General features: G+C 37.8%; 4 protein-coding genes, 1 long non-coding RNA gene and 2 pseudogenes across 10 annotated transcripts; 3 read left to right on the forward strand and 4 right to left on the reverse strand.

Annotated features, from left to right (window-relative positions):
* Positions 1-37360: 37360 nt before the first annotated feature.
* On the reverse strand, positions 37361-38023 carry LOC128627578 (basic proline-rich protein-like). The gene has a single exon (XM_053666340.1). The coding sequence runs from the start codon at positions 38021-38023 to the stop codon at positions 37361-37363; it is 663 nt and encodes a 220-aa protein (XP_053522315.1).
* On the forward strand, positions 37624-389509 carry BMPR1B (bone morphogenetic protein receptor type 1B). 3 transcript variants are annotated; one of them, XM_053666440.1, is made up of 13 exons: positions 37624-37676; positions 191112-191213; positions 336383-336456; positions 339639-339798; positions 350647-350749; positions 351263-351365; positions 361644-361740; positions 362797-362932; positions 370661-370853; positions 371887-372184; positions 383044-383219; positions 386784-386914; positions 388594-389509. In XM_053666440.1, exons 4-13 carry the CDS (start codon positions 339656-339658, stop codon positions 388717-388719), a joined length of 1506 nt encoding a protein of 501 aa, XP_053522415.1. In that variant the 5' UTR covers positions 37624-37676; positions 191112-191213; positions 336383-336456; positions 339639-339655; the 3' UTR covers positions 388720-389509. The 3 variants fall into 3 exon arrangements, with proteins under 3 accessions (XP_053522415.1, XP_036996045.1, XP_053522414.1); XM_037140150.2 differs by lacking the exons at positions 37624-37676; positions 191112-191213 and adding an exon at positions 293322-293685; XM_053666439.1 differs by lacking the exons at positions 37624-37676; positions 191112-191213 and adding an exon at positions 293322-293685 and having other exon boundaries at positions 339642-339798.
* A 7071-nt stretch (positions 389510-396580) lies between these two features.
* Positions 396581-754903, reverse strand: UNC5C (unc-5 netrin receptor C). 3 transcript variants are annotated; one of them, XM_037140173.2, is made up of 17 exons: positions 754468-754903; positions 553837-554058; positions 520672-520815; positions 498165-498268; positions 465719-465899; positions 462110-462277; positions 459252-459416; positions 444983-445039; positions 442749-442940; positions 441734-442078; positions 438828-438915; positions 429082-429250; positions 425828-426061; positions 409404-409553; positions 407154-407318; positions 401031-401209; positions 396581-400254 (listed from the first exon to the last, which is right to left on the reverse strand). In XM_037140173.2, the coding sequence occupies exons 1-17, from the start codon at positions 754589-754591 to the stop codon at positions 400089-400091; spliced, it is 2853 nt and encodes a 950-aa protein (XP_036996068.1). In that variant the 5' UTR covers positions 754592-754903; the 3' UTR covers positions 396581-400088. The 3 variants fall into 3 exon arrangements, with proteins under 3 accessions (XP_036996068.1, XP_036996087.1, XP_036996078.1); XM_037140192.2 differs by lacking the exon at positions 754468-754903 and adding an exon at positions 615650-615791; XM_037140183.2 differs by lacking the exon at positions 444983-445039.
* LOC128627590 (uncharacterized) lies at positions 728663-735439 on the reverse strand. The gene is made up of 3 exons (XR_008391839.1): positions 735399-735439; positions 730738-730876; positions 728663-730006 (listed from the first exon to the last, which is right to left on the reverse strand). It is a non-coding gene; the product is annotated as an uncharacterized LOC128627590 (long non-coding RNA).
* Positions 754904-777906: 23003 nt separating the features above from the next.
* LOC119045330 (60S ribosomal protein L23a-like) lies at positions 777907-778681 on the forward strand (annotated as a pseudogene).
* A 140878-nt stretch (positions 778682-919559) lies between these two features.
* LOC128627576 (translationally-controlled tumor protein-like) lies at positions 919560-919940 on the reverse strand (annotated as a pseudogene).
* Positions 919941-1013405: 93465 nt separating this feature from the next.
* PDHA2 (pyruvate dehydrogenase E1 subunit alpha 2) lies at positions 1013406-1014581 on the forward strand. Of its 2 annotated transcripts, XM_037136927.2 has the most exons (2): positions 1013406-1013930; positions 1014012-1014581. In XM_037136927.2, the coding sequence occupies exons 1-2, from the start codon at positions 1013406-1013408 to the stop codon at positions 1014579-1014581; spliced, it is 1095 nt and encodes a 364-aa protein (XP_036992822.1). The 2 variants fall into 2 exon arrangements, with proteins under 2 accessions (XP_036992822.1, XP_036992821.1); XM_037136926.2 differs by having other exon boundaries at positions 1013406-1014581.
* Positions 1014582-1153433: the final 138852 nt, after the last annotated feature.

Below are 1153433 nucleotides of genomic sequence, written 5' to 3' on the forward strand. Positions count from 1 at the left end.
ATACATAAATATTCTTTTATAAAACTGGAATCATACTGTAGATGCTGCTTTTAATATAAAAGCGTTAGTTAATTTTACCTGACTTAAGAAAAAGGAAAGCTAAAATGGAAAAGAATGAATAGTTTAATACATACACATGAATGATATACATACACATATACCTCAAAAGGTATTAGTTCCTTGAAAATTATGCTAAGGCTTAAAATAACTATGACTAACTCTTAAAGCTGATATTTTCATGATTAAAAAAATTATTTTAAACAGTAGAAATTCATCCTTGATTATAAAAGCTGGAACGAGAGCCCTCACAATACCTTGTTTTCTCTCTTTCACATCCTGATTTTTCTTACTTATATTATTGTTTTTATATTGCCCAGGCTTATAATGTTATCATTCTGTTCTGTAGAACACATGCTTGTTTTTATTGCTTACTTCTATACTTAAATTTACTCAGTGCTACTACCACTCAACACAACATCCTTACATCTGTACATTCAGTATTTGGAGTCAATTTTTAATAGCTGGATTTCATTGTCAATTAACAGTTTTGAGAAAGACTCATAGGACTATATTCTTATGCTTTTTAAATTTTTAATTAAAATTGTTAAATTAAATTTATTTTTCTGGCTTGAGTGTTATTGGATTTTGGTTAATAGAATTATGTAGGTTTCAAGTGTTCAGTGCTATAATCATCTGTATGTTACATTGGGGGCCCACCACCCAAAGTCTAGTCTTCCTCTGTCATCATGCACTTGACCCTCTCTCACTTCATTACCTCCCACCCCTTCCCTTCTGGTAATGCTGTTGTCCGTGTCTATTAGTTTCTGTGTCTTGTTCATTCACTTGTCTCTTTCAGTTTTAGATCCCACATATGATTGCCTTATTTAACTTAGCATGATAGTCTCAAGATTCATGCATGTTGTCACAAAGGTATTTCATCTTTTCTTACAGCTAGTGTCCCATTGTATTTATGTACCACAGCTTCTTTATCCAATCATCTGCCAAAGGCCAAGACATGGAAACTTACTTCACCTGAGAATTCTGCCTGTTGGTAGATGTTCAAACTTATATTTGAACATCTTGGCTGGCAATAATAACTGTGGGTCATGCTTTTCATTTCCTCAGAACTTGGCAAACATTGTTTCATTGACTTCTAGAGTCGAACTTTGCTCTAAAATATATTGAAAGTCTACACTGATGTTTTTTTCCAAGTAGAATTTTTTCTTTTCTTTTCTTTTTTCTTTTTGTTATTCTATAACCTGAAGCTCAATAACTTCTGTTTGTGTGTGGCAGGGGGGCTTAAGATTTCTGTATCAAATTGTTCTGAAATATAGTTTGTATCCTGCCAATATTATTTTTCCTTCACTTCAGATAAACTTTCTTCTGTTATCTTTAAATGTGTCTTCTATTCTTTTCATGGGCTCTTTCCTTCAGAGAAGTCAGCTGTCCTTATTTTGTAATTGACTTTGTTTTCCTAAATTATTAACTTTGTTTCACTTTGACTGCAGTATTTCTTTTTATCTCATTTCTTAGTATGACAAAGTGTCACATCTTTAAGCTCTTTTAAAATTATTGTTTTGGTATTCTTATTAAGATGAACAATGCAACATACTTCAGAGGAACTTCTTTCTGTGTTCTGAATTTTCTAGCTTGAGTTCTTGTTTGGTGGGTTTTGTTTGGTCTTTTGGATGATTTGTTCCAATTCTTTTGCTTCATTTTGTTGGTGAGTTCTTGTCATTTTAATGTTTGCACATTGCAGAGTTGCTGTGCTATTTCTTTTTGTGTTGTTCATGCCAGGGTGACCCTCTCCACCTTATTTACTCTGATGATATATAAAGTGATTTCTGGACTCTTTCCACAATATCTAAGGGGGGTTTGTTGTTGTTATTGTTGTTTGTTTGTTTGCTTGCTTGCTTCCCACCAATAGCTTGAGATTCTGTATGTTCTACCCAACTGCTGTACCCAAAGGAGTGCTGGGGATCAGAGTAGTGGCAGGCTGTGTTAGAAGACTAGGGTTCCTGCACTCTTCCGAGAGTTTATTCTGTATCCTGTAGCAGCAGAGTTCACTCCAGCTACTGAGGACTCGGTCCCATTCACACTGAGGCGATCTCTTGGGCTTTGGATGGCTCTCTGTTTCACCCATTTTCCCCTTCATCCCTTTCCCACTGTTTCTCAGTGAGAAGGGGAATTTGATAATAAATCCAACTAAATTTCCTTTTCTCCATATTTGGAAGTTTTTGTGGGAATTCTCAGATTTTTGCGAACCCACCCTTATGGTTTCTGGAAAGTGCAGGGCTGGATTCTGACCAAGCTATGTCTTTCTTCATCACTTCATTCCAATATCAGCTGTTTCTTATGGCAGTGGGTTATGCCTCTTTCCATATCTGGTGATCCGATGGATTTTTCTTTGTTTGCCCATTTTTTTAAACTATCAAAGGCTGGTTGGTAGAGTGGATAAAGGCATGAAATCTGGAGCACCTGCCTGGCCGCAGGTCTCTGCCACTTGCTCACCCCGACACCAGGAGACAGGTATTTAGTTTCCATGGTGTCAGTTTCCCTGTGGGTCAAGGACTTTTCTGTTATTAAGATTAAATCGGTTAATCCATACAAAGCTTTTAGAACAATCTCCAGCATATAGTCAGTACATAATGAATGCTAGATAATCTTTTTTATTTTTATTATGGCTAACTTCAAGTACTGTATTGAGCAGTGGAAAATTCTTTTTAATGTACTACTTAAACCAGAAGTCTCTGATTCTACTCTTTAATTTCTTGATCTTTTTGAAGGTATGATGCATACATAGTCTAAATAAGCATATGCATTTTTCAATTTTATCTTTTTCTTTTCCTCAAAAAAATTGTCAAATGCTAAGAGGGAGAAAATATATGACTTTTGGGGGGAGTTTATAAGCATTGGACAATAGCTGGTGCGTAGTCGGTACCAATCAGTGTTTCCGGACTAAAGATCTCTAAGAACTGCTTCACCCCTGGGTGTTTAGGTGCCTCTAAGGGTCACCTGGGAGTCCGTGCCATTCTGTAGGTGGGGTGCATCCTGAGAAGGACCCATTTAACTAGTCACCAAGACATTATTTTCTTACCGTTGCATAAGTTAACATGGTGTATTTTTAAATATTTATTTTGGCTCCATATTTCAAGACATCTGATCTCTACCTGTAATTCCCAACCAGCGGGCCCCCCAGATGTGCCACTGAGAGGCTGCACACAGGCGGTGACACTGGTCCCTCTCTGCGGTGGGCTGAGCCTGGAGCGTCGGAACTCCTTGCGTGTTGGCCTTTTCTGCTTAGCACTCCCACAATGACCCTTTTATACGTGTGCCGCAACAGGGGATAGGTTGGAAGAATGAATCTCCTGGAGAGTAGGAGGCCTCAAACAGACCCAGGCACCAGCAGGCTAGAAAACAGATGATGGTGGGTTTAAGAAGGCCCATTAAAGCTCTAAAATTTGTGCAAAGTTTGTGACTCTTTGTCTAAGGTAAAGGTTTGTAACCTTTACAAAAACCTCAAAAACAATGTTTTTCAAAGTGCAATTTAAGATTCAGAATCATCTGAAAAGAGTGTTATTAAAAGTATAAATTCCCAGGACCCATCTTATTGAATATTAAATCCTTTTAAATTACTAAAATAAGATCTTCTATTTGTGCCTAAAGTATTTGGAAATTTTTTCTGTATAAATGTCAATTATTTTCATTAAATTGAGGTTGGAAGTAGTGCTTGTGGCAAAGTTGGAAAAAAGAATTACTGGTTTGTATTTGATAGCAAGTCTGGATTTATTGATAACATTGATAATGTTATTTTTATTATAATATTGATATTATTGATAATAAGAGGTGAGCAAAAGTTAGTAAGATCTAATGCTTCACTGATAAGAGCTTACATGTAAATAAAAGAGATGAAAATTTTCTTTAATTCTCCATAAATGATATTTCTGAGGCATGTTCATCTCAGAAACTTTGAATGGAAGTTATAGAAAGACTAATTTTAGATCATAAAAAGAATAACTTTCGATCAAAGCTGATTATTGACGGCCTGGGTCCTGCTGGGGAGCTGCAATTTTCCGTCTCACTAGAGCGATGGAGCCTAAGGGGCGAGTTCACTCCCGAGAACACGGTGGAGGGAACCCGAACATCGGGGGTACTGGGATTCCACGGTTCTACTCATTTAGCTGGCCCCTCCCCCCAGTTTAAAAAATGTTATTACCTGAAAAAAGTAACACATCTTCATTTCAGAAAATTTAAAAATATATAGACTAGCAGGGAAAGAAAGAAAAAAGTGACCCTATGTCATTGATAGATAATCACTGCTAACGCTTTATTTTAGAGCTTTTTGGTCCTTTTTATGGACACATAAATATACAGAAATATTTTTATAGGATTATATTGTGCCTAATGGTTTCAAAATTACTTTTTCACCTAATATATTCTATGTCGATAAAATTTTACTTAGAATATAATTTTCTGTTTATTTTATTATTCAATGACAATTTATAGTAAATAGTATTTTATATTTAGTTTCAAAAGTAAATCATAGCCCTTAGACAATTAAAATATAATTTTTTAATGTATACTTTTTATTTAACCTTAGGGACAGTCATATAATAATACTCTTTTAACCACTTTCTGACACTACATGTTTACATTTTTCTCACTCTTGGTTATTATAGATGACATTGCAGCGCACGCCCATGCAGTCAGAGCTTTGTGTGTGTCTCTACTAACCTGCACTAACAAATTACCCGGGCTCAATGGCTTCAAACAACAATGAACATTCATTGTTTTTGCATTTTCCATGGGTCGGGTTTCAGAGAGGTGTAGCTGGGTGGTTCTGTGTCAGATCCCTCACAGGTTGTCATGAAGATGTCAGCTGGGCCGTGGTCACCTGGAGTCCTTTTTTCTTTAAGTTTACAATTCAGTGTTATTAACTATAAGCATTGTGCTGTATATTGGGTCTTTAGAACTTAAAATAATTTATTTTATAACTGGAAGTTTGTACTTTTTGCCCAACATCACCTCTTTTCCTCCTGGCAGCCCCAATTCTATAAGCTTGATATTTTTAGATTTCACCTGTAAGTGAGATCATGGTATTTGTCTTTCTTTGTCTGACTTACTTCACTTAACATAATTCTTCAGGGTCCACCCATGTTGTCATAAGTGGCAGGGTGCCCTTTCTCATGGCTGAATAATATTCCATCATACAGAAAAATAAATATATATTCTCATGTCTGCTTTATGCTCCATCCCTTGGTGAATACTTAACTTGTTTGCATGTCTTAGCTATTGCGAATTTGCAGTTCGAAGTGTGCAATGAACACTGTGCATTTTGAATCTGCTTTTATTCCCTTCGGATAGACACCCATAAGTGGAACCTCCACCCTGTTTGCCACAGTGTCTGCACAAGTTCCCAACCTCACCAACAGTGCACTAGTGTTCCCTTTTCCACATCTTCACTCACACTGCCTTGTCTTCTTGATGATACACATATTAACATGTGTAGCTGATAAGTCGCCATGAATTTGATTTGCATTGCCCTGGTGATCAGTGATGTTGAACATGCTTTATGTACTTGTTGGCCATCTGTAGGACTTCTTTGAAAAATGGCTACTTAGTTCCTCTGTCTATCATTTAATAGGAATTTTTTGTTGTTCTTTTATTTTTGCTATTGAATTGTATGAGTTCTTTATATATGTTGGACATTAACCCCTTAGCAGATATATAATTTGCAAATATTTTCTTTCATTTCAGAGGTTGCCTTTTCATTTTGTTGATTGTTTCCTTTGCCATGCAGAAGCTTTGTAGTTTGATAGAGTCACATTTGTTTATTTTTGCTTTTGGTGTCAATCCAAAAGATCAATGAGTTAACCCCTGTTTTCTTCTAGGAGTTTTATGGTTTCAGGCTTGACAATCAAGTCTTTAACAAATATTGAGCGGATTTTTGTGTGTGGTGTCAGACAGAGGTCTAGCTTCCCCAACACCATTTATTGAAGAGTCACCTGAAGTCTTGCCGGAAATTGAAGCCTTGACTGCATGACTCTCTCTCAGGGCCAGCAACTGTCTGGGAGAAGCCTCTGCTCCTCGTCCCATGTGGGCTCCTCTGCAGGCGGCTGGAGCATCTTACCACATGGCAGCTGGCTTCCCCGCGGGAGCAATGGACCTGAGAGAGGGAAAGCCAGACGGAGCTGTGCTTCCTATGGTATGGTTTTAGAATCCATATAGCAGCACATCCGTCATTTGTGTCTGCTAGAAGCGAGTTTTCACTAAACCTGGTCCACAGTCAAGAGGAGATGAAATAGTCTCCATCTTTGGAAGCGAGGAGAGTTAAAAATTTTGTGAGCTCATCTTAAAATCACCACAACAACTAACCTTAAAATAAGTTCCTGAAGACGAGCCTTGACGGATCAGAGGACATGGAACATGTTAAGGGTTATACATATCCCTGAATTGCCCTTCAAACAATTTGTACCAACTGAACTGCTACAGAAGTCCATGTGAGTCTCTGTTTTCCTGTGCCCCAGAAAGCACTGTAAGCAGGGCCTCCACTTGTCCGAAGGGTGCCTTCGTAGAAGTAAGAGAAAGGCCCCCACCTGGGTGTATGGCATGGCCAGAGGACTGCCTGCCGGCTCTCAGCAACCCGGGCCTCCTGGGCTGGGCGCCCTTGTGCAGGACACAGCCTACACAGTTATACTCAGTGGGCCTGTTGAAAGATCACTTTTATCTGAACTAAATTACAGATTTCTCTTTTTCTACTTATTAAACCAGATTTGACTTTGCTTCTCATTCTAATGGTTAAAAATGGCCCTGTCTAATTTGTACTTTAAATTTATTATTATGTATACCACCAAAAGATCATAAAAATTTATTTCCTTAACAACCTATTCTATACACATTTTGCTAAATTGAGCTGGGTTTCTTATCCCTGCTTGCCCTGTCTCTAGCCACCACCCTAAATGAGGCTAGATAGTATGGGGCCACCATATCATGACAAAATTGTCCGTAGAAGTGATTCTCAGTTTATTGTGATATAGGCAAGATTGCAAAATGCTACCCAGGAAAGTTAAGTATGCACCTATAAGCATTAACTGCCCTTGACCGTGTGCACAGTTTTGGCATTTTTCTTTTCTCTTCCCTTCTCTTTCATTTCCTGTGAGGGGATTCGATAAACAACAGGGCTGGCCATGAATCTTCCACCTGCTACAACTTGCCATTTGGATCCTGGCACTTATCTTTCATAAAATATTCAACCATTTGTATGCCAGTTGACATAAGAACATTCAGCTTGTTCACATGTTTTCTACTAGAAAAAATACTTAAATTACAACTCTTCTGCTGCCTAAACTAGGCTATCGTTATCCTCCAATGTGAGTAGCCCTCTCTGTTCTTGTACAAGATCAATGCCAATTTCTCCATGGTTTTTTAATGTTACCTGTACTTTCAGCCACCACTCATGTCATGTCCTTCTCAGGATTGAAAAACATCATTACTAACTGGTAAAAGAAAGATTTTATAACTAAAGCTTTGCAAACCTTGACTAACAAAAATGTGGATGATATTGTTAAAGAGTTTGACTATTTTAACTGATCTGACTGACCATGGTGGTGGTTTTCTTATTTTAAACTGGCCATTCAGTTTAATCATAAATGGTAAAACTGTTTATGTGGTTAGTGTAATTGAGGCCAGAAACATAGCTTCCATTTTTCACCTCCAATATTTGGGTATGATATTATCATATTCACTCCTTCATTAAATCTCTGTTTGCTGGTAGGTGTTAAGAAGCAACAAAAGCTCAGATTTACTTCCACAAGACTCATGGGAAGTATAATTGAAACATTACTTAAAATGTAATTGCTTTTCCATCAGAAAATTTAAAACCAAGAGATTTCTTTTCCAGGTGTCAAATAAGCAATGATTTTTTTAAAGTGGCAGAGCCACTGACACTTATCAAAATATATTCTTCATACCAAACAAAACTGGGTTCCACTATCCTGAAAGCATACAACTTCACTCATAAAAAAATATCTGGTTCCTGCTAAACAGATATGAGTTAAGTAATTTTCATGAAGGTGTACAAATTCTAATATGACTAAAACAGAAAGCCTACTAATGCGTTAGACTCCATTCTGAAATAGTCCCATCTGATCATTAGATCAAACAAAACTACTTAAATTTTAATGGACATCTCAATTCTCAGTAACGCCTTTATTATATTGTAAGGAATATTTTTCCTCTAAATATTTCTGTCTTTCCTTAGTTGTCAACCTGAACTTTATAGCAATAGAGGAAATGGTGTGAGAAAAGAGCTTTAAGTGGGCCAAGAGTTTTGCTCAAATCAATTTCTGCTAAAGTGCTTTCTCATTTATCACCTCCGAAAGCACATTTAACAAAAGCCCTCTGAGGTAACTTTTGTCAGAGTACCAGGTAAACTGCTGCTTAAACATTAGCTTAGTCTAGAGACTGGGTCTTGGGGGAAGGCGGGGGCATTTTCCAAACGTTAATCTATATGAGGAAATAAATTTATTTTTGATAAGTAGTGAGCTTCTTTTTCTAAAATATAATTCTGTCACTTGAGTCTTAACAGTTTCGTGTCCAGGGTAAGAACTACGACATGAAGCATGATCAGGGCAATTACGATATTTTAAAGGTTACAGAAAATAGATGGGTGGTTCCCTGGAAATATCTTTTCCAATGCAACAGTATAAAAGGTTTTATGTGTACTGTGAACCTGGAATATTTGGATCTTGAGGGGGAAAGTTGACTTTGCTGGCAGAGCTTGCTGCCTTCTTTTCTCCTTGTTTTTATGTTGCGTTGGTTTGTGGCACTGAAACTGGACTTTGAAGTAAAGTGCGATTTTACGTATGTGGAGAGTGGAGTCCTGTCTGTGAGACCTTTCTCCAGGTTTGGTTTTATTTACGCCTGTGGTCGGGTAAAACGAGGAAATGGACCGTGGGATGCGGCGTGGACGAAGTGGTCTTAACACTTCGGGTGAAGTCGTTTTGAGGGCACAGCGCCTCCGGATTCCTCCCTTCATTCTCAGCATCTCCCTTTTGGCAGGGACATCCTGAGGGCAGAGGAAATTAGAGGCAGGCAATACATCGGAACACAAAAGGAAAGATTACGTCTCCACCAAACCTGGCCACACCACCAATGTTTATTGGGACTTTTTCTTTTTTTTTTAATACCACTTGGAATTTGGAAGAAAAAAGGGAGAAATCTTTTCTGTTTTATCACTTATGCTGAATTTGGTCAAGAGGAAAAAAAAAAGCATGTGTAAGGATTTTAGGATTGACTTCTGTTAAAAACCGCCAACATGAGTAGAGCCAGGGAAACCTGCAGATATATGTGCATTTGTGAGTGCACGAGCGCTCCGGTGTGCGCGTTTGCAAGGCCACCGCGGGAGTGGCCGAGGCTCTGCACCAGGGCCGCGTGCGATGGGAAGCTTCGGAGAGGGCAATCTGTGACTGTAGGGTGAAAACAATTTTTATTTTTGTTTTTCATTCTTGAAAATGCTCTTTGAAAAATATACAGCTCCGTATTCTGGCACATTAGGTTCTCAGTAAATATTTTTTAATAAATGAGGAGCCCAGTTCCCCGGACCCCTGGCTGTTGGGCGGTGACGCCCCCTCTTTGCAGGCCAGCGGCCTTCGAGGTCGCCTTCCCGTCTCACCGGGGGTTTCTGGGAGTTTGAAAGGAATGTCCTACCTGGGCCAAATAGCAGGTTTATCAGGGCCTCTCCTCCACTCTCTTGATTTCTGCTGATTAGAACTTGCTCAAGGGGCTCAACCCGGCTGGGCTTCTACTTTTGCTGCGCCGCCGCCGCCTTCTGATCTTCTGGACAAGGCTCCCGAAAGTCTGTAGGTCTGGATCGGACCATGAAAGCTGCGCCCTGCACAGCCTCGGGCAGAAACATACTCATGGACTTCAGTGGAAATGGCATTTCCTAGAATTGTGCTACTGGGAACTTTTGATTGCAGATCTGCTGGGTATCAAGAAATGCCACTGTGTTCCTGAAGCCCATGGTATGCTGAGGGCACGTTAATGAGAACATGGGGAAAATGCTCTCTCCCTCCGTGCTACAGCTCACGGGCCCTCGGAGCCCTGGCGGGGCCCTGCTTGCGTTCCGCGCCTTCTGAACGCAGCGCCTTCAACTCCTGGATACAGCCTCTCCATACACAAGGCCCAACCAGAGGCAAGGGGACCAGGATTTGAGAAGGGGAGATTGCTGACCTCTTCTCCTAGTCCTAACCCCGCATGCCCATGAAAATTTTTACTCTACAATTTTTAGAGACCCTAGCCTAACATGGCTGTGTATTAGGCAAGTTTGTCATGTTTGCTCTCCTGTTTTGAGATCAGGCTTGGAAGCTTGCTAGGTTTTGAGTAAATGAATGAACGAGTGAATGACTAGATTTTGGTATCTATGTCTATCCCCGTACCTCTCTCTGTAGCTGTGTTAAACTTGGTTCGTGATGGGAAAAAAATTAAGCCTATGTGTGGAATTAGTTGCTGTAGTGGAGTTTAAACCTGAGATCTCTCATCAATGTCTGTTGGAAAGATAGGTTCATTATTCCTATGTTTTCTCTTTCTTTAGACCTGCTATCTACATGATTGAATGGAAAAAAACTAGGGGTTTGGTATAGAATCCTCACTAAACTTCCTAATGAACAGGCCATTAAATGCACATAGGAGACAGCCCAACACATTCTCTGGAGGAATTCTAATCATTTCAGGGCACTGCCGGGGTTGCTTTAAGTGATGGATACCCAGTGGTCCCTAGGGCATCTTTAACAGAAGTAATTTTATTCCTGATTTTTAAAACAAAACCTTGGTGATCCATAAGCCACAGGGAGCATTGTGGTTTTCTATTCTGAGGGGGAGTGCTCAGTTCAAAGCGCCCTGTTGCTTCCAGGGACGCTAGCCCCCTAACTGCAAGTGTCAGAGCCTCCAGCCAGAACGCAGAGACCAACACTCACACGAACACCAGCTCAAGGCCCTGTCGGGGGAAAGTCTGCAGATGCAAGTTACGGAGGATAAAAAGGCGTTTTGCCCCCTCATGTAGTTTCTTTCTCGAGCCTAGTGGTTCTAACCAGTCATACTGCTTTTTTAATGTCTCCCAGTTTACCAGGAATATGCTGATTGGATTGATTCAAAATTTTTGAAAAGTACTCCCTATTAGTGAGAGATGAAAGTCTAAACCCCTGAACTTGCTAACAAGACATCACTTAATGATGTGGCTCCCAGTGTACATCTCCCATTGTTTTCTAACATCTCTGGCTGTGTAGCCTAGGCCCCAGCCAACACTAAATAACGTCATCGGCCATATACGTCACACTCCACACCTCTGTGACATGGTGTCTGCCACTCTTCTGTCTGGAGCCATCTGCCCTCTCTTGTAACATAGTCACATGCATCCTTGATAACTGGTCATTTCTAGGGTTTACAGAGGATCAGTTTTTCCTGCTTTCAGTCAATTGCTCTGCTCCTATGCCACTTTAATTTAGACGTGGACATATGATTTCCTCCTTCTAATATGCTGTGACAGGCGGAAGTCTAAGGGAATGAGAGTTCCTGGATTCCCTCCCCTTGCCGCAGCTATTGACAAAGCATGTGTTGAGATGAAACCTCTGATGGGCAGCAGCTCCCTGCGAACCAGAACTGGATGTGTATTGAGAGCGAGAGATAACTTTGGAGTCTGTGTGAAATCAATAGAATTTTGCTGGCATTTGTTACCATGGCTTACTCTTGCCTAAGCTGACTAATGCAATAACTGAACCCAGTTCAAATGTTAATTTATCAAAAAAGCCTGTTCCATACTATTACCAGTCAAGGTCCCTGAGGCCTCTACTGTGCGGACCCAGCCCTGCTCCCCAAGGACCCTCTTCTCCATGCTGCATAGCTGAGCCAAAAACTAAACAGAAGCTGAATGTTCAGCAGCATATGGTGTATTCAATGGCCAGTGGACAGTGAAGCAGGAGTCAACTCAACAGATTAACTTCTCATAGAGTCTGGAGGGGAGGGATTATTATGGGGACAACATAATTAGGGGAAGACATATGCATTGCATTTCAGAGGCATGGGCCAGCCTCTTCCAGGAATTGGAGCACCTCCGCTCTCTTCCCCTACTTGGTCAGAGTAGGATCTGTCAAGGCTCAGGCAGGAGCATGGTGATGTTTTATAATCAAGGTCTAATGAAGTTCAAAGTCTCCTGGAGGTCAGGTTCAGTATCATCTTGGTTTAGGCAGGCTCTGTTGGTTTTTGTTGTTCTAGCCTTCTCTTTTTCTCTTGTACTGACATGGAAAGGTAAGTACACAAGGTTTCAATAGCCTGTGGCCTGTGTCCATGGTGACAACACTCTCTCAAAGGAACAGTGATCACAGTGCTCAGTGTAATGCTTTGTACCTCACTTCATTGCTGTACTCGCCACAGGACACAGTGGTTGATTTTTATTAACATGACCAGCTCCCCTGTTATACTTCGAACACCCCGAGGAAAACACCACATCTTCATCACCGTGGTTATCTTCCCTTGCCTTCAATGTTATCTCATTTTCTGGCACACTTTTTGGCACATGGTTGATACTTAATGACTATTTTTAAGTAAATGCAAAAAAAGACAGCAGGACACCCATTTTCCTCTTAAGATTAGAAGAGGCTTTTTCAACAGCTCCTTTTTCAAACAGAGAAAATAAACTCATTATGTTATCAGGCTAAGCTTTTTTTTTGTTGTTGTTGCTCATGTAAAGTCAAGAATGTATTAAATGTATTTAAGTAACTATTTTTCCTAAAAGAATTCTATAGGGTGATAGTTAACCATTTTATTGATTGTGTTTAAGGTCACTAAAGTCTGCCTGATAGAATCAAGCTACTTCTTACCTTACACATATTAAATAAGTGACAATAATGTGGTTGCTTATAAACATTTCCCTCATTCAGTAAATATTATTGACTGTCTGTGCTGTGTCTGGCACTGTGCAAAGCCCTGAGCACACAGAGAATAAAACTCAGTCCCCAGCATCAGGGAACTTACAGCTTAGTGGCACAGAGATATAAACAAGCAATTAAAGTACAGTGCAGTATGGACCTTGACTGAAGCACACACAGGCATTATTTATGCAGAAGTATTAGTCCAGCCTGAAGAGTCTATATCAGGAGGGGATATGCTCACATTCACAAGGTGAGGCAAAGAGGACACTCAGCTGCTAGCTTGTGTGACTGGGCGTATAATAGTGCCTTAGACAAAGACCACAGAAATGAAGTACATTTAGATAGAAGCTAACAGAAGAATTTGGACACACTGAGTTTGTGGTATGGGTGGGATATCCAGGCTGTGTATCCTGCAGAAAGTTGAAGATACAAGTCTGAGCTTGAGTGAGATCTATGCTGAAGATAAGGAGGTGGAGTTTCCAGCATTCAGCTAGTACCCCAAGAGGCCAGCGTGCAAAGAAAGGCAAGGGAGGGAGGAGAAACTCAGACAGCAAAGTCATGGTTCTCATTAAGGGAAGAGGGTGATACGGCCTCAAAGAGGGGCATTGCCGGCCGTCGCAATGATTGGAATTGGAATTGTTATTGGGACTTAATGTCCTGTATCGAAAGGACAGTTCTATGCAATAAAGATTATTCCGCATTGCACATGAGTTTAGAATATCCTGCTGGACGTTGACGTAGGTAAAAACATGTTCTGAGTCCAGAACTGAGTCCATTTTATATATAAACAAAGGGTATGTTTTTCATGGTTCTAATATACAATGATTTTCCCCTCAGAAATGTAATTACCTGATAACTAATTGTATTTGTGTGTGTGCGTGCTTCAAACTTTTTCAAGAGTTGCTTACCATTTAAAAAAATCATACAGTTGATGTCAACATCATTTATGGCATTTGAGTAACACAACTGTATCAATCAACATTATAGTTGTCACCATTGGTAATTAAAGATATAGGTTGAAGAATCTAATTATTTAATGATAGTTTTTAGTGTAGTTGAATCAAAGTATTTACATATTGAAGTATGTATGACACTAATTTATTATTCATCACTCCCATCTTGTTTATGTTAATTAGCATATTTTACTGACTATTTTAAAACATCCATGTTGTGAAGATACACTTTGTCCATCGATTAGCTGTCAGGACCCTAAACGGGATGCCACAGGATGCACATTGTAAAGCAGGGCCACAGGGGCTGAGAGGGTCAGGCAAGGTGTCTCCAAAACCCGAGAAGGCCTGCAAAGCACTGGGCTTCTTTCACAGTAACGACAGATCTGAGGTGGAACAATGAGTCCTTTATTTTTTAAGGGATTTCCTCGCTTCCCCTTAAAAATGTCACTGATGCTGCCGAATCTGGAACCTTCACAGAGATGATCTCCCATCCTCTTGCAAGGCACAGGTTTCTGCATCATCTTTCAGAAAGGTAGGTACACTAGTCTTCAGCAGAGAGGGTGGGCTGCTTCCGCAGGCACGATGAGTTCCGCAGAATCTGGGATTTCAAAGTTCCTGAGTATGCTGACTGAGATGTTCCTCTCCCAAGTCTCAGGCCCTTCCAAGTATGGGCGCTGTAGTCAAGCTGCCTTGTCAGATTGGAGAATGCAGGCTGTCTTTCTCATCAAGGTCAAAGCCTGAATCCTCCTTTTCCTGCTCTCCAGCAGTGGGAGAAGAACCTCTTTGCTGAGGAAGCACTATTGTTCACTTTTCAAAACGGATGATTTCATCTCCATTATCTTCATTGTCTTTTGCTAATGCGTTGATAATACCCAACAGCAGCCATCTAATTCCCTGGTCCTCATAACCACTATTTCCCCCACACTTCTCAAGTTCCTGAGATAACAGCACCCCTCAGTGCTTTCCCTCCACCACCATCCGATGCTCCTTCACTGCTGGTGAGCAGCTGCATTGCAGCAGTATGCCAGGGGCTTTCATGGTCCACATCTGATCCCCCCAAGGCCCCATTACAGAGCCGTTCCTTTCAATTCCAAGTCCTAGGCTGGATTTCCTGGAAATGGGCTCTGAAATGGAGGTTTAGATGGGGCAAGTGTATCGAGGAGTGGGCCTGGAGTAGCCCCTGTGAGGAAGGCATGACGGTGGAGAAAAGTCAGTTGAAAGAGAGGCCCCGGCCGAGGCCACAGGGGGCTCAAGTGGGAGTGTCCCAGATTGAAGCCAGGAGGCCTGGGGACTTTAAAATGTCACATCAACCAGTGATTAAATGCAGGCTGTCTTTGAGGAGGGGACATGACCTTGGGACATTACTTTTGGCCAAAAGTAATTTCCCAGAGAAGGATACAGTTGTAACCCATAGCAGTCAAATTATTATTACTAAATTACTAACTCCAGCACTAGGGGCGGGTGGGGAGGTACGGGTGCCTTGGTCCTCAGAGGGCAATCTGGGTGGTGCAGCGAGGGATCACTACCGTAGAGGTGCTGGCAGGGGAAAGGACACTTTCCCCAGGACAGAGGGACAGAGCGGAAGAGCGTGACGATGGGAGTCAGACAGACCTGTTTTCAAATTACAGTCTGAAACTTGCTGGCTGTGTGACCCCACACAAGGTATTTCAAGGTATACTTCAGGGATTTTACCTGTAAAATGAGGCCAGAAATACATTCACATGGGGTCGTCATAATGATTAATGAATAGCTGGCATTCGATGAGTTTTTGCTGTACACTGGGAGCTCTTCTCAGCGCTTCACATGCCCAAGTTCATTTACATGGACTGACCCTGTCAGGGAGGGATCAGCGACAGTTGTTTCACAGATGAGGAAACTGAGGTGCAAAGACCTTCAATACCTTGGCCAGGATTTCGAATTCAGTGAGTGAGAGAGTTACAGGTTTGAACCTACATAGTCAGTTTTGCAGCCTTGGCTTTTAAATATCATTCTGTATTGTCTTGTTTTCTTTAAGTAAAATATTTCATTGAGCGAACTCGTGGATGTGGAGTGCCTGTCACAAAGTAGGCAGTCAATAATTTTTTTTTCCAGTGTCCTCTTGGATGGATTTCTGAAATTGTCTAGCATAGCTTGGTCTTCTGGCCCAACTCACAGGCCTCATATGACAATGTTACAATGAGCACTGGAGTCCAGGGCCTATGTGTTATTTCCATGTAATGTATTCATGTATTATTGCAAAACTGAACTGAAAACGTTTAAGTGAAAGAATAAACACAAATTTTAAGAAGGTGGTTTCTAGTAACATTCTGTAATGTGACTGTGGTGTTGCTTACACCACTACAAACATGGTCAAAACTTACTGCATTATACACATAAATGGGTCAATTTGATGTGAATTATTCCTCAATAAAGTTGATTAAAAATAATTCCAAGCCTTAGAGAAATCAAAAAGAAGCATCCTGCAATACATTTAGTCACTATGGGATCCTTAGAAGATTTTTCTATCACTAGAAAGGGAATCTGGTAACACAATTAGGTCGTCCATTGCAGGAAGATTAAGTTTCTAGTTCAACCAAGATAATGTAACAACTGGGGCTCCGTGTTTCTTTAATTGATTTACTGTTTACTCTCTGCTGCTTCTGTTATTCTGAGAATACTTTGAGTAAATTTTAAGTTTAATTGTTAGCATGACTTACTAAATTTTCTAGGAAATTGCACCCCGCTGGCACACTCATGCCGGCTGTGCCCATCGAGCCCGGGGAACAGGAGCAGCGCACGCCTTTGCGGCCCCGTAGTCGCATTTGGTCCTCTCCGCCGGCCGCGACCCCGGGGAAGGCGGTCCAGGTCAGTGTTGTGAAGTCTGGAGTAAGAAGACTCCTTCAAATACCGTAATCTTTTATATTATCAGAGGGTCGGCTCTAGAGTCGTGTCAATAAATAAATTTGTATGTTTATTTTCTTAAATCGCCAAAGCATAAGAATTAACTTTATGTTATGGCTACAAATAATATCAGTTAAAATTATTCCATTCAGTTTGGAAATACAAGAAAGATATATGGTTAAAATAATCAACTATAAGAATCAATGTTGAAGTTTTTTATTGTGCAAGAGGAGTAACTTGGTTTTCTAGAGTATTAATTCCCTCAGACGTTGGTCTTATGCTAAGATAAAATGCTATATTAGGTCCTTCAAAAAGTTATGGTAATAAGATTGTAAATATAACTTTGTTATATAGGGCAGAAAAGGTGTATCATGTTGCATTTAACTCTTGGTTGGTATTTTCAATGTGTCATTTGTTTTTAAATAATGAAATCACATGTTTTTCATCTTAGCTTTCCTAGCGTTATGCTTGTGCTAACAATTCGGGCCTGCTCACTGGCCGAGTCTGAACAACACAGACTCGTGGGTATGTCGAGGACAGACACGGGGCACCTGGAAGGCCACATGGGCAGCTCTTCCCAGTGGGGACAGGAGGCTATCTCTGGAGGAGACTTTCACAGTCACAGTCCAATGAGTACAGTTAGTAGAAGATGAAACTGGAGTCCAAGGGGCTCGTGGGGATTTGACCGAGGTTATCCAGCAGAGCCAGATCTGGAATACAGGACTCTTACCTCCCAGTGCATTTCTCTCTCAAATACCTGGTACTGGCCCGATGGATTTTTGAAGTCGTCAGGTTAGCATTCCATAAACAGACACTTACTGCATTCCTGCTGTATGTCAGGTACCATCCTAAACTTTGGGGATAAATAGTGAGTGGTATATATGGCCTAGTTGAAAACTTTGAGTGGAATAGCTGTAACTATGTAAATGGAATAAGTGCTAAATTTTACTTTATTAAGATTATTATAGCAATTATCATGACCTATTATTACTTATTCAATTAGTTTACTTTACATTACAGTCTGTGCTAACAGTCGTTAACCACATTGAGTCCTCACCAGAACTTTCTAAGTAGTTACTATTATTCCTCCTTTAAAGGTGAGAAGGGGAGGTTCCTGGGGATGGGCACTCAGCTCTTCCAACGCCGTGCCCAGCAGTTGCAGGCCTCAGGGCCAGCACCAGAAACCTGAGCGGCCAAGAGGACTGGGGCAGGGGCGGGGGGGGGGGGTGTCTCGGCCTCCAGAGTGCGAGCACTCACTGTGGGAACATTCACTTAAGCCTGGGTCCTTAGTCCAGAGCCCCTGAGTTTTTGTCCTTTCTAAAGAGCAAACTTCCATTCTTGTTTTTTGGTAAGGGTGGAGAGCAAACGGTCATCTAGATAAGTGGTATAGGGGACGGAACTGGAGTCAGGCTGCTTCACAGACAGACTTTCAGCCAGTGCCAGAGATATTTCGTTGAAGATGTCATACCTAACCCGGGGTCATCAAGATACTTCCATTTTTGTCTTTGTATTACATCAAAGTTTCAGTCTCTCTGGATTTTTGTGGCAGAGCCAGTTTCTTCTTCATTTCTTTCTTTCTTCACTGTCCTTCCCCCTCCTTCCATCTCTCTTCGTTTCTCGTTCCTTCTTTCTTTCCATAAGGGTAATCTATGGTTTTCACAGCATTTACTGTGAAGTCCATATTTTCCTCACCATTTTCAAAGCAAGTTCTATTGCAAACTGAGTTTCAATACATTCTTTTCCATAGGTTACTTTGTCTACATTTGCGCCAACACCAGGACAATTTAGTAACTGTAACTCTATACTAATACTAATTATCTCGTGGACCGACCCCTCCTCCTCCACTTGGTCTTTCTTCTTTGTAGTGACTTGGTGTTTTTCACCTCTATATAAATTTTAAAATGGCCTGTCAAGTTCTGTATACTTTTTATAGTATTTTCAGATGTTGATTAATTTTTTTAAATTAATTTTATTTAGTTATTTTTTCAAGTACAGTTTTTTGTCTATTTTTCTGCCTCCCCTGCCCCTTGCTCCCCACCTCCCTCACATTTCCACCCCCCCCAGCTCTTGTCCCTGTGTCCTTCCTATTTGTTCCTCCAAATCCCTGCCCCCTTTTCCCCTTAACTTCCCTTCCTTCTCCCCTCTGGTCACTATCCCCTTGTTCTCTATTTCAGTGTCTTTGTTTTTTTTTTTCTGCTTGCTTGTTTGTTTTGTTGTTTAGCTTCCTGTTAAAGGTGAGATCATATGGTATTTGTCTTTCAGCACCTGGCCTATTTCACTCAGCATAATGCTTTCCAGTTCCATCCATGTTGTTGCAAAAGGTAGTAGCTCCTTCTTTCTCTCTGCAGCATAGAATTCCATTGTGTATATGTACCACAATTTTTTGATCCATTCATTTACTGATGGGCACCTAGGTTGCTTCCAACTCTTGGCTATTGTAAATTGTGCTGCTATGAACATTGTGGTGCATAGGTTCTTGATTAAATTTTTAATTAATTTGCTGATCAGTTTGGGAGAAATTAACATCTTTATGATATTAATGCAATCCATAATCATGGCAATTTCCTCTATCTTCTTTAATATTGTGCCAAAAAAACTCTGAAGTGTTCATTGTAAAGACCTTTCAAAGACTTATTTCTAGGTTCATTATATATTTCTTGATGGTATTGTGGAGGTTATCTTTAAGTAAAATACATTTCTGTTTGTTGCTGGTATATAGAAATATAGTAGACTCTTACATATTTCTTTTGTACTTACCAGGCTTGCTAATCTAACACTTTTATTTTTGTTTTATTTTTTATTTTTATTTATTTATTTTTTAAAGATTTTATTTATTTATCTTTAGAGGGGAAGGGAAGGAGAGAGGGAGAGAAACATCAATGTGTGGTTGCCTTTCATGCGTCCCCTGCTGGGAATTGGCCTGCAAGGAACTGGCCTGCAACCCAGGCATGCGCCCTGACTGGGAATCAAACTGCGACTGTCTGGTTCGCAGGCCCGTGCTCAATCCACTGAGCCACACCAGCCAGGGCTAACACTTTTAATAATATGGAGATTCTTTTACATTTTTTCTATGTGGATAATCACAGCATCTGTGAATAATCCCACACTCATTTCTCTCTAATCTTACTCTTTTACTTTCTTTATTCTGCTGTCTTGGACCTCTTCTGCGTATACCAAAAATAAAATAAATGTAAAAATATCTAAGTTTTAGGGTATGATGACATGAACTCATTAAACTGAGTACCACTGGTTTGACTCAGAGTTATCATATTAATTGGTAGTCCCTATTTAAAGAGAACATGGTAAATCAAATCAGACATAAGCTAATGAAAACCACATAAACTTTCATCTTTTCTGAATTTAGAAAGCAACATTATAATTTAAGATTAACTTTTTCTTCTAATGAAATGCATTTGACTAAACTGTCTACTTAATATACTTCTTAAAAATTAGTATTCTCCTTGAATTATCCTGTCCTTTCCTATGTCTGGAATTTTTCAGTTGCTCTTGCTTCTTCCAAGAGTACTATACTCCTCTATTTCCCATGTAATACCTATCACTGTTCATCTAAAACTTCTATATACACCATGGGCAGGTATCTCTTAACTGTCACTTTGTTAGGAAAACTTCCACTGGTCTGCAGACTATACGCAGCCATAGAAGTCTGTTCTTCAGAGTTTACTCAACTCTTTATTAAGGATTACTGTGTGCCAGGTGATATTCTAGACATATGTGTTTTCAGTAAATATCTGTTTATGTAATTCTTTAGTGGTTGGCTTCCATAGCAAATCATAAGCACATATGAGGAGCAGGGAGTCTGTTCTGTTCATCCTTGTCTCCTTCAGAGTCTTGCATTTATCCACTACACAATACCCTCTAATAAATATTCATTAATAGATAAACTAATGTGTGCAAGAAATCATTTTGAGTCTGATAATTAGATTTTGCATCATGGCTACATGAAGGCCATAGATTTGTTCTGCAGGAGTTCTGGGGTGGAGCTTGAGATTTTGCTTTTCCAACAAGCTCTGAGATGATGTTGGTATTGCTGGCCCAAGGACCTCCTTTTGAGTAGCATGGATGAAGACAATCAGGGTGGAGATGTGAATGTACTTTAGTGCAGGAGACCTTTTTCCACCTGTTGTCTGCAGGGTTACCTGATCTAGGATGCTTTCAGAATTTTAATCTTTTTAGGCTGTGCCTGACTCTTTCTAACAAGGGCTGAAAAGTCATACATCCAGTTACTCTGCTGTCTCAAACACATGCCAAATGTCCTGGGAATTAAGTAAAAGCTGTTATTTTCCTGCTCAAAGGGCACAGATTTCCTTCAGGAGCACAGTCAGAGGCCTGAAAATTTTCCCTTCTTATTTTCTACAGCAACAACAAAAACTACTGGGAATATCTGGGAGCCAGTGTGTTCAAACCTGTCATGGACTGTGTGATACCAATCCTTTGAAATGCACTAATATTTGCATTAAGTGGTAGAACGATGACAATCTTTTCTTGTGCTTGAAAATAATATATACACTGTATTCTTTCAGTGCAAAGTTCCAAATGTATTGGGTTGCCCTAAAAGTTTGATTTTTCTTTTCTGTAAGATGTCTGTAGTACTGCTTATTTATCTTTAACTTTATTTGAAACAATTTTGTTAGATTGTGACAGCTGTCATATCAGCATGCATTTAAAAAATGATCAAAATTGGTGATTTTTTTGTAGCCATTTCAATAGATGGAAGAAAATATGCAACATTTTCAGCATATTATGCTTCATTATTTCCAGGAAGGTAAAAATGCAACTGAACTGCAAAAAAAGATTTGTGCAATGGATGGGGAAGGTGCTGTGAATGACCGAATGTGTCAAAAGTGGTTGGTGAAGTTTTGTGCTGGAGATTTCTTGCTCGACAGTGTTCTAGAATGGGTAGACCAGGTGAAGTTAGTAGAGATCAAATCAAGACATTGAGAACAATCAGTGCTATAGCACACAGGAGAGAGCTGACAGACTCAAAATATCCAAGTCAATAAAGGTATTGGTGCAAATGAAAAATGTGTCTTTTATTAAATGGACTTTTTGGCCACCCCATTATTTATTAGATCATGCTTTCAATCTGTCACATGCGCATTCTAGTGAAGGAAAAAAAAGGGGATTTCTCCAAACTTATCTGCTTTTATGAAGCTTTTCTAGAAACCCCACACAACACTCGCACTTACATCTCAACAGCCAAGAATTCGTCACATAACAATACCTAGCTGGATGGGAGGCTGGACAATACAGGATTGATTCGCAGGGCCAGTTAGGAATGGGGGTTTTGTTTCCAGGGAAGGATGGGAGAATAGACATTTTTAGGCAATTAATAGTACTTGCTACATGTAGTACAGAAATCCCTTCATTTTATTGACATAAAATTTATGTTTCTGTTTCTTGCTAGCTGAAATAGGCTCTTCTAGAAAACACTGCTTCCCCAACAATTCTCTCGTATAAATGCTGCTTTCTCTGCCTAATGCCATCCACTGAAAAAAATGGAGGTGTGACCTGAATTGTTCTCTCCTCCCCAAACTATTTCAAGACCACTCCTTAATCTCCTATTTCTTTTAATATCCCTTGTCCACTTGAGCCATGTGAACATCATACTTCAGGTACCTTATTTCCTCTCTGCCACTGTCAACTGTGAATCACCCAATCACTGCCCTTTATTCACTGAAGACTTAGAATTTCTGGGTCTTCCTCTCCATTCCCATCCCATGCATCATCCCTTCTGATTCAATGGTCACAAGGAAGAGTGGTTTTCAAAGTGTGGGCCTGGGATCCCAGGGTTCTCTGGTACCTTTTCAGAGGATCCATGAAGTCAAAACTATTTTATAATAATTCTGAGAAGTTATTTTCCCCTGTTGCTATGATTCTCTCACAAGTTTACTGGAAAGCTGATATTAGAACAGGCTGAGTGTAGGAGCAAGTATAAGACTCCAGCTATTTCCTGTTACACCAAATAGTAAAGAGATTCACAAAGTAAAACAGCGTTACTTTTATTTCTAATACTTTGTTTCAGAAAAATAATTATTTTTCATAAAAATATGTTATTTATCTTGACATGCCATGGCTTGTTATATTGAAATAATATATAACTTTAAATGTTTAATTTCTGAGTGTAAATTTCTCATATAGTAAAAAAGTTTTTCTGCGGTCCTCGAAGTTTTTTTTAAGAGTATAAAGTTTTCCTGAAACCAATAAATTTTAGAAATGCTGAGGTAGAGAAAAAAATCCGATACCTCAGCCTCTCAGTTCTTTGCCTTTATTAAAAGCATATTTACCTCCTAAACATAATGGAAGAACAAGGGACAAACATTCATGTCTGTTCTCCACTCTCAATGTCCAACATAAGCCATTTTCTTCTTACAGTCTCCAGTTAGGTGTCTCATGGACACCTCAGGCCCCTCACTCAAAGCTAAAGTTCACTGTCCCACAAAACACAAATGGCATCATGATCCACCCAATATCTTAAACTAGAAGCCTGCAAGTAATCTTCCATACTTCTCTTTCCTTCATTTCCATTTTTGATAATTTACCAAGTTCTCTCATTTCCAGTATCTTTTTCTATGTTATCTTTTTTATCTTAAGTGGAACATATTTGACATATAACATTGTATAAGTTTAATGCATACAGCATGTTGATTCCATACATTTACATATTGCAGAATGATTGCTCTGGTAGCATTAGCTAATACCTATAAGATATCCCACAATTCCCTGTGTGTGTGTGTGTGTGTATTGGGAATAATTAAGCTCTGATTGCTTAGGAAGTTTGATGTTATGATACAATATTATTGTCTATAATCACTATACTTGCATTAGGTCTCCTGGACTTACTCATCTACTAGTTGCCACTTTGCATCCTTTAACATCTCTCTGGTTCTCCCCCTACCACCCTCTGCCCCTGCTAATCACCGTTTACTCTCTGCCTTAACAAGTTCAGCTTTTTGAAGTCCACATAAATGATATCACCCAGTGGAAATCTCACCATTTCTGACAACATGGATGGACCTTGAGGACATTATTATGCTCATGAGATTAGTTGGAGAAAGGCCTTTCTAGTTTTTAATGACTCTCAATTCATTCTACTAATCTCCCATCCCAGAGGCACTATCTTAAGTTAGGGCCACCAACATCTGAAATTCTCTACTGTGACAGACTTCCAAGTGTGTCCTGGAAAGTCCCCTCAGACCCACATTCCATGTCCTACTAGATTCATGGTCTGAAACAAGTCTGGTCATGCCACTTTCTCATCAAAATTCTTCCCATTCACCTCCAGGTGAGTATAAGCTTCTCCTTCTTTTAAAAAAAGATGTCATTTATTTATTCGTTTTTACAAAGAGGGGAAGGGAGGGAGAAAGAAAGGGAGACAAACATCCATGTGTGGTTACCTCTCACATGGCCCCCCGCAGGGGACCTGGCCTGCAACCTAGGCACATGCCCTGACTGGGAATCAGTCTGGTGACCCTTCGATTCACAGGCCAGCACTCATCCACTGAGCATCACCAGCCAGGCAGCTTCTGAAGATAATGCATGCCCATTAAATGATAGTACTTCACTTTTGGGATTGACTTGAAGAAGTAACTATTACAGCATAACTTTTATCATCCTCTTTTAAGGTACTGAAGAATTCTTTTAAAGAAACTGAAGCATAATAAGTTTATATGACATGTCCGGTTTATCAGTTAAGAAAACAGATCCACTGTGAATTAAGCAGTAAGGAATCTACTGTCATTTCGGTACAGTAGTATGAGCTATTGGAGAAGAAGGTCTTAGAGGTGAAGGTAGAAGGTCACCAGCTAGTCAATGAGAAGAGCCAAGCACATGTAGCCCCTGAAGAGGGACAGTGAGTGTGCTGGCGGAGAAGTCCAGGGGAGCCGCGGTCTCTGTGGGTCTGCCATTAGGCACCCAGTGATGCTCCTGGGCTGCTCTTGGTCAGAGGAGACAGTTGAGGAGAAGAGCTGGAATCTCCTCAGCTAGACAGTGAGGACAAGCTGGAATTCTCCAGGTGCCTCTAGGGCTTCCCATCTCCACATTCACCCATGATGACCTTCTCAGAGTAGTGGCTGCAGATGCACTTGGAAGTGGATCTTCCAAAATCTTACACAATTTCCTTATCTGGTCAAAGCTAACAGAGGCCTAACCAGGAAGAGAGAATATGATTATCAACTTCACCAGGCCGATAATAGCACAATTCATCTAGCCACAGCATGTAAGTGTTTGAACCAGGATTTGAACCCAATCGGCCTGCGTCAAGCTCTGTGATGGTCCGCCTTCTTATGGAGTTCCTGAGCTTAGTGCAGATTACTTTGCTTACCTCTGCTTTCACAGATTCCTGTTGTATATCCTCAATATCAGCCATACCAAACTACCTCTAGCACTTTGAGTATGGGCTGATCTCTCTGATATTTGGGCAAGTGCATCAGGATAGTTGGCCTTTCTTTGTTCTTCATTGGTCAAGTGTTTTCCTTTCAGGTACTGCTGAGCTATCACAGCCTCCAGAACAACTTTCTTGTCTTTTAAAGGCTAGTTTAACTACCCACTGTGTGATAGGGTCTAACGCTTAATGCTGTTAGGACTTAACATGTACCCTCCACCAGGGCAGAGGCCCATGTGTCTTGCTCACTGTTGTTATCCAATACCTAGAACAATGGCAAACAAGTCATGAATAACTAACCATATGTTTAATAATCGCTTATTTATTTAGCTCCCTCTCTGAATGATAAACTCAGTTGAGACAGATTTTTGTCTTGCCTGATATATCCTCAGCATCCAGCATAATGTCTGTTTATACAACATATATTGGATTAATTAGGCCCCAAATAACTGGGAAAAGCTTAAAATTCAGATAATCAGTTGAATATGTTCTCTACCTGGTAAGTTAGGTAGGCAAAAACCTTGGGAAAAATTAACTTTAAATTGAACATTCTTCAGGTTAGGTCATTAGACTCATTAATCACTCTCTTCTGTTCATCTTTTCAGGCACAGATACTAAGGTAAATTCATAGCATGAAATTCTACATTATTCTCTTTCTGGTTTTTTTTTGTAACAACACAGTGAAACTGCTTCTTAGAAGGTTCATGGTAGCCAATAAGGATGTGAATAAATTATGCTTTTTAGGGAATGAGAAAAACTCATTGGAAATTTCTTGGTGATTATCTTGTTAGACTTGTTTGCCGGGAGAGCAGCGGGTAGCAGTTCTGCTTGCTCATGAATTCTGATGAAGTCCAGGGATGAAGTAGTCATGGCCCTCACTCACAAGGAGGCTGCAACGCGGATGCAGTGCATAGAAAGGTTGAGTTACTAATGTGTTTTCTATGAAAATACACTGGTTTAAATTGGAAAACCAAAGCGAAAGAATGGGCTGCACATTAAAGTGAATCCTAAATCTTATAAATCCCTCTGTGAGGAAAAAAAACACAGCGGAGGAAATTACATGAACTAGCATACGATCTAGGAAAAGATATGTAATGTATTCTTAGTGGCTGTACTAGCATGCCCCAGGTGAGGGAGATGAACATTTTTGAAAGGTAAAATCAATAGTATCAGGCACCTAGATTAAACATTAGGAGAAGATAAGCTTTTGAGAGATAAAGGGAAAAGTTTTCAGTAAATGATTAGCATGTCATAAACTTGTACTTGTTCTAACAAAAATGTTAGTTAATAAATGTAACTAGAAGTGTTAATTAGCAAGTTTATGAATCAAGGCTCTGTTTATATTCTCTCATGAAGGATAATTGTTTGTTAGTAGAAGACTTTATTTCTTGATGATGAGTGTCAGCAAACACAAGTGTTGGCTGAGCCCAGCCTGGTGAAAGACGAGACACTAAACACGATTGGGGAAATTCAAAATCAGACTTTTTGTTTAAACAAATAATTATGGTTAAAGCAGAAGTGTAAACAGGGCTATAATTCATGACACATCAGTTATTTTTTCTGCTGCAGTCCTTGGTTTTTTACCTTCTCAGTAACACCTGTACGATTGCAACAAAATAGACCATGACTAAAGGATTTGGTGAGACCTTGCTTTACAAGAAAACAAAAATAAAACCAGATAAGACACCGAGAAAAGTCCTGTGAACTGCTGTTCGGTGAATTCCCTATACTTACAGAACTACATAGCTAGGCCACAAGAATTCAACTGACAAATTCTAGGTCTACATTATATAAATTAGTCAGGTGCAAGTCTTAAATAATTTCCTGGAAGTTAGTTTAAAGGAAATGCCAATATTGGTATCAGGGCTTTCCATATGCTACTGTATTGAGACTTCTAATATATGTAAGGAATATGGTTGAATGCAGTCAACCTGGTCATGTTGTATAGAAATAAATACTGCTGTTTCATTGTGGTAAATGGGTATACAAGATTATATATCTATATCTATATATACACACATATAATATATATAGTCAGTCCAGAAAAAGTCCAGCCATTGTTAATATAATAAGAACACTTTGCATGACATCGATATAACCTGGCAGGCAAGGAGAGTGGACTGGAATGTGCATGTATGAACAGTGACGACTTCACTGTACTAGACAGTGGGGGCAATAGATGCCATGAAATGAGCATTTGGCTGTCACATTCAAAAGGACTGACTGAGTAGAGCAACAAAGCTGCGTCAAAGTTTGTATTAAGCTTGCACATTCCTCTGCAGAAACTATTCAGATGGTTCAGAAGGCCACAGCCATGGGCAAATGGTGATTGTCAGCTGCATCACTACAATGTACCCACTCATGTGTCATGTCTTGTGCAGAGTTTTTTGGCAAAACATCAAATCACCCAGGTGACTCAGCCCTCCTATTGTCCAGATGTGGTGGTGGCTTGCAACTTCTGACTTTTCCCCAAACTAAAATCACCTTTGGGAGGGAATGGATTTCAGACTGTTGATGAGATTCAGTAAAATCTGATGGGACAGCTGATGGTGAGCAGGCGAACTCTGGGAGGTCCCAAGGTGCCTATTTTGAAGTCTGGGAGGGTGGGGGTGGATGGAAGCATTGTTGCCCTATGTACAATGTTTCTAGTATCTTCTTCAATAAGTGTCTCCATTTTTCATATTACATGACTGGATACCTTCTGGACAGACTTTGTATAATGATTACAGAACCACTGCTAAATTTTAAAATTATATGTATTTTAGGCATATGTATAATATTAGAATTCATTATGTATATATACTACATAGTGAACACCACCGTAAGTCTAGTTATCAGCCATCACCATGAATGTTATTAAAAAGACTTAGGAATCTTGAAATAAGAAGTCTATTCTCTTACAGGTAAACCAAAATAATACCTTCAAAATAATGTTTATTAATTGGAAAGTAAAGTGATAAATAGAATGGCAAAGAATTCTAGAAAAAAATCTTTTTGGAGTAATAGATAACAAGGCTTGTAGGTAACTGGATTCTAGTCTGGAGCATCACACACAGACACTATTCCCTCATACTTCCAAGAAGAAGTTGTCCTGGAGAGCAAAGGTCCTTAAAACAGCAGCAGCCACAAAAGTGATATCGTGGTTAATACCTGGGCTACCTCTATACTAATTCTATGTATATTATGCACTTACCTTCAAAAATATTGTGTTCTATACATAAAATTGCTAAGTTGCTAAATATAAAAATATTATCAGTAATTTTGAGGTTACAATGAGTTGCAGATACAGTAATAATTCATGCGGGATGTTCTATTGAATGATTTAAAAGTCATTAAGAGCCCTCCTAGTCATTAACTTTTTGGTCAGTTGCCTCACTTGCTTTCTCCTCATAAAAGTATAGTGACTTGGGCATCATAAAACTGCAACTTTACTTATTTGTATTCAGTAAAAGTAGTCTTTCTCGAAATGGATTTCTCACTGCCCAGAGGACATTCTTCATGCTTGTTCAGTGTCCTGTGGTTTGTTGGCACTATTCAGAGCACTGTTTCTGTTCTTTGTATAATGTGCAGTAGACTGTTGTCACCAAGGTACCAAGCCTCTGGTCAGCTCTGAGAAATCTCTCCCCTTCTCTCTCTCCTTCTCTCTCCCCTGCCCCCCATGTAGGGCTGAGACGCAGAGTCCGAAGTGTGCTATGTCCCTATTTCAGGACTCATTTCAGAGTATTAACATGATAGGACTGAACTTGAAAGTGATGTCATCTTAAAAAAAGATTAACATGGTTTAACTTCATTTATTAATTAATTCTGACATCTCTCTCTATCTTTCTTCCTCCTCTGTATCTGTCTCCTACATATAATCAGGAAAAACATACTATGATTTCAAAGTGAGATTAGAATGGCACAATTTCGATATTCATTAAACATGTACAATGCTGATTACTATGGCACAAAGTACGCTGTCTGCTGGGGACACAGAAATGCAAAGGCATAATCTCAACCTCAAGAAATTTAGCAGCCAGAAGAAGAAAAAGATGAAATAAAAACTTAAAATTCAATATAATTTCAATGGCTTAAATCTTCAATAGAAGGAAAGGAATATGCTAAGTTAAAAGTGTTTCCTTACTACTTGTTAAATCCGAAATTTCAATGAAGCACACAAATTATATCTTTAATAGCAAATGATGTGGAAAGTCCTCCTTGGTATCTGTGTGAAAGCTCAGTCCTTACCATTGCACTGTCTGCGATACCATGTTCATAGGAAACAGCAATGAAGTGCCTTTAAGGGAGTGAAACAGATGATAAAGTATTTTCAATAAATTTTTCTTTATTTTTGTTTCAGAGCACAAGAATATTCTAAGGTAAGTCCATTGTTCTAGATAGATCTATTACTAACAGCAAAGGAACAAAATGATGTGTTTTGTTAGAAGAGCATTAGCTTGTACTTTGAAGTGTGGATAAATGTGTAGCAGCAGGCAGATGTTCTGTTAAGAATGTAAGCTCTATACCCTAAACAATTTGGGTTTAAATATCCACTTCATCGTGTACTAGTTCTGAACATTAGCAAGTTACTTAGTTTCTAAAAACCTCATTTTCTTCCCTTATAAAATGATGGTATTAATAGTATCAAGGAATAAATTAGATAACAAAGTAAGTATACAGTACTTGGCACATTAAAATGCAAAGAACCAATAATAGCCATTATTTCTACCAATTATTGTTCTTGTTATTTCCATTCACCCCAAATATTATTTTATTTGATCTGTAATAGCAGTGTGTGTGAGAAGAATCACTCTGTCCTTATTCTTCTGCAGGAGCACTTGGTGGATGAAACAGTAATTCTATGAAATTTATATTTATTGTCATTCTGTGCTATTCATTCACCCCTCATATATTTATCAAATCCTTAATTATGTGCCAGGTGCCAGATAACTTATTGTGTGTCTCTGTCTTCAAGGAGCTTTCATTTGCATCCGAAAACAACTTGGAACCCTTGCCACCACCTCCTTCCCCGTTCAGATGTTGAAATTCTAACCCTTAATGGTGAGATCGAGCTTTTGTGAGAATAGAGCTCTCATGAATGGGGTTGTAGCGGATGCCCTTATAATGACCTTATAAAGAGAGGAAGGGGCCATAGTCTTCTTCTGCCCTCTGAGGACACATGGCAAGCCCACCTTCTGCACCCTGGAAGGGACTGTCATCAGAAGGGGACCCACGCTGGCACCCTGATCTCGAACTCCCAGCCTCCAGAACTGTGAGAAATACATTTCTGTTGTTTAAGCCACCCAGTCTGTGGTATTTTTGCTACACCAGCTGGAATGGACTAAGACAATAGTCTTTGAACTCCTGAACCAGGAATGAAGTAATTTTACCCCTGAGATGGTAACCCCCAGGACTGACTGCACTTCTACCACCTGGGCCCTCCACATGCTACACCCAGTCCAAGTTGCTGCTCGGGTTGGCCTGGCTGTTTTGTGCTGGGTCATTGCTTGCCCTGACTGTCCAGTAAATAAATCTATGTGGCTTTTTCCTTGACTGAAAAAAATTTTTTTCTATTTTAATTATTTTTAATAAATCCCAAACAAAACTCCATGCATCTGTCTGCTTATATAACCTATTTGTAGGGTGTTAATTGTTATTTTAAAAAGACCCCTTTTGAGTGGTTAATATGGCTAGAAAGTTGTAGCTAAAATCCAAGCTGATGATTTTAACATAATTGTGAGGTTTTATAATTCTATGTCCTTCAACAGCAAACATATACAGAACTTCTTTTATGTCCTAGACACTGTGCTATGTGTTAAGACTATAAAACTTATAATCTATGAGAATGGTAATGTAGAAGTATGAGGAGTGACTAATATGCATGGGAAAATGAAGAAATATTTTATGAAAGAAAAGACATTTGTCTGGGGTCTAGAAAGTGAATCTCAGGTGAGGAGGGGATGGATAGCAGTCAGGGTCCAGATGGTGTGTTATCCTGAAGCAATGGTGGGGGTATAAAGATGCTTGGCCAGCAGTGAGGCTGGGGTTTTGGGCAAGAGTCTTGGCTGGAAGGAGGGATACTGAGGACAGATTGTGATTGGCCCTCTGAAGGTCCTAGTGGGATACATGAACTTTTTTGTAGGCAAGTGAGAAACTTAAAAGTTTTTTGAACAGGTGAGTTATAATCACATTTTCAGCATTCCCTGTATTCTGACCTACCCTGTAAACATCCAATTGAAGTGAATTCTGTTATATAACCAAATCGCAACTATGATCTGTATGTTGAAACAGAATTCTTTCTTTTGTAAGGAAAAGATATATCTAGAAGATATACAAGTATTTGAGTAATTTACGCAAATTCCCTCCTTGATCTTTGCTTCCTCATTCCGGTTTTTTTTTTTTCTTTTGTTAGTTGGAGGACTTGTTTTCTCTTTTGGTTCTTTTTTCCTTAGACTTCAGTTCTGTCATTTTCCTTTCCATGAATGGTGGCATAAAATATAGGATTTGTTGAATATTGCCAAGGCGGGCTGTGGTTTTGTTCTACAGTGTGCCCTGGAGATCATCAATTTAGCTATTTTGTGGTATGGAAATCTGAGTAGCTCTCAGTTCTCTAGTGTGAATATCTTCCCAATAAATTATTTCAATGTATAAGATATTCTTATAATTAGAAATGTCAGCAAGACTTGTCTGATCATAACCTAAAATGTCATCTCTGTGGTCATACACAATATTATTTCTGACTTTAACACTGTTAAATCTTTCTGGATACACATAAGGCACCATCTCTCAATTCATGGAATAGAGGCTCCCTTTTTTTTTTCACTAGCTTAAGACAAGTTTCAAATTTAAGAACATATGATGGGAAGAGTAGGCTTTTAATAAGAGTCAAAACCCGTTCTTGCAGGCAGTTTCCTGGGAGACTTTCTCCTCATGTGGTTTTGTTCTCTAATCTTTCCGTTCTTTTTCCTAATACAGAAGGAAGTAGTTGCTGTATAGTTCTTCCTGAGACACACATTGTAAATATACTGTGAGCTGGGAAAACACCGAAAAGTTCCAGGGCTGGCAAGTTACTTTAGAAGGAAAAAGTCATCAGGAACCTGAGACTCCAAAGAAACAGATGTAAGAATAACTTTTTATAAATTTCTCTACAAAAATTTTCCCTAATTTTCCACTTTTAAGAGTTATTTAGGTGTATGTATCAGGATGATTCAGGAAAAGTGATGTTTAGACTTTAGAAATATAGAAAAAAAATGACATTGTACTCAACTTTAATTTTAAAAAGATGAATTTATGTCAGCTCTGGATAATTTGGCAGTGTTTAAGTAGGTGGATATCATGCCTGCTTTTATGAAGAAAAATTAGAACAATGCTGACAGCAAGAGAGAGTAACATCGTTTCTCTTCAATTAGCATTGCTACTTCAGAATTTTTTTCATGCCTTGTTTCTGTTTCAGTTGAAGAATTCTGTTTTTCTTAAACTTACCTATTGGATAAAATTCATTTGTTGTAGAACTCGAATCTGTGTGTTTTTTTCCTGTAGGCAATCATAGTCACTCGATCTAAAATTCAATAAAAGTAATAGCAGAAAATAGAAGTTGTAGGACATAAGTACAGGAGTCATTTGAGGTGTATTCTAATTGTGAGATAATCATTTACATGTTATGCACCAAATCGATTTTCAGCAATAGTCATTCACATTAATATTAGAGTTATTTAATACACATATTAAAACTAACATCTATATGAATGATTTTAAATTATATTTACATTGGTAGTTATATTAATATCTAAAATTATTCACATGAACGGTATTTTTAAAAATTTATTTAGTTATTGTCCAAGTACCATTTTCTGTCTTTTACTCCCGTCCCAGCCCCCGCCCCCAGTGCTCCCCACCTGAATGGTGTTAAATATATACTCAGAATGTAGAAGGGGGTCTCAGAGATTTTGGTGCACCAGCCCACCCACCACAGGAACTCTTTCCATAGTGCCCCATCTCTGTCTTTGCTGGGACGTTCGTGATGGTCATCTCCCTACCTTATACTGTTGTTTGCTATACTGCATGAAAAAGTCTGATTTTGAGCTAAACTCACCCATTTCTAGCTAGCAAAAGTGGTTAATAAGTTGTGTTAAAAATGGGATTAAGAGAATAGTAAAAGACAGGGAAGGGATCCTCAGGTGGTTTACAGCTGGGCAGAGGACCTCACCAAAGACACTGAATGCTGACCCAGGGAGGGGAGTCTTAGAAGCCACACGTGACGGCCCCAGGTTCCTGGCATTAGCAGTTAACCCCAGCCCCATCAGCTGCTAGCTTTCCACGCGCTCAGGAAACTGTTTGACAAACTACAAAGGACTCAATAGTTTGACTTTTAAGGATCAGGGTCATGTATTATCTTAGGTTCAAGACTGTAATTTTGTGTGTGTGTCTAGTGTCCGTTCATTAGCTACTTACACTGTTCTCACCGCTGTGAAACGGTTCAGTATGCTGAGCAAAGCCGAGGTGCCATAGCTGCACCGCCGAGGGTCATACCTCTCTCTTCCAGTTTGTAGCATGGTCTTCAGCATGACGTCTAACTTTTCTGTGCCTCCGTTTCCTGATCTGAAAAACGGAAATAAAATAGTACCTACTCCACTATGAGGCTTCAACGTATTAAAATTTTGGAAATGCTTTTTATTAGTGTGTGGTAATTACTCAGTAAATTTGGCTTCTATTAGAAAAGCTACACATTTCACTAGGACTTACACATTCTTATCTTAACTGGTGAGGATTTAAATACTTCAGTTATTGAGAGGTTTGATCTCTTAGTTTATGTATGTAGAGTCGATGCCTTAGCAGTGGGTTATAAAACACCACAGCAGCATGAATTGTGGGGACAGAGAAACGGTTTCTTCCTTCTGCTGAAATATTTCCTTCCCCTGACTCCAAGAATATCTCAGAAAAAGACAATCTTTTATTCCACATTTACGGAGAAACGATTTTAAAAGCACATGGTCTAGAATGTTACTTAACATAGTATACCTTGATTTATAACAAAATATTCATGGTTGTCAGATCCTCTTTAGTTTTGCAGAGGGGTAGACACAAAACGGGAAGATGTGGGAGTAGGGACAGCCGCGGAGAGGACACAGAGGGAGGAAGGGGAAGCCGAAAGCGCAGACGCGGGCTCACCACATGGATACTTTGTTTCTCAGGTCAGGCCATGTGGATTTCCAAAACAATCTGAGCCCAGCAGAGTTGGGCAAATGCCTTCCTTAGTGGGAAATAAGCCTGTGAATGTACTCTTCAGTCCTTTTTCTTGCTGCCCAGGTGTCCTCCTCTTCCGAGATGCTTTGAACTTTTAGATGATTCACTTTTACAATTGGATAAAAAAAAATGGTGCTCTTACCCCAATTTCTCAGGCCACCGAACTGAGCCCTTCTCACTTCTCCTCCTCAGTAGCTCCTTCCCCAGTGGACCCCACTGAATTTAAAAGCACCGCCATTCCAGGGTGCAAAGCAGGGAATCAGCTTCAACAACTCTGAAGTGGCTTTCAAGTCCCGTAGTGATCTTTGATAGGCTTGTCATTCACTACCTTGCTTCAGGCTTTTACTCTCTACATGAAAGACTCCTAATGGGTTCTGTGCTTCCATTTCTCCCTCTCTGGGTACCTCAAAATGATGTTCTGAAAATCCCAATCCACCATTTAACTCCTTGGTTTAAAAATCTCTGGTGCATCCTGTTGCCTAACACTGAAAAATGTATCTCATTAGCACATCTGACAAGGTCACTCCCGAACCCTGCTTAGCCTGAGGTTCATCGGCCGTACTTGCTCTACATGGCTCCAGAAGCAGCTCTGAGCCACCCGCTCTCCACAATGCGCTGTGCTCCTCACACAGGTCCTTCCACTCAGGCAGCTTATTCTCTTTCTAACTGCCCTTGTTCTCTGAGGATCTTTCAGGACCCTGACAAAATGTGACCGCTCTGTAATTTTCCTGACATTCCTCGGGAGAGCAGTTTTACCTTCTGTGCTCATGTGTTGATTACTGTACTTCTCAGAGAGTATTCTAATTTTATATCTATCTATCAACTCATCTATCTATCATCTCATCTATCTATCTTATCTATCATCTATCTATCTATCTATCTATCTATCTATCTATCTATCTATCTATCTATCTATCTATCTGGTCTTGTTTCCTGAGAAGGAAGGGTTTGAATCTCAAACGTGAGTAAGTGGCATGCCATAGGTGACACATGTTGATTGTTCAAGGACTTACCCCCCAGATTCCCCAGCTCCGCCTACTGAAATGCTGCTTTCTAAGGCCCAACTCAAACCCAGTCTCATCAGTGGTGGCATCGCTCATTCTCTTCCACCCAAATGCTTAAAAAATAAATAAATAAAAACCTATGGAAATTTCTTTCCTCTGATTTGGATTTTCTTATATCTTATCATTAAAAAAATCCTACATACTTTGATGGTAAGTTAATGGAAATGGAATCTCTGCGTCTTCCCTGGATCAGTGTCCCGTGTCCCATAGATACTTGGGATATTTGCTGAATAGAGTTAAGCCAAGGATAACTAACCCTTAGTGCAGCTTCTAAAAAGATATGGGTAACTCAAATAGTCTCTCTTCCAAAATGTTTTCCATAACATCAGTTTTATTTCACTGCAGATTGTGAGGACTGAAATTCTAAGAGGAAAACATATATTTGCCAAATTGAAGTTATCAGTAACTCACGTAGTAGGAAGGAATCCATTTAATCAGATTTCTTTCCTCTTTAAAGCTAGTTAATATTGGAGGATTGAAATGATAGAAAATTTGACTGAGGACCAGGAGGAAGGTGGACGGGGAGCAGAGAGAACTTAGGGTGAGGGTGAAATGGGCGGATTCTTCCTTAGGATTCTGGGGACAGTACAATGAGTACTGGTGTTAAGGGCTGTAATGAAGATTGTGCACGGGCGGTAAGATGATACCGGTGACAAATGCTACTTTTTGAAAATTTTCTAGTGTTAAGTTAAATAGAACTTTTTTGTTCCAGTCTGGCACCAGAAAGCAGCACGCAGGTTAGTCCTGATAATAATATGGTTCAGATACATTATAAGGCAAATGAACTTTCATGGGGACCTTAACATTTCTTTGATGATAAAAAGGTGCCCACATTTCACTGACTCTTCATAAATGCCTGGACCACCACCTGCTTCTGGGTGGGAGCTGCGTGAAATAAATTTATACACAATTGACTTTATTTTCATATCGACAAATTCCAAGGGTTGTATTTAATGTCTAATGTGAAAAAGATTTAATGTAAATAATCTCAGAAAAGGGAGGAGTTGGAAAAATGGTAGGCTAAGAAGTAAATAGACAGTAGAAATAAATGTGAAGAAAATTGGAAAAAAGCTATGTCAGAGTGAAATTGTATTATTTAAACCCCATGCCTGATGGTGACTAGAGAGGTTTATTCATATGGATGATGGCAAAATTTTACAAAAGGAGGAAATTAATTCTGGAAGATAGGTGGCTGAGGCATTGGGAAGAAAAAAAATATTTGGAAGTCATTGGCTCTCTTCCTGGGAGATAGCGTTGGCCAGTAGCTGATTTTAAAAGGTTAGCTCTTCTTCCCAAGTCTTCTGAACGACCATGGGCTAGGTTAATTTATACTCACTTTCTAAGAAAATGTTTCAACACTTAAAGGTTTAGCAAGGAGACCACAAAGTAAAGACATTACATACTTTTCCAAAGTAAACATTACTAATTGTAAATTTTCATCAAATGCAAGTGGAAGTAATTTTTCGTTTTTGTTTGCTTGTGTATTTTTTTTAACAGTTTCAAGATATTTCAAGAAAGGAAATTTTCATTTTACTAAGAGGCCCAACCATATATTTCGGGGTTCCCAAACTCCCCGTTCAGAACTGCAGACATAGTTTGATGTACATATGTATTTTTTTGAGGTGTGTCAACGTTTCATCAACTTCTCCAGTGTGTGTGTAATGGCCATGAAAAGTTTCAATTCCCTAACAGCAGGTCATCTTTGGGACGCCCTTCCATCTCTCAATGTGCAGTAGAATCTTTGTTCTTTAGACCCAATTTTTCATAAAGCCTTTTCTTGCACATGAACAAGAAGAGAGCATTTATGATGGACATGGAGGTGGCGCTCTGGGAAGCCGCTGGGAACGTGCTCTGCTCTCCGGGGCTGGGGACTGCGCGATGCCCTCAGGCCACCCCGGGGCCCTGCACCGGTTCTCACACAGGCGGCTCCGCGGGGCTGTCCAAGTGCGTCGGGAAGTGTAATCCCTCCTCTAAGTACTTGGCTCTCAGTCTCCAATCACTAGTGGGAGCTGGAGAGGGCAAGTAAAAAAAAAAAATTCCTGAGGCGGCCGAGTTGCAGAGGGAAAAAAAGTCCGGAGGCGGCGGCAGAGCGGCCACTGCAGCCAGAAGTTGATGGTCGCGGTGGTCATCGCGGCGCGGAGTCGGCGGGGCCTGCGCGGAGCCGGTTCGGGACGTCGGGGGCCGCGGCGCTGGGACAGGACGCGGTGCCGGTGCGGAGCAGCAGCGGAGGGTAAGCGAGGCGGGCGAGGCTGCGGCGGTTCCCGCGTGCGGGAGCCGGTGGAGCCGCGGGAGCCGAGCGGGCGGAGGGGGCGGTGCGGGGCGGGAGCGGGGCTCGGCGGCGGTGCCCCCGCAGGCGGGGGCGCTCGGGGGGCGGGCGAGAGCGAGCAGCCACCGCGGGGCGGCCGCGGGGTCGGGGCGGCCCCGGGCTTTGTGCGGAGGAGCCGCGCCGGGACCCGGGGCTCCCGCTGGAGCGGGCGCGGAGCCGCGGGCGCGCGGGACACGTGCTCCGGGGTCGGGGAGCCCGCACTCGCCGCCCGGAGATGCGGCGGGCGGGCGGGCGAGGCGCAGCCCGGGCATCGGAATCAGGACGCGGCGGGGAGTCCTCCCCGGGCGGCGCCGAGTCCCACGTCCCGTCCCGCGGAGCCACCTGCCCCGGCGCCGCGGGGACCCAGCCTCGGGCGCGGAGCCGGCGGGGTGGCCGGTCCGGCCGCTCGCCCTCCGCTGCCGCCGCCTGTCCCTCCTCCCCCGTCCGTGGCTCTGTCCCGCTCCGGCGCTTTCTTCTTTTCTGTTTTCTTCCTCTGTGCGCTTTCTTCTCCACCGCCCCCCCCCCCCCCCCCCCCCACTGTCTGTCTGTCTGTCTCCCGTCCCTTCTCCGTCTTGCCGTCTCTGTGTGTCCCCCTCTCCCACCCTCGTTTAGAGGCGGACTCTGCTCCTCGCCGCATTGTCTCTCTCGTGTCCCTCGCTCTCTGCCCCCTCAGTCTCCTTGTCCCCGTTTCGGTCTGTCTGTCCCTTGCGGTGTTAGGGTTTCAGACATCGAGACGATCCTCCGGAAGTTGTCTGGTGCCGTGTTTTCCCCCTTTTCAGCCGCCATCCAGGTGGATTCAGGGTCCTTCGTCCTTGTTTTCTATAGAATGGGAGCCCCGTGGTTTCCTTGAGTTGTTAGGAATTGTTCTAGTCACTCTTCCATCAAGGTGAGGTCAGTGCCTGGGCAGCCGCAGGGGTGTCAGTGGGACAGGGAGCAGCCCAAGAGAGCTGCTTAACTGCCCCCAACACGCGGAGAAAGTGCACCAAACCTCCCCACACCGAGGCACAGCCACCTGGGAAAAGGTCCCCGAATTCCGGACAAAAGCACAAAAGGCACCAGCACTAATGAAGAGGACTCAGCTAGAAAGTATTTGAAAATAATTTCAAAAAGCACTTATGGAAACTTCTTCCTATATTAAACTGATGCCAACTCATATCTTTTTTTTTTTTACATGTATTTTTTAGGATCCTAGTGACAACTTTCCTAATTATTGTTTTGGGAAAATTATGGGAAATGTCCTGTTTCAACGGGGATATTTGCCTGTAAGAAAATAGTCAGTCTTTGTACTCTTACACCTCTTTACACTCTGGTGATCAAGAAGAATTATTTCTAACTGCAAAGAAAATAGGAAAGGATTTGTCAGTAATTTTAAAACACGAGACATTCCAGAGATCAATACTTTCTTTGGAAAACTTTCACTATAAGGATGTTTTGAAGGATATTACATCTTAGTGAAATATGCACGTTATTATACACTTAGATCATTGTGCAATGCAAAAAAATAGGGTTGTGTGCTGTAAGCAAATCATAGTAGGGATGGTTTTTTTTTTTATGGGAAACATAGCGGGGAAATTAATTGCTCTGATTTTCACTGTTTTCTTTAGTCATGCATAATGTACCTTTGTTTTTAGCCAAATATGGCCCAGGGCTACAAAACTTGATACAGTGCGTTATTTGTCCAATCTAAGTTACCATTTAGAAAAACACCTTTTCCCTTTGCTCACAAGATATAAGTTGATATGATCTCATTACTCATGTGCTGGGGTCCGCTGATGAATTTTAATGGCACTGATTTGTGATTTCAAATCAAAATGTTAGTTTTTGGTGAGTTAAAATCTTGATTTATGTCACGTTAGTGAATCATCACCCTGTATGTGGGCTTTGCCACCTTGTCCGCCAGGTGCCGCGCAGCCCTCGGCCCAGGCAGGGCTGTCTGAAACTCCGTGTCCGCTGTGTCCCCAACTGACGTGCTGCCTCATGGCATGTGCACATACAATAAGCCCCTCAAAGTGTTCCAGTCCTTAAATAAGGTATAATAAAAGATGATTGACTTAATATTTTTCACATGCACTTTGAACACTGTGTGTGAAATGGCCTGATAAATTATTTTTATTAGAGTAAATGCTGATTTTATTATTTGCTTATAAGGCAATTTAAAATGTGGTATCTTTTGGTACATAGAGCAACCTCCACTCTTCCTCAGCACTGGACTCATATTTATCATCTGAATATAAAGTCCGTTGTCTCCTACTCCAACCTAACAAAGCCTTTCCTGGTTTTCATAGGCCCCCTCATGGCTGCCTGTTATGCTTCTGAACTCACCTCTCAGCATTTACCTCTCTGCTGTGTAATTACTTGTGGGGCTCTTCCTCACTGGGGTATTTTCTCATTGAGCTGGGATAGTATTCCTTTTCTTTTTTTTTCCTCTGAATTGTGGAGACCCAGCTGAGTACCTGGCATGTGAGAGATAAAAAACCCTTGAAGGATGATTTGTTCTCTTCCAATTTGTCTCTGACTTTTGATGTTAATTCTTTGTAGTTGTAGTAGCTTAAGGGAAATACTTTAGCACAGAGTAGTCACAGATCACAGAGTGAGGGATGAGAAGAGTCTTAGAAAGCACCTTATCACACTCATTAATATTAAAGATGAAGTGGATGAAGCCCAAAGACTCTGAAAACCATGCTCAGAAAGAGACAGTGAAGCCATATGGGCTGTGGAGCTGAGACCTTGTGCTGTTTTTCACTGGGCTACACTTCTTTTCACTGGACCCATATTTGCTTTCTTTCACTGGAAGTGGTTGAATCTGTTATTAGAGGCTAACAATTATTAGCTCAATACTAAAGATTTCTTCTCATGCCAACTGGTAAAAGTCATTTATGAAATTTATCAACCTGCTGTAACCGGTCATCATTTGTTACATGTGTGTGGAGCTAATATGTCTTTCAGAACACAGTTTCTAAGGGCTTTTATGTTTTGAGTACTGTGTAATCTTGGGCAGACGTATTATTTCTACCTGCGAAGAAGATTTAACTTCTTGAGACTTATTTTTTTCTCCTCTATAACTTTCCGCCTGTGTGTTGAAGGGGGTGGGGAGAAAGGGAAGTTTGGACCAGATTAGGGGTTCTTTTTCAAGTTTTTCTTGTGTAACTTTGGGAACAACTGCAAATTCATCTGTTTTACATATCTGACTTCCCTGTGAGCTTTTGTTTGAAAGAGGCTACCACAGTTTTAAAAAGTCTTGAAGACCACTTCACTTGATGTTTTCCAATCTTCCTTCCAGTTCTTCAGTTACATAATCAAGATAATTTCCAGCTTTTAAATCTGGGTGTCTGGAGGATTTGTGAGAAAAATATTAAGGATACAAGGAGAAACTGATTTTGCATCAGAGATACTCATTTCAGGTTTCCATATGCTAGATTTGACCCAATGGCGGAAATTGAAGAAGTGTTGCCATGTATAAATGTAGGCCAGAATTCAGGGGAGAGAGGGGCCATGGCTAGAAATACAGATTTAACAGTCATTTCCATGGAATTAATGATTAAAGTTAAAGAAAACTAAAATTTTTTAGGAATCTTAAAAACAAAGTCAATGAAGATTTAGGGGTGGACAAGAGGGACATTTTATGATACTTCTGAATGTATTTTTTATTTTTATTTCTTAAAGATTTTATTTATTTATTTATTTTTAGAGAGGGGGAAGGGAAGGGGAAAGAGAGGGAGAGAAACATCAATGTGTGGTTGCCTCTTGAATGCCTCCTACTGGGGACCTGGCCTGCAACCCAGGCATGTGCTCTGACTAGGGATTGAACCTGCAACCTTTTGATTTGCAGGCCTGCGCTCAATCCAGTGAGCTACACCAGCCAGGGCAAAAAAAGAGTGTTGTTTTTTTTTAAAAGAGAAGTGAGGGAGAGAAACATCAATGTATAGTTGTCTCTTGTGCGCCCCCTGCTGGGGGCCTTGCTGCAACCCAGGCATGTGCCCTAGACTGGGAATCCAACTGGTGACACTTTGGTTCGAAGGCTGGTGCTCAATCCACTGAGCCACACCAGCCAGGGCTGGATATTTTTTTAAACCTCATCTATAGTATTATGATAAAAAAGGTAATATATAATTTGTATCAGTCATCTGTTTTCATGATTTTTAGAGCATCCACTTAACATGCTGGTTATCTTAAGTACATTCACTTTTAAATGTTCAAGTGCCTACTCTCTGCCTGTCAGTATTACATTGACACTCAGAGACATTGAACTTGCATTCTAAAGAGTGAAAACACAATGGATTATAAACAAGCACACCCGTAAGATCAGTTCTAGTAGTGACATTGTCATGAGAAAAACAAGATACCGTGATATGACAACGAGTGACTGGGGCTACTTGGTGTGGTGGGATGGCCAAGGAAGGCCTCTCTAAGGATGTTCTGAACAAGACGAAAGAGTCATCCCAGAGAAGGTCTGGAGAACTTCCTGGCAGAGGGAACATCAAGGCCGTCTCGGAAGGAGCAGCAAGCTGGGTGCACATTGCAGTCAGGCCATCAGAGGAAATGGTGGGAAAGGGGTCAGGGAGATAGCCGGGCCCATGTTATGAAGTATGCGTTTGACTCAAAGTACATTTCGTTTAGTTACCCTGGAGGATTTTAAACCGAAAAGTGAACAGATCTGGCTTAGCCTGTCTGTCTATAGTATGAGCAAGAGTGTCTGAAGGGAGATGAGGTGGGAGAGGCTGCGAGGAGGATCTAGCTGAGAGTTTGGTGGTTTGGTCAGGGGTGGAACCTGGAGAGACTGATCCGACATTGTTCTTATCACCAAATGAGTCACCGAGTTGAATCAGGCTCCCCCGCCCCTTTCTTTTTTCTTCCTTTTTTTTTTCTCTTTTGCCTTGATCTGCACTACAGCAACCCACTGGTTCAACAGTTGCTTTTACTTTTAAATTGCAGACCTCAGTACCTCACAGTTCCCAGATGTCACACAAAGTTTGTGTTCTGGTTACAAAGAAAAGGAAGCAAATCAGAATTCTCTAATCAGGTTTGAGTGTCATTTTTCTCTACCCTTCAGCTTTGAAAACTTCACAAGTTTCTGGAAAGATTTCACTGTAAAATCCCGTTGTTAGATCTGGAACTCACCCTCCATTGCATCCAGGTCCTTTGTGGTACATGGTAGAGATTCAGTAAATATTTGTGGAATGTTGTTGGATGTAGTCTGTTAAGACCCATAGCTTTGATTCAGCTGACTTTTATTTTTCCTTTCAACACATATATGGCTCCATGTGCCTTCAACTTTAGAAGATATTAAGTAGCAAGTTAAGAAAATGATTTTTCTGAAAGTTGTATTTACTTACTGGCTAAAGGAAAAAAGATACAATCCAATATATCTCTATAACATTTCTTGCCTGGCTGTCTTGAGATAAACAATTTTGTCATTTTTATAGCCATTAGATAGATATGGACTTAAACAAGTACAGACACATCTGTCACTAGTTAATTTGTTGATTTATGAATCTAAAGCGATTCCAAGGAAGTCTGTAATGACGGTGCCTTTGTCTAAATTAATCTCTTGATAGAAATCAGTGAGTTTTATCTAACTAATACACTTTACAACCGTCTATAAAAGGCACTAAATTATCATTCGTTCTTTTTCTGGAACAAGCTACTTTTCTGCTGTTGTCCAGTAACCATTTAGCTGCAATAGAACGCGTACTGGGGGTGTACCCTCCTGGTCCTCCCATTATGGGATGTAGCGCTTCTCCTCAGATGGGCTTACACGCAACGTGGCGTCACCTTCTCACCTACCTAGTAGTTGTCTTTCACTGTGTTTTTAGTTCCTTTTCAGTTAGTCAAGAGTCCCTTCTGTATCCGAACTCTTCTCTACCTCTGTAACTGGATTTTGCTCAAACCTCACATGTTCTTCCCGTTGACCTCTGTGTCAGTATTTTCTTTTTGCCTCTCCAGACCCACTGCTCCCTTATGCTCTCTGCCCACCAGGCTGCCTGGGTGAGCTGCTGATTTCCAGAAGGTTTAGGGCATTTTGGGGAACCCCAGCAGGAGATTTAGAGGGAGGGTGGAGAGAGGGCATTTGCTGTCCTGGGTCCTTTCCTCCTAGATCCACTTTGGCCTCCTGTGTCCACTGTTCTTTTAACGGAGCCTTCCCTACATTACTCTGTCCCGGATTCCAGTAACCTCTCCAGTAGCTGTTCTTTTAGTATCCTGATTTACTCCATTGTTATTTACGTTATTTTACACTCCTACCTATACTCACTAAATTGTTTGTTTATAAATACATTCTCTTCTGCTTCTCAGAAGTTATAACAATGAAGGTCCCATTTTCGGTTGATGCAGCTTCTGAAGCCCTCTTCTTTCTGGAACTTTCTTGGAATGATAGGCCAGTTGAGCTCCTTACCTCTGTTGGTCACCTGCTTTCCACCCCAAACTACATATGTAATCCTATCAACTCAAATGGAACCTGGAAAACCCAAGTCGTTATTATAGAAGTACTTTCCTGTCAATCACTTTATTGCTTTCAACTTCTTACTTGATAGCCTGTGTACCTTCTACATACGTAATTTGGTTGTTTCATTCGCTCTTTTATTCACTCATTAATGCAGTGCCTATTTATGGAGTCACTTTTTACGGCCAGACACGCACGGTGCTAGGTGTTCTGGATACAAAAAGGCAGACGTTTGCCCAAATTTATTTGGGATGAGGATGGGGAGGAGGTAGGAAATAAAAAACTAAACTTAATACCTACAAATCAATAACGTGGTTAGGGCTGTGAAGGGCGTGAACAGAGTGCAGAGTAGGGCGCGGTGGCGAGGACCAGCGTTTGCTTGAGATGACGAACAGCCCAAAGGCAGGGGCCTTTTTAAGTGGCTTTTGTTGACCTGCGTCTGTTATGCAGGCTCTTCACACGTGAGTTTTAAAATCTTTTCCCAGTGATACAAAATAATAACTCTCCTTGACAGGAGAGTTAGAAATGGCAGGTAAGCCTACAGAAAGTAAATTACCTAAAACCATTTCCTAAAATTAATATTTTTATACACATACGTGTGTGTATAGATACACCCTTGAAGAATTTTCTTGTACATTTTTAGACAAAAATGAGATTAGTTATATTGTTACTTACATTTTCAATTAACCATACATTGACAATACCATTCTAGATTAATATGTTAATTTTGAAACATAGTATTTAGTGAATAATAATTTAATGTAAAATCTCCAGCTTTTCCATCTCCCCGATGCTTTTATTTATTAGATTTTTAAAAATCCCTTACCCCAGGATATGTGTATTGATTTTAGAGAGAGAGGAAGGCAGAGAGAGAGAGAGACACACACACACACACACACACACACACACACACACAAACATCGCCGAGGGTAACACTGATTGGTTGCCTCCTGAACACACCCCAATGGGGTATTGAACCCACAGCCTAGGTATGTGCCTTGATGGGGAATCGAACCCACAACCTTTTGGTGTACTGGATGATGCTCCAACCTGCTAAGCTACCTAGCCAGGGCTAGGATTTATTAAAAATTAGATAAGCATGAAGAAGAAAATGAAAATGACCAACAATCCCACTATACAAGTAATCTTTGGAAATTATGAGACACTTGGAATCTGAGAGTATAGAAATAGCCTAAGTCATACATATATTGTTCTAATTTAACTCCTTGGCATTATGGTATCTGATAAAATTGATTAAACAACAGGGAGGGAAAATAATTTAACCAAACTTCTCTTGTTTAGTAATCACGTTCCAGGAATTTTTAGGCTAAATACCATTGCTAGTTCTTTTTGTCTTGTCACATAGTAAATGAAAAATTATGGTTTGAAGTAGTATGTGTTATTTGACAAATTCAGTTGAGCAATTTATATAGAACCATATGTTTGACTTGATTGCATGTGTTTTCCCAGTGTATTCCACAGTACAGTGGTTTTGTGGAATTCAGGTGTATAGGCAGGCTGAGGGGTCCATAGGCAGCAGTGTGGCCTATTGGGTGATTGTGGGCACTGTGGAGTTGGTCTGGCTTTGAATTTTGGCTTGATCACTTGGTAGCTATGAGACGTTGGCCGAGTTACTGAACTTTGTGTGTCTCAGCTTCATCATTTCCAAAATAGGGATGACAAAAAAAGTGATTACTTTACAGGTTTGTTTTTTTTAAAGATTGTATTTATTTATTTTTAGACAGTGGGGAAAGGAGGGAGAAAGAGAGGGAATGAAAACATCAATGTTTGGTTGCCTCTCACGCCCCCTACTGGGGACCTGGCCTGCAACCCAGGCATGTGCCCTGACTGGGAACCAAACCAGCAGCCCTTTGGTTCAAAAGCTGGCACTCAACCAACCCGCCGAGCCCCAGCAGCCAGGGCACTTTATAGGTTTATATGAAGAACAGAATAGCGAATATTTGTGAAGCGTTTAGAACAATGCCAAACACATAGAAAACACCACAGAAACATTGATAAGGAAATAAATGACAAAGGCAATCTGGGAATTGTTGACATTTTAAAACTGTGAGCCTGCTCCGAGCCTTTATTACATTAGTGTGCACTGTGACAATCCTGAAAAGGGATATTTGACCCCAGGACTTGTAGTTTTCCCTTCACATATCAAAAGATGGATTCAAATAATTAACTGAACCTGGCTCGCCTATCATATAGTAGGAACCCAGTTCTTTGTTGTTTAAAGATTTTTTTCTTTTTCTTTTTAGAGGTAAAATGAATGTTTTTCTTCACTACCCAGGGAAACTTTTTGTCAGAGGATAGATGTTAGTATCCACTGAGCCCATGGTTTACAGTGTATATCATTTTCTAAAAAGCTACTTATTGTTATTTTTTATAATAATAAAGAGTACATATTCATTAGCATGAACTTGGGAATTATAGGGAACCATCACAAATAAAATAAAAATCACTCTTTTACACACAGAAATAGCCACTGTTAACATTTTGGGTCCTTTTTTCTTTACAAAATTGAGAGTATAATATAATATAGTTTTGCGTCTTGCATTTTCTTCCCCCCTTGACTTTATTTATATAATATTCGGGCTTTCAGATGATTGGTGATCTGCATTTCAAAAGAGCTTCCTTCCTTACCAAATTCTGTGGCCAGAGACAATATGAAAATAAAATGGTGTATCTAGAATGAGTCTCTCTCTTATTTTAAGTATTCTCGGAAATTGGAACCACCTGGTAAGCAGTTGGCAATTCTGTTTAAAAGACCTGGAGTAGGTGACCTCAGGTTGCTTCATTTTTATGAGTCATTCCAGTGTTGCAGCCAGCAGCCAGATGGACGCATAAGAATCCATGACCAGTCTGGTTTGGAGGCATTACTTACTCACCCTGAGTAACTGTGAGCGAACTTATATAATGTTGAGATTAACTAGGAAATGTTATACAGGGTCATGTATCCAAAACAAATACAACTATTTAAAAAAAAACATTTTATTTATTTATTTCTAGGGAAAGGTGGACGGAGGGCAAAAGAGGGACAGAAACATTGGTGTGCAAGAGATATATTGATTGGTTGCCTCTCACATGCTCCCCACCACTGAGGACTTGGCCTGCAACCCAGGCATGTGCCCTGACTGGCTAAGAAGCCGGCGACCTTTCTGTTCACAGGCCAGCACTCAGTCCACTGAGCCACACCAGCCAGGGCAAATACAACTATTATTTAAGTTTTAAATGATGTATCTGTTCCCTCCATTGCATGTTGGAGGTAGGGTTCTCATAATATACCAGTATTGAGGCCAGGCATGGTCTCTTAAGTATTTTATCTTGTCCTATATTTTGAATAGGAAATAATATTACATTTCTATGGCAGTATATAAGTAATGACTTTAAAAATACGAATTGTTGTAAATTTTACTCTGTGTGCTTCATAATGATTAAAAGGTATCTGCTCAGTAAGTCCTTTTTCATTCATAAGTCCTTTCCAGTGATTTGGAATCCTCATCTCACTCGAGATTAAATGAATCACTCTTTAAAAAAACACTTGCTTTTAACATCTGTTAGCAAATTAAAATATTTAAACTCTTTCTGAAGAGGAAAACCATGCTATGCTGTTTAATTGAATTAAATTAGCTTTTCATGGAAATTTACCTAGGAGCTGTTTCTGGAATCAATTTGGAAAATGATCTTTGTATTCCGTGGCATTTATGTTTGATTATGTTTCTCTTAGTAATTCTCAATGGACCTGATTCACTCCTCGCTTTAGTCATCAAACCCTTGCAATTTTTGTAGGCAAATTAGGCATTTCCTACTCCATAATTATGCATATTTATGGAATAATGTATGCTGCCTCCTTATGTATAGATGGTATAAGAAAATTTCAATCCTATAACATAAAATCAGCTATTTTATCATTTCAGCGTTCTGTGGAATACATTAAGGCTGAGACAAAAGTCCTACATAAATGAACTTCTTCCAAGAAATGTTTTGTAGAATTTAAGTTTTGATACCTTCGCCAGTAAAAGCAGGTGCTGCTCTTTGTAAAAGAGTAAGATAAAGCAAAAAGTGGCTGATGACGTGGAGCTCCTTTTGAATCTGTTGCCCTGGAGCAGTCTGTATCTCAGGCACAGCAAGGATTGTGCGCACTTACATTTTTTTGCATTCTCTCTTACCTTGTAATCTGTTGATTCCCAGAGCCATGAAGTAATGGAAAATTGCTTACCCAAAACTCAATTTTCAAGTTTTTTAACTGTAAAATTTAATCTTTGTGATCCACAGCATGGAAATACATTTTATATGCTCAGTACAAGGATTATAACTTAATGCCTTTATTTCTGGACGACTTCAAATTTAGCAGTGTAAAGGTCTTTAAAACATATTTAGCTTTTAAGTAAAAACCTTTGCATTATCTGCCATAATCTGAATGTTAGAATTGTTGCCGTTTTCTCCTTTCAATATTTTTTTTTTAGATTTTTTATTTATTTATCTTTAGAGGGGAAGGGGAGAAGGAGAGAGGGAGAGAAACGTCAATGTATGGTTGCCCCCCCCCCCCGTGTGTCCCCTGCTGGGAACTGGCCTGCAGGGAACCAGCCTGCAACCCAGGGGTGTGCCCTGACCGGGAATCGAACCGCGATTGTCTGGTTCGCAGGCCTGCGCTCAATCCACTGAGCTACGCCAGCCAGGGCTGCCGTTTTCTCCTTATGCCTATGAATATATGAATGTTCATTGCATTCTCTTTTACTCTGCACCTTCCTGCTTCCCTCTCCCCTTCCCATCCTCCTTCACCTTTTCTGTCTCACTTTTGCACTTGACCGTGTTTTCCTCTGACTACCTTTTTTGAACCAAAGATGAAGGGGGTGGTTAAAACATACTCATTTCTATGATCCCGAACCTCTGGAGTATTTTCAGAGTCCTTACTAGCTTACCATCCTGTGACGGATTGGAGTTTTGACTAACTTAGTGTAATAATGATTGGTATTCTGTAAACATGACCTTAAAATACTTTAATAATATCACAAATTATAACAGTAAGGCGCATTTATATTTTGTTATGAAATCACTATTTAATTACATAATTTCACTTAAAATGAAATTTTAACCCATGTTTTGAACATTTAAACAGATGTGCACAGGTAAAAAAAGCAAAAAGTGGCACAACCATATAGTGAATGAAGTATATTGTAGATATTACTTGGGTCTAGACATTTTCATTCTTTTATATAATCTTACAAACAAAAATCTGTAATTTTACTATATAGGGTTTTCACCACATACTCTCTAGCTCTTATTTGATTTGAAATTTCATGTATTTATAGTTGTGTTTTGAAAGCTGTTATGCATTCTTGAACATTTTTCTTATAAGTTAGTAACATGTAGCTTGACTTAGCATGAGACTAGAAACTCTGTTTTTTGGCTCATCTATCCTAAACCTAGAAGGTATAATGTAGTTCAACAATAATATTTTACATCTTTCTTTTGTGAATAATATCTCTCTTACAAATGAGGTTATTACATATTTATGCAACATGAGTGAACTTGATGCCATATATGTCAAAGGCATAGTTGTGTCTTGCTCTAAGGAGAAAAATGTTTAAAATCTCAGATAATACACTATCAGAAAATAAATGCATAGCCCAGATAGACTGAATATGAGAACAACAAAGTAAGTCAATGAGAACAGTTATGAACCGCCAAAAGGATTCAGTCTATTATTCTGTCTTTAGAAGATGCCATCAGGGCGATAATGTTAGGGGTGGCTAGGAATGGTGTTTCGTGATTTCACTTAAAATTTACTTTTATATGCTCTAAATATCTTAGTTTTCCTCAGTGTAAAGTACTGCTCTCTTTTGGAACTGATTAGAATTTCTTAGTTTCTTGGCTTTTTTCATTCCTCAATCCTGTTGTGTATTGTAGTTGAAGTCTAGCAGCCATTTGCCAGCTCGGTATTTGTCTTGTCCATATTTTCTGTCATTGCACAGTCTGTGAGTCTCGACACCTATGGCACTTCCATGTAGTCTGCACCTTTCTAGATGAGCATCCAAAGAATGCTCGTTTGCCTTGTTTTCCCTCATAGGCCTGTTCTGTGGTCCACTTGATCATTTATTTTTGGTTGGTTGGATTTTCCCCAGTTTCTAAATCTTTTTCCATTTTTTTAGAGTAGAGTTATAATTTTTTTTCCTCAGCAGCAGATATTTTTAGAGCCCTAGGTTGTGTTAGACAAGAACTATATGTAGTCTTTCAAATAAAGGTGAACCATGGTGTTAAATGGGATGGAAGTCATGTTTTGTTCTTGAGCGACGCTGGTGCCGTTGTTAGCTTTGTTGACAAGGAGAACACATTAATTCAGTGACTCCTAAGCCCTTTTCTATTATAACTCAGGCTTATTATCCTGAGAAGTACAGTCTATATATTCCTGTCCTACATACATAACCCTATAGTTTTCCACTTTGAATCTTATTTGATGTTTTCCCCTTGCTAACTCATACAATTTTGGAAATCATGTAGGTTATCCCACTGACTTGGCATTCCACATACTGGAAAAACTTAGTATCTTACACAGACCTGGAAAATTTAATCTACATTTCCTCTCTACATCATTTATAAAGATGTTAAATAAGACCATTTCCAGCACCTTCCCTATTTATAGTTTTCCTGCCAAAGTAATGCCTTTTTTCACTGTCATCTTTGTTTCTCCAGTAAAAAGTTCCCTTAATCCTATGGTGACTCAGTTCTTTTTAATAACTTTTGTGGTAGTACCTTGTCAAGGGCTTTTTGAAAAAATGGAGTAGATTACATCTGTTGATTTCTCCCTTGAGGTTCTACTCAGCTTTTAATTTGGCAACACATGACTACCCTTGAAAAATAATCAGAGCTAGTCCTGCCCCATTGTTTGCTGAATTTTTCAGTGACCTTATGCTTTAGCATATATAGACCTCACAGATTTGTCAACTGGCCAAGAGATAATTATAACACTAAATTGAGGAAATTTGAAAGGCTGTGGATAAAAGAGATGAAATTTAGCATTAATGTGGATGGTTGAACTATATAAGCAAGGAAATAACAAAGAGCTTACCGAGTCTTTCCTACGTTCCAGGCAATGTGCTAAATAGTCCCACCTTCTCTGAAAAAGTAGTGGTTGTCATCCCATTTTACATATGAAGGAACTCAAGGCCTGGTGAAGCTCCCCAGGAGGCAGTCCAGGATTCTAATATAGGACCGGCTTGTTCTAAATCCGTGCTTAAACGTTGGAGTGCCGTTAGAGCCAGACATTGTGTTAGTTACTGACAATACAAAGATGATCAGCACTCAGCCCTGACAGTTCAGCAGCTGGGGAAGACCCCAAGGGGAAGGAAGGGACGTGGTGTAACACCTTTGTGAGGTGGGAAGTGCATGTGAGTCCCAGAGAGCACAGAGGAAGGCTGCTCCTTCAAGAGTGCTCAAGAGAGAGGCGTGGCTTATTGATTATATATCAAGAAGAGAGATGGGTAAAGAAAGAAAATGTTCTCCAACTTTGGAAAAATATATTTTAGAACTTTAAATGGTGTAATCTTTTTTTCCCATTCAGTTCTGTTATGGATCGTTTGTGTACAGAGAGTACTGCCACTGTTTTTTTAGAGCAGATTTACCACATACTTACTAAAACTGGACTCCATTTTATCCACATGGTGTGTGTGTGAGTGTATGAATAAGAGAGAGAGAATGGGCATTTAATATGGGTTAAATGTAGTGACATATTTTAGTGAATTTTGGAAATCAAGTAGCTCATTTAATTTGCCAAGAAGATAGACGTGCAAATGATGAGGAGAAAAAAAGACCATTTAAAAATAGATCGATTTATCTGAAACAACATTTTAAAACTTAAACAATTATTTTGAAGGAAGCCCCATAAGATATATCTAATATTTCAATAGTAAACATTGAATTGTGGGGTTTGGCAAAAGTTCAATTGTTTTCAGGGACTAAGAGGTATACACTAAAAAGATAATAAAACTCTTCAAGGAGAGTTCCATCTTGAAGCTCTTGTAAACATTTTTGTTTCCTAATATTTAACACTGTAGAGATCATCATGTGTAAGGATATATTACTTATATTCTATCTCCCCTGTTTCAATTTGTCAGAATGTGCTAGAGTGAGAGGAAATTTCTGCAGTGGTTTTCCAGGCTGCTTTGCCACCTGCCCAACTGACATTGCCTGCCAGTCAGACAGTTTGCTTTGTAACTTTTTTATGGGTCTTTTCTACAAAGAATTGTAAGACCTCTTTTTTTTGTTTGTTTTGTGATGAACACCATTGTGTTTGCTGGGCAAAATGCAGTGGGGTCTGTTGGCTGTGGCCATGGAGTTTAGCTAAGCCAGAGTTATTGAATTAAAAGAGAAACCTTTGGTTTCCCAGTAACCAGATTAAATGTGTATTTTGCACGGAACTAAAGTGTTGTGGGGAAAGCAAAGTTTAAAATAGGTTAGCCATTAAAGGTAGAATGGTAAATTAGAATAAATTAATATTAAAATAATATATATGTTAAATCAACACATTTTTGCTAGTCCAATAATCACCATCTGATGTTCCAAAGGAATGCAACTATCCCAAGACCTAAGCTTCAGTGCCCTGAGCTGTAGCATAATTTGTAACAAATAGAAACCTTCCTTGGAGTGACTTCTTACCTTCCAAAATACAATTTTTCCATTATGGAAAATTGTATTTATGTTGAACATAAATAATCAGATCTTTGCTTCACTAATGTTCCAGATTATTTTAAAATCATGTTACTGGATTTAACGATGCAACCTCTGTTCTGCAACCTTGTGTAGACTGAAGGCTTGTTATGCATGTCAAGGGTATTTCCTTTTATTTGTTCTAATTTTACCTGCCATTTGTATCATTGAATGACCCTTCATAATTCTATTATGAAACCATATAATAAGGAAGGACTAGTTGATTATTTTTTACTTTAACTTTCATAATCTTATATAATTCAAGTCTTCTTTGTGTTCTCATTTCTCAGGTCAAATAATTCTTGTTTTGCAATTTCTCATCATGGTAATGAATGGCATAGAATGATATGTTTCAGTACATTTATTGTTCTTGTTTTAGCTTTTTGCATCTGTTCTCTCTTTCAGGGAAGGGGGGGAGGCAAGTAGTGTGTTGAAAAGAGAACATAATTGAGAGGCCAGAGAGGCCATAATTAGCTTTGGAACCTCAGACCGATCACTAAAATAAAAGATTGACAGAGCTCTCCAAGGTCTTTCTGGCTCTGAAATGCTATGACTCTCTAACACAGATTGGCAAATCTTCTCACAGTGTGGTGACTGCTGGGGGAAGGGAGGTATAAGGGGACTGAATGGTAATGGGAAAAACACAATAAAAACTAAATAAAAAAAACAACTCTGGTGTGGCTCTAGTTTCTTAGTGCATGGCACTGTGACCGCCTCACGTTTGTATTTTTTCTCTTCAGGTGGTTGTAGAATTCCAGAGACAAAGGAGAATATCAACCATTTAAGCCCCCTCCAAATCTTACCGCCTCTGAGATTTTATCAGTCTTTACAGGACAGACTGATAACTTACAAATCGTACGATTGTATTGCGTACCATTTTACATCTTGTGTAAACTTTTTATTTGGAGGTTGCAAATAATTTTGGTTAGGAGGAAGTCATTCTGCCTCAATCAATACTGTACTTTCTTGGAATTATTTTCTAGGAACTTGAAGTTGCTGAAAAAGTTTTTGTTCAGAAAGCAGATTCACTTTCATGTTGGACTGTACTGCACTGTAATGCTGAAATGCTGTTCAGTTAAACTGGTTCTCTCTCTGAGAAATTAATGTCCATTCTATCTTTTCCTAGCCTAGTCTTTTTCATATTGTTCTAGGACTGGATTAATATCCATATTCCTTTAAAATACATAGGTCACTTACTATATTATTATTTCCTAGTTGATTAGTACTTTTAACAACTATATTTTCTTACAGCACTCAACTCTTATTTTTGTATGTATGAAGATTTCAGTGGTATTTTCTAGATTATCCATAGAAAATTCTTTTTTTTTTTAAGATTTTATTTCTTTATTTTTGGAGAGAAGGGAAAGGAGGGAGAAAGAGGGGGAGAGAAACATCAATGTGTTCTTGTTTCTCTCACGCCCCCTACTGGGGACCTGGATCTCAATTTAGGTATGTGCCCTGACTGGGAATCGAACTGGTGGTCCTTTGGTTCGCAGACAGGCACTCAGTCCACTGAGGCACACTAGCCAGGGCATATCCATAGAAAATTCTTAATCCCAGTATGCTTCTGGGCAACCCTTTCCCTATAGTATGTCAATGTGTGTTGAAAGAATCTAACCTAACAGTAAAATTGTACTGAATCAGGCTGAGTAAAAGAGAATTGAGAAAACAAATTATCAGTGCCTCTAGAAAGTCATTCCGGATCATTTGCTATCAATGTGAATCAGGAAGCCTCTACTGAAAACTATCGAGTTACTTGTTTTGCAGGACTTATTTGCTCTTATGAGATAAGGGGAACAAGGAAAAAAATTGAAGTCCTTAAGAACTGCTAAAAGTGTTCTTGACCACAGTGAATGAATTAGGGCTCATGACACTCGAACTCTTGAATTGGAAATGAGAAAGAATGTAAAGCAGAGTAAAGCAAGTCACTCCTTCATATGGGCACTTTGGAAGTTGAATTGAAGATGGAAAAAATAGTCTGATTACCTTTATGCCCAACATGTATCACTTTATTTATGAATTTCTCATCCCGATACTACTCTTTTTACTTGTGCGTTTCTCTTCGTTTGAAGTCTGATTTGTATTTTGCTTTGAGAAACTACTGCATTAATCCCATTGTGCTGGACTCATTTCTTCCTTTTCTCAGCCTGCACCCTCTTCCGTCCTTTGGATTCTTCTGCACTCTGTCAGTTTGTGATTACCGGTTTCCTGAGTTGTTAGTGTAATTACCATCCTCGTCATATTAATCATATCGGATGCTAAAAACTGTATCCTGTTTCTCTAGTTTTCCACATGTTTCACAATATGGATATGACAACCGACGATTCTCTGTCGATGTTGATTGGCTTTCCTATGTGGTATGGTTTTAACCTTTATTTCCTTGTTATTGTGACAACTTTTGCTTTGAAAATAGGTAAGGAGGCTTATGATTAAAAAATTTGTCATTCATTATATTTGTTTAAAAAATATATTCTGGGCCATGAAACAAACAAAAAAAATCCTCTTCTGGATTTTGGCTACAGCCAGTGCAGGTGTTCTACACTGGAATCCGGAGGCCGATGCCTGGGTTTGTGTCCCGGCCCTCCCACGCAGGCTCCTCCGCTGTGGGATGGGGGTGGTAAGAGGACTTCCGCAAGAAAGGGCGTTGTGGCCCTTACATGGAACAGCCAGAACTCAGCCTTAGACAGTAATAGTTCAGTAAGTGTTCTTTCCTGACCTTTAATTTAGATGTCTTTAAGTGGCATTGGCTCTCAGCCCACTTGACCAGGTATCTGTATGAGAGTGTTCTACTGAAATAAAATGAAGAAAATTTATAGTTAATGAATCAATTTTAATGAGAAATACTTCCCTTAAACCGTGTTTCCAAATGCAAAATTTTTAGGGCACAAATATTCCCTATTAAAATGTTAAATGCCTAGTTAGAAACAAGAAGCTTTCAGAAACAGTTATTTCCTTCTCTTTTTATTCAATTCGGGATCCTTCCATTTCTATTTCAAATACTTGCTTCAAAAAAATTATATAATGAAATCAGAGCACGAATTATGCTCTTACTAATTTGAATGACTTTTTCCCCTTGGATGAATTATGAAGAGTCTGGTTAAGCTGAGCGTTAGTGGAGCTCGAAGAGATGTTAATATTAAGCATGTGTTTAGTTGCATGACATGATCAGTTTACACTATTGCAGAACCTTAATTAAAGTTTTATTAAACTGTGTAAACCGTGATCCAGTTTGGATTTGAAAGCAGATAGACATCTGTTTCAAATATTATTACTACAGTTAGAAATTAATAGCTTTTTTTTCTCTGAAAGTCTGGCAGTTTTCCTTTTGCAACTTTGTTTCTATCTTCTCACTGTTTTCTCTGTATTGAAATTTTTGAAATGTTAAGGTTATTTTAAACATCACATTTATAGTCTGTACACTATGGAAAAGAAAACCAGAGGAGTGTTTGGAAGTACTTTAAATGAGAAGAATAAAATGACTCCTTTTTGTTTTATGTTAAAAGCAAGTTTCTACGGTGATGCATCAGAAGTATTTAAGACGGCGTCCTTGATTGGGGACCCTTGTGCCCTCTTCCTTTCATCCTCCTTACCCTTTTCTTTTCTTCTTCCCTCACTGGCTTTTTTCATATGAATTGAAGGCTAATTGTGGGTAAATTTTGTGTCGTTTTACTCACTTCAGCAGTAAGCGTAAAGTGCCCTAATTTTCTTATATTGTTTCTTTGCCTCAATGACATTAAAAAATTCTCCAGTGTATGTATGTATGTGTATATATTCACACACACACATATATATGTGTGTACATATACATCTATGGTATATATGTACACACATTTATATGCCAAATTGTGTATGTATTTTATTCTTAGTTCTGGAAAGGAATCTTGATATATTTCTTGTGGACAGAATACTGAATGCCCTCTGTGTAAAAATGTCAGAATTTGAATTTTCTATTAAGCCGTGCTCACTAAAATGGTAGAAAATAATACTTGGAGTTGGTTATTTGTGACCATCTTGCTTGCATTTTCCTCACTTTCATGTATTAAATTTTAGATTAAAAAAACTGGGAAGTTACCATCTTAATTTTACATTTTATTTGATTTTGCTTAAAATTATATTTGAATATCTTCTCTTGTTATTAAATCTGCTTCAAAATATTTTAATTAATAACTGAAAATATGATTCATTTGTTTATATTTTTTATTTTTATCATAAATAATCCTGTAGTAGATTTTTTAATGAGTATATCTTTCTTTTTTATACAAAAGCTTTTATATATACCATCAAATAGCTTACCAGTGAAGCCATTCTAATTTATATTTTTACCGGCAGCATGTCTACTTAATTTTACTCATATTTTTAGATGAGATAATAAATATTTCAATTAATTCACAAAATCTTCATTAGGCTCAGAAAAGACAAAACAAAATGTGAAGGACCCAAACAATAAAGTAGTTTTGAATAAGTGGGAACATGCTTCATGTTATTTGTATTAAGAAAAAGAAAACCAGGAGTTTTTACTACTTACAAATACTTACCATTACCTCTGATATATAATTTCATAAAATTTACAAAAGAAATGCAAATTAACTTTAATAATTTTTGCATTATATGATTCTAAGTTTAATTTTTATTTTTTAAATAGATTTTACTAATTTATTTTTAGAATGAGGGGAATGGAGGGAGAAAGAGGAGAGAGATATCAGTGTTTGGTTGCCTCTCGCACACTCCCTACTGGAGACCTTGGCCTGCAACCCAGGCATGTGCCCTGACTGGGAATCAAACTGGCGACCCTTTGGTTCATAGACTAGCACTCAACCCACTGAACCACACCAACCCAGGCCTAAGTTTTTTTAATTTGTAACAATAGGAATGATTTCAGGAAAAAGCTAATAATTTACACGAAAATCTTTGAAGTCAAAGGCAAAAGTGACTTAAGGGAAAAAAAACCTAATTCAAATTTTTGTGTGGTATGCAAATGAGATTTGGGATCATTTTGTGCTGTGTGAAAATACCCTCGTAGTGTGTAATTGCTTTAAGAGGGACTCATTTCTGCATCTACAGAGTACTATGCTGAGAACTAGGCCCAGGATGTAGTCATAAGGGTGGCAGGCCTGCTTAGCAGATGCCTGGGCCATTTGGACAGGTCACGCATATCAAACTCTGGACTTGGGGAGAGATAGAGTAGAACTCTGCAACATTCGGGTGGATGTGCTTGACCGTATTGAAACCTCAAATTTCCCTATATTTCTCGGCCCGGGGAACATAGCCTTCCCTTCGTTGGAGTTTATGCAGTAATGTTATCTGAAGTTAGTGCTTTATAAATTGGTGCTTATGCTTCTTGAGACCTGTGACATTATCTCTCATTATTTTCAGGTTGAATAGTCTGAGTAGGGCCTCATCTTGCCACAGGCTAACTGAGGGATCCCTGCCTCAAGAAGGAATATCCTGTATGTCAAAATAATTGCAAGATAGTATGTACTTTCAGGGATTGTGTGAACATTGTGGGCTATTAAAAGATGGTAAGACATGGAATGTAAGATGCTGTTGCGTGAAAAGTCATGATGCTATGGGTACTTAACTGTGGCTTGGGAGTAAAGTTTCTGGCTAGGACATGTGGAAGTGTCAGAATTTTCTTAGCATGTTATTTGGGAAAGGGTCATAAACTTTAGTGGGAAGGAATATTAGAAAAGATTTGCTTTGTAAGACTTGAGAATCCACCATTAATATTTCCTAGGACATTCCCTTCTCCAAGAGGGATGCATTGCTGAACCTTCTGCTGAATGCCTAACCTGCTATAGAGGTAGACACTGAGCCCTCAATAGGGCACAATACAGCCAGTGCCTGCTAGCAGATGGATTATGTTGGACGCTTTTGGCCTTGGAAGAGGTAGCAAGTTGTCCTTACCAGAATCGATATTCATGCCATTGGAGATTTTTTGTTCACCTGCTTGCAGAGACTTGGCAATATCATCACCTGAGTTTCCAGTCCACTGACTGAATGCCTAGTATATGAACATGATACCCTGAGACATGTCAGATTAAGAGCCTGTTTTATACTTGAGCCTTGATCACAGGACTCTTGGATCTTAATATCTTCCCCAACACCCAGAAGCATGTGGGTAGAAGGGTGGAGGGGCCTGTGGAGTAGAGGAAGGGTTCAGTGAAGGGAGCAACTTGTGGACACCTCTATAGGGTTGGATGGACTACACGAGGTGCTGATTCAGTAGCTGGTAGATAGTACTGAGTTGGTACAGATTACAAGAATCTAAAAACGAAGGGGCAGGAGTTGGATTTGCCTTTACCATCGGTCCCAGTGACCCACTGGCAGACTTTATACTTTCTGTCCTTGAAGTTTTAGGCTTTTCTGATTCCTGGAGGGTAAGATGAAGAACCCTGTAGCCAGAGGATAACAGCAAGAATTCCAATTACTGGAAGCTGTCATTATGACCTGTTCACCTTGGGCTTATGACAGTGCACCAGCAGGCATAAAAGAAGTTTCAGCTCTGCTAGTCAACCTTGAACACCAGGAGAAGTCAAGGTTGCTATAAGGAGCAGCATCTTTGGCCATGGTCTAATGCTTCCCTGCCTGTGATAACTGGAATAGACAGCAGAAACAGCCATAGCCTGGCAAAGGCAAGGAAATTGGAAGCTCAGGCCCCTTGGGAGTCAAAGTCTGAGTCACCCCTAAGGCAAAACCCAGACTACCCAGAGCACTGGTCCAGGAGTGAAGGGAATCTGAAATGGGTGGTGGTGAATGAGGGGATGGCAGACACAAATGGACTGAACCAGCTGTGGATGGCACACAAACTGTAGCTTGGTTTACTGACAGTCTTTTTCAGTGATTGTGAGTCACTACCCTGACCTGCACCTTCTCTCCAGGGAAGGGCGGGGGAAGCCTTCTTCTCACAGTGGGACTGCATGTCTTAAGAGTGAAAGTCACCTGAGTGGTGCAAAGGGAGAATTGTACTAAATCCAATTTATGGGTCTCTTGTAGGTCTTGTGGGTCCCACCTGCCCACAATCTCGGCAGCTTCCTCTGCTTCTTCTTTAGAGCAGCCCCAGGATATCTCCTGTCTTAACTGTGCTGCCTGCTTCAGCCTCCACCTCATCCTTATCCCTTCTGTCCCAGCCTCCTCAGAGGAGATGCCGGCTAAACTTCTGCCCACCTCCACCACCCCCACTGGGACAGGGGTGTCAGTAGCTCCGGTGCTGGGCTACCTCCTGAAGAGAGAGGTTGTAGCTTCCTAGGAAGCTGCCCAAAAGCCTATCTTGGAAGAATGAAGGAGGTAACACTCAGGGTTGGCAGGCTACCTGATAGGAGATGCAAGACAGGAAGGAGGCAAAGAGTTGTTCACCTTGGCTCCAAGGACTTGTTCTAGGATGCAGTGGTCCCCTCAGCCTTTCAGTGTTGTGAAGGATGAATGTGAATTTAACAGGTAAGCCGAGGCTGGAAGAGTAAGAGTCATTCCAGAGAGAACGGCAGCTTCTGTGGCATTATTAAGATTGGAAAAGGCATTCTGCGATTGAGGAATTGAAATAGTTTGGTAAGTTGAGATCATAGGAGAACTGAAAAAAAAAAAAGTGAGATTTGAGTGGCAGATAAAGGCCTGATCTTAAAGGTGTAAACTTTATGAGTCCTTGAGTCTAATAGTAAATTCCAAAGTAGTGAGCTTCTTCATTGGGGTATAAGAAAAAATAATAAAACTTTTATTAATATGTATTTTTACTTTTATCCTTTATAAACTTATGTTATATAAATATATTAGTATAGTAGGTTTATATATATATATATATATATATATATATATATATATATATATATATATATAGTAGGTTTATATATATATCTTATGAACTATTTGATAGAAGCCAAGGAAAGCCAGTATGAGTTGTTACTGTTGTAACATAGTGAGCTAACATAATCAGATACCATGTTTTAGAACAGTAACTCTAATGAGTGTCAGGGATAAATCGCAGGGTAGGGTATTGGGGTTCTGGAGACAGGAAAGCTAGTTGGGAGGTTTATGACTTCCAAATGCGGAGGATGCATCCTCACTGCCTTCTCCCTCTTGCTGTGTGAGCTCAGCCCTATCCTGGCTCTTTCTGACTCCTTATGGAGTTGTTCACAAAGCAGGCACCTGGTGGCGCTCTCGAGACCATCCTCTGGTTTTCCATTGTTCACGTTTAGACTGTGCACTTTGACGTTCTTGTGGTGTCTTCCTACAATTTGCTGAGGTAGAAGAAATTCCTCTTGTAGCATGGTAACTTTAAAAACCATTAATGCCCTTTATTTTTAGAGCAGTTTGAGGCTTAATCGAGGTAACTTTTGAGCAAAAAGAAAGGATGCCTTTTAATCTTTAGCTCTCGTTACCTCTGTTATCCTCATGCTTCACCTCGGTGCAGGGCTCCTCAGTAGGTTGTGGCAGCTGTTTCGTAGAAGTTCTGTGTAGACCTCCTGGATTCACACGCTTGCACTGCCTTGAGTAACTGCTTTGATAGTTTTATTGAGTTATGAAGTATAATTTTGAAATCCACTCTACCAGGTAAAACTTTTTATTATTTGTTATTACCATGATTATTTTTATTTGGGGTAGAGCTAAGACTTTTACATCCATAAAGTTTAGAAATGAGTCACTGGATTGTGTTTTAATTGTCCAGAAAGAGCTAAAAAATACTTTCAAACTATTTAAATGCCCAAGGAAAAGTTTTGTCTTAATGGTGCTCTTGTTATATTTAAAAATATTTTTTGTGGAAATTCTGAGTTTTCTTATTACTTGCAAAAATATTTTTTACCTATTTTTTGTATTTACATGAATTAAAATATGGAATGATATACAATCGAATGCATGGAAATAAAATGGACTTAGTTCTGCACCTTCTTTTCTTTATGGCCAACAGTTTTGTACTCTGAGTGAAGTTTATTCCAAAGTAAATGCTTTAGGAAAAGCTGCTCAGCTAGAAAGAGGTGTCTCTCTGCCAGGCTATTTTTTTCTGAAATGAATAGCACTTCATTTTATTTTCTATCCTTATCTTTACTGGTTATTTTTAAACTGTTCTTTTTTTCCTTTGATCAGTGGCCTAAGTTTTTCATTACTGGGCACTGTTTGATTTTTAATATTTTTCAAAAGGAGGCATAAACGTTGAAAAATCACTAAATAAAAGAATTCCTTATATACCTGGTATATTTGAAGACTGGATTACTCAAATTAAGAGAATTTTTCAGATAACTAAGTTTTACATTTTGAATATTAAACTATTTAAATTTTAATTACCACTGATGGGCAGCTTTAAAAATACGTGTTTTCTTGCCACATAAAATAGGTTATGTTAACATTGCTTAATCTCTTTTGGTTACCCATTCAAACCTTTGAAAGGTTTGAAAAGTGACTTTAAGGTTCAGGTTGAGTAAGGATCAGGGCTGAATGAATGGAATGAAGCACATTGTTTAAGCACATCCCTGGATCGCTGTTCAGTCTCGTTATGGACAGACTATAGGCAACAGGTTTTCCCAGGAGAGGGTATCATTTCCGTGCCTTCAGTTCTTACATGCTATGCATATGTCTTCATTGGGCTTCCTCCAGTTACATGGATGGCATCGTTCCAACAGTTATTTTACGGTGCTTCTGGAAATGATTGTGTGTGCCAAAAGACAGCAATAACAAACAAATAACCTCCAAAGTGATTTTTGCTTATTTCTCGTTTATCTTGTAATCTGTAATTGTGCTCAGGTTTGGTAAGATTTACTCATTTATTAAATACTGGCTGTAACATGGAAGTATATAAAGTGTACGTAGTTTGGCCTCTGCTAGAGTGCTCAAAGTTCATAAGAAATTAATATAATTCAGTTGGAACTATTATTTTTAATTTCTAGAATACTTATTTTTAAAGTGCTAAAGGAAATATTTCAGAAATATATATTGCTGAAGTATCTTTTCTTGTGAGCCGAAGTGCAGTTACAAATTTCATCTTACAGATGAAATGATACAGCTAAATATTAACGGTGAATTCAAAAGGTGTTGGGAGTTATTGAGGCAGAAATTGTGACCAACTTCGGGTTTGGTGATTAACAGTGAAATGGAATTCACATCCACCTGGGTTGGACTACGTAGTAGTTCCCAGATTTGCCGAATGACAAGGCTTTCCTGGGAGGTGGCGGGTGTGTGTCTGTCTGTGTGAATGTTTTACAAAACATTTCCAGGCCCTTTCTGGAGAGGTTCTGACTGAGGAGAGTGGGGATGGGCCCATGAATTTGTATTTTTAACAAGTACTTTATCATTCTTCTTCTTATTTTTAAACATTTTTATTTAGTTATTGTTTAATTACAGTTTTACTCCCATCCCGGCCTCCCCCAGTGCTCCCCACCTCCCTCCCATTTCCACCCCCCTAGTTTTTGTCCATGTGTCCTTTATTCTTGTTCCTGTAAACCCTTCCCCTTTCCCCCTGAAATTCTCTCCCCTTGCCTCTCTGGTCCCTGTCAACCTGTACTATATATAATTCCTATTATAAAGCATGTTTGGTAAACACTTGAATGGGTGAAAGAGTTAGACAAGCAAATAGTGTCCGCTGACTGCAGGTGCCGAGCAGAGAGCAGACTCTGTGCTGTTTGATGAGGACCGTTTGCCATGTTAGTTAGTAGATGAATCTGTAACAGTGATGATGGGAAAATGTTCTGTCATATGTACTTACATTGTTTCCTCATCTTAACAGCTAGTGTTTATTTGGTGTTTAGGGTGGATCAGACATTGTGTTTCTTTACTTCATCATAGCATTTGTGATGATTATTTGTGTGTCTCATCTAATTTTCATCTCGGTGCGGAGATGAGGAAACCGGGACTCTGAGATTTGTGAGTTAACTAGGGTCAAATGTAGTGAGCGGGAGAGCTAAGATTTAAACCCAGGCAGTCTGTGGCCTGAGTTAGCCTAGCCCTCTTCACTGCAAGCACAGACTTACTGTGTGCTTTGATTCCCTGTTCCTTTGATACGGGCTTACAACTCCAGGGCCTTCGAAATAAGAAAGCGATTCTGGTAAGAGTCACTGTTGGGAGTTTTGTGAAGGGACTGCTAGCATTCCCAGTGAAATGTGTCCCACAGCTCTCGAAGAGAGACAGCTTCAGTGTGAAGAGAGACACCAGTAGCCTGACACGGTCCTGGCGTATCCCCCGCTCTTAGTTACGAGTCTCCAGATTTCAGCTGAGAGTCACATATAAACTGCCAAATCACTCTCCCTCCCCCCAAATATCCCATTATATCAAGTCTCCCCCCCACACATTCTCTTGAAGCCAGGAAGCATCCTTCACATGTGTTTTTACTTACTGCCAGGCCTTTGGCCGGCTTAGTTGCCTCAGTCCCAAGTGATAACTTTTATGGTGACATCTGCCCATCAGTCAGAGCTGCAGAGTGGAGAGCTTGGTTAGGGCGCTGATAATCCGAGGTGTTGACCGTGGGGGAGGTCAGGAGTGGTTGCTTTTGATTTACCCTTTGAGTCCTCAGGATTATAAATACTGAAGGTTTCTCTTCTCCTACGCCCTTCCTCCTGCCTTGCTTTAAAGCAGATTAATTAATCTTAGTGTTGAGATCTGCTCACTCATGTTGTTCTTCCAGAAAGCAGCATCCAGAGAGGAAGATAGAGGACGGGCAGTATCTTCAGCAAGATATTTGCTTTTTGTGAGTCACCATGGTTTTCATCTAAAACCTCCCGGTGAGCATCCCAGGCGTGTTTTTAGTGAAAATGCTCAGGCTTCCCCCTTAAAGCTTTTCTCTCCAGTGACATTTGAAACAAAGAAAAACTGATAGCAGTCATAATACACTTCTAGAATGTCATTTTTCAAGGCAGCTTTCCCCTCATTCATGCTGGGTGAGAACTTGTTCTCGTGATGTCTGAACAGACTGCACCTTCGAGATGCCGTGCTGACTACATTGTCAGTGACGCCACCCACCTTTCATCTCCAGGGAGAGAAGACACTGGGAAGTTCTTCAGACTTTTTAGACAAAGGGGAACTGAAAGCCACATTGAAAAAAAAAGATAATTTCCTGTGTGATTTAAAAATGACCGTATGTTTCTTAACTCATGTTTTTTTATTCTTTTGTTTTGTGTGCATTTGATCGAATGGTATCACTTCTTCCAAGTGGAATTCAATCAGAATAGTGTAATATTAGTGATTGGAATACACGTTCTCTGGGCAGAGGTAGGGGATGATCCCAGATTTCTCTCATCATTTGCTGTATGCCCTGTTTAGCAGAAGACATTCTTTCACTGCTGTGTCTACAAAAGAAATTCCAGATGGTGTCAGAGGCCCGCTGACTGCGGTAAGTCGGCCCTGCTGCTGTCACCGGGTTGACGCACTGATACCCAGAGGTATCATTGGTGTAGGAGGCACTTTTGGATCCAGATGTGAGATTTTTGTAGTAGTTTAAGGCTTTCATTTGAAGAGTGTGCAGGAGGGTTATATTTTGCCACTTCAGGGATTGAGAAGTGGCCTGATATAGAAGTTTACTTTAAGGACTGTTTAGACATTTACTTGTAGGGAGCAAAACTAGTTGAAGGTCTTTTGGTTGTTCTGCTGTTTTCTTTGGCCAGCACATGGCCGGCCCTTCACTGCACAAGACAAGGACCATTAAACCCCTAGGGCGACGCAGCACCTTCTGGGACACAGGTGAGCTGCTGTGGAGGCCCAGGTCAGCTGCCCGATTGTCCAGCTTGGCCCTGCCACTCATTTGCCGTGTGACCTCAGGCCAGTCCCTTCCCACCTTGGGACTTTGGGACCCTCAGCTGTAAAATGGGCCTATCATGTCATGGATGCTACTTCCTTTACTGATTGGATTGCATTGAGGATCAGGGGAAATTATGTCTTTTTCAACTATTAAATAGTTACCTGAAAGTTCATTGGTACTGTTTTTTTGATATAGTCACTATCCTTGAGGAATTTACGATTTACTTGTTTTTGTGGGCAGGGTTTATTTAAAACAGATATTTAGTGTAAAATAGGATACGATCAAGTGTAGTTCTTTCTTAGCAGTCCCTATGTTTCGTAGGAGATCAGGGAAAGGAGAGATGGATGCGGGTGGATTAGGTCGAGGCGGCATCCAGGGATCGAAGCTGCAGGCGTCACTGTGCAGAGTGACTGTGGGAAGGAGGCTGGCTGAGTTGATTGACCCGATCTCACCCGAGCGCCATGGTTTGAAATGTTCTGCCTTCCTGTGCCATTCAAAGGCCTTTTTAGCGGATCCCCGTGGGACCTGGGACTCAGCTTCCTCCTTTGTGCATAGTATTTCTCCTCCTGGAATTTCTTTCCACCTCTTCTTTTCCTTCCAGTCCAGCATCACAGATCTCGTCCGTGGTGACGTATCCTCACCCCATGCCCTCGCCGCACCATGCAGCCTGCCCTCCTCTGCCTTCCCGCGGCACCTGCCGGCGCACCTCATCAGTGCTGACACTTAGCCATTGTTGGGTGGGGGACCTGCGGTGTACATGTATCATTTCGTTTCTTCATTATAATAGCTTCATAAGTTAGGTAGGGATATTATTCTTAGCATTTTATAAATAATAATAGATCCTTGAGGCTTTGAAAATGTAAAGTTGTCCAGAATCCTCTAGCTAATAACAGGTGCCAGGACTTGAACTAAACATATGTACCTATTCTTCCAATGATGGAGAAGTGAAACAATATTTTAAGTATTTGATTTTCAGAAGTTTGTGCACATCAGTGTAAGAGAAAAGATTACACAAAAATAGTTTGGAAACTTTTGGATTTTGCTGAGCGATAGATAAATTGAACTTTATGGTTAAATAAAAGATAAGTAATATGTTGAGATACTTAAGAGTTAATTACAGCTGCCTCAAGTTTTCAGGAATATGTTTTCCCTTTTTTTCACTGGTGAGACTTTCTATGACGTTAAGTACAAAGAATTCTTCATTCTGGTTATAGGATTCTTTTATTTCATATTTTTAAGGTGAATTGAATACACACCAAAGCAAATTGATTAGCTGTTTAAAAGTGGTTTGGTTAATTTTTTTTCTGGGAGGATTACTTTTCTTGAAGGCAAGGGATGTTTTTATGTCTAATAGTTTCAGTGGTTGCCTCCTGTAGTTGTGAGAGAGAGGTGGGTAGACATTGCCTTTATTGGATGTTGGGCTTCCTGCTTTTTCTAGGTCATTGGTTCTGGCTGAAGCCCCAGCATTTGGGCTGAGATTGGCGTCGCCTGAGACTGTGACAGAGGGACTGTGTCCTTTGGTAGCCAGGTGCCAGGAGCTAGGTGAGCTCTGTCACTGTGGGAGACTCCTCAGTGTTTTTTCTGAAGGTGTCTTTGTCTTCCCAGAAGTTCAAGCATCTAGCCTAAAATTATCTTTATCCAAGAGGTCCATGGAGAGGAATAGGAGTAAGATGAACATAGAGGACTTTGTGGTAAGTGTGGAATCTGTGCTGAACTCTGGGGGCTGGTAGTGCCGGCTGAGATGGGTTGCAGAGGAGACATGAGCACAGACCTGGGACTGACACCATGCTGAGGGTCTTAGTGGAAGTTTTGCTATAATTAGAGAAAAATATTTCATGGGGACATAAAATTCACTTTTATTGAAACTCAGTTGTTCAGAGAAGTATGTACTTTGTATGTCATGATCTTGGCTTTCTGGCAAGGTTCATTTACTCACTGCTTAAAGAGGGGGAAAAACCTTTTGAGCCCATTTAGAGTAAAAGTAGTTTGAATTTATAATTTAAATAATCTACTTGGGTAAGGATACTTCTCTCTAGGAAATACCACTCATCTCTCAGAATTCTCACCCTTCCTCCTTTTCCAAGGTGGTAAGATGCATGGGATAGTAGGCAGGGCAGAGTTATTGACCTTGGGCCCATTGTTCACTGTCCTTTCCCTGGTTGCTCATTGCCCTATTGACCTCCTGCAACTGATGAACTCATGGTCTATTCTTTTTCGTTTCCTTTGACTACTCCCTGGCTGCTCCAGACTTCTCTCTGGCTCTCGGTGGGCCGTGGAACCTTGGAGGTCTGGCTGTGAGACGCACTAGGTCATGCCTGAGCAGCGCACCTTGCAGGTGGTGTTCCAGCACTACCTCAGTTTATGGCCGTGATCTCCCTCTGAGACACTTCTTGGCCAGATTCTTAGCTATGTCTGGGTCTGGTCTGCGCCACACTGTATTCCAGCACAGTTCGGGAAAGTGAAACCTAAGCGGCTCCCTCCCTGCCAGTAAGCTGTGGTTTACTTTGATATGGCCTCATTCCGGTTCCTTCGGAGTAGCCTAAGACCCTCCAGTGAGAGAGGAGCTTGTGGGACGGTGGGAGGTATAGGGGAGCTAACGTGTGTCTCCTCATCTCTGTTTCCTCCCCCTCCCCTTCTTTCCCACAATTCTTTCAATGTCATAAAATAGGATTCCTCCTTCCTCTTCCTCTCAGATCTTTCTTATGTAGCCTCCTGTAGTTCAGCTTAGCATAAATGGCCAAGGAAGGATCAAAGGGGCTTTATGCAATCTTCTCTCAAGATAATAACTTGATTTACACAGCTCTCATTTTGCTGCACAATCTTATTTTCTGAATGTTACAAGTTGAATTTTTCTTCTGTCTGGGTCTTTGCATTCGCAAATATTCTATGATAAATCTTATTTTCTCCACAGTGGAAGTGTTGGGACAGATGTGGGGAAAGGTCATATGCTCAAAAATTCAAAAGGGAAAAAACATGTTAACATTTCAAAGTAAGTTTGTTAACAGTGGTAAAAAGTGACTCAGAAAACTGACCCAGGATCTTTGAACCAGACTTTTGAAACAGTATTTTGTAGGATTAGTTAATATATGCTTGGAATGATTTCTTCCTAAAGGAATGTATGGCTGAACAGCATATCTGCCTCTTGGAAAGAGGCATTAAAAGTGTATTAAATTTTGACCATGAGGCTTTGAAAATTGTTAAACACCTACTGATGCTTAGAGCCTAAAACCAAACAGAAATCAGAGATTTGAATGGCTGTTTATACAACTTGTTTTGTCCTGCATTTTTGCCAAGGACTGTTTCTGAGCCTTTCAAAGTAAATGTGTAGTTCAAACCTGTTCACCTAATATTTACTTTGAACTACACCTCAGGTAGAAATCATTTTCTCTGGGAACTATTTTTTGGTAAAGTAGTTTATGTGATGTGGAAACCATTTTTGGTGGGGGGCGGGGAGGAAGGTGGAGGGATTAACAAAAGAGAAAAAGGTCACGGACAGGGACTCCAGTGTGGTGGTTGCCTGGGGCGTGGGAGAGGAGGGGTGCACGGGGGGGGGGGGCAAATAGCAATGGACAGAGACTTGACTGGGGCGGTGAACCCACCACACAACACAGTGCACAGATGCTGTGTTGTAGAATTGTGTCCCTGAAGTCAGTATAATTTTCTTAACCAGCATTGCCCCAATAAAGTCAATAAAAAAGGGAAAAAATAAAATGAGACACATATATACCTAAGCAAGTGAACCTTTTGTTAGATCCAATTGGAATTTTCTCCTCTGATTAAAAATGAAATTCTGAAATGTTGTTTCACTTGGCTATAGGCAAACAAATTCATTTGGGACTTCTACATCAGCTTTCTGCAGACAAAGAGTGCGATATTAATAATATTTGTTTCCATAGTTCTGGAATTCATTATAGACAGAAATAGCCAGGATGTACACGTGCTCAAGTAATAATGTACTAAGTAATAGTGCTTATTTGAGGCTTCTTCTATTTTACATAATGAGTGAATAGGTATGTTATGCCTGTTAAAGGGACAGACTAAGACTTAGAGGTACAGAATTAAGGACACACAGAATTTTGGAACTGGGAGAAACTAAGTCAGTGTTTCTTTATAGCATGTATCGAAGCAGAGAAATGAGGCCCAGAGAAGTTAAATAACAATTTTAAGATCCTGTAGTGAGCACTAAAATGTAATAACATATAAAATGTAGATAAGCTCAACAATGTTTTAATGTTTAGGTAACTTTGGTTTTAGATAAAATATTGCCCTGAAACTCAAGGAATATTATTCCTTTTAAGATTTTACAGCAAATGCACCCTTTGGATAGTAAAACCCCATTGTTTCTATAGATTTCATTCACTGAAAGGGAGTATATTTACAAAACTTTGAATATGCAAATAGTTTTGACTTTTATTTTGGAAATAAGAGTATTTTGTGATTGATGCTAAATGAAAGAAAGCTTCAGTTTGTTGCAGAAAGTTTCTGTCCCCCAATTAAAATGGATGATAAACACGAGCCACTGGGCAATGCATTAATAATCCAGTTCTAATTCATACTTCTACTGCTCTTTCCAATAGCTGCAGTGGGTTTCAGTAGAAAAGGGACAGAATAATTATATCATCTGGTTACCAATTGGAATTGGTAACCAGATAATAATAATGGCATGTCAGGCCTGGAGTTAGCATCTTCTGCATCCTGACTGGGAGGGTGAACAGACTGACTTAGTTGGCATATTCACTCTGACCCATCGCCTGTAGCAGACTGTTCGCTGCTGGACTGTCAACTATTTGTGTAAGCTCATAGAGACTTTGATTCCTCAATCAAAATGAGAGTCATACCTGTCTCACCGGGCTTTGGTGAGGATGCAGTGGGTCATTTGATATGTCACAGTTCTTTACTTTCCCTCTTCTATATTATGTTACTGAATCGCAGGTCAAAATATAACGAACTGACTTAGGCTGCTTCCAGTGTTTTGGTATTTCTTTCATCACTTCTAGTGCTGCCAGAGAAAATACAGGACACCCAGTTAAACTTGAATCTCAGATAAACAATGAATAAAGTTTTAGTATGAATTCCTCCCAAATATTTCATGGAGCATAGTCATACTGAAATATCATTCATGTGCATCTGAAATTCAAATTTAACTATTGTTATTTTTATTTGCCTAATCTGGCAACTTTATTACTGCACGCTGGATTTTACATGATTAACAATTAATGGTCTTTTTTCTTATTACATGAAAGATACTACTATTAAATAAGTTTATAATGAATAATAAATATTGTATAGTTGCTAGGAATTTGTGCATAATGATATTATATAATAAAAGTCATATGTATTAAAATCAGGTTTGACATTAAATTTGGCACGGTTTTTATTATAATTGCCTATGATAATTCTTGAATTAAGAAACCACTGAGGGAGCAAGAAGGAGAGAGAGCCAATGAATAAATTCAGTAGACAGAAATTGTGGGTGGGCTTTGGGTTTTAAATCGATTAACTAATGAAGCGTATCACACTTGCTTAAAGAAGAACAATTTAACTACGAGGAGTGAAACGTGGTAAGATCAGATCCCAGGACTGTGTCAGCCACACCTCAGACTTGGTGACCGGAGGTGGCGACATGCAGTCTTGTTGTCTGTGGAGAGTAGGGAGAAATTCACTCGGGACCCAGCATTATGTTTAGTGGAACTTTGTTTTTTTTATTGCTTCTGCATTTAAATAGTAAATGATTTGAACCCAACTGCAGATAGAAATAATTTGGGGGAGAAACTATTTTTTTTTTGTAAAATAGTTCAGAAATATGTAGAAATTTAGAATTCTTTTTAATTTTAAAAATAGAAACTTTAGACTTTGGAAATTGCAGCACTGTATTACTAATGTTTGCAGTTTTCTACTTTGTAGTTATTTGTTAGTGGTACTTTGTAGCATTTCTAAAATTAAATGAACATCATATTTATTTCTAATGCTACTTTGAAGGTTTTTACGTTTTCTTTGCTACATAGACATTTTGTCCACAGTATAAGAAAAACTGGAATTTAAGTAGATGAAAGAAATTACTCATGGCTCCATTACCCAGAGAAAACTGCTAGCATCTTTTTGGTATTTTAGTCCTCACCTTTGTCACTATATGTATTTTAGATTGGTCATGATTATTGGACTGCTATTTTATAATATAGCAACATTACAAAATTATAGTTTTAATGGCTACTTAATGTTATGTCCGGCTAGGGTACAATAATTTACTCTGCTAGTCTAATGTCATTAGACATTTAGAGTGGTTGCAACGTTTTTAATAGAAATAATGTTGATAATGAACATTTTGGCATATGGCTTTTTATATGGTGAAGATTTAGCTTCAGGCTAGTTACCAAAGGTGGAATCATAATGATTCAAGTTTCTTTGAATACAAGCCTAAGGTTCCAGATGATACTTTCAAAATTTGAAAATCCTTTTAAAATTATCTGAAAGGATTGTGCTTATTTTTGTCAGCCCTGGCAGTGTGTCTGAGTTCCTGGGTTGTTTTTTTTTAAGATTTTATTTATTTATCTTTAGAGGGGAAGGGAAGGAGAGAGGGACAGAAATATCAATGTGTGGTGCCTCTCATGCATCCCCTCCTGAGAACTGGCCTGCAACCCAGGCATGTGCCGTGACTGGGAATCGAACCACGATCCTTTGGTTCACAGGCCCGCGCTCAATCCACTGAGCCACACCAGCCAGGGCCAAGTTCTTGGTTTTATCCCACTGTTCCAACATTGGCCTTTCCTGTATCTTCAGGAGTTTTTGCTGATTCGATGATAAGTAAAATGTTTACATTTAGTTGATTAATTTTACTGCAGTTGAACCTCTGCGTGTTTGACCACTGAGACTTTGGTTCACTTTACTCTTTATGGTAGTTTAGTCAAACTTCGGAGTAGCGCTGTGCCATAGGCCCGTGAGAGGAGCTGAATGGACGTCTGTTGTGTGAGTATTGTGTGTTGGTAGAACATTACATAAAATTGTTCTCATTGGACACTTCCTAGTTTCACTTCTTTTACAGCATTATAATTAAAAAACCACACAAGTTCACTTGAGATAAGGTTGTTACTACTCTCTGAAATGTACAGTCCATCACTGCTCTCATAAAGTATGAGCTTCTGACGATATCAGGGTCCCATCTCTGAGGACCATGCTGACTCTGAGTCAGAGCACAACCAACAGATGCCCAGCACAGCTGTTTTCTTCGTTACTAACTAGTGTCAGTAAGGGCTTTTCCCCCATTCACGTATTTTCTCTCCCTTTTGTGTACACGGTGCAGTTACAGTCTCTCTGTGCCAACTTGGAGAAAAGAGAACTGGTATTTGCATGAATAGTTTTTGTCCTTCTCTTTCTAAAACACATTTGTTTTACTCTTCAGAAACAGTGGCCAAGAATCTGAAGGACTCAGAAATACCAGTCAGCTTTCTACTGTAGGAAAAAGTTTTTGCGTAAAGCTAAATACCCATCTGGTCTCTGACAGTATCCAACATTTGAGGTAAAAGCACAGCCAAGTGTGACCCTGTGAGGAGAGGGGAGCTCAGGTGGCACTTGTTTTTGTAGTCTAGAACCCAAATTCTTGGAAGGAATGAGGTGTGTGTGTTGGTCCCACCTCTTAGTTGTTTTGCAGTTGTCTAAAACCACAGAAGAGCAGGTGAATTTATAGCTGTTTTGACCCTGAAACAGGTTGGCAGTGGACTAAGATCCAAGTGGCATAGTGTTTTTTTTTTTTCTTATGAGCTTTCAACTGAAACGCTCAAGAAATAAGGAGAGTATTATGCAAGCTGTTCGCTCTCTGGCTGTACCTTTTCAAGTGATGTTCCCTTGTCATTCCACATGTTGGCATTTATTTACTTCTAAGCCAATTCAAGCGTTTTTGCTGTTTTCTGTCAAAGACCTGCTACAATTTGTTCATTACTTGTTGGGCATATACTGTCTTCAGTGAGTACCATATAAACTTAATGATACCCACAATGCTAAGCGACATGTGGAAATTTGAAAAACATGTGACCTACAACACTATACATAGGTATAGAAGCAAATACTGCCAGTAGCTGAAAAAGTCATTGTGTTCTTGTCTCTGAGAGTAATGTCTAGTCCTTTTTCAGGATTAGAAAATTGCGCAGTGGGAGAGGTTGAAATGTGGTACGTGAATGGGATGTAGCGGTGAATTTTGTTGTGTTACTGCCCCAAGGTCAGCAATGCGGCAAGACTGGGGTGCAGTCAGATGTTCCATCACAGAGACAAAGCGAAGGTGATTTGATTTGTATCTTGTGTGGTGCAGAGAGCCAAATTGGTAAGTCTATTCTCAAAATACATGAAATACGTTTCATACCTAAATCTCTCATACTGTAAAGAAAGAACTTATGCTGTATTTCTTGAAGCTGTTGATTATGAGGAAAGCCAGAGCAGAAGTATTCCAAGCATGCAGTCCTACTGTGCGCATGTGTTTCCAACCTGGTGTATGGCATGGCCATCTCAACGCAAGGAACACATCCATAGCAGGGGAGTTAACAGAAGCTAATCGCATTAGTGAGGTATGATTGTTTAAAGTAAGGATCAAATATTAGTTATGTATAATATGTTACATATATGATATATATATATATAAAAGTCTCTTATAGTGACTAATGGAGTATTAGGAAGATTATATAGAAGACTTACTGTTTACAAGGCAAAATCAGATGTTTTTTATGAAATGAGAAAAAGGTAGTATAACAAAGGTGATTGAGTATGTATTTAAATCCTCAAACTATTAATTTTTAGACTCAGTGGATATATTTAGTTACAATGCTAACTGTTGCATAATGAGAATACCCCCAAATGTGCAGTGCTTAAGCATTAGAAGAGATGGAAGTTTACTTCTTTTTCACATAAAGTCCAAATGGGTTTTCTAACCAGTCAGTGGTTCTCTGATGAGTGATTCAAAGACCCAGGCTGATCTTGTTTATGTCTTTGTCCTTTTCCATGGATGACTTCCAGGGGCTTGTATGCCTCCTGCCAGCTGAAGGGAAAGAGCAGGAAAACTGCCCACCGGAGGCTCTCTGGGGCCAGGCCTGGAGGTGCTGCACAGGCTTCCAGTCACATCCCGTTGGTTAGAACTCAAGCACAGGCCCTGGCCTAATGGCGAATGTCTGTGAGCTCAGTCTACCGCGCTGGACTGTGGACAGTGAACTGCAACTCAGTCTGCTTAAATCACTGCTTCTTTTCATTAGTGAATAAAATGGCTCCAGTATGATTGTTATACTCCAGTCTAGGCTGATTATTAACAGAATTAATGGTTCTTTTAAAAATCAAGCTTATACTGAATGTTTGAGTACCAAATTCCTCATTTTAAGAACTGCTAAGCTTCGATACCTTGGTCATGACAACTTTCTGCAGTGCCAGGGAGGGAACATTTGAATCCAAATATTTTCTCTGCATAAAAGGCCCACCCACAATACCATTCATTTGCAGAAGGAAATGATTTATTGCTCCCTGTGAATGAGTGCCAAAAAAAGTTTTCTACTGAAATATGGTGCCAATATTTCCATATAAACACAATTTCACCATATTCAGAGATGTGGAAATTTATTTTTTTGCAGAATTTATAGGTTTACATCTCGGTTTTGAGATGTAAGGGGTTCTCATAAAGTCCTTGTGCAGCTTGAAAACTTGAAAACATTTAACTTTTATAGTTCAAAAATGTATCTTCTAGAAATGATAGAAACAATATCTAGAGGACAATTAAAGCTTTTTTCTTCCAAGTTATGTGGTCTCCTGACCAGAGGATATTGTTTCTTTGTTCTCATCCATTTAACATACATTTATTAGGCACCAATTGTGTGTTGTGAGCTGGGCACACACTTACTCCTCAGTCCTCCAGAATTTAAAGGCAGTTAGGGAAGAGAAGCTCTAATTTATGAACTCGAACACAATATCCATCCTCATATAGAGGGAGTGGGGAAAGAGGAAGAGACTGATGTTTTTGAGGAGAGTTCGTGAAGTTTTCATAGAGAAGATAACACATCCTCTTGTCCTTGAATTAGCAGTTGGTATTGTCCTGGAATGGAAAGGGGGTAGAGTGTTCATGGCAATGAACGGGATGGGCAAAGTGATGAGTATTTTGAAAATGCACGGCATGACTGGGATCTTGGAATTAATTCCAAAAGGCTGGACATTTGGCAATTTGGGAAGGTATTGTGGTATGTGAGCCTTTTCCAATAGGCGGAACTGGTTTTACACATCATATTGAGGCTTTTGCTTCTTCTTGTAGGTGCTGGGTAGGTGTGTGAGTTTTTAACTTGGGCAATGAGATAGTCAAATCTATATTTTAGAAAACTAGCTGTTAGCTCTGCCAATGATGTGTACATGTTGACAGGATTAGAGGCAGGGAGAGAGGCTGAGTGGGCAGGCACTGAGAGGGGAGAGCCCCAAATGGCCAGCCAGCATCATGCACAGGTAGAATTGCTGAAAGCTTGTCATGGTTTGTGAAAGTGTTTCTCTGGTTTGTCATGAGACATTGCAAAGGTAACAATAAGTAAAATTGAGTAGCATATTTGGTCCACAACTAAATACATTTATTTTAATTACACTTTGTAGACTTTGCGTCATGTATCAAATCCAGGAAAACAAAAGTTAAAAATATACAAGAAGATTAAGATCACTTTTTTTTCTTTTATTCTGAGAGTTTTTGATGTTTTACTTGAAGGCTTCCTTTCTCACTTCATCTCACACAGGGATTTCAACCCTTGTACTAATTTTATTAACTGATGTGTTACTTAATGACACAGATGTTTACAGACTACCTGTGTGTGCTCAGAGATGATCTAGGTGTGAAGAGAAATTATACCGTTCTTCCCTGCACGGAGCTTAATATTTCCTTAAGGGAGGAAGGTAATACATCAAATAAACAAGGAGATCTATGTAGTGGAGGTAGGTTTTAACAGTGAAGCAGGGGCAGCAAGAAGGCAACAGTTGAAGGGCCTGTTATTTGCAGAGTGATCAAGGAGGGTCACTCAGAGAATGTAAGATGTGGGCGTGACTGAAGTTTTGAAGGACAGCAGTGGCTGCTGTGTTGAGAGTAGATGGGAGCTGGCAAGGCGGGAGGTGGTGAGGAGGGTACCGGGACGGTCCAGTTAAGAGAAAAAATGGTGGCTGAGCCCAGAGTGATGGTGGCGGAGGTGGGGAGAAGTGGCCAAATTCAGACCATATATGTTGGCAGATTGCATACGTGGTATGAGAGAGAGGAATCAGGGAAGATGCCAAGGTTTTGGCTGGTACAAATGGAAGAATGGAGTCAGCAGTGTCAATTGGGGAAAACAAGAAGGTGGGGTGGACATATAAGAAGTTTAGTTTTGGATGTTTTCAAGTTGCTGTGTCTGTAAGACATGCAGGTGGGCCGTTGTGAGCCAGATTCCCTCGGAAGTCAGAATGTCAGGGTGGAACTCTGAGTATTTTGTGATTAGATCTGGGGGAGTAGAGTTAATTTAAAACTGGTTGCAAATAACTCAAATATCATCTGTTCATAAATATTTTAGCATTATAACATTTACAAATGAATAAGGATATGCTATAATGACAATAAAAATAGATTGTTTCTATAAAAATGTGACCTCTTTCTGTTTTAATAATATTATCCTAAAATTATTTTTTTAACAGAGTCTCCTTTTTATAAATCTGGAATTTGGTAAAGGAGAATTTAAAAGATGATTTCTCTTTAATTTGAGTTCAGAAAGTCAGCTTTCCTAAATCCACAGCATGTTACTGCCATACATAAACATTATGCTTACTAATTGTTTACCTATGTCCTTATTCTGCTTATTCTGCTTTCCAGTAATAAGAGTTTTTGACAAGGTCACACGGTGAGTGCCAGAGAGCAGCACTGCTTGGTGGTTAGAGTTTGGGCTCTGGAACGCATCCTGGCCCTGCCGTTCATTAGCTGGCTGAACTCAGGCAAATTACTTACTACCCCTCTACCTCGTTTTCCTTGTTAGTAAACTCAACACAGTATAAGTATAGGCTTGTTGTGAGGATCACAGATGTTCATTCATAGAAAGTCCTTAGAAGAGTGCAGGGTTTCGAGTAAGTGCATAAGTGTTAGCTACTATTATCTGCTATTAATTAAATAATTACCATATGCCAACATTTATACTGGGCACTTTGCATATATTACTATACTGTATAATTTTAAAACGATATTTCTGTGCAGAATATCTTGACTGCACAAAATAATGGCATTCATGGAAAAATAAATTAAAAAAATATGTAAACTCTACCACCTAAAATTAATAAGGTATTTTCATTTCTTTGTCTTTCTCAGACCCCTGAACATTTATAACCTTAAGCTTATTTAATGTGTCCTTTTGTCATTTTCTATGTTGTACTATGGTCATAATGATTATACAATTTTTAAAGATTTTATTATTTACTTTTTTTATTTTCAGAGAAAGGAATAGGGAGGGAGAGAGAGAGGGAGAGAAACATCGATGTATGAAAGAAATATCAATCAGTCGCTTCTCGGACACCCCCAACTGGGGACCTGGCCCACAACCCAGGCATGTACCCTGATGGGGAATCAAACCGAGACCTTTTGGTTTGCAGGACGTGCCCAATCCACCCAGCCACATCAGCCAGGGCCGATACTCCATTTTAATGTAACAAATTAGTTATATCTCTGTTCATGGAGGTAATTAGTGCTGTTATATAATATTATGAATATGCATATTGTCCAGCAAGTAATGCTCACTTATTTCACTTATTTCTCAAGGTTATATTCCTAAAAGTGGAATTATTAGGAAAAGGAACATATACTTTCTTGCTCTGGAAACATTTTTTGCTAAATTTCTTCAACACTGTGCAACATATCCTCCTATTAATGATATATAGTCAACATTGGTAATATTTTTTATTTTGCTTATCTGGTGGTTTGGTAACAATGGTAAATTGATATTGGTAATATTATTTTTTGTTTTGCTAATTTGAGGGGACATTGTGCTAAAGAACATGGGTGCTGGAATAGGTCGTCTGCGTTCAAATCCCAGGTTTACTCCCGACTAGACGTATGAACTTGGGAAAGTTACTTACATATTCTAAGCATCGGTTTATAGGTCTGTAAAATGTGAAAATACCATAACCTGCCTAATCCAGTTACTCTAAGGAGTAAATTAGATGATATGTATAGAAAGAGCATAGTACCTGGCATTTTATAAGGTTATTATTTTAATAGCCCATTATTTTCTTTCTGTAGCTTTGGCTACTAGCATGATCTGTGATGTTGATTTCCAAACAATTTTGATATTTATTTGCATTTTTATTTGTTTTGTGTGGATTGTCTTTTCAGTAGCCTTGGACTATTTTACCAATGAGTATATTTTTCATAAGATGTAGAGCATATGTTGACATTTTATATGTCATTTTGGCATTTTATAATTTCTTTGGTATACTTGTTTTCCTTCCTTCACTTATATTTTATTTAAAAATGTTACATTATTACAACCCCTCCTTATATATCTGATAAATAATGTAGTTTGTGTTAGTGTTTATATAGTTCGAACTGTTTTGATGTAACTCTTCATTCTATTTGGAATTTGGTATGAACTGTGAAGTGTGGTTCTAAATAGTCCTACATTATTCTTCACTTTGCCATCGTTTTTCAATAGCTCAAGCTATTTTTTATAAAAATAAAAAGATGATAGAAAATACTTCTTAATAAAAGTCTAGCCATTGCCTTGTTTGCTACAGTTCATCTTCCCCAAAGTGAATGTTGCAGGAGCTACAGTCGGGCGTGTAGCCACTGCCACTGAGGAAAACAGCAGTCCAGGTGCGTCCCACCCCCAGTCTTTGATTGGAAAGGACCGGTGCCAGTTTCCATGTGTCCGTCTATGTGAAGGTAGTGATTTTACACCTGTAAAATCTTCTGAGAATTCTTGGCCAGTGTAGAAGACAACAGTTTAATTCTGAGAAATACGTGTTGTAAATTCCCTACATAATTTGTTCTCAAGCACTGAACTGTTCAAATACTGTGTGTCATTTTCCCTTCCTAGTCTCAGAAATTCACCCTTCTCAGTCTTTGATTACTCCGGATTCTGGCTCTTCTGTTTCTTAGCTTTGCGGCCTTTGGCATATTAGCCCCAGGGCCTCACTTTCTCTTCTTGGTCTGAAAAATGGGAGTCCTCCTATATCCCTCCTAGGCATGGCTAATAATTAACCATGTAGTACTTTGTTGTTTTCAGCTGGTATCATTCTGATTGATCAGTGCTTGCGTCTCATTGGTTGTTAAATATGTTTAAAATTTTCCTTGTGGCCAGGGTTCCTGTGAGGACGAGAGACAGTTTCTGCAGTTTGCCCCAGGGTCAGGGGCACAGGGATGGGAGACAGGTGTCTCCTGAGAGAAGGCCTCTGCATGCAGACGCACCTTTTCCGATGGCTCCACCCTCTCCTCCCGCAGCCCTGTCACCAGGAGTTCCTCCTCCTGATGGACTGTGTTGTGCACCTCAGGTGCGTGGAGGTGGACAAGATTGGAAACTGCAATTATAGTGGGTGGTGGTTAACTGTTGCTTCTTGGTAGGATCACCTGGGGAAACTTTAAAAATTAATTTGGAAACTCTGAAATGTGGCCCAGGCAGTAGCTTTTTACAAAGCTCTGCTGGCGATTCAGTCGTTAAATGTAGGTTTGGGGACAAATACGTAATCCGGATTACTTTTCTGTAATAAAATCGGTACTGCTCTTTATATTCTCTATTTATGACTTGATTAGAACTCCTTTCTGGATGTCCTTGTGGTCAGTTCATTACAGTACCTCTGTCTTGTGCTTTTGTTTATACCCTTGCTATTTTTTCCCTTTCGCCTTCCAGGTCTCCTCCTTTATTCAACAAACAACAGTAATGTCCAATATTTATATACTGTTAATTTTGTGTCAGGTGCTGAAGACTCTCTCTGTTTAACTCATTTAATTTCCACGGTAGCTCTGCAGGGTAGGTGCTATTATCACCTCCATTTTTACACATGGGGAAACTGAGGCACAAAGAGGCCAAATGCCTTGCTCAGGGTTACACAGTTAATAAGAGACACAGCTGGACCTCACTGGTGGAGTCTGAGGTTTTAGCTTCCAGGCCGTACTGTCCCTGTAGTAGGGCACCTGTTACATTGCAGGGACTGTTCTGGGTACTTAGAACAGTGGGTCGAATGGATGGAAAACCTACTCTTGGTGGAACATACAGTGTAGTGGAAGTTTTACGTGTGCTCCTGATTTTCAGTAAGATATTGTGTCTTAGCAAATGCTCTACCCAAAAGCTATTTCCTTATCCTATGTAATTAGTTATGATGGTGTATAACTGAAAATATATAGTATTCCTACTGCAAGAATTGTTTTATTAGTCTAGACTGATTTGGGGGTGGGGGAATGAACAAGTGAATATTTATAGAAAAAAATATCCTGTAGGTATAGGATATTCTCTAGACTTTTCTAAGTCTGTTTAATTTTCTCTTACTGGATTAGCCTTGGGCTGGAGGGGAGTTAGAACGTGCTCTGTCCCCTCAGAGAGAAGGGCCCTGATATATTTCCCCCTCTTTTTTCCCTAACTGGAGAGAAGTCAAGTCAATAGACCTTTAGTAACCTTCTTTTACCTTTATAACTCCTCTTTGTAGCACCTCATTCTTTCTGAGCCCTGTTAAATGAATGATACAAGTGGCTGATGAACTAAACTAATTTGAGCTGAAATATTGGCTGATAATACCCTTGGCATTTTAGCAGAAGGTGCTCTGTGAGCCCCAAAGCAGGGGTGTGTGTGTGTGAATTTCAGGCACTGGCACAGCCAGTGCAAGAAGCACTTTCAGCCCCAGGCCCTCTCTGCCCTCCTTCCCATCACGCCACTTCAGCAGCTGCTTACTCCATCCGTGTGTGTGTAAACAAGTTCTTCCCCTTCCTCCCCAGGGATCTCGATTTGAGACCCGTATTCAGTCCTTCACAAATATAGCATTGGTGGTGACCTTTCACTCTAATCTGGATGCTCTTGAGATTTTCAAGTACATGCTGACAGAGGTTTTATGGGAATGTGTACGTATCTGCTTCTTGGTAAGAAGCAAGTGTTTTAACAGAGAGCTCACCCCGTACTGTACATTTCGACCCCGTTGGTGATACCTTTCTAGTGGAACAGAATTTATTTAGGGACATTTTGTTTTATTAAAGGTTGGCTTGAAAACATTTTATTCAGCTGTAGTTCGAGGAGCACTTTCCTGCCAAAAGGTGCAGTTCCTGAAACAGCCTGTCTTCTCAAGCCTTCATTCCCTCCTGCTCATTCTCCTTAGCTCTGTCCACTTTGCCTCATGATTAGTGAGTAGCTAAACCAATCGAAATTGCCTGGACTTACTATCGTTGTTTACTGCAAAACCGTAAGATCCCTGAAGCCTGCGAAGCACGTGTTCAGAGGGTTATTCCTGCACCTCCCGAGCGCAGCCCACGGAGACGTCATGGGCCTCCAGAAAGACACAGGGAAGCAAGAGAATGTCTCCGAGGATGCTAGACCTCCCCTTTGTGCAGCAAGAACTTGAGTCAAGTGGTCCGATTCCAAAGCTTATGGCTCAACTTCGACAAAAAATAAATGATTAAATGGACTTCAAAACCACAAGGACATATAATCTCACAGTAAACCTTTGCTTTCTTGGAGAGCTTTACGGAGCTCACAACAGGCGAGCGATTGCCAACAGATGAAGCCCGGTCACTGGCCTGCGGTTTCTGGGGGCTGCGAGCTCCTCCAGGGCAGCGAGAGCGCTTTGTCCGTGGTGTGTTCCAGGACTACGCAGGCCACTCCGTGAAAAAGCATTTTTAATTACTAATGCCTTGTAATTAAAATATTTTTGTCATAACGTTACAGTAACGATTTGCACCAACTACAGAAGTCTTTTCTTAGTACTTGAAAGAGGTTAGAATGTTAAGGAGACTTATTCTCAGAGCTGTTGTCCCTGAGATTCTTAACTCAGGTTGTAAAATATCAACCAGTCAGAAATGTAAATATATTTTCATTTCTTATAGGTACTAACAAAATCACATAGCCACCTAATCTAATTATGTTCTGAAACTTCATGTATTAGAAGAGGTAAATTTAAACTGATTAGGAAAAAGAACCCAATTCATTCTACGTTTAGCACTAACATCAACCAACGAATATATGTGGCTAAAACTGGAGTTTTCAAAAATGTGTTATTTGCAATAATTATGAGAATGGATTCTAAGAGAGATTGTTAGAGCTCACAACGTGCCTTAACTCTTCCCAGCTGCGACGGGGCACGCCATTGCTACGCCTCAGGTTTTGCCTCGGAGCTCTCAAAGAATCTGTTTATAAACTGGAACCAATACTTAAGTGTCTCTGGATTAACACTTCTGAAATTCATGTTTACACATATATTTCACAACTCTCTTTAATATGCTTTAAAGCTGGCTGGGACTTATTTATGTGTTACTCAGCTATACTGGGTTCCATAATCTATAGCTACTTTCTTTTGAAATTAAATTTATTACCACAGAAAATTGTGGCAAAAATAAAGCCAAAAGGTGTTGCAACCTACTAATTGAAAACATGTATTCTGAAACTGGTAAGCGTTAGTAAGCACTTACGAGGTAAGTTTTAGTTAGCATATTGGATGTTTAATACTAACAAAAAGTAAAGACTTAAAAATATTGCCAGCAAAATTTCTGGAAAAAATAATATTAGCTAGATTATATACACATATAATACAATTAAAAAAAAACTAAAAATAATCTAAACTGTAATCCCAAATGGAATTCATGAAAAGTATTAAGGTTTGGCTTCAGGTAATGCTGGAAGTGGTTCCTGCCTGTGAAGGTCCAGCAACAATCAAAATCAGTGAAAGTTCAGTAAAAAGCAGTACGCACAAGTGGTCGAAGTGAATTCCGTACCACACTGGTGTGCCTACTGTTTTGTGAGGCATTGTGCAAGGTGGGATGGATGTAGGAGTGAACAAGATACAAGTGCTCAATTGTATGGAGTTAATCATAAGAGTAATAAGGACAAGGTTCGTGAATGTTTTCTTCTCGTGGCCTGGGCAAAGCCGTGTATCAGCAGCTAATTTCAGAAAGAATGGGTGGCTTGTGGTCAATGCATCCATTGAGGTGGCAGGGGAGTGAACCTGCCAGCTACCCATCTTCCCTCTCCCACACTCCTTTCTATGGGCTGGTACCAAGCTTCTCGGTGGCCCCGATTTTACTGTGTAGTGATTGTTTATCTGTCTGATTTTTTTTTCTTACTGGGCTTTGAGCTCCTAGAAAGCGGAAACCACCCTTAGGTTTACAGTCCAGAACTTCATAGTACATTGAGCATATTTAATGGTGGTTGGATTTATGGGTAGCGGAATAAGCTGGAAAGAAGGTGGGAAATTGAAAACAGAGAGAAGAAATAGTAAGGAAGAATGCGGACAGGGTAGAAGAGAAAGCAAGGAGGAAATATGAGTGAGAATAAGAGATAGCTTACCTGCTCTTTCCTGTCCTCTTCATTTAACTCTAACTGAACTTCTGTTTCTGGGGTGGGTAGGGCATCAGAGTAGCGGCTTTTACAGCTGGACTTGGGCTTAGGTGAGTCCCCAAGGCTTATGGAAAAGTCACTTCCACACGCGTGATACCTACATGACTAGCCTGGGTGCATTCCAGAAATGCACTCTAAGCTGGGCAGTGGGGGACCTGTTTACCCCTGTTCAGTCTCCGGAATGGCAGCATTACCTCATCAGCTGCTGAGCCCGTGTGAAGGCTATACCAGGACTGTTTTAGTGAAGTTCTCTCTAGTTCAGTGTTCTTTCCACAACGCTGTGGTCTTCCCTGTCAGCCGAACTCTAAATGATGACTGCATTTGAATGGGAAAACATGTTCCTAAGGTGTGTTGTTTAGGTAGAATAATATTTTTTCGCTTCCTAGTGTAAGAACATTCATGCAAAAAAATAAATGTTTTTGAGTTAATTTTTGGTATCAGCATTTGGCAAATATTTCCACAGGCAGCCCCAGTCTGTGCCTTACTGTAAGCTTTCTCATTAACCAGAAGCTCTTTGAAAAGCTTAGCTGAAACATTTTGGAGCCATCTGCCCCTGAGGGAGGTTATGGCACCCCTTCTCAGCTCACATCCTAAATTTGCCTCACTGTAGAGCAGCATAAGGTTTTGAAGAACTCCGAGGCAAAGCTACTTTTGGAAATGTTGGTTAGAACTAGAGTGGTGTGGACGAAGGGAAGGGGTTCCTTGCTCTTGAGGGTTTGGTGGGAAAAACGACTTAATGGAAAATCAGCTTTGGTTCCCTTCCCTTCCCTGCTTCTCTCCTGGTGGGCTGCCAGGTTCCCTGGGTAGAGGTGCATGAGCTATGGGAAAAAGTTGGGGGCAAAGCTGTTTTTAGATCTGTGCTTTGAGGAATGCTGCCCCCACTTTGGGGAACCTGGAAAGTGACTCTGAGAGATCGCTGGCAGAGGAGAAGGAAATAGTGGTTACGGGTTATGAAGAAAAAAATAAAAAGACCCGAGATTACATATGTTACACAGGGAGTCCTTTCCTGCACTGGCCGCCAGCCTCCCCGTGTGCTGCCACACTGGCCCTGTGCTTATTTTCGGGGGGCTGGCTTCTGCCTGCACCGCGAAAGGGGATAAGGCTGGTTGTGCCTGTCTGAGTCGCCTGCAGGTGGGGGAGTATTCATCTAGGTGTCCTTCTAGTTTTTAGGCTTGAAAGTCTTCTTTGGTGTTGACATTTCTTTCAAAGTTGTAGTGAAGTGAAAATAAATGTATAGTTGAGCTGCTAATTTAAGTGTTTAACAGTTGAAAGCACTTCTGTTTGGCTGTTGATGCAGTAACTTATCATGTAACTCGAGTTAGCCTCCCATGGCCAGCATCTCCCCAGGCATCTTCCTGGGTAAGCCGAAGAAGCCCTCCCATCACTGTAGGTTGTTCCTTCTTTGTGAACTCTCCAGTTAAGAAGCCTCTTCCTGCGGGCCGGTGCGCAGCTCTGTGGCAGGAATCACTTCATTAAATGGCGGTTGCACCCTGCCTGATTTCTTCATGTGCTGGGAGCTTGTCAACACAGCAGGTATCTAATCACCTGTGGAGCTTCCATGCTTTAACCACGCCCAGGTTTGGCCCCAAGTGCATCCATGTCATCTCGGAAGCTATCTATTTTATTTTACTTATTTTAGACAGAGAGGAAGGGAGGGAGAAAGAGAGGGAGAGAAACACTGATCTGAGAAAGAATCAGATTGCCTTTTGTATGCTCCCCAACTGGGGACTGAACTTGCAACCCAGGCCTCTGCCCTGATGTTTTGTGGGAGGTACCCAACCGAGTCACCCCGGGATGGAGGAACTGACTCATTTTAAGCGTCTTAGTTATTTTCCCCAAATCTCACTAGATCCAACACATTATAAAATCACAGTTCTTTTTTACATGATGTTTAGAGACTTAATTTGAGAGAATGAAAACATTTAATTGTGAAACGAAGAAAAATATGAACTCTATTCAAAATGTTTGAGTCACAAAAATCTTTTCTGTTAAATGGGGAAATGAGTAGGGGGAATTTGGTGGTAGATGTTTGAGGAAAAACATTTTAATATTAGGTGAATTTCTATTTTGGTCTGTAAGTTTAAAATGATATATAATGCTCAAATTACTGTCATTTTTGATATTCTATAAAATTTTAGTTAACCTAATGTGAATAGAGTCCTTGAGTCAGTTTAACTAATCTAAATGGACATTTTATTCCAATGGTGTATCAATTTTAGAATAATTTTGCATACAAAGAGAAAATTCTGATTCATTCTGACTTGAGCAGGAAAGGAGTTTATAATCTCTCTTAAGTGGATGTCAGGGTAGGGTGCTGCCAGCACCGATTGATGCAGACGAGAGGCTCAATATTTTGATGACGTACTTGGGTGTTTTGGTGATGGTCCACCTCTGCTCTCTGACATTCTGTGTGGGCCTCCTCCTCTGGCTGATGGCATCGCACACCATGTTCAGATACAAGAACACTGTAAGAGGGAGAATAGGCACCATCTTTTTTTTCTGCCTTTCAGTGGAAGAAGCCTTTCCCAGAGCCCAGAGGAGACTTGTTCTCTCTTACCACTGGAAGGGTTGGGACACTTGCCCATTCCTAAGTTGTCATTGACAAGGGAAGTGGGTGACAATGACTGGCTTACATTTACCATTTGTGGTGAAATAGATGTTGGGGAATAAACACAGTGGTTACCATAGTAGGCAAACCTGTACTGCTTATGTACAGGTATCAAAGTGCTTTGTCAAACATGGAAACAAAGTGCGTTTCATTGCACATCTGTGAAAATAGTTATAGGGGAAACCGACACCAAATCTGATAAATATACATTACATTGTAAAGAATACAAATTTTTCTTTTGTTGCAGTTTTCTTTCTTTCTTTTTTTTTTTTGAACTGTGGAGCCAAGCACGTGGTAATATTTCCTTTTTATTCCATGTCTTTGCATCAAGGGTGTGACTTCCCCCCGTACCACTGATTCTGGGGCTGGCTCTAGAACTTTGCTTTTATTTGTGTGAAAAGCATTTTTCAGTTTTTTTCTTTAAAAATATGCAATCATATTTCATTTCTTCCTTTCTTTGATAATAGCCAGTCAGTGGACAGAATGGGACTGGATGTCGAACTTAGATTTTTGAAGCCACATTGTGAAGCATAAATGGAACATGAGTTACTTAAATATGAACTAAACAGAAACCTTACCTGAAGCTTTTGGCTACGGCCTATTGGTGATAGAGGTTGTAGCTTATGGAGAATGCTAAGGTTAAATAAGGGTTGAAGGGATATTGCAGATGTTATTCTTCTGTCAAGTGCAGCCATTCGAACACCTGTGTCACCGAGGGCTCCTTCAGCCTCCGTGAGAAGCTCACCAGGGGCCAGACTGTTTCCAGATTTACTTCCTGCTTGCTTTGTTCTCTTTCCCTCTCTGCTTTTCCGCTGTGTCTTTGCTCTCATTCGTTCAAGCCACTTTCATACGGGATGTTATTCTTGTGGAGTTTAGATTGTCTTGTAATGTAAAAAATGTGGTGTCTTTGAGATTCCTATTAAAAGTTTTTTTTTATTCAATTACCCTCACCATTAGTAAGGTGATTATAGGGGGAGCCTAGTAAATGTATTCTTTGGGGAACACCAGTGAAGGAGGAACATCTGGAAAGTTCTGTACAATAATAAAAATGGAAACAGATGCATAATCGCTACCCTGCCTCCTGTCAGAGTCTCTGTTATTAGTAATTTAGGAAAAATTTTATTCTGCCTACCCACGAGGAAAGGTAAATATATAATCATACTATTAAATTGTTGAAACTGAACTCAATACTTTTATGTTTGTCTTAGAGATTTCAGTGAAAAAAATCTTACATTTCCAAGAGTAACAATTTTGCCAGTAAAATGCAGGAATTAAAAATAGTCACTTTGATATGCCTTGCCAAAGAGATGTAAATTCTTTAAAATATTTACAGGATTAAAAAATGCAGCATATGACTACTTGAAAAATGAAATAATTATAAAAATAAAACCCCAAAATCGAGTTCTTAAAAAGTCTGGGTTTTTAGGAAGCAGAGTTTCTGATATGCAGTAGCATCTAATGTGGCCCGTCGGATGAACCCTGCTCCCAAATGCCAGTCTGTGGACTGGGTGTCCCCGCGGCTGCATTCTCGCCCCACTGTGTGCCTGCGGTTGGTGCTGTTGGTTGACACGCCAGCAACAAAGTGCCTTCTTTTGTAGGATAAGAGTTTTAAGTGGAGTCCTTCTATCTGGACAGCAGTGTGATTGTTATGTAAGGTCTGTATTGCCCTTTGGAAATCCAAATAATCCTTAAAAGTAAAGTTTATGTGAAGGACTAAACGCTCTCAAACATATTATTGATGTTCCTGTACAGTTTTCAAATTACTGACTCTCAATCTTTTATTCACAAACTCAACAAATATATGTGGAATATGAACAGTTTGCCAGGCACTGGATTAGTCACTGGAACAGACAGTAATCTTTCTGCTGGGGTTACATACTTTAAATCCTAGTAATTACTCACGGATTTCTTCACTAAGTATTAAGTTTTTTTTTTTAGTCCCTGAGAAATTTATCCTTGCTATTCTTAGGGTAGCCAGAGTGCTTAGCTTTATAATGTAGCACTATTCAAATGTATCTGTCTTTCATTATAATGTGAAAGATTTTAAAGATGTATGTATTTTCACATGCAATTTTTGTGATTAAAAGGAATGAGAAAAAGAAAAGGTGCTAGGTGAAATGGACGGGATGAGAGAAAAGTTACCTCTGAGGCGGTGCAGGGTGATGGAGAAATGACAGGAACATGAGACAAAAGACGTGTCATTTCTTAGTTCCGTAACCCGGTGACTCACTCTGCCGCTCCTTTTCCCATCGAGCGAACGGACTCCTGGTAACAGGCGGAGAAGTGCCTGCCAGACAGCTTCACACCAGGGCTTTGTGAACAGGAGATAAGATCATGGGTGAGAAAATATTTTGACCTGAACGTACTTAAGGTCTTTTATTATTCCATTGCTTCAGGTATTTTATTACTAAACGAACAAATAATATAGATTTGTGGCTGTCAGTATTTCAAACTCAAAACGGAGTTACATTATGCATAACTTTTAATTAATCGATCATCGAAGCATTGCAAGAACGTGGTGTTTACTTCACTCCAGAGGTACAAAAGTTAGCATTGTAAGAAAGGGTGTACGTGATTAGAAGAACTGTGCCTGATTGGAAGTTGAGATGCTTTTATTTTATTTGGACAGGATTCATACATGGTAAGAACTTGGATTATTTCCAAGGATGGAATTATTTTCTGCTGAAATACATTTTAAGAAACAGTTCGAAAGAGTCAAATGTCAATTTTTCCAAAGCGTATTCCACAGAGCCTGTTAAGATGTTAATAATTGCCCTTTGATGAAAGGATTTCGGAGTTAAACAATTTTGTTTGATAAACAACCTGAAACTGTTAAATTCGCCGCAGAACTTTCAGAGCTTGTAGTATGGTAATGTGCACAGTGACATTTTAAGAGGGCATACAGAACTCGTAGCCTTCTCTGACGCTGTTTGAGAACGGACGTGTTCCTCTCACAGAACATCTGTTGCCCGCCCACTGGGCTGTTAGTCCGCAGGGAGTGGTCCTGGGTCCGGCAGCATCTGCTGTCCCCGGGGCCTCACCCCCAAACCGACTGCGTTGGAATCTCCAAAGGCCAGACCCCGCAGTGCGAACCGCTGCACCGGGCACCTGGAATACAGTTTGGAAAATAAAGACTTAATGAACTTAAAATACATATGCTTTTAAAATAAAGCTAGCATTCTATTCTGAGTAGTGATGTTTAGATCTCCACTTTTCATGCAGGTGTGTGTGTGTGTGTGTGTATGTAAGAAAAAGTAAAATGTGTTCTTGCCAAGTGGAGTAGGTGTGGTAGAATGAAAAAAAAGGTGTTGAAAGTTTACGATTCAGGATTTGGTAGAAGCGAAGTTGGATTAGCCTAAGATCATGTATCTGACCTTGCACACCACGCCCCGACTACTTCCGATTTATACTTTCATAAATTGGGGGGTTGCATACTTGCACACCCCAGATTAGAAAGAGTTTCTCAGGATTTAAATTTTCAGGAGGAGCTTTGCCTTTACCCTTTTTTTTTCTTAAAGCTTCCTGACCGTCTCATGCTGTTCCAGCAGGTCATTATTTCCTTATGATCTTACTTCTAGGAAATTCTTTCAACAATTACTTACTGGCTCACTGGCGGCTTGGTAGGCAGTGTGCTAAGTGCCGCGCAGACGCTGGGAAACGCAGGGCCGACCCTCACAGAGCTGGTTGTGTGTGGGAGGGAAGGTGGAGGCCAGGACCTAACTGTGACGTGCTCCAGTAAGGAAGGCCAAAAGAAGATAAAAAAGATGAACAGTGACAAAACAGCAAACTCACAGTTATCAACAACCACACCTAACACAAAAGCAAACTAAGAGGACAGCTAGATCAGGAGCAGAACCATAGAAATGAAGATCACATGGAGGGTTAGCAACTGAGGAGTGGGAGGAGGAGAAGGAGGGAGAAGGTACAGAAAATAAGTAGCATAGACAGTAGGTAGAAAATAGACAGGGGGAGGGCAAGAGTAGTATGGGAAATATAGAAACTAAGAACTTGAGACACATGGACATAAACTAAAGGGGGGATGGTGGGGGAGGGGGTGTGCAGGGTGGAGGGGAATGAAGGGGGAAATAGAACAACTGTAATGGCATAATCAATAAAATATATATTTTTAAAAAAACAAAGAAAGGCCAAGATGCCAGGGGAGAAGGAGGGAGGGCGCACGGCCTAGACCTTAGGCAGTGTGGAAGGCACCTCAGCAGACATGTAGAGTCAAGTATTAGGATGTGATGCATGGTGTGTTTCTGTGGCACATTGGTTAACTTGAAAAAGAGTAGTACAGGAGTATTCTGATGCATTTCTAAATTTGGGGGGGAAAAGCAGTCCTTAGTTTGGGAGCACATCTGAGAACGGGGTGTGGCGTCGTGTGGGATAGAAGTCGGTGTGCTTGTCTTCTGTAGGTTTACTTGTAGAAAAAATAAAGACCATAATAATCGTGAATGAAAAATTTTTTGGAACTGAAATTTAATAAAAGAAGTATGTGATGATAGTTATATATTACTGATAAATAATATATTCAGACCATCATAAAAGGTATATTTATATTAACTAAGTAACTCTTGCATATAATTTGAGTTATTGTGAATTCCTCTGGAAACAAATAATAACAAATAATATTTGTTTCTTCTGCAAACAAATAAACGTATTTATTTAGATATCTTCCACAAGGAAAACTCTAAATTTTGGGAAAATATTAGAAACATTTAATGACCTCAGACCTTTCTCTGGACTGTTAACGCGTAACCGTGGTGTGGGATTGTGGAGTTCTCTGTGTGTGTGTTTCTATTTATGTGCTTCACTGTATTTGATTATTTGTGAATATAACTATCTCTTTAGATGAATAAGCTGCATATATTGTGTGAATAAACGTAGTCTTAATATTAGAATTCCAGTATTTAAAATATATTTGTCATTCATCTTTATTAATTACCTTTTCGTTATCAGCATCATATATAGGATTTGATTCTGTCTAGTTTGTGATTTCAGATTCTTCCTCCCTACTCTTTTTACAGCTCTTAGATACTGTTATGACTGGGGTGTCCGTTTGGGAAATTTACCTCTAGATACTGCCATAATGTCTGAAATAGCAGAGGTGGATGTTAATAGTGGAAGTATGTGTGTATGTATTGTTATTACTATTATACGGTGTACTCCTGCAGGTAAATACTTACCTATTTCAGACCTTGTTATTCCCCCAGCTAACTAGAATCCCCAAGGGTTAACGGGGAAGGTTTATTGGCTCTGTGGAGCAGCTGGTTTACTTGTATGATTGGGTCTGTCTCCTCGAGAAAGGGGAGTAAAAAGTCACCCCGAGCAGGTCAGATCCCCGCTCTGTACGCACTTGGAGAAGGTCGTGGAACTTTTCTGTCCATCACAGAGTTTCTTCACTTTTAAATAAGTAGGACCTGCTTCATGGAGTCATTGTGAGGCTCGACATGGTTAATTAGTATGAAGTCATCAGAATGGTGATCAATAAATATTAGAAATCATCATGCTTTCTTCTATTTTTCTCAGGGTAAAGAAAATACCCCTAACGAGGCCCATGTAACAGCCTTGTTGTCTGGGTGTGATCCGTTCCCCACACTGGCCTTGTTTCCTCTGAACCTTCCAGTTCTTTTCCATCTTTGGGGGATTTTTGTACCTGTTTCTTATTCTCTCTCCTAAAATGCCCCTTCCTCATCCTCCCTTACACAATTGTTCTCTCGTGCTTCAGATTTTAACTCAAAGGGCGCACACTTGCTTAGCCTAAAGGTTCCTGATATTCCCACTGGCACTCCACACCCACCAACTAACTGCTGGCTGTGTTCCCTACAGAAATTTCACACCTAGCATGTGATGGACCCAGAACTGTTCTGAGCACATAGCGGGCACAGAATAAGTCCTTGGTGAGTGTGTGAGTAAGGCAGTACATTGTGAATAAACAAATTGCCCTGTGTATATTTGGGTATTATAAACACAGGTACCAGATAATCCTGATACATGAGATGAGACATTTTCGTTGTTGAAACTTGAGAAGGTAAATGCTTCCCTATAGGCAGGTGTGTTTGAGAAGTAGCAACACAGAGTGTAATGTTTGGTTTTGTTGATGAAATAAAACCATTTTTTGACATTTGCAAATTGGGACAAATAGAATATTATTGTGCTTGAAATATGCTAATCTTAGTTTGACCAGTGCCAATCATTTCCCATTTTACATGGGGGTTTAAACATTGCCAGCTTTCCCAGGCTGCCGTGGGGCTGCAGGAGGCTCAGGTGCTTCCCTGGGGGTGTGTCTGCAGGTGAGCACCCTGAGGCGGTTGCCTGCAGGAAGTCACTGAGAATCAGTGTAAGTGGATGCCAAGGCTACCGCCTGTGCCCAACAAGTATAGATTTGTTTGGGGCACAGGTTACTTCCTTCAGGTCGCATTCATTTTATCTTTCTTATTTTCTCCTATCCCTTTTTCCCTCTTAAACTTGTCCTACCGCCTTCCCTACTTTTAGCATATTTTTCCTTTCTTTTTTTCCCTTTTTCCTCTAGCTTTGCACACTTGAACACTACCTACCCCCCACTGCTTCCTCTTTAGTTTGAAACCCCAAGGGAGGCTTTTATTTCACTTTGAAATTCTCTTTTTCCTCTTTGAATGATTTTCTTTTTAGTGAATCTGAAGTGTGCTACAGCTTCCACATAGGCAGTGAAAAACTGGTCAGAATGAAACCTGTTCAAAGACATTAAACTGCTGTTTCACTTAGGAGATTAAGGTTTAGTGTAGGGAATGAAATTCTATAGTTTAGAACCTTATGAACCAGAACCAATAAAATGGTTCACCAGAAAGGGAGTGTTTTATACTTTCTGGATCACTGATTATCCAGTACAGAAGGTTCAGCATCACCAGCACACAGCAGTTAGCAGCTCCTGTGTATCTCATTCGGAAGGGGAAGTGGCAGTGGCTACTTCAGATATTTTGATAATAAAGGGGACGAATTTTCCCCCACTGATTGAACCCAACAGTTCTTACACAGAGGAATCTGAATATTGTGCAGTTTGTTTATTTTTCTTTGAAAATATCCTTTAAACATAGGGAATAGTCTTTTCTCCTCACCTTGATGAGATGTTATCCACTTGACAAACATTTACTTTTGTGGTTTCAAGCCTGTTTTGGAAGACGTAGAGATTTATTAGTCATCTGAGTCATCATCTTTGGTTATGTAGACAGCTGTAAAATTTTTCTACAAGGTGTTTCAGTTTTCTGTAGAACACTGGGGCTTATCTTTACAGCAGCTTTTAAAATGTAAGACATGATTCGTTAACACTTTTTTGGGGGGGGGCAGCAGTTTGAACACAGGCCCCTCAACTTCGAAGTTATTCCCTGTACATGGTCATGCTGTTTAAAATTACTTTCTTAAAGAAATGCCTTAAAAAAATTGAATGACCTTCTAAAACAAGCTTAAAAAGTTTTCAAAATTGCAACAAATCATATCAGTTGACAAAGCACTTTTACCTTGTCATAGGGATGATCATTTTGGTGATAAGCAAATATGACCAGAAAGGTGCAGTGAGACATGTTTTGAATGCCAGTTTATATTGAAAATATTTATTAAGTATAAGTTTTATAAACCTCTACTATGTAAAGATTCTGTCTCCTAAGACCATGCTAATTTTTCTTAAAAAGTGAGCTGACTAGCCACTTAAAAGCTGTTATGTAAAAGCTGTTATGTATGTAGCTTAAAAGCTATTACGTATCCTGATGGTGATGATGAAAATAAGTGGACATGAAGTGGTTTTTAGAGATGTTTCTTGGCACACACGCCGTCTTCCTTTAGGGGACTCTGTCCCAGAGAGCCTCGTTGAGGCCATGACTGCTGGATAATGGAAGGGCACCGCTTCGATGATAACTCACCTGACTCTGGTTCTTCAGCGGGGACACAGGCTTTACAGGCTTGGTGTGACAGAGTAAAAGGGCTTAGAAATCTGCTTTTAAAAAGTACATAATTTAATTATGTACTAGGTGAGTAGGTTTTCTTAGGCACATGGTACAAAACTCAAAAGCTACAGAAGTAAATTCTTCTGCTTCTGCCCACCATTCACTTAAATGTCCTCTTCAGAGGCATTTGCTGTAACCAGCTTCATTCTTCCAGAGATGATGTGCGTATGTGTACATGTATGTGTACATGTATGTACTTCAGAGTAGCGATACATGCGCTGTTATGTATCTTAATTCACTTAATATATGTTGTTTGTCATTCCATGTGAATACATATAAACCTGTATCATTCTTTTAAATATAGGTTACATGTCTTTTAAATGCTGTGTGTGGATATCATGTAATATTTGGCTTCCCGGTCATGTTCTGTGTATTTATGTGAGCCCAGAGCTGCAGACACACTTCCTAGGGCGTCGCTGTGCACTGCCGAGCCCGGCTGAGTCCCAGGCCCGCCCGCGGTGTGTGAGCTGTCTGCTTCCCTGTGCGAACCAGTGAGTGTCTCCAGCACGTCGGCGCTTGCAACGCTGACAGAAAAACGACCATTTCTTTGGCTTTTTAGTCTGCATTTTCTTATTATGAGAGAGGTTCAGTGTCTTTTCATATATTCAAAAACCACTGATGTTTGATTTTTTTGGTAAAACATTTCTTCGCATTGATTATTTTTCATGAATTGTTGGACTTCTGTTCTTATTTATTTTTAGGCATTTATTATATATTAGGGAATAAATAGTCCTTTGTGCTGATTTGGAAATATTTACTCAATTTGTATTTTCACTTGATTTATGATTTTTTTGACCCAGAAGAATAAATAACCCCTTTTCTTCCATTTACTTTGAGTGAGGCACTCTTTAACACATTTTAATTTGTTCTCATAAACTTATTTAATTCTCAAAAAATACAAATAATTCTAAGGAGTTAAGGGACTTGGCTAAAATGTCCCAGCTCAACTGAACTCATGTAGTCTGAATGCAAGGTCCATTATATAGCCTAAACCCATTTCTCTTAGACATTACAATGACATGGTTTTGAATTAAAAATTTATAATTCACAAGATTATTTCTTCCTGATATGGGCAACTGATTATTCGCAGGTATACATTTTAATGATTTTTTCAAACAGATATACAGGGACAGGTTTACTACTCATGTTGACATAAAATTAGCAGTCATTTGTTCTTAGAATTAGGGAAGCATTTTTATACTCAGACTTTTACATTTGATGAAAGGAATTTTAGGCCTGGAAGAAACCAATAGCTGAAAGGTAATATTTATAAATAGTAGTACATTTTGATTTATCTTCTTCTGTCTGAAAAAAAATAAGGATACTTATTTACTGTGATTGGACTTTAGATGAGATGTAAATATTAGACTACTGGGAATTTTTTGGGCATTGCAGGATCGGACGGCAGGCAACACATGATGTGGAATCAGGTTTTGATTCCCACCTTCAGAACAGTTGGCAGAGGCTAGAGGCCATCTCAACCTTAGCTAGTTCTCTATTCCTCTTTCCTAGTTAACCCTATTACTGAACAAGACCTTTGGGAAACACACTAGTTGGTTGTTTTCTGTCTTAAATGTAAAAAAAACTTATTTAAAAAAAACTGTTTTTTACATGATTGCAATTTTTAAAACTTCGCTGCCTTAGAAGCAGTATAATTTAAGGGTGTTATCTATCTGCAGTCAGGTTTTATGGGTCTATGATAAAAATCAGAAAATTGCACAGTGGGTCACAGAGGAGGAAGACAGTTTCACTAGGGAGAAGGAGGGCAGGTGGGCAAGGCTTTGTGGATGCGATGGCCCTAAGCTAAATACTGAAAGAAGGGCAGCATTGCAAATAGGGAGCTGTGCACGGCAGGGCGGGGGGCGGGGACGGGGCGGGGGAGCGGTGCATCGTTCACCTGAGAGCTGCAGAGCTTTCTGTGGGGTCCGAGGGGAGAGGAGACACAAATTCAGATGCCTCTGGGACAGTGCCTTGGGGTCAGTGCTGTGCCACAAAAATGGTATATAAGCCGCGTATGTAATTTAAAAATTTTAGTGGCACGTTACAACAAAGTAAAAAATAAACAGGTAGAGTTAATTTAAAGACTTTACTTTTATCCAAGGAGGAAAGTTAGGTGATATTTATTGGCAGAAAGGAGAACTTTCCCCTTGAAACTAGAAGAAAGAGGAGGAGGGAAGGACAGGTAAAAAATCGTTTCCTGTTGGAGGTTTTGCAAGTCCAGCAAAAATTAAAGATGAATTCTGAAGGACAGATTTTTAGGAAGAAAAGGAAACAAAATAAGTCAAGGACTCAAGTGTGTTGAGTACCGTGGAATGTAGATGGCAAGGAGCATCGTGGAAGAAACAAAGGCCAGCTCATTCAAATTCTGGTTGGGCGACTCAGGGTGCCTGTGCCACAGGCAGGGTCTTGGGGGTTCTAAGCTAAGTCATAAAAAAAGGGACGGATGTGGATTGATGGGCATCCTTGAGGTCAAGTACATAGGAATAGTGAGGGAGGGGCATCTGTGCGCAGAGAAAGGGACTGACTTGGATAATGGAAAAGATGAGTAGGCTATAAAATCTTTGTTCTCTTGCTTTCTCAACTTCTTTTTACAGAAATACTTATTGCATGTTATACAAAATGCATCTCAAACCTCTTAAACAATCAAAACAAGGTACTAGTCCTTGTAATTGGAAAGGTCTGGGTTTTCGGGCTTCAGGCAAGGCTTAATCCAGGGGCTCAGGATGTCATAGGGATTCAGCTCTGTTTTCGGAGGCACTGTGGACTTTGCTCCGCTCCCCATGTTTTGACATCCTCAGGTGGAATGTCCTCTTTACTTCACACCTTCATGTCATATTGTCTGGAGTAAGAGCCGAGTGCATCGGCCCCAGAAATTTTAGTGCAAGTGCTGAGATGGCAGCTAGGTTGGGAACTCTACCCCTGGGGCTAGGAGTGGAGTTAGGGTCCCCGGGATTACAGGGTCCCCAGCGGACAGTAAGGCCTGCTGGGGAGTGGGAGAATGGATGCTGGGGATGTAACCGAGAGTCCCCATAGTTCCAGAGGGAAGCGAGAGTGAAGACACACCCATGGATCTTGGACAAGTAGCCTGAAGCACAAGCCTGAAAAAACAAATATTCTGCTTTATATTAAATACTAATTACAATTTTACATTATATTCCATAATATACTTAAGTAGAAATAAAAAAAAATTCTCAACTCTTTGCGTAAAAAGAATGATCCAAAGCTATTATTTAACTTAGGACTTGAAACTTCCTTTGGTACCATTAGGTGTTTATTTGTAAACACGTCTTACATAATCTTAATCTAATGGACTCCTTAAAACAGATGGTTATGTAGAAAAGAGAACACTGAAAGTTGTTTATTAAATGGTTAAATAAATGTTTATTAAATCCTACATATGTTTTAACTATGCTTTTTAGAAATTATTGTCCATTTTAAGGGGCAAATTATCTACAATTCACTTGTATTTACAGCTACATATAATTTTGGGAATTAATAATAATAACCATGGCAAACACATTAATAACGATGGCAAACACATCTGAGAACATACTGTTTTTTAACATGCTTTGTACCCTTGGCCATTATAAATTAGTCTGTGAATGTGTTTAGTAGCTCTAATTGTGCTCAGGACATTTTAAAAAGTAGAATTGAACTCTTAACCCCAGGTTTCCTCTCAGATAATTACAGAATGAAAAATAACTAAGAGAAAGAAAATCTGTCTTCATTAATACAAATGCCTCATTGAAGGTACTGCTCAGTACCTTTTAAATGGAATGATATTTTCATTTTATACACACACACATGCACACTTGTATCTGCCTGTTTTCACTAAATAGAGTTTTCCACTTGCTCTGATACCCAGACCTCAGACGGGACTTGGACAGTAGAGAAAACTCTGAATTATTTTCAACCAGGAGTAGGATATCCTATATGGCAGGCACTGTTTTAAGGTATAAAATATAATTATATTTAATTTCTCTATCAACCCTAAAGAACTCAGGTTCCAGCACACCTGATAAATAATCACGTTTTGGAGTCCTGGCAGCTGGGCTCTGGTGTCCGTGGTCCAAGCTACATGCTGTTTTAGCCCAGTAACCTTGTTAATAAGGAGAAAACCTTTGCTGGGTAAATCTGCGGGAGTGTATGATGAAAGCAGTTGGGGGTGAACTGTTCGTAGTTCCTTCTCATGCAAAGGTGTCCCACCACCCCTGTGTGTGAGCTCTGGCACCAGGGCAGGCTGGTTCCCAGAAGCTCGCATCTGTGCTGTACCTTTTGAAGTCATGCTTCGCTGGGTCTTTGATGTGTTCCCTCTGTCCAGGCTCCTTTCAGGTGTCTGACTGCAGATGAATGGTCACGGTGCCATTCTTCACCGGTAACACAGTAGAACCGGGGCTCTTTTATCCTTGTGGTGTTGGCCACAGTGTGCTGGATTATGGGGGAAGTTTATTTTAACTCATCAGAATACCGCGTTTAAGGTTTGTTTTTGGTTGTTATTTTATGTGTCTAGTCCATCCAATGACAAATTAAATTAGACACTTAAAAAATTTATGGAAACATCAAATGCTCTATTCAAAAGCTGTATGGAGAATGAATTTTATTTTTGTTTTGGTAAGCAAGGCCTGGATAAAAAGTCTTCAAGATCACTTCCTTTCTGGCCCTCACTGAGGTGCAGCTTGCCTTCACCTCACCTCATGCTTCTGTTAATTCCGTAATGCACTTCCAGGCTTGTTGAGAGGATGAGCTGTGGCCGCAGCCCTAAACTGAGAACTCTGAAGACATAGTAACTGTGAATATACTTTTCTTTCTATTTTGAATCATCAGTTTGATTTTCATAATCATAACGTATTTGCATTATTTGAATAATTTTATTGTGGATTGTTTACTTGGACTCTTTTTTCACTGTGGCTTGCTTTTTCTTGCTCCCTGCCCCTGTCGCACCCTCCCCCCTCATAATAGTTATAGGAAACAGAAAAAAAAAAAGTTAAGGAAAGTAAATTCATTGGGAAAATTCCGAGTGGCTTGAAGGATGCGTTGGGCAAGGAGGCTTTAGGATTGGAGCCAATTGCCTGTTGACTTGTGTCCAGATATTACCAAGTGTGGAGGACTTATCTCTGGTGACCTTCTCTGCACCAGACTGCAGTATCTGGGAGGGTGTGTGGGAGGCCCCCAGTCACTTCTCCATTGACGCCCTCCTCTCAGCCTCAGGGGTCCTGTGCCCTGTGTAGCTGAACTGCTGCAGGACTGTGGAGACAGGACGAAGGCCTCGCCCTGGCTGCTCTCCTCCTTGTCTTTGTCTCTCTGGGTTCCGCCCGCACTCACACAACAGGCAGTCTAATTGGATGCAGGATTTTGCTCAAGGGAGGAAAGACATGCTGAAAAAAGAAGTAATGGCTCTGAATCCCAAATCAATATTGATCGCTGGATAATTCTCAGTGAGCCATGTTTTTCATTAATCAGGAGTGCAAATTGATAAGATTAATGAATGTGGCTGAGAGGGTAGGAGTGGGCCAGAACCTAGAAACCACATATTTCCACCTGTGCTCTTCAGGGAAAATTCAGACAGGAAGGAGGAGGAAGAATTAGATTAGTAGTTGCGCTGGCTCTTCTGGTTTAGCTCCTTGGGGTTTAGCTCTCTGCTGTCACCAACTAAGAGAGCAGGATAGAGTGTTAACCCTAAAGGTCAAGAAAAGGAAGACGATCAATATTTCGAAGATGACACATCTTATAGTTATTTACATAACGATTAAATAACTATTTACATAAAGAGTAAATAACTGGGTAAAAAGATACCCAAGGGAATATTTTTTGCTAGACTAAATTTATATTTTTAAAATATTTTTAATTCTGTCTCAGAAAGTTTTAAATTTTAAGGCAGTTCAAAATACATTGTTAGGTAAGAAAAGGAAAGACTGACAATAATCAGGACATTCTTGTTTTAAAAAAGACTTTTCAAAACTAGGGAGACTCCTATTTGTTCCAGTTACAACCTGAAGTCTATTTCACATTTATATCCTCTCTTAGAACCATTTCTTACAATTAAAATGCTGTGTAGATATAAGCAAACATCTTGGGATGTAGTACATTTACATGTAACCCTTTTAGAAGAAATGCTAAGTCAGTTGAGTGTTATCATTTTGATTTAATAGATCGAGATACAGGGGAAAAGTTTGGAAGAATTATCCCCCTCCCCCGGAATTTGTATTTAATCTTTGTTAATTTATCAAGTATATTAAAAGGTGTCTTGCAGACTTCAGTGGAAGTAAGCATCAAAATATCTAGCTTTAATATTGTTGAAGAATTGGTAAATAAGTTCTGGCCTATGTGTTATAATCTTAGGGTTCAGTTAGGAATTCATAGAAAGGTTAAGCTAAATGTGAGTTAAGCCCTTTTATTAGGTCTATGCAAGTCATTTTGGAAGGGGATTTAAATTCATTGAACTGTTGTATATAATAATTCTCTGTAATTAGTGCCCCTAAGTACTCAAGGGGGACACCCTTCAGTAACAGAGGTATAAAAAGGAGAGGAATTATTTTAAAGAATTAATCATGGCCTTGATTTCCATATATTAGGAGTGAGGTGGAATTCATTTGACACTGGCAGAGGGAGGAGCAGTGCAGACAACCCAAGGCAGCGATGTGATGTGCCTGAGGTGCTGGCAGACCAGCGCAGAAGCCAGGCTGCCTGCAGTGGCGGGATGCAGGTGGAGAGAACCGAGAGGGCACTCAGAGAGGTGACGGCACTGAGGTCTTGTTTGGGCTTGCAGACGAGTAAGTCTTAAGGATTTCAGCTTGTATTTTTAGTGTTATGGAAAGTCACTGGAATGTTTTAATCAAATGATTAACAGGAGTTGTCATTGGCTTTAAAAAGACCATTCTGACTGCCGCATGGCGAGTGATGTTCGGACAAGGGGTGGGGATGGAGAGACCTCTGGAGGCGACTGTAGCTAGCAGGAGCTGAGGACATGGAGCTGAGGACAAAAGTAAGACCCAGTGCATCTTAAAGGAAAAGGGGAAAGGGTTTGAATTGGATGTGGGAAATAAATAATAGTAAAGCATCAAGAACAAGTGTGAGGATTTTCCCAGGTCAAAGGATGAAGTTCCCATTTACGGGGCTGAAGGTGACTGAGAGGTGAAGGAGTTCCTTTGGATGTACTGAGATGTCCAATAAAATGAATGAGAGAGGCTGGGGTGCAGGGAGGAGCCTGGTGGAGATAGAGATTTGAGTTTCTGTAGGTAATCAGTTTTGCCTAAAGTCACTAGACTGGATGAGACCATTTAAAGAGTGAGTGTAAATAGAAAATAAATCTGAAGGCTGATCCCAGAGCACTCTGAGATTTGGAAGTTGGGGAGATGAGGAAGAAGCAGCAGAGGAGGACAAGAGGAGTGAGGTAGAAGGCACTCAGGAGACTGTGGATCCACCCAGCCATGTGAGGAAAATATATTAAGGACACGGAATTTGATAACCGTAGTGAAATTCTGTTTTAAGTTGAGCACCAGGGAGAGTCAACTGGTGACCATGATAAAAGCAGGCTGGAATTTGGAGGAAAAGCCTTATCAGGTTGTATTTTTAAAAAAATATTTTACTTATTTGCCTTTAGAGAGAGGGGAAGGGAGGGAGAAAGAGAGGGAGAGGAACACTGATGTGTGACTGGTACATCAGTCAGTTGTCTCTTGCACACCCCCTACTGGGGACCTGGCCTGCAACCTAGGCATGTGCCCTCACTGGGAATTGAACCAGAGACCTTTCAGTTTGCCGGCTGGTACTCGATCCACTAAGCCACACCAGCCAAGGAATTGTAGGCGGCAAGTGTAGACAGTTTGTCTTGAACAAAAAAAGGAACTGAGTATTTGGAATATGAAATGAATCAAGAGTTTTGGGTTTTCATTTTGTTTTTTAAAACATGAAAATAAACCCAGCACGGGGGTGATCCAGTTGGGAGATACAAGGGGCATGGGCGTTGGGGTGATGCCTGCTGCACCGTGTCCCTGAGTTAGGCAGACGGGGTGGGATCCAGTGCAGAGAGGGCCCTGGGTGGGGTGCAGGGCAGGCGGGGGGTGGGGGGGCGCCCGGGACAGGCATGCACACTCTTTAGTCAGTCAGGGGGACTGACAGCGTATGGGCGCGGATTCAGGTTGGTAATTAGATGTGATAAAATAGGAGCGTTCGGGGTGTTTATTTATTTACTCGTTTATTTAATTTGGTTTTTAGTTTTGATGGGCTGTCCTAGAGAGAGGAATGAAGGGTGCACAAACGAGCAGTAAGGGCTGAGGAGAGCAAGCAGTGCTAGAATGAAAGGAAGGCTAGTGGCGAACGGATTTTTAGAACAGCTGTTGCCTGCTCTAGGGTCTGTCGTGTTGCGTCTCCACTCACTCCAGCCCTTCAGCCAGAACCTCCAGCAGGTACTTGCTGCTTTCCCTTCCCCACGCCTGTTGACGCCCTCCCGTCCTGTAACCTCTGGTGCACAGCACACTTGGAGTAAGGAGCTGAGACAACGCAGGGAGATGACAGCACAGCCCCTCCCACCTTTATCTTGTAAAAATCCTGTCCCTCCTGGTTCAGAGCAAGTTCCTCCTTCTGTGGCCCCCGGGTCCCTCAGAGTAGGAACCTGAGGGACACCCTCCTCAAGATAAATTTTAAATGATAAAAAGAGCCATAGTATTACAAAGGAAACCAGTTAGTGGTGGAGAGTTTTAAAAATACGAAAACACACATGAGTCTTTTTGTGCATTAAACAATAAGCTTTAGTGGCAGGTCCCACGACAGCCCCAATTTCGAAGTAGTTAGTAAGTAAACAATGTGGTGAGATATTTGTAACAATTGAGATATGATAGGAAAATGTTTGTGATTTTCACGGGTGGCAAGGCCGCAGTGGACTGGTACTGAGATTTGTTGCCTATTTTGATAACTAAAGGAAATGCTCAATTTCAGCTGAAGATTTAAAAAAAAAACAGATGAAATCTTCTCACCCACCCAAGTTCTACCCTGTGTTCTGCGCATGGACTATGTAGATTTCAGGTTAATCACTGAAAGTCCAGCCTCCTACCCTCGTTTTCCCTGAGGCCTGCTCCAAGCAGATAACCTGGATTGCTTTCATGCCTTGAACCTCTTTCTATCCATGGGCTTTTTTCCCTTTCTTCTCGGAAGGCGCTTGAGTTTCTTCCGCCTTCTTTTTCTCACAGGGCAGTAAATAGCCTTCCTTGCCTTGTGTGGTGAGCAGAATGATTGGCCTGTGCTTTTAAAATGTTTACTGCTTATAGAAGACACTCATTAAATGTTTATTAAATACATAAATAGATGCTTCTCTTTCCAATGGAAATTCACAAACCTTGGTGTAAATTAGAGAATGTTACAACTGTCTTCCTTCTAGTGAAGGGAAAATCCTTGCAGGGTTCATGAAATCATGCACACCCCATCGGGGAACTCCGTAAAGTATGTAAACTCATCAAGTCATTTCATGAAAGCGAATATCCTCACAAAGGAATATGCTAGATTTCCAAATTTAAGCAATAATGTTGAATGCTTTATGACTTGCTGACTTTAGAAATAAAAGTATGGTTAACCTTAATATTGGGTTGGTGAAGAAATCTGTTTATAGTTTTTTTTTCTGTAAAATGAAAGACACATTTTCATTTTCACAAATAACTGTATTGATTTGGATATGTTGAGTATATTGGCTATTTCCCACTATTGACTTCTAGTGGGTAGGAGGCCAGGGGTGCTGCTAAACATCTTCCAAGGCATCAGACAGCCCCACAGCAAAGAATTATTTGGCCAAAATGTCAGTAGTACCAAGAAACTTTGCAATAGTGTCAAGAAACTTTGCAGACCACTTTTGACGTGTTCAGTTGGTCACAATACCTTCTCCATATACTGCACAAGTCTTTTTTGTGTGTTTCAGTTGCATTTTTACCTTTCTTGAAATAATAAAGCATAATACACCAAAATGTTGCTTATTTTCCTCCATTTTCAATATTATAATGGCTGCACGAAAATTCACCAATTTTGATTTTTTTAGCGTGCTCTGACATGACAGCTGTCACAGTGCAATCTAACAAAATTGTTTCAAATAAAGTTAAAGACAACTAAGCACTGCTAGAACCATCATATGGAAAAAAACTAAATGGACTAATTGTTCAGCCCAATATCTTTAAGTTGCATGTTTAAAAATATACTTTTGACTTACATTTTGCAGAAGATTAATGTAGACATGAACTATCTTAGATTAAAGGGATAGAATTCAGTGGCAATAGAATTTAGTTTTGAGGCCCTGGCTGGTGTGGCTCAGTGGATTGAGTACTGGCCTGTGAACCACAGGGTTGCCGGTTTAGTTCCCAGTCAGGGCACATGCCTGGGTAGCAGGCCAAGTCCCCAGGAGGGATAGTGTGAGAGGCAGCCACATGTTGCTGTTTCCCTCCCTTTCTTTCCCACCTTTCCTGAATCTCTAAAAATAAATAAACCCTTTTTTAAAAAAAGAATTGAGTTCTGGGAAGTTGCTATTATTAGTTGTTTTTTGCCCTTAATATGAAGTTACTTTTTTCTATCAATTTCTGAATTAATTTTCTCACAGTCAAGGAACTGATATTCTTTGAATACATACCTCTAATTTATACAGCTATTAATTATATTTTATCTTACAATGTTTCTATTGTTGTTTTCTGTGATTCTTTAATTATTGAATGCTTACTTGAATTTTTACATTTGTATTTATGCCAACATGAATGAGTCATTTGAGGCAATTTTAAAACTGTTAGATCAGGGCTTGGCATATGGTAAGTATTATACAATAAAAATAAGGAACTATGAACATATATATACAGAAACATTCTCTCCAACTGGATTATAATCTGTGTAAACTCTTTGAACATCAGACTTTGTGTCTTATAATCGTTCTTTGTGTTGTATGTCTGCTTCTCGCAGACACACCCGGCACAATGGCCCGTAGTACGTTATCAGTAAACGCATGTTGTATGAATGGACACCTTTAAGGAGGAGTGATGATATAGAATGGGAACAGGTGGAGAAAATAGAGATTTTTCTGATTACTCCTGCTAAGGATGAACACAGTTCCCCTCTTACTTATTTGTATTCAGTACAATTAGTATTTCTTACACGTACAAAATGAGTGTGGTTACTGTAGGTGGAAGAGTGTGAGGAGGTACAGTATTCAGCCAGGACACTCTGGCATGGCTGTCTTGATTCTTTATTGCCAGCCTCTGTTCTCAGTGGCTGTATATGGGCCACATCAGTTGGACAGCATTTTGAATATTATCTGTGGGCTTAAGTGAATATTTGGAAGAAACTATATACAATTACTCTGTATATATAGAAAAAATATGTATATGCACACCTGCATGGATATTACTATATTTATATATACACATATATATATTGATATGAGGCATTGATGGAAATTCTAGCATATAATCAGTATAAATCATTCATAAATTAAAGAATCTATATAAATTACTAAGCTATATTTTAATATGACAAAAATATGATATTTAACATTGAGCATGTTGCCTTTTCTAATTCCACAAGGCAGTCATAGTAATGAAAGTGCATGATTGGTTTGATTACATTTAGGTACTTGCCAGTTCACTAGGGGGTTCAGTATTTTATAGGGTCATGAAAACTAATCAGTAGTATTTTCTTCATGTAATGATAAGCACCCACATTAAAATTAACTCACTTCATGTACTTTATTTTTTGATCATCATTGTCTTATTTCTCCTGTTAAAAAAGGTGGAGCAACTACTGCAGTGTATATAAAGTAATTTTATACTTGCCAGTTGATCTTCCCTTGGGGGCTACTGTAGTTTTTATAAATAGCTTGCTGACTTCGAAGAAATGCAGTTCTGTTCGTAGGAACTCATCTGGAAAGGGGATTTCTTTGGGGATATGGAGACCATGTGTGGAATTTCAGCTGCAGGAAAAATTCTGGGACCTAGACAAAGAAATATTGGGTGGTTTCAAATTGAGAGTCCGTTTGTGAAAAATTGGTTTGCTCTTAATAGCCACATTTTGTTTTTAGAACCTAATATATTGTGGACTCATGTCCCCAGTCTGGGGTTTTCAGACTCCTAGGGACCTGCAAACACAGATTGGGACCGCTGGTCATATTATCCTTGTCCAACATGCTGATTGGAAGTTGTATAGTCTTGATTTATTAAAAATGAGTGAATGCTGTTTATTACTTAAAAATGAGCAATTTGTTTAGTTTACTGAATTTTTCATGACACGGAGTTCATGGAGTAAAAATAACAAAAAGATCCCTTGGGAAAGACTTGTGCTGGTTTGTAGTCTGACCTGTGCACTTGTCATATTATGAGATGTTACCTCTAAAAATTTTTATCAACTGATTCAATATATTAATTTGTAAAGCTTAAGAACATAAACTATTTAACTGAATTTCACTGGTTTTGAAAAATGAGCTGTAATTGACATGTTATATTGGTTTCAGGCATACAACAAAATGATTGGGTATTTGCATGTATTGTGAAATGATCACCATAGAAAATCCAGTTAATATTCATTCCCCGTATGTAACTACAAATTCTTTCTAGTGATGAGCACTTTTAGTATTTACTTTCTTGCTGTCAAGTACATGACTCGGTATTATCACCTGTTGTCGCTGTGGTGCGCATCACATCCCAGACTGACAACCGGAAGTTTGTTCCTTTTAACTGTTTTTACCCATTTCTGAATGTTGCTCTATAGTGAATATCAAAGTTTGAACTACTTTTTAATTCTGCATTAAAATTTTTAATTGAAGATGGAAGTGGTTTTGCAATATTTCTCTGATAAGAGTATGTGTGGAAGCTGATATATCTTTTATGTATTAATTTCCTAAGTTTAATGGATGCGTGATACTGAACTCATAATTCTCAAAATAAGTTTTATTGTACTTGGCTTAAAAGATATCCAAAATAAGCTTTGCTATTTTCAGGGGCAGTATTACTATTTTCTTTCTTTCTTTCTTTTTACTTTCCTTTTTTCTTTTTTCCTTGAAGAGGCACAAGGTGGTCATGGTTAGACTAGCAGCAGATGCCACAACCTAGCTTTAAAATCTCTGAACATGTATCTCACTTCACCCTCAACTTCTCCACATCAATGTGAAAACACTGAATCTGTTATTAAAGACTGAATTTTATATGAATTAATTTTGAAATTTTAAAACCAACATTAAATGAATACTTGTAGACTTGACCTGGTTTATAGTTCAATTTAATTTTAAGCAAGGTTTGACTTATCACAGACTATTTATTTATTTATTTACTATCGTAGTTCAAGTGCAGTTGTCTCCATTTTCCTGCCACCATTCCCCTCACCCCACACATCCCTACTCCCTACCGTGGACCCTACCCTCTTACTTACCACAAGCTTAAATGGTCAAAATATACTGATAAATTTCTTGTTCTAGCAATTTTTTATATTTCTTTTCTTAATAAGAAAATAGTTCAATTTCTTTTCTTAATATTTCTGGTGGTTTTAAAATATGTAACAAATTCTTCAAGTTAAATGTACTCTTTCTTATTTAATCTATAGTTGAAGGAGCAGTAACTGAGCTCTTTGCATTTCCTCTGCTCTGCCCTCCCCCCGTGCGTGAAGGCTGCCATGAAGTTGTCTAGCTCTCTTCACTTCAAACCCCACGCTTCCTTGTCTAACGGCCTTAGTTAGCATCCTGAAATGATAAAAGTTAATATGATACTCTTCTATAGTGCTCTTGTAAAAAAATTATATGAAAATAATTTGTTTTTATAAAAAGTTTTAATGGAAACATTTACAAGTGGCATGAATTTCTGTATGGCAGTGCTTGGGCAGGACCATACCAGGAATAATACAATAGTTGAAGTCTTGTACATATTTGTAACATCATTATGAAGACCATAGCTACAAGTGTAGGCTTTGAAAAAATTTGCTGTATCAGCGATGCCAAAACAACTGGTGTTGAGATTGTGAATGGAAGTTTTTAATAGGGTAAATCACTTTTGACAAATTCTGAACAGAAAAAAATTCTTAATTTACATAGTTGTGTTCTTGAAAACTTCAATGTGTATTAAAAATCTTTAGTACTACATGTTTCTATAAAATGGAGTAAGGCTCTATATTCAGATCATTTTAAACATATTTTTCACTCTCATGAGTCTCTACTCATTCATTCAAAGTCTTGAGGGACCCAGTAATACTCTTTGTTTGAGGTTCTTCTCTGTGTTGCAGTAAACGTGACCAGCCTCTTTTCAGCCCATGAAAAGCAAATAATATTTGCTAGACATTGTACAAGCTAAAAATGTAATCACTTATTTTCAAAAAGGCCAGCCCTAGGTCATTCTCTTGAGAACCTTTGCTCAAGGCTAAACTCTTAAAGTTATGTTCTGTTTTCTAATGTATCAGAGTTTTTCCCCCCTCTGTACACTAGCTACTTTTTCCTATTTCACTTCACACTTTAATATAATCAGTAAGTATAAAGTATTCATATTCCCTTATTTCAGAGTAAGGTTAATATCCATTGAATGGTATAGACTCTAACAATGTCCATGTAACAATACATTTTTAAGCAAGTCACTAGTTGCTAATGAATCATTGTGGGTGACTACCAGAGAGATTTCCTCTCCTGTGAAAGGAATTTCTCTTCATGTAAAGATGGAGCATTTTATTTTAAAATATGTGGGGGTATGATAATCCCACCAAATATTTATGGAGCACTTGCCTAACAGTTTTGTTGCTTTGCCTTCTTTCTTATTTTTAAGTCGGCTAACCCTCTGATGAAGCAGGCATTGGTAATACCTTCATTTTATAGAAGAGAAATAAGAGACCTAGAGAGGTTCATTACCTTGCTCAAGGCCACAGAACTGTGAGGTGGTAGAGCCAGGACTTAAACTCAGGTTTCTTTGACTTTACAGCAGTTGCTGATAAGTTGCAATGGTGTTCAGATGAATCTTTTCAAAAGTGGATCATCACTGTTGAATGTGTCTGGTACAGACCCTCAGAGAAGCACTCCTAATTTCCTTTCTGATTATGTTTATCTGTAATTCCCTTTATTTCCCATTCTTTTTAGTCAGGTAGGTGTGTGGTATATAAAAGTGAACTATACACAGAAACCTACTTGGTGTTATTTAAGTGTCAGAATGTTGATGAGAAATCGATGGGGCCTGAGTACATCAAGCTTGCCAACATCCCGATGCTCATCAGTGATGATGAGCAAGTGACCTTACTCTGCCTGTGTGGTCTAGAGTGGTAGAAATATGGAAATACTGCCATACTTTCTACCATTAACAAAATTATGAATAATAAAACCCAGGAGGCAAAAGACAATGCTTACTTTTTTCTTAACCCTCACATCTGCAACTGATGGGAAAGTCTGCAAAGTTTCCATTTTTCCGATGCCCAGTACCAGTGAAGAAGAGGAGTTTACATGACTGCCACCGGTGGTAATACCTTTGGGATTGCTAGACAGACAGTGCCTCCTAGTCTCCTGTGTATCGTCCTTCTCAGGATTAATAAAGTGATTTAAAATAAATAAGTCATATGAGCAGATCAAACGAGTTCTTGTTGACTGAAATAATCAGATTTTAACTTATATTTAAAATTTAGACAGGCTCCCCATTAAAAATAGCATTTGGTTGCAGTTGCTGAAGCAACCTCATCCAGTTTTCTGCTAAAAGACTAATGAAGACCTAGGAACAAACAAACACAGTAACAGAGGAACAAAGTCTGACACTAAATTGCTTGAAAATTTAATGCCTTTTTTCTGCCTACAAGGAACTGGACTGGGAAACACAGGATTGTTTCATGAAATGACTAACACAGCCAGTCTAACGCCATGATCTTTCAACAATGAGAAGATGGGGCAGCAGTCCCTCAAATGCAGGGGCGATGTTTTTCTGAGGATGCTGTTGTGGTTACCATCACTTATGCCTTCATTATCCCAAGTCTTTTCACATCTGTCTGGCAGCTGCAAGAGCATAGAAAGCAGCAAGTGCATGAAACAGTGGGAGAGTTGGAGGTACTAACTGCTCCATCCTAAGGGAACAGGTCACCTCAGGTAGAGGAATTGAGGTGGGAATGGAGAACTGAAGGGCAGGCATTTCAGGCTTCAGTGATTCTTCCCAGACCAGCAGTAGTTAGGGAGGAGGTTTCTCTGCATTCCAGAAGGTCAGCTTTAAATGAACTGAAGTCACTGAGAATTGGGCCTGTTACACTTTATGTTTAACTGTAGTCCTGCTACAAAATAGAAAAGAGAGTTCTTTTAAAAATATTTTATTTATTAGTTTTTATTGTATTTTTCATTACCATTTATCCCCCTATACCCTTTTCCACCCCCAGCAACCCCACAAGCACCACACTGTTGTCCATGTCCATATCTATGAGTTTTTTCTCTCTTTCATTTTTGCTCAATCCCACCACCAATGGTGTATTTCACAGCACTAGAAGATATATTTCAAAAATTTATACAGAACCACAAAAGGCCCTGCATAGCAACAGAGATCCTAAGAAAGAAGAACGAAATTGGGGGAATCATGCTACCTAATATCAAACTATACTACGAGGCCATAGTAATCAAAACAGCATGGTACTGGCATAAAAACAGACACATAGATCAATGGAACAGAATAGAGAACCCAGAAATAAACCCACACCTTTATAGTCAATTAATATTCCACAGAGAAAGCAAGCACGTACACTGGGCTAAAGATAGTTTATTCAATAAATGGTGTTGGGAAAATTGGACAGAGAGGTGCAGAAATATGAAACTAGACTACCTTCTTAACCACACACAAGAATAAATTCAAAATGGATTAAAGACTTAAATGTTAGCTCTGGCTGGTGCGGCTCAGTGGGTTGAGTGCCGGCCTGCAAACCAAAGTGTTGCTGGTTCAATTGCCAGTCAGAGCACACGCCTGGGCTGTGGGCCAGGTCCCCAGCAGGGGGCATGTGAGAGGCAACCACACATTGATGTTTCTCTCCCTTTCTCCCTTCCCCTATGTCTAAAAATAAATAAATAAGTTTAAAAAAAAGACTTAAATGTTAGCCCTGAAACCATAAAAATCCTAGAAGAAAACATTGGCAGCAAAATCTCAAGATACTGCTCATAGCAATATTTTGTCAGATATAACTAACCAGGCCATGGAAACAAAAGAAAAAATAAATGGGAGTAAAGCAAACTAAAAACTTTTTGCATAGTGAAGGAAAACATCAACAAAATACAAAGACAACCCACAGAATGGGGGGAACATATTTGCCTATACATCTGGTAAGGAGTTAATATCCAAAATTTATAAAGACCTTACAAAACACCAAAAAAGCCCCAAACAACCCAATTAAAAATGGGCAAAGGACCTGAATAGTCACTTCTCCAAATCAGACATACAGTTGGTCAATAGATATATGAAAAGATGCTAAACATCACTAATATCAGAGAAATGCAAATTAAATCCACAGTGTGTCAGCTCACACCTGTCAGAATGGCTATCATCAATAAATCCACAAACAACAGGTGCTGGTGAGGTTGAGGAGAAAGCACTGTTGGTGGCAATGCAGATTGGTGCAGCCACTGTGGAAAGCAGTATGGAGATACCTGAACAATTAAATATGGATCTGCTTGACCCAGCAATCTCACTTCTGGGAATATATTTGAAGGAACCCAAAACAGTAATTTGAAAGAACATAAGCACCCTTATGTTCATTGCAGTGTTATTTACAATCACTAAGACATGGAAGCCCAAGTGTCCATCAGTGAATGAATGGATAAAACAACTATGGGACATTTACACAATGGAAGATTACTAGGCCATAAAAAAGAAGAAAATTTTACCCTTTGTAAAAATGTGGATGGATCTGGAGAACATTATACTAAGTGAAATAAGGCTGCCAGAGAAAGACAAATGCTATGATTTCACTCAACGAGAAAAACAGAGACAGACTCATAGATAAAGAGTGGAACATCAGCTAAGGGTTGGGGAAGGTTGTGGGGGTTGGGGATTGAGCAAAAAGGAAAAAGGACTCATGGACATGGGCAACAGTGTGGCGATTGCAGATGGGAGGGGTATTAGGAGACTAAATGGTAATGGAAAATATAATTAAAAAATTTTAAAAACTTATAAATGTAAACAAATGGTAAATACAAATGACTAATAAATATTTAAAAAATCCAGTCTTATTGTCATGCAAATAAATCCCCATGAGAATAAAAATGAGTCTCACTTTGTGCCAATCAAGTTAACAGATATTATCAAGTGCTAGAAAGCACAAGTTCAATGAAAAAGTGCTGTTTGAAATGTATATTTAATTAGTTGGGCAACATTTTCTTAAAAAGGTTAGCATTTTATCTAAAGGAATAATGCATATGTAGTAAGACATATATAAAGATAAGAGAAATTGAAAAAATTTTGTAAACTATGACAGACTTAAATGTAGTAATAACTTATAGCTATAAAATTATGGTTTTGAAATTGTTTAATGCAATAGAAATGCTCTTTCTATATAATACAGATTTAGGTTTCCTATGATGGATGCTAACAGGTGAACAGGAAAAATATATTAAAGTGGAAAATAAATTTGGGAAGCTGCTTGCCACCCAAGTTTGTTATGACTTACCTCCTAGGACATTTATGATTTGAGAAGTCACAATTAATGTTAGCACTTTAGAGCCTTGAGGAATCCTGCAATAAAGATATCTGCTAACTTTGCTCCAACTGTTTTATACCATTTTATGCCACAGAACACTGTTTTCAGTGGAACAGATATTAACATTATAATTTCCCATAAGAAAGTTCTTTTAATACCAGTTTGGGAAACAATATATTAAATTTAATAAAAGAAATGGAATTAATTATACCAAATAACTTAAAATTATCTCTGAACAGTGGAATTGTTTTGTACCTATATGTAACTCTTAAATTTTCCTTAATAAGAATTTATTCAACAACAGTGTAATCCCTGTTTTAGTAAGAAAATACAGCAAATGTTTTTTTAAAAACTAAGTTTGGGGAACTGCAGCTGTAAAACTTTGTAGTCATTAGAGGTTATAAAATGAGCCCATTATCTTGATGGGATTTCATGATGTTTTGTTGGTACAGAATCTCAGGTTAGGTATTTATTTCAAAATGTGGAGAGAGAGATTTTGACCTACTTTTTAATGCACACAGAGTTGCTTCCTCCTTAATTGTGTGAATGGTGAGTTCCAATGGGCCAAAAAACTGACAGTTATCCCGAGTCACAGTAGAGTGAACAGAGTTGTTGTCTATTTCATTATTTTGTCCTAATAATAGAACTGAGTACAATCCTTGTCTTATTTGTTATTAACCCCAAACATGAAAAATGGAACAGGGAGGTTAGCCATTGATGGGGGAGGGTGTGTGTGTTTGTGCGCTCGTGCACACGTGTGTGCGTGCCGTGTCTGTTTAACTCTCTAACTTCATCCTCATTTTCCTCACTTGTAATACATCAAAGTTAAAGACACTGTAAGCCTATCTCTTCAGAGTCTTTTCCACCCTTTCCAAATGAACTTCAATTCTTCTAATTATTCACAGGTGAGATTAAATCAAAAGATTTCTGTTCATGTTATTTTTCTGTTTCTCTTCTTTCTTTTTCTTTTAGAGATGACTATCTTTCTTTTCACAGGTATGTTAATAGATAAGCATGTCAATATAGTTTACTATTGCCATATCATATTATTATATTAATACAAAAATTTTAGACTAAAAGGCAAATCTGGAAGTGATTTAGATCCTTGCTTTTTTGAAGAATTTGAATTGTGGTCCCATCAGACTGTCTAGAGCAAGTTAAATTGGGAGGTGAAAGAATTAAGCTTCAAGATGTTACAAAGGGTAGTATTCACTTTAAGTTGTGAAGTGAAGTTGAAAGAAATGTATGTTCTAGTTAACAATTTTTTTAAAACCCAGCTTTTCATTTTTTCGGTTATTCAAGTTAATTTTTTTGTGATTTAAACTGAAGACATTAGCACACACAAATGCCCTTCTCATGAGGGATGCTTTAATGCTGCAGAGCAGATAAGCCAGTCTTATTTTATGTACGGTAGTGTACACAGGGTCAAAAGCATTTCTCCCCCCATGTTAATTAACTAGGTAAGACACTTTCGGAAGATCTTGTGCACATTTATTTTTAGAACATTCAGAGTCCTGGAATCCTCATATGGTCAGCTCCTGCATTCTTGATTTGGCGAGCACTTTGATCAGTGTAGTGTGGCAGTTTTGCAGCCAAATCCCAAACCAGGTGGCATAAAGATGATGAACCTTCAAACAGCAGGCTGCATTCAGCGACAAGGCTTTTTTAGAAGAGTTAATGTGCAGTAGTAATAACAATAATTGAAAAATCTGTGAAAATAACAAATAGAACATTTTTGAGTGACTTTGGCCCACAATGTGAGCAATAATAAGTAAATGAATGATAGGTCGTGTGGTTAGGATTTCAAAAGTAATTCATTTCCATTTTATCCCCGGAAAAACGCCCCTCTTCCTGGTCTCCAGGAGCTCAGTTAATGATTTGCATTGTGACCAGTGTGGTTTTGGAGATCTTCATCTGTAACTAATTAGAACTTGTTTTTTTTTTGTTTGTTTGTTTGCTTTTGTTTCTGGAATTTCTACCTCTTTGGGGAAACTCCCTCATTGGAATAAAGCTAATTTCTCTTCACGGATTCTCTCTTCACAAATGGTTCCCTAACCCTTCCTAAACGGTGAAGTTCTTCTGATAAAGGGAGAAATTGAAGGTTGAAAGAATTAACGAGGCTGTTTATTTTATATGCAGATTTCACTAATGAAAATTCGGTCACCTTTGGGTAAGGGGGAAATAAAGTAAGGTCTGAGGATTAGATGGTAGATGGTATAGGCTGCAGACTTCAAGAGCAAAAATTGTGTATTTATAAGCATTGAGAGACCCAGAACATCATTACGATGCTGAGCAAGTATAATACTGTTTCCAAAATAGTCATCGGATGTGATGGACTGAGATAAACATAATCTCAAAGGGAGCTCTTGAGGGCAGGGGCCGCTTCCTGTTTATTTTTTCAATTGCTAGGTCTTAAATAGCAGTTTTCACACAATAGGTTAGCTGAAGTATCCATCAAGTAAATGAAAAAAAACTGATGCATAAGGATTCAATATATGAATTAAATAGTTTGTATCTATGTTATTAAACTTCTGTTGGTCTCTGTACTGAGGCATATTCCTTTTTTTTAAAGAAGATGTTTAGTACTTATAGATATTCATTTTATTCAGTTTTTCTAGGAGTTTGTTCTTCTTCCTGTTAGTAACCATTGAGATCACAGTATGGTAAATTCTGTTTTACAGAGTTACCAACGAGCTTGGAGTTTTGGAGGCCTGAGTCATCTTGATTCTAGGCATTTCTGGTACCACTTCATCTTAGAGGTTTTAGAGCTCAGTCCACTTGGAAGTTCACTGTCATGTCTGTGTCTGTTTCGTGCACAGATTCCCATTTCACTCCACATCATCCCATCCCATCTTCATTCCTTCATATGCATGTATATATTTTTCACTTTTGTGTTGAGAGGTATCTTATAGTGCAGTGATTAAGGGAAAGCATGCTGTGGCTACACTGGATTCAGAATTCAGTTCTGCTACTTATTAGCTCCATGATCTAGGATAAATTATTTAACTCCTGTGCCTCAGGTTCCTGATCTGTAAAAATTGGGTGAACAGTATCACTTATTTCTCAGAGCTGTTGAAAGATTAAATGTGATGATACGTGTAAATGAGCTTAGAACAATGTGTGGTACATATCGAAATTCCTTGGTCTATGAAGGCTGATGAGAGCTTGGTATTACCTGTTTCATCAAAGAGGTTTCCTGACCTAGTTTGACCAAGTCTCAGCTGTTCCTGTGGTGTGCCCCGCGCATGCTCTGAGAGTTCCTACACCAGACTCCACACTGCTCCAGTCACCCGAATTCCATCTATCTTTAGAATTAGGAAGGTCCATGTCAAATGTTTTATCCTACCCCTTGTTTTACTACCAAAGTAAAGGGTCAGCATCAATCCTTGTATTCAGCCCTCTCCTGATACAGAAGTAAAGAGTCGATCCCTGACCTCGCACAGCACGTCACCAGAGGAGACTGCAGACTTTTGGGGTGTAGGAACAGAATCGTGCTTTTTAGCATCCCTGTTCTTTATTGCAGCACTGAGCAAAGAAGCTCCCCCAGAAACACATGCTGATTGTAAAATCGTGCTGGTTGCTAATCTGTCTTCCAGAAGAGAAATTGAGGAATGGTATATGATGACCTGGGTCAGAATAGAGTTACGCCATATACAGTTTCAGTTGTGCGCTTACTAATAGACTGGGGCTAATCAAAGGCTGTCTCACAATGACAGTCTCTGCTGTTTGAATAAAACAGAATCATCCTAAGGATGAATTTCATCCAGGTAGGTGAATAGTTTGTATTTACTGCTTATTAAAGTTTGTTTGTGAAGGAATAATACCTTTCAGTGGAAATAGCAACAGTAGTTGCCAACTTCAGGTGGTGCTACTGTGTGCCATCCACGACCCGTCTCCTAGCACCAAATCTTGACTGCAGAGCCTTAAAGAAAAGAAAGGCAAGATGACTTGGAAGATTTAAAATTTAATAAAAACTTCAGATCATTTTTAAATAAAAGATTTTCATTTAGAAGAGTTTCGTGTTTCATAGAAATGGTGCTTCTAGGGAGCCCCCCAGGCTGTGCCTGGCTCTGGAGGATGTTGGCTGCTGGTTGCCCCCACGTTAAGTACTGCCGGACGGTAGGGGCCCCTTACTGTCCTTGGCAGTGTGGAGTGGAGCACAGCAGTACTAGACTGTTCCTTCCCACTCAAATCTCTCTAAGATCTTCAGGCTGTTCAAGCTGAAAGGTGAAGAAATTAGTAGCACTCGGTATTTATTTTGCAATTGCTATTTGGTTTCTAATTTGGGTTGTGTATTTTCCTTTAATGTTTCATTTTGACAGAATGTATTTTAAAATGGACTTTTCCTGTGGATAAACATTTTATGATATGATTTTTCTCAAGTTCTAGGCGACAATGTGGCTGTGTTTTATTTACTTGAATCATTTGTGATGAGAACCAGGCTCAAACTTATTTCAGAAATAGTGTTAATTATACAAATGAAAGAGGCAGATATCTTTTTGATTCATCTACACATTTCAGAGTTGCTCTGCAGTGCATTCCTGAAACCATAGCTAAGTAATCATACAACATCTTTTAATGTTGGCAGATATTTTATACTTGCCCATTAGAAGTTATATTTATTTAATACTGTGTATGATATAACTGCACAATATTGTGTGGTTTCAGGCAGAATGAGATTTGATACATGAGTAGGTAGTGTATGGTAATGAGGTTAAAGGTGATGGAAGATAGATACAAATCTACATGAGGCACCGAAGATTTAAATTGTTCTTTTAACTAATGCAGATTTCGGTTGATATCATATTGGTATTTATGAAAACAAAAGAAAAGTAAACAAGATGGTTGGTCAGGCTTTGTTATCAGGTATCGGCATTTCGTGTAGGCAGAATTCAAGGAATGTGTGTTGTGATAGCACTATTGGACAGAAACAGTGGAAGTGGCTCGAGCGGTCCCCCTTACAGTGACCGGAATCCGGTCTCCAGGAGAGCCTGTCTCGGGTGCACCTTGGACTGCATTTCCGCCTGCCTCCCCCTTTGCATCTCCTCACAGCAGGTGGGAGGATGTCATAGTAAACCCTCGATTATTAAAAAATCACCACCAATGTACTATTTAGGAGATTTTGGCAGGGGAGAGTAGGGGTCGAGAAAGGACTGAGGAGTCATTCTGGGTGTTAAGATAACCTGAATTCCCTAGGAAGGACATGTTTCTTAGCTACTATTTCTGAGCCATGCAGTTTAGTTTTTTTGTTTTATGTTTTATATTACACATAAAAATATTTTTAATAGCCTAGTGGTATATGGTGGTTCAGTTTATATTTTACAAATGATATACTGCATTACAATAATTTATAGAATTTTAAGGTTTATGAATATAGTGTGGATTAATTCAGAAAAATAATTGTAAATTTAGTTGTTTTTATTTATTAAAACTAATATAGAATGTAGTGTATAGTTCAAAACAAATCTGGTCATACTGTTTCCTACTTAAAATCTTTCAATAGCTCTGTTGCCTTTGAGATGGAATTCAGCATTTCTATCACAGAAGCCTCATATTTTTCAGTTCTTTTGCAGAGCTGTGCTTATCTCCAGTCGGCTCTTTCTGCCCTTCTGAAGAGGGCCTGTGTCATCCTGCATCTTCTTGCGCTCTCTCCATCCACATTTGTACACTTTTCAGAGGACAACCGCTTTTTTTTCTCTGATCGAGAAGGTACAGCTCATGAGACATGTCCACCAGCTTTGTGCCTCCACCTGTAACCACCTATATTCCCACATATTTGTACTGCTTTCCCTTCTTTCTAACGATAAGGCTTCTCCCTAAGACAATAGACTTAATTCAGTCATTTTCTATCTCCTCCCTGTCTCGTTTTCTGCTCTGCTGGCTCCTTCTTTGCCAACTCTTTCCCTTTCAAAATTCTCCCCTGCCCAATGTCAACCGCTCACAGCTGCCTGCTGCTCTAACTCTACCTCTAGAAAGAAGTTGTCTATGTTCCAGACCACCCGTTCGTGGTTGCCTCATTGTCTGTAGCCGCAATTGCTTTTATCATGTCACTAATGACCGTTGACTTGCCAAATATCATAAATGCTTGTTTCAGACCCTGGCATACCCCCTATATCCAGTAGTGCCACATATTGAACACCGTAAGTATAGTGAAATGAGTGACATTTTCCATGCATGTTATCATACTTCTCTTCATCTTATTTATATGACTGCCCCCTCTCTAGATTCTTGTACTGGCTCTTAAATATCTATTTTCCCTAGGCTCTGAGAGACCACTCTGTCTCTCACTCTTGCTCCATTTCCTTTTCTCTGGATAGATGTCCCTTTCACAAGCATGCCTCCAAATATATAGCAGGTCTCTCACCTCAAGTCTTGACCCTCAGTAAAAGACTGCACTCTTTTTGTGTGTTCCATAGGTACCTCAAACTCAGTATGTCCGAGTTCAGACTCCTGGTCAATCCCGTTAAGCGTAGTTTTTTTATGTTATCATCTATAAGTGAGATCTCTATTAGTGACATCACTAGATACACAAACACTAAACCAGAAATCTAAGAACAACACTCTAGTTCTTGATGCCTCTAGTTTATGAATTGAATCTTCCCCCTCCCTTTATTCCTGTATCTTAGGGCCTTAGTTCAATGCCATCTGAATTCTCAGCTGAAATGGCATGAGTTTAGTCTGCCTGCCTGCCTTTTTAGCTTTGGCTGTCTACATTTTGTTACTTTTAATTTTTTTTAACCCAAAGAAAGCTATTTTAAAATATTTTATTTATTTTTTTTTTAGAAAGAGAGGAAAGGAGGGAGAAAGAGAGGGAGAGAAACATCAATGTGTGGTTGCCTCTCATGTGGCCCCCACTGGGGACCTGGCCTGCAACCCAGGCATGTGGCCTGACTGGGAATCGAACTGGCCACCATTTGGTTCGCAGCCTGCGCTCAATCCATTGAGCTACACCAGCCAGGGCCCAAAGAAAACTTTTTACAGTTGCACTGGAATTCATGAATTTTTTTTTTGAGCAAATGGAAAATGCTTGTTTGTGAATGCTTGAGAAAACAGAATTTTTCAGAACCTTCAAAAAGTGATTGACACATTGCTCAATGTTTATGGTTTAAATTTAATTATGCTACTTTTGAAAATTGGTTGGTTTTAGCTTCATATTAAGATATTAATTTACTTCCTTACTTGGTAGAAAAGAGGGCTCCCCACTGTCACTGGTTTTGGGAATGGGGAGACTAATGGGATTTTATGTCCTTAGAAGGGGACAAGAAGTATCCCTTACTTCCAGTGTCGGAGGTTAAGCATAGCTTTAACTGTTGTATCGGGGAAAGGGCCTTGCTGAGTAAAGATAAAAGCCAATCCTTAATGCCATAAAAAGAAGCAGAGTAAAAATATTCTTGGAACATGGAAATGTTTGAATTTATGCAAATGCATTGAACTTAGTAATCTAAAATATTGCATAAGAAGACGAGTGTTTATGTTCAGTTAGTCACTTTAATTCATTTAAAGATATATTTCATCTCAAGGATTCCAAGTTTGGTAGAATAGATGTGATGGATCAAATGCTGCTTTTCATTTCTTCCTTAGCTCTAATTTCTTGTTAGCAGTGTTTGTTTACATAGTAGCATGAGTCTTCATGGAGTCATTTAAAAGTTAAATGTTAGAGCTAAAAAGTGAAAGACTGTGTCTTAAATTTCTATAAACCTGTTTTTTAAAATAAAGAAGTTGTGATTTGTCTAAAGTCTTACTATCTCACCCATACATATAAAGGAGCAATGATGATTCATTTTGCTGTTTGCTAGATGACTTGTGAATTTCATTTTACTCTTTTCATGATACAAAAGATAAAACCTCCATAGCCTTTCTTTTAAAGTCTAGAATCATTATTCATATATTGTATGAAAACAATTTTACACTTTTTCCCCTTCAAACCTCTTTCGTTTATATTACTAAGTACCAGAAGAAAGTCAAATTTTTCCTGTGATGCTAAAATTTCTTCCAGATCATATGCTGAAGTACCCTTTCCTTTTTTTTCCTTTGAGGCCCCTCTTAAATGATCAAATGTAGACTTTTAAGGATATATGGCCAACTCTTTAATCTAAGTTACTTCTGTCTAAATTTATATTATTTGGATAGCACATATCTTCAATATCCAGCTTCATAAGTGGGCTGTGTGGTAATATTTTTTTCTTTTAAGTTTGACTGAAGTTACAGGTGTGTCCCATCTATATTGTACAGGTTCAAAACACCTTCTTGGTCTTGAAATACTCTTACTCATTACAATGTAAAATGTGGCTGTGTTTCTAAGTATGAATATTTTTCCTGATTAGTAACATTTAAATTTGCCTTGAAGATCATGTAAACATTTCCTTTAAAAAATTAGTTTTTATAAAATAGTTTGTGTTTCATATAGAGTTGGCCTTTATTTTCTCTGAAAGTACGAGGATGAGGGCTTATAAAGAACAGTGGAGAACCTTCTGCTTTGAGGTCTAGTCAATATGTGTGTAAATATTACAAGTATCTTTCATATTGAGTAAATCATTGGTATTACTTTCAAGAAGATATTAGCATGTTTTATGGATAATAGGATTGAAAATGTATGTAGTCTTTATGTTTAAAAAGTTATATTAACAATGAAAGAAGTTTAGAGAAATTTAGATTTTAAGGACATTTATTTTATGGTCCTAAACAGGCTTGTAAAATTCTATTTTTATAAATGATGACCAACCTTAACAAAATTTGTCTTTTGAATCGTTGGATAAAAATTCGACCCATGTTACATGGGTTCCTGCAGTGTGAACTTAATGCCGTATTTGGGCTTGTTTTTGTAATTTTCTTCCACTAAACTTGGAACGCAGTCTTGAAGAATAGGCTTTTGGCTCTCGTGGGCCATGGCAATCCCACACTAGTTCTCATTGCTGCGTCTGTAGAGTGTCTTGCTCTCAGTATATTGACTTCCCCTCCTCTCTATTTATAGTCAAGATTTTTTGAAATGTTTCTACCAAAAAAAAAAAAAAGAGAGAGAGTTGCAGTTTTACCACTTGTGATAGAGAACATCTTTACTTGGTTATGCTATTTGCTGTATGATGATTATGGAATTACTACTATAATAGAAACTGTCAACTTCAAGTTATCAGCGTGTTTTGGATTAATAGGATCCTTAGCTGTTATTGCTGCTCAGTCTGTGTGCTTGTTTCCTTATAACTTAGACAATAGAGAACTGTGAAGAAAAAGAAATAATTTAATGTTTCATCATTTAATTCAACTGTTCTTGAGTGTGTGAGAGTAAATTAAATTTTTTTGTTACAGTGAGGCTTTTGCATTATTTGTGGAACTGATATTTTTCGTGCAAAAATTGTCTTTGCTAGCACAGTAATTGATTGTTGTTCTAGCAATATTGAAAGTCTTGCATTGGATTCTGACCCTACTCTGGAAGCTTTTCTCTAGAACTGAGATGATACCAAGTTTAACATAATTTAGCCTTTGGGATTTCCCATGTCACTGCTGGAAGGCATCCTGTGCATGCTCTTAATGAACAGTTGGGGAGCAGTGGAAACAGCCTTAGCTGAGCGGCTGAATAATCTGAGTTCTCAAGTAGACTCATGTTTACTACGAGTTTCAGACATTCATCTTTAAATAATGATGATTGTTTTTTTTTTTTAGTGAGAGGCATTATGTTAATTGCATTATGCATATGTATTATTTTATTTAATTCTTATAGTAAATGTGAGCTAGGCATTCTTGTCCACGGTTTACAGATGAGGAAACCAAAGCTCAGGGAAGTTGAGTAGTTTGCCATGATCGATCACACAGCCAATAAATATAGAGCTGGAATTCATTCCCAGGGACTATCTGACCCTAAGACCTGGCTCTTCACTACTCTGCATTCTGCTCCTTGTGAAGTACCTCGGGCTTTATTGTGAAGACCAAATCCGCCAATGTAACATCCTTTGTGGAGTAAGCTGTTAGTCTCAATATAGTAAAATATAAATATATTGGGAACTTGGAACGGTTGGTAATCCCTTCTGCTATTTTTAGGTTCTACATTTACTTCACAATTTTATATGTAAATATTTTACACCTTCACGATTGCTCATATTTTGCCAGTGTATGTTTCTTGATTTTTGAAGTACTTACATCTTATTTTTAAAACCTTTACTAATAGGGAAGAAAATCAATGATTCCCAGCCCCCTCACTTTGTATCCATGGATTTTCATTCTGGAAAAAAAAATCAATAGTTTTTTTCCTCAGACTCTTCTTTAGGATTTTTTGGACTTCAGAATATAATAATTTGTTACATTATTTACTTATGATTTTATGCTCAAGAACAGGATCTTTCACACACTATTTTAAAAAATAATAAAAGGTGGATAAGTGATAGTGGACAAATACAGTAAAAATAAATATTAAAATAAAAACAGTACAAGGTGTACACATACAGAAAAGGATTAATTGCTTCAGTAAGGATACTGAACAATGAAAAAATTTTAAATAACTTAGTTTACTACCTATATATAAAGTTATTTTGACTGTTTTGTGTTGCTGAGATACCTGAAGGGCTTATTTACTTAGTATCCATTGCTGAAATGCCCTAAGGTTTGATTTTAGAATACTTGAAAAATTTTAAATCGCAGGAGGCAAACAAGTGAATGCTTACTCATGTTGTAACACTTTTCTGTAATTTCCCTCAATTTCTGAGGTTGTCCTCTGGTACCTTTTTTTATTTTCAGTTTAGGAATAGATTTTAAGTACTCTTGATTCCAAGTAATTTGTTTAATTGTCTTAATGCTATCTTTATAATGACTTTAAGCTGTGGCACTCTGCGAGCCAGTGCCCAGGGGCTGGATAATTGACATCCAGGCGGTGAGGTCTGCTTTCTCTTACTGGCCTCTTGGCAGCCTCCGTGACCTCACAAGGGCAGTTTAAAAAATCTTCTAACCTTTAATAGCTTTGAAGGCAAAGTTCTAGAATATGGTTTTCGAATTCAAAAATGGTAAGTTAATGTAAATATTTGTAGACAAAGCCCTCAAGTTTTTACAGTAGTTGAAATATCCTCTAAAAGTATAATATTTTTTCAATTGCCTTTTTTAAATTCAGGAGCAATATGGTATAAAAAATATTTATGAATATCACCTATTTAGTGATGGCTTTGAGTATTTGAAGTAAAAATTTTGAACTTCTACTCTTTGAATTAAGCAGAAGTACGTGAAATTATTAACCTTGCTTTTTAGTTGGGAAATGTAGAAATGTCTCTATTGTCTTTAATTAAAAAACTGATGAATCTATTTTTTGTTATGTTTAAGACATCTTTTACTAGCAATTTCAGGTGTTTAGAATAGCCCCAAGTAAACATTCAGTGATAGAAGATGATACTATAAGTAGTGAGTGGTTACCCAACTACTTATAAATGCTCTTTGTGATCATAAAGCTGAAGGCTGTGAGATAATCTCTGCTCCTAAGAAGTCTGAAGTGAAGAATTTCAATTTCATACAATTCAAATGGAAGTTCGTACTGGCTTTAAAAGGTTCTGTAGGATATGTCTTCATTTATGATTGCCTTAAGCCAGACTTCCTGGGTCAGCTACAGGCAACCTTGGAACAGGTGTTCCTGATGACGTTCTCTCACTTCTATGGTTTGTCTGAGCTTAGGCGTTTTTTTTTATTGTTTGTTTTGTTTTGTTTTGTTGTTTGGTCATCTCAGAGATTCTTAGAGATTGTTCATTGGTCATCTCAGAGATGCATTTGGTAAGACCACCTTACCAAATGACTTGGTCTTACCAAATGACCACCTTACCAAATGATCCTTAGTCTACTTTTCTAGTTTTATCTTACCAGTCTCCTCTTATTTGCCTGTTTGCTTGGTATTTTGCTTTTCTTCTTCAAATATTTTTGCAAAGATTGGATCATCTACCTTGTCTTTTCACTCCTTCTCTGCTTTTCTAAATCTTATCCATATTTCAAGCACATGAATCCTGATGTCGTAACCTCATTCATGTTATGTATTACTTATGCCTTATTGCCTTTAAGAAATTGTGAGATAAAGGGGGAGGGGGCAGTGGGGAGAAGAGTTTCTAGGCACTACTATAAAGGACATGTGGATAAAACCAAGGGGGAGGGTGGAAGCAAGGGAGGGAGTTGGGTTTGGCTGGGATAGGGGGGTGTGGTGAGGGGAAAATGCAGACAACTGTAATTGAAGAACAATATAATAATTTAAATTAAAAAAAATAAATAAACTGCAAATAAGGTAAAAAAAGCAGTTGTGAGATAAAATGATTAAGAACTACTAACTGGTAGTACAAGAAAAGTACAGGAAACAAGAAGCATAATACGTAGGCACAAAATAGACAGGGGGAGATTAAGAATAGTATAGGAAATGGAGAAGCCAAAGAACTTATATATACAGCCCATGGACATGAAGCTTTTTAAAAAAAAAAAAAGAAAAAAAAAGAACTACTAACTGGTAGTTAAGAAATAGTCATGGGAGTCTACGGCCACACCACCCTGAACACACCCGATCTCGTCTGATCTCGGAAGCTAAGCAGGGTCGGGCCTGGTTAGTACTTGGATGGGAGAAATAGTCATGGGAATATGAAGTACAGCATAAAGAATATAACCAATAATATTGTGGGTACTTAAAATATCAGGGGCGCACTGTATAAAACATGTCATCGTCTAACCAGTATATACTTCTAAAATTAATACAAAATAATATTGAATGTAAACTGTAATGGAAAAATAAAATTAAAATTTTTTCAAAAGAGGAAACATAACATACAATTTACCATCTTGATCATTTTTAAGTGTACAGTTCAGTAGTATTAAGTATACTTACATTATTCTGCAACAGATCATGACAACTTTTTATTTTGCAACACTAAACTCTGCATTCATTACACAGCTGCCCATCGCCCCCTCTCCCCGGCCTCTGGTGGCCACCATTCCATTTTCTGTTTGCATGAGTTTGACCTGTTCAGTTACCTCAGGTGAGTGGAATCATATTGTCTTTTTGTGACTGGCTTATATCACTTTGCATAATGTCCTTAAGTTTCAGCCACGTTATAGCATGTGACTAGCTTCTTTTTAGGAGCTAAGTAATATTCCACTGTTATGTATGTACTGCATTTTGTTTATCCATCCATCTGCCTGTGGTGCTTGGGTTGCTGTTACCTCTTGGCTATTGTGAATAGTGCTAACATAGCTGTGCAAATATTTCTTTGAGATCCTCCTTTTAATTCTTTTCAGTATATCTTAGAAATGGGATTGCTGGATTATATGGTAATTCTATTTACAATTTTAGAAAAATTGCCAGACTGTTTTCTATAGTAGCTGTACCATTTTATATTCCTACCAACAGTGTACTGGGGTTCTAGCTTCTCCATGTCCTCCCCAACACGTGAGTGATTCTCTATTTAAAAAGAAATAGTAGCATCCTAATGGGAATGAGGTGGTATCTTCTTGTGGTTTTGATTTGCGTTTCCCTAGATACTAGTGATGCTGGACATCTTTCCATGCGCTTATTGCCCATTTGTATATCATCTTTGGAGAAATGTCTATTCAGGTCCTTTGTTCATTTTTACATTAGGTCATTTGTTTTTTCATTGTCGGTATGTGGGAGTTCTTTACATAGTCAGCATACAAAACCCTTACCAGCTATGTAACTTGAAGATATTTATCCCATTCCATAGTTTGACTTTCCATTCTGCTGATTGTATCCTTTACTGTGCAGGAGCTTTTAAAGTTTGGTGTAGTCCCATTTGTTTATGTTTGCTTTTGTTACCAGTGCTTTTGGTATCGTATCCAAGAACGCATTGCCAAATCCAATGTCACAGAGCTTTTCACTTATGTTTTCTTTTAGGGATTTTAGTTTAAGTCTTAAATTTAGGTCTTTAATCCATTTTGAGTTTATATTGTATAAGGCAAGGTGCCAATTTCAATGTTTTTCAAATGTGGATATCCAGTTTTCCCAACAGCATTTGCTGAAGGGGCCGTCTTTTCTTTTCTCCATTGAGTGGTCTTGGAACCTTTGTGGAAGTACATTTGACCACACATGTAAGGGTTTATTCTAAGCTCTTTTATTCTGTCCGATTTGTCTATATGTCTGTCTTTATGCCTATACCACACTTTAAAAAAATTACTGTAGCTATACTTTTTTATTGCCCAGAATTGTTTGGCTGTTCGGGGTATTGCCTTTAAAAAGATAACATCATTTGTAGCTTAATCATGTTTGTGTTGTCCGGACTCATTTCAATGTCTGGCATACAATAGTTATTTAGAAAAAAATTGGTGTGATTACTGCTGTAAGTCCCCTTTGCACTGAATTTGTGTGAATTGGATAATTTGCTAAAGGGCCAAGGAAGTATATATTATAAAGGTGTTTAGCTTGCTGGTCTTTCAAGATAGTTCAGTTACACACAACCCATGTTCTACCTGTATTGGAATGAAAGGAATGCAGCTGCATATTGAAAATTAATTTTTGCTAAAAAATAAGCAAGTGAAGTAAGCTACAATGTCTGAATGCTTGTCATAATAAGAAAATATATAATTCTTAGAATTTTTTTTCTGAGAGTATAAATCAAAACTCCTTGAAGTAAGAGGATAAAAAGTATTCTGGTATGATATGAACTAAGATCATTATCCTGTTTCAACCAAGCTTTCTTTTGGTGAATTAAAACAAAATCAGTGAAGATCTAGATTTTTAAAAAGTAAGATTATAGCACATTCAAAATCCTTCCTCCACAAAGGATGCATTTTCAACATTTATTAAAGCTCCAGTGAATGAAAGGAAATGCGAATATTTAATTGCTTTTTGCTGCCTATGAATTCAGTCGCTTAAGTAAGGAAAATGTTTCATATTTAGAAATAATTCAACACAGACAGGAAAGTTAGCGAATGAACAGCTGATGTTTACTTTTCTTCAAATTGGATACCTGTGGTGCTCCTCATTATCAGCTGATGTCAAACCCAGATCATCAGTGGTGTAACGTGGTCTAAAATTCCTGAAATCAAATCAACATTGCTTCCTCTTAGATATATTCTCTATGCCATTGCCATAGAAATTTCTATAGGAATGCTCTGGAGACTTCCTTTTGTCCCAGTGGCTGCTCCCAGTGAGTCAATGCAGGTTGCCTCCTAGGAGTAAGGTGTGGGGTGACTCTGGAGCCTCAATGCTGACAGTGAGAACTGTCACCACAGCAGACTGTCCAACCTAAGAAGATTGCTAGCATCAAGCAAGCAGTCCTCAGCCTAACAGGTGCATTTTATCAGCACTGCTTTCCTCTGATTTTACTGTTAGACACCAAGTTTTCACCTCCATGCTTTCATGAGTTCAAGTTTATAGGGACACGTCTGGAACAGATTGGGGGCCCCACTCTAAGCCATGTTTCCTGTACTCCTCTTAATTTCAGAGAAAATTAGTTCCCCACAGTCAAAATTCATTTTTAAAGTTCTTTTTTTCAGGGAGGAGCAGTGCAGAAAACCCCAGCATCATCCGATTTAGATATTCATGCTGGATTTAAGGCTTTTACCAACTATCACGTATTTATGTCTTCCCATAGTCACGTGTCCCCCATTCTGTAGGAAAAGAGATTATTACGGGGAGATGGATAAAAAGAAGTAATAAATATTTTGGTTTTCGAAAGTTGTAGTATTGGGTTATCTACTCAATCAAAATTTCTGCCATATAATAGGTACTCAATATTTATTTGTTCAGTGAACACATAAAATTTCAATGTAATGATCTTGAAAATGATCTAATCCACTCCATTAATCATACTGAAGCTAACATTTATCACTGAGTGTTAGGCATTTTCAAAACACTGTGGCTTTTTACAGATGAGGGGATAGAAAGAAGCCCAGAGGAAATTCAGTAGCTTACTTACAGCCAGGATGAGATGTGTATCAATTAATTAATTCCTACTTACTTATCAAATATCTACTGAGTACCAAGACTGTGTTCCTATGTAAATGGTTCTCATGTAGGCATTTTAGGCAAGAATAACTACTCGATGTAAGTAAGCATTTCAATTTGATGCTCTCTGTAGAGTGATGTGATTTATGTTGATTGTGCCATTTAATAATGCTTTTTGTATGTGGTGTGAATGCTTTTAAATTTGCAATAACTTGTTCTCGCTTCAGCAGCGCATATACTAAATTTGCAATAACTTTAAAACACAGGCTCAATAAAAACTAATTTCATGTTTGTCATCATAATGCCATACAACTTTGTTTTGTAAACTATAAAGTGTTGTCTTTTATGAATCTAGATCAAGGTCTCTCCTGATTTTGGGTTAAATACAGTTATATTTTAATAAAATTCTATGGTAACTTTGATTTAACTATATATGAAATGGATTTTATATTGCTTTGACATGCTCAGAATTTTATTACACAAAATCTGGCAGTCAGGTCATTTTGTCAGTCTAACTCATATATTCATTTGCTTGCCAACTTTATCTGATGCTGTTGTAAAGATAGTTTGTTATAATCTAATTTTCAATTGTATGTGACCACTCAGGCATTTTGCCTTTAATCCTCTTCCTTATTTTATGCCTCTCTTGTTTATGTGCTTTAACTGAAGATAACATATTTATACCTAATTAAGATTTAATTATAGTTTATACAGATTTTATTGGAATGGGATATTGGTGATATGATTATGAAAATAGTCTTTCAAGACTGAAAATTTGAATATTTTTCTTGCTGTCTAGTTTTTGGGATATAAAGTTCATTAGAAAATATTATAGATGAAATTCTATTTACTTTCAAAATTTGTGCCTATTCTGTTAAGTAAAATCTTTTCTTTAAATAACACCCTCAAACTATGGTCCTACTTAAATTTAATATTTTCTTTATTTGAGAGATGTCAGTGAAACTTTATGCTGTCTGCAATTCTGTTATACGGAGTGTACTGTATTTTCTTATTTATAAGCTGGGAGCTAAAAAGTTAGAGCTTTAATATGCTTAGTACAAATAATACTTTAAAACACTTAAATTATTTATTATACTAGTGCTGCATTTGAATTGGTAAAACATCACCCATACTTTTCTCAGGCCAGGAGAAAACGACTAGGAGCAACTCAGTTCCCCCCCTTTGTTTGACAGGTGGGATTCAGTGTGCTCTTTCTTAGATGTGAAAGGAAGGGAAGGCCATTACATTCTTTGTCGATAAAATTAAGGTCATAGTAATTATTAAAGAGTTTAGGATATTTATTAGGCATCATTTTTGCTTTTTGACATTTTGACTTTGTGGTATGCCTGAAGTCAACAGAAAGACAGTATATTTCATACAATGAATAGAATGTACAGTGATTCCTTTAATTATCAGGAAAAACATGTAAGATAAGGAAACTGGTGTCAGCCAGCATGACAAAGTGGTTGTGGATATGTTACAGGGTGAGAAAGTAACTTGTGCCTTTCATTTGAAATGTTAGCTTACACACTTAGTCTGTTCATCAAACATTTACACACTTTGTACTAACCTATTCCAGATATCATCATGTCATGATAACATTTTTCAGGTTAATACAAACTAGATTACAAAATTATGGTGTTTTCAGGCAAATCCAATCCATCATGCTTTCCGGCCGATAGTTCTAGTTGGCTGCACTCACTTGATGGGGCAAAAGTGAAGCGGGTGTGTGGACGTGGGGCCCTCCCTGGCAGACACTGCCGTGGACCTTGGTGACTGTTCTTTTGGCGCCTGCTTTCTAACCAGTCGCCCTTGCATAGCCACTTCCTATAGTGAGCTCTGACATTCAGACAGTGTTATGGCTACTTCATGTGTATTCAATTTATTCTTTACAAGAACTCCCTGGGAACTAATCTGTCGATATTTTCCCATTTTATAGATGGTAGAACTGAGCTTTGGAAGGTTTAACAACCTGCTCAAGATTACCTGGCTAGTAAGTGGTAGTGCTGGGATTAATCACAACCTCATGATCTTTATTGCTAATACTACACTGAAACCTATCATATCACTGACAATTACCCAGTGGCTGAACCTTGGCTACCACATCCCACTGACAGCTTCAGCCACAAACTCACATTCTTGGCCAAATCCTACCTTTGGGTAAAATTCTGTATTTCACAAATATCTCTTAATTTTTGACCGAAGTTGTTTTCAGTCAAAAACAAATATGTAAAATTATTTCTGTGGAAATACCAATGTATTGACTCTCCCCTAATTTAATCTCTCTTCTGTCCATGTTTTTAAATATTTAAATTGTTGAAATGAAAGGTGGGAATAAGATTAAATACAAGAGATCATAATTTTCCCTTTTTGTTAGTGATTCATATTTTTTTTTAAAAAGTTGTTCTGAAAAATATTTGCTTCATTATTTTATGTTTCCTGGAGTCAGTATTACATGATAAACAACAAATTCTATGAGAGGAAATCACTGCATACTTTTTTGAAAATGAAATATTTAAGAACATGAATTAAATACTTGTTCTGAGTGAAGAAGTTCACTTTCAAAACACGACAGGTTACAGAGACAGGAAATGTTCAGAAAATCTTCTGAGCACAGAAGCACAGGAGCCCAGAGAGATCTATAAACCTGTATTCAGGGGCTGTATCATTTTCAAACACATACTGCGTCATATTTCTATTGAAAGTCTTTTGGGTACCGGTAATTGTTTAGTTGCTCTATTTTTATAGCTTTCCACAAAATTACTGAAATCACCCTTTTTTATGCTCCTTCCATAGAGAAAGGCAGTGCTATCCCCCTGGTAGCAGCCACCTAAATGATACACCTAGTACAGAGAGAAAATAAGGTTTCAGAAGCTTTCAAAACTTAACCTGTTGATTCACAACTGGGTGAACAAACACCTCTTCAGTGTGAGACAGAAAGTGTTAGATGAGGAAAAAGAATAATGAATGTGAATTAATAGCTGTTAAAGATCTGGATGTCAGAGAATTTATGTCAGTGTAGGTGCCTAATTCGCTTTTGGTAATTGGAGAATAAGTGAAAAATTAAAGCAACTTGAAACTAGAATGATTTTCACCAGGTGCTTCAGTGAGGTTGAGCCAGTTCATGTTCCATAAGAAGAAAATGAGATAAGATCTTGAGAGACTTGATTGACACTTGTTCTGGGTGAACATCACAGGGTGAGCTGGTTCATCATAACGGTGGGAAGATGTGCTGTATTTTTCTTTTATCTTTTCTAATAACATGTGAGCGGTAGCAAGGATAAAAGTTACACTTCTTAATGTGTTTGACTTTAATTTACTACAGTGAAGTCTGTCAAAAATTTTATATGATTACTAAACATAATTTGTAAAGTTTTCAGAAAGTTACTCATTCCATATTTATAAAGGATTCCTTTGCTTGCTTTAAAATAATTATTTTAAAATACAACAGCATAATTTTAAATAAGAATGAAGAAACATACAACTTAGAAATATTATTACTATTACTGCTTTGGGGCTATCAGTGCAACTTAATTTTTCTCTCCCTGGGTTAAGGATTTTAAGGTTAAATTTTCAATGGGGTAAAGTCCAGAACCACTGTATTACGCCATTAGACTGCAAACTCGGCTTCGGCTTGGGTATCAGAATCATGGAATTTTCCTGATGGGGAGAGATGGTAGCAGAGCAAGCCAGAAACAATAGGTCTTGATCTGGCTGCTGTTTGTTTCCAAAGGGTAGCATCTGGGGCCTGGGACAGGGTTCAAGTGCCAGGGTGAGGAGTTTGGAAAAGGTTTCATTCATTTGTGAGTCATGCTCAAAGTTGTTGATGGAATCAGGGGTTGGCATTTCTCGGTAGTCAGTGAACCAGAATACATCAGAAAAGCAGGGGGAACCTCAGTCTGTGAAGCAGGCCTGCATCATTCTGCTGGGGGTTCCTGCAGACTCCTTTCTCTGGGAATAGGAATTGGGATACATTGAGACTAAAGGATTAGTGTTCATCCTACTCCTCAACAAGTAAGGCTTCTAACACTGTGCCCGGCTTTGTGAAGATATGCCAGAACAATGGGGCATGCAGTTAAACTCCTAACTGTATTTATAAAACAGTGAGAACAAGGAAATTAGAAACTGAAATGCATACATATTTTTACAGAGATGTCAGCTGTCAAATGTATTGAATTTCATTGCATACATGTACTGGTCTAGACATATAACACAAAATGTTTTTTATCCGTGAAAATAATTCATGTTTATTGTAGAGACAGCAGAGGTTGAAGGAATTCTACCACCTCAGTACTAGCATTTTTATATTCTCCTTCCATCTCTGTCTTTCTCTAAATCTCTTTCTGTATTTAAATCAGAATTATACTTCCTGTATTGTTGAATGGTCTTCTAAAACACAATTTTAATGGCTGAAGAATCTTCCACTCTACTGGTTCAAATCATATCTCCACAATATATTCCTGACAGTGGAATAACGAGATCAAGTCGTGGAATATTATTTAAGACTCTTGAAACATATTGCAAAATTTCTTTCCAGAATATTTAATTTATATTTATTTCAAGAATATGTGAGGGGACTGGTTTCACTGAGCAGTATTATTATGAAAATCTTCAATAGATAGGGGGAGATTTGTATTTCATTATTTTAATATATAATTCTTTGATCTCTTCTGAGGTTCTGTTTTTTTTTTTTACTTCTGATAGACATTTGTACTTCACTTTCTTTGTTTCCTATTTATGTGATTGCCAATTTGTTTATTACAGCTTTAGCTTATTACTAACTTGTTTGAGGTTCTTATATAATTTTAAAAAATATTTTATTTATTAATTTTTAGACAAAGAGGAAGGGAGGGAGAAAAGGAGAGAAACATCAGTGCGTTGGTTGCTTCTCAATGCACCTCAAGCAGGGGACCTGGCCTGCAACCCAGGCATGTGCTCTGACTGGGAATCACTTTGGATCGCAGGCTTGCACTCAATCCACTGAGCCATACCAGCCAGGGCACGTTCTTATATAATTTAATTAAGATGACTAATTATTCGGTTATCATGTCAAGTATATTTAGTTTGCTGCTTACCTTCAGTTTTAATGAATTTATTGACATATAGATATTTCACATTAGATATTCAGGTCTAATGAATTTCACCTTATAATTTCTTCTAGTTTCCAGATTTAGAAAGCCAAAAAAAGCCCCCGACCATTTTGCTTGTAATAATGGTTAATGGATGGGCCATGTACTGTATTTCTGGGCCTATTCTATCATTCACTCTTCATAAATCTTAGGAAGTAATTGCTGCTAGTGGCTTGTTTTGCAGATGGCAGAACTAAGAGATAACCCGGTAAATAAGTGGTAGCGCTGGACTTTGAAGTGGTTATAAGACTGCAAGTGTCATGCTCTGTGTCACTCCTGCATACCTCCTGGTAGAGCAGAACAGACAGAGACACTCAGAGTGACTCAGGTCTTCATGAAAAATATCATGGAAGATACATACTTCATTTACTATTGTAATTTGATTCACATATTTTTCTTAATGTTCAGAGATTTTTTTTTCTGGATGATTATTCCAGAAGATCTTTTATTTTTTTCTATTTGTATAGAATTTGATCAGTATCGCAGGAAAATATTTTTTCTAGCCACAACATGGCATGTCATTAAGTCAGTGTGTATGACAGGACTTAACAAGACAACGAACAATCACTTTTTAATACAAAACATGGTATGTTTAAAAATCTTTGTTCATTGAAAATGTTGTAGTTATACCAACCATATACATTAGTCATATTTCTTAGATTCAGTTTACATAATTATAGATTTGTTATTTGTGACTTTCATCAAGTGTCTGACAGAAGTGATTATCACATCAACAAAATTTCTTATGGAACATCCTGTTATATAAAATGGCAAAAGAACGCAGCACTTCAATTTACTAGCATTTTTTAAACATGTAAGGTGCTGTTGAAGTGTATGTGTGTGTTTATAATTTACTAAGAACTAGACTTCCCCAGCAGGAGAGCCTTCCTTTAAAGTGGCGGAACACGGAGTGCTGGTGTGGTTCCCATTCAAGACCTAGCAGAATTTCAGGGAGAATTTTCTGAGTCATGATCGTCTGTATAGATTCAAGGCAGAATAGCTAATTTGTCCTCAATACAAGAAATTAAAATAATATTTTAATTAACTTTTAAAGACAAGAATCCATGCTTCCCCCCCCCCCCCCCCAAATCTTGTGTGTGAAAACAAGATGCAGTGTAAGAATTTGTCAATGAAGGGAGCTGGGTTCAAGTTCTATGTTTGTGCAAATATTTTAACTTTCTAGGTCTCCATTTCTTCACTGGTAAAATAAGGCCATTGATATCACCTTAGTGGATGGCTGTGGTCTCTTGCACCTCTAAAATAATCTTTGTAAAACAGGCCTAGATATCCTGGGGTAGTGTGTAAGTGAAATGACTCTTAACAGTAAGTCAGTGTCCCAAGTTTGGCTGTGTACCTGACCAAATTTTTGAGGCTTTGAAAAATGCTCATGCCGCTCTCTAAGACGTAGTGATTCTGAATTTTGTCTTCCAGACTCAGCACTATTTTCTTTTAAAAACACTGTCTTGTGAACCTAATGGATAGCCAAGTTTGGAATTACTGGCATGAAAAAGGCTCTGATGTTGCTATCTGTTACTATTCTTTCTCCATTTAAGGACCGGGGTAGAGAACATCTTTCCGTGGATTGTTTAATTTTTGTGTGTTTTTCTCTAGAGAAAGATTTTCTTCATAGCATGCAGAGGGAAGTGTGATAGTTTCTGTGTCCTTCCCATTCCAGGAAATAAGACTATTCTTCCACCAGTTAAATGCATTCATAGGGGAACACACATAGCTATGCCTTATCTTGGAAACAAGAAACAATAGTCTCCTCCTCAGAGTTTAGCTTCAGGGATGAAAATTTAACTGGATATTTGGCATTTTGCCTTTTACCTCCATTATTATTTTCTGTTAAAATTGGCTGCCTTTTTTTTTTTTGCCAGGTACTATGTAATCATTCAGCTTATATTGTTTCAATTTAATCTTGTCAAGAACTCTTTAAAGGAGAGGAGGTTATTATGATCAATTCCTTTTATAGAAGAGGAAAATCAGAAGCAGGGACTTTATTTACCTGGTGCAGACCACCTGGCCAGAATTGGTAGAGTGGACATTTGAATTCAGGTCAATCTGGTTCACACTACTTTTAAAAGACAACTGTGTCTATGGTTTTCACATAGGATTATCAGACTTCTTCAAAGATTGTGGGAGGACAATGTGGTGGTTGCCAGAGGGTGGGGAGTTGGGGGCTGGTAAATGGTGAGAGAAGATGGTTTAACTCCAGGGGGTGGGCAGCAGTGCAATATACAGCTCTAGCATCATGGAAATGTGCACCTGAAACCTACACGATCCTATTAACCAATGTTAATTCACTAATGAATTTAATAAAAATTTTTAAAAAGATCATGAAATAGAGGTAAAATAAATTAGTTTTCATAAGGAGCATTTATCAAATACCATAACTATAATTGTAGGGATTAGTGAGTTTAAAAAGTTATCACTACTCTGATTGGGTTGGCAATGCAAATTGAATGGGCAGCTCCTCACCTTTAGAGTTGTGTATATGTAGAATCAGAATTGGCACCAGGCAAATTCATGAGACACAGTGGGCTTCTCCTTCTCCTCTTCCTCTCCTCTTGTTCCTCTTCCTTTCAGTTACCTTGGGATTTTAGACACCACTCAGTGCTCAGTGTGGGTTCTTCATACTGGTTGCCCTTCTGGGCAGGGTCTCATAGAAACACTGAAAACACTAGAACTCTGGAGAAGTAACAGAGTTCTAGTTCACCTTTCCTCTCGCACTGATGAGGCAACTGTCAGATGGATTCTAGTCCACAGCTCTTTCTTTTATGAGGCAATTGTGAATCTGAAGTAGCTTTTATGGACAGACTATCTATGAACTCTTACACTACATTCCAAATTTTTCTGTATGTTCACTTTTTGGTCCATAACTTCCTAAGAATCTCCCAGGAATCTTTGTTAAAAAATCAGAATGGAACAAAAGAGCTTTGGCATTCCATCATGTGGACATTCTGGATGGCCTTATCGTATACTTGGTACCTTGGCTACTAATCAGATGTTATTGTGAAAGCTCATTCCCCAAGGTTTTTTTTTTTATTCATTACTAATACATGGGATCATGTATTTGTTGTTGACATCTTTCCCATATTTTCACGAAGTATGTGAAACATCAAACAACTTAATAATCTCATTTTTATTGAATGAGAATAGATTTTATAATATAATATATTACATATAACACATTAATACATTTTATAAACATTTTAGTTGATGTACTTAAAAGATCGTTTCTAGATGGAGAACGCTTTATTGTGGTCTGGATAGGTATAAAATAATAACATTTTAAGTTACAGAATATAGGATGCCTATTAACCTGCCCTTTTTTTTTTAAACCAATTAATTTTGCTTCATTGTCGTGATTTATTTTCAAGCTTTAGTTAGACTGTTTTTCTAATCCACAGCTTGAAGCTTGAATGCCGTGTGGCTTGGGGGCAGTAGAGCAGGTTGGGGAGGGACAGTAGGGTATAGTGGGGACTGTGACAAATTAGGAAGTGATTGCTCTGCAAAAGCATTTTTATTCACACTGTAGGAAGTACACTGATAGCTTGACAAATAGGGCCAAGACCATAATCCGTGAGCCCTGTTTTACTCCCTTTGTAGTCTTAACGATAAGTGAGCAAATCAGGTATATTTGCAATTAAGCAATTATGAGATAAAGCAAATGATTTGTCAGTCAAATTTTGAGGAGCATGTTATTTTTTTCTTCATGTCTCTATTCCTCAGTGAGCTGAAAATTGCATGAGTAGATGGACTGTTGAATACCCCGAATTTACCAGAGTAACTGGCACATCGTAAGTGTGTTGGCAACACATTTAGCCCTATACTCAGTTCCACCCACCGATTACCCCCCAAGTCTGCCTACTCCTACACATCTGTTCTGGCAGCACTCTGATCTAACATACTTCCCATATTTTGCATAAACTACTGCTATTACTTATAATGCACTAAAACATTTTTTCTCACTCTAGTCTGGTCCATGTTGATCTACTTTCCACACAGAAGCTAAAATGATCCTTCAGGGATTTAAAATTAATGATATATCTCCCTCATTTAAAAGCCTTTAATAGATTTGCAGTGAATCTTAACTATTGCTGCTTACTTGTCTAGCCTCATATAAAAAAAGTCCTAACCTCAAGTCAGCTAATTGGAGAATCCCTTCAAATCAGATGAGATTTACGATCTTTTAAGGGAGGTATAAGAATATTTATATAACCTTATTTGGGTATTATAGAATTTTTAGACACTAATAAGATGACATCTCATGAATAGCAACTAGAAACTTCATTTCATATTTACACACACTGTTTTACTGATTGCAGAAATGGCCCCAGTTCTTCCCTTCTTCTTGTGTTTATGCCCTCTGCAAAGTGATTTTACATTTCTCCCTGTTGAAAAGTGGAATGCATTTCCCCATACCTTGAATCTGGCTGGCCTTGTGATTTGCTTTAGCCATTAGCATATGGCAGAAGTAATGGCATGCCAGTCCCCCTCCTAAGCCTCAGGAGCCCTTGCTTGCTTCTCTTCTCTTTGGGAACCCTGCCATTGCTGTGAGAGTAAGGACAGGCCACGTGGCACACGGCCGAGCAGTTACATTCAAGGCTGGCTGTTCCAGGCTTGCCACCAGACGGTTGAGCCTGGAACATGTACGAGATCTCTGCTGAGGTGCACAGAGCTGCCTGCCCAGGCTGCACGGAGCTCATGTACTTGAGTTAACTCAGTTGAGACCTGAAGAACATTCCAGCTGACCCATAACCCATGAGCAGTAATTAATTTTTAGAGCCACTGGATTTTAGGGTAGATTATTTTTGTAGCAATATCTGTTGGATAACACAGGTATCATCAGTGCCTTTTTAATGGAATTTATAGGGGTGATATTAGTTAATACATTTATGTGGGTTTTAGTCATACAATTCTATAACGAATCATCTACATATTGTATTATGTTCACCACCCCCAGTCAAGTCTCCTTCTATCACCATTTATCCCCCCTTTACCCTCCTCCACCGCTGCCACCTCCTTGCCTTTTCTGGTCACTGAAGACTCGGTAAAAATGAGTTTATTGAACATCTTGCATCTTTATTTAGATAATCATTGATGTTTAGAAAGATCTGACAAGTCCATCTGCCTATTCCCAGGAATTGGCATAGAATAGTAGTATGTAAACATTTTCCTACTCTGATTTGTATTAAAAAATCATACAAAGGGAACACAGAGTATCTTTGTTTTCTTACTGGAGCCACTGGAAGCTAACAGAGAAGAAACTTATACAAAAAGCATTTCACAAAAAGTCTGATTGTCTGTGCTTTTCTAAGGAAATGTTAAATTTATATAGAAAAAGATCACTTGACATACATTTCTGACATTAATGCAGAATAAATATTTGAAAAATATTTCAGGATTTAAAAATATGTAACATAAAAGGCACAATCTAATGTTAAATATACTTTTTAAATGCATTGCTGAGCTGGCAAGTTTCTAAGGAAAATGTTCAGAGGCTGAAATTAAGAAAACATGGATCTAGAAAAATTGGAAAGCTCTGGGTCTCACAGCCCTGGTGACCCAACTCTGGAAATGCAGTTTTCGCAGTGAAGGGGTGCACCAGGACTGGCAGTTTCCCTCTAGCAGGAAGCTTAGTGTAAGTGAGAAAATGAGATGATAAAAGTAAGTCCAAATATGTCATCAAGCACAATAATCGTAAATGTACTGCACTTTGTAGTCAAAGACAAAGATGGCTTCACCGCATTGGAAAGGGGTCCGGCTGCATGCTGTTTACAAGTACCATACCTAAACGGGAGGTTGAAAATGACTGAAACCAAAAAGTGAAAAATGCATATTAACCCAATGATAAAAAAAAAAGTGATAAGCTTGATTAGCTATAACATAAGATGAAATAGCTCTTTAAGGTGAAAGTGCATCATTACAGATAAAACAAGCTTACTGCATTTTGGTAAGAGATTCAAATGTTCTGAAAGATAGAATAATTCTTGTTTGTATCAGAAAGGCATAGCTTATGTTTATTAAAATAAAGCTAAAATTAACTGGGTTATAAGTAAAAGTTGACGAACAGACCTTTTCAGTAGGGGATTTGAATGGGATGCTGTTGTGACTATGTGACTGACAGGTCCCAGTCAGTGCGCTTTTGGAGCAGCCACACAGACTCCACCTCCAATCTAGTGTCCCTGTTGGGTGCTGCACAGCGGTACTCTGGGACTCCCAAGTCATGGAAGATGGTTTAAAAAAGTGCCTGTAGACCTTCCAGATAGCTAAAGGCAGTAGAGGATAGTGTGTTAGTAGCCTCCAAATGACATGAAATAAATTCACACCTACTACATTTCTATACAAAAGTACACCTGTGTTATTTAAAGAGAGAGGGTGTGAAACTGAAAATAACTAGGGATCCTGCGGTCCCTGTACACTGCCGTTCATCGTGGGGCAGGGCTTGCGGTGCAGACAGTCTCAGGGAAGCTCCCTGGATGTGCTTAGGAGAGGGCTGGGGCTAGGGCCCCGAGGAAGACTTGGAAAGACCACCACAAGGACTAAATACAGCTCAAGTCTGAAAACAATAAAAAAGAAACTGGGGAATCAGAGCAAGACTTCAGAAAAAGGATTTTAAAATGTGTATTACTTAAAGTACCAGAACAACAATTTGATGTGGAAGTTTTACAAATGTGCTTTTCAGGGAAGGGACAAAGGTGAAAAGGACAGAAGACGGGTTCTTTGGCAATTGGAGTGTGAAGCAACCAAACAAGAAAAGGGCTAAGTTTTGTGTTTTATAGAACAAAAGAGAACCACTGTGATCTTTCAGGACTCCCATCCCTTTCCCCCCTGACACCAACTCAAATAGACAAGGGACCAAACTAACCACCTAGTGGTATCAGCACTCCTCCAAGCTCATAGCAGAGAGCACAGAAAACATTGCACTGACACAAAGTCGACACAGGGGAATGGAATCTATATAGAGCTACTGAGGAAAGTCCAGAAATGAATTTTCACGCAAATCAACATACCAGAAACAACCAAGCAAATGGAAAAAAAAAACCAAACACAAAAATTCAAAACTATGTCTGCACTCCAAACAAAATGCAGTTTATTCCACAAGCATTTATGATAACCCACCTTTGGGGATTTTTAAAAGCTAAAAACACTTTGGAGAAAAGTAAGGAAAAATGAAAAATAGTATTAAGTACTGAAATCAGGAAATAAGTAGAAGTAAAGGCAAAATGATCTCAGAAGTAAAGGTAAATTACAGGGCAGCCAAGGGAGAAGAGAGTCAAATGGAAATTAATAAGGTAGCAAAGAAAAACAGGAAAACTATTGAGAGTATACAAATGACATATAGCAGCAAAACAGATCAGAGAGAAAGTAGTGAAAATGGAAGACAGGCAATGCAAAAATACTATTTGCATTGTTTGAGTCCCCGAAGAAGAAAACAAAATAATGTATAGAGTATTTACAATATTTAAAGCTACAATAAAAGAAAATTTCCAGAATAGAAAAAAAAACACATTTTGTTTTAGTTTTCTACAGGGGAGTGGGAGAAGGAGAAGGGGGAGAAGGTACAGACAATAAGTAGCATAGACAGTAGGTAGAAAATACATAGGGAGAGAGCAAGAATAGTATGGGAAATATAGAATCTAAAGAACTTGAGACACATGTTCATGAACTAAAGGGGGGAATGGTGGGGGAGGGGTGTTCAGGGTGGAGGGGAACAGAGGGGGAAATAGAACAAATATAAAGGCATAATCAATAAAATAAAAAAATATTAAAAAACACCCTGAATATCTGTATATTGAAAGTGCTTGCAAGGGAAAATTAACCTCAAAAAATTAATTCTGAGACTTAGCCTGTTTCAAAGGTAGTCATGAAATCCTCAAGGCTCATAGGCGAAAAGAACAAGTAATATACAAAGACAAAATAATTAGACTAGTATCAGACTTTTCAACATCAGCATGCAAACAAAACAAGGCAACAGTGGAATAATTTATTATCATTAAAATCAATGTAAGTAAGAAAACTTTAGTTCTTCCTAAATGTTATCTCAAATCTTTTCATACAGCAAACATCAAATGTAATAAATTATACACAATTACGCAAAATTATGATACAGTTTAGACTAACTGACAATAAATGTAAATGGGGTTAACTTACCTAATTAAAAAGATTTTCAATTTGGCATCCAAAATAAAACCGAACTATATACAATTCTTTTAGAGATACACCTAAAACAAGGTCATTTAAAGAGGCCAAAAATAAAGGGATGGACAAAAGTATATTAAGAAAGAGGGCAGGAGTCTCGCTATCAGATAAATTAGAGTTCAAGCCTCAAAGCTTTAAGTGGCACTTTAGTTCTAAAAGCCAGACTCTGCAGTGAAGTTCTAGTACTGAGCACGCCTGTTCTGTGCACCCCTGCAACAGTCTTTATGAAACAAACCACAGGCGAAGCAAGAAGATAGACACCCATGACCGGGTGATTTTGATACCTGACACTGAGCCCAGTGCAGACCAAGCGGACAAAGATTAGATAGGAAACAAAAGACCTGACAGCATAGTCAGTAGGGTAGGCCTTGTGGATGGGTGGATGTGCTCTTCACCCTGACAGTGACCACTCCACATGCTTCTCAGGTGCCTGTCACACGTTCACAAAAATCAGTCACATCTCAGTGCCAAAGAAAATGGCGGTTGCTTTCAGAAAGTAGAATATGGCAAATAGCATTCTGTGATCACAGTGCATGAAAAGTAGAATTTCCTTAAAAAAGGGCCACATGTCAGGAGCTTTGAGGGAGGTGGAAACGACCAGTCTGGAGAGAAGTCCAGCGGCGGGTACGCCACACTGGCAGAGCGGCAGGGGTGTGGATCTTTGTTGCTGTCAAGGTCATAATGTTGTCAGGCTTCAAAAAAAAAACCCTATCATTATAGAATCAAATGCAAATTTTAATTGGCTAGTCCTAATGTTCAATTCAATAAACTCTATTTTTCCTACTATATGCCAAATATTTCATGTTCAGAGATGAAAAAGTAACTCCCAGAAGACATGGGTAATTATAGTCCTTAGTACAGTGGCAGAATTGAGCAAGTGCTGTGGGAAAACACCCAGCGTCTCTGACTGAGTATTTCTACAGTTTTGCTGCTGGTGGAGGAGCTGGATCTTCGCATCAGCAGAGCCCCCAAACTGTATTGATTCTCTCCTGTTCCTTGTAGCTGAGGTAATGGAAATCCTGTTTCATAGACTGCACGTAGTAGGCATTCAGTTCAGTTGAACCCCAACTAGTGATTTTTATTGATCTCGCTTTGGCACTTTGTAAGTTCTTTTGTATCTTTTTATTATTTATGCTTCAAAACAATCCTTTAAATAAAAGAAGAGGCAGTAACCGCTCTTGGTAGATGAGAACCTTCTTCTAAACAGGCCTTTTCTGAGCTGCTTCCTGCTTGAGGGTTTATTCCTTTACTCATTTTGGGATTGTGGTGAGATCGCCACTTAAGTCTTGTTTCTATTGCTAAAAAGTAACTTTAACTTTTCAAATTACTTGCCATAGACTTGTTTTAGCCCAATTAGAGAGTACAAATTGCAAAAAGAAAAAAATATTCCCATTAATTCTGTCACCCAGGTGAGCCCTTTTTATATACTTCAGTCCACATTCTTGTTCTTTCCCCTCTCGCCTCCCCACCTCTCCTTAGCTCCCTCTTTCCTCCTTCTCTTTCATTTGCACCTTCCCTATGTGTATAAGTTTTCACAGTTGTATTGTAGGTGCTATTATTAATCACATTACAGATAAGGAGAATAAAGCTAAGAGAGATTAAATGGTAGTTTGGTTCAAATGACCCAAAATTTCTAGGCTAGTCCCAATGTCAAACTTTGTTAAAGGTTATTTACATAGGTTTGAATTGTTTTATTAGATTCTATCATTTGAAAAATGATCAATGACAGATCTCTACAAAACCACTTGGTTTATTGCTTCTTATACTGAAAATCTGATATTACCTATATTAAAACATTCTTTTTTAATAAAAGTTTTTAATTTTTTTTAAAAAGATTTTAAAATCTTTTAGTTTTTAGAGAGGGTGGTGGGAGGCAGAAAGAGAGGGAGAGAAACATTTATGTGTGACAGATACATCAGTTGGGGTGCTTCTCACATACCTCCAGCTGGGGACCTGACCCACAACCCAGACATGTGCCCTGACTGGAAATTGAACCAGCGACCCTTCAGTTTGCAGGCTGGTACTCAATCCACTGGGCCACACCAGCCAGGGTGAGTTTTTAATTAAAAAAAATTTATTTAGTTTACTTTTAGAGAGTGGGGAAGGGAGGGGAAAAGAGAGGGAGAGAAACATTGATGTGAGAGAAGAACATTAATCGGTTGCCTCTTGTGCGCTCCCTGAGTGGTGACTGAACCTGCAATGTAGGCGTGAGCCCTAAACGGGAATCGGAACCAGTGACATTCCCCTTTGCTGGATGATGCCCAGCCAACTGAGCCACACCGGTCAGGGCAGTATTAAAACATTCTAAATTTTATAGTACATAATACTAAATTAAAATAAGTAGTTTTTAAAGAATAAAATGTAGGCTTCAGTAGTTTTTTAAAAAAATTTGAATGGATACTGGAGACTCAAAGAATGAGAAAGATTTATAACAAAGTTCTGCAGTACACCAGTACCAGAAGCATCGTGTGGGATCTAACGAAGACCCCCATGTTAATGAATTTTTATTGTAAATAGTACGGTGGTGAGGTTTCACATGTGTGATCCAAAAGGGAACTTAGTATATTAAAGATATTTTATCCCTTGTCTTTTTGTGTCACAATCCGTCTGCAGTTACAGTTTGTCCAATAATAATGCATCATCGTACACTGGATTTACCAAATATCGTAGAGCTGACGGACGTTGACAGTTTCTGAGCCAAACACACGTAACCACGTTGGATGACAGTGTTATCTCCATTTTCTAGATAAGGAAATTGAGGCTCAAATCAGCAAAATGCACATAAGTTAAAATTGAAATTCGGGTTTGTGCAGCTCCAAAACTCATTCGTATTCTACTTGGCAGTGCTAAAAATTGGTTCTTTCAATTCAAAAAGGGTCACTGAAAAAAATGAAAGGTTTTACTCTTTGTTCTGATATGAACAGGGGAAATGCGTATTAGTCCCCTGCCCCCTGCCCCCCTCCCCCCGGTTTTGTTGGTCGATGCTGCTGTCTGACAGGGAGCTTTCCCAGGCAGAACCAGCCTCAAGTCCTACAGCCTTCGTGTTCCCAAAAGGGAAACCTGAGAAGGAGCCACAGCCTTCCTGTAAGCAACAGATGGTTACTGTTTAAATGAGGGTACACTCTGGATCTCATCTGTGAAGTGATTTTAAGGCTTTGTGGGGTGGGTGGGTTTGGAGGGTTAGTCTAGGGAACAAGTTAGTAACAAGATTTAGGAGGAGGAGGAAGAAGAAATAAACAAACCAAATTTGTAGCTTTTTCACTCTTATATACTCTTTAATCACAATCACATGGCAGGTTGTATTTTTCTGCCCCCTCCTCCACCCCGAAGAGAGGGGGGAGGGGGAGGGGGCAGGGGGAGGGGGGAGGCAGGGCACCGCAGGCTGCTGAAATTTGTAGTGTGCTGGCACCCAGCAAGTGAGTTTTGCTGTGGGGTAAGTCTTGTGGCTTGTTTTCTGCCTTCGTGAATAGAGTCTTTCCATCTTTGCCAAGCCTACAGTTAATGCGGTCAAGGGATTTATTATGAAATGTACTAAATCTTGGCATGGAGCTAATTGCATATAACAAGAAGCGTGCTAGAGGCTTGGACCTGAGAAGTGACACATGCAAAAAGCATTCTCTTTCTGATGCTGCTGAAAGAGGTTTTGTGCAGGGGAATGTCTGCATGTCTGCGCTTATTGCTAATGAGGTAACCCCTCACCCAGAGCGTGTTTCTGGGTTACTTGTTAAAGTAAGTGCAGAGTTAGCGCGTGCACACATTCTCTCTCTCTCTCTCCCCGATATTTACAAACAATTGGCGATTCAAGGCTTAATATTTACTAACTCCAGCTTCACATCTAAAACTCTTACTATATATTATAAAAAAACACACTCATGGCAGTTTAAATTACAGGATTATAACCTAGAATAATTCTTGTGTCAACGTATAAAGGGTGACCAGATAAATTGTGTTAGCTCAGGCTGCCATAACAAAATACTAGAGTGTGGTGGCTGAAACAACAATTTGTTTTCTCATGATACTGGAGGCTGAGAGCTGGGTGCCACATGGTAGTTCTGGTGAGGGCTCTCGTGCTGGCTTGAAGTTGGCTGACTTTTTACTGTCTCCTCACTTGTGGTGGGGGTGGGGGTGGGGTTGCTGGGGGTGTGTAGGGCTGGTGGTGGGGGAGGGAGAGAGAGAGAGAGAGAGAGAGAGAGAGAGAGAGGGAGCTCTGGTCTCTTCTAACAGCACTGCCCCCATCATAAGCCCCCATCCCCACCCCATGATCTCATCTAAACCTAAGTACCTCCCAAAGGCTCCATCTCCAAAACTATCACTTAGAGATTCAGGGCCTCAAGATGTGAATATATATGTGGGGGGGTGGGGGTTGGGGGCAGAGGTACATGATTCAGTTCACACCAGAAATATTTAAAGGAGAAGACAAGTAATCCATCGTTAAGCCCAGTGTATGTCCTTAAAATTTTATTCATTCGACAATTTAATTTAAAAGTAATAATTTAATAACTTAAAAATAATAAAAATAAACATGTTTTATCCTTTCCTGATGTTTTCACAAAGTTTCACTAGGTGAATTTCCTCAAAGCTTTATTGGGATATTTATCTTTATATTCCTCACATCACCCTGATGGATGCGTTGTGTGTCTCAGGTCTCAATCTCAGTATATTTTGCTGCATTAGCAACTTAAGCGCTTGCAGTGCTTTCCCACAATGCATAGCTCATACCCCTTAATTTAGTGAAATATACAGAGAAAAACCATAGAACTTGGTTCAGTAAAATGGTTACATCCTCTCTTGAATATTATGAGCAACATTTGTCTGTATAACAAAAAGAAATAACAAAAATGTTTTTAAAAAGGCACATTGAAGAAATAAATGTAAAGTTTTATTCCTGTCTTCCTGGATGAGTAATTTTTGTGTGCATGTGAAGCTCATGTCCTAACACTTAGAGGAAATGGTAAGAGAACAATTGTGGCGGTTTCCCTCCCATGGTTAACACCAGTCATCTTGATACCAGCGGTTTTCAAAGTGGAAGTACTCCTAAACTTAAAACAAAACAGCCATGGCCACAAATTTCAGCCCTGGCACAGCAAAAAGGAAATGTTGGGAAGAAAATGTTTGACCCATTTGAAAAAAAAGTAGCATTCAAAAATACAACGGCCCAGAGATCATTGAAACATTGTAAATTCATTCACGTTTATGGCTTACCAGATCCATTTGAATTTTTATCGGCTGCCAGATAATTAGCATTGATCAGGATGAAAAAAAAAAGACCCTGATGATTTACAGCGGAGGAATGGTTTGTTTGCTTGTTCGTTCATTCACTCAGCATTGATTTACTGAGGTTCCCCTGGGTGTGAGGCCCCATGCCAAGCTCTGTGACAGGGAGATAAACAAATCAGTGATAGCATTTACCCCCGAGTACTTAATTTTGTACTCACTCGACTAACACTAAATTGAGTTCTTCCTACATACACAGTACTGTCCTGCCCCTTGTTACTGAAAATGCAAACTTCATTAAGAATAGTTCTTTTCAAAAACGCTTGTCTCATCTAGGGAAATACACATAAACACATAATTGCCCCTAGTTATTAAGTTTAATCACTTGAGGTTTGGTGCCAGGTCTAAATGGAGGTTAACATTTAAGAAGAACATGTGGCTTTCCAAACCATTCACTAAGTCTGGTATGTGCTACCTGGGTACAGTTCAAATCTTTGCCACCCAAAGGGTGGTCTGAGAACCAGCAGCAATGCCATCGCTTGAGAGAGACACTGGAAATGCAGGATCTCAGGCCCTACCCCAGACCCACTGAATCTGAGTCTGCGTTTTAATGAGTTTTACGTGACTCGTATAGGTGTTAAAGTTGCAGGGCTTTAATACAAGGTTTGACTTGTATTCATAATTATATGAGATGACATTTTATCTGATCTCATAGCTGAGCTGTTTTATTTGCACATGTGTTTCTTACCAAGCATTTATTGAACACAAAGATTTATCGAATGTGTACTAGATATTGTACTGGGAGCTGAGGACCAAAAAAACTAACTGTTAGCTACAATTAATAGCTAAATAAATGTTATAACCTAATAAAGAAGTAATTATATCAGTCTGCAGGGTAGGGATACCTGAGCTAGACCTTAAAAGATCCACAAGCATTTGTTTGGGATGAGAGGGGTAAGTGTCTTGGATTTTTTCCTCTGATTCCATGTATTGGTCACCTTTTGAGTAGGGATGAGTTGTTGAAAGTCTTTTAAAAATTAGGCAGGCTCCTAAATGAATCTTTGTGTATTTTGGTGCGTTCTGTTAGTGGGATGAGTATACTATCTCTTAAGGAAATGTTATCCAATGAGCGCTGGAGTCCAGTGTGAGTAATTTTACATCCTGAGCCTCAGTTTCTTCATCTGTCAAGTGGGAATATCAGTTCTACAAAGTTTTAATGAAGATTACAAAGAATTTAGCACTCTGGAGTCCAATAAATTGTAACTATTATTAATGATTTTAAGAACAATTTCTTTTTTTCTTAACATCAAGTTGCTAGTTGATGTTAGAGAAAGGAAAATACAACAATGTGACACATATTTAAAATAAAAATATTCCTCTACAGTCCTGCGCAATCTAAGACATGATAACATAAAAAATGAGAACTCACGAGTCATAATGTTCCAAAACTGAAAAATATATTTTCACTTTCTCAGAGAGGAAACTCACACACCTGCCGTCCCCCTGCGGCCCCGGGCTCTGCACGGCGGGGAGGGGGGGTTTGCAGTCAGCCCGGGACAGGCCCTCGCTGTCTGTGGGAAGGGGCCATTGGGTCCTTCTTAATGAGGCTTCACCCCACTGCCTTTTAAATATTTGAATAGTAAATTTGTGTGAAGTGGACTCTTCACCTAGTTGTGTGTGGGCCTCCCAAGAGGAAATACACGCATGTGTTCTTGGAGAAAATACAACTCTTCTTTTTCCTTTTTTAAAAAATTTCACAGATTTGGGAAACATGTAAGTACCAAGCTAATAAAGACCAGCTGAGCCTTTCTCATATAAACAGAAATTGAAATTGGTTTTCTCTAATCGGTGAGAAAGAAATGTTCTTTATTCAAGTTCACTCAGTGTTCCATAGTCGGAGTGTCGTGACTTCATGCAAGATTTCTTGGTACCTTTCCATTCCTATAAAACGGCCATCTGAGAACCACCAGCAGAAGGCAAAATGTAAATGGAAGGTATTAACCTGAGGAAAGGTGAGAATGATGGAGCGAACCGACTGCTGTGTGGCAGAGGCAGAAATGGATAACACCATGAAGTGGGCTGAGCCACAAAGTTTGAGGCCCGCAGTGAAATGTGCTACTCTGGGTAAACAGCCGGTGTTGTTGTCTTTGGCAGTTCTTGAGAACCTTGTCATGTTAATGTAGTTATTGAAATTGAATTTGGAAATTGTAATGTTGCTCTCACGTTTCACTTAAAAACAGTGCTAACTCCCACCTTGAAAGGGATCACATATATCTCATAAGCAGGGCACTGCTAATATTTTAGTAACCCCACAAGAAGGATAATGAAATGAAATACTGTAAAAAGCACACAACCAACCTGCATTTGCTTTTCCCAGTGTGCTTGCAATGAGATACATAATGTAAAAACAACCCACTACCAAGTTCCCTTTGCAGACGCCCAAATGGTACCTACCCATCGTGTGTCAGAGATCACCCAGGGCTGTGGGAGCTTGGCAACGTTTCAGGGGTCCCATTTTCACTTGAGTCAACTGTTCTTGAACAGTTTCTCCAGGGTATTGGCACAGACTCTGTTTTCTTAAACAGTGAGCATATATACCTGTTTTTCTCACCTATTTTCCCTCAGCAAACATAGCCATTATTTCCTTTATAAAAGAAAGGGGGTGGGTAGAGGCAGAGAGAGAGAGAGAGAGAGAGAGAGAGAGAGAGAGAGGGAGAAAGTAAAGAGAGAGAGAGAGAGAGAGAGGAAGAAAGGAGCACTTTATTACCATTTCTGTAGACATTTCCATGTAGTTGCAGAGTAGTGATGCTCGATCTTGGGTCACATTTGTCCCTGTTTGTATTTTAAAAGATTGGTTATTTAAGAACTCTTATGACAATAGTTTGCTTATTGCCTCCAATAGAAAAGTTTAAAAGAGATTTATAAAACAAGACATGTTTTTGACATAACTTTTGATAATTTTCTAATAGTAAATTGTTGTTGATTTGATGTTGCTGATTTTGTAATTATTTGAAGAATATAAACTTGTATTTTTTTCAAACTGGGTAATCTTAGGCATTGAATGCTAGAAGAGGCTGCTAATTCCTTTTCTTTCTCTTTCACATCTTAGCAGGCTTCTCAGACTGGCTATATAAATAAGGTCAGTCCTTTGAACATTATTGAATATGAAAAAATATTAAATCTATGATGAAACTACTAATTTATTTCTTTTGGTTTTCTGAGCACTAGGCAGGAGAGTTATTCTAAAAGTACAAAAGAATAATAGTAGAAAAGAAAAATAGGTCTTCAATGTAACTTCTCATTGGAGAGACTTGGTGGTATCATGTCCAATTTTCAATGTAAACAAGGATCACAAAATTCTTTTTTTCTCTTGGTTTTACAGCTGTATAGCTGGTCCAAAGTTGAAAATGTGTTTGTTCTTGTAAGAAAAATGGCCCTCCTTGCCTAGATTAATGGTGCTTCAAGACATGTTTACTCGAAGACGGCAGCACGGAGGTGAATGAATGGAGTAAAAGCTCTGTGTTAGAGATCACTGTGTCACACACGGCAGATGTAGTCAGAGGGCTGTTTACGGAGCAGGCTTCAATTTCCCTTTGATTTATAATCTATGAAAAATTGAAATGTTTTGTCTTTAGTTTTCCTTTTTTACTTAACAGAATGGGGGGATTTTAGAGAAAAACCCACTAATTCTAGAAATTAATTCACGAAGAAGGCTTAGTTTGCTGCACATCACCTGTGGTCTTAAACTATGCATTCAGGTTCTTTCTTGAGCTGTTCCATCATGCAGTTGGACCAGGGACATTATCTTGATTTGATGTCTTAAAGGCAGCATGTAGGTATACACATATAACCCATCAGTTCCATATAAACAGTTTACTTCAAAGCGATCATTAAGAAATATGCTGGTGTTCATAAGGTGTGTGATATTTCTCTTTTTTGAAGGGTATCAAAAATATGCTCTATATATCACTTATTTTTTTAAAAAAACAATCAGAGCTTTTCCTAAACTGTTATGCTTCTTTTGTTTTCAGTTCCTAGGATTCATCATGTGAGTGTTCTAAAATAGGCAAATATGACTGCACTGTATAGTTTATCTAGTGCTAACACGTGATACAAGCATATCAATTATAAAAGGAAAAGAAACTAACTCTCTGTGTTTATTTGTAAGCATTTCTCAAGAGAGCTTCTGGTTGGCATTTGAGATGAATTCTTTTGGTAACATAAATATATTATTCTTTCTCTGTATATATTTTTGTGACCACTATTACCTGTATTTCTTTCTAGATGTAATTTTTTTGCAAGGATGGAAGCAAAGACTTTTTACTTGTAGATTTTATTTTTCATTTAATGATGTAGTTCTGCTTGGATGCTCTTTGGGGATTTATAAGAAAATAAAACTTATATTAACTCAAAAGATAAAATGAACACTATCTTTTTTTAGAGATTTGAAAAATATTTATCTTCTAGTTCTGTTTAAGTTGATGTAACTTTTCAAATTAGTGATATATATGTCTGTGTATGTACAAATAGCTCCTGAGTACATATTTTTGACAGTTAAAGTGAGGCTTGATGATCAAAACATTGGTTCCAGTATAGAAAAAAGGTTGGGAATGGAGTTTTTAAACTGACATTTGATAGTTGGCTTTATTTGATTGAATTGATGTTCTGAACTTCCTATATCCAAATATGAAAGCACAAAATTGCTCTAATTCAAGCATGATCTTTTTCTCCCACCAATTAATGATGAATATCATCTCTTTGACATTTCCTTGAGAACTTACCAAGTTCACAATTAAAAAATAACAGAGCTCTCTGGGGTATATTTACCAATATAAAATGCCCATAAATTAATTCTGTAATCTAAATGAGAATGTAATATTCTGGGAAAACATGAGTTACAATATATTCTTTGTGTATTTTAGGTGATATTAAGTTTCTAGAGTTTTGTAGCAGTCATTTTTTTTTCATTTGTCCCAATAGGTGAAATTATAGCTAGAGGCAAATATTTACCAAACATTGTTGGCTCTTAGATTATTAGAATATGTTATAAAATGATTAAGCATCAAAACCAAGGCCCTATTATATGGAGAGACTTGGACCAATAAATTAAATGATGGATACCCTTAGTCAAAATAAGTGAAGTGAAGAAATAGTACTGAATTGAAAGATTCGTTGTCTCCTATGTATTTATGATGACATATAGCAGGCAATATTCATGAAAAGTCTGGTGTATAGATTCCTTGTCTTACTTATGAATCTGAAAGGGTTATAGGGAAACCTGAGATATTTTACCTGATAGGCTTTCTGTACTCAAATAACAGCCAGTCTGCATGGGCTTGAGGCCTCAGCCCTGTTTTCCTAAAGCTTTCTGGTAAGAAGAGACACCATATGATCTCACCTATAAGAGGAATCTAATGAACAAAATAGAACCAGAGGCTTGGAAACATGGAACGGACTGACAGTGACAAGAGGTGGGGGGATGATGGTGGAAAGAAGGGGGAGGGACTAAAGAGCATGGACACGCAGCCACAGTGTGAGAAATGACTGTGGGAGCTGGGGCTCGGGTGGGTGGAGGAGGGCAAAGGGCAAAAAATGGGGACAACTGTAATAGAATAACAATAAAAAATCTTTAAAAAAAAGAGCTACTCTTTCCCCTTGGCTGAACCTGGTTTTGTGCTGCTCCATCATCATGAAGATGGGGGACTCAGTCCCAAGTCTGAAATGACATGATGTAGCTTTGTCCCAGCTCTTCTGCTTCTGTAGGATGACCTTGAGTAGACTCCAAAACTACTCCCAGTGCAAATAAGTGATAGTAATATCTATTTTTGCATGACTCATGGAGATTCAGTCATTGCAGACAGTGTGATACTTTGAAGGCATTTGGGAATTTTGCCTAGTAAGGAATTATTCTTATGTGTGCTAGTCACCAAGAGAATTGTAGCATTTGTACCTGCCAAGTACCCCTTTTTGAGTAACCACCACCCACCCCCTCGGCTCTCAAAGTGTCTGGTGTATTTTAGTAAAACCTTAAAAAAAACCCTGAAAGATGGTAAAAGTCAGATATTATTCTGTATATTTCTTCCCAGTCTTTTAAATAAAAATCAAAAGTAATAATATATAAATTCTTCATGATGCTTTTTATGTGTAATATCATACTTTAAATTCTTTTCCCTAAATTTTTTTTAAACATGACTTTGGATGAGTGAATAAGATGTTCAACAAAGGAAATATACTGTGGTTTACTTAACTCTTCTATACGTGGACACTTAGATTGTTTCAAGTCCTTGATATAGATGAGCACTACTAGGAACATCATCTATAAAATTTGACCTAATTTCGGCATGTATTGTTTTTTCTTGTTCTTAGCTGTGGAAATACTGAATTCAGGGGAAAGAGTGCTTTAATGCTCCAGGTAATTACTAAGAAATTATATTCTGGAAGGTTTTTTTTTAAAGATTTTATTTATTTTTAGAGAGGAGGGGAGAGAGAGAGATAGAGCAACCGATTGGTTGCCTCTCATATGTGCCCCAAACCTACAGCCGAGGCATGTGCCCAGACCGGGAATCGAACCAGGGACGTTTTACGTGATGGGACGATGTCCAACCAACTGAGCCACGCCTGTTGGGCTATCCTAAAGGTTTTCAAATTTGCCCCTGTGCCAGGCGTTCTTTTTGCCTTTTCACACCTCAAACATTCTTCATGTTTCTAAGCCTCGCTCTTTCAGAAACCTTCTTAGATGCTCCCCAGCACATTTGAAAAGGATCTCCTACTTTTCCCAAGTGCTGGAGAGCCCCTCACCCCCAAATGTATTAATTTAATTCAGATTTCAATACATTATCCTGAGATAATAGCAATTATACTTGCATTAGTTTCCTGAGGCTGCTGCAATAAATTAGCATGTTTAGTGGCTTGAAACAACAGAACCTATTTCTTGCCCAGTGTTTGAGGTTGGAGCTCTGAAACCAGTGTCGCTAAGGCTGCCTACCCGGAGGTGTCAGCAGGCCCTCGCTGCCCCCGGGCTCCAGGGGAGAATCCATTCTAAACTTCTCCCAGCTTCTGGTGGTGCCGCATCCCTTGACCTAATCCACACCACTCCAGTTTCTGCCTCCTGGTCCCCTGGTCTCCCCCTTTTCTGTGTGTGTGGGATCTCCCTCAGCCTCCTTCTTATAAGGATACTTGTGTTCGCAGTTAGAGTCCACCTCTGGGATTCAGGGTAACTCCCTGTGACAAGGTCCTTCATCACACCTGCAAAGATGTTCTCATATAAGGTAACCCTCACAGGTTCTAGGTAACAGGGCCAATGGCTTTGGGGACCACCATTCAGGTCCTTATGATAATATTAAGATGAATAACTGATTTAATAATTGAAAAAGATTTAATTTCTTTAAATCTTATGTATTACTTACTGTAAAATAAGTAACTGCTGGGATGTAATATAGTTTGAATAGGAAATGTGCATATGAATATAAAGATATGAAGAGCTCTAATTAGTAGTATCTCTTACTAGTATTATGTGACCTGCGATTAAACATGATATATTTATTGAGATATAACAGAAAAGTTAGTATTTTATTATTGGTTTTTAACAATCTTTTTATTAGAAATGTGAAATTTCCTAATTCATGAAAAATTATTGAGAAAATTAATAATAGTCACTGTCAGAGTTAAGGAAGATATCAAATTTTTTTTTGAAATGGGAATGTTTCCAGTGGAATTAAACTGGGCATGTTTTTCTTCCTATAATTATGTTTGATGTCAACAAAGTTTCCTTGTTCACCTGCACATTGTACAGTTACAGTTTCAGGTATATATTTCTGACATTCGTATACCAGGCACAGAGGTTGCTAGTCAAATTGCTACTGTGCAGTTCCAGAAAACAGCAGGTTGTCACTCCTAGACTCCCAGTGTGAGAGAAGAGCTCAGGAAAGTGGGAGAAAAGGCAAGGGTTAGAAATAACCTGCCAGTTCTAATCTTCAGAACCTTTGCATAAACAAGATTGGAATGAAAACAGAGTTTTTTTTTAAATTTGGAAACCTGTAACTTATCCAATCATAACATTCCATGCTGAGTGCATGTACGCTTTTAGAAAGACACCACATTGTAATGTACTAGGTCCCCAATTCTGCCTCAGTACTGGCTTTGTGTAGAACATGAATTTCAGACGTCAGTTGGCTGGATGGTGTATTTTTATATTGCATCCAGTAAAATGGAAAGAAAAGATAAATAGCCAAAAAATTATACGTAGCATAGCAATAATAAGTTCTAAGAACATTTTACATATTAATTAACATGTTAAATACTTTATTTCTAATTCAAAACTATAAAGGTACGATTTAAATTTCCATATGCATATACAAACATGTAGATATTTTCAGTGCTTAGGATCAGCTAAATACCATGCAAGGTATTAAAAACAGAGCGGAGTTGTGACAAAAAAAAGTTAACAAAAAAAGTGATTTTAAATAAGCCCAGCATTCTAAACCCAGTTATTTTTTCAAGAATGCAAATGTGTGTGGTATTATTTGGGGCCATAGTTGGGCCAGTAATGAATATATCTGTGTAGCTGAATGGTAAGAATAGCAAGTAATAAGTTCCTTAATAACTTCCTATGGACATGAAAACTATTTTGTTATTTTGTTATGGTAAATCTTGGAACTCAAATAACTTAAAAATTGAATATGCTTGCAGGCATATTCAGTAGATGCTCTTGGTCCACATCTATGGAAACTTGAAAGACAATTTATCAAAAGGTAAAGCAAAGCAAAGCAGTAAAACTGCAGAATAGTTAAAGCAGCCCCTTAGTAACATGCCCCGAGAGCATCAGCTCGGTCGTGATCCCGCCCTCTGCACATCCATGTGAGAAGGAGAATGAGAACCGGTGACACTCACGGGCTGAGGCCCTGGAACCCACTGTCCAGAAAGCTGGTTTCCATACTTTGAGGTTGAAGCTCGCAAGATTTTCTCTTCTTTCTAAGTAAATGGGACATAGAATAAGATCCAGTGATTTTCACGTGGAGTGTGGGTGACCCATTAATGGGGTTATGGCATCAATTTAATGGGTTTCCACCAGCAATTATAAACAGATTAAAGTAAAATAGAAAATATCAAACTTAAGGACATGGGTTGTTTTGTGAATTTTTGTTTATAGTCTGTAACGTAATGTACGAGTCTTGTAATAAATTATTCCTAGGTCTCTCTCAGCAGTGGCGAAGGAGTGCTAACATGCTGCTACACCTTCGGGTTTAGATCTTGAGAGGGTGGAAACACCACAAGGCAGTTTGTTATTGCTGGCAGGTAAATGGGTGGGAGCGGGTACAGAATGATCCCAAGTGGTAAGCTGTATTCAACATGACTGAGAGATTTTCCCTTCTATTCTGGCTCAGCTCTTCACACTCCTGAAGTTATGGACTCAGTCAGCTTAAAAAAGGTTGCATATTATCTAGAAAACAGGTACTAAAACATCAATGAAATACCGCTTTATACCCATCAAGTTGGCAAAAAAAAACCAAAAAACCCAAATCCCAAACAACAACCCACAGACCAATCTGTATCTAATTTCTCCAACATTGGCAAGAGAAGAATTATTTTCCTTTACTTTGGAAAGCAACCTGACAAATCCTGGTGAAGCTGAAAATGTATATACCCTCTGGCCCAGCACTTCGCTGGCTGTGTATCTGTACAGAGTGAGGGACTCTCCTGCACGTGCACAAGAACACGTGCTGGAGTGTGCAGTGCGCCGTTAGGTATGTATCCGTGTCTTGATACTGATACTATCAAGTCACAGGTACATACATGACTATATATGATATAAATATAGGCATGTGGTATCTGCTATACTCCATTTCAAAAATGGGACAGTTAAGAGGGTAACCCAATGCTCTGACTTTTTTTCTTGTTTGTTCTCAGTACCTCTGCACAAACCACACGTGAGTGTGTGTGTGTGCAAGGGAAGCAACCTGACCATTCTCCTATTCGGGAACAAATGGTCTATGCAGTTGGAATCAATGAGTTTAATCTACCCATACCAATGGGAAGATAGGAAAAAGCTGCAAACAATATATTTTAATTCTATTTATGTAAAACTTTGACGCACAAAATACAGCAGTATCTGTTATGTCTAGGTGTTTATGTGTATTAAAACAGAAAGCTTGAATGGGGGGATGTTCTTCTGAAGACGGCTGACTAGAGTGAGAGAATGAGAAGGAGTGGTGATACGTAGTGGCATTTGGTGATGGTATTTTAACTGTTATTGGTAACATTCTATTTTTGACAAAAAATAAAAGTCCTGAAGCAAAAAGGGCAAAATGTTACTATTTGGTAAATGTGGTTAGTAAGCACATGGGTGTTATGATTCTTCTGGTTTTCTCTTTCTCTGATACATTGTACAACTTAAAATATAGTCTAATCGTTAAAAGTCAAATGCTTTACTCTTTGAGTTATAAAGTAATAAATTAGTTGCAATTTCCACAGCTCCTTGAATACATTCACTGTAATTGAAGATTTTGAAGAAAAGGTAAACTGTTTAAATCTCAACATTTTTGTTTGCTGACCTGTGCTATTCTCGACTTCATTTCAGTGGAGGGAATCTGCAAACCGCTAGATTCGGTTTCTGCATTCTCAGTGTATACACAGTGGACCGGACTCTGCAAGGGCTGGCATGTTGGTCTGGCTCACTTCTATAGTAGGTAGTATTCCCTGGCAGTAGTAGGGTTCAGTAACATTTGTTGCATGAATGAATAAAGGATAAATAATGAATCTCCAGCTGTGAATGCTTTTTTACAGTCTGTTTATGCACGTAACATGACTGGTGCCTCTTACATGCCTAGTGAAGTTACAGTAAAAAACATTCGGAGATGCTTCCATAATAATCCATTCCTTCCTTGCATCATAGAACTTACTATCAAGGCAAAGTTTCTCTCTGGAAAAACTGTAAGCTACCTATCTTTGAAAGGTAAGAACCCAGTTACTCCCATCTTTACCGACTAGATATACCTCCGTTTCTGATGAAATCAGATTAAATTCAGTGCCTAATTGGGCATCTTAGAGTGAGTTTGTGTGTACATGCATTTCCACAGTGTGAGATGGTTTCCAGTCTGCTTATTTTGTTCTTGTTACTGGTCTAGTTCATCATGTTCTACATAGTTTTAATAATGTAAACTGCCTCCATTTTTTGGAAAAAATTAAGATATTATTTCCTTAAAAATTTATACTCCTATAAAGTTGCACATTGCTTGCTTTTCTGGAAAATACAATCATTTACAATGTAACGGAGGTCCAATATTTTTTACATAATTCCATTGTGAATTTCGTAAAGCAGCTGCTTCTGTAGTATTAGGTACTGAGTTGTACCCCCCAAATTTCATGTGTTTAAGTCCTGACAACCAGTCACTCAGAGTGTGACTATTTTTGGAGATAGGTTCTATAAAGGGGGCAATTAAGTTAAAATGAAGTCATTGAGGTGGGTCTTCCACCCCGATGCATTATGACTGATGTCTCTGTAGGGCAAGGAGATCAGGGCACAGGGCAGAAGGAAGGCCCTGATGGTGCAGCGAGGATGGTGGGCATCTGAGGAGGGGGCCGCGGAAGGAACTGACTCTGCCAGCACTTGATCTGACCTTCTAGCTTCTAGAAATGTGCAAGAATAACCTTCTGTTGTTTTAACCAACCAGTATGTGGTATTTTTTTTATGGTAGAAGGCTAGATAATGAATCACTTGCTAAAGTGAATAAATATGAGTATGTACACATTTATCTTTTATTCTGTAAACTAAATTTTAATAGGTAATAACCGGCCTCTTATATCTTGCTGAAACATGGAATCCTTATATTAAGGGAATTAAAATATGTCAGGCATGCATTCTGTTTAATAATACTTTGTTTATATAGTTCTTCATACTTTGAATGCAATGCCATACATCATTTAATGAGATAGCAAGCTGACACTAGTGATTTACTTTAAAATGCATTCCAGGGCATGGCAGCATTTCAGTATCTATTTGGTCCTTTGATTTACGGATGTGCAGTTCTGTAATAAAAATTAGTGCATGCAGTAGTGACTTAAAGTATTAGTACCTTTCAGGCCTTTTACCTACATTCTTGGTTAGATTTAATGTTAATTTTATTCTATTCTAAAAAGTGGTAAACAATGTATATCAATATTGTAGCAAAAGGAAGTCAGCATGTCAGATTTGCTCAGGTTGCTCATTCCTTGCTTTGGGTAATTGCTAAATATTATTTCCTGCGTTGGCTTTGCAGTAATTAGCTGTGCTGGTTTCAGTTCAGCTACCCCAAGTGATTCGAGAATTACTAGTAAGAGAAATAAAGGATTATAGATTTGTGATTAGTGGTGAAGTATTATTTTGCTTCTAAAATGAAAGAGGTGACAACCAATAATGCCAAACATTACTTCCTCTGTTTGCAAGCATGGAGGTAAACTGTCTGAGGTTTTAAGATAGACGGTGAAACTTCACAGTGGGAAAGATTGGTTCTGAACCTGGTCCCTTTTGAGCATTGCTTTGCTCATACCCTACAACATGGCAAATACCGGGAAGGGCAAGCTTGAATTATTGCATCCCTCAAAATTCTATGTGTTTACTTCAAATGGTACAAGAAAATAAAAGCAGTATTTTATATGAAATAAACTGCCCTCAATTTTGGGTACTCTATTTTTAATAACACTGAACTTTAAAAGTCTTGGAATCTTTAAATAATCCCTATTTCTGGCAGACATCATAAGAATTGTTTTGGGTAAAATTATTTTAAAATAGATTTCTTCACTTAACTCATGTACTATTTGTGAATTCCTTCGCAAATGTTGTCCAAAGATGGGGATATTTTCCATCTTGTTTAAGGTGGTAATGATAGAGTGTCATGGATTTCTCACCCGATCTAATAGCATGCATTACCTTAAATGACTTTCCTTGTTTTTTATTCATTACATAGCAAATTGATTTATTTTTTTGTTTCCTAATTTTAATCATATTCCAAATATATAGATTATATTACCACTTACTATTGCTTCTGTAGTGAAGGCAAATAATTACTAACACAGAGGAGTTAATAGGTTAAAGACTATAGCTCTTATGGCCCTGGCTGGTGTGGTTCAGTGGGCTGAGTGCCAGGCTTGTGAACCAAAGGATTGGTGATTCGATTCCCAGTCAAGGTACATGCCTGGGTTGTGGGCCACGTCCCCAGCAGGGGGCATGTGGGAGGCAACCACACACTGAGGTTTCTCTTGATCTCTTTCTCCCTCCCTTCCCCTCTCTCTTTCAAAATAAATAAATAAAATAATTAAAAAAGACAACTATAGGTCTTATAATCAGTTTATCATCTGAAAACAACCATTAATAACTACGAATATTATATATACAGATTAGTCAGTGAAAATTACTTATTCAGTATTTTCTGTTGACTTGGATTTTATGAAGATCAGGCCTCTTTTGACTAATCAGATCTTACTGTTACACAGCCTTCCCTCAGTTTACCCCTTTGATTAAATACGCACCCAGAGGCGGTCGGTGTGACCATGTTGCGTGTCCTGCACTTCTCTGCGTCCCTGGCGGCGGTGCTGAGGGCTCCGCACACAGAGTGTGCTGCCGGCCTCTGCGGCCTCGGCTCCCCCTGGCCGCGGATTCACCTGATGGGCGTGGGGGGGGGCGAGGCCTTGCGTCCCTCTTGCTCTGATTTTGTCTGAATTTACTCTTGTCTGGATGGAAAATTTGGAATTTTTACCTTTACCAAGAGAATAATGATGTATTTTACAATTTAAATAGTGGCATTAATCTATTTTTTTTTTACTGTTCATTCTGATTTTTCACTAATAGCAAATGTTTATTTTCTTCTGGGACATTATTAAGCGACAAAGGAATAGTTAGAGGGTAATAAAATTAACAAGGTGACTTTGGTGATTTGAAATAAGTGTGTCACAACTAAGCTTTGTTCTTGTCAAGGAAACTCTTTGTTGCTGCTCAGCCGAGAGTCTTCCCTTCTGAAAAGTATTTGCATGTAATTCCCATTATCGCCAGTGACTCTGCTTTTTCCTGGCGCTAAAGCTGAATAACTCTTCCGATTGGTATTTTGTTTCTGTAGGTATTTTGATAAATCAATCTTTTTAGTCAAGTCTAGGGAACCCAAATGGGTAAATGCTTTGAAATTACCTCCGGAGAAGAAATGAATACTAAAACCTTTTTTTCTTTTCTTTCTTTTTTTTTCTGTGCTTGGTATTTGCTATTTTTGTTATGTCAAAAAGCCCAGTTCAAATACCAAGCATTTGAGTTTTAATACAGGCAAAAGTCACATAAAATACTCATACTTGAGGGGCAACAGCCAAAAGCAAAAACATGTCACAACTCACTAGTAGTCTTCCTGCTCGTGCATCCAAAATGGACACATCGTTTCATTTACATCACCTGGCCTGATCTATCAATGCGGAATTAAACACTTGAGGGCAATCATCTGTCTTTTATTTGCAATTTTAAGGAGAGAGCTCACATTTTAACTCCTCAATACAAACAAGGTTTTTTGCTTTATATTTAGTCAGTGTATGGGTTTTGCAGAGCAACTTCTGGATTATAAACTCTGCCCGGATTATCCCACCCTTGTCCAGGCGGATATCGAAGAATAAGGCAGGTACTCACGCCTGCTTCACGTTTGAGTACCTCCCAGCATCCTGTAAGCTGTAGCCCTCAGATCAGATCAGGAACTCTGGGCTGTGTAATACACTTGGTCACCTGGGAGGGCCTGCGGACTGCCCGTGGCGGCGCCCTCTCCTGGACCTGCTGATTTAGAATTTGGGAGGTGGTAGCTGGGCGCATGCATTTGGGAGGAGCTCAGTGTACTGTGACACACTCCTGTGGTGAAGAGACGTTAGCGCTGCCGCACAGCTATACCATAAACCCTGAAAGTATCTCACTGGCAATACTCCTGTTCAACGGAGATGAAGGCATCATCTGTGATTTCTAACTCAGAATGGCATTGCCTATGGCGGGGGAAAGGGAGTCAGGCTATGTGAACAGGAAACGGTCATTCAGCCTTAAATCACTCACTCAGGGAATATAGGTGCTTATTACACGTTGCAAGCATTCGGGATTCACTACTCAGGCCACAAACATATGCTCAGTCTTTTTTTCCTCCAAAACTCCTTTCTTTTCCATTCCCTTTTTTCTCTAAGTAACTGACCTATGAAGACATAAATCAGGAAATGCCATCTCAATTCAGGGAACCTCTAGGTGGAAATAAAGGCTAAGGCTATAGAGCTCACCAGAATCCTTAGTCTATTGCTGTCATCTTCATATCATACCGTATATAAATCTTATTATTTATAGCTGACTTGTGTGTGTCCCCCATTAGCCTGAGTATTCATATATGGAAAGGGTAATGACTTAGAGCCCGGGAAACCTTTGTGTCCCCATTGTTGAACGTACAGATGGCTTGCTAGCATTTGCTGAGTGACTCACTGCTTTTTCGGTCTAGTCATATAATGAATGGGAATGCATACATGGCTGTCATCTTTACATGGTAAAAGGTAAAAGGTCTTCAGGGAAGATGGATTCCAAAGAAATAGGGGAGATTTTACCTGTTAACCTTGAACAAGAAGAATTGTAATTCCTGAACAAGAGACAAGCATTTTTCACCAGTATTGCATTTTTTAGACTGAATTTGATTTAAAAGTATATTGGAGTTTCAGAACTTTATAAGGGTAAATTTAACGTATTACTTAGTGTGTCTTATATTTTATGTATCACATTTGAATTTGGCTCTTTGGTGACTTGTTATTTCATTTAACAGGCACTGTTTGAATCCCCCCTAAAAACTTTATCTTCTGTCTTCTGGGAAAGTCTTCTGGTTCTTTAAACTCTCAGCTTCTCAGTCTGCTTTGCTTGCTTCTCATCCTAAATCTCTAAATGGTAGAGTTCCTTAAGGTTCTGTTCAGATCAACTTCCCTTATTTTTATGCACCATTATCTATAATAAGATTATCCTTTCTCAAGATTTTTCATGCCACTTATATGTCAGTGATCCCCAAATTTGTTTCATTTTTAATCCTTTTCTAGGTAATAGTTCCAAAAGCTCCATCATGGGTAGACTGATGGGTATCTGCAGCTGCAGACAGGACCTTTCATTACATCCAGTGGTGCCTCATTAATGCATCCATATCAGCTCTTATCTTTTTAAAAGAGCTATGAAAAAACCTGTATTCTTTGCTTTATTAATTCCTCCATGATTACAGTTCTTATCTACTCCTTATGATCTAACTCTTTGTATTCGTTTTTTAGGGCTGCTGAGAAACTACCATAACCTTGGTGGCTTAAACAACAAAAATGAATTTCCTTGGTGCTCTGGAGGCCAGAAGTCTGGAGGCCTTGCCTTTTCCTAGCTTCTGGCTTCTGGCAGCCCTTGGCACTTTGGCCTCCTCTGCCTGTGCGTCATCTCTTCTTACAAGGATACAAATCACTGGATTTAGGGCCCACCCTAATCCAATATGACCTCATCTTAATTATTTCTGCAAAAGACCCTATTTCTAATGTTCTAGGTGGACATGAACTTTTGGAGGACACGGATCCACTGCATTACCCATGCTAAATACCCACCACGAGAGGCAGCGCTCCTCCGGAACCAGAGGGCAGAATCTAGGAGATGACTGCCGGACTCTACTACTTATGGGGGTGGCCTTGGGCAAGTTACTTAATTGCTCTTTGCTTCAGCTTCCTCATGTATAAAATGGTGATACAATAATGTCCCTCCCATGAAATTGTTATAAAGATTAAAGTATTTAATAATATATGCAAGGTGTCTAGAATAATACCTAGCACAAAGTAAGCACATTTTGGTGATAACTGCCACCATAGTCTTCTTGCTTAATAAACCTGTAAAAATTCTTTCCTGAAAACTTTTTCTCCATTTTATTTTTCCTTCTCCCTTTTCCTGAGCTGACATATTAATCCTCCTTCTCACTGTTTCTCCTTCTCACCATAATTATTTATGAGGTGGTCCAAAAGGTGTGCTATGGGAGAGCAGCTGACCTTTGCATACCGTCAAGGTTGGTTCTAAACCAGCCCATTCAGGAGCGTGTGCGCAGCTGGGGATCGTGGGGCCTGTTGCGCCTCCAGACGGCGTGGTCGCGGGGCATCCCTGTGGTATCAATTACTTTTCGTATTTCCCTCTAAGTTACTTCTGTAGCGGTAACAAAGAGTTTCTGAACTGGGTCCCAGAGTGGCATTCTCATTTGCTAACACCCTCCCAGGAAACTCTATTCGAAGCTTTCTTGCCATTTTTAAGACTCTTAAAAGGCATCTGAGGTTTGCAGATGTAGTTTAAAACATGCTGTTGGGTGTAGCACTGGCACTTTTGGTGACATATTTACACTGAAGATGCCGGATCACTTTAGACAGTAGACTGACAGTAGACCGACGTAGATTTATGGCAATGAGGAGCCCTAGGTAAGGGATACATTCTCTTCTTTCCTCTGAGGACCTTCTGGCTTTATTAGAAGTGATTTCACTTCAAAGCATGCATCATTTATATTATTCTCTGCAGTATTTTTTTCTCAGAATTAAGTAAAAAAAATCAAGTATCTGAAGTGACAGTAGCACTCTGATATTAATTTGGGACTCTAGATGTATTTATTGAAGTACATTTAAAATTTGTGAATTCTTTCCTGCCAATACAAACTAATGGCAAAAAAAGTAGTCAGTAAAGCCAAGTAATTTTATATGTAAATTTAGATGTTTAATATAATTTGTAAATATGTATTTTTAGATATAATTGCTTATTTGTACTGTACTTTGAATTTAAATTATAAGTATTAAGTATTTCAGGTAATTCAGTTTGAAAATTCTTATTGATAAAAAAAGAGACCTTATTGAACAAAATTGACCATCTCGTACTTAACATCAACTGCCTATATTATACCCTGCTCTTCACCTCATTGACTTGGTTTTGGGTATTGATAGGTACTAATGTATTCAAAACAGACTAGTCTAGTTTTCTGTCTTTGTATAGTGGTTGAGCTGAGAAAAGTGTTCATTCATCAATGTTATTTAGAGTGTAAATTTTACTGACTTGGTGTCAGACTCAAAGGATATGGAGATGAATGAGGCGCCACCTTTTGTTCAGAGAATCTGGAACAGAGAATTGATGTGTAAACCATTAAACTACAATACAGTGTGAAAAGGCCATAAATGGCAATGACTAACTCTGTCTAGGAGTGAGGGCGGACAGAAGTGTGCTAAGAGGAGGTGATGCCTGAGCTGTGCTTTGAAACAGAAGGAAATCTTGTTGGCTGATAGAAATAGAGAAGACAGTGAATAAGGCCTTTTTAGGTGCCATGCATCCAAAAAATATTATGGTGATTTTGAGAACAATAAGCAACTTGGTTTTGCTTGAGTTTATTGTGCGTGGTTGTTCTGTTTTTAAGTCTTATCTAGTAGCTGTGGTCTTTGGTGTGGCTTGTGGAAATTTAGGAAATTTTATTGACATCATGATACTCGTCAAATTACTTTGAAGAGATAATATCAGTAAGATGTGTGATGTTAACCTCTGATAACTAAAGTCACAAAATAAGAGATTTTAGAAGTATTGGACAATCATACCATTTTCAGTCTCCCTTCTGCTCCAATTTACTTCTGTGTAATGCACTCCCATCAGTAACAGTGGCTCACCAGGGCAGTCACTTTCAAACTTGGCCAGTGGTACGAGGATATGCCCAGAGAGAGAGTGTATGTGCTCTCTCTTGTCAGTCTTGTTTCTGTAGATCAATCTCAAAATACAAACGCGTTAATACGTTAGATACTAATTTCACACCTAAGCAAAGTACAGCGTAACAGTTTTGACTCGTGACAGGGTGTGAGGTGGGTGGACATTTGTTGCGAGGGAGGAAGTGGGCTTAGCTCCATTTACATGCCCAGGGATCTAGGCTGACAGACGCTCTGCTCTCTTCAACATAGAGCTTCCGAAGTGGCCTTGGATGCCCCCAGATGTGTGTTGTATCAGAGAGAATGTGCAGAAGGCCCATCAGTTTTTCATTGACCTTTAAGCCCTGAGGTTATACACACAACCTCTGCTCATGCTCCCTTGTTGAGAATCAGCCACAGGACCCCATCTAAATGCAATAACTGCTTCTCAACAACTAAATACTACAGAAGATGACCACCAATCTTTGTTGTATAATCAGCTGCCCCTGCAACCACGGTGTACTAGAATTTCTAGGGGGAGTAAGATGGGTTGGAAATAATATATAGTTTGAAAAAGGCTTATAGGTGATTACAATATGTCCTTTTACGGCATCTTTGTCTCTTCAACTTATTAAAATTAGCCAAATATCTTCCTATGCAGGTATAGATCCTAAAATTCGGGGAAGGTATGTTTTGGACATAGTTAAATGTTACATTTTCATTTAGTATTTCATGTACATAACCCTGATTTTATTTGCTTTTTCTCCTAGTCATAAATTGGTGCTGCTGCTCCTCCCCCTCCTCTTTCTCTTCCTTTCCTTTCTTCCTCCTCCTCCTCCTCCTCTTTCTTGCTCCTCTTGTTCTTCTTCTTATCATGCTTTCCTAGCCAATTTTTCAAAGTTCATTTTTCTTAAAATTAGAATCCTTATAAATCTTGGAAATAATCACTTTTAAATACGTTCATAAAATTATATTGCTTCTGGAAGAGAATAAAATCCTTGGATTCATGCGGATTTGATTTAATTTTTTTATTTTAACATAATTTTAGTTACAGTTAGTAAAGATTCCATTAGGAAATCATTCTCAAACAGACAAGATGTATGTACTGTTTAACTCAAGCAGAGACTCAGTGCGCTTGCTGCTTTCCGTGTGCAATTCGCCCACACAGATGCCGTGACATTGACATTGTTAACTTACAAACTTACTTACCTAAGAGGCAGTAATGAGTCTTGCAGTTAACAACAACAAAACCTTGGAATAAAATACAGAATTGCTGCCACTGTTTATAATTACTTGATTTTAAAAAAAGCCACTTCCTTTTGTTAGCCCTCATATGCAGTGGCACTAGAACAGTGATGTGCTCTGCAGTGGGGCAGATTTGAACCACAAGTTTCCAGTCTTCTGAGAGCCCTCCTATTTAAGCATATACACCTGTGCTGTGCTTTTTGAAGAGGTTCTTATAAAGAAAGTTAGAGATGTGCCAAACAATAGATGGTGTTTAGAAGACAATTTCTGGTTATTGTTCCATTGTCTTATGTTCATTCTCACTAATTTCACTCTGTTCATAGCAGCTCTTATCGGATAGTGTAAGTCTAGGGGAAAATTATACATTAGTAGAGGAATCACACCACAAAATGTAAAGCCTCCAGACTGGTAAGTGTTGCAGAAGAGACATATGTGCTACTTTGAGCATGTGTAGAGGTTTATTTAACTTATATAGGCAGGGCATTAAAGGTCTACTTTTGAGTGGCAGAGATGGAGAGAAGTGGACACATTTGAAGGATCGACAGGGTATAAAAATCGAAGGATTGGTTTAAAAGATTGGGCGAAAGTGGGTGGGTTCAAAGTGACCTCTACATTTCTTATTTGTACAACTGAAGAGAAAGGCCTGTTCACTAAGAGAACATTGAAAAAGGACCCAGCTTGTGAGTGAAGCAAATGAGGCTGTTTTTGTAATACACAGAACAAGGCTTGAGTTGGGCATAGACATTTGTTCATAGGAGCTATGAGCTTCAATTTGTTTGAGAGTTCGGTGGGGTATTTTATTCTTTATTTAATTAAGCATTTTGGCTGTAATACATGAAAACAGATAACTCATGTGACAGAGTACTGTAGTCTGTGGTTTGACATAGCCCACTTGTCTCTAAGATGAACAGTTTTCCCAGTGGTTTCAGGATCAAACATCAGTGTTCATCACAGGCTTTTCAGTGGAAATGCATGAGTCTTTCTTCAGATGCTGCACCATTTTCTTTCACCCCTTTCCCTTCTATTGTTTATAAAAACCCCACTCTAAAATTCAACCTATGTTATAAAGTTAACAAAATCAGAAGTTAATGTATATATTTTCCACAGAGATATGGGCAAGAATATGCTCATTGACAATGAGAGCATGAATTGAGACAAGAGGGCCCAGGACTGGGTGAGGCACTCTAGTTCTTAGTGGGGGGTAAGCATATACAGGAAGGAGAAGGATAATGGATTCAGAGAGAACTGAGGTGTCCATGAACTTGAAGTTCCAGTGAAGCCAAAGCATGGTCTTGGTGGATACAATTATATAATTGAGTGAGTAGACTTGGAGGAGAGAAGGTAATGGTTCCTTAAAGATACTTAAATTAAGTGAATTTTCAGATGGAACATTTGTGGGGGTCATGATAACATTCAGGATCTGTCTGTGGGAATTGATGACCAAAACAGAGAAGGTGGTCATGGAGATTATCAAAAGGGACTGACCATACAAATTATTTAAAGTGAAAACATATTTAATCCCATTTTGACTAAAAGGCAGCCTAAAAGGAATCCAGAAAGTGAGATAGTGTAAGAAGCCTAAAACTCTCTTTTTAGAATTATAAGACATTAAAATATATCTATAACTTGCATATATATTTAAGTAATAATACACATATTCTTTGCAACTCACTTGGTGTGTTGCATAATAAAGCACATGATCTCATAATATATTTTAGGGAGGTTTTGATCACTGAAAAAATTGAAGGTTTGCTATAGAATCTCATTTGAGAATGATGAAAGATGATTTACTTTATTATGTTAAAATTTTATGTGAACTTTTCAACCTTGGCAGGTACCAATAAAAAATGCCTTGAATATTGCATTTGTGGCTTTGAAGGTATATTGTGAATTAAATCACCTGTCCATGCTTTGAAATCTTGAAAACTGAGTGTTTGTTCACTCATTTTTCATATTGGCATTGACTATTTTTGGCTGCCCTCACATTTTTTCTTCCTTTTTTATAATTAACTAAAACCACAACCTGGAAAGAACATGAGCTATTTGAATGTTATTCTGAAAAAGCCATTGAAGTTTTAATACCTGAAGGGAAATAGATAGTTATCACAAACATTTTAAATCACTCTCTCTGAATCAATTCTCACCCCTCCCTCCATCCTTGCAAAAATCACACATAAGTTGGCCTTTTTATTTAGGGTTAAGTTGTAAAGTTTTCTAAAATTTTACTAAAAATAATTTGAGTAAAATTGTTCACTTTGGCAAATGTTACATCTTCTCTTGCTTTACTTTAAATATTTTTAATATCAAGACACTTGGTTAATGTAGTGAAAATATTAATATAAAGAAGTGATATAAATGGTAGTATAAAGGAAAATACCAATTTTAATTGTGATGTATTTGATTATTTTTATTATTTCCTAGTTGCCACTTGTTTGTGTATATGTACAATTACTCTTGATCGTCTAATCAACAGCTCCACAAATAACAGCAACAGTATTTTTCTAATTAAATTATTCTAGAATTAAAGACTCTCTAATTTTACCCAGACTTAAATGTTAAGCACTTCTATTAAAATTGTACAAATATACATACATTATATCACATTAATGAGAAATTAGGTTCCTTATTCTTATGGACAACCTCATCTTAAATGGTAGCTACAGCAAAAGAGTAGTTTTATTCATCATTATTGAAAAGAAATGAAACTTCTATCTATAATGGATATTCCTCATTAGCTCATTCTTTGCTGAGTACTTGGCTATTAAAAATGCAACTTTGTGGGGCCATTGTAATGGAAATAGAAAATATAAAAAATAGAAATGAAGAATACAATAACTGAAATAAAGAATACATTACTGGGAATCAGTAGTAGAGTAGATGAGGCAGATAATCAATCAGCAATTTGGAAGGCAAGGAAGCAGAAAACATTGAATCAAAACAACAAAAAGAAATAAGAATCCAGAAAAGAGAGATAGTGTAAGGAGCCTTTGAGACAATTTCAAGTGTACCAACATTCACGTCATGGGGGTGAGATAAAGGAACTAAAAACCTATTAAAAAAATAAGATGGAAACTTCCCGAACCTAGTGAAGGAAATAGACACACAAGACCAGGAACTACAGAGTCCCAAACAAGGTGGCAGTGACTACATACCTGTCATTTCCTCAAAGTGTAAATGGATTAAATGCTCTAATCAAAACACTTGGGATGGCTGAATGGATAAGAAAAAAAGATCCTTGCATATGCTGTCTTCAAGAGACTTGTATCAGATCAAAAGACACACACAGACTGAAAGTCAAGGGATGGAAAAATATATTTCATGAAAATGGAAGTTTTAAAAAAGCTGGGGTAGCAATACTTATACCAGACAAAATAGACTTTAAAACAAAGGATATAAGAAGAGACAAAGAAAGACCCAGAAATTTCACTTTTGGATATTAATTCAAAGATACCCAAATACTAAATCCAAAAGACATATAAATCCATATGTTTGTTGCAGCGTTATTTACAATAACCAAGATAGGGAAGCAACCTAAATGTCCATGAACAGCTGAGTAAATAAAGAAGCGGTGCAAACATACAGTGGAATATGACTCAGTCATTTAAAAAAGGATGAAAACTTGCCATCTGCAACAACGTGGTGGATGGACCTAGAGGGTATTATGCTGAGTGAATTAAGTCAGACAGAAAAAGACAAATACCATATTATTTCACTTCTGTGTGGAATCTAAAAATCAAAATAAACAGACAAGCAGAATAGAAACAGACTCATAGATACAGAGAACATTTTGATAGTTGCCAGGTAGGAGGAGGGTTTGGGGAAATGGGTAAAAAAGGTGAAAGGATTAAGAAGTATAAATCAGTAGTTGCAGAGTAGTCACAGTGCAGCATAAAGAATATTAGACAGTAATATTGTAACTGCTCCGTATGGTGTCAGATGGGTACTAGATTTATGGGGGTGATCACTCCATAAGTTATATAATTATCTAATCCCTGGGTTGTATGCCTGAAACTAATATACTATTGTAGTCAATTGTAATAGAAAAAAATTATTAAGAAAAAAAGAGAACACATAACTTTGCTAAGTAATAGTATTTTAGCCAATTCCGGTTAACATATTCTGTTTGGTGTTAATATTTAATCTTATATTTTCTCTTAATCCTTCTGGTGTTAGTCTGTAAGATAGCATCTGAACTTATCTCGGGATCCCCTCCAGCCATGAGTCCATTCAGTGTTCTCCTCATCATTCATTATTGTGATGCTCTGCTATTGGAAACTTGCTTTGATCTGAACCTAGCTGTGTGTCTGTTGAGGGGTGACTTGTTCTTTTTGGTCTTCTGGGTGGACATGTAGATATATACCACTGAAGCACCTGATCTCAGATATCTACCCCCTCCATCCTGATCCTACCACTCTGCTAGCCCACCAAGTGTGCCTCTCAGTAGGACCTACAGGAAGTTCTGAATCCTTTGCAAGGCATGTCCACACATGGATACTCAGAAGCACTGCTCAGGGGTATCTGTCACCATCTTCTCCTGAGCTGCATTAATATTCCTGCGCCACATAGGATGTGGAGTTGAACTGATAGCTGGTCTGCTAGGAAAATTACTGTTCTGCTTTGAGCTATAATAAAAACAATAACGTAGCATGGAAACAAAAGTTTTGACAAATACTTATCCTTGCTACTTGAGATACAACTAATATTTTATATAGTATTCAGCTGTATTTTCGAAAGTGCTACTGGGGACCTGAGAAATTCAATTGTGATTTAAATCTTCACCACAAGTTTATAAACTTGTTCTAGAGGTCTGCGACCTTTCCAGGTTATGCCTGAGAAGTGAGCCTAAGTCAGACCGTCTTTGGGTGCCTTCTATCTACCTGGATGTTTTGACAGAGACACCTCATTGCTCATTTTCATTGAAAAGGTTCAGGCCAGTCAGCTTTGGTAAAGCAACTTCAATTTGATCTCCTTGCCCTCCTCCTGTCTTTCCTTCCCGTACTGTCCCATGGCCAGGAGGGACTGGCCTTCTTCCTTCTGTGTCTTGGGGACTTCCCTCTTATGACAGGCCGCACCTCCTTTCTATATGATGGGTAAACTGTATGACCCAGTCATTCTTTATATGGAAGTGGGTTATCAATAAAAATGTTACTTTAATTTTCCAAAAGTACCACCTGAGACCATGGTTAGGATCATGCTACTAGATTAGGAGGTACTTCGAATCATTCTTTTTTGTTCTGGAAAAATCTGGTGAATAAAAACGGGGGAAGTGCTGTTACTTTGCTACCATATTCTTTATTATTATAAAGTATTTAATCTTAGTTGTTTATAAATATTAATAATTATATAAATGTAGTGGGAAAAGTATGTTTTGAGAGTTTTCACTGTCTTTGGGTTAGGAATTTCCAGAGGATTCTTTAAACACAAACTTACATGAGTTTTAAAAGCATACGTGGTGAACTTATTTATCTCAGAACTAGAAGTTTGTGCCATTTGACCGCCTTCGCCCACTTCACCTCCTCTCCACCCTGCCGCCCCTGGCCCTGGGCCATCTCCCGTCCGCTCTCTGTGAGTCCTCAGTACAGTGCGCTGATGGTAGTAACAACACTGTGTTTTGTGTTTGAACGTTGAAGGGAGGACACCTTAGTTTCTCATCACAAGAAGAAAAAGTTTGTACCTATGTATGGTGTTGGTTGTTAACTAAACTCACTGTGGAAATCATTTTTCAATATAGACATATAGCAAATTATAATGATGTATACATAAAACAAATACAATGCTATATGTCATTGTATCTCAATTAAAAAAAATAAATGGTATCAGAAAAAGCAAAACCAAAGCAGATTTTTCTGGGCACATTGAAAAAGGAATAAAAGGGGTGTTAGTTGCGTTAAAAGGCATTCTGACAAATTCTTCTAAATGCAGTAACAATCGAAACCACCTCACGGTACACTAGGCAACCCCTCTGTCTAAAGAGCACCTTCTCCAGCTTCTTTACATATATAAACTACTGCCCAGATTCCTTTTTTTTATTGCTTTTTGATTATTTTTTATTGAAATGCTTATTGTCTGTTGTTAAATAACTACATTAATTATACAGCTAGGGCCCAGCTTCTCAACCTTTTCCAGAAGAAGCCCCTAGTTTCCATTAAAGAGTTTTATGGGGGCTCCCCACACGTCAAATTTCACACAGCCGGCTACACTGGCTTTTTATAAAGGTCTTTGAATGCAATGCCAAGGCCTCCCACTAATTGGTTTATGGGCTCAGTGTGGGATCTGTAACCCTGACTGGGGAAGCCCATGTTAAAGGGCTGTGGGAGTGAGGACTTTGTCAAACATCCCCAGAAAGAGCACTAAAAAAATACTGGTTAGCTGGACTGTTGTTGCCAAGGAGCATAAGCAGAGCACAAAACATGCCAAATGCTGACGGATTTTAAACAGTGACCCCTATTTCAGACTAGACTCACTTCATTACATTTTGGGGGAGAAAATCAGATCACAAATAGCTCCATAGTGAATCTGGGCACTCACTTCGAAGTTTGGCACTGGGAGATTGTTGTTTTCCAAGTGGTAAAAAAAATACAACTAACTAGATATTTTTATGTGATCTTTCAAGGGGAGATAAATCAACACAGTTTTCTGTGAACATTTAGTTTTGGAATAATGTGCTTAAAGTTGTGTGCTTTATCATCTTCTTTTTCCTCTGAAAAGGCTAAAGAAGCATGTTTTTACCCTCCACTACCCATTAAGTTGCATTGTGTCTACACTAGAAAACGTAATTTCTAAACTTCAAGGAATTACAATGGCAGAATTAAAACCCCTACTCCTTCACTTGGCTCTGGAATTTTTTGTCTCTCAAAAATCTGTTTGTCATTCTGAACCTGCCTGTCTTGTAGAGAGTGAAACACGGTATTTTTGAGGTGTGCAGTGTGACTGCAGAGTGCTTTTAGTTCCGCTAATGTTGACACGCGAACAGAATGATTAGAGCTGTACTTCAGGGGGCTTAGAATGGAAACACTGCATTCTGTGGGAAGAGCATAAGTACAGCCTGTTTGCTTGCAGGTTGATAGCATTAAAGTTAAATGACTTGGAGACTTTTGTGAATTTTAAAACATCTTTTTGGAAGTTGGTGAAGGAGAAAATTTAACTAGAGTCCTTTTTTGCAATCTAAATATGCTCACCTTGAAAAAAGAGTTACGCATTTCAAATAAATAATCTTGGATGAGCAATTTTTGAGAAAAATTATAATGATTTTTTGTTTCTTATGTTTGTATAACATGGTATTTCTTTTATATGTCATATTAATGCTTGCTATTCTGTTATGCCATTAATAGAATGGCAATGTGTAATATATAGCACAGACCGTAAGTTAAACATTGTATATGAAGTGCAAAATTAGTTTGGTTCTGCAAACTACGAAAAGTAATATCAATAATTAATACTCCTTTATATAGCTTGTTTTTCTTCATCAGACACTTTGCTTTACAATTGTTTTATTGAATATCCTCCTGTGCATTTTTTTTTAGTACGTGATGGTGACTTTTAAAAATGAAAACAAGATTATGCCACCTCAGTAACAGAATAGAATACATATTAATTGTTTGAATTATTTTCAGTTAACACTACCAGTTAACATATATTTGATATTTTCTCAGTTCTAAGTATACTTTATATATTTTCTTCTCTTTTCATCCTTTCGAGGTAGCATTATGTTAACTTGTATGTCTTTTTGCAGATGAGTAAATTGAGGGTTAAGAGAGTTAAGAATCTATTTTTCAGTTACAGAGCAAGTAAGCAGAGTTGGGACATGAATTCAACAAGCTCATGTCCTCTGAAATTCTATGTTTATGAAATGAAATATTGAAATTGAAGGGGTTGTTTAGGTATTCTGATTCATTTTTTTAGTGGTGATTGGTATCTGGCTTATAGAGGCTGCTCTAGGGACATAATCATAGTAGTAATCATAGTTATTGTCGTTGCTGAATGAATTCCAGAGTCCAGGGTCTGATTCTGGCATTTACACTGGATACTGAAAAATGATGGAAACTTCTTGGACTTAAGTTTCTCGGATTGAAAAATAATGAAGTTAGGTGTTGAAAAATGGGACATCCACATGCAAAAAAGTGAAATTAGACCCTTATTTTACATCATTCACAACAATTAGTGAAAATCAACTCAAAATGGATTAAATACTTAAACTGTAGCTGTATAACTCCTAGGAGAACATACAAGGGAATTTCTTCATGACCTTAACCTTGGCAGTGACTTCAAGGATAGAACACAAAGAGCATAGGCAGCAAAAACAAAAATAAACAAGTGGTACTCATCAAATTACAAAGCTTCTGCATAGCAAAGGAAACAAACAACATTAAAAATGCAACACACAGAATCTGATGAGTTAATCTGATAAGAGTTAATCTGATAATAGTTAATCTCCAGAATTTAAGAGAGACTCCTACAACTCAGTATCAGATAAATAAGCTGATTTTAAAAGTGAACTTGAATAGACATTCCTCCACAAAAGCCATACCAGTGCCCAAGAGGTATATTTTAAAAATGATCAGTATCACTAGTCATTGGAGAAAAGCAAATCAACCCACAGTGAGCTGTCATCTCATGGATGTTACTAAAAAAAAAGACAAGTGTTGGCATGGTTGTGGAGAAATTGAAACCCTTGTAAACTGTTGGTGGGAATGCAAAATGCTGTAAATGCTATAGAAAACAATATGGAGGCTGTTAAAAAAATAAATGTCAAACTACCATATGATCCAATCATCTCACTTTTGGTTATTTTTTGAAAGGATTGAAGTCAGTATCTCAAGAAGATATTAGCATACCCATGCTTATTGCAAAACTGCTTATAATAGCCAGATGTGTAAAAAACCTAAATGTTTATTAACAAATGAATGGATAAAGAAAAAGTCCTATATAACAGAATGGAATGCCATTCAGCTTTAAAAAGAAGGAAGTTCTGTATTGTGTGATTACATGTATGGATCTTGAGGTCATCATACTGTAAGTGAAATAAGCCCACCAGAGAAAGATAAATACTGCATGATTTACTGTATCTTTTTATTACATGGGGCAGCTAAAATAGTTAAATTAATAGAATCAAAGGGTGGAATGGTGGTTGCCAGGGCTTGGGTGAAAAGGGACATGGGGAATTACCAATCAACAGGCGTAAAGTTTCAGGTAATCACTATGAAAACGCTCTCGAGATCTGCCGTAGCGCGCTGTGCCTGCTGTCAGCAACACCATATCGGACACTTACAGCTTCTTAGGAGGGTAAATATGTTGTGTTTTTTTACCACAATTAAATACCATTAAAAAAAAGGTTTACATTAGCTCTCCTTTCAGATACAATGCTCCTCGTTCAAATGAAGTCTTTTTTGGAAGCTATTTTTTGTAGAATAAATAAAATCAGTCATGTTCTCCGGAGATGCAGTAGTGGAAGGAAGGGTGGCTATAAGCCTCCTTTGCTCTGTTTGTCCCTAGCCCTGGGCAGTTTGAAATGTGCTGGATTAGATGATCTTTCAGCTCAACGATGATTTGAGTTCTAGATCTCCTTGACCATAATCTTCTGAAAGTCTGACTTGCACTTGGAAAGGGCCTTAGGAACATGTACAGTGTGGAGCTAAACAACGGGAGTGAACTGAGTTGAGGGGGAGGGTTGCCTGCCAGGCTCACTTGTGTCCAGTTCTTAAGAGATTCAATTTAGGGAAGTGGTCTTGACTAGCATTTGTTTTGCTGGGGACTGTGGTATTTTTTGGGGTGAGAGTTATTTCTCTTCCTTCTAAAAATACTTTTCCTTTTCCTCCCTCCCCCAATTATTCTTTAGAGGGGAAGGGGGGGAAGGAGAGAGGGAGAGAAACATCAATGATGGTTGCCCCCCACTAGACACCAGCCAGGCGCCCTTCAGCATTTAAAACATTTACTTCACACATGTGTATTCTTTTTTTGGGTACTTCAGTTACTTGTCTTCACTTTTGCTGGGACAAGCAAGGTAAAATTGGAGTTTTAGATTACAGAAATCCTCCTACCAGCTGAAATATTTCCTTGTATAGTGACTTCTTGCGCTTACACTTCTAGGAAAAAGTTACTGTACTCATAAATTGGAGAAAAATATATTTTTCATTTTTCAAATATATAATCTTGAGAAAGCTTTACATTTGGCTTTCTCGAGATTACAAAATCTTTTAGAATGAGGACTATAAAAAAAGAGCAGAGGGGCCTGGCTGGCATAGCTCAGTGGATTGAGTGTGGGCCTGCAAACCAGAGTATTGTGGTTCAATTCCCAGTCAGGGCACATGCCTGGGTTGCAGGCCAGTTCCCAGCAGGGGATGCATGAGAGGCAACCATATATTGATATTTCTCTCCCACTCTTTCTCATTCCCTTCCCCTCTCTCGAAAAATAAATAAAAAAAGAGCAGAGGCAGAAGTCTTCAGATGTAGGGTCAGAATACGTCCTCCACTTGATTGGTAGGGTGCATTATTTGATGGCCTCCCCAGCATTTATTTGCCAACTTTGGGGAACCTGACTTCAGCTCCTACAGTTTACATCAAGACAATCAGTGTATTTCATTCCTCCGGCTCTAGTGAGGTATGCAGGGTGAGTATGTGACCCAAGCCCATTCAGTACAGTGAATCACAGGGCTTTGGATGACATTTTAGAACAATAGTGCTTTCTTTCTTGGTGAGTTTAAGCAGAGGGCCGAGTTAGCCTTAGGTATTGCTGGCCCTGTGTTGGAATGAGCTAAAATGGTATAGTGGAGAAATGAAATGGAGCTGGATCTTTGCTTACTTCATTGAATCATTGTAATCAGGTCGTATCTGAGCTCATACTTCTTATCTTTGCAGTTATGGGAGCCGATAAATCTCCTTTATGTGTATGGTAGTTTGAATAAGTCATTGCCACTGAATGAGTTTTGCCTGATATATCAAAGCCTTTGCTACCTTTGCCTGGACCTTCCTAATTTACTTTCCTAGAAGTAAAATCTCCTGTTTGCTTAGACCTTAATTTCCTCACCTATTATGTGGAGAGTTTGTATTGGGCTGTACAAAAAAATATGTTGGATTACTTTCTCTCTCTGCTTCCAAGAGGTAGAACTCATGTCTGTTAGATCAGAAATTTGTTGACCTCCCTCCACCTATTTAGAAAGACTCTAGGAATATGGATTTCTCCTATGCCATATGTAGAACAGCTGTAATGTCAGATACTTTTAATCAGTTTTACAATCTATGATCAACTCTCTCCTTTTTTATCCCAGAAATATAGGGAAGCTGAGATTAATGATACCAAACATAAGCAGTCTGTCCCAATGTAAATCTATTAATTTTGCTGTTTTTAAAACATAACATACTGGCTTTCTGACCTTAACTAGCTATATCCTAAATGTTGTCAATAGTTAAAATAATTATTTGAGGATAATTATTTTATTACAAATCTTTCAGTACAGATCTTTCACCTAGTGTTAGAACGCTAACTCAGAGCAGATACCTCAAAGTCCATATCAAATTCACACGTAAAGAAAAGTACAGAAGTGCTTTGAGACTTGGGCATTGTTCTGGGGGAATTTTAATGAGAGTTTGGAAATTCTTAAGGACTTTAACCATCTATTTATAAAGATAGTAAGGAAGCAAGTAGATTTTTAAAGCTCAATAGTTGGTGATGGTGGTGGTCAGGAGGTGTTGGTGGGAAATAATGTTTATTGGGTTGTGCCAAATGGCGCCAGGCAGTAGTCAGAGCTTTGCAAGAATTCAGTGAGTGGTAATTTGCAGCAATCCAATTTCACGTAGCAAAGATTACCTTCAAGGCATACATTTCTTTTTCTTTTTGAAAATGACAGCTTTGATATGTATGACTCAGTGATGAATGACTTTGCAAAATACTATTTACGAAAAGTAGATATGCTCTTCCAGATTGTACTGCAGGACATTTAATGCTTTTTTAATGAACATAAACTTTACAGATTTTGCAGATTTTGTATCAAACTCTTCTTGGTCTTATCTATAAAGAAAAATTACACAATCATATTTAGGTCTTATATTGCTGTACTTTTTCTGTTATGCTTGCTAACCAGACTTTAACAAAGAGCTTTCCTGTGTTCTGAAGTATTACTTAAATTAAAAATGTTTAAACTTTACAATTTTAATTTAAAGCCAACCATAATATTAGCCTAGAGGAGTTTGCCCTAGAGTTCAGATGCATCTGCCATTTTGAATGGATGCTCCAGGGACCTGTCTTATTTTGTTTGTCTCAAGAACACCTTGTTAAATTTGGTGATCATGTCCAAAGTCAGCAATGCATGCTGAGTTTCATGACTTATTTGGCTATACATTGGGTTGCATTTTTTAAAGCTGTCACTATTTTCATTGAATTCTATAGTGTTATATTGATTTATAGTTTGTGTGTATGTGTGATGGCTACATTGCTTTCTGCAGTTTAAAAAATAGTTTAAAATGGTACCTTTTAATCATGTTAAAAAGGTGAAAATCTAGTAGATAAAATTTAGAAAACAGATGACCTCAAGTTAACTTATGTGTCGGCTTTTAAAAAATATGTTTAATTTAAAGCATTTCATTTTCTTTCTAAAGTTATTTAAAGGGTACTTTTTCCTGTGGTAGAATAATAGGAATTACTTTAAAGAAAGGTATTTTCTCTTTCAAAGTTGGCCTAATATTTGTTTTCTCTGCTTGGAAGTTATTTGTATATAATCTATTCACCCAAAGTCCCCAAGTTTTACTGACAATAACTGGTAAACTCATGATCTGGACACACCTAGCACCAATCGCAGGCTTGGTTCACAAGCGAGAGCAGCAGAAGCTCTAGTGGACGGAGCAGTTCATTCACTCCTTGTGGGTCAGTGATGAATTGATCTGCCTCCAAACCTGCATTGTTGCATTAGTCTTTCTATTAAATTATTTTAATTCAGCAAGTTCTGGTAGTGTTATCAGGATCAGATGCGAAAGTGTCTTGAGATGAGAAGTAGCTGTGGCACATCTCCTGTTCCCATGGAGCTGGTGGACTGCTAGAGGCCGAAGGTAAAGCAGAGACAAAACTGAGGACATGTATAGGAAGTATGCACTCTGGGAGGGCTCTCAGGGTTGGAGGCAGATGGGGAAAATAAAATCATTAGGAAAGAACCAACATTTGAGATTCATTTTGAAGCATTAAACAACTTTTTTGGTGAGAGGAGATGGGGGGAGAGCATTCCATTGGCAAAAGGGGTGTGTGTCAAGACTGGGAGTTTCAGATTATTAAGCCTTCAATAGGCTGTTCATGAAGAAAACTGGCATGTAATTGTGTCTTAAATGCCAGTTCCAGGAGTGTTCACGTACTTTGCTAGGCAGAAGGGAATCGCTCAAGGCTTGAAAAGCAGTAACTTGGAACTGGGCTTAATGGAGAGCAGTTGAAACTGCTTAGGAAGAGCTGGAATGCATTCGGAAGTCGCTCAAAGAGTAAAGGGCCTGACTGCATTGCAGAAGAAGTGGAAAGAAAGAGACAAATTCCTGGCAGATTGAGTATGTGGAATCCATTGTGTTTGGCAATTCCTTGGATATGAAATATGAAGGAGACGTGTTAAGGAACACTCCAAAGTTTTGAGGCTGAGTGTCTCTGGCTGGAATGTTGGTTATTTTATTCATAGAAATGGGGGGAATCAGAAGAATGAACAGTTTGTGGAAAGACAATATAGGAATTCAGCAAAATAGATCCCCCATCGTTCTAGAAGGAAAACGTCTCATCTTATGATTAAATGTGTTTGTTTTTTAAATGTTAGTATCTGCAAATCATTCTCATTGACATATGAACTTCTTTTATACATTTCTTAGGCTTGGAGATATAGGCAAAAACTTGTATTATTGTGCATGATGGCAGATCAGTTCCATTTTAATTTCGGTGAACTAAAAACAGTTCAGAGTTGAGATCTTATCTAATTTCTGATTGATTCTTCTCAGACAACACTGGGTGTGTCTGCCTGTTCCTGTAATGTCATGCAAACGAAGTCAAAGGCTTGAATTTTTTTCTAGAAATCTTGTATTGAGAAAAGAGGAAAATACTGTTTGGTCAGATACATTAAGCAGTCCCAGACAGGGACTACTGACTTTTTGTCTCAGATATGAAAATGTGTTTAGAATGACAGGTAACACAGGGTCCTTCCTTTGCTTTTTGGTCTTTGGTCCATACCAGATATTTTGCAATAAGGTATTGTATCCTTTTAAGCACTTTTATGTACCAAAGTTCATTACAAATGATACAATGCAATTCTTTAGTACTTATAAGCTCCTAGAGGTCAGTGTGACATTTAGTGGGTGATAAAAGAAGACAGGTGAATTCATAATAAATTGCTCCTATACTGCAATTAATATTTAATAATAGTCAATCAAACAGGGACTTGAGGTGACTTTACTAAGTCACACAAAATCCATGACATAATTTAGTGTGATGTTACGTTTGTATTTTCTAAGTTTTAACTTGACATATTTCCCAAATGTTTTAGATATGGCTAAAAGTGATTTTGTTGATTACCTTAAGATTTACTTAAAAAAAACAAATGAAATGATCTGTGGCATAAATATATGTGGCACGTATGTTTAAAACCAGATCAAAGCAACACTTTCTAACAATTTTAGCTTCTTTAGGCCGAGGAACTTGAAACTTGGCTAACATAATAATGGTTTAAAGAATCCTAAGTGCTTAATACAACGAATGTCCCAAGACACTTCTCTTACTTCCCACTTACAGCTGTCATAAAACATTTCTTTGGTAATGCTTTGGGGATTGTGGTACATTTTAAAAACATGGGCAGGGTGACTTAGGTAGAGAAATGTGAATTAGAAAGAGTTTTCTCAGTATCCATCCATGTTGTTGCAAATGGCTGAATTTCATTGTGTGGCTGATTGTTATTCTATTGTCTATGAGTATATGTACCACATCTTCTCTATCCAGTTTTCTGTCAAGGGGCACTTTGGTTGTTTACATGCCTTGTCCACTGTGAATAGTACTACAGTGAACATAGGGGTACATACATCTTTATGGATAAATGGATCTTGAGAATATTGTGCTAAGCGAAATAAATTAGATGCAAAAAGTCAAAGAATCATATGATCTCACTCATAAGTGGGATATAAGACTGAAAGTGATAAATGATCAAAGAAGACAAGCAAATAAAACTCATAGACACAGAAGACAGTGTGGTAGTTACCAGAGGAAAGGAGGCTGGGGAAACGAGGAATGGTAGAGGAGTCAAGTTTATGGTGACCGAAGGAGAATTGACTTTGAATGGTAAATATATAATACAATACACAGATGATATATTATAGATTTGTGCATCTGAAACCTATATAATTTTATTAACAAATGTCACCCGATAAATTTAATTTACAAAGGAAATAGTAGGAACCTTTAATATGTGCCAGTAGTTATATAGAACACTTTTCTCTCTGTTCTCACATCATATTTGCTCCTTGACAACTTTTGGATCTCTTCCGTTATCATCTCACTGCTGAAACTGTTTGTTTTTGTTTGTTTGTTTTTGAGGGCAAGTTTATTATGCTTTCACTTTAGTCTGAGTGTAGTAATCATGAAATGCATACAAAACCTTCAATGAGATTGAAATGATAGACACAAGCCATGTTCCTGTTCAGTGTTATCCTTTCCACTTTTCAGAGAACTGAGTGTGAGTTCTGTGCAGTGATATTCACAGGTGGCAAACAGTTGGATTGGGCAGGAGGCATTTTCTATCCCATAAGCTCTTCTGATAAACAAACACCAAATAATCACTAAGGTGCTATTTATCTGGACACACACCTGAGCACTTATTTGAGCTAAACCTTTGTTGCAACTGGGGAGTTTACCACATGTTCTGTACATAGTTGCCTCTCAGGATAAATGTGTGTGGAAGAGGTGGTCACACTCAGGGGTAGATGTGCCTTGGGACCTTTTAATAAGTGAAACTATTTTTGCAAAGGTCATGAGTTACCTCTTCTGTTGCAAAATCTGCTGACCTCTTTTTAGTCCTTTGCTATATCAGGATCATTTGGCACTTAGGTGTTCCCTTCTCAGAGCTATTCTCTGTCCTCTCCTGACCCCCTCCTTACCACCTGGGCTGATACTTCTCCATTTGCTTTGCGGGCTTCCCCACCTTGTTCGCTCCCTGTAGGTGCTCTCATGAGTTCAGTCTGAGGCTTTCTTCCTGGCCCTTTCCTGGCTCATTCCACTTTTGTGATGACTTCATACATCAACACTCGCTGCTGACAGTTCTTATATCTTTAATCCCTAGAATAGGTCTCTCCCTCCGGAACAGATCCTTCCGTACAATTTCTACACATCTTCTCTTGGAATGTCAGTGGGGCCTTCAAGTTTGGCATGCCCCATGTCCCAAACTAAAGTCATCTTCCTTCCTTTCCCCCACTGATTTGCTTCTCTTCCTGTGTCCTCTGTGTTGGTAAACTGCACCATTGTTCTCCCTGTAGCCAAAACCAGAAGTCTAGGAATTAGCCACGGTATCTTGACAGCTGTCTATCTCCTCAATTTTTTAAACCCTTCCTGTTTTATTTCCTTGATACTCTCCAGAATGACCACCAGTCTCTGTTTTGATTCTTATAGTCTTAGTTTGGGACTCCACCATTTCTCACGGTGAATCGTTTTTTGACTGGTCTCCCTGCAGCCAGTTTTGCTCCTTCCATTCTAGTCAAATTGACTAGAATCAAATTGTATAGTCAAAGTGACTTGATTAAAACTAATTCTTAAATGAATTTCTCAGAATAAAATGCAAAATGATCAGTTTGGCACATGAGAGTCTTGAGTACATGGCACAGCTTAAATCTTCGGATCTGGTATTTTGTCACGTGTTGTGTGGGTGGCTCCCATCACTCAGCTGAAGCTGCTGCTGGAGCTCAGATCCACCCCGTCCCCTGCTTCTCCAGGGAGCTCTCTGTCCCTCTGTGCTCCTGCAACATACTGTCTTGAATTCTGAGACAGTGTATTGCAGTAATTTGTTTGTTATATGTTTAGTATTTACAGATCAGGACTGTGAAGTTTTTTGCATATACACTTACTACTTGTAAAGTCTTTAACACAAGGTCAGTAAGTGTACAACAGGAATGTTAAATGAATTAATGAATAACTAAACTAAGATGAATAAAACCTACATTCTGTTTTGAAGTAGCTCACAGCCTAGTGAGATTTGTAAGTGTAAATAATTTTTAAAAACCGTGAACATACAATTGTGACAGAGTGTGGTATAAGCTATTGAAACTCATGTTTTCAAGTAGGAAGTGATTACATGCTAATACGTCAAGAGAATGTCTCTGGAAGATGGATAATAATAAATGGCACCAATGTTCAGGGCATGCAACCATGTTTCTTAGAAGTGAGGTATTGCTGTAATGCTTAAGGTGTTCGGAGTACTTAAAAAACCTTTTTATTGACTTTTTAAAATGTTACCTGTCTTTTTTTTTTTTTTTTTTTGGTCAGTTTTAGGAAAGTGAACAAATGTGAGTCAGGGTGTCTTAAATTTCTGGACATTTATTTGGCCAGCTAGGAGGCATGGGGATCATTGCTTATTTTTCTTTTCCTTTCTGAAACTACTGCAATAATTTCTATTACCTAATAAGATTTTACATGATTCTGGCCTATGACTCTGTGCTTTATAATTAATTCACTAATTACAAGAAATATAGTTCTTTTTTTCTCTGTCAAAAGCATTTAAGAGGACATAATATATTTTGAAGAACTTTGGCCTGTTTGATAAACTCCCGGATTTAAAAATGCCATTGTCATGTAGTTTTCCTTATTTAATAATGGAGCAGAATTCTGCTGAAAAAAAATCACTGACCTTTCTGATTTGTAAAGTTGTAAATGAATGTGTGTGGTGGACTTTTATGTTGCTTCCAACAGTCAACACTGTGAATACTGACTCTGACCCCCAGGCCAGGATCTCTTCAGCCGGTTTTCTGATCACGCCCCGGGGGCCCTGGAATTCTGCGGGGGGGCTGAGGAGCCTGTGTGGAAGCTGAGGAGCAGGTCCCCAGGCTGTCGTGGGGCTCTGTGGCCCTTCCTTGCATTCACCCCTCTTCAATCACACAGTCAGATGAGCTGTTTTGATGTTATCTATGGGAGGCTTGTTTTGATGTTATTTAGTAAAGGCTTGTTTTTTTTTTTTTTTAAAGGCTGTTATATAAGAGGGGAAGAAAAAACTTCTAAAATAGTTTGAAAATCATTGGTTCACTTAGTGAAATATTCAAGGGAATCATCTTGTTGACGATGGGGAATACCACAAGTATAGAAAATAGACGACTTTTCTCTCACTAACTGCCCTTTTCCATGAGTCCCTTTCAGTGACGTTGTGGGGAGCTGTACGTGTAAATGTTCAAGGCCGCCAGGGTGTCCTGTCTCATTTCTTTCCCATCTCGAGACTTTCACTCCCCACAAGGTATTTCTGTGGTCTGGTCACTAGAACCTTTGGACCAGAACCTGACTACGACGTTTGGGGAGAGTGGCAGGTGGAAATTCAGGAGATGGTAAAAAACAGAATTTTAATGCTTCTTAAGAGCAAGGGAAAGGGGGCTGATTTTGCTAGTGTCATGGTATTCACATCACAATGCTAAGACTTCCATGCCCGGAGGCTGAAGGGTCAGGTCAGGGTTTAAGAGATTTTGGCCAAAGGCTGTTCCAAGGGAAAAAGTAAATATTTAAAGGTGCTGGCCATTGCCCTAATTTATTTTGGTCCCATACTTCTCTCTCCCACCCCAAATAGGGTTAATTTAGGTATAAAATTCAGATCACTGCCATAGTAACCACACAAAGAGAGCACAGAGAAGTGCTATTTGTTTTAATTTCATAGTGATGGAAAGAAAACCGCACATAGAGATGCTTGTAAGGAACACAGACAATGGTACAGAAACATTGTAAGAAATAGGTTGGAATGGACTTTGCCTATAAAATAATTTGCATCATAGAGAAAGACAAATACCATCTGATCTCACTTGTATGTGGAATCTAATGAACAAAGTAAACTGATGAACAAAATAGAAACAGAGGCATGGGTACATGGAACAGACTGGCAGCTGTCAGAGGGGAGGGGTGTGGGGGGAACTGGATGAAAGAAGGTGAGGGGATTAGCCAAAGAACATATGTGCATGGCCCACAGACACAGCTAACAGTCTGGTGATGGCCACATGGAAGGAGGTTGGGGGCTGGGAGGAGGTGGGCAAAGGGTGAGGAATGGGCCATGCATCAATGTAATAGCATCAATGGTAAAAATACAAAAATGTATCAGAGTAAAGGAAATTTGGATTTTTCTTCCTGTAGCATTGGAAAAATTATGTGTCATTTCTTAAGAAATAATTTATATCTTAGAAGCAGAATCTGGGGAGTAACTGTATCTTTTTAAACACTTAAAAACTTGGTAGTGTTGATTTAAAATGCTATTTTAAAAACTCACTTTAAAATTAGATTTTTGGGGGAAATTGTAACTGTCAATTGGAAGGATGGAATTCTTTGCAGCAAAGATGGCAGAATGTCCATTGCCATATTAAAGAAGGTTTGGGACAGTTTATCACTAGTCGATGAGTTTGTCAAGTACATCCACACACACACATCCTTGTTTTGGCCTCAGAGGAGAAATTCCAGGGCCATAGATCAAGAAATACTGTGTATTTGTACAATGTATATCTCAGATAAGTGGATGTTTTATTAATGCATATATTAAGAGGATATGGTTTAAGAATAGGGTTTAATCATAACTGGGGTAAAGATAGGATTGGAGGTTGTCCCATTTGCTAGACTGAGCTAGAGTTCGGGTCAGTGCAAGTGGTTGAGTATATCACTCAGAAGGTTCTGATTCACAAGGAGCATCACGGACTGCAAGTACTGTCATAGCTGCAGTCACTTCATTTCTAACTGTAAAAGTGATATGTGTTTATAACCCAAATTGTGTTGAGTTCTGCTTAAAGGAAGCCTCTGTGCGTATTTTGGTGTCTTTTTTTCTTTTTTGGTATGAGTGTGCATATTATGTAATGCACTTTTATACAATGTAAATGTTTGTATTAAACTTTGAATCAAACATGCATGTGGTTTTGTAAACTGTATTTTAGTTTACTTAACAATTCTTTATTCTGTGCCTAACACAACCCCTAGATTTTCTGTCCCATTAATTATTCTTTGAAAGCATGATTTTTAGTGATTTCTTGATACTCTGCTATATGAGCATTTATTTAACTGTCTCCTTATTGTTGGACATGCACAGTGTTTCAGTTTTTAGCTATTAAAGGCATATTAAATTATTATCATTTTATCTCTCTCTAATTTTTTTCTGTTTCAATGTATTGGATTATTTCCTGAAGAAAAAGTCCAGTAAATGTAACAGAATTTTAATAATCTTCAATTTAATGGCACTGTATTTGGGGAAAATCAAATGAACTTAAGCTTTTGTAGAGCCCAAACAATAGGCTGTTCAGGAGAGAATGTGAGACGTTACTGTGGTTGCCTTGTCAGTGCCCAGTGTTCTGGACAGAGTTTAAATGGCCTGGACTTGAACATGGCTTTAGTGTGGGTGTATCAAGGTTGTAACACGGTGCGATTGCCTAATTTGTACCAGATATCTGTTTCGACAGTATTGTTGTACACTGAGTTGGTCATTTCTCATTACTGTTCTTGAGGTAACCTCAACACCCAATGCTTACGCACAAAACAACTATTAGAGCCCGCCAGTCTCTACACTCTTCTGGGTCATTGATGCTATGAGAGCATTCACTGTATCATGACCCCCTGAACAAAAGTAGAGGAAAATTTTAAAGAGAAAATCCCTACCCAGCGTGTAGGCATTCTGTTGTTTTGGATGATAATCAACAAGTTTTGCTTTTATTGAATTTTGAACTATGAATGGTATGTATTTTTTTTGGAAACACCCTGCAGTAGCTAATGGCAATAAGATAAAAGATAAGCCACAGTTTCCCCCCTCCCCTCCCCTCTCTCTTCGCTCTGTGTGGGTGTGTGTATGGGCATGTGTGTGCGAGTGTGCGCAGGCACACACATTCTCACATGTCTTGTTTTTTCAAATAGGCGATTTGGTTCATTTCAGTCATTTGTAGCATCCACAAATATTTAGTCTAAAGTGTTTAATCTTCCCATGAAGTGCTTCAGAGATTCGTCATATGAGATCATTGGTTTCTCTCTAGTGCTAAGTCATAGCAAATTATCATCTTTTTTAAGTTTGATTTTGTAGAGTGTTAAATGCTATTTAAATTTCCCTTAGATATGAAGCCATTTATTTTTCTCCTAATCACTTAAAATAGCAAGAACTAATCAACTGGAGTTTTTCTCCTTTTTATGAATACACCGTCCCACCCCTGACTCACGTGCATGTTTCGGCTTTTAGGTCAGTGGGAACTTTTCCCAGCCATGTTTTCTTTTTTTCCCTTCATTCCTAATTTCTCTGAGGAACAAATGGCAGCATAGTTAAGCATTAGAAACTTGTTGCTGAAGGTGCTAACCTAAACATCAGTGCCAGGATACGACCGAGACTTAATAGACTAATTAATTTGTCTACTGCACCCCTGACCTGGGAATTTCATACAATGGGCTATACTTAAGGAACTGAGAGTCTGGTATCCAAAGTAGAGAAATGCAACTTTGTGTGCTTTATATATCAACATGCAATTAATACTGGGTTCTTTAAGAAAATAGATTTTGAAAATGGAACTTTATTCCATCACATGTTTTGAAAGTACGATACTGCAAGATTCTGTGTGCCTTTTTGTTTTAGTTTTCTTCTTTTCCATTTTATAGCAGCACTAAACAGAACCCTCACATTATTTGATCTGAAGGTGCAGCTGACCTCCAGAGGAGACTAATTATATAGACGACCACAGTTTCTGTATTACCTATCCTAATGCAGCATGTTCTCATGACCACGGTAACTCTTAGAAAAAATAGGAACTTGAAACTTGAATGACATTTTAAAAAGTGTTTGCATTATGAATTCCTGACAGGAGTATTCATGTTTCTTTCAGTAGGAAGATTAGTTTTATTTCCTCTTGTATTCCTTTTCTTGCTTCTCCTTCATTTTGAAGACAGTTTCAATGTACTTCAAGGGCAGTTAACATTTCACTGCCACTGAATTCATGGCAGAGGACAGAAGCTGAACTGAATAAATCTATTCATATTAGCTTGTCAGTGTGAGGGTTATACATCTTTCTGGATCTTGTGGACTCACAACCACGTAAATGCTTTCCTGTTAGGGTTTTATTTTGAACAGAGTTTTGACGATTGGGTTGTTTGCTCATTTGGAAGCGCTCGGGAGACCTTCTGATGCCCGCTGAGCGAGGGCAGGTGCTCTGCTCTGCGGCTGAAGCGGCGGGCGAGGCTGGGTGGCGGGCCCAGCCCCGCGGAGGCTCGGAGTCCAACTGCGCAGTCGCACAGAGTGCGGTAGTTACTCCTTGTTTGAGGTTTCACTTTCCCTGATTTCACTCGTCTGCAGTCAACCGCAGTCTAAAAATATTAAATGAAAAATACTAGAAATAAATAATTCATCATTTTAAATTGAGCACTGTTCCGAGCATCGTGAGGAAACATCTTGCTGTCCCACTGTGGCCCTCCTGGGAGGTGAACCATTTCTTGGTCCGGGGTGTCTGTGCTGTACACACTGTCCTCCTGCTCGTCAGAAGTAGCCGTCTGAGTTATTGGAGAGACTGCATTCATATAACTTTTATTCTGGTGCACTGTTATAGTTGTTCTATTTTATTACTAGTTATGGTTGTTATTCCATTAACTGTGCCCAATGTGTAAATTTAACATTATCACGGGTATGTTTGTATAAAACACCATACTGTGTCATGTGTATTCTGTGACGTCCACTGAGGGTTCTTGGGATGTATACCCTGTGGACAGGGGGACTACTGTAGACACAAAGAGTAATGATACAACTTGAGGCAAGGCTGCTTTTATGCACAAATAAAACAGGGCAAAGGGATAGAAAAGTGACTGGAATGCGGTGAGATGTCTTATTAGCCAAAGTGTTTAGGGAATAGCATTCATGGAGGCTATGTTAGAGCAGAGAACTAGACCGTGAGAGGCCTTTGGGCAGTTGCTGTTCTCATTCAGTTACTGGCAGCCAGTTCACCTGAAGGCCTGTGCAAGATTTCATATGCTTCTCAGAACAGGCACAGTGCATCGACATAAAGGATGCTCTGAGGATATTGTCATTATAAATAAAATAAGTGTTGGCTCATAATTTAAAGAGAAATTGCTTTATCTTTCTAAAGTTATGTTGCTTCCAGTAGTGGAGTGAAAGATTCAGGTTTTGTGTGCTTTTTTGTCTTTGTTTTTGTTAAAATGTAACGTGAGCCTCATATTGAATTTTTTGTACTTATTTATTGTTTCTTTCGTTTTACAGGTTTCAGCGTGGTCAAGAGAGTGACTCTGTGTGATGTGGATGTACCTTGTCTGAATCATCAGGGGCATCGTGTGCCACAAATATCTGCGGTATATTTGTCTGGTTGGTATTCTAAATCGAATCCGATTTGCCATGACAGCACACCTCATGGAAATTAAATCACTGGTATTGGGGAAAAACATAAAGTGATTTTGTGAGTGAGGCAACTCACCATATGTCTAACCGGATCACATAAAAGTTACTTAAAGTGTTCACTCAGTCATTTGAATTCTCTCGGGTGGTGGGGAGAAAGGGTCAGTACTAGTGAAGGCAAGATGTCAGGTGGCATAGAGACCGAACAGAGAGAGTAATTACAGACTTTATTTACTGCCTTCAAATGAATTTTGTTTGTGCCCATTTTCAAAAGAAAACCTGATGAACAGGTATGTTTGCAGCCTTCGCTTTGACAGGTTGGGGGTGGGCAGGAGGGATGGAATTCTGTTACCTGGGAACACTTAGTGTTTGAAAGACAGTCCGAGATCAGTAGCTAGATAAACACACCTTCCAGTTTAGGCTTTAAAATATTATTCTTGACCTGTTTCTTCTTGTTTATACATTGGGAACTGGGGGTTTAAAGATAGAAAAAATAGTTAATTTGTTCTTGAACTAAGACTGGGTTTGACTTTCAGTAAAGATTCATGTTAAATGTTGATGTTGCTCAGAGCCCTTTCTTTGGCTCTTCTTTCTACTCACTCAATTTAATTGTGTTCATCCATATCTATGCTTCCAATGATCATGCTTCCATTCCTACATCTCTTAGATCAGATCTTTATTATTTCTCAGTTATGCTCTAAAATAGCTTCCAAACATCTGTTCACTTTCCCCCTTTCCAAACTGTCTCCCATCTTGTCAGCCAAGGGTATGTCTGATCTTACCACTCTATTTTCAGTGACCTTAGATGCCTCCAAGATTATGTCCTGTGGTGTATAGGGCCCTTCAGCTTCATTAGATCCTTGCCTGATATTCTAATCTTGTCAATACCCTTTCTGCCCCTGTACCTCATAGCCTATGCATTCTTTTTTTCCTAATTTTTTATTTTTTTAGATTTATTTAATTATTGTTCAAGTACAGTTTTCTGTCTTATACTCCCAACCCTGCCCACCCCCCCATGATCCCCACCTCCCTCCCATTCCCCCCCCCCCGCTTTAGTTTTTGTCTATGTGTCCTTTATACTTGTTCCTGTAAATCCTTCCTCTTTTCCCCCTGAAGTTTTCTCCCCTCTGGTCCCTGTCAGCCTGTTCTGTATTTCAGTGTCTTTGGTCATATTTTGCTTGCTCGTTTGTTTTGTTGTTCAGCTTCCTGTTAAAGGTGAGATGATATGGTATTTGTCTTTCACCGCCTGGCGTATTTCACTCAGCATAATGCTTTCCAGTTCTATCCATGCTGTTGCAAAGGGTAGGAGCTCCTTCTTTCTTTCTGCTGCATAGAATTCCATTGTGTATGTGTACCATAGTTTTTTGATCCCTTCATTTACTCATGGGCATCTAGGATGCTTCCAGCTCTTGGCTATTGTAAATTGTGTTGCTATGAACATTGGTCCATACTACCCAAAGCAACTTATAGATTCAATGCAATCCCTATTAAAGTACCAATGGCATATTCCACAGACATAGAACAAACACTTCAAAAATTTATATGGAGCCATAAACAACCCTGAATAGCAGCTGCAATTTTGAGAAAGAAGAACAAGGTAGGAGGGATCACAGTACCTGATACCAAACTGTATTACAAGGCCACAGTAATCAAAACAGCCTGGTACTGGCATAAAAACAGGCACATAGACCAATGGAACAGTACAGAGAGCCCAGAAATAAACCTAAGTCTCTATGGGCAACTAATATTTGACAAAGGGGGCAGTGACATAAAATGGAGTAAAGATGGCCTCTTCAACAAATGGTGTTGGGAGAACTGGACAGCTATGTGCAAAAAAATGAAACTCGAGCACCAGCTTACACCATACACCAAAATAAATTCAAGGTGGATAAAAGACTTAAATATAAGCTGTAACACCATTAAAATTCTAGAGGAGAACATTGGCAGGAAAATCTCAGATATTTCACACAGCAACATTTTTACTGATATGTCCCCTAGAGCAAGGGACATAAAGGAAAGAATAAACAAATGGGATCTCATCAAAATTAAAAGCTTCTGCACAGCTAAAGAAAACAGTATTAAGATAAAAAGAGAAGCAACTGTTTGGGAAAATATATTTGCCAATGATACCTCAGACTTTAATCTCCAGAATATACAAAGAACTTACACAACTCCACTCTAAGAAGACAACCAACCCAATTAAAAAATGGGCAAAGGACTATGCATTCTTTATAGTTTCTCAGTTCCTCTGCTTGCTCATTTATTCATGGTTCTGTTCCTTGGCACTTTCTGTTCCCTGTTTCTTGAATGCCATTCCTACCTCTCGTTTACTTGGGAAATTTTTATTTATCCTTCATCATCCATGATTCTACTTAAGGTTTAATTTTTTTCTGTGATTTTTGTCTTGGCAGAGGTAGGTACTTCCATTCTCTCCTCCCATAAGCCCTGAATATACCACCGATTTGATTCTCCGTGCACACCATGAAGTGTGTCTGTGGTTCTCTTACAGTGCTCAGGAAACCCTTCGTGGGGAGACACCGCCTTCTGCTTCCCTCATTATCCCCAGCCCTCAGCATGTTACCTAGTAGGAATTCAATTGTCAGGAGTTGAATGAGTAAATTAGTACCTGCTTTGTATTTATAATGGCAGGAAAAATGTAAGTGTGTTTTAGTTCCTCTCCTCAATAAGGTTACAAATTTATTTGGTGGACAAGACTTAAACACATGAAATAATTCGGGAACACAAGATAAAGCATAGCATACAAATGAATTATTTATATATTAAAAGTTTAGTAGATACACATACATATACACTCATACAGGTACACACATACCTGCATGTGCCAGTGTAGGAAGAGCAAAGGTCAAGTTTAAGTATGACAGACGCTTCATGAGCTAGATAAGAATTTAATGGAATAGTGAGGGAGTATACCTTATTAAGTCGTAGATAGTTTGTACAGGTTTAGCATACAGGCAACGTTGATCGTTTTTATCTGTAAACAACGAAAAATCAAGCAGGAGAAATTGGAACAAGGAATGAAAGTTGAGGTTGATTCTGGGTATACGTTGGAAAGAGATTAATCCATATATGGTGAAATCTGTATAATTAAGAATAATTATATTCTGAATAATTAAGTTCTACATCTAGATGTCCAAGTAGGAAGTGGAATGATTGGCAATTAGAAGAATCTTGTAGTGACAGTAAGGTAAGACTTCTCTTTGGGCTTTAAACAGTAGTGGTAAACAGTATTTATTGGAATTGAAGATATTATAACTACAACACTGTTCGCCCTTGTGGGGAAAATGAAAATCAGGAATAAAAGCAAAACAAGCCAGAGTCATGTTTGCAGTTGAAGAGTGAGAAGGGTTTATATTGTATTGGGCATGATTGCCTGATGGAAAAGAAACCATTTTCATGGGAGTCAAAGAAGAGAAAACCAGTTGGAGTGAGTAGCAAGTTCACAAACAGAGCAAGGAATTAAATATGAAAGGCTGAAGTAACAAAGGCTGAAATCTGTAGCCACAATATGCACCTATACCTTTCTCATTTACGTATTGGTTCCCAGGGTGCATTGAACATAATGCTGACTCAGTCTAGGATATGTGAGGCAGAAGGAAAATTTAGGAAACTTGTATCCCTGTTGTTCACATTGGACCCCACAGTCCAGAGCCTGTCATCTCCTTTGCACTTCCTGTAGTCTTCTTGTGTCTGTTTTGTATGCGGTGTCCAGAGTTTTAGCTGTGCTAATGGGAGAAATAGAAACAAGTGCTTATACTCCATCTCAGTCCAAATCACTTTGATTTTAAAAAAATTTTTACTGTATTTTTTTCCATTACCATTTATTCCCCTATAACCTCCTACCTCCTGCCTTCACCACACTGTTCTGCATGTCCATGAGTCCTTTTTCCTTTTAAAAGTTCCTTTTTGGTCCTCAGAATTTAGGATTAGAGCATGTTCAAGCTTTGCAAATGTAGGGAGATAGTAGCTTTGAGATACTGTGGACTCTGCGGCATGACAGAAACTAACTAGATTAATAGCTACATCTGCCACATACTAAAGCCACTTTAAAAGCCCATAATTTTCACAATACCCTAGTTCTAGACAACCCCATTTGGAAGGAAAATTAGGGCAGAGGCAGGTTTTTGAGCTTTGCCCAACACCCCAATCTGGTTCTATAATCCGAACTTTTAATCACTGTGTCCTCTCTATCATTGGAGGAGTAAGAAAAAAAACTTAGGTCTCTGCCATCCTAAATTGGGAATCACCAACTTTCAACAAATGATTAAGGAAATTGATGATGGAACCAGATGCTTAAAGTGATGGATTCTTAAAAGAATTCTGTATGTGAGCCAAAGAGAACTATAACTACCAATTTAAATTTTCCCCACATTTCTCCTTTGCTCTAGAATTAATTTCACAGCTTCTATAATTAAGGGGTAATCCAATACTATGAGTTCAATACTAGGGTAATAACTAAACTCTTTAACATGAAATTAATAGTTCTTGACAATATGGTGGTTTGTGATATTATTAGGTTGTCATGAAAATTTTAAAGTTATAATTTGAAAGTGGGTTTGAGTGCCCATTGTATTTGCATATTTGGAAATTTTACTAGATAAATGCTGTATGAATTTTTGCTTGATTTTGTCAAGTTTGTAAAATTCATGAACTTTGTTATTTAAAGTCAGGTCCAAAGGACACTCCTAAGTAACATTTAATATCTAGCCATATCTTTCTTATTTTCTCATAAATCCTTGATACAAGCAATCAGGTGGAGGTGGTATATTACTAATACAATTTTATTATATGTAGTAAAACATCTCAGTTGTTATTTTACAGGTTTTCTGGTTAATGATTGTGTTTTTTGATTTTCATTGGTTGGTGTAATTTTTTCCAGATACTGCCTAGGAAGATGTCTTGTTCTCATTTGAGACATTTTAAAGCAAAAGTCATTTTAGGGCACCTCTGCCACAATTGAAGGAAGCCAACACTCATGAAATTACCTGGCAAATTTGAACAGTATGCTAGTTAGTGTGGTCAATGCTTTAACATGAATTGTTTGTCTTGAATCAGGTACTGTTTACAAGTTAATCTGATACTACTCCCTCCCCATTTTTTGGGGGGGGTCCTAGGAACTGGGCCCACAATACTAATGCATTTGTGGTATTATGATGATGATATAAAAATCAAACATTTGTGAAATAACAGGGCAGAAATTGTTTAAGATACAATTAGACACTGGATCTGTTTATTTTTTTTCCATCTGACTTTTTATAAATTGAGGCTTTTGAAATACTGCTTCTGAGATTCTCACCGGGCCATAGTCTCTGCAGATAGAAATTTCTGTAGTCTTACGAGAACTTTGTTTTTAAGGATTCTTTTTTGTCTCTATCACAATTGTTGAACATGTGAAGAAATAGCATTGACCAAGTTGCACAATACATTCAGGCTGCCATAATAGGAGACTGCTAGAGTGCTAGTTCATTTAGATTATTATTCAGTTCAGCAGTTTTTTTCCTCTTTTATCACATTGTCAGCTATGCACTAAGGCCACCGTCATGACACTGAATTTGTTCCTCTCCTTTATGCTGAATTGCCTACATTTCCTAGTTCTGCTACTTTGTTCTCTGTTGATCTCCAGAATTCACCCCTCCAGTTCATTCTCACTTTCACAGTCCTCACCCTTGAGTGACCGGTGTGTGGCACAGACTTTTAACTGATATCTGTTTCTGATCTTTCCAGCTCCCTGAGAAAAATGTTGCTCCGAATTTCGAGGTACATGGTGTAGTTGTATTCTAATGCTGCATAAAAGGCTTATTGATTGGTTTGAAGTGAATTATTAGAGGTAGAAAGTCAGATACTTTATTTGACTGTTGGGTCTTTTAATGATGAAACCATATACATATTTTTTTTTTGGTTTGGTGATAAATCCTGTGAAATTCAACTAGGTTTTTTCTTTATGCACCTTCTATGCTTTAGTTGTAAAACATGAACCCTGACTCTCCTATAGGTGATAAAAGAGGAAAAAAACTGGTAACTTAACTCTGAGTGAGTAAACATGTAGTAGTGCAGAACTGTAAAGGCAAAATTAGTATTTTCTTTATAGGTATTTTCTATGTTTATTTGTAAAATATATTTAGACATTTTAAAAGATAAACATTATTAAGAAAGCAGGTATAAGGGCAACAGAAACAAATCAAAGTAAAAGTTAGCATTTTTATAGAACTTTTTCACATGTCTGTGAGATTGTCGAATTGGTGACCATTCATTTTGGGAGCTTATTTTTCAACGGGCTGTTCTGTGTTTTCAAGGAGAAAACCAAAATGCTAACCTAATTCTAGTTTGCTGCTTTTTCATCAAAGTCTTTCAATGAACTTAAAGTTGTTGATGCTGAAAGTGTGCAGTGAAGGCTGTGTGAACAGCCCTTGACTTCTATTGTTCTGTGTTTCAAGTATCATTCATCCATTTCCAACAGGTGTTCTGCCAGCTGTGCCCAAAACGTTTCAAATGATTTAGGATCTGTTTCCACACTTACCTTGTATTGTGGCTATTTACTGTAAAAGGAGTTCTCTGATGACACGGTTTTTTTGGCAGAGCAAAAGAGCAGCAGACAGACAAGGGAGTCGAATGGGAGGTGGACCTACATGTTGTTACTGCGTCCAAAAAAGGGAGCAGTGTGGGCGCGGGGATTGTTTGGTGTGTAGCTCTGGTGCTGATAAATGGATTTCTCCTTTAATCTTGTATATTTTGGCACGCATATTTATGTTGTGGCAAGAAGGAATTTAAATGGAGTCAGGATAATTTTATTTTCACAGCTGCTTGAAGATACGATGTAAGAGTTTGAATTCCCTGAAATTTTAGAGGTAGGTGGCTTATTAAAATGGAAGGAAGGATCTCTTATATTTTGCCTCCCCAATGAAAAGCGAAAATTCAATAAGGCTTTTCTATCTGAAAAATAACCTGGCTAGTGATCATATGATTGGGAACATATAAGAAGTTTTATTTCTATATCACATTTTTTCAAGATATTAAACAAGCTTTAAAACTTCTGAGTATTTACATATTCCATGCTACTGGGATTAAACTATTCTTTGTTTACTTATTATTCATCCATCTCAATAGGCAGTAAGTTAAGCAAAGCCGTTTCTCATGGTGATAAGTAGAGTTTACTTCAGCTATAAATGATCATGGTCAAAACATCTCATTTTCAAACTGTAGTTATTTGTAACAGATACCATGTTTAAATGTCATCTTATAGCTGATATCAAATTTAACTATTACTGTTGTTTTATAGCATACCATTATTGGATTGAATTCTAGCCTCAGAGCACTGCTCCAAATATAAGCAGGTGTTAGGAAATGTTGCCTCATATTTGCAGGCATAAGATACAGTATGTCCATGCTGATAACGTGGTCTTACTTGCAACAGTGAAAATATGTTTACATTTAATGGACAGAATACAACTGATCAGGAACCCTAGGGAATTATCTAGTACTTTCTTCACTTATATACAGGACTCCATTGTAAAACTGCTATGATCTAAGGCACTGCAATACCCTCAGTCTCTAAGCCTTTCAGTATTGAATTCTGACTTTTCCTGTTTACTAGAATATTAAAACAACCAGACCTCTCCATTCCAAAGAATATGCTAGTATATGTGGCCTAGCAAGGCGGTGTGAAAAGCTGGCACTGGAGTCAGGCAGCCTGGAGGTGAATTCTTGCTCCATTCACTACTTGTGTGATAACGGGTATGCAACTTGACTTGTTTGCTCTTCCATGTCTTTACCTCTGAATGAAGATGACAACAGTACCTACTACACAGGTTTGCTTGAGGGCTAAGTGAATTAATGTGTGCACAGTGCTTACATTGAGCACACATTGAGAGAGCCTTGCATTGAGCAAGTACAGTTTAGCTGTCATCACTCCGATACTTGGTCCTCCTGTCCCTCATGACTTGTAGGTTGAGAAATACTGCATGGAAAAGTGGAACTTCATATTAAGGTTAAGGAAACTAAAATTGAATGTCATCCAATGATTCTTTCAAGATTAAACAATTAGTAGCAGATTTTGGATCGGTAGTAGAATTTAGGACTTTTTCAATGTCTTGCATCTGTTCTGTTTTTATCTTCAGCTTTCAAATAATGTTAATTGTTATAATTTACATATTCGATGTTCAGAATTTCTTTTTCTCTAATTTGGGATATCCCTGTGGTCTAAGGTATTGCAGTATCCAAATGTGTAGAGTGGAAACTGTAATATTCATGCTTTTCTAAAATCACTTTAAAAATTTTCACTTGGAAAACAGTTGGTATGTTTAGTTGTAAAATAACACCAAATTGAGGAAACCAGACCCTCCTTCCATATCTCCTCTTCAATCTCTGCCAGAGTGTGAGACTACGTAACATTCTGTACCATTTTCCATACATAGGTGAGCTCTTAAAATTAATTTCTTTGCACTTATTTGAAGACCAGGATTCAATCTGTTGTGCTTTCTATGTAAATATATATGATGAGTAAAGGGAGATAGTTTTATTAGTTTAGATGAAATTGTACAGTTTCCATCAAGGGCCCAATGATTTATACTGTACTTTTTGAAAAGCTTTGTGATTCACAGCAGTGTATCAGACAGTGAGATGGTAATGTTGTGTTGTTCCAGTGGTAAGTGAGGCTTCCTGAAGGCAGAATTAGGAAGAAGCCCTAATTACTTCCCCTCTGCGATTCATTTAATGACCTTTTTGTCTTATTGTAGTACTGCCATAATGTTTCTGGTGCAACCTGTATACCTGCATTGACTGGAGAGATTGAATAGCTTGTCTGTCTGGGGCGTGTAATACGGTCCAGCCTTTTTCCATGACATCATTATTATAACAGACTTCTTGGAGAATATGAACAGCAGCTGTGTACTTCTGTGAGTTTTACATTATGAACCCTAACAACTTTTCAGGGCTGTACAAGTGATAAAGCAGCTTGATGCTCAACAAGTGAAGCCAGACTCTGAACTGTGAAACTGTTAACAGACGGAGCAGTGACATGGGACCCGTGGGTAGAATGTTTCGTAACCCAGCAAGGGGTACAGGGGGACTGTCATTTAGCACATTGGCCGAAAGGTTTTCTGTATCTCTTTTTTAGTATAACTTCAGAGAATCAATGTAGAATTACAATTTTGTCAATAGATGTAGCATATCTTCAGTTGAATTTATTTTGAAATTTTATCAGATTTTCCAGGATATCAGTATGTTATTGTCCAGCCTTCAAATAGAAAAACAAGAATAATTCTTTCTTGAAGATCAAAGGTAAAAATGCTTATTCTTACATAAAAGTAAGAATCTAATCTAATATGATGATGGGAAAAATTTCTTGATTAAGGACCTATGGATTATTTACATGTAAGAAAAAATATATATCTATTTCTAATCTATATAATAGTAAAGCAAAAATAACTCAATATGCCAGAGAAATTTATTTAACTGTTCAGGTCTACCTGAAAAGTTAGTTCTTTACATATTGTGACTCATTTGACATTTTCTTCTTTCTTAAATCCTCACCCTAAAGATGTATTTATTGATGGGAGACAGAGAGACAGAAAAGAGAAAGAGAGAGAGAGACATACAGACAGACAGACATCAACATGAGAGAGAAACATCGGTCAGTTGCCTCCTGTACGTGCTCTGACCAGGATCAAATGCACAACCTTTTGGTATATGGGCTAACACTCCAACCAGCTGAGCTACCTGGCCAAGGCAGACTTTTCTTCTTGAATTATAATTTATTACTGTGATTTGCAGTGACAAACTATAAGCCTTCCATGTGTCAATTTTCTGTAGTTAACCCAGTAACTTTGATAAAATGTCTTTTCCTGAAGTATTTAAAATTCTGCAGAGTGTTGTATTTTTTATCCCCACCCAAGACTTATTTTTCCATTGCTTTCAGAGAGAGAGAAAGGGGGAGAGAGAAACATCAATGCAAAAGACAAGTATCGATTGGTTGCCGCTGATACTTACCTGGAGTGGGTATCGTAGCATCCTGACCCAGATGGTGGATCAGGGATTGAATCCACAATGTAGGCAAATGCCCTGACTGGGAATCGGGGCACACTTTTTGGTTCCCAGGGATGCTCCAACCAACTGAACCACATTGGCCCGGGTTCTGCAGAGGATTTTAAACAAGAAGTCAAAATTCCTGAGATGGGAAAACTTTTTACAAGAATTTAAAAAATAATTTCCTATTTCATTATAAATCTAGACTTTTAGAATATCTGCAATCTTACAAATATTTATGCACTGTCCTTGACAACAGTAATGAGTATTGCCATGAACCATTAATGATTATATTTATCACTTTGAATCTTAATACATTTTAATACATAGATAAGCTCTTATAATTAATAATATATTACTGATTTGCAGTAACAAGCTGTAATTTTTAAGATTTTTATTATCATTACTTTTTTTGAATGAAGATTAGTTCCTTCCCATTTAGCATTATAAGAAGACAAAATGTTGATTTTTCTTTTTTAGATTCCCAGTGAAAATAGAAATTGTTTGTAGTTTAAAAAAATATCAGGTCTTGCCCTGAACCATGTGACCCAGTTGGGCATCACCCCATAAAGCGAAAGGCCGCTGGTTCATTTCCTTGTCAGAACACATACCTGAGCTGTGGGTTCAGCTCCTGCTTGGGGTGCATGCAAGAGGCAACCGATCAATGTTTCTCTCCCACAACGATGTTTTTCTCCCTCTCCTTCCCCCTCCTTTCCCCTATCTCTATAAATAAATAAAATCTTTTTAGAAATATCAAACCCTGAATTCGTCAGGGAATAGTAATTCTAAGCTTCTACAATTTTCCCATTGTTTTTGTACTTCACTTAGTTTGAAATTAGGGTTTATGGGTGAGGCATATAATATCCTAGAGAAAAATAGCTCTGGGGAAAACCCTTACCAAAGGCACAGGAGCAACTTTGAAATACGCTACATACAGTGGAACTTTTAGTGGCAAGAATGGGCCCAGTGTAGTACATGTTGTTAAGAATAGCCCAGAATTATGAATTATGAATAAATTATGAGTTCGTGTTTAGCCCCAATCACTAAATTACTTTATCCAGTCAAGCAAAAGGCCAACCTTAAATAAATATGCTGTTTCTTTCAAATGCTATATTTTGAGATTAAAACTCATAGTTTATATCATGATATTCAGAAGGGCAAATTCAAGTGGAAGACCTGATATTAGTAGAAAAGATGTGAAGTTGTCATCTTTGTGTTCTTATCATTGAATTTAGATTGATTATCAGTCAACATGTAGAGATTTAATGGTATGTATTTGAATACGTCTGGAAAGGAATTCTGAACACAGCCATTTTGTTTACTCTTTTAAACAAGTGATGTTTTTTAGTTCATAAAATTTCAGCTGTACCTACTAGGTTGGCTTAACAGTTCTTACACGCTTGTCTTGTAGGGACGGGAGCTTTATCTAACTGGATAAAGTGAGATTTGCTAGTGAAAGACTGCTTCTGAGTATTAGTATGGAGTGAGCCCATCTTACAGAATAGTCACGCTTCTTCCCAAATGCCTGCTTGTCTGCATCTTTGAGCTAATTAGTGACTGTCTTTTATGTGTATTAATCTTTTTTGTATTAGATTATAAAGTCTTTGAGGGTTGGAGCATTTCTTCACTAGTAAACCCTGTCCCCTCACGATTGGGATCAGACCAGCTGTTCAATACACGTGTGTTCACTAAAGCAATATGCTTTTTAGCTAGCTAGGATTGGGGGGTCAGGTCACACACCTCGTGGGGTAGGACCAGCTGGAGAAGTAGCCGAGGATGGTGCAGCAGTAAGATTGAATTTTCTGGCTTGTCTTGGCTCCTTTAGCACCCATCTTTGCAATTTCATTTTATTCCCACGCAGAGGCCTCCTCTGGCCTGCACCCTTTCTGGCTATTCATGGCTTTAGCCCTGAATTCCAATTTCCCTAACAATATTTCTCTTCTAATACTCACAAATTCAGATGATACTACAGGATGCCCTTGAACAACATCATTTCATTCAATGACGCTTTAGTATAATGTTGATCAGGAAAAAAAAAATCAGTTTCCAGCTGGGGACACTGTCTGGGTGGAGTTTCCACGTTCTCCCCGTGTCTGCATGGGTTTTCTGTGGGAAATCCAGTTCCCTCCCACATCCCAAAGATGTGCGTGTGCAAGGTGAGTGTCACTGTAGTCCCAGTCTGTGTGGGTGTGGGTGTGAGTGTGCCCTGAGCTGTCAGGATAGACTCTGGCCACACTTGACCCTGAATTGGAATCAGTGGGTTGGAAAAGAATGATCTTACTTGTTTTATTTTTACCTTTCTTAAATGTATGTGTAACTTGCATTTACCCCAATGCTTAATATTAGAACTATGTTTGGTCTTTATTTAGAAGTTTGGAGATGGTTTTGTGATCAGAAATAAGACGTAGGAACTTAACTCTTGTTTATATCAATTAGCCTGTGGTAAAATCAGCTTCATTTTGGGTCATTTTGCTTCTAGTCTCAGTTTCCAAGGACCTATCAGGGACACTGAGGACTTACTCCACTGGATTTTCTACGACTTGCTGCAACCTATGGACTGCCATTATGTGTTCGGTACTTCATTTTATATGAAGATTCATTTAATTCTAACAGTCCTGTGGGACAAGCATTTTACATGTGGACACAAGTAACCTGTGCAGGGATGCACGCCAGCCAGGGTCCGACCAGGACTTTCTGACTCCAGACCGCTGCCCATAGCCTCTTCCTGGTCACAGCCGATTTCTCCCATCAAACCTGGTCCCTTGCATTTCTCTGTTTAAATCCTACTACAATGCCTTTGATCATACCAGGTGGTATTTTTTTTTACAGTAATACAACCAGAATCATTCCGAAAGGTCCTAGAAAAACAAGCATGTGGGAGAAATATGGAAGACGTGCCAGAGGTAGTGCTAGAGAGAAAGCAGGAGAAACGTTCACAGCGCCTTCGCTCTCTGACTGCGGCTTCTCCGGTATTTAGCATAAAACCAGTATTTCTGCCTAAAACTAAACAGCTAAGTAGGACTTTTGGGGTAACTGAGCCTTCTCATTCAGATAGAAGCTAAACACAAAGAAATTGGTAATGAACGAGGGACATAAATAGATATGGCTTTATAGTTCCTATTCTTGAGGAGCTCAGGACCTAATTTATTTAAATTATTTTTTAATTTTTTAAATTTATTTTATTCATTTAAAAAAGTATTTTATCGATTCATTTTTGGATAGAGGGGCAGGGAGAGAGAAAGAGAGGGAGAGAGATATCAATGTGTGGTTGCCTCTCACGCGCCCCCTACTGGAGACCTGGCCTGCAGCCCAGGCATGTGCCCTGACTGGGGATCAAACCAATCTTTGGTTCTCAGGCCAGCGCTCAATCTGCTGAGCCACACCATCCAGGACTATTTGAATTTTGTTTTTATTAATTGATCCGAGAGAGGAAGGAAGAAGGGGGAAGACAGAGAGACATCGATTTGTTGTTCCATTTATTTGTGCATTCATTGTTTTGATTCATATGAGCTCTGACAGAGGATTGAACCTGCAACCTTGGCACATTTGGGCGACACTCTAACCCACCGTGTTACCCAGCCAGGCCTCAGGACATTTATTTTAAGAGTTTATACAACTCGAGGTCCTTCTTAGTCAGCCATATGACCATGGTCAACTTCTGAGCTTAAATGTCATTTACTTGTAAAATGGAGACTGTGTAATTCCATATTCATGCTACACAACAGAATCTTCTGCCCCTCCCCACACACATTTTAAAAAAACTACAGGTGTCTAGGTTTCTGCTTAAGTTTGCTAAATTACAGTCTCTGCCTGGGCTTGTGTAGATGTGGGGAGATGAGGCTGGAGTGAGGAGGTAGTGAAGCATGCTTTGCTGAGGAGTGTGGGCGCTGATTTGTAGTGGGTAGGGAGGCAGTGAATGTTTTTAGGAAGTTCATTGATGTCCTCTGACAGCCGTGGATGAAGGTAGGCAAAATGTATGCTATCAGAGAGGTACTTGAACATGTATTTTCTGAAATGTATAACTTAGATGAAATGTATTTGTTAATACATTCTCTGAAAAGAATAAAAGTTGAAGTCAGTTATGAGACTAGATTTTCTTTTTATGGATGGATTTATATTTCTAATTTGTTTGCAAATGAAAATCATTCGAGAATGCTTATTGTGTGCCAGACACAAATTATGTTCCCTCCCTCAGAGAAAATAATTTAATCTTACTGAATGGCTGCCTACATGTGGAATGATTGAAATAGTTATTTGAATCAGATGAAGAAGGCTAGCTTCTTAGAACCTTTTAATTGCTAGAAAAGATATGTGTTAATTTTCTCTGTCTCACATTTATATATTTCTCTTACATATGAACATATAAATGCAACAGTAATTTTTAAAAATCACAACTGTCTTAACTTTTTAAAAGGAAGGGCATTTGGTTTCCTTATCAGGTGCAGAAGAATGTGCCACAGTCTACATGATACCACTTCTGGAGCTGTTTTTGGTCTAGTTTCCAGTGACTCCTGTGTGTGTGTTTGGAACACACTGCGTTTATTTTCCAGAAGTTTTGCTATGGGGAGCAAACAAATCTCATGTAGACTTTGGTTGTAGTATTTGCCATTAAATTTCTTTCACCATTGCTGTTAAAATATTAGTTGAGGTTCTCCTTATGAAACATGTTTTTACCGTCGGCTGGAGGCATCCGAAGCTGGTCTGTGCTGTGAGCAGGCCACAGAGCAGAGCCCGGCTGTGGGCTTTCGGTGAGGTCTGCTTGGAAGGGCCAGAGAGCCCAGGGATAAACCTGCTCACTCAGACTGATGAACGTTTTACCGAACTGATTGATACTTAGAGCCTCGAGATGGGATGGTTTGTTTAGTGGAAAGAAAAGCAGTTTTGGATTTGTACTCATGTCTCTGAGAGGATTCCAGGTCGCCAGACCTTCCCCTTCACAAGTTTCTTCAGTAGATTTCTTAACCCAGACTCTCTTTTCTCATCTACAAAAATGGCTGTATTTATTCCTGTCAGATGCAGTTGCTGAAAAAAGAGTGTCAAATTTAATAGTCTTTTAACATTTTTGTATTTTTCAATGACCATTGACATTTAATATTATATTAGTTTTAGGGGTACAGCATAGTAGTTGGACATTTACGTAACTTATAAAATGATCCCCTGATAAGTCTCATGCTCACCTGACACCATACATAGTTATCACAATATTATTGCCTCTAATACTGAGTCTTGGTGAGTCTCACTGTCCTCACAGAAAGGTACCAGCTTCCCTGTAGCAGTGTGAATGAGTACATCACATGTGTATATCATGAATCCTGAATGTTCTGGTATGTTTGATTGATTGCTTTTTATTAACTTTAGGTTTTTAAGAGAATTGAGACTTTTTTAAGGAGAAATTTTAGGTTAATAGCAAAACTGAGGAGAAGGAGCAGATACTTCTCCCTACCCCTGCCCCCACCATCCACACCCCCCACCAAGATGTGCATGTGTCACCGGGGGTGAACCTACATTGACAGACACATCGTTGTCACCCGGACTCCATGGTGAACATGACTGTTCACTCTTGGTGTTGCACATTCCTGGTTTTGAATAAATGTGTAATGACATGTGTCCATCCCTATGGTATCATACAGAATATTGTCACTGTGTGCATTCCCTCCTCTCCCCTGTCCCTCAAATGCCTGGTGACCACTGATCTTTTTCAATCTCCATGATTTTGCTTTTTCTAGGAGACTATATGATAGGAATCATGCAGTTATGTAGCCTTTTCAAATTGGCTTCTTTTATGTAGTAACATGCATTTAAGTTTCCTCCCTGTCTTTTTATGGCTTCTGAGCTCATTTCTCTTCATTGCTGAATGATATTTGCATCATCTGGATGTACCACAATTGTTTATTCACTCAGTTACTGAAGGACGTCTTGACTACTTGTGTAATATTTTATATTCTCTTTTGATTCTTTCTAGTCATTCGAGAGAGATTTAAGTAGTAAATCTCTCATGTACTAAATACAGTTGATTATCTTTTACTTCGTTCTCACTTTTTTCAGGTCATTTACAATATTGCAAATGCAAAATGCAAATGCAAAAATGGAACAAAATTGTGTAAAATAGACTCCAAGTGATGGAGAAAACTATGGCCTTCCATTCCACCTTTATTCAATACAAGTTGCTTCCCCATTATTAAAGGCTATAACATGTTGTATCTGTAAAAGTTTTTCTATTTCCAAAATAGTTTTAATCCTTTAATAGATTTCATCCTATGACAACTCTATTTTAAGCACTTTTGTATGTAGTTTAGAGTTCATCCATTCTTGCCACCTCTGTGATAGAGTCTTTAGTTATTGTTCTCTTTGCTGCTGCTTTAAGTTTTCTTTCCTTAAAAAAAAGATGAAGCCCTGGCTGGTGTAGCTCAGTGGATTGAGCGCGGGCCTGCGAACCAGACAATTGTGGTTCAATTCCCAGTCAGGGTACATACCTGGGTTGCAGGCTGGTTCCCTGCAGGTCAATTCCCAGCAGGGGACACACGAAAGGCAACCATACAGTGATGTTTCTCTCCCTCTCTCCTTCCCTTCCCCTCTAAAGACAAATAAATAAAATCTTAAAAAAAAAACTTAAAAAAAAAGATGAGACATCTTACAATTTGTCTTTGTAATATACTATCAATATTGCAAACAGTGCTTTGTACAGTGTGATTTTCAGTAACATACAATGGATTTTTCTTCCATCCAGCCCATGGAGATCAGGTGGACAATGAACTAAGATGAATTAAATGCCTTTATCCTTTCTCTTTATTCTTTCTCTAATCAAATCAAACTGGTTTATTCTTTGGATCTCAGAACAAATCTTGCTTATTATTGTACCCTGGCTTTGCTGATTCTATGTCTAAGTGAAAAGAGTGAGAGTGACTGTGTTTCCTATTTTGACTAGACAAACTATGCAGATCTGGCTAAATTATGAAACCCTGTGCCCGACAATGCAGACCATTCTGGCTGCTGCAGAGGGCTGCTCAGACCTGGCGCCGCACAACCTGGGGACTCTGTGCGCATGGGTCACGTATGTTGAGTGCAGGGCTGTTAGGAGAATCACATGAGCTCATAAAGAAAGTAGTTCAGCATAATGATAAAGAGTTTGGACTTCAAAGCCCAAGTTCCTTAGATTATAACTCATCTCTTGCACTTACTAGCTGTATGATCTTGGGCAAATCATTTAACCTTTACTGTGCTTCACCTTTGTTATGTTTAAAATGGAAACAATAGTACCTACCTCATAGGGATATTTTGAAACTCAAATGTGTTAATCTTTATAAAGCACTTAGGATAGTTCTCAGCATATACTGAACACCCAATATATTACTGAACACTCAATATATGTTAGCTATTTTTCTTATTGAATGAAAATTATTTACTGTGGTGTTGATGGTCTTTGGTAGTTCGTATTATTATCATTATGTAAGACTCTTCACATTCATGGTCCTTCTTCTTTAGGTCTTTCCTAACTCCCTTTTACTTCAGTTAACTTTTTTTCTTTAGAATTCCATACAGCAGGAATTTTTGTAGGTAGGCGATTTAGCTTGGAATTGATGCTACTTTATAGTATGCATATTTCTCTCATTAAAGTGGAAGATACCTGAAGGCCAGGGCCCTAATCTATTACTTTAAGGGAATCTGTACCATTAAGGTGTCCCAGCTTGTTTATGGTGGGTGTCAGTTGAAGACAACTCAGTGTCTGCCCTCTGCTCTGAATGGAGTTGTTCTCAGAAGTTGAGGTTTGGGTACCAGAAAAACCAGCAAAGTGATGTACTCATGGTCTCTTTCTTGAAGGATTTTATAATCCCTTTGACTGTATAAGATTAATGTACACAACAGCAAACAGTTGAACATGTAATTAAATTGTACGCCATACAGTCGGATTAACAGCCCTCAGTAGGAGTTTAAATGAGAGCCCTCTCTATAAGAGCTGGGTTTAGCAAGAAGAGCTTCCTGTGGGGTGGGATGGAGTTTTGTATAAACAGACAAAACTGGACCGGGCCTTCAGACAGTGCTGATAATGTCGTTGTCAATACTAGTAGCTAATGGATTAGAGTATTAATCCTAAGAACAAACACTAACATAGGATGCTATGCCAAACATTGTTCTTAGTGCTTAATACTTATTAACACATTTAATGCTTACAGTAAATGTATGAGGCAGTAGCTACTATTATTTCCATTTTAAAAGTGAGGAACGTGATGTTGCTAATAGATTTCATGTAGTTGAGATCCTAAGTTTTACTTTTTTCCACAAATTCAGAGTGAAATGAGAGCCTTTACAATTCCATGAGCAACATTTTGAAATTATGTTTCCTCGTATTTTTAAAATCATGTCTACAATCTTTCTTTTTAAAGAAAAGTTATTTTTTATGATACTCTCAATCCCACAAAGACATAATATAATTATCAATAACAACACAAAGAGATAAAAGGCTTTCATGTTTTGGAATGTGGGGTAGCTTATTTTATAATTTCATAACTTCTTTTATAATTTTGATCAGGACATCAGATTTTAATGCTTCCTTATTTGTCTGATTAAAAACAACTGGTAAAGCTCATCTCTAGTGAGAAATAGAACAGAATGTCGAGTTTGCAAAATATTTATGATGGTAGAGTTCTGGATTTAATTTCTAGTTTCTTGGGTGCATAACAGACTAGAATTTTGTTTTTAACAACTTTAATAGACACAGTGTGCTTTTGTCAAACTTCATAACATAAATTAGGTATCATTGGCAAATCCCATCAGTAATTCTTTTTGGCAGCCTTTTGGTGGAAATAGACTTTGATTTTTATTGTGTTGTTTAAAGGAAAAATAATTCAAATTAATCTATCATTTTTCACTCATGAAAAAATTGTTTCAGTCTCAATTTGATTTGATTGTTTCTCTATCTTTTTTTTAAAAAAGATTTTATTGATTTATTTTTAGAGAGAGGGAAAGGGAGGGAGAAAGAGAGGGAGAGAAACATCAGTATGTGGTTGCCTCTCATGTGCTCCCTACTGGGTACCTGGCCTAAAACCCAGGCATGTGCCGTGACTGGGAATCAAACTGGCAACCCTTTGGTTCACAGACCAGTACTCAATCCACTGAGGCACACCAGCCAGGGCTGATTCTAACTCTATCTTTTCTAATTAGATGTAGGCTGTATTCCTTGTGATATCAAGGAAAATCCTTTAGTTTTTAACAAAAAAAATATTTATGAGATAGCTAAAGATAAACAAACTAAACTGGGTTGTGATAAAAAGTCCTTCATATTGTGGATTTCTGGGTTGAGCACACAGCATTCAATAATTATTATTGGTTTATTCACTTGCCAAAATAACAGATAAACAATCAATAGGGCAAGTGTTGAGTCCTCTAATTGGGGCCATATTTCTTATGGCTATTTACCTATCTTTCTTCTCATTCACGGATCTTGCTGTGGATTAGTGTTAACAATCCTATGTTTGAGCACGGCTGTGAAACTTGATGCCTCACCTAGAAGGCCTGCCTTCCAAGGTGGTATATGAGGTGTGATTATAAAGTATGAGACTGGCTTCCACTTGATGGGTAGGCTGTGCCCTTGGAGTTTGCCTCTGTTGGGTGGTTTTTCATTTGGCAGTGTGTGTGTGGGAGAATGAGTGTAGGAATTCTTTGCAGCTCTTCCTTTTTGTCCCTTTTCCTATAAGACTTAAGGATGTTTGAAATGAACTCTAGTAATTACCCTGTTAAGCTTGCTATTCATTGGCTCTTCTCCATTGTCTGTGCTGTAATTTTGGATGAGGAACATTTTTTTTGTTGGCTGGCTCTCCTTTCCTGTATTTCTGTAGCTCATCGTGGGGATGCTTCATAGATGCTTTTGTTATCATTCATGTTTTTACTCACATCTAGGAGGTAACATGTAATTTCAATTAGTAAATTAAAGTGCATCATCAACTCTAAGATACATGTTCCAGTCTCAGAGGTGTAGCAGTGTGAAAACATGTTTATCGTGATGGTAAAAATGTTACTGATGTAACATGTATTTTTTTCAAGGATATCAAAATAATTTTAAATATCCACTTATTTCACTACACTATTTCGACACATCAGTGAACTATGCTGGCTCATATGGCTTACACTGACCTTGGGTATCTAATACGAGGCATGGTGGAGAGAGGACCAAGGTAAACATGTGTGCCAAATTCCATTCTTCGAGCATTTCTGTAAACAACTCTTTTAAGTAGGAAATTCTTAATTGTGAAACCTGACTGCCACATGTATTCTTAAAATTTTACGAGGGTCATAAGTTATTTTTTGCTCTACCGATTTCTGTGCATTTTTAATATGAAAAGTAAGTATGGATTCCCATATTACTCATGTGATTAATAAGTACCTTGCCAAAACATTTGAAATGATCTGGTTAGCAATCCGTGATAATGGTCAGATGGTTAGCAGTCTCATAAGACAGGTGGAGCACCCACAAACAATGTGTTGAAGAGCTCCCCCTCTCCCCGCATGGTGAGGTCTAAGGATTCTTCCCACACCAGGCAGGTTGGCTTCCTGGGTGACCCCTGAGAGAGTCAGTAAGCATTTTACAGAGATTCCTGAAAGTTGAATATTGCTTTAGATTATTAAAATATTTCTTACTTCTCGCATTTCTGTTAAATATTTTCCCCATTATTACTGTCTGAGCCATATTGGCTATCTTTTTAAGGATAGCATTCTTTCTTGAAATGTAATATAAAATTTCATTACAAAATATGTAGCTGAGCTCCATTTCATAAAGTTAATTTACTTCCCAGAGCTTTGGAAATTCTTTGGCTAGCGAAGTTTTTGATCTTTGATTAAAATGTCAGGTAATAAAAATATTATGTGAGTTGAGATCTATCTGAAAATCTCGGGTAGAGAGTATGACTTTGGTTACAACTTGGAAAGTTTTGTGCATTATTTATTATTTTCAAAATCCCTTTAAAAGTAAAAAATAAAAAGGTCAATGTGAGAGATCATTTAAAAATTAGTTTCCAAAGATTCAAATGTTAATTGAATTGTCTACATGTTCTCAGTGTCAAAGTAAAAGCTTAATAACTCTTGAATTATTGTTTAAATTGAAAGGTGGTGTCAACACAGGTTGAATCATTGCATGATCCGAAGGGTCAGTCCTTTCTTGTTAGAGTTGTCTGGGATGCTTAACTTCTACCTGTCTTTGCTAATATGAAAGTTCAGAAACTTGATGAATCTTTTGTTTTATGTTTGCAATTTTAGTCATAAATCATCTTTTAAGAAAAGTGAAATTTTATCTCAATATAAGGAAATACTGCATCTGTGTTAGCAGTTCTAAGTGAAATATCTTGTCACCGTGGTCGTAGTGTTGAGGCTCTTGCTTACTTTAAGCATAACTTCATATCATAAATCTTTAAGAGATCTTTGTCTTTGGATATGATGTGTTTTGTCTACATGTTATGTCAGTGAATCGTATTCAGGGACAACCAGAGCAAATAGATCAGTTTCTTTTGTGTGTGTGTATTTTTGGAATAGATGATAGTAATGTTAGAATACAACAAGAGAAAACTATTTGGAATTCTGAGGCAACTTAAGTACAAGGGTCTGCTTTAATTTTAAAAACAAAAGCTCTACTGTGTCTAGCCAGAAAACCAAATATCTTGGAGTTAAACATGGAAAATGTTTATAGTGTTGTATAGTTTTATTACTTCAGACAGAAGGAAAACAGTTTATTGAGTAACTTTCAGCCAATAAGAAATTTTATACAGGCCAACAAATAAGAAGTGAACCAAAAATATTTTCTGTTTTAAGGAGAATGAATGATAAAGGCTCAAAATACTTAGCCATTAACTTTGAAACAAGTGTGATTTTTTTTTGGCTTTTATGTCAGTGGGTAGCTAGTCAAGTAGAAAGGTTTTGTGAGTTACAGAATTGCCTTTAAAGTGAAGGAGCTTGCTTTTTCCCCTTTTTTAAACCCTTCTTCTCATCTGCTTTCTAAAATGCTAGTGCCATGGCTGGAACTCAAGCAAATATCTGGAACCAAGAGCTAGCAGTGACGTGTTGAGGATAATGAAAAGAAGAATGATATAGAAGGAGACTGGGTCTTTAAGAGTCGTGGAGTTGCCACACCAAACCTGTCTGTCACCTGGGGATTTTTTAAATGAGAGAAGTATTTTTTTCTTGTTTGAACCCATTATTTTTGGAAACTGCGGTCTGCAGGTCAAATCCAGCCCGTAAAGTTTCATTGGAACACAGCCCCACCTGCCTGTCTCCATGTTGCCTGTGGCGGGGAGGCTGCTGTCCGGCCACAGGCACAGAGGGGAGCAGTTACATTAGAGACCACGTGGCCACAAGCCTGGAACATTTATGACCCGACCGTTTATAGACAAAATTGGCCCATCGTTGATCTACTCTACTGATTGACTTCATTTGTTTTTCTTTGAAAGTGTCTCTTTTATTTGTCTTTTTCGTGTATTCATATGGGTTCTTTACCAGGCTAAACATTTTCATTTCATATCTGAACTACTTTAGATGTCTTACTGTAAGTTTCCTTAACTCATTTATAGTTTTATTATTTTATTCATTTCATGGGATATACTATAACATACTAAGCTTTCTTAAATATACTTCACATTATGTTACCTCTTTGATCAAAAATTTCCTGTGACTTCCTATTTCCTATAACATCAGATCATAAAAATTTTGCTTGTCTTTTATGGTGCTTTATATTCTTGCTGTACTCTTGCATGCCAACATTATTTCCTGCTCATTTATTAATTCATCATTTAATGTATTTTTTCAATACCAGTGTGTAATAGAAATCTAAGAGGTCCACAGTTCTAGTTATCCATGCTTGTGAAATAGTAGCCGCTTCTGATAGGACTCAATGCCACTAGCCTTCCCAATTCCAGTCTGTCTCCCGCACTGCTTTCTGGGTGAGTTCTGACCATGTCACACTCATGACCCCAGCCTTTGTTTCCCCACATCACCCCATGACAGGCTGTGCAGGTTGAACCTCAATTTGTAGCATCGTGTACAAGGCCCCGTCTGATTTGGCCCTTGCATGTTTCTGTAACTTCATTCCTTTATTGACGCAACTACCTTTTACTCTGTCCTTGAGGATGGCTTGTCTTTATTGGCAATTGTACCCAATTTCTGTTTCTTTGGCATATACGGTACCTCTTTCCGAGGCATCCTTCTTTCTCCCTTTTCCTGTGAGAAGGTGTTCTTATTAACTCTTCCTAGATGAAGCACAAATGCCACCTTCATTGTGAGGTGTCCCTTCCCTCCTGGCTGAGTTCACAGGCCAATCTGTGATAGTAGAGAGTCTTGTGCTTACTTACTATTGGACAGTTGTATTTGTAATAGTTATTGGTTCACACCGTCACTTCACCTGTACTAACACAATGACTCTTGAGACTGATGTTTCCTGGTCATATCATATGTTCTTCTTGCATCTTGCAAACTTCCCTCATTCCAGACATCACAACTGTGTTTTATATATCTTTGTGGTGTTACGTGATTACTGTCCCTCTGGTTTACCACCACCCGACCACAGGCCAGACCTGCAGCTTTTTGTTCCTCATTGAATTTCCCAATATATAGCCAAGTACCTGGCATACGACATTCACTCAATACTTGATTGTACAATGACTAAATCACTTGGTTGAGGGTAAAGGCATTTTTTTCCTTTAATATTTGTTGCTGTGTCACATAGCTCAGAACTCAACAGTTTTAATCACTAATGAAGCCTTGAAGAATACTCTTTGTTTTAAACACAGAGGGGCTCTTCAAGCATTATCAGAAGCCCAATATATAAAACATATATTCCATGTTTGACTGCTCCTTCCCTGGCTCCTCACTGGACTCCTGAAGTGGCTTTTTAAACTCTCTGGCCTATCCTTACTGTTAGACAGTGGATGGAAATTACTTAGGCTGAAAATGTAGGCAAGCAGAGTTTTTCATTAAGCCCTGGAGTAGCCGTGTGACTGGCCAACCCATTTAACCACTCTGGGACTTGATTTTCATATCTTTAAATGAGAGTTTCGTCCTAATGTTCTTGGTGTTTCTTTGCAGCTATGAAAGTATGTTGAAAAGTTTCAGATTTCTCCTAGCCCTTGGTCCTCACTTAGATATAATCTCTTATTGGAGCACCCTTGTCTCTCCCTTATGCTAATATTAAAATTTCTCTCAGGTCCATGCCAACTCTCAGCTCATCTAAGAAGTCTTCTCAAGTGACTCCTTTCCTTACTCCATCTGTCTTATTCATTGTCCACTTTCCCATCAGAATTTCCACGCAGGAGTGGTTTTTAGCAAGTACATTGGCCAGACACCCATTTTGCTTACCTTCAACAGGGTAATATTATTTCAACATATTAAGGTAGTTTCTTTTTAAAATATATTTTATTTATTTATTTTTAAAGAGAGGGCAAAGGAGGGAAATAGAGAGGGAGAGAAACATCAGTGTGTGGTTGCCTTTCACGTGCTCCCTTTTGGGGACTTGACCTGCAACCCAGGCATCTGCCCTGCTGGGAATCAAAGCAGCAACCTTTTGGTTTGCTAGGTGGGACTCAATCCACTGAGCCACAGCAGCCAGAGCTCCATCTTTTTTTAAAGGTACTCTCTTTATATGTATCTTATTTACTTTCTGAAGTTATTATATACATTTTATAGGAACACTGTGTAGAGTGTCTGTTATTGCTCAGTCACCTCAATTAGCTTAGTTTGATTAAATGCAGAGATCTCATCTTATATTTCTATGCATCACCTATCATTTGCTATTTATTTCTTGATTGATATTTGAAAATTAAACAACTGTTTAATTGCTCAAGTTAGGAGAAATAGATGAAAATGTGCTTTGGATTTTTTTTTTTTGGTGAGAACGCAATTCCAGTGAGATTGTACTTACTTATACAGAGGGGACAATCCATTAAACCTTCTCTGTCCACTTTTTATCAGGTAGAAGGGAAGAGCAGAAGAGAGAAATGCTTTTGTAGTCAGACAGATTGGATTAGACTCAGAGCTCTCACACTTAGTCCAATTGAACTCTCTCTGACTTCAGTTTTCTTGTTTTTAAATGGGGCAATGCCCACTTTCTCAGGACTCTTTTGAGGATCAGTTGAGCTGGAATATGTCAAAGCTTTTCCCGAAGTAGACGCTCCCCCACGGCTAACTGTTTATGGTATCTCTTATCAATGTAGACATCTGAGCTGAGCTCTCTACAACCAAAGAAAAGGATTCAGGTGTTTGAGAGAATTCATGCAAATCCAATTATTTTCTGGCCTGGGTTACTTAAGGTATTTCAAATGAAAGCTGTGAGTTCTTTTTATCCTTTTCTTCTGGCTAATTTTTTTCTAGTTTAAAAAGCGCTGAAGAAAATCAGAAAAAATATGGGGAATTAATAACTTTGATAAAAATGTTTTAAATTTTGTGGGTCTGATTGTTTTCTTTTGAGTTTATTTGGTGGTACATTGAAAAAGTGTTCTTCTTGATGAATATGTTTCAAAGAAAATATAGTTTGATTTAGACTGAAAGAGTAAATTGTGTATATTCCCATGTTTATATATATATCACAGGAGTATTGATATGATGAATACATCTTTAGGCACTCAACAGCTCTGAACAATATTTAAAGTAACAGCCCTGTGATCCAACAATGGAACATTTGTGGAATTGGAAAAGACAAAGAAACATTGGAAAGCAAGGTCATTGGCACATAGGGAAAGCATTAGCCAGCAAAGCACTTAGAGTGAATGGACATGCGACCACACAGTTGTAGAAAAAAGATTTTGAATCTCTCAACACAAAGTTTTGGCTTTGGACTCCCTTAGTTTAAATATTGACTTTTGAAATGGGATGAAAGTTGATATATGCTGTGTTGCAATATCTTTCTCACCACATGTTAAGTGGAAGTAATGCAATCTTGTTGGATAACTAGTGCTGTGTTTTTCTGATTTACAGCCCTGGTAATTTTTCTGGTTCTGGGAACACATCGCGTGAGAACACATGTGGCAGCTAAAATTAACTCCAAACCTACCTAGGTAAAAGTAAGACTTCTTTTCATAAAACCAACTTATAAATATCTAGATTTTAAATGGTGTTTAAATCTATATATTTAATTACCTTTTTTTCTGAAATTATCAAAAAATAAAAATATAAGCATAGAAACAAAAATAGCATCAGGAGTAATTATAATGAATGATAGTTCAGTTATAGAAGAAAATAGAACACTTAAATACCCATAAAAAACAGTAAAAGTTTTGCTATAAGGAAAACAGGTATATGAATGTACTGTAAAAAATGCAAACTTTTGAATTGGTTACAGTTTTTTTTCAATAAGTAGTTCATTTTACAGTGGCTATTAAGCCATGAGGTCTCTACACTGAGCTATATGAAAATTCTCCCAGTAATTGGGTACTTCAGAACTTTCACTTGGTGTATGTATATATATATGGCATAAATGTTCTCAAGAGTTTATGATTTAATTGTTTTGCCCAAGAAATTTTAGGATTTTAATTAGCTTTAATTTAAAGTGCACCTAGAGTTGAAAACCTAAAGTTTGACAACTAAATTCAGGTTATATGCAATCACTGAAAAGTATTTCATATTGTATGTTTATGCTGGAAAATCTTCATGAACACAGCTGGCTGTACCCTAAGAGGTGGTGTGGGGAAGTGGAACAGATTCTGGAAGTTTCATGAAGGGAATGAGGGCCCTTGGAGAAATATTAGTCTGTAATGAAACAATTACTTTATCTTGGGAGGTAACAAGAGGAGGCAGAAAACACAAGTATGTGAGATATTTTTATTTCATACTGACCTTCAGCAAGAATATAGGAATCTTAAAATATCTCAAAATGGGGTTATATTCGACCTCTGTAAGTTTACAGAAAATAAAACTATAGAATTAAGAGAGAGTTTTCCGTTACTATTTTTGACCCAAACCAAGCCTTTTTTGATCTTTTGTGCTCTTTTCAACCCTCTTAAGTAAACACACAAATACCTTTAACATCTTTCTTGGGCACAGCGAATACCGGTGCTGAATGGAGAAGGCTGTGTAAAACCAGGGTCTGGACTCTTACAAATGCACCTTCCCTGTTACAGGTTATGCACATCGACCACATTTATTGTAATTTTCTAAAGTTGCATCTGTTTGTGTATTAACTTATATTAGAGAACAGGTAACTGTCATTTGAACGTAATTTTGTCCATGTGAAAGAGATTAATTTTCCTTTAACTATTTAATAAAATGGTAAGGACATTAAAAATTCTGATTGTAGTACTGTAAGAGCTCAAAATAAGTCATCCCCAGACATTTGTAGAGAACAGGAAATATCACACATATTTGTGGAAGAATGGACATATTCTTTATATCACTTGAAGGTATCTCTACGAAGGCAGTAATAACAGCATGTTAGTAGTTTTATTTATTAACTTTCCCATTAGCTGTGTGAGTATCACTTTACGTTCAGGGAGATTTTGTTTCTTTTCCTTTTTGTCATCTTTGGACTGTCCTGACAACTGTCTAGATGTCATTACTTACTAATAGTTGCATGGTTTTATTAGGTTGTATTTGCTCAGAAAGGAAGAGGTAGCTAGAAACCAAGGCGATTACAGCTTGTGCGTCGCGGTGGCCCCACCTGTCCGGTGTCTGTCCCCCTCACTCTCAGGACCAGGTCTCTCCGAGCCTCCACGGGGAGGGCAGTTACAAGGCTGCACTCTGGCACATGGCGAGTAATTAATTTTTATGAAAATAAAGGCATGTTTTGAAAAGCCATTTTTATGGGCTGCAGCTTAAAATGAAATAATGAGAATGCTGTATTGAGTTCTGGGCAAAATCCATTTCATTTAAAAATTAGATATCCTACTTTTATTGGACAGGGGAATATCGGAAAGGAAATTTTCATCGCCCTTTTAACCACCAAAATGTGAGCACGGGGGAATATTTGAGAAGTGGCCACCTCAGAGTCATGCTATACTCCCTCAGTTCGTCTGAGCTTTGATCCCTACTTAGAAACTTGAAGGCGGCTCACGGTGCTGGGCAGGCGCAGGCCCTCAGCCCGGGGGTCTCTGGGGTGCGAGAGAGCTCTAGAATCCACCCTGTGCTGGCCCCATGAGAACATAAGATCTTTTTTTCTTTCCAGTTTAGCCTGATGAAGCCCTGGTTATTTAAAAATACTTTTGAATCTTGTTTAGTATTTGTCTTCTCCACTGGAATGTAAGCTCAGTTTGGGCAGGGAATTTTGTCTGCTTTGTTCTCCTCTGTATCTTTAGTTCTCTAAAGATACAGTGGCTGGTCCTTAGTATATATATGCTCGATAAATATTTGTAGACTGAAATTCTAAGTTTGTCAAATAATTTTGTCTTGATGTTTAGAAGTCTGGTAAAAAGAGTTAATCATCAGTATATTCTGATTGTTTTATGGTTCCTTATATGTAAAGAGAGTGTGATACTTTTGCTTTTTAAATATTTCCAATACTTTTAAAATGTTTCGATATTTACTACACTTAAGATTCAGAATTGCAGATGAATGTTTTAAGTACATTCATTAAGCAAGCCAGGATTATGTTTGTCATCTATCTTTTTCTGTTTTTCATAGCTCCTTAATGTTTATAGCTTATAAAACATTAATATCAGTGATACCTTATTAATTGACCATAAAACTTACAGTCTTACCATGTTTTGCATTTGGTGAATTTGGAATATACTTTAATGTCTTCCTATGTCAATTATAGTATTTTTTCTCAGTGCTACATCAAATGGTGGTTGGTGCATCATACAAATAATGATATTTTATATTTGAACTATCTTTCAGTTATGTTTTGAAGTTTTCAATAGACTTTAAGAGTCATTAAAGTTTAATATCGAGAGTTATTTGCTCCTATTTGAAGGACAAAATGACTGAGAACCCATCACAAACACACTCGAGGGTCTTTTTTCACATACTTTATACACTTCAACTACTGTAACGAAAGGATATTTTTGGAGGGGAGTTTGCTATCACTGAACGTTGAACTGGAAGGAGTGATTGATCACCCCTCAGTGATTTCAAGGTATTCCTGATGTTGCAGGTGGCAGAAACCTATCAGATGGCAATTAGACAAGCGAAACCTGCTCCACCACAGAGAGTCAGAGCTTTAAAATTCTAGAAGGCAGGTTGCTTCACGTGGAGTTCCCTAAGGTCTAAGGGGCCCTGGTGCTGCAAGTGGAGATGGTGTGGAACACTGACCCAGATGCTCCTAGTGTGTGCCCTGCTCCGTGCGACACACTCTGGTGCATCTCAGAAATAAACCAGAGGTGCCCTTCCGAGGCCTACACAAATTCTGATAGCGTATTAGAGCCCTATGTTAAACAAGTGTTTGTAAGAATCTAGAATATTGGCCGCATGTAGGGAGTCAGGAAACTAGTAAGAGTTGTCAGAGAGAAACTGTGTAGCATTGTCAGGTTTTGAGAAACCATTTGAAGCTTTTTATTCACGAATTGACTTTGTAGACAGTCACCTGGCCTCTCTGGGCTTCAGTTTCAGTACATATGACATGAGGGAACTGGATCATAGAACATGATACATAACAGTGACTGTTTCCCCTCTAGAAATTGTTCTGTTTTAGGAAGATTCATTGGATTTAAGTAAAGTAATTATTTGAGCATCCACTGGTTGGAATAGAGTGATCATTGGTGTTTGAACTCAACACTAAAAACTAAATCTTACCCAGGTAGTTTTTTTTTTTTCCTCTCCCTCCCATCTGGCAACTTCTTTTGAAGACATCTTAGAAAAGAAAGGAATGCCTGTGATCTCATTTGACATGTCTGATATTACACTGCAAAAATTCTCATTCTGTTTTTTTAAATTTTAACTTGATTTTCTTTTTTAAAATTTTATTTAGTTATTTTTCAAGTCCAGTTTTTTGTCTGTTTCTCCCATCCCAGCCTCCCCCGCCCCTTGCTCCCCACCTCCCTCCCATTTCCACCCCCCTTAAGTCTCGTCCCTGTGTCCTTCCTATTTGTTCCTCCAAATCCCTCCCCCTTTTTCCCCTTAACTTCCCTTCCTTCTCCCCTCTGGTCACTATCCCCTTGTTCTCTATTTCAGTGTCTTTGTTTTTATTCTGCTTGCTTGTTTGTTTTGTTGTTTAGCTTCCTGTTAAAGGTGAGATCATATGGTATTTGTCTTTCAGCACCTGGCCTACTTCACTCAGCATAATGCTTGTTCTACTTGTCACTTTAAGGAAAAACAGTTTATTCTGACCTCTGTCACCTATATCAATTAATTGCAGTGTTTAGTTTCACGTGACAATTAAAACCTGATCGATACGCTTGTACAATTCTAATTTAATTCAGAGATGCCTCAACTTCAGGCAGAAGCTCTATATGTATTTCTCTCCCTGAGTATAGTGAGCCTGGCAACAAGATAAGATTCAATCACTATTTTTCTTCTTGCTTATTTATTGATAGATTTAATCACTATTTTTCTTGCTCATTTACTGATAGATTTATTGCTTTTAATATCTAGTATTACGGAAGACCTCAGATTAGTTAATCCAACAAGATCCAACTTTGTTGTGGGCTACACGAGGCATGAATGTGCATGTGTACACGCACCCAGTTCCATCGCCTCTGATTACCGCAGATAAAAAAGAGCATTTTCATGGAGCCCAGTTCACAGTAGCTGCTCAGTGCTGGTGGTGCAGTGATCATTGATAATCATTACTCTTTGATGACTATTCAGAATTTATTTACTAAACTCAAAATTTAGTTTTTTAATTTATTATTTACTTTTGATAAATTTTTCAGATTTGATTTACTAATAAAAATATTTAAGGTATTGACATTTTAAAGACTCTACTTATACATCCAAATTACTTTCCAGAAAGTTCACATTTATTCCTGCTTCCATCATCAGGTTCATGTGAGCTCCCTTCTCCTCACTCTTGCCAGGGTTACCAAAACGTATGCTGAGTTACTTCGCCGGAAGCTTTCATTGGTGTTTTAATTTTTACTTGTTTTATGATCAATGAAGATCACATATTTTTTTCATGGTTATGGTTTTCTTCTGTGAGTTATCTATGCTTTTGTTTGTTATTTAGTGTTTTTATTACCAATTTCTATGTTATATGAAGGCGGTTAAAATGTCATATTTCTAAAGAGATATTATTTCTAGCTTGGTGTTTATCCTTCATTTTATTTATAAAAATTAACATGCAATTTCAATCGATTTTTTCAAGTATTTCTTCTATGCTGAATCTCTTCTTTAGCAGCCTTCCCTGACTCTCATCAGCCCACCCTAGACTGGTCTGCAGGGGCCTCTATTCGGGAGTCTTCGATGGCACCCCTCTGCTCTTTCCCAGTTCTGTCCCCACATCGCTTATGCAGTTAGAAAAACCTACTCCGTTAATGTTCTTATCACAATACCCTTGCTGTGTCCCTTCATTTTTCCTTTCTATATCTTTTGTGAAGCCTGAGCAAGGCTCTAATATGTAATATTATATCACAGTTTAGCATTTGATTATTTTATTTTATAAATTATTTCTCCTAATTAGATTTCCCCTCAGTTGCCTTAAAACTTGCTTCCAAGTAGAATGTATAGTTGTCCTTTTATATGTCCCCAAATCTTGTAACGTAGGCAGGGAGCATAGGAGTCCGCAGTGAGCGTGGTACAGCTACAGATACTTGCCCTTCTCCTCCATTGCCCACTTTCCCCCCTCCACTTCCCCATATATTATTTACTTTTTCCTAGTGACAGAGCTGCTGAGATATATTAACTGTAAAGCGTTTGGAATAGGTATTTCAGAGTTTGGTGCTTTATGTTTTCTCAGTCGTGCTGTGATTTATACTGATCACACATAGCAGCAGAAAAATAGCCCACTTCACTTTGAAGAGCCAGCAGACTGCACCAGGAGGAAGCTTCCACATTGTTTTCAAGGGATCACAAAAGGTGCTGGGGCTACAGAAGACTCCAAGGTGTCCTGAGGATGTGGCCTTTGGCCATTGGCCAGATGAGTTCAGTACATGTCTTTGGCCAGCATTGCAAATAGGGCCCCGGATATTGCTTGGTTGTGAAAGAGTAAAGGACCAGCTCTGTCTGAGAAACATCCTTGAGGGTCCTCAGAGACCCAGATCCTTGTTTGGAGAGCTGGGTGGTTTGAAGACTAAATCAGCATCTTTTAATTTACCTTTCTTTCATACCTTGAGGTTGTAGTATCTGACCACTTTTTGGTTTTGTTGAATAATTTCACGTAAAGATCTCTATAGAATGTCTTTAAATTTTTTGTTTTTCTTTGTAAAGTTTGATCAGAATCTCAGTTTTTTATTTTGGGTCATTTTTATGGCACTTCCTGTATGTTGCTTGAATGAGATGTAATAACTTATGCTTTTTATTACTATTATCTCTAGCTGTATAATGAAAGCACTATAATCCATGGTGGTTAACAACCACAACTCACCTCCCACAATTTTTGTGGGTTGGAAATGTGTGCGGGGTTTTGCTGTTTGCTTTTTGGCTCCGGGTCTCATAAGCATTTGTAGTCCGACTGTGACTGGAGTTGGGACAGCAGGTAACTGAAGCAACTGGAGGCTAGTCTGGCATCTCACTGGAGGCCAGTCTGGCGTCTCTCTCTTCTCCTGCAGTCACAGGGCCTGTCCATGTGGTCAGTCACATGGCCTGATGTGGGCTTCTTCACAGCATGACAGCTTCACGACAGTTAAACTACTAAGGTGGCAGCTGAAGGCTTCTCCAGTGAGTATTACTGGGAGCAAGGTGAGAGCTGTATTGCCCTTTTCTGATCTTGTCTGTACATCACGTAGCTTCACTTATGCTGTAGTTAAAAACTTCAGGGTGAAGGAATATCAACTCCAGTACTCGGTGGATGGAGTGTCGGAGTTGGAGTATCAGAAGAATGTGGTGGTATGGAAGATATTATTGGGCTTACTTTGGGGAAATATAATATGCCACTGTCCACCCCCCTTCCCCCCGCCCCCCCCATGTAAAATATGCTTGTTCTTGCCCTCAAAGCCTTTAAGTCTCATTCTGTTACTGCATTAGCTTGAAATCCAGAATCTTGTCTTCTTAATCAAGTCCAGCTGCAGATGAAGCTCCTTGGATAAGGCTTCTTGGCTATTGAAAACACTTGAACTGCAGAATCTTTTGAAAACCCGTGAGTGAAGAAATAAGTTATCTGCCCTTTACACACCCAACATTGAGTGATGTTACAAGCATAAGAATATTCTGTGATTCTTTCTGTTCAAAGAGGGAGAAATGAGAGGCTATTATACTTCATAGCAAACCAGAAACCCAAATGTCCCTGCTGCTATTTGCTTGATTAGGGCTCCATCTAGTCCTTCAGGATTGTTTTCTGTGACTCTTGGCTCCTCCCACTGCATCCTTTGTTACTCTCCTCTGAATCATCATTCTTTTACCAAAACCAACCAACCAACCAACCATGGCTTTTATTTATAGCTGGCAAATTTTCTCAGCCTTTTTCCTGTGTTATAGAAGTTTGGGGTCCAAAGGCCATTCTTATTTTGCATTGTCTGCTTCTTTTTAATTTCAACTGGATAATTCTTCAAGAATCTTAGGGTTTCTTATGTATAATTTATAATCTACTCTGTTAGCAAAAGCTACCCCTAGAAAATTTTGAGTCAGTCTCTCCTTTACCAGGCCTTCCCTGTGAGGCTGCAGTGAAATGACGCCCTTCAGATTCTTAGTAGTTCAGTTGTTCAGCAGAGAAAGTTCTGTATGTGTGCCTTTAAGACCCTTAGAAAGCCTTTTCTCTGTCCTAAAGGATCTCTGAGGCATTGCCTGAGTATTCCTGAGGTGTTCAGAGAGGGACTTTATAGTAACGTGCATACCTTTATTTGTAGACCAGGTCTGTCCAGCTTCAGCTGGCATATTATTCCCAGAGACTTCACTCCTATTTTGAGATGCTCCTGCTCTCTGGAAAGTAGTTTTATTTTCAAGCCCAGCATGCTCTCTCTTTTTTGTAGTTCCTCCAAATTTTGCTGACAACCAGTTTCTTTTTAAACTCATGTATCTCTACTCACATCTTACCATAAGTAGCAAAAGGAAGGCAGGAGTTCCTTTCTGTATTCTGCTTGGAATCTTCCTGAACCAGATCCTTGGATTTCGTCAGGTACGTTTCCTATATTCCACGTCATTGTGGGCAACAGCGTTGCTAACTGTTCTGCCACTGTGGAACAAGAGTCTTCTTTTCTTTTCCTTTTGAAAACATAACGCTTATTTTTCTGGAGCGCTCAAATTCCAACTCTTTGAGACTATCAGGCTTCCACTAATAATCTCCTTCAGGCCTCTGTCTTCTGTCTGGTCCGGAGACCGATACCATTTGTCTTGAGTTAACTGTATTTTATTATTGCACTGCTGTACCTCTGGTATCAAAGTGTGTTCCAGTTATCTGTGTTTTTTAAAAAGCCACTACAACATAGTGGCTTGAAACAGCCAAAACAAAGTTATCACCTCTCACGGGTTCTTTTGGCCAGGATTTTGGGCAGAACTCAACTGGGTGGTGCTGGCTCACCATCTCACATGCTTTTGCTGTCAGATGGTGTCTAGAACTTGAACAGCAGGAGGCTGAAAACATTAGAAGCTGTCTGGGCTTATCTCTGTTGGTGTGTACTCAAGGCCTCTCTGATTTCTCACAGTGGCTAGTTTGGTCTTTCTTTCAACATCATGTCTCTACCCAGTCAGACTGCTAATGTGGCAGCTAAAGGCTTCAGAAACACTGATTCTGATGAGTAAGGTGGGATCTAATCACACTTTATTACCTGGCCTTGAAGCACACATGGTGTCACTTCACCATAGTCATAAGCTCATCCAGATTCCCAAGGAAAGACTAGGCCCCACGGCTCTGTGGGATGTAAGAAGAGTGTTGGGATGGGGGAGAGTGTTGTGATCTTCAGAAAATAAAACCTTCCGTACTGTTTTGTGTCCAGACTTTACTGGTTCACACCAAGTTACACAACATAGATATAGCTGTTGAAAGAGATTTAATCCAGATAGAGTCTTTTATTGTCAAATTTTACCATTTAAACATGCAGTGAATTTCTAGTTACAGTATTTAATGGGAATCTAAATTTGATGTTTTTCCCTTGGCTAAGCCAAAATTCTGATTGTGGGTGGTGCATGTTTTAAGTTATATCAAGTTCTCAGACATGCAGAATTTATGAATGGTAATAGTTTGAACTGGCCAGCTATTGAAACCTTGTGTTTTTGTAAGGAAAGAGGGAAAATGTTTCCTAAAAATGAAGAGAAATTACATCTCTTCCTAAAAATCCACCTCTGTATAAGTACTGACAGGTTGTCCCATTGATTCTTAAAATTAATCTTTGAAAATATCAAGAATCATTTGGTTGAACTTCATGAATATGAGCAGTGAAAACTTCATTAAAGGTGATGAATGTGCAGCGGCCAGCATCTCCTCTCTCCTGGGCCACACTGGCTCAGCCTGCCTCTGTCACTGCAGAAACCTGTGCTTTGGAAAGTGTTTGGCTCTTTCAGATGTTTAGTCTGCGTAAGCTGGACCCTGTTCACTGCATCTTATTACTTGGGTTTCCCTTCTGCTTTTAGCAACAATGCTCTCCAGCAAGCCTGTGTGGGTGAGCCAGGCAGGAAGCAGCCTGTGAAAGCCAAAAAGCCAGAAAACTGTTACCTGTGTGAAACCTCACTGTATCTTCCCAGGGCTGTGGAGGGACAGGCTTCTCTTTAGCTCTCTTGACAAGATCAAAGGGGACATGTAATGAATGGAAAATACCAGAATAAATCGTCACAGTTCATGGTGATTACTGTGCCTAGGAAAGCACACCGCTCTCTGGCCATCAACCTGGCCCCCTGACTGTGAAATTTTGGGCATCGCTAGACTGAAGGTGGGGCTGCTTAGTGAATTAGTAACTGCAGTTTGTATAACCTTTTAAAATACATGTGGAGTGAAGTTAATAGAATACCTTCTAACATAGGATTGCTTATTTCATGTCAGAGTCATAATTTGCCTGAACAGTTGTCCCTCAGATAAAGTTTTCTGTGATAAAATATGAACTGCAGCAAGCGGCCTAGTGAAATTGGCAGTAAGTTTGTTCATTTAACTACAACTTGATTTTTGAAACTATTGGATTGTTTTGAAGCACAGGAAGTTAGAGCATTAGGTAAATAGCAAACCTATAAAAGCAGCAAATTAAAAGACAATATGAGATCATTGAAAACTGGATCATAAGTAACATGAGGTTACCATTAGAATGTCGAATTTTTATAAAAATATTTTCAGATCATTTCAATTTAGTTCATTTAACATCTTAATTTACTACAAAGAGCAGTAATAATTTAGTTCATTTAGTGTTATTATCTTTTCATGAAAATTGAATTGTTATTTATTTTCGGTAGACGTTAAAATGTTCTGTATATTAATTAGTTTTGTACCCAAATCCTAACACATATTTATCTTTAAGGAGGATATTAACTCATTAATTACCAAAGCGGTAATTATGTTCAGTATATGTGTGTAGCATTGTGTGGGATCCGATAACCCAGATTTTATTAATGATTTTAAAACAATCTTTCTAGGCCTTTACACTTTTTTGCTTGCCTCCTCTTTCGCACTCCCAACCACTCTCCACAGAGCTCCACAAATCTTAGCATGCGGCTCTGCTTTTCAGAACCGCTCATTGGCTCCTCGCTGCCTGGCAGATAAAAGTTTAAGGTGCCTTTTCATGACACCCCAGGCTTTCCCTGATCAGGCTCCTTCCTCCCTGTTGTACGGATCTCCTGCCGGTCCCTCCACTGGAGCCTCTGCTTCACCACAGAAACTTGCTTCTCATTCAGACTCTCCTGTCCCTCCCAGCTGTGCTTCTGCCCTGCCTCTCCCTGGAATGGGTGGGTCCCCCTCTGCCTCTTCTCCTTGACTGATCTCGGCTCAGTGTGTTAAGGCTTAGTTCCATGACTACCTTTCCTCTGCCATGAATTAGGTCCCTATATTTTATCACTTATATGTAGCTCTTGCATTGCTTTTCTTACTCTGCCTGATAGCTTTTGCTTGAGTGCTATTTGGAGGCAGGAGTTGTGTCTAATTTATTTCCTTGTGTTACAAGTGCTTGTTACATATTAGATGTTCAAAATTGTTTTCAGAACAATGGAATGATATATGGCCGTATTTTATTTTTCATTTGAGTCTGCAGTCTTTAATCATTGAATCCTCTTTCTCCTTGGTCCAACCTTCTTATTGGGAGCATACATAGCAGTACCTCTCACTTCCTATTTTCAAGCATTTCTCACTTCTCTTTATGTTACCAACCAGGAGACGGTGGGGTCAGGGCTCTGAAGTGGTAATGTGTGTTTGCAGAAGCTCCTACCAGCACTATGCTGCTTTAATGTTTCTTACCTTCATCAGTGGAAGGGAAAGTCTTCATTATACATTCATTCAGTAGGTGTTTGTTTAACACCACAGAGAAAGGTACTGCGAATATGGAGAAATATGTAAAACATAGCTCCTGATTTCAATTCAGGTGTTGTATACCAGAACAGGGGAACCAGATATCGTACACGTTGAGGATGCTGTGGGTTCCCTAAATACAGAGAAAGAATTCAAAGGCTGTTTTAAGACAGATTGCCTTGGCCGGCTTTATCACACAGAGCTTGAGGAAGAAAGGTTTGAGTAGGCCTGGCCATTCATTTTTTACTCACATGCTGTGAATTCTATGACAAATGGACTGCAGAAACTGTGTCAACTTTCAGCTTCTTTGAAATACCTTTAAATAAAAATTGGTTGTAGTGTAATATTCATATATGCAATTTTGATAAAATACTGTTTGATGTTTATAAATGAAGAATAAAAGTGTATGTTCTATGGAGTGGTTGAATTTTTAAGTAAAACTCCTTCAGATAGTTAGTGGATTTTAATGTGCTATTAGACACTGGGAGTGATGCTGTAGCAGCAGAAGTCTTAGGGATACAGCACCATGTGGCAGTTAAATTAATTTCTGGCCGATTGGTTTGTTTTCCTGGAATGTGACCAGAAATTGGTTGCTTTTGTTTTTCTTACAACTTAATTTCGGTTCCTCAGTTTGTGCATGATTATTAGCTATTAAAAAATAAGAACTTAAGTGGACACTTACAGATGGAAAATGTAACCTCTACTACCCCTGGGAAACTTCATTCTCTACTAAATATACCCCAAGAAAAAGTATTCTAGCACATTTATTTGAACTAACAAGTGTTATTTTTGCCTAAAAAATGTATCTGAATATTTTGATCATTGATGATTCTTGGGTTTTATCAGTCCTAGTAAATTAACCTCATTTCCATCAAAGGTTATTTTCCAGTGAAGTTTTAGTTGTTCAAACTCTTATTAGAATTACGCACCACAAAGTGATGAGCCATTTACAATAGACGGGGAGTCCCTCAGTCAATGTTACAAATACAAAGAGTAATGTAAGCAAAATTCAGTTACTGTCTCAAATGTTTTGTGTATCCTTTTTTCTCTCAAGACATAGAAAGTTAGTCACAAATGATAAGCAAAACTCCCTAGAATTTATAGGGAGAATACATAAAAGCAACAAATCAGAAACATATCATTGCATTGGATATTTCCAGAAAAACTAATTTTTACCTAAATGATTTGAATTTTTAGAGGAAAATATTTAAATAATTCCTTCCTTTTTTTGTTCTTAAGGAGAAAGTGCTTTAGAAACTAACATATTCCTAATGTGTATTGCTCCTTTTTACCAAATACCCAGATAGAAATTGAACACTTTAGTTGCCTGACAGAAATTCCAGATGAAATTTTAATCTTCCAATGGCTGTTTGTGTAATTAGACCAAAATTTAAATTCCTTACTGTGACTTTAATTAGTGCTTCTTAACCAGAGCTGCAAGTCAGAATTACGTGGAAGGATTTAAAGAATATTGGAGATTCTGATTTATCTTGATCTGGACTGAGGCCTGGGCATCTGTGTTTCTCAGAGCATCATAGGTGATTCTAGTATGTGGCACAGTTTAAAAACCACCAGCCAAAGCACCCACATCGTTCAGTTACTGTCTGATTATTTTACTGCACCACGTGCCAACTTTTGCCCGCCTACCACTCTTTTTTCTGTCATGTGAACACCGAGGGCGGTTCTGACCTACAGACTTTTTACTAGCAATTCCTTCTTCCCGGCATGCTCTTCCTGCACATCTTTGCACGGCTGTCTTGCTCTCATCATTCAGGCCTCAGCTCTAAGAAAAACTCTTCTTAATTTCACCTGTCTAAGCTTTCTTTACCCCAACGTTTTTACATTAGTCTGTTTCAATTTTATTATTGCATGTCTTTTTTTTTTTTGACCCTAAGATGTTATTTATAGTCACTGTTTAGTTTAACTTTTTACTCGCCTCTAGAACATGAAGTCCAGAAAGGCATGTCTGATGTGTTTGGTTCACTGTCAAATTTCCAGCACTTGAAACCACACCTGTCATATAGCAGTTGCTCAATAAACATTTTTAGTAAATGAATAAAAATGTTGATAGGAAAATGATGGTGGGGATACAGATTATTACTCCCCCCCAAAAAAAAACTGACCTTCCCCAAACATGGGATTCCATTTTAAAAATTAGAATGAATCATATGATGAAATGCATGAAAATATCAATAGGCAAAGAAGAAGTAAACCTAGAAATGTGGCAGCTCCCAGTACCGAAACTGTAAGGGGGTGATAGTAAGCCTGGACTAGCTACCACCAATTGAGGCTCTCACTCCATGGCCATACTTTGAGTCTTATCATCATTCTAAAGTGCTACCCATCTGAAATCTTCATATACTTAGTGGTTGACTTGTATTTTAATGAATCAGATGATCACCTCCTTCTCCAAAGAGCCTTCCCGTCTAGGCGGAATTAGGTTGTCTGTGCTCCACACATCTGTGCCAGGGCCGTGGTTGTGCCTTAGTGCAGGGATCTGCACCCCAATCTTCCATCCCCCTCACTGGCCTCTTGCCTCCCAGAGAAGAGGGACTTTGTCTATAGTGCTCAGCAAGTGTGTTCTTGAATAAGTAAATATGAAAATTTCCAGTAGAAACATCAAAACTGCTACTTAAAATTATGAAATAAATTTGCCGGGGATATACGTGAGTTGAAACAGTTTTTAATAAACTAGAAGAATAAATATGCAACTGGAAGGTGCACTGCTATGCACACACAGGAAATTGGGGCAGTGCTGGTGCCAAGAAGTCTGAGTGCCGCTTCTGGCGGACAGGTGGCTTGTCCTCTGAGCAAGGTTTTCATCATTCACTGGGGACTTTTTATACATTATTTGACCATTTTGATAAAGTTCTTTTCAATAGCTGCTTTTCAGTTGGATGCATTTTCCAATGATAGGCATTTTAGAAGTAGAGCCTTTAATTGGTATCGATTCCTGGTAAACCCAATGATAACTTCGTTAGTGTGCTTTGAACTTTAATGTTCTGCCCTAAAAAAAATGTAGCGATCTTCGGCCAAGTAAAGAATTAAAAATTCTCTCTGTAGAGGCCCTGTCAGTTCCATGGGTACCTTGTCACAATTTTAGCACTTAAATATCACTTAGGGCCACTCTTTCCAATTATGTCCTGCTTCAAAATCTCGACAGCACTAGTATGCATAATTTTATCCGAAAGTTGGATTAGTAGATCTTTCAAAATGAAAATTATGCAGTCACAATGAACATATTTTTGTTAATGTTGTAGAATTATTTATTGCCTCATTTTCTGTCACGGAGATGATAAAACAGAAAGAAGAGTGGACACAGGACAGAAAGGCTGGTCAGGTCCCCCAGGTCCCCCCGAAATGCACTGTGCGAGCCCTGCCCCACTGCTGCCAGTCTGGGGCTGGTCTGCGCCTTTCCCTTCTGTGTGTGGCAGGAAACACCACCAGTGCAAATCGAGCGATTTGGCATGTGTTTAGCAAGGAGACATCAAACAGAGGGAGTCTTGAGACACAACCTCCAAAGACGTTTTCCCTTTTTAAACTTGCAATTGCATCCCACGAAGTTGGAGCATGTATGGCACCAGCTGAAATGCTGTCCCATAGAAACAAAGGTTTACAGAAGGCCGTTCTGTGGAGAGGAGTGGAAGCGTGGGAGAGCTGCTGCACCCAGCATTGCCAGTGAACGCAGGGTTGGGTAGGCAGGGAGTGCAATGTGGGACTGGCGCTGCAGGGCGAAAGGGGAATGAAACGGCCGGGGTGGGGCCAGGTGGAGACGCCAGCAGGCCCGGCTTCTGTGCTGAGAAGTTCGCACCCTCTGTTGTCGGCAAGAGGAGGTGTTGAAAAAAGCTCGTTAGTGCAGTGGCCCTGTAGGAGATTGGTGAGGGGGAGAAAGGAGAGTGGTGACAGGAGGCTAGATTGTGATTCACACACTATTTAAGGTTGTATAAAAGCTAAACCTAAATTTTGGTGGGAACAGAAGGCAGGGAAAAGAGGACAAATTGGAAGGATGTTTCAAAGATAGACTCCTGAGTATATGCACACAGTGACTAAGAGGACAGAACTAGGAGAGAGCAGGAGAACACTGAAATTTTTAACTTGGGTGACTGAGTAATGGCACTGGTGTTACGCAGATTGTGTGTGTGTGTGTGTGTGGCTGTTGTCAACAATAACATGCATACTTCAAATTGGAAGAATTCAGTCTGTCCCTTAGAAGTTATTTTTTTTTCCAGAGAAAAATTATTTTCTGCTAAGATCTGGCCCCTCTGATACTTTTGAAAACTATAGTGGTGAGGGCCAAGGATTTAATGTGAAAAGACCTGAATTCAGCTTCAGTCTCTACTTTCAAACTTTTACACATGGTCTGTTCCCTTACCTGCTTTATTCAATTTCCTTGTATGTAAAGTGGGAACACTTTCTCATTGGCTTGTCCTGATGATCAAGGGAGATTACATATGATAGAACACTTCTTAAAAATATAAAGTGCCATGGAGATGTGAGTGTTTAGATGTGTACATACCATTAAGAATTGGACAATGAGAAGTTTTACCCCATCAACAGGGGTCCCTTGACCCTGAGGACATGTTCTGAAATTCCTGTGCTTCCAAAGTATTCATTCCTATTCTGTACCGGTGACACGTAAGCACCAAGCATGAATAGCAGTTTGTATATGCTTTTCCAAACACAAGTATTCATACAAAATGCTTATTTGGATTCAGTGCTGAAGTTTAATATAAATTGTCTTCAAAATAAAACAAAACAAGAATATAAGCAAGTTGATTACTACATTGAGATGCTATTTTGTTAACATTGTTCATTTCTTCATTGGACCATTAACAAAAGTGTGAGGATATTCTTTATTTTTACCTTTTCCTTTTGTCACCTACGCATCCTCAGCCTGCTTCCAGCCCTGTTCTTGGTCACTTTAGACCACTGACTTTTTAGCCTTTGTCACCTCATGGCACACATAAACCCATCAGTGAAATCCTGCAGCATACCCCCCAATATATATATTTTTTGCCCATCTGACAAAAATAGGTATAATTTTGATTCATTCATGCCAGATTGCCATTGTGTTAGCCACTGTCATTTTTAAATTTAACCATCTGAGAGAAAAGAGGTCAGCGCCCCTGAATAAAAAGTCAGGCATATCATGTTTTAAAAAGTCTTACGGCATAGTTGAAAACTACCGCGTTGGGCCAAATACCAGAATGAATCAAATTAGAGAAGGGGGGAAAAGCCTCAAAGGTCACTCCTATTCAGTTTTCAGCTATGCAAATGGAACAAGATTTTTTTTCATTTTGAGTCTTTTTTTCTGCATTACCCCTTGGTTATTTTTGATAGTACATTTTAAGAAAATTTCAGGCCCTGTGAAGCAGAACAGGCAACAGAAACATTTTCTATGTGAACCAAAAAAGATGAATGCTTAGCACATTTACTTTTTGTTAAAATTACTTTGCTATATTGTTTTACTCCTGTTTTTCTTGCTTTTTAAAAATATGTTCTGATTAGAAGTGGCATTAAAATGAATAATTATATTTCTTAGCTTTACAGTTCAAATTACCCCATAAAAACAGATTCATCATAGAGCAGTGAAATAAACATGTTGTCTTATTTTATGAATGATCAGACTTAATGTACATTTCTGTTTTCACTGCCTGTTAAATTTAATCATTCAGTGATATTTTTATGAGCTTCTGCCTTATCATTAATGGACAGTAAAAAAGGTCAGCTGGAAGGTGGTGGACAGGTATTTCCCTGCTCCATCATGTTGGGTTTTGCTGGATGCTTCCTGGCTGGGATTTCTCCCTTTGCATCCAAAGGAGTGTCTGGTGTAGCTTGTGGAGAATCCCCAGTCATCCCTGCTCTCCTTTTGGCTGAGGTAAGTCCCTCTGGCACGGTGATTTCAGGACCCCTTTCCTGTCTTGGAGACGACACCTACCACTTTCTCAAGATTCCAGGTCCACTGTTCATCAAAGTATACTTTAATTTCTTTCTGGAAATAAATATTCTGTTAAATTAATGTCACATTGCTTATCCTGGGTATCTTACTGTATGAATAAAAAGATCCTCACAGGAGTTATTCTTGAAAAAGTAACAAGTATTAAAAGTTCAGCTACATCTTTAGAATAAAAGAAACCTATTCTAAGATTAATGGAATTAAAATTATCATCATAAAGATTCTTATTGTCCCATAGACTTAATTAATTAATTAATTAATCAAATTTTTATTTAGTTATTTTTCAAGCACAGTTTTCTGTTTATTTCTCACATTCCAGCACACCCCTCCTACACCGCTCCCATAGACTTAATTTAATTTTTATTTTGGAGTGATGGTAAAAAATTAAATTAGAATTAATTTCTTAATTTTATTTATTTATTTATTAAAAGTTTTATTTTTTTATTGATTATGCTATTACAGTTGTTCTATTCCCCCCTTCATTCCCTTCCACCCTGCACCCCTCCCCCACCATTTCCCCCCCTTTAGTTTATGACCACGTGTCTCAAGTTCTTTAGATTCTATATTTCCCCTACTATTCTTGCCCTCCCCCTATTTTCTACCTACCATCTATGCAACTTATTTTCTGTACCTTCTCCCCCTGCTCCTTCTCCCACTCCCCTGTTGCTAACCCTCCACGTGATCTTCATTTCTATGGTTCACTCCTGATCTAGCTGTCTTTTTATCTTGCTTTTGTTTTAGGTGTGGTTGTTAATAACTGTGAGTTTGCTGTCCTTAATTTTAAGAAATGGATATTAAAGTTATATGATAATTTTAAGAACTCTATACTTTTTAAAAGTAGGAAATGTTTGAAATTACATTGCAAATAATTATTTACTATGTTAAAAACTACTTATTTTAAGGTCCTTAGTATTATATAAGTATATGTGTAATGATAAGAGGGAAACAAATGGCAATACTGATACATAACTAGGCAATCAGATATTATTATTAAGCATCAAGAAGCATTAATGTAGTTTAAATATAAGTCCATTTAGCAACAACTATCATATAAAAACAACTTAATGCTCCTGATGCGTTTCACTCTTTATATTACCTTGTTTTATTAAACATAATTGAGCTTTATTATTGACCCTGGTTTATGTGTTCCATACCCTATGAATTTCAGAGCAGTTCCTATTTATAAATGATAAAATGTTTTACATTAGTGTTATTTGGTGAGATGGCAATTGAAAATTTAAAAGACACACATTCTTTTTTTGTGTATATTTTTCTTCTTTTCAATTTATATTCATCATTGAATATAAACATTGTTCTAGTTGAAAAGAACAAATGACCTATTCACTTATTGTACAGTCAATTCTTCTCAAAGTAATCATGGATAAGTACAATAAACTGGCAGCAGAAAACATTAGTAGACTTTTATGTGATTTTCCTGTGGGTCCTGGGAGCCCAAAGTATTTACTTCTTGGGACAAAGAACCTTAGAGTTAAAGGTAAGAGATTCTGTACCTGATGTGACCAGGAGTAGATTTTTACCAGAGGTAAAAACAAGGAGAAAACAGCCCATGGTTTTCTTCTAACTAGGTCCACGGTAGAGTCCATTTTCTTTCTCCTCAGTCATTTACCTTGAAAGTCAAACTCGCTCAGGTCTTTCTGAAACATGATGACAAGCTGGGGTCACTAATATTTTTCTTGTACCCATTTTCCCTTGAGGAGTGTATCATTATATATAGTGTTGGGTAAATCTGTGATATTTGTATCTGATTAAGTTGGTCAACAATATTTAAAAATCACTCACTACTTAGTCAATTTTTTGCTTTTTTCATCTCTAACTTCAAGGAAGCCTTAAATTATAAAGCATTACCATAAGTGGGTTTTAAGTCCAGTTCCCTAACATTGATCTGAAAGAGTACTTATTACCAAACTAAACATACTAATGTAGATATTTATTATAATAACTAAACAAAGAATTAGCAAATTGTCTTGGTAATTGTTTTTTAAAAGTTTTTTTCTTTGAAACGTGTTTTTCCTTTCTATTGAAATTGTAAAATAATTCAAATGCTTAGTTTAAAAACTGAAACAATATAGTAATACATCAAGTATTTATAATTTCTAATATTTTACTTGTTTATTAATTTATTAATTTGTTGAGCTAACAAGTGAGTGGCTGTATCTATGCCAGATACAACAAGCTGGATCCCTGAAAATATATTTTAAGCTTTGTTTGGTCCCAGGATTTTCTGAAATTATGTTTAGTGGAAGTGAAGAGCAAATAACTGAAAGGCCAATAATAAGTATGTGAAAAGATGCTCAACATTGTCAACCATTAGGGAAATACAAATGAAAACCACAGTGAGATTCTACTTTGTATTCATCGGTATTGCTGTCATGAAAAATACAGATAATTTCAGGTACTCAGAGGATGTGGAGAAACTGGTACCACCATACATTGCTGGTGGGGATATAAAATGGTGCAGCTACTTTGGAAAACAGTTTTACAGTTCTTTAAAATGTTAAGCATAAAATTCCTGTATTACTTAGGAACTTTACTCCAGGTATTTATTCAGGAGTAATGAAAACAAATGTTTGCATAAAAACTTGTATATGCAAGTTCATAGCAGCATTATTTATGACGGTTCAAAACGAGAAACAACCCAAATGTGCATCAGCTGATGCATGGATAAGTACAATGTGATATATCTATCCAATAAAATAGTATTGAAAAATAAAAATGGTACTGATGCCCAGCAACACAGGAGGTTATATTAAGTGCATTTCATCGATGAGGAAACTAAGGCTATATAATTTATGTAACTTGAAACAAATGAAAACTCAAGTCAACTTGACTTCAAAATCATCTCTATACTGTAGGGAGTTGTTCCATTTGTTGGTTTAAGTTGTTAACTTTCTCTTTTCTTTTTTTTAAAGATTTTATTTATTTATCTTTAGAGGGGAAGGGAAGGAGAGAGGGAGAGAAATATCAATGTATGGTTGCCTCTTGTACGTCCCCCACTGGGAACTGGCCTGCAACCCAGGCATGTGCCCTGACTGGGAATCGAACTGCGATTCTTTGGTTTGCAGGATCCACGGAGCTATACCAGCCAGGGCTCTTTCTCTTTTCTTCATCGCCACACTTTGATAGAGAGATTTTATTCTATGTCTCTCTTCATTTGCCTGCCTCTCACCTTTTTTAATACTTGCCTTGTTGAAATATAACTTATGAACCCAGAAATCAGTCCCTTTAAAATGTGTGGCTCCAATGCTCATCATCACAGTGCACTGCGAGCATTGTATACAATGCACTGTTTCAGCCCCTTTCTTGTTTGGTCTTTGCATGGCGTTCCTCAGTGGTGACCACTCATTCCTGAATACTCCATTCTCATTCATTTTCTCACTTTCTCCTCCACCTCCTGCACATACAGCTGTTTTGCAGTCTTTGTAGACTTCTCTTTCCTGACTCGCCTTTGAAATGTTGGGTCGAAGTTACTTCTCATACATGCTATCGCTGAGAGGCCTCATGTCTTCAGGGACCGCCCACCTGTGTTGGAATATGGCTCCCAGATCTCTAAGTTATTTGTGTAACACATAGTTATTGTGCATTTGTTATGTGCAAGATTCAGTTTAGGCACCTGAAATCGTGCTGTTACTGAACGTACGTTCAATTGGGAAAGGCAAGCAATAGCAGTCAGGTCATAAATAAGGAAGTTTGGCATTTGAAACAGCACAGTAGGGGTAGGTTTCACTGAAAGGAGCCCTTCGAACAGAGCCTTGAAGGAGGCGAAGGACTCAGTCATGAAGCTGTCTGCAAGAGGACATGCCAGTGCAGGAAAGGCACACTGAAGGGCAGACATGAAGGGAAGACTTTCCAGTCACACTTAAGAATAATAGGAGAACAATTGGATTGGAACTAAGAAAATGAGGGGGGCTGGGGTCCAGGATGTCAGAGACATACTGGGGGGCAGACTGAGTAGGGCTTTGTGCATTATTATGATAAGTTGAACTTTCACCCCAAACTAAATGGGGAAGCAAGTAGGGTTTTGAGTAAGAGGTAAATATTATCTGAGTGAAATTTTTAAGCCACTACTTTGGTTTCTGTGTTGAGAAGTAGCTTATATTAGTTTCAAACCCCCAAACAAGAATAGAAGGCTACTGAATTGGTACAATCTTAATCTTTCCTGTATTCTGGATCAATACATTTGAATAATTTTTGACAATATTCACTTGGATATGGCACATACTTCAAGTTCCTCACATTAAAGACTAATCTATCTTCCCTTCCTAGCACCCCACTCCCAAACTGCTCTCTGTACAACCCCTGCCTCAGCAAAGACCCAGATACCAGGAAGACCAGTCCCTCTCTGACTTTTTAAAGTCTTCAGTTTGCTAGAGCTGTTTAAAGTTCACAGCAAATTGCAAGAAAAATGGAGAGATTTCCCCGTACATTCTCTGCTCCCACACATGCATAATCTGTGTTATCTCTGTTCCCTACCAGAGTGGCACACTTGTTCCAAATGATGGGCTTACATTGACACATCGTCATCACCCTGAGTCCATAGTTAAGGGTTCACTCTTGGTGGTGTACATTCTGTGGGTCTGGGCATGTGTAATGATCTATGTCCATTATTACAGTGTCAAACACAGTATTTTTATTGCCCTAAAGGTCATCCGTGCTTTGCGTTTATCCCTCTCATCCCACCTCCCACAAGTACTGATCTTTTTGCTGTCTCCATAGTTTTGTCTTTTCCGGAATGTCAAATAGATGAAATTATGTAGTATGTAACCTTTTTAGGTTGGCTTCTTTTACTTACTAATATACATTTAAGATCCCTCCCTATCTTCACGGCTTGAGAGCTCATTTCTTCTTAGCGCTTAATAACATTCCTTATTTGGATGTACCACAGTTTATTTATCTACTCACCTATTGAAGAGTATCTTGGTTGCTTCCAAGTTTTGGTCAAAGTTATGAATAAAGCTGCCATAAACATATGTGTGTAGATTTTGCATTGATGTAAGTTTTCAACTACTTTGTGTACATACCGAGGAACATGACTGATGGATCACGTGGTAATCAACTACTCAACTATCAAAGTGGCATTTGCTTTTACCACCAGCAATGAATGAAAGTTCCTGCTTTTCTGCATCCTCGCCCACATTTGGTGTTGTCAATGTTTCAGATTTTGGCAGTTCTAATAGGTTTGTAGTGGTATCTCGTTGTTGTTTTAATTTGCATTTCCCTGATGACAGTATGATTTGGAGCATCTTTTCACATACTTATTTGTCATCTGTATATTTCTTTGGTGAGGTGTTTGTTAAAGTCTTTGGCCCATTTTAACAATTGGTTTGTTTGTTTTCTTGTTGTTGAGTTTTAAGAATTCTTTGTAAATTTTAGATAACAGTCCTTCATCAGATCTGTCTTTTGCAAATATTTTTCTCCCAGTCTGTGGCATATCTTTTCACTCTCTTAACATTGTCTTCTGCAGAGCAGAAGTTTTTAACTTTAATGAAATCCAGCTCATCAATTATTTTTTTCATGGATTGTGTCTTTGGTGTTGTTTGTAAAAAGTCATTGCCATACCTAAGGTCATCTAGGTTTTCTCCTATGTTACCTAGGAGTTTAATAGTTCTTCATTTTATATTCATGTTTTATTATCCATTTTGAGTTAGTTTTTGTGAGGGCCATACAATCTTCATCTTGATTCATTAGTTTGCATGTGGATGGTCCAGTTGTTCAACACCATTTGTTGAAAAGATTATCTTTGCTCCTTTATATCGTCTTTGCCCCTTTGTCAAAGGTCAGTTGACTATATTTATGTGAGTCTATTTCTAGGTCTCTGTTCTCTTCCATTCATCTATTTGTCTATTCTTTCTCCAGCACCACATTGTCTTGATTGCTCTAGTAAGTGTTTATGTCTGATCGTATCAGCACCCAACTTTGTTCTTCTCCTTCAATATTGCTTTGGCTCTACTGAGTTTTTTGCCTTTTTATGTAAACCTTCGTATTGGTTTGCCCATTTCCACAAAATAACTTCCTGGAATTTTGATTTAGATTGCAATTAATCTATAGGTAATATTGAGAAGAGCTAACATTTTGACATTATTGGATCTTCACACCTTTGATTCTTGATGTTTTCCTTTCTCTTCATTCAGATTAAATATAAAACCTTCTAAGTTCTTCTTAATAGGATGTATTAGTTATTTCAATTCTATCCACTGGTTTCCACAGATTAATTTGTTAGTCCCTTCTTTTTGCTGCCATTTAATACTCAATATTAAAATTCTTGCAGTTCCCTGAAGGAATGCAGGAAGACTTTCATTCCTTTCTGATTTCATGAGAGTGCTGTTGAGCTCAGTGCCTTGCCCAGCCTGGGCAGCCTCTGTGTCTCATTTCAATGACTAATATAAAGGCAGCATGTGCTACTTGCAATGCAGTCAGATTTGGGCTGAATTTCAAATCTAGTATTGATTAGATAAATGATTTCAGATAAGCCACTCAATGACTCTAAGCCTCATTTTCTCCATCTTAAAAAAGATGAAAATGTACCCATCTATCAGGGCTGCTTTAAGTGTTATAGAAAATATTTCTAAAGCCCCTATTCGATGGTATTTGTTCAATAATAATAGTGCTCTGCTCTCTAGACACATGCTTCAGAAAAACAAGGAAGAGATTGAACTGAAGTGCGTAGTTTTTATTAGGGCTTTCTGTTTCTGTGGGTCAGTTCTAAGGTTTTGCTAAAGGCACAGTGTCATGCATCTACCATAATACTATCACATGGCACAGTTTCACTGCCCTAAAATCTCCTTAAGAAGGAGAAAAGTGATGAAAAAATTTATATACCAGGTTGAAAACTTGGATTTTATACAGTAGGTTAATAGTTATTAACTGTTTTTGTTTACATACCTTTGAAAGAATTTTGAATAACTCTGTAACCACTCACACATTACCAAGTTAACATCCATGGGTTTCACCTGCGGTAAAATACGTACTCGCAAAGAATTTAACTTCTACCCTATTGGAAATATTGACATTTAAAAATAAAACTTATATCAACTATTTTAAGAACACTCAATGGAATCTAAATGCACAGCAGTTTAATAAAACCATTATTCATTTAAGTAATAATGAATAGACTCTTCTGTTGAAAGCTGAAAATTCTACATTACTATTTTATTTTCTTGACCTATATTTCCATCTCACTTCCTTGTAGAATTTTTATGTGACATAGTTTGCATTTAAAAGTCTTTAACTGTTCACCCTGTCATACTTCTCTTTAACAAAACTTAAGACATTAATTGAAAATTTAAAATTGTTAAATTTTCGATGTCCCCCCAGGGCAACGTACCATAGTAATATTTGGGAGACGTGACGGTGTTCATTTCTTCCGTGAACTGTGAGAGGCATTGTTGTGAATAAAGCATTGCTGTCAGGCAGGTCGATAATAACGAAGGGTTTGTGTAGAAGAGAACTTGGATGTTGACTCCATTAAAACTGTCCATTTAATTGTTAACTGGAAGAAACCAGTCTGAAGAGGCTGTATCCTGTGTGATTCCAACTGCATGGCATTCTGAGCAAGGCAAAATTTGCATAGCGACAGTAAAATGAACAGCGATTCCAGGCTTATTGGTGGGGGGCATGAGTAAGGAAAGCACAATCTTTTACAAGTTAAAAAAATTATTTTCTGCTTTACATTCTGTGCTGCAGCAAGAATTAAGTTCTATATCATGCTTTTTCCTGCTTGTTTGTCGTCTTATTTTTGCCTTCTTTGCCTCACTGTCTTCTACTCAGTTTTAAGATGCAGAAGTCTCCATCGAAGAAGTCTTATCCTCTACCCTGCCTTCACTCCGTGTTGGCTCTGGTGCCCATGTTTCACACAGTCCCTCGCTGCTGCCCGGTGCTCTACATCATTGCATGAGCACATGTGTTTTGTAGTTAACTTTTTCCCCTTTGAAACTGGACTGTAATATCTCTGAGAGTGGGAATTATGTATTACCTTTGTCTTCTCAGCATTTCACTAGGTACCTCTCCTGGTAATATGTTAATTTGTTGGGGAAATATTAATTATTGAATGAAACAAGGCAGAGTGGGTTTCAGTTGTCAGAAAGTTAATTCTTGTATATAACTTTTTGGGGGGTCAATGAAATTGTAAAAGGCTACCTTTTTTATGCTAGTTATTTTTCTAGCTTATGGCAAGGTTTTCAGTAAGAGTTCACATGAAGGCAGGATTTTGAACCTAAAAGTAAGTTCAGGGCCCATTCTTGTGACAGAAGGAGCACACTGCTGTGAGCAGCAGGGCGAGGGCTCTGGCTTGGGCTCTGCTGTGCACTTGCCCTGTGACCATGGGTAAGTTAGCCAGTCTCAGGGCGCACGGTCTCGACTCTGAAATGAATTAGGGACCAGATTATTTCTAAAGTTTCCTTCACTGTTAATTTAATTGGAGTGGGAGACATCTCAATAAAAGAAACATGTGTTTATTCTTGGCAAAAAGAATAAAAATCATGGCCTTCATTCACTGTCCAACCATTCCTGCTGTGGACATTCCGTGTGGTATACGTGTAATGCTGACCTTGCTCATCGTCACCTGCAAGCATCATGGGTCAGAGATTATTCTTAATCTAAAAATAGAAAGTAAAGCAATTGTAATTGCCATCATTGAAAATCTAGTAGTAGTTAATATAATAGGCTGATTCATATAATTTAAGATTATGTTTCAGTGTTTCACCAAACAAAATTTGACCTATAGTAATTACACTTTCCAGTGCATTTCCATCTTTCTAGAAGAGAACTTATGTTGAAGTATTTCTTTGTGTCCAGTTACTCAGTCACCGCAGCCTTTTTCAATGAGAAGAAATATTAACAACAGTTATAAAAATGCTTTTATATATCTTTTGGTCATTTCTAATATGTAGAAATTATAATAATTTTCTTTTATAAAGCTTGATTGAATGATATTTAGGTATGACTTTCATAAAGGGTTTGAGATTATGTTGTTTGGCCAGAGCAAAGGCCGCATTTCCTTTCTTGTCTTTCCCTCCCCCCAACCCCCCTTGTTTCCACCTGCTTGAGGCAAACTGTATTTCTTCAGAAAAACCTCATAATTGCTCTTCTGTGCCTGATTCGCACCTCAGGAAAGGCCCATAGCATCTGTAAAGCTGGCAGCAAAATGGTATTTCCAGGCAGGCACAGGGTTGCTGTGTAGTGAGCCAATCCACAGCTTTGTCTGAGCAGCTGAGAACTTTGCCGAGTATTACCACGGTGTTCAGTAACACGGACCTGTGCCATGAGCAAGTAAAGCCCTGAGCAAGTGTCAGGGTCAATATTTATAGACCACTACGTAGCTTGCCTTGCAAAGGCAGAAAACGAGAAACACACACAGAGAGCAAGGAAAGAAAGACTGCAGTGGAGGGGAACTTTAAGTTCCAATATTTTTTAATTAAAAAAGTTCTTTTGAGCTGTCAGATTCAGACTTCTGCTGAATCATAACCATTTGCTGCTGAGCTATGACAAGAGAGGAAACAAAAAGGTAGGCGAGCAAGTCTGCGATAAGTGAGAAGGTAAGTAATTAGCCAGTTTGGTCTCACTTTTACTTGTAAACTCCATCTCTCTGTTGGCTGCTCTGCATCCATACACACAGGGCTGTGTGGCATGTGAGAGCTATTAGGAGGCGCTGCCTGCTGTTTCGGAGTGTCCTTGGTGCCAGTGGAGTTATGTATGTGTTCTTAAGAGTGCTGTGTACATTCATGAAAGACTTAAATAATGTGGGCAGCGGAAATGGCTTTGACACTAATTTCACGCTGTGTCCTATCAGCAAGTTTCTGTTTCTTCATTCTGTCACACTTGAAGTCTGCCTATTGGTAAATTTCTGTTTGCTTTTCCATCACGAAAATTAGTCAGTTGATAGAAGTCTCTGGTCTAGAAATGGAATGAGGGGAACACTCAGATGAGCATGTGAAGATGTAGTAGAACTTGTCAACATGTACGAGCAATGTGGTCTTTTTAAAAGAAAGTCAGTGTCCATTCGACAGTGCACTAAAGGGCAATGATGATTACTTGTGGGGATAGAGAGAACTGAGGGGTGGAAATGGGAGCAGTCTCCTCGGTCTAAGGTGTGTGAGACTCAGCATTTAGGAGAGATTCTCAGCTTGTCCAAATGACTTGTGAGATTGGTTTGTTGCAAAATGCAATTCTCTACTGAAGATATTAACCAAACATCCCTGCCTACACATTAGTGGTTTGCTTTTCCCATTCATCACCTACAGGTGAGGTGGAGTGCTACACACTTTACACACAAGTTTGGTAAGTTCAGTGTTGTAGTATGTTCATCGAACATCACTGCTTCACATATTCCAGATTAACATTAAAAGCAATGTTGCTGAAGAGGACAGCAAAGTTGTTTTCTATCTGTTTTCCGATTTAGAAAACCCATGGGATGTTTGAACATATGTTTTATATCTCCTACACATAGCTTGTGAAGTAGACATGCTGTTTCGCTGGAAGTACGGCGTTAACTCAGTGAGACCTGATGCTGGGAAAGCTTCCCTGTTGCTGTGGGCTTTGTAAACTGTGGGAGATAAGCACTAGCATGGTATTCAAATTTTTTAGGTTGGGTTTTAGATTGTAGTTGATGATGTAATTCCGAAGGATTGGACTTTTGGTGGCAGGCACTCACTCCAATATGCATAACATGCTTCATGGAAATATACACACCATCTTATCAACCAGTGCGCCCCAATAAATTAAAAACAAAATAAAACACAGGATTTTCTGTACTTTGTAGTCAGGTTAAGATTAAAAATAATAGAGTTGCTATACAGCTTAAACTGTGGGCCAATAATGATATGGAGATGGGCTAATTCTCTGGCACGGGTTTGTGCGGGGGCTGACGTGCAGGGGCCACTCATTCTGAGATAAACCACATCCAGAGAAGCTGGAGCAGGTCGAAATGTTTAGTAAATATCTTAAAATGAGGCCAACATTCGTAGTGTATCTTTTTGAAAATTATGTGTAATTTTTAAATAATACAAAATGTTTTTATTGTATTTTTCATTGCCATCTTGCCCCTTATATTCCCTCCCCACCACAATCACCACACAAAATATTTTAAAATTAGTTTTATTAATTTACAAATGCTTTCAAGCTAGCCTACTATCTACACATTCATTTAATTCTTGTTTTAGCCTCTGAACCAAGCTTTTCCTTTATACCTCCTAAAGGTCTGCATACCAGTTTATTAATGAGTTTGATTTAGATTTCTGACAACAATATATTTATTTTGAAAATGCAGCCATGACTGATAAAAATGGGCATTTTTCAATTAAAGTTCTTTTTTCTACTGCCTCTGGGTAATATATCATGATCAAGATGGTAATTTCAGTTTTTAATTCAATATCTTCTATTTATTCACTTTACATGTTGCATAACTATATAATATTGCTTTCTTATACCTTTTTATTGGTTTTATTTTTATTCCTCTGGCTGTTGTTTCTGTGTGGAAACTTCGGAAGGAAAACAGGAATAAAATGACTTCAATAAAAAGAAGCTACAGAAAGTTGTCCCTCTAATCAAGAGAAGAAATGGAAATTATGATTCTGGTTGACAGTGTCTAAAACAGGCTGTGTTTTCTCTGAAGGCTGGTTGAGTGTTTTAAGATTTGAAAGGCTGCCTTAGTATATTTTTGCCTTTAGTGTTAATCTGAAATTGGTTATCTATCATGTCTGTAAATAACATTTTGTATGTAGATGGATTATAAAGTGAATGTGGGACCCTTTGTATTATGTGTTAATTATGGATGCAAGATTAGTGAATTTAGCTTAAAATATTAATACTACCCTTGCAATGGTTATTTCTGTCCCTTGTCTCATTCTCCCAGTCTGTCTGCTCTGTGACCCTGAGAGGGATCGGTCTCCATGCCATTGAGAACTTCACTTTCCTGGTAGAAGGCTCCCATCTCTTGTTTGTGGATAAAGGTCAGGCTCCTTGGTACAACCAGTTTCTTCTTGACCTAGCTGCTACTTTTACTGTGTAGTCATCTCTGCTTTTTTTTCTGGGCTGTTTTCATTATCTCTCTTGCTCCCCCATGAGAATATTACCCTTTCCTATGCTTTATGCTCCAGTAGTGTTGAACATCTTGTATTTCTCAAAACAATGCACATGGCTTTACTCTTTCCTGGAATATTTTATGTTGCTCCCCATATCTTGAAAACCCTCCACCCAGACTTTGCCTTTTATCCTAAATGAAGACATCTGTCCCTGGACCCCTGTGGTCCACTGTCAGCCTCTGGGGTTTGGCCTCCTGCACAGACCTCTGCCACAGCTCTTTGAAAAGTCTGACATGTTTTGTGCTTCTTTTTTCCACGTGAGACTGTAGGCTACTTGTGGCCAGGTTTTAACATTTATTTTTTTATGTTCCTCCAAAATCTAGCATTTAATAGATAGATACTCAAGAACCTGAACTGAAGAAAAACTTTATCATGTTGATCTTATACTCACTTTTCTTTATAGACATTTTGTTTTAATATGTTTTCAACTTTAAATGGATTGCAGGGAAGCCCCTCAAGTAGAGAGTAACTGCTTATAAAACAATAATAGCAAAGCTTTAAAAACTCTTGTTTCTCTTTCTACCACCCATCACAGGACATGTATATGTGTGTTTAGCCATGTAAAGACACATTTGTTCAATTCATAAAGTTACTTGAATAATAAAAATGTGAAATGATATTGCTTACACCTACAAATTCAAAATATATAGCCCCAAATATTTAAAATTAATTTGTTGCACTCTGTCAACAATATCCACCAGAGTTGCTGCTGTCACATAGACAGCTCCAGTAAGTTAAATGACACCCCAGTGAACTGGAGATGGTGTTACAACTTCCAAAAGGTCCAGAAGGAGTTTCAGGAGAGCCCATGTTCCTCCTCATATACACTGCAGAGTTACAGCCTGGAGTGACTCACAGCGTACCTGACTTTATTTACTATTTTAGAGATAGTAAGGGATTCTAAAGAAATAATAGATCGTGGTTTAAATATTCTCAAACCTTAAAGGAGACATTTAATTTCATTTAGAAGCATTTGCTTCTCAAAATAGAAATGTTGAAAGAAAAGGATGTCAATGTTTAAAAAAGGAGGTGAGAACTAACATCTGTTTCTTTTAGTTCTGATATGCAATAAAAATAAAATTTATTTTGTCTTTAATTGTGTTTTATTTTCTTTCCTATCATACATGAAACACTTACTTTGAATATCAAATATTTTGTAAACCAGAAACAAATGTAAAACTTCATGCACCATTTAGGCTAATTCACAACTTTTAATTTGATTATTTTTATTTCTTACTGCATGCCACCAGCAGTTGCTACTACTGTTGGACCTTATAAACCTCTTCCAGACATTTAATATGACTCTTTTGTTTGTTAACCTTGAATTGTATCTGTTTTAGGAATGAAAACAAGATACATCTTCACAGGAAAATGTAGTAGCTTTTTTATTTGCTTAGAATGGATCATAATTCAATATAGAATTCCTCTTAAGATATTTTTCACTTATATTAAGTATCCTGTAGTGAAATAGGTATGGATAAGATGCCTTACCACAAGAAGTTACAAGCATAGAGTTTATATATCTCACTGTTATATCAAATAATGTAAATATTGTAAAACTGGAAGAACAGAGGTTCCTCTGGTCATGGACATAGAAACGTGCCTAGCTCCCATCAGCCAGTGATAAAAGAAACCCAAAGTTTCCTCAGTATTAAAAGATTATTGTAAAAACAAAAATAATACGATCAAGTAAAAACACCACCACCAAGGAGATGTCAGTGACCTTTGTGGTTAGAATGAGGAACAAAAAGATTTTGGCAGAACAATAAAGTCTTATTTTAATATTGTTAGCAGCTTAGGCTGCCAAGGTTTTTCTATTACTTGCATGGCATGGAATTCACAACAGTAGAGGAGTTCTACTTAACTTTCATTTTATAGATATAGGCAATGGGGTAGGAAAAGTAATGCAACTTGCCAAATATCAGCTTTTAAAGTAGCGAATTTTTTATTAAAAACAGGAATGATTATAATTATATCACTTTGATTTTTTCTATTTGTGATTACCCTATTTTTATTCTGCATTATTGCATGTAAAGCTTAATTTGGCCTATGTCTGTGTCTTGTGTTGCATTAGACTCCATTAGATTATTTCATAACTCCTGGAAGTTCGGGCTGATAACCACCGTCCCCAGCTGGGGCGGGTGCTTTTCAACTCATGCCCATGATGTCTATGTCCTTTCTGGCTTTCCTGACTTTCCCCTTTTTCTTTGGCGGAACAGTCAGATTGTACCGCCCAGACCCGTTCTCTGCTTCAGTAGAACGTGGCAGACGAGCCTGAAGCAAGAGACAGAAACTGAAGAAAACTTTGACCGTATCCAAGGGATTCTAATAGAGCATATAGGTTATGTTTTATTTTATAATTTTGTTTTTGAGATCATTCTTTGTTCCAATCAGTGGTTGGAACACTTCATTAAAACAAAACTCAAGGAACCAAATGTGTTTTTCCAGATTACACAGACTTTCATCTGGGGTTCTTTAAAAAACATAAATAATGAAAGGGTCAGGGGGTCCAAAAAAAAGCTTGTTTTGTGCCTGTCAACGTCTAGCAAATTTGGCTCTGGTATTTCTGTTCCCACCACTCCCTTCCTCCAAATTGGGGTTCTTGATTGCTTTTATTCTCAGAGGTATTAAGATGCGTGGAAAAAAAACCATGTGTACACCTAGGGATGAAAGAGTTTTTGAGTAAAAGCCGAAGATTACTCTCAGCCTCAGGCTGATTTCTGTACGTCCTTTTTCCTCCTCCCTCCAGTCAAAATCAGAGTGACCGCTTCTACTCACCACCCCCATCGATGAAAAAGTCTGATGAACCCGTGGGGAACATTTTCCACTGGACCGGTACATTGCACTTCAAATATATATATATTTATCTTTTGAAACTCTTCCCTGCTAAACGATTTATCATTTTAAATCTTTCCCGACAAGATAGAGGAAACTGGTATTTTGTTCAGTTACTAGTAAACTTGAATCTGAGGGGATTATTAGTTATTAATATTTTATTCTTAACAATTGACCTGTTTATGCACTTGTTCTTTTTATTTTTTAAATCTTTTTAAAAATTTATTTATTTTAATTGTCGTTCAAGTACAGTTTTCTGTCTTTTACTCCCATCCCAGCCCACCCCCCCCAGTGCTCCCCGCCTCCCTCCCATTTCCACCCCCCTTAGTTTTTGTCTATGTGCCCTTTATACTTGTTTCTGTAAACCCTTCCCCTTTTCCCCTGAAATTCCCTCCCCTCTCCCCTCTGGACACTGCACTTATTCTTTTTTTCTGAGCTCTTATTGGTTTAAAAGAGTGCTTTTTTTTTTTTTGCCAAATGAAGGATCTTAATTCTATGAAGTTCTATAAGTTACACTTGTCACAAACTTTTGGTTACTTTTTAAGTTTGATTTATAAGTTTAGAAAAATTAAGTTCTGAAGTATCTTTATTAAATCTAATCAATATTTTCTTCATCTTCTTTGAAACTTAAAAATTTCTTTTCTCTCCAGAAATGGAGATTTTAAAAATTTCATCATTTAATTTATTTAATTGTTAATGCTATGATTCACAAGGAATTTATTAAACAAGTGTCTCAGTACTTTTTCTGACTTTCTCTCCTTTTTTTTGCTGAAGTCACCTTTTTCTTGTATTTCTATGCTGCAAATTTCAATCTTTGTGTTACTTCTCAAGTTGTATTGCATCTAAATTTTTACCTCTATGGAATAAAAGTTCGTGTTTCTTATTAAATGAAATTTAAGCATTGAAACATGGTAGAGTGTTGTTGGATTTAACTTGGCATGCTCCTTGAAATTACTGTAGATGAGAGACTGTGAATATTACTTATGCTAAAGCACATATAATAAGAATATGATTCTGTGTGAGTGAGAAATTATACATTAATAATACTCACCATTCATCAAGGATTTTTAGATATATATCTGGCATTATTCCAAGAACTTTATATGATTTCATTAAATCCTTGTAACAGACCTTTAAATGACTTATTCACATTTCCTTTTTTCAAGATAATGAAACTGAGACCCCAAAATATAAAGTAGCTTGATCAGGCTCACATAGTTAGTAAGTGATAGGGTCATGATTTAAATTCAGATCTGGCTCAAGGCCATCTCTTAAGGAAACATTGCCAAATCTAGAAATTATGTTTTGCCATAAGTGATAATAAGTACAGGTCAGTTGGCAAAAGTCTTAACTTGGGTTCATCTCTGAAATAAACGAACCCAGGGACGATGCCGTTCAAAGTATACAGTCAAATCAATGCAACCAGAGATATAAAGAGACTTTTATTGTTTGGGATCAGCACCGAAGATAGCAGAGTCTTAAAATGAGCAGCAATAATTCTATACCTTACTCGTTTTGGAAGATGCTGAAATAATCTTTTAACTTTTTTCCAATTTTTATACCTCTGTTGGATTTATCATTTTCTTTTATTTTGAGTCAACTTGACTTCAGTTCTGCCTCTCATGATTAACACACAGCACCGTCCCCCTCACACACCTGCTCCAGACCTTAGCAGGAAGGTTGGGGAGGAGCTGCCAGGTCAGGCGGAGTGACTTTCTGTTTGGTGCCCCGATTATATAACTGCAGGTTCCATTCAGGGGAGAAATGAGTCCACCTAACTGGCATCCCTCACTATCATCGCTATTTTAAGCTCCTCAGTTGAGAGATTCACAGTTGTCGCTGTGGTCTAAAGCTTTGGTTTTAAAGCAAGAAAGGACATTCTAGATATTTTGGTATCCTTAGAACTCAGCACTTACATACTGATTGGTTATCTGGAATGACGTAAAAGAGAACTTAATCTGCTGGGAGTGGATATACCTAATAAATACAGTTTTGGTTTGTATATGTGTGTGTGTTGTGGGGGATCCATTTAGAAAAGTTTACACAAAGGCATAAGCAATCTTGTTTGTTATACATTTGGCCACCATGAAGTCATCTGTCTTTTTTTCCCTTTAATTCAAGGCTACCAATTTTGCTTAAAGATAATACAGGATTTTTCTCCTTGGGTCAGTCTGTCCATTGTTGATACATTAGTATATCTGTGGTGAGATTTACACTACAATACACTAGTTTTTTGATAGTCCTGCTTTGGAGCACTTGAAAGTAAATTATACCTTTTGATTAATCAGATTGTTCTTATGTTATTACTTAGAAAAGTATGCATCAGTCTGTTTCTGCACTGATTAACAATCTTAAGGTTTAAATAGACTCTTCACATTATTTCTCCTTTTCAATCCTTTGTTTTCAGTTTTCTACTTTATTATATAGATGAGTAGAACTGCACAGTGCATAGTTGGAACATAATTCCATACATGATTTCACACATTAATTTCCCTGGTCAATGTTTGCTTTTCCTGTATGTAAAATTCACTTTGCCAAGACTTTGTCTCTCTTTTCCATTTCTCTCTATACCAGTTTTAACTTCAGTAAATCAATATCTCATTATTCACAGTAGTAGTTTAGCTTACTAACCTTGAAATTTACTTCTTTGTTTATTGTTAGAGCTTGTTGGCAAATTGAACTTAGTGATAACAGAGAAGGAAAGCATGGTGACCTAGGACACAGTGTTCTACTGAAGTAATTCACAGTTCCCAGAATGTGTAATTTTTTTGTTTATTTGTTTTAAATTAACATACTGTGAGTATAGTCTTTAGAGTTATTTATTAATATTCCCTGTGTGATCCTTTAAAATTATTATTGGTAGGAATAGAAAATTATTTTGACTTTTTTCCCTTGTACTGTTGGAGCCTAAAAAATATGGGTACTTTAAACTTGTAAAGCACAATGTGAGTTTAAAATGTGTCTACTGAACTCATGTGTTCCTCACTAGAGGAGCTGATCTTGTGGTCAATTTGAAGCTGTTCTTATACTGCATGTTCTCTGTCAAAGAAGATAGATGTGTTATCACCCTGGCTGGTGTGGTCAGTGGATTGAGCCCTGGCCTGCAGACCAGAGGGTTGCCAGTTTGATTCTAGGGCACACGCCTGGGTTGTAGCCGGGTCCGCAGTAGGGGCGGGCAAGAGGCAACCACACATCGATGTTTTTTTCCCTCTCTTTCTCCCTTCCCCTCTGTAAAAATAAATAAATAAAATCTTAAAAAAAATAAATGATATTTATGCTAACATTTCAGTTTGTTGATAATCTAAACTGCATATGGTATGCTCAGAGGCAGAGAATCAATTTTTTAAAATTTTGGTTAGATTTTAATAAAATAGTTTCTATGATGTACATGTTTGTGTTTACCAACTATATATTGTCAGTGGTATTAATTGGTTATTTTAGAGACTTCAAGCTTACTGCCGTTCAGACACTGCCTTACAAATATTATGAGGCATGTAGAATACACAGATGGCCAGTTGTCCATTGTGCTTCCGCCCCACACTCACTGGGGGGCTGCTCATTTCTCCACAGTAGACCTGTCAACTAACAGGATGACACGGGGGACAGCAAAGAATCACCCCATCCATCCGGGAGCCAGTCAGGCTAGCAAACCCCTCTCTTTTTCCCATTTTCTTTTCCCACCCTCCAACCCTCTTTCTTTATTCACTCTTGTCTTTCTTGTTTCCTGTCTTTTTTTATCTTGTTCATAAGTGTCTATTGCATCTTAGTTATATATCATACCAAGTTGTGTGATTGATTTTTTAAAAAGATTTTATTTACTTATTTTTAAAGAGAGGGGAAAGGAGGGAGAAAAAGAGAGAGAGAAACACAAGGTGTGGTTGCCTCTCACACGCCCCCTCCTGGGGATCTGGCCCTCAACCCAGGCACATTGCCCTGACTGGGAATCGAACCGGTGACCCTTTGTTTAGCAGGTTGGCACTGAGCCACACCAGATATAAACTTTAACATTTTATCTTTTTTCTTCCATTTGTCACCCAATTACATCGGAAAACTTTTGGGTATTTTGAGGAAAATCTTTTCAATTTTAACAGAAATATTAAATGTCTGGAAGTAAGAGAAACTTGGATTGTAAACTGTTAAAGTATAGTTAGTATCTTTTATAGTTCCCCTAAAGTCACTTACTCTCTCATTTCATAAGTAATGGTAACTTGGTCAGAATTATGCTATAGATTTTCATATATATGACAACAGTCTCATTTAACCCTAGAACCCTAGTAATTCTGTGAGGCGTTTTTTTAATGTTATTATCCCTATTTTAAAGGTGAGGAAATGGAAATTCAGGGAGGTTAAATAAACATACCTAAGATTGCACAGCTTGGAAAGCAGGACATTCAGGATTGGAACCCAGTTCTTTATGACTCCAAAAACTTTACAGGGTGGTGTACGGCATTTTTTAATGAGTAATTTCACTTTCCCACTCCTGCCCATTTTGAACCGTTTGAGACCTGCATGGCAGTGGGGCCATTTCCCGGTGTGGGAGGGGTCCTGGCCAGGGGGCCGTGTCCTGATTCCCAACACCCCCCCCCCCCGGGAAGACAAGGCTCCGTGGGTCCTTACAGACAGAGAAAGTAAATCTCAACTTTAGTACTGTATTCCTCCCTTTTTGTTCCTTACTTTTCTCACTTTTGTAACTATCAAAGTTCCTTTATGCAGCGATAACAAAACAGATACTTAGAATATTCTTTCCAAATAAATATATACTGTACTCTAAAATGGTTTTGAGGGAGGTCAGTTTTCATCTGTAATCTATATACTTTTTGATTTCATTTAGACTTAATAGACTTTCTAATATTATAAACCACACTGGCATGGCATGAAGTTTTAAATCATCCCACTAAAAAATATGTAGATATTTTTTAGATTATTTAGAGATGAGTTACACTGCCTATAGTTTAACTTTTTTTAAACTTTACCTTGCTCTGTTTCTTTAGGAACTTTATTAGAAATTATATGAGGCAGTAAATAACATTTAAACAGATAAATTATATTTTTAGTCTAGTTAAGAAATTTTTTTAAGTAGACAATATGGAAGAAATTAGAACTGTAGATAAAACTGTTCTAGCCCTATATTTGTAATATACAATTTAAGGTTATTGTAAATTATAACTTCTGTTTGTAAAATGTTTTTTAATATATAAGAGCATCTTCATATCCATGTTTCTTCTGACCTTTTACTCACCAAATACTCTGAAGTAAGTCTATGCATTTTATGAATGGAAAAATAAACACGAAGTGAGGGTGGGGTGAAAACCCAGACTGGAAAGCCAAGTGTTTTGACCTTACCAGAATATTTATAAAACTTGATGAACTTATTATAATATGTGCAAGTGTAGAGAAATAAATATGTAATTATATGTTAACCCATACCAGACATTAATAGAAGTAATGAGTAGCAGGTGCAGGTCACTCAAGGAAAAAATTATGAGAGTGTTAATATCAAGAATGTTTTACGAATTTCATTTAGTTGTTTCTGTAACTGAGAAAAGAATTTAATGTGATCACAGTGGCAGAACACCTGTATGGAGCTTGCGGCATACGTGGGAGTCTAGTTTGAGAACCAGTGAATTATCACATAAAAATTCTTAATCAGTAATGTAGTGTAATAGTAATATTTTCCTAAAGAGTTTCATCAGCTGTGCTGGCATGTTGATAGAGCATTTAGAAGGAATACAGGCCAGTTTAAATATACTGCCCAGTGTCGTCTCACACTGCATGGGGTGAGATGCTGACATCGTGATAGTGAAGAGTTACATAAACTATGTAAAACGTCATAAAAGTTTGAATGCATTGAGATGATCAAATTGGTTTTCTTTTTCTTTAATGCTCTCTTTTATTCTTCTCTTTCTTATCACCTGTAATGGTATGTTGTGGGCTTCACCTTTTCTGTGCATCCCAACGTGGCAGGTAGCACCAGTTCATTGGTCCTGTCTCCTTTGGAGTCCAGCTTAGCCCTGAGTCCAGGCTGCCACTACAGATTTCAGGGATTAGTACCCATACTGAACATTCAAGTTGACCCCTACTCGCCTCATTCCAGAAACAGAAGCAGATTCTGTATGAAAGACTGAGTTGTGAAAAATAATGCTTTAAAATATTTAGCGAAGGGCCCTGGCTGGTGCAGCTCAGTGGATTGAGCATGGGACTGTGAAGCAAAGAGTTGTCAGTTTGATTCCCCGTCAGGGCACATGCCTGGGTTGCTTCTCATGGGTCCCTTCAGTGGGAGATCCATGAGAAGCAACCACACATTGACGTTTTTCCCTCTCTATCTCCTTCCTGTCCCCTCTCTCTAAAAATAAATAAATAAAATATTAAAAATAAACAAACAAATAAAATATTTAGAAAAGGGATATATCAACTGTGCTTGAACAATAAAAAAAATTGAAGGGAAAAAGAGATTATTTAACTACATAACCAGAGACCACATTAAAGAAAAGGATTAATAAGTTGAACAACATTAAAATAAAAAAACATGTTAATTAAAAGGCATTACAGAATTATGAAAGGCTAAAAACTGGGTTCGCATATAGAATATATTAAAATCCTAATAATCATTTAATAAAGTAAAATCAGCCAATATAAAAAATGAGCAAGAATTCCAAAAAGAGAAAATCCGAATAGTAATTGTATGAAAACGTGCTGAGTGTCAATAATCAGAGAAATGTAAAAAACTAGAGTGATATACTATTTTATACCCTCCATGTTGGTAAATATAAAAGTCAGGAATATACTAAATGTTGGTGTTGCTGGAAAGCAGCAGGAACTCGTATACATTGTTAAAGGGAATGTAGATTGGTAAATTGAAGTCGGAGGTAAGTATACTCTTTTGCTCAGCAGTTCCCCCTATAGAAATTCTTGCTCATATGGTTGTGTAACTAATGGTACAAGATTTTCTTTGTTGTAGCCTTATATACAGTGACAAACAAATAAACACAAATCTGGAAGCCACCCAACAGAAAGCAGAATGGATTTGTCGCAGAATACTTGTATACATTGGAATTAGCATAATAAAATGTTAATGATGATAACAATATAATAATGAAATTGAATGAACCTCAGTTACATTCATGAACCTGAATGAATCCCCAAAACATAAGCTTGAATGAAAAAGGCAAGTCACAAAAAAAAACCATAATGTGAGTTCAATTGTACAAGCTTTGATCAGAGATAAAACTGAGCAATATATTTTGATGGAATCACTATGTATGAGATCAAACCATACAGAAAACCAAGGGAAAGATTAAAACAAAACTGTGGCTCTTTAGTGCCTCTAGTAGGGGGAAGGAGTTGGGTTCAGGGAGAGTCCAGAAAACTTGGGTGGTAGGTAAGTGTGTGATCATATAAAATATTAGTTAAAATATCATTATTGATAATTATGTATACTATTATTAATATATTATTATAAGGGGTTATAAGTAACATAATTATCATGAATAATTATAGCATTAAAATACAATTATGTAGAATGTATATATGAAATATTTTATAATACAGCAACAACAATGAAAGGAAAAGATTCTCCCTTTTTCAAAAGACCTTTTAGGTTTCAAACTAATTTTTATCAAGTTATGATAATATTTTTAAAAATTCATTGGGTTGGCATTAGTTAATGAGATTATACAGGTTTCAAGTGCGTAATTCTATGATACATCATCTGTGTATTGCATTGTGTGTTCACCACCTAAAGTCAAATCTTCTTTTATCACCATATATTCAACCCTCTTTACCCACTGCTATCCACCACTCCCTTTTTCTATTGCTAACAACCAAACTGTTGTCTGTTTCTGTGTGTTTGTTTTTCTTATTTGGTCATATGTTGCTTTCAGTTTTATATATCCATAAGAGTGAAATAATACGGTTCTTATCTTTTTGTGTTTGACTCATTTTGCATGACACGATATTCTCAAGATCCATCGATGTCACAAATGGCACTATTACATCTTTTCTTATGGCTGAATAGTATTCCACTGTATATATATATACCACATCTTCTTTCTCCAGTCATCAATGGAAGGACATTTTGGTTGTTTGGCCACTGTGAATGTGGGCAAATAATTTTGACAAAGGAGTCCAAAACATACAATGGAGAAAAGAAAGCCTTTTTAATAAATGGTGCTGGAAAAACTGGACAGCGACATGCAAAAGAATGAAACTAGATTTCTGTGTGTTCCCATATACAGCAATTAACTCAAAATGGATCAGAGACCTAAACATCAGACCTGAATCCACTCTGGCCGTCCCCACAGCCAGCTTGCCTGACTGCAGGCTGCCATTTTCCAGGACCAGGTCTTCCTACTCCCACTGAGCCACGCCCCTTGATTTGGGAGCGGTTGCCACTTTATAGTATTACTGTTTGTCACTGTGCTGTAGAGATTCCTACTGCCACTGTTCATAATGGTGATCTGTCCTTGACCACTGGTATTCTGCCTCTCATTAAATAACAGATTTTTCTGGATTTTTGATCCGTTCTTTCATATGAGCCATATTTCCTTGTCTTGGTGCACCTGGTAAGTTGTAAGGGGGTGGAGCCTTAGGTATTCTCCAAGGGTGGGGGCAGCCCTGTTTACTGTGCTGCGGAGCTGCCTGTGAGGGAGGGGCCAGGAGGAACAATGCTGCCCACTTGCTCCGCTCAGGCCCCACTTGCCTATGATCTCCCGTGTCAGACTGGGAGTTCCTCCCACTGTCACAACCCCCACAGTTAGACGTTTTGAGTCTTTAGGTTCCCAATTCAGCCAGCCCTGCCTCACCTGCTTGGTCCGCTGCCTTGCCAAGCACCCTCTCTGATCCATTGCCTGTCTTCTGTCACCACCCCTCCTACTGGTCTGGATGAATGTTTCTTTAACTCCTTGGTTGTCTGAGTTCCATGCAGTTTGATTTTCTGGCACTTCTTGTTGTTTACTGATTTTAAATTGCTTGTTATTCTTTTTTTGGTTGTGTGAGGAAGTGAAGCATTTCTACCTATGCCTTCATCTCGGCTGGACCCCTAAAATATGACATTGAAGAAGATAAGTTATTAAAATACACATGAATTTATGATATTACTTATAAAAATGTTTAAATATTTCACACAATAATATACATAGTTTATAGATGCATAAACATGTATGCACACATATGTGTGTGACATACACACAGATGTACACACATACGTGCACACATTAAAATATGCCCGACGATGATGATACACAGCAGAGTCATTATAATGATTACCTGTAAACTGAGGAGGAGGACATGCAAGAGCGAGACTGGTTCCTGGGAGTTGCAGTGGTGATGTTTGCTTACTTAGTCAGGATATCTACATGGGTGTTAGTTACATGTTTTTTGTCCTTTTGACATTCCTGACATATTTCATCATTAAAATATCCGAGCAAATTTCAACTTTGGGATTCTATGGAAAAACAATGTTCTTCCGAAAAGTTACCAATAGGGCACTTAATGTTTAAAGGTAAACTTATTTCCTTATTTTGTAAAAAAAAAAAATAATAAAAAGAAGCTGAAAAAGGAGGAAAAGTGTGCACTGTATGCTTTCTTTTTTTCTTTTCATTATACTCCATTATATTGCTGCATACTCCACAAATGGTTTCTTGAATGTTATATTTCCTCAGTTCTGTAAAGTCCATTTGTTATTGAATGAAGCAATTTGTTATTAGCTTTTTGGGCAGGAGAAATTCTGCTCTATTAAATAAATATATATTATACCTTGGCAGTCTACATATATGCATTTTAAGATTCAAAAATATGAACTGTTAATATTGTATGCATGTATAAAAATTAAGAAAGAATAAAGGAGGGTGTTTCCCCAAACTTTCTTGAACAATTGTCCAAAAGTCCAGCTTCTGTATGAGAACACACCGTTGTACCTGCAGTGTGGTAGACATGTTACTGACAGCTGCATTTTCTATTCTTCTGAAGTCAAGTCAAACGCATTAACTGTTTATCTTAAAATGCATTTATGTATTTTCGGTGATGCATAATTTCTTCTTCCCAAAGGATAGCTCATTGTATATTGAAGTTGACTTCATGGAATTGAGGAAATCAGGTATTTAAGAAACATTTATGGAGTATGTGGGAAGTTCAACCATCAAGTTTCAAGATAATTCTCATTCTCTAGTTTGATAATTTATCTGATGGAATCTTAAGGTTTGATAAGTGTTTGATAGGGTAATCTCTGAAGTTAGAGAGTCTAAGCACTCAGCCTGTCTCTCCCACAAAGGAAGTGCATGCACTTTAATAATTAACGTTCTAGGCCTCAGTTTCCTTATTTGTAAAGTAGTATTTTTCATTTGGGAAGAGTCTCTTGCTTGGTGTGGAGAATGGATGAACAGTTTGAAAAGTAATGAAGGACCTGGATTTAAGACAGAGGAAGATGGCTGGAAGATAGGGAAAACTTTAAAAACTTTTTAAAATGCAAAAATCAAACATTTAAGAAGCAGAGAAAAAGAATAGTGAGAGGATCTCATCTTCTCTGACCTGGCCAGTTGGATGGATGCTGGTATGGTTTGTCAAGATAGAAAATATAACAGGGGCCTATTTTAGAGGAAGGGTGGGTACTTAGCACCTTCACGTGTAAGTATAGTCATCTCAGAATAATAGTCATCATCTTTTGTTCTGCTGTTAATCTGTACCAGCCACTCTGTGTCACTCGTGAAAGTTGTTTACATACATTCCAGTGGATGGGTGTTCATCAGTGTGTTTTCTATTCCTGTGGGAATAGGTCCTTTCATGGCCCAAAGCAGTACTATTTCTGTTTTGAAGAAGCATCCTCAGTTATCCACTATCTTGGAACAAGTTTTCCCTAACAAGTCTATCGTCCAGGACCTTGTTTTAAGGTCCCTCTCTTTCTTTTTAGTGTCTTGGTATTCTTTGCTCTCAGAATCATCCCAGTTCAGAAAAAAATTTAACACTGTTGAATTTCACAAACAATGGTGTTGGGAGCCTCTGCTGCTCAGAAATCACTTGGTCCATATGAAGATTTATTTGGCATTGAAATAATTGCTAAGCAGCCAAGAGTTCTATATCCCTGTAATTCAGAGAAATGGTGTATCTTTACCTTAGTTCTTCTAATAAGAAAGCCAAATATTTAGTAATAACAAAGGAATATTTGCTTCAGAGTGTCCATGTCCATCAAGGATATGCCAGGCCTGTAACATCTTATGTGATGGAAGTGCTAGGGTCACCCTCATCGGGTATCAGGTACAGTATACATGTTTAATTTCTCACATTCTTTCTTTATTTTTTCTATCATTTGGGAACTGCACTTGGATGTAAACAACAAAAACTGGAAATAATGGTAGAAAGGCAGATGTTTATTTCTCTTCCATGCAAAGAAGTCTAGGGGCAGGCAGTCCAGGGAGAGTGTGGCAGTTCTGTAGACATCTGGAATCTGGATACTTTTTATTTTCTGCTTCACCAACCTAGCACGTGGCTTCCATCTTCAGAGACACATTATGGACCTAGGTGGCTAGTGTTGCTCCAGCTGAAAGGGTCTATTTTTAGGTAGCAGGACAGGTGCATGTGAGGGACAGGTAATATGGACAAGCCTCCTAGTCAAATACCTTCTTGTAAGCAGTAATTCAAGATGCCCCACCTCTGGTTACGTTTCATGGCCAGCTCTTAATCAAATGACCACAGCATGGCTGCGGTTACATTGATGGTTACATTGCTGTCGTGAGAAAGTGTTTCACAGATAGTAGAACAATGGACATTACTCTTTAGTCATAAATTTTATATGCAGGTGCCCTCCTCTGAAATATCCCTGATAGCTTTAAAATCCATTTAGCCATTTGGAAATGAAAAAGAAAATTCCTGCTCTTTGTTCTCCTTAACACATAAAGTTGAAACGCGTTGTTCTATGAAGAGATCTGAATAACTATTCCCCTGAATATGTGAAATATTGAGGAACTGAGAAACCAACAGAAAAAGTATATGTCTTGAGGTACAAATGTGTACAGGACCTGAGGTCTATTGGAAAAAAAGCTGTACGTTTTAGGCAGGAGAAAGTGAGGCAGTAATTTGTCAGAAGTCACACATGAATAAACTGTGAATTATTTCAATAATTTACAGTGTTTATTAGTCAAAGAAAAATTGATTCTTCATATATATGATTCATTGTAGTCTTAGGTATAAACACTTAACCCAGCCTTTATGTACTTTAATATGACTATACCTCTGCTGCTTCTAATTAATATTGATTTTGAATTAATATTAGCTTACAACAGTTATTTTTGGTACTTTTCCAGGTGTATAAATACCCTTATTGCATAAATAGACTAAATTGAATCACAGAATTTACTGTGCTAGCAGTATTTATAACTTCATTGTGGACCCAATGTTTTAAACATCTGTCCTTCATTTACTAGACTTTTTATAGACTTTTATAACACAGGACGGATTATAAGTATTTACACAAAGACACTATAGCACAATAGTACTTGGAGGAAGGAACAAAATTTCTGAGAAAAGAGTTTCTTTATAATGAACACTGTTTAGGTTGGTAACACTGCCTCCTATAAAAACAAATAGGGACCTATCCGAAATAAGTAAGAAGGTATTTTTAAGAGAGCTCCTGGAAGACTAAACTTTATAATATAAAAAAATGTTGAAATCAGTTTACTTAAAGGGAAAGTTATGCCGTTGTTGGTTGTTGTTTCCACATGTGTTTGTCTTGTGTTAGGATCATCAGACAACTTTTCCATAAAAAATGGTTCTTCAACTGAAATAACATTGTCTGACCTTTAGGGTGAAGTAGGAAGATGCATAGAATAGAGACACCGACTTAGTAAATGTGACTTTCAAAAGTTATTTTTCCCATCAGACAATGACTCTATGTCAGTCCGATTTGGTTATATAAAAGTCGTAGTATTTTATTTTTATAGTTAATTTTTGAGTTTGAGTCCTGCGCATCTAGTTCTTCATGTATTCCCTCCAACTGATTTTATTCTGGATAAAATTACTTTTATCTGATTTTCCTTTGAGAAAACATGGACATTTGCTTCCTTGGCTGGCTGACAGGTATGGGTGAGTACTGAAGGGCCGGCAGGAGTAGGCTCCCCATGTGACACAGCCCGCCCCATGCAGAGATGCCTCCCAGGCCGGCCGTCTGTCCTCTGAAAAGGCTGACTCGCAGGAGAAAACAGGCACTGAGACTGCCCTGACTCAGCATTTCAAACATGTTTTCTGTGTACATACAAGTGTATGAGAGCAGACAGTGTTGTTAAGGATGACTAAAGAAAATCAGAAAACGTGTAAACTTCTAGAACAGTACTTCTGGTGAATGCGAATCAAAGCAAATAGTAAGGGCAGAGAGGCAATGAATTAGGAAGAGATACTGTTTGAAGTTATCAACCTACATTGAAATTTAGATGTCTGCTCATACTTGTTATTTTATATTATCAAATAAACATTTTATCATACTATTTATATTACATATTTGCTTTACATATGTGTATTTTATCTTCCCTAATTAGATTGTGGATTTCCTATGAAAACGGCTGTCTTTCACTTTGATACCTGTTCTTTGATACCAGGTTCTTTGATACCTGTGAGAAGAGGCAGCCAGAACAGTGGCCCTCAAAGCATGGTCTCTGCAAACCTTTTGGGCCATTTTGAATTCAAAACCACCTTGACAATACTACTGGGATGGCTTTTGCCTTTCCACCATGCTGACTTGCCATCTCCACACCGACAAGGCAGTGCAGCAACAGGTGCACTGGCCGCCATTGTGTATTTACTGCCGGCCCTTGAAGTACAAAAGAAAGATGAGCTTCTAACCTGAAAATATTGTTCATAAAGTAACAAAAGTTATAAATATTAAATCTCAACCCTTGAGTGCATGCTTTTTTAACATTCTGTGCTGTGAAATGAAAGTGTGCCTGTCCTCCTGCTGCATGTTGAGGGTACAGCATCCTGCAAGTAAGCATGGTTGGCACTCAAGGCATCGTCGCTGAACTGGTCCCTTTTTCATGGGTCAGTATTTTTAATTGAAAGAATGACTGACTGACAAACTATGACAACTTAGACTTGGGCATTTTGTGGACATGTTCTTAAAAATGAATGAGGTGAGCCTGTGGAGGAAAAAAAAGGGCAGTATTTGTCCTGGTGATAAAATCTGAGCTTTCATGTAAAAATTCAAATAACTCTCAATTTTGGAAAACTTGTCACTACCACCAGGAACTTAAGAGTATCCAACTATGTGAAATCTTTTTTGATAATACTGGTGCTGATATTAACAGACGTGATCTTTTTGTGATTGCATAAGGAAATGTGATAGCTTGTACGAGTTCTGTGAGTCAGTGAACTGATATTCTCCAAATGATCGATGCATGATGTTATCATGGATAAAAGATCTAAGTTCAAGGTATTAGAATGGACTTTAATGTAATGGAATACACATTTTATTGTTATGGTTCAGATTTGATATAGCAATTCAACTCTAAGAAACTAATACATGTTGAGTTTTGGTGTAGTATTAAGGAAGAATATCCACAATATCTGAAAGGCAATTGAAATATTTCCCCCTTTTCCAATTCTCTTTATCTGTGGGAGACAGGATTGTTTTTACACTTCAACCAGAGCAACTTAATTGCAACATACAGAATGCAGAAGCAGAGTTCAGAATCTATCTTCTGTCAAGCCAGACACTTTTTGCCAAATTATTTTTATTGGAGAGAACATGTTATATTTCATAAAAATATTTATGCTAACGTATATTAGATTTATATTGTTATTTTAAAATGAATTAGTGACTATTTTATAAATGTCTCAGTTTTAATTCCTAATGTTAAACAAAAAACAAAAACAAAAGAAACATAGACAAAAATAAACATGAAAGTTCTTTGAAGAACATAAAGGAATCCTGAGGCCAAAAAATTTGACACTTAACTAGACTCTAAATTAGAAGTGGGGTCTCTGTGCCTAGCCTGCAGGGGTGTCAAACTCATTTTTATGGGGGTCCATATCAGCCTCCCGGTTGCCTTCCAAGGGCTGAATGTAATTTTAGGACTGTATAAACATAACTACTCCTGAATAGTTAAACAAGAGCTGGCTAGAAACAAGGTGCCAGGCTGGATAAAACAAGGTAGAGGGCCGGATTTGGCCCGTGGGCCTTGTGTTTGTCACCTGTGGTATAGAGCAATGCTGTTTAACATTAGTTTTGTCTCCGTATAATTATTTTATTTCTTTTCATTTATTGATCCATTCAACAAATACTTATTTTGTACCTTTTGTCCTCCAGATAACTTGTTAGGTGGTGGGTATTGTTTCAAGGAAAGATTGTGTCCCTTGCTTATCTTTAAGCTCCTCTAATGCCAGTTTTTTTTTTGTGTGTGTGTTATTTCTTTTTATTCACCCTATTATGCTAAAATTGTTGAGTCTCTTTTTCATTTTCTTCAGCCTCATGGATACAGAGGTGTAGCTTGCTATGCCCGTGTTTTTGCCATTTGCTGCCATGCACAGATTGGCGAATACTTGAACAAATCGATCACATTTTCCCTCCCCTTTCCTCATGGTATGTTCGGAAGCATGGAAGAGGCAGATGTCTTGACAGCATATGCTGGTGTATGGATTGGAGGGAGAAGGCACAAGAAGGGCATGCAAAAGAGATAGAAAATATTAACAAGGTGTCTGCAAAGTGTTTTCCATACCTACACCTAACTTTTTGAAAAATATTTAATTAATTTATTTTTATAGAGAGGGAAAGAGAAAGAGAAACATCAGTGTGTGAGAGAAACATCAACTGGTTGCTTTTCACAAGCCCTGAACTGGGGACCTGGTCTACAACTCAGGCGTGTGCCCTGACAGGAAATCGATTTGACAGCCTTTCACTTTGTGAGACAACACCCAACCCACTAACAGTGGGGGCTACTCCTAACTTTTGCAAGTCTCAGGGCAAGAGTATAAATAGCGACATACCATGTGTCAAAATCTTTAAAAGTTATATGTTAAGCTAACACTATTAAATATAAAGTATGCTTATCCTCTTTCCCTGACAAATATACCGTCTAGCCTACATTGAGAAAAATAGATTTAAATAACAGTTTATGCCAAATAACTGAATGTCCTAATTCAGTAAGGACAATAATTGATCCAGGGAGATGTAGCATCATTGACCAGACAAGAGAGAAGTGTAGGGAAGAGGATTTATCCTCATTTTTTGTCACTCCAGCCTCTTCTTCTAAACATTTGACAGATCTACTGAGAAAACACCCAGTTTCTCTTCCTTTGTATAGGTGGGGGTTCTTCCCCCCCCAAGATGCAGCTGCTGTTGTGTTCTTGTGCTTTTCCCTTAACTCCTGTCCAAGATATAATGTGTAATGCCCGAGGGAAGAGCCCGGAAGGTTTCTCCCTTCAATCTCAGCAAGCCTTGCAGGCATCTCTCCTTCCTGGCAACTTTGCTCCTTTGAGGTTCCCAAATGAAACTGAAGTTGTTCAGTGGAAAGGGCAGGCTGTTCCAATGGAAAGCTCCCAGATTTATCTGAGTTCTGGACTGGACTACTGCTGGCTTGAGAGAGATCATCTGACCTTGGCCCATTGCCCTTGTTCTTCCCCTCTGCCTTCTTACTCTATGGCTAGGGACTTACCTTGTGAATGTGTGGACATCTCCACCTCTTATCCGACTTCTGCGTCACATGGCCGCTAACCAGTTGCTCTTGCATATCCTTTTATTATAAGTTTGTCCTCTCTAGTTCTTTGGGAAGAGACTTGCAGGGATGCACATTTGCAGAGTGAGATCTGAAAGGAGAGATGGTAAGGTCCAGATAGGCACATCCTGTTGGACCGTGGCTTCCTGGTGGCTGGCTGGTGAGGCATGCGGCCAGAAGGGGGTTGGAGCTACGACCTCCGAAGTGCAGACCTCAAGGTGGTGACCCAGTTTTTCCATATCTAAGGGCGGCACTGCTATGGGCCGTGTAGCACTTACATTAGAATCACCAGGTGTGCTTTTTTAAGAACCCAGCTTCTTTGGCTCCATCATGCCAGACCTAACGAATAGAGAGCTGTGTGGCACAGAGGCAGGTGTTAGGCATGTTGCCCGTCACAGGTAATGTTTGAGGTGTTTCCTGGGCCAACGAATGAGGTTCCACCTAGTGTCAATATTTCACTGTGGTCTTTTAAAGAATCTCTTCAATATGTAATCTAATTTAAGCAGCTCTTTGAGGTTATTATTCACATGCATCAGAATGTATGCTGTAATGTCATTGGGGAATTTGGGTCTTGAAATCGCCCTGGCTATAGCTTTCTCTCAAGCCAAGGTTCTACATTTTTTAATCAGGATTTGAAAATATTATTGTTATAGAATATGTTCTCTATAGTTATGGTGACTCAAAAGATTAGGTAAACTTATACTTACATCAAAAAGGAAACATGAATACTATGAAATGAGGAACAGATATGGAAAGTCTTTGGTGGAGGAAAGCCCCTCTAAATTTTCAGGAAAACTATCATTTTAATAAAGTCAAGTCACATTAAATAAAGCAAATTTAATTATACAAGTGAAACTGGAATCTTTAATGATGAAAATAGTTATTAAAGAATAGATGTTCGACACATATACATAGAACTGTGATAAAACTTGCATTTTAATTTTGTTGACAATTTGCATTTAAAGTGTTTTTTCATTTTTAGAAATAGTTTTAGGTTTTCAGAATAATAATACTGTCCTTCGGGGAAGTTATGGATTGAGTTGGGAATTCTATGGAAATACCTATATTGATTTTGGAAAGTATTTTTTAAGAAGACTGACTGATCAAATGTAAAAGTAACTAATGATAGTTCCATAAATTCAATAATGAAGCCATTTAGTCTACTCACTTTAAAGAAGTTGTCTCTGCCCCTTAAAGTGTTGTTTAGTTGTTGGGGGTTGAGGAGAGTTGCTACTTACCACCAATCACACAAACAGCTGTACTCCAGCTGTTTTCCAGAGCTAACACTGACTGCCACAGATTTGTAATTCATAATGTGCAAGTATTTCAGTCACTGGAGTTATCCGGATTACTTAGTATTTTGCATTTCTGTGAAGTACTGAATGGCCACTTGTTCATGGGACGATACGAACTTTTTGGATAGATATTTTGGAAATTATTTCACACAACCGATACATATTTCCTTTAAATGGTACTGTTTTCCTCTAACAAATTGCCTAAGATTCAATTTTGGCTTCCATAGACAAATCAACATAATAGGGTTAAGAAATGGGACCTAAACTAGAAGAGTTAATCTTGAAGTTCAGCTTGAGCTGTGTTTACTGACCCTTTTCTGTTTCTTGTTAATTGGCACCTCAGACTCTACTAATTAATGGGAGAGCAAGGGGCATGTGGCGCCGTTTTATTTTGATAATCCTTGTCAGCAGTGTCTGTGTAATCTTCTTGTTTAATTATAGTGAATGTGCATTTGGGGTGCATGAACTTTCAACAGCTTTTTTCACTGGACGTTGGCCGGTCAAGGACAGTTTTGCAACTGTCAGCCACTGCCGCATATTGTGTACAGACCACTTGCTTTACCACTTTAGTTAGGAAATCCCACAAATGAATGTCGCTGAGGTACTGTGTGCTTCTTCAAACTAGACAAGTATAACTAACTCTATCCAGAGGAATGAAAGAAGTCTGCGCTTCCTTTCATTGTAATTCTTCTTTTTCTTTCTTGTTGCAATGAGAGTAAGAAATTTTGTCAAAATAGGCACATTTAACTTTTTGAGCACTTAATGGATGAAAATATTAGAGTAATGTTTTCTCTGGAAGGAAGAGCCTAGGCAGGAAGTCAAAATAAATGGAACTGATTTACTTAAGAATTTGCAAGTTCAGTTGTGAAATGACTAGATAAATGATCCTGTTGGAAAGGAGGTACCTGCTGGAAGATGCATATTTTGCACATTTCCATTTTAAGGAGACTGTTATGCTTGCAAGTGCAAAGGTGAGTTTAGGTAAAATAAATTCATAACACTTTTGAAGTTTGGGGACCGGTCTCAAACTTGTGTTCTAAGCAATGCATTATTTATTTGGGGGTAGCAAAAGAAAAGGAGGGTGGAAGAAGTCAAAAAACACCTCCTTGGCTGTTAATACCTTGAAACTTAGTGGAAAGGAAATAACACCCAATTTATAAGAACTCCAATGTAAACAAACAGGAGCTATGATAGGAAATAGCACTAGGGCCAATTTATAAGACTTGGTCCATGTTCATTTTTCAGATAAAACTTCCTGTACTTACTTCTAGCCATTTTGGGCCAGACCAAAACCAAAATAAATCTACTTCAAGTAGTGAAAGGAAACATTTTAATTGGGTGATATTTTTGGAAAATCAGAAATAGTTGCTTCTGCTATTGGTATTTTGATAAAATTTAATGTATTACTTAAAAGTGTAAATTTATATGAACTTGAGTGTTAATTATGTATAGTTTAATGCAAAATAATGAAGTTTTATATTTTTGTGCCTAATCAGAGAATCTTCACTTATTTTAAATTTACAATTTAAATGAAAATTCAAACCTGTCATTCTTATTTAAATCTGTGGTTCTCAACCCAAAGGCAGCCCCCTCCTTCCCTCCAGGTGACATTTGACAATGTCTTTAGACATTTTTTGATTTTCACCATTGGGAGGGGATGCTACTGGCTCTAGTGATTAGACATGGTGGGTGCACCTGGCTGTTGTGGCTCCGTTGGTTGGAGCGTAGTCCTATAAACCAAAAGGCCCTCGGTTTGATTCCTGGTCAAGGCACATGCCTGAGCTGCATGTTTGGCCCCCAGCTGGAGTGTATGCGAGAGGCAACCAATTGATGTTTCTCTGTCACATCCCTGTTTCTCTACATCTGTCTCTCTGCGCTGTCCTTTTCCTCTCTCCAAAATCAGTAAGCACATCCTTGGGTGAGTATTGAAAAAAAAAAGAAAGAAAAAAAGATATGGTGGATGCTGCTAAAAATCCTAAAATATACAGGACAGTCCCCCACAAAAAAGAAATACCTGGTCCCAAATGTTGATTGATGCTGGGATTTAGAAACCTGCCCTGACTCTAAACAATGCTTTCTACTGATGAAACACTACTTACTTATGATCAAAGGACTGTAAGATGCTGGCTATTTCCTGAAGAAGTGATGAGACGTTTACAGAAACAATCGGGTGGATATGCAAGTATTGGGTTATGTGGGATTATCTAGTAATAATACATTCCTAATTTTTATTTTTCAAATTATAAATTTTTGTACTGCAGGAATAAAAGTAATTCACTATTGCGAGGTGGTGGATGTTAGCTAAAATAATAGTGAACTAAATGTTTAACTAAATGTTTAAATGTGACGATCATTTCACAGTATGTTCATAAATGAAATCATTGTTGCGTACCTTAAACTAATACAGTGTTACATGTCAATTATCTCAATAAAACTGGGGGGAAAGTGATTTGGGGGAAATAGCCTGGAATATGAGAAACAGCAGGTACAGATTTCTTATAGATTTATATTTATATGTATATTCAAAACATAAGAAAGCACAATAGTTACTTGGCTTACAGAAACTATAATGTGACCAGTTCAGGTGATAGGTGCTATCATGTTTGTAAAGCCTGCATTGTTGCTTTGGTGTGGAGTTAGCTACACATTAGAGATTTTCAAGAGGGTTTTGGCTAAGCAGCTAAATGCAGGACTCAGTTCAGTTTATTCAGTTTGTCAGTTTTTGCCAACCTGTGATCATAGCTAAAACATAAACCTGGTGTTTAATTACTATGGAAACAATAGCTTGATTCCAAATTAAACAGTTTAAATCTCATCTGCTCATTTTTTTAATGACACTAATACAACTATATATACGCAGGGCTTATCAAATACCCTTTTTTTGGCATGTTGGTATTCATCGTTGGTCTACCAGAAGTTGCTAAATCAATTCTTACTGACTTCCTTATGTAATAGTGCAGGCATACTATGTAAAATCTAAAAATTTTGTAATATTTTATACATACTCTAGGAGGTGTAAGTAAGTGATGCAGTGCAAAAATGTGTCTCTGCTTCCGCAGCACCGCACCTCGGAGGTTTACAGTCCAAATTGTTAATGCTGTGTGAACCCTGGCCGATGTCAAGATGTGGGGCTGCTTTTTGAACTGGTCTATGCTGAGGTATTTTTGCAAAGCATGTTATATTTAAAGAGCACAGCAGAAAATTAATATGTACTGAAATATGTGAGAAGTGGGAAAGATTTCTATTAACATCAGTATTTCCCTCAAAATAGCTTTCTAAGCTCCTGAGAAGTAACTGGTTTGATGAACAATTCAGCAGTTTTTTACGCTTTGTTTGCTGGGAGTGAAGACCTGGGACGGGGCACTGTGGCCGGCCAAGCTGCAGACCACTTGTGAGATAGCAGGAGGCTTTGTGCTCAGGAACACGAAGGCTCATTCAGCTCAGGAACTGCAGTACATTTTGTAAGGAAATCTACATCTAAAAATAGATGCTGAATGAAACTTCTTTTAGAGCACAGGGCCATATGGTTGTAAAAGGACCACTTTGTTTTATTGGAAAGAAAATATGAAAACTCCTCGTTTAGAAGCAGGTCTTAGCGGTGGCTGTTAGAAAACACCTTTTTGTGCAGTTACTAGGTAGCGTTCCTAAACAGATGTGTTTTCTAACTACATTGATTGATTAACCACTTTAATCAGCATTTCTTAAATTCTGCTATGTATGCTTCTTTTGGAATGAAAGTAGAAATCATACAGCGTAGTTTATTTTTTTCTGTGAATTTTGGTAGGTTCAATATGTGAGCCTACATGAAATTGAAGAAAATTATATTGAAGTTTTTAGGTGACCCTTGCTGTTTGCTCTTTCAAAAGTCACATGATACGCCCCATCCAAAGTTTTAATGTTATCTTCTCTGAGAGGAAAGTATTTTTATATCTATGATGTTTATTAAGTTCATGTACCTACAAAGGCCTTTTTTTGTACCACTTAATGTAATTTTTGAGATTTTAGGGCATGAACAGACTGGGAATTGAGTTTTAAATGTGACTTTATTAAAGTGGTATTAAAATAGTATAGCCCTAAAACTACTACTGCTAATCGAAATGAATTAAAAAGATTTAATGTAGCCAGTTTTCCTCTGATGGAAGAAAGGAGAACAACCTGATTGATTGCAGGATGGAGTGTGTTATGGATTACCAATGATACCTTGGGACTCCTGTTAGATATAGTAAAGAAAACTACCCTGTTAGCAGAATCACATTCTAAAGTTCTATGAACACCACTTCACGTGTTTTATTTTCCTCTATGAATACAGTGTATCTTATTTATAGTAAATTGCCACTAATTTTATTCTCCTTAATGTGAGAGTGTTTCCCATTTCCAGTGAAAAGCCCACACTGTTCAAAGTAAATGAAACCTTACGTGTTTCCAGTTTAAACACCCCCCCCCCCAAATGTCTCTCCATCCCTTTGTTCCCTCTCCTCTGAGACCTCTGCCTTCTATACAGCACATGCCTGCCAACAAAACTTCTGGTATGGTAAAATGTTTTAAATTTATATGTTCTTTCCAACTCTGATGTCAAAGACCCTTGAACTTACTTCAGATCTAGAAGCAATGATGGCAAGCCTTCAACACTCACTTCTTTTAAAATGTGTTTATATGCGCTTGTGTAATACATTTTTGGGGGTCCCTGGTTTTTGAAGAGTATGGCTCAAGTGAACAGACCTCTCACATGAAAATTTTTTTAATATGCATGTTTATACTACATGAATGAGAAAGTATATATTACGACATGTTCCAATGTGAGGACTTTAATTTTGTGCGTTATCTTACAGGTTACAAGCTTTCACAGATGACATGTCATTTGTTTGGTGTGACAGTGTTGGGAGACATAAGGAGGTTTCTGTTTTCTAGCAAGAACCGATGCTGGGGAATTAATTGAAGTGGAGCTGGGATCTGTGACCCTCAGTCCAAGGCAGTTTCCATTAAACTACACTAAAAATTCTATTTTAAAATTCAGCAGGATGACACTGCTTGTTGGTAGTCCTGTTGAATTCAGACTTGCTGAATCTGTCTGTAATTTAGTCCACGGTGTCAACATCCTTAGCTAGTCTTAGCCAGTAGAATAAAGATGATTCTAGTAGATAGCACATTAGAATCTGGTAGATAACAGAATCTCATATTAGGAAAATTCACACACTGCATATTTTTTTGTGTATTAAAGAAGTAACATTCATTTATCTGATCTTGCTTTTATAAAGCTCCTTTTTTGCGTGTCTGTGATTATAAGAAATGATTGATTTGAAAACTGAAGAAATTTCATGCACTGTAGATTAAAACTTTATCTGCCAGGTGAGTGTCTCAGCCCTTCAGAGTTTCTGAGGCAGTACTAGGGGGAACTTTCAGAAACATCATGGTATTGATTGGGACAGGGGTGTTCGGTCCCCGGTACCTTCCTCTATAACCCATTGCCCTGTGGCTGTGAGGGTTGCCTGCCTAGTTACTTGTCTGTGGTCCAAGCCACCCCAGGATGTACTCATCAAGGGTTTGCTGTATGTGTAAATAGAGTATGAATGCAGGTAATCCAACTTACTTTATTCATTCATTCAAACAATGTCACTTGTGCCAGGCACAGTTACAGGTGCTTCGGACACTGTGGTAAACACAAAAAAGTACCTGCCTACAAAGCACTGCTTTTCAGGAGGAGACAGACAACACACATGTATAAACAAAGATTATCAAGCCAGATAGAGATATATGATTTGTAGAAAATAAAATAAATTAGAAAAGTTGGTGGCTACTTTTATTGGGATCGTCATATAACTGAACTCTAAATAATGAAAATAAGAGCAGAACAAATTTAGGGGTCATGGAAGGAAATCAGTGTGGCCTGCTAGAGGGGTGGGCAGAAAACCAGCATTCTTGGAACATTGTGGACAAAGGGGAAGTGGTAGGCAGTGAGGTCAAAGCAACAGGCAGAAACCAAATCACGTGGGCTGCGGAACTGAGTGCAGTTTTGTTTGCAATTCAGGTTTTAAGCAGGGAAGTAATAAGTGACCCACACTTGGTGGATGTAACTTTGAATGGAGAACTTGGTTGGTAGCAAGATAGAATAGAATCAATAGATGAAAGCAGAGGGACTGTTGCACAAGATTCTGCAAGATACGTGCTGGTACCTTGGGCTCGAGTTTTTAAGTGGAAGTAGTGAGAAGTGGTTCAATTTGGGATATATTTTGCCTATAGCACTCTCAGGTCTGGATATCATGGGTTGGACATGAGACATAAGAGAAAGAGAGGAACTAAGAAAGACCCAATGATTTGTAAACAGAAAATATCTCTTTTAGATTGTAAAATACTAATGAACTGGCTAGCCGGCTTGCTTGCATTCTTTCATTCATTTTTGTAGAAATGTGATGTATCTTGATCAACTGAGCATTTTGCACCTGAATTGCTTCTCAGAAGTTGCTGCTTTAGTAGGTTCTAATACATGTTGTTGGAAGGAGAGAAGGGGACATGGGTGCATTTCAGAGTCAATTTTTAAATTTTAAAGTGATTTTCAGGAACACCATCTTTGTTAGAAATAATTTTTTGCATATCTGTTGTATAACTGAGACCAAAGTTTCAGTTTACTGGAATGTTTTATTAATTTATTTTTGTAGTATTTCTGTTTACCATAGTTTAGTTTATCAACAGAAAGTGAAGGGCATTGCTCAAATTTGTGCTGTGAATTTGAAAGGCTTGATGCAGTCTTAACTTTGTTAGCAAGTATAGCTGTCAAACAGCTGTTGGTTTCATTACGGCTCATACATTTTTATGCTGGCGTCTCATGTGTCGCAATACACTTGACGGTGCATCGGGGCTCTCTGCGGAGTCGGTATAATCATGTGTACAGCACACCCCTGCTCATTTTACAGAACACAACTTAATGTATGATGTGGAGGTTGATGCTGGAATTTTTAATAAAATTTTTATTTTACATTGATCTACCCAATTCTGTAATCCTTTTTCTTTTTTGATGTAACCTTTATTATATATTTTTCATTACCATTTAGTCCCTTTATACTTCCCTCCCCTGCAGCAATCACCACGCTGTTGTCCATGCCCATGAATCCTCTTCCTTTTTGCTCAATCCCTCCACCTCTTGCCTCTCTCACCACTAGCTGTCATCTGCTCCCCATCTATGAGTTTGTCTCTATTTACATTTTTTGGACTATAAAATGTACTCCCCCCGCCCCCCCCCACCAAATTTGGGAGGAATAATGGTTGTTAATGCTGCTGTTGAGTTCTGTTTACATTTACATTGGTAAATATTATGTTATTTATATTATATTATGAAATATTATGTTATTTATGTTATTAAATATTTTACCACATTTTTTGCTTCAATTTTTTTTCTATTTTCCTCCTCTCAAACTTAGGTGCCATCTTATGGTCTGAAAAATATGATAGCTTATTAATTGAATTTGTTCATTAAATTCCACATATGAGTGAGATCATATGGTATTTATCTTTCTCTGGCTTATTTCTCTTAGCTTAATGTTGTCCAGGTCCATCCATTGCTGTCATAAACAGTAAAATTTTCTTCTTCTTTATGACTGAGTAGAATTAATTCCATTGTGTAAATGTCCTATAGTTGTTTTATCCACTCATCTACTGATGGAAACTTGGGCTGCATTTATATTTTGGCAATTGTAAATAAACCAGCAATGCATATAGGAATACTTATGTTCTTTCAAATTAATGTTTTGGGTTCCTTCAGATATATTTCCAGTAGTGGGTTTGCTGGGTAAAAAGGCGGATGCATTCTTATTTTTTGAGATATCTCCATACTGCTTTCCACAGTGGCTGCACTAGTCTGCATTCCCAGCAACAGTGTAAAAGGGCTCCCCTTTCTCCACATCCTCACCAGCACTTGTTTGTTGATCTACTGATGATGGCCATTCTGACAGGTATGAGATGGTATTGCATTGTGGTTTTAATTTGCATTTCTCTGATGATTAGTGATGTTGAGAATCTTTTCATATGTCTATTGGCCATCTGCATGTTCTTTTGGAGAAGTGTCTGTTCAGGTCCTTTGCCCATTTTTTAATGGGGTTGTTTGTTTTTTGGTGTTGAGTTTTGTGAGTTCTTAAAATTTAGGATATTAACCCCTTGTTAGATGTATTGGCAAATATGTTCCCCCAATCTGTGGGTCTTTTGATTTTGTTGATGTTTTCCTTTGCTGTACAGAATCCTCTTAGTTTGATGTAGTTCTGTCTGTTTATTTATTTATTTTGTTTCCTTTGCCTGGGGAGACCCTGTTACCCCAATTTTTCTTATGTGTTTTACTTTATTAAACAAATTAAAACTAAAATCAGAAGTAGACATACTAATTCATGGACTAATTTCTTGGAATTTGAAATGTTAAACTAGTTTTCTGAGATTATCTGATTAAAAACATGAATGAGAGAAAATCAAACTTTTTCCATTCTCATGACCAAATCCCACATGCTTTTCCCTCATGTGACTCTGAGGAGCAAACCCAACTTGCTTTATTATTCACCTTTCCTTTTGAACCGAATGATAAAATGCTGAGCCATCATGTCGAGCCTGTTCTGAAGATGCCCAGAGTAACAATAAAGGCTTTGTGATGAAAATAGCATAGGGTAGCTATTTACGAAATTAAAAATTGTGAACTTATTATTTATATTCCAATTACTTTGTGCCTGAGCAGTCTTCGGCTTACTGATGGGGAAAACAAGAGTTAAAATATATTATCTTAAGTAGACTCTAAATGTTTTCACTTTCAGTGTTATGCTTTAAACTTCTGACTGCTTAGATAATTATTGGTAGATGAGATGCCTGCTTTTGTGCACATACATGCATATGTTGTCTAATATGTTCTATATTTTGTGTTGAGGTTACTATCATTAATGGTCTTTTATCTGTGCATCATTAACTTTCCAATGCTTGTGTTGTCAGATACTGTCTTGCAGAGCTAAACTTTCTGAATTAGAAGAGGCACGAGGGTATACTGTTGTTCATGTAAATTAACTTAAATGAAGATAATTTCTTCAGTGCAGAGGCAAGAGGAAGACAGGGCCAGAAGCATTTGCCCCAGGAGGCTTTGTATAGGATGATTAGAGACATTCCTAAAGACAGTGAGGCACTAGCATTTGTTTAAGAGAGAGTCTGTTTCACTCTGACAACTCATGCTGGAATTAACTGGTGTCATTTTGAAGGAAGGCTTTGCTAATTGGCATCTCCCAATTGTATATAATGCCAACACCTTTTTCTCTATTAATTATTTGCCATAAGTGTAGCTCAGTAAAGCAAAACTCCGTGAAAACTTATAAAGGTTTAAGAGGAATTGTTGCAATTTAATTAGTTTCCAGAAGCCCTGTGAGCTGTAACAGTTGGTTGGTATTATTTGTACAATTTTTTGTTGCTTGACATTGGAAGCATTATGTTCGTGTACTGTGGTGATGGCTTACTGAGCAATTGCAAGGTTCATTATGCTACCAAGACTGTCAAGGGGCATTTATGGATATTCATGTGCAGTGAACCCTTGAACTTGAACTGGTCATTCTTGTCTCCTGTGGCTGGAATTGTGTTTACTCTAAATGGAAGGAGAAACTTTAATTATGAAACCAGAAAAGAGGCAAAATTACCCAACTTTAAAATCGTAAATGGACTATTAAGAAGTGTGCTGGCAGTTTTTCCTCTCTATTTTAATAGTGTTATCTGTGCTCTCAGGAAACTCATCATAAATCTAATGGTTAACATTTTTAAAAGATGCATTCTTGATGGTAAATGTGTGCTTCTAAAATTTTGTATTTCTGTGTAAAGGATATTAGAAATCCACTATTTCCACTGTAGGAATTCTATCTGTAGACCACATGCAAGTTAAAAATTAATATGAGGCTTAAAAATATGATCCAAGCATTACACATTAAAATGATAACTTATGAAAATATGGAAGATATTTGAAAGGCAAAATTCAAGACATATGCATATGCACATTTATCAACATATAATTATTTGTCAACACTAAAGTATATATCACAATAATTAGAATAATCTCTTTACAAGTGTCCTTCCACTTGATTTTTAACTTCTTGAGAATAAAAGCATTGCTTAACCAATCCAGGTATACTAACTCACGGTGATCAATGCATAGGGCATGTTCAATGAAGTTTTGTTGAACTGATTGAAGTATGGGAGACTACAGTATATTATAGAAGACTGCAGTTGGAAATAAAAAGTTAATGCTGGAACACGAATGCATGGAGATTGACGGCAAGAGACAGAATTAGAGAATTGGACGGGAAAGTTGCTTCTCGTCTCCGTGGCTTGGATTAGGTACAAAGGATGCGATGGAGCCACTGTGGCATTTTAAGCAGTGAATCCCTCTGACAGTCTTGTGGAGAATGGGGATGGGACAGGAGTGGGACCCCCACTCTGATTCATCCAGACTGGGAGGTGCTGGCTCAGAAGCCTGGCTTGCACTAAGGTTTTTTGTGGTTGTTGTTGTTGTTTATAAGAAAAATGAACAAAAAGTAACTCACTTAAAAATTTTTATTGCGTTAAAATATACACAACAAAAATTATTCCTTAATCATTTTTACATGTTATAGTTTGGTCATATTAAATATGTTCATCTTGCTGGGCACCCCATCTCTAGAACTCCATCTATCTTTTTTTTTCTTTTTTAATTTTTATTTTCTTGATTGTGTCATTACATTTGTTCTATTTCCCCTCCTCTGTTCCCCTCCACCCTGCACTCCCCTCCCCCACCATTCCCCCCTTTAGTTCATGAACACGTGTCTCAAGTTCTTTAGATTCTATATTTCCCCTACTATTCTTGCCCTCCCCCTATCTATTTTCTACCTACTGTCTATGCTACTTATTTTCTGTACCTTCTCCCCCTTCTCCTTCTCCCACTCCCCTGTTGCTAACCCTCCATGTGATCTTCATTTCTATGGTTCACTCCTGATCTAGCTGTCCTCTTAATTTGCTTTTGTTTTAGGTGTGGTCGTTGATAACTGTGAGTTTGCTGTCCTTTCACTGTTCATCTTTTTTATCTTCCTTTTCTTAGATAAGTCCCTTTAACATTTCTTATAATAAGGGCTTGGTGATGATGAACTACTTGAATTTGGTCCTGAGAAGCACTTCATCTGTCCTTCCAGTCTAAATGAAAGCTTTGCTGGATAGATCAATCTTGGTTGTAGGTCTTTGGATTTCATGACTTGGAATACCTCTTTCCAGCCCCTTCTTGCCTGTAAAGTCTCTTTTGAGAAATCCGCTGACAGTCTGATGGGAACTCCTTTGTAGGTGACAGTCCACTTATCTCTTGCTGCTTCTAGGATTCTCTCCTTCATTTTAATCTTGGCTGATGTAATTATGATGTGCCTTGGTGTGTTCCTTCTTGGGTCCAACTTCTTTGGGACTCTCTGAGCTTCTTGGATTTCCTGGAAGTCTATTGCCTTTGCCAGAATGGGGAAGTTCTCTTTTATTATTTGTTCAAATAAGGTTTCCACTCGTGGCTGTTCCTCTTCCCCTTCTGGTACCCCTATAATTCAGATGTTGGAGCGTTTAAAGATGTCCTGGAGGTTCCTAAGCCTCTCCTCAATTTTTTGAATTCTTGATTCTTCATATTTTTCTGTTTGGTCATTTTTTTCCTTCCTTCTGGTCCACTCCTTTGATTTGAGTCCCAGTTTCCTTTCTATTACTATTGGTTTCCCATGCATTACCATTCATTTTAATTAGTTTAACCTTCATATGTTCCTCTAATTTGTGACTAAAACCAACCAGTTCTGTGAGCATCCTGATCACCAGTGATTTGAACTGTGCATCTGAAAGTTTGGCTATTTCTTCATTGCTTACATTTATTGGCTCTGGGGCTCTGAGTTCTTCTTGAGCCATGTTTTGATCTGTTTGTGCCTGTTAATATGAGGAGCAGAGCCTTAGTTGTTTGCCAGGGCGGGGCCACCCTGGTTTGTGATGCTGTATGTGGGGGCGGGGTCAGAAAGGGAGCAGTGGCAGTCCTCTTCACTCACCTGGTCTGCCTCACTGCTCGCCCCCGCTGGTTTATCTGAACACAAATGTGTGAGCCCACAGCCCTGCACTGTGCAGTCTCAATGCTCGCCTCTTCACTGGTTTATCTGCGCACAAATGTACAACCGACCACAGACAGCCAGCTGCGCCTCTTCCCCGTGTCCGCCTGTAGCTAGCCCGCACCTAGGATCCATGCTCTCGGCTGCTTGTGCACCGCCTGGGTTGGGGATCTTTTTTGCCCAGCCAGCTCTGCTGCTGGCTTCGCCCCTCTCACCGGTTTAGCTGAGCATTTCGTTGTTTTTGGATTCCATATTGTTGATTTTCTGTGATTTGGTTGTGTTTATTGTTGTTAAAACTTTATCATTTTTAGATTTGGTTGTGTGAGGATGCAAAGTGTTTCCACCTACGCCTTTATCTTGGCGGAAGTCTCCATTTATCTTTACAAAGTTAAAATTCTCTGTCTTAGCCTGCTCAGGCACCTGTGCCATACTACAGGAAATAGGGTGACTTAAACGACCAACATGTATTTTTCATAATTTTGGAGGCCAGGTCAACGTGCTGGAAGATTCACTTCCTAGTGAGGCTCTTCTTCCTGGCTTAGCCTGCTGGCTTTACATGGCAGAGAGAGAGAGCAAGAGCACACAGGAACTAGCTCCGGTCTCTTCATCCTCTTCCTAAAGGACAGTGATCCCAGCATGGATCCCCGTATTCATGACTTCATCTAAACCTGAGCACCTCCCAAAGGCCCCGCCCCCAGATGCCATCACACTGGGTGTTATAGCTTCAACATGTGACCACCATAACAATAGTAGTCTTTTAGTAACTAACTGCTTTATTTCCCTTAGCAAACTGTCTTTAAGGTTTACTGATGTCGTTGCTTGTGTCAGAATTTTTTAAAATAATATTTTGTTGTATGTACATACAACATTTTGTTTATTCACTCAGCTATTGAAGGAAATGGAGTTGCTTCTCAGTTTTTGGCTATGTGAATGATGTTGCTGTGCGCATGGGTGCGTAACTACCTTTTCAAAACCCTACTTTCAGTTTATTTAGGTATGTACTCAGAGGCAGAATTTCTGGGTCACATGCTAATTCTACTTTTAATTTTTTGAAGAGTCATTTTACTGTTTTCCATAGCGGCTTCATTGTTTCACATTCCCATCAACAGTACACAAGGATTCCAGTTTGTCCACATTTTTGCTAGTGCTTGCTTGTTTTTTTAATAGCCATACCGTTGGATGTGAGGTGGTAACTCCCTGTGGTTTTGTTCTGCCTTTCCCTAACAATTAGTGATGTTAAGTGTCTTTTCATGTCTATATCTCCATTAGAGAAATGTCTGTTGAGCTCCTTTGCCATTTTAAAAATTGGGTTAGTTTGTTTTTGTTGCTATTGATTAATAGTCATTCTTTATATTTTTTGGATAATAACCCTTTATCGGATATTATTTGCATATTTTTCCCTATTAAGTTGTTTTTTCAAGTTGTTTATTATGTCCTTTGATGCACAGAAGTTTTAAATTTTGATGTGGTTCAACTTATGTATTTTTTATTGCCTCTGTTTTTGGTGTCATACTCAAGAAAGAATTGCCAAATGCAGTGACATGAATCTTTCCCCCTATTTTTTTCTAAGAGTTTTATAGATTTAGTTCTTCATTTAAGGTCTTTAATTGATTTTGACTTAATTTCTGTGTAAGGTATACAATAAGGGTCCGATTTTCTTTTTTGCATGTGGATACCCAGATTTCTGAGGTTACTGTTTGTTGAATACACTGTCCTTTGCTCACTGAGTGGTCTTGGCAGCCTGGTTGATCCTCATTATGTACTACTGGGGCAGAAGAAAAAGGACCTTTAGTGCATGAAAATGAGGGAATTACTGAAGACGGACTCTTGAAGAGACACTGGAGATTTTCTCAACAAGTCGGTCATGGAGATAATTCCGGGAATGGCATGCTGAAACCTTGCCAGAGCAAGGACACAGAAGGAGGGACTTAGAGCATCTCCCTGAACCAGAAAAAATATACATAAAGTGTTTTTCTTGTTTTAGTGGGATTTCTGAAATAGACAGGAGGAAATGTTAAAAGCATGGACAAAGATGACTGGCAGACACCACAGGAAATACAAACTGTAGTGGAGAAGGCAATGTGTGTAAGTAGTTATAATACAGGTAGATAGGATATGTTATAGAAATGATACTAATAAAGTGCTGTTGAAGTCTAGAAAAGTAAATAGTTACTTTTGCTTAGAGGGCTAATTGGGCCTTCCTGGATATGTCCATCCAAATTCCAAGATTGAAAGCAACAGAAACCAATCACAATTTATTTTCCCCCAAAACAAAATTATTAAGAAGATATTTGCTAGCTCATGGAATCTCCAAGAGTATATGAGAGCCAAGTTTGGAAGGGACACAGCCTAGAACAATACTTAACAATTCCACCCCAGAATTTATGTTGTAATAAGGACACCACCATCAGCACAATTTAGTGAAGACACCTCCCCTCAGGCTGCCCACACCATCTGTGCTACATCTGGGTGCCACCGCCAGTACTGGTGCTGCTGCTGCCTTTAGCAGATGAGTGCAGCTGCTACTGCTCCTGCCACCACGGGTCACAGTGAGTGCCCTGAGATCCTCTCCTAGCTTTCTGTGAAGTCTGGGACACGTACACCTGATTTGGAGGGTTTTAGTTAGTAACGCATGTCCTAGCTATAGGAAAAGCAAACCAAGTATGTGACATTTTGTAGCTTCTGTTTTGGTAGAGTTGTGTCTCATAAAAATGAAAAATGCCCAACATAGAAGAAGTTAGAAGAGCTTAAACCTAGGGGCCTGCAAAGTATGACAATGTCCATGGAATTGAGAGATGCAGAAGAAACAATATTTAGGCATGCATTGGTAGATGGAAATATGGGGTGGCAGTTCAGAGAAAGATTTACCCTGGTGGTCAAAGTGATTTTTAGCTGAAGCCCTGACATTACAAGGGGACATGTTTTTGAGAATAAAAGAAATCATTGGGAGTCACGATCACCTATATTTATATGAATTTAAGAGGAAGAAACTTTGATGGCTAGGCCCTTATGGTAAACAAAGGAAGAGCTTCTAGCAAGTGCCTTGTACATTGAATTTGCTCAATTTACTATTAAATGAGGGATGCTCTTAAGAAGGAGAGGACTTGCAGTGTCCAGTATTGCTTAGGGATGAAAAGGATGGAAGACTGAGAAAAATTCATTGGGTTTATGGACCTCAAAAGGAGAGTTTTATTAGAATGGTGGGAATAGAGGTCCAATAGTGTCGAGTTGGGAGTTTGGAATGGAATTTGTGGTGGTAAACAGAGCAGTAGGGTGGGTTTCCCTGGGCGAGGTTTGAGCCAAGACTTGGGGGAGATGATGGAGGAAGCTGAGTCATGATATAAGGGAAGGAAGAGGGCTTTATGCACAGGGGTAGCAGATGCAAAGCTCCGAGCAGGAGCAGGCATGGTGTGTTTGGGAGACAGGGTGGGGAAGAGGGACAATTACAGGAGAGGAGGCACTAAGGTCATCACACCAGCTCTTATAGGACCTTGTAAGCCATCGTAAGGACTTCATAAGGACAGAAGGAGCATCTACCCTAGGATGGACAGCTCTTTGATATTTTCTGCAGCCTAACACAAAGTTAATCTATAACTTTTAAACAATTCAGAAAAACTTCAAGCTTACTTTTCATAGGCTATTTCTATTTGCAACAACTTCCATAAAGAGATAATCAACACAAACAACTACTGTTGTATAACCAATGCAAAGTGAGGCAAGAGTGTTTATTGACCGGGCTAGGTAAACTCTGACGAATAATTTATAGTTCTTTCACCTGAATTCATAGAATGAAGTAACATTTTGTTGTAACATCTTAATAAAAATGGAATATTCTTTTAATACAAGTGTTTCCAGAAGAGTAGCTACTTCTTTAGAGTTTTCTCCTTTTTTTCTTTATGTATTCTTTGGTGGAGGTGCTAATGAGAGATATATCGAGGGCTTTGAGGTGCTTCCACTGTAAACTTTTGGGAGACCTCAGAGTGGAAATTATAATGGCTATTCGAATTGGATTGGTCATCTTAATGGGCCTTAAATTATTTGGATAAATTCGTTTTACTCATTTTAGTTAAGGTTGAATTTGAATGTTTTATTTGGCATAATCCTTAAGATAACTCACTGCTTGACTCATTTTTCACTTCCAGTGGGGTGTTTGGTAGTAGCAGGCATCACCACAGAGATGGCCGACTGTAACGGGACGTGCAGAGCAAGGTGGTCATGTGAAGGAATGCCGTCACAAAAAGGAGGCTTTGTGTTGGACGAACACAGTATTACAGTTGTATTAGTTTCCATCGGGACGGCAAAGGCTTGTTTTTGTGTCTAAATATGCCCCTGCTTTTATCTGATGATTGCGATCACTGGAGCTCACCGTCTTGACTTCCATAATGTAAGCGTCGTGCTGCCTTTGTTTTGAGCACAGTGAGTGTCCTCTGATTCTGCGGCCCTGCTCTAACAGACCCCAGAAGGAAAGGGCCGCACTCACACTGACGTCTGATCCCACTGTTCTGTGACCTTCTCTGACTGAGCAGGCTTTATATGTGGGTGTTCCATTCCATTTCTCTCTTTTTTTTACCAACGAGTTGTTTAAACATTCAAACCAACCTCAGTCCTGTAAAAATTCTCCGTGTAATGGCGTCTGCTAGAAAGGCTTTAATGAGATTATCAAAAACTTACTTCTCATTACAAAAACTTCAAAACACTAAGCAGCTGTGCTTTATATCTGGGGACAGGTGAAGGAAGATAAGGGAATTATATTTATATATATTTGGGATACAGTATGTTTCAGGCATCCTCTTGGTATCAACCATCTGTCAGTAGGAAACTATTTGAATATACACAGTTGACTTCTGCCTGGTAGAAGATATGAAAAGGCTTAGTGTGTCATGAATCTGAACTGAAACTCATGGCAAGAAAATCCTTTCTTTTTATGAAAATACTTTTTTACATGCATGTAGATTTTTAAATGTCACCTTACATGAAAAAAGTAACTTTCTGTAATCTTTGTATTTCTCTTAGCATCAATGTTTACGACTACTAAGAAATGTGTGTGTCGTATACTGACAGCACTGTTGTTGAGGTTTCTGCAGAAAGGCCAGTATATGCTAAATAAAAGCCAAACTTCTCTCTGTTATAAAGGTCTTTTCTTGTACTTTAAGAAACTTTGTATCATGGAATTGCTTTTATACATATTTAGGTATTTTCCAAAAAGTAAAAACCATACTTCCTAGGAGCTGTTTTCATAGGGTGTTTGAACTTAAGCTTAGATTCTTTGTGTTTAAATAAGAGCTATACTTTATCTCCTTTTATATTTTTATATGTGTGTACTAAAGTGTTCCTTCTCTGTTCCTAACATACAGTCAGAAGGAGTTAGGAGGGAACATGTGAGAATAAAATTTTATTGACATTATGATTTCTGTTTAAAGTTTTATCTTTGGTTTACTTATTATTTAATATTGAAGTTGGATTTGCATGAATTTCATGCATAATTGACTTTAGGATGAAATAGAGTGATAATGCTCTTTAAGGAATTGATTTATGTATGAAACTATGTTCAGATTTTTATAGTGGCTAACATGGATTCACACAGGTACTGAGAATTGATTTTCTGCACAGGGATGCTTTAGCACTAATTTGATAAAAATATAATATCCTTTCACTACCTCTTCAGGTAAGCCAAGTTAGTAGCTTCAGTGGTTCATGATTTTCATATTGTGCAACTTTATGAAAGCTACAGACTTTCATAGTCTCCTCAGACTGAGGAGTCTGGGACCAAAGGGTTAGCCATTATGATACCAGGATTTGCCTATTGTTACTAAAACAAACAGCAAAAAACCTCTTTCTCACATAGTTCCTTATAGTGGAGCAAAGTAGATCTAGAAATGCCTTCTCCTGGGGTGAAGAAAGCCTCTGTCGTTAAACACATCTGCTGAGGGGAGGACTGCATTACACGGTTCTAGTGAGTTCCTTCATCCTCTCCCTCTTTCCCCTCAGTGGGCAGAGTTGCCTCATTACACCTCCTAATTCACAGGCTACTCAAGGGAAGGAAACAACACCCTTTCCTCAGTCCCAGGGCACCTCACTCACCTTGGCTGCTTCACTTATAAAATGTGATCGATAATACCTGCATTGAGGGGCTGGGAAAGTTAAAAGGAATGTATAAAAGACACCGCTTTAAATTAATGATATGTATCTATTTTAATCGTTATTATCATAGTTTTTATAAAAAGTAATATACATGCTGTGGAGAGGAGGTCCATCTCTCATTGGATCTGAAAGCACTGACCTCTGAATGCACTGCTGTGACTTCACAGTGTCTGGTGTCCCTCTTCTCTGGAACTGACAGGTTTGGGATTCAGGGGAGGAATTTCAGGCAATCACCTTCCTTGAATGAACTTCACCAGCCTCCAGAGTCTCCAAGTCCTCCTTCTACTGAATAGACCGTTTCTGCCCCAGTCATTTCTCACAGAGCGAAAACATATGGGACCCTAGTGGTGAAGCACTGGAATCAGGTCCCGTCAGCTCTAACCAGTTCCAGGCCTTGTTGGCCTAGGCACTCATCGTATTCTCATCGCAAATGAGGATGAGGACACTGCAGAGGACGCCAGTGAGGATTAAATGAGCTCTCATATTTTCAGTCCGTAGCACAGTGCCTAACAAGTAGAACAGGTTCACCCCGTGGCGTGTGTCGTCATCATAATCCTATATTCTATCTAGAAACAGCTTCCCTGGGTTCCTGGCTTCCCAGCTCCTGCCACGAGGTCTTCCTCCCACTCAGTTTCAGTTTTTGGTCTGAGGCCATTGTCGTGACCAGGTCATGGATTAGTCTATAGTGATTAACATAGAAATCATCTCACATTTTATCTATTGCCTAGGTCCCTATTACTAGGGTACAAGTTTGTCCTCGTGAGCCCTTAGTTGAATACCACTGAAATCAGGAAATACCCTGAACAGAATATGCGTACATGTAGTTAAGGGATCCTGGGTCAGTCTGGAGTTTTGTTTTTGTTTTAACTGTGGAGCTTATCTTAGCAAATGCACTGAGTTAATTTTCACTGGTAGTTTAGTCACGTAAGTTGCCTTTATTTCTCTTCCTACTCTTTAATGTTAGTTGCTTTCTGAGTATATTCAGCTTATCTTGTGTGCAGGCTGTGCATATCCTTGTTATAGTCACGGTCTGAATGAGCTTCTAAAAGGAACTCCGCAATCTGTCGGTAAGTGATATTGTCATAGATTTAAGATATCTGTGTCATAAAATTCCATGAAGCATCTTGCTCCGATGGTTTTGGCTGCACTGATGACCATATTGTGCCCTCCAAGTACACAGTGTTCCAGTGTTTTAGGAGAATACGGGGCTTATTTGTTCAACGAGTTGTAGGAATAGCAAAGTTTGAAGACCAATATTGAAAGCCCGTATTGATGATGTTGTCATGGACATCCCATAATATTGGGGCTCAGGACTGTTAATAATGATAATATTTGTATTAGGCGAAAATGGTTTATTCTGTAGATTGGTGTTTAATTTATATTAAGATATATTCAGAGTATTTTGTAACAAATGCATTTCCTCTGTTACTTTTATAAATTCTTCAGAAAAGACATCTTTGATGTATGGTTATTATAAAAATTATGTTTTCAGTTCTTGAAATTTATACTTAATGAAGTTATTTTAAAAAACCTTCTAAAGCCCCTGAAACCTGGTTTATAGCAACAGTTTCGAAATTCTAAACCTTGGAGTGAAATCTGGATGTCTTTACATTTGTGTGTGAATTTTTTTGTTGCCAGTAGTAACTGTAGAGAATTTTTTTTCAAGCAGCACCCTTTTTAATAACAATGGTCTTCCCAAATATACTGTGGCATAGCTTTAAACTTGATTAAGTCCGTCTTGGACCCCCCCTTCCTCTCCCTGAGTAAATGGAAGAAAAGTTTGGCAGGCTCCATGCTGTGCACTTGATTGATGTCCAGAACATCTGAAGGACTTTTGTGTCCTGCCGGCTCTCCATGAGTGCATAATGTGTGAATGCTTAAAGAAGGTCAGCCCTTATCACATGTAATCTCGGCCTGAAAGCAGATCAGCGGTGACAGTCATATCCCGTCAGAAAGAACACAAATCATCCTCTCCGTGCCTGAGACAAGTTGTGGGATATTTTCTCTCTCTTCTTACCCCTTCCCACTCATGGAGACCTTGGCAGAGCCATGAAAGGCAGGGGGAAGACGTGCTCAGAATAACGTGTTGCTCCTGGGAGGGAGAAAGGGATTGTTTGTTTGTAATGATGTGATGTTCTTTCACCGCAGCCGAAGGGGACTTTGGGCTGTTAATGACCAGTGATGTGGAAGGCTGCAAATTAGAGCGGGGTGGGGTGGCAGGGGGCAGCCTGGAAAGAGCGGGCTGACGTTCTGGTCTTTACAAACTCCAAAGTCAGAAAACACATTTCTGTGCAGTTGAGTTCTGTTGTTTGTTTTTTTCTCCCAAGTGGAGTAACTTTTTACATCGACCAGTGTATAGTGTATATGGAAGTGAATGGCTAAAGTTCAGAATAATAAAAGGAAATTTTCAGTGCCCTTCTGCATGCACTTTTCTATTTTGGGCACAGCAAGTATGCAAGTTTGAAAAATATTTTAGTGAAAAACTCAGTGGAGTGGTAGGGGCCTCAAATGCTATGGCTTCAAGTGAGAAGCAGGGAATAGCAGTTATTTTTAGGTGTCAGTGTGTTTGAACAGCAGTTTAATTAAAAAGTAGATGTTTATTGGCAGGGATGTTCAAGTAATAAAAAAACAACAGTCTCTTGTACTCATTAAAGATAATAAGGATATTGCTACATTTTCTTAGATAAAAAGGAAACTGTTTTTTTATCCTGTCTCAGAAACTTTACCAGCTTCTTTTGAAATGTGATCAGTTGCAAAATGGGGTTGCAATCAGTTCACACAGTGGAAAATAAACTGTGCAAATACCTCCTGAGAAACGAAGGCATCGCTTCCCATGTCTGTAGGGTCAGATCCAATCGAATGATGAGACGTAAGGCCCTGCCCGACTTCTCCCAGTCCATGCGGACCCGAGCCCGCTGCTCTCTAGGTATATCCCGTCTCTCAGGCTCATATTCTCTGCAAACACTGCTCTTTTCTGCGGCTCATAAATGTCCGTACTATCTGTTCTCTTAGCTTAATATTCCTTGCCCTTCCTCCACCCGGTAAACTCCTACTTATCTTTGAAGGCCGAGTTCAGATGCCCGCTCCTCACAAGCCCACTGCCCACCCCCAGCCGGTGAATCTGTCTATCCCTGTGTTTACCATGTTCCTTCCCTGCAGCAGGTGGTCTCTGGGCTGTGCTGTCACTATTTCGTTGGATGATCATCTTCACTCATTCTAGGAGCAGTTCTGTCCTGAAGGCGGGTGCTTTTTTTAAATATACATAATTTTATTACAAATTTTTAGGTGTCTATGTATACAAATAGAAGTTTAATTAAAAAGCAGACATGGTTGCAAATATAATATTAGCAGAAATGTTCAAGTAATAGAGAAACCAACATTCACCTCATTATTCAATACTGCAAACAAATCCCCCAAATTTACTATCGATACTAATTACTATGAGTTTGCTGTACTACCATACACAAGTCGAGAAATTAAAGAAATCATTAAATAGTTAGAAACATTTAACATGAAAGCCTTACAATCTGAATGCATATAGTAGCCCATTAAAAAGCTACAGCCTCCATTTTTTTTTTAAAACAATTTTCAAACAATTTTCAGGTTTTTATTTTATTTTTTTTTTAAATATTTTATTATTTATTTATCTTTAGAGGGGAAGTGGGGGAAGGAGAGAGGGAGAGAAACATCAATGTATGGTTGCCTTTTGTGCGTCCCCTGCTGGGAACTGGCCTGCAGGGAACCGGCCTGCAACCCAGGCATGTGCCCTGACTGGGAATCGAACCGCGATCATGTGGTTCGCAGGCCCGCGCTCAATCCACTGAGCTACACCAGCCAGGGCTACAGCCTCCATTTTTAAACAGGTATTTTCTCTTCAAAGAATCTCATCAGCCACACAGAAGTCTGTATGGTTTCTGTACTGAAGCTAATGTTGAGCTGCACTTGAATTCACACACTTAGCAAAACAGTTGCCTGAGCACACACATATACTCCACACACATCATTACTTTGTAAGGTTCTCACGTTCTATTCACGAGACAGTCCCCCAAATGCAGTTTAAACCTGTATAAGTACATGAAATCAGGCGATCTGGAGTTTTTTGTGAACACAAGTCACAAATCAAGTTGTTGAAAAGATATCATAATTTAAAACTTTCATGTAGTTCTGTTTCAATTATATGAATATTTAGTTAAATAAAAATAACTTGAGTAACTAAATATTTGCCTTTGCAGGTATAAATGAAAAATTTAAAACCTTGATTTAACATCAGACATACCATATTTGGCTGTGTATAATATTCACTGTTTTGTCCAAATTTTCGAAAGAAAATAAAGGTGCGCATTATACATGGGTATGATGATTACCAACCCTGGGTATAATAATGGCTATGATGATCCTGTGTATAATGCACACAAAACATGGGTGCATATTATACATGGGAGCACATTATACACGGCAAAATACGTTGCTTTGTACTTTATACCCTTGTTTTCGCTTTCACGTTGTTTGTGACAGGCACAACCTGGTGAGTGTTACATTAAAGAACATTACTGCTAACAAGGGGGGTTGCCTTTTCGTGTGTGTGTGAAAAGGCAGAGAGTAGTGAGAATTGTCAGGAAATTGCTGACCATTTTCTGATGTCCTCTCTTCTGGGTTCTATAATCAGTTGTTTATATTTATTTTCCTGCTGAATCTATATAAAATCTTAACAGTTGGGTGGTGAATAAAGCACAGACAGGGTCTCAGTAGTTGGCCCAGGGCCTGCACAGACAGCACAGACAGGTGCGCTTTGCTCTGCGGCCCCCACAAGCCTGGAGCGAGGGGGTCTGTGCAGGAATTCCACGGTGACATGTGCTGGTGGCACCTCCTGCTCAGGGTGGCAGTACGTCTGTAGTCCTTCTATTTCCTGTTCTCTCATGTGCATTCTCAAATTAAGACCTTTCCAATTCAGAGCTTTCTTTGAAGCCTCATTTGGTGTGTACTTAGGATGAGTGTGCTGAATCATATGCAAATTAGGATTATTTGCTAAGCCAGATTACTCATCTTCCTTAGAAGAGGGTTTTTAAAAAATATTTTTATTTATTTATTTTTAGAGAGAGGGGAAGGGAAGGAGAAAGAGTGGGGGAGAAACATCAGTGTGTGGTTGCCTCTCATGTATCCCCTACTAGGGAACCGGCCTGCAACCCAGGCATGTGCCCTGACTGGGAATCGAACCAGCGACCCTTTGCTTCACAGGCCCATGCTTAATCCACTGAGCCACACCAGCCAGGGCTTATAAGAGTTTTATTAGATCATTTGAGCCTTGTTTTCTAGAACCTAATTATGCATTTTATAGAACATCTCCTTCTGTGTTGGCACCCAGCATATGTTAAATCATGTAGAGAAAATGGAAGGAATTAATAAGGATACGTCTTGAATTTCTTAATATCACAGGTGAAAAAAAAGAATTCTATATTATTAACAAAACGTTTGACTAAGTGGAACCTTCTCCTCGGACTTCTAATTTTCACTTCTCCCATAGTTGGAAGAAGTTTAGATTCAGAGACTCATCCTCTATGCTGGAATCCCAAACCTTTTTTTAAATTTATCAATCCAGTTGCTCAAATGCCTTTAGTTGTATAATATGTAGTTTAAACTTTGCAACCTGTATTCAGTCCTGCACAATCCAGTTCTACTCTAACTTTCTTTCTAACTCTTTACTAACAAGAGCCCTCTGCTGTAGTAAGATATTTTCTTCTCATGTATTGCACAAGAGAAATAGTTAATCTTCTAATTCTTGTTCTTCCCTTCTATCTCCTCTATTGCTGTCTAAATAAATTCAGTTAACATTTATTTCAGCCTCTAGCTGTTTCTTCAAAGTAGTATAATCCATTTCTTATTTGGATTTTCTGTCTTTATTTCACTTGAGGACCCTTCATCTTAAAATATTGTACTTTTTTAAACTTAGTTCTCTCACATGTATTGTATATAAGGTGAAGTGCTTTTTCTATGGTATTATAAATTTCTTGAGTGCATGTACTTCAGGTAGCGAATAGCACAGAATCAGAAATGATTGCTGATATGAATTGTTTTGAACTGAACTAGGATTCTGGGGAGAGAGCAACTATTCCCTATTCACGCTTTGCACGGTTCATGGATGCCCATATTGGGGAAATGCGAGCGGTGGGAGCTGTCCCACATTTCAGCTGCGTGCTCCTCATCCCAGAGCACAAGGCTGGATTCCAAACTGGCAGCGGAACCATGTTGAGATGTGGCTCTGAGCCCAATATAGAAGGTTTGAACAAGAGATTCTGTTGCTTGATTTTTGACTGCTTTTCCCACATGTAACCTCTCTGCTTCTAATCGCTTTTACTCATATTAGTTATGCCTCAGTCTCTCTTCTTAGTTTAAAGGGATGTGGATCAATGATACTGAAAGACTGCCTCATGTACCGCCCCCAGCTTCCCTATTCTTGATGAGTTGGTTGCATGGCTTCTGAGAAATACAAAATGTGTAGTTTCTTAAGCTTAGTATACTCCAGGATTTCTGTTGAATTCATCTCATGAAAGTGGGGATTGTAGGTGTTTGTAAAGCCACAGACAGCAATTGCCGGGCTACCTTAAGCCAGAGAACAGAGTGGAATGGTGTGTCAGAGGGTCATGTTGGGAGATGCTGCTGCCTGTGTGTAGGGGGTGAAGATGGCAGAGATTTTTCCCCCAGATAATCTTAAAGTATCAAGCAACAAGCACTTCTGACGATGTCTTAGATGTAACCATTGCAGTGTGCCTGTGCTCTCACACTCCTGAACCCTTAGCAGTGCCTCCCCTTTGTATCCGTCCATGGCACATCGCTGTGTCTGCACATACTGACAGTTCATTTATATCCCCTGCTATCCCTTTATTATAAATCCTCAGAGTGAAAGAAATCAAATAGCCTTTTAAAAGTTTTTTAGTGTTGAAAAGGATTACTCAGAACATCATGGGAAATCAAATTTTACAAAATGTGCATTATGTACTTTGAGGCATAATTACATTTAAAATGTTAAAAACCTGAATAACTTTCAGTGGTTTTATTTACATACTAAGTGGTTAGGTTCACAGTAGTTCTTATTTTTTATATAGGAAACTTCAAACTATAGTAATTTAAGATGAACTGATTAGTGAGTGGCTTAACTGAAATATTTTAACTGGAAATATTCATTAAGGAAAGCCTATGACATCCTTTTCCATATCTGAGCACTTGATCCAAAGGCGTTTGCTTCATTATTTAAATGTGGGTACAGTGTGAGAAAACTACCATAACCTGACACTTGATGTATTGCAGTATTTCTATCACTTTATGAAAGATAACATTGTATTTCTCCTGATCTTCTAGGGTTCCCCACAGTGACCAATTTTAGCCCAGAGAAAACCTTGAGTGCAGAAACAGAGATAGCCCATTTCATGACGGTGCAGTGTAGGTGTGTGTTGCCTTGGAATCTCTGCAGGGCTGCCGGGAGCTCTGGGGACGTGGGCTTGGCCGTGCTGAGGGAGGTACCTGCCTGTGCTGTGCGTGCGGCCCGTGTGTGGGCAGCCGGGTCACACTCTCTTCTTAAGAAAACAGTCCTGCTCCAGGTCCTCACCGCCCTTTGTTGTCCTCCCCACGAGGTGATCAGTTGAAGTCTCTGTGGTGACAGCACCAGTTTGTAACAGGCTTGTCTTCCACGGTCCTGTCTCAGGCTTGCTGGCAGGCTTGCCTGAAGCTCTGACAAGAGTGGCAGCACAGGCGTCTCAGTGAAAGAAGGAGAGGCAAGCAACAGGAGGCTTCGGCTTGAAGGTCACACTCACTGCCGTCCCGCTGTAATGACTTGGCTGGAAGAACTAAGCCGGCAGCTTCACATTTCCTTGCTGGTTGTCCTGCCTGTGCACACATGGGGTAAGAAGATCAGCGCCCCACCGGACGTGCCGACGGGGGCTCCGTTAGTGTCTGGTTTCGTGGCTTTTATCACAGAGTGGAACGTTGAGGGCTCGACAGTTTCAAACCCCATCCTCCAACTGCTCTGTAATTTTACTGTTTTCTCTATTAGGGCAACGCTTCCTAGATAATGCATTAGAATGACTTTAAAGGGATTCAAAGTTTCTGTTTTCTCTAGCAATTAAGAATTTAAGTGCAGTCCAGTTTGGAACTTTGAGTTTAATAAAGTGGGTTGTCAGCATCCTGTGACAGTTCGTATGTGGAGAACTTAAGAAAATAACAGTTCTAATAAACTTTGTCTTGAACATTTTGAGTTGAATACTGTTAGATTTTTATAGATTAGCTAATTAACTTTGAAGTTTGTTTGAATTTTTATATGGATGCATGGAGTAAATCTCCAGTTTTATAATGCAATAATTATAATTTGTGACTATATCAGAAGTTTATCCACATTTAGGAACAGGGCTTACTTGGTGATCATTTTGTCCAGAAGAATTATTCTTATGTAAAGTTGATGAAAGGGTAACAAAATTTTTTTAAGAAATGAAAGAGTAATTATAAGAGTAGGTGAAATATTTTCAAGTTAGAAGAAAGAAAATGAATATGAAGTAATTTCTTGATAAGACACGTAGTGAATATAAAACAACTGTCTGATGGTAGTTTGCAGTGAGGGAGTCCTGAAGCTGGAAATAAGGAGAAAAAGGTTTTATAAAATTAAGCCAGGGGACAAAGGGAATATGTATGAGATCAAAATGCAGTTAGAATTCAGCCTTGAGTACTTGTGAATGCATTTTATAGAGCCAGTTTGACAATACTGCCGATTTGAGATGTACACATGATCAGTTGGCATGCACTTTTGACTGGCACTCATAAGATGAATGTTTTCACAATCTCAGGGTACCCCATACCACTATTCAGATACTGTATTTTATGGCTTGGCTACATGAAAATTTAAATTTGGGGTATAGATAAGCGTAACTCAAAGGAGTTTTGTGTATTGACATAAAGGAATAATAGGTAGTTTTCTGTATTGATATGAAGGAACAATGGGTCATTTACCTGATTTTCTAGTTTATTTTCCAAAAAAATCATTATAATATTGTACCTTGTAGTAGAGACTGGAAAGGCATCAGGGTAACTGTTTTTTAAGGCTGTTTCAGGAAGCTTAAACTATGATACATTCGACGTGAAATTCTTGTCCCTGTATTTATTCTATAGTATTCCTTGATTGCCTAAGGGTAACTTCATTTTCTTTCAGCATTGTCCTTTAAATGTATGAATACTTAAATTCACTATTGATGTATGTCAATAAAAAGCAGAGAGGGCATGTACTAAAGAGCAAATCTTTGAATCATAAGTATTAGGCTTAGAATATACATGAAAGTAATGTGTAGCTGTGTTACTTTTCTGAAGAGGAAGTTGAAACTCAGAGACATTCCTTGCTTTTCTCTAGGTAACATAACCTTTGACTCCCTGTCCCAGGCACTTTGATGTGTATGTGTGTGTGTGTTTGTGTGTGTGTGTGTGTGTGTTTCTAATTTATCCTGCAGCATAGTGGTTAGGGATATGAACTCTGGACCCAGAATGACTGGGGGCAGAGCTCTTAACTCTACCACTTATTAGGTGTGTAAACTCAAATGAGGTATCTTATTAGTTCCTCATTTTTCAACCATAAAAATGAGGATAATAATAATACTGATCTTAGGGTTGATTTGATTACAAAATGAGTAAATACACATAAAGCCCTTGGAGTAGTGTCTGGTGCATAGTATTATCTGCAGGTGTGTTATGACTAGTATCATTATTAATAACAGTTTATGCATTTATAAGATGTTAAATTCTTATTTAAAGTAAATATGTTTCAGAATGATAATTTGAGACATTCGGAGACTATCACAGTTGCACCTTCAGTGGTACAATGCTCTGCGGAGTCTCCTTGGGGGAAAGGACTCTTCCCATTTGGAGCACTGTAACCAGGTTGGCTTGTGTGTAGGGTGATTCATCAGCCCAAATCTTATCACCGTGTAAATCTTATCTTAAATGTTTTAGTTGAGGAGGCACAGGCTTGGAAGAAAGGAAGTAAGGGTACATCTTGGTAGACGTTTTGAACTTCATGTTTTTTTATATTGGTGTGTTGTGATTGCTTCAGAAATGCATTGTTTAAAATTAGGGCTTGCGAAATGGAGAATCGCTGCCTTGTAAAAGTGAAAATGTGAACTGTAATGGTGAAAATCTGTAGTGCTCATTTCTACTTAAAATGTATTATTTTAAGGATTGAGATATTTATACTACCCTGCTTCTTCCTCTTCCACACACAGTGCTGAATCACGGACAATGATAACAAACATAGTATAATATGCAAATAGTATTAACATATCATTTTGGTCACTGCCAGTCTTAAGTTCTGCTAAAGGAATGTAGTGAAGGCTGTAAACGTGACAGGTGGGCAGACCCACAAACTGAGGGACTCTCGCTGTTTGTTTTCTCACGCACTGCCAACGACAGGGTGCCCTTCCCGATGGGGGTGGGCCTCGTGTTCTGACGTCTTAAAAAGGTGAACTTTTTATGTAGTTTCCTGTTAAATGTGTGTGTGAGAATTTCTGCAGTGTCCCCCCCCTTAAAATCATGGTGATGAATTATTGTAACAATCAGATTAAGATCAAAATTGGCAACCACAACTTTTCATCTTCAGTTTAACACTAATTCTATCTACATCAATAAAGGGTTATAGTGGACAGAGTGAAAGATAGGAAGTAGGAATCAGATTTTTTAAAGAGAATATGGAATTTATTAGGAATCAGATCTTTTTAAATACAGGAAAATCCCCAAATCCAATGAAAAAAATAGGCCCCAATCTATGTGGTTCTTAGTTTTCTATAACCCAGATTTTACATCCTGCCTCTTCCCTGCCAGGTCATATTCCACAGGTTTCCTATTGCAATATTTGTGTTTGACTTGGTTGATGCTAAATTTTAAAATTTGATGCTATGAATTTTAAAATTCATAAAAGTCATTGTCATTAAATATTTTAGGTAGAATTAAGGCAAATGAGGAACGCAGTAACAGATGGATAACAACATGGCCGTGACTATGTAGTTTCAAACTAAGAATGGCGATATTGCTGTAGGGCATCCGTTTTTGGTGATATTTTAAGTGAAAAACGATCCGTCTTACCATATGGCAAAGTATAGTGAAAATCCGAACTGTTAGACCAACACAGCTGTTAAATGCATAAATGTGGTTCTGTGTTTAAAATATTTTCTACTAAGCTTTTATGTGGCACTTTCAACAATTAATCTCGGCCTATTAATTGGCAATAACTGCAAGCTGTGGTGAGCATCACAGATGTAAGAAACGTGATCTCTGTGATAACTTACCTAGGAGTAAAGTGACTAAACTGCAGTTCTCAAATTCCGCTGCGTGGGTTTGATAGCAGACATTCACGTAACTCTTCACTGCAAACTCTGATTACTTGGTTGTCCCTTTTCTGAGAAGTTAGTTATGTTTTTAATAGTGGTGGAGACCATATGTGTAAGTCATGTATATGTATGTATATATAAATATGTATGCTAGATCATTTTTATTTTTGATTCTCAAGTATGTGGAGGCTTCTGGATGAATAATAGTATTAGAAAGGTCAGAGACATTCAAATTAAGGTTTATTAAAAAAATTGGAACTCAGTTAAATCTAAAATAACATTTTACAAATCTTTTATTGACTTAGAACTTCCAGGAACAAATTTATGAGTATGTTTTCCCCTCAATTTTCTAATGCATATTTATTTTTAGAATTCACACAGGTCTTGATCAAACCTTTAAATAAGATAAAGTATTGACAAGTAATTATAGGAAAATGCATTAATCAACTAAATTTTCCACCATGCTCTACCTAGACTGCATTTTAGGTCCATATGGACTCTGATCTTTTCCCACTTTTTTTAATTAAGTTTTATAGGAAGGGTGACACTGGCTAACAAAATTACTCAGGTTTTGGGGGCACAATTTTAAAACACATCATCTGTACACTCCGTTGTGTGTCCGCCACTCAGAGTCAGTGTCTCCCCATCATCATTTATCTCGCCTACTCTCCTCCACCGCCCCCGCCCTCACCCCGGCAGTCAGCACACTGGTGCCCGTGTCCATGAGTGCTTTTTCTGCTTTTTCTGTTTTTTTTCTCTTTTTGGTCAATCCCTCCACCCCCAGCCTTCCTCACCCTCAGCTGGCAGCATGTTTTCCCTGTTGGTCTTGATTATTACACTTCTTTAAAATCAGTAAAATAGTTACATTGACCATCTTAATATATCCTTTGTGACATTTTAACATCAAAGTATCTAAGGGTGATTGCGTGACTGTGTGCTCAGAATAACCTAGTTCTTAGTTTAGGGCTCTGCCATTTTTCTTCCTCACTGGAGATGCTTTTGGATTAACAGATTTTTCTGCTTAGATATCATCTCTTTTCACATTCCTTTGATAGTTAGCTTTTCATGTGAAATCACATTATTAGCTTTAATATTAATGTCATAAAGGACAGAAATGTAAGGAGAGAAGGAAGTTTCATGGAGGTATAAAGACAAGCCCAAAGCAACACAGGCCCCGTGGGACTCAGAGGCCCTGAGGACCGGGGCTTCCCTACATCTGTGTCTCTGATGGGCCTCAGGACATTCCCATCTTCTTTTCTGTGTGTGTGTCTCTTCCCTTATTGTTGTTTAAAATTCTTTACTGTATGCTGTTTGCATTGAGGATAAAATCCAGCTCTTTCTATGGCCCCCAACTCCCTTTGCAGGTCTTCTCACTACTCATCGGTCACCAACCACATTCGCTTTTCCAAAGGTACAGAATGGTCCAAACCTTTTGTCACTCAGGTGTCACATACCCTGCCGCCACGGCATCAAAGCTCTTTGCCTATCCACTCTGCAGATTCATTTAAATGTCAGGGGAAAGTTTTTCCTACCGATTTAAATGAAACAAGATCCCTTACATTATCCTCACTGTTAGTTGTATTTTTGCTCTACAGTACATGTCATGGTTTATCATTATACACGCCATTCTGCTACTGGAAGCAGGAGGAAAACACTGTCCGCTTTATTTGCTGCTGTATCCCTTAGTGTACACAATGCTTGCTGCACAGAGGAGTCTGTCTCCCTGGACATGCTCATTGCTTTGCACGTGACCTAAAACAGTGCCTGTGTTCCCTGATTTCCCAAGACATTGTTCAGCTTGACTTTCTAGAGCTAACTGATAAATGTTTCATTGTCTCTTATTTTGACTTTTTTGGAGATAGAATTTGATTGGCTGCTAACCCTTAAAGTAATCAGATGTAACCCAGCTGGGATGTGTAGTCTCCCAATACCAAGGTGGAAAGAACAGAGACACTGGTGAAGGGACGTTTTTCTGGGAGAGGCTCTGGATTGGGCTGACAATCAGAAACTTCTGAGACAGCTGCTGCTGTCACTCATCACAGGAGTGTGAAGAATCCTGGGGCTCCTTTGTTTACAATGAATCCTGCTGGCTGCTTAAGTGACTTAGTTATTAGCTATATGCTTAGAAAATTATAAAAAACACTTTAATATTTTTACATATTCCTTGCTATCCAGGAAATGTCACCAAAAATAATAGTAATGTATTTCTGTAGTTTTTACATAGTTATTTTAACAGTAAATGAAGGAGTGTAAAATTATAGAAATTCAAGGTATTAAGGTAGGGTCAAAAATAATATATGAGACAAGGTGTTCAATTACTTGACCGACTTTAGTTCTATCAGATTATTACATACAATTTTTACTCCTTTATTAAATCAGTAGTTGCAAACCTTATGTCTCACAAAGAAGAAGTCATAAATTTTGCATTAGGAAACTTAGCAGGCCACAGGTTTGAGACTAGCCATGTACATCTTTCATTTGATCAGATACTGGGAAGTTAATATCTGAAAATACACTTTTGACCTCTTCTGGAGTCCAAAGTAAAATTAATATACATGTCTAACTTAGGTCTTAAAAAGCCTCGTGAATACGTGCAGAAAAATGACTTTGAAGTTCATTGTTTTTTACTGCCTGACTGTCCTGTGGTACGTAGTGTTCCCAACTTCATCTTGGTATCTTCACAATTTTATGGGAATTTTACATGTAAAGAAGTAGTGACTTAATGTCACTTTTGCCTCAGTTGTGGAACTCCCGTGATGTGGAACTGCACTGATGTTCTGTCAGCCAACTGTGAGACAATTTTATGGAGCAAGGCATCTTAAAATTTTTCTGGCCATTTCCATTTTCTTTCAAATGTAAGCTGTGCCGAGGCCAATAGCATACAGCTTCAGAAAATCTGAGGCTGGGTTTGTTTTGCAAATTCTGCATGAAATTATCTTTCTGTTACTCTGTAGGAATATTTGTATTTAAACTACGCCTTTGCTAAAGTATTTTGCTTTATTTTGGTTTCCCTTTAAAAGGGAAACCAAGACGATTCCTTTAAAATGTGAAAAAAATAATCTGCCAATTATAATTGCATATACTTTTTTAATTGCATATACTTTTAATGATTAATATTAAAGCACTTTTCAAGGGCTAAATCTCAACTGAATATTTGAATTGCTTAAAGTTAATATAGTTAATTGAGTAATTTTTCAAATTGCATTACAAAGTCTTTTTTTGCTCCTTTTTTATTTTCAAACCATTAATGTTGTAGAAAGATATATCTCTCCGTGAACCTTCAGCTGTTTGAGTAAGGGAATGTGCAGCCGCTGTTGGGAGGAGTGTTTGAGCGGTCCAGGGCTCACCTTAAAGCTCTGGGATCAGCCGAGCGATCGAAGACCGTGCAGTGACCTGGAAAACAGCACCTGAGGGGAGTTTCATCAGGACGCAGTCACAGAAGGGTAGATGCCGCTTAATTGAGGTTGCTAAACAAATTGCCTTTTTACTTCCACACTTTCCTCTACATATTATACATTGCCACACACATGTTTCTTATATGTATGTTTCCACAGGATTATTACAGCTTATTGAAATCAGGGAATATCACTAAATATTTCCTACTTAATTTCCTATGCCCTGATTGAAAACTTGTTCAAATTGGGGGATGGGTCTAAAGGAAAAGCACCCTCGTGCGAAATCATGTGACTTCACAGACCCATGGCATTCTTTTCAATGGAAATTTCTGGAGATTTGTTTTTGGCCTGGATATTCTGAATGTACACCAAACCATTTATTTGCAACAAGCATTCTAGTAGCTGCTGTGAATATTATTAATCTACCCTCCTTAACATGTTATAGTGAAAAATATAACTTTCTGTTTTTTTGTTAAACAGACTTAATGACAAACATCTTGCAAATTTGATTTTTATACATTTCATCTCTTTCTTATGCTCAATTTAATCTATCAAAGCCACACATTGTAGAAGACATCTGGTATTGAGCTTAAGCAGCTGGGTTTCATTTGTAAAGGTTTTGAGCAAATTTTGGTGCTTGCCAACAGTAATATACCAGTTGGCCAATGTGTTTTGTTTGTGGCAGCTTGGTGCAGGGTGGCAGCGGAGACCTGGATGCAGGGTCAGGTGACGTGAGACCTCCTGCAGATGTCTCAGTGAGCGCTGACTTTCGGTTGGCTGCACTGGCTGTGGAGAGTGTGCTGTCAGAATTCACCCATCTGAGAAACAAGGGGTCTGCAGTTTTCCTCCGTCATGGTTCAGTGTATTTCCTACATCAGAATCACTGTAGGTCGTTTTAAAGATGCATTTCTCTTTACCCTACCCCAAATCTCCTAAACCAGATATTTGGGAACTAAGCCCAGAAAGGTGCAATTGATTAAGATACCCCCCCAAGGGATTTGATTCACCATAGATTAGAGTTAAAACATTCCAGTTGATTCTTTACCTACGGAGAAAACCTCTCCCCTCCCCCCTGTCCCCCTGCTTCTCTGACCAAGATAAAAACCTATTTTATTATCATGTAGTTAAAAGAAGTTGTCAGAAATTGGTTTCGAGAGCACCTCACCCGTATATCCAATTTATATGTTCTTTCATAAAATATTATATTAGTATAGCCTATTGTTTAATAAAACAGTCGTACTAAGACTATTAATATATTGCCCCTAATTGATGAAGAAAGGAAAGTAATTCTTAATTTACTTGGAACAATCCAAGTAGGAACTAAAGGATTTCTGGGAGAGTGAACCAGAAATGAGAATCCCAAATTTCCTCTCTTTCTAGGATGTATTAATTAAATAATTTGCATCTCCGAATAGTCACTGGACACCTGATAGGCTCCTGGGAAGTTTCTGAGGGCTTGGCTCTGTGATACCCCCAGAAAGCACCGTGGTGTTGTTTAGATGCTCCTCAGCCCTGACCACCCCGCCCCCAGCTGTATTCCACGTGTTATTCCCAGTGAGCAGTTTGTCTCTGTGATTGTATATGCCATTTTAGGGACTTCTGGAAATAAACCAAGTTGTACCTCTCTGCTTCTGCTGGAAATGCTCTATGCCAGAATCCTTCCTGTCCTGGATTAGTATTTCTGGTTTTGCTGGTTCAGAGTCCAGAATTGAGTTTTCCAGGTAAACATGGTGTGTTCCAGGGCTACATGGAAACACATCCAGACAATGCGTGGTTTCTGTGAGGATCACCTCTTTGGAAGCTAATAGGTAGTGACCATCTGTGGTTAAAATGTCATTAACTGGAAATGTACTTTTTACCTTATCTTGCTTTGGAAATTAGCACTCTAGATAGTGACTTTAGAAAACTCCTGCATTCCCTCGGGGGCTTGAGTTAAAATACACACACACACACACACACACACACACACACACACACACACACACACACACACACTCTCTCTCTCTTAATGTAGGCAGGCAACACCCTGGAAAATACAACATTAAAAGACGGTCAGAGGAGCGGCAACATAAACGCTTGGAATTGTCTCATTCCGTGATCCGTGTCATACATGGGCTACATCTGCAGCTTTTTAAAGTTCTGGAGGAAGCTCAGCAATGCAGCTGTCTCTAATGTACTGTGAACCATGAAAAGGAATTTCTTTCAAGTAAAAACGGAAGTAATTTGTGTGTGGGATGATGGAGCTGGAGGTTTCTCTCAACAGAAAATAAAGTGCTATTATATAAACAAACATCTATACAACCTAAAGTAAACCCAGTAGAAATACATGCTACAGGCACCCGCACTCCGATTTAAAAGACTGAGATAATTTTAATGATCAATTTGTGTTTCCTCATTTTCACAATAAGGAAAATGAGGCATACAGTTGTTAGGTGACTTACCTCAAGTCTCACTATTACTTGTGGAACCAGAACCAGCACTTGGGATGCCAGAGTTTTTGTTCTTAGAGGAATGACATTTAAATTTGACTTCAGAATTGCTGTCAAAACAAAGTGTTTTGCCACATGAACATTTTATTTAAGAGGTAGATTGTAAGAACACACACCTTCACCACCACAAATAAATAATTCACTATATGAATAAAGCTCAGAACTAATAATGCCTGCTTTGATTTTCCTATTCTAATATATACTAGTTTCTAGAAAGTACTCTTATGTTTAACCACATTTAGGCTGTTGTAATTTAGTTCTCAGGGAATGCAGTTTACACACCTCTTTTTCTAAGCCACATTATCTTAGCATTTGAGGTGAGGAGAAGACAAAGTTAGGAACACATCTATTTTCTGGAAAAAATATTTGCATTCTGCATTGAAGAATGGAGCATACTTCCCTTTTTCCTCTTCCTGAGATTCTTGCAGATGTTAAGCTAAAGAGACCATTTGCGAAATATCCTGAGTTGCTGTGACTGCAAACAAGAAATGTGATCTGCAGCTTTATACGTTGAGAGTGAGGGCTAACACCTCTACAGATTTATTTCTCAATGCTAAAATTACAAGGTTTTTGTTCCTGTCCATTGTAGGATATCACTTATACTGAGATCCTTTAGATTTACACATTGGATTTTACGGTGTAGGGCATTTGCTGTAAAAAGGTCTTAGAATAATTGATGAACTGTCTTTCCCAGGTAAAATTTTTATACTTTCGATCCTCATTTTCCTACCTCTTCTTTGACTATTTCTTTAGTAACCTTGAATCCAGACTATGGTTTTTTTTGAGCTGAATGAGAATACTTGGTCTTTTGTCCTGCAGCTTTGCTTCAGTTCTTGTTTTTGCTGTTTAAGGGGTGTTAAGATCTGTTGAAGATTTTAAGTCATCTCTTTGTACCTACAGGACACTTGAGCAAAATTACTCCCTAAAAGTTCTTTAACATTTTACTTCTCATTTTAGAGTCTTTGTTTATTATTCCTATGGCTTTTAGTGTATCATTACCTTATCATTTACAAAGTAATTTAAAAGGTCTAGGGGTAAAAAACAAGTGTCATTCTTATAGTTACAGGCAGTTCTTATAGTTCCTAATTATCTGGACAATAACTGGAGTAGTTTCTGGACAATAACTGGAATATTTCATTTGTGATTTTGTAATTCACAAATCTAAGGATACAAATGTCAGGATTCTTATCATTCAATTTGTGAATGTCTTCATTTGTAGATGTTAAGCACAGAGCAAGGTACAGAAACCTCCTCTTCTTGATATAAAAACATATTATTGTTTTACAGTTTTATAACTATAAGAATTACAATAGTGTGGTTATGACCAAAGGTAGAGATAGAACAATGGAACATAATAGAGAGTCATATATATACATGGAAATAATACATGTCAGTGGGGACACTGGAGGTCATTGGGGACAGATAGACTGTTTGAAAGGCTCACCTCATACCATGTATCAAAATCAACTCCGAGCATATCAGAAAGCTAAATGCAAAATCCAAAAAATGAAAATGTTAAGAAATAATAATAGCTGATATTCCAGGTATTAAACACTTCATGTACTTTAACTCATTTCAGTTCCACACATCGTGAGATAGGTGCTTTTATTCTTGCCACTGTTTAAATGAGGAAACTGGTTCAGAAAGGTTAAATAGTTTGGCTCAGGTTACAGAGTTAATCCACGGGAGAATCTAGATTCAGATCAGGATAGCTGGTTCTTGTGTCCACTCTGTTAGTGTCCAGTGTCAGTCCAATGCAGCATCTCTTACAGGAGAAAATCTATATAACTTTAAGTTTAAAAAGATGTAAAAACTCAAAACAAAAAATATTTTGGGATTTCTTAATAGCAAAATTTATGCTAGTTCAACAAAGTAAATCACCAATAAGCAAAGAACAATCTGGACACTTGGAAAGCATATTGCAAGACGTGTAACTGAGAAATATTAATTATTAGTTGCATGTAATGAATGTCTTCAAAAACAAAAATATGCAAAAATAGTGGCAGAGGACATGAACAGGCCATTTGCAGAAAGAAATATGGAAGTCTAGGGAGAAAAGCTAAATAAATGGAGAAACGCAAGTTAAAAATAACATAAACTACAGAGCTTTAGCCAACAGGCTGGCAAAATAATTAACAGTCTGACATTATCAAGATTTGGCAAGGATGTGCAGAAATGAGAACCTTAACGACTATTAGTTGGAACATAAATTGTTTCAACCATGTTGAAGAGCGACACATCATTTATAAACTAGGTAGTAATCATATAGAAATATCCACAAGGTTAAGCAATAGTTTTTTAATATGTGAAACCAAAAGCACAAGCAACAACAAAAAATAAAATGGGTTTCATCAATTTAAAAAGATGAACTTTTATGCTTCAGGTACATCAACAAAAAAATGAAAAAAGACCCACAGAGTGAGAAAATGCATTTGCAAAAAATATATTTGATGACAAACACAAATGTAGATTGCATAAAGTACTCTTAAAAAATCAACAATAATAAGTAGCACCATTTTAAATGGTGTTATTCATGGGAGTGATAAATAGCTCATTTAGGATAGCAGGGAGAAGAGGCTGCTAACTCATTTAGCATTATTGTATAATATGTTACTACTAATGATAAAAACTCTGTTAAGATTTTTAAAAAATGGGCAAGGATCAGGAAAGGCATTTCTCCAAACAATGTGTACAAATGGCCAATAATCATATGAAAAGATGTTTAACATCATTAGCTATTATCAATGAAAATCAAAGCAAGACTCTAATGAGATACCCCGTCACCCACCAGGGTGGCTGCAGCACCATGTGTCGGTGGAACGGGGGAGCCGGGACCCTCGTGCACTGCTTCGGGGACGTAAAATGGTGCAGTCACTTTGGCAAATAGTCTGGCAGTTCCTCAAAATGTCAAATATTAAGTTACTGGGTGACCCATATGTTTTAATTCCATGTATACACCCAAGAGAAATAACAACCTAATGTCCACAAAAAACTTGTACACAACTGTTCAGAGCAGCACATCATCATAATAGCCCCAAAGTAAAACCAACCCACAGGTCCAAATGTATGGAGATGAACAGAATGTTGCATATTTGTATAATGAATATTATTCAGTGATAAAGAGGAATGAATTACTGATATGTGCTATAACATGAATAAACTTTGACATTACCTTTCACTTTTCAAGCCAGTAGCAGAAGCTGGCTTGGACCATGAAGGAAGCCAGAGGCAAATATCATACTTTGTATTATTCTGTTTTTATGAAAAATCCAGAATAGATAAAACTGTACTGTCAGAAAGTGGGTAAGTTGCTCTGAGTTACCTGGCGGGCGGGGGCGCCAGGGGCAAGAAAGGGGATTGAGTGCTAATGGGTATGATGCTTGTTTTGGGAGCGAAGAAAGTGTTGTAAAATTGGATTGTGATGTGGTTGTGCAACTCTGCTTACATACTAAAAAGCATAGCATCGAACATGTTATATTGTTGGATTTTATGGCATATGAATTATATTTCTATAAAGCTCTTGAAATATTCACAGGAGTGATGAATAGCACATTTAGTATAGTGGGGTTAAGAGACCAGTACTCATTTGGCTTTGTCCTATAATATTTCTTTATTCTTAATGATAAAAAATCCGTTAAGATTTTATAAAAATGAATTGTGAGAACCCAGCATGCTCAAAAAGTTGTGTGATGGTAGGAATTTATATAATTAAATAACTAACCAGAAACAAAATTAAGTACATATTCACTTCCCCTTTTAGTTAGAAAACGTTATGGGATTTTCTTTCCCCCTAAGATTTGAAACCTTTGGTTCCAGAAAATATTCTCTACAAATGAAATACTGAATTGGGGCTGCTTCATTGCCTGTCATGTGCTTTTTCTGACATCAATTATAATAAAACAAGGTCTGGCACAAATGATGCCCCTTTACTATTACATAAAAGTCTTTTATTACAAAATCATAAGTATGTGATTTTGTAACATAACAATAGCACACTTAAGCACACCACATGACATTTTAGGTGAAATGTTCACATTGCTTTCCGTCTCTTGTGAGACCTTCACCTTCTCTACCAACCACACTCAATAGCTTTACTTCTGCCAGACCCTGTATTTTATCTCTGAAATCTGAGTTTTAGTGAAGCAGTTTTATTTGCCATTTTATTAGTTGGTTTATGAGAAAAATTCTTTGTGATTAAGAGTCAACATTAGTTCTGGTTAAAATCAGATAATTTTTCCTTTGCTAAAAACTTAGCAGAGTAGCCCACCTGCAATCCTGCCTGCTCAATTAAAAGGAAAAATATATCTTTTGGGGACAGCTGCTATTCATAATTCTTAGTCCAGACCTTGTGGGCATCTGTTAATTTGCCAATGGACCTTTATCATGAACTCTCCCTACACATATTAACATCGTCTTGGGGACGGAGAGCATGCCTGTAGGCCAGAGGACTCATTCCTGAATCAGAGGCATCCATTACTTTCCTACTTTTTCATGTAACAGAAATGCCTTTCCTGTCATGGGGTAGAGTGGTTGGGGAAAATGCCCACAAAGTCAAAACAAAACCATTTGTTTTCCAGAGTACTGTCTCATGCTTCTCCCACTCAGGGCCTTGGCCATCACTGGGGTGAGAAAATGACCTCAGAGTTTGACGTGTGTGCATCAGAGTATCAATAACAAGCAATGCTAAATTTGAGTCAAGGTAAATCAGACTGCAGTTGCAGCAGGATTCAAATACAGTTGAAATAAAGTTGCCTTGCATAGTCCAGGTTAAGTAAAAGTTCCTTTAACCCTAGAGTCTATAAGCATAAGAGTATTTAGAATAGTTCCAACAAAATGAAAGGATAGAAAATGTGCAGAGCCAGATGTCCATGTGGGGGAGTGGAAGTTGGGCCACCAATGGTAGATGGTGACCAGCTAGTGGTTTTCATTTTTATATTGTGGTCCCCGTGTCAGCATTACATGGGGACCTGCCTGGAATATAAATTCTTGGGTCCCAGCCCAGATGTTCTGAATCAGAAACCTCATGGGATGGCTCCAGAAATGCGTGTTTTAACAAGCCATCCAGGTGATACTTGCAGCTAAAGTTTGAGAACCATTGGACTAAATTATGTTGCTTTTTCAATGGCAGGTGAGTAAGCATGAACTTTATCCCACGAGTAGTGGAAATTAGTAGAAGATTTGTGAGCAGAGTTATGGAATGATTAGTGTTTCAGATAGCAGCGTCTTCTGCATTATTTTTCTAGTAAAGGCATTTTAGTTTAGGAAAATACTAAAATGCCACAATATCTAGTGATCTGATTTAATCCATACATTTCAGAAGGATGTATTAGTTTGTAGTTTCTTATAATTAAATCTGAGAGTTTTTAAATGACTTAATACAACTTTGGAAGTTTCCAACTTAATTGATCTTTTTCACTATAAATTATAGTGATGTTTTGTCTTGTGTGCCATTTAACTCTGTAAACTTAAAACCTTTTGTAGATTTTTATGGGATGTAGGTGTACTCTTAAATCCTAAAATATTGTCCAAATCCTTTTATAAAATGGCTGAGAGCATTGCACAGGTCACTTTACTGTGAATTTTTCCCAAGTATGTTTTGCATTTTAAATGTTTTCATTTTTCTTCTTAATCTTGTTATGTATCAGTAACACATGATGTGTTGGCATCTTCTGGAATAACACATTTGTTCCAAGTGAAAAGCACTAGGTTCAGAAAATCTAGCCAGCCAAGAAGTTTATCTGACAGAAACCTATATTGAGTCTAAAACCAATGTGCTCACATTTTTCATCAGATTTAAAATGGAGTGGATCCAGGAAGGCACTATGAGAAGCTCGCTGGTCTCAGCCCTGGGAGAACTGCATTCACTAAATGTGTCACTTGGTCCTGTAGGTAACAGACAACATGTTGGAAAAGAGCTTTTACCTAGAAGTCTGCGATGGGGCAGACTGCACAAAATCTGATTACATTCTCGCCCTCCTTGAGTCCTGTAAGGTTTAAGATTCACTAGAATGACTTTGTTTTATTACCCAATGGTCTTATTTTTATGTTTAAAAGTTGGTATTAAAATGCAGTAGGCAAATTTACTCTTTCCTGACTCAATCATACAAAATATCCCAGAGCACATTGGACTTAAGTCTTGTCTAAGAATGAATTGAATTCTGAGGAAAGGCAGCAGCTTTTTCTCATGAGAATCAGAAGAATTGAATTTTAATTGTTGCTCTGTTATTACTTACATGACTTTGGACATAACCTTTGTTGTCTCAGAGGATGAGGTGATTTAATAAAATGTTGGAATAGTTCATGTTGAAAGTTGGGTTGAGGCATGAATATTTTATTTTTAAAATAAACATAAAATGACTTGAAGAAACCATTTATTTATTCCTTCATTTACCAAACATTTACTATAGACCTACTGTCTTCTAATATTACAGTATGCTCTGTGGGTGCAAGGAAAATATTCCCTGCTCACATTCTGAAGTGGAGGAAGACAAATACAAGGAATGCACTGGGGACAGATAATAACTGACCTAAAAGGAGGTATCAACTGAGTTGGCAACTACAGTGGGTAAGGAGTCATCTGTGCAAAGGAAGGAAGGAAACAAGCTCCAGACAGAGGAATTGACATGAGCAAAATCCCAGAGAGATCTGAAAGAGCATGGTGCGGCCCAAGAACTGCAGGGTTCAGTGTGAGTGCGGAGCTGGAGGCGAGGGGTGGTGAGTGGCTAACTTGAGGTTGTAGGCAGGGGTCAGGAGATGACGGCAGAAAGAGACCCGTGCTTTTTCCAGTGGTTCACATAGATCCATGACTCAGTTTTAAGGAGGAAATCACATAATTCTATTTCCCACTCTCGTTTCTTTCAGTTAATGGCAGTTCCATCATTTTAATTGATTAGGACAAAACTCCTGGGCTGTTCTTTATCTGTCACATAGTACACATAGTCCATTAGAAAAATTGTTTCAGCACTCGCTGTATTGGTCACCCATGTGCACCGCTTCAGAATCCTCTGGGAACTATCCCTTCCTGCCACCAAAGCTGCAGCAACCAGCTCCACGAAGGCCTGCCCTGCTTTGTGAACGTGGACCTGGACTCTGTCCTACCTCTGGGCTTCCTGCCCCGCAGCCCCTTTGATGCAGCCAGTGGGATGGGACTCTGGCAGGAACCACTTTCTCCTTGAGCACATGTTGGAAGGAAGGGGCAGATAATTGCCAGGGGCAGACATACCCGTGGGATGTTGGAGCTGAGGGATAACCCCTTCTTCTTTTTCCCCAGGATAGATATCCTCAGACAGATGCTGTAATGCCTCTAGTGGACGGGTACTAGATAACTCAACCGGCATTGCCATTTTCTTCTTCTCTGTTTCTCTTCCCTGGTCATGTACTCCTCCTCCTTGGGATGGCATTCTCAAATAAACTACTTTTGTTCATGTGGTTGTCTTAGGCCCCACTTTCCTGGGAAACTCAGGTGATGGCCGTAGCTTCAAAATATATCCTGACACTGACTACTTCTCATCGCCGCCAATACTACTGCCACCTAAGTCCCAACTGTAATCAGTGCCGGCCTTATTGACTCTCTGCTGTTATTTTTGCCTTTTATTTTCTGTTCTCAGCACAGCAGCCAGAGTAAAAGTGCCCGCAAGGCCCGGTAGGACCTGTCCCCTTTCGTTTCTGACCTTCTTTTGTCTTTCTGGACAGAGTGGCATCTGTGGCTTCTCAAGGACCCCAGGTGCACTTACACCTCAGGGCTCTTACTTGCTCTTTCTTTAGAACGCTTCCATTTCATAGTTTTCTCGTCACCTTCTCTCAAAAATGATTTCTACAGTGATGAAATTCTGGCCATTCTCTTTAGAATAACAACCACTTCCAACATATTCTGTTTCCTTTCCCTGCTTTATTTCTCTAAATAGTGCTTATCATAATTAATATACTTTCATGTTTTTTGCTTACATCTATTTCTCTACAATTACCACAAGCTTTGTCAGGTAAGGAAATGTGTTTTGTTTTGTTTTGTTTTTTTCCCCCAGTGCTACATTCTTGGGCCTCAAATGGAGCCTGGTATCTGGTGGGTGACAAATAAGTAATGGTCGAATTAAATAAGTGAATGAATATATATTTTAGAAAATTGTTATTCTAGTCATGTTGCGAAGTTGGTTAAAGAAAGGTGGGGCTGGGGAGCTGAGATCAGGAGCCTGTTGCAGGCGGCTGAGTAAGAAATGACGAGGGCCACATGTAGCATCCTTTTAACAGCATCTGTGGAAAGCTGAAGCAAGATTACAGAAAAAATTTAGAAGATTAAAATGACTGAGTTGTTGATGGATTGGGTGTTTTGGATGTGAGAGAGGGAGCCTGGGAAGATTCTCAGGTTTCTGGCTTTGGCAGCGGGGTGGACGGTGACCATGTTCATCAGAGAGATACTGAAGGAGGAGCAGATCTAGAAGAGAAAGGGGACAGGTGGAGAGGCTTCCAGGAAGAGGAAGGAGAACTCCAGGTCTAAATATGGGCGTGTGATGTATCAGCAAGACCCCTTAGCCTGAAATGATAATGACCCAGTGGTCACTTGAATTAGAACTAACTCTAGGAAAAGGACACTTAGGACTTAATAAGAGCCCAGTGACGAGGTTGTGCCTTGATGTGGGCTAGTGAGCTTACAATAATAACCCAAGCGGGAGAAGCCATATATCACTGTGTTCCTATATGAGCCTAGGAATTCATAACTGTTTTTACATTTTTTTCCTAGACCATTTTTAAACTTAGAAAGGTAAATCCTCACAAAGGAGTAAATAAAAGTCTCCGTGATTCATTTTTGTTGGTACATTTTGAAGGAATGGGAAGGCATTCATCTCAGAATAAGTGTCGGAATGCCCCTAGAGGGCACAGAATTTCCCTTTAGCTCGTCCTGGCTAGCCTCAAACTCTGTATTTCTCTTTCACAGCCATCTTCTTTTATTGAAAACATGTTGAAGTACTTTTTTCCCCCTTTTGTCCCTGGAAGTGAGTGATCTCTTTAGTAAAATGTTCCTAATGCATGTAATGAAAAATGTCTAAACGTTTCAATTAAGATTTCTGACCTATATGTACCTGCTTAGTTATGTAAATTTTAAATGATGTGTTCTTCAATATATTTTTTGTGTATTTTGAAGCTTAGATTTTTGCCAATAGCTTTCCTAGCTCTGGCTCATTTTTATTACCTTATTTAGTAGAAGAGAGTCAAGCATCTTGAGCTGGTCCTCAACCTAGAAATTTATTAAACAATTTGATTTCTCAAGGGGGAAGCACTGTTGGAAAGGATTGTTCCATTCAGATTTCTAGGCCAGTGGAGAATAGAGATGGGAGCAATATGAAATTTTGGGAGCCCAGTGAAATTTATAGAAACAAAAACAAAATCACTGTCTGATCTGTGATTATCTGATAGTTGGTGAGTGCACCTCACTCTGGGTGAAATCTTTGACTTGTTATTTGAATTTGATCTTTGCCGTTTGTTCTCATGTTGACACTTTGCATTACTCTAATAAGATGCTGATGATTTCAGAGTCTTAGCCTGCATCAGATACTCACTGTGGCACAGAGGTGTCAGGGGCTACACTGCTGGATTGTTGTCGATAAAACATAGATTCTGAATACAATACGTGGGGTCTAAACAGGAAAGCTGACAGTGAAATTATAGTGCTGTATTAGATGGAAGAAATTCTGAGAACCCCAATTGAAGGCCCCAAGATAATTCAGATTTAATTGCAAAGAGTCTTTTGTATTTACTTAAAAGAAGCCTGGGGTCCTGGCTGGGTAGTTTGGTTTGGTTGGAGCATTGTCCCGTATACCAAAAGGTTGCAGGTTTGATTCTCCGTCAGAGCATCTGCCTCGGTTGCTGGTTCGATCCCTGATTGAGGCACGTAGGGGAGGCACGTTTCTCTCTGTCTTTCTCTCCTTTCCTCTCTCTCCAAAATCAATAAACAGATCCTCAGGTGAGGATTTTAAAAAGGGATCTCATCATGAATAATAAAAAGCATCTAGCACTATTCCTTGTTCCTAGTAGGTGCTTATCCTTTATTACATGTGTTAGTGTTTATAAAAAGGAGAAGAAGAAGAAGAAGAATCATGGGTATTCAAGGAAACTAAGAACTGCGTTAGATTTCTCATAGAAACAGAAGCAAGGGAGACATATATTAAGATTACAATATAATTCAATATATAGTCTAACTTAAAGTTCCATTTAGTATAAGGAACAGGCTCATGTGATCATGGAGGCTGAGGAGTCTGGGATCTGCAGTCAGTGAGCTGGGGGTCAGGAGAGCCTGCCGTGCGGTTCTGGTGCCACAGCCGGTGCTGGAGACCAGGAAGAGCTGCTCCCTCTGTTTGAGTTGGGAGGCGGGAGCAAACCACGGTCCCAGTTTGAAGGCAGTCAGGCAGGAGGCATTCCTTCTTATTTTGGGCAGAGTCAGCTATTTGGTCTTTTTCAGGCCTTCAACTGATTGAATGAGGCACCTTCCCATTAGGGAGATCTACTTTACGCAGTCTATCAGTGCAAGTGTTAAACTCATCCAAAAACACTCTCACAAAAATGCCAGAAGGTTATTTGATTAAGTGTCTGGGTACCCTGTAACCCAGTCAAGTTGGCACATAAAGTTAACCATCACAATAAACTATTTTAAATCTGTTTAAATCTATTCAGTCATATGCATTTTACAGATAGCTCTGTGGATTCATCCTAGGGTAAGGCATTTTGGGTGTCTAAACAAACAGAAGACAGGTGTCATGTAATGCTCAGTAGACCAAAATAAGCTAATATAAAATCAAGAAAAAATACAGATTTTTTACATTTACATTCTTCACCAAGACATTTTCATGTATGTTGTAGCTAAATACATGGACTAAGATTGACTTCCTCATTCTGAATTTTAAGCCATTGAACAGACATTAATCATATACTGGTTTTCTTTTTTATTTGTTTGTTTCACCATACATATTCATCTGGAAGGTGGTAGCATAGTCATAAAGTAATAGACTAATAAAAGCCTAGTCTGTTAAGAAATTAGTACTAGAGGATACTACCAAAAATTTTTTTCTTTAGCATATTTGGCCCCCAGGTTGTATTATTCTATTTTTGTATCATACTTGTGTTGCCCTTTTTCTGCAGTGTGTTTCTGAATCCCAGCAGTGCAAAAAGTTTCTGTGTTTGCTGGACACAGTAGGTAAACAAAGTTTTGATTCATTTTTTTCTTTGAAAAACCATGAGAGTCCTTATAAACATAACATCTAGCCACAGAGTGCAGCTTGCGGAATGCCCATTACCGACGGGCCCTCACTCACCCGCCTGCACGCAGTCCCATCCAGACTTGACAAACTGAGTTGAAAAGTGCAAGGCAGTTGGGGAAGCAATTCTAATAATTGGATCAGTGTTTTTAGATTATTTAGACATGTTAGAGTCAAATACAAAAACAAAAATTACTTGATTATTTTCAATTAAGAATTTTAAAACATTTATAATGTTTAAGGGTTTCGAATTTGGCTTATATGGGAAATTATAGAACTAGAGACTCCATTAAATAAGCATACTCATTTTCTTAATATTGATGTCTTAACTTCTCCAAAGTTAAGTAATATAGCTCTTATTTCTGGTTACATAACAATGACAAGGTGGTACTTTCACAATGCAGAGAATTGAGGGTACCTTTATGAAACATAGGTTTATCTCTTTTGATTGAGGAAACAAAAATTGTGAGAGAAAAGGGAAATAACCATTATTGTACATCTAGAATGAACAGACATGACTTTTCTCCTTTTACTAGTATACCTTTTTCAGCCTGATTCAGTGAGTCAGACGTGGTGGGTATGGGAGAGATTTGTTCTCAGGGAGTTAATATTTGACTTGCCAGGCAGGGTGGATTTCTTAGGCTGACCTCAGGAACGCCGGCATTGCCATTCTATCTTGTGGGCATCTCTCCCCGCTTTGGGCAACTAGGAAATAGTTGACACTATGGTCCCATCAGGAGAAGTCTGTGTGATAATAGTCCTTGATCACTGTGTGGGGTTGATGTAAACGCCACACTTTGGCGAATGCTTTCTTTGAAGACTCAAATCCAGTGTGAAAACCTTTTTTTTACCTGTCTGAAAAAGTTTGTGGCACTTTTATAATAGCTGGCCTGCCGCATTGATTTAGATCAAAATCATTTTCTGCCAACATCATAACCATTTTACTGTTCAGTGGTGCAGAAGGCATCATAGAGAGTTGGTGAAATGTTTTAGATCACTCAGAAATGGATGAGTGATAACAATGAAAATATCTCCAACAGAGGTGATACTGTGGAGAACTCATAAGGGCAGAAACAAGAGTATCTTCACCAAGAACTTTCTTAAGTGTCAGAATGATAAACCCATTTGGATAAACATCTAATGCTAACCCGAATGTTTACAGTCTCACTTAGTCTTTCTTCATGCCTACTCTGCGCTGGAATCTGAACTGTTTTCCCTTTCAGATTTTCGGGAAAGGATAAACAGCTCCTCTTAACATTTAATGAATATTTATCAAGGACCGTTGGACAATTAACGACTCATTAGAATTCACTTTAAAAGAAAAAGAGACAAAAGCACTTTCAGACTAAAGCAGACTGGAGTGGCAAAAGCACAAACTCACATCTTTTTCATTGTGAACTGCCAAGTCAGAAACACTACAAAACAAATAAGATTCTCTTAAAACAGATTCTAGATAGTAGTTAGAATGCAATACACGTATTTGATTATTACACAGCGACTTTAACTCTGCATTGGATATTATCTTTGGTGAGTGCTTTTTTTCTGGAGATACTAGGAAATCCTGCTTTTATATGTCTGGCATCATAGGAGATCAGACTTTGGAGTCAGACTTTTTGTGTTTAAATCTCAGTTTCAACTCTTTATAGTTCTGCGATCTTGAGCGAGTTCTCAGTCCCTCAGTTTTTGTATTGTAATGTGGGGAAAATAATTATACACAATTCACAAGCTTGTTGGAAGAAGCAACTGTGTTAATACATGAAAAACACAGAGAATGGTGCCCAGAACACTGGTGTTTTCTGCCTTGAGAATCTTTTCTGTCAGTTTACACTTCCTTGGTAGGGCCCTTTGGAAAGGTCTTCATTTTCCCTTGGATAAGGTTAAGTTTCACCTTAAAGGGATAGTTAATGAATTCTTCCTTCTTCTGGGTAGCGTTTTAGCTTCCTGTTTCATTTCCGTTTTCCTCCAGTCCTCCCAGGACACCAAGGCACCATGTCCCGCCACCTCCAGCTACCTTGGACTGCAGTTCTTTCAAAACACAGTCTTTTATAAATGAGAAATAGCTAAAGTTCAACAAGAGATTTTGAAGGTAGAGTATACCATTTTGGTGTTACTCCATGTAAATCATTGCTTTAGGTAGTGAAAACAAAGAAATACCTGGACATGAAATAAGGTAGTGAACTAGAAAGTTACTTGCCTGCGTACCATTATCTTAATTACGAAAAAGAAGTATGTGTGTATTAGGATGAGCAGAGAAGGACTAAGACATCCATGTACATATTTCTTTTTCTATGAGGCTTAATGCTTGCAGAAGCAAGCACTGGCCTAGAAACCAAAAGTTTGTAGTTCTGTTGATAAATGTATTCCTTTAAATAACATCTCATTTATTCTTAAGTCATTTACTATTCTACCTTACACACTGTAGGTCACAAGATTACATTTGTCTTTGCGAAGTGCTGAGTCGCTGTTATTTAACTCAAACTTTATCTTTAGGACAAGCCTCATAAATTTAATAATTAGTTGTAGTTCCCCCTGGAATTTTTACTGCTCTCACCATCTGTGCTCCTCGCCTGCATACAAGACGTTGGGTCTGTTTCACGGCAGCTGAGGAAGTTTTCGCTCCTGCTAGTTTTCTCTTGGAAAAGTGACTGCTGTACTTATGATTTTTGAGAGATGATAGTGAATCCTCTCTGACGTATTCTTCAGTCTTTAGACTCATCACAGGAAGACTTTATTTCCATTTGTCATGTGTGGATGATATAGTATTATTAATGACCTTGATGTTCGGACTTAGTCCTTTTACCATTTAATGGCTATTGTGGACTTGGATGTTTATTCCTACTTTTGATTATTGTTAAATTCACCTTTATAATTCTTAGCCATCTAGCCCTCATTTTGAAGTGGAAGCTCATCAGTTTAGGGAACATGACTAGTTATTTCTACGTTGTCTAAGCAAGCATTCAGCACATTAATACCGATCAGGCCGCTTCCTGCTGGGTGCTCTGAGGCCGCGGTTCCCCGGTGCAGCCTTACCTGCCGCCATACCTGCCTTCCGCCATCCAACTGCTATCAAACCCAACATCCACTCCCTTTCTAGCTGTAGATGTCAAAGTCCAAGGATAAAAGTCGTTACATTGTCTAATGCAAAGAGAGAAAGAAGAGAAGAAGACCCAGATGTTGAACTGTAAATGTCCTGTAATTGTTAAACAGGCTTAATTGTGTGTGTGTGTAGCAGCATGTTCAGAATGCAAAAAGAGTTCCTAAATTGTGTACGGAAAGGAAAATGTTCAGTGAATAAGCTTATCTTTTCCCAAGAATCCAACCTTTATTTACAACTCTCATTTCACTGTATATATTGTAAAATTGAAGGATGAACTAGCTCTTTGCTTTGAAGGATGATCTTATGCTGTGCTCTGCAGAAATTCATTCAAAGTTTATTATTACATGGTAAGAAGGTCTTATAGTATAGTTGGCTTATCTTTTTTTCCATTATGATAATGGATATATTTGCTCTTATAGAACTACCTTGGAAAGTTATAAACTAATCTAGCTTTTAACAATTTTTTTTATTCTAACAACTTAAATGTCTTTAAAAAATTTGCAGAAACCTAAATCAGAGTTGGAAACATATGTGAGCCAGTTAACATCAAACAATGAAATTATTTGATCACAAATTTCAACTAATAAGAATACACACATTGTTCATGCTTATATGGGGGAAACTAAGTTACTGTTACAAGCATTTTACATGTGCTCCTACCTTTTACATGAAACACAACTTTTACTTTAAAGAATGAGTGACAAACTACAGTTATTCAGACAGAGGCCTGGCAGATGTGTTCTCAAAAATAAACGAAGTGAGCCTGTCACTTCATGAAAAACAGCTGACAGCATTTATTGCTGATGGTAATACTCGAACGGTCTGACAAACGTTAGGATTTTGGAAAGTCAGTCTGCAGAACTGATCTGCGTTGCTGAGTGAACTGAGGTTCTCTCTCCCGACGATCAGTGTCCATTGTTGAATAATCATGCATGTGCAGAAACTCTGTTCCAAACACGTGATTTACAGTAGATTTTAATTTATCAGAAAACGAAAATTTTATTGATAGGATTTCAGGTTCTACATTGTGTCGAACTTTTAAGAGAATCCTACTTGTCTGGATTGTGCATAGTATCAAAAATGACCACTATTTTATGAGAAGGCTATTAAAATGTCCCCACTTTTCCCACTGTGTGTTTCTGACCATCTATTCCTCATGCATGTCAGCCACAGCAACACAGTTCAATAGATTTTATGCAGAAACAGATATCCTATTTCTTCAGTTAAGTTAACCAAACAGATTTGCAAAAATGTAAAACAGTGTCACTTTATCAGTATTATTTTTTGAAAATATGTTAAGGTGGAATGTGTTCAGTATTTTTATCAATTCATATTTAAAACAATTCAGTTTTAATTTCTAATATGCTAAATATTGATAACCATGATCCACACAAACAAAAAGTTTGGTGTCATAAGTGACTTTTATAATGACAATGTGCACTGAGGACAAAACACTTGAGAACTGCTACCAGAGGAGTCACCGAGGCAGCCCTGGCCAGAGGGGCCCAGCTCTCGGTCGGGTGGAACTTCCTCCCTAGTCGGGGCTTATGCGGGAGGCAACCTTTTGCTGTTTTTCTTTTCTTCTGTCCCCACTTTCTTAAATAAAAATAACATAAACTTTTGCCAAAAAAAAAGTCACAGAGACCAGAGCTTGCATCCTCTTGCCTGCTGTTCAATTATTTCTTCTCAGGCAAATAATCTCTCTAGCCCTAGTACTCTCATCTATAAAATGAGTATTTTGAGGGTTATATTATGTGAGACTTGTTAATATATAATAGGGGTTAGATAAATAGTTACATGTTACTTAATCATCTCAAAAATCCCTTGAATTGTGAACACTGTTACTATGAAGTGTGTGAGACCAAGGGAAATTAAGAACTTGTTCAAGGTCTTGTGACTAATAAATTGCAGGACTGAGAACCTTATAGTTTACTAAGATAATAGTCAGTACCCTCTTTTCATGCTGTATATATGAAGAAAAGAATGTATATCAGCAATGTAGAAGTTATTGTAGAAAAACAACATATTTGAAGTAGGAGGGGGCTTAACAGAGCATGTCCTCCGAATGTTTCATTTCACTGACATGGCGGTTCGGGGCGCTGTGTGACCCCTACGTTGCTGTGGACCCAGCAGCATTTTAACATGATGGTTCTCCCCTTCCTTGGCCTCCTCCTCTTCTTCTTTGGTTGGCCAGGCTAAAGAACTCAAGTCCCTTTGGCAAGAACTGTATTTACTCGCATAGATGCCAATGGAAACAAAACCCACATAAAACAAATGAGAAACTAGACTGAAAGGCTGTGGCAAATAGCCTTAACCTCCAATGATACTGGATGACTGTCATTACTTCCTCTTGGTAATGAAATTACTAATAGATTTTCTTTTCAGGTCTTAGAATTCAGTACTTGTTAGAAAATCAGCTGAAGTGATTGAAAAAGGGAACAATACTGCAATAAAAATGAGCAGCTGGAAGAGTTTGAAACAGAAAAGTCTGCATGGCCGTCATGGCCAAACAACCGTCCCCTCAGCGCAGGCCAATGGCCCACGTCGGGGCGGTGCCGAGTCTGGCGGTTTCTAGCGGAGGGCAGGGGACTGTCCTCTACCTGCTGGTACGTCCACTTCTCACGCACACCCTGGAATGCCATCTGGAGGATGGAATTCCGGATTTGGATTTGGTGCCGCTACTCTGTGATGTTTATTCTCTCTGTTTCTTTTTCATTTGTTCCCCTGTTACTATTAGTAAGGAGAATTAAAAACATAAATGTAATCGATTGAGTTGATATGCCGCATCAGAGCAAAACTCACCCTTATTTGACTGTGGTTTATAATATTATAGTTAATAATATGCTCTGGGGAAAGGGAAGTTATTTCCAGACTACTCTGATATGTTAGTTTTACTTCGGAAATTCACAATACTGTTCATTTTTTGGCTTTTTGTCCTGTCATTGTTTTTCTTTTGCTAATTATGGTCTCTTTTCAGTCTTTTCACATCTCTTTCTCAGTAAACTCATTAGTGCAACTCACAATCTAAATCATTTTATATGTGTGTGGTATTCCCTAAATATGTAAATGTAGATGTCAGCCTTAAAGTCTGCCTGAAACTAGGTGCGTGAAGTCAGGGATATACATCCATATCTAACATAGATTTATGGGCTTAATCGTGAAGGATTTCCTATGTGTCAGCCAGGCAGGCTTGGATTGATTTGTATTACCTCCGTCCATAACAAGTTATGATTTCAGGCAGTAGGAGGTTGGATGTTCTTTCCCTCCAAATTCTATATCAGGTAAAAGAAGTAGTTGGATGTAGTTAGGGGCAGAACATGTTGCAGGGGTTTGGGACGTTTGGTTATGGGAGCAGCCGCGGCTTTCTGCACAGAGTTTCTTTCTTTAGAAACGCACATCGTAGCCCTGGCTGGTGTAGCTCAGTGGATTGAGGGCGGGCCTGGGAACCAAGCAACCACGATTCGATTCCCAGTCAGGGCACATGCCTGGGTTGCAGGCCAGTTCTCTCCCTCTCTCCTTCCTTTCCCCTCTAAAGATAAATAAATAAAATCTTAAAAAAAAAAAAAGAAACGCGCATCGTCACTGTCCTTGTTACCCATCCAGGGAGTGTCGTCTTGGGAAAAGGCAGTCACTGTGTGGCACTGTTACACTATGGTGTTGACTTGGGTCATTTCCTTCACACTGAACTTCTAATCTAGACAGGTATGTCTGGCTGAGTCTTTTCTAGTGAGCATATTCATTTCTTGGTGTTCTTCCACAAACATAGCCTGAGAACCTCTGTTTACTGCCTAAACCTTATCTGGTAAATCACCATCAAACAAAACATTCTGGACCTTCTGGAGATGTTCAAGTCAATAGCATAGCGAGGGCAAGAAATCATGGTTCCAGCATCAGTTTTGGGTCGACTTATCTCGTTACACGTGTGATTTGGCCTATCGTAAGAGTTGGTTCTTGGTTACCTGTTTTGTGTGTAAGTTACTGCATTTCGGTATAAAGGCACAAGCATAAGCATCTCAAGTTTTTCTTTGAGAGTTCCTTTGCCCTTTCTTCCCAACATACTCATTTATTTTCTCTTTGTCATAAAACCCTTTTTCAGGTGTGCTGATCTAGGCTGGGGAAACGACTCTTTGTTCACAACCCAGGAAGAGAAGTGGAGGGCAAACCATCCTTTGTGAGAGAGACTGTGGTGCTGGGTGTGTGCGCAGAGGTGGGAGCCAGCAGACACATGGCAGGTTAGCATTTGTGAGACAAGAAACAAGGATCAAAGTTCACAGGCAGGAGGTGTGTGCCCAATGGGGGTGGGGCCACAAGGATATTCCACATCTGGTGTTTCCTGTCTTCTCAGTGAGACTGGGAGGGGAGAAAGGAGACAGCAGAGTCTTCAAGAATTTTGAGGTTTTGGAGAAGCCATTGGGGATTGGATGACAACGAATGAAAAAGGAAGGCAGAGAAGGATCTCAGATCAGAATGGCATGCTCTGCACATACACCTGGGTAGAGAGAGCCTCTGCTGCTGTGCTCCCACCCCGGGCACCGTGGGATCTGGGTAGCGATGAGCTCTGGGTTTGCTGCCTACTGACAACAAGAGTGCAGCTGAGAAATGTGCCGTGTGTGATTATGAAACATGTGAGTAAATCCATCAGTGACCACCAGCGCCGTCGCTCAGAGAGCCGCCGTGTGTCCTGCTCCGAGTGCCAGCTCTTGTTCTAGGCACTGGATGATGGACTGAGAGAAAGAAAAAGGAAAACTGTTTTTGAAGTTTCAGCTTTCTTATCATTATCTGGGGTAGAGGATGTTGTTCCCTAGTGAGATACTTTTGAGGTTTAGAAAAATACTCGGAACATTTGGCGAAAGAGATAGGTTTTGTGAGAATTGTTACTTGTGGATCCTCACCAGAGACATATTTGTAGGAGGCTGTGAAAGGGAAGGATTATATAAATAATAAATCTTTTGAATGAATGTTAATATGATTGATAGTAATTTTTTTGTCTCCATGTGATTATTTTGGATCATTAATGAACATAACCAGAAGTCTGTGACAATTATGTCATTTGACTAGTAGGCAGGCCTTTTCTAATCTTGATTGGGAACCCAGTCATTTAATGGCCAGACTTTCCTCCCAGTTACTATTTAAAAAAATGAAGGACATGTCATGTTTAAGTTACCAAATGTTTGTGTTTACTGCCGGTTTTGAATGACTGAGTACACTATTTTTAGTGTGAGCCCTGGTAATTTAAGATTTCCTATACCTACTGCCGCCTTCCTGACTCAGGCTTGTTACACGGGCAGTGGAACTATATAGTTTTCCCAAGACCAACGGACCATTATTTGTAAGCATTTGTTACTTATATCCTAACATTTAATTTCTTGTGTGGGTTGTCATGGTTTTCATGATGTGACAAACATGTGTATTGGTATTGAATATTGTATTGTTTTTCAGCCTGTTTGTTATCAATGAAACAGAGCAGAAGAGGTGATATTGGAGAAGACGCTAAAGGTTTGCTGAGAGGCGGCAGTGAGTTTGATGTTGCCCAGCAGAGATGCTTTTGAACAATACTGCTAAAAAATAGATTTAATGAGATTTGGGATGTTTTTAAAAAGTAGTCAGCCCGAGTGCACTGTTTCTTCAGGGAGCGTTTGTAATGCCCGCAAGAATGTGTTGGGAGAGGGATCAGATTCCAGGCTAACCTTCCGTTGCTTTCAGTAGTTGACATAACACACACCTGTGTGTTCTCTTCTCCGACCTCAGATTGTTTTGAAAAGCTTCTGACATCTGGAGGTGTGAAAAAGAACAGATTTTGATTTGTTCTCTGACAAGTAGAAGTTCTAATGGTACTTGCAGTAAGAGCCGTAATTTATCACGTATCCTTCTAATCGACTGTGGTGATACCTCTAGCATTCCATGATAGATTCATGTTTTTCTTAAACATTTGGACATGCGAGAGATAGAAATATGCAAGTATATTGGCATGTAAAAAACATGCATGTTGCGTGTTTCCTTTTCTTGGAAAGAATTGTTAAGAAATTCTCTCTCAAAATAGTTGAATTGTGAGTAGGGATAGCACTGATAAAGTGACCTAATTCATCCTCACCTTTTCATAGAGAGAGGCAAAACTTCCCTCGATAACATCAATGTGACTGTAAATGTTGTCACTTCAGAGAAAATATCTATCAAGTATTGATAAATTTCCTCTAAACTTGAACTAGTCTGCAAGAACTTTGGTAACTGGATTAGTGGCCTCTTAAAATATAGATTATGATATATAAGTATTATATTTATACTTATATAACATGTATAATGTTTTTGTATTTCAACATCCCTGGGATTCTAAACTGATTTTTATTAAATTCACAGATTTTTCTTTTCAAAATTAAGCTTCACTTGGTTTGGCACCAGCAACTTATTCCTTGCAATCTACTTAATTGAGTAGCTTCTGCTGTTTATCCTAAAATGCAGATAAATGGCTTTCAGCACAGTGTTTATAGTTTAATAGTTACTAAAGTGAGTCAACATTATCTACCAGTGTGTACATGTCATTATTAATGATCTCTCTGCTTATACTTTCTTGCTAGTCAGGAGACACTGAACTGCACAGAAGCAAGAGCCTGGCACAGTTGAGGGTGGGTGGGCTGTTTGGGACGGCGCCTGTTTGCAAGGCTTTTTTTCTCCATTATTGGTATGAAATAGGAGGAGACATATGTGGTCTACCACCATCTCAGCAGGCACAAAAGCTGTCACGAAGTGCCGTATTCTAAGAGCTGGGCTAAAAAAAATGTAGGAAGTAGCTATTACAGTTATTTGTTTTATTCCAGATTGTCTAATTAATAATTAGCCCAAGTTTAATACTTTTTTCATTAGGTTATTTGATTTTATGATGGCAAATGGGAGGCACCAGGACATTTTCATATTATTACCAAAAACTACTACAGTTCTGATGATGAAAACACATTTGATTTTTTGGCTGCCGAAACAGATGGAGAGAAAAGAACTTTATTCTTATTCATTTATCATAAATTCTGCTTATTCATTTTGAGAGATCAATTTTTCTTTTTCCGTTAGGGCAAACAACACCAAAACAACTGTGAGACTTTGCTCCTTAAGATCCACAGCTCTGATGGCCATAAAAGTTAAAACTGACACATTTTACCCATCTCTAATTCAGAAAACGGTGAGAGTCCCGGCCTCCTCTACCACACGGTTTTCTAGAGGCTTAGGTAGCAAATGGGGCATTCTGAGTGAAACATAGACAATGGTTTCCTAGTAGCTGAAGTACCAACTATCACATTTTGGTAAAATATTTTGTTTGATCTAGGTTCTTTGTAAATGTGGAAAACTTCCGAACTGAAGATAGCATTGTTTTTGCTTCCGCATTATTACTGTTGTTGTTTGTGAGCATTTTAGTCATTTTAAATAGAACATGATTTAAGTATATATTTCTTACCTTCTTAATCTGATGCTGAAATTTCATATTATATACTCAATTTATCAAAATATTTCGGGGTAAAAAATGGAGCACACCCAGAGACATCTGCCTTGTTTGGTATGGCTCAAAATACAGAAACAGCTGAAGAAATGATGAGAGTTAATTCGGGTTTTCTGTTGTTCTTTTTCTTTCTTTTTTTTTGTTATTTATTGTGAGATTCCATATTGATAGTTATTTAAAAGAGGGAGAAGGAAACATTTTGACTTCAGAATATATTGAGTAGGCAGGTACATTAGGGGCATAAAAGAGGAGCTATGAACTGGATGAGGAAAATAAAGAAGGAAAATGTAAAGGTAAGAACAATAAAGCTTTTTGAAGGAGCCTGGCCCACTGAGTCCACTAGGCTTTTTACAATTTAAAAAGTTAAAAAAATAAGATTGCTTTTAGAGAATGTTTTGAAAACTGAAGCCATTTGTTTACCAAAAGAGGGACAACCTGGGCAGCATAGGCCAGAGTGTCCCCAAGTGTGCCAGCTCAGATGTGAGACACACAGTCATTGTCACAACACAGTCTCAGTGCAGACCTCTCCCAGTGTTTCTGCCTAAAAGTCAGCAAGATTGTCCTTGGGCAATCTTATTCCTCTAACTGAAAGCTAAGTGGATGGTGGTTCAGAATCTCAGCACTGTCTTAATGGCCAATTAAGTATAATTTCAGAAAATATTTTTTCTCTTAAAATATCAGGAGTCATATTATATGGCTAGTCACATACATACCCAGGACCCAATTCAACCCTCCTATTTTATTTTAAATGCACAAACCAGATTATGGGCATATTAGGAGAATATTAATGTAACAATTTGTGGCATACCTTTAAATCTTGGGCCTCTGTTATTTGGTCTCAGAGTATTACTTGGAACTTTGAATGCAAAATTGTCTCTGACACTAATGTCTGCCTGTATGGGAAAGCTCCGAGACTTTCCAAATTCTGATGACACAGAATGTTTTTAGGGACATAGGACTTTCTTATGACTATTGCTCCTAACATAGAGCATATGGAATTTTCCTAGTAAGACTCTTTATAGACTGGTTGTCTTAGCAGGTAATTAGTACCTAAAGAATGAAAAAAAATGAAATACTGAGCATTTTTCACTAATAGATACATTTAAATTATTTACATTTTGAAATTGGTATATATTTTTATTTTGGGTCTTTTTGTGTATATAAATGAAGTTTTTTGTTTTTGTTTTTAAACTGTCTGCTCTTAGGAAAGGGTGTCTGTGTTTCGGATAAGGTTTTAGATTATTTATTTAAAATGGCATGCTTACTGGCCTGGGGGACAGATGGTTTTGTGTTTATGGAGAGTGTGAAAGGAAGCAGGGTGAAAGTTTTGGTGTGAGTCAGTGGTCAGCAGCCTTTTTATGACAAAAGAATGATAAAAAAGGCAACTTCTATTCCACTCTCCCAGTTTGATTTTAAGGTCCGCGGACACAGTGGTCATTTGCTCTGCATCTTTATGAGACCAAAGTGGTGTGTAGAGAGCATCGTATATGACTAGTAGTTTTTTAGTCAGTTCGGACTTGCTAGCAGTTTTATGCTAGGATAAAATAAATAGTTTTTGCGGATTTACTGTACATAGTTAATAGGATAATTGTGTTTGAAATATAAGTTTTATATAAAAAGCTTTAATGAGCCAAGTCAAATGACATGGTGGATAATAAAGAGATAAAAATTAATGGTAATCATTTGGTTGTCAGTTTTCATAACATTTTGTTTGAAAGGTTCCAAACTATAAAAGGAGTTTGACAATTAGTATAAGTAAACCTCTTTAAGGAAAGATTTTAAAATGTTTATGTAGCTGACCAATTTGTGAAGTTGTGCTTATTTTCAAAATAAACTTAAGAATTACATGTTGAAGTACCATTCTGAATGTCAAAGGATAATATCAAAAAAATAGATTTCTAGATATTTAAATGTCATATATTTTTCTGCCTTGCATATAATCAAAAGCAGCTTTTTAGCATCTGGAAATGTTACATAATACACCGTGGCCAGTGACCTTTTTTTTTCCTTTTCTTTTTATTTATTTATTTTTTGATTCTAAGGTTTCCTTTCCCTTTTACCTTTCCACTGTCATATGCCATGTATCCTGAACATAGCTCAGTGCCTGACCGGAATAATCTCTCCTGCCAGCTTATAATCAAAGGGCGTACTGAGCAAAGCAGCTGAGCTGTATTAGCAACCGCAGCCTGGACTGCATTTCTTAGCTGCTGAATAACACATCACAGGTGCAGGATTAGTGCTGCCTACGGTGCTGGTCTTTTTAGTGGAAACCCCTAGCAATTCTGTGCCTCCTCCTCATGTCTCATCCCAGGGAACCTGGCAGTGGCCTTTCAAACAGAAATTTGAACAGAAATCAAATGTGAGCAGCGGGGAAAGCTTTATATCTTACAGAGGCTGTTTTTCCCCTCCAGAAAATGTAAGCTAGATGAGTTAAGCCAATTCTGGCCCACACACACAGAAAGATGGTAGAGCTTAGTCTTTCTTGGCATAGAGGGGGAAATAGAAAAATTTGTGGGAGGTGGTGTCAGAAATGTTAAGCACAAAACTCCCATGCCAGGAAAATGTAATTTAGCTTAGCTGTCCCAGCAGTATATAATTGCTCACTTTTAAACTGCTGAAAAATTCTCATATAGTATGTTAACTTTTGCCTTGTGTATGTGCTGGAGTAGGGGTGTATGTGCTTGCCTCTACACATTGTCCAGTGCTGTTGTGGTTAAAATTGTGCTGTGGATGTGTAAAGTTCATTTGCAGTTTCCGACTTTGTGAATTCTTCCTCTGCATATAACTTTAAATCCATAGATTATAAAAGTCAAGGTTGCTTTCATGCAGATATGGTATTTAAAATTTTTGTTTATTTATTTTTAGAGAGATGAGGGGAAAGAGGAAAACATCAATGTGTAGTTGCTTCTTGTACGCCCCCTACTGGGGACATGGCCCATACCCCAGGCAAGTGCCATAGACTGGGAATTGAACTGGCCACCTTTTGGTTTGCAGGCCAGCATTCAGTCCACTGAGACACACCAGTCAGGGCTCTTGCACATATGGTATTTAAAGATGCAAAAATATTTTAAAGTATACATTAATGATTTAAATATTAAAGTACACATTAATGACTTGAATGTTTTGCAAATAGTCATTTACTTTTGATCAAGAAGGTTAGAAATTGCTTTATTAAGGTCAAGTATATACTCAGAAAATGAAGGCAATTTTAGTAATTCATGTCATTTTTTTGTTATCTAAGAAGATTTTTCTGTGAAGCATGACACATAAATGTAAACAAAGCCATATAGATAGCACTGCAGGTTTGGAACATCTGTTTATTTAGTTTACAGTTTTTTCTTAAAACTCTATAATGGCATTCTATAATACTCAAGGTTTTAAAAAATTTATGTCATTACTGGTTATCATTATTCCATATTGTTTCATTGAGGTAGAACTTTAAATTCAATTATGATGGTAGTAGTTGATAACAGCGTATTTAAAAATATGTGTACATTCTATGTAATTTATACCTCAAATATTTAAACACTTGAAAGAACACTGCATTTGTATTTTTAGGTCAGTACGCTCTTGAACTAAGGAACCCTTTAACAATTATTCAGTGAGAGGCTAGAGAGAGGATCAGGAACAGAGAGTTCCTAAATGCTTTCCAGGTTTTTTCTTTGGGGGAAAAGAATAGCAGGAACATGGTGATTTGGTTTTTGGTCTGTCTGGCCTCATTGTCACTTCTTTACATAGATGCGTCTGTTCAAAGTAGCTTTACACACCACGCTGACTTGGGAGTGCTTCGCAAGGCTGCAGAGTGAGTTTTGGTGTGGGGGCAGGCTGAGCATCTGCTTTGATTAGCTTCAGAGCTCGGGGAAAAAGAGCATTGAAAGAAATGTCTCTGAATGGAGCCTGGGCTCCTGGCTTGGCAGTCTGCCAAGTTCTACTTTCTTCTTTGACATTATTGGCAAAGAGATCATGCTTCAGTTTTTTTCCCAACGGTGTGGATTTGAACAGACACATAAAATATTTTAAAATACAGAACCGTTTTTAATTTTTTAATCGTTCTATCAGCTGTGAGTATGCTATTCGATGGGTACAGATTTAATTTCATGTTAACTTATCTTTAAATATGTGGCTACTTGCTCATCAAGTTTCTTATTTCTTATACTGATGCTTTTATTAAACTACTTCTATTCATGTTGTATTGAGTATTTTCAAATATTTTTAATTATGTAAACCTTTTGCTTGATTTTCTCCAAATCTAAAAGCATATTTATTTAAACCTGAGGAAGGGCTAACTAACTGCTGTTTTAACTTTAAAGAGTGTATATATGATATCCAAAGAACTGTAATCACTATCACAATTGATTATTATGCATACTCAGACTTATAACTCTATTAGTTATGTAAAAAACAAATATAAACATATATATTGTCTGTTCTCGTTTATGTAATATATTCAGTCTTTTCAGATTTGCATGTCATAATCCAGTATTCCATACAATAAAACACTTGAACGATTGAAGCTTTCACTTTTTATCCAGTTTTGGAGTCTCTTGGAAGGACCTTTATGATGTAAAATGTTTTCAACATGATTATCCTGTAGAACCTGACTTATGTGGTAATGTGAATGTGTATGGCAAAAAGAGAAACAATTGCCATTAAACAGAAACATGTAGAAATATGTTATGATAAAAGCCCTAGTTTCTATAGTCAACCAGCATATCTCCAGCATTTTGAAACTAAACATGTGTTTCCTAACCTACTCAATAGTGTTAACAGTAAACCACTGAAATGAAAATCGGTCCGTGCGTCTCCCTGGCTTTGCTGCCTCTGTTTCCCTAAGAGATTGTGGTTGATTACTGCCACCCATAGTCATCTTTCCACCTGTGCACTCTGACCTAGGGCTGACTCATATTTGACAATTTTATGTGGCATTGTGACATCTATTTTATTGCTTACATATACTATTTTTGGTTTTCTATATGTAATTGATTTGTCTCACTAGCAAGATCATTATTTTATTGAGGGCACTCCACATGCTTTGGGCCATTGTGTTATGTAGATGGAATGGACTTTATGATTATTTGCTACGTAAATGAAGGTACCACTGGAAAAAAGACAATTAATGACAATATATTATTTGGCCCTGAATGAACTTTCAGTATTTCTGAAACCAAACGGCTCTATATTTTTACAGACTTTTTGTTCACAGTAAAGAATCTAGAAAGAAAGGGGCGGTAAAAGCCAGTAAAATGAAGTAATAGAAAAGGGACTTGAAGAGAGAATGGGTATGAGGAGAGAAGAAAAGGAGGAGAAATAGAAACATATAGGAGGTGAAGGAGTAGGGGTCAAAGGAACAGCAGAAAAACGAAGTAGGAAAAGAGAAAAATCTGAAGAATGAAAACAAAACAAAAGGTGAACAGTGAGCTTCTTGCGCACATAGACAACAAATTACTGCTACTCACTTTACTACAAGGAAGGAACACAGCAGGTGCTTTGCTGGGAGTGTCTCATCCAGTTCTCACAGCAAAGTGCTGAGCGCTGCCACTCCCCCAATACTCCGGAAGGTGAGTTGACTGGCTAAGGCCACGAGCAAGGAAGTAGCTGAGCTGGGCTCTCAACGATTTTGTTGGTTTGCCCGTGTCCTGGTCTGCTCTGCATCCGCTACGCCGTCACCATAACTGACACTGGTTTCTCACTTGCATCCCCCTGCGTGGCATGCCCAGGAATGATCAGCAGCATCTTCTCTTGTCCCTCTCTCCTCCGACTCCTAAGACTCTTCAAGGAGAAAGAGTCCTGTGCAGGAAACATCACAGTGAAAAGTAGAAAGTCTACTCCTCCCTTACTGATTTTGCTTTGATGTGTTTGAATCAAAATTATATTTATATTTTGTTACTTTTCAAAAGAATTTAAGCACATATCTTAACTTTTTATTAATCATTGGGTTTCATGTTTTTCGTGTATATTTTTCTAAGTTTTTATTGCAAAGTACACAGAAATATATTTGAAAATGTGTTAGTAATATAAAAGAGGCTTAGGCAATGAAACTTGAGGAAGCTTCATGGATGGTAAATTAAATCGTGAAACTGAGTGAAGTGATTCAAGGTTTAGGTGATGAAAACAAAATTAGTTATTTGTTTAAACCCACTACTTAAGATCACTAAAACTTATTTTTAAAATTAATATTGTTTTGAAGCTCTGATTCAAGTTTCATTCCTGTGCATGGTAGACTTTTGCTTTTAACCAATGTATTTAAACCAGTTTTGGATAAGAGAGGAAACAGGCATTGATTCTTGTTATTTGTTATCATAACAATATGGATTGAGGCAGGGTGGATCATTCCCAGATTCAGTACTTTGGCTGGTTCAGTACTTTGAAAGTTTTCTTCCACTACTCCTTTTACCCAGAATACTTAATGCAAACTAGTGTGATAAGAATTTCAAGTTCTCTTTCTGCTCCTTGCCTGCCCTCTGGTGTAGAGGGGTAGACCACTGAAGACACCGAAAATGTTGGTAATTTTTGATATATTCAGAGAGCTAAAAAAGAAGTAAAAAAGAAAGTGAAGGAAAACAGTTACTGGTAGATCCTGTGGCACAAAATAATCCTGTCATCTTTCAATGGATTTTGAAGACTCAAAGTCATTTCTAAGCATACTATGTACTGATACTTAATTTTCCTTGAATTATTGCTATTGATTGTTCATAAAGGTTGTTCTCTGTATTTTAATGTGGCATTGGATTCTGATATTCTCTTCACTATGACATATAAAAATTAAAAATGTTTTATTTATGGTGTTTTTGAAGTGATAAGAATGTTACTGAGAAAAACTAATCAAAATTGTGTATAGCTGAAGCATAATTTGAGATGTAATGGATGAATGTAGAAGTTAAATTTTATTCATTGCAGAGTTGTAATAGTGTTATATATATATTTTTTACATTTTATTTTTGTCCTGTGTCTTCTGATTTTTCTGAAAATACTCTTGTTCTCTTTTCTCTTGTAAAAAATGTTCATAATAATATAAACATTATAGAAGTATTTTTAAAAATAAACTGATTTATTAAGTTTATGCATCAAAAAGTTATTTTATTGTGTTTATATCAGGTTTCCAGCTAATAATTGCCCAATAATTTCAAATAAGTAGTTTAAACAAACACTGCCTTACTTCTTAACTTGTGCAAGAATAGATGCCATGGAAAATGTCTATATAACAGTATAAAAAATATATAAAATAGGTGAAAACATGTACGACAGTAACATAGAGAAAAGATTGTCAAGATAGTCAAGAAAAATAGCTTTCTATTTAACCTTTGTAATTGAATGAAAGGCACATTATTGCATACTGATTATTAAGTTTCTTCATGAAGTTTGATTAATTTGCCTATAAATCTATCTCATATATGAAAATCATAAGGAATATAATTTAGTCATGATTCATTAAGAGGATAAACACATAAGCACACATGTCTGGAAGTGATTTTGTGGTTCATTTGTTCCCTAAAAATCTAGTGGTCCTTTGAAAAAGGAGAATGAATTTTAGATTGGCTTCCACATGCCCTACTTTGTATTATTTTGGTAATTTGGATAGTTAACTACCTGGGTTAACTATAATGTAATCGGCTAAGCTAACCAAGCAGCATCTAAAGTGTCTGGGTTCCCACGACTGAGCTCAAGATTGGTTCTGAGAGAGACAGAAAGACAGATGGAGAAGGGAGGGTGGAAGACAGAAGGAAACAGAAATATGGAATGGTCTTTCAAAGACTGGTTTATTCAGTACAGTTTTATTCCCTAGAAATTTCTAGACAGTCTGACTTTTCTCATTTTTCCCTTACATTTGTCTGTCAGGTTTATTTATAATTCTGTTATTAAATATTTAAAAAGCCATAACTGCCCAGAATGCTGTTGGGAAGAAATAATAAATTTTGTTGAAATTCTGTCGAACCTAATTAAATATGAACCATTCACTATTTAGTTTTACCTGTTGGAAAAATGTTTAGTGATTTAGAAAATACAATGTACTAAATGATACTTAATGTTTCTTTAGTGGTTAGTCATCTTCCAGTTGTTTTCAATGTTTAGCTTCTTTTATGAAATTTAACTTAAAATCAAGTAATGTGAGGTTTTAATTAATAAAGATCTTACATTATTTGATTGAGCTGACTAAATCAAACTTTATTATCTTGTAAAACCTGCCTTTCTTGAATTTCAAATAGAAGGATACTAAAAATATAATAAGATGTAAAAATACGTTTTGATAATTATCGTAATCAGATGTCTGACATTTGGGATATATCTTCATTATTGTTGCTCTACCCTTCATCTGGATGTTCACATTTGTCATTGATACATATCTTTGTCCTTCTAGCTCTTACTTCAGTATCACTATTATCAGACAAAATTCATGTCTTTATAAAATGATTATTCTTTGTATGTGCATTTAATTGCCTTTTTTCATGCCTTAGCTGATGTGTCCTTTTTTTAAATCTGAAATGCCTTGCTTGTGTGTGTGAGACTGGCTGAAATTTGCACGAACTCAGTATTACTACTTGTGAAAGTGACCCTTTCATAAATCCCTTTGCGTTTATAGCAGTAGGTAAAATGGCCCAGTTTCTCTCTGGCCCTTTTCCTCAAATGTGGATTACCCCTTAAGAACATCTTATAAGCTTTCATTTTAACAGTGTTCTTAGCTTGTAAGGTGAATCTGACCAGATTCTTGCATTCTGCTGCTGTTTCTCTTCCCCTTTATTTATTAGTCTCCAAATTAACACTTGGCTATTTTAATTTTATCTGCTGATTGGGATTATTGTGAATTGTGTCATAATGTTGTTCATATCACAGAGAGTTAAACACATGTAAGTTAATTGACTCCCAAGTAGAATTGCACACTTTTATATAAATTCCTCCCTGGATTTGATTATTTCGGCAAAAGCAAGTGCCCTTCATGTAGCTCAGATTTGCATTTAACCATCGCTTACTTGTTAATGCTAATTAAGAGCAGTCATTGTCTCATCTCACTACTGGTACTTACTCAGATCACAGTGTGTGTGGGGAACCTTAACGCGCTCACTCGTAATGCCATCTCGGTTCGTAGGAACCTGTCTCTGTTATCAGCGAGCATCGCTTGTCTTTCCTTTTTGTACTTTTGAATGTGTTTTTGGTAAAAGAGCATCAATTTCTACTATATGATGAAATGTTAAGTAATATTAGGTTATACACCAATATTTTATCTTCACAATCTGTACAGAAAGGATGGTTCTTACTTGGTGTGTTCAGTGTTTGAGAGCCAAGATTTGACTATAGAGGTTGCTTGGAGCTACCAGATTTACGTATCTTTTCTTAATAATAACTGAAGTAGTTAACTTAGAATGTTCTACAGAATGCCAGGAAATAGATTGTTGGTAACTTGCAATATAGAATGAGGTATGTGGGTTTACCACAAACTTAAGTACATGCGCATATGAACACATAAAACATGGGCTTAGTATTACTACAGAACTCTGTTCATTGGTCCAGTGGTGAATCCCATAGTGAAGATTGGCAAGGGAAGTTCCTTCTTCTTGGCTGGATACTCTGTTTTTATTTCCTAATTCTCCTTGTTCACTGATATCATTCATTTCATACCAGTGTATGAATGTAATTACTTCTGTTTTAGACTGAAAAGCAATTTTCAAATGTTCTTAAGTAGCTCCAACTGTTATCTTTTGCTACTCCATACATCCATGCTGATGTAAAAACAGGGATTATGGCCCCTATGGATGAAACTGAAAATTTCATGATGCAAAATTCAATGTTCTCTAGCAGAGATAATTATATTTTCATACAAGAAGTAGAGTAGGCTCTCCATATAGTTTATCAACATCTGTATAGATGTGATGAGTCCTTCTATAAATTTATCTCACACATATGAACACACAAGCTACAGTGGGATCATTGTATGAGATACATTATTTTAAAACCTTTTTTTTTTGTTTTAACAGTTTAAAGAGACTTTAATTTTTTTTACAGCATCCTCCCAACCTGTCTTTATCCAATAGTAACTACAACTATGCCTCTTCACTTTCTTTCTTTTGGTATTTTATTCCAGATCTCTGAACAAATAAATGTACTGCTGCTTCTTGATTATTCAGTGTTAGGCATTACTTTGGACTTCCCACCGTGAAGGGAGGGATTTAGCTTTCTTTTGCAACCCCCCCACTACATACACACATATTTTTGTCTTCCATCTTGTATATATTAAAAATTAGCCCCGGCTGGTGTAGCTCAGTGGATTGAGCACAGGCCTGTGAAGCAAAATGTCTCCTGTTCAGTTCCCAGTCAGGGCACATGCCTGGGTTGCAGGCCGGGTCTCCAGGAGGGTACACATGAGAGGCAACCACGCATTGATGTTTCTGTCCCACTGTTTCTCCTTCCCTTCCCCTCTCTTTAAAATAAATAAAAAATATTTTTAAAAATTAAGTATTATTTGTTTCTATGATTTCTTATGTTCCTATCATAGATTCATTTCTGAACTCTCAATCAGTTTAAATTTAAAGTAAGCAAGTTATTCTATTAATTTCAACTTCTTGGAGATCTTTCCCCTAGAGTCTTTTGACGTACATTCAATTAGGTCTCCTTGTTTCTTAGGTTCAATATGTAGTTCACATCTTACTGATCCACTTACTGTTTCACCTTTCTCTTCGGTTGGGTCTCATTAGCAAGACCATATTCTGTTTTCTTATCTACACCTTCATTTGGGTGGAGCGTGCCCTCCAATAACTTTTTGTGAAAGGTGCATGTGAGGTAAATTAAAATGCTTTTTTCCTACTCTCAGCATTGATTTGTAATTTTCCCACATATTGATTTCTCTCTCACTCTTGCTCTCTCTCAAAACTTAGGGTCTTCCTTTGTCTCCAGTGTTGTAAAATTTTACACGACACTCCGTGACTTGGGTCCATTTGTATACTCTGTGGGTCATTTCCAAAGAAAAAATTGTGATTTTCAATGATGGGAAACTTACATGATTCATGTATTTGATGATTTCCTCCCCTCTATTTTCTCAAGTCTCTTTCTAGAACTTATTATTCAGATGTTGAACTTTCTGAGTTGATGCCTTAATTTAATTAACTTTTCCATCTCTGTCTTTTGCCCTACATTATGGGATATTTTCTAATCTTTATCTTTCAGCTCACCTACTGAGATTTTCATTTATGCACTCATATTTTTAGAGTTACTTATTTGTTATTCCTTTTTGAAGCAACATATTCTTGTTTCATCGATGTATTTTTATAAGCTGAAAGTATTTAAATATTTATCAGTTTTTTATTTGCTTTCATATAATGTTTCATTCAAGTGGCTTTTGTCTGTGTATTAATTTTGTGCTTGGTCTTTGATGTTTGAGGCTTTCTTCATATATCTAGTGACCTATGAAAAAGATAATGGAGCACTATGAAAGCTGATTAGAAGCCCTGTGCACAGGGGTAGATCTTATCACTTGAGGGTTTCATTGTAGGATAATATTGCAGTACTGTTTCACTGAGAGACTTTTCATATCTCTATCTTTAGGTGTTTTGCTTCTTCGTGACCTGGTCAGATTCCTGGAAGATAAGGAAGACATAAGCCAAGCTGCACTGAGTTCTGTAAGCCATGTGGGATGGTGAGGGTGGGTGGTGGGGGGAATGGGAGGCATCAACATCGAGTGTAAATGCTCCCTTGAGTGTTTGCAGTAAGGTTGTGCCCCTGTCTGCTTCTATGCTTGGCTTCCTGTATTTCCTCACCTTGATGTGAAGTGGGAAAACCAGGCTTCCCAGTGGTGTGTGCTGCAGACTGACCCTTCCGTTCTTCTGCAGGAGCAGGGAAGGAGGGTTACCAGCATGTGTAGACTAGGAAAGGAGAGCGGAAGCTCTAACAACTTCTAAAACAGATTTAAGCCTCCTTCTGTTTTTGATATTCCCTTCTCTCTCACTTCTAAAGGTAACCCATGGTACCACTCTGGAGCCTCTGGGGGTTGAGTGATAAAACTATTTTCCCCCTTGGCTTCTCCCCACCTTTGGCTTAGGATCAACATTTTTGGCTTTCTTACTAGTTTCTGCTTGTCCTTCCACTTCCCAGGCTTTTATTGCCAGTGTCTTCTCTTGATCTCTTTTATATCATACATTCATTTTTAGTCCCTCTTTCTTTATTAAAATATAATTTTTGAATCTTGCCTTTCAACAAAAATTATGTTTTTATATTTTCTCTTGTGAATACTTCTATAGCAACATTTTAATGACTACATAGGAATCTCACTTTAGAGATCTAACTTATCTTCTGTGGTTTAAAAAAAAGGTTCTTATAAGCTGTATTTTTCTTATAAAAATCTTCTAATAGATGCATTTTATATCATTCTTTAACTAGAATAAATTTTAAATGTAAAAAATTGTGGCTCCTTTACAGTATTTCTTGTAAAGTGACATTCATGAGGGTATTTCTCTTCTAATGTAGCCAGTCTCTGTAAACATTTCATTTAATAACTCTTCCCACAAATGATAAGTTCCGTGTGTTTAGTTTATTCTATTTGCAGGCTCTCTCTGGAAGGGGGCAGGTACTCGGTGCATGTTTGCTAAGTGGACATATGCATAATAAATGAAATTTTATCATTTTATTTATAATTTCCAGGACATAAGTTTTAAATATTTTATTTTCATTACTTCTCATTACTTCGAGGTTATTTAAGCCATAACATTAGTGATATTGAGAACCAGAATTCAACTAATTCCTTACATACAGAAATACATAACTGTATGTTGAGGTATTACCATGCCTTACATACAGAAATACATAACTGTATGTTGAGGTATTACCATGCCTTACATGCAGAAATACATAACTGTATGTTGAGGTATTACCATGACTTACATACAGAAATACATAACTGTATGTTGAGGTATTACCATGCCTTACATACAGAAATACATAACGGTATGTTGAGGTATTACCATGCCTTACATACAGAAGTACGTAACTGTATGTTGAGGTATTACCATGACTTACATGCAGAAATACATAGCTGTATGTTGAGGTATTACCATGCCTTACATGCAGAAATACATAGCTGTATGTTGAGGTATTACCATGCCTTACATGCAGAAATACATAGCTGTATGTTGAGGTATTACCATGCCTTACATACAGAAATACATAACTGTATGTTGAGGTATTACCATGCCTTACATACAGAAGTACATAACTGTATGTTGAGGTATTACCATGCCTTACATGCAGAAATACATAGCTGTATGTTGAGGTATTACCATGACTTACATACAGAAGTACATAACTGTATGTTGAGGTATTACCATGCCTTACATGCAGAAGTACATAACTGTATGTTGAGGTATTACCATGCCTTACATGCAGAAATACATAATTGTATGTTGAGGTATTACCATGCCTTACATGCAGAAATACATAGCTGCAGACCTTCTAACCCTTTGATGCTCTGGTGTCACCAATGGCTGGAGGCATTTGTTTGCAGTTTTTAAAAGTAACCATAACACATGTACACTGTACACGTCTATTGTGTATATTGCACTTTGGCCTAGAATTTTATATTTTTAGCCCAAGAGTCTTTTAGATATTATTTTTGTTGACGTTTGATTTAATTATAGGCCTGCCGATATGTTGTGAGGGAGCTCAAATCAAACGCTGCTGTCAGGGTGACAGTTTGTGTAGTGACACACATGTGGGAGAACTTTGCCCCAATGGCCCGACACATAGCAGGTGTCAACTAACACATGCCCTTGTCCGACACCATTACTATCCAAAAGTAGTGGTCGGAAAAAAGGGACATGTGAAAACTGTGTTACACAGTGAAACATTGTTTTACTACTTGAAATGTAAAAAATAATACATTATTGGAACAATATTAGCTAACATTTTACCCAGTATTACTGCGTGACATATATATTCTGAGTTCTTGACATGAGGCAGGTGCTTATAATTATCTCCATTTTAAGGGTAAGGAAATGAGGCACAATGAGATTATTTATAAAGTTAGCCAAGGCCAGCGAACTGGTACGTAGCGAAGCTTGACGTTGAACCCAGAAAGTCTGTCTTTAGCAGTCGTGTGTACTCTAGTGTCTTCTGTCACAGATGTAGAACCATCGCTACTAACACAGGCAGGCACTTTGTGTGTAAAAGCTGATGGGGAAGACGTAGCTTTTGAAATGAATCTTAACTGTAACTAAGTTTTCATCTTCCTACCCATTTTTTCAGGTTAAATATTCCTAATAATTTGTTTAAAAATACATATTATACCTAAAGTAAAGAGGCTCCTAAAGTAAAGAGACTGCTGGAAAGAGTTTTAGGGCTCAAATAATCTCAGTTTAAATGCTGGCTTCATGATTTATTATTTATTATTATTATTTGTATGAAGATCACTTAAACTTTTAGCCTTAATTTTCTCATCTCAAAATGGGAAGGATCATATTTACCCACCGTACTATAATACAGAGTGTGAAAAATTCATAAAATAATGTCTCACTGAGGTCCTCACACTCAGATAACAGTTACTATAATTTAATGAAAGGATTATGAGAATTTCTATATTTTGTCTGAGACATATAGTTACATAGTTGTATGTATGTTATATATAACTGTATTATCTCTTCTTTTGAAAAAGTATAATTTTAATGTTAAAAACATCAAAATACCTGTTTTCTGTTTAAATCTTTACATATCTTGAAAATTTAATATGTTGTTCGATGTCACACGATTCTTTGAACGAGACTTCGGGCGGTGCCACAGGTGCTCAAATGCTGCCTCTGTCTTCTTTTCAAAGCAGGCTCCCTTGACAACATGCTGTTGCGAAGTTCAGGAAAATTAAACCTGGGCACCAAGAAAGGGGATGGTGAGAACACAGCCCCCACCCCTCGTCCAAAACTCTTGCGGTGCAGATGCCACCACCATTGTCCAGAAGACTCAGTCAACAATATTTGCAGGTTGGTCATACAAACTTTAAATTTTTAAATATATTTTTAAAGATTTCATTTATTTATTTTTAGAAAGAAGGGAAGAGGGGGAGAAAAAGGGAGAGAAACATCAATATGTGGTTTCCTCTTGTGCGCACCCTAGTGGGCATGTGGCCTGCAACCCAGGCATAGCCCTGACTGGGAATCAAACTGGTGGCCCTTTGGTTCACAGGCTGGTACTCGGTCCCCTGAGTCACATCAGCCAGAGTGGTTGTATAAATTATTAAAACCTAGTTTTAACAGAAACTCATGACTAAAGAACTATATGCTAATCTTTCCAAGAGCAGATTTGGGGGAAGAGCGCCCAAGCCCACTGACTCTCAGAGCGGGGCCTGAGTTTCGGGAAGTGCTGGGTTGCGTTTCCTCCTGCAGTGGTATCTGAGATTCTTCTGCCTCTAGGCGTCACACATGCACAGTAACATGGAGCACGTAGGCTCCTTATTAACAAGCAGAAACCAATGATTTTTAAAGACCCAATCCCTTAAATTAATTCCACAGCAGGAAGTGTGGTTTTTTGTTTCGTTTGGTTTTATTTTAACCATTTTTCATGCTGCATGTTTTGGAAAGAACACCTAAGATGATTGTTCATAAACTGGCTCCAAGAAGCAGAACAGTGATAGAGCCTCTAAGAGTCTACCAGATGGTAGGAATGACACTGTACTAGAGCATGGACTCCTTAGCTGATGATTGTGTTTGTGTCAGTATTTTCTAATACGTGAAACTGGACCGTTTGCCTCTTTTTTCCATACACAGCTTTAGGCAGCTGCATAAAGATGTGTCACTATGGCTTCATGTACCCACCGCTAGGTGAGGACAACAGTGGGAAGAGAGGCAGAGCCTAGTGAGGCCCCCGTGTGCCCAGGAAGAAGTGCTGAGTTAACCAAACAGCAGCAGGTCTCAGAAATTAAACTGTCAGGGAAGTCGGCCTCCAGAAGGATAATGGACCCAAGTAAGGAGGCGGGCTGCCAGGTTAGAAGTCCAGGCAGAATATCTGGGCAGCCATTTGGGGGCCTTTTTATCCAAAAAGGAGTATAAGGTTGAAAATATTCATTTCTTTCAGAAACCTTTTTTTAAAGTTTCTGTGAAGTGGAATTTGATACAAGCTCACCAGTCTATCATGAAATATATTACCCAAGAAGCATATATTAACTGAGGGATGCAAGGAGGAAAGTTGGGTATACTCATGAGTATATGTCTCAATTCATCAGCAAAACAGCTCAGCGTGGTAGGGAATGCGTATTTCTTACTAGGGATTTAGGATCCAGAGAGGCCTGGGAACTTGGCTCTCATATGATAGAACAAGGTTGGGATCACTGAGTCTTGAAGGATAAAATGATTCCAAAAGTCAGACAGTAATTCCTGGGAAACAGTATTTTTTTGTAGTAAATAGAAAAGTATCAGGAATTTTACAGTGTTTCCTGAAGAAAATTACCAGGGGGAAGCACACTAGGAGGATATCTTACTTTTTTTGTCTGAGTCTATAGTAATTAAGAATAAATCTGTGAGTGATGTTTAAGTCACAGTTCTGGTGATCATAAGTTTAGGCTTTCTCAGATTATCCCCCTTTCAAATATTTTGTTGTGTTTTCCTTATAGGCCACTGAAGTATCCTAAGTTGATTTGGAAGACAGTGTTCAGGCAGGGTTAACTGCAATGCAGATTCTCCACGGTGGGTAGAAAAAGCTTGGCCAGTTCAAAGAAGACAGGTTTTCTCGGAGTATAAGGAGTAGGGGATGTGGAAGGGGTTGAAACTGGTAATGGGAAGGATGACCAATGGCCTGATGGGCTCCGTGCAAATGTTAGTCTCATTCCTGAGAGCGTGGGAAGCTATTGGAGCAAATGTTTAAATTAAGCAGGAGTGGCAGTGGTGATGGATGTGATTTGATTTTCTTTTTTGAAAAGTTTCTTCTCTGAAGAGTATTGGATGCATTAGAGGGAGGCAAAAGCAGATTTGAGAACAACAGTTAGGTAAGAGAAATTGAAAGGTAGATTCAGGAAGGGCGGTTCATGTGAGAAAAAATGACCTGGACTCACAAGATGGTGCTGGTGCAGGAGAGGGTGCGTGTTCTGAAGAACTGTCTAGAAGGAAAGTTGCATGCTGCTGACTTGAATATCGGAGGGGCTTCACAGTTTGTGGATGTACATCGGGATGCATGGTATGAGCCTTCTCATGAAAGAGGACAGAGGAAAATAGTCAGGTTCCAATCTGGACATGTTGAGTGGAAGGTTTTTGACACATCCAAGTGGAGTTACCAAAGGGTAGGAGTAGGGTGTGTGTTTGGAACTCAGATAAGAGGTTGGAGAGAGACTACAGAGTGAATAAAACATTAGTCAGTTTTTGTGTGAAACAAACCAGCTCAAAATCACAGTGGCTTACACTAAGGACATTTATTATTATCATTAATATTTTTTTATTCCCGGGTCTTCAGGTGGGCTGCAGCTGTGTTGGACCATGCTGGCTTGGGTGTGCTTGGCTTCAGGCTGCTGCTGGAGTTCAGGCCTACTCCACAAGTTTCTTCCTTCTTCTCAGGCCAGCACCTACTCAGGGCATCTTTCTTATCTGGGTGAGAGGGAGCAAACTTTTAAAGCTTCTGTTTGTGTCACACCCTCTAACATACCATTTACCAAGTGAAGCGTCATAGTCAAGCTCAAAGCCAAGGAGACTCTCACTAGAGTGGGGCATGAAGAGTTGAAAACAATAATACAACAATCTAATCCACGGGAGCAGAACTGAGTCTTAAGGCATTTAATCCTTGGGTAAAGGAGAGTCTCCCTAGGACGCTCAGAATTAGCAGTAAAGCAGGGAGTGCAGGGTCACGGAAGCCAAGTTTAAAGAGTGAGGATGCTGTTAGAGGTCATATAGGGTAAGAACTGAAATACAGCCTGGCTGGTACAGCTCAGAGGATTGAGCACGGGCCTGCAAACCAGAGTATCGCAGTTCGATTCCCAGTCAAGGCACATGCCTGGGTTGCAGGCCAGTTCCTGGCAGGGGACACATGAGAGGCAACCATACATTGATATTTCTCTCCCTCTCTCCTTCCCTTCCCCTCTAAAGATAAATAAATAAAATCTAAAAAAAACCTGAAATACAGCAACCACATCCATTGACCTTGAGATATGCAGTTTAGAAATATTTAATGTGGAAGCAGAGACAAAAGCCACATGGGAATGGGTTGCGAACTATGTGGTTTCAACTTTGGATTTATGATAGCAAAGAAAACAAAACCACCGCCACCACCACCACCACAACAACAATAAAATACCCATCAGCAATAACAATGGGAGCCATTCCAAAAAATGGTGGGCTGTAATAGTCAACATGCATCAGTTAACTCACAGAATTCGACAGAAAGCATTTATTGAGCTTTCTATAAATACTAGTATGTTTACTTTTGCTTGTCTTGAATCATCACAGCATTCTTATAAAGGATGTAACAATATTTTTCAGGTGAGAAATCTGAGGCTCTGAGGAGTTAAAAATGTTTACTAGTCACTGTTCACACTGAAAAAATTGTGGCCACCATTTCAGAGTCCTGAACCCTTGCCTAGCCGCCAACCCCTGACACTGGTTCTCAAAGGAGCAAATATTAACTCTTGAGTAAAATGCACATCCATTTTTCTAATAATGATGTATTGACTCTAGTTGAATCTCCTGTGCCCAGAAATCAGTCTGGAGAAATTGCAGGGGCTACTTTGGTTTCTGTGCCTTACGACCTGGAAAAATCCAGGCCTTTCTGCTCCATTCCTGTAAGCCCACTCTCCACTTTTTGGCCTTCAAATCATACTTCTCATGCAATCCGTGTTGAAAGATAGCTTCCCTCCAATAAATTGTGCACTGATACTTTTCTGAAGTACAATAACAATGAATTATAGCCCTGGCAGGTGTGGCTCAGTTGGTTGGGTGTTTTTCTGCAAACCGAAATGTCACAGGTTTGGTTCCAGGTGAGGGCACATGCCTGGGTTGTGGGTCTGGTCCCTGGTCAAGGCACTTGCGGGATGTTTCTCTCCCTCTTTTTCTCCCTCCCCTTCCTTACCCTCTCTCTGGAGTCAATAAATGAAAAAAAAATGAAGTACAGATTATTAGAAAAATAAATTTACAAATACAAATTATGTGCTCCATTTTTTCTGTTTTCTATTATTTAAAGTCAACAGAACTAAATGTATTGCTCTACAAATTTCAATGTCTGTATTAACCTCCACACAGACCAGTAACAAGCTGTTTGCTGACCTCCAAGGGAACACCCTTTAAGTAATACTGCACTGAATCTTTCATTCCTAGGTACAAACATTTCTAAAGTCAAGGGTGTGCTTGCTTGAAGCTTAGATAAGCTTATGCTGTCTGGCCTGTGACCTTGTACCAGGGTGATTTTAGCCAAGCTGGGTGTCTAAGTAGATTTCATGTTCATTACCAGGCCTACTGTCCAAAAGAGAATAATCCAAAAATTGACCCAAATCAACAGTACATCTTACTTAAAAGAGATTCTGAAATCCCACATGGTAATTCAGAGAACATGTGAAAAGTTGAGAGGGACTTTAATCCCTTCTTGAGGGCCATCAGTCCCTTTACCAGCCAACACCAGGCCAAAGTCATTCTTGGCCATATTTCCTACCAGGTGCAGCTATGTCCGCTTCCAAAATCTTTGACTTTGGAAGGACTTCCATTGCTTAATGTTAGAGGATGTGGTGCAGATAAGTCATGCACTAGAGCCTTTTTTAATATCCATAATTCAGAATGAGGTGTGAAGCCATTATCCTCTCTCCCTCACAACACTATGTGTCTCCTGAATGTATTTCCAGGTGTTATTTTGCACTGTTAATCTCTCCCATTCCATTTCCGGATTCTGCTCCCAAAACCTCAGCCTATCACTATATGCCTAGAAAGCAGCAAAGTCTCCTTGAATTACTCTTTTTACGTGATTTTCACCATGCCAATATTCTGTCTTATTTTCCCATCCTACCAAGTGTAATCTCAGCCTTGTTTATTTTTTCTCTATATGTCTGGTCCCACTTGATGTGTTTTTCTTTGTTTTAGTTGATTTGGTCTATGGTAGTCATTTTTGTTCTTCTGTCATCACCTCTCTCAGGTTCCTCCACTCTCTCACACAAATTTATTAATTTCTCAGAATTATTTTTTAGTTTTTTTCCAAGATAACTTAAAATACTTCCTTATTTATCTTACTGAGTTCTGACCAGGAATTCTCTTGCCGGGCAGTGCTCCAGCGTCACAGGTGTAATAAATCGCATCAGATGTTTGCACAGAGGATTTGTAAATGACACCAGCCAGAGGACTGAGGAATTAGATAAGTCTCCAACTGGACTCTGAGCAGAGTCACAAAGGGTAGAGGGAAAAGCTTAGGGACTGTGAGCCTTTTTACAAAGTCTATGTGAACCCAGGGCTGTTAAACCTGTTGTCGAATGTGGTGGTGTGAGTTTTTAGACAGGTGCTCCTGACCCAGAATCTCAAGAGTGTTCCAAGTGCGCATTGTTCTCATTTGTTTACACTTCTTCCGCTGCATTTGGTTTATGCACTGTTGCCCGGGCCATCTGAACATTGATATTCAAGATCTTATTTTTTTTGTAAAAGTCGTTGAGTTCAAACCAATGCAGTTCTGAGAATGGTGGGTTCTGTATCAGAATTCATAATTTAGTTGGAAGAAGCTATAATTTCAAATTTTACTCATGAAGCCCTTTACAAGGAATAACTCTTCTTTTGTGCTTCTCATTAGTCATAAATTAGAATGTTAAATGGGCCCATTTGTTGTTGGGCTTTATAAAAAGCAGAGTGGAGGGCTCTTTAGAGTCATACATAGAGATGCATTGGATAATTTTGAACAGAGAAGGAAAATGTAAGATTTATCAGGCAAAGCGGGTAGAATCCAGAGAGGGGAGAGCACAAGTCCTGCGGAGAGATCAGAGCAGCGGGGTGAGAGGCAGTGAGCACACCTGCCCAAGGCGGTGGGGGTGAGAATACGCGGATGCTCTGTTACTAGAAAAATTGAGACGAATTCAAAATACCTCGTATGCCCTGAAAAAATAATGAACAGAATGCTGAGTCTCTTGGTATGGCTGCCAGAGGATATATGATAGGTACATATCTTTGAAAATAAAATGATGAGGCAGCATCTCTGACATTGGAACTTTATCACTAATGTTGTAACTTCACCTTCCCCAGAATTATGTCCCTTAGAGGAGAAGCCAGAGAGGGGAAAGTAGCCCTCTCTTCTCCACCACTGTGGGAATCCAACCGTCTATATTTTTATATAAAAATATTTTTTTACCCTCTTTTCTCCACTACTATGGGAATCCAACCATCTAAGCTGATAAGGGGAAAAAAACTCTATAAGCCTTAGGACACTGTTACTGTAGGAATTACCACTCCCCAGCATTCTTTTTTGCTTTTCCCCCAGTCACTAGAAGACACCTAGCTTATAATTCCTGTCCTTGGTGCTTGAACTTGAGTGACTTCATCTCCCCTAGAGTGGTGTTGAAGTGCTGTTCGTTCAAGACTAGGAGCTTCCCCAAAGCAAAGGCTGTGTCTCTCTCACCCTCGTGGGCTCGGCAGCCAACTTTGCCTCAATCATAGTGGGCTCAGTAAATGTTTGTGGAATGAACTACTGAAAGCTCTAAGCAGCTTTCAGCTATTTGAGTCAACTGACTAACATCTACATGATTTAAATAGCAATTCTATGAATTGTGTGTATCTTCGAGTTTACCTGTTACAGAAAACTTGAAAACTTTCTATATTCCTTTCTATGTGTATAGATATTTTAGAACACAGAATGTTTTCCAGGACCTATTTATAAACTACCTAAAATCAAGTAGTCTTTTCAAATCAACTCTGATTGAAACTTAAGATAAATTGAAAGGAATTAAAGATTTCTAGTATCTCTCACATACTAAAAAATATTGGAATACATATTGATCGGTCAAGAGAAATATTAACCCTTGTAGGCAGATGCACTTGAGAAGATATCTATTTCTATAATTTTTGTCATGAGCAAAATTTTAAACCATTGGTAATTAAAAATAATTTTAAATGATTTAATAATTTTAATAATGCTTTAAAATTTCATCACCCTTATTGAGCAGAGAATATAAAGTTTTTTAACTCATTCTTTTAAAAATTACTTTGTAATGACATTAATCTTTATAAGGCCTCAGCTTAGTAGAAGAAAAGTTCTACAGTAGCTTCTTCTCAACTGTGATGGTCATGTTTCCAAACAGCCCCTGGAGTTTCTGATAGAGAAACAGGAGGACCTCAGTGGCGGAACAGAGTTAAAGGGACCGGACTTGGGTAAAGTGCACGCTGTACTCAGTAAAACAAAGCAATAGAGCACTTTCAATAAGGATGTTGTCAGTGCAGTTTTAGACATATTGTGGAATCAGTTTTCAACCTTCTTGTAAAAACTAATGAACAGTTTGGGCCCAAAAAGCTGTTTATAAATGCATTTGACTATAAATGAGAAGAGCCAAACCTTGCAGGTTCTGAGCACACACCCACCTAAAAGGAGTACCACTTGTCCCTCAGAACTTTGAGCCAGGTGCACCCCATTTTTTCTTGCCAGTAAATGCTCATTGGGGCATGCCAAAAACTTCTGTGGCGCTTAATTCCCCGGTGATCGTTCTAGATGCTGCAGACACTCATTGATTTTGGATATGAACAAAGCCCAGGAGCTTGCCTCTGTAGCACCATCTAAAGGGGTAACAAAAGTTTTATTTTCACTACTTTGACCTCATTTGACCTTTAAATTCTCAAGTGCTTTTTTTTTCATGAATTAACATTATGTAAAGAAGCATTTTAGTGTTGATGACTGATCATCTTGGGATGCAAGTCTTGATCCATTTTGTCAGTTTCTTTTCTTTGCCCATAACGTGGGGGCAGTGTTTGTGAAGTGTTACATCAATTGCCTTTTTAAAAAAATCACCATCTTTACTGGAATCAAATGATTGATCCTATATTCCTGTGTACATATCACCACTTTCAAGTTTGTCTGAATGATTTCTACTTTTGTTTCCCTCACGACTCTTCATCTCTTCTTATCACTTTCAACACTCTGGGAGTAATAGGGTGATACTCTATATGACACTTGTCAGAACTAAGCCTAGAATGGTTTCTAAGGGGTGGAATGCCCACACAAGCCAAAGGGAAAAGTTCATTGCCTCTTGTGCCATTCAGCAGCCTGCTCTCAGTGGTGGGTGGAATTTTTCAGCTGCACTCTGGAGAGTAGCCTTGTTTATATTTGTGCTTGCTTGAGAATTCCCACAAGTTTCCAGTTAATGTTTCTTACTGGCTAGCAATTTCAGTGAGAAGGTTATAACATCTTTTTGCTTTGCTGCCGGTAATAAGCACTTGGCGTAGTTCTCTCACCTTCTTGCTCTTACTCCAACTAATTTTTGACTTCTATCTGAATTAATGACTTAGGGGACACCAACTCTTTTCTCCAGGGTCTCACCCCATCTCCATCCCCTACTTATAACTTTATCTCCACCCTTCTTTGCAGACGAGAGTATACTATTAAAGCTTGAAATTACTCTCCCTCATGTTTCTTTGTACTTCCTAGGACATTGTAACTAATTTATGAACAGCTTTACCAGCTTTTTCTATTCTTATACTTGATTCTTGTAAGTTGCTTAAAAGTGTATTTCTACAAGTATACACCCAGATTTTGAACAAAGGGAACTCGTGATTAAGGAGGAATCAGTCTCTTCATATTTAACATATAAATCAACTTTTCTAGCTCCTATGAATGAATTCCTAATGCTGGGAAATAAAGATCACTTTATTTCTGATAATTCCTAGATTTTACTTTTGATGAGAAATGAAAGTTACACATATAGTGTAAATGAGTAGGAAAATAATAAAAAATAAAACACATATGTATTGTTTGCTTACATTGTTTAAAGTAAGATATCCAAGGGATAACTCTTTTATTTATTGCCTTCAGTGTCTACGTGCTTTAGATTGTCATAGCAATGTCAGTATGTTGGTTAAAAATCCCCAACGAATTCAGAGCATGACCTGTTGTTCGGAGGTAGCCTTTCTTCCACAAGAATATCCATGCATTTGACCTTAGACTAACAGAGATTTATCACTGGCCCTTCGCAGCCCTTCATCAGTATGTTTGAACTTTGCTGTGCTGGTTCTTATAAACTGAGGTGTTTAGGATCACTTGAGGCTTATAAAACCGAGTAAACAGTTCTAAGGGGGTTGAGGACAACTGAAGGGCTAAGGGATGGCAGATGGGCTGCCACTGACACAGAGCAGACCCACCCAGGTGCCATGACTAATGCCAGGCTCAGAGCCATGCTCCCTGTCCCTCCAAGGACTTGCCTTGGACGCTGAGCATGCTTATATGTGAGGAGAAGACGGAAATACAGTTCAGAACTTCATTTCTTAGCACATGCAGTTGGGGGCTATGAGTTATATTGGGGGTCTGCCAGCATTCATCACCCAAAGTTGTGAAGAGAGTAATGTTTATTTACAAATAGTTCTATATATGAGGGGGGAACCCTCAAAAACCTGGCATTTATTTATAAAAAGTGTGTATTTATTCTTGCATGTTTAAACTTCAGTGACCTTCAAAGTACTCTCCATTTGATGTAGTACACCTATTAAGACATTTTCCCACTGGTCAAACAGTTTCTGAACTCATTGATTTTGATGCCTTTTAGTGCTTCTGCCATTTTTTGTTTCACCTCTTCCACATCAGCAAAGTGTTTCCCTTTGAGAACTTTTTCATCCGGGGAAACAAAAAGATGTCAGTCAGGGTGAGATCAGGTAAATAGAGAGGGTGGGGCACAGAGGTCACGCCATTTGTCTCAAAAACGGCTGAACACTCAGTGTGATGTGGTGTGGGCAGGTGCCCTCATAAACCACCCATCATGAAATGGGCAAATGCATTAAAAAAGTCTTCAAAAGACAACAACCAACACAACAGCAGCCACCTGGTGTGAATGAACCAAATTATACCTATTTTTTGTCAGATCAACAAAAAATTTAATTTCTGGTGTGCAGCAGGATTTTAATAACTAATTTGTGTGTCACGTGATGAAAAAAATTGCAAATCGCAGCTTTAGGGCGTCATTAAAACCTGTTCTTTCTGTTGTCCATCTTTACTCCCCCCAGGTTAAGTCCAGACTGCCTAAAACAAAACATGATGTTCTTATATGACAGGCCAGCCAGAAGCAGAAATATGAAAAGGCAGAATCTTAGTCATGTCACGTGTGCTGTGCTGATCCTACCCCCCACCCCTCCTTAGCTTGAGTGCTTTTGTAAGAGATAAGTGTATTTCACAACCTCAGAGCAAGTAGAACCACCGTAGCCATTCTGCTGCATGGGTCGAAGCCCCTGCTACGCTTCTCACTGGCTGCATAGCCTATGAGAAATCACTCACATTCTCTGAGCCTCAGTCTCCTCGTATACAAGGTAAGAGTAGTACGATGTTCCATAGAGCTGTTTTTCTGGGTTTATAAGAGATCCCTGCAAAGGACCAAAGTAAGTATTTAGTAATTGGGATAGATGGTTATTCATTGAATATGTTATGTGGAAATTCTGGATACTTCTTTCTTACAAGTTTCTGGACAGAAGAGGTATTACCAAATGTTTTACGATAATGAAGTCAACTTTCATAAAAGGAAGTTTTAGGATTCTCTCAACAGATTGTAGCCGGTAATGATCATGGAACTTCTCCTTGTTTGTAGTGAAACAAATGATAGACATCTTCATTTTCTTTCCCCCTAGACACACACCCACTCACACACACACACTCACACACACACACACTCACACACACATTCACTCTGCCCATTTGGTCTTTAGCACAGATGGATATTGTTTCACGATGATAGAAGAAGATGATTCCGGGACGCCTGTGATCACTTCCGGATGTCTGGGACTGGAAGGCTCAGATTTTCAGTGCCGGGTAAGGAAGAAACTTGATTCCACTCTGTAACATTTCCTTGGCTATTTCAAACAGTCAAGTTTCAAGTAGGATAAAACAATTGCTTTCTTATCCTTTGGCTAACTTTTTTTAGTAATTTGGAAAATAATTTGAGCATTCGTATTGGGCCAATTCTCCCTTCATTTTTGCAGTTAAGTATTTTTATTTTTGCAATTAACCTCTGGCTTATTGTCCCCATTAGATCTTCTTGCTCAAATTCCAATTTAGTTAATTGCATTAGACCAAGCTTTCTTCCTCATTTTATACTGTATGCACTGGTTATTACAAATGCAGTAGTAATTTGGTAGAAATGCAGACATTGCAGTAAAATAATATATGATAATTTGAAGAAATTTTCTAATAGATAACAATGTTTTCAACATGTTTGAGTAAGAATATTGAGTTATTTAAATAATGTTAGTTTCTTAAGTGTTAGATTACGTGCCTGTGAAATTCAGGGAACACCCACCGATTGCTTTCTGGGTTCACTTTTAGGACACCCCCATTCCTCATCAAAGAAGGTCAATTGAATGCTGCACAGAACGGAATGAATGTAACAAAGATCTACACCCTACACTGCCTCCACTGAAAAATAGAGGTAAGGAGAGGGAGGCTGCCAGGCTGGAAAAGCTCCATTTATTTTCTTAAAGAAAATAATAATGTACCCTGGCTGGTGTGGCTCAGTTGGTTGGGTGTCTCCCTGCACACTGGAAGGTTGCAGGTTCGATTCCCGGTCAGGGCACATGCCTGGGTTGTGGGTTCGGTCCTCAGTTGGGGCACGTACAACAGTCCAACCTATTGATGTTTCTCACGTTGATGTTTCTTTCTCTCTTTTTCTCACTCCCTTCCCTTCTCTCTAGAATCAATAATAACAAAAAACTTTTTTTTAAGGAAAAATGTGAATTATATTCTCCTTTCTATATGAATCTACCTGTACCATTCTTCACTGTTGGGACAGAGGACAAGGCAAGAGGACATAATGAAACTGTCTTTCAAACACAGGTGCAAGTAGTTCTTGGGAAAGTGGTCTTAATGGCCTTCACTCCCGAGAATCCGACTACTTAATCTCTCCCCTCGTCCCCTCAGAAAATACAGTTTGTGGAGCTTGGAGTGTGTTTTGCAAGAGCAGAGAAGGGAGGCGGTGTTTTATACTTACCCCTAAATATTATTCAGAGGTTGTACTTCATTCAAAAACTGCTATTTGTCTACATTTATTCAAAAAATAAGGACCTTAAAAAGGACTAAGGCAGCTTATGCCCTAGATGGCATTTCCTTTCATCTGTGCTAGAATAATTACTTTTTAACCAAATCATATATCATATATCGATAAAATAGAGAAAACATCTATGGCATTGAATTTAAAGATTTATGCATTTAAGTGTTTGCCATTAAAAAAAAGACTAACACCCCAATACTTCTTGTTAAAACCAGCGCCTGCATTTCCTTTCCCCTTCTTTTTTCTCATCACAGAATAAATTATTCGAAGTTGTCACAGAACTCTGTCTGAAGTCTTAGATAAGTAGTTTAAAATGATTATTCATTTCTGATTTTGTTTCTTGAGAAAACTTTTTACACAAAATATAATGATATTTCATGCTTTTCATGATAACATTTTATAACTCCTGTTTTTACTATAGCTTAGAAAGCTCTGTAAGTTTGATTCATAATAATTCACATTTAAAAAATTTTGCCAGTCAACATGCTATGTGTTAAGGATACAGAAATAGATGAAGGAAATTCTTGCTTTCAAGATGTGTCAGTAGGATATGAAAGAGAAACGTGTAAATAATTATATCCAGTCAGGAATATTTTAGCAGTAGAGTTAGATCGTACAGTACAGTAAGAACACAGAAGAGCAAGGGGCTCGCTCTGTCTGAGGTGGGAGGATGTCAAAATAGCTTCAGATAAGTGATACTTGAATATGAGTTTAAGGATGAACAGAAGTTTGCCAAGCAGATAAGGCAAGAATAAAAATTAATCAAAATGGCGAACACACCAGACAGTATGGTAAGTTTACATTAACTTGCTCATTTGAGCCTCATAACAGTCCTATGAGGTAGTTAGGATTCCTGTTCCCTGTTTAAAGAGGAGGATATTGCAGCCCAGTGAGGTTAATTAACTTTTTTGAAGTTGCACAGCCTGTGGATAGCAGTGACCCTAAATAGAGGCAATGGTAGTGCGGAGGTTTGGTTTGTACAATCGGTGAAACATTCACCAAATACAGGCACATGAAACAGCATGGCTGGCTGGAGAAAATCTCATTAAGCTGTTGGAAGCCTTTGAAGCCTCACTATGCAAAGTGGGCTTGTGGACCAGCAGCATCTTTATCTTGTGGAGCTCACTGGAAATGCAGAATCTCAGGCCGCATCCCGGACTACTAACCTGCACTTTTGAACAAGTTTCCTCTAGTTCTTTATATGCACTTTAAAGTCTGGGCAACACTGTTGGTAGAAAAAGGCAGGACCCATATTGTTCATTGAGAAGTTCACTGATGTCCAATTGCAGTAAAGTTCTAAATGCTGACTTTCAACTTTTGTAGTTATTTCTTTTGAACCTGTTTCAAAAAGTAGGCGGTCTGTGGACAACATTTTGAAGAGCCCTGGTATAAGGGGTTTATGTGTTGGGAGTGGGGGAAGGAGGAGGGTGAGGAATATCTGGAAATGAAGATAGAAATGGTAGATCTTAAAATCTCTTTGTCAAGGTGATTAGGTTTTTCACATGCAAATGGAAGATCTGTGTCCTAAAAGTAACAATAGGGCTTGGGACAATTCTGACTTCCTTTCAGCTGCTGAAAGGGCTGCAGTGCATAAATTGTCCTGTAGATGGAGCCAGATTCTAGAGTCGACCAAGCAGGAGAGGGAGTACTCTGAGAAGGTTGAGGGTTCAAGGACTGTTAAAAATAGTGGAATAAGTCTCTAGAGAATTGACTGAAAAAGAGTAGAAAAGAAGGGCAGCAGCACTGAGAAAACAAGTCCTTGGTTCAGGCGTTGAGAAAAGAATGCAGATGGATTATAGTGAGGACTATCCCAAGTGATAGGCTTGAGTGGACCTTAGTGGTACTATGACTTACTGCTTTCATTTCTGAAGATGCCAGGGGTGCCTAGGTGAGGTCTTGCCAGATTCCACCTCACCCCTTTGGCACACTCATTTTGGTATGAGGTGAAAGTCCTACAGACGCTGGTCTGAAGGCACTGACGTTTTTTTTAAACACAGCTATGCCATAGAGCTGCTGGAGGTTCCTTGTTTGTTTTGCTCTATCACATATAAGGTTTTTATTGAAAGTGTACTGTATATCTTTACTGGCTACAGTGATGCCTGAGAATTGCAGCCATGTTGGGTTATGTACACATATGATACATTAACCTAAACGTAAAAGGCCAAAGTGAAAGGCAACAAGCGTTGATTTGAGATCCAAAAGAATGGCTGTTCAGGAAGCATCGGTTCAGTCATAAATGCAAACTGCTTCCCTTGGGAGGCAAAGGTAAGAGGTACTGATGAGAAAGGGAAGGGGAACAATTATATGAATAGAAGGAAGAAGCTTCTGTAAGTGCAGATAAACTCATATAGTGATGCTAATTCTAAAGAGTGTCTTTAATCTTCATATCTGCTTTCTTGCTAGTTTTACAAACAGTTATTTATAAGACACTCCCTGCTTTCGGCTCAGTCTTAACATCCTAGAGGTCTGAGGAGTAAGACTTGCAAGCCAGTTCTCCTGGGATGGCAGCTCCACCTCCATTTTGAAATGGCTCCATTTATATTATCTTTCACAACTCACATTGGAGATATGTGTGTACACGATCAGTATAAGACCCGAAATAAAGAACAGCGATGGTGTTAAGGAGTTATAGAACCAACCTCTTTTTGTATTTTTAATTTTCACTGTTTTTTTTTTAAACTCAGGACTATCCCTAACTTGTGGAGTTGGGCAGTGGTATAAATGTAGGTCCACCTAGCATTTATCTGCATATTTAAAACATACGAACCAATTTAGAAGACTTGGTAAATAGAATACATTATATTCCCTTAACCAATGTGTTTTTATAATGGAGAACACCAGCTTGGCATTTTGGATGCTGGGACTGCTGAGCCGTCTCCTCTCCATGGGGGGAGTGTGAGTGGCGAGGAGCCACTTTCTCACTTCCTCCTGCACGTTGAGGGCCTCACGTGCTCGCACGTGGACACCTGTTTTGTTTTGGTCTCAGCCTGTGGATAGTGATGCTGTCAGCTAGGAATGCCTGAGCACTCACCTGGGCCTGTCTCGCTTGTGGCAAGGCCCCCACGGACGTTTCTGTCTGAAGCCAGTCTTGTGGCCGGACAGGGCCTTATGGTTCTTATTAGGATTGTAGGACTCACCTCAGCAACAACCATTCGGGAACTTTGAAAAACAAAAGATTTATTATTCACAGGTTCTCCAGGGTACAGGGCATGCCTGAGGTCAACACAAGGTCATGGGTAGAGAGGGGGAGGGAGCACTCTGCCTTTATTGGGGCTGACGGTGGGGTGCGTAGGGTTTCTCAGGTTCACTCTTCAGTGGTGAATTAAAGCATAAGAGCAGGAATTTGGTTAGGGTTCAGTGAAGAAAAATCAGCTTTCCTCAAGCGGACTGTTATCTGGATTACCCAGGGCTTTCTGAAAGGGAACTTCCTGGGTAGTGCGGCCTGGTTTCCAGTTGGTTTCCCAGTGGCTGTGTCACACGGCTGGCAGCATGGGATTGAAGACAGGAGTCTTAGGATGGACACCTTGGCAATTAGAAAGTTTGATACCAGGCACTTACAGTTTAACGCTCCAGCCCTCGGTGTATACTCCACTCACACGTCTTGCTCCAATCTCCACTGACCACCCCTCAGGACTTGGGGTACACGTACCTTCTGCATAGTCCACTCTTAGGGGGACAGGGATAAAGAAGAGGGCCTCACAGTTCCTGGACACAGACACAGACTCGAGGCCCTTCAGACAGGAAATTCCAGACATCTGGACACTGGCCAGTGGTTTGAAGGGCTAGAGGGACGGGACAGGGCCCGGGTGGAGGCTTCCTCCGGGGCCCGCAGAGCCATCCCTGCACAGACAGGGGCATGGTGGGAGAGAGCCAGAGCGGGACCTTGTAGCTCAGAGCTCGGACTGACTCTCACCTAAGGGCAATAGAAATTATATACTAATCATGATGGTTTGCTTATGTGAATGGAATACATATTTACTATGGCTCTTTTTTAAGTACTTCACATATACTAACTCATTGGATCCTCACAATAACCCAAAGAAGAAGGCACTGTTATTATTATCCCTATTTCACAGACAGGAAAGTTTAGGAACCCTGAGATTGAATACTGTATGAAGTTTAGCTAGAATTAGTGGTGGGTATGGGAAATGGGCCAATGACATCATCTCATAGAACCTGCTATAGGAAGCTCTGAATGATATTTTTTTTAAAAAGTGCTTTCACCTAAGTACCTTTTCAATTCCAAGTGAATGCTGGTTAGCCATTTCTCATGACAGTTGATAAACAACCAGTGTGATTATTTTCGCAGCAATCTGCTCCTTGTGTTTGCCTCACCCAGTTAGAATGTCACCAGGCACGAGTTAAGTGCTGGTTTGAGAATTTGGCGTTAGAGCCTTGCCACTCTGCTCCTTGCTCATCCCTGTGCCCATACTCGCTCCCTCCCTCCTTCTCTCTCCCTGTCTTCCATCTGATTTAACATTTGTTGAGTCTCATTTGTGTACAAAGCTTTCAAACTGTGGTGTAGCCGAATCCCTTGTAGGGCTTGTTAACATAGACTACTGGTCTCCACCTAGTTTCTCACTTGGCAGGTCTGAGTGGGCCCTAGCGATCTGCATTCCTGAGGAACTCCCCTCTGACGCTGATGCTCCTGATCTGGCCACACTTGAGAAGCCCTGTACCAGGCATTGCCTAGGAGGTTGTTATACATCATTACAGACTTATTATAACATGGACTTACTCATATACATTACATATATACTTCATAGCAAATGTATCAGAAATCAGATTCTGTTTTGAAATATGGTAATTTCAATGTACATAAAGGCAAAATATATTATAAGACATAGGACTTCCACAAAGGTAAAATTGATCTTTTTTTGCTCAATTAAAAATATATTTCAAGTTTATGGATTTTTTAAATGCTATTGCTTAGCTTAGATATTGCCGATCATGAAGTAAGCTCTGTAGGTGATAGGTACTTAAGCAGAAACGTGTCCCTTGTTCTCCATGACACAGAGCAAATACACGTTAGCCTCCCGACTGCAGAGGTGAGTGCCAGAACTTTCCCTCCAATACCTACGTTATGCCCTTGGCGATAGAAAACAATGTGTGGATCTGAGCTGAATTCCTTGCCAGGGAGTACTTTACCATTTCTTGAAATGTTTACCTCCTTTTTTTGGAATTTCTGGTTTACACTGTATCTGGGAAAGACAAAAGGAGTTTAGAAATAGTCCTTTTATTTCTCATTGAATACAATAGCTTGAACATAAAAATTCAGTCTTAATCTCCTTTGTTACCAGGAATTTTCTCATTATATTTCTTGTCACAATTTTTATTGCAATTATGAACCATCTTCTAACCGTATAAAAACAGTCTTGTCATTTTACACTGTTATAATCCATCTCCTTATCAAAGAGGGGGTTGGTAGTGACCGACACTATTAGGAAACCACTGGGGATTTCGACTTGCCCCTCGAGGTGAGCCAGGCTTCCCTGGAGGGCTGTCCGCTCCCCTTGCCTGAGCTGTGGCAGCGACCTCACAGGCAGACAGAAATCTGCTGTCCCGGAGAGAACTGTGGGCCTGGTCCTCCCCTGATAGCTATCTGCAAGGTTCGCTTTCCAAGACTCTGGCAGTGACTTGAATGTTTACATTGTTAATGCTCGGAGCACAGGTAATGGCAGATTAAAACATGAACGGCATGGCCAACAGAAACAAAGGTCTATTGATAAGGATCACGTCTTCATGACAGAAGACAAGGAGGCAGAGACGAGGCTTCAGGGGATAGAGTTATTGGGGCAAAGAAAAGGAAAATGGGAAGGGTAATGCGAGCCTTTAAAAAGTGCTTGATGGTAAGGAAAGAATCCCTCAGGTCCCTTCTGGTCTCATTGCTCTCATAAATCAGAAGCGTAATCAGATGAGGAATAGATACAGTGTTCCTACAGTTCAGAGTGTCCTCTTCATTTACATGGAATAGTAAAAAGCAGTGAGGCTGAAAGTTTTAGTGAATTACATCACTTGAATTAAAAAGTATTTTGCACTCATATATTAATAACACGGTAGACTTCTGTAGTCAGTTCCTCTAGTTGGAATTGAGTATCCAGCATTCTTTTTGGTTTTCTGCAAATTCAGGCTTTGTGCTTAGAAATGCATTTTAAGCTAAGTCTCCAGAGATAGCATTTGCACATGTATGTGCCATGGTATTTGCACACCTGCATATGGGAACTTGTGAATTATGCTCTAACTGGCAGAGGTATTGTGCTCACTTTGGGTTTGGTGTTAACTTTGCCTGTAACCTGAGGGAAGGAGGAGTAGGGGGACATGGACTAAGATGTTTCGTTGTGTGAACACTCAGCCTACCTAATCTCAAGAGCCTACAAATTATTTTCAAGATTTCCTAAGCAACACTCTTCAGCTGATCCATGTGCTAATTATACCTGGTTCCTAGTAGCACTAAAGCCTGGAAGGCTTTCAGACGGGCTCGGTGGTGAGTCCGGTCCCCAAACGTTTTTTTCTGGACCATTGGCCATGTCTCTGTGTGTGTTCGTAGAAAACTGCTTGTTTTTAACAGGCTCTCGTTTAGTCTTTTCAGATGCAGACTATTTCCAATATTTGGGAAGTAGTTCAGATCATAACTAATTGTTAAAGTTATTACTTTAGACTGATGAGTAAATCATAACATTAACCATCACACTATTTGGCCATGAAATTAATAGAAAGATATGTGGACTTTAATTTATTATAAATAATCTAAACTTTGAAGTATTTCAAGGTAAGATTGATTTTTAACTTAGATGTTCATGTTAATTTCCCAATTTTTTAAATTATATTACGGTTTGGGAAGACAGCGCCCTCGTTCCTAAGAAGTGCACTCAGAAGTGTTTAGGGTAGGTACACTGTGTCTGTAATTTCAAATGATTTGCAAACTACCCATACATATATACATACATACATACATACAAATTAACATGAATACAGAACTACCCGGCCACGCATCCCTTCATGCCGGGGACCCGTTCTGAGAAATACATCGTTAGGCGATTCCATCATTGTGGGGGTGTCATGGAGCACACTTCCATGAACTAGAAGGTGCAGCCTGCTGCCCGCCGGGCAGTGTGGCGTAGGGTCTGCAGTTCCTGGGCCGCAAACTTGTGCAGCATCTCACTGTCCTGAACGCTTAGGCAATTGTAACTCGTTGCCCTGCACTGTTAGGACAGCTGCGGTGACACTAGGCAACAGGAATTTTCCAGCTTCAGTACAGTCTATGGGACCCCATCACGTATGCGGCCTTTGGCCCCAGGAGTTGTGGAGCAGCACGTAGCTGTATGTGTACATGTTTATAATACCTAGAGACATACACAAACACACATGCTAAGGAAACAAGGGAATTATAAAGCAAATGTGGTAAAATTTAAAAAATGGGAAATCTCTGTGAAGGGTATACTGGAATTCTTTATCCTTACAGATTTCCTGTAAGATTGAAATTATTTTGACATGATTAAAACATATGTTCATATTGATGGTGAAACAGAAACTGTTGCAATCTTTTTTAAAGGGATTGAGGACAGTACGTATAAAAGGCCTTAAAATATATATCTTTTGAACGAATAATTCTACTTCTGGGAATCTAGATTAAGTTAAAAAACCACTGAAAGGTATAATGGTGAATGTGTAAAGTGCTCATCATGGCAAAGATGCATTATAGCCAAACCTCCGCAGCCTCTTAAGTCCACATTATCAGAAGACGGACTTTCTAATTAGGGTGTGTCTGTATATATAATCCATAGTCTTTAGAACTAATGTTGCAGAAAAATATTTGTTTTGGAAAATGTTCACAATATTAAAAATGAAAGCTAGCTATAAAGCAATTATAGTAATTTTTCCAACTTTTTATTGTGGTAAAATACACATGACATAAATTTATCATCAACTGTTTTTAAGTGTGTGGCTCAGTGCATTGCAGATGTTCATAATGCTGTCCAGCCATCGCCACCATATATCTCCACAGCTCTTTTCACTTCGCAAAACTGAAACTCTTTACCCTTTAAACGCTGACTTTCCCAGGGCCACCCTTCCCCTGCCCACCATTGTACTTCTCATTTTGGGGGGTTCGATCGCCCTGAGTACGTTCATTGTGGAATTGTTCAGTGTTCCCCTTTGTGTGACCGGCTTGTTTCACCTACCCTAATGTCCTCACCAGTTTTCCATGTTGTAGCATGTGTCACAGTTTCCTTCCTTTTCAAGGCTGGACGATGTCCCCTGTGTGCATATACACATCTTTCTCATCCATTCATTGGTCAGTGGATCCTCCAGTCTCTTCCATGTTTTAGTTGTCAGGAAGAATGCTGTTGTGCACATGGGTGTGTACAATGCCTTCGTGTGAAATATTTTGCTCATGAATGTGTTTTGTTCCTTGAAATGACACCGCAGGGGTATACGGTAAAATGTATGAGTAGTTTTCCTAAGTACGGAGGTGGCAGTGATTTTATTTATTTTAGTTTAGTTGGTAATTTTTTTGTTTTACTTCATGCAAGATATAATACTTTTGATTGGGAAAAAAAGTGACATTGGGTGGAATAAGGGCCCCAGGCCAAGTGTTCAGATAGCCATCCAGTTAAAGGTACACAGCACAGTTGGAAAACCTCTTCTCTGTAGTAACTGAAGTCATAAATGACAAAAGCACTATTTAAAATTCAGTAACAGTAACTATACTCTCAAAGGGTATATGGTGCCCTTCATAAGAATGGTGCTAATATTATCACTATATAAGTGCACCAGGTTTTAGATCTGTGTTCTTAAAATACACACTAGCGACTACCTGCATGTAAACCACTTAGGTGATTGTAAGAAACAACAAGAAACCCTCAGAATAAACATCTCTGGGATTGAAGTCAGTAAATGTATTTCAGTATAATGCTCCACAAGTCATTTATATGATGCTTGAGAAATCATGCTGTAGGTAAATCTGATTTGTGAAGAACTCGAATTAAAACAACATGAACGATATTTAATAATTTATTCTATAAAAGGATCACACAATAATTCTCTGAGTGGGATACACCCATTCTTTTAAAATACAGTATGTTGAAAAATTCAGGTATGTATTTTTGAAGAACATCTTTGTTTAAAAGGATGCACATCCACATAGACTACATTTGGCACCATTTGAGGAATCCTATTCCTTTGTATCCCTCAGAAGATGAGTGTGTTTTATGTACAATGAATATAAATTCGTGTTTTTATACAGAGTCATGGTATAGGACACATGAGAAAAGCCCGTAAACCCATCAGCTGGATTTGAAATAAAGATGAACTATCTACTTATATCATTACATTGTAGGGCATTGATCCGTATACACATTTGTTTCTATTTTGTGCTTTATTCTCTGTCAAGCCCATTTCTTACAGCATGCTCTTGAATCAAGTACCTAGATGAATAATGATTCACGATAGTTGACATTATTTAATTTGGAGCGTGTGTGTGTGTGTATGTATGTGTGTGTGTGTGTGTGTGTGTGTGTGTGTGTTTTAGTTAGCAGATGAAAAAAGTACCTCTCATATCTTGCATATGGAATTTAGCAAACACTTTAGGGAAGAGTTGCTTCCTAATTTTTAGGTAAAAATCCTGTTTTATGAATTTCTTTGCTTTCTTTTTAATTTCAGATTTTGTTGATGCATCTGCACACCACAAAGCCTTACTTATATCTGTGACTGTTTGTAGTTTGCTCTTGGTTTTTATCATTTTATTCTGTTACTTCAGGTAAGTTTCCAACATGCTGATGTACAATTTTGAGTTTGTAATGTCTTTCTCATACTACTATCCTACCCATTGACAACCCCCAACTTCCTTTGACCTAATTAGATCTTAGATTTCACTAATAATATTAGTTACTATTAATAAATATTTGCCCTAATGAACCTATTAATAGATACCTATCTTATCTGTGTTTCGGGTATCCAAACCACCCAGGTAACTTTCACCCTTCGGGAAATTAGGGCAGTTAAGAAATTAAGGAATTAGTTGCTACTGAATTTGATTCCGAGTAGAGAATGAGCATATTGAACTTAGCATTGTTCCAGTAATTTCTTATTTCCTGAGCTAACAATTTCCCCTAATATTAAAAGATTTTTAAAGTTAATTTATAGATTACTAACTTAATTTAGTTACTACATGCAAGTTAAGTATAGTACTTACAAATTATTTTTAGCCACCTAAACACTTATTTTGCAGTTTGTGAAATATCAAGAACCTTTAAATTCATGTCACTTGCCTCTTATAACACTCATTTATAAAATTATTTTACAAATCGGAGTTGATTAAATAAATTTATTCCTTAATCATTGATAACGGGTTTTTGAAGTTTACATTTATGTAACTTAACTAGATTATTGGTCGATGTATTATCTGACATGAAAGAGTTAGCTGTAATGTCTTTTTGCACACCCAAAATTTGCATCTATATTAGTTAGGGAGGCCTCAAAGGGAAAGATTGTAGGGACTGAATATAATGGAACTATATAGAAACATTAATGGAAGGTAACCTGCTGGGAAAGAATCAATTGAAAAGCGTAGAGAAAATTGGAGATGGTTAAGATTGAGTAAAAACATGTAGTTTACCTTCACAAAATCAGTGAGGAAAGCAATGATAATTTGTATTTTGGAAACCATAACTGAGCGTAATAAATACTAGCAATATTCTTGCATCGTTTTTATGTGCTAAAACAAAAGTTGCCGTCATTAATGCTTTACCTGCCAGGTTTTGCAGGTGTCATTGCAGTTCAGTGTCTACATTGATCTTCCTCCTTGTGTCTTTAGGTATAAAAGACAAGAAGCCAGACCTCGGTACAGCATCGGGTTAGCACAGGAGACTTTCATTCCTCCCGGAGAATCCCTGAAAGACCTGATTGAGCAGTCTCAGAGCTCAGGAAGTGGATCAGGCCTCCCTCTGCTGGTATGAGAAGAACATATATTGAATTTAAAGGAATGCTTTCTGAGAGGAAATGTCAATAAATACAGGGTTTCATTTTACTGAAACAGATAGGGCAGGACAAAGATGACGTTCTGTGCAATCAGCTAGATATCAGATCTCAGATGCAGGGCTTCCAGATAACATTTTGACATATCGAGGGTAAGGTGATTGTTTTTTAATGTCAGTGTATGGTTACAATCCAGACCCTCAGACATTCTGATAAAGAGCAGATTAGAAAACATTAAACAGGGGGCCATCTTCCCTCTGTTTTCAGTAAGGATAGTGTTACTGCACTTTGGCCTGGCTTTTGAAGGCAAAAGTATTACAACCAACTGGGATCTGAGTACTTTTACAAGGAAGAAGGCTGCATTTCAGCTGGAGGGTTTATGTTTCAGGGTGAAGTCCTGGCTTTTCCATTCAGGAGAGGTTCAATTTTCGGATGGTCAACACTGCCAACCTTGGAGAAAATATATACTGAATCCAAGGCACTTGCTTTAATGAGAAAAACATTTTGTTCCTTTATGGACCATGCAAAAAAGAAATTGTTGGGACTTGGGATGGAAATAACAATTTTAATGAGAAATATTTTCCTTTATAAACTCTTAAGATTGATTTTCATAATCTTTATTGTCTGGTTCTGTCTTTGGATCTCTTGTTTACTTTATTTCTTAGGTGACCTTTTATTTAGTACTAAAGTACCTTAAAAAATGTAAGCCATGAATCTATCTTATAACATATTTTTGGACATACAAAAATCTGTGTATATTTATGCATACAACTTGAAGAGTTTGGTGATATATTCATGAAACCATCGTCACAATCTATGACATAAACAGATCCATCACCTCCCAAAATTTCCTTGTCCCCTCTTTACTTGTTCTTTTTATTATTTTATGACAAGAACACTTGACATAAGATTTAGTCCCTAGCAAATTTTAGAATGCTATTGGAGGCGTAACAGTACTGCTGTAATTGCGGGCACCGTAGGTCCCCAGGACCCACTGGTCCTGCACCGCTGAGCTCAGTCCTTGTGGCCCACACCTCCCCTGGAGGCAGCAGGCTGGGAAGGCCATTTGTGAAGGAGTCTCTGGGGCCGAGCTGGTGCTTCCTAGGATGTAAGTGTTTCTTATGTGAGTTCTTATTATCAAATTGCTTGGTCTTTTTCTTTTAGAATTAATATATATCTACTACAGTTCTTATATTTAAACATATTATTATTCATTCTTAAAAGTATAAATATTGAAATCCCCTTTGATATTAATGAATCAGATACTCATGCTCTTGGACTTGAAAACTATATGTTTTCCTCCTTTTTACCCAGCTTTCTCATTAGTGTAGAGTTATTGCCCTGAAATCTTTGACCTTAGTCTCTTACTTCCCTGGATAAAACACTGTCCTCTCCAGCAGCATTTGTGTGTCTCCTGCTTTAGCGTGGTCTGCATGGCCTTCTCCCACCTGTCCTCCGCCTGCTCCCGAAGTGCTGCATCAGCCTCCAGTAGTGGTTTCTCAAATGCACTACATCCTTACTTAACGTCGTCAATAGGTTCTGCAACTTCACGTCAAATGACTTACATCACAACTGATTTTACCATAGGCCCATTGACCAAAACAAGAGTTAGGTTCTTACAGCATCTCACCAAGATTATAACAAAATGACATTGAATGAAACAGTGCCTTTATGGGGAGATCTTCAGAGTCCTGCCTACTGGCCCACCTCACGTTTTCTCTCCGTGACCACTTACCCCAGACCGAGCCAGTCTGTCTGTCTTCTGTCATAACAGTTTGCTCATAGTACCAATACAGCCGATTAAAATACCGTAAAATTGATGGGTGTGTGTGTTTTTTGATGGACCACCATCTCTTAATTGAACATTAAGCATCGTAAGGGAGGAATCTTTGCAGCCCACCAGTTGACTAAAGGGGCTGTTCAATAATTTGTTTGAAAAGCTTTCAACTCCAACTTTTACTATCTGCGAAAATACCCTTTTTTTTTTCTATAATCCAGACACCAAAAAATAGCATTTGGTGTATATCAAAAAAGTGAGTAAGAACAGCCAGATTGCCAGACACTGGCCTTTATAAATATGATCTAATTTAATGCTCATAGCAACCCAGCAAGGCCATTCTAAACATATATCCCTGCATGATGCATCAGACACACAGGCCTAGGCAGGCCGACTGGCTGCGGTGTGGAGAGGCCTGGATTCAGACCCAGGTGATCTGCCTCTACAATCAGTGCTCTTACTGCTGGTGAGATGCAAACCAAATGTGAATTACATCACACAAAGGAATGCGGTTGGTAGGGGCCAGCTGGGAAGAGGATCCCATCTACAAAACCAGTTTAGGAAAAAAATCTCAGGATTACAGATATAAAATCTTCTTTTAGGGTAATGCAAATTGTGCTATCCATTACTATGTGAGTGAGCGTCTCACCTCAATACAAATTTGTTATATACAAGAATTTTATTAGCATAAGGGGAAAATTCATGCTTTATCTATATTTTAAATACCTTATATATATTTTATATGCCTTTATATATCAATCCTTTAAGGAAGGAATGTCAAGGTTGCTTGTAAGAATTAAGATAGCTTATGTGTCTCCCCACCATATATATGCATATATTATTTATTTGATACATAGTATGTATTCAGTAAGTAGTGACATTACTTTTCTCATTCTCTGTTTATCTGAACCTGTAAAAGAAAAGAAGCTGAAGTAAATTCTCTAATTGAATATTAAGCATCGTAAGTGAGGAATCTTTTGTGGAAAATCTTCCCAGCCTTATTAAGCGAAGTACTTTAAACTGTGTGTTTGTGTGTGGGGCTGTGTGCGGGGCTGTGTATGTGTGTGCGTGTGTTGCTGGTTCAGGGACGTGTTGGGGAGCACAGAGCGTGGAGCTGCATGCTTGCTGATGTTTGTACATGGATGGGGACTTCAACATTAAACACTACCAGCTGTCACTAGATAAGATGACGTTTCTGAAATAGTGGTACCTCCTCGTATAATACACCCAGTTGTACCCATTTTACATGAAATACATCTTCTCTTTTGGGAGTCACAATTATAGTGATTGTATTTCACAGGCTTTTTTTTTTATACAGTCAAGCCTTAAAATAGGTATATGAGATGTCATATAGAATCAAAGTTAAGGTAGAGAAAAAACCAGAAACATTTGTTAAATCAAATAAAAACTCAACTAAATCACAGGTTCAAAATTTTTCAAGTTATTTTTAGGTCCTTAGATGTTATAATAAATCTCAAGCATACCTTTAATATCTGAGTACAATTGAATGACACTTTTTATTTTGAGACCAGTTGTTCCTATTCTCCCAAGCAGTGCCGATTCTACCAGTGCTTTTGTTGGAATGTAAGATGACTCACTAGCATTAGGAAAGGAAAGGACAAAAACTGTTTCAGTCAGGAAATGCTCTGTAGATTTACTTAAGCAATGAGTTGTAGCACCTGTAAGTTCAATATAATATTTCTGTAATAAGCGTGGGAAGTTTCCTCCCCAGTCGGTAATGGAACCACTTGTCCATTTGCCTCTCAAGTGCTCAGTGCTGTGGGTGCCTCTCTTCCCACATTTGGGAGCAGACATATCCTGGCCTCTGCTCACGCAGCACATCTGACTCCGAAGGAGAAAAGCTGCTCAGCACGCACGCTCAGTTCCTCATTTCCTTTAGGCTGAATGACTTCATTTCATGGCAGCAATGCTTTTGTTTTTCAATCCCATTCTCCGAAAAGTAAAAAAAAAAATTGCCCCCCCTTTTAATTTAATATTAGGACTGTTAATGGTTATGGCAATGGATAGCACTATCTATTGAATCATCCGTTATGCAAAAACAGAACCCATCCTCGCTGGTGGACACCTGGGGTAGGCAGGATAATGTGCCCCAGCCCCCACCACCAATGTCCATACTCTTCTCTCCGGAATCTGTTGTTTAAATGGTGAAGGGGACTTTAGGTTGCTGATCCACTGACCTTGAGATGAGATTGTTCTGGATTATCTGGGTGGTCTCAATGTAATTACATGGTCCATAAAATTGCAAAAAGAAAAAAAATATTTTAAGCTTACTTGATACAAAGCATGTCTCTGAAAAGAATACATATCTGTTTTCTGATCAGATCTTATAAGAGTTTTGTGCTGAGTTCTTTAGGTATATGTCTCCCAATTTGTGTAAATTATCATTGGTACTTGGCTGTTGCAGTTACAAGTTCTTAAAATATTTTATTGTAAGCACAGAAAGGATAAGGCCATGTATAAAGACATTTAACCTCTACACCACTTAAGTCTCATATTTTCTTTTTCTTTGTCTCTGCAGTACTCTAATTCTTCAGTGTTCTCTTATTAGCTTGACCTTCTCTCCAGCTCTAATCTGTTGTTTTATACTTGTCCATTTTATATTTTTGAAGTAATAATTATTTCATTTCAAAGTATAGTTTTTATTACACTTAATTTTTTTGCTTGTTTATTTTTCATCTCACCTATTTTTTTTACATATTTCATATAGTGTTCCTTAGCTTTCTGTATCTGAAAATTCCGGCATCTGTAATCCGAAGGGGTTAAATCTATTTGGATTGTTTCTCTTGACTCTCATGTAGCGCGGCTGTTTCCTTTTGTTTTCAGGAATTTATTCTGTGGGCTCTTCTTTCCTCTCCGTCTGTCCCTCCCTCGCCTTCCCACAAGCTTGGAGATTTCCTCCTGTCAGAGCAAGAACATCCAAACCTGTAGAGAATGTTTATAGAAACTTATTTGAGCCAAACCGAGGCTACACCTAGAAGTAAGATCTTAACAAACTAAGAAAAATGCTTCTCAGAACGGCAGTGTGCAGCTTCTTCTGTGCATTAACGAGGAGAAGTACGGAGATTTACTTGAATGTAGAGAAGAAAGCAGGGCAGGGATTGATTGATAGGACAGTTAACAAGATCACGTGCTCTCTGAGGGCAGTTCTCTTCTGAGAGGTGTGGAGGAGGCATTTCCAGGTGTGTTAACCTAGATGCACGGAAACAGTGGACCCGGCTTGCTTAAGGCAACAATGAACCTTTCACTAAGGAAGTTCCATGTCTGGGGCTTGACTGCTCACCATGCCCTGCACTGTTAGGAATTCATGATCAGATCACCCTGTGAAGTTACTTGCCCTAGAACTTCTTTTTTGTCCATACTTGTGAGCCCAACAATGCATTCATTTTTGGGTTTTTTTTTGGATGTATACCCTAGTGATTAGATTATATACCTTACTGAGTGATCATTCTGTTTCTACAAGTACACACTGACATCATACATAGTTTTTAGAATATTATTGACTATGGTGTATTCCCTATGAAGCCAACCTTTTCTGCAGATTTATTTATTTGAATTAATGTTTCATATCTGTTAAAGTTAATTTGGACCTCTGCTTGGCTCATACAGCCACAAGCAGAGGCATGCGAAAGCATTTATCACACAGTACTTCAAACATCTTAGGACATAATTCTCTCCCTTTGCCTTGTAGTTGATTTGAGAATAATGAACATGGCTTTGCATCCCAGTGCCTGGGCCAATGATCAATAACTTTTTCTTTTTTTTTTTTTAAGTGATAAAAGTTGTATTTTATTTTTTTTATAATAAATTTTATTTAGTTACTTTTCAAGTACATTTTTTATCTATTTCTCCCATCCCACCCCCCCCGCCCCGTCTCCCCCCTCCCTCCAACTCCCCCCCCCCAGTCCTCATCCCTGTGTCTTTCATATTTGTTCCTCAAAATCCCTCCCCCTTTTTCCCCTTAAATTCCCTTCCCTCTCCCCTCTGGTCTCTGCCCACTTGTTCTCCATTTCAGTGTCTTTGTTTTTATTCTGTTTGCTTGTTTGTTTTGTTGTTTAGCTTCCTGTTAAAGGTGAGATCATATGGTATTTGTCTTTCAATGCCTGGCCTATTTCACTCAGCATAATGCTTTCCAGTTCCATCCATGTTGTTGCAAAGGGTAGTAGCTCCTTCTTTCTCTCTGCTGCATAGAATTCCATTGTGTAAATGTACCACAATTTTTTGATTCATTCATTTACTGTCGGGCACCTAGGTTGCTTCCAACTCTTGGCTATTGTAAATTGTGCTGCTATGAACATTGTGGTGCATAGGTTCTTTGAAATTGATGTTTTAGGATTCTTGGGGTATAATCCTAGCAGTGGAATCGCTGGGTCAAAAGTCAGGTGGATTTTAATTTTTCTGAGAAAATTCCATACTGTTTTCCATAATGGTTGTACCAGTCTGCAATCCCACCAACAGTGAACTAAGGTCCCCTTTTCCCCACAACCTCTCCAACACTTGTTGTTTGTTGCTTTGTTTATTATAGCCATCCTGACTGGTGTAAAGTAGTATCTCATTGTGGTTTTAATTTGCATCTCTCTGATAGCTAACGATATTGAGCATCTCTTCATGTGTCTCTGAATATTCTGTATGTCCTCTTTAGAGAAGTGTCTGTTCAAGTCCTTTTCCCATTTTTTAATTGGGTTCAATGTCTTCCTAGAGTGGACGTTTTTTATTTCTTATATTTTACCTAAGATCAACTTATGTGATCACAAGATTTCCTTCAAAATACCTGGTATCTCACCATAGTGGTGGGATGAACAGTATTCTGCAAATGATTTCCTCAAGAGAGAATTTGTATTTGATTTTGCCGGGAGTCGTGGGTGTGCAGCCAATGAAGGACAGATTTAATGCCATTCAGTGGCCCCATAGAATGATGAAACCTAGGTTCAGTTCTTCTAGTTTTAAAGAGATCAAAGTTTAGATTCTGGATCCCAGTGCTGCTATTAGTCTTAGCCCAGGCAGCAGGCAACCTGGCTTTTGAATGTCTGTTTTTTTTATTAAATATCATATTGTTGTTCTATTATAGTTGTCCCAACTTTCCCCCCCTTGCTTTCCTCTGTCCAGCCCATCCTTGACTCCCACGGTCCATCCACCCTGTTGTCCAAGTCCGTGGGTCATTCATTCATGTTCCTTGACTAGTCCCTTCCGCACCTTCCCACCCTTCTCCCCCCCCCACTTCCTTCTGGATATTCTTAATGCTTATTTGTCCCTGCACTCATTTCAGCTCATTCCTCCCTCTTTTTTTCCCTTTCTTCCCTTCTTCCTTTCTTTTCCTCTGCCTCCTTCCCTCTCTCCCTGCTTGGAGATTTCCTTTATTTCTTTGTGTGCCCAACAGTACAGGGTGGGGCAAAAAGTTTTATGGAAAATAATACAATGATTAATAAATGACAGTACATGAATAAACTCTGTGTTCCACATACTCACCAATGTAAAACTACTTTTACCCCACACGTACGTTTTGTTTTGTTGTATTTTATCCAAATGTATAGTAGCGGAGTATCTGGTGTCCCACTATGATGGAGGAAGTGAAAAGTATTTTGAACCCGCTGAGAACCCACTGAGGTTTTTCTCACTGTGAAAGTTATAGACAGAATGAAGTATTCAGTAATTTTGAAGTAATATTACAAACACTCAGAATCCACAACCAATTTCTAATCTTAAATTTGAAAAGAGGACAGCATAAATTAATAAATAAATACAAATGACATGTTGCAGACATGTATATTACAAATAGCATGTCTGTATGAAAGGAAAACTGACTAAATCTACTTTAGATACAGTAATTGTTTCTTCTCTGGAGAAGAAAATGATTAAACGACTCTGTAGTGTTGTGAATATACTAACAGTGTGTTCTGGGATTTAACAGGTCCAAAGGACTATAGCGAAGCAGATTCAGATGGTGAAACAGATTGGCAAAGGCCGCTATGGGGAGGTTTGGATGGGGAAGTGGCGTGGCGAGAAGGTAGCGGTGAAAGTGTTCTTCACCACCGAGGAGGCCAGCTGGTTCCGGGAGACGGAGATCTATCAGACTGTCTTGATGAGGCATGAAAACATTTTGGGTGAGTCTACACCACAGTGCTCAGGGGTTTCTAGCATTTTTCTAATTTTCTGTTAGCATCTGTATATTAACTCATCCATCTAGATCTGTTATGAAATATATAGACATTTTCTTCTTGGCGCGAGCCCGAGAATGTCACAGCTTCTAATGGGAGACGGCACAGGAGGACTGACAAAGGCACTTCTAGGAATGAATGGCGGGGTGGAAGTAGAGTTACTCTTCAGTATTTTTTTCTTGAAGGACAGGAAATGCAAATACAATAATACCAGCATTTCTTAAGGTTTCTTAGGGATTTAAAGGAGCACACTTTTGTTTAAGTGTTGTGGAAAGTTATAAGGATTTTATCTGCAGGGTTTATTTGTATTCAGAGTTTATATGGATAATTGATTTCCTTTTTATTTTCCTAAGTTAGAAATGATCTAGCTGGGTGGCTCAATCACAAAGAGTTTAAGCTAGTCTGAAGTGTTTGACTCAAGTCCCTGTTTAATAATGTCTTATGTGTAACTATAATACCACAAACTATTTACTATTAACTTAAAATAATTTAAATATCAACAATTGATTAGAAAGGAGTTGTATTTTCAGATCAAAACTTCAAAACTCTTTTTTTTAATTCTTAAGAAGATTTTATTTATTTATTTTTAGAGGTGAGGAGGGAGAGAGAAAGAGAGGGAGAGACTCATCAATCAGTTGCCTCTCTTAGGCGCCCCAGGCTGGGCTGAACCCACAACTCAGGCATGAGCTGTGACTGGGAATTGAACCTGTGACCTTTCAATTTCAGGGAAGATGCCCAACCAACTGACCCATATCTGCTAGGGCCAGTGAAAAACTCTTAATGTTTCTCTACCCCTATTGTTCTGATTGCCTCTGATTGGTATTAGTAATTTCATACTGTTAAAGGTAGGATCAGAAAACTGAATGAAATGCTAAACAAAAGACACCTGTGGCAAAGAATGATGGTTGAGCATATGACTTATTCCTGATAAGATCTATTCATAACACACTTAGCTATAAACCTTTTTGTTTTCTTTTAGGGTTTATTGCTGCAGATATCAAAGGGACAGGATCCTGGACCCAGCTGTACCTGATCACAGACTATCATGAAAATGGTTCCCTCTATGATTACTTGAAGTCCACCACCCTAGATATTAAATCAATGCTGAAGTTAGCCTATTCTTCTGTCAGTGGCTTATGTCATTTACACACTGAAATCTTTAGTACTCAAGGCAAACCAGCAATTGCCCATCGAGACCTGAAAAGTAAAAACATCCTGGTGAAGAAAAATGGAACTTGCTGTATAGCCGACCTGGGCCTGGCTGTTAAATTTATTAGGTTAGTATCAAGGTGAACAAATACACTTTTTATGATTCTTTTCTATCACTTTTTATAGATTATGCATTTTATAGTTTAGTGCTTCTAGGATATTTACTAGAGGATAAACTTCTACTAATTTTGACTTTTCTTGGGAGGGAAAAAGAAGAAATATTTTATTTGCAACACCAAGTGGTTCCGTTCTACTATTTCTGTGGCTTCAAAACAACTCCAGTCTATTGGCTGGGTTTGTAGCTGTCATGAAGCTGTTTAGAAAAAAGGTAGCTAATGTCTCAGATTATGTGATCAGAATTTTATGTAACATTCATAAGTAGGAAAAGGTTTCAGGAAAGATCCACAGTTTACGTGGAGATAAAGGCAATGTTTTTTGTCTGATAGAAGAGAGATCACTTGCAGAGGTGTTTTGTGAGAAATGTTAGAAACTAATAAACTAAACACAGCCAGTATTCAGCACTATTATGCTGTAGCTTAAGCAGTGACTTTAACACCGGAACACATAAATCAGCACGAGTTATAAGCTGTGCTGTGCAGACCCTGGGAGGGAGAAGGGGCAGCTCCCTGGGAGATATTCGCTGCCTCCCCTGAATGGGGAACAGGACTGCCCCCAGCTGCGGCCCCGGCAGGCTTGTCCTCTCGGTCTGAGCAGCCCCTTTCATCCTGCAGATGATCCAGTTAGAAGAAATGGTTCCTCTGCTTTGAAAATAAAACCACCAAACAAAATGAATTTCAAACCACTGACTTAGAGGGATCTTCATATAACTACGTTTTTGAAAACTAAAAGGCTTAGCCTTTATTAAATTGTGGGACCTTCTTGTGGATTTTTCCCAAAGGTGACTCTATAAGATGTAGAAAGGGCACAAAGAAAAAGTCATGTAGATTGTTAAAAGTTTGGAAAACTGACACTCATGTGAAAGAACTAATGAAGTCGTATTTTCAACCAGAAGACTAAGGAGTGGTTGAATAATAAGGCCTAAGTATAGGAAGGTCTTCACCATTTAGAGAATGGCAAGTTGAAGTTCTTGATATTTAAAACAGTGCAGTAGGAAATGAACTCTGATTTCTAGATTTCTGAGTTTCTAGAGTTCTAACTGAACTCTAGATTTCAGTTAGAAATGTGAACCTCCTGCCAATAAAGATTATTAAATCCCTTCTCACTTCTGAATTCTTTTCTTTTGTTGTCCTACAACCCTTTTCGAGTCTTTTTTACGAAAAAAAATTTTTCTTCTTTGCTTCTCAAAGTAATAGTCTCTCTCTTTTCTTCCCTTGTTAAATTTCTTGGTGGTTCTTAAGAATAATCTGCTTTCACAAGCCAATAAGTAATTCATAACACCTTATAATTTGGCTTCTGCTCCATTCTCTCCTGAATCTCCTTTATTGAGAGACACCGTTGATCTTTGTCACCATGAGGCTTCTTTTTTTCAAATTTACTGATTATTAGAGAGAAAGAAAGGAAGAGAAGGAGGAAGAGAGAGAAAAAGGCAGAGATAGATATGGAGAGAGAGAGAGACATCGATTTGCTGTTCCACTTATTTATACATTCAGTGATTGATTCTCGGATGTGCCCTGACCCAGGATCGAATCTGAAACTGTGGTGTATGGTGACGATGCTTTAACCGACTGAGCAGCCAGGCCAGGGCTCCACAGGCCTTTCTGATTTACTCTCCATGGTGTGGTGCGTGAGCCTCTCTTCTTCCTGTTTGCATGATGTGCCTTTTGAGTCCTGGTTCACCTTCCTTCTCTCTAGAGGTTCTGCTCTGCTCACTTCTTAGGGGTTGCCCACGGCTAGATTTCCTGCCCTGTCTGCTTTTCCCTCCTAGTGTCCGGTTCTGTTTGATCTGTTCTCAGATGTGAGGTGCCTGACATTTCCTTTGTTCTGAAATTTTCGGTTTGCTCAGTTGGATAAATTCCATCTCCATGATAGTCCCACTTGAACTGGGACAGGTTGGCTCCTCTGTACCATTTTTCCAGAGTCCGGAGTAAAGCATTTTGTGGTTGCTTCTTATTGGTAACTTTTTCTATGTGCTGCTGTCAAATTTATTTTCATGAAGCATAATGTTGGTCATCATAATATTGTACAGGTTCTGACTGCTTTGGGATAAAATCTAGCTTTTATTCTGAACACTTTATACTTTCATCTCCAAGTGTTTTGAACATGCTTTTGTCTTTACCTAAATATACCCAACATCTCCTCTTCTATTTAGGTAACTACTGCTCACCTGCAGTTTCTTCCTTCGGGTGCCTGTTATCATTCCTTTACAATCTGACTCTGTTAACCTCCGTACAAGTGTGTCCTGTGGTGTGGGCCTGTGTGCACCCTTGTGACATTTCTCACATTGGTGTACAGCAGTCACTGACTACTTCACATTGGAGACTAAGCTCCATGAAATTAAAAAGCGTATTTTTCTGAAGTTTGCATCCCTACTGCCTTTCCTTGGTGCCCATTACTTATGTATTGATTGACATTTTTGCCAATCAATACATAAGTAAATGAATGGATAAATGAATAATTTCATAGGCCTACAGGATGAAGGGGTGGGGGAAGCACCTTTTCTTAGCTCCAGAGATCCTAGATACTCTGCATTAAATCCAACTTTCTAATTTTATATTCCACAATTTTCCAACTTGTATGTTTTCTTCAGCAAAACTGTACTGTTTACTTTTCCCATGTATACTCCATGTTGCTGCTGCCTTGTTTTTCATTGCATGGTCTGTGGTTTGGGACAGCCTCACCTCTCCAGATACCTTAGTCCAATCTCAGAGTTGCCTTTAGTCACTCTGCTCACCCCAGCTCAGAAGAACGACATCATCTCTCTACTCCTGTAGCAATTCCTGGCCCTTGACTGTCCAAAATTATAATTATTTTAGTACATTCTCTCCTTTTTACTCATCACTGGGCATCTTGGGAGCAGGATCCGTGCCAGCTTAATTAATGTGTCTCCCATTTGACATGACATAGTGAGTTACTACTCATTATAGATATTCCAGCATCATTTTGAATTAGTAAATGTTGGCATATAAAAGTCATTGAGAACTCATTTTCTTTATCGACCTTAAAACAAACAGAAAGTGAGTATTGCGTTTCTAGAACTTAGTTCTGCTTAACGTAAGGGGAACAAACTGAAGGACCTCTTAAATTTCATGCAAGCCCTGATTCTAGAAAGTGGAGAGGAATAAGAGATAAGCTGGTGACTTATTTGGCGTGTATAGACTAGCTCATCCAGGGAGGGGCGATGCGAGGAGGCTCACCCAGGCGGGGCAGCTGTGGGGGCTGGGGGCACACAGATCTTACTTGGCCGGGGAGTAGCTGTGAGACCATTTGCCATTCTGGGTCTGTTTCCTCTGCCATTAAGTGGAGGTTGCTTTTGATAATTTCAGATGTCCTTTTCACATTTTTATTTTCTATATTTCAAAGGAACTTTGCTGTTCTCAATTTTTGAGCCTCACCTTTAAACCTTGCTTTATATGTTTCTTTGGCTTCCACTCTTTCCCTGACTTTCCTATTTCAGGAGTGCACACACACAGGAATTTAGAGCGTTTTATTACAAGTGGGATCAAAACTAACCCAGGCTTGAGTTCTTGGACCTCATTTGTGAACTTCCTGTGAGAACTTACTCTTTACCCTGGTGTCTACATGGTAAGTGCTCTCTCAGGCTTTTAAGTCATTTCTGGGAGGTTCCCAGGGAAGTTGAGAGCCACAGAGAGAATGGACTGTGCTTTAGTGACTTCCTGCACATAGAATTTTTTATCCTGAATTGGTTTCTTCATGCACTGTCTTGAAAATGATGTAAGTGCTGATGCATTTCCTGGCCAGCAGAGATTTAATCCAGGTGATGCTGTGGCAGCCATCACCATTACCTCAGATCGCTCTTGGGAGGAGAAAACAAGGACGCCTGCAGTCCCTTGAAGGGACTTAACAGAGCTTTTCACTTTTTACTCTGGAGGATCAGGCAACCCTACTGATACTTCAGTGTCAGAATACTATATGTATATATTTTAGGGGGAAAATAAATCCTGGCTTAGGGCCTCTCAGGTATTAAACTTTAAGTAGAAAACCTACAATGAAAATCTGGCTACAACACCCCATCTCCCAGTTGGTACTTATCCAGTTGTCCAAGTGCGAAGGAGACAGCGCAGCCCAGAGGGCAGGGCGTTTCCTCAGTTTTTCTGATGTCGCTATTTTTAGCACTGTGTCTGGTTTGTTTACTTAGTGGTTTTTGAAGAAAGGTGACATGGCTAAATGATTTGCCAAAGCCCCAGAGCTAAGCTAATGGGTGGCTGAGTCAGCCCTCCCAGTCAGGGTCTCTGCAGCCATACCCACCTCCTACTGAAGAGTTTTCGGTTCTGAAGCTCTGTTTGTAAGAAAACTGGAGATTTCTCAGGACTTCATCATAGAAGCAGTGGATGCTGTTGAAAAGTGTGATAGAAAACTCTCCCCTTTACTTAACAAGACTGGGCAGAGCTCAGCTCAGCGAATCAGCCCCACAGGGGTTTACCAGATGCCCAGGAAACACAGAGGGGTGAGCACAGCCCCACCTTCTGAAGGCTTGTGAGAATCTTTCATGCTTTGGGAGGTCATTGCAATCTTCCTAAGAGGTGATTTAATATTCTCTGGTGGTTAACGTTTAATATCCATTCGTGGTTGATTTTAAACACCACTTGTCAGCCACCAGGGAAACCATGGCCGCCCTCACAGGTCTTTTGCCCTCACTCTTCTTTCACTGTTCTTAACAATTCAGTTCTTATTTTTTTAAACACCTTTAGATCATTAAAGATGGTTTCTTCTCTTTCTCTGTGACCTTTTTATCACCCTTCTCCCTCTCTCCTCCCTTTCCTGTCTGTGCTAGGCATCAGACACTTGGCTGCAGGCCCCGCTTGTGCCCCAAGGCTCAGTAGGGTGCAGCTGCCTCCTTGAGCCCACGGTGCAGTTCCCGAGCTGCCTCGCGTGTCCACGGTGGGCTCTGTGTGAGCGTCTCAGGAGACTTTCAGTGTCTGTTCCACGTACTGTCCACGGGGAGTGTGCACTCTGCTGAACCAAGCGATGGCTTTTTCCTTTACATATCACTTCTTGGAAGAATTTCTGCTATGGATATATAATTAGGAGTGGCTTAGTTACCATGAAAATTATCTAACACAAAACAAGCTTAAGACCCATACTGTGTCTTCAAAAACTCCGTTTACTCCCTGCCACCAATATAAAAGTCCTTTCCCTGCCCTTCGCCCATGTGTGGCGCCCCAGGTACGAGGCATGGCCAGCTCCACTGAGTCCTGCGGGGGGGGCTCAGGTTCTTCCCCAGCTCGCTCAGGATCCTAGCTGGAGACTCCACTTTCCGCCTCGGTTACTCAAACCCTGTGGTGCGCACACACTACTCTAGACACCGATGCTGGGCCAAGGAGGACACTGTAGGCAGCCTGCCCAGGTAGGCAGTAAGGTGAAGCCCTCTCTGTAGACATTAAAAATGGTCACGGTGATCACCATGTGCCCAAGTTCTAAACAGCGTCAGCAATGACATGCATTTCCCAGTGGGAAAGGGACAGTGCACCGTCCCCCGCCCCTTAGTAAGCCCCTCCCTGGCACCTGCAGAAGAGAAGAGGAACATTTTATTTAGTTTTGTGTCTTTCCCTCCCCTTCCCTCCTTTCCTGTCTATTTTTCTTTGTGTCACAGCATGCATAAGACCTCGATCCCTCCCTCCCGCGGGAAGCAGTTGCCTTGAGAACTTCCACTCGTGTGTCCTCCTGGGTGAGAAGTGCCTCTCAAAGTGTACGTGGACATGGAGGCCTTTGGCTCATCAGTGTAAACCTCTCACTCCACCGTCTGGCTCTCTTTCCTTCCCTCTGTCTGTCTTTTTTTTAAAAAATAATACCACTGTCATCGGGGACTTTGGTCGGAAATAGGAACTTTATGCAATCCTAACTGAGGGCACTCTGCTTTTTAAGATTCAAATACTATCAGACTTTATTATCCTCACTGCCACCTAGTACAGTAGGGAACTCAGTGTCATTCAAGGCACATCAGGGGATTCTAAGAAGCTTGATTTCCTTCTGGCCACATGAGCCTTCTTCCTCGGCTGTACTTTTTATAGCAAGATGTGCTGCTGGTTCTTTCTTCCCCAACACCATCAGCTCAAGGTACATGTTGCAGGTTATTCCATAAATGTAGTTTCAGTGTTCATGCTCCCCGACTATGTTCCCTGATTTTTTTTCCTGTAGGGAGTTAACGTTTTGTTACAGCCCTAGGCGGGAGGGGAGACACCTCTTCTCCCTAGTCGACCTGTCCTTTATCCCTGACCTTCCAGGCCACTGTTCATTTCTTTAATTCTTTGACTCTTCTTTTAAATCCTCACCTGAGGACATGGTTTTTGATTTTAGAGCAAAAGGAAGAGGGAGAGGGGAGACGAGAGAGTTGACTGCCATCTAGGTATGTGCCCTGAGTGGGGATCGAACCTGCAACCTTTTGATGACAGGGTCACACTCCAACCACGTGAGCCACTGGGCCAGGGCCTGAGTTACTGTTTCTTTCTCACTCAGCAAATTTTAGGTGTTTCTATTTTATCTTGTCTCAGCCCCGCTGTCCTGCAAATTCACAACGAAAAACCCCCTTTAAAGTGTGATTGCACGACAAAAGGGTTTTTTCCTTAAGAAGAATTTACTTGACATGGCTTAATTTATTTTATTTTGTTCCAATTATGTTCTTATTTCCCCTCACTCTAGTTATGCTCATGTCACAGTGGCACTCACAGTAACAGGGACAGAAGTTATGATGGTGGCATTAGCTAGAAAAACACAGACGGGAAGAAGGCCCCGTGATCCTCTGAACCCACTGCTTCACGCGTGACCCCTTTATGCAAATATTTCCCACCCTTTTCCAAGTGGAGGGAGAAGAGAGAACCTGCTTCCTCGGCAGTGAATGCAGTGTGCACGGTGTGGATGGAACCTTTTCAGTTCTCCCTGGTAGAAATGTGTCTCCTCTGTAATTTTGTTGCATATTGAGATGATTTTTGGTGTTCTGGGCCTCATGCCTATAACCTATGCCTTTGTCCTTGAGATGTATGTTTTTCTTGTACCTGATCCTCCTGAGTTCTTTTTATTTAAAACATTTCATTACGATATACAGGGTGGGGCAAAAGTAGGTTTACAGTTGTGAGTATGCAAACCAGAGCTTATTCTTGCATTATTATTAAGTTTTATTGTATTATTTTCCATGTGAACAACTGTAAACCTAATTTCGCTCCACCTTGCATTTAAACATAGAAAATTATAAAAATTTATGCTCATAATTTAACATTAACAAATGTTACTAATTTGTTCATTTTATCTGGTCTTTTTTTTTTTTCTGGTCAGGAAGGGGGAGAGAGGGAGAAATACCAACGCGTTGTTCCCCTTATTTATGTATTCATTGTATGTGCCCTGAGTGGGAATTGAACATGTAACCTTGGCATATTGGAACGATTCTATAACCAGCTGAGTGCCCAGCCAGGGCTGGTCTTTCTTTTTGAAAGAAGCACACTGTTGAGGATAGCCCCGTTCCATCCTCTTCCCTTTTTATTCCTCTTTATCCCTGACAGAAGTGACCGGTGTTCTGAAGCTGGTGTTTATCTTTCCTGCCTATGATTTTAAAATCTGACTCCATGTATGTGTGGCTGCTGCAATACGCAGGGTTATGCTGCAGGTTTGGAGCCCTTTTCTCTGACTCTGCTCCCCTTGTGAGTGTCCATCTCCTCCTGCCAGCCCCCTCTTGCCTCCTCCTCCAGGCCTCCTTCAGTTACTCCCTCCACACTGCACCATCGGGCTCTACTTCCTGTCTTTGTCTTCCTTTGCTCTTGGGGCTCCGTGTTCGATCACTTTAATTTCTGTTTGTGGCCTTGAAGATTAACAAGCTCGGTTTTTCTCTGCCCTTATTTGAGATAGTTATGATGGTATTTCTGAAAACCGGAGAAAGAAATGCAGTTTAATTACTGTCAAATATAGAAACACTACTGAGGAAAGAAGAAGGAGAGTTCTGTGTTTTGGAGGATTTGATACTTCATAACATCAGGCGTGAATTACTTACAATTGGCATGTTCGTTGTTTGAATGTAGCACTAAAGGCATTTGCGTTTGGATTAATAGTAATTTTTTTGTGAAATTTTGCTTAACAAAATTCTATTCATCCTCCTAGATATTAGTAATGCTTCATTTTATGATCTATACATGATAGAGATTTTTATGTTTCTCTTTAAATTATCCCAAGTGAAGTTTATTGTCAACAGGAGGTTTCCTTCTTTCATTTGAAGTGTATTGTTCACCTGCCGCGTGCAAAGCACTCTGTGAATGGAGGTGGGTCGAGCTGTGCTCTTAAGGGTCATACCAAATGCTTACAGCAGATGTACAGGGCTCAGAAGAGTTCACAGTCTTCGGTCAGAAGGCAAATATTTGTTCAGATACTGCAGGGTGAGGATATTCATTCAGGTACTGTGAGGAAAATCACCGAGGCTGGTGATCACCTAGGCTGCATATTCATTCAGGTACCGTGAGGAAAATCACCGAGGCTGGGGAGAGCAAGGGGCAGGAGGGATGGTTGTGACCGGCGTTTCATGGCCTGTGTGAGGAACTGGTGTTGGGGTTTGATGGACATACGAAATCCTTGGTTGTATGTTCTTCAGTATTTGAAAGGTATAGGAGCTCAGAGGTGACTTATATATAGTCTGGCCATCAGTTCTATTATTAGATAACAGTTACCTTTCAGTTTTCCTGTAGATATTCCGAAGTCACACATTCCATTAGCTCTTCCTGACCTCCCAATCCAAATAAAACATTAAGGAGCTAAAAGTAAGAATGGAAAAGAATTGTCTAAGATCGTTCTCAGCTCTGGTCAGGGTATACTGTTGACCCCAATGCACTCTGGGTGGTGGCTTACCTAAGACTGTGTCCTTGGTTGACTCTCTCAGTGAATGTTCTGGAAGCTCACAAGCTCTCTGCTCGCTTCTTTCCACCTGCACACCATCTTGTTTCTTCGCATAAAACTCAGAATTCTCTCCCCAGGGCCGTCAGTGTCTTCCTGTAATGATTCGTAATTATAAATTGTGAATACACACACAGCGCATGAGTGAATACCTATTTCATGCTCACAAGAGAGGGGTCAGTGGGTGGGAGGGGAGGAGAGAACTTACTTTCTAATTGAAGATGGACCTTTTGCAGCATTTTTTTAAATCTGATGTTTTTCTAGTTTCAGCCTCTTCTCAGCTTACCTACCTGCTTACCATTTATGATTTAGGTACATAGATGACATTTTGCTATTGTACCCTGCAGGCTAATACTAAGAATTAATGTTTTAACTTCTCTTCCTAGTCAGAAAAGAGCCCAGAACACTAAGACTTACAATTACAGATGGTAAGTAAGCAATACCAGCTGCATAGTCTTTTTCACTTAAAAACTTTCGCACTTGAACTTTTATTTTTGGAAAATAGATTCCTTCAGAGTCGTAATGTCTGGAAGATCACAAGGGGCCTGTGGGTGCACTTGTGACACTTCTGCTGCAATAGCTTCAGGTTAAGGATCTCAGCTGGAAGTGAATTTTAAAGGGTTTTAAGAAAGAAGTTTTAGGTTTATGAGGTCTAGTAACTGTAGACAGTTTGGAGATATACAGAGGGACATTTGCCACCCTATAATTTTCCCAAACGACACTACATATTTTATGGTTTAGAAAACAGAGATTGAGGCAGTGAGATCAAACCGACTTTATTTCCCCCGGAGCCACTAGTGCTTGGTCAGCTCGGTATTGTCTGTACTCGGCAGGATAAGGCAACACTCGGTGTCCCTAAGTCTTGTCCGTGTTGAGAAATGACACAGCAGGGCTTGAGAGTCAGGCAAGTGTGGTGAAAGGAGAAGGGAACACTTTTCGGGAGGGACAGGAAAACTTATCCAAGATTTTCCACAAACTTCAGGTTAATGAGTTTTTGTACCTTTTTTGTTTTAAAGTTTCTTCACCCATCAACACTGGGGTTTGTTGTTCTTCTTTCTAGTGCTAATTCTCTTCCTATTGGGGTCGTTCTTGTTAAACCTGTACCATGTGCTTAGTCCCGTGCTGGCAATGGCACTTCACGTCTCACCTCATTTAATCATCAACTTACCACGCGGTAGTAGTTCAGCCCCTTCTCAGCCCGGGGTCGGAACGGCGGCTCCAGGTCCTGGCACGGCAGGGAGCGGGTGGTTAACAGGTGCCCACCCGCAGGTTGGGGTCCATCCGTCATGCATCTCCTCCCAGTCTGTGGGAAGCAGTAACAAATATTGTGAAAATTTCATAAAGCTAAAGATATATGCGATTACTCTTGTCATCCTTTTACTAAAAATATGTTCTTTGATTTATCAAATAATAGTGATAGCAGAAATCTTTTTCATAGGCCCTGCTTATCAAAGTAAAACATTTGCAAGTCTGTGTTGGTTCTCTCTCTCTTTTTCTCTGTTACTTGTTAGTTGATCTAAAAGCCTCGCCACACCTGGCTTTAAAAAATACTGCCTGAAATAAACCAATTTGGCATGTTCCCAATCCAGTGTTAAGAGCAAAGTTATTAAAAATGAAGGGAAGCAATGCACCTTTTAGACATTTAATTAATCTTTAGCAATTATGTAGAGTCTATATTTGATCTGGTGGTAATGAGATTTTGTACGCTGTAGCATCATTCTGAATGTCATCTGAATTGGGTTTTTCCCTGTGAAGATTTAGTATTAACTGTTGACAAGAAATACTCTTCAAGGAAATGGTATTCCCTGAAGGGATGTATCGTTTCCCATCTTCCACGAAAGCCCTGGTTCAGGAATCTTCTTGATTTGTTAGCCGTTGGTCTTCTTCTGTACTGATGGTGCTCTGCTTGCTTTTTCCTTAGTGATACCAATGAGGTGGACATACCGCCCAACACTCGAGTTGGCACCAAGCGCTATATGCCCCCAGAAGTGTTGGATGAGAGCTTGAACAGAAATCACTTTCAGTCGTACATCATGGCTGACATGTACAGTTTTGGGCTCATCCTTTGGGAGGTGACTAGGAGATGTGTGTCAGGGGGTAAGTAACTGAGACCGCGGGGCTACTACAAATCTGTTTTGCTGATCAGAACTCGAAGTTCTGTCTACAAAATGAAATTTTCTTTAACTTTTCTCTTTGTTTCTGTTCACTCAGTCACAGTCTCTCAGGAAAGGGTATTTCACATCAGACAATTATCTTGGATTGCCTTCTTCCCTCTGCCTATGTCTCAGGAATCTCATCTAGACACAATGTCAACCTCCTCTGCCTTTGCTAAGATCCCCTTGTTCTATTTTATGTATTATCTCAGTTCTCTCTTGAGCCCTTCCTGCAGCAGTTGCTTCGTCAGATCAGCCCCCTTCTCTGCCCTGTCCAGAGTCTTCTTACCGGTCTGCTGCCCCCCCCCCCACTCCAGTGCCCCATTTTCTCTGGCTTCCTCTGCTCAGATGAAGAGACAAAAGTATGGAGTGGGAAGCTCATTATTTAACCTCCCCACTTCTTTCTATAATTCTTCCTCATAAAGCAATTTAAAAACATTAGTTTTTATTGAAAGGAAATTAAAGTCTAAGAATATTATTATTGGTCACGGTCATTTATTTGACAAATGTAAGGTTTCCCTAGTAAGACTAACTGAATAAGAAGGCATCCTTAAATATTCTGAGATGTTGTTATTGCCTGTAGTACTTTGCTTACTGCTACGTAATTTGTCTTTTAGTAGATTCCAACGCCTTTCAGGTGAGGAGCTGAGTCTTAGGCTCTTTAGCACCCTAACTACCATGTTTATGGTTTTACTCACGGTTGTGCGGTAGTTCGTGTGTGTGAAGAAAACCCCAGTGCTGCTGCTCTTCCTCACAGTGGCCAGAGAAACCCACCTTCACGAAAACCCGAGCTTGCCGAAGACTCGGAAAGCATGGCTTACCCTTAATGAACACTGGCATTTGGTCTTAGCCCTGCCACTTGTTATCTGTGAACCTTTGCCTACTTACATTTAGAACCTTATTTACATATAAAGGAGAGACAGTTAATCAACAGGCATTCATACTTTTGTAGAAAGGTCACGTTTGGTGATGTGGCCTCTTCTGGCCACTGGCAAGTCTGAGCTTCTCAAAGACTTATGTTGAAATAGAATAACACCTTCCCTCTAAAGTTGAGAGAACTCCTTTTGTCCCAAAGGAAAGTTGATGGAAGAAACTTCCTATTCAAATATTGAATAAATCTCCCATCATAAATATGAAGAAGAAAAGAAGTAACCAAAATATCGATTAACTGCCTGTGCAATGATTTCCTGTTTTATAAAGAGTAAATGAGTGTATTTTTGAATAACATATCGGTACCTACTTAGGATAAGTCTATAGAAGTTGAAGGAATTAGAGTCCAAGGTTACATTTCTAGCCGTGTTTTCCTGAACATCTGCAACAAATGGGCTGCAAGAGCCCTGTGTCTGAAAGCCTGTGGGGCAGAATGTGGGAGACGAGATCGGTAGCTGAAAAACAAGCTGGGGCAGTAATTGCTTCCCTGGGGCCGTGTTGGCCTCTGAAGATTCGAGAGGCACTAAACTGATGGCTTATCTCTGCATGAGACTGATGCGTTTGTCAGAGGTGTGAGAGTTCAGTTCTCCCCCAAACCAACTTAGGCTACTTACTTGATCCCTCAGAACCAAGGTTCCTCATCTCCGCAGTGTGGAAAATAATGCTGCCTCATAAATGTGTTTGGAAGAATTTAATGCAGTATATAGATGTTGAGTCCCTTTGTGACACCTGAAAATAATATAATATTGCATGTCAACTATACTTTAATTAAAAAAAAAAGATATATAGCATACCTACCTTTGTGCCTGGTACATCATAGGCTCTCAACAAATGAGTTTCTTTCCCCAAAGGGGCAAAGCAGACAAAATTCTGTTCTCCAGCACTGTTTTAAAATGAAGATGTTAGAAGTTTTGGGCTAGTCTTTCTAGTCTGTGTAATTTTGGGTGAAGTAGACACATCCAGATATAGGCCTTTCAAACTTTGTAAAGAAAAGAAAGTAAGTTTTGAGGTTTCAGACACAATGAAATGGCAGCTAATACAGACATTTTGCTAACATAATTGGATGGTAGAAATAATTAAGGCCTATAGTTCAAAGATAAACTTTGAGTAATTTATAATTTGACATGACTTGGCCTGTGTCTGTTGGTCTATATGCACCTCTCCCAGCACAGAAGCACCAGCCGGCCAGGCAGCGACACTGACATTGGGCGCTGAGAAAACACGAGTGAGTAAGGCAGACCGCCTTTGCCCTAAAGACAGTTCCAGAGCAGCTGTCTGGGGAATTAGAAAGGAAGGACGACTGGAATGAAGTGAGCATCTCCTGTGTGTTAGACTCTGCGTTTTTATTATGGAATGAAGTGAGCATCTCCTGTGTGTTAGACTGCGTTTTTATTATCTCCTGTAGAGACGGAACACAATGGAAGGCAGTGTTATCATAGATAATAGAAACAATTCTGTCCAGAGGACGAGTAAGTGGTGTGTTGGAACGGTCGGAGAACACCTTCGAACCTTCTGGTCCTTTATAGTTGTACACGAGTTTGAGTTGGCTTGTTAAAGGGCATACTACAGAGTCCAGATTTTGTCTGAGTAAATCCCCAGTGAATTTAGTGACACAGCCACTAAAGTGCATAGAAGATAATCTGCCATCCCACTTGCAAGGGTAAAAAGCAGTGACATTTCTATAGAAGATGATTCAGGATAGAGAATAGGGTGCTCCAAAAAGATTGCTCAGAGCAGCATCCTCTGAGGACAGAGGCTTCTTGTAATTATCGTGAGGAGTTAAACAGATGGGTTTATAAAGAAGCCACAAGTATGCAGGCATTTTAAAGAACAAGAGGAGAAAGGTAGAAATTGAATATTACAATAAATAAGCTAGCCTTTATAATGATAAGAGCAATTTCCCTAAAGATGACACAAAGGTTTGTGTTTCTTAACCTTTCTTTTAACAATACGCATTTTTCCCTACTAGTAATGTATTTTTTGTAGATGATCTGGATAAGTACAGAAAATTTAAGGAAAAAAGTCAAATAGTCTTTGCTCTTAAAGAATCATGGTTAATGTTTTCAGGTATGTATAATTCTCCAAATTTTAAATGTACAAAATTGCATTTTTATGATTAAGCATAAAAAATGTAAATGTGACTTTTTTCAAGTAGAATATACAGCCAAGTTTATTATATGATTCATAACCTCATACTGCCATAAGAGAAACAATCACATATTATGCAATATGAGTTTGGGATGTGCCTGCCAAATCTGCATGGAGATTTAATATAGGTTTTTAAAAATTTGGCATACAAGAGCCTTTATAAAATTGGAAATAAATTTGAGATGCTTGTTTTACTTAGTTTTTGGAAATTAGAAAAATGTCTTGAAGACCTGTAACATTAGGTCTTCTATGCACTTGAAAAATTAAATTGTCATCTGAGCACATTTTCCCCCAGGATTTGTTTTGCTGTTGTTCAACCTGAACTTGCCTTTAGTACTGATAGAACTTTTTTTTTTTTTTGAGGACAGTTTGTATGCTAGACTTTTATTTCAACTCCATAGAAAAAATAATAATAAAATCATATTTTCAGGAGTAGTGGAAGAATACCAGCTTCCCTACCATGATCTGGTGCCCAGCGACCCCTCTTTTGAGGACATGAGAGAGGTTGTGTGCATCAAAAAGCTGCGTCCCTCCTTCCCCAGCCGGTGGAGCGGCGATGAGGTAAGCCTCCAGGAAACCACGTGCTGTATAAATTGTCCATTTTTGCCAAAATGCCAAATGTTCATTACAGGAATTCTTTTTTTTAAGTTTTATTTATTTATTTTTAGAGAGAAAGGAAGGGAGGGAGAAAGAGAGGGAGAGAAACATCAATGTGTGGTTGCCTCTCATGTGCTCCCCTCTGGGGACCTGGCCCGCAACCCAGGCCTGTGCCCTGACTGGGAGTTGAACTGGTGACCCTTCGGTTCATAACCCGTGCTCAGTCCACTGAGCTACACCAGCCGGGGCAGGATTTCTTTTGCTTTGTTTTGATGGGGATGATAATAATTCCACACTGCCATAATTAAGTGTAGTATGGTATATTATCTGTTTCTTTTTTTATTTAATTTTGCCACTTCTAAAATATATTGAGTGCATTAACATTTAGCCAGCATAACAGATAACATTATTTCAGTTATTTGTGATGTCCTGACATTTGCATAAAGGCTGTATTTCTCTGTGTGTGTGTGTTTTCAAAGCATCATGAATTTTCTCCATGACAAATCCACGCACAACATTCTCTCATTTTGATGACAGAGAAGATAGGCGTCTGAAAAATGCATCTTTTCTACACACACAGTGGTTCAAGCTGACCTAGTTTGTTAATAAGGATGAAGAGATGCAGTTTCAGCAGGTCCACGTGAAACTGGGCTGTGAGGAGGTGGTGAAACCTAACACAGGCCTGTCTGCTCAGAAGCTGTTGGGAAGGAGGAAATGAGGGGGGCGGGCCTTGCCTCTCCTGACTCATCGGCTCTGCATCCCCCTCCGCCTGTCCTCCAGCTTGTAAACTCACCCAGGTTCTGGATGCCCTGGCAGGCGGCCACCTTCAGAGATGTGTTTGAAGCATCAAACACGTACCGGAGCCAGTGCAAACACATGGGCAGGGCACCGTTTATAAAATAATTTTTCAGTGTTAAAGGCATTTCAAAATAACCTTTGGTTCATTGGTTTTGTGTCTGGTTACTGAAATGCTAAATTATACATTGTTTTCCAACGAACTATGCAGAAAGCTTTATGAGATGCTGGAGTTGCATTACTTTGAAGGTGGTCATGGGCATTGGTATTTCCCCCGATTCCTTCACTGAGGATTTCTAATGAAGTGAAATTGTGCTCTTCAACAGGAAGATCAATAATTGATGTAGGAGAAAGTTTTAGCCAGACTCTACACAGGTCATTAATCTTATTAGATGCGACATTGTGATGCTATTATTATAGCAGACAGCTGTGATTTAGGAGTAGCCACGTTTGTTTGAATAGTGTGGAATTAGAGAAAAGATTTAAGCTTATCAAGTGTTGAAAATAATCTTAGAGTGTGGAGTGGAATACTGACTCCCTGGGTATTTTTGTATTTATTTCCTATTGACTTCAAAGGCACTCTTCTTCAATCAGCAGAACCACCTGCTTGCTCCTATCATGAGGGAGGCATGAAAACCTGTTTTAGTCATTGAAAATTTGCATGAAAAAAGAATTTTTATGAAATTTTGTCTGCCTGGTTTTAAAAGTATCTTTTAAAGTGTATTTAGAGTTTAGAAATGCAAAGCTAAAAGCCAAACACGTATCAGTACCACGGGTCAGCCTGGCAGCTCAAATGCACGCGTCTCTAAGGGCTCTAATGCTGCTCACCGTCCCCTTCCCTCCCACAGTGTCTCCGGCAGATGGGGAAGCTGATGACCGAGTGCTGGGCGCACAACCCGGCCTCAAGACTGACGGCCCTGCGTGTTAAGAAAACACTCGCCAAAATGTCGGAGTCCCAAGACATTAAACTTTGATCTGAGGGGCTGGGGGGCATTGCTGGAGAACGTCAGATCTTCTTTTCTTCGTGGGCAAAGCAAAAAATGTTCCAGAAGCATCCACAGTACAAGCCTTGAAGGTAGCCTTGCTTCCCAGTGGGTTCAGCCTCGTCTCTCAGGGAGCAGCCTCGACAAAGAAGTTCCCAGAAACAGATTCATCATGTCTGGAGGAGGTCGAAACTGCTTGGGTAACTTGTTCAAGAAATGATGCTTTTTGCTTTCTAAGAAAGCCCCATATTTTGAGATTGCCCCCTTTTATCCCTGAAAGATGCTTTAATTTTGCCAAAATATAACAAATAATTTAGGTGTTTTAAGGTTTATACTAGTATAGTTTAAATAAGAACAATGAAAATTCTTGCCGGAAATTCTGCTGGAAAGTGAATTAAAATAGTTTTTCCATTGGTAAAATGTTATTGCACTCTACACACCAAAAGACAGTCTGTGAAGTTGGAGAATGCAGAGTGGAACTCTCTGGAAAGCCCCTGCCCCACCCCTCAGACCACTTTGGCCTGCCCGCTCTGGGCGCAGCCTCAGCAATGTGAATGCACCTGGGTACAAACACCACCTGCCTGGGACCGCCCGTGGGCGTTCCTGCAGGTGACCTTTTGCAGCTTCAGAGGATATGGAACAAATGAAGACTTTATGTGATTCTAGTAGAAGTAGTAAGTGTCAGTGTTCTTCTTCAGAGCCATGTGGTGTTTCAGACTCTGTTGGGTATTTCTTTCATGGTCGAATCCCTTCCTTTTCATTAAATACAAACAAAGCCTTTTTTTAAAAAAAAAAATAACATGCAGAGAATCGACCCAAGCATGCTTTTGATCTCTCATTGAAGAGTTCAATATTAAATAAAATTGCCATCAGTTGCGTTGAAGACCACACGCTTTACAACAGAGATAATGGGCTCTTGTGTTGTAAGAAGACCATGTCAGTAGCGCAGAGGGTGGGGGAGCATAGGGCTCCTTGCTCATATATGCAGAGGAGCCGATCTCAGAAGCACAAGGGGAAAGTTACGCGCACCTTACTTTGTATAGATAAAACCAGTTTCTTTTTGTTATTATCTGTCTCTTTTGTGTCTAAGAGGAGAAGAAGCATATGTCAGGTTAATTTAACTAAATTTTAATTTAAAAAAATAGATACGTATAACCTGCAAATGGGAAAGCAGAGGAGAGCTAGTGGAGGCCACCCAATGGTATGGCTGCTGTGATTTATTTTGCTAGAATAGCTATGGACTGAGTCTGTACATCGTAAGTGATAATTTCACATCTTAGGAATACTGACTCTATTTTATTTTATTTTCATACTGTTCAGTTCCCTTTTTAATTTATTAATTTTGTATTCTCTGTGGCAACTGTGCAAAACATCTCTTTACTGCTCAATTCTGCCGTATTTTTCATTTTGAGCAACGTAAGTCCAATCATTGACAGGGCCCATGTTCCTGAGCAACAGGACCATAAAGTTCAAAATCGTATGCATCCCCCTCGCCTTTATTCATTTACATGTCCTTACTATGGTTTTCGTTCGCTGCTCAGCAATTCTGTAATTTAGTGAGGAATCAGGAAGTGCTTCCCCCTCAGCCTTTTTTAAAAAAGGACGTTTCTTCCAGACTACTCTAGGGGGCAGTGTTTCGTAACGCATTTTCACCACTTGCTGACTGAAGGATGGAGATTTTTTGAAAATTTGACAGCTGCATGAAAAATGGGAAAATGTTTTTCTCACTTCTGAAGTCGGCTTGCAGCTGGCGGCTTGTTCATTCAGAAAACATCCAAGAGCAAAGAGTGACTGTGCGCTCTGCTCAGTTGGGGAGGATCCTGAGAAGAAACACAGTGTTCTTATAAGCAACCTTCCCTTCCCAGTGCTTCATAGCCACATTTTGTTTGTAACAAAGATTTTTTGATTCTTGAATATGGACAAAATTTTTAAAAAATTAAACACATTTGCTTCCAAATGTAATTTTAATCAGAATGCTGCTTTTGGTGATATTGAAATAACCTGACTGGCAGTGCGATGATGGTTGCTTTCTCTTGTGTCAAATTGTGTTTTGTGATAGCTTAGAAGGAATTTGTGGCCTGAACTAAGCGTGATAATCATCTGAGCCATGGAGAGAAACTTCAGTGCCTCTGATCAGGTCATCTGCAAACAAACAAGTACACATTCATGCCAATTAAGTGGGGACGTGTTTTGGTTTCTTGATTTTTCCTAAATGTTAGTGAGGTTGGACTTATTTTTTAGACAAAAAATGTGTGTTCTTCTTGGTAAGTTTTTATATCCAGTAACTTCAAATCAGAATATTTTGTTGGGAGCTGATGATTTGAAAGTAAACTAGATTTCTAGGGAGGTGTTAGTTCTAATGAAGAATAGCTGAGACTTTCCTCTATATTACTTGATTAGTTGCTTTGGAAAAATCAATAGCTTACTTTCTAATTCTCAGCCTGATTCACTCACCATAAACATTTAAAAATTATTTCTGAGATACTTCAAAAACATCTACTTATATAGTCTTTCAATGCAACAAGGATTTATTTATGAATAGATTTTCCTGTCTTCCCAAAATTCATCTTACTTAGAGAATCCTAAATTGTTCTTAAAAAGACTACCTACTCACTTCCAAATAATTCTTTTTCATTTGTAAATTTCTAGTAGCTCAGAAGTGAATTGTATTTTTATTTTATTTTATTTCCTTTTTGTTTTACCTTTCTATGTAATAAGTGGGAACCTGGAAAATAATAATGTAGTTGATTTCTTACTGTAAGGACTATTTCAAAGACTAAGATTTCCTCCTAGTCGCACCCCCAAAGGAACCCTCAAATACTAGTTGCTAGCTAATATAAGTTTTGTATGCTAAGATGATCAGGTTTATAGTTTATTATGTGTGTATATTTTCTACAAATATATATGTATATATAAATATTATGTTCAAGTTGGAGTCTGGCACAACTCCATTTTGTGGATTAGAGAGTTAAATATTATGGATGATAAAGCACTAAATGAAACATAATATTTATTTATGAAAGTTGTGTAGATTGTTAACTCATGAGTAACAGTGCTATGAACGTCGTGCGTGAGGAGACAGGCTTGGACCTCCTGGAAAGCTCCGCTCAGAAGTCACTAGTGACCATTCTTTTTACTCTCAAAACATGAAGCTGCTTAGAGAGCATGCTAAGATTTTATTTACAGGGAATTCCTTGTTTCACTTGTGTACTTGGGTGTGGCAAGGACTGAAAAACAACTCAATTTCATGTTTCTAGAGTCATGCATATTCATGAGAAGTTCCAGTGTTTTATGTTGTCGGTCTGTTCTAGTTTTTCTCTGTTCTAGTTTTTCTCTGTTTGTAGGTGGAAAGGCACCGAAAGAAGTACAGTTTTTAAACTTGAATAGTTCTGTGGTTATAACTCCTTGGAAAACTCAGTCATGTAGCAGTGGAAATGAGCAAAATGGCTCCAGAAGTGATTTAATTTAGCAATCATGATCCTCTTATAAAACAAAACAAAAAAAAACAATGCCATATTTTTTAGAGAAGAGTTGGCAGTATATAAAGGGTTTTGTTTTCTGTTTCAAAAGAAGACTTATTTGTGTTCTTTTGGGGAACCAGTGCCTTATTGAATTTGTATATACTGTAATTATTCAGGACTAGGGAACAAACAATTGTATTGGTTACAAATTGTTTATGGCTTTGTTTGAACATTCCCCCAAATAAAATGGTTTCATTCTCCCCTTGGAAACAACGTGTCTGTTATGTTACAGTTGTGCCTTTTTTCTGTCTTTGAAAATGCCACATTGTAATGGGTGGGAAGGCAGCCACGGAGAGGAGAGATGCAGGTGAGTTTATACACTTGGTGGCAGGAGGGGGAGAAGCCACGGTCCGACGGCTTCTGTTTTCCCTGTAATGAGGAGGTGCAGTCATTTTCCGAGAGTGAGAGAAAAGTAGGGAAGGCAACGGTTTAAAGAAGTGAGCATTGTACTGCGGAAAATGACAGCCAGATGGCTGTGGGCAGCGCAGGGCCTGATTGAGTTGGATGCTGTGCTTAGTGGGGAGGGCGTGGCCTCTGGACGGAGGGACCGCCCCACATGTGTCTCCAGGCTCACTCCCTCCCTAGGCTGAGTGACAGTAGGCACGTTCTAACCTCTCAAAGATTCACTTTCTTCCCCTTGAAGATAAGAATCACACTAATGTCTATTGCATGGAATGGTTCTGAAGATGAAATGCAATCTACTTACCAGGCCCCTTTTCTCTGTAGTTTTAGGTTTCATTTTTCTACCAGCAACCCAGATGTGGGCGTGGACACTGCAGTAATTGGATTCATTCAGCCTGGGGTTTACCAGGCCTATGGAGCAAAGGGCCATAGAAAATAAAGATGATCGTCATTGAGGGCATGGCTGACATTGTCCAGAGTTGGGACAGGATTAAAGGGGAGCTGGCTGATAGGTCAAAGGGCAGGGCGCCCTGATGGGTTGAGGGAGCACACTGGCAGTTTTTGAGAAAGAGGCTGTGGTCAGAATGGAGATTCAGAAAGGACTAAGCACAAGACCAAGGGCATGATCGCCGTCATGCATGGATGTGGCGGACAAGATCGCTGGTGATGAAAGAGGGGATTTTGAAGCTCCCAGGATGGTGGCACAGGGGGAGGCCAGATCCCAGAGCTCTCCAGTGGCCTCAGTGCGCAGAGAGGCTTGAAGTGGGTGGTGATTCTCATCCACACAGAAACCAAAAAACCTGGGTGTCCTATTGGAGAAACACGGGGTGACTCTTCACATGGAGGGGGGCTTTGGTAGGAAGAAATGAGGGAGACAGCATTCCTTATTGCTTATAAATATAATTTATTACCTGTTTAAAAATTCTTTCTTACAATTTATACATGTTGGCTGACGGAATAAATGCAGGCAATTTACAAACCAAGGGGACTGCAGGAAAATGGGGAGAGGCATCAGAGAGAGAACAGGGGCGTGCCCGGCGCCGGCACGCTCACCTTTGCCACGTGGCGCTGTGGTAGGCCCGGTGCCTGGGGAGCTCTTGTCCTCCGCCAGGGGTTTTCTAGAAAAGGAATTGCATAGAAGATAGAGCGAGAGGGAACTCCACGACAACAAAAGAAGTGTTCCATATCTGAAAGCCAAGGTTGTATTGTTGCGTTTGAAAAAGGAAAAATGACAAAGCACAAAACCTCCATCTGACATTTCTGCAGTTGAACAGTTCCAAAGGGAACGGCAGGTGGATGTCACAGGCTCTTCAGCGCAGACTGCTGGGGCTTTTTCTCTGACAAACATTGGTTGTCTTCTTTAGAAAGAACAAGGAGAAAGGTCACCAAGCTCGACATCAAACCCGATGGACACAGAGAGCACTGTGACATCCCACGCGAGCACGCGGAGTGATGCTGTCCCTGCACCTGGGCTCAGGGCGCTGTCTGGAGGATGAGGGCGTCACCACCAACAGGTCTAGGAAGGAACAGAAGGAGAAACCAAACCACAGACTGCACCTTCCACGTGTTCCCACTGCGGTCCCTCTCTTTTCCAAGGCCCGGCAGTATCCACTGGTGTTTGGAACTCTACCCTAGCAGGTATCATAAGAGACTAAGGACATAAAAAGGCAAAGGCATTTTCTACTGTCTGTAGCTTTCTTGCTCTTTTATGCCATTCTAAACAAATCTGTTTGAACAGAGAGAGCATAGCTCTCAGGTCATGATTCTCGGATGTTGCCTCATCATCGTGCTGAGGTTCAGAGCCAGGGTTCAGGTTCTGAACTCCAGCTCTGAGGACTATTCCTCAGGGTTGGTGCCAGTGGGTTCAACAGCAGCCTGGCGGTGTCAATACCAGTAGGCCTTTGGGACTGAGGGATGGTGATGCAGAGGAGTTAGGCATATTTAAAAGGGGCCCTGTCCTGTTATAGACTTGAGAGTTAATAGTTTTGCTGAGGCACACATCTGAAATGGCACATTAAGAGGCTGGCATACGGCAGCATAGACTTCTGCTGGTGGGCAGCTGATGGTGTCTCGGGCCAGCATCCCCATTTTCCACCCCAAAAGTGGTGGGTCATGATTCCCAGGACATTCTGCATGGATTCCTGACCTGGGACTCTGGAAGATCTCTGGACAGATCTCATCAACACACAAGAGTCCAGTGGACAGTAGGATGTGATATGGCCCCTGACAAGGACCAGGCTTTGTGTGCTGGTCCATTTGCAGAGTTTCTGTTCTCCTGGCAGTCCTCCCCTTGACCATGTGAAAACTGGTCTGGAGCACACATTACATGTAGTCGAACAAATCCATTGTCATCCCACCAGAGGTCAGTACAGGGAGGTGACGGGCCCACTGGAAGCCACAAACCCTTCTGAAGACAACATTTTAAAGCATGAATTCTGAAAATGGGGGCAACCACAGGACTGATACGATTAAAGGGGTCAGGGAGTTCATTGTCCAACTTTGTCTATGGAGAAAATGCACCCAGTGACAGACAAGGCTATCTCCCTACTTTAGAAAAATAGCAGGTTTCAGGCATGAGTTCTGGAAATATTTATGACTCCATTTGGTTTACTGACCTGTAAGGACAAAGGCTTAAATTAACATTGGTTACAATGTATTTATATACTTTATGCCTTATTCCATCAAAAAATCTTTAGAGATACAAGGGAAGTGTTTCAAAATGATTATTTTAGCAAAAAATTATACAAATAGATTTCTAGGGTAGAGAAAACAGCACTTCACTGCACATCGGCAGATTTCTAAGAATTTCATTCGACATTAGTTCAGTCAGTAAAGTTAAAAAAAAGAATACAAAAGCACAAACCAAAAACCCAAACTGTAATAGTTGTTCCTGTGAGGCACTCCAAAGGTAAAAAGAAGAAGAAAGTTTTATTACCTTGAGGTCATAATAAAAACATTTACCTTATTGGATCTACAAATTTTAATGCTCATTGGCCATCACTATTTTTGTAAATAATTGGCTTCGAGTAAGGACACTCTGATTCACAGAAGCTCCTGGACTCTCAGACAAGATGGATAAAACTCAATTTCACTTCAGCTGTTTCTATGGAGGTTCTTTCTCTCGACAGCCTTGGATTTGTACTGAGGTCTCTAAGTGAAACTGACAGCTTGTCTAGAGCAACTGCTTAGCAAAAGCCAAACCTGACATTGAACCTGAAGACCGAGAATTCGACAAGTAAGCTCTTTCTACCTTCTTTACACTCTCTCGCAGGTCTTCATATGGGGTTCATCCCCTTGACTTCAGGGGGCAGACCTTAAAGGGATGAAGGCCTGTGAATTCTGGGGAGGTAGTGATCACCTTACTGGCTTTCTTCCTCCTACGCTGATGACAGAGGAGCAGGCGGACCCAGAGCACAGCTGTGTCCCTGACAGGGACACGTACGAATCCATAAGACAAGAGCCTTTTCCACTCCTTTCCAGAAGCACAGAGTCTTGACTCTGCTATCTGAATGCTTACTTTTAAGATGTTGAAGAAACACCATTCCAATATATTATTACTGAATGTGTCGTTTCCAGTCCTGAATGCAGTCTCCCTGATGTCCCCCTAAGAACGGTCTACTGTTTGAAAGCTCCAAAATGATAGTATATATGAAAATGGCCGATGGTTAGGCAGTTTGATTGGACACCTCACATAAAATATCGCCCTGTCCTGGAACAGCCTGGGCTGCTGGAGTGAGGGTGGGTTTTTCCGTGTAACTGAGGGGCACACCCGCGTCGGTGTTCACGATGGGTGCAGAAAGGCTGCTATCTGGGAGGACCTGTGGGTTACCCATTCCCCTCCCCTGTGCCCAGGTATCAATTCTGAACCCAACTTCTCTTTCAGATCACTTTAAGGAAATTCAAATGAGTGTGATGAGAAAAAAAAAACGATAATAAGAACAGGATGAAAGCTCTGCCTTTAGATCCCCAAATTCAGAAGAAAGGTAGCTTGTTCTCCTTGATCAACAATCATATCTTCAATTACTTAGACATAGGATTCTCATTTTCACATATAACACTTTTTCCAAGTGAATGCTTCTTACATTTCCAAACACAAATGTGAGAAAACCAAAAGTAAGGATACTTAAAATACATAAGGCTCAGTGAAAAATGGCATGTAGATGTTCAAAATGACAAGTCTTCAAAGACTGTTTTATATAGATTTTGTGTGTTTCTACTATTTCTGTCACCCCAAATATCACCTTGAGATGTGTCATGTGTGAATGAGTGGATGACGTCCTAGGCTCCTAGTGACATGAGATCTTTGTTCTGGGTACTTTAAGTGAGAAAAATGTGAAAATAAGAAAGCTATTTCAAGTGAAAAATGGCCCACGTCTATTTGTCATCCAAGTCTTGTTGACTCCGAAGGTTTTTGTTCCCTTTGTCAACTTTTAAGTGAGTTCCTATAACAAACTCAAGGTGGATGGTGTCACACACCACTAGATGGCACCACGGACAAGTGGTAAGTTTCCCTTCCAAATGAAGCAAGCCCCTCTCCCCACACCAGCCGAAAAAGCAGGAGAGGCAGGAGTGTCACAGAGAATGGTGGATGACGTGGCTACCTGGAAATGAATGGTTGGATCTGGCGCTTCTAGGTTCGAGAGCAATCTAACTGCTCTTGCTTTTTTTCCACAGAAGAAGGAAATCAATTCACAGTGAAAATGATTTGACATTAAGTGGTATGTTGATGTGTGGAAGTTGCCATTCACTTGATGGGAAGCATCACAGGAGTCCACAACGGCTGAGAGTCGGACACCTCGCTTACAAAGAGCCAACCTCTCTTCCTGTCTCTGGTGCTGGGATGCTGAACCACAGCACCCGAAGTGAGCGTCACGGGCCTCAACGGCTTTGACATTACAGCTCCTCCTCTGCTCCATATTTCTGTGCTGATGATTTGTCAATGATATTTTTTCTAGTTCTAGTTCTGAACCGATTATCTGGATAGCTGCATCTTTGCTCCTAGCACTTTTCAGTAGGCATGGGAATTCCTTCAGGTTGCTAATTCTTAATTGCCACAGATGACAACCCCCCAAACCAGAATGGTGAGCAAGCTGGGGAAGTAGCTTCAAGATGCGGCGATGGACAATAGCTCTCTTTGATCTTCCTCCATTTAAAAAATATATATTTAACTTTTTTATGTCGCATACAATTTTACTATCTTTTGGTCAAATTATACATCGGTACAGACATTATCCACTGAACTTGTTTATTAGTGCAAGCTTTCCCTTTCGTGGTAAGTGTAACATATTTCGCTGTATGGTGCAGGGGGTGGCCTGAGAGAGGCAGATTGTAGAATACATGCCTAAACCAGAAAACAAGAGATAAAGGGCAGGAAAGGAAAGGCTTCATACCAAAGTATCAGTATTTTATCAACAACGAGGATGGAGGGGCCTGGAGACACCAAGAAGTCACCAAAGTAGGACAGGAAAGATATGTGGAAAGGAGGAAGAGACTCTATGAAATCATTTCTAATTCAAATCCGTCCAGCAAGCTGGATGCCTCTAGCCCAGAATAAGCCACGGCCACATTTTCGAGGTTCTTATTCATACACATGGGTCCTTGTTTTTCTATCTTGATTTGGCTACTTGGCTGTTGACTTGGTTCCCCACCTGTGGAATGAATTGAGTCCCTGTGCTAAAACACAGATGGTCCTAAGGAAATACCCTTAGTTGATACAAAGTAGTCTCCTGATGAGCTATTTTTCAGTTAAAAGTTTTTAATGAAAAATTTGTTGATCACGACAGTAATAGAACATAATTTCTACTAACCAGGAAGCCAAGAGAGGCAAGAAAGTGGTAAGAAGGGGATGCTATCTCTCCGTGAACAGCATCATTCAATGACGCAGAGACAAGACTTGAAAGCATAACAAATATGTTACAGGTTAGAATAACTGTCTTCCAAGTTGGAAGTATTTGAAAGGCATAATGTAACCTGGACAAGAGTTTAGCTTTTCCAGATCTTGAAAGGGCCCAGCTCAGAGCCACTGTGGTCTTCTCACTTGTGAGTGAGGCTGGAGTGGGGGGGTCCAGCATCATAGAACCTTGAGATCATGTAACCCACTCCTGTGTTTCCCGGTGAGGACACTGAGGTCTAGTGAGGTCAAATGACTTTCCCAAGGTAGCACAGCTAGACAATGGCAAACCCCAAATGAGAACTGGTTTCCTGATTTCCAGTTTAGAGGCCCTTCCTCCAACCACACTGCCTCCCAGGGAGACAGAGTACTGAGGGGGTCAGTGTGGGGCTCTGTGACCCCCGTAGTAAGTGAACTTGAATAGAGAGTGCTTCACGTGATAAGACTCGAGGAGAAAGCCCCTGCCTGACTGTAAGAATATTCAAACTGTAAGAACAGACTGACAAGTCAGTAAGCACTGACTACCTCTGGGGCAGAATGACAGGAAAAGATGAAAGGCCAAGGAAGCAACGCCTGTTTAATTAAACTGGTGACCGTGCCCACCTCGTTATGGGAAACAGTGAGGCAGGTCTAGTCAACACCTAAATACTAACAGTACTGCTAACAAAAAGAGAAGCTAAAATAAAATTCTTTTACTAGAATACTTGTAAATACTCATCGATAATAATAATGATAATGATACCTTCAAAAAAACAATTCAAATCGCATCACACATACACACACACACACACACACACACTCCTTTTATGAAGAAATGCTTGTTTGTGTGGTTGAACGTGACTCGCCGTCCTTCCGGCAATGCCACAGCCTTATCCTGCAGGGCCCGGAAGGGCGTCCTCCAGGAACAAGGAGGCTTAGCTACCTTCTCCTTTACACTTAGATCTCCACTTCCCTGATACACACAGTAACACTGGTTTTACAAGTTCCAGAAACAGAACACTGAGGGGAGGATTATCTGAGACACTTGAAGCACGTGATTTGTAGCAAAAGTCTGTGATTTCTCAGTAAATTACTAATCTGAAACAGACACAACAAACCGTCCACAGCTTCAACTTCAAATGATTTAAACAAAAATAGAACGAGCCATGGACAGTGTCTGCATCCCTGTCCAATTTGATGTAAACAACATTTGTAGAAATTGGGTTTGTTAAGAAAGTTTATCCATATATCTGGATAGCAATAAAAAGCGTTTCCTAGGAAACTGTAAGATCCTGTACCACACAGCATACAGCCCAACAAAGAGGAAAATTAGGTTGGTTTCTAAATTCAAGGTACAAAGGTGCACGACTGTTCTTAACTCCTGTGGTGATGTACCAGTAGAGTGGGCGTGGGTGTCGGTAGTTGAATCTGTTTTCCTTCTCTCTCCTGCTGCTGTCTTGCCGGTGAAGCTCCTTGGTCTCGTCTGGATTTCCTCCTCAGCGGTGATCCCCTGGATGGCCACAGACTCCCTGTGCATTCTTGTCCTTCACTGTCAGTCCCAGCGCGGGTCAGTACTGTCCTTCTGCTGATAAAGACACTACTGTTTCATGTCTGCCCATATCCTCCAAGACAGCTGCCAGCATGCTCAGGTTTCCATCCGGGAAGTTCTGTGCTTCCCAAAGATCCAGGATTACACCAGTCGGGCTCGATTTGGTGGCAAAGTAATTCAAGTACCTGTAATTAGGAATGGGCAAGTAAGTGTGCTGAGTGGTGTGATTTACCAATCCATTTTCTCTTTACTTTTTACCAATCCCTTATGCCTCTCCACTTGCTTGTTACAGAACCGTGTCCCATCTGAGAGACACACTCAGGGAACCTTCCTAAAAAACTAGCCCAGGCTTCATTAGATCAGACCCAGACAGGAGATGTAATGTTTAACTTTGTTAACCTCAACTCTGAGTAAGATAATTGAAGAGACAAGATGTGTGGGGGTCATATCTTAAGCAGGAAATCAAGAGACTTATGTTTTCTTTCCGGCTCAGAATCTGATCATCTTTGACAGGTCATGCCATGTCTTTGGCTTGGTAGTGATGGCGACATTTTACGGAGAAGAGGTTTCTGAGGTCTTTTTGTAATTGAATGTCAACGCTGTGTTTTGCATATTAGTGACTCATGCAGCTCTACTCCTGCTCACCAGGAGATGGGGGTACGACAATGACCTCAGTGAGTGGATATGCTACAGAGCGGGGTTTAGTCCATCAGCGTTGCAGAGTGGATCACAAAACTTGATGATACTACTTGTAAATGCCACATAAACCCAGAATGTCTCTCAACAACGTGTCTGCAAAAGCACAGTGCCAGATACAAAGAAGAAGCTTAATACATGTTGGCAGAAAGTAAATAGATGTATGGATGAAAAAATGAAGAAATGCTACTGTATGTCTAACCATTATCAGCCCGGACCCCTATGTGTCTACCGGAAACAGTCCCTGGAGCCTGGCCGTGCTCACCTGTCCAGGTTTAGCTTATGGGCCAGCATCCTCCAGTCATGGCCTCTGGTCTGTGGGGCGTCCAGGCTGCTACAGAGCTTCTGCCGGATCGGGGGAGGGATGCTGAAAGCACTGGGTCCTGTCATGGTGGTGATGGTGCTCGCTGGGTCCAGCAGAGGCAGATCCATACCTGTGGGTTCCTGCAGTTCAGGCACAGGGAGGACAAAGCATTATTTCTGAAGACAAAAGCAATCCCTAGTGAGCCAATCACCATAATGCCTTGCTGTGAGCGATAAGAAGATGGTGCTATTATTCTTCCTAGTCAGAATGGCTTCTTCCTGGCTGAAAGTTGGGATTAGCTATCTGCAACCTGGCTGAGAGGAAGAGGTACATTTCAAACTGGACTTTGCCTAGCCTTGGCCACACGGGTGAACAGACTTGAGATTAGAAAGCCAAAAAAGGTCAGAACTTCAAGAAATGGTCTAACCCTGAGGGGAATGCCCTAGGCAAATGCCCAAGTAAATTCTTGCTCTAATCTCTGCAGAAGATGATTCTGCTTTTGTTGAATGAAATGGAACCCAGCTCTCCTCTAAATGATATCAAATTAAGACTAATTTTTTGAAGAAAATGGTGAACACCGTATATTGCCTTAGGGCAAGCTGCTAATGGCATCCTCCAATTGCTGTACACCCTTATTTTTTAATCTAATTTTAGTAGAGGAAACCATAAATTGGCTCTTAAAATAGCTTCAGCTCATAAAACAGCACAAATGCAAAATCTGAATTTCATCTGCAGGAGAAGCTCTAATCATTTTCTGATCTTCTGCTGGTTGCAAAAACAAAAGCAAATGTTGCCAGGGAACTATTAAAGCAATAACAGACAATCTCCTTAATCTACTTTAAATGTCACCTCTTTCTCTCTCTCTAAAAGCAGGTAACTCCTTAGTGTACCTAATTAGTTGCTAGAGGATAAACTAGCCACACACGCTCTTAGCCATCGGGGAGTCTCTGGGGTCTTGCTGAACATTCCACTCAGAAGGCAGCGCCACCATGGCCCAGGACCCCCAAACCCTGCTGCATCTGTACGATGTGGTCACTGCCATCTGCATTCCAGCGTTGACTGACAGCATGTCCTATGTTCCGGGGTCAGCAGCCACGACTAGGTGTGTGTGATCCCCCTGCACAGGGCCGCCTGCATGTCAGCACTAAACACATTTTTGCAGCAATACACACAGTGGTGTTCGCTGCCATCACAGTGTTCAGCCTCCAAAACCAAAGTTTGGCAAATCGAGACTCCCAGGATTCCTTTGTGTTAACTCCAGCAGCATGTGCCAGGATTTAAAAGACCGGTATAAAACACAGAAGCAAAAATGGGAGCTGGAGTCCCTGAATGAGGACACGACCTGCAGATATTTCCCGGCCCTGAGCCCAGAGCTTCTTCTAAGGGACCGCGAGGAGAGAGGGCTCCTGTCCTCAAGGGCATGGGGCTGCAACAAAGGCGGCAACCCTGCAACAAAAGGGTTATCTGATCGTGCTTGTTGGTGTTGATCACTGGATTTATGTTGGAGATGTCTGAACCCAACACTTCTATTAGGCATGGAATGATGATGTACGTCTGGGTTGGGGAGGTGGAGACCAAGAAAAACCACAGGGTATTTCCACAACAGTGCCGTCAGCCGTGTGGAAGTCCTACTTGCTTTCAGTGTGGACAGTGACTCTGGGGTCCAGAAGGAAAGCCACCATGTCCCTCAGCTGAGGTTAAATTCACACGGGGAGGGGGCTGGTTTGTACAGTGCTATCCCGACTCTTCTTGCTGTTGGTTACAGTAACATCCTCTTACTTCCCTGTGATCCATCCTTATCTGCCACAATGTTTCCCCTAAAGCATCAAACTGGTGTTTCTCTCCCCTACCCCATCATTAAGAAACACTAAATGCCCCTCCTACCCCATGGAGCCCCAGCTTTGAATCAGGCAGTGAGGGGTAACTGCACCATCTGCCCCGTCAGCTGGGATGAGGTCCCACAGGCCATGCCTGTGAGTGCAGAGCCAGGCCCAACGTGGAGGAGGGGACCCGTTCCCATGGGCCCCACCAACTGACCATCTGACCCTGATCTTTCTCAGGTTGAGTTGACACGACTCTAACTCTCCTCAGACAGGATCACTCACTGTCCCCAGCATCACTTTTAATAATCTGCCTCTAATAGTCCTTCTGCCCTTTCCTTTCATCTCTGCCAGGCAACCCCTCACAGTATGGACCAAAACCATGTCCCCTGAGCAAACACACCCACCCGCCGGGAGACCCACAGCCCTTCTCACAGCTCTTCTGCAGCCCTCGAATCCTGCCCTATGCACGGTGCTTGTCATTTGTACATTGCTTCCCCTGATTGCTCACATTTTGGAGATGAGAGAATTTCCGTCACCCTAAGAATTCCTGCAGTTCAGAGCACAGTGACCTGCACATGGAAGCTACCCAGTTCATATTTGCTGAAATGAAAGAAAATATTTTTCTTAGTACAGAAAGGGGCTGAAGCCAGTTTCTGACAGAAGCCCTCACCACAGAGTAAGGAGTGGAGCTTCCCTCCAACCAAATGTGGCTAAGACTATGGCTCCCCTCACTGGGGAAGGTGGGTGCGGCTTTCGGGAGGGTCTGCTCACTCTCCCTCCGGTGTTCTTCTTCCAATTGAATAGAGAACCGTCACCACGTTGGTGGGCCTTCCAGCAGTGTCTGCCCCAGGCTATGGATACTTCCGTGTGGCTGAAACAAGCTCAGTAGGGCGGTGTGTCTGTCTCTCGTATCAGGTGGCTGACAGTAAGTAGCCTTGGAAGTGAAAGAAAAATAGGCCTCTACATTTGCATTGAAATTTCAGTTGCTATTAGTTTTTCCTTCACTCCCAGATAAAAAAAAAGTAGAGCTTCCTCGCACAGAATGCTTATTGCAATAATCGTTTATGATATTGGTGCCATCTGTCTTTGATGTCGTGAGCCCTGTAAGCACACGATTTTTCTCCATGACCCAACGGCTGCCAGGGGTGATGACAGACGCTCTCAGCACTCAGTGCACCGCAGGTTCAACTTCCAGCCCTGTATTCTGACTCCTCCTAAAGTCATTTGGAAAACCTAGGCTTCCCCAATGGTTGTTTTGGACAGATTCTGTAGAAAGCAGAAGAGGTCAAAAGGTGGAATGGGTACAGCAGAGTGATGTTACTTGGTACATTTTTAATATTATTCCCTCTGTACACAAAAGTGTTGTGTATCCATAGTTAACAGGGGTTATAAGGTCTTTGTCTATAGTGAAAACTAAATTAAAGGCGTGAAGAGACTGTAAGTTTCTCTTCTCTACACTATTTTTTTTCTCTTCCTAGTGATGGGTAGCTTCTGTTATTACTCCCCCATCCCACTAAAAAAAAAACCCTTTTATTACATTTACATTTTGACATTAATTCATGTCCATCCTTTTCAGACATTTTCATTCTTACACTTCATCTCTGTGAGACTGAAGGCTTTGTTTCTAGCTGAGGGATCTCTGTCCTGGCCGAAGCACTTGGAGAGGAACAACTGGCTGGCTCTTGACATCACCACGGTCTACGTCAAGCACAGCCTGGTCTCCCGGGGGGGGGGGGGATCGGGGCCTCTCCTGCACCGAGGGGCCAAGGGCCATGCTGCTCTATAAATGGCTGCTGGTGAGAGCCTTGAGCCGTGGGTGGCTGGGGGCAGGGGAGCAGCACATTCCCGGCAAGTCAGCTCATTCTGGGAGACAGGATCTTGCAACTGCAACCCCAGTCCACCTGCCAGCTCACTGGGTGACCAAGGTAGGGGCCCTGCGAGAAGGGCTCCAACCACAAACAGAGCCTTTTCTCTGCTTGGTTATGGTTTGTCAGTCACAGTGTACCCCTTCTCAGAGCTCTTGATGAAGATCTGGATCTCAGGGCTCCCCACAGCTAACTAACTGTTCAGAACCCAGCCCCACTGGTCCCCCTCCCTGGGCCGCCTGCACCGCATTCAAATGCTAACAACCACGGTGGGACTCAGTGACCCAGAAGTAAAAGCAGCAGAGTGCCCCTTAATCCCCGAAGTCATCTGACTCCCGGTGCTTCTGCCCCCCCCTCTGTCAACATGGAAAGGCAAAAGCCTCTGACAGGATGCAAGACTGGCCTCCCTGAGCTCCCAGGTTGCAAAAGAAATCATCTTTTTCTCAATGTTGGCACCACAAAGAAAGTCCTTAAATTGTGATCACACTATGCAAAACTGTCTCTTCCTGCAGAGGGAGGGGGTGGGGGACGGAGCAGGAAAGAGCCCCCAGCAGCTCCCTTTCATTCGCTGCTGCATCTGATCCACCTTTTCATCACATAGCAAACGCTCCCGCTGAACAGAAAGCAAGCATCAAAGGAGCAGACCTCCTCGCCCCCTCCAAAATTCCACAGCCTTTGTTGTCACTGGAGCTGGGTGGTTATTGAACTTTGCAGACCTGCTGGGCCAGGAAAGTGAAAATACCCTCCCTTGCCAGCAGGGGTGGTGCTGTGAGCCTGGGAGACAGGGCCTAAGCCTAGGAAAGGCCTGGCGGTTGCCATGGCACCCTGACTTCGAGATCGCTCCTTCTGAATGTCACTGGGGTCTGTGACTAAAGTTGTTTATGAGTCAAAAGTCTCAGGAAACTACAGGAGGAAAGGAGGACCGCACCAGGCAGGCTGTGGGAAAGAGGAGTGGAGCATCTTGGCGGCTGACATGCTTCTCCCCTCGGTTGGCTAAGGAAGGCAGTCTTTAAATACAACATGTGGGGCAGACATGCTGAACATTCTGACATTCATTTGCCACTGTGCCTGAGACAGCGAGGGAGAGGCCTTCTTTTAAATCATATGCGGTCCCGCTGCAGTGGTAAAATAAGGCGACCCTGTGCGCTGCAGCTCAGCAAGGGCACGGAGCTGAGCCCAGGAGGCCCCAGAAGCTGCTGCCTTCTCACCACTGTGCTCTCTCGGTCCTTTGTTTCTCGGGCAGGAAGGGTTTCCACTCTCCACACTGCAGCTGTGGAGCCAAGGTAACTGATAAGTTCACGTGCGCCCACCCCCTCTTTCATCCAGAGAGGTTATAAATAGCAGTGCTGATTGTTATTTCTGTAATGGGAACGTATTAAGAACACCCAGCTGTACTGAGTGAGGATCACAGCAGAGAAAGACAAAGCGAAGGAAACTAGGGGAAATGCACAGATTTTACTTCTATTTCGCCCAGGGGGAAAGGGCATCTTTTAAACAAATTACTAACTTTTCGGAGGTATAATTGACGTACAACATTATAGTAGTTTCAGGTGTACAACGTAACGACCCCATAGTGTGCAGACGGTGAAACGGTCACCACAGTAAGTCCAGTTAACGTCCATCCTCAGTGATAATTACACTTTTTTCTTGTGATGAGGACTGTTAAGGCCGGCTGTCTTACCAGCCTCGTATGTGCAATACCTCGTGGCGAACTGCGGTGGCCACACTGTACCCCACGCCAGGGACTTACACTTCCTAACTGGGCATCTGTACCTCTGACCCTGTCCCATGCGCCCGCCCACCCAGCCCAGCCTCCAGGGTATCTTCTTATGTTTGGAGAACGTTGCATATCAGACAGAGGGGACCAAGAGATGTCTCCTTTCAACAAGGGCAGAAAAGAAGAGAAGGAAGAAGGGGGTGTGGGGGGCAGGGGCCGGTTTCTCTTCCTGCACCCAGGAGGCAGCACCCGATTAGACCGAGGGGGTGCATTCCCTGAGGATGGAAGGGCACAGGAAGGAGAGGTGGAGGGGGCAGAACCTAGCACATCAGGGGACCCTCTGGGGAAGGTCATTCTACGTGTACACGTGTACAGGACTTCCATTAAGCCTTGTACTTGGAATTCATGTCTGTTGTAAAAAGTTAGAGCATGATCCTTAAATTCGTGTCATGAAAAGTAAAAGCCTTGACTTTCAAAAGTGATTCCTTATTATATTCTTTTGTGTATTTAGTTCCCGGTGTTCATTAAAATGTTGTTCCATGAACAAATAGGACCTAAAGGAAGTTTTTCAGGATTCCCCACATTGCCCATATTGAGATACCCTTATACTCCTCCTCATTGTCTCTTCTCCCCACGGTCGTTCAGTGTCCTGATTTCTGAGATCCTCAGGGCTTCTCACCTCTGAGACGGTGCAGTTGAGCTGGAAGATCTGCCCTTCTCCTTCCACCTGTCGCACGCAGAGTTTGCAGACCAGCTCCACTGTGTTCAGGCTGAATCTTTCCAGAGTGAATGTGCAGTGGAGGTGTCTCTGAGATCCACTCCAGATATGGTAAAAAGGAATCTCCTGAAGGATGGGACAGGGTTAACCACAGATGAGTGACTAGCACTAAACGTGACTGTCAGACCCTGGGCCACAAGCACTCTTCTCAGTACTACACAGATCACCTCATTTAATCCTTGGAACAGGCCTACCGGTAAATACATCCCAAACTCCTTTCCAGAAGAAAACACTGAGGCCCAGAGATATTAAATAAGTCAGCCCAAACCCCACAGCTAGCTGAGATTTGAACCCAGGGAGCTGGCCTCCAGAGTATATGTACCTTAGCAATGGTCACATGTCTCCCATTTACCAAAAAAAAAAAACAAACCATTGTAAATGGTTTAAATAAAACCTACACACTCCAGTCATTGCTCATTAAAAGGAATCCCTGCTGTGGTTTTCTGGAGGAGAGCAAAGCAGTGCTGAGGGATAATGGGCTGGTCCAGTCCCTTTCATGCCCACATCCTCCCTCTCCACGGGGCCGGGAGGCAGGTTGGCCGCTGCTGCAGGGAAGTCTTTGCCCTGAAAAGCGCTAACCCTCTAACAGACATACCTTTTCAAAACTCCAGACCACATTACAGAGAACATCCTAAAATCTTTTTTCAGTAAAGAAAAGAAAATGTCGATAAAGAAAACATGGATGAACACGGCGGTTAAGAGCTCAGAACTAAGTACAAACGAGAACACTCTCCCCTCACGTACTTGGTGATTTGTGGCACGTTACGCAACCATTCCATGCCTCCATTTCCTCATCCGAGAAAGTGTAAGGAAAGGAGTACCTAAGTCCTAGCAGGCCAGGGTCAGACGAGACAAACCAAGGTGCCTGGGCGCCTGGCGGAGGGTAAGAATTCAGCCAGGCTTGGTTCGAACCAATAGCAGGTTATCATTATTATAAAAGCAGTATTTTTCCATTATGAATACACAAAGGAAATTGTTCATAAAAGGGGAAGATTTGTGGACTTATTTATTTAGAGAGAGAAGAAGGGAAGGAGAGAAACATCAATGTATGGTTGCCTCTTGTGTGCCCCCAAGTGGGGACTTGGCCTCCAACCCAGGCATGTGTCCTGACTGGGAATTGAATCAGTGAAACCTTGGTTTGCAGCCCGTGCTCAATCCACTGAGCTATGTCAGCCAGGGCTTGTGGACTTTTATGACAGTCACAAAATAGGGGGAAGAAGAAAGTGAAGGAAGGTATTTTGTGAGAAAGTTAAAAACCAGATCTCTCAAGTGCTGGCTGATCAAGAGGAGTCTGGAGTGCAACCCGCACTGAAGCTGGAGACTGTCACTGGATTAGCAGCTTGGCCTCCCACAGTGTGGATGTGAGTCCTAGACCCAGGAGAGCATGGAGGGAGTTAGAACACCTCGTCTTCACCCCTTCTAGTACGTTCATTGATTTGCACCAGGAAACCGCAGCCAGTCCAGCTGCAGTGCTGGGGCATGGGACTGAACTTGCCGGTGTGCAGACCGCGCTTCACAGTTTATGCAAGTGTGTGCCCCTCTCCTAGGACTGGGAATGAAGCTAGTGATCTCACTGCACAGTCCCTGAGAACCCAGCTGGCTGCTGGAGGGGGAGGTGGAAACCCCTAGAGAGTCAATATGCTTTTTGACAGGAACATACAACGGGACTTGGAATCAATACCCTAAGATTTAATACAATGCTGACCAGGTTTTATTTTTGCGTGCTTAATTCACTTTCAAAACCGGGACTCTTCTCCATTTTCAGAGTGGAGGTGCTCTCCTAGCGAGGTCGGAGCCCTCCTTCTGTCCCCTGGGATGGCAGCGTTCTGCTTTTCTTATGGATGCATTAGAAGGCTTTTAAAATCAATTCGATGTAAATATTTACCCTGAAAATGTAATGATGAACTTGGAAGTCTTATTTGCCAATCAAAGAAAGATTGCTCAATTATTTGAAGGAGAATTAAGAAAAAAGCATCCCTTCAAATACGTCTGAAGTATTTTTCAAAACTATGAAATAATCCCAAATTCTTTGCAGAAACAAGTGCTGATGAATGTATGATTATCTTCAAGGAAGGGAATATATTGTGTTCAAATGATTTTAGTTCTCTTTCATGTTGTCTCCAAGCCTTTAGTTCATCTTGGGAACCTTACCTGATACTTAGCCAGCAGTTTGCTCTTCCAGAGGGAATGGGCGATGTCGTGAATGGACAGGCGCAGGTTGTGGGCACTGCCTTTGAAATGAAGAGCCTTCGGTTCCTCCAGGAGCTGTCCTCCCATCTGTCTCTCAAGCTGCAAAACTTCCTGCAATGACAAGCCCAAAGCCGAAAGCAAATTACCGAATCGCAGCACTTCCATCAGTTCTCCCATCAGATGAGTGTTTCCCACTGTGCCTGCCCCCAACCCTGCTAACTTGTGCTACATGCGGCGGCCACTTCTGCAGCCTCAAGGCCCTTCAGCTGAAGCCCCTGCCAGTGTGTATGTGACTGGATCCTGCTGACCATCAACGATTCATCAGCAGTCCCACTGTTGTGGGCAAGTCCAGTCCAGTCCGCAGTTCCCGACAAACAGGCAGAATATTGTTCACCTACAGCAAAATAACCATAAGAACCCCAAGTGGAAAACACCGAGATGAAAGAAAAATAGGCAGAAACATAAATAGGTAAGTAAGATGATCTTCAATGAACTTTTAGGGAAAGGAACCAATAGCTAGAAAATAGACCTATGTCTTTGACTTGGTAAAAATAGCTCACGAACAAAAATTTGAAATGTGTTTTGGGCATTTTTTTCAGTCTTTTGCAGTTTCTTTACCTACAGAAATAAAATAATAAGATTTTACCTAAAATTATCCACTGCAGGTTTCAAATCATTAAAAAAATTAAAACATGTTCATTACATGTCCTATTAGAAGAAAATACACTGACATAGATTACAAAGGTGTCTCAGCACCAAATATTGAACTGAACAGTTACTCATATTAAATTTAATAATTTAATTTTTATTTATTATTATTTTTAGTTCTCACCTAAAGATATGTTCAAAGATTTCAGAGAGAGAGTGGGGGGGCGGGTGAGGAGGGAGAGAGCGCAAGACCAGTTGCCCCACCCCCATGCCGCAGGTGCCCTGACTCAGGACTGAAACCGCAACCTAGGTATGTGCCCTGAACAGGAATTGAACCTTCAACTTTTTGGTGCACGGGACAATGGTCCAGCCACCTGAGCCACCTAGCCAGGGCCAGATTTCATTAAAAAACACTTCATTTCTCAAAAAAGGTGGCTGATCAAAAACTTGTTATATAACTTATACCATAAAGATGTAAAACAAAGACAAATTCTATACATACTTCCATTCCTCAATGCTCCATTAACGTCCTAGTTAATGGGTGTTAATGAAGCATACCCAGCTACAGTTGCAATCATCCAAACGGCATCTAACCACAAGCTATCGGTGAGCAAAATGTCCTGGATCTGTTCTGCAATCGGAACCACCCCCGTGCACAATTTCCTCCTCTCCATGCATAAAAGGTTTTAGTGATACAAATATGTAAGTGATATGTGACCTTTCTTTTCTTTAATAGGAATTCAAGAAAACATGGATTTTATAAAAATATAATTCTTTCTTTGGTGAGATTTTAATGGAAAACATGGGGTTCTGTACACAGGCCCTTTCCCACACAGCCGCTGGCGCCTGCTGGGTGCCCCACACAGATGGGTTGCATGGAGAACTGTGAGTATGCAATCCAGACTGGAGTCCGGTAAGTGCAGAGCTCACCCACATCATTGATTAGATGTAAACAGCTCATTTGAAGCCGCTTCTTTAGTGGTGCTCAGCATCCATCATTTTTCAGTCAGGCCATTATTCTAAACCATGCACGCTGCTGAAAGGTCCTGTAAGGTGTAGGAAATATTAGGATAGTATGGAATGGTCTCAGACAGGGACTCCTCTAATTAGCATCTAATGGAAGTGATAAGGCAATAGCGTGTGGATGGAAAGACAAGCGTGGTCCAGCTGCTTGAGAATATTGACGTTGAAATTATTCAATATTGTTGGCTGATGAGTAGCTATTACTTGTGACAGGATCCTGGCCCTAACCAGGCAGTCAGCCAGCCCCCAACTAGGCAGTTGACCACCCAGCCACATATGCTGTGTCATTATGCCCTGGCTCTATTGTGCCTGCAGCTCAGCAGGCTCAGAGCAGCTCCTGGAGGCAGTACAGACCCATGCCACTCCCTGGGGTCACACGTGCCCCTCATGGACCTCCTGCCCACAACACTTTGCACTCCATTCCTGGACAAGGACCTGGCCATGTGGAAATGAAGACATGAAGACGGATAAGGAAAGGGAGGGTTAATTACAGTTTCTTCTGCTTCAGCAGGAAGGCATAATGAGCTTATGTTGATCATGCTCATGTTCAGTGTCTAGTTAGCATAATAGAGAAAGCTGATGTTCCCAGTGAACCTGGCACCTGACAAATTCTAAAGTTAAAATGATGTTTGTTTATAAGCCATTAGAAGAAAAGAAACATAATTAGAAATCTTTGAGATTATAGTCATGCCAATCAATCAGTTCTAGCTTCTTTCCAGTATACCCTAATTACCTCATCAAGACGTCTAAAGAGCAATCGATAGTAATTATCTGATTACTATAGATCTTCATTATGTCCAAATTATCTCCCTGGGATGTCTGAAAGAAGAAGCATTGTATTCCGGGAGGTAATTGTACCCAGCGATGTATAATCCACACCCTATTCCTACAATCAACATAGATTACAGAGGATATAGGGAGCATTGTCAGGTTTCTTGGCAGGGAAGACAATTGAAAACAACCTAAATTGCATATTGGCCATGACCTTGAAGTCAAGAAATCTAATACCATGTTTCAAGCACAAAATCTGGGATGGAGTCAATCCTTGGCGTCGGCATTGACCTCAAGTCATGGTAAAGAGTTCTCCCCAGTGGGAAAGTGAGTGGGCTGGCTTGAGCCCTTTTTTGAGAGAAAGTCCCAAGTAAAGTGTCATTTTACTTTATTTTTAATTTCATTTTTGTAGTTAATTCTGTTTTAAAAAGTTATAGTTGATGTTCAATGTTATTTTATATTAGTTTTGGGTGTACAGTGTAGCGGCTACACATTTATATAATTTATGAAGCGATTCCCTGTGTAAGCGTAGGACCCACCTGGCACCACACATAATTATTACAATTGTTGACTATATTCCCTATGCTATAAATAAAGCGTCATTTTAGACAGTGAGACCAGAAAACACACACTTTCTGTGTTCTTAAGATGTCCCTCTCTCCACCAACCAGGAGTGATGCAGTGCCGCTGTGCAGAGCTGGGAGGAGCCCGACTTTTCTCTCTGCTTCGACCACGGTGAGAGGTAAACTGCCCATCACGCCCTCAGCACCCCTGCCCACAGCAGAGGTCTCTAAACACATGTGACTTCATGGGTCTGCCAGTCAGAAAATCGGGCGAAGACACTGACATTGAGAACAGGCTGACAGTGACCAGAGGGGATAGGGGAGGGGAATATAGGGGACAAGGGTGAAGGGTTTGCAGGAACAATGATAAAGGACACATGGACAGTAACAAGGAGGAGTGGAAGCAGGGGAGAGAGGTAGGGAGGCTGAGGGGTGGGGAAAAGGCAGAAAATGGTACTTGAACAATAACGAAAAATGTTTAAAAACCGAGCATTCATTTTGTATGTTTCTTTGTAAATTGTAGGCCTATATCAATACATCAACATGTTGTTCTATTATAAAACAGAAAAGCTAAAAGCATGAGCTAAGACAAACACAGAAAACGTGTGTTAGTTTATGTTGGCCCCAAAGTTCTGTGAGCCTGGGGTGTGTGCGCTCCATTTTGGAGGCTGCTTGTTCAGCTGGTCGGCCTTGCGCTGGTGAGAAATCAGGCCAGGAGTAAATGACTCAGTTCAAAGGATTCTTAGAAAACCTAAATTAATTCCTTTTCCTGAAAAGTAGCAACCAGGATCATCACACTCAGGATGTTTAACTTCAAGGAAATAACAAAGTAAAGGAGAAGACAGTAACCAAAGCACAAATTTAAAAAAATATTGAAGTGAAAATTAAAGATATTAAAAGTAATATATAAAACAACACCTTCACAACTAAAATCCTCTGAAACCACACACGAGTCTGAGGTGACCACACACAGCAAATCCCATATATAACTGTTGTGTCAAAAGACAGCAGAAGCAAGACCACTGGACAGGTTAATTAAGCTTATTTATCTATATTGTTATGGTTTAAATAGTATAAACCATAATTTCAGATATTTTCTAGCCCATCCCACTTAAAAATACTGTAACTTGTATTTCAAAAAGGTTGACTTTTGAGATTCTTTCTACGTGAAATCATTTTGGTTTTTATACATTAATGCAGATAAGTAAGAGAACATGAACAGAACAGATATGCACACTGACCAACAGCACACAGTGTCACAGTTAAATGTGTTCCTTTCCTCGGTCTTCCTGGGTGCATTATTCAGCATCCATGAAGCACACAGGCTCTGCCTGAACCCTGTCAGGCTCTGAGACACACAGACAAGTAAGTACCTGTCCCTGCCCCAAGCTACCCCCGGACCACGGCAGGTAGACCAACATATAAACAGGTAACCCCAGCACAGTGTGCTCAGCTCCAAGACAGCTTCCTTACCGCTAGGATAGTTCATGCATCTTAAAAGAGAAGAGGAACAAAATATATTTAAGGTCAAAAGATTTAGGAAGACTTAAGAAAAATATCATGACCTTGGAAAGAAATGCCATAATGGGAATCAGGATCATCTAGGCTCTTTGTTCTTAGAAATATAAATGTCACCTTCCCTTGCAAAGGCTGTCTCCCTCCTGGCAGCACCCACCACACCTCAGTGCCTTGTTTGGCTCTGGGTGCCTCTACCTGTTGCTCTGATTGGCTCGCTCTGCTTCTATAGAAGGGGGTCACCTTCTGAGTTTGTCAGTTCCACTTCCGCCCTTCACACTTAACCTTGAAAAGACTCTCTCAGGGGTCAGTTATCAATAGAGGTGTTGCTAGCCCACTGCTTCACAGGAACACACAGGAGAACCCCAGTCGTAATGTCACCAGGGGCAGTCCCCTGGGTGTCGGAGCCTGGTTCCCGTGGGCGGCAGAGCAGTCCTGTGAGATAGCTGCTTCCCCAGTGCGTGGCTGCTCATCACAGGCCCTGATGGATGGCTGTATTGATTCAGGGAGCCTGTGAGGGATTGCTCCAGAGGCAGGGACAAGGGATTCCACAGTAGCAACAAGCAGCTTTCACAATAGCCAATTAAACGAAGACATTACCCATGCCAAGCCATTAGCCTGGCCCACTTAAGAGCCACAATAAATCCAAGCTGTTTTAAAGGCCTGGATGTACAAAGGGAGCCCCTATGGCCTGCACCCAGCGCTCTCTCCCAGGCTTGGAGATGAGAGGCTCTGCGCTCATTAAGGGCTGCTGGAGCAAGGCGGCTGGGAGGAGCCCTGCAACTCCCACACTCCGGTTTTCCCAACCCCAGAATGTTGCTGTTCTGCATCACTGCCAGGGTCAGATGGCACCTGCCTCCACTGCCACCACTCTTGTTCTTCCTCATCCTCCAGCTCCTTCCCAGCCTGGGCCAATTTCCCTGAAGTGTCAGTCTCACGAAGAGTGCACCTGAGAGCCCCAGGCGACAGAGCTGCATACACTGAGACTCAGGAAGCCTGTACTGCAGAACGAGACCAGGCTCTGCCCGAGGGCCAAGCAGTGACTTGGCGTCAGAAACTGCGTGAGGTCCTGGGACCCAGGACCCGTTCTCCACACTGTGCTCAAACTTGTCCCCCGATCACCCTCCTCCGGCTCAAGAACTCGCCTCCTCTCTCGCACCACTGCTCGGATTGTGCTTCCTTCCTCATCCTCAGAGGCACTTTCCTTGGCTTCCGGTTTCTCAAGGGCTGACCGTCCTACCTGTGGGATCACCCTACTGTGGGGAAGCCTCCAGCTTCCTCCTGTGTGTCGGTCTGGTCTTCTTCCCTCCCACACCTCTGCTATCACGCCTTTCCTCTCCTTGTTAAAAATCTTATCATCTAGGGAGAGGAAGATGCCCATGCTTACCTTAAATCTCACATAACTCATTAAAATCTCACCTGGAACAGACCGTTGGAGGAGGTTAAATCAAGGCTTTGTATTATTTTGCCTTGCTCTTTTCTCAGTAGTGTCTGGGTGCCACTCTCTATTCCTGATGGAAACACAGAGCCCCGAGCCAGCTGTGTGTAGTGCTGCCGAGGAGTCTGGGGACAGACACTGCCAGGACCCGAGCGGGTGGAGGCCGCTGCTGTGGGGGGACCACTCACAGTATGCCCCAGAGGTGAGTGCAAAGGGCAGTGAATGAATCGATGGCCAGTCTTGCACTGCAAGGGATTTGTTTGGGTCACACTGTATCCTGCCCTGGGGAGACACCCAGAATCCACGCTCTGTCCAGGGCTCTGAAGCAAGCACAAGAGCCTGAGCTGTGTGGTTTGAGACCCGTGTCCACCTTCCCCATGCTTCTGCACGCTTCTGCCACATGGACACAGGGCTCTGGAAGCAGAGAGGAAAAACTGGCAAACATTCAGCGCACCACACATGTTAAGCCTCAAAAGACCAACCTTCAAGGACTGTGCTGAGTGGTGTTTTAAAAAAATCACATCTCCCATCAGATTTTATGGAACCTGCTTAGCTCCTATTCATTCTTTCATCCTGTGCTGGAACCTGCCCTTGTCATTCATGGATGAAAAATTTCTGTCTTTGCTACTGAGACTGTTGCCACTGTCGCTGTCACAGCTGTGGGCCTGTACTCTTCCAAAGCAGAGGCCAGAGAGAGTGCCCTCCTTCTCTGCTGCTCCCTGCCAGCTTTCGGGTGACTGCTCTCAGCTGCCCGCCAGCCGACCCTTCCTCTGGCCTCAGGCCTCAGGCTGCTGAGCCGGCTGCGGAGAACACGTGACTGTCTGCCAGCCTGGCCTCTGCCGCCTGGCTCTGGTCATCACCACTGGCATTGGGCCTGGCTGTGCCCCCTCTCTTCCCGTGGTCACACTGGGGAGCTCTGCTCTCCCCCTGAGGCTGTCTGCCATACTTCATCCCTAACAATAACAGGGCCAGGCTCCAGCGACTGTGCAAACAGCTTCCATCAAGTCAATGTCTTGGGCTCTGCCTGCTGCTCCTGCAGCTGCCGCTGCCACGGGTACTTGGTTTGAGCTGCGGCTTCCAGCCTGCCTGGTCACTGTGGTTTGGGACACTTGTGAAGCAAAATGCCAAAGGGCGGCGCTCAGGGAAGTGGCCGTATCACTTGTCCACCCCCACTCAAACTTCTAAGAAAAAGATGATATCTCATATCTGTGGATTAGGAACAAGGACTTTTTAGGTTGTTCTAGAATTTCTGAAGTTATCTGATGAAGATATTTTTATCTTCTGTATTAGTTTTCCATTTCTGTAGTAAGAAATTACTGCACACTTAGTGACTTGAAACAATACACACTATTAACCTTGTTGTTTTGCAGGTGAACAGAGTCTGATACTGGTTCACTGCACTAAAGTCACAGTGTGGGTGGGGCTGCCTTCTTTTCGCCAAGTAAGGCGATGCATTCACAGGTCCTGAGCCTTGTGTGCAGATACCTTTGAAGAGTGACATTTCTGCCCACCACAGCTTCTTTTTTAAAAATCCTTATCTGAGAATATTTTTAATGGTTTTTAGAGTGAGAGGAAAAGAGAAAAGAAGGGAGAGAGAGAAAATATCCCTGCGAGACAGATAAGCATCTATGGTCGCCTCCCGTACATGCCTGGATTAGGGACTGCACGCAGACAGACCGGGAGTCGAATCCCCGACCAGGTATGTGCCCTGACTGGGAAGCAGACCTGCAAACTTTTGGTTATGGGGCAAAGCTCCAACCAACTGAGCCACACTGGCCACAGCTCCACCACAACTTCTGTTTTCTCTTCCTTCTTTTCTCTCTCTCTTAAAAATTTTTTTCAACATGGCAGGTCGTTTCTAAAATATATGATGGGGCCACAGCCAGGGCCAAGGTCTCCTGAGAAGGCGATAAAGACAGAGTACATTTAGGGGCACCAAAAGATCCCTGCCCCTGAAAGGCTGACCCACTAGCCTGCCACCGACCCAGAAACTCACTTGGCCATTAGAGTTCAGTTGGAGTTAATATTTTCATTGAGCCGTTATCTTCAAAATGCCAGTGTAATCTAAACGCCCACCTAAGGATAATTAACATTATCAAGTGCCTATTCTGTGCCAGCAAATTTAATAGCTTTGATCTCCTGAATCTTCTCAGGGCCCCTGATACAGACCAACTTGCTGTTCACAGTAGTCAAGCTCCCTGACCAGGGCCACAGAGCTGATGGGTTGAGACCAGAGAAGTCAGCCAGCCCGACACAATTCCTGCCGCATACTTCCATACACTCAGCAGGAAAAGCTGAGTGGGCCTATGAATGTAATTCCGAAGACCAGGATCCTGAAAGTCTATCGAGCTAGTTTTGAGGCTATTTGAGAAAACTGAAGGAAAAGATATGGTTAGTGGGACCGATTCAGTGGAGGGCCAGCGGAGCAGGTGGAGAAGAGGCAGGCCTCGGGTATTCCAGGTTCAGGAGGGTTGCACTTTGCCGCAGAGAGGGCATCAGAAGGACACTCATGGGGAAGGACCAGGAGGAGGGATGACAGTGAAACTGCTCCGGCCTGCGGAGCAGTCAACTGGAGCTTGACCACCTACCTAGAACAAATGGGTTGGGGGGACAAGAGGCACGAAGAATGGCAGCAAGACAAAAGATTCTGATCAAGCTGCAAACTTTATTTTTCCGAACTGGATATATATATAGGGGGAGAGGGAGAGATTAGGTTGCTTGCTATTGGCTAGCTTGAGACAAAGAAGGGCCCGCTTATTGGTTACTTGGGTGCAACTGGTACTCGTGGACACCTCATGTGCCTGTAGCCGATTGGCTTGGGGAGCGCATGCACACCTCATGTGTCTGTAGCCGATTGGCTTTGTGGAGCGCACAGGTTCCTGTAATCAACGCAATGTTTTTAGCTAGAAGCCAGGTGTAAGGTTCCCAACATGAAACCTTTGATGGGCTTCCGTGGCTGTCTATGTACGAATGCAGCCTGCAACATGGGTACCACACAATTCTTAACTAGATTTCCTACTTTCTCTAATTTCCAGGATTTTTTATTTTTTCCTATTTTTTCAAAAATAAAATGCAATAATGCACAGTTATTGTTCCACAACTATAGCCTGGGTCAGGGTATGTGGTAAACGAGGATACGAAGGAAGCCAGGGTAGGTTAATACTCATTGCTTGGTTTCTCTCTCATATGCATTTGCCTGAAATTCAGTGAACAACACAGACTGCCTAGACTGTATGCAAATAACTCCTCTTTTAGGGTCTGAATCTCAGAGTTTGGAATAAATCGCTTTATTAAGAAAGAAAAATCTCATAAATTGTACCATTAGGGTCGTGGGGCAGAAATTACTTATTCTTCCATAGATGTATATTTCTCCTGAAATATTTTATTTTATTTTATTTATTTTTTAAAACTTTTTTATTAATTATGCCATTACATTTGTTCTATTCCCCCCTCCATTCCCCTCCACCCTTCACACCCCTCCCTCACCATTCCCCCTTTAGTTCTCAAATTCTTTAGATTCTGTATTTCCCCTACTATTCTTACCCTCCCCCTATCTATTTTCTATCTACTGTCTATGCTACTTATTTTTTGCACCTTCTCCCCCCTTCTCCTTCTCCCACTCCCCTGTTGCTAACCCTCCATGTGATCTTCATTTCTATGGTTCCACTCCTGATCTAGCTGTCCTCTTAATTTGCTTTTGTTTTAGGTGTGGTTGTTAATAACTGTGACTTTGCTGTCCTTTCACTGTTCATGTTTTTTTAACTTCTTTTTCTTAGATAAGTTCCTTTAACATTTCATATAATAAGGGCTTGGTGATGATGAACTACTTGAATTTGATCTTATCTGAGAAGCACTTTATCTGTCCTTCCATTCTAAATGAAAGTTTTGCTGGATAGATACATCTTGGATGTAGGTCTTTGGATTTCATGACTTGGAATACCTCTTTCCAGCCCCTTCTTGCCTGTAAGGTCTCTTTTGAGAAATCAGCTGACAGTCTGATGGGAACTCCTTTGTAGGTGACTGTCCCCTTATCTCTTGCTGCTTCTAGGATTCTCTCCTCCATTTTAATCTTGGCTAATGTAATCATGATGTGGCTTGGTGTGTTTCTTCTTGGGTCCAACTTCTTTGGGACTCTCTGAGCTTCCTGGATTTCCTGGAAGTCTATTTCCTCTGCCAGAATGGGGAAGTTCTCTTTTATTATTTGTTCAAATAAGGTTTCCACTCGTGACTCTTCCCCTTCTGGTACCCCTATAATTCGAATGTTGGAACGTTTGAAGATGTCCTGGAGGTTCCTAATTTTCTCCTCATTTTTCTGAATTCTTGTTTCTTCATTCTTTTCTGTTTGATCATTTTTTTCTTCCTTCTGGTCCACTCCATTGATTTGAGACCCAATCTCCTTTCCATTACTATTGGTTTCCTTTGCATTACCATTTATTTCAATTAGTTTAGCTTCCATATGTTTCTCTAATTTGTGACTAAAATCAACCAGTTCTGTGAGGATCCTGATAACCAGTGTTTTGAACTGTGCATCTGAAAGTTTGGCTATTTCTTCATCACTCAGATTTATCGTCTCTGAGTTGTTCTTGAGCCATGTTTTGATCTGTTTGTGCCTGTTAGGTATGAGGAGCAGAGCCTTAGTTGTTTACCAGGACGGGGCCACCCAGGTTGCTGGTTTGTGACGCTGTGTGTGGGGGCAGGGTCAGAGAGGGAGCAGTGGCAGTCCTTTCCGCTAGCCCAGTCCGTCCAGTCCCACCACTCGCCCCGGCCTGTTTATCCGATCGGAATTGTGCGAGCCTGCTGCCCCGGGCCTGCTCGCCTCTTCTCTGGTTTATCTGCACGCAGATGCGTGACCGACCACAGACAGCCAGCCGCGCCTCTTCCCTGTGCGCTCCCGTAGCTAGCCCACGATCTGCGCGTCGCTCCTCTTACCGGTTTAGCTGAGCATTTCGTTGTCTTTGGACTCCGTATTGTCGATTTTCTGTGTGGCTTGGTTGTGTTTATTGTTGTTAAAAATAGTTGTTCTTAGATTTGGTTGTGCACGGAAGCAAGGTGGTTCTACCTACACCTCCATCTTGCCTCTCCTGGAATATTTTAAACTTATCAAAATATAATCTTATACTCCCTTAATTCTGGTCTATTATCATTAGGATTTAGGCCTTTGAGAACACCAAAATTATTAACTGAATCACCTGAACAGGAGGGAAAGATACCACCCAATACAATCTTTGCAATATTTGTGACCTCTCTTTTTGAGCATGGAATTGGTTCTAAACTACTCTCATGATTCTTAGTATATTCATCTCTTTGAATGAACTGAATTTGCACATGGCTCCCACTGTTCTTTGAACAGGTGAGCAGGAACAAAACACAAAAACCTAACCTGGAAGGTGTAAGAGAGTTTGTTGGTCTTCCAGCGGCCTTGACTTTCACGTCACTGGTCATTACCAGCATCTAATTCCACATCAATGCTTCTAAATGGCTTAAATCTCAGGCAATCATTTTTGCCCCCAGGATTAACAAAACTCAGGGAAATTGTTATGAAAGTTGCTGAACTTAAGGTTATGAATGGAAAAATAAAAGAGTGCAGCAGGGTTGTTTGAAACTAATATGGTAGTCTCATTCCCCCCAACCATGACAATATAAGCAATAGCATATATGATAATAAGAGGGAATTAGCATTCTCGCTGTGTTCAGCTCCAGACATTGTCTTTGTCTAATAGCCCTCCAGACTGTGGGGTCCTTAGTCCTAAGAACGAGTACTCCAGTGGCCTTCCTTCTCTACACTAGTCCAACATTCTACGGAGGTTTCTGACGTTCAGAAACAATTCCCAGTCTATTACTGGTAATGTAATGTAAGAAATTACATTACTGCTGTAATTTCTTACAGCAGTAACTGTAAGAAAATATTGAGACTGGGGAGACCCGCTTTGAAGAGATGGAGGTGGCAGAAAAATTTGACTGAAACACAAATGAGAAGCGGGGCCCCTCTTCATTAGAGCTCAGCCTCGGTTAGAAGAGGCTGAAGTAAAAGGTTTCAAGGGTTAGGGACAGCAGCTGAGCAAGCGTCCCTTGGGTGGTTCAATCGAAGTTAGGTCATTCCTAAACACGAGGGGCTGAGATGCAATTGGAGACTTCAGGATACGGGGAGAGACTTAGCCGAAGCGCTCTGTGCAAGTTGACAAGTCAAGAAGAGGTAAATGAAAAGATTGTGGAGAAGCAGGGGAAGCGAAGCTTGGGGCAGGTATCTTGAGATTATAATAGACTCAATTAGCAATTTATGATTATTTTAGAACAACTCAAAAGCCTGGAAGAAGTCGAGGGCTTGTTCAGTCAGAGTCTTTGCTAGCTGTGGAAATTAGGAAAACCTTCAGCAGTTCCAGATGGCAAGAAATTTGAGTGGGAGTGAGTTCCCTGTAGATATGGGTATGAGCAGGGTTTTTGGACGAGGAAACCACAAAAGGTTGATGAAGCTCTTCCTTAAGAACTAAGGGCAGCTTGGCAGATGGAGATTATGGTGCAATTGCTCATGAGGATAAACACAAGGCAGGGGTGTCCAACCTGTGGCCCTCGGGCCGCCTGCAGCCCTGGGTGGCTGTGAATGCAGCCCAACACAAATCGTAAATTTACTTAAAACATTATGAGATTAATTTGTGATTACGTGTCGCTATATTTTTAATGTGTGGCCCTAGACAACTCTTCTTCCAGTGTGACCCAGAGACGCCAAAGGGTTGGACTCCTGTGCACAGCATGCCTGCACGGGTGGGAAGATAATGTGGGATGATCTGAAGTCTACTAGAATACATTTGGGCAAAGGAACTGTAATTAAGAGGCAACTTTGAACTTGAGAAGATGCTGGGAATAAAATGGGTGGAAAGAAAGACCGTGAGGCAGGTCCTACTAGCGCAGGAATGAATATCCAGGGTGGCTAAAAGTAGGTTCACAGTTGTAGGTATGTGAAACAGAGTTTACTCTTTTATTATTTATTAATTCTGATATTACTTTCCATATAAACAACTGTGAAGCTACTTTTGCCTCACACTGTATAGAGCATTCTGCTCCTTACTAAGGCACTGAGTAGAGTAATGAACAGCAGAATAAATAACAACAGAACAGAGAACCCGCTCATAAGGTACAGCAATGCCCCAGAGGTGCTCACAGGCTATGAGAAGTGTTGGCGCTTTTGCCTCTTGGCCTTCTGGTTAGTTCAGTGGGTGTGATCCTCACTGTAGGGGTGGTGAGGTACAGCGTGTTACTTGGAAGATCCATTTGTAGCTAACGTGAACAGGTAAAGGAATGGGAAAGACAATGATTTGAGGATGTAGGAAAGTTTGTAAAATAAAGTTTCAAAAAGATCTGTGATAGTGTTTTGGATAATAGTGCCTAACCTTTGCTTCACTATGGCATTGCCCAGTATGTGCTAAAAATAAATCATCAAACAAAAACCAATACCCAGAACAATTAGACGAGAACTTTGGGTTGAGATCCCAGGGCTAGTCTTTTTTTTTAACTCCCCACCTGATTTTTATATGTGTGGGGCAAAGAACTACTGGTTTTGGAAGAGCATGAGTGAGGAGAAGGGTGAGGGTGAAGAAGGAGGAGGAGGTATTTGGAAGGGGTGATTCAAAAGACAGCATTTATGGATGACAAACAGGAGAGAAGTAGCAATACAGGAGAGAGACTGGTAGGAAGCATTAGCAGGCAAGGTGCCCAAAAAGCATGACTGAGCTAATGAAGGGCCCTTTTCTGAGTTTATCTGCCCCAAGTTTCCAATTCCAGAGTCTGAGGTCTGAGACAGTGCTGGCTAGGCTGAACTAATTGTCTCCGTTAGTAAGTTGGATAGACAGCTCACCTGGTAACTAGGATTTTGGCTTTTCTCATTATTAAAAGGCCATGAGGTACAAGAAAGCTTATCCATTATTCATGGTTGTTTTAGGCTAAGTACTGGATCCCCAGATGCTGAGAATTTGTAAATGTCTACTTGGAACGCACTGACCGCAATACAAACTGCGCTTGGGTTGTTTTCGCTGCTTAAACCTGTTCATCAGTCTTTCTTGGTGTTGACCATTAATTAAAGTAATCAAATTGTTTCATAAAATATTGCCTTTGTTTGCATGGATTTGTGTGTGTCTTTTGGGAAGAAAGGTTAAGAGTGCCTGAGTGTAAGAACTATGTGTGTGAATATAAAATACATGTATCAAACATTTCAAATATGATGTAGATCTTTTACAGTATGCTTTTTTGCAATGATTTGTCTTGGAATTGTTAAAAAGATTTGCCTTAATTAGACCCCATGGCTCTTCCACAAAGTCTAAGAAGAATGTAAGCCTAGGATGATTTCTATCCTGACAGCACCTTAGAAATATCACATTTGCAAAGAATATAAAAGAAATAACCGTAGGCTTTATGCTTGAGCTGTGTGTTCACATCATTTATTCAACATCAGAAACTCCTACAGGCTCGACTATCAGACATACCTCCAGTGACCGACTCTGTCTCCTTCCCTTCACGGACCCGACCTGCCACACTCAGTTTTTGTGACCCAGAAATACTTTCTGGAGAGAAACCCCAGAGAGAAATACCCTGATTTTCAGAAAAATTGTTTCCCTTGGCTTCCTTGACACATGTTTCTTCCACTTCTTTCTTCTCTGGGTGCTCATCCTTCAGAAGCTCCTTTTCTGGCTGCCTTTCATCTTCCCTTACAATGGCTGGGCTCCCCTCAGTTCCTATGTCCTAGGGAGTGGCTCTTTGAGAAACCTACTTCGGGGCTGGAGAGTCCAGACTGCAGCCAGATGCCTGGGCATGAAGCTTGTGCTCTCCACTCAATAGCTGTGTGACATAGAGCAACTTGCTTAACCTTTCTGTGCCTGGGATTGCACTTCTGTAAAATGGGGATAATTATCTTATGGAGTTGTTGGGAAGATTATACAACTTAATAAAAATATTTAGAATCGTGCCTGACACATAGGAAGTTCTTAGTAATGCTTATTATTTTTATTATTATTTTCTCCCTCTAGGCCCTGTTGATACTCTCTCTGATCACCATGAATGACAACTGTCATCATACAATGGGCATTTTAGTCTCTGTGCCAGGACCCACTCTCTGTTTAGAGAGCCACACCATATTTCTGTCCCTTGGGCATCTCTGTCCTGATGTGCAATTCATATCCGTACCTCAATACTCCCAAAGCAAAGGCACTAGATCCAACCCCAAAGCCACCTGCCCCCCTGCGTTTGCTTCTGGTACTCGAGGTGGACTTGACTTCTTGCCCACACATTCAGTGTCAGTCACCGCGCCCTGCAAGAGCTGCTTACACAGAACCTTCCTCACCTGCTCTCCTCTCCTCATGCCTCTGTCACCCCCCCAGGTCTGCACTGTTTTTCTTCTTCACTTGCTTCGATTTTTCTATTGACATCAGACTAATGTTTTAAACAAACGTATATTTCCTATCACATCTTTCTTCTATTTAAATCTCTCCAGTGACTCTCTGTTGACTCAGGAAACCGAATCTCAACTCCTCTACCTGGCCGTCAAGGTTCATCCTAAAAGAACTCCTGCCTTTCATTCTAATATGCCCACAGGGAGTCTGTATTTACTGTTCCCTCTGTGTTTATTCATGCTGTTCCCTTCACCCAAAAATTGTGTATTTTTTTTCCATTACGGCTGGTCAAACCATATTTCCTACTTGGGCCAATAGCAGATGTTAGCTGCTTCTCAGATTTCCTCAAAATAATATCCTGCTTTCCTCTCCCGAACTTCCACAGAACTTTGCCTATGCCTAGAGCATTTGTCACACTCTGACTTGTCTCCTAGTCCTGGGTGTGCTTCTTTTATTCCTCCTTCTAGATTGTAACTTCTTCAGAGGCGCTTACTATATCCTTTAAAGGTTCAAATGGGATAAATGAATGGCAATAATAGCACCAGGTATTAAGCTCATTTATTCTGGAAAGCAGCAGCCTGTTGTCAACTGCTAACCCTCTTCCTTGCCGCCCTCATAAAAAGAATGGGAAAGCATATAAATGCAGTAGCACACAAGAGGAACATACAGCGTGAGCAATTACTCCAATTCCTTTTATAGGAACACAGCTGAGATAAACATGGAAGCAGATTATTTACCATCCATGGGTCCTGGTGCCAAATTCTCCCTTCTAAATTTTTCATTACAGGAAATCAAGGAAGATAAACACAAGGAACCCTTGGGAGGGATCAGCATAATGGAAACAGCTCGTCTATCAGCTTGGACTCAGAGAAATGTCTAATTTTTTTTAATTGCATCTTTTGGGGCCAAGCACTTGTGTTCACACACTGGGGCACACACACACACACACACACACACACACACGTGCATTTTCTCTAGGTGAGTGCCACCACACCAAACCTCGGCTTTAGCGTGAAGGCGAAAAGGGCAAGTCTGGCAGGACCCACGTACCTTCAGGGCATCTTGGGTGTCATCCAGGCAATAGACTCGGACGCTGTACTCTAGGGAGGAGCAGCAGAGCGGCCCGAAGATGGCCAGCTTCAGGCGCTTCGCAGCAGCTTTGGTGGTGGACTGGCCCACGAGGGCGTAGGTGCTGAGGTTCTCTGTGAGGAGGTGGCAGGCCTCCGCGTCCAGCTGAATGTAGCAGGGCGTCGTGAAGTTTTCCTCCCCCACCACCACCACATCCTGCGGGGGAAGCGGGAAGGGGCGTGGCTGAGACCCCGAGAGCCTGCGGGCCGCCCTGATGGTGACCAATGGCTGTCTGTGGGTGGAGCAGGACTTCTGAATTTAGGTGATCAATTTTCCCGCTCTTTTTTTCTTGCTCAGGCTTTATCATACCTCGTTTTCCATCCTCCTTAGTCATTATCTCCTTTACTTCTCTTGCCTTTATATGGCTTATATTCTTTACTTAGATGCCATTTATTTAACATATTTTCATCTGAGAATCTACATTACTAAAATCTACATAAAATTCTAAAACAAATTCATGAATTATCCTTTTAACTTCACTACAGGTGTGTTTATTATGTTTATGAGAATTTAATATTTTATTTCTTACTGAAACTAAAAGTGCTATTTTATTTCAATGTCATTATAACATAGTCAGGTTCCCCCCCCCCCAAAAAATATAGGAGTTTGAAAAGAATTAGAAAAATTAAGGAATTACAATTCTTCCAAATGCAGTCACCTATTACGTCCCAAAGCAACACACTGCTTTCTTCAATAATTTGGGCAGCCGGACCCTACAGAAGCAAACTCCATGCCTTTAAGGCCAGTTTCTCTGTTATTTTTCATGCAAGGTTTTGAACAGTCTATCCTTTTAGATTTTGAAAATATTTAGCAAGAAATAAAATGAAGTGGAAGTGATGACTTTTGTGAAAATAGTTACTAACTCAACCAAGTTTTGATTTACCCAAATGACTCAGGCCACAGGAAAAAACCATCTGAAAGACCTTGCATGAATTCCATAAACCAAGGGTCACGATTCCACACACCGTCCCAGGCGTCCAGGTAGCAGAAGTGTGTGAGGCAGGAAGGGCAGACTCAGTAAGAAATGGTGGTGACTGCGGTAAAGCAGGGCACAGGCCTGTCTAAAGAACTCGTTTAGTCTCCTTTTGGCCTCAGCCTGTTGCAGCCTTGCAGAAATGCAGGCTCAGTGAGCACATGACCTGGAATTTTTCAAGAGAAGCTGGGACTTCAGATTTTTTATGTGAATCTTCCTACTTAATAAATTCAAATTTAAAAAAATTAATGTGGGAGAAATAAAATATGTGTGTGGGTATGACTCGCCCTCTGCATTAGCCACATCATTCCCACAGAGGCAGGACCTATATCTGCTTTGCCGCCCCCTGCATGTCAGTGGGCATAGCTCACGCTGGGCAAATGGTTATTTGTCCCCAAAATGAATAAATGTGTCATCCTAAATTGAGTCCCTGGGGCTGGACAAAGATACGGAAGAAGTAGGCTTCTCAGGTGGTTATGAGTTAGGCCTGTCAACATCGTCTGAGCTCTAATGAGAGCTGCATTTTCATGGCATCCATGAATCGTTCCTTCAACTGAACCTGTACCCAAAGATGGAGTTCAAACTGAACCAGGAAAGAGAGGTAGATGCTCAGCACCTCTGGGTTTACGTCGGCCCCCAGAGGACACTGGGAAGGATGCTGCTTTCTCCAGCAGGGTGAGGACACGCCCTGAGCACCATCTAATAACGGCATATGACAGAAAACCTCCTAGATGATTGGTCAAGAATGAAGACGCCCCATGTCCCTGTCACAAGTAGGAGTACTTTCATATGGATTGTCCTTTCTCTCTGCTCTTCTCACCTTTTTGTTTCTTTATTATTACTATTGACATTATTATTATTACTCAAATTATCATTATTCAAATTATCCAGACAAAGACTGGATAATTAGGGTATTAGGATATTAGGCACAAAATTGTGCAAATAATTTGGAGTTCCTTGAGACTGAGACTTTGGAATGTTTTGGGGATAAATCATGTGCAGTTTAATGGAACTGAAGTAAGATTTAGCTAAGTCTGGTGTTAACAATAAAGTTCATCCCCAGACTTCAGTCCTGGACTTGAGGTCCTCTGTCCCGGAGTGATGCCCTCCAGTGGCTAAAGGAGAGCATGTCCACAGAAGGCAGCTCCATGTAATACCTGCAATACTGGGCTGCTGTTCTAGTTCCAATCTGACTTTTCCCTAAAATATTAGGTTCGTGAATATTTATGTATATTTTTTCAAAAATTTCTCCCCTAAAAGAGAAATATGATGTGTAATCACAAAATAGGTAACATATAGATTGGATACTTGTCTTTGTAAAATTACACAAAAATACAGGGGCAGCTTTTAAAATTATTTGCTAATTTTTGTTAACATATTCCTGAAATATACTTTTCTGAGAATAATCTAAAATGTAATTTTTACTTGGCTCTTTTCTATTTAAACAATAGATACTGTTTATTCAGGGGGATATTAATGAAAATATACAAAGGGATACAAATATTCGAGGGATAGTAATGAAAATAGACGAAGTTTTTGAAAGGTGTTAGGTGCTAAGCACCTTTGGAAAATCTTCATGCTAAACATAACAAATCCTATCGCACTTAACTAACTGTAGGACAGGTGCTAACTGAAAGATTCTGATGTCTAGAACAGGATTCCCTTCAGGTGCTGTCGCTAGGAAGTCCTGAGAACAACAGCCACAGGACGCGAAATGCCGGAGGTGTTCTTCATCCCAATGGGGTTCAGAAGACTTGCTGTTTCCCAGGTCAGGTTCACAGGGACTAGATTCCCAGGACTTGTTTGCAGTTAAGTGCCTAGTGTTTTCTGACCCAAGTGCCACGATTCTCTACTAGCAAATTTAAAATATATGTATTTCTCTCCCAAGATTTGGATGTATATTCCAAAATGGACTCATGTAAGACTCCTAAGTGCGCGTTTTCTAGGAGCTAGGCCATGCTTGACCATGATTTTCTGTGTCTACCAGTAAATGGATAAAGCATTCAGTAAACAGTCTATCAGTCTGTCTTTCCCCCTTCTGGCCTCTCTTCTTTTTGTCCCATCTGCACACTTTATCATTTTGAGTGCAAGATAAGATTCCATCCATATTTTGCTTTAAAAAATAAAAGCCTTCCCCACGGTTGCTCCTGCTTATCTGCATGGATTACTCCTGCATTCCATCTTTATCACAAGAAAAGCTCACCTCCCACTGGCCCTGTGCTGCTTGGTTCTTGAGCTGTATCTTCCAGTCCTCAGTATTGGGGTCCGCGCAGTGATGCATAGTGAGGATGATGGGGCGGGTCAGCAGGGCTCCCGGAGGCCCACAGCTCACCACGGGGGTCAAGAGCGTCTGAGTGTCCTCCATGGGTGGCCTAGGACAGCAGAGAACAGCATTGATGACATTTTCATAGTACCTGTGTATATGTAGTCTTTGAAATTTTAAATCTAAAACTTGAACAAATGGTTTCTTTTTGGAGTTTTTTTTTGAGGGGAGGGTGGTTAAAGCAAAGCCATATTAGAAGACATACCCTTTGTTCTAAGACCTTGACCTTGCACGACTGGAGGTCTGCATGATAAGGTGGGTCTGCCAGACCCTCTTGGATCCCCTACCGTCAGGTACAGGTCCCTCTTCGGTGACCTCCCTTGACTTCATGTACAATTTCAGGATGGAATGAGAAGCACAGCCTCTCTTATGAAGTTACATAACCACGTGTTCTGATAACACTTGCCGTTCGTTGGTCTCACAGGGGATTTAAGTACTTTTGCCTTTCTGGGACCTAACTTGAAAAATACTTCAATAAAATCACTGCAGAATAGGGATGCCCTAGAGCTAAATTTCTTCCAAATGAGTTTCAGGAATAATTCAGGTTAGTATAGCAAACTCATTCTTTCAAAAGTGACCAGATAGAATACAGAATTGTATTTCTGTAGCAATTTAAAATGGAATCTCTGTCTTTGTATACTTTATCCTATGAGTGCCTGGATGGAAAGAACCTTAAAGATCCAAAATATTTATTTCATATTTTTAAATAAATTGCCTTAAATATTTTCCCTAACAAGGCTGTAATCAGCAAACAAATGGATGAATGAACCCCCGTTATCAGATGGCCTGTGAGGCAATCCTCACAAGGTGCTGAGCAGGTCTCATGAAGCCTCACAGCGCTAGTGCCAGGACCGAACGATGCCTGCTCAGTGACAGGTCTCAAAAGTGCGCTGTCAGATACTGTGGGTAGGAAGTCACTGACTCAGAATTTTAGAGGAGGAAGAACCCTTGTGGTCAGTAAGTACCACCTTCTGTCCAAAACAGGAGCTTCTGTGCAATACGCTGACACGTGGTATGTGCTTTCGATACATCCAAAACTGTAGTCCACTACTTCCAAGGACCACCTCATCTATTACCAACTCACATTTACAACACTTCTTCCTTAAAATGAACATGATCTTCCTTCCTGACCCTTCTCTCCACACGTCCATGACCTGCCTCCTCTCCACTTTGGCATGGAAACCTTTCAAATATTTAAGGATTGTTATTATGTCTCTAAAAGTCTTCTGTATCTGAGACCAAACATCCTCTCAATTCCTCAATTTTTTTTAACTTCAGCGGGAAAATCATGATTTCCAGATCTCTCCTTATATTTCTATCTTCACTTTTATATAGACATCTGTCAGTGTTTCAATGTCTTCACTAAAGTGGGGCATCTTGAAATAAATGTAATGTTCAAGTACACAGTCAGGCAGGGAGACTACTATTTTTTTTATTTGAAATATGTAGTTTTTATCAATGGCTCACAAAATTGTTGCCTTAGATTATTCTCAATCAAGTAATTAAGAATATTACTTAGCAGGCTTGAGTTGGTTGGGAAGATGGAGATAATATGGTTTAGCATCTCCTTTATAAAATGAGGCAATAAAGCCTTGAGAAGGCTGAGCAATCTGTTAAACTAACCACTCCATGCATTTCTAATCTGGAAAGCTCTTTGGCTAAATCTCTACAGTTATGTGATCTCAATGATGATGGCTTTTGAACCTATGTACAGTAATTTATATTTAGCTATTAATTTCACCTTAATGGTGTCAGGGAAAATTTTAGGACATCTATTTCTTAATGCTATGTCTTTCCTCCAAATATTGGCTGTCTCACCCAGTCTTCCGTCCTCCATAAATCTGACATGCCTGCCGTTTATGTCCTCATTCCACTCACTGATAAGATCATAATACAAGAACAGGGCAAAGACAGAGATCTTTTCAAGGACACCACTTGAAACATCTCTCCAGTCTGACGTCAATGCTTTTGAGTTATTTAGTTCAGACAAATATAAATCCATTAAAGTGTACATTGTCTATTTCATATCTTTCCATTTCATTCCTATGGATATGACAAGGGACATACCAAATTGCTTTATAATGGCAATAGCCACTTGAAATGGATTTTTCTCTAGTCTTTACCTATGGTTTTTATATTAAATACTCCATAATCCAGAAGTTAGCTTGTATCTGTGGCCTCATTTAACACTCAGTGAGTGAAAGCAGTTGTTACTGTTTTGTTTGTTTTCAGTGCTGTTGGAAACCGTTCTCCGTGGAGCTCCATGTTTTAGTGTGTTCCTGACTATGTTTTCAAGGCAATCTCATAGCACGTGCCTTGGAAGACGAAACCAGTGCTTATCCCTGGAGCAAACGGCAGCTTGTCTACCTTCCATGTGAAAGGCTCAGGTGCCCTAAGCCCAGGGGACCTTTCCTGAAATACAACCACTGAGTGTGTAGATGTTCGACTCTATTGGCATCACTGTCTCAGAACCGGGGCTCAGGGAACCAGCACAAAAGTGATAATACTCTGGGTAGTGCTATTGATCTGAGTAATAAACTGCACTTGGTCTCTGACCGGGATTCTCGTGCCATCTATCAGCTTTCACAAAACTGGCAGCCAAATTGATAGCTCGAGAATAAGGTTAAATCTCAGGGATCCTTTAGTTCTGGACAATTATTATTATTAGTTCTGAGAACTCAATTAAAAATTAGCATATTCTTCCCCTAATAAAATTTTGGCTATCTTCCCTTAATAAAATTTGGCTATCCCTTAATAAAATTTTTGCTTCCTCCCTCATTCTAAAATTTTACTAGAATCTCACCAATTTATGGATTTGTTTTCCCCTCTACTTAGAAAATCAAAACAATTTTTGACTCCTTTTAGTCTTTTAATATTTCCATTCTCACTGGATAACAATACAGCCTTATTAATCTGAAGCGATCAGAGTAGTTGGAACTGTACTTGTGTTTTGGAGTCTTACGGTGGCTGGCAGCTCGGGAACTCATTTCTATCCTCTCTGCCCTCACCTCCTTTCCTCGTAACCCGAGGCCTCCTCCTTCTTTCCAGTCTGAAATTCATTCTCTGAAATCATGAGTACGGTTTTACCCTCACTGTGTCATAGTTAGTATTATACTGTCTGCCCTGAGTTTTTTCAATTCTGCTTTTCCTACCCGACGTAGGATCAATGATTGCATTTCCCCAGGCACCACACTTATCTTTTAGTTACAAGTATACCTTAAGCATTAAGCTTTTTAAAAAATACATTTTATGTCATTTAATTTTTGATTGAATTTATTGGGGTGACCTTGGTTAATACAATTGTATAGGTTTCAGGTGTGCACTTCCATAACACATGGACTTTATATTGTACTGTGTGTTTACCCCCCAAAGTCAAGTCTCCTTCCATCACCATTCATTCCTCTGATACCCTCTCCTACCTCCTCCCACCCCTCCTTTCCTCTGGTGATCGCCATGCTGTTGCCTGTGTCTATGGAGCATTAGACTTTTAAGGAAGGAAACTAAAGTGGAAACCATTTCAAGTGGTCCTCGCAATACAGTTGGGGATTGGAAACATCTGTCTCTCAGTCTGCTCTTAGCAGCCGGTGGTGCTGGAGGCAGAAGGAGGAGGGGTTCTTTTCATCACTGAGTTGGAACAGAAGGGACGAGACTCCCTGCTGGGCCAGGGAGCTGTCAGACCCGCACTCTCCGAGCACGGCCCTGGCATGCAATATTGATGGGTGCCATTCCTGGAGGAGGGGTAGGAGGAGGAGGAAGGGGCAGTAGGTGTCAAAAGAATTTATTAACCCAGTGAGGTGCAAGAATGTAATGAATAGGGAAGCAGTGGAGTGAAATTCATAACAGGGAATGAAAAACAAAGAAGAATAATGATAAAAATCTTTTTGCGTGTGGTTTCAAGATGAAAGAAGTATTGTTGAAATTAGAAACATTTCCAAACATGTATGGAAGGAGTGACTTAGGGGTGGTTAAGATGTTCCAAAGGGCTGAGTGTTTATATTTGCATTTTCTTTATTTATATAAAGAGATGGTATTCAAATCCATTAAATAAAAATAGTAGAAAGTAAATATAAATAAGTCCGATTCATGTGTTTGCAGACAAGGGTTTGACTCTTTTACATTATGTGTTATCCAAGCTATTTAAGCAAACATTGTGTAAATATTAATTGCAGATGATATGGAAATGAATGCAAAGCAAAAATTAGCTGCAAAAGCAGCAATTAAGTAGAAATTCAGTAATGAATACTGATTAATATTTTAAAAGCTTTTCTAAGTCCAACAGCAATAATGTCAGGTTGAATGCTGGATGGGCTCTGAGGCCCACAGAACAAGCTCTCAGACAGGAGTTTTCATTTCCTGTCGGATTTTCTCATCTTTTCCTTGCCGTTATCAGTGAGGGGAACTTCTCCTACACAGAAGTACATCATTTACAAAACTTTCACAAAAGCAATTGCATTGCTGCTCGCAGCGCACCTGTAAGGTAGTTGGGATAAATATTTATGTTACCACTTTTCCAGAAGAGGAAACTACAACCTGGAGATATTAACAAATTCGCCTGAGGCCGCCCAGCTGGTCGGAGGCCAAGCTAGAATTCATAGTCATTTGGTTTCTTTCACATAATGGTGTATTTTGTGTTGCTTCTCTGGGTTTAGAACCTTGAGAAATTTTTCGCCTGTTTGCTTATTGAAAAGAAGCTGTGTCCATCCACCTCTGTGTAAAGCCGAGATGCCTTCTATTAACACGCAAGTGTCTGGTCCCTGGGAAGGGCACCCACCCTAGGCTCAGTTGCCTTTTAAAGCACATAGTTTCACATATAACTGGCAACTTAAACCATTACTTACACTCTAGATATCTGACAAGGGATAGCTTACTCAGTTGCTATCAAAAGCTCAACTGAGGGAGGAGGGGAAAGGAAGCTGTTCTCAAGATTCGCCACCATTTCCCTGGACAGGCCAAAATCTATCCCCAGATTAAGAGAATGGTAAAAGTATCATGCTCTGGACTGAGCTACTGAATCCTTGTGCAATTATTTACTTAATTTATACCTGGACCTTATACCATCTACTTACATTGAAGGACACTAACAGAGGCAGCACTATGAAATGAATTGTTCTTTTCAATTTAAGGATGTTGTTCGTTGTATTAACAAAATGTCTTCTTTATGAAGAGCCACAGAGAAATCACTGAGCTCCTTGCAGGAATATTTTTCTTCCTCATGGACACACAGATCTTATAACTAATAAGCTCCAAAATAGTAAATTCATGACCTCTTATCAGAAATATGCTGGAAACTGCGCCAAGTATTTTATCTCCTAACAGCTCACTTGACTTTATCTTACCTTTTCTAATCTTATTTTTCCCATTTTTTAAATCCAGCTATTGAAATTTTTTTCTCCCATTGAAGACTGTGTTCTCACAAATTACCTTGAATCATTTCTTTAAGTATGATTTCAATAAATAAACATTTCAGAAAACAGTAAGAAAGATTTAAATATACCTGGACTCATCTTCCTCCCCCCTGCTCCTTTAGTCTCTTTATAGCTGTTCCTTCAAAGGAGAAATTTAGGGCACTAATTAAAAGGAGAATATCCTGTGTTTCACTGAGAAACAATGTCAACTACTGTTTTCAAAGTTCCAAACAACATGTTCAAATACATGAAAACTACCTACTATATAATTACCTACATAAAAGATTTCGGGCCCACTATCCCAAAACATAACTAATTATATTCTGTAAATACATATGGTAGTCTTAATTGTCTTACTACTAACTCATGCTTTATACTCTTCCTACTGGGATTTCATCCTAAAAAAAAAAACCCAAAGACCATAAATATCCTGTAGTTGACAAATCTGGTAATTTTTAAATTATTATTCTTTTTCTACATTTGAATTTTAATAACTCTTCTGTCAACTACTTCCTCCATCTCACAACTCTCTTTACCTTTGATTTTTTCCCTATGACACTCAGAAGCATTCATTCTTCCATTTAACATGTTTATTTGAGGAGCCACTATGTGTTAAGCACCATGCAGAATGCAAATTCTTATCCTTTCATGTTCTGTCTTGCTCGTCACAACCAAACCGTACACAGGAATATACCCCAAAGTTTGTTCTCCAGTTCTCTTTCTGCTTCTGCGCTTTTTCCCTGGGACGGTCCGCTCACTGCTGTCTTCCCACCTGCGTCTGTAGCGTGAATCCGGTTCCCCCACTCACACACGCTGCGCCCGCCTAACTCAGAATGTCCTTGCTCCTCTTGGACCAGTTGCTGCTTCTGACCCTTTCATTTTCACGGTGCCCAAAGCTTGATACCTAAGTATATACTCCACGTACTTTCACATCACTTCTAACCAGCTGTAAAATACTTTTTCTTCTGAAATGCAGTTGATTTCCCACCAGACTTGAGCCTGGCTCTGTCCTTGCTCCCCTCTCACCTAAATCACTGCCACAGCCCAGCTAGGCCCCCAGCTCGGGGGTCTTTCCGTTCCCTCCACCAGTTCACCCTGCACACCGTCACCAGAGCAATCCTTAAAAAGCACTGTTATTCCTGTACCACTTGGTGGCTCAAAGACTTTCCACCCCCCCATAGTTTATAAAAAAGTTCTATTTACCTTCATATTTAGAATGTCTAAATTGATTTTTTGATCTTTTGAGAAAACCGCTAGGCAAGTGCAGAGTAAGTATAGAGAAAAGGAACATTAATGTTCGCCTCTTCAATTCAAATCGTTTTTCAATAAGAAATGATAATGGGTAAAATTTCAGTCTGAGTGAGGCTCATTTAAAAAAAATGCTACTGGAAATAAGGCAAAAAGTCCTATGTGAGCTTCATTAATCGTGGAAATTGTGTCCACAAGGGCACCAAAGAGGCTTTGCAGCCTTTTCAGGGGTCCGTGGGGGGGGGTGGAAGTCAGGGGCACAGCCCTGCAGCGCTGCTCCTGCTTGGTCCGACCCAGGCCTGTGCCATCCCCGCAGCTCATTCCCGCTGCTCATCTGCCATTCAGCGCTTTCTCTCCGAGCATACTCGGTAATGGCAAGGCCCCTCTTGTCACAGTCACTGTGCCACATGTAATTAAGTTCACGCCTCCCTTTAGAAGGTCCCCGTCAGCAGATGACCAGCTGGATCCCATCCAACTGGAAAAACACCCAGTTCTAGGTATAATAAAGGGAATCAGAGAAAAGGTAAATGGAGGAAAATAATCAGAATTTTCCCACAAATGCCTTGAAGAAACATTCATATCTCCTGATGTCCTCACAGTGTCTTCTAGGCAAGAAATAATCCCTCACATCACGTGGGGGTAGAAGGGTCTTGGTGAGCAACAGGAAGACACTGTGTTCCAGAATGCACGAATGAGAAGGCTGAGGCTTGGCCTGTGCTCGGGTGGGATGGGGGACGGACAGCACATGAGATGGAGCAGAAGAGCTTTGCGGTGAGATAACCCGGGTGTGAATTCTGCTTTTGCTCTGCCTTTAGCTGTGAAGCAGTGGCTAGGTAACTTCCTTTCCCTGAACTTCGTTTTTTTTTATCTTTAAAGTGGAGTTCATCATAACTTGCAGAGTAGTAAAGAAGGATAAATGAAATTCAAAGTATGCTGAAATAATGGTAGTTATGCTTTGTATTAGAACCATATCCTAAAACACTTCTTTGTCATTGTGATTTTACAAGAGAAAACCCATCTTGTTCACAACAGAAAATTAGCGAAGAGAGGAACTTTCTCATTTATTTGAGACAGTTAACTTTTTGTGTTTGTTCCTTATTTCATGGGCTGTTGTGCCTATGTTCTTTTGAAATCTTGAGGTTTCTCTAGCTTCGTTTTGATAAACAGAACATCTTTGATGCACACCAAATTCAATAGAATAATGCCCTCTGCACTTAACTTCAGGTGGTAGGCATGGCAAAGAAGGGATTTTTGTTTCCTTTTTTCTTCTCTGTCAAAGGCAGAGAAACCTAAAAGCAGAAGTGCCCAGCTTTATCAGTTTTCTGTTTGCTCTCACTTTCATCTAAAACGTGCTGGCTGAACTGTGGGGAGGAAGCTGGGGGAGGCAGGTGAGCACCTGCCTCTTTCAGCTTCAGCCTGGCCCTGCAGCAGCCCCTTCAGGCTGGATCTTCAGCTCAAGATAATGCTGATCAGATGGAAAATGAGAGACCATGGACAACCTCACTGCTTCTTAGCATAAAGAACAGCCAATATTCATTTCTGTTTAGGCAAAATGCCTATGTTGGCCTGGCCTTGAGAGATGGAAGTACTTAGCGCTAACCTTGACTCTGAACAAGAGAAAGAAGAAGAAAAATGGAAAGGGATCTGGGAGCTTGTTAATCCTCATTTCTGCTGCTGCAAAACAAGGGCTCTCTGGCCCCTGAGTATTACTTTGCATTGAGAATGAAAAAATGAATATTTGATGTGAGTAAATACAAGCCTTTTAGTGATTTTCTGTTGCTCAAATTTAAGGCATGAATAATGCTCAGGGAATTTTATTATTTCCACAGATAGGCAAGTAAGTGTTTATGTAGGGAAAGCAGACCACCTGAAGGAAAAATGTCCTGGGCCCTACAGATTATCAATGTCAGTATCTCCACCTGCAAACATGATGAAAGAGCTTTTTGGCTATTGAAGAAGAGCAAAAATTGATGTTTTTCTGAGGATGAGAGAGGGGAAGAGAAAAGGTGTAATGTGTTATAATGGTAACCTGGTTCTACATTTGTCACTAATGCTCTGTATTCAGAGCTCAGGACTACAGAGCTGATGCCTTTTCCCTTGGGGAAAACAGGGCAAGTTACATGTAAGAATCATTATTCCAACAACATCTTTTATTTTAAGGTCCACGTACTTCAGAAACATTCACCAGCCAGTCTTTTAAAGCACTGTTTAACACATGCACTTCATGTGGGGCCTAAGCAAGAAATACCATACATAATTTGTTCAAGGCCAGACTAAAAATTGAATTTAGGACATCTAACCCCCTTTTGTAAGTTTCACTTAGAATAACTCCACCTTTATGATGATCACACATTTGAAACACAATATTTCAATTCATTCTAGTTTTAATCAATCCCAGCTCCATTTAGAAAGGCTCAGTTTACGGGTGGTAAACATAAAGAGGTTGATAACACTTAAGTTGGGAAAAGTCACAGAAAAAAGCATCTGCAGTGAGAATACGGTGCTAGGCTGAGGTGGGGGTGACAAGTCAGGGCTTAGGGTTTGCTCAATTCTTGTGACCTTCAACTGCATGTTGGGGAAAGGTTGGATTCTCAAGCCAGGCCACGTGAGGCTGATGTCACTGTATCCACCCATTGATCTCTCTAGACAGTCTATGGGTCCCATTTCTATGTCTCACTGGACCATCTATAGATCATGTTTATGGCCATTTTTTCAGCTAATATGGCCAGTGATCCACTTGGGAGGAGGTCTCTGGCTTTCTGTCCATAGCCCATACTCAAAATCTGCCGAAGGGTCTGCAGACTCAAGGTAAAGAGAAGTAAAAATGGACCTGTTAGAGGTCCAGGGAATCAAGGCTGTGCCAGACACAGGGCGTTCAAGGCAAAAAATCTGGTGGGTTTATTATTTCTGTTGTACAATTCCCTCCCATGTCAGATATTGATAAAGTCAAGTGCCCCAGAAGTACATATTTACCTCATATTTTCTTTCCTGTGTACAGTCACATACATTTCGTAGACTCTCCCTTGGGGAATGGCCCCAGCGGGAATCAGCAAGCTCACTCCTGAAGAGCAAAGGAGAAAAGAAGTCAGTAAGACTTATGAATCAAAGGGAAACTTCACAGGATGTTTTTGAAGCAGTGAAAAGGAATGAGATTTTGTAGCCATGTAGCTAGAAGCCTGCTTTTTCTCTAAACACGTGTAAATATTCACGGCTGCCCTGCTTTTCTTCCTTGTTGGTCTTATTTGTTACCACAGCTCTCTCTGAACTGTTTAGGATTTTAAAAAACGATATAATTTTTTAAACTCTTGGTTTATTTAAGGAATAGACAGATTGTTCCACTGTTGTTTTCCTTGTCGAAGGAAGGAAAGACCAACAACTGCTCTTAAAGTGTCAAACAGCTGTACTGATGCATTGTTTCCAATTTTAAAAAATTCCCACGAGATTTGAAGTCGGAGAAATACTAACTCCAACCATACCAAAAAGCATTTATTTCCAGAATATTTAGTCAACATCAGTGATTCTGTTACAAAATAGTAAGTGATGCGGGGCTCCTCTCATCATATAAAACTCCAAAACGTGAACAGTCCTGCTGGTTGCAGTCCCAGCCATTCCAGCAGGTCTTTAGCCAGTTGCTAATGAGCACCATTCCATAGGACTATTGGATTGGACCTCTGTTCTAGTTAACTGTACCTGTAGCAGTGGTTTGCAACTTGAGCTTGCCTCGGAATCACCCGGAAGACTTGCTAAAATATGGATTAGAGGATGCTGCCCCCAGAGTCTCTGATTTTATAGCTCTCACAAAATTATAAATTTCTGTAGCTCTAACAAGCTGCCAGGTGACGCCAATGACAGTGGACTGCGGACCACACTGTCAGAAACACTGGTCTGCTCTCCTGCGGTGTCATCCCAGGGGATAATGTGGGGTGGCCGGCACTCTGAAGATACCTGGAGTCATGACTTCATGATTTTATCCCAATAAATGCAGCTTCGTTCAAGTCAGTACACATGTGCAGAGCACCATGGTGAGTACAGTGCTTGGCACTGTTGCAAATGCCAAGGAAAGATAGGGTTCTTGTCTTTTAAGCTTACAATTTAATTAGCAAGGTAATTGAATATGCTTGATGAGTGTAGGGCAATAAGAAAACTTGCCTGATTATGTGAGAAAGTCTCAAGAACAAAGAATGGAGAATTAGGAGGAGGAGTTATTCAAAGGCCTCGCATGAGTGGTTGAAATGTTGAGTCGAGGCTTTTGTGAGAAGGTGAGTAACATGGGGGCTGAGGAGGTGTGGGGGGTGGGACATCACACTCGTGTAGTGAACAGTTCATGGAGGCACAGAGAGGAAGCGGGCAGACCACACATGACGCTGCCACACCTCGGTGTTTTTCTCCAATGGGAACAATAAAATATACCTTTGTGCTTATTATGGGGATGAAATAAAATTTATGGATATAAAGTAATAAGAATAAGCCCTGGCACATTTTAGGTAACTACTGTTACTCTATTAAATAAAATAATGTATGTAAATCACCATTGTCTAGAACATAGAAAATGTTTAATACATGCGAGTTCTCTCCTATCCACTTGACAAGCTTTTATAATAATTAATCTATGAAAAAAATGACAGCTGTAGCAATGGGAAAGAAAGGTAGAATTCAGTGAATATGATTTAAAAATTGTCTTGCAAATAATACAGTGTTTAAACAATGAAGAATAACAGAACATATTTTGACTTATTCATTTGACATACTATTAAAAATAAATTAAAAGCCATGATTTTTAAAGTGCATGCAAGAGCACAAGAATTAACAAAAAAAGATGAAAAAGCATTTTATATAATGTATGATCACAACTATGTAAAATGTATGAAAATAATATTCTACTAAGTATTTCAATGAATTAAAATGTACTTTTAAAGATACGGGGTGAAAAATTGCCAGGGCATGAGATGGGAGACTGAATAGAGAAAGAATCAGAGATAAGTTCGCATTTGCCCCTGAAGACTAATTGGTTCTGTACATTGGCTGTATGGCTGTTGACGTATTATATTCTTTTCTTATGTTACATGAACACCTCAGGTCAACCAAATTGTTTCTTATTGCTGTATTTGCAAAACACTCAATCTTGTCCAAAAGAGCTAAGGTTGCTGATTCACAGAGCAATCCATTAACCTCCTGGGAGTTCCAAACCCATTACTACTACTGATTAATGAATACCAAAATTTCATAAATACTGTCAGTCACTGACTGAAATCCGCCATTTAAGACTTTATGAGGCTTATTTTATGGAGGCAGATAACTCAATAATAAAAACTAAGTAACACTATGAAATGCCACATGATGAAACTATGATTCCACATAGTTCTATCAGAAACAGGAGTGAGCATCCTATAAAACCTTGAGGCTAAAGACTGTAATAAAGAGTTAATAAATAAAGATTTGATGTCTATTATGATGTCCTCTGGTCATCTAAAAATTAGTATTCTGAAGTATTGCTTCCTATAGTGAATTGGAACTGAACCAACGGATATATTTCCTAATTAATTTGTCCTTTTAAAGTGCGATGACAACAGTGAGGGCTTCTGGCTTGACGTGCCTTGTGAAGCTCTGTTAAGAAGGAGGTCAAAGGCAGTTCTAAATTACACCTTGGCAGCAAGTTGCACGTATAATATACATAGAGGAAGTGTTTTCAGAACTGGTTGGGAGAAGATGAATGGTTTTGCTGATTTTGTCTAAAGTAATGTAGATTTACATTGAAAGCAGATCTGGGTTTGATAGGCTGCATTTAGCTTTTCAAGCCTAATAAAAATGAACAAAAGCAGATTTTGTACAAAAATACATTGTAAAGCCCTGTCTTTGCCATTTAACTGTTTAGGAATTACCTGAATTGGGAACGATAAGATGACCCCCGAGTGAGTTGAAGGTGCCAAATGCGGTACAGGATGGATCAGTCTGCCTTGCCAGACTCTGGCTCTTCAGGTTGAGGGCCTCGTTCTCCAACAAGGACTGAGTCATCTGAGGGGACAGCTTTGATGCAAACTCAGAGAGATCATCTTGGGGGGTGACAGCCCCTGACGTGTTGTACACTTTGATTTTCAGGTTAGGCAGTGGATCCAGAATCGGAGAGTTGGTCATGGGAATTTTGTCCGAGACATCATGCAAGGCATAGACGGGCCCCCTGTACATGGCTGCTGCTGACGTGAGGTCTGGAGGTACTGCCAGGATATCTGGGTCAGAAAGAAAGGAAGTCTACTTGGATTCTTCACTCAGTCAACTTACATTAGTCCCTCACCCCCAACACTTTCTGAGTCAAATGCAATGAAACTTAGCAAATGTTAGAGATGCACAGATACTACAGTTTTGTGGAAAACAGGGCAACTGGATCACTGAGGTCCACTATATTACTGGCTACAAATAGATAGGTTCTGTATTCTGCCTTGAAGTCTACTCATTGCTCTTAAGTATTTAGTTATTTCAACAGATGAGACTCTTAGATAGTGATCCCCACTAGGTGACTATGAGGAATAGTTTCCCTTGTCTATACTGGATTTTGGTTCATCTTTAGGCCACTGTATTCATAGCAATACAAGATGTCTTGTCAAAAGAGAGGGAAAAAAGAGATTCAAGAATCAGTCAACCAGTCCATATTCTCTTTTCAAATCAAAGTTAAAAGTATGACAGAGAAAACTGTTCAAGAGTCAAAAACATCATGCACCTTGTCCACTCTAACTTGTTATGTGAATGAAGCTAGTATGGTAATTAACAAAACAGAGCAAAACCCCTGTCTTCGTGGAGCGTATGGTCTAGCCACACTGGAGGATTTCCCTGAGGCTAAAGCTACCCAGAGAGGCTACTTATTTGCGTAAGTTGCAGGTATGGAGTGCAACAGCGGCTGACCTTGTCTTGCTGCCTTGATGTTCACAGGCTGGAAACCTCCATTGAGAGCTGATGAGTCAATAATATCAGACTCAAAGTCACGATGATTCTTCCGGTACACAAACAGGGCCACAACTACAGAGATGGCCAGGCAAACAATGACAGCAATCACAACGCCAACATACAGAGCAATGTCATCTGAATCAGGAGCAGCTAAATGGGAGAAGGAAATATTGGACCAACCGGTTAGAGAAATTTCCCGTAGTAGACATACATATTACTATAATTTTTTCAGACATTTACTGCCTTTTTTATAGGTTAATTTTAAATCTATTCCAAAAGCTATATAAAACAACCATAGCTTTTTAGCAGAAAATTATCTCTGATATCTTTTCCTTTCTCACTCTACATCTATCCACCCACTCATCTATCTTAAATCAGGCAGCATAACAGATGATGTGTTACGAGGCACCAAAACAGATGATTTATTACGAGGCTTCAAAAGAAACTGGAGCTAGAACCATCCTGACCCACAGGAGAGAAAAGCTTATTACTAATTTCAGGTGGAAAGCTTGGAAGGTGGCTTTGAATTTACTGATAGTTCTTTAAAAACATGAACATAAACACTCTGCTAGAACTATCTGCCATGTTCTGAACTTGAATATTTATCAAACTGGAATATTTTCCTAGTACCCTTCCAAGTCATAAAATTACTTTCCACAGTACTCTGCTCACTTTCCCTTAAATCAGTGGATGTGGGTAGGTGGGAATGGGGCATCTGAGCAAAGCAAATGTGAGGAGCAAACACGTTGGGTCTGAAAGGTGGGCTTTCAGAAGTCCCAGATCTGAGGAGCACAGGTTAACACTGGTCACTCCAGGCTTTCGTACAGACCCACTATTACCTGTGAGAACCCCGAGCTTCTTTCTCACGGTCTCTTGTGCGAGATTTATATTTGAGCTACTCATTACTGTAACAAAAAGTGGCTCTACTGTGTACTGAGTAAGATAAAGACCTGGTTCAGTGATCAGAAAGCTTGGACTACCCCTTAAAGCAAGTAAGCATTTGACCAACGCAGTGTGTGGTCAGATGGTGGGAGTCTGTTTTCAGGTAGAGAGAGACCAACATTTCTGGGGATGTTGCATGTTGCCCCGGTGGCATAGGACATGCTCTGATCCAACTGCAAAAGGTGACAGAAGCTAACAGATAAAACAAAACAAAACAAAAAAGTCTTTCCTGAATTCCTTAGACATGTTTAAGTCTCTGTTTTTAGTTTTCTGTGACCCACAAAAATTTTCAACAAAGTTAATTGAAGCTTCTTGGCTCACTGTAAAAGAGGTGATTAAATAGATGCTTCAGGTGCTCAACAGTAGCGTTCTTATGGCCAATTTTATCTGTATGTGCATTTTGGCAGGGAGAATTTTCAGCTTTATAGGTTCTCTGACCTTCCAAGAGTCAAGGAACCACTATTTTATCCTAAGATTCACAGCCACAAGGTGTATATGTTGAAGTGACTCCTTTAAGTTGCAAGTGGCTCATGGAATCACCTACCCTCTCAGACCATGGTTTCTTTGATGCATTGACTGTGTAGAGAAATTCCCTGTTGGCAATTACTACATCTCTTTTAAAATTTCATGTTTAAATGTACTGTGGGTGAAAGGATTATTTTTTCTTCTAAACCACTGTCTTTCCCAAAGTTTCCAGAATATCTGCCTTCCTAGCAATGCAGTCAACATTCACAGATATCTTCAGAAGCCAGGGACGTCCCAAACGCCCGTGGCTGTGCCAGCACTGCTCCCAAAGCGTGGGCGGAGGTCGCTGTTCTGCTGGGTTCTGTCCACCGCCCTGCCACAGTCTTCTGAACTCTGCTCAGAACAGAGTAGCAAAATCCTTAACGTTTTATTTTGCCAGGCTCTAATTACTTATTTGACATTCATGTTTCCTAACTCAATCGATCTGCGTTTTCTCAACCTGTTATTTTTTAGCGTTTGAATCCTGGCCTTTGTTCATTCACATCAGCATATTTTAGGACGTGTTTTGTCAGCTACTGGGACTCAAGCTTGGAATAGTAGGCAGAGGCATGAAATGACCCTTTCTTCTCTTCAGCAGTGAAAATCTAATTTGTTTTTCATGTTAAAATATATTAGATGCCTATTTCCTGTGTGCACATCTGTGTTCTAAAGAAAGGTAAACTTGAACCAGGGGCAATATCGTTAAAAGATTATTCAGCAACATAAAAACCAAACATCAAACTTACAAGAAAATCCATATTCATTCTGGGTTCTCTGTTCAGTTGAAATAGGATAAATGAAACCTTGAAAAGAAACAAAAAAATGAAGCAAAAATAGGAACAAAATCAAATTAATGAGGAAACAAAATGAGAAGCATGGAAAATGTTTAATTAAAAGAAAAGGAAAAGAATCCTGTGGTCCTTTAAAATTCCGGTTCAGTATAGAATTATGATTTTGCATCTGCTGTCCGCTCCGGAGTCTCGGTGAGAATTAATGACGAGGCAGATTGAGTTTCAGAGCAAAAACTGGTCTCGAGTCACTAACTTTGGAGTGCTTAAAGTCTTTCTTTTATTGAGCATAAACTCTAATGGATTTAATTTATTTCAGACATCATGGGTCATTAGCATAAGGAAAATCTTTTTTCCTTATCCCTGCCATATGCTTTAATTCCCAAGACATATTCAGTAAGGCTCTAAACAGTTTTTTTCTTTTTTATTAAATCATAACAGCTTGCTCTTGGCCTAATAGAACTAAAAGAGACCTGTCTACACTGGTCAAAGGTTAAAAACCCATTTACGGAACTGAGCTAGCACCACCTCTCCTGGCTCCATTTCAGACTCACTTTTTGGATTTTTTGCTGTTTCCTACCCCCTTGGCTTAATAGGAATCCTACTGGTTTTGCCAGGGACTGGGTGCTTTGTCAGTGCAGTGGAATTGGATGCTTTTTATTTGAAATCATTCAAAAGTCAATAGAATCTAGAGGTTATAAGGTTATTTATTTTGGGTCTTCAGAGAAATGGTGTAAATTGGGCAAAATAAAAACCTCATCTCAACAGTAAATGCAGAAAAAACCAAGCAATTTTATTTTTCTGTCTTTTTAGTATATTCCAAGGTAGGAAATGGAAATAAGAGTAATAATAATAATTAATTAAATATCAATGTGAAGTAGACAATTAGGAGAAAAGATTTAAAAAATGTGAAACACAAAACTTTGACATAAAAACATCTATGAAGATTTTTAAAGTACAACTTATGATTGGCACAGTTTCCTAATATTTAATATGCTGTCATAATGAGTTAATTGAATGAAGATGAATTAGAAGCATGTGAATTATACTTTCCTAGTGAAACCTAAGGGCAAAAATGTAGAAACTCTACAAGAATCACAGTTAATTGCTTTAAAATTAAATGTGTGTAATGCTTTAATTCTAAAGGTAAATCTAAATCGTGCCTCAGGTAGATTTTATGTGTAGTTTGCAGAACACTCTGTTCTTACAAGCTCTTTACCTATTTGGGGAACTAATTCTGGAGAAACATGCAGTGCTGCCTTAATGAAAGGGAGGTTTGCTGCAGCACAGCCAGGTTTGCTCTGAATTAATATTTAATGCTTTATTTTAGAGTGATGATTGCAGCTTCCACTCCATTTTATAAATATTATATTCCTTATTCCAGGTGTCTGAGTCCATGTATTAGGTTTGATTTTCATTTTAAACACTTCTGTCTGGTAATAACCTTTTTCCATTTGTATTCTGTGAACTCAATAATAGAACACCTGGGACATATATAGGCACTAGAGAAAAGGTTATTTCGTTTTGAAACCCAAAGACTTAAGACGGTACAAGCTCATTGCTAGGAGAGGAGACCGGATCACGGATGTCGACATTTTGGTAGGGTCGATGTTGAAGAGGGATGCCAAAAGATTTGTTTTTGGCAGGTGAGAGGGTCTGGGAATTAGTGTAAAATAGGATATTTGGTGATGATCTGATGTTCACCATGAACAGTTCGATAAGAATCAGCCAGTGCCTGTGGAGTAAGCAGAAGAGCTGGAGCTTATAAAGGGAGAAATGATCCCCAGAGAGACAGAGCATGGGCTGAAATTTCTCCCTGTGAAGCAGTTCCGGATTTTCCTAGGCTCTGATCGCTGCTTCCCAATAAAATCCATGTTCTTGATAAGCGGACCAGGAAATAATAAAAAGACATTTTATAACTTTCCCATATTTATGTGATCTGGACAACTCAAATATTTTTGTGATTTGTTGTACTTATCTGAGGCTTATATTTTATTGCAGGCACAGAATTGGAATTCATTCATTCATTCATTCATTTATTTATCTAAGAAATACTTTTGAACTTTAATATATGCTGGGTTCAATATTAGCCACAGGGGTACTGATGGCAAATCAGATGGGAAAATTCCTGTTTTCATTCTAGCTTAATTGAAAACAAACAAGACATAAATAAGGTCATTTCAAATGCTGAAAAAGTCTTTTTAAAAATAGAACAAAAGAATGTAATGTGATTGGAAGTAAAAGGATAACAAACTTAGGAAATCAGGAAACAATTTTCTGTTGAGATGAAGTCTGAGCTGAAAGCTGAACAATGAAAGAGAACGAGCCAGGTAAAAGCTGAGGAGGGAGGATAAATGCTAAAATCCTGACCTCGGTTAGAGGCAGAGAGTGAGAGGAAAAAGGGACACTTCGGGGGCAGGGGAGCAGTAGAAGGCCCCGTAGGCCTGGTGGCTCATGAAGAGGCATTTCAAGTATGTTCTAAATGAAGTGCAGAAAAGATCGTTTTGGTTTTTCCAGAGATAACAGACAGCAAAGTGACAGCATTCGGTGATAGCTTCCACAACACATGGCTTGGGAGATGTCTGTCAATAGGTATATCAATATATTTGATGAAGTGTTTGCGTTTGAAGTTGCTGGAAGATAAAATAGAAGAATAAAAGTCTCACTAATAGTTATATCTCCCAGCCAATTAGGACCAATCTAGACAATTGGTTGTTTTCCTACATGGGAAAATTTAACAGATCAGTATTCAACATACTCACCAGTGGTTCAACACCCCAATTTACTCTGTTATGGAAACACTGATTAAGAGTTTTGGAAGGCAACTCTGTAAAACTTTTTCCATCCTTTTCAAAACACTTCTGCAACTATACAACTAAAACATCACTTAGGAGGCTGGGAATCAGAAAAGAGGGGGATCACTGTTCCATCCCCGAAATGAGGGAAATGGAATCACTTTCTGGAGTTTGTTTTCACACTTCTCCACATGATCTGTCTCTCATGGAACAACAGGGGACATTTTCTTCTGCAAATGAAGTAACTCTGCTAAGAGTAGTCTTTGCAATAAAGAAAAATAATATTTCTGGTAGAACACAATACAAAAGAACTGTTTTTAGTATCACTATCAATAGCTTGGTTTATAAGTCGGGATTTCAGTTGCTTTTCCTACTACTTGAAAGTAAGGCTGATGTGAAAAATACTGTGGCTGTTGGCCCAGGCAGTAAAATTGAGTTTTTTAGTCTTGGGAACTTTAATTTGAACCCTCCTGCTGCCCATTCCTTATCCATGAGAGCTTGGCTGAACTACTGCCCTTCCTGGGGCAGCAGCTCTCTCATCCGTGTAAGAATTTGGGGATAATCACTTCTATGTAGTTGTGGAAAGGAGAAATGAGGTGTATAAAATGCTGGTACAGAGCAAGCCATCAATAAATGACAGCCATCTCAATGTCATTATGATGCACACCATAACTACATCGAGATGCTAGGTTCTTAATAGATTTTATTTGTAGAGTCAAGGCAACTTATTATGTAATGAGTGAGCTTAGGAAATTTGTTTGAATTTCAGTTTCCTTAGTAATTACAGAGATGAGAAGCCCAGTTTTTCTGAGAAACCAGGAGCAATGTACTTTTCCAAGCACTGCATACTTTTGCACCCTCTTCTTTTAGAGAGGTTTATGCCTGCCCGTTGTGGCTTCTGGCAAAGATATAGTGGCGTGTTTCAGAAGCAAATTTCCAAGACCAGAGTGCAAGTCAATGCTAAAATGTTTTCTCAACCAGAGTTGGTGCCACTTCTAAAGGGAGTCTTTGGAAATGGAGCAGGGGATGTGATCTTTGGGTGCCATAATGATCAGAGGGTTGTTTGTGGCATTTCGTGAGTGAGTTACCAAATGTCCAGAGTTACTAAACTTTAGTAACTTTACTAAATATCTAGAAATGGGAGGGATAGATTTGCCATGAAACAATGGTCTGGAACTAATGCAGCTTTGTTTTGTTGGACCGACAGCACTGGGCTCTGAGAAGGATGTAGTACTTCTCCCATTGGTTGTGGTGGCCTCAGCAGCTGCAGCTAGGGCTAGCCATCCCAGAGACGTGTTTCTGCTATGGGGCATGCTCATGCCCTATGATCTCCTGGTTTGGTTTTGTTTTTTTTATAATTTCAGGTTTTTTTTTATTTTAAATAACATATATTTTTCACTAGAGAAATTTTCCTGACTTGAAAGAATAGGGATTGGAAGAAGTTTCACTGTGGAGAAAAACTAAGTGCAAACATGAACAGTTTGAAAACTCTAGCAAGCAGGCTATCTTACACAGTGACTGAAATGCTCCTTGTGCCAAAAAACCTTTTATTATTGCTCAAGACATCTTTTAAAGAGGTGATCTAGTCCAGCCTTTTCCAGGTGAGGAAACTACATCCCAAAGTTAAGAAGTGATATGTTAAAGTTAGCAAAAATGTTGAGACTAAAATTTGATTTCACCCTCCCGGCAGTGAAGCCCGGGAAGTGAGAGTTTACAACATCCATCTCTGGGGTCTCCATTCACACTTATGTTCACTGTAGATCTGGATTGTTGGCATAACAGTTATGTGGCTGATGGTGGCAGAGTGACAGGAGGAAAGGGTGACTTTTTCTAATTTTCACAAGGTCACTCTTTAGATTAGAGGTTGAGTTGCCCCTATTTTTCAGCTGATGTCCCACTATTATAAATGATGGGGGTCCATGCCCAAGTAGGGTTAAGAAAAAAAAAAAGAGAGTTTTTTGGGTTTTATACTGTAGTAAATAACAAGTCATTCTTAAGTCTATGGCCCATAATCATGCAATCTGTGCCCAAACATAGCCTATTTGGTGGGTTTATAGTTAGGAAAGCTTAGAAACATTGCCAGAAACCATGTGTAAGTCTTAATTTCCCCAATAAACTGCAACTGGCTTGATTGTTCTGGTCTTAGAAGAAAATTCCTTTTCTGCTGTTGCTTTATGGATAGGTAATAGCCAAAAAATGATCATCATTCTATGATCAATTTTTTAAAAAAAATATTTTTAGAGAGAGGGGAAGGGCAGGAGAGAGGGAAACATCAATGTGTGGTTGCCTCTCACATGCCCTCCACTGGGAGCCCAGCCTGGCCTGCAACCCAGGCATGTGCCCTGACTAGGAATCCAACCAGTGACCCTCTGGTTCACAGGCTGGTGCTCAACCCACTAAGCCACACCAGCCAAGGCTCTGAATTAATTTTTTAAAAAAGGTACTTAAATTGTTTTAAGCCATAGATAATATTTTAATAGAAAAATTATCAAGCAAGTCTATTGATATGAGAAATGTCAGAACTTCTGAACATCACTAGGCAGGTTTAAATTTCTCAAAACTGGTCTATGTCCTCATTATACATAAACCTCCTCCTGATTTAACGCTGTTGGAGTTAAAATAAATCAGGGATTAGCGCTGGCTGGTGTGGCTCAGTAGATTGAGTACCAGACTGCAAACCAAAGGGTCACCGGTTCATATCTCAGTCAGGGCATGTGCCTGGGTTGCAGGCCAGGTCCCTGATTGGGGTGTGTGAGAGACGACCAGTCAATGTGTCTCTCATGCATCAATGTTTCTCTCTTCTTTCTCCCTCCCTTCCCATATCTCTAAAAATAAATAAATAAAATCTTTAAAAATATTATTACAAAAAAGAAGTCAGGGATTAGAATTTCAGACTGTTGCAGGCGGGCACAGGTAACTAGGTTCTTGGTGATCGCAGACAATGAACTGAACCGAACACAGAGAGTTTATAGTAGAAAGAGAGAGAGCAGGTTTCTTAAGCAACAGTACACTCCACAGAACATGGAAGCAGGTCAGCTCTGAGCAGAGATTGACCTCAGGGGCTAGAGGGATTCTGTTCTTAGAGAGCAAATATTCCTGGCAAGTTTCCTTGGAGTTTCATTGCACATGTACAAGTAGTTATATTACTTTAAAGCTACTGCGCATGTGGTCTTATGATTTTCTTTGGCCACCAGAGAAAAGGGTCCCATAATGTTAATTCATTATAATTCTATTATAGTGAAGCAGGAGTCGTGTAGCATCTTCTGTGCAGGTGCATTCACAATTCACCATGATTTGGTGCTTTTCCAGAAAGTGGGAACAACTGGTCTTAGAACAAGGTCTCTGTCCTGTATCAATGTTTTTTGTCTTAGCCCTGGGACGCATTTGGAGTTTGCTCCCCCCTGTATCCTACATCACCACCATAACCCCTTTTATCTGCAGACTGAGGAGCAGCAGCACAGAGTGGCAAAGGAACTTACTTGCCTAACATCACAAAGCTGTTGAAACAGTAAAGACGGGTGCCCGCCTCCTAAGATAAGCCCCAACAGCCTTTTTTAAAGTGTTGTCTGGGCTTTAACTAGAGAATATAAATGAAGAGAGACAAGGACATAACAGAAAGGAGCTTGAGATGTTTATGGCCTACAGCTGCATTTCAGTGATTGAGTGAAATAATGCTAAAACATAATACAGAGGTTTTCACCTTTAAACAACCTCCAAACAGTGTCTTTTGTTTTAATCATGGGGCAAGGGAAGAGGTGCACTAAACTTGAATATTTCTGTTCTAATGTAACTGGAGAGCCACACTAGAATAATGTAGCTGTTAATGTGTGATCATAGCATTGTATTTGGCATAAAACCCTGCAATAAATACATATTTAAGAGAGAAATATTACTTTCCTTAAGTGGTACCTATAGGAAAAAAGAATAAACATCAATAATTGGAGGGACATTACCCATCAGAAGAAACACAATTTTAAAGCAAAAAAAAAGCTGATAGCCAGTTGCTTTTACCATCTAAGAACCCACATGAAAAAAGATGTGTTTCAAAATGAGACAGATTTGATTTGGGTTTATACGTTGGCTTTTACACAAACTTCCTGTGGGCACTGCATAGGCTGTTTGAATTTTACACCTCAGTTTATTCCTTTACAAGACAGAGCTATTATTAGGAGATTATTAAAAGTTCTGTGTGTATGGATTTTTTTGTATTTTTTTTAGTTTTATTGAATTAAACTCAGGTCAATTTTGCTTCAGCTTGGCTACATCTAACATAATACAATAGATGGAAGTCAGAAGCAATTTATGCCAGGGTCTAAAGTCCGTTCACTGGGTAGAAAGTGAATAAAATTCAAACTATATATGCAATTCCTTTACACTAAAATACATGTAATACAACTTTTATGTCCCCTAAAGCTGAGAATTCTAACTTGCTTTAGATTAATCATCAAATTCCTAGCCAAAGGAACATGGGTGGAATTTTATAAAGTGTTCTTATTTGCCTTCAAGATTTACTCATTAAATTTCAATATGAAGCTTCTTCTATAACCTTAATACGTGTGAGTAGATTTTATAACATTATGAGAAGTGAAAAAATAGATGCTAATTCATATCTTATATGGGGTCAGAATGTAAATTATGAATGTAACTCAATTATAGTTTATGAGAGCTTGTTCTGTATATTTTTAAATCATTAAATTTTGGGTTAAATAAAAGTCATATTTATCTATCTACAGTAGAGTATATGACTTCAAAAGATGTCCTCATTTTTGTGATCTCAGCATTAAAAGAATCTCTGTTCTTGGTGAACTTTTTTCCTTTCCTCAATCTGGCTGCTTGGTCTGTTTGCCAGTGGTGACTATATCCAAAGTCCAAATATGTGGTTTTTCTCACCCAGATTACATTTTTATGATGCAAGTGTTCTTATTAAAAACCTCAAGGGCCATTCAGTGTACACATGTCCAGGTTTTGTTTTTCCCTTTTACGTCAGTTTGTATCGAGCCAGCCCATCAGGCCTTCACTAATGATGTCAAAGGTCAGGTCTGTCCAAGACACTCAGGTCATTTATTATAGTTTACCACTCTTCTGAGGGTTTATTTATTGACAGGGGTTTAAGGATCTCCAAATAAATGAATACATAAATTCTAGGACATGCCAACAAAAATTGAAAAGAGCATTTGCTTATCACTGATGTCGGTTGCTGAGTTGCGGTTGTACCAAACTTCCGCTCCAGCCTGCACAAGGGAGCAGGCTGTTCCCACCAGCCTGGTCCACAGACGCTTTCCTGACAGTTGCAACTATGCCCTCTGAGAACGGATAGCTAGGAATCAACCTCTCAGGATGCAAAAGTCTTATCTTGTGATTCATAGTAGGTATAGAACAAATGTCTGAAATTTAGCTCAACACTAGGGTAACATCAAACCCACAGTTCTGCTATCCACGTGTTTTTAATGAAGTAGAATCTATCCCCATCAATGTTCCTTAAGAAGAATAATGAACTGTTAAATCTAAAGGCAATGATATTATAATCCATGGCAGTAAAGGCATCTGGTAGAAAAATGACAAGAGTCCTGAAAAGGCAGACTTCTAGCACACATTACCACATCTGCTGGATTTTTAGTCAAAAAAGAAAAGGTCACTGAAAGCTGTGGCCCTGCACCCATGCGACTTGAAGAATGCCACACTCCACTGTGGCTGCAAAAGGTGGCACCTTTCCTGAATCCCTAGGAGGTTCCTTTCCACCACAGAAGCTGAAGACCTCGCATTTCCCTCTCACACGAACGTGTGTGGGGCTCCATAGGGTGTTCAGCGGGTTTCTGTGCGCTACAGTTTCTAACCATATCCCTGCTTTCAAAAGTAGGAAAATGGTTTGCCAGTGAGGACAAAAGCAAAAGCAAACCACATTTACCACACTGAAGACATCAGAACACTGTGTTGGGTTGCCAGTCCACATATAGAATATTTATTTGCCAGCTGGGACGCTACGCCTATCAAGGACTGTACCAGCCCGGCTATGACATCAGCTTCCAGACTGTAGATAAGAGCACTCACTGTCTGACACTCACGATTATGCATTCCCTATCAAATTGCTGTGCTGACAAGAATTTCACTGGAAACTGACTAGCACCTTCTCAAATGCCTATTATGGCGGTCATAAACACATCATTCTAAAGTCAAGAAAAGATTATTTGTAAAGTAAATTATTTCCTCACATTAAATGCACCTGGGGTTCCCAGAGGCCTGGTGTGCACCACAATTTATACACAGAGCCCCACCACTTCCTCTATATGTGAGAATTAAGAGCTGTGTGACATGTAAATTTTTTAATGAGTAGAAAGCGCTAAATTTGCAGGCTGCATAACATTTTAATTTCCCGAAGTCAGGAAGTTCACTGATGCAGACACAATTCCAGGCAGCTCTTGTTTGTAAATTGCAGTTTTTAATTTGTCTACTGTGGCATAAACCTTCTTCAGCAAGAAAGAGTAATTCTAAATTCAGATTTGAACTGGTACATATCCCTACGTGGGATGGCATTGCTTCCAAATAGGATTAAAAACTGAAGTCCGTAGGCACAGAGGCAGTAATATAATAATCTAATTGAGTGTATTCATAAATATATGTAAAGCACCATTTCTGGACTAAGCCACATATATAGTCCTTGGATTGCTGTTTTGAAAAGAAAAAAGTAAGCATGGACTAAACCATTACATGCCAACCATGACAAAATAGATCTTACTACATATTCATTATAGAAATCATAAAAGTTCAAAGTTGTCAGGTCTTGGTAATACAATTGTATTTCAACATAAAAGGTAAAAAGGTAAATATGCTTATTGGCTTAGCATTTTTGGAGATTGTCCTAAGTGCTTCTTTCTTCTTCTGTATTTTTTTTCTGTGTCTAGTGTTCTCTCTCTCTCTCTCTCAACATAGCCATTTCAAGTAAATCCTATTTCAAAACTATATAGCAAAACCAGAGGCTACTTTCATATAAATTAGGGAATGATATAAAGAAACCCAGTGGGTACAGAGTGCAATGGGCCTTCCATTACTGCCTCCTGAGTAAGATACATTATTCTGTAGTATTACAAAGTACAGTCTCATCTGTTACTAATGTGAAGTTTCTCATATCAGACATGTGTGTTCAGTTACTTTCGACAGTGGAAAACACTCCAAGTCATACATACATACCTTCAGCATACTAAAGGACTCCAGTTTTTAAATCTTTTTTTAAAATTAACAATGTGATTATAAACCACAAATTTTCAGCTTTCTGGGACATTAAGTGAGTCTGAGGGTTTTTAATTCTCCTTTAAAATTGCATTCTGGTGAAATAACACTGATTCCTGGAAGTTCTTAATCTGAAGGCAGTGTCTCCAGTGTAAGAACTACTTTTCAGGCCAATGACGACATAGCCAGTGGAACAGGTACATGATATCCATTACACTTCAGTATCAATTAATGTGTATGAATGGCCTACAAAATTTAGTAGAGCTTCTGAAATTGCTTAAAGACCATGACATTGTTTCACAAATGAAATTACACAGCATCACATAATAAACCCAATTTATCAAGTGTTTGAGGATAAGTATGTTTGCAAGGTATATAATAGGCAACTGGGAAATCATGTAAAACTACAATTCAGTTCCAAATCCCCATGTCTTCAAATCCTTTTATAAACACACTTGATTTAATGGCCATAAGTAACTCTTGCTACCTAGAGTTTTATACAAGTAGGGCTTCATGCAAGTATTTTGTGCACATACTTTTTTGTAATCTAATTTCAATCTAATCTAACTGTGACCAAATTCCCAGAATGTATCAGTGATTTTGCTACACTTCAAACCCTGAGACTTCTGCTTACAAGATATCCAGCTGTTCCAGGTCATCCTCAACATCTCTTTATTAAAAACTTATTTACAATTATAAATACAATGAAATGCTAAAAATAATGAACATGGAGAATAGAATGCATATTGAAAAAGAAAAATAATCAGTTTTAATATCACAAGCATAAATGCATAAATGTCATACATCTTTCCCTAATACTTACTTTTACATACTTATGGCAAAATGCATCTATAAATCTATATTCTGCTTTTCATGTTAAACCATCATAAATATCTCAGTGGCTGTATGACATCACACCTTATGGAAGAAGCAAGTATTACTTAACCAATGCTCTACTATTGGCCTTTCAGGTTTCTCATTTTCTTTACAGTAAAATACAAAGAATATAACACATTTAGCATATGTATGTGTTAGCAATTCATATTACTTACTAAGAATTTATTCACTGAAGCAGGGTTACTGGGTCAAAGGCTATGAACACTTTTAAAGCTCTTGATTCATTTTGTCTCATCCCCTCCCTAAATAATTGTAAACATTTGTATCTCCATTAGTAAAATACAAGATATTCCACTTTAGTGCATGATTGCTAACATTTAGCATTACTGTATCTTTAAAATATTATATATTTTTGTAAGTAAACCTCAAAGCCTTTTAAAAATTTAAATTGCTGTTGAGGAAGCACCTGGATTTCTAAGATATCTTACACATACAGTTAATAGCTTGGTAAACAATTTAGAAAACTTTTGATTAAATAATCTATGGAAAACTAAACATTTAAAAAATGATTAAAGTGTTTAAAAGCAAAAATCTAAATTAAAACTGCAAGCAAACACAATCTCAAATACATGTTACTTAGGCGCAATGAGAAATGGAATTAAAGTAAGAATAGCCCAATCAGATATCCGAAGCCATTAATTGAACATTATAAATAAAGATTAAACTATATTGTAAATTCCTCTTCTTAACTTTAAATCTTTCTCTATAATTATGATTTCATTTTGTCTCTCATAAACAGTATAGAGCTGGGTTTTGCCCCCCACAATTTTGAATTTCCTTTAACAGACGAATTTAATTTGCATTATCATCCCTGATATATGATGATACCTGATGTATATCATCTTGTTCATTGTTTTCACTTACTTTATTTATTTATTTATTGAATTTATTGGAGTGACACTGGTTAATAAAATTATATAGATTTCAGGTATACAATTCTACAACTCGTCATCTGTATATTGTATTGCATGTTTACCTCCCAAGTCAGGTCCCCTTCCCTCATCATTTATCCCCTTTTAACTGTATTTTACTGCACCTCTTTCCTTCCCTTCCCTCTGGCAATTACCACACTATCGTCTGTGTCCATGAGTCTTTCTTTTATTTCTTTGCTTAATCTCTTCACCCTCCTCACCCTACCTCCAGCTGCCTCCCCTCGCACAGCTGTCAGTATGTTCTCTGTATCCATGAGTCTGTATCCACTTCGTTAGTTTATTTTGTTCATTAGATTCCACATATAAGTGAGATTACAGGTATTTGTCTTTCTCTGACTGGCTCATTTCACTGAGCATAATACTCTCTAGGTCCATCCTTGCTGTTGCAAAGGGTAAGATTTTTCTTCTTTTTTATGGCCAAGTAATATTCTCTTGTGTAACTGTACCACAGCTTTTTTATCCACTCATCTATTGATGGGCACTTGTCACTAATCATTAGAGAAATGCAAATTAGAATCACAATGAGCTATGGCCTCAAATCTGTCAGAATGGTTGTCATCGATAAATGGCAAAGATGTGTTGAAAAGGGAACCCTCATGCACTATTGGTGGGAATGCAGACTGATGCAGCCAACAAATGGAACTGCCTTATGACCCAGCAATTCTACTTCTGGATATGTCCAAAGAAAACCAGAACACTAATTCAGAAGAATATATGCACCCCTGTGTTCATTGTGGCATTATTTATAATAGCCAAGATTTGGAAGCAGACCACATTTCTTTTGTTCTTTCTTTTTTGTTCCCGTTCTGCCCCCAAATCCTATTTTGAATTTATGCATTCAACTTTTTTGTGTGCAGTCACTCTTATCAGTAAAGTCTAATGCAAGTAGCAGGCATTAAATCACGCAAAGTTAACAATATAATACTGAGACAGGACCACGGGAGGGAAGAAGAGGAGAGTGGGGAGAGAGAGAGAAGGAGAGAGAGAGAGGAAGTTCAAATTTTGCTAGTTTTTAATCACATGAATTAATTTGTAAATAATTAAAGAAGAATGCTACATCATAAAAATGTTAAAAGAATAACTTGTGTGACATATGTTTTTATTTTAATCCCTACTCAAATTCATGCCTAGAGGAACAAATGCTGTATCTGAATAAATGGTTAGTAAAACAGCTGTATTCTTTTCATTCTTGCGTTTCAGGGACAAGCTTAGTGAGATGCACAGCAGTCGTCTCCAAATCACAACCAGAAGCTGTGCTTTTTACACTCAGCAGCAGCCGTTTTCAAAGAATGGAACCTACCGTGCCCAGAAGAACAAAATGCCTATTGGATTTTTATTCTGTGTCAGCAACATAATTACTCATTTGTATTTTAAGTAAAGTTTCTTTTTAAAGGTCCCTGTGTGGGTAGACTTTGGAAGGTAATCAGATCTTCATAGATATAGTAAAAATAAAATATTTTATGCATAAGAGCTTCGACACAAATATATTTGGTTGTCCGTATTTGCAAGTAATTTGTAACGCGCTATAAGAGATGTCAACATTTAGCTGCCTTTCAGATACAAAGATCTCGTCATCTGCATGGATGTGACTGCAGAACAATTCTTAGTACCTTAACTCACGGTCATGAGAGAGATGGTAAATTTTGTACATCAAAGGCTCCTTAACAAAAGGGTAAGAATTTGTAGGTATGGAAATCAAACAATCATCTCATGTCATTAAAAAAACTCAAAGAACAAAGCCATGAAAAAAATGAAGAGTATTTAGCTTAAAGCACCCATTATATTCCTGAACCAATCATGTATACCTATTTAAAAATTTTATATTTAATTAACATTGTTCCCTTTAAATAAACATAATTTCTAACAAAACCAATCATTTTCAAAGAGCTGTGAAGATGTTCCCACTAAACTCTGGTGACTGGGTAAGTCTATCTGCAGAAGTGTCTGCTGTTCTTGTCAATCTTACATAATCCCATGGGCCTTGGTTGGCTAACAGCCATGAATTACCAACGCATGGCTTATTTTTGGAAGTCACGTGACTCCACAAAGCAATTAGGGTGCCCTTTGGTGCACTCTGATAAAGCTGAGAAACAGTTCCCCGGTTTGGAAAGAATGATAGCCCCTCACTGGAGATGACTAAATCATACTTTGTTCATGGGAAAGCAAATACTGTGTGTGTTACTTGCTAACTGGACAGTTATTTCTGTCAGTTCCTGGGAGTTTACCTTTTTCAACTTGGAAAGAGACCTAGAATATTTGTATATTATTGCATTTATTGGTTGTTCAAATAATTTTTAATTTCTAGTATTTCCTGCAAAGAATCCCGAATGGTTAGATCCCAGGTCTCCCTGGCATGTATGTTGGCTCAAACAGACTTACTCTGCATGCAAAGCCCATCAGTGCAGTTCTTGGACTGTAAGACCAGACCATCGCAGTCCTTGCCTCCGTTCTTGGGGGCTGGCGCCGTGCACTCCCGCCTGCGCCAGTGTGTGCACTCAGTCCCACAAGTGGACCACTTGCTCCAGGATGTCCACCTGCCATCCACTGCCACAGAAAAAAAACAGTATCAGGTCACACGGACAAGGAGTCTCTTGAGACACGAAGAGCTGAGCTCAAGTATGAAAACAAAACCAAATGGAGAAAATGGGCCATGGAGGAGTACTGTGTTTGTGTCAACTGCTGGGAGTGGAGCCCGCTCTGCACACATCCACTGGGCCCAGAGAACTCTCCTTACGAGGTGTGTGACTTTTTATTCACTGACCAAGCAAGGCAGCTTAGCGGGACACACAGAAGCCAAAGTTGTCACTGACAGCTATGACATAAAAGTAAGTCATAGTGGTGCCCCCTTTTCTGTCAAAGGAGAAACCTTTGGATTTTGTATTAAAAACTAGGGGGCTTCCTTTTGGATCCCAATTCCTTCACGTATAGTGTCACATGGGCAGTGCAAGTAGACCTACACAGGGGTAAGGAGAAAACGGTAGTAGTTTGGGGAAGAAGAAATCTGCCTAGGTACTGACTCGTCCATCCACCTAGCCTGCTATCCATTCATTTACTGTTTATATCTGCTATCTGTTTATCTAAATATCTATTTATTTATCTATCCATCATCTATGTGTTCCCTACACACTATTTCTATTTTATTTTTTCATCCAGGCTAATCGATTTCCTGAGATCTTCAGCACCTTCTTGAAAAGACTCTTTTCCATTTACTATTTGATGATTCCATTCCATTATTTTATGATGTATGTACATTTGTATTTTTAATTTGAAAATTATATTTAGTCATTTTTAATTTTCTGTTGTGATTCAGCCATTTAAAACTGACTCCCCTTTTTCCTATTTTTGGTGGCTGACTTGGCAGTAATTTCAATGCTAATGAGCTGAAATATCTCTATTTAAAAACAATTTTAATTTCTAAGTTAAAAAATGTAAGGTAAATTTTATTAAGATCATATTTTAAAATACATTCTTTAAAGGTTCTTTACATTCATAGGATAAAAATATTGACACTCAAATTTTTTTCCCAAAACTCATAAACAATTATGATTATCTAGAATTCAATGTAAATAATGTTAAATATAATTTGTTAAACATTTAATGTACATAGCATTCTATGCCTGCTATTGATAGAAATGATATTACTTTAATAGTTTACTGCATGATATCATATTCAAGTTATCGTGTAAATATATTATGCATAGTATGTATAGCCACATAAACATGTGCACATGAGAAAAGATGGAAGCATTAGTACTTCAATCACACAGAGCTGCCTATACAGAAGCAGCTTCCAGCTCTCTGGAGAAAAGGCAGGGCTTTGACCTAGCCCATCCCAAATCTCTCTCTCTCTCTCTCTCTCTCTCTCTCACACACACACACACACACACACACACACACACACATGCACATCTGTTTCAACTCAAAATGTTCAGTGCATTTTCAATTGTGGGAGTTGCTGACTAGATAAAACATAGAACGGTACCAGATAAAACACTAAAATTATAAACCTAGTTAAGTGTCAAAATTTGTTCCATAAATAAAAGCTTTCAAAGGTTCAGAGTAGCATACTGTTTTTTCAAATATTTTATTTATTTATTTTTAGAGAGAGGGGAAGGGAAGGAGAAAAAGTGAGAGAGAAACATTAATGTGTGGTTGCCTCTCACATGTCCCCTACTGGGGACTTGGCCTGCAACCCAGGCATGTGCCCTGACTGGGAATTGAACCAGCAACCCTTTGTTTCACAGGCCCATGCTCTATCACTGAACTACACCAGCCAGGGCGCATACTGTTTGATATTTGGAAATTAACATGAACATATAAAATGGAGACAACATTTTTCTTTTCAGTTCATTTCTTCAACCCATCTCTGAGAAAGTTTGTATTAAAGGAAAAAACTAGACAAAAATTAGAAAAAAATAAATGGAAGTAAAAAGACTGTTTCTAAAGAATGAAATTGATAATACAATAGCTACCTCAATGGAGTGTACTAAATTTATGAATCATGTCAAGCACCACTTTGCCAAATTTCCAATTTATTGATTAGGCAGTTAAGTGAGTTTTGGTTTTGGTGGATATTAACTTCAATTTATACAGGAATGAGAGCAGGTGCCTATAATATAAAATAGCACAGAAAGATGCTCAGAGGCAGAGGGATGCAATGTTGGCAAGTAACTCACAGAACAGGTGACTGACACCGGCAGATAATGAAGCTCTGACTGCACTGCATTTTGCAGAATTCGTTACTCAAGTGTCACAAGCTGAGGCTTCCTTTTGATTCCTTCCAAATGTTTTATTTGCACTTGCTCAGAAACCGACACCGGATATCTAATATTTCAGTCTAAGACATTGCCTGAATTTCAGCTCCTATTAATGTCCATAGCTTTCTGGACATCAAGGGTTGGTATTCCTGAAACATGTAGGCTTTCAATGTTGTTCAAAACTCTTGAATTACAGAACCTGCAATCTTGGCTCCAGCAGTTTTGTTTAGTGATAGAGAAAGATTATATTTATAAATGTTTAATCTCCCACTTTGTATTATTTTTCATGTCTAGATAATAAAGTTAAGCACTCTTTTGGAGGGAAATATTTGATCTACCAGCAATGTTTTCACTGAATGATAGGATAAATTTAAATAATGTTTATCACACATTCGGTGAAGGATGAGGCTTTGTGTGTATCCCTTAAGACATATTTCTAGAAGAGGAGGAGACTTTGGAATGAGAGGCAGATTTACTTACCTGGGCATAACGTGGTGCAGGCTATCTTCTGCACACTCTGCCCTTCGCAGAAGGCGCCGCCGTTGAGTGGCGCCGGGTTGGTGCAGGTCCGAGTGCGTTTCTGGTACCCGCGCCCGCAGCGGCTGTTGCACACAGACCACTCCGTCCAGGTGGACCAGCCACCATTTACTGGAAGGAGGAAAATAATAAAATGTAGATCCAGCGTGTGTGTGTGTGCACACACAGACACACAGACCACACACGGCACAGAAGCAGAAAGTTATCTCCCCAGTAACTACACAATTCAAAGCTAGAAGGGACCTCGGACATCATTTCACTCCCAGTTTTATTGCAGAGCTGAAGAATGTAAGCACAGAGATAAATAAAATCAATGACCAACATTTACTCACCGACTCAAAAAAGTAAATAGAATTTATGTTTTCCTTCCCTTGGCCAGTGTTCTTTTTAAAACAAAATACATCCCCTTGCCTAGTCAAGCTCCAAAAATTACTTTTGACAGCTTATCTCAAATAATAAATGTGTACATTCTTATGCCAAGGCTGTAGGTGGGTCTGAAACATGGGAGCTCAATAAAATCATTCTGTCTTTTCTTAATAACAGATGATTAATTATTTTTCTTTAGCTCATGTAAACTTTAGAACCTTTTAAGGAGTTTTAGTGGGTTTTATTAACTAACCATTCAACCTGGTTAAAAAACAAAGTCTTATGTTGCTGGATTTTTCACTAACTGAGTAGCTATTTGATTGAACTGGCAACTAGTTGATGCATTTGAAATGAACACCTATTTGTGTATAAAGGCTAATTATGGTGTTTGCTGGAGATGTTACTACAGATGAGATTACAAAACCTACACTCTAATCCTGTGTTCTTTATTTACCTCTGAGATCTCACCTTAGAAATTACTCTGACATATTTTATTATCTGACATATTTTACTCTGACATATGTTAGTACTTTAAAAACATGAGTCTATGACTTTTTTGCAACTAAACAACTTATAACAAAAATTATTTGCTGGCGGGAGGAACGCGACACAACTACTATATGCACAAGCCTCCCGATAGTAAAGAAAAGTGTGGCCACTCGAGTGATGCAAGTCTTCTGTGTGCCCATCACATGCCTTGCGTCTACTTTCTGGAAACCTGCTCATTAGGCAATAATCATGCATGTGTTACCTTCAAATATATACAAACTCAGACAACTGCATTTTTCCACAACAGAGTTATTTTTATGTAAAGATAATTAAAGACAACTCTAATGTTCAACAAGGAAAATGGTAAAGGAACCATGTACGTTCATGTGACTGCCTCCTGGGCAGCCATTAAGAGTGATGTTGTAGAAGTCTATTTGGTAATAAATGGATATTTCAATATTATGTTTTGAGTCAAAAGGTATTTATCTCTCTTATTTTAAAATCTTATCTATGCATAGAAAATATCAGTAGTATACATATACATATCACTCTTTTTTAACGCTATCTTTGGATGACAAGATGATGAGATTAATAGGTATTTTTTTCATTGGCCATTCTGTACTTCTCAGATTTTCTGTAATGGACATATATTTTCAAGTTAAAAATGACACTAACAAAAATAAGTCTATATAACTGCTTCTAAAATAAAATCCTTGTTAGATGTATATGTTTTCTGTGGACTCCTTGAGAGCCCAACTTGCGAGATTTGGACAATTTATGTATGTGAGGCACTAAAATGGACAAATGGTTGATAAACAGACTCTTATTGTTTCAAAAAGCATCTTAACCTGCCCAACTTGACAAAGCTCCAAATGTTGTAGAATTATCCCTATAAATTTTCTTACTACCATATTGGCAAGCTGATATTTAGGGTTATGCATACATGTGTTACTTTGCTAGAATTTTCATGAGAAATAAATAATCATACACTTTTAGAAAAAAGAAAAGCTTTTGGAGATCCTAGGCTTATTCCCTTATTTTATGGAGAAGGTAGCAAGGGCTCCAAGCATCCTGTTTAAGTGACCAACAGAAAGTCAGAATTGGTCCACAAGAATCCAGACCCCTAGTCCAAAGCTGTTTTGAACTCAAAATCTTGTTATTTACACTTGATCCTTCCTAAAGACAGTCTTTGGCTTGTAATTATTGATTACTTATGATTGTTGATTGTATTTATTGGATATTGAAAGTATGCTCTCCATAGGAGAAGAGATTTGCATGTGTATGAAACATCCATGTGACATATCCATAAAGAGTTATCTGGATAAATAACTCTGCCTCCATTAGTTATTTATTGCTAGTATGTGCTGTGATATGCCCCATTTCTCTTTTGCATTTCCAATGCTGTTAAGTTATTTAGTTTAGAAAAAGACGAAAAGTAAGAAACATTTCATTGTGACTTAAGAAAGCCATTGCTTACAATTCAACATAGTGATTAGCATGACTGGAAAATTAAACCTTGGAGTTAAAAGAATTAAAGAAAATAGTATGCATTTGTCCTATGATGAAAATGGTAGTTTAAAGCATCACTATGATTCAGCCTTTGGAACATCATAGCGTTTTTCATTCTCAGAACTCCCTACAGCATGAGGGCATGTCCATCCAAATGGTATTGTCGGCTCTAGGTACCCTGAGCCAGATATTTGCTGGTGGCTGTCACGCGTTCAGAGTCATCCAGATACTAAGACCCCTGGAATGTCATTGAACATTGAAGCAGACTTGAAAAGCTTCCTTACGTTCTAAGTGGCAGTCATGTCATTCAGGAGGTGGCTTAATCTCAAAGTCCTTAAGAGGGTTGTTCAGTTTCCTCTGAGACAATGACTCATTAAGAACATTAAGACCTACTGTGTGTCAAAACTGTGAGAAATGCATACATTTACAGAGTTGACTCAGTGCATAAATGAGCTTAAAGATTATGTAGCTGGAGAGAGGGGACTATTCATAAAATGATTAGAAAACCACTGAGGTCTAAACCAGACAGGGAGATAAAGCATAAATCATATGCCACAACAAAACTGGGTGGGGAATGGTTTACTATTTTGGCAGAAGTGATAGGCTTAGAAATGAGATAGATTATCAAGGGCTAGAGTGGTGGGGAAGATTCTAGAAGACATCATGATGTTGAACCTCCCACCTGGTTAGGATGAGAGCTACATGATGAAGGCAGTGCTTTCTATACTCTAAATGCCCAGATGGAGGGAGTGAGGAAAGTTCTAGGAGGTTAAAGTTGCTGCGATGTGTGTGGGGAACAAACATGTCAAGTCCAGTTCATCTGAGGCTTTGCAATCACTGGACTGAACTAAGGTTCACAGAAGTAGCGGCAAGCTGCTTTAAGCATCTTTCCTCCGAATTCACTCTAGATCTCAGTGGTCCGGGGTAGGGAGAGGGAAGGGCTTGGGAACGCAGTTGCACTTAAGTAGATTTCTTCACTTTCCTATAAACTGACTGACGAAGAGCGAGGCATTTCCAAGTGTAGTCTTTCTATGGGCATCTGGGAGGGAATTAAACCTCACTGTCCACGTGAGAAGCTGGAAGAGGGCAGTAACCCATTGCAAAGGAGCCTCGCACTTGAGGTTCTAAAATTAAAATGAGATCTGCACTTTGACATGAACCAGATTGAGACCCCAGAAGCTCACTCACCATACACGATGACAGTTGCCGTTGTGCTTTTCCTCTTGGCAACAATATTTTTGGCAACACAAGTATAATTTGCGGTATCTGAGAGGCGGGCCTGCTTGATGATGAGGTTGTGATCGATGGTGATGTAAAAATTCCGATCTTCAACAGGATCGATTATGTCTTCATTTTTCAACCATTCCACCTGAAGAGGCACAAGATAAATAGGTAATTCCCAGGTATGTATACCCTGACATCTGCCAGTCCTGATTGTGTTTTGCAGTATGTATAACACTGCTCTGTGCTATGAACTTCTGCAAACTGGGAGGAAGCAACTTTCTGAGGTCATGTGAAGTATCTATCACTCACCTGCCAAACATGTTGATTCTGTCTGTACTATGGCATTCTCAAATGTCAATGAACCCAGTGAGTAATCCAGTGTTCAAATTGTTTTCACTCTGCCCTGCAGGCAGGAACAGGGAATGTGCCGCTGCCAGGTTCAGAACCCAATCAAAAATAATAGGCTGAGCATTTCAGACTGAACTCAAACCTTTTGCTGTTTCAATTGTTTACTTTTGGCAACCTACCTTTAGCTATTCAGAAAAGAGTATAAGAAATGTTTTAAAAACTCGAGAGGCATCTTACACCCTTTACAAATAAAACAACATTTCAATGATTTATGTATAGACTTGCTGAAACATATGGATTAAATTTCCCGAAAAATGCACTTTTTCTAAAATGTTGTAAACACATATTTGGAGATGTATATAAGCCAAAATAGTTGAGGGAAAAAGGTTTTCTACCAACTCTCAATATAATTCACACAGCATGTAGTCGTACCCGAATCTCTCCTTTTGTATATCACTAGCACCAGATCTCTGGTTTATGGTTTGCTTGTGGGGAACCCAACCTCAGAAATGAGAGCTCAAAATTATTAAGCTACATTTTTTTCAATGCAATTACTATCAATTTAGCAACAGCAGTGTTATCCCTACGGAATGAAAGGAGGGAGATATACCTGTACAAGCTCCCCTATAAAGGCCAAACTATTTCTTGTCCTGTAAATTGCTTCTCATTTTTCCCTCTTAGGCACAGGTTTTCCCATAAACAAAACAACATTGATATTTACCACATTTAAACCTTCCTTTTGCATTAGTGTGGATGCGAATACAGGTAACCTTTAGCAGTAGGGAGTCAATAGTGTTGCCATTTTCAAAATCTTAAGGAGCTTCTCTCGCACCACAAGAGGTCTGGAAATTAATCTCTAAATCTGTCAGTGGGCTCGGTACTGCACAGCGCTAAATGAAATCTAATGCAGCGACTCTAAAATAATGCTCTTCTAATCTGTAGAAGCGAGGCCACAATTCAAAGGGAACAACAAAAAACAAACCACAATCCTGAAAAAGAAAAGGATGAGAAAGTAGATAAAAGCAACTGTTTGTCATCATGTAAATTTTGAAACAGGAAACTATACTTGGTAGTTACACTAATGGAAGTGAGAATGAAAATGGAATTCATGTAAGGCGGTGGAGTTTTAAAACATGCATTTTGTTTTCAGTACAGACTGCGCATTCAGTCAGGGCCGTGCTTGAAAGTATTTGATCAGATACTCATAGTTGCTTGACCTGGATTTTCTCCAAGTATGGCCCCATGCGTGTGGCAATATGATCCTGCTGGCAGTGCAAGGGGGGAGGTAACAAACTCATATTATCAGAAAGCTACAGTAATTGAAAGGTGACATTAATCATTTTAATCTAATCTTTACCTAGGGTATCTACACCATTCTGCAGAAAACTTTCCACTCGAGAAGGCACTGTTGGGTTCCCCTGAGCCGGCCTTGGGTCCCTTCTACTTGAGTGTGTGTTTGTGCTCTCTGTGCTTTTCTTTCAGGAATCTTATACCCAACACTGTTTTCTGAAGGGTTGGCATCAGGGTCCTGGAATCTGCCTGGAAGTACCTAGGGGTTCCTAGTTTACCCCATAATTTCCCCTCCACGTTGTTGCACAAGGTGCAGAGAGAAGCCTTAGGAAACTGGCCAATCCCAGTTGAAATTTGAGTTGTTTCTCTCCAGACTACCCCTGCAGGGATTAGGCTGAAAATACCACCTGGAGATCTCCCCTGAATTCACATTCTTCCTGGGTGTCCCTTTTCTCTCCTGCTTGCTCCGCCCACTCCAGCCTCTCCTGGGAGTGCGTTCTTAAACACCACTTGCATTCAAACCTTGGCCTCATGGTTTGCTCCTGGGGAGCCTGCCCTAAGTCGTGACTGCTCAAAACTATGGTTTCTTCTATGGGTGTAATAGCAGTTAACAGCAGTATTGTTCTCCTGATCAGAAATGACATCAAAAGCCCCAGGGGTTACTGAAAACCACTTGTTTATTTGAGGAGGTTAGTACAAGGAGGAAAGAGAACAATCGGAACAGTTGACAAAAGATTCAAAGACTTAACATGATTATTGAGTATATGGTCTTTACTTTTTATACATGGTTGCATGTCCCTTGGGTGTTTCTCATCAGCCTTGGAGCAGTCATTATGGCCTGAGCTCCGAGGACCCCCAAGGAGTCCCAGAAGTTCTGGGGAGGCCCCAGAGCTCTAAAGGGGCTCTCTTTCCTTCTGAACTCTAACTTGAACCAGAAAAGCTCATCTTTGATCTGTTTTCTGCATTGGACTCATTTGTATGGCTTTAAAGTTTGAAGAAAGTATCTAGAACATATCTGTAGAAATGAAGAGAGGAGCCCAGGAATTCTCCAGCTTCTGGTGAGACCCTTCCTCTCTGTTCTCCCTGCCTGGATCCTCCCAGACATGCCCCATCACCCCGCTTTGAGACCATCTCCTCCCTCCACAAGACAGGTCATCGTCGCTCCTTCCCATCCTAGAGTCTCCGTTTTGCCCTGCCCTTCTCTATCACCACCCTCTGGAATTCTCAAAACCTTTCCATCTGGCCTTGGAACACGGTAGTGAAATCCTCCCCAATTTCCATTTTTTAAAGACTGTTTTCTTCACTCTTCTCTAACTAAAAATCCAGCTCCTCATGAAGTTAATGTTTATTCTGGATTCCTCTCAGGTGGGGGATGTTCCCCAAATCCTACACACCGCTGTGCCTGGGGTCCCAGGCAGTCAGTCTCCTCCTGGTTCTGCATTGTGTATTATACATCTTTTTGTGCAAACACCTTTGCTTCAAATCTCATGGCATCAGATTATGTCACCCGATTCCTATATATTCTTAAATCATCTACAGACCTCTGGATTCATAGCCTTTTATCCAACACAACTTCTGTTATAATTTCTGATTATTTTAATAACAAAAGATGCCATTTTCAACATCTTAGCCCTCAGTTCCATACCGTTTCCTCCTGACTGCAGGAGGAAAAAGATCATTGATCTTGACTTTAAGTCATCGACACTCCAGGCACATGGTCTAGGACAGCAGTTTTCAATCCTGGCTTCAATCCTGCAGAAGGACTCGAAGAACATTTATAATATATCAATTCTAAATCCAACCCAGAGAAACTCTGAGTCACTCACTGGTCAAGAATGGTTGAGCATCAGTGTTTTTTAAACTCCCCTTGGGGCTTTAGTTTACCGCTAAGACTGAGAAATAACAAACTAGATTGTTGCCTTTGGAAAAACATCCTTGGATCAGGAGCAGAGCCTTGGAGGTGGGGAGCACATGGAGGGTTAGCAATAGGGAAGTGGGGGGGAGGGTGCAGAAAATAGGTAGCATAGACAGTATGTAGGGAACAGATAGGGGGAGGGCAAGAATAGTAGGGGAAATATAGAATCTAAAGAACTTGAGACACGTAGTCATGAACTGGGGGGGAATGGTAGGGGAGGGGTGCGCAGGGTGGAGGGGAATGAAGGGGGGAAATAGAACAAATGTAATGGCATAATCAATAAAATATATTTAAAAAAGAAAAACATTCTTGAAACAACAGCATCTATGTTACCTGAGATTTGATAGAAATGCAGAATCTTGGGCTCTGCCCCACACTAGACTCACTGAATCAACATGTGTATCATAATAACACCAGGGGATCTGCATACACCTTCAGGTTTGAGCAGTACTGGCCCAGCTCTTGTCTTTACCACTAATTGCAACCCCTCTTAAAACTCAGTTTTAATCATCCTCTCTTTTCACCATTTTTGTCTTTCCTGCTTATTCTCTCTCTAGAACCCCTATGTTAACAAACCTGTACCAGCACCTTTGTCTCTCCCCCCCTCATGTTTCCTTCCTTTCTAACAAGCACAAATTCCAGTGTCTGGAATCCCTCACATTATGCCCTTGGCTTTCTCATCCCTTCCTCACTTCAAGGTGCTCACCTACTCACCATTGGGCTATCCCACCTTTTTGTCCTTGCAGTGAAAAATGGATGTGGGTTCATCTTATATTTATGACTGCAGAACTCAAGTGGGCCCTTACTTGTGCAAAAAAAAAATCATACTATATGTCAATTGTCTGTTCCCTGTCCCACACTCCTAGAAAGCTATTTCACACTTTCTCATCTCACCTTAAACATTACCTCCCCCTCCATCCTCACTTTCAGCTGATGATCAAATTTCTCCACTGCTGAGAACACTGACACTCCTACCTTCCAAGCTCCCACCACCCGCCTACCCACCTCTATTCTGTACCCTCTCTTTTATTACTGGCTCAGCTCTCTGTGCTGAGCCATTCTATCTGTCACCTTTATTCGTACTCTGAATCCCATAGCCTTCTTCTTACTCCATTCTCTCTCTCTTAAATCATTCATTTCCCCTTTCCACTGAATCATTTGCATTAACATGCAGACATGCAGTTATTTTCCCAACTTAAAACAGAATCTCTCCCACTCATTTCTGCCTCTGTTACCCCCACATTTCTCTGCTCACCTCACAAAATGCCTCAGATTGGTTGTTTATATTCACTCTCTCCAATTCCTTTCTTCTTGATTGCTACAGAATCTACTCTAATCCGCCTCCACCTCCACCATTTCCCTAGAGCTGCTCCTTTCAAAGTCAGCAATGAATTTCACTGTTAGATATGCTGATGAGTTGCGGTACTCTACCTGCTTTTCTCAGTGGGCCAGTTTCTGACCCACTCTGTCCCCCTTTCCTGCTGTCTTGCTTTCTCTGGACACAGTACTTTTTTGGTTGTTATCCTGCCTGACCCCCTCCCCCATGGTTTCATAGGTCCCTGTGTGGGGTCTTTCCTTGGACTTTTCCTCTTTTCTATCCATATTTACTTTCTTGATGAACTCATCCAATCTCAAGCTAATGGCTCCCAAATTTATCTCCAGTCCAGACCCCGCCCCTGAACTCCAGACTCGTATATTCAGCTGCCTTCTTGCAGCTCCACTTGGTTGTCTAATAACAACCTTTTGAACTGCCCTTCCAGACCTGCTCCTCCCACAGTCTTACTGATGTTAGTGCCAGTTCCTACTTCCAGTTACTTAGACAAAACCTCAGACTTGGCCAGGACTCCTCTCTTCCCCTCCAGTTTGCCCCTTTAAGGCCAGAGCGGCATACTGGAATCCGACAACTCCTCATGCCCTCGCTGCCAGTCTATTTCTGGTTCAAATCACCATCGTTTCGCTCCTGGAGGATTACAACACCTTCCTGTCTTACCTCCTGCATTTCCCCTTGGCCCTCAGTTGTGTATTCTCAACAGAGTAGTTAGAGCGATTCTTAACCCTAAGTCACATCATGCTACACCTCATCTCCCACCCTCTAGTGGCTCCCTGTCTTGCTCAGTGTCAAAGCTAAAGTCCTTAGACAGACCCAAAGGCCCTGCATCACCAGGACCCCTGCCCGCTCTGAGATCACCTCTTTATAGTCACGCACCTTAATGACTGGGATGCATTCTGAGAAATGTATGTTGGGCAATTTCGTTGTTGTGCGTATATATCATGGAGTTCACTTACACAAATCTAGATGAAATGGCCTACTAAACATCTAGGCTAAATGGTATAAACTACTCTTAGGTTACAAGGCAGTATGGTGAGTTGCTATACAAACAACATGATATTAAACCGAGCACAGGAGAAAATGATTCAACCAATAGACGCAGTAAACACGAGATGTATGAGGCTGCTGCTGGCATGACATGGAATACTGTTTTATGGCAAATACTTTTTGTAAGTAGAAAGAGTATGCTCTAAAATAATGATAAAACTATATAGCATAGTAAATATATAACCAGTAATAGTTGTTTATAACCATTATCAAACACTGTGTGCTGTACATCACTGTGTTTGCTGTGTTTCTACATGACAAGCTGCATTGCCACAAGCCCGTGGGCAATGCATTGCACCACAGCACGCGATGGCCGTGGTGTCATGAGATGATAGGATTTTCTGACTCCATCATAACCTTCTGTCATAAAAGGGGTGCATGGTTGACTTAAACGTTGCTATGTGGCACATGCCATACTCCTTCCCTGTCTCTGTTCTCTTTAGCATGCTGCTGGCTTCTTAGGTGGTCCTTGCGCACATCAGGCAGGGGTTGGGGGGCAGCGCTTCTGCCTCGGTAGGTTTGAGTCTGCTGGTGTGCCTTCCTGGAGTAATCATTCTCCAGTTATCTTCATAGTTTGCTTCCTTCTCTTCCTCAGGTCTTTACTCAGACATCATCTTTTCAGCGAGTCACTTCCTGACCAATCTTTAAAACTGCAACCTTCCCCTATGTCTATGTCCCCAGTTTCTCCCCATCTTTTCCTTTATTTTCTCCATAGCACTTAGCATCTTGTATAGTCTATATTTTACTTATGTTTTTTTGTTATTAATTCTTTCCTCCGCCAGGATGTAAGCTCCATGGACTTTGGTCTGTTTTTGATCATTTTTCTGTTCCTGGAGCCTGGACCTGGAATGTGGGAGGTGCTTACTTACTATTGCTGAGCCTATGAACAAGTAGATACAGTGGGATCAAGTCTGTTCACACACACACACACACATTTTCAGATCTCTATAAAGTTGGTGCTTTAACTGTCAAAATTAATCTTAAATGTATTTAGTAAGGGCCATCTTAAGCACCCCTTCTCACTGAGCTCTGTTTCAGATTAAGAACACAAATCTTCACTGCCTAAGGAAAAAACCCTACAGAGCTGGCCTGGACACCAAGCAGACTCATGGGAGACATCATAAGACAGAGGAGGGTCCCTAGAATTTTGCTGGGAAACGCTCGTCCTGTGGCCAGCTTTGAAAGCTTTCAAAGACATCTTTGAAACGTGGCACAGCTCTCCAGCCCACATTATGCCTATATGTTCACTAGAATATTTTTAAAAAGTGTTTGAGTAATTATCATAGATTTTCATCTAGTAAACTCAGACTCTAGGACAAGGGTGTCAAACTCATTTTCACTGGGGCCACATCAGCCTTGAGGTTGCCTTCAGAGGGCCAAATGTATTTTAGGACCGCGTAACTGTAACTACTCCTTAACAGTTAAGTGAGAGCTTGGTGTTGCTGCTGGGTAGAAACCAGGTGCTGGGGGCAATAAAGCAAGGTGGAGGGCGCGGTGGGCCTGCAGGCCTTTTGTCGCCACCTGTGGTCGAGGAGATCACAGTAAACCTGAGCCTACAACAGAGCTTCCCAAGAATTTTCATTTTTCAAAAAAGAGTTGGGCACCTTGTAATTTCAGCTACATTCCACAAACATGGACTACCTACAGTCTGCTGGGCATCGTGTCAAGTGCTGGAGGACAAAGAGACAAATGCTCATGGGACTCTGGCTAGAAGACAAACCTATAAACAAGGAAATACGGTGTGATCGATAAGCCGCAAACATGTGTGCAGTATGAAGGTAACTCGAGGTGTAAGAAATGTGGGGAGATGACACTTCAGGAGGAAATGTCTGAACTACTTTCTGAAGGGTGAAACTGAGCTTACTGGGAAAGCAAGGGAGGAACGTGGAGAATGAGGACATATGAGGAAGAGAAAATGGCACATTTTCTGAAGCCTCCAGGGGAGCCTGGGCCCTGCACAGCTGGGTATTAACTGTACCGTTGGGGGAGCAGAGCAAGCATAAAGCTGCTTTCCGGAAATCATCAGGGGCACCAATGCTGTCCTAACGTCTGGCCTTTACCTATAATTAGTTGCTGCAATCCAGTGAAGGGTTTAGAGCAGAGAAGCATAATGACACTGACTCAGAAATTACTGTTTTAGGGGGGATGTGGATTAAAAAAATACACATGGGAAGCTTGGGACCAGTTACAGGTTTTTGTCATAATCCTAATAAAATCTTGAAAAGAGAATTAAGGAAGTAGCAAGGGGCTGGGGAGAAAATAATGGCTTCAGAAAATGATTTGAAGGGACAAGGGACAGGGCAGATGAGTTGGTTGTATGCGGAGGGGAAAGTGCTCTCAAGAGGCGCCACCTCCAGGTTATGGTTTGGGCACCTGTGTGTGGATCAGAGATAAAGGAAGTGAAAAAGGTTTGAGGGCAAAAAGGATAATGATGAGTTCAGATTTGGCTGCTCTTACAAGGAATTCGAGTAGCACAGCAAGATTTCAATAACAGCTAAATTGCTCAGAATTCCCATTGTTTCCATAAACAGAGTGATATCGATATTTTTTGCTTATGAAATACTAAAACAGTACAACAACAAAACCTCAACAATGTGGCTTCTCTTAGATCATCTGTTCCTTAGCACTAAGTAACTTAGTGCTTAGTAACTGAACATGGATTTTGACAAAAATAATTTATTCCCATTTTGTATCAGACAAAAATGATAAAGTGTTAACTGAAAGGGAAAACAATGTGTGAAGCTAACTGTGTTTATCACATAAGGATTTTCTGAATCAGTAAAAGGAATCCATATAAAAGTCTTATAAATATAACCTTTTATTAGAAAATACATATTTTTCATGCAGTGTCTCCAGAACCCAACACCACCAGGAAAAGTGACACTCTTCCATTTGAAGGAATTTCACAGGAAGTCTCTTTACATAAACCCTAAGTAAAATACCAAGAAACAGTACAATATTTTTTATTATGGCAGAATTTTATTGTATTGAATAGTAAGTAAATAATTGCATTATTGCAATGCTACTTATTTGTAAGCCAATCTTGGTTAACCAGGGGTCAGCACTTTGGTCTGGCCTCTGAAGTCTGTTCGTATTTTGGTCATTTCACTGCTTCTAGTTGATCTCACCCTGGGATTTTGCTTCCTTCCATCCCTCCCATGTGATTTACATGCAGGAAAACCATTTGATTTACACATAGGAAAAGTCTTTCTGAGTTAAAAGTTATTTTTAGCTATGCATAAAACATTCAGAAGAGAGAAAAAGAGGTTGAAGTTCAGAAAACAATAAAAGGCTTTGCTCATGAACTATAACTCATTGCCAGATTTGCAGCGAGGCAAAGTGCTATTTCCGTCCTTGCGGCTCGATCGCAGTGGTTTTTCCAATAATTTGGGGCATGTTTAAAGTAGTTGACTCAAATGTTTATAAAGACATGTGATTTTATTACCAGGTAATAAAAATAGTTACAGGGAGCGTTTAGGATGTCCTATTTGATTATTATTTTGTTATGGTCGGCTTCATTAATCCTGTTGCATGCAATTGAGAATCTTACTTTAGGAAGCAATTGCTACAGGACCAGTTACAAGGGCTCTCTTTGGCCAGACTGCCGGGGTTCAAAGCTGATCTCTGCCATTTCTGTTCCTCATCTGGGTAAGCTTCTCAGGGTACTAACTTATAAAATAAGGCTAATTCTCAAGCCTATTCCATTAGGCTTTTAAGGATCAAGAGTTAATGCACAGATTACCTAATACCTGGCATACAGTAACTATTCTTCAATCATTGTTATTGTTGGGTGAGTAAGGCTATACTAAAGAAGATGGGACAAAACCCAAACTACTCTAAATAACACCAGAGAAATTGTGTTAAAGACAAAAAAATCTTAATTTGTGAATTTCTTAGCCTTCACTGATATTTCCACTCTGACAAAGTCAACTCACCATTAGATTACAGCCTTTTTTTAAAAGATGATTTATTTATTTGTTTGTTTATTTATTTATTTATTTTTAGAGCAAGGGGGGAGAAGGGAGAAAGAGAGGGAGAGAAACATCAATGTGTGGTTGCCTCTCATGTGCTCCCCTACTGGGGACCTGGCTGGCAACCCAGGCATGTGCCCTGACTGGGAATCTAACTCGTGTCCCTTTGGTTTGCTGGCCGGCACTCAATCAATTGAGCCACGCAAGCCAGGGCAGGTAACAACTTTTTAAAATTCTACAAGGAATATACAAATGATTAAGTATTAAATTGACCAGTCTAGATTGTATGCTAAACTTAAATACATATTTACACTTAAACTCAATGATTCCATTTTTCCAGAGATGGAATTAACATGTGATTTAGAACATGACATTTTAATCAGTGTGTATAAATATTACTTTCTAATTCTTTTAGGTTATAAACCAATCATCAGAATACATTATTTTTAAAGGTATATGTAGAAAAGATCTTTAATAAAATAAATTTTATAACATTAATCTGAGAAAATTTTCATTATTTTACTTGGTAAAGATAATAAAAATGGTCAATTGGTGGGCAATTTATATATTACTCTTACTTATACCTAGACCGAGATCGCACACATTTTTATAATTTTTATTTTACTTCTAAATTCTCCAGTTTTTCTCCTGCTATTTCAAGTTAGTCCTTAACACTTGTCTTTTTCATGACATCAGTTTCTACTCCACCTCACCCCGTACAATGACACACACATCATTAGCTTTAACACTTTTATCCATATCCCCAAGAAATGGAATTTCCTTGTAGCCACCTCAGTTCTCTGCCTTCTTGCCTGAAAGTTCAGGGATGGTAAGTGTCCTGAGCTCTCTTCTTCTTCTTCTCCCCTCACAGAAAGGATTCTGGGGCAGAGGGACCTGTCTAATGGGAAAGAAGGGAAAAATCGAGGGGCACACCTTGTGGTTATGGAATAATTACCATCTTTGGGGGTGGGAAAGCAGCAGATGTGACATGGGAGGGGCACCATGTGGCCCCGCCATGAATCCTGACCTGGTTTAATAGAGTTTGAAAGCAGATTTTCCCTGTGCTGAAATTGGAAGGATAGAGAAGAGACTGAGCCAGATGGAGTGCATCTGTGAAGAATGAAAAAGGAGGAACACAGTGAGCTAGTGTGGAGTGTTTCAGATACCTAGCTAGTTACTTTATGTATGTGACTTCTCTACCCCACAACAGCACTGTGAGAGGAGTACTTAGATTCCCATTTTTCAAATGAGAAGGCCATGCTCATAGAGATGGGCTAGCACCAGCTTCCATAGCTCAGGAAGGAGCACCGGTCTGAAGTCAGCCCTGCCTGAGCTCTGGGCATTCCTTTGTTTACTGAGCCAAGAACTGGGAGGAGGCACCTATAGCGCCACAGGCTTGAGTGTTGACTGGATAAGCTCTGTGTCTTGTGATGGTGGCTGGAAGAACCAGCAGCATCGATGCATACCTTAGTCACTCCAGACAGGAGCTTGAACTAGTCTCTGGCTGGCGTCCTCAAGGAAAGTGATGCATCCACAGGAATGAGACATTGGACCCATCCTCTGCTGTCACCACTACCCTGCTGACTCTTATGGAACCAATGCAGGTTTACTTTCCGAAGTGGCTGTAGAACTGGGTGCACTTTGCCTGCAGAGGCCTCAGGAAAGCCTCCTCACTCTCCAAAATGACTGCCTCCTCACTCTCCAAAATGACTGCCTCCTCACTCTCCAAAATGACTGCCTCCTCACTCTCCAAAATGACTGCCTACGTTGTTGGCAGTGACTTGCAATATCTTGAAGAAGGAGGAGTTTTTAATTTGACCATTAAAAGTTCTCTTCCCATGCAAATTAAAAGATATTATTATCTGTAGAAATAATATCTTAAACCACATAATGTATTATAAACTATGGCATAAATATGACTAAGGGAAATGCTTTTCAGTTTAGATAAAGAGGAATTTGAAGGTATTAGGATTTCAAAATGGGAGTATGCAAAATTTTCTAAGTGGTGCATGCACAAAAATATTTTAAGGGTATCAGGATATTTTATACACATGCACACACACACACACACACACACACACACACACATATATATATATCTTTAACTTCCATATGCATTTCATCCTAAAATGAATTGCTCCAAGAACTTGATCCCTACTTTTCAATATAAAGAATTTCTTGAATCCCAATTTACCATGGTATATTGCATAAGGGAGTAAAGGGAGTAAAACCACCAGGTGCCAAACAAGTGAATGACTGGGAATGTGTGGTAGTTGACAGAGCAAGAGACTGTAATGATGAGGTAACAAGTCCTTTTGCAAATCAGGTGGCTTACAGTTCTTTGCTTTCATTGAAACTGAAGGAAAACTGAATATGACAGCTGATGGGTCACTAAGCGTACATTTTGATAATAGACCATTACATGATTTTTGGCATGTAATTCTGAAGATGTGCAAAGAGTTGCATAACTCCATGTATTCCTATTTACTTATTTGTGGATGAGAAGAACCTCATCTATATTTGTACCTATTATAAATGACTGGTGGAAATAAAACAGATTCTATCCTGTGTCATGTCAGTCGTAAGCAACACTCAGACATGCTAAATGAGCTAACTGGTGGAGAGCACAGCCCCTCTCACCTATTAGAAGGTTGATACCCAATGAAAAGTCAGTATTTATGCTAGCTAACTATTTTTCAAAACTTGCAGTACATTTGGTTCTTTAGGCAAATCTTGTACTAATCATAATGAATGTACTAACAATTTAATCCAAAAGATATTGAACACTTCAACCTCTATGGTCATAAAAATAGTATTTATATGCATGTTTTTATTACAGCAAAGCATGAAATGATAATCAATAAAAATTTTATGCACAAATATATTAGGATAAAAATGTATAGAGGAAATAATGTAGAAATATAAGCAAACATAGAAAAAACACTATAAATACTAATACTATTAAAAATTTGTTCTCATATTTTGTCAGTGGATGATATTGGGTAAGAAATCATTAGGATGTTTGCAAAGATACCAAATACTTATAATAAATGCAGACATTATGTTACATGTTATGTATTATATATTTATATATAATAAATATATATGTACATGTAAGTCTTTTATGGGTATGCTAGCAAAAATTTGAAGACCATTGCACAAAGGCATAGAAGTGTGGTAAGTCTGTCTTTCAGAAGTAAGACCCACCATGGAAGAATGAATGACTGAGAATTAAGACAAAATTAAGGGATAAGAGGAGGAGTTGGAGACCAGTGAATGGAACCCTTCACGTGTTTCCCCTGGGTGCTCCTGCAGTTACGTGTATTGCTTTACTTTTATGTTAAGGCCAATGAAATCTTGATGAAGGCACTTGAGTCTTAAGTATGATGCCTAGAAGTAAGACTCAGCTATCCCACTCATTGGTTCTATGATTTTAGGGAAGTCATGTACCATTATTAAACTTTATTTTTCTATCATTAGAATAAAAATACTAATATCTATCCTAACTTTCTCGTAAGATTCCTGTGAGATATGAAAGACATAATATCTATGAAAGAATTTTTATGAGTGCTATATAAATTTAAGCTAGTATTATATGGTTATTTTTCAACAGAATGAATAATTTTTATTTCACAACATTAAGTTAGGGTCTTTACTAGTTTAAATGGCTTTTATAAATTAAAGTTTAATAAACAGGAAAGAATAATGTTGAATGAAAAATGAAAGATATTTTAAAATGTCTTTAATGGGCACATCTTTTAACCTAACAGTGTTGTGTCAAGTTCTATCCTAAAGACACATACTATTTGAGAAAATCTAGATGATCTGACTTGCCCATGTTAAATCTAACTGAACACACTGTGCGATTTGATCTTTTTTTGAGGCAGCGTGCTTTTTGGCAAGGATGCCGAGTGATGTAATATACGAAGAGTAATCTTTACATTGGGACACCATGTTCAACACCCAATCAAGGAAAGACAAACAAAAATAAAGTCACCCTACACTAGCTGAAAAGTGCTAGCAGAGGAAAAAGAGAAGATTTACCCAGGAGACACAAACTTGAGGGTACACCCAAGATTATTCCTTACTCCACTCAGAATCTTGACTCAGAAACTGCACTCACTAGTCACTTCTTCAACCTCTTAGGCTCTTTGAAGCTCTAGGTCATCAATAAACTTTTCAATATTTTTATAATATTCCTTAATATCAGCAGATGGACATGTCTTTTTTTCTAACAGACCAAAATAAACCAAAAGATACAAAAGCTCTTCTGAAAACTTTTTCTTTCTTCTGACCATCAGGTCACCCACAAACATGCACGTGTCTCCTCCATCCTAAAAACAAACTGTCAATAAAATTACCCTTTGCCATACCCACCCATCTCAGCTTTGCTTCCACATTCTCTTTCCTTTAGTGGCTAAACTGTGTGAAAGAGCAGACTATTCACAGTCTCTCTCCATCTACTCACCTGCCATTCCTTCTTCACTTTACTGCTGTCTGGATTCGTGCTCACCTATCTGTTCGAGCTTCCCTTTCAGGGATGGCTAGTGGCCTACCTAATGGTCCAGTCCTTGGGCATTTTCTCTTCCTCTGGTATTTTATTGCAACCTGCTTATCTGGGCTTTTTCAAACCTCTTTCACAATCCATTTATTTCATCCATTGTCTTCATATAGTTATTTTATGTTCTCTTTCATTTCCCCCCTTTTGGTTTTACAGCAGTGGGTCTCCACTTTGTGCATTGGAATCACCAGGGAGCTTTTAAGACCTGCTGGTGCTTTGGGTCCCACCTGCAGAGGATCTGATTTAATCTGGGTGACAAAGAGCTTGGACACTGGTGTTTATACTTTTATTTCCCTCCTTCTTCTTATTGAATTTATTGGGGCAACACTGGTTAACGAAACTATACAGGTTTCAGGTGCATGATTCTACAATACCTGTTCTATACAATGTATTGTGTGTTCAACACCTGAAGTCAAGTGTCCATCACCATTTATCCTCCCTGTACCCTCCTCCACCTTCCCCCAACCCTCTCCCCTGGCAATCACCACACTGTTGTCCATGTCCATGAGCTTTTCCTCTCTTTTTCTTTTTTACTCAGTCCCTCCACACCTCCCACACTTAACCCTCACCCCTCACAGCTGTCAGCCTGCTCTCCATCAATGAGTGGGTTCTATTTTGTTTGTTAGTTCAGTTCATTCATTAGATTCCACATATGAAGTCATATGGTACTTAGACACTCATGTTTTTAAATCCTCTCGGTGATGCTGCTGTGCAGCCAAGTTTTCAAACAACTGGCACATATGCATTGGCTAGGGGAGCTCCTTCATTCTCACGGCTAACTCAAAAATCCTGAACTTCGGTGGTGACTTTTTTAAAAATTAATTAATTAATTTTTTTAATATTAAATTTTATTTAGTTACTTTTCAAGTACATTTTTTTAAATCTATTTCTCCCATCCCCCCCCCCCCCCCCCCCCCCTCCCCCCCCCGTCCTCATCTCTGTGTCTTCAACTCACCCTCCCCCCCCTCCTCCCTCTCCCCTCTGCCCGATTCTTTACTTCCTGGTAGATCATATGGTATTTGTCCTTCATTGCCTGGCCTATTTGACTTTTAATAAGATCCATTCATATTTTCCATTACTTTCTAGATAATTCAGTCTGAATGGTCAACAAATATGAAAAACATAATGAGCGTTGAACTGTTCTCTATGTGGCTTCACATCAGTCCTCTCTATAAAGTTGGTCTTCCTGGTCTTCTTAATTAATGTAGTTAGATTCTCCTCCCAGTCCTAGACTCAAGGCTTACAGTAGCCCTCACACCACTCTTCAAAGTCATTCTGTTAAGTTATGAATGGAGCCTAAAATGGATTTCAAACATGGCCTCTCTTCTCTAGCACTACCCTGGCCTCTGTGGCTATTTTAATTCCAATAATTCTCACTAAAAATAAATCTTAAAAACAATAACTTCAACAAAACTATTCTCCATTGCATCAGCATTTCTCAGTTAAAATCCAAACTTCATAATGTGTCATATAAAACCTTTTATAGGCCATCCCCAATTATCGCTTAACCTTGAAAACTTAATTATATTCTCTATCCAGAACAGAGATTTTCAACCTTTTTTATCTCATGGCCTACATAAACTAATTACTAAAATTCTGTGGAACATCAAAAATATATATTTTTGCCTATCTGACAAAAATAGGTATAATTTTGATTCATTCACACCAGAAAGCTATTGCTGTGTTGGCTGCTGTCATTTCTTTACTTGACAATCTAAGAGAAGGGAGGTCAGTGCCCCTCACTAGACAGTCAGGTATTGCGTGTTTTAAAAATTCTTGCAGAGCACTGGTTGAAAATCACTGCTTTAGACATATTGAACTTCTTGAATTGTGCTCAGTGTATGACTATCATTTACGTGGCCATACCTATCTCTACATATTTGTGTACCATACTCAGAATGCCTTTCTCCTCTTTTTCCACTGAAAGAATTCCACTTATTCTTCAATATTCATCTTAGGAGACACTTTCTTTCTGTAGCCCTTTTGTCTCTGCTCAGCAAAATCAGTGTTTTCCTTTTATGTGCAGCTCTAGTCTCTTTTCAAACCATTTATCATATTTTACTGTAGTATTTGTGTAAAGTTTGTGGACTCCTTCCCTGAGAGTTCTTGAGAGCATGATTACAGGTATGTATATGATTTATTCAATGCGGTACATTTTGAACAACTCTGAATAATTCTTCAATTTTAAGTTCAGAGTAACTAGCACAAAACCCCAGCAGAGATGTTCAAAATGTATTGTTTATCCAATGAATATTTTTTGAGCATCTACTATGTTGCCTCCCCCTTTCTGGTACCTGGAATGCATCAGTAAACCAAGTAATTCTCAATAGAGAAGACAGTATATAAATGAATAAACATACTGGATAATTTCAGTGGTCTTAATGGCTAGGAAAAAAAATTAAATCAGCATTATATAGTGCTTTAGATCTGGAGTAAAAAACGTTTTCTGCAAAGGGCCATATCATAAATATTTTGTGCTTTGTGGGCCATGTAGTCATCTTAAACAGCAACCATAGACAATATGCAAACAAATGAACATTGTTGTGTTCCAATAAAACTTTATTTACCAAAATAAGTGATGGGCTGTATTTGGGCTGCAGGCTACAGTTTGCTGACTTTTGCCTTTGACGACAGGTAAGGCCTCTCAAGAGGAGACTATGCACTAGGACATGAATACCTAGAAAATGCCAATCATACTGAGCCAGAGTCTTGCAAGTAGAGGGAAGAGCAATTGCAAGTGTTGTTGTTTGAGGAGCAGAAATAAAGACTTTGTGTCTGAAGTGTGGTGAAAAAAATGAATCAATGAATGTATGAACAGATGCATGAATTAATTTTATCCATTCAGGAAATAAGAACCACTACCATAAGCAACAAGATTTTGTCAAGAAGCATTCCCTTAAATGAGATACGTAGCACATGCAAAGAGAAGAAACAAAGACGTGATTGCACAGGAAAATAAAAGTCAGTAGGAGCCACTCAAAGTTGGTTCACTCATTATCTATTAAATAACTATTGTGTACGAAGAACTACTGCAGGTGCTAGAAGTTAGACAAAATGTTTAATAATTATGACTTGTGAGGTTTCACATGATCATAATATTTTGATATCTAGAAACTGAAAAATGACTTCTAACTACTAAGAAAGTGCTGTTGTCACAGAACTAAGAGCAATATTGTGATAAACCAAATATATGAGAACTGCAAACATATAAAATGTACCAATTAATTTTATTTTAGAAAAATATTTGAAAAACTTCTTGGACATCACCAGATAAAATATATTTAAAATTATTGACATGTTCTTAAAAAAAGGTTATGTGAGTTTAATTTCTCTTTTACACTCTGAAATTCTGAAATTTTCATATTCCATGAAGTATGGTTAACAGCAGCATGAAACACAGGTAAACATGCTCACTTTTAGAAAATTGATGAGATGATGTAACGCTTTAAAGAAATGAATTTTCCCAAAATCCATCTTTGTCTGGTTATTATCTGATTAGTTCATGAAAACTGATCAAATAGTTCATTGTATAAACTAAATTTCAAAAACATACAGTTGATAAAAATGTTTTTGGTCACAAGAGAAAACACGGGCGTCGAGGCGGTGAGAGTGGGCTGTGTCTGCCCCACCCACGCAGACTTTGCAGGGTTGTTTAGGCTGTAAACTCCCGGGACCACAATCCTCCCCTGCACAAAGGGACAGACCTTCCTCCAGGGATTGTAGGGGGACAATCAGATGTGAGAGGAAGGGAGAGCACCAGGAATTAGGAAGAAGTCAATGCATTAAATTTAATTGCCTTTTCTCTAAGACTAAGGTGACCCTACAACAATGCATTTTAAACATTGAGGATTTAATGTTCCTTGGTGTCTCTATCGAGAGGTACATATCTTCACATTCATAATACCAACCAGGAAAAACAAACCTTGGAGAAATCGGACTTTCATGTTACCACTGCACAGGACTACCCGTGTTGGTTTACGAGTCATCATTCATAAACTCTCCCGGTGAGGACACTCCCTTCCTGACAGCCTCCGTTCCTCTGAGTTTGTGTGTCAGAAAAGCAGTCATATTGCTAGGCTTCCTGTATGAGGAGCGGTCCCCAGTTCTCAGAGTAGGAGGATGAAACATTTAGGGATCCCCTGAACAGTTAAGCCTTTCACTGCCATTGGCACCTTGAGTCCCCCGCAGAGTTCTCAGAACACTAACATGGTTTTATTGTGAGGACAAGTGACTCCCGATTTGATTCCGTTTTAGGACCCAGCACATTGGTGCCGTGTGGTGTGTTCCTGGAGAAGCTGCTGCTATTCCTTCCTGTGTGTGGTGTGATTTAAGGATCAACTCTGTATGACTCCTGGGTGCACGGGTTTATAGTTTTATTGTGACATATTTTGTAAAATTCAGAACTATTGGCTATATAAGTGCTGTCAGGGGAAGAGAAGTTTTGTAGCAGAACACAGAGATAATTCTTCAATAGCTGAGGCTTCCATAACCTTTTCTGAGAGGCCTCTCCAGCATTCAGCAACCCTGATGCTTCAAAAATTCTATATTATCTCTTCCCTAAAAACTGTATTCTTCAGTTTAAACTTAGTATTTGATTTATTTATCATCAGCAAAGACATAGAAAAGTGGATTAACATTTCCAATGGATTTGCCATTTATAACTCATAACTAAACATGATGTATAATTGTAATCCTCAATTTAGTCTTGAGTTGCCATATTCATTTTCTTACCTTTATTTACTCCCCTCTTCTCTTTCTAATTAAATATCAAGGAAGCTGGACTACCTAAGACAGATTCTAAAACTTCCAATATAAAAGGAGGAGACCCATTTACACAAGACCATTATTTTTCAAACATTATTTATTTCCAGTAATTTTTTCATGTTTTACTACTATAACTGCTGAAAACAGTGTTCATGTTTTGCTATTAAAAATAAAATACAGATATTTTGGGTAGAGTGATGTAATAATAAGAAATCAACAACCACTTCCTCTTTCTTATTGCCTCATCCTTCCAACCTCTGGGTAAAAGAAACACACTCCAGGATGACTCATATTAGGGCTGTTTAGGAATGGCTGGCAATACACAAGAGTCAAGTATATTAAATATCTGCTCCGAGTTGTTCCTTTGTTTTGTTTAAGTGCATTAGTGCCACAGTAAGAACAAATTTATAATCTGAAATTCCAGTCTTATTTTTTGCCAATTGTTTCTAAAAGAACAGTAGTAATGATATATTTGAAACTGCAATAATACAGATGTGATGTGAACAATCATGATATTTTACTCTTAGGTGACAAAAATACACGGTCAAATATCATAAACATCAGGAATGTGAGCCATACTTGAGGCTACAGTATATATACTTTAACTTCTACACTAAGTAAAAAGCTTTATCCAAAAAGTGCTTAAGATACACTTTCACTGAATTCAGAAAGGCCAATGTGTTGGCTTCACATCTCTTCCCCATGCTGCCCGAGTCAGCACAAGGGTTGCAGTGTTATTGTATCATGAAATCATTTGGCTGCATCTCCATTTCTCTAAAACCCTGCTGAGTGTGGACCGCAAGTACCAATACAACAATAGCAGCAATATCAATTTTTCTTTCGTGAAAAATCCCCAAAGTTAAAATCAAAGAAACACGTAAGCAGAAATTGAAAGACACTATAAATCCAATGGTGATTGACATGTGTGTACAACACTTGCAATATAATCCTAAAGGCTGAATTTCGAGATTTCTTGCAGAGTGCGCTTTTACATCATAAAGCTGAGTTCTTTTTGAGAGTCTTAAATAATTCTACTTAAGAACTTGTTTCTTCCCATAGTTCAGAGTAAATAACATTACCTGCCCTTTACTGATAGGACAGTGTAATTTATTTTCTTTCATGGAAGGAAAGATCGCTTACATTCTTTGCAGAAGTCCTTTGGAGACAGGTGAACACTGGTCAGGAAACTGCGAACAATAGGAGGTACTCAGCTCCCTCAAGCACCTATTGACAGCCTTTCCCCTCCTGATACACAAACTTTTTAACTGTGCGATTGGTCAAGGAATTGTCTAATCACACATGTCAATAACAAAGAAGAAGCACCTTGCAGTTTTCTTTCCTATTCTACTGCCCTGTGAAAGACAGATGCATTGTGTCTAATTATTCTCTGATTGGTATCGGGAGAAACATTAACATAATTGGCACATTTGTTCTAATTAACAGAGAAAAACTGCCACATGTCACCCAACATGAAAAGTGAGTCCAGTAACCACTAGCTAGAAGAATCCACATCTATCAGGAAGGTTACTGTTGAACCCAAACGGGGCCCTACAAGTTAGAACACTGAGGTTGAAAATGACATAGCAGGATTGCCAAGTGTGTGTACACGTACGAGAATGGACATTCAGCCTAGAATTGTTGTATGCAGGTACATTAATCAAACAAATGGGAAAAGCAATTATGCAGCAATTATCAAATGCACACTCAGACAAGCCAGGCTTCCAGAAGAAGAATTAGCTAGAAGTTGGGAGCCTGCCAAGATTTACTGACTGCTTTAAAAGTGACAAGTTTGAAGATTGTCCTATATTTGTTTGTTTTAATCTTGCCCTGCAGACCAATGGTTCTCAAATTTTGTGGCATTTTAGAATCCCCTATGGAGCTATTAAAAAAATCTTGATGGTCAGGCAGCCATCATAATTAGTAAATCAGTACTTTTAGGGTGGGATGTAAGCATTAGTAGTTGCTAATGATTCCCAGGTGATCCCAATCTGCATCCTAGTTTGAGAACTGATACTGCAGACTGGTTCTGATCACCTTGCTAAAATGCAGGTTCTTATCAAATGGCCTGAGAGTGGGGGGCTTGAGATTCTGCCTTTCTTCTAAGAGGCTGCCTGGTCATGTTAATAAAATCTATGCATAACGCTTTGAATAGAAAGGCATTGACAATTCTAAAAGATAACCATAGCTAACAAAAGCCTTCTGTAGACTTTTACCACATAGGATTTAGCTCCAAATGCTCCAGAGTTAGAAATCTTTGAATTATTTTCTTCTGGTTTTTCACACCAGAAACAGGTTTCTTACCATCCCTTGTAGGTGCCTTCATTTACCAAGAAAATCTTCTTTACAGGATGAAAATGAATGTTTTTTACCCACAAAAGTTGTGGGTAAACACATAACAAGTAAAAAGTGTCTTAACAAGTGGATAACAAAGCTGTGGTTGATGTATAAAATAAAATATTACTTGGCCATAAGAAGAAATGAAATTTTACCATTTGCAATAGCATGGGTGGACTTAAAGGGTATTATACTAAGTGAAATAAGTTAGCCAGAAAAAGATAAGTACCATATGATTTCATTCATGTGGAATCTAATGAACAAAATAAATGAAACAGAAACAAATTCATAGCTAAAGAGGCCTAACTAATGATTTTCAGAGAGGAGGGGGCTGGAGGGCTGGGTGAAATAAGCAAAGGAATTAAGAAGTATAAATTGATAGTTATAAAATAGTTACATCATGAGGATGTAAACTACAGCATAGGGAATATAGTAAATTGTTTTGTAATAACTTTGCATGGTATCAGATATTTGCATGAAATATCAAGGACACCCCTTTGTAAAGTACATGATTGTCTAACCACAGGTCATACACCTGAAACTAATAGAAAATAATATTAAATGTAAATTGTAATTGAAAAATAAAAAAAGAAAATGAAAATGAAAAACATGCATGCCAAGTGATTACTGCTGATGTACAACCCAACAAGAATGTTTACCATGTGAAGTAAGTGTCTTAAAATATAAGAAACAAAAGGTCGTTTTTAAAAAGCATGTGAAGAACGCTCCCCCACCACAAATGATCATGAAGAATGTTCTAGATGTTCTCTCTTGTCAAGAATCCAAGGCTACTTCATTTATGCAGCTATTTCCTTCACAGATTTGCAATTAAATAAGCCACTCATTTCCTTGTGTTGACCCTTCAGTAGGCTTGTGAAAATATGTGTAATTTTATGCTTGAAAAGAGTTGGTTTTCAAAAAAATTAAAAGCATATCTTCAGATAATTAAACAAAATAACCAAAGGATAAAAACAAAACAAACAAAAAAACACAAAAAGCTCCAACAAGTGGAAAGTGTAGTGACATTTTGCTCAGTTGTTGTAACTTCTGCAAAGGGAAGACATTTGCTAAAAAAGGGAATTTGTTTCCATTCTGGGGATACACTCCCTTAATCACACATATGCCTGGCTCATTGCTCTTGAGAAATGTGTTCACAGGCCATTCTGGAGAAGTAAACTTGTCTTGAAACTTGTCCATTTCTGAAGTCTAAGTTTGACTATGAGGAGATAAAAGCATGTTGATAAGTGAACTTATAGTGACAACTACCACAGAAGCCCCAAGTAGAATGATTATACCTAAGATCTTCCTGGGGAGCAAAATGGCACAGAAGTACCCTTAAAATGCTAAATTTTCCAGGACATATAAATTGACTAGTCCAAGAATAGTAGTTCCTAACCAGTCTTTACTATCAACTTGCCTTTCAGGTTAAGTAATTCTCTTATTTCTTTTTCTTTACCAATAGAGAAAAAATACCTATTTATCAATGATTGAATCTTAAAACCACACTCAACAAACAAAACAGAGACAGAATCATGGGTATAAGGAGAATGTTTTGATGTTTGCCAGATAGGAGGGGGTGGTATAGGGAAATGGGTGAAGAGGTGAGGGGATTAAGAAATACAAATAGGTAGGTACGCTCTGGCAGGCGTGGCTCAGTGAATCGAGTGCTGGCCTGCCAACCGAAAGGTTGCCAGTTCAATTCTAGGTCAGGGCACATGCATGAGCTGCAGGTTAGCTCCCCAGGTGGGGTGAGCGAGAGGCAACTGATTGGATATCTCTCACACATTGACGTTTTCCTCTTCTCTTTCTCCCTCCCTATCTTTCTCTCTGAAAATAAACAAACAAACAAATAAAATCTTAAAAAAAGACTTTGTGTCTCAAAAGAAAAAGTAGTACAAATAGGTAGTTACAGAGTAGCCATGTGAAGTACAGTAGAGGAAATGGAGTGGCCAGAGGACAATGCGAACAATGGTGCAGGGACTGCCTGAGGGAGTGGAGGGTGCTGGGTGGAGGGGACAAAGGGGCAAAATCAGAACAACTCTAATAGCATAATCAATACAGTATAATTTTTTAAAAAAAGAGTATTTTGGATTCTTGCTAAGTCTGACCACCTTTAGAGAATACTGGCTTTTTGCTCTCTCTGACTGCCATTTTCACCTGCAGTGAATTTACAGCATATAGTGCCTATAGGCATATGGAGAATCATTAAAAAAAATTCCAAAGCAAGACAACTTATAGAAGAAAAATGAACGTTTTTCAGGAATAAAGAATAAATCTAGAAACAAAATACCTTTTTGTCCTCTCATTATGGACACAAGCTAGGTCATTGCCTATTGCTGTAGTGCCGCTGAGAGAGACGGTGTGTGAAGACAGCTGAGATCTACTGACCACTGGTTTTCTTGGCCAAAATGTTCATTTGTATTTTTTTGTAAGATGGCTCTAGTAGTGCTTGGCTGTCTTTAACTTCATTTGAAACAATTTTGTTAGATTGTATTGTGACAGCTGTCATATGAGTGAGCATTTAAAAAACTCATCAAAATTAGTGAATTATTGTGTAGCCATTTTAATACTGAAGATGGAAGAAAATAAGCAACATTTTCAGCATATTATGCTTTATTATTTCAAGAAAGCTAAAAATAAAACTGCAATGTAAAAGAAGTTTGTGCAGTGTATGGAGAAGGTGCTGTGACTGATTGAATCTGTCAAAAGTAGTTTGCAAAATTTTGTGCTGAAGATTTCTCGCTGGACAAGCCTCCGTGGTCAGGTAGACCAGTTGAAGCTGATAGTGATCAAATAGAGTCATTATTTGAGAATAATCAATGTGATACCACATGGGAGATAGCAGACATACTCAAAATATCCAAATCAAGAACTGAAAACCTTTACAGCAGCTTGGTTATGTTAATCTCTTTGATGTTTGGGTTCCACATAAGTGAAGCAAAGAAAACCTCCCTGCCCTGGCTGCTGTGGCTCAGTGGATTGAGCATGGGCCTGTGAACCAAAGAGGGTTGCCAGTTCAATTCCCAGTCAGGGCACATGCCTGGGTTGCAGGTTGAGTTGCCATTTGGGGGTGTGTGAGAGGTGGCCAATCAGTGCTTCCTCTCCCTCTCTTCCCCTCTCTCTAAAGTAAATAAATAATTTTTTAAAAAAATTTAAAAAGGAAACCTTTTTTACATTTCTACATGTGATTCTCTACTTAAATGTAATAAAAACATGCTGTTTTTAAAACAAATTGTGACTGTCAATGGAAAATGGATACTTTACAATAATGTGGAATGGAAGAGATCGTGGGGCAAGCACAATGAACCACCACTGACCACACCAACGGCTGGTCTTCATCCAAAGAAGGTGATATTGTGTATATGGTGGGATTGGAAGGGAGTCCACTATTAGTTCCTTCTGGAAAACCAAACAATTAATTCCAATAAATACTGCTTCCAGTTAGACCAACTAAAAGCAGCACTTGACAAAAAGCATCTGGAATTAGTCAGCAGAAAATGCATAATCATCTTCTACCAGGATAGCACAAGACCGTATGTTTCTTTGATGACCAAGCAAAAACTGTTACAGCTCAGCTGGGAAACTCTGATTCATCTGCCGTATTCACCAGACATTGCACTTTTGGATTTCCAGTTATTTCAGTCTTCACAAAATTCTCTTAATGGAAAACATTTCCATTCTCTGGAAGACTGCAAAAGGCACCTGGAATAGTTCTTTGCTCAAAAAGATAAAAAATGCTGGGAAGACAGAATTATGAAGCTGCTTGAAAGATGGCAGAAGGCAGTGGTACAAAACAGTGAATACATTGGTCAATAAAGTTATTGGTGAAAATTAAAAATACATCCTTTATTTTTACTTAAAATCGAATGAACTGTTTGACCAACCCAGTAGCTCATCTACGAAAAGCTCACTCTGGTGAGTCTACTGAGCTTTAGCAGAGATTCCCCTTTCGTCTAAGAGGTCAAATATTTTCCAGATTTTTTATTTAACAAAATCAAATTTAAAAGTAATGTTCAGAATTTTTTTAAAAGTCATGTTCAGACATGTGTCCCAGGTGTCTGAATTACAATATGTCCTTTATTTCTCCATGTTTTTCCAGCTCTTCTGCTCTCACCCCAAGACCAGCAGCCACCTCCCCCTGCTTGGGTTAAAGCAAGATCTAAACAGGGCCCCTGCTAAAGATCTGATACTCCCAAAACCTGCTTTCTGTAGAGTAGAAAAACTTATCTTTAAAAAACATGTATCAGGACATAACACTGTTTACTTAAAACCTCCAATGACTTTTCACGCACTCAGAAACAACTCCAAAGTGCTTAGCACATGTATAAAGTCCCAAGCTTCTCCTCTGCGCTCTAGCGGATGGCGCTCCTGCCCCGCCCATGGCTTTCTGGGACTCGGACACGCTAGCCTCCTTTCAATCAGTGACCAGTCCGCTCCTTCCGAGCCTGCTTCCGCTGCCTGGAGCTTTCTGATCAAGATCTTTTTCAAGTCCGGCTCTTTCCTGTCATTCAGATCTCAGCTCAAACATTATCTTCTCAGATAGAGTCTCCTTGGACTTCAAAGTGACTTCCAATCCCCAGCAACCATCAACCTCTCAGATAGGACTTTGTCTCATTTTTTCCTCCTTGTAATGATCTGACAATATCTTGGTCATTTATTTCTATTCTTACTTCGTGTTTTTCTTTGTTTTACTATACTTTAGGGACTTTGACTAACTTGTATCTCCTGCAGCTAAAAGAGTGTAGGGCACACAGTAATGGACAATAAATATTCTTGATAAATGAATTAAGGATTTAAAAAACAGCATTTTGTACTATAGGTTCAAAGAAACCACTGTGTATGTATAGAAGCCAAGTCACAAATCTATTATAAGTCAGAGAAGGTTTCTTATTTCTTTGGGGTTTTTTGGAATTAAAAAAGACTTTAATTTTCAGATATTAAAATGGTTTATTTATATATTTAAAAATTGATGTTGATATTATTTATTATTATTTTTAATTTGGTTCCCTCAGTTATCTTGGCTTGTGGTAATCTCTGTGTATATTATCTATTAAAGACAGATAATGGCAGAAAAACATAGGGGTGACTGTAATAAAGAGGTGACATTGGCAAATGTCGATTGGACCAATGTGAAGCTTGCAAGCTGACAATGAGTTAGGAGAACTAATATTTTTCCAATCTGTTTGCAGGCTGATAATCATCTCAAAGTCAAACCCCTTTCTTATTGCTATATTACGCATGCTTAGAGAAAATTCCAACAGATATTACTGGGCACTGAACGCGATGTCTCCCTCCAAATTGGTATTCACAGCCTTCTTTTCTCTCTAAAGCCCTGTTGCTTGCAAAGAATGTAAAACACAGCTTGGGAGACAATGCACCTGCATGGCAATGCGTCCACATGAAGTTCCAGCGATGAGGGATGGCAGCGAAGCAGGCGTGCCTCTTGTGATACAAAGTGTTCAGTGGTCACATTAATAATCAATTAGTCGGAGAGCTACCTGATGCTGCTCATTTGGCTCAGCCCCCAGCGGCCAGCGGCTTTTTGCTCTGGCAGCATCCGCTTTAAAAAATCTGCTCCCTGTTTATCAAGGACCAAATTTAGCGAAATCATCTATCCTTTGCCTGTCACTCCATATTTTCCCACTTGTTAATTAAAGATGCAAATGTTGATGACTAAAGTGACGGCTTTGAAGCACAATTGGGTCAATAACTTGAACATTGCTCCCTGTCTCTCCAATTAAACCCCTATGAGAAATAGCTCAGTTACAATTAGAGGAGCAATGACCCCCTTGTTAAAGGTAAAACAAATCACGGGTTTTAGTGAAAAATTTCGTGTTGTTCTTTCTGTCGTGCCAACAAACGTTGTATCCAATGTTGCTGTTTTGATCCCAGTACTCTACAAAAGAGATAGTCCAATGAAATAACCTCTGCGTGTATTTCTGGCTCACCACGTGACAGCAACATTTTCTAGGCGTACACTAAAATGAGCACAGGGGGATTCATTTCACAGAGCGCCGCTCCTACGCTGGTGGAACACCCAGCGACTGTCGGTGGCCTATTAATTTCCGGGCTCCTTCAGGGAGATGCAGAGGTTTCTGTTGAAAGGGAAACCAATGCCTTTCCAGAAATAGAAGAAAAGGATTCTATTTTTGCCTAGATCCTAGCAACAATTATTTAAAATACCAAGCAATACCATCTCAGAGTATTTTTAGAAATTACTTTCTTTCACGCAGTCTATTCTTTTAATTTTACTATGATTCTTATTAACCTGCCCTACAGTCTCCAAACGAAAGCACAATACTCTCAATGGCCTTTTATCGCCAGGTCTAGTGGGTTGGAACCTTCAAACTACACTGAGTTCTCTCATAGGCTTGCATCCTCAGAGGTGACAGACATGGTTTTTCTGGAAAGTTACATTTCCTGAGTTGCGGCCTTTGTGTCACACCTCTCAGGGACCCTTCATTCCGTTTAGTTAAATATACTTAGAGAATCTACTTCTACTAAGGAACCTATGGTCAGCTGGTGGTAGAGAGAAACATGAAAACCCCTTTCTGCTCCTATTTTATTGCGATCACATTAGACAGCAGGGGAGTAAATGGACATATCTGAACACAAGTAGCCATCATCAGAGCTGTATACAACTATGGTATCTAAGCCCAGCCATTCAGCCACTCACACTGGTTTGTCCACACCGGGTGTTGAATATCGATTGTTCCGTATTTGCTGCTAAATAAACTGAGCGCCCGCTCGCCCCGTGTGCTGCCGGCTCCGTGGGGTCCCTGGGCCATCTATGACTCAGCAGCTAAAGAGGTCATATCCTTACAGCTCAAGGCCCTCAAGACTCTGCCCTCTGCTAAGGAAGCCCTGCGGTTGTAAATATTTTGAATTAGAAAAATAGATGAAGAAAGGCCTTGATAAGGAGACCAGAGGAGGAAGCAGCGAGGCCTAGGAAACACTTGCTCATCCCAGGACGCCCATCAACGTAGGTTTTCTTTACCGATGAATATCAGTCAAAAGAGTTGGAAGCAACCTAGGTGCCCATCAGTAAATGAATGGATCAAAAAATTGTGGTACATATACACAATGGAATTCTATGCAGCAGATAGAAAGAAGGAGCTACTACCTTTTGCAACAACATGGATGGAACTGGAAAGCATTATGCTGAGTGAAATAGGCCAGGCATTGAAGGACAAATACCATATGATCTCACCTTTGACAGGAAGCTAAAGAATAAAACAAACAAGCAAGCACAATAAAAACAAAGACACTGAAATAGAGAACAAGTGGGCAGCGACCAGAGGGGAGAGGGAAGGGAACTTAAGGGGAAAAAGGGGAGGGATTTGGAGGAACAAGTATGAAAGACACAGAGATGAGGACTGGGGGGGGGGAATGGGAGGGAGGGGGGAGACCGGGCGGGGGGGTGGGGTGGGAGAAATAGATTAAAAAAAATGTACTTGAAAAGTAACTAAATAAAATTTAATATTAAAAAAAAACTGTCACCACCTGGAGAGATGGAGGAGCTCGAGGAATCCTGGTTTGGCCTCTTTCCTCCTCCGAGGCTTCCTTTGTCATTCTCTTGCCTTTGCTCTGAAAATGAGAACTACGAACGGTAGCCCTGGCCCAGACTTCTTCTCTGAGAGAAAATGTGAGCACTGGCCCAATGTCTTGGGGTCATGAGGACTAAGTGGAGAATGGTAACTTTAAAATCAGAATAAGGACAGCAGCGCATTATGACTTGTAGGTATTTGTCATTTATAAATTAGATATTTACATTAATAATGGTGTATCCTTGTTTTAAAGCTCAAAATATCCTCATTTGCAGCATTTATGGACTCTAACCAAAGCACCTGGGTAGAGAACACAGGAAGGGGGGCATCTTGGTGATTCTTCACAGGCCAGAGGCTCCATTACTCGTACCCCACAGTGCCCAGCATAGGTGCCAGGGGCTCAGTGACTATTTGGAACTGAAGAGGTTGAATTCAGTGTTCTGTGAATCCATAGGTGATAACAGAATACTACTAGTACTAACAATGGCTGATGCTTCTTGAGTGTTTTCTGCATGTTTGCATATATTATCTCATTTGAACTTCATCACTGTGTTCTGGGTAGATGCTATCATCATCTCCATTTTGTAACTGAGGAAACTTAGATATAGAGAATTGAAATATCTTGCCCAAAGTCAGAGTTTAAAATGGTGAATCTTGGGTTTAAACCTAAAATTCTGTAAGAAAATTAATTTAATATCCTATAGTGGAGACAAAAGCCAAAATAGGGGAGAAAATTCAATTTTATTTATTACCTTAGAAATACCTATGGCATTGTTTGGACCAAATAGGTGCCATTTAACTTAAGATTAGTAGAGTTTTTAGAAACTTATTGATTTGCATGGGAAAAAAGAAAATTACTGCTTTCTGATATTCTGCAAAGACTGTACCTGACTACTTCTCCAGTGGAGCCAGACACATACTTATGAACCAACGATCAATTGATTTGATCAATCATATATCCTTTGTGCATTTACTATGCCAATTATATTTGCCTTGGGTACAAAAGAAGCAGAGGTCCTTGCTACTGTGGTCTGATAGCTTAAGGACAGATTTTATTTATGGTAAAACATAAGAGCTTTACCTGCTGGTTTTCCTTTAAGATTAGTATTTCATTTTATGCTATTTTTATACTTTTAGATTCCTCAAACAAAAAACACTATTAAATAATAACTATATCTATCATTAAATTAAAATAGCCTTATGATCTTTTAACTCACCAAGTTACATTCATCCCTTTTTAAAAAAATTTATCTGCCACTTTTGAGTAAATGATAGTTGTAATGTGTCACACTAAGGTAGTAATTAGCTCTCTGATCTTGGTGATTTTATGGATGCAGAAAGGAATCTACATAAGAGTTTATTAGCCTTCTCTCCAGCATATGTGTTTCATTTCTCTTTTTCATGAAAAACAAGAAAACACATCAATATAGTCCTTTGAATGTCAATGGGTTTATGATTTTTGAGCTTGCCAAGTGTTAATTGGCCTCTTCCAAAATTGATACAAATAAAATTCACAGCCATTTAGTTTGCAGTCATGAATTTTTACCCCTTAACAAAGATTCATGACAAAAAAAATGAGGAAATTACTAGGATTTCACTGAAACTTTTTGCAGCGATCAGCTATCTTTAAGAAATATCCAATAAAAATGAGGCTATAGATACCCATGTTACCCAGGAGATGCTTTGGTCTTTAAGGTAGGTTAATGGAGGAGTTTACATTAGAATTTTAGAAATAGAGTTAGGAGACAAATACACTATTGTAGTAAGTAGAATAAAATACTGAATTGAGAAGAGTTGCCTCCTTTCTAAACACAGGAAGTCATTTTGTATATCATTGTTGGAAAATCATTTGGTGTGGTTGGAAAAAACAACTATAATCACGCAAAAATCTCTAATACAATGCTAGAAAGTGCCATGGAATGCCCGTTACAAGGCAAAAAATAGCTCTCTGATTTCAAAGTAAAAAAGAAATTTTATTGATTGTCACTTTGTGTCTTTTCATTGACATATGAAGGTATGAACAGCAGTAAGAGAAAAATGGAGTCATTTTGTAAGAGCACTGCCTAAATTTCTCATTAATTTATTATTGCTATTTTGAAAAGAGAAATCGGATGTTTAATTTTGTTGTCAACTAACTGAACTGATTCCCACCTTTGCTTGAACCTTCAAAAGACTGAACAACTGTGGAAATCATTGTAGCTATTCAACATTTTTGGGCAAGTTGTAAGTCTAAAATAGTAGTATCTTGCAATTTCTTAGGTAGGGATAATGCAGGGCTTATTTTTTACAAAATATCAGCTGACCCCCACATAGGCCTAAATTGCAACAGTATCAGAAATGCCTCTTTCCATATACAATACAGAGTAAAACTTCCAAAGGACTCAATGTCGCATGGAGGCTAACAAGGTCTGCCGACAAATTGGCAGCTATGTCATTTGTCAAATTAAAGTTTCTCTGGGCTTGTAGGACACTGGGTCAGCTAGGACAACAGTGTTTGGTGCACATTAGGATGTCTCCCAATAATCAGAAGAGGGTAATGTTTTTCAGAGTTTGAAATTATTTGTTAACAAACGGAAAACACAGTTATTAGATGATTTTCCTCAACAGTATGCTCTAAGACGATGGGAGTGTCTCAAGAAGAGCATGACACTCCCTTGTGGTCCCACAGGCCCATCCCCTGCAGACAGGCAGCTGCAAAGAACACTGCCTTGTATGGTGCTGATGAAAAGTCATGTACGAATGTGATTCGTAATACTGCGTTAGCAATCAATAGGCTTTGTTTTAGTGAAAACAGAAAACGGGCACAAAGAGTTTGATGGAAAGCTTGTAGGATGAAATTAATTGACACTTGTCATTCTTCAAACATGTTTTTATTCATGGTGTGTGAATATGCCTTTTAGGTATATGGAGAGTGCACAGGCTCACTGACATGAACACACACACACATGCTTTTTTGCACATTAGCAAAAATGACAACAAAATTGATGATGCATTTTTAAGTCGTACCATCTCTCTCTATGATAATGTCCAGATAAACTAAAGCAGTATTTCTGAGTTCTTGAAAGAGAATGACAAAATCAAACCAAGCTGACTGTGGCTTTGTCCAGTGGGGCATTCTAATTGACTCACAAGTCATTAATCAGTTCCCAATCAATCTATTTTGCCAGCAGCAGGCAGTTAGGACTCCATTACCAACCATTCATCATGCCATACCCTAATTCACTGCACCATTAGCCATGGCTTAGGCCTCTGTTAGAATAACTAAGCGCCACTTGCTAAATGCAGAGAATTTCTCTTACTCACCTCGGCCACTGGGATGCCTTCAGGTGGTCGACACTGGAGCAAGACTTCCTGTTCCAGGGACACTTCCTTTCCCAGGGGTTCCTGCTCAAATGTCTTCCGTAGATCTGGAAAGTACAGGTGATAAAATACATGACAAAACCAACTTATATTTATTCATCTATAGAAAGTATAATAAAATAAAAGTTTTCCAGTTTAGTATTTTATGTGCCTTTGTATTTTTTTAAAACCACTTGTCAGTACTATATCACAATCTGGGTGATTATATTCTGTGTGGTGAAAATTATGAAATTCAGAGGCTATTAACTGTTCCAACTTTAATTTTCACTGGAATGTTCATATAAACAATTAGTGAAATTCATTCCTTGCATTTCCTTATTGATTCTTGATCATCAACGATGATGATTTCATTTTAATCATAAGAATCCCATCATCATGATTCTTATACAGAGTTCCTTATGTACATAAATATTTTCCTCTCCTCTCTCTTCACAATGAGAATCACTAAGCATTGTAATAACTGAGATCATTTGATCAATAACTCAAAAGCAAGTTTCCAGTTCAGAGTGTAAAACATAAAGCTGGAGTCCTGAAAGAATGAATATAACCTCTTTAGGTGCCTCAAATACAAGGCAGGGAAAAGAGTAACTGTTGGAATGAATCCAGAAATATCTCACTATGTAATATGTGACAATTCTTCAATTAGAAAATTAAATAGGCATTTTTTCCCACATTCACCAAGTACCTAATTACATATTTATATAGTTAGAGTTGCCATAGCAATATAGAGACTTTTAAAAGTTATTATAGATTGACATGGAAATGTTAGAAACTAGCTTGTCATTTTAAATACCAAAGTTTAAAAAATAAATAATTCAGCTAGAGAGCTTTGAAGTAGCAAAAAAAAAGCACACCAAAAAATTTATTTAATACTTTTACAATTCACTCTTTTCAATAAAAAGTTACTAGAATTTTACTAACTCGATTTAATAAAAAATTAATGTCTCCGCTCTTTTAACTCATATACCTGATAAAACTTAAGAACCTAAAAGTACCATTGTAGCCTATTGAACTAATAAGTGGAAACCCCAAGGCTCTAGAGGTATATAACTCTAATGTCTTTCAAGGACCTATCAGAAAGCACCACCTGGAAAAAAAATGCACTGAGAAAAAATCTATTGTTACATTCTTGCCATTTTGTTGAATTTCTTGACAAAAGAAAACCTTTAAGAGCTTAGGGATTATGAGAAAAAATTGGATGTATGTGGATCTGAGGTAAGACAAATGACTCTGCAAATGGCGAGAGAATTTTTGTCAGAAGGGATTGTCAAGAAATTGAGTATATTGTAGAAATGAACATTTAAGATGCAGTTATTAAAGTTGAAATTTATCTAAATTGTGTCCTTGATTTAAATATAAGGTACATGTTTATGAAATTACTCAAAGCCTCAAAGTCTGAGGCTTTGAGTAATTTAATAATAATAGACTTTGCAGTAGAACTTGATGAGCCCTGATTTGATACATATTTTGACATCCCACACATTCTTTTACCATCTCTTTTGGTTAAGCCGTGACCTTCCAACAGAAACATTAAAATTTTCTCACTTTTTCTCTTCTGATATGGTAGTTTCTCTGTTTTCTGCTTGGGTCAAGATGAATGATTTGGTAAAACACTAAATACTAATGAAAGTAAGAGCAATGAATAAATTTTATGGGATAAAATGTTCCTGACAAAATACATCTACTTTTTTTAAAGTATATTTTACTGATTATGCTATTACAGTTGTCCCATTTGTCTGCTCCTTTATCCCCCTCCAGCCTGCACTCCCCACCTGACCCTTCAGCATTCCCTGCGCCTTAGTTCATGTCTATTGGTTGTGCATGTAAATTCTTTGGCTTCTCTATTTCCCATTGTATTCTTAACCTCCCCCTGGCTAATTTTGTACCTACCATTTATGGTTTTTATTCCCTGTACCTTTCTCTCCATCCTCCCTCTCCCCCTCTTTGCTGATAATCCTCCATATGATCTCCATTTCTGTGACTGTGTTCCTGTTCTAGTTGTTTGCTTAGTTTTTGTTTTTGTTTTCTAGGTTCAGTTGTTGATAGTTGTGAACATGGTGTCATTTTACCATTCATAATGTTTTGTCTTCTTCTTTTTCTTAGATAAGTCCCTTTACTATTTCATATAATAAGGGCTTGGTAATGATGAACTCCTTTAACTTGACCTTATATGGGAAGCACTTTATCTCCCCTTCCATTTTAAATGATAGCTTTGATGGATACAGTAATCTAAATTGTAGGTCCTTGCCTTTCATCACTTTGAATATTTCTTTCCAGCCCCTTCTTGCCTGGAAGTTTTCTTTTGAGAAATCAGCTGATAGTTTTATGAGAACTCCTTTGTAGGAGTTCTCTGCCCCACAAGTCCTCTCTGCCCCAGCTTCTCATCTCCTCCCCTCCTACTGGTCTGGATGAATGTTCCTTCTTTACTCTTTGGTTGTCAGACTTTGATGCAGTCTGATTTTCTGGCAGTTCTTGTTGCTTTTAGTTTTAAATTGGTTGTTATCCTCTTTTTTTGATTGTGCAGCAAGCATAGTGTTTTAACATATACCTCCATTTTGATCAGAAGCCCTAAAATACATTTACTTTTTAAAAACTGATTCTGAAAATACCCATCTGATGTAGGGTAAGGTGAAGACATAATGACTGCAGTTAGTTATCAGATCAAATAACATTTTGACTCACTTCTGGTAAAATTCATCAGCATATAATAAAATGAAGGCTGAGAATGAGAGAAGGTAGAGACCAGATGTATCCAAATAGTCAAAACAAATTCCTTTAATATTTGCTAATTAACTTCTTAAGAAAGACACTTTACTAGGTAATTAGGATGAAGAATTGAAAGATACAGAATCAAGATGAGGAAGATAAGTTGAATTATACTTATGACAAACTTTCGTGCCACACTAAGGAATGGCAAACCCTCAAAGGCTTCTAAGCCAAGGAGGGTGATCAGATGTTATATTGCCCTCAGTGTGACAGATGGGTTGAGACAGAAGAGGGTTTTAGACCATTCGAATAGATCACAGGGAATTATTGTGTCCTGAAATACGCTGGTGATAGTGGACAGAAAGAGGAGAAAACACATTCTAGAAATAAATAGATCACACATTCAGGAAGACCTATTTTTGGAAGGTACCAAGAGGGAAGGACAAGACTGTATTCCTAGCTATTGTAATAGTTAAGTTGGAGCCATTATTAAAGAAATAAAAGTAATGGATTGAGCAGAACAGTGGGGATAAAGAGCAAATTAATTTTGTTCGATATTCAGTCTGGTGTGTCTGCAGGACATGCAAACCCAGTGTGTCCAGATCATGGTTTCTCAGCCTCAGCACTATTGACATTTATGACTGTCTAATTCTCTGTTGACAGGTGTGCTGTGGATTGTAATGCTTAGCAGCATCCCTGGAATCTACTCATTAGAAACCAGTCACACCTCTCCCAGTGGTGACAAGATAAATGCCTCTGGACAATGAAAAAGGTTCCCCCAGAGGAAAAATAACCCCAAATTGGGAGTCACTGGGTCTAGAGCTTAGAAAAGAAGTCTGAATAGAATACACGTGTTCATTGGCTAGGAGATAGCTGAAGTGCTGGAAATAGATGATATCACCAGGGGAAAGACTGAGTCACCAAAAAATGAGGACACCAACATTCAAGAGAAAAAGCTGCCATCAAATTTGACATGATGTGAACCATGAAGCATGCAAAAAAAGTAAGGACAAATGTCAGAAGAGGCAAGAGAAGAAAAAAGTTTTAAGAATTTGGGAGGCCAACAGAACAAATGCTGGGGAGAATGCAGAATGAAAGGGGAGGGGCTGTTGGTTTGGGGGATTTAGGAGTGAGCCAAGCTGCGCTGAGGGGTGCAGAGGAACTGGGTAAACAACCATCCTGAGAAGCTGCTGCTCTTATGCAAAACTTTCTGGTGACAAGTCAGCAGCACCATTGATAGGTGATGGTTTGAATGAAGCATGCTGTAATTCTTCAGAGAATGTTGTTTTTGGCACAGTTTTCGCATTTCTGCCCTGTGAAAGCACCTCTTATAAGGCTCATTGCTTCCTGCTTGAGAATGGTGACCACCTGTCAGAGGTAGGCACTTCAAGGTTTTAACAGAACCATCATGGAATACCATATAACACTTATTTTATTTTAATGGTTTGGCTTTGAACTCTCTATACATTTTATCTAATTTCTAAAATGATCTCACATTTAACCCTTCACAAAGCAATACTTCTTCCTGAGAAATCATTTTAATTTCTGCCATGAAGCCTCTTTTCTAGCTTTCAGGTAGCGTAATAAGCCGAGGAAATATTGTGTCTGTCCAGCTCAACAGCTGCTCACTTCAGAATGCCTCCACATAATCCTGCAAGCGGAGGTGGGTCACCTTGTAAGCATACCCTTTATTATTTGGATGTTTGGATGTGATCGAAGGCAGGCCCGGTGCCTTGCAGGCAGAGAGAAAACATGGTTGATGAATGAATAAACATGAAAAAAGGACACTTGTCAGCTAGGAATTAGACATAAAACAGAATGGTTCAGAATAATGTGGGCATTTCATTAGGAAAAATGATGAATTTTGGCCCTTAGAAGACCTTTAGGATTCTAAATTTCTGTTTCCTTTCCATTAGTTCTAAGACTGCTTCCAAAATAAGTATAAAGTCCTTTCATTATAACCTTGATTACTTTTGAAAAGTCAACTTGGCCTGCCTCTGATTTAGTCATTGATTCTACCAATTAAAAGAAAAACCAGCTTTGTCATATGCGTGTATTCAGAGAGCTGTTTACTTAGGAACATGAATATTGGCTTACTAAATCCATAAAGAAAAATCCAATTAGCAAATGTAGAATTAGATCTGAAACTATATGGATTTCTATTTACCATTTACACAGTAATCAAAGAAAGTCTTTTAGAATGCAAACACATGGTCGGCTGCAAACATTGTCTCATTTTTTATCAGAGAATTTTGATGCATTCAATGATTTTTTTGCACAGTAATAATACCACAGTTACAAATTTTTTTGTGATGTGGGATAACCTAATTCAGGCATTGTACAAAATCTGACCTCTGCTTTTTGACAGTGTGGCAGAGAGAAAAGAAGGTTAAGTAGGAGTTCAAAGTCTCTGTGGCCTTTACCTCCCTTATTCATAAAATGAAAGTGAAGGACTAAATGCTTTGGAAGGTCTCCTTTGTTCTAATAGCCTATGACTGATTAGAGTAACATTTTAAACGTGTATTTTAGAAGAAAAAAAGTTTATCCTCTGTCAGATAGGACACTTCTTGGCTATGATAAATTTTTAAGGAACCACAGTAATTATCAGTGTCCAAGAGTAATAATAGAATAAATTATTTCCTAATAATCTAGGAGTTGGTGCATCTTTGAAGATTACAGCTAATCATTTTTATCTCAGGAAAATTTTCATGGAATTTTGGAACACTGATAGATAGGTACAGATAAGAGCTTGAAAATGAGAGAAGGGTGGATTTCTTAAGATTCAGTATTAAAAGTATCAGAAAATTGTTTGTACAAATTCAAGGAAGCATCTCAAAAGCAGATGAATATTAAAGCTTGGATGATTGTGAATGCATTCAGAAATACTTTGAAACAATGAATTTCTGTGTCCATGGGGAGATGGGAAAGGAAATGACTGCCCGAAACAGTATGCAAGAAAACCCATCATGTCAGTGTGCATTTAAAAAAATTTTAAAAATATTTTATTTATTTATCTTTAGAGGGGAAGGGAAGGAGAGAGGGAGAGAAACATCAATATACGGTTGCCTCTCGTGTGTCCCCTGCTGGGAACTAGCCTGTAACCCAGGCATGTGCCCTGACTGGGAATGGAACCGCGATCCTCTGGTTTGCAGGCCCACACTCAATCCACTGAGCTACACCAGCCAGGGCTCAGTGTGCATTTTTATGAAAGAGGCAGAAATTCATGTCTCCTTCCCCACACGACATACTTCCAGCAACTCTGCCTGACACCTTATGAAAGGTTGAGTGTGACCTACAACAGAAAAATCCAAAGGTAGACAGGCCACAGCTCTGAGTATAAAGGGCTGCACTACCATCCAAGCACCTGTGATCCCTACTGATTTAGGGAGAAAACTAGGAAAAATATCAGCAAAAAGATCTCCCAATGGTGTAGGCAGGCGACTGATGCTATTGTCTTTGAAAAGGATAATCAACATGGCTGTACTCCAAGTTTTTAAAAGTTATTTGTATTTATTAAAAATGTTTGTTCCCCCAGCAATACTACTTCATTATGGTGAAAGACTTATTAGAATAAAATAATTTTTAAAAGAAAAAATCTTAGTGATATGACAGGCTAATACTATACTCAAGAATTCTCTGATGGGTATATTTCAATAGATCTTTCAATAGATCTTTCTTAAGGAAATTAAAATCCTTAAATTCCATAGAATAAGATAAATGAAATATTACATCACTAATATTGGTTGCTTCCTGTTTTTAAGCCTCATAGGGTGAGGTGAGTATTAAGCACTACTGAATCAAACACTTTTTTGGAAATTATAAGGGATAAGACACATGTATTTTAATAAATTATGAAAGTTATTTCTATTATTATTCAGAGAGTTCTGGCAGGAAAGATTATTAATCATATTATTAAATTTTCAATATGTCATTCTCTTATATAATTTGGCCATATAGTCTATGAACCATAGTTTCTAATATTCCTTACTATTCTTATAGAATTTAGGGTTTATTGCTGTGCTTTTTAAACTGTGTATCATAACCCCTTAGAGGGTTATATATAGACTTAATGTATTAAATAACAGGATTAAAAACATGAAATTAGGCCCTGGCTGCTATGGCTCAGTGGATTGAGTACCGCCTGTGAACCAAAGGGTTGCTGGTTCAATTCCCAGTCAGAGCACATGCCTGGGTTGCAGGACAGGTTCCCAGTAGGGAGCACACAAGAGGCAACCACATATAGATGTTTCTCTCCCTCTCTTTTTCCCTGCCTTCCCTTCTGTTTAAAAATAAATAAACAAAATCTTTAAAAATGTGAAATTAAATAATAGAAAATGTCAAGGTATATCATACATAGCATCATTATATGTGTATGTATGTACAAACAGCTATGAATACATACATATCTGTGTGTATTTGCATGTGTGGAGTGATGGGTATGTATTTGGGGGATCATTATATAAACATATTTGTTATTGTAGATCACTGTGAAAGTAATGTGAAAACAACTGGGAAGCAAAATAACTGAGGCCGGGAGCAAGGTCACCAGCATAGACAAACCTGGGTTTGGGTCCTAACTCTACCACTTGACTAGGTATGTGATCTTTTACTTAACTTCTTCTTGCCCTAATTTATTTAGCAAAAATATGCATGCGGTATATATATACTACCATATATAATAAGGTTATGTAGGAAGAAGCACCTATAAAATTCTACCATCATGCCTTGCATATAGTCAGTGCTCAAAAGATAGCAATTTCCCCACTTCATCTTTTCCCATAGTATTGGTTAATTTCATTATGTATACAAACATTAGACATTATCACTATTAGCCAGACAAAGAGTGAGACAAAGTAATTATGAGCATGAGAGGACTAATGTTTGAAGTTGATGTATCACAAAGAGAAACCCAGGAACTACCATTCTGTGCTTGAAAAAAATGCAGATTACATACTTCGGTTAAGCCCTGGGAATCTACAGTTTTAACTGATCTCACAGGTGTGTTTTCCACACAACGCTAAAATCTGAGAACCACAGGCCGACTGACTGATTGTTTGTGGAGCACCTACAATATGCATGGCACGGTGCTAAATCTTGCAGGCTGTGGGAGGGAGGAGCTTGGGAGGTTGTGGGATCTAGCTCAGTGGACCTGCTTCTGCACTGTGGTTTTTAGCACCTGGTTTACAATGAGTCCCTACTGGTGTTTCCACAGTGTGAGAAGAACTCACTTTTGCACAGGTGACGATTTACATGGTGTCACACAGGAGCTGGAATTTTACTTGTGTGTACATACAGGCCATGCAGGCAAACCATCTGAGAGAAAGTTAGAGATGAGATTTTGTTTTTCCTGAAATGTAGCACCCACGTGGGTTGTCTGTTATTTTCTAAATTTTAATAGAGACATGGGTATAAAACCAATTCACCTAACTTTTTTTTGCTCTTGCTATTCAGCCCCAGCTATATATTGCCAGACAGGAATGTTGGCTCAGTGGGCCACGTGCTGTACATATGCTTGCGAACACAAGTCAGTAACATAGAGCCTTATGTAAATTTTATTCTCGTTGTTGTCAACTGCTTAAAAGTTTATCAAAATGTATGAGCCAACATTTTAAGGGCCAAAAAGCTGGTGAGTTATACTGGGCCTCTGGACTACCATTGTGAGGTGCTAGTCTAGCCAGTTCTGTACTGAGACTGTCAAAATTATCTTAACAGTTCCTATAGCCTCTCTCCCACATATAATCTCCTAGACTTCTACCCACAGCTCCTCCCTTTTCTAACTTTCAGATACTTAATCAAGAAAGCTGACCAGGAGACCTTGGTGGGCAAAGCTCTTTGTTAGTAAGATGGCCTACATGACATTTCTTGAATTAGTATTCTATAATGATCAGTTTAGGTTCCTCTGCCTACTTTCAGAAAGATTATTAGGCAATGAATGTTAGAATTTCAGAAGCTTAAGCAACATTTTTAAAATATGGAAACTATTAGCACCTCCGTCAGTAGAACGCAAAGTTTTTTGATGGCTAAAAAGACACCTTGTCATCATTCCAGTAATTTCTGGTGACTACGTAGGATAAAATGCCCCCACATTCTTTTCTGAAGCTATACCTTCATTGTCATAGTTGCTATGTGCGAAAAAACCTGAAGCTCTTTTGTCTACAGAAGTAACTTGTCAAAAATGGATATGATTTGTACTCAGCTCTTGTTTTTAGAGTAGGAATGGCTACCTTCTCTTTTGGCACAGGTGTCCATAAGTAGTCAGTCACAATACTCTTCTCTGTAGAGTCTGGATTCAGCCTCAGGATCCTCCATGGCACCCTGGGAGGCCATAGCTGAGCAGCAGTTACCATTCAAGATGTGATGCATTTTCATCTCCAACCTAAAGTTCACTATATAGAACTTCCTGATGTGGGGTATGTGTACACAGCTATCAGATATGACATCACTGCTAAATTTCACTTCAGAAAGATTAAATAACCCCTGCCAACTGCTGATTTATACATTTTAAAATTCTCTGATGTCAGATACATCTTGGTGCTTAGTTCTAAGTGCATACTACCTCCTTAATAAGTGCTGACTTAAATTTAATTTCCAAAATACTCTGTAGGTCTGGGCTAATTTCTCTTAAGGGGGGAAACAATGAACCCTCTTACTTTACAGGTAAGACAACTAGGATTCTGAAAGGTTATCTTATTTCTCATAGATCAGCAACTCTTTAGAAGTAGCTATCCCAGGACATGGGGCTGCAGAAGGCAGAGTGTTGCATTGTGATTGTATTTGTTTCCTCTAGAAATGACCCCCTCCTGGCTTAAAACAGCCAACATTTATTTTCTCATAGTCTGGAGGCCTACAATTTGAAATCAGTTTCACTGGGCCATAATCAAGGGGCCCGCAAGGCTGTGCTCCCTCCAGAGATTCTAGGAGAGAATTGATAGCTTGCCTCTTCCCCAGTGTGGTGGCTGCCAACTTTCCTTGGCTTGTGTCTGCATCCCTCCAGTCTCTGCCACTGTGATCACACAGCCTTCTTCTCTATCCGTGTGAAGTCTCCTTACGCCTTTCTCTTATGAGGACTTTTGTGATGGCATTTAAGACCCTCCTGGACAATCCACAATAATCTCCCCATCTCAAGAACCTTAATTTAAGCACATCTGCAAAGGATATTTCCCATATGGAAAGTAAAATTTACAGGTTCCAGAGATTAAGACCTGATACCTCTGGGGCCATTATCCAGCCTATAACAGGGGTTAATAAAGTGCAGCCTGGATCCACATGCCTGGTTTTAATACTAGCTCTGTGCTTAATAAGGTTCATGTGCTTTGGTTTCTTCACCCTAAAAGCAGGGTAATTCCAGTCGGTACAGGGTTCTTGTGAAGACTAAATAAGGTAATACATGTGAACCCACTTAGGACAGTGCTGTTATGTAAAAACCCACTATAAATGTCCTCACTTATTTAGATAAACACTCCATTCCATACCCAGTCAACTGTCAAACTTTCAGAGTTTGTCCTTGTACTGAAAATTAATTAAATTATTTAGTTATTTCTAAGAAGAGGCCGCACTGCATGTATCAGAATTAAGCTTCTTGCCTCTCAAATATAGCTGGTCTTGACAAAATGCTCTAGATCCAGGGAAATTCTGTACTTAGAAGAGATTCATGCAGACTTACCTGCCATTGGCCATCTTCTATACTCTCTGACATAGGCCTGATCTTGCATTAAGCAAATATAGCTGATTTACAATGATTCACATTTTCCTACTTTCAAATTACTTTTCAATTAATTTTTTGCATGCTCAGTGAAGAGGTACTGAATACATTTGTAACTCTTGAAAAAATTGTTTTAATGTACTCTTAAAGTGCTCTCTAGTGAATAAAATAATTCTATGGTCACATATAATAATAATACTTGTGTTATTAAAGGGGAAATGTGCCTTTCTTCCAATAATGATAAAAGGGGCTAATTATATCGTCATAGTAGAATATAACGTATGCTTAAATCACCAAATCTGGCTGCTAACAGAAAGTAACAGCTGTGAACAGATCAGTATAGCAAATTTGGGAGAATTAGGTTAATTTTTTTGCATTTTGGGCACTTATTAAAAATGAGAAATGCCTGAGTTAAGGCCATAGAACCCTTAAAAGTTTATCATGATTTTATCTTTCAGGAATAGAGTATCTTATCTTTGCTAAAATTAAAAAAAAATTAATTAAAGTTTTTATATCCGGCAACTGTGATTTTTAAATGTAAGGAATATAGTACATAAAAAATTGATGGAATTTTCTTTTCTTTTCTTTTTGTAATTTTTTAAATTTATTTTTAGACAGAGGGGAAGGGAGAGAGGAAGAGAAGAAGAGAAACATCGGTGTGTGGTTGCCTCTCACAGGCGCCTTACTGGGGATCTGGCCTGCAACCCAGGCATGTGTCCTGACTGGGAATCGAACTGGCAACCCTTTAGTTAGCAGGCCAGCACTCAATCCACTGAGCCACACTACTTGCTTTTTCTTCTTGAATATCATGAAATACAAAACCAAACAACAACAACAACAAAAATAGATAACAACCAACCAACCAATCAACAACAATAAACTCTATGAAGTTTCCTCAATGGTTATATAGAAAAGTCAAGAATTGCCACGTTTCTGAAAATCTTCAACATGAGTTGGACTACAAAAAGAAAAGTTTGTTTAAAACTCAGATTTACCATTCCTGATTCAAGTGACTTAGGCAAGTGACCTTTTTCAACACCTCTGTTGTGTTATTTGCAGAATAAGGCTCAGAATGGGAGCTGTCTCAAAGGATTGTTGGGGGCCCTGATAAGAGTCAGCAGGCACAGGGGGCTTTCCACCAGAGCTGGGCACTCAGTACGGATGCCATCAATGGTGGCTAAGGGACACATAATTTTTAAAGCTTAATGAAGATGCAATGTTTTTATTGGTTCCTGTTATTTTGTAACCTCATTTTGCTTTTTAAATAGCTGTTTACCCATCACCCATGGACACAGACAATTATGTGGTTAAGGCCAAGGGTGGGGGGTAGGGCTGGGTGGAGGGGGGCAAAGGAGGGAAAATAGGGGATCTCTGTAATAGTGTGGACAAGTTTTTAAAAGTCATGTTTTTGATGCCTCTTAGGGATTTACCACCAAAACTTTCATAATATCATAGTGCATATCCAGGGACAGAGGTTAGAACAATCGTTAAGCAAATAAACTGATTATCGCAGTGAAGCATTCAGTTGTGCAGAGGCAGGGCTATTTCCCACTGCAAGGAGGGCATTTAAGCCAAAAATCTCGAGTGGACAGAGTCCTCACAGACAGAGATACAATTTCAGCCATTCTTCTTAGCTTCAGGACATTGAAAGGACATATTTGTATTCAGAGAATTTTACTAAAGTTTTTTTTAATAAATATTTTAGAACTAGAACTCCAAGTGACATCTATTACAAAGAAGAGGAAGAGAGAAACCCATGCAAGTCATTCTTTTATATTCACACCTCATCTTTAGTTTCAGAAAAAAATGATTTTATGTCATCACAGTATTTTTTAAGGTATGTCCTAAGGATAAATAATAAGAAACATGCCAACTTTATGGATGAGGTACCTGACATCAAAAAGTTAGGGCTGTCTCAGAGTACAAAAAGAATGCAATGATTGCAGATGAGCTTTCTTGCAAATAAGCATTGTGGCCATGAACTTCCCCTTTCATATAGCATAAAACATTATTTAATGACACATTTTGGTCTGGTGGGTTACCAGCTCTTGCTATAACCCAAAGAGTTATAGCAAGATGACTCCCCCTCAAATATAACTTATAAGACAGAGTTCTATCAATTGGATGTCTACCTCTCAGGATAAAGATGGGCTATAAATTATAGATCTGTGGGCCTGTATGAATCTTAGGAGTTTGTGTCCAGATACAAAAACAAAAATGTTTGGAAAAATACAGATGGACGCATCAGGTATATGTGACAGTTTTTAATCTGAAAATAGAAATGACATGATTTAATACTATTTATTTTTTCAGTTTCTTTTTTAAAATATATTTTATTGATTATGCCATTTAGAATTATATAAAACAAGGAGAAATTTACTGTTCAAATTTCCTTTACCTAAAAAGTCTAAATTTTATGACTAGTTATTATCTAATTCAAAATATGGCCTCTGTAACTTACAATCGTTGTGCAAGGAATCAAACCACATGTCAAAGAGCAGGTCCTTTATGCTGGTGTGTTGGCAACTCTGCTAAGCTCTATCAAGACATTTGGCGTTAAACGTCTAGATACTGTCTTAGTATAATATAAGTATTTCAGACTACCAGGTTAAAAAAGTATATTATTTGGTTAAGTTGCATAATTAATTAATTTTGCTTCATAGTAGGTAGAATAAATAGGAAGTAGAAAATGACATAGAAAACCATGAGTAATGACTTCTGTATATAAAAACCAACATAATACTTCACAAGATTACACATATATTTAAGTGGAGATACTCTTACCCCTACTATAGAAATATTAATCCATTAATTCCTTTAAGATATTTATTAAGTTCCCACACTGAGTCCAGCATCATTGCAGGCATTTTGAACTCATCAGTGAACAAATCAAACAAAAATCTTTACCCACAGGGATCTGACTTTCTAAGGGGGTGGAAGTGATAGACCACAAACCATGAGCATAATAAATAAGTAAAGATGTAGGAGTTTAGAAGTGTGTGCTATTGGGAAAATGACTAAGCACAGAAGTACAATGGGGGATTGAAGTGGAGAAAGCTTAGAAGCAGTCACTTCGGGCTATCTGATGCCCTTACTTTTCTTGGGTAACAAAGCATTTTTACTAAATGAATAAATGATTAGCCTTCAATAGCATCATCACTTTACCCATCATATGCCTTCAATTTAATTCAATTTTAATTTTATATGCCTTCGTTTACTTAGCAGCATCCACATGCAAGCTACTATTTTTAGGTATTGGGGATGTTGACCTTTAACAAATAGACAGCAGATATCTTGCAGCAAAATGGGGTTTTTGAGAACAGCCAAAAAATGCAGTTTAGGACATGCAGTTTAATGGCAAGCCACGCACAAATCCAGAGAAACAAAGAAGAGGCATGCTCTTTTACAGACTTCAGAAGGCCTATTGTAAACAAAGATTCTACTGGAGGAAACTAAAAGTTTGAGATATAGTGACTTTTCATTGGCTGAGTTATGTCATTCTCCCATAGGCTAAACTACTACTGGTCCAGGAGGAATCTTTTTTTCCTCTTGCTGAGATGGTCAAGACTATTACTTCCTGTTGGGGTCAGTAGTGTGTGTGGAGGGCTGTATACCTGAGAGTTCTCCCTTTTAGCCTCTTGACTGTATTTTAAATGAGGTTTATGTTTCTTAATTAAGAAACATAATTTTCACAGGTATATAATGAGGAAAATAAAATGCCTGACCTTGTGAAGCTTATATTCTAACAACGTACACAGTCAACATAAAAGTAAATAACGAATAAGGGAAATGTTCTCAAGAAAAATAAAGAGGGTTTGGGTTAGGAGAGTGACATGGTTGCAATCAGTAGGTTTTAGGTAAACTGGTCAAGGTCTACCCCTCTGTTGAGGTGACACCTTGGCAGAAATCTGAATGGAGGAAGGACATGAGCCACACTCAGAATTGGGGATGTTCCAGGTGGGATGGAATAGTGATTACAAACAGTCTGTATCTGGAATGAGTGTACTGTACTCTGGAAAGAAGGAAGTGGTTGAAAGGAAGTGGTTGCTGTGGTTGAAGCAGACCGAGCAACATGTAGAGGCAAGAACCTAAGACTGATTATACTTCTGTGTTATAAATAATAGGGTGCCTATAATATTATGCATGTGGAAAATGCAATGTTTGTGTGAACTGCCACCATACATAGAAATTACTGTCAACTCCTCTGATATTTATCACCAATGTGTTGGTTCAGGGCTTGGACACCGCTGGTGGACTGACCAACTTTTTCGCATACCAACTGTATGAACTCAGGCAAGATCTTTAGTCTCCCTTTGTTCTCAAATTCCTCATCTGTAAAATGATGATAATAACACCCATCACATAGAGTTTTTGCAAGGATTGAATGAGGTAATCCATGTAAATGTTCGTCAAAAGGTACAAACTTTCAGTTATATGGCGAGTAGATTCTGGGAATGCAATGTACAGCATGGTGACTATTGTTAATAATCCTGTATTGTGTGCCTGAAATTTGCAGAGAATTTCATCCCCTAGTACTGGTAGTCCAGGCTTGGAGCATGAAGTGGTAAAAGGAGAGACTTTTAGTTCTGAAAGTTAACTTAATATTGATAAATTTCAATATGCACACCTGAAATTGTTTAAATTGTATAATTAAGCATTTGCCTTGTGTCTGACACTGTGCCATATGCCTTACATTTTTATCTAATTTTAAAAATAACTGAAACTAAGGGTCAGAAGGGTTAAGTGTGGCTGAGGTCACACTAGAAAGTGATGTAACTAGACTGACTAGAAGTCAACCCGGCCTCAAAGCTGGTGCTCTAACCACTCCATGGCCCTACTCTTTTTACATGATAAGCACCACCCCCAACATATCATCAACAACAGCAGCCATATTGAAATCAAGACCTGTCCTGTGGAAGGGAAGACTCTGTTGGCCCACATTTTGCCTACAGTACATTTTCCCATGGTAATATTTGGGAATTTTCTTACTGGCCTGTAACATGGGACCCTGGAAGAAACAACCCCATGAAAATGGCAGCTGTATCACCACACGGGTTCTACTTGGTACAGTCATCACAGTGTTCACTTGGGTTCTCTCAGAAGAAACGTCTCTCTCTGTGTTTGGGGCTACAGTGCCACCCGGGGCATTTGACACTGCCCTTTGGCAGATGTGCCCAGGTTTAGAGCAGGTATATTATGTTCTCAGCTCATGCCTAGCTGATTTCAAACCTTTATGTTTCCTTTCTTCCCTCTGCCCTGATTGTCTCACAAATTTATTTTTATATTTTATATAGTTTGAATCTACTATAAAAAACAAATAAATACATGAACGGCCAACATTCATTTTTCATGAAATAGCCATGGGCCACTCAAAGAACACAAAATGAGAATAAATCTAATTGGGTGAGAGGTAATTGCACTTGTTTGACCTTAGGATCTTTGTTATTTTTACCTGAGACAAATTAAACTTTAATTGAAGTCTACGTGATGGCCATCTGTTAAATGTTACTGGGCAAACTAACAGTCTGCAAGCTTACTATACGATAAGGGACTTACTTGTAGGGATCAGCCTTGACAGAGAGAATTTGAAATTTAACCTGTTAAAAAAAAACTCATGGATATGGACAACAGTGTAGTGATTGCCTGGGGCTAGGGGGAGTTGGTGGAGGGTATAGGGGGGTAAATGGTGAGGGACAGAGACCTGATTTGGGATTGTGAACAAACACTACCGTATACAGATGATGGGTTGTGGAATTGTGCACCTGAAACCTGTATAATTTTGTTAACTAGTGCCACCACAATAAATAAATTTAACCATTTTTTCCACCATGATGTAAATCTTTATGAGCAAATCTTATACACTGGATGGTATTCCTTGGTCATACACATCTAAGTTAAGTTAATTCTGAAAGTGCAAGCAAACTGCTCTTTACTCTTATTACATGAAGATGAAAGGGCAACATGGGCAAATTCATCTCTTCCTACAAGAAGTGTTTGTTTTTCCATTATTTGAAAATGTGAAATTACATTTAAAAGCTATGAAGAGCACAGTAAATATTATGTAACATGTTACAAAGAAAGATGGGACTTTTACATATATTTAGTTTTTACGTGAATAGAGATATATAGAGAGAATATTATATATATAAAATTGGCACAAGAGATTCATCATTTAGAACTATGAAGCCCTTATACCAGCTTTTTGGCAAGGCAATTTAATATGATGTATAGACTGGCAATTTTAAATATTTATTATGCTTAATATTAATGAACATAGCAATGAAAGATATAGTTTTATATCATTGTGCCTCTTGATTATAATTAGAAGCTAATTTTGAATTCATTTAAATATTTCACCAAAATAATTACTTTTTTGTTTCTTCTTAAAATTTTTGAAAGTAACTTTTTTCCTTTCATAATTAATAAAATAAATTACTCAAGGTTTCTGGTAAACAACTGTAGTGGAAACTGTGGTATGCCAACAAGATCCCTTTCTACAACCGACCCCACCTGTTGGGAATGCTGGTAGTCCAGGTGCTCGCCACTCCCCTGGAATTGCCCTCCATTGAGGAGAGCTGACTTGACCCCAGTCACACAAGCTGATGGGAAGGAGCTAAAGGAGGACACTACACCCACAGACAAGTCTATGCGGGGGAGTAAGGGCCTGCTCATTCCCTATGTCTCAAGGTGGGACAACTCTGGAGGGCCATCTGAGGTCCAGAGTTCATTGTTTGCTGTACTGGCATCGCAGCTTCGTTTCTCCCTCTGCCCAGTACTGCTGCCTCATTCCTCTGTGGACATCGTTCTTGAGAGAACTCTTTAATACATTTGCCCACATATAGGTCCCCATCTTTATCTATATCATAGAAAGTCCTCACAAGAAATCTCTTTAGATATTCTCAGAGAGGAATAAATAATATAGACCATTTTAATACAGTTAAGGACATTTTCATAATGGTTTTAATTCAACAAAATTTATTAAACATTAATAATGGGCTAGGCATTGTGCTAAGCACTAAAGATACAAAGATAATCAAAACTGAATTAAGAAAAATTGATCTTAAGGAACTTCCTGGCATGACACACAGATATGACAAGTGATTATAATTCAAATGAGACAAGTCCTAAATGAAGAATATGAACAGACTGCTCTGAAAGTATTGAAATGCCTACCACCCTGGAGATCTGTGAAGCAAGAATGACTTCAGTAAAGACATTTGAAATGAATCCTTAAAAAGCTCAAGACTTTTGAGTCATTTTTTCCTTTTGTTCACATGCCACATCCAATCTCAACAAAAGCCATTACCTTCGCCTTTAAATATATGTTGAATCAAGATCACACACTTTCACTGCTTCTAATCTATGCTCACCTATCATTTCTTATAGTTGCAGCCCCATTACTGGTCTTCCTACTTCTATCTTTGCCTTTCACTGTCTATTCTCAACACAGCAGTCAGGTGATTCTGCTATAATAAAATTCAAGCCATGAATTCTTCTATTGAAAATGTTCCAAAGTTCTCATCTTTCACTAAGAACTGAAGATGTTACACCTACAGGGTCCTAGGCCACCTCCACACTGCCCCTCCTGCCCTTACCTCCATGCGTTACCCTTCTCAAATCATCCAAGTGTCTCCTCTCATTCACCCTTTTCCTAACACTCTGGCCGATTTGGTCTTCTTGTACCTGGCCAGCCTTCTGCCTCTGAGTATCCATCTGTACTTGGACCACTTGCTGCTCCCATTACCTGATTCTTTCCCTCCCTTCCTTCAGGTTTCTTCACTGCCAGCTTCTTCCTGAGGCCTTTCTTAACCACCCTCGCTTTGCTCTTCATAGCCCCCTTTCCTGTTTTGTTCATAGAACTTACCACTTGCTTTGTATCCAGTTATTATTTATCACATTTAGAGTTTGCCCTTTCTCACCAGAACATAAGCTCCAGGAGGGCAGGGATCATCATGTGTTTTGTGTCTGGTTCCATACCAAATACCTACAATTGTTTCAAGAACAGAGAACATGTTCACTAAATATTTATTGACTAAATGAATTTTTAGCAGTAATGAAGGGAAGAGAAGGGTGAAATGTGGCAGACCCTGGCCAGCAGAGTCCACCTATTGTGGCTGATGATGAGAATCAATGCACAGATGACAACAATCCTGTGGAGAAAAAGGGAACAGGCATGACTACTCTCTCAAGGGGAGAGTGTCTATGGTGCTTCAGCCACTCCCTCAGAGGGGAGTGTCCCAACTCTTGCCTAGACAGCTTTTATTGTTTTCCTGGGGTCTTACATCATAGAAAGCTTTATTATCTATTACATAGAATATTATTGTCTACATTTTAGGTACAATCAAGAAAATGAAAATAACATGCAGAGGGGAATGGCGATGAGCTGATTAGCTCTGTCCTTGGGAGAACTTATACAGGCTTTGTAAATTACCTTGAAGATAGGCAATACACATGTGTTGTTTTAGACCAGGGTGATGGAATTTTAGCAAGAGCAAGCCATAACAGTCTTTAAGTATTTTCTAGGCCTGATTCTCACAGGAAAACTCAGTTTGGAAAACTCAGTTTGAAGTTCTGACTCCTGCCCACCACTTTGCTTCTGTAGGTTTTCCATACAGAGCTGAGTCACATTTGCCAGGCCAAGACAAACCGGTCCCCTCCAGTGAAACCCTTCATTATGAACAACAGTTAAGTGCATAGAAATCAAAGTATTTCTAATGGACTACGACTAGAATAGAGAAATTCTTGGTGGGCAGAGCTACAATCATACGCTGGATGTATACACAATGAAATATAGTGTTATGGACTGAATCGTGTCCCCCCCAAATCCACATGTTGAAGTACTAACCTCTAACTCAGAATGTGACTTTATTTGGACAGAAGACCTTCAATGATGTAATAAGTTAAAATGAGGCCTTTAGGTGGCCCTAATCCAGAATGACTGATAATCTTATTAAGAAGAGAAATTTGGACCTGGACAGTTATAAAGAGAAGACCATGTGAAGACACCTAGAAGCCAAGGGCAGAGGCTAAAGAAAAAAACCAAGACTGCTGGTGCCTTGATCTCAGACTTCTGGCTTCCAGAATTGTGAGAAATAAATTTCTGTTGAGTTCCAGCCAAGATGGAAGCATAGGTAGAAACCTTTCACTGGCTCATACAACCAGAAGGAAGATAAAACCAATCTAAAATCAATAAACAACCAGAAGTGCCAGAAAATCTAACTGCATGGAACTCCAACAACCAAGGAATTAAAGAAACAGTCAACCTGACCAACCAGACTAGAAACAGGAAGAAAGGTGGATCTTGAGAGAACCTTTGTCAAGGCAGCGGACCGTGCAGGTGGGGCTGGCTGAAAGGACTTGGGGAACAGCAGCTAACCAGACTGCTCAGCGAGGTGGGGGCTGGCTGAAGGGGAAATTGAGACTCAGAGCTGGCTGTGGACTATGGCGGTTGCCATGGTAGCAGAAACTCCCAGTCTCACACAAGAGTTTGTTGGAAAGTTCACTAGGGCTGAGAAAGGGAGTTACACTCTTCCCTCTCTGGCCCCTCCCTGACAGACAGCAAAGAGGGCTGCCTTGCCTGGGTGAATACCTAAGACCACACCCCCTTACAATTTAACAGGGGCACTGAGACAAAGAAATATGGCCCAAATGAAGGAACAGAGAGAAACTCCAGAAAAAGAGCTAAGCGATGAGGAGATCACCAACCTCTCTGATGGAGAATTTAAAGCCCTGGTAATCAAGATGCTCACAGAACTGATAGAGCTTGGTCGCAAAATGAAAGAACAAATGAAGGCTACCCAAAATGAAATAAAGCAAACTATTCAGGGAACTGACAGAAACAGGAAGGAAAGCAAGACTGAAATCAATGATTTCGAACAAAAAAAGAAATAAACATCCAAATAAAACAGAATGATGAAACAGGAATTCAAAAAATGAAGAGAGGCTTATGAACCTCTGGGACAACTTGAAAAGTTCCAATATTTGAATTATAGGGGTGCCAGAAGGAGAAGAACAAGAGCAAGAAATGGAAAACTTATTTGAAGAAATAATGAAGAAAAAACTCTCCAATTTGGTAAAGGAAATACACTTCTAGGAAGTCCAGGAAGCTCAGAGAGTCCCAAAGAAGTTGGACCCAAAGAGGAACACACCAAGGCACATCATCATTGTTACCCAAGATTAAAGATAAAGAGAGAATCTTAAAAGCAGCAAGAGGAAAGGAGAGAGTTACCTCCAAAGAAGTGCCTATAGGACTATCAGCTGATTTCTCAAAAGAAACCTGATAGGCAAGAAGGGGCTGGGAAGAAGTATTCAAAATCATGAAAAGCAAGGACCTACATCCAAGATTGCTCTATCCAGCAAAACTATTATTTAGAATGGAAGGGCAGATAAAGTGCTTCCCAGGTAAGGTCACGTTAAAGGAGTTCATCATCACCAAGCCCTTATTATATGAAATGTTAAAGGGACTTATCTAAGAAATTGAAGAAGATCAAAAACTATGAACAGTAAAATGACAGCAAACTCACAACTATCTACAATTGAACCTTAAAAAAAAAAACAACAGTGAAACAAATACTAAGCAAACAAGAACAGGAACAGAATCAGAGCAATGGGCATCACATGGAGGGTTTTCAGTTGGTAAGGGGAGGGGAAGAACGGGGGAAAAGTATGAGAAATAAGAAGCATAATTGGTAGGCATAAAATAGTTGGGGAGAAGTTAAGAATAGTATAGGAAACAGAGAAGTCAATGAACTTACATGTCCAACCCATAGACATGAACTAAGTGGGTGGAGAATGTTGGAGGGTTGGAGGGGTGCAGGAAGAGGGAAAATTGGGAAAACTGTAATAGCATAATCAGTAAAATACACTTAAAAATAAATTTCTGTTGTTTAATTCACCCAGTCTCTGGTATTTTGTTATGGCAGCCCTAACAAATTAATGTAATGATACATGCTATTGTAAGGAACTTTGACTTTGTCACATAAACCACAGTAAAATTTTAAGCAGGGAGAGGTGAGGTGTGACCTAAGTTTTAGGACAATTGCACTTGTGGTGATATGAAAGAAGGATTGGAAGAAGGAAATGCTAACTGGGAAGTTTTTGCAATGACTGTGGTCTACATCAGGGTGCAGCACAGGCAGGAAGAGGCAAGTGTATAGAATTGGGAAAACATCAGAACCAAGATTTTAGTGACATAGAGATAAGTGATATTGACATCTGTCACAAAAGAATATTTAGTAAAATGCAGATATGCAAAGGAGTTCAGCCAGCACAACTTACATGGATTTAATTGGTTTCATACTTAAGAAAATTTCTCAGTATAGCAACTGAAAACAGATTATAGCAGTATTCGTGCTGCTCAAGATGTGAATAGTGTTCATTGAAAAAAGGAGTCTAAAGAAAGAGCTGTAGGGTGTATCTCCTTCTTGGGGATAATATTAGCATATTAACTTAGCATATTGAATATTAGCATATTAAAGAATCAGAGAAGTTTTGCAATGAAGAAACTTCTATAACGTTGGTAAAAAAAAGATACTTGCAACATGTATTTGATTACAAAATGCTTTTTGCAAGGCGCCTTTGAGGCTCTCCCTGAACATGAATACTCTAGAAATTAACACAGTATGGAAAATTGTGGTAATTCTGATGTGCTAGAACATTTCCAAAATAAACAGAGAAGCCCTGTCTGGGTGCTCTTTGTTTCCAATAGCAAAACTAGTCAACATTGTCTTAACAAACTGGCAGAATAAACTCATTATAGGAATATAGTTGGCTTTCCCAACCTAATTATTACCAGATTTGAAAAAAAAAACAGAATCTCTTGAAAGTAGCACTAATTATTTTCTGTCCTGAAAGGAAAACTACTCAGTGTCTTGATATGAAAAAATAAAATAATATTCACGTTACTTAAGGGAAAAGTGTAGCTCAAGTGCAGAATTCTGAGAGCTGTTTTTGACCAGGTTTCTTTGACACTAGAGCAGTGAGTCTGAATTTTCCTATTTCCCATCATTTCTGAAACCCACAGGGCCCGGCCCAAGGACTCACATGCGATGCGCACGTAGGCCTTTCTGCTCTTTGTGGTGCCCGCGGAGCTCCAGGCCACACACTGGCACCAGTAGTCTTCAGGCCCAAACAGTTCTTCCACTTGCTGGCGTGAAATCTCAATGCTCACTTCCCGGACAATGAGACCTAACAAGGGAAAGAAGATTTAAGTCAGAAGATTTGTAGTAAAGAAATACAAAATATCATACCATGTTTCTTCCCCTCAGTGATCTTTCTTGAAGCCGTAGGTCAACATCCCAGATATTGCCTCTTATCTCCTCTGATCCTCCTCGGGCTCCAGTTGTTTGACTCACAACTTTTTCATTCTCTTGTTTGCTATCTCAAGTCTTCTGGATTCTCAGAAGATGAAAGTGAAGATGTATCACTCCACAAAATTGTACTTTTCCCCATGTGGCCTAATATTCATTCTTCACCAAGTTATCTCCTTCCATATATTTAAACGTGAACTTGAATTTTACATTTTCTAAGGCTTCTACCTCAGTCATATAGGTTGTGGGCAAGATACCCATATGCTGTACACAGAATTACAAACTTAAATCTTCCTAGAAAGATTTCATTCACAAGAAATGAGAAAGAACCACCTAAAACTATAATCATAAGTGTGTAAGTTATAAATCTATATACCTAAATATCACCTATACATCAGGTTTCGTTATATCACCTAGCAATTATAAATATGTCGTGATTATTGAACTGAATTATTTCAACAGCTGTGTTTCATTTAGTAAGGTCAAATGTTTTTCTTGAAAGACTACCCATAGTCAACAAACCTTTGCTATTCTATCAAAGAATGTATGACTTTAGGTTTTTATGTATAATATTTTGAAAGCCCAAATGCTTCTCTGTAATTGCAATGTAATAGAAGTCCTCTTAAAGATAAAGTGGCCCCCAGCTAAAATGCTGGAATTATTGGAATTTGTTTCACAGAACCATATAGTGTTAAATAACAAAAATTGAACTAAGAATCTGGGGAGATCATTTTAGGAGTATTTACCTTCCAGAGATCCATTCTGCAGTGTGTGCTTTGCACTGAACAAAAAGAATAATCTAAATGATACATGTGTGTGACTGTCAGTTCTCCTGAGGACTGACCTTGCACTTTCCAGGTGGAGTGTGTGTTGAGAGAACTGACAGGGGCTCCCTCAGAGAGTGGAAGGATTTTCTCTGGGTCTATCATGAGCACAGGAAGAAAGATTAAACATATTTCTATCATTCATTCATTCATTCATTGAACAAATATTTATTAAGGATCAATTATATAAAAGACACTGCACTAGGTATTTGGGAAATGACAACTAAGATGGTGATTGTCCTCAATGAACATAAATTATTGTGAGGAGGGAACATATTGACTATAGATTATATAATTTATTATTTGGTTATAATTGTGTTCAGTACTGCAAAGGAGACATATAGAGGCACCTAAAATGAATAACAAGGGGAATGAAAGATCCAACATGAGTTGAGTTGGTTAAATTATGTGGGAGAGGAACAGGACATATGGAAGAAGCAGAGAAGAGAATGAAAAGATCAAGATCCCAGAAGAAGACAATTAAGCCCCAGACACAGAGAAAAATGGCATCAGATAAAAACTAAAGCTGAAAAGGGTCCAGCTTATACACAGACTTGTAGACTACTGGTTCTTCATGTGAACCCCAATAGTTTTGTTAGCATTACTTTGGCTTTATTGCAAATGCGAATTCTTGGGTTCCACTTCAGACTCACTGAATAAATAACCTTGAGAATCAGTCCCAGCAATCTGTGTTTTAACAAACCCTCCAAGAATTCTGATGCATGCTGCAGTTTGAGAACCACTGCTGTATACCACGTTTAAGATTTCAAATTTCTTCCTGAGAGCTACGTATATCATTAAAGTGATTTAAGCAAGTATATGACATAATCAGATGAGAATTAAAAATATAATACACACATGTATATGTATAAGTAAATATATATATATATACATTTATTTATGTAAGTATACATATATAAACATTTATTTATATATACATATGTGTGTATACATATACATATTCTGTGCAAAAGTCCAGCTATTGTCACTGGTAATACAAGGAGAATGGTTTGTGCCACAATTGCTGTAGCCTGGCAGCCAAGGAGAGTGGACTGGACTGTGCATATGTAAACAATGATGACCTCACTGTATTAGTCAATACAGTGGCGGTAGACACTGTTGAGTGAGCCAGTGTACTGTATAACCATCACATTCATAATTATTGAGAGAGTAGAGAGACAAATCTGCATCAAATTTTGTGTTAAGCTTGAATCTTCCTCTATGAAAACTATCGAATGATTCAGACGGCCACAGCTATGGGCAACTGGTGACTGGCAGCTTCATCACGACAATGTGCCTGTTCATACATCATGTCTCATGCAGAGTTTGTTGGCAAAACATCCAATCACCCAGGTGACTCAGCTCTGCTACAGCCCAGATTTGGCTCCCAATGACTTCTGGCTTTTCCCAAAACTAAAATCACCTTTGAAAAGGAAAAGATTTCAGACCATTATGAGATTCAGGAAAATATGAGAGAGGAGCTGATGGCAATAGGGAGAACTATATGAGGTCCCAATGGCCCTACTCAAGGCGACTGAGGCATCATTATCCTATATACAGTGTTTCTTCTATTTTGTATCTTCTTCAATAAATGTCTCTATTTGTCACAGCACATGGCTGGATACCTTCTGGACAGACTATATATATCCATATATCTATCTATATATATGTGTATATACACACACATGACATATACAAGATATAGTTTAACAAGTTCTTTGGAGTTTAATTAGTTCCCTAAAGTTATGTTTTCTTAAAATGTTTGATTATGATTTCTTGGTATAAGGTGACATAAAAAAAGTATCTAGAGATCTTAAAAAAGAGCATTCCAGAACTCACTCTAAAACCTAGGATATGTTCAAAGGGATAATAGCATTCAGGAAAATAACAGCCACCCAATATAAGCAGGTGCTGTCACACTGGGGAATAAACAATAATTCCTATGAAAAGCTGACGGGACTTGAGTCACAGAAATGACAAAGCTCTTAGTTTGACTAATGAGTCTCTGAACTGGAATGAAGCCCAGGAAAGTGGGTTTTGTAATCTGCAGGCAGGGCAAGACCCTGAAGTGACAACTCTATTGTCAAAACTTATTGATCATATTTAAAATTACTTTAAAGTTTTGAAAATCAGCAAAGATCTTATGTTTATATAGCAATCAGCTTAAAAAGAATTTTCAAGTGGAACATCCCAATTCTTCATCCCTCTATGAAAAGATTAGTCTATTATTTTAGCCAATGTCCAATTAATAAAATGAGTTCTGTAGCAAAAATCACAATTTATTAACAAAAAACACTACTTTCCTCCCTCTTTCCTGAGGGAGGGAGGCCTTTCATTTTCCTGCTTAGGACTTTCATTTTCCTATCTTACCGTAATTATTCTATTTTTTCCCGATATGTAGAAATCCATGCAAAGATGCAACACAGCTTTTCTATACCCACCCCCCCATTTTAAATACTTATTCCACATTCTGGTGTTTAACACTTTTGCCTGTTTTACTTGTTTATACCTTCTCTCTTCATGCAGAGATTCATTTACTGGAAAGAAAACTCTTCCTGTAAACTTATTGCAGTGATTTACAGTCACCTAAAGGCGGGTAAACTTTGCAGTGTGTATTTCCTTAGAAGTGTAATGGTTCTTTCCAAAATGCAGAGCAGCAACAAATGAGCTCAGGATATTAAAACCACATGCAAATATTTTGTGTCCCAAGATGATAACTTTAGTTTTCATTCCCCTCACCCCTTTTACTTAAAGCAGTTACAGGAAATCTGATTAAATGCTAGGGGAACTTCACTAAGGCCACTGTATCTCTTTAGCCCAAATAGGTTAATGGCAGTCTGCACTGACCACAGATCTGAAGCCTTTTGAGAAGCCACAGACCGACCTTCCTGCTACAGGGATTATTCATAGTATGAGTGTTCTGAGATGTGCGGCCCAGGATCCCTGTTGGTGTTGGAGTGAAGCACACACCGATTTTTGTTCTCAGCTTGATACAGGCCCCATTCAGGGTGGGATGTATAGTTGTGTACAGTTGTCCTACCACATTCCCCAAATTCACATTCCAATTTCTGGTCATCAGTACAACAACAAGAAGAAACTGAAGCATGGAGTATCGAAACACAGCTTAGAATTCCCTAGAATCTGCTGCATTACCCAAACTCTTAGCTACTTGGTAACATACCTTCTTTTCATTACCACAATTAAGTTCGCTCCTGAAGACATTTTGCTTATTAGACCAGAGGCTCCTGGTGTGGGTAAAAATAGGTAATATCTTTTCTCTCTAAAAGTAAAAATTCAAATCTGCTTAAAGTCTTGAGATAGAAACATTGAGCTGCCTTGAAGTTTGAAATGCCATCAGCATTACATCCAAGGTGGCTGCTTTGAAGAGCAACTGGGAACCCGAAATTGGTTTCAGGTTATTTAAAGGTGGGGGAAATGCTTTGGTTGACAGGACTCACTCAAATACAAATGTGTATTTCCCATCACATCTGGTAACTTCAAAGATTTCCCATCATTGTCCTTCCTTTAATAGTGGCATCTCAAGGATGCATGCTGTTTGAAGTTTGCAGTGATTTGCTTTTATAATAGGATTCATTGTGGTTTGGGAGATAGAGTGCAGGAAAGTAATTAGCGTGATGTACCAAGAAGTCTTATAATAAGTACAAATATGCACTTGCTAATAGGAAGTTTCAAATGATTTTAGAAATTCAGATGCAAGTACAACTCTCTGATTGGATTGTTGTGAGGATGTCCGAAATCATGACAATAAACTCTTATAATTGACATTTATACTTTAACATAATTTTAATTTCATAATAGTGGTCAGGCACCACAAATAGTGTTTTTCTAGAGATTATTATAAAGTGATCACAAACACATGATGAATCCTGTTGTATAATTATTTAAAACAAGATCCATATTCTCCCAGAAATGTAATCTATATAATGTTGCCACCAAATATGAAAAGTCCATGAATGGACTTTTCAAAAATTATGTTAAATTCCAAAAACATAAAGAGAGATCAGACATTATCTATACCCTTAAGCTGTTCATTTATCCTATTTCTTAGGAGATATTTAAAATAATCATGCCTCATCTTAAACATTTTTTTAAATGTGGTCATAAAATTTGTACCTTCTGACACCCTATCTCTGATAAAAACATCCTAACCTCATATCAGACTTGGATGTTATGTATGTATTTCTCAGTCCTCCCAATTGTTTTACCTTTCACATGACCGACTGAAGTTTTACGACATTGTGTTGTGCAGATTTCTTCCTCCCCTCTCCCTATTGGAAGAAGAGCTGCAGCGCCTCTTCAGCCAAATCTCATTATAGTACATTCACATGTAGGACTGGGGTTGGTGGGAAATGTACAAAGCAGCAGGTAGAGATGTCCTGGACTATATTACATTTTATTGAATTAGTGTGGTCTCTTTATCATGTTTTCTCCCAGAGCCTAATCCTATTAGTTTTCACTAATATGACCTAAAATATGAAACATATGGGTTCTAGATGCCTTAATATAAATTAAATCGCAGAAAATACCATCATTATTTAAAAGGATGTTACACACAAACACGGATAATTATTTTTACAATTTATAACTCGCTAAAATAATCAAAATATGATAGTTTGAAACACAGGACTTTATAATCAGGACACTGTTTTATGTTACGTGAAGCCATTTGATAACATTTAAACTATATCAGGAAAAGAAGACATTGTAAACACATAATTTACAAACTTTTCTCTGAAATAGATTTCCTTGAATTTTTAATACATTTAATATGTAAACAGGCCAACTAATTAACTAAAATTACATTGTGCAATTGGTAATTAGAACTTACTGGTGTGTTAGATTTATTATGATTATAATTTTGTTAAAGTTACATTTATCATCTTTAGGATCACAATCCATTTACCCAAAAGTTAAAGGATAACATAGCTGGGGCTGAATGGTTCAAGGGCTTGCCAGGAGATATTTCATACTTAGATCATTGACTTGGTTCCTTTTTATATAATAATTTCTAGCCACTTGATTCTGCCTGGCATCCTGTGTCCAATGAGAGTCTGTATTTTGTTTTCTTATATTTTTATTTAGTCTATAACTGAGAAGAAAATATTCATTGGTTTTTCTTCTGGAATGTGGACACTTCTTGGGCTCCTAGAAAGTTGTATAACAATCATATATAAATTCAGTTTTCCCCCTTGAAACTTGAAATTTCAATTGCAAAATGATATTAAGATAGTGACAATTGTTTAAAATAAGTATTCTTATGTTCCTTGCAGCATTATTTACAATCACCAACATATGGAAGCAGCCCCAGTGTCCATCAGTAGGTGAGTGGATAATACAGCTGTATGACATTTACATGACGGAATACTACTCAGCCTTAAAAAAAAAGAAAATCTTACCTTTTGTGACAGTGTGGATGGACCTGGAGAACATTATGCTAAGTGAAATAAGGCAGTCAGAGAAAGACAAATACCATATGATTTCACTCATATGTGGACTCTAAGAACAAACTGAACTAACAAGCAAAAGAGATACAGACATATAGACGGAGAACAGATGATAGCTAGTAGAGTGGTAGGTGGTTAGGGGGTGAAGAGATTGAGCTAAAAGGAAAAAGAACACAGACAACAGTGTAGTGATGGCAGGAGAAAAGAATATATAAGGAGAATAAATGGAAAAATACAATAACGTACACACACAAAATAAAACAAAATATAGTGACAATGTTAACACTTTCTCCCTTTCTTTTTTAACCACCATCAAACTTAGAGATGATGGTATGAAGGTTAATTATGGTGTTGGTTATAGATAGCCATTCCGAGTTATGTGGGGATGTAGCTGAGCCACCATGTGGAAAACAAGTGGTGAGTGAGTTGTCAAACAGGAGCCATGCTCATTGATAGGTTTTCCCATGGGGAATCAGGCTTGCATTATACCTAGGCTGCTATGAGGCTTGCTTTTGCTAAAACTCTTTCACTCTGCATTGAGGCAAAAAGGGCTTACTGCAACTTCCTAAAATATGAGCTAAACCTCCCAAGTATAGAGTGTAACCAGTTCAATCACTTTTCCCCTTGGTCTTCAACATCCTTCTTCTTTGATGTAATTAGCAACATCCTCTCCTTTATTGTCTGTAAAAGGTAACCACCTAATTCAAACCTGTGCGTAGTACATGAGGACCATCCTCAATGTATTGTACCGAGAAAAGCAATAAAAGCCTGTCCAGGCAGGGATCAGGGCCCTTTCTCTCACTTAGAGAGTGGCCATGCCAGCCCTTTTTTTCCACAGGACTTCTGTAGTTCATGTGAATTTGTTCATAGCCACCACAACACATGAATCCTGCAGGCCAGGATCTGCATCAGTTGGGTATGCAAAATATTATTTCTCACATATACAGTTGTAATGAGTTGACAGAAATTAATCATACCAGTTTTGTCCCATCATTTAATTTCTCTTCTTATCTTTGGTGATGAAAACCCTGTTTAATCTCTGTTTCAAGAAGCCTTTGGAGACCACAATGGTAACTAAACAGCTTTCTGTAACTTACCTTTGCCTTGTGTGTCAATGTTTTTTAAAATGTAAAGAAACAACTTTGTAAAAACATGATGGTGATTTGTTTAATTTGAAAGGACACAACATATTCCAGTGAGTAGTAAATGCATTACTCTTCCTAAGTGTTTTCCTTAAAACACCAAACTTACTATGTATATCTGAATGTATATTTCAACAATATAGTATATTAAAAGTATAGTTCTTAATAATTATCTAAATCTAAAAACATGCATTCTTTTGTGTTCTAATTTAATGTAACCCACTCATAATAGTAATAGAAGTAATTTTAACCAAATTTTCAGAAAAGATTCCTATCAATAAAGGTGGAGAATAATAAAGTGTTCTTGGAGATCTCATTGACTGTGTACTCGTGAATTACAGACCATATTATTATTTTTGTTGAGTTATTCATCCAGTAGGTATGTATTGAGATTCTACTATGTGCCATGCACTCTTCTATGCACAGTGAATATACTGGTAAGGAAGGCAGAGAAGCATTCTGCCATTCCACAATTAACATTGCACTGTGGAGGTAGTTCTTGAGCATCTATTTTGTGCACAGTAATTTCTAAGGTAGCTGTAGAGATGAATTCCTTATGAATTATTGAGAATTTTACTCTCTAATACTAAAGATAAAAATGGAAGTTTTCTGAATAAAGAGACTCCGTCATATGTATTTTATATCAATCAATACAGTAACAGGTGAATAATATGTACTTTTATAGCCATAATTCAAAGTGGTGTTAAATCTCAGATACTAAGTAAATTTCATTATAATTCAGAAGAGTAAAGCTAAGTAGTATTTATTGAGCATCTACCATGTGTTTCAGTTAATTTTCATAATAAACTTTGAGAAATAGTATTGCTATAACTATAATATGGGTAAGGAACAGAGGTCAGAATTTAAGTAATTTTTCACACAGCCAATAATTCCTGAAATTAGGATTTAGCGTTTTTCTAAATCCAGTGTTTCTACTACTTTCAGTACACCAAATATCTTTCAAAGTGCATCTCAAGAAAGACATACTTTGTTTCATCATCAAATCAGTTTGGGGATCTCTATTTAATACATCCCTCTCCTGGAAGCTCAGCATTCCCAACATTATATTAAAGGCATTGGTCAGAACTTATGCCCTAAAGATGTCTGTAATTTGAATTGCCACCATTTCCCCCAAATATATTAAACCAGAGAACCCTACAGTCAACATAAACACAAAACACCATCTTATCGTGGCATTCACTCTCATTTTGTTTTTATTCTCCCTACATTGATTTATCAAATAAAGGTAATTGATTATTTGAAAAAGTCTCAAAACCTTTTGAAGAAAGCTGTAGTTAGTGAAACAGCTTCAGAGGGAGAGATCCAGGAAAACAGGGAGAATGGAATATTTGAGTTGGATGCTGTAGCATGGTGAGAGTTTAAAGATTTAGAGAGGAATCAGAGACACTTCAGGAGGAAATAATAGGAGGACAAAGGGCAGGGGTAAAGATCATGGAGTACTATAGGGGAGAGGAGTTTACATGAAACCATAGAATTACATAGAAGAGAGATTCCCAGAGAGCATTGAATGACAAGTAGAAAAGTTGTTGTGTGGAGCAGAGAGACTGTAAAAATTGTAAATTGGTGGAATAACATTTTTTAAAATGACATATGCTTTAGGAAGATTAATCTGTCTCTACTAGTAAATGAGACAAATCTGATTTGTTTTAATGGGATTTTAATAATTTTAATGTAAATTATTGTTACAAAATTTGTTTTCATATCTATGATCTTACATCAAGTCATTAATTACATGCTAAGAGCAATATTCTTGACCTGAAAACACTGTTTGACAGTGAAAATCATGCATATATATTGAGAACAATAATTACTCATACTGTTGGTTTTTCATTTTATACTTTCATTCCTGTTATTTATTTTTTAACTATATTTTATTGATTATGCTATTGCAGTTGTCCTAATTTTTCTCCCTTTGCTACCCTACACCCAGCACCCCATAGTCCCTCAGGCAATCCTCCCACCATTGTTCATGTTCATGGGTCATACATATAAGTTCTTTGACTACTCCATTTCCTATACAGGACTTTACATCCCCATGGCTATTCTGTAACTACCTGTTTGTACCTTTTTTTTAATGATAATGCAATATTGAGTAACAAGTTTGTGCATATGAAGGAATTTTTTAAATTTAATTTATTTATCTTTAGAGGGGAAGGGAAGGATTGAGGGAGAGAAATATCAATGTATGGTTGCCTCTGGTGTGTCCCCTGATGGGAACTGGCCTGCAACCCAGGCATGTGCCCTGACTGGGAATTGAACCGTGATCCTCTGGTTTGCAGGCTCATGCTCAATCCACTAAGCTACACCAGCCAGGCCTGTTTGTACTTCTTAATAATCTTACCTTCTCACCCATTCCCCCATGTCTCCCCCGCCATCTGGCACCACCAAAATGCTCTCTGTATCCATGATTCTGTGTCTGTTCTTTTTGTTTGCTTAGTTTGTTTTAGATTCAATTTTTGATCCATTTTTATTTTTTGCCATTTTATTGTTCATGGTTTTGATCATTTTTTTCCTAAATAAGTCTGTTTAACATTTCATATAATAATGGTTTGGTGATGAACTCCTTCAGTTTTTTTTCTTGTCTGGGAAGCTCTTACTTTCTCTCCGATTTTAAATGGTAGCTTTGCTGAGTAGAGCAATTTTGGCGGTAGCTCCCTGCTTTTCATGACTAAATATTTCTTGCCAATCCCTTATAGCTTGCAAAATTTCTTTTGAGAAATCAGCTGACAGCCTTACACAAACTCCCCTATAGGTAACTAACTGCTTTTCTCTTGCTGCTTTTAAGATTCCCTGCTGGGAACTGGCTTGCAACCCAAGCATGTGCCCTGACTGGGGATCGAACCGCGATTTTTTGGTTCGTAGGTCTGCTCTCAATCCACTGACCTATACCAGCCAGGGCAGATTTCCTCTTTATCTTTAACCTTTGGAATTTTAATTATTATGTGTCTTGGTGTGAGCCTCTTTGCATCCATCTTGTTTTGGACTCTTTATGCTTCCTGGACTTGCATGTCTATTTTCTTCACCAAATTAAGGAAGTTTTCTTTCATTACTTTTCCAAATAGATTTCCAATTTCTTGCTCTTTCTCTTTTCCTTCTGGCATGTCTATGATGCAAAAGTTGGACCTCTTGAGGTTGTCCCAGAGATTGCTTATACTATCCTCATTTTTTGGATTCCTTTTTCTTCTTGTTCTGGTTGGTTGTTTTTGCTTCCTTATGTTCCATATCATTGCTCTGAATCTTGGCTTCATCCATTCTACTGTTGTTTCCCTATAAATTGTTCTTCATTTTTCTTTATTTTAATTACTGCATCCTTCATTTATGACTGCATCTTTTTCGTGCTATTGAGTGTCTCACAAAGTTCTTTGATCATCCTTATAGCCCGGGTTTTGAACTCTGCATCTTATAGATTGCTTATCTCTATTTAGTTCAGATCTTTTTCTGGAGTTTTGTTCTGTTCTTTCAATTAGATCATGTTTCTTTGTTTCCTCACTTTTGCAGCCTCTCTGTTTGTGTCTATGTATTAGGTACAGCTGCTTTGATTCTATGTCTTGCTAGTGGGACTACTATAGTAGGTGTCCTCTAGGATCTGGTGGCTCAGCCTCCCCTATTACCCAGCCTTGATACTAGAGGTGCACCCTTCATGTGGGTTGAGTACACTCTCCTCTTGTAGTTGAGCCTTGGTTGCTGTTGGTAGCTCAGTTGGAGGGATTTACCCAGGCCTGTCAGCTGCAGGAACTGGTTATGACCACTTACTACCAACCTCTGTCCTCCACGGAGGATCAACTGTCCAGGGACAGGGTGTTGGTGCTCTGACATGGTCTGTAGCTGTCCACTGGGTGTGCTGGTTCTGGGGTTTCCTAGGTGGTGCAGGCCGAGGTCAGCCCCCACCTATGTTTTGCCCTAGACCACCTTTCCTGAACTATAAAGCAATATGAGATGGCTACTACTCGTGCTGGACTTGGAGATTCCCAGGTGAAGCCAAGCTCTGGATCTAAGCTGGTTGCTGCTAGTGCTGGGCCTGGGGCTCACTGAGGCCAGCTGTTGTTTATGTGATAGGATTTAGGAAGTTATAAAGCATGAGCCAAGGTCAGCCATTCATATGGGAAAAAAAGCTTGAGTCAGCTGTAAATTGGGTGGGGTGTACTATCAGGGCATCTCCAAAGCAGGTCAAACAGTATGAGCCAGGTTGATGGAGTTTCAGATTTGGCACCAGCTTACTGGCTCTCTTGGGGGAGGGTTTAGATAAGGGACAATAGCCTCTGCTTACCTTCTTTCTTTCAAAGTTTCTTTTGAGAAATCAACTGATAGTCTTTTGGGAATTCCTTTGTAAGTAACTCTCCGCTTTTCTCTTGACTCCCTTAAGATTCTCTCTTTAATCTTTGACATTTTAATTGTGATGTGTCTTGGTGTTGTCCTCTTTGGGTCCAACTTGTTTGGGACTCTCTGTGACTATGTGTGGGTTCCTGAAGAGGAATTTCATGAGGCTTCAGCTATTGCTTCCACCCCACCAACCCAATCCCTGCTGATTTTTGCAGCCAGAAGTTGAGGACTGTCTCTTCCTGGCACTGGAACCCTGGCCTGGGGACCTGGTGTGGGGCTGGGACTTCTCTTTCCTGAGATCTCTCTCCTGAACTTTTATCCACCACATGTGGGTGAGGGACCAGCCTGTTCAGCACCTGTGCCCCTCTTACCAGTCTGGATGGATATGGTTTCTTTAATTCTGTAGTTATCAGACTTCCATTCAACTTGATTTATAAAAGTTCTGCCTGATGGTTGTCTCTATTTCAGTTGTACTTTTTATGTGGTTGTGCAAAGAGATGAGCCATGTCTGCCTACACGTCATTTTGTACTTACTCTAAATGTTTAAAAACAAGGATTAACAGCAATCACTTTTGGAGTCATCGCCACTTCAAATAGTTCACATACATTTTATGTATTTGTGGCAGCTACTTGTTTATCTTAAAAGCAATATATTTATATTCTGAATGAAACTTCTAAACCAAACTATAAAGGTTCACTTTGTAAAGATTTCAAGTCATCCAGGACAATTATTATTACAGCTAAGGGACTAGACAAATATTCATCTACTCTACAGCAACTTACTAATTTCTTTAGTTAAGAAAATAAGTTTCTGCTCTGCATTTACTGTGTAACTTTTGGAAAGTCAAAATTATTTTGAGATTAAAACTACATTCTATTCACAAAATTACCTTTGGGGGTACTAACATAGAGTGGAGGGACACCAGATTAGAAATTATATTTAGGCATACATCTAGCTGAGAAAACCATGACTAGTTTTGAAAATTGTCATCAGAGTTGGGAGTGTTAGGTCTAGGTGGGGCTGTCAATCACCCAGGGCAATGCAGATATGGCGGTCATATTTAAAAATGGAGTTTGAACAGCGGGGTCCAGTTCTAGGGAATTGCCATGAAGTTTCTTGTCCTTCAGCGTATTCACTCAAGATTTCACAAACCCCCAAGGTCCCCCACTGTATTGAAGGGCAGGTGAAGTGGTGCTGCCTTGACACAATGAGGGGCAGAGTCTACTATATCGTCAACTGAAATGTTTGCACAGCTCATCTATTAGGAATTCCTTATATCCTTATTCCACCATAGAAATGAGTCAGGGCATTAAGCAACGGAATGGAAATTACTAAGAAAGCAAGTTCTGACTAATCCGGAGCAGAATAAGCAGAATAATCTGGAGCAGAATATTTAAATGAAGATTGAAAATTGATGAGCCCAGTGATGTCTTCTAAGATCTTCACTTTCCAGCTAGAATGTAAAGGTTTTTGTTTGTTACATTCCGTCTATATGGCCAAGAATAATACCTGGCACATATTATACATGTACAATAAATATTTATTGACTCAATGACAATGTATTTCCTCAGAATTTGATTACATATTTACTTAAAAGACATGTGATTGTGTTTGATTATGTCTTAGAGGAAAGAAATTTTCAGTCATGATGACAGTCGTACCTCCTCTCCTAGCCAGAAACACATCACAAAGCCCAGTTTTTATTTAAACTTGGAACATACTTGGCATTCACACTGAGAATGGGGGGAAAAGTAAGTTATTGCAATGCTTTTCAGGGCTTCCAAAATTGTTTAGAATAGCTGAATAAACATATAACAAGCTCTAATGAAGAGATTCTTTATGCTTTATCTTTTTTAAAACAGAGCTCCAATATGTAAGAATGACCAATTCACAAGAAGTAAATATTTCTTGTGAAATTCCAAGCAGTAATGATAAGTATTAGCATTTAATATTTTCAAGCCAGGACTGTGTGTTTTGATCTTCTACAGAAATATGAAATTTTTATTTTAACTTTATATAGGGTCTGAAAAATAACTACAGAGGTGGAAAAAGTAGGTTTATTGTTGTAATGCAGATAAATAATATAATAATTAAGAAAAATAATACAAGAATAAACTGTGTTTTGTGTATTCTTAACTCTAAACCTACTTTTGCCCCATCCTATATGTATTCTGATATCTCCAAAATATTTCTAAATATTCTGCAATCCTTGTCCCAAATTATCCTTTTATCTTTACAAAGGGAAAGGTAATTTATTAAAAACAATGTAACCATATATAAAGCACTTAAATCTACCACCCCTTTTATTTTTTAATACAGAGAATGTCTCCTTGCTCTTCTGATGATTCTAAGGTATATATACTTAGTTTTGGATGAACATAAGGCTTTAGGTAGAATTCTAGAATATAATACTGCTACAGGTATGCCAGTAAAACCTTATTTTTAATTAATTCTTGGCAATTAACTTAATTGAGAGTATGACCTTTGGAGATGATCTGGTTCAAATTCTAATTCTTCTAGTCACTAGATGGATAACCTCGGAGAAATTCCTTTGCCTCAATAAATATCATTTCCTTCAACAGGAAAATAAAAATCAAAATTCCTAACTCAATGAGTTGTCTTAAGGATTAAATGAAGTGATACATGTAAAACTCCTAGCAGAATAAGCCCTTAAATAAACCAATATAATTTCACAAGCTGAAATTTCTCATGTTATGCTGTGTATTAAATAACACCTCTCATTTCAGAGGCTTTACAAAGTAAACGCTTATTTTTCTATCACAAGTCTCCAGGGAAGTTGCCCTGTATGAGTTTTCTTAGTGATCCAGGCTGCGTCTATCTTGAACCTACATCCTCTCAAACACGGCTCCCAGGTTTTCTGAGTGAGAAGAGAGAAAGGAAAGCTCACATCTGCTCTTAAATGATTGGCTTAGCAATGGTAACATAAATTTGCTGATAACCTGTTGGCTAGAAGTAATCAGTTGGCCTGGTTGAATAGCAAGGATGCCAGGCCTGTATTCCTGTGCATTCTCTAGGAAAGAGCAGAACTGGATGTGAGTATTAGAAGTGCTACTCCAGTAGAGTGGATAGAGCTACTTCAATAGGAAAATGAAGGAATTGAATTTTTAAGAAATCCTAATGACATTGAAATATTCAGAGTTATGAAGTCAAATGAAATTTGGGTTTTGTTTTCTGTGGTATGAAAGTTTTTACTGACAGAAAGAACTAAATGTAGAAAAATAGAATATTTAATTTAAAAAAAGGAAATGAAATTTTTGGTCCTGGCTTGGCTATCATCATGAGTAACTTTGGGTAGGCCATTGAATTTCTCACTTTCTTTGTTTAAATCAATAAAAATAGATTCCTTTACCAGTTTACTACACAGGATTTTTGCTGGCTCAAAAGAAATCTTTAAGAGGAAGTACTTTTATAGACAGACTGCATGTCAAAGACTGTCAGTTCCTTACACTTTCTTGGGAACATAACCTGACCATATTTCCTAGCTTCCTTTGTTTTAGAAGTGGCCATAATAACAATTCTAGCCAATAGAATGTGAGTATAGAAGGAATGTGAACCTTGTCTTGGTCAATCTACTGAAGAAGCTGATGGGTGTCCTCTTTGCTGCCTTTTCTTTCCTGCTGGCTGGATGCCAAAGATGATGAAGCCTGAGAGGATGGCAGACCTCAGAGGGAGGGAGTCCAGGCTCATGCCTGACCAAGGGAACAGTGCTGCCCTACAAACAAGATCACCTTCCTGGAACTGTTACGTGAATAAATGTGCCATTTCATCATGGTTGGGCCATTCTGTTTTTGGGATTTCTAATTATTACTGTAGTTTTGTATAAGACAAACTTAAACAATGTAGTATAATATGCTTGGCACACAGTGGGCCTTCATAAATGACTACTGGATAAACAGATGAAGAAAATACTTATAAATCTCAATACTTTGGTTCTCTCTCTCTCTCTCTTTTTACTATTGAGATAGGATAACCAGAAGCTAGGAAAATTCTTTGGCAAGTGGAATGGGGAAACTGAGATAGCTGATTCAGACAGGCATCATCCAAATTGACTCACCTGCATTCTTCTTCCTTTGCATGGCCACTCCCTTAAGCATTATGCCCTCAGGACAATGAAGTTCTGAGAAGCATCAAATAATCTTAGTAACAAAACCTCAGGTCTGTTGACCTCAGAGACAGAGTTTTGGGCAACACCTAGACCTCAGTTATGTTTCAATTCCAGGCCCAGAAAAGCAGCAGAACCAGATGAAACTGCACCGTGGTTGACATCAGGAAGGGAAGCAATGACTAATTACCTCCTACCATAGCACCAACCAATCAGTAGAGACCACGACTCTGACCTTATATGCTCATTTGATGCATCGGCTTTTAAAGAACGCAACTGAAAAGATGATGAATATTCTACTGAGGTCCTCCCCTGAAAACTCCCCTAACATTTCTGCTTTTAGAAAACAGGTAAGATGACCCAGCAATTCCACTGCTAGGATTATACCCCAAGAATCCTAAAACATCAATTTCAAAGAACCTATGCACCACAATGTTCATAGCAGCACAATTTACAATAGCCAAGAGTTGGAAGCAACCTAGGTGCCCATCAGTAAATGAATGGATCCAAAAATTGTGGTACATATACACCATGGAATTTTATGCAGCAGAGAGAAAGAAGGAGCTACTACCTTTTGCAACAACATGGATGGAACTGGAAAGCATTATGCTGAGTGAAATAGGCCAGGCATTGAAGGACAAATACCATATGATCTCACCTTTGACAGGAAGCTAAAGAATAAAACAAACAAGCAAACAGAATAAAAACAAAGACGCTGAAATAGAGAACAAGTGAGCAGCGACCAGAGGGGAGAGGGAAGGGAACTTAAGGGGAAAAAGGGGGAGGGATTTGGAGGAACAAGTATGAAAGACACAGAGATGAGGACTGGGGCGGGGGGAATAGGAGGGAGGGGGGAGACTGGGGGGGGGGGAAGAGAAAAAAAATGTACTTGAAAAGTAACCAAATAAAATTAAAAAAAAAGAAAACAGGTAAGAACCTATAAGACAAAGCCCCTAGTATGTACTCTCTCTCTAGAGTATGACATGCCCTCCTCTTTCAGGTATGTATCTGTGTTCTTTTTCTCTTAAGCTTAAGGGCCCTTCTTTTGACTCTGTAACTTACTTCCCGACTCCAAGCAGCCCAGCTGGCTCACTTCTGCATCTGTGACTTTCTCTAAAAAGCCAAAGCAACTCCCTGAGTAGGCTGCTTGAATTTTCTCTTCAAGTGTACTTTTGTTTTGCATGCTACATAAACTGCCTCTGGTGCTAGAGTTTTTGGCCCTGAATTTTTTGCCAAACTCCAGGACTGAGAGCCCACATTGCCAGTACAGTGTGATTTAGAGCTTAGCTCCAAATTATTATTATATTTTATTTGGCAATATCTTGTTAGACATGCAGAGAAGCATTCCTATTAATTCTGAGTTCTCAAATATCTGAATGTGATTGTAATATGCTCAAGATGCTATAAAGCAGAGGAATTTGCTTAGTATGTAACACAATATGATTTTCAAAATGTTATGCTGTATTTTCTCTTTTCAGAAAAGTGACACCTAATTCTGACTGTTGTGTGTTACTTGTCTTCACATTCATTCTGCACTAGCATCACAAAGAAGAAGAAATAAGGAAAAATTATCATGTCCCACTACGAGCCCCAATTCCCTGAGATACTTATGTAACTGTATAATGCTGCCAACTGAACAAACAGCTTCAATCATGTGTCTGTTCATATCTCCAGGCAATGTTTTGTTCTTCTTTCTTCTTTTATAAATGCATTCCCTTCAAAGGATGCATACACTGGTGGATAAACAATCTTCATAGGAGAACAGGAAAGAATGCTACTTAATACGTGCGGTTCGGTATCATGAGGTGTAGAGCCCCAGCAAATAATATTTTGTGATGACACTAATACTAATGAACATGATGACATTCTCATGATTAGCTATATTTTTAGTACAGGAAAATGAATGGACACACCATTCAGTCTAAAGGATGCACACCCCATGCTGACAAACACCACTGAGTTTCAGTGTAAAGGGAAGTTATGTGGACAGTATACACACCCACCTGACAGTGCTATGTTTATTTACATGCTATCATTCATCCAGTATTTTCTCTTTACCTACAAGTTGAAGTGTATTTACTTCATACCCTATTATAAGCCCGTTTAGTCCCATTTCTGTAGATTCCACTTACATACGCAGTGTTGAATAAATCAGTAGCTAATAAATGTCCTTGGAAATATGTTTAGAGATAAATAATGAATTACTGGACCTGGTCATAAATATACACTTTTTACTCTCAGGATCCTAAAAGAAATGTAGCTGACCCATTACATGCATATACAGAAAAAGAGAAATAAATATAGAGCAGTCATGTAAAACAATCCTGGCTTATTACTCTTGAATGGATGTGCTGCAGAGAAAATAATATTATCATATCTGTTCAAAAAATTCTCCTGCCAAGGAAACACTAAATAAGGTTGGAGGGTCAGCCTTTCCATCATAAGTAGTTTTTTGTCATAACTCCTTGGCCTGAGGCACTGGACCAGCCCCACAGCAGAGAGAACTACAGGAGGCTCAGGATTCCAACCCTGCCGTGCCTTCCCTCTCAAAGGTACTGCTCCGGCTGACCACAGGCAGGCTTTTAATTTGTAGCAAGATGGTCTGATGAGCAGACTGGGAGGGCAATACAGATGGAAAATACAGATCAAGGACAGATAAAAATATGTTCATTCACCTTGAAAAATACAAACAAGACTTTTAGGCAATCACGTACAGGGATGTATCTATTGGAAAATGAGAAGAATACAATCACTTCACTCTCAGGAATAATTTTCACAATCTCCTTTACATTCTACCCCAACTACTCCCCATAATCCAATACCTGTACACTTCCTACATCTGTATTTAAATGATGTAGATGTACGTCCCCTGAACATACCTCATAAATGTCAACCCACCCACTCACAAGCTTCTTGCTAACTCAGCCAGTTTCGTGTTTGTTTTTAACATCTACTATGTAAGTGATCCCTTAGCAACACTTTGAAGTTCCATCTCTATTAAAAGTGAAGTGGGACCTTGTGTACTAAGAAGAGAAATAATGACAGTGCATGGCTGTTATTTCATAAATTCCTGACTATAAAATAAATCTCTGCTTAAAAAAAAAGTAGAACCCATGAGCCAAAGTAAAAAAAAAAGGCAAAAATAAAATGTAGAAGGTTAAAAGGAAGCACATCAAATCTTGCCAAAGATTTGTGTTTTACATAAAGCTGCAGTTGGGACCTCACAAAGGAAATCTCTGCGCTGTTTATTTCTGGCTCAGAGGATTTACATGCTCTTTCTGATCATCTGGGCCTTCAACACTGGGTAATGTCTCCCAGTCCCCAGCTTAGCGCTCATGCAAAATTGAAGCACTTTGGAGGCAGTTCAGTAGCTGCAGATGAATCTCAATGTGCAGGAAAAGGCATAATGGCTGTTTAGCACATGCTAGGAGAAGCTGAGGAAATCAGGGGGAAAATCTATTGAACATAAGCCATCAGGGAGGCCAACCAGGGCAACTGCATTAACAATGTGTTCACATTCCTGTTGTGCTGCTAAGCCAAGCAGGAAGGAGAGTTGGGTGTGTCTTCATGTGTATGAAAATACAAAGTGAAGCTTTTTTGATTACATTGGCTATTTTGGTTTATTTTTGGCAACTATGTGGGCAAAGAATTTTCATGAGAAAGTGGGTAGGAGGAGCTTCACGTCTCCATGAGACAAGACGACTGCTGAAGGGCAGAGGTGGGCAAGGCTGCCCTGGGCTGGGCTTGAATGAAATGCAGGAGCCCAGCTGAGCAGTTCTTTTCTTGCATCTGGCTCACTGTACAATGCAACAGATTGGGGGAGGCTGCAGAAAGCTGGTACAGAACACTAGGGAATGCTTTCATTGCCGGATACATTTATAGTTTAGAAATATTGACCAAAGGAGGGAAATTAGCCAGGTAAATACCTTCACTTTCAGCTCCTACCACCACTACTCACTCACTGCCTTCATCACCATGGCCTTTTTCTCCATGGTATTTAATAGGTTTGTTTTAGAGCAGTTACAAATTTCCAGCACATTGAGAGGAAGGTACACAGATTTCCCATACACCTCCGACCACTACACATGCATAGCCTTCCCTACTATCCACATCCCCCACCAGCGGTACATTTGTTACAATTGATGAGCCTACATGACACATCATCATCACCCAAAGCCCACATTTTACATAAATGTTCACTCTTGCTATTGTGCATTCTATGGATTTGGACAGATGTATAATAACATGTGTCCATCATTATAGTCCCATGCGGAGTAGTTTCACTGTCCTAAAAACCCTCTGTGCTCCACCCATACATGCCTCCCTCCCCTTCAACTCCTTCAACTCTTTCGACTGGCTCCATCACTTTGTCTTTTCTAGGACGGTGTAGTATTGGAACCACAGAGTGTGCAGCCTTTCCACACTGGTGTCTTTCGCTCAGTAATATTCATTTTAAGTTTCCTCCATGTTTTTTTGTGACTTGACAATTCATTTCTTCTTAGTGCTGGATACTATGCCATTGTTTGAAAGCACTACAGTTTTTTTATCCATTCGCTTACTTAAGGACATTTTGGTTTCTTCCTAGTTTTGGCATTTATGAATAAAGCTGCTATAAATATCTTTGGTTTTGTGTGGACTTAAGTTTTCACCTCTTTTGGTTAAATACCAAGGAGTGCAATGATTATGTCATATGGTAAGAGTCTGTTTTGTTTTGTGAAAAACTGCAATTTCGCCTTCTCACAAGCAATGAATAAGAGTTCCCCATGTTCCACATCCTTGCCAGGATTTGGTGTTGACAGTGTTTTGGTGTCTGGCCATTCTAATAGGTAGGTAGTAATATCTCATTGTTGTTCCAGCTTGCATTTCCCTGACAACATATTATGTGGAGCATCTTTTCATAGGCTTACTTGCCATCTGTACATCTTCTTGGTGAGGTGTCTATTAAGGTTTCATTACCCTTTTGAACAGTTATATTTAGTGACATTTTCTTGACAGATGTCTGGTGACTGTAGTGGGCTGAATGGTGGGTGTCCCCTAAAAAGATATGCCCACATATAAATCCCCAGAACAGGTGAATGTTATCTTACTTAGCAAAAGGTCTTTGCAGAGTTAAAGAAATTAAGGAGCTTGTGATCCTGAACTGCCCAGGTGGGCCTAAAGCCAGCGATAAGTGCCATTGTAAGAGACACACAGGTAATACAGACACAGGAGAGATGATGATGCAGAGATTGGAATGATGCAGCCACAAGCCTGGGAATGCAAGGCCAGCCACCAACAGCTGGAAGAAACGAGAAACAGATTTTCTTCTAGACTTTTCAGAGGCAGTGCAGCATTGCTGGAATTCAGACTTCTAAGCTTCCAGAACTGAGAGAATAAATTTCTGTTTCACTGAGCCATGAATTTCATGGTAAATTATTACGGCAACCTGTGGCTAAGGGTATTTTCTCTGTTTCTACATTCAAGGAGTAAACTCAAAAATCTGACAGAGCAAAAGGAGAGAAAAAGCCATCTGCCATGGGGTGCTTTTCTGGTTTCACAAATGCCCCATGGAATAGATGTAGCGATGTAGCCTTTTACTCACTAACGCCATTTCATACAGAGGGCCTCACTCTCTGAGATCATCAAAGCAGTAGTTATAAAAAAAAAAGGCATGCCATTCACTCCCTGCCATTCCTGGAATTGACTTGTACAGAACATTCCCCTGGGTTTTTCCAGCTAAGTTTTAATTCACTCAAGCCCTGGAGTTCCCCCTCTTCCCTCAGGAAGCTGCTATCCCTCAGCTTGAGAAGTTTAATAGGCAGAGACAGGCGGAAGGACATTGGAGAAAGCAGGCGCTCTGTGCCATGTAACTCTATGCCACAGAACTACCAAGGGGTTTCATGAATTTATTCTCAAAATGAGAGAACTTGAGCAGATGGTAAAGCACACTCTGTTTTTTCCTCTCTTTTCCCTTCTCTCTTTTGTGCCTTCTAGACCCTGATCTTAAGTGTACCCAGTCTTACTTGTGTCTCCACTTGCAACACCAAGCAAGATCTGGGTCATGGCTTTTGAACAGCATGTCTATGTAGCCTCTATGCTGTGTTTTCACAAGAGTGTCTCTCTGCTTGCCCTGATTTTCAAGCCTGGTTACTTAGCATTATTAGAGACCTTAGAACCTAGAAAAAGACAGTCTAAATCAATCAATCAATCAATCAATCAATCCATCAAGGAAGGTATGTTCCCTTCCCAATTAAATCTGGGGGGTGCAGCCAGGCCATAAATGTTTTCAAATATCTGCCCCCGCACCCCACCATGTGATTATCACATGCAGCCAAGGTTGACAGTTCATGCCCTAACGCTTCTTTGTTGATCTTGCCTTCATGTTCTTGGAGGTTTTGTCCAAAACAGAGTTTTGATATCAGGCTAAAAACCCTTAATGAAATCAGAAATGAGCCCAAGACTTCTCTAACTTGAATTATTTTTCATTGCTACATATTTTACTTCCAACTGGCTGTGCTTGCTTTTTGGCCAGATCCTGATATTTTGCTGCTAATTGTAGCTCTCTTGTTACACATGCTGGGTTTGTATCTCCAAACAGTGCTTTTCACAGGAGTTGGCAGGAGTGGGTATTTCAACAGGCTTCCTCGAGACAGCTCTGCAGATCCCAGCTTATCGCTGGTACTGAGGAGAGAAGAACAAAGCGGCCAGAGCCAGTAAACCCCACTCCCTCAATTTTAGCATTAGATTATTCACTGTCAGTGGCATTTTTGACTAAAAGATTCTCTGCTGTGCCTTTAAAAATACCAAAAGACACATTGGGGCAAAGAGAGAGAAAGTAGCATTAGAATTTACTGAGTCAGTTATTGAAAGGATATTGAATTTCATGATACAGAGACTCAGAATAGATAGCATTTTATGACATCACAGAATAAAAAGGGCAACAATTTAGGTCATTATTTCATAATCATCAACTAGATTTATTTATATTAACAAAATAGGTACAGACCCCAAAAAGATCACTTAAATTTTGAGGGAAAGTTGTGGTCTTTTAGAAGGTTAAGCCTTTTATAAACCAACATTTTCTTAAAATTTCTCCAACAAAATGATTAATCTATTTCACATTATAGTTCAGATTTTGTTAAGTATGTTAATTCCTGTGAAAATAAAGAACAAGAAACTCTCCTTAAAGTCTTTGCAGATTTTAGCTAAAAGTTAGATTAAAAATACACTGTGACATCTAACACTCGTTCTGTTTTGACTTTGAAGTGGTCACATTAAAACTCTAAACCACAGCATATGTATGGTTGCCGGGTGAATGGCAAAATTGCTATAGCAACACAATCACTAGTTTTGCTCCTGAAATGCTCTGTTTGGGTAGCAAGTAGTCTAGATAGAAAATGGGCCTTGGGCTCTTGCTTCTTATTGTACCCTTTGTGTGGGCCTGGGGGTGAGTAGCATTTGCTTTTTCTCTATCGTACATTTGAAAAAATACACACAAATGCACCGCACACATATACATAAGTATGTGCTTACATATCTACTTATATGCATATTCTTGATTAACCTGTATTCATCAATGTTTTCATCTTAGCTGTGGAAAGAAAAAAGAGTAATGGATTACAAGTAACCTTGCCCTAAGTGTTCATTGGCAGAGGAGAATTCCTTTGTGTTTATTACATTAAAAAGTCTCTCTGTATGTAATTTTAGAAAATTTCTGTTTTCCTCTAATGAAACACAGCTTGCTTAAAACTTTGCTGAAAGGTGTAATGTTTTCTTGCTTCTACTTTACACTCATGTTCTGGGCTGGATCTGTTCAATAAATGCATGCTATTAAATTTTTCTATATAGTATGTAATGCAAACATTAATAATCTTCCCCATGGGATATAATTAAATTAAATTACATAGTTCATCAAATATGGTGTACTCAGGGTGTTTTGGAGTATATGCAGGGTCTGTAATATTGATCTTTGCAAATATTGGAGTTACTACAAATGAACAAATAACAACAATTAAAAACTTTACAACAATAATAGTTTAGAAACAAAAAGAATCTAAATCTGTAGCCTAAAATTGTTCAAGTCATCACTTCTGTTTGCAAGTTAGGAAAAGAGCAGAAACAAACACCAGGTTTGTACACAGAGACCCCCAGACCACTCAGCTAGCTGAGAGTGTCTTCATACTAGAACGGAATGAAAGCAACAGCTAAAAGCTGATCCCACTGTGTTTTTATAATTGCAGCTGGGATTACACTGGCCATGTTAACCCATGTGTTTAAATTCTTAATGTTAATATGAAATTAGGATGAATTGTGAGCAGTAATAGATGAAGAACCTGAAAAACTATATATATTTCAGGAAAATCGCTATTTTGTCTTACTATTCTCCTGCCAAATTATCAGATTGACTCAGTGGAAAAGAATTCATGTACTAAACGGATCCTTGCCAATTTTCTATTTTTATTTTTGCATCAGCCTCATACTATAAAGAAAAAAAAAGTTAGCTTCTAGTATTGAAACAAGTACCTCTGAGAAGGTAATCAATAAATTAATTAATATTCCTGAATTATTTATCTTCATTGGTAGACAAATATATTACAGATATAATGCTCTATTCTTACAAAGACAATACTAACATTGACTTAAAATTTAAAAAAAGATATTATGGAATAAAATTTCAATAAAGGTTACAAATTTTATGCATCATTTACAAAATATAAGCCATATCATGCCATTCCAATCTAGTTGAAGAGACAGAGTTTTTATACATGTGTAAATGTATTATACATAAAATGTATGTATTTATATATGTGAATATAATGCTTTAAAAATAACATGATATTGAATGATAAGAAATTACCATTGTGTACTTCAAAATGGTTGAATATTGACAATTTCACATGGTTTAACCTAATACACATGTAAAATTCACACAAATATAATGAATATGCAAGTACAGATAAGAGAAATATGGACATGTATGACAGGGTTTTATAGAAAGATTCAGCCATGAGATTACATTTTAGACACTTCTTTAAGAATCAGTAGGATTTTAACAGAGGTGGGATGGGGGAAGTATGCTTTCAAGTCATTAATTCATACCATGCAAACTTAGTGAGCACCTTGGTACCCAACACCAAGTTAAGCATGGAACTGGAAGAGTGAAAAGACACAATTCCCACTTTCATAGAGCTTATTCTTCAGCTTATAATGTTTAGACTGATGAGGAGATATAACTTGGGGAAGAAGATGTGATAACTGTCCCTTTTAGTATCAAAAATTAGTAAGCAGCCAGAAGGTGATTAAATCTATTTCCTAAAGTTCCATGTGACTTAAGTAGGACCACTAAGTCAAGAAAACAAAAGAATGAATCACACTCACTTTGATGGTAATTTACTGAGTTTAAATTACTGTTGTAGTCTCACAACTGAGTTTCTATGAATCTAAAATACAATATTGTTTGCATTTTCTTAAAAAAATGTAAAAATAGCACCTAATTTCCCACAGAAATTGTGTAAGCAGAATTTGCTAAACCATGCAATGGTGCGACATGAAGGTCTCGGGATAAAGGTCTGTGAAAAAGAATCCAGTTGCAAAATATGGGGTTAAAGAAATTTTTTTCACTGCAAAACTGCAGGACTTTTACACGCAAATTTACTTTATTCTTTTTTCCGAAAGGTAATATAATCATTGTAGTTTCCTAAATAACTTGACCACAAAACGTTGGTTCGTTTGTTTTTTCACCAAATAGCAATTATAAGACACTGGTGGTTCATTGAAAGCAGTTGAAGGGGAAAATCCAAATTGGCCCAAGATATAGGGCACCTTGTAGGGGAGAACCTATCAGAATAACACTAGAAAGTTTGATTAGGAACAGATTGTACTGAAGCTTTTGAACATATGACTAAGAAGGATGTTGGGTTTTTTTCCCCCATGGACAAAGAAAAGCCATTATATATTTTAAGAAATAAAATGGTTTAATCACTCAGACTTGTGTTTAGGCCTATTACTGCCTGGAAAATATATTGCTAGGAGAAGGGCCGAAACCAAGAAGGGATGGGAGGCTACTTCAATAACCTCAGAGGTGTAGAATAGAGGCCCATGGTAGGGAAGTAGCAGGAAGAACTATAAAGGAAGGCTGTGTGGTGGGAGAGTTCTGAGATGGAATTGGCAGTATGGGATGATCACTTGAATGGAGCAAGGAGTGGAGCTGAGATTTCTATTTCTGGTGATGATACAGAGAGAAGAGGTACATGACACAGGAATACAAGAAGAGAAAGAATTTCGACTGCGCCACTCTTGTGACAAGCGGGGAACTGAGTGAGCACAGGATATCTGTGAGAACTCCATGTTGGGGAATGCAATTCACTTCAGTTTGTGTCCAATTATGGCTTCTCTTTATCAATTTTTTTTTCTGTTAAGGCTCACCTTTTACTATTTGGCCAAATGTTAAATACCCTCGAGAATAAAAAGAATCAAATCATAAGTACTCTCTTAAGTTATTACATTAAAGAAACACAAAGGCCACATAAGGGAAACCTGACACAGGATGAGGGAGGCAGATGAAAGCGTGAACGATGAAAGCTTAGCTGACATGCCAAATCAGGTTTCCTTTTCCTGAAAAAGGGGGTCATGATATTACAGTGCTCTTTTTAATCTGTTCTGTGTTCAGTAGTTTTGGTGGAATTTAGGGAGACCATGGGTGCAGGGGCCAAGAGCAAAGGCTTTGGAATTAGAGAGCCCTGGGAGATCTGCCTCCTTCACCTCTTGGCTGTGTGAGTTGGGGCAGTTTAGTCTCTTTACCCTGCTGAGCCCAAGAATTCTCATTTACAAAATAACCCCAAAACTACCTCATAAGATTATTGTGATGACTAAATGACCTAATGCATGTAAGGCGTTCATTATACAAGTTCTGTCCAGAAAGTATGTATCAATGTACTACAAAAAATAGAGACATTTATTGCATAATATACAAGAAACATTGTACATAGAACAATAATGTCTCAGTCCCCTTTAAAGTACGCACCCTGGGATCTCACTCAGTTCTTCCAATCGCCATCAGCTTCCCCATTGTATTTTCCTTAATCTCACTGATGGTCTGAAATCCCTTCCCTTTCAAAGGTAATTTTAGTTTTGGGAAAATCCAGAAGTCACAGGCACCAAATCTGGGCTAAAGGGGGGCTGAATCATCTGGGTAATTTGATGTTTTGCCAACAAACTCTGCATGGACACAATACATGAGTGGGCGCATTGTTGTGATGAAGCTGCCAATCACCAGTTACCCATAGCTACAGCCTTCTGAATCACCCAAATAGTTTCCACAAAAGAATTCTTAAGCTTAACACAAAATCTGATGTAGATTTGTTGCTCTACCTGCTCAGTCATTTTGAATGTGAAGGCCACACAGTACACATGCTCACACAAGGACATCTACCACCCCCACAGTAAAGTCATCATTTTTTTAGCATGTGCATTTCAATCCATTCTCCTTGGCTGCCTAGATACACTGATGTCACACAAAACCATTTTCCTTATATCAACAATGGTTGGACTTTTTCTGGACAGACCTCACAAAGCTTGAAACTTTATTGTTGTTGTGCTGGTCCTATTGATAATATCCTTTCTGCTAATGTGATATGAAAAGGGAAAATCTTGGAGATTATTGAAATTTGTTTTGGGAGTGACATAGAGATGTATCAATTTGTTTTTCTACTTATTTATGAATTCATTGACTGATTCTTGTATGTACTCTGACAAGGGATCGAACCTACAACCTTAAAGTATCAGGACAATACTCTAAGCAACTGAACACCCTGTCCAGGACTTTAAACTTGCCTGCTTTTCCATAGAGGGGGAATATTTGCTTTTTGATGGTGAGTGTTGGAAACATGGAATGTTTTTCCATGTTTCAACCATGGAAATGAGGTTGAAAGGACTTCAAGTAAATACAAAACAAGCAGCCAAGTACGAGTCTTTCTTAAAAATGTAACCTTAAATTTTTGAACAGATCAAGATTTCAATGGAATTCTGAAGGATTATACATATTTATTACTTACTATGTTACCCAATCACAAGCTTTTGAATATTGAAAATTTCTAAACCATCTAATATAAACTGCTTTCCACTTTTCTGTTTCTTATATATTTGCAAAAATGCAAATGTGGTTTAAATGATGGCAAGGCAAACAATACCAGTAATCAATGATCTTTAATCAGTACATTTTATCATCAGTAGTATAGTTTTGCTCAGTGAGTACAAATAATTGTTTGCTTCATACTTCAGAGCAGGAGAGTCTGTTTAATAATGCCTTCCTTATTTAAAAGGAAGGATTTTGTAAGTTGGAAAACTTTCATTCTTTTCTTCAGTTTATTGTTTTACAGTTTTTCAATATGAAGTTACTTTTGATGAAGATTTAATCGAATGCAGTTGGTTATTTCCAGTTTCCAGGCAATAAGCATGCTTCCAATACCATTATTCTAAGGTAGAGGCATCTATAAAAATTTACTTCTTTGCAATGACTTCTCTCTGTCCTATTAACTGAGAACCAATTTGATTTTTTACATGCCAAGAAAATTTCTCTAATTTGTAATATATTTCAATACTTAATATATTCTAACATTTTTGAAACTAGGAACCATTGGACCCCAACAAGACTATAAACAGACTGTTTTAAGTGAAGCACTGAGGGTTAAAGTTGCAGGTGTGTCTAGGTACATAGCTTCAGAGGAAAAAACAGACAAAAAACCAAACAGTTCAATTTCAATACCATTCACAATGTTTCTGATTTCACAGGAAAGCAAAGAGCTCTAAAATTAGAGACCTATAAACTTCCACCCAATACTGTACCGATTGGAAATTTATGATAGCAAGCAAAGAGGTGCAAGAAAGAGCTTTGGACATTTTTCAGGTTTTATTACTTATTATAAAAATAACAGAATCACAGGATTGAAAAAAATAGAAGAATACAACAAATCGATCACCTCAGATTCGGAGCTGTTAACTACTTGTATGTTTCTCCAGAAAATTTCTATGCATTGACAAATATACGCGCATCCTCTTTCTTTACATAATGAGGATTTATTACATGTAGTATTCTGTACTTTGGTTTTCACTTAAAATTTTACCTGTGAGGATTTTTCTACAGCTTCACATGTGGAGTAACCTTGTTGCTTTAAATAGCAACCCAGTATTCCAACCAAGGAATTAAAAGTCCTTGATAAGCTACTGCAACAAGGGTGCAATGAATAGCTTTGTGTGCAATCTTTGTGCTCATTTGGAATTTTATTTTTAGATAGTCTAATTTTGCAATTAGTTAGAAAGACTATACATATTTAAATATCGACAGGTATTTTCAAATTGTCCTTCAAAAAAGAATGTACCAGTTTGCAACAAACTGGTATGGATCTCATCAACAAAGTACGGACCTTCCCTAACCCACTCCTTTTTGGTACTGTATACTGACACCTGCTTTGATCTGGACATTTCCTTAGATGCTTACTAATCACTTGCATTTTCCCCTGTGTCTCCTGGTGATGGAAAGAGACTTGACTTGGGGTAGTGAACACACCACACAATGTACAGATTATGTGCTACAAGATTGTACACCTGAACCCTGACTGGTTTGGCTCAGTGGGATAGGCATCATCCTGGAAAGCAAAAGGTCATAGGTTTGATTCCTGGTCATGGCACATGCCTTGACTGGGGATCAGGTCCTGCTTGGGGTTGTGTGAGAGGCAATCGATCCAAGTTTCTCTCCCTCTCTTCCCCTCTCTATGAAAATATATAAATAAAAATTTTAAAAAAATGTACAACTGAAATCTATACAATTTTATTAGCCAATGTCACCCAAAAAATTCAATGAAAGGATAAAAAGAGATAGCTATATATTAATTAAATTAGCCCTTGATTAATATACACCTACAGATATAATCAGGTATTTTGGGTTGTTTTAGGTTTTTTTCCCCCCACCCAGGGTTAGAGTCCATACCTTGGTTTTGTGATTTTTTTTGTTTTGGACATTCAAATTTAATAATGCTCTCTTATAAGCTTCTCACTTCTACCTTCATTACAAAGGCTTTGTCCACCACTGGAACCAACCAGCCAACCAACCAACCAACCGACCAACAAATTTCCTCCCCCAGTGATGATGGTGATGATGTAATGATGATGCCAATTAAACCCTGACATCTAGCATTTATTTTATTTTAAAGAATGAGATGGAATCCAAGCTGTATTTATTCATTTATTACTTTTTTCAACTGCCTACCTTGTGCATTGAAAATCATCTTTTCACGTTGTAAAATGCCTTAAATATTTGAATATTTCCTGGTCTCTATTCTAATCCATATGTTTTGTCCTCTGCTAAGACCAAACTCTTTAACTTCCTTATTTTTAGAATATGTTTACAAAGAGCCAGTGTTCCCCTACTATACTACTATTTCAGAGTTCTGTCAGCTTTTTTAAGATTATTTTTTCACACAATGTTGGTGAATTTACATATTCATTTATAAACAACAAATGTTTAAAAATATAGTTTTTCTATCCAAAAACAAGATATATCTTTCCATTTATTTAAGTAAATGTATTTTTTTGTCTCTGAGTAAAATTTAACATTTTTCTTCCTAAATTTCTACAAATTTCTTGTTACCTTTATGACTACACATTTTATTTTACATGGTTTCCTCAAATGGTACCTTTTATTTTATTCTAATTTGAATTGGTTATCTGTACTTAGAAAGTTAATAGCATATGTGAATCTTTTATATGCCATTTTTCTGGATTCTCTTGATTTTTTCCAGATTTTCCCCTTGAAATTGTGGTTTTCCATATATACAAAAGTTATACTCTTTGTCAAAAATGATCATTTTTTACTTCCTCTACAATTTTTATATATTTTAACTATTTGTCTTTTATAACTGTACTGGCTAGTATGATGAGAACAATACCAAATAATAATGGTATTTGTGGACCTCTTTCACTTTTTCTTAACTTTAAAGGTAATACATCATCTGGACACTGGCTTTCATGTAAAGTTCTGGATGAAAATGAAAGACAACAAAATGGTACATTATATTCTACTTCACCCTTGAGTCTTAGGAGGAATCTGTAAGTATCGGAGCCACTGTATCTTCCCTACTCATCTATCCTATTCTGAATTTGAATGAAAACATGCCATGTATTTTCATTTACAGTTGCTTTAAAAGGTATTTTTAAACATTGGAGTATGCAATATTAACTAATTAATTTTATGTGAAAATAATAAAAAGTACCATGTTTTACAGAATGTGAAATATATACAATCACACACACACACACACACACACACCCATAGACCAACAAAGCATGAAGCTGTCAAGATCCTCAATATCAGAGCAGTTTTGCTTCTATTTGCAGTCTTCCTCCATTAACTAAGTAAAGGCAAGCCTAAATGTGTTTGTGGCTCTCATTTAAGCTTTTATGGTTTCTCTTTTTTCTTCTTACCATGAAAACTTCTGTGTTTGAAACCTTTACAAATAAATGAGCTAAAACCAATAAATTCAATTCAGCTGAGATTTTCAAAACATCTGGAGAAGTTATTTGCTGAGTAATTAGACCAAGAGGTGGACAATCCCCTAAAGTCAGCTACCATATGGTTGAACACCCAGTCATTTCCACAGCCATCAGCTTGCACGCTGGGAGCATACTGATTCACAAAGTGACAATTAGGTGGAGCGGCCACCTGATTCTCTCTGATCGTTTTTGTTGTAGAAATATATGCTTCACATGCTTTTTAGAGAGATGCCCCCTGTCAGCCCTCCCACAGCCTGTTGTATTTCAGAAGGGCCCATCACCTCCGCATGTTCTTCATGTCATTGGAGACATTGAACGCAGACCTCCCTCAAGTGCTGCTCTTTGCTTGCCCTTAATTAATTCCACCTTTGGATGCAGATAGAAATTAATGATAATTTTAATTTTGAACATGCATTCACTCTGCTGAGATATTTAAAAATAAAAATGAAGATACAGTATTTATGTGCTTCCACTTTTGCCATATGTGTCACTATTTAGCTTGAAAATGTTGATCAGTGAAGCCTTAATATTTAAAATATATGTTTTTATATTACCAAGTAATAGATCTGGGAGAGATTTGAGAGTTCAAGTTGTTATTTTCCCTGCTGGAAATCAAAAACACTTAAACCACTGTAGAAAGATATACATCTTTCCAATTTAAAACAACTCTAGGTGATTTCTCAACTATCTTGTTACCCACTGCGGAGTGAATAATTGCTATCAAGAAAGTTTCCTTTATAGCCAAACTAAATTTTGCAGGTTATTAAAATCTCCTTCATACTCTCTATGCTTTAATGTTACTGGTAAGGATGATACTTATAGAGCAATAAGGTTGGTAGTTTTAACCATAGCCAGAGCAAAGATACTCTGATCAAGATGCACCCAGACAGATGGTGGCTGCAATTGCCCTTTCTCCTCTCCCTGGACCCCATACTCTCACTATTCTCAATCACCCCAATTTAGCTTTTGCTAAGTTATTTAATTAGGTTCTTTTAGATGTAAGCTAAGGATACAGGATACTTTGAATCTATAACATTTATAATTTTTTAAAAAGTATAAGGAGAAATTATGCATGTGAATTAACTTTGGAGAATCATGCAAACATGTACAATTTATTCTTAATTAAATATGTTCCCCATTCTCAGGATAATCAGACTTGACAGAGAAGTCAAGTCCAAGTGCAATTTTACTAGGGCATTTGCTATTTATTCAGTCTATTAATTCTCACTATTTATCTTCGTAGCATAAACTATGTTTCATTTCCATGTAGTCCAATAGGAATCAAGTCAAGATATATGTATCTCATTTTACTTTGCAATCTATCAGGGAAGAGCACCAAATATTAACCAAACTCATTCAAAATCTTTTGCCAAAGGATAACAACTCCATTTCTAATCGTACTTCTCTAAAGGACAATGTGACAAAATGCTCAACAAAGTGAATCCTACGTAGCAGTCCAAATGCAAAGGAAAACTTACCAGAGGTTTCATCTACTCTCTCGTCCACTGTGTGGTCCTTCTGATGAACCCATTCACTGTTGCACTTGAAGTAGATCTGGGTGGCAGGGCTGGCTTTACAATACAGGTTAACAGGCTTATTCTTCACAATATAAGCTTCTTCGGGCTCGATAAGGAAATGCGGCAGAGGCTCAGGTGGATCGGATGGAAAAGTCTCCGGCAGTTCATGAAAAAAGTCGTCGTCTGGTAAACAAGAAGAAAGTGGAAATCATTGAAAACATGATAACCATTTACCTTTTACTTGCTACTCCTTTAAATATAATGTCTCATTACCTAGTTAAGCAATTTGAGTGACTGCTATGCACTAGAAAGACAGTATGTTAGGTGTATTGACTGGCTGCTCAACCAAGTATTTAGATTATTATTCTCGTTTTTATGCATGGCAAAATTCACCATCAGGGAGAATAAATATCTAGCCCTGAGCACACAGGCAGGAAATAGCAGAACTGTGTAGGAACCAGGTTTATCTTCCACAAAAACTGATCTTCCAGACAGAGCACTGCACCTCCCACCACACGTATTACCCTTTGGAGCTGACAAAGGCAACAGCAACTGTATCCGCAAAATTTGTTTGAAAAATAAAAGGTTCACAGGTAAATCTTTTCAAGGAGCTGAGAAGGAATATTAGAAACATGAATTAAGGATCAAATATATCATTATTTTTTGAAAATGCCACTGCATGAAATATCCATTCATTCAACCAAAAATATGTACTGAGTTCAGAATTATGCTAAATACTGGAAATATAGTCATACAGCAACTGGGCAACAGTAGAGCCACTGTAGAGCTAGAATCTAATAATACTGTTTGATCTTATTTTGAAATTACATGTTGAGTATCATATGTATTATATTATGAGTAATAAAACCTATTCTAAATGTACTAGTACTGAATATTATCATAGAGAAAAATAGTATCATTTTTTACATCACTGAAATTTATAAAATATATTGTTTTCACCTTGCTGTTCCAATAGTGATGGATAAATAAAATCTAAAAAATGGTTGAGATATTTGCACACTATAAGGTAGGTTTTCTTTTAACTTCAGTTATGCATCATTCCAAATTAAAAAAAAATAGAAAATAATCAAAGTCTTTTTAAAATCCTATTATATTTCACAAAAGTCAATTAAAAGATTGTCTTCCAATACACTATAAATAAGTTAAGCCTGATAAATCTATTCCTATGAGAAACAGGAGAATAAAATTATTGTTAATTTCCTAAGTTGATTAAGCACCCTAGGTTAATAGGTAAACTTAAAATTCTAAGGTCAAAATTAAAAGTAGAATTGTTTACAAGTTCTTTAAGAGTATGTATATATGTGTGTATATATATGTATGTATATGTATACACACATATACATACATATATTCAGTAGCAAATACAGGCTATGGTATCAGTAGTTAATGATGGTTGCTTGGATGTTAATCTGAAACTCATTTAATCACTCATTCATTTGTTGCCCTGTTTTGGGAGACAGCCATTGGTTATGTGGATATTTGTCCAGCAAGAACCCTGGCCTTGGGCCTTTTCATGTAGGTAATAGGATAGCTGTCAAAGAGTGATGACATTAGGTCTTTTCCAATTTGTTTTGCGTAAAAATTGGCTTCATTTGCATCACAGACAAAAATAGCTTTCAAAGCTCTCCACAATTATAAACTCCTGACACTGGATGTAAGTGATGTTTCCTGTAGCTGGCTTTGTCACTGTAGTTTTTAAATTTCCTTTCTTTAGGCAGAGCATCATTTCTGGTTTTCCTACTGTTAAACAATAAGACTGAAATTATCAGGTTATTACAGGAAAACTTTCTTTCCATCAATTTTAGCTTCCTCAGTCTATACTCAATGATACTCGAAACTGCTTAAAGAAACAATCATTCAGCAAGGCGAAGAGATGAGGAGCTGAGATAGTAGATTCATCAGCACAGAGGTGATGTGTTGAAGGCATTATTCGATTTTTTCTTGTTTTGTCTTTTAAGCAGTTTCTGTTATATGTAATGGTAGACAGTACTGATAATTTAAAAAGCTTCAAAAATATCATATGTAAATACTGCAAAATGTTAGCTATTATTTTTAATTATTATTACTAATGAAAGCAGAGGATCAATTAGACCTTTTTAATTTTTACTACTGGTATATTCATTCACACAAAACTTGTGTATCTCTTTCATAGCACTATATTCATTTAGGTATGCAAAATATGAAAAGCCTTTCAAATCATTAATATAGAAGGTATGACCTGTTCCTTTAGAAAGAATGACTGCAAGACATCAGATGATTATACATTTCCTGACTTTATGCAACAATGTAACAAAAATACATATCCATTCACATCCTACAGAAAGATGGAGGGGCACCAAACATTTCTTACCCCCCCCCTTGCTGAAGCATGTATTTCTTTCTTATGATTATTTTATTGTGAACTACTAGAAAGCCTAATGGAAGCTGAGAAAGTCACACATATATTTTTAAGTCAAAAGGGGTTCTGTTAGATGCTAGAAAAATGGTAGTGATTTAATAACATATTGAAAAACATATGGACAAACTATCTGTGTATAATTTGGGATTTTAAGACAAGAGGGTTACTACAGGTCAAAACAGCCTGGTACTGGCATGAGAACAGACATATACGTCAATCGAACAGAATAGGGAGCCCAGAAATAAACCCAAGTCTCTATGGTCAATTAACATTCAACAAAGGGAGCAGGAGCATAAAATGGAGTAAAAATAGCCTCTTCAACAAATGGTGTTGGGAGATCTGGACAGCTAAAATAAAAAAAATGTAAAAAAGTGAAACTTGACCACCAACTTACACCATACAGAAAAATAAAATCAAGATGGATAAAAGACTTAAATATAAGTTTTGACACCATTAAAGTCCTAGAGAAGAACATAGACAGGAAAGTTCCAGATATTCCACGTAGCAATATTTTCACCAATATGTTTCCTAGAGCAAAGGACATAGGGGAAAGAATAAACAAATGAAACATCATCAAAATAAAAAGAGAACTAACTGTATGGGAAATAACTGTATGCATGTTTTGTGCATGGCTAAACAAAACATCAACAAAATAAAAAGAGAACTAACTGTATGGGAACATATATTTGCCAATGATACCTCGGATAAGAGTTTAGTGTCCAAAATATATAAAGAACTCACACGACTCTGCTCCAGGAAGACAAACAATCCAATCTGAAAATGGGCAAAGGATCTGAACAGACACTTTTCCAAGGAAGACAATATAGAGGGCCCAGAGATATGAAAGGATGTCTCTGCATCCTAGCCACCAGGGAGATGCAGATTGAAACCACAATGACATACCACCTCACACAGGTCAGAATGGCCATCACAAACAAATCAACAAACAACAAGTGCTGATGAGGTTTTGGAGAAAAGGGAACCCTAGTGCACTGTTGGTGGGAATGCAGACTGGTGCAGCCACTGTGGAAAACAGTATGAAATTTCATCAAAAAACTAAAAATATAACTGCTTTTTGACCTAGAAATTCCACTGCTGGGATTACATCCTAAGAACCCTGAAACACCAATCCAAAAGAATTTATGCACCCCAATATTCATAGTAGCACAATTTACAATAGCCAAGTGCTGGAAGCAACCTAGGTGCTCATCACTAAATGAGTGGATCAAACCTCTGTGGTACATTTACATGATGGAATGCTATGCAGCAGAAGGAAAGAAGGAGCTCCTACTCTTTGTGACAGCATGATGGACCCGGAGAGTATTATGCTCAGTAAAATAAGCCAGGGGGTGAAACACAAATACCTATGATCCCACCTATCAGTGGAAACTAATCAACAAAACAAACAAGTGAGCAAAATAGAATCAGAAACATGAAAATAAGGAATAAACTGACAGTGACCAGAGAAGAGGGAGAAGGGAAATAAAAGGGGAAAGAAGAGGAAGAGTCCAGACAAGGAACAAGAAGAATAAAAGACCCATGGACAAGGACAATGCAGGGGAGGATTGAATGTGGGGAGAGCAGGGCAGGGGAGAGCAATGGGGAAAGAATGAGGACAACTGTAATTAAACAATAATATGCAATTTTATAAAACGAGAAGAGGGTCACTACAAATAAAGAGAAATAATTCCATGTCTTGATTTGAGGCTTCATATAGTGTTGATTCTTCAAGATGTTTGTTTAATAACATTCAATATGTGAGTTATTAAGGAATTATCTCTATCATTTGAAATGTCATCATGTCATAAATCCAGTTTCTTTTATATATCATTCTACTCTGCATGAACTCATCTTAAATTTTATCTAGAGAAATGCCTTAATTAACGACTGCATATTAGTTTATTAATATTCCTCACAGTATACATGCAGTGTATTTAAGTCTATGCTCTATCAGGGGTGTCCAACCCTAACCCACAGGCCACAGGTGACCCAGGACGGCTGTGAATGCAGTCCAACACAAAATTGTAAATTTACTTAAAACATAATCAGGTGTTTTTGTGATTACATATCACATTGTACTTAATGTGTGTTCCAAGACAACTCTTCTTCCACTGTGTCCCAGAGACGCCAAAAGTTGGACACACCTGCGTGTCCATATGAATTAACATTAGACAGTATGGCACACCACTTCCAGCATTCAATTTAGGTATTGGGAAAGACAGGAAGATAATTATTAAGACCCTGTGTCATAAGATATGCATAGTGGGGTAGATATAACAAAATGCAGATAGACTGTTGTGAGATTCCTCACTCCTCCATTTGCAACTGTGAGCTGTGGCACCCACCCAGCTTTGGAAATCAGCCCAGGTAACAGCTGCACCACCACCAGCTGAGGAAACACTTTCCTCGCTCCAGACAAAAATGCTGGGTCAGCATTAATGGTCAAATGTAATGATATTTCAGAAATGGTCCTTTTATGAAATCTCACCTGGATTTTTTTCTACAGTGAGTTTTTTTTTTAAAGAAGTACTATTTTTTTAAATATTTTATTTATTTATCTTTAGAGGGGAAGGGAAGAGAGAGAGAAAACATCAACCCCCTATAATCACCAGCCAGGGCCTCTACAGTGAGTTTTAAAAGTCAAACAAGCAAGCCAATTCTCTTCAACCACAGTACAAAGGAAATCTTCCGAGCCTTTAAATATCCAGGATGATTATATCTATCTGTATTTTATAATGAAAAAGTCATCCCCTCCAAATACCATGTCTATTTAGCAAGAAAGAAAGGATCATCTACAAATAGCTCCTCATGACATTTAGTTCCTCTGTACTATGCATTTGCCTCACACATATGTGGAAGAATCCTAATTTTCAGTTTTGCTACCAGTTTTATGCAACTATTCCCAATTTTCAAAACCCAGGAATTATAACAACAAATGCTTAACACTAGAATAAATGCCCTTTGAAGGCAGGGACTATGTTGTTTCCATTTTTAACTTTCCACAAGTCTAGCATAGTGCCAGGTGAATTATGGGAAGGCAACAAAAATCTTACAGAAGCACAAACGTTATAATGGCAACTTTGATCATTCCTAAAAGAGTCACAAGGTCTTTTAGAGTTTAGAGAATGTCTGAAATGCAGTTACAAATATAAAGTGTTATAACAATGGTATCTACAAACTGGAGGACTGGCTACAAAATTTGGGTAGCCCAGTGCAGAATGAAAATCCAGAATCCTTGTTAAAAATGGATTAAGAATTCAGGGATGGTGATAGCAGAGCATTAAACCAAGTGCAGGTCCTGTGTAACAAGACCGGTCCCACAGCCAGGAGGCTAGTGCTGTCTGCACATGTCGGGAAACTGAGCATTCCACTTCACGGAGAGCCTGAGAGATGAAATCACAACTTCATTAGTGAATATTCATTTTACAATGCATTTTGGTATTTTCTAGCTTTTTATGGTGATAGATGTTTTCTAGAAGAAGATATGGCTTTTCAAACTATGAAACAGAGACTCTAATCGATTCTCTAAGCATGCATGTTTGCAATGGTGTGCAAGTGAAAGCGTTGGTTTTATTGGTTTGTAGTTTTTCTTTGGGACACACACCAGTGCCCGTCCTTGGGCAGAATCCAAACAAGTCAATCCCTGCCACGGTGTGGGCAAGTCTTTCAGGCCACTAGGGGACTGTTCAATACATGGGATAATGAGGTCTGAGGTTCTTTTTTAAGCTGGTAGACTAGCATGCAATTCAAATAAATAAACCAACTATATAGATAAACTGACTTTCTGATACTATTAACATCATGCTGAAAAAACTGGAGGCTATGAAAGAACAACTTAATTTTTTGTTCTCTTACCACTTTATTTCTTAATTAAAATACCGGACGTCTCTTGAAGTCTTCGGGGTGATAATAGGAACTCAACTTGTGAATAGCAACTTCAGACTTTGAACCCATTTCTGGTAACATGCCACAGCTATTCCACAGTGTCCTGTTTTACACAGCCATACCCCAGATGTTGACATTGATTGCATTATGCTATTTATGGCAAATGATTTATGGCAAATGATTCATTTATGGCAAAATGATTGGTTCATTACATTGCTGAACAAGTTTTCTACTTGAAGTTCATTCAAATTAACAAAATAAAGTTCCTGAGTTGGTTTTGTTTTATATATTGAATTCAGTATTAACTTCCAGCTATAATTGCTTTTTTAATTTGGATATAACAATATTCGTCATTTTACCCTGCTCTACTACTTCATTTAATTTTCTGTTTTCCACCATTACCCAATAACAGTATTGCCATTTTTATCTAGATATCAGGTAAATCTCAGTATTTCTTTTCTCTGTTATCTCATACAGCTTTTTGGTTTCTTTTTATTTACATACAAAAAGAGAAAGCTTTGTACCATGTATTATTTTTATAGACTTTCATTCCACCTAATTCTTGACAGGAAAATATTATGCTATGAACATCAATCTAGGAAGCTCTAGGTTGCTGGTTTTATTGCTATATATCAAGCCTTAATTTTCATCAACTTAATACATAAGTTTCTATATTTCTGAATCATAAGACTTAAACTATTATGGCTTATATCATAAAATATAGGACTATTATCTCTTTGTCTGAAACCTGAAGCATATTTTTCTGAAATGGAATTTACTTCCAAATGATTCAAGAGCAATTTAGAATGAATGACTGCAAAGCTAATTTTATCTGCATTTTGCTGCCCATCCATCAGAGAGATAATGCGTGATGTATTACAACAAAAGGCAGCTGGGATTAACTATTTGAGTGAGACTCCAGCTTATTTTTAATATTCTGATTAAAATATACTTTGGGAGACAAAGGCTATGGCCTATATTTCAAGCTACATATTAATGGATTCATCATTTAAACTTAAGTAGCTGAATATATAATGTCCTAAATGTATTGTGCCATTTGAGGTACTGAATGATTTCCAACTCCAAAAGAGAAAACTTTTCAGCATTAAAGATATACTTTTCAAATCATGTCCATACATTATTAATAGTGATGTGAAGTCAACATATGAGTTGACATGCACTTAACTATGAAACAGAGGAACCGCCTTTGGCCCCAGTTTAAGTCTTTATGACCTCTGACCTTTACTACATAAAATTTCCACATGTATTTTCCTGCCTACAGTCTCTTCCTCTGCCATACGGTCAACATTGTGCTCTTAGAAAAAGTTTTCAAGCCTCTATTTACTCCCTTCTTCAGATAATTTAATACATACAATACAAAGCAAGATGGTAAGTTTATTTTTTCTCTCAGTTTAAGGGTTAAGGAAATGTTAATTTGCATATACGGGTTGTGGTGTAAATTGGTATTATAGTAGAGAAAATTTAACAATATAAATAAAAATTAAATTTCTGCATACCTCCCACTTCTCAGGATCCATGTTACAGACATAATGACACACACGTGCACACATACCTGCACATACAAAGGTGTTCACTGCTACTTTGTTTATTAAAAAATAAGTGCTATATAATAACAGAAGGCAGTTGGAATTAACTATGTGAATGAGACTGAGAACAACTAAAAGTCAATCAAGGAATAGTTAGATAATTATTTCTGACACATCCTACTAAGAGAATACTGTTTCATCAACAAAAATAAGAAACTTGAATTTTATGTATAAAACCAGAAGGGCTCTCATATTTTTTTTGTCCTCACTGGATGACAAGTTAATTGATTTTAGAAAGAAGGGAAGGGAGGAAGAAAGAGGGAGAGTGAGAAACATTGATGCCAGAAACATCAATTGGTTCCTGCTAGTTCATGCCCTGACAGGGCACCAAACTCTCAACCTGGGCACGTGTACTGACTTGGGATTGAACCCATGATGTTTTGGTTTATAGGATGATGCTCAAAAAACTGAGCTGCACTGTCCAGGACCGAAGGACAACTATTATTTACTAAGGAAATAAAGCAAGTTCTTAGCTGATGTGTACAAAATGATGCCACTCTTTGTTAAGAATGGAACGAAGGGTGTGTGTGTGTGTGTGTATGTGTGTGTATCAATGGCACAAGAAATTTAATGTAAAATCTAGAAGCAGACACACACAAAATAATGACAGCAATTACTTATGGGGGGAAGAATTGGAGGGCTTTAGAGGGAAATTTTACCTTCTGTTTGAACCTGGTTTTTCAAATGCTACATTATTTTTTCAATTGCTACATTATTGATAATTTCTATTTTTAATGTGTTTTTGAGTTTTATTTTCAATCCCATGTGTAAACTATTGCATCAGTCTAGAATAACCACTTTGGGTTTCTTCACCAAATTAAACCTTCCCAAATTGATTACACTGGAACCAAAACGCCTTATGTGACGTCTCCATTAAAACTTGTGTTTACAGGCCACACTACTTGTAGCTATATACCATTCATTTCATTCTACCTCATTGCAATTCATTTTCCTCTTATTTTCTTTTGCCCTCATTTTCTTATCTCTGTGGCCTGTGACTTTGAACTAAAATAGTATACTATCTTTCTCGCATTTTCTTCAAAAACAAATAATTTGTTGATCACCTTCTATACGCTAGAACTGTTCTTGCTGTATAGTTGAAGCTTCGCTTTATCTCTCAATGAAATCTTTATCTTATGAAAAAGAAACACAAGATATTAAGTTTATGATGATCTGCATTTATAATAAAAATTGGTATATTAGTCTGATTATAAAAGAAGATGTTTATGATTCATTAGTACTTGACTTTCACTTTAAAGTTTTTAATTTTAGGATGTTGGAAATGTTTGCTAATAGGTGTAGAGACCTACATAATGAGCTAAGGAAAAGTTTTTTCTTGCTCTGTATTAATGGTTAGAGCTATAAATCCTTAACTCTTATTATGAACTTCAGGAATGTGAAGAATGAAACAAGAGCATTCAGAAGGAAATTATAAACATTAAATAATTATTGATAGATAAGAAAACATAAACTTAGGGGTAACCCTCGTAAATATTTGCAAGTTCAATATTATAATTTATTCACATGACACATGCTGATCTTTTTCCTGGGAAACTCTCTGTGATGGTCAGTTTTGTGTGTAAACTTGGCCAGGAATACATTCCTTTCTTATTCAAACACTAATCCAGGTGTTGCAGTGCAGGCATTTTGTGGATGTCATTAAGTCCATGATTAGCTTCCTTAAGTAAGAGAGGTTATCCTAGATAATCTGGGTGGGCCTCATTCAATAAGTTAAAAGGATTAGATCAGTGTCTGAATGAGTTACAAGAAACAGTAGCCTAGCCAGGCTGACACGTAAGGGTGCCATCATACTTCCTGCAACTTCATCGCTATCCTGGTAGTTAACTCCTGCTCATGCTTCAGACCTCAGATACCTCTTCTTCTAAGGGCTTCCTGCTCCAAATCCTGGACATAAGCTCCTGCTATTGCATTTTATTACTTTCTATTCTTCTCCTTGATTATATTTCTTCCCCGCTAGCAGACAAGTTCAAGTCCACAGCATTAAAAGCAATGTTTATCTTATTTGTTTCTGCTTAACTGATATCTAGCACAGTGTCTGGCAAGGATTTCAGGAAGGTTTTTTTCCTTTCCATTTGAATTGCTATTCCTAAATTTCTATATGATAGAAGTATATAGGAATTACACTGTCAATAGAGATTATGAGGAAATTTTTGTACAAAATACACTAGAAACACATATTTAAAAGCTGGTCCTTTAGTGTCTTTAAGTACAGAACTGGGTCCCACATTAAAAAAAAATTACCACTATCTTACATGTATGTGTTAATGCCATGTATAATAAAAGTGTACACAGCCTTGGACTAAGTATATTTCCTCAGTAAATAATAAAAGTTGAGTGTAAAACATTTTATGAGGGGGAAATAATATGATACATCTGATTACAGTGCCTCTTCAACCTCTTGGCCTCATTTGACACTTGACTTCAATGCTCCTCCCTCCTTTTTGAAATTTCTTCCTCTCTTGGGGTCTGTCCTCCTCATCTCATCTCTTCGACCTTTCTCTTTCTTTTTCACTGCTTGAGTAGAGTTAGACACTTACCAAGCAAGGTTCTCTCCTTTCGTCTCTCCCTTGGGCATCTCAGCCACAACACTAACTCAATTATCAGATCATGTCACATGCATAACCTTTCACTCCACCCCCTGCTTCTTAAAACCCTCACTGTCTCTGCATTGACTGAGAAGGCAATCAGACTATTTACCGAGGCCAAGAAGGATCCACCTGATCTGATTGCTACCGACTGCTCTCTAGGTCTCATTTTCTACCCTCCTGACCTTTCCTCCTCATTCTCAAGCAGATGGACTGGTATTTGTGTCTTTATGCCAAATTCAGTCCCGCCCTCAGGCATTTGCACTTGCTTTTCATTCCTCTAGGAAAGACCTTCCCTCTTCTTTTGCCATTTAGGTTTTAGTTCATTGTGTTTCCTGGACAAAGAGAGACTCTTGACCACCCAATCTCAATCTCTTGATGTTTCCCTCCATGAAAACATCATTCTAATTGATTTCTGCTCATAACCTATCATCATCTTAAATTAGCTTGTTTACTAAGATGGTTGCTTATATTCTTTACCCTTACCACAAAACACCAAGCTTTATAGGATGGGACATTTTATTTGTTTTGTTCAACATTATCCTCAGCATCACCATCAGATGAATGTATCTTTGCTCTAAAATTAGCTTTTCCTTTTTGCCCAGCTCCTTATTTCTGACAGTACAATACCCCTCCTCATAGTAAAAAGCTTCAAGTCACATCTCTCCATCAGATTGATGCCATGGACATGTACATGTACAATGCATATCAGCTCTGCACACTGTCTCCCTTGCTATCAACCCCTATGCCCCTTTTCATCACTGGAACTCAGTTGGGGTCCCTACATTTTCATTTAAATTATTATAAGAGCCTTTTTCCTGATTTGTTTTGATCCTGACTTTCCTCTCTTAATTCCATCTATACTACATTACTATGGTATATTGCCATTTCTAAACGGAAAGTGGAATCATAATAACTTCGACTGGAAACCTTTAGTATTCAACAGAACATGGCCCAAAATTTATTTTATTTTTATTTTATTTACCATGTTCCACCAAATCCAAATTTGGTCATTCCATATTCTATAAACAGCTCTTAAAATTCCCCCCACTTTTGTATATTTGCTTTGCACATAATGCCTTATTTCCTACTGACTCTTCGATGCCTCTCTCAATGACACTGAAAAATCTACTCTTAATCCTCCCAGGGAGAACCATTCCTTGCTGTTGAATTGTAAATTCATGTAATGCAATTTGGAAGTCTCAGTCATTTTTGTATTCCTTAGTGAAGCCAGGTCAACCATACATCTAGTAGACTCTAAAACTTCTACTCATTTGAAGCAAACACCTAGAACTGACTACTTCTTTTAAGAACTATGAAAGAAATGAATTTTATATCTATACATAATGTTTTATGGTAATGCAAATTATCTAAATATAATCTATCTAGGCCTAGGTACTTATCAAAAATCTGCATTTTTAACTATGATAGAAATTTTCAAGTATATGCAAAATGATAAAACAAAGAACCTAAATTATATATAACCTAGCTTCAAGAAATTTCAACAATGTGTTAATTTAGTTTCACACACACAAAAATTTTAAGCATCCAGAATTCATAAGTAAGAAAAACTAAAAATATCAGAGTACTAGGCTGCAATAGCAAAAGATACAAATATCACCAAATAAGGCCAAGGATTAAATTTATAATATTGCAAATGATAAAAATAAAATCAACGGCAAAATAAGAATACTTAGTTTATGGGTACAATGTTCATCCATTAACTTAAGACTCAATAATAATAGTGATTAAACTTCCGGCCAAGATGGAGGCATAGGTAGATACTCTGTGCCTCATTGCATAACCAGAAGAAAGACAAAAATTTGAAAACTAAGAACAACCATAACTGACAGAAAATTGAACTGTATGACAGTCTGACAATGTAGCAGTAAAAGAAGCAACATTCATCCAGACCAGTAGGAGGGGCAGAGATGGGCAGCAGGGCAGAAAGGACTCATGGCAAAGTGGTAGCTGGTAGACTGGGTGGTCCCACATTTGTGTGCAGATAAACCAGGAGGAACAACTGGGGAGAAACACAAACTGTGCAACCCAGGGTTCCAGTGTGGATAAATAAAGCCTCAAAATCTCTGACTGGAAAAACTTGGGGTGGGGCTTGCAGTGGGAGAAACTCACAGCCTCACAGGAGAGTTTACTGGAGAGACCCACAGGATCCTAGAACATACAAAAAACCACCCACCTGGGAATCAGCACCAGAAGGGCCCAATTGCTTGTGGATAGTGAAGGAAGTGATTGAAAACCTGCAGAGAGCAGAACAAGTGCCATTGTTTCCTCTTGGACTTCTGTCTTACATACAGCATCACAATTCAGCGAATGGGTTGCCCCACCCTGGTGAACACCTAAGGCTCCACCTTTTACTATATAACAGGCATGCTGAGACAAAAAAAATGGCCCAAATGAAAGAACAGATCAAAGCTCCAGAAAAATATAACTAAGCAATAAAGAGATAGCCAACCTATTAGATGCACAGTTCAAAACACTGGTAATCAGGATGCTCACAGAATTGATTGACTATAGTCACAAAAATAGAAAAAAAATGAAGGCTATGAAAAGTGAAATAAAAGAAAAGGTACAGGGAACCAACAGTGATCGGAAGGAAACTGGGACTCAGATCTACGAATTGGGGCACAAGGAAGAAATAAACATTCAGCCAGAACAGAATGAAGAAAATAATTCAAAAAAATGAGGAGAGGATTAAGAACCTCTGGGACAACTTTAAATGTTCCAACATCCAAGTCATAGGGGTGCCAGAAGGAAAAGAGGAAGAGCAAGAAATTGAAAACTTATTTGAACAAATAATGAAGGAGAACTTCTTCAATCTGTCAAAGGAAATAGACTTCCAGGAAGTCCAGGAAGCTCAGAGAGTCCCAAAGAAGTTGGACCCAAGAAAGCACATACCAAGGCATGTCATAATTATATTATCCAAGATTAAAGATAAGAGAATCTTAAAAGTAGCAAGAAAAAGGGAGACAGTTACCTACAAAGGAGTGCCCATAAGACTATCATCTGATTTCTCAAAAGAAACCTTGCAGGTAAGAAGGGGCTGGGAAGATGTATTCAAAGTCATGAAAGGCAAGGATCTACATCCAAGATTATTTTATCCAGCAAAGCTATCATTTAGAATGGAAGGTCAGATAATGTGCTTCTCAGAAAAGGTCAAGTTAGAGGAGTTCACCATTACCAAGCCTTTATTATATGAAATATTAAAGGGACTTATCTAAGAAACTGTAAGAAGATAAAAAATGTGAACAGTAAAATGACAACAAAATCTCAACTATTAATAACTGAACCTAAAACAAAAATGAAAATAAACTAAGCAAACAACTAAAACAGAAACTACATCACAGACATAGAGATCACAAGGAGGGTTATCAGCAGGTAGGGGGTTGGGGAATGGAGGAAAAAGTACAGGGAGTAAGTAGCATAAATGGTAGGTAGAAAATAGGGAGAGATTAAGAATAGTATAGGATATGTAGAAGCTAAAGAACTTATATGTATGACCCATGGACCATAACTAAGGGGGGGCAATGCAGGTAGGAGGGGTGGTGCAGGGCAGAGGAGAATAAAGAAAGGAAAATGGGGACTTCCACCAAGATGGAGGCGTAGGTGGAAGCACTGCACCTTCTCGCACAAAGACCTACAACCAAGATTGCTCTATCCAGCAAAGCTTTCATTTAGAATGGAAGGGCAGATAAAGTGTTTCTTAGATAAGATCAAATTCAAGGAGTTCATCATCACCAAGCTCTTATTATATGAAATGTTAAAGGGATTACCTAAGAAAAAGAAGATAAAAAATATGAACAGTGAAAGGACAGCAAACTCACAGTTATTAACAACCACACCTAAAACAAAAGCAAACTAAGAGGACAGCTAGATCAGGAGCAGAACCATAGAAATGAAGATCACATGAAGGGTTAGCAACAGGGGAGTGGGAGAAGGAGAAGGGGGGAGAAGGTACAGAAAATAACTAGCATAGATGGTAGGTAGAAAATAGATAGGGGGAGGGCAAGAATAGTATGGGAAATATAGAATCTAAAGAACTTGAGACACGTGGTCATAAACTAAAGGGGGGAATGGTGGGGGAGGGGTGTGCAGGGTGGAGGGGAATGAAGGGGGAAAATAGAACAACTGTAATGGCATAATTAATAAAATATATTTAAAAAAAAGAAAAAAAACTTGAAAAATAACTAAATAAATTTTTAAAAAAGAAAGAAAATCAAAAAAAGAAAACAAAAAGGAAAATGGGATAACTGTAATAGTATAATCAATAAAATATATTAAAAATAACAGTGATTAATGATAACATTACAGGACTCAAAGTATATTTTATAAGACATAACCATTAAAAAACTCTAATCTGAGATTTTCCTTACAAATAAGAAACTCTGTTTAGTAACTCTGGAGTAAATAAATTATCCTTTAAATTTAGTGAAATAATTTATTAATAATGCACCCCCAAATCAGTACAGTAGTTAACCACTAAATAACACAAGTTTGGACTGCATGGGTCAGCTTATATCAAGATTTTCTTTTCAATAAATGCTCATATGTACCATACTGTACGTGTAAGGGGAGACCCTCAAAAAAACAGAATTATCTTCTGGAGAATCGGCCCCTTGTAGTATGGGCTTCCCCTGTCAGGTGACTATTCTAGGAACCAATGTCTGTCAGTGTAGCAGCTGGCATTGTTGTGAGAGGCTGCATTCAGCTTCAGTGAATTCTTTTGAAGACTTTTTAAAATCATTTGCCTGTTGCATGATGGGTGATTTATGAGTGAACCTGCCGACACTGTGCTGAGTGTTCAGCTAACCCAAAACAGCATGACTCCCATACCCTAGCCCCATTCACCCAATCTTGACCTGAACAACTGTCTTTTTGTTTCCCCTGGTTTAAAAAATCCTCAAAAGTAAATGTTTTGCTGATGTGAATGAGGTGAAACCAAAAATGGCAGAAGCATTAAAAGACATCAAAATCAATGAGTTCAAAAACTTTTGAGCAGTGGAAAAACTGTTTTGATAGGCATATTGTATCAAATGAAGAGTGAATCAAATGGTGACTGAAGTTTAAGCATGTAAGAATAAATACACAATTTTTTATAAATAAATTCTGAGTTTTGGGCCCCTCCCATATATTTCCTTTTCCTTATAATTTTATTAATAAAATTTTCTTTTCTCTATTATTTTATGTTATAAGATACAGTATAGTTTCCATATAAAATATAAAATACATGTCAACATGGAGAGGTATAGAAATTCCTGAAGCTAGTACATTTTAAGAAAAAAATTAAAAATAATGTAGAAGTCAATACCCTTCATTTTTCTACTTCGTAACAAATGAAAATTCAGATTTTTGTATTAGTATCTTCTTAATAGTCCCCATTCTTTCTTCTGGCCATATAAAATAGTTTTCACTCACCTTAGTTTTCTGCCTTTTTGAATTTTGGACATAATTTATAAATACGTTTCTAAATTTGCTTTTTAATTAATGATCTCCATATACAAACTCCTCTCCACTTACTATATTGCTTCCCAAAAAATGTGTACTTTCAGGCCGTGCTTTGAAGGAGCAAGCAGGAAGCAGTGAAGGGAGCCCTGAACTGTGGGTTGGGAACCTAGTGCTAATCCTGGTCACTTTCTCAATGATTTATTGCTTTATGTGAGTGATTGATGGGTAGGTTTGTATAGTGTGAATGAAAGTCCAAGTCATGAGTACATTATACATGTAAATAACAGAGCTTTGAGAAAGTGAGAATACTCTAGAAGTCCTCTCATTTAGACGTCTGTTCTTCTGTCATGTGACTGTGGGTCAGGATGGAGAGAGGAAGGCCAGGGGTACGAAGGTGCTATCATGAGCCTACTATGTACCAGCCACCATCCTACACATTAGTATAAGCTAACATCCAATGTTAAAAAAAAAAGCCACTGTGCTTTTATGGTCTTGGTAATGTTTCAAGATGCCCAAATTTTTGTAGATGCTTTATAATAAAAACAAGCATCATAACCTTTATTAAAATCATTGTTATCTTTAGCTTCTGGATTCCCGTGTGTCTTTTTAGAAGTCAGAGTTTCCATGGAGCATGTGACAAAATTCGTATTTCATGACTTTGCCAGGAAAAGACTAGAGGATTAATTCTGCTGGTTGAGTGAGGATACTGATTATGAACCAACATCCCCACTTTTTATCCTTTCTGATGATGCAAATTACATTCTTCCATAGTGTATTGCTTTGCATGGTCATACATCCAGTGCACTGAAGAAGGTGGTAAGGGTGTGACTCACCTTCATCAAGGTACAGGATCACACACTGTCACCTCCCCTGCCACTGGGGATCACAGGCTTGACCCCTAGTTACGGAGTCATTCAACCCGGGGTCAGCAGCCTTCCTTCTCCATGTGGGACCCCTCTTCTCCCTGACTCTTTACCCCTGTAGTCCCTTCAGGCTCCTGGCCTCTCTCTCTCTGCCTTTAACCCCCATGACTAATTAAATCTGGACAAGCCTTTGGTGAAAACAGTTTCTTTCAAAGTTATTCATTTAAAGTTCCCCTTCAGGCATTCTTTGTCACCTGCCATTTTTACATGAAGTTGAAAGAGCTGAATGTTTTTATAAGATAAAATCTTTCAAGTCCTAAATCTATCTTAATGTTTCAGTTAAACACTAGATTTTAAAATATGACAAATGCTTCAGTATTTTTGGACTATGCAGGTAAACACAAAGTTCCAAAGCCTCTGGTCTCACTAAAGACAGCTACATTCAAAAGACATATTATTATAATTAGAACTATAATTGAATTCTACACCAAAGCCAGAAAAAAATTAAGTAAGCAGTATAGTTGAACTCATTCCCAATGAGTTTCTTTTGGGAATCATACTGAACTTCAGAATTAAGCAGTAATTTTAATATTGTTATCAATTTAGAAAAAAAACAAACAAAAAAGAAGATCAAAGTAAATAAGAAATTAAGTCTGGAAATATGGCACTGCTTAGGTATTTGGTTTACTGAGATAAAACTAAAATTTGCCACATTGCCAATTACTTTAAGCCTACTAGCACATTTTACAAATAAGCAGAAAATACTACATTTATATTGTTTACAAAATGTAAAGATGAGGCCTGTCCCTTTGTTGTTGACCAAGAGTGCTCAGCTCCAGGGCTAAAGAGCAAATGAGACTCAACCCTAAGCCCCCCTACCACACGCTTAAAGCCAGAGGAGTGTTTTCTCAGTTTAGTAGTTGCTGCCTCTACAGTTTCTAGAAAGAGATAAGGGAAGTTTTCTTTATGAAACCATTTTTCTATATTATTTAATGATATTATATTGCCATCTCATTTTTCAGCAACCCCGGGGGGATGTGGCTTTTTCATAAGTTCCATAGCATAAAAAGTTATTTGTGAAGATAATTTTCTTACAGTACTATTGTTAGCAATGGCATTTACAGAACTATAAGAACACCAAACACTTATAAAGCACTTACAAAATGCCTTATGCACCACTAACTACTTTATAATTTATTTTCTCATCTAATTCTCTCAACCACACTATGGATAATACTGTCATCTCCACTGTAAAGGTGAAAGCACAGAGAAACAGAGAAACCATTTGACGTGCCCACATCCACACAGCTAATAAGGAGCAGAAATTCCTTTTGACTATCATTCAACACACAGAGTAGGAGAACTACCTGATGAATAAGCAGCTTTGTGGTGTTTCGTGAGGAGGTAACGACATCTACTGATTAGTTGTAAGTCAAAATGAGAAATCTACAGATGCTACTTTTTCAACACATAATTTTATATATACTGTGTCTGCGATTCTCTTCAGAGATCACAGTGATATATTCTTATTGCCCTTTTATATGGGTTACTTTCTAACTTATACACCAACATATTTATAATGACTGCTTTATATTACCTGAAAAAGTTTATCAGTTTCTGAGTTAAAAAAAAAAGACTTAGCAAATCATTGTCCACTGCATTGGGAGGAACAAGAAAGCACAAATAGCCCCAAATATGTGTAAGCAACCTGAAGATTGTAACTGCTTCCCAGAGTAAGGTATTATCACTGTTCAAATTGTTGTTTGATAATAAGTAATAATAACAGTCTAAATTAATTTGCAAAAAGAATGTAAGGAATGTATTTTAAGATACGTAGTAAAACTCAATTTTAAAATTTAACAACTTTTAGCTGCTATCTTTGAGCCCAGAATCTTAACTTGCATTTTATTCACCTGTAAAGGGCTTCTTCAGAATATCAATTATATAAATAATGATTATGAAGTAATATCAGTGAGACAGAGGAGGGTGACTTGAATAAATACAGGGGCACTGAGGACACGACCCTGAATTTTTCTGTTATAGGAGGTGGATTTCTTTGAACAGTATCAATTCTCCGTTCACCAAGGTCTCTGTTTTATCGAACCTCCAAAAGAGAAATAGGAGTTGACAATAAAGGAGGCAAATGATTTGTGAAAAGGAAGAATAACACAGTTTCCTCATGTTAAGGAGCTGTTTTATCAGAAATGCACTCATGCCTAAAAATTCCGGACTCTGAGCACTCATGGTTATTTTCAGGAAGGCCCACCCTTTCCGTCTTCCACTTCAGTGAACTTGGGGAGTGAAGAACCATACTGTGAATACACTAGTTCATTGACATGAGCAGCATATCATTTTCCAAAGTTTGAGAGAGAAATGGGTTGATGTCAGGGTTCACTGTGGGGCAGGGCAGGACACACAGCTCATATGGCTTTCAGAAACAATATAAATTCATAGAGCTATTTCAGGGTTTCATGAAGATGTGATAAACTACTGGATTGGGTTACATGTTTCCTCCTGCAGGGACTATTTCATCCACTGCTCTTAGATAAGCCAGGCTGATTTGCTGTTTTCATGCTCTGTTTTTCTTCAAATCCACTTAAATAAGCAGGTTGATTTCAGGGCAGACTCCCTAACTCCTTCCTTCTTTGCAAGAGTTCAACTCAAGTTCTTGTAAACCCATTACCCTTTTCACACCTTCCAGACTGACTGCTACAAAAAGCGAAACAAAAAGTAAACAAAACAACACTAAAATAAAATGTGGTCATCAAGGATATGCTGGCCCTGTGCACATGGGGATGTAGATTTAGGCAGTATTTATGAAAATGCCCTCATGCACATCGGGCTGCAAGCAGATCACATGCCTGTGTCTTTAAAAACACACACAAGTCCCTGAGACCAAAGTGCCACTTGACTCTCACCAACATCAGAACCACATCCAATTCAAAGCAAACAAAATCCTGCCAGTAGCCAAGAGGGCAGAGGAACAAGGAAGCTATGTGAATTTAGTGTTGCAGTTGAAAGCATCGTCAGTAGATTAGGAAAAGCTTCCACCTGCATGATCTGTCAGGAAGATCAAGCTGCCTTTCCTCATAAATTGGAAAATCGTGTTAAATCATACTGAACCAAAGATTCAAAAACTATTCTTATGACTTACGGATTTACTCATTCACTGCTCAGTTTCTTCAGTATCCTGAGTACCATGCTACGAGTCTAAAAAAGGTCCTTACTGTTAATTACGTACAGACTTGATACTTCACAGATGTGACTGAATGAATGAGAGAGAACATGCACAACATACTGGACTTGATGTCAGAAGACCAATATTGTCAAGACACATAGCCTCCCCGAGCCTAAGTTTCATCACCTGTTAAGTGGAGGATAATGTGGTAGAAACATGTGTTTCCTTGTTCATCATCTATTTCCTCCTGTTTTGTGACAGAAATGTCTCCTAGGCTCCCAGGCCACACGGTTCAGTTTCCCATTCAGGTCTCCTCCAGACCACCAGAGCTTTCCAGTCCTGTGACCACAATTACTGGTTCAAGGGGAGCACACGACCCCAGGTAGTTTCATCAAAATGAAACCTTGGATTTTATTGTAACGAAGAAAATGGTTGCTGAAAGGCCTGGCTGTGTGTATGGCGCTGTTAGCGGCCATCTGCTTGACATGGGTGGAAAGGGTGAGCTGGAATAAAGACAGCCTGAGAGGCGCAGAGGTCGTGATTTGGGTCAATGCGTCTGGTGGCCACTGAAGGCAGGTGGATCTATTTCCCAGACTTCTGTTACCTGAACAACTAAATGCATTCTTTCTTCAGATTTAATCACGTTTGATTTGCTCTTCTTTCACTCGCATCCTGAAGATTCCTAACAATTATAGTGAAGACACTGAGCTGAAAAACCAAAATAAATAATATCTTTGCCAAGTTCCTGTTTAAATACAAAAGCTGAAATCCTTGGCTTTACTAAATATATTTGCACTTTTATTCAATTAATTTAATAAACTTAAAATATTTTCTATGCCATAGGTTGGTCCTCTACCAGAGCTTCGCAATATGAAGAATAAGAAAATAAAACTAATTCTAAAGGAGTTTATGGGCAAGTAGGAACACTAACATGCGTTAATAAGAAACTGTAAGTAAAGGTAAAAAGTCTCCACTATACTAAGTGCAGGACTGCCACATTACACAACTCTAGGGGGCACCGTTTACAGCACAGTTTATGCAAATTTCATCCCCAGGTGTCATAGACAGAAACCTTAGCTCAACTGCACCTCTGTCAGCTGGTAGACTGGGCCAGCTAAACACTCGTTGTAGCAAGTATTTTCAATCTCCATAATAGTTCTTGGCTATTGCAGTTTTTAGTGAACTGATTATTGCCCATTATGTTTGAGTTTTTAGGAACATTTCTGGCAGACCGCTGGCACCGCCCGATAGCATTACACAAACCAGAGGCAAATCTTGCTGATCCTCCTTGGCTCTGCTGCCATTTGTGAGTGGTCGGCTGGCAGAGGTGCCACTAAATCAAGCACGCGCAAACATAAAACGTCGCATCTCAGGATTACAGAAGTCTTTGGGCAGTGGGAGATTCATTAAACACCAGATTAATTATTTGGCAAAACAAGTGGAGCTTTTATGACTCAGAGGTCATTTGCAACAACATACTTTCACACTGTTGCCTGAGCGATAATACTTCATTTTGAGTGGCAAAATCAAACTCTAAGTAAATTAGTATCCAAATTAATCCAACAGCTGTGTGTTCTGATAGTGATTAATATGCATCATACAAAAGGCTTTGCATCTCTCTTCTTCTCTGTCACAAAAGAGAGAAAAAAAGGTCTTTGGTTTAATGCCCCTTCTGAAGCAATGCCAAGGTAGTTCCTTGTTTGGTTACAGAAAAATACTCTGAGACCTTCAGAGAGACACTGTTTTTCTTTTCTGATGGAATAATGGCCACAGCTCCCCTTGCCATTCTACTGAGCTTGCCTGATGTGTCCCTCGTGGAGGGACACTCACATGAAGCCACCTCTCCTTCAAATGCAAGATAACTTCAGCCCCAGTCTGGCTTGATTGCTTTATTTTCTTTACATGCTGAAGCTCACTCTACTGTAGGTCCAGCTTCGTTCAATTGTAACCTGCATTTGAACCAAGCTGGACAAACTCTTTGGAGAAAGTATTGGGGTGCCATATCCACATACATTCCTATCTGTATTTTCAGCCTGGGTGCATGTGCACAATTATCCATCTCGAGCTGCCACCCTTATCCCTGATGTGAAGCTTTCTGAAGCCCCCTCTGGCCTGCATGCTGCAAAATACCAAAGGCATGGAGGCTGAAATGTCTAGCAGTAAGCTGGGCTGGCAAAATACATCTCTCTCTGCCTGGCTCATGTGCTGATGTTCAGACAAGCAGATACTTTCAGGAGTTATATGCCATTATCCATATGGGGACAACATTTGACTCTTGGCATGATTGAATATATGGTACACTGAGGCTGTTTCTAATACATCTATAAAGTATTCCATTTTTTATTCCCCTGGGATGACTGATATTTTTTATCCTACTGACACTGTGTGTTTTCAGCTTTGGTGTAGCTGCTAAGTCTCAGGACAGAATCTGTGGTGCCCTGTAAAAACCACTGAATTCCACATGCTTGTTTTACAGAGAAGGCAGTGGTGCTCAGGGGCCCAGAGCCAGGCATGACAGGCATTTAACATGGTTCTGCCTCTTTAGCTCTGTAACTTGGAACATATATCTTAATATTTTTCTTTATCTGTAAGATGGTCCTACTACCTTAGGTTTATTTTGAGGATTAAATGAGTTTCTACATGAAAAGTGTTTACATCAGTGCCTGGCATTCAATACACACTGAATAAAAATATCATCATCACCATAAATTACCATCATTGTCCTTGATAATTTTCTTGTCCTACCAACTTCCTCAATGATTTATCTTACTCATTGTGGTTTATGTATTTTTCTAAGCATTGCCAAGTTCTTTATCAAGCACAGCATAATATAAACAAAATGAAATTAAACAAAACAATATGCATAGTTTATTCTTTTAATTTTCTAACAGAAACAGTACTGCACATTGAGTTCACAAGTACATCCTCATTGAAAATTTTATTTCATAAGGCTACCAATGGTTCATCTCATATTTAGGTGTTCTTCTCAACACTCAAATACGTGCTGAAATGTCAAGTGAGCTTTTCAAACACAATCTGTCTCAAATATACATAAAGTGTAACATGCCCTAAATATCAATGCACTTAAAAAATTATTGAGAATAAACAATGTAGGAGGTTAAGTGCAATAAGGAGACTTGGGTTGTCTGGGGTGACCAGCTGTTTCCAGAGGTCAGAGGTCTAGCCCTCACCAAGAGGGCAGTATCTTCCCTGTCATCCAGGATTTAACTGTCAGGTAGCACGTAAGTTTCCCCCCCAATACTTCTGCACACCGAGGCATCTCCTGAGAAGCAGTTCTTTCCCTATCCAAATAATAAGCATCAGGTTTTGTTGCTGTTGTGCTACATGAAGCCGAATGGAATTTGTCCTGTAGAATATCATAGAACAAAGGTGCTGAGAACCTGCTACCTGGTCTTGTCACAAAAAGAGTTGGGAATTACCTACTTTTCAGGAGAGAAAGGTAGAAGTTCATGTTTTTTAAGAAATGGTAAGCATTCTTTTATATTAATAAAATATATGTAATCTCGAAAACACTGATCAATGTAAAAATTATATTTCATTTGTACTATAAAAGATGAGTCATTATATGTTTTTTTCTTAAACTTCTTGAGGAATCTAAGCAGCTGAATGTTCTGACAACAGCAAAGACAACGCACTTACAATCCCACTCATTCATTTTTGTGGATTCCTCTGAGTTTGGGGACATTGCTTCATAGTCTAAAATCTCCCACTTGAATAAAAAATCAAATAATTGAATTAGTCATATAGTTCATTGTAAAACATATTAAGGACCTTTGTTAACAATATGCTAGCTGGACTTCTAATTATAAAGTAATTTGCTAAGAGTTTCCAAATTAAAACCCTTGTGATCTTCTGGTTAAATCCAGTCAGACATAACCTTGTATTTTTTTTAATTTTTAAACTTATTTTTGTCAAACTTATTTTCTGTCTTAAACAGCAGAGCTGAGCATTTAGTTTATTTTAAAATGACAATAACTTTTGTCTGTGAGGCAAGTTTATGCCAAAACATTTCTTTTTGTGTCCAAATATAATTTGCAGTGATATAAGGTCTACAAGCCCCTGAAGAAAGTGCAGAAATATTATAAGCCTTCAAAGGAATTTCAGAAGTGAAGTTAATATAATGTCTTTTGCATTTCTCTAGATATTAAAACTTCAGAACAACCTTTCACACACCTATCTTATTCGATCTTCACTAAGGCCCTGTAGATCAGGCAGGGACAGATTTATTAATCCCTGTTTTACACATAACAACAGTCAGGCTCAGAAGGCTTAACACTGTATCTGCCAAATCTCGCCTCTGTGCAAGGGCAGGTCAGACCCCCAGAAGTGGGCCTCCTCACTTCTCCTCCTCCTTCACACTGTGCCCTGTGCCACTTTATTTGAATTTAGATGTTAGATATTCCAAACATTCTACATATTACATATCTGTCCTTATCTTCTGAAGCTGTGATTCCTCTTCTCATAAACCTTATTGGTCACTCCTAGAAAACTGGAATAGACTAAGATTAATTATGTTTTCATATAATATTCCTACTTTTGACCATTATTATTTATTACACTAATTTAATATTATCTTTTTCTGAAGGTTAAAATTTTTGCATAGGCTAATTCGAATGATTCATGTAGATTTTAGTTCATGGTAATGGATTCCATGGCCTATCCTACTTAGCCGATAGAAGGGGCTGAGGAAAATGTTTTTGAAGGTGCCTAAGCCTCTCCTCATTTTTTTGAATTCTTGTTTCTTCATCCTTTTCTGTTTGGTCATTTTTTTCCTCCTTCTGGTCCACTCCTTTGATTTGAGTCCCAGTTTCCTTTCCATTACTATTAGTTTCCTGTGTATTTCCCTTCATTTCAATTAGTTTAGCTTCCATATGTTCCTCTAATTTGTGACTAAAATCAACCAGTTCTGTGAGCATCCTGATCACCAGTGTTTTGAGCTGTGATTAAGAACCACACCTAAAACAAAAGCAAACTAAGAGGACAGCTAGATCAGGAGCAGAACCATAGAAATAAAGATCACATGGAGGGTTAGCAACAGGGGAGTGGGAGAAGGAGAAGGGGGGAGAAGGTACAGAAAATAAGTAGCATAGATGGTAGACAGAAAATAGATAGAGGGGAGGGCAAGAATAGTAGGGGAAATATAGAATCTAAAGAACTTGAGATACGTGGTCATAAAGTAAAGGGGGGAATGGTAGAAATGGGGGGTGTAGGGTGGAGGGAATGAAGGGGGAAATAGAACAACTGTAATGGCATAATTAATAAAATATATTTAAAAAAATCTTTTTAAATTGAGCAGCTTCTATCTAAGGAGAAGTTTATGGAATATGTTTGAAATAGAATACAAGTAGTATATTCAGAAAGTTATTTTACATCATCTTCCCTAGAAATGGCTGACAAATTCATTCTGATGAAAGACAGACACAGTGCAGTGAATAGACACTTTCACAGAAGCTCGGAGCCCATGAAAGGAGCCCAGGCACAGTCTAGGCAGCCTCTGGTGTGCCGACAGCCTGTTCGGCCCAGTGCACGAACACCCCTTTCATGATCTGAAAACATTTTGATGTCTAAAATAACATCAAGTCCAGTTATCTATAATGTCTGAACTTGTATAACTGGGAGTAGTTCAGCAGAACACTGGGGTATTTGGAAACACAAATTCAGTAAGATAATAAAACTATGTTTTCTTCTTCCTCTACCTACAGAATCAAAGTAAAACAACTAGTGTTTTTATAGTATCCTTTTTAAAAAACTGTCCATTTCAAAGCACTCTACAAATTATAGACTATTACACTTCAGGTCAGTTTATAGCATTGGGCAGAATTATTAAATAATTTTTAAAATATAAGTGCATGAGAAAAACCTCAGAAACCAAAAAAAAACCCAAAACATTTCATAGAGATGAAAACCAACACCTTTCAATGTGTTGAAAGGTAGCCCAGCTCTGATGACTGCTAATGTTTATTTATGATGCACTTCATTAAACCTTTTGACTTTTTCAAGGGGCCACCTGTAAACCAGTTATGATTTATACATTTTAAGAATGTGTTCTAAGCAGTCATTACTCTACAAACCAAGTGTCTGAGACGTTTCAAAAGTCTGAGGAGGTATGACGACCTAAACCAGAAATACCCAATACAAATATAATGAAAACCACATAGGCAAATTAAAATTTTCCAATAGTTCCATTAACAAAAATAAAAATACAAATTTAACTTAATAACATTCTATTTTACCCAATATATCAAAAATGTTATTGTAACAAATATTCAACATAAAAATTTATTGATATTTTAAATTCTTTTTCTTGTTCTTACTCTACAAAATCCAATGTGAATTTTATCTGTACTTTTAGCAATCTGAATTTGCAGGCTAAATTTTCACTGGACTTACTTGATTTGAATTTGGTTTTCTCAAAGTTTATCATAAAATAAGGGTAGTAGATTCATGCACCCCAAATGTCTTCAACATGCTTAAACATTTTAAATAACTGAATCTAGTGTCAGTTTTAAGTTTAAATGAAAATTAACTAAAATAAATAATTTAATTCTTTAGTAACATTAGCAATATTTTAAGTTCTCAATCATCCAGTGTAGCTAGGGTTATAATTAGACAACACCAACCTAAACACGTTAAACAAGTTTAAACTGCAACAGTATTTTTTTTACTTGACCCTTCTGTAATAAAAACAAATAAAATTTTTGTTGACTCTAATACAAAGAAATAAGCAAAGGTATTCTAAAGGAAGAAAATAAGTAGAGATGGTAATATGTATAAACTTTTGTAAGCTTACCTGCATTTTGCCATGTATAATGCACACTTTTTCGCCCAAATTTTTTTGGGAAAAATAAGGACACACATTATACATTATAGTGATTGTACACCATGGATATAATAAACCCATGTACAATGCACAGAAAAACGTGGCTAAGCATCACCCATGGCAGCAAAATATGGTGATTTTAAAAAGAGATGTTTCCAACATTATTGTGTGTGTGGTTTCCAGAGTAATTCTGCATCTGTTCATTTTCTGTCCACAAGAGAATACAGGACAGAATTTTAAGGTCACATAGAGCTAATGAGTATTTCAAAATTTTTTCTCAGTAACAAAATTTAACTTAGAGTTCAATTGTCCAGGACATTGGCTGCTGGCCACACAGGGCCGCCAGGTACTTGACACAGGGCTGGTTCAAACCCGAAAGTGGTGTGAGTACAAAACACACACTGTGTGTCACAGGCTTAGCACAAAAAAGAGGTCAAATGTCTCAATAATGTTTTCAGACTTAATACATATTAAATTGTCATATTTAAAATATGCTAGGTTGTATAATTACATCATCAATATTAAGTTGTCTTGCTTCATTTGTTTTTAATGCAGCTACTAGAAATTTAAAATCTCATGTGTGGTTGTATTATATTTTTACTGGACCACACTATCAAGATAGACAGCTTACATTTGCTTAAGGCAAAGAGTTGCCTCCTGAGGCTGCATTACTTGGTTTTAGGTTCACTCTACGCGTGTGCTTTCTAATATTCACCAAGTCCCTCTTCGTCAGTGTGCTGCCAAGAAAAGGCTACGTATTCATGACCACAGTGGGGCTCCACTACCCACTTTCCTGTCACTGGCTTTTGCAAGTAAAGTTAGGATGGACTCCTGACTTTGAAAAGGAGTATTAATTTGTGCAGTCATGTGCTGCTTAATGACAGGGAAATATTCTGGGAAATGCATCTTTAGAAAACTTTGTCATCGCAGGAATGTTGTAGAGTGCACTTACCCAACCCTAGGTGGTATAGCCTACTACACACTTAGGCGATGAGGTATAGCCTATTGCTCCTATGCTACAAATCTATAGCACTGAATGCTATAGAAAAAGTACAATAAAAATAGGGTATAAAAGATTAAAAATGGTTCACCTATGAATGGAGCTTGAATAACTGGGAACTGCTCTGGGTAGGTCAGTGTGGGAGTGGTAAATGCATATGAAAGCCTAGAACACTACTGTCTACTTCTGTAGACATTGACACTGTACCCTTCGGCTACACTAAAAACAACATAAGATTAAAACAAGCACAAGACAAGCAAACATATTTTTAATAAGTAGAAAGAGTACTCTCTATAACAATGATAAAAAGTATATTATAGTAAATACATCAACCCGCACATAATTGTTTGTTATCATTATCAAGTGTTATGTACTGAACATAACTGTACGTGCTATACTTTTGTAAGGTTTACAGTGCAGTGGGTTTATTTACACCAGCATAACACCAAACGCCTGAGCAATATATTGTGCTCGGATGTTTCCATGGCTAGGACATCACTAGATGATAGTAATTTTTCAGTTCCACTATAATCTTATGGGACCACCATCCTGTATGTGGCTCATTGTTGACATTATGTGGAGCACGACTGTACTCATTGTCAGCTAATTGCTATTTTTATTCCGTTAACCTTTTTTGCTCACAGTGTTTGGCAGTTTGATTTGTGCTTTTTATTCTTCAGCAGTTGCAAAAGTAGCAAACAGCACCACCCACTGTGCGCGACTCCATGCAGTTACTGCATGCAGCCTTACATTTTTTTCACAGTAGGACCAAGGCACTATTAGAAAAGCACTACATGAATCATAGGGAGTTCAAAAGAGTAATGCAATTCAAAAGAAAATGCAGTTCAAAGTGATCCTTCATTTTCTTAATAAGCAGGCAGTCTGCAGAAGGTGAGGTACAGTTTTATTTAGGCCTCCGTCTTCACATGGTCTGTCTGGTTACCATATATGTAGCACGATCCTGAGGTTGGCAGGAAAGTTGAGAGCCTGTTGAACCTCTCCTGCTGCCTGCTCAGCAACCCCTCTTGCTGAGCAAGGAGGATGGAAGAAGAGTCTCCACAGTGTTATACGAAGTGATATGAAACAATTACTTGGCTTCAGATTGCTTAGGTTGTGCATACAGGTGCTGAAGTGGCATCCGTACATAATGCCTACTAAGGGGCATTATTGTAGCAGGTTTTCCAGGACCGTCTTTGCTTAGGTAACTCAACCACATCTGGCCTCTGCACTTGGTCAGCACATGGGGCTTTGGCATTCCTCAAAGCAAAGGGACACAGAGGGTGCTTGCTCGGGATGCTGAGGTGCCAACACCGTATCTGATGTCAGTTGTCCTTCAAGAAGTTCCCTGGCACCTACCAGGAACATAGAAAGTTTGTCTCCACACCACAAACACTTGGTATTTGCTCTTGAAAGGAATTTTGTCTGAATCCCTGGGGCTCTAATACAACACACTCTGGCCTGGCCCAGATAATGAGAAGCAGATTTCTACCCAGCCTGTAACACTGTGGTAATACGCCTCTAAGGATCTCGTGAAGGAAGCTCTTAGAATACGAAATAGTCAAACTTCATTAAAAATATACCATTCAATAACACCATTTACAACCTCAGACTTTCAACAGGAAACAGAAAACCAAGTTGTACAGAATGATTGCCTACAGGAGGACCATCAACTTTAGTACTTCCTTCTCAAAGGCTACCTGTAAAACTGAACTGGGAAGTAGCTAAGGTAATTCACCTTTTAAAGGTTGTTAAGCTTGATGGGAGATAAGAAGTTGAATGGCAGTTTATATAAACACTGACAAATCTAGTTTTAAGAAATCATTACTTTTTAAATTACTAATTTTGGTGAATTTTAAGAAGAATCACGCTGAGGTATGATTGCATAATATGTGCCCTTTTCTCTCAAAATTATTTACCTAAAACCTCAAGTATAAATAGAAAAGGTATATCCTTGGGAATGGAAAGTCAAAGCATGAAATGTTGTTATACTTGTTTTTCCAATAAAAATATCTGACAGATATTGGTAGATTTGGACAAGAAAAGAAGGAATACACTCAGGGGACCATGCCTAGCATCTGTCCATTAATTTCTGGCCTGAATAATATAAAGCTGACATCATTAAGTAGGATATCCTTTCCTTGTTGTGGTGGTCAATATCTATCATCTCTTATTAATTTAATTGGCAGTCCTTTCTCAGAATTTCCAAGACTTTGAATTAAATAACATTACATTTATCGAGAGCCCACTGTATACTTGGCACTTAAGTATGGTACGTGGTCTTCTTAGTCCTTACAACAATCAGCTCAAGTATGAGCTTCCTGTACAGGCAGAGAAACCAAGGGTAAATGAGAGCTGGTGCCTGAGGCTCCCGTGGCTTTATGTACAAGACATCCATCTCATGCTGCTCTGTCTGACTATAGAGCTGGGGCATTTCTTTAAGCTACACTGCTACCATGAAATAAGTTACACATGAACAATATGAAATTTTAGAGATATTTTACTAATTGTTACCACTGACAGAGTATTAATTTAGGAATTCTGCCTGCATAAGCTCTCAGGCAATTGTTTCCTTGTAAGCGAAAATGTTCTCAAACTTTTCTGGTGATAGGATAAAGGTATTATTTCTCAGTCTTCTTTTCTAGAATCTACAAAATGAAGAATCAAATATCATTTCAAGATTGACCTAAGCCTTTGACTTCTATCAGTACACTTAAAGTTAGTAATTTCTATCACTTATTTCTATTGACTAGCAGACAAGCTCTTTATATTGAAAAAATTCACCTGAGATAAAGTTGGGTGACTGTTACCAACTAGCATTACTGCAGCAATTATTCAGAAGTGAGTACTGAGGTTGAGGTTGGTTTTTTTCAGCTTGGTGATGATATATCTAGAGATATAAATCTATATCTATATCTATCTATCTATCTGCAATTGCTTGAAGTAGCGTGCTTGATTAATCTTAGAATTGATTATATTGAACTAAAATGTTGGACTAAATAATGTTTACATAAGCTATCAATAAGCTAGAAATCTAATCTTCATGATACTATCCTTTGCTTGAATAATGTTTTAAATATAGATAAAGAATAAATAAACCTATAAAGAAACTACCACATATTTTTAGTCATACGGAGCTCAATAGGTCTATATTGTAGTGACATTTAATAAAGCCACAACATTTTAAATGATAGGTTACCTTCCAACTGTTAATGCTGACTTTAAGCAATTCACAAATAGCTTACCCTAATTATGCAATAGAACAATCTTTAAATCAGTTAAACAAGAAATGGCACATGGCTGATATTAACCTGGTAGTCCCTTCAGTATTTTGTCTGATAACAAATTGAAAGATTGTTCATGAACTACCTTCTATCTAAATGTTAAATTATTCAGGTTTAAGGCCATCTAAAGAAAATGTCAAAACTCTTCTAGTAATTTATAATTTGATATGTGTATGCCTCCATGTATTTTTATATACATATTTTTGTATTATACTCTTCAGGTAACATGAAAGGGCACTAAAGGAAAATAAGCCAGTTTTGTTTAAGATTAAGTTAGAAAGTGAACTTATGTGTTTTTTCTCTGTGATTCAACCGTTGATTTGACCCATTCATGGATGAGATGGAAAAAAAAAGAAGTAAGAGAAAATGTTCCACAATGAAATAATGTTAACTGCTTAGAACTGTGAAAGGGATACTAACTAGATTGATAATTTATGATTATATACATACTTCACAGCATGGTATATATAAATTGTATATTATAGCGTTACTTAGAAAAATTGTGGAAAAGCTTGGAAGGAGAATTCCTTAAAGACTTGAAATTTGAGTTTACATTTCAATTCTTGTGATTATTGACTGAAGATAGTTTGGTCCCTTAAAGTTGACTTATTTCTCTGTTCTTTCCCTGCATATACTCACACCCTTTTCTGATTTAAGTTCCATAGCTCATAAATCTGTGTCTCTAGACTTCTACGGGTCAAGTGCAAGTTGCCATCTTTATTTAAATACGCAATTCACATCTCCAAATTCGGCCTGTCCAAGGTGGAGAGCAGGGAGGGTGTAAAACAAAACAGTATTTTTTATGGACTTACCATACCAAAGTAATTGTTTTACATCATAACCACTTGTGGATTCTCTTTCTGTGTTCCTTAGCTCAAATATCATTAATTAAATATAATGTGCTCTTAAGTTAACAAAGATGAAAACATGGGAATCAAGCTTCATTCTGCCCTCTCCCTTACTCATGACCACTCCATGTTCAAGTCACGTCATCAGCACCTCTGACATGTGTCTAAACTCCACCCGTTTTCTTTCCTACCAGATTTGGGTTTCCTTCTCACCGGCTGCACCTGAATTACTACCAGGACCACTTATCTGTTCTTGTCTGGATCATCAAAACACCACACTGCCTAAGGTTTTTGTCTTTTTGTTTTTCTAAAAGTCAGTCTAACCATATTACCAACTTCCCCCAAATCCTTTTATGCTTCCCCTTTATCTCTGGCATTGAAATCAGTTATGCTTTATTTATATTCAAAGTCCTTTATAATATGGCTCTGGTCTAGCTTTCCAGCCTCAAATAACACCTGCCACCTTACACTGATCATAAATGACTTTTATTTTGGCCTCAATTCTTAATTTTTTACCTCTTATTCTTATCTTTAATCTAATTTAACTTATTATAATTGCAACTCCCCTTCTCTCATGTAGCATTCCCAATTCTTCTTGCTCTGCTCCACATTTCAAAACAAATTCTTTTGAATCCTCATCCCAGGATGTTTATTGATTTTTAGCATGATAATGGGGGAGGATATTGAGAGAAAGAGAGAGCAGAAAGGAGGAGAGAGAAAGAAACATTTGTGTGAGAGAGAAACATCAATTGGCTGCCTCTCCTATGTGGCCTAAGCAGGGATCAAACCCATAAACTAAGTATGTGCCCTGACTGGGAATCGAACCTGCAACCTTTTGGTGCCCAGGACCACACTCCAACCAACTGAGCTACTCAGCCAGGGCTGCTCCACAATTTTCTTCCCACATTGTCACTTTGCTACCTATAGATAATGTACTTATTATTTACCGTTACTTTTTATCTCTCTATAATTAGGGTCACATCAGAACAGGGATTTTTGTCTTTTTTGCTTACCTATGTATTTATCTTGCAAATGACTAAAATAGTCTCTAAAACATAGTAAGTGTTCAGTAAATATTTGTTGAAGAAATAAATAAATTCCCTGAGTAGCCTAGTTCCCTTATCTTCTGCCTCCAAAGGACTTTCATCCCTTGCCCAATTACCCATCCTCTAGCTAGAAAAATCTCATCTACCCAGAAAATCAAGGATCTAATATTGCCTTCTTTTTGAGGTATTTTTATTTTTTAAGTGTAATTAATTGATACTCATCCCATGCCTCCATGGGGTTAGACTTGACCCAGTCTAACTTGGGCTGTGGTTTGCTATCTGCATTGTTGGACTGGGGGCTGTGTATCTTCCCATCTGGCTCGCCTTGCACACACAGTGAAATGAATGCATGTTCACTACATTGTTTAAACAGATCTGTAACTGAGACGTAAACTGAGAAAACTAAAACATGGCTCTATCACGTGGAATCATAGTAAGGCTACGATTTTAGTTGATTACAGAAAGGACGAAAGGAGACATGGTGTCATTTCCTAAACTTTTATTGACTCTTGAGAAAGAAAGAACTAGAAAAGATTAAATAATTTGTGTTAAGTCAATGAAAGAAACTTTGGAGACTCATTATCATCTAATACCTTTAGAACAGCTGACAGTAATTTTGGCATGTGTCCTTTTAAGGACACATGCCATCTATGAAAAGAAGACTTCCAGAGTGGTAAAATGGTCCTTATTTGTTTTGCAACTCCCTTTGTCTATCATTGCTTAGTTTAAGAGATCTAACAAAATCACAGCAGTGGCATTTGCTTCAGGCCACTAGCGAAGTCTGTGTGCTCTAAGTCACTACCTACATGGTATGTCAAATGTTAATTAGTGAAATAAACCAGAGCTGGCTTTAGAAAATAGACAAGTATTGATTTTCTTTTCACTTTTTATTTATTAAAACACTATAGAGGAAACAGATAAACTTTCTTGGCTCAATATTTAGGACCAATTTTCTTCTTTTAATTGGGAAAAACAAGTGCCTTCAAAGGTGAATCAAAAACCTGTGTTCAGTTATCCTTTGGGTAAGTAGCTTTTTCCCAACTGTAATGGGCTCCTTACAATAATGTTATTGGTAGACTTATTTATTTTTTTTCATAGGTTATATCTTGACAGAAATAGTGCCATAAAAACTTAAGAACTGTAAAAGATGAGAAAAATCCAGACTACTAAAAGTAATGCAGACACACTTTGCATAAAGCTGACTGTCACTATAGTGCTTTGACATTTGCAGAGCCTATAGTTATAAGAAAGAAATAAAAACACTTAAGAGGTATTGTGTGTGTGTGTGTGTGTGTGAGAGAGAGAGAGAGAGAGAGAGAGAGAGAGAGAGAGAGAGAAAGAAAGCAAATGGGATTGAGATTAGAATTGGGAGAGATCAAACCCTTTAGTTACTCTGAATGATTAAAATAATAGGAGCCACCATTGAAGTCTGTCTTTGAGAATAAATGGTAACAGAAGAATTCTCATTCATGTACTTTGTGAAGAATACAAAACAAGACAATATGATTCTAGTTGATTAACAATATATGCATACATTCTTTACTTTTTGTTTTTCTCCAATTTTTCTACATCAAGTGAGAATTTTTGTAAGTATAAGAAATAAAATTTCTTAAAGCAAAATAAATAAATAAGCTCAAAACCTCAAGGCATATAGACACTTGAGAAGCAGCGAATCAAATGGATATTTAATTTAAATCTTCACTCAGTATAACGTTTGTTCTCTTCCAAATAAAACATTAAAATTTTAAAGACCATGTTCTGCAGTTCTCCCCTGCAGTTCCGGTTTCCAGAGCCCAGAGAATTACACCGCCTTCTACCATTTATCTCTTCAGCGTAACGTCTTCTGAAACCACTTCCTACAACATGTAGCAATCCTCTCACATAATTGTGCAGAACCCAAGGTATCCATGCTTATTGCTTAAAGCTAATTTCCTTGAGCTTCCAGGGAGGAATTGCTACTGACTACTTTCATTAGGAAACTATTGACCCCTCTCCAGTGCAGCGTCTTGAGAAGAAATTCACTAAATATGCCCATATTTCATTTTTTGAATATCAAGGTGCAACAGGCATGCTGTAGGATATGGCTTATTTAATCTAAAATTAATAATTTATAGACTACATTACCTAAAGTAAATTGTTTCATACATTTAGAAGAACAGCTGCTTTCTCAGTGTTTGGCATTCATGTAGTTGAGGCCTAAATTAGGTGAACACACATACATGAGCGCAGACATAATCGTCTGCATGATATTTCCAATGTTATATCCACCAGTACGCCCTCCATAACCACATACACAAAAGCCATTTTCAAACAGGAAATATTTGCTTTATCAGGCACCATTGATTGCAAAAAGATTTATCAATCCTGACTCTCACTTTCTTAGTCTACAAAATTGAGAAATAGTTAAAAACATTTTATGAAATTAAACATCTTGATTTTCTATTTTTTTCAGCCTTGTTTGGGTAATATATTTTAATATATTTTTACTAAAAGTTAGTATTCATTCTATATTCAAAAATATATCTGAGCCCTGGTTAGTGTGGCTCAGTGGATTGAATACTGGCCTGTGAATCAAATGGTTGCTGGTTTGATTCCCAGTCAGGGCAGATGCCTGGGTTGCAGGCCAGATCCCCAGTAGGGGTCCACATGAGAGACAACCACACATTGATGATTCTCTCCCTCTCTTTCTCCCTCCCTTCCCCTCTCCCTAAAAATAAATAAATATATATATGAGAAAAGATATATCTCTAAGAAATCTTCCAATAAAAATAGACATAAGACACAGCACTTAAAATCAAACTGAACTAATGTGTTGTTGGTAGTTTGTGAATACAGGGGAGAATTTCTTGCCTTTCTTCTAGGCAAAGTAGCCAAAAATCATTCAGTAGGGCTCAGAGAATGCAAATATAACACCCGAGTACAATCTAGATTACTCTGCAGTTCAGTGTAAGAGGTGCCAACACACTCTGGACTCTCAGGAAGCCATACTAACACATGAGAGGAAAGTACCAAAAAAAGAAATAGCAGGATGCTGCCAGCACTCTAAAAGCTGATTTCTGTAAAATGAGATCTACCTCAAAGTCAACCATTTCCTGCAGCATCCTTGGCTACTCACAGGGTGCACGCCTGTCATGACGCTTTGTCTGTCTTGCCATAACCGCTTTTTTACAGTTCTCCTTACTTTAACTTGAAACTCTTATAACGTGACTATCCCCCAACACCACACTGATCTTCTTAAAGCACAAATGAACACATGTCATAGTTCTATCACCATGGCCTAGAATGCCTTATATCTACCCGACCTGACACCAGCTTCCCATCCTTACTTGCTACCATTCTCTCCCTCCTCAACTCTGTTCCAGCCACTCAGGCTTGGTGGCGTTCCTCTAACACTCACCAAAACATCTCGTGTCAGGATTGTTTGTGGGCCTGACAGCTGGAATATTCTCTTTCCACTCTGCTCTCTCAACTCATGCAAGACACCTCTCTACTGTCCTATCCTCAGATAAGCCTTTCCTGACTCTTCTCTGTTTCTGCATTTACTACTTCATTCTCCTTCATGGCAAGATATTTCTTTTGTATCATGGCCAGATATTTTCTTTATGAGATATTATGAAAATGTTGATTCATTAATATGCTTTTTTCCTAATTCCTCCTTGCAGATGTCTTCAAAGTATTTGTGTCACTGCTTTATCCTCAGCATTACCACAGGGACTTGCACATAGTAGGTGCTCAACACATGATTAATAAATAAGTGAAGAGACATTCAGTTCATGGGAAATAAGTGACTTTGCTGTTAGACTATGGGATAGAGAATGAAAGGCACTGACTTATTTTACAAAAGTGGGGAAAGGGTGGAATACTTCCATTAACTCCATTTTGGTTGGTAAACTATGTTATGCTTTACAACAGAGGGCAAGAGTAAACAAGTTCCATCTTGGTTTGTGGAGCAGTTCTAAATATAATAGAGTCATTTTCATGATGACCTCTAATTGAATCACCTACATGCTTGTTGGCCTCCAACAGTCAAGTTTCAGTAAATCTCAACAATGAGTCTGCCTCACCCTTCAATTATGTAATAAGCAGGTCTATATCCCAACACACAAAAGGGCAGTGTGCACTCTGACATGAAGGAAAGAGGATGGGGATATCGAAGCAACATCCCTCAAAGTACTGATGTCAATAAGTTAGGAAAATATCCCAAGAAACAAAGGAAAATAATGTTTCAACACAGACCTGTCCCCGCATTTGCAGGGCTCAGGACAAGTGTACAAATAAATACCATATGTCTAAATAGTTCAAGGTTATTAATCAAGCAAACTATTAAATACAGTATTTGTTATCACCTGATTTTGACAAATACACCTCCCAGGGATTTGTCATGTGGTTAAGTTCCAAATTATCATTCTTCAAGTGCTCTGAGTACCATAGTGAGTTCCTCGGGGCGTGGGAAGAGCTGAAACATTCTTTTACCCCCAGATCCCTTAGTTGCCACAAGTGGCCTTATGAGCACCCCCACGGCCATGGCCATTCTCCTGCAGAGAAGCTCTCTCCACACTTCTTATAGACAGTTGTCCCCTGGCAACCCATTGGACCTAAGGATTTACACAGTGACCCTCCACTGTGTAAACCTTTACACAATGTTTACCCTGCAGGGGACAGACTGAAGGACTGGTAGGTGCTGGCCCTGGGATCAAGCTAGAGCCATTTAAGCAGAGAATTCTGGGCCACTGGCACCCACAGCATAGGAGGTGGATGAGGAGAGGCACTGCCGCCGGGGGAGGGCCAGAATGGGGCTCTTGGGGGTGCAAGGCCTGGGGCAGTGAGCCCTCTCACCCTGGCCTACGTGTCACACAGCACGAGCCCGGCACAATCTTTCTACACCGTAGTTAAACAAGAAAGCCCATGAGGTGTGAAAATGAAGCACAGTGCATGGGTCGTGTAAAGTGCACACAAACTTTTGGAAACAAATCCTCTTAATTCTCAGGAAGTTAATGTTATGAAGCTAAATTGCAATAATATAATAGGTTGCATTGTAACACTGAACAGTTAAATCAACACATCAAACATTAAATAGCAGAACTGAGATGAAAAACAACAGACTGGAGTAACACACTGAAAACACTTAAGAGACTGGGAGTGGACTTTTTGTCACGTTTGCCTCTGCCTAGTAGCTTGTCGCATAGATGATCTTAGCAAACGTTTAGGTAAGAAGTAGATGAACAAATAAAAAGTTAAATTAGGAAAAAGGTGAGGGAAGGTGGCAGACATGGTCTATTTCAGGGTTCCGAATCAACATAAAATGAATTAGAAGTGGTTATTAGGACATAATTGAAGAAACTATTTTAAAACTTAGATAAAATTAGAGAGAAGAAAGTTATCAAAGTGCTTTCTCTTAAGATTTTTAATTACATCAAAAAATAAATTTTTTACTCTCCCAAAGGGTGAAAAAGAACAATGAATTACTTTAAAATAGACCATTACCCCAAAATATGCAGTCTTTCTGCAACAAAGAATAACAGAAAAATAGTAGGGATGTAAAAACAATTGTTATAAATACATAAATATAGCACACTAATTTGAAATCCAGGTATATGAGTCCTCACTACTTAGTATTATTTTATATTTTATTATTTATAATATAAAATTATAGTATATTATTTAATATTTATTATAAAATGTTTTTACATAAAGGAAATAGACATAAAAGATATTTGATTGATTCATTCATTTTAATTAGTGTCCTTGATGTACATATCTTTTTAAAATTTGCCCTTGAGGCATAGATACATCTTGTATATATTTGTACACACACAGACACAAATGCAAACACACTTTTCATGTTTTATCCCCAGATAAACAAACTTTTTGCTGTGAAATATGTTTGTTCTACATCTTGTATTGTTGAGCTATCAGGTGATTCAGTTTCTACTCTAGGATATCTGATATTAGAGATGAAAAGGAAATAGATTGTATTTAAATATTAAAATTATTCCCATGTTTTTATGAAAAAATAGATATGCTAGTATATCATTAATTATCTTGGTTTAAAACAGTTTGAGAACCAGCAATCAATTTTTACCTTTAAAAACAGTGATTTTATATTACAACTAGGTTATGAATACATCATTTTGAATCAGATTACAGTCTTTTGGCATTAGATTAAACTGAACAGGAAATAAGCACAGTTTGAGTTATGTAAGATTTTCCTTGATTAAGCATTTTCAAATTACTTTTAAGAATAAGTAATATTGTTGTCCACAATACACCATATATCCTTTTACTACTTTACTGTTAGAAATTCAAATCTGATCACTTAAGATATAAGCATTTCTCTCAAAAGTAAAGCTTCATCTTCCAATGGGGAGAGGGTCAGCCCAGCCCAAGGGTGTCTCTGGGAGTCTATGCTCCCTGGGGCAGAGCTGCTTTGGTTTACCTGCCTTTTGCCTGATGTTTTCCGCCAGAGCTGATGAAGTGCTAACATCCTCCTTTACTCCCAGGCCCTAATCCACAGAATTGTTTAACAGGAGACACTGTTTATATTAGCAAATCACCATTCAGTAATATTCAGGGAACATAACAAGTTGTTTGGTTATATTTTGGAATGCAGTAGCACTGAGGGAAAAGGAAATCAAAGAGCTATGACAAAGAGAGGAGGCAAGGAAGCTGTACTGTGGGGGGGAGGTTGTATTTAATGTTTTTATTTTAAAATCTCACTTTTCAATTTTCTGCTTTATAATGAATTACAGCAAATTACTTCCCATCAACACTGATAAAAAGAGCTGTCCAACTGCTCAACATTTGCTCTACTAATTGAATGATCAATTATTCAAATAAATGAGTCTCCCTATCACGCTCCAAGAAAGTCTGGGTCGCTGTTCCAGCTGCAGATGCAACACCGTGTGGAGCAGTGAAGAGAACCAATCCTGATAGAATTCTAAATCGTTGAGAGAAAAATCCCTCTAACTGGGCAACTAGAACCTGCTTTGGCATCTCATGGATTCTGACCCTTTCTGAAACTGCTAACCTCACCTTCTCGTAGTCTCTTTTGTTGATTCATTGCCAAGTATCACTGTGCTCCTTAAGAACACACACTTTGTTAGGTAATGGATTTTAATGATTAGTCTAAATGTACTGCTTCCTTGCCATCGAAGAAAGACCTCTCCCTAAGTTATCTTAGTCCCAAGAGTCATTGGTGGGGAGGGAGGGTCGGGGCAGTGGCGGGGGAATTCTCAGCTGACAGATGGCAAATGTGTTCTTCATTCACGCTCTACATTTAGATGGATTAATAGTAGCTGAAGGTCACTCTGTGGATCTGCTCTTTTAAAGGCAAAATAACTTTAAAAGACTCAGACTGCATGTGTAAGCAGTTACTACCTAAGTGTTTGTCATTTCAGGATTCTTCTCCATACGTGACTAGCTTTAAACACATATACATGCATCCACGCAAGAAGGGCACACCCTGTGGGACAGAGTTTCCTCCCATAATTATCTTCACACACAGACTCTGGACACAGTAGTGTTTTGAATAATTCTCACCCATGTCTAACCTTACACAGAAACCTATATTCTTTCCTTTCACTGCCTTTGCCTATGTCTGAAAGCAACCGAGTTCATAGAAACTCAAGGTTTAGCAGTGCATGTAGGGAGTGGCCTAACGTTCCTTGTCAGGCCATGCTTCTCCTTAAACTAAGAATATTAGAATGGCAATGAAAATGACAGTTTTGAGAATTCATAGTAGTTTGCAAGTGAATTGTCCAAATAAAAAGTATATAGTAAATGAAAAGTGTAACTTACTTTCAGAATAGAAACTAAAAATCAGATTCGCAATAGAAATATAATCTATGAATGGGAGGAACATTGAATAAACTGGGAGGAATTTTATCTCAGTCAGGCTAGATTCAAGTGCTTACTGACAAAAGTCTATGTAACCATAATAATTTTTGGTATCTTAAGATTATTATGGCTGGTGATCATTTTAGGAGCTAACAAAAGAGTCGGATATATTTATTGCATGTACAAATAGGGCTTATGTAACTCCCACTTAGTAACAGCTTCCTGCAGAGAGTGTGTGAGGGATCTCTAGAATATGAGTATTTTAGAGTTGGGGACTTTTTCCCAGCACCTAATAGTGCGTGGCATATTATAGGTCTCCAATAAGTTTTAATGAATGAATGAATGGCTCCACGTAGCTGTGACTATTTCAAACTTCATTTAATTGTCCTTTTACAGGAAATTTGAGGGAAAGCCTGTGATTTCAAAATTGTAATTAAGTTAAAACTATAGCTCCTAAAATTTTACATTTGTGACTTCCTATGAATGTAAAACACAATAATTTAGGGTTATTTAAGATTACATAAAAATAGTTGATTTACTGAATTTGTGTTATGTTACTAGAGAAAACACTAAGTTCTTGGGAAAAACTTAGAAAATCACCTAATATTTTACTAGTATTTTTAAGACTTAACCTGATTGGGCCACATGATAATCTTCTTAGTTTGAAAACTCAAAATTAATACTTGTTTTGAAAGTAGAAATTAAATACCGAGGACAGTTTATTGGTTCTGATGCACATCCTTTAAAAACTATTGGTGAATAAGGGAAAAAGGATAACCAAGGAGTCGAGAGACAAATAGAGAAGCAGTCTGATCAATAATAAATAGGATACTAGGAAACCCCCCAGAGACTACATGCCTCCAAGTTCACTTAAGTCTTAACGTACTTTACATTTCAAATCATATCTCACGGAACAAGTGATAGGATTACACTGCTAAATCCATAAGCATTGATTTTTGTCTCAGTCACAGATGCATGCTGTGCACTATTGGAAAATTTGCTAAAAGAGGTTTATGCCATATACTGACTACCACACAGCAAGCATTATTTGTATCAACTTGCTGGAATATTTAATAAACAATTATCTAAGCTTTAGAAAACATAAGCGTTTTATTATGTGAACTCCTCTCTGAACGTGTTCATGGATCTTTCCCATTTCGACCATTTTTCATTGTGGCAGAGGCCTTCCAATTCCCTAAGTGGAGTATCCTGCTTTCTAAAAATCACAGCACATGTGTGTGAGCTTTCAAAGTGTTTTTAGGAAATATCCCCAGTGGACTCTGGAGAGCTTGCCTTCCGGTCAGAGAAAGAAGAAGCGCTTAAATGGGCTATTATTTTCACTGATAGGTTGACCCCATTCCTTGCGGAATTTGGATTTAGTTTCACATGATTTAGTTTCACATGGTAGTAGGTCAGTGCTCAGCAGCCATCAGAATAACAAGGACTTTTGAGGCAAGATAAGGAATCTGGGCAAGCAAATGCCTAAGAGAGGGAGATAATGAGATGACGGGGCTGCCTCCTGCCTTTTGTTGGTCCTGTCAACTCCTCTGGAGAAGGTGGTTAGACTGGGCCAGTGGATGGGAAGAGCCATGAGTAGTTGCCGAGGAGATGATATCACAGTGTGTGTTGCGTCTGTCACTTTGCTACACTACTCTTCCCTATGAGGACACTTTCTAAGACTTTCTAAAAATCCTTTTTAAAGTTTCTGTTTTATAAATTCTTTTGCTCCTTACTTTATTTTCGTGCACTCTGTGTTGACTTAACTCTCTTTGATGGTGAGCAATCATATTTTGTCCCATTTTTTTCATGCTCCGAATTCTGTTTTAGGTATATCCTCATCTTTCTTTTCACATACTTTAAGCATTATCTTAATTATTATTTCGATTTTAATGTTTAAGATAATATGGGACATTTAAAATTACTTAAAAATAAAATTAAGATGATCAATTTGCATGTATGTCTCATTAACATACTCAAATTGGGATAGAATATAAATAATGTTATAAAGAACACCAGTTTGCTAATATAATTTGTGTTACAAATTACTATTTTCCTTAGGTCTAAGAACTTTCTATTCCCTGTGTGGCCGTCTTTAACATAACTTCTTAAAATCAGTCATTTACAAAACATAAACAAAAACAAGCAAACAGCCCCTGCAACTGGATTCCCAGATTTGCTGTGACGCTATCCTCCTCTCGTTTCTTTTCAGGTGTGACAAGCAACTTCTTTTTGTGACTATCCTGGAGTGAAACCACACTATTTTCTCGGAATTCATTAAATGGTCATCTCTGATTTCTATGATCAGGCATTTGGATTCAGATTTTGCATGTAGCTAATAGCACTGTGCCCACTTTAATTAACTTAACCTCATTAAAGAAAGGATCTTTCTTCCAGGAATCACGTGAGCAGTGCAATGTTAAAGTTCATGTTTCGTTCAATTTTACCATGCTAATTTAAAACCTGCATTTGCTAATTATGCATGCAACTTCCACTAGAGAGGATTTTATTCCATATTCATAAGAAAACAAGATCCTTAGCATTTCAATTTTACAAAAAGTCTAATACCCAATATCATCACTATTTATATATACTGTATATATTCTTAAACTCTTTTTATTTTACACTCATTTTTTTAAAAAAAGTTTACTATTCTACCATCGGATAACAAGAAACAACTTGAGCTTTTTACAGGCGCACAAGGAAATGTATGCTTTGTTTCTGAGTATGAACACTCGTAACTATTGAACATCACAGTGCTTCTAAGAGGGCCCCTTTGAATAGCTGCATCACGGAGCTGGTTGTGTTGGCTGTATGTTTCTGTGAAACTATTCCTGCTGGTATGAAATGACTTGAAGTTCACAGTGGGTTTACTGTGAAAGAAAACCTGTGCATGCGTGTGGGTGCCAAGATGCTAGATGAAAATTAACATGAAAGGAGTGACTACTCGTTCATTTATCTCATTTTATTTTTTCAGATGAACATGCCTTTTCTAGCTTTGCCGAAAAAACCCCAAACAAACAAAGAAACAGCAAACACACCACCACCTTATATCCCTGTCTGTGCGATGGTAATCTTGATTGGAATTAACTGTAACAAAAAATAATTAAAGTTTAAAAGATGTGTTTAAAGCTTAGATATTAGAAGATCAAATTAAATTGTACAACTTATTTGATACTAACATTCTGAGTGTTTTACTGTCAGTAATGGAGAGTTGGAAATGACACATAAAATATCACATATGAAGTGCTTGTCTCTTGTCTAGGAGTTTGCTTTCTAACAGTGGTTCAAAAATATTAAATGGAAAATTTCAGAAACAAAAAAATTCACAAGCTTTAAAGTGTGTGCCACTCTGAGTAGTGTGCTGGAGCCCATCATTTCCTCCTTGTCCTGTCCAGGTGTCGATCACCCTCTGGGCCAGCATGTCTACTTCCCTCAGTCACTCAGTGACCATCTCGTTTATCAGATCGGCTGTCCCAGTAGCACAGTCCTTGCATTCAAGTGATTTTTATTTCACTTAATAATGGCCCCAAAGCACAAAAGTAGCCCTGGCTGGAGTGGCTCAGTGAACTGAGGACCAGCCTGTGAATTGAAATGTCACTGGTTCAATTCCTAGTCAGGGCACATTCTTGGCTGCAGGCCAGGTCCCCAGTTGGGGGTGAGTCAGAGAAAACTGATTGATGTTTCTTATACACATTGATGTTTCTCTTTGTCCCTTCCCCTCTCTCTAAAAATAAATAAATAAACACATGTTTAAAAAAATAAAGTGAAAAAGTGAATGTTCTCAATGTTTACTGAGATTCTAAGATCTACTCTAAGAATGGATCTTCTATCTACGGAATTGTGAAGAAAAATAAATTCATGCTAGTTTTCTGAGAGATTGCATTCACGTAACTTTTACACAATATGTTACTATAATTGTTCTATTTTATTATCTATTATTGTTAATCTCTTAACTATGCCTAATTTATAAATTAGACATTATTATAGATATGTATGTATGGAAAAAACATAGTATGTATAGGATTTGGTACTATACGAGGTTTTCAGCATCCCCTGGGGACCTTGGAACATATCCTCTGTGAATAAGGAGTACTGTGAACTTAGTAACTGTCTAAATTACAATGTAAGTGCCTAGATATTAAGAAAAAACCTGCAAAACTTTAAAGTAAAAATTGTAGATTTACAAGCCTATTAGGATTGTCAGACAATGGGATGGAGGCTTCTTATGGTGGTATGATATCAGTTTAACAGTGACTGGCTGTTCGCCATAACATACCTGGGATGAAGGTATGAGTGGATGGGTGTGAGAGAGAGGCAGCTGCTTGCGGTCAGAGTATGGCTAGAAGAAAAGAGCAAATTCCAAAACCTAGGATTACCGAAGCATCCACCTGCAAATTTAGAACCCCAGACAAAAGCTGAGTAAAAATGTGATTTCCATGTTTCACAGGCAATGTGCAATTTATGGTGACATGAGAGTTCAGGTCCAGAATTGCCTGTTTCAAAGTCCAGTGTCAGCACTTGGCAAATGTAAAGTCATTTTTACCAGCATCATCATCTCTGACCTGCAGGAATATATCCAGGTTTTGTGGGACCTTAAGCTTAAAGAATTTGAGAGGCCTCACTATATAAAGTTTCCAAATCATATATATATATATATATATATATATATATATATATACACACACTTTGATACAAATTAAATATTTTATTTAGAACGAGGGAAAACTTCATAACAAAATAAAAATTGGAAAAGTGACAAATGCCATAAACATCACAAAACTCAGAAAAGTATCATTTTTTTCTTCCTAGAAGTATAGCTACTTTACACAGTTCTATAATAATATCATATTGTTTTTCCTTCACATTTGTTTTGTTACCCTGCTCTTTGCTGGCCTTCCCATGTGACAAAGGTTTTGTATTGAATATGTATGAATCTGACTTGTCTCATTTCCCTAAGTTATAATATTCTATAATTTCAAGCCTGCAGTCCATTGTCTTGGTCTTTGAAACATTTTCCAAAACTGCTTGCCTTTGGCATCTTACTCTTAAGCACAGGTGCTTGATCCTACTTTCCATGGTGCACAGCCCTGATCTGGTCAGTACCCCTGCTGCAGTGAATCACTCCCCTCAGGTGGTATGACCACTAGCTTCTTCTTGTCACAGTTTTGCTATCTCTGCTGACTCCACTTTCCTTAAAGCAAGCTGGGGCTTAAAGCAGTGGGGGTCTGGAACCTGAAGGGTTTTGTTTTTTGTTTTGTTTTGTTTTGTTTTGTTTTGTTTAAGCAGAAGAACATAGGTGAACGCTGTGGGGAGTGAGAAATAACTCTGTGTAGCTTGCTTAATATGAAGAAACATACAGAGGTCACACAGTGGTCACATTCTCCAAAGATCTTTTTCCTCTGAAGTCATGATCATCAACTTGCATATTTGATTACTTCTAGTACCCTGCAAGACAGACAATTTAGAACTATCATGCATCATTTTGCATAAATCAATCTTTTGGGAGCAGATAATGGCTTAGCTTTTAATCATGCTTATTAATATATGAGCAAGTTGGCACTCAGAAGGAATTTGTAAGGCATGGGACACCCATCCCCTAATCTGGGTAAGTCCCAGGTGGAGAAGTCCACTGAGGGCCTGTGTCCCCTTTTGGCAATGAGATAAATAGCCTCACCACCATTTGATTCTAAATTGATTCTCCTACTTAGCCACGGCTTTGTCAATGCTTGGCTGAATGGAAAGCTAGAAGTGAGTGACTTCCTCAGGGTGCACTGCTTTTGATGGGTTAGCTGTCAAACGCTCCATTGTCCAAATTACACTGCTACTGTAGATTTCCTGCTAAGAAACAATTTACTATACCATTGAGCTATCAGTCTTGTGGGCTGTGTTAGTTTTGGGGTATCAAAATCTGATTAACTTACTGCAGATACACAGCAGTTCCTGCGGTTGCTTTTCCCAAATCTGCATTTCCTGTATAGTTAGCAGGATAACAGAGCGCTACACAGGAAACATCCTAGAATAAAACAGTAAGCTCTGCTGACAAAGTTTGATGCACTATGAAAGCTGAAGATAAGCATGAAAATAATGAATAAAGGAAGAAAAAGAAGATGAAGAAGCTACATCATCAACACTTTGTCATATTTTTCTTCTTCTAACAAAGGACACATAAATTATCTGCTATATATTTACTTCTAGTCAGACATATTTTCCAAACTTGTAAACAGTTGTAAAGGATAGGCGTCCTAAACTGTATATGTATGGGTTTTCTTTATTGTTGTTAAATGCATAAAAATAGTGGGATATTACAAACAAATTTCCTTTGGCAATTTAATGTTTTCTCTTTTTAGAGCACTATTCCTATAATAGCCATCATCGAGATTCCCGTTTTAGTAAGTGCAAACTCAGTGGTCCCTTTACTGACTCCACACAGCAACTTCATGATGAGTCTGCTTACTTTTGTCTAACTGCTTATACATATAAATACTGAAGAACAGGGCAGCGAGAAGATTTCTGTGACAAGGAAAACGCCAGACTGCTTACTCTTCATTCAGTGTGAGCTGGTCAGGAACTGGAGTCAGCATGATCATTGCATTCAGGATGGAACCAGAACTCAGCCCTAATATTGCATTTGTGGTAGATAATACTGACATCCACATTTGCTAACTTAATTGAAGCACGACAGGTAGCTTTAATATAAACTTCGCAGTTTTTAATAAGGGTGTCATGGACATTCTCATTACACTGGCAAATAACTGTACTTATAAACTTTTCATCTTAATTCTCAATAAGAACCACTGGTTTCTGCTTCACATTGGGATACTCAAGTTTGTCTCTTTCCTCTTACATCTCAAAATGAGGTCTAAGTTCTTCTGAAACATGATTTTACTTTAGTCCACTAAATATTTTGTAAGTAGCACTGATGCATTAATAAAATGTAATTTATCAAATTAGTGGCATAGTGTTGGAAATGATTTAATCTAAAAGACAATTATAACTAGAACAGTATGTTTCAAACTCAAATATGTTCTTCTATATAAATAAAGCTAATTATATTTTAATATCTCAAATATATGTATATATATGACACATATGTATATATGTATATGTGGACATATATACAGTTGACCTTTGAACAACACAGATTTGAACTACACAGGTCCACTTATACATAGATTTTTTCAATAAATGCTAGAAATTTATTCTCTACCCCTTATGACTTTTTAAATAAAATGTTCCCTTTTCTAGCTTACTTTATGGTAAGAACACAGTATATAGTACATGTAACATGCAAAATATGTGTTAACTGACTGTTTATGTCACTGGTAGGGGTCAACAGTGGGCTGTTCATAGTTAAGTTTTGAGAAAGTTGAAAGTTGGAGAGTGATCTTCTATCGTATGTGGGGTGTGTGTTCTTGCAAATAAATACAATGTGCTTATGGATGCTCTTTGTTCTTCAGGAGTTCACAGTATAATGGAGAGAAAGAGTTTGAAAAATAATTAAAAATACAAGAAGAATAGAAGCATAAAGCAAAAAAGAACAAGTTGTGCCTGCAAGGGAAAAGTCAGAGGAGATGATGTCTTAGCAGAGCCTTGAAAGACGACCTGGTTAGGGAGGTAGGTGGGTAAGGGGCACGCCACACACTTGCCGTGTTGCAGACGCAGGCCCCAACAGAGCCGCTGTGGAAAAGCACCAGAAGACCAGTAGAGCTGGAGCACTGGCCTCATGTCCATGATGCGGGTAAAAGCCACAAAATAAATAGGGCCTGGCAGATGGAATCAGAACTTTGAATGACATTTTGGCAAGAGGCCATTAAATAATTTTCCAGAGGAGATGACAGGTCCGGATTTCCATTTTAAAATAATGATTCTGGTGGCTATGTAGAAGAGGGACTCAAAGGGGCAGAAGACAGAAAGGGGATATTAAATGCACAGAAGACTATTACAAATCTGGAGAGAGATTTCGGAAGCCTGTACCAGACAGTGGCTTTGGAGAAGATGAGAAACGATATTTAAAAGATCCTTAATGGCTGAACTGAGTTTAGATCTTTGTTTACAGGTACTGGAGGAAAGAGATGAAGTGTCTGGCTTGGCTGACTGGTGCCAACAATAAGTTAGACAGAATGTATGAAAAGGGCAGTTTTAAAAGAGAGAAGAAAGGTAAGTTTCCTCACACTGCATTTGTGCTCAGAGGGAGGTTTAGAGCCCACTAGGCAGTGGCAGTGGAAGACCTCCCAGAGTAAAGTGAAATGTCTTCAAACACAGGAGCAATTATGGGTTCCCTATTCACATTGTCTGTTTGCTTCATGCTTTGTAGACTCTGAATTAAAGAAAGAAAAACTTTCACACTCTTAAACACTTCATTTTATTTCAGACATGCTCTGAAAACACAAACTGTGCTGTTCTCGATTTTCCCTTATTGAGTAGATAAGTTGGATTGCTCATATCTACAAAAACTGCAGATTACAAGATGCAGAAAGATAGAAAAATTAATACTGTACTGCTCAATTTCATTTGGTCCTTGTAAGAATTTATATTTTCATTAGAAGTCATTTTTTCATCACCAAACAAGTAAGAACTAAAGCCAAATAACTTTGAATGATGCGTCTTAGAACTATAGAGCTCCAGCAGAGGAATTTTAACAGCACAGTGGTTTATTCTAGGGCACTGCCATTAAAAGTGGCAGAAGTTTCCGTTGCTATCAAGGAGATGGTTTTTACATTCGGAGGAAACAAAAAGTGCTTATAAACTTGACAGTCGTCATATTCATACAACAAAATTATCATGCTTGCTGACAGCTACCCTCATTTATCTCTAGTCTTGCCAGTGGCTGCAGGTTCAGCCCTGTGATGACAGCTGCTGGTAGACAGTCTACCCAGTCACCTCTTAGGACCTCAGGTCGCAGGAGTTTCAGAAATGTACCTCCCCCACTTTGGTTTTCACTTGATACATTTTTGAGCTCTATTATGTCCAGAATTCTTTTCCTTTGACATATTTTAGTAATTACCTGAGAAAAATCAGGCTATACTAAGATGACAATTTTTTACATAAACCAGAACCTAGAAGTTGCTCAGGGGCTTAAACAGATTTATTCAAAATGGAAACATCAAAAGCCTTAGTCTTCTCCAGAGGACATCTAAGGTTCTCTCTATGTAAAGTTTATTACATTATTGCTGGTACCTATTCTGAAACTTGCCCCAACTCATTTCTAATCATCTACCATAATTTGCAGTGTCTCTCCCTGTAATTTTTCCAATGTCTTTCTTGTCCATTTCTTCATTCCCCCATAGCTCACTCTCGTATTAGAACCATTTCTAACTGGTTTCCGGGACTTCTGTTAGGTCCGCATATACTTTCTGCATATCCTGTTAGCTAAACATTCCTGTCTCCCCATGTTTTCAGTCTTACTTTTTTCTTTATGAAAACACTAATCTTTGGATGCACTGAAACAGTTCTTTCTTCTGATCCCAATTTGAACATGAATACCTTGGATCATTCCACTGTCTCCATTTAACACATGTTCTCCCTGTCTGCACATACAGACAAACTTTGCTTTGGCTGTGACCTGCTGGTTTCTCTTGGGGCAATAATATTGATAGCAGGAGACATCATGGCCACGTTGTCACTTTGTTGGGAAGAGTGAATGCTAGTGTAGGAGGGTGCAGCCAGGGGGCCCCCAAATAGGGATTTGTAATGGGGTCCAGAACTCAGGGTGTCCTGGAAATATTAAAAATATGGGATGTTCTCACCCCCACAAGTCTGAGCTGAGGAGTGGATACATGGAACAGGGCCATTGAGTTGATTTGCATAGCAACAGTTGTGCAGATAACCTCTACAATGGTCATTTAACATATCTATAACCTTTAACTGGTTTCATAGATATGTTAAATAGCTCTGGCCCTGATTTGAGCCAGGGAAAAGGAAGTGACTTCCACCCAAGACTTAACTGGGAAGCAACTCCCCCTGGTTACAGCACCTGCCTGAGAGCTTGGACAAGACTGGCTCCATGTCATGGGGCCCTACCTTCCCAGACCCACAGTGGCAGCCCGGTAAAGCTGGAAGGATATAAGAGTGCTGGCAAGTGTAGCCGATTGTGGGAGGAGTCGGAAATGGGGCTGCAGAGGAAGATCGGCTGGGATTTAAACCCAGACACAGCAGCCACTGAGGTGAGAACCATACGTTTAGGCCAGAATGGGGACTCCCGCAGCCATGTGAGAGAGAATCACCGTGTAGCTTTAGCAAAGAAAGCCACATACATTTGGTAGAGTGGGGACCCCACAGCCTTGGTGAAAAAGAACCACACAGCTTTGGCTAGAGTGGGGACCCCAACAGCCATGTGAAGGAGAATCACATGCTTTTGGCAGAGTGGGGACCCCACTCCCTGCAGCCATGAGAAGAATCACCACTTGGCTTTAGCAAAGAATCACCATATGGCTTTAGCAGAGAATCACCATGTGGCTTTCCATTTCTTTTCCTGAGATATGGTACTTTGGCCTGGGCAAAGGGGGAAAGAAGGACTGTGTGTTTGTGGGTGTTTTAAGGGACTTCAGGATTTTGATGAAGACATTAAATCATTACCCTTAAGTCTGTATAACTTGAGTAAATAATTCCTTTCCTTTTCACCAATCTCTAACACGGAGTGCTGTAATTCTCTGGTGAAGGGAAAGGTGAACCTAGTACAGGGGACCCCTTTCCATGGCGGCCAATCAGGGAAAATGATAGGAGACCACATGTGCAGTAGCTTTAAAGTAACACAACTACTTGTACAATGCGCAGTAAAATCCTGCCAAAACTAGCCAGGAAGGATCCACCCTATAAGAACAGAGTCCCTCCAGCCCATGAGGTCAATCTCTGCTTGGAGTTGGCCTGCTCCCATGTTCTCTGCTATAAACTCTGGGTGTTCGGTTCAATGCTTTGTCCCGATCACCAAGAACCTGGTTACCTGTGCCCACCTGTGACACTAGGGCCGTTCTCACTTCCCAAGAAAAAGGCCCTTGTCTTATGCTCTTCTTATGCTTAATATAATTTAGTAAAGTGTTTTTTTTCTTTGTGAGGATGTTTTTGTGGATCTTAATGAACATTCATATGGGTTATAATCCAAGATTAGAAACTTATACAAGATGTCAACAAAATACAAATTATATTATCCAGGCTTGGACATTTATGGCAATATTTAAGCTAACCTAAAGTCTGGCCTTCCAGAAACACTTTTCCTTCAGTCTCATATAAGTAAAATGTGAGATTTAAAAATACTAATTAAAGTCTGGAAGAAAAGATATATTCTAACTCATAAAGAAATAGTATTTTTTAAAACACCCTCATGTTTTATGTAACACAGTGCCCTATTTAAGTTCAATACTTTAAGAATAAGCAGCCATATCTCAAATTAAATATCCTGTTCCACTTTTAAAATGTAAAAAACCAAGTGCTCTGAAAAACCAAATGCATCGCTAACAATTCAACATTAATGGTTTTAAAGACAATGCCAAATGCATTCTAAAACCCCATGTGTCTGCCATTGCTGACCTGCCTATGAACTTTGGTAATCAACCCTGTCAAAGAGCAGAAAAGATTTTTTTTGACTGTGGTAATGCATCTTAAACATGAGTTCAGGGTAAACTTTCACTTGAGCTGACAGAAACCTCCTCCCTAAAATATTTTTACTTGTAATAACCTGATTATCTCAATGAGTTTACTGTTCAGTAGAAACTGCCTAAATGATTGACTGCTCCCCAAAAGTATAAGAATGGTTTCCAAGCTATGTTTTCAAGGCAGTTAGGCAGATAAGCAAAGCCCATAAGAATTCTGTTCAAGAGATGGATGGTTCTACATTTGTTCCAGAAAGATATTTTTCATGTTCATTGAATAAGCACATTGGTTTTAACATTAAAAACTGCCTACCAGTGATGATCTATTTTTATGCAAACACTATAAACATTACACATGCCACATTAATAACAATACAGAAAAGGGTTCTGAAGAATAGGAATCCAGGAATGTGAAAGATGATGTAAATTAAAAAACAACCACCAACAACAATAGTAGGAGAGCAAAAAAGAATAGTAATTCACCAACCCAGCACTGCATAAAACTAGCAAATGTACCTCATGATGTTTATCTTTGCTATAATGTTCAGGACATGAAGCCATACCTTGATTAAAAGTCTGGTCTATTATTCATAAAGTCATTTTAGAGAATTTGTTTAGAAACAGTGCAAATTAGAAACTTGCTTCAAAACAGTGCAAACTAGAATAGGTAGACAAAACAAAATTTTCACAGTGAAACTGATCAATCATGTTGCCTTTTGAGAAATATACTTGCACAGTCATTAAACAGTGGCAACTGCGAAATGAAACCGAGTCTCTCCACTTTGACTTCCCACTCTTTACTTAACCACAGCCGAGAACAGCAGGTTTAAAGTGTGATGAAGCCTACAGCTCAAGCAGTCTTGTATAATAATAATTCATATTCCGAGTATCTACACTTGGACAGGCATAGGGCTGAAGGTATATACTCATTTAACTCTTTAGCAATCCAATTAATGATATCTTATTCCGATTTCCATTCTAGAAGGAGGAAACTAAGGCTTGTCAAGGTGAAGTAGCTTTGCATGAGTCCACGACATTTATAAATGGTAGAATCATGATACAAACACAGCCAGTCTGACTCCGAAGCCATGTCCTCAATTTCTTTGCTATGTTGCCTCTCTACATGGCCCCCCAAACACAATTTTTAAAAAATAGTGAAAATTAATAAGCCTATATATTAAATTAAAAAGTATTTTCTAGAATCTGCCAAATCAAAACCCACTGTGCAATTGAACCCTGTTTCTTTTTTTTTTTTTTTTGGTCAGGTACAGGAAATGTTGCAAAAAAGCCACCCTAAGTATATTCCATGGACTTCCCAGTTGGCAATTCGATAGGCCTGTTATTATTCAAAAAACACTTGTCCCTAACCATACTAGAGCAATCAAGTGAAACAAAGCAGGTTACTTTGAAAGCATTTATAAAGCAGCACTCACAGTTACACAAACCCACAAGGCATTCAAAGCTATTGGAAAGGAAATCTGGTCAATTAAAATACTAACAATCACAGTTAAAGCAACTCCCCAATATTTATCTTCCCATTGGTTTTTATAACAAATGTTTTACTATTCAGTCTGAAAAGAAAAATCTAAATATTTACCACAGGAGGTATGTGGAAGATATTTGCATAATAAAATAAAGCTTTTGCCAATAAAATAAGAGAAAATAGATGGATAGATGGGTTTCCACCTATTTTTTCTCTCAAACAAAAGCATTGCACAGTCTTGCAGAACCGTGATCTTATATAGTAGGCACTAACTTCATGTGGTTTTGAGCACTTGAATCTGACTAATATAACTAATAAATTTTTAATTTTTGTTTGTATTACTTTATTTAAATTTAAAACTGAGTGATATTACCTTTGGTACAACTTAGGTATATAAATTTGCTTTTACAAATGGAAATTCTATGAAATCTAATGCAGATCATGTATTTCTAATGAAACTTCAGCATCTGAATTGAGATGTGTTGTGGGTATAAAATACACATTACATTTCGAAGACACAGCACAATCAATAAAGTATAATTTAAAAAGAGAATGTAAAATATCTCATTAATAATTTTAAAATATTGATTCCATGTTGAAATGATATTTTCCATATCTTCAGTTAAAAGTAATAGTTAAGATAATTTTCTGATTCATTTTACTTTTTTAGTGTGACTTTAAGGAAACTTGAAATTACATATGCAGTTTACATTATAGTTCTATTGGATAGTTGTGTTCAAGAGGGTAAAGTTCAAAGTTCAGTGCTTGTTTTGAAAATAGTTTAAAATTGTGCCTCAAAACTTAAGAAAATAACAGAATTATTTCTCAACCACAATTTCCATTTCAGTTGTTGGACAGTAAGAAGTATCATTCTGATTCTTTATTAAGCAGAATTAGCAGCACATAAATCACCTCAGATAACAGGGAAACTGGGAGACTCTGTGGGGTGTCTAACTCATTCATTGCTCCAGTCACCACTGGTATGTTAAAGTCAGGATTTGGTAAAAGGTCTAGCTGGAAACTAGCCAGGTGACTCATGCCAGGAAGATTTTGAACATGTTCAAAAGTAGGCACACTCCCTAGGACTTCTAAACAGAGCAGTTTGCAACTGAGGAAATCTCAGCAGCATTCTCATTCTTGAGGTCTTTTACATTTTCAAAACATAGTTACAGCCTTAAATTTCTCCAAGATTCCATTGGCATTTATCCTTTGAGCTATATTCTGAAGGTAAATATAACCAAACAAATAAACACACAAGGAAATAAATGATATAGCTCAGTGTGTCAAGAGGCATAAATTGAGGTCCAAGTCCAGTGTGACCTGGAGTAAAAGTCACTACCTCTCTAGGCCTATTCCCTTATTTCCCAAATAAGGGAGACAGGGAGGTTCATGGTCTCCAGAGGCTTCTTACAGCTCTGAAAGTTGGTGATTCTAACTGGAGCCCAGGAAGCTAACTCTTACGGAGTGCTTTCCACTTTTCATAGCACCTCCCACGTTAACTCACAACAACCTGGTGACAGGCTTCTTCACCTGCGCTTGTACTGAGGAGACACGTGAGACACAAAGAGGCTAAATGTATCAATCCTGACACCCTTTTAGAAACTGGGGATCCTGGGACGGCAACTAATATAAATCATTTTCCAGTGTATTATACTGTCATTTCCTGAGAAGTGCAGAAACTATGTCAAACAATTTTCATACATTAAATCCTTTACAAGACATTGGCTAGTCAGATAATTATCATTTCCTTCAAATATATCTTGCACTCTTTTCTTTCATTATCAACACCATTCATGTTATATGTAAACTCTTAGAATTCAGTGTGAATATATACTTTTAATGATGAAAAATCTCAACTTTTTTCAACTACAATATTGTACAAACTATGAAGTGAGTCATGTCCTTTTCATGGAGGAAAAATATTTTTAAGTAGTTAGGTTCACAAATAAGATTTTTTAAAAGTAAGCACGTTGACGAATAAGATTTTTTAAGTAAGTGGGTTGACAAATAAATTAATATAGGTTGACAAATAAGTTTTTTTAAACAGAAATGTTATCTTTGTGGACTGGAAGAACTAAATAACTTAAAAATGTACCTAATTTCCACTCAAGTATCCCCCCCAAAAAAAACTAGTTCATCCAGTTCATATTGAGTAATTATACAGTTATCTCTAACACTTTTGAATCAGTAGAAAATAGTATATAACTAAAATATTTTAGGCTAGGAGAAACCATTCCAGTTAAAATAATTAGTCATTAATTTTTCTAAAATGATGCAAAGTGTTTTTTGCATAATTACAACAATTGGAAAAGCAAATTTTTAAGAGAGCGTAGATTATCTAAATACTTTTCCAACAGGCTATTCAGCTATAGAAATATCATCACAATGAAGTGCTTTAAGTGTCAGAAGATAGAAACTAAAAAAATTAATTTATCAGATGTCTTATAAACTAATTCAGCTAAACATATATGACTAGTTCTGAAGGACCAATGCCACGTTGACTTAAGTGTGATTATCTAGAAGTAAAAATCTCCCAGGAGACAGACTATAAAGAAGATATATACGTTTCACATCCCCCCAGGAAAATTCCTTCAGATCAGCATGTACGGTATTAGATGTCCACAAATGCACCCTTTAACCTGGAAACAAAAGAGAAAAGAAACAGAAGGGTTTCTACCCTTGGGGAAACATAGCAAGTCAGTGGCATAGATTTATTGCGCTGCTCTTCTGTTACGTGTCACTTCATGATGAAACGCAAGGTGGGAGGGAGAGGGACAGATGGAGGATTTAGATGGTTCAGAAGAAATCTGAAAGTCATGCCTGTTAACTGCAACGTTACCTCCCCCCTTTGAGACATTAGAAGTTATTATTTTAAGAAGATCATAGGATAAATCAGAAAATGTTGAGTACATGTAAATTAGTTTGAATTTTCCAAGGTGGACTTCTGTGACTTGATTGTAGTAGCTGACTGTAGAGTATTGCTGGAGGAATTGGCAGGGGTGAGGTGAGATGGGGGGAGCAAGACCCTTCCTAAAAAATACTTACATCATATACACTGTGTGGACTGGACTCATAACTCATAGGACACTTACTACATCTTGATGTTCTCCTGGGTTATTTTCTAAATTTGAGTTGTTTCAATTGGCACCCAGAGTTGATTAGGAAATTCCACCGAGTACCATTAACATTTCCAAATTTCTAACTTTTGTTGCTTCTAAATATTAAATGAATTTATTATTTCTATGGCCAAATTACCCACCTCCCAACCTCTGAAATGTGGGCACGAGTGTAATATTATCAGGTTTACATGGAGAAGATTTAGCTTGCTGATACTTTCTTCCTGTCATCACTATTCATTTGAACTTAAAAACATAAAATTGACATTTTTCTTATGTTTTATTATGGCCAGCTGTTCCATAAATCACACAGTTGTTTTTTGATTAGAATTTTAAAAGCAATTCCTGTACAACCTGGCTTTTTTGAAATCCCTTACGATATGTCTCTCTTCTAGGCATCAACCCTAGAGGACAGTTTTGAATGTAAAGAAGATCAAAGTTACGATAATGGCACTCACTTTGAAAAACCTATTCTCTGGGAGTTTTACTAAGAAACAGATGAAGATGTGTGGCTGGGTGGTGAAGGGCTGCTTATCTGTCAACCTGGACTGAGTACTGTCCGTAGTGATGCTTTTGTTGTACTAAGTGCGTCTGATGCTGTAAAATAAATACTATTTTCTGAACTATTGTTACTACCTTTTTAAAATTTTAATAGTTAGCAAAGTTTGACTTCTGTACCCAGCTGCTTTCTAACTATTTGAGTCTCTTATTCCACTCCCCAAAGCTTTGTGAATAATTAGTGAAGGCACTTTCAATCTCGCTAAAGTAAGTGTTGAAAATTGGCCGTGAAACCTCCAAAACTGGGGCGAGCTGGCTGTGCGGTTAGGCCCTCCTTACACTAGCAATGTGTGTCCCTGGTTGGAAAACTCCACTTGGTAGAATAACCTATCCTAAGTGCCAAAGGGTGAAAATTGGAGTGAATAAACAGAGCTCACTTTAACAGCTAAAATATAAAGGAGTATTTTTCCAGTGATTTCCAGAGATAGGCAATGAATTGGGTTGGAAAATGTCAATACTGGGACAAGAAGCTCCGTACAGATTCCTTTCCATAAATCAGAAGGGATGACAAAAATATACAGTCATCATTCTGAAAAGGTATTTGCTACATATATTTTTTCCTCTGTCATTATCTGTGAATACTTTTGCCCTTTTTTAGTGTTATCATGCTGTTTGCTAGAAAGTGTGCTCTGCATCACGATGCTGGCTCAGAGTAATTCAGCAGTATGAACAACATTAGAAGAACTGATGAAAAATGGAGTAAGAACCTCCCCCCGCAAAAACAAACCTTCACTCTGGTTCCATTGCTAACACCTTAAACAGGAGGCTGTGAAAATGGTTTCATTAAAAAATAACAAACCCATGCTCACCAGGGGATAGATCAGGGCAAACTGAATCAAAAATTCCTCAATCACTGCTCAAGTAGGTCAACTAGAATTAATTCAAAGGGCAAAGATTCACAGTGAGCCCCCTCTTTCCCACCAGTCTGCTTCTGCAGCCCTCCTCTCTGGCCGGGAGGTAAATGGTTTGGAGGAGCCTTGCAGCAAGCGCAGGTCATTCGGACAAGCCTCTTTCTGCATCAGTGTACAAGTGGCCCCACCTCCTGTAGGCTATTAGTTTGAGCTCTGGGAGTTGTCTACAATGAAATGCTAACAGACTACTAATTGGATCCGAAGTTATTTAATCTTACTACCTCACTTTTCAGTAGAGCCATTATTCAGTTGGATGATGCTGATCTCCATCACAGTAAAGCTATTTTTTCTTCACGAGTTCTGATAAAGCACGATTAACTTTATTCTTATATATGAAACCATATTCTTTCTTTAAAAAGTCAAAACTAAGTTCCTTTAAATAGAGCTTAAAAGGAATCAGTCTGGTTGCAGCTCTAGACTGCTGGGTCTTAGTGTCCACCATGTCCTCTGTGCACGGCTGGCACAGAGCAGGGCTTTTCTTTTGTGCTGGCACCCCAGAGCTAGAGAGCCCTCCTCTTGAATAAAATGCAGCTCTACAGAAAGTACAGTTCTCATTTTTAGTACCAACTGAGGAGTTTACAGTCCTGCATTTTGATATTAAAAACATCTTGGTTCCTCCTGTGCAAAGCAGATATAAAGTTTCTTGAGTGCCCACGGATTTACAGCAAAGATCCACTATGTCTATGCAAGACGGGCCAAGCAACTGTTGAGGCTGAGAGATGCTGAGAAAGTGAGACTGCTTGTCCAAAGTATATTAAGAATTTCAAGATAGCAATAGCAGAGAGCTAAACTAAGGTGGGGCCCTTCGAGCGTCCTGTTACTAACTGTCAGCACCCTCGCGCTCTTTGGGTCTCACGCCAGGCAGCACACCCAGGCAGCACACCCAGGCAGCACACCCAGGCAGCTAGCCCGTCTCTGCCTCCCCATTAGCCGCAATGAACATGCTGGAGGCTTTCAGAGAAGCACGGTTTCTCTGACTCCACCGAGAAGTAACTTCTGTATTTCTTTTAAGCAGCCTCTGTGGGTAAATCCCTAAGAAATAACTTGCGGACTGTTGTAAACAGATGACTGATAACCAGGGCTAGGAGTTTCAGCCTAAGATAAACCCACAGGCTGTTCCCCTGGGGGTTTGTGCCTCCAGGCCCCTGGGGGGGGGGCTGAGGGGAAAGGAAGAGATCCTGGTGGAGAAAACGCATGCTGACCCTGTAATATCGGAACACTTGGATTCACGATTGGTGCTCCTTACAGACAGAGCTGAGCGCTCTCGTGTAAGATTGTCCAACTCTCTGGCTCTCCCTTTTCACTTATAAAGTAAAAGCGTGGGATGTGATTCTGAGGGTTCTTGGAATATTTACTAAGTCTATGAGATGACAAAGAGAGACATCTGGATTTTCGTTTCTCAGAGAGGGAAACATCTTTATTTTTAATAGGCATTTAATTTCCAAAAAAAAGAATGGTTATGATGATATTGTGTTGAGCTCTGTTTAAGTGGTTTACATGCTACATTTAACTAATTTAGTTTACATTGAGTCAATCTAACCTTTGTAAATACTTTATGCAGGAGGCACTACTGTTATGCCTAATTTTCAGGTAAGGGAAATGAGGCCCAAAGAGCTTAAGGTTACTGACATTTACTAACTAAGCTCCTACTGTGTGCCAGGATCTCTGGCGGAGCCAGGGGTTCAGTGCATTCATACCCTGGGAAGCCAGCAGGATGAGTGCCACTGAAGGACCAGGGGAAATGGGGAGGTGCATGGCCTTGTGTGTGTTGGCCAGTGCCCTGGGTAGTAGAATGCAGAAGAAAAGTGGTTTGACAAGTGGAAAGTAAGAAAAATTTTCTTGAAGAACATCAGATTGGTTCCACTCATGGTTCTGAGAAACCAAGTGCTTTACACAAAGTGGGAAAGTCTAACAAACTCCAAGGTTAATACACTGATGCCTTTAAATCTCCGCCAATTAGTTATAATTTTAGCTAAACAAGTATTGGTATGAGAACTCACATTTGTTTTTCTTTTAATCTCATTCCACCGATTATTTTTAAGTGGTAACATTAGAGAAAAGTCAGTAAGAAAACACTTAAGCACCTAAAGGAGCTAGTTAATTATACCCTAGACAAAAAACCGATTTTCTTTATATTTCTCCTAATTTTTCACTAGATCTTACACTAACAATTAGTTTTCAAATAAATACCAAATTTGTTCTTACCACAGAAAAAAGTACATTGGACAGTATATATTTCAAGTCGAAACTTAAATAGTTCTTTTGAGGTATTTCGTCTGTGACATTAGATGCCTAGGACACCCATGCACACAATGTGACCAACAGCATCCTTACAATTCAGTTCTTTGGACAGATGTCCATAGGTGGAAGAAATAACATGTGAGTTTTTACAGCCCCTGGAATCTTTAGACACAGATTTCTGAGAATAAAGCACATTTACATGATCCGTGCAAAGCAGAGAGAAGAGATTGCCTCCTCATACAGCATCAAGACAACTATCAAAAACATTTCTTTATGACTCTCATGTATATTTTAGAGCAGAAGTATTATTAATTGTCTGCATTCTGCTCCATCTTCATAATTCAATGTATCCAGTTCTACTTACGTTTCAGAAAATTGGCATGTTTATTGCACCCCCGGGACACAATTTCCCAATAAGAACTAGCCAAATATACCTTCTTTTAAACTTCCTATGTAAAATGCTACAGTGAATAACATATATCCTGGGTCCCAAAGGGCAGAAAGAAAATTTGTATCACTAACCACATGTGCACTAAAACAAAGGATTCCATGATTATAATCAAAACCATTTACCCTGGTCATCAAAATGATGGGCAGGCAGAAGAGAGAGCGCCTGGAATTTTAATGAAAAGTATCCTCTTCTGCTGAGTAATTGAATTTATTCCACATTTTACCAAAGTTGCAAGCCAGAAGCCACCAGTGCCAGTTGTCACAGCAGCCCTGCCCAATTCTGGTGGTCAGATTCTGCACACCATCTACCAAACTAGTGAGAAAAAAGCTGCAATTCAGAAGTCTACCTTCATTCAATCCCTTGCTGTTCATTCATTCAACAATTATTTGAGTGTCAGTTAAGCACAGAGCAATGAGTAAAGTTATACCAAAGCAGACAATGCTCCCCAATTGAGTGTTCGAATCATTGTAAACCATTGCTGACTTGCTAAAACTGTCCGTCTCAAAATAATACTTAGATTTTAATGACTAGTTTAGACAAAGCCATGGATACATACCTCTTGTTTCTTGTTTCTGTTGCAAATTGCGTGTTTCTAGAAGACAATAGGGCATTGATTCTCAACCACAAGTAAAACAAGGCATCTGGACTTTGTCTTAATGAGATGAAGTTTAGTCTGTGCCTTCTCAGTGGGATGGTTTCGCTATTTAATTGGTAGAAAAAAAGTCTGTTCTCTGCCAGCAGTGAACTCTGTGTGGGAATGAGTTTGCTGCAAAAAGCTTTCAGTCAGAAAGGCGACTTTAGAACTAATTAGATAAAAGCTACAGGAAAAATATTGTTTATTACTTGAGAGGAAGCTGAAAACATTATTTTACTCCACGAATTTCCTGAGTAATACAGGAAGAACATAGAACTTAGGTTCTGGTTTTCTCCACTGAAGTCTTCCAAAATAAGGCCAATTTATTTTAAACATTCTATTTATGGCACGGTGCTTTCTAATATCTTAGACAAAATTAGAATACTAAATATGAAGAGAAGTATGTCACCTGTAAGCCGTATCCTAAAATAAAAATGTAACCACTATAAAATAAGAAAAAAAACCATACGACACAGGAATAATCATGCCAGAAACAGTATTCTAAAAATGTCAGCTGAGACATGATTAAGTACCAATTACTTTAATTTACACAGGGACTTCCCTAGAGACTAGCAGAAGAACCTTGTTGAGAACTTCACAAAAAAGCACTAAGCTGCATTGCAACAGGCAAGAATCTTAAGTTACTGAGGATTAAAAAAACATGGAAAATAAGTTTTCTCCATTTGCATTTTCAAACTGTATCAGGCCTCTTCCCTGCTGAAAACCCCACAATGTATCCTCACTGCACTTAGAGTAAACGGAGAGTCCTCCCCATGGTATGTAGCCACCTCCTGCCTCTCTGTCTTCATGTATCCAGTCTGCCAGCCTCTCTGATGGACTTCACCTTTCCTGCCTTAGGGCCTTTGCTCCTATGTTCTCCCCACCCAGAGTTCCCTTTCCTTCCTCTTGAATAGCCTGGAGACATTCTTCAGGGTCAGATGACATTTCTTTAGGGAAGCACGCCGTGATCACTAAATCCATAGTACTTTTCCTTGTTATCCTCTCTAACACCCACGTGGGCTTCCTTCATTAATCTTTTTCCTGAGAACCCTGCTCCTTCAGAGTACTTCTGAGAAACTGTAATTACATATGAGAGTAAACGCCACCAAACTTCTACATATATACTGACTCCAGTGGGCAAAACTACTGTAGTGGACGTATCCTAAACTGATCCTTGTGAATTACTTTCTGGAATAATCCCCTTTCCTCCAGAGCAGGGAGCACCTGTGACTTGCTTCTCACACAACATGGTGATGGCGATGGAATGCTGGCTTTGAGGACACAGACTGCTGTGCTCTGAGAGGACCAGGTGACAAATGGCTGGGGGCAGACTGAGGGAGCTGCGAGTAGCCCTCGAGTATAGCCAGCAAGAAAAGGTGGCCCTCGCCCTAATGCTGTAACGAAAGAAATTATTCCAAACTCCTGAGAGAACCTAGAAGTGGATCCCCAGACTCAAGTATCTGCTGAGAGTGTACCCTTGGCCAACACCTACACTGCAGCCTGTAATTGCAGAGAATCCAGGTAAACTGTGCCTGCACTCCTTACCTGCATGCAGTACCTGTGAGATAATAAACGGGCACTATTATACACTGCTACTTTCGGATGGTGGGGCATAATCCTTTTTATTAGGTGATAATTTTCTTATTGAAAATGTTTTTTTTCCCTTAATATAATCTTAGAGGCATCTCTTCTTTTCTTTTCCCTATGTCTTCTGATTTTGAGGTCTTTAACTGATTCATAACTAAGTGCCTACTATGTGTCTTACAGAATCCATAAGTTAAAGTGCACTCTTCGGGACCGGGTGAATATCGAAGCCTTTGGACAGAACACACAGTCCAGTAACAATACAGCTTACTAGTAACACAAAGAACTCAGCAAATATATTCAGTGTCTCCTCATGATAATTTCATTCTAGTCCTCATCCTTGAGGCACTGGGTTGGAACCCCAGCTAATGTGTGGACACAAGACAGTTGATGAAGGGCCTGAGAAAGTTGAGGCTGATTGGATCTAAGCGCACAGAGCTGTCCGATTCTCCACCCCTCAGGAGGCCAGGGTGGATATTTTACTCATCTGTGTAACTCCTAGGGGCACAGTTCACCTTTGAGAAATACTGACTTTTAATTGAAAGCCCAGGAGATACTACACCATGATGGAGCATGTCAAGGGTAGCTTCTTGAAAGCAGCATCTGACATTGGTTATAGATGTGGACAATGTATGATTAAAGAGGAAGGAGAAATAACTTCTCCTGTCTTTTTGCAATTTGGGGAACCAATTTTCTAGCCTTTTCCCTAAAATCTATTTCTAAAAATCTATCATTGTAGTTTGATTCATTTTGTAAAATATAATACTACTAAATGAAACATCTTCATTTAGTTCTCCTTCTACCTACCTGTAATTTTTATCAGAATGCTTTCTAATCAATGCTATTGTGCAACTTACAGATGTAATCTATTTCACTGTGGTGGTCAAACATTTTAAATAGTTCCCCCCAACCCTCAACCCCCTGCTGTAGCATCAATCAGAGGTGCATTTCCAGGTTTCTCCCTTTAGCCTGGGCCTGCTGTCCTGCCACACTGGAGGCTTTGACATGGAAGAAAGAGCTCTGGACATGAACAAAGAAGTTCTGTGTTTAAGTCTCAGGGACTTATTTTGTGTAATAGGCGCAATCATTCTTCATTTGTTTATTTCTTGAAAAACCGCTTAGCTTTGGGAGGAATAAAAGTGCATGTAAATTGTTCCCTCTGTTTTTAATCACGTGAGACGTTGAGAGGATGATGACAAATAATCCCAGACGACTTTAAACAGTTATGCAAGTACCTAAGTGTTCAGGGTGGTTTGGGGACAAATATAATATATAAAAATAATTTACAAACTATAACAACCCTACATCACTACATAAATATACTATAATAAAATATGTATTATCTATTTCATGGTGTACCCTATAGTTGTCTCCTCTCCACTTTAGTTCATGTCACTTCTTTAAAGTATTATCTCCACTGAGCAAAATCTTTCCAAATCCATTTGAAATCCTGGTTCTTTGGAAAAACTTCTCTAGAGTCTCTTAGTCTAAAGAGATTGCTCTTTTTCTTAAAGTTAGAAACTAATCTAAAGCCTCTTTGGGACTGCTCTTCTGTGGTCCTAACTGTGATTGAAGTTCTGGGTTATTTACTTTTTCATGTATTAGATAGCAACTCTTTAAAATACAATGCAAAGAGTTAAGCCATCTTTTCAACTTGATAAGTACAAATTACTTCTATGTTCAAGAGGAAGTCAAAAATTTTGTAGTATTGGAGACAGAAAGAACATTTTAGAGGAGCATACTGGCAATTGTAAGTGGAACACAGGAGTGGTATTTATTACAAATGAAAGAAAAGAAAAGAGATTGCATTTGGTTGGGAAGTTCAAGTAAGTATTTCCCGAATGAGGCCTTAAAAGAAGCCTGTCGGTCTTACTGAAATTCCCAAAGCCAGAGACTGGAGATGGCTGGGAAGAGAACATCTGAGGAAACAGCCTGAGCGCAAACATGTGGGTAGAGCAACGGAGGGCAGGTTGCGGAACAAGTCCGCTCCGTTGGAACACAGCCCCCTGCGCCGGAATCGGACTCACACCTGGGGACAAGCTCTGGCGGGAGGTGGGGAGGAGGTATTGAACTTGACAGTCAGTGGGAAACCACTGAAAGCTCCATGCAGGGAGGTCAATAGGGTTCGATTTATATTTACTAATATTTCAGTTTTATTTCCACTACCTTTCAAAGCCCTGTTCCCCTTTGGGAGGCAAGGTAAGTATTTTAAATAGTTTTATTTATTGTCAAAAGAAAATGAGTATATATTTTCTGAATTTGTAGATTGGTCACTATTTCACAAGTTGATTTCCTTCAGCCTAGGTCCCTCTCCTTCCATTTCTCTCGACACCCACGACCCTGTTCTTCACTGCTCTGTGGGACTGAGTCAGTCCCTGGTGTCGATGAGTTGCTTCAGGTCATAATCAGACAGGATAAAAAAGGGAAACACTGGTATGCTTCCTCAGTAGTGTTTCTTGAGTCATCATTTAAAGTTCTTGCTTATAGAATAATCAATAGGAGGATATTTCCAAAGAAGCCAGAGTGGCTCACAGATGGATCGCTTTCCAGCCTTAGAAAGCTACCTTGGGGGAAGGAAAGCACTTAGCCTCCTGTGTGGCAAGTACATCAGACATATATTACACAATAATTAAATTGATGAAGAGTCAATAGACTCTAAAGGCCTGAGAGGAAAGAACAAAAAGCGCGGAAACATTCCTCTCCATTTTTCTTTAAGAATGACTTTTATATCATCAACTAAAACAAATTAACAATGCAATTGTTCACAATTCTGAAGTCATTTGCAATGTCTGCTAATCTTCATGATGTTCTCCTCAAAGGGATTGGATTATACTCCATATTTCATTAAGGCAAATATCATATATTTCAACAAAACTACCCAAAGTGTGTCAGGAAAAAATGAATAGTCTTGAATTATTTGTTTGAGCTGCTGGCATTGATGAAGCTAGTCAGGTGATGTCCAGTGCTCACTTGGCTGAACTTTGTTTCATTTCTGACTGCATTGGATGTAAAAATTGTCAGCATCCAAGCATAGCCCTCACTTCTTCTTACAAGCTCATTAAGTTCATGAACATCATATCACAAGGCTATAATTTTATCCTGTGAAGAGGACCAAAGTAGACACAAGGTTCTAGGCTAAGGTCCAAGGATGCAAGTCATTCTTTGATTCTTTTTACTCAGTTGTATGATAATGTGCCACATAAGTTTTCTTGGACACTTAGTTTTCCCATTTATTGAGTGTTGGTGGTGGAGTTAGTCCTGATGTTCATTAAGGGTGCTGCCAGCTCTAAATTCTGTGAAACAAAGTCAATCTGTTCTTCTATGATTCCTCTGTTCCTGAGTGAGACACTGGATGGCTGTCATCAGTTTCTCCAAAATTTTTCACTCTTCCTGAATTGCATCAAACTAAAAACAACTCAACATATGTCAAGTGCCAGAGAAAAAGATTCTTGGAATCACATTTGATGGGTTTATAGAGACTTCTGGCTCCTCCTCACTTTAGATGAAGGAGCAGAAGTTGGAAAAGTGAGACGGCCTGACTGTGTCATGCATATGCACACTCACCTCGTATTCTCGCCCTGGGCCAGTACTTCCCAAACCTCTGCCAGGTGGGCTCCATGTTTATAGTTTCTGATGTATGTGCTTGCTACTTGAACTATTATTTGTGATTTTTTAAAACTGAAATCAATTCATGCTTTTATTTAAGTATATTTATTATAAGAGGAATCTGTATGTTGTCACGGCAAATGGAAACCACTATCTACTGCCATCAACAGGTCACCATGACATCTAAAATGAATGCAAAAGGATACTTCATCATTTAGACACTTCTGCTTGCCATAGGTCTGGAACTTAAGGCAAACTCTTTTTGTCAGAAATTAGAAATAGAGCTTAGCAAATGTAGAGAGATGTCAGCCATACTACTAGCAAAAACCAGAGAAACTTGTTTTAATTTAATGGGAATGAAAACTGGAAATGACTATGCTTTCATGATAGATCAATGTCTTCACCTCAGTTTATTGCCTTTCCAATGTCTTGACTTCCAAGGCCATACTCATATAAACAATTTACTGGTTCTAGTTCTCTGCTTTCCAATATTCTGCTGTCAATCTGTTGTAATAAATACTTCTTCTGTATCAATGTTACATTGGGCAAGAAGTTGCCTGCCTTCAGTTAATAATAGGCTGCATTATATGCCATAAGCTTCTTAGAGGCAATGTCATGATCCCCAGGTACTGTAAGCAGGTTCTTTGAAGACCTTGAATTCACCCTAAATATTATTGCTTGGTTCCATTAGGGCCTGTGCTGATCTCATTTCCCTACAGTAAAAGGTGACAATTCTAGTTTAGGGGTAGCTTCCATGTGCTGAAACTCAGGTAGACTTGACTCATAGTCCAAGTTTATCAGAATGTGCCATATGTATCTGATATACAACAAAAATAGGTCATAACCACAGACCTCTTCTACTTCCTTGGTTCCTTAAGCCAACCTACCTCATTATCAAAGCTTATTCATTCTTTATTTCCATATTTAAGTGTCTGAGCATAATTTATAAAAAACTCAAATGCTGAGGAATAAAGTGATATTCTTCTGTGGAATTAAAGCAGAATTTAAGTCTTAATGCTTCAAAGTATTAAGTAAGAGCTCATTTACTTTAAACTATATTTTCAGCAATTTCATTATTTTAAAAAATGCCCATTCAAAAGCTTAAAAAAACTGCTTTTAGAATCAAAACAATTCAATGGTTATATAGGTGGTGGCGATATAACAAATACATTAATTGGGAATACTTGTGGGGTTTCATGAAGGTGGTCTAATTTTTGGTTCCTGAAACTCCTTCTTCCAATAAAGAAAAAGAAAAACTATAAATGCACTAGAACAGAGAATTGGAAAGTTGACCACAGCAGATGAAGATTGTCAAACAATGAGCTATAGAAATAAAATAATGAAGTATTTAAAGCTAAAGTTTTTAGATAAAGTACTTATCTAGCATCCAATATGCAGCACAATATCAATTGATGATTTTGGGAGAATAAATACCTCTTCAGAGATATAAAGGGCACTAAAATTTTAAATCTCAGACTTATCTATTCTTAGAAAGATACTGAGGGGTGTGTTTCACCAACACTGGGGAGTAAACCATACGACAGAGGATGTGAGGTATATTCAGGAGGCAGGTTACCCAGCAAAAGCTGGAGGCAAAGCAACAGGCAAGAAAATTTTAGGTATATGCTGTGCAATGAGCCTGGATGAAGCACCAAGAAATTCGGAGCTGGGACATGAGACAGAGGACTGCAAAAGGATTGGACCCAAGGGACAATAGGTAGATCACATGGTTTGTTTGGAGGAATTTTAGAATTCGGTGGAAATATCTGGGGCTATGTTAATGTTAGTACTGTACTTAGGATTCTAAGGAGAGAGGGGGACAAACAGAGACGGTGGGAAGAGGGTGGAGAGAGATGCAGGGGGGCGATTGTTAACTTCAGGGAAACCAGAAAGTAGTGCAAGAAACAAACACATTCATTCACCTGATGATCTTTACATAATCATGAATCTATACACAATACAAATCTCATCAGAAAGTTTTACTATATTAGACTGGCAGGGGAAGAGAGTCTTTATGGTAGAGAAAGGTTATAATAGAACTAAGCTAAAATTTGCAATAGTTAAAAGTCAGCTGTCAATGGATAAAATGTTAAGCAACAGTAGAATAATAGTTTATTAAGGAATAAATATATAAAAACCACTATGAATAAAAGAGTTGAAAATGGTTGGCTCAGGGATTCCAAAGGTTTGGGTAAAGATTTGAATGTTGAAAGGGTCACATATTTGACTATTAGAATAAAAATGTATTACACTTTAATAAACATGTTAACATAAGTGCTTCTACCTTGTTGGAAAGAATACCTAAAAGAATTGTTAAATAGTTTCTGTAAATTTCTCAAAGTAGGTATTTTACACCATTGAAAGCAAAACTGTAGCAAGAATAGTTCATTGTCACAGAATACAAGTATTCTTCTCAAATATGCATTTTCTTGTGATCGGTGTTCTAAACCATTTAAGGCGGTTTTTAGATTTCTGAAGAATAAAAATGCTTCTGGCTGTCTGGCTAAAATTCTCTGTCTAGAAGATGACAGGGATTTTCACATGCATCTTCCTTTTCTGTTCTTGGTCACATAAATGCACTTGGTCTATTTTCATTTACGCTTTTGCCTTTGGAGTCACTCACTCTGAACTTAAACTATTAAGCTATGATGAACTAGAGAATCCTTTTAGAGTTGCTGATTTCCTGAAAAGTTTTGAAAGGAAATCTTGCCTCTTTCAATAGCAAAGCACTTGTAGTTTTGAGGGAGCAGAAAATACATGTAAGGTGAAGAGAGAGAGAGAGAGAGAGAGAGAGGTATTCCTCGCTACTTCAAATGAGGAAAGGTGATCCATTAAGCAGCCTACAGGGTATGACTTCCCCAAAGGTCAGAGGGTTGAGGATAATAGTCCCTTTTCCCTCTTGAGCCCATGATCTGACCCACACTCCCATCATTCAGATAACTGGGCACAGGCTAAAGCAGCTGACGAGAGGACCAACTTTATCCTAATAATAAAGGATCCTAATCCAGGAAAAGGCAAGTGAAGTGGGTAGTTTGACAAATCTGTTTTTTAAATAATCAAATTGTATTTTAGATTATTAGAATTTATTTCAAGCCATTGCTAATATTTGTGTCTTTACATAATTTAAATGCTTTGCAAAAAAATTTCCTGTCAGATGAGTTCAACGTCATACAATCATCAGGAGTTTGAATGACAGATGTTATTATCCTCATTTCAACTGTGAGGGGAAAAAAAGACAAAAAAGTCAAGTGTCTTCTTTGCTCTTTGTCTAGTTGTTGCAAAAGGAGAAAATAGGCCTCAGGCCTCCGTCCCCCCTCCCTAATACTTTTTGTACTCTCCCAGTGATTTCCAACCTGCCGGCCACACACAGCTTAGGGGACTCTGAGTAATTTTAAAGTGTCTAAATCCTTAGATCCAAATGCAAACATGGCACTACCTGCAGAAGAATCAATAACATATCCCACACATGTGTATACCTTGATTTTTCAAATGTGTGTCGATATCACCCCAATGAATAAAATATACATTTGTGTAAAAGCTTTTTATTGAATTCACAACAGCCTTTTATCTTTGTGTATTTTTAAATCAATGGAAATTAAACGTACGATTACTTATTTCATGAAGATGGTCAAATTTTTTCGATGTTGAAAGGGAGAATGAAGTTGGGGACTGGACACCATGCTCTCAGACAGGCCCTCCTGGACCAGCCAAACTCAATCGAGGGCTCACTGGACCACTGTTCTCTGTCCTTTTGCTCTTCCAGGCACGTGGCACACACTCACTCCAACAATCTTGTGACTTGTTCTGAAGTCTGTGCACTCAGCTCCCACTCTCCCCATCACGAGCCGGTGTGGTCCATGAGGACAGAGGCGGTGCAGCCCGTGTTCACTGCATTGCACACTTAGGATCACCCTGGATCAAACGAAGGGCGTCACCCGGCTCTGTGACTTCCTGTCAAAGGAACATTGCCACAAGCATTGTCCCAGCTGGCTCTGCCTTCCTAGACAGCATGTGATCACAATCACAGTATAAGTAGAAAAATAACTATGCTAGTAAAAATGATGATTGCTAATGATGCTTTAGCAGTGCTTAGCATATCATGTTAGTATCTTACATATGTACTGTATTTGCTTCCTGGTCTGCCAGGTGAATATTATTGCCTCTGCTTTGCAGATGACAAAACTGATTCTCAGACGAGTTAGACATTGTATGTAACCTGTGCCACATGAGGAAGAGGTGCTGATGCACTTTTGAATGATGTTAATATTCCTAAAACTGTCTTAGACCAGGGGGTTATACTGTCCCTGGTACTACTCTAAGCGCATGAAACCTCATGGTATGTCACAGCTTTCTTAATAAAAAAGGGAAGACCAACTGATTCCATCCTTGGGGCTACCTGTCCTCTCTTCCTTTTATGATTTCACTATAAATTTGACCTGTTTTGTAGAATTTAACAGATGCTTCAGCATTAACTAAAATCCCCCATTATTTCTTCAACTCCTGGAGGATGGCTGAGAAGAAGGAGGAGAAGGAAATGTTCACAAAAGAAGTCTGTGATGCTGAATCAGCCTCAGAGCTGAAGCACAGGCTAAAGATGCTGCTGAGGCCCAGAGCAAATGAAAGAGCCACTTTGTTAGTAAAGGGGTTGAGTGTTAGGGGACACAGCGTTCAGCTAGAAGAAAGTCAAGCCTTAGGCACAAATCAGGGCAATTACTGAACAAATCTGGGGGCATCACATTCACTCTGAACACTAAAGAGATGATAGCCTTCTGCTCAGAGGCAAATGACAGTGACAGCTTTTGAATGTGCGTTCCACCCGAATTCTGTCCCCCGCCCCATTTACACAGTGTAAAGAATCAAAGGGAGTTCACAGTTCAGCCTGGCTCTGCCTCCGGGTTGATGAATGTGAGATCAGCCCCTCCTCATCACCACCTGGTTCCCTTCGGACGTTCTCGTGGTGCAGAGGGCAGAGGCATAATGCAATTTGTCAAGAAAGGGACAAATGCTGCAATAACAATGTTCATGTAAACTGAGCAAATGCTTGGTTTAATTGTCTCTACAAGTCAACCTCACAGGAGTTCAGCTGGGAAAGCTGAGGATCCAAAAGAAATTATTTTCTTATCTTTTATTGAGAATTTCAAGGAAAACACATGCCACGGCCCCTGGGGACAAACCAGAGAATCACCAGCACAGGGAAGATGGATGTTTTCCAATGACTTGACACATCTAACTTCAAGATAACTTATCTCTAACTTGAAGATATTGAGGACACTATCATAACTTTCTGCCTTATATGTCTTTATTAGAGAAATGAGATTTATGGTTTTGGTCTGGGGGCAGAAGAAACTTGGATGCCCATAAAGGGCTCTGTGTCAGTTACTCAGCCTATCTGATTAGGGGCACACACGGCAGAATTTAAAGAAAGTTATCTGCCTTTGAGTGGCCAGGTTTCTCTTCTTTCCAATTTACTTTTATATATCCCCTTGTACTTTCTGGCACTATACTCATATATATCTGTTTCTGTTAGATGTGTGTGCAGGAAGTAGCAATTCTCTAGTTTCCTGATTTTCAAAAATGAATGTACACATATGTTTAAAGTCAGGCTCTTCATCTCTCCCACCCCCACCATAAATGTCTACACTTGAGGAAAAGTACAGATATATTATTTTATTCCACATATCATAGTATGAACCTGTATTACACTGAAGGAAATTGGGGAAATGAAAAAAATCACAATTTCAATCAGATCTCAATGTTTTCTTTTTATGGATAAGTTTGCTAACTTATCTCTAGTTAGCTAAATGATGTCTAGAAGAATATAGCTGGTTATGTTGGAGCTCTTCTGAATGTTTTTGGCGAGGCAATCACGTACCCTTGACTAGTCATTATTTTTGCTCCCACAGATCTCCTCCCGCCTGCATCCATCGCCACTGCCATCATTAAGAACTGCACCATTGCTTGCCTAACAATCATATGACCCTCCCAGCTGGCCTCCCCTGGCCTCTTGTCCTCACTCGCTTTCATCAGTTCTCCGTAAGTGCTGTGGAATTTTTTTTCTAAAACACAATTCTAATCATGTCATATGTATTTCCCCACTGCTTTCAGGATACAGAAGTCGTCCCCTGAACCACAGTGACCCAGCGTCCCACACCAGCTTCAGTCTCATCTCTTGTCCTTCCCCTTCTCTCCCCTGACATCTGCATTCAAATCAGTCCAAGTGATGTGCAGTTCTTCAAATGAAGCATTTTGTTTTAAGCTTCTTTATGTCCACACACACTACTCCCCATTCTCAAAAATATCTACTCCTCAAGTCTCTTCCCTAGGCTCATATCACTTTACAGAAAAGTCAGCTCAGATATTAGCTTTTCCACGAAGGCTTTCTGAACACATTCTGTGTGGTCCAGCAGTCCCGTGGGGGTGCGGAGGGGCTCCCACCAGATCTGCTTTACGTCTCTCATACTTTCTTATAATCTTTTCTAGTTTTCCCATCTTCTTTCTGGACTGTAAGTTCCTTGAAGGAGCTGACCTTTACCTTACAGTTGTTTTCAAGTACCAACAGTTGTGCTTGGCATATATGAGTAGACAGTAGACACGTGTGTGTTGGATAAATGAATATATAAAGAGGACACTGAGTTGAAAGTCACTGTATTGGGTATAATATGAGCAGCAGTGGGAAGTCAAACATCTCAGAAAATATGAACTGATGCTTAAGAATCTACCTACCATTCAGGATTTATTTTGTAAATAATGCATTGCCTTATTCTTGGGAAACTATTAAAATGTAAATACTCTTTTGAGAGTTAGCACAGCAAGTTACCAGCTCTTGACCTTGAATAGTTTTTATAGGTTCCCCCTGACCACAGAGAGAACTGAGAGCACAAGATTGCAAGATGCAGGTGGTAAGAGAAAGGGTGGATAGGAAAATGTTGTGGTCAGACTGTACAGGGAGCAAAGAGAAGAATAAATATATATTTATCAGGTTCATCATTTTTCCTGCTACCAGCTCTTGCTTTCTATCTACTTAGCTAGGATTCTCCTTGTTTCTTTCACTTGTGGTAATTGGACAAAAGTGAATGGGACAACTTCTCCTTCATAGGTACAAAAGATGTTGGTAAATAAAGAACAAAACAATCAATCTCATGCGAGCCTCTGATAAACCCACCATGCCTCTTCATGAAACTCAATTCCCCAAATCCATATGCCGATACCCCAACATTCCCTTGCCTCCTGGTCATACTCTCCCTTGATTTTTGGAGTTTAACTTACTTTAATATACTTAAAGCACATCCCCTTCAGTTTTTGTATAGCACATCCTTTACTTCCAATATCTCTCATAAAGTCTTTAAGTGCAACCCAAGTGGGCTTTTTTCTGTGCTGTCTGGAGATGCTAACTAGAACCTAGACCTGTACTCTCCTGTCTTCCCCTCAGCCTTGCTTTCTCAAGGGCCACCCAGGGTGGAGCCTGGCTTCCCACGTTTTCCCACAGAGGGCTACACTTCTCTCTAGAATTGCCACTCACCACCCTCATCAAATTCAGACCAGGTCTAACATTTAATTATTCTGATTATACCATGTTGGTGTGGAGGGGCTTATTTCCTTTCCACTTTATTGAAGACGACATGTCTCAGAATAATCAACTGAATCTACTCTCCCAGTGATGGGAGCGTAGGGCTGAAAGTTACACATAGTGGTGAAAGTGTTTCCCAGCACTGTAATATATCTCATTTTTTCTTCTCGTAACAATAATTTTGCATTAAAACATGTTTCTCCCCCAAAGTTGAAAACTTTTCTTCATCGCTTATTTGTAAGTACGTGCAACAGCCACGGAAGCAGAAGATCATAAATTTCCCGCTCCTGTGTTGTCAGACCACACGGCTCCCAACTGCACACCCTGAGAATGTACAGGTTTCAATTCACTGCAGAGACAGTGCCTGCAAATGGGAAGGAAGAGTCCTCACCTTCAGAGAAAACATGTTTCTGAATTTGCACTCAGACGCAAATATACCATCACATTTCTCTGTGCTTCATTAAATAATGAAGGCACACCAGACAAATGTCGACTTCTTTTGATCAGATCTATGCATCACCTTGAATAGCACAGGAAACTAATTTACTAAGCAGTTTATATGAGTGGCAAATAACATTCTGAAATTCAGGAGAAATTCTTTTATCGGTTCTTTAGAATCCCCTCAAATTTCTTACGCTTTAGTTTCCAACTCTTTCTTCCCCCCTGCCCTTAGATTGAAGTCTTTGTGGAGAGGAAAGGCACACACAAAAAATAAAAATTAATGAAAATAAAATAAAACCTAAGAAAGAAAGGTGAAGAATCATTAAAAAAAAGAAATTAGTCAAGCATCCTAAATCTACTGCACCTGTGAAACTGACCACGTGCTCCTAACACTCCCACCATTGCACCGGGTTTCTGAAGGCACAAGCTGAGCGTCTTCGCTCTGAAGACTGACAGCAATAATTTAAATTTTGTTAGACAGACGGGGGGGGGCTTACCTGATCTTAAAAAACAGTATAAAAATTCCTTAGTTACTAAGGTGCTTAGACCCAAATGGTTTTGCTTGTAACATGAATGCAAGGCTTATTACTGTGACCGTGACCACTTTGGTAACTGTTAGTCCACAGTCTATTCCAATAAAATATACATGCACCTGTAAAAGATAATTTAACACAAATACCTCTCTGTATGAGAAGATACATATTTATTACCTATCCACATGATGTAAATGGGCAGGCAGAAACTCACAACATAACATTTTAAGGTAATTTTTTCAGGTTCAGTAAAACGTCTTTGAACTTAAACACATTTTCATCATGTAGATTATATAGTGCAGTAAAGGAGAAAAATGATCTGGATAATTATGCTGAAAATATAAAGAAAATAACTTTAGAGATTATTGTGACCTTTCTTTAAGTGGGAAATAAAATAAAGTCAATATCTTCAGTACAATAATACTTTTTCATCATATTAAATTCATGTAACCTTAAGCCTCTCCCTTGATCATAAATCCATCTGAGCCCTGGAACCACAGCTAAGGATTTCTTTGTTTTCTTATCTTTTTGATACTTTAGCCTGTGCTGCTGTCACAGACCTCTTTAATTCTTAAAAGAAGTACCAGAAGCGTGAATGTAAAATAACCAAGTAAATAATTTCTTTAATACTAGCCATGCAAAAGCTTCCCATCAGTATTTGTTTCAGCCTAGTCTACCTTTCTCTACACCCTATTTCCTTCTAGTGACCACTTTATAGTTCAAGGTTCCCAAATACATGAGGACAGTGATTATCAACTTACTTTGCAAACTCTTAAATTGTTAAACCTGTAGCCTCTTAGCCCAAACTTGACTTTCTAAAACCAAATTTCAGATGAGCCTGAGAACAGATAATTCACAGCAAACTCTTGGAGTTTCCCCTAATGCACAGTTTTTTTTTTAAAAGAAAGTCAGTAGAACAGAATGAATATGCTGAGCTGATTATTTGTTGATTGGGTGAAAGTTTACCGAAGGTCTCTTATGTGCCGACCACTTTTCCAGTCAAGGGGCACTATTTAGACACTATTCATAAGGTCAGTCACCTGGTTTTAATACACACAATACCTCATTTTAATAAAGACAAAGTTGATTTTTAAAAATAAGGCTTATTACACGTATTGGACCTTATTTCTGAAACAGCCTTGATGATTAATTCCTTGAGGACTGTCCATGATGAGTAAATTAGAAAGTAAGGTCGGGCTGACTTACTGTATGCTCAGGGATGTGGATGCTAAAAGACGACCCTGAGTGCGACCCTATCATTTTGAAAAGAGACACTTATTCTGAAATCACTTTTGATTATTTTGAAAATCACTTAAACTTTTTCTTAAATTTAAAACCACTTTTATATACTCTGGCAATAACTGAAAGATACTAATGGCCCCTTTCTTCCTACCCTAAACTTCAAAATTCATGAGATTATGTATACCATATTTTTCGGATTGAAAATGCACTGAACCATAAGATGCACCTAGGTTTTAGAGGAGGAAAATAGTAAAAAAAATTTGAAGCAAAAAAGGTAGTAAAATATTTAATAACCTGTGGCCCCGACCCAGCACCATCCCCACCCCACACAGCGAGCCAGGTAAGCTACATTCAGACTATAAGATGCACCCCCATTTCCTCCCAAATTTGGGGGGAAAGTGTGTCTTATAGTCTGAAAAATACATAAACATTGATGGAAGAAGACATGTTAAGATTAAAATAGGAGGAAAAAAGTGAGGAAAAGGAGTCTGAAATAAATGTATTTGTGAATGTGCAGGGACAGAAACAGAACTGGTGTGCAGAAGTTGGAAAGATTTCGTCGTTGCGAGGAAGACCTTCTAAGCAGAGACATATGGAATGGCCCGGGTGGCCAGCAGAGGCAAGGAGACCATCTGCCAGGGTTTTCTGTGGGAACTCGGACGACGGGCTGTGGAAGATACAGGCCATACACAAATTTTTAGAGTGAGCAATTTCCTCAAAATGTGTGCCCCACAGCTTCCCTAAAAAATTAGAAAGTTTAATTTAAGAAAAGTTCATTCTTTAGTACATTCTTGATCTGCGTTTGTTTTTAAAAACCATGTGGAACACCAAATAACTAAAGACAACTTTGGGGACAGTGATTCAAACAAAAAAATTCTATGAATATGATGATGCAAATTCTTCATTGCCTTGATCTGGTTCTAGATAGAAAGGGGATAGAAAGAAAATGAATGTGTGAAAATTTAAAAGAGATATAATTTAATTCAAGATAAATGAGATTTTTTAATGGCAGTTAGACCAGTTATCTTTAGTTGGCTTCAATATGCTTTTATCAGCATTACAAAAATACGCCTTCTTTCAAAACTTCTAAGACATCATTATCAAAATGTCCACATGCCATGTCCAAGTCAAAGAAAAACAAAATATCTGCCATAACTTAATGGCTTGTGCTTCTTGGAAAAAATAAGCATTCAATAGCGTGTGTGTGAGATGCAAAGCTGTTTGAAAGGATCCAGCATCCAGCAGAATGTGCATCCGGCCGAAGGTAAGCATTCCACAGTGATGCATGAAATGCATGTAGTAGAACTACGCGGATGCTATCACAGCTCTAACATCTGTTCCAGGTATTTAAAAAAAAGTGTTAAATGTTATGTCTTATTTTCTTCTCTAACAGCCCGATGAGGTAGGTTCCATGACACTTCTTTCTCTTGTAAGAAACTGAGGCCAAAGATACTTGCCCAAGTGAAGGGCTAGAAACAAGAAGGAAACCCAAGTCTGTTCAAAGCCCCAAACACACACTTACCAACAGCCTGGGCTGAGTGATCTGCAGACACTCCTCTTACACTAGCTAATGTTTCTTTATACATTGCAGACTGAGCCCCATCAGGACTTCTGCAGTATGAAGAAACTATAGCTCTAATGGCACACAGAAAAATGAATTGTATATGGAAATGATTGTGCCAGGTGGAGATTTAACACATCTGTTTTACATAAATTAGCACTGTAAGTCCTTAATGTGCATTAAGTCTAATCATTTGTTTTAAATGTGTCTCATCCCACACTCAGCTCTTTGACCCTTGTTCTGTTTCCTTCATTATTAATAAACTCCCAACGTTCAACATCATGCACTTGTTGCATAGTGATTTTCACATTTAGCGAGTAGGAGAAATCATCTTTCTGATGACCATTTTGCAATGCTCCTTAAAATGTTTCCTTGGGATGTTGTTCAGATTGATTAAAACTAATTTAGGGAAAATAGAAGGCAAGCATCTCCAGTTCCTAAGCTAATTAGCATCATAGAAAGTCTGTAATTGACATAGCATTTCGGAGTTGTATTTCATCATTCATAAAGTGATTATTCATGGACTAGAGCTGAGGCGGGATGGAAATGGGGTCAGGCACAAAGGGGATGATGGGTAGGTGAATGTGCATGCTAGGGACCGAATGTTCGCCGCCGGCATTATGCCAGGTCCAAATAAAAACGTGGTTTAGCCGTTGTTTTGTCGTGGCCGCACCAGACATTTCCTCTCACGTGAACTGTGATCACACACAGTTACAACAATATATATGAACACAGGAAATACAAAGTATATGAGAGAGTGAGAGAGAGCCCTTAGAAATCCAAACATGCTTATCAATACCATGCAAAGAATCCTGTATACAAAGAGTATTTTAAGCAGCACATGTTTTCTCTCCCATAACATCAACTGCATAAAATTAGAGACATGCAACCAAAGATTCCTCAAACAAATAATTTGGGTTTATCCATAAATACAGCCAAATTCTTCATGAGTCTGCTTATATGTTTAGCTTTATCTCCTCAAAACAATTAGAGTCTTTTGTTGAACCTAGTAATTTTCCTTATTTGACCTAAATGCATCTCCTCCAAACATCTTAGAATGGTTGCAAATTCTGGAACTTCACAAAATGGACTTACTTGCTTACTAAGCTCTTGGAGAAAGTTAGAGTAACTGAAAGTTGTCTCCGGAGCCTCGGGCTCTACACCTTTCCTCTTCCGTATAGGTCAGCAACCCCTTCAAGCACCAGATTGTCTCTAGATGCTGCTTCTCCCAAGGCAAATAACTTCACAATAAATTAAGATAGTTAATGATTACACAGAGTGATTAGAAACTTTATTTTTATGCCTTCTTCAGTGTGAAGAAGGGATAGCTTAAGGATGAGCAAAAAGTGGAAAAGTGTTTTTGGAATGGGCCACATCCTCCAAAATTATCCAACGACCAACTCTTCCAGGTGGGTAAACGGGGAAAGGACTGGAACCTCTGGCCCAGGACTGTGGACTCCGATGGCTTGATAGCCTTCGTGTTGCTATAGTAAATGATTTACATGTTTCAAAACAACTGCGGCCTCCTTTGAACTTGAGTTTGTGATTATTACTCCCTTTCCGATTTCAATTCTAAAGCAACCCAAGTTTGATTAGAAATGCCAAGACAAGGGACCTCACTTTGATTGGTTAATTTTTTTGGAAACAAGAAGGAGTTTTATGTTTTCTTCTAAGCCATTTTCAGAATAAATTTGGTTAGAAATACTAAGAAACACAAAAGTGAGAAATAAGTGACAAAAAGAAAATGCATTACAAGTCATCATGCTGTGATCTAAATTGTACGACCTGAATAGGGAGGCCAGGCGGGTGGATTGGAAGTAGGCCTGGTAACCTGAGGCTTGTCTTCTACTACAACAACATGAGTATCATTTACTGAACAAGCACCAGCTGCCATGGCTCTGATTCCTGAGCATTTATAAACACAAAAGGTGGTATCTGACACTGCCCGCCACTGTGCAGAAAAAGCAAAGCTTTCAGTGCTCACAGAAGAAATTCTTTCCTTACGAAGATGAAAACCGATTACAAGACAGTTCCTGTTCTTCATCCAAATCAGAGGCTGACACCAGCCGAGTGTCCTGGACTAACTGCCTTCCTCCCCGAATTGCTGCCCTCCTCCACTCCCACCTCCTCTGGCTATAAAATGCTTTTCTGCTGTGCTCTTTCTGTGTCAGTGCCTTCAGTTTGTTTTGGGAGGTCCATTTCATTAGGTGAAAAAAAATAATCTGCTATATTTTTGACATCCCTTAAGTTCTTTTCTCATAGAGAAATATTTGGAATTGAGATAATATAAACAAAAATATAGCCCGCCTTAGGTTAAAGTCAATATTCCAACAGCTGAAACATTAGGATATCAAATTTGTGATAAATGATTGATGGAGAAGGAATAAACTAAGTCCAGGTGGCTTGGGGTTGGTGTCTAAATGGTCTGTCTCCCTCACCCAGTTTATACCATGGGAATTCAGATGACGAGGTAAGCTTGCTATTATGTACACACGTGTATAGAGAGTGTGATTCTTGATTTCTTAAGATGATAAAAACCACAAAGAACTGAATTATCTGAAAACCTACATTTTACTCCACTGGTCTTTTTGTCCATAGACTCTTTATGATAATATGAAATTTATTTTCCATTAAGCTATTTTACTACTGATCAAGATGAAATCTTAACGGGTCTTAACAGCTTGAGTCTCTCTTGGAGCAAAGGTGGACTCTTAAGGGAGGTTGTGTTCCCTCCGATCCCAGAGAGAATACACTACGGTTCTCAGCCAGCCTAATGCAGCTGGCTGCCAGCAAAGGGTTTCTGGTAAATGCTATTTATGATCACTGGGTTAAGGTAGACAGCTCTTTACTGAGCGCCTCTATACATAAGACAGTGTTGTAGTTAATGTCATAATGCAGTCACCACCTGGTTACCCCACAGGCCCTCAAACTGCCCCTCTTGCAGAGTTCCACACCAGCAGAATGCACTCCTCAGGGGTGCTTTTCAGGGACGGGTGAAACACTTAAGAAATGCTAACTGCTCTTGAAGCTATGACGGAAAGACTGGGTAATAAGAAACACCACAAACAAAGGATTCTTGCCTCCTGCAATTGAACTTCTGAAATATAAACTCAGAATAGTTAGAAATGGATAAAATGAATCTCATAAGAGGTTATAGATAAAAGGAACGTCATATGCAATGCAGTATTTTGATCATTTTTGATGGGCTTTTTATGAAGAAATGGCATTTTCAACATTTCTGCATAAGAGGTCCTGAGAATATTTTTAAAAATCATGCATGAACACAAAGCATTGGTAAGTATTTAGAATTTATTAATTTATTGTTCACTTAGTGTGTATTTCTGGGGAAAAAAAGATGGTCAGGCTAAATAATGTGTCCTAGCTGATATGTATTATGGATCTGTAGCCTCTAAACAATGGAAACTCACTGAGCAGCACCCAGGCAGTGTCTGCGTGGCCTGAGTCCAGTCATGCTTTGTCGTCACATGCATTTGGGATGTCTAATACAAAACCCAGGCAGAGGCGGTCATTTTACAAGCAATGTTATTGGGAATGTCCGGTATATGTGTGTCAGAGGGGACATACTGCAAAAAGAAATCAATGTTTTCATAAGTGTAAAGATTCCAGAAATTTAATTTGTTCTAGCTCCTAGCATTTGCAAACATTTCTTTTTAAAAAGGGATTCATAAGTATTTTTAAATAAAACTTTATGGAACTATGTTTTATTTATATATGTGATAAAATATATAGACTATTTTTTAGTTTTCTAAATTGGTTTAAGCTCATGTTTTTCATTGGTCTCCCTTTTTTTCAGATAGGAGTCATTTTTAGATTTTATTATCATGAACTGGAATAAAAAATGTCAACAAAACATTGGCTTCAATGCAAGGCTCTGTAAACATAGCAGAGAACACACCTTTATCTCTCACGGGGGCATCTGCACACTGCCCTTGTCAATAACACGGAAGAGATACTCGATGCTCATGGTGTGGAAAAGGGAAAGGTAAACAATCCAGGTTACATTTTTAAAAGAGCTTGAATAGAGAAAATTTCCCAGTAAAGAAGAATGAAAGCTACTTTGATCCAGTTTTATAAAATCATATACTTAGCTCTTAAGATGAACAAACCAAGGCCACCCTGGGATTTAATTCCAGGTCTACCGCCTACTAGTTATTGGCATGTGGGGCCAGTTCTCTGAAAGATCTAACCATCCTCAATTTCTACAATGTTCTAAGTCAGTATTTACACTCCATATAAGCCATGCTCTTCCATCTTTCAGACATATATCTTATTTCTCTCTAAACAAATTACTCTGCATCCTCAGAACTTCCACATGATCTTTTTGGAACAGACTTTCCTGACTTCAGCTCCCTTAAAAGTCTCTTTGCTATGGGATGTCACTTTGTAAATGTAGTGTATTCTTCCGAATGGTGAAGACCTAAGAAACTACGAAGGATACTATCTGAACCAATGGCTTTGCAGGCAGATAACAGCAATGGCCAACTCAGCCCATGTCAGATGTGCTGACTGGTCCCCAAACAGCAGGCAACATGCAACAAAAAAGAGAAGTTCAAGACCTCACTGACGACAACAAGCTGCAGCCACAGCTTCCCAGCTGAGTGACACGGAGGCCCATAATGGAAACATTACTCTTTTAGGTAGGCACACGTGAAAGATTAATTTCCTGGATTGTCTGCATTTACATAATAATAATAAGTTTATCTTCTTGGCTTGTTCTGACTTCAATTAGAAATTCTGTTGTCATACCTGAGATGGGGAAGGAGGAAAAGCGAAAACTGTAGAGAATGTCCCTCTGGAAACAGCAACACTAATGGAGCTTATCGCTCCCATCATTAATTTAATCAAAAACCTTGAGGCAGAGGGCAGAGCAATCTGTTAAGGAAACATTTTCTGAACTGAGAGTGCTTCCCATTTCAATTAGGGTCTTGCTCTTTTCCTCTCTTTGAGACATTCTTTTCCCCTGTGTTCTCTCCCCATCCCACCCCCATCCCTACAGTGATCTCCAACCGGGGGCTGTATTTTTTACTAAAGAATGCCATCTTGCCAATGGCCAATTGTGCAATAACATCACTCTCCCCTAACCTTCTTAACTATCTCCTTTTTAAAAAAAATGACATTGCAATTAGTTCAAATCTGCTGTGCCAAAGATAAAGTCCTTGCATCTCAGTGAGAGAATGCTCTAGAGAGGATGGGGTTTGCTTCATGGTGTGCATGTTAATATGCTTTTCTCTTTAATTGTTTTACCGATAATGGCCACCAGTGGATCATTCTGCTGTACTTGTAGGTATGTACTTATATGAATTATAAATTTGTTGATTTTCAAACCGTAGGAAAATCACTGTTAAATATACATACAGCAGTGGTAGTCTGCACTCCACAGTGAGACTTCTCCCTCCTACCTGAGGGCGACACCTTTACTGAGGCAGACAAAGCCTTTGACAAGCCTCCACTGCAAAGATGGCACTTTCTATATGAAAGGGTTATATCTTTTACTAGAAAGAATTTCCTGAGCCAAAAATCAAGTATGTATTCTAAGAAACATACTAAGGGATCAAACTAAGGGAATGGGATCAAACTAAGGGAATGGGATCAAACTAAAGGAATGGGATCAAAACATACTAAGATGCCAAATATATCTGGCATCTGGAGGAAACAAAATGGCATTTTGGGATCTCAGTGACACTGAAGACAGTAGCAGTGTGGCCAGGCCACCCACAACCCAGGGGAGCCCCTCCTCCACCTGCACTGACTGGCAGCTTACTCAGTGGGTGCTGCTAAATAGAAGCAAGAAAGCAAGGTGCCTTCTCTTGGTTCATCTTTCCCAATGCAGTTGTATTTAAAAATTTTAAATAGCAATAAGTAGCACCATGGAAAGATGAGGTTATGAAATTGCATGTAAGGGATTCTATTGATGAGCCACTACAAAGTCTGAAAAAAAACTCATAAAATAAAATACACTCATAAAATAAAATACATTCACAAGATAGAAAATTTCATTTTTATATTGTTCTATCTATTCAAGCAAATATACTTTGAGGGGTTTGTTTCTGTCTTAGTTTTCAAAATTTAAAGTGTGTTTTGAAACTGGGGAAGATAAATCACAAATAAAAGATATTTTGTCAATCATTTAGGGAGAAATGCCCTTTAAAGTGGCAAGGGCATGGCCAACAGCAAAAGACATCTCAACCTTTTTTGAAAATGCAGCCTCGGTGCACATGCGTGAGAGAAGCGCCTGTGCACCTGAGTATTTGTTTGCTGAGACTAAGAGACAGCTCCATCAGCTTTAAAGTAAATGTTCTCTAACCCCTCCATCGCCTTCTGAGCCTGAAGACACACGGTACTGTGAAGGAGCACTTCAGTGTGACTGTTTCCGGAATCCACAGAAACACCCTCGTGGTCTGAGCGAGACGCCTTAACGTGGAAGCCTACACAAGAAACTCATTGGTTTCCACAAACGTTAAAAACTAACTGGAAAGGTCAGCATGAATTGACTTACATAAAAAGCTGTTGTCTTTTATATGAGGGGGGCGTTATTAGGGGTTCTATTTTCTCACTCTCTGACTCACAAAATTCTTAGTAAATCATGTTGAGGGATGAGAGACCTGGCCAGTGACTTCTGAAGGTACTAAGATAAATAAGTAAACTGGAGAACTCCTCCTCTCTCACCCCTTCCTTCCCATGTATGCATGCCTACCCATAGAAACCAAAGTTGAAGTACTACAAATGTCATATATAGATACTGTTTAATGTATGAGAAATAGGTAATACCAATTTCTCATGTATGTCAGGAATGCTGCTGAGTGCTTGATGCACATTACAGTGCTCAATATTCTCAGCTACTTCTACAGATGAGGAAACTGAGGTGTGGAGAAATACAGAGACTTGAAGAGACTGCAATGGGATCAAAACCCCTAATTGCCGAACTATCCATTCTCTACTGGAGGGGAAAGAGCTGAAAGAGGTTTCAGGAAATTTGAGTCAGTGCATTCTTGCCCATTACAATGACACTGGGCACCAATTTCCTCATTTTGAAATATCTAAATTTCTTGAAGTTGTGGAGTTGTATGTCATTTTTCAGTTCTAATCTGCATAATTTTTCAAATCGTAAACTGCCTCCCCTACCCCAAGAAGTTGAGTGGTAAAAGGATATTTGAAATCACCAGTTCCCAGCTCCCTCCTACCGTTAAGGAAATTTATTGTATAGTGTCTTTGATTTGCAATGATTTTTCTAAATGAATTCTTCCAATGAAAGACACAGCCCACAGGTCAGGGACATTGTTAAAAGTTTAATTGTCAAAATGTATTTTCTTTTTCTTAAGTTTATATTTACCCATAAAGTGAAAAAATTTACTAAGTTCTCTTGTTCTTTTATTGTTTACTTTTTTATGTAACTTTCTACAAACACAAAAAATAAATTATATAAAGTTTTGAAAAATACATGAATACCACAAGTAAATAAAAACCTATAATTCAACCACCCAAAGAAATCCATTAAAATGATTTTTAGCAGTTTGTTTAATACATGTGTTTCAACTTTAAAAATTAAACTTTGATCTAGTGATCTTTTACTCAACATTTTAATATGAACATTTATCCATGCTAGTAACTATTCTTAGTGAATATGATTTATATAATTCCTTCAGCTTCTTTTTATATATTTTTAATTTTTATTTTAACTTTTAAGCTTTTTTAAAATAATTCAGATATTTCTACTCATAACTACTGACATTTCCTTTGCAGATTCTTTACTTGAAATCATTCATTTCAATGCCAAAAGAAGTTAAATATTTTCTTCTATTTTCTTGTTATTTTTATAGTTTCTTAGTATTTTCCTTTAACAATTTCCCCAATCAATCTATCATTTATATTGGCATATATTCCTATAGTTGAGGAACTATAAATTTCGTGAAACTTTACCAGTGACATTTGTCTGTATCATAGATCTTTAGATGTTTGAAACCTTTGATCATGCCTGTCATTTCTTTTCCATCCAATGAGAAGTCTTCTCTATATCAAACATGATCAGAAAGGTTTGAAAAGTGGTTTCCTCTGTATGTTCCCAGACTTGCCCATTTTACTAGGAAGTGTGCTGTTCACAAGTGGATATGATCTTTAAAATGTGCAATGCCCAAACATTTAAGGGCAGGAAATGATAATTCCATGAATACAACTACGATCAAATAGGGTTGTTGGCTACCACATCAACCCTTGGCACATATTCAGTGGGTGCTTAACTAAAACCTCCCAGATCTTTCTGACATGAACCACTAATGTCAAGCCTTATTTTCAGGAAATGATGGCAATTAATCTGCAAGACTTTTCATCTGCACGGCAGCATACATGCCTTTGATACACATTGTGCTCTCTAACCGTGATTAAGTTTCTGATTTAAATAAGATTATGGAACTATCCAGAAACCTAGAAAGGGACTCAATGAATGGCTTTTATTGGGTGATAGTGTGGAACATACAGATCCGGAATCTTTATTAAGTAATCCTTCTTCAAAAACACACCAAAACGTGAAGCCCATAGAGTGAGCAATATCTTCATTTAAAACATGTACCTATGGTATGATGATAAGAGATATCAAGAAATCTCTTCACTGACACCAAGAAACAAACTTAAAACTCCCCGGAATAAAAGAGGAGTTTCTGGCACCAAAAGAACTGAGCAAACCACTTTTTTTGTAAAGCCTTTTGTGATCTTCTTAAGCTCATCTATTCAGAGTAAAGGTCAAGTGGGCAAACCCAGCAATTCTATTTTCCCACAAAGCTGCTACAGTTTTCTGTCTCCTGACAGCCTGGTCACTAGGAGTCTATTATCTCCCATTCTGTTGCCAGCACCACCCAGATCCTTAACTGGAAACCCACTAAACAGCTCCTTTCTTTCATGGGTTGACTTTCAGCTTCTTGTAATGGCTTCATGTTAGACATCTAAAAGCTTTCTTCCCTTGCTCTGTTTGTTTAAGGAGGGCCATTTGAGAAAGCAAAACCCACCCTAAACAAGCATTGCCCTACTTAGTAGAGCAAATACAAGTGGGTTTGCTAATGAAGGCCTCCTCTAGTTGGTTAGGTAGTACTTTCAAAGCAGCGTTTAGATAACACATCTGAAACTTGTTTTAAAGACTGTCTTAAGAGTTTGAGTTCTACTTGAAGGAGCACTTTGCATCTTCTTTTAAATAACAGTCATTCTTTCAAAGAAAACCCCCAACTGAAGCTTACTATCTCATCATACAGACTGCAGGTTGTACCTGAATTCTCTCAAGGCCTTAGAGAGTAAAAGGTTTTTCTTGTCCTAATACCTGTTTCCATCGGTTGCTGTTTTGTTCAAGTCTTAAACCAGATCAAGAAATGAAACACAAAATAAAATCTAGTTGTTCAGAGTTGACAGTTACTTGGCAGATTAAGAAATCAAATCCTCCCACTTTCAGAGTTCAATGGAGAAAAAGGAAGGGAAACAAAGTTGCTCCTGGGAGGCCCCAAGTTCTGCATTTGAAAGTGTCCCTGACCAGAGTGGTGCCTCGGAGGAAATCAAGTGCATGGGTCGGGGTGGGGAGGAGTCAGCACCTCAGGTTTCAGTTGAGTTTAGCTGTTTTCTTACATTTCTTACATTTCAGTGCATATTTTCTTGCCATTTCCTGTCTGGCAATTCTCAACACATAGGCACAGATATAAACACACTTACCCTAACCGGGAAAAGAAAATAGGTATGGATAATTTGCTGAACAACTCAATGGCCAAAAGACACAAACATGGGGTTTCTCAAGTTTGATGGTTAATGGGTATATTAACATTAATTTGTGGAGCAGAATAATGATATATACTTAGTTATTTAAATTTCATGATAAAATGTATTCAAAATAAATGATAAAAAATGTCCTGGTTTACCTTCAGTTACCAAGTAGAAAATAAACACAATTAAAAATATAGGTCACAGGCCCCAAATGGCAGAGTTTTAGATCAGTTTTTTCTTTTATTTTTGTCACATGACATTGTTTTACCACACAGTTGTTCTCTTCCTAATATTTATGAGACAATACCAATGAAGAGAGCAGTTTGAATTATTAGGTAGAAGTTATATTCAAATAAAATACAGTAAGAAAGCCATTCCTTTCACATGTTATATTATGACCTGCTATTTCTGTAGGGCTTCTACCCTTGGTAGTTGCAGTGGATACAGTGAAAACAGTTGTTTTCTTAAAATGATGACGGACCTAAGATTACATGGAGCCCAAGAACATGAAAGAGCATAGGAAGGGTGGCAAACGCATCCAGCTTATAGGAATTCTCCAGGTGGCTGGCAGGATATTTCCCTAAAGCCTTGACTTGGTTGCAAGAACTCTGTATGTAGGCTGATCTCAAGTCTTTCCACCAATTTCATCTTCACATCAACCATTCACATGTCATGCTTCATCAAGATACATCTACCTGTGAATCCAAGGAAGTACCATGTTCTCTGAGGCCCTTAAGCCTGAGCACTTGAATTTACTTCTACCTAAAACGTCCTCACCCTCTCATCCTCAATGATCCCAGCAGTGTGACTAGTAACTCGCACTCGATGTTCTGTACTCAGTTTGAATCACAGAAACTGCCATGTCAGTTTTGGTTCCCCTCCTGTGTAGTTTTGGGGCACCCCTTACTGACCCCTGGAACACTCAAGAGTGGTGATGGTGTAAAGGAGAGGTTTTCAAAGTGTGTTCAAAAATCACATGCATCAAAATCTCCTCAGAGGCCTGTTAAAACAGCATTTCTGGGCTCCCCTGGGTCCCACTGGATCAAAATCTCTGGGAATGGAGCTGAGAAATCTACACTTTAAATAAGTTCTCCAGGTAATTTTTATCCATTCAGAATCACTAGAGGGGGAAATATATTCTGTGGAGGAGTAAGAACACAGATTGAAGACATTTTGCTTTTTTAACATAACAAGAGAATCATAGTAAAGACTCAAAAAACATGATTCTTTAAAAATAGAATATAGCCTTTATATGGGGATAGAATCCTGTATGTCTGAAAGTCACATATCTCTAGATAATTTTTCCTTTTTTAGTCTAGAAAATAAAATCATGCTCTATACATGTGAACTCCCTTCCTCCCTGCAAGACAGAATCATGACTCCTTTAAAGAAGACTCGAAAAAAAGTGTGTGTGTGTGTGTGTGTGTGTGTGTGTTTCAGAGGAATACCTTTAAAAAAGACATTTTAATTAACCCCAATTTAATAGACAATGCCAAAACACTGGGGACTTAAGACATTCCTGACCTATAGCTTTTTAGTGGTAATGATGATGATAAATGAGGCTGCATTCTTTAGTCTAGAAATGCTTGTCACAAGCATGATTTCTTAATGTTTTCCTCACTTCTCAGTGCCTCATATCAAGTAATAACGAAGTCAAGCTAGGGAATAGAAAACCAAGGGAGGCAAATGGAAATGCTGCAAAAGGAAATGAATACAAATGAGGTGGTGCAGCTCTGGATTCATGCATTAAAACTTAAGTTCCGATGAAGATAGTTTAGAAATTGGAATGACCCTCAAGGTTGGTTTCGCAATGAGTACTCATGATTCCTGTACCATTTTGGTGTTGTTTCTCAGGTTTTAATTAGCAGGGGTGGCACTGTAAAAGGATTCCCGGCAACTTCCCATGGACTCCAGGCCATTTGCTCTCATTAGGAAAGTCAGCTTTCATCATTCCTGCAGTATCATTGATCTTTGCACAGTTGCTAATGCCAACAATCATCTCATTATTTTCTGTGAAACAAGGAGAATTAAAATAAGTTTCTCTGTAAAAATGTGCAACATATTTTATTTTTAAAATGTCTGGTGGCCTTTCCGAAACAGGCAGGTAACTGTATAGTTTTCTAAATGCCAAACTATTTCTTTACATTTGTCAAAAACATTGATTTTGGCATTTTGCCTCCACCAAGAAAATCAGTGCTTTGAAGGCAACAAGCGGCTGACTACTTACACAGAGCCTGTTATAATCGCTCACCCCCTACCTTCTTGGAAAAGCAGAATTCACAGTGGTTGGTCAGAACTCTGTTTGGGGCTGCAATAGGCCAGAACCACTCAGAAGTTTCTAGAGCCAATTAAATACTCCTGATTTACCGATTTAATAAAGAAACTCTGTCTTCTGACCTCAAAGGGTCAATAAGAACAAACATCAATAAAAGGGAAATGTTTTCATTGAAAACATGGGGAGATCAAGCACCGGGTTCCTAATGCGATTCTGTGATGAACTAATTTATCAGTGAAATGTTCCTGGTGAGGAAAAACTCACGGAGGAAAAGAGCGATCTCTGGTCCACAGCTCTCGGGCTGTGCCAGTTACATTTTCACAGAAGGGTTAGACCGTCAGACCACGGAGTACACTGACTCTCTTGGCCACACCTAGGTAACTTTCAGAGAAACAATAGTTCTTCACTTCTTTCTTTTATGTCATTTAGGTCAACTACAAACCTGAAAACCAAAAATGTTAATGTAGAATCTTGGGCAATTACGTGATGACACTGATAGACTCAAATGTGTTCACTTCCTTTTTGCCACCCTGACAGGCACTGGTGGCCAATGAAGATCTGTGAGTTCCAGTCTGAGTCATCTCCATCCTCACCCAAGGAATAGCTCATCGAAAGACTTGGTAGTTTAAGTGATGTAAAACCAGGCAAATAATACGGAATGTGTTTTAATACTATGGAATATGTTATTATCATGAAATCAGGCACCAATTCCATAAAAATAAAAATTCACAGAAAAACAATCAAATGGTAATATATTAAAATAATCTTTCCCTTTGGTTATGGAATTTCACATGATTTTACCTTTCCTTATTATCATTTTTGAACATTGACTTAACTTTTTCAACATTTTTACTATGACTATTACTACAAATATACAACAAATTTGAAGAAGTTTTACAGAGAATATCTCTGTATATAACACCTCAATTTTACCAGTAACTTTATCTGTTTAATTATATTTTTATATATTTCTTGGTTCCTCTATCAATCGATCTTATTTTTTGATTCAAAACAAAGTAAATTACAGACCCCACTCAACTTTTCCTTAAATATTTAAGGATGCCTATCATTAACCAAAGTTCAAAATCTGTTTAGTTTATTATGTAATGTTCACACAAAAGAGGGTTCAAAAATATTAAGTCTAAATTTTGCCAAGTGCACACAGCCACATCCTGACTAAAACCCAGACCATCTATTGAGCATGATCCGCATGAAGCCTGTTTTGTTCACCACAACCCCAGCCTTCCATGCCCGCCGAGTTCAGGGGCTGCTTTGCTGGTCTCCTTTCTGTTTGTCTCACAGAGCTGAGCTTCTGTCGTTTTCACAGCCGGCGTATGAACAGGTTAATCCTTCTTTTTTTTTGGCCCTTCTCATTCTTCAATTGTTACCTTTAAATATCACCTCCTTAAAAATGCCCATCTAACTGCCCATACAGATGTCTTCCCAGTTATGCTGTGGAATAGTTTTTATGAAAACTTGAATTATACATTTTATGTTATCTTTATTTGACATCTGTGCATTTTACTGGACTATAAGTTCTCTGATTTCAGGAACCATATATTTCTGATTTATTATGTCATCTAACATAGTGAAACCTATTAGGCAGACAGCCACAACTATTTACTAAAAAAATGATATTCTCTTTGATTTCTTCTTAGACACTACTTGTTTATTCTACAATAATGCACCAGATGATTTCTTAGCCAATGTGCATGTTGGTCTTTTATCTCTTCCTGTAAACAGAAGTTTTTAAGTTCCAATGCTTATTCATTCATTCATATATGTTTATTAAGCACCTACTTTCTACCAGACAGTCAACTAAATATTGGGGCATTTCATAGGGAATGAAACAGACATGTTTCTGTCCTCATTCCATAACAGGAAACAGAGAAATATAATATAGCCTCAAAAGTGCTTTTGGAATGCACTAAGGGAGACATAACTTGGACTTGCCATTGAAAGTGGCTTCCAAGCTGAGTCTTGGAGTAGATCTTAGCTGTACTGTACTTCTTTTACACACTAAATCCAAGACCACCTTTTCTCTCATGTGTGAACTTCCTTTCACTTTTATCAACATGGACTGTGGAGCACTTTTCCCTACATCGAGAAAGATCTAGTAATAATGTGTCAGAGTGACTCACTTGGTTTCTAGCAAGTAAAATCCAGGACAAGTTCAAAGCTATGACTATATTATCTTTATCCCCATTGGTCTCCTTCTTGGATATCCCATGGTGACTGTGAAGTTTCACCTCAAAGAACTTACTATTTTTCTAGCCTGTGCACTGAAGTTTAGCTTGAGAACATGAAAGCATATTGCAAGGACCACAGAAGCACTAAAGTCTGTCAAAGCCTGTTCCCTTCCAGTATTTGTTAATTTTTCTTAGAGTATAGTAACACATCACAGAAAATGTCTACTGTTGCAGAAAAACATAACAGGAAATAGGATCCATTGAAAACACTTTGCATGTCCCACAATGTCACTTACTCCTTTAAATTCATTCATTTGTTAAATAAATAAAGATCCTATGTTTTCTGGTACTGACTGGTTTGGGAGGCACAAATTCTGGAGATAAGAGTACAAGAAAGCAGACAAGTGAAAGATTTCTAAATTTTAAAGGAATACACAGTGGTCTTTCTGATTCTGACACCCTGTCCAGGTAAGATGTTATTTATCAATGCAAAACAAATTGAAATGAATAAAATCAAGTTGGACAGAGAGGTTGAAGTTCAATTTTCATAACAGTAGATGGAAAGGTCAAAAAGTTGCATATTAATTGTACCAATGTTAGTAATAACATTGAACAGTCCCATATTTTTACCACGAGGCTCATCAGCTTCAGTTAGAAAGTTCATGTGCCCATTTTTCAAATGTCTAGTTAGTTCTACTACAACTTTTTAAAAAAATGCAAATGCTCAACAGGGAATATTTTGAGTGTGACACAAAATTTCTCATTTGATTATGCATTATTCTGCATGTAAGGAACAAAAGGTGGACTCAGAAAACTGCACCCATCTGAACTGAACCATGCAGGAATACTTACACTGCAAACACACACTCACCCTCCAAAATCTGCCAGCTACTTCAGCTTACTGTGTGTGTGAGGAACCACACCCATTTGCATCTGGTGTCATAGCTTTCTGTTAGATTTCAGATAACCTTCCTTTCACCTCTTCACAATAATTCTCAAGCTGTAACTCTTCCATGTGCAAATTTCGGGTCTCTTTCTATGTAAAGTCCGTATTTGCTATAACTTCTAAGTATTTCATAACAATTTACCTGTATAGAACTAGGCTACCATTTTAATTAAGTTTCTATATTTGTATGTGCATGCATAGCTCAAATTCTGCGTGTTGTGCCCAACCCCATTTTTCCCATAAGTGCTCATGAATTTCATTTCAGGATTTTGCATATTGAAGTGGATTTTAGGAACATATATGTTGTATAATTTCCTATTGTTACTTGTGTAATTTTTATGAATCCTTGTTCCACAATTTAAAAGTGCCCTATAATATTAAATGCAAATTTAACTTAAGATAATTTTATACTAATAATTTTCCGTGATTATCCATTTGCAGGATTAGTAACAACTAAGAACATAATCCAAAGAGAAACTAACTGGAGCAATCATTAACTGATATATTAAAAATAATAGCCCATAATCTACTCCTCTGAAATTAAGAAAATACCCCTCTATTACATAATAATATCTTCAACAACTCCATGAATAATTTTCTTGGAGGTGGACTCAACCTTTTTTAAAGTTTAAAAGATTGTATTTTAACTTTACCTTTGTATAAGAGTGGGAAAAAACACAGTTGTGAAATTAAAGACAGATTGTAACCTCAGTGATTCCTCTAGTCCTACACTGAACAGCGGTGCACATACATGCAACTGCAGGAAGGGCTTCAGATGGACAGTCTAGTTCTTGTCTGGGCATTTTTGAGATGGTCACCCTGCTAAAAATGTGAAGGCTGGCTAGCTCCTTCATGGCAAAGGCCCTAGGTTGTTTCTGTAGCTAACTCTTGGAATAATTCAGAATTAAATGAACGCTTTCAAGCTAATGGGACACCAAGATAGTTTACTAATATACACTAGAATAGTGCTAATTGATCTATTAACAATAGAAATACAAAGAGAGTTAGCAAAGGAAGAGTATGGGGTGGTGTCCCCATGACATTTTTTTAGAATTTAGTCAATATTATTATTTTACCAGTAATACTCTTTATTGTGATTTGTGGCTTATACAATTTCTAGTGTCTGTTTTCTATGAAAGAGTGTCACAGGATTTTCATAATGCTTCAATGAAGGCAGGAAACTTTTTTGAAGTGTTCAAAAACTCTGAACTAAAGCACTTTTAATAAGACTTAGATTTTTGCTTGCCTTTTTCTTTCTTATTAAAAAAAGGAGACTTAATATAAAACAGCAGGTCTGCAACTTTCTCACTAAGGAAATAAAAGGAAAAAAACCCGACAGAGCAAATTCAAACCAATTAAGCAGAACAGAAACCATTTTAAAGTGAATGAAGGCATAGTTGAATATCAAATATAGGTCTAATATTTATCTGAAGAAAATATGCATCTCTAATTATGAAATTTACATAAGGGTATCATGTCACTTCTAATATGTTCATTATATTTTATTTAAAATATTATTAAAAATTCATGTTTAGATGCCCTGGACTTGAACTAGTGATGTTATCTGCCCATGGTTCCTTTCATATTATCTAAAATTCTCAAGGGTTAAAAAATACAAAAGACTTTAAGTTGTTAAGGTCAATATTTTAATTTATTGAAGATTCACAAGTCATAATATTATATAAATGAGAAAATAAAATTCTGTCTTTATTCTGTGGCATATTGTATTAGGAACCTGCAGCACTAGAAAAGAAATCTAGAATTTCACGTTTTCTCAAAAAATTTATGAGTATAATAAATTTATTATGAACACTTATATTTTTAATATTTACTTATCAATCAATAAAAATAGCAAGATAACTTTGATAAATATAAACACCTTAATGAAGTAATTTTGTTTCACATCAATCTTTGCACCCAAAACAGTTTTCTTTTTTTGTTCTACAATTAATTTCCTTTCATTTTTATTGTATTTTTTTCCATTACCATCTAGTCCCCTTAGTGCGCCCCTTCCCCAATCACACACTGCTGTCCACGTGGTCTGTATTGAAGCATGTGGACTTTCCGCCACATGTTGACATGATATAACAAGAAACTATGAAAATAAACTACTAAAATGTTTTGATTAGCATAGATTACCATATTTTGTAGTGAGGAGAGTAGATAATAAGGGCTCATCCAAAGTAAAATTATAATTGGCTTTCCCAAAACACTGTAATTTAGCCAAAAAAGTCGAATAAGCTGGATCTGATTGCAATGGTACAGCTTCAACAATAAGGTCTAATGCGATGCATATACTTTTGTTATAAAAGCAAAATTGCAACTAAGAATACTTTGCTGAATTGTTTTGCAGCATCAAAAGAAATAAAGTCGAGGAGCAGAATCTATGTCAAGCTCCTGCCTCCCACGGGGTTAGCTCCTCACATTTGGGTGCAGAGATAGAGGCAGCGGTACTGGCAAACTCTGTACATTCACTCTCTGCATTTGCTGTTGATCCTTATGAGTCATTTTTTCCATCAGTATGACAAAATCCGTGGTAAAAGACAGTTTGCTACAGAGGATCTCCACTTACAGTGCTACTAGATCAGAGTTTCGGGGAAGCCTGTCAACATAACTAAAAAAATCAAATTTGTTCTGCCAGGGATTGCTGTGTTTTTAACAAGGTATTTCTCATAAATATAGCCCTAGACCCAAACCTGGTGATTCACAACCAACTCAAAGTAATGCAAGTAAAAATTAAAAACCTTATCTCATTCCTTTATTAGCACAAACAACCACACACCCCTACTTAGCAGTGAAGATTAGAAAAATTAATCCTAGTGGCTCTTGGACTCGGGATGGTTGAGAACAGGCACTCTCTCAGTTAATAATTCAACCATGTAAGTTTGGTTTTGAACGTATATACATACAAAATAATCATAAATATAGTTAAAAGTATACTATGAAACAAAAAATAATTGTTTGAAACAAAAATATACTTTGTAAAAAGCATTGTTAGCATTAACTTTTTACTGATAAATAATGAGAACAAAATACAGTTACAGTTCCAACATCCTTAAGAGAGAGGTATTACCTGCTTTTGGATCTGAGAAATCTAAGCACCCATTACCTGAGATGTGTTGGGACAGAAAAATGCTTACCATGTGCAATTTCTAAACAGCTGCTTTTGTTGATGCATTTATTTGCAAAATTTGCAAAGAGTAGCTGTAGTTTCTGAAGAAATTTAGTGTCCCAGAAATGAGCTACAGATACTTTCTCCTTTCATGTTATCCATAAACAGTAAACTGAGGGCCATTACAAAGGTACTAGGTCAAGTCTAAGTGTTAAGTGTCTTTGCTTCTCCCCAAGTGAAGGTGATACAAGGTAGCTTTGTTTTTGATGCCTAAATCCTCATTTAAAACCATAGAAGGAAACTTTAGTCTCCTTCTACCCTGTCATGTAGCAAGAACAATTGCACCTCTGGTGCATATCCAAGTTCACAGGCCAAGTTCAGTTTATTTGTTCTTTTACGGGCCCTTGAAATAAGCAATACATTATAAACAGTCTTATTCATCAAGGCTGGCCCTAACAAATATAGATAAATAATGAAACATCCTAAGCTTCTAAAATGTAAAAGATTTATAAGCATGTCTGTCCACGGATGACCAGAAGGGCTCAGAGGCCATGTGAACCATAAACTCAAGAGGAAAAATTGGAATCATAGAGCAAAGAAGAAGTGCTAAAGTGAGTTTTTGTTTTCTTTATTCTTTTCCTTTTATGTTTGAAGACAAAGACTATTTAACACAACACATAAACATCCCTTTGGTTATCTGATATGGTTAGGGTCATAGTTATGTTTCTGATAGATAAAAGAGAAGCACTTTCAGAAACAAAGGAATTTTTATTTGAACTCTTTTTAGAGGAAACTTTCCAAAACATACTTCTCTGTGCATATGGAACTCTGAAAATGTAATTAAACCTTTTTGGGTTACTTAAAGCATCATGCTCCAAAGTGCATTTTAGAACACTGGTTCTAAAAGTGGGATGTTAATGGTTCAGAAGGGAAAAAACATGTTCTGAGGTCAAATAAATTTAGGAGATGCTAATGTCAGCTTGGATTTTCTTAAAGCACTGAACATTCCCATTCTGACTGGCTAATTGGATGGGAAACATAAACCCATATGGCAGAGGTGTAGTAGCAAGCACGGAGAAATGGAATGCTAGTCATTCTCTCATCATCTCATGACACCACTCCTTCAGAGAGAGGGCCAGGCCAAGAGCTTACACACCCATAATACTTATTCTCTACGACCACAAATTTGGCCAGCTGTTGCTGCTTGTGTTTTCTCTTGGTGGTATTGCCACTTCTGTTCCCTAGCTGGCATGCTCCCCTCAGCTATTTTTGCTGGTGTTACTGAAAGGACTTTTCAGAATCACAGATAGACTCACTGCTGTTCTACATGGATAGAGATACTGGAAATTTATGTAATCGGATAAACAGAGACACCAGATTACTCTGAATGAGAAGCGATTTATCTGTGTATGTTGGCTTTTTTACAGCACCTTATGCATTAGTTCTAGAGAAGGAAAGGCAAATAAAAAAAACCCAGATAACCCAGATGAATTTAGTCAAATCTAAAGAAAGTATTTTGCTCTCTAATTATGAGAAATTCAAACAAAACAGACCACAGTATTATAACCTTCATGAATAGTAAGTTAGTAGCGATAACTCATGTCATTTACCAGTGAGGGAGGATGGTTGGATATTCTCCAATTATTCAATACTGTCATAATTATATGGAATAATTTCTTAATAATTAAAATGAATGGGAGACAGTATTTATTTCTTTACACTAAAAAAGATAATGGTGCTAATCACTTTTTCATATGTTAAATTGTGATATACATGTATGAGTAATATACATATACATAATGTTTTTAGATATTAGTAATGATAATGGTTAAAAGGAGAAGATTATAATACCTAAAACTTGACACACACACGAAACACACAACACGCGCTTCAAAAAAAAAGCAAAGGAAGTTTCCTGGAGTGCTTGAGTAACATTTCACCTCGCCTCCGTCAGCCTGCAAAAGGACTTCAGTGCAATTAAATTTAAAAAGTACTTATCAGCAAACATAACTCTAAAGCGGTTTTCTTTAATTAGTAAAACTTACACTTAGAATTTGCATCACAATTTCATCTTCAAGATACTTTATAAACATTAAGTAATTTTTATAACACATCTGAATGACTATTACATAGTCACTCATTCAAAGTATCTTGAGGACTTCACAACTATTAAAATGAAGCCATACTGGACTGACTTTAAAAAGGGTAATGGGGACAAAACCAATAAGAAAAACGGTCAGGCCATTGGAAATAGACTCGGTGTAACATTAGAATAGAGAATTCCTGGTATCTAAGTTTGGTTTTTGAGCACATGGAAGCATTTCTTCATGGAGGTGGCTTAAATGTAGGACTGTTGGAGAAACTAGTTTTGAAAATTGACACAAAAGGGCTAATTTAAGTTTAAAGCCAGCAGGCATCATCCATTTTTGCATCGCAAGTCTATCTACTTCCTGAACCTTCAAATAAGGCAATCTTCCGATTACCCAGCTTGCTGAAAGGAGACAACGGCATTGCTAAGGCAAGACATAACATAAAAAATCATTCATGATGGACTTCAAATAAATGTATTACTCTGCTCCAGTAAATTTAATTTGTAAAATTATGTGTTTCAAAAGATAATATTGAACTTGTTTTATCTTTAATTAATACTGATAGAGAACTTCCTGGTTCATAGTGAAAAAAATCTATCCAGAGTGTTATTTTCTGAAATTAATATTTAATTAATAAGAGATTTCTAAATTACTCTAGTCAAGTGTTGTCACCTGTTTAATATGTTAGTACTCAGTGTTTTATCCTAAATAACTCTACAAACCAAAGCTTCTGAGATCTTGTAAAAATAAGTATAATTACTGTTGTATATATAATACAATATACATACATTTTTATATTTACTACTCACAGACAAAAACAGTATTGCCATTTCCAGGATCACGGCAAGTTCACTGTTGGCCTCAGGTACCCCATTTATAAAACCAGAATACTTGCTTCTCTGGCATTAGGTAGCCAGAGCAGATTGCTTTGTGACATCCTTTAGGAACCTGTACAGTTATATAGGGGACATGACATGTGCAATGGTTTTAAGGAGAATAAGCCTTAGAACTGGAACAGTGGATTAAAATTCTTTCTTCCACTGACCACTGGTCACTCACAGCCTCTGGTCTAGCTCTGGTATTCATGTGTTTTAAGTAAATTATCAACATTCTGCAAATTCAAGATTTTTTGCTCCCATTAAAAAATGAGCTGAAATACTGTATGGAATCAGTCTTCAATTACATTTAGAAATGTACCAAGAAGCATATAAATAGCCACTCTGGGCAGATTCATTCTAACGGAGCCTTCCACGCAGGGTTTAGTGACATCGGAGGGAGCTAACCTGACAGCTGTGCAGGCAGAGCCCTGGGTACCTTGTTCTGGAAGGGAAGGAGAGAGCGAATCCAATTAAAACTGAGAAAGTTGTCACCTCGCTTGACTTATTTTCATTATTAGTTGTCTTTTGATTTTCTATTTTTGCAAAGGCGAGACTAGAGAAATTCATATACCAAATATATATCAAATTTCAGGGGATGTTTTGCAAACTAAATTACCAAGGCTTATTTTTTCCCTCCTTCCTTGTAAGTATATATCATTTCCATTCGAACTTTTTTCTGTTGAATTACATCTGATCACTCTATCTCCTTTTCCTGTATACATTAACTATAGAAACGAATCTTTCTTTTTTGTTTGTGTAACAGTGAAAGCGGGAGAGGGGTGCAGCCGAATGCAGTTTGGGGGTATGTTCCCCTCTACATGGAATCAAACAGGCCTTTGTTTTTCACCCTGGGATTGCCGCAGCCAGAATACAGACTTTTAAAATAGCACCTGGTAATAACCTAGGTACAATAATAAAGTACAATAAGTCTTCACTTAAAATCATTGACAAGCTCTTGGAAACTGAGACTTAAAAAGAAATCAGTTTTTCCATAGGCTAATTAATATAATACAGAGTTTAGTTCCTACAGCATATTTCTGGTCAAAAAAACATCAGCAAGCTTCTATATAAAGACCTCAAACACTTCTAATACTAAACATTAAAATAAATGTGAGCTATGCATAGATTTAAGAAAGACTAATAAAAAATAAGTCAGATAGTGATTTTCCAACCCCCGGTTCCAGTTTAGGGTTGTGGGCAGCCAGAGTCGACGTGGGATGAACTGCAAGCCCTTCCGTTACAGGGTGCGCTCACACCCCCACACGTGCTCATTCAGACGAAAACAATGTCAACGCACCAAGTGACCTAACATGGACATCTTGGGGATGTGGGAGGAAACCAGAGAACTTGGAGAACGTTCTCACGAGAAGGGGAGAACTTGCAAAGTCCACAGAGACAGTGGCCCAGCCAGGAATCATTTTTTCCTCTCACCAAGATTATAAGGAAACATTAAAGAAAGACATTATTCGAAAACTTGTTATATGCAAATTCAGCCCAGGGTTGCTCTTAGTAATAATCAAGTAATCAATCTGCAAATTTTTATTTACTTGTCCATAATACGTCTAATGCAAAGGGATAGATACAGGACTTCAGGGAAGAAAGTGCGAGCTCTTGAAAAGTTGGTTGCTAAGATAAGTCTAAACTAATTATGTACAGTGAATACATAAAAGAGAATAAGTGGGTTTTCTGAACCATCTGAGTTAGAGAAATTGAAATCAATGGTCATCTAGGTACAAAGAAGGTGAGTCTTCAGTCACTGTGTGAAGGCCGGGTGTCCACTGCTGAGGGGGCAGGAGAGGGTGAGGTGGGCTGTGAGTCCATGTTGTCATTGGGCAGTCCCACCAGGGGGTGCGCGTAAAGAATATCAAGGTTTTGGAAGATAAAGAAGCTGCAAAGAAGTTTCCATTTTTTTAAACAAAAGTCGATTTTATAAAGTATCTAGGATGAAGGAAAGAGATATTTCTTCTCAAGAGAGTGCCTAAAAGAGACAGGCCCTTATTTAGAACCTGTCTTTTTAAAAATAGTATCCTGTCATAAATAGACTCAGAACACCAAGTACAGCACTTAAAGTAACCAACACTTTAACAAGTTATTTAATCTGGTTCACATTGATACAATAGATAAAAAGTGGAAAATAAGAGCAGGGGAGTGCAGCAAAGAGTAGCAACAGGGCAGACTGAAGGGAAGTTGCAAAGGTAGAAGGGAAAAATCTATCCAGTGGAAGGTGGGAATCCAAAAGTTGCCTGCGTCCTTTTAGGGAAAATTAGCACCCGGACAGTGAATGATGCACTCTGAGAGATCACTTAGTACAACAGTACAAATTCTCACAAGCAGTGAGTATTCAATGCTCAGTAAGCTTTGCTCTAAATGACGACTATTTAACAAAATCTTACTTGATGCTTAGGATCATAATTCAGAGTATACTAGAATTATTCAATTAACAATCAGTATGACACATCTTTAGTTATCATTTTTAAAAATCAATCTAAGAAGTAGTTCAAAATGCTGTGAAAATGACCCAGCAATCTATTCCTCAAGGGAAATGAAAACTTATTTGTAGACAAAGACCTGTGAACAACTGTTTATTACAGACAACTGTAGGGAAATTTAGACTGGTCAGTGGATAAACCAAGCATGATGCATCAGTTCAAAGGAATACTATTTAGAACTAAAAGGAGTTTATTGATACATTTGAAAACCTGGCTGAATTTCAAATAATTATGCTAAATGAAGAGAAACAGAGAAGGAAGCTCTATATACTATACGATTACATTTACATAACAGTCTGTAAAAGGTAAACTTTGAAGACAGGACAGAGATGGCTGTTACAAGAGCTGAGAGAAAGAGGTGTGGGCGAAAAGTGGTCAGGAAGGCGTGCTTTGTGGGCGGGTGTTCCGTGACAGTCCGCCTGCGAGGAGCGGGTCCGCATTGCAAGCTGGGCCCTCCCAGTTCCAATTCACTGGCAAAGATAAATGCTCTGTATCTTGATTGTGTTGGCTCTGCCTTGTGGTGGTCACCTAACTGACTGTGTTTGTCAAACCTTATGTAACTGTAAAGTAAAAAGATCGCCTTTGACTCTATGTAAATTCTACCACAATTAAAAACAAATTGCCCATTTTCTGAGGCTGTGTCTCTTGTAAGTGGTGGAGCACTGAGTATGTCTGCGGACTGATTCTCACCGGAGCTCCACCGCACTCCCGGCCGTCCGTTTGCTAGCTGGTTCTCATTCATTCGTCCATCAACCCCTGTCATGATGCAGTCCTGGATTGGGAAAAACTTGCCATTATCATTGCCATCTGAGCTTATTTCCTCCTCTGGTTGACCGAATCAAAAAATGATACTATATAGGGAGAAGGATCGAGGGTGGGAGGTAGGCATGGCTGGGGTGGGGGGGAGTGGTGGGGGCAAAAAGGACAACTGTACTTGAACAACAATAAAAAAGAGAAAAATTAAATTAAAATGACACTATATAAAAATTATTTCTTAAATATATTCAGAGTATCCTGAACCACAGAGTCAATACAAAAGATTTCTTGATATTCTTATATAATTCTGTATCCAACTACTGTTCTAGATTCATAAAAAGATGAAGATCCAAATCAAACTCTTCTGAGATACAAAGGCCAAGAATAATAATAGCTACCATTTATTGAGCACCTACTGTAAGTCACATTTAGCCAGGCTATTCACATGTTTTAAGGTGGAAAACTCCCCTATGTGGTGACCTAATTTACAGACAAGGAAGCTTAGGCTAGTAAATTTAGCAACCTTTCCGATGACACACAGCTAGTTAAAGTGGCACATCTAAGAATAAAATTCAGGTCTGCCTAATTCTAGATTCATTGAGACACAATGATAGAAAATAGAAAAGTCTAAAACAAGGCAGACTGTGAAGAATATATAGAATAGAGGAAAAAGGACCCACAGAAAAAAGAATCTGCAGAAAAAGGGCCTTCTTCAGAAGGCAGGGGCTTGGACCTGGCCCTGTAGGGTGGATACATTCTGATGCATTGAGGTGAGAAGAAAGACTGTGCCGGTAGAGGAAATGACCACATTTTTGCTGGGACTTTCCTACAAGCGTCCAGCTGGGAGTGTGATTTCTACTGTGGGCAGGATCTTCTCTCACCCCAAAAGGAGACCTTAGCCTGGTGACTGGACACTGTATGATATTACATGTGGAAAGAATACTGAGACAAGGTTATAGTACCACATGCGACACTGAGACCCCCATCACCAGGGGCAACCCATACAAGCCACAGGGGCCTTCGGTCCCTAATCCATAAAGGCAGTTCAGGAACAATGCAATCTCCCCTGTTGACCTCTTGGAATTGTTGTGAGGATTAAATTAAATATAATTTCATATGCACATGAAATAAATTTCAAATTCTAATGAAAGCACATAATGGATCAACGTAAGTAAAAACTATTAAGCATGTTTCTGTTTTTATTGTCTGGCTTTTCTAGATGCACAGTGGGAAAAGCAGGTCTAGTTCCAACGTGGAGCGGAGAGAAAAGGGTGGCGACGGATGCAGACAGGTTGCAGTGTTCGTGATGCACGGGGGTGTGAGGGAGGGTGAGGGCGCATGGGATTTTCTATGGACTTCCTTTGCTCAAAGTTACAGTGACCAACAGTACTTGCAGGTTTTTTAAACATGGAATATGGTAATGTAATAACACCTGGAATGGATATTTTTACAAAGAAAAGTTGTCCTCAACAGATACACTTTTGAAAAGCACATTTTATCATTTTATAATTTACATTATTCAAAAAGAAAAAAAACATACTTCTAATATTGACACTTTCCTGTAGACCTGACAAGACCTGGAGAGAGCAACTCTGTCTCACGTCAAAAGGAAGGACAACTGTTAACTAGCCAACCTCTAAATAGCAAACCATTTAAGATCCCAATCTGATGAAGTTTTTCACTCTGGGCTTTTATTTATTTACATTACAGATATCCAAAGCAGAGAGAGGACCATTGCTCTGTAACCAACACCAGAATCTCAGGCCTTTTATGAAAACATACTCTAAGATATTTATACTGTGTTAGGTATGGGGCTAACAGTGACCAAGACAACATTTTTTTAAAGATTTTATTTTATTTTTTAGAGAGGGGAAGGGAGAGAGAAAGAGAGAGAAACATCAGTGCGTGGTTGCCTCTTGCACACCCCATACTGGGACCTGGCCTGAAAACCCAGGCATGTGCCCTGACTGGGAATGGAACCAGTGACCCTTTGATTCACAGGCCAGCCCTCAACCCACTGAGCTACCCCCGTCAAGGCCAAGACAACAATTTTTACCTCATACACTTGGAAGCCCCTAGAGACTAACGCAGTACAGAGAATATATTTAAAAGTGTCTAAAGTATTGCTTAATCCATAATAGTTAAAATATTTGTAGTGATGAAACTGAAGGGTATTACTTAATGTTGATCCCATATACTATAAAGATTATATGTGTTTCATAAAAATATGAGAAATTTATAATCCAAGCAGTCACTAACAAGGTGTTTGTAGCATTTAGAATTCTCTGTAAGTCTCAAACTGAAACTCTTGTTATTTTCATCCTGTCGGTGGCAACTGATTCAAATGACACATCTAAATAAATGGATCTACAGAGACCTCATTCAAAATGGCAGGCATTGCTGATTTAAATGAGGCTTGAAATCTACCATAGCAACTTGAAACATTTACTACTCGCAGTTGAGTAAAGTGATGCTCATTTCCAGAAAAGAAAGAGTCACAGAAACACAGAACCATGTAAGAGAAAGTAGACTGTCATTTCTGAAAAGCAACAGAATAACAAAAACAACCCCCCAGACTTATCCAACCATCTCCAAATGCTTGAAAATGTGAAATCTAGAAATATTAATTATCCAGCAATAGTGATATAGTGATATCACTAATGTATACTGGTAAAGATATTACAAAATAGAAATCCTTTATATCCTTTATAAATATACATTAGGGAATATAGTCAGGACTTAACACATGCTAGGTTTCAATGATATCTAGTCTTTCATTATTAAGAAAAAATACTACCTTACCATGTTTGTCTGAAATAAGATGGATGACAAGTAATAAAATACTTATAAAACTGGTACTGTATTGATGCTCACCTTAGTCAAGCCAGAAAGTAACTACATTTTTTAAGAAAAAAATTTCAGCCAGGTCTGTTAAGTATAATTATAAACATTGTAATATACTGAGATAAATAATTACTACTATAACTATTTCAGAAGCTGTGTTTGTTTTGTGTCTTGTATGTTCTAACAACTTAAAAGCTCTGGCAGAATTTCCATTTGCAAAATCAATGTGACAATCATAGCTCCTGAAGTAGTATTCAAAAGCCAAAAAAAAACTTCATTGGGGAGAAAATAAGAAAAAAAAACAGCCCTGATTTTGAAGATAATCAAAAGGCCATTATTGGTGGTTCTTTAGACATAGCACATCGATTAAAACGAGGTAGTAAAGGATGTGGTGTATGATTTTAGAATTGCCAGTCCTAAAACTTTGCTTCAAAGCTGGATGTACTTTGTTCTCACATATTAATTTTTCACACTGAGGTATCTTCCCCTCTAAACCTCTAATGAGAAGTATTGGTTAACACGAAGTGAATATGCTGTAATACTTTCTTTGAAACCCTGCAGTCAACCCTTTGCATATAACTTTCTAATAGAAAACAAATCCCACATACTTCATTTTCCCTAAAGAGCAGCATGAGACTTCCAGTCCTTTGCTTGAACACATAAAATATTAAGAGCCAATTTTCAGCTGCACCTCTGTCACTTCCATTATCATTCTACACGTCCAGAGGTGATAATGGACTCTGTAAATTGCAGTCTTTCTCCATTCCAGACCACTGAGGATTTCAGCAGGGGACAGTTCCACACAAAGGGTGGCCCAGATGTATGTTAATGGCACAGAGCAGCAAGCAGCAGACACTCCGTACAAGATAATGTGATGTGTTGTTACCCAGAGGAAAGACAAAATGAGCAGAAAACAGTGTCCTTAGGAATTCCGTAAAATCAGCAACAAACTATTCTTCCCCACAAATCAAACATGTAGCACTATCTTCACAGAACCTCAGAAACAGAAGAGTACAATATATTTCTAATGCCCCACCTATGGAGGAATTGCCTGCCTAAACCAACACAGAATGACAGTTCACAGATATAGACACTTAAAGAATTATGGAAAAGGCTGTTATTGCACACTGACTTTTTTTCAGACACACCAAACAGATCTGCCAGCATTAACAGAACTGTCTTCAAACAATGCCCACCACTCTCTACGGTGGGCAATTTGTCTATCAGAAGCAAGCCGTCTTGGAGGAAAATGAATGGGGCTGACACTGTGCTTTTAAATAATCATGTTTCCCACTGTCCCATGCAAAATTAAAATCATATCTTAGGGAAAATATACAGGAGGAAGTGATTCGGATGTAATTTTTCTCTCTCTTCCATAAGTACTATGTCTCCCTTCAGCTATGGGTAAGTGTTCACTGACTGAACCCAGCCAACGGAACACTGATGCTTTGGGCAAGGGGGCGGGACCGGGTTTGGAAGACAAGGGTTCAGCCAGAAGAACGCCTAGAGCAAGAAAAGGGACAGAGCAAAGTCAGATGGCATCGCTCAGGTAATTAAATGTAGCTTTTTTACATATTAGACAATAACATGCATGATACATCATCACCGCTAATATGTTAATAAAGCTAAAGTTGGATGCATCAAAGTAAGGTCAATTTTTTTCTTATAAGTACATTTTGGGACCATTTCTATATTGTTCAAAATAACTTCAGGGAAGTCAGGCCTTGAAAACTAGCAATACAAAAAACATAGATACACAAACCCACAGAGGAAGAAATGAAGAATAAAAAGGAGAAAGAAAAATAGTAATGTTATCTTAAAAAGGTCGAAATGTTAATAGTGAGGTCTTCCCTTCCTCCTCTCCCCTCCCACTCCTGTCAATGAGCAGCAAACACTGACAAGTCTAAAGGTCCTGCGTGAGCTGCAAGGGCTGCAGGGGAAAAGCACCCCAGGGACCACAGTTCTGAGTAGAAGGAGGGCGAGCAAGCAGATTGTTATAGCAGTGTGGTACTTGCTATGGGACAGGTATCAGTAGACTTCTGATGATACTTTACTTTCTTGCTAGAGTTTTCAGGACTTATTCTTAGGATTTTACATCCTTCTTCTCCATATCTCTTTACTCAAGAAAAATGAGGTATAAAATCAATGCATGAACAGAATGTTAAATTTATATGTATTTACATTTCAAACCACTGAAAGCCAGATTAGGCAAATGCATAGAGACAGCAAGCCTATCAGTGGTTGCGGGGGGGGGGGGGCGCGGCCCGGAGAGGAAGGGAAGGTGATTACTTTATGGGTACACGGTGTTCTGGCTGATGAAAAACTTGTGACACTAAACACTAAAGAGCCACACTGTGCATGCACGAAATGCCACTGAAATGGGCCCTGGCTGGTGTAGCTAGTGGATTGAGCACGAGTTTGTGAAGCAAAGAGTTGCCTGTTCAATTCCCAGTCAGAGCACATGACTGGGTTGCAGGCCAGTTCCCAATAGGGGACACATTAGAGGCAACCACACACTGATGTTTCTCTCCCACTCTTTCTCCTTCCCTTCCCCTTTCTCTAAAAATAAATAAATAAAATATTTTTAAAAAGAGTGGTTAATGGTATGGGAACTCCACTGCATTTAAAAAGATACTTCGAAATATTTTATTTAAACTATTGTGTCACTGTTTGAAACAATCATTGGGTAGTATCATAAAAATGTACAGGATCAGTCTCTTCTCTCTGTTTTTCTTTTTTTTCCATATTTGCAGAAAAATTGCATGATCCCCCTTTGAAAAAAATCAAAAACTTTTTATATAACTGGGTAACTAGAGAAAAGTTAATGTCTTGAGATACTTTTTACAGTTCCTGAGACTGTAATAGTGCAGTAACATAACAGAAGGCACTATAATTATACATGCCAGTCTTCTCAAAAAAAGCTCTTTTCTATGAATTTTTAATGGTACAAGTAATTTTTCAAGATCGTTGAGAGAGCAAGAAGTTATGACATTAAATTAGTTCAGTTTCTTGGCAGCTTTGCAAGGAAACAGGAAGTGGGATTTGTGGGGGAGGGGAGCTGGCGTACTGAAGAAGAGGTGATCGGAAGTATTATATAATTATCTGCAGGTATTGTTGACTCATTTTTTTAACCTGGCAGAAAAATATCTAGCTGATTAAAGTACCTACATCTCTAAAACTCATTTTCTAATGATTTGAACATATCAGTATCCTAATATCTGCTGAATATTTGTAATTTTACAATTGAGGCCATGGGAAGGGCATTAAGAAATATATACTTGTCAATATTTGCAATCCAGAATAAGACAGTCCTCAAAAACTTGCAATTAACAAGAAATGATATTGCCCTCTTAATGTTAAACTAAAAAAAGGAAACCAAATGGAAAAAAAAGAGGGTATACAAAGTATAGATATGTACCAGAAATAGTGTTTTAGTCCCTGGAGATGCAGGGGACCATTAATCATCCACGGATCATATTAAAGGGGGAGTCACAGTTTAACATTCAAAGCGTCTTTCAAACATTGTTCAGGAGAGTATGAACTTTGGGCAATAAACTTTAAACATCTCTTCCCATCGGCAAAGTCATGTCTAAGCTGGAGGTAGATGCAGAGGCTTGTGCTCTTCCCTCCCCATCAGTAAAATCATCTCTCCTGCAGTCGGTATCCATCTGCAATAGCCTGAAGCCATAGGATTTATCTAATTCTCCTTCCCTTGATTTCAAGCAATTTTACTACTTATATTTCCATGCACATTCGCCTACAGAGATAAAATGCTTTTGTCATACAGACCTCGATCTTCTGTCCTTGGGATATTAGGTCTTACTGGACATGAATCACTTGACATTCTATGTGACTTGACTTCCCATGTATCTAGACCGTGGGGAGGGAGAGTATGCACCACCATGGTCCCTGACAGTATTTCCTACTCCATGCAATGGTTACGTTTTTCACTTACAAATTGGAAATTTAGGTCGATACCTCAGCATACCCATGTGGGAAGATTCAATCCACTAGTGTCTGAAACCACAAGTGTGAGAGCCAGGCTCTAGACACTAGTTTATTTATGAAGGGAATGACTACTGTTCATGAGGCCTGAGGGTGATGATTAAGGGCTTCTCCCAGGTGAACAGCTTAGAGCTCTCAGTGTTCCTGAGATACTGCATGTAGAGGTAACCCTTACCCCAATGTTTAACTGCTGAGCGTATCATGGTTATGCCTTTAATAAGGCAATGAAACACTAATTCAGAATATAATATGAAAAAATGGATAAGGATGCCAACTATTTAAGAGATTAAAATCACAAAATTAAGAAGAGAAGATCTGCTCAAGTAGAATAAAATGACAGGGTAAGTGAATTTCACGTTTAGGTCCCATCGGTACAAGGAAGGTGCACAAGTAGGGTACCAGGAATATGGGAAGTCACTTGTTGGGACAGAGAGCTCACTGAGTTGAAGGAACTTAACGTAGCCCTGGTATAATGAAAATAGACTAACTTGTTTTGGTAAACTCAGCTGTCATAAATTTATACATTGTCATTAAAACTATCTTGATTTTTTAAAGATTTTATTTATTTATCTTTAGAGGGGAAGGGAAGGAGAGAGAGAGAAAAATATCAATGTGTGGTTGCCTCTGGTGTGTCACCTGCTGGGAACTGGCCTGCAACCCAGGCATGTGCTCTGACTGGGAATTGAACTGCGATCCTTTGGTTCACAGGTCTGAGCTCAGTCCACTGAGCTACACTAGCCAGGGCAATAGTATCTTGATTTTTGAATATAAGAGATTAATTTTGTTGTGGTGTTTACTATAAATTCTAAAAATGAAGGGAATGGATTCAGATGACAGATTTAAAACATTTCTTCAAGCCAACATATATTAAGAAAATTACAAATATTCAGTAGAGGACTTATCCAAAATTTGGACATTGGAAATTTCAGGTAAGTTGAAGAACATGAAGTCATGTACTTATGTATAAAAAGGAAAGCTTCCTTTTATTTTATTTACTTATTTTTAAATTATAATTCTATGCTGTCATATTAAATGGGTAAAGCACATTCATTGATAAGAGACTTAAACTAATATTTTTAAGAGATTATATTTTATGTAAATATAAAACAACTTTATTTCTTTAGAAAATTAAAAGCAAATGGGAGCATTTTCTAAGTACTAAGTACTTTAAATAAAAAAATTAATACGAGTAACATAAGCAATAAAATATCGTGTTCATTTCTAACTTCAATGTTCCCAAAAATACAATGCATTTTTTATACTTATTACTCTTGAGTGAATTATAAATCAGTTGATGCAATTTTAAAATGCCTTCACCTACATATTTATACACACATTTAAAAATAATCTGAGCCATACTTTTCAATACTGTTTTTGAGTTCATTCAACTTGAATTCAGAAGCATTAGGAATTCACTCATTTTCTGTTATTTCCTTTTTTTCAAATCTGTTATGGACATTGATTTTAAACAACTATTTTTTAAAGGGAAAAGGGAAGGGAACAATTTTCCATATAGAGCTCAGATTTGTGATATCCTCTATTAAAAATGTCTCTTTAAATAAACAAATAAGCAAACATCAGGAATACCTTCCCTTGGCCTCTTCATCCATCTGCAAAATTTTGCTGCCAAATGTGGTGACCATATGAAATGCTTTTACAACTGGAGTCACTTTTAATTTGTCTGGAAAAGGCACAGGAGATAATATTCTAAGGGACCGATGCTTCTGCATGTCACATTTTCTATTTGTGTCTTTAATGCTGTTAATATTTCAGTAGCTATGGTACTGGGGTCAAATTGAAATTTTTATCTTTTTAATTCTGAAGATTGCGAATGACAGAGAGACAGAGAGAGAGAGAGAGAGAGAGAGAGAGAGAGCAAGAAAGAGATACATTAGTCCTACAACCACAAGAACTAAGTTCTGCCAACAACCAGCGACCTGGGATGAGGCCTTCAACTGCAGTTGGGACTGCAGCACAGGCTGACACCTTGATTTCAGCCTGAGGAGACTAAAAACAGAACCCTGCTAACCCACTCCTGGAGTTCTGTCCTGCCGAGCGCAGAAATGTGAACAGCTTTCTTTGTGCTGCTCACCTAGAGGAATCTGTCCTTAGAAGTGAGCACAAAATCTCCAGCCTAAGGTCAGTTTGTTTGCCTCATAAGCAATAGGAGAAACAAGTGAGTAGCATATAATGTATAATATGGTATCTGGTGTCTAAGAATATTTGCATATTATAAAGATTGTCTTCTTGTTTTCATCTACAGTTCTTCAATGTTTCTGTTTAAACGTGAGGGGGGTATACATGGTATCCTTCATTTATAATTTTTATTACATTTTTCAGTGTAGTTTATAAGAAGATGAGGCTGCTAACTATCCATTATTAATCTAGGGCCAATTTTTTTTAAGAGTATAGGAGTTTCACAAACTGACAGTGACAAGAGGAGAGGAGGATAATGGGGGAATGAAGGGGAAGGATCGAGTCAAAGAATATGTACAAAGGACCATGGACAAAGACGATGGGGGGTTGAGTAAGGGAGGGGGGTGGGCAGGGCAGAGGAGAGTAATGGAGAAAAATGAGGACAACTGTAATTGAACAACAATAAATTTTTTTAAGTATAGAAGTTTCAAATTAACTGAAATGAAACCCCAGGGTAGGAATGGACAGGCCTTCCCTATAACATTAGATTTTTAAATATTGCAACAACAGTTATACATTATTACAATATTTACTACATTAAATGTTACATTTCACTTGTTCGGCCAGGAAGTAGGGATCACCGAGATAAAAGGATGGTTTAGTGAGTGTCAATATACATCTTCCTACCAATAGCATTTTTCTGAGATGCTCTGATTTTTTAGTCGGGTGAAAAATAAACATAAGAATAGAATTTTCGGTTTCCCTTGTGCATCTGTTTCCCTTTTCACAGAAACTAACACATAGTTTTAGTTTGTCTTTTCTATTTCTCCCATTTTTCCTAAAATTTTAAAATTTGTCTCTCATGTTTTCCCTTTATAACCTCAAAAATAGAGCCCCGTGGCAGAGAAAAATGAAGAAAAGAAAAAACTTCAGTGAAATCTCTTTTAAGAACTTTTGAAGTTAACACTCATTTCTTCAGGGTGGATTGATTATAAAAATATACCTCTCTGTCAGGTAATTGATGCTTACAAAATTTTGATTTAATCAGATAAATAAATGAAAATGGGTAAACTTTATTGAGTATTTTGGTTTAATCAAATAAACAAATGATAATGATTAAATTTTATTGAGTACTCACTGTAGCTTTATACATGATATTACTTTAATCCTCATAGTGATTCAATGAGTCCTATTATTACTACTATTTAATAGAGTGATGAAGTTCCCAGTGGCCCCCAAATTTAGAGTATGGCAGAAATTTATAACTATCAGTTAACTTTACCTCAAGCTTTTACCCATCAATACACAGATGAATGAATAAATTCCAAAATTACAATTTCCACTGGTTTGTTCTTAAAATATTTCTACTTCTCTTGCTTTCCCAGAAAAGGTTTGTGGACATTCCTAGCACCTTTTCATTTATACCCCAGTTAGCCACCTAGGAATTTGCTTACTAAAGTTATTTTCTTACTAAAAACTATTTTAAGAAAATAAATAACGTTAAAAGGAACCCTGTTTCCCATTTGAAAAATTTATTTGATTAGAGGGAAAAGTACTGCAATGGTTCAGTGTTTTTCCTGCCATTTCCCACTCTTGAACTTCCCTTCATTTCTTTAGTCCTTTCCTATATGTAATAGAGTAAAATACACTGGAATTCGATTCAAATCCTTTCATATAGAATTGTAATTATTACTGTATTCTTTGGTCTAAAATGACTTTGTATTGTACCAGAAAGTTAAAAAGAAAAAATCAAAGTGTATGATCATTTCATAGATGGACCTTGTGTCATCCCAGTAACCAGTGTATTTAAGTCCCTGCAGGCCCGTTAGGGTGTCCCACAGCCCCAGCTCCAGACCTGCCATTGTCTGCTCTGGCTCAGTAATGACTAAGTACATGTGACTGACTGAGAATATATCAAACTCATGAGTCACACTAAATGGATAAAATACAATAAGTGTATATAAATAGAATATAATTACAACCCAGTCAATACAATGGATTTGATAAACTTCTTCACATGTCATAACTATTTTAAAAACCTTATGAATGACTCTGCCCACAGTTTTATCACAGAAAGTAGAACTGGAGGCACAACAGTCAATGTGGGTTCCAACTCCGTTGGAAGTGGGATGGGACTTGCATGTCCGGTTCACTCCTCTCACTGTGCAATAATGGTGGACCATGCGATCCCAGGAGGGCTTGAAAGAACTCTCCTAAAAAACTCTTGATGTGGAAGAGCAACCATTTATTGTGATAATATGTGCTGTAGTACAGCGTGACAAACATCTGTTCCTTGAGAGAACACTGTTCTCAACTTCGCATGCAACTAGCACTTAAATGTGTCTATTTTTTAATAATTTTCTACAATTGTAACACATTACCTACTTATGGATTAAGAATCTATATGAACTACAGTTTAGAAAACATTAAGTACCTTATTAATCAATTTAAATAGCAACTGAAGGCATTTTTCATAATTGCCAATGAATCAAAATATACTGGCAGGTACTAAATTCAGTTCCCTTTGTTTCTGGTGAAAACAATTTTTTATTTGTATAAAATAAAGTAAAATGCCATTTTAATAAGTGGCAAGAATAACAAGGTACCAGAGTCCACATCATGGATGTCTATGGCTAAGTACATCTTACAAGTCTATTTCTGAAATGGTCTGTGAATATGATATCACAATTCAAACATTTTTTGGAGAAGTATAAAATGCATTTTTCATTTGTCCTTGTGGTAAACTTACTCCTTGAAGAATTCTGTTAATTTATACACATACATACATTCATAATAAATTTAAAGTAATTCATTTTATGTATGTTATATACTATATTATACCGTTATATGTAATATATAAATACCTATGTATAAATGTGTATGAGTGTATTTGTATACTAGTAGTTAATAACATAATAATAACTTTCCTCCCTAGAGTTAGTAACATGCTTATTTCACTTTAGCTGACTCAATGTCAACTGCTTCTGGATCTTAATCATAGCTGCAACTCCCTTTTGCCAAATAATGTAACACAGTGATAGACATGGCACCCTGTTATCTTCATGGGTTCACCCACACTCAGTGGAGAAGGTTCTCCAGGCTGTGTGCTCAGGGGAATGTACTCTTGTGGACCATTGCAGAGTTCTGCCTGCCCACATGTGGACAAAAGATGCTCATTATTTATAAAAATTATAAATGCCATGATATTGTTTACGTAAGCACAGGGGATGGATTAAAATATTTCAGATATTTTCGGATATTTTGCTTTATTACATTCTGAATCACATTTTAATTATTATAAAAATATTCATAAATAGCCCTGGCTGGTGTAGCTGGGTGGACTGAGTGCAGGTCTGTGAAGCATAGGGTTGCCGCCGGTTCGATTCCCAGTCAGGGCACGTGCCTGGGTTGCAGGCCAGGTCCCCAGTGGGGGGCACATGTGAGGCAACCACACATTGATGTTTCTCTCCCACTCTTTCTCCTTCCCATCCCCTCTCTAAAAATAAATAAATTAATTAATTAATTAAAATATTCATAAATCTTATTTAAAAATTATTGGCAGTGACGTCTATTCTTCTTAGTTGAGTACTTTGCTGTTGTAAACAGGTCCTCTGTTTGTTCTTTCAGAAAAACTTGAATGGAAGACCTCTTAATGCAAAATATCTTTTCCTGCAAGGATAGTGTAAAGCACAAAATTTATAGTAATTCACATAAGGTTACACGGACTCTCCCTATGAAGTTAAGATGTGATGCAGCCCTTTCCTGGTATGGAGCAGAAGGCTGAGTGATAAAAAAAGGTTGTCGGAAGAGCGAAATCAGACAAAGAAGGTGATGCGCTCTGGGACTGCAACACCGTATTATGAATATATTATAATAAAAAGCAATGACAAAATTATTATCCTAAGTAAAATTATACATTATTGTTGGCTCTTTTAAAATACAGTTAAAATCCAAAAGAGAATCATGCACTTACTTTAATCTCAATACCATTTCAGTTGTACCTTAGGAGCATTATCTCAGGAGGATAAATGGGATTAACAGTAGTGTTAAAAATGATATATTTTCTGGTCAGTTAAGCATTTTCCTTTCCCATTATCTTTAGTCTTTTTCTCTTAAAAACAACAACGGCAACCGTAATTGGGTTTTTATTTGGACAAGTCTCCCCTCAGCGTGTCCATGCACAGCTCAAACGTGGTGTTTCCTAGCCTCTTGCGTGGCCCGGTGCCTGCACAAAGGAGGAAGCCCATCAGAGGTGAGGCAGGTGACGATGTGCCTTGTCAGGCTGCAGGTAAAACCAGACTGCTTTCTCAGCCCACCCAGACACCCTTTCACATGCAAAAACTTAGCCAAATTAGAGGAAACTCTTCTTTGCCTCTATTATTTTTCTTAGTTTTATTCGTGGCTATGTTATACTGGCAGTTAAAACTATTTATTGACTTTCTATTTATGGACTAATTCCCATAACCCTGTATCCAATCAACTTGATAAAACCTTGGGTTTATTAGGTGAAGGGAGGGAGAGAAAATATGTCATAATATCATAAAATATAACCACATTTAAAAATAGCTATTGCTGTGTTTTTCCCTGCGCGGTGTTACTCAGTGGGTGGGCACCATCCCCCAAACAGAAGGGTCTCCAGTCCTATTCCCAGTGAGGCCTGGGTTGCAGGCCAGGTGCCTGGTTGGGGGGTGTGAGAGGCAACTGATCTGTGTTTCTCTTGCACATCAATGTTCTTCTCCCTCTCTCTCTCCCTCCCTTTCCCTCTCTCTAAAAATAAGCAAATAAAATCTTAGAAAGAAAAAGATGGTAAACTTTAAAAATAATAGTATTTCTGTTGTTTAACTGTTACTGAATGGGTAAAATATTTCTTTGATACTTACTCACTCTCCCTCCTCCCTCTTTATAAATATCTTCTGTTTGAAACTTGCATGTGCATATAGATTTTACCTAACTAGATACATAGCAAATAATTATACATGTACATAACAAATGGTACATGCAAACGAGTCCCAGGATAATGGCACAATGTACATTATGAATTTACTTATAAATTTAAAAAATACTTATTGAGTGATAATCATGTTATAGGTACCATATTAAGCATTAGGGATAAAGTCATAAACCAGACCTACTCCCTGTCCATGAAGGCCTAAAAGCATTCTAGTGGAAAATACAGTCAAGGTAACCTTGACAATAAAGAGGAAATCCTCAGGAGTAATTCCTAGTTCAAGGGTAAGTTCTTGTAATATGGAACCACACAGGAGGTAATTCCATCTGAAGGAAAAGTCAGAGGTAGCTTTCTGGATGAAATGAAATGAATAAGAATTAATGTCTGTAATATTTTAGACCTTTCAAAAATAAAAAATATATAATTATTGTTAGCAATTACCATTATCCTGGGTTTGTGTTGCAAATTTAAACAGAACTTATGCAGATGATTTTCTTCCAATGCATTAAAATAATAAGTGACTCTTGTTGGTAGGTATATTCAAAGAATTTAAGTATATGTTTAAGTGTACTCTTCAATTGTCCAGATTACTTGATTAAGGGATGTAGTCTAATCACATACTCTGAAGTCACCACACTCAGGCACTTGAACGTGAAAAAAGACACAGTTGGTGAACGGTTAAGGGTCATGAAGCAGTGAAGGCCTTGAGGCTGTTCTGCTACTTTTCAAATGTTTCAGGGGGGCAGTGTCTTTGATCTGCCTGCCTTTTAAACAAGGAAACCTGCAAATATCTCAGGCAATCATTTGATCTCTTTCTTGTGGGGCAGGTAGTCTGCCTGCTGCCACCCTCAGACATGCTGTGCTCTCCACACCGGCTAAATTCTGGGCTTTCATGTTGGAGAAAAACCAGGCTCCCAGCCACATAGATGGTTCCCGCCACAAGAAAGAGCTGGTGAACAAGGTCGGTGATGGGAGTGGTAACTGGGTTGAAGGATCCAACTGCGACCTTTGCACAAGGACAAATGGTCTCAGGGACTGTGGAGCAGCTCAATGTGTAAAAGCATTCATAGCAAGTGAGAACGAGACGCTGCTGCTGCTAAGAGGAAGGATGCTTCTTTCGAAGTCAGAGAAGAAGCAGTTTCAGCTTAGGAGGACACCAGGCTCTCCTGATTTAAAGGGCAAGACTTAGCCCCACTGTGCAGTGAGTGGTGAACACAGAATAAGGGAAAAGCAGAGGCTGAAGCTCAGGTGACAGGCCCTGAGGCAGAAAGATGCACAAACCCATTCAAATGGAAAGCAGGAAGGTGGACCATATCACAGAAGATAGACTGGAAGCCTAGGGAATGTCAGTACTGAAAAATCCTCCTAGCAGAAACTATGAGGAAGCTCCATTACTCACATGACTTGTGAGACAAAGAGGGAGGGTAATGGAGCTTATGAAAATGCGGGATATTGCAACTGTCAGTTACTGTCAATGTGAATTTTCAACAGCTGCCTCATAGCAACATTTACATCCATTTAACCATTCCTTTATTTACTCAACAAACTTAGGCTGACTCCTCATTTTCAAACCATAGTGTTGGGTACTCCATGTATAAAGATGACTAAGAAGCAGGTCTTGCCCTCTGGGCACACCTTGGAGGTAGAGAAGATCTGTGACCAAAACAGATGTTTCTATCTTAAGTATTTTTGAACTCTACAACTATATTATTAAGTTGTTAATATTCAGTTAAATAATATCTTAATAAAATTACTGTTGAACTTTACTGTAGACAAGTTTTCTCAGGAAGGGCAAAATGAAGTATATCAATATAAGTACTTTTATGCAAGCTGAAAATATGAGCTTGCATGGAAAATAATGTGTTTTATTATTCACAAGGTACCATTCTTTTCACATCACAGGAAAGTGCTGGATATGTGGGCGAGGAGCAACATTTCATCTTTGTGACCCAATAAACTCAACTTGGAATCTATTGATACTGCCTATACCATCAGGCTCATTGAAAAAACTCTGTATTGGTTTGCTTTTAAGGAAAAATATTTGGTGAAGGCCAAGTCATTCTGCCGGGAGGAGCTGGAACAACAGGCTGCCCTGGCAGGCTGCATAATAATGAATTGGTAGCTTCGGAAATGAAATTGTTACTGCTCGTTTTTGTCATTTACAATTGATTCATGTTCCGCATCTGGCATTTTAATCTTAGCATTTGAGAGCAGTTCCATCTTTCTTTAGGACACAAGAATTAGTCAAAGACAGTTAAAGACGACAAGTACCGAGCCCAGCATCATTAAGAAGAGTCTGATGAGAGAAGTTTCTTTCCAAGCCTTAGGAGTTGTTATTTGATAATATCCTGTTTGGTATGTGAAGGGCATTTTTTAGCTAGAAAAGTAAGATAGTATAAAAATAGTGCCACTTTAAATTCTTTAACTTCTGAACATAATCATATGTGCTCATGCATTACCCATCGAAAGTGTAATATAGGGTAACATTTCGCTAACATTTCCAAATGTCATAGATGCATTTCTTAATTATAAATAAATTTACATCATTTCATAATTGAAGTGATTTATGGGAATTATTTGTTTGACTTTCTTTTATAAATCACTGTCTTATTTCCTTATCATTAGCATAAAAAATTCCAAATAGGCTTTCGCTTTAACTTGAATCTATTTAGAGTGTCTTCAAATGTATCCTTTGTGCAAATCATAAAACTAAAAAGCGTAATAATTTCAAAAAGTGAATAAATAAGTCATTTTCAGAACTTAGAACATTTACTAGTTTTCCGAGTAGGTTAAATGTTACATTTCAACTTCAATAAAAGAAGTGAGCCTGAAGAATTCTAATGTTCAAATTAACTGATATAATTGGTGTTAAATAAGGAAAAAAATTCTCTTGGAGCTTTTCACAGAGAGATGACCCGAGCTAACATGTGTCCCCAGCAGCGGGAAACAAGCAGAGGCCTGACCTCCTGCTGGTCGGGCACAGGCTCCCAACAGGTCACCTGCAGACTGTGTTCTGTAAACAGTGGGAAAGTTAAAACAAACTGCCACAAAGACAGAAACACTCATGAAGGAGGAGGACGCGTTGTTTTGAATGGACTCCTGATGTCATCCATACCTATTAGGGTATAGCTTCTCAAGGTGTTTTATTCCCCTTCTAATTTTAAGACCAGAACTACCAATGAGAAATTTCCCCTTGACCTTCCTCCATTTTACACCCCTGCACAGGCCCTGGAACACATATTCTATCTTCACCTGTGTTTGTGGCTTCTCTCAACCATATTTTTTTTAAATTAATAATTTATTGATTTGAGAGACTGGAGCGGGGAGAGAGAGAGAGATCAATTTGTTCTTCCATTTGTTTGTGAATCCTTTGGTTAATTCTTGCATGTGCTCTGACTGGGGATCAAACCCACAACCTTGGTGTATCAGGGCAACACTCTGAGCTACCAGGCCAAGCTCTCAACCATACTTCGACTGTAAAATCTGACTGCCTCATATCTCACACTATGCTTTCCAAGGTACCAATAAACGAGTGGAATAAGCTGTGTTATACCTATGGGCCTATAGCTGGGTAATAGCTGCGTGTTCCAACAATAGATATTATATATAAATTCTTGAACACTGAAAATTTTCAGCCAAGAGAAAAAATTAGTTTGAAGTCTATAAATGAGCATAACTATGTCTAAACTAAATCCTTGCAAGTGATAAGGTGCTGACATCTTTATCCTAGTAAAGTTTTTATTTTAGTTAATTCATTTAATAAACATTCATAGAGTGCTTATAGTATATGGAACAATATCCCATTGGTGAAAATATGACCTTGAGTAAAAATGGCAAAAATTCTGTTTTTTATGGAGCTAAAAATCTAGTAAAGATAAGGACAGTACACAAGATATCAACTGCTGTACTACTATATGGTACACCACATATAAACTATGTATGTTTGACAGTAAAAAGGAGATAAATTGAGACACTTGTAACTTTTACAACTAATGTTTAAAATTAAAAGGAATAAATTCATTTAATTCCATATCTCCCTATGTAACATTATTAGAAGCAGAGCAAGAACAAAATGTTTTCAGTATATGTGTAGATGTTTAGGAAACACATCACAGCCTTTGGAGACAGTGATTAATTCTATAGTTATTCAGCACCTACTATCTATCAAATTCTCGCTTGAATTATGGATACCTGAGTGAATAATACACAATCCTAACTTTCAAAGGAAACACAGTAATAAATCTCATTATAGTATTAGCTTCAGCAACTAGAGACATTTTCATTCTCAATCAACACAGTGGTTTTAAGATATGCCCACAAGTTCTTTTATGCTACTCCTTTCAAGAAGGGAAGCCTAACTGCATCCTTATTTGGTGAGGACTGGATCTAGTAACTCATTTCTAATAAACAGAAAAAGTTGAGTATGTGTGGTTTGAATCGAGAGAGTGGGTCATAAAAAGCACTGTGGCTTGCTGCCTGCCTTCTTGCTCTCTGTGAGATCACTTGTCCAATGGAAGGCGTTGCCATGCTGTGAGGACAAACCACATTGAGAAACTGACCCCTCATGCCAGCAACCAGGTGAGTATGCTAACTTGGTTGCAGACCCTGTAGCTGTAGTCAAGCTCTCAGATGACTCTGGCCACTACTACCTCATGAGAGATCCTGAGTCAGGACTAACCAACTAAGTTCTTCCAGGAAACCCATCTTCAAAACCTGTGTGAACATAATAATTGTTTTTGGTTTTAGTTGCTCAATTTGGGAGTAGCTTGCTATGCAAGAATAGATAGCCAATGTAATCACATTTGGGGAAAGTAGAGAAGGCAGGGAATTCCAGGAAATGTGTTCAGTGTGCGTGTTTGTTTGTATGCATGAGTGTGTGTGTGTAAAGAGAATCACATGAAAACCAATCATAGATACGGTGATGGGAGAGGGAGAGAGAGCATATGCAATCTCTGCAATATGCATTATTTTCTTTTCAGATTTTCCCTTGAATTTACCATCATTATTCTGTAGCAATATGAACCAAAGTTACCAAATTGCTGCATATATTATAAAGATAAATTTTGAAGAGCCACAAAACTCTGCAAAAGTTAAATAAGGCCCTGAATAAAGTATTGTCTCCAGGAAAGTCTCTGAAGAAGGATCAACATTTAAAAGGGAAGGAACATTGAGCAACTTAACAGGGATCCATTTACCAGTTCAACTTGGACCACCTAGCCAGCAGAGCAGGCCCCAGTGCATCACAACACCTGGGAGAGGTGGGGACTGCACTTGTGACAGAGGTGGTGCCCTCAGAGGGGTGGCCTCCCTGAGCAGCTCTAGAGTTGGGGTGAGAGTAGGGTGGTAGGTAATAGAGGGCGGAAAGAAGGGCTGGGGAAAAAACTGCAGTGATGTATGATGGCCATGAATTGTGTGTACGCAAAGTGAGTACTCAAAACAAAGTAAGGCTAGTTCATAACAGGTTTTGAGATGGGTCAGATATTTATCAAATTTTATCCTTAAAGCCATTTATAGCTGGAACAGAAAAATAAGCAATATTCTAGCTTGATAAATATTTTAGGAAAGTGATAAAGTAAAACCATTTCCAGCAAATCCAATTTACCTTATGGTCTATTTGCTTAGATAGGCAGAAGTTACTAATTATCCTTTATAAATTGTGGGAATATGGTTTGTTTTTTTAAAAAATGTATGAAATATTTAATCTCTCAACACAGTAGATTAATGGGTTGAAAATTTGTGTGCTAACCATCATGGATGTCAGGAAACAATTTTTTATCCTTATCAAAGAAAAAATACAAATATGGAAACCATTATCCAAGTAAAATGAAGCCAAGTTAAAAAAAATGTAAAAATACCCTCATACAGCTTCTTAAATTTAAATGTAGAAAGAATGGCTGAAACTAAAAACTTTTTTTCTGAGTGCCAAGTGTAGGGGAGGGACACACAGCAAGCCAGTCATGAGGTGGGTGGAATTAAAAACAGGGAAAAAAACACAAAGATTTTCCTTGATAATCTAACATTCCTTGAATGTAAATTTTGTTTTCAAATTGGTTGAAAAAAATAAATGAATATACATCATAACTATAAATGAATAAATATATCAGGGTCTCTGTTAAATCTAAAAAACATCTAGCTTTGCAGAAAATAGGAATCAGAGTCAGACCATATCTGAATATTTTCCATTTATTTCTTTAACTATACAGGGACAACCTGTCATTTACAAATCTATTCAAAATTTTCAAAGCCTTAGAACTGAAAAGCGTAGGTGTGTATTGAAACACCTGCTGAAGAAATATCGAACAAAACTTATTTAAAAGACCAGAATAGAAAATATTTTGATGCTTCCATGTTACGATTTTGCTGTAATGCTCTGTCATAAATTTCTTATTTAAAGAGAATATTTTCCATTCTAAAGTATTTTAATGAATTCACCAATGTGTAGATTAATGCGATGAAGGAGTGTGAGGCCTTCCACTTCACATATCCATCAGAACTAGTTTTCTATTTAAGGCTTCCAAAATATTCTCGCCTGAAATAAATTTCAAAGTATTTGATTTATTTGTCTTTTTTGCCCAAACCCCTTAGATATGGGGATCCTGAGAGGTAGATGACTACTCACTTTTCCATGATGTGACTTTTCAGTCCTCACTGCAATGCAAAGTTGTGTTTTTTAATAATCATTTTGTCTCATCATTCTGTCTATATTTAAATAGCATATGTCGCTGAAGTGAGGACATGAAGAGTAAAGAATGGAAATCCAAAATTAATGGTTCCTTTTATCCTTTGCAGCATCATTTCACTGCAGCCTGTTCCCTGTGCTGAGCTCCATGGTACACTCATAAACTCACCTTTCAATCATTTGTGCGGGTTAATGACACTGAGTAATAGCACATTAGCAAAGTGCCATTCCAGACACCAGCCAGGCATGCCAAACAGATAATCTGACAATCGTTTCAGATTCATTTTCCGCGAACAGAAATACTGTTCAGGCTTATTAACTAGCAAATCTGCATAAGGCACAGTGCAGAGCACAGAACCTCCATTAAAAGTAGCAATCTATCTCATTAATGTAATTTACAAGGATGTTTGGCCCATTCTATTGCTGCAAAATCTCAAAATAAAAAAAGTATGTTTCTGTTCAATAAAGCTGTCCTTTATTTGTAGCAAATTCTTAGCATGTCCCTTTTGCTCCACTGAAATAAAAGGACCATACATTGTTTAATAAAAAACTGTTACTGAAATATTTTATAGATTGCTGCCCAAAGTACAGGGAATTTAGAGGTTAATTCCTTCTGTACTCCTCACGTTTAATCTGATACATACTAAGTCGATAGTAATGAATGTGGTCCTCTTCCTTCGTGTTTTGACTTTCTACTCACAGATTGTCTTAAATTTCCCGTTTGGAACATGTGACCAGGGACCTGTTGAACCTCAAATATATGAAACATGGTTTTAATAAAGATACACTTGTCTGAGATTTCTGCCCTATCTCCATTCCTGGGGTCCTGCGTTATGTTAACATCTGTGAGTGGGGAGTTCATTGGTGAATAGTGACGTTCCCACTGTATTTCTGAGCAATATATTCCTTTTTTCTCTCTCGAGAGCTTGCTTCTTCTTTGTGCTTTATGAAAAATGTGTTGTATCTTTTTCTCTTTTTTGCTGGGAAATTTCCCTGCATTTATCTTCAGATTTGGTGATCAGAGCAAATTCCATTTTGAATTTATCTATCTTCAACAATGATTTAATTTCTTCTCACATTTTCCTGATGCAAGTATAACTTTATGTTAAATTGAGGCGACCTATTCTTAAATATTCATTTTCAAGAAAGCTATCAAAAGATGAAGTCTTATTAGAGATAGTCACATACAAGCAGATATATAGAGGTAGTGACCTACTCTGAAATGGTTTAGGAAATATTAAAATCCCCAGTAGTCTGTGGCATATTCCAGGTCTAATATCACTTGCATTGACAAGTTCTTCATGAAGGAGAGAGTAGCCATAAATGACTTATTATGAGAGAATGTTGTCAGCACAGAGTCTTGGAATAGCAGAATTCTGGAAGGAAAATGTATGTAGGATAATAGTTCCCACCTGACAGTCTGTTTCTTTTCAAGGTCCAACTAACTACCTGACATAGATCACAGGCCTTTTCAACCCTGGTAGGCAACAATCCCAAACCACATTCGTCCTCAGACTTCATTGTTCTCTTTGGAAGAGCGTACATTTCACATAATCAAATTCCTTACTTATATCACCTAAATTGTCAAAGATGAATTCTTCCCTCCATGGCTCTGTACCTGATATTTTCCTATCATTCTGAAGACATTAGTGTCATTATTTTCCCCACTTAGTTTACATGGCACGAACATATGCTTAATTCCTCAGAGCTGATTTGCCTTTGTGACTTGCCCTGTGCTAGAAACTTGAGATGCTGTCAAACTCGGATGGATAGATGGATGGATAGACAGACAGATAGATCTATTAGCTAGATGGACAGATAACTAAGAAACCTCTATGGTATTAGTTTTTTAAAGTGTCACCCAAGGATATGTTTTTTTTTTTTTTTACCGATTTTAGAGAGAGAAAGGGAGAGGGAGAGAGATGGGGAGAGAGGGAGGCAGGAAGACTAGAGGGGGGAGGGGGATAGAGAGCATCTGTGTGGGAGAATAACACTGACTGGTTGCTTACTGCACATGTCCTGATGAGGGATGGAACCTGCAACCGAGGTGTGTGCCCTGATCCGGGACCCAACCTGCTGTCTTTTGTTGCACAGAATGGCACTCCAACCAACTGAGTCACAAAGCCAGAGCAATATTAAGTTTTATACAATTAAACTGTCTTTTTAATTGTTTTAATTCTCTCTAGGTCTCATTTGTTTTGTTTGTCTTTTCATTTTAATTGATATCAAAATATTTCAAAAATATATAAAGTCAGGAGGAGCCCAGAATAAAAGCCATTTTGTATGATCACAGCAATTAAGTTCATTGTCCTTTTAAAGTTACAAAAAGGATTTTAAAGATCAGTTCTCCTATGCTAAAACAAATGGCTACCCACCAGGGAGACCTTAGAACTTACTGTGAACCATCTTGTGTCAGCATTTTCTATTTTTTAGCACAATTAATTAAATAAAATGTTGTGCTTGACTCTGAATCAACACTCTTTCCAGTTCTTCATTGCCTGAGTAGGCAGCAAAATCACTAATGGTAACAAGAAGTTCTCCACTACCTTTTTCTGAGGAATAAAGTATTTGTAAATGTCTATGTAATTATGCCAGGCACAACATTCCTAGTCAGATAAGCAAATACTTCTGAGTGGAGACCGAATGATGCATTGTATTAACCTAATGAGGCCCAATTTATTCACTTTTATTAATATTCATGAACTTAAGTCAGTTTGTCTAACTTTTTACTTCAAACATATCATTTGATCTAAGTCCATTTCTTGGCCTTTCCTTTCAAACACATCCTTTCTAGAATTAAGACCTTCCTCTGGGCTCATTGCACATTGCTTCAGTAATGAGCCTTGTTTTCAGCTCTTCCTCACGCTCTTCCCCTTAAGATCTCTGATGCACGGATTAGCTTCTCAGTAAATATTTCTGTTGGAAAGCAGTTGGTCTCCAATCTTTGCAAAGTCTTAAAAAGCCTGGCATCTACCATCTCTGCAGGGTACTTTGCAGTTGTAAAAACGAAGGGGAGTTTGGTGAGGAAAGGCAGTGAGTTGTTTTCTTTGCCCTGTGTGATTACAGGTAAAACATTACACAAATTACGTAAAACCTCACATAACCAAGAGGACAAGAATATAACTTTTTTGAACTGGGGTGAGCATTAATTTTGTCACAGAACATTTCCTTTATTAACTTTTCTAAATTTAAAAACATAGCTGTCTTTTGATACAGTTTCCAAAGTGTTATAATTTATTCACATGCTGCTAAGAGCTATATATCTCACACTGACCAAAATACACAAAAAATCATATGTAAAATAAAGTTTGCACAGACTGAAATCAGCTGATATAATGAGCAGGGCCCAAACTTCAGAACAAGATCTAAGTTCCAAGTTATTGGTGCTCCCTCACAGTAGGAAGCTGGGCACGTTTTTCACATCCTCTTTCAGAAAATCAGAGTGGATTTGAGCTGCAACTTGTCATGAAGATTTAGCAACAGCTTATTTATCTTTTTCTTTACATGTATCAACTTGTGTTTCATAACACAGATTAAGTGCCCAATAAAAGCAAACTATGATGTGTTACTAAATTGGAAACTTAAAACTCACGTGTGCGTGTATCTGTATGATGAAAAAAATAAATCCCAAATACATATTGCTTTGGGACAACCGTTTGTTCAGCTCAGATTGATAAGTCAATGTGATCGTGTACATACATGGTTGATACTGTTTAGGCAGAGTTCCAAAAAACCCTAAAAAACAAAAAACAACCCCCCCAGGATGGCTTTGAAGAGAAGAAAGGCATACAACGACTTTTAATTTTCTACCAATAAAAATTATAGTTAATATTAAATGATGCATATTATAGCAATAAGAATTTCCTATACTTTTTTATTAAGTGTTATTAACTCTCTAAGGTTAATAACTAGGAACTATTCTAATTCCTAGTTCAAAAATAAGAACACCAAGGCTGGTAGATGTTAAGTAACTAGCTACAGTCACTCATGGTTGTCTTGTCCAGGCCTGCCTGCCTGCAGAGCCTGGTATGGGGAAAAGTAGTCCAATAGCAAATTCATGCATTTGCACATAATTAGGATCTGAATTATGACAGTCTGTGGCCATGTGTGTACACTTGTGTATACAGTAGATACAGCTGTGAGAAACAGTAAATAAAGTAGATTATGAATTTTAACTTAAATAAAATATGTCTAAAGCTAACCATTAGGATAATTAAGCTGGCTGCTTATATATTTTGGGGAAGGGTCAGATACATGGGTAAAGATGAAGGGAGCCCTCTTTCTATGACACAGGAGAGCAATTTTGCCTACTGGATGTGATATCAATTAAGTATCCTCCCGAAGTCTCCCTTAGTGCAGTGCCTTTGTTACTCTTTTATGTTGTGTACATAGGCAGATTACTGATTTGAAAATAAGATTGCATTGTGAGAATTAAACTATTAATTAATACAGAATAGGTCGCATAAAAGAAAACTACAAGATACTCTAAAGAGACTCTTGATTTCCACACCAAAAATGTCAATGATGATATTAACATAACCAAGAAAAGAACATGTCAGTGTCAGGGGAAAGTCATGCAGACTGAAGACAGAGAAGGTCTGAAAAATTACAGCTTTGGAGTCAGACTACCCATTGCCCAGGGGAGAGGAAGCCATACAATGCCAGGCAGGTGTATTTCCACAGGAGACAGAGATGTCAGAGCTCCATAGCTTCTGAACTAAGATGTCTTTGCATGCTCTTGCCCTGATCTACATCCCCCAAGCAACCTCTGTTAGGGTCACTTGCTAGACAATATACTTGCCTTTTCTTTCATCAGATATGTGTTGCATGTGAACTTTGCTTAAATTAGAATAGTATTGACTTTGTAGAAAGCATGACTTTTGTGGAAAAAAAGCTACCATCTACACACAAATGGCTTCAGTTGTTCTCATACATAAGAGCACACACATAGGATTGGCAAGCACATATTACACTTGAGGGCACAGGCCGTGGAGTTGGATGATCTGAGTTGAAATTGCAGATTAGTGTTCACTGGTCATGTGACCCTGACCAAATTAGGCAGTCTCTCCTTGGGACCAATAGTAGTACCTAGTTTATAAGTTGATATGCAAATGAATATGATAATAAAGTAAGAATGGTGCATGGCACATAGTTCTCAATAAATTTTAACTATTATTATTATTGTTGATACTATTGTGGTTATTACTAGATTTTGTAGCTCAGTTCTACTACTTTTCAAACCCAATACTGCATCCTAACCCTTTATTTAGCCTTTACACCATGCCCTCTCTATTCTCTCAACCTCCTCTACATTTTGGTGTTTGATTTCCAAGCTCTTTTTCCTTTCTCTGATAATCCTTGCCAGAAGGATGGACCTTCTAAGTGCCTCTGTTATCCACTGTCCTGATCCACCAGACAAAAGAGACTGTCATTCTCATTTCTCACTATTCTTTTCCCAAGATCACTCACCAACCTCTCCTCTTTTAATATTTGTACTACTTGACATTTACTTTCCATAATCAGCTAGTGACATTCTTCCACCTTTTCATATTCACTGTATATCCATCCTGTCATCTTTAAGGATGACAGTGTTGACAGTAATGACCCTTCAACATCTGTTTCCAGTGGTTGCTTCTATTCCACACCAATGTTTTAAATTAAACTGATGCGTATGCTTCCCCACAAGCAATTTACATCACCTAAATTGGTAAAAATAAATTTTTATTTTATTTAATTCTATCCATAGTAGTCACAATGGTCTATTATGTTCAGAATCTATGGTCAAATTTGAACAACTACCCTTAGGAACATATATATGCATATATGTGGTATGCATATATGCTTGCTGTAGTCTGAATATTTGTGTCCCTTCCCTCAAATTCATATGTTGAAATCATAATGTTCAAGGTGATGATATTAATAGGTGGGGGCTTTGAGTGATGCTTAAGTGATAAGGATGGAGGAACCCTCATGAATAGTAGCAATGCTGTTATTTAGAAAGCTCTAAAGAGATCCTTACTCTATGAGAAGGTGCCAGACATGAACCAGAAAGAGGGTCTTAATCTGATCATGATGGGGCCTTGAACTTGGACTCTCCAGTGCACAGAGCTATGAAAAATAAATTTCTGTGGTTTGTAAACAACCAGTCTGTAGTATTTTGTTATAGAAGCTTTGAAGGGCCTAACAGACTACTTTACTCTCATGTCTATTTGTATGAAGACTTACACAAATTTTGATTTTCCAGATCATTCTTGATTTTAAATATGCTCTCCCATTATCTTTAAATGTACATTCTTTCTTGTCATGTCTCTATTTTTTGTTAAAAACTGCAATCACTGTCCCTGTGATCACTGATCCTGATGTAGAACACTGGATAAATCCCTAAGTATGTGATTAAAGATCATGCCAGACACAAAAGATATATTTTGTTCTCTGAAAGATGGAAAAGTCAATCACCCTCAAGATGAATGAATGTTAAGACATGTAAGGCATAAGGCAAATAAATTAAGGATTTATAGAGATATGCCCTGGGCTAGTTTTTCTAATGCAACTCCATGGGGTTGAAGCAAACTCTTTAAAGAAACTGTTCTCTGCTTCTAAAACTGTCATGCAAAAGTAGAGTTTTAATCATCCTTGAAAAGAGAATGGAATACAAACAGTCTAAACTCAGAAGTGATAAATTTAGAGGTTCCCTGAGTTGTCCAACCATCAGGTTCTGGGGAGTGATTACGGAAGGGTCAGCCACTGACAGATTTTGTGAAACAATGATAGAAGTGAGGAACTTAGAGGTACTTATGAACTTACCTGATGGGAGCAGCTGAGAGACCCAGCAATGGACATTTGTTTGACAGGGCCCAGACACTAGAAGCTAAGAAGGTAGGGAGGACCCCTAGACTAGACATACAGGCAGCACTGAGAACCTTAAAAGCAAAAGGCAACTCAGGGTAAAAGGCTGTAGAATCAACTCTGGTCCAGGGGTTTGCAATACTGGGTGCTGATTAGAATCACTTAGGGGGCTATGTCCAAAGATGCTGAGCCCCTCTCCAGTGAAACCAGATTCCATTGTTCTGGATAGCAGCCCAAAGATGGTATTTTAAAAACCTCCCTTAGATGATACTAATGTGCATCTAGGATTGTGATATTGCTGGATAAACTATAGCAGAGGATAGAAACTGGCAGAGTGGACAATTTTTTCCTCCCTCAATTACCTAAATGTACAAGGTGGGGCAAAAAGTAGGTTTACAGTAGTTCATATGGAAAATAATACAATCATTATTAGATAATAATACAAGAATAAACTGTGTTTCATGTATTCAAAACTGTAAACCTACTTTTGCCCCACTTTGTATATTTAAAACAATATGGAGGTTCAGAACTTCACAACTATAGTACCCAATGGGAGGTCTAAAATGCCAAATGAAGTCCTTAACACAGATAACAGTCCTCATATCCATAAGGGGTATCTTAGTTCATTAGAGACCCAAGAGTGTGAAATGTGTTTCTCATGCATGAACCTTCCTCCCCCATGAAATATAATCTACTTTTCATGGGTGTGATACTTAATTTTATGTGTCAACTTGATTGGACCAATGAGTACCCAAATATTTGGTTTAACATTATTTTGGATGCCAATGTGAGGTTGTTTCTGGATGAGATTAACATTTAAATCAGTAGGCTGAGTAAAGCAGATTACCCACCTCAGTGTGGGAGAGATTTATTCAATCCTTTGAAGGCCTGAACAGAACAAAAAGACTGAGTAAGGGAGAGTTCATTCTCTCTGCCTGTCTCCAAGCTGGGACATTGGCCTTTTTCTGCCTCTAAACTCAGACTTGGGCTGAAACTTATACCATTAACTCTCAGGCACTCAGAGTCAGAACAGAACTTTAGTATCAGCATTCTCGGATCTCCAGTTTGCCTGTGGAACTTCTTAGCCTTCATAATCACATGAGCCAATTCCTTATAGTATATAGTATACTGTGTATGTGTGTATGTATGTATGTAAGATTTCTCTAAAGAACTGACATACAGTGGGGCTTCAGTTTAGTGCTTCAGGTTAGTACGTTAGTTTAGTACTATTTTAGAAAAAAAATGCCTAAAAATACTAGTTTCCATGTCCTCAGAAACAAGCAATACATGCTACCACTTGCAGGTACGTGTGATGGAAACTGGCTGAGAAATTTCTCAAATACCACCTCCTGTCTTTCTCTGCCATTGCACACAGCCTACTTGTTTTGCCTCAGATGAAAAAAAAGTAAGGAGGATGTTAAGATGACCACCGTGGAATTCACTGGAACAGCAGCAGGGAGTTTCAGCAGTTCCCACAAGCCAGCCCTTTATCAGCACCAGCCCATCAGTGTGCTGTTTTCAAGACCTCCTGCTGATAGCAAACGCCTGGGTTCTGGTTCTGGTTATTAGACTGTCCACTGGCAAAGAGCTCAAGTTCCATTCAGGCATAATAAGTCATCAGTCTCACACTAGCAAATAATTCACCCAGTCTCCCTTCTGTCTTCCCTGTTTTGACTGTTCATTGCCTGTCAGGTGAACTAAAAAGGGTAATCACTTTCATCATTTTGCAAATACTAAAGTCAAATCAGCACTTTTCACATTACCTTTAACTCTTTCTCTTTGTTTTAAAAATACTGACTCCTTAAATCTACCAATATAAATGTGCAGATGTATCAGAATGTATATTTGTCTCTGGTTGTTGTGTTAGTAAGGCAACTGTCCATTAGAAATGTTAAACATAATTATAATTTATGTTTAATTTAAACATAATTTATGTATATTTCATGTATATTTATAATTTATGTATAATTTATGTTAGTAGAATATGACTTTAGTATGAAAAAGTCAACCTGATTAGCTTTTCTCACTTCAACAATCAGTCTCATTCTAAGAATGAATAAAATAAAGCTAAGAAACAGTTCTATTTGTGGTTATATATTCTCTTATTATTTCAATTTGGCTCAGAATCCACCTTAAACAATCACCCCAAATCAGGCCTCTGCTGAGCTGCAGGTTCACTGTCCTTGACACAGTCTCTCAATGTAATAAATATACGCCGGGTTTGGCTGTGATACCTCATTTTTACTGTTTTCTATCTGAATCCCTTTTAAGCATAGAGGAGGTCTCGTGTGAATAACTTTAGTGATACTCTTAGAAACAGAAAAAGAAAGGAAAGAAGAAAAACAATCAAAGAAAACATGGAATAGTTTTCTATTATACATCATTCTCGAAGAATAGTGTGTAACAAACATGTTAACCATACAGAGGAGATACAATTCTCACTATAGTTGTTAAGATATCTCATTCATTCATTCATTCATTCATTCATATTCTGACATGTCAGTCACTATCGTAGGCATTGGAGGTTAAAAGGATGAACTAAATAAACAGAGTCCTTGCCCTCTGTAGCATCTAGTTCAGTAGGAAGAGATAATAGGCAAAACCAATAACCAAGCATATTTACCAGTATAACAAAGAGTGTAAGTGTTAGGGAGAAAAATAAAACAGGGTGATGAAGACGAATCTCTAATAAGGAACCTAAAGGAAGGGAGGGAGTGAGCCATGTGGCTGGGACTATGTTTAGCTTTGTGGATCACAGTAAGGACATTGGTTTTCCCCTTGAGAAAAATAGGTAGACATTTAGTGATTTTGAGTAGAGGTGTGATATAACCTGACACATAAAAATGGTCCTTTTTGCTGCTCTGTTGAGACTGCCTTATAGTAAGCAAAGGTTTGAGTCTTTGCTACAAGGGTGAGAAACATGAGTGCTCAGAAGTTTTCAGTTCTCTTTTTCTCCATGGGCACAGGAGAGTGTACATTTCCCAGCTCCTCTGCAGGTAGGTGATAGACCATGAGATGTGAGCAGGAAAGGGATGTGTCACTTGTGTGCTGAGGCTTCAGGATTTTCTAGGCTCTCTCCTCCCTTATTGCTTCAACTGGTGACACTGTGAATAGCACAACCACTGTCTGCCTGGATCCCTGAATGACTGTAAGAAGTAGCCCAAAGCCCCTCAGTGTTGCCAACATAAAAGTAGAGATTTGTGAAGAGATCCATGACTTTGGAGGCTGTTAAACCACTGGGGTTTGGAGACTTGAAAGTTATTATTGGAGAAGCCTAGTCTATTGTGATGAAATCAGCTGGTCAGGAGGCTCTTACGGTAACTTCCCAGGAGAGATGACAGTACATTGGAACAAGGGGAAAGGAGGAGTGGAGGTGAGATTCCAGATACAGTTTAAAGGTAAGACCAAACCATTTGACAAATGCTTGCTATCTTTAGAAGAAATTATTTATAAACCTGAAAATACTTCTCAAACGTGTGTCCTTGGTTGGAAAATGTTTCACAAGTGACAAATACAGCCTGTCCAAGCAAGCACATAGAATCCCTTTGAGCTGATATATTACTTACTGTAAGTGGTCTCAAACACACACTGTGGGGAATACTTGACATTTATATTGTGCCTTCCTTTCTTTAGTATAATCATTTTTTAAATGTAAATTTCCATTTAATGGAACATCTTATGCCATGAATTATATGCTCTGGCACCGGTTTTTTAATAAAAAGGCATATAGGGCGGGGTGAACGTAGGTTAACAGTTGTGAGTGTGCCAAACACATGGTTTATTCTTGTATTATTATTGATTAATTATTGCACTAATTTCCATGTGAACAACTGTAAACCTACTTTGGCCCCACCCTATATAAATACATTTTTTAAAAAACCCACTGCATTAAATTGCACTGGGAAGATAGCTTAGCCCAAGACAGAGTACGACAATGTCTACTATTACAGCGATATGAACAAGTTGTCCTTAAAGTTCTGCCTAAAGTTAAAGAGGTTCCTGAAGTTAGATACCATAAGCTATTATTTAGCAAATACACGATAAGGAAACAGTGATATGTGAGAACCAGTACTAGTCACAAGCATCAGGATCAAATAAGGAAACTGACCTTGCTAAGACCAATGCCTGCAGGCCTCCATTATCTACTTTACAGTGGTTTGAAAAACATGAGGAATAAGAAAGTAAAGTTAACAGTGTTGTCCCAAAGTAAAGTTAACAGTGTTATAATATTAGGTAATATAATCTCCCTCCTCATAAATCAGTGTAATTTTTCATATTTTCTCTATGCATTTCACACCAAAAGTACTTGAAAACTGAATGATTATAATGTGGCCCTAAATTAAAACAGGGCAGATATACAATATATCTTGATTTTTAGTTATCATTTATAAAGGCAAAGGGGGAAAATGTTTGATCAAAGCTTGTCATTTTCTCCAACTTATATTCGGACATTTAAATCTTAGCTATGGTTTTAAAAGAGTCAAGACTATCAGGTAGGGTTCTATAAACTACATTTCTGCTCTGCTCAGACAGTCACTTTCATGAGAAATACCAGTGACAGAATAACCACAGGTTCAACCATGCCTTTAATCATACAATCTTCCAGTATCTTTTCCATCCAGAATATTGTGATAGTTAAGAAAATGTTAGGTGAAATTAAATAATTTCCTACATTTATATTGAAAATAAATTCTAAAAATATTTTTTAAAACTATCAAGTTACTTAAGGGATAACCTTTTGCTGAAATATTTTTATCAGATTTAATCAGGTTTGACCTTAAAAAAACATGATCAGGTTTACCTTTTTAGCTTCTGATTTGTTCAAATTCAAAATATCAAATATACATAAAATAATATAAATGTACAATTTTAGAATTTATAACCATTTAAGAAGTTTTTATTATTTTAACCTTCGTGTACAAAATGTTGCTGAATATACTGCACACCCACGACTGACAGCATCCTCTTTGTTTTCGACCTTATGTAGGCATCATTTTCTACGCTTAGTTCCTAACCTATGACTTATAGGCATTTACCATCCATAGTTCCTTCCTTCTCTAACATCCTTTGACTCCAAATCATTCCCTTGTGATCAGTCTTTGGCATATCTTCTTGACATTCCAGCTGCCACTGCCTTCATTCAGCCTCTCATTATCTTATCCTTGCATTACACAGTGGTCGCCCAATTGTATGGTATACTTGTCTTCTGACTGGACTCATCACCACCAGCCTCCACATTGCTTTTGGAGTCTTCACTCTCAAATGCAAACCTGGTCATCTGACTTACTCCTTGGATTAAAAAATCTTTAATGTATTTCTTCTTCAAGATCCTAAAAGAATCCCAATGATCCTGGGTCTCACCTTTGATTTGGATGCTCTACCGCCATATGACCTTGACCCCAGGGCATTTCTCTTTTATAGAATTGATCGCAATGTGCTACAATGATTGACTTATTGCCATCTCTCCCTCTAAGCTCCTGGAATCCAATAAGTAAAATATTTGATTGGGGATCTTTTGTGTTTGGCATACTGCTTTTTACCTAATAGTGAAATTTATGTGCTTGTTGAATAAATAAAGGAGCAAATGAATAGCCACCTCTAATACCTGAATGCAAGGCTGTTTTTTAAAAGAACTGAGGTAGCATAGTTTCTAAGACTATAAATACTTATTCCTATTTGAAAACATGCCCAGAAATCTCCAGCACATATTTTGCCATAAGATATGTGCTGATACAAAAAGAAAATGCTATCTATAAACTAAACTCTGTGGTACACTTTTTAATATTCAAACATAAAATCACTCAAAGTAAAACATTGCTTTCTGCCTAATTTAGTCTATTTAGACAAAGAAACCAGACTGGTTAGATTTATGAGATAGTTAAACATGCTATGTACTGACTTACACTGTTATAAATACTTACGTGCCACCAAAATTTGGCATGGAATGAAAAGTTTTTCATTTTCAGAAAGAAACTACAAATGTAAAGTGATATATTAGAGAACTGCCTCCTACCACATCCTAGTTATTTTAAATGGAATCTAAATTTGGGGTCTAAATTAGGAGAATACATGTAAGTTCCATGCAGTATAATTTAGAACAGGAAGTTTCCCTGGTAACGATATGCAAGTTGGCAGGCAGCAAGAGAAACTATGGCCCTAGGTTCTTATAAAGAAATAGGAAATGTACTTCATGACCTTGAATGCATTATTAGTTAACTCCTTCCTCCTGGACTATGGCATTATAATTTTAGGTTTGTCTTTTTCATTTAAGTTAACTGCTCACAAGTAGACAGAAGAAAAATTTCGTAAATCCCATCCTGCTTTATCCAACACTTTTCAGATGTTTTGTATTAAGACTAACAAGGGTGACAATCTTTCTTTTTCCTTTTGTCGTGAGTACGCTCATCCCATCAATAAAGCAATCTGTAGTCTCTTCCAGTCAAACTGCGGTGAGCCCAAATGACTTTTTAAACCCTCTCCTGGAAATGTTCTAGAGATAACCATTAGGTTTATAGGAGAAATATTGATGCCAAGCATCTTTTTACTCTGATTTCTGTGAATATAAATATAGAATTATGAATAACAGTGTATTACTGAATACAGTATATTACCACTATTATTCATCCACAATATTATTTTTATTCACAGTAAAAATTAAATACCATGATTCAAAGAATATTTTGAATTAACTTACTTGATATAAATGCAAGAAAAATGACATAGACAAATTGAGCTTTGTACACCTCTTTACAATAATAATCCAGGTTTTCCTGGCTTTGTTTTAGCAGATTTTTAAAGAAAATTTTCTCAAGATCAAACAGTGTAGTACTTTCATAGCTTCTGAAGTTAGTTTTTGTTGAAAACACATCTAACGTGCTTATAAGTATCTTAATACTAGTTCTTTGGTATCTCTGATTCTTTGCAACCATTACTCTAATTATTATATTTCATTTAAGGAGAAAAAATGCATGTACAGGCAAATTCTACCATTAACAACAGGAACTCGTAACAAATTAATGGTAGCACATGCCCCTTTGTGGTTAATATAACATTTACAAAAGCTTTTTGTTAACTGTAGCAATATGCTGAAACTTCAGGACCATCTGGAAATAATTCTATTCACAGTCTCAGGAGGAGGCAAGAGTTATTACCCGAGAATATTTCAAATATTTAGATAACTTTAGATAACGATAATGCTAGATAAAGCAGTAGCTCATTCTCACATGGACAGCATGCTCTCCGGCCCTCAGAGATATCTTCTGAAAAGATCAGGTAGAAAAAGGAGAATTTGACTAAACTCTGTAGTTTGGTGGGTATTTATTTATTCTGTGATATGTTAAATTGTGTTATGCCCAGAGGACATGAGGGTTTAATGATGTAATAAAAATGAGAGAAATCAGGGAAGAAAGGAAGGAAGGAAGGGAGGAAGGAAGAAAGGAAGGAATTAAATAAAAATATACTTTTTAAAATCTAAGAATTTCCTGTTGATAGAGTAATGCAACAGGAATAATTGTTAAGAAATCATAGGCCATTCTACTTCTTATGACAGGGCATTGCATGCAGAGGAATCAAAGGTTCTAGGGCAGAAAATGGATTGGCATTTTAAAGAAGCAGAATCAAGGCAAGTGGAGCACAGTGAGAGATGGTGAAGTACACAGTGAGAAAAGGAGGGAGGGGGCTGGGATACAGAAGAGGAGTTTGGGGAAGAAATCAAGAATTCTGTTAATACAAACAGCCTATTATAGCTGGCAATGGAAATACAGCAGGCCTTCTGATGATGTCATTTGGTTCAGAGTCATCTCACTATAACATAGATGAGAAAAAAATCAAATCCCAGCCAGGGTCATTGTCTGTGTGGTGTTTTCGCATTCTCCCCACGTCGGCATGAGTTTTCTCCTGGGACTCTGGTTTCCTGCCACATCCCAAAAATGTGTACATGAGGCGAATGGCATGTCTACTTTGTTCCAGGATGAGTCAGTGTCAGTTTGGTTGTGAGTGGTTCTGGGATGGAAGAGCATCCTGTCCTGCGTGGGTCCCCACCTTGTACTGTGAGATCCCAGGACAGGCTGTGGCCACCTTGACCCTGAATGGGAGTCAGTGGGTTGGAAAGTAACTATAATTCTTGTTTTCCCAATGAATAACAAGAATTCATTATAATTCTTATAATTCACTTTTCTCCAACGAATGCGTAGCTCATGTTTATTTAATGTTTAATATTAGAAGCATTTTGAGTATTTAGATGTCTGGTGATGTTCCAGTGACTTAGAAGTATGTCTTAGGAACTTAACTCCTATTTCTATCAATTAGCCTGTGGTAAAACTGGCTTAATCATACGTCATTTTGCTTAAAGTCACACTTTCCAAGAACCTACTGATAATGTTAAATGAAGACTTACTGTATGAAGTTGACTATATAATTCTGGATTTCAGGGGGAGGCTATGGCTGAAATTTGGAATTCAGGAGTCATGAGCATGAAATGTCATTCCATGGAACTGAGATTACCTAAAAAGATAATCATATATTTGTTACTCAAACAAATATATGATGCAGAAGCCTGACTAAGGTAGAGAATGAGGAGAAGACAGACCCAGAATAAAGTCCAGAAACCTCAGCTTTTAAGGCACAGGTGGGAAACACAAGGCCCATGGGCTGAATCTGACCCTCCACCTTGTTTTATCTGAACCAGCACCTTGTTTCTACCTGGTGGCAGCACCAAGCTCCTTGCCCCTAGTTAAGAAGTGTTTACATTTATACAGTCCTAAAATTACATTCAGCTCTTTGAAGGCAAGCACAAGGCTGATGTGGCTCCTGGTGAAAATGAGTTTGACACCCCTGTCTCAAGGACTGCAGAGAAAAAGAAGAGTAAGTAAAGGGGAGTGAGAAGGAGAGATCTAAGAGGTAAAGATAAAGTGGGAGGTGGAGGGAGAATATAATGTCATGAAAGTCAATCAAATGTATTTGGAGAAGATGTAAGGTGTTGTGTTGGTCAAATTCAAATGATCGCATGTTATCAAAAGTCCTAATAGAAGTAAATTTAAAAAGGCATTAAAATGTGACAATGCTAAATATTTTTAACTTCTTAAGGTATTTCTACCAATAAAACTCTTAAGGTTCATAGTAAAACAAGCACTCCAACCACATTGTATTGCTTATCTGAATTGCTGATCCCATTATGAACTTGTAATTAATATATAAAAGGAGCCCCTACTTTAAGGCATTCTAAACATTATAAAATAATTAACGTCTTGATTATGACTCAGATTCTGCATGTCTAGATCCATGAAGTAAAGCATAATTAGCACTGGTATCAGATTCATCATCTGTTTTAGCAAGTGACCTTATTGCTTCAATAAAAGCTTACGGAGATATCATATAACCATAAATATAAATGGAAAAGAAAATTACCATTCAGTGGTTATCTCTCAATAATCTTCCTACTAAGGGGAAAATTTGGTTTTTTAATATATTTATGCATTTAGTCATATTGATTAAAAGAACATCTAAGACAAAGTTCATTATGCCTCTAAAGTTTTCATTTACGCTAAAGGATAAATAACAAAATACTTTAAAAGGTAAAATATTATGTAAATAAAAAACATTTTAAATTGAACAAATACTAAATTATTATATACCCAGGCAGGTATCATTTCATTTACTAGATCAGTTGTAGAATTTATTTCTATAATTTTTTATATATTTACTGTTTCTCCCACTAGTTGAAGGGATCACCATGACAGACAACTGCATTAACCTAATTCCTGAAAGCTTAGCTCTTGGAATACAGTAGGAACTTAACACATACCTGGGAAATGAACAAGTGAATGGGCATGTGTTAGCATAAAAGTAAGATAGAGGGGATACAAAAATCGCCTTCCTTTCCAAGGTTTCAATATTAGCAAACATTTTTCAATGATTGGCAAACAAAAAGAGCAGATTGATCTATTTGTGTGTGTGTGTGTGTGTGTGTGTGTGTTAGGAATTTGCATGAAACAAGAAAGGAAATGTGAACATAAAGTATTGAACTGGAGAATGACAGAATAATCACAGACACAAATGGCAAATCTCTCCAGCACTGTACTGCATCGTCATTTTAAAGATGGAAAAGGGACAGCATTTTGTAGAATTGATCATATTAAATCACTGATATAGAAAAAATATGCAGAACTTAAGAAACAGAGGGTTAGGCAAAGAGGCGAAATATAAGTTATTTTAATAAAGATTTTTAATGTTTTAAAGACCTATATGTGGAAACACTGCGTATCTACAGATGGGCAAATCAGCAAAATATCCAGTTTCTGGGTCACTTCATTCTGTTTACTGTGAAGTTGTGATAGAGGGAGGAGACTGATGAACAGCCACGCTCAAATCTTGGTTCAGTCGCTCATTAGGGAACAAGTTTACTAGGCTAGAGGGTTAGAAGTATAGTATTGTAACGGCATAAAATGGCTTCAGAGGTCAAATAAGACCACATATATGAGAGCAGTCTACAAATTATAAATATTGGAATGTGATAGTGGTGTGCTCCAAAAACGTCATTTCTGCATTTTTTTCTTTTGCCTTTTTTACTATGATACACCTGAGACACTGATTTGTTCTACTCTCAAACAGAACTTGTCACTTGGGTATCAATGTGTGTACAAACACTGAAAGATCAATGCCATTGACATTGTTTAGGTAACGTCAAGATTAGGCAGAAAACTTTGGTTTACATGAAAAGGCTGGGTAGGGGAACATACTGAAACTCTTGAAATCAGCACATTAGTTATTTAGTTACTACTTATTTTGCAGAATTTTGTAGGAGAGTTTGCTTGTGTCTGTGTCAGGGGGAGTGTTCAGTTGTGAGAAAGATAAAGAAGGAAACAGGTGACAAATAAATCTCTGAAGTAAAATGAGATATATACCCTGTGCTACTGAAAAACAAATGTATAGGTATTTTAATGAATTATACTTTTATTTTATGATTAATCACACTATTTTAATAAAGTACTGTTTCTTGCCCTGAGTAGCCAAGATTATGATAATGCATAACTCTTCTTGTATGTTTCTATCATGCTTCTACCATTAATTGATGATCAACAAGTTTAGAATAACAGTTTGCAGCACTTGGTTGTATAAAGGTTATTTCTGCTTCCTGTTAAAATTAACATGTAATCAAGTTAGCAGAAACCATCCATAGTTACTGAGCTATCTTTCAGCATTAGAAACTAGAATTATCTGCTCTTTGTTTTTATGACAATCTCGTAAAATATATACTGCATAGCTAAAAGGTCCTTTTTAAGTATTTTTATTGATTATGCTATTATAGTTTTTCCAATTTCCCCCCTTTACCTCCCCTCCAACCTGCATTCCCCAACCCTCCAGCATTCCCCCTTAGTTCATGACTGTGGGTTGCACATAAAAGTTTTTTGAGTCCTCTGTTTCCTATACTATTTTTATATCTCCCCATCTATTTTGAACCTACTAACTCTTCCTTTTTCCATACCTTCCCCCCATTCCTCCCTATTCCACTGAAATCCCTCCATGTGATCTTCATTTCTCTCATTCCGTTCCTGTTCTAGTTGCTTGCTTAGTTTTTGTTTTCCTTTTCTTTTAGGTCCATTTGTTGATAGATGTGAATTTGTTCTCATTTTATTGCTCATATTTTCTATCTCCTTTTTCTTAGGTAAGTTCCTTTAACCTTTTATATAATAATGGCTTGGTGATGATGAATTCTGTTCACTTGACCTTATCTTGGAAGTACTTTATCTGTCCTTCCATTCTCATGAAAGCTTGGCTGGGTAGAGCACTCTTGGATGTAGGTCCTTTGCCTTTCATGACTTCAAATACTTCTTTCCAGCCCCTTCTTGCCTGCAAGGTTTGTTTTGAGAAAGCAGCTGATAGCCTTATGGGAACTCCTTTGTAGGTAACTCTCTCCTTTCCTTTTGCTGCTTTCAGGATTCTTTGTCTTTAATCTTGGGTAACTTAATGATGATGGGCCTTGGGGTATTCCTCCTTGGATCAACTTCTTTGGGACTCTCTGAGCTTCCTGGACTTCCTAGAAGTCTAATTCCTTCACCAGATTGCAGAAGTTTTCATTCATTATTTGTTCAAATAAGTTTTCAATTTCTTGCTGTTCTTCTCCTTCTGCCACCCCTATAATTTGTGTATTGGAACATTTCAGGTTTTTCAAAAGTCTCTCTTCACTTTTTTGAATTCTTGTTTTTTCATTGTTCTAGTTGGATGTTTATTTTTCCCTTTTGTTCCAAATTGTTGCTTTGAGTCCTGGTTTCCTTCTTGTCACTGTTGGTTCCTTGAATATTTTGCTCTATTTCATTTTAGGTATCTTTCATTTGTTTTTTTTTTTCATTTTTTTGACCAAGCTCAGTCAGTTCTGTGAGCATTTTGATGACCAGGGCTTTAAATTCTCCATCAGATAGGTTGGCTATCTCCTCATTGCTTAGTTCTCTTTCCGAAGTTTTGCTCTGTTCTTTCATTTGGGCCATATTCCTTTGTCCTGGGGTCCCTGTTAAGTTGTAAGGGGGCCATAGGTATTCACCCAGACAGGGCAACCCTCCTTGCGGTGCTGCCTGTGGGGGAAAGGCCAGAGAGGGAACAGTGCAGCTCCCCTGCTCATCTCTAGTCCACTTTCCAATGAAATGTCTTGTGAGACTGGAAGCATCTCCCACTGTGGCAACTACCATCGTCCACAGTGAGCTCTGAGTCTGTTTCATTCACCACCTCACCTTGGTTTCTCAGCCAGCCCTACCCCAGCGGACCACAGCTTTGCTGTGGGTTCTTACTGGACTGGTTGCTCTGTTTGACTTTTTCTTTAATTCCTTGGTTGTTGGAGTTCCATGCAGTTTGATTTTCTGGCACTTCTTGTTGTTTATTGATTTTAGATTTGTTGTTATGCTCCTTTTGGTTGTGCAAGAGAGTAAAGGATTTCTACCTACACCTCCATCTCGGCTGGCCAAAAGGTTTTACATTTATGTTTTGTTGTGTATTACCACCTTTAGCCCTTTCTAAAATTTAAAAAAGTATATTTTGTTCAGTGTCAAACAAATCTAAAATTTAATCATTCATCCATGTTATCACACACAAAAAACTCAACTTCACCTTTAATAGAGATTAGGTTACCAGTGGAGAGGACTGTGGGGAAGTTTAAACACTGAATTTTCAATTGAGGTTTTATTGTATACAATCTTTTTAAAGAGAGTTTTCTAAATGTATTTATCCAATGTATTGGGTAGTGGATGGAAACAATAGGTGGTGAGTATTATTAAACTTTAACAATTTAAAAAATCTGAGATATAATGAATACTACTCTAAAATGTGAAACATAAATATATTACATGTTTTACCATATATCTTTATTTGAAATATTTAATTTGTACTTAGGTGTTCATTTCCAATTATATACTGTAAGACCAGAGTTTTCCAGTCTTTTAAGACATTCAGTAATTGGGTCAGGAAATTTTACAATGTTGACATAAGCTTGCTGCATATTCCTGCTTGCTTCAGAGAGCTTTGAAAATAATTAATTTGTTAACTCAGTTAGATGGCCAGCTGACCAACAATATCCCGATCCAAAGGCCAATCCTGTGGCCTTTGAACAATCTGAGAGCAAATGGTAGATGGGAAATCTCAACTTCTCTTCCCAGTTGATATTCCATTCCCAGTACAATGCCATTACTTTAATTTTTAAAAACTGATTTTTGCCAAAGATGCCAAACATATGGTACATTTTATGATTAAACCAAAACTATGATATTAAAATTCAGCAAGGAGGTATTAGTACTGCAGAAGTCAGTTATTTCGACTTCACTCAAGAGTTCTTAAAAAGTACTTCCCAGATTGAAAAGGACAATAAAGAAAAATCACTCACATGATCAGTGAGTTAAAAAATAAAATGAAGGTTGGCTGAATATAGCTTAGATCAGGGGCTAAGGGCTAAGCAGTGGTACCGTTTGATGAATGTGAAAGCACAGATAAATGTTATTTGAATTATTTTATTTTTAAATTATTTTATGGTTGTTCAAGTACAGTTGTCTGCATTTACCCCTCACCACTCCCCCCGACCCCAGCCATCTCCACCTCCCTTCCCTTGCTTCCACCCCTTCTTGGTTTTGTCCATGTTCCTGAAAAGCCTTCTCCCCTTTTCCTCCATTATCCTCTCCCACCTCCCCTCTGGTTACTGTCAGATTGTTCTTTTTTTTTTAAATAAGATTTTATTTGTTTATCTTTAGAGGGGAAGGAAAGGAGAGAAGGAGAGAAATATCAGTGTATGGTTGCTTCTTGTGCATCCCCTGCTTGGAACTGGCCCCTGCTGGGAGCTGGCCTGCAACCCAGGCATGTGCCCTGACTAGGAATCGAACCACGACTGTCTGGTTTGCAGGCCTGCACTCAATCCACTGAGCTACACCAGCCAGGGCCAGATTGTTCTTAATTCCAATGTCTCTGGTTATATTTTGCTTCCTTGTTTGTTTTGTTGATTAGGTTCCACTTAAATGTGAGATTATACGCTATTTGTCCTTTCGCCGCCTGGCTTATTTCACTTAGCATAATGCTCTCCAGTTCCATCCATGCTGTTGCAAAAGGTAGAACAAACTGTTTATAATTTAATGATAGTGTCAAGAGGCAGTGTCTATATATTCAAGTGCAATGATAGTAAGGCATCTTTTGATTCATTCAAGGATTTCGGAAACATAAACATAATTATTACTACTTGCCCTGGCCAGCATGGCTCAGGTTGGAGGTCGTCAGTCCTGTCAGAGCAGAGGCAAGGGTTTTGGATTTAGTCCCTGGCTGGGATTCATGGAGAAGCAACCAATCAATGTTTCTTTCTCACATCTACGTTTCTCTTCCTCTCTTTCTCCCTCCCTTCCCTTCTCTCCAAAAATAAATAAGTAAAATCTTAAAAAATAAAGAATCCTAATGATGAGATTTTTCAGCATTAAGAATTATACCAAAGAGATTCTGTAGTTTGCTTAGGATATGAGAGATCATTTTTCAAATCTTATCACCACATCCCCTTAAGTATAGCTAACAGAACTCATTGCTTTATCAAATGAAGTCCATGGAATACTCCTCAAATTTGTACCTGTGTGTAGAAAGCTTTCCTATAATAACAGAATTGATAAATGCAAAAAAGCAAATTAGGTGAAGGAAGGAGGGGTGTCTTCTGTTTCTAAGAGGCAATGCTAACGTTAAAACTTATTAAACTAAATCTTAGCAAAAGTTAAACCATTTAAAAATTCAGTCTAAAATACATTCATATAATGCATTCATATGCTCTGAAAGTACAGAAATGATACAATTTTTAAGTCCATACGTACTGTCAATGACTTTGTTAATGTTAGCACCCAGAAGTAACACTTACTTTTCTTTAAATCTGATTGAAAAAATTAATTGGGGAAAAGAGCTGATTTTATTATAAGTTAGGCTACTTATATTTTATACATATACACTGTCACCATATATGGAAATATTTGGAGCTTGCACTTATATGGGGTGTTTCTAGACATGTAATGATAGTGACCCAGTTATGTACATTTTCATGCATCATTTATACAGGCATTTCTAATTCTTTTTAATGGAAGTCAGCTAGTCATTTTCCTTATTTTAAAGAGGAAATTGTTGCTTTCTATTTTCCTCTTTCTACATAATAGCTTATTTTATAAGCCTAAATGAAAGGAAAACTATACTAGATTTCCCATTACTCTCTTCTGGATATGTTCTTATTGGTAGTGTATTCTTTTTATCATCAGTAACTTCTGTCGACTTTAACATGGACAAATTATACCAGCATAGATGTCAGGCTCTGATGGTATAGAGAGGCCACCTTGAAGTGGACAAAATTGTTGTCTCTAACATAAAAGGGAAGAGTTTGTCCGTTTCTTGGCATTGACAGAACCACTGAGGAAAAGGGTGCACATTATAGGGAGTTGATAGCCACATATTTGTAATATAAAGGTAATAATTGATACACATTTATCATAAAGATCACATTCACTTTACATATAATATCTCTCTGGGCCTTCAGAGCAACCTCAGAGTGGAAATAAGGACATGGGCTGTAATCCACATATAGGAAGCAGAGATTCCAGAAGATTAAATAGCTGCCCAAGTTCAAATAACTAATAAGTGGCACATCTGTGATTTAAAATCTGAAGTTCCAACTCTAATGTTCATATTTTTTTAGTCACCAACTCAGTCATTTTCATTTTTAAATTATGAATTTAACAGAAATCTTGCTTTGTTGACCAAGTAGCAACAACAACATAAAGAGCCAAAAAAGGAAGAAAAGCTTTAATGTAAGGACTTATAGAGTTCAACTGCATGACAAAGAATATGGATTCCAGGTAACACTCTATTCTCATGGAGAAATTAGAAATTATTCAGGGACACAATATTAATATTAATAACAACACTTTTCATTTCTATAGGTCTTTTGTATTTCTTATGGGGTTTTATACGCATTATCATAGTTATATTGGACATAGGAGGAATTCAATACATGCTAGTTAAATAGAAAAAAAACTTAATGGAAAATTACCACAACTAAAAACTGAAAATCCAAGGACTGGGAGACTACACTACTCCAAAGAAAAACAGTATTGGCCATTCTATATATAAATTGTCTTGCATAAGTCTTTATGCAAGCAGAACAGTAGGCTTCTCTTTGAGAATGCATGCACAGTACTTTAAAGCAAATGTTGGCTTTTTCTAGATTTTACAAATAAGCAGAAACTAGGATTTAAACAAAAGCGTCCAAGAGCTTTCTGCTTTATTTTCTTCAAACTAGCAAATGACTCAGATTGTCCAAGGACAGGTATGTTAGCATCCGATTAAAAAATGTAAACTATTGACTGTAGTTCAAACTGTACCATACCTGAATAGTGTCATATGTTAGGTTTCTGAAGAATACAAAAGGAGAAGTGTTCATAGGTTGTTTTTACTTTAACTAGGAAATTAAGATTTCCCATCCTCAGTCAACTTGTAAACTTTAACTTAAAATATTTTAAAGTAAGCTACTAGTAAAAGATTCACTTTAAGCCCATCCTGGGTTTACAATGGACACATTATTCATACCCAGGAGTACCCTAATTTGAACAAGTTATATGAAGAGAGGATACTAAATGACAACAGAGTTGAGTACATATACAACAAAAATATAGAGTTGTAGTTCTTTAAAAGTCTAAATCCATATCGATATATATCACGTAAGAAACTCAGGAGTGCTTATATTAATTAATTCTATGCTTATTTCACAAACTCTCTATTATTAATGAGTTTTAAGAAAGACCCTGGTTTAGTCATCAATATGGGGTTTATCTTTTGAACGCTATGGGCCAGTGACTATGCTGGATCTTGAAGGCCACACTTGTGTGGAAATCACTAATGATCTATAAACAAATTGTAAGACTTAGTTCAATAAGTGGACACTTACATTGACAAAGACACACAGGCAAAGCAAATAACAATATTCTTCACATACTAACTGGTTACTCAACAATTTGATTCATTTACTATTTAAATATTAGCATTTATGAGCAATATAATTATAATGGTATTTTTAAAAGTTTAGGACTTCTGGCCAAGATGAAGGCATAGATAGATGGCCTCCTTGCACAACCAAAAGAAGCACAATGACAAATTTAAAAACAAAAAGCAACCAGAAATACCAGAAAATTGAACTGTATGAAAATCCAACAACCAAAAAGTTAAAGAAGAAACATTCATCCAGACTGGTAGGAAGGATTCCAGATGGGCAGCAAGGACTCAGCAAGGACTGAGGCAGAGAGGACTCACAGCAAGATGGCAGGGGAAAGACTAGGGTGCAGCAAGGCAGCGGCCGAAGGATGGGGGCGGGCAGTGGCTGGTGAAGAGAGTGGCCCCACATTTGTGTGTAGATAAACCAGGAGGAACAACTGGGGAGCAATACAGACCACACAACCCCAGGCTACAGTGCAGGGAAATAAAGCCTCCAAACCTCTGACTGAAAACACCGGTGGGGGTTGAGGTGGCAGCAGGAGAAACTCCCAGCCTCACAAGAGAGTTCACTGGAGAGACCCACAGGATCCTAGAATGTACACAAACCCACCCACCCAAGAATCAATACTAGTAAGGCCCACTTTGTTTGTGGAGAGTGGTGGCAGTGACTGAAAGCCCGCCAAGAGCCCAGAAAGTGACGCTGTTCCCTCTCAGACCCCTCTACCACATACAACACCACAATGCAGCCACTTGGGTTGCCCCACCCTGGCAAATGCCTAAGGCTCCACCCCTTATTATGTATCATCACTGAGACAAAAAAAAATATGTCCCAAATGAAAGAGCAGATCAAAGCTCCAGAGAAAATACAACTAAGCAATGAAAAGATAGCCAACTTATCAGATGTAGAATTCAAATCACTGGTAATAAGGATGCTCACAGAAATGGTTGAGTATGGTCAGAAAATAGAGGAAGAAGTGAAGACTATGCAAAGTGAAATAAAGGAAAATGCACAGGGAACCAACAGTGATGGGAAGGAGCAAAAGGAAAAAGTAAACATTTAAGCAGAACAGAATTAAGAAACAAGAATTCAAAAAAAAATGAGGAGCAGCTTAACCTCCAGAACAACTTTAAATGTTCCAACATCCAAATCATAGTGTTGCAAGAAGGAGACAGGAACAGAAAGAAATCGAACACTTATTTGACAAAATAATAAAGGAGAACTTCTCTAATCTGGTAAAGGAAATAGACTTCCTGGAAGTCCAGGAAGCTCAGAGTCCCAAAGAAGTTGGATCCAAGAAGGAACACACCAAGGCACATCATAATTACATTAGTCAAATTTAAAGATGAGAGCATCTTAAAGCAGGAAGAGAAAAGGAGACAGTTACCTACAAAGGAGCTCCCATAAGACTCGGCCGATTCCTCAAAAGCAACTTTGCAGGCAAGAAGGGGCTGGAAAGAAATATTCGAAGTGATGAAAGGCAAGGACCTACATCCAAGATTACTTTATCCAGCAAAGCTATCATTTAGAATGGAAGGGCAGATAAAGTACTTCCCAGATAAGGTCAAGTTAAAGGAGTTCATCATTGCCAAGCCCTTATTATATAAAATGTTAAAAGGACTTTTATAAGAAAAAGAAGATGCTCAATGAGTTGCAAAATGACAACAAATCGCAACTATCAATGACTGAAACTGGAAAAAAAACCTAACTACACAGCAAGAGGAGGAACAGAATCACAGAACTGGAGATCACATGAAGGATTATTAGTGGGGAGGTGGCAGGGGGAGAACGGGGAAAACAGTACAGGGAGTAAAAAGCATAAATTGTAGGTACAAAACAGACAGGGAGAGGTATAGGAAATGGAGAAGCCAAAGAACTTATATGTATGACCCACGGACATGAACTAAAGGGGGGGAATGAGGGTAGGAGGGCTGGTGCTGGGTGGAGGGGAGTAAAGGGGGAGAAAAGGTACAACTGTGATAGCATAATCAATAAGATATATTAAAAATAAAGTTGAGAAAGTATATTAATAAAAAAATTCAAAAACTACTTTCGTTGTACATGTTTCCCCAGTTTTTAAAATATATGCATTTTATTGTGACCTACACTTTTATTTACTGCCCCATAAGCATTTTAACATAACCTTACATAATTTTATGATAAGCTTTAACCTAACATTCCATTTAGTGAGTAGATATTTCATAATCATGGCATAATGCAAAGCCCACTATCTTTCAAATGTCATAAACCCAGGTCTAGATTTAGATGACTGATTTATCATTTCACTACTCTTATTTTCTTTTTTTCTTATTTTAATCTTTCTTTTTTTTCTCATTTTTTTATTTAGTTATTTTTTTTACAATTATTTGAATTTTATTTTTTAATTATGGTTTACATTCAGTATTATTTTTTGTTAGTTTCACATGTACAGCATAACCCTTAGAGAAAGTGATCTCCCCAATATTTCAAGTACCCACCTGGCACTATGTTATTAGAATATTATTGACTATATTTTTTAAGTACAGTTTTTTTGTCTATTTCTCCCATCCAAGCCCCCCCGCCCCCGTCCCACGCTCCCCACCTCCCCCCCAACCTCCAGCCCTCGTCCCTGCTCTTATTTTCTTTTCTTAAAATGGGAATAATAATACATACCTTTCAGGCTTTCAAACATCAGAGATTATTAGTTTATGAAGCACCTATAACAGATTCCAAAACTTAGCAGAGAGCTAAGAAACAGCAGCTATTATTCCCTGAATGTGAACATTTGTCAAATTGGTTACAATATTTTGAATAATTTTTCCTTTATTCAGGTCCACTGACAACTTTGCCTGCTACTCATGATGAAACATGATTTTATTTTTTAACCTAAAAGCAGAAATAGAGTAATTATGTTGGGGAAAGAAAGATCATTTACGAAGCCATAAATGAAGGGCAATAGTACTGTAGATGTATTTAAAATTAAACATTTCTCTCTGACCAGTTGACAAGCATTACATAAGAAGAAACACATTAAGCTATTTCATTAAAAATATCAAATGAAATACTATTTGTTAAAGCACTCTAAAATGTTAAATGTGTACACAAATGTTAGCTAATACTATAAATTATAGGATTTTTCCTTCACTAATTGGGTGTGGCACTCACTTTGAGTCAATCTCCACATGTTTGAAAAGAAAGTGGAAAATCCGTTCTATTATATAATTTTATCTCTTCCAAAATATTTTCACATTGGAAAGTATAATTTTTCTGAGGGGTCATATATCATTCTAAGTTTTTACCTTTAAATATTTTATTTTGGAGATGATTTCTATGAAATAACATGTGAAACTTCATGCAGACCCTACAGTGAAGCAAATAGACAACTACCACTTTAAATCTGACACTTTGCTATTTTTGCTGCAGTAAGTCCATTGTTCTATTCAAATGAAAACGTGCTTCTCTATACTTAGAGAAGAAAAGTAAATTTAAATAATTCTTTATTGGTACAATGTTTTGATTTTGAAACCTCTTTCCCATTATGGAAATTTTGAAAAATATTTATCAAGGACTAGGTGAAATGCATTCAGGTGAGGAAAATATTTTCAGGCATACACTTTTAAAAGATACTTCTTATTTAGGTCAGATCCCACTCATTGTGAGATTTGCAACTCAAAAAATCAACAAACTTCAATGATACTCAGAGTTCAAGGTGGGAAGTGGATAGAAGAGGTAGATTAATAAGTCAGCCTCAACTTAGGTAAGTGAAGCCTCAACTCATGTCTTCTCTTTATAAAGATTTTCCACAGGCTGTGGAGGAAGGCTGGGCATGGCTGCCAGCTTCATCACAGTTTCTTGAGAGCATTATCAGGCCCTGCTTCTGCATGAGCAACCTATGCCTCTGTGGGAAACCCTCGTGACCTGAGGGAGCAGTGTCAAGGGCAGGCAGCATGAGGCTTCTCTTGCCTGGAAACCCCACTCCAGTGCACCTTTCATGCAATCAATCATGAGGGAGAAGTCAACTGACAGCTTTCAAATAGATGATTCACTTAACTACAGACATTGATCTGGGCCAGAGAACTGAAATTATGGGGAGATAAAGGGAGGAGCAGGGTGGTCAATCACAGGAAACCTAAATACCCTAAGCCTTGTAAAGAGACTACAAACATTCCAATGAGCTCCCTTCCCTCAGTCAGGGATATTTGCCAAAGTCATTAAGGTAAGTCCACGCTGATGTCAACTTAGAAGTTGGTGGTATACATGTGCACCCATGGGAAGTGGAGGCACTGGGGAGGAAAAAACAGGAGGGAAAGGACAGCCAGCCCTTCAGTGTGATTAACAAGACAAGAAAGGTTAACTGGCTACATCCTAGGCCATTAAGTACAAGTCTGGACTGTGGAAACCAGAAGGTACATGAGGAGGATAAACTCCCCCTTTGGGACACTCAATGCACCTTTACTATCTACTCATTAGTAGCTGCAGCACTCTGAGTAATCTGTAGAACCAGTGTACATGAAGATTTAATATAAATAATATAAACTTTGGAGGCTTATTTATTTTTTTGAGAAGCCAATCATTTAACTCCTAGTTCAGAGACATGTTGTCATATTGTCTTTTTAATAGATTCAATTTCCATTTTGGGTTAAGTCTTAGCATCTTTTCATGCCACAACGAATATTAGTGAGAGGTTCTCTAGTTTCAAAAAAGTTAAGAGTTCCTAAAACCTCATCCCACCCACCTAGTTACCTCTGAGACAGTAAATGCCATGAGGACAGGGACCATGAGTATGTTCCTCACTACTGCTAATAGCACAGTATCTGGCCCATATTAAGTCCTAAATGTATAAGCCAGTTAATGAGTAAATGAGTTCCCAGGCATCTATGCCTATTACAGACACATTAATTTGGTTTTTCCCCTAAACTTTCTGTACTTATTTCATCAGTCATGTTTCTATGAGCTACTTTTGATTTAGCATAGAAATAATAAAATGAGCACCCTTGATCCAAGGTTTTTCAGCTGAATAAATAAAAATTTGCTTTTATTTTGATTAAAGAGAGTCATTACATGTTTTTCCTCAAGCTATTAGTTTGCTAGGAACATGTTATAATTTATAAGTCCTATCAAAACTTTCCGTTTCATGAAGTGAATAGGAAATTAATGCAGTCAGGCAGAAAGCTCCTTTAGTTAATAGATTTTTTTTTACCATTTTCTTCTTTGTAATACCAGAGAACAATTTTAATTTACTGGTTATTTAAGGATAGGAGATTCAGCCCCATTGATACCACCTTGATCGGGTGGATGTATAAGTATGGTATATTCTTTCCCTTGGAGAAGCCATGGGTCAAAACATAAAAAAGATAAGCACTCAGCTTTCCAACATTAACAGCTATTATAAATGGTACTACATCACCATTAGCAAGTAAACTCTACGCTCTTACTATTTCTTATGTGTTAAGAAATATTTGTAGAATTTATGTAATTGGGGTTAGAGACAAAACTCATAGGCATTAAAAGGGATGTGATTCTAATTCTGCCTGGACACAGAAGTATAGATTAATGTATTTACTACAATTCTTAGAAAGTGTTTTGTGCCCTGGCTGGTGTAGCTCAGTGGATTGAGCAAGGGCCTGTGAACCAAACAACCACTGTTCGATTTCCAGTCAGGGCACATGCCTGGGTTGCAGGCCAGTTCCCAGCAGGGGACACACAAGAGGCAACCATACACCGATATTTCTCTCCCTCTCTCCTTCCCTTCCCCTCTAAAAATAAATAAATAAAATCTTAAAAAAATATATAAAAGAAAGTGTTTTGTGTGTGGAATGCTGAAATAGCTAATAATGCAAACTGATTTTACTTTTTAATGACATACAGGCAGCTAGTCCTCTGTTCTGTGTGGGCCTGTGAGTTCTTCCAAAGGTCTAGCTGGAGGCATGCTTCACTGGCTCAGCACTCTGAGAACCAGCTCATTGTTGAAAATGTTCTTGTCAACAGCTAGTATAAATCACTCTGTAACTATGGTACTTACATATAATTTTATTACTTAATTAAGAAAAGTTGAAAGGAGTTTGCTTTCAATGAAAGCTAACCATCCCCATTTGCAATGATTTTTTAAAATTTTGTTACTGATTTGCTTAACGAACACTTTCACAGGCAGAAGGTCATTTCCAATACATCAAATGTCAGTACTAGTACATGCTAAAGAGTATAGAAATCTCAATCAGTGTTGTTAACTTAATGAGTCTTAGACCCTTGTTAATACATATACAGCTGAAATAAAGTAATTTTGAAGTGAAAATGCTTTATAAATGATTCTTTTGTCATAATTCATTTTGAGGATTCAGCTTTGAGGCAGTTTTTAATTTCACATCTGATACCACCCTTAAAAATTTTCTCACAGTGATGAATGACTTTTTCCATGTAAAACAGTTTTTTTAATACATGCATATTTAGCAAAGATTCTTTTCTCTTTTGTTGAAAATGTTTATTGCTTGATTAGAAGCCTGTGATGGTGCAGCCACAGATAAATACTACTGTAAAATGAGGGAGATTTATTTCCTTCTATTTATTAAAAATGTCAAGTAAATATTACAAATGAATTGTACTCTTATGTTGACATATCAGTCTTCTAAGAAGTGTACTATTTTGAATTAAAAATATGCTTCATTAGATTGAAGAATCCTTGTATATTTAAATTCTAACCATGGTTGTGTATTAGTACTTCATTTCTAGTTTTGACAGGAGGTAATGAGTATTTGAATTTGATCTTTTACTAACAAAACTATTACTTCTAGTTCAGTTGGTTGTCTTATCACAATGAATTTGACTGAGCCTTAATCACCTCGCATGAACTCTGGGTTAGAAACTGTTAGTTTAGTTCTCATATAAAGGTTGTTCACTTATGCACAATTACAAAGTTCTGTGGCACGATAGAGACAGTTCCATGACAATGCCCGATGCTCAGCATACTCTTGACAACCTGTGCTGAGCAATCCGTAGATGTCTGCCACCAATTTGCCAATACTAACTTCAGAAATAAGCAATTTCATTGCATGAAATGCTTAATAAAATAGCCCCCATAACTTCCTTTTAAGGCAAAGCATAGATTTGAGCCTATGTTATTTTAAGTGTTATAGTAATATAAAATACTACCAGAATCTTTAATGTGTTTTGTCCTGCTAATATTTCCACACATCCCCTATTCCAGGTTTTGCAAATCATATTATCCTGGATTCCAACTAGCTTTATAGTCTCTCTTTCTTCATAGAAACATTCTTTTGACTTTTATTAATATTTCCAAAATGTACTCCATATCTTAACTTCCTACTGAAGAATAACGTTTAATTCATATGTCTTCCATTATCTTCATATTTGTAATTATTGGACAATATATCTAACTTTTCCCTTTCTTAACACTAATAGGCTGACATTCATTTTGATTCTTATTGTAATTTATTGTCTATTAGAGTCATTTGACATAATTCATCTCCTAAGGCAATATATTCAGTTCCTTTTTTCTAGTATTGTTTGGCTGCCTTTAGGACACAAGCCTTCTGAAAGCTATTGAAGTATAAAAACCAAGGGAAATAAAAACCAGAAAATTTATTAAGATCCACTAAAATAATAGAATATCAGTCATAAGATTTATGCATTTTATGTCAACTCTTCTTACTTGAGAATATGCAAAACCATCTAACTGCTCTTAAAAAACAAACAAAAAACAATGCATTGCACCATGTCTATTCTTCTGAATTCTTCATTGTTTTCAGACACTTAACACTGCTTCTATTTTCTCTCATGTCATTTTGCTTATACTCACTTGGGAAATTTGCACTAGCAAACTCAACGTAACAAAGCCACTTTAGTTTCAGAGACCTATGCATTTTCTTCTCTTTCACCCAAGTTCTTAAGTATCACTTCATATCAACCTAAGAGGAACTTCAAATTAATGTCATTAATCAATCATCACTACTTAATATCACTAAGAATCCTGAAAATTTGTTTCTTACAGTTTTCACAATGTATGATTTTTATCTCCACTCCATTCACATTATCCAGTAAAGAAGACTTCTATTCTTGAAGCCCCACTGCCATTAACTATGAAATGATGCACATTCAGTGTTGGTAACAGGAGATAGTAGTTTCCAGTGCTCAGATCTGGGAAAAGGTTTTCCGATTGTTTCTTTTTTCCTAGCACTTCTTCTCCTTTCCTACTGCTAACAGCATTCCCCTCTGAACAAGTTTACCCACTACTCAGTGCTACACATAAAAAATAATCTGAAACTTTTAGCACTCTTTAACCTCCTGTCTTCAAATCTCCAATTGTCCATGGGCCCCAGTCATTTCTTCTTGACCTCTAGTCTCCAGCAAATATATGTAAAGAACATATAAATCTGTTTCACGAATCACATCTTTGTGAGCCTCGCTTCTAGTAGTACTCTTAAACATAGCATAAATTATAATCATGAACCTGGTAGTGAATAATTTGGGGAGTAATTTCATTACTGATTTCATCTACTATTTAAAGGTAAGTAGAAAATGTTTAAAAAGAGAAGAAAAACACACATCACTTGAAACCTACAGACATAGTAATGAAATTGGTCGGTGGTTTCAAAATTAATGCTGACACATTAGAATAGGTAGTAAAAACTCTTGTGACAAAATCAAATTTATAGCCCTTAAAAAATGGTTTTTGCAAAGACATTATACATGAATACATGTGTGAATCATGGACTAGTACCTTTGCCTTATTATATCATATATTCTAGTTTAAATTTGGGGGTGGTCTGTTTTATAATTTTATGATCTTGTCCTATGATTTTTAATTTTTATAATTACCTTTAACAAAAATGTATATTTTTGCATTATTTAAATTCAATTAGTTGAATAATAATTGGTTTAAATAATTTAGTTCATATTTAAACTCAGAAAATTAGTTTATTTATCTGACTGACTATTCCTGGTACTCTTTTAAAAAATAACTTTGTTAGACATGACAGAGAATCAAAGGGAAAAATCAACAAATATTCACTTCTTAACTTCAAAATTTTGCTTCTGTTTCAATTAGCCTATTATCCAAGCTTGATTTTAATTATTTATTAACAGGAAACAATTTGTTGATGAAGAATAGCAACAAATGAACAATTTAAGGCTACCAAAGTGTTACCACCCTCATCCAGGTCAATAGAACTAGGCAAACAAGAAGCCAATTCAAGAGTTCCTGCCCAATTTCCTTCCACAGCCAGGTCTTTATGAGCAAGCAGTCATGGAAAAGATCCTAGAAAAATAAACTGTGGAAACATTTCAGCAACTTAATTGAGATTTTTGGAGGCTCTCAAAGCCTGCATTGTTATAGCCCACTCTCATCAAAGCCCATGATTCAGCTTTAGAAACGGTGCTATTCAAACCCTGCTGTATTAGCCATATATCTTAGGAATTTACTTCCTAATTATGCAGTATGCCTTATAAACACCTTTTTTGTTCTGTCATTGGGTGACATAATATTTTAAGCAAGTAAAGCAAATTGGCTTGATCATTATAATGAAAAGTTCTTCCTCAACACATGCCAGATTTAAGTAATAGAAATAAGAAATCTTCTCACAAATGGATTTATCATTCACTATGCTATGGGCAAGAATATATTCATATAACTTTGTATCTTCTTATATTTTCCACTGCCCCTCAATTTGAAATATAGGGATGTTGAAAAGGCAAAACCATAGTTTCTGCAAGAAGTGAGAAACTATATGTCTTCTGGGAAGACGATGCCTTGAGGTCACAACTTTGATTTTATCTCTGTTCTGAGGAAGTCCAAGAGAGGATTCAAAGAACAGAAGACTGAACTCATTTCAAGGGTGAAGAGAAACTCTAATGTGCTTTTTTCCTGGGAGTGCTACTAGAAGACTAGGGTATGTTCTGACTTATATCCTTTCTTCTAATATCTGGCAAAAAAAACCCGATGAAGAATGTGTCTCATTTATTTACATCATTCATCTCATTTTAATTTTTATTATAAATTCATTTTAATACTTACAAGTGACTAAATTTATTTTTATGACCTTCCCAGGAAATGTAGACAAAGTGAAAAGATTCTCTTATATAAAAATAATAAAAATAATTTAAAAGTAAAATCATTAGATAGTTGTAGTATATTCAACTCTGGAGCAATAAGTTCAGAGCAATAGTATTATGAGAATATTTGTATTTAGGATGGCTTTTTCTGCCACAGATGAGAAAAATTGTAAAGTACTAAATGTGACTGATGCCCAGTCATACAACACATTCCAGTCAAAATATGTCACCAAAAAAACCCAACACTGCATGATGGTTTTTTGCCCTGAGGTGATAGTGATGTTAAGTGTAATATTCCAGAGCAATTTATCCTCTTACTCACATATTTTAAAGTTGCTATTTTGAACGGTCTTTGATGTAATAATATATTTTTACTTTATTTTTTTAAACCCAGCACATTGAGTAAGGTTAATTGCTAGAGAAGGAAAGAAGACCTAGCAAAATACCTATGTAGTTGGCTTAGACAGACAGTAAATCTGAACAAAATTAATCAGAAACCACACCACCAACATTTTAAAAATAGCTACACTGTATAAATAAAAGAATGAAATAGAATAAAAGGCTTGTGTGCTTATATGCCAGTGATAATACCTAGGATACATTTCCTTCCATAATTATTGTCTTCTAATGCCTTTCATTTTTTGACACAGAAGACAAGTATATTAATAAAAACAACACAAGCAAGTATAATCTGAGGGACATAAACAATAAATGGTATATGTATATATGTGAATAAACAAAACACACTGTATACTCGATGATTATAAACTGTACTCTAAACCACCTGAAAATCATTGTAATTTTATTTTGAGGTGCAGAGTAGGGACTGAATATGTATTTGAGGACTTAATAAGTGAGCTGCGTTTTTCAATTTTCAAAGTTTCAATAGTCTTGTGAACTTGAAACTATTAAACATACAAAAAAGATTGGAGAATACTCATTTTCATTTCTTCTGTAATATAACACACTGAAGCACAAAAAATACAACATACTGAGAAAATGAAAGGACAGATGCAAAAGAAAGTGATTATCTATTTCTTCAGTCAGATTTCTTCAGAAACTGACTGAAGAAAATGAGCTAATGACCCACCTTTTGATAATTAGAACAGATGAGTGACAGCCGGTAACCCAGGAATGACTAAGTTCTTCCTCTAGGCAGCCGCACAGGCCAACCCAGTGAAACAAACCACTTAACTCTTCCTCCCTCGTTCTAGATCTCTTGTTTTGGTCCTCTTTAACAATGTTGGGTGTCGTCCTTACAAAAATCTTTTTCATCACATGTTTTGTTTTCTAAAAATTGGTTTCCTTCTCTGACTTTTCTTCCCCCACAGACTTGTAACACTTAAGCCCCCTTTCTCTGACCTCAGCTGTTCAGATCTCCTAGTTGTCCTTAAACGCTTTCCCCTGATCTCAGCCATCAGGGTGGTGGGTGCCATTGACTCCAGTCCTGTACCTATGGCCATGCTCCCTCCCAATGAACAGTCTCAGAATTCTAGAATGCTGACATCATTTCCAGTGAAAGACCCTTAAAATTCAGACTCATCATTTCCCCTCTTACTGTTCTGTCTGTACAAATTCCTTGGTCTTGTCAGTGGTGTCATAATCTCTCCCCCTGAATGCCACAGTCAGCTATAATTGATAGAGGCAACTCTTTTACTTCCCTGGATCAATGAGAAACCATCAATTCGGAAAAGATATTTAGCTTTAATGTTTCCTTCTTATAATCTCTCATCTTCACCCCTTCCTTTCCATTCCTGCCACCACTGCATTAAAGATGTTAGGTTCTTACACTTGGTTTACGGCAAGAACCTCCTAACCAACCAACCTGCTTCCAGTCCTTTTGAATGTCCTCTGGTATGAATCAAAATTAAACTCCTATGCACACGCTCTTTATACCACAGAACAGAGCTTAAGGGCAAAGGCTCTGGAATCACACTGCTTGGGAAAGCATGCATGCCAGCTCTTTCACTAAGTTACTAATCTTATAAAGTACTTGACATTTAGTCGCCTTATTCCCTACCTGTGGGAGGTTGTTGAGAGAAATAAATGGGTTAACACAAGAAAAGCATTTAGAAAAGTTCTAAAACAAGTAGTCAAATAATCATGGCTATTATTATTATTGCCATTATCATCTTCCTCATTAAAAACATTGAACAGCTCCCTGTATACTATACAATAAAGCCCAAACCCCTTCACCTGGCAATTAGGCTCTTTAGTCTGACTGCATAGTAATGGCCCAGATTCAGTGAGTGGTTATTTGCCCATACGGGTTCTCTGGTTCGGCCAAGGTGAACTAATAAAACATACTTTGAAATTATGTTTTCATTCTTGCTGTGACTTAAGATGTTCCTCTCTTTGTTTAAAGTGTTTCCTAAGAGGGTGGACCAGATCATCATTTCTCATGGCCCAAAGTCTCTAGAAAGAGGGTTCCTCAAATTTAGACAGAGTTGTATGTTATAACCCATTTTAGATATTAAACATGCACATTCATATTTAATGGGCTCTGGGAAGTTCTATAGTAAATACCTTTTTGAAAATACAGTGTTCCAAATTTACTTGAAAATGAAAGCATTTTTTTCCTTTTAGAAACTATTACAAGTATGGATATAAATATTCCAGAGCCAGAACTAGAACTGAAAATTTTTAATTTTTAAACTGTGTTTTACTCATCACATCTCACTATAATTCTAGATTTCTGAGGTGAATTCAAGTAACTCCTGGAGAAATGAAAATGTGGGAGACTGCCCTGGCTGGTGTAGCTCAGTGGATTGAGCATGGGCCTGTGAAGCAGAGGGTTGCCGATTCGATTCCCAGTCAGGGCACATGCCTGGGTTGCAGGCCAGGTCCCCAGTGTGGGGCACGTGAGAGGCAACCACACACTGATGTTTCGTTCCCTCTCTTTCTCCCTCCCTCTCTTCTCTCTAAAAATAAATTAAAAAATTTAAAAAAAAGAAAATGTGGGAAACTTAATTTTCAACCCAATAAAAGTTTCAACATGTGATACCTAGAATAACAACAATAAAAATGTTTATTTACATCTAATTAAGTTTACTCTTGACTTATATCACTATATCAATTAAAAACTTTGGCCCTGGCTGGTGTGGCTCAGTGGATTGAGTGCTGGCCTGCGAACCAAAGGGTCTCTGGTTGAATTCCCAGTCAGGGCATGTGGCCTGGGCTGTGGGCCAGGGCGGGTGCACGAGAGGCAGCCCCATATTGATGTTTCTCTCCTCTTTCTTCTTTCCTCCCCCTCTGTCTAAAATTAAATAAATAAATAAAATAAAACTGTGAAAGCCCAGAGAAAGATTTTTAAAGCTTTTTTTAGTAACCGTAAACATACCTACCCACATTCTTCGGTGTAATTATTGTATCATATATGATGGCAGTTAGTAAAAAAAGTATAATTCAGTGTTAATTAAAGTTTTGTTTTATGCTCCTTTATCCATGAATTGATTTTTTACAGACTCTTAGTCTATAATTCTGTTCTTTTGCAGACATTTCAGACTTTGACTCATTTCTAGGCCCTACCTTGTAGCTAAAAAATTCTATCTTGATTTCTATCATACAAACTATAAACTGAAGCAGAGAAGGGCCAGGAGATGCTGGCACAGAAACAAATTAGAGAAAGAAATCCAATGAAATGTGAAGATTGACAGCCAATTTTTAAGTAACTGACTCAACCACTGCTGCTTACTAAAAATGTATGTACCCTATTATTAATTCATTTAAAATATTTGAAATCATATAGAGCAAAGATAATTATTAGACAATTAGAAAGTTGTTAAGAGAAAAATACATTGCTCAACATGTAAGCTTTATGAATGTTCATTTTGTTTTATCCTCATTAGATTATTATCTTGATGTTAAAAGAGCAGGCCATTTTTATCCAAATCATTGTTTGCATTATTGTAACCAAACACAAGCAACAGAAATGACATGAAAAAATAAGCAAATATTAATCAGGCATATTACTGTCTAAATTGTATGTGTCAGTTTTTTAAGTAGCTAGCTATCATCAGAATATTCTAAAAGAAGAGTAGGTTTGCATTCTGCGTTTAATGTCAATACTTACAATCCTCTGTTAAACAGATTTTGTTTATGTGAAATGCTTGATTCTTGTAACACAGGGCATGATATGAGCCACATCTGCATTTTATTGAAGGTACAAGTTGTCTGTACACTTATAATACTGTCAGGCTTAATATACCAATGTCACACATTAAGAAATCTGCATCTTTTGTTTGTTTTCAGTTTCCCAAATTCTCCCTGTCATAACATTTAACATGGACAAAAGAAAACTTTATTGGACATTATATATATATCATGTATACATTATATATGTTACAGATACTACATATTAGGCACTTATATATAGTATATATATTAGACACAAATAAAATATAATACTATATATAAATAATATATAATATAAAATAATATATATTTCTATATAAATATATACAATGGAAATTGTATATATGTATACACACACACATATATATATATAATGAAAATGCCCCTGTTATCCATTTATAAATGCCTTATAATATCAAGTAAATGTTTATCTTTTAAAAGGCGGGCTGAAGTTTTATTTTTCTATTTCATTAAAACAGGCCACTAGAGGGCAAGCAACACTGATCTTAGTTATAAGTGAATGGATATAGGTCCTTGAAATAAATGGATAATTATGCCTAATTTCATTCTTTCCTCTCTTCCTTCCTTTATTCTTTCATTTAAAAAATGACCCTTCAGTGCTTACTCTGCACCAGACACTGGAGATCCAGAAGCGAAGCAATAAAAAATGCTTTCTATGCTTGCGTCACTTTCTCTGTTTGCACCTACGCCTAAAATGGTTTTAGTACACTTCTTCAATGTGTTTTATTTCTCTATAATTTCTTACCTTTAAGTTTTTATCATAGGTACAGTGGTCTATTGCAAAGTGAGATACGCAGACATCACCAGACAAGTTGTCATAGAGAAGTTGAACCTGCCCAATACTGAAAATCAAAGAGAAGTTTTTGATATTAAGCATATTAATAAATAAAATCTATAGCCCATAGCATGTTCTACAACTCTGTCCAAAATGTGCCTCAATATTCCCCTAGCCCATGATGTCTCTTCCTCTGTGAGGCTGTCCGGCAGTGGCATGCAAAGAGAAAAGGGTCAAGCTGTTGTCAGAGACAATTAAAGTCTTCTTCAGGTTCCCATTAACCAGTGCCCTGAGAAACGGGCAAAATGATTTCATAATTATGTTGATTATTAAAGGATACTAACACCCTGGGGATATTGATTCAGAAAGACAGAAAGGATAGCTGGGGAGCTCTTTCAGTGACAGGGAAGTTAATGATTTTGTGATTCACCCAAGAGAAACTCCTTACGAGCTTTCATAATTACAAGGTAGCTAGTGCCACTGCTGACCTCATCAAATTAGCAGGAGCTAAGGTTTCTGTGGTAGAAGCCAAACCCAAATACCACAAAAGAGTGATATTCACATATTTTTAAAATTGTGTTTGTATTTGTGTGTTTTCTCCGACAAGAGATAATTTTTAATCCTTGCTAATCTCGTGTTCAAAGTGTTCTCTAGCCTTCCCCAGTTTTATGGCATGCTGCATATTCCAGACATGCTCTGCCAAATGACTCAAGAAAATGGAAGCTGCTTCTCTTCCAAATGCCAAATATAAGTCACACATAACTGGTGTTGTGTTAAATGCTCAATTTAATTAAATTACAGAGAAGAAAAATATCCCAAATGCAAAAATTGGTAGAGAATGTTCAATCAGCAGGTCACACCCTATGTCCATTCAGCTAGTGGTTTTTTCACTTAATAATTTCACTGATTTCTTCAGAAGATGTTTGCAGAGCTCCCATTTAGGCTCCATGGATACAGCAGTTAACCATCTCTGCTCTCATGTCTACATGGTAGAGAGAAAGTGCACAGTCCCTGCTAGATGCACATTTAAAGTTGATCAAAAGTCCCCTCCTTTAAAGATTTCCCTCTCACATGTGGGAGAAAGACATAGGAATTCAGATCCATGCAACAGAAAAATAGATAAAAATAAAATATGTACTAACGGCTGTGAAACGAAAGGTGGAAGTCCTTCTGAGGAGCTGGTGGTGGGGCAGTAACATCCTGGCCATTGTCTGAAAGATCACTTTTTCAAGATCATCTTGTTTTGGAAGAAACTTGAAGGATGTGTGAAGAATGTTTGTTAGACAAGGAGGATGCAGCCTTCCAGGTACTGGACACCTAGCGGTTGAAGAGTATGGCCATACAAACAGAATATGAAAAAAAAAGGCTGGAAAAGGAGGCTGGAGGCTGGACCAGAATAGGGAGACAGGACCAGAACAGGAAGGGTCCTCATGCCTACAGGACACTGTGACTTCGTTTACTTGTGATATGGGATGATTTAAAATTTTTAAGCTGAGACAAATTTGATGAGGGAACACATAAAAATTATTTTTAAAATGCAAAAAAAATATATTAAATAAATCAGCACTTCTGCATTTCACATGTACAAAAATACACCTGATGAAGGCGTGAACAACAGGTTTGAGTTCAGCAGGTCTTCCTGTGTATAGGTCAGGATATCAACAGAGAAACTGGGTCGACTGCCTCCCACAAAGCACAGCGGTTTCTCCTACACAGCTAGCAGTCCAACCCTCTTCTCTAGGAGCCAGGAAGCAAGGGAGACTGGGCATGAATCTGAAAGGAGTTCAGGGACAGCCTCACTTCTCAAAATCCTTGGGCATTTAAGTCATCTAATGAAGGAACTTTCATATCAATAACTGAATGATTAGGAGTGTTTTGAACTCTGCATCTGATAGGTTGGCTATCTCTTTACTGCTTAGTTCTGTTTTTGGAGTTTTGATCTGTTCTTTCATTTGGGCCATATTTCTTTGTCTTGGCGCACCTGTAACTTATCTGTACAACCCATGGACATGAACTAAGGGGAGGAATGTTGGTGGGAGGGGGGTGCAGGGCAGAGGGCAATAAAGGGAAGAAAAAATGAGGCAATGGTGATAGTATAACCAATAAAATATACTTAAAAAAACCTGAATGATTTAAGTACCCTCAAATTGATACCTGCTTACACACAACAAAAAAAAAATCTCTTAAATTTTACCAATTTTCACATTTTGATAGGGCTCAAAGATTCTCGACCTGAAATTATATTTGTTTTGTTAATGACTATAATAAATTAGATTTTTTACTTTTCATCCCAGGTTCATGGAAATGTGCTCAGGTATTTTCTGCTTTTGCTTAAAAATAATTTTTGTTTTTAAGAACTAGGTTAACTGGTAAACAATTAAAACAAAAATCCATTCTTCAAGTGATAAAAATCATTTCTCAGAAGTGTTCACCTATGTATATAGTCAATATTTTTTAAAACATAAAAAATCCTTGAAAAATTAGTTATCAGACCTTACAGACACTGTGCGTATACACACTTGACCCCCTGACAAAAGTGTCTCTCAGGAAAGAAAATAACAATTTTCCTGATAAGGGTTAGGAGAGTACCTCCACAAGAACCACACACCTAGTTCTTGTCATTGTGTTAAATATGTAAATCACTCTGAAGTGACAGTTGACTGTGACTGCCATTAACATGGATCACATCCCGGCATGTAATAGAATTATTCGACAGGAAGCAACTAATGTGGACTGCCCTGGTGGGAGAAGGGCGAAAATATTGGATTTTCCTTTGTAATCTATTTACATCTCAGAACGGGGGCATTAGTCAGATTAAGGTTCAGAATGCCAGATGCATATACGCCCGGTGTGCTAAGTGGTGCCATGTTTAACGTGATAAGAAGGTAATGGTTAGGGGCCCGAACTGTGACCCCACTGAGTGGGGGCAATTTTCTCTCATAAACTTCCCTTTCTGTTACACCATTTCAAGATGCAGACTGAAATTTTTTTGAACTTGAAAGATCTGTCAGTGTTACTGAGTATCAACACTACTTTTCCTTTGCTTTCATGAGTAAACAAATTATGTTGAATTTGAATAGTAATTCACATTTATTTTCACTCAAAGATTAAGCCTAATATATATTATCAAGACACATGAACCAAACTATTAAAATGTACATCTCCTCAATTACTCTACTTCTACAGCTGAATACACCAAATTAGATCATGCCGAATCTACGCAGCAGGAGAAGTGGGGTGGAGGGTCTCAAGGCAGCAGCGTTAGAACAGCTTGGAAAAGCTTTTCCGAGTATTCTGGGAGTTGGAAATTCAAACCTAATGTTTTTCTTGGATGCTCATGTATTACCAATAATCATGACAGACCTCCTAACTTGTTTCTCCCTATTTCCCAAAGCAGCTTCTGACTATAATAACCATTTTGCCAGCTTCAGAAACACATCCCTATTTTTCCCTGGCTTTTTCATCACAAGACATTTATACATAAAAATGATTTGAAAATTATACATACCATATAATAACTCAAGATCATATCTATTTTAGGCAAGTTTGATTAGCTAAGGAGCAACTCAACTAACAAAACATGAATTTATATTTAAAGACCAATATGCAGTTTGTGTGTCGAAATTTAAGAGAATAAAAACATTTTATGCTCTGAATTAAGTACAAACCTAAAATAAAAACAGACACTTAAAAATGTGTGTGAGCCTGTGAACCAAACAGTTGTAGGTTTGATTCCCAGTCAGGGCATATGCCTGGGTTGCAAGCCAGGTCCCCAGTGAGGGGTACATGAAAGGCAACCACACATTGGTATTTTTCCTCTCTTTCTCCTTCCTTTCCCCTCTCTCTAAAAATAAGTAAATAAAATATTTTTTTAAAAAATGTGTATGACCTTAGTATGCTTTGACTAATTTATTAAGCTTTATAGTTCTATTGGTCCTTGAAGTGTATGGAATTCTCTTTATGCTGAGTTAATTCATGTCAAATAACCTCTTTCATAAGCCTTCCTTGGCATTCTCCATAAGCTATCACATGTTTCTATAATGTAATGTATCTTTCCATTAAGACACTGATCACAATCACGACTTGGTAATTATCTGTGTCACTCTTCACTGTTTACCTCTTACACTAGCCTGTGTGTGCTCCCTGAGGGCAGGAACCACACGTCCATTGTACCTACGCTGCACTTTTAGGTATAAGAAATATGCCTGGCAAACAGCAGGGACTCAATAAGTATATGAGTGGTGGTAATTCCTTGATATTTCAACAATTTAAAAATATACTGCCTTAAATATATTTACTCTTTTGTTTCTGAAGCAAGCAAGTCTTCTGTACAAGTTGTATGGCTTTACCAAAACTTCTCGAGGCATTCTACCGTTTGCATAGAAAGACTTGGAAGATTATTTATAATACAAATGACAGGAAAAAGGTCAATTGCTTTACATAAGTAACTTGAATAAATAATGATTCAAAAATGGTATCAAGAATATCTCATGTCTTATGCAACGTATCTTTTACTAGTAATAATTAACTACTAATTATTAGTAAATTTACTAGTTCATTATTACTAGTAATTATTCATAGATCTACATTAATAGATCACACTGTTTTCACCCAAGCATCTTAGGGTAAGATGTCATTGCCTCTATTTTACCAATGGATAAACAGGCTTAGAATGTTAAGGATCCTGCTGAAATTTAAACAGCTAGTAGGTATAACAAACAGAATAGAATCTGTACAGCTTTCTACTCTGAATGAAATCCCAGTGACAGAATTCTAAGAGTATCCCATAGCTTGCCCCTTAAAATATGTATTTATCTTAGTATCTTAAGTTTTCCTTCAGTGAGCCAACGTTTTTGTTAGCAGAATAAAATGGATAATTGAAAGCATCTAAACTTCTTCTTTATGATAGAGAAAGAGCAAATGTTAAACATGAATAATGCAGTAAAAGTTGAGTAGCTATAATAATCTACTATGCATAACCAATAGTCAACAGATGTTCAACATACATCTAAGGGAAAAAAACCCCTATATGTCTAATGGTATTTTTAAAAAATAATGCATGTTAAAATGAATATAAGTTTCTGCTCATAAAATCATTTTCAGCATTTCTTAATTTTAAAGATCATTTTTTCTATACTATAGGCTGTATGGTAGGTTCAGCCAAGTGAAACTTGGCAGTCTGAAGAGCGTATATAGATGCTACAAATTTGTTATAAACATCAACTAAACATTTTGTAAATAATGTGGTGTTGTGCATGTATACATACACTCACTGAAGAAGGGCATGTATGTGTGGACATATTAAATTCTGTATTCCAACTTGTAAACTGTGCCTACACAGGACAACTCCAGTACAAAACTAAGTAACTGTACCTGCACATAGTTTTGGTGGGTCACCCATGCAGAAATATCTTCATTATTTTTTCTCAATATTATACTAGTAATGTAATACCTATATTTTCAACTCTAATCCCTAAATCAGTTACAGTCAACCATTTTACTTGAATTAAAATAAATTATAATTAAAATTAGTTATAACTGATACCTGACTAAAATATGGTTTCTGAACTGACCCCAAAATATAGTTCATCACAGTAACACCAGAATGTAAATTCTGAACAGAGCTGTCTACATGTTAAGCAAGTGGAGACAGTGTTTATGGGAATAGGGTACTCTACAAATTGAAATGAACGTCAAGCAAAACACACTAAGAACAGAGTACACAATGAAGAGTAAAAACACACATGGCCCCCAGTTTTAGTGGAACTGCTGGAGTTGGGCCAATTTTTCAGATTTAGAAGATCAAATACCTCCTTTTAGCTGGTGGGCAGTGAAGGTTTGGGGATGAGTGTGTGTGAATACCTGGTGATGGTCAGCTTCCTTGTTCAGAGTGGGCATATGACCCTTTGGAGTGGAGCATATGATAGATTTGCAAAGTCACCCACCGCTCCCAGACTTTCCCCAGTGCCACCTCTGAGTCCATTGCCCTTGTAATCGAAGTAACATGCTCATCAGCCTGAATAATTGTTGCATCGATGCCTGCACCTGCTGTTCATCATTTTCTAAACTGAATTTATTGGGGTGACATTGGTTAATAAATTATACAAGTTTTGGGTGTACGATTCTATAACACATCATCTGCATATTGTATTATGTATTCACCTCACCGAGTCAAGTCTCCTTCCATTTCCATTTCTACCCCTCTTACTCTCCTTTACCTCCCCCTCATCCCATTTCCCTCTGGTAATCATCATACCATTGTCTGTATCTATGAGTTTTTGGTTTTCCAATTTACTTAATTTCTTCACCATTTCTACCCAGAGCTCCAGCTCCCCACCCCTCACCTGAAAGTTGTCAGCCTATTCTCTGAGTCTATGAGTCTTGAAGAGCCAGGCAGCAGAAGGCTTCATTTCAACCACACATTTAAAATCTCTTCTTGGAATGATGCTTCCTACATGCTCTAAAGGACCTACAGTGAGTGCCAAGTTCCTGTGTTGCATGGTATACACACATGGAGAGCACCACAGAAAGAATACTAACGTCCCCAGAAGAGAGGTGTATGAGGCATGAAGTAATGGAAAAGTGGGAGAAGGGAAAGAATGTGTTCATGGCTCAGTCACTGGATGATTAGTTTTCTCTTCTACAAACTGGGGTGTAACACTAATTTCTCCTCACTCAAAGGTGAACTATGAAGGTTCAAGGGAATAACACTGAGACATTCCTTTATAAGTTGTAAAGCTAGATACAAACAACTACTACTTCTAATGAATATATTAAGGTGTTATTGAAATACAAGATGCTATTACCTTGCTCCTTAAATCTAATTCAGAAAATTCTTGCTTCCTCTAAATAACAACTCTTGCTTCTTTGATAGTTGGACTGTTTTCCCATTTTGTTGTTCATTTATATTTTAAGTTTTGAATTAGGAGGCTTCTAAGCCCCATTGACCTTATGCTGAAATCGTGCTCATTACAATAAATGTATGACAACCTGAGGCAGGACGCACAGCACACACAATAAAAAGGGCGAAGAGGGCGTTGTAGCCATACCATAAACACCCCCCCAAACTGAAACAATGCAGCAACTTGAAACTGAACAAAAAAAAGGAAAACTGTAGAAAAGTGCTTCTAACATTAGGATGAAACAATTTTGAAAATTAGACCACTAACTAGATAGCACAGAGATACATTCTTCCAGGTTGGGATTTGCTATTTCTACCCCTGTACTGGAATAGGAAAATGTTTTATGAAACTCAATATATATATATATATATATATATTTTAAAGGGATACCATTAAGGAGGGACATCTGGTCATTTTGGCAAGATCACATTTCTGTTACTCAGTGCAAATAAATTCTTTATGAGAATGTGCCATTGATTACATACTCTGCATTTTAGCACTGTTTCTAAACATACTGTAAATTATGTTAAGTAACTCATTGAATCTCTAATTTAGCTTTTTTCTTCAAGCAGAAAGATAATGTTTGCTTCAAAAAGAATAAACGAGTAGACAAATCACATTTATAAACTCTGCCAGTGACGAGAGTGACGTTAAAACATCTGGGACATGTTAGAGACTGCATTAACTCGAACCATGGATCATGTGACGGCAGAACGTTTTTTCCTTAATGAGGAGAAAAAACGGAGATAGTGAATGTGTTACTGAACATAACCCTGAAGTTCTTGTCCAAGAGCTGATAAAGCACTAGAGGGAAAAGCCTTACCTAGCCAGATTTCCAGGGCTCAGGCTGTGCAATCTCCTTCGTGTTTGGCCTATGTGTCAGTGTGACAGTGTCTGAAAAAACGAAGACCATTTTCTCACTCCAAATAAATCACAGGCCAGCCAGTACCCAGTATTTACATTGCACAAGAAGATGATCCTTGTTCCCTTTCTTCTAGCAACACTCCATTTATCTGCTGATTAATCTAAAGAAGAGGTCACTACTGACAATACTCCGTATACAATGTTAACTTTTTAATCCCATAAACTATAACATACATGAGTAAATCTCACTTAGAAAGTATGCTATATAACATAGTTAAATATTTTTCAATATTGACTTTAAATATATACATTTATAGCAAAACTATATAATGATCCAATGCCAGATATATAAATGTGGAATAAAAGAAATGAACCACTGTAGTAGCTCACTTTGGAAGAGATTTATCATTTTAAACAGGTTGACAGGAATAATCACTTTATTTCAAAAAGTACTTTTCTGCTATTTAGTCTTTAACAATTATATCTTCATTTATGTATAGGAAAGCAATGAAACCTGCTTTGTGTTTAATGACTGAGCTCCAATAAGTAAAATATAACTATCTTTGATAGTTTTTATATATAATATAATCTTTAATATAATCTTTAATATAATCTTTGATGAAAAGATTGCTTTTCTAAGGTATTAGCTGTTATAAATAAACTTACGTATTTTTCGAAGGAGGCATAGATGAGGCTCCAGTAAAAAAATTAAAAATTAAAGTATATACAATGTAATATTTAAAAACATACTTGTAACACCCACAGAATACATCAACTTGGATGTCTCAGTGCTAGAGAGACTGGTTTGCTGTATTATTTCGGAAAGTGTCTTATTTGAAATTCATTTTGAAATTGAGAGAGAGAGAGAAAATTTGACTAAAGAATCACCGCCCATTTTCTATGGATCACACTTTCAGAAACATTGCTTCAAGTTCAAATCAATGCTGTTTCAGGACACAGAGAAAAGGGAGTTAAAGAGAATTTTATGATGATGCTGGTACGTGGTTAAGCTGCAAGCTGCTGATTGAGAAAAAACATTCCAGGAGATCGGTAACTGACACCCGAGCCTTCTCAGCAGCAGGGCAGTGCATGGCTTCAGAGCAAGGCCAGCAATGAGTTTGAATCCCCCGAGAAGTAAGAGTCCATTTGGAGGGAGCAACCAGAGATCTCCCTTCGGGCCATCATACCACCCATCACTCCAGAGGGGTTAAATGATTTCTCCCCTTTATACACCATAAAATAGATTTAAGATTATTTCATCATTTTACCATCACCATTACTTAGACCTGCTGACATAAAACATTGCCTCACTTACTAATTCAGAAAACTTCCACAGAAAAACAAACATAAATACAGACCCTTGCACTGCCCCCCGCCCGACATTTTCTTTCTTTTTTAAGCTTTTCCTCTTTCACGTGCTGATGAAGGTAAATCTTGATTGGAACTCACTGGATGTCCAGTCAACCTACCTGCCTAAGTCACAGCAAACACTTCCTAGTGTCAATACAAGTGATGCAATTAATTGTAGGAGCACTCCTTAAATCTTTTAATGGTTCAGAATGTATAAGGGAACAGAAAGAAGAGACTTTTTATGAATTCCCCAAATCTTCCACTGTCTGCCCTACTTACCTTCAAACCTAAATTGCAAACATAGCTGAAGGTATTTTTGTCTTCCATGTTATCTTTAACAGAAGTAATTTACAGAGAGATTTTGGAACATGCTGACTTTCTAATGAAGAAGCTCTATTCCAGGGTCATCATTAACCCCCAAATCACCAGTGCCCAAACCTCTGTAAATGATATGGACCTGTTCTATGAGCAATGCCAAGCTGGATTCTTAGCCTTTCAAATAAGCTAGCGTATACAGGGGTCTCTATCAACCCCCCAAAATGTTTGGATGGATGAAAAAAATGAAGCTCCAAAAAGGTAAAATATTTTCTTAAAGTCACAGAGCTTCTAGGGTCCCTGGATACCCAAAATAGAACAAGATTTTTAGATCTTTTTATAGACCACACATCTTTCACATGCAGAAAATGAAATGTATTTGTAGGTGTACTGATGTTTTGTTGCATGATTGTTCTAAGACACTCCAATTAACCAATGAACTCAAGACAAAGGGATAGGAATGATCTCAGGTAAGATTTAAACCTAAGTTAATAGTAAAATTCAAGGCTTACGTTTTTCATTTCTTTATGATTGATTGACTCAGGTTATATTTGTTACCATAACAAACTGCAAAATCCAGAATGGTGAAAACATGATAAAAGTTTATACCTGAACTCCAATATAAATACTTGATCCAAAGAGATAGATATTTAGTGCCTCAAAGAAGTATTCATCATCTCCTTGAATAAGTGGAACAATATGAAGTTATCAAGGAAGATGAATTTTAAAAGCTATTTTTCAGAAAAAAAGTAAAGTATAGGCTCCTTTTTGATAACTTGGGTATTTTCTACTACGTGGTCTTATAAAAATGGCGCTCTTCTTTGTGGTGGTACCTCCAAACACCCATAAAAGAATCGTGAGAAGGGCACTTTGATCTCCGTAAATTTTCAAAAATACCTGATAAGAAATGTGGACTCTATAAAAAAATAAAAACCATATATTTTTAAGTTTCTTACCCATTTTTATATATCTCAGAGTTCATGGGAATACAAAATGACTAAATTGTGAAAAAGCAAACAATTTTCTATATAATTTTACCATTCAGTTTGGTTTTGTGATAGTGAATGAGAAAACTGGTAAATTAAAAATTGTGTATGAATAAAAACAAAATAAATGTTAAAAATATGCAGTTTTTTCCAAAGGAAAGACATGAGGAAATTTCTCCCAGTAATTTATTTCCAGGTAAATTTAATATTAATATGTAATATTAGTTTAAGTATTTCATAAAGGTATAATTTATATATTTGATTTTTGGATATTAAGTTATATGCAAGTCGATGTTGAAAAATACCTTTTCTCTAAAGGAATTGAAAACAAAAAAACCCTTCATTTTGAAAGTGTAATGCTAATACGTTTTCCAATCAAAATAGGTGATGCAGGATGAAAGCCATTCCCAAAGCAGTTATGAAAGAGAGTGGAGGCATCCCCAGTGTGAATGAGAGAGGTGAGGGAGGGGGGAGAACTCCGGGAGGAAGGGGGGTGCAGGGGTGTGTGAGGAGAGAGAGGGAGCAGAAAGGATGGGGGGAGGGAAGGGGGAGGCAGAGCAAGAGAGGTTTTATCATAATGTTAACAATGTAATATTTACAAAGAAGGTGTTAAGATGAAAAACCACCTACAAAGATGTCATGTTTTTAAAGCCCATGGAGAAAAGAAAGTGTCCTGCATTCTCAGTCTTTTAAAGTTCAGGGTTGAGAATGGACCTTTGAAATCACAGTGGATTTCTGTTATTACCCCTAACCTTCAGTGCCAAGCGCTGCTGCAATCCCCAGCAGAATTCTTAAAATCACCACAGTATTTTCAACTTAATCTTTTCTTTCTTTTTTTCCTAATAGTGAATTTTTATCTGTATTAGAGACTGTTGGGGACAATCGCATGTATTCCAAACTCTATGGTTTCAGAATTGTTCTATTCAAAGGTTCCAAGGTCTTCTCTAGGTCCTGGTTTTTAGCAACACCAGGGACCAGAGGAAAGAGCAAGAAATTAAGGGGCCCCTCACATTTTCTAGCAAATTAGAATGTCTTTCAACAACACAGGTACTTGGGTACAAAACAGGTACACCACAGTGTTGTTCCCACCTTCAGGAAACCTCAAGGAAAGGCAGCTCCTGGTTCAGCCAAACGCAATTCTTTGAAGAAGGGACAGCTGTGATCCTTTAGCCGCCAACATCATAGCAGCTGGGGGCTGTGTGCACTGGGCCAGTAAAGGAGATCAGAACCGGGAACCAGCAGCATCCACTGCAGTCCTGGTCCTCGGAGATCTCCCATCACCTCTCTGGTGACACAACTGATCATCTCTGCATGTAGCAGCAACAGACGTTAGGACGGATGAGAAGTTATGATTACTGCTTGAAATAAAATGTGGTCCTGCAATTGATTAGGGCTATAACTTGGGAAAGAATGCAAGGCTACACTGGGGGAGTGGGGAGGGAGGGAGAGAGAGAGAGGAAATAAAACTATTAGAAGTAATTTTCAAAAGTATTATACTAGTATAACTAAACTGAGAATGATACAATGATGCTACTGTATTCAAAGTTGAAAGAACAAGATAATTAATAACAAAATAATTTTAATAATTGCAGTTAAAATAATGTACAATAAAAGATCAAATGTACACTTAGAGTCAGAGTTCTAATTCCAAATACACAATAAATCAAATTGAAACATTGTTACCTTTAGGATAAATGTCAGAAGTATCACCCCCTAATAAGGTTTTTAAAAGCCTCAATTTCACCTCTGTTAAACGTATACAAATAATTTATTGATTTTTTTCAGAAGACAAATGAGGAGAAGTATATGTCAACCTAGATACGAGCCAACTGAATAAGCAGTCAGAAATTTATTACACCAGAGAGATGATTCAAATCTAGAACTTAGCGTGGTCCATGTTTAAAATAATGATTAGTTTCCATGCCTGGCTTGTTCACCAGGCCAAATACCATGCTTTGTACAGTGTAATCCTTCACCTTTAGGGTACACATGCTTTTTTACACAGTGGTAATTCAGAATGTGTTTGAAAAGCTGAACTGAAATGGAATTTGGAAAACTGTACAGATTCACCAGTAGCTTTAATTCAATCCAGTAATGGCTGAACCATCAGGGAGGCCAAAGATTGTGAGGATGAGATTAAAAATTGCCAATCAGAAAGGTTTAGGTTTCAGCCCTAGCCCAGGATTTAGCTGTTGAACTTTGACAAATTACTTCAGACTGGCAGAGCCTCAGTTTCCTTATCGTCAGTACTTCCCTGGGTTGTTGAGAAGATTAGAAGAGATAATGCATAAATGGTGCCTTGCATGTGTTAAGCCACAGGGCCTGTTCTTGCAGCTGCTGCTGTCAGGGAGATGAGAAACATGCACTTAAGTGGAGGTCACAATCTGGCAGGTAGCTGGCAAAAGTCCACCTGTATGCAAGTTTTCTAAGACATACCCTGCCTGAGAAATTTCAAGTAAGGATTGAGATTTCTGGGTTTTCTTGACAAACTGGAAGCTGTCACCATCCTGGGCCCATGCTCCTGCAGTGAGGACCCAGAGCCTTCTGTGACAGGCGGGACTGTGCTCTCTGCTTTGCCACAGTCCCCAGCAGTATCTGTCATCCTCCACTTAGCCCACCGACTCAGGTAACCTCAATGGTCACAGTAAGCACTGAAGCTAGGGACCCCTGTGTTTTCCAAGGAAGAGTAGGACACAGAGGGGTGAAGCGGATATTCGTGCAGAGCAATGGAGAGTGCAGTGCTGTGTGGTAGGAAGCAGCTGGATCCAGGAGCCAGAGGACAGGAACTGTCACCCCAGTTCTACATTAACACCTGTGTTAACTCTGGGCTCTGTGGAGGTCTGTTTCCTTATCTGTAAAATATATGCGCTAGGCAAGTCAAGTTTCAGAATCCAAGGCAAGTCAGCTTCCCATCTGGGTTTCAGCTTCTCATGTGTTCCTTTTTAAAAAAGATGCCAAATTAGTGGGTTCACTGAAGCCTGGCTGAATCAGAGAAAGCCCTCCCTCCACATGCCCCTGTCAAAAAAGAAACATTGCACACAGAGTTGATGGAATACATTTGAAAGCTCAAATGCCAAAAGGAAGTATAATATACATAATAGTAGCAATTTTGAGAATGCCCTTCCTTGTGTGGCTGGCCTTATGCATTAGTTCTAAATTGAGTAAATATAACTGTTTCCCCAAGTTTATTCTTCTTCCTAAAATATCAGTGAAGTCTGAAGGGCTAATGCAAATTAGATCTGCTTTATAATTCTTCTTGGGTAAAATTTCAAGCTTACCCTCTTATAACTTTGCAGAACTACATTTTAAAACTTGACAACTATGAGTATTTAATCGTTACGGATTCTTTTTTTTCATAGTAGAAGTTTTTAATAAAATAACTTTTATAAATACCAAAGATAAATATGTGTAAAACACATGTAATTCAAAATGTATCATTTAAATTCTCATCCAAAACAAGTACTTAAAATAACTATATACAATCTTCATTATCAATGATCTAAGAATATTTCCAAAAATAGATATGCATAGCAAACATAATCTGCCATGTCCGAGGTAATTGTTTAGAAATACTACTTCTTTTCAGTCCAAAAATCCATGCCAGTCCTTCCAGTGAAATTTCTATATGCTCTGAAGTAGAAATCAACCAAAACGAGTAAACCAACTTACAGAAGCTCACCCAAGGTTTCCCCTGTTTTGTGTTCTGCTGTTGAGTAGCCATGGAGCTGCCCTCAATCAACATGTTGACAGGGCTTCTCAAAGCAGATGGCCATCTGGTGACAATTCCCAGTAGTGGAATGACAGCTCACTAGAATAGGAGACAAGTGGGCAAAAACCAACCCTGGCAAAATATATTCTAGTTTTTAAAAATGTCTTAACTTCTATTATTTAAAAAAATAAGCTGTTACTGGAAGGAAACTGTTTTACTCCCACAACACACATTACATATGTTTAACATATTTATTTATCTATAATATATATTATATATATTTTAACTTTTTATTTAATTGTTGTTCAAGTACAGTTTTCTGTCTTTTATTCCTATCCCAGCCCACCCACCCAGCCCTCCTCCTCCCAGTCCCACCCCCCTAGATTTTGTCCACATGTCTTTTACAGTAACCCTCTTCCCCTGAAATTCCCTCCCCTTTCCTGTCTGGACACTATCAGCCTGTTCTCTATTTAAGTGTCTTTGGTTATATTTTGCTTGTTTGTTTGTTTTGTTGTTTAGCTTCCTGTTAAAGGTGAGATCATATGGTATTTGTCTTTCACCACCTGGCTTATTTCACTCAGCATAATGCTTTCCAGTTCCATCCATGTTGTTGCAAAGGGTAGGAGCCCCTTCTCTCTTTCTTTCTGTTTCATAGAATTCCATTATGTAAATGTACCATAATTTTTGATCCATTCATTTACTGATGGACACCTAGGTTGCTTTTAGCACTTGGCTATTGTAAATTGTGCTGCTATGAACATTGGGGTGCACAGGTTCTTTTGGATTGGTGATTCGGGGTTTTTAGGATATAATCCTAGCAGTGGAATTGCTGGGTCAAAAGGCAGATCCATTTTTAGTTTTCTGAGAAAATTCCATACTGTTTTCCATAGTGGTTGTACCAGTCTGCCATCCTACCAATAGTGCACTAGGGTCCCCTTTTCCCCACAACCTCTCCAACATTTGTTATTTGTTGCTTTGTTTATGATGGCCATCCTGACTGGTGTAAAGTGGTATCTCATTGTGGTTTTACTTCGCATCTCTCTGATAGCTAGGGATATTGAGCATCTTTTCATGTGTCTCTGGGTCCTCTGTATGTTCTCCTTGGAGAAGTGTCTGTTCAAGTACTTTGCCCATTTTTTAATTGGGTTGCTTGTGTTCTTAGAGTGGAGTCATGTAACCTCTTTATATATTTTGGAGAGTGAACCCTTGTCTGAGGTATCATTGACAAATGTTTTCCCATATTGTTGGTTCTCTTTTCATTTTAACACTGTTTTCTTTAGCAGTGCAGAAGCTTATTATTTTGATAAGATCCTATTTGTTTATTCTTGCCTTCATGTATCTTGCTCTAGGGGACATATTGGTTACAATGTTGCTGCGTGAAATATCTGAGATTTTTCTGCCTATGTTCTCCTCTAGGACTTTTATGGTGTCACAACTTATATTTAAACCTTTTATCCACCTTGAATTTATTTCTGTGTATGGTGTAAGTTGGTGCTTGAGTTTCATTTTTTTGCATGTAGCTATCCAGTTCTCCCAACACCATTTGTTGAAGAGACTATTTTTACTCCATTTTATGTTGCTGCCCCTTTTGTTGAATATTAATTGACTGTAGAGACTTGAGTTTATTTCTGGGTTCTCCGTTCTGTTTCACTGGTCCTTATGTCTGTTTTCATGACAGTTCCAGGCTGTTTTGATTACAGTGGCCTTGTAATACAGTTTGGTATCAGGTACTGTGATCCCTCCTACTTTGCTCTTCTTTCTCAAAATGGTAGCAGCTATTCAAGGTTGTTTATGGTTCCATATAAGTTTTTGAAGTGTTTGTTCTATGTCTGTGAAATATTCTATTGGTACTTTAATAGGTGTTGATATATATTGTATAATATATATATATATATATATATATATATATATATATATATATGCATCCATATAGGCTTCACGAAGAGTGAAGGTACACAGATAAAGCGCACTCTATTTTGGGACTTGGGCAAGAAGGTAGCAGTTCTGGTTAATCAATTATTCTCGTTGATTTCATGAAAGTAAAATAACTTTGCAAAAACTTTTCAAATAAAGGACTCTATGGTTAATTGTAAAACCGCAAAACATACACTAACTTTTTACCTAGTGATTTAGAAGGTACTGCAGAATTGTGTACTCACTCTCCTGGTAGGGTGATTATTCTCCCCATTTCTTCAGGACAATCCCAGTTTATGCTTGTTGTCCAGGAAAAATTCTTTATAGCTTTCCCTTTCACTCTCAAAAACAACCCAGTTTGGGTAAAAATTCCTACCCAGTGGTCTCCTTGGCTCTGGGTCACTGTAACGCATCTAGTCATCTACCCAACACATTGCAGAAAGACAGGTATATAGGCTCGGTGATAATATACTCGATTTAAAAAATGCTCAAACAATTTTGCCATATAATATACAAATAAATATACTTCCACACAAATTTTAGTTAAGAAATAGTTAAATTTAGGTTAATTTGGTAGAGAAAACACTTTTTAATGAAGAAGGGTCAGAAATAATTTGCAGTAACTGAACTAGTAAGTGATACTAGAACAAATCCATTGCTTGTGATATATATGAAATTTTACATTTCAGTCTGACAATCTAAATTAAAGCCCAAAGTGTTCAAGTAATCATAATAGAATGATATTCCAAACACTGTATAACAAATTAATTTAAGTTAATAACAAAATTGAACAGAGACTCTAAATGAACCTCTCATTTTACTAAATTGAAATAATGTTCTCATAAGTCAGTTCTGCCTTATGTTGGGGTCTCTGAAACTACTGAAGTAGATTGGAAATAATCAACATTACAAACTAACAAAAAAACCCAAAAGAATATTTTTTGCATTAATTACCTCTTGAATAAAAGTAGCTGAGCGTTCAATTTTAAATTTTTTGAAAAAAGAAATGTGGCCCTGAAGAAACCAATAATAGGAACCAAAGCAAATTTTCATGGTGTCATACAAAGCATGATGTCATAGCTTTCTAAGATAAGGTTTTGAGTCAAGTGACGATATTTTTGAAGATCAGTATAAAAACTCTACAGATAAATTCAGTAAATAAGATCAAAATATAAAAATTGACTAAACTCAAGCAATGTGGTCAACTTCGATTCCAGATATTTTAATAATTAATTAATGATAAAACACACTGATATAAAAAATACATCAGTGTTTTCCAAATTTTACACTACTTAGGGCTTTTCATATTTTTCCTACCTTTGATGGCTTTATACTAACTGCTTAATAAATTGTATTTATTGACAAATAATGGATAACTCACATTTTATCTAAAGGTTTATGACTGAAAATTGGATCTTCTGACCAGTGTTACCACACCGAGTTGATAATGTTATATTTTAAGAAAAGGTTCTTTGGTCCAGATTGTCACGTGTTAAGCTATGGGACTCCAGGACTGGAAATATTACTTTTCAGCCTCCATACCTTCATGGTCTTCAAGTTTTTAGTCTACAGCACTGATTTTCAACAGGTGTGCCACAAGAATTTTTAAAACACATAATATGTGACTACTTAGTGAGGGGCACTGGCATCTTTTCCCTTAGAGTGTAAATTTAAAAACTGACAATAGGCAACACAATAACTATCTGGTGTGAACAAATCAAAATTATACCCATTTTTTGTCAGATTGGCAAAAATATATATTTTTGGTGTACTGCCCAAGTTTAGTAATTGGTTTATGTGTGCTATGAGATGAAAAAGGTTGAAAATCACTGGTCCATACAGTTATCAATATATTTCTGTATCTAAAAATGTTATTTATAAAAGTGTTATTCATAGACATAATTAGTGGGTCAAATGAGAAAAAACAGCATTTGTTAATTATGAATACTTCATTTTTGAGAGAATGTAGGGTGATTTTTTTATTGATCTAAAATATAAAATTTCCTTATATGTATGTCTTAATCCAGTCACTTCAGGAATTTTTAATAAGCTCCTACCGCAGGCATGGCTGGGACACTAACTGCAAGGTCACTTCACACTCTTTTCCCACATTCTTCCCACTTTGCTGTTTTCACTTTTCTAAACCTGGAAAATACCAGAGCTTCAGAAACATTCATTGGCATCCCAGATACTGTTGACCCAGCAGTACTCTGTCTCCAAATGACAAAAGGCATAAGAAAAATATTAAAAAGCCTGTACTAAAGGGAGAACTACTGAGTAAAAACATTATAGCTCTAAAACATATTACACTATCAAATTTAAAATTAATATTTATCAATTATGTACCTGTGTCTCTATATTTCCAAACATTTGTAAACCACATTAGGCAAAACAGTCTTATGTTTTACAATTTTAAGTCATCTGAATTATTTTAGCTAATTATAGACGTTTCTATAACTGACTTTGAAGTAGTTGTACAGGGTGATAATGCTTAACTCTGTCCACTCTCCCGCCCATGGAGACTCATGCAGCTGCCCCTCACCCCGCACACATCCTATAGAGAGCAGGGGAAATATCTAACACAGCAATACTCTACCTTCAAGCACTGGCGTCATTTTACAAACATCACGGCACCAAGGAGACCATTACTCAAAATCCAAACAAGTTTTAAAACATGTAAAACTGGATTTAAAAGGAGACAACAAACCTGTACCGCTTGACAAACTCAGAGTGTTGCTGAGAGATGTGGTAATGTCTGGCCTAAAGTAGCTTAGCTACAGCGTGTGTAATAAAACAGCTAAATTTGGATTGGAGACTCATTTTGCACTTCTCCAGTGTAATGCAGCCCTGGGAGAGCAAAGGCAGAGAGCCACTCAGGAAAGCAGAGACCAGGTCTCTGTAGCTCCTCACCTGGAGGCGAAGACAAGAGCTGTTAATAGGCGAAAGCCACGGGCAGAATTGCTCTTGAAATTGAAAGGGGGAGAAAATGGGAAGAGGCAAAGAGAAAATTGAACTTTTCCCAGCTTTAACAAAACATTTCCAGTGGCCTTTAAGTTAACTGAGTGCAGTACTTTATCCCTTTCTCAAAATTGGCTAAAGGGTGTATCCCAGATGAAAATTCTAGTACCAGATCACACTTACCTCTTTTCTTTCAAAATACTGTATTTATTCTTATGTCAGTGTTCCACCTTGTAGTTTTATATTCTATCTTCGATATTTCATCTTCTTAACAAAATTTTAATGTTCTTAAAGAAAGGTACAATATGCTGTACTATTCTATCTCATTTATCTTTATGGGACATTGCAAGTAATACTTCCTGAGTTGAGCTGACCTCAGGCGTACCAACTTTTTTTCTCCATAAAAAAAGTTAATCTGTGCTGTAGTTTGAGAGCATATACTACATGTTAAAATAGTTAGAAATAAATTCTAACTCTCACATCTGCCAATTCTAACCACATCTTTCTCCTCCAGGTAAATTTTACATTTCACTAGTGAGAATGCAGGTTAACAACTTGGGTGCTTTGTTCACCTGTATAAACTAGGGCTTCATGCGAGGCTTGGTTTAACTTACTAAACAATCTGAAAAAAAATTCCCAATGTCGAAATATGCCGATAAATTAAAAACCATAAAATACAATTTCCACCTCTCCTTATCTATCCATCTGTTCTTGGATAATTTCTGAATCTCTCTCCCATATTTGGTGTCCACTTTGAACAAGGACTGAGACCCTCCACAACTTACATACATATTTTTAGATGGCATTATCTTGAGCAGAATGCGTCAAGTCTGACTTAAGTTTATTTTAATTTCGCTACAAAGATCTTTTCCTCTGCATTTTTGAGGGCTGGTCTGTCCTGGTAAACTTCCAGAATAAATCTTATGTCTTCCTTTTAAGTAGGGCAGTATCTTGACATACAACTACTTTGGGAGCTAAAGGCATTTCTGGCAAAAGCAGTGAGTGACTGACTTCCCCATTTGTTTTCATAGAGATAACTATATCGTTAGCATTAGGCAGGAAAACAAACATTCCCCCAAATATGTGCTAAGTACATCTGAGAGTGAATGGGGTCATACAGATATATCATAACTCCTCTCTGCATTAGAAGGTGTTCCAGTCCATGAGGTTTGTTCATTCCCACAACATAAAACCAGCCAAAGTATTTGCTCCCTTGGAAAAGAAAGAAAAAGAAAGCTACCCATTTGAAAATGTAAAAGACGCTCAGGCAATTACATTTTGTTAAGTTTCTTTAGTCTGTTTATGCCTCATATAACAGAATTTCCTGTAGACTAATATAAACCCCAGCCTTTGATGTATACATTAAGGTGAAAGAAAAATATTGAAATGATAGTGTATTTCTTAAAGTAGACCTAGCATTTTATAAATCGTATTTAACATTTCTTTTATAACTTGATTACACGTTTTTATTGTATAGATCATTGTTCTATCTCCATACCACTTAGAAAAGATGATGATATTTTATTTCCTTTAGAAAAAGGTGAAAATCGAAAAATGTTATCACAGAAGGGTGAAATTTTGTGCAACAACGGACAAATACCTAATAAAGTATAGTAGACTACTAAAATATAAAATGTATATAAAAGTACATATATATTAAATACAGAATTTATTTTGTTTTTATTCTTCCATCTAAAAAGTTATAAAAAAGAATATTGTTAACTTATGTAATTGAAATAAAAATTTTGGTGATATGCAATTATGAAATCAATGATTTGGCATACTTTGAAGCCATGAAAATTCATATTGGAAAAGAAACTAATTTTTCATTTATTCATGTGATATTTAATAAAATAAAGAGTAAAGCTTTTCATTACACAATAAATAAAACCTTTTAATAACTGGAAAATATCTAATGTTAAATAACCCTTTTCTAAAAATGGAGTCCTACCTTTTTCAGACCTTATTACTTGATAATGTTTAGGCATGTGGAGGATGAGGTTAATTTGGATAAAAGGAATGTACTACATTTTCTTTTGCTTTCAAAGAAATATTTGTTTAATACTGCTCTCCAGCCAGTTTTAATTTGATGTCTTTTGGTCTAACCTGACAGTCTTGAAGTCTTTCCTGAGGTAATATTTGCCTCTTTAAACATCTCTCTGGCATTCCATTATGGGCACCTGCTGCTGATAATTACAGGTCTGTCTCCTAACCACTTCCTCTGCTTTATGTCAAGGCAGGATCCAGGCTGCTTGATTACAAACAACTACCAGTTAAAGCCCACTGCATAGCTCTCTGTGGTAATTATTCAGGGTGAGTTGGGCCTGTGTTTACTGAAGTCTTAACAAAAATGAGGCAGTTACTTGTTATAATTTCCTCTTTGCTGGCAGCGTGACATAATCCATAACATATTTTGGTCACCTTAAAGGTACATCCGAAAATATCTGATTCAGGAATGCTTATAATGATAACATTTTACTATGCTATTTTCTGAAAAACAATATACCCTGCCCACAGATAATATAGGCTGTGGGCCCAGCAAAAACAAAAAATTCAGACAATGGTCAATTATAGGGAAACAACTGAGTTTAGTGTGTGCTTCAAATAGATTTATTGTTCTTGACTCTGGCTTGCTCTGTCCCTGCAGTGTCGACCCCTCCCCCCGACTTTATATTCACGCCATCATACTATTACAGTCAAAAGTGTCTGTGTCCCCCAAATTCAAATGGTGAACTCCTAATCCCCAAATGTGATGCTGTTAGGAGATGGGGACTTTGGGACATACTTATGTCAGGAGATGCAGCTTCATGAATGGGATTAGTGTTCTTATCAAAGAGACCCCACAGAGATCCTTTGCTGCTACTGCCTGCCCTGTGAGGACACGGAGAGAAGCTGGCTGTTTCTGTACCAGGAAGAGGGCCCTCGCCCACGTGGCCACTCTGGTGCCAACCTCTCTGACTCCCGGCCTCCAGAACTGGGAGGAATACGTTTTTGTTGTTTAAAAGTTACTGGGCCTGTGGCATTTTGTTCTAACAGCCTGAATAGACTAAGACACACCTGGCAATAAACTTGCTTATTTTACAGTAGAGAGAAATAAGAAAAAATACTCTGTAGAGTTCGATGTAAGAATGATTTTAATGTAAAACAAAATTTCATCTCCCAGTAGCAAGTGAGTTTATTTTAGCAATATTCCATGTTAGAACTCTACAACTGAATAATAGGAAAGGTTCCGCGGGGTTGTGGGAGTGACCTGTAGACCTCTGTAACTCCCTCTCGATTCCGTGTCTAGGCAACTAGACCAAACCAGTGAGAGTCCAACTGTGCTCATACTGCTGACCCATCAACTCTCTGAGGTTTAGTTCCTTCGACCACAAGAGAATCCAAGTTCTGTATTACCAATAGACCCAAATTATAGGGAAGGCAATCTGAAGTTAGAAGTAGATTTCTGAAGGAAATGGGCAGAGGAGATTGGGCTTTTAGGTGGAATCTAAAAGAAGATGAACTTCATTCTTGAGACTTTGCTCAAGTTCCACCTTCAACTTCATATTCAGTTCACTCTGTTCAGTAGCTCTCAAAAGTGGGTGACGGAGAGAACCCGAAAAGGTCTCACTAAACTCCACCACCACCACCATGAAGAGTCACCAAAAGCCCTTTGAAGATACCCTGCTTATGCTTGAACAACATAGGCATTCATCCGACATCATTCTACATTACACGATGTAGATTACACATTACAATCTACATTACACGATGGTTGTGTATCAAGCACCTGGTCACAGATGGTACAAGAGTTACCACGATGAACAAGGTTCCTTTCCTCCTTATGCTGACATACTAGTTGGGGACACAGAAAAAAAAGAAAATTACCATTGGGTGTGGAAGGAGCTTTATGGAGAAGACAGCCATCAAGGAGGGATGGAACTTGAGGAATAAACACTTGTTCACAGCCAAGGAGTGTAAGCCGCCATGCTCAAGGACTAAAACCTTACAAAAAACTCTGAGGGAGGTTCCCCGCTGGGGCTACACGGGAGCAACCTGTGCGAGATTCCGGGGAGGTGCCCAGTCTGAGGAGACTATACCCATGAGTTGCAGGAATGGAATGAGAGGCCTAATAACAGATACCATTGTCAGCCAAGTTAACAAACTTAGATCTGATTCTAGATGCAGTAGAGAGACACCAAAGGGCCTTAAAAATAAAGCTATACTGATGTAATCCATTAGAATTTGACTGGCAAATCCTCCTCTGTGGAGGCCAGAGGGGAGGGGGGCAAAACCGGAAGCAGGAAGAACCTTCTGTAGTGACCCAGTTGGGAGAAGTGGACATATTTGAAACATGTTTGGGTAATATATGTCATCTTTTCTAATAGAATATCATTAGAAGGATGAATATGTTTAAATGTTGCAAAGATAAATATGAGGCTATAAAATAATAAGTAATAAACATTTATGCTGGCACAAAATAAATAGTGTTCAAACCAATTTAAATACACAAAATCTTCAGTAATAACACAACAGAACTTCCTGAAAAGTTTAATGTCCAGAAAAATTTAAGCTTTGAAAAGCTTGTTTTTATTAAAACAAAAATTAGAGGAAAAAAAATAGGTATAGCCTGGAAGGGGTTATAAATAGTCTCATCTTTTTAGTGGTTGTGGGTTTTTTTTCCCCTTTGGAAATCTTCAAAGAAAACTACTACAAACCAAATGTTATACACAGCATAAAACCCAAAATAAGCAGTTTAATCAATCATTAAAAGCACACTAAGTTGCTTCTGTTGGATTCTTTAAGCAGAATATGATCCTATCAAGACAAGAGGTTGTCACAGCTATGTAGGAACTGAACCATACTGTTGATTCCTGAGTTCTTATTAATGTGCCTTTAGAGAGCGAGACGTTTGCTACAGTGCCCCACTTGGGGAGCTGTGGGAGGAGCGTTAGAGTTAAAAACTGAGTGTTAAATTCTGCTTTTTGGAAAGAAAAAAATACAAAGGAGTAAGTGTTCAATGGGCCAATCAAAACTGTTTCCTGTTTGGGTATCATTTTGCTGTGGTGAGTTATCCTTATTTATTTTGTTAGTTATGGCCTCTATTACATTCTTTAGCCTAAAGAATGTAATAAATGCAGCAATTAAATAAATAAGCATTTACTGCATTATTTTGGATTAAAAATGTTTGGAGTTATGTTCTATCAAGTAGACACATTTTGAGAAAAATATTTATATTTTGTCATATTTTAATTTTACAGCGAAGCATTTTAAAGAATATAAAACAAAAGGACAAAAAGGATTATTTGAAGTCACAGTAAAATATATAATACTGAATACCTTTTGAAACTGAAAGCATTTTCTATGCCCCTGCTTTTTTTTCAAAATAAAGTTGTTACTTAAAAAAACTATACACTTCCATTTTATAAATACATGCTGGAAAACATTTTCCAAGCAGAACTATGATCTTCAAATAGTTTCCCTTTTCCTTCTTATATGTCATAAATAATACATGTGCGCCTATGCAATACTATGGGGTTCAGACACAGTCTGTTCCTAAACAAACCCATTAGAAAAATACTTTATTAAACACAGTGTATGTCAGCCGCAACATATACACTTAGCAGTTTGGGATCCAATTCCTCTTTTTGCTTGTTATAATATGCCCCTTGCACATGCAAGACCATTGGCCTTCCTTGGAAATAGCAGTTTAATAAATTTTGTGTCTATCCTAGGATCAGTAAATGCTTAAGTGTGTCAAAATTTTGGATATAAGTGAATAAACTTGTCTCTATTCCCACAGAAATAATTTAAATATTAGCAAAAATTAAATAATTTACTAATTTTTTTTAGCTTTTTAACTTTGTCTTTACGAGTTCAGCCAATATGTAATGGAGAAAGCTGATTTTTCCATTGACATTTATTAGGTTTTAGTTTTAACAAACTAGATTCTAGATCCAGAATCTGCTCCATCTACATGTATATACCTAATATGTTTTTAATTCCTTAGCAGTAAAAAAAGGAAATGTTAAACTGCCAAAAAGAATGAGAAACCTAAAACCATTCATGAACTATTCTGAACATTTATGATAATCACACTAAGAAATGAACATTAAATCATTTAATAAAAGTTTTCTAACACAAACAAATTTAATTGCACCAAACTATACTATATATTATATTCACTTAAATTTTTAAAATGTAATATTTCACACAAAAAATGGAGATACACTTGTAAAGCTATCCAAGAAAGTAGCAGTGTGTTAATAGTGCAGGGTCAGTTTTCTAAAACCCATTGCAAACTGTAATGTAATAACTGTCTTATTTCAATCACTCTAGCATCATCTTGTTATTTTCAACATAATTCAATTACATCATACTAGTTCATAGACATGTACAAAAGCATTGTGTGTCAGAATGCAATGACATTCTTTTTCATTTTGCAATAGAATTGTACTGTGCAAAATTCAGAAAACAAAACAAAAAAAGAACTGTACTGTGTAATAGAAAAGGAAAACATATGGAAAATAGTCACTTTAAGAAGACATTTTAACCTGAAAAAAAAAGTTCATTTAGAATTAGAAATCAGAGTCCATTGGTTGAACTGAGGCATATTTCCATCTGTTATTAATGTTTGAGTTACATACTAAAGACGAGATTATTCATCAAGTGCCTCATATAATGCATTAGTAAATGGGATTTTGGTTAGGAATTTAATTGCATAAATTCTGTTCATGGAAGCTTCCAATTCATTCCAAACAACCTTTTACACTGGCCTGAATTGAATTAAATAGTTAGCTACACCAAAGAGTACTACTTGATTTTATTAAGAAATGCTTGTATGAAAATCTGTGAACATAAAAGGGAGATTTCTGCCACCCCATTATGACTAATTAAATAGTAGTCCTTTTCTTCTTTTTTCCCCTTTTAAGGGATACATGGTTATGTAAAGGATTTTTTTAATATAATAAAGAAAATTTGACTTAATTTTAAAGGTAAATAAATAAATAACAAGTAAAGGGAAGTCTCAGACATCAATAAATTCTCAGGTTATAAATGATAAATAACTCTTAAGTGCTGGAAAGTGTGATAGAATTCAAGTGACTATTGTGAAAATGTACACAAAGCTCAAGCCCAAGTGATCAGGGTCATAAGCTTAAGCAGGGCTCCCCATTATTGTACAGGCTTTCACTAATAGGCTGATGATGGGGATGGGGGTTGACATGGAGGTTCTCATAATTCTTTACAGTGGCCCAAGCATGGCAGCCACTGATTAATTACCGCCCTGTTCTCAACTCACATTAGATTATTGAGCAACCGCCCCCTGGTCTCCACAATGGCCTCAGTGTTTCAGAACACCATCACAGCTATTTCTTCAAGGTGACATTAAAGAATTCTTGGATTCTAACATAAATGTGCAATACAACTGTTTGTCTTTCATGTGATTAAAATGGAAATTAAAAATGTTAAAAATAAAAACAAGGGGTATTGTGGACATTTCAACCTTTGATTTCATTACAAGCACTACTAATATATATATGTATACTCTTATGCTTTCAAAACATCACTATAGTAATCACCTTAAAATATTAACAGGTACCAAGTTGTACCTTTGTTTTCACTTGTTCTCTTTTCCCAATTGCTTGTTTTTCCCACTCCTCACCCCACACTATAAGGGGTAAGGCCTGGGAAACAGCGTCTAAGGGACTTCCTGTTGCTTCAAAATGCACTGGAAACTAAACACTGAGGCTAATAATAAAAAAATCACTTTAAATGAATACCTCAAAGTAGGACACATGAATATGTGCTTCAATGAAAACAACTCTTTTTGGATGTCAGTTTAAGCTTCTCCATATGATTTGTCTCAAAAGCTCCCCCTTAAAACCATCGCTATCATTTATTATCTCCTTGTTACATAGACTGTTACTTTTGTTTCATCACCAGTCTCTGCCTGTTTAGTGGCAGCCCAGTCACTCCTATCAGACGACATCTGTTTTACTTAATGTATGGAGTTTTAGAAAAAAAATTAAAGAACTGCTATTACTGAATTATATGAAAAAATTCCAACATACATTTAGCTGACACTGCATCAGCTGCTATTTAAACGGGGCTTAGCTAATGGACTTTTAATGTCAGCGGGGTTACGTGCAGTTACTGGCTATTAGCAGAAATGGCTCCTTTCTATAAAAATCACTTTTCCTCAAGTGTGTTGTTTGAACATTCCTTTCCCTAATTTAGTGACTGGCACTGAATGCAAAACAAACTCAAGGCCTCTGGAATCTGCTATTATCTTTAAGACCCTCTTTTTAAGCTTTGCCTTCCCCATTAAACAGGCAACCTCCCTCATTAGCATTTAGGCTTGTGATCACAAAACTTTGTGAGGCATTATTATTTACACTGCTGTTCTTAGCAGAGCACCACATGTTTTGCTATGAAAACTCAGGGTCATCCATGAATGTGGTATAGTTATGATAGAGAACACACAAAGCAATTTTCTGAACCCTGGAATTTATGTGCATCTTTTAAAATCCTAGTTCAGAAATGTGAAGTGATATGGACATGTGGCAATAATTAATATATATTTATATGTCAATGTATTGTATAAATATTCATACATTAACACGCATTTGAATACAATAGTGAATACAAACAAGGAACCATATTATCCCTCCATTCCCGAGTGAAGTTCTGTATATTCTATCAGCAGTAACAGCCTTCCTCCCACCCCTTGTGCTCCCCCACCCAACAAACCTTATCTTTGTTCCATTAAATAAAGCTTTTGATTCATGTAATGGATAAATCTATCTAGCATATGAGGGAGTTCAAGAAAATCCAATGTCCCCCATCCTGGGAACATGACTCCATTTGATTAAGAACTTGAAACAAATCACTGCAGGATCCAGGATGGAGCAACACCCTGGCCTCGGATCAGCCCACGGCAGAGGTCCCCCCCCACAGACTGCCTACAGTGGAAATCGTGCCTCTCCTGAGGGGGAGTCCCATGTGTGGATGAAGGATTTTACCTGTGCACGTGTGAAAGGTGACTTTCTCCTTCAGTCAACAGATCTAGTCTACTCTGTCAGGAACACAGGGGAAGTCTTCCGTGGGTCTGAAACAGACTAGTGATTGGGAGATTTCCTCAGTCTACACCCTTGGAGGAGTGGGGAAAAGTCCTTCCTATCAGATAAGCCACTGTACCAACGAGAAGAGGCACCTCTGCTGTATTTTGTACACCACAAAAATGACGTAGGACCAGCCAGAGAACAAGGCCCTGTTTGCACAAAAGTAGGATGGAATTTTCCGTTGTGATCAGTGATTTAACCTAATTTCCTACTCAGTGACTACCTTTATGAACTTGTTTTATGAGCAATTTTTTCCATTTTTGAGAGGTTCTGTTTGTTTTTTAAGGATACTGCCAAGGTTATTTGAAAATGAGCTCTCGTTTCTAAAACAAAAAAGGTTACACAGACATACACATACAATTTCTGTCAGCATATATATGCTCTCAGGGAATTATTGAACTGTATTTGTCTTCTCCTTGTCACTCCTCATTTCATTAAGACTCTGCCTGGAAATGCCCTCCTAAGAAACAATTCCAAGTTATTTAATGTGATAAAAAATGATGTGTGTATCTTTCATATGACCGTTTCTAACAAATCCAATAAACTGATTGCCCCCATTTCTCTGGAAACATTCCTATTGTTAAAACTTTTCCTACTCGTCCTTTTATTTATTTATTTTCCATCATGTAGTAGTAAGTAAACCATAACTTCTTCACTGGGGTCTTTTTAATTCTATGTAGATATATGTATATGGGTGTAAATACATAGAGAATAAATATCAAATAGATCAGTATATGAGAGAAAGATATTAGCAACATGTTAAAAATGTATAATAATACATTAAAGATAATACTCCACTTAAGCACATTCTTTCCCTGGACAAAGAATGCAATTCAATTCTTGATGTACAGGTGAGATATAAGGTACAATGTTGATATTGTTATTAATGACAGTGTTTAACAGAGTAGCTCAGAATTTGGCAATGCATTATATAAAGACCACTGAAGAAAAATTGATTATGTATTTAAAGGAGCCTTTTCTGAGATACTATATTCAATAATTGCTAATTCTGATTTAAGTCTGGATTTTTCAAACAAGCATACCCTGCACAAATAGGCCCAAGTAAAATGCAAATATAACTTTTTTCAAATATATACCTTTTAAACACTGTCCAAAATTCCTTTGCTCTATTAAATAGGAGCAGATGAAGACTCGCTCTACTTAGAAAAAAGTGTCCAGTCAGAGGGCCTGTTGAATAATATTATGATGAAATACTGATCTTAGGTTTCTCTTCCCGATAGCACAAATAAATCATCTGAACAGGCCTGTTTTTCCTCAGCCTCTGAGAGCAGTTACTGAAACAGGCTTCTGTTTTCCACCCCATTGCATACTCTGTTGGTGATGGCTGTGGATGGCTGGGAGGGAAACGTCTTAGGCTCCTTCCATCCTTGGATTTGATCCACAGCACATTTTTAAAGCTTACACTCTCTCGTTATCTTATGGAGATCCAGAAGGAAGGAGGAAAGTTGCTAAAGAAGATGACAGACAATGTAATTACTGTTTTTTTCAGAATGACTTTTAGATTGCTGCTTGCTGAACTCGCATACTTCCACTGGGTGGCTACAGTGTGAGTGTCTGGCAAACTCTTCAGTCAGTGGAGAATAAAATATATCATTTTTCCCTTTATCAAAAGCTAAAATCCAATGTCAACGCATTTCACACAGACATAATCCTCAAAGTGAAATGACCATTATTGACTATGTCTTCCCAGTCACAAAGTTTTTATTGTCATAATAATTTGTTTATTTGTTTGATGTGGATTATAGATAACACAGGTCTCCTAAACTCACTTGTAGTAAAACAAACAGAGCTTCTGTGATTGACTATCATTTTTTGTTCCTATAAAACTTAGAGGATATCATTTGTCAAAGAGTACTCTTTAATATAGATCTTAAAATGATTTTTTGAGTTCTTGAAATTTTGAAAAGATATTAGAATTATATGAAGTATTCAATTTAAAGACAAGTAACAAATTTGTGCATTCTCAGAAAATAGAGTGGACCCATTAACTTTAATCTTATGCATGAATGTATTTCTGTACGCCTATAACTATACATGAGAATTATCAGGCCACCTGCCCTGTCATTTTGCATTAAACTACTATTGTTTCACAGAGTGTACATTATAAATTAATTTAAAATGATTACTTTTCTATAAAATGGTATACTTTTATACTACTCTTTAAACTTTTATACTATTATAAGCACTGATTTTTTTGAATTTTGAAAGGCACCTGAATTTCCAATCATGGACATATACGGCCCTGTGACTGGGCTGCAGGTGCATATTAATATGCAAGCACTAATCTATTTTAATTGGAAAGAAATGTTCTTATATAAGGCTTTTCTTCTGGATAGGAAAACAAAAGAAGACAATAAGTTATAGTTGAGTTCAGGCAGTCCATGATTAAATAATCAATTAAGATATTGACTAACACTGATAAATGTTAACATTCATCAATAAACTTTTTAAATGTGCTGAGGGGGTTCTGTTGTTTAACATCCTTAGTTAGAAAGGAGATAATACATGTTCATCTACATGAGGCATTTTATGGCTCTCATAATTGCTGAGATATGAAACTAGCCACAGGATCCAAATGACAATGATTAATGAAAGTTTAAAAAAAAACCCTATTCTCACACCATTTTTAAATAAATAAGACTTGTAAGTCTGAAGTTAAATTTGATTGATCGATATCATCTGTTAACATGATTATTTTGAGCCCTCATATTGAAAATAAAACTCAGACACATCAACGTAACAGTCTCATCTGGCTCACCTCACTCTCACCTTGCACTAACACATTAGCAATGAGACAAGGTTAGCTATTTAATTAAAAGAGGATATTCCCCAAACATTGGAGTTCTCAGATGTTAGACTTCGCTTTTGCCACACAAAGCATTTTTGAAACACTGCTTAGGGCTAATAAAAGGTACACCGACATAAGGACAAATATCTGCGTATTCGGCACATTCAAAGCTATAGTTTGCCTTCTAGATTATAACTTCAATTTAATTAATGTCCAAGTAATCAACACTATGAACTCCATGTAGAAAGCTAGATATGTTTTAAATTACTACAAAATCTGGAGACATTCTTCTGTTTATTTCAAAACCTCATTACGGAACCCTAAGGGAGGAACTTGTTAGTGGGCGGGAGTGGTCAATAGTAGAACCCATATTCCAACTTCAACCCAAAACGTTTTTAAAAATTCTGAAATACAGACTAATATTTTCCAATATTTGGCTTACCAAGAGTCTGAATATTTGCAACATGATATATGTTTGAGGTTTTCATAGACAGGCAGACTTTCTGAGAGCTCTCATCAAGTAGAGACTATAGGAAAACTTACTACCTCTGATTTTGATATCTCAAACATTATTACTGTGAAGCTTTTTAAATTTAAACCTCTAAATTTGGAGATGACATATTTAAAATCAGAGAAAGTATAAATTATTCAGTTATTGGATTTCTTTCTACAAGCTAAGGGAAAGGAGGTAGTAGAATTGCAACACTGCTCAAAGCAAACTTCCTCCACTTCAAAAAGTTACGTAAACAATGCGCTGAGTTTCTGTGCGTGCAACTCCTAACATCCTTGAACTAAGTGACACTGGGGCAATATCCAAGGCCTCAGATTCATGTGCTGTTCCTACATAAATACATAAGCAACTACAAATCCAAATAAAATGTGAAATAAATCCAGGAGAGTCCAAGAAGTTAAAGTTTAAAAAAGAGAGAGAGTGGAAAAGTTTGGGCTTTGTAATTGTACACCAGGCAATCAAAAATTAAAAGCGGAATGAAAATACTGTAGGAGAATGAACTGTCTCATTAAAAAACGCACAATTCTCTAGTTTTACCATAAATTTTTACAAAAAACGTTTGCATGAAACATGAAAAATAGCAGTAACCACTAAACAAGTAGAATTAAATGTAAAACTTTCAAAATCTATTACCTAGATTATTATATTATTCTAAATTATGATACTAAAACTTTCTATTGCAAACATATTTGAATATATGAAAAGCCTGGTGAATTTGCTCTGCCTTCAAGTTAACTTAATTTTCTACATGAATTTCTCAATGAATTGTGTTGCTTCAACATGTATTTATTCTGTTCTTCAGACTATACGTGTGTCCATTTTTTTCAAAAAGAGAAACTACTCACTTTTTATAAAGCGCTATTTTCTCCAAAAAATAAAACATGAAACTTAATATGTGTTTTCTTTTAATAGAAGTGTTTATGTAATTGTGAAAAGGTTTTTTTTCTCTTCAATATTCACTGAAAAGAACAAAAGTTGCCCTGACTGGTGTGGCTTGGTTGGTCGGGCATCATACTGCAAAGCAAAAGGTTGTTGGTTCGTTTCCCAGTCAAGGAACGTGCCTGGGTTGCAGGTTCAGACCTTGGTTGGGGTGTGTACGAGAGGCAACCAATTTATGTTTCGCTCATATATTCAATGTTTCTCTCTCACATCGATGATTCTATCTCACATCAATGCTTCTTGCCTTCTCTTTCTCCCTTCTGCTTCTCTAAAAATAAATAAATAAAATCTTTAAAAAGAGAGAAAGAATGAAAGTCAAGGGGAGAGCTTATAGCCAGGACTTAACTGACAATGACTCGACACAGCATTCCAAGAACTGGCGCTGGGTTAAATGTTATCAGAGAGCAGAAGGGAGGATACAGGACTCTGAGACGGGAGAGCTTTCACATGCTGTTCAAAGAACCATGCACTCACTGTCCGGGAGTTTGAGTGATCCACTTGGGGCTTTTCCTCAGACTGCAGCGCATGCTGCTTTTAGGGAAACAGTATCTATAGCCATCCCTCTCTGAGTTCAAAATTATAGACCTTTAGCCCTGGCTGGGTGACACAACTGATTGAGCATCATCCTGTACACCAGAGGTTGTGGGTTTGATTCCCGGTCAAAGCGCATGTCTAGGTTGTGGGTTCGATCCATGGTTTGGCACATCCAGGAGGCAACCGATCTATGTGTCTCTCTCAAATTGATGTTTCTCTCTCCACACCCCCCTTCTCTCTAAAATCAATAAACATATCCTTGGGTGAGGATAAGAATAAATTATTGACCTTTAATTTCTTCAGCTTCTAGAGTTCTTTGCCAGTGGTTTACACAGTTGGAAGGCAAAGAATTCTGCTGTAAACACTTTGCATGTATTAATTCATTCACTCCCAATATGCCGTGTAGTACATATTATCCTCATTTTGTATTGGAGGTAACTGAGGTACAGGGACACTACATAACCCATTCATGGCCAAACACCTCAGACGGGTGGAGGCAAGATGTTGAGACAGTGGTAACAACTAAGGCCACTGGCAGAATGGGCACCTAACACTAACAGCCTTTAGCTCGTGCCTTCTGCACACCAGACCGAATACACATGAAATCAAAGTAAGATTTCATATATGACAGTTGGGATGCAAACTCCCCTGCAAACTGCCACCCTCAATTTGCCCTGTGTAGAAATGCTGGAACCCCCTCCACCATTCCCTCGCCTGCCCTGTGTTTACTGTCTTTGAGGCCAGAGTCCAGAAAGCACTAGGCCTGTGCTCCCGGTTACATTTCAGAATGTGAATTATAGTGATATGGTTATAAATGTGTCTTCCTTGAAGGCTGAAAAACTGTCTCACTCAACTTCCTGTCCCAATAAATAGCATGCAACCTGGCACATAATAAGTGCACAATCCTTGTTGGTATTGTAAAGAAGAATTTTACTTCTAATACCACCCCTATCCAAATGAGCTAGTGGGTTTTTAATTTGTGAGAAAACATGAACAGGATTGTTTTTAACTGCCACAAAGATAAAAGTCAGACTGAAAGAGATGTAGGCTAAAATCAGGAGGCAAGACTGCTGCCTCAACCCCTGCCCCCACACATTCCCCCCATTACCTCCCTCAAGTGCTTGCAGCCTGTGATTTTAATGTTTCTTCTGAGAGTGACTCCCTCTGCTGCTCCAGCAAAGCCATGACCTAAATCAGAGAAGTGTTAAAGGCAGTTAAGGCCTAACAGACAGTACTGTGGCTGTTCTGTTTGCACTAATTGGAGAACTTAGCATACATTAGAGAACAGCTACCTGTAAGTCTCAACAATAATTATAAACAAGCTAAGAGGGTTTGACTAATAGAGCTTATGCCTCGTTCATGTTCATGTTCATGTCCTTGGGGGTTGGCTTAAAAATATTGATGTTGATTCTGATTAAGACTATAATGGGCAATGCTCGGGGACCCTGTATTGTGGAACTGTGAATCCCCGGTATCCAGAACACTGAAGGCCAAAGTCAATAAATGTTAACAACTTAGTGGTTCCTCACTCTTGGCAAGTGCTTGAGAAGTTTGTTCTTTGAAACTGTGTAAGCATTCCCCAAGCAAAAATACATGAAATTATTTTTCTAAACAAAGGTAAGCTAGCCTACTTTTCCTTACTGCAGATATCAAACATGAACTTATGAATTTACTTTGCTTCTAGAGTGGAAAATATATACTATAATTTTAATAAAATTCATGGGTTTTGTCATGCCAATTGTCTGGCTGTACCATACAAATATACATAAATGCATGAAAGTAATTTTTACTCTCTTATGGAAAGTATATTTTATGTTTTAAGAACAAAACAACTTGTGACAGTAGAGAATGACCCTAATATGAGAATCTTCAGTATGTTTCTGTTCTGAGTTGGGTGGTGTTAACACTCAAAACACTAGTTGGTGCTAGATAAGCAGAATATCAGTGCCGGGCAGTCCAGAAATAAAACACATTCATAAAACCGAAGGGCACTGATTCTAAGGCACACTGTTCAAGCACACATACAAGCACACACACACACTTTTCCTACTAAAATTCTTGGAAGTCAGAAACACCACAAATTCCCTAGAGCCAGGAGTTCCCAGCAATCCTGAATAAAACAAATAGAGCATAGCCAGAAAGGGGAAAGTTGTTGCCTAAAGCTGAGAGAATCTTTCAAGGACCTGTTTAAAATGACTGCTGTCTCTTTTTAAACCACGGTTGCAAAACACTGCACACTCACAAATAACTCATGTTTTTTCATCTTAAACATTTGTTGTTTTCTTGGCTATCTGTGAAGAGACATATTTCCGAAAACTTCCCATGTTTCCAGTATGTCTCTAACAACAAAATGAAAGCCTCATCCACAATGTAAAGTGCTGAAATTAACTTTCTCATCTTAATTGCATATGTACTGCCACTCATAACAATAGCTCATTCTGATCTTTACGTCCTCAGCACGTGGTGATCATACCTTGAAGGGAGCGACAGCATCTTGTGTTTCGCTAGTACTCCAGTCCAAAGACAGGAGGGAGGATGAGAAATCATAAGGAAAAGGACATCTGACCATAAAACCCTGATAACATGATGATTCTGGGAAGGAACGATCACAGTGGCTGGACAGTAAACAGGCTGGGGGATGGACTAGAGTGGAGGTGACAGCAGCTGGTGGCAGAGTTTGGCAGTTTCTACATTCTTGATACCTCACAGACAACACAGGAAGAAGGGCTGGTGTCACGGAACATGGAGGATAGCAAATGTAAAAGTGGTGGAATATTGTCTCTCAAAGACCATGAGATTCAAAAATAAGTAAATAGTTTATTCACCAGGAACTGAAAGAACTAAATGAACTAAATGGAGGAGAAGAGCACTGGATTACACACACCCAACAGAATACATTTTATTTTCTCCACTGAAAATCCTAAAAGCAGGTTCAATTCTCAACATCTGGCTTGCCTGGTATAAAAAGAAAAACAGCGCAAGTGGCAAACGCTGTCTATCCTCAGCATCTTTTCATTTCTTCTCTCTTCTCCTTTCAATATTAATCCACTTGCAATCTCCGGTTTGATGATCTGTATTGATCCTTTTTCCTACGCAGTCTTTTTAATTTGGCTGTAGTCAGCTCCGGGCGGGGCTTTCGGATCTCCTTTTTGGCATCTTTGGGGACTTTAACCTGTCCTCTAACTGTCCGGCCCCCGTCCCAGCCCCCACCCCAGGCTTTGTGCACCCAACAACAGCAGGCGAATTCCACAGGGAGTCAGGACGCTGTTGATTCCACAACCATTCATCAGGTTGCCCACTTAAACTTCCGAACAACCCCCCCGCCCAAGCACCCTTGGCTGCCGCCCTGAAAACTTCTTAACCCATTTTAAGAAATCCCCAAGTTCGCAAGCGCCTCAGTGGAGAGTCCTTTGTAAAATGGGCAGATGCGCTCTGGAAGTATGCACAAGAAAACCAGGGCAGGACCCCGGGATGGGAGGCATCTAGCGAGAAGGAAAGGATTTATGAGCGTGGCCACTTAGCGCGGCAGCAGGGAAATTTACTCCTGAAGTAGCTATGGCTAATTCACAAAGCCTTGCTAATCACTTACCTTCCCACCCAGACCACACTCTCCTGCTCTCGGGGCTCCCCTCCACCTCCCGCGCCCTTGCTCCCAGCTCCCTTGCAGATCAGGGGGAATGCTGTCGGGGCCCCCAGTGTCTGAGCAGTGCCCAAGGAGTTGGGGCTATCGCCGCACCTCTTCTGCTCGCCCAATTTGTAAAGAAATGTAACCAAGATGATGGGGTGGCTGAATTACCTCCGAATGCTGCAGAAGCTTCCTCCATTCCCACCCACAACCTCACCCCCCGCCGCAAGGGAAAGCCACGCTCTCTCTCCAAAGCCACAGACCACCACAGAACTGGCCCGAAAGAGTCAGGTTGGCGCTCGGGCTGGCCGGAGGTTGGGGGCCCAGGGGACCCGAGAGAGTCCGCGGAGGGGGGCAGCGTGGGCTCTTTCCTCTCCGCCTTCGTTCCATTCAGCCACCCGAGCTCAGAAGGCTGGGAGCTGCCGCTACCGATTCAAACTCGGGGAACAAGAAGGGAGCCAGGCGACCAGCCCCTGTCCCTGCCCTCCTTCTCACCCACCCTCAATTCCCCGCCCCTCTTCTCCCAACCAGGTTTTGCCCAGGAATCCGGACACTTATTTTAAAGCTCAGGTGAGTTAAGTTTAAATGTCAGAGTTATAAACTGGACGGTTACCCCGGAGAGTTTCGGATTTGGTTTGAGCGACCAGTTTGTGTCCCCAGAGCTCTGGGGTTTAAGTTTCTCGGTCGCCAGCTGAGAGGAGACAGGGAGAGACTGTGAGTTCGGAGGCGTGCACAAGCCCCGGGCCTGCGGCCGGCTGGGGCGCGCAGGTCCGCTCGTGCTCCGCGTCTCCCCGGCACCCAAGCGGCAGCCGAGGTGTAGCAGGGCTGCGGGGCCTCGACCGCAGGGGACACATTTCCTTAGCTGAGCGCCCTTCCGCGTCTCAGAGACTCACCGAAGATCCTGCAACCTCGGACTTGGCACAGCGCGGGGAGCTTCTGTGCATCAGGATGCATCTTTGACGTGCCACACAAACCCGCACGGACAGTCTTTCCAAACCTCTATGTTTACTATGTGCAACAACGCGTGCGTGTGGAGCAGAAAGTGCAAAAGACACCCAAGGTGCCCACATGCCCAGAGACAGAGAAGTGTCCACACCCCGTGCGGTCCACCCATGCCCATCTCGAAAAGACATTAAAAATCATAACCAAAGATTCTTGACTAGTTGGGAAAGTGGAATTTAAAGTGATTTCCAGTTGAGTTCAACGAGACAGATTAAGGAAGCCAGGAGAAGTGGGGAGGAAGGAGGGGGGAAGGCAGAAGCGAAGGGAGGTGCCGCGGAGCTCGGCGGACCCCCTTACCTTGAGCCGCGGAGCCGGTGCCGCTGGCGCTGAGCAGGGCCAGGGCAGGTAGCACGAGCGTTTGCAGCACGTAGCCCAGTCCCAGTCCGCAGCGGGCCGCTGTCGCCCGCAGACCTTTCCTCATCGTCGACAGAGGTGTGCCGGGGGGAACCACACAGACTCGCGAACAGCGAAAGCCCCACTGGGCAGCAGCTGAATCTGCGAACCGAGAGGCAGTCCGAAGAAATAATGAAAACCAAGCGCCACACTCCACTTTCTCCAAGGGCAGGGGCCAAAAGGGGGTGGAGAGGAGACGCCGAGGAGGAGTTTGCAGGTCCCTCTTTCCTGGTGCCACGGCTCTGCCCCCACTTGGGGAGTCCGGGGAGGCGCAAGGCAGCTACCTCGCCGCTCCTCCCCAGCTGCAGGAGCAGCCACAGCTCCGCCGCGCGCCGAGCCTGGACTGCTCTCCCGGTCCGCTCGCCAGCGGCGAACACACAAGCACGGGCGGGCGAAGGTGGGGGCGGGGGGAGTAGAGAGAGAGAGAGAGAACTGGGAGGAGGAGGGTGAGGAGGGAGGGAGTTGGGCACAGGGAAGCGCTCGGGTCTCCAATCCGTGCGTTCTCACGCTGCATGGAGATGTCCCGACTGTCGCTGCTGGGTGGCCAAGAAGGGTCACCTCCCAGTGTGGGGCGCCTGGATGCTCCAAGGCGCTAGAGGAGAAGGAGTGGAGGGCGCAGCCCAACTCCACTGGGGAGTCAGCGGCGGCGGGAGCGCGCCTGGCCGCCTTATGTAAGCTAAGATTGGAGAAGGATGCGCGCCCAGCGCTGACTGTGGAGACTGGAGGTCGGTTTACCCGCGGACGCCCGGAAGGCAGAGACCAGAGGGGACAGAGAGACCTGCGGGAAGGGGAAGCTTGGAGAGTGGGAGTGCCTGCCTCCCGCGGTGCGCCAGACTCGGCATTGGAGAGCGCGGGGGCGCGCTCTGATCCTCCTGGCTGTGTCTTGTGGAGCTCAACCCAACGCCTGTCGGCTTCTCCGAGCCAGCAAAGCCTGAGCCAGACTCCCAGGGTCTGGACTCGTTCTACGACTTCGGGTCTTGAGGTTGATTAAGCCAGGTTCTGGCCGAGGCTGAAGTCCTGCCTGGTGGGGAAGAAGGCATGAAGCAGAAACAGTGCCCCAACCCGCTGCGTTCTTTGGTTTGTTGGCTCCACTTAGACTGATTTACGTTCTAGGCGCCTATGGCCTCTCTGTAGCGGAACAGAAACAAAAAAGCTCAAGGAAAACTCATTCTCTAACAGAGCTTTATCTGCATGCGTCTTGGTGAGATGATACCGATACCAGGAGAAACTCCCAGAAACGCTGCACAGTATTTGTAGAGAGAGACTCACTTAAAATGATGGTGGAACCAATGACCTGCTTTCCAAACTCGTAATTGTGTATGTAAGGTCTCAAACTGCTATGATTTTTTACCTCTTTTTTTTGTTTGTTTGTTTTTAATTGGCTGGGTAGGTAAGAAGGAGTGTGAGAACGAGTGGATAAAATAATGGTTAGACAAAAGAAAGTGGATGGATTAAGAGGTCAACACACACTTGCACAGCCTACATTCCGGGAAGGAGAAAACCATTTCCCAAGATTAGTACATTTTTAAGCTAATAATAAATAACATATTAAGAAAAATTTAAGCTCTTCGTGCCAAGGGGGCATCGTGGAAACACACACACACACACACACACACACAGGCAGGAAGCTTGCTGCCTAATCTTGGCGGTGGTCATAACTCACTCTGTAGTTCTGGACAGGTCAGGTAAACTGCATGTCTCAGGTTCTTCATCTGTGAAATATTTTAGTGAATGGTTTCGAAGTTCTTTTCAATTCTAACACTCCACAATTCTACTTGCTAAGCTCTGTCTAAACCTCTAGTCAATAAAGTGTGTCTTGGATGAGTCTGATAAATCTGAAAAGGTAGTACTTGGCAAAGACATTGACAAATCTGGTCACTTCTTATTTCTATAAAGACACCTGCTAAAATCTCTTCGTCACTCTTTTTAGCTTCTCCATACAGAGATAGCATGATGTTTGGGCAAAAGGTTAGGGTCCCAAACAGGACTGGCTGCCTTAACTCTTAGCATTTCTTATTTCTAGTTGACAGGTATTAAACAATAAAACTAAATACCTCAGTTTCCTAATCTGTGAGGTAGGTCTCGTAACAGTAACTACCATGGGGTCTGTGATAAATAAGTGAGTTAAACAGTTGTGAAGTGCCTAACACATGAAATTGTTAGCTGTTATTCTTACTATTGATAAAAGATTCTCGTCAGCTGTGTACTGCCTAAACCAGTTCTGTCCAACAGAACTTTCAGCCCTGACGAACGTGTTCATACCTATGCTCTCCAAAACCGTAGTCATAAACACATGTGGCTATTGAGCATTTGCAATGTGACTAGTGTAAATGGGGAATTCTAATTCGTATGCAATTAATTATAATTTAAATAGCCACATGACTAGTGACCACCACATTGGATAGTGCATCTAGGCCACTCATAACTTGTCATTTATTTTGAGCTTGACATCACCAGAAGGGATTACGATTATATTTCATATATGTGTTCACAATTTTTTAAAGATAGATGGCAGTAGTAAAAAATAACCCCCACAGATATCACTATCATATTAACAACATCTAAAACTTGTTTGTTTATTCATTTATAATATTACTGCCTATCTTTTCTAGCTAGAATTTAACTCTTTTTAAGGCAGAGATTTGTCTTATTCATCATATTATACCCAGCTTCTAACACAGAGAGTCCAATATGTATTTGATGTTCAGTTAGGATTGGTCGATTACCATTAAAGGCACAATAGGGGAGAATCCTCCAAGTCTAGTTAGTTAAATAAAATTAACTGGCATAATCATGTCTGGGCCATTGAAGTACTCAATGGCAGGAACTGCATGAAATTAATTCTATAAAGGAAAAGGTAAAAAGAGGGGGAGTAGTTCAATACACAAATTCAGCCAAAAGAGGGCAAGAGAAAGGTTTCAGTGATAATGAATGAAGTGGAGAAGGGAGGGGAGACAAGCAGGTGAGTTTCCTACAGTCGATGGTTGCACAGGATACTTCCCTTGAAACATCCCTGCTAGTTTTTTTCATGAAAGAAATAATGCAGTGTTGCATACGTTTTTGAGTATAGGCTTGCGAACTTGCTTCACTTAGATCTGGTCTGAAATGTCAGTGCTTAGAGAGACCTCTGACCTGCTACCTAACACAGCCCTCATCCCATCGTGCTCAATTGTGTTCGCCTCATTTGATTTTCCATCTAGGACTTTTTTACATAGTCACATACATGTGCATGTATACATACACATATAGGTATATGTAGGGGATATAAACATGTATGTCTATATGTATGTATGCATGTACTCACTCTCCAATAGATTATATGCTTCTCATGAGGAAGGACTTTTTCCTTATAGTTTCAGTGCTCTCTACACACACGTAGAAAACTGCCTGGCATGTAATAGATGGTCAATAAATATTTATTCAGTATTGAGTGGAAGAATGAGACCCAGTGGACTTTAAAAAACTGATCTATGTCCTGGATTAAGACTTCTTTTTTACCCAAAACAAATTTTCAAATTTTGAATACGTTTTTCTAGTTGTTGAATAAGATCAAATTTGGGTGCATTTTTACCAAAAACAAATTTAAATATGAATTTTTTAGGGCTGAAATATTATAGGTGTTTAAGGAACAAACATGAAATTCATCTCATTCTGAAAAATAAAAAGCTTAATTCAAATCCATGTACCAGGGCTTCCTTTTCCTTGGCTGCAGTGAGTGGAGAATTAACTCTGGGATAATAAATCCCAGTGACAGGTGCTAATGGGAATTAAGCATGCAAATCCCCTGCATATCCCTCCAGAAATCGACACCAAGAAAATTATGCTATTTAGCATGTAGACCGCTTACTTATAATATTATTTACGTTAAGTCAGTGTGGAAAAAGTTTCCTGCTTAAGGTTTAAGAAATAAAAAGCAATAGAAAATGTATTTCAATTATAGGAATATGTTCTCTCATTTTACCACTCTCATGTTTGATTTGCTACTTTTTGTATTTCATATATATTTAAAGGAAATTATCATAGCGGGCAATATAGAAGAAGGAGGATTTTTGTAAATACAAACAGGATGGTGATGAGGAAACTCTTTTGCAAACCAGGAGTTGGAGTTGATAGACCTCAGGTAAAATTACTGATAGACATCAACTAAGGAGAGCCAGATGGTCCAGGGTCAATTGGTGCAATCCCCCTTCTCCTCCTCAGCCCACAGAAGGGAATTTGGCCTGCCATAAACTATATGCTCTGAGGCTTTATGCATTATATTAATTGTTTGAGACAAGACCTTCTTGTTTGAAAATGATAGAACCCCAACTCAAACCAGCTTAGGCAAAAAATAATTTATTGCTGTACATAACTCAAATGCCATAGATTAAAACATCTATACTAATGAAGGCTAACATATACCCATCATCCTCTGTGTCAGGCACTGTTCTAAGTTTTTCACATGTGCTATCTCATTCAATTGTCAAAAAGAAGATTGCACTGAAGTCATTTTCTACATGAAGAAACAGAGTGTTTAAGTAATTTTGCCCAAGTCACAAACAGTTAGTGTCTACGAATGCCAGGCTGATTTCAGAGATCATGCTCCAGATCTAAGAATTTAAGTACCACCACTCACGGGACTTGGTCCCTCCCCACAACTTCTTTTATTTTAATCCTTTCGTTCTGCTCCTTTCTCTCTGACTTCATGCATAGATCTGTGATGTCCACTCTGGGATTAGTGGCTCCTCCAGGTCCCAGCACAAAGAGCCATTTTATTCCCAACTAGCAAAGAAAAATCCCAGAATTATGTTCTTGGTTTCTCTTGGGTTGCGTACCTATATGAACCAATTACCATGACCAAATGGTTAGAATATACTGAATGGCAAGGCCTGGATAATGTGCCAATTTCTGTGAGTGAGAGGGGGGATAAGATCTCCCCCCAAGCTAAAATTAATATGGTGAAGAGAAAGAATAGAGGCCAAAAGAATGGACTCAGGGCTGACAAAATAACTATGCCTAGGAGAATGAGTTCTTCTCCAGGCTTAAATTTTGTGCCACAAAACATCACTGTAGCAAATGAAGAGGATTGGTTAAGAAGGACTGAAGACTAGCCCCTACTGGATTACTTTTTCTATTGACTGAGAGAATTGAATGCCATTCAGTTCAGTTCAGCTCAATGCAATTCAACTCAATTAAACTCACCTCAATTCAATTTAATTCACAAAACTTTTGCTCTGCCCCTATTATATTGCAGCCACATCCCAGAATCCCTGGGGAAGAGTGCTTGTGCTCCAAGGGCTTATAGACCAACAATGATATAGATGAATAAACAAAAGGATTCCACATAAAGACCAAGGTATGATGGAACTATAAGGATATAAGAACATTTTGAATATGGGAATCTGGGAAGAAAATTGCGTAGAAGTTAAGATTTAAACACTTGGGCATTAGTAATGCTAAACTTCACACAAAGTACGTATTTATCTCTTGCAGTAAAAATTATGTAAGCAGCTTTGGCTGGTGTGGCTCAGTTGAGTGAGTGCTGCCCTGCATACCAAAGGGTTGCTGGTTTGATTCCCAGTCAAGGCACATGCTTGGATTGCTGGTCAGGTCTCCAATGGGGGGCATGTGAGAGGCAACCACACATTAATATTTCTCTCTCTCCCTTCCCTATTGTCAAAAAATAAATACATAAAAATCTTTAAAAAATAAATTTAAAAAATTAGAATTAGGGAAGCAGGTGGTCCAGGGCATTATGGACCAAAAGCAGCTTAGTTAGTTATGCTCTTTTTGTGCCTTGGCTCCATGTTCCATAATGTGTAGCTTTCATGATCACAGTTACTTGGCTTTTCCACCTCCAGGCCGGAAGGTGGAGGAGCGACATGCCCACCCGGATGCAGCCAGCTTAGGCACCTTCCCAAAACATTCCAGGAGCTATCAGCCAAGCACCTGGCATTTTCTCCATGGCCATCCGAGACCAGTCACCTGTGGTGGATAAAACAAAGAGTGTTGTGAAGGCTGGCTGAGTCATGTGATTCGGACACTACCCTGTTGGAGGGCAGGGCACAAGGACAAAGATACTGAGACAGGAAATGACAGGGTATATTCAGAGAATGATAGATAGGTGGACAGTGATTCTACCTCTACTTGAGTAAAAAGGGAAAATTGGGAAATAAAAGTTTGAAGAAGATACTATATTCTTTAGTCCATTAAAGTATACTTATTGAACTTTTGGGGAGTATGTAGCACTGAGTGTCTTCTCCTCAAGAAGTTTATAGTTGAGGTGTAGAGGTAATATTTACCAAAAAAAGAAACAAATATAGGCAAAAAATAAGGAAAGGTGACATGAAAGATTGAGAAGGAAGAAATAAAAGAAGGAAAGGAGGAAGCATGTGAAGAACAAAGTAAGAAAGAAAGCAAAAATAAAAATAAAGAAAACAAAAGAAGAAATAATGGCAGAGAGAAAAACCGTTCAGTGTAATTTCTGCATTTGTGTAAGAGGATGTAATTGCTATAAGAGGGAGAAAACAATGAAAGGCTCAACAAAATTATAAGGAAAATAATAGGATGTGTAATTTAGAAGAAAATTACTGTGGATAGTTATTATAATTATTGATTATTAGAGCTTTTTATATACCTCATTTTATTTGAAATTTATCTTCCAAATTGGACCACAGTCATTTTTATAATGTTACCAATTGTAGAAAGAAGATACTTTATAAAGTGTTTGGAAGATTCTGAATCAGTAAACATGGGTTTATGTCTCCATTTATCTTACTTATTTCTTGGATTTCCCTGTCACTTTTTTGCATAGAACAATATGAACACATAAAGGTTCCCTGAAGATGAAATGTGTCATTACTTAAGACGTTATTACAATGAGGTATGTTCGATATTTTTCATTTGACTTAATTTACATAATCTAAAGAATAACATTAATGATGTGAATTATACCATGCTAATGATATAAACTCGGTGCTATTCTCCATATCTCCCTCAATTCTGCCCACATCACCTATTCACTTACTAAATCTATGCAATTTTACTTAAGGATCTCCAGGACTTACCCCATTATCTCCAGACCCACACTCACAATGTATTGGCATATGCCATATGGTATCTTGTCATTACTTCCTTAGTAGGCAGCATGCCCTCACATTGCAATCCATGCTCTCCACACACCCCAGAATGACCTTCTAACATAATAATCCCATGACTTTATTTTCCTAAAAGCCTGCTCAATGACTCTTCGTTGCCCTAGGCCACCATTCCCAAGTTCATTACAGGGAACTCCTGCCCTTAAAAAATAGGTACTGAAGTAACTATAGTCAGCTAGATTGCATTATTCCTGACTTTATTACTCCTTCCTTGTTAATAGAATTGTTTTTTTGCCATTGCAGTCCTACTCATCATAGGTGGGATGGACTTCCCTGCGTCAGTGATGGTAGTTTTTGTCAATGAATGTGGGAAGATGCTTCAGTGTGCCAGTTCCCTCCATTGACTTCCACTTGTTTTCATGTGTTCCTGCCAGTATTCATGAAAATAATATTCCTTGGATAACCACCAGTTCCAGGTAAGTGCAACATACACGGGGAGATGTGCAGCCTGCTGTGTGGAATCCAGAGCCCGGGTCCCGTCCAGCTTAACTGAATTGTAGCAGACCCAGTGAGACATGAGTAGGAACAAAAAATGCTTGTTGTATTCAGATACTGTGTTCTGGAGTGATTTTTTTTTATGTAGCATCATCACAGCAAGAAATGTTTGATATGCGTAGTATGAAGAATCTTGTCCTCAGATTAAATTCAAGAAAAATCAGATGATAATCACCCCTAAAGGACTAACAAGCTGGCAGAAAATAAAACAGAGTTGAGAACTGAGCAGGGTGATTCTGAGAAGTGCCGCAGGAGAAGTATGGATACATGGTCGTGAGAGGCGTGTTCAACTCAATTTGATTTACTTTAAATTGAACTGATCAGCAGCCTTAAATGAGAGTAGATTAGGCCTGATCTTTGAAGGTTATATAAAATTTTTATTTGCTGAGTTGGACAGGAGAACATTACAGGTGGAAGAAAGCACTGGGGCAAAGCAGGAAAGTAGAAAATGTATGTAAAATATTAAGTGATTTATTTTGGAACCCAGAAAGTGTTAGACTTAATATTATGACTAATTATAATTTTAGAAAATTCTACTGGTAACATTTTTGTACTCACATTAGTCAGCTATTACATATAGGTATATGTGTGTGTGTATTCTGTCCAGAAGGTATCCAGCCATGTAATATGAAAAATAGAGACTTTTTTGAAGAAGACACAAAATACAAGAAACTTTGCACCTAGGACAGTGATGCCTCAGTCCTCTTCAAAGTAGGCACCTTGGGACCTCACACAGTTCTCCTAATCACCGTTAGTTGCCTCATTGCATTTTCCTGAATCTCATATATGGTCTGAAATTTCTTCCCTTTCAAAGGTGATTTCAGTTTTGGGAAAAGCCAGAAGTCTCAGGTTGCCAAATCTGGGCTAAGGGGGACTGAATCACCCAGGGGATTTGATGTTTCACCAAAAACCTCTGCAGGAGATGTAATAAATGAGCAGGTGCATTGTTGTGATGAAGCTGCCAATCACCAGTTGCCCATAGCTGCAGGCTCCTGAATCATCTGAATAGTTTCCATGGAGGAATGTTCAAACTTAAAGCAAAATTTGATGCAGATTCATTGCTCTACTTGCTCAGTCATTTTGAATGTGACAGCCACACAGTACACGTGCTCAGTCAATGGTGTCTACTGCCCCCACTGACTAGTACAGTGAATTCGTCATTGTTCATGCACAAGTGTTCCAATCCATTCTCCTTGGCTGCCAGTTTATAACAATGTCTTGCAAACTGTTCTTGTTATAGTAACAATGGCTGGAATTTTTCCAGACAGACCATATATATGTATATATATGTAAGCCTATACATGTATACACACATACATATACATGCATGTGTATATTAATATAATATAACAACACTATGTATGAAGTAGGCATTATTTTTATCTTCATTTTAAACATTAGTGAGAAAATAAAGCCTCAAAGGAATAAAATAACTTGCCTAGCTAAATTCTTCTGAGCATGGGATCTGAACTCAAGTTTATCTATCTGGATACAGGCAAATACTGAAAGATAACAATTTGGACAAGAAAATAGGATTTTTGAGAGGAGTAAAATAATTTTTAATGGCTTTTCATGATTTGCTAAGTGGTCACTCCTACATTATGCATATACTGTCAAAGGGCTTTGGGAATAAAATGCTATTGTGACCATATCTTGCATCAATGTGCAAAATGTATTAAATCTAGAAGAAAAGTCATGAAGTCTATTCTAATAATCAAGATGTTAAACTGAGAGCTTGAATATAATGAGCAGTAGAAAACAAGTGAAGAGGATGTACACACGATGTTCATTTGGGATGGTAGTTTAATTCCAGAATACAGTATGAAAAATTTTGCAGCATCAAATATTCATGATATTTCAGCAGGTGTGGCTCTGGTGGTAGGAGTGTCACCTGTACATGGAAGGGTGGTGGGTTCCATTCCTGGTCGGGGCACGTGCCTAGGCTGTGGGTTTCATCTCTCATTAGGGCGTGTGCAGGAGGCAACCAACTGATGTTTCTCTTACATTGATGTTTCTCTCTCTCTTCCTTTCTCTGTGGAATCAATACATGTATGTATTTTAAAAGTAAAATAAATATTCATGATATAATTACTAATAAACTATGCAACCCTAGACAGCTACTTGTAGTAAACTACCCTCAACTTAACTAAAGGCATCAAAGAATTAAAAATAAGATTTAAGGGTTAGAGGTATACATTAATTTGTTGAGAATACATGTGTTATTAGGACTTGAAAAGGTTTATTCAATAAATATTGTAATTATTCACTAACATTTTGGTTACATGACTGGGTTTTTTCATAGTCCCTAACAATGTGCCTGGCACAGAACAGGTAATCAAAAACCATTTTAAAGGTGAAGAAATAGTATATAAAAATTTTTATATTATACAACCAAATTAGTTATTAATATTAGGACTCTTTTACTTTCAGCTTTTCTGAATTTATTTATAAGTTTATTATTAGAAATGTGTTGTGCTATATCTTATAGAAACATGCTATAAAGTATGAGCTCGATTTCAGTCTACAAAATACTGATAATAATGTATAATTTTATAGAAAACTATAATATTGCAGAGTATATAATTCAACCAAGAAATGAAAGCATAATTTATAATTAAATTAAACAAATATAAAAATGTGATCATTGTTCTTTTGGTAGAAGGAACAATAAAGAAGAAAATGTAAAATAATGAGATTTCTAAGCTCATTTCATAATAGTTCCAATAACTCAATAATAAAGTCATTCTTTCTACTTCATGTCTAATTTCAGTTGTAAGTAGAGTATTTTATTTTCTTTAACAGAAGTTGCATTACTGCTGACTAGCCTTATCTTGATCACAGTTGGGTTTTGGCTAATATATTGAATTAAAAATAAGAAAGAAGACAGGAAGAGAAATATTTTTTTTCTGACGTAATCAATTTTCATTTTAAAAGAAATGAAAAATGTAGGGAAATTAATAAGGAATAAGACAACTCATAGGAAAATTTTCCAGAAGTATTTTAAACAGAAGTGTGTGAAACAAAACTTAAAAAGAATGAGATTAAGGGAACAAACAGTGAGAAGCAACAATGGTTAGATTATCACCCATGTGGTCTACCAGATGGCCACGAACAGCCTGGTATTCTACAGTAGGAGTCAGCAGGAAACCTAGCATTAAGATTTAGGAGAATGTGTTATCACTAAGGTACTTTTAAGGATAAAGCCCTTGTTTACATCTGTTACTTCTCTAGGCTTTGAGCTTCTCAAGAATAATTTTACTTTACTATAGTAATATTTGAATCATTAACACTATTTGCTCCAATTTTTAACTTTTGGAAGAACTGAAGAGTGAGTGTTTAATGAAAAATGAATAAATAATTGAGCAAATGATACAATAAATTTATGTACATTTAAATTTAATCAATGAGTTTATTTCTGTTATTGTTTGCTACTTCATTTCTTGTTAGGACCAGGAAAATCTCTTTATTATTATTCTCAAAGGTATACTTCATTTTACATTTCTGACACTAGTGAGGTCAGTGAAAACTGTTTGTTCATTCGTTTAGCCTACTGACATGTTGCTTTTTAAAAATACAAAGAGATAAATTACATGTAATGGTTCACTATTCATCTTTTTTCATCTTATTTACTGCCCCAACCAAAGGCTAGAAATTATGCTGGCTATATATTCAGAGGTGTTTATTGAGCAAATTTGTAATTGTAGGAGATAGGACCAAATAACTGAAAGAAAATCTATTTCAATACCTGAGAAGGCTAAAATATCCCAAGAATATTTAAATAAGTTATTTGAGGAGTGGTTTTGGCATCTGCAGACTGATGTCAGAACCTTCCCTCTGCTTCTAAGCCTTCTATATGGCCAAATTCCATTCTCCCAGGAATCATGTCTTTAATCTGGTCTCCAACTATTATCTGGAAAATTGATACCTTCAAGTTTCTTTGCATTTGCTCATGACCCTTGCTTTCCCTGAAATTTCTTTCCTCACAAGTAGACAAACCATTTTTCAGATCTAGTTCAAATGCTGTGAAGATTCCCTCCAGTATGAAGTTTCTCTATAGCTTGCAGTGCTTAGTCTTTTCTGATGTGCTTTTAAATCACCTGCTACATATATATCTAAAAATGCATAGTTTCCTTATATTAATTTATACATACAGCATTTATATTCAAGTTTGGCATTAGACACCTTGTCTCTAAAAATAGCAAACTGGTCAACATATACTATATAAGCAGTATTTTTTAAATGTGTCAGTAAGCTCTTTTTTGTCTTTCCATGAACAGAATAGTTCCCCTCATCTCCCAAGACACTAATTGACCTGGGGAAAAAAGAAAAGGTCCGAGAAGTAGGCACACCTACGGTTAGAGCAGAAATACCTAAGAGGAATAATTCATATGTAGTTTCTGAACTTCAATAAGGAATTTATGTGTCTGTAGGCAAATAATGGGCTTAAAAATTAGCTTGTATATACCTTAAGAACAGGGTGAACTCTTACCATTTGTGACAACAGGGACACAGATCATATTGTGCTAGGTAAAATAAATTAGACAGAGAAAGACAAATACCATATGTTTTCACTGATATTCAGAATCTAAAAAAACAAAATAAATGAAGAAACAAAACAAATTCATGGATACAGAAAACAGTCTGATGGTTGCCAGACAGAACAGGGACTGGGGGGGCTGGATGAAAAAAGTGAAAGGGTTAAGAAGTACAAATTGGTAGATACAAAATAATCACATGGATGTAAAGCACAGCATGGGGAATATACTCAATAATATTGTAATTACTATGCACAGTGACAAGTAAATATTTGACTTATTTGGAAGATCACTTCATATGTTATATAAATCTCTATTATACTGTACTATTGGGGAACACTCTGTGTAGTTTTGGAGATTGCAGCCTCGTAAGAAAAGGCTCTGAAAGAATAACATTGATATGCAAAGTAATAGGGACAACATCACAGGCCAAGGGCATTTTCCACCATTCTCAAGGGTCAAATCAATCAACCTCCAGCTTGAGGTATGTCATCAACTTCAGGACATTAAGTGACTCACTGAGTAGAAGGTCTTTCAGACCCTCCTTGACAATTTACAATGGCTCAATCCAAAAACTTGGTTTGAAGGACTAAACTTGCATGTCTGGGTGATGGGGGCTATAGGGTGCCTCCTAATCATTGTGGGGGTTTGTTGTGCCTTGAAATGTGTATACAAATTGTTATCCAGGGATTGTATACATGGAGAGCAAGTAGCAGGCTTCATTAGACTTACCACTATGTGTACCATAACAAATAAAAAAGGGGATGACGCTGGGAGCTGTCCTGCCTGGTTTCAGGGACTGTAGCCTCATTAACAAACAAAAGAGTAGCATAGCTAGGGCTGAGTAAAAAAGCCGCAGGGTCATGAGCCACTAAGGAAACGGAACCTATCCTCCTGGCAGCAGCATAGCCCCTGCCTCCCTCACTTCACCCTGCTTGGCTTTGGTGGATGACTGCTTAGTCAATGATGGTAAGATTCCTTAAAGGAGGGACAACCTAAGACAGGCACAGTCACAAAGGGCCACTGGAGAAGAATTTAGGGGTGTATAGAGGAGGGGCAGAAAGGCCCTTACCTCTTGGCTTTGTCATAGCCCAAGTCCTCATTCCATCTGTAAAAAGTCTCCTAATCTCTTGGCTGCTTTGCTACCCCTGCCTAACTCAGCCTGAAAACAATGCCAGAGGCAGCTGTGGACTTGTACTAAAACAAATGGCTCCCTGGGGTAAATATGTCCTGAGAAAGAATGTACATTTTATCCTTTGAAGCCTGCTCTGCCTAGCATAATCCTGTTGATTACAGTGGCACAGTGCCTCTAATTATGCCTCCATAACAAACAAAAAAGGGGGAGATTATGGGGACCACTCTGTGTGGTTTCAGAAATTGCAGCCCTGAGAGAACAGGCTCTGAAAGGGCTAGTAACTCTTCCTGGAAAACCAGGTAAAAAAACACAGGTGTCAGGCATGACCCGACTCTTAACAACAAGGGTTCCTGTGGGAATCAGGCCTGATAAATACATTGTAACCTTTGAAGCTTGCTCTGCTTTGTTTTGTATAGCCCTGGTGATATAAACCACATGTTTAAGTTCAAGGCATAAGGAGTAAACTCCTTATTTCATGAAACACATCTTAAAGACCCTCTGGTGTCAACATGACTAACAGACCCTGACCTATGACAAATCTCAGTGTTCCTTCAATTGTCATCTATAGATAATACCTGTTTTTGTATGGCTATAGACTTTTTGATGTTATTAATGAGCTATCCATGTATGATGTATACACCTACACATATCATTCCCAATAAAGCCATATGGGAGAAGGGCTCGGGGCATTCCCCACTAGAGGGAATCACCACACCTTTTCCCTCTGGAGCAGGGAGATTGTGTCTGGAATTATTGATTTCTCATCCTCTGTGGATGGGAGGATTCTGCGGCCGGAGTTCCTCCCACACTGTACACCTAAAACTAATTTAATATTGAATGTCAAATGTAATTTAAAAAAATTTAAATTAAGATTGAGACCATTAAGCTTGCTGATTTAAAGAATAAAATATGGGGAAATGAATGATCCAAAAGTCCAAATCTCACTTTATCTCAAGGTATCATGCAAAAAGCAGAAAGAGAAAGGAATAGCAAACAAGTTAGGCATTGTTTTCATTTCTATGCACGGGGTTCACTTATGAGGGATGGGTATTCAGAAACTCTGTGGCATAAGAGGAAGAAACAGCAAGATCACCTTATAGCAGCATGATATGCCTTGGTGGAAAATAACCTAAAAAAAGGAACTGTTCTGCATTCTGAAGGCAGTTTTGTGTCAGCTGAGAATGTCCTTCATGAAAAAAGACATGCAAGGTAGTACCCATTTGAAAGCCACAGTAACTTTAGTGATAGCCACTCTGGGCAGCCCCAGGCATGGCTGGGAGTTGCTGTGTTCTGTGGAGGTGAGTGGCATCCAGCAGATGAGCCACAGAGTGCCACCGGCCCTTGACAGTCCTCAAGGGTTTTGGAGCACACGATCTATGGCAAAGGCGCTGGACTCTAATTCCTGCTCTGCCTCTTACTCTTTGGCATTAGAAAATATCATACATTGTTCATCAGCACTCACCTATCCATTTAGATTCTAATAGTACCTACTTTAAAAGGCTATTATAAGTGTTGAACAAATTAATTCACATAAAACACTACTCACCACGTGTGGGATTGAGTAAACATTAATAAATGTTAGCTATCTTAAAAATATGATTTTATTTCAGTAAATAAGAATCTATCTAAAAATGAGATTTCAGAAATCTTTTAGTCATCTCACAGATATAAACACTTGTTATATCAAATATATATGTGGCATTTTGAATATTTTAATTCCATGAGTATTTTAATGTGCTATCTACATTTATAGTAATATTTTTACTTTTAAAAGTGAAAAATATAATTTATGAACACTTTGTTTTAAAAGCTTTATATATTCCAGATATTAAGTCAAGGCATACTAGAATAAAATATTTCAGTTATATCATTACATTAAAAATGAATTAGGAGCAGCATTTTTTTACTTTTTCATTTTTTTAAAGATTCACTATTTTAATTTTTTAATATATTTTTCCATTACCATTTATCCTCCTTATACTCCCTTCCCCCCTGCAATTGCCCCACTGTTGCCCATGTTCATGAGTCATTTTTCCTTTTTGCTTGGTCCCTCCACCCCCTAGCCCCCCATAACTGTCATCTGCTCTCCATCTATGAACCTCTCTCTATTTTGCTTGTTAGTTCAGTTTGTTCATTAGATTCCATGTATGAGTGAAATCATATGTTTATGAGTTCTGTGGAGGATGCAACAATATCTATAAATCCTCACTATGTTTTTTAAAGGGGGAAAATACACTGCAGGAACTGTGGTACAGTCATCATAGAAATTTGTGATATAAAGCTTAAGTTACCCATCACACTTTTCTGATAATGATAATTAATTTGAGCTAAACCTGCCATACATTTTGAGTTAATTCTACAAATGTTTGTGTTTATGAAAGTGTCACAGAATGAAGCCTGAGTTATACGAAACTCCAAGAATGAAAATTATGGACCTATAGGAGTATTTAAAGTAGCAACATTTATCTTATTACCACAAGGAGTTAACCACATGAATATATCACTCAGAAAAATATAGACATACCCATTTTTAATGTTAGTATTTAGTTAAAAAATTATGTCACCGATGCATATTTCAGATTGCTCCCAGACCCCCATACATGTTAGAGGCTCATGTGCAGACACCTGCCCTTTTGGAGATAAAAATGCCTATTTGTAAGTGAACAGATGGTGTTCCTCAAGTTCAGAGGCATCTTAGGCAGAATCTCAGGGGGAGGGGATTGGGAGGGAAGGTTGGTGTTGTTTGAAAAGGCTTCCTGGGTGATTCTGATAGCTGCCCACCCCGCCCCCACAGTGCAGTGCTGATTTAAAGCTTAAGGACACATAAATGTCATGCAGAGGCTGATAGGAGCTGCAGAGTAAAAAATGAACTCTTCCAGGTAGAAAATTGTCTGATTACATTTCTTCGCATGTCATACTTTGCAAAGCCCAAACCTCCTCAAAATATACTATGATTGACTTATTTAAACACTTCTGATTAGTTCAAATATGACATCATTTCCATGTGTGTGGTAGTCTTAAATGGCGGGTCCCACATGGGCATTCAAAGATAATTTTCATTTTAGGTGTTTTTTCATGTATGTGGGTCACACTAAAAATTGGTCACATTGCATATGGCATTATAATGTAAGCCACCGCATCCACAGATATTAGTAATGGAGCCTGTGAAGTAAGATTTGAAATTCAGATTAATGAAAATAATTATAGCACAAAAGTCTTTTAAATCAATGATAAAGAAGTGTATGTTTTGTATACACAAGTTTATCTAGTAATTCTTAAGCATGATAAAACTTAAAATCTTATTTATTTAAAGGAAAGAAGGGAAATGTCTATATGCAGATATCTGAGCATTCAAACTACAACTTTCAGGAGGTTCTTCAAAGAAGTGAAGGATGCCAGGCAGAGGTGCCAGAAAGTGACCCTGGTTTCCTTCCAACAGGGAGCCAGTGTCTTTGCTGTGTTCCCATGGAAGCACCAAAGGTTCCCACCCTCTGGAGAGTGGGGGGATAAACTCCACTAATTTTGTTTAGATAGTGTTGGAATTGAATAGATCTGGGACCCCTAAACAGAAGAAATGATCAGAACTGGATGAGTAGGCTATAGAAAGGATTGCATTAGAAGTTCTGGTTTGGTGAGGCCGTGGGGGCCACAGCCCTTCTTGTCCAGTTCTGAACTCACCTGTGTTCTGGGTGGCAGGGAGAGGGGACTGTACATGTTTAAAGAGAAAAAGACTGAGGCAAATGAGACTCATGCTAGAGTCCATAAGAGTGCTGGGACAGAGAAAGGTAGCTTATAACTGAGGGCTAAATGCCACTTGGCTGCCAATCGTCTCTGCGTTTTGTGTTTGCCTTTGGGGGTTAATAACTGGGGTGGTGGTTTTGTACGGGCATATGTATTGAGAGGGTAAGTAAATCAACATTTTCTTCTGGAATTCAGGTCAAATACTTCTGTTACTAGTTTTCCAGTGTTTCATGCAATGCTTCGGTAGACTGCACACATACATACACATACACACATGTATACACACATGTATAAACACTCATAACTTTATCCTCCTTGCAACCTGGGTCTCTCAATTCCCTTCTAATGTTTTTAATCTTTTATACTGTGTACTTCTACCATCCATTTTTCTACTACATCAGTATTTCTATTTCCACACTTCCTCATCTTGTCTCCATCAATCTTCTATAAAGAACCAAAGCATGATTGATTTTTCTATCACGATTAGAACTAGACCCCAGGGAGCATAATTTTATAGATAAAGAAAGTGATCTTCAGAATGTCACATTGACTTGTCAATGTCAAGACAGTTTAGTGACAGATTCAGTACAATAGTGACTTCTTCTCACTTCTGGTCATCCAGGGAAGATTGCATAACAGTATATATCTGATATCGGTTTTACTTTTGGTATTTTGCAGTGGTATGATTTTGGGAAGTTTATATAACCTTACCAAGTAAATTTTGTTTACTTTGTTCACATAGGAATGAGTGCAGAATAGTATGTATATCAGATCTACTTTTGATATTTACTAGTTGTGTGATATTGAGAAACTTACTTAACCAAGTAAATTTTTGTTTACTTGTCTTTAACTATGAAATGACCAAATCCTGACAAAATAGAGTTGTTATGAAGCATCAATATGTGAATGAATATAAAATGACTTCATACAATGCATGGAATATATAGCAAGTGCCCAATAAACAGGATTTTCTTACCATATTTGATGCTTTTTTAATGCCACATCACCTTGCAATCTACCTTTTAGTTTACTCTTTTTCTTCTGTAAAATCACTTTTTTCATATTATTTTACTGTCTTTTCTCTCAGTCAGGTGTTCATACTCAGACTTCAGAAGCAGAGAAATCTTTCCCAATTCTGTTAGTGGCAACTTGAGTGGAAGATCAGCTTTGGGCGCACCCCAGCTCCTCTGCAGTCCAGCAGGAAAGTCATAAATGGGCAGGTCCTGGGGGGTGCTTTGGCACAGCTGAGTTATGTGCACCAGAGCTGCCAGAGGCTTTTCCTCTCGTGAGTGTAAGGGGTCTGGGGTCTCCGACCGCCCTCCAGGACTTGACTTTTGCCATCACACTCTCTCAGCAGCTCTGCCTACCTCTGGCCATTAGTAGAAAGCACAGAACTTGAGAAGTAGTCAATGAATATTTATGAAACGCAGGAAGGAATCATGATGGATGAATATATAAGTCCTTGCTCCTTTCTCAAAGCCGGGCAGAAAGAATGTGTTTCTGTGCAGGAATTCGTGTCTTCCATCTACTGACTCGCTTGTGGACTCCCCGTGCAGGACTTTCAAACAGTAGGATAGCTTAGTATCATAGAACCGGCTGCCTCTCCAGCCCTCCTCGATCCTGTTTACTTGATAGAAAGATCAAGATATTCAGATCAATTATTTCTCTAAAAGGACACTTTCAAATTTAAGGACAGAGGGCAGAGTGGTATTTTGGGGACATTTCTAAACACTCTGGAATTTTTCACACCCTAGTCCCAGCCTCCACTTACACTAAAGTCCACTTAATTTTGGAGTTTTCCTCACACTACCGCCCATACCCTCTCCTAGGTTTAATATTTTAACTTAAACATGGACAGTAACCTATTTCCCTCAAAATACTTGAAACAATGTGACGTTTTCAGAAGTAGATTTGCTATAGTATAAGGAAGTACAAAATATAATATAAACAGTGGACATACAGCCGTGTTTCCACATCGCAGGTTCATTCCTTCTAGATGGTGCCGCTTTGCCTTTGTAAGCATCTGATTTACCTCCATGCCCTCTTGGGCCTCTGGTATATTTCATGGATGACACCATTTTTCCTGACATCTTTTCTACCATCTTTTCCTCCATCACCCTTTTTCTATCTCATTCCATTCAAGGTCAAATGTAGAAGGCTTTGTCCCAGCTTCTTTATATGCTCTAACTCTGTATAAACCTCCCTTCCCAAAACTATGTCTCCTGTAGTCAAAGGTTATAGACTGGAGAATGGTGGAGGGGTTGGGGGATGAAGCAATGTGTGACCTCATTCTCCTTCTTCAGATTACCTGTTCAACCCAGCCCTGTACTTCTTAAGATATCTTTTTGCCTCATATGAGAAGAAGAGAACTTGATATCCACTTGTTATGGAGTTTCCTGTTATATTACTACTCATCTGTCAAATAGTTCTCAGTTCTTAGGAACTATTCATCCACTTAGTTCTTTTCTCTCAAATAGTCCCTGATCCTTCCCTGAGAAAGAGCTAATCATTCCTTTTCTGGGCATATTATTTATATGTGTATCTGTGCCTCCTTCTTCAGTGTGAGGACACTGAGAGCAACTTTCATGGTGTTGAGCTTTATATCCCCAGATGCCAGCACAGTCCCTGCCAGAGTGAGACCCCCTGAACATTCTAGCGCTCCACCTTTTTATGTCAGGGCACACATATACTAATTGCTAAAATTCTGCAGCACACGTAATATATATATTTTGTTGATCTGACAAAAATATAGGTATAATTTTGATTCGTTCACACTGGACAGCTATTGTGTTGTGTGTTACCATTTTTTAAATTTGGCAATCTAAGGGAAAGGAGGCCAGCCCCCCTGACTAAGTAGTCCGGTATTGTACAAGGGGGGGCCCTCAAAAAAGAGAATGATCTTGTGAAGGGTGGGCATCTTATAATAACAGGCTTCCCCTGCTAGGTGAGTGTTCTAGGAACCCACTGTATCAGTGTACCAACAGGCATTATTGTGAGAGGCTGCGTTTAGCTTCAGTAAATACTTTTGAAGACTCTTTCAAAATCTTACTGGTTTCATGATGGATGATTTATGAGTGTACCTGCCCACACTGTGCTGAGTGTTCAGCGGTTTTTGACCCCATGACCCACTTTCCTTATTCACCAGATCTTGCCCCCAGTGACTTTGTTTGTTTGTTTCCTTGATGAAAAGAGTTCTCAAAAAGAAATGTTTTCCTGATGTGGAAGAGATGGAACAAAACAGGGAAAAAGCACTAAAAAGCATCAGAATGGACGAGTTCAAAAACTGATTTGAGCCATGGAAAAAAATGTCTCGAATGGAGAGTACTTTGAAGGTGACTGAAGTTTAAACTTGTAGAAATATGTACTGTTTTATAAATAAATTTGGGTTTTTTGGATCCCTGCTTTCAGATTTTAAAAAATCCTGTGGCACACCTGTATTCCACCATAACACACCAGTTTAAAATCACTGGCTTAGAGTTGTACCATTGCGGAGATCCATCCATTTAAAACCCACACACATATAGTAGCAGACTGATCGTGTGCTCTGATTCACCCAGTATTTGTGTAGCTTTGGTTTTTCATTCACTGGGACCTGATATTAACTCTGGCCTTTCAACTCTCATGCTCCTCCCCTGTAAAAACTACAGTTCTGCTCTGAGACTCCTTCCTTGACAATGGAGATTTTCTATATCAGATATACTAGTCAGCATTAACTGGTTCTGACTTTTGGGAGTCTTCCCATTTCTGCAATCTCCCATGATAAATTTTGAGTTATATGGCAGCCATATTTCTCCACATAACACAAGGATAAAAATGAGAATCTGGCTGAAGAGAGAGCCTGAAGAAAACATTACTCTATCCAGCAAAACTTTCATTTAGAATGGAAGGACAGATAAAGTGCTTCTCAGACAAGATCAAATTCAAGGAATTCATCATCACCAAGCCCTTATTATATGAAATGTTAAAGGGACTTATCTAAGAAAAAGAAGATAAAAAAGATGAACAGTGAAAGGTCAGCAAACTCACAGTTATTAAGAACCACACCTAAAACAAAAGCAAACTAAAAGGACAGCTAGATCAGGAGTGGAAACATAGAAATGAAGATCTCATGGGGGGTTAGCAATAGGGGAGTGGGAGGAGGAGAAGGGAGGAGAAGGTACAGAAAATAAGTAGCATAGACAGTAGATAGAAAGTAGATGGGGGGGCAAGAATAGCATGGGAAATATAGAATCTAAAGAACTTGAGATACATGGACATGAACTAAAGGGGGGGATGGTGGGGGGGGGGATGCAGGATGGAGGGGAATGAAGGGGGGATTAGAACAACTGCAATGGCATAATCAATAAAATAAAAATAAAAAAGAAAGAAAATGCAATAGTAATAGCCTGCCCTTTTTTTTTTTTAAAAAAGGGCAGGGCAGGAAAATTTGTAAAATTAAACCGAGCCAATTAAAAAGATGACAATCCTGTAGATCAAAGATGAATCAGACTTGGCAGGCACCTTTCACTTCATTACTACAGCCTCCTGCCCCCCCCCCCCCAGTGTCTCAGAGTGGTGTTCCATAGTCAGCTACCCAGGGAGAGTGCCCACCTTCAACTCTGCTTTTTGCTGCACTTGACTTTTCATATCTCTCATCACACTCACCACCACCAGGCTTCTCTGTTGCGTCCCTTGGAACAAAGGCACCACGAAGGCAGGGACCTTTCTGTCTTGTTCTGTACGGGTCCCACAGCGCCTCTCCAGAGCCAGACGCGTGGTAGACACCCAGGAACTACTTCAATAACTAAATGGAAAAGTGTCACTTTTTAAGAATCTGGAAGTTTAAATTTTCAATTCACTCAGTCTATTCTGAATGAATAAGTTTATACAATTATTAAATATGAAGATACTACAATAACTTGATATTTTATTTAATAGAAAATTATTAGAGTTAAACCCTAGCTTTATTTTGTGAATGCCATTAAAAATATCTTATTTGGAGAACATCTTAGGATAAAAGGACAACAGAAGCAAAAAATCCTACTGCACTCGTTATGATAAGGACATGTTAGAATGTGAGAAGTGCCCTAAAGGGAAGTAATGTGCTCTGCAGATAACAGCCTCAGTGGAATACGTTTAGCAAAATACATACCAGTGGCTTAAGTGCTCAAATGAATGGGTGTTACAGCCCACACATTAATCATCCGTGCTTGAGTGTCTGCTTAAGTGGATAATGCACAATATTTAAAATGCCATATTCAAATATATCGTTGTTCAAATTGATTAAAAGAAAAAAGGCTTAATATTGTAATTAGTATAGAGATGCAGCACATACTATTTCATTTAACGAAATTAATACTTTGTTTCATTTCTTTGTCAAAATGATATTTTCAAAGCAAAGAAAGTAGAAAAAGAAAAGAAATTAAGACCAAAACATGATAAATCATCTAGACACCTTATATTAGCAGTGTCTATGTAAAGGCAGAGAAAAACACATGCACACGCACAAGTATGCATTTTTGGATGGAAGTCATTTGGACATAAAGGAGACAGGTGGTGGGGTGGGGTGGGGTGGGGTGGATAAGACAGGTAACATGCACAGTGGGGGGATGGAGAAACACAGGTTAGTGATCAGGACCCCTATTTTCAGTTCGCTGTGTTTCTTGCCATATCTGAGGACCCTGTTATAAGTGCCTTTCAGTGTGAGCTTTACTCTCTCTGCCTTTGAGCTCGTGATCTATTTTCTGTTTGGCTTTACTTTATAGGGCAGGTCCCCACAATGTATACATACATATACACTCTGTGGTAGTTGGTGCATCAATATAATTGGTAGAGATGATATAAGGCTGGAAAACTGGCAAATGTTATAGTACTTCCAAAAAAAGGAAATGGGTAAATCCTAAATATTTCATTTTAGAAAGCTTATATTAACCCATGGAAGCATTCTAGCTCATGTTATTTGTCAGTTTTTATGTAAGTTAAAATTCACTAGTAGTCAATATGAGCTAGTAAGAAAATTTTATATTTAAGTAACACCATTTTCTTTTAGCACGGTTGTTGTCTAGATTAGCTTAATGAAATGCCATAAATATAGGGTCAGATTTTCTTGGACGTTTGGACAAGATTTTATAGTGTGACCTATATAACAATGAAGTAGATCAACTATAACCAACATTATTAGTGAAACAAAGTAAATTTAGTCAATGTTGTTGAATCTCCAGTGATGGCAGAGGTACATCTGGGTGTCTGTGTTGGGGGATGGGAAGGGTGGAGTTTGTCTTGTTAAAATCTGTTGGAGGTCTAGGAAACCCTTTTCACAAAGATGGCACCCAGAGTGAAGAAGGAAGCCCCTACCTCTCCCAAAGCCGAAGCCAACGCAAAGGCTTTGAAGGCAAAGAAAGCAGTGTAAAAGGTGTCCACAGCCACAAAAAGAAGAAGATCCATAGAAATGAAGATCTCAAGGAGGGTTAGCAACAGGGGAGTGTGAGGAGGAGAAGGGGGGAGAAAGTACAGAAAATAAGTAGCATAGACAGTAGATAGAAAATAGATGGGGGGGCAAGAATAGCATGGGAAATATAGAATCTAAAGAACTTGAGATACATGGACACGAACTAAAGGGGGGGATGGTGGGGGTGGGGGATGCAGGATGGAGGGGAATGAAAAGGGGAATAGAACAACTGTAACAGCATAATCAATTAAAAAAAAAAGAAGATCCGCATGTCACCCACCTTCAGGAGGCCTAAGACACTGCAGCTCCGAAGGCAGCCTAAATATCCTCGGAAGAGCGCCCCCAGGAGAAACAGGCTTGACCACTATGCCATCATCAGGTTCCCCCTGACTACTAGTCAGCCATGAAGAAGATAGAAGACAACAATACACTTGTGTTCATTGTGGACGTAAAGGCCAACAAGCACCAGATCGAATCAGCTGTGAAGAAGACCTATGACATTGATGTGGTCAAGGTCAATACCCTGATCAGACCTGGTGGGGAGAAGAAGGCATATGTTCGACTGGCTGCAGACTATGATGCTTTGGATGTTGCCAACAAAATTGAGATCATCTAAACTGAGTCCAGCTGGCTAATTCTAAATATAAAAATTTCATACTATAAAAAAAATTGGTTGGAGCAGGGAGTCTTCAAGATGGTGTGACCTATTTATTGTTGTGCTTAATTTGATTGCTGTCCAGAACAATTAAGAGGACTTGGAAATTCAGCAGAGCTGGGTAGAAAGTTTGGCTACTAGTGAGTAGAATAAGAAGCTCTTTCTCCACAGTGCAGCCATTTCTCTAACCTGAGAGTATCTTGAACATTGACACTTGAATTAAGCTAATGTGGACGTGGAGGACTAGCAATGGTTATTAATATCCCTCAAAGTTGTCTTAGAATGGATTATTTTGATAGCAGTACACCAGTCTGTATCAGAAGTCTTCAAACTTCCTTAAGTATCAGAAATCAAAACAAAAGTAAAAAGGTCAGCCTGAGTAAGCCTCTGCCCCTAACAGGTTTCCTTCCCTGCTTCCACCCTTCTAGCTGTCCTTCTGGTACTTCACGGAAGGAAGTCATTCCTCCCTCCATCCTGGGTCAGAGCCACTGTCCTACTCTCAGCACTTAGTTAAATGACCATTACAAATTTTGGCATTTGTGCTGATGAAGGAAACTAATTTTATAACAGTACCAAATCCATGTGCAAATCACATAAGTTCTAAGTTTTTGCTTTCAACAAGTTTGGAGTACCTAATTAATTTGCTACTTGATAACAGGGCTAGTAGAATAGAACTGAGAGCGAACTCTATCTTATTCTGGCAACAAGTAATGTTAATCCCTGCATATACAAGTTAATTGGGGAATAAAACTAAATTTACTTCTTTAAGAGCTATATGAGAAAGGCACCCCCAAATTTATTTATTAACAAAATTGGGTATTCTTAAATTTTTAAATTTCAGTTACCTTCAAATTACTTTTTATTTCATACAACACAGTTGTGTTGTGACCCTTTGAGGCCAGACCGGTCCATAGTATTCATGGAATACTATCCACAGAGCCATTGGGATGTCTGGCATGCCTTTATTCAAAGGTGGGCAAGCCATTCACGCTGCAAGCTGCATGTCTATCTGTATGTCTCATGTCCTTGCTCCCCAGTGGGACACCCATTTTGGCACCTGTCCCTTTGCATGTTTTCCATCATCCCTGCCAGCAGGGTGTCCCTACCTGTTTAAGTACTAGAGGGGAACAAAACTGGGAAAACTTCCAGAACATTATGTAACATAATCCTGCTCATGTGAGCCTACCTCATGTTATGAGAATAGTTTATTGAACCCAGTCTCAAGGCTATGAGAATGTTGCTTCCCTTAGTTACCCAGACACCTGGGTGAGGAAACCAGACTGCCTCTACTTATCCTGCAATAGCTATTGAGACATTTTTTTTCTACTGCTCAAAACAGTTTTTGAACTTGTCAGTTTTGATGCCTTTAAGTGCTTCTGCTGTTTTTTTTGTTTTGTTTTGTTTTGTTTCTTCCACAGTTGCAAAATGTTTCCCTTTGAGGACTTTTTTCATCCAGGGAAACAAACAAACAAAAGTCACTGGGGCCAAGATTGGGTGAATAGAGGATGTGGGGCATGGGGTCATCCTTTTTTGGTGAAAAACTTCAAAACAATCATCACAGTGTGGGTAGGTGTGCTCATAAGTTCCCCATCATGAAGTGGACAAAATGCATTGAGAGTCTTCAAAAAAAATTACTGAAGCAGAATGCAGCTTCTCACAACAACACCAGCTGGTACACTGATGAGTTCCTAGAACACTCACCTGTACTACAAGGGGCCTGCCCTCCAGAAGATAATTTTTTGGGGGGAGCCCTCCTTCAGATTTTCAATAAAAATTTGCAATTTATGTATGATTATTAAAAAGCATGCAGTGTATCATGTTGTATTATTCAAGTTTGTACCACAAATAATTGTAGTTATAACTTGGTTCAAAAGATTCAATTCACATAAATAGTTTACTACAGAAAATTATGATAGGAGATAAATAAAGAACTAATACCTAATGTTTTATTATATCTTTGTAAACTTGGCTGGGGAATTGGAATGGTTATATAAGTTCAAGAGAAAGTCATACTAGTAAATTTCTGACTGCTGAAACTTTTTAAATGTATCTTTAACATAAAATATAGAAAAAATAAGATTGCTATAATATTTAGATTACACTTGTTACATTTTAAAAATACATAATACTTTTTAATGTCAATCATTACAACATATTAGAAGTACAAATTACAACAATTTAAGATTTTATAAAGAAAGTAAGCATTACCCATGCTGTCAGGAAGAGATCTGGAGAGCACTATACTAAGTGAAATAAGCCAGGTGGTGAAAGACAAAAACCATATGATTTCATCTATAAGTGGAAATAATCAACAAAACAAACAATTAAGCAAAATAGAACCAGAAGCATTAAAATAAAGAACAAGCTGACAGTAACCAGAGGGGAGGGGTAGATATGAGGGGAAAGAAGGGGAAGAATTGTCAAGAAACATGTATGAAGGACACATGGACAAAGCCAAAAGTGGAAAGGATTGGGGGGTGGAAATGAGGAGATGGGTGGGGCAGGGGAAAGTAGTAGTTGGAAAATAAAGACAACTGTACTTGAACAACAATTAAAAACACATAAAATTTTTTAAAAAAGAAAGTAAGCATCACCTAAAATTGTGTGAAAGAGTATAGATAGTCTTTCAGAATTCATAGTTCCTAAGTATTTAACCAAAAGTTTAAAAACACTGGACTAGTTTTGGTGTTCTGGTATATTTATAAGATGCTTCTTGTGCACAATACAAGGAAATTTATTCCATGAATAGAAATTACAACTTAAAAGGGTAGGTTCATATAAATGGATGGGACCTCAAGTTATCATCTGGTCTAGTTATCAGATGACTGTTTATATGGTATTTTTTCTTTAACTTTATGAGCTGAGACTTAATTTAATGTAAAACTAATAATTGTACCACATGCACTTGTTATGTTGAAAGAAACTGCTTTGAATATGAATCTAAATTTAATTATATTCAGTATTTATCTATTAAAAATGAATAACTATTCAGCATATAGAAAAATGATACAGTTAAAAATATATGCACCTATGGAAACATATATATCATACAGTTATACGCAGTATATATGTTAATACTATTGCTAGATATAATGTATGTATATCATGAAATATTATTAGTATTAACTTATATAATACACAATACAATAGATGTTTACTTAATATTTTTGTTAATATATTACTTACATATAGTAGGTATGCAGTAAAAATTGTTTATTATAAAATAATTGTTAGTTTTATTATGTATTATGACATACATTTTCCTTACATTTTCTTTCCATACAGTTTCTCTGTGTATATCTACATCAGTAACTTTACAAAATTATGCAAGTCCTATTTTATCTATTATTAGAAGGGCTTATAAGAAGAATTCTCGGTGAAGACCTGTAAACTTAGAAAGGAGCTCTCACTCTGTTACAGAGTTCTGGCCAAGATGGAGGCATAGGCAGAAACCCATCGCTTCCTTGCATAGACAAAAGGGGAATAACAACCAATCTAAAATCAATAAACAACCAGAAGGCAGAAAATCAAGCTGAATGGAACTTCGACAACCAAGGAATTAAAGAACAAATCAACCAGAATATACAGATCAGTAAGAGAGCAGATGGGGCCAACCAACTCAGAAAAACAGTCTCAAAGCAGCAGACCAGGTGGGTGGGGCTGTTTGAAGGGGAAACAGACTCAGAGTGGCTGTGGAATATGGTGGGGGTTGCCTTGGTGGGAAAAACTCTCAGTCTTACACAAGAGAGTCCTTTGAAAAGTGCGCTATAGACCAGCATGTGAGCCTCACTGTTCCCTCTCTGGCCCCTCCCACACAGGCAAGAAGGGCTGTTCCGCTTGGGTGAATATCTAAGGCCCCACCCCTTACAATTTATCAGCTGTGCCAAGACAAAGAAATATGGCCCAAATGACAGAACAGAGCAAAATTTGAGAAAGAGAACTAAACAATGAGGAGATAGCCAACTTATCTGATGCAGAATTTAAAGCTCTGGTAATCAAAATGCTCATAGAACTGACTGCACTTGGTTAAAAAATGATAAAAAATGAAGGATACCCAAAGTAAAAGAAAGCAAAATATTCAGGGAACCAAGAGTGACAGGAAGAAAATCAACAATTTTGGACTCAAAACAACAATTTGGAACAAAAGAAAGAAATAAACATTCAACCAGAATAGAATGAAGAGGCAAGAATTCAAAAAAAGTAAAGACAATCTTACAAACCTCTGGGACAACCTGAAATGTTCCAATATCTGAATTATAGGGGTGGCAGAAGGAGAAGAACAACAGCAAGAAACTGGAAACTTATTTGAACAAATAATGAAGGAAAACTTTCCCAATCTATTGAAGAAAATAGACTTCCAGGAAGTCCAGGAAGCCCAGAGAGTCCCAAAGAAGTTGGGCCCAAAGAGGAACACACCAAGGCACATCATCATTGTTCCCAAGGTTAAAGACAAAGAGAGAATCTTAAAGCAGCAAGAGGAAAGGAGAGAGTTACCTACAAAGGAGTTCCCATAAGGCTATCAGCTGATTTCTCAAAAGAAAACTTGCAGGCAAGAAGGGGCTAGAAAGAAGTGTTCCAAGTCATGAAAGGCAAGGACCTACATCCAAGATTGCTCTATCCAGCAAAGCTATCATTTAGAATGGAAGGGCAGATAAAGTGTTTCCCAGATAAGGTCTAGTTAAAGGGGTTCATCATCACCAATCCCTTATTATGTAAAATCTTAAAGGGACTTATCTAAGAAAAAGAAGATAAAAAACTATGAACAGTAAAATGACAACAAACTCACAACTATCAACAAATGAACCTAAAAGAAAAAAGCAATGAAAACAAAAACTACGCAAGCAAACAGAACAGGAACAGAATCAGAGAAATGGACATCACATGAAGGGATTTTAGTGGGGAGGGGGAAGGAAAGAATAGGGGGGAAAAGATACAGGGAAGATGAAGCAAAATTAGTAGGCATAAAATAGATGGGGAGAGATCAAGCATGGTATAGAAAACAGAGAACTCAAAGAACTTACATGTACAAATCATGGATATGAACTAAGGCGGGGGAATGCTGAAGGGTTGGTGTGTGCAGGTTGGAGGGGGAGTAAAGAGAGAGAAATTGGGAAAACTGTAATGGCATAATCAATAAAATTACCTTAAAATTAAAAAAAGAAGAGCTTATAAGACAAGATACAAAGTAATACATTTCAAAATTAAAAATTTCTTAGCATTGTCTCATATTATTTATTATGCTAATGTTAATACTTACAGCAGTAATTATCATTTAGTCATAGATATCATAGTTTATAATGGATTCTGATTCAGTTAGATACCACAATTAACAACCTACTCAATTATCCTATAGTAATTAGATTTCAGTACATCAGAAATAATAGCTAAAATAAATTATTCACATCTGGGTTGAAAACCTATGAACAGATGAAAATAGTAACTGTTCTTAATAATTGAATATAATGTTTATGTGTTTTAAACACATTTTACAATTTTTACTTAAGTACTTATTAGATGAGAGAAAATAACTATATTAATGGGTTTTGCATTATTATCCTAACTAAAATTGACAACATTCTCAATTGAGAATTGTTTCTCAGAAAACATATTTGCATTCCTTGGATGAATCATATTTTATATAAAGAGAACTTGACTTGAGCCCTGGCTGGTGAGTCAGTGGATTGAGTGCAGGACTGAGAACTAAAGGGTTGCTGGTTCAATTCCCAGTCAGGGCCTATGGCTGGCTTGAGGACCAGGTTCCCAGTAGGTAGTACGAGAGAGGCAATCATGCATTGATGCTTCTCTCCCTCTCTACCTTCCCCTCTGTCTAAAAATAAATAAATAAAACCTTGAAAAAAGGAGAGAGAACTGGACCTGCGATGACATTATCCAAGCTTCTATATGAAAACCAGCCAAATTTATTAAAGAGTATTGGCAGTTATGTGCTTTAAGATGCTACCAGAAAGTCAGAACACACAAAAACTGAGCCTAAAAAACAAAAACAAACTAAGCAAACAAGTAGAAGAGGAACAGAATCACAGAAATGGAGACTGCATGGAGGGTTATCAGTAAGAAGGGGGAGGGGGAGAATGGGGGAAAAGGTACATGGAATAAGAAGCATAAATGGTAGGTACAAAATAGAGAAGTGGAAGTTAAGAACAGTATAGAAAATGGAGAAGCCAAAGAACTATATGTACAACCCATGGACATGAACTAAGGTGGGGATTGCTGGAGGGAATGGGGTGCAGGGTGGAGGAGGAGAAAGGGGAGAAAAAATGGGACAACTGCAATAGCATAATCAATAAAATACTCTTAAAAAAAGAAACTAAGGTTGACTTTGAAGCCAATACAGAGTCCTCTGGGAAATGGCCTGGTGCCTTGCTTGGTCACGTGGTCCATGACAGTCTTCCCCAGTAAGGAGCATAGGTTACTTTTCTGAAAGATGGCATGGGAAGAACCTCAAGACATTTTGGGGACCTCGAGAACTTGATAAACTCACCCATATTTGTAGGTACATCAAGCAAAGCCATGGCAACTGTGTGGCTTGCCCTCAAGGGGCTAATTAAAGTTCAATCTAGAAATTCCTTGTAACATTCCAGCAAAGTAGATTTAAGAAAGCCTATATGATTAGTGCTATTAATGTTATATTTATGCAAATAATCAGACCAAATTAAAACTGTAGTTAATACAGTAAATGAATTGGTCTTGATTTAGCTCTTTGATAAAAACAATTTTAGGGGAGAATTTTGTTTCAATAAAATCTATTGTACATGCACACACAAAAAGATGCTGCCAGGAAGTTAGAAATATATTACTAATTAATACCAGTGGAAATGTATTATGGCAAGGACCATTTAACTGATGGTCATCATGTTTATCTGATCATCATGTTCACATAATGATCATCATGTTCTTGCTGTGAAGGATGTTGAGGTTCACATGTTGTGGGAATTAATCTCATAAATAGAAGCATAAGCTGTGAATGAGAAGATTCCATGTGACTTGTCTTCAGTCAGTTTTTAGTTCTTTTAAATTGTTTATGGGAAATGCTAAACCTGTAGCACAAAATGTGGTCAAATCTCAATTGCAGCATTGTGTTGAATCTGCTTCATAAATATATTTTAAGTCTATTTTATTGATTATGCTATTACTGTTGTCCCATTTCTTTCTCCCCTTCATACCCCTCTGCCCTGCAACACCCTCCCACAAGCATTCCCCCACCTTAGTTCATGTCCATGGGTCATACATAAAAGTTCTTTGGCTTTTCCATTTCCCATACAATTCTTAACCTCCCCGTGTCTATTTTGTACCTACCAATTGTGCTTCTTATTCCCTGTATCTTTTCCCCCATTCTCCCCTCTCCCTCCTGATGACCACCGATGTAATCTCCATTTCTGTCATTCTGTTTTTCTTCTAGTTGTTTGCTCAGTTTGTTTTTGTTTCTGTTTTTAGGTTCAGTTGTTGATAGTTGCAAGTTTGTTGTCATTTTACTGTTCATAGTTTTGATCTTTTTCTTAGATAAGTCCCATTACCATATCATATAATAAGGGCTTGGTGATGATGAACTCCTTTAGTTTTACCTTATGTGGGAAGCAGTTTATCTGCTCTAAAATGCTAAATGACAGCTTGGCTGGATAGAGTAATCTTGGATGTAGATCCTTGTCTTTCATGACTTGGAATACTTGTTTCCCCGCAAGGTTTCTTTTGAGAAATCAGCTGATAGCCTTATGGGAACTCCTTTGTAGGTAACTCTCTCCTTTCCTCTTGCTGCTTTAAGATTCTCTCTTTGTCTTTAACCTTGGGAACAATGATGATGTGCCTTGGTGTGTTCCTCTTTGGGCCCAACTTCTTTGGGACTCTCTGGGCTTCCTGGACTTCCTGGAAGTCTATTTTCTTCAATAGATTGGGGAAGTTTTCCTTCATTATTTGTTCAAATAAGGTTTCAATGTTTTACTCTTCCTCTTCTCCTTCTGGCACACAGATGACTTGGATGTTGGAATGTTGAAAGTCCCAGAGGTTCCTAAGCCTCTCCTCATGTTTTAAAAAATCTTGTTTTTTCATTCTGTTCTGGGCGAATGTTTATTTCTTCCTTCTGGTCCAGATTGTTGATTTGAGTCCTGGTTTCCTTCCCTTTACTGGTGGTTCCCTGTACATTTTCCTTTATTTTACTTTGCATAGCCTTTACTTTTTCCTCTATTTTGTGACCATACTCAACCAATTCTGTGAGCATGCTGATTACTAGTGTTTTAAACTCAGCATCTCATAGATCCACTATATCTTCATTGCTTAGTTGTATTTTTAGAGTTTTGATATGTCCTTGAATTTGGGCCTAATTTCTTTGTCTTTGTGCACCCATTACATTGTAAGGGGTGGAGCCTTAGGCATTCACCAGGGCGGGGCAACCCACATTGCTGCCCTGTGGCACTGTATGTTGGAGAGGGATCTAAGAGGGAACAATTCTCCTTGCTCAGCTGTCGGCTGGCTTTCAGTCACTTTCCCTGCTACCCACAAGCAAATTGGGTTCTTCCAGTGCAGATTCCCAGGTTTGGCGTGTTTGTGTACATTCTAAGACTTTATGGGTCTCTCCAGTGAACTCTCCTGTGTGGCTGGAAATTTTTCCCATTGCCTTAAACCCCACAGGTTTTTATAAACAGAGGTTTTGAGGCTTTCTTTTCTTTCACTGGAACACTGGGTTGTATAGTCTGTCCTGCACACAAATGTGGGACTGCCCGATCTGCCAGCCAGTGGCTTGCCCACGCAGTCCACTAGCCATCACCTTGCCATGTGCCCTTTCCACCCCAGCTGTCCATTTCTGCCCCTCCTACCGGTCTGAAGGAATGTTTCTTCTTTAACTTTTTGGTTGTGGGACTTTCCTATAGTTCAATTTTCTGGCAGTTCTGGGTATTTTTTGTTTTAAATTTATTGTTGTTCTTATTTTGGCTGTGTGAGGAGGCAAAGTGTGTTTACCTATACCTCCATCTTGGCCAGAAGTCCTGCTTCATAAATTTTAAAATGTATATATAAAATATGATGCTAAGAAAGCAGGTCATTTGGAAGCCATTGAGACTATCTAGTGTTGAAAAAGTAGACTCAGCAGAGCCATCTTTAAATATAAATACAACTTTGAAAATAATAGAATTAAATTTTTTCTATAATTGAGAAGTAGGATTGATACTGAAAGTAAAAACAGTAGGTATTTGTCTTATTATAAGAGTTAATTTTAAAGTCTTGTTTTTTGGTAATGGAATAAGTTTGCCTCATGAAATTTGCCTCATGAGATTGTGAGCTACTCATGTTGGAACTATGTAAGTCAATTTTATTTTAAAAATGTTGTAAAGCATAGTAAACTTTAGAATTCCTATATATTTAAGGTACTTGTAGTACTTTGAAATTTCTTTTATAATTCTAAAATTCAGTGTTTCGTATATATTTTGTTAAGAAAATGTCTTTATTTTTATGTATGGTAACAAGACTATTTTAATTTGAAATGCATTTTTATTTATTCAAACAACAAATATTTATTCAAACAACAAATAAGGAGCAGTTGCTATGTGCCAAGGGTGGTATTATGTACTGGGGAAGAGTGGAGAGGCAGGCTAGACATAGTATCAGTCTTATGGAAATCAGAGAACAGTAGAGGAAGACATTACTAAATATATAAACAAACACGCTATTACAAACTCTGCCAAATGGTATGAGGAAAAGGCACGGCACTGTGACCTTATTTCAAATGATGAGCTACTTTCCATTTCACCATTACTATCTAGTGCAGCCCACACCACCTCTTACCTGAAGTATCCCCAGCCTACTAACTTATGCTGCCGTCTAAACCTTTCTCAGCTTTGCAAGAATAATGTCCTCAAAATGTAAATCAAATTATACCTCCACCTTCCCTGACATCCCACAATGTTTTGATTGCTTTAAAAATAAAGACCCCTATCACGAACAGGGCCTAGAAATGTTTTTATAGTGTAGTTCATGTCTATCTCAAAGAAATCACAAACAGTCTCCATTTTCGGTATTCCAGCCTCTCTGAGAATTTTCAGCAAAGAACCATTGGTCATTTATTATCTTCTGCAACTGGGCCTTTGCACAAGTTGTTCTCTCTCTTCACTAAGGTCTTTACCCATTCTTCCTTCCCTAGATAACCCACTACGTGTAAATTCACATGTTGCCTTCTTATACACAATCAGAAGTCTTTCTCTTCCTTACTTAACAAATATTGATGGAGATCCCAAGCATTATTCTAAGTATACTATAGGAACAAACAAAACAGAGGGACTTGACAGAGAATAAACAAAGATTCCTGCTAATTTATAATATACCTAGAAAGTTAAACCATCATCTAGATGCTTAGATTATGTAGTTGATTTCATTGAATATACAACTGTATCCTCACAGTTATTTCCATGCAAAAATTTCTAATAATCCCTAGAAATATCGGATTAGAAGGAAGACTATATAAAAGTGGTTCTTTGAGCCCTGGCTGGTGTGTGTGGCTCAGTGCATTGAGTTCCAGCCTGTAAACCAAAGGGCTGCTGTTTTGATTCCTAGTCAGAATACATGTGTGGCTTGTGGACCAGGTCCAGAATGGGGGATGTGCAAGAGATAAGCACACACTGATGTTTCTCTCCCTCTTTCTCCTTCCCTTCCCCTCTCTCTAAAAATAAATAAAAAATATTTTCCAAAAATTGGTCTTTGACACAAACACATGCTGTTTGCCGTGTGATTTCATCACTTAGTAGGTAGCATTCTAGCATACATACATGCACATGCATATTTTATGTGTCTATATACAGGGTGAGGTAAAAGTAGGTTTATAGTTGTTCCTATAGAAAATAATACAATAATTAATAAATAATAATACAAGAAAAAACTTTTGCATATTCACAACTGTAAACCTACTTTTGCCCCCAATATATTAGTATTTACTAATATGCATATTATATTATACATATGTATATGTATATTATTTATGACACCATACATAGATTTTATATTGTTCTCCACAGAAGAATGCAAATTAATAATTTACCTTGAAAGTATTAAGAAATTTATTCAAAATTATTTTCATTATTAGAGAAATTAAACTAATGATTTTATAGATAATGATTATAAAACTTACTCTCAAAGCAATAGGTAAATAATTAATTATGCTAGGAAGCCTTTATTTATCACATTTTATTGTGGTGAGCATGAAAGGAGGCTTTTACAAATTAGGACTCCCCCTCACTGGTCTGAGGAATTCAGTCCACCTAAAGAGACAACATAAATAAAACAATATGAGGCAGTGTACCCACAAAGCACAACGAAGTATAATAAAAAGTGAACATAAAAGAAGAAAACAAGGCAACTTTTCCTCACCCCAATTATTTTCAACACATTTCCTTATTCAGCAAGATAATAGCCAAGTCCAGCCATGAATTTATGTTGCATTAGATAAAATTTACTAGCACGGATGATTTCTGCAAAGAAATAACTGCTAGCTAGTGTTTTGTATCACTCAAAAAAAGAAAATGTAGAGGCAGCAACCTGGAATCTCTAGGAAGCTTCTGGGCACATTTGATTGTGATTGTATTCTCTTATGATCAGGATATCTCAGTTTGAAGGTTTTGCAAGTTATGGATCTTAGGAGAAAAAATAACAGTTCAATGAGAGTTCCTCCTGTGTAGCTCACCAAGGTGAGGAAAAGGTCAAAGGCAGTCCAGTGCATTTGCGGCTGCTTGGAAAGTAGCTGTGTCAGGGGAGTCAGCGACCAGAGAGGATCTGCTGGTGGTAATTGCTGCTCTGCTGTCTTTGTCACCCTGATGGTGGGGAAAGCCGAGATCTTGGAGCAATGGATTGAGGAAATACCATGAAATGAAAGAACCACTGGTCTGGATCAAACTACAGTCAGTAAAAATGGAAAATAAACTTCCATGTGTTTGGCCTTTAGCAGCCTCAGAGACTTCAAATAACATTTTCCCAAATTGCTTTTGAGTCCTTTATAGTTGTCATGCTTTTTCTTTGGGTCACTTGATAGTTTAGAAAACTGCAAGCAGTTGTGAAATAGCATAAAAGGGATGTAGTATATATGTAGTTATTTTTTCTTAAATGCTACTTAATCCAGTAAAATTTAGGCCTAGGGGACATGGTAATTTTAAAAAGTCATCAATTTTTACTTCCCAGGATATGGATAATGTAAGTACTCTAAAAATATATCTATTTGCTTCAGGATTGGCCAAAACAAACTTGTTTCCATTGGCCTACATATTGTTTTCATAAGGCTCAATCTCATCAGCTGAACAAGTTAGCATTACTCTAGGTTTCAGGTATTATTTATGCTAAATGGTTTTGTATGTAGGGCTCACAGTTTAAAAGGGTGCACTCTGTAATATTAAATAATATGAAAAATGAATGCTGAGAACAGAATTTAAATTTGAAAAAAACTAACATGCTGACAACTGACAAACGGCCCAATTAACATTACAGATATTTTACCAAATTGCAAAATGAAAAACAAACAAACGAAAATTTACTTATTATTGGAAGCAAAGTTTAGAAGTTCATAAAAATTATTTTTCCTATTTTAACAAAAGGACTTAGTATTATATTTTTGAATTGTTTACCTTTGGTGGTTTAAAGAAAGCATGTGATATGTACTAGTGATCTAATGATTTAGGTGAGTTTATTGAAGAGATTTCATGTAAATTGGACATATTATATATCTTGAATCACTTTGTGCCATTGACTCAGTCTCTAAGTTTTTGAGAGCAGGTTGTCTGGCCCATTGTTGGAACCCCTAGAAGCTAGACAGTTGTGGGCACACAGCAGATTCGTAGATGTTCAAGGCATTTTTGTTGAAGGTATGGATGATGGTCATAAAAAAAAGTGAGCACAGAAAAGGAAAATATGTCTCGGAATCGGAAGCATTCTGGGTAGACTGTCAGTGAGATTGAGTTCAGGATGATGAAAACAGGATTTTTCCAAATTGATCATTTAACATGAATATAAGATGTTATAATTCTCCCAAATAATATTTACAATTAGCTCTATAGGAAAGAGTAAGTTATAAAAAATGTGCTTTGAAGATAAATATAAAAGTACTTATGTACCTTCAGTCATAGTTAAAGGGAATTACTTAAAAAGAGCATATCAGTTTTTTTTTCTGTTTTGGGAAATTGCTCTTTGGCTAGAAAAGTAACCAGGAGAAAATGAATAAAAAGGTGGTGAATCTGCAGCAAAACTGCAGCACAGCATAGTTGGTTTCCCTGCTTTTGTCAAAATTTTTTACTAAAGATCAGTTTGTTCATTCTTCACTCCTTCTTTCCTTCCTCTCTGTCTTACCTTACTCAAATGACGCACTCCGAACATCCACTACCAGAATTTGGACAAGCATAAGGGACTTTGGGGGGACTACTTATTTTAATAAATGTTCAGGATATGTCTCAGTGAAATATAGAAATTTGGAAATGAAGGAGATCCAGAAAGATGCAATTCCCTTATTTTCCTTCACTTGATCATGACCTTTACAGTCTCTCTCTCCTACCACACTTTTGCACTAATCCTGAAATATCTAGTGTCCATAATAGACACCTTTCTTGATTCTCTACATTTTCTTGGTCCTTTCGTTACCTTTATTGAACAAAAAATATTTTTTTATCATTTCATTAGGTTTATCCAAACCTCTAAAGGGTATCAGGACAGCTTTAAAAGGTGTCATATTAATAAGTCCAGTGTTAAGTCTTGTTCAAACCTTAACTGTTTGTCATATGTTTTAGAGCCACAGCTTCAATAATTTTCTAATTCTTAAGGAACACTCTTTTCCAGAAAATAATGCCACACTTTGTGGAAAACATCAGACTGTTTCTCAATTTGTTGGTACTGGCTAGCTTTCCTGGAAGTGCATCCTCCGAGAGCCCGATTTCTGGAAATGACCTTAGAGCACCAGAGCACCAGGATCGATTCTCCTTTTGTCACTAAGATTTTGTCGGGGGTTATACCTAAGCAAGAAGGTGCCAGACTCTTTAAAAATCTCAAAGGTTGCCATGGTTAAATGATATTGGACTGCTCAGTGCCAGGATTTTTTAAGTAGGTTCATCTACAAAATCAATATGGACACAAGACATTTACTGCATTATTTCATTATACATCCATACCTCAAACGTTTAGCATGTTGTCAGAAATAATACTTTGAGCTCTTAAACCTTAGCCAAATGTAAAAACTGGAACTTACAGAAAATTAAATCTCTAGTGAACCAATACATCAGATTACATGATTTTTGTTTCTATTTATTCCAGTGAACTCATGAAAAGTAAAGGGCCAATAAAAATTACTTACAATGTGAGTAGAATTTCAAAAAGTGTGCCAAATAACAGGAGTATTTTTGGAAGGGTCACTGACCATATAAGAGCATCAATTAAATGGAATATCTGGTTGACTTAATAACAACAAAAAGCAAATAAAGAAAAGAAGAAGGAAAAAAGGGACACTTACAGAAGGTGGCGTTAGGAAATATATTGATTTGAACTAGTCATTCCTGACAGTTTCCAGGCTTTTGTGAAACGGATCACGCAGGACAGATGTGTAGTAATAAAGTGGCTGTCATAAAGGATGTGTGAGGGCTAAAGAGTGGTGTGAATTGTGCAGTCCGACTAGTAATAATGTTGTCTTACTGGGGGTGTGACGGGCGAGTGCCTGAAGCGCGTTCATCTGTGAGAGAAAACCACATACTAGATAAAAGCATATTTCATTTGCCTTGACCATGAAATGTAGGTACAGATGAAACCAAAATGCCTAAATGAAGAGTACAACATCAGTTATGTAAATATTAAGCCTTATAAAGTTTCCCTACTCAAAACACACCTTTCTGGATAACCAACGTTTATCTAGTATAGGCATGTAGTAGGGTTAGAAAACAATACAAAAATAAAACCAAAAAAGCACCTATTACATCATGTTTTATGTAAATATTCATTAGGCTATATTTTATTTTTTGGCTACACTCTATAGGTTTGTCTAAGTATTTGAGTTGCGTAAATGATTTTCCCCAATGTGTTCTAATTTAAATTATGTTGGAAAATATGTCCTATCAGCAAGATAGAATTTATAGGACGTTTTTATGACCCAATTTAGTGTATAATCAAATACTTTTATTTTACAAAAACATTTTTCAATGCCTCTTTCTCCATCCTAAGAATTCAAATTCAATTATTTAAAATTATTAAGCTACTCATATATATATATGAGTTTATATATACATACATACATATACATATATATATATACACACACACACATATGAATACACTCAATGAAAATAGACTCAACTGATCACCTTGTTATTTATGTTGAAATTTTAAGGAGAAAAATCACAAGAAATAAGTAGATGTCAGAAAATTAGGTTTTTCACACACCTATTTTAATTTAAAAAGAATATTTCTAAGATCTGGGGTTAATATATACACAGCCTGACTTTCTACAACTTTTGTTTCTACACTTTAATTAAATTTGATGCCTACTCTTAACTTTTAGAATATTAAGATCTATCAAAATGCCATTTTTTGAATATTACAAAACAAAAAGATATATTATTCCTATGCCTTATCCACATGAAAAATATATTGAGTATGATAAAAGGTGATAAGAATATTATATTATAATACTGAATATAATCTTTAAAAACAGTGATGCTGCTACTGTGGTTAGAAAAAAAATAAATTTCCCTCCGTGGGTAATAAGTCCGTGTTTGTTTGATGAAGCAGTATTAATATTTTGATAAGAGCAAGGTTTAATATGTAATTTTAGATGATCAAAAACTTGTATCAGTGTTTGTTTGATGAAGCAGTATTAATATTTTGATAAGAGCAAGGTTTAATATGTAATTTTAGATGATCAAAAACTTGTCCTTTTTTGAGCAGCATATTACTCTTACCAAAGGCATTTTTTCTTCTCTTTGGAGATGCTCTGCCTCTTGAAAAAGTGAGTGTGCATAAAGCTGATGGCACAAGTCCGTGAGGCTGGAGCTCTGTATTATACAAGCTAAGTGATGATCTTGCTATTCATTGAAATTTAAAGCAGGTTAAATATTACATATAGCAGCAGTTGATTGTGATTTTCATTCATATAATCTTCATTCTTTTCATGGCAAACATGTGAAAGTTCACTTTCCTAATTTCCTAGGAAGGCACTGGAGTGGTGCTGTCTTTTGATTGTTTAATCATGTTATCTCTTCTCCAGTGTATAGTGTATACAGAAACAGTTAAGAAATAAACTGTTGAGTCTACAAGAGAAAGACTAGCAGATTATTATGAAATTATGTGATTATAAAATTGGTATTTTGGTATTTTACCGCATTAGTGACTCATAAATTTACAATGGATTCAGTGAGAAAATCATCTGAGAATAACCAGAAGTAAGTTTATACTTGCTTAGTAACTCAAAATTTCTCTGCTCCCTGTGATCTTCAGTTTGTAATTTGGTCATACTCCCTTCTTCAGTCTAACCCATCCTATAGAAGTCAAATCTCAATAATCTGTACTGGCAGGAAGTGTGAGGAGATCTGAATTGTGAAACTAGTTGGCCCTTGGAGGTAAGATGTTTGCGTACACTGAGAGGAAGGAGATATGAATAAGAGATCAGTCAGATGAGTATTGCTATGATGACTCTACACAGCTATAATTATATAATGAATCATTAGGTTTCCTTGAGAACATCTAAACAAGTACTACATTATGTTAATGCTTTAATATAGAAGCAAAGGTATTTGAGGTAGAAACTTGATTTTGTTAAAATTTCTCACACCCTTTGCTGGCCCCCTATCCTAAAGCTAAACCCCCCATTCCACCTCCCTTGCCATTTCAAATGCTCTTTTTTTTCTATTATTCATTTCAAATATAATTTCACCTTTAAGTCTCCCATGGATTTTTTCACGTATGCTTTGAGCTCTCTTGAAACACCATAAGATGTGCTTTATAAATATCAGTCCATTTACTCCCTAAAACCACTCTGCTGTTGATACCATCCTGTTTTATAAATCAGGAAATTGAGATCTAGTGAGATTAAATTATTTGCCCAAATTTATGCACCAGAAGTTGTTGGAGCCAGGAATTAATCTCATCAGTCAGACTCTAAAACTTATAGTCTTACCAGTACACAAACTTTTAACATTTAAACTCCCAGGCTTCACCCAAGAGAAAATCATGGTACTTCATAAACAGCATTAAGATTACTCATAAGTGGAACCTAATCCACAAAACAAATAAGTAAGTAAAATATAACCAGAGTCATTGAAATAAAGAACAAACTGACAGTAACCAGAGGGTGGGGGAGAGGGATAATGGGGGAAAATGGAGGAAGGGCCATCAAGGAACATGTATAAAGGACACGTGGACAAAGCCAAAGCCGGGTAGGATTGAGGGGGGGGTGGGGATGGGTGGGGCAAGGGGGTGTAGTGAGGGGAAATCAAGGCAACTGTACTTGAACATTATAAAAATAATATTTAAATAAATTAAAAGACATATTATCAAATTAAAAAAGTGCTTGCTAAGTACCTTAGATGAACTGTCTGTAGCTGAAGAGATGATTAAGACATAGGAATTTCAGGTTAAGTCCTGCTTGTGCGAATTACTTAAAGGCTCCATGTTTCAGTTTATTCATCAATGTGGTGTAGTTGTGTTCACCTCATGAACCATTGTGAAGATTCATTTGAAACCCATTGTAGTAGTACCTGGCACAGTGAAAAAGAGGTTTTAGAAAGGGCTGTGCTATTTTTAGGAACAGAGTCCTGTGCCACTTGGGAAAGTTTAGTGTGTCGAAATTTTAAAATATAATTGAAGAGACAAAAGACTGATGTACAAAATGATTTAGGAAAATTCTAGTCATGTTAAAATTATATGTGTGTGTATATATATATATATATAATTCTAAATGATGACTAGTAACAAAGTAATGAGAGAGAGATTAGGTATTACAGAAGATTTCTGGGAGCAGGTACATTGCAATATTTTAAAGGGTTAAGTAGTTCTTCAGATTAAGGGTATGGGAGTTAAAGAAGAGGCAGGAGAGGCACTAAAAAGGAATTAGAGGGCCCAACTGAGATGGAACCTTGAGGTGTTTCTACTTTATCTACCCTTCGAGTCCAATAATAATTAATAATGGTTTAGTGTTTTCTAGGTGCCAGGACTATTCTAACAACTGTGCTGAGTCCCACCACAACTACATGAGGGAGGTTCTATTCTTGTTTCCTTTCCATTGGTAAGGACATCGAGGTACAGAGATGCTGATTGCCTTGCCTAGAGTCACACACACAGGGAGCAGCAGATCCAGAATTCCACAGCCAGGATTTCCAACTCAGGCAGTCTGTTTCCAGATTCTATAGAGCTTCCAGAGAGGCACTTAACACCCCCCCCCGCCCCCCGCCACGGGAGGGTGCCATGTTGGAGCATAATTTAAGATGAAGGAGCAGAAATGGGTGAAAATTGTTATGTTGATTGTGAGTTAAACCCAAATGCTTCCTGCTTAGTTCCTAAGAATCAGAGGATCTGAAGCCTATCTTTGGGATGTAAACCTTGTGGGGATTGACTAGGAATTTTGCTGCAGAAAATAATGAGCAAATTGGATTAAAGGACTAACTCCCACCTCAGAGAAAATCAAAAAGAATGTACAGTTCAGAGAAGAGGGGATGAACGAGAAATGTAAATTGCATTACAGAAATCCACATAACTGGGGTCAGGATGACGCTTGGAGAGGAATTTAGATGGAAGAAAGGATACTTTACCTAAGATTTAGTAATGAGATACAGATGGCAGATTGAGGGGGAAAATAGGAAAAAAAAAGAAGGGAACAGAGAAAAGCCAGGCATCACTTTGAAAACCCTGGGGTTTCAGTCAGAGGAGCTGGTGATGGGAAAGTGCCATCAATTGTAGGCAGAATTAAAAAGCTAAGCTGAGGGCGACTTTAACTCAGCTATGAAATACATTTTTCTTGGAGCAGCTTTTATATCAGTGTTAAGTGTTTCCAAACACAGATTTTAATAAAGTATTTGTTGAAAAATAAGAGTAATAAAAATGCTTGAAAGAGTATGAAAAAGGGACACTGAGTTTACTTGATGTGGGAAAAATAAGGCTCGAAAGTGACAAGAATTTTCATATACAGAATTTGTATATATATGAATATATATATGTATATATGTAGTGATCAATTTGTCATTTGCAATGAAAGCAGAACAAGAAAAATTAGAGGTAAAAGTGGTATTAAAAACAAGATCTGAAAATTATGAAAAGCAGCTTCTCTATATGCATACCACTAAACATTGAATTTGTATCTGTCTGACATAGTTTTGTACTTTTCAGGAAGAGTAATCTGCTATATCCTTCTGTTCATTTAGTGTTGTACCTCTGGGTTTGTAATGGGGTGCAGAGCATGGGTCCCCTGATAATAGGGGGACACCCACACAATCTTTCTAACTTGACATTTAAACTTCACATATAAATAACTAATCCTACAAAGGGATTGAGGCAGGGAACAGTGCAAAGTACAGTTTTAAGACACATTAGGTAACAAAGGCAAGTTAACAGCCTGTGTCTTCCTGAAGGAAAGATCTCAGAAGCTTCAGAATTGTGTAGGTGATGGTGGGAACCTGAAGTGACTTGTGACAATGTCAGGCCAAATGCCCTCCACGGATGCCTGTGAATCACTGGGAACACTTGCCCTGACTAAAGATGGCAGCTGAGAGAGGAGCTGTCAGAGAGAGTCGGAGACACTGGGGAGCTGACAAAATAGTGGACATTAATGCACCATAGGAAAAGGCGGACATGAGGTCATGCAGAAAGTTCTATATAAGCATTTAAATTAGACTGGGCTGCCACAAAGTCTGGAGGTCAGCAGTTCTGCCTGGAGGTGTGCCACTGTTACAGAACAAGGGACCAAGGGAGGTATGATATACTATCCCTGAAAGGACCCCTCCCACTAGGTTCCTTTGTCCCCCACCAAAGGAAAGACCATATCTCAATGCCAGAGATTTGTGTAAAGGAAACAAAATGTTTATTTAGGCTATGCAGGCTTAAGTAGTGACCTAATGTCTTCATTAAAATATCAAAGTCCTTTAGGATACTCATAGATGCCCACAGTGCTACCTTCTTCCCCAGCCCTAATTTTGGGTACCATAACTCAGGAAAAGATGTAAACATCCATGAATCAGGCTGCTGGCACCATCAGCTCTATCGCTGTCCAGGCAAGATCTCTAATTAATCCAAAGCCATGTGGCACCTTCTCATGGCCTACTGGCAAGAGTTTTTTCACCCTTCTTTCAGGCAAAGTTTCTCCTGCTTCCTAAACCAAGGAGTATACCCCAAAGCTGTGGGGTCCTCACTCTTGCCAAAGCCACGTGGTTCTCTTTTCATGAAAGCTGTGGGGGTCTGCACTCTGGCAGAAACCGCATGGATTTCTCAGCAAAGCTGCAGGGATAGGGGGCGGTTGCCACTCGGCTAAAGCCACATGATGATTCTCTCTACCCACGCTGCAGGAGTCCCCATTCTGCCAAAAGGACATGGTTCTTTCTTTCAATGGCTGCCACATCTGGTTTTTAAATCCCCACCAATGCTCCTCTGCAGCCCCATTTCCAACTCCTCCCACCAATGGCTACACTTGCCAGCACTCCCATATCCTTCCAGCTTTACCGGGCTGCCATAGTGGGTCTGGGCAGGTGTGACCCCATGTCACAAAGCCAATCATCTCCAAGCTCTCACACAGGCACTATAACTGGGGACTTGCCTCTCAGTTACATCTTGGGGGGAAGTCCCTTCCATTCCCCTTGGCTCAGAGCCTGGCCACAGCTATTTAACATATCTATGAAACCAGGTAAAGGTTATAGATATGTTAAATGGCCTTGCCAGAGGTTAGCTGCAAAGCTGTTGCTGTACAAAACAGCTCTGCATGTTCCTGCTCCATTTGTCCCTTACCCCAACTCACACCTGTGGGGGGAAAGGGTAAGGACATACCAATATTTCCTGGACACCCTGAGTTATTGACCCCATTCCAAATCCCCAATATTTGGGGCCCCCCTCTTGGCTGCACCCTGTTATACCACAAGGTTTGAAGGTCTGCAGTGGAGTCAGCCCTGAGGTCTGCCTGGAGAGGATGGCAATAAAGCTAATGGAGCTGCAGGGACCCACCACACTGAGCACAGACATGGGAGAGGTACTCGAAGCTGATCTGTGACTAGGAATGCTGAGCTGTAGACTTCTGCTTCTCTGAAGAACATACTGAGAGTCACTCTCTTGGTATGGGGACTCTTGGTACAGGACTTTAGAGACTGGGGTAAGTGCTTTCTCTCTCCCTTTTCTCTCTCTCTCTCTTTCTCTGTCTCTTTCCCTCTCCCGGTTTTTGGCATTTGGATGGTCTGGGCTTCTGGAACTCCTCCCTGCACATACAGGAGTGCTCCTGGGACCAGGAGATGTGGGGCCCACTAGGGACTTAGACCCTGCATGGGTGAGAGCCCACTCCTGGAGGCAGGGTCCCATGCAGGGATGTGTGCCTTCCTGGGCTCCAGCCTCAGAGACACCATGACCCAGTGTAACATGGCACATGGTTTCCTGAACTGTTACCTGGAGGCTGAGACCAGAGAACCTTAGATCCTGAACCATGGAGCTGCTGTGAGAGGGTCGTGACTCTGAAACCCACAAGTGCTCATTCCTGATGGGATAGAGATCTATGTATGTGACCAGCTAACAGACAGAAGAGGACATGGGGAACTCCTGGACATGATTTTGGCTTTTAGCATTTTGGAAGCCAGGGAAGTTCTGGATCTCATGAGAGAACAGAGCTCTGAGCTGGAGTGCTCTCGGCCCCTACTCCCACCAAGGTTGGAACGCTGTTAATAAAAAACCTGTTTCTGTCCTTCAGCACTAATTGTTGAGTCATGTAGATTGAAGGTACCCAGTGGCTGAGCCCCAGTTTGCAGTTACAGCTTCACCGACTTTACTGTTGTGAAGAACCCACAAAAGAACACCACTCTCCTCATCACTGCCTAAACAATGCACACTGGACATTTGTCCCTGGCTCCCTTCTAGGCCCCGCCCATCTACCTTCCCCAGGCCCCCACCAATAGGGTTCCAGTGGACACTGATCTAGCCCTCCCAGAATTCTTGTATGTGTTATTTGTGTGTATTCATTCTTATAGTGGTAGTTATTTTAAAATACGATTTTATTCAGTCTTCCCATCCTGCACAATTGAGAACTGCACCTATCACCACAGTGACGGAGCTCTGCCCACAGTGAACATTCAGAATCTTTTTCAAGAAAGGACATTGGAGGCCTGGCTGGTGTAGCGCAGTGGATTGAGAGCGGGCCTGCGAAGCAAACAATCACGGTTCAATTCCCAGTCAGGTCACATGCCTGGGTTGCAGGCCAGATCCCAGCAGGATACACATGAGAGGCAACCATACATCAATATTTCTCTCCCTCTCTCCTTCCTTTTCCCTCAAAAGATAAATACATAAAATCTTTTAAAAAGGGACCTTGGAAATCATCCCCAATAAATAAAATGTAGTTAAATTAAAAAATGTTTAAAATTATAATTTAAAAAAGCAACTGCCACAGGGCTGGAGTTTGGAGAACCTCAAGGCTTCCTAAATTCAGATAATGCATTCTCTAGGCCTCTGAACTGTGAGGAGTCCTGGGCTCTCCATCTCCACTCCCAGCGGCCTTTCATGGAAGGAGACAGACAAATGATAGTGAAACTCCAAAACTCACAAAAGTTAATGCAGAAAAGCCTCATGACATGATGGCTTTGGATTCACATTTGTGATCAGTGCCCTACACATACCTGAAAATCAAAGGGTAGCATCAATTTTATGTTTTATTTCCTCCTCCTTTTATATCATGCAAGTCACGAATGGCTAACCTTTGTTTACGGTGGTAACCAAGGCAGGCCACCAGCTAAGTGGGGCCCTTGGGTCCTTTCTCTCTGATCAACAACCCAAAATTGATTTGGTTGACATTATTCAGTTGTCTAAAGGGAGATTCAGTCTGTATCTTGGTTGAAAAATTGGATTTTCTCCTTTGATGGTTGTCTTTTCATACATGTAATGTTAAGTGAACTGATCTTTGAGGGTGACAGCTGTGGTTTGGTTATCAGAGATCTGCTCAAGGTGTTAGAGGTTAACTTGTACATAGAGGCAAACTCAACTCTTAAAAGCACTCAGCTTTCTAATCAGCTTCCCTGGGGGCTGTTTCCCCCAAACCTTTAACTTAAGAGACTTCCTATCACCACCATTTGCAAATTATTACTACTTGGAACCATACTGCACTTTGTCATAGATCAGTGATTTTTAACTGATAGGTGGCTGCAGGCACAATACTGTGCCCCAAGAATTTTTGAAACATGCAATACTTGACTATTTAGTCAGGGTCACCTGACTGCCTTTTCCCTCGACTGTCAAATAAAAAACGACGACAGCCAACACAACAAAGCTGTCTGGTGGGAATAAATCAAAGTTATAGCTTTTTGTGTCAGATCTGCAAAAAATATATTTTTGGTGTGCCTCAAAATTTTAGTGATTAGTTTTTGTGTGCCGTGAGATGAAAAATGTTGAAAATCACTGTCATAGACTAAAGTTAAATGCTATCAATGTGGAATGATCCTCACGTGTCCTAATACTTATGATTTTATGGTCCCCAAGTTAAAGTGAATAGGTTGTTCTAGAACTATATGATTTTTAAAGGTACTCCTTAATTACATTTGTATGTTTGTACATACAATGAGATCTGTCCAGAAAGTATCCAGGCATGTAATATGAAAAATAGAGACATTTATTGAAGAAGATAAACGGTACAAGAAACATTGTACATAGGACAATGATTCCTCAGTCCCCTTTAAAGAAGGTGCCCTGAGAACTCACATAGTTTTCCCAATCACCATCAGGTGCCCAGTCATATTTTCCTGAATCCATGTATGGTCTAAAATCTCTTCCCTTTCAAAGGTGATTTTAGTTTTGGAGCAAGTCAGAACTCACAGGATGCCATATTTGGGCTGTAGGGGGACTGAGTCACCTGGGTGACTTGATGTTTTATCAAAAAACTCTGCATGAGATGTGATGCATGAGCAGGCCTGTTGTCATGGTGAAGCTGCCCATCACCAGTTGTCTATAGCCACAGATATTTTTGTCATATTGCATCTCTCAACCATCAAAGAGTATTGAGGTAGTACTCCGTATTAATTATTTGACCTGGAGTTGAGTGCTTATGATGGACGACACCTTCCAAATCCAAACACATAGTCAACATTGTCTTGACCTTGCTGCAGCTTTGCTGCGTCTTCTTTGGGTGTGGAGAACCATGCAAGTTCCATTGGGACAACTATGTCTTTGTTTCTGGATCATAGCAGTAGACCCACAATTCACCTCAAGTTATGACATTCTTGAGGAAATATGGTTCATTGGTAATAGTCTGAATCAAGTCATTAGCAACTGCAGCGTGGTGCTCCTTCTGCTCTGGTAGCAGAAGCCACAAAATGAATTTTGCCATGGCATGTTTCAAGCCAAGATTCTGAATCAAAATCTTGGACACAGTAGTTTTTGGAAGATCAGCTTCAAGTTCTCACAGTGTCAGTTGCTGATCTTGGTTGATTGCAGCTTGTGCCTGTTCAACAGACTCAGGTGTTCTGCTTGTTGCAGGCCTTCCAGAACATGGATCACTTCAAACAGATTCTGAGGCATTAGTGCCACATGTTTATTTGTGCTGCACACATTGCTGCATCCCTGCAAGCCTTCTAAATCATCTGAATAGTTTCTGTGGAGGAATGTTCAAGTTTAATGCAGCATTTGCTGCATATTTGTTGTTCTACTCACTCAGTCATTTTGAATGCAATATCTACAGAGTACACATGCTCGCTCAGTGGCATCTACTGCCACCACAGACTAGTACAGTGGTGAAATCATCGTTGTTCACGCATACACGTTCCAGACCACACTCAGCTGTCAGGTTATATCGATGTTGCACAAGCCATACTCCCTATATTAACGATGGCTGGACTTTTTCCAGACAGATCTCGTATATCTCTTTTGGTAGATGCAACATATCAAAATGACTTCAATAATGGTTATGTAAAAGTTTCTATTTATTATAGCATTATAATTACTGTTTTATTCGTTTTAACTCCTAATATAACACTGCCTGGCCAGGGGAGGTACTGTAGACTGGTTTCTTGGTTTTCTACAATTTTTTTACATGTCTTAAACAAAAAAAATGTTCTGCCTTTTCTTGCTCTTTTATTAACCACCAGTTCTGGCTTAGACACTCTCCTAGAAAACTTGGTTTATTTTGATGGAGCACCATGCAGGGAAAGATCAGGGTATAGGTGACAAGAAAATATGGCCATATTGGCCTCCTTAGCCATGATACTGGTGACTGGGTAAGACCACACAAAACTACAGAACTCTTTTATTTTAGGTATTTATTTATTTTATTTTATTATTTTTTTATTGTTGTTCAAGTACAGTTTTTTTGCCTTTTCCCCCACCCCAGCCCAACAGCCCAGCCCTCCCCACCTCCCTCCTGTTTCTACCTTGCCTTGTTATTGTCCATGTGCCCTTTATACTGTTCCTGTAAACCCCTCCCCCTTTTTCCCTGAAATTCCCTCCCCTCTTCCCTCTGGTCATTGTCAGCCTGTTCTCAGTCTCAGCGTCTTTGGTTATATTTTCCTTGCTTGTTTGTTTTGTTTATTAGGTTCCTGTTAAAGATGAGACCATATGGTATTTGTCTTTTACTGTCTGGTTTATTTCGCTCAGCATAATGCTTTCCAGTTCCATCCATACTGTTGCAAAGAGTAGGAGCTCCTTTCTTTCTGCTGCATAGAATTCCATTGTGTAAATGTACCACAGTTTTTTTTATCCATTATTTTGATGGGCACTTAGGTTGCTTTTAGCCCTTGGCTATTATAAATTGTGCTGCTATAAGCAATGGGTACACAGGATCTTTTGGATTGGTGTTTCAGGGTTCTTAGGATATAATACTAGCAGTGGAATTGCTGGGTCAAAAGGCAGGTCTATTTTTATTTTTTTTGAGGAAATTTCATACTGTTTTCCTTAGTGTTTGCACCTGTCTGCAATCCAACCAGCAGTACACTAGGGTTCCCTTTTCTCCACAACCTCTCCAACACTTGTTGTTTGTTGCTTTGTTTACAATGGCCATTCTGATTGGTGTGAAGTTGTATGTCCTTGTGGTTTTAATTTGCATCTCTCTGATAGCTGGCAATACCGAGCATCTTTCTATATGTCTCTGGGTCCTCTGTATGTCCTCCTTGGAGGTGTGTCTGTTTAAGTCTTTTGCCCTTTTTTTAACTGGGTTGCTTGTCTTCTTAGAGTGGAGTTGTGTGAGTTCTTTATATATTTTGGAGATTAAACCCTTGTCTGAGGTATCATTGACGAATATGTTTTCTTATTTGGTTGGTTCTCTTTTCATTTTAAAGCTGCTTTCTTTAGCTGTGCAGAAGCTTTTTAATTTTATGAGATTCCATTTGTTTATTCTTTCCTTTATGTCCCTTGCTCGAGGGGACATATACTCACTGAAAATATTGCTGCATGGAATATCTGAGATTTTTTTGAATATGTTCTCCTGTAGAACTTTAATGATGTCACAACTTACATTTAAATCTTTTATCCACCTTGAATTTATTTCTGTGTATGGTGTAAGTTGGTGTTTGAGTTTCATTTTTTTGCATGTAACTGTCCAGTTCTCCCAACACCATTTATTGAAGAGGCTATTTTTACTCCATTTTATGGTTCTGCCCCCTTTGTCTGTAGAGAGTTGGGTTTATTTGTGGGCTCTCCATTCTGTTCCACTGGTCTATCTGTCTATTTTTATGACACTACAAGGACATTTTTTATTCCAGTGTCCTTATAATACAGTTTATATCAGATATTGTGATCCCTCCTACTTTGCTCTTCTTTCTCAAAATTGCAGCAGATATTTGGAATTGTTTATGATTCCATATAAATTTTTGAAGTGTTTGTTCTATATCTGTGAAATATTCCATTGGTATTTTAATAGGTATTGCATTGAATCTGTAAATTGCTTTGGGTAGTATAGACATTTTGAAGATATTAGTTCTTCTGATCCATGAATATGGTTTATATTTCCATTTGTTTGTGTCTTCCTTAATTTCTTTCTTCAGTGTTGTATAGTTTTCTGAGTATATGTCTTTTACCTCATTGATTAGCTTTATTCCTAGGCATCTTATTTTTCTTGTTGCTCTATCAAATGGGTTTTTTTCTGATTTTTGCTTTTTATATTTCATTGTTGGTATACAAAAATGACTTTGATTTCTAGATATTGACTTTGTATCCCACTGTTTTGCCAACTTCATTTATTAGGTCAAGCTGTATTTTGGCAGAGTCTACAGGATTTTCTATGTACACTATCATGTCATCTGCAAACAATGACAGTTTTGTTTTCTCCTTTTCAATTTGGATGCCTTTATTTCTTTTTCCTGTTTGATTGCTGTGGCTAGGACTTCCAATACTATGTTGAACAGAAGTGGTGAAAGTAGACAACCTTGTCTTGTTCCTGATCTTAGTTGGAAAGCTTTTAGTTTTTGCCCATTGAGTATAATGTTGGCTGTAGGTCTCTCATATATGGCCTTCATTATGTTGAGGAATGCTCCCTCTATTCCCACTTTGCTGAGTGTTTTTATCATAAATGGGTGCTGTACCTTATCAAATGATTTTTCCACATCTATTGATTTGATCACGTGATTTTTGTCTTTGCTTTTTTTTATGTGATGCATTAGGTTTATTGATTTGTGAATAATGTACCATCCTCACATCCCTGGGATTAGTCCCATTTGGTCATGATGTATGATCTTTTTAGGTATTGCTGGATGTGGTTTGCCAGTATTTTGTTGAGGATTTTAGTGTCTATGTTCATCAGTGATATTTGCTTGAAGTTTTCTTTCTTTGTTGTGTATTTATCTGGTTTTGGGATTCAGGTGATGCTGGCTTCATAAAAAGAATTTGGGAGTCTTCCATCTTCTTGGATTTTTTGGAATAGTCTGTGAAGAATAGTCTGTGAAGATTTTTTGGAATAGTCTGTCAAGATCATTTTCACCAGGGGCCACATCAGTCATGTGGTTTCCTTCAAAGAACTGAAATAATTTTAGGACTGTATAGGTGTAACTACTCCTTAACTGTTAAGGAGTTGAAATTACATTTGGCCCTTTGAAGGCAACTTTGAGGCTGATGTGACCCCTGGTGAAAATGAGCTTGATACCCCAGTATAGTGTAATAACAATGCTTTTCTGCTTTTTCTTTTTTTTTCTACTTTTCTTTTTTACCTTTAGTTATGCATCTAGATAGTGACCCAGGCAAGTGTGGTTCTCATGACCTTCCCTGTCAAACTCACCAGAATCAATTTCCATATCTGGAAAGAGAAAGAGATTCCCAACCTAGTCCCCAGCCATAAAGAAATAAGGGCCCAGTCTGACAAAAGAGCCTGATAACTTTGCACCTGCGTTATTCTATTGAAGGTATTGGGTGGTCCCCTTTCTTCTGTTTCCACAGGTAGTTTTAGAAATGCTTATTTCTCTGTTTTGAAACCTTTGTACACTTCAGCGTCACTATGAAATATGAAATATCCTTCCCACTCTTTCCCAAGTAATCCCTTCTCAATTTTGTTATGGCTGTAGTCTGTGCCTTTTTTTTCTGAATAGTCTAAAGATTTGTAGTTAGTCCAGAGACAAAAGAAAAAAAGTTTTCCTAACCATGACTAAGCATCAGATCTTACTAGGCAAACAAGTCCTAAGCAAACTTTGTTTTATGCAAAATTAAGTTAATTTTTCCAGATGACAAAAATATCTGAGCTACTGAGGTTTTCCCAGTGATGGGAAATGACATGGCATTGTACCTAACCCGGTTGCTTATTGGCACTGGGAGGACAAAATTTCAGCCATATACATATAGTGACAGAAAGAGATTAGACTTTGGGTGGTGAATATACAGTGCACTATACCACAACGAGATACGACTTTACACCAGTCAGTATGGCTATCATAAACAAAGCAACAAACAACAAATGTTGGAGAGGTTGTGGGGAAAAGGGGACCCCAGTTCACTGTTGGTGGGATTGCAGACTGGTACAACCATTATGGAAAACAGTATGGAAATTTTTCAGAAAAATAAAAATGAATATGCCTTTTGACCCAGCAATTCCACTGCTAGGATTATATCCTAAGAATCCTAAAACATCAATTTCAAAAATCTTATGCACCACAATGTTCATAGCAGCACAAATTACAATAGCCAAAAGTTGGAAGCAACCTAGGTGCCCGTCAGTAAATGAATGGCTAAAAAAATTGTGGTACATATACACAATGGAATTCTATGCAGCAGAGAGAAAGAAAGAGCTACTACCCTTTGCAACAACATGGATGGAACTGGAAAGCATTATGCTGAGTAAAATAGGCCAGGAGTTAAAAGACAAATACCATTTGATCTCACCTTTAATAAGAAGGTAAACAACAAAACAGACAAGCAAGCAGAATAAAAACAAAGACACTGAAATAGAGAACAAGGGGACAGTGACCAGAGGGGAGAGGAAAGGGAAGTTAAGGGGAAAAAGGGGGAGGGATTTGAAGGAACAAATATGAAGGACACAGGGATGAGAACTAAGTGGGGTGGAAATGGGAGGGAGATGGGAGAATGGGGGAGGTGGCTGGGATGGGAGAAATAGATAAAAAACTGTACTTGAAAAATAACTAAATAAAATTATTAAAATATAAACTATATAGTGCACTATACAGTTGATGTGTGATAAAATTCTACATGGTATATATTTGAAACATAATTAATTTTATTAAACAATGCCATGCCAAAAATTAATATAAAAATTTAATAATGGATATAAATGATATAATTTACATACTTAATGTAAATTATATCATTTATATCCATTATATATAAAACGTAAAACTTCTGTATCTGTATGTAACAAATGTATTTAAAACACAATGCTTCTTTTCTTTTGTAGCCAAACACTTATAGCATGTAGAAGATTTAGGTTGTGAAAAAATATATAACTAATATTTTTAGCAACCAGTATAGTTGAGCATTTTGGGGAACAGACTGTGGGAGCAATGGCTAGGATAGGCGGAAGAGGGCAAAGGGGAAAAATCGGGACAACTGTAATAGACTAACAATTAAAAGATTTAATAAAAATAAAATAAAATAAATTTTAAAGAATTTCTGGGGAAAAATTTTGTCTAGTGCTAGAACATAAAAACTCCCAGCCACAGCCTCATATTCTCATGAAAAAATTTCCATGGAAGCTGTTTTTAAAGATTTTATTTATTTATCTTTAGAGGGGAAGGGAAGGAGAGAGGGAGAGAAACATCAATGTGTGGTTGCCTCTCGTGCATCCCCTGCTGGGACCTGGCCTGCAACCCAGGCACGTGCCCTGACTGGGAATCGAACCGCAGTTATTTGGTTCAGAGGCCTGCTCTCAATCCACTGAGCTACACCAGCCAGGGCTCCATGAAAGTTTTTAAATCACATCCAGCTCTCAAAAAAAACAAAATCAAATTGGCAATGTCTTAATTACAGGGTATATTTACTTAACAGTATCACAATCCCATTATAGAGAACACCAACCTTCTTCTCTCCTTCCCTTCCTTCTTTTTTTTTCTTCCCTTCTAAGTTCCTAGATGTTATGAGTGAATTGTATGACAAACATGGCATATATTTGTGCAAGAATTCAGATTTTTCTTTTTTGAGGATCACAAAATCACATACTGGCTTGGGATTTTGTGTTTAGTATGAATTACTTGTCAATACAGTACGGAATCAAAACCTCACGTTGGGAACGTTTACCTCTGGTGGGATCATCAAGCGAGAAACTCTGAGCTGAGGCGTGATACAGTTTGTACGCCATACACTTTGGGAACCTTTAAGAATATAATAAATTATAAAAGTAACATATTTGATATTCTCTAAAAGAAAGAAGTTGTTTTGTTTCTCTTTTCCTTTTTTCTTTTATTTTTCCTCTTGGTATATTCCTAGAATGTTTATTATTTATTTATTAAAATTATTTATAAAAGAAAAGCAAGTACAGTTGTCTGCTCTTGTTTCCCTTTTCTTTTAGAGTAAGAGATGATGTCCTCAGGGAAAAAAATCAAAAGGCTCAAATCTTTTACCTCCTAACTCACTGAAGGTATATGTCCCTCTTAAATGCATTTGTATTTTATCTGTAGTTGACTCCACCTTACTGAGTCAGCTTTGATGCTAGCAAACTTCTTCTATGAATTAGAAATGGAAATTACCCCTAAAAAGCAAAAAGAGTATGTCTCCCTTGAAATAAAACAAAAAAAATGTCTAGCTTGAAAAGAGATACATTTACCCACTCTTCACAAAAAGGAACATATGCATACATTTTCTTTAAAAAGTTCTCCCAGATGGGGAAATTGTACCTAAAATAAGAAAAGAAAATAACAAAGAATGTGAGTTAACTAACTTTGGTTTAATTACTCAGTGACCAGACATTTCTCTAGCAAATCTGAATGCCAAGTTGTGTGATTTTTATAAGCATTTGAGATTTAATTGCTGAATGTGTGTTTTTGACACATGCAAAAGGAGGGAATGGGGAACAAATGTGGGTGGGAACTCAGAGGACCAGCCAGTCTAAATAATTGTTACAAACCACGTGCTTATAGGGGAAGGGCTTTCATAAATTTATACAATGAAACTTTCTATTTTTAAATGAAAACTCCTTTCTATTTTTTAATGCTGTAGTTTCTGAGTACTGAATAATCTTTTAATATTTTTTCAAGTATACCATAGAGATTTAGAGTTTATTTTGTCCCTAGGAAAAAGCTTTTTACAAAAGAGATTAAATGCACAGTTTTATAAAACATGATTTACAAATAAAATTTGAAACTTGGCATGAATGCAGGTATCCAGGGTATAGGAGTGAAGCCCGAAAACCCAGAGATCTGTTTATCTCTCAGGTGAGTTCTGGCCTCAGGTGACACATTCCATGACCTTGACTTCTACTAAGGGCCAATAGTTGACAACCCCATGTCTTCTCTATGGAGTTGGACTGTAAATTTAAAAGTATCTTAAATCAAAACCATTCAGGCTAAATTTTATCTAATTAAACAAGCCTATAAATGATATGCTATTATTTTTCCATTTTTATTTCTCATATTTATATTAATTTAAAATCATAATTATCTCCAGCAATTACTTATTGAGGAATTCTTCTAGGAACTTGTTTTGAGTGTTCCCCAAACTCTGGCCTTGGGTCTTTCTTGGGTGACAGTGAGGTTGCTTTCTGGTGTTCAGAAAATGATTAGTATCTGCTATTTCATCGACACTTGTTAGCTTCAGTGCTTGCAACAATCGGAAAGCCGGTGATGATACTCCATGGTCCCAAATGGACTCAGTGGCCTATATATGGTCTGTGTTTGGTTTATTGGCTTTGTCTGCTGCCACCTCTTGCCTGTCCCTGAGCTGGGAAAGACTGGGGTGGATAAGATGGAAAAGATTTGGATTCTAGTGAAGCTGTTGCTACCTGAGGACTCTTAGGGTTGCTTCTTAGTTCCCCAACCCTGGCAAGTATATCTTCATAATGGCAAGGTGGCAAACAAATGTAGAGCTGTTACTTTTTTTACTCAAGGAAAGTCAGTAAAATCACAAAGACAGTTGAATTTAATTATTATTGTTTGTTACTTGGTGGTCTGATGATAGGTTGGCTATGTCTGGATGACTAATAAATTCATGTAAAATCATATATTTTATATACTTATTCCACAAAATTTTATTTTTTGCTTTAATTTAATATCACTAATTAGGTATTGTATTTAAGATGTTCATGTTTTTTGTTAAGCATTTGTTGAAGCCTTACAATCCTCATATACTTTTAATTTGTAAATTTTAAATTAGAGAATTTTGTCTTGGGTGAGGCAGTATGAATGGAATGAAATTCTTAAACCCACATTTAAATATAAATTAAATAATAAATTTGATACTATGTTTGTATATTATAATGGATTCAAATACAATCATAATTACAGAAAACACTATAAAATATTTAAATTTTATTTTACAGTTTGCTAGCACATCACAGTTTTTCTGCTACAGCTGTATATGAGCACACATTAAAGGACAGAAAACTGCACTTGAACAATAAATAAATAAATAAATAAATAAAGATATTTTTCTTTTAAGTACTTTAGTGCCATGGTAGTAGAGTAATTAAATAACAATGTATGGCTCAATTTAGCCTCTTATATCTTAACTAAACATTACAGCATGATCTGTAATATACGGAAAAATCTCTATAGAAATTAATTTCAAAGTTTAAATGTGATCTAATTTCCTTATATTTTATTAGAATGTTATATATCATGAAAAGTTGGTTTCAATTTAGAAAAACATTCCCTAAATCAAAACAGATTTTAAAACTTTAAAGTAAAACAATCAAGTTCAAATTAGTTTATATAACCTACTGCTATCATGATCAATATTATTAATAGTTCATACCAAAGAACTGTATATAGCTCAAGTTAAAAATAAATTTTATTTATACCAAAAACATAATTTGATCACAATTTGAAGACTTTTAGCATATTCTAATGAATTGTATCTTGTCCACATTAATTATAATGGTATTAAAAAATAGTCAGCATTCCCTAATATGTCTGAGTCATTATGACATCAAGTAAAAACATGTTTTATCCAGTTGTTCCACCTTTGGGCAGATCTGAAAACTATCATGTAATTTTGAATTGTTTCAAAGGTTGTTAAAGCTCTTGGCACAATTGACATCATGTTTCTTTTAGGCTTGGCACAGAAACTTAGAGTTTTGGCCAAATTCTGGCTTATAGACCTTTCCTTTGAACCATTATATAATTTTCTTAAAAATCAGTTTCAACCTGAAAGTTGTTTTCTTAGTCATTTATTTCATTCAATATGACCTTTTTATATTAAGTAGAAAACCAATAAAAATCTCTGACTTCTATGTTTTTATCTGGTAGTTCAATAGTTTGTATAATAAATGTAAGTTGTTCAAGGTCATTTTGTTCCCTACAAACTAGTTGACTTGTATATCATCTTTAAAATCCTAGCTATGATATTTTCTCATTTTAATACCTTTTACTTTACTAATATTATTCTGAATTATTTATTCTAGATAGTAATAATCTGTTTTAATATTTTTATCTGTCTTAATATTTGGTTATTTTATCATTATATTTCTAAGTCATTTTGTTAAATCTAGTCATTTTCTATTACTTTTCAAAAATAATGCACTGTTCTTACCATAAAAGCATTATTGTGCTGAGTTAAATATTGAAGAAGCATTATTAAGAACAGCATTGCCATGTTTTCTATTGGCAATTACTTGTCTGTGTTACATGTTTTTGATTTCTTAATATTTATTCATTTTTTCATTAGCTGCCCCCCAGTAATTTCTTGTATGTATATTTTTTGGTTGCATTTCCTGTTTTATTCTTTTTTATGCCAGTTTAAAAGTTTTCAATCACAAATGGAGTCCCAAAGTTGATCTTGAAGATTAGTTGTAAATAATGTTATAGTAGAAACAAAATACTTTGCTTTTGGTGTGAGGGGAGAATGAGTAATTATGGTTTAACTGGTACAGAATGTCAGTGTGGGATGATATAAAATTTTAGAGATGGATAGTGGTAATGGTTGCACAATAATATGAACATATTTAATAACATTAAACTGCTAAAATAATAAAATGATATATTTTATTATGTTTATTTTACCATAATTTTTAAAAAACCCACTTCTAAAGTTTTTTCCTTCATTTGAAATAATTTTTGTACAAAGTTAAATATACATATTCTACTAGGATAATAGAAAATTATAATAAAAAATTGAATAAGTTTAGGGTTTGTTATGAATATTATCAACTCTCAGAATGATATGATGACCATTTCCAGAATAATCATCCCATAAACATAGTACAATAAATGATTGAGAATTTTTGTGGTTTTATATTTAACTTACCAACTTCATAGATATAATTTTTTCATATTCTGACATAGAGTCCAGAATTGCATTTTTTGGTTATTAATTGTAATTTTGATATGAGTAATTCTCTTTTTTATTCTCATTGATTTCATCTGACCTATTTAAGCTGAAAATCAGATGATAAATTTTATAATTTTACAATGTTTATTTTTATTATTTTGATTAGTAACTAAAGCATCATTAAGTATTTAGTAATGTCCCATTTGTGGATTTTATATATCATACTTGATAGAAGTCTATTCACTTTTATCGTTAATATTTTTAAAAATTTTAGCAGATCAACTCTAAAGATTTTTTTCACCATTTTTGAGCTGCATTTATGTATCTTTTATTTCTATCATGATCTCAACTTGTATTTAGTCACACTGATGTAAAGCTTTCAAAAATTAAGTGTAATTGCATTAAAAATAAAAATTGAATATATTTAATGAAATGTGTAATGTAAAATAAACATAATATAAAATGTCAAGAAGTTAAAATTATATTTCACATATGCTGGTTATTGGATTACTTTCTTGATAATGATCGCATCGCATAGGAGAGAGTGCCCTGAAGCCATGGAGGTTCTACCCAAGAAGGCACAATTAATGTTTGAATCAATAACCAATTAATTATGTTATTCACTCCTATAGAAAGCATAATTGATTTGGGAATCAAGGTTGAATGTGGAATGGATCTTCTCATTTTCATGTCTTAACAATATCCCCGGAACTGTTATGCTTTTATTCTCTGGAGTTATGTTGCTTTGAAGATTTTAGTTCTCAGAGGAGAAAGGTCTCTGCCAGGGGCCATAGCAAGAGGTTCATGAATTGGAATGCTATGTGTCCACTTGGGGCTTTTCATAGCTTTGAACGTATAGACAAAAAAAATGGTGGTTGGAGGGGGGGGTGTCATTGTCATGGTTGTTGAAATGATCACAAAGACATTAGAATCCTTTTTCATAACAAGGGTATAGGTGCCTGAAACTCAGTTGATTCTCTGGGGTTCCTTTTAGTATTTCCACATCAAATAGTAAAAGCTAATGGAAAATTACGCCAAGCAAAACAAACACACACGCAAACAAACAAAGTATTGAGGATTTAGATTCTTCAGGAATTAAGTTTTAGATTACTCCAATACTTAAAGAATTTCAACCATCAAAGGGTCCAGCTAAGGACAAAGGTAGCATAAAATAAATAGTGAAAGAAAGCTAGCTATGACCTCGTGACCAGTTATGGAATGAGGAATTTAAACTCTGGACTTATTTTCCCTTGCTCTTTACGTATGCATGTGACCTTATTGTTTATGTAAGGTTGGTTGGCATTGTTTAATTTCTCAGTGACATCTTGCGATTTGAATATTCAGGTGGAAATGTGACTTATTTCTAAGGAGGTGTTAATAATTCCCAGAGAACAATATTGTGATTGTCACAAAGTGCATGCTCCACAGTCCATCCACACAATGACAATGACTATTTGCATAAATGTCTCATCTATTAGGGAAGACAGTGAGAGTCTTGTTTAAGAAAGACATATTTTGGTAGGCAAAAGAGTTGCTATTGTTGCATGGAAGTTCAAATATATGCAGAAAGAAGATGGATGTTGAGTAGTCAAGGTGTATTAAATGTATAGGTTACTAAACGTTGGTTGTCTGCTTCAAAACTACCTTTCTCTATACTACACTGTTATGCTGAGACTTTGAACTTGGCAATCCACATTTCTTCTTTTTTAATTTTTTGTCAGCTGGTTCGCTGTCAGGGTCTTCTAACAGTGACACTAGAGGAAGACTGGAAAGCAAGAGGAAGGAGGAGGACTAGCGTCCATTATAATTTTAATTCCCACTCCTGGCAGAGCCTCTCTGGGCAATGGCTCTGCACCTGGACAGTTGGTTTCAGTTTCTTTTCATTTGCTTATGTGTTTGTTTCACATTCCGGAACCAACCTCGCTGAGTTGGCTCAGAGATGCTAGCACCAGAAGCTAGTGTACGTTTCTCGCGTCTGAGTTCCAGCTCTGTGGGAGCAATCTTCCGAGCTCCTGAGAGACCAGCCCAGAGGTTTGTGTCCCAGCTCTGCAGTTCTCTGCGTGAACTGCTAGGCTCGAAAAACTCAGTCTCTTATCTTTGTTCCCGCAGCCCTAAAAGTGGTGGCTTACTTTAGCAGTAACTATTTTTATTTTACTCAGTGTTACATTTTTGCCCTGTCAATCCTCTGAAATCTATTTGCTATATATTTACCTTTAAATATTTCTGTGAAAATAACTTATGTATTCTGTTTTCCTGAAGGGGCCCTACTTTGTATTTGTATAAATATAAATACAAATACATATATATTCTTTGAAATTATTCCAATTATTACTTACAAAATTTAAAGAAAATATAATAAAAATAAAACTCTAAAATAAAAATTATTAAAGTATTAATCATAATTTACTTAAATAATAATACTTTAATTAAATAGTTATTTAAGTAAATCTGAGTACTTTATATTTAAAAATAAAATCTCATAAAATATTTTTGTAAAATGATCAATTGTAGCATTCAATTTCCATCTACTTATATCTACACATAGGTATACACATATTTAAAAGTAGTGTAAGTTCATAATGTTGCATAATGTTCTCAGCCATCTTGCGTGAATGTTTTAAATACTACTCAATGTCAAGAGTACATCCAGAGGCATTATTTGCAAAACAGAGCAAAACAATACAATGGATGCTTGGCATTACCGAGACTGGTTATATGTTACACAAGGATTTATTTGTTTGTGCTATCTCAATGGAAAGGTTTGACGAGAAAATTAATTCATTCTTCTTCCTTGAAAAATGTTACTGCTCAAATCCTTCCCACTCACGGATTGTGTTTTTCTCTTACATCTACAGCTGCACATCTCCCAAAACTTCACGGCCTTTGGACATAATGACCTGTCCGATAAGAGACATGGAATATTTTTTGTGGTTTCTTGATGTTTATCCTGTGTCAGTGCCAAAGACGAGATGCAAGTGTACAGTTTCCATGTATGATTTACAACAGCAATGTGACTGAGAGAGAGAGAGGGAGGGAGGGAGAGAAGGGGAGAGAGGTAACACAGGGCCTAGAGCAGGAGCTCCACCCTCCAGGGGTCTTGGGATGTAGTGGGTCATTGTAGTGTAATGAGGTACTGCAGTGTGGACTGGATTTTGTTTTAAGACCCCATAAACTTAAAAAATCTTTTCTTAATGTTTATTTTATTTCTTTCCTCTCTTTCCCAATAATCACTCTTTCTTCCTTTCCTAAATTTTGTCTTTAAGTTTTGCTCTCTCTCTCCCAGAGAGTTTTGTTTTCACATTTCTAAGACATAACCAGTGCTAAATGTCTCTTTTTGTCCCCTTCATCCTGGTCTTCTAGTCCTCTTTCACTGACCCATTTTGCAAAGCAGCATATGACTTATTGGTAGTTTTCACAATTCAAAGGCTCACATGGCAATATACTCACTATGTACTTACCTGGATCGACATCTTCAATGGCCTACACTGCGATTGACGGATTTGCTCCAGGACTCAGCGCCTCTGAAAACCTCTGGCACAATCATTTTCCCTTTGACAACTGACTGGCCTTATGGAGAGCAAATAATTTTAAGGATTGACTAGGGGCCCCCATGGTCTTTTTTATTAGGCAAAAGAGTTAAGAATCTATACCTGAAGTTATGAAAATCTGGCTTCACTGCCACAATTATTCACCACAATTATTCACCTCTACTACCCAGTGAACACACCTGCTCAAGTTATGCTTGGTGTGCCCTGTGGCCTCTGAAGATAAATCAAATCCATACAGAAGCCTCTTAATCTCTTTATTCCCATTTCTTGGACTTTTGCAATGAGAAGTGAACAGGTTCTCTGATTTTCAAATGTCCAAATTAAGAAAGTGGCCAAATACAGTCCTTGAGTATTTCTGCAAAACGAAATCTGTTCTCCTGCCTTCTAACAGGAAGTCCTGGTGGGGCGTGTGGCCTGATTACCAAATCTGGTCATGGGAGGGTGCCTCTTCTTTCTCTTTTGAGCGTTCCCAAGTGCTGAACCTGAACCTGCACTTCTTGCCACAACTCTCCGGCCCATACACTCTGCTAGTCCTAGAATTTAGCTTACATAAATAAACTTCTTTTACATAAAAGTATTGAAAAGAATTGAATATAATTTTTGGTTTCAAATTTTTATATTTTATTCTATCTCTCATGTATTAAACTCCAAAATTAATACCTATTCATCATTAACCTTTTAAGACATCTACGTTTAATATTCTAGACTAATCAAATAGAATTAAAATTCATTTACTAATGAAAAGACTATAATAAATTTATTAGGAAACAAAAAATATAAAACTGAGCACACATATTAGGCCAGAACACACATACATAAATAAATACTCTCCAGGCATTTTACCAAAGTAATTATTTTTTCTGTATAAATGTAGAAGGTATTGAAACATAATCCAAAGGATATTTTAATATCTTACTAATATAATAAGCCACTGAACTACAATATACTAACATCCCTTTAGAATTTTTATTTAAAACAGAATATTTGAACTTTTGTAAAGTCATGTACTTTCTTTACCATTTGATTATGTCAGAAATTAAATAAACCTGATGGTTCTGAAGCTATTAAAACCTTCACAAAATCATTGTGAAGTATAATTCACAATCTTTTTGTAGACAAAACACTATTTGCATGTGTATAAGAGTATAATATATAATTTTGTTCACAAGATGGACAGAACAGAGATATGAGAGCATTTCAGGGAAAATGGAGCATATCTCATTGGAAAACATAATTTCCCCTTCAGCAAAATCCCCAAGTTCAGTTGAAAATCACTGATGTGTTTGCAATTGTTGTGTACTACACAAATTTAGACAGCAGTGATTGAAAATGCTATTAAGACCCCTAATATTAAAAAATGTTTTGCCAAAGTTTGAATTTGATATTAAGGCATAAGAAGAGGTCAGATATTCTATCAGAATCACCTATACACCAAAAAGTACACTTGCAAGGCTTCAAATCAAACACATTTTTAAAAGTTGATGTTTTCAAATCCTGCAGCTTAAGCAGAGCGTTGATTTTTACACTGATGGTCTGAACCCAATGGCTTCGACTCTTCATGGAAGCCCCTCATCTGTCTCTGCTGACTCCCCCACCCCCTGCTCTGACTCATGACATTTTTCTGAGGACAATAATTAAACTACAACTTAAAATGAATTAATTTAAGCCCAAACTCAGCCATCGACCCATTCCAGATATTTAACATAATATTGATATAAATAAAATTTAGAAAGATTATGTGTTAATGAAGACATGTACAATTAAAAATGTAGGAATGATTCTCATCTGTAGCAGGGAATGGATGTGGGCAATATTCTCTTTACTGCCTAAATTACTCCCTGAAGGGCAGGTAAACACAAGACAAGCTAACTTTTTCAGATTCTTGAGTACCAGTTCCTGTATAATTGTTATGTATTCCACTTACCTGCATATAATGCATTCTTGAAGAAATGGTGTAACTTTCTTTGCACCCTCTTAACTTGCAGTGCAGACTTTGGTGTTGAATTTTACACAGGCAGTACATAATGGTGATTAAAATGTGGGTTTAATGCAATGCAAGCCTAGGTTTCAGAGAAACATTTTCATAAATTGTTAGTTTTATACCCATTGGTAAGTAAAATTTTCTCTAGTTTTCCATTATATGACTTATAATGACAGGATATTAATAGCAGCACTGCAAGGTTGTTTAGTATTAAATAAGATAATGAGAGGAAAGATTCTTGCTCATAGTAAGGACTCAGTGAGTGGTAGTTATTTTTGTTGTATTCTTATCATTCCTACAGACTTTTTCTACAGAGAAAAATTAAAAGAAACAAACAATAGAATGCCAATTGTATTGAAAAATGCACTGAACTAAGGTGGGAAGATAAATGGCTAGTTTCCACCCTACCAAGAAGTTGCAGATTGATTCAGTGACTCTGTAGAAGTCAGTCACACTGGACATTTTTTGTTTCCTCATTTGTAAAATGAAATAAAGATATCTGAGTCCCCAAATCAGTTAGTTGCAAGGGTAGGCAGATAATGTGTGAAGTTATCTTGGAAAGTATCAACATCCATCATGTTTAGTCACAGTAGAATACTAATTAGAATTTATATGGAACTGTTACATCACCAGTGTTTTAAATTATGAAACAGTGTACACAACTGGAAGCACATATGTTATGCATATGAAGGAGTGAAGAGAAAATCATGGGAGCACCCGGCCAGAGACACAGCACATTCACGTGGGTCCTGTCTCCACCCCACCCCCTAGCTCCGTAAGAGCTAACGTGGTCTTGACTTTGTGTTTATCATTATCTTCTGCATGTATTTATTACCATGGATAATATGTTTTAAAATGCATAGAAATAATATCACATTGTGGGCATTCTTTGTGACTTTTAAAAAAACTGCTTTCTTGAGATATAGGTCACATAACATAAAATTCACTTGTGTAAAGCATGTAATTCAATGGCTGCAGCATATTCACAGAATTAATGCAAAACACACAACCTAATTTTAGAACATGGAATTACTCTCAAAAGAAACCTTGTATCCATTAGCAATCACTTTCTCTACCACCTCAGAGACCCTGGCCCTAGGTAGTCACTATCTACATTCATCTCACTCTTCATTATGTTTCTGAAATTCATCCATGCAGAATCTAGTGATGTTAATTTATTTCATTGCTTATTTTTTCAGCTTCATCTGTTAGCCACAGGGAAAAGTGTGTGAAAATCTTTACCTATAATGGCTGATTTTTCAATGTCAAAGCCATGTTAGTGAACACATACACACACATTTAGAATGATTGGATGCTTGGTGATTTGAAAGTTTTGTTCTCATATAATAATCAAATCTTTTGAAGTACTTTTTGCCTTAAAGCCTATTTTATTTGCTATTAATAGAGCTATAACCATCTTTTTTTGACTAGTGTTTGCATGTATTTCTTTTTCTATACTTTTACTTATGACTTAGGTATGTCTCTTTAAAAAGCATATTGTTAGTATTTATCAGATTTTGAAAAAAATCATTGTCTTTTCAGAGAATTTAAGAGTAGAGATTTAATCAATTTATATATTTAGATTTACATTTATACATACATTTACATTTATAATTATGTTTATCTTATCATTGGTTCTCTAGCCTGGCCTATGTTGGCTTAAGCTGTCAGTGGGCTACATAATAAAAAGGCTTGATTCTTTTGGGTGGTCGATGTGCTAACCTTTGCTGAGAATATTTTTATATCTCATCAAAACAAGTGTGTAATCAAGGAGAGCTCATGGTATTAGTTTAGTTAATTCATTTTCCAATTTAATCTCAAAGTGGAAGTCCTGAATATAAATGTGTCACAAAGTGGAAGCAACACATTTTCCAGTGCCGTTTTGTACACCCTGGAAGATACAATGGAGCAAACAAGGTCTAAGCTGAAGCCTAAGGAACTTTTTAGAGGCAAAATACATGGGGGGAGAGCAAGAAGCCAAATGTATCTATTAAATAATACAAATACTTATGTCTGGCTATAAAGTTATTTTAAGTTACTGAGCAAAACTCAGTTTGTGTGAACAAACAATGGAAGTTTCAGAAAGCAAGCTAGAATATACACTCTCAGTTAGACTCAAATAAGAATCATTCACAAGGAATGCAAATCCAAATGGATTCCCTAGGGAGCAGGGACAACCAGGGAAGAAAATAACGCTGTCAGACACACTGGGTGGGGACACGGAGCTCTCTGCTGTGGCCGCGCTGGCTCCCTGTTCACATTTGTGAAATGGGGACTACAACGATACTTGAGTCATTAGTTTCACGTTTTTATTTTTTGAAAAAACACTTTTTATTATTTTATTCCTAAAATTGATATTGATATTTACCCTATACCAAGCACATTACCAAATGCTTGTCTTGAGCTACTGGACTTACAGATAGGAACCATTATGATGCCCATTAGTACTCAGATGAGGAAACAGCCAGAGCCGGAGCCCTCGTCTGTGTAATTCCTAAGTGCTGTACATGGCTGTCTCACAGCACGGTGCTACATCCTGGTGTTCTTCCTGCTCCTGTGAACTCTTTAATTATATCTCTTCAAGTAGATTTTCTTTTACCTGCTATTTTCCCTAAATTCCTGCCCTTAATCCTCTTTAACCTGATTCTGCGGTACTCAATGATCTCATCTACATCTAGGTCTTTGGGACTCGCCTTTATTAATTCTGAAATTTACATCTCTGGCCTGAAGGCCTTCCCATATTTCTGATTTTCAACTATCTACTGAACAAAACCATGTTGATGTATTTACACTTAGAACTCGTTATGCCAGAACCTAACCTCTCATCGTTCCTTCTCCTTCTTCTGGCTGGATATTGCTACTCTCCCGAGTACTTGAATTTGAAACCCAAGTAATGTCTTTCACGTGTTCTCCCTGAACACTCAGCCAGCCCTTCCTCACAGCCACCACTGTGTGTCTCTCCCATTTCTCCTCCATTTGCTAGATTTGCCTCTGCTTTGGCTTTACACTGTCATGACCTGGGCTCTCCATCCTCAGCTCTTGACTGATTTCCCTTACATATTAGCACTTCTTCAGGATTTTTCCTGAAGCCTGCCTCTCAGATAAAAACAAAGCCACAAAAACAACCATTGAAACTATAGGGTCCTATCACTCACCAACTTTAGATCCATACATTAAGAGGACTCTTCTAAATTGTCAAGATCAATCCTAATTTGATGCAAATCCACCTTTCTAGGATAGTCTTAAACAAGCTCTTTTTAAAAGTAGTCTATTTTTCTAGCATCCAGACTCTTTCCATTTCTTAAATGTATCGTGTTCTTTTAGAAGTGTTTCACATAGTTTTCTAATTCTGCTTCTGTCTCTCCCTCTTTCTCTGTTACTTGCCTCCCCTGGATAAATCTCTGACATCACCACCTCCTTTCCAATAGGAATTTACGTGTCTTAGTTGTAAAATTTGTACAGTCCCCTTAATTTGTTCTGTGCAGACATATCTCATCTCATCTATTACATCTTGATGGCACATAGAAATAAAATGTAATGCAGACTCCTATGGAGCAGGGACAGTGTCTAGTCAAGGGCTCTATGTGATGGTCTTAATTCCATTTTATAGAGATGGAGGCTCAGAAAGGTTGAATCGGTGTTTTGAGTGCTACTTTGAGACAATGCTGGTGAATTTTATTCTCAAGGTGAAGTTTCCATGTATTAAAGGAAGAAGGATTCCTCAGGTTTCGCCATAACACACTTGCTTCTTACCTGACTTTTCATAATGGAGACATCTGCGGTGGTGAGATTGAACTATGACAGAAAATTTACCTATTTGACTTTGTTCTAATTTGCCTCAGCACTTCTAAGTAGTGACTTCTTGCCCTTATATGTAACAGTTCTAAATTCAATGAGGAAGATATTTACAGTTCTATAAATATCACTTTGGCATTTTACATCCTGTAGGAAAGAGCTTTTAATGTGCAGTTCATTGCATAGTTGGAGGTTTTTAAATGCCAACTAGAGACATAGAAAAGAAACCTTTACTGCAGAAAACATCAAGTTTCAAATTCAACATTGAGAAATGTGTAAAAGTTTTAGGGGTTGCTGTGAAGAGGGAAGAAGTTATTTGATGGAAGAACATAGAGCTTCAGCTTATTTATGGGGTCGCAGGGGAAAGGATGGGACAGCATTTAAATAAGAGGAGGGACAATTCTGCACTCTGTGTCCTTTATATTCCACTTACATAATCACCTAGAACATTAGATAGTGGATAGGAATCAAAATAGACAATGCTGGGAAATTGCAATTTTTTATATCTACATAAATTGTGGAGACTTAGAGGCGTACCTTGCTGATGTAAAGCTTTTAAAGGTGGATCATATCACTCTGCCAAAAATCAAAATTCAGTAAGTTTCTAATTGGCTTTATTAAGAGATTAATAAATCAAGCAGCATCCCATCCAGTAAGAAGGGCACTCCAAGGAGTCGCACAAAATGGAAAGTTTTTCATAAGAAGAAGGGTGAAGCAAGGAGCTACTAGCAGAAAAAAAAGCAAAGGTTGTTTTTAGGCCAGGACATCTTTTTTGGCAGGAAAGGGAACGGCAAGGTATTTTTTCAATTACATTTTGCATTCAATTTTCTTCTATCTTAGTTAAGGTATACAGCATAGAGGATGGACAGTCATATACTTTACAAAGTGGTCCCCTTGATACTTCCAGTACCCACCTGGCAACATACACAGTTATCACAATATTACTGACTACATTTCCTAGGTCATAGTTTACATCCCTATGACTATTTTTTAACTCCCAATTGGTACTTGTTAAACCCTTCACCCTTTTCACCCAGTCCACCCAAACCTCCTCCTATCTGGCATCCATCAGCCTGTTCTCTGTATTGCTGAGCGAATCAGCAAGGGTTTTATTTTGAAGACTGCTTGCTCTTCTTACGTGTGTGTTGGGACAGGGGATATCAAGAGGGACAAGTGACAGATTACCTCATTGGTTTTCCCACGAAGATTCCAGACTGGTTGCTGAAGGCTGGAACTGCAATTAGGTCCGGGTTGGTATCATGGCCTTTGGCACAAGTGATGCCAGTTTGGGCCTGCGGTTTCCTCTTTAACAGTCTATTCATAATCTAGGAAGAAAGTTCAAAAAAATAAGTTTTTGCAACAAACTTTTAGACACTCAGCCTGGCTTAAGGTTTTCCTCAAGTTATTATTGCAATATAATCAGTCTATCTGACACATTCATGATAAATTAATTTTACCAATAGCTTTTATCTTTCACATGAAGGTTGTTTCCATGGTATTTCTGGAATTTAAGTGTCAACAGTTTTGCTAGCTCTAGATAAGCATGGGTCCTGATGCTGGTTTGGAAATGTTGATAATTAAAATCTTATTATAGGATCAGGTTTACTATTCCTACCTTTATTTAGGGGAACAATTAAATCATTGAATTTTAGCTATAATTGTTTCTCTAATTATTTTTTATTGTTTTTGTAAAAAAGCATAACATATGATCAAAAAACAAAACAAAACTTACAAACAAACAACTGTTTATCTGGCTGTTGCTGACAATTCACCTTTTCTTGGAATCTAGAAATATTATTTTAAAAGATTTTATTTATTTATCTTTAGTGGGAAGGGAAGGAGACAGGGAGAGAAATATCAATGTATGGTTGCCTCTCATGTGTCCCCTACTGGGAACCGGCCTGCAACCCAGGCATGTGCCCTGACTGGGAATCAAACCGTGATCATCTGGTTCACAGGCCCATGCTCAATCCACTGAGCTACACCAGCCAGGGCAGAATCCAGAAATATTATATCTTAAATATAGATCACAAGCTGTGATCTATGCAGGTTCTGTTTGTATTGTTATTTTTGGACATATTTTTAAGATTTTTATTTATTTATCTTTAGAGGGGAAGGGAAAGAGAGAGGGAGAGAAATATCAATGTGTGGTTGCCTCTCGTGTCTCCCCTGCTGGGAACTGGCCTGCAACCCAGGCATGTGTCCTGACTGGGAACTGAACCTCGATTGTTTGGTTCACTGGCCCGTGCTCAATCCACTGAGCTATACCAGCCAGGGCTTGGAAATAATTTTAATAAAGTTTTAAATGATTTCTTTGTCTGATGTAGGTTGATGTAAGTGTATTCTGTTCTTTGAGTGATTTTGAAGCTACAGAGTGGGAAAGGAGCATAGTCTGGGTGCGTGATTTCACGACAATGCATGTTTAATAAATTTTGTCTTAAAGGGTAAATGCATCCACTCTTTCTCCTGGCCAGGCCTTGTTTAGAGATGTGTGGCATGGTGATATCTGGACTCCCTATTACTATTGCTTCATTCTCATGTTAGGAGGAAGCCTAACTTTCCACTGTCTTTCCACTGAATACCTTCCAACCCTTCCGCTTGGGAAAGCTGTCCACCACTCTACTGTGCAATTTCCGTGGGAAGAATGAACCAGGAAAAGCACATCTGATTTATATTAGGACATTTTCTCAACCTCAGCTCTTATATTTCCAAGTTATAGGGATCAACATTTCCTTTACTTGCTTTCTTTTATTTTCGAGCAAAAGAGTCATGACATCCTTTGGACCAAATAGCACTTATATAGTAGTTATTTCTCATTAAATTTTTTGGCATATGAGTGATATTTTCAAGTGCTGATTCCTATTTTTTATATTATGTTGATAATTTCCTTTCATATCTGGAATGGGTTGAAGATTAGATGAATTCCAAATTATAGGGGTACCAGAAGGGGAAGAGGAACAGCCACGAGTGGAAACCTTATTTGAACAAATAATAAAGGAGAACTTCTCCAATCTGGCAAAGGAAATAGACTTCCAGGAAATCCAGGAAGCTCAGAAGTCCCAAAGAAGTTGGACCCAAGAAGGAACACACCAAGGCACATCATAATTATATTAGCCAAGATTAAAATGAAGGAGAGAATTCTGGAAGCAGCAAGAGATAAGGGGACAGTCACCTACAAAGGAGTTCCCATCAGACTGTCAGCAAATTTCTCAACAGAGACCTTACAGGCAAGAAGGGGCTGGAAAGAAGTATTCCAAGTCATGAAATCCAAAGACCTACAGCCAAGATTGCTCTATCTAGCAAAGCTTTCATTTAGAATGTAAGGACAGATAAAGTGCTTCTCAGGTAAGATCAAGTTCAAGGAGTTCATCATCGCCAAGCTCTTATTATATGAAATGTTAAAGGGACTTATCTAAGAAAAAGAAGATAAAGAAGATGAACAGTGAAAGGACAGCAAACTCACAGTTATTAACAACCACACCTAAAACAAAAGCAAACTAAGAGGACAGCTAGATCAGGAGCAGAACCATAGAAATAGAGATCACATGGAGGGTTAGCAACAGGGGAGTGGAAGAAGAAGAAGGGGGAGAAGGTACAGAAAATAAGTAACATAGATAGTAGGTAGAAAATAGATAGGGGGAGGGTAAGAATAGTATGGGAAATATAGAATCTAAAGAACTTGAAACGTGGTCATAAAGTAAAGGGGGAATAATGGGGGAGGGGTGTGCAGGTTGAAGGGGAATAAGGGGGGAATAGAACAACTGTAATGGCACAATCAATAAAATATATTTAAAAAAGGTTTAGGTTCAACTGGCTATTTTACACAGATTTTAAAAGTCATTTTTTTCTTGCCTTGTCAACAAAACTTAATTTTATTATATAATCTATTCTATTATAGGCTAATAACATCTAGAAAAATATTCCACTCAAGAATAATTATCTGCAAATTCCTTGTCTAACTATTTATTTGTCCTTCCTAAAAAACTTTAGTAGACTAGTGAAAACTAATGTCTCGATCTCAGTAGGTTGCATTTCTGAAAATAGCACTACACCTATGCCTCCCTGCCTTGGAGGTAAGGCTATTTTTTGGAAATTTTCTGAAAGTTGGAATTCATCTTGGCAAGCAGCTGCTGGTTCCCTGAAAGTTGGTATTTGTATGATAAAGGGCCATAAATATTGTTCATGGCTTATACGATACATACTTCTGTCTAGTTCATCAACTAATGTAAGGCAGCCAGGATAATCTACTTACTCTCTTTTACTTCTTAATTGCCTGCCAAAAGATTATTTGAGATTAGAATAATCTATAAGTTCTTTTCAATGAAAGGCAAAACAAACCCTGAAGAGTCTTCACTATTTCCTTGTCATTCTTGAGCATAAAAACAAATGGCCCCAATAATTCTAGCTATAAGTTTATTTAGATAATCTTTTCCACCAACTATTTTACATGGTAAATACCAAGTAGAAGTGCCTAAATGTTCACAGCCATGTTGCTATGCATTATTAATTGTAAAATTTCCCTTAAATGGTCAGAGCCACTTTTTATTTCCCCCTTCTGAGTTTTTTAAATAAATATCATGTCTATCAAGACAAGTATCTATCAAGATTAAAGGAGAAGGCAGGTTGAGATGCACATAATGTAGAGTGAGTTAATAGAGGACCCAGATTACATAGATTTGGCTCGATTCTGTGAACTTCATATTCTTGGATATAATGTTTACTAATTTTGAGGTTATTTTCCTCATCAAAGAAATATGCAAGGGACCACCATTCATTTTAAATTAGATAATGTGTGTTAAGGACCAAACTCACTGCCTACACTTCTGTACATTTTCCATAGTCAATCATTCTTTGCTTTATTGTAATCGTTGCCATGGTGCTGTGACTGTGAGTGAGGCAGGGGTGGGACTGCATACCAGCTGCACCCCTGCATACCAGACAATATGAATGAAGAAGGCACATGGCTGTGGAAGTTATTGGTGTGTTCAGGGACCAGTAGGACTAGGGCACAGGACTTCTGGAGGGCATAGTAGTACACGAGTATATAAGAAAATAGGACCAGTGGTTAATCATAAATGGAAAAGAACAGCATTCTTATGAATTTGGATGTTTTTATAACTGTTGACAGTGAGAGGCTGTTGAAGTGTTTTGAGCCAGGCAGAGATGTAAACTGCTGGCCTTTTTGTTACTTTTCTAAGCCTGTGGCTGTTTATTCAACTCCTACCTTGACATTCCCACTTGGATGGTCACAGACAGGTTTAGTGAAACCAGGTTAGGGTACTTTCTTGATTTCTTCTTAATCTTCTCTTCCTGGCTTCTCTCTTCCAGAATATGGCACTTTTTTCCCTAGGCATTCATGTCATAATGCCATTGTTCAAAATAACCCTCCCTGTTTAATTTTCTTTTCCTATTTTGTCAATACTGCTAGTGAAACAGGTTTAGAATATTCACACTTCTCTTCACCTCCCTTGCTATCACTTCCAGTTCAAGTCATCAACTTCCCTCACCTGGATCCCTGAAATTGACTACTCTTCTCATGTTCCACTCTTGCTTCCTCCCATCTATCCATTCCCTTGCAAGGAGATCAGCATTTCCAAAACAAAAGTAAGTGTATTGATGCTCTGCTTAAATTCCTTCAGTAACCCCTTATCACCTGTGAAACAGAATGGGAAATGAACATTACCAGCAGACTCTATGACACGCCTCTCATCTACATTTTCAGTGGCATCTCTTGCCTCTTTTTACTTCACCTTTTAATCTTCAGCCACATTAACTTTCTCCCAATTTCTGAAATGATTTAAATTCTCTCCTGGCTGATGATATTTTTAATGCTCCTCTCCTCCAATTCTCTTTTTGGTAACTGCATAACCTTTGATTTCAATTAATATCATTTCTAGAGAATTCTGCTTTAAACGTCAATCCAAATCAAGATTACATTTTAAATTTTGTTATATCATTTCCCTTCTTACATTACAGTTTGTAATTATGTGGGTTTTTTCATATTTGTTTAATGCTTGGCTTTCCCGATAAACTATAAGCTCCGTAGTCAAAATCTGTTTTTTTTTTGATCGATCGCCAGTTGGTAGCCCAGTGACAGGCACACAGTAGGTTCTTCTTAAATATTTGTTGAATAAGTGAATTAAAAAGTGACAGTCAATGATATGAAAGCCAGGCATCAAGTTTAAAGAAATAAATTGTGTAAATACATGCTAATAAAAAAGTAAAAGTTGGGATTTGGTGTAGTTTTAAATTACAAAAAAAGAGAAATTTACCACTTTCGTATCCTAAACTAGCACAACACAGCACCCCCCCCCCCCAGTCATCAGATTCCCAGGTGCCTGGGAATATATTTGACTGCCCAGCTTTCCCAAGTGTGCACTGTGTGGACCAAGGCAGCCACACACATTCTACCAACAGGTGCACATCTCAGTGCAGAAATGGAATGGGAGGCACAGGGCCTCTTCTTAAGGAGATTTTATAGGGTCCCCAGAAAACACTTCTCTTTGTATCTTCTTGGACAGATATTAAATGGTCAGAGCTAGTTTCAAAGGGGCTAGAAGTCTGACTTCCCAGCTACAATTAAAGTTCTGTTATCAAGAGAGAAGGGGAGAATGAGACTGAGATGGGTTTAGACAATTTGCTTTCTGTCATAAAGTGTTTTCAATGAAGATAGAGGGAGTGAAACAAATATGGGCCATTTCTTAGAAGTCCTGAGTACTCCGTTCTGATTAGATGCCCTCTACAATGTCACATTTTGTGAGTGAGAAAAATGCAGTCAGTTAGAATTAATATCTGTACCTACACGCTTCCTTACTCTCTATCAGCCTGATAACCTAAGGATCATTCTGGTCAGCAAATGGTTTCACTTATGCTGACATTTTCGACAAATTTCATTTAAACTAAAGCTTCATAAGGAGTTCACAAAACTTCCTCAAAATGCTTAAACAGTTTGCACAGTGCAAATATTTAAGACAAATATATCCACATATACAAATACTGTCTCATTTTTCTTGTAGATAAATCCAAACATATCAATGAAGGCAGTGAAAAGTCAGTTATCTTTGTTCAGATGTTGTTTAGCATATCCCCAGATGCAGTAGAAACATTTGGGGGTGTTCTTTCCTTTCTGTTAATCCTCTTTATCATTGTATAATGCTTCTAAATTTGGAGATATAATTCTGCTAATGGAAAATGCGCCCAACTAAAATCTCATCCATATAAGTCTGTCTTGCTCACAGAAAAAATTAAAATATCAAGAGAGGTGAAATGCTGAAATATCAGCTATTATTTTTGTGTTACATTATTAACTTACTCTAATTAAATACTATTCTACGCTTACAAGGTACCTGCATACATAGAACGGCATTTAATTAGAATAAGTTAGTATTGTAACATCTTCTGTTCACGCCTTCTGTTTTCTCTTTAGGCCAAGTTTGAGGCTTTCTGTTTAGTAATGTTTTCTCACATAAAATAGAAGTTTTTGTTAAAATTCGATCACAGTGAAGTACAGATGCTCTTCAGCTTACAAGGAGGTTACATTCTGATAAACCATCTTAAGTTGAAAATATCCTAAGTAAAAAATGCACAATTTTACACCTAACCTTCCAAACGTCATAGCTTAGCCTAGTTCAAAACCCGATATTCACACACAATGACAGCACAGCACACTGCAGGGTGTCCGTTGTTCGCCTTGATGAACACACGCCTGATTAGGCGTCGTGGCTCACTGCCACTGCCCCGCTTCCTGACAAAGTGTTGGACTGCGGGTTGCTAGCCTGAAAACATTCAAACTTCAATGTAGTTTGTACTGAGTGCCTATTGCTTTCCCACCATCATAAAGTAAAAAAAAAAATCCAAGGTCCAAACATCCTAAGGGAGAGACCGTCTGTGCAGTAATGTGGTGACGTAATACCTACTCACAGCCATTCACCATGGCAATAATAGCAACAAACCAAATAACGATTGATTATGGAGTATGCACAGAAGTGTAGGCAGTGACCTTGATACTTGACACACATTATCTAATTTAAAATAAATAGTATTTTCACATTTTGTTGATGAGGAAACTGAGTTAAAAGTAGTAAGCATTATATCTGAGAATATAAAGCTCACAGAATCAAGCCAAATCTATGTGATTTGGGTCCTCTGTTAACTCACTCTACATTATATGCATCTCGACCTGCCTTCTCCTTTAATCTTGATAGACATTTGTCTTAGTGGACATTATATTTATTAAAAACCCCAGAGGATATAATTAAGGAGACCTAGTTAATTTGTTTGCTCCTATGGAAAGTGTGGGTCCACATCTTATCAATGGACTTCGTTTGGAAGTCCATTGACACTAGTGGGTTTAAGGATATGCTTCAAAGCCTGTGAACATCCTGAAGTTTTAAAAATTTATCTAGGGGAGAGTTTTCATGGCCTTCATCATATATTATAAGTATCTGTGCTTTATAAACATCTAAGATTCTAGGAAAAAATTAATAAATATTCATGAATGACAAACATGACAAACTAATAAGTATCGTGTTCATGTATTCCTCTGAAATACAGCACTGTTCTTTTTAAGAAGCCTGAGTTGGTAAGTGGGTGAGACTTACTGAAATACATACACTACTTTAAATTACTATAGGAGAAAGGTTGAGTCCATGTATACTAGAAGCCTGTGGCTCCATCGGAAGGTACTGGAGTGTGCGGCAAGAACACAGGAGCAGAGGTGTGAAGATGGAATTCAACTTGGACGCAGACTGCTCCCTCTCTGACTTTGGGTAAGGTTCTCAATGATTCTTTTTCTCAGTTCGCTCATCAGTTTTAGAAAACAAGATAATAGTATTAGCTGCGACTAACCAAAGGGACAAATAAGATCATAGATATAATACACAACTATTATTAGCTTCTCTAGTTCATTCTACACTATATAATGACAAAGTAGGGAAGTCACTTTACCGATCAGGGACTTTAATTCCTCTAGAAAAGTGAGAAAAATCTCTTCCTTAGGCCTTCCAGAGCGGTGTTCAGAGTAGCAATTAACTACAAAGTGATATCTGAAGTTTATATCTTCGGCAAAGCCTACCTATCTGAAATAGCATCATTTATTAACTCAATAATAAACTAGATTCTTAAACTAAATGCTTGAATTAAATGCTTAAATTAGAACTGTAATTAGAATAATGAACTTAGGGCATCAACTGAGTAGTTTTAATTCAACTGTTAAATAAATTACCTAATTAATTCAATAGTTTTGCATAATTCAATATTAGTTCCTTCTTCCTTGACTATGATACATTTACTACCTGGTGTTATTTCAGTTATTTGTTTCCTTGTTGCCTGTTGCTTCTTGGTCCCAATACAATGGAAAGTCTATAAATCCCAGGGCTTTGTTTTGGTATTTACAGTACCCAGAATAGTGCCTGGAATATTGTAGGTACTAATAGATATTGTTTTACGGATGTTGAGTAACTTATATGCACAAAATACTTTGATAATATTGAGGCAAATGTTACATTACCATTTACATGCAAAATATTATTACTCTCTGACTCACTTCTTATTTCTCTATTACTTTGTTCCATGATCTTTTTCTTTCTTCTTAGTTGATGATGATTTCTCCACTAATGTCTTATTTCTTGCAGCATAAATTTCCCCCCATACCTCTGTCCGGTGCTGTCATGTCACCGCTGAAAACACGATGCAGGAACCAGACTGCACAGTGACAGTGGCTCAAGCTCTGGGTGTCAGTCCTGTGTGGGTGTGCAGACTCTGCCATTACAAGCTGCGTGTTCTCAGAAAACTTGATTAACCTTTGCAAGGCTTAGTCTTTTCTAATCTCTAAAACATGTGTTTTCCAATTTAGAACAGAGCAACAGAGAAAGAAAATAGGACAAGGGAGCCACAAAATTTACTTTGACTAGACAGTAGAGACTAGAATATTTGAAAAAGCAGTGTTCATTGCAATAACCTTGATGACAATTAACAAAAGGAGTGATTTGTAGAATAGCAACATGGGTGTTTGTCAGATTTAAGGATCAGCAACAGCTGTTGAAACTGAGAAAAAGCTGTTATATCTTTCAGTAACTACACGAATAAACCCTTCTGTGGTTGTTCTTACTGTTTGGACTTCAGCAAATGCCCTAATTATGTATTTTTGTGGGGAGGGAGAAGAGCTGATTACCTTTTGAGGCACATCAGGAGATCCTACGTGGGCAGAGACACAGATTGCTGAGGCCATATGGGCCTGTGGACTTAAGTATAGTAGCGTGCTAAAAAACCTTCTCGGGGTATTCTTCCATCCAAAACCCTCCTACTTTGTGCATGTTCCTCCTTCAAATCACAGCACATAAGCCTTTTCATGCTGAGAGCGCTAAACTTTCTCAACAGGAAGGTGAAGTATGAAGATATGTGGGATAATTCTGGGAGAAAATCAAGTTTTTACAGATGCTATACTTATTGGGTTGGTCATAAAGTCCGCTTAGTTTTTTAGTTTTTACATAGAATAAAAGACACATTTTTTAATTTTCACCAGTAACTTTATTGATTTCGATATTTTGAATAGATCAGCTATTTTCCACTATTGGCTTCTAGTGGATAGAAGCCAAGGGTGCTGCTAAACCTCTTCCAGTGCTTAAGACAACCCCGTTGCAAATAATTATTTGGCCAAAGTGTCAATAGTACCAAGAAACTTTGAAAACCACTTTTGACATGTTTGATCAGTCAAGACACATTCTCCATACACTGCACAAATCTTTTTTTGAGTTTCAGTTGCATTTTTACCTTTCTAGAAATAATAAAGCATAATATGCCCAAAATGTTGCATTTCTTTCATCTTTAATATTAAAATGACTGCACAACAATTCACCAATTTTGGTAAGTTTTTAAATGCACACTGACATGACAGCCGTCACAGTATAATCTAACAAAATTGTTTCAAATGATGTTAAAGACAACTAAGCACTGCTACAGCCATCATACTGGGGAAAAAAAACAACACAATGAACTTTTTGGTCAACCCAATAATAAAAAACCTGGATGGGAACAGGAAGTCCTGAGGTCGTTTGCGTGCCAAGGCATAGTTAGTTTTTTACTTTTAAATATCAATTAGATATTTTATTGAAGTTTTGGGGTTGATGGGTTCTAAAAATTGGCTGGGACATCTTGAGTGATAGATTTAAAAGGGTTAGAGAAAGGATACCCATGTTGGAGGAATCTGTGAATGTAATCTTCCTGCACTAGTTGTGATGAGATGCCCGTCTTTGTATGGACTCCACACATTTTAACAAGACTGATGGCAAAAGTGAATATTCTTTCACTTTTTTATTTTTTGACCTATTTTTATATCTTCATTCAGCTGGTCTCTTGATAAAAATAAATGAAGAAGTTACGAACTTCAGTCCTTTGCTTAGTAAGGCAAAAAGATACATCTGTCTGCGTGCATATTTGCACCAGCGTAGGTAGTTTGTTTCAAAATGACAATAGACTGATAAGTGGTTTGGATTGCCACAATTTGGGTCTATGCGGGTTTTGTCGTAGAGTGGTGGGAAAAGGCTGCGGAGCCTACTAAAATACGAGAGTGTACCAGCTCCCACAGTGCCTTGCCTACAACTGCGCAGCACTCACCATTTGTGTATGCTAATGCATTCTGATTATAAAGCACCTATGATTCTTGTTTTTTTGGTGGGGCAAGCTGGAAGTGCCTGTTTGTTAACAATTCTAGGAGTAGACCTTAACTAGTGATGAACAGAAGTCGATGGGTAAATGCCTTAGTCCTTGCTCCTTGGGCGGAAATGAGTATGTAGTTTAATTCATGGAGTGTCCCAGAAGTCTCCAGAAAGAGTGAGCCCTAGCTTTACATCACACCATAATAACCTACTCACTGACACACTTTGTATAAACTTTCTTTCCTACCTTATTCCCTCAACCCAGTACTTAGGCTTCCTGGAGTCATTTTCTAAATAAACTGTTTCACTCAAATCATTAGTTTCAGTTCTTCTCATGGAGGCAACCTAACCTAAGGCAGGGATTCATGAAAGGATGCAGAAGCATTGTGGTCAGGATGGTCAGAAATTTCTTCAGGTATTCATTCACTTACATATTGCTTCTACATTTACTTGGTGAGAGCCCATGTTGTACCTATACCTGATGTAGAGCTTGTAATGAAAAATAATACTTGGTTCCTTCTGAGGGTGGGATCATAGTTAAGAAATATCAGGTCTTTTAAATACTGAAACTATTTCAATTTTTTTCTTCCTGTCTTGGGAACCAAATGCTCAATACACAATATGGGATAAGAAGGATTTGCTAACTCTTCATCTACAAATGATGGAGATTTTAAAAATAAGCAGAGGGCAGAGCTAATACAGAGCCTTCCCTGCATGGACTACCAGTTTTGCTTCATGTGGAAAGGGAAACTTTGCCATAGGGACCCCGTACATCCAGCTAGTAAGGGTGTCATTAGTGAATTCTTTTTTGGTGGATTCCCTGCGTTTAAGATGATCTATAAGTGCAAGGCGTTTTGTTCTCAGCTCTTAGTATATATTTTTTTCTTAAAAATCACAGTTTTTGTTTAAAGTAGCATGTAGGAGGGTTTCAGAAAACACATTTTATTCCCACTCTCTTGTTCTGTTCCCTCAGTACCATCTGCTACAAGGGAGAGCTTCCCTAATCAACACTAATGACTGGGAGATCCATAGCAAATTACTGAATTTTGCAGATTAGCAAACATGATTAGACAAATAGAGGAGTCTGCTTTGAACTAGTGTACTTTGTTGAGAACTAAGGACAAAATTTTAAAATGTTATTATAGCTTAATTATTTAATGTAAATAGATAGGGGTTGATTGTGCCATGAAGGAACACTGGGACATAATGTTCTGTAGAAGAAATTAATTGTAATTTAAAAGAAAAGGTCCTCATTCCTGATGCCTTTTTTGAGCTCTATCAATATCTACACTTCCCAGGAACTAAGACTAAGGTAGAATCATTTCGTGAAAAGCTTAGAGGTCATCTGGTACCATTTGTTTTGATGTAGAAAATGCGGAGATATTTGTGTCTCTTTATGTTGCATTTTATTGCTTTATAATATCACTACTTATGTTAATGGAATTTTTGTGGTTTGTAAATATTTTAAATGTTAGCTGTTGAGGCTCTTAACATTTATTATTTTCAATTCCCATTCCTGTGGAATTCTTGCTTTTTATCTGGCAACAAAATTTCTTGGTTCCTCCTACACACTAGTGTAAATAGTTTAAAACACACAACCCATATATACACACAACTTTCTTAGGCCCAGCTGTGTGTTCCTTCTGCATACCTCAGGAATTCTAGTGGGGTGGGATGAGGAGGAGGGCTGGAGGGGGGAAATAACTGTAAAGAAGACAGTCACAGTATAGATAATTTAAATATTTTTCTACATTTGTGCATTGCAGTATTCAATACTGTATATTGTAATGTCATAATAGTATTGTTAGCTCCTTAAAAAAACTATTTAAAGCTCAGGTAAGACCCTATTTCTCTACATATGGACCTATTTCTGTTTAACGCCACATATCCAAGTTGACATGTGGAATTTTGTGCCCCAGAAATTGGTGCTGTGACCTAGCTATTTTTTCTGATCTCAGGGCACTGGGATGAAAAAGTTCACAGTGTCATTTACGTCATGGTGATACAGTGGAAAGTCAGCAGGAGGAACATGCCCAGCAGAGGCGGTCAAGAAGTAACCCCACATATCTTGTCCAGCTGGAACCTGCACTGCAAAACACCCTAACATGAGTGTGATAGGAAGTTAAGGCTTTTAAAACTGGGAGCCTGAAGAGGAACAAAAGATGTGCATCTGGTTGTATGACTGAATTAAGAGAAATAATATCATCTATTGCTTTAAAACAAACAATGCTATTTAAGCCTTTGGCTATTTTTCGTAGTCCAGGTTTCATCTGATATTAAAGCTCTCAATTCACATTTGTTTCTTTACAATATGTTATCTTTAGAAATTAAAATTAAAAAAGTATAAAAGCAGTTACAAAATCTACATTATTTTGGTACAAGAAGGAAATTAAGATAGAATGCAAATACATGACACAATTTTACTTCTTTACTTAATCTTTTATAATCAAGTTCTGCTAAACTTTCTTATTTCTCACTGAATAAATTGGAAAAGATTAGAAGAGATTATCTTAGTCTTAGATATTATATGGATTTACTGTTCCCTTTTCATTGTAATTCTTTAGAGTACTTTCTTTTAAGATGTTTTTTCTCCTTTGCTGTTTTAAACACTGCCAATATTTTTGTCTGAAGGTTGTTTTGTAGTGGCAGTGTTGTCCCCAAACCGGAAACTCCTAGAGGATTTCAGATTATAAATGTGATTCAGTCATTGGATGGATTATGCTGATAAAAACTAAAACCTCACAAATCTAGCAAATGTACCTAGTTTCATTAAAATTAATCCAGAGAGAAATTTTGATACAAATGCATCGTTCATTCACATTTCTTAAAAACAAGTGGAATAAAGCAAAAAGTAATCATGTTTGAGCACTTAGTATGTTCAAAACTCTACAAGATTAGGGGGGAAATCAATCTGCATATGAATGGTTGGAATAATGAATTTTTCCCTATGATTATCTACACAGAACGTTTCCACTCTATGGCATTTGACTTTTTCTTTTTTTTTAACTTTATAGTGTTCACCTCACTGAAAGAATTGGGGAGAAGACAGCACAAAAGAGAGGTTAATTGCTTCAGCTTGCATTGGAAATGCTTGACAGTGTGTGGTAGCACTGAGTATTTCACCTTAGAAAACAACTAAGAGTTAGACGATGCAGCCTTTTAAAACTATGGCGGATAAGAATGTGCAGTATATTTTCAGGAATGAAAAAGGAATCATGCATGCTCCAATCAATACAAGGGAAAAAGAGTGAATGGAGAGAAACTCTAATTTTTTTGCTTAGGAAAATATTCGCTTGATCTGAAGAGATAAGTTGGTAAAGGAAGGGACTAATGCTGAATTTTCTTTGGCATTCCAGCCTGTCCTTATTGCAAATGGAAAGCAGTCATTTCTAAGAAGCTGAGAGGTATTTCACGCAGTCACCATAGTATTTACCCTCAGGGATAGGGGCCCCACAACTCCAGCAACCAAATTGGCTTAAAGACATTTCATCTGAAAAGGTCTCTGTCACATTCAAAAAGATCAAACCATCTCTAATCTACTGTTTAAATTGAAAGTGAAAGAGAGTAGGTATTAACCTGAGGTCTCCACTCCAGTTACATCGCCCAAGTGCATTAAAATGCCCTGGATAGAATGGCAGTCTAACAAACACCTTGTGCTGCTACTTTATAATATTAATCATTCTCTTTGTAGACCTAAAGGATGATATGCAAATAAAGAAAGAGTATATAGCAAATGCAGGTGACTGTAAGGACATTCCACTCAAACCTTGGGAAATGTTCTATGGGGAAAAGTATTCACACCAGAAAAAGACTCTCGTTGTATAATCGCACTCCTCTGTACTTATGCAACGCACATTATTTTTATCCTTCTCAGATTCTCTAATGTAAGTATATGTCATTCCCATTTTAAAGATAAAAACACTAAGACACACATTTCTTTTTGCTATAACTTGACATTGGTATTCTTAATAAGATAGAACCAAAATGGAAGAGAAGGTGAAATAGATCAGCCAGGAAGTCACAAAAATTAACTTCTGAGACAGGTTAATGGCACAGAGCTCTTGAGTCTTAGGCTTTGGCTTATTTTGTCATGTCCTACAGCTTCTTTCTTTCAAGCTGTCATCCATTCATCTAAAAAAACTCTTTCCCACTTTAAGATATTAGTGAGAATGGTGCTTCTGAAACCACGTGGACATAAAATTGTCATGGCACAATGGGAGACACATGATTGTCCCAGCATATCCTGGGCTGTTTGTGGGGTGTTGTGAGGTTCACTGGAATGGTGATCTGCTTACCAACTTGTCTCAGAAGCTTTGAGCCTTTGCAACATCAGGCACTTAGACTAGTTATACAGTCAGTGTCATCTAAGACTCTCAAATAAACTACTCCTTGGGCAAAGCTAGGTAAAATATTTGGGAAAAGAAGGTGCAACTTAACAGTAAGTCATTTGTTCTGGGGCAAAGAGACTCTTCATAATGACTACTCTCCAAACATCCTGTCACTTGAGATGTAGAAGCAAGGACTTGGACTGTTGTTTCAGTTAGTAAGGGGTTGTACTTGATGATTTTCCAAACCTCTCTGAGATATATTTGCTTTATAGGTAAAAACACATATTATAAAGCCCCGTTCACAAAGTTGCTTTGAGGACTTAGTGTTGTAATGCTCTCAGCACAGTCTGAGATACAGTGAAGCCCACTAAATGTATGTTCTTGATTGCCTTTTCTTTTTAACTGCAGTAACTGCAGCCGAAACTGAAAGTGTGTGTTGTGTGGTAGTGGCAGAGACTGTGTGTTCTTTCAGGCAGTATCTCCAGCTCCTAGAAAACTGCCTTGGGAGAAGATGGCAGGAGCTCGAGAAATGAGTTGTCTCATCTCATAGCAGCCTCCCCTGGTTCACCATGCCCTGGACACAGTGGCCTTCCCACTTTCCCTTGAATCTTCCAAATTTATTGCTGTATCCTTTAAAAACTTTTCTTTCCTTTGCTGGAATGCTAGTCTCACAGTTCTTCATATCATGGCCTTCTTCTTGTAATTTAGGTGCCAGCTTAATGATCTACCTCCTTGGCAAGACCTTACCATGTCTATGTATATATAAACAGCTTCCTTCTAAGTGAAGAGTCTATCTCAGGCCCAAATCCTCTGTGTGATCTATCAGGCCCAACCACAGGCAATTGCAAGGCTTTGAATGACAGGCTTTACTAGCCTCTGCATCCCACTGCAGTTTTCCAGGGGGAGTTGCTGTTAGAACTCAGTTCCTCTTTTCCCTGACCATGCTTCTTCTCTCTCACACACACGCCTGCATTTCTAGCCTGGGCTTTTCCATTCAGGGTCTCCTTATTAGGGTTCTTGGCTGAGACACAGATACTTTGACTTAGTATCTGTCTCCTCTAGCTCTTCCCTCTTTCCCTCCTCCCAGCCCATGGGTCTGTAAAGATAAAGGAGCTTTTTGTATGGGGCTCATCTTCACTGAGACGATTCCCCCACTTGCACTTCATCCATCTGACCTTGTGCTATTTCTTGGTGGGGGGGGGGGAATGGAACATTGGTGAGCTGGTACTTTTTGCCTCCAGTTTGAACTGTTGCAGTAAGTGAGTACAGGCTTGATTGTTACTTTCAGTTTGGCTTATTGTCCAACATGACCACCCCCATATATGATGTCTGAACACTAAGGACGTGACACTATTTGAAATAATCTTGTTTATTTATTGATCTTATTTACTGTCTCTGTTTTCTGACTTGAATGCAAGCTTCATGACTCTAGGGACCCTGTCTGCTCTGTGGACTGCCATCCTAGAAGAAGTGGAATATACTAGGTCTTCAATAAAAATATGAACACAATAAATGACAGGTACACAACTGGCAAACTACTTCATCTGGGATCTCCCCAGCAGGTAAATCTCTGTGAATCATGCTTTTCACAAGGACAAGATTAATATTCAGGCCTGTAATACCTATTCTCAGGTCTCTTTTTTCCTGATGTGAGGTCTATCTCATACCAAATCCATTCTCTCTATACCCGCATAGAACTTCATCTGATACCTCTTGTAGGACCGCTTGAAATAAAATTCCATTTAATTTCCTGTGGTCTACACTTTTCATTTCCATTGCCTTCTCTGCCATTGATTGTTAGTTGGTTACAATGTTCCTCAGTGGTTTGTTAATTATTGCTTCCTTTATTAAATACCTCATCTCAATAAGACGTTTCCTTCCCATATCCTAGGAATTATACATTCGATTCATAACACTTACTACAAAAAGATGCTAAACTCTGAAACAGAGGTCAGCAAATTATGGCAACGTGTCAAATGCAGCATGGGGCATGTTTTGGTATAGTCCTGAAGTTAAGAATGCTTTTGTATTTCTAAGGGCTTGTTTAAAAAAAGGAATATAGGAAAGAGACAGTATGTAGCCAGTAAAGCCTAAACTATTTACTCTCTGGCCCTATGCAGGAAGAGATTGCTGAACCTCTTCTAAAATTCATCCAGTTGCTGCCGCAGGGCCAATACACATGGGTCCACTTACTATCATCCAAAAGGTTACACTGATATGGCTAGCTAACCTCCAAAGGAAGCTATTTACCTAGCTATAGAAGAAATTATCTCTACTGTCCTTGGCTTCTGTATCAGGAATTTAATCTTTCAAAGTGATTTCGTATGTACAGCTGAAGACCAAATTTCACTTGCCATTACAAATAGTAAGCAAACCCTATTATGTATCATATCTGTGCTTACAATCAGAGCAGAGAGTTTCAGTACTACTTTCAACTTGACAGTTATAGTGTTTGTGACATTATTTCTCTGAACCTCAGGTCTGGTGGCAATTATTAGCAACAATTTACTATGAAGTTTATAGGAGATCATTAATAAACAGTACTGAGATAAGTTTCTAAATTCATACTGGCAAATATGAGAAGGGTTGGCAAAGGTGGGAAGCCAAGGGGATTATAAAACCAAGGAGCTAATTTACCAAGACACATTCAGCAGGAATACAAAACTGAAAGCATCCACTAAATTTTCTATTATTTTGATTAAGATGTATGAAAAGAGAGTTAACTGCATTTAGAAAGTATAGAATAAAAATGTCCTTTCGATTGAGAACAGTGATCTTTATGCATTCAGTAAATACTTATAGAACATCTACTATTTACTAGTCACTGTTCCATGTGCTGGAAATAAAACAATGAACAAAATAATGCTCCAGGTTGACCCTTCCTGTTAGTGTGGGAGACTGGCATATGTCATGTGGTGGTCAGTTCAATCAAGGTAAATGAAATAGAGTAAGGGAAATAAGAAGACTCAAAGAGGGAGAGTTGTTATTTCACATGAAGAATTTAAGGAAAGATGACAGATCTGTGAGTGGAAGGAGTGTGAGAGTTGACATTGGAACAAGAACATTTCATGCAGAAGGAACTGCAAGAGCCATGACACTAAGGTGGCAAGTTTTGTCTGTTTAAATAATAGCAAAAAGGCCAGTGCCACTGAGCAGAAATTAGCTGTACTGGGGGCGAGTGGAGAATGTGAGGTCAGAGAGATATAGGGAACCAGGTCTAGAGGACATCGTTACTTTCTTTTCAAAATGAGGTAGGAAGCCATGGGGGCTTTGAGTGTAGGAAAGGAATGATCTGATCTAGATTTTAAAAGTATGGCTGTGACTTCTGTCTCTGGAGAATAGATTTGAGGGGGGAAGGCCAGTATAAACATAAATTTTAGTTAGAAGGTCATTTCAATAATACCAGAAATAATGATAGTCGGGACCCAGATGGTAACAGCAGAGGTAGTAGGAAATGGCTATTTCAAAAAACACACTATATTTTGAAGCTATATTCTATATCTTTTTTGACGGATTGGATGAAAGCTATGAGAGAAAGAAAGGGTCAAAGATAACTCTAAATATTTTGTCCAGAGCAAACAGAATGATGTGGACATCATTTGCTGAAATGTCCACATCGTTCTGTTTGCTCTGTTTGCTGAGATGGAGGAAAATGTGGAAGAAGCAGATGTGGGGTAAATCAAAAGTGTGGTCTTTGAATTGTGAGATGTCCATTTATCTAAGTGGAAACGTGGAAGACACAGATTGATATACAATTCAGATGGAGGTTTGGGCTACTGATATATATTTGGGGATTGTAATTTTTAAGTTTGTTAAAAGCATGAAATGGAGTGAGCTCCTCTAGGAAGTCAGTGTACTTAGAATGAGAGGGAGGTCTGAGAACTGAGCTCTTGGTCACAGCTACAGAACATGTGGGGGACCAGCAAGAGAGATGGAGAAGGAGCAGCCAATACAGTGATGAGAGAACAAGTGAGATGGGCTGTTATAAACCAAGTGAATAGAATATGTCAACAAAGGTACAGTCAATTCTGTCAAATTCTGAAAATATGGATTAAAATGAATTGGATTTAACAATGTATCAGTTAAATAGTTATCTTTGGTGGCAAGCAAGAGACTATGGAGTCGGTTAACAGAGAATGAGATAAAAATATGAATGTAATTACTCTCTTGAGTTAATTACTCTTTAAAGAAAATTTATGATAAAGAAATATAGGAAACATTGACTAGCAACTAGATAATATGTACCTTTAAGGGAAGCACTTATAAAGAAAAGTATTTTAGTATATGTAGATGCCAATGAGAATAAGTTGCAAAGAAAGTGTTTAAAATGCTGAAGAGAAAAGGACCATGGCAGGAATTGCATTTCTTAAAGCATGGTATTGAAAGATTAGAGGGATTACCTTTGATAGGTTCATGCGGAATGCATCACTGTAAAAAGGGGAAATACACTTAGACATGGAATGTGGCAGTAAGAGTAGGTGGAAATGCTTCAGGTTGAGTCTATTTTCTTAGTGAAATAAGAACCAAAGTCATCAACCATGAAAGAGGATGAGAGGGAAAATACTGCAGGCTTGAAGAGTGACTGTGGAATGGATGTGAACTAGGTAAAAAACCAGGCTGGGAGCTGAGGCCAGGTCAGGGGAGAGGTCCTCGCAGCTGCTCATGGGGCTGTGGTCCTACAAGCAGTATAGACAGAGCAGAGACCCAAAGGTATTATACTTTCCCTGTGTTGTCTGATCAGCACTAAGCTTCAGATTCAGATGATGTTACGGGATAAACTAAAGTGGGCTGTGCAAACATGAAAACTTATGATGACCCAGTCTCTTTATTTAACAGCAGAAAATAGCACCTATTCTAAATTTGAGAGGCCTCAGAAGAGAGTGACTGCTTCTGGCTCTGAGAGGGTTGTTGATTCTCTAACCTTCCCATTGCATGGAAGTCTTTTTCTTTATGGGAAATGAGCATGGGTATAAAGTGTGCGTGTGTGTGGGGGGGGATGTGTAAATAGTGATAATAGATTAAATTAAAACCAAACTTTTCCTGTGCTATTTTAATGGGCCAACTAATTCTGTCAACTAAGTGAATTCTGGATAAAAATTAAGATCTTAGAACTTCCATGAACCTTCTTCCTTTAATTGGCTTTATAATTAAACTCTCTAGACCCAATTTAGTCATTTCTCTAAGACTGTTGTTAATAATTTCCTTGGGGGTGGTTTGCAAAATTAAGAGAAGCACATCAAATGACACCTGGTTAACATCACCATTTCAAAGATGGCTGTTGGCTGTGTGATTATCTTCTTAAGATGTGGATGTGAAACATAAATGTATGCTTAATTTCACCTAAAAACATTTTGTGAATACTTACTGTGGCTTTTTATTTAAAGTGCAACAACTCTGAGCATTGGAAAATCGTGGCATTACAACCACCTTCAAACTGAATTTTATGAACAAGAAGACGTTTTTTAAAATGCTAGAGTTTCTACTATATTGTGTTTTAAATTTGTACTATTAAATGACCTTTTTCTTTCATTTATAATCATGCTAAAATGAGACATTTTCCTCTTGTTTCATTTTTAAGTATTAGGAAAGCCTTTTACTTAGCTGGCTCTAAAGATCAATTGTTAACATTTAATAGATATATTGCGAGTATAAAGACATAATCTTATCAAACTCTTGATATGAAATTTCCCTGCATTTTATAGCTTAAAATTTTATTTCTTCATTACCCAATAAGAATATTGTTCAAGGTGAGATTTTTCTATTCTGTAGTTCTTTATTCAACATATTACTATTTGAATTAGAGAGGAGGGGCTATTATAATAATGGCTATTATTATATGAGACTTGATTGGGAAGAGTCATTTGTCCACAACTAATTTTGGTGCACACCAATATTAACCAAAGCTTTCCATTAAATTTTAAGAAAATTACAATTATATATTATTATAAGACTCTTTGCTTCTGTCTACCACAGAATCAAGTCATATAAAGAGGATTCTGGGGCCGGTGCACCTTGTGTATGTTATTTAACCAACCACACCCTCGGTTTCTTTCTCTGTGCATTCAGGTGGTAAGTGAGAGGACTATGGAATCAACACTTTCCCATCTCTAAGATCCCATGAATCCATTCGAAGTTCCATAAGTCTTTGCACATCTAAAAGAGAAATGTTTAACATTTATATACTTGGTAAGCAAGATTGACCTACTTATTTAATTAAATGTTTCTTAGATTGATTAATTAATCTTCTCTTTCACGGCCACTACATTGCCTTCCAGGCTGGTTTTTCTGTGATGTTTATTTTGTGCTCTTATAATAGGCTGTTCATTAATTAATTGGTTAGCTTATTAAATGTGTAGTATGTTCCAGGCATTATTTTGCCTCAGTAAGTACACAGCTTAACAAAACAGACAAAATCATTTGATGTCACAGAACTTAGATTTTAGTAAAGAAAGAGAGAAGAAATAAACCATTAAACTCTACATGTGATGGATAGTCATAAGTAAAGTGAGGAAAATAAGCCAGGGTCGAAATTTCAGAAAAGGAGAGAGGGGTGGGGTGGAGGTACAATTTTTAATAGGATGGTCAGAGAAAGTCCAGTGATAAAATGACTTTTTAACTAAGACTGTTCAAGAATCCTGAGTACCAGACTTAGTGAACGTCAGATAATGTGTTACCATAAGGCATTTGCAAGAGAAGAAAAATGTATAAACATAATCTCAAAATTCAAGATTAGAGACAAGTGAAGATGAACAAAGCATAAAGTAAAATAAAAAAAAGAGGTGTCTCTGATATAGTGCCAAAAGTTTAAGTTCAGATTCATTTTCTGCCATTTACCAGTTGCATAATCTGGGAAAATTATGTAACATTGCTAAACATCAGGGTGCTTATCTATAAAGCTAAGATTATAAAAATGTGTTCATCTATGAAACTGAGAATATAAGTAAGATTATAACCTGTATTGTAAAATATACAAAGGCAGGTTAAATGTTCTCATATATTTTTTCATAGACTTAAGACTATAGCCAGCATAGAATGAATTGGCACTTACTAAGTTTTTAGTGATTAAATAAAAGAACAATGAATTATTTTTCAAGAAGTTGATTTTTGTTTTACGGTTTTACCTATTGTACATTAACAGTTACAGAATTTTTACATGCTAAGACTTGGTTAAGTTTTTTAGTTTATGCTTAGCTGTTGAATTAACTAAGCTATAAAATAATCTGAGCATAATAGCATCTGTGAACTGAAAACAAAAACAGTCTGAAGAACAATGCTGATTAAAATGGTAAATCTTTGCTCTGAAAGTATAATTTTCTATAAGCAAAAATAAATGTTAATGTTAAATTTACAGGGTTTTTAAAAATTCACGGCCTCCTAGGCAGTGTCAAAGAGCGTTGTTTTACAAAATGAATGGGTCTGTTTCCTTGTGTTATGGGAAGGCTGTATCTCTAGTACCTAGGTAACTGCATTTACATATTGGTTTGGAGGTGGCATTTAGTACCATTCTTAGACAGAGGAAAATAAGCTGTGTCTCTTTTTATGCTGAAATTCAGTTAATCAAAGACATTAATCAATTTTACATTATAAAAAGATAACACGAAAATAATACAATATAAGTAGTTATATTTGCTTTGTTCCTTGCCAACTAGCAGAACTGTTGAGACCCATATTATTGTATAATGCAAGCAAAACAATGTGACTTTTTACTTCACATTCTTACGTTTCAGCATGTTTACATTGAGTCATATTCAAGATTGCATGAGGAGCTACAATCCTTCTACTTAATTCTTATACTTCATACATTTCCAAAATGGTTAACCTGATACCGATAAAACCAGAAAATTGTTTTTGATGCATCTTAGCTTTTCCATCAAACAATATTGAAATAAACACTTAAGGCAAATAGTTGTCTTTTGAAACATTAGTAGCTTTTTTCTCCTTCACATAATATGTCAGCTTTTGAAGACAAATAACGGCATTCATTTGAAAACAGAGGTCATATCAGAAAGAAAAGACTACATGCATGACTAGCAAAATCCTCTCATTCATGAGAAAAAATGTATTTAAATTTCAAAGCAGTAGTGAACTCTATTCAAACCCTTTTTGTCCAGGAGAGAAAATGAACTCTGAATTTCTATGGAGAGAGTGTGTGAAGCATAACACGTGATTGATCTTATATTCCTTATGTCCTCACTTACCACTGGAAGGTGCTGTGGGGCATAAAAAGTACAGCACAACTCCATGTTCAGTTCAGTGTGGTAGTGCCCATCACCTACGTGCAGCAAAGCAGGGAATCCTCGATTGGACCCAATCGTAACAATTCCACTGCCCTTAAGTAAACCCTTGTATTATAAACTGAGAAATGCTTTTTTCATTGTTAAAAGTAGGCTTTGATATCTGTTGTTAACAAACAAGTGTAAGTCAGGTTGAATTACAGAAATTCACTATTCCTTATTTTTAAACATGTGACAGGGCTAATGTCACTTTAAATTTTTATATATAGCATCTTTATTAGCTAACCATCTTTGAATTTGTATATACATACATATGTGTGTATATATATGTGTGTGTATATATATATGTGTATGTGTATATATATATATATATATATATATATATATATATAAATATATATAAATTTACCCCAACTGGTTTGGGGAAATACTTGTAAAATATATTATACAAGACAAAAGTTAGCAGAACAGTTGGGAAAATAAAAGAAACATGTTATCAGATATGGTAGTTATTAAAATCTTCAGTCTAAAAGTGACTTTGAAAGGTGGTTATCACTAGACTAAAACTGAACAAAGACTGCAAAAATATCTTTGAACGTAAAGCCAAATATCACCAAGTGGGAAAGGAAAAGGGCAAATACAAGGAAGAAACAATTGAGAAGATGCAGGAATAATGTAATCTTATATACAGCTTCAATTAAAAACTTGAAATGCAAAAAATATATACGCACCCATATAAAATGAGAGAGAGAGGAAGAAAGAGAAGAAATGTGGCTAGTGTTAAAAAATAGTAAATTTGAATAAAGAGTGTATGGGAGTCTTCTGTACTATTCTTGAAAAAAAAGTGACTTTGAGTTAAGCTCTGCAGACAAAATCTGATAGTGCAAAACATATAAGAAAGGTAGTCATGTTAACAATTCTAGTTTAGATATTTATCATTTTATAGGTCACTTAATTAATTATATTTTTCACTTTCTCTCCAAAGTTTGCCTTGTATATACATTGTCTTCCTGTGAAAACTTTTGGTAAAGCCACAGGTTATATGCTCTGGTAAACATATTTTCCCTTGGATTGCATCAAATTCACATGACTACCAAACTGCTAGTCATAAATAATGTATATCACTAGAGAATAATAAAATATAACTTGTTGGAAGTGCTTTAGAGAAAGAAGGCCTTAAATAGCATGCATTTTCTACACACAAATTCTGAATCAGTATCAGGCAGATAGACACCAAAATATCTCTTTTATTGATGTATTGAATATTGAGGGATTTGGCTCATATCTGAAAGTGGGCTTCTTAAAAATATTAAATAAACCATAAATTAGGTGGGACACCTCCCACAGGGACAGAATTTTCTTGAGGATCAGGCCTGTTCTCCTATGAGCAAGACAAACAGAAGGATGGATTGCAAGTGTGCAGTTTGTTCCTCTGTGCTTATCAGTAGAAAAATCGGTCCACCTGAGATGCAGTCAGAATGTGGAGGGGGGGGGCAGAATATGGATAGCCAATGCAGTTTCCTTCTACATGTGAGAAGCAGCAGGAGTGGAGAAGCAGGCTAATCCTTGCTTCACACAAAACATCTCTTGGGTATGGGATAACAGTGCCAAATAAGGAATAATAGTAAGGTTGACAAAGAATCTGTGACCAAAATTGCCTTTTTAATCAATATTTAGTAAGCAATTGCCATATGCTAAAAGGGCAATGCTTCATAAAGATTGTAGCAATGAGATAAAAGAATGATAGAAAAGCCCCAACTGAACATAAAAATCAAAGTCAAAGTTAATTGAGATAACTGGTGCCACAATTCCAATAGTCTTTAAGGTGAAAAAAAAGACAGAGAAGCAATATTCAGAGCTCTAATTTGTCCTGTTATGCATATTTATATTTTGGTACTTTTAAGCTTTAGAATTCATCAAACACTGTACTTGTCACATTTTGACGGAAAAAAAATGTTTCAGCACTGGACGCTTCCTCAGGATTCATCGCACTTGCTAGAACTCTTGTGAGTCACAATGCCACCCTGCAAGAGAAAATGTTTCATCATTAAGTATTGGTTCATTTTGGTATTCATTGGTTTCAGCATTCTTCATGAGTTCCAGAACAAATTAGCAAACAGTACCAAGGTAACACTGTATTTAATATCTTTATTTGTTTTGTGGTAGATCACAAGAAATGACCTCAATTCTTCTCTGCTTCACATCCATGGTCTTTTCTCATATAACTCCAGTGTTCTAGGATCGACCATTTGGCTTGTTTGGGTCAGTAGATGTAGCAAACAAGACTTAGTGGAATGTGAAAAAGCACTTGAATGAACAGACTTGGCATCCCTCTTGCACACTTCCATCACCATGCCTGGTCAGAGCCTGCTGGCATATAAGAGTCATGTAGTAAAGTCAATTTATTCCAGTCGTCTCACCTGAGTCCTGCCTAACTAAGCCCAGTGCTGGTAGAATGAGCACAGCAAAGTTCAGGAGATTCAACTAGAAAGCAACCCAGGCGCTTGGGCGTTGAAAGTTTATTGTTGTATATGCCATTGAGGTTTTGTGGGGTTTTTCTGTTTGTCTTTTTCACATTAAGTATTATGGTGGCAATAAATGGTACAGCTTGCTTTCATTTTTCTTCCCTCCTTTTCTCTATCTCTCTGTCCTCAATCTCTTTTTCTTTCCTTCCTTCAGTGATAAATCACAATTTATCTATCATTTGCGGTGTGCCAGGCATATGCAAAGAGCTGGGGTTGTAAAGATAAGGCACTGACCCAAATGCTTTGTCTGTATCTATGTCAATTCCACTCTCTACTCTCTATAGTCCATGCTCTCTAATGACTCTCAAAGTCAATAAGCTATACAATTAAAGACTACCTGCAGCCAAGTATAATTTGGTTAATTGGTGAATACAAAGCTCTCTGAGCATCTAACTGAAGGTAAATAATAGAAAGTGCTTAGTCATTAGTTTCATTGTTAGCTCCAGCCTTGTGTCAAAGCCTGGACTTAAAGCCATGTGCTCATCTGTAAGGTTGTTGGTGTCTGAAGTGCCAGGGGAAAAAAATCACGTGGAAAATACTTTAATCTTAGCTGTTACCAGAGAAAAAATATATACTGATGTGGGTTTGTTTATATCAGATGTGATGATAGAACTATCAATATTAAATTCATACTTTCAATGGCCTTATAAAAATTCCAGAATGTACAAATTTATATTTTAATTTAAAATTTTTATTATGAAAAACTCTAAATATAAATATAAAAGTAAAGACAAAATATAACTTAATGCCTTATACCTGTTAACCCAAACTCAACAATTATCAGCTCAAGTCTGATTTTGTTTCATCTATACCCACACTCAGCTCCCTGTATTTTAAAGCAAATCTATAATTGTATCTATATTATTTTATCTACAAATATTCAACACATATTTTAGCAGATAAAGTTTTCAAAATACATTAATGTTATTACCACACTAAAAGTAATAATTTATTTTTAATATTACCAGATTTCACAATCCATGTTCAAACACTACCACTTGTCTCATAAAGGTGTTTAAATCAAGAGCCAAATTTCAAACATTGTAACTGGTAGTCTTTTAAGCTCTCAATTCTAAATTATTAAATCATTTCTCTCTTTTTTCTCACCATTTATATTTTTGCAGAAACAGAATAATTTGTTTGACCTCACGAAACATACAGTATTTCTTTGATTCTGGTATTTTCTGAAACAATGGGAATTAGATCTATGGGCTTGATTATATTTAAGTTAGAGTTTCTTGCAAAAATACTTCAGAGGCAGTTTTGTGTATTTTCATCAGGAAATACTGTTTCTTCTCTTTCCAAATCTATTAATTACCTAAATCCATTAATACATTAAAGACTTTAAACTGGTGATATCATATATCTCCTTCACTTATTAGCCAGAACACAATTGTAAGGAGAGATTTCTCAAGACACATTTGGTCACATGGGATACAATTTGTATAGTAAAAGGTGGATAAGTGAATTCTTCTTGTATTAACCAGTTTTCAAAATAATCGGTAATTTTGCATCTTCCAAAAGGGAACAATGACTTCCCTATATTTCCTTTTTTCCCCTTTTCTGTTTTATAATTATTTTAAAAAGAACCATAATGTTTCATGGATTTGATCATATTCATTGTATTTTAATTCATTGGCCAGAGGGAGATGCTTCAAGTTGGCTAAGGTCCTATTAATCACACCCCAGCTGTCTTCAAGGGCTTCTTCTTCTTTCTGGTTGACAGAATGCTCCAGACTGATCTTGTACATTTTCTTCTCTGGAACTGGGATCAGACTTCTTTTATAAGAGCCCCCTGATCCTTATGTATGAGAAATTACGTTCTGAGACTACAGTCTGAGCACTAGTGGCATCATGCAACTAGGCTCATCACAGTTTCTAGGCATTTTCAGTGGAAGAACAAACAAGTATAGTATACATATGATACTCAGTAAGTTCATTTACATTCTCTGTGAATTCAGATTTAGTACCAAGTGAATTGGAATTGTATATGGAACCTCATTGATCTTGTATCTATATCTCCTATCAACCGATGCTGAAAATTTATGTTTCCAAAGACTGCAGTATAATTACTTATTGCCTCTATTCTATATTACACATATTACACTATCAGAAAAACAGTGTCATCGCTAAAAACAACATGATCACACAAAAAGCTTCAAAATTATGTTTTCAATTATTTTGGTATTTATAATATATCTAAGAATGTACACTTAAATTTTGTGTTTAGTCATTTTAGATAGATTTTTTGGCAGTAGCCCAGCATCCCAAAAATAATGAACATATGTAAGTATTTAAAATTTAGCTTCATATTTCAGGACATTTATATATCATTTTAATTTTTCACCCTGTTTATTTAGAGTGTTTTCATTATTTTAAAGTCAAGTTCACAAACAAATTGTGGTAGCCAGTCTTCAAAGTAGCACCCAAAGATCTTTGCCTCCTGGTATTCCTGCCCTTGTACATTCTCTTCTCACAAAATCAGGTTAATTGATATGACCAATACTGTATTTTTGAAGTGATCTTGTGTGATTTCTAAGGACAGGTCACAAAAGACAGTGTGACTTTATCCTTCCTTTTCTGAGTCACTCACGGGGGAACCAACAACCATGCCTAATTTATTTCTCAATATTTTATTAACAGACACATCCTGAGAGCCTACATGCCAATGAGTGTTGGGTGTGCAATTAAATGTGAATCTACTTCCAAATCCATGTCTTCTGAAGCCTTTAAATTCCCTCTTCTATAATATGCTGAAGAAAACCAACTTTATTGACAATATGCCACTCTCAAGTCAATGTTTCAGTTTAAAGCAAGATCCTTGAGCTGCTTCTACTGCTGGAGCCAGCACATTAAGTGCGGAGTCTGTGATACATGAATCCATATCAAACATTGGGCATAATCAAACATTACATTGCATCCTCCATGATTTAACACACTTAAAATTCATTACCACATCTATTTCCCAAAGTTTCTGGTAATATAAATTAACAAAACATTGCAATTATTTTGAGGTATAAACTATTCTTCTTTGTTAGACTTCACTCTTGTTTCCTCAAACCTGCTGAGATATGACACCAAATATAGATTACAGGCGGTAATGGATCATCTGGGTGGGTCTTGAGGTGCACAGCAGGCTTCTACCACACTAACTTTATAACTGGTGTTCAAGCAAGGCAGAGCTAGTTTTCTCAGATGTGGGAGGAGGGCAAGCTTTTGCTGGTAAAGGAAAACTACTAGGTTCAGGATGCTCAGCATTATTCGAATTCACCCACGTGGTTCCATTCCAGTCTCAGGGCTTCAATCTTTCCCAATAAATGCTCTTCCAGTTAGTGAATCTGTAAGTTCAACTTACATTTCACTTCTTAAAATTACGCACTTAAATATTGGGTCTTATTTTTAGCAGGCTTGACTCCAAGGCTATAAGGAATAAGTGATTCCATTAGGTCTGCCATAGAAGCTGTCTGGTTCTTTGTGACTTAAAATGGAGTTTAAAGCCCCATTTTTGTCATCTTCTTTTTGTAGATGCAATAAGAAATAGTCCTCCATCCTCACAGCTCTTAAAGTTACCATTATCACCACTTCATAGTTGTAAAGTGCAACAATCACTCCATCTGCCAAGGTATTTAACAGACTCTTAGTCACAAACAGCTGCTCATAATTTAACTTACCATGATGCCTCTGGATGTTATGGGTTGCTAGGATTCTCTTTCACATTGGCATGGAATCTAGCTTGCCATCAAAAACATTGCCAACCAACCCAAGACTCTTCTCAGTTGGGTTCTATACAGCAATAGAACAACCCAGCTAGGCATTTTGACAGTGGAAATTGAATTACATAAATTGATTACACAAGTGTTCAATGCCGGAATGAGCAAACAGGAAACATTGAGGTAACATGGTAATAACTGGTGAAACACAGGGGAGGAGTGAGGTTATCAATACATAGAAGCTTAAATGAAAGCATCGCATAACTGTAATTCAGAATCTCCTGTGGGAGGCCTAACTGCCAAGGCTAATGGCAAATGGGGACAATGGAGTAGTTCTAGGAATGCTCAAGGCAGTTGGAGGCTGGAACCAAGTTCTGCTACTATGGTGAAATATCCTGGCAAGAGCATTACTATTAGGAATGGTATGAAGGCAGGGGAAGAATGAATTCATTTTCCCTTGCTCTGCCTTTAAGTCCTACTATAGTAACTCCTACTATTGACAGAATTTAATGGAATGAAATTCCAGTGGGCAAATAGTATGCGGAGTCTCTTCTCCAGCCTATAGAGCCGGGTATAGAAGATAAACTTGAATCTGAGGGTTTACGGGTACAAGACCAGCATATCTATTATTGGCTCTTCTGTTCTCTTAGTAGAGGAGGGATATTTGTCCAGCTTCACACCTCCAGGGCTTCCTCCTCTGATGTTAACTCTAGTTGTTCAAGAATATAGACTTGTGTCCTCTCAGATCTATGGCATCTGCTCCTCTCACTACTCTTCGCTGGAACTTGTTTTTCCTTTGCCCAGTGTCTCCTTCCTGCTCAATTAAGTTTCTCTTCCAGTGATTTCTCTTTCAGGGTCCAGGCTGCCATGTGCTAACCACATATATCTCCTTTATTCACCTGTCAACTGGAACCCATATAGTCTCAGTGAATGTTCTCAATTGCCCTGAGGAACTCTGCATGCTGATTGAAGACTTATTTGTGAATGAATATTTGTTGACAGTTCTCTTCACGGAGTTGCTGACTCTCTGGGCCATTGGAAGTCTCTTTGCCTCATTTGGGGCCTCCCAGCATGGTTGTTGCTACCTGTAGATCTTTCAGCAGTTGCACCTTGGCCTCACCTTTGTACTGAGCATTTTGTAATTCTAGGGATAATCTGTCATTGATTTTGCTGTAGCAGTTGCCTGTGGATTTTTCTTTTCAACAGTCTTATTTCACATACAATACAATTTATCCATTTAAAATGTACAATTTAGTGGGTTCCAGCATATTCACAGAGTTTTGCAAGCAGCACTTGATCAATTTTAGAATAATTTTATCACCCCCCCAGATAGACCTATTAGTAGTCACTTCTCATTTCCTCCAACCCCTCCCCTCTCTCAGTAAACAATTGCTAATTTACTAACATTACAGATTTACCTATTCTAAACATTTTATGTAAATGGAATCATATAATATGTGTTCTTTTGAGATTACCTTCTTTCAGTTAGCATAACGTTTTTCAAGGTCCATCCATGTTATAGTATGTGCCAGTGGGTCATTTCTTTTTATTGCTGAATAATAATACTCCATGTATGAAAATATCTCATTTTATTTATACATTTACCAGTGGATAAGCATTTAGTTTGTTTTCACTTTTTAGCCATTATGAATAACAGTTATAAATACTACTCTACAAGATTTTTTTGATCAATGTATATTTTTATTTCTCTAGGAGTGAAATTGCCATGTCATATAGTAAGTTTATGTCTAACACTTTAAGGGATAGTCGAACTTTCTAAAGTAACTATGATTTTACATACCAACACTGTATCAAGTTTTCAATTTCTCCAAGTCTTTGTCAACACTTGTTATCTGTCTTTTTTATTATAGACATCACGATGGGTGTGCATTGATATTGCATGCAGTTTTAATTTGCATTTCCCTAATGACTAATGGTGCTGAACATCTTTTTATGCGCTCATTTGTATATTTAATTTAGAGAAATATCTGTTTAAATCTTTTGCTCATTTTTCAAGTGAATTGAATTTTTTATTGCTGAGCTGTTTCTTTAAAATATATTCTGAACACAAGTTTCTTAGCTAAATGATTTCCAAATATTATCTATTTTCTAGGTTGTCTTTTCACTCTCTAGATGGTGGCCTTAAGAGCAAAAAAGGTTTTAATTTCGATAAAGTCCGAGTTACCTATTTTTTCCTTATTACCTGAGATTTTGGTGTTGTATCTAAGAAATACTTGTTTAATCCAGGTTCACCAAGATTGAGTCCTGTGTTTTATTCTAAATGTGTTAGAGGTTATGTACCTACATTTAGGTATATGATACATTTTTGAATTAATTATTGTGTAAGTGTAAAGAAGGTTTCCAACTTAATTATTTTGCATTGTACATATCCAATGCTTCCAGCATTCATTATTGTTAAAAAGACTGCCCCCCCCCATTGAATTGTCTTGATATCTGTCTAAAAATATCACTTTGTCATAGATTTAAGAGTTTAGTTCTAGATCCACAATTCTGTCATATCCATCTTTATGGTCTACTCTATACTGTCTATCCGTCCTGCTTAATGTAGTTTTGTAGTTGACTTGAATTAAGATATGCATTAGTCCTCTGACATGTTGTAGGGTTTTTTTGTTGTTGTTTTCAAGATTGTTTTGGCTATTACAGGTTTCTTGGATTTTCATATAATTTTAGGATTAGATTGTTGATTTCTGTAAAATGTGTCAGCTGAGCTTTGGATAAGTACTATTAAATTTCTAGACCAATTTGGGATATATCGCCATTTAACAATAGTAAGTCTTCTGATTCATCAATGTGGGATTTCTTTCAAGTTTTTAGATATTCTTTCTTTTCTAATTTTTTTCAACCATGTTTTTAGTTTTAAATGTAAGGTCTTTTCTTGTTTTGTTAAACTTATTCCAAATACTTAATCATACTTGATGTTTTTTTCTAATTATGTATTAACTTTTTTAAGATTTTTATTTTTGTGTGTTGATATTATATCCTGCAACATTGCTGAATCACTCCTCAGTTCTAATAGTCATATTTTTAGTAGATTCCATAGGATTTTCTACGTAGAGATCATCATCTGCAAATAGAAATAATGTTATTTCTTCTTTTCCAATATTGATGATTTTCATATCTTTTTCTTGCCTAATTGTCTTGTTAGTACTTCCAGTAAAATATTGAATAGAAGTGTGAAGAAACATCTTTTTTTGCATGACTTTATAGATTAAAGCATTTATTCTTAAACCATAATGTATGATGTTATCTCTGAGGTTTTCCTAGATCCTTTTATCGGGTTGGGGAAGTCCCCTTCTATTTCTTGTTTGTAGAGTATTTTTAATTATGTGAGAATTTGCCAAATATAAATCCCATGTCTATTGAGTTGACTATGTGTTTTTCTATTAACATGAAGTATTATGTTGATTGATTTTTGTTTATGAAACCAAGCTTGCATTCCAGGGTTAAATCCCTGTTGATAAAAGCGCATAATAATTTTTTATGTTTTTTGATTTGGTTTATCAATATTTTCTTGAAAAATTTTCTGTCTATATTCATAAGGGTATTGGTTTGTAGTTTTGGGGTTTTTTTGTAAGGTCTTGTTATCATGGAAATACTGGCTTCCTAAAGTAAATAGAAAGTATTCTATTCTTATCCACTTTTTGAAAAAGTTTTTAAAGAATTGGTCATTGTTATTTAATTGTTTGGTAAAAGTAACCCAGGAAGCTATCAGGGCCTTGGATTTTTATGGAGTAAAAATGTTTTGATTATATTCATTCTTTTTACTTCACGTAGGTTGATTCATATTTTCCATTTCTTCTTCAGTCAATCTGGAAGTCTATCTTTTTAGATAGACTTTTGTATCTATATTACCTATTTTGGTGGTATACATTTAATTGTATTCATTATAATAAATTTTATTTCTATAAGATTAAAATAATAATGTACTCTTTAATTCCCAATTTTCTTATTTTGAATGTTTTTTTCTTTTAGTTGAAGTTTGTTAATTTTCTTGACCTACTTGATAACCGACTTTTGGTCTCATTGACTTTACTTTGTTGCTGTTCTACCCTCTATCTCATTAACTGGCTGCCAAATATTTGTTTATTCTGCTTGCGTTTATTTTTAATTGCTTGTTTATATAGTATTATTATCTTAGTAGTTCTGTTCTTGTTCTAATGGGAGGATTTAAAAGTGACTTTGAGATTACTGCCATTTGCTTTGCACCAATATAAGACATGTTAAAACTACGAGAAAAAAGTTTGTTTATATATATTTTGACACCACTTTTAGTAATAATATCAAGTTTCTTATAAACTTTTTTGAGTAATGTAATTTTGTTTATCTATCACTAAAATTGTATAATTTCCTTAGTTATTACTTATAAAATCAGTGACTATTTTGAAGTTGGATTGATTAGTTAAAAATTATTCCATTTCTAGATTTTATAGACCCTAGTTAGCTAATACTTAAGCCAGATTCTGAATATATATTTAAACTTATATTTTCATATGTACATACATTTCTACATACATATTACTATAAATATAATTATTTTATAAACATTTATGTATACAAGGTCTTTTCAGAAAAAGTCCATCCATTTTTAACATAATGAGAATGGTTTGCACAAAGTTGATATCAGTAAACTGGCAGCCAAGGACAGTAGACTGGAATGAACATGCATGAACAATGATGACTTCACTGTACTTCTCAATGGGGCCAGTAGACACCATTGAGTAAGCATATGTACAGGGTGGCTGTCACATTTAAAATGACCAAGTGAATACAGCAATGAGTCTGCATCAAATTTTGTATTAAGCTTGAACATTCCTCCATGGAAACTATTCAGATGATTCAAAAGGCTGCAGCTATAGGCAACTGGTGATGGGCAGCTTCATCATGACAACACACCCACTCATACATCATGTCTTGTGCACAGATTTTTGTTGAAACATCTGATCACCCAGGTAACTTAGTACCCCTACAATCCAGATTTGGCATCCTGTGACTTCTGGCTTTTCCCCAAACTGAAATCATCTAACAAAGGGGACAGATTTCAGAACATCAGTAAGATTCAGGAAAACACAATGGGGCAGCTGATGATTTGGGGAGCTGTGTGAGGTCCCAACATGCCTTCTTTGAAGGGAACTGAGTCACCATTGTCCTATGTACAATGTTTTATGTATCTCGTATCTTATTCAGTAAATGTCTCTATTTTACATATTATGTGGCTGGATACTTTCTGGAAAGAACTTGTGTATATTATACACATTAATGTATGTACATGTGTATAGTTTATAGTCATATATATGCATTTATATGCATATATGCATATACTTTATGTGTATATATACATATATATATATTCTGTCTGCACATGTACTGCTGTGATATCCCTTTCTTCTTCATACTTCCTTTCCTTATACTTTTATGTACATAAAAATGTATCTATGTACAATTATAAATAATTTGCATTATTATACAACTGCTATTTTTTTAATGAGATGGCTTTGGCAAAGTTGACTTTTTAGAATATCACTTAAGGAAACTATGAATTCTTGAACATGTATAATTAATAAAAATAATAATATACTTTTAAAAATATGAGGTACATACTTCACATATATTATCTCACAGAATTCTCACTATTCTGGAAATTGAGTATCATCTCTGTATTAAAGACACTGGGGCTCAGAGAGGTAAAGATCTGCATAACCACACAGACAGATTCAAACAATATTTATACGATTCCAAAGGCATGCTATTTTTTATATAGTGCCACAATGTCTTCTCAGGATTGCTTGTGAAGTACCTTCAAGAACATTTATCACCCCACACGAAGGGCATACACATTTTCCATATTTAATGAGAGTGAACTGAAGAACATGTGAGATTAGCTGACCAGACTCATTTTGTCTGTATAGAAAAATTGAGGCATTTGCATAATAAAAAAGGTGAATTAAAATGTAAAACATAGAAAAACTGACATTGTATCAACATGTATTTTTGCAGGTTTAAGTGGCTGGTATGCTTATAGCTCTTTCTAATCACTGAGATTTGATTTTATAGCCACAGGTTGCCAGGTTCTGCTGTAATAACATGGCTGCAGGAACTTCCAAAGAGCAAGTCATTGATGCAGACTTGCAAAGTCGTAGCCCAGGTATAAAGATCCTGAATGCAATCATGAGAAGAAGCATAAAGAACTAAATGATGATTGACTTCTTCATTCTGGATATGATTGATTACGGATAGTCACAAATGATGTGAGAGTGATCACTAAATGGAATAGTCTCAAGGAGAGAAGTCTTTTGTTCAGGAAGACGAGTGTAGGAAGAGGGTACAACACTCTATGAATGATAGTTCAGATTATAACATGATAAATGATATTCTTTGGTTGATATTCACTGGAACCCAGGAGCTATTTGAGATGGCTAGGCGATGGAAATGCCTCAGGAGATAGACAGCTGCATGGTAAGAGGGTCTTTAAAGTACTTTAGTTGACGTGACTTTTCTTTATCTCATTTAGAATAGCACATGCTGAAAGTTCTGGGGTCGTCTGCATATCACAATTTTGTTCTCTTGATCTCCCTCCAACCCATTCTCCTATATTGAACATTTTCAAAGAAGAAAAGAAATACCAATATTCTAGCAACAAACTATAGAAATGATCCCTGAAAGCAAAGTCTTAGAAATACTAATATTCTAAAAGTTGGCTATGTAACATTGTCAAAGGTTAATTCACACTTATACTTCATTTTGCTGTAGTGTAAATATTGCAGGATTTTACCAAAAGAAAACAAAACCCATGAGCTCCACTTACAGCAAAAACATGCCATTAGTGGAATGATGACTAATTCTGATGCCTGCTTATGAAATTTGTGGAGTGTGTGAACTACCGTCATGTTCTTCTCTTCCCCACACTCCCTGCCACCACGCAACTGCCCATGATCATCAAACTCTGAGGCCTGGGGTTTTGTTCCTGATATTTTGTTTCTGTTTTTCTCTCCTCTGGGATGTTCGCCTGTCTGTCACATTTAGTAGACACTGAGGGACTCTTGTCCGATTTTAGACTCGAGGCAATTTTCTTTGCTCTTTTTTGAGATGAAACTAAAATTGTTAAACTGACTTTGTTCTCCTAATCAGAATTCCCTTTGACTTGTAAGCATAATGAAAACTGTCAGAGAAGATCTTAGCCTCAAACTGTTCCTCTTATCACCCACTTTCTCTGTTTTATTCTTTTCATTTTTCTTCCTGAAATATGACACTTTTAAGCACACACGACCATCTTTGAATTTCTTGCTATATTTTCTGTATTTGTTTCAGCTCTTAAATAAAGCATCAGGACCTTAAAAAACCAAACAAATAAATATTTTCCTTTATCATTTTATTTTTTTACTATTGCAAGATGAGATGTATTCACTTTTTAAAAATCTGGGTTAGACAAGTTAAAATAAAATAAAGATATAAATGATTATGTGGTTGTGAATTTAAGAAGAGGAAAAAATCATCTAACTGCACAAAAAAAACACTGTGCCAAGCACTTTAACTTGTGCTTACATAAGACTTTTAGTTTTGTGGGCTATCTTATTCATTAAGAAGCAAGAAGACAATGAACCAGACCAGAATCTCTGGGTTATTAGACTATCTGTTGATTTTTATTCTCCATGGAGGGATTGAAGAAGAGTTTATAGGGCAAGATGTTGAATAAACCCAGTAAGAGTTTTTGACCTCAGGAAGCTTGGAATTAACTATAGAATAGACGTGTTTTGAATAGTCTCATAATTCAGTCAGTAAGAAGAAATTAAAAAAAATACAATTCAAGTGTCAGAGCAGATAATTTTTATTTTCACCACTATGTACACATATACTAACTGAAGATGATATTGAGAAAGGCATCCTTTTTTCCCCTCTCTTTTCTCTCTCATGAACTTGGATTCATGATTTCTGGCAGTGTGTGCGTGTGTGTGACTTTGGACTAATGTTTGATTTTTCTTTCCTTTAGTTGCACCAGCATTAAAATGAGGTTGGTAATATTATACTAAAACCTGTGAGAATGGTAATTATGTGATGCTTATCATGTTCCTGTGTCCCCTATCATTTGATGCAAACTCATGTGCAAATGACTAAAGATGTAAATATCAGAATTTAGCTTGACATCTCTTAATTTATATAACACTTCATGTATATTGGTATTTTGTGTTCTCACAAAATACTATAGGACTCTGAACTATATTCAGGGTCAAATGTAAGACGAAGCAATTATTATTCATCATGGACAAGAGTTGTACAAGGAATAAAAATGTGAATATAAAATAAGATTATTCACAATTTTAATGTGTTTCATGAGTAAAAGAATAAAGTCATTTGGTAAAAGTAGAGAAGATATCTCAGCATTTTAATATAGGCTGGCATTATGTCTCTATAGGCTCCTTTCTTAAATGTTTCACATTCAAAGTCTTAAAACCTAATTCAATTGGAGGAACACTTGAACCACAATTTTCTCAAGAGAGTTGTTTTTCTTTAAATTGTAGCTTTTACCCTTTATTGGATCACTGATCCTATTTGGTATCTATTAAAAGTGGAGACTTGGCTGCTGAGGTAAAGTGCAATGTCAATCAAGGGTCTTCACTGAAAACAATGGACACCAACTGTGGTTGGTTCAGGCAGAAACATGATTTACTAAAGATTGTAAGTAGCTCACAGAATCTTCAAGTGAGACTGAGAATTAGGCTTGCAGACTATGTAGTTCAGAACAATGACCAAACGCACTACCAAATATTGCTGCCCATTCGGGGCTGGTACCATCAACGCTGGATGCTAGTGCAGGAAACTTGACTTCTGCCACTTTTGGAAAATAGTTTCCATTGATGTTACCTTTGCCATAAAGTGTTGAGGCCTCAAGGGGGTGAGCATTGTGGATAAGGCGAGTGCATGGTCAGAGTCAAATAGGCTGAACCTATCAGTACCTATATAGCAAGATAAGAGTGAAGAAGCATACTCCTTTGTTTATTGACAGTATCATCGTGTAAGCTCTATGATGTCTACTGAGCACTAGGAAATCATAGGGAATCACACATGATAATAGTCTGTGGATTTTACAAAGTTTCTGAGAAGCTGGAAGATGATTATGGCTGAGTGAAAGGGATTTTGTAAGAATAGTCTGGAACTATCTCACATTGTTGGCAAAAGGTGTAGCGCTGCTTTGGGAAAATGAGCTGGAGTTGAGCCTATAAGAACAGTGATATCAGCTCTAAAGTTACAACAAATAATAGGAAATCCCAAGGAACAGGTAGGCAAAAGCCCAGAGAGTGGTGATGTAAAGATAATGTTCAAAATGAAATTTAACAATGGCTTGAAAAAATAGAAAAATTAAAATGAGCCAAAATTTGAATAGGCATATACGTATATGAGGTTAGTTCAGAAAAAGTCCAACCATTGTTAGTATAATGAGAATGATTTGTGTGACATTGATGTAACCTGGCAGCAAGGAGGTGGACTGGAATGTTTAGGCATGAATAATGATGACTTCACTGTACTAGTCAGATGCCATGGAGTGAGCATGTGTACTGTGTGCCTGTTGCATTCAAAATGACTGAGAAAGGAGAGCAACAAATCTGCACCAAATTTTGCATTAAGCTTGAACATTCCTCTGCAGAAACTATTTGGATGATTCAGAAGGGTGTGCAGTTATGGGCAACCGGGATTGGCAGCTTCATTATGATGATGTGCCCGCTAATGTATCATGTCTCATACAGTTTTTTGATGAAACATCAAATCACCCAGGTGACTCAGTTCCCTTACAGCCCATATTTGGCACCCTGAGACTCTGGCTTTTACCCAAAATAAAATAACCTCAGAAAAGAAAGAGATTTCAGACTATTGATGAGATTCAGGAAAATATGACAGGGCAGCTAATGGCAATTGTAACTGTGTGAGGTCACAAGGAGCAATGTACAATATACAATGTACAATATCCTCTGTACAATGTTTCTTGCATCTTGTATCTTCTTTAATAAATGTCTCTATTTCATGGCTGGATATCTTCAGGACAGACCTCATATATTTAGTTTTAAAAACCAAGCAATAAGTTGCAACACTGTATGAATCCACTTGGACTGCAAATCAAAATACCACTGACTGGATAGCTTACACAGTAGACATTTATTCTCATATTTCTGGAGGCTGAATATCCTAGATCATGGTCCATTAGGGTTCAGTTTCTTGTGAGAGTAGTCTTAAAAAGACAGTTACTTTTTCACTGGGTTCTCACATGGTCTTTTCTTTGAGTGTGTAGTAAGAGAGAAAGGTAGAGAGAAAGCATGCTCTGATATCTCTTCTTATATGAACACCAATCTCATTAGAGCTCTTATCCTGATGTCTTTATGTAACCTTTATGACTTACTTCTAAGCCCATCTCCAAATACAGTCACATTGAAGTTTAGGGCTGCAACATGTGAGTTTTGAGAGGATACAATTCAGTCTGCAGCTAATATTTAGTATTTATGTAATATTGTTGATATTTTATGATGTTATGAGTTTTTCGGTAAGCATTTTTAACCCAATCGCATGTCATTGTGAGGTATGTTGTAGCAATATATATTTTTATACATATGATGAAATATGTAGTACACTTTTTACTTTAAATACATTTTTATTTTTCAGTTACAGTCGACATACTATATCACATTAGTTTCAGGTATACAACCTAACGATTAGACATTATATAACTTGGTAAGTGATCACCGTGATAAATTTAGTATCCATTTGATACCATACATAGTTATTACAATATTAATGGCTATATTTCCTATTCTGTTCTTTACATCCTCATGACTATTCTGTAACTACCAATTTGTACTTCTTAATCCCTTCACCATTTTCACACATCCCTCATCTGCCCCTCATCTACAACTCAACTGTCAAATGTTCTTTGTATCCATGAGTCTGTTTCTGTTCTGCTTGTTTGTTTATTTGTTTTTTAAAGTTCACATATAACTAAAATCATATGGCATGTTTCTTCCTCTGTTTGATTTATTTCACTCAGCACAATCCCCTTTATTGTCCCTCTGTGTTGTTGCAGATGGCAAGACCTCCTTCTTTGCCGTGGCTGAATCCTATTTCACTGCATACACGCACCTTTTCTACTCATCTCTCAATGGATATCAAGGTCACTTCCACACCTTGGCTATTGTGAGTAATGCTGCAGTGAACATATGGATGCAGATGTCTTCTTAATTTATTGTGTCGATCTTCATAAAAATATCCCAAAGTGGAATTTCTGTGTCCTCTTCTGTTTTAAAATCTGTATTTGTCTGGTGTCCTACTCCAGCATTTTGTTTGTTAGCTTGTTTCCACTTTCTTAAATATGTTTTTCTATCCCTTTACATTCAGTCTGTCTGTATCTTTCAGTCTGAGGTGAGTATCCTATAGACAACATATGAGAGGGTCTTGTTTTGTTATTCATTCATTCTTTATATATCTTTTGATTGGAGTATTTAATCCATTTGTATTTAAAGTAATTATTGATAGATATGTATTTACTGTCTTTTTATTCATGTTCATATTATTCATATTTTTCTTCTTCTTAAAGACAACCCTTTAACAATATTTGTGGGACTGGAAGATGGCTATGGAGTAGGACGGAGCGGATTCTAGCTCCTGTACTCGTGGGTGAAAATCCTGGCAGATCTATAGAGAAGCAGTGCACTAATCCATCGGTTATCCAGCATTTGTAAAATTAAAAGAACAGAGATTGTGACAGACGCTGAGACATCAGAAAGTGGAAGGTCAGTGGGGTCTCGGGGACGGAGTAAAGACAAAGCAGCGGCGGGGGCTGGTGCCCCCGGCCAGGTGGCCCCGGTGCTGCCTCTACGGCCAGGGACCAGAGCCATCGGTCTCAGACCAACACCAGAGGTGTCTGCCACAGGAGCCTGGGCACCCAGCGGCCCCAGTGGCCACCAGCACGGGCCAGCAGCTCCCCCGCTCCCCATATAAGCAAAACTGGACAACACCAGGCAGAGACCTGTCTGCTTGTCTGCTTGCCTGCTTGCATTATCAGGGAGGGTGACAAAGACACAGGACCCTATTCAACTGCAGACTCTGTGATCGCAAGCCTGGGAGAATTGAGAGACGCATTGGCTTCACTGGTCTCGCTGGGGACTGGGCTGGACTGAGACACAGGCTGTCTGGAGAGGTTTGTTTTTTTTTTTTTAAGTGGACTGAGGGGTTCTCCTGCCAGGGCAGCTTGGCTTGCTTCACACCCGGCCTTGCAGCGAGCCAGGGGGAAAGCGGAGGCATTTGGGGACACACCACAGGACTGGGAAGTGCCCTCCTGGTTTCTTGGTCCCAAACCGCCCAGATGGAGCGGAGGCCTCTGAGCAGCCGCCAGGGGACTGGGAAGCGCCCTGCTGGTTTCACGGGTCTGGACTGCCTGGCTGGCTCGCAGGGGCGCTGAGACTCTGAGGTTGCTGACACAAGATCCGGAAGCGCCCTGCCGGTTTCTTGGGTCCCAGACGGCCTGGCGGGTGCACACAGGCGCAGAAGCCTCTGAGTCCCCGACACAGGACTGGGAAGCGCCTTGCCGGTTTCACCTGGCCGGTGTGCACAGGCGCAGAAGCGGTTGAGTCCTGCCACAGGACTGAGAAGAACCCTTCCAGAACGCGTGGGACCCAAGCAGCTTGGTGAATGTGCGGGCGCCGACACCCCAATCTGGTAGCCTCGCTGGTGCACGCACTTGCGCCGGCATCCCAGCCCACAGAGAGATCCGGCTGCAACCAGAAAAACCAGTCTGGACAGTTTGAAACCAACAAGGGAAGGGTTTCTCTGTTGTTGTTGTTATTGGTTTTTTGTTGTTTGTTTGTTGTTTTTTTCTTTTTTCCCTTTTTTAGTAACTTTTTTGTGCATTTGTTTAGTAATCATATATATATTTAATTTTATCACTGCTTTATCTTTCTATACTTTGTTCTACTTTCTTTTTTCCTGTTTTAGTACTTCTTCCTTTCCTCTTAAACTCATCGATTTTGCCTCCCTTTTCCTGCCTTTTCATTTGATTGTTTGTTTGTTGCTTCGTTTCCTTTTACCCACAAGAGACACAAACAACTAGGAACTGTGAAAGGACCAGAATGGGACCCAAAGAGGGGGCATCTCAACAGTAGAGACAGAGAGACAAATTTCAACTTCCTATAGCAGAGAAGCCATGAGGAGATGCATATTTTTTTCATTATTCTCACTCCTTTTATATTTTAATAATATCTCTGTATTCCTCCTCTATCTGTATAGGCTCCTCAGTCTTGAATAGTTATATTGTATTATTAGACAGGCTCCCCCTGTCCTTTCCTCCACAATGCTTTGCTAATCCTCTAAACTCCATGCCACTTGTATTCCGTTAGCACACTACCTAAAGCTCTAAACCCCCTACTCAGACAGATCACATAGAGTTTGTTATATGAGTGCTGCTCTAATATTAGTGTAAATAATAGCTGATCTACACAATAGTAAATACTTCACAACACATCTCCTGGATCTTAAACCATTGTACAGTTCCCTGAATTCTATCACTGTAGTGATTAACTCTATTTGCTCACACACTACACCTATTTACTGTTCCTTAAACTCACCTTACCTCAAAATCTGACTGTCTGAAACCTCACTGCTATCTAGTTCCAACTAACAAGCATTCCCTCCCCAACAAGAGGCTTATCTTTTGTCCATCCTCTCATAAAAGTGGCAAGTTGGGCTGAAGGATATGGTTAACATTATATATAGCCTAAAGATCGCCTATCTCCTCTCTACCCCCTGTGATTGTAAATTTCATAAAAAACTCTTCTGCTGTCATAAACTATTTTGCCTCCTCCTACAACTGATTACACATACACAATAAAAGGAGTGCTGGAAATGGAGAACATCAAGATACCTGAAGGAGCCCGCACCACTGAAATTCACAGGTATTATACCACAGAGGTTCACAACATAAACCCAGGGAGTCAGAACAGATCAATTTTAGAAGCTGAGGCTAACAAGAAGAGTCTCAAAAACAATGGGAAGACAAAGAAATAACCCCCAAATGAAAGAACAAGCAGAAACTTCAGAAAGAATGTTAGATGAAATAGAGGCTAATCAACTATCAGCTATTGAATTCAAAGCACTGGTTATCACGAAGTTCAAAGAGCTCACAATGAGCTACTAGAAACTACAGGGAAGCTACAACGATCTCACTGCAAACTATATCAACATGAGAAAGCAAGGAACAAGAGGAAATGAAGAATACAATTTTTGAATTGAAGAACACAGTAGAAAGTTTCAAAAGTAGAATAGATGAGGCAGTGGATCGAATTAGCAAGTTGGAGGACAAAATAGAAAGCATATCACAGAAAGAGAAGGGATATGAAAAGAAAATCAGAAAGAATGAAGAAGGATTAATATAAATACAGGACAATATGAAATGTAATAATATCAAAACAATAGGTATACCAGAAGGATAAGAAGAAGAACAAGGGATAGAAAACCTATTTGAAAAAGTAATGAGAGAAAATTTCCCTAATTTGATGAGTGAAAAAGTCACACAAATCCAGGAATCACACAGAACCCTAATCAAGAGGAACCCAAGGAGGCCCACTTCAAGACACATCATCATCAAAATGGTAAAATTCCAAGACAAAGAGAGAATCTTAAAGGCAGCAAAGGAGAAAAAAGAAGTAACATACAAGGGAGCCCCAATAAGGTTAGCTACTGACTTCTCAATGGAAACACTCCAAGCAAGAAGAGAATGGCAAGAAATATTCCAAGTAATGAGAACCAGAGGCCTACAACCAAGGCTACTTTACCCAGCAAGGCTCTCAATCAAGATAGAAGGCCAAATAAAGAGCTTCCAAGACAAAAGAAGTCTAAAAGAATATGCCTCCACCAAACCAGTCCTACAAAAAATACTAAAAGGACTGCTTTAAGGGAAGGAAGGATAAGAGGGAGACAGAGAGGAACACAGGTACAAAAATGGCAATGAATAAGTACCTATCTAAAATAACCTTAAATGTAAATGGATTAAATGCTCCAATCTAAAGACACAGAATAGCTGAATGGATAAGAAAGCATGACCCTCACATATGCTGCCTACAAGAGACCCACCTCAGGAAAAAAGACCATCATAGACTAAAAGTGAAAGGCTGGAAACAAATTTTCCAAGCAAATGGACAAGAAAAGCTGGGGTAGCAATTCTCATATCAGACAAAATAGACTTCAAAAGAAAGGCTATAAAGAGAGACCCAGAAGGTCATTTCATTATACTCAAGGGAAGAATCCACCAAGAAGACATTAACATTTTAAATATATATGCACCAACATAGGAGCACCAAAATATATCAAGAAAATCTTAGAGGACTTCAAGAAAGATATTGACAGCAACACAATTATAGTAGGGGATTTTAACACCCCACTATCAAAAATGGACAGATCTTCCAAACAAAATATCAACCAAGATATTGCAGCATTAAACAACACCCTAGAGGAAATGTACTTAACTGATATATATATAGAGCCCTTCATCCCAAAGGACCTAAATACGCATTCTTTTCAAATGCACATGGAACATTTTCAAAGATAGACCACATGATAGGATGCAAAACGAGCCTCAACAAATTCGAGAAAATTGAAATTATTCCAAGCATTTTCTCTGACCACAAGGGACTGAAATTGGAAACCAACCCCAAAGGAAAAAACCCAAAGCACCCAAAATCATGGAGACTGAATGGTATGCTATTAAACAAGAGATGGGTCAAGAATGAAATTAGGGAAGAAATCAAAATGTTTCTGGAAACAAATGAAAATGATCTCACAACAACCCAAAACTTATGGGACACAGCGAAGGCAGTCCTGAGAGGGAAGTTTATAGCAATACAGGCCTATCTAGAGAAGATAGAAACATTTCAAACAACCTAACCCTATGCCTGCAAGAACAACAAAGACAGCCCAGAGCAAGCAGAAGGAAGGAAATAATCAAGATTAGAGCAGAATTAAATGACATAGAGACTAAAAGCACAATCCTAAGGATCAATGAATCTAGGAGTTGGTTCTTCAAAAAAGATAAACAAAATAGACAAGCCTTTAAGTAGGCTCATCAAGAAAAGAAGAGAGAGGACACAAATAAACACAATCAGAAATGAAAGAAGAGAGATTACAACTGATACCACAGAAATAGAAGGGATTGTAAGAAATTACTATGAAGAACTGTACACCAAGAAATTTGAAAATCTAGGGGAAATAGACAAATTTCTAGAAAAATATAATCTTCCAAAGCTTAATGAAAAAGAAACAGAAAATCTGAACACACCAATAACAGCAAAAGAAATTGAAGCAGTAATGAAAAAACTCCCATCACACAAAAGCCCTGGACCAGATGGTTTCACAGAAGAATTCTACAAAGCATTTAAGGAAGAGCTAACCCCTATTCTCCACAGACTATTCCAAAACATCCAGAAGGATGGAAAACTCCCAGATTCTTTTTATGAAGCCAGCATCATCCTAACTCCAAAACCAGATAGAGACACAACAAAGAAAGAGAACTTCAGGCCAATACCACTGATGAACATAGATGCTAAAATCCTCAACAAAATATTGGCAAATCACATCCAACAATATATCAAAAAGATCATACACCATGACCAAGTGGGATTCATCCCAGGGATGCAAGGATGGCTCAACATTTGCAAATCAGTAAGTGTAATATATCACATGAACAAAAGCAAAGACAAAAACCACATGATCATATCAATAGATGTGGAAAAAGCTTTTGATAAGGTACAACACCCATTTATGATAAAAACACTCAGCAAAGTGGGAATAGAGGGAGCATTCCTCAATATAATAAAGGCCATATATGAGAGACCTACAGCCAACATCATACTCAATGGGCAAAAACTAAAAGCTTTTCCACTAAGATCAGGAACAAGACAAGGATGTCCACTTTCACCACTTCTATTCAATATAGTTTTGGAAGTTTTGGCCACAGCAATTAGGCAAGAAAAGGAAATAAGTGGCATCCAAATAGGAAAGGAGGAAACAAAACTGTCACTGTTTGCAGATGACATGATAGTGTACATGAAAAATCCTATAGACTCTACCAAAAAAGTGCTCGAACCAATTAATGAATTTGGCAAAACAGCAAGATACAAAGTCAATATCCAGAAATCAAAAACATTTTTTGTATACTAACAATGAATCAGCAGAAGCAAAAATCAGGAAAAAAATCCCCTTTGATATAGCAAAAAGAAAAATAAAATATCTGGGAATAAACCTAACCAAGGAGGTAAAAGACCTGTATGCAGAAAACTACACAGCACTGAAGAAAGAAATCAAGGAAGACACAAACAAATGGAAACATATACCTTGGTCATGGATTGGAAGAATGAACATCAGCAAAATGTCCATACTACCCAAAGCAATATACAGATTTAATGCAATACCTATTAAAGTACCAATGGCGTATTTCATAGACATAGAACAAACACTTCAAAAATTTGTATGGAACTATAAATGACCCAGAATAGCAGCTGCACTTTTGAGAAAGAAGAACAAAGTAGGAGGGATCACAATACCTGATATCAAACTGTATTACAAGGCCACTGTAATCAAAATAGCCTGGTACTGGCATAAAAACAGGTACATAGACGAATGGGGCAGAATGAAGAGCCCAGAAATCAACCCAACTCTCTACAGTCAATTAATATTCGACAAAGGGGGCAATAACATAAAATGCAGTAAAGATAGCCTCTTCAACAAATGGTGTTGGAAGAACTGGACAGCTACATGCAAAAAAAATGAAACGAGCACAAACTTACACCATACACCAAAGTAAATTCAATGTGAATAAAAGACTTAAATATAAGCCTTGAAACCATTAAAGTCCTAGAGGAGAACATTGGCAAGAAAATCTCAGATATTTCACACAGCAACATTTTTACTGATATGTCCCCTAGAGCAAGGAATATAAAGGAAATAATAAACAAATGGGATCTCATCAAAATAAAAAGCTTCTGCATGGCTAAAGAAAACAGTATTAAATTAAAAAGACAACCAACTGTATGGGAAAACATATTTGCCAATGATACCTCAGACAAAGGTTTAATCTCCAAAATATACAAAGAACTTACACGACTCCACTCTAAGAAGACAACCAACCCAATTAAAAAATGGGAAAAGGACTTGAACAGACACTTCCCCAAGGAGGACATACAGAAGATCCAGAGACACAGGAAGAGATGCTCAATATCATTAGCCATCAGAGAGATGCAGATTAAAACCACAATGAGATACCACTTTACACCGGTCAGGATGGCTATCATAAACAAAGCAACAAACAACAAATGTTGGAGAGGTTGTGGGGAAAAGGGGACCCTAGTTCACTGTTGGTGGGATTGCAGACTGGTACAACCATTATGGAAAATAGTATGGAATTTTCTCAGAAAAATAAAAATCGACCTGCCTTTTCACTCAGCAACTCCACTGCTAGGATTATATCCTAAGAATCCTAAAACATCAATATCAAAGAACCTATGCACCACAATGTTCTTAGCAGCACAATTTACAATAGCCAAGAGTGGGAAGCAACCTAGGTGCCCGTCAGTAAATGAATGGCTAAAAAAATTGTGGTACATATACACAATGGAATTCTCTGCAACAGAGAGAAAGAAGGAGCTTACTACCCTTTGCAACAACATGGATGAAACTGGAAAACATTATGCTGAGTGAAATAGGCCAGGTGTTGAAAGAAAAATACCATATGATCTCACCTTTAATAGGAAGCTAAACAACAAAACAAACAAGCAAGCAGAATAAAAACAAAGACACTGAAATAGAGAACAAGGGGACAGTGACCAGAGGGGAGAGGGAAGGGAATTTAAGGGGAAAAAAAGGGGAGGGGTTGGGAGGAACAAATAGGAAGGACACAGGAACGAGAACTAAGGGGGGTGGAAATGGGAGGGAGGTGGGGAGCACAGGGTGGGGAGGGGGCTGGGAATGGAGAAATAGACAAAAAACTGTACTTGAAAAATAACTAAATAAAATTACTTTAAAAAACACAGCATTTGTAATACTGGTTTTATGGTGATGAACTCCTTCAGCTTTTTCATGTCTAGGATGCTCTTTACCTGTCTTTTCATTCTAAATGATAGCTTTGCTTGGTAGAGCAATCTGGGTTGTAGGTTCCTGCTTTTCACCATTTTGAATATTTCTTTCCAGTTTCTTCTTCTTGCAAAGTGTCTGTCGAGAAATCAGCTGACAATCTTACAGGAAGCCCCTTATAAATTAGTAACAACTTCTCTCTTGTTACTTTTAAAATTTTATCTTTTTCTTGAAACTACAGCATTTTAATTATGATATGCCTTGGTGTGAGCCTCTTTGGTTCATCTTGTTTGGAACTCTCCAGTATGTCTTTTTCCTTCTTCAGGTTAGGGAAGTTTCCATCATTATTTTTTTCATGTACATTTTCAATTCCTTGTTTTCTTTATTCTTCCAGCACTGCCACGATGCAAATATTGGTGTGCTTGAAGTTGTCCCAGAAGCTCCTGTTACTATCCTCATTCTATTGGGTTCTTTTTGCTGTTTTGTTGGGTGTTCTCTGTTTCCTTTTTTCCAAATCTCTGATTTGATCCCCTACTTCTATTCCACTGAGTCCCTGTAATATGTTCTTTATTTCAGTTAATGTGTTCTTAATTTCTGATTGGCCCTTTTCATGTTTTCTATCTTTGTTTTTATGTTTCCTACCTCTTTGTTGAAATTTTCACTATGTTCATCTACTTTTCCCCTAACTTCATTGAACATTTTTATAACCAGTATTTTGGTCTCTGCATCTAATAGATTGCTCATCTCCATTTTGTTTAGTTGTTTTCCTGGAGTTTTGATCTGTTCTTTAATTCAGGACACGTTTCTTTGCCTCTTCATTTTGGCTACCTCCTTGGGTTTGTTTCTATATATTAGGAAGAGCTAGTATATCTCTTTGGCTGGTAGAGTGGCCTCAATTAGTATGTATCTTTGGAGTCCATTGGCAGTACAGCCTACCTTGTCACCTGGGCACTCCAGGTACGCCCTGTGTGGACTGTGTCCACCTTCCTGTTGTAGCTGAGACTTGACTGTTGTTGGGACCTCAATAGGAGGGATTTATCCTCAAGCCATGGGCTTTGAGGAGTGGCTGAGATCATTCTGGAAGATTGGCTGTGTGGGGGGATGAGCCCTCAAAATAGGACTTACTTCAGTGGGACTCTGGTGCCTGCTAAGTCCACCCTTTGAGTGTGTTGCTTATGGAGGTGGTTTGGTGGTGCTTGGAGGTGGTCTGAAGGTTTCCACTGGGTGTGCTAGCTTTTGGGCCTCCCAGGAGTTATAGGCCCAAATCCTCCACCATCTGTGCCCCGGCCAGAGCCATTCAGCATGAGCTACAGAGAATCTGCAGGTGACTGCTACTTTTGCCGGGCTTGGAGATACCTGAGAAAAGTAGCTGCACACCAAAACTAGCTGCCACTGGTACCTGGCCTGAGAGGTACAGGGCATATGGAAGCCAGATCCTGCTTATTTGAGAGATTTTAGGAAAGTCTGAAGTATAAGCCAAGACAGGCTGCCTATATGGGAAAGCCACTGAAAACAGCTTTGGGTGTGGCAGGATCTCAGGGAATCACCAGGGTGAGGCAAATAGTGTTAGCTAGGTTGATGGAGATTCAGAAATGGAACTCACCTGCCAGCTCTTTTTGGAGAGTGTTCAGAAATAGAACAATGGTGTCTTCCAGTGCTTTAGATTCTCAGAAAGCTGCCACTCCACCCCTTGCCTGGATGTCAGACAATTTAGTTTCTCCAGTATATCCATGGTGCCTTTCCAGCTGCTACCCCAGCACTGTACTTCAGAACAAGTGAGTCTGAGTAACTCCATGTGTGGGCCCTTTAAGAGGGACTGCCTAGGGCTTCTGGAGCTTTTTGCTTCCATCAGCCACAATCTCAGCTGGTTTTTATAGACAGGAGTTATGGAGATTTCTCTTCCTGGCTTTGGATCCCTGGGCTCTGGGGCCTAGTGTGGGGCTGAGACCCCTCGTTCCTCAGTGGAGGCCTAAACAGCTGAGATATTTCTCCTGATGGTATTCTACCACATGTGGGTGTAGGACCAGCCCCTTTTATGTCTATACCCACCTACCAGTCTGTGGGGGCGACTTCTCCACGAGGTCCCCCTGGTTCCACGGACACGCGTGAATGAGTAAATATGGCCAAGACATGAAGAGATCTGTTTGAGGAGGAGGAGTGAGCTGTGGCCAGTTTCTCAGGGGAGACAAAGGCCAGCAGAGACTAGTTTCTCCAAGGAGAAAAAGGCCCTGAGCACCCTCTTTCATAGCCTTTTATTGGGTTGTAATACACAGGAATACAGGGCGGCAAGGATCAAACAGTAGATAACATTTCAAAAAGGTCTGTGGGCTTCAGAGTCTGAGTGAGTGTCTGTCAGGAAGAGAGATGCAGAAACTTTGGGAGAGTTACTCATTTCCTCTCAGACCCTTTTATAAAAATTTTTATTTAGTTATTTTTCAAGTACAGTTTTTTGTCTATTTCTCCCATCCCAGCCCCCCTCCCTGCCCTGTGCTTCCCACCTCCCTCCCATTTCCACCCCCCTTAGTTCTCGTCCCTGTGTCCTTCCTATTTGTTCCTCCCAACCCCTCCCCCCCTTTTCCCTTAAATTCTCTTCCCTCTCCCCTCTGGGCACTGTCCCCTTGTTCTCTATTTCAGTGTCTTTGTTTTTATTCTGCTTGCTTGTTTGTTTTGTTGTTTAGCTTCCTATTAAAGGTGAGATCATATGGTATTTTTCTTTCAACACCTGGCCTATTTCACTCAGCATAATGTTTTCCAGTTTCATCCATGTTGTTGCAAAGGGTAGTAGCTCCTTCTTTCTCTCTGTTGCATAGAATTCCATTGTGTATATGTACCACAATTTTTTTAGCCATTCATTTACTGACGGGTACCTAGGTTGCTTCCAACTCTTGGCTATTGTAAATTGTGCTGCTATGAACATTGTGGTGCATAGGTTCTTTGATATTGATGTTTTAGGATTCTTAGGATATAATCCTAGCAGTGGAATTGCTGAGTGAAAAGGCAGGTCGATTTTTATTTTTCTGAGAAAATTCCATACTATTTTCCATAATGGTTGTACCAGTCTGCAATCCCACCAACAGTGAACTAAGGACCCCTTTTCCCCACACCCTCTCCAACATTTGTTGCTTTGTTTATGATAGCCATCCTGACTGGTGTAAAATGGTATCTCATTGTGGTTTTAATTTGCATCTCTCTGATAGCTAACGATATTGAGTATCTCTTCATGTGTCTCTGGATCTTCTCTATGCCCTCCTTGGAGAAGTGTCTGTTCAAGTCCTTTTCCCATTTTTTAATTGGGTTGGTTGTCTTCTTAGAGTGGAGTCATGTAAGTTCTTTGGATATTTTGGAGATTAAACCTTTGTCTGAGGTATCATTGGCAAATATGTTTTCCCATCTCAGACCCTTATCGTACGAATGAAAGCACTCTTAGCAGATTTCACAGGTTTATCAGGAAGTCTTTGTGATGCCAGATTTTTCTCTAGGACGTGCTCTAGCAAGGCAAGGAGCTGTACCTCTCCCCATAAAGGTATTTAGGCTTAAGGGGATTACAGCCAGGAAGTGCTTCTCCCAGAGAACATGGGAGAGACTCAAGCTTTGACAAAGCCAGGGGGCAAGAGTCCCTTGCTCTTTGTTGTAGCCCCTGAGTCCTTCCATGAAAGCCTCCCAGGTGATCGAGTCTGTCTTAGGTTGCCCCCAGCTGTGAGGGGTCTAACCCGTCATTGACTTCCAACCAAGCTCTGGGGGCAGGGAGAGGAAACTGAGGCAGCGTTTGCTACCAGAGAAAGGCTTTGTCTCCTGTGGCTGACATTCCAAAGGCCGTCTCTCGCCCTTAGCCACAAGGGGTAGAGATGCAGTTCCTAAAATCAGGCAGAGCAGTCTACAACACCAGTATTGATGTGACTATTTTATACTTTTAGTTGTAGAACTTCTGTTCAACAATTTCAGGTGGTTCTGAATTATAGTACATTTTTAAGGAGGTTGCAACTGATCTGAGAGATACAAACAAATTCTTTCCTTAAATTTTGTTACATATATTGAGTACATTGGTTCAAGGTCATGACTAGCTATACATTTGTATGTGACTAATATTAAGCGATAATATGTAAGCCCTCAGTTTGGTTATAACGTGTTTCATTTGGGTATGTGATATCTGATAGTAAATAGTGTTTGAGGGACACCACTTATCAAAATATTTTTGCAAGTGTTGTGGAAAGTGTTTATGCCTTGAACATAGCAACATTATTTGCGATGACTGTTACAAATGCTTTAAGAAGTCAACTATTGAGAATTCTTATTAATTAATGTTAGAGACTTTGGCTATATTTTTTAGCTATAGCCATGCTCCGTTATTTGAAAAGATACATTTTTATTCTTTATGTTTTTATATTTCTATGTTTAATAATTTCTAGGTTGTATTTAAAAATAAATAAAAATTATATATTTTACCATGTAAATATAATTAATGCAAATTTGCAAATTTTTTTATTTTTGCATTTCAACAATACAGTAATAACTGTACCTCTTGGATACACATGACCTATGCTGTACTTTTTTTGACCTGTGATCGCCACAGGGTTAAATTTACAGTATTTACTCAATACCCATTCTGTACAGCGGCCACAAGCTAGGTATTTTTTTTAATACTACTTTTCAGTTAATGCACATAATTAACTTATGGTAGTCTGTTCATGTTAATTGGGATTAAAAATTGTCATTGGGGAACCACTCCTACACATGGGAACATGGTAAATATAATAATTAATATAATAAATATAATAAATATAATAAATATAATAAATATAATAAATATAATAAATATAATAAATATAATATAATATAATATAATATAATATAATATAATATAATATAATATAATATAATATAATATAATGACTTTACTGTTTGTCCCAGGGGGTTCTTAAGACTTCTAAACCACAGAAACTTGCATATTTTGGGGATGTAATTTTATAAGTTTGGGACTTACAGAGGGCTAGAATAATACTCTGGATTTCTGGATAATTACATTTCTTGGATGTTCTTAAAAGTATTACCTGACTCAGAATTTCCAACTATCTTTATTTTTATAGAACTGAATACTCATTTATACACAGGAAAATCTCAAAAGAATATTTGCTCTTAACTTCCCTGATATATTCATGCACTCTAAAGGGGGGGTAGCAGCAGGGATATTGTCTTCCTGGTTCTAATTAATACCTTTAACATGCTCTCCAGAACCTAGTTATTGTTGAACACCAAAAGGGTTCTAGCAGTAATTACTCTGAGAACTATAACTCCACTCTATTGTTTAGTTTTGCCAGACTGTAAATTTAAAGAGCTTGAAATGTGGTCTTTTAAGGCATTTTCAAATTTAAAATCTGCATTAATATGGCAAAAATGTATAATGCAAATATTAAAAATAAATTAAAAAGCGGCCAAATATACATATAACCAAAAAACTATGTCATATTCATAAGAGTTTGCAAACTAGAACACTGATTATAACAGTCATGTCAGTTTTAGTGTATGCATTTGTATTCTTAAAATAGTACTTATATAAATTAAATTATAATTAATCACATAACATTTACTCCCTACCCAACTCAGTTCAGAGTGCACAATTGAAGTTTCATTTGTCTGATGTGATTTTAGGTAATATATACTATTTGCATATCCTCAAATGTTGGGACCTATTTCTTGTTTGCCTGGCTAGGATCACAGGGATTTGTTGAGCTAATTAAATAATGTTTTTTTCCCTTAAGGTGATACATTTTACTATTTAGAGCAAAAAATTGCTGCTGTACTATTTGACTTCACAAAAGGTTGATTTGCTCATTTCATGGACATATTTATAATGGTACATTCTTTGAAATAGAGCAGGTTTTGTTTATGATATATTGTGAGCATTGTTAAATCGGTAAAGTGACAGACAAACCAAGTTTTCTGAGAGACCATAAATATGTATTCAATAATGTTAACCAAACAATAATTTCCACCTGAAAACAATGCATTTATGGTTTTGCAAAATAATAAATATTTTTAGAGGTAATTTTAAGTCAGATAAACTTTCATTTATTTTTTGGAGGGAGATGTTTGGAATAATTTTAGCCTATTCTTTTTGTTCTAAATATGTTACCTTAAAACATCTAAATTAGTAATTTATTTGGCTTTTTATTTAGAAATCTAAGTAATAAACTTGTCATATCATAACATTTATTAATTTTCAATAAAAAACCTTTTAACAAAACATGAACCTGACAGTGTTCCTGATTACCCTAAGTAATAAGGAGAGGCTTGTGGTTATATTACTAAGAACCTTTGGTTCTACTACACAACCAATTAGGAGATAGTAAACTTAAGTAAGTACCAGTTGAATTTTAAATATATTTTATTTATATTAAGCTGTGTGTTAACAGTATTTTATTTATAATATTAATGACTTGTTAAAAACTACACATTTGTAGTAGAATTGACATAAAGATAGAAAATTTTGTTTGTGTTTCAGTATCTTTGAAATTTTTCTAAATATGCAAACTAGCAGTGTGATTAAGATTTTACAATAAAACCCTAAAATTCAATATTTGTGCTATTTTTTTTGTTCTTCTAACCCCAATTTTCTGTTGAGATATTTCATAGACAGAATAATTGTACCCAAAGGATATCTACACCCTAACCTCTGGAAGGTATGAATTTGTTACATTACATGACAAAGGAAAATTAAAGTAGCAGATGGAATTAATGTTGCTAATCATGTGACTTCAAGAGAGGGAGCTTTTCCTGGATTATTTGATTTGGTCCAATGTAATTACAAAGTTTTTTAAATATGGAAGAAGGAGTTAGAAAAGGTCAGAGAGACTCAATCTGAAGACTTGACCCACCCATACTGGCTTTGAAAGTGGACCAGGGGGCCAAGGAATGTGGGTTAGAGAAGCTAGAAAAAATAAGGGAACCGATTCTGCTAGAGTCTGGAGAAAGGAATACACTGTGCTGAGACTGCTGTCAGCCAGAACTCACTCTCAGTTCCTGAAGCTACCCCTCCAGTTCTAGCCACTTGGAACTCTCAGAACATTAAAACTCATTTCTTCAAACTTGCCAGTCTATTACAACTTTGTCTTATGAAAGAGAGTGCTCCTTCATACCCATAAATCCTGCCGGCACTCAAGAGGAATGCATATACTGCTTGCGTGCACCAGGGGACAGGAGTCTTGGCATCCTGTCTGCCACACTGTAGCTTTCTCTCTCCACATACACATACACAGTACATTTCTTTTGTTTTGCCAGTGTAGGAATATCAACTTGCTATATATATTTTTTAAAGATAATGTTTTTTTTTTTAGATTTTATTTATTTATCTTTAGAGGGGAAGGGAAGGAGAGAGGGAGAGAAACATCAATGTATGGTTGCCTTTCGTGTGTCCCCTGCTGGGAAATGGCCTGCAGGGAACCTGCCTGCAACCCTGCCATGTGCCCTGACTGGGAATCGAACCGCGATTGTCTGGTTCGCATGCCGGCGCTCAATCCACTGAGCTACACCAGCCAGGGCTTTCAACTTGCTATATTTTATTTGTTCAATTTTTTTTTACTAATTCAGTCATGATAATTTTCTCTTTTAATTACCAGATCCCTTCTGATTTGTAAAAGCCCCATGAAGAAGATAAAGAGAATTTCTCTGGATATTCTTCCCCTTAAGACATTCATTTGCATATGCATTATAACCAAAAACCCAGAATTACTGACACTAACGTTTCAGATCATCTCTTTTAATATTTATTTACATTGCAATTTTATTATATGAGAGTTAAGTAAAAATTCATGTAAAGCTCTGTATGTCTGGTGATAGAAATGTATGAAAAAATTTCATAATGACCTAGCACTTTATACTCTCTATGAATCAAGTGATTAATTTAATCCTAACTCTCTTATGAAAAATAATTAGGTAGTTTTATAAATAAGAAAAAATTACAGCTAAGTACTGAAGTCATTTTAATGGCCCAGGATTGCATACTTCCAAATTAAAGATTTCTAACACAGAAACTATTGAAAAGTTTTCACTGAAACATAACAGTTAATGTTATATTTATTTATATAGTAAATTCACAAAAATATGTGGTAACTTTATAAAGTAAAATGAACTTACAGAATATGTAGATATTGTGTGGTTATGTTTGTGTGTTTCAATATTTAAGTGCAGTTAGAGACATGAGTGAGAACCTAGAAAGCATTTAGCTCCGCACAGGTATGATCCACTCTCCTTCCCCAGTGCCCAAACCAAAGTTTCCTGACCCAAATGTATTAACTACAGACTAAAAATGAATCCCTTTAGCATATTGTGAATAATTCATCTTTTTGTTAGGGCAACTTAAAATTTTCTAAAAATATAATAGTAAAAAGTGATATGTTTAATAAAGTATGTGGATATTTTAAGAAATAAACTGCAGTTTAAATACATGTTATCATTTTCCCAGAATTAAAATAGCTCTTTATTAAAAACATAATCTTACCTTTCTGAAAGAAATTTATGTATTTATTTTTAAAATGGACTTTTCATTACAATCAGGGCCCAGGCAACCACACACTATTCATCCCATTTTGTTATAGGATGAGAAAAACATCATATTAATTGTATAAAAATCAGAAGAAAGAAACCAAAAAGTCACTAGAAATCCTATTACTATCTCCCCAAATATTACTGTGAATAAGGATGCATTTCCTTCTGGTCTTTATTCTTTCTTCCCAATGTAGCTGCCATGTGGATTAAACATGTCTTACATGATATAATAACAAAGCATATTTATTCTTGTCTCCTCCTGACATTTTTCATTTATTCTGTTGACTAATTCTCCTCCTAGACTAGTTCTTTCCCTGGATGGAATTTAGGGCAAGTCCCCTGGCTTGTCTAGTCCCTTTCAGATAATGGAATCTTCTTCAAAAGGTAATTAATATTTTCAGTCCACTGTAATATTCAACATTTCATCTTCATTCCAGGCACTTTTCTAGATCATGCCTGCTTGTAGGCTGGGCAGACAGTAGCAGAGAGTAGTGCTCTCTTCTCTTTTCCTGACTGAGGCTTGTGCCCCTCCTTCTTCATCTTGTCAATCACAGTGTCTGAAACCCTGCAGGGGGGGTGCGGGAGAAGGAAGGAGAGAGAGAGAAGCCAGATACTTTTTTTGGGGTAATACTTTTCAGAGGTGGAATGTGATCATTGGGCATGGAGATATTTAAAACTAACTTTTCCTTCATTGCACACTCTTGGGTTCTTTGAAGAGGGATCTGCGTGATCCCCTGCCTCACGTGAGTTTTCAACTGCAGTTCCCTTGACCAGGTGATAGTTGCTTTATCTTGGTTCCTTTTTCTCTCTGGTTCTCAGTGTTCCACTATCAGCTACATTTTTCTCTCTTTTGGGATCTCACTGGCCCTCTGGGTGGCATTCCTTGGCAAAAATCAGGACAAGCCCACCAGGCTGTCTCTCATGTGAGGCCTGTGTTTGGTCCCCTCAAAAGACTTTGTCAGGACAATCTTGAGGAGACAGGCAGATCCCAATGCAGAAGCGATGCCTCTTGCCTGGGCAGATTAACATGTCAGACAATCAGGTGTCAGATTTCTCAGACTCATTCTGACATCTGTTTGCCAGGCATCCCAACTGCAAGTGACAAATATGAAGTCCCTTGAGTAGTTTCATTACTGTCCTCTCTTTTTAATTGATGTGAAAGGAGAAGTTCATTCATTCTTCACAGAGAAGGATAGAAGGACTCCATGCACAGGAGCACATCAGAGGCTTTAGCACACTCTTCTAATTTTCTACTTCCTTTCTTTTTTTTTTACTTTATTAAAATTTTTAATTGGTTTTCATGTAGAGTTGTCTCCATCCCCCACAACTCTCCCCACCCAAGATATCCCCACCTCCCACAAACTCCCTTTGGCTTTGTCCATGTGTTCTTTCAACATGTTCCTTGACAACCCTTCCTCCTTGTTCCCCATTAGCGCCTCCCACCTCCCCTCTGGTTACCCTCAGTTCCTTTCTGGATGTGAATGAGAAGGCTGAAAACAAATGGTTTTCTACGGCCTCCTCTTGCAAGTTCTACAATATGGCCTCACACTTTATTTTGGAATGTAATTACTATTTTCTTTGCCCTCAGCAGAAACTAAAGAAAACTATTTTTATTTTAATGTATTACATTAGCTTTAAAAATAAACTGTATATATTAATGAAATGTATAGTTTTCTTAACAATCTTGTAATTCAATTGTGTATCATGTTTTATTTAATTTTTAAATTCTAAGTATTTTCCATATTGCTACACATTATTTGAAAACATGACTTTAATGACTTCAATAGTTAATAATGTAGATGTACTTTCAATTATTTAACTATTTCCCATTATAAGGCATTCACATAAAATCTGATTTTAGGTTTTACAGTGTAATGAGCATCTTTTTGCCAAGCTTTTTTTCTAAAAGAGATAATTTATATTCTCACCAGAACTGTTTAAGAAAGTCCATTTTTTATAAACTTGACCACACTTTTTTCAATTTTATAGGTAAAAATAGTGTTTCATTGACTTGCCCATTTGCATTAATTTGATAAAGTGACATTGGAATGTTTTTGCATAATTATTGTTACTTTGCCTTGTCTGAAATGCTCCATCTTTTAATGGACAGGTTTATGTTTTGTCTCTTTTCTACTTATATTTACTTGTAACATCTCATTTTATAATTTCCACCTGTAATCTTTTTCCTTTCTTTCTCATCTGTCTTTTTCTTTTTTTTTGATTTGAGGAAGCTTTCTGCATTCCCTCCTTCCTCACCCTCCCTCCACTGTTTGTTCCCTTGAATGGCTTGAAGCTTAGAATGCAGTTCCTCTTTTTGGAGGTTATCTTAAAATCTTTTAGTACAAAATCTTTACCAAATATTTTTTTAAAGAACTCTTGTATTTATGCAACATCTCTTTCTCCTGATTAAGACAGCTAAGTTAAAAAAATTTACATGCCTAGTAAATTGTCCCTATCACACTCTCCTAAAACTGTATTCTTCAAAAATTTTGTATCAAGAATTCTTTAAATATACCAATATGCTTTACCATAAGATTACATTTTATTGGATCCTACTAGTTTCAAAATCTTCTTAATGAAAGGCATCTTCTAGCAGTTTTTCATGAAATGAAATGTTAAGCCCTTTAAGTTAGCGCTGCCCAACAGAGATAGGATGAAAATCACCAACAGGAGCAACATATGAGGTTTAAAATTTTCTACTAGCCACACCATAAAAAGGAGTATGATCATATTAATTTCAACTTACTAATTTATTTTAATTAATCCATTATACCCCAAATGTTACCAGTTCAACATACAATCAACCAAATATCTTCATATTATAATTTTCATTTTTGTACTATGTATTTGAAATTTAAGGTGTACTTTATATATGGCACATCTACATTCAGAGTATATTACAAGTACTTGACTAGAGTATTAGAGAGTACTGTTCTAAGTCTTCAAAAGCCTTTAATTAAAGAAAATAAAAATGAAAACAGTCTTTTATATAAACCCCTACTCCAACCCATTTGCATGTTCTTTCCCCTTCCCTGATGTTCCAACTTTCCCTCTATTATTATTTTCTTTCTGACTGAAGAACTTCTATTAGCCCATTCACTTAATTTGGTCTGCTGGCAGTAAATTATCTCAGCATCATCTGAAAATGTTTTAATTTCCCCTTTAATCATGGGCTAAATAGAAATTTCTTTTTTGTTGAAGATCTTTTATTTCAGCATTGAAAAATGTTTTACAAATTTCTTTTGGTTTTCAAAGTTTCAGATGAGAAATTCACTGTCATTTCATTTGTTGCCTTGTTATAAGTAATGTGTCATATTGTACTAGCTCGGCTCAGAAAATTTTCTTTGTCTTTAATTTTCAGAAATCTGATTATGATGTATTTTGGTGTGGATTCCCATGCATTTATACATTTTGATATTCATTCATTTTCTTGAATATGAAGATTTGCACCTCTTGACAACTTTGGAAAATCATTGGCCATTATTTTATTTTGTTTTTTGTTTTTTTTAAAGAGTTGTATTTATTATTATTTATTAATTTTATTTATTCATTGTTATTTATCTTATTTATTTTGATATGTTTTTTTATTATGGTATTACAGTTGTTCCATTCTTTTCTACCCTTTATCCCCCTCTGCCCTGTATACCCCATTCCACCATCATTCCCCCATCTTAGTTCATGTCCATGGGTCATACATGTAAGTTCTTTGGCCTCTCCATTTCCCATACTATTCTTACCCTCCCCCTATTTTGTACCTACCATCTATGCTTCTTATTCCCTATACCTTTTCTCTCATTCTTTCTCCTCCCCTTCCCCACTGATAACCTTCCCCACTGATAACCTTCTCCATTTCTGTGAATCCATTCCTATTTTCTTTGTTTTCTTAGTTTGTTTTTGCTCTTTTAGGTTTGGTTGCTGATAGTTGTGAGCGTGTTATCATTTTACTGTTCATAGTTTTGATCTTCTTCTTTTTCTTAGATAAGTCCCTTTAACATTTCATATAATAAGGGTGTGTTGATGATGAACTCCTTTAACTTGATCTTATCTGGGAAGCACTTTATCTGCCCTTCCATTCTAAAAGATAGCTTTGCTGGTGAGAGTAATCTTGGATGTAGGTCCTTGCCTTTCATGGCTTGGAATACTTCTTTCCAGCCCATTCTTGCCTATAAGGTTTATTTTGAGAAATCAGCTGGTAGTCTTATGAGAACTCCTTTGTAGGTAACTCTCTCCTTTCCTTTTGCTGCTTTAAAGATTCTCTCCTTATCTTTAATCTTGGGCAATGTTATAATAATGTACCTTGGTGTGTGTTTCCTTGGGTCCCACTTCTTTGGGACTCTCTGAGCTTCCTAGACTTCCTGGAAGTCTATTTCTTTTACCAGGTTAGGGAAGTTTTCTTTCTTTATTTTTTAAAGTATGTTTTTAATTTCTTACTATTTCTTTTCTCCTTCTGGCACCCCTATGATTCAGCTCTTGGAATGTTTGAAGTTGTTCTGGACATTCCTGAATTTCTCCTCATTTTTAAAAATTATTATTTCTTCATTTTGTTCTGGTTGAATGTTTATTTCTTCCTTTTGTTCCAAATCATTGATTTGAGTCCCAGTTTCCTTCCCTTCACTGTTGATTTCCTCTATTTTCTTTTTCATAGCCTTTACTTCTTCTTCTATTTTGCAACCATACTCAACCATTCTGTGAGCATCCTCATTACCAGGGTTTTGAACTCTACATCTGATAGGTTGTCTATCTCTTCATTGCTTAGTTGTATTTTTTTCTGGAGCTTTGATCTGTTCTTTCATTTGGGCCATTATTTTGTCTGAGCACACCTGTTATGTAGTAAGAAGAATGGCTTTAGGTATTTGCCAGGGTGGGGTAACTCACATTGCTATATTGGGGGGAGGGGTCTAAGAGGGAACAGTGCTATTTGCTCAGCTCTAGGCCAGCTTACAGTCACTTCCTCCACTTCCCACAGGCCAATTGGGCCCTTCTGGTGCTGATTCCTGGGTGGATGGGTTTGTGTATGTTCTAGGACCCTGTGGGTCTCTCCAATAAACTCTCCTGTGAGGCTGAGCATTCCTCCTGCTGCCTCAACCCCCAAAGATTTTTTCAGTCAGAGGTTTTGGGGTTTCATTTCCCCAGACTGGAACCCTGGGTTGCATGGTCTGTCTCATTCCCCAGTTGATCCTCCCAGTTTATCTGCACACAAATGGGGACCAAAAATTCCACCAGCCACTGCCGCACCCACTCCTCCAGCTGCTGCCTTGTACCATGTCCTCGCTACCCGAGCTGCCTGTTTCCGCCCCTCCCACTGGTCTGGATAAATGTTTCTTCTTCAACTCCTTGGTTGTCAGACTTCCATACAGTTCCATTTTTTGGCTGTTGTGGTTATTGTTTTATTTTAAATTTGCTGTTGTTCTTCTTTTGGTTTTGTTAGGAGGCAAAGTGTATCTATCTATGCCTCCATCTTGGCTGGAAGTTGGTATTATTTTAAATATATTTTTTGAGACTGACATGTTTCCTCATCTCCATGTGGGATTTAATGACATTAGTTTCTGTCCTTTTCATTGTCTATATGTCTTTAAATTTCTGTTTATTTTTAATTTTCAATTCTCTTTATGCTTTCTGATCCAGAAATTATTATTGATTATTTTTCAAATTTATTAATCTTTCTTCTGTCATCTCTATTCTGCTTATGGAGTACATTCAATGAGATTTTTTATTTTGGTTTTTGTGGATTTCCAGTCTATAATTTCCATTTGGTCTTATTATTTTACTATTCTCTTTCTTTGTGAAAAATCTCTATTTTTTCCTCTTGTTTCAAGAGTGTTTATAATTGCTTGTTAAGCAATTGTGGTTTTAGATGAGTACACTGATCTCTTGATGAGATTATGCTGAGGTGATTTGCATTAGGGTTAATGTTTACTAATTGTTTTTTCTTATTCCAGTTGTTACACCCGGTTGTTGATATGATGAGAGATTTTCAAATATATCCTGGACATGTGGTGAGTTATGTTATTAGACTTTGTATCTTTTGAATTTCTTTTTCAGAAGGCAGTCACCTTGTTTAGTTTTAGCAACAGATTCTGTTTAGTTCTCAGTCTTTGCAGTGCTATTCTGCTCTGCTTTTGGTGTGTAGTACCCAGAAGCTAGGCAGTGGTTTTCAAACAGTAGTATGGCTCTCAAATATTTCACCATGCAAAATCTTTTCAGTTTCTTATGTGGGCTATATTCTGGAGTCAGCTCAGGGCTAAATATATAGGTTTTATAGGTCCCTTTTGCTAGCTCCCTCCCTCCAAACTCTAGTTGACAGGGAGGGGAGTTCCTCCTGTCTGTACATTGGGTTGGTCTAGGCTCTCTATTTAGCCTCTGCTCACACTACCGTAATTTGAGTAGTGTAATGCAATTGCTAACACTTTGCAGGGTTGGTAATCCAGGCTCTGTACTTAGCTTCTGATAACATTTGGGGTGGGTGCTGCAAGGAGGCAGGAGAGAAGCAAGAGGTGGATGAGAATGAGGTGGTGGGAACATGCCTTTTTCTTCCATTGGCTGAAAAAGTTTTCTATTCTTCCAGGTTGCTCTTTTCCTGATTCTTTGGCTAGGGAGAACAGTCTTTTCTTGTACTTTATTCATTTATTTGTTTGGTGGGTGTTGGTGCACATTTCCCAGTTGCCAATTTCTCCAGGCCCTGGTCTGGAATATAGGGAAAGCAAAAAGATGACCCATTCCTCCAAAAACAAGATCTGCCTTCCTCTACCTACCTTTCAGACTCTTACTGTTTATCTACTCTACTATGTCCATAGTGGTTACTTGTATTTATTAGAATAAATTGTTGTTGAAAGTAGTCTGTTCTATTTTGTCTGGAACTGGAACTCCTATTGCTCAAACCTAATTCATCATCAATGACATAATCAGTACCTCTAATAAATTACTTAAAAACAGTTTACAAATATATTAACGTTTACAGGTGTTGTATTCCCATTTGGTATATATATATATATTTATTTTAATAAGTCTGTACTCTAACAGCTAATTGATTTAAAGAATTCTAGTTGACTTAAACACAATTATCCTTTACAGTAAAACTGGTTTATCAATTTGGTAAATGTTCTTCACAGATAAGAAATGATTTTCATTTAGGTAGTATGCTTTCCCAATGATATTTAGTCTTAATACTAAAAATAAAACTGGAAACTTGAAAATAATCCATCAAAATAGCTAATCTTTCAAATGCTGTAACAATTTGAAAAGCAATAACAAGGATTATTCATGGCTTATGCTGTTAAGAGGATCTAATTATGTTTAATCATGTTCTACTAGAGTTAATATTACATGTTGAATGAACAGACTTGTTTATCAGAAGGGTTCATGCCTGAGCCTGCAAATATTTTCACACTGATTTTTGCAAAGATGTTTAAGGTGTTTCAAGGATATGTCCTTGAATAACGTACACGTTTTTTCTTCTTTTTATATTGTTTTATATCTCTAAAAATTTCACATAAAATATTAAAGGAGCAATATATTATCCTATATTTAAGACTTAGCCCTGGCTGGTGTAGCTCAGTGAATTGAGTGCGGGCCTGTGAATGACATGATCGTGGTTCAGTTCCCAGTCAGGGCACATGCCTGGTTTGCAGGCCAGTTCCCAGCGGGGGACTCACGAGAGGCAACCATACATTGATATTTCTCTCCTTCTCTCCTTCCCTTGCTCTCTAAAAATAAATAAATAAAATCTTTTTAAAAAGACAAACTAATTCATTATTATGCAGAACTTAAAAATCTCATTTATACATTAGCAGTTGCTTCTAGGTAACATATATAATTGCAGTTTTTAAATTTATACTATTATTTAACCGAAGAACTTATATGTTATTGACAGCTGTTTCAGGTACTCACATAATACAGAATAAATATCACAATATATTTAAGCAATTAAATATTTTATAATTATATTAACTATCAGAAGAAATATTTCAGTTACATTCCATTTGTGTACACAATTTAATTGAGAAAAATGTACGTACTATGTATTTCACATGTCACCTCAAAATTAGAGTTTATATGTTCAGTTAAGCATATTTTTATTACATAAGTGTATTGGATATTGATTTTTATGTTTTATTACTAGTATCTGATATATAGTAATACTTCAAATACATACATTTTGAATTAATATGTTTCTTAAAGTGAATGGCATTTGCAAAATGAGCAATAAAAATTACACGTGTGGTGATTTTCAGTATTTTAAATATCTGGGGTTTATGACAGATGTGCGAAGAAAAAAGTGGTATAGAATTGTGTCTAGCAAGCTGTGCTCTCAACTCTGTTCTATGAATGAGTGACTGATCCTTCAACCTATATGACAAGGACACTAATATGTTAACCATCTCTTTCAAAGATACCGTAGAATATTGTCTCAAAAGCATTATCAATGCCTTAGAAAGGGCTATTTTAAAATTTATGGAATTATGTTAAGAAATTTGGTCTCCTAAGGAAAAAGGACACATACGTTCTCACACCTAAAATGCCCTTCAATGATCAAGTCTCCATGTATACAGGCAGAGGTGTTGCAATTCTATTTCCTTAGCAATAATTTGGTTGAAGATATTTCAGATCCATCTCTACAGGTATTGTGTGAGATATTTCAGTATGTACATGATACAAAACTTCCTATTTTCCCAACAATAAACATTATTTGTACGTTTCCCTTGTGAATCTTGTGTTTGAATATTTTTTTCTCTACCAAATCACCAGATTAATTTACAGTCATTTATTTATTAAACAAATACTACTGGTGGCCTGCTGTAAATGAAGCATAATTTTAGAATCTGTGGGCACAATTCACCTCCTGTAGCTAAAAATATTCCTCCATTTCACAGTAATCAAAGACAAGCAAATTTCTAACAGCTTCTGATCCTTAAATAAAAGCCAAGGCTATTATACTGACTTGATAGAACACCAGGAGAATGGAAAATATCCTGGTGATTTGTTTTTTCTTCTTTAGCTTATGTACCTTGTTTCTAAATTTAGGAAATAGCCCCCAGCCTTTCATTACCAACTTCAGGAACCTGAGGGTACAGAGAATTCCTCTGGGGCAATATGCCTAAGGCTTGAAACTCTGCCAATTTAAACACCAGGATCATTTGACAAAAGTTTATCTTGATTTATTCTCCACTCTATTTGGTTAATTATATAGCTGCTGTATTTTGCTGAGCATTCTTAGGGGTGAAATTGTACAAAGACACTACAACTTTAAAATTGCTCATGTTAATTTCTCTCATAATTTCTCTTTCTGCTTTTCACTGTATTCTGGATTTTAATGCTATTCCTAGCATTAAAAATCCTTACAATTTTTAATGAAATACAGTCTACATAGGATGAATTATCTGCATGTTATTAGTGTAGCATGAGATTCTCAAAGAACAAACCTAATGTGTGTGCATGTGTGTGTGAGGGCTACTCAATAAAAAATTGACAAAACTCTATGTTTTCATTTCCCAAACAAACATGTTCTTTATTTATACCTCTTGACTGAGATTTATATCACAGAAATGCAAAATCAGTTTTACAATTTAAAAGTGTTATATATAATAAAATAGTAATGGCTTTTGATATCATGTAGCTTACCCTCTTTTTTCAAATATTTTTCAAAGTCTTCTGTCTCTATTTCTACCTTTCATTGTATTGATCCAGTTACTTCAGAAATACAATTTTGATGGACCACTTTGCCATGTATTGTTCAGTGGTCTGTGTGAGGTTAAACGTGAGGGTGCTCCGGTGACACATGCCCCTTTATAGTCATGTCCTTGTGAGTCCTCTCCCATATCAACTCCCATATACCTATCTCTGGACATGCCCATATACCTATCTCTGGCTAATGAAACATTTATATTAGACATTAGTCTGTCCTCCTGAAATATTCATCATGGATTCCAGATACCATGATATATGAGGGATGCCAAGTAGCCATGTGGAGTGGTTCACACGAAGGAGAACTTGTGCCCTTGACTGTCATCTGGACTGTCAAGCATGTGGATGAAGCCATTTGGACCCCTTTTGTTCATTGTAGGGAGGAAAAAATTCTCCAACACTGACGAAACTACCTGAGAAGAAAGCTTTGATTCTTTTTAGACAAAGAAATAATGAATCTGAAGAAATGACAAGACAAAGGAGCCTGAGATAGGGACAGTAAATTGTGGGGGAGCGAGTAGGGGATATATTGGGGGGTGCAAAAGCAGTAGAAGGGAAGGGTTTTTTAGTAAGTTTGTAGAGACTCATTTGAATTTCAGCATGAACTCCCAGTTTCAGGTGATATACAGGAAGATCAGCTTTTTCATGGAAAGTGCTATGGCCTGTTTTAGGTAGAAAAGGGTAGGCCTGAGAGCCTTTCCTGCAGCTGCTATTTCTCAAGTATCTTCAACTCAAAGTAATTAATATGCCAAAGCAGCATATTTGGGGGTGGCATGTCCTGAACTCTGTCAACATGTAGCAAAGTAAATTCATGGTCAATGATCCAACCCACATAATCATTAATACGAATAATATACTATTATTTTAACCTATTGCTTTAGAATAGCTCATCATATATCAATAAACAACCAAAACATAGTATGATGTTTTGTTTTATTCCCCTCACTTACAGTTTTAATTTTTGAAGCATCTTTGTCAGGCTACCTAGCCAACAATTGTATTTCAAAATACAAACTACACCTTAGAAAATATGAAAATGGAAAGGAAATGGTTTATTTTCAAAAAAGGCCCATAATCTAGTAGGCAAGCCATACCATGTATAATTAAATTTGAGACTGAAAGAAATAAATTTCTTGAGAGTTTCAGAAATAAAATATTTTGATGGTTCAGTTGATGGCGAGTGATAACATCACAGAGGTGTGTGTTGGCCATGAAACTGTACCACTCAGATCTCGTGCTAAGAGGAGAATGGTTGACCTTGAGTTCTAGTAGCTTATCCTCTGGCCCCACCACTGAGGGCCTCTCTTTTCACCAGCTCTCACGAGCCAATGACTGAGCCTGATGACAGTACTAATTCTGGTTCATTCTCTTGAGAAGAGCAGTTGCTCAAATGAGAGATTTTGAATTGAGGATTTTACTCTGACTTGGCTGAACTTTCACAGACTTGTGTTGCATGATTCCATTACTACTTCATATTCCTTTCTTTTACCTTTCCTTCACTTCTCACAGACTTGTATGCTCTTTCCTTCTTCTCCTTTATTTCAGTTTTCACAAGAATTTGTTTCAAAAAATCTTTTGCATATTTAATCAAATTTTGGAATCTGTTCCTCAGAAGAGCAGAATTAACACACCGTGTGTTTGGGGCTTCAAAAGACAGGATCTGAATATCTTAAAGAGGAATGACATTCAAAGTGATAGAAATAATGTACAAAGTGTCTAGAAAGAGGAGAAGTTGGTGAGTCATATACAGAACAAAATTTGAAAAGAGAATAATGAGTAGGAAGAGGAATCAAAGGAATAAGTAAGGTAGGGTGTGCTTTTAAATGTAATGCAAACCAGAGGGGAGAAGAGAGGGAATTTAAGGGGAAATAGGAGAGGGATTTAGAGGAACAAGTATAAAGGACACAGGGACAACAACTAAGGGGGGTGGAAATGGGAGAGAGGTGGGGAGCACAGGGCAGGGTGGGCTGGGATAGGAGTAAAAGACAGAAAACTGTACTTGAAAAATAGTTAAATTAAAAAAAAGTTTAACTGATAAAAAATAAATAAATGTAATGCAAAGGAGTTTGGATTATGAAATAGCAAAAGGGGAGACATGGAAGATTTCCCATAAAGGAATGAACCAATCTGAATTTTGCTCTAGAAAAAGTAATCTGAGGAAGGCCGATTAGAGAAAGAACAGATGCTGAGTGTGAATTAGGAGATTGTTGCAGTCTCCTATTTCTCCCACTCAAGCAGGAAGTTCAATAAGAAGCCTGATCTTGTAAACCAATGAAAAAACTTGTACAGCTTGGCATGAAGAATAATGATGGCAAAGATAGCACCTTACATTTGTACAATGCTCTGGGGTTTATAAAAAGCCTTTCATATATCAATTAGGGAGTTATCAGTTTAGGGAGTTATTTTTAATATCCATTTTATAGAAGAAGAAACTAAATCTCAGACACTCAGACAGATAATGTAATTTAGTTATAGTGCAGAATTTGCAGTTAGCAAAAACATGGCTTAGCACTGAATTTTCTAATTCCAAGTCCAGGGCTCTTTATGGTTATACCAAGTTTTAGAACCATGAAAGACATGGAAGTAAAGTGAGATAGTTAACTTAATGGAGGAATTAAAACATACATAAGAAGTTAAGATTGGAGATGCATCTTTTGGACCATATCTACAGTGCAGTTGGGGATAACAATGGGAGTTGCTGGGATTATTCATGAAGAGAGGTTAGATAGAGAAGAACAGCCAGATGGGTTTGTTGAACACTTTAGTTCAATAGTGAAACAAACAGAGGAGGATCTAAACAGGAGAAAAACAACAATAAGTGCTAATTTAGAAATATTTATTGAACACCTACCATGTACCTGCCTGGGATAAAGAGTAAGAAAAATGGACAAAAATGGCCTCCATCAAGAAGCTTATATTCTAGAGATGTTAAAGAAACAGGCTTGTAAATATTCAATGTTTATCAATGAAGATGATGGTTTTAATAGTTAATTAACAGACATAAAAGCTACTCTTATATTCTTGTTGGAAAATGTGAAAGCAACATACCTTAAGTGAGGCAATGTAGAGGGCCTGCCACTGTAGTTGTATAAATGTTCATAGTTTTTTGAAGTTTACAAAAACAACACATCTTTCTCATGGGATATTTGAAAGTTGTCTAGGTTTTTGTTGACTTGAAGACCCAGTCACCCTAAAGAAGATTATTATTTTTTTAATTAGAGGATAGTGAATATGGCTGCTGTTTCATAGGATGCTGTTTCCTGGACCTTTGTTTCAATGTTCTTACCCACTTTCGATGTTACCCAGACATATTGTCAGGTTCAAACAAAGATCAGCAAAAGCATTTAAGTCATGTTCAGAATTGACTATTTATAAAAAATATTTACTTAGATTTAGAAGATCACCTAGACATTATATTCTTCCCTTTTAATTTTTTTGAACAGGTACAGTGTTTGATATGTTCTCTAAGTTTCCATTAATGAAACTTAAGAAAGTATATTCTTTAGAATCACTGAATTTCTAAGTTGCCAGCATTTATGATTGCAAGCATAAAAAGCATTCATTTGTGTAACACACACACATAACCTATATAACAATCTGAAATAATGGCTTCAAATAGTAAAATGCTATAAAAACTACCTGTGGGGGTGTTAATGGGAACTTCAGTAATGCCAGAAAACTGCCTACTGAGTAATGAGACTTGCTGACTGTACCCCAGCTTCAGTGAGTGAAAGCAGAACCTGTGCTTTATTTCGTCCCTTCACCCTTAAAACTGCTTAGAGGTCTCATTCTTCTCATTTTGGTATTTCTCTCATGTGAGTGATGGATACATACATGAGACAATAAAATGTATTAACATATTCTGCTAGGCAGTATTTTTGCTGATGTATTAATTCATTTCCTTTCATGTGCTATATCAACATGATGTCTAACCACATAATATGAGAGGGCTCACTAAAGTGAAAATCAAGGCAATGAATTACTTAATATGAACTAATGGAAACCAGATATAAAAGGCTTTAATAACTGATTAGGATCTTTAATTGTCAAGTGGGTGTAAATCCTGAGCACCATGAAATTAAGAAATGGACAGTAATGAATAAATTGGGATCACTTTGTGATAATTGGTTTAATTAAATAGTCATGTATACAATGATGTCCCAGATGAAGCCACTGAAATAGTAAGGGGAAATGTTGTCTCCAAAAAGGACGATGCACTTTGAAAGGAATACAGCATTATGTTTATTTTTCTTTCCATAGTTTGAGAAAAAATCATTATTAGCCTGTCATAACCTTTTATATAAACTACACTGTGTTCAGAGAAATCCATGAGTATTTCCAATTTTTTGAAATAAAAAAAAACTAACAAAATATTTCAAACTCCTGGAGTCGGTTTATGGTTTTAATGTGATAAATTGTGTGTGGCCATGTGATTATTACAATGTAAAAAGAGGTGCTACAAAGAAGACAAATATAAATATAGCATGTAGTTGTTCTTGAGTGCTAAAAAGTTTTTTTAGTGTACTAACATAGGCATTATCTATAATTGATTCAATAAAAGGTGACCAGTGGATGTTAAAACTATGGGGTCAAAGATTTTTAGGGACTAGGATATTGGTAGAAAGGCAAGGTATCATCAAATAGATAATTTACTATAATAAATACAAAGAAAATGTTACAACTTTAGGATGAAGATTTCTATAGATCATACCTGCAAGTAAGTAATCAAACTTAGCATATCTTTTTGATACGATACAATAGGTAGTACATAATATCATTTATGTAGTATTTGTGCTGAAATTAAAAAAATAAATTGAATTATGAAGAAGCAAGCAGACGAATCCAGTATGTGGTGCACTCTGCAAAAATGTTAGCCTTGATGCTAAAAAAAAAACAAAAACAAACCCAAACCAAAAACCGTCACAATATCATAAAAAACAAAACAAAACTTGTTTGTTTATTTGTTTATGATAGCCATTCTGACAGGTGTGAAGTGCTATCTCATTATGATTTTAATTTCTATCTCTCTGATTGCTAGTGATGTTGAACATCCTTTCATATGTCTCTGGGCCCTCTGTATGGACCTTTTGGGGAAGTCTATTTTTTAATTGGAGTTTTTGTCTTCCTGGAATGGAGTCATATAAGTTCTTTGTATATTTGGAGAACAAATCCTTGTCCAAGGTGTCATTGGCAAATATGCAAGTGTTGATGAGGTTGTGAAGGAAAGGGAACCCTAGTACACTGTTTATGGGAATTCAGACTGGTATAGCCACTGTGGAAAAGTATACAGAATTTCCTCAAAAAATTAAAAGTGGAACTGCCTTTTGATCCGGTGATTCCACTACTGGAATTATACCCTAAGAATCCTGAAATACTAATTCGAAAGAACCTGTGACCCAATGTTCACAGTGGCGCTGTTTACAATAGCCAAGTGCTGGAAACAGCTTCAGTGCCCACGAGTAAATGAGTGGGTCAAAAAACTGTGGTGCATTTACACAATGGAATACTATGCAGAAAAAAAAAAAGAAGAAACTCCTACTGTTTGCAACAGCATGGATGGAATTGGAGAGCATTATGCTAAGTCAAATAAGCCAGGCTATGAAACACCAATACCATATGATCTCACTTATAAGTGTAACCTAATGAACAAAAGAAACAAGCAAAATAGAACCAGAGACATGGAAATAAAGAACAAACTGACAATAACAAGAGGGGAAAGAGGAGGGGATGAAGCAGAAAGAAAGGGAAGGGGCAAATCAACAAACATGTATAAAGGACCCATGGACAAAGACGACAGGTGGGGGGCAACTGAATATGAGAGGTGGGGTATAGGTAAGGCAGGGGAGAGTAATGGGGGAAAAATGGGAACAACTGTAAATTAACAGCAATAAAAAATGAACAAAACAAAACAAAACAATCCAAATATAGAAAAGGACAAAGCATCATTTTAATTTAAAACAGCTAGAACACCAAGGACAATGATTGATTCTTGGATAGGAAAAGAAACATTACAAAATACTGCCTTTAGGGATACTGAAATGTGTGGTTTATTTTGGCAATTATTGCATAATACTGATTATTTTTAGTATTGCAGTGATATTATAGTAATGTAGGTAATTCTCTTCTTTTTAGGATGTGTATGCTGAAGTAGTGTTTCAGTATCATGATAGCTGTCAAATGACACAACACCCAAAACAACAACAATAATAAAAGAGGAAGAGATAAGCAAAATACAAATGAGGAATACATAAGTGTTCCTTGTAGTAGTATTTCAACTTTTCTATAGATTTAATATCTTGAAAATAAAAATAAATGGGAAGCTTGGCACCGCATATGGCATTTTTAGTTAGTGATAATGTATCCAGGGCATGCTGGATGTGTTCACACTTTATTGAAGAATTTAGATTCCATCGTTACCAGGTATTGTCAACTCTGGCTGTTGAACAGTTATGTACAGATAAATTAAACCCTTCAAGGTGGTAATTATTTCCTGAGAAGTCACAACTCAAATTTTTGATAAAATAATAAACCATGACATCAGTTGTTTTCCCTCAGTATCAAAACAAGAAAATTATTTTTAGGTTTCTTAAATTATATAGATGAAAAAAATTACCAGGAGATTAGTCAATGCATACCTATAATTTGATCAGGAAATATTTAGCTTTGCACATTTTTGAGTATGCATAAATGAATAAAAACACCCTTCATTCTTAAAAAGACATTCACACGCATTCTTTAATATAAGCATTTAAACAGCTGTGGAAAGTAAAGAATTCAGTCATTCATTTATTTTGTTCATACCATTTGTTTGACTCATTCTGCTCAATAGTTTGACTCTTCTTATTCTTGTAAGTAGATTTATTTAGATATTTGTCAAAGATCATGCACAAAAGTGATGTTAAGAGCAACATTTTCATGGTAAGTCTTTCTAATATAATTACTTAGTGCAGTTTTGAATTTTTGTGTTTACATGCCCAATGTGTGAAAGACTTCTCATAAACATAGAATTGAAAATAGCCATGATGTTGTTTTTCAATAGTGAAGTGTCTAAGTGTGGAAGTGACTTTTAATATGAGTTTTACTGCATAAACTTTATGTTTTATTAACCTAGCTCCCTACCATATGTGACCTAGGAGAAACCAAGGATGGTATTTTGCCAAGATATAGCCAAATATTACATATTTAGTCAGTGGATTGAATACATTAAATCAATCTTTTCAAAAGACCCTGGAAAGGCATTTGAAAATATTCAAACAACTTCTATTGAAGATATAGCTATCATCATATTTAACAGTATAACTTTAAAAGCATTCCCAATAAAATAAAAAATATTTAATGATTGACAATAATATCATTATTTTTAAAACCCTTTTTGGAGAGGCAGATTTTGAAGGAAATGATTAGACTTAAATGAGAATGAGCATATATATATATATATATATATATATATATATATATATACATACACACACATTTGGAAAATGAGTAGAAAAAACCATTATTACTTATAATGTATATCAATGTATACTTATAAAAAGTAATTTAATGGAAGAAAATAGACACAAAAAGAAAATTCAGTAAAAACTTTATATACAGTATAATAAATAATAGCTTTTTTATTAAAAAGCAGAAACTAATTGAAAAACATTTAAAAAATTAATAAGAGCACCTTAACCTTCCACAACTCTGAGAATCAAATTCCATAAGAAGTTGTACAGAATATATATTTGGAAAGTTATAAAATGTTGATAAATGAAAGAAGATTTGAAAAACACAAAACTTTTCATTAACAGAGAAATAGCTAATTTTGTATATCCACTCACTGAATATATTTGGACTTAGAGACAGTTCAACAACACTGTCTTCCCTTCTGAACTCTGGACTAGTTGAGTAATAAGCTGAAAGCATCAGTGTATGTAAACGTTACCCCTCCAAATTTTTATGTTGAAGCTCTAACTCCCAGTGTAGCTATATTTTGACATAAGTCCTTTTAAAGCAGTTAAATAAGATTCTAAAGGTGTGGCCTTGATTGATAGGATCAGTGTCCATATAAGAAGACTCCAGGGACCAGAAGGTCCACTCCACATATCCCCTCATGCACAAAGAAGAGGACATGTGAGCACACAGGACATGGTTGTGCTGCTGACAAGCCAAAAGACACCTCAGAATAAAGCCTATATTTGCCAACATCTTGTTCTTAGACTTCCCAGTTTCCAGAACTCTGAGAAATAAATTTCTGATTTTTAACCCACCCAGTCTATGATATTTTGTTATGGAAGAACCAGTGGCTTATAAAAAGAGAAGGAGAAAGTACTCTTTTGATCTTTGATAGATTACCTTTATTGTGGACCAAGGGCAGTCACTAAGCATACATGCTCTTGGAAGGAGATTAATAATCTTTCTACTTGTGTGCTAAATGCCATCCTCTTTTCTAGTCTCTCCAGCATCATCAATTCACCCTTTTCTACTGCATCTTTAGCAACAGCATGTATTCAGAATCTGACCACCCCTCACCTTCTCCACTGTTAACATCTTGGCCATGCAAAATAATCTTTCACCAGACATACTACTATTGCATCCTAAATGAACTCTTTTCATCTCTCTTGCACTTTTCAGTCCATTCTTACCACTGTGACTGTTAGATCATGCTGTTCATCTATATAAAATCCCTCAATGTCTTATTTATTTCACAGTAAAAGCTAAAGTTCTTACCATGACCTGAATGGCAGACTACCTTAGCCCATGTTAGCTCCCTGACCTGATCTCCTACTACTGTCTATTTTTTCTCATGATTTTTAGTCATCTGGTCCACTTTGTTGCTTTTCAAACAGTCCAGGAATGCTTCTTCTTCAGGACTTTTGCATTTCCTATTGTGTCTGCCTGGAAATCTTCTCTCCAACATATCCCCATGGCTCATCCTCTTACTTTTTTTCTGGTTATTATTCAAATGTCATTTTTCTTTGCAAGATTGCTCTTGGCAATCTATTGTTATAGGTTGAATGGTGTCCTCTTGGGGGAAAAAAGTCCTAATACCCAGGAACTCAGAATGTGATCTAATTTGGAAATAGGGACATTGTAGATGTGATTAGTTAAAATTAGGTCATAATGGAGTAAGGTGGCCCCTGATCCAATATGACTGGTGTTCTTAAAAGAAGATAACCACGTGAACACAGAGACACAGATGACAAAGGCAGAGATCGGAGTATAATGTCGAGGAATATCAAAGACTGCAGGCAAACCACCAGAAGTCAGGAAGAGGAGAGGAAGAATTTCCTTACAGATTTCAGAAGAAACATGACCCTGCTGACACCTTTATTTCAGACTTCTAGCCCTTGAACTATGAGACAATTAAATTTTGTATTTTCAAGCCATCTGGTTTGTGATACTTCTTATGGCAGCCTTAGGAAATAAATTCAGCTGCCTCATATGAAGTGGCAATTTCAGGAGTTTCTTATCCCTTCTACCTGCTTTATTTTCACTTTGGCATTTGACATCATCTAACCTATTATATTTTACTTATTTGTTTCATGTATCTTCTGCCTTACCATCTCCAAACCCTACCCTAAATGCCAGCCATGTAAGATTAGGAGTTTTTCCCATTTTCCTCATTGCTCTGTCCTTAGCACATGAAACAGTCTGCTATGTTGCACAGATGCTCAAAGCATGTCTATTGGCTAAAGCAGTGAAGATACAAATAAATGAAGAAAGAAGTCAAGTAATTTGTTCCATCTTTGTGGGGAAAAGTGAAGAATGTTTCAAAATGACATGAGTGTTTTGGGAAATTGCTCCATTTATTGTATTAAATATGGTAAGTAGAAAGAAACATTCCTTTTTATAAAATATTACACAGCAATTAAACATAATTTTTGAAGTTTAAGTTATATGATAAACTCTTAATGTTTATGAAAAAGATGGTTTATAAAATAGTTTCTACAATGTAATCATAGTTATAAAATAGATACTATGAATAAAGAAAAAGGGACTTCCACCAAGATGGAGGCATAGGTGGAGACACCGTGCTTTCTCCCACAACCAAGTTGAGAGATAATAAAATATTAGCAACAGAAAATACAGCCAGAACACAGAAAATTGAACTTTTTGGAAGTCGCATAACAACAAATTCTTCAGCCTGACTGATAGACCAATGAAGGAGTGGGTGGTGAGATGACGGGGCGGAGCAGGCCCCAGCAGCGGGAGGCAGCAGAGGGGGCTGCCATTTCCCTGCTCTGACTCCGCCCCCACATACAGCGTCACAACTTGGCAACCTCAGCGGCCCTGCCCTGGTGAACATTTAAGGCTCCGCTCCTCATAATTAACGGGCGTGAACAGACCAAAAATGCCTCAAGAAGATTTCAAAGCCCCAGAGCTCATAAATCTAAGCAATGAAGAAATAGCAAAACTTTCAGATGCACAGTTCAAAACACTGGTGATCAGGATGCTCACAGAACTGGTTGATTATAGTCACGAATTAGAGGAATATATGAAGGCTAAACTAATTGAAATGAAGAGAATTGCACAGGAAACCAATAGTGATGAAGAGAAAACTGGGACTCAAATCAAGGGAGTGAACCAGAAGGAAGAAAATAATGGTCAAACAGGAAAATATGAAGAAACAAGAATTTTAAAAAATGAGGAGAATTAGGAACCTCCAGGACATCTTTAAACGCTCCAACATCTGAATTATAGAGGTACCAGAAGGGGGAAAGGAGCAGCCACCAGTGGACAACTTATTTGAACAAATAATAAAGAAGAATTTCCCCAATCTGGCAAAAGCAATAGACTTCCAGAAATCCAGGAAGCTCAGAGAGTCCCAAAGAAGTTAGACCCAAGAAAAAACACACCAAGGCACATCATCATTACATTAGCCAAGATTAAAATGAAGGAGAGAATCCTAGAAGCAGCAAGAGATAAGGGGACAGTCACCTACAAAGGAGTTCCCATCAGACTGTCAGAGGATTTCTCAAAAGAGACCTTACAGGCAGGAAAGGGCTAGAAAGAAGTATTCCAAGTCATGAAATCCAAAGACCTACAACCAAGATCTATCCAGCAAAACTTTCATTTAGAATGGAAGGACAGATAAAGTGCTTCTCGGGTAAGATCAAATTCAAGAAGTTCATCACCACCAAGCCCTTATTATATGAAATGTTAAAGGGACTTATCTAAGAAAAAGAAGATAAAAAAGATGAACAGTGAAAGGACAGCAAACTCACAGTTATTAAGAACCACACCTAAAACAAAAGCAAACTAAGAGGACAGCTAAATCAGGAGCAAACCATAGAAATGAAGATCACATGGAGGGTTAGCAACAGGGGAGTGGGAGGAGGAGAAGGGAGGAGAAGGTACAGAAAATAAGTAGCATAGACGGTAGGTAGAAAATAGATAGGGGGAGGGCAAGAATAATATGGGAAATAAAGAATCTAAAGAACTTGAGACACATGGTCATAAACTAAAGGGGGGATGGTGGGAGGGTGTGCAGGGTTGAGGGGAAGGAAGGGGGGAAATAGAATAACTGTAATGGTATAATTAATAAAATGTATTTAAAAAACAAAAAGAAAAAATAAAGAAAATAACTAGAGGAAATATTATAAATATCTAATGATAGTGAGTTTTTTTATGACTACATACATGGGTATTTTTTCTTTATTTTGTAATTTTGAAACTTGGCTTATGAAATTATACATTATGAAATTTGTATAATTATAATTTATTTTGAAACAATGCTTTCATTTACCTCATTTAGCCTATGGCTGTACATGAGTTTACTACCAGAAAAGAAACCAGGAGTGAAGCTGTGATAATTCAATGATGAAATTTCAAAACCATATTATAAAACTAAGCCACTGAAGTTGCCCTTGCTACCATCATGTTTTATAAATTTAGAAGCAGAGGCTTCCACCAGACCTTTCTGCTCCAGAGCCTTGCTACATACAATCCTCCATTCTTTCAGCCAGAAGCTGCTGATTTAGAAGCTTCTTGTTGAATCGAGGAACCACAACTGATTCAAACCCTCAAACTTTTAACCATGAGCAATCGCCACAAACAGACATGTTATATTCTGCCTCTATCCCTTTGATAATTTAAACTAAAGTCTTGTCTATGTGATTGGCAGTACCTAAATTATATAAAGATTCCTACCTACAAGGGAGACTGGGAAATATTTTAAATTCTGCTGCCTCTGTTTATTAGAAGCTAATTGGAATGCATGGTGATTGTCCTTTAGATGAAAAATAATTTTGCATAGTGAGTAAAGAGTTAATTGTACTCTCATTTCTAACATATACTCAGGGGAAATGGGATATCCTACATATGGAGAAAGGTGAAGTAGAAAATACAACATCATTAGGATTTACCCTCAAGAATTAAAGAAACTTTCAGTTCCTTTGTTCATGGTAAGTAAAAATGTCTTCCCTATTGTCAATATAGTGAAGCAGATCCAAGTTGCTTATAGAGAATACACAGTAGAATTTAATGAAACTGAAGAAGGAATGTTGGCTACTTCATTGGTTATGGCCAATTTTTCTAATTTTTCAGACTTCAACTTTGTTTTATACCCAATTTTCCTTTCTTCCTCATGAAGGTGGAACTAAGCCAACCACTTAAAATGTATACATTTAGTTGGACAAGGATTTAATTCAATCATTAGAGAATTTTTTGGAAAAGAGCTTTTAGGCTATAATATAAAGGAAGTTAAGCCATTAGATTAACAGGAATCAGGCCTATACATTGATAAATTGAGTTAGGCCTGCATTGGAGATGGAGGGGGAAGCCAGGGATGGTTGCTGCCAATAGGGCAGATTAGCCTTACAATACTCTCCTCATGGAAATGTTAAGGAACCTTTGTAATTTATGGATAAGACTGGAAGACAGAGATAACTAAAGTCTTTCTCTTCTCCTACTATCTTATCATTTGTCTTCAATATTTTTTTGTCTTGACAGTGAAACTCGTTGACTGACTGGCCACGGATGGTCCAACTTCAGTATGTTTAAAGGAAGTGGAACACTGACATTTCATTCATTCATTTCTGTTTTTATAATCTTTGCTAGTCGAATGCTGATTAGGTACCCCAGGTGGGTCATAAATGTAAAAAATCAGAAAATATTGCAACTTATGGAAACTAAATTTGACACTAAATATAAACTTATTTTCATTTATTAATGAATGGTGGGTTTACAGAAAGATGCCCCTTGAAATAAGAAAGACTGCAAGGGTTAACAAGAAGTTTGAACTTTATGGTGAAATGAGTGATAGAATTAGAGCTACATTTTATTTTATTCCTTATTTTTTAAATTAGAACTATAATTTAAAATTAGAAACAGTGGAATGGCAGCCTGAGTAATCAGACTTTTGTACAATACATTATGGGAGTCATACCCTAAACTTCAAAAAGAATGCAGCAGACATAAGGAAGCATGTGTAGAAAGGACCCATGGACAAAACCAAACAGGGGAAGAGTGGAGGGTGGGAGGTGGGCGTGAGTGGGGCGGCAGGGGGAAAGCAGTAGCAGTAAAAAGGCAACAACTGTATTTGAACAACAATAAAAAAAGAATAGCAATCACTTTGATACCCCACCACTTTATCTGATCAATAGTTTCTCTTTATTCTTCTCTCTGACATTCAAAAGTTCTTGCTTCATCTTGCCTCTTACCACCTACTCAGTTATCCATCTATCTGCCTTTGTATCAGTTTAATGTAAGCATAAAACTCTTTTGGGTTTTTGCTCTAGGGTCTCTCCAGATTCAATTTTTAATTTTGTCTCTTGACGTGAAGAATTTTTGAGTTATCATTTATTTGGGAACAATTTTCCATGGTTTTCTCATATTTCTGAATGTCTTGTGAATGAGGCACAAATTGCCCTTTGTTTGGATTACCTTCTCCCATGTTTATAAAGCAAATAAATAGCCTTGGAACTTTCAGGGCAAAGAGCCACTTTCCCTACAGCCTTGGGAGGTAGAGATCATGTCTTGTTCTAGAGAAAAGAACAAAGTAGGCAGATTTTGTGCCCATTATAAAAGTTTCACGTTTCTTAAGCTTAAGATCCACTTACATAATGCAATTCATATTTGCAGGTATCCATTTAGGCCCTTCTCTGTCACCTCATGAAACTCTGGGGTAAGAAGAATTGAGGCAAATATGATGATGTTCGTGCTGTTTTCTGCACTGTATTGAAGTAACTTTGTACCCTACTCAGAAAGCCTGCATCTGGCTTTGTCAGCATCCTTGAGATGGTGGCAGGCTGTTTTCAGCCAATACTTGCCAATATGCAAGTATTATGAAATCTCAGACTGTGTGTTGTTTTTCTTTTGTCCTGTCTTGGATTTTATTTGAACAGCTTCTTGGAACATAATTTGTCATTACGCAGTATAAAATTCAAATGTTTTTAGTGTACCCAAAACCTACTTTTAGAATATTTTCATCACTTCCAAAAGAAACCCTATATGCTTTAGCTACCATCAACCAATCTTCCTATCTTTTCACCCCAATGTAACTTTTGTCTTACATATTTGCCTATTATGAATATTTTATATAAATCAAATCATATGCATCTATGCCTTCAAAGTTCATGTATATTGTGGTGTTTATTGATATTTCATTCTCTATATTGTTGAATACTTTTCTGTTGTATTTTTTAGCATTTTATCTCTCTATTCTTTAGTTGATGGATTTTTTGGTTGCTCAATTTTTCGATACTATTCATATTTTTGAACATTCATGCAGAAGATTTTGCAAGAGCATATGTTTTCATTTCTCTCACCAGAAGTTTTAATTTTTTTATACAGATTTGAATTACTGTATAGATTTGCTTGCTTTAAGTCTACAGTTTAGTTTTTGTTTTTCTTTTAATGGAAATCAATTGGCAACAATTTTTTTCTTTTTGTTTACCTGCAAGTATTTATTTTGCCTTTTGTATTGAAATGTAGTTCTCTAAATAGGAGATTCCTGACTCATAGGTGTTTTGTTTATTTCAAGAACTTTGTATATGTCATTCTACTGCATGTGGCCTCTATGGTGTCCGATGATGTCAGCAATCGATTGCATTGAGTTTCTTTTATAAACAATAAATCATTTTTCTTTTGCTGCTTGCAAAATTTCCTCTTTGTATTTGTCTTTGAACATTTTTTCTGTGATGAGTCTGGGTGTAAATTGATTTGTGTTTATTCCACTTGGAATTCATTGAACTTCTTGGATATGTAGATTGTTTTTCACTGGGGGAATTTTGAGCAATTATTTCTTTAAATGTTTTTCTTCTCATTTCTCTCTTTTCTCTCCTCCAGTTAGTTACTCTCATTGTGTATATGTGAATGTGGTTAATGGTGCCCCACATTTTTCTGATGCTCTGTCATTTCTCTTTAACTTCTTACTCTCTTCTTCATATTACGCAATTTTTACTGATCTATCCTTAAGTGTAGCTATTCTTTTGCCAACACAAATCTACTTTTGAATCTCTATAGTGATTTTTTCCTGTTTTTATGATGTAAACTCTAGAATTTTCATTTGTTTCTTTATTAATAATTTATCTTTTTATTGATTGTCTCTAGTTGATAAGACACTGTCATCACACCTTTCATTACTTCTTTAAATATGATTTTGTGCATATTTATAGTATTGTCTTTGAAATCTTTGCCTGTTAAGTCCATTGACTAGGCTCCTTCAGAGATAATTTCTATTTTTTGATCACCACCCCCTTTGTATTGATCATACTTCTCTATCATGTCCATGCCTTGTGATTTTTTTATTTGTTGAAAACCAGGCTTTTTAAATAGTACATTGCAGCAACTCTGAATAATTGTCATTGTCAACTTTCAGGGACATGTTTTTGTTATTCATTTCTTGTCATCTGTTTAGTGTTTTGGTTGCACTATTTTGGCGAAGCTGTTTTGCCTGAAGCCACTTACGTCACTCCTCAGAAGGCACAGTTCGGAACATGTGTCCAGTCTCTCTGGGATAACAGTGATTTCTCTTTACAAGGAACCTTGGCAAGGTTTTCTTTGAGTGTCTGTTTCCCTTATCTCTCTGTTAAGCTGTCTGACTCTGTTGGCATCACACATAGTTGTTAACATCTACTAGTTTGCTGCTGCTGATGAAAAAAATAATTGGTGACTGAACAGCCAATGTTCTCATTATGCCTAGGCCAGGACTCATAGTAACTTCTAGTTGTTTGCTGATACTAGGATTAACAGAGCAGCTTTTCTTTATGACCCTTAATTTCATGGCTTGCTTATTTTATATATATATATATTTATAAAGTTTATTAGCTGCTATTCTGAAAGTATAGGCTTGAGGAGACTTCAGGTCTAGATAGAGGTATAGCTGAATATAGCTCACCTCCTTGCACAACCCCAGCAAAAACTACAACTAAACTACAAAAAAACTATCTTCCAGAATCATTAGAAATTTGAGTTGTATGGAATTCCAACAACCAAGGAATTTAAAAATTCACATTCATCCAGGCAGATGAGAGGGGTGGAGATGCAGAGAGTTAGAAGGGTGGTCCCACACCCACACATGGTGCCTAAAAACTGGGAGGGATACCTCGGGAGTGAGGAATCCCAGCCCCACCTCAGACCACTCAACCCAGGGTTCCAGGACCAGAAAGATAAGTCCCCATAACTCCTGGCTGTAAAAATCAGTGGGGGTTGGGGTGGTGGAAGAAACTGTGGAATTCTCAGGAATCTCCTCTTAAAGGGCCCACAATGTATTTAGGACTTTTAGTCCTAAGAGATACTCTTAGAAGCAAGAGAAAAGAACTTAGTTACCAGAAGTTTGCTGAATGGTAGGGAAAAGGGGGAGAATGGGTGAAGAGGTAAGGGGATTAAGAAGTACAAATAGGTAGTTACAGAATTACCATGTGGGTATAAAGTACAGTATAGGAAATGGAGTAGCTAAAGAACTTACAGGCATGACCCCTGGACATATAAACAAGGGTGAGGAGATTACCTAAGGGAGTAGGGGGTGTTGGGTGGAGGAGGGCAAACAGGAAAAATCAGGACAATTGTAATAGCATAATCAATAAAATATAAATTTAAAAAATTGAAAAATAAACATAAGAAAAAATGAGGTAGGGAATTATTTGTGCCAGACCCTGTATATTAGAAAGAAAGAAAGAAAGAAAGAAAGAAAGAAAGAAAGAAAGAAAGAAAGAAAGAAAGAAAGAAAGAAAGAAAGAAAGAGAGAGAAAGAAAGAAAGAAAGAAAGAAAGAAAGAAAGAAAGAAAGAAAGAAAGAAAGAAAGAAAGAAAAGAAAGAAAGAAAGAAAGAAAAAGAAAGAAAGAAAGGGAAAGTATAGGCTTCAATAATGGGAAAATTTTACATAAAGTGGGGCAATTTTTCTCTCCAGTATTGAAAGCTTTCAAATACGCACGTTAGAAACTCTACTAGCTGAACCTGGTCTTTTGAGTCATACATTTTGATCATACAAGTGCAATTGGTAAGAGCTGAGGAAATGCCATTTCAACTCTGAGTTACTATAAGCACCACTTGGTCTGCTGACTGTGGAAGTACTAACTGAATTAAACAATTACTGTTTTATCTGTACTGTGTACTTCCTGCTTAAAAAGATACGCTGTGTATTCCTTCAGGATTAATTTAAAATAATGAATCCAATGCATTCAGCCCTCTTTTCGATGAACGTTTTGTATTATTCATAGACAGTAATACATTAGATATTTTAAGTCTTTCTACTTAAAGATTCTAGAAGAATAAACCCTAATCATATGACACATTGCATGCATTTTAATATTTTATTTTAACATATATTCTCTCTGTTTATATTACTATTATTTTAAAAGTCTTGAAACTTCTCTTGCTCTTTGTTAAACATTAAATGAGCTACTTTGAATATACTAGTAGAAATTGTGGCTTTAAGAAATTGCTATTTGCTTCACATTTTATTTATCAGAAAAATAATTACTTTTCAAGGAAGAAATTATATTTGTGAGAAATTATCAAATTACTAAAATTTTACTTCTACCTATGCATAGTAAGTACTCCAAAGTACACTGGAGTATCTACCAGAGAAAACACGCTTGTGGAACTGTGTCAAATTAGCACTGAGAATGTGTTCATGCATAACAAAGACCTCTGAGGTTTTTCATGGAGATTTTGCTGTTATTTATATGAAAGCCTTTTTCCTGCACAGGTACAAATACACACAAGCACACACACATATTAAATCCACTCGTATCCTAGTGGCAATAAAAATTTAAAAAAAGAATTGCTGTGATCAATTCAATAATACATAAAAGACACATTTTTTCTTTTCAGAAAAACTAATGTTGTAGATTAGTAAGAGTCCATAAAATAAATTCATTCTTCATAGAGATCTGTTTTTTCTTTCTATTATACTGAATTCTTCCACAGTCTATTCATTGCTTAAGTTAGAATTTAAAAATCATCTTCATTTTTTTCTTTAACCCACATGTATTAATTAGTTATTAAGCTAGTCAACCCTATGTTTTCAGCACTCTAAAATCTTTGACTATTTTCCCTAACATCACTGTCTTGGTCAAGCCCATTACTGTCTCTCACTTATGAAAATTGTTCCTTCCTGATCTCTATACTTCCAGACTTCTTCACATGGTCATTTACAAGAGGGACATTTATAAAACACCAATATCATTTTCAGGCTGTAAAGCAGTCCATGCTTTACTGTTATATTAATGATTAACACACAATTCCTTGGCATAATATGCAAGACCCTTCAGGACCCAACCTCAACTCTCCCCAGCAATTTTATCAAAGTCCCTTCTTCACTCTCTATGTATTATTCTCCAATCTAAAAATCATTTCCAGCTCTCTAATTTTACTATCTTTTCTTTTACTCTCTACTCATTTCTCTCTTGCTCCCTCCTTCCTTCTCTATATCTCTTTTCATTCTTCCCTTGTGAAAACTACATACTCTCTGCCAATAATGGCCCTTGTTCTTAATCCTCACTTGCCTATTCTGCATACCCAAAATGGCATTTTCAAAACACTAATATCATTCCTCAAAGTTGTGTAGCATGCTTCTAAATACTGGTCTGTCTATGAGTTTATCATTTTTGAAGGCTTTATGACTCTATGTTATTATTGGTTTCTTTGTCTCAAACACATGGATCTGATCTTCAGGGCTAGGGTTATGCTTTGAAAATGTTATTGTCACTAGTTCTAATTCAATACCTAAAACATAGTTTGGACACAACAAGTGTTTAATAAACATGGTACTTTTAAATGAATTTTTACTGAAAGGGGAATAAATTAGATGTTAGCTCTTTAAAGACAAATCACAAATTTATTTTTAAGTATATTTTATTGATTGTGCTATTACAGCTATCCCAATTTTTCCACCTTTATCCCCCTTCTGCCCTGCATGCCCCCAACCCTCCAGCACTCCCCCCTCTTAGTTCATGTCCATGGGTCATGCTTATAAGTTCTTTGGATTCTCTGTTTCCTATAGCACTTTTGACCTCTCCTCATCTATTTTATGCCTACCAATTATGCTTCTTACTCCCTGTACTTTTTCCTCCCTATTCCTCCCCTCCTCCTCCACTAAAAACCCTCCACATGATGCCCATTTCTCCGATTCTGTTCCTGTTCCTGTTCTAGTTGTTTGCTTAGTTTTTGTTTTTGTTGTTTTCTTTTTTTAGGTTCATTTATTATAGTTGAGAGTTTGTTGTCATTTTACTGTCCAGAGTTTTTGATCTTCTTCAATTTCTTAGATAAGTCCCTTTAACATTTTACATAATAAGGGTGTGGTGATGATAAACTCCTCTAACTTGGCCTTATCTGAAAGCATTTTATCTGCCCTTCCCTTCTAAATGAAAGCTTTGCTGGTTAGAGTAATCTTGGATGTAGGTCCTTGCCTTTCATGACTTGGAATACTTCTTTCCAGTCCCTTCTTGCCTACAAGGTTTCTTTAGAGAAATCAGATGATGATCTTATGGGAACTCCTCTGTAGGTAACTGTCTCCTTTTCTCTTGCTGTTTTTAGGATTCTCTCCTCATTTTTAACCTTGAGAAACTTAATGATGATGTGCCTTGGTGTGTTCTTCTTTGGGTCCAATTTCTTTGGAACTTTCTGGGCTTCCTGGACTTCTGGAAGTCTATTTCCTCTACCAGATTAGGGAAGTTTTCCTTCATTATTTGTTCAAATAAGCTTTCAATTTCTTGCTGTTGTTCTTCTCCTTCTGGCACCCTGTAATTCAGATATTGGAACATTTCAAGTTGTCCCAGAAGTTCCTAAGATTCTCCTCATATTTTTAAATTATTGTTTCTTCATTCTATTCTGGTTGGATGATTATCTCTTCCTTTTGTTCCAAAGAGTTGATTTGAGTCCTGGTTTCCTTCCTGTCACTGTTGATTCCCTGAATATTTTGTTTTATTTTACTTTGAGTATCTTTCATTTGCTCTTTCACTTTGTGACCAAGCTCAATCAGTTCTGTGAGCATTTCGATTACCAGGCCTTTAAATTCAGCATCAGGTTGGCTATCTCCTCATCGCTTAGTTTTCTCTCTGAAGTTTTGCTCTGTTCTTTCATTTGAGCAATACTTCTTCCTCTCTGTGCAGCTGATAGGTTGTAAGGGGGTGGGCCCTTAGGTAACACTGGGGCTTCAGTGCTGCCTGTGGGGGAGTGTCCAGAGAGGGAACAGTGCCGCTCACCAGCTTGTCTCTAGCCCACATTTCAACGAGCCCTCCTGTGAGACTGGGAGTTTCTCCAAGTGCAGCAACCCCCACTGTAATCCACAGTCAGCTCTGAATCTGTTTCCAATTCAGCTGCCCTGCCTGCCTGCGGCTTGCCATGGTTTCTCTCAGCTGGCTCCTCCCACAAGGTCTGCCACCTGTCCAACGGTTCTCTCAGTCCACCCCTCTTTCTGGTCTGGTTGGTTTGGTTGACTGTTGGAGTTCCCTGCAGTTTGATTTTCTGGTGTTTTTGGTTGTTTCTTTATTTCAGATTGGTTGTTTTCCTCCTTTTCATTGTGTGAGGAAGTAAAGGGTTTCTACTTATGCCACCATCTTGGCCAGAACTCTAGTCACAAGTTTAAATAGCTTTCAAGGAAATCATAAAATATCAATATAATTACATAATTAATCAGTCTTGATATAAATCCCCTACAAAAACACACACACAAATATAGGAACCATTATTGAAATAAAAGCAACAAATAGTTATGAAGCTTGCTTTATAGCTGTAGATTTCTGATAGGCCAACTTCAACTACTTTGAAGGTTACCATAGTTCCCTATTGTTTCTTATGAAATAATAACCATTGGTGTTAACATTAACTATTCATGTGATCTTTTCTGTGACTTTATTTTATTTTACTTTTTGTTTTGTTTTACTGGAAAGTTTGGAGAGTTTGTAGAGATATGGTAACCAGGTGCAATTTTAAACTATCAGGAGCTGACACTATTGTTATCTTTATCATTTTGTTTAATTGGCCTCATGAATCCCTGTACAATCCCATTACCTCACATTTACCAGGCTACAAAATGTAGTGTTTTTCTTCTGCACTGGAACTGTGAGATCATTGTGATCTCACAATGATGAGAAAGTATTTGTGAAAATATTTAATTAGCCTCTCTATCTTTGGTGTCTGGTCCACATACTAGGGTTTATAAGCTATCCCAAGATGTTTTTCAGTGAATGAATGGAATTCTTCATTTGCCTGAAATAATGTGATGATTTATATTATGCTCACAAACTTTTATTTTATTATGGAAAAATAAGACATTATACACTTAGCCATTTGTTCTGTTTTGTCTATTTTGATGATTAAGCCCTAAAGGCAGGGGATGGGGTCAGCATTTTAAACTTACTAGGCTGTTTGTAACTTGCTCCTAGCAGACTTGCCTCATTAAATGACAGGTATTCATTTTAAAAAAGTAAACAATAAATTGCTCTTAAAATATTAAGTTTCCACTAAGAGTCCAAGTTACCACATTGTTTCAAATAAAATCCTATAATTAATTTGAATCAAGTTAAAATTGGTAACCCCTAGGTGTTTCTGCAGAAAGTTTCTCTGTTCGCGAGGTTTGGGCTTCTCAAGATTAATATTTGAATTGTGTTGTAGTAAAAACTATATCATGGAAAGAATTTTGTTAGGTTCAAGAACTATTTATTTATATTTCCACAGTATTTAAAGTACTAGAGATAAAAGGCACTGTTTTATATACATTCTTATGATAACCTGCATATTTTATCACGTTGAGGTATCTTCTACAAAAATGTAGTTTCATGAGCATATCATCTACCATTTTCCAAACATATGGGAAATATAACGCTGTGATTAAGTAATAGCTGTGTTGTAGGTTGAATTGTGTCCCTCTTCCCTATTCTCATCAAAATATATGTTGGAATCCTAACACCCAGCACCTCAGAATGTGACCTTATTTGGAACAGAGTCTCCAAATGTAGTCAAATCAACCTGAGTTTACTAGGGCGGGTCCTAGTCCAATATAAGAATTATACATCCTCATAAAAACTAGGTACTTGGGCACAGACATTCACATAAGGAGACTGCCTTGTGAAGATAAAGATAGAAATTGGGATGATGCATCTATAATTCAGAGAACACCAAAAATTGCCAGCAAATGACCAGAAGGTAGAAGAGAGGGAAGGAACAGATCTGTCTCAAAGCCCTTTGAAAGAAACCAACCCTGCCAGCACCATGATCTTGGACTTCTAGTCTCCATAATTGTGAGACAATAAGTTTCTGTTTTTGATTTTTTTGTCACACTCTTTGTGATACTTTGTTATGGTAGCCTTCGGAAGCTAATAAAAAATGTATCCCAAGTAATAAATAATACATTTTTTTGTTGAAGAGTTTTGCATCAATTAGTTCAGGTTATCAGGCAAACATATAAAAAAAGAGAGTTAAATATGTGAATGTTTTTTAGTAGGAGACATGCCTGTGTGAAAAAAATAGGGGATTCCATGTAAGACTAGGCAGCTGGGTAAGGTTGGAGAGCCCTCAATCAGATCACATGTAAGTCTGACGTGGGTGAGAGGAAATGGAGAAAGTAATGGGTGCACAGTTCCTCTGCAGGCCTGCAGTGTAAGGAAGATTCATTTTGGCAAATTCTATGTGGTTTCTTCAAGTCAAAGTCAGCTATCCAAGTGACACCTTGGGTTTTCCTAGAAGAGGTTGGCCTTAGTATCCCCCCAAACTCATTTACTTACTGTGGGCAGCTAGTTGTGTGGGTGTGTCCTCAGTGCAGATAATGTGGTAGAATTCCAAAGGCAGTCTGGGGCCCTTGGTTAATTCTACTCCCTGAAGGAGGGGGTCTGTGAGGCAATTGTTACCCAATAGCAATTGGGATCCCACTCCTGCTACTACCCTCTAGGCAAAATTCCAAAGGCAAAAGTTTGGTGATAAAGGAAAGGAGTCTATTCAAAGTCTTCACAATTTTGGAAAAACAGCTTTCCACACGAAGTAGTCACTGAAGTCTATCAGTTAAGGCGAACCTCGTTAACTGTTTCTGTACAACTTTAATCACTTAAACCTATCAAGGCTAAACTTAACACCTGAGTTCTCCTATCATTTCCCCTGTTAGTTTTAACTATCTTATTTTCATAGGTTTCGTTTACAAACTAAAGCAATGTAAGATACAAAAGCTATACACAATTTTGGAAGGATAGCAGACTTCTGCCTCAGCACCTGTCCCTTCTTAGAAAACTTAAAGAAGAATAACCCTGACACCCTCTGCCAGGCCAGCCTGATCCTAGGCTATACCTGTAGCTCTTTCCTACTCAGAATATCATAGGTTGGGAAATTCAGGCAGCTACAGCAGGATCATGTAGGCATCCTTGACGAAGAATATTCCAAGAGAGAACCAAAGAGAGCCAGTACCAATTTGAGAGCTTAAGAGCACTTCTTTTGTTCCAAATCTTCTCACCCATAATTCCATGTGTTCTGGAGGTATTCAGCTTCTCAGCCAATCCCATCCTAGGCTGTATACTATTGCTCTGGCAAACTTCCTCCTATGGCCCCTCCCTACTTCTCCAAGTGATCTGGTCAGATCTCTCTGTATCAGTGCCATGACCCTCATTTCCCCAGAGATACTGCTGCTCAAGTAATTGGAAAACTGATACAGAATTCAATTCTTGATGAAACTGAATCAAGGGTAGATAGCTGAACAAAAATAGAAAATAAACAGTCATCTACACTATAGGTTGAGATAGACTAGGTTGTGAAAATAAATCAACCCTGGAATGTAGAGGCTTAAGACAATAGTAAGTTTTTGTTGCTGACAAGGCAGTGTAGTGATAGGAAACTTGGAAGCAGGGGTGAGTAAATTTCTATGCTCCATGCAGACAAGGAGAAGACATGTAACAGCAACTCCACTGTCTTTAACATGCAGCTTCCAAGTTTGCTCCGGGGTGCAGTTTGTGGTCACTGCCTCAGTTAGCAGGAAGACAAAAACATGGAGAAAGATATATGGAATGTCAAGGCTTTGAAATGGCTTATGTTTGGTGCTCATGAGTGTACTTTCCACTGGTTAAAACTCTGCCACTGACCCAACGACCCAACTGCAAAGTAGTCCTGAAATATGCCTGAGTGGTGTGCACCCAGGAAACGAGGCGCATGGACCCTGATGTACATTTGACCATTTTCACCACTGCAGGGTAAGTGGAGGCAGTCTGGCTCCCTTGCCCAGGTGTCTGGGTAGCTAAGGGAAGCAGTGTTCCCACAGCCTTGGAAGGGCCTGATAACCAGTGTTCTCACAGCCTTGAAACTGGGTCCGATAAACTGTTCCCATACCATGAAGTGGGCTTGCATGTGCAGAATTATGTCATGTTATGTAGTGTTCTGGCATCTTGCCTGCTTTGTTTCCTTCTAATACTTACACAGGTAGGGACTCCTTGCTGGGAGCTGTGATAATGAGAGACCCGCAAGGAGACAGTGCCAGGGTGGGTACTATACTGGGGAGCAGGGGCCATGACATGAGACATGCAGATAGACAGGAAGCTTGCAGTGGGTGTGGCTCACCCACCGTGAATAAAGCTGTGCGAGACATCTCAACTGCTCCGTGAATATTTGTCCATCTGCACGAATGCCAAGGACCTGCCTGGCCTTGAAGGGTGATAACACAACCACACTTGAAAATGATTAACTATCAAAGCTTGTTATCAAAGTAAAGAAAAGTTTTAAAAGATAGATTAAATTCTCCCTTTTCATCCAGCTGTTTGGCATTGTATAAATACAGAAAATAATCATTAACTAATATTAATGCTTTCAGCATTAAAGTTACCTACAACATTTAGATGTACATTTTATAAATTAAGTAAATACTAAGGGGATTATTACAATTTCTTGTTTCATAATTACATAATTTCCCCCCAGTTTTATAAATAGAAAAATGCAATTAAATATTCTAGAAATAGAATTACAGATGGTCCAAATAAAAATGTATGGAGGTGGATAAATGTGACATGTTGAATCAGTCCTATAAATACATTCCTCTTCAGTTTTGTTTTATAGGTTTTTTAGTGTATTTTCAGGCTCATCTTTATTTTATGTTTTTTTGGACTATCTGTATTCTAGGTGTGTATGCATTCATAGGATTGTAATAAAAAAGTTATAGGGGAAAGGAGTACAAATTATATTTTAGTGGCAAAAGAGTAAAAATATAATTGAGATAAATAAGGACTTATTATTGTAGAAAAACAGTATTAATCAGATCTGGACCAGTCTGAAAGTTCAGAATTGAACTTTACGAGGGAGTGCCTTGCTATCTACTTCTTAATTACTACACCATCCTTGCCTTACTCTGCAATGTGTAGGCAGGAAAAGATTCCATCTTTTCCCAAATAGCTCTGAAACCCAGCCTAAGAATTATTAACATGGCCCATATTGTCTGGTGAACTTAGTTTGGAAGACTAAATGTATTACCTGACAAATTTGTAAGTTGCTCACATTCTCTAAACCTAAATTTATTTCTGTATCAGATAAGAATGATGATACCTCCTCATAAAGTTGCTGTGAGAAATAAATGAAGCAATTTAGGCTTAGTAATTATCACAAACCTGACATATGGTCACTGTTCAACCATTATAAATTGTTACTCTTGTTACTAAAATTATTACTATTATATATGTATGTATATATATATGTATTTTACATGCATATTTTAACCTTCTACTCCATGAGTTAGTGATATACAGAAAACAGTTCTCAGTATAAGTGGAAATGTTTAAAAAATTCAATTGATCTCTTAGTGTTTCATCTACATCATCAAATGCAGATCCCTCAATAACTCTGTGGGAAAGTGGTCCCTCTGTGTAGTTTTTGGGGAAGTTCAGATTTCACAGAGTCTGCCTAGTTTTTTGTCCTATGAACCCTGAAAGCCAGCAGGTATCTGTTTTCCAGCTTCATTTTTGTAAAACTCTATCTGGAGGCCAGACTGAGTCCATGTATTTCTCTGTCTTACTTTACTTCTGGTCCCAAAAGTCCATGCTACTCCTTCCTGACAAAACAGGTACCTCAGCAAGGACTTCCAATGGAGTGGGGCTACCAAGGCCTGATTTTTGGAATAGTTTTTTGATTTAAGATCTCTTCTTGGATAACTAGCTCTGCCCTCAGAGTGTGCCAGTTATCACCTCCATGTCTTCCATACAGCTTAGTCTCCCTTCACATTTTCATGAGAGATGCAACTGTTTGACTAACCGCTGTCAGAGAGGAGGGGAGAGGCAGGGACTGGATGAGAGAAGGTGAAGGGATTAGCCAAAGAATATATATATATATATATATATATATATATATATACATATATATACACATATATATGTATATATATATATACACATATACACACACACACACAGCCAAAGAATATACATATACGAACGCACAACTCAGACACAGAAAACAGTGTGGTGATGGCCAGAAGGAAGGGGGTGAAGGGATAGATAGAGGCCAACAAAGGGGGAATGGGAACATCTGTATTAATGTCAATAAGAAATATTTTTTAAAAAGTAAATTATTTTTATCTGGTGGAACTATTTTATTATCATGATCATTATTTTTTTCTAGGGCAATTTCTTTCTATATTTTGTTTAAAAAATCTACATATCAGGTTTAGTAACCTCTTATTTATAAAAGGCATTGAATTCATAAGAAAAATTCTTGCCTTTGTTTACCCATGTTCCAATGGTTACAGTAAACAGTGAGATTACCATACATTCTAACTTTGATATCATGACAAGCAGTTTTTCTTTTAGGTTTCCCCACCACCCCAAATGTGACATACATATTTTAAAATAAGGATACATCTGTCCTTTGATATAATATATTTATTTTAATATCACTCTATCATCTTGAAACTACTCACATCTTAATTTGAGAAAAAATACTACATCATATAAATATTTTTCTTTTTTGAATCATGAGTATTAATTCTTTTATCTGACAATTCATTTTTTAATTTTACTATTATGTGCCAGGATATTATATTAGATGTTGACTTTTAAACAAAGAAAATAGAAACTGTTCACATTTTCAAAGACCGTAATCTCTAGCAGTCCATGAAGCTAAAATAACTATCTTTAAGTGGTACATATTGAATTTGTGAGAGCGTTCATTTTTGCATTACATAGTTATTGAGCATCTATTTATGCTACATGCACTTTTTCCTAGGTTGGTGAAATTTAGTGGCTAGTAGGGAAATTGATTGTCACCATTTTTTGAACCTGTACTAGATGCAATTCAATTCTCCTGAGTGCGGTGGATTTCGGAATGCACAGAACTTCAGTTATACAGAAATAGGCCATTGGGGAGATGGGAGCAGGGCAGGGACTCTCACTGAGTCTCGTCTACACTGCACTGTCCAGCTCTGCTTCCTCCCTGTCGGCACCATCCTCCTTGTTTCGGGGAATAAGGATGAAAATGGCAAGATCAGGTTCTGTTTCCAAGTCTGTTCTTCACTGGCCATTTTGGTATAGTGGACTGGGCAACTCTACGAAGCAAATGCTTGTTTCTTCTCCTGGAAATACTATTCCACACCAAAAACTTGAATGTGTCAAGGAAGTCCTGTCAGTGTCTAGGAAACCACCACATCTCCTGGATTGTCATTTATGAATACGTGAGGTGACAAGTTGTTTTTTTATGGATTTCTTTTGAAGCATTAAGTACATGGGAAAAAAGTTGCTATTATGTAATCCTAGGCAACTCATTATACTTAAGGAAAAAGGAGCACTAATCTCAAATAATAATAATAAGTGTTGAGAGTGTAAACAATTTAGAGACTACAGGCTTTTAAAATGGATCTGGTCTTGATTGTTTTCAAAGGCTTAGTGCAGAATTATGCAAATGGAGAAAATTATATTTTTAGAATTTAATAATGATCTCAAAAACTAAAGATCACAGCTCCAACTACTTAAAATGTTTCTTTACAACTACAAGCTTTTGTCTATGTAATTTCGAAGTTAGTAAAGTTTGTATTTTAGGTATCTAACAAATAACTTAGATTCTCAATTTACCACATTTCAGTTCACTGTTAATTTTAAAAAATTGTATTGGAGAAAAATGGCAAGAGTAATGTCCTATATTCACTGATTTTTTTAAAGTTTAAATGCATTTTATTTTTAGACAACCTACATGACATATTTTTCTTTAAAAAAATTTCTCTGCTCCAAATAAACCAAGGTGAAAATAAATGAAGAGCTCAAGATAATAACGTCGGTCCCATTTGTCCTTGTCCTGGTGTGTGGTTGAAAAGCAGCAGCCAGTTATGATGATAGGTGATAGATGCAAATTGCCAGATTGTTAACATTTTTCCATTTCTAAACCACCCTTGAAGAGAATCATACATGGGTTTGCATCATCCTCATGATAGTCCAGCAGAGCCACTGAGCCGTTAGGAGTCATGTGGTCACCAAGAAGGACGTGACCACATAGTGTTTGAAATTAGCAAGGATGTGCTCCATTTGTTCTGCAGCCCCTGCATAAAAGGTTTTACTCTTGCTGGTTTCTGTTCTTCAAGTTTTCCTTTGACCGAATTCCTGTCATCATTGGTGCACTTCTTGTAGGCTTCTTTTGTGTTGCTGGTTTCCTTCCCCTTCACCTCCAAGCACAGCCTCTCTGCCGTCTTCCAGATCTTGGGGATGTGGGAGAACATCTCATCATGGCCATGGGGTCCTGGTAGATGATCAGGATGCTGGCTGGAATGAGATGACCATGGCCGTTAGCTTAGCAGGAAACCTGAGCTCAGCTGGAGCAGCCCGGGAGGGGTTGTGGGGGTGGATCAGGTGGAAAAATTTTACTGATTTTTTGAGTTGGATAAATTTAACATTTGAAAAAAATAAGGTAATATATTTAATAAATTTAAACATCGGTGATATCACATGTTAAATTCTGACACAGGAAACTCATGTACAGGTGAAATTTACTTATTTGCATTTTCATGCTAATGATAATATTATGTGTGTGTATATATATGTGTACATATATAAAATATATGTGTATGCAATTTAACTTCAAATTAGTACAACTGATCCAATGACATAAATGATATAGGATCTCCTGCATGTTCTTTTTAGAACTGACAGATGACTGTTCTTATGAATTGCAATTGTGTTCTCTATTTATTCATATTTGTTAAAGAGATAAAGTATCTCTTACTGTATCTTATTAAATAAAGAGGGCCCTTGGCTTCATTCTTTGTAATTTATAAATTTAGAACTCATTGTTAGGTCCGAGATGAAAAGGTAGCACAGCTGACACTTTTCACTGACACAGATTTGGGGAGCTAGTGACAATGCATCTCTCTTAATGATTTCACCTCTTGCACTGTGTTTCTACCAAAGGAAATAGAGCTTTCAGCTTGAAGTATATGAAGTGGGAGAAAAGGAACAATTGAGCCTAAGTTCTGAAGAAAAGCTAAGGTTGTGCTTCGCAAGGAGTAGAGAAATGGCCCCTGAGCCCCACAGGGGCTGCTCTCCAAATTAGACCTGCAACAAGGTTTTGTCTGGCTTCTTGCCTCGAGGCATCTTTTTCCTCACCTCAGAATAAACTGTTACAACAGGTTCTGAGACTTTTAAAAGAGAAATTACAAAATGTGAAATGTGCCATTTTCTTCTTTTTTGTAAGTGTTTAAAGAGAAACAAATGGAAGAAAACAAAATTCTTTAAGTGAGCTACTTAAATTAGCTATGCTGTTTCATGATGTTCAGGAAAATAGACAACGGAAAGTATAAAATTTTCCTCTAAGTTCAACAGGAAAATGAAAAATGCACCCTATGTTTGTAAAGTGTTCCTCTGGAAACATTAATGTCAAGAAAAATATTTTTTCCTGAGCTATTTATTTTCAAATTATAAAGCGAGATAAGAAAGATAAATTATAATACATGCATACATGTATATGTACTTTAATATAGTATATGGCATATAGGTGTGTATACATATTTTACTAGTATACACTCTCATACATCCTTGGTGTTATCACTATTTTCTTTCTTTTATTATGGTACCACTTTGAAATTGTAGCAGCATCAGAGATGGTCATAAAGGCTTCCAATATATGCCCTTGCTAAAAAGATGTTCTCCATAGTATGTTTTTCAATTCTTTGCCCACTTTATGTTTATATCTCTGAGCCACTGGGACTTGGAGGATTTCCCTTGAAAAAGTGTCTCATAGGCTGACACATTAGTGTACAGAGATGCCCCAAGATTCACAATCTAAATTTTCTTTCACTGGATTTTAGGTGGCTATTTATAGTCCTGTCTTATTTCTACTACCTTAAAATAATTTTTAACATGATCATTATCTTCATTTATCAGGAGATATTATAATTATGAAGGCACCCTAGTTAATCATTATTTCACTCGTTATGTAACAGGGTGCAGCCAAGAGGGGGGCTCCAAATAGGGATTTGGAATGGGGTCCAGAAATCAAGTTGTCCAGGAAATATTAGAAAGACATATGAAATGTCCTCACCCCTTCCCCCCAACAGGTGTGAGTTGGGGGAAGGGACAAATGGAGCAGGTCCATGGACACCTGTTTTGTACAGCAACAGCTTTGCAGCTAACCTCTGGCATGGTCATTTAACATATCTATAACCTTTAACTGGTTTCATGGATATGTTAAACAGCTGTGGCCATGCTTTGAGCCAGGGGGATGGGAGTGAGTTCCATCCAAGATGTAACTGGGGGGCAGGTCCCCCAGGTGATGGTGCCTGAGAGCTTGGACATGATTGGCTCCATGCCATGGGGTCACACTTGCCCAGACCCACTAGGGCCTCCCAGTAAACCTGGAAGGATACATGAGTACTGGCAAGTGTAGCCGATTGCGGGAGGAGTTGGAAATGGGGCTGCAGAGGGGCACTGGTGTGGGGACTTAAAACCCAGACTCGGCAGCCAGTGCAGGGGGAGAGCCACGCACTTCTGGCAGAGTGAAGACCCCCGCAGCCATGTGAAAAGAGCCACGCGCAGCTTTGTTAGGGGGGAGGATCTTGCAGCTGTGGCAGCCACGTGAGAGAGATCCACACTGTTTTGCCAGAGTACAGACCCCCGCAGCTTAGGAGGAAGGATCACATGGCTGTGGCAGTACAGAGAAAGCCACATGCTTTTGGCCAGAGTGGGGACCCCTGCAGCTTTGGTAGAAGAGGACCACGTGGCTTTGGGGTGCTCCCTTTGGCCATGTGGCCTGGGAAGCAGGAGAGACTTTGCCTGGAAGAAGGGTAAAAGAACTCTTGCCAGTGGACCGTGAGAAGGTGCCACATGGCTTTGAATGAATTGGAGATCCTGCCTGGATGGTGACACAGCTGACGGTTCAAGTGGCCTGAAAACACAGACGCCTGCTTCTTACCCAGAATTAGGGCAGGGGGAGAAGGAAGCACTGTGGGCATCTGTGGTTATCCTAAAGGACTTTGATTTGTTAATGGAGATGTTAGGTCACTACTTTAAGTCTGAATAGCATTAAATAGACATTTCCTTTTCACAAATCTCTGGCATTGAGAGATATCTTTCCTATCTGGTGGTGGACATAATAAACCTGGTAGGGGTTTTTTTTTTGGTAATAGTATATCATGACCCCCATTGGCCCTGTGTGTGTGGGTGCATTCTGTAACAGTTACACCCACCAAACTGTTCGCATCACTTCATTTAAAATGCCTTACTTGCCCTTTAGTCACGTTTTGTTATTTGGATAAACTATCATTATTACTACAAACAATTATTCATTAAATAATTGGTTTTGTCGTAATTTTAAATTGGATCATTGAATCTTATTTTGGGAATTTTTGCAGCTCTTGAAATTCAGAAGTTCCCAGGCAGGTGGTGGGTTCTCAGAGGGCGGGAACTAAGGCTACTCAGACCTTTATCCCTTGCTGTAGCGCCTGTGTAAACAAGGTACTTAGTGAGACAGTTATCGAGTGAAATCAGAACCCTGTCCTCTCAGGCTGAAGATCTATTGAAAATACATTATTCGCTGTCAGAATTCTAAAGAACATACCTGTTTCTTCCTGCAAAGCTGGCCCTTCGGTTATATTTCCTTTAGATTGTCTCCCATTTCTGGTATTATCTCATTGCTGCTGTATTGGAGATTGCCTTAATAATTTCTGTTTGGGTTCACTATTTCAACATTCTTTTTTTTCTCCACAGTGATGCTTGTTGAAAGGCTTTGAGATAGTTTTGAGTGGTATAATTAAAAAGGGGGACCAATGATAAAACTGGGGATCATACCAAATTGATAAAAAACAGCCTTCTGGGACAAGGAAATGGCAGACTCAGCAGAGTCATATGGGACGGCTTTCTAGCTTTCTCTTCCTCCTCCGTTCTTAAGTGCTGCATTGTGTTGACATGTGGTATTTAGTTGAACTAAATATTATACTTACATTCCATGAAAATAGAATGAAGTTGTACAATTTTTATAAAATATGTCTGATTTTGACCGAATATATTCTCCTGCTGAAGTTGTTACATATTATTTTATACAATGATTTTCTTGCCCATTCCTGGGCATCCCTTCAACTTCTGGGTATTGAAACTTGTGGCATCTCTCTGGGCACAGTTACAAGTTCTTTGTGGATGTTGTTGACACAGGCACTGCATTGCCATTATGGCCATGATAATACTTAAAAATTTTCCATTACAACTCTATTGTCTAATTAGATGAACCTCCAACTTTGGGACCCTCAAAACTTACAGCGTCTCAGGCAATATCTTTCACAGGGTCTCTGTGGATACTGACATGCCCGACCTTACCAGCCATCGTGGTGGCCTGAATGATACCTACACACGGGACTCTTAGCCCCTCGTCTCATGGTGGATAGCCACTTTAGATACTATAGGATTCTGACACAAGATCAAGCCCTTTCAAAAGCTTTCAAAAATATTGTTCTATTAAGTACTTCATAATTATTGTAGTCTTAACCGAAACTGTGGGAGGTTGCTGGAGAGATAACATAAAACAGTACACAGAATTCCAGTACGAGTTTTTCACGGAACATTGTTTGTTCTTGGCCATGCCGAAGGGTTTCTGTTTCACAGATAGTATCAAGTCTTTACATCTCAACTCTTGTTCTTGTGGGTTTTCCCCATGATTTCAAATTCCTCTTTGTCTCTATCACACAAGGTAATGTTTTGACAATCTTTTACCATTAGAGTGAGCCCTTGGAATGTCTCTACTAACACACTCTTCTACCATAAATATTTAATTTGGTGTTTTTCCCCCAAGACATTATTCCCAGAAAAGAATTTTATGAATTCTACTTGGTATCACTACAGATAAAATAAATAAATCTGAGACGAGTGAAATTCAACTTAACAAAGGTTTAATATGATACTATGCCAGGCACGGAAAGACAATGGGGTAAAGAGATATGGTTTCTACCTGGTCATTTATTGTTACATAAAAAAAATTATTGCAGGCCTTACTGGTTTGAAACATTTATTATCTCACAATTTCTGTTTTAGGAATCCAAGCATGGTGTTTTCCCAGTCAGGATTGCCGACAGGGCTACAGTCAAATCGTTGTCCAACTTTGCAATTATCTCAAAATTCAACTACAGCAGGCTATGCTCCCAAGCCCACTATTGCTTTTTGGTGGCATCTAGTACCTTGTGGGCTACTAGAATAGAGGCCTTAGTCTCCATACTGACCATGGGCCAGAGACCAACCACCCTCTTGGTTCATCGCTAAATGTGCCTCTTCACAGGGCAGCTCATAGTACGGCAGCTGGCTCCATCCAAGTGCGCAACACAAAGACAGAGGTCATTGGGCAGTCACAGTCTTTAATAACTTAATCATGAAAAGGGCATTTCATCATTTTTGCCACATTCCGTTTGTTAGATGCAAGTCCTTAGATGCAGCCCACACTCAAAAGGAGGAGACTATATAAAAGCAGGAGGCAGGGATTACTGGGTGCCATCTTAGAAGTATGTCTATCACATTAAATTGTAGCCGGGATTGAGAAAACAGTAGCCAAAAGTCTGATATAACATAAATTACTCTTCATATGAGCTTAGTTCCTTATCATGCCTTCGGTGTAGGCTACCTACTAAATATTGAGTATTGCTATTGTATTGGTGCCCAGATTACCTTCTTCCTATATTGAGCACTAAAGTTCTCATTCTTCCAGAAGCTGGGGGTGCTGATGCTGGTGGCTCTCAACAGTGTCCTTTTTGGAAATTGGCTCTGGTTGAAGACAGCTGCATTGCCAAAGGTCACTCCCTTCTTGAGGAAAACCTACATCTGATGACTAATCAGTGTTGAGTTTTAAAGGCCCAGCTCCCTTACCTCAGTGTTGGACAGGTCTGCAGGCCAATTTCAACAGCAGGGCTGCTTTCAGAGTTAGCTGAGAACTTTGTGATAACTGAGCAGCCGTCCAACTCCTCTCCCTACACAATCTGGCTTATTTCAGTGTCCCACAAGTGGGGACCCTTGAGCCTGCCTCAGTGCTCCTTCTGCATTCAGAGCTGTGACTCACAATCTATTTCTTAGGAAACCCAACCTGCAACAGTTATACTTTTAACTTTTTCTTTCTGTGTAAGGGGAAATAGCTAACATCTTAGTGCTGAAATGTTAACATAGAATTTGAATATTTTATATATTTACAGAACTCTTAAAATGATGTTGTATTGCATGTCTAAGCATCTCAAACCAAGTTGTTACAAATTTACACTGTGGCCCCTCTTAAGAATTTAAATACACTTTAAGATCATGCCCTTGGTTTTTATAGACACAGAACCATTTTCATTTACTACAATAGCCATTACTATAGATCTACTTTATTACATTCTTTCTGTCCCTTAGAAGTAAAATCCATTGTTGGTTGCAAAGTCTTCACCCAATATTAGGTGTGTATAAATTTATTTCCTCTTATGTACTGATTTGTTTTATACTTCTAATCTAGACCATGGGCAAATTTTTAGTTTTCTGTGGGAAATCATTATATAGGCCAAAAGCAGAACACAAACACCAAAACCTCTTAAAATTACATATGAATATTATTTGGAAGTAAAGTTAAAATTATGACATTATATATCAATCACAACAATCCTCAAAACATGGTTACAATATATCACAACTTACCTATTTTTTAAAAATGGAATTCCCATAAATCTTTATTGGGCAATTTTGCAATCGACATTGAGAGATGGAAGACAGTCTAGAAAGTGTCCTCAGGCAAAATTAAAAGGACACCCAAAAGAATGAGACTTACAGTATGATAACTGCTAGGATTCACAATTTTATCATGATTTTCCTCTGGACATCTTACTGTCTGATCCATTCCTCACTCTTCAACTGCTTCACCAAGATCTTGGTGGAGAGCTGGCTTCTGAAGATTGTGTCAACTGACCTGCAGGTAGAGTGAGTGAGGGAGGCTGCAAAAAAAGGGGAGATGGTGCAGCCTTCCCTCTCTCTCTGCTCGGGGTGGTGTCATCAGCAGCCAGGGCTGCTTCGTGGTGGCTCTAGCTCTTATCTGCCTTTCATACAGGCTGAGCACAGGTAGCACAGTCGGCCTCCTAAGTCCTGCCAACCTAGCTGGGGCAGCTGCTCTGCTGTTGTTAATCTTTGGTTTGCTCCACCACCCCCTTGGGCTTTTCAGCTCTTTTCTATCTGGGCAGTGAAGTCTCTATTTCCATCTTATTCATTTTTTACTTTGAATTCATATTTATTTTAAGATTTATTTATTTTAATATTTTTTACTATTTTACCTAATTGGTAGACTTGTTAGAATGAGACTTTGTTTTTTAATTTAATCTTTATTGTATTTTTTCCCCATACATAGAAGGGTTTGTGGTTGTACTGGATGGCCACAGCTATGGTTTACTCCTGTTTATTGCAACAAAAATCCCAAATACATTACATACTATTAATACTATTGATACCATTAATGCTATTAAAGAAAAAAAGTGATGTTATCATCCTCATTTTGCAGAGGAGAAAGGTGACTTCAGCGTTTGTCTAGTGATTTCATATGTGACACACAGCTTACATTAGCAGTATGGCTTGTAAAGTCAGACAACCTGGATTCAAATCATTCCTTAACAGTCCTGTGCTTGGTTTTCCCTTCAGTATGATGCAGTTATCAGTCATAGCTACCTCAAAAATCTGAAGATTAAATAATTTGATACATGTTAAAGTTGGTAGAACAGTTACTGGCATGTAGTATATGCTCAATTAAAGTTAGTTATTGTTATTAGTCAGACAGCTTCAGTACTGTTTTTAATTACTTTGAAAATACAAACCAAGTTACTGTGATTGCCCTTGGGGTTTATGGCCCATTGTATGTTTTGAAAGGAAACATTTACAAATGCATGACATGATGTTATGTTGAATAACAATTTCTAATTTGGTTAAAAATCTAGTCTTTTACCCTTGATTATTAGAACAATTTAGAAAAGCAAGATTGATTTATTTTGTGAAATAGTCAAAAATTTCACAATGGCCTAAGGCACCAAATGATTGCAAACCCTCATCCTGCAGTTAAATGGCCAGAGCTGACCTGCTCTTTATTAAACATTAATCTTTGGCTTCTTCTGAACGCATCAGTGAGTTCAAGGTCTGGATATGTATGACTCATGCTAGTTCGGTGCCATTAAGCTGTTTTATAGGAGAAAACTATTCTTCATTGCATTGAGCCTGACACTTGAGATTCTTTTTATAATTTGAAAATTGGCAGTTCAAAGTATATTTAAATGTAAAATGCTAGCATTTGTAACCATCACTGAGCTGAAAGGAACAGAGTCTCCACCATTGAAATAACTACAGAAAACACTGTGGGCTAAAACTAAGTTAAATTCCGGTATCTATTTGCAATCATGTAGAAAAAAGGGGAAGCAAATGCATATATTGAAAATGAATTTTCTGCTAAATAGTATTTCATTGCATATTTTATAATGTTTTTAAAGGCATGACTACATCTCTAAGTAATTCAAAATTAAGGGTGGGCTGAAATAATCTGAGTAGCTGGGCAGATAATTTTACCAATCATTAAGTTTTTCAGATAACTTTAATCCTAATGATATGTTTTCACCACCTGCAAAAACCTAATTGCTTTCTATAGAAATTTCCCCCAATATCTTCTTCTCTATAATTATATCTTTAATATGACTATAAAAGCTACTCCATGGCAATTTTAGTTATTTTGACTAATGAGTGAATATTTAGGAGATTTTGAAAGTAATTTCTTAACTGAGTGCCCTATCAACCTTGTATATTAATTTTAAACCTATGAATATATATGTATATATACAGTAAATATTATATATACTATATAATGCATTATATAGTATATAATTTATATTATATAATATATGTAGTATATATAATATATTATACATATGACTCTTTGCATTAAAATACTTTATTTTCTGAGCTGAATCATATAAATAGATGTATGGAATATATAGCATTTTTCTTCTGCTCCTTTTTCAAAGAACTAAAATTACACTAATGATACCCAGGTCAGAGTTATTGATTTTTATGCATGACTTTTTAAGAAATTATAGGAGAACAGAGCAGTTAACTGATGTCATTTTAATCTATGGAGGGTTTTTTTTCTGATCATGGGTTACAAAAGTATGTTATCTAGTCTTATGATATAGATAGCTGAAGGCATATCCAAATTCACTATCAATTTTATGTTAAATTGAGGTTGTGAAATCAGAGTCTTTGAAAGGCAATACAATACACATTCAACCCTCACATATTCCAGGCATTTAAACCAGAAGTATAAGCAAACTGGGTTTATAATGAAATAGAAAGATGTAGGCGGAGTTTACACTAAGTATTTCTAAGCATGAAATTTATGAGGACAGAGAAGCTTGAAGGAAGATTTTAGGAAACATCATTTCTTTAAAATTTAGAAAGGAACTAACTACTCTTAAATATATAAAAAATAAAATGTAAATCTTCCGTGCAAATATTTTCATCCATAGTGTACATGGGTTAACAAAACTAGTGACATACCTCAGAGATCATTTTTCCCCAATTTTGGTGACCCCTCCTTGTTATATTTCTATTTTGTCACTATTGATAAAGCATGTGGAGTGCATGCATGATGTGGAGTCATATGTGTTCTAGGCTTAAAATTCTCTGTTAACAGCTTCTAAGTCCCACATTCGATTTATGGTCATTCCCACTATTCCAACCATGTAGTCTATAAGAAGACCAAAACTCTTGGTTTTAAAAGTGATTACTATTAGGTAATAATAATAATGGATAATAGTAATAAATGTTGGGCTTAAAAGAATAAGCTTGGGAACTGATTCATATTATTGAGTTCTATATGAATAAAATTTTATTTGTTCTGAAGATGAGACATAGAAAAAAGATGTGTAAAGGAAATATGAGGATAAGCACATCATGGACTTTTTGCTGGACTTGTTTCCAGCTTAGAGAGACCTAATCAGAGTTTTTCACAGCAGTAACTGAAGGATCTAATACCATGTATCATATACATCACAGATGTATGTAACTGTATAGAACACGCCCTTTGAATCAGAATTTGGAGAACAACAGCGCTAAGGTACTTTGCCATCTATTGCTTTCTGCGAAGCCTTCATAAATATAATATCATTTTTCTCACATCTTCTGTGACTCATATCTTGGGGTCCAGTGGCTGGCTGGGGCGATGACAGCAGTTATGGGCTGTACGTTGGTCCTTGTGTCTGCGACTGTCCACAAGCTCACGCACAATTTCAGCAAAGCCTTCTAATAATAAAAGTAGCAGTTACTCTTTGGTAAACTAGTTTGAGTTAAGAACTGTACTAAACCATACCAATGGTTAGGTTACACAACCTTAGTATAAGCCTACAAAATAAGCCATATTATTATTTCCATCTCAAAAAGGAAAAAAAGTGACTATTATTAAGTTGGCATAGAGCCCATAGTTGGAAGTGGCAAAAAAGAGGATCAGGTCTGTTACCGATCCCAAGGTCTTGGTCACTGTACTCTAGTGCCTCCTATCCAACCTGTCTTTACTGTGTTGTTTTTTTAAATGAGTATTTTCTAAGTTAGGCGATAGTAACACAGGAATTTTGCAGTGTAGTTTCTGTTTGGTCTGAAATATCCCTCGTAAAATTGATTCCTGTTTGGAAGCTTACTGAAAGTCCAATTATTTAGAATACAATAGAGACTTAGTTATTAATTCCTGTGTCTAAAGCTTCTCTATGAAAGCATTTTCAGACTTGGAAAAGTTTTTGAATTTTCTGAGATTTGGGAATATGACGAAATATATATTTTTAAGTCAAAAACGACACTATAATTTTCTCCACATGCATGAACTAAAAGCGTAAAAGATGGAGATAAAATAGAAATCGAAGGAGCACCAGAGTAGAAAAGCTAGTGGCAAGCAAAAATTCAGCTCCAGTCAATGAATTGCTGATCCATCAGTTCTTTTCTTTGAAGTTTTGATATAGAAAAAACAAAGAAAGAAAAAGAGGCTGTGGAGGAAAACAAAACAAAACTTGCCTCAATGAGAGTAAAACTTAATCTAAATTAGGTAATTTGGTCTTTTTTAAATACCCCAATGAAGTCAACTTCAGGATGGAGTATAGTTAAGAAACAACAGGACTTCTTCTAGGCTCCTAAATGAGAATAGAGGACACTTTTATATTTTAAATAGCCCAGTATCAAAGGAAGTGTCCCTTGATTCACTCATGACACCAATCTGATTCAGATTCTGTGATCATTAATAGACACCATGACAAACTCATGTGACAATCCCTTCAGAAATAGAAAGATGTTTGGAATTATTTATGAACAGCCTCATTTAAAAACTGTGGCTCTGTCTTGGTTGTTTGAAGAATGTTAATCACACTCATTTGAGGACATTTACTAACACGATCCATACAAACAGAACTCAGTTTACTGAATTATGTGAACGCTTGAGACAGGCAAAAATGTACAAACCACTGGGGCTTTTAACAAAAAAGCAAAGGAACACTAGTTGTACATATTCCATTTATTTTCTACCTGTTTACTGAATTCTGTGTTTGAAAATATGTAAGTGTCTTAAAGGAGGGAGTGACCTCAGAGTGCTGAAGGATAAATAAGAGTTTTCCAGAAATGTGGCGGTGTATCATAATTCTAGGCAAAGGAAAAAGCAGGGGGAGAAAGTGGAAAAATAATAAAGGGTCAGACCATTACATTAGGATCTCCAGTCACATGCTGTATAATCATTTGGAGTGTCTGTCAGAAATGACGTTACTGTGTCTTGCCCCAGACCAAGTCAATTACAATCAGTGACAGCAGGAGGTAAGAATTTTCACTTCTAATGTCACACCTAAGCTGTTTTTATAAATGTTAAGATTTGAGAATTGTGACTACAGGTAATAGAAATATCCAGCTATCCATCTTCAAGCAACAGAATTTCACAATGTGCTTGCCATTTACAAAAAATATGTTAATGGATGAGGAATGATAAGAGAAGATTGAAAAGGAAGAAAAGGGCCCCTTACAGGAGTGGTGGTCCTTTCTCACCTCTCTTTCTTTTGCAGCCTGCTTCAGTCAGGGATTCGTTCCTAAACTCTCTCTTGTCAAGGTTACGGAGGATCTTTAGCTTTGCACTTCACTAATTTTCAACCTACATCTCAGATGAAAAAATCCATCACCCACTCTCAAACATTAAATTTTCTTCCCTCCAGAGAAAGCAGCTGGTATTCATTTTCTTTATGCTTCTTAGGCCTCTCTTTCTCCTCCTTTGCTGGATCCTCCAGAACCTTCACATCTCTTTTCTCTTTCCATACCTTTCATCTCCTTTCAAATGGAAATTTGAAATAGTAGTTAAATAATCATTCATGTAATTAGAGCCCCACATATCTCTCACCAGGTCTGTCTCTTTTTCTTTTACTTTGCACCTGTATATTCAACTAGCTACTCAAATTCTCCACTTCCAAGTGCAGAGGAAATTTCAAATATTTATGTTTAAAAGGGGAACGCTTAACACAAGCATGTATCTCCTCTAGTCTTACCCATCTTGGGTAATAGCACCATCAATTTATCAGGCTGAATACTTAGTGATAATCCTGATTTTTTCACATTTCATGTTTGATCAAACAGCAAGCCAACAAACCTTTCTTTAAACTATCTCCCAATTCTTACATGCTCTTCACAACTCCATGGCTACCATTCTGGTTCAAGTGGCCAGTATCACCTGTTGCCTAGACAACAGCATCGGTCTCCTCCGTGACCTCCTTGCCTCTATTCTTGCCCCACATGGTAAATTTCCCTTAGTGATCCTAAATGATCATTAAGAAAAATCAAAAATGCCACTCCCTGCTCAAAATTTTCCCATGGCTGTCACACTTAAAAGACAACCTGAAGACCTTACCAAGTCCCACAGGGTCATCTGTCTCTCTTAGCAATGTTCCCTATATGTCTACTCTAATTTTACTGCTTCAGCAGCTATGGCCTCCTTGCCGTTCAACACACCAAGTCTGCTTTTCCTCCAGCTGGGCTCTCTATTTCCCGTATAACTTTATGTTACATAGAAATGAAACTTGAAACGAAGGGCTAATTTTGTTAAGGTGAGTTGATTTTTCTAGTTAATCTATAGTCAAAGGGTTCACAAAGAATTCTCAGAAAAAGGTAAATAAACTTGAATACAATCCATAGGACCAGACCCAGTAAAAATAATTTAAGTATAAAGTACTTTTAAGGGATCTCTGCATATAATTAACTCTGGTTAACAAAACCATAGGGTTGAAGAGTTTAATACTGAGCTTTTCTGACTAATAACATATTAATGATTATACTGCTAGATCACAGAACTTTTATCAAAACTTTATTAATTTTTATTACTCCTTTTCTGTACTTAATTTATCCTTAGATAACAACTGATATTAATAACCTTATTTATTTAAAACTTACTCTCAGAATTTTAAATATCATAGATAAGCTCATTTGTTCATTGTGATCTACTGCTTATTACCTCACCTTTCCAAAATGGACATGGTCAGGGATTATTACATTGAAAACAATTTAATGAACATCAGTGAAAATGTATTGTTTGACAATAATATAGCTATATGGTACCATTAATATTATAAAACTTTGCAAAAGCATGACATCTTTTATTATTCAAACATTTTATGTATTTACTCCAGCTAAACCACTACAGGAAGTTCATTGCAAGCTTTTGTCAAAAAGAGATATAATGTTTAGAAAAAATTCTAGAGGCAAAGAAAACTAAAATTTCAATTCAATTGTTGAAAACTGTGGTAGAAGTACTATTTTCATACGGAAGTAGTACAAGAAGCAGTTCTCCTCTGAATAAACTGACTATGATTTAGCAGAATCAGTCACTTTGCAATTGATTCTGACTATAGCTAATAGTTGAACTTTAAGCCCTGTGATCTCAGGATTTTACCTAAGGGCAAATATGAATCATTCAGGGTTGCTGCAAAATTTTGCACGATGTGCTCAATAATGATTCCCTTTGCATGAAAGACACGATCTTCAAGGCAACCTTTGTGAAAGGGTTCAACTATGACCTTAAGGTATGGCAGCCTTTTCCATAAAATGCAGGGACTGGGGAAAATTCAGCATCTTATAAGGAAGCTCATTAACCAGAGCAACAGGACTCACTGGGCATTGGTGAAAGTTTGATAGTGGAACATGTTACACATAATTAAATATGGATCCTTCCTAATCGATAGTGAGGGCATAATTACTTTCCTCAAGGTTAGTTAGGCTGGGTTGTTTGAAGGGACAGAAACCAGAGTAAAGGGAGTCAGGAAGACATATGAGAGAAGCATGTATTTGGAAGCTGAGGAGGCTATTAGGAGCTTTGGCACACTTGAAAAACCAGACTGCAATTTTATCAGTAGTTTCATTAAGGAACTATTAGACAAGGTCAAGAAGGCCTATGAGAATCGATGCATACATTTAAGCTATGCCTCCTTGTTTCACCACATTGCTCAATAATAGCTGCCAGATTTTCACATTTCTAAAGGAAAACAACTTACATGAACGTCTCAAAGTATTGCTCAATTGCCTTCTAAAGAATGTCATTATTTTGCTGGGAAATTATCCATCATAAATTAACATTTTTCTAATAGTGAATCAAAACTATTTCAACTGCTGACTGTAAATCACAAGGGAGAGTTATATATGCTTATGTATGTGTGGCTCTTTTAAACATGTCTTCCCCAAACCAGACCACTGTGAGGGAGGAAAATATGAAGAGAGAGGACTCAACAGCTTAGTCCCATTAAGCATATGGGCTGGTTAGCATTCTCAGAAATGTGCCAAAATATTTTATCCTCCCTCCTTCCCTTCCTTTTTCTCTCTATAGGTAAACTATTCATGGAGTACCTTCTATGAGCCAAACATTGACAATAGATAAGCATAAACAATTAATCTGAAAGATGTAAAAGATAAAGATGGTCAGAAGGTTGATTCTGAGAGTCTGTCAAGTGTCACCAAAATTTTCTTATTATGCAACAAAAGGGTGACTTGAGCTCTTAAGCACATGAAACTGTAAACTATCTGCATATCAGACTTTAGATATAACAATGTGTGAAGGGATTTCAAATGTATTCCAGGAACAAATAATGAGAATTTGTGTTTAAAGAAAGATAATATAGTTCTGAAACTTTTTTCACAACATATATGATAGAAGTCCATATTTCAAAGATTTTTCCCCCCAGGAAACTTATAGCATTCTTAAAGTAGTCTAAAATTCTAACAAATGAAACCTTTAAAGCACTTGTTTTTCTTACTTTTATTTCTAAAATTTTAATTTGCTCAAATTAAACAATTTGAGCCGATGCATATCATATTTTGTAACTATTGTGAAATGGTCAAATTTTGATGAGATAATATAGGGAGATATATAAAACATTTGAAATTAAATAAAGCTTGAAAAAGGAAAGTCTCTTGGGTATTATTTGCCAGCCTTAATTTATTTATATTTTTAAAATAAAGCACCAACACCAAATTTGTCCTCACTGGACTTTTTCTTTCTAAAGCTCATTGCATTAAAATATTTTTAATTGAAAAAGTCTGGTTTGTTAAAGAACTGAAGAGAATATTTAGCCATTTTAATTATGAATATCTGTTACTTTATCTGTTCATTAATAGTGTCTTTGTAATGTTATCTGGCACTTGTACAAGATACCAATGGCTACTCGGAAAGGCCATTCTCACCTTCTGCTCTGTGAGCAGAACTTCATTCCGGTTTTGTTTTTCAGGTGTCTATCCGGGATCTCAGGGAAGACGTGCCTCACACTTAGCCTAGGGTTGGGAACTTTGTCAGTGAGATGTGTATGCAGAGGAAGAAACAAAGAAAGGGAGAAGGTGTGGGGGAGGGCAAGGCAGAAGGAGAGGGAGAGGTGGAGAGAGATGTGGAAGGAGGAGAGAAGGAAGAGGGAGAAGGTGAGGGGGAGGGAGTTGAAGGATTTGGCTCACACAATTGTAGGGTGGCAAACCGGAAATCTGTAGGGCAGACTGGCTGGGCAGAAACTCAGGCAGAAGGTGGTGATACAGCATTTGAGGTAGGATTTCTTCCTTTCAAAGAAACCTATTTTTGGCCTAAGACCTTCAGCTAATTGAGTGAACCCCAACCCCACATTATTAAAGGTAATCTCCTTCACTTAAAGTATTATAAGTTATTACATTAACCACATTGCAGATATTAACCACATCTACAGAATACCTTCACAGTTACAGCCACATTAGGGTTTGATTAAATAACTGAGAATTACACCATAGATGAGTTAACGCATAAAACTAACCATCACAGTACTGCATGATATTTTCAGAGGTTAAACTCCTTTGCAGACATACCCCCCAACTTAGCAAAGTGTATGCTGTAAATGTTCCTTTAGACCTTCACCCAAAAAAGACACTTATTAAGATGAAATTTTATCGGAGGAAAAAGAATATCCAGATTTTACAGGAGTTAGTGGAGATACTAGCCCCTGTAAGTATTTCAGGTTCTGAGGGTTTCGGTTCTGGGGTGATGCTGTGTTATGGGGATATGCAACTCTCACCTCTACCATGGTCCACAGTGGGTTTTGGTAGTGTGGTGATAAATGGAGTTTTGACTCAAGTTTATTCTAAAATGAGACCAGCAGACCCACAGATGGCCTGTCCTTGTTTTTCCAGTTTCTTACGCATTTTGTAATTGACAAGTTAGGAACAGAATCTCCTTACTGATTCTCTGACCTATGAAGCGATGATTATAATGGAAGGAAGAGTCAAGTACATGCATCTGCAGCTCCCGTGTCCCCCAAACTCATCCAATTAGTAACCCAGTGTCAATATAATAACTATTTAAACCCATAGAGAATGTTTGGTCTAAGCCAAACTGGTGACAATTGCCAGGAAGCAAAATTTCAAGGGATTGAGAAATGATCCAAAGAATGGTAGCTTTGCACCTTATTCAATACATTGTAATAAAAAAAGGAGGGTAAGTGGGTTACAAAAAAATCTCTTGGTGATAGGTTAGGGAGGTGAGAGAAAGCAAAGCAGAGAAACATCTGGGAATGGATAAAAAGTAAAATGATAGACATCTTTACACAGGTGGGTGCAGGATAGTCTATACTTGACAATGAACATGAAACAATGACAATAAGGGGATGTATGGTCTCCCCCTTGTACTTTGCCTGTGCTTTGCAGAAATTGGAAATTCCAAAGGTGTATTAACTTAGAGGCAAAAAAGACAATTGAGAAGCTCAGCTAGGGTAAAAATTGACCATTGTTAGGAAAACATACTGGCCGAGCACAGGACTATCCACCAAGATTTTGGTTAGAAAGTTTTAATTTCAAACCATCCTGTGTGGTTAGCTTCGGTCTCTGTGTTTGTAAATGCTGCCTCACAGGCCTGCCCTGAGTGTGTCGTGGTTTACATGTGGCCCTGCTCCTTCCGCACCAGTAGGAATTCTGTCTCCTAGACATGAGTTTCACCACAAAAACTTTGAAGACACAGGGGTGGTGATTCCTATTATATCACCTTTAATGTTTCTGATTGACCTATAAAATAGCTACATGAGATTTTGAGAAAGACTATAAATAATCACAAGTTTAATAAGATGGTGATAAAATCTCAGCTGTATGCGGACTTTTTTTCAGAGAAAATTGATCCAGTTCCTGACACCTGGTAAGTAACATTGATTTAGCACCAGCTTCCTCAGTTCCCGTTAGCAAGGACAACAAGAAGTGTCGGCCTTCGCCCAGCAGGGGCAGCAGTGTGCAGAAAGATGTCATAATGGAGTCTGAGGGAATACTGACTACCTTGGTACACCAAAGAACACCAACTAGTCCTTACGTTATTGGAATTATGCTAATGAGATCTGGGAATCAGAAACTAGTAGGTATCCTAGATGCATTTGAAAGACACATGAATACCTGGGGTTAAATAATAAACTCCAGAAAATTCAGAGATGGTATCAGTCAGGGGTCTCCAGAGCAAATGCCCCAATAGGATACATATACACAGAGACTTATCTTATGGAATTAGCTCACCTGGACACCTGGCCATTTTTTTTGTTGATTCCCTTAAGTCTATCCGTTTAAAGAGTGCTTCACTGAAGTCTTTTCAGTTAAACCATCTGAGTGTAAAGCAGTACAAGACTCAGGTCAAGATTGTATGTATATATAAACCTTTGTCTCATCCAGTCCTAATAGTGAGGTGAGTATTTGTAAGGCAGCAAATGAACATTTGTTAACTAATAATTATCATAACAACCACCTGTAATGCAGGAGGTTGAGTCTGGGGATCTCCGCTGCTTGTCTGAACGAGCCAAAAAAACCACACAGAGGACTGGATGGAGAAGACACAGCCTTCATCAATCACATTGCAGGGAGTATCGATGGCAGCAGATCAGGGAAACAGGACTTCACTTGAGACTTGTTTTAAGGGGTCCCAGACCAAGGGGGCTTGTGTTTTGCACAGTGACTCTAAACTACATTACCTCAGTGTGTGCGTGCAGAGGGAAAAGCTCAAGAAGCAGTCACAAAGGACCAGCAGTCGTTTCCAAAAGGAGATAAGGAGGGAATTATAATCCATTTCCAAAGCCATACACATTCCTTCTGGTCCCCTCTGACCAGCAGCCTCCCATTACAGGGTTTGGGAGAGCCACGTCCTGTGTGACACCACAACGTCCTTTACTGAGGCTTAAACTATCTAGCAGAAACTATGCTATGCCTTTTACATTTATTTCACTTTAGCTCTCCTATTAACCCTGAAAGGGTTTTATAAACAAGAAGACAGACCCAAAGAGGTTACCTGGGTTAGAAGAAACCAAAGTAAGTAGTGTCATAGAAACTTGAATTTAGATGTATTTGTAACGATATTCCAGCATGCATAATAAGTGAAGCTCCATTTATTTTCTGGATATAAATTTTGAAGTATGGAATATAAATAAAGAAAAATTATATTCTTTGCTGCACGACATACTCAACACCTATGCAAGCAACTCTAATTTCATTATTTTCTGAAACACATAGTCCTTCTTTGCCCCCAGCTTCCTATGTAGGTGATTCATAAGATTTGACATATTGTCCCCAAATCAGCACCATTAATACAGTGAGATTGAACAGCTAAAATTTGGAATCATTTCAGGAGTGTATTTGCTTCATACAGGGTGGGACAAAGCAGTCTTATAGGTGTGAGTGTGCAAAACAGAGTTTATTCCTGTGTTATTATTTATTAATTGTTGTATTATTTTCCATTTAAGTAACTGTAAACCTACTTTTGCCCCGCCTTTTAAAAATAAGTTTTTCTCTATTGGTATAAGTGTATTATACCTATTTCTCTAAAAATTTCTTAGAGTTTTTTAAATATAACCATTAAAAATAGAGAATGAGCCAATGTGATTTTTTAAGCTTAAGGATATTATTGGCACCAGACTATCTGGCTGTAAAGAATCTGATGAAGAGTAAAACTTATTTTTCTGGTTTAATATGGGAAATACAGAATTGTGGCTCCAAAGTATTTTCAGGCCCATCCCATTACTATTATGTTTATTTATATATATCATAGTAACAATATTAGGTGTACAGGGTTCTGAAGTTATCTGATAGCCACTATCCTGTCACAGTGTGCAACAGCTGGTCATGAGCAGAAATGGAATAAAATCATCAGACCAATATCTTATAATAAGGAGCTATAAGACAGTGTAGAGATTAGGACCACATCTTGAGGCTTCTTCTAAGATCTTACCAAAGAGTATCAAACAGGGAAACTGACAATAAAGTTTATTTGTTTCAGAACATGATCCGTGCTTCCACCAGGAGTGACAGATTAAATTATGACCTGAAGGACATACATGACATTTATGTAAGAAGCTGCAAAAATAGTCAATTTTGAGTTGAATGTCCACAATCAGCAAGCCTGTTGGATCTGAGTCCCCACTCAAAGAGCCATTAGTGATGTTGTGTTTCATTTAAATTTTGTCTAAATGCTACCATTTTTACTTCTTCCATTTTCTATAGCCTTACCACTTTAGTTTTTAAGATATAAGTTCCATTTCCATTTGCCATTTCTTGCTTGCCTGAGCAGAAGTTTAAAATGAATTCAGATTTTAAAAAAAGATTTACTGCATTGTGATTGCCATTAATGCAACAAAAACTTAATTTACTAATTAATGTCAAAGCATGTAGGGGTAAAGTGACTTGTTCAAGGTGAGGGAGCGATGCAGAAACAAAATCAAGGGGATTTCAGCAAGTAAAGAAGTCCTCAAAAACACCAAAGGATGGTGGCATGCCAAAGGGGTGTGGGGCACAATGTGAGAGAACTCCTATTGGTCAAAGCTGGAATAATTTGAGCTATATAAATACACACACACACTATTGTGTTCACTCCACACTAGAAAAGAAATATCCATAAAACACATCTATACTAATATAGTAAACAATTAAACAAGTAAATGAATAGGGAAGAAGCAATACCTTTTTTAATACAAAATAATTTCAAATAATTTATGTGGACTGATTACCACATCTCTCCAGGAAAAGGAACTTGATACCTCATGTCTCCCCTTTCTGATGTAGCGTGGACTGTTTAGTGACTTGAGTCTAGAGGACACTAGGAAAACTGTTGGAAAACAAACATAAGTTCAAGTGCAGTAAGCCAGGTGATCAGGGTGAATTAAGTGAATTAGTGATGCATCCTTGATGAAGAGACAGGGTGACTACATGTAATGTGATATTCTGAAAGAAGTGCTGGAATAGGAAAAAAACATGGGGGGGGAGACTGAGTTTCAAATAAAGCAAGGAGTTTAGGTAATAATTGCATCCCCATGTTGAGTCCTTCGTTGGGAAAACTCGTAGTAGCGTAAGATATTAACAATAGGAGTAAGAGAGTGGGGGATATATGGGAATTCTCTCTACTTTGAAACTTTTCTGTAAAGCTGAAACCTAAAAAAATAAAAACTTCATGAAAAAATAAAAAAAATATCAAGGAGATTACTAAACGTTTTGTAGTTCTAACCAAATATTTATTATAAGGTAGAAGATTTTTTTTTTACTTTAAAAAAATGTATTATTGAGTAAACTCTACAAGTTTCTGGTTTTCATTGTTCAGCACATTCCAGTGTTAGAAAGAATGCTTATAGCATGGAGTAAATGAAACAGCACTCAACACATCACCTTGTATAAAATAAACCCTCAATAAATATTTATCAATTGATTAAATAGGATTGCAACTTTTTTTTCATCTTGGCTAAAAGTATTTCTTACTTTGTTCTGATTTCTTATGTAATAAGTAGATGGGTATATCAAGAAGCTTTTCAAATATGAAAATACTAATCCTGAAAACTATACTAGTAAAAGTCAATAAATAATGTACATAGTAGGTCAGTCATCCAGTGAAATAATTCATCCTCTGAAATGGCTGTCGCAGTTTATACTGGAGGAGATTTGAGACAAGTCAACCTAATCAAGGTGATTGGGGAGTAGGTTCAGGAGTGCACAACTGGAATGGAATTGGTATGAAAGAAAAATAGGTGGATCAATGACATGAACGTTCCCCAAGACAGCTAGCCAAAGCATGAAGAAAGAGGACTCTGAGAAGAGTTATTTGTCAGCATTTCCCTAGCCTACTCCGTGGATGCCTCAGGCTTGATGTCATTAACTATTAGGTTCATTCAACTAACCTCCTCTCCTTGCTCTGATTAATTTTATTTCCCATGCAGATTTTTCAGTAGAAAGGTAATACTCTAGGGTCACTTAGCTAGTCTTAGTTCTCATGGTACATTTGTAGATTTGCATTCTGGTTTACTCACTAGTTTCTTGGGCATTTAATTAACCTAGTTTAGTTTTGTGCCAGATATACATAATATTATATTACCTACCTTATATATTGACTTGCAACTAAAACGAGTGATAAAATGTAACAGTGTTACTTAGTAAAATGCCTTATATAAGTAGTCATTGATTCTTGATGTAATTGTTTCTTTGTTGTTGTTATCGAGTCATTTTCTATCTTCATCCTGAATTTGAGCCATGCTGACAAAATTGAATTCTTTAACCTGAAAATCTGAGAATTAGATTATCAAGCAGTTATCCTCTGATGGGAGGCAGCTTCGCTTGGCCTACCTGAGCAGCGGTTGCTTCCCCCACATATCTCTGTCCCTGCTCTCGCTTTCCACACTGGCACCTGAGGCTCATATAGTACTCCTTACACACTCATCCCAGGTAGTAACAAGCAGATAGGCTACTTTATAGGAATTTCTCAATTCATCACTGAATAGAGGCACATCTAGAGTAGAACATAAACGTTATTTAACCAGCAGGTTTAGCAGCTGTGATAAATGGTGTGTGTGATTTTAAATTTGAGTAGGATTGTGTTTAATTGAAAATTTGGCCACTACATGAAATTTTTGTCTCAGAGATTAGCACAGCATTGCAGGACTGCCAAGGGTGCCAAGAATGTGAATGAAAGAGCTACTTGGGTTACTATTTCATGAAGCAGTCAATGTTTTATAAAGCAGATTTCTAGAAGATATGTTTCTAGACCCTTTCATCAGAATCACCTGGGGCACTTGTTAAAGGGCAGACCCCTTGGCCTCAAAAAAGTTCTGCTAGATCAAAATCTCCCTAGGGGGAATCTAGAAATTTGGAACTTTTGCAAGTTTCGTAGGTAATTCATGTATGTTGTATAGCCTGAGAACTTGGTTTTGCTTTATAAATCAAGAGAGAGCACTTCATAGTCAATGTGCTGACAGATTTTATTCATGGTGTTCACACCTTTCTAGGAAGTCTTGAACTTTGAACTTACTAGACAAAGAGAAGGACATTACGGTGTCCAACTATTGTGCCTTGTTGGTTGATATTTAAAGTAAAATATTGTTAGAATATATTTTGTAAACTAACACTTGTGCTCTGCATTTTATATAAACGGTGCTTTAATTACGAAAGCATTTTGGTTCAGAAAGTTTACCCATTGTGCACAAATATGTAAGCAAATTGTGTGTTTCTGGATACATAGCAATTCTACCAAGCCTGACTTTTCTTTGTTTTACATTTGTGAGAATCCTTCTGTATTTGGTGTTATTTTCCTTTCAATAAACATTGTATTGAACACATATCAGAATCAAACTCTATCAAGCTTATTCTCACTGATAGCTGTCTTGTTTTGGTTAATTTTCTCAGGTATAAACTTGACAGATCTGCTGTGTTCATTGGCCAATGAATCCTGATAATGACTTTATGTTTTCAACTTCCACAAAGTATACCATAAGGAAAAATACACGAGACTGGTTTATTTGCAATAAAATGTTCATTATAACACTGTCTTAATAGGACCCATCACAACAATAAGCCACTGGAAACAACCACAGAAATTTCCATCTGCTTACACTGAAGGAGTAGATCTTTGACTGAGGGAAACCTGTGTATGACGTGTGTGATGTTGAATATGTATATTTCACAAGGATTCTGAGCCTCGTACTGCACTCCTATAAAATGGGTTGACCAAATAAGATATGTTTAAAATTCCTGGCGCATGGCAGCTAAAAGGAAAAAGAAAGTATCCCTGAAGATGGTAGAATGTTGATGGGAGGAGAGAGTTATGTCTCCTCCAAAGACCTTGGGGCTTTGCTCAGTACGTGCAGTGCAGGACTCCTCATTTGGAGCCCTGGACATCCAGACTCCTAGGAAATCCTGAAAACATTACATTATGAAAAAGAACAAGAAAGGGATAAAATTCATTTCGTGGCACAACTAGAACTCTTATCTATTTTTGAATTTTAAAGTGAATAAGAGTGTTGTTTACCTCAAAAAACAAAAACAACTCTTTTGTACCATGGTTGAATGAGTGTAGAATTCTTTTTTTTTAAGAGTATTTTTTTCAGTGTCTTTTAAAATATTTTATTTATTTTTAGAGGGGAAGGGAAGGAGAGGGGGGAGAAATACCAATGTATGGTTGCCTGTGGTGTGTTCTCTGCTGGGAACTGGCCTGCAACCCAGGCATGTGCCCTGACTGGGAATCGAACCACGATCCTCTGCTTCTCAGGCCCACGCTCAATCCACTGAGCTACACCAGGCAGGGCTGAGTGTAGAATTCTTAATAACAGTACTCTGCTCTGAGAAATATTTGTTGATGAAGCTGACCTTATGTCTCCTGAATTACTGTTTTATTCTTTGGCTTCCCATTTCCTGTCTCCCATTTTACACATAATGGATAAAAGTTGTTTCTACATTTTATATTCTTGTGCACTTTATTCTTATTAACATTTTATTTTCACAGAAAGAGAAAAATGCCATTTTTCCATAAAATAAGAAAGAGCTAGAGATTTTTAAGCCTTAAAAATCTTGATAGCTATTAGTCATTACTGTACTTTCTCAAAAATAGGCCATTTTCAAAGGAAGTGGCCTTTTAACCTTTTCCTGATTCCACAGTGATAACACTTCTCTAATGAAAAATGTTAATACATCCAGACTCATGACTTTAGTTTTTGCACAGTAATAAGTGAAAGGTAATATTTTCATCATAATGAACTGATGCTCTTTTTATGAGTATAGTACTTTTTTAAAAAAGTCTGTGTGCTACCTTTAATTCAGATTCAAATATCAAGAAAATAGAAAGCCCACCCAAAAGAGTGTACAGTGCTTAGAAAGAGTTTTTATGGTATCAGAAATAGAAAGAAGAACTTTGTGTTGATAATTAACATAAATATAAAATAGAATGCATATCATTTTTAATGTAGAAAAGCTTGTTAACCCATAATGAAGTATGGATCCATAACTTTAGATAAAATAACAATAGAGGAAGGAACTAAATTTATGAGACTCTGAGATTAAAACAAAAATAACATTTCTCAGAAAAACTCCGCAGAGAGGTGCTAGCTTGAAAATTTGGATTAGAAGGTTTTCCTTGTTTGTTTTCATGTATTTTCATTTTGTTTTTATTATAGGTTTATATAGAAAGTTTGTTCCAACTTATATTTTCTTCGAATAAATTGCCAGAACTAGACTTATTGTATGGAAGGAAAAGTTTAAAGCTGTTGCTGTATGTCACTAAGAAAAATGTTCTATATGTTGTATAAGAAATGTTGCCAGTCTTTACCAACAGAGGATGTGAGAATGCCTATCTGTCTACCTGATCATTAATATTGACCATTACCACTTACGAGTTACTGCAAATCAGGTAAATAAAATTGGGTTTTTTTGGCTATGTTTATTTGATTACTAATAAGATTTCGTATATATACTTGTAATTTGCAGTTCTATGAATTTTTTATTTATGAGCATGACCATTTTCGGTTTGAGAATTTAGCATTTGTTTTTATGTGTCTTTAGAAGTTCTCTTTATATATTAAAGGTGTTAATTTCACCACTTAAAACTGTTACACATGTTTTCTCAAGTTTGTTACTTGCCATTTAAAGTAGTTTTGATCATTTTAAATTCAGAATATAATATTTACATATTTAAATTTTCTGTTTGAAAAATAAATCAATTATAAAGATGTAAGTTCTACTGAAGCACCGTTTAACTGTCCTCTACTGTTATGTCTCCAGCACCCAGCACGTGCCTGGCACCTAGGAAATGCACAAAAACTATTTTTAAGTGAATATATATTTCTAGGTGTAACATGTTTAATTATTACTAATTCTAAAAATATATAATTCTCAGGAAAATTAATTACTCATGGTCTTTTACCTCTATTATTTTACTGTTAAAAGTCCTTAACTACATTATAAGCATTTTGAAATAAATTATTGTTTTACCATGTCTGTATACATGGCATAGCCTGTTATAGAGCATTTGCATTTATATTTATAAACTTGAGATCACTACAAAGAAAAAAATAATTCATCCACATAGAAACATATTTTGTTTCCCAAATGCTTGTTACCAACAATAACTATCCACTGGCTGCCTATTCTGTAATCATCATGAAAATTGTAGATAATAGAAAATATGTATATTGGTCACTACAGTAGAGCTCCTAAAACCCTTGCAATTCCCTAAGTGATAAGATCACTAGCAGCATTTTTTTCTAATGAGGGAATTTGGGGTGGGTTTCTACAAGGCTCCTGAGTAAGGGCTGGTCCCTAGAAAGCCAAAGCCATGATTAGAAGCTTAGAATCCAGCCCCATCCCTCCCCTGTCCCTCATTCTCCTGAGATCATACCTACATGATGAAGCCTTCATAAATTTCCCAGAATATTGGGTCCCGAGGGCCGCTGTGTGAGTGAACACATGGGGATGCTAGGAGTGTGGCACAGCTGGAGAGGGCATTAGAGCTCTGCAGCCCTTCCCATATACCTTGACCTCCACATCTCTTCATCTGCATGTTCATCTGTGCAATATCTTCCTATATTAAACTGGGAAACATAAGTAAGTGTCTCCCTGAGTTCTGCAGGCAATTAATTTAATCCAGTGAGGAGAAGATCATAGGAAGCTTCAGTGTGCAGCCAAGCTGGGCAGAAGTTGTGGGTAACTTAGGGACCTACTACTTGCAGTTGGCATTTGAAGGGGCTGGGCTGTATTGTGAGACTATGCACTTATGTAACCTGTGGGATCTGATGCTATCTCCAGATAGATACTGGCAAAGTAAGACACCCAGCTGGTGTCAGAGAATCGTTCTGTCCACACCTCTGGTGGACAGAAACATAAGAAGTGCTCTATGTGAGTAGTAAAGGAGTTGCATAGGGGGAAAACACACAGGAAGAATTGGGCTTTTCCCTACAGGGAAAGGGAAAAAATATGAGGTTTTTTTTTAAACAGAGTTTTACTGATTTACCAGTCAGGATTTTAGGGATGTGCACAATGTTGGAAAAATAACTTTAGCTATCTCAGACAAAAAGGAAATTTGCTAGAAGTGCAAGAGAACAAGGAATAAACAAACTTGACGCCGCAGGACTGGGACTGAAAGATGATTAGTAATTAATGCTGCCCGAGAGGATGATGTTACAACTCTTAAGGGGGATCATTGCTAATGCTGGAAAGTAGATTCTAACTCTCCTTTTGTCTCTGTGTCATTAAACCAAGATTAAAAGATGAGAATACAAACACAATTGGCCAAATCGAGGTCACACATTTCACACTGATTTTCAGAAAACAAGAACAAAAAAATTGGTCTCAACCCATCTAATTTCTATAGGTGACTACCTCCCCTAAGACTATGCACAATGGGCTGTTCACTACACTAAGGATTACTGAAGGCTGGAACGAAAAAAAGCAAGTATTTTACAGAAACAAACATTGAATAAAACAAATATGAATTTCCTTCTTAGAGTTTAACATCTAGAAGAAGAAAAACTAATATAGGTATTAGTAGAATGTCATAAGCACAGTTAAAAAGCATAGTATGGTACTGTACTTTAAGAATATATATATTTCTTTCTATATATTTATTATATATATTTATATGTATAAAATCTGGACAGACCTCTGTCCAGATGGTTTTCAGCCATGTAATATGAAAAATAGAGACATGTATTGAAGAAGATACAAGATACAAGAAGCATTGTATGAAGAACAGTGATGCTTCAGTCCCCATCAAAGTAGGCACCTTGGGACCTCACATGGTTCCCCCAGTTGCCATCATCTGCCTGGTCAGATTTTCCCAAATCTCATCTTCCACAGATTAGGAAATCCGATACTCCAGAAACACTACTGAAACATATTCTTTACCCTTTGTAATTCCAGAAAATGAATTCAATCCTGGAGAACTGAGCTGGAAGACATAGAAGGAATAAACAACACAGAAAGGCCTTCATATATACCTAGAAGTGATAATTCTAAGGATAAGGAAAAAAACTGGGTGGAAAATTCTCCTCGCATCAGAGATACTGAGAAAAGGCCAGGATCTACGTTCTATACATTCAAGGAGTTTAGTCTAGCTGACCCTAATATGTCACATTTGTTTTCTACAGAATATTCCTGTTATCAAGATCTCTACTATGGCCACTATTAGTTATTTATTTTTCCTAAAAGAACTCCCCATAATCCACCGGAAAAAGGGAGTATTCTTGTGGTCATTTCAGCATGTGAGCATTGCCTCAATCACACATTGATACACGCTAGGATCGGGTGCATGAGATATCACTTGATTTTCCCGTTCTTGACCATGCCTGAGAAAATGATTTCTATTAATTCTGTCCCATTCTTTCTCAACAAGTATGGACTGTGATACCTAGTGTCATTTGAAATTTTAAGGAAAATCACTTTTTACAATTATAATAAAATGTAAGATGACAGTCCTGAAGCGGAAGATTACAAGTAAGAAGACAAATGAGTAGGTGTCACCTAGAATGAAGCCAACCATTCTGAGATGATAACAGGAGTGATTCTAAGTGTATTGAGGTCACATAACTTAATAGGGGCTTGGAGAGGTAATGGGGAGAAATAAGAAAGAAAACACAAAGGACTACGCACAATCGGCCAAGCTGGCATAAAGGGCTAGAGAGCATAGCAGAAGAGAGGCATCTGGAGCTGTTTTCGGTGTGCATTCTGGCTGTATGGAAATTGAGTGAATTGAGACAGTGAAGTATGAGTCAATTCAATGTTTCAAATCATTAAATTTTCTTTGTATCATATTAATTATTGTGATTAATATGTTGCCATGTTTTGATATTCTTTCAGCTTTGAAAATTAAAAACTTCAATATTTCATGATGAGAGCAAACTTTTCTTGATCTAGCTCTTTTCTTTTGATGCCCTGAATGCATCTATAAGCCCAGACTCCCTGAACCCAGGTCCAGGCTTCATCGGCTCACTTCCATGTTTGCTTTTTTTTGTTATGTGGTCTAGGTTCTGGATTTATTTCTCATCTGTTAATCTCTTGTAACTGTTCTCTAGCAAGAGTTATTTTAAGTTAGAAATCCTCTTTTGGCTCTGCATTTCTGGAACTTAGTGCCTTAGATACAGCCACAGGAAAGTTTCTTTCTTATAAGTTATGAGAATAAAAATTTTAATTAAACTATTAAAAGGTAAAGATTCCAGGTTTAAATACTCTTCTGTTTTTCTAGAATTGTACAAATAAAACCAGGAACTATGAAAGGGAGAGCCAGAAATTTAAGTAATGCTGTATTTCACAAATCAAAAGGAATAACTTTTATTACAGTCAAAGGAAGGGCATCACCTCTGTATTTGAGTGGCATCGAAGTAGTGAAAGAGTAGAAATCAGGAACACGGTTCTATACTTAAAGGCCTAGGAAATGAGAACTGTCACATATATGATGTAATGTATATTATTCATTTTTTGCAATTTGGTGAAACAAGAGTGTTCTCTGATTGATGAGTTGAGGGAGGTACACTTTGGATATCCTAAACTAGGCAAGATAATGGCAACATAAAATTTGAGCTTGCTTCAATTTATCTCTTTTTAGACAGGTCTGTCCCTGGTTTTCTGTAAACTGATCAGCTCAGGAAAAGAAAAAAAAAGCAACTAACGTCCCCGAGATATTGTAAATTTCTGGCAGACAAAACACTATTTTACTCTATCTCTTATGTGATCCAACAAAAGCAATAATTGGTACTTGACAAATATGTGCTGATGTCATTTCTTTGATTTAGTAAGCCCAGTGGGAGATTAGAATTAGCATAGGACTCAATCTCTCATCCTAAAGGCTTTTAATTTTGCTACCAAGACAAGAATTTAGAAGCATTTGTTGAAAACCAGAGGAGTCTTAGTTCTATTTACAACTTTTAAAATGATCTTAAACTATGAGCATAATGATCTTATATATACATTTTACTTAGCATGTGGTTTGTTTCTTCTTAAAAGCCTTAATAAAATATTTATGGCTTTTAATATTTATACATAGTCCACAGGTTGAAAATGAGACTAGAGACCACCTGTAAGATAGATAATTTTCCATTATTAGAATTCTTACTTCTAATCAATATTATGCCTGTATATTATCTCACTATTGATTTATCTTTTTGTTTTATATTATCAATATTCTTAGAAAACTTTCAGTATAGTTTACTTTTTTTTAATTTTATTTAGTTATTTTTCAAGTACAGTTTTTTGTCTATTTCTCTCATTCCAGTCCCCCCACCCTGTCTCCTCACCTCCCTCCCATTTCCGCCCCTCCAGTCCTCATCCCTGTGTCTTTCATACTTGTTCCTCAAAATCCCTCCCCATTTTTCCCCTTAAATTCCCCTCCCTCTCCCCTCTGGTCCCTGACCACTTGTTCTCTATTTCAGTGTCTTTGTTTTTATTCTGTTTGCTTGTTTGTTTTGTTGTTTAACTTCCTGTTAAAGGTGAGATCATATGGTATTTGTCTTTCAATGCCTGGCTTATTTTACTCAGCATAATGCTTCAGTATAGTTTACTTTTAATGTTTCTCCCATTTAGCATCTAAAATGAGAATAGTATATTTTATACTCTTAAAAATATGAATTTTTTCTGTCACAAGATAAAGCATATGATTAATCATATGATTTATGGTGCTAAAAGAAAGAGTTCATTTTATGAGTGAAATGATATGAACACTATAACTTAATTTTTAACATAAGATTCCATACATGTGTTTGCATTCTTCATGTAGCTTCAATAAGATTAAGGAAAGCAGAGACTTAACATTACTTTTATAATTGTGTGAATATAATTTGTATGTTTTATCTTTTATGAAGAAAAATTCCATATCTGGCTGATAAATGGATAAACAGATATTCATCACCTGAAGAGAACTTCAGTTTAGGCAAAATTGCAGTCATTAACCACCCGCCTTACACAAATGTTGTCAATTTTTATCTTTTCTCTCACTCTGTGCCAAGTCTCCTGGATCACCAGTGGTCTCTGGAAAAACAGGACATTTTTCAGTGATTTACAAAGAAGATTTCTGTCAATGAATTTCTAAGAAAATTGGCTCAAGTGTAAGTCCAGACACTAACCTGGATGAGCAAAAGCCACTCTGGAGAAGGTGGAAGAGGAAATCAGGAGGAACAGGTAAAAGGGGCCTATTGTTTTGTGGTCACAGAGGAAAGAGGGGAAGACATTAGTTGGCTTCATTCTTCTCACTGGGTGAAGTGGTTTGTGCAATTTGGCTTTAGACAGCTACTCAGCTAACAAAAATATAGGATCTATTGTGTTCTAAGACCACAGAGCACTCTTTGTGAAAAATATAGTAATAAGCTCTCCTATTGTACAGGAAATAAAGTTCAGAACAATTTGCAAGCATTTTTTTCCCTCTGCATTCGAAACCACTCAGTAGTGAGGAGGGTGGCCTGGGGAGGAATTGCCTAATTCATTAAGAACCATATTTCAAATCAAAAGGACTTAGACAATGTTAATTTATTTTACTTAAAAAATAATGTAGGCATTATATGAGAAACAAAGCTTTGGCAATGTTTCTTTGATAACTAACTGATCAGTCATAAAATGTATAAAAATATAAGAATTAGTCATTTGCAACTGATCTGGGTTGTTATATGGCTATTCTCTTCTCACAGCTGAAAAATCAATAAACACAGGGTAGTTAATGGCTATTGTGGAACCAGCTGTAAGTGACTCTCCTGAGTAGAGACAAATTCAGCAATTTTTAATATGCTCCAGGGTCTATGCTTAGCTGAAAATCTCTACTTTCCTACTTCTGCAAGTGATCTTTCAAATAATGTGTTTCATAAAGACCTGACATTTTGGCCTACACTGAAGAAATCAATTTAACATGGTATAAACAAAAAGAGGTTTTAACAGTCATTGTAAGTAAAAAAAAATTCCTTTTTGAGCAAACTAAATCCTCTATACTTCAATAAATGAAACCTTCAAATGATATCATTTCTTTTCCAAAAAATAGATTGTCATTTAGTTTTGCCTTTAAATGCAGGGTAACTTCTGCTTGTGCTGTCTTTAAACATTGATTTAATATTAAGTATTTGAGGAGTTGCTACCAAATTTGCTGATGATAGTAAATCCTTCAAAGGGAGTCTCTTTTCCTCTACATGGGGGGAAAAAATCTCATTTTATGCCTTTTATGGTTTCAATTTTTTCAACCCACTCACTTTACAGTAAAGAAAATCTGATACAAAGAGGGAATATTTTGTGTATATATATATTTATTTATTTTAAATGACAGATTTTCACTTTGTTTATTACACACAAAGTTATTGGTTCTTCCATCCAAATTCACTCATATATTTGATCAGACGAGATCGGGCGCGTTCAGGGTGGTATGGCCGTAGACTCACTCATATATTTGAAATGGAGCAGATATATGTGTGCATGTGTGCATATATATATATAGCATATAGGTATACATATGCATATGTATATACGAGTAGCATGTGTATAAATGTATAGCATATATCTGCATAGTATATATGCATATATGTATGCCACATATATACATAGAGAGAGAGAGAGACTGTATGTCAGCTACATTCTGAGCTGAGATTGAGACTCTGCTATTACCTAAGACACATATAGAAATGGGTCTAGTTCGAACTTGAGATGAATAACCAGAAGTCAAATCTTCACCAGCACAGAATTACCTGTCTTCCAAGGTAATTTATATCTCCATTCTAGAAGGGAATTTTGACATGTGCAGATGTAACTTTTTAACTGGTGAGGTTTGTTGTTGAAGAAAGTGTTCTGAATCTTTGGAGAATAAAAGGAGTGCTATTATGAAGTACAAATGATTTGATACAAAACCAAAATGATTTCTCCCAGCATTTTGTATATATCATTCTAAGATGTGATCAAGTGATTTTAAAATAACTAATCTTAGTTAGTAATGAACAAACCAAGAGGTGTAAATTAAGGTACCAGCAATAAGCTGCTAAAATGTGAGAAATGTTAGGTGTCACTATAGAGACAAGTAGATGAAAAATTATAATGAATTTCAGTATTTGTTGATAGAGAAGGCAGATGCCTGGTGGATGTGGAATTCTTCTGCTTTTACAAAAGTGGAGGCTACTCTAAGGGCACTTTAGTTATATTTTTCCACCTGTACTTTCTGCTTAAAAATATGTGTAGTTATTCTGCTTATGTCTCATGATTTTCAACAATTATAAAATGACTGTAAATGGGTAAATATTATCTTTGGATATAAGAACACGAATTTAATGAGGTATGCATTATAAGGGTTCTACTCCAATTAAGCTAGACTAAGGTATGGATAAGTAGAATAATGATATATGATTACAATACCTGTTGGGAACCTTACACCTGGCTTCTAGCTAAAAACATTGCATTGATTACAGGAACCTGTGCGCTCCACAAAGCCAATCGGCTACAGGTAAATGAGGTGTGCATGCGCTCCCCAAGCCAATCGGCTACAGGTACATGAGGTGTGCATGCGCTCCCCAAGCCAATCGGCTACAGGCACATGAGGTGTCCACGAGTACCAGTTGCACCCAAGTAATCAATAAGCGGGCCCTTCTTTGTCTCAAGCTAGCCAATAGCAAGCAACCTAATCTCCTTCCTCTCCCTCCCCCCTATATATATACCCAGTTCGGAAAAATAAAGTTTGCAGCTTGATCAGAATCTTTTGTCTTGCTGCCATTCTTCGCGCCTCTTGTCCCCCCAACTCATTTGTTCTAGGTAGGTGGTCGAGCCCCAGTTGACTGCTCCGCGGGCCGGAGCAAGTGGCGCCCAACGTGGAGGCCCGATAGCCGCCGGAACAAAGCGCCGTCCCCGCCAGTGACTTCCCCGCACAGATTGGATCGCCGTGACTACTCACCGCGAGACAGATCCAGGAGCCCCTCCCCTCGACGGCGAACTCGGCCAGGTAAGGCCCCCAATCATGGGACAAGCATGTTCACAAAGTGATATTTTTATAAGTAGATTAAAGCAAACTCTCAAGGTGCGAGGAACTCGAGTTAAGAAAAAGGATTTAGTTTTATTTTTTGACTTTATATTCAAAATGTGCCCCTGGTTCCCCTAAAAGGGGACGATTGACCTGCAGTGTTGGAACCGGGTTGGAGATTGCCTTAATGACTATTATCGAATCTCTGGCCCCCAGGCCTTCAGTTATTTTAATCTTATTAAAGAAATCTTAGTCACTCATGGGCATTCTCTGGATGTCCAGAGCCTCTGTAAAGAGGGAAAAGAAGTTCTAAAAAATCAATTCCGGTCCCCCTCGAGGGCCCCTTCAGCCCAAAATCTCTGTAAAGAGGGACAAAAAATTTCAAAAAATCAATCTCAGCCCCCTTCGAGGACCCCCTCAATTTGCCCCTCAATTTCTATTAACATAGAGGAAGAGATTAAAAAACCCCCTAACCCTTCCCGTAATTCCTCCAATAACCATGCCGACCAATTAAACCCAGCAGAAGAGACCGAACTCGAAAAAGAGGCAGCTTCTTACAATAACCTTGACTGGCCTCCTCTCTCTTCTGCCCCTTACTTAAAGATCTCCCAGCTTTTCGGCCGCCCCCCTATGCACCCTAAAACCTACCTCCTGCGGCCACCCATATTCTGGCCCCCATTCTAAACAACCCCGAGCCACCAACAATCCACCAAAAACCCCTTCTCCAAAAAACCTCCATTCAAGAAGCCTTAATTTTCATTTGAGAAATCAAGGCCGTGGCTAAAGAATTCACTGATTTAACCATATCCACCCCCCACTGAATTACTAGCTTTCCCCAAACTGCGGGGAGTAGACCTAGATACCCAGACTGCTGACATTTTAATAGCCACACATCAAGCTCTTAACATATCTAACCCTCACCTAGCCGAGGATTGCTGGTTATGTATGAGCCTAGGCACCCCCATGCTTTTAGCTATTCCTGTCAATATATCCACCCTTAATAAATCACAGCTACAATGTAACCCTAGTTTACCTTTTAGAGTCCAACCTACAATATTTCCACCCTCCCCGTGCTTACAAGGCATAGCTCAAAATAATAGCTTCGACATTCCCGTCGGCTTTATAGAATTTACTAATTGTAGAAGCATAACCAATTATAGTAACCCCCCTTTGCCCAGGTCATGGACAAATATTTGTGGAAACAACCTAGCCTTTTCAGCCATGCCCGCTAACTGGACCGGGCTATGTGTCTTGGCTACCTTACTACCAGATATAGATATTCTCCCCGGAGACGAGCCTGTCCCCATTCCCAGCTTAGACCATATTGCGGGGCGACAAAAAAGAGCATTTACATTCATACCCTTATTAGTTGGATTAGGCGTCTCTGGAGCAGTTGCCACAGGGACTGCAGGATTGGGAGTCGCAGTCCATTCATACACAAAGCTCTCTAAACAACTAATTGATGATGTCCAGGCTCTGTCCAGTACCATTAGTGACATCCAAGACCAAGCAGACTCCCTAGCAGAAGTTGTCCTTCAAAACAGATGAGGTCTAGATTTACTTACTGCAGAACAGGGAGGTATCTGTTTAGCTTTACAGGAACACTGCTGCTTCTATGCCAACAAACCAGGCATCGTCCGAGACAAGATAAAACAGTTACAAGAAGACTTAGAAAAAAGAAGAAAAGAACCTTCCGAACACCCCCTTTGGGGTGGACTCAACGGAATTCTCCCCTACCTCCTTCCCCTCTTAGGACCTTTAGTTTCTATCACCCTCATCCTCTCTTTTGCCCCCTGGATTCTTAGACGTGTAACCAACTTAGCCAAAGACCAACTTAACAGTGTACTAGGAAGGCCTATTCAGGTGCACTATCAACAATTAGAAATGCTGAAACATGGAGCGGACTCTGAGCCGTGCAGCCGCTGGGGTGCTAGCCCACGATTCCTGCCAGGTTCCCCTCCTGCGGGAGCAGCATAACCCTCGAAGGTATGCTTCACAGCCAAGTAGCTGTGATAGACACCGCTGGGTGCAAGGCAAAGCACTGCAAGGAGAGGCCTGTACATATGGCCACTTCGAGTCTCCTGAGAGGTAAGCTGACTTGCAAAGAGGTTGGTACCCAACTCCTCTCCTCCCAAAAGGTACCCTAAAGCTCAGAATGAGCCCAGGAGGAGTCAGGCCTCTGCCTCCCCCAGCCGGTTAAAGTCTACCCTACCTACATTCTCCTCGCCCTCAAAGTAATAAAAAGGGGAGCAGATGTTGGGAACCTTACACCTGGCTTCTAGCTAAAAACATTGCATTGATTACAGGAACCTGTGCGCTCCACAAAGCCAATCGGCTACAGGTAAATGAGGTGTGCATGCGCTCCCCAAGCCAATCGGCTACAGGTACATGAGGTGTGCATGCGCTCCCCAAGCCAATCGGCTACAGGCACATGAGGTGTCCACGAGTACCAGTTGCACCCAAGTAATCAATAAGCGGGCCCTTCTTTGTCTCAAGCTAGCCAATAGCAAGCAACCTAATCTCCTTCCTCTCCCTCCCCCCTATATATATACCCAGTTCGGAAAAATAAAGTTTGCAGCTTGATCAGAATCTTTTGTCTTGCTGCCATTCTTCGCGCCTCTTGTCCCCCCAACTCATTTGTTCTAGGTAGGTGGTCGAGCCCCAGTTGACTGCTCCGCGGGCCGGAGCAAATACCCATTGTATTTATAACAGAAAATTTCTCTGGGTATAAAGTTACTGCTAGGTCCTTGGCAACAGTATTTATATTAGAACCACAAATGTTCGATCCGACTGCCTTCTGGAAATTCTTGCTAAGTGGTTTAATCATCCTGATAAAGTTGCTAAAATTAAGCCATGTCCGTGGTACATACTAATTTTTACTGTAATGCCATGGTTTTGTTGTCATGTAATGTTTACTTTGGCTTTCATTCCCATTTTTACAGAGCATATTTGTAGTTGCTACTTTATGTTGATCGGCTTTTATGTATTACAATTGTGCTTAATCTTTGCTAAGATATCATGGCATAAAGCTGATTGCCATCATTTCACAGATGATGAAACTGAAGTTCTGAACTTTAACCAATGTGCTCAAAGTCATAGAAGGAGGTGGTTACGAGTCAAAATGTCCGCATGAACTTAAAGCCACAGGGATGGTTCTCACCAGGGCGGTGAGAAGCGGGCTGCAGCAGCCACGTGCGGAGGAAAACGTCGGAGTGTCTCTGCACATCCCATAAACAAACATGAGGTCCTCACAGTACAACGTTTCATTTCTTTATGCTCCTATTGATTTTATTGTATCATTAAAAGTTTTGCTTAGAACTAACCTGAATAAACATTTGTTATAAAAAGAAAGATTTACTTTCACCCCAAAGCATTTTCTATACTTTCTGCTGCCTGGGGAAGGCAGAAAAGAAAAATATCTCATGTTCAGAGCCCACTGGGAGCTTCCGAAATTTAAAATAATGACTTCAAGTATGAAATAATTTTTTCCATTATTCAGTTGATTTTATTGGCCAGTGCTCATGTGTCTAGTTGCATGAGCACCAATTTCTCACAAGTAAGAATCTGTGTGAACATTTAGAAATTATCCAGGATAGAAATATTATCATCTGCTTGTCCTAGCACTTAGCACAGGCATGGGTTTTTGTAAAGGATAACTTATTTTACTGCATTACATCAGCATAAGATCTGTACAGCTACATAAAAATTGATTCCAATTTGGATTGAATACCCGTACCTTAATTTTGCTTGGCAATTTGTTACTTACAAAGTGTTCTTATGTTTATTCTCTCACTTGGATTTATGTAAGTGATAATTCCATTTTGCAGAAAAAAACAGTGCTCCTCAGTGTTGTTTAAAGTTTTGCCAGAAATTTGTCCGCAGTGGCAGAACTCATGAGTTTTTAGAAGTGTAAAATTTAATCAAGATTTTTTTTTTGGACTTCAACCCCAGAGTTTTTTCTACTCTGTAATGCTCAGTTCAGTGATGGCATGATCCTTAGTGAGTTTCCTCTGATAGTGGCTTGGTCAGCCAGTGAAAGTTATTATTCATTCATTCTTGAATTTAATTTCCCAGCAAACTGTTTGAATTTTCATATACCAGGTATTGTGTTAAGCAGATAGTGTAACAAAGGAGGAAGTATAGCAATTGGGGAGAAATGAATTAATGGGTGTTTCTTTCGAGGGAACTACCTTTTGTAGCTAATACAGATGAATAGTTTATAAGTAAAGATATGAGAAATAATTGACCTGGGTCAGTGTAGCACTTAGAACCTGATCAATCCTTGGGACAGAAAATATTTCATATTATTTTCTAAAAGAGGAATAAATCTTCAACTCAAGAAAACAAAGGACGAGTCACTATGTTAAAGCAAAAGTGAAAGGGGTAAGGTCCACCAACCCTGGATATATGATGTGTTTCTATATCATGCTTTACTAATCTTACTTGTGAGGGTTCACATTGGTTTTTCAGTCAATTTTCAATTGCAGTTAGCAGTTACGGTAGGAGAAGAAAAACTGGTTTGAGTTTTAACTCTTCTGTGAACTTGCTGAAATTGTTTGGCAATGGCCAAGTTCATACAATCGATAAAAGAAAATTATGATTAATGCAGAGTGTTGTATTCAATATGTGTCGGTGGGAAAAAAAATGTTGACTCCTAAAGACCGGTTACAAATGCCCAAACATTTGTTGAATGAAACAAAATCAATATGGAGGTTAAGGATGTATTTCAAGCCTGATTTAACTCTCAGAATTGTACATATCTACTTTATTTTCAGGCTTTATATTGTCATATCCACCTGTATCCCAGATAACCATGATCTTTCTTACATGCCTTTATCTCTCCAACCTAGTTTCCCAGTCATATCCCTTCCCTGTGGGCTTTCAGGAAGTATAAATCCTACCCAATTCAGTCTTCACTATTACATTTCTTAGTGCTCTTTTTCCTGTCTATATTAGCTCTCACTTATTTAGCACATATTATATTCCAAACACAGGGACTAAATTCTTTATATTCATTTTGGATGTAACCCTCTCAATAACTCTTTAATATAAGTCAGAAAGACAAGTGCACTGAAACTTTTAGACATTAATGAGATCTAATAGCCAATTAACTATGGAGTTGGGATTAAAACTCAAATATCTCTGATTCCAAAGTTTTGGCAGAGACACCTAATTGCTCCTCATAATCTTACATCCCCTTCTTTATAATAATGGGATTTTCATGAGTGACTATAAAACAGCTTTCATTGCTGCAAGGAGACACCATGTGACTGGGTTCCACTGAGTCAATGAACATGGTACACAACTTCAGGGCTAGGGCCATAAAAATAAAATGCTCCCATACATTGATTTCTCCCTTGCCCCTGCCTGGAATGTAGTTATAAAAGAGGAAGCTATCAAATGCACTTGGACCTTAAGATCAAAGCTGCAGGTTTAGGATGCAGAGCAATAAGTTAAAAGATAACTGGACCATCAGCACCAGCAAGTAACCGGCAAGCATTGGACTACCCACCCAGACTTATGAATACTTCGTTTTTAGGTTTTTAATTATTTATTTTTTGTTTTGTTACTGTTTAGTTTTATTTTTTGTCTGTTTTTTATTAAATGTGTTGGGGGACAATGGTTAATAAGGTCATATAGTTTTCCAGTGTACAATTCGATGATATATCATCTGTATATGGCAACTTCTGTCACCATATATTTGGCCCCCTTTACTAATTACTAATACCCCCTCCTTTCCTCTGGTAAACACCATGCTATTATTGTCTGTGTCTATGCATTTTTGTTTATTTTTCTTGTTTGTTCATTTTTTGCTTTCAGGTTTGTATCTCACATGTAAATGAAGCCATATGGTTCTTAACCTTTTCTGTCTGACTTATTTCACTTAGCATGATATTCTCAAGGTCCATCCATGTTGTCGCAAATGGCAGTATTTCATCCTTTCTTATGGCTTAGCAGTATTCCACTGAATATGTGTACTACATTTTCTTCTTTTTTCTTTTTTGGTTGTTTACACTATTACAGTTATCTCAGTTTTCTCCCCTTCACCTCCCCCAACCTACTCCCCTACTTCTTTAGTCAATTTCCACACCCTTGTTAATGTCCATGGGTCCTTCTTACATGTTCCTTCACTAATCCCTCCACCTTCTTTCAATCAGTCCCCACCTAACCCCTCCCCTCTTACAGCTGGCAATCTACTCCATGATTCTATCTATGCCTCTGTTTCTATTTTGCTCATTAGTCTATTTAGTTCATTAGATTCCTCTTGTAAGTGAGATCATACAGCATTTGTTTTTTTTACTGACTGGCTTATTTAATTTAGCATGCTAGTTTCCAATTCCACCCATGCTCTCCCAAAAGGTAGGAGCTCCTCCCTTTTTTCTGGTGTGTAGTATTCCATTGTGTAAATGTACCACAGTTTTTTTTTAATCTGCTCATCTGCTGATCAGCACTTGGACTGTTCCCAAATCTTAGCTATTGTAAATACACTGCTATGAATAGAGGGGTACATAAATTCTTTTGAATTTGCATTTTGGGATTCTTAGGGTATATTCCCAGCAGCGGAATCTCTGTACCATATTTTCTTAATCTATTCTTCTATCAAAAGACATTTTGGTTGTTTTCTTGCCTTGGCCACCATTAATATTGCGGCAATGAATATAGGGGTACATATATCTTTTGAAATAAATGTTTTCAAAATTTCTGGTAGACATCCAGAAGATGAGGTCACTGGGTCATGTGTTAATTCTAGTCTTATTTTTTTTTAGGAGATCCATATTGTTTTTCATAGTAGCTGTCCAGTTTACATTCAATTTTGGGATTTTTTACATCAACCTAATGTCTATCCAGACAACAAGAGACCCATGCTCTAAGGTTCATCCTGACAAAAAAAGAAAAGAATAAGCAGTGTGAAAGAGAAAGTACTCAATAATCATTTTTAGGGGATTACTGAAACACTTGAGCATGTTTTGATAATTTTATATTGGGGTGGGGAATGAATCCAAGATTGGAAACATTCATGGTTACCAAGAATAGCCATGAATGGTTATTCATGGTTACTTGGTTACTTGGTTACTTGGCCTTCAGGGAAGTACTTACAGTCCCACTATAGATGGATGAGTGAGGATTTAAGAAGCAATTTGAAACATTGAGAACAATTTTGTTAAAAAAATGAAGGTGAGGTATAGAATATGAAGAGGTTCAGAACAATATATGTAGCAAAGTTAGAAGCAACTGGGAATAGTCAGAATGCAGTTTCAAAAATGGGATTAAGTATAAAGAAATCTAAAAAAGATACCTACAAGCTTCATAGTTCTTTGGGTCTGTTACATTGTTTTGAAATTTGTCACAAATTTAATATAATTTACTTGTGTTTATTTAGATGTAATACCTTTCAGTGAATGTGTCAAACAGTTGTTCTTCATTTTTTGCCTATTAATAACTTGGTTAATTGTTTCCTTTTACATGAATATTAACAACTGCCTTGTTTTCAATAGCTGAAACTAAAAGAAACTCATTCTTCAAAATTCAGTATTCTGTTGTCTTCAAAATATACTATCCTCATTTAAAGTAATTATATGTTAGAAAAATTCATTATTATTTTGAACTATTGTATAAAACTATTAAAAATCAAACAACCATATTCACTCTTCCACAACCAATAAAAATCATAAGTTGAATTCTAACTTATGACCTTTCTAGACATATGTTAGATGTGATCCAGCTCCATTAAATTTACTCAAGATACAGAAACATGGCTGGAGTCTAAGCCATGAAGTTCCTCAAAGCTCTTTTTTGCAGAAAGGACAGTCATGTAAAGAGATTGACTTTTCATAATAAATCATTGATCATACTGAAGTGGTATGGGTAAGTCAAGCATTCCCTTAAGAGGAGTAATTTGCTCATTACTGGAAATTCAGATAATAAAATTTTGCTTCTCAAAGATTTCTGCTCTAATTTGCTATGCTGTTTCCTTTATAGTTTAAAAAACACATGTGAAAGGTACAGTAACTCTCAAACATGCAATTATTTTAAAGGATGATATATTATTGGAAATATAATGATCTGGAGAGGCAAATATAGTACAATGTATACTTTAAATAAAATTACAATTTCCACTCTTTTATCCTTTGCCTTGTTTTATCTTCAAATGTTTAGAAGAGAGTAATTCCCATGAAAATTCTTGACGGAATTTGCAGCTGATTCAATTTAATAACCAGTCATTATAAAAGATATGTGCTAGGCATAGTTGGATCTGGGGGAAAGACCCTCTGGTATAGGATCATTTGTTGCAGGGTGTCAAATTGTACTTTCCAAAGATGGCCGCATCAACATATAGTTCATCTCACATCCTCTTCTTTCATTGTGTCTCAGATGCTCCTCCACAGAAAGGTAGACTGTGTGTTCCTTCCCCTTGAATCTAGACAGGCCTTTGTAACTTCAACCAATAGAATGCAGTAGAAATGATGCTTCATGACTTTGAGGGCTAGATCTTAACTGGTTCCTGACTGGCTTGCTCCCTTTTTTGGGACATTTGTTACCACGTCCTTAAGAAGCCCGGGCCACATAAAGAGGTCATATGTGGGTGCCTGCATATATGAATAACTAATACCAGTTAGTTCTTCAGTTGAAAGCCAACACCAACAATCTTACATATGTGTGGATAGAAAACTTTGAATGATTCCAGTCCCTAGACTTTGAGTCTTTCAGTTAATACCCTGGATATCATGCTTTTCCCAATTTCACATCTGACCTAAAGAAATCATGAGAGAAAATTACTGATTATTGTTATTGTAAGCAATCTAACTTTGGGGGAAATTTATAGGTAGTAATAAATAACTAATGCATGTGGTAACTGGGCACCCATGGCTACAAATAGATTATGAGGACCCTTTGATTTATTGGCTGACTTTAGAATAACACTGATAACTCTGTTTTGATATCACCCAAACAATGGCTTTTTAAAAAATGACATTTTGTTGAACAATTCAACAAGCAAACCAAGAAACCAAACAATCTAATCTTTAGATTGCTTGGAGCACATGCAGAAGGTACTGAGCCTAAAATGACTTTGAGGTTATTACTATGAAGAGTGCAGTGGATGTTTTTGTCCAAACATCCCTTATCATTGTATTTTCAACACACGATTTTCCTTTTAGTTCAGTAATTTCACTGAAGACTTCATCTGATCTTTTAGTTCGATGCGTATGTATCAGCTTTCAAAATTTTCTTTCAGAAATATATAACCAGGTTGAAAAATTTTGTTTTTCTCTAATTAGTTTTCTAATTGTTTTCATAATGTGAATGTGTACATGTTATTTTGAAATGCATTTGGTCGTGCTGCAGGTAGCAGATGGACAGAAGTGGTAGGTGCCGTTCTGTTTTTAGGCTGAGAGCAGATGCAGCACGCGCGTGTGAGTCATTCTCCCGCACACTGCTCTGTCTCTGAACACCCTGCACAACCATTCTACTCCCATCACCTGACTGTTGGCTTTCCATCGGGGCTTCAGGAATAGGCATCCGTTTTAGTATTTCAGATTTCTGATCCACCAAAACTTGAAGCTAGGTCCCCATTTTGTGTTCATATACATTTATATTCTTAAGAGCTGAGGAGTAACTGATCAATATCTCTGTACCCATTTTCTTAACCCAGTTGCGATGGGGGAATTTGAGTTGAGAAGTCTCCTGTCTCACTGATCTGTTGAAGAACTCATTTCTTTTAACATAGGGCATGAAATGTGTGTTATGTTTTCTGATGAGGCACATGTATATGTATTGTGTGTGTGTGTATATATATATGTGTATCATATATATGCGATTTCACCAAATATTAAATATGTTTTTTAAAGTAAGGATATGTTTTCAGTGGCATGGGCTAAGAACATAGTCTTGGTAGGGTGTGGCTAATTAATCTTTCCATTTTATAGATTCAAACTTAATACATACAAATTCCAGCACTTAACACATTAACATAATTACAACATTTAATAGACTCTGTTCAATGTTTATTTTAAAGACTTCATGTATTTATTTTTAGACAGAGAGGAAGCGAGGGAGAAAGAGAGGAAGAGAAACATCAATGTGTGGTTACCTCTGATGCACCCCCAACAGGAGACCTGGCCTGCAACCCAGGCATGTGCCCTGGCTGGGAACTGGCAACCCTTTGTTTTGCAAGCCAGCTCGAAATCCACTGAGCCATACCAGATAGGAGTGTTCCGTGTTTTTATTAAGCCCTCTAAGGCCTCTGTGGAAGATGCTTTTAGTGTTCCATCAATATCCCATGCCCTTGCCACCTGGTAAGGTAACATGGCTTTGCTGCGTGTTGCTGAAAGTACAGAGGAATGGATGGCTCTGGAAGCAGCCCTCATCCAATGACTGACAAGAGGTTATGTAAAGTTATCCCTCCTTTCTTGCTCTTTGGAGATATTAACTCTGAGATTATGTGTTTTGCATGGGGTCTGAAGTGTCATTATGAGGATTAAGCTTTGGTTACCTGCACTGTTGGCGGGCCGGGTAATGTAGCCGTTCATTGTTTTCCTTTCTTTGATTCACATCCTCATTCTCGATGGGTGTTTGCTTTCCAGACCCACTGCCTTCTGTGCTGCTCAGTCTGAAGTGCTGTGGGAAAGAATTGCTTCTATCTTCCCCTCTCCCTACACATCTCAGTAGTCTCATGCAGTTACTGAGTGTTTGTTTTGAGGGGCATGATGGTGTCCTTATATACATTCAGCTCCGTTACTTCTCTCCTCACCTCAAACCTGCCCTCTTTTTGAAAACCTCTCTGGATAGAACACATAGAAACTATTAGGTTAGAAAAATAAAAAAAGGAAAAAGAAAGAGAACATAGGATTATTAGGCAGGACAGGAAACTTTACCTTTAAAGTCAATAGAAGTGTTTGGGAGCCTGGGTGAAGAAAGCACTCCAGAGTAAAACCACTGGGAAGGATTTAGCTTCGCATTCCTTTTGAGGGCCATGGCTCTCCTTACAGGTGGACAGTTTGGAACTCAGACCTGCATTCACATGGACAAATTGCCCAAGGAGACAACCTAAATGGAACCAAAGCATCACATGTGTGCAAAAATAAGATAGCAATAACTTACCTGGCGGTGGGCCAGAGGAGTAGAATGCAAATTTGTAAGAAATAAGGTGTTTTGGGTTTAAGGAAAGTGAGACATCTGAGGAGAATCAAATAAAAATAGAAAGTGTGTTAGAGAAAACACCCAGTCTTCCTCCAGCATGTCTCCTTGACTCTCACGTGACTGCAACACTCACAATGCTTCTGACACTTCTAGTCACTAAGTTTGTGGAGGGGTTTTCCCTCACAAAGCAATTTTCTACAACACCAGTTGGGTGTCATCAATTTAACTCAGTGTCTATCTAAAAATAACCCCAGATCCCACAAGTTAAGGGGTCAGTCTCGCAGAACTACCCTCACTCTACTCCAGATGCCAATCGAAAGGCTAAATTCTCACCTGTGCTTCTGACCAGTCCTTGATAAATCATGGTTCCTATGAGCCCCTCTTCAGGTTGGATTAGTTTGCTAGAATGGCTCACAGAACTCAGGAATACAGTTACTTACATTTACCAGTTTATTAAAGATCATGATTAAAAGTCAAATAAACAGCCAGATGAAAGACACCAATGGCAATGTCTGGGAGGGTCCCCAGTGCAGCAGCTTCTTCCCCTGAAGATGGAGCTTGTCACCCTCCCAGCATGGAAGCATTCATTCAGCTATGTGGAAGCCTTCTGAACCCCACACTATTAGGGTTTTATGGAGACTTCCTCACACACATATGATCAATTATCAACTCCATGCCCAGCCCCTCTCCCTTCTTTGGAAACATTGACGGTGGGGAAGGGGCCGAAGATTCCAAGCTTCTAACCGTGGCTTGGTCTCTCTGGTGACCATCTGCCACCCGGCAGCCTACCCAGAATCGCCTCATTAGAACAAAAGGTGCTTCCAGTGCTCTCATCACTCAGGAATTTTCAAGTGTTTTAACAGCTTGTCACAGGAACCTGAGTCACAGACCTATAAAATTCTTTTATTATGTCACATTTTCAATTATCTCACAGATGCTGAGCTCCCTTCCAAGGTACATGAGTCCAGTTAACTGCTGGTCTTTACTTTGCTTAGAGGCACCATGTGGATTTGGGCCTAAGACAAATCATTAAGACAACAATGGAAAGATAAGCATTGAAACTAATACCTTTTTTTCTCACAAAGTATTCAGGCTTTTCTCTTAATAAATGTTAATAAATATTTCAAAAAACACTTTTAAGGCATGCCAAACTAGTAGACTTTCCTAAGTATTCATTTCTCATTTTTGTTCTGTTGTCTCCTGAAATTTTGTTCTCTAATACAATACCACTGATTCCACTTCTTAAAGTTACCATAGATTACTAATAGAAGTAGGTGTGACATAAGTCCTAAATTAATAATATTATCAATATTACCTCTTATTTTTGTTACTGCACAGAAAATAAAATATCTCTAAAGTAAATCTATTAAGTCTGCTTTTATCAAGACCCCAAAACTCCTCACACTGTGATTAAAATTGGTATTTAAAATTACTAAGAGAGATAAGTATTAACAAGTTAAAAATCTCCAGGAAATTTTATTACTCCCTTTCCTTTTCTAAAAACCTTCTGGAACTTTTTAATAATGCCTAAATATGAATAACTTTTAACAGGGTTTTCAAAAAGATTGAAGTATAGGGAACCATTCTGCATGGTATGGAAATGTAGCTCAGCTCCTACTTGGAAAGGCCAGTGGGAAGCAAGATGTTACACAGGACCACGGCCCTGAAGAGGTTTTCCCGTGGGGAATCAGGGGAATCAGGCCTGCACTGTACCTAGACCGCTGTGGGACTTGCTTTTGCTAAAACTCCCTCACCCTGAACTGAGGCAGCAAGTGCTTATTGTAACTTCCTAAAATCCATGCTAAACCTCCCACATATGGAGAGTAAACTATTCAATCTCTTTTCCCCTTGATCTTCAACATCCTTCCCTTTGAAGTAATTAGCAACATTCTTTCCTTTGTTATCTGTAAAAGGTAATCACCTGCAGCAAACCTGTGCATAGTAAATGAGGACTAGCCTCAATGTAATGTACCCAGAAAAGCATTAAAAGCCTATCCAGGCAGGGTCTGGGCCCTCTCTCCCAATTAGGGGGTGGCCATGCCATCCCTTTTTCTCCACAGGACTTCTGTAGTCTATGTGAATTTGTTCATAGCAACCAAAACACGTGGATCCTGCCGGCCACGGAAGCCTGTTATGGGCTGAAGCATGAAATATCCTTGAAATCTAGAGCAAAATATGGCTTGTCTTCAGGAGTTGATGAGCTTTTGAGTTTGGAATTGTAGCAGTCATGGTTGTAAAATATAAACAAAATAAAATTGTTAAGCAACCCCCTTCTGATATGAATACTTGAAATGACTAATTATTAGTAATGAGTCATATGTCAGAGGTCATCTGACAAGTCAGATGTCAGAGAGCTTGTGATAATCTAGCCTATGACCTAGTATTCAGATCAGGGCCAATGAGGATGGCTGCGATTGTCAAGACAGACTAATAATAAGAATCCATTAATGAAAACTGTAAAAAAAAAAAGACCGGCTGTGGTAAATAAACATCTAGTATCACATGTAATCTTCCAGTACTTCTAGATAGTATCTGAACACATGATGGTGGTCACAAGATGTTTCATGATCCGGCTAGTCCTGGAGTAATCCACTTACCATTTTCACATTTGGTGAAGCATTTTTGATATTTTATCTTTTTTGTCCCACTTTTTTGCCTTTGATCCTCATTCTCTCCCATGTAATTTTATTTGTTTTTCATTATAACTGGCTTGTAAAGAGAAGACCATTAAGACACATGCTGCAGCTGTCAATCTGTAGGCCCAGAAATTTCCTAAAATGATAATAGTTGATTCAGTGCATTAGCTTGTTGGAGTTATCTGCATGGTACAGACATCAGCATATTGTTTCCAGGCCCGACTTCTACACACGAGGAGTAACAGAGCATTTCCTTGCTCCTTTTATCTTCCTCAGAAAAGCAACCGAGTGGCATAATCAATTCTTCCAGTCTTTGTATTTCACTTGATGTTTACTTTGCTCATTGCTTTGAGAGTTGTCCTTATTTTACCTCTTTAAAATCTACTGCCTTTTTGTTATCTTGTAAGAAAATAAGATTATCTTAGTGCCAGGTCATGGTGTATTTCATTAAACACATAATATTTTTCTTTGCTCAGCATTCACAAAGCAGTGAAAAGTCACCATACTTTGGACATACAAAGAGTCACCTTGCTGTCAGGTGCTGAGGGAATTGAAACTGTGCAGATGGTTTTGACACAGTATCTTTCCTGGTTACTGACAAACATATTATTGTACCAGGAGAAATCAAGTATAAGATTGGCATCTTTTGTGCTATGAAAATAAAAATCAAAGAACTGTACATTTGGTCTTTAATGCATTAGAATAACTTTGTTGCTTCGGAGACTTCAAAGACAAAAATTAATTCTCAGATCTTCACAAATGACAAAGGTGGCTTTTTTCCTTTGAATTTCCTGTGTTTGTTTCAAAGTCACTTAATTAACAAGATCAGGATACCATTTCAAGGTGCTAAAGGTCACATTAGGACACTCCAGGCCTTTTCTTTATATTGCTATTTTTTATTAGTCAATACCAGCCACCTGGAGGAATGGCCACTACTAGGCCACGGCTTCTTTTGCAGTGACATTTGCTCAATAAATTTTTGTCTTGGCAATAATTGAAAGTCAAAATGGTGTGAAGAAGTAAATGTCATATTCCCACAATGCAATATAAATGGAATTCATAAAGGCTCACTGACTCACAAGACAGGTTAATTAAAGCCTTCACATGGCACATGGAAGTTAGCACAAAATTTGCTTGACCACATTATTTTCATGATCCCATTATTAGACCATCGGCCTAGCAGATACTGTAATCTGGTATCAAATATAACTTGTGTTATTGCTACTTACTTTTTGGACTATTTTAATTCATTTCTTATTGCCAGTTGGTAATGTTTTAAGGGCTATTTTTTTTCTTTTTCTATAATATAAAAAGTCAAGCTTTGCTAAAAGGCAACATGATCCCTGTCTCATAGAAGTTGCTCTAAACTTACCAGGAAGAACATTTAACTCCAGCATAAATGAGGAAAAAGAAGCTGGAGCTGGGAAAGAACAAAACAAAACAAAACATATTGTGGACTTGGAAAATCACATTGTCAATTGTATATAACAATTATTAATTTCCCATCCTGACATGTTCCCTGGAGCTCTTACAAAATGGACCCCACTATTTAGAGTTAACTTTTTCTGCTTTCTTAGGACTTAAGGAATAAATTTCAATAAGCAGACCCAAGACACAAATAGAATTTAGAAGTTGGGCCCTTCTCGTATTCCTGGGCTAGCCTAACAGCAGCTTACAGTCCTTCAGCCTTTGGGGAGGAGTACCAGTGCCCGAGGCTGTCTGTGAGTGTTCCCTACATATTCAAGTAAGCAAGAGCCCAAGTACAGGGGCAGTCCTTTGGGGCCTTCACAGTGTGGGCTGCTTATCTGCATACTATAGGTAGAAGCATGGCTGCTTCTCATTTTGCCAAGATGGCAAGTGAAATGAAAGCAGCATTAAAAAAAATTAAAGAAGTTGGGGACTTCCACTGGTTTCAAGGAAAAGTTCTTCTGAATCCTAGTAAAGGATAATACAAAAGCAATACAACCAAACCCAGAAAACAATGTCTAATTTTAAATGTTGGAAGTGGATAACTTCCAACTTATCTGTATAGTGTTTTATATATGTGTGTGTGTGTATATATACACACATGCACATGCATACATACACATATATATCACTGAATATAGACATTATATATATGTGTGTGTGTGTGTGTGTTTTTCTTTGCATCAGAACTTACAGGTTTCCTACTCTAGTGCCTTTTCTTAATATGTTTTTAGCAGATGGCCATACAAAGTAAAGATAACTTATCTGTATGTACAGGCAGAGCAATGAAATAGAAGTTGCTTCTGCTTCTTGATGTGAAACCAGTCATCCTTCCAGCCAAGGATTCTCTAAGAGAGCAGAACACCTTTCAGAGGAGAGATAAAGACACTTTTGCTTTGTTTAAACCATTACTATTTTGTATACTTCTGTTACTCCCTACTGGGAACAGTCTCTCTGTTAAAGTGGTGAGATAATCATGAAACAATTGGGAGACTGGGTAAAGTACTTTACATACATGTAGAGAAATTCAAGTTTGATACTTGGCTCTGCTTCTTACCCAGTATCTTTGGGGCAACTCATTTCATCTTAGTTGTTTCATTTGTAAAATAAGGTGGCAATTCCTGCTTGACTGAGGGATAAATGAGGTATTGAAATATTTAAGATGAGAAAATCTATTTCCATAAAATTATTCAATATCACCTGGAATGCAGGTGAAATCTGAGATATCTACCTACACATTTAATAGGGAAAAAGAAATACCATGCTTTGAATTTTATCTGACCATTTCCAGTAAGTAGATTCCAGATAATCTTAATGTATCTTCTACTTCATTCAAATTCTGCTTCAGGCAGAATGTCAGTCTCCCAGGACCCCAGTATTAATAGGAGCAGTTATGTACCTTTACCTTGTACTCCTACCACTCTGACTTAATCATTATTTGCTAATATTAACATTTACAGATTTATTTAATATTACAATAAGTAAAAGGCAAAGAGTTGTTTTTTCACTATATGTCACTGGGAAAATTACTGTAAGAGCAGTAATTTCATTACATGTAATCAAATTTAATGACAATTTTGAAGCCACATTTGATAGAATCTTTGGAGTATGTATTCAATAAGTCTATATAAGTTGAGTGTAGAACTACCCTAAAATATCCAGAAAATATAAAATTCCTTTATAATATCTAAAAGAAGTTTCAAAATAACCAAATAAAAAACATACAAAATATGAGTTACACACAAAGATGCTAATGGCAGTCTGGACTTTTCACCAATAGTTAGCCTTTAGATCTAGATGCTGCATCCCATGGGTTGCTATTATCTTCTTTAAAAACACATATTCATAACATAATGATTCAAATAACAATGTTAATAAAGTTTATATGTTTAATAAATATATGAGAATAGAGAGCTTATGTTTTCATTATGTACTGAATTGGTCATTTATTTCCAAGAAAACATTAGAACTAAAAACTTCAAATGAAATTCATCTCTCAAATAAAAAATAATATAAAAATTACTTTCTAATACTTGGTAAGATTACACTTTGGGCATCATTTATAATCTAATTTCTGATAACTGCTTGTGTAACTTTAAATTGTAAAAATTCATATTACTTGAGGAATAACCTAAGATAAAATTCTAAACTAAATTACCTCATGAGTGATATAATTACTATTGATAAAGTAGTAAGAGAACTAGCAAGTTAATGTTTCTAAAGTATTATAAGTCAGAAAATAAGTTACATACACTACATACCACAAGCTATTATTTTTCATATATTATATTTTCATTGCTTAGTAGTAACAGCTCCTATCCAAGAAGACTGAAAAGTCCTATTTAAATTGTAATCCTTGAAGTCTATCATTAAGTCAGTAGAGCACAAGATGGTAGAGGGCTGAATGGAAGCCACACTAACTTTCTCCCAGGACCAATCTAAAATTACAACTAAGTTGTGGAGAAATCACTGGAACAAACAACTGAACTATGGTGAGAGAGAAGGCTTATAACCTTGGACAGGCAAAAGAATCAGCTTCAGCATAACTGACTGGTAAGGGGTGCAGGGGAGACTGGGGAGGGCTGGCTGGGCACTCATAGGTGGCAGCACTGAAGGGATAATTGAGCAGCTGATTAGATCTCCCTGAGAAGTGTAGGTTCTAAACACTAAGCTGGGATCCCCAGCCTGGAGCCCCAGAGTCCAAAAAGTACACAGATAACAACTGGGAGTGAAAAGCAGCAGGGTTGCTCTCTGCCAGAGACAGATGGCTTGAGAAGCAAAGAGCCGTTTAAAGGGCCAACACACAAATTGTAATTTGTAGCCACTTACTCAGGGTTCTAGCAAAGGCAAGGGCAGAGTGGGTTAGAGATGCCAGAAGAGAGACTGGGAGCAGAAGCTTTGGGGAAAGAGCTGAGAGAGTAGCCTCCGGGATCCTGGTGCTGAGTCATCCCCCACATGGCAGCAGCCATCCTGCTCAGGCAGACTACTTCCCTATGAGTGGCAGAAGCCTGAGGGGAAACAACAGCCCCAACCCCAGAAGAAGCTCTGCTCTGGCTCTGTGGTACTTAAGCCTGACTTCTGAGTGCAGAGTGACTAGATTAACAACTGAAGGAGTCAGCCACAGACATAGATCCCTTGCAAATAGGGGCACAGAGTGGACTAGAGACACTTGCGGAAAGATTGGGGATTGAGGCTTTGGGGAGAGAACTGAGAAGTAGCTGCCAGGATCCCAGTGATAAGTCATCACCCATATGGTAGCAGCCATCCTGTTCAGGCAGACCACTCTCCTCTAAGTTGCAGCAGCCAAAGGGGAAATAATAGCCCCAACCCTAAGAGGGATTCTACCTCACCCTATAGGGCTTAAGTCTGAGTAAGGAGTGACTAGATTAACAACGGAAGAAGACAGCCATGAAGAGGAGATTCCTGGCGGTCTTGGAGCACACTGCCTAAGGTCAGACAGGATCAATATCAGAAATCACCAGAGGTGAATCCAGAAAGAAGAAACAGTGGTAAATACTAGAGGCCACTGAGACAATACCCACCATGATCTCCATGATTTGTGATATTTTCTTTCCTGCATAGCTTTTTAACACTCATCTCTTATCCATCAATTTGTGCATATAAAGTAACTAGACTAAATACTATAGTTTATTTCTCTCCTTTCTTATAATAGTCGTAAACTCTTTATGTCCTTATTAATACTGGCTCATTTGCTGTTGATAGTGGGATTGCAGGGGGTGGGGAGTTATTTTTGCAGATGTGGGTTTTTTCCCTGGGATTTGTGGTTTTGTTCTGGCAGCACCTGTACAACAACACACAAGGAGTGGTGGGTATAGTGATCCTTAGTTAACCAGTTGGAGGGAAGGACCCACCAAAGAATGACCCAACAACAATCAAAACCTATGTACATCCAAAGAACCAAGAGCATCCCAAGAGCACCAAGTTCAGGAGATCAAGGAGATTGTACCACTGAATTTCACAGGGCTCCTACCATAGATATTCACACAATTAAGTCAGGAAATCAAAACAGCTAAATTTAAGAAGCAGTAGCAAACGAGAAGAGTCCTACAAATAATGGGAAGACAAAGAAATGACCCCTCGATTAAGAGGAGAGGAAGAATTCTCAGAAGGGGTGCTAAATGAAATAAAGGTAAGTCAACTCTCAGATATTGAGCTCGAAATAATGGTTATCGACAATCTCAATGAGCTCATTGAGAATTACCAAAAACTACAGGGAAGCTATAAGGAACTTACTGCAAACTATATCAGCAGGAAAAGGATATAGAGACAATCAACAAGGGCCAAGAGGAAATGGAGAATACAATTTCTGAATTGAAGAACATAGTAAAAGGAATCAAAAGCAGGCTAGATGAATCAGAGGATCAAATCAGAGAGCTAAGGACAAGATAGAAAAAAATCTAAGAAAGAGAAAGAAAAGAAAAAAAGACTCAAAAAATAAAGAGGAGTTAAGGGAACTGAGGACAACATGAAACATAATAAAATCCATATAATAAGGATATCAGAAGGAGAACAAGAGCAAGGGATAGAAAACCTGTTTGAAAAAGTAATAATGAAAACTTTCCTAATTTGATGAGAGAAAAAGTCACACAAATCTAGAAAGCACAGAGGGTCCCAATCAAGAGGAACCCAAAGAGGTCCACTCAAAGGTACATCATGATTAAAATGCAAAATTCAAAGACAAAAAGAGAGTATTGAAGGCAGCAAGTGAGAAACAGGAAGTAATATACAAGGGAGCCCTGATAAAACTAGCAGCTGACTTCTCAATGGAAATGCTCCAAGCCAGAAAGAAATGGCAAGAAATAGTCCAAGTAATGAAAACCAAAGGCCTGCAACCAAAACTACTGTACCCAGCAAGACTCTCGATTAAAATGGAAAGCCAAATAAGGAGTTTCCCAGACAAAAAGAAGGCTGAAAGAACACACCTCCATCAAACGCCACTGCAAGATATGCTAAATGGTCTGCTTTAAGAAGACAAAGAAAAAGAGTAAGAGAGAGAGGAACACAGGCACAAAAGGAAGAAATGGCAATCAATAAGTACCTATCAATAATAACTTTAAATGTAAATGTATTAAATGCTTCAATCAAAAGACAGGGGGCAGCTGAATGGATAAGAAAGCATGACCCATGCATATGCTGCCTGCAAGAGACCCACCTTAAAAAAAAAAGACCTAAGCAGACTGAAAGTAAAAGGTTGGAAAAAAGTATTCCAAGAGAGTGGACAGAGAGAAAAAGCCAGAGTAGCAATACTTACATCAGACCAAATAGACTTCAAAACAAAGGCTATAAAAAGAAACCCAGAAGGACACTTCATAACACTCAATGGAAGGCTCTATCAAGAATACACAAACACTATAAACATTTATGTGCCCAAATAGTAGCACCCAAATATATAAGGAAAATCTTGGAGGACTTCAAGAAAGATATAGACAGAAACACACTTATACTAGGGAATTTTAATACTCTACTGTCAAAAATGGATAGAACTTCCAAACAAAATATCAACAAGGATATTGCAGCATTGCATAATGCTCTATATCAAATGGATTTAACTGATATATATATATATATGTATATATATATATATATACAGAAAATTTAATCTCAAAAAAAATACAAATGCATTCTTCTCAAATGCACATGGAACATTTTCAGAAATAGTCCACATGATAGGACGCAAAGCAAGTCTCAAAAAATTCAAGAAAATTAAAATCATAACAAGCACTTTCTGAGACTACAAGGGGCTGAAACTAGAAACTAACCTCAAAGAAAAAAACCCAAAGCACTCAAAATCATGGAGTTTGAATAGCATGGTATTAAATAATGAATGGGTTAATAATGTAGCCCTGGCTGGTGTAGCTCAGTGGATTGAGCACAGGCCTGTGAAGCAAAGTGTCGCTGGTTCAATTCCCAGTCAGGGCACATGCCTGGGTTGTAGCCCAGACCCCCAGTAGGGGCCGCAGGAGAGGCAACCACACATTGATGTTTCTCTCCCTCTCTTTCTCCTTCCCTTCTCTTCTCTCTAAAAATAAATAAATAAAATATTTAAAAAATAATGTGATCAAGGAAGAAATAAAAAGTTTCTGGAAACAAATGAAAATGAACAAACAACAGTCCAAAACTTATGAGACACAGCAAAGGCAGTTCTGAGAGGGAAGTTCATAGCAATACAACTCTACCTAAAAAAGATAGAAACATTTCAAATAACACCCTAACCCAACATCTACAAGAATTGGAGGAACAGCAATAAACAAAGAGTGAGTAGAAGGAAGGAAATAACCAAGATCAGAGTAGAATTAAATGACATAGAGACTAAAAGAACAATTGAAAAGATCAATAAATCCAGAAATGGTTCTTTGAATAGATAAACAAAATCAGTAAGACTTTAAGCAGGCTCTTCAAGAAAAAAGAGAGGTCCCAAATAAAGAAAATCATAAATGAAAGAGGAGAGATTACAACCAATATCAGACAAATGGGTGAGATGGACAAATTTCTAAAAATATAATCTTCTAAAGATTAGAAGGGACTATGAAGGATCCTGAAACACCAATCCAAAAGAACCTATGCACCCCAGTGTTCATAGCAGCACAATTTACAATAACCGAGGCTTGGAAGCATCCTAAATATCCATGAGTACATGAGTGGATCAAAAAACTATGGTACATTTATACAATGGACTACTATGCAGCAGAAAGAAAGAAGGAGCTCCTATCCTTTATGATAGCATAGATAGATCTGGAGAGCATTACGCTAAGTGAAATAAGCCAGTTGGTGAAAGACAAATACCATAGGATCTCACCTAAAAGAGAAACCTATTCAACAAAACAAAGAAGCAAGCAAAATATAACAAGAGACATTGAAATAAAGAATGAACTGACAGTAACCAGAGGGGAGGTGGGAGGGGATAATAGAGGGAAAAAGGGGAAGTGTAATCAAGGAACATGTGTAAAGGAACCACGGACAAAGTCAAAGGAGAGTAGGATTGAGAGTGAGATGAGGGTCAGTGGGGTGGGGGAAAATGGAGACAAGTGTACTTGAACAACAATATAAACAAACAAATAAATAAATTGTAATAATTAATCATCACCATCTGTTAGTTTGTGGTTTAAACATTAAAAACCCTGATACAAACTAAGACACAAATGTCTGATGATTTTAGATCTCATGTTTTCCCTAGAAAATTATTTGCTTTGTTAGATATTTTCCATTTGTTACCTAGGACCCTGAAAACTGTTATGAAAAATCTATATTTACTTCAAAATACAGACATTGTCATTTTCTATAGTCTGTACATGGAAATACACCTCAGAATTCTCAATCCTGACTGTTAAATAATGATGAGGGGCACTTTCTGTCCACTTAATCTACCTTTCTTTTATTCGTTTTCCGCCAAACTTCTCTATATTTTGTCTGATTTTGATACAACTATGTTTTAATTTGTTTATTCTTAGGTACATTGGCTTTTGTCCCAATTCTTCTATTAATTTTCTTTTCTTTTGGAAAACATCATTTTCTAGTGATCAAATCCAATCCTTTTCCTCAGGCTTTATCTTCTCTGACTAATCTCTTATATGTGGGATTGGTAACTATCTGCTCTTACCTGTTAATATGTTTTATTCCTGAATACGTATGCTTTAGAGTTTTCTACAAATAGGCAGAGTGCTCAAAGGGTAAAATAACCTTGGTGCATAAGGCAAGATGTGAATTTTTCAGTTAGTCAGGATTTATGTCTGCTTCTATAATAACCTCATTTCCATTTACTTATTGGATAAGTATTTATGAGGCACTCACTATGTGCTAAAGGTCCCAGTGTTAGAGATAGAGTAATGAACATTCAAAATCTACTTGTCCAAAAGGACTCTTAAAGACTCAATTAATCATTAATTCACTCATTCATTCAAAAATATAATTTATGGAACACACATGATGTGACAGACATTAGTTTAGGCATTGGTAAAATAGCAGTAAAGAACAAAACAGTCCCTGCCTCACAAAGATTATATTCTGTGGCAAAAAAGATAATAAAACAAATGAGAAATAAAATATGACAGAAAGTTATAAATGCTATGAAAAATATCAAATCAAGACAAGGTTTAGAGAGTGACACATGAATACTATTTTCAGATAAGATAATCAAAGAAAGCCTTTATTTTATCATTTTTATGTTATTTTATTCCAAGTACATTTTATTGATTATGCTATTACAGTTGTTCTAATCTTTTTTCTCCCTTTTCTCCCCCTCCACACAGTACCCCCATTCTCTCCAGCATTCCCTCCCTTAGTTCATGTCCATGGGTCGTACATATAAGTTCTTTGGCTTCTCCATTTTCCATACTATCTTAACTTCCCCATGTCCATTTTGTATTTATCATTTATGCATTTTATTCCCAGTACCTTTTCCCCCATTATTCCCATTCCCCCTTCCTGCTGATGTCACAATGTGTGATCTCCATTTCTGTCATTCTCTTCCTGTTCTACTTGTTTGCTTAGCTTTTTGTTTTGGGGGGATTGTTTTTGGTTTGGTTGTTGATAGTTGTGTGTTTGTTGTCATTTTACTGTTCATAGTTTCAATCTTCTTCTTAGATAAGTCCCTTTAATATTTCACATGATAAGGGCTTGGTGATAATGAACTCCTTTAACTTGACCTTATCTGGGAAGCACTTTCTCTTCCCTTCCTTTCTAATGATAGCTTTGCTAGATAGAGTAATCTTAGATGTAGGTCCTTGCTATGTAGGACTTGGAATACTTCTTTACAACTGGCAATGTATTTGCCAGGGCAGGTCAACCCACTTCGTCATGTTGTGGTACTGTATGTGGGGGAGGGATCAGAGAAGGAACAATGCCACTTCCTTGGCTCTTGCCCTGCTTTCAAGAGACGGCAGTTTTTCCCACCTCTATTACCCACACAGGTTCTTACAGCTAGGCTTTATTTTTCCATAGCTGGAACCCTGGGTTGCACAGATTCTCTGGCTCCCCAGTTGTTCCTCCTGGTTTACCTGCATGTGAATGTGGAGCTGCCTGGTCCACCAGCTGCCGCCTTGCTCTCCCGATCCACCAGCCACCTCCTTGCCCTGCATCCTCGGCACCCCAGCTGCCTGTCTCTGCCTCTTCTACCAGTCTGGATGGATGTTTCTTCTTTAACTCCTTGGCTGTCTGACTTCCATACAGTTCAATTTTCTGGCAGTTCTTTTTTTTTAATTGGTTGCCTCCTTCCTTTGGTTGTGTGAGGAGGTGAAGCATATCTACCTATGCCTCTACCTTGGCCAGAACTCCTTGTTTTATTTTTAATAGTTTATTTTTATTGTATTTTTTCATTATCATTTATCCCCCTTATACTCTACACATGCTTTCCCCCACACTGCTGGCAAGTTTTTGTAAGGAAACCATCAAAAAATAAAAAAAGCAAACCACTATATGGGAGAACATGTTTGCGGATACATCTATAGGGGGTTGATATCTAAAATTTATAAAGGGAAACCTTTTTTAAAAAGGTGGTTTGTGAGAGGAATTTGATGAAAATAGGGAGTTAACCATGAACTATGTGAGGAAGACCATTTCCTGCAGACAGAATATGAAGTATAAAGTCTTGAGGTGGGCTTTTGTTTTGTGTATTTCACATATAGAAAAGCCAAAAAGCCTGGAGGGAGAGGAAGGAAGAAATAATTACAATTAAACCCAGGCAAACCAGCTCACTTGGACCCTTGGAGAGCATGGTATGGATTATATTCTAACTATAGTGGGAAGTCACTGGAGAGTCTTAAGGATTCCTTCAATGTCTACTATGCAGGGAATAGACTATAGTGGAGTAAGAAATGATGCAAGGTGACCAATTGAAACCAAGGCATTAACTTGTCCAAGGAAGATATGAAGATGACTTAGCTAAGACAGTGGCTATTAAGTTATAAGAAGCCTTACCCAGTATATATTTAATAGGTAGATATTGCATAAATGCCTGACAGATTGGAGATGGGATTGTGTAAGATAGAACATAATTGTGACTCCAAGTGAGTGGAGAAGTCTGGGGAGGACTAGATTTACTTACCCTGCTCACTGAAGTGAAAAAGACTGAGAACAAGCAGGCTTAAGTTGGAAAATCAAGAATTTGGATTTGTTCATATTAAATTTGTCAGGCCTATTAGATATCTGAGTGCAGCTATCAAATGAGTTGTTATATAAATTTATCTGGAGTTCAGTGAGAATTGAGCTTTAGAAATCTGTAGTTGAGAGTCTTGTGTTGTGAGCCTGGCTGAAGTCACTAAGGGAGTAATGTAGATAAAAAAGAAAAATCAAACCTGATTTCCTGGACACTAACTTTTAAAGGTCAACAGTAGGAGGAAGGGTAAGGCAAATAAAATAAAAGAATAAAGTAGGAACAAATTCAGGAAAGTGTGATGTTTGGGATTCCGAGTAAAGAAAGTGTTTCAAGGAGAAATCAATCATCACTTCTGTCTAATGCTGTGGAAAAGCTGAATAAATTATGTCTTGCGAATGTCCATGGGTTTGGTTATTGAAGGTCACTGGTAATCTTATTGTAAATGTTTTCAGAGAAATGTGGATAGTAGAATGAGTGGGGAGAATTTAAGAGAGAAATAGACCTGAAGAAAGAGATACAATTAATACAAATAATTCTACTGAAGAGTTTCTTTAAGTGGATCTTGGAAATGAATGGTTTGCTGGCCGGAGGTGAATGTTTGGTAAAAGGAAAAATTGCTGTTGTCATTGTTTTAGTAGGAAAAGTGATAGATAATTTTATGATATGAGAAATAGTTTGGAAAGAGGGAAATCTTAGGCTAAAATAGAGCAGATATAAATAAATGAGAATGGTGGTATTGGTCATGGAGAAAACACAAAAATCAAACATTAAAATCCAGTGTGTTGGAGTTTAGAAGATGATTAGAAGTCTATTTGTGTATCTCCTTTAAAAAACTGTCCTAGATTAAGTCTCTACATTAGTTATCTATTACAGTATAACAAATCATACCAAAACTTAATGACTTAAAACAATCATCACTTACTATCACGTAAGGTTGGGATGTATAGATGAAAAATTTGTAAGTAGCTGAGTTGGACAGCTTTGGCTCAGGATCTTGAATAATATAAAGTCAGGTTTCTGCTGGGCTTACAATGATCTGAAGGCTTTTCTGGTTCTAGAGAATCCATTCCTAAAGGGGCTCATTTGTATAGTTGGCAAGCTAGTGCTGATAAAGTGCATCCTCTCCATGTGGGCTTCTAGAGTGTCCTCATTATATGGTAGCTGGATTCACCTGGAGGGAGTTATCTAAGAGACTGAGTCAAAGGCTTCAATGCCTTAATGATTCAGACTTGAACATTACACACTCTGTTGTAGACCGCTCTGCCTGGTTCTAGGAATTGTATCTCAACCCCTTGTGGCTAAGGGCAAGGGACGACATTTGGGTCTTTGAGCCAAAGGAGACAAAGCCTGTCTCTGGGAGCAAATGCTACTTCAGTTTCCTCTCCCTGCCCCCAAAGCTTGTTCAGAAGTCAATGACGGGTAAGACCCCTCACAGTGGGAGGCCTTCATGGAAGGACTCAGGAGACTGCAACAAAGAGGGAGCAATGGACTCTCGCCCTGCCCTCCCCAGCTTTTTACATAGCCCGAGTACACTTGTTCTCTGGGAGAAGCACTTCCTGGCTCTAATTCTCTTAAGCCTGAATACCTGTTGGGGAGAGATGCAACTCCTTGCCTTGCTAGAGCTTGTGTCCTGGAAAAAAATCTGGCATCACAAAGACTTCCTGATAAACCTGTGAAATCTTCTCTGCTAAGAGTGCTTTCAAGGATTTGAGCCAGAAACCCTAAAACTCTGTTCCTGACAGACTGCCTCATAGTAAACCCTCAGATTTCTTTGAAATGTTATCTGCTGTTTATCCTTGCCGCCCTGTATTCCTGTGTATTACAACCCAAATAAAAGGCTCTGGAGGAGGGGGCTTGAGGCCTTTTTCTCCTCAGAGAAACTGGCCACTGCTGGCCTTTCTCCCATGTGAAACTTGCCACTGCTTACTTCTCCTCCCCAAGCAGATCACATCATGTCTCAGTCATGGTTACTTTCATCCATGGCTCATGGGGGGACTTGCAAGGAAAGTCGCCCCCCACATTTGACATTTACCATATTCCACTGACTAAGATCAGCCTTGATTGAATGTGAAAGGAGGTTCACAGGGCATAAATACCTAGAGGTGAGGACCTGGTGACAATCTTGGAGGCTGACTACCATAATTACTAACTATCTCTCCACTTTTAATCTTTCACTATCTTCAAATATGAAAAATGAAGACTTTTTTTATCCTCACTGAGGACATTTTTAATTGATTTCAGATAGAAAGAAAGGGAGAGAGAAACATTGTGCACAAGAGAGGGCAGTAGTAGGTTGCCTCCTGCATGCACCCAGACTAGTGATCAAACACATAACTCAAGCATGTGCCCTGGCCAGGAATCAAACCAGTAATCTTTTGATTATGGAACAATGCTCCAACCAACTGAGCCACACCAGCCAGGGCTCAAATATGAATATTTTGCTTCATGAATTCAAGTTCACTTCTAACTCTCAAATTTCATGATTTTATTCTTCAACTGGACATATAGCTCTCAAAAAGAACATATAAAGGAGCGAGGATAGAGTCAACTGAATTTTCTGTTTTTAGCCTTCTACTGATTTCTATATCATTTGATATTCTCTTATTTTTTCTTTTTATTATTTTTTTAAAAATAGAGTATATGATGTTTCTTCATATTCCAGAATGAAATCAGTAGCTTTTGAACAGTGAAATGCTCACCAGCTGGTTCATAAAGTAGACTGGACCATGTTTCAAAACAAACTACTTCCACCAGAACAGAAATCCCCCTGCTATGTTAAAGTTGATTTACTGACACATGATTAGGAAGTGAAGCCTAAAAAATCTTCTGGTAACAGTATTAAGATACTACAAAAGAGAATATGTCCCAGTGAAACAATCATTAATGATCTAAGTGAAGGACCAATGGTTTTGGATCAAGAACAGGGTTTGAATTCTCGCTCTGTCTTAACCACGTAGCTGATCATCAGCATCACCTAATCTCTATGAAACTCAGTGATTTCATATGCAAATAGAGATAGTACTTCACAGGATTTCTTCAAAAAATTAACTATATTAACCATGTGAAATGATTATGACCATGCTTAGCACATAATAGGTGTTTAATAATTGTTATTTTTCTCTGGCCTATAAATTCTGAGTACTTAATATTACAATTAAGTACTCAGGCAGCATAACCATTGAAACGAGTACATTTATAATATATAAGAGCAAGAAAACTTACAAAAGAAACTTAACTATCCACTTTATTAGATATGTAACCCAAGTCACTACTGATGAGTAAAGTTTTCTTTACTGATTAGTATCTAATCATTTGTCATTCTATCACATGACCAACTACTAAAATAGTTTAACTCCTTCCTTCCAAGATTGAAGTGGCTAATGTGGTGTGATAGAATATATAACTAGTTATTTACCCATATCTAGTGTCCCCCCTGCAGGAGAATTGTGCTTCTCTACTGATTGAACTCAAGGACATTCGTGTAAATTTCCTGGCTGGCTAAATACGACCTAGCATGTCCTCTGCTAGGTTCCTTGCTCCCCATGACACTGAAGCACTCAGTGGTCCCCAAAGTGGTTGCACTGGCAGTGTCAATGCAGAGCACAGCCTTAGCCAGTGATCACAAAATAAAAGCAAGGTATCAATGTTTGTGTCTTTTAGTCACTGAGATTTGGGAGATATTTTTTATTTCTCCTGACTGATACATGTGCCAAGTTTGTTTAATACTATTTCAGAATAAGACTTTCTGCTTCATTTTTGACCATAATACCAATTTGAGAAACCAAGAAAAGAGACAAAATAACATGCACAGAATTTCAAAGGCATGTGATAGAGCCTGAACCAACCTTTGAAATTCTATATATACTTGGAGAATATAAAGATTATTTTTCTAGAACAGTTTTCTGATCAATGAAGAGATTTACTTGGAGACAGCAGTTGCATTTCTGTGCCTTTTTAGTCCATCTCCCACATTTTGAGAAGTGGGATGGGGTTTAGCTACCTGCCAATGTTAATCCCAGCTGTAAAACTTCAAGAAGGGACACTTGGATCACTTTAAAATGCATTTTTTGAAGTTGGGAGACACAGAGTTTACAGCCTGAGTTCTGTCCCAACAAAGAATTGTGGATTGTGATCTAACTTTTCTCTGAGAAATTTAAAGGATAAGAGAAATACTAAATGTGTGATGACTAAGTGAGGAGGATGCTACTTTATTGGGGTCTGCTGGTCTGAAGTTCTGTAGTTTGTTTGTGGGACAGATGCATTTGTATTTCTGGAGCACGAGAGTCAGCTGCTGGGAGAAAAGAAATGCCAGGAGGACACCGTGTGTCCTACCCAGTAGAGCCTGGGGAGGGGCAAGAAGACCTCAGCAGAGGGAAGGTGGAGGCCTGGGATGTGTTGGCAATCCAATGACTACAAGGAATAGAGCACATGTGCCAGGATGAAAGGGACTTCAGAAGAAGCTGGTTCAACAGAGCATCTATGAAGATCTCTAAATCACCTCACAAAACCAAGAATCAGCTTTTAGCCATTTGCATGGTGAAAGTTGCCCAACTAAAGAATTACTGATTATTCTTACTTCTCTTCCTCCACATTTTGACCCTAGGTCAAACAGATGTGAGTTTTTTGATGGGAGAGGTGACTAAGAAGAGAGTATATAGCAAAAAGACCATGCCACTCCATTCCCTTTGTGTGCAGGCAGCAGGGCTGACATATGTGACTAATCATACAGAGTGTGCCCTCAACATCCATCATGGTGTCTGTCCTCTAAATACACGCTGAGTGGATAGGATGGGACTAACATTCGACCAGTTTCCATTGGCCAGTTCCTCCCCTCTCATAGGAGATGCTAGTGTGCCCAGAAAAGGGGCACTTTTGTCTAATTTTCACAGAAACCATATTGACTAACATCGAGCCTGAAGAGATTAATGAAAAACTAAGATCAAAATTTTGATCCATATTGTGAAGTAGACACATAATTTCCAAATTGAGACACTGACTTTGACTTAACAGAACCATGGCATGGTCTGTAAATGGGCAGAAGGGTGCTTTGCTGTGCTGGAGTTGTCATTAGAAGGAAAAATGGATAACCATCACTGAATATAAAAGGAGGGAGGAAGATCAAAATGAAATGCAACTGTTTTAGAATCAGCATAGCCCAATGTATTGTTTATGTGTAAACAAACACACAGGAAAAAAGATATGGAGATAGAGATAGATGAGGGAGAGACAAAATCTATAACTGAGCAAGACAGAATCCTGTCATACTTACTCTCTTTCCACAATATCTCCTCTCTATCCAGTATAGGGGCCTTTTGGAAAAACAAGTTATGAAGTTCATGTGATGCTATAAGGGGTGGGTGACCAATAGGAACAAAAAGGAAGCTTTGTTATTGTTATGGTTTGGTGGTACATTTGTTGGTGTGTTGGTTTTGTTTTCTATTTGGATTATTTCAGTGTATTAGTTTTGTGTTTTGTTTTTTCAATTTCTTTTAAAAACTTTTTCTATTGTTGTTTAAGTACAGTTGTCTTCATTTTCCCTCACCACTCTTTTTAAAAAAAATTTATTCCAGTCTGAAGAAAGTAGGAAACCACTATGTTACATTAGAATAGAACCATAAATTTATCACTATAGCCTTGGTTTCAAGGGATTGGAGCAAGATAAAATTATGACGTAGACTAGAACAGAGAAGTAAAAAAAACACAAAAATAAAAAAACAACAACAGAAAGGAGAGTAAGGAGGAAATTGCTTCTAGGCACTCATTCAAGTTGGTTTCAATCTAAATTCTATCAATTGGGGTCAGTAACTGATTACTTTGCACCATCGTTTGAATTCTGAGTTTGGCTGTGATCATTGGTAAGACTATTGTTTTTGATCATGGACTACATATTCTTCCAGATATTTCTTAAATCTGTATCTATACATGTCTAGTCAGGTGGATGGATATACATATGTATATGTGTATGTGCATAATGATACAGATATTTCCAAGGTACTTATTAATATTTATTTTACTTATGCTTTCTCCCCTATATAAAGCAGTGTTCTCTGAAGTTCTGTTCAGCATTGTTTGTAAACATTCTGCCATACAAAAAGTGAGCATACGTGAATGTAATTGGTAGGCTGAATACCAACCATCTAGTTAGCCAATTAGTTTCTCTGGACCCTTACCTCCCTAAAAAAGATTCTAGGGTTTATCATGTCCAATGTTTTGGGAATAGAATTATGTTGTTGGATAAAAACAATATGTGTACTTTTCATGGCGTGTGAAAAAGGAAAAAGGCTATATTTAGTTTTGTGATGGAAGAAGAATCTGAGGAATCCTCTGAGGGCTGAAAGGAGGGAAGATGGTGCTAAATTTGGAAGGGAGGGTATTAGTTTAATGCTAAATCAAAGAGCTCTGGAATCTTAAATTATACATTTTCACGTGGTTTGCCTTCTGCCTATTGATGAAGCAACCATATTCATGTGTTCTGTTAGTTTATTCTTTTAGCTCATTGTTCATTTCTTATAAAAAATTCAGAAGGTGGGCAAAGGCATGGCTAGTGAACCTTTAGGCAGTGGGCTGGTGTACTGGCATCAGAGGCCAGGCAGGAAATCAGCTAGAAATGCACATGGGTCAGTGGTGGAAGGCCTACCTCGCTTAAAGGTATGGCATATGTGTGAGGGTTTCACCAATCCCAATGATGGCTGATAAGGTGCAGTGAGCTTGAAATTATCCAGGCTTATGTCATTATTCATGGCATTGGTCTCAGGAGGCAGGGAGCGGAACTTTATGACAGGACTCTCCTAACAACAGTGTCTCCTACTTAAGAGTCAGGCAGCAAGTACCTTTTTTTTTATTAGAGGAACACTACTGCTATTCAAAGCAGATCCAGAGCCATTGACTATGGGTACAATAAATAATCCCTACACAGAAACTGAGACAGGAGTTTGGTTGTAAAAACCACTGCCAAAAAGCCTAACCTTCATCAGAAGTTTCCTGTCCCAGCAGGAGAATTGAAATACAAAATCAGTGAATGGGAAGAAACCCACTTCTCTGGCCAAGTCCTAATGACTAGAAGGATGGGAGAAAAAACAGAGGGCAAGAAGGCTACAGCTTGCTGGATTTGGAGTAGCTTGGTCTTGTGAGATTAATCTCCAATTCCACCCACTCACTAATGCCACAAGCATGGACATGGGGATTCCTGCAAACTGAGGACAGACACTGATGTTTGAAAATTTTGAGTGAATGAAAATTTCCAATACCTAAAGTTGAGCAGGTTTAGGAATAGTAGGGAGATATCAGGCTTATCAAGGTCGAAGAGAAAAAGAAAGCAGGAAGGATCCAAGGACATGTTTTCTATATTTCATCATGGAAGACAGGGCATATAACCCAGTTCACACAAATTCCCGACTAAACCTTATACACTGAACTTTGAAATGCTCTGAAGGAAGAAATTCCTAACTGCACTTTTCTCATGAAGCTCGGCTTGTCAGTGTTTACTCCAGTCTAAGACAGGGGTCTGATAGGACATTATTTAATATTCTCAGTAGATAGTTCTACATCCCATCTTTGGAACTAAAAAGCACATTCTCCCCATTACTTCATAATGACACTCCACAACAGACTGACTGTAAAATAGACAAGAGATTTCTCCTTCTTTATCCATCACCAAAGAGCTAAGAAATCCTTGACACAAATAAATTCATGACGAGCCCTTGCTGGGTAGCTCAGTTGGTTGGAGCATCATACAGATACGCCAAGAGTGCAGGTTTGATCTCTGGTCAGTGCACATACAAGAATCAACCAGCGAATGCAGCAGTAAGTGGAACAACAACTTGTTTCTCCCTCTCTCTTTATATATATATGAATGATATATATCAAAATCAATAAATAAAATTTTATAAGTAAATAAATTCATGATGAGTACCAGGCATTTCAAAGTCAGATATGAGTGTCTTAGAGTCTATCTATATTCCGTATCCTGGCTTTACATGTTAAAAAGGTTCTAAGTTTATGATTTTTAGAACTTTTATTTTAGAAATACAGCTTTTAAAGTTTTTCTTAAATTTTTGATAAAAATTATAGCTGAAACAATAAAATAAATAAGACAACACTATACCCATTTCAGTCCAAAATCCTGAATTTCCAACTCTTGAAGAAGTGAATATGCTTTTAAACTTGAAAATTATGTTCTGCATTATTTACCCTAAATGCCACTATAATTATAACCATCTCAAATGTATTCCTATAATTCTTTTTACAAGATGATTAAAATGAAGTGATAATCTAAACAATGAAAATAAAATACAGTCCTGCAATTACAAAGTCAAATTTTTTTCATGTTAGAACAGAATAAAGAAAGGCAGTATTTAATTAAAATACCAAATGCCAAAATTCATAAGGGATGCCAACCATGCCATAAGTGATCTTGAGGATAGATGATGATATGGAAGACAAAAAACACATGTCAAATACTTGATATTATATATAAACATGAATAGCCCTATTCTTTGTGGTAACCATTAGTAACTTATTCCATATATATCTTTTCAAAAACGTAGCATGAGGAAAACAAATGTGCCTGCAGCTGACTAGCTCTTTCTCCAGTTGGACACGAGCTCCCCAACACACCAGTTCCATCTACAGCTTGTTGTAGTGTACCCAGCTGGCTTTGCTGCTATAACTAGCTTCTTTGAGTATCTGCGACTATAAACCCTAACTGCAACCCTATCTTCAACTGTTTTTTGTGGCTTATTTACCCAAATCAGGAGCAGCAATATTGAGAAGAAAGTAAGTCTCAATGGGAAAAAGTCACTCTTAATCCTGTGAACAGTACCTATCCATAGCAATAAGCCCTGGAAGTTTTAGTATTAAATGAGTGATGATGTGAGCACTTAATTTAAAAATGCTAGTAAGTTTGTTTGCTAAGTTTATTGGCTGACATTGGTTTGGTCTTCATTAAGTTGTTATTATAAGTGAGTTTGTTGAGTCATAACTTCCTGATTATCTGCAGGGAAGTCTGACTGACAAAACTATTGGCAATTTAGAGAAAATGTTTATTTAATAAGTAAATAGAATATTTTCAGTTTCTGAATATACCATATTTGTACCATAAAATAAAGAACCCATGTATATGTTAATATAAGACATATGCAAATCATGGTATATCAATGAGGAGAATACTAACAAGAATAGCTTATTATTAGTGGGATAAATGTAACTAGTTTTTCTTATAATCCTATTATAGGGCAGGCTAGTTTAAGGGTCAGAAAAAAATAAATATATAATATATATTGTTATTCTGTAAATAAATATTTGTGAGTTTTAGGGTCAGAAAACTAATGTATTTATGTGATATACAACCATATACATAAAATATATATCATTAAATAAAGTATTTAAAATACTTGCCTTAAAATTTAGTTTATATGACAGTTATCATTACTATAAACTGTTACATACATACCAAATGTACTAGGCATTCTGTAGCAGAAAACAAAACTGAAGAAAACAAGATCGCTAGCCTCCAGAATGACAGACGTTAGTTGTAAAAACAAGATTCTCTGTAAAGAAAAGCTGGCCCTGTCCCGACTGTCCTTCTTATGGCATGTGAATCGTTTCATCCTCATCCTCCTTGTTGATACCATCTTCTTTAGTTTACAAAGCAGCAGATCCTCCTGCCCTTTCCCTCCCTCATTGAGTTCTTATTTTTGTTTTGGGGATTTTCTGTTTGTTCTTTTTTTCAGAATTCCCCTTTCTGTTCCTGAGCATTTAATACAGGTTATCTCATATTTCTAGCCTCAATTTTCTTCTCTTTCTTATGATACTCACAATGAATAAGTGATCTTGTCTTCTTTTTTTTTAGATTTTTAAAAAATTTATTTATCTTTAGAGGGGAAGGAGAGAGGGAGAGAAACACCAATGTATGGTTGCCTCTAGTGAGTCCCCTGCTGGGAACTGGCCTGCAGGGAACCAGCCTGCAACCCAGGCATGTGCCCTGACTGACTGGGAATCGAACCGCGATCCTCTGGTTCGCAGGTCCGCGCTCAATCCACTGAGCTACACCAGCCAGGCTGATCTTGTCTTCTTCATAACATGAGTGCCTGTGCTATTGAACTCTTGTCTGTGTTTCCAGCTCATTTCATTATCATGCCTATGCTGTTTAAACTCAGGTCTCTATTTTCCGCTCAAGTCTTTGTCCTGAGGGATGATGCCTACTAGATAATATAACTGTTTCACAACATTTCAAATTTTACATCTTTAAAAACAAATTCTTGTTTTTATTGACTTTATAGCTTGAAACATTTCCCTCATTTTTAATTTCTTATCTCAGTTAGTGACACCACCCCACACCTAATGGAATAAGCTAGAAATCCAGCTATTCAGTTTGACATCAGCTGTCCTCACCACCTACGTCCGTGCAGGCACCACACCTCATCAGTTTTGCCTCTTTGACCTGAGGTGGTGTCCATGACTTTCTGTCCCTTATACCAGGCAGCTGCAATTTATAGTCTTTCCAGTTTTTATATGGATGATTGTATATTGTCCTTATTGCTCTTCCATTTTCTTGGCTGTCGCACTGAGGAAATAATGCCAGAATGATTAATCTTCCCCAAAGGTAAATATGATCATGCCATTTCTTTGTTTTTAATAATGCATGGCTAATCAAATCTTTTAGAATAATTTCCAAATGCCATTGTGATTAATAAAATTTCCTCATACCCAATCTGCAACTCTTGCCTAATTTCTTGCCACTTTCCTCAGACTTTACTTCCATGAACACAGTGTCACAGTCTATATAGACTGTCCTCTATGTCTATTTACTTCTCACTCTGACAAGTACACTTTGTTTCTCACCTCCATTAACCATTAACATTCTCTCGTATCCTTTTCTTTTACACACATATACTCACCTAACTTGGATGAATACAATTGTTTCTTCAAAATTAGTTGAAAGTCTTGGAGAAGATTGTCCAATGACAAAACCACTCAAGTCTGGATAGGCAGTCTATTGCACTCTTGTGTGTTCAGGTGAACATTTTAAAGTCATTTACACACTTCACCTTAATAAATCAGTGCTTTTTTTAGTTCTTTCCTTAAACTACAAAGTCCTTCTTAGAATAGTTCTTGGCACATAGAAAATGTTTATATTGGTAGCTCTAATTATTAAGTAATGTGAGAAGAACTTGTAGGAAAATCTAGCCCTAGTTAAAATATAGTTGGCAGAGGTCAAAGTTATGATATTCCTTACTCTTACTGAAAACAAATAATTTAAGAAATTATTTTATTTTCCTTTAAGTTCAAAAAGCAGCAAATTATTGCTCTCAGCATATTTTCAGCACAAATCATTAAGTACTATAATTCTTTTCAATTAATATTAATTTACTTCTTAAATTTCAGGTTCAATTTAAGCAATAATTTACATATAATTTTTAAAATGAACTTTCAATTTGTCACTTTTCTCCTTAAACTTTCTACTGACCCCAGATTATTAAAAATAGAATACAAATTCTTTGTTTAAATTGCCAACAGGATTCAACTTGTTCTTCCTTCTGTAATTATATCTCCTTTCATACAATGCCCTTTCAATAAAAGTTAGTACATAAATTAACTGTTGAATATATTATGTTTTCAGCATTCTCAGGAATGCAATGCATTGAAGTGTATTGAAGCTCTCTTCAGTAAAGTGATTCTTCTCCATGGATCTCATTTGCTGTGGTTCGGGCATCTACTCAGCATGGTATTCAGCGGTCTTGGGTGTTCCTTTTGCAATAGAAAAACTGTCTCAAAATAACAATTACAAAATACATGTTTTGTAAAGTTTCTATGTGCTATATAATTACTATGGAGAAAACATATGTTTAGAATTAAAATATTTTAAGCTAAGTTTAAACCCTAAATTTGCTACAAAATTATGTGTTTGGTTTCCTCAGAAGTGATATAATGAATAATGAAGGCTATGTCAGGCTTTATTTAAAAATAACTTGATACACTTTGGGAAATTCTTTACTCTACCTAATCACTTAAGAGTAACAGGATAAATCCTGAAACTCCGAGAAGAATATTATAGACTATTACACTGAATTTAGTTAAATAGAGAGAAAAAATTAACCTTGAGCTTGCTATCGTATACAAGATGTATTGAAATTATATTCCCTCCATTGAACATAATGACTTCACTCTACAAGCAGCATTAAGATTTTTTATATATATTGTATAAAGGTGTATATTGTTACTTGATTAATCACCATCTCTTGTCTTAAAAATAATATGGGCTTTCGATCATTAAGTACTTAAATGAAGTAATGTGTAATGTCCAGTCTATTTCTATGCATTTCTGGAGTAATTATATAATTATATCTTGTGTAATTCCTTTTTTTCCCATTTCTGTCAGCACCTACATTATTCCATAAAGAGGACATGTGCTCAGGGTGGGAGTGTGAGAATGAACAATTAAAACAAGTCTATCACTCTACTGTTTGTTAATTGACTGAATACTTTCATCAGCAAATCTATCAGCTTGCTCTCCCGAAGTTTTAAAGACTAAGCAATGTGAGAAGGAAGATTTTTTGCAGTATATGTGGTATGAAACAATTTGATTTATTTCATCTCATATGCAATAACATATTGTGGAAATAACTGAGGAGTGAAGGCATGGGTAATTAAAAATGCATTTTTTATCTTATATAAAATGCTTTTATTTTATTTGCAAAAAAATTGTTCTCAAACAAACAAGTGAAAAGCCATACATACACACAGGAGACAAAAGTCATGAAAATTAGAAAGGTGCTCAAGTTTGAGCAAACAATGAATATTAACTCAAAACTAGTGTTTTGAGAAATGGAATCATGTAATAAAATTACTAACTTTAAAATAAAAACCTTAACATAGAAGCAGGAGTCGGGCCGCAGGTTTACCTGGGCCCGGGGAGGGATCGAGGGGTCGGGCTTCCAGGAAGAGCACCGGCGCTGGAGAGGATTGGCTGTACTCTGGCCCTCACCCTCTATAGTCTGATCCGTAGCTTTCTAGGAAAAGCACGGGCAACTCCGGAGACTCCAGGGACTGGAGCCTAACACCCAGGAATTCACACATGAGATTGAGGCGCGGCTGACGCGTGTCAACAACTGAGAGAGCTGTACACTCTAAAACTCTTCTGGACTTCCGCCAAGATGGAGGTATAGGTGGATGTGCCGTGCCTTCTCACACAACCAAGTTTAGGGACAACTAAATCTTAGCAACAGAAATCACAGCCAGAACACGGAAAATTGAACTTTTCAGAAGTCCGTTAACAACAAATTCTTCAGCCTGACCGGTAAGGGGGCGAAACCAGTGGCTGGTGGAGCGGGGTTGCACAGGAGGACTCGGTCAGACTGGCTCAGGCGCGGAATCCAGACTCGCGGAATCCAGGCGCAGGGTTGGACCTAGTGAGCGACCGAGCAAGTGACCAGGCGAGCGACCGGGAGGAGACAGCGGGGAAGCGGTGCTGCGTGTTGACTGTGGTCATGCATTTGTGCACGGGCAGTCAGGCGAGGGAGTGGGCAGTTGGACCGGGCCCGGTGGGTCCCCGCGGCAAGTGGCAGTGAAGGGCGCCGCCATTTCCCCGCTCTGACCACGCCCCCACATACAGCGTCACAACCCAGCGACCTGGGAGTCCAAGGCACCGCTTCTCACACTTAAAGGGCCAGAACAGACCAAAAATGTCGCAAGATCTCAAAGCCCCAGAGCCCATAGATCTAAGTGATGAAGAAATAGCAAAACTCTCAGACACACAGTTTAAAACACTGGTCATCAGGATCCTCACAGAACTGGTTGATTATAGCCACAAATTAGAGAAACATATGAAGGCGAAACTAATTGAAATGAACGGAATTGCACAGGAAACCAATAGCGATGAAAATGAAACTGGGACTCAAATCAATGGAGTGGACCAGAAGAAAGCAAATAATGGCCAAACAGAAAAGAGTCAGGAAGCAAGAATTCAAAGAAATGAGGAGAGTCTTAGGAACCTCCAGGACATCTTTAAACGCTCCAACATCCGGATTATAGGGGTACCAGAAGGGGGAAAGGCACAACCACCAGTGGAAAACGTATTTGCACAAATAATAAAGGAAAATTTCCCCAATCTGGCAAAGGCAATAGACATCCAGGAAATCCAGGAAGCTCAGAGAGTCCCAAAGAAGTTGGACCCAAGAAGGAACACACCAAGGCACATCATAATTACATTAGCCAAAATTAAAATGAAGAAGAGAATCCTAGAAGCAGCAAGAGCTAAGGGGACAGTCACCTACAAAGGAGTCCCCATCAGACTGTCAGCAGATTTCTCAAAAGAGACTTTACAGGCAAGAAGGGGCTGGAAAGAGGTATTCCAAGTCATGAAATCCAAAGACCTACAACCAAGATTGCTCTATCCAGCAAAACTTTCATTTAGAATGGAAGGACAGATAAAGTGCTTCTCAGATAAGATCAAATTCAAGGAGTTCATCATCACCAAGCCCTTATTATATGAAATGTTAAAGGGACTTATCTAAGAAAAAGAAGTTAAAGAAACATGAACAGTGAAAGGACAACAAACTCACAGTTATTAACAACCACACCTAAAATGAAAGCAAACTAAAAGGACAGCTAGATCAGGAGTAGAAACATAGAAATGAAGATCTCAAGGAGGGTTAGCAACAGGGGAGTGGGAGGGAGGAGATGGGGGGAGAAGGTACAGAAAATAAGTAGCATAGACAGTAGATAGAAAATAGATGGGGGGGGCAAGAATAGCATGGGAAATATAGAATCTAAAGGACTTGAGACACATGGTCATAAACTAAAGGGGGGGTAATGGTGGGGATGGGGGGTATGGTGGAGGGGAATGAAGGGGGGAATAGAACAACTGTAACAGCATAATCAATTAAAAAAAACTCTTCTTTGATAAATCAAGTGTTTCTAAATGTTAACATCTGGGAAATTTGGGCAAAGGATATATGGGAGTTCTTTGTACCATATTTGCAACTTTTTGTTAATATTCAAATTATTTCAAAATAAAAAGTTTTTTAAATGTTCCCTATCTTAAAAAAAAAAAAAAAAAACCTTAACATATGTCATGAGCATATGTTCAGGATACAGTACTTTCTGTAAGTCAGCTGGTCAACTGCTCTGTTAGCTGCCTGCTGAGTAGCCCGGCACCAAGGAATAGAGAAGAGTCACACAGAGTAACTGTGCTATTCACTCAGCTCCTAATGAATTCAGGTTCACTCAGAGTAGAATATCAACACACATTAATATCCTACTCTCACTCTAGCATTCTAAGAGAAATAACACACACACACACACACACACACACACACACACAAATCAATAGGGGATAATGAACCTGAGTCCCAGAGTTTCAGTCTGCAGGTCTGAGAGACACACAGTGGGCCAGGGAGTTGTCAGCATCTTGCAAGGGAGTATGGCAGTCAGGAGGGCTGGAGCCAGCAGGGCAGCAGGGCAGACAGAGTCCTCAGTCCAGTAGGGCAGAGCCTTGGCTGACTGATGCCAAGGGAGATCAGTGTGCCATGGAACAGCTCTCTGGTGTGTGGAGCTTCACTCTCTCAGCAGTGGTCTGGAGCCTGCCTCAGTTATACCATGGAAGAGAGGTACTCCACCACTCTGGGTCTTTTGATTAGTATTTTGGCACCCCTGCTGGCAAATGTGGAATCTCTCCAGAAGCCCACCTGTGGGTGGTCCTATTCTGCAGACATGGCTATTCTGACCACCTGGGCAGATATCTTAGGAATGTCTCATTGCCAGATGTGTCTGCTCTGACTTAGGTTAGTTTTCCTCTTGAACTAGAGTGTCATGGCTGACTGACAGCCATTTTGGTTGACATGAGTGACTCCACTTTGTTTTATATACTTTATGCTCTCTTGATTGGACCAATGCCATTTTACTGGTCCTGCTCTCCATAACATGCCATTCGCTTATTAAACCACACCAGTACTGACACTAACAATACCTGGGGCCCTGCCTGCACCACCAGCCAGTACTTCTCCCACTGTTTAGGCTCCAAGCTCAAAGGTGTTCTTTGAGTTCTTCGCTATGCCATGCTCTTCCTGGCCTCAGGGCCATCCCACATATTTTTTCTTATTCTTGGAACACAATTTCTTCCCCTTTTAGTAATCCAATTTTTATGCATATTTCAGAATTTGGAGTGAGGTCTTTTCCTCTGAGAATTTTTCTCGATCACCTGAAGCTATAATTAGCACATGGGGGAGATGCCACCACTTAGAAAATATTTAAGAACATGTAAGCACTTTTTATTGCAACAGTGACTAACGGCAGGGGGGAGGTGAGGGATATGCTGCTGCCTTTTAGTGCTCAGAGACCAGGATGGTAGATGGTCCACAAGGTGCACAATGAAATACTGTCCCTTTCAAGATGCAACTAGTGTTCCCATTGAGAAAATAGATTAAGTACTCTATGAAAATTATGTTAGCTTTCTGATCATTATGTTTATTGCAATTCGAAATAAATGGCTTTATTGGCAATTTAATATTAGGCCAAATAAAATTACTCGGTGAGAGGCAGGGAGCTCTTCCCCTGATGGGTTCTTCTGGGTAGAGAGAATTGAAAAGATGTAATATTCCTGACCTCTCATTCAGCATTCAGAATGCTCCTTTACACCTTCTCTTGGACCTTATGAGAGAGGAGGGTCTTATTGAACCTGTACATTTGGAAACCATAACCTGTATGTTTAGAGCCTTTTTCAGTTTTTTCCTTAGAGGGTTCTGAAATGACTTAGAAATATATGAGTTTGCATTGCTTACTACACATTTTAGAAAAATCTTCATTAATAGTTGTAATGGTTAATCTTATGCATCAATTTGAGTGGGCTAAGAAATGCCCACATTGCTGGTAAAACATTATTTCTGGGTGTGTCTGTGGGGGTGTCACTGGAAGAGGTTAGCATTTGAATCAGTAGACTAAAAAAAATTGTCCTCACCAAAGTGGGTGGGCATCATCCAATCCAATGAGGACATTAATAAAACAAAAATTGGAGGAAAGGCACTCTCTCTCTCTGTCTTTCCCTGTCTCTCTCTCTGCTTGAGCTGAAACATCCAGCTTCTTCTCTCACATATCAGTGTTTCTGCTTCTCAGACTCAGACTGGGACTCACACGTTTGGCTCCAGGTTCTTTGAACTGAGGCACCAATGGCTTTTCTGGTTCTCCAGCTTGCAAAAAGCAGTGTGGAACTTCTCAGTTTTCATAACTGCATGAGGCAATTTCTATAATTCTCCTTGTATTTATATCCATATATTTATATCACCCATATCTGTATCATGTCTTTTTGTTTCTGTGTCCCTGACCAATAAAAAATACTCCTGTATAATACAGATAAACTTTCATTTTCTCAAGTAGAAGAGTCGACAGGAACCCGGGCTCCTTCCAGGTATCTGCTTCCCTACGTTATGGTTGCTAGTTTTCCAAATATTACCCCTGACTTTCAGGGAATAATGTGGAGAGAAAACAGAAAATGACCAACAATAGGTAAGGAATACATGCCAGACAACTTCTAATGAATTTTCCTTGAAATTATGTCTTTCTGCTTACATTTCATTATCCATTAAAAGTGACAAAGCCACTTAATGACTGGTAAACAGGAGTATAGACTTTCATATAAGAAAATAAATAAGATAAGGGATTCAGTTATTAGAAATGAAGAAAAATTTTGGTATAGGTAACTATCAGTTTATTACAGAATAAATTAACACTAAAGGACTCTTGTTTTCAGGGCTAAAAATTGACACATCCCAAATTATGCCTCGCTTTTCTAATATACCATATCAGAAGGTTAGTAAAGAAATTGAAAGAAGACCATGAGAAACTCTGGGGAAAAAACACAAAAATATGAGGACAAGATGAACAAAGTTTCAGGGACCCAATTGTACATGATTCTAAGGAATATTTACTACTAACCTTCTAATTAAAACATTTATGATTATTAAAATTTTATATTCATATATTCACAATCCTACCTTAGCACATAGCTTACTGAAGACTCTGATTTAGCATATTGATATTGTCTGAAGTGCACCTAATATCTAATATTTGATATTTTTCTATTTTATTTACAAATTACTCTTAGTTTAGCATCAGCCTTGTTTTCATTTATTGTAAATTATTGCTTTACTTTATTTCCAATGGTAGGAAGCCGTATGTATTTGCATATGTTGGGACTTCAAATCTTCCATTATTTATGATTCAAGGTATATGTATATTGCAGTTCAACCACAAATTAATAATATTGAATTGTGAAAGCAAAGTTACACAATCCTCCTTGAAAATTTGTCATGTAGCTGTAGCCCATGTGGCTCAGTTGGTTGGAATGTTGTTCCACAAACCAAAAGGCTATGGGTTCAATTCCTGGTCAGGACACATGCCTAGGTTGTGGCTTCAATCGCTGGTCATGGTGTGTCCGAGAAGAAACTGATCAATGTTTCTCTCTCATTCACATCAATGTTTCTCTCCCTCTCTCTCTGCCTCTCCCTTCCCCTCTCTGCAAAAGCAGTAATCATGTCCTCAGGTGAGGATAAACTTTTTTTAAATTGTCTTGTACATTTCTTCTTCATAATGGACTACATGTTAACTTGTGCTCTTTGAATAACTTTTAACAGCATCAAATATATGTGGTAAACTTTCAAGACCAGATAAGTTAGGAATTTACAGGACATTAAATTTAATGCAAAGCTGCCTATTTATAAGCTAATTGTCTTTTTTTATAAAGTAAATGATTATTGTTTCAAATGTGCTCCTTCTTAATGTTTACCTCACTTTCATTTTTATTATTTTAAAAGAAAGTGTGATTTCATGGGGTAAATAAGATGAGTGTTTTTTCCTCAACACATTTCTTTTTCTGAGGTGTTAAATACCTGGATTTAATTATTTTGACCCAATTGAGAGCATTTTGAACACAAAATTTTGTTTTCTTTTAGAACAGACCATTTGTTCTCAACAGACTGTGATTTTTTAAATGCTTCCTTGCTAATTTTTTGGTTTTGCTTAATTTTTATAGGTTGAACAGTGGTTCTCAGATAAGTATGTACAATAATTTTTTTCAATAAATGTTTATAAAGTGCACTGTTTAACATGCACTTTTTAGGGTCATGAACTATAACAGTGAACAAAGCAGAATGAACCCTGTTTGTGGACTAGACTTTCCATTCTATAGAGAAAGATTATAAATATATATAAAATGGATCAGATAATAAATACCAAAGCCATTGAGCAGTTTATTTCATCGACAGTTATGAGAAGCTTGCTTCACACACTTTCTATATTTTTCAGTATTTTATTTAGAAATACTAGAATTTAAATTATTATATATTTGTCTTTGTCATGTATTTAATAACGAGAGAGATTAAACCACTTTATAATTTTTCTTGGTATTTTTTAGCTACACTGCTTATATATAATTCCTTTGTACATCCTTTTCTTTCATTTCTTTTTCTATATTTGTACTTTGTATAATAGGTAATTAATTAGTTCCAAATCTTATGTCATGCAAATAATTTTCTTAGCTTATCATTTTTTTAATGTTACCATATATTTCCTAAAATTAAAAAAATATTTGGTCAAATTTATTACTTATTTTCTTCTTAGTAATATTTTTCTAAAAAGAAATGAATTTTTCTTTTTAGAAAAATATTACTTATTTTTCTTCTAGATTTTATATCAATCTTCTTTTCCTATTTCTAATAATGTCATCTAAGATGTTTACATTATTATTCCTTTGTAATTAATATCTGTATCACTCTGAAGTTGGTTTTGGTATAACAGTTACCAACTTCATTTTTAATTAAAATATATATCTTACCCAAATGTCTAATAATTTGCTCCAAGGACATCTGTCAACATCTGTATTTCTTTACTGACTTGGCATTATAGTTTTTCATGTTCTAAGTCTCCATATATGGGACACCTATTTTTTGACTCAAAACTGTTTTGCCGCTGATCTGCCACTGTACAAAGCACCAAACTAACTAATTTTCATTTAAAAATATTTTAAATTGCAAAAGCATGGATGGAACTGAAAAGCATTATGCTGAGTGAAATAAGCCAGGTGTTGAAAGACAAATACCATATGATCTCACCTTTAACAGGAACCTAAACAACAAAACAAACAAGCAAACAAAATATAACCAAAGACACTGAAATAGAGAACAGGCTGACAGTGTCCAGAGGGGAGAGGGAGGGGAATTTCAGGGGAAAAGGGGAAGGATTTACAGGAACAAGTATGAAGGACACATGGACAACAACTAAGGAAGGGTGGAAATGGGAGGGAGGTGGGGAGCACTGTAGGGGTGAGCTGGGATGGGAGTAAAAGACAGAAAAGTGTACTTGAACAACAATTAAATTTTAAAAAGTCAAAAAAATTGTTACTATAAAAATATTTTAAATATAGATTAGGTCCATACCCTCATTCTTAATATTTTTGCAACATCCCTGTAAAGTCATCTTTGATTATTTTTCAGGTAAGCTTACTCCTATTTCCTTATCTTCCTTCTCTACTTTCAAGAAAATTATGTTATTTTGTTTTAGATAGATTGATTAATTTTAGAAGAACTGACATTGTTAAAATGCGTTCTTGTAAACCAGAGGTACATATCCATTTCATTTTTATATGTTTTATTATTATTATTATTATTATTATTTATTGTTGTTCAATTACAGTTGTCCCAGATTTTTTCCTTGTTGCTCTCCCTTGCCCTACCCACCCCCCAACTGTCAATATCTCCCCATTGTCCATGTCCATGGGTCCCTTGTACATGTTCCTTCACTTGCCACTTTCTCTTCTTTCCCCCATTATCTCCCCCTCTTCCCCTCTGGTCACTGTCAGTTTGTTCTCTATTTCCGTGTCTCTGGTTCTATTCTGCTCTTTTGTTTGTTTTGCTGATTAGTGTCCACTTATAGGTGAGATTATATGGTATTTGTCTCTGAGTGCCTGGCTTATTTCACTCAGCATAATGCTCTCCAGTTCCATCCATGCTGTTGTAAAGGGTAGAAGTTTCTTCTTTCTTTCTTCTCCATAGTATTCCATTGTGTAAATATACCACAGTTTTCTGATCCACTCATTTACTAATGGGCACTTAGGCTGTTTCCAGCACTTGGCTATTGTAAATTGTGGTGCTATGAACATTGGGGTGCATAGGTTCTTCTTGAATTGCTGATTCAGGGTTCTTAGAGTATAATCCCAGCAGTGGGATCACTGGACCAAAAGGCAGTTCCATTTTTAGTTTTTTGAGGAAAAAAATTAGTTTTTTTGTGTTTTCCATAGTGGCTGCACCAGTCTGCATTCCCACCAACAGTGCATGCACTAGGGTTATATGTTCTATATGCTAATTTCATGACTTACATTTGAATTCATTTTATTACCTTTTCAACAATTGCTTGATTGACTTTCTTGTATTTTATTGGTATAAAATTTTGTAAGATAATAGTTTCAAGTACAAATATATTTCTCCTACTCCCAAATCTACAAAAATCACAGAGTTTACCATTAGCACCTGCCCACACTGGAAAAACTGAGTCATCCAGCAAAAAAAAACAAAACAAAGCCTAAAAACAAGGAAAGAGAGGAGGAAGACATACAAAGTCTCTGAAATGCAGAAAAGAAATCACCAGTACACTAGCTAGGAAGCAGCCTTGTAGAGAAACATGAAGACGAAAGAGACCACTCAGTACTTGGAATTGTCTGGGTCACTTCCAGGGTTTTCCATCCTTTCAGTCACTCTACCCAGGAGTGATGGAGTTGACACACTTGGGAGATGATCATTGGACACACTGGAGTCAGTGCCTTCCTGTTGCAAATGAGTGTCCTACCGGTGACAGGACTTTTCTGCTCCTCTCAGTCCACAACCTGAACTTTTAGTGTCGCTTTGCTTCTGACTGAGAAGGCAAGTCTGCCTCACCATGGGGTTAGGAGATGAATTTTCTTTGACACTAAAATGTTCTTTAATGAAAACTTGACAAAAGTAGTGATGACAATTTGACTTCCCTTTGTAGATTCTTTGTCTTATATACCACTGTATTCAAAACTTATGTAAGAAAGAGGTGGAGTTTGATTGTGTCCCTCAAAGCTCTGCATAAGAACTTAAGGTACCCCGAGGGCAGAGATTCCCTCTTTGTGCTCTCTCTAGTACACAAGGGTTAAGAGTGAGAACTCTGGACTCAAATTGGTTTCACAACCTGGCCACACGATTTATATTTTCTCATAGTTAAAATGGGGTTTATTGAAGATGTTTACATTATCTACACATTTTAATTGTGAGAAAGTGTACATAATAACAGTACCTACATAAAAGTGTTCTTGCAAGAAATAAACTAGACAATCTATGAAAAAGTTTAGACAGCATTACATGCTAAGCACTCAATAAAAGTTGGCAATTGTTATTCTGAAACATGGGGGGTAAAAAATAAATATAACCTAAATGTAATTTTTTGAAAACAATAGTGGAATAGCTCTCAAGAAATTAAACCTTGAATTCCCAATTTGTGTAATTACACACATAAAATCTTCCAAGAGATAAAGTTTTTATAACAACCAGTAAAGAAAGATTTTTAATGAAAATTCTTAATGCATTAAATAAATAAACCAACAAATGAAATGAATTTATTGCAGAAATTCCAGGATAATTGATTACTAAGAAATCTATAAATATATTTACTTGAGAGTATGTTTCATCTAGATTATCTAAATTAAGCAAGATATGTATATTTATGTATATCTATGTATCTATATATAAATCTCTATAGGGTAGGGCAAAGTAGACTTACAGTTGTTTGTATGGAATATAATATAGTAAATGATAAATAAGAACAGATTTTGTTTTGTGTATTTCTGCTTCACACTGTATATATACCTGTATCTATACCTATGTCTATCCTTTTCCTCTGGGGTGCTCTCTGACTCTCTATCTCATCTATGTCCCAGAGGAGCTCTAGGATATCTGCTTCTGAAGTCATCACAGGCACCTATGCCTGAGCATCAGTTTCGTGTGAGTGGTCTGGCATGTGATCATACCTCCTGACTAGCCTGGTGGGATCAAGTGAGACAGGGTTGCCAGAATTGTACTGACACAGCGGTTTTGCAATATTTTCACTCACAGGGGGCACAGGACAAGTTCAGGACTTTGGTTACCTGTCGTTTGTCAGGATCCTTGAGTTTGAGCATTGAGCGGACATTAATTCTTGCACATCTGTGTTATGACCACAGTGCTGCCTCCAGTCTATGGCACCCAAGAATGGTAGGGGTGGCAATAGGTGTCCTTTGCCCTGTGTATTAATTATCACTGTATGGAAATGATCACTTTGTGTTGTTTTTTGTTTGTTGGTTTGTTTGTTTAAAAAATTCAGAATGTAGCACCACCAGGGAAGAGAAAAAGGGATGTAGATCACTGTACCTGCAGTGATTATTCCACCACTCTGCAAACTTCTGATGTGCCCTTCAATGGACTGCTTGAGCATCCCTGGTGAAGAGGATGTGCTTGGTGTCCATAAAAAGCAAACATGCTATTGCTGCCACACCAGAAAAAGGTGTATAAAGAAATTCTCAAAGATCTTGGTCCTCCATCTGAAGTGGTTTGCAGAATGCCAAATACAACATTTGTGAGTTTCCTACTAAGAGACTTGAACTTGAGAGAATTTGCTTCAGAAAATACCAACCACACTGTTTACAATCTGTGTCCAATCACTCCAGAACCACCAGGGGCATCTCTTATACAGCCTACCGCCAGAGACCACTGATGGGTGAATGGCACACTATGGATGGTCCAGTGTTATACTCATGTCCTCCAGCTAAGTGCACACCAACAACACCTATTTGCTCTTCTGCTAATTGGCCAGTCCACTCTACCACACTTAGCTGGGAGGACCTACATCCCTTTCTTTCTTCCCTGGTGGTGCTACATTCTGAATTTTTAAAACAAACAAACCAACCAACAAAAAACAACAACACAAAAGAAACACCTAAGAAATAAGGGAAAAATAAGTAAACTAAAGCTGTAGGGTGCAGAAGTGGGGGAGAATGGTTACTGAGCCTAACCTGTAACAGGCAGTTTACATACATTTCTTCCCAGGACTTTAAAAGAGTTATTCCACAATGCCCAAAGGCCCTTCTTACAGATGCCCTCCTCTGCTTCTAACAGATGTTGTGACATCATGCTCTCCTTGGTTGGTCTTAAGCTGTGCCACAGGTGGGAGAGCCATTTCTTTCACAAGAAGACCACTCATCTCACTCCTGCCATGGTCCCTCTTGCTAGTGGTGCTGTTTGGAAGACAGGAATGCAGTCCACATGGAAGGAAATCACATGCTAGAAATGCAGTAATGGCAATCTAAGTTAATCAAGGCAGGACATGATTGGATAATGTGTTGTTCCACATTTATGCCATAAATGTCTTAAAGGTAAATTGTTCATGACCAGAAATAGAATGATCATTTACTTTTATCTGCATAGTCTGGGTAGGATTTGCATTTGTGGCCATTATCAGTAAAGCAAGGTAATTAACAGTCTTTAGGGAAGTCACCTTCATAGGTGGTAGGAAGTATGTTTCAACATCATGAGTGATGAAGTAACCAGAATAAAATAAATGGTATTAGAGAAGTATAGAATCAAGAAGATCAATATTGTTTCAATACAAACAGATACTAGAGAACCACTTCTTTGTGATTAATAATAACTATTAGAGGATGTATGAGGTCAGCTAAAATGATGCATTTGGCAATAAAGAACAAAAAGATAGTTCTCAAACATGAACAAGAATAGATTGATTTTTCTGAATATTATCAAAAATATTCACAAGCTCTGATTGGACAGTAAATGTGTAACTATCCCTTCTCTACTCATTATTCTGATTCATCATCAGTAAATCACTATACCCTTCATTAAGCCATGAATTTTGTAATTCATCTTGAATGTTTGTAGAGATATATTTTCCGGGAGACCCACACACATTAAGGGTGACCTTCAATGGCTATATATAAATTTTCATTTATTTTTAAATATATTTTATTGATTATGCCATTACAGTTGTCCTATTTCCCCCCTTCATTCCCCTCTACCCTGCACAGCTCCTCCCCCACCATTCCCCCCTTTAGCTTATGTCCACGTGTCACAAGTTCTTTAGATTCTATATTTCCCAAACTAATCTTGCCCTCCTCCTGTCTATTTCCTACCTACCGTCTATGCTACTTATTCTCTGTACCTTCTACCCCCTTTTCCTCCTCTCACTCCCCTGTTGCTAACTCTCCACGTGATCTTCATTTCTATGATTCTGCTCCTGATTTAGCTGTCCTCTTAATTTGCTTTCGTTTTAGGTATGGTTCTTAATAACTGTGAGTTTGCTGTCCTTTCATTGTTCATATCTTTTATCTTCTTTTTCTTAGATAAGTCCATTTAACATTTCATATAAGGGCTTGGTAATGATGAACTCCTTGAATTTGACCTTATCTGAGAAGCACGTTATCTGTCCTTCCATTCTAAATGAAAGCTTTGCTGGATAGAGCAATCTTGGTTGTAGGTCTTTGGATTTCATGACTTGGAATATTTCTTTCTAGCCCCTTCCTGCCTGTAAGGTCTCTTCTGAGAAATCAGCTGACAGTCTGATGGGAACTCCTTTGTAGGTGACTGTCCCCTTATCTCTTGCTGCTTCTAGGATTCTCTCCTTCATTTTAATCTTGGGTAATGTAATGATGATGTGCCTTGGTGTGTTCCTTCTTTGGTCCAACTTCTTTGGGACTCTCTGAGCTTCCTAGATTTCCTCAATGGCAAAATATTAATAAAAATATGATGTGAGTATCTTAACAAATATCAAAAAGATGTTTGAAAAGTTTAGCATATTTGTTAAAAATGTGGTAATAATTAGCCCTGGTTGGTGTGGCTCAGTGAATTAAGCACATGCCTGCAAACCAAAGGGCCACCGATTCAATTCCCAGTCAAGGCACATGCCTGGGTTGTAGGCCAGGACCCCAGTAGGAGGGGTTTGAGAGGCATATACTTTTCTTCCCCTCTTCCTGTCTTCCTCCCCATCTCTAAAATAAATAAATAAAATCTTAAAGAACAAAAAATTAAAAAATGTAGTAAAAATTAAATTGAGAATATTTTCTTAACATAATATGTATTTCAATCTCAGACCTAACTTCATAATTATTGATGACACATTAGAAACTTTGGAGTTAGACAAATCAGGATTTGAATCCAGTTTCTATCACTTACTTGCTTTTGGTTCCTGGAAATAGTTATTATTAAAGCCTTAGTTTTCTTACTAAATAAATATCAGTCTTATCTATGTCAGCATTATTGTGACAGTTAAGTAAAATATCACTTGCAATACACTTAGCAACAGGCATGGAATATAGTAGATGCTGATAAACAATGGTCTATTAAAACCACCATCACCCAAGGTGAGAGACAACTTTATAAACAAGGGCTAGAATATTCATAAGAAGAGCCACATGATGTCAGTGTGTGAATTGTGGGTAAGCTGAGGGATGAATATTTATTGGATGCTAAAACTAAATAAATATTATAAAGACAGTGCTCTCTATTTTACTTGTTTAACGAAATTCCAGTCCAAATACCAAATTATATTTTTGTTTAATAAAATTAACTTAATCTTTCATATAAACTAGTATATAGGCTACAAAATCTTCAACAAATTTAAAAAAGAAATGAAAAGGCTTGGTCTATTGAATATGTAATTACATAATGCTCCAATAATTAAAACTGGGAAGTACTTGAATAAGAATCAACTGACAGATACTAAAACTAAAGAGCCTCAAAACAAATTTTCTAGCTTATGTAGATACTAATATACATATATAGAGAGATATGAAATTAACACTCCAAATCAATAAATATATAGATTACTCCTTACATTATATGGAAAAATTGAGTGTATTAATATCACCTCTCTGTGTTATGCAGTAACTTGTGAATGTCTCAAAGACTAAATATAAAATAACAAAACCATTAAAAATAACAAGTAATTATTCACACTACATTAGCACAAAATTGTGTGAGAAAAGGAGTAAAAACATAATGTAAGAGACAAATACATAGGATATATTAAATGTTTGTGTTAAAGTTGTAAACTAAACTTTTAAAATGCTTTGTATGATCCTGATTATATGAGAACATTTAAAAACAAAGAAAATAAATAAAAATTTAACAGCATTTATCTGGGTAAGTTAAATATCTTTGTATCTTTATGTATCCATAGTACAGATTTTTAAAATGACACTATAGTCAAAGTATATTTTAAATTTATAAATCAGCAATATAGGTCTCTAATGATGACAAGAAAATTGGGAAGATATTTTTATTTAAACGAGTAGAAGGTAGGAAATCTTTCTTTTTAGAAATTTTCAGTTTTAAATAATTATAAGTCTTTTAAATGCTCTCTTGTTCCTGATAGAGAGAATGAAGGGAAGTTAATGTGGAAAATATCGTTTGCAATTCCCTACTGGGTAGGATTAAATCAATACGCCACATGAGATCTGTGGGTAATCAATGACGCTGGTAAGGATGGAGCATGTAGTGTTAACCTGAGACCCACATTTACTTTTTGGATCAAGGTTGACATATCAGGAAGTGAAGTTTGGGGTATAAGCAGCATAAGGACATGATATGCTTTTGAAGTTAGGGTAAGGGAATATCCATGGAGAAATACATTATGTGGAAGAGAGTTCCAGAGAGCGCTAATACTGAAGTTGTCCTTAAATTTAGCCAAGTCCTTGCTATGAGAAATTTTACTTCATTGTTGACTCCACAGATTGCAGGAGCATATGGAAGCAATTAGAGGAAAGCAAATGGAGACTGAGGGTACAGGCTGCATGTTTGTGGAGCCCTCCTAGATAAAAGGAATAATATAGGATGAGATCTAAAAGAAGCAAAGAGGACTCTGGTGTCTTCTTTCAGAGCTGAGGAAATATGAGCAGGAAAGACTCAAAGGAAAAGACAAAATTGATGATTCTCTGGTGGGAGGCATAGGGGGGTGGAGTAAGTATATGAGTGGGTAGTGTCTCATCATGAGTAAATAGCAGGTTCTGCAGCAAGGCTGAGGGGTTAGATTTCAGATAAGAGAACTCCTCTTCTGCTGAGATTAGCAGGGAAGGAAGCTCTGTAGATGTAAAAAAAACGAACCCAACCAAGAGACAAGCAGCTGGGGTCGGGAGCAGTGTAACATGTGTGAGCAAGGAGCACGGAATCAGAAGATGAGATTGGCCCTCCAGGAATTCAGTGCAGGACCTGAGGCCACGCCCAGTGTTTCCTGGGCTTATTAACCTTTCCAACTCTGTTTTTCCTTAAATCAAAGGGGATATGATATGTTTCATGTATTTTTCTGAATAATATGAGAAAATTTATTAAATTTGGCAAATCCCTTTTAAAGCTGTAATACTTTCTTTTGAGTAGATACCATATTTTCAGACTATAAGACTCCCTTTATCACCCCTCCCTCAAATTTGGGAGTAATAATGGCTATTACTGTTGCCGTTGAGTTCTGTTTACATTTACATTGGTGAAATATTATGTTATTTATGTTACTAAATATTTGAGCACATTTTTTGCTTCAATTTTTTTCCTTATTTTCCTTCTCTAAAACCTAGGTGCATCTTATGATCTGAAAAAATATGGTAAGATATAGTGATTTTTATCATGAAATGTGGTGGGAAGAAGGCTAGATGAAGGCTGATCAAAGTTAAGAATTTTTGGAAAAATTTATCATAAGTTTCAGTGAAGTGCTCCTGGCCAAAGAGCACAGAAGCAGTTTAGCCAGATGATGGCCCTGACAGGAGCTTGTTAAACTCCAGTAACAATCGCCCAACAACCTTGCTTTCTGTATAAGATGCCACTGATGAGCGCCTAACAGATCTGAACTTAAAAACTCCTCTTGTACAGTATATACCAATACGGATGATGTTTATTGGCCCTCTCCTTTCAAAACCTCACTGAGCCTTCTCCCATGGTGACCTTTTAGATTTATTATGCAGTGCTGAATGTTATGGAAATATCTTAGGAACTAGATGCACAGTGGGTCTCTGGGAACAGAAAGATTCTCACGCATAAAAAGCTCCATGAAACATCTACAGCATTGTCTTAGGTTGCTTGAAAAAATGCATTCATATTCATAATGTACTGCATAATTACGAGTCTTGATTTTCACATTTCCCAGTGTGTTTTCTCAGCTCTGCTGTATCACCAAATTGAAAGAGACAACACAACTTTAGAAAATTAGAATGTTCTGTTTTTGTATGTTGTAGTTTGGCAGAGCTCTATTTTTAATTTGTTCATCATTGATCCTAATAAAGACAAACTGTCACTGTAACCATTGCCTGGAATGCAATACATTAGTGTTATTGTCTCTCGAACAGCTGCTCATGGGTTGCTTCCTCTGTCATTCTATAATAACGTGTCCTTTTCTACATGTGGTGCCAGAGGAGCTGGGGCAGCTCACAGCACAACACCTCCCTGTGAACTGGGTTAAGGACAGGGACATCTAGTTGTATGTCATCACCGTGTTTGTGCCACTTGGTTCAAAAAAAGGAACATACGGAAAGAAAACACTTCATGTGCACGGAAAAGCTGAAGAAAAATATTATAATTTAAAATTTTTAAATATCTTTGTCAGTTTTGCCTTTTACCTAAACTCTCCCCACCTCAGTTTAAATGACAACAACTGCCTTCTTGCTTCTCTGAGGATCCGATGAGCAAACTTTGTTCACTTCGTATGTCCAGCAAAGAGGTTTGAGCCTATCACATACCAGGGCAATATTTACAACAGTGCCTTAAATCTCAGTGCATAGGATAGCTTGAAATTTCATTTCCGTTATTTAAAAAAATATTATTTTGTCAAAAAATATTGCTTGCTTCTCTGCACATGTTTGCAGGGGTCTCCTGAAAGAGCCCATGTGCTCTATTAGGACCTCAGTTTAGGATGTGATAGCCAAGACCGCACCCAAAGTTAGATACAAAATAAGGCAAAGAAAACCGAGGCCGTGGCCAACATCACGTTGTTAAAATGGGACACAAGTGTTGCCTTTATCCTGAGACTCCTTTTCCCAAGATTTACCTGCACTTGTCAAATGTGCTGCTCAAACCTACTTCTAGGGGGCGGCAGTGCCTTGGAATTTTGCCAACATTCCTTTGTCTCTCTTTAAATCTAGTTCAGTGTGCCTCAGGTCTCCTTCAAAGAAGCAAATCAAAAGAAATAAATGTGCTAATTATATCATTGCATACTGATATTAGAAAAAGGTAATAGTCTACCCAAAGTTGTTAGCACGGAAGGCTTATTGGAGACCATTTATAAAGAAAACATCATGAAATGGCACAGTTAGGAAAAACTAATACATTATAAAAGCCTGGGCAGAAGCGAGAAGTCCTCATTTCACTATTGAATGAGAGTTCATTTTTACTCTCACACTTGACATATACTCCATTGCTATTAAATCAAAGTTGCTAGGGATAAATGTATATTTATTTAAAAGATAAAAATTTGAGACATGGGCTTTTAAGTATATGAAAATTAAAATCTGCTGGACACTTTCCCAAGAAGTATAAATACTTTCATGAGGAAATGCAAATAGGCCTAACTCTGACTTGGGTGTTATTGAATTTGCTTTTATTTTTTAGAGCTATGTATTGAATTGATTATATTTGTTTTGAATGAGATTATGATCTTACAAAACAACTCAAAGTATGGAGCAGACCTTATTAAAATGCTTTCAAAATTTTTAAAAAATGTACTTTTGCATTATGATCCCCTTTATCATTATCTGCTAGACCTTGGTGCTAAACGCTAGGGAAAGGGTGTGGGTACTGTGGCCACTATGGCTCAGATGACTTGGGTCATCTAGCAGGAGACAATAGTGGCTCCATCAGCTGTTACTAAAAATGAACGCACAAGGTCTTTCCTTTCCTCACACATCATTATCTGGGTGGAATAAGGAGCACTATCACTTTATCTCTTGTTTTCAGTCAGACATTGAAATTTTATGTAATGATACTTCTGAATTATAATGGGGATAAGAAGAAAAAATTGTTTGCCAAGGGTTCTAAACTGTTCTTTAATAGCCTCACTTATTATAACATTAGAGAAAAACCTTGCTTGATTGTCATTATTTTGCAGAATATATGGTACTGACATTTTCCCTTTCTCCATGGGAGATAACATAATAGACCAAATGGGGAAAACTCTTCTGAGTTATATATAACTCATTTTGTTTCACTAAGTTCTTAATCATCACTCTTAATTGTCAAATCTCAGTGCTATGAAAAAAACCCATTGTCACTAATCATATAGTGAGATCTGATATTATTTATCTAGGTTATATTCACTTTTTAGCAGCTTATCTTTCACTTAACATTTTGTGAAAAGTGCAATTATTACTGGAGGAATTTAAATATCCTTCAAACATGTTCTTTTTTTCTCTCTAGCATTTTCTTCTCATTTACTTAAAACATTTTTGTATGTTATTGATGCAACAGGAGTGACGCTTTCAAGGTAAATTCAGAAATGCACCTTTAGGATCAACCATTAGACATGAAACGTGAAATTCTGTCACACTACCATGAATGGCTTCTACTATAATTACCAGCTTCTCTTTTATTAGGTTTTTTATTAATTAAATGTAAAGTTTATCATTGGTCTTATAAAAGAGCTCATCTGTTTTTTTTTTTAATTTCAAATATATTAAAAGTGAGATTCAGTGTTCATTAAAAACTTGGAATTTGTGAGGATTTTAATTTCAAACAACACTTCAGTGCTGAGCATGTAGATGACTCTTCCTTCTACTTGGTAATAAACCCGTTACTGAACAATGACAAGGCAAAAAAGAAATCATTGAATAAAAACACAGCAGCAGAGTCTCTATTGCCCATGTGCAGCCTGAAGCTTGCCCAGATGGGGGCGAATAGGAGGAGAGGTTTAACAGCTCACGTCTCCCAGGGGAGTTTTGTTTTTATTTAAATTATTGTTCAAGTACAGTTAAACGTTTACGCCAACATCTGGAAACTTCACTTCCATTTTCAAAATTTGAATGGGTTTAAAATATTTTGGAAGTTCGAAAGTTATCATCAGGATTAATCAATTTAATGGAAATACTTTGGCATAATATGCTGCCAATATAATTTGATCTGTCTATCTTTAAGTTGCATTTCGGAGGTATAGAGTAACTAATGTCTAATAAGTTATTGTAAGTCTCACATTTTATTATTTATCTTAACCAGAGACATGCAAAAAAATTTAAAAGGGTGGCATTTTTTTATGGTGACCTGTAGCATCGGTATTTCCCAATTAGCATCTTTGCATGTTTCTCCTCGGGCATGAGTCGGCTTTCGCCTTGTTACACCAGGCTTTTAAGGAGAGCTCTATCTTTGCAGCCCAGGCTACATGTGTCAAGATTGAATTGGCACACCTTACTGTATAGCTCCTGCATTCTTGGCAGTGCTACACTGGCCGATACCTCTGCGAGAAGGCTCAGCTGTCACTCAGTGACCCATTAACACGACTGTTCCATCCTGCAGTGTCATTTTACTCATTCTCATGGAGATAATGCTCCCTGGAGATCGTCAGTACCTGCAGGAATGAAAGAGAACAGCAGAGACAGGCTACCTATCAAAGAGGGAGCAAAAATCACAGCAAGAGCATGAATTCCAACAGCAGAATTTTAAACTGAGTGAAAAAATGAAGCCCATTTTAATGACTGGGTTGAGAAGATGGAGGGAGGATTGAGTTTTAAGAGAGATCATAACTTTTTAACAAGCTATTTTCTCCCCCCTGCCTAAATATTAAAAGAAGTATCCAAAATAATCTTTCAACTAGACACAGAAAAAGCAGCTGCTTTGAAGATAGTCTAGGGAAATTTGGGTAAGAATTTATTCACAAACATGGATTCTGAATTCTATTTGTGTGTTTATTTGCAAATAGGCATTGGATATAAAACAATGTGCATTAAGGTGAATTGCTTAAAAATATAAATACAGCAGGACCCCTGTTATCATCGGTTTATTCAGATACAAAATCACCTCCCTAATAAACGAACAAAAGGGAAAAATGATGTATGATCTTCGTAACCCTAAGCCCAAGACTTCTTCTGCCCTGTGATTGAACTGTTAACAGTTGCTTAAACAAACATAATGTTGCTCTTTCAGTCCAAACTGTGTACTGCTGAGTGGTTCACTTTGTAAGAAATTACACTTTCTAATGTTTACTATATAAGGAGGTACTTAAAAAAACATGTTTCTTGATTTTCTGGACTGAGACTGGTACTATTTAGATTGACACAAAATCAAAACCACCTGAATCTTGATGTATTCAGTGGAAATCTGTTGAATGTATTAAAGGAAGCCTTAAAGGGGGGAGGGACTTGATCAGAAATTAGAAGTAAAATTGGACAGAATTCAGGATGATAAAAAATGCCATATCAAAAAATGATTGTTGCCTGGGCTGGTGTGCTCAATGGAATGAGCATGGGCCTGTGAATCAAAGGGTCATTGATTCAATTCCCAGTCAGAGCACATGCCTGGGTCGCAGGTCAGGTCTCGAGTAAGAGGCACGCGGGAGGCAAACACACATTGATGTTTCTCTCCTTCTCTGTCTCTCTTCTTTACCCTCTCTCTAAAAGTAAATAAATAAAACCTTTAAAAAAACACTGTTACAGCAATTTGTATTTCAGCCCTGCCTTCAATTTTCCCACACCCTGGCCTTGGACTGTTATTTTTGGGTTGCTTCTACCTCCCCAGGTGACAGGTGTATTAGAAGCCGAAGGGATAAACCCGGTATATTCTTCTGGAGTGCCAACTGTAAAAGTGTTTGTTTGTTTTTAATTTACAGATTTAAACTGCAAATAATTGACAGGTTTTTAAACATTTAAATATGTATGGTATATTTCAGAACAGGATAAAATATTTGTACATATGTTAAGGATTTTTTTTAAACTTTAAAGTAATATTGGTGAGACTATCTTTGGTTTAAACCATCAGAACTATTGGTTTGCAGGCCAGCGCTCCGTCCACTGATCCGCACCGGCCAGGATGAAACAGAATTTCTTATAGTACAATCTCAATTAGATAAAATAACTTGAAGACAATTATTAAAATATTTTAGCCTGAATATTTATCAGCCTATATATGATCTATTTGTCTAATTGGATTTTGATTTTTCATAGACTCTAATTAACAATTAGATTTTTATAGAAAAATTGAGTTTCGAACACAGTTCCCATATGCCCTGAACCCAGGTTCCTTAGGGATGTGCCTTAGGGATGACACTTGTTCCTCTCTTCAGCTGATTGACACTGGTTGGAGAAGCACTGCTATACAGCACTTAGCAGGGAAAAGGGATTCAGATGATTATGTTGTAGCAACTACAATGGCATTAATTTGGATCCGTGTATAGTTCAGCCAAGTCTTCTCATGGAAGAAACAACCCTTATTCTCAATTTTCCAGCTGGAAGGCTCTGTAAAAATCCACCAGTCCAGGCTGGTGGCCAGCGATCGACTCGGTGCTCCTGACGTAGCTTCTGTCACTACTGAGGCCATTGCGACGTCATCGCGTGCTTTCAAGGTCTCGAGCGAGGAACGAGGCCGGAAGGACATCCAGGGGCGCGGCTGGTTCCTGGCAGTTGGGAGTTGCCACCTCCACGGTCGGCTGACCTCGATGAAGAAGATGCTCGTAGCTGCTGTGTCCCGCGTGTTGTCCGGTGTCGCCCAGAAGCCTGCTAGTAGAGTGCTGGTGGCGTCCTGTAACTATTCCAATGATGCTACGTTTGAAATTAAGAAATGTGATATTCATCGGTTGGAAGAAGGCCCCCCTGTCACAGCAGTGCTCACTCGGGAGGATGGGCTCAAATACTACAAGGTGATGCAGACCATTCGCCGAATGGAACTGAAGGCAGATCAGCTCTATAAACAGAAATTCATTCGTGGCTTCTGTCACTTGTGTGATGGTCAGGAGGCTTGCTATGTGGGCCTGGAGGCCGGGATAAATCCCACCGACCACATCATCACATCCTACCGGGCTCACGGCTTCTGCTACACTCGTGGACTCTCTGTCAGATCAATTCTTGCAGAGCTGACAGGACGAAGAGGAGGCTGTGCTAAAGGGAAAGGAGGATCAATGCATATGTATTCCAAGAACTTCTACGGGGGCAATGGCATTGTGGGCGCTCAGGGACCCCTGGGAGCTGGGATTTCTCTGGCCTCTAAATATAAAGGAAATGACGAGATCTGCTTGACTGTGTATGGGGACGGTGCTGCCAATCAGGGTCAGATAGCTGAAGCTTACAATATGGCAGCCTTGTGGAAATTACCGTGCGTTTTCATCTGTGAGAATAACCGCTATGGAATGGGCACAGCTATTGAGAGAGCGTCAGCCAGCACCGATTACTACAAGAGAGTAAATTTTATGCCTGGACTAAGGGTAGATGGAATGGATGTGCTGTGTGTTCGGGAGGCAACTAAGTTTGCAGCCAACTATTGTAGATCTGGAAAGGGGCCCATAGTGATGGAGCTGCAGACATACCGTTACCATGGACACAGTATGAGTGATCCTGGAGTCAGTTACCGTACACGAGAAGAAATTCAAAGTGTAAGAGGTAAGAGTGATCCGATTATGCTTCTCAAAGATAAAATAGTAAACAGCAACCTCGCCAGTGTTGAAGAATTGAAGGAAATTGATGTTGAAGTGAGGAAAGAAATTGACGATGCAGCCCAGTTTGCTACAACTGATCCTGAACCAGCCTTGGAAGAAATAGCCCATCATATCTACAGTGACAATCCACCCTTTGAAGTTCGTGGTGCAAATCAGTGGGTCAAGTATAAGTCCATCAGTTAAAAGGAGACTGTAAATTTATTTTTTAGTCCTTCAAAGGAACATCCATGGTCAAATTTAGAAAATATTTGTCCACTTTTGATAAGAAGGAATAAATTAAATCCAGAGAACAAAAGTCTTCTGTTATGAAAAAAAAATGAGATTAAAAGTCTGTTAAAAGAGATCAGTGAAAACAGTACACTCATTTAAAAGGGATATTACATTCAATTGTCCATTACTGTGTTAGACGGCATTATATAGTTAATTATTTAGTAATTTAAAAGATCAACTGAAGCACGATAAAATTTTCAAGAGTTTATTTGAGCATATGTTGATTAGCAATGCCAACAAAAGACAGTTAGAAGCCATTCTTCAATAGGAGTCAGGGAGAGGTTTTCATAATGACACAAAACAAGGAAACTTTCATTTGCTATAGCTTAAGTGATTGCCTTATTTGGGAAAGCCTAGTTGGCAAGGGCTCGTGATTGGTAGTTCTCGAGTTTCATTTTCTCAGCTTTGAGGGCATTGACTCCAGCTGAGGTTTTGGTTTGATTAGATAGGCTACTGAGGCATCAGGGCCACCTTGTTTAGTTAAATGGTGAGAATATCTTAAAGAGTATTTTAACTGTATAAAAGTCTGTAATAGAAAAAACAATTATTTAACTTATTTGTTATAATAGTTCTATTTGATTTAGCTTTATGTTCTTTTAGTAAATACTCTTATTCACAGAAAATCTACTTCTCCACCCTCCAGGGGTGTGTGAGTGAAGTGCTATCCTGAGGTAGAGAGGTCATTTCAAGCCTCACCCAAATATCAAGGCATCCTACTCTTATGCAACTTACGATAATAGTTTATTGAATTAACCAGCAATATAAAATACTGTAAAAATGTGCCTGTGAGGACACACCTGTGTGCATATTCAATATTGATGCTGCCATCAGCATAGAAGCTGACCATTTTTCCAATGAAACATAATATATATCAGGGCAGAGGGACAGAGGAGATGGGCATTTTTCATGGTGCACTTAACATACCAACTTGAAGGAAATTTACAAAGTAAATTCTGGGGGGGGGAACAGCATTTTTCTTTAACATTCAAGTTAAAGAAAATCTTATTTTATAACCCATTTATACTATTATTTGTTGCATAAAGAACTAGTTTGATAAATTTCAGACTGAAAAATTAATGAACAAATGAGTCGACATCAAGGGAGTAAAGCAGAGGAGGTGATATTGATAAACAGTTGAAAATAAAATTTTCTTTGGCTAGAACTGAACATTCACAGATAACTCTTTTTTTTTCAAAGGAGAATCTCATTTGGATTAAATAAGTTTGCTTTTCAGTCCAATTCCATGTCAATTAACAAGTCACGACTTTGTGGAAATGTTTCCCGTGGTTATATTTGACTAATGACCTAAGAACCCTACTGAGTCTGATGTTTGGCATAGGTTACCTCTCTGGGATAGACTTACTAAAGTCAACAATCAAAATTTGCCAGTGGATGAAAAATAGTTTGTAGGAAACATCAAAAGAATTGGTATTTGAAGGTTAAAATCCATCACTAGAAAAAGCAATTGTAAATCTCCATGTTAAGTGAATGTTAAGTACACTTATTTTGGTGATCATTTCATTATACATACATATAGAAAATTGCTACATTCACCTTTAACTAGTATTACATTATATGTTAATTATATTTCACTTTAGAAAAGCTTAAACCTGTAATATATAGCATACATTTCTACAAATTAAATCTAGGCACTTTCTAACAGAAAACCAAAAGTTTAGAGGCCTGTGAGTGCATGAACATATGTGGACACTTATGTACAGGCTTAATCTCCATACCTTTCCCTAAACATGTGTCAACAAGTCAGACAACATTAACACTCAGAAATTAGAAAGCAGAGGTAAGCATTGGTTTGTTTATAAATTAGTGCTGTTACTAGCTAATGTGTTTTGATTATTCAGATTCAGCTTACAGTTTCCGTGATTGGATTTTTAAATTAATACAAAATGCACTTTATAATAGTCAAAATAATCACATTTTTAAATGACAAAGAAATCTTCTACTTTTTATTTGTTAGTACATAGTTATATTTTCATAAACTTGCAAGTGGAAGATAAGCTGCTTAATTAAAGCTATCTTCTGTATACTATATACAGAAATCATTTTAAAAGGTTATTGATATTGCAGATTATTTTAATATCAGTAAAATTTAAGATGCAAATTATTGATTAGAAATGAAACCATCACTAATCCAAGCTATGCAGAGAATTCATTTCAGAAAAAAAACCAATTTTATTATATTACAGAAATAGAGTACACTTGTCACAATACCTATTTAAAAAATTCATTAAAGTGGGGAGTTTTCAATGTTTTCTGTATTAAATGTTTTCTGTTCAGGCTTTTGGGTGTACATTTAGGAACTTGAATCATATCACTAGTTTCACACAATTCTATAATGATGCCAAACAAAACAAACAAAAACAACAACAACAAAACAACCCCCCTCTTGTTTTCAATTAGATTGAACAATAAATTAATAACAAGCTGTAATTTAGAGATGTGTAGAAATGCAACAGTTTGATTCTATTTCCGGTCTACACTACTATGCTGCTCAGTCTATTTTATCTGCATATTAGTAGACCTACTAAGTTGTGCAGATCATAAGAATTCCACTGTTACAACAATGCTAGAAGGTCTGAGAGAAGGGAGAGTTCTTATTATTTTAATCTTTATAACACTCTATAAAGGTAAAGGATTGTGTGTATGTCTGTCTAATGGAATGAGAGAGGAAGTTTAGAAAATTTTACAAAGGAAATACTTAGATACATTCAAATTATGTTTATTTTTAACAATTGATATGTCTGCCAATCTAGTTTATAAAAACAGAGCAGATGGTATTAAAATTTAACAATTTATTTGTAAGAAAGAGCTAGTTTTGAAAATTAAAATATAAATCACATACCATGAAATTTATTCTCTTAAAGGGTATATAATTCAGCAGATATTAGTGTTCACAAAGTTGTATAACTATTTCTATTCATTCCAAAATATTGTCACCCCCCAAAAAAAACTTATACTCATAATCAGTCAATTCACATTCTTCCATCTCTTTTTCCTCTGGAAAATATGTATCTATTTTCTGCTTCTGAATTTACCTATTCTAAAAATTTCTCACAAATCATATTACATAATATTCTTTGTGTCTGTCTTCTTTCACATAATGTTTCCAAGTTTTGCTGTAGGATGAACTTTGAATTTTATTTATCCATTTATCAGTTTATGGACATTTGGACCTTTTCCTACTTTTTGGCTACTAATAGTAAAAGTTAGTACTGATTAAAAATGGTCAGTCTTTTCTTATAAACACAAAGACAAAAGAAACTTTAAAGGTACTAGGCCAAGACAATGCAACAGAATTTTATTAAAGAGTGTATTTATTTATTTTTTAGACAGGGGGAGGGGAGGGAGAAAGAGAGGGAGAGAAACATCAATGTGTGGTTGCCTCTTTCACACCCCCTGCTGGGGACCTGGCCTGCACCCCAGGCATGTGCCCTGATTGGGAAATTGAACTAACAACCCTTTGGTTCACAGACCGGCGCTCAGTCCACTGATCCACGCCAGCCAGGACAAAACGGAATTTCTTATGGTACAATCTGAATTAGATAAAATAACTTGAAGACAATTATTAAAATATTTTCAGCCTGAATATTTATTAGCCTGTATATGATCTATTTGTCCAATTGGATTTTGATTTTTAATAGACTCTAATTTTTTAAACAATTAGATTTTTACAGAAAAACTGAGTTTCAAACACAGTTCCCATATGCCCTGAACCCAGGTTCCCCTATTATATCATCACCATAGAGCAGTATGTGGGGGGGAAGGGGTGATCCTAGCTGGCCTAGGCGGCTCAGACCCAGCACCTCCTGAAGAAAGGCCTCTATCCACGCTCCTGGGAGATAATTTTTGAATGTTCTGCCTGATAAGAACGTTTCTGAATGCCTGAGGCCTTCAGCCACGCTCCACTAATTTGTCCAGGTAAGTTCATCTTATCTGTCCCCGAGTTACTCCACTAGGAGGACTCACCTGGAGCTTGTGCCTGATTTCTCTTGGACTTTTCTCCATGTGTCATTACCCTTTGCTGATTTTGATCTATATTTTTCACTGTAATAACTCATAACCATAAGCATAACAAAAAATCAAGTTTCTTAATTATACAGAACAAAAACACAATAAAAGAGGAGTCCTAGAAACACTAAGTGGCTAATACAGGCTCACATAGTAATAATGAGAGCTATTAATCACAGCTACTGTTCTTTTTTGCTAGTATGCTTTTGAGTGCATGGCAATACTCTTACTATTTAATATACACCATTTTGTGTAGTATTTTCAGTATCCTCATAATATGAGCATTTTAATCTGTGCTTTACAAAAGAAAAAAATCAAAGCTCAAATAAGTTGCTCAAAACTTCATAATTTATAATCGGTGGAGGCAAGTTTCAAAGCCAGACAACAAAGTCCATATTTTGAAAATCACTTTTTTGTACTGCTTTCTAATTATTTCTTCTTGTAGTACTCAAGCATGTAATAGGTGAAAAGTAAAAAGCATGTTAATAAGTGAATGAATGCAATTAAACTAGAATCAAGGGATTTTATTAATTACTAAAAAGCCGAATTCAGATTTTCAGGCTTATAGTGGAAACACAGATTAAAATTGAGAGGGAAATATACACAGGGTATAGGAGGTAAAGCAGATGAAAGATAGCCACAAATTTTGTGATACTCCTCCCACTGAGAGGTGAGACTGATGTTCCTTCCCTTTAAAACTGGTGGGCCTATGTCTGCTCTGACCATTAGAAGGCAGCAGAAATGATGCGTTTCAGGGCCCAAGGCATCAGAAACAGGCACGTTTTGCTTCATGTATCTTGGAAGATACATGTCTCTAGGAGTTATGATTCTCCACTTAAAAAGTTCAAATACATCAGGAACCCCCTGGTAGAGTGTATATAGGAAGTACTCTGCTCACCACTTCCAGCTGAGCTCAGCCTTGCTGCCAAACCTGCAAAGACAGTAGATAATATGAGTTCAGACCATCTTGGACCCTCCAAAAAACCCATTTGCTCACTGAAAGCCACAAGTGAGCACAATGGCTTGAGAAAAATAATTACTAGCCAAACTGCACAGATTTTCAATGTACAGATCACAAGAAAAATAAAATGTTTGCAGCTAAGAATCTAATTGTTGAGGTACTTTGTTACATAGCCATAGATACAAAAGCAACCAGATACATAGCAACCAGAATACAAAATGAGGTTACACTCAGCAAGAATGAGAATGACATTCTAAGTCATGAATGTCAGGAGAGCAGATGGAGGCTAGTAAAGCAGCTCTAAAGCAGAAGACTTCTATCAGTACAGAAGTTAAACCAATGATAAGAAGAAAACATATCAGTACAGAGGTTCACCATTTAGAAATCTCAAGGGGATGAAAATAGTTTCCAATTAAAACAAGAAATCCTAGTAATAAAACTACAACTGCTCAATGTATATTTTCCCACTTATCTGAGGCTGGTTTTCAGATAAACTAAAGTGCCTTTAGCATTAGGTTTTCAGGATTTTACTGTAAAATGTCAACCATAGGTCAAGAAATACACTGCAGATTTTATCTGCAATTTTATGACAGAGCTTCTCTCTAGTCCACTTGGAAGTTTTCTGTTGGTTGGTGAGTATTAGGCCTTGCTGAGTTGAAGCCAGCACTTGAAATGCTAAGGCAGTATGTAAGCAAGTCATTGGGAGTTCACAGCTATTCGTGACCGACCAGTCTACCCAGAAGTAAAGAGGAATCTAGGTAGCTAAGGACTAGGCATTAACAAAACACGAGAGGTAAAGCTGGAATGAAGTCAGGAGCTAAGCCAAGTTGGTGAATGTATTTAGTAGAGAGACAAAAGACTGAACCAGATATCAGGAGAATGAGGTAGAAATATATAATAAATGAGAGCAAAGGAACCAAAAGTAGTAGGTTGTCATATTGGTGATCTTTGTGTCATCATAGAAGTCAATACCTATTGGATGGATAAATTAAATCAGTAGCATCTCATGTATTGACAGGTCCTTTAGAACCTAATACTTTCTGTTCAGTATCACTTGGCTTTAAAGCAACCCAGCATTTATGTGACATAAAAATAAATTAGAGTCTGGACTTTGGAGTCATTTAAATCTGGATTCAAATCATTGCCCTGTCATCTATGAGAAATGGTACCTTGAGAAAGTGACTTAACTCTCTGTCTCCCCACTTCATGTATAATAAGGTTGACACACACGGTTCTTACAAAGTTAAATGAAGAAGTTACTCTAGCTTAGTTTTAGGTAAAGTCAAGATGGCTAACAAAATAAAGTTTTCTGGACCATAGTAGGAAACAGCTGTTCACTGAGGAAAAGAACAGTATTTTGAAGAAACCATTCCTCCTCATCTGACAGCGATTTAAAAAAGTCTTCAATTTTAGGTAGGTAGCTAAGTGCAAGGATTGCAATGGTCAGAAGAAAATGAAAGCTGTACATGGAATATATTTTTCACAAATTCAGCCACCTTTTTTCTTCTTATGACCTTCTCACTCTTGACTTAAGTAATTGTCCTTCAACCAGCATCAGACACAGAAAATAGTTATGAAGAACTAGTAAGTCTAGACAATAGGACAATGTAAAAGTAGTGGCCTTCCCCAGGTTGCACCCAAATTTTATTCAGATTTGAGGTGCATGGATCTATTAACTACAGTTGTGCATGTAGAACTTGTGAAGAAACTACTGTGGTAGAAGCAGGGATGGGAAATAAAGATTTTACAATGCAATTATAATATAGATGACTATAGATAACTTAATTCTAGCAATTCCTTCAAAAGTAGCCTCATTTCTTCTATTGTAGATTTCTTTTTAAGGAATGCTTCCTAATATTAATAAAAACAATGATTTATCAAGCTTGAAACAAAAATCCAACCCCAAACCCTCCATTTAATCAGTATTATAATTCAGTCTCATTAACTTAAGTCATGTCCGTTTGATTCATGATGTTGATCTATACAGCAACGAGCAAAGATAAGAGGTCTCTGGACTGGAATTTAAGGAAGAGAGATGGAAATTTTCTGTCAAGGTTATGCACAAAAAGAACACAATCAAATTAGGAAACACTGAAGAGCAACAAAGACAGTTCATACAATACTTTCCTTTTGACAGGCCAATAAATACTCAAGCTGAATAATTTACCAAAAGAAAAAGAACCCACTCAAACCTCATGACCTTTTGAACAATGAGCAGGAGTTCAATTATCCACAAATGTCCTATTAGAAGGCAGCTTTCCAGGCTGCTGTGTTAGGTCAGCAGTCATAAGTAAGAATTATTAAAGAGGGAGAACGCTGCCTTCGTAGTTTCTGCGTCCCGCTACAGTTTATGTTACCTTCTTTTCAAAAACCTGCTGCCACATGAAGTAGCACTTTGCCAAAAAAAGAAGAAAAAAGTAGGAGGAAGCAATTATTTTAATAATATTTCTGGCGAGTTCGAGCTATTAGATTTCAGTGGAACACTTTATCTGCACATTACTAGAATGATATGATGTCACCTTAGAAAGTACTATATAATTTACTTCCATTAGAGACTTAGAGTAACTTGCCAACAGTGTCGAGAGAATTTCTCTACCACCATCTATATGGTCTGCATTGCTGCAGAGTGAGCAGCTCATCACTTCTTCAGGGCATATTTAGGTTCAAAGAATTGGAGAGCTTTTTCCTTCGCTGATGTCTTAAAAGATTTTACAGCTTCTCTTAGACAGAACCTATAGAAGTCATGTGGGATATCACATGCTATTTTGGAACCAAAGCAGTTTACTACCAGTTTGAAAGCATATTGTGAACTCAGTTCTTGTGGAGGTCTCATATTTCTTGTGATTTAAATTATATTCTCATATCCTTTGTCAGTTGTCTAAATGTCTTTTGATACTCTTTTAACCCTATCTGTTTTCCTGTATTTTACTGAAATGTTGAGATTAGAACCAAGACCTCTACAAAAATGAAGCTCTGACAAATCTGAAGGTATCAGAATCCCAGTTTTACTGCCCGAACATGGAATGATTCCTCATTTACTCATGAATCATGCTGAGGAAAAAGAGCTTAGTTCTTACTAGATTATAGTCAACTGGACTCAACTATACTTGAAATCAGAACCAAATAAAATGAACTCTCATCCTTTCAGGCTATTTGATCTTGGCTGAATTAACTTATTTTTTGAATCACTATTTACTACTACTCTGTGAAAAGGGACACTATCACACTTACCTGATAGTGCCATTGTGAGGATTGAAGATAACATACATACAGTCCTTAGTGCTTGGCACATACTGAGTACTTCAAACAGTAGTTATATTTTCCACTGTCCTCTTCTTCACCTCCTGTTTTATATTAAAGGCTTGATTTTTTCACCTATATTTGCAGAAAAACGTTCTACTTGTCTCCTACCTTTCACAAAGGTATTTAGATTTTGAATCTGTCATTCCAAACTCGTAGTTATGATATTTATCCAATGATTTATAAAACTCAGGAAGCATTGTTCCTATTGCATTGTATAGATTTTCTGTGGAAAATTTAAAAGTCACCTGGACTATAAATTTAAAAGTCACCTGCACCATAGCACATATGTAGTATAGACATGAGTTGCTAACAGTGTAGTTTGCCTGTCCTTATCACCCAGACTACATATTCACTTTGTACTGTCCCATCTTCTAATAACCCTGTCACATTCTATTTATCAAAATTTAGTATGAGACATAGTATTTGTGGTGAAGATTTTATTAGTGTGAAAGCTTTCAACTCTCTAAAATGCTATGAACCTTATATAGCTAATTTAGAAAAAAATGTGAGATACAAAATAAGTTTTAAATGCCTGTAAATGTTTCCTTTGATAATATATTTGTTCTTTTTACTCCTTAATAAGGACTTTAGTGTTAATCAAATATATTAAGGAGCAAGTGGCAACATTCTGTCAAGTAAAATGAGAAGCAGTGTAAACCCTATGTTTATTAACATTATTCATAAAGATTCTAACATAAACAGCATTAAACTACTTACTATTCACCATGAGGGTATAAAATGCACATTGGAGCTTCAAAATCAATGACATGTTGCCCTCTACCCAATGCTGCTCTTTGGCAGAGAAAAGAATCCATTCCTCAAACTCAGCATGCCATTTTTTAATTCACACTTAAATTTCCACTTGAGGAGGCAAGCCAAAACAAACTAGTCCTCCCTGAGATGCGCCCTGGGAACAAGTGCCCTCCCAACTTCAATAATTATCAGAGAACACTCTCCCACTCCCTTTTCCATCTGAATAGAAGTTGCTTATTAGGATCTAGTTGATTTCAACTCCTCTATTTGCATAATTCACAGATGTGAACCTGCTGGTTCTATTTTGTCCCATAGAACGATAGCCTTTGTTTGCCGAGTAAATTGTTCCCTTTACAGCTATAATTAAGGATATACTGTGTAAAATTGTAAGATAAAAAAAACTATCGGCATTGAATAGAGAGGTAGGTATTGCATGTTTTAGTTAATCATGTCCTGCTTCAAGACTGCTTCTTCCTCTATAAATTAACTTATGCACACGCCTGCAAAATAGTATATGTATTTAGGAAATCTCTATTTAAACATAGAATAGCTTAACATATGTAAACCTCTGTTATAGTCACTTGATTTCTTACATACCATCTTTAAAAACATAGTAATGTACTCTAAATGGAAGTGGAATATTATTCAGTTATCAGAGCTTGGTCATTAAAATTAGAAATTATAGTTTTGTATTTGCTCATAATAGCTTCTCAAGTATTACATGGATACCTAGGTAAAGTTTTTTTTTCTTCTCCAATTGATATTCTATGCAATTTAACATAATACAGCAAATACAAATATTTTTGGCATAATTAATTGTTTCTGCATTTTCTTTACCTAAGTCAGTAAGAAGGTATTTTTCAGAAGAAAGTGACATACAAGGCTCTAGTCTTACAAGTAAAAGGGGCACATGTTTGAATCAACACAGTTTTAAAGGCAATAAACATAATTGTGTTATATAGAGGTAGCAGAATGGGGTAAAAAGACAGCCCTGATCAGGATATTTACCTACAATAGTATTTTGGGAAGCAAAATATTTGGGCTTCAATAACATGTAGTAAAATCAGGTTTATAAATACTGAGCTCAAATAGGATCTTTCTGGAGTTTTACTACATTTAAAGTTTTCTTTGTTCTTTCAAACTGGGCTGTATTTGCTGTAGATTGGTTTGCCCAACAGTTAAGCCCAGGTAAAAGTCACTGCATTTGCTTATCTTTATAACAATTTTTGGATGAGGATTCTTGGAAGTGTAAGGTGACATTAACACCATATGTTACAGCACAGTTTTGAAATACAATGAAATAACAGTGAACATAAATTCTTAATGTAACACCAGTTTGTTTCTTTGGCCAGGGTTCAGAAGTTGCTTAATTTTTTAGAAGAAGTCATTTTTTGAGGTCTAGAAAATTTGACTTCAATTTCTATGTTAAAGAATGGGGTCTCTGATGGTAAACACGTGCAATAGATTTTATGGTTTCCATTTTTCTTGAAAGTGCCACACATACACAAGATGCTAATCACTACGTAGCATTATCTTTCCATTTTCTATGTCAGTCTTTTATATGTGCAAATAATACAGAAATTGGGGTTGATATTAATTATAATTGTGGAGTATTTTAATATCTGTGCCTCAGCAAGAAAATTTTCTTGATTTCTATATTATGACTAGTCAGTTATGATCTCCGCGACCTTTTGGGTTTTGAACTGAACATTTCTAAGATCTCCTAAAAGATGTGTATATAGTATTTGGACCAAAGTATCTGAGGCAGTTATGAGCAGAAAGGAGAAAAGTGATGTACTTCCTGGTGGACACATGGTTAAAAAATGTGGTGGGCTTGATTACAGCTAATACCTGCTTTCCTCAATTTAACTACGAATGAACAAAATTAAATTGCAATAAATGTTATGTGAAAAACAAACATAGCAAACTCGTTCATTATCTTCGGCAAAGAACACATGGTAAGTGTTCCATAAATAAAGAAAATATATATTTTTGAAATAAAATATGGAGAAAAACTGAATATGTAGCTTAGAAAAAGAGAAAATAAAAAGTTGCTCTTAAGTAAAACTGGCTTTCTCCATCTGGCTTTTCCTAAAGAGTTCCAAAGAGGAACTGAGAATAGATTTTATTTCCCTTTCTTTGCTGGTAAAGATGCATATTGCTCAAAGATAAAAGAGAGAATCAAAGAAAAGTGTGCTTGAGACTATTTTATTTTAACCATCAGAAGCAACTTGGCAAGCCATATGGTTGTAAATCATATATGGAAAGTCATATTGCCTTTTCAGACATAAGATTTTTTAAAATTATCCCTCCATTTTAATAGTTATCATTGGTACTAGATGTCATTGATTTAAATTAGAAGTTCCTTCCTATTTATATAAATAATAATGGAATAAGAAACAATAATGAAAAAATCCCCTGTGCAGAAAATTTTCAAATAATTTCTGTACATATTCTCCTCTCAAGTAAGTGAAAAATAACTTGGAAGTTATGATGGAAGTCCAGCTCCTTAAATGTAGACTGTGCATTCTGACTTCCATCCAAAGAATGTGGATAGAAAATCGGGAAGTTTAGTAAGTTGACAGTGATGAAGGCTAACAAACTACCTAAGTCAGGTTGTTACCAAGCAGAGGTGGGGGGGGCAATATTTGGCCCACCTAGGGACACCTAAAACTGTTACAGAACAACAGGGCCCTTCCCAAGGATGGAATACTAATATCTACTGGGCTTGTCTGTCCGCTGCCAGTTGGAAAGACATCTCTCAATGCCAGAGATTTGTGAAAAGGAAACGAAATGTCTATTTAATGCTATTTAGGCTTAATGCCTCCACTAAAACATCAAAGTCCTTTAGGGTATACACCTACACCCCCACACAGCTCTCCCTTCTCCCACTGTCCCAACCCTGGGTACCGTAAATCAGGAAAAGAGCACAGGTCCGTTTTTCTAGGCCACTGGTATCATCAGTTGTGTTGACCGTCAGGCAGGATCTCGAGTTAATCCAAAGTCATGTGGCACCCTCTCACGGTCCACTGGCAAGAATTCTTTGTACCAAGTTCCAGTCAAAGTCTCTCCTGCTTTCAAGGCCACGCGGCCAAAGGAAGCACCCCAAAGCCGCATGGGCCTCTTCTACCAAAGCTGCAGGGGTCCACACTCCAACAAAAGCATGTGTAGCTTTCTTCTTCACCTGGCTGCAGGGGGCTGCACTCTTCCAAAACAACGTGGCTCTCCTCTCCACCTTGCCAAGAGGGGATCCTTACTCTGCTGAAACCTTGTGGCTCTCTTCAGTGGCTGCAGGGTCTGCACTCTGGCCAAAACAGCATGGGTCTCCCTTTACCTGGCCGAGAGAGGACCCTTACTTTGCTGAAACTGCGTGGCTTTCCCCTCCAAAGGCTGCCACATCTGGGTTTAAATCTCTGCACCCATCCTCCTTTGCAGCCCCACTTCTGACTCCTCCTACAATCAGTTACACCTGCCAGGACTCTCATACCCTCCCAGCTTTACTGGGCTGCCATCATTAGTCTGGGCAGGTATTGCCCCCATGTCCTGGAGACAATCTTCTCCAAGCTCCCACACAGGCGCTGTAACTTGGGGGACCTGCCCCTAGTTACATCTTGGGGGAAGTGACTTCATCCCCCTACCTCCAAGCCTGGCCACAGCTATTTAACATATCTGTGAACCCAGTTAAAGGTTATAGATATGTTAAATGACCATTCCAGAGGTTAGCTGCAAAACTGTGGCTGTACAAAACAGCCCTGCATGTTCCTGCTTTATGTGTCCCTTCCCCCAACTCACACCTGTGGGGGGAAGGGGTGAGGACATCTTATATGTCTCTCCAATATTCTTATACACTTTGAATTCTGGACAATATTCCAAATCTTTTTTTGCCCCCCCCCTTGGCTGCACCCTGTATCAGGGTGTCCAAGTTTAACATCAACAATGATAAATTGTGGTGATAGTATGTGCCCTTGACATGATGGGATGGAAAAGGCACTTGTACCCCATAGTTTTCCTCTCCAGACATGTAACCCTAGTTTAATCATAAGAGAAACATCAAAAGTTTATTTAGCAAAATTATACCAACTGCCTGATTAGTACTACCCAAAGCTATCAAGGTCATCAAAGACAATAAATATCTGAAAACCAGAAAAGAGGAGATTACAGAGATGAGAGGACTAGTAATATGGTATCCTGAATAAGATCCTGAAAGACGAAAAAGACATTAGGTAAAAAGTAAGGAAATTTTGTTGCAGGAAAATGAAGTGACCAGACACCGAGGGATTCTGGAGTACGAGGTTTATTTCTTAACGTGCACGGGCCCAGAGGAGTCAGTATCCAAATTCTGAGCCCCGAAGAAAGAATTCTTGGGGGGTTATATAGCTTAGGGGTCTTCCTGTCTACGTGACAAACGTGGGATACAGAAGCAGAATGTGATCATTGTTCTATCAGTGGGGGTGCTAGTTCCTGTCCTCCTGACTATCCAGCTATTTGCTTTCCCAGCGGGGTGCTAGTTCCAGTCCTACTGACTATCCGGCCACCTGCCCTCCCAGATGGCCCCATCATTCTCCCTAGGGCGCCTGGGGCCTGGGCAAATAAAGGTTAAACAGAGGTTTTTCAAAGTTTCCCATATCAATTTGAATCAAGTATGTAAATGAATGAATAATGTTTTAGTATGTACTCATAACACATACTAACAGATCAGTATTATATCCAAAAACATATTTTAGCATTTATTTATTAACCCAATATTTAATTAATTTGCCTCTCAATTTTTATTTATGACATTATATATTACATTGTTTTGAGTGGTAACGAAACATTATCAAATTTATATGACCTGTTAGAAAGGTAAAGAAGAAAATGCCAACCAATTAAAATTTTAGGATATTAAAAGTTCTTAAGATATTAAAGGTTAATTGGATCTTTGTATAAATTAATGCTTATTAGTACCTAAATCACTTGTCTATAGTCCATCTATTTTGGGAAAGAATTAAGTTAATTTTGGATATAATGATAAATAAAATTCAAATTAATTTTTGACTGATTGCCTGACTTGATTTTACTTTTATATCTGATTACATACAATAGTATGAATTTTGAATAAACAAAATTATTAAATATTCAAGATACTTTAACTTGCATTTATTATGCAAAATAAAATGTTTCTGCTTCAGTCTAAGTATCAGTAGCATTTAAAGTGCTTTCCCTTATTAAATCAAAGTTTAATTATCTTAAATACTCTGGCCCAGTCAGTTCCATTATGTAGTGTCTACACTGACACATTGATAAATACCTCAAGGTGTATAATCTCCTCTGTGTTCAGATAATAAATTTGCTAATTTGGTTAATTTATTTTTATAAGAATTTTATACTGATAATATGTAGTATGGAACTTTTTAAAGTAAATTATCAGGAGAGATTTTGAAAATAATAGTGATAATTGAAATGGAAAAAAATTATTTTTTAAAAAGCTGAATAATTAGAGTCTAAAAGCCTGAGTAAGATTAATATTGACAGGCAATTTATTAATGAGCAGCTCATGAACACAAGAGCATTAAACATGGGAACATTAGAAAAAATGGAAACAAATAATTATAGGTAATTAATAAAATATTCTGCTAAAGGGTTTATTATCTCTCTCTAAATGGTAAATGCCTAATTCCAGACCCTGGATCAAAATGGATATCTCTAGGTTGTTTATTTTTGTATACATCTCTTCCTAAAGAAAGGAGTCTGAGTTGTGGCATCTTATTTCCGGTCAGGATGTGGGATGAAAGCCCAGTGGCCTGACATCTACAATACTTCAGTAGCAATTACAGCTCAGTTAATATATCAATTTAATTAAATTCCTATAGTGATTCATGACATGAAATATCAAAATAAGTTAACTTGCACAGAAACAGACCAAAGATCAATGCAGTAGGCAGAGATACAATGAATTAAATTAAAGTATAATTGCCATATACTGAAAGGCTTGTGTGTGTAGGTTTTGTTTGCAGCAATCTTTTAGAAGGGCACCCCTTAAAGGAAGTCAGAAAAGATAGATCTCAGAAGGTTATGAAGATGCCTAAAGTCAGATTTAAAGAAATGTCTAAATTATTTTTATCTTATTTTTGCAAAGGAATCAAAGGACTATGTTCACATTAAATAAAAACAGATGGAGTTATTTCTCACATTTACTAAGCATAATAGGAATTTTGCATTTTCAAATGTGATTTACCACTAATTTTTACAGTGTTTTTAGATAAATTAATATCACTGAAAACCTTATGACAAAAATAACATAAAAGCTATATGTCAAAGAAAAAATTTATGTGTCAAAGAAAGAGAGAAACGATGAAACTGATGGGTGAGTTGATCAGGTTCTCTAAAGTTCTCACTACCACCATGAACCAAGTATGATCATGAAGTTCTACAACAGCTTGGAAGTAAGGCTGATAGCCTTCCTGCTAATTAATGCAGACAAGAGGGTCTTCATTATAAATAAATAAAGAAAAGAAATTCTATTCATGTGGCATTCTTTGCCAATAAAGTAGATCTTGCTGGTTACAGTAAATGTGCTAAAGAAGTAACAATTGGTACCTTTATGTTTCACAGCTTTATATATAATTTTGTGATCTCAACCATCTTCATCAGTAAAGAACAATGAGTTGCAGTACATGTTTAGTAAGATATCTTCTAATTTATATATTTTAAAATTCTATGGTGGATAGATGATATCTAGCTCATGTCTTGTATTAACTTAGTTACTGTTCATTATTGTAAATAAAAAGCATTTTACTTCATTGACTAAATTAAGCACAATAAGGTGGGTAGTTTGTGTGTGGGTATGTGTAATTAGAGTGTAAATCAGTTTTGAAATCTTCTAGCCAGTAAAAAAAATCAAGAGCTTTGTAGTGACATGTGCTTTAGAAGTAAGATTACCAATATTTCAAGAAAATTTAAGTTGCTACCCTCACCTTCAGTAGTAATCTACTATCTTGAACTATTCCATTGGTAGTACTAATGGAAAATTGACATGAATAAGTAGATAAAATTGAGTCTTATTTCTGTAACAGTACTGTTAAGTCACTTTCTCAGTTAAAATTAGATTCAATTATAAGTAACATAAAGTCTCAAATTATGGTAGCTTAATCAAGATAGAATTTGTTTTTCACTTTCACATGACTAATATGGTGGCTGTTCTCTGCAGGAACCCATGAGTCTTCTGTGCTCTATTACCTTTAACATGTGCCTTCTGCCTTATTTTGCAAGATAGCTATTCCAGTTCTAGATACTACATTTACATTCCAGTAGTCACAAGTATTGTGTTACCATCTCGTTTATGTATTACTAGTCACATCAAGAGGCACACAAAAGCTAGCAAATGATATATTTTTTGGCAGCCCATTTGCCCAGCTTAAATTCATGGTATAGACGAAAAACCTCTTACTTCTTCTCTTAAATTTACTGCAAGTGTAATATACTCACTGTCCATTTGACTTACCTTCTGGTTGTGGTAGGCTATAAAACAAAAGACAAGATGTCTTTTTCCACCACCAAAGTAGAATGGTGGAACAGAGTTACAATAACCTCAATGAAAACTTTCATTATGAAGTGGAAGGGAGGTGAAATAGCTAGTGGTTACTAGTTCATTAGTCATGTTGTCTAGTTATCCAAGGTGCTTTTAAATTAGGGGGTTTTCAAAGTCAGATTCTAAAGTTTTTGGTTTCAGGACCCATTTTTACTTTTATTTTTATTTATTGTTTTTTAATTATATTTTATTGATTGTGCTATTACAATTGTCCTATTGCCACGTCCACAGTTGGATCCCCTCCCTGACAAAGTCAGGAGGGGAGGTCCAAGACTTCAAAGAAGCATTTTCCAACCTGGTGGACGTGGCATGGAGGGCATGTTTACCCCCCGAGTCAATTTTAGACATATCTAAAATGCAGAATAAGAATAGGCCTCCTGTGACAGCCTAACCAAGGCAGACAGCCAAGTTCCTGTTCAGACCAAGAAGCATAGTAACAGTAACTGCAAAAGCCAACGAATACGAAATTGCTTGCCAGCTGAAATCACTTGCCAGCTAGAACGGTATAAAAGCTTCAGCCTTACTTTCAATAAAGGTCTTCAGAGCATCACCTGCCTTGAGCTGTGTAGTTGCCTGATTTCTGCGCCGACTCCTACCTTTACCTCAAGGGGACCCTTAGACCCCCTGCGGCTGGACCTCGGCATCCTATTTTTTCCCTCTTTGCTGTCTTCCACTTAGCACACCCCACAGCCTCAGGCAATCCCCCCACCATTGTTCTCATCCAGGGGTTATGCATATAAGTTGTTTGGCTACTCCATTTCCTATACTATACCTTATATCCCCAGGACTATTCTCTCACTACTAATTTGTATTTCTTAATCCCTTCACCTTTCTACACATTTCCCCATACCCCCTCTTTTCTCTGGCAAGCATCAAAACATTCTCAAATCTATGTTTTTGTTTCTGTTTTTCTTGTTTGCTTAGTTTGTTTTTTTTTAGATTCACTTGTTGACAGATAGGTATTTATTGCTATTTTATTGTTCATAGTTTTTATCTTTTTTTAAAATAAGTCCCTTTAGTATTTCATATAATAAGGTTTTGGTGATAATTAACTCCTTTAACTTTTACTTGTCTGGGAAGCACTTTATCTGCCCCTTGATTCTAAATGATATCTTTGTTGGGTAGAGCAATCTTAGTTGTAGTTTCCTGCTTTGCATCACTTTGAATATTTCTTGCCAATCCATTCTATCCTGCAAAGTTTCTTTCGAGAAATCAGCTGACAGTCTTATAGGAACTCCTCTGTAGTTCCCATGAGGGGGTGTAACTGCTTTTCTCTTGCTGCTTTTAAGATTCTCTTTTTATCTTTAACCTTTGGCATTTTAATTATGATGCAGCATTAAGTGGGCCTCTTTGCATCCATCTGATTTGGGACTTTCTGTGCTTCTTGGACTTGCATGTCTATTTCCTTCACCAAATCAGAGAAGTTTTCTTTCATTATTTTTTCAAATAGATTTCCGATTTCTTGCTCTTTCTCTTCCCCTTCTGACATCCCTATGGTCATGTTGGGATGACCATGTTGGGATTTCAAATGTTGGAATATTTGAATATGGTTTCACACAAATAGAAAGATGGAAAAATATTTAAGTAGCCTTTAAAAAGTGTGTATATATTTTTGAAAGCTACATCAAAACTTGTCAAGTAGAAGGTTTTAAAATTTGCAGTACGGAATTTGAAACAAAATTAATTATTCACATTGTTACATTAAAATCTACTTTGTGCTTTGCATTTTGAATGGTCCTTTTACTCTTGTGTTGATCATTTGAAAATATTAATTCCCTTAAGGTTTTCCAACTGTTTACATATTTTGTTATATGAATTTTAAAATCACATTTGTTAATATTATTATAGAAAGATCTTTAAATATTTGAAAGCTGACAAGTTCTTGGAAATAAATACAATTTTCCAAAATTCTAATTTTTGCTCGAAGCTTAGACTTTATTATTGGCAACAAGTACAGGCAGTTGTTTTCTTTGAAATGGCATTTCCACTTTGTTCATTTTAAAAAGAGGATCCCCTTCAATATTCAGGTCTGAATAAATACAGCTTGTCTGTCAGTCATTATTTCTAATAAAAATGATGTTCCATAAAATAAGGGGCTGGCTCGTCTAATATAAAAGCTTTTCTCCCAAGACAATCAAACTCCAGTGGGCACCAGCGTACTTAAGGCATGCTATGTATTTCTTCATACAAAATATTACCACAAGCATGCATGAGAATAGAATTATTTTTAATATCTATCTTATTCATCAAGATAGTATGAATAAAACTGTGTGTGTGTGTAACTATGTGTATGTGATGGAGAAAAATGACTACTGGTATAATTTGCCGTGAGTACCTTTATTCCCATTAAAGTGACAACAGTTTTCCCCATCATTGCTTTTAAATCATCAATGAAAATATTTACATAATAAAAAGAAGTAAATGATATCTTAGTATTATGATGAAAAGCATTGTGGTCTCACAAATACCCTGAAAGGATCTTAGGGACCACTAATCAAACATGGAGAATCACTGTTTGAAATTGAAGAGTATTCAAATACACTATTTCATAATAGATACTGCCTGGTGATACAATTTTCATTTTCATAAACATTTTTGGTGTGACTAGTTTTGACATATTTGCTAATGCTGGTATTAAAAATTATAAATGTTTGTCTATCTGATAGATAAGAAAAAGCTCATTGTCACTTCAATTTGTTTTCCTTTTACCATAAGTGAGTTTCAGGATCTTTACACACATTTATTAGTCCATATGATACCACCACAGGGACCAACAGACATAGTTGGTCCATGAGACATAATGAAATTTATATATAAAAATACTTACATTTATTAAAAATATAATTTATAATCAAGGTTGAATTTTCTTAACAGGTAACCAGTTGGAAGAGAGGTGGACACTTTATTGATATTGGGATAACTGGCTAGCTATTTCAAAGAAAGGTTTATCTATAATTACTGTATTTTGCCATGTATAATGCACACAGATGCAATGAATCTGCATCCAATTTTGCATTAAGCTTGAATATTCCTCTATGGAAACTATTCAGATGATTCAGAAGACTGCAGCTGTGGGCAACTGGTGATTGGCATCTTCATCAAGACAGCGCACCCTATCGTGCATCACATCTCAGGCAGTATTTTGGCAAAACATCAAAACACCAAGGTGACTCAGCGGCCCCTTGAGCCCAGATATGGCACCCTGCAACTTCTGCCTTTGCCCAAAACTAAAATTACTTTTGAAAAGGAAGAGATTTCAGACTGTCAGTGAGATTCAGGAAAATTCAGTAGGTCAGTTGATAATCACTGGGAGGACTATGTGAGATCACAAGGTACCTACTTTGAAGGGGACTGAGGCGTCACTGTTGTATGTACACTGTTTTTTGTATCTTTTATCTTCTTCAATAAATGTCTCTATTTTTCATGTTACATGTCTGAATACCTTCCAGATACCTTCTGGACAGACTACATATGAATGACATTCTGTAACTACCCCATGCAAATGGCACAGAATGGCACAGAATGACCTTCAACTACTTGTGACACATTTTTAAACATAGGTGTAGGTTACAGTGACTGGTAAGATCTCAGGCTCTGGAGCCCTGTGGCACCAGCTGGAATTCTGGCTTTGTAACATGCAGAGTAACCTGAACAATTTATTGAAACCCTCTATGTCTCAGTCCCTGATTTATTTGTCATCCTACTTTCTAAGTTCAATATAGGGTTAACTCATACTTACAGAGAGGTTATGATAAGGTATGACATATAGTAAATGCCCCATAAATGTTAGCTATTATCATCTTTTCAGGTATAGGTGAGAGAACTTTTGCTGACCATTAACAGATTTATTTTGTGTATGATTGCATTGTGAATTAGAAGCATACTTTATCTTGCTCTGTTACCACCACAGAAATTATCTTCATATAGAATTGATTTCTGTAACCCAGTTATTTTCATAATGTGCTAGGCAATATGATGAATGAATCCCAGGTATATATTGACCATAAGAGGTTGGAAAAGATTTAGGATCATTTAGGATAATGGAAATAATAGAATGAATTTATTTTTAAACCTTTATTTAAATGAGGAAAAACTTAACAAAACCCAGTTCTAAAGTCGATGTAAGAGTGAGGAAAGAGAGTGAATGACTCAAACGAGGGACACCAACCAACCAATTTCAAATTCAAATCAAACCTACATGCCCTCCTGTTTGTCCTACATATATTTCTCATTATGCTCTACTTTTAACTTGACCTTGCTCTCCTTTGTTCTCTGAAAACTCTTCTGGAAATACAAAAGGAGCTAAAGGGATTTATCATAAGGCTAGATATGCAGTATTGTAATAGAGCCAGGAAACTAAAATGAACTGGAAATCATCTATGCATACTAAGGCCAATGCTTGCCTATTCTGAATGGATCACTGGTGGCTTCATAATTTTGTAGAGATCCAATTCTGAACAGAGATAGAAAACAATCCTCAGGAGCTCAAAAAGCTTTCCTTCTTCAGATTTTTCCCCTTTGTCCTTTACGGTCCTGAACCCAATCAAATTGTCAGAGGACTAGTTCCCATCACAGAGATGATGGAAATGAGAATTTGGGGTCAATTTATTTCTGGCAAGAAGGAGCCATGGGTATGACAACCCTACCACTCAGCATTTTAAAAACATGAAGTAGACAAAAGCAATCAGAGTTCTTGCATGGAATTCTCTAAAAATACTGAATGCCAAACACCAAATGGCCTTTCTCCTTAAGTTGTTACTGTCATCACCCCTCTCTTAGTGGCATAATTTTCTAAATTTTTGTATATTCCTGTAAATACTCTAAGTGACAAAATTTGATTAATTGAACTAATGAATGAGTTTTCATGCTGAAAAATGGTTTATGACACACTACTCATTCCTAATTTATTCAATTAAAATAATATTTAGTATTAAAATTATTCCTCTGAGTTTTTACATAACATTTTTCTTCTTGTTTTGGTAGATTGATTGTTGGTTTCTTTAGACAGCATTATTGAGATATAATTCATATTCTATAAAATTAATTTAAAGTGTATAGTTCATTGATTTTTAGTATTTCACAGAGTTATGTAACCATCGGTACAATCTAATTTGAGTAATTTTCTTTATGCCAAAAAACCCTACACTTATTACTGTTGTTCCCATTCTCATCCCACGTCCAATCTCCAGCTCCAAACAACAAATAATGTATTGTCTATGTGTAGCTGTGCATACTCTGGGTGTTTCATGTATGCGAATGTATTTATATAATACAGGATAGGTGTTGGGAACTGCCCTGCTTGGTTTAAGAAGCTGTAACTACCCCTCATGGCTAAGGCTGAGTAAGTGACCTTCGGAGAGTAAGTCACTAAAAAGACAGAGCTTATCTTTCTGACAAGGGTGCCACTTCTGCCTCTTTCACTTCACCCTGCCTGGCCCCCAGTGTTAGACTGGTTAGCCAATAACAGGTAAGATTCCTCAAGGGAGAAATGACCTAAGATAGGCATGATCACAGGGAGGCCCCAGGGAAAGACTTGGGGGGATATAGCAAAGAGAGTGATGGACCCTGGCCCCTTGGCTTTGACATAGCCTGAGTCCTCATTCTGTCTGCGAGAAGTCTCCTAATCTCTTGGCTGCCTTACTTCCCTTGCCTGACTTAAGCCTGAAACAATGACAGAGGGTGGTGGAGCCCTGTGCTGGAAAGGATGGGTCCCCCCAGTGATCAGGCCTAAGAAAGAATATATAAACTCCTGTGAAACCTGCTTTGTTTAGAATGTTCTCAATTAAATGATAAGGTTACTGAGCAGGAAATGAGTTTGTTTCCCAAAGTTTTGAAGCCCTTTAGCTAACAGACCCTGACTCTAAATAAGCCCCCAGAGTTCTTTGTATGTTATCTATTGTTTGATCCTTACTGCCTGACAATGATTAATGAGCTTTCTGTATTCCTGTGCAAAATGAACCTAGTAAAAGCCTATTGAAGAAGAGGCACTTGGCCCTTCTCCTTTGAGAGATCATCCACCTTTCCTCCCCAAGCAGACTATGTTTTGGTAGATTTATTCTCATCTGTGGCAGCCAGGGGGGCTCTCCTCCCACAGAGAGGGAGGAGTGCCCCCCACAAATGGGGGCAAAAGTAGGGTTATAGTTGTGAGTGCATAACACACGCAATTTATTCTTGTAATATTATTTAATTATTTATTAATTGTATAATTAATTATTGCATTATTTTCTTTAAACCTACTTTGTCCCACCTTGTATGCACTCTTTTGTCACTGGATTTTAGATATTAGGATCATATTTTCAAAGTTTATTCATAAATATCACATATCAGTAATTTATTTCCTTTTTATTGATGGATAATATTCCATTGTGTGTATATACCATATTTTTTAACTTTTAAAAATATATCTTATTGATTATGTATTACAGTTGTCCCATCTTCCCCCCTTTATTCCCCTCCACCCTGCATGTTCCCTCCCATGAGCATTCCCCCCTTAGTTCATGTCCCTGGGTTGTACATATAAGTTCTTTGGCTTCTACATTTCCTAGATTGTTCTTAACCTCCTGTATATTTTTTACCTATCGGTCATGCTTCTTATCCCCTGTACCTTCCCCCCATGCCCCCCATTCCCCACTGATTACACTCCATGTGACCTCCATTTCTGTGATTCTGTTTCTGTCATAGTTGTTTGCTTAGTTTGTTTAAATTCGGTAATTGATAGTCGTGAGTTTGTTGTCTTCTACTGTTCATATATTTTATCATCTTCTATTTCTTAAATAAGTCCCTTTAACATTTTATATAATAAGGATGTGGTGAGGATAAATTCCTTTAATTTGACCTTATCTGGGAAACACTTTATCTGCCCTTCCATTCTAAATGTTAGCTTTGCTGTATAGAATAATCTTGGGTGTAAGTCCTTGTCTTTTATGACTTGGAATATTTCTTTCCAGCCCCTTCTAGCTTGCAAAGTTTGTTTTGAGAAATCAGCTGATAGTCTTATGGGAACTCCTTTGTAGGTAATTGTCTCCTTCTCTTTTGCTGCCTTTAAGATTCTTTCCTTATCTTTAATCTTGGGTAATGTAATAATGATGTGCTTGGTGTGTGCTTTCTTGGGTCCAACTTCTTTGGGACTCTCTGAGTTCCTAGACTTCCTGGAGGTCTATTTCCTTTATGAGATTAGGGAAGTTCTCCTTCATTATGTTTTCAATTTCTTGCTCTTCCTCTTTTCCTTTTGGTATCCCTATGATTAGGCTGTTGGAAAGTTTAAAGTTGTCCTGAAAATTCCTAAACCTCTCCTCATTTTTGAAAATTCTTTTTTTTTAATTCTGTTCTGGTTAAGTGTTTATTGTTTCCTTTTGATCCAAATCATTGATTTGAGTCCCAGTTTCCTTCCTGTCACTGTTGGTTCCCTGTATATTTTCATTTATTTCACTTTTCATAGTCTTCACTTTTTCCTGTATTTTGCTACCATATACAACCATTTTTGTGAGCATCCTGATTACCCATGTTTTGAATTGTACATCTAATAGGTTGGCTATCTCTCTTCATCACTTAGTTGTATTTTTTTCTGGAGCTTTGATCTGTCCTTTCATTTAAGCCATTTTTTTTGTCTTGGTGCACCTGTTACATAGTAAGAAGCACAGCAACCCTTCGTGGTGTGGTTGTGACACAATATGTGGGGGAGGGGTCTGAGAGGGAACAATACAACTCACTTAGGTCTCAATTGGCTTTTAGTCACTTCCCCCTATACCCACAAGCAAATTGGTGCTGATTCCTGAGTGGGTGGGTTTGTGTACATTCTAGGACCCAATGAACTCTTCTGTGAGGCTGGCAATTTCTCTTGCTGCCACAACACTCCCAGGTTTTTACAGCCAGATTTTTTAAGGCTTTATTTCCTTGCGCTGGAACCCTGGGTTCCGTGGTTTGTGTTGCTCCCCAGTTGCTCCTCCCAGTTTATCCACATGCAAATGTGGGACCGCACACTCCACCAAATTATGCCTCATGGCCTTGATCCTCCAGCTGCCACCTTGCCATGAGTCCTCCCCACCCTGGCTGCCCAACTCTGTCCCTCCTACAGGTCTGGATGAATGTTTCTTCTTTAACTCCTTGGTTGTCAAACTTCCATGCATTTTGATTTTCTGGTAATTCTAGTTATTTTTTGTTTTTAATTTTGTCATTGTCCTTCTTTTGGTTGTGCGAGGAGCCACCGTGTGTCTAACTATACCTCCATCTTGGCTAGAAGTCTTCTGGATATACCATATGTGTTTATCCATTCCCCAATTGATATTCAGATTGTTTTTATTTTTCAGCACTATGAATAATGCTGCTAGGAACATTCATTTGCTAGTTTTTATTTGAATGTGTTTTTATTTCTTAGCTTGTCTCTTCCTGGATTTTCTATGATGGTAGTATTGACCACACGGGATGTATTGAGAAGTGTTCCCTCATCTATTTTTTTTTGGAAAAATTTATGAAAGATTAGTGTTACCTCTTTAAATGTTTGATAGAGATCATCAAGGAAACCTTGTGGGCCAGAGATATTCTTAGTGGATTTCAAAAATTTTTAGTTAATCTTTAAAAAAGTTTTATTGTACTTTTTTCATTACTATTTAGTCCCCTTATAACCCCCTCCCCCCTGTAATCACCACCCTGCTGTGCATGTCCATAAGTCCTTTTTTTCTTTTTGCTCAATTATTCTACCTCCTAACCTCCTCTCACAAATAGCTCTCATCTTTCTCTCCATCTAGGAATCTGTCCTCATTTTTCTTGTTAGTTTACTTTGTTTATTAGATTTTACACATGAGTGAAATCATATGGTATTTGTCTTTTGCTGACTGGCTTATTTCACTTAGTATAATGTTCTCAAGACTTGTCGACACTGTTGCAGAAGGTAAAATTTTCTTTCTTTTTTTTTTACAGCTGAGTAGTATTCTGTTGTGTAGATATCCTATAGGTGTTTTATCCACTTATCTTCTGATAAACACTTGGGCTGCCTCCAAATTTTGGCAATTGTAAACAACACTGCAATGAACTTAGATGTGCTTATGTTCTTTTAAGCTGTTTTGGGGGGTTTATTTGTATATATTCCCAGAAGTGGGATAGCTGAGCTAAAAGGCAGGTCCTTTCTGAAATTTTTTGAGGTATCTCCATACTGCTTCCCACAGTGGCTGCACCAGTCTGCATTCCCACCAACAGTGCAAAAGTGTTCCTCTTTCTCACAACCTCATGAGCACTCGTATGCTGATTTATTGATGATATCCATTGTGATAGGTGTGAGATGATAATCTCATGATGGTTTTAATTTGCATTTCTCTGACGACTAGTGACACTGAGCATCTCTTCATGTATCTATTGACCATCTGTATTACCTCTTTGAATAGAAGTCTCTTCAGGTCCTTTGCCTATTTTTTAACTGGGTTGTTTGTTTTTTGGTGTTGAGCTCTATAAGTTCTTTACAAATTTTGGATATTAACCCCTTATCAGATGTATCAGCAAATATGTTCTCTAATTTTGTGGGTGTATTTTTATTTCATTGATGATTTCCTTTGCTGTGAAAAAACATTGTAGTTTGAAGTATAACATTAATTTATTTTTTCTTTTATTTCCCTTGCCTGGGAGATATATTAGTTAAAATATCACTACAAGCAATGACCAAGATTTTACTGCCTATATTTTCTTCTATGACTTTTATGGTTTCAAGTCTAACATTAGAGTTTTTGATCCATTTTGAATTTATTCTTGTGTGTGATTTTAAAAAATGGTCTAGTTTTATTTTCCTCATGTATCTGTCTAGTTTTATCCAAGCCTGTTTACTGAAAGTTTATTCCTGATTTCATTGTATGTGCTTGTAGCTCTGTCAAATATTAATTGACTTTAAAGTTCTGGGCTTATTTCTGGCCTCTCTATCCTGTTTCATTAATGTATGTATCTATGCTTCATGCCAGGACAATGCTGTTTTGATTACTATGGACTTATAATATAGCTTGAGATTAGGTAGCATGATTCCTTCAAGTTTGTTCTTCTTTCTCAAGATCACGGTTGCTCTGTGGGGCCTTTTGTAGTTCCACATAAATATGTGTTCTACTTCTGTCAAAAATATCATTGGAATTTTGATAAGAATTGCATTGAATCTACAGATTGCTTTGGGTACTATGGACATTTAAATGATGCTAGGTCTTTCTATCCATGAACACATTATATGATTCCACTGATGTGCATCTTCTTCAATTTCTTTCTTCAGTACCTTATAATTTTCTGAGTTCAGGTCTCTTATATCTTTGGTTAAGTTTATTCCTAGATACCTATATTTTGCCATGCTATACTCGCGAACTTTGGACAGCAAAGTAAGAATGTCCACTATGCATGGGTACTCCTAATTCCATGTTTACAGAAATATTTTTAATTGTTTATTTATTTTTATGCATTAAAAGTGTAACTCCAGAAAGCAATAATGATATCTGTATGCAAAATAATACCCTGGAATATAATAATTGGTTTTGTTTCTAAATATAAACAAAAATTTGAATTAAAAATTAAAACAATTTTTCTTAAATTTTGGACCATTATGCAAGGAAAAATATGGTATTTTATTCTTTTTTTGGAACAATTGTGCATGGGATTATTTTCATAATTTCTCTTTCTGTTAGTTTATTATTGGCATATAAAAATGCAACTGATTTCTGGATATTAATTTTGTATCCTGCTACTTTGCTGAATTCATTTATCGGTTCTAGTAGTTTCTTGCTGGAATTTTTGGGGTTCTCCATGTAAAATTTCATGTCACCTGCAAATAAAGACATTTTTACTTATTACTTTTCAATTTGGGTGCCTTTTATTTCTTCTTCTTGTCTGATCACTGTGACCAGGACTTCTAGTACTGTGCTGAATAAGAGAGATAAAAATGGATATATGTATCTTGCTCCTGATCTTAAGGGAATGCTTATAGTTTTTGCCCATTGAGTAGGATGCTGGCAGTGAGTTTTTCATATATGGCCTTTATTATGCTTAGGCACATTTTCTCTAATCCCACTTTGCTGAGAGATTTTATCATAAATGAGTACTGGATTTTATCAAATGCTTTTAATACATTGGTTGATATAATATTGTTGGGTTTTTTTAAAGAATTTATTTATTTATCTTTAGAAGGGAATGGAAAAAGATAGGGAGAGAAATATCAATGTATGGTTGCCTCTCATGTGTCCCCTACTGGGGACCTGGCCTGCAAGCCAGGCATGTGCCCTGACTGGGAATCAAACTGTGATACTCTGGTTCACAGGCCTGCGCTCAATCCACTGAGTTACACCAGCCATGGATGATCTTGCGGTTTTTATCTGTTTAGTTTATTAGTTCAACAAAATAGAATGGGGCAGCTAATACAAATGGAAGAACTGTGTGAGGTCCCAAGGTGCCTGCTTTGAAGGGGACTGAAGAATCATTGTCCTGTGTTCAATGTGTCTTGTATCTTTCTCAATAAATGGCTCTATTTTTCATATTATATGGATGAATACTTTGTGGACAGACCTCATATTTTCCCTATATAATAACCTTTGCAAATGCTCTTCATTTTCTTATGGATTCAGTTTGCTATCCAATGTCCTTTCCTTTCAGCCTGAATGACTCTCCTCAGGTTTTTTGTTTCTTTGTTTGTATTAAGGAAAAAAAAATGCAGGGACTTCGCCCCCCCCTCCCCCAGCAACACATTATCACTCTCCACAACCATTTTTTTAAAAAAAATCTGAAATGTCTTAATTTTTTATCATTTTTGAAGGAAAGTTTAGCTAGATATAGAATTTTTGGTCAACTTTCAAATCTGTAGATATTACCCCAGTCTCTTCTGACCTGCATTTTTCTCATGAGAAGTCATTTATTATACTTATTAAGGATCTCTTCAGAAAGTTGTTTTTATTCTGTTGTTTTGAAGACATTTTTTCCTTGACTTTTCATTGATTTTATGTTCTGTATAGTTGTAGGACTCTGAGTTAATCTTCTTGGACATACAGATTAATAGTTTTCATAAAATTTATTTTCATCCTTTTAAAAAAAGTATGTTTTGTCCCTTTGTTTTCTCTCCTCTGAAAATTTCTTTGTTTATTTTGGCATATTCAAATATACCACAATTCTTTTGAGTCTTTTTTTCATTTTCTTTATTCTTTATACATTTTGCTCCTCAAACTAAGTTATCTTTGTTGCCCTCTCTTCAAGTTTGTTTATTCTTTATTATGTCAGTTTGAATCTCTTATTGAGACACTTGTGAAATTTTTGCTTTAATTATTGCTCTTGTCAAATCCAATATTTTTTTAAAATAATATCTTGTTCTAATTTGATATTTTCTATTCTGTGAGACACTATTCTCTTTATATTTATTGATTTCTTTAGGCATATGGTCATTTTGGTACCAGACTATCCCCCATCCCCAGCCACATGCATGCAAGATGTGTCGTTGCACCTAGCAGTGTGCAACATCAGGCTCTTTGAGAATATGGACATGTAGTCATATATATTCGTTATATCTTTTATTGTTAAATTTAGCTTTTCAGCAGGCCACCTCTAGATTAGTATAATTTTTTTGGTCAGCAATGACCCATCATAAAATTTCCTTAAATGAAGTTCTTGTATAGTTTCCCTTTTCCAAGGGAACTTGTGTGTATGAGAAGGTACATTCAAACTTCCAGCACCTTACCAGTCATTCTTAGCTTTCATTTTATGCTTCTACAGAGTTTTAAGGTCAGTCAAATGTGAATGACTCCTACTCTCTTCTTTCCCGTGTCTTTCCTGCACTTGAGCATGGCCTTTGAGATTCTGATGAATGGTCTGGAACATTTAATAGTTCTGTCTGGTCATCTAGTCATCTGGGACGTTTTTAAATCATGCCGCCCTACCTCTAGGCTCTTGTTTGTTCCAACTGAAACTCGGACTTAGGCAATGTGATGTTGCCTGCCATTGCTATTGTTTTGGGAACACCATGTAGATCACACTTTACCCAGTGCTCTGAGTTCCCAGTCACATCAAATGACCACAATACACTGGGGATAGAAATTTTCAACAGAGCTGCAATTTCCAACAAAATATTGATTGTGCTCTGGGGATAGTGCTTTCAAGGGCATTACAAAAAAGATCTGAACTCATCCTTCTCTAGTGTCTGCAAAGCAGAAGGTTTTTGGCTACTATATCACTATTCTAGGGAGGACAAGATGATGGGATTAACCCCAAGTAAAAGATGTCACACACCATGCTGCCTTATAGAGGGTTAGTAGTTTTTCTTGGATAGATTTTTAGCTTGCTATGTGGCTTTGGTTCATGTCCAAAGTTTTAAAGTAATTGTTTTTATTTATTTGCCCATGTTTTTATAATTTCAGTGGGAAAGCTAGTTTACCAAGGTCCTCACTTCACTATACTAAAATACTATTTATATTACACATTTTTTTAAAAAGGCACATTGCAATCTTATTTACTTTCTTATCTGTAAGTTTCTCTTCACTGGTCAACTTAAATTTCAAGTAAAATTTATATTTATTTTGCACTTTTCAATTTTAATTGCATTAAGATTCATCATCCCTCTTCTTGGTAAAATATGTATTTTGTGAAGGTGTAAGAGAGATAAGTGTCATTACATAATTTACTATTTTATGATTAATTTTTACATATTTTGCAAGATTTTATTACTTAAGTGAGTTATAGTGTATTTATATTTAATTAAGGTTGTTTTCTCAATGTCTTTTTCTTACAAATGCTATTTGCTTCTATATTTGATTTTATGGAAAGAAATGAATTCTACAGAATTATTTTCTTGCTAGTCATTGCAAATATGAATTGAAGATGAAATAGGAGCTATATCTTTACACTTTATTTTTTAAGCAAATTTTATCATTATTCTGTTAAAGTTGTTCCAATTTTTCTCCACTTCCCCTTCTCCTCCCAGCCCTCCCCATACTCCCATAGTCAATCCCCACATCACTGTCCACATCCATGGGCCATTCATACATGTTCTTTGACTAGTCCCTTCTCCTTCTTTCAACCATTATCCACCTCCCCGTTCCCTCCTGGTCACTGTCAGTTGTTTCCATGCTTGTGGTTCTATTTTGCCCATTAGTCTATTTTTATTCATTAGGCTCCTCTTATAAGTGAGATCATATGGTATTTGTTTTTCACTGACTAGGTTATTTCACTTAGCATAATGCTCTCTAGTTCCATCCATGCTCTTGCAAAAAGTAAGAGTTCCTTCTTGCTTTCTGCTCTGTAGATTCAATTGTGTAAATATACCATATTTTTATGATCCACTCATTTCTTGATAGGCACTAGGCTATTGTAAATACTGCTGCTGCTATGAACCTATGTTCATAGGTGGGAATGCGTAAGTTCTTTTGAATTGGTGATTTAAATTCCTTAGGGCACATCCTCAACAATAGAATTGCTGAGTCAAAAAGCAGTTCCATTTTTAGTTCCTTGAGGAAATTCCATTCTGTTTCCCACAGTGGCTGCCCCAATCTGCATTCCCACCAACAAGGCAATAAGGTTCCCTTTTCCCCACAGCCTTGCCAGCAATTGTTGTTTGTTGATTTATTAATGATGGCCATTCTGAGTAGTGTGAGGTGATATCTCATTGTAGTTTTAATGTGCATCTTCTGGTGGTTAGTGATGTTGAGCATCTTTTCATATGTTTATGGGCCATCTATCTGTATGTCTTTTTTGGAGAAGTGTCTATTCAGAGCCTTTTCCCAGTTTTTAATTGGATTGTTTGTCCTCCTGGTATTGAGTCACAATGAGTTCTTTATATATTTTAAAGATTAAACACTTGTCTGATGTATTATTGGTGAATGTGTTTTCCTATACAGTGACTTCCCTTTTCATTTTGATGATGGTCTCTTTAGTTCTGCAGAAGCTTTTTAATGTGATGTAATCCTATTTGTTTATTTTTCCATGATTTCCCCTGACCTAGGAGATATATCAGCAAAAAAAATATTACTAGATGGGATATCAGGCATTGTGATTCTTCTGAATTTGTGCTTCTTTCTTGAGATTGTTGAGGCTACTCAGGTTCTTTTTTAGTCCCATATATATCATTTGTTTGTTTGGGACTTACTAAACTAACACTTTAGCTTTTTTAAATTTTTTTCTACGTTTTTAAAATTGTTGTTCAAGTACAGTTGTCTCTATTTTTCCCCACCACTAACTCCACCCTGGCCATCTGGGTGGGGAGGTGGTCTCCACCCCATCTCCAACCCCTTTGGCTTTGTCCATATGTCTTTTACACACGTTCCTTGATGACCCTTCCCCATTTCATCCCCATTATTTCCTCTGATTCCTGCTCATTTGTTCTTTATTTCAATGTCTCTGGTTATGTTTTTCTTGCTTCTTTGTTTTGCTGATTAGGTTCCATTTATAGGTGAGGTTATATGCTATTTGTGTTTTACTTTGTGGCTTATATATTTTTTAAACATTTGTTTTAGATCTGTGAAGTATGGCATTGGTGTTTTAATAGGAATTGTATTGAATCTATAGATTGCTTTGGGGAATGTGGACATTTTATGGATGTCAATTCTTCCAGTCTATGAACACAGTATATGCTTCCATTTATGTGTATCTTCCTTATTTTTTTTCTTTAGTGTCCTATATTTTTTTGAGTATAGCTCTTATCTCCCAGGTTAGGTTTATTCCTATGTACTTTATTTATCTGTTGCTATAATAAATGGGATTTTTTCCCAGTATCTCTTTCTGATGTTTCATTGTTGGTGTAAAAAATACCCACAATCCAAATATTGACTTTGCATCCTATTTTTCCAAATTCACTTACTAGATTGGGTAGTTTTATTTTTGAGAGACTACAGGGTTTTCTATGTACATTATTATGTCACATGCAAATAATAACAGTTTAACTTCCTCCTTTTCAATTTGTATGCCTTTTATTTCTTTCTTTTGTCTGATTGCTGGGGCTAGACTTATAGTGCTATGTTAAATAAGCATGGGGAAAGAGGACAGTCTTGTCTTGAACCTCATCTTAAGGGGAAAGCTTTAGGTTGTGCCCACTGAGTGTGATGTCAGCTGTAGGTTTTTCATATATGGCCTTTACATGTTAAAGTATGCCCCCTCTATTCCCACTTTGCCAATGTCTTTTATCATAAATGAGTGCTGGATTTTGTCAAATACTTTTTCAGCATTTATTATAGGATCATATGATTTTTTTGTCTTTCCTTTTGTTTATGTGATGTATTATGTTTATTGATTTGCAAATATTATACATCTTTGCATTCTTGGGATGAATGACTTGACTGTGGTGTGTGGCCTTTTAAAGGTATTACTGGATCCAGTTTGACAATATTTGGTTAAGAATTTTAGCATTTATGTTCTTCAGTGATATTGGCTTGTAGTTTTCTTTCTTTGTTGTATCTTTACCTGGTTTTGGAATTAAGATATTACTGGCTTTGTAAAAAGAGTTTGGGAGTCAATCTTCTTCTTGAAATTTTGGAATAGTTTGAGAAGGATAAGGGTTAGCTCTTCCCTAAATATTTGGTAAAATTCGCCCATGAAGCCATCTAGTTTAAGGCTTTTATGTGTTGGGAGTTTTATTTTATTACTGTTTCAATTTCACTAGTTGTTTTTGTTTATTCGGGTTTTCTGCTTTATTCCTGACTCGGTTTCAGAATACTGCATGTTTCTAGAAATTTAGTAATTTCTCCCAAGTTGTCCAATTTCTTGGCATACAGTTGTTCATAGTAATTTCTCTTAGTCCTTTGTATTTCTGTAGCATTGGTTGTAACTTCTTCTCTTATGTTTCTGATTTTATTTATCTGGGCCCTCTTTTTTTATGTGTCTGGTTAATGGTTTTTCAATTTTGTTTATGTTTTAAAAGAACCAGCTCCCAGACATATTGATCCTTTGAATTGTATTTTTAGTATCTATGTCATTTAATTTTGCTCTGATCTTGATTATTTTTTTCATCCTGCCCACTCTGGGCTTTGTTTGTTTTTGTTCTTCTAGTTCTTGTAGCTATAGAGTTAGGTTGTCTATTTGAAATTTTTCTGTCTTCTTTACATAGGCCTGTATTGCTATGAATTTCCCTCTCAGGACTGCCTTCATTGTGTCCAGTAGGTTTTTGGCTGTTGTGTGTTCATTTTTATTTATTTCCAGATACTTTTTTATTCCTTCCTTGATCTCATATTCATTGTTTTTGAGGGTTTTTTTTTGCTTAAAGTTGGTTTCTACTTCTAAGTGATTGTGATCAGAGAAAATGCTTGATATGATTCCAATATTCTTGAATTTGTCAAGACTTGTTTTGGGTCCTAACATGTGATATAGCTTTGAAAATGTTCCATGTACATTTGAAAAAAATGTACATTTTGTTTTTTTGTGGTAAAAGGTTCTGTATATATCAATTATGTCCATTTGATATAGAGTGTCAATCAGTGCCATAATATCCTCATTGATCCTTTGTTTGGAATTTATCTGTTATTATCAGTGGGATATAAAATCCTTTATGATGAGTGTGTTGCTCTCAATATTTTTGAAGTTCTCCAATATATTTCTTATATATTCAGGTACTCCTATGTTGGGTGCATATATTTTTACAAAAGTTACATCCTCTTGTTGGACTACTCAGTTAAGTATTATATAGTGATATTGTTTGTCTCTTATTATGGCCTTTGTTTTGAGGTTTACTTTGCCTGGGATAAATATTGTTGTCCCAGCTTATTTTTTTCATGTCTGTTAGCTTGGAATATTGCTTCCATCCTTTTATTTTCAGTCTGTGTAGGTATTTTGTTTTGAAGTGGGTCTCTTGTAGACAGCATTTATATGTGTCATATTTTCTTATCCATTCAGCTACCCTACGTCCTTCGATTGGAACATTTAATTTATTTATATTTAAGGTTATTATTGATGGGTACATATTCATTGCCATTTTTTCCCTTTGTTGCTGTGCCCCTCTCTTTCTTTGTCTTCATATTTTTAAAGCTGTCCCTTTAGCATCTCCTGCAAAGCTGGCTTGGTGGAAATATACTCTTTAAGCCTTCTTTGCCTAAAAGTCTCTTAATTTTGACTTCCATTTTATGTGAGAGTCTTGCTGGATAGAGTAGTCTTGGTTGTAGGTCCTTGCTTTTTATTATTGGAATATTTCATGCCCATCCCTTCTGGCTTGCAGTGTTTCTGTGAGAATGCAATTGATGGTCTTATTTGAGTTTCCTTACATCTTACTAGCTATTTCTCTCTTGCCACCTTTAAGATTTTCTCCTTGTCTTTAATTTTGCCATTTTAATTATGATGTGTCTTGGAGTGGATCGTTTTGGGTTCAGATTGATTGGGACTCTCTGTACTTTGTGGACTTGTGTGACTTTTTCCCTCATCAAGTCAGGGAAGTTGTCTGTCATTACTTTTTCAAACATGTTTTTTAACCCTTGCTCCTCTTCTTCTCCTTCTAGTATCCCTATGACATTAATATCATTATGTTTCATGTCTTGAAGCTTCCTTAAACTATCTTTGCTCTTTTTAAGCTTTTTAAAATTTTGTTGCTCTGTCTGGATTTTTTTTTTTACCTTACCTCTCATTTGCTGACTCAATCCTCTGCTTCGTCTACCTGTTTTGAATTCCTTCTAGTATATTCTTCATTTCAGGCATTGTATTCTTCATTTCCTATTGGCTTTTCTTCATTGTTATTATGTTGTTTTTCATGCTGGTGCATTTCCCAGTAAGTTCCTTGTAGTTTCCAAAGAGTTACTTGTAGTTCTCATTAAACTCCTGAGCATCCTTATAACCATTTTTTTTGAACTCTATGTCTGATAGATTGCTTGCTTCAAATTAATTTAGCACTCTGTCTGGGGATTCCTCCTTTCTTTTCAATTGTGAGTTGTTTCTTTGTCTCCCCATTTTAGGTGACTCTTGTTTGTTTCTGCATACTAGATTGGTCTGTTTTGACTCTGTCTTTGAGTGGTGCCCTTTTGTAATAGGAGACTTGTGGGACTCAGTTTTGTAGTCTCCTTCATCTCTCAAGCTGGGTGCTCTTGGGATGCCATTTATGCCAATTATGTGGGTTCTCTTGTTGAAATTTGTTTTTTTTACATGTGTTTTTGGTCATTCTTTGGGTGGATTCTTCTCTCTGGCTGTTTGACTGAGAGTCTCATCACCCACCACATCTTGTATGTTTTTGTACAGGTGCAGATGGTGCAAGGTATCCTCTCTACCCCTTGGCTTCAAAAATGTATATCAGCTGAGATTATTCTGTTGATTATTCAGGTCCCTTGTTGGAAGATCATTTGAAAAAAATTTTTTAATTAAATTAGATCATTTGAAAATTTGCGCTGAGGACACAAGCACGTGGGCTCAGCTTCCACCTGTTTGGCTACCTTGTTTACCTATATTTCCAAACACTATTGAACTGCTGGGGCTGCAGCCACCCACCTGGGAGTGAGCAAGCTACATCTTTACATCTTATTTTACTTTAAATCTTTTAAAAATAGATCTTAGTTTTTATTTCTAGAGAGAGAGGGAGGGAGAGAGAAAAAGAGGAAGGGAAACACTAAGGCTGACTCACACATGGGCCCCACTGGGGACACAACCTATAACCCAGGCAATTACCTCGACTGGGAATTGAACCAGCGACCTCCTGGTTTGCAGCCCACACTTAATTCACTGAGCTACACCAGCCAGGGCTACATCTTTAAATTTTAAAAAGTACATTTATATAAATTTTCTAACATAAGTTAAGATCATTCAGTTTTGTTGTAGCAAATTTACTGCAATAAATTCACATTACATTCTTTATTTACATTATATCTTTTTTTTTTTTTTTTTTTTCATAAAATCAATGGGTCTGCATGGGTCAGAACACTTCTTCAATTAATCATACACCAACAAAGTCCTCAATATGCATTATCATTTACAATTGTAATATGCTAGATTATACAGATGAGATGTAGCAATGAGTAACATAATTGCCTTTTAATACTGTGGTAGGTATAATGTGGTTATTAGTTATCACTTGACTATTATTGTAGCAATTAACTTTTACTCTAATAATAATTGCCGATAAATATACATGTCTTACTCCCCTTACCATTTGCAATGACATGAAGATGTTATATATAATTACTAAACCACAGATTGTCTAAAACATAGTTTAATAATTTGATATGGTAAGATTGTCTCTGAGCTTAGCTACATTTTCATAAAGCTGTTGGGACTGTAAAAATGGCACATGATATAGTGTTTTTTAAATTAAGTTTGTTTCATTTCCCACCTCCTGACTTATATTTCATACACCACTGTTGAACAGCTTTTGGCTACCTTAACTAGGGAAGTTATTAAGAAGTGTGCATCTATAAATAAGTGAGAATAATCTTAGTATTGGATGAAAAGTCATGATATAAAAACTCTTAAAAATTCCTCATAGTAATTATCAAAACTCAAATCCATGACTATGACCAATATAATATTTATAAGAAAGATGGACCTTGTATTTCTTATACTCCCAAAATAAGAATGATGCTTGGCATCAAATAGAGGCTCTATAGTACTTGTAGAATAAATAATTTAAAAATGAAGTGAACTAAGTGTCTAATAACAAGGAGAGGCTGGTGTAAGGCAATGAATAATCCAGCAAACTTTCACTGAGAAGATTCTTTAATATGTCTTCACAGAAATAATTCTACCATAACATTCACCATTCAAAGACTCAGAAAAATATTGACATCCACTGAAACAGAAATAGAGGAAATTTAAAATTGATGATGCTGATTTCAAACAAACTTTGTGGGTTCTCTGAACAATAGAGGCTTCCACTTCCTGTAAGAGTTATAAGAAGAATTGTGCCATAATAACAAACTTCACTGAACTAATGCTTTAATAAGTCTTAACCAGTTCACCCTACGCAGAAATATTCTGCCATAACAATTATATTGTGTTGGCTCTAAAATGGTCTTAAAAACAGATATTTGTGTGTTATTTTACTCTTCTTTAATTTGGAGAGACAGTTTAAATACCTTTAATGGTTCAAAGTGGTTTTCCAGTATTGTAACTTTAATACTGTGACTGTGGTAAAGAAGTTCTCCACTTTAAGTGGTTTGATATATGACTGACTGTCATGCTACAAATGACTAAGTCATACGTTGGTGTTTACTCTGAAAGAAAGATGGAATGTGGTGGTGTGTACATGCACGCATGTGTGTGTGCTTGGTGCATAATGAGTTTCTACAGATAAAACAGGAGAAATGCATAAGCATTAATTTGTTTGAATAAAGCAGTGGTGGAAGAACAGCCCCTAAGTTTTTCTGATCATCAATATTTTCCTGGAGAATGTCCCCATTTTAACAATATAGACAATGAAATTCTGGAAAGCATCATGGTTAAAAGAAGTTCTGAAGTCAGGTGATGCTGGATTGGAGTCTTCACAATTTATTGTGAGCCTTACTACAAGGTAACCTTTAGTCATTATCTTGAAACACTGGCTATGAAAATATGGTTGTGTTATGAGATTATTATGGGGGTTTCATATAGGTAAAGATCTTATTAGCTATGATAATATTATCTGCTTTGTAGATTGTTGAGAAGATTCAGTGAAAGAACATTACCTTGTATATATAGCAAGTATTAGATAAAATCATCAGTTGTTTGTATAGTTATCATTACCAAGTAAATACAATTTAATGCTGCAATTACATGTAAACATCAAATGTGAAGACAAATATAAATTTTAAATCAATTTTAGACACAACTATTTTCAAAATGAACATCATTTTGAAATGAATGAATGCCATTCATTAAAAAATGAATATCATTTTTATTGAATAATTTTTCTCAAAATAATCTATCAGTAAGTCCACAAACAAGCATTTCTCTTTTTTCTGAGGTAGTTTCTTCGGCCTGATTGACATTCTCTGTCCTGTAGTGTGAGGAGTGTGTCAGCAGAAGCATGGCTGCCAGCCAGTCACCTTATTCTTCCAGGTCATTCTAGAGACAATTCCAACATGGATTTCACATTGCATCATTGGTATGAGTGGTTTATTTGGTCTGACTCTTTCTATATGGATCCATATCAATAATTTATTTCAATTGTGATGTCCTTCAACACCTGACCAAGAATAACTTCCCAGATTGGGTTAGTTATTGGGTTAGTTAAACTCCATAGTGGTGACAACATTAAAATGGTCATGACATGGTTCATGACTTGGCAAATTTTAAAGATTTATGTATTTATTAACATTTTACTCACAAGGATAAAACCCTTGAAATATTACATCTTATTTTCAAGAACGTCCTTGGGATGAAAAGCAGATCTATTGTTGTCACATTACATTTTCAGACCCTGTAGGTCACTCTCATAAAGCAGTCACCAGAAAAGTTAAATGAAACTGCATTATGCAATAGATTTTTTTCATGTTTTAGATGCATATACAATTATAACTGATTATAAATTTAGATAACAGGATTAAAAAATCTGTGGAGTGATTGCCAAGCTCTTAAGAAGGTAAACAATTTTTGACATAGAATTGTATAATTTTTCTCTAAAATGTGGCAAAATTTTCATGTCTACTTTTATCAAGAAGTTATTCTTTTGTTTATTATAGTTAATAATTAAGTGAAAATATATAATAACATTTCTGTCAATTCATCCCCTTTGCTTTACATTATGCGGAGAATAGAATGAAGTTGGAGGATGTCAGTCAGTTGGTTGGGGAGTAGTATCAGTTGACTCTAGTATATCTCTGCTAGTTGTCCTCGGTTGCCATTGTGAAGAGTGTGGTGTAGCTCTGGCTGGTGTAGCTCAGTGGATTGTGTGTGGGCCTGTGAACCAAAGGATCATGGTTCAATTCCCAGTCAGAGCACATGCCTGGGTTGCAGGCCAGTTCCCAGCAGGGGATGAACGAGAGGCAACCATACACTGATATTTCTCTCCCTCTCTCCTTCCCTTCCCCTCTAAAGATAAATAAATAAAATCTTTTTTAAAAAAGAGTGTGGTGTAGATTATAGCATGGAGGTTAAGACTATAGAAATTGCAACTGACCAAGCTTAAATTTGTGTTCAAGTTCTACTACTAACTACCTTGTTCCTTAGTCTTTTCATCTTTAAAAGGAGTGCAATAATAGTGTAATTATTATTGAGTGGTTATGAGAGAAAAAATTAGCATTTGCACAACATCTAGAGCAAATAAGCATTTATAAAATGAAAACTACATCAGTATTTTTCTCTTCTGGTTGTTATTTTATGTATAGGGAACCATTCTGCATGGCTTGGGGAATGTAACCTAGCCTTCCACTCAAGAAAGCCTGTGGAGAGCAAGGTCTGGCACACAGGACCTATGCCCCTGGATAGGTTTTTCTATGGGGAATCAGGTCTGCATTGTACTTGGGCTGCTATGAGACTTGCTTTTGCTAAAACTTCCTCACTCTGAGTTGAAACTGAAGATGTTTAATGTATATCTCTGAAGCAACTCTCTAAAGTGTGTGCTAAGCCATCCCAAGGACAAAATGTAACTAAATCAATCATTTTTATTATTCCCATGCATTTGCAACACTTTTTCCTTTTTTTTGTTATCTGTAAGAAGTAATCACTTAAAGTAAATCTAAGGATAATGAATGAGAACCTTCTTTGATGTAATGCAACTAGAAAGCAAAAAAAGCCTGTCCAGGCAAGGGTTGAGGTGCTCTCCTCCTGAGAGAGTGGCCAAGGTGCTCTATATCTCAGAGGGTGGCAGTGCCATCCTTTTTCTCCATAGGACTTCTGCAGTCTGTGTGAATTTGTTTACTGCATCCAGAACACACAGACTCCATGGGCTGGAGTCTGCATCATTTATGTGTCAGTTTAGACTGAGGGATGCGAAGATAGCTGTTAAAACATTATTTATGGGTGCATGTGAGGGTGTTTCTAGAAGAGATTAGTATTTGAATCAACAAATTAAGTAAAGAAGATCCCTTTCACCAGTGCAGGTAAGCATCACCAAACACACTGAGGGCCTGCATACAATAAAAAGGCAGAGAAAGGGTAATTTGCTCTCTCTGTTGAAGCTGGGACATCTATCTCTTCTTGACCTTGGACATCTCTGCTCCTGGCTTTTGGGCCTTTAGACTCAGACTGGGAATTGTACCACTAATTTCTCTGGTTCTGGAACCTTTGGACTTGGACTGAATTATACCACAAGCTTTCCTAGTTCTTCAGCTCACAAGCAGCTGATTGTGAGACTTCATGGTCTCTATAATCACATGAGCCAATTCCTACAATAAATCTCCTCTTATGCCTATCTATCTATTCATCATCTATCATCTATCTATATATCTTATTGGTTGTTTCTCTGGAGAGTTCTGACTGACATACTCTTCAAATTACACCATCCTTCAATACATTGCTATGAATCACTAATAAGTTAATTTATCTATTATTGTTCCTTTCTTTAATTTACTTTTCAGGCTGTCACTTCTTACCTAGAAGAGTAGATTATAGAGAAACCCCTAATTATCCATGGTTCTGTTGTCGGGTCTTTCTTTGGTGGGTCCTTCCTTTCAGCTGATTAACTGAGGGTCACTCTGTTCACCACGTCTTGTATTCTATTGTGCAGGTGTGGACAGGTTGTGTTGAAGCTGGTTCTTCTGTTTGTATGAGGTTTTGAGGCTTCTCTCTCGCTATCGTTCAGTTGTTTGTTCTGAGTAATTTCTTCAACATTTAGTTGTATTTCCAGATCAGTCCTGGGTGGAGGCTAGTGTGGCTTCCACTCCCTTCTTCACCTTCCTCTGTTGTTATCTGTTGGTGAGTTTCCTCTTCCAGGAGGTATACTGGTGTTCAGAACTCCCACCTACTCCTTTTTGTGATCAGTTGGAGGGGGAAGACAAAATGGTTTAAGGCAGTGGGAGTGTATTCTATGGTATTTAAAGTACCAACCCATAGAGAAGAGATAGGAGATCTATTGGATATGTATAGTGTTAACTGTGATATTTCACCCAACTAGCCACTTTTTAGAAAGGGTGGAAAAAACATAAGACTCTTGTTAGGGGCAGGGAAGGATTGTGACTCGGATCTAGAAAGCAGCGAGGCTGTGGGAGGGTCAGATTAAGAGGTAAAGTGAGAGTAAAGGATAAAAAATAGGTGTAGTGTGCAAAAGAATAGAGTTAACCACAACAGTAATAAAGTTCCAGAAACATTAAAATGAGCTAACATCAGGAGAGGTGCTGTGTAGTATTTACAACTGTATAGAACAGCAATTATTTACAATAGTAATGGAGCAACAATCATATGACAGAATCTACATGGTCTAAATAACAAGAATAGGAAGTACAGGACCTAGAGTAGTGTGCTATTGGAACACTAGTGAAGTGAAAGATGGAAAATTAAAAATATTCTGGGAAAGAGAGAACAAGGGAAACCAGTCAGGTAAAGTAATTTAACTAACCGGGCAAAGAAGACTAAACAGAAAAAATATATTAAAAAATACTAATAAAATAAAATATGTAAGAAGAATAAAAAACAATAATATAAATATACAATAACTTGCAAGTTCTCTGGAGTAACAAAGTGAAATTTGTCTCACTGTCTCAGTTGTTGAAATGACCCCTCTTTGGGTCTAACTCTGGTCTTTTCAAAGCTCCAGGTTTTATTGTTTCACTTGTGTAAATAAAAAAAAAAAGGAAGGAAGAAAGAAAGAATAAAAAAAGAAAGGACAAATGAACAAATAAATACATAAAGTAAGTAAGAAAGTAGGAGTAAAATAAAAAGAAGGAAGGAAAGGAAGGAAGAAGGAATTGAAAAAAAGGAGGGGGGGCTCCTGCTGGCTTTAAACTGACCAAGCCAGTTCTGGTGGTCCTCATGGCTGCATCAGGCTGAGGGGGAATTGGTTTTGCTTTTCTCCCTTCTTGTGGTTTTGCAGGCATGGGGGGCCAGGTTCGAGCTGTTCTCTTTGCAGTTTCCCAAGCCCCAGCCCAGTTCCTCAGTTTGCTTCCCGGCCCCCAGTACCCTTTCTGCACCTGCCTATACCTTCAGTCCACCAATTGCATTGTCCTTGAGGTGCACTAATTAGGGGCAACTCACACACCACCTTCTTGCTCTTTGCTGCCCTAGATGCTAGGGACTCTCAGAGTCTCTTCAGGGTAGTTAGCTGCCCCTGCCCCACTGAATTCAGCCTTTCTGGGGATTGCTGACTCCCTGAGCCCTGCTGCTGTCCACTTCAGGGTGTCTCCTCCTTCCTCCTAGAGAGCCAGTTGGCCCTGCAGGGCAGGGGTGCCACCATGCCTGCCGCTGCAGATACGGGCCTGAGCTCCCAGCCTCTGCTGCTGGGGCGGAATGGGCAGCCACTGGGGTCAGGTGAGTGGTTTTAATTACTTACGTAAACTGTGGTCTGAAAATATTAAGTGAAAATTCCAGAAATAAACAAGTTATAAGTTTTAAATTGTGTGTCATTTTGAGTGATGTGATGAAGTCTGGTGCCGTTATCCTCCCCTTCCTGGATATGAATCATCCCTTTGTCCAGTGTATCCACCACTGATAGTCTCTTTGCCAGCCAGTCACTTAGTAGCCTTCTAGGTTATAAGAACTATTGCAGTATTACATGACTTGTTCTTAAGTAACTCTTATTTTTCTCAATAATGCCATATTCATATAACTTTTATTAGAGTATGATGTTTGCCAGAAAAAGTTCAACCATTGTTAATATAATGATAATGGTTTGCATAACATTGATGTAACCTGGCAGCCAAGGAAAGTGGACTGGGATGCACATGCGTGAACATGGTGACCTTACTGTACTAGTCAGTGGGGGCAGTAGACACCATTGAGTGAGCATGTGTACTGTGATTCCATTGCATTCAAAATAACTGAGTGGGTAGAGCAACAAATCTGCATCAAATTTTGCATTAAGCCTGAACATTTCTCCACAGAAACTACTTGGATGATTCAGAGGCCACAACTATAAACAACAGGTAATTGGCAGCTTCGTCATGACAATGCCCTGCTCATGCAGAATTTTTTTAGTGAGACATCAAATCACCCATGTGACTCAGTCCCCTTACAGCCCAGATTTGGTGCCTTGTGACCTGTGGCTTACCTCAAAACTAAAATTACCTTTGAAATCACCTTTGAGATTTCAGACCATCAGTGAGAATCAGAAAGATCTGTTGGGACAGCTGATGGCAATTGGGAGAACTGAATGAGCCCCCAAAGTGCTTACTTTGAAGGGGACTTTGGCATCATTGTTCTATGTACTATGTTTCTTGTATTTTGTATCTTTTTCAATAAATGTCTCTATTTTTCATAATACATGGCTGGATACTTTCTTTACAGACCCTGTTGTATATTGTTATAATTATTCTATTTTATTTTTAGTTGTTAATTTCTTACTGTACCTAATTTATAAATTAAACTTTATAATTGTTATGTATGTACAAACAAAACAAATGGTATATATAGGGTTTGGCACTATTTGTGGTTTCAAGAATCCACTGAGAGTCTCTTGGTACATTTTCTCCACAGACATAGGGGGCTACTTGAAAGCATAGTTCCCATGAGTATATTAGAACTTATTTTAATGATTATATTTCATATTTATTACAGCTTATAATTAGTTATTTTCTTTAGTGTGTAAAGATTCCTTTAGTTAGTCAATTCACATCAAATATATTGTATGTTATTGTACTAGGAACCATGATAAAAAAGAATACACTGAATAGGAGCCCTGTCTTAACAGAGCCCTGTCTGGCAGAGACAGACTTGGAGACAGGCAATTCCCTTGCTGTATCTACTGCGAGTGGAATGTGTAGCTATGGAAGCCCATGGTTGGGGATGGAGAAATAATGTTTAAACACTGACCTAAAGGTAGAGTAAGTATTAGCCAAGAAAAGTGTATTTCTACACTGAAAATATAGAATGTGCATGGTGTGTTCAAGAAACTGAAATAATTTATTTTTGGTTTTGAAATGAATGCAGTTTTGATATTTCAAAGATAGCATGAAATGTGCCTGAAAAGTTAACAAAAGCAAGCTGATAAGCAGCTTTTATAAAATTTTAAATAATGTTTACTTTATCCTAAGGGGAAAAAAGAAACCACCAAAAGATATCAAGTAAGATAAGGAATCTGGTGTAGGAAGTGTAATTGGGGGGGTCAAGAGAACTGAAAGGAAGAGATCAAGACTAAAGACAAGAGAACAATGTGGGAGGTTATTGGAGCAATTCAGATGGAAAAGCATGGACATCTAAACAAAAATAATGGTGGACTAATGGCAGAAGAAAATGGACAGGCTAGATGTCTAGAAAGTTTGCTCATCAAAATTTCACTGATATTTGGATGATATCTGTATAGCAATAAAATAATAATTAAAGCTTAAATAACCCTTACTATATACTTATATTATTCTAAGTGTTTTTGCTTATAGTAAGCTATTTAATTCTCCTAGAAAATACTCGAGTTAGGTATTTTATAATCTCCATTTTAAATCTGCAAACTGAGCAACAGAAACCTTAGGCAACCTGCCCAAATTCACACACCTAGTGAGTAGAAAAGCCAGGATTTAAACTCAGGCTTTCTGGTTCTGGAGTTTAAACTATTCACAGCATGAGACATCTCTGCTGTTCCACCGATTTTGCATTTGTATACCGGTCATTGTTGCATTTAAATGGTTGAAATTCATGAAAATGAAGGGAGGAAAGTGAAGGAAGAGAAATGTTGGCTTGTTTAGTTACAAAGCTAAGGGAGCCTAGTAGATGGGTCCTGTGGATACTAGAATTCCGTAGTAAAATCCTGTAGTCCTGCGAGTTTCTTTTTTGAGAGCTTTTAAATTATGTTTAATTTTATTAATGGTAATTGGATTATTGAGAGCATAGATTTCATATCTTCTGGGTAACTAAAATTATAAGAAAAAAGTCATCTATAGTCTTTCCTTATTATTATTTTAATGCCTAATATTCTCAGGACTCCCATCTGATCTGAGAAGGGAAATGAGCCTATTGGGGATGGCATCTTTTGCTAAGCATTATGCTGAGTGAAATAGGCCAGGTGCTGAAAGAGAAATACCATATGATCTCACCTTTACCAGGAAGCTAAACAATAAAACAAACAAGCAAGCAGAAAAAAAAAAAACAAAGACACTGAAATAGAGAAAAAGGGGACAGTGACCAGAGGGGAGAAGGAAGGGAAGTTAAGGGGAAAAAGGGGGAGGGATTTGGAGGAACAAATAGGAAGGACACAGGGACGAGAACTAAGGCAGATGGAAATGGGAGGGAGGTGGGGAGCAAGGACCGGGGGAGGCTGGGATGGGAGAAATAGACAAAAAACTGTACTTGAAAAATAACTAAATAAAATTAATTTAAAAAATTAAACAAATAAAAAAAAAGAAAATGGCAAATGGTGTGTCTGATTGGCCTTCTCCTGTTGGATGAGAAGAAAGTCAACCATTCTACTGCGGTGTATTTCCTCCAATTTGGGGGTTTAAAACTAGTTTGCTTTCTTAACGCCTGTTAGAGGTCTCATGGGTTGCCAGTCACACTATTTCCATGATTTATAGCTGTGTATAGCAAGGAAGAATTACCAGGAGAAGTAATTCTACACACTTTCATGTGGACCAGAAGTCCCTTATTATTTAAATTTCACAGTGTTTTGGTATCAGTAGCTATGCAAGGACTCCACTTAATGCCTAAAATCCATCCCTCAAATATTTGAATTTTTCATTTTCATATTAAGATTTTTGCTTTGGCTTAGATACTCAGTTGGTTGGAGTGTCATCCTGTACACCAAAAGGTTGTGGGTTCAATTCCAGGTCTGAGGCTGCGGGTTTGATTCTTGGTTGAGGCACATACAGGAAGCAACAGACTGATGTTTCTTTCTCCCAACAATGATGGCTCTCTCTCTTTCTTACTCCCTTCCCCCTCTCTCTCTAAAAGTCAATAAACACATATCTTCATGTGAGATTTAAAAATAACCTATTAAATAAATAAATAGGATTTTTCTATTATATTTTTGAACACTAATTTTAAAGCAGAGCTCTAGCCCTATGACAATATAACATTGTTCTTTTCTTAGCAATTCTGCACTATTTATTTTCAACATTTAAAATCCCTTGATTAAGATTTGGTTTTTCCTTTAGTTGTTTCACAATGAAGTGTGAAGTTTTCTGGTAGCTCAACGAGCCAAAAAGCCTTGCAGTTCTTATTGGTCAATGAAGCCTTCTGTTAGAATGAGTGAAGCAGCTTTGCATGAAATCTAGAGATAGGAAAGGATAAAAAGGATAAAATTAAATAGGTTTCCATATTTAGGAAACACACTTTGGTGAAGTGATGTTATGTTTGACAAGAAAGATGATGGAAGCCCTGGAGTTGTTGACAATGTTGTGAATGTCCTCTTCAAAAATTAGACACAGATTGAGAACACAGGAAATACCAGTGTTATTTGGAGAGATATACTTTAACAAACAGTTTTCCAACAAAGTTTTTTTCTGAGTTCTGTGATGACAGGGTTATTAATTAAATAATAATTTGGGGTTACTCATCCAATGTTAACCAAACTTTAAATTAGGAACCATTGAACAACAGGTGCATGTTTAACTCCTGCCCATTTTTTAATGTTTGCTTCCTAATTTTACTTAGGAAATTATTAATTTTTATATAGCTAATAACTTTGGTTTTATGACATTGGTGGACTGATATGGGATTTACTTGAGATATTGGTTAGGAAGGCAATACCTCGTTATTACTCTTTCATGGGAAATCAGTTTTATTTACACAGCCTGGTTTCACCTAGCATATAGTGGAGAAAGTGGGAACTACTAATGACAAATATTTCTGTGCATAAACACGTTTACCAAAAAACTGAAACATAAACTGCTCAGTATCAAAATTTGACCAATTATATGACTCTGGAATAACCACTTTATATATGGCTCACCAATTTTAGATTATCATTATCATTCTGCCCTTAGATTTTCCAGCAGTATGTATTTGATCCAAAATCTCTTTATTGTTGACTCTTCTGTATTCCTTCTATGAAGCAGATATTGTCTTTTCCTTCTTTGTAATATCTAGAGCTAAAAAATTTAGTTAGAATATTAATTCTGAGAAAATTTAATTCACTTTTCCAAGTGCTTGGGATTAGTCAATTAGCAGCTATGGAAACCCTTAAGGAGCCATTCACTCTCCCAGTTTAGTGTGCAGAACAAATTAGTATTTCCCAAAATAATACCAATTAAGCCAACATTAAAAAGTTAGTATATATATTAATCTGAGGCAACAAGTTACGATATCTCTGAAAGAGCTGTCACTTGAGGACAATACTTTTTAACTTGCACAGTTATGCTACTTTTATATTATACTCCTAAGGACTGCTTTTGCTTAATGTCACATACTATTATTGCTACTTCTGTTACTGTTGCTGCTGCAGTATGTGCACAAACACATACTCACTGGTATACACACATATACACATATACATCACATATATTATTAAAAATCTGAACATTTAGGCATTTCATTTTGGCAACTGCACTAGGTGAGAGCCCAAAAGACCTTCCCATTCTTTTTTTAAAATTATTTCTGTGTGACCTTGGGCAATTTATTACACTATTGTATGACACATCTTCATCACCTGAAAGGTAAAATGTTGGACTATGTCATAGATTGGCAAGCTTGGGCCCTTGGACCAGCCATCTGTTTTGGTAAATAAGGTTTATTGAAACACACTAACACTCATTCATTCATTTGCATGGCTTAAAACTGAATTCACACTTTGTCATCTGAGATGAGAAAGATTGTATAGCCTACAGGCATAAATATTTGCAGTCTGCACCTTTAAGAAAATGTTTGTCAACCCTGGACTTGGTGATCAGCAAGGTCCTTCCCAGGTATGTGTATTTATTACTTAAGAAGATTTTGCTAGAAAAAAATCTTAGTATGCTTATCAAGTATAATACCATTTTTTAAAAATTAGTTTTCTCTTCTGAAAATCTTCTTTATGAATCTGAATGCAAAAACGAACATGGTTCATTTAAATAGTGGAAGTATCTCAAATGATAGTCTGTTGAATACAGAGTGCTAAACCCAGTGGTAGTCATATTTTTTGCAATTTGTTCTTTTTAATAAGGTTTCAATATTATATTAATTAAGAGATGTAGCCTAATCTTAAATCAATCTAAATTTCTTGGGAGATTTTTATTTAAAGTTCACTTTAATCTACTTTGGAAAATTTAAAACAGAGCCACACTCCTCAAAGAATCAGAAATAGAAGAAAAAAACACAAGAGATGCAAATATAAGTGACTAAAATTAATACACTCATAGAAAACAAAATATAGATACATGTAAAGAGATGTATGTGTTTGTGTTTACGTGAATTAGTAGAGGATATTAACAATGAAGGTTTGAGTTTTACTGTACATCAGGGAAAAGGACTGGCATTCATTTTGGATTGAGGCTTCAACAATGTGTTTTATTTTTCTGTGACTTTCCAAGCTCTAAAATGATACTATGTCAATTAAGTGGCCACCAAGAAGTGATGAAATGTCAATTTTCAAATTAGTGAGAGACCTTAAAATCCATGATCAGGAACTTAAGTTTCACAAAGAGACAAATCAGGATTTACTGCAGCATTGTAAATAAAATGAAAGCATCAATTTACTGTAAAACTTTTGGAGAGAAAAATGGAAGTGTGTTAAAGAGCAGAAAAAACCAAGATAATTGTACAAACTAACAAATGAATCTCTCTTCTCTGTTACTTTTCTCCAAACCTTTACCAGCTAAATAATGTGTTAATTTACATTTCTTTACATTTAATTTATGTTTAAAATGTTTGTGGATTTTTGGCAAAAATGGCCATGACTATTCCCTTCCTGATACTTACATCCTTTGTAATGGGAGTTCGGAAGTCCTTCCTTTAGAATGTGTCCTTCCCCACAATTTAAATCACAGATGGATTATAATCTGGTTTAGCCAACTGAATTCAATGGAAGTGTTTGTATATCACTTTTGAACCAAATTTCAACAGGCCTTGGATGCTTCTTCTCTTTATTCTCTTAAAGCGGGTCTGAAGGAACTTCACCTCACAATATTTTAAAAGCCTTCATGTAGTCCCTTTCACATTGAAATGAGCTGGCCTGTGTGTTCAACAGAGTGCAAGGGAAGAGGCAATGGCTGACCTTCTAGACCAAGCCATATGTTATTACAGCTTCTGTCTTGAATTTTGAATACTGATAAGGGTAAGCCAGCCACTGCGTTATGAGAATACTCAAGTAGTCTCATGGAAAAAGTTTGACATTGAGAGAAAACAACTTGCCAGCACCAGCTGGACAGCCATGTTGCTGAACTACCTTGAGCACAGAACATCAAGACCCAGTCAGCCTAAACATGACAGCTGCTGTAGATGACATCTCACTGCACCCTCAGAGAAACCCCAAGCCACTTCTCCCCAACTTAGCTGCTCTTAAGTTCAAAGTTTCCACAAAAACTTTATCATTCTTTTTTAAACCTTTCTTTTTTATGGTTGTTATGCAACAATTTTTAACTGTTGCATTGTAACCAAGTAGGGTACACAGGCCTCAGCTGAACTGGGAACTATGGCTAGTCTACATGGCAGAGAATGTGGGTGTATAACATTTTAAAATCTATTTTAAGAAAGACTTTATTGTTTTCTGACTCTATGTTTCTACTTTTTAAAAAATGTATTATTGATTATGCCATTACAGTTGTTCCATTTCTTCCCCCTTCATTCCCCTCCACCCTGCACACCCCCTCCCACCAATCCCCCCCTTTAGTTTATGACCATGTGTCACAAATTCTTTAGCTTCTACATTTCCCATACTAATCTTGCCCTCCTCCTGTATATTTTCTATCTACCATCTATGCTACTTATTTTCTGTACCTTCTCCCCACTTCTCCTTTTCCCACTCCCCTGTTGCTAACCCTCCATGTGATCTCCATTTCTATGGTTCACTCCTGATCTAGCTGTCCTCTTAGTTTGCTTTTGTTTTAGGTGTGGTTCTTAATAACTGTGAGTTTGCTGTCCTTTCACTGTTCATCTTTTTTATCTTCTTTTTCTTAGATAAGTCCCTTTAACATTTCATATAATAAGGGCTTGGTGATGATGAACTCCATGAACTTGACCTTATCTGAGAAGCACTTTATCTTCCCTTCCATTTTAAACGAAAGCTTTGCTGGGTAGAGCAATCTTGAATATAGGTCTTTGGATTTCATGACTTGGAATACTTCTTTCCATCCCCTTCTTACCTATAAAGTCTCTTTTGAGAAATCAGCTGACAGTCTGATGGGAACTCCTTTGTAGGTGACTGTCCCCTTATCTCTTGCTGCTTCTAGAGTTCTCTCCATTTTAATCTTGCGTAATGTAATAGTGATGTGCCTTGGTGTGTTCTTCCTTGGGTCCACCTTCTTTGGGACTCTCTGAGCTTCCTGGACTTCCTGGGAGTCTATTTCCTTTGCAAGATTGGGAAAGTTTTCCTTTTTATTTGTTCAAATAAGTTTTCCACTTGTTGCTCTTCCTCTTCCCCTTCTGGTACCCCCATAACTTGGATGTTGGAAAGTTTAAAGATGTCCTGCAGGTTCCTAAACCTCTCCTCATTTTTTTGAATTCTTATTTCTTCATTCTTTTCTGGTTGGGTGTTTCTTTCTTCCCTCTGGTCCATTCCACTGATTTGAGTCCCAGTTTCCTTTCCATCACTATTGGTTCCCTGTGCATTTTGCTTCATTTCACTTAGGTAGCCTTCATTTTTTCATCTAATTTGTGACTAAAATCAACCAGTTCTGTGAGGATCCTGATCACCAGTGTTTTGAACTGTGCATCTGATATGTAGGCTATCTCTTGGTTTCTTAAAAGTATTGGCTCTGGGGCTTTGAGCTGTTCTTTGGCTTGAGCCATACTGTTTTGGTCTGTTTGTGCCTGTTACGTATGAGAGGCGAAAGCTTAGGTGTTTACCTGGGTGGGTCAGTCCAGTTGCTGGGTTGTTACTGGGGATGGGGCCAGAGAGGAAGCAATGGCATTTGTTTCACTCTCTCTCAGATTTTGGTCCCCTCTGCCATTTCCCACAAGCAAATTGGGCCCATCTGGTGCTGGTTCCAGGTGGGTGGGCTTCTGTATGTTCTAGAACCCTATGGGTCTCTCCAACAAACTCTCCTGTGAGGCTGGGAGCCTCTCCTGGCCCATCAACCCCCGAAAGTTTTTTCAGTTGGTGCTTTTAGGCTTTATTTCCCTGCACTGGGGCCCTGGGTTCATGGTCTGTCTCACTGTCCATTTTTTCACCTGGTTTATCTGCATATGAATGTGTGATCCTGGTCAGCCAGCTGCCTTGCACCCTGACTGGGTCTACCCATTGCCACCCCATGCCTGGGATCTGCCAACTGCTGCCTGCACTCCTGGGTCAGTTCAACAGCCACTACCTTTGCCTACCCTGACCCCTCTCCACTGGCTTCTGTCTCCGACCCTCTTACCAGTCTGGATGAATGGTTTATTGTGGTCGGACTTCCATACAGTTCAATTTTCTGTCTGTTCTGCTTGTGTTTTTGTTTCTAAATTTTTGTTGTTCTTAAATTTGGTTGTGTGAGGAGGTACAGTATTTCCACCTATGCCTCCATCTTGACTGGCTGTTTCTACTTTTTTGCCTCTCCTTTTTTCCCCTTTTCTAAATATTACTATATTAAATAGATTTTATTTGTATTTAATTTGTGCTTTTATTATTTATATGTTATAGTAATAATTATTATATTTTATTACTTGACTTATCAGCTTTAATTATCTTATGAAATCTGGCTTACTAAAAAAGAGTTTGGGATACCTATGCTACTGCAAAATTCTCGTCACCTTTGAATTCTCAAACTTTGTTAGTTACAGGAGTGCTTCATTGTCAATGTTTTTAATAATAATATTAAGCATACTATTACATTACTTTTTGTCCTAGAACTAGTCTTTTTGCTGTTTTTATCATTAATCTCTTAGTTGGCTGAAATTTATTTCTTAGTAATGTCTTAAAAATGACTCATGGGAATTGAGTTGTATGGTCAGAACAATTTTGTCTTGTCTTTATACTTGAATGGCTGGCAATGAAATAATTGGGTCACATTTTCTTTAAGGATTTTAAAGGCATTGCTCCAGTATATTTTTATATGTTCACTGCCAAGTTATGGGAATCTGAGGGCAGCTCGATTTGTCTTATATCAAGAGGGAATTTAACATTTTTGGTGAGCTGCCAAAAGATTTTAAATTTTTTAAATTAATTTTTTGTTTAAGTATATTGGTATACAATCTTATGTTAGTTGTATTAGTATGTGTACAATATAGCGATTTGACATTTTTATACCTTATAATGTGATCACCAACCACTAATTCTAGTAATCGTTACCATGTAAACTTATCAAAATGTTATTGTCTATATTCCCTTTCCTCTTTTCATCTATCCCCCACTCCTCCATTATTTCTTAATCTGATTTTATTTGGTTTTCAGATTCCATATGTAAGTGAAACCATTGATATTTGTATTTCTCTGCCTATTTCACTTAGTATAATACCTTCCAGGTCTATCCATGTTGTCCCAAATGGCAAGATTTTAGTTTTTATTGCTGCATACTATTCTATTGTGTGTATATATATATATATATATATATATATATATATACATATATCCTACATCTTCTTTATTTAGTCACTTATTCATGGGCACCTAAGTTACTTACATATCTTGGCTATTGTTAATAATGCCACAATGAACATAGGGGTGCATATGTATTCTGAATTAGTGTCATCATTTTCTTTGGGTAATTATTCAGAAGTAGAATCACTGGGTCTTATATTTATTTTTAGTTTTTTGAGAAATCTTCATACTGCTTTCATAAGGGCCACACTTATTTGCATCTTCACCAAGAATGGACAAGTTATTTTCTCTACATCCTCACCAATACATGTTATTTATTCACTTTTTGGTAAAAGCCATTCTAACAAGTGTGAGGTAGTATCTCGTTGTTTTGTTTTGCATTTTGCTAATGATTAGTGATGCTGAGCATCTTTCATATGTCTGTTGGCTATCTGTATATCTTCTTTGGAGAGATGCCTTCTATGTCAAAGACATTTCTTCAAATGTTTCTTAATTTTTTTAACAAAAGTCTAACATTTTCTGAGTGCTGAATTTACTGTTATGTGAGAGTTATATGAGATATGTATGATTCTTATCTCCATTTCATAGGTAGAAAAACTGTTCCTAATGTCACACAGGAAGTAAGTGACTCTATGATCTCATTTTGAAAGCTGAAAGCAACTGTATGAAGAATAATCTCTCAATGTATGTTTGAGACAGCAAGGTGTTACATGGCAGAAGATTAAATAAGTTGCTGGAAAGATTGAACTCAGAATTTCTTCCAGACATGGACTAAAAGAAGGTGCAATGACAAGCAACGAAAAGTATGGAAAGATGCAAAATACAAACCTGAATTCCAAAGTGTGTCTATAATTTTCAACACTTGTCCAATTGGATAAAACATCCAGGAGAATTGGAGAATAAAAGGAATAAAATAAAGAATGGTGAAAAATATCTGAGCTGGGAAAACAAAAAATTAAATAAAATAAAGAGTCTTCTTTCTGAGAGCTGAACAAGAATGCTGAAAAAGACAAACACCTAGATAGCATACAAAATGTTGCAATGTCAAGGGAAAAATTCTAAAAGCATCCAGAATAAAAATAAAAGGAGATAAACCAAAAATAATAGATATGCAAGCAGCCATTCCAAAGTTTCGTGATGGTATCTCCCAGGAAGATTTTAGAAAACTAGGGTCTGGTCTGTTTACTATTATTTTCACTGTAAATATACATTAATCTAGAAGTGAAAATAGGTAAACAAAACTTTCTAATTATGGGAATTAAATGCTTATTTTCTCTTTACCTCATTCTGTTTTTTTCCATAGTACTTATTACCTTCTTACAAGTATAAAATTTATATATTTATTAAATTGAATATCAGTTGCATACTTTTGTGAAAATATAAGCTCCACAAAGGTAGATATTTTTGCTTTCATTTACTGGTTATCCCAATATTTATAATGATAACCAAAATAAAGTAGGTTATCAACATTATTTATAGCATAAATTTCTTATAATATCAAAATATTGGAAAATACCTAAGTGTTCACCAGTGCTAGAATGGTTGATAATATACAATATATCCAAATCATATACCCAATAAATAGAGTGGTAAAATCCTGAATCATTATATGTAAAGTCAAAAAATCCATCTGTTAGCATGTAGATGTCTAAAACAAACTGATGAGAAATACTCTGAAACACTAGCTATAGTTACTAAGTGGGACTGGGAAGTGGGTAGTCAATGAAAAAGTATTTCATAAAAATTATTTTGTGTCAGGTAATATTCTAGAACTCTGGCATAACAGTGAATAGGGTATTCCCATGAGAGCGACTTCATTTTTGTTGGTGGGAGATAATAATATTCAAGCATAGATAAGATTATTTTAGGAACTGAGAAGTGCTTCAAAGACTATAAAACAGAGTTGTGTTCTGCAGACTAATTTGGAAGATGTTGGTTACTGGCAGTATTTCTAAAATGTTAATATTTAATTTGAAACCTGAATATGAGAAGGAAGGTAGCATAATCATAAAGATTTAGGGATTAAGCACTGGATATAAAAACAGGGGGGAAAAGCAATCAGCAAATACAAAAGACCTGGAATGGGAATATACATGGTAACCAGTGAGGAACAAAATGAAGACCAGAATACATGGAACATGGTTTCTGAGGGGGAGCAAAATAGCATCCAGGTGGGGCTGGGAGCCAGTGGTGGTGGAGCTAGGTAACACATAGCAGCTTGGGTTTTTGTCAACCATGTGACTTAAACAATGAGACATAAGTATACTATGGGGGCATTAATGAAATTTAAGAAAGTCAGAGTAGTGATCTGATTCATGGCATACAAAGAAGTGTTAGCTTGGAAAGGATGATTCGTAGAAGATCAAGAATAAGGTCCAAGACCAGTTAGGAGCTGATGGAGTAGACCAGGTAAAATTAATACTGCCTTCAGACAGTGTGGTGATCAATAGGACTTCCACTTATCAACATATGTTCTCTGTGTTTTTTTTCTTTCTTTCCTATGTTCTTCCCGCCTCCCTTACTCCCTCTGTCCCTCCTGTCCTCTTCTCCCTTCCTTCCTTCTCTTTCCTTACTCTCTCAAGTGGAAGGTCCCTTCTATGCAATATATTTCTTATAATTCATTACATGTTCTGCATGTGTTGTGTATTTAATGGCTTGTAAAAAAGAGCTTACCTAAGAAACATCCATAATATTTGGCGAAAGACTTGTTACAGTCTAAAGTGATTTTTAAATAATAGTTTTCAGGCTCAGGGTAGAATTGGAAATGTACAAAAACATTTAGAAATCTGTCAGTTATAGGGATTTTGCTATTGTATCTTTTTAAAAAATTTTACTTAGTTATTTTTCAAGTACAGTTTTCTGTTTATTTCTCCCATCCCAGCCCACCCCTCCCCCATGCACTCCAGCTCCCTCCCATTTCTGTCCCCCTTTGTTATTGTCCCTGTGTCCTTTATACTTGTTCCTCTAAATCCCTCTCATTTTTGTAAGATGGCTACTCTATACAGATTTGGGAGTATACTGTTCCTCTAAATCCCTCCCTTTTTTGTAAGATGGCTACTCTATACAGATTTGGGAGTATATTGGAAAGAAAATTCATAAATGTGGTTTGCTAACATCTACCATGGAAGAAGTCCAGTTTATTTAACTAGAAATTTATACTGTGGACTTTAAAATAATTTCTTATCTCCCATAGGAGAATATTTGACCCTTTCTCTTCAAATAGTTAAGGAAGGAGTGTGATTCCAACTCTAAATGGATTTGTAAGGCAAACACTTTATCAGCACTTGGTATGCATATCGTGTTAGAGCATATATATGCTGATATATATGTCAGTCCATATTTGATCCATGCTTGGGGAGCTAGTTTGCCAATATGACCAAAAGCAGAAGAGGTACGGTGCTGTATCTCAGCATTCTTATGACAATCTTTGTGATGTTCTTAATAACACACCAACTTATAGCTTGGTTTGTTTTGTTCATCTTTCACTGAGATTAACTGAGCTGCATTTCTTCTCTATAGAAAGAATCACTGATCACTATGTGGATTAAGTTATTGAATTAGAAATAGCTATGCTTATTAGCATAATACTAGCAGAGGAGAGAGTAAATGATAAAATATATCCATTTGAGAAACCTACTACATGAAATGTGCCACTATTTACAGTTTTTACAAGGTAAATAAACTGCTCTGTGGTCTACCAACTAAGCTAGAAGTGAGTAGGAAATACTTGTCATAGTTTTTGTTCCAGATCACCACTTATGAAGTAATTTTGAATATCTTGACCATTCTAAGCTGTTTCTTGATTACTGAAATGGCTATGATAATAATACTTCCTGTAGCAGAAAATATTGTTTACTCATTACACAAAATAGATTAATTATATATCCTAGTTTGCATGGGATAATTTAGCTTCTTTCTGGTAGAAGGGAATTCTGTCTGGTTTGGTATTTGTCACTCTCAAAAGCATCCCTGTTTTGATGACAATTAACATGGTTGCCACAGCTCCCAAGCCCTTATTACTGATTTTGTTCAGATCCCACCATCTTCCCGAACAGCCCAAACACCCGGGAAGGTGACTCCACTTTTGTCTCCAAGATTGGCTTCTGATATCTCTAATCCACTGATGGATTTAAGGGCCCCGCTCTGCTTTGTCTAATCAGTACCTGGCATTGTCCTGGCCACACTTTAAATAAATCCAATGGTGGGCATGAAGTCTAAGTTGTGTCACTCAAAAAAGAAAAGATTTCTTTCACAGTTGGAGAAGAGAGAAAGTTTGTTTTCTTTCTCCTTTGGAAATAAAAATTGTTGCAATGACTGATAACAGTTATCTTGTAACCATGAGGGAAAATAGCTTAAAGATAAAACTGGTCCAGAAAGAAGCAAATTAAGAAAGATGCTGGGACCTATTCATACCACTCCTGATGACATTCCACCTTCAAATAGTAAGTGGCTGTATTGTTTACACCAGTTTTAGGTAGTATCTTTTGAAATCAATTACATCTAAATACCCTAATAAACAAAATCTCTTACCGTATTTCCCTCAGGATTAAATAAGATTAGCACAGTGTTGGTAATAATAACCTAATTTATTTATTTATTTTTAATATAATGGGGAGAATGTTGCCACAAGAAATCTAAGTATGAATGGATACACAGAATTTTGTAGCTTAAATCTATCATATTTTTCTTAAAAGCAAATATAGCTCACTGCTTGTAGACAGACAAGACATTCGCCTCATGTCTTAGACCAAGCAACCAAAATCTACACGAAGTTGGTAAGTGCTGGTATTTTCTTTCTCCTGATCCAATTTTGCTTCAGCACATGACACAGTTCTCACTTGAGTAGAATGAACAAGAATTAGTTAAATATCAGTCTGACCCAAGTAATTATATTGCAGTGGACATTTGTGTATGAATATGAGTGTGTCTGTTTCTGTGTGTGAACATATATGTGTGTGCTTATGGGTGTGTATCTGGACTCTCCACATGTAGTCATCCCACTTTCAGAAATAACACTCAGGACATTGTGGGGGCGGAATCTCTTCCACTCCATTCTACCCATGTGGTCAGGAGAGAGCTTTACCCACTGCCCCAAAGGTGAACTATATGTTCTAGGCCCAACTAAAATCAGGACATGACTTTCTTCCTGGCCAGAAATGAACCTGTGAATCAATGCATGTCAGCAAGGGCCAACTTGCATTGGAATCACCAGGCTTCTGCTAAGGCAACTGAAACGGAATGCTCTCTCTCCAGGTACTGTTGAGTTTGAGGGCACACGTGGCTGTGAGGAAGCTGGTGTTTCATACAACTGACTTAGCCGTCTCAATCTACACCTTCTATTTCCGTCTCCTTCCTCTCTACTTTGATATATATTCATGGTCAAGTCTTTATAACTCCCCAGCAATTTTATGGAAAAACAGAATATTGAGGTGGGTATTGTATATACTAGGCCCAGTGCTGGGACACAATGGTGAGCAAAATCCCTGCCCTTGAGGAATCCTCATAAAACCTCTGGAAGCATGTTGCAAGGCAATGAAAATGGCACAGCCCCTGAATACCTGCATTTCAAATTGTTCAAATATTAGGCACTGTATCAACATCCCCCTTCTACAGTGCATTCAAAGAGTTGCATGTATTTTTTGTTGTAGAAAAAGTTATGAATTTGGTTATAGAACAGTACAAACATATTAAAAGCTACTATTAGATTCTTCACCTCTCCTCCACTTTTTACACAGCATAACTAGTTAGAATATCAAGGAGATCGGAGGTTTTTAAGTCTGTAGATAAAAATTAAGTTATTTAGCTCCATGCAACTGAAGATGTGTTCCCAGCAGAAGGAAGTTTGCATTCATTTTTCTCAATGAAACTGCCCGTGATGACCAGCATCTTAAGGAAGTTGATAGTCTTTGAACATATGGAGACTTTATCAATTTGTCCAGAGATAGAATTGCTGAATTAACATATCTTTGGGATGCTGATGAAAACAAAACAAACAAAAGCAAAATAGAAAAAAAACCCACCAAAGACCTCTCTGTCTCTCGCTTTATTTCCCATTTATTAGGGATGGAAAATCAGAGAACCATTAACGGAAAAGAGTCAGAATCAGTTTGTGCTATCATAACAGGATGCCTGACAACTCTACTGGGAGAAGATAATAATATGTTAAGAACTAGGCCAAGAAGATTGCCCGCCAAGCTCAGCCCCTTAGAAATGTTAATTTCCATGAGAAGAATAGTAAGACTGTTCTATTTCTAGGGGGGAGGGTGATGAGTAGTCTATTTTTATTTTAAGTTTACAAGGTAGGGTGTCATATGTTCCCGAACTCTCAATGTAAATGAACTGTGATTGGATGGTGGCTGCATTGCCTACAGTAGGAAAAACTGCTGAAAGATGAGAAAATGGCAGGAATTTATGCTGGAGATTTTGCCAGAGGGAAGGCAGAGTGGGAAAGTGATGACCTGGTTATACATTCAGAGATGACAGGTAAACCTCCAAAAGTTCAGAGGTTCAGTTCAGATATCTATCTCAACTCTTAGCTGTTCATTTGAAGCGTTGCCAAACCCAGGGGAGTGTAATCTGTTATAGAATCTGTTGACAATCCCTCACGACCAGTGAGGCTAACAGAAGTCCTCTTGCTTATTCTTGAAGTTCTCCTCACTCCATCTGAAGAATAAAGGGTTACCCAGATTCTCTATTGTACTTAGAATTCTTTATTACTGTAGATTTTGCTATTGTTGCTACCCTTGGGAGTTCTAAAACAGTAGATTTTTACTACATCAAGAATGTTACTACTTTGAAAACTTCTCAGTTTTCAGATCAGTGGGTTGTAAAAGAAAGGGAAGGTGAAAGTTAAAATACCTTTATCCTAAGTTTGTGAAAGTTTTTATTGGCTTCATTTGTTTTCAAAAACATGTTTGGTAAATAGTTAAAGCATCTTATTTTAAAGAGTCATTTGGCTCTTCTGTTTAATTATAGTACAAGAATAAAGTTTTTTTGTTGTTGTTTGATAGTCTGAATTATTTAAACATCACAGGTATAGAATCCTTTCCATTGCCAGGCATTCAGCTAAAGATTTTATAGTCACTGTTTTATTTAATTGTCACAGTTTCGCAGATTAAATAGCAATAAACAAGGCAAAATGAAACTCTCAAACAAAACCAGTTCCAACAGAAATGGGTCTAATTCTACCTACTGCCAAAGTCGATAAAAATCTCTGTATGCTTACTATACAATTGTGATCTATAGATCCACAACATCAGCATCACTTGGAAGCTTTTAGAAATACAGACTCTCAGGCTGCAACTCACATATAGTTCACTAGAGTTGTATTTTAGCAAGTTCCCAGGAGGTTCCTGCGCACATTAAATTTGGGAAGAAATATTCTCTACTACATTGTCATTTTTCTTGAAAATGAAATTTTGTTTGCACATCTCAAAGTTCTTAAGAGCAAACACCTAGCCCTGACCAGTGTTGCTCAGTTTGCTGGGCGTCATTTCACAAAGTAAGTGGTCACTGGTTAAATTCCTGGTCAGGGCACATGCCTGGGGTGCAGGTTCTGTCCCCAGTCAGTGCATAGGAGAGGCAGCCTATCCATGTTTCTTTCTCTCCCTCTCTTCCCCTCTCGCTAAAAATACATAAGTAAAACCTTTTTTTTAGAAAAGCAAATAGCTATTTATTTTTAACTCAAAATTAAAATATCACATTTTTCTGATTATAAGAATATATTTAGAAAATATATTATTGTAATTTAGAAAATAAATTAAGAAATTTATTTAGAAAATAAAAAGATCATAAATTTATAAAGAAGAAACTGAAATACTCATCATCTTATCTCTTGACAACAATCCCTTTCTATAGTATAAAATAATCAAACATATAATTCTATTTTCACCACCAAACTAAAACTAAAACTAATAATAATAATAATATCATTTATTCAATATGTCTATCTTAGGAGGAAATTTTAACCCCATTCATAACAGGATATTGCTTACTTCTTTAAAGCATTGTAATAACTCAGACTGCTAAATGAGATTTCAACAAGGAAAATTTTGAAAGCTCTAAGATGGAGGAAAATGTGGAGTACTCTGAATTTCTGTTCTGAAATATTATACATAACATTTTTTTTTCAATGTGCTGCTTTCAATTCCTTCTGGGACTCTTCTAACGCATTGTCCTTGGTTACCTCCCCCTCAAATAAACTATTGATACTTAGCACGGACAGAAGCCATGAAGTGAAAGCTTGATAGGATCTGCTACGTAAAAATTAGTATATCAAAGCATAACCGAAGCAAATATCAGATGTTAAAAACTACAATGTTTATGAGAAAAATTAATACTAGTTTATATAGTAATACAAATAAAGAAAAGGCATGAATATTCTAATCAGCAAAATATACTAGCATTTTTCCAAATAAAAATGATAAACATATAAAAATAGTTTTTTACCTTAAAAGAATCAAAACAAATGCAGTACCATTGTTTCATGTATTGGAGTAATTTAAAAGAAAATAGTATGAGGAAATGTAACATAATTAGTTTTATACTGGTACATTTCTAAAGGGTAATTGGGTAATATGTATCAAAACCCAAATAACAGACATCATATTTACTCATTACATTTCTAAAGTTTATGCTAAGAAAAATTATTGTTTTTGTGAAAAATTTATAAATATGTTTATTAAAGTAACTTTTATAACAGTATACAATTAAAAGGTAATGGAGATGCCCACACAATTTAAGATTTCTTACATTATAATAGATTTGTACAATAGAGTGATGAAAAGTTATTGAAATTATACTTTAGAAAAATATTTTTTTTTGCCCTGGCTAGTGTGGCTGAGTGGATTGAGTGCTGGCCTTTGAATAAAAGGGTCTCCAGTTTGATTCCCAGTCAGAGCACATGCCTGGGTTGCTGGCCAGGTCCCCAGTAGGGGGCGCGAAAGAGGCAACCACACACTGATGTTTCTCTCCTTCTCTTTATTCTTCCTATCCTCTCTCTAAAAATAATTAAGTAAAATCTTTAAAAATATTTTTATTTTACAGGAAAACCTATATGATGAACAAAAATTATACATATTTTATATACATAAAAGTATTATTTTGAACTGCTTTCAATTTTTTTTAAATTTGAAATTTGGTGATTGTACAGCTAATTTTTAAAATCACCCAATGGATAAAAATATTTTTTCTTTTATTTAATAAGCACTTTTTATTGTTTATACTATTACAGATGTCCCTTTTTATCCCACTTTGTCCCCCTTCACTCAGCCAGCCCTCTACTTCCATAGTCAATCCCCACACCTTGTCCATGTCCATGGGTCATTCATATATGTTCTTTGACTAATCTATTCCCCTTCTGTCAATCAGTCCCCACCTCCTCCTGCCCCTCTTACAGCTGTAAATCTTCTCTATGTTTCCATGCCTCTGGTTCTGTTTTGCTCATTAGTTTATTTTGTTCACTACTTTCCTCTTATAAGTTAGATTCTGTGATAATTTTCTTTCACCAACTGACTTATTTCACTTAGCATAATAGTCTCCAGTTCCATCCACGCTGTCAGAAAAGACAGGAATTCTATCTTTTTTTTTATATTGTGTAGTATTCCACTGTATAAATGTACCATTGTTTTTTGATCCACTCATCTACTGATGAGCACTTAGGCTGTTTCCAAATCTTGGCTACTATAAATAGTGCTCCTATGAACATAGAGGTGCATAAATTCTTTTGAAGTGGTGTTTCAGGATTTTTATGGTATATTCCCAGCAGTGGAATCACTGGGTCAGAAGGCAGTACCATTTTTAGTTTCTTGAGGAAATTCCATACTGTTTTCAACAGTGGCGGCACCAGTCTGCATTCCCACCAACAGTGCACTAGGGCTTATTTTCTCCACATCCGCACCAATATTTATTGTTTGTTGATTTATTAATGATAGCCATTTTGGCAGGTGTGAGGTGATATCTCATTGTGGTTTTAATTTACATTTTTCTGATGGCTACTGACATGGAGCATCTTTTCATATGTCTATGCCTTTTTTGGAGAAGTGTATATTCAGGGACTTTGCCCATTTATTTTGGATTATTTGTCTTCCTGATGTTGAGTCCTATGAATTCTTTATATATTTTGGAGATTAAACCCTTATAGGATGTATCATTGGCAAATATGTTCTCCCATACAGTCAGTTCCCTTTTTATGTTTTTTAAAGATTTTATTTATTTATTTTTAGATAGAGGAGAAAGGAGGGAGAAGAAAGGGAGTGAAACATCAGTGTATGGTTGCCTCTCATGCACCCTCTACTGGGGACTTGGCACACAACACAGGCATGTGCCCTAGACTGGGAATTGAAGGGACAATCATTTGGTCTGTAGGCCAGTGCTGAATCCCCTGATATGTCAGCCAGGGCAGTTCCCTGTTTATTTTGATTATGGTTTCTCTAGCCATGCAGAAGTTTTTAATTTGATATAGTCCAATTTGTTTCATTTTTCCTTTATTTCCCTTACACTAGGAGATATATCAGCAAGAATACTGCTACATGAGATATCTGAAATTTTACTGTCTACATTTTCCACTAGTATTTTTATGGTATCCTGACTTATGTTTTAAGTTTTTTATCCATTTTGAGCTTATTTTCATGTAGGGTGTAAGTTGGTGGGCTAGTTTCTTTTTCTTTTTTTTCTTTTTTTGCATGCCCCAGTCCAGTTCTCCCAACAACATTTATTGAAAGGTGTCTACTCTATTGTAGGCTCCTGCCCCCTTTGTTGAATATTAATTGACCATAAAGACATGTGTTTGTTTCTGGGCTCTTTATTCTGTTCCATTGATTTATATATCTGTTCTTATATCCGTACCATACTGTTTTGATTACAGTGGCCTTGTAGTATAATTTAATATCAGGTATTATGATCCCTCCAGCTTTGTTCTTTTTTCAGATTGCTGAGGCTATTTGGGGTCTTTATTGGTTCCATATAAATTTTTGTAATATTTGTTCTAGATCCATGAGGTATGCCATTGGTCTTTTAATAGGAATTGCATTGAATCTATAGATTACTTTGGGTATTATGGATATTTTAATCATGTTAATTCTTCCCATCCATGAACAGGATACATGCTTCCATTTATATCTTCCTTAATTTGTTTCTTCAGTGTTCTATAGTTTTCCAAGTACAGGTCTTTTACCTCCTTGGTTAAATTAATTCCTACGTACTTTAGTTCATTGATTTTGTTGTTGTTGTTATAATGAATGTGATTTTTTCCCTTAGTTTCTCCTTCTGATATTTTACTGTTGGTGTACAAAAATGCCATTGATTTCTGAATATTGACTTTGTATCCTGCTACATTGCCAAATTCACTTATTAGATTGAGTAGTTTTTTTGATGGAAGATATAGGATTTTCTACATACACTATCATGTCACATGTGAATAATGACAGTATTACTTCCTTTTTTCCAATTGGATGACTTTTATTTTTTTTTTTGTAGTCCAATCATTGTGGCTAAGATTTCCAGTACTATGTTGAATAAGAGTGGTGAAACTAGACACCTTTGTCTTGTTCCTGATCTTAAGGAACATACTTTTAATGTTTAAGCGTTGAGTGTGATGTAGGCAGTAGGTTTTTTGTATATAGCTTTTATAATGTTCAGGTATGCTGTCTTTATTCTCACTTTTCTGAGTGTCTTTTTCATAAATGAGTGTAGGATTTTATCCAATGTTTTTATTTCATTTTCCTTACATAATGTATCATGTTTATTGATTTTCAAATATTGTACCATCCTTACATCCCTGAGAAAAATCACACTTGATAATTGTGTATCTTTTTAATGTATTGCTGGATCTGGATGGCCAAAATTTTATTGAGGATTTTAGCATCTGTTTTTATCAGAGATATTGGCCTGTAGTTTTCTTTCTTTGTTGTATCTGTACCTGGTTTTGGATTTAAGAGATTACTGGCCTCGTAAAAAGAGTTTGAGAGTCTACCTTATTCCTAAATTTTGGCGGATAGTTAGTGAAGAATAGGTGTTAGTTCTTTGAATGTTTAGTAAAATTTGCTTGTGATGCTATCTGGTCCAAGACTTTTTTGTGCCAGGGTTTTTTATTATTGGTTCACTTTCACTAGATGCTATCAGTCTATTCAGTTTTTCTGCTTCTTCCTGATTCACTTTTGGAAAGTTGTGTGTTTCTAGAAATTTATCCATTTCACCCAGTTTTTCCAGTTTCTTAACATACATTTCATCATAGTGATTTATTATAATCCTTAGTATTTCTGTTCTATCAGTTGTTACTTCTCTTTCACATCTGCTTTTATTTATTAAGGTCCTTTCTCTTTTTTTCTCTTGGTGAGTCTGATTAATGGTTCATCAATTTTGTTTTCAAAGGACCAGCTCCTGGATTTATTGATCCTTTGATTTTTTAATCTTTATGTTATTTAATTCTGCTCTGATCTTGATTATTTCCTTCCTCCTGCCTACTCTGGCTCTGTGCTTTGTTTGTTTTTGTTCCTCGATTTTTTGTAGATGTAGGGTAGGTTATTTATTTGACATTTTTCTATCTTCTTTAGGTAGGCCTGTATTGCTATGAACTTCCTTTTCAGGACTGTCTTCATTATGTCCCATAGGTTATGGGTTGTTGTGTGTTCGTTTTCTTTTATTTCCAGTTGCTTTTTAATTTCTTCCTTGATCTCATTGTTAACACATGTATTATTTAATAACATGCTATTCAGCCTTCAAGTGTTTGAATGTTTTTGAGTTATTTTTTTTTCCTTAAGGTGAGTTTCTAGTTTCAAGCCATTGTGATCTGAGAAGATGCTTGATGTGATTTCAATTACCTTGAATTTGTTAAGGCTTGTTTTGTGTCCTAGCATGTGCTGTCTTTGAAAATAATCCATGTGCATTTGAGAATACATATTTCATTTATTTGGGGTGAAATGTTCTGTAAATATCAATTATGTCCATTTGATCCACATTGCCATTCAATGCCACAAACTCCTTGTTGATTCTTTGTTTGGAAGATCTATTTTTGACAGTGGGGTGTTAAAATCCCCTACAATGACTGATTGCTATCTATCTTTTTCTTAAAGTCCTCCAAGATTTTCTTTATATATTTAGGAGCTCCTATATTGGGTAAATATATTTTACAAGATTTATATCCTCTTATTGTACTACTCCCTTAAGAATTACGCGGTGACCTTCTTTGTCCCTTGCTTTGGCCTTTGATTTAAAGTCTATTTTGTCTGATATAATTATTGCCACCCCAGTTTTCTTTTTCATGTTCATTTGCATGTAATACTATTTCCATCCTGTCTCTTTCAGCCTGTGTAGGTCTTTTGTTCTGAGGTGGGTCTCTTGTAGACAGCATATATGTGCAAAATGTTTTCATATTTGTTCTCCTACCCTCTGTCATTTTTAGAGTATTTAATTCATTTACATTTAAGGTTATTAATGATAAGTATTCATTGTCATTTTTCCCCTTTGTACCTGTGTTTCTTTCTCCTCCCCCTCCTCCTTCCCCTCCTCCTTATTGTTGTTGTTGCTGTTCTTGTTGTTCTTCTTTTCTTGGCAGTCCCTTTAGCATTACTTGCAATGCTGGCTTGGTGGATTGCAAAATGACCCTTTAAGTCTTTTTTGTCAGGGAGTAGCTTTATTTTGCCTTTCCTTTTAGTTGAGAGCCTCACTGGAAAGAGTAGTCTTAGTTGCAGATCCCAGTTTTTATTATTTGGAATATTTTCATGCCCATTCCTTTGGCTTGTAGTATTTCTGTTGAGAAATATGCTGACAGTGTTATCAGAGCTCCCTTGTGTATTCTTATCTGTTTCTCCCTTGCTACCTTTAACATTCTCTCTTTGTCTGTAGATTCCTTCATTTTGATGTGTTTTGGAGTTGGCCTCTTTGGGTTCATCTTGATTGAAACCTTTGTGTCTCCTGGACTTGTGTGACTTTTTCCCTCTCCAGGTTAAGGAAGGTTTCTGTCTTTAGTCTTTCAAACAGATTTTCTACCCCTTGCTCCCTTTCTTCACTTTCTGGTATATCTGTGATGAAAATAATATTACTTTCCATGCTGTTCCAAAGTTCCCTTAATGTATCCTTATTCTTTTTTGTTTTGTTTCTCTGACTGGGTATTTTTTTCTCTCTTGTCTTTCAACTTGCTGATTCAATCATCTGCTTTGTTTAGCCTGCTTTTAATTCCCTCTACTATATTCTTCATTTCAGATATTCAAGGTTTCGCTTCCTTTTCACTCTGATGTTGTTACTTGTGGTACTCACGAAATTCCTTGAGCATCCTTATAACCATTACTGTGAACTCAATGATAAATTGCTTGCCTCAATTTCATTTAACTTTTTTTTGGAGATTTCTCCTCTCCTTTCATTTAGGGGTTGTTTCTTTGTCTTCTCATCTTAGTGGTCTTTCTGTATTTGTTTCTATTTATTAGATTGATCTACTTTGGCTCTTTTTTGTGTGGAATGGCCTCCTGTGTTAGGAGTCCTCTGCGGCTGAGGCATGAATGCTCCAGCAGCTTCTCCTGAGGAAGACTTTGTAAATTTCACAGACTGGCATTCATCCCAAACCTGCTCAGCCAGAAGCACCAAGCAGCAGCGGTAGCAGTGGCCCCTCTACAAGGGCTTGGACCACCTGCCCCTGAGCCTCTGCAGATGGACACTCACACACTTACTCACACCCTCATACTAGCTCACACACAGGCTTAATCGCATACTCTCTCACACACACGCAACTGGTTTTTCAAGTTGATTGCTCTGCATGTATCCGCAAGACCAGTCTGGAGCTGGGAGCAAGTGGACAGAGCTTCTAACTACTCCACAGTCATCTTGGAACCCCTGATCATTTCACTCTAAATGGGATATCCACCTATGGATATATTTTATTCATTCTGTGTTATCAAGATAGTAATGTAGTTTCAAATACAGTGTTTTAAAAATATTAGAGAGATTGAAAGAGTGGTGTTTCACTTTATATTGATATTGGAGATGTATCGATTCATACCCGGGTCCATTCTTTGAGGTCATGGTCTTGTATCAAACTATTTGTCATCATCTATACAAACCCTGGATGACTGAAATACCCATAGTCCAAACCTCACAGTTCACAAAATTTCTATTTTTTGGATAAAAAGTTCTATTGTGATAGCTATTCCACAGAATGCTGTCCCACCATTAATTATTAATCCTTTTACTTTGTGCATGTGCTAAAGAGAAATTACTAACTATAAGGTATAGAATAAACAAGAATTTTTCACTCTTTAATTATCCATTGTATCTATCTACATATCTATCAGTTGTAATGGATGGCTTTAACTTTCTGGTCTATCATTCATTACTTCCTTTATTGTTTCCAAGTTAAGTTACGAAGCTGAGAAAATGGGGAATACACATGTGCATATTGTAAAGTGGGGCACATGCATATTAAGGCAGTATAACAAGCATCGTCTATCCCTACATCATAAAAAGGGATGTTGGGGCTTACAGAGAGAAGGGCGGAGAAGGCTTCCTTACTAAGAATTTGTGAGTATGTTTTCTTCTACTGCAATTACCAAGGATGTCTGGTTCCAGGAAGTGCGTATAAGAAACTCCCCTGGAGAATGGGACAAGGCAGGAAAAAGTAGAGACTAGCATTTTCATGCTTGCTGAGATGCAGGAAATTTTAGGGTTGCACTGTGTTCTTAACAGAAAAATATGTTAAAAAGTTCTTGGGAGAACTTGACATGTGATCAGCAGGGAAAGCATGAGGAAAGAGGCCAATGAAGGAAAAGAGTTTTTATGTCTACTTTCACCATTTGGCTAGACAAGGGCGAAAGAGTACTGAAAGGCTAAAAGGGGGAACAGCTGTGAGTCACCTGCACAAGTAGGCTGTCTAGGAGAGGGGAGCTGGGTAGGATGAGGCAGCAGCTACAGGGAAGTCTTGGGAAGTAACCAGATTATAATCTCTGCAACAGAGAGCTAACTGTGCAGTAAGGATTCCCTTTCTCTCACTCCTCGAGACTGTGAAGCATCTTCCATAACAGAGGATGTTTGATAGCCACAAAAGACTTACCAGCCAAGTAACCAAGACTGTAACTTTTTCTCTGTAATCTCTCCTCCCCTTCCTCTGACCCCAGAGGGAAAGACACAGGAGATGGAGAGTGAAGTACAGACCAAATGCCTCCATTTATATATGGCCATTTTACCGGCCATTGAGCCACTACTCATTTCACAGGTGTAGGGTATGAAAAATCTTCAGTTTGGTTGTGAAATTAAAATTTTTATTTGGAGTAGACTGAGTTCCTAACACCGGGACAATAAAACCGTTCAAAGACTCTTCTTAGAGATGGGAATTACCACAAGTCTATGGGCTCAGCCTGGGTTGTGTCTGCAATGAGAGAAAGAGATCTAATAAATCAAGTTGAAGACATTTGTAAGAGACAGAAAAAAAATAATGCTTTTAGATTGTACCCTCTTGAGTTCAGGCAACTCAAAAAATAGCTTATATAGTCTTTAAATATATGGTGCCATCCACTTACAATATGCTTTGCAAAATGTCTTTGTTTTAAAAATAAAGTATGTCCAAACCTTCCAAATATATTTCATAAACAGAATGAAAAGTAAGGCATTTCCTATCAATGTAACTTCCAGGAACTTCAAATACATTAATCCATCAATAAATAGGTATTTCACTTTTATTCATTTAAATGTATATTAAGTGCTGAAATAGGCACGACGATTATAAATAAAGGCCTAAAAAGTCTTACATTTCATGTTTCATATAAAACAATACATCAAGAATGAACATGTTTGAGTATTCCCATTTATTAAATACATTTATTGTTTAGACAGCTAAAGATTATTAAAATGCTCTTGCTAAGCTCACCATTAGAGGAAGGGGAGAAATTTATCTATTAAAAAAGGTGGAATATAATTTATTCACTGAGAGAAATACAGATAAAGTACTATGAATTTCAAAAGAAGAATCCTATGGAAATGGGAGGCATTTCAAGAGAAAGGTCTGTTAGATTAGCAACACTATAGTGATCTGGGAGTCAGCATGTAACACTCTAAAATTTTCTAGACTTAGCCCCAGCCTTATACCTTCTACTCCAGCAATAGCAGTGGTTCCACACATGAGGTCTTTTGAGGGACTCTGCACATATGAGGACTTCTGAGGTCCACAGTAGTGGTTCTGCACATGAGGTCCCCTACATCACATCTTTATGACTCCTCTCAGATTAGGATGTATTGCCCCCTTACAGAGAGAAGGAAATTAGACCATTCCTTTTTCTCCTTTCTCTATTGTGCAGAATCTTTGATCATATATTTTCTCTACTATCATTCCCTACAATTCTGTATATCCCTCCTACAACACTAGCTTCAAATGTACTAATAGTGGAAAGGGAAGATGTTCGTTCTAAAGCCAGAAGATGGAGATCGGTTCTGGGTCTGCTCCCCACTCCTCATGTTAGTGCGAGGGCTAAAACAAACAGTTTTCCTCCCACCATCTTAGTTCTTTCAGCTGGGCTAATAATCAAATTAACCTAGATAAATTAACAGGATAAATTTTCCAAAGTTTATTGTGAATGTACTTACCACAGAAGTGTCATAAAATCTGAGACTCTCCAAAATGCTTTGGGCTGTTTAAGTTTATGTGTCATTATGAACAAAGGAGAAAGGGGACAGTGGTCTGAGATTTTAAAGTAATAGGCAACTTACAGGCAGCTGAGGAAGAGTAGAACACACATGGCAGACGAATGCCTGCTAGCCAACCCAGAAAAAAAATAGGATACAGAGGGAATCTAGTTAAGAAGCCCCTGCTTGCATCATCCTATCTACCATGCTTAATTTAAATTAGGATATGTTGAATGAGCTAAGATCTTTCTTTTTGGAGTGGGTTTTTTGGTCTGAATCTCTTGGGCAGGAAAGAAAGAGGATTAGATGTTCTTTATGCATCTTTGTTTTCTTAATAACCTGCTTAAACATCAATATCACAAAAAGAAGTTTTAGAGTGGTAAAACTTTAGCCCCCTTCATCAGTTATTTATGTAACATCCTGGGCTTCATTTTACTTTTCATATGGGACTTCTCTACCAGTTATGAGTATAATATAAAGTATAATTTAAGAAATACCTTATAGGCTATAATAAAATATGCATAAACATTTTCTAAAACAACATGATTAAAATGGTTACTTTCATGCAACACATTGGATCTAGGTGTATTTTAACACTTTTTGCCACTATAATTTTAATCTCTTTTCCTCCTCCACTAGATAATGAATTCCTAATGAGTAAGACTTGATCTCATTTATCTTTCTTGTCCAATCCACAGCATGGCCTATAAAGAAGGTTGGTTAGGGAATATTTCAGGTTAAAGAAATAAGGCTAAGATTAGGCCAATCACAGCCATATTAATTAGCTGTGATGCGGACACCGGCCCACAGTGTCTGCATTGTTATGGGTGAAATGAAGCATTCACATGGACTACTGAGTCTGGTGGAGGAAAAGGGACAGCATGGCTTTTCTCTCTAGGGGAGCAAAAGCCACGGCCTCCGCCATGACAGGCCTTTATTGGGTTTCTCCACACATTACATGAGGGTCCTCATTTACTATGCACAGGTTGCTTTAGGTGATTACCTTTTACAGAAAACAAAGGAGGCAATGCTGCTAATCACATCACAGAAGAGGGATAATTGCAAATGAAAAGGGCAAAAGTGATCGGACTGGTTACAGTGGTCCTAGGAAAGTTTAGCATGGATATTAGGAAGTTATTTTGCAGTAAATGTTTGCCACAAATCCGGGGAAGGGATTTTTTAGCAAAAAGCAAGATTCAAAGGTACCTAGGCATATTGCAGGCCTGATTACCCACGGGAGAACCTATCCTTGGGTGTGGGTCCTGTGCATCTCTCAGTGGGAACTGGGCCCTCGCCATGCAGAATGGTCTTCTGCAAGATGTCTAAAATAAATGTGAATGAAAAATTATACAATAATTTGTAAGTTGCAGTGAAGGAGAAATGGGACCTATCTTGTATACAGGGATGTTTAAAATGCTTAGAAAAATGGATAAGTATGAAACCAACCTTATAATTTGATCTTATGAATAAATGAGATAAAAGGTCTGTGTAAAAAAATGAAAGCATATATTTCCCTCCTCATAAAGCAAGAAACTCAATTTCTAATAGAGGTTGAATGACCTTAGGAGTTTAATTAATTTCTCTGTGATGCTCTCTTCATCTACAGTGGTGGTAAAATCTTCTTTGATCCATTTCATAAGATGTTGAAAATAAAGAGAGTTATACATATGAAAAGCTTGGAATTTTTTTTAGTTCTTCTAATTTTCAATTCTATGCTCTTTCCACATCTGTGACATTTAAGTTATTGTTTTAATTTGCATTTCCTTGAGGGCACTGGCCCATGGGTGATCCTGACAGAGGATATTTCTTTTCAGCTTTTGGTGAAGCTGCTAAGCTGGGTGCCAGTCACATTCTGCTGGGCATTTGTCCCAGCATAGGGACATAGGGAGATCTGTGCTCTTCCTGGGGACAAAATTTGCCAGATGATTTTTCAATGAAAATGGCTCTCCCTATTGAAACCCCTTCTCCAGTTGTTGCCCTCCCCACTTCCTCTCACACCGCCATGGTGGCTGCCATGTTGTCTAGAACAGCAGCTGCTGCTAGTGGTTCTTCTGGACTAATCACTCCAGACAAGAGCTATTCACCATGTGGACAAGTTGACTCTTCTGCCCCTTCAGTTTTGAGTGAGGTCTTAGTGAGGCAGCTGAGGAAGAGTAAACACACATGGCAAGCAAATGCCTGCTAGGCAACCCAGAAAAAAATGGGATACAGAGGGAATCCAGTTACATTCCTGGTCCTTCTGGGAGGAAGAACAATGGGAACTCTCTGTCACAAGACTGGTCTCCTGCTGCCACAGTGGTCTGCCTATTCTTGGCTTTTTTGAGCTACTTGCTAGCACTAACCAAGTATTGTCTGACCAAGTGTGTCCACCCCATAGCCCATGGGCCGCATGTGGCCCTGATGGCTATGAATGTGGCCTGACACAAAATCATAAATTTACTAAAGACATTATGAGATTTTTGTGTGATTATGTGACACAACATATGTAATGTGTGGCCCAAAACAGCTCTTCTTCTGATGTGGCCCAGAGACACCAAAATTTGGATACCCCTCTAATCAATAACCAAAGGCATTTCAAAAGTCTCTTGATTTGTTGATCTCATTGATCTTCTTTATTTTATTCTGTTGATTTCTATCTCTTGATCTTCCAAACTCAGTGGTGCTCTTGGGGTCTAGAATCACTGCAGTAATTCTGGGGAGGACCAGCTCTTCTGCCCGAAAGGTCCTGGATGACTCAGCCTCAGTGTCCTTCGGTACTGACATTGGAGCCAGCAGATATCTTACATTTCTGGCACTTTCATGGCTCTTGGAACTTGTTTCCAAGACAGATTCAAATGCCCCTCTATTGTACTGTTTACAAAATTGGAGAGAAGTGCATGGGAAGCTATCAAGTCTGTCCTTAATCCTCTATGTCTTCTCCATAAACAAGTGTCAACATTTAAAAAAACCTAAACCCCTGCTTGTGTTTTATTCCTTTTAAGCATGTTGGGACACATCACCTTTGATAGCCTCCATTGCATTTGCATACTGACTGCTTCAGAACCTGTCCAGATGCTCTACATGTCCCTTAAGCTAACGGAAACCTCTCTTGTGTTTGCAGCAATAAAAACTCACATAGAGAGTCATGCCCAGGCTTACAATAAACACGATCAATTTCTTTTGTTGCAGTCTGTTCTCTTGTATATCTGCTTGAAAAAGCCCTTCAGGATTGTGTCAAATATTCTGTAATTTACTCAATATAAGTAAGGCTGCTGGCTTTCCATTTCTTGTAAGTTCAAAGAATATATCAGAAAGGATTTTTAAAAAATTGTTGTTACAAATACAAAGCAAGCTTAAAGAATGTCAGTGGAATCTCTGTTTGCTTAACAAAAGTACCTGTGCTCACACATACAGGGACCGTATGTATGGATGGAGGTTTTTTTTAACCATGAAAAAGATTTTTTTTAAAGTAGAAACAGTCTTTTCTAATTTCTCTTGGCCTTCTCCCCTAGCAGTGCTTTTAGGAGAATTAATGAGATACAGTCTGGAAATCACTTTGGGCTCCTTGGAGAGATGGTACAAAAATTTAAAGTAACAGTATAAGGAGTCATTATGTTAAGAGTCAAATAATTCCTTGAAGGACTGAGAGACTTAACTCCAGCTCATAGCAATTGAAATATTTGTTGAAATTTGAAATGATTGATGGGAAATTCTAAATGAGAATCTTTGCTGTTGTCAATAGCCTTGGAACGTCATCAAACAATATTCTTTGTGCAGAGTAAAGTGTCTTATAAACCTAATTATAGTCATTTTCCCACAGGAGGAAATAGAAAATACTTTGCTTTAGGAACTATTGTAATATTTCCATGGAGAGTTTTTAGTTTACTTTAGAGCATAGAGGTATTTTAATACAACACACAGTCCTCAGGCCACTTACCTAGCTTTTCACTGTCATAAACCTAAGGGTTTGTTGGGTTAATTTTTCTCTTCATCTGCTTGATCTTCCAGACCCCCTTTTTCTTCCCTTTAAAACTGACAGCAAGATGACTGATTACAGCCATCTACAAGTCCCCATTTTGAGTACATGATCTTTTCTGGAATCAAGTTAGAAGTTCAGGGAGCATAAAGAAATCCCTGTAAATCAATAAATGGAAATTGTTCAACACCCACTGACCAGTTAAGCAAATTATCATCATGTTCACTTGCTCCTAGAAACCATTCAAAATGGATATTCTTTCAACTGTAGTGAAAATTAATCACTTCACAAGAACCAAATCAAGAAGTCCAATGCAATGAATGGAAGGTATTTATAAATGGTACCGCCACTTGATGAGCGACAATTTCCCATTCAGTTACAACGATGGACAATTTATAACTTTCCCTCTGTTCTCTCAAATTATGCCACATTGGAGGGTTTTCAGCTGAGGGAGTTATATGCTGACAGAAATCCTTTCAGACAATTTGATCATATCTCTGTGACAAAGGTATGGACAAAGACACTATAACAAGTGACACTGGTTTTACTTTGAAAAACCATGTATAGCAGAATTTCCAACCTGGGTTTTGATCACATGCCGTTTTTCAGAGTAGTCTTTGGGTCTGACAAGTGAGGCAGAAAAAACTGGAGAGTATTTCTTATCTTCTCAGCTTACACTAGGTAATAATATATCTTCTTTCATAGTCAAACACATTATCACCGGGACAGTTTTGCATCTTGGAGTAGTAGGGTAGCCAGCAGATAATGCAAGAAAAGAAATAAGGACCACCACTGGCTTGTCTGACTTGTAGTAAGAACTAGACAGGATCTTTGAGGTTCCTTAGAGGAAACACTGTGCAGTGGATAGGCACACATCTGTGTCTTGTGCTCTAGACTATTCTCACCATGGCGAGAAAACCTGGGGAGTCAAATTTACCTTATCTTCAACAACAGTTTGAGTACTTTTGGAAAATGTTTCTAAACCCTCTTTTAACAACTAACAATGACAGTGGAAAAGAAATGGGTGCAGATACATGTTAACAGTCTCACAGCCTCTCTGCCTCCATCCATCACATAGCATTACTTTTACTATCTTTTACCCTATCAGATAATCTTTTATTCTTGTAAAAGAAAATGTGTCTCACAATTCAGAGAAGTTATGCAGCACAATGGAAAAAAATTTAAAAATCTAAAATGCATTTCTGTTTTAAAATACAACACCTTTTAAAAGCTGTAATTCAATAAATGGATTTTAATTCAATTGGAAAAACATGTTTTAAGACAAAGACCAGTATGAAATTTAATGAGGAAACACTAGACACTGTGATAATTGTGTCCAATGTCAATTATTTAGCATTGTATAGGAACTGCTGGAACTGCTGAAACTGCAATTAGAAAAGAGAAAAGAATAGAAAGAGAAAAAAACCTTCATTTCTGTACAGATTACATAGTTGAAAGAAATTTCCTATACAACAGAATCATCCTTCAAGTGGTCTGAGTCTTGTACTATCTATTCTGGAAAGTTTAATAGTGTCCATACCAAAAGGGTCAAGTAGTGTAAGTGACACCCAGTCTTGGGACCCTTAGAGTGTTCACTCTAAGTCACACATTCGGTAAGGCTAAAGAATTAAGATTCTTTCATGGAAGTCATCAAGTTGGCTTTCGGGATACAAAGTCACCATGTCAGTGTCCACCCAGCCCCCTGGACTTTACTAAACTTATTTCTGCTAATTTGTGTCAGGCACCATGTGCTCCATCTCACTCACCCCTCTTGCCACACCCACCTTCTTTTTCTTCTCCAAACTGATTTTCTCTTTCTTGCCTGGGGCCTTCATTCACTCTTCCCACATCCTGGTAACCTACCAATCTCCCCCCATTCTCCCCTTATTTAGAATTTCTCATCATTAAACACATACCCCTGATGTAACTTCTGCAAGGAATCCTAAATCCCTGAGACCAGGTGAGGTGATCCATTTAAAATATTATAATATACAGTTCTTCTTCATGATACTTACTTGACTTGGAATTAAGGTGTAGCATAATTAATCATCCAGTATCTATGTCCCTATCTTCTTACTCTCTCTATTTTTTCAAGTTTAGGATTTATGATGCCACCATTGAAAACCCTTGTCCAACACCTAAATTATCAGAGGCATATTAGAGGAATGAATGATTTCCATCACTGGAGATTTATTACTTTTAGAAAGTTATTCCTCCTCCAGATGAAAACTAACAAAAAAGTTGCTTTTCATATTCATTTTCTTCTCTTCAATCTAAAAATAACTTTTTGAGTTATTGAGAGAAATCTGCTTCTTCATTCCCAAAACAATTTCTAAATCTTTGAAGACAGCTCTCATATCTCCTCTATTTCCCCTTCATACTGAACAGCACTTACTCATTCATGAGAAAAGGATTTGTTGAACATCTTCTCCGACTGGTCATAAAGTTCAGGGCTCTTCCTCACTACTTATGTGACACTAGTGTTCCCTGGCCTTTCAACTCAGTGCCCGTGAGGAGTCTTCAGAACACCACATCTCTATTATTTTTCCTCCAGGCCTTTTTTTGTTGCTCCTTTTATTTCCTTTCTTTATGTGCAAGTTAGTGCACAGTAGTTTTTGCAAATGGAAGAACTCACTCTTCAAGAGCCTCTTGATCTTTTTATCTCAATATTCTCCAAGTTTGACTCTGTTTTTCCCCTGTGGATATCTGATGTTTACTTGTGGGCAGATAGTAGTAACAATAAAGAGGCTCATAGGGGTCAATTGCAAGAATTATGTAAATTATGGATGTAGGAAGGAGTACAAAGCAAACATATTCATACTTAAAAATACCTTCCTACAAGTTTTACACTCAAAGGACAGCGAAGACATTGAAAGCTATAATATGAAATGAAATTCAAGAAGGAATCTTCTTTCAAAATGAACATTCTAAAGAAGCTCTCTTTTCCTCATTAAGAGAAAAAAGGTAAAAACTTGAATAGAGAAATTATACATATAACATAGACAAAGTAAATAAAAAGCTTGAAAATCAATAAGAAACATGGAGGACCCATATGAAGAAACTTTCAATGAACTGTAAAATTAAGAAAAAATGAACAAAACATATGATAAAAAAAGTAAAAATGGTAGCCTAAAATAAGGCTAATTTTAAAAAAGGCAGACTTTAGACAAAACTGAGGCTGAAACTTAGTATTGGTGCATCCATAATTATAACACATTGATCTCAGTCAGCTGTAAAACTGAATGTCTCTAAACCTTTGTGGCAGTTGCTCTCCCCAAAATGATGAATTGTTGTTTGAATAGTTCATGGAACAACAAGGGAATCTTTGTGTTCCTTTGCCCAGGGTCATGTCAAACCCATTGGCTTTAAAGCAAAGTCATGATAATAGAACAAGGTAGCTTGGAGGATGGTTCCCACTAGACATCTACTTGTGTGGAAGGGCTGGAATATGAAAAAATTTCCCAGGCAGGGCCTTCATTTTTTAAAATACTGGAGCACCTTTTAATATTGGGGTGTGGTAGGGGCAGTAAGGGGGTAGGCTTCAGGGGCAGAGGAGTTAACTCTTTGACTAAGCAATCAAGCCCTCTCCTTTTTTTTAACTGAGGGAGACTGAGACATGTTCAAGCTGAAGGCAGAACTGAATCCCACAGAACAGTTCAAAAGATTTTTATTTTGAGGCCTTGGGAGCAAAGAGAAGAAGCTAAGAAATGAGGCCATCAATAGGGGAAAGGAATTTGGGGTACATGAAGTCTCTGGATTCTCAGCACAAACTGTGTCAGAACATCCTAAGACATCTTTATTTGTGAATATAAGCAACTAAGAGAAACCTACTACCTACTGAGGAAAATCAACATGTGGAGCAAATGGCTCCCATTGAGATGCAATAAATGCCAGGAGACAATTTTTAAGCTCTTATTAGCAATTTAAATGAGTTTTGAGAATTAATAAAATGGATGCTATAATAAAAATACAAAAACTATAAAGACATGGTTCTTGAATATTAAAAAAAAACATAAAATCCTCAAAATATGATTTTGGGAAATGAACACATCTCAGGAGAGAAACAGAAATTTAAAAAATAGTTAGAGTTGACTACAGAGTATTTAAAGTTAGATAAAAGAAATAGGTACTTTCTTCAATACCACACTGAAAAATATAAAAGACAAATGAATTATAAATGACATGAATATACATGAGATCCAATAATCTTAAAATAAAGGGCACAGATAGAGAAAGTGGTAGCAGACTAGTATTAAAAAAAACAACTAAGAAATGATAAAATAAAACTACTGTTCTAAAGAATGACTTGGGTTTCCATATATCAAAGACGTCTTCCATTCAAAGATAACTGTACTTGCATGTTCCTTTATTAATTAGTTCATGTATTCATGTAATAATTTATTTAACCAGCATTTACTGAGAAGTAATACTTAAGCATATACAATTTTGAAAAGTAATACTAAGCGTATACAACTTTGAAAAGTACAGTTCCTGCCTCCAAGTTCATGCTGCCGTGAGCCTATCACACGACTATGTGCGAGTGTGCAGCTCGGTGTTAGGCAAATAGCTGGATAAATGTTAATTTCTTTACCATACCCTATATATTTTGTATATAGGGTATATATCCCTTTTATATTGAGGATGTGATAAATATATTTTGTTCTTTATGATTTTGAGAACTAGTTTTTTTGTGACTGATGTTTACCTGCAATACCTGCCATATGTTGGCAACCTCATAGCTTATTTTATAATAATTGATGCTATTTCATTTTCCTTCTTCAACATATAAATATATTTGTTTGAAATAAATTTAAATTAAAGAAATAGATTCTTTACTTCTTATTAATTAAAAAGAAGTATCTGTCCTTGATGATCAGGATATTTTAGAATGTACTTAAACACTCATTTACTTTTACTTAGAATTATACCAGTAGCAGCTCAGGTGTACATTGTTGCTCCATTACTCCTTAAATATAACTCATGTGTACCTATCTATTTTCTCAATAATTGAGGAGTCATGCCACTTTTTTCCTTGATAAAATTCTCAGTGCATAGTAATTAGTGGGGCCAGATCTCAACTATTAATAGTGACTTCCTGACTTTATAACAAGTCTATAGGTCCAACCTATGCTAATCAACAGGGTTAAGAGGACAGTTCATTTAGAGATAAACATTTTAGCATGTCATTATGTATATCCTTAAAAAGTGAAATCTTTGAAAACTTTCATTTAAGTTCTTCTTGATGTTTGTTAGCATTTCAGAAAATTGTAGAAAATGTCAAAAATGGAGAGGGAACAAATAACTAAGTAACATCAACAAAGATGTGATATCTACTTGGTACACATTTGTATTGTAAAATTGTTATGTTATAAGTATAAACTTTTAAATGCCCATTTAAAATTGTTATGCCTATATATGAACACTTAAAACATTTTAGATGTGCCTGAAAATTCACAAGTATATGTTTTAATTGCTAAACATATTTTAATTGCCAGAAGTGTTATAACTCCATTTGATGATTTTTTAAGCCCATATATATTTTCCCTGTGACAGTATAAATTCTCTTTTAAAAAAGGTGTCTATCCCAGATTGGAAAAGAATTATAAGCAATATCATATCATGTGAAGTGCTGCATATTTTAAACAGTCTAACTGAAGGAAATGTTGGAATTTCCCAGGATATGCTGACAGCTGTCAAATGGAACTAACATGTATCAGTGATGTCATTCCAGAAAGGCTATAATTAAAGCTGAAGGTGGGAGGAGGGTGTCGGTGGTACAGAAATAGAGCTTCTCAGCTTGATCTTGAACACTAAGTAGATAATGTAGTGAAATTTTAAATTTTATTAATTTTTATTTATTTGGATGAATAAACTAGCCATAATTATAATAACTTACAATTCTTCTACATTCATAGTAATTGAGGAAAAGATTGAAATAAATTGTTAAATTTATAAGTGGGGAAAACATGATCATATCATTGTTCGATTAAAAGACAATTCAACAGAACTATCTATCAAGGAAAACAACATAGCATTGAATTAAGTGCATGAACTTCAGGGTAAAATTGTGGGTCCAAATCCTGTTTGTACACACAAAACAGTTATCTTTGGAATATTACTTTCCCCTTTTAACCACTATTTCCTCACAGTTATAATCGAAATACTGATAGCATCCACCTTAAATGATTGTAAGAGTTGAAAAATAATATTTTAAGGTTTCAAATTGGTGCTTGGTGCATGGGTCTATATAAAATTTTGTTACAATAAAACAAGTTATAAATACATAATGTGCAGACATCCACTAGAGCCAAACTCTGCTGAGATGAATATGATAAGACACGAAGTTTAAAGTGAAACCATAATGTACAAACTCACACCAATAATTTCACTAAATCAAGGTGCTTGGATAGGTTGTGAAAAGTGTTGCTGAGAAGTGTTATCTTTGCAGCCAGACCAGTGTGAGATTAAACTTAGCCACCTATTTTTAGTATTTTTGAAACCATGGAAAAATCAGATATGCATTTTAATCTTTCACTTTTTCATCTGTAAAGTAATTATGATATCCTTATAAGACTGTTACCAAGGAGATTCGTGTAATATAGTTTACTGCTTGGTATATTCTCTTATGCCCTCACAAATAATTGTTCTTGAGAAATGAATGTTTAGATTGTTTTCAACTCAACTCCCACATTCAAAATTTTAAAAACACGCAGAAGATATTTTTAAAAATCTATTGGAAGGTATTGGGAAGCTACCAGTGTTAAAGAAAAATCATTCTGACATTTGTGCTTGTTTAACAAGGTAATGAAGATGTTATTCAAGACTGTTGCAAGAGTTAAGATCATTGCAACAGGGACAAGAGATTGCACTCAGCTCCAAATACAACAAAGACAAGTGGGAATTTGTAATCAACAGAGCTGGCTGAGAAGGTCAGTGGAAGAGGATTACTAAGGGGAGATGTTAAGGGTTGAAGGATTCTTGCTAAACTGGCCCAAGAGAATTCTTACCAAAGGTAGGCCAAGGACTTACACATAAGTGGTGGGGAATGAGGAACTTGTTCAACTGTCCAAAGTGATTAGATATCAAGGGTGGGAGATTGGCTTGGAAGGATCCTTTGCTAAGAATGGCTCAGGAAGGCTGAGGAAGAAAGAAGCCCAACTGAAAAGAGGGCTCTGAGGAGCTTACGTAATGCTAAGCAGCAAGAATCTGCTGAGCAAAAATAGGGAAAAGGAGAAAAGTTATGAGAAATAGAACTACCATTTAGAGCCATGGTTCTGTTGAAGAAGTTGACAATAAAGTAAAAGTTAAGATGACAGGATGAAAAATTGAGCAGAGTTTCCAGCAGACTCATGTGAGTAGTTTGACAAAAATCGAAATGTAAGGTCCTCCAATTTCAACTTCAGGGATGAAGATACCTTGCAAATACTTCAGACTTTGTCTTGGGACCTCTCAGAATGGAGAGGTCTTATTAGGAATAAGTATGTACTGGAGTAGACTATCCTTTACTACAATTGATGTCTAGTCCTTAAATGTCATTTTCTGATTGGATTTTATGATATGCCACTATTTTTAAAGTAAAAATAAATCATCTTCTGAAAGGTGAAGTCAGAGTTCCTGTTTCAGATCTGGCATGCCAACAGATCACAGGGCTAACCATCACACTTAAATGTAAAGAAATAAGAAATTAATAAGTGTAGCCATGAATTGTTCTTAAGGTCTGGAGAGGCTGCAGGAGGCATAAAATGATAGAGAAACACTTAGATGATAACTGTTACGCACTGGGGGTTCTGAAGCAGGACAATGGGAACTATAGGGGTTATTTTAGGAGTAGGAGTACCCCATACTTTCATAGATTTCAGTCCAGGAACCTCACAAGGTTCTCCTGGTGAAGGGCCAAGAAAAATTCCTATGGCTCTAGCAGGAGGAGGGGAGAAAATGTAACCGTTTTAAAAAATACCCAGAGTGCTCTCCACAGTGAAGGCCTAGTCCAGGGGAAAAAATAGTATCAGTTCCTACCTTCTCTAGATGGAAGACCATTTATTGAGTTCTAACCCTGTCTAGCCATTCTATATCATATAAATAACATGTGGAGTTAAGAAACACTTGTTAAGGCCCAGAGACACAATCACACTAAAAAACCGAGATATAAAAATAAGAGAGTAAATGTTTCTCCTCTCCCACACTTTACCACCACATCAACTAGGTCCCTGTATGCTAGCAGGGGGTTACCCTTTAAAGAGTTGCAAAGCTCTGACTCTATCAAAGGAATAAGAAAACACAAAGACAGAAGGGAAGACCAAACAAAGACACTGGTATGTTAGAAATGATTTAAAGTTTTGGGTACCTACAGCTAGAACAAACTTGAAAGAAGCCCAGCTAAACCAGATTAACATAAAATCTCACACTAAAGGACTTTTACCTAAATTCCTAAGACCTGACATAGCATATCCAAGTTTTAACAAAATATTAAAAGACATTTTTAAAAACAAGGAAAAAAAATAGTCTGAAGAGCCAGACAAGTATCAGAACATCAGAACCAAACTCAACTATTACACACATCTTGAAATTATCATACAGGGAATTTAAAATGACTATAATCATGTTAGGGACTGTGTGTTAAGGCTAATGAACTAACCTCAATAAGTATGTTAAACTTATATATGTTAAGGGAAAATCAGACAACATATAAGAAGATGTGGATAATGTAAGCCAAGAGGTGGAAACTCTAATAAAAAAATACGATAATTTCTAGAAATAAACTATAGTAACAGAAATGAAAGATTCCTGTTACAGGTTAATCAGTAGATTGGGTATCACCAAAGAAAGAATCAGTGAGCTTAGAAACATGACAATAGAACATCCCCAAATAAAATGCAAGGGAAAAGAAGTATAATTTAGTTGTGAATTTATACTGCAAAGTCTGAGGCAACTACTAAAGAATGTTTAAAGTGTAATTAAATAACTCAGGAAGAACACAGACTAATTATATAAAATGGTTATTTAAAATCAGAGAGGGCAGAGAATTAGAAAAAAAGAAAAATTAAGAGCAAGACATAGAAAACAATTATGAACATAGTAGATATTAACCCAAATATGTACATAAGTACTTTATCTGAGAATGATCTAAAACATTAATAAAAGATGGAGGTTGTCATGCTGGGGTGGGGTAGGTGTAACCCAACTATATGTTATATACAGGAACTACTCTAAATAATTGGATAAGTTAAAAGATACACTATGCTAACATTAATCAAAAGAAAGCAAAAGTAGTTACATTATTTTTTAGACAAAACAAATTTTAGGGAAAAGGGGGAAGGATTTACAGGAACTAGTATAAAGGACACATGGACAACAACTAAGGGGGTGGAAATGGGAGGGAGGTGGGGGCACAGGGGAGGGTGGGCTGGAATGGGAGTAAAAGACAGAATACTGTAATTGAAAAATAATTAAATTTAAAAAAAGAAGAAAAAAACTTAGACAAAACAGACCTCAAGCAAGAAAAAGTATCAGGGATAAAGAAGGGCATTAGATAATGATAATGCAGTCAATTACCTAAGAAAACATAAAAATCTTTAATGTGTATGTATATAACAACACAGTGACAAAATAATGTGAGGTGAAAACCAATAGTATTGTAAAGATAAATAGACAAACCATGTTATAGCAAGAAACTTCAACACTTCCCTATCAGGAAATGCTAGATCAAGCAGGCAGAAAATCAGTAAGGATAGAGTTTACCTAAACAGGACTATAAATCAGCTTGATTGTAATTAACATTTGTGGACTATTCCATCCAACAAGAGCAGAATATATGTCCTTCTGTAGAGCATATGGACATTCAACAAGATAGATCACATTCTGGCCCACAAAAGACATCATAGTATATTAGAAAGTATAGAATTCATACAAGTATGTTCTCAGAGCACAATGGAATTATATTAGTGATCAATAGCAGAAAATAGCTGAAAAATTCTCAACTATTTTGAGACTAAACAAATGTATACATAACATTTTTGTCAAAGAAATCTCAATAAAAAATGAAAAAGAATGTTGAACTAAATAAAAATACGATTTATAAAAATTAAAGAATGCAGGAAACAAGGGTTAGAGGGAAATTTATAGCATTAAATCTATCTGTTAGAAGAGAACAAGGATCACAAATCAATGATCTAACCTTTAATCTTTGGAAAAGATTAGAACAATTAGAACAATTTAAACATAAAGCAAGAGAAAAATAATTTAAATAATCAAGCCAATATATTACATAAAATATTGCTACAAGCAATGTCTGAGATTTCACTGCCTATGTTTTCTTCTAGAATTTTAACTCTAACATTTAATACTTCAATCCATTTTGAATTTATTTTTATGTGTAGCATAAGAAGGTGGTCTAGTTGCTTTTTCCTGCATGCATCTGTCTACTTTTCTCAACACTATTAAATAACTATCTGTACCCCATTATATGTGCTTACTTCCTCTATCAAATGTTGATTAAATATAAAGATCTGGGTTTATTTCCAGGCTCTCCATTCTGTTCCATTGATCTATGTGTCTGGGTTTTTGTTGTTGTTATTGTTTTGTTTTGTTTTGTATTGTTTTGTTTTTGTTAGTAGCATGCTGTTTTAATTACTATGACCTTATAGTATAGTTTTATGTTATGTAGCATGATTCCTCTAACTTTGTTCTTCTCTTTCAAGATCACTGTTGTTATTCAGGGCATTTTGCGGTTCACAGAAATTTTTGAAATATTTGTTCTAGTTCTGTAATATACGTCATTCATTTCTTGATAGGAATTGTATTGAATTTATAGATGGATTTGGGTAGTATGAACATTTTAATGATGTTAATTCTTCCTACCCATGAACATTATATGTGCTCCCATTTATTTGTATATTCTTCAGTATCCTACTTCAGCATGTCTTAATTTTCTGAGTACAGATCTTTTACATCCTTGGTTAGATTTATTCCTGAGGATTTTATTCTTTCTGAAGCAATTTTGAATAGGATTGTTTTCTTAATTTTCCTTTCTGACAGTTCATTATTGGCATACAATAGTGCAAATTGATTTATAAATATTAATTTTGCATTCTGTTACTTATATCTCCTCAGGCAAGGGAAACAAAAGAAAAATAAGCAAATGAGACTGACTACATCAAATTAAAAAGATTTGGCACAGCAAAGGAAACCATAAACAAAACAAAACAAAAAACCCACTAAATGGGAGAACATATTCACTGATATATCTGATAAGAAGTTAACATCCAAAATGTACAAAGAACTTATAAAACTCTACACCAGAAGAACAAACAATCCAATAAAAAATGGGCAAAGGACCTGAATAACACCTCTCCAAAGAGGATATACAGATGGCCAATAGATATATGAAAAGATAATAAATATCACTAATTATTGGAGAAATGCAAATTAAAACCACAATGAGATACCACTTCACAGTGGTCAGAATGGCCATCATCAATAGACCAACAAACAACTAGCCATCATTAATAAATTGACAAACGACAAGTGCTGGTGAGGATGTGGAGAAAAGAGAACGCTTGTGCACTGTTGATGGGAATGCAGACTGGTGCAGCCACTGTGGAAAACAGTATGGAATTTCCTCAAAAAACTAAAAATGGAACTGCCTTTTAATCTAGTGATCTAACTTCTGGGAATATATGCAAAGAAACCGAAAACACTAATTCAAAAGAACATAAGCACCCCTCTTCATTAATGTTCATTGTAGCATTATTTACAATTACTAAGATATGGAAGTAGCCCAAGTGTCCATAAGTAGATGAGTGGATAAAACAACTATGGGACATTTACACAATGGAATACTATTCGGCTGGAAAAAGAAAGAAAAATTCACCATTTAGGATAGCCTGGATAGAGCTGGAGAACATTATGCTAGAGTGAAATAATCTAGTCAGAAAATCAAATACTATATAATTTCACTCATATGTGGAAAAATGAACAAACTTAACTAACAAGCAAAATAGAGACAGACTCAGAGAGAGCAGGCCACCTGCTCTGTAGTAAGGGGTTAGGAGACAGAGCAAGGAGCAAAAAGGAAAAAGGACTCATGGACATGGACAATAGTGCGGCAATTGCAGAGGTAAGAGGTGCATAAGGGGGATAAATGCTAATAAAAATACAATAAAATAAATTAAAAAATGAAGTGCAGTACATCTGTTAAAAAAAAAAGCAGAAATCATGGTAACTGAAATTAGGAAAACAATAGAGAAAAGCTAGCAAACCAAAAGTTGTTTCTTTGAAGAGATTGATAAAAGTAATAAATTTCTGGGCCTTTTAATCAAGCATAAAAGAGAGAAGAATTCAGTTAACAATACCAGAAATGAATAAAGGGTCATCCCATGTGTGTTAAAAAGGTAATGAAGACATTCTATAAAACAACACTATGCCAACAAACCTGATAACTTAGATGTAATGCACCAATTCTTTGGAAGATCCAAAATACAAAATTAGAACAAGAAGACATAAATCATTTGAGTAGACCTATATAGAACATCCAGGTAAACCTGTATCTATTTTAAAAAATTGAATCAGCCCTGGCTGGTGTGGCTCAGTAGACTGAGTGCCAGCTTGTGAACCAAAGGGTCACTGGTTCCATTTCTAGTCAGGGCACACTCCTGGGTTGCAAGCCAGGTCCCTAGTGGGGGGCGTATGAAAAGAACCACATGTTGATGTTTCCCTCTCTCTTTTTCCCTCCCTTCCCTTTTCTCTAAAAATAAATAAATAAAATCTTTTTAAAAAGAATACAAAGTATCCCTCTTTAATTAAAAAAGGAAATTGAATCAATAGTTAATAATCTTTCCCCGCAAAAGCTCCAGGCCTAGGCTTCACTGGTGAATTTCACCAAACATTTAGGGTAAAATAGCAATTTTCTATCATCTGTTTTGTAAAACAAAAGCAGAGAGAACATTTCCTTACTCACTCAGATTGACCAGCATTAGCCTCATAGAAAAAATAAGGCAAAGATATTACAAGAAAGGTAAATAACAGACCAATATCTCTCAGGAGCATAAGTATAAAAATTCTTAACATAATTCTTGGTAACTGCTCTGCCTGGTTTCAGGAGTTGTAACTACCTCCTGTGGCCAAGGATAAGTGAGCGACCTCCAGAATGCGAACCACAAGGAGACAAAGCTTATCTCTCGAAGCAAACACTGTGTCAGCTTACTCCCTGCCCCCAAAGCATGGTCAGCTAGTCAGAGATGGGTAAGACTCCTCAAAAAAAGGGGCAACCTAGGCCAGACTCGATCACTTGGGAGGCCATTATGGAAGGACTTGAGGGGCTGTGATAAAGAGGGAGCGATGGACCCTTGCCCCACCCCACTAATCTGACATAGCCCAAGTCCCCATTTCCATCTGGGAGAAGTGCTTCTCAGCTGTAATCAATTTAAGCCTAAAAGCCTATGATGGGGAAGGTATTGCAGCCCTGTGCTGAAAAGGGTGGGTTCCCCAGGAGATCAGGCCAAAGAAAGAATATGTAAAAATCCTGTGAAACCTGCTTTGTTTAGAATGCTGTCATTTAAATGATAAGGGTCCAAGCAAGATGTTGGTTCCTCAAAGTTTTATGGCTCTTTAGCTATCTGACCCTGACTGAGAATAAGCCCTCATAGATCTTTAAATGTTATCTTCTATTTGATCCTTACCTGTATTCTTGTGCAAACAAACCCAATAAAAGCCCCTTGAGGAAAAGGCTCTTGGCCTTCCTCCTTTGAGGAATCAGCCTCAGCCACCTTTCCTCCCCAAGCAGATCCTGTCTTGGTAGTGTTACTTTCACCCATGGTGGATGGAGGGAGTTTGCAGGCAAAGTTTTCCCCACACACAATGTTACCAAATGTGTTAACAACGTATAAAAAATCATATTCCATGGCCAAGTGAGATTTATTCCAGGTATGCAATGCTATTTCAATACTCAAAAATCTAATGATGTAATCCATCACATTAACAAGCTAAAGAAGAAAAATCATACAATCATATCATAGCAATTGATGCTGAAAATGCAGAAAACAGATGTTATAAAAATTATATACTCATTCATGATAAACAGTTTCTCATTAAACTGAAAAAGGGGAGGACTTCCTTAAATTTATGTAAAAAATCTGTAAAACCTACAGATACCTTAATACTTCATAGTAAAAACCTTCCAAGAGTATATTGCTGTCCTGTTATTCCAGATTGTACTGGAAGTTCTAGCTAGTGAACTAAGAAAAAAAGGTGACAACCAGTAAGCAGATTGGGAACAAAAAAATACAATTCTGTTCACAAGTTATAAAAAATAAATTTTGAAATTAATAATTGATAATGACAAGCATTAAGGATACAAGATTAATAGTAAAAAGTCATTTGCCTTCCCGTATGGGAGAAATGCATATTTGGAATTTGAAATTTAAAAAATAATACCATTTATATGAGTAGCCCTCAAAGATGAAATACCTGGGTATAAACTTAATGGAAGCATGGATAGTATCTATATATGAAAACTATAAAACCTTATTGAAAGAACCAAAGAAAATCTAATTCGTTAAAGAAATATTCCATGATCAAGGATTGGAGGAATAAATATTACAATGTCAATTTTGCCCAATCTGATTTCTAGCTTTAACCAAATCTCTATTTAATTCTTAGTGACTTTTTTGTAGATATTGACAAGCTGAGCTAAAGTTTATGTAAAAAGGCAAAAGATGGAGAATACTGTAAAAGAAGAATGAAGTTGGAGTTTAAGTTTACTATAAAAATGGTAATCTCAACAGCATGATATTGGGGAAAATATACATGCATTAATCAATGTAATAGAATATTTAGCACAGATACAGACTCCCACAGATATAGTCAACTGATCTTTGACAAAGAAGTAAAAGCAATTTAATGAAGAAAAAGATAGCTTCTTAACAAATGATGCCAGAATAATTGAGTATCAATATGCAAAGACTAGTCTACACACAAACCTACTTTTCAAAATAATTAACCCAAGATCATAAACCTAAATATGATACGCAAAACTACAATGCTGTTAGAATACAACACAAGACAAAATTAGGTAATGTTGGGTTTGGACATGAGGTTTTAGGTACAATATCAAAAGTACAATCCATGAAAGAATAAACTGATGTTTAACTGTCTTAGTATAAAAATATCTGCTCTGTGGAAGACACTTTTATGGTTAAGAAAAGGTAAGTCTCAGACAGAAAAAAGTATTTGTGAGGTACATTAAGGATTTGTACCCAAAATATACCCCAAAACCTCTCAAAACTCCACAATAATAAAACAACCTGATTAAAATATAGTCAACAGATCTGTAAAGACTCTTGATATGAAGATGGCAAAGAAATGTTATGAAAAGATTCAACATCATTTGTTATTAGGGAGTTGCAAATTAAAGTAATACTACCACTATATTATTTAGCTTATTAGGCTTAAATTTAAAGAAAGGTGACAAAATCAAAAGTTTGTGAGTCGTGGATTAACAATAACATTTACTCATTGATGGTGAGAATGCAAAATAGTACAGCCCCTTTAGAAGACAAGTTGGCAGTTTCTTACAAATTTAAACGTATTCTTATGATGAGGTCCAGCAATTGTGGCTCTAGGTATTTACTCAACTAATCTGAAAACCTTTGTTTTCACAAAAACTTGCACATAAATATCCATAGAGGCTTTATTCATAAGTAACCAAAACTGGAAACAATCAAGATGTATTTCAAAAAGTGAATGGAGAAAAAAACTATAGAGCACCCATGCAATTTAATATTATTAGGTAATAAATATAGTTATCTAGACATAAGAGGACATTGCAAAACCTCAAATGCATATTGTTAAAAGAAAGAAAGCCAGTCTACAAAAACTACATACTCTATGACTCAAATTATACAATATTCTGGAAAAGGCAACACTTGAGAAACAAAAAGATTTGTAGTGGAAAATGTTCTGATGGAATGGGGGAGGTCTGAATAGGTAAAACAAAGGGGGCTTTTTAGGGAAATAAAGCTATTTTGTACAATACTGTAATAGTTTATCCCTAACATCATGCACTTTCAAAACCATAGAAATGTAAAGCCATAAAGAATAAATCTTAATGTATGCAAATTTTTAAAACAATCATTTAGGAGGTAGATGTAAAGTGAGGGCACCCAGGAAGGAATACTTTTTGTTTGAAATTCTAAACCATGGGTTTTATTTTTATTTATTTATTTAAAAAACCCATATTTTATTAATTATGCCATTACAGTTGTTCTATTTCCCCCTTCATCCCCCTCCACCCTGCACACCCCTCCCCCACCATTGCCCCCTTTAGTTTATGACCATGTGTCTCAAGTTCTTTAGATTCTATATTTCCCCTACTATTCTTGCCCTCCCCCTATCTATTTTCTACCTACCATTTATGCTACTTATTTTCTGTACCTTCTCCTCCTCCCACTCCCCTGTTGCAAACCCTCCATGTGAACTTCATTTCTATGGTTCTGCTCCTGATCTAGCTGTCCTCTTAGTTTGCTTTTGTTTTAGGTGTGGTTGTTAATAACTGTGAGTTTGCTGTCCTTTCACTGTTCATCTTTTTTATCTTCTTTTTCTTAGGTAAGTCCCTTTAACATTTCATATAATAAGGGCTTGGTGATGATGAACTCCTTGAACTTGATCTTATCTGAGAAGCACTGTATCTGTCCTTCCATTCTAAATGAAAGCTTTGCTGGATAGATCAGGGGGACAGTAATCTACAAAGCAGTTCCCATCAGACTGTCAGCGGATTTCTAAAAAGAGACCTAACAGTCGAGAAGGGGCTGGAAAGAAGTATTCCAACTCATGAAATCCAATGACCTACATCCAAGACTGATCTCTTCAGGAAGGAATACTAAGTGTAAGAAAACAATCTAACTGTATTACAAATGCACAAAACAACCACACTGAAGCACAGATGAAATTTATAGCATTGAATGCATATATTTGAAAAGAATAAAGTCAGAAAAATCAATGATTTTATCATATACTTCAAAAAATTAGGAAAAACATCAAGCCAAATTTAAAAAAGTTGAAAGGAGAGTACTAATGATTAACACTTAGTGATACTATCCAGAGAAAGGAGAGAGAGAGAGAGAGAAAGAGAGAGAGAGAGAGAGAGAAAGAGGACACACAAGCATTACTCAAGGGACAATGTATCAGGGATGAGAAAGAGACGTCACTGCAGCTGTTACAGGCATTAAAACAATATTAAGAGGATAATAAAAAGTAACATTAAAAAATTGAAAATTTAGAAAAATTGACAAATTCCTACAAAAACATAATGTGACACAAGATGGGAAGTATGAATTCTGATATATCTATTTCACAAATTAAACCCACGTATGTGGGCACACGCACATACACACAGTGTCTGACCAAATTCTGGGAATTCAAGTCTAGTTTAATGTTCAAAACAGCAGTCAGTGTTGTAATTCACCAGAATAAGTAAAAAATATATATGCTTATCTCGAAAGTTCAGAAAAAGCATTTGACAGAAAGTATTCATGATAAAAATGAAGGGAAATAGATATGAGGATGCATTCACGTCGCTGCAGAATTCTAAGACTGGCCCCTCAGTGGCCCCGGCCTTGCATGATACACTCTCCTTTGCATGCGGTGCAAGCGGTGAATTCGACAAGTTGTCTTTCCAGGTATAGGGTTACATTATTTGGCTAAAGGGTGGGCCACACCTAAAATGATCACAAGGAGCCCTTAAAAACAGTTTCCTCCAGCTGTGAGCTGCAGGGGAGTCAGGAAGGATCAAAGGTATTCCTGGTGGGAGCTGTGGCTGACACTGAGCACTGAAGGGGGACCTCTGTTCTTTAGTCACAGCGAATTCAGTGCTGCCGACAACCTGATGGAGCACAGAAGTGAATTATTCTCCACAATCTCCAGATAAAAGACATGTCTCCGCCTTGATTTTGACCTTGTGAGACCTAAACAGAGAACCTAGCTAAAGTCAGCTGGACTTTTAACCTACGAAAACAGTGAGCTAATTATAAATGGGACTCATTTTGCACCATCTAATTTGTAGTAATTTGCTATGTATCAATAGAAAACAAATACACCTCATCTGGTAAACCATGCCCCTCACATATAAGCAAACAAAAAAATCCTTGCAGCCTACATTAAAATTAAAGGTATGATAGTTTTGACTCTGTCATTAGGACCTAAACAAAAATGTACATTATCCCCACTTCTAATTAACATTTTTTTCTGGATGCCTGGCAGTACAGCAAGGCAAGATAAATAAACACATGAATGGAAAAAGAAAATAATAAAGTGCCACTTTTCATAGATATAATTTTGGACATCAAATCAACCATTAAAATGAATAGATGTACTTATCATGCTCTCTCAGTTCAAGATCACTATACAAAAATTAATTAGATTTCTAATATTAGCAGCAAACAATCAGAAAATAAATAAAAACATCATTTAAGATAGCTTCTAAGTCAACAAATATTTACTCTAGTTAAGTGAAAATTCACTTATATAAATTGTCTCTTCTCTTAAAGAATGATATTTGGGGTAACGTAGAATTTTCCCAAAACGTTGAGTTTTACAATCTTGGCACCTTCAGTCACCTGGATTTTAATGGAGGCATCTTTCTTGAATATTTAAAAGCTTTGAATGTTCATTTTACATTTAACCCCTGTGTTTCTGATATCTCCGTATTCAACTGAGCATGGGCATGTCTTCACAAGGGTTTATGACTAGGCATTTTTTTAGCCTGTGAACAGTGACCACCACCAGCACTTCTTGCTGTGGTTGCTCCAGCCTTTGTTTCCCAAGCCAGGCTGTGATTTAGAACCACTGGGGGGTCTGTGCAAACATACTTCACCCTCTGTCTTTGGGTTGAGGCATGGATATATTTTAGCAGCTGTCTGCGGGATTCTAATGTACCTCCCGGGCTAAGAATTGCTTGCTTAGGCCTTTAAAACAGTAGTTATTAACTGTGGCTGCACATTACAATTAGCTGGAGAGCTTTTTAAAAGCACTGATGACTAAGTCCAACCCCAAATCAATTAAATCAGAACCTCTGGGAGGATGTCTGGAATAGCACTGATTTCAAAATCTCTCTAGGTGATTCCTGTGTGCTGTCAGGATAGAGACCTACTGTTACAAAATCTCTCTCTTAGGGAAGTATTTTCACTCATTACATTTCTTTCAGTTAGAGAATCATCCTCTCCAGGTTTCTCAATGGAGGCAATGTTCTTAGACACTAGCCAAGACCCATACCACCACTGTCTTATTACTTAAGACATTGTCTTTCTGCAAATTTTGAATGACACATGGGTTAGCATTTCATTCTGCTATTTCTTTTCCTGAAATAGTGGAATAGATTTTTCCCTTTAGCTCTATTACATCTATATTACTTTCAATAAGATTCCATAGTTTCTAACGCCTTAGCCTTTTTAAAAAATATATTTTATTGATTATGCCATTACAGCTGTTCTATTCCCCCCCTTCATTCCCCTCTACCCTGCACACCCTCCCCTACCATTCTCCCCTTTAGTTTATGACCATATGTCTCAAGTTCTTTAGATTCTATATTTCCCCTACTATTCTTGCCCTCCCCCTATCTATTTTCTATCTACCATCTATGCTACTTATTTTCTGTACCTTCTCCCCCTTCTCTTTCTCCCACTCCCCTGTTGCTAACCCTCCATGTGATCTTCATTTCAATGGTTCTGCTCTTGATCTAGCTATCCTCTTAGTTTGCTTTTGTTTTAGGTGTGGTTCTTAATAACTGTGAGTTTGCTGTCCTTTCACTGTTCATCTTTTTTATCTTCTTTTTCTTAGATAAGTCCCTTTAACATTTCATATAATAAGGGCTTGGTGATGATGGGTTCTTTAAATTTTATTTAACATTTTCATTTAGCAAAGGAATGTCACAAAGACTGGGGTCTAATAAAAGCATCCATGGTTGAATCAAAGCTTGTGATCCTTTGTTTTGAATTGGATAACCCCACACAGGAGATAATCTGCCATCAGGAACACTTAACTCAAGACTAGAAGTAATCTCTCATTGTCCTCCTGGGCTCCTGTGTTCTATGTCTCATCTTTCTTAAAGTCTTAAGAATTAATTTGAGAAGTTTTTAAGATACAATAAACATCTATATCTTCAGTTTACTATGGTTGTATTACTCTGAAAAACTCAAATGATAATAATTTTATTTTTGTTGTTGTCTTTCTTCTTTCCTGGTCTTCCTGATCTTCCAATTGAAAATCCTCCCCAGTTTTCTGCAGCTACTTTTTAAGAACAAACTTGTATGGGGTAGCTCCTAAATTGCACATACTCCTAAGTTCTCTTTTTGCATTTGAGGCTCTGCATGAATATTTTCTAAGATCCTGGGACACTCTGGGGGATGATTTCTATTTGGCTTCTCTTTAATAATTTTTTTTGGTTCCTTGTCAGTTTCATGGATTTAATACTAACAAAACACCTTTTCCACTTACAGATATTTTAAGAGAAATTACAAATGAGTGTATTTTTTTCTGCGTGTCTATCTTGGCTTTATAGATATAGATTTCTTCTTCATAATTAACCAGTTCTTATCATCATTAGTGAACCTTTCTTCTAAAGGAATTTTCTACCTGATCTTGAGTTTAATAACTCTTGTCTTTTTTATTTAGTTTTCATACTTCTACCACTTTGGTCTGGAAGCATGGCTGTGCTATATTTTACCACTTTTTAAAATATGCTTTCTTTTTTACACATCACAGCGAAACTGAACAGAAGATACAAAGATTTCTCATATAGCCCCCACCCCTATGTATGCATGGCCTCCCCCCTTACCAGTATCTCTCACTAGAGTAGATACTCGTGTTACAACTGATGAACCTGTACTGCCACAACATTATCACCCGGAGTCCGTATTCCATGTTAGGATTTACTCTTGGTGTTTCATGTTGTATGGGTTTGGACAGATTTATAATGACATGTATCCACATTATCATCGTATCAAAGAGAATAGTTTCATTGCCCTAAAAACCCTCTGTGCTCTGCCTATCATCTCTCCTTCCTCCCAACTTCTGATAGTACCATCTTCTTACTTCTCTGTAGTGTTGCCTTTTCCACAATGTCTTATAGCTGGAATCATACAGTAGGTAGCTTTGTCAGATTGGCTTCTTTCACTTAGTAATATGCATTTAAATTTCTTCCATGTTTTTTGAGGCTTTATAGATCATTTACTATTGCATTGTGTGAATGTACCACAATTTATTATTTGCTCACCTGCTGAACAACATCTTGGTTATTTCCAAATTCTGGCAATCATGCATAAAGCTGCTATAAGCATTCTTGTGCAAATCTTTTTGTGGATCTATGGTTTCAGCTCTTTTGGGTAAACACTAAGCAGTATGATTGCTGGATTTTATGGTAAGGGTAAGTCAGGTAGTTTTGTAAGAAACTGACAAACTGTCTTCCAAAATGACTGTACCATTTTGTATCCCCACCAGCAGTAAATGTGTCCCTGTTGTTTCACATCCTCACCAGCATTTGGTGTTGTCAGTGTTCTGGATTTTGGCCATTCTAATAGGTGTGCATTTCTATTTCATTATTGTTTTCCCCACATCTTTAAATACTCTGCACTTTCTTTTTTTTTATTTCATGTGCACCTTTGACTTCTCAGATAATGTTGCAAAAACAGGCTTTTGAATTCCCTTTTCATCTTTATATAATATCTGCAATAACTTATATGAGTTAGTTTTCTGATCCAATAATAAAAGATGGCATATTCTGTCTCCCTTTGCTTTTGGTTGATTTATAAAATATGCTCTCACTCTCAGTGACTCAACTAAAATCTATACTTAGAGCATATGTAATTTAGTCATCCTGGGCCAAGTTTGGAACATATAGCAAACAACCTTACAAGGTTATACAAAGTCACCTAAATTGAAGAATTTAACCCTTTCTCAGGTTTTCCAGTATAATTTAGATGATTAAAAATCATGATTGGAGTTGCCTATATATATTCAAAATTAGTATTTGTGAACAAATAGATTTTAGTTGCTAATCTGAAGGTTAGCTTGAATATCAGGTTGAAAACTCAGAAAAAAAAAGAAAATTTGTGTTTTGCCTCCCAATTTCTAAGGAGTCTAATAAGAAAATACTCTTTTTCTTTAATTCAATCATTGCCTCATACATGCTTAGCAAAAGTTGGTCAAAAATATCTGTTGAGGAAAAGCTACCAAAGCCTCCTCTTTAGAGCCTGTGTCATGTAAAATAGGAGTTTTGCTCATTCTGACTGGTCTGCCTTTGTAAAGTCAGTGAAGTCTCCATCGTTATAGAGACTATGCTGAATTTATCTTGTTGATGCCCTGAGACACGCCATAATTTGTTCAGCCCCAGCATGCTTGTATAAGCCTAACCAGTTCAATTAAGCCAGCCATTAGCCGTAGAAGAAACTAAGGTTTTACTAATGAAAAAAAAAAAATCCAACTCACATATGACCTAAAGTGCTAGTTCTTGTACCCAGGAGTTAGTACTTTCCTAAAATCACCAGTTGGCTAAGTCAGGGTTTTTTAATTAAAAAACATGTATAGGTGACAGACCACTTAAAATCTTCTTAGCAGTGAGTAGCCAATTTAAAAAAAAACATCCAAACAGAATAATTTCAAATGCCCCAAAACCACTTAGTTTCAGCTAGAATTGACGTATTATTGTGCTTCTAAAATTCCACTTTTTTTAACCAAATTCTACTTTTAAACTCAATATTCTAGATCATTTGATTTTCATGATATGAAGTTAACTTTACAGTCCTTCCTCCCTGTTTCCTTTAAGCACAGACCTGACCTTTTAGAAAATAAGGCACAAAGAAAAAAAGCCAAATGCATGCTCCCCAATTTCTGTTGGTTTCTAAGCCGTAGAGGCAGAAGTGACTGAACTAGACATGTCCACGTCCTTCCTAAACTAGCTTCTTCCTCAAAGGAGGAGGAGTGAGAGAATAAAAAGTAACCAAGCATTTTACTGTCATCATGGAGTTCTCTTAACAAGGAAGACGTATAGGAGGCGGAAAAGGGCATTTGCTCTCTGCACTACACTTTTACTGCATCTCAAAAAAACATGATACTGACCTGGAGGACGACTGGTAAGTTCCCTAGAATTTTGCTTTCCATGCCCACTGATTTAATTTCCAGGCTGAATAATTTTCTACTAACTGGTTTTGACCAAAATAGGAAAAGAAATTAAAATAAGGAAATAAATATGTGACCAGGTCCTCTGAAACATGTTTCTCTGAAAAATATAGGCTAGTGTTGCCCTAAGCTGAGAGGTGCTTCTCCCAGGATTAGAAAGCACAGTTTAGATCTGAAAGTAGGAACAGGTGGACCCAACAGGAAGCCATATGGTTCCCAGTCTAGAGTTTTATAGGTGAGAGAATAAGGATAGAGAACCTCTAGAAAACTTTACATAATTCTTTAAACATATGAAAACCGGAGAGTTTTGTCCACGAGTTTCATTTTCACACCTCTGAGAATTAACACTTTTTCTCTTTTTACAGCTCAGTTGCCTCCATTTTTCTCACTGAGAACGCAAACATTTGACGGACCCTAATGTCTGTCTTGTGTAGGTGCCAAGGAACAGTCTTTCCATGTTACCTTTTAAATTTTACTTCTTATGATCAATATGCACCTCAGTTCTGTTGGGTTTTATTGCTTTATATTTTAATTCATTTGGACATGAGGTGAAAACAATGACTCATCCAAGAGGATTCTATAAGGTAAAAAGGGTAGATTAGGTATAACATTTAGACAGTGGCCTTCTACTGAAATGGAGAGGATGGAAAGAAAGCTTGAACACAAAAAGTATAAAAAAGATAATTCAGGCCAATGTGAACAAAAGGAAAACAACATTGGCTCTACTAATATAAGAGCATAGAATCCAAGGCCAACATCGTTAACTAGGACACGGATTTTTATTTATATAATGATAAAAGATTCAAGTTGAGGGTAATCTATAATCATAAACTTATGCACCAATCAACATACCAGACAAATTTATAAACTACTAAGAACACAGAGAAGACCACAGAAAAATTTAACTTGTAGTGGGTGATTATAACATAATGCTTCTTTCAGAATTTTAGAGATCAAGTTGATAAAAAGAACTAGATGAATAATGTAATCAATAATTTTGTTTTATTAGATATACATAGAGGTTTATATTCTAGAAATAAAATTAGCTTTTGTTTTTAGAACACTTAACAAAATTTTATTATATTTGCTAGAAAAAAAGTATGAATTGAAAGAGATTATTTTGTGAAAATGTATGGCATACCTTTGGAAGAAAATGCATATATTTTGGTGAATCAAAAAAATTGATGCAAAAAATAAAGAACCTATTAAAGAATAATAACTATAAAAAAGATTAAAAAAATTAAACACTTTCAAAGCTAAAATCTACTTAAATCTTAAAAACAATATACCATGTTATTTGGCTAGTGTAGGTTATATAAAATAGAAAATGCTTTAATTCATTTTAAACTCCCTAGATAACCTTAATATCAAGTCTGATAGATACTGTTCAAAGAACAAGTCTTTTTTATAAAATAGGAGTAAAGCAAATTCAGAGGTGTTTTAGAACTAATGAACAATGACCAAGTCCACGACTGCAAGGATAGTTCAATGTTATGTAGAATATCAGACGAGATCGGGCGCGTTCAGGGTGGTATGGCCGTAGACCAATGTTATGTAGAATATCAGAATAACTCATGATATCGATGTGTCAAAGAAGAAAAACATATGTGATTGTATCAATAGATGCTGAGAATATATTGGTTAAATTCAAACATCATTTCTAATTGCATTTCCGCATAAAGTAGGAAATGAAGAAAACTTATTAAAATAAAGATTTTCCAACAAAATCAAGATCAAGTATATTAAATCATAAAATGCTAAAGATACTTTTATTAAAATTAGAAATATGACCGTAATACCCTATGACCAACATTATCTAGCATTATAGTGGAGGTATTATTTAATAATATAATATACAATTGGGCCCTGGCTGGTGTAGCTCAGTGGATTGAGCGCGGGCCTGCAAACCAGATAATTGGGGTTCGAATCCCAGTCAGGGCACATACTGGGGTTGCAGGCTGGTTCCCTGCAGGCCAGTTCCCAGCAGGGGATGCACAGAAGGCAACCATACATTGATGTTTCTCTCCCTCTCTCCTTCCCTTCCCCTCTAAAGACAAATAAATAAAATTAAAAAAATAATAATATAATATACAATTAAATAATTGGATAAACATTGGGAAGAATATTATTTTAGCTCCAAATTCTATAATTTTAATTTGACTTCATCAAATAGGCTCTACTAAAATATTATAGAATTAGAAAAACTGCAAAATTTCCTTTATAAAAATATGCAGACACAAGGACATGCAAAGATGAGTAGCTACTGTCTATATTTTGTTATCCATTAGAAATGGAAAGAAAACAAAACATTCCCAATAGTTTTGAAAACCATTTGGGTTAACTAGAAAAAGCATAGATTTTATAAATTCTCATACCAGGATAAATAGAATTTCCAAAAATAGGGTGATATGGCTCTATAAAAGTAATGTCTAAAAGTTGTGAAGCCTTTATAAATATGTGTGTAGATTGCATTATATATATATATATAATTAAATTCTAATTAGTAACATGATGATAGATTTTTGGTTTGAATACGTAAGTTGCTGAAATAACCAAGAACAATTTGAAAATGTAAACAGGTTGAGACAAATGTAGTTTTACAGTTATGAGTACATGAAATAGAGTTTATTCTTATATTACTATTTATTAATTATTGTATTATTTTCCATAGGAACTGTAAACCTCCTTTTGCCACACCCTGTAGTGAAGGTGATTTACAAATATTACAACTTACTATCTACAGGTAGACCCAACCCTCAATGGGGACTTAGGGAATCTTTCTAATTTGGTAGAAATGAATGATTTCTGGTTACAACAGTGTCAGACTTTGTTTCCACAGCAAAGACAAAGGAAGAATACACAAAATATAACCCAGGAAAACTAAAGAGATGTGCTTTTGCTCAAAACTTAACAAATATCTCCATCTAAGTTGAAGAGAAAATAATATCACAAAAGAAATAACACCACAGGAATTCTTGGCTCTCTGTCAGAGGCCAGCAAAGATGACTGAGAGTCATCAGATGACTGCACAGGCCATGGTACCCACACGCCCCCCTGAGCAAGGGAAATGAGTTAGATTCATTGCTTAAAATTCACACCTGAAACATAAGCTACATAGTTAGAGCTAGAGTTCCTATGATCTTGTGCTCTAATGACCTGAGAGGACGCATTCACACTTCCTAGTGCAGAGGTAGGGCATCTCAGGTAGACAGCATGAGTGAATCCAGGGTCTGCCATATCAATATAGAAAGAAACAGATGGATTGGAGGTCCCAGGGGAGTTGGAGGGGGCAAATAGCTAAACTAACTCTATTGAATAAACTTTCGAATTGCATTAATAAAATAAAAATAATTGTGAAATATTTGCTGAAGTAGTGAAAGAATACCATTTGTAGAGAATAATAAAAATTATGAAACCAATAGATGACCAACTAAAAAGCATGAAACAAAAGTCACTATTATTAGATACAATAAGAGAGTATTTTAGAATTCCTAAAAATTAAAAATATTGTTCTGAAGAAAACTGAAATCTTTAGTAGATGAGGTATTGTTACAGGAAAATGAAGCAACCAGACATCGAGGGATTCTGGAGTACGAGGTTTATTAATGTGCACGGGCCCAGAGGAGTTAGCCTCCATATTCTGAGCCCCAAACAAAGGATTCTTGGGGTTTATATAGTCTACAGGGTCTTCCTGTCTACATAGCAAAGCGAGATACAGAAGCGGAATGCGGAAGTTAGTTCTAGCTATGGGGCAAAAGCAGAGTACAAAGGCTAAACGTGAAAATTAGTTCTAACTGCAGGGGTGCTAGCCCCAGCCCTTGTGACTATCCTGCTGTTTGCTTTTCCCAGACGGCCTTATCGCTCTCCCAGGGCGCCTGGGGTCTGGGTGAACAAAGGTCTTCCAAAGCTTCCCACATCATTCCCCCATTTTATGCTAAACAACACTAGTGCTTGTTTTAGCATAACAATATTCTTGTAGGAATAAATAAGTCCCCCCTTCTGATGCTTGACAGTGCTGTTGACTGTGCTAGCATCACTTTATGGTTATTCTTGTACGTCAGGGGGCTGTTGTAATATCTGATATCACTGGAGGGCCAGGATGTTGGCAGTTGCCCTGCGGGTAATTGTGGCTTCTAAGTTCTGGACTATGATTCACAGGATATAGGGGCTGAAGCTTAAACCTAAGAAGATAATAATTAGGGGTCTTAGAAAGGGAAATAGCTACTGGAGCTAGGCTTGAGGATTTATTCCTCAATTTCTCTAATTCTAACTTTTTGTTTCTTTGGTACAGCGGTTTATATTCTCTCTGATTTCTTTAACTTTTTTAGCTATGATCCTTGACTGATTTACATAGTAGCAATATTCCTCTCCTAGAAACGTACAGGCCCCCCTTTCCCTGGATTCAGAGCATTAATGAGGTTTCTTTCCCTTCTGGAATTATATACAGGACAATGGACGAAGGTCTCATCTTCATGTAACTGCTTCTGGCTGGAAATGGATGCTGTCCTACCTACCCTTGGGTCAGGGGTACCCTGAAGGGGGGGGGGACTGCTGCACGAAGAGAGTCCTTCCTGCAAGGGGAAGGACCTTACTGGGTCCTGGTCAGTTGGCTGTCACCTGGACGTCGCAGGCTTGGTGTCCAAAGGCTGGCATTACTGGACCATTGGCATCCTGGTCAGGTCATATTCTGGAGGTTACAGATTAGGCAAGAAATTAGAAGCATAATTAAATCACAACCATTAATTGACAAAGGCAAACACTTCAGTAAAGAATGGCTTATTTGGAGGAAGGTGTACAAGGCATGCTACACCTATCCCAGACTCTTGTGACCCACTATACTTCGCTCAGGCTGAGGGGAATACATTAGGATTTCCCTCCTTTTAGATTTCTGAGCCCTTTCTGTCCAAGCTATGAAGACAAAAGAGGGAAAATCAGTTCTAAAGTGAAGCCTACAGACCACCCCAACCCTTTATCAACTTAGCTACTTAGTTTAATTAAACCGTTGAGTCTCAGGGGGATGACGACGAAGATGGGCTCGTTAAGTGAGGCCTATATTGTAACTAATCACTCATAGGCATAGGCAGGTCATAGGCATACGCCCTGTGAAAACAGAAGAACACACAGGTAATTCACACAATAATCCCTAAACCAGTCACTGTGCCTGTGAGACTCTCTTTTGGGATGACATTCCATTGCAAGGTCCTTCCTGCAATGACACTTAACAGTGGCAATTTGACAGGTCCTTTGCACCTGTAAATTGTACATCTTTGATGACATCCCAAACCTGGTTTCAACTCTTTAATGAAAACAAACTTTCAAGACAGTTAGCTGTGCCATTCTGATGTCTAATACTGAGCATAGTGATTTTCCTTGAACTAGAGTTTTTCTCCTTAAGATCACCCTCACTGTTACTACAGGGGCTACTTTGAGTCCTGCTTTTGATTTTGACTGTTTATTTGCATAAACACACCAAGAGCAGCTTGGATCACTTCTGATCCTTAAGTCTGCTTTGCTGGAACTCACACAGGGAACCTTTAGATTGACTTCTCAGTCCACCCCTTGGGGCGCAGAAGCAGAACCATGCATCTGCCATCTGGCTTCGCCTGTACCAGTCGTTTCGCTCAAATCCTTGAGCCTCTATTGTGCCTACAGGTTCCTTTTTAGCGATCTTTCAGGAAGGTAACCTCAATTCCTTCCCTGGAAAGGCTGGCTGGAACCACACAACTAACCAAACTACCAGGCTTTTCTCATGGGCTTTCATTAACTTCACAGGTCAATCCCAGTTTCTCAGGGCTTTCTGGTAACGACCAGAACCTATACATGCCTCATTCAGGTATGATATTCCAGTCAAAGTCCTGCTTAACAAAGCCACTATTAATGACTGGTCTTACTGGTTTTATGCAAAGAAACCTTATGTCATTACTCACTTCTTCAGAGTGCCAAATTCTGGAGGGATCAGGTAAAAAGAAAAAAAATACAAAGCATGATGGAAAATCCTTTTTTCTTTGGATACCCACTAAGATCGCATCTCCATGCCTTATACCTTCCATTACTAACCCCACATAATTTCTCTCCAAAATTTTTGTAAACTTCTATAACCTTTTACACACCCTTTTCTGTCTGCAGAGCTTTCCACATACCTTCAGCAACATCCAAAAAATCTTTTTACATCCTTTCATATACTTCTTTATTTATATATCTTATACTTTTCCTTATTTACTTTCTTATAGAGTATAAAGTTTTAAACTTTTCTGGAATCTTCAATTTCCTTTCTCAGAGTAGATACAGAGCAAAACCCAAAACACAGAGTTCTGAAACAATACACAGGTAGAGGCATTCTCTTACACCAATGCGTCCACTGGTGCCTCGCAGAAACATGCTCCTTCAGGCCCGGTCTCATGGCAGAGACATGCTGCTTTGCCTCAGGCTGAAACACTTATCAGCCACAACTGACCCTTCCTGGGTCCCGGGTGGCAAAGGCATCCTCTCCAACTGGCTACAGTGACCTCTTCTAGGTCTTCAGGTACACAGGGTTTCTGATCAGAAACAACCAGTGGCAGAGAAATTCGCTCTTTTCCCACAAAACCAGAAAATAAGTAGTTGAGGTTTCCTTTAGTCTAGGTTTAAAACTTTCATATCCTTTATATATATATATATATATACTCATCTAGATTTAATTATTACTCTCTTTTAATTTCAGTTCTTTTCTCACACTGGGAAGGACTATACTTAAACTCAGAGCTTAAACTCAGTATGTGGCAGCTAAAAGTCTCTAGCACTTTAGGTATCTTTTACTAAAAGTCCCTAGATTCACAGGGACATTTTGCACCTTTCTGAAGCTTAGACCTTGCAAATACCCTATAAATCATATGGTCACTCTTGGACCTCAGTTCATGACCTTCAAAACCAGAGCCATTCCTATCAGAACCAGTTACACAGAAAACTTGACTGCTGCAGTGTCCTCACAGCAACAACATACAGTTTGTAATCTGAAAAGAAGCCTTAGTCAGTTCTAAGATAGCGGCACCTATGAATGCTTTGTCTTCCATGGTGGGGCACTCACGTGGCTTATCTATTTTACCTAAAATAGCAGTACCCCAACTCTGGTTTTGCCCACCCGGGAAGGTCCCAGGACTCTGGTTTCAGGAGCCCTGGAAGCCCCCAAGGCCCCTTCCACCTGTGGGTGTGGAGGCACTATAAAGCCACCCTCCACCTATTGGGGGTGGTTTACTGAGGCTGCAGTCACCAGTGGAGGTGGGGCAGAGGTCCCACCCACCTCTGAAGGTGGGGGCCCCGCGGCTCTGTTTTCAGGAGTCAAGGAAGCCCCTGCCAACACCTGGGTCCGCGAGTGAGCAGAGCCCACTTGCAGAGGCTGCAAATCCATGGTGGAGACTTCTACCACCTTCAGGGTAGGAGAAGCTATAGTGTGCCTCACTTCCCCTAGAGGGCAGCGTCACTACTGGAGTTCCCGCTCTCTGGGGTCCTCCATTGTCTATTCTGAGGATGGGAGGAGGTCTCCTAAAGACTAATCCACCCGGGGCACAGCCTGAAGGGCTAGGGGCACTCCCAACCCTAAGCAGTGCCAGCGGCAGCAAATCAGTCCAGCCTCCTGGTGGAACCCAGCCAGAGCTTCCCCAAGAGTCTGGTCCACGCACTCCACCCTTCCCGAGCTCGGTGTGCCCACCCTGCCCAGGCCTGTATCCCTTCTTCAAGGACACCCGGCACCCTGTCCCAGCCAGCAGCTCGAACAGCTGGCAAGGGCCCTCCCAGCACCAGTCTCAGGTTGATGTGGTTGAAAGGAGGTTATCTACACACCGATAACGCCGGGTCAGTCTCCTTCTCGGTAAATGATTTTAGATTTCTGGCCAGGGCCTCTCCAAGGGGAGTGGGAGAGTTTCTGAAGCCCTGTGGCAGTCTGGTCTGGGTCTAAGCCAGCTAACCTGAGGACTGTAGGTGCTTGTAACCCTGGTCTTTGTCGCCCGCCAGTGGGCTTTTTTCTTCTATCCTTTTGGGGCACTCTCTTTTCTAGTACCCCTTCTCTCTGCAGTAGGCACACTGGTCTCTTAACCTTAAATGGCCTTTCTTTCCCCTTTTTCTGGACATCTGCAGTTGGGGCTGCTAGGGCAGTTGCGCAGCCTCTGGCTGAGCCAAATCCTGGGGTGGACTATTCGCTGCCGATGGAACGGATGAGGGGCGGTGTGTCTGGGCCTATCGGCGTGGCTGGCACCACAGGCAGAGGCCTGAGATATGGGGGAGGGAGCTGCAGTAAGTCATCCTCGGGGGGTGTCCCTGATATATGGGATCTTTGGTCCTTGGGCCCCTAGGACACGGGTCTGGGGTAGGGAGGCTCCTTTTCCACAGCCCACTTTGGACTTCTCCTTCTGGCCTGCAGTCTCTATTTTTTTTTTTCTTAGGCAATCTGGTGGCTCCCTGCTCCTGGGAGGTATCTGGTTTCCCAAAGGACCCACTGTCAGGGCCACCAGCACTGGCCCAGGAGGTCTTCACAGCTCGCTCCTGGCTCAATCACGGGGCTTAACTGGGGCAGCCCTGCTTGTCTCCTTGGCAACCCCTTTAGCAGGACCAGGTGCAGGGGGCCATGTGGGCCTCAGCCACCTCCTGTCCCTCCAGCAGAGGGGAGGGGGGGTCACTGCCTGCTGCCTCACTGCTCTGTTATACTGGGGCATATTTTAGAGAGGCCGACCCCTTTGAGCAGGGTCTCTACTCTGCCGCCAGAGACCAGCAGGAGCCGGAATCTTGGTCACAGATGATGGTCTTTGCTTCCCCAGGTCTGGTCGAGAGTTTCCAGAGCATATAGGGGAGGCAGACTGATAGGCGGCTCTTCCTCTGGCTCTCCTTTGAAAATGGGGGGCAGCGTCTTCCTCTTGACCGGGCGACTAAAACACTGGATTGCACCACTTTTTGCCTACCGCCAGCCTTTCCCACTGTCTTAGGCTTCTGACCTGCACCCTGACAGCATGTCCTGCACTAATTCCTGCCAGTGGTCTATATAAACATACTGATCGGGGTGTCCTGGCTTGCCTGTTACTATGAGGTGGACTGTCCTAATTATACCTAAGTTTAATGTTCCTTCAGGGGGCCAGCCTACTCCAAATGTTGGCTACTCAGAGATGCAAAAGACCTCTAACTGACCGGCATCTATGCTCGGTTCCTGGCCCCGGAATCAGTCAGAGTTTTTGCAGCATGCAATCTAACACAGTGGAAGGTCCCCCACCCATGGTGATCCTCCCAGAACGACGCAGACAAACAAAGGGAAGGGGGTTTCATTTCGCCCGCCTGGTCTGCTCCCTCTCGGGACGAAGTCGGTCTTGACTAAGGTTGCCCCAGCAGAATTCGGGGTTAGCTGTCAACTATGATGCCGTATGATCTGACACAGGAACCGCAGGTTGGGGTCCACTCTTGCTCCGTAGGACCAGCCCGTGGAGCCACAAACACAGTCACTCACACTTTCACTCTCAGGCACTCTGAGTTTAAACAATCCCTCCCTGGGTGAGGGCCTGGCGGCCGGACTCGAATCGACCTAATTCATGGGCCGCCTTGAACCGACCTAATTCCTGGTTTCAGAGGTGATCAGTCTCTCTCCTGACAGTCTCGGTCCAGTCCCTGGGGCACTTACCGATTTGGCGATTTGGCGCCTTCTGTCAGGTCATAGTCCAAAACCCTCGCTTCCCGCCTGGAGTGCTGGCTGGCGGCCTTCGCCCCAACCAGACAGGGCCTGAGAAATCTCAGGGCACGTGCACCCCCGCTTCCTCAGTTGGACCTCCGGCCTCCTCCCTGCTTATCCAGTGTACGGCAAGTCGAACTGAATTTGTGTAAGGTCGCTTCCTGGTCAGGGAACCAAATGTTACAGGAAAATGAAGCAACCAGACACCGAGGGATTCTGGAGTACAAGGTTTATTAATGTGCACAGGCCCAGAGGAGTCAGCCTCCAAATTCTGAGCCCCAAACAAAGGATTCTTGGGGTTTATATAGTCTACGGGGTCTTCCTGTCTATGTAGCAAAGCGAGATACAGAAGCGGAATGTGGAAGTTAGTTCTAGCTATGGGGCAGAAGCAGAGTACAAAGGCTAAATGTGGAAATTATTTCTAACCGTGGGGGTGCTAGTCCTAGCCCTTGTGACTATTCTGCTGTTTGCTTTTCCCAGACGGCCTTATCGCTCTCCCAGGGCGCTTGGGGTTTGGGTGAACAAAGGTTTTCCAAAGCTTCCCACATCAGTATGCTGAAGATTGGACAGAGTTGCTAAGAAAATTATTTTAAAATGTCCTCTAATAAGTAACTTGCTTGTTGAAAGAAAGCAAATATAGGTACATCTTTTATACCCCATATGAGCATAAATTTCAAATGCTTTGGGGTTTTAAAATTTAAGTTTAATATCTAAATTTTTAAATGTATTTAGAAGGAAACATTGAAAAAATTTTATTATCTGCTGGTATGGACAGCTGCAAGATTAGAATCATATATGTGTGTGTGTGTGGGGGGGTATTAAATAGTGTTCCATATTGAAAAATGCATAAGAATAGAAATGCAAAGAAACCATTTCTAATATTCATATACAAACAAATTTTACACAGATTTTGCAAACTAATAAGTAAAAGGCAAATAAAATACAAGAGTTGGCAAATGATATGAATGGAAAAAAAGCAAGCCAGAAGGACAACAAAATATTTCTTGACTTACAGTAGGGAAAATACAAATTACAACAAGGAAAACATTTTTTTTTATGTACCAGATTGGTGAGTATGAAAAAATTGATATCCAGTATTGGAGAATATAATGGATACATGGGCTCATGGATTGCTAGTAAAAACATGAATAGTTATAATATAAATAAAATAGGAATGAAATCTAGTAATTCCCATATAACTTAAAAAATCTTTTTACCTAAAATGTTTACTTTTGAAGAACTTAGCGCTATTTGTTGTGAAAATGCATGTGTTTTGAAAATGTCCTGGTGTAGGGGATACTGTTCCTGGTGGTACCTGGTAGGCCTTGAGAAACTGTGGGAAAATGATGCCTATAAAGACAGTAAGTAATTCAGTAATTGTTAAGTTGTGTTGTTGCTCAGCAAGAATAATAAGAGAATGAGAGTTGTTATCTAGCAGCTAATTGCTGAGCTTGAAAAGGAGAAAGCTCAAGTGATGGCTTATAAAGAAGCACTCATTATCAGTGCTAGAGGAGCAGAGAATTGAAAGGCAGACTGGAGATCGAATTGTGAGAGCCGCACAGCCTCACAGACAGCTGAACTCTCCAACAAAGAAGGTCTGTTATGCCAACATCACAGCCTTGGTAGGGAAAACCTGGAATTCTAAAATCATAAATGGAAACATCTGGAAGGTTGCACCTGATGATGTTGACTCTCTAGTCCCCCTGGACCATCAGGTCCAGTTGCACAGGTGACTCATCTTTCCCTAATCAGAGCTAGCAGGCCTAGTGCCACAGAAACCTCTTGCCCAGGGAGCAAAAAATGCTCTCATCAGAAACTTCCCTCCTCTTCTTCCAGCTCCCATGTTGATAAGTAGGATTAAACCTCAGCATAACCCAACTGATGACATGTTGGCAAAAAGACTTTGCATCCAAAAGACTCTACTGACATGTACCAGTAGAAGCTGGGAAAATACTCTGGATGTCGAGAGTGCTTGATCAAGGAACTGGAATGTTAGGCTGTAAAGCAAATATTATTGACTTGGAGACACTATGTCTGACCACGGATTTAACACTCTAGCAAGGTCACCAGAGCATGAGTTAAATTCACTTTGGATGGCTCTTGGAAACCTGGAATAAACCATGGCCAACTTTCAGTGAAATAGAAATGTCTGAGTTTCTCTAGCAAAGCATAAAGGAAGAAATACAAAAGCTGAAAGAAGTAAGCAGTAAGGAATGCTTACTTATGAAGTCCACCCAGATATATTAGATGAAGTCAGAAGATCCATGAGGAAAGTAAGCTCCAAGAGAGAGTCCATCAGGAATGTGGTGATGAGAGGGTCAGCAACAACACCAAGAACTCAGTGGTGGCTTTTCTCTGCGGGCCAGGCCTGATGGCAGGAGAGACATTTATACAGTTGAGCTCATGAACATCTGGGAGATGAAGGGCCCTGAAGAAGACACAGAGGCCAAGTGGCAGGCTTAAGAACTAGACGCTAGGATCCACAGTTACCATAACATGGGCAAAGGAGGAGGAAGGGCCAAAAGAGATGGACCTGTAGGAAGTGTTTAATGGTCCAGTGGTCAGGGGCAACCTGGAATACCCCCTCCAAAAGCAGCAGCCTCTTTAGCAGGCCACTTTGGGCTCTTGAGAAAACGCTTTTCCCACTGATGTACCTGTATATCAGGTAACATAGAGGGCTGGCAACTTTGAGTCTGTCCTGGAACAGGAAAGAATAGAGTGGTATATCCAGGTTGGGTACACTAAGGAATAACACTTCCTGGGCCACATCTTTCGTCTAGTAGACCTTATGGAGTTGGAGGTGTGAGCAGGAGCACTGGGCAGAGCACAGAGTGTGTGGAAGGGTCCAGTGAGAAAAGCATGATGCAGTCCCCTGAGAATCAGGAGCAAGGCCTTGCCATCAGGGAGGGAGAGAGGATTATACTTCTCTGGAGGAACAAAGTCCCGTTAGCACACTCTGGCAGAGAAAATTCTTCACCATGGGACACCAAGTTATCATGCATCTAGAACAATCCATTTTGAATTGGTTTTAATTGGACATGCCAAGTAATAATTTGGACAAGCCCTATTTCCTTCCATATAGCATTTCTTAATAAAATTTGCCCCTAAGAAATGGCAGGAAAACAATTGCAGTGTTTAATCTCATCTTAGTATTTGCTTCTAAGAGGACATGGACTACCATACTTATTTTATTCATTTTTTTGCTTAATGTTTTTTGTTTTTGAGTAATTATCAGATCCCAGAATGCAGCTCTTCAGAACACATAGTTCATGAAGAGAGGGATTCTCTTCTGTTTGTTTACCTCTTTCTGGAACAGCAGCTGCCTTCTGTTTGTACTCTACGAATATGTGTTCAATGAATGAAGGTGCCACGTTGGGCAATAAAATAAATACGACGTTCTCGAGCTCACATATATTCTCTGGCTGCACAGCAGATTATTGAAGTATGAGAGATAAAGAGCAGAAGGAGCTGAGTAGAACTGGAAATTCCCTTCCTAACAGCGTTCAAGTTTTAATGTTTTAGTAACACTTTGCTGACCAGTTAAAATAAGTCTAGCAGTTAAATCTAGTTAGTGGACTGCTGATTTGTAACCTCTGAGCAGTGTACAGTAAAAAGTGACTCCTCCTGGTAATAAACTGCAATACGATTAGATTCCCATCATGAATAATAAGAGCGACTGATAACATACAGGTGACATTCAACCAGCATCACCAAAAACCTTACAGCCAGGGTCTGATGAAAGGCATCGCATTTGCTTCAGCCTCAAGGAGTTTACATGAGAAGACAAAACACATGCCTAAGAAATGGCAGGAAACAATCTCAGTGTTTTACAACACAGGTTCAAAATCTTTGGGCCTGAGGCGCCTAATTCATGTGGTGATTAGAAAATTGGACCCCTTAAAGCTGGGGGTGGAGCTCTATTGTGAATGCTTCAGAGAAGCCAGAAGCGAGGGGCTGAGTAGTAAAGTAACAATTTATAAAATTTAATTTCTATTAAACCTGGGAAGCCACCATTTCAAAACAGAAATTTTAGGAGCATCTCTGGTATTAAAATTATTTTAGCACTGCTGCTTCTAAGAACCTGTTAGTTTCTCTGTCATAAATTAAGCCCAAGATAGGCAGCTGCCTCTCTGCAGGGCATGCCAGTCCTGGTGGTTTAGGAACAGTTCTCTTCGGTGTAAACTTCCTTCAAGATGCTTAGACCTTTCTAATGAAAGGCTAGCTACCCAGTGAAATTAGGGCTAAAATTCTTAGGAAATGTTAGTGATGACTCAGTCCTCATTCTCATTGTCTACTTGCCAATAATAACCTCTTTGTACAAAAACAAAAACACAAAAAGAATACCTTTAATATTTTTAAGGCAAGGTAAGGAGATGGAGAGGAAGACAAAGAATTAGGTTTTTTTTTTTCGTTTTATTTTTGTTCTTTTAGTCTACAAAGAGACTCACCTGTTTTAATAGTATTTGAGCAGTACTTACCTTTCAATAAATTGAGAGTTCTGCCTTCTTTTCTAGATTACATACTCAGGCAGAGAACAGAAAGAAAATGATGCCTGCAAGGTAAGGTGTTTCCTTTAAATTTAAGAATATAGCAGAAGCCAGTTAATACGACTATCAAGACAGGAATTAACAGATCTAAAAGGTGCTTATGGATTCAGAACAGAATTAAATGAAGATACTTGTTTTCACAGATGCCTCCAAAATAAGGCATGAAAAATGAAACACCCATTTGTACTTTAAATGTATGACAAATGCTGATTAAATTTACCCTGAGAGCATGTCAATTTGAAAAGGGGATTATAAATGTACATGCCACCAGGTGCTCTCTTTTGCAAGGGGAGTGGGGCAGGGGATGCACATTTAAATACTGTTAACACTGGTACATTTAGAATTAGAGCAGAAATGGATGGAAATTAGAATAACATTGGCCTTCTGGAGGGTTAGCGAGGCTGTCCCTGCAGCAGGTTGGCAATTTGTCACATCAGCTCCTTCATGAACTATCAACCTCATTACCATGGTTCACTGCACAGTTGGCCCTCGGGAGTCTAATACTAATAGCATGTAGAGGGTGAAGAGTCGTGTGGTCTCAACTACTTCATTATTGATTCCCTTAAAAACATACCATCTACATATTTGAGTAAAGTAGGTAATTCATTAGAGAGGGGAAAACACCAAAAGCATCTAAAATCAATTGAACTAGAGGAAAAATAACCATTATAGGGATGTAGGCAGTAAAAGCCCTATGAAAGTAAGTCTTGAAAAGATTGGGGCTGAATTATGTTGTGTGACAGCTACAATTTTTTATTATGTTGTATGAAGGCATTTACTAACCAGCAACAGCTATAACTGAACATTAGAGTTATTCAGAGAAATAGGTCCTAAGAATATTTTTAAGACACCGAGAAGACAAGACATATATTTAACCAATTAAAAAAAATGTATTGTGACTCTTTTCAAAGACGTTAGCCAAAAAAGAGAATAGTTCATTTCTAAAGCTCCAAGCTGATAGGGGATGAATGGAAAGATTTTGCTACAGTAGTAAATATTAAATCATTTCCTTTTGTGTGGATCCTCCAAATCAAACATTTAATCAAGGCCCATTTATGGAGAAACAAAACTCACCTGTTAGATGTGATCATCTGGTCACTTAAGATTCTCTCCTTTTCCAGCAGCAATAGATGTTAACTACATTGTTCTATGCTTGGAAAGAACCAATATTTATACATGTAAAATATGTAATATATGAAATACATAATGCAAAATATAGTTATTAGTATAAACAAATATGTACAAATCCATTATAATGCTGTTTCCTTTGTGTTTTATACTTTAGGATTTATTGATAAAGCAAACAACACACAAGCAGCAAACACCTACTGGTTAAAAAGTTGATATACGCTGACATTTTTTTTTAATTCTCACCCAAGGACATGTTCATTGATGAGAGAGAGAGAGAGAAAACATTAATTAGTTGTCTCCCCTACATGCCCCAACCAGGGATTGAACCTACCACCTTCTGGTGTACAGTTCGATGCTCCAGCCACCTGAGCCACCCAGCCCAGGCTACACTGACATTTTAACTGCTTACAGACTTTAGACTGTACTGTCTAATACAGTAGCTATAAACTTCATGAGGTTATTTAACTTTAACTTTAAGTTAGTTAAAATTAGATAAAATTTAAAATTCAGTTTCTCAGTCACATTTGAAATGTCAATAGGTGTGACTTGTGGTAAGTTTATCAGATAACATGGATATAGAACCTACCCGTTAAGTACAAAGCCTGACTGGTTAGCAGTGCTTTAGAGCATACCTTTTATTTGCTTTCAATAAAGCCTTAACCTGTACCTTTGAAAAGAAACTCAAAGTAGATTAAAATACACAGAAAATTTGAATTTTCATAGAGTTAACACTTTTTTTCTGGCATCGGTCACTCACTATATATTCAATACCATCATCTAAAAATATTTTGCACTTAACACATATATTTAAATTACTCTTGGTGAACATTTATAAAATGACTAAAATGTGCTTCTCAGATTTGGTCATGCAAACGTCCTTTTCACATGGAAATGTGGATTGAGCAGCTAAAATTTGTGGTGAAGTAGGAAACCTTTTGCTGTGATTGTCATTATAAATAGTTTTATTACCAGTCATCACACATGTGACTATTTAAATAAAGCGGAATGGATTTTCTAGCTGGAAAGTGCCAACTGCTCAAAAAATACATTAGACTTTCAAAAGTCTGAAAGGATTAAAAGCAGAGTCATCCTAAATTTAGAAAGTGAATTAAAATGGGTTTGAGCATACAGTTTATACTGTGTTGCTTTTTCTGAGGTCATTTCTGTGGAAGGACAAACTAGTGAGGTAAAAAGTGTGAGTGATGCCCCCACACCAGGGTGTGAAGCAAATCTTCTCTAATATTCTCAGATAATCTTTGTTGCTTTTCCTTCCCACAGGCTTTTTGACCTGTGGAGTGGGTGTGCGCACGTGCAAGCCCCTGTGTTTTAAGATAAGCCAAACCCATATTTCAGGCATGAAAGGTATGGAAGTTTTGAAACAGTATAAAAAGTGTTCAGCAGAGCTGAAGGCTACCTGAAATCTTAGGAGGATTTGAATAAAAATATTTTCAGCTCAGTTTGACAGAATTCCGAAGATGGAAATTGCATCAGAACGTTTGAACCCGGGTCTTTTTTCCCCTCTGACTGCCCGCCCCGTCTGGGACTGCAATAAGCTTACAGAAAATGAATTCACCTCATCCAAAGCAGCTTGTTTTAGTGTCGCATATCTTTCTCAGCCTTAATTATTGATGCCTATGATTTCTTATGTTCTCTTTCCTTTGATAATTCCTTGGACTGAAGTTTCTTGATTTCCCTTTTTGAAGTCCACTGAAAGATGTAGAAGGCCTGCTGTATGCGCTTTCTGATTCACAGTGTTCCATCTCCTCTCTTGTTCCTATCACTTTCAAGGTAAAAAATAAAACGGCTTTAGGTCAGCATTCATGCTTTGCTCTAATATTTGTCCAAATGCACAATTCTCTTTCATTCACACTCTGCTTCAATCAGACTAGTCTAATATCATTTCTCCCAAGTCCTGACCTCTTCATGCCAGTATTTCATTAGAGAGACTCTGAAATATTCTACACTCTCAAAATACCACATCATCCTTAAAAATTCCATAGAACAGTCATGACCTTTTATCATCTAATTGATACTCCATTCTAAGTTTTCGGAGAAACATGTTTAGGAAGAAAATGTTTAAGAAGATTCTGGGTCAGACTGCCTAAACTCTTTTTTAAAAAATATATTTAATTTATTTATTTTTAGAAAGAGGGGAAGGGAAGAAGAAAGAGTGGGAGAGAAATATCAATGTGTGGTTGCCTCTCACATGCCCCCTACTGGGGACCCAGCCTACAACCCAGGCATGTGCCCTGACTGGGAATTGAACCAGCAACCCTTTGCTTCACAGGCCCGTGCTTCATCCTCTGAGCTACACCAGCCAGGGCAGACTGCCTAAACTCTTAACCAAGCTGGCCCAGGTGTTAGCTATATGACTTAGGCAAGTATAATACTTCAACCTCTTTAGGAATTCAGATTCGTTATCTATGTAATTTCAAACTTTATCTCAAATGATAATTGCAAGGATTGAGTAATAATTTATGCAAAACTCAATGACCAGTCTATTATGAAATGTAAACAGTAAACATTAACTATTATAATGACTTAGTATTTTATCACAGACTTCTTGTGACAGCTGTCATTGCCCAACCAACTGGATGGGAAACTATTTGAAAGCAACATTTCCTTTGGTATTAGTTGGTTCATTTCGTCCTCCTAACACCTAGTACAGCATTAGGCACATTGAGCTAATCTTAGTTGAATCTTACTCAATGGGTGTGTTTCAAAATATATTAAATATTTCAAACTTTTCTTAAATTATAGAGCTTTGAAACAATAGGGTAGATAAGGAAAATTTCAAAAGATTACATCTTGCACAAGTAGTAGCAAATCAGAGCCTGACTAGTAATTTAAAAACTTCGAGAATAATAAAAATAAAAACAGCCCAGCATTAAGTTCAATAGTTATCTTTATAGTAAGAAAAAGTAGTTATGTTTGTGGATGCTCTAATTAAAATATGAAGCAGAAGCACTGGTATATTTTTTAAAGGAGACAGAATTTTGATTGTTTTTAGAAAATATGATTTTTTACCTGGAATTCTCAGAGAAGAAAGAAAGTTAATGTAAGAGTTTATAAAGTGGATAGTTATGATAGAAATATCCCCAACCCAAGAGTTTCCTTATGTAACAGCAATAACCAATTAGAAAATATAGTAGAAAAAAACTAAAAAATAATTATGCATTTATTAATCATGAGAAGTTACTTGATCTACTGAAACTGTGATGTGATGTTTTCTATTATGCAAAATTTACCTCCAATATTATGAATCTATTTTTAATTAATATAAAATAATGGTGGTATAATAAAATGGAAGACAGAACCCATACTGATCATTCATGGGAGTAATAGTTGATTTTGTAAGTTCTGCATTATCCCAATGTTCCAAAAAAAGTGTAGTTCTACAACAAGCTCATAACAATTCTATATACACTAGGGGTAGTCAGTTTTATTTAGATTAATTAAAGATTCAAAATTTTATGTGATATTATTAAATCCCCACACATTTTAATACCATTACTTTCTGACATGTATTCACCTCTTATATCTCTAATATTTGTAATGGGCTTTTTTCTTCAAATAAACAAATACACCTTTTGGGCTGTTATTTACCTGTTATGTCCAAACCTACCTTCTTTACCATTTCTGTGGTGCTGAGGCTGGCTTTATATAGAACCTTCTTCCTGAACTCACATTCCAGTTGACTTTTAGTTGGCAATATGGGGGGGAAAGTGATGTGGATTACGGAAGCACATGTGGGAGAAAGTACTCTTGATATTTCAGCTTACATCAGCGACAATGGACAGCTATGACCCAAATCTTCAACATCTTTGGCACTCCCAGCCACAGCCACTCAGACATACAGACACCACTTACCCTTACCTACCTTGGTAACTTATATGCCAGTTGTATAACAGGCTGGATCAGACCAGATCACTGGTGGGCACAGTGAGGAACCCCAATGTGGCATGAGAAGCTGCCCCTGCCCCAGGAGAAGGGAGGGGATGGGGAGAAACTCCAAGGTGGCTGACTGGAACAGCAGCCAGGGAAAGAGCCTGCTTCCCAGGGATGAGGTGGGAGGCAGCCCGGGATCAAATCCGGAGCTGAGATGTGCTCTCATATCCCCAGGGAAAGTAAACAATTAGTGTAGTGCCTGCACAGAGAATATATGGGCTGAGAAGTTTACAAAATGGGTATAATAGGGTGATACCTTACTATAATAAGGTATAATAAGATGGTACCTCACCTCAGGCCAAGATGCTTGTGAGCCTATGCACAGCTTGTAAGTTTCTGCCCCTTTGCACAAACTGGTGGCCAGAAGAAAGGCAATGACACTGGGAACGTGACAAACATAGTGGACATTGGCACACATTGGCTGAAACACTGGACATTCCACCGCACATGGATTCCTGGGCTGAGTCTTTAAAATGGAACACAAGGGGAAACATGGTCTTTTCCCCTTCCCTGGCTAGTTGGGCCAGCCCCGGAAGCCAGTTTCTGAGACCAGTGGGCCCTGGAGCCTGTGTGACCTGGGAATGTCCCCAGAACCCCTTCCATATAGAAAGTGATAGCAGCGCTGGCTGTGCTGCACAGCCCTACCCAGGCAGCTGGGCACAGTCTCCTGAGAGATGCGACCCTGAATCTGCCAAGCAGCCTGGATGAGCACACTATAGTTACCTACATTCCCCAAGGGATGGTACTTTAAAATGGGAGCAGGGATCCCAGATGCGTTCTGGGACTGGTCTGGCCTGGCAGAGTGTGGCGGGATTATTAGTCTTTGGGTGTTTTAAAGGGACCTAAGGTAGAAACCTGTCATTATTTCAAAACTGTATGACCTTTAAATAAACAACCCCTTTCCTCTCCTACCAAATGTCTGACTCCAGAGTTTTGTTTTTGGCAGAGAGCAGTAGGACTTACTGCCTGTGCGGGAACAGCACCGGCTCCTCTGTAACCAACACACTGCACCCTATTTATTGAACTTACATCTCAGATGCGTCACAAACTATTTCAATCCATTGACTTTTTTTGATGACTTGGATAATAAAAATTATCAGTTAAAATGACAAGCATCCATAGTATTTCAATAGAAGGTTAAATTCAGAGTGCTGTGTTTCTCTCCACTTTAACAAAGCTGTGAAATACATTTAATTATATTTCCAATAGGTTGTTATATTTCAGGTAAAAGTAACTGAACAAATAACTTGAAATATGTAACTAGAGATAAATTTCTACCTAGGCTTTAAAATGTAAATACCCTTGAACTATATCAGAAAAATAAGAAACAACAAGTAATCTCACACACACGGTTATGTACATATTTCTAAGAATAGACTCGCGAATCTCCACAGACGTTCAGCTATGTGTCAACTTTGGTTTTGAAAACTGACTTTATCTCTGTTTTCTATTTTGTGTTTCCCCTAAGACTAGAGACCTAGTCAATCTTTCTTTTGTCTTGTTTCTTTCACAATTTGCCTCAAACCCTTATCCTCCTAAGCCTTTATATGTCCATTCTCTTGTCATGAAGTTATTGATAGTGATAAATTATTCAAAATACTTTGATATGTTTTGCATGTATATATAGAAAAGATGAAAGTGTTTCTTCACCGATAAAAGCAGTTTTACTAAAATAAAACTGATTTGAAGATGTTTGTGACTTTGACTAATGTAGATAATGAGAGTTTATATAATTTCAAAAAGCAGATAATTTCTCAAAACATAAATATTTTGGCCTGCAGGTAAATTGCCTGTTTGTGTTAAAATATAAATATATGTTATTCTGCTAATATATAATCTTACAAAAAAGAGTAAAAACAACACTATAAAAAGCAACATGAAGAAACTAGAAAGTTATCTCTACTTTGCCTAACACATTTTTATCTTTCACTCTACAATGCACATAGAGAACTGATGTTTTGTTCTTAACCTGAAGACACATGTATTTGCATTTTTGTGCATTTCCTTAGGGAGTGGAGAATTCACCGACAAGTAAGGCAAAACGAAAGAAAATGAAATAGGAGTCTCTTCATTTCCTCCTATTTTGTGCTTTGTGGGATGGAAATTCTGTCTTCGAATAAGACTAATATAAAACTTTGAGGAAAACTAAAATGTTTCTTTTTCTCTGAGACTAAAATTTTGCTTGAAATTCTATATTTAAAATGAATTACCCATTTATATACAATTGAGAAATAGATCGAAGTTCAATTTTGTTTCACTTCAGAGTGATCAAAACCAATTGGAATAAATATAAAATCACAAAGATCAGTTTTGATAGTGATATATAGGATTGTCTCTACCACATTAGAATGTTCAGGCATAATATGATTTTTGCAGGCCTGTAATATTAGTTTTAACCCTGTTTTAAGCTTATGGATGGTCCCAAATGAATAGTCTATTGTTTAGCTACACAAAGGGGACCATTCCATTGACCCCCAGGGTGATCAGTCAGAGCCTGCAGTGGGAGAGTTCATTACTTGGGGCTTGGCAGGAATAATAATGAATGCTATTAGTCACCATAAAATTACCCAACAGCTTTCAAAATCCTGGTCACAGTATTTGATTCAGTGACCTATTGTGATCACCAACCCCACTGGCTGTGTACCATGTAATGAAAAACTATTTTTCATTTATTTTATATTAATATACCAATAATTTTACATGCATCGAATGATAATATATAAATAATATACACTGGTAGACTTATCCAGATAGTTTATGGATGCACAGTCTTGATGGAATACAAAAATTATCTTTGTATCCTGAAATATTTTTAATAGAAAGATCACTTAATTACCTACGGACTAGGACCAGGTTTCTTTAGTTTTCATAATAGAATTTACATTGGCACAATATTTATATTACACTGACACTTCATTTTATAATTTACAGACTAATATAAAAGTTACAAGAGTTATCGTCACACAATATGAACAAAACTTTTGTAACCAAGATATGCAGTGTGGACTAGGTTTGGCGAATACTCATTCCCCTCTTCTCCCACTGTAGAGCGTTCTTCATTGACCCATTGATGTTGGACTGGGCCTTGTGATCAGTTTTGGCCAACGGAATGATTGGCAGGCGTGACACAGACACTGGTGTCAAACGTGTTTGTCCAGTGCGGCGTGATTGCTTGTGCTGTAGCGATCTTTCACGAGGACAGCCGAGAAGCCACTGCCGCCTCACACGGAGCCCAGACACAGCCACAGAAGAGCTGCAGTCCGGAGCCAAACGGTCCGTCCATGGGCCTGAACCGGAGCTAGCGCACCTACCCTCCTTCGTGAGTTAAACTGCGGTCCCACTGCTGACCTGCAGGCACGGGTGTACATGCTTGTTGTTTGCTGTTAGCCAGAGTTTTTGTGCAGTTTTTTGTATGGTACTATTGAAGCAAAAAGCTGACAAATTAACTGTGGAGAACTGACTGTCTTAGATTTATCAGACATTCTAAAGCTATTCAAATGTACTTGCCAGCTCTGTCTGGGAAGAAAAACAGAACTGTGAACTGGGCATTCCCAGTTTTAACTGATTACCTCAAGATGAATTTCAGTTATTTTTTTAAATAACAAGTTAGATAAGGATACAGTTGATGTACAAACTGTACTTTAAAATATTTGACAGTCAAAAAAGAGGAAATGAGATTAATAGGCACAGCAAAATAAAGTGTATCAATCTTCTTTTAGACACTGTTAATGTTGAAGGAGTTTTCCAAGTTGGACCTCTATTTTTTTTTCTTTCTTTTTTTAATGTCTTATTATCTGATTATGTAACCAAATGAAAAATGGAGGGTTGGCTGCCTGTCACCACAAAAGCCAAACTCACCAGGCAGATGATGGTGAAAAAAGGAAGAGGTTTTATTCAGGTGCTGCATGATTTGAGAGAATGGTGGAGTCCTATCTCAAATACCACCTCCTCAGCAAGACCAAGACAAAAGCCAAGGTCAAGAGCTCCTCCAATTTAAAGCATGGTTCTTCGGAGCCTGCAGGGAGCTGCTAAGCAGTCTGAGTCTCCATCCAGGTCGCTTAGCCTGTTCCCAGCTACTGTTAATTTTAGGCCTTGCAGTGTGCATGTAAAGCCCACACAGTCATGGGCCATGCTGCCAAGGTCACATACTCTTGGGAGAGTTTGTGAACCCACCTGGGAGTGCATCACCAGGTAGGCAAGAGAAAGAGAGGCTCCTTCCTGGAGGCCATGGGCCCTGTGGCCCAAAGAGACAACAGGTGAGCACACCATGGGAGATCAGGCCAGGAGCAAAAATGAGTCGCAAGCCCCCAAACACTTTTGTTCTCCTGGGATTATATTAGTTTGGGTGTGAGACAAACTACATGATTTCTCAAAATGACCAATCAACTTCCCAAACATTGGTGCGCTTCAGGTTGGTCCACCAACCAACCAATTCCATCTTTCCTTAGGCTAGACTGATAGGCCACCTTGGTCCTGAACCTCCCCCTGTGTTGCTTTGACCACAGTGCATGTCCTTGCATTCCTCTGGTCCCACCCCCAATCCGGTAAGGGCAGGGAGGCTTTTTCTTTATTAAATTATCTTGCTAGTTCTTCATATACTTGGGCCCTATCTGTTGATGTTTCTAGTTTTCTACCTTCCCTAGCACAAGAACCTCCCCCTGCTACCATCTGTACCAATGGGGGAGACTCCTCGTGCTACGGGGAGACTCTCTTGCACTATGGATAGACTGCCTATTGGTAACTGTTAAAGTAACATATTATTTCTCAAATTTCTTACAATTAAAAAAAATCACCAATTTTTTCTGTCTGCTATAAAGTAAATTAAATTACACTTTACTATGTTAAATTTATCATTTGTAGAGAAATAGACATATATCCATAAACTTTTCCCCATATGTTTCTTCTAGGTCACATAGGCAGGTGTCAATGATAACTAAGACCATAGAGTACTGGGAATTTACAAAGTGCTGTGAATAAAGTTCTTTACCTCATTCGATTTTCACAGAGATGTGTGAGAACATTAAAATAATATAATCATGCTTAGACAAACTCTTTGTAGAACAATACTCAAAACATTTGAGATGGGACATTGTTAAATGGTAGAGATTTTCCTTGAGCTGCTATACTCTGACCCTGTTACTTTCAATTATAAAAACCACTTTCAATATTAAATATGAACCTACTTTTTCTTATATATCATTGAATTCCTACCTTAGGAAGGTCCCATTCAAGTGTGCTTCAGACAGAATCTTTTACATATATTTTATATGCACTTAAATTAAAAATATCTTTCTGTATTTATCTCTATTAATTCCATTTCCTTCCAAAGGATTGCCAGATATAGAATGAAGTGGTTCTTTTGTCCTTTACTGATTTCTTGTCTTACAATAGTTAATCCATCATTCAGTGCTGGTGTTTCTTCAGTTCAGGTAGTTCTTGAATCTAACAGTTTCTCTGCCTTTATGTTGCCTATGGCTTATTCCAAATGGTCAGAATATTTATGTAAAACCAATTCAAAACCTATGGCTCTGGCATGAGCCTCTGGTCATTTGGGGTTTTTTTTTGAGGATACTGGAAATTTTTTTCTCTGATCTTTCTCTTTCTTTGGCCAGTAGGTCCAACATGAGAATTAAAGGAGAATTCCATTAGATCTAGGAATTAAAGATCTTATTTTGCAGTTTGGTCACTATTTCTTATTGTTTGTTAGGCTTTCTTTGATTATTTATTTGGCTATCTCATGACTAAACTCATTTAATTTTTTCCCAGTATATTTGACATTAAAAACTAAAACAAAACAAGCAAATAAACAAAAATGATGAGAAGGGAAGAAGGCAAAAATGGAAGGAAGAAAGCCACATGAGGCAGAGTGAGAAGTTCTTCATTTACCTGAAGACCTGGGAGAGTCCTTACTGTTGATCTTTGATGTTCAAGTGTAGAGGTCCTGGGGAGAATGTTTCTTAATCTTGTAATTTAGAATGCCGATCAGACTAGAAGTTGAAAGTTAGGAACTAATAGCCTTACAATCTACTTCCTTTCTTGAAAATTCCGGAAGTGGAAATGGGTAGGTCATTGGAAGAGAAGGAATCTAGCTAGTATACAGGGAAATAAGCACTATTAGTATTATGATTGTCTGCATATAATTCTATATTTGGAGGATCTCCCAAACATATTCAGTCTACTGTAGAAAGCCTGTGCTACTATTTCTTCTCTCCTTCTTTTTTTCTTAAGAGAACTCACTAACATTTTAATTTATATATTCATCTACTGATTTGGTAGCTTAACTCCTGTCTCTTCTTCTCAACTATATATTTGCTAAGTGCTGGGTCCCAGCCAGTTGATATAAAGTGTCTAGAGTAGTATCTGGCATCTCTTTGGTGATAACTAAATATTCTGAGGAATATTAAAGTAAATATTAAAAATCAAATATTATGGGTATTAAATATGTATGCATTTATGATGATGAGGTATAGTGAGGTATAAGTTTGTTCTGCGGGCAGGGAGGAGTGGGTGACAGGATAGGTATGACTAATAAGATGATTGTAAGGCGCTTTTCAAGAATTAAAAAATAATGAGCCCCGGCTGGTGTGGCTCGGTGGATTGAGCACAGGCCTATGAACCAAAGGGTCTCCAGTTCCATCCCCAGTCAGGGCACAGGCCTGGGTTGCAGGCCAGGTCCCCAGTAGGAGGTATGTGAGAGGCAACCACACATGGATGTTTCTCTCCCTCTCTTTCTCCCTCCCATCCTCTATCTAAAAAAGTATATAAATAAAATCTTTAACAAAAAATAAAAAAGTTAACTTAAAAAAATAATGTAAAATATGCACAATAACAGCAATAGTTTCCATAGAGACCGGCTTTATCATACAACAGCTTAAAACACTCTAATTTTAATTTTAGTCTCCACTGGAACAAATACATGTGTCTATCCTAATTAAAATATACATGAAATATGAAGTAGCCAACAAAAGCAGTAGAAACAAATATTAATAGATTGTACATTAGCATATTCAGGTCTGGGTCCTTTTGATACAGAGAGAAATAATTTTTTTGCTATTATCTTATAACTTCCAACTTAGTAGTTCTGGTTCAGGTTTTTCAATCTCACTGTTGGTGTGCTTACAAATGTTTAATAGAATAATTCCATATCTCACTTTTGAAAACATTGCCACTGGTGGGATTAATATATAATAGTTCTCATATTACTATCTAGTTTCTCCTTAGGTTGCGTTTAAAGGGATCTAAGAAAAACAGTGACTTAAAGCATTTACAAATCAAAGCTTCCCAGAGAGTAGAAAGCAGAATTATGATAATGGCTCTTTCTGCCTTCCATGCACACTTCTTTCATGCCCTCCTGCTTTCGTGCTCTTGAACTTACACTGCTGGTGTGAGGTGACCCCTCCCTCCTGGTCTAAGCCATTCTTCTGCTCTTCTGTTAAATGGCACTATCCTCACAGTGTATTATGTGAGCCCTGCCTCGTGACGTTCTTTGCCTCCACTGAATGCCCTTGGACAGCCCCTGGTAATTTCACTACATGGCATTAGACTGATAAAGCATTTGTTTTATGTTCCCAAATGAGTTTGTCTGATCCTTTACATCCCTTATAGCACATAGCATAGTATATACTCAAAAATGTTTTTAAATCAAATTGAATGCTGTTCAGTGCTTAACATCTGCCACAAAATAAATACTTTATGGTAATAATTATGATTCAATTCTACTTTATGATAAGAACATAATTTAGAAGATTAAGAGACAATCTCATTGACCTTCTCTACTTTTCACTCATATAGGAAAAAAGTTTCCCTTACCTCTATCTTTTTTTTCCTACCGTGACTTTTTAATGTAGGTGAAAAACTCTACTGTGTACCTATGAGAATTGATGTTTAAATGAAATATATAAAAATTCTGGCAAAAGAATCAACCCTGGGGAGGATAAAGTACAGTTGGGGGTTAAGCAACAGCATTGTTTTTTCTGTTGTAGCAGCTGCCTTTAAGCAGATGTTTGCAGTAGTAATGGACTAGTTACTTGTGTATTCACCATGGGCTGAAAATAGTCTTGCATTTTCCATCTTTTATTTGTGTCGAAAGAGGGAGGGACACTTTTAAAATCCTTCTGCAGAAAATCAATTTCGAGAAAAGATTATTCTAATGTGCCATTTTTATAGCACATTTGCTCTACATTTTTCAAATAGGAATGAGAGGATGATCCATCAGTGACCACAGACAGTCCTACCCTAAAGACCAACACTGCTCTTTAAAGCAGAGGAGTGTACAGCCACTGGAAGACAAAAATCCTAAACGAGAAGACAACACTTCCTAACTTTGTGATCAGATTGCAAAACTTCCCCCTGGATAGGACAGGACCACTTGGGAGTGCTTGAATCTGTCTGATAGATATTCTTCCAGGCCAGATCACTAGGAAGCCCACTCTAAAAGGGACATCAGCGGGCATAATAAGGTAAGAGAAAGTCAGCCCCTGGGTGTGGTGGGGGAGTGGAGGAAGCTGACATGGGCAGAGGGAGGTGAACCATGGTGCAGTCACAACAGAGGCCTGAGCAAGCCAAGCCAGGGGGCAGCTCTGGAACTGGAGTATCTCAGCAGAGGTATCATGAGTTGGTGCAAGGAGGTCAGGCCTTTTTTCCTTTGTGCTGATCAGTCATTGGATTCTGCTGTCCCTGGAAAGTGGGCATAAACTTGGGCAAAGTGGCTCTCTTCAGACAAGGTTTGAGAGTTGTTAGCTGTCAATAATCTAGTCATTGGGAGAATGAAAGTTGGGAAGCTTATAATAGGGAAAATTATAAACTGAGAGTCTATTAAAATATATATTAATATAATATATAATATAGTTATATAATTGTATATATACTTATGTTGTATTTTCTTCCAATTGTGAGGAAATTTTTTTAGAGAGAAATCTTAAACATCATAAGTGACAAATTTCCCATTTATTAGAGTGAAAGAGTTCAAATACAGACTAATAGTCATTGGTATTTAAAAATTCATGAATTTGAACTGAAATAACACATTAATAACAAAAGAATCCATACTTATCTACTTGATATTCTCATCAATGTTCTAAATGTTCACATTATTATTGGTCTTGGATTTATAACTAATAATTTCTTCTATTTGTGGAGTGTTACTATTTAGGAAAACTTGCCAAAAAGTTATATACATCAATAAGTTTGCTGAGTGCAAGATAACTTATATACTCATAACTATCATTTATAAAATAAAAATATTAATAAATTAAAAAATTTCCAAAAAAAGGTGGCTGAATGTCTGTTAACTGAAAACTACTGGGAGGAAATATACAAGGAGAGAGATGGGTGGCATGTGAAGAGCTATTGAATTGAACAAAAATACATATAAACATATGTTGTTTGCTAATACATGTATGTTTACCAATATGTATATACCAGGTATGTACACATCTCTAGGTACAAAGGTATATATTTGTTTAAATTTGCATGAATATGGGTAAAAGTGAGGGGAACGTCACTAAAATATTCATTGTAATAACCAAAATTAGATCTTTGGCAAAACACAACAAGAAAACTTTTGTTTTCTATATTTCTTTCATTTTCTACACAATTACATAATGTAATAATATTACGTATGTATATACATATCTACCAATTTACCCATAAAATGACATAGTTCCTTGGGTCACATTATATGGGAAAGCAAACAAAGCACCAATTATTTTCCTCTTAGCTTATCACATTTATGCTGATGCATAAGTATGCGGAATTCTGGACAACTTGAGTCAACAGAAAGAAGAAATTTTCTTACAATAGGTAATAAAAATCATAATGTATTTTTTAATTTCCTGCTACATTTTTTCTGGTAGAAGGTGTTTAAATGACAAAAGTTACTGAATGAAGTACTAAAATAGCTTTATCTTCTCCTCAATACAAATTGATAGTCATTTGGTTTTAGGCTTTAGCTGTTACCGGTCTTCCAATGCTTTTAGTTATTTATGCCATTTGAAACAATATTATTTCTTATTGGCAGTCTTTAAACCTCAGTTCAGATATCTCTGTTTGCATTTACTCAGGTATTTTTGAATTGTGGATTTTAACTGATTTACCTGTATTTATATTACAATGAAAACATTTATTAGAAGAGATGTGCTTAAAAACAGTGTTTCCAAATATCTCACAAGCTAAACATTCTCTTCCCGCTTTTGATATCTTTGATTACTCATTACCTAGAGAATTACTAACTGCTTTTGAATCTTATTTTACTCTCACTCAGCACTCTTTTACTTCTACTGAGAGCACTTTACAGATTGGCTTTCCGATAGTGGGGTAGTGTCAACTCTGATGCTTTTCTGATCGATCAAACCTGACTTCTTTGGTTGTTCACTGGCGGCAGGGTTAGTGATTTCCCTCACGTCACTGTCAGATACAATATTAGTGAAGTTTAAGAACAACATATTTTCAACCATTTTCAGACCAATTTAAAGACTGAGGGAAAGCTATAAACATGTAATTGTTTTGCAACACTTCCTGCCATAAAAGATTAGACATTGAAGTGAGGCTTTCTTTCCTATCACTTCAGGAAGTTATTTGCCAATTCTATAAACCCCCTACTACAAAGTCCTGTGGTTGTAAAGCAGAGGGATGTCTGCCTCTTGGTAAACAAAGAACCTCATTCTGTGCTGAGACTCAAACTTGTGATTTCCCACCATCCAAGTCCTGTTCCTTAGCTTTTCAGGCCTTAGAACTTACCTGGTCTGTTTCCTCATTTTTTTTGCTTGTTTGTTTTATTATCTATTTTTATTGTATTTTCCCATTACCACTTGACCCCCTTGCACCCTCCTCCCCCCTGCAATCACCACACTGTAGTCCATGTCCATGAGTTCATTTTCCTGTTTGCTCCGTCTACCACCTAACCTCTCCCCCAACAGCTGCCATCCTGCTCTCTATCTCTGAGTCTGTCTCTAATTTGTTTGTTAGATCAGTCTGTTAGTGAAATCCCACATATAAGTGAAATCATATGGTATTTTATATGATTTGGGGAGTCTTGGATTTACCAAGTTTATTGCAGATACACCATGTCATTCATAAATGCCTGTGTCTTAATTTACAGTGAGAATTTTATCAAGTGGGAAAAGTACTCACATCAGTTCAACATGAGGACTCTTTCTCTGTGTAGTAATGGCTTCATTAAGGTACAGTCACCTCTTGGCTCCAATACAGTACGTGCCTACTTATAGTTTCACTTTCAGAAGATAATGTTTTATTCCAAATTCAGAGCATTGACATACTTTTATTTTCCTATGATCCATTTAATAATGCCAATAATTTTAACCTGCTAGTTTTATTATGGTTTGTTATCTTAGACACACAAGGAAATCAACTAGGAAATTTAAGAATATGGATACCTAGGATTCATGCTATTCCAACTAAATTTGAATCCTGAAGTAAAATGGGAAATTATATTTTAAAACTTTCCATATGTTATTCTGATGAATGACCATGGTTTCAAACCATTAGCTAATACACTTAACTACTCAGCTATCAAGGTGTAAGATTTTCTGCAAAGATAAGTGGAATCCGCTACAGTATTCAACTAGCTGCTATGTGTCATATATTCCTCTCCCAAACCAAGCTCTTTCTACATCTGAGAATTAAGAGTGAACATATCATCATTCAGCTTCTTATCCATCATGCACTGAAACATCATATAAATAGCAATGAAAGGTGCTGGATGGAGATCATTTTGGATATCAACAAGAGCTCACCTTTACCATGAGCTACCACATGCCAGTTACCAGGTAATTTACCTTCATAAACATCTCTATTCCTTTTTGCTTGTTTGTTTCATTTGGCAGGTGTATTTTAAGCAATTGGTGTGTAACTAGTTGTACTTCATGAATTAACCCCCTTAAAAGAAATAGTAGGATTTATTCATAATTTAAAAAATTACTGTTACCTGTGTCTATGAGGGTTTTTTTTTGCTTAATTCCTTCTCTTTTTTCACCCAGTCCCCCAAACTCTCCCCCTCTTACAGCTGTCCATCTGTTCTCTATGAGTCAGTTTCTATTTTGTTTGTTAATTTTGTTCATTGGATATTACATATAAGTGAGATCATATGGTACTTGTCTTTCTCTGACTGGCTTATTTTACTTAGCATAATGCTCTCCAGGCCAGCCCATGCTGTCACAAAAGGTAAGATTTTCTTCTTTCTTACAGCTGGTGAATACTTTGTTGTGTAAATGTACTGAAGCTTTTTTATCCACTCATCTACTGATGGGCACTTGGGCTGCTTCCATGTCTTGGCGATTGTAAATAACACTACTATGAACATAGGGGTGCATATGAAGGTCTGTTCATAAAGTATCCAACCATGTAATAGGAAAAATGGAGGCATTTATTGAAGAAGATACAAGATACAAGAAACATTGTATATAGGACAATGACACCTCAGTCCCCTTCAAAGTTATGACCTTCTTGAGATAATCTGGTTCACTGGTAACAATTTGAATCAAGTCATTAGCACCTGCAGCATGATGTTCTTTCTGCTCTGGTAACAGAATCCATAGACCAAAGTTTGCCATGGCATGTTTCATGCCAATCTCCTGCATCAGAATCTTGGACACAGTAGTTTTTTGAATACCCAGATGAGCTTCTGGTTCTCACACTGTCAGTCGCCGATCTTTGTTGATTGCAGCCCATACATGTTCAACATTCTCAGGTGCTGCAGGCCTTCCAAAACGTGGATCACTTTCAACAGATTCTCAACCATCTTTGAAGCTTTTGTGCCACACTTTTATTTGCGCTGAACTCACTGCATTGTCCCCAAAAGCCTTCTGAATCATCCAAATGGTTTCTGCAGAGGAATGTTCAAGTTTAACACAAAATTTGGTGCAGATTCATTGCTCTACTCACTCAGTCGTTTTGAATGTAATGGCCACACAGTACACATGCTCACTCAATGGCACCTACCACTGCCACTGACTAGTACAGTGAAGTCCTCATTCATTGTTTACGCAAGTGCATTTCCATACACTTACCTTAGCTGACAGGTTATGTCAATGCCACACAGATTGTTCTTATTATATTAACAATGGCTGGACTTTTTTCTAGACAAACCTCGTATATTCTTTCAAATTAGTGTTTCAGGTTTCTCTGGATATAGTCTTAGAAGTGGAATTTCTGGGTTGTAAGGCAGTTTCATTTTTAACTTTTTGAGGAAACTTCATGTTGTTTTCCAAAGTGGCTACACCCATCTGCATTCCCACCAACAGTTCATAAAGGTTCCCCTTTCTCCACAATCTCACCAACACTTATTTGTTGATTTATTGATGATAGTCATTCTGACAGATATGAGGTAATATCTCACTGTGCCTTTAATTTGCATTTCTCTGATGATTAGTGATGTTGAGCATCATTTAGTATGTCTATTGGCCATCTGTATTTATTCCTGTTTAGAGAAATGTCTATTCAGGTCCTTTGCTCATTTTTTAAAATTGGATTTTGGGGGGAGTGTTGAGTAGTACATGTTCTTTTTAAATTTTGGATATTAACCCTTTATCACATATATCATTGTGAATATGTTCTCCCATACAATGGGTTGTCTTCTTGTTTTGTTGATGGTTTCCTTTGCCTGAGGAGATATATCATAAAAATTTTTCTATGAGAAATGTATGAGATTTTACTGCCTATGTTCTCTGCTAAGATTTTTATGGTTTGCTCAGGTGGTGACCATATCTCTTGGTGCTGAAACTGTTGGTGCTGAAACTGGACCAGTGGTTCCAAATGTTGCCACCAGCAAAACTGCCAAAGTCAGAGACAAAATAACTTCAGAAGTTAAGGATGCAAGTCTGGATAAAGCCATTTCCATCAGTAATTGTAAGGGTACAGCAGAGAATGAAAGCTCTGGAGAACATGCTGAACTAGAGTCAAAATTCTCCAGTTGGTCAGAATCCTCTGCTGGAGATGATTTACAGGAGGAAGTCAGTGTTGGAACTGAAGCCACTGTGGCTTGGAGCTAATCTCATGCAGATTAATGCTGCAGCAAAAATTGCTGTAGTGGTGAGTTTGATGGGTGCTTTTGTAGTTTTAAAAATCTTACTTTTCAAAAAGCCTTCTTTTCTAGAAAGCTTTAATGTGCCTTGAATGTTTTTGGTACCCACTGATAGGTTTCAAGATTGAGAGTTGGTGTTTTACACGTCTGAAGGGTTTTCAGGTCTCTGCGGTCAAAATATGACATTGCAGTAAAGAGCTTCAAGAGTTTTATCTTTGGATTTAAATTTTATATCATAGTGATTGAACTATCTATATAACCTACATTCACTTTAATTTTTCTATACCTATATCTTACTGTAATGTTTATAAACCTAGATTCTTGAGTTTTGATTTGAACTTATTTAAAATAAAGTAAAAAAAAATCTTCTGGAAATAACTTAAGGGAAAAGTGAAAAATAAAAGCTTCAAAACCAGAATGTGCATGTGTTAAGGACATGCATTCAAAGTATTTGAACAACCCAAAGTGGAGAGCATTATGTCCATCCCCATTGTACAGTAAAGTGAATAGAAAAACAGATTAAATAACTGTCCAAAAGCTTGTTAAGGATGAGCATATTCAAATCTTCCCATTTTACCTTCAGGGCCTCCTTTTTGGCCGGGGGGGATAACATTTTGTCCCTTCATTCTTCCAAACAAGGACATTACAATTCAACAACAGAGCACATTACAGGAAAAACACAACTGCACCTATGACTCAGCTATTAAGTAAAAAAAACTGGTAATCACACTTAAATCATCACGGAAATCATAATTAATTTACTGCCAAAAAACCCCACTAAATACGAACCTTTCTGATTCAAACATATACGTTAAGTCAGAGAAACAAGTTCTAAAAAAAGTACCAGGTTTGTTATAAGAAAGATATTTTAAAAATTAATTTTATTTTTCAATAGTGTGAGCGTGTGAACATGATTAGATCTTTCAGAAAGCCTGGTAAAATCAGTGGCTAGAGAGGACAAGGTCATGTGATAAAAAATTAATCATTATACTTCATTGTCTTCCATTCTCTCAATAAGCATACTGGTTAAAACAAAGCAAACCAATCACAAAGCATGAAACAAAACAGAAGACTTGGTTCCTTCTCTATAGTAACATATTATCTCTCTAAAAACTAGAAGCCAATATATAAGTCATAATTATGCTAGAGATTTGTTTACACTTTTACATATAAGTACTGAGAAAAATAAGTGGTAAAGCTTCAAGAAAGAGTATAAGCTTGAGTAGCAATAACAGAAATAGGGGTTTAAATTAGAGAAATAGGGGACAAGGTGTTTCATTGTAGGAAAGAATGCATAGTGATAAGTGGGAAGCTGTGAGCAAATGATTGCCAAAAAGCAGCAGCTACGACAGCTGGACTTCTTTGGGGGAGGGTGGGTGGGAGAAGATTAAAAATTATTTCCTTCTTGGGATTGGGTTTATATTGCAGTTGAGGGGAAATTTATTTAGAATCCTTGGGGAGAGCTCCCTTTGACATTCTAACTCTAATGAAATACAGTACCTGTTAGGGGAAGAGGGCAGACAGCTGCCTGGGAAAGGGAGAGTAGTGTGCAGGTGTTTTAGGGAGTATCTTTAGGATAAGCTCCCCAAAGTAGCCAGGTTCAGAGAGATTTGAGCTGCTAAGCAGATTCATTGCAGGTCTTAACTAGCCCCCCAGGGATGTCTGAAGAGGAGATAACCTTCCTTCATTGCCCCCACTTGGAATAAGAGGCTGAGCCTTGGTGCTTGAGGCACAGCAGGCCTTTGGGTGAGAGCAGGCCCTTCAGCCGGCAGTGTTAGGCCTCTCTGCAAGCAGCACCGACAGCACTTGGGGACGCGGACCCTCAGTTTCTGCAGCGGAGGCCGAGTGGTGCTTCACTGTGTGCTGAGGCTGCCCTCCGATAGAGCAGTGATCATGAACATCAGAATTAACTCGGTGAAAAAAATCGTGTGTCCATGAAATCAGAGTCTCTCTAAATGAAGTCCAGATGGCTAAATAAATAAAAAAAACCCTACAAGAAATTCTGTTGATCATCAGGTTTGGGAAGCAGTGATCTAAAGGACATAAGTTTCTCTCACAGAGCTTCAGAAATAACAAAGCTTTTCTTTCTCGACTATTCAGTAATCTCACACAATATACACCACTCTTTAACGGGCAGTGCAGAAGGATGAACAAAGAAATCACATTATGAATAACTCTGGATGCAAGGAAAGGGCACACAGGCATTTTGAGTGTATTCTACATTATAGAAGAACAAAGAGATGAGGAACAATAGGAAGCCTATTTAACTGCTGTTACATTTAGAAGAAATTAAATGTTTTGTTCACACTATTATAGAATAAACATACAAGTGTGGTATTCCATTCATTCTTCAGATAGATACATAATGATCTACCTGGGCAAGCAGGTAACAGAAATAAAACTAATTTATAATTTTATAATCCAGGGACTCCTTTATTGTGGAAATTGCATGCTATCTGTTCAGTTTTAGTTCTAATACTTAGAAAAAGACATTTGAAAAAGAATTCACATGTTAAAACATGTATAAGAGTACCTTGGTCTGGATCTGTGCCCTTTTGTTCAGAATCTATTGCTACTAGGAGGGCTCGTTGTCACTCTCTGCTCCAAATATTGGTAAGTATTTGATGTTTACTGCTATATATTTTAGGGTAGTGTCCTTCATCTTCAAATACCTATTTGACCCCAGAAATGTGTGTCTTCTCTTTCCCGGCCTTTGCCCCCTTCGTCACTGAATTGAATGGTGCAATAAGACGTTATGACTGGCCGAGGTAGATCTGACTGGGACATGGTTACTGGATAGAACTGGGCATGTCTCTTTTCAGAAACAATATGTGGCTCTGCCTGGGGTGCATCTGACTGAGACTGGACTGCTGGATAGAACGATGGAGCCCTGTCTTTTTAGACACCATGTGCAGTGGGTAGGAATTCATCTTTGCCCTGCGTCAGTGATGCTTATGCATGAAGGTAAAGTGTGAACATTTATAAATTTAGAAAAGCTGGACAATGAAAGAACTATAATACTTAGGGCCTGGCCTGTTTGTCTGTGGAAGAGCCATGACCAAGCATTAACATAGAAGGAGAAAATATTTCTTTCTGAACTTTGTGGAACATTTTTTATCTGGATGAGGACAGAGTTGGAGAGATTAAAGTAGCTGTAACAGAATTGGTGTTGGTATTCTAGCTTCTCTAGATGGTTGGGGACTCAGTTTTACTTGATTCCTCCAAGGACAGTTTAGAGCAGTGTTTTAATGCAGTTTAAACAAGAAGGAGATTTTTGTGTTGAGCAGGAGTGGATCAAATCAGGGGAACTAGTGAACTCTTCAGTTTGACCTTGAGAAGCACTTCTGACTTCTCAGTCAGAAGTGCTTCTGACTGGGAGAAGCTACAAGTAGTAAAAAGCAGGGCAGAGTTTAGGAGAAACACTCACTAGGAAGTTTTGGTGCTATGAAGAGAAAACCTGTTCAAATTTCTGCTTGTTAGTTAACCTTTGTCATGTAGGATATTGATAACATGACCTCATTTCAGGAGCAGAGTAGTGAAACCTGCCCATAGTAGTTTTTATGAGGAATCACTATGCTTACAAAAGTGCTGAAACACTCTTCAGAGAAGGTAATTAATGCAGGGCTTACATTGCAGAATAAAGAGTATGCAAATACTATGTCAGTTTGGAAACTCCCCTAAGAAATCATTTTACCATGTTCTGAGGTACAATAGTTTAGTGTTAAACATAATTAAACAAATTATTTGCATAGCTAGGAAGTATGATATAAATTGATCATTTGAGTTCACAATCAATGAAATATAAATATATAGTTATTCCTTAAAGACCTATAGCTGTACTATGTGCTTTTCATTACAGCCAGTGTTTTAAGCAGGAAAACACAACAGTACTTCAGGCCATTCTGTTTAGTGCAGAATGGATGAGGTTTTCTGACTGGTCTTAAGTATCTGTCTTTCCAGTTGCAGTCTTTAGGTTCTCCTGACACTTTTAGTAACAGAATTCAGACAGAAGGTTCTTCCTCTGAGACTTGCATGGAGATCAGAGGCTGAGGGTACACCGCCTTTCATGCACAGAAGCACAAACCATCCCGTTCCAGGGGCAGCACCTCCTTACTGACAGATCTGAAAAGGATGCTCTCTGGGAAAACATGGTTGAGTGGGTCCGATTCCCAGGTGGCCAGAGCTCTGCAGTTCTGTTTTGCCTACAGTGCTCCAAAGACAGAGAAGCTTTTTAGCAAAATAATATGCTGTTTTATTTCCAATTTTTACCTCTCCCTGCAATGATACTAATCCTGTATCCACTGGGGATTCCTATGGTATTATCATAGTCTGCAGGTATGCACCTTCCCAGAGAACTGAGGTGACTCAGATTCAGCAGTTCTCATCATGTCCTGTGTTTGTGTGAATAAGGATGGTGGAGGGGATGTGGTGGGAGAGAGAGAGAGAGAGAGAGAGAGAGAGAGAGAGATGAGATGTGATTTGAAAATCTCAGATTTTTCTCTTGTTGTTCAAGTACAGTTTTCTCCATTCCCCCCACTAATCCCTCTCCCCAGCCATCCCCACTTTCCACCCTTGATCCTACCCCTCTTTGGTTTTGTCCATGTGTCCATTATAGATGTTCCTGAAAACCCTCCTCCCTTTTTTCATTTGAACACAGTCATTTGAATAGGACCCTCTTGGATGTGATACACTAAGTGCACTAACCACTCTTCCTGTCTTTGTGCAGAGTGTGAGATCAGTTGACATCATGTGTCTCCCTCTGAACAAGAAGTTTCACCTAAAATGCCAGGGGAAGAATTTTTCAAGCATAAAAAATATTATATCCTGATACTGGAGAATTCTGTGAAAAGCTTTTGACTCTCATGCCAGTGAGAGGCTGTTCTGGCATCTCTCTGAAACTGTATTCATTAGCACTTAACAAGCCAAACACAATGCGAGCTGATATCAAGGAAGTGGACATCGGAGAGCACTGTGAAGCTTGTCTTTCCCAAGAACGTTTCTGCCTAAGCCCTATATGCTGTCTTTCCTTTTGATTTATTGGGATATTCTAGATTAAATCAATGCTTTGAGTTAGACAACCGCTTCTAGGCTTTTGTATTCAGAATGCCATTACAATCCAGATACATTAACTGAGGAGGGAGGAAGATCCTATAGCTTTACTTTAGTTTTTCAGCAGGCAGTACTAATATGTACATTCTTAACTACTTGCCATTTTAAAAGTCATAGTATGGCTGGGATGCAGGGCTGCTAAGTCTCAATGAGTAAGTGTGGGTGAGAGGACTTCACATCAAAGTGTGAGTCATCTATTGTGGCAGCGATTTAATTACAAGTAAACTTGGGAGGAGTTGGCTGTCCATGTTTAAACATGAGCACTTAAAGGGGTGAAGTCAACTAATGCACAAGAAGTTAGAGAACACATAGTTCCAGAGAAAGAATCAGAGTGAAGAGGTATCCATGACACAAAAGTAGCAAATTCCAGAGTTGTTGATGAATTGCTAGGTCTGGTTCATACTATAGCCTGGTTCCTAGTTCTGGTTTGTACCACAGCCTGATACCGCTGACTGTCACGGAAATTTGTCTTTGTGTTAGTGTGGAGCTTGTTGAAATTATTCTGTTACTTCAAGGTAAAAAAAAAAGTCTAGATAAGGCAGCAATAGGTATTAACCAGTAGATATTTGCAGTTGCTAGGAGTATATTACATCTAGTACAATGCTTATACTCTGGACGATACTGACTAAATACAGAAAGACAGTCTGGCTGGATGGTGGCAATGAGATTGGAAAAACAGGACTGAAACCAGAGATTTGTAATAAAAGAAAACCCCAAGAAGGCGGCAAAGGCTGAGATATAAAAGAGGGACTGATGCTGGTGGTGAGAACTCAGGCTAGAGAGGACTGACTCTAGAGGTAGGGGGTGTGTCACCTTTTTTTTTCCTTCCAAAGGAATCTTTAAAAATATCTAAGCAATAAGTGGAAAAGCATAGGCCAAAATAAACAGTAATGTAAGTAATAAATACAGCATTTGAAACTTTATTAATTTTGATTTTTTAATTTTGTTTTTTCCTTACTCTTTATCCCCCTATATACTCTTCCACCCCCACTGACTCCCTCTTCCTCAAATCACCATTTGCAACTTTAAAATATTGGTCTTTTTATGCATTTGATGAGAAAAGCATCTCCCCTCAACCTTTTGTATTCCTTGCTTTGTGGACACAGATTATTGTTTTTAGGTATTAAAAAGGGAAGCTAAAGAGTGCATTCTTTAGAAGAGAATTTTTATTATTTAATGCACATCAATTTAGCCCTACACAATGCAATTGAAAATGGGCTGCTTCTATTTCAGTGGAGGTGTTGGGAAAACTGAGTGTAAGACACTTAGTTGTAAATGGCCTCAGACAAGGCAAGTCATAGCTGAAGGACAGTGTATGCATTTATGTAGGATGGAAAAGATCATTAGTCACACATCTATCTTTTTAGTCACTGAGAGAGCACTTCCCATTAGTAACATCATTTTGAATAATAAGAAAAATGTATGTATGTCCTTGGAAGTTCAATAAATAGTGAATTGTACAGCTGAAAAATTTGCAGGCACCTGGGGAAGTTAATTAACTCTGTAATATTATTGAATATTTTCTACATTACTAGAATAGTATATGAACATATTTCTTGGTGACCACAAAGCATAAATATAGCTCTGTGATAAAAAACTGAGAGAGAAAATATGTCAAAAGGAATTAACACAGTCTCTGTGCAAGTAAGTTGCTTATAGTAAGTAAATAAAAGAAGAAATCTCTTCCCAACCTGTCTCTGAGTCGATGTCTCTAGTGTAAGATGCACCAGAGCCCTGCATCACAGTAGCTGCTAGCCTTTTCTCTGTTTTTTTTTTTTAACTTTTAATCTTTATTGTATTTTTTTCACTACCATTTAGTCCCCTGACATTCCCTTGCCCCCAGCAATCACCACACTGTTGTCTGGGTCCATGAGTCTTTTATCCTATTTGCTCAATCCCTCCACCCCCTAACTCACCCCCAGAGTTGTAAGCCTGCTCTCTATCTATGAGTTTATCTCTACTTTGTTTGCCAGTTCAAGTTTTTCATTAGATTCCACATATGAGTGAAATCATATGGTATTTGTCTTTCTCTGACTATCTTATTTCATTTTGCATATGTTTCTCCAGGTCCACCCATGCTGTCATGAAAGGTAAAGTTTTCCTTTTTTGTGGCCAAGTAGTATTCCACTGTGTGAATGTCCCATAGTTGTCTTATGTACTTATCTATTAATGGCCTTTGGACTGCTTCCATATCTTGTTGATTGTAAATAATGCTGCAATGAGCATAGGGGTGCTTACATTCTCTCAATTTGTTGTTTTGGGTTCTTCAGATATATTTCTAGAAGTTGGATCACTGGGTTGAAAGGCAGATGCATTCTTAATTTTTTGAGGTATCTCCATACTGCTTTCCACAGAGACTGCACCAGTCTGTATTCCCACCAACAGTGCAAAAGGGTTCCCCTTTCTCCATATCCTCACTGCACTTGTTTGTTGATTTATTGGT

This window comes from Artibeus jamaicensis, unplaced genomic scaffold (assembly GCF_021234435.1).
Source record: "Artibeus jamaicensis isolate MK-2021 breed Jamaican fruit bat unplaced genomic scaffold, CSHL_Jam_final contig_452, whole genome shotgun sequence".
Classification (NCBI taxonomy): domain Eukaryota; kingdom Metazoa; phylum Chordata; class Mammalia; order Chiroptera; family Phyllostomidae; genus Artibeus; species Artibeus jamaicensis.

Excerpts from the sequence above, each read along its gene's own strand:
- LOC128627578 (XM_053666340.1), bottom strand. The coding sequence starts at position 38,023 with ATGCCCGGGCTGCGCCTCGCCCGCCCGCCCGCCGCATCTCCGGGCGGC.
- BMPR1B (XM_053666440.1), top strand. The coding sequence starts at position 339,656 with ATGCTGTTGCGAAGTTCAGGAAAATTAAACCTGGGCACCAAGAAAGGG. Across the intron at positions 351,366-361,643 it reads GCCTCCACTGAAAAATAGAG|ATTTTGTTGATGCATCTGCA; the intron begins GTAAGGAGAGGG and ends TTTTAATTTCAG. Across the intron at positions 383,220-386,783 it reads TAGGAGATGTGTGTCAGGGG|GAGTAGTGGAAGAATACCAG; the intron begins GTAAGTAACTGA and ends TCATATTTTCAG.
- UNC5C (XM_037140173.2), bottom strand. The coding sequence starts at position 754,591 with ATGAGGAAAGGTCTGCGGGCGACAGCGGCCCGCTGCGGACTGGGACTG. Across the intron at positions 442,079-442,748 it reads CATCAAGGCAGCAAGACAAG|ATATCCTGGCAGTACCTCCA; the intron begins GTCAGCCGCTGT and ends TTTCTGACCCAG. Across the intron at positions 426,062-429,081 it reads CAGCACAGGGCCAGTGGGAG|GATGTGGTGGTGGTGGGGGA; the intron begins GTGAGCTTTTCT and ends CTTCCCCCGCAG.
- PDHA2 (XM_037136926.2), top strand. The coding sequence starts at position 1,013,406 with ATGAAGAAGATGCTCGTAGCTGCTGTGTCCCGCGTGTTGTCCGGTGTC.